The 1,135,542-nt window shown below is 50.6% G+C and overlaps 21 protein-coding genes, 7 long non-coding RNA genes, 1 other non-coding gene and 2 pseudogenes across 72 annotated transcripts in view; 12 read left to right on the forward strand and 19 right to left on the reverse strand.

The window, feature by feature from the left end:
• The first annotated feature begins 3,247 nt into the window (after window positions 1–3,247).
• ENG (endoglin) lies at window positions 3,248–34,114 on the forward strand. 2 transcript variants are annotated; one of them, XM_059143309.1, is made up of 15 exons: window positions 3,248–3,681; window positions 12,106–12,248; window positions 21,050–21,190; window positions 23,720–23,882; window positions 24,580–24,745; window positions 25,039–25,165; window positions 25,605–25,779; window positions 25,988–26,130; window positions 28,867–29,004; window positions 29,231–29,269; window positions 29,823–29,936; window positions 30,240–30,491; window positions 31,971–32,025; window positions 33,086–33,187; window positions 33,317–34,114. In XM_059143309.1, the coding sequence occupies exons 1-15, from the start codon at window positions 3,615–3,617 to the stop codon at window positions 33,439–33,441; spliced, it is 1,950 nt and encodes a 649-aa protein (XP_058999292.1). In that variant the 5' UTR covers window positions 3,248–3,614; the 3' UTR covers window positions 33,442–34,114. The 2 variants fall into 2 exon arrangements, with proteins under 2 accessions (XP_058999292.1, XP_058999291.1); XM_059143308.1 differs by having other exon boundaries at window positions 3,249–3,681; window positions 29,820–29,936.
• Window positions 34,115–34,514: 400 nt separating this feature from the next.
• Window positions 34,515–53,724, reverse strand: FPGS (folylpolyglutamate synthase). 4 transcript variants are annotated; one of them, XM_059143316.1, is made up of 15 exons: window positions 53,632–53,724; window positions 42,532–42,660; window positions 42,385–42,438; window positions 42,236–42,300; window positions 40,303–40,417; window positions 40,085–40,165; window positions 39,920–39,981; window positions 39,737–39,839; window positions 39,415–39,492; window positions 39,067–39,214; window positions 38,872–38,961; window positions 37,947–38,097; window positions 37,694–37,769; window positions 36,622–36,688; window positions 34,515–35,414 (listed from the first exon to the last, which is right to left on the reverse strand). In XM_059143316.1, exons 1-15 carry the CDS (start codon window positions 53,650–53,652, stop codon window positions 35,002–35,004), a joined length of 1,653 nt encoding a protein of 550 aa, XP_058999299.1. In that variant the 5' UTR covers window positions 53,653–53,724; the 3' UTR covers window positions 34,515–35,001. The 4 variants fall into 4 exon arrangements, with proteins under 4 accessions (XP_058999299.1, XP_058999298.1, XP_058999300.1 ...); XM_059143315.1 differs by lacking the exon at window positions 53,632–53,724 and adding an exon at window positions 53,328–53,547; XM_059143317.1 differs by lacking the exon at window positions 53,632–53,724 and adding an exon at window positions 44,464–44,581.
• On the forward strand, window positions 38,097–40,419 carry LOC131813136 (uncharacterized). The gene is made up of 2 exons (XR_009346626.1): window positions 38,097–38,708; window positions 38,818–40,419. It is a non-coding gene; the product is annotated as an uncharacterized LOC131813136 (long non-coding RNA).
• Window positions 53,725–58,508: 4,784 nt separating the features above from the next.
• Window positions 58,509–63,228, reverse strand: CDK9 (cyclin dependent kinase 9). The gene is made up of 7 exons (XM_059143319.1): window positions 62,463–63,228; window positions 61,911–61,992; window positions 61,033–61,123; window positions 60,516–60,682; window positions 60,222–60,393; window positions 59,916–60,064; window positions 58,509–59,429 (listed from the first exon to the last, which is right to left on the reverse strand). Exons 1-7 carry the CDS (start codon window positions 62,927–62,929, stop codon window positions 59,064–59,066), a joined length of 1,494 nt encoding a protein of 497 aa, XP_058999302.1. The 5' UTR covers window positions 62,930–63,228; the 3' UTR covers window positions 58,509–59,063.
• A 3,396-nt stretch (window positions 63,229–66,624) lies between these two features.
• On the reverse strand, window positions 66,625–71,049 carry LOC131813135 (uncharacterized). The gene is made up of 3 exons (XR_009346625.1): window positions 70,847–71,049; window positions 68,332–68,650; window positions 66,625–67,837 (listed from the first exon to the last, which is right to left on the reverse strand). It is a non-coding gene; the product is annotated as an uncharacterized LOC131813135 (long non-coding RNA).
• On the forward strand, window positions 69,434–98,553 carry SH2D3C (SH2 domain containing 3C). Of its 5 annotated transcripts, XM_059143303.1 has the most exons (12): window positions 69,434–69,584; window positions 71,748–72,216; window positions 82,402–82,441; window positions 89,294–89,422; window positions 90,507–90,961; window positions 92,158–92,282; window positions 93,250–93,785; window positions 94,718–94,833; window positions 95,375–95,546; window positions 96,316–96,427; window positions 96,805–97,011; window positions 97,948–98,553. In XM_059143303.1, the coding sequence occupies exons 1-12, from the start codon at window positions 69,548–69,550 to the stop codon at window positions 98,121–98,123; spliced, it is 2,574 nt and encodes an 857-aa protein (XP_058999286.1). In that variant the 5' UTR covers window positions 69,434–69,547; the 3' UTR covers window positions 98,124–98,553. The 5 variants fall into 5 exon arrangements, with proteins under 5 accessions (XP_058999286.1, XP_058999290.1, XP_058999289.1 ...); XM_059143307.1 differs by lacking the exons at window positions 69,434–69,584; window positions 71,748–72,216 and adding an exon at window positions 73,933–74,083; XM_059143306.1 differs by lacking the exons at window positions 69,434–69,584; window positions 71,748–72,216 and adding an exon at window positions 80,337–80,425.
• A 1,339-nt stretch (window positions 98,554–99,892) lies between these two features.
• Window positions 99,893–103,653, forward strand: TOR2A (torsin family 2 member A). The gene is made up of 5 exons (XM_059143320.1): window positions 99,893–100,164; window positions 100,762–101,027; window positions 101,676–101,851; window positions 102,523–102,650; window positions 102,868–103,653. Exons 1-5 carry the CDS (start codon window positions 99,918–99,920, stop codon window positions 103,110–103,112), a joined length of 1,062 nt encoding a protein of 353 aa, XP_058999303.1. The 5' UTR covers window positions 99,893–99,917; the 3' UTR covers window positions 103,113–103,653.
• TTC16 (tetratricopeptide repeat domain 16) lies at window positions 103,590–116,523 on the reverse strand. Of its 3 annotated transcripts, XM_059143300.1 has the most exons (14): window positions 116,126–116,523; window positions 115,228–115,400; window positions 114,801–114,891; window positions 114,498–114,641; window positions 113,268–113,368; window positions 113,048–113,177; window positions 110,998–111,212; window positions 110,126–110,370; window positions 109,659–109,800; window positions 107,766–107,931; window positions 107,178–107,327; window positions 106,859–107,017; window positions 105,078–105,153; window positions 103,590–104,698 (listed from the first exon to the last, which is right to left on the reverse strand). In XM_059143300.1, the coding sequence occupies exons 1-14, from the start codon at window positions 116,141–116,143 to the stop codon at window positions 103,797–103,799; spliced, it is 2,712 nt and encodes a 903-aa protein (XP_058999283.1). In that variant the 5' UTR covers window positions 116,144–116,523; the 3' UTR covers window positions 103,590–103,796. The 3 variants fall into 3 exon arrangements, with proteins under 3 accessions (XP_058999283.1, XP_058999284.1, XP_058999285.1); XM_059143301.1 differs by lacking the exon at window positions 114,498–114,641; XM_059143302.1 differs by lacking the exons at window positions 114,498–114,641; window positions 115,228–115,400; window positions 116,126–116,523 and having other exon boundaries at window positions 114,801–115,219.
• Window positions 116,524–116,568: 45 nt separating this feature from the next.
• On the forward strand, window positions 116,569–118,354 carry PTRH1 (peptidyl-tRNA hydrolase 1 homolog). Of its 2 annotated transcripts, none has more exons than XM_059143322.1 (5): window positions 116,569–116,732; window positions 117,089–117,308; window positions 117,575–117,674; window positions 117,852–117,897; window positions 117,976–118,109. In XM_059143322.1, the coding sequence occupies exons 1-5, from the start codon at window positions 116,673–116,675 to the stop codon at window positions 117,991–117,993; spliced, it is 444 nt and encodes a 147-aa protein (XP_058999305.1). In that variant the 5' UTR covers window positions 116,569–116,672; the 3' UTR covers window positions 117,994–118,109. The 2 variants fall into 2 exon arrangements, with proteins under 2 accessions (XP_058999305.1, XP_058999304.1); XM_059143321.1 differs by having other exon boundaries at window positions 116,578–116,732; window positions 118,002–118,354.
• Window positions 118,257–123,944, reverse strand: CFAP157 (cilia and flagella associated protein 157). The gene is made up of 9 exons (XM_059143318.1): window positions 123,724–123,944; window positions 122,065–122,336; window positions 121,226–121,379; window positions 120,527–120,794; window positions 120,011–120,141; window positions 119,630–119,780; window positions 119,094–119,260; window positions 118,753–118,939; window positions 118,257–118,451 (listed from the first exon to the last, which is right to left on the reverse strand). Exons 1-9 carry the CDS (start codon window positions 123,894–123,896, stop codon window positions 118,380–118,382), a joined length of 1,575 nt encoding a protein of 524 aa, XP_058999301.1. The 5' UTR covers window positions 123,897–123,944; the 3' UTR covers window positions 118,257–118,379.
• Window positions 123,945–134,821: 10,877 nt separating this feature from the next.
• Window positions 134,822–208,928, reverse strand: STXBP1 (syntaxin binding protein 1). Of its 3 annotated transcripts, XM_059143311.1 has the most exons (20): window positions 208,726–208,928; window positions 172,197–172,246; window positions 169,768–169,849; window positions 165,732–165,808; window positions 164,567–164,645; window positions 163,077–163,180; window positions 161,254–161,402; window positions 159,374–159,458; window positions 158,444–158,574; window positions 157,076–157,183; window positions 155,420–155,480; window positions 153,841–153,906; window positions 153,033–153,113; window positions 150,986–151,124; window positions 150,196–150,305; window positions 148,806–148,907; window positions 146,694–146,779; window positions 143,699–143,853; window positions 142,029–142,154; window positions 134,822–136,766 (listed from the first exon to the last, which is right to left on the reverse strand). In XM_059143311.1, the coding sequence occupies exons 1-19, from the start codon at window positions 208,760–208,762 to the stop codon at window positions 142,045–142,047; spliced, it is 1,812 nt and encodes a 603-aa protein (XP_058999294.1). In that variant the 5' UTR covers window positions 208,763–208,928; the 3' UTR covers window positions 134,822–136,766; window positions 142,029–142,044. The 3 variants fall into 3 exon arrangements, with proteins under 3 accessions (XP_058999294.1, XP_058999295.1, XP_058999296.1); XM_059143312.1 differs by lacking the exon at window positions 142,029–142,154 and having other exon boundaries at window positions 208,726–208,927; XM_059143313.1 differs by lacking the exons at window positions 142,029–142,154; window positions 143,699–143,853 and having other exon boundaries at window positions 208,726–208,927.
• Window positions 207,671–222,730, forward strand: LOC131813134 (uncharacterized). 3 transcript variants are annotated; one of them, XR_009346623.1, is made up of 5 exons: window positions 207,671–208,009; window positions 211,164–211,297; window positions 211,529–211,558; window positions 212,691–212,807; window positions 220,339–222,730. It is a non-coding gene; the product is annotated as an uncharacterized LOC131813134 (long non-coding RNA). The 3 variants fall into 3 exon arrangements; XR_009346622.1 differs by lacking the exon at window positions 220,339–222,730 and adding an exon at window positions 218,424–219,858; XR_009346624.1 differs by lacking the exon at window positions 220,339–222,730 and adding an exon at window positions 213,808–214,688.
• A 10,763-nt stretch (window positions 222,731–233,493) lies between these two features.
• Window positions 233,494–235,916, reverse strand: LOC131812631 (uncharacterized). The gene is made up of 3 exons (XR_009346423.1): window positions 235,862–235,916; window positions 235,510–235,752; window positions 233,494–234,625 (listed from the first exon to the last, which is right to left on the reverse strand). It is a non-coding gene; the product is annotated as an uncharacterized LOC131812631 (long non-coding RNA).
• Window positions 235,917–244,049: 8,133 nt separating this feature from the next.
• NIBAN2 (niban apoptosis regulator 2) lies at window positions 244,050–295,801 on the forward strand. Its single transcript, XM_059141367.1, has 14 exons — window positions 244,050–244,276; window positions 275,159–275,289; window positions 280,657–280,785; window positions 282,388–282,493; window positions 283,748–283,915; window positions 288,886–289,001; window positions 289,536–289,640; window positions 289,725–289,887; window positions 291,208–291,395; window positions 292,240–292,395; window positions 292,895–293,011; window positions 293,152–293,259; window positions 293,342–293,453; window positions 293,840–295,801. The coding sequence occupies exons 1-14, from the start codon at window positions 244,222–244,224 to the stop codon at window positions 294,421–294,423; spliced, it is 2,238 nt and encodes a 745-aa protein (XP_058997350.1). The 5' UTR covers window positions 244,050–244,221; the 3' UTR covers window positions 294,424–295,801.
• Window positions 295,802–297,601: 1,800 nt separating this feature from the next.
• On the reverse strand, window positions 297,602–336,893 carry LRSAM1 (leucine rich repeat and sterile alpha motif containing 1). Of its 3 annotated transcripts, XM_059141368.1 has the most exons (26): window positions 336,760–336,893; window positions 336,207–336,363; window positions 334,138–334,244; window positions 333,659–333,715; window positions 333,092–333,136; window positions 331,992–332,069; window positions 330,844–330,912; window positions 329,115–329,199; window positions 328,680–328,801; window positions 325,297–325,387; window positions 321,339–321,469; window positions 316,446–316,475; window positions 315,893–316,015; window positions 315,487–315,626; window positions 314,531–314,575; window positions 312,736–312,806; window positions 310,167–310,266; window positions 308,639–308,726; window positions 307,987–308,061; window positions 306,544–306,624; window positions 304,956–305,051; window positions 302,841–302,939; window positions 302,059–302,190; window positions 300,877–300,958; window positions 298,585–298,733; window positions 297,602–298,210 (listed from the first exon to the last, which is right to left on the reverse strand). In XM_059141368.1, the coding sequence occupies exons 3-26, from the start codon at window positions 334,207–334,209 to the stop codon at window positions 298,088–298,090; spliced, it is 2,184 nt and encodes a 727-aa protein (XP_058997351.1). In that variant the 5' UTR covers window positions 334,210–334,244; window positions 336,207–336,363; window positions 336,760–336,893; the 3' UTR covers window positions 297,602–298,087. The 3 variants fall into 3 exon arrangements, with proteins under 3 accessions (XP_058997351.1, XP_058997352.1, XP_058997353.1); XM_059141369.1 differs by lacking the exon at window positions 336,207–336,363; XM_059141370.1 differs by lacking the exon at window positions 306,544–306,624.
• Window positions 336,894–336,901: 8 nt separating this feature from the next.
• On the forward strand, window positions 336,902–340,409 carry RPL12 (ribosomal protein L12). Its single transcript, XM_059141376.1, has 7 exons — window positions 336,902–337,035; window positions 337,593–337,666; window positions 338,570–338,668; window positions 339,042–339,123; window positions 339,681–339,767; window positions 340,107–340,219; window positions 340,359–340,409. Exons 1-7 carry the CDS (start codon window positions 336,999–337,001, stop codon window positions 340,362–340,364), a joined length of 498 nt encoding a protein of 165 aa, XP_058997359.1. The 5' UTR covers window positions 336,902–336,998; the 3' UTR covers window positions 340,365–340,409.
• On the forward strand, window positions 339,469–339,597 carry LOC131813398 (small nucleolar RNA SNORA65). The gene has a single exon (XR_009346798.1). It is a non-coding gene; the product is annotated as a small nucleolar RNA SNORA65 (small nucleolar RNA).
• Window positions 340,410–342,176: 1,767 nt separating the features above from the next.
• On the reverse strand, window positions 342,177–354,842 carry ZNF79 (zinc finger protein 79). Its single transcript, XM_059141371.1, has 5 exons — window positions 354,440–354,842; window positions 351,617–351,705; window positions 349,003–349,135; window positions 348,409–348,507; window positions 342,177–343,491 (listed from the first exon to the last, which is right to left on the reverse strand). Exons 1-5 carry the CDS (start codon window positions 354,453–354,455, stop codon window positions 342,320–342,322), a joined length of 1,509 nt encoding a protein of 502 aa, XP_058997354.1. The 5' UTR covers window positions 354,456–354,842; the 3' UTR covers window positions 342,177–342,319.
• Window positions 354,843–355,617: 775 nt separating this feature from the next.
• SLC2A8 (solute carrier family 2 member 8) lies at window positions 355,618–368,776 on the reverse strand. Of its 3 annotated transcripts, none has more exons than XM_059141372.1 (10): window positions 368,639–368,776; window positions 368,381–368,543; window positions 367,896–368,102; window positions 366,118–366,217; window positions 364,643–364,842; window positions 363,778–363,921; window positions 363,584–363,692; window positions 362,737–362,910; window positions 362,183–362,328; window positions 355,618–355,815 (listed from the first exon to the last, which is right to left on the reverse strand). In XM_059141372.1, the coding sequence occupies exons 1-10, from the start codon at window positions 368,692–368,694 to the stop codon at window positions 355,633–355,635; spliced, it is 1,482 nt and encodes a 493-aa protein (XP_058997355.1). In that variant the 5' UTR covers window positions 368,695–368,776; the 3' UTR covers window positions 355,618–355,632. The 3 variants fall into 3 exon arrangements, with proteins under 3 accessions (XP_058997355.1, XP_058997356.1, XP_058997357.1); XM_059141373.1 differs by lacking the exon at window positions 355,618–355,815 and adding an exon at window positions 360,108–360,737; XM_059141374.1 differs by lacking the exons at window positions 355,618–355,815; window positions 362,183–362,328 and adding an exon at window positions 360,108–360,737.
• On the forward strand, window positions 368,153–371,692 carry LOC131812217 (uncharacterized). Its single transcript, XR_009346283.1, has 3 exons — window positions 368,153–368,302; window positions 369,558–369,662; window positions 370,857–371,692. It is a non-coding gene; the product is annotated as an uncharacterized LOC131812217 (long non-coding RNA).
• A 123-nt stretch (window positions 371,693–371,815) lies between these two features.
• GARNL3 (GTPase activating Rap/RanGAP domain like 3) lies at window positions 371,816–516,415 on the reverse strand. Of its 6 annotated transcripts, none has more exons than XM_059141362.1 (30): window positions 516,399–516,415; window positions 500,302–500,472; window positions 478,724–478,793; window positions 453,988–454,062; window positions 439,361–439,460; window positions 437,656–437,774; window positions 430,574–430,638; window positions 427,973–428,036; window positions 425,915–425,941; window positions 419,824–419,899; window positions 419,057–419,155; window positions 417,498–417,601; window positions 413,531–413,639; window positions 411,603–411,648; window positions 410,658–410,764; window positions 408,135–408,250; window positions 406,168–406,272; window positions 405,079–405,153; window positions 401,726–401,837; window positions 396,472–396,570; window positions 395,996–396,112; window positions 395,274–395,449; window positions 393,407–393,565; window positions 386,884–386,950; window positions 380,317–380,424; window positions 378,716–378,834; window positions 376,681–376,819; window positions 375,483–375,698; window positions 374,109–374,235; window positions 371,816–372,284 (listed from the first exon to the last, which is right to left on the reverse strand). In XM_059141362.1, exons 2-30 carry the CDS (start codon window positions 500,442–500,444, stop codon window positions 372,107–372,109), a joined length of 3,117 nt encoding a protein of 1,038 aa, XP_058997345.1. In that variant the 5' UTR covers window positions 500,445–500,472; window positions 516,399–516,415; the 3' UTR covers window positions 371,816–372,106. The 6 variants fall into 6 exon arrangements, with proteins under 6 accessions (XP_058997345.1, XP_058997344.1, XP_058997343.1 ...); XM_059141361.1 differs by lacking the exon at window positions 516,399–516,415 and adding an exon at window positions 515,763–515,917 and having other exon boundaries at window positions 380,317–380,355; XM_059141360.1 differs by lacking the exon at window positions 516,399–516,415 and adding an exon at window positions 515,763–515,915.
• Window positions 516,416–517,857: 1,442 nt separating this feature from the next.
• RALGPS1 (Ral GEF with PH domain and SH3 binding motif 1) lies at window positions 517,858–790,370 on the reverse strand. 12 transcript variants are annotated; one of them, XM_059143176.1, is made up of 22 exons: window positions 790,146–790,370; window positions 779,380–779,446; window positions 760,488–760,566; window positions 741,564–741,685; window positions 738,338–738,445; window positions 728,515–728,565; window positions 691,208–691,291; window positions 686,166–686,255; window positions 683,433–683,525; window positions 667,693–667,819; window positions 569,947–570,084; window positions 567,607–567,700; window positions 563,199–563,266; window positions 547,630–547,756; window positions 546,215–546,372; window positions 543,906–543,957; window positions 533,093–533,176; window positions 531,724–531,829; window positions 529,806–529,898; window positions 529,548–529,653; window positions 526,613–526,704; window positions 517,858–522,453 (listed from the first exon to the last, which is right to left on the reverse strand). In XM_059143176.1, the coding sequence occupies exons 4-22, from the start codon at window positions 741,618–741,620 to the stop codon at window positions 522,424–522,426; spliced, it is 1,758 nt and encodes a 585-aa protein (XP_058999159.1). In that variant the 5' UTR covers window positions 741,621–741,685; window positions 760,488–760,566; window positions 779,380–779,446; window positions 790,146–790,370; the 3' UTR covers window positions 517,858–522,423. The 12 variants fall into 12 exon arrangements, with proteins under 12 accessions (XP_058999159.1, XP_058999160.1, XP_058999163.1 ...); XM_059143177.1 differs by lacking the exon at window positions 779,380–779,446 and having other exon boundaries at window positions 790,187–790,370; XM_059143180.1 differs by lacking the exon at window positions 779,380–779,446 and having other exon boundaries at window positions 738,359–738,445.
• ANGPTL2 (angiopoietin like 2) lies at window positions 616,650–651,957 on the forward strand. The gene is made up of 5 exons (XM_059143187.1): window positions 616,650–617,166; window positions 630,620–631,527; window positions 645,627–645,820; window positions 647,582–647,852; window positions 650,152–651,957. The coding sequence occupies exons 2-5, from the start codon at window positions 630,669–630,671 to the stop codon at window positions 650,349–650,351; spliced, it is 1,524 nt and encodes a 507-aa protein (XP_058999170.1). The 5' UTR covers window positions 616,650–617,166; window positions 630,620–630,668; the 3' UTR covers window positions 650,352–651,957.
• Window positions 652,252–661,850, forward strand: LOC131813058 (uncharacterized). Its single transcript, XR_009346590.1, has 5 exons — window positions 652,252–653,887; window positions 656,445–656,545; window positions 657,181–657,447; window positions 661,051–661,134; window positions 661,579–661,850. It is a non-coding gene; the product is annotated as an uncharacterized LOC131813058 (long non-coding RNA).
• Window positions 790,371–808,413: 18,043 nt separating the features above from the next.
• Window positions 808,414–834,123, reverse strand: ZBTB34 (zinc finger and BTB domain containing 34). Its single transcript, XM_059142182.1, has 2 exons — window positions 834,032–834,123; window positions 808,414–815,074 (listed from the first exon to the last, which is right to left on the reverse strand). Exon 2 carries the CDS (start codon window positions 815,062–815,064, stop codon window positions 813,550–813,552), a length of 1,515 nt encoding a protein of 504 aa, XP_058998165.1. The 5' UTR covers window positions 815,065–815,074; window positions 834,032–834,123; the 3' UTR covers window positions 808,414–813,549.
• An 18,041-nt stretch (window positions 834,124–852,164) lies between these two features.
• On the reverse strand, window positions 852,165–887,829 carry ZBTB43 (zinc finger and BTB domain containing 43). 7 transcript variants are annotated; one of them, XM_059142244.1, is made up of 3 exons: window positions 887,709–887,829; window positions 873,990–874,113; window positions 852,165–857,570 (listed from the first exon to the last, which is right to left on the reverse strand). In XM_059142244.1, exon 3 carries the CDS (start codon window positions 857,545–857,547, stop codon window positions 856,144–856,146), a length of 1,404 nt encoding a protein of 467 aa, XP_058998227.1. In that variant the 5' UTR covers window positions 857,548–857,570; window positions 873,990–874,113; window positions 887,709–887,829; the 3' UTR covers window positions 852,165–856,143. The 7 variants fall into 7 exon arrangements, 6 of the variants coding, with proteins under 6 accessions (XP_058998227.1, XP_058998224.1, XP_058998225.1 ...); XM_059142241.1 differs by lacking the exon at window positions 887,709–887,829 and adding an exon at window positions 878,065–878,194; XM_059142242.1 differs by lacking the exon at window positions 887,709–887,829 and adding an exon at window positions 878,042–878,194.
• Window positions 887,830–890,981: 3,152 nt separating this feature from the next.
• Window positions 890,982–891,081, reverse strand: LOC131813309 (U6 spliceosomal RNA; annotated as a pseudogene).
• Window positions 891,082–934,693: 43,612 nt separating this feature from the next.
• LOC131813273 (U4 spliceosomal RNA) lies at window positions 934,694–934,777 on the reverse strand (annotated as a pseudogene).
• A 1,068-nt stretch (window positions 934,778–935,845) lies between these two features.
• Window positions 935,846–941,631, reverse strand: LOC131812975 (uncharacterized). Its single transcript, XR_009346565.1, has 3 exons — window positions 941,440–941,631; window positions 938,539–938,582; window positions 935,846–935,994 (listed from the first exon to the last, which is right to left on the reverse strand). It is a non-coding gene; the product is annotated as an uncharacterized LOC131812975 (long non-coding RNA).
• Window positions 941,632–962,550: 20,919 nt separating this feature from the next.
• Window positions 962,551–1,040,568, reverse strand: LMX1B (LIM homeobox transcription factor 1 beta). 2 transcript variants are annotated; one of them, XM_059142915.1, is made up of 8 exons: window positions 1,040,366–1,040,568; window positions 1,039,340–1,039,526; window positions 967,956–968,188; window positions 965,931–966,112; window positions 965,636–965,713; window positions 965,434–965,500; window positions 963,151–963,294; window positions 962,551–962,858 (listed from the first exon to the last, which is right to left on the reverse strand). In XM_059142915.1, the coding sequence occupies exons 1-8, from the start codon at window positions 1,040,502–1,040,504 to the stop codon at window positions 962,701–962,703; spliced, it is 1,188 nt and encodes a 395-aa protein (XP_058998898.1). In that variant the 5' UTR covers window positions 1,040,505–1,040,568; the 3' UTR covers window positions 962,551–962,700. The 2 variants fall into 2 exon arrangements, with proteins under 2 accessions (XP_058998898.1, XP_058998897.1); XM_059142914.1 differs by having other exon boundaries at window positions 963,130–963,294.
• An 87,523-nt stretch (window positions 1,040,569–1,128,091) lies between these two features.
• Window positions 1,128,092–1,135,542, reverse strand: part of MVB12B (multivesicular body subunit 12B) — a 186,156-nt gene continuing 178,705 nt past the window's right edge. For both annotated transcript variants that reach the window (XM_059142623.1, XM_059142624.1), the window contains exon 10: window positions 1,128,092–1,132,004. In XM_059142623.1, the coding sequence (XP_058998606.1) occupies window positions 1,131,918–1,132,004 (87 nt within the window). In that variant the 3' untranslated portion in view covers window positions 1,128,092–1,131,917. The remainder of the gene's footprint in view (window positions 1,132,005–1,135,542) is intronic.

The following is a 1,135,542-nucleotide window of genomic DNA, read 5'->3' on the forward strand; positions in this document are numbered from 1 at the left end:
GCCCCATGTACCCACTTTCTCCGTTGTCCTTGTGGGTTTGGCCCTGATGTCCTCAGCAGCCCTTGGCTCCAGGCCGGTGCTGGAGACAGACAGCCGCCTGGGGGGCTCCCCGGGGACTGCCTAAAATTCCTCCTGTGGCTAGTGGCCAGGGTAGACGTGCTCTGTCCCTTCCTGCAGCCCTGGCCTTCCCAGCCAGTCAGGAGGAGGAAGGAGCAGAATTTGTGCACCTGCCCACTGTGGGGTCGTGGCACAGGGACCTGGCCATTGGCCACATGTCTCCTTGGCGTGTGGCAAGGCGGCACCTGAAAACATCTGTATCAGTCAGAGCCCCAGCAGGAAACAGATGGCACGCTCCATTGGGATAATTTGAGAATTTAATGAAGGGTCTGTTTACCCAGGTGTGGACGAAGGGGGGGGTGCAGTGTTGGGGAAACCACAAGGGAGAGCAGTGTGGGCCATGACCACCCTTGGCCGGAGAGGGCCTGGTCAGGACTGTGGCCTTCAGTGGAGGGAGGCTACTGATTTGCACTGATTCTGCAGGGAAAGACCGAGAGAAATGAAACCCCCCCCCCAACTCCCTGTGATCTGTGCAGGGCTGAGGGGGCTGAGGGGTTGAGGGGGATGAGACGCTGCAGACGTGTCCATCGAGATGGAGATGGAAGATGGCTAACCCAAGGTCTGTCCCCTGCTGTGAGACAATATGACCATCAAGCTTCCCAGGGACAGGCGACCCAGTGGAGAACTGGTCTCTTCTACTGGGGAAGAGGAGTAAGACCTGCTTCTTTGTACCTCAGTTGCCCTGTGACCTCCATGGCCCCCACCCCTGCCTTATCTTCTTGGGTACTTCGTGCTTTCAATAAATAGATCTTAAGGCGGGAAGCGTCCTGGGCTCTGTGCTGGGGCCGCAGCGGTGCAGACATGTCAAAGTCCCCCTCGAGGGGCGTCTAGTCAGTGGAGAGACTCACACAGGCTAGGGTGTCGGGGGCGGGGGCAGGTGACCTCGTCTCCACAGCTGGGGGGTCCCAGTCTCTTCCATCCGCCACAAGGTCTCCGGAGTCAGGGTTCCAGGCCCTCCTTCAACTGCCTGTAGGTCTTTCTATCCCCTGGAAGTTTCCTGAAAGTTCTTCCATGGGTCTGCCTGTAGCTTCTCCTGCTTTCTAGAGAATCCAGTGGGTCTGGTTTAGAACGTGCCTGGGGATGGATTGTGCAGCCTGGGGGGAAGTGGGAAGGAGGAAGTTTTGGGGCAAGCCTCCCATGGGGTTCCTGCTCTGGCCCTGGATTCCCCTTACCCTGTGACACCCACAGCCACGGTGACATGGGTCTTCTCCACAGTTAGCAGAAAAGGAGGGGAGCTTGGAGCCACACGGCCCTGAGGTCTCTGCTTTCCCACTGGGGGCGGGGAGGGGGTGTCACATAAACTTCAGGGAGTCTTGGGTTCCTCCTCTGTAAATGGTTTAACATCACTGGGCTCCAGGGGTGGCTGTGAGGATCCAGAGCTGATAAGGGGACCGCCTAGGGCGGGGCCTGGTGCACTGGGGAGTTCAGCCCCAGGGGCTGGATTAACTGTCCCTGGGGTACAGACCCTGTTCTGAGGGCCTTGGGGGAAGCCTCACAGCCCCCTCCGTCATCCCTGCCCTCAGACAGGGGGCACCCACCTCCCCATCTCTGCGCCCATGGGAACAGGCCGAGGGGCTACTCCTCCCACGACGGCCCCCTCCTCCCCATCACAGCCTTCCTGCTTGGTGGAGGGGGTCTCCCTTGACTCCACATGCATGCCTGGCCAGGCAGCTCCAGGGCTGGGCCGAGAACCTTCCCCCAATCCCCACCCAAGAAGCCACGCCTGCCCTTCCCACCCCTTCTCCGCTCCTGCACACACAGACATACTTGTCCTCCGTTCCCTCCAGAGGCACCCAGGGCTCCTGCCTTCTCCTCTCTCCCTGGGCCTCTATTACTCCATCTCTGACCCAGGACAAGGATAAAGGGAAGGGCCTCCTGGCTCCATCCCGTCTGTGGGTCCTACCAGCACATCACATGATCTGTCTTCTCAAAGCCAGCCCCTTCTGCTCCAGAACCCTCCATGATAGCCCCTGGCCTTCATTCTAGGTGTCCCTCCAGAGCCAGGCTTCTTGTCCCCAGCACACCCCCTGCATGTCCCACAGTGGTCGGACTTCCTGCCTCCCCACCTTCGCTGGGGCTGGTCCCCTGTCCAACGGACCTTCTTTACCCACTTCTATGCCTGTCCCCCACCTCACCCTGTCCTTCAGACGCCAGGCAGCTTAGGCTGCTTCCTCTGAGCTCCCTTGGCCTGACTCTAGGTGCTACTTCGGGACCAACACCACGGTGGGCACACAGTTGGCACTTACTGTTTGCAGAATGAACAAGGGACAGTTCGGCCATTGTCTCCCAGGCTGAGGGAGCACTGATGGTGGGAGGGTTTCCTGTGCCAGGGCCAAGTTCAGCGCCATAGTGCCCAGACCTCCCCAGATCTCACAGCAGCCTGGCCAGGAAGGCACCATTGTGCCCTCTTTACAAACACGGTGACCGAATGTTGTGGAACCTTGCTTGAGGACTTGTGGCTCAGAACAAGGAGAGCAGGGCTTTGAACCCAGGGCCACCTGACTTCGGAAAGACCGTTAGAGAGTCCCGCTTTCATTTGGGGCTGTCTTTTTTCCCTGGAGGATTTTCCACCCATGGAGGAAACAGGCCTGATGTTCCCCTGCTCTCCCTGGGCCCTGAGAACTCAGCCCCAGCTGCCACTTGGGAGTGTTCTTTCCCTATCGCGGGCCTCAGTTTCCCTGCCTGCAAAGCAAGGAATGACAAGCCAGTGTCAGGCTTACGTAAGCCACTTTTGGTGCCCCATGACACCTGTTCGAATCCCAACTCCACCATCTTTGGGGACCAGTTATCTGTCTGCACCAGGCCTCTGTTTTCTCATCTGCAAAATGGGAACAACTGAGCTCAAGGGGCTATGAGCTCCAGCTGAGCCTCCTTGGTCAGGGCCTCTAAAAGGGCTCCTTGTTAGGGTGATTGTTTTCAGCTGCCCCCAGGGGGCTGCTGGATGAGCCTCACCAGCTGGCCCTGGAGAGGGTGGGATGGGAGAGTGGGGTGCGTGGGGAGCCGAGCCTGGAGCCTGGGCCCTCCCACCCAACTGCTTCCCCCACACACAGGGCCCCCCACCCAGCGACAAAGCCGTGGCACTTCCTCTCCCCGCCTGGCAGGCTGCCTGGGCCAGCCCCTTCTCTAAGGAAGCGCATTTCCTGCCTCCCCGGGCTGGGCTGGATGAGCCGGGAGCTCCCCACCGCTGCCGGTCATACCCCAGCCTCCATCCGCATCCCCCGGCCAGGACTGCTGCCACAGCCGCCATCCGCAGGAGCCCGGCACCCCCTCCCCGCTCACCCTTTGGCCAGCGACCCCTGGCCCGGCCCTGCGCCCCTGTGCCCACTTCTCCTGACCCCTCGGCCGCCACCTCAGAAGGCTGGAGCAGGGACGCCGTCGCTCCGGCCGCCTGTTCCCCTTGGGTCCCTGTTCGCGCCCACGCCGGCCCCCACGCCTGCCCGCAGCCCTGCCTCTGGACACCGGATAAGGCCCAGCGCACAGAGCCCTTGGTGGACAGCATGGACCGCCGCACGCTGCCCCCGGTCGTTGCCCTGCTGCTGGCCGTCTGCAGCCTCAGGCCCACAAGTAGGTGTCCAGGGACCCTGGGGCCGGGGGGCGGGGGGGGGGGAAGGGCAGGTGGCGGCGGCGGTGAGATTCGGCCCCAAGTGTCCCCGGCCTCTAACCTGGTCCTGACCTTATGCCCAGTGGGGCTGTCCTAGGGGGTCTGGACAGCCCAGTGTGGACACCATAGGGTGACCAACCCTCCCGGTTTGACAAGACAAAGAACTTTTAGCCCTAACCGTCTCAAGCAAACGGGTGTGAGTTATTTGCCTCAGCCCCGGCCTCTGGCGTCTGCCCTCCTAGCTCTGTCCAGTTTCTCCCCAGGAAGCCCATGTCCTAGAGTGCTGTGCAGCCCTGGGAGGGTCTCTTGCCCTCTCTGAGCCTTAAGGGTCCCATCTGAGGAAGCTGTGGGGAGGAGGGTGTGTGGATTCACAGTCAGCACTAGGGCTCTTGGTTCAAATCTCACATGGCTGCTTCCTGGCGGTGTTGGGGGATGGCCTTCGGGCCGCTGAGCAAAGTGGGGATGGGGACAGAATTCCTCTGGGGCTGTTGGAGGGGGCAGCGTGCTTGTAGAGAGAGCTCGGAGCAGGCTGGAGGATTCTGTGTTATTATTGCGGCTTTATGTTCAGCTTTAAGGTCCTGCCTCTCACCACCCCAGGGCCTGTGAGCGGCCCCCAGAACACTCTTGAACTTAGCACTCTCTCTCTGCCTCTACTTACCCTCTGTTCCTCAAGATGCGGCAGGGTGGGGACACAGGCCCAGACTAAGTGTTCTGTGGGGACGGCTCAGCCTGGGGGCTTTTCTAGACGGTCCTGGCTCTGCGGCCTTCTGACACTGACCAGAGAGGCTGTGAGAAGCTGGGGACACCCAGACCTCCATCCTACTCATTTGGGCCTTGCCGTGTCCGCCCCTCACCTACCTGAAGCCACAGGACAGTCCTATGGGCTCTCCTTCACCCACGGCATATCCAGAAACTCCCTAAAGGATCTGGGGTTGGCGGTGGGAAGAGAACAGCCGAGGCCACCTGCCTACCTGATCCCACCTTGTGGCATTTTAAAGTCCCCAGTCCTTTGGTCTCTAAACCCCTACTTCACGGCTCACAGGAAACTGTCACAGCCACTAAATAACCTAGCACAGATTTGACCCTAGACTTATGGCTCCTAACCACGTGTAATAAGTATGCACCACCACCACCCCCGCCCAATATAGCTCCCAGCAACCCTGCAAGATGGCTGCCTCCATCTCCCCATTTTCCAGGAGAGGAAGTGGAGGCCGTGACCTGCCAAGTTCACACAGCCCAGACAGAAACCCACCTGAGCTCCACGATAGGCCTCCAGGCCACCCTGTCTTTCTCTCACCGCTGCCACGTTGCTAGCTTGATAATGCTGTCCTCTCATCATTCGAGAAAGATCCATGTAGATCTTCAGGGCCTGTTTTTCTAGGATGGAAGGCAGCGGTGTGCTGGCAAATCATGAACAAGGAGGTGGAGGGCGCTGGGGATGGTGTTTGTTAATGTCCAGGGTGTGAATATTCCTCTATGGTCGATTTCAAGCTACCGCCTCAGCAAGACTGCAGGAGGGATGCGGCAACCCCCGCACTTTGTCCGATATTTTTTACCACATCGACGCAACAGACATTTGACCTCCAGAGCATAGATTATAGTAAAGTGTAGTAAAATAATTAGGAAGTGATGAGTTGGAATATTTATTACCATTTTTTAAATATTTCTTTTTAAGCTTATACAATTAAATTTTTTTAAGATTTTTAATCAGGGTGTCTGGGTGGCTCAGTCGTTGAGCATCTGCCTTCGGCTCAGGTCATGATCTGAGGGTCCTGGGATTGAGGCCTGCATCGGGCACTCTGCTCAGCGGGAAGCCTGCTTCTCCCTCTCCCACTCCCCCCGCTTGTGTTCCCTTTCTCACTGTCTCTCTCTGTCAAATAAAAAAATAAAATCTTTTTTTTAAAAAGTTATTTTTAAGTAGTCTGTACACCCAATGTGAGGCTCGAACATACAACCTTAAGGTTAAGAGTCTTATGTTCCACTGAGCCAGCCAAGCACTCACAGATTTAATTTTTTTTTGAGATGTTATTTATTTGTTAGAGAGATCATGAGCAGGTGAAGGGGCAGAGGGAGAGGGAGAAGCAGACTCCCCACTGAGCAGGGAACCCAACATCGGGCTCAATCCCAGGACCCTGGGGTCTTGACCCGAGCCTAAGCAGATGCTTAACCTACTGAGCCACCCAGGTGCTCCCCAAAATTTAGTTTTTAATACTGTTTGTGTTTAACAGCCAGTTGGAAAAATTAATAATTTATTCGTCTGCTCCTGGAAGTTGGTACCAGTACCCCAGTGATCATAGGGTTCAAGGGCATTCCAAACCATCCAGCCCAATTCTTTGATAGTCTGGGAAACTGAGGCTCATGGAAGGCAGGCAATGTGGAACTCAGATCTCCACGCCAGGGGATGGGGTAGGAGGGACCCTCACATCCTCAAACAGGACTGAGAAATGGGTCCCAAACAGATCTAAGAATGGGTCCAGCCTTCTGGGAATGCAGTTTGGCAGAATTTTTCAAAACCCTAACTCGTGTATGCCCTCAGCCTTCAGCCCTTTGGCGCTGCTTGTCCAACTCCGTAAAGATCTGTATGGCCCATAGGTACCTGTAACAAAACCCCAACTGGAAACCACCCTAATGTCCATCAGCCTGGGTCCTAGCAAATGAATCTGTATTCAATGACATGCAGCCGAAACCGAGAAAAAGCTGAATTTGTGTCTGTTCAACAACAGTGACTCCGTTCGTGTCAGAATAAAATAGTAACCGTGCACGGCACGCATGGGGACAATCCTGACGTCCCTGATCTCCAGCACAAGCTTTCTCTAGGGAATTCTCTCTAAAAGTGTCTCTAAGACACTTTTTTTTGCCACATTGGAATGCTTTTTTTCTCTTTAAAGGACAAACATGTAGATTTTTATAAAGATCCATTTAGTTATATAGTCACTTCAGTCTACTCCTCAAAGAAAACCGATAAGAAAGGGAAAAAAATCACTTCCCAAGTTCCTTCATTAATATCAGTATTGTTAGGTGGGTTTCCTACTAGTTTTTGTCCAGCTCTTTTTTTTTTTTTTTTTTTTTTAAGAATTTACTTTTTTATTTGTCAGAGAGCATAAGCAGGGGCAGCAGCAGACTCCTCGTTGAGCAGGGAGCCCAATGTGGAACTTGATCCCATGACCGTGGGATCACCACCTGTGCCAAGGGCAGACACCCAGTTGACTGAGGTGTCCCTTTTGTCTAGCTCTTGAAGGTAATTTTAAGGAAGATGGATCAACATTTGGGAGACTTGGGCACCCTTCTTTTGACCCAGAAGGTTTCTATGTTGTCATGTAGACCCCATAACTGTCCCTTTGTGGTTCCAGAATATTCTTTCTCTTCGATGTGCCATCCTGTCATTTGTCTAACAAATCCCTAATTGTTGAAAATTTAGGTGATTCCCCCGTTGAGGCTAGTTATAAATACCACCGCCGTGCACGTTTTTGGTACATGCACCTCTTCCTGTATTTTGGAGCATTTCACTTGGACAGAGTCCCAGAAAGAGGGTGGGTGCTGGGATTTGAGGCCCGTGTCGGGTGGCTGGGATCAAAGTGTGGAGAAGCCTTTGCTAGAAGATGGGGCAGAGGCAGGACTTGGAACCTGGTGCTGCCCACCACCTGTGTGGGGATCTGGGCCTCTCCAGACATGGGGCAAGTGACACAGCACAGAGACCACAGATGCCCATCTCTTAGAGCCCACATTTCAGGGCAGCTTCCCATTTGCCAGGAGATAAAAGAGGAACTGTGTGAGCCAGGAGCAGATGTGTCCCTGGGGACAGTGGGGACATGACCGTTGAGACTCTGTCTCATCTCAGCCAGACGGAGAGCCCCAGCTCCAGCCCCAGCTCCGGACCCATGCTCCAGGGTTGAGCTGACTTGATACCTGGGACAGGGATGGGGGTGAAGAGACAAACATCCCTGCTGACACTGACCCAGCCCCCACTCTCGGCCCCCACCAGCTCTAGACCCGATGTGTACCATCAGACTTAACCTTCACAAAAGCCCAGGGATGCAGACATTTCTGTCTCCCCCACCTCACAGCTGAGGAGACTGGGCCACAAGTAGGTGAAGGAATTCTCCCAAGTAACAGCCCAGGAATGAGCAACTGGGGCTTGCGCCCAGGGTCTAACCACTGCCCCATTCTGCTTGAGGGCAGATGAGGTTTGGTCCCCTTCTTGCCCCGACACTGGTCCTCCCAGCTAGAGTGCCACTGGATCAGTCCCAACGAGAGGACTTTCACAACAAGGCTTTGAAGGTTGAACAGAAATTGACCAAGAGGTGGAGGAAAGGGAGACCATTGGTCTGGGGGAGAGCAGGGCAGCTGCAGGGAATGAGGTGTGTTTGGAGGAAGAGCTTACTTCTCCCAAAGTGGGTGTAAGTTCTCATGAGAGCAGTTGCCAGTCCTCCTGCACCACCAGCCTGCAGAGTCCTGCCCCTGTGTCATCGGACCAACTTTCGCAGCAACTCGATGAGGAAGCTGTTGTGATCACCGTCATCCCCACTGTATGGATAATAACACGGAGGCATGGAAAGGAGGCTGAAAGCTGGCAGAATCAGGATCTGAACCTTGGCATCCATCAGATCACTGCACTATTATTTTTTCAAGATTTTATTTATTTATTTGAGGCAGAAAGAGAGCACATGAGCAGGGGCAGAGGGAGAGGGAGAAGCAGACTCCCCACTGAGCAGAGAGCCCAAGGTGGGGTTCTATCCTGGGACCCTAGGATTACAACCTGAGCAGATGGCAGATGCTTAACTGGCTGAGCCACCCAGACGCCCCAGATCCCTGCACTTTTTAATCCCATGTTAGGTGGTGGAGCATGGATTTTTTTTTTTTTTTTTAAGATTTTATTTATTTGACTGAGATCCCAATAGGCAGAAAGGCAGTAGAGAGAGAGGAGGAAGCAGGCTCCCTGCTGAGCAGAGAGCCTGATGCGGGGCTCAATCCCAGGACCCTGGGATCATGACCTGAGCCGAAGGCAGAGGCTTTAACCCACTGAGCCACCCAAGCGCCCATGGAGCATGGGTTTGACCCTGTGGGCACTGAGGAGCCACAGGGAAGACTGGAGAAGGGAGCCTTGAGGGCTCTCTTGTAGGTGCACTGAGCTGGAAGCTGGGTCATCTGGGAGGCTAAACTGGGACCCTGAAAGGAGCAAAGTGTGAATGAATAGCTGGGTAATTGAAGAAGAGGAAAAAAAAAACAGAGAAAGCCTGTGGAAAGGCTCTACCCTGGAATTAGGAAGGAATCAGAGCCACTGTGTTCAGAATGCTTACTGGGTACCAGGCAGACACACAGCTACGTGCCAGAGCCGGATTGCCTGGCAGCAAATACAGACCCTGACTCCTAATAGTTGGGCGACCTTGGGCAAATTCTTGTCCCTCACGGATCTTGTCTCCCCAGGCGTCAAATGGTTATAAGAGCAGCACCCACCCGTAGGGCTGCTGGAAGAACCAAATGAATGAACTCATGTCAAGCCTCAAAACAGTACCTGGATCTCAGTAAGCATGATGAAAGCTGTTTTGTAAATGGGGAAACTGAGGCTCAGAGAAGTTAGGCTTTTGCTCAAGGTGACCCTTGTTTTGAGGGGTAGAGCTGGGCTTTGACCCAGGTCGCCTGGCTCTGGTGTTGCTTGACCATTATTCCCTGTGGCCTTTCAAGGCGCTGGGGTGGCCAGGCGGAAATCCCCGAGGTGGCCCTATGCTCCTGGGTGGGGGTGGAGGAGGAAGGGGACAGAGGTGGGGAGGCAGCTCCTAGGTCTCTCATTCGGGGCCGGGTCACCCAGGCCCCTAGCGGCGCCTCCTCCAACCCGGGTCCCGGGAGGCCCTGGCGTTTCCCTTGGTGCCAGGGGATTGTTTTCAGCTCTGTCTGGGCCCGCCTCCGGCTCCGGGAGACAGGCCCGGGCGTCATACTCCCTCCTGTCTCCCCATTCTCGTCTGCGGGGTGGGGGCAGCCAGGATTCGAAAAGGCCCCAAAATAAATGGACCTCTTATCTGATCTCCCAGCCTGGCCCGTTATCTGATCATTACATAATGGCCAGGCCCGTGGCCTCTCCCGCTGACGGCATGGAGGAGGTGGCCCCCGGCGGCCCAGGCGATCCAGGAGGAACTGGGGTTCCTGGAAGTCTGGGGAGGGGGCAGGGAAAGTCCGAAGGAAAGGAGGAAGGCCCCGTGCTCATCTGCAGGCCAGACCCTGGGTCATGTGGAGAGAAGGGGGTCCGAGGCCCAGCCTGGTCAGCCATGCGCTGTGTGACTCTGGCCCATCCTGCCTCTCCGGGCCTCAGTCTCCCCAGCTGTGTAGGAAGGGTTTGGACCAGGTAGCAGCCAAGAAATCTGTGTGCGCTGATAGGGAAAGGGAGAGAGAGGGTGGGGAGCACTGAGGGGTTTAGTGGGTCATCAGGAATTGGGACAACAGGAGATGGTGTCAGCCCTTGCATCTGCTGGGATGAGGGCATCTGCTGGCCTGGGACACTAGTGACCTCCAAGCCAGAGGTCCCTCACCAGCAGACCGCCCCATCCCCCCACTTCACCCCTACTCCCCTAAGACAGTCCATTCTTCTCCAAGGACTGAAGTCAAATAATTGTGACCCAAAGAATCACCATACGCCCTGTTCTTGCGGAATCCTCCCAACAACCTCCGAGGGTTTTGTGGGTGCTGTCCTCTCAAAGGTGAGGAAACTGAAGCCCAAAGAGGGAAAACTGTTCACCAAAGCCACAGAGCTAGTAAGTGCGGGCCTGAGATTCAAACCCAGGTCGGCCTCGCTCCAGGGACCCTGCTTTGAATCAAACGCCATAGGACACTCGCACTGTGAGCCTTGCACACAGGACAGGACCAGGGCAAGGAGTTACAAGGCCTGGAGTCGCCAAACGCCCTTGTCTTGAACTTATCCCTCCCAAAGTGCCGCTGGTGGGTAGCGTGGCGGAGGCCAGGGACAGCCATCTTAAGTCCTTCTCTGACCTCCGGGGGTCCTGAGCCCAGCAAGGCTGGTTTAGGAGAAAAATCTCCAAGGCCTGGGATTCAGAAGAAGCCTCCCTACTCCCTCTTCTGAGCTGGCGACGGCTGGACGTGCTGCCAGCCCCTCCGCGCCCATCTTTGATCTCCAAGAAAACAGGAAGTGAGCGCGACAAGATGGAGACACAAACTTCCAGTCGCCCCTTCTCTGTCCTCCTTCCCTCCTCCGGAGCCCCCCCCCCCCTTCCTCGGCACATTCCTTAGGACGAGGTGTAGGGGCCTCATTTCCTCTTCCTCCTCTGCCGGGTCAGGGTGAAATTCCATTCCCTTCCCTCAGGACCTGTGTTTCCGGGCAGCCCAGGAGCAGGCTCCCGTGGCCCAGGCCTCCTCCCACAGCCGCCCTCTGAACCCGGGGCCACCCTTCTGGCTCCCTCCCTCCCTCGGGGCCTGGCGACTCTTCATCCTCCTTGGCCCCATTCCTCCCAGCCGCCTCAAGGCGCCGACGGGAAGTTTTCCTCTCCTGATCTTAGCTCTCATCTCCCTTGGGAGCGAACTGGCCAGAGGCTTGGGTGTGTACACCTGTGAGCCCAGCCCCACGGCTAGGGCTGCTGGATGCAGCAAATAAAAATATAGGACACCTGGGGCACCCGGGTGGCTCAGTGGGTTAAAGCCTCTGCCTTTGGCTCAGGTCGTGATCCTGGGGTCCTGGGATCGAGCCCCGCATTGGGCTCTCTGCTCCTCGGGGAGTCTGCTTCTGCTCCCCCCTCTCTCTGCCTGCCTCTCTGCCTACTTGTGATCTCTGTCAAGTAAATAAATAAAATCTTTGAAAAAAAAAATATCTAGGATATCCCATTCAATTTGAGTGCCAGATAAACAATGAAAAAAATTTCAAGTATAAATATGTCTTTTGTGATAGGATATACTTTCACTTTAAAAAATTAATCGCTTTTTTAGGGCCCCTGGGTGGCTCAGTGGGTTAAGCCGCTGCCTTCGGCTCAGGTCATGATCTCAGGGTCCTGGGATCGAGTCCCGCGTCGGGCTCTCTGCTCAGCGGGGAGCCTGCTTCCTCCTCTCTGCCTGCCTCTCTGCCTACTTGTGATCTCTCTGTGTCAAATAAATAAAATCTTAAAAAAAAAATTAATCGCTTTTTTATTTATTCAAATTTATCCCGGTATCCTGCATTTTATCTGTCAACCCTGCCCCTAGTTGCACTGTGACCTCGGGGGGAGACTTTTCCTTCTTGAGCCTTAGTTTCTCCATCTGTGGAATGGACAGAATGATATCCGCCTTGTAGGGTAGCTGTGGGATGCAGAAAACCCTAAGCCAGTGCCAAGTGCTAGGCGTTCCGAATGTGGGAGTGATTGTCACTACCTTATTCTCACCTGGGGCTCTCTCTGGCTGTGTTTCACCAACAGGTCTCGCAGAAACAGTCCATTGTGACCTACAGCCTGTGGATGCCAAGGTGACATACGTTACAAGTCAAGTTTCTAAGGGCTGCGTGGCTCAGGTCCCAAATGCTACCCTTGAAGTTCACGTTCTCTTCCTGGAATCCTCAAGGGTGAGTGCCTGGTGGCAGGGTTGGGGTTGGGGTCCCAGAGAAAGATCCAGGGCCATTAAGATGAAGGGAGCCTCCCTTGTGGCTGTCCCTGGAGCAGCAGCCTGTGTCCTCACCAGGGCCCCTGCCAGGAGGGAGACACGGGCATCTCACAGGGCTGGTAAGGGATGGCATTCTTGGGGCCAGCATCATGGAGGTCTTCTGGATGCCACAAGTCCCAGGTGAAAAGGGCTGGGTGGGGCCAGGGACGAAGTGGAGATGAGCAGTGGAATGGACCAGGTGAGCTGTCACCTGTGCACCTGTCGTGATAGAGGAGTTTGCTGCTTCTCGGCAGACTGAAGCCTCCCACGGGGCTTTCTCTCTGAGTCTGTTATTACCCCCACTTTTCAGAGGAGGAAACTGAGGCAGGCTTAGAGAGGTGAAGCCACATACCCAAGGCCAGAGTTGGCACTAGATTCTGGGAGATCCCAAGCTAGACTGTCCCCTGGCTCCCCCAGCAGATCTGGGTTCTCGAAGCATCTGGCCTGCTGGGGCTGGTGGCCGCACCTGGCTTGTGTGGCCTCAGTTCCTGATAGCAATTCAGTGGCGTCAGCTCAGGAAGCTTGTGGCCAGGCTGCTCCTGAAACTGTTGAGTTGCCCTGCGTTTGTGCAGCGATAAGACGGTGCCCAGACCACCAATATCGAGGGGGGCCTGCTCCCCACCGCCCTGCCTGCCACCAGGACTGTGGGCCTCGATAATCCCCGAACTGAGATAGTGCCAGACACACGTTAGATGGTTTCCAAAGCCATTGTAATTTTTTTCAAGTTTGGCAATGCTATGGGACATGAGATTGCCCTCCGTAAGCTCATTTTGTTTGCTCTGCTGAACAGGTCTCCGGGAGACCGGGATCCCCCGACCCTAATCACTGAGCAACGGGCCAGAGTCTGAGAAAAGCCCCTGCCGAGTGCCCAGGTCTGGGGGAAATAGACATGTAGAGAGCCAGCCAGGATCTGGGTGATGGGCGCTCTCTTGGGGAGCAGAGGGCAGGGGTAGTGCAGCTGCTCTGGGATTAGACAGGGCTTCCTGGAGGCAGCAATAGCCCTCCTGGCCAAGAGGAGTGAAGGAGTTGGTAGGGAAGAACTGAGGACAGAGTGAACGTGCAGACATGTGAGCAGACTCTGGTTAGGGTCAAAATGTGGTTCATGGTGACAGGAGCTTATAGGTCACCTTGGGACAGGGCTGGGGAGATGCAAAGTCCCTGCCACTGTATTGAGTCTGGTCTCCTGTGGGCAGTAAGAGGCATTGGAGGAGTTTTAGGGGCATGGGAGGACACCAGTGTAACGCATGTCATCCTAGAGATCATGACAATGGACCCTCCCGTCGCTCCCTACCTCCGCTGGGGTCTCAGTCCACGGAGCATCTGGCTTTCAATCGAAGAAGCCAGGCTATGAGCCCTAGGGCTGCCAGGCCTGTCTGCTTGAGGGGGGTGGTGGAGACTGGGGTTCCAGCCTTGGGTACATTACAGCACCTCAGATAGTGCCTGGCACGCAGAGGGGGCTCCTTCCCTCACTCTGCCACACACACACAGTTCCTGGGCCCAGGGACTCCGTGAAGAATCACTGAGTATCAGAATCTGGCCCAGGGCGCCTGGCAGATAGCAAATAGCCGTTTGCTGACTGCATGAGTGCATTCTGAATGCACCGCTAGGTAAGAACACGGGCCCTGCAGCCGGACGTCTGCACACTGAGCTCTGCCTGCCCGCCTTACAGCAGCAGGACCTCGGCCTCTTCTCTAGGCCTTGATCTTCCACGGGAAATATGGGGACGATTGTAATACCTCCCTCGCGGGGGGTTTGCAAGGATCCAGTGGGGTAGAGCAGACAAATATTGGGGGCAGGGCTGCCAACAATGATATCTTGTTGTTATCATATGTTATTATCTTTGGCCTCTGGGTCTCACCTGTAATACCCTCCTGTTTCCCCGCATGCTTCAGTTTCTTGAACATGTTCATGTCAGTCTGCTAATTTGATCCCCACAGGTGACTGCGGCCAGATAGCTAAGGCAGGGGCTGTGAATCTCTTTTCAGAGGGGGCAGCTGAGGTCCAGCCGGACAGAGGTGGGCCTCCCCATCAGAGGCTCCTGGCCTCCCTGCCCCCAGGGCCCACGATCCCTGCAGACCCTGTGCTGTGACATGGAAGGCACCTTCCTCTCCAGGTAGCCCCCTGGAGTCAGGTCCACAGCCTAACAGTTGTCCCCGCCACCCCTCCCAACAACAGTCCTTGCCAGCTGCCTGCTCAGTGCCCAGCCTGTGTCGGGCATTGATGGTGTAGAGAGAAAGCAGCCCAACTTCTGTCTGCCCTTGAAGCACTCCCAAGCCAGGGGAGGCAGAGGTGGGCATCCGCAGCCCCGGTACTGAGTGATAGCGTTGGCAGTCAGGGGAACACGGGGCTGTGGAGGGAAAGGGGCATTAGTGAAAGGCTCTCGGGGTCGAGCCAGACAGAGGGAGGGGAAGGGCATTCTGGGCAGAGGGCACTGCACAAGCAAAGGCCCAGGGCCAGAAACAGGAGCTGGCAGGAGGCGCGTGGGCGGCAGCTGTCTCAGCAACCAGCCCAAGCCCTCCCGACCTGGGGCTGCCGTCTTCAAACCCTGGCACGCGGAGATGGCTTTCCCCTCCACCCCTGTGTAGCCTTTGAGCCCTCAGATTTCCTGTGGGTGGGCGGCAGAGGAGCTGTGGCCGCCAAGAGGCTCAGGGAAGAGAGGTCTGCATCAGACAGATGAGGGGCCACTGGGCAGGGGCTCTATCTCGCTAGGTCCCCGAAGGGCAGGCCGGAGCCCGGATTCCGGGAGGGGGCCCGGGGTCACATCCTGACCCGTGGAGACAGGAAACTGGCCTGGTGTCTCAGCGATTCCCGTCAGACTGACTGCGCGGATCTGCCGTCCTCCTCACAAACCCCAGGCTGCCGGGACCGAGCTGGGGCAGCCGCTGACTCACCCCGCTTCTGGGCAAACCCGGAGAGCCGAGGACACCCCCCCCCCCCAGCAGATGCCGGGCTCTTGCACTGACTCATTCCTGACCAGAGGGGCAGGCAAGGCTGCTTGGGCAGAGAGGGAGAGCAGGAGGGGCCCAGGGCTCCCCGAGATTGTTCTGGGAGGCTGCGAAGAGCTGTAGAGGGCAGTGTCACTCTCTGACCTAAGCAATGAGAGCCCCTGTTCTGGCGCCACAATGGCCCTTCTCTGACCCTCTTCCAGTTGCACCCCTGCCTCCACCCCCCGGGTACCTGTAGGGCCAGAGGGATATGCCCACCCAGAGCCTGTCCCCTGTGCCCGGGTCCATGCTCTGGGTCCCTGGACTCCAAAACTCCCGGCCCATATGCACTGAGCCTCCTCCCAGGGCCGCCTGGGGCTCTTTCTTGTCCTATCCTAGAGGGGGCACTGCATGGCTGGTAGAAGCTTCTCCAGGGAGGTGACTATGTTTGGGAGGAGGGCCTGGCAGAGCTGGAGCAATCCGGCTGGGTTGCCCACATCTGTATTCATGAAGAGGAGGAGGCAAAAGAAAGGAGTGGGGGCTGGGATGGGGGGGCGGGGGGGCGGGGGGCTGCCATTCATATTCTTATCCCAGGCCCTGCAGATATGAGGGGTCAGTTTGGTGGCAGGGCACGGATGGGGGGGGGGGGGGGAGGCAGCAGGCTGGGCGGGAATGGTGTCTGCTCTCTCACTGCTGTGTCCCCGGGTCCAGCTCAGGGTCAGTCTGGCGGTCACTATCAGGTGGCGGGGTGGATGGATGGTTCATGGAAGGAAGGAGAAACACACATGAGCATTCGCTGAGTGACCTCGCCACGGGGTCAGCGGTGGCACTCGCTGTGCATCTCTGGCTGTGGAGGGGTGTCAGTCTTGGTCTCTGCCGAGCTCCTGGATAGAGCTGTGCCTACTTCCTGTGCAAAAGCCCCAGGCTGGGCCCAGCGCTGGTCCTCTCAGATTGGCAAATGAACGGGGGAGGGGGAGGAACAGGGGCTGACCAGGGGTCCTCTGCTGGGGAGAGCAGCACGTCTCTCCTGGGAGGTTCTGGAAGCCCACTCAGGGTCCACCTGGCTAGGGACCACAACTCTGGGATACCAAACATGGGGACCCCAGGAGGCAGGATAAAAAGCGGGGGCCACATGATACTAGAACATCTCCGAGCCCACCTCCTCGCGACACAGATAGGGAGATGGAGGCCCAGAGAGGGGAATACCATAGGGAGGCGTAGCTTCGACATGTCCCAGTTCTTCTTAACTGTGGCCCACCTTTAAAGCCAACCTCCCCAGCCCCCAGACCATGGCACTCCTCTGGGTGAGTGGGCAAGGAAGGAATCACAGGTCACGAGAGCCAATCTACAACCGCGTGTTTCGCTGGGCACGGACGCCCCACCTTGCGCGCAGCACCTTACTCTGTCCTCACAAGTCTACGAAGGGGGCCTGTTGTTCAGCAGATTTTCCAGACTAGGACACTGAGGCCCAGAGAGGACCAGTGACTGCCCAGGGTCACAGGTTAATGACTGAGCCCACTTTTGAATTCAGGTCAGTCTGGCTTTGACCCCGTGCCCCTGCCATCCTGCCTGTATGTGTCCTCTGACTCGGCTGGAGTAGACGACGGCTGGCTCCATTCTGGCCGGCTCCAGTCTGGCCCTCAGAGGGTGGGGGCCGCAGGCAGCCCCAAGGCTCCGCTCCTAGAAGAATTGCTGGAAACAGCTTTCTATAAGTGGCTACTAGTGTTCAGGGCCTCCTCACCGAAATCCCCCTTCCCGCCACCAACCGCTGGGCCAACAATGGCATCTGTGGGACACTGGCACGAAAATAGAAACGCGGTCTCCCGCCCACCCACTCAGGGAAGGGGCGGGGGTAGGCCTGAGCTGGCCCAGGTCAGAGCTGGGGGTGAGGGGCCAGCCCTGCCTGCCTGCCTCGGCTGGGCTCCCAGATTTCCCAGGGTGCCATTCGGAAGACTGGGCGCTTCGATGGTGGGGGGGCGAGGCAGACCCCTTGCTTGGCCTCTGGGCTCTGGGCTGGGGGATTGGGGGGTGGGAAGAGGGAAGTCAGTGTGTGTGAGTGACTCCGATGATGAGTCAGGGCTAGAGGATGGAAATGTTTGCTGTGGAAACCAGACTGGGGTTTTCTGGTAACCAGCCGGACTCAGCCAGGTCCCGGAGCTCAGAGACCCCCTGAGGGGCCCAGCTTTCCCAGCTCCTGGAGCTTGCCCGCTGCTCACTTGCTGTGTATTCCCACCCCACGGCTGTCCGTCTCTGGGCCTCAGCCCCCAGCCCCTCTCCGGCCCCCAGCTCTACCAGGAGGGCCACGGAGACAACTGAGTGATGGGTGAAGGGCTGAGTGACAAAGATGCCTACAAAGTTCCAGTCTCCTAATGCCCTCACCCTACCCTTGGCATGACCCAACGCTGATGTCCACTTCTCTTTTCTAACTTCTTTTATTGAGGGCGCCACCTGGTATCTGTTCCCAACCCAATCCTACCAAGCGGGGAGACTGAGGTACAGAGGAGCAGGGACTGTCGCCGAGCAGCAACAACCATGACTGTCCAACCATGGACATGACAGGGCTCTTCCCTGCCAGCTCCAAGGCTGTGCCACCGGCCGCTGTGTCACCCACGGAGCACTTGGTCTGTGGATGCCCACCAAGGGGCAGAGGATGGGCCTCATCCACTGCAGCCTGTCAGCAGCGTCTCCAGACCTCAGGGCCCATTCCTTTGCTGTGTGCGGGGCCCCAGAGGTCACTCCCCTGGATGGCAGAAGGGGCAGCACAGTGATGAACTGTAGGGAAGCTCAGGAGAGCTGCCCAGAGGTCCAGGGACCGTGGGCTCCACACTGGCACCCGACTACGTCCCCGGAGCAGGTCCCTGGGTAGATTTCCTCCCTGAGCCTTGATTGCTGCCTCTGTAAAATGGGACGATACCTGACTCCGCCTCAGTGAAAACCCACGTAACATGCTCAGTACAGGGCCAGGCACGGATTAGGCTGAACCCTGTGAAATGACTGATATTCAGTTGTTTTTCTCGACAACTTTTATCCAGATAACATTTGCCCATTTCCAGTATACAATTGAATGGTTTTTAGTAGATACACAGAGTTGTGCAATCCTAGACGATTGTTCAAGCTAACAGTACATACGCAATCAGAGTAAGAAGGCGGGGGTGTGGGGGGCAGGTCTATTCTCAGAGATCCTCAGTGATTCTCATTCTCAAGGATTCTGGCAGGTCAGAGGCACTGGGCCTTTCCCAACACCCCCACAGTGGGTCTCCCTTTGCTCGGGTTAATTTCAAGCGGTCTGCCAATTACACTTCAATTTTTTAAAAAAATTAATGAATTAAATAAGAACTTCAGATAGTGGTCATCATCCTGGAACAAAATGTCAGTTCGGATGTTTAGCTTTTATTTCATGTTTTACTGAAATCTATTAAATCCAGTATTTAATTTTTGAAGTGTTCGGAATGTCAGGGCACGTGGGTGGCTCCTTCGGTTAAGTGTCTGCCTTCGGCTCAGGTCATGATCCCAGGGTCCTGGGATTGAGCCCCATGTTAGGCTCCCTGCTCAGTAGGGAATCTGCTTCTCCTCCCTCTGTTCTTGTGCGCTCTCTCACTCTCTCCCTCTCAAATAAATAAATAAAATCTTTAAAAAATAACATGTTTAGAAAGCATAGGTATTAGATTTTTAAAATATTTATGTAACCTTTATACCCAACATGGAACTTGAACTCACAGCCCTGAGATCTAGAGTCCTACACTCCTCTGGCTGAATGGCCAGATACCCCTAGAATACATAAATATTTGAAAAAATCGACTAAAAAAGATATTTTGAAAACCAAAAGGTTCTAAACCCATTAGAAAGCACTAATCAAAAATGTGAACTTATAAAATATAAATTTGAAACCTCTATTATCGTTCTATAAATTCGCCTAAGAATAGTGATCCACAGGCAGCATCAGTTACTTGTAACAGTTACTTGTAAAACATTGAAAATGAAATCATGTTATTTGCTCTTTTGTTTTAAAGAGCAGAGTTACAAACAAAGAGTGACTATGGTGTCATTATTGACTAACGGAAATATTTCTGGGCAGATTTTTCCAGGGGCTGAAACGCGCTGTCGGGCTCTGTGACATCAGCTGGGGAAACGGCCAGGAGATCATTGGAAGTGAAATCTAAAACTTTCCACTGATGTCTTCATCTCGAAATACCTCTCTCCTTTTTGATAAGCAGAAGGAGATTTGGGGGGTCAGGTTTCATCTCCGTTGGAGAGGCCGCCAGCTCCGGAGAGCGGCTGGAATGAATTTCTCAGTGGAGTGTTTCCATTGATCATTGTGTTGTGAGTCTGCGGCCGGGCTCCTGAGGCTTATTCCTGCCTGTTCACTGGTTCAGAAAGTCTTTGAGCAGATCTGAGGTCCTGTTCTTTCCTTCTCTTCTCTCCTCTTTCCTTTTCCTTTCCTTCTCTTTTCTTTCCTTCCTTCTTTCTTCCTCCTTCTTTCCTCCTTCCCTTTCTTTCTTTTAAAAGATTTTATAGAGTCTGATGCGGGGCTCGATCCCAGGACCCCGAGATCATGACCTGAGCTGAAGACAGAGGCTTTAACCACTGTCTTTCTTTTCCTTTTCTTCCTTCCTTCCTTTCTCTCTGTCTTTCTTTCTTCCTTGGGGCTTCTAGGTGGCTTAGTTGGTTAAACATCCTTTCTCTGTCTCTCAAATAAATAAAAGCTTTAAAAAATTATTTACTTGAAAGCACAGCGGAAGTCTCAAAGGGAAAAGGGAGAGGGATACTCTCAAGCCAGACTCCATGCAGAGCACAGAGCCTGACACAGAGCTCAAAGCCACGACCCTGAGATCACGACCTGAGCAGTAAACCAAGACTTGGACACTTAACCGACCACAGCATCTGGGCGCCTCTGAGGTGGTTCTTTCAAAAGAAGTTCTGCCTTGGGGATCGCTGTGTCCTTTTCTTTCCTGGGAATAAGGAGGTGTAGAAAAATGTGGAGCCTTATGGTTAAAACGGAGGCCTCCTCGGTCTGTAACCTAGCTGTGCACATACTTGCTGTGCACATACTTGCTGTGTGATCCTGGGCGAATGACTTCACCTCTCTGTGTGTCATTTTCTCATCCATTAGGTGAGAATAATGGTGCCTACGTCTTAAGGTTGTGAGGATGAAATGAGTCAATACATAAAGCCCTTGGGACAGTCCTGGAACACAGTGAGCGCTACGCAGGTGTTAGACTTTATTATTACTGGGCTGGGGTTGTTGTTGTGAAGGCATTCTAAGTGCAGACAGCATGATCAATTAACATTTTTCATGCAGTAGGTACCCCTCAGGATGTGATGATTTCAAGTTCACAGTCTTATAGCAAAATGATGGTACTATATCAACAAAAATATGGACATTTTAGTTCTTTAAACTAGGAAGGCAAACAGTAATGTAGGAAACCGGGAAGGGGTTGTTGCCTTGATCCTGCTGCCGAAGAATAGAGAAAGGGCACAGGGTACTGTCCAAGTCACGCAGATGGTCCCAGGACTTTTATGCAGTGGGCACGCCACAGAAACAGCAAACTGATCCACTGTTAGATAAAGTTCAGACTTCTTGCAATTTTTAAAAAATCTCTGTACCCAGCCAATATTTTTTGAGCTTCTCCCAATGGCCAGGCACAGTGCTGGGCCTCGGGAGGCCGAGGCAGCCCAGTGGGGCAGGGAGAGTGGAGGGGAAGCTGCTGAGGAGTGAGTCTTCACGGCTGATCTGGGTGGCACAGCCTGTGCAGGTCTGACTGGTCTGTGTGTGTGTGTCACTCTCCTTTCCCCACCCTAGGATCTGTCGGAGCTGGAGCTGACTGTCCAGAAGTCCAACCAAAATGGCACTCGGCCCCGAGAGGTGCTTCTGGTCCTCAGTGCAAACAAGAACATTCTGCTGCGGTTGCAAGCCCCAGGGATCCCCCTCAACCTGGCCTTCGTGAGTGTGTTACCCCTGACCGTGGGCTGAGGCTCTGACCACGGGAGGCCCCTGCTGTCTGTCTCTGTGGGCCAGGCTCTCCTGCCCCAGCCACCCTGCCTCTCTTTCTCATTCTGCCATCATTCACTCTGACGTTACTCACCCTGCCTGGTGAATCCCATGGGGCCCTGCCTGAGAGAACCCCGAAGGCGGCAGGGTCTGGGGTGAAGAGACCAAACCCAGATGTGGGAGTCAGGTTGAAGGACAACCCTGGCCAAGGCCAGTCCTCTTGCCTAACCGGTCTTCCCATCTGCCTAGTGGCAGAAGTGCGTCCAGTGACCTCCTATAACATAATCTGGTCACTGTCTTTGGAAAAGTTACAAGATATGTTTGAAAATATTTAAGTACAGAGCAAGAGGAAAACTGACAAGGTATTAATAGTAGTTATGGTGGGGAAACGGTACTGGGAGAGACATTTACTTATTTGTGCTTCTTGGTGGAATTTGCGAGATTTGCTCTCATGAACGTGGTCTACATTGGAGAAAAAATATTTTGCAAAAATTCCAGTTTTAAGTGTCAGGCACGTCCGCCAGAGAGAGGAGGTCAATGGGCTGAGACCTACAGCGGGCCGGGGGGTGGGGGGGGCAGGGTCGGGGCTGGAGGAGGTGGGGTGGCCTGTGCGCACAGCCTCCCCCGCTGGAAGGCCCTGGGAGGTGGTCCCAGATGCGAGCAGCTGCTGTTTACAGCCAGAGAAAGCAGAGGCCAGGGGTGGGGGCGGACAGCAAAGATAATAAGGGGGAGAGAAACACAAAGCAAAATGGAACTAAGAAGAGCCGGCCTGTTGTGGGAGGGTTAGGCGGACAGACATTCAGACAGACAGACAGACAGAGGAGGGGAGCTGGGAACCCAACACAGACCTGGATCCAGGGCTGCCTGGGAGACAGGCCCAGAGACAGAGGTTGGGGGTGGGGTGAGGAATCCAGGCTCCCAGCAGGCACCGCAGAGAGAGACAGACAGGGCCAGCATGAAAGCCCAGGGACGCCCGGAAGCCAGGCAGGAGGGCAGAACTGGACCAGCCCCATGTGGCAATTCCCTCGGTTCTCAGCGGAGTAAATCGAAGCCCTGTGGAGAGCCAGGGCTTGCCAGGGCTGCTCCTCCCCCTGAACTTCCCCTTCCCGTTCCTGGGCGCTACAGGCAGGGATCTGAGCCTGGGGCGTTGGGGAGGGGGGGTGACGCAGGGAACATGAAACGCACCCACAGGGCAGGAAGGTCACAGCAGCTGCTGGCTCCGGCCCTGCCAGTCCTTCCTCCCCGAGCTAAGAATACTCAGGGATGGGGGTGGGGTATTGTTGGAGTGGGGGGGGGGGCGGCGGGGAGGCTATAGCTACCTGAAAGGGGACAGGGACACCCCCAGAGGGACCCCAGTCGGGTTTGGAGCTTAGACCTGTGTCTGACCCAGCACCGGGGACAGACAAATGCTTCACCCTTCATCCCGGTTACATCCCCATTTTACAGATGATGACCCTGAGAGTCGGGCTGGGTAAAGGTCCCTAACCTCCTCCAGCTCTAGGGCCTGCCGTCACAGGGTCTGAGCTCCCCACCCGGGTGCTCACCACTTTGCCCCCTTATTTAAATCCCGCTCCATTCTAGGTGGACCTTTCTATGGTGTCTGCCTACTGCCACTGCCAGGCAGTCCCCCTTAGTATGTAGCCTGAAGCCCTCAGGCTGCAGTGGTTTGAGAGCAATGCCCTTGGCTTTGAAGATGGAACACAAGGGAGTCTGGGGCCCCAACAGCTTCCTCTGAATCCTCTGGCTTCCGCAGAATACCTCGTCCAGGAAGTCTTCCCTATTTCCTTCCGCAGGCCCCCCAGCGTCTCCCCTTGAGGCCTGGGCAGCGGAGGCAGTGAGGTTCCAGAGCCACCCACGTTCCCCTCCCTGTCCATCCAGACACCTGTCTTGTTCCCTCCTATTCATGAACATCCTCTGTCTCCTGTCGTTCCAAGTGACTTGATGCATGACTCGTTTCTGGATGCTAAGATCCCCCAGGGCAGGGACAATCCCCATTAGTCTTTCGTTCATTCATTTATTCATGTTTCTGCTTTCCTTCCTTTCTTCCTCCCTTGTGCAGGGAGCACCTGCGGTGTGCTAGGTCTGGGTAAAGCAGACAAGTCAGAAAAGTCTAGTGTTGCTCAGTGCCCACTCTGTGTCCAACACCACGCGGGGATGGGCTGGGTAGACGCTATGCCCCACAGACCCCAGCCACCTGATGTCCCAAGTGTGGGTTGTATAAGTAAGACTGGCGGGGTGGGGAGGTGATGTTCGAACAGTGGGGTAAAGGATATGTCTCCGTCCGGCACCAGGTACGGACGGACGGACGGACGGGCGAGGAGACAGATCTGGCTCTCGGTGGGAGGCTGATGAGGGTCTCCACCCTGCCTCCTCCCCTCAGCCAACTGGCTGCCTCCCCAAATTACTTCCCAACCTCCTGAACGGGACAGAGGGGATTCGGGGCCCAGGGGCAGCACCCTGAGCCTTCCTGTGTCTTCCTAGAACCCCACACTGATCTTCCAAGGGCCCCCAGGAATCAACACCACACAGCTGCCCCCCTTCACCACCCAGAACCAGTTTCTCGACTGGGCAAAAACGAAGGGCCCCATCGTCTCTGTTGCTGAGCTGAACGACCCTCAGAGCGTCCTCCTCCGTCTGGACCAAGGTCAGCTTCCCTTGTAGCCTCTAGGGACTCAGGTCTCCGCTCTGAGGAAATGTGGATTCCTCTGGCCCATTTCTCAGATGTGCACACGAAGCCTCCAAAATGGGATGTGATTTGCCCCAGGTCACAAATAACAAGTCAGTGCTCTATCGGGACAGTAATTTTTGCCCTAGAAAGCCACACTTTTATTTATTGTGAACCTACTATGTGCTCAGTCCGATGTTAGGCATTTGTGGACTCTGATTAGACAGAACCAGACCTTGCCGTCCTGGAGCCAACACCAGTGAGGAGATGGCCGTAAACACGTACACAGACGAATAAATTCCGTAATTTCAAAATAATTGAATTATAATTCCATATAATAATTCCAAAATAATTCCATAATTTCTGGTCATGGCAAATTTCATAGGAAATAGGAAAAGTGAGGTGATGTTGTGGTGGTCGCAGGACTGCACCCCAACACATGCCATGGGTTTGTGCTTTTATTAACCCTGGGTCCACAGATGAGGAAACAGGCAGGAGCTTGCCTCCAGATACTTGGCAGTAAGTGGTGGAGGGGAGATTTGAATTCAGGTCCTCCCAGGCACCCCACTTCTTTGCTGCTCCATTCTGCACCCCCCTCTTACCGTGGGTGAGAGCAGGCCTCTGTAGTAGTGCCCAGCTTTTCAGGGAGGGAACTGAGGTGTGCTTATCCCCACAGCCCCAAGGGCACCGTCCTCCTGCAATCTGGAACCCCTCATGGACATGGGCCATACTCTGGACTGGAGCCCGCTCACCCCCACCTCTGTCCGGGGCTGCCGCTTGGAAGGCGTGCCTGGCCACAAGGAAGCGCACATCGTGAAGGTCCTGCCAGGCACCGAGGCCCGGTAAGGGTGCCCCCCTCATCCCTCCCCACCCCCCACCCCTCCTACCCCTGCATACATCAAGCCCCACCCATCCCTGGCTAGGTAAGCATGTTGTTGCAGCCACCTTAGCTCTGGGGCCTGCCACTGTGGGCCCCGCCCTGCCCACTTCGATGCCCCTCCCTGGCCCTACAGTGATCAGGTCAGCTGCTGCCCACTTGACCCCAGGTCTGGTCCCCTCTCGCCCAGTCTCCATCAGGCCCCGCCCAACCCTGTGTCTCTGCCCCTCGCTGACTCCGGGGTCTGTCTCCCCGCAGGCCCCGGACGGTGACCGTGAAGGTGGAGCTGCGTTGTGCTTCAGGGGGTCCCGACGCTGTGCTTATCCTGCAAGGTCCACCCTATGTGTCCTGGCTCATCGACGCCAACCACAACATGCAGATCTGGGTGAGTTTTACTCTGCGACCCGGACCAGACAGCCCTGCGCAGTCCTGGCCAAGGCTCTCCAGAGAGAAAACCCCAACTTCCTGTGTGAGCACCCCAGCCCTGACCCCTTCCACATCTGACCCCTTCCTCTCTGTGCCAGCTGTTCTTCCTTCAGACCTTCACTCAGATGGTACCTCCTCCAGGAAGCCTTCCATCATCCCCTAGGAAGGCCCCTACCCTAGCCCACGGGGTCAGGGAACATTCCTGGAGAAGGGAACCCCATGCTGATTTGAAGGACAAACAGAAGCCAGTAGATGAGGGGAGGTGGCCCGGGGGAAGAAACAGTAGGAGCAAAGGAGTGAGTGGCCCCGAGGCCTGGCATAACCCTGGCTGGCCGGCGGTGCCCCTGCCAGGCTGTGTGCCCCCTGACTGTGTCTGTGGTTCCCTGTTCTGTCATTAGACCACTGGTGAATACTCCTTCAAGATCTTTCCAAAGGAGAACATCCGCGGCTTCCCGCTTCCGGATACACCCCAAGGGCTGCTGGGGGAGGCCTGGAGACTCAACGCGAGCATGGTAGCGTCCTTCGTGGAGCTCCCTCTGGCCAGTGTCATCTCCCTGCAGTCCCACAGCTGCGGTGAGCACCCTCTTCCCTTCCCTTGCCCTGTCCTGGGATCAGTGGCGGTGGCACCGCTGTGAGCAGGGCACTTGCATCAGCCAGCAGAAGCCCCGGGTTCCCCGTCTGCAGGCGAGGACAGTGAAAGTAGCTAGTTAGGGAAGCACTGGGGGTCCGGTGCCCAGGGAGCACTCAGTGACTTGCCTGCTGTGACTCTGCTGCCCTGCAGGTGGTGGGCTGCAGACCTCTCCCCCACCCGTCCCAACCACCCCTCCCAAGGAGAGCTGCAACCAGGAGCTGCTCCTGTCCCTGATCCAGCCCAAGTGCTCCGAAGACATCATGACTGTGGTGCTCAAGAAAGATCTCATCTCGGTAAGGGAACCCCTGGGAACGTAGGTAGCCAGTCCTTCCTTTAGGCCAAGAGTCTGGGGGTCCTGACCCAGGCAGGGAGACAAATCTCATCCCTCTGCAAGCCTCAGTTTTTCCACTTGTGAAATGGGCTTGATGATGGATCTGCCATGCAGGAAGAATTAAATAAGTTCTGACCCAGGGACCCTGATGTGGTGCACTGTAAGGGCTCAATAAACAGGTATAATCATCATTAATTAATCTTAAGTGCAGGCTGAGCCAGGAAGGCACTTAAGAGTATATCTATACAGTATGATCTCCAACTAAGAATAACACTGAATTTTTTTTACATGTGAAATATTAGAAAAGAGTATCTCAACTTTCCTGCCCAAATATGGTGGCTACCAACATTTTGGTGTTTCTTTCTGGTGTTTCTTTGTGTATTTCTTATATGGTGTCATCTCCAATGCACTTGTCTGTCTCCCACTATCTTCGCTTACTGTATTTTTAGAACTTTGACATATGTACTTAATGTCACTTTAATAAGCACAAATTATTCTATCATATTGACATGTCATAATTAACTCCTCCCTTGTTAGACACTGAGGTCGCTTCCAATTATGCAACATTATAAATACGCAGAAAATATCACCATGCATTCTTTATGTAGGATTGTTTTCTTAGGCTAGATTTCTACATTAGTGAGATAGGCTGCAAGTTTTCATATACATTGCCAACCCACTTTGCAAAAGATGATTCTAATTTTTACTGCCAATTTAGGAGAGCACTTTGACTCTCTCTCTCCAGACTATTATTTTCGTTGTTTTTTTTTTTTTTTTTTTTTTTTTTTTTTAAAGTCCTTTGCTAGGGCGTCTGGCTGGCTCAGTGGGTGGAGTGTGCGACTCTTGATTTTGGAATCATGAGTTCAAGCCCCACATTGGGTGCAAAGCTTGCTTAAAAAAATAAAAATAAAATAGAATTTTAAAAATTTCTTTTAAAAAATTTGCCAACATTAGAGGTGGGACATGGTGTTCTTGTTTTAATTTATAATTCTTTGATTAGTAGTGAGTGTTGGCATGACCCTATGACTTATAGTAACCTAAGGCTCTTTATCAATGTGACTCGGTATTTTTCTTGATTTTTATAAGCATTTTACATTAAGAAAAAAAAAAGCTGGGGACCCTCTGTCCACCATTCTTATTTGAAATAATTTTTTTGTTATAGTTTCTAAATTTTGGCGACAGTGATTTTTGTGTTTGGGGACATTTTAAAACATTGGGCCATCCTAGCTGCTCATCTTCTCCCGTGTGATTTCTTCTGGCCTGAGGCTGGAAATCTCAGCCAGAGCCTGGACAAATCACCCATGATCTCAGGGATCTTTAGAATGACACTTAAATTTTGTCATTCTAAAGTACACTCTAAAGTTAAGTGCATGTGGGAGTTTTGGGGGGTGTGGGGTACAGGAGCGATATGGAGTGACACCTGTCTGCTACCCATCTCTTACCACCCCCCCCCACTTCCGTCTGGCCCAGCAGATTCCAGGAGGTGCAGGAATTAGTGCAGGGACAGCATGGGTTGGCATGTTTGCCGCCCAGTCCAAATTAAAAAAAAAAAAACAACAACAACAAAAAAAAAACCTGCCCATTTTCTCTGAGTACAGATTCCATATAGAAGAAAATACAAAGGAAGGGTCTGAACAGAATTGCTCCAACATGGAACATTCTGCCCTCTCATTGACTTAAGAAATGTGGTCAGTATGCCAGGACCATGTGTCACTGAGGCTTCACCCAGAGTCATTTTTATTTGGTGGGCTATTAGCTCAGGTGGCTCTGGGTGCCTGTGGGTGCTTTCTGGAGGAGAGGTGAGTTACTGGATTCAGGTGGGACCTCCAACAGCTCACTCAACTCAAAGACCGCAGAGATTCTTTGATCCTAAGAGCGTGACTAAAAAATTCTAAGATGAATTCCTCTACTACAGGAGATATTAAACTGTGGCCCTCTGCCTGTTTTTGTAAATAAAGTTTTGTTAGCATACAGCCACACCCATTCATTTACATGTGTTCTATAGGGGCTTTCAGGCTATGATGGCAAAATTGGGTAATTGCAGACACCACATAGCCCACAAAACCTAACAGATTCACCATCTGGCCCTTTATCAGAAAAATTTGCCAACTCTGTCTGGGATTAAGAGTCTAGGGTTCTTTTTCTTTCTTTTTTTTTTTTAATTTATTTGAGAGCAAGAAAGAGAGAGCAAGAGAGCGGGGTGAGGGACAGAGGGAGAAGTAGACTCCTTGACAAGCAGGAAGCCCGATGCGGGGCTCCATCCGGGGACTCCAGGATCATGACCTGAGCCAAAGGTTAGACACCTAACCTGACTGAGCCACCCGAGGGCCCCAGGGTCTAGGTCCTGAGACTGGATTATGCTGGTGGGATCTCCGTGTCCCTGATGCTGTGGGCAGTAATTATACGTAGAATTCAAATGGATGTTTTTAGTGTGTCTTCATTTATTCTTATTATACATATTAGGAGAAAAGTAGCAAATCAAGCTCATGATGTCACAGATAATATTGCTTAGGACAAGGCTAAAGACAAAAGTGAGTGTAGTTCAGGGAAAGTATGGTCTTAAATGGTGCAGAAGAGAGGAATGGCTGTGACTCGGCAGCCCTGAGTTTTGTCAGTTCTTGGTGCTGGGGTGCGAGGGACAGGCCCCAGAGGGCCCCATGCTTCCTGACGGTGCCCCTCCACTCCAACCCCGGCCCAGACTCTGAGGTGCAGCATCACAAGCCTGACCTTCTCGGACCCCAGCTGCCAGGCTGAGGACAGAGATGACCAGTTTGTCCTGCGCAGCGCCTACTCCAGCTGTGGCATGAAAGTGACAGAAAACGTGGTCCGGAATGAGGTAAGAGCAAGGGCGGGCAGGGAAGGTATCAGCCAGCTTAGCCGGTGCCTCCCTGTCCTTCCAGGCCAATGGGCCTTTGGAAGAGGAGAGTGTGGTGCTCAGTAGGAAGACAAGCTTATAAGCCATTGGTTGCCTCAGTCCCCCCATCCATGAAATGGGCATATGTTGGGTGGGATACCCTCTGGGGTACCTCCTGACTCTGACCTCCTTGGCTCTTTTCTTACAGGTGGTGGTCAACCTCTTGTCAAGCTCATCACCACAGTGGGTGAGATGGATGGTTACCACGCTAACCCATCTGGTTTGGGGGCCTGGCACCCCTTCCTGGCCTGGGAGGGGAATAGGCCTCAGGGAACTTAGGCCCCGATCTTGGCAAGCCATGTGATCTTCAGGTTGCCTCAGTCTCCCCTTCTGTCCAATGGGAGCAGCACCCTCTTGGGTTACATTCTCAGCCTCTCAAGCCAGAAAGTTCTAGTACATACTGGCTATGTGGCCTTGTGCAAGCGAACTAAGCTTTCTGGACCCAAAGGTCCTATCTATAAACAGGGGCCTAAGGATGGATCTCCCCTCTGGGGTGTTTCTGTTTCTGAGCGGTCACTGATATCACACCTGGGAAAGCATTCACCCAGGCCTGGCACAGAGCAAGTTCTTGATGAAAATAAGCTTTTTTTTTTTTTTTTTTTTTTTTTTAAAAGGAGGGTCAGGCAGCAACTGGGGACCATGGCTTATGCTCCTAACCCCACCTTCATCCCTACCCCCACCCCTTACCCTCCTGCCCGGTGCCTCCCAGGCTGACCACGCCCCCCTCTCTCCCACAGAAGAAGGTGCACTGCATCAACATGGAGAGCCTCTCCTTCCAGCTGGGCCTGTACCTCAGCCCACACTTCCTCCAGGTCTCCAACACCATCGAGCTGGGGCAACAGGGCTTTGTGCAGGTACTGGACTTGACCTCTCAGGCCTGCCCGCTCTTGGGATTCTCAGAGCCTTTCTGTGCACCATTAGTAGAGGGAAGGTGTGCACTGAACTCCCCAAAGGAGGGAGCCAGCAGGGTGCTTGGTGGAGGGGAAGGCCCACACAGAGACACTGGGTGGAGTGTCCCCTCTTCCTCCTTTGCTCTCGAGGGACCCAGGACTGTCCTTCCACCACCAAGGTGGGCCCCCAGAATGAGTCTCACGTATTTCCCAAGGGCAGCATTGAGTAACTGACTGTGCCCTGTCACTCTTATCTTACCCACGCAGGTGAGCATGTCCCCCTCCATCCCGGAGCTCATGCTCCAGCTGGACAGCTGCCACCTGGATTTGGGGCCTGATGCGGACACCGTGGAACTCATCCAGAGCCAGACCGCCAAGGGCAGCTGTGTGAGCCTGCTGTCCCCAGGCCCCAGTGGGGACGTGCGCTTCAGCTTTCTCCTCCGTGGCTACATGGTGTCCACGCCCACGACCGGCACCCTCAGCTGCACCATAACCCTGCGTTCGAGGAGCCTGTCCCCGGTGAGTGGGGGTCCAGCTTCAAGGGTGGCTTCGGGTCTAGGGTTTCCAGGAAGGGCTGCGACAGCCCACGATGTGGGACTGGCTGGTAAGGGGCAGAACCACAGACTGGTGTGTGGCGTCTGGCGACCAAGGCTTACTCCTTCTGCCACCCTATAGCCTTTGGATGGCTTTGCTGTGTACTGGACATTAGTAGGATTTGCAGCTGCGTCCATCCATCCTTCCTCCCGCTGTCTGTCCTTCCTTGCTCCCATCATTCCTCCCAACCATCCTTCTCTCCTTTTTGCTCCTTCCACCCTCCATTCCTATCTTCCATCCACTCATCCTTCCTGCCTTTTCTTCCATCCAAGCTTCCACTATCCATCCTTCCGTCCACCCATCTGTCCTTCCATCCGTTCATCCTTCCACCCATTCGTCCGCCCACCATCCACCCGTCTGTCCCTCCACCCCTCCATCCGCACCACTCATCCTGCCACCATGCATCCATCCTCCCACCCTTCATGCATTTCTTCCACGCATCCTTACATTCTTCCTTCCACCCATCCATCCGCCCTTCCTTCCAATCATTCTCCTTCGACCATCTTTCCATCTTTCCCACCTTTCTTTCCGCCTTTCATCCATCCATGCAGCCATCCCGCCCTTCCATCTGTCCATCCTTCCATTCCTCCCCCACCATCTATCCCTCCTTCTATCTTGCCTTCTACCATCCCACGCAGTCATCTATCCATGGTCACTCTCTCCCACCCAGCCATCCACTCACTAGTTGATACTTCCTTCTCACCACGCCACCCAGTCATTCATCGATAGTCCTTCCACCATCCCAGTCAGCCAGCAGCCTCCTACCATCCCACCCAGTCATCGGTTGACACCCACTCATCCGGGAACCCATGCCCTCACCCATCGTTCCACGTGGTAGTCACCAATGTCCCTGCATGAAACAGGAGAGGGTTAAGATAAAGGACACTAAATTCTGATCTTCTCCTTCACCATCAGTGGGGAATCTGTCCTTGGGCACACAGCCCTGGACACACATCCCCAGGTCCTGGCGCACAGAAGAGACTCCAGGATTAGAAACTCTTTTGGTTGTATGAAGCGGGCAAGCATTTGGGAACACTCCTGAGTGGGCCTCCCCCAACCCCAGCCCAGCGACCCTCAGTGAGCACAGGCCTCTGAGATAACCTGGCTCATCTGATCCTTCACAAGGGTCCAAGATGCAGTGCCAAGTGCCCCCACAATCCTCATGGGATTTGGAAGCCTCCCAGGGAACATTCTAGTAGCAGCAGCCAGGGTTGTCCACCCACCACCCTCCCTCAGCGTGGATCTCCCAGGACTTGCCCAAAGGCTCACAGCTAAGCGGTGGGATGGAATCCAAAGCCAAGGCCCCAGGGCGGGTTATGACGGGCCAGGGTCACAGAGCCAGGGAATCAGCCCAGGGGCCAGCTCCTGCAGGCTGTGCTATCCACCACTCTCTTCCTCCCCCAGGACACCCACAGGACTGTCTCCATGCGTCTGAATGTTGTCAGCCCTGGCCTGCCTGGTGAGTCTCTCTCGGGTTCCAGTGGCTGAGGCCAGTGTGGCACCTGATGGGTGGCCCAAAGGGGTGCAGCACAGATGCATGCAGAGAGGACCCTAAAGAGAACAACCCTGGGAGGGATAGAAGGGCCCCCAGCAGCCTAGCGTAGGATCTGTGCCGCATCTTCTAGCTGGAAAGCCTTGGCTCTTGACTACCCCATAGACTGGATCCCAGGCATTTAGATTTTCCTAATCCCTGTGGTTGCTAGCTGACCTTGCTTGGGGGTGCTGGGGGGGGGGGGGGGGTCCTGGAATCAAATGAGGAGGAAGGCATAGTGGGACAGGGCTGGCTTCCCCTTCTTAAGGCCCCCACTGTAGAGGATGCCCCTTCAGCCCAGCACCCTCCAGCCTCCAGTACATTCCCTGTGGGCCTGGGCAGAACAGGTCACTGACACTGGGGTCAGAGGTCAGGGGTGGGGTGGGGTACCTGCTTCCTTGCCATCTTACCTGGGTTAGGATGGAGCCCTAACCCCAGCCCATGACCAAGAGGGCAGGGCTTATTACCCCACTGCATCGATAGGAACTGTCCAAGGAGAGGCCCATTGTCACTCAGGAGTCAGGAGTGTGGATGGAACAAGGCTTGGGAAGACCCACAAGCAGAGCTGAAGAGCCCTCAGAAGTACTCTGGCCCATTCCTACCATAACAGAGGGCTCAGAGAGAGGCAGGGATTGACCCAAGGTCACACAGTGGGATGGGGAGGCTCTGCACTCTCAGGCCCAACTCACTCTTTGCTCAGATTATACCATCCTTTCTCCCTAAAAATGCACCTCCATCAGCCTTGGAAGGCAGAGCCTCAGCCCAAAGGCCTGGCTGGGCCTTCTGGGTGGACGGTCAGAAGAGCCACCACCTAGGCAGGGGTTTGATAATTCTACTTGCTAGATGAGAAGACTGAGGTCCAGAACTCAGGGCCAGTGGCTGAGCTGGGACTGACACCCAGACCTGTGCTTTCGGCCAGCGCACACGGTGGGGGGCTTGGGAGGGGGCCGTAGCACTGATCCCAGCCGTCCCTCCCTTGCGTGCACAGACAAAGGCCTCGTCCTGCCCGCTGTGCTGGGCATCACCTTTGGCGCCTTCCTCATTGGGGCCCTGCTCACCGCCGCACTCTGGTACATCTACTTGCACACGCGTGAGTATCCCAGGCCCCCTCCATAAGTGCTCAGGACCCCTCTGTCACCAACACCTGGGGGAGCCCGGGGGAGCCTCTGTGGGAGTGGGGAGCCCTGGCCGGGGCCCTGACCTCCGCCCCTGCCCCCAGGTTCCCCCGGCAAGCGGGAGCCCGTGGTGGCGGTGGCTGCCCCGGCCTCCTCAGAGAGCAGTAGCACCAACCACAGCATCGGGAGCACCCAGAGCACCCCCTGCTCCACCAGCAGCATGGCGTAGCACCCGGCCTGGAGACCTGGGGGGCCCCCAGCCAGCCCTCGCCCAGCAGGAGAGACTGAGCAGCCACCAGCTGGGAAGCACTGGCCCTGAACTTATCCCGGGACCCCAACCCCTCCACTCGACCAAGGATGGACCATGCCCTCTGCGTCCACCCCTCCTGCCTCCCTCTCAGAGGCCTGCTGCCAGCGGGGGCACCAGCCTGGAACACCGTGGGGTCCCCCCTCCCCACCCCACAGAACCTTCAAACCCAGTGGGCCCGGACTACGGCTGCCCCAGGACCACGGAGAGAGAGACCACTGCCCTATAAGTCCACACTGTTGTAAAAACTGAGGCCCTGTAAATCTGCACCCGGATCCAGCACCCGAGCTGGGTGGGAGGCGAGAACTCAGGACAGACTCACCCAGCCCACCCAGGCCTCCTCCACGGAAACAGAAGAGGGCCAGCCCACAGCCACCCGGACCTGCTCCCAGAGGCCTCCACACCTGGACTGGCACAACTCTGGCAAGGGAAACGGAAGCCTAGGGCTGCCCACCCTGGGACCAGGGAGCCTAGCTCCTCCCCGCAACTGTCACACGGAGACCCCGGAGGCAGGCACCTGATGGGAAGTGGCCTGACTGTTTGGCCTGGACCCACCCCTATATACTCACCACCAATAAATCAGACCATGAAATCAGTGCTGGCCTGGGCCGGGAGAAGGGACAGGAAGCCTAAAACGGGTGGGAGGTGACAGCTCTGGGGTCAAATCCCGAACCTGCCACTTAAATGGCTTTGTGACTGTGGGCAGGTCCCATGGCTCGTCCGAGCCAGCCACAGTTCCCTCAGCAGTCACAAAGTCTCTGTGGGGAAGTCTGCAAATCCGTGCCTGGCCTGTGGCCGATGGAACGGAGTCCAGGGTTCTTGCTTCAGACAGGCCCCCTGAGGCTGGGGTGGGGGGGGCGGTTGCCGGGGAGGGGCTCGTCCCAGGCCCTACAGTCTGGGCTCCTACCCAGTCCAGTTCCCATGCCAGCTGCAGCCCTCACACCTGCATTTTGTGCTAAGGGAGCTAGAGATTAAGCTGCTCAAACATTTTGCCATTTCTTTTTTAAAAACTTAAAGGCTTTAATTGACTCCAGCCATCCTTGGTCTCTGGTGGGCCCCAGACAGGAGCCCTCTCTTCCCCAGAAGGCCACTAAGAGGTAATCTATCAACCAGCACCCGGCAGGACCCCAGGCCTGGCCAGGCAGCTCACACGGTAAGCTGGGCCTGAGCCAGGACGCAGGCAGGGTAGCGAGGGAGGGGGGGCTACATAGTTTGGCCTACTAGGACATTGGGACAACCAAGAAGCCCTCTGGCTGTCTTGGTCAGGAGGAGGGAGAGGCCCAAGGCACCCTAGGCTCAGACAAGAGGATGTCTCATCTCGGCCTCCCCGTTCTAGCCCTGGATCTTGCTGCCCAGAGCCCAGGACCCCGGGCCAGTCTGGACAGAATCAGAAAAGCAGATGACAAAAGGCACCTAACAAGAGTTCATGGTGAGCTGCAGGGCAGGCGTGGGAGACCCCCACTTCCAACCCCACTGCCTGGGCTACTGGGACAGGGAAGGGTCCAGCAGCTTCAGGACGCCACCCACCAGGTGCAGGCTGCCTGTGACCAGTACATGGACGGCGGCAGCCTCGCGGAGCACGCCCGCCCCACTGCCAGCCACAGGGTGGGCAAGGAGGCTTGGAGGGGGACTGGGTGGCTGAAAGACAGGGTCCCGGCCTTGGCTGATCCACTGCAGGGCATGGGAGATGCAGCTGAAGACGAGGGAGCCGGTGCTATGGGGGTGGCGTGGGCGGGAAGCCAGCAGCAAGGACGTGGGCTCATCACCCTGCTCCGGGCTGGTGGGGCTCCAGAGGTCTGGGCTGGCCAGCTCCTCATCCAGGTGGCTCCAGTGCTGTTGATGTGCAAGACAGCGGAGCAACACCTGGTCCAGGGTCACCATGAAGTTCTGCTGGTCTGCCGGGCACAAGGGGAGGCACATCAGCTGGGGGGACAGGGTGGGGGAGGCACGCTGGGCGCACCTGCTCAAGACCAGGCCCTTTACATGCACCATCAGGCCTCACAGTGGGAAGTGCTGGGAGGAAGCGGAGACACAGACCGTCCCAGAGCTGGGGCAGGCAGGGCCAGGCAGCTTAGCTTGAAAGCGGGAGCTCTGGCCCGCTGAACACCTCCCCCAACCTTAGCCTCGCTGCCATCAACTGCAGGGCAGGATCCAGCACACGGGTGGGCCTAAGTGGAAATATATGTTCCTGGACTCTCCCCAACAGTCTGCTGTGGGGCCTAGGGATCTGCATTTTCTTTTTTACACTATTTCAAATTTTTCTGAGCATGACCCACAGTAAAAAAAAAAAAAAAAAAAAATACCCTTTACGAGGGCAACTCAGTACTCACACAGGTGTATACAGGTGTCTGGGACAGTACCGTCACAAAACAGTACCTACCCTTCATGCAATGCACACATATATTTTCTATTTCATTTTTAAAATGCTGGTTTAGGGCATCTGGGTGGCTCAGACGGTTACGCGTCTGCCTTCAACCCAGGTCATGATCCAAGGAGCCTACGATCAAGTCCCCAATCGGCTCCCTGCTCAGCAGTGAATCTGCTTCTCCCTCTGCCCTTCCTACTCCCCCTGCTGTGCATTCTCTCTCTCTCCCTGACAGATAAAATCTTTTTAAAAAAAAAAGGAGGGGGGCGCTCCTGGATGGTTCAGTGGGTTAAAGCCTCTGCCTTTGGCTCAGATCATAATCCCAGGGTCCTAGGAACAAGCCTCACATCAGGCTCCCTGCTCAGCGGGGAGCCTGCTTCCTCCTCTCTCTCTGGCTGCCTCTCTGCCTACTTGTGATCTCTATCTGTCAAATAAATACAATCTTTAAAAATAAATAGATAGATAAAAATGCTTGTTTATACCCACTAAATTGACTGTAAAGCCATCGGTGGGTAGCAGCCTGCATTTTGAAAACCGTTTTCCTCCAGTAATTCCGTTCCAGTACTGTGATCACGATATCCACAAAGTACCGAAGAGTATTTATCTATATGATAAAACAAATCTAGCTCCTACCCGGGGACCCCCTGTTCCAAAGCCCCCACTGTCCCCATCAGAGCAGTCCACTGAAGAGGCTTCTGCGCCCTGCTCGCTCCCAGAGGCCATGCCTGTTGCCTTACCTGCGTTGCTAGCAGATGACACCTCCGTCAGGTTAGGGCAGAAAACGGCATAGTCAAACTGACAGGGCTAAAGGCCAAGAGGGAAGACTTGGTGTCAGAGTCCAGAGAGGATGCCCCACCACCCCGACTTGCTCACCCCCCAACATCCCCATCTCTTGAGACGCCCCCACTCAGCTGGAGTGATGCTGTATAAACCCAGCCATGGAACCTCAGCGGCTCATCTGCCTCAGTACACCCTGCAGGCCCATGGCCTGGGCAGCACAGCCCACTGTACAGAGGGGAACACTGAGGCTGGGGAAAGGGGATTCGCCTAAGATCACCCAGCTAAGGAGGAGGCCCCAGATCCAGGCTGGGGAAAGGCTTTGTCTGCCCTGTGAGAGAGATGAACAGCTTCAGCTTCCTGGTCTGTAAAATAGGAAAAGATCCCTAGGAACTACTTCAGCCCTGACAGCCCAGGGCACACCTCAACGTCCCTGAGCAGAGAGGGGCCTCTTCAGGCTTTACAGCTCAGAGACTCCGCAAACCATCTCTGAAGTGCCGTTTCGTCTACAATCCTGTACTAGTGGCCGAAGGGGCAGGCTAAGCGAATCCACAGCCCACACCTCACGCCCCTACCTGGTCCTGCTTTTTTTTTTTTTTAAAGATTTTTTTATTTATTTATTTGACAGAGAGAAATCACAAGTAGACGGAGAGGCAGGCAGAGAGAGAGAGAGAGAGGGAAGCAGGCTCCCCGCCGAGCAGAGAGCCCGATGCGGGACTCGATCCCAGGAGCCTGAGATCACGACCTGAGCCGAAGGCAGCGGCCCAACCCACTGAGCCACCCAGGCGCCCCCTGGTCCTGCTTTTAACTCGGCTTCATTCAGCCTGACCCCGCAGGATGAGGGCAGTGACCTACCTGGGTCTAAACCTCCTTATGTGCCCGGTCCCTTTATATGGAATCCTCAGTACCGTTCAGGGGAGCCCCATTTGAGTTGAAGAAACAAAGGTCCGGGGGTGAAGGCAGCTCTGGGGATCCCACGGCTAGAAACGGGGGCTGGTGGGCCTCCCGCCCACCCCCGAGCTTGCCCCTCACCTGCAGCAGCTTCAGCAGGGCCTCCGAATCCCGGTTCCCAGTTGAGTTGAAAAGCAAGACGCGCACCTCACGGCCGCTAGGAGAGGGGCGGAGATGGGGGCGTGGTCAGAGAGGGCCCCGCCCCCTCCTCCCTCCAGAAACGGCCCTCCGCCCCCCTGGGTCCGTCCCAGCAGCACCCCCCCCCCCCCCCCGCCGCGTCAGGCCCCTCGACCCCGAAGCCCCGCCCCCGCACAGCCCCGCCCCGGAAGCTCACCGGCTCGGCCTCTGGCTGCGGTACAGCGCCTGGCGGAACCAGCGCACACAGGCCTGCACGCTGCTCACGGTGTGCGCGCCGTCCAGGTACCAGGTGAGGGGCCCGCGCCGCAGTGTCTGCGTCCGGCCCAGCCACTCGGTGTCCCGAAGCCCTACAGGGGACAAGGCAGCCGGCTCCCACCCTAGTCCTCAACTCACACACACAGCCTGCCCGCCGGCCTAGCTGCTCTGCTCGGAGGCTGCCCGCGCTGGGCCTTCCCAGCCGATGAGTCAAGCTGCCTGCCGCTCACTCTCACTGGGATGGCTCACTCTCACTGGGATCGGCTCTTGGGCGGCCTCCCCTGAGGGAGTCTTCCCGGCAGCCCTGAGAGGGGCAGCCCTGAGAGGGGACGTCCCTATCATATCTCAGTCTCCTATTCCATGTAGGCGGAAAGCCCTTAGCCCAGAGAGATCAGGTCACACCCAAGCTTGCCAGGATGTGATCTGAGATCTGCCTGACTCGGGGCCGGCACACAGTGGGCACAAGGGAATCACTGGCCAGAGGGGTTTAGCTGCTATGAGCACCTACTGTGTGCTGAAAGCTCGGGGGGAAGCAAGAAGCCTGACAGTGGGTCCGTTCTCCAGACCTCATGGTCTCAGGCTGATGACAAGATCGCCAGGAACAGCAGCTACCACTGACTGGGCGCTACATCCCACAGGCCCTGGCCTCAGCCCCTCAGTGATGCCACCACACGGTGGGCCCTGTCATCACCACATTTGGCAGGTAGGAAAACTGAGGCTCCGTGTCCATGAACCCAAAGTCAGGGACGCTTACTGACTTCAGAGGCCTTTGTTCTGGGCACCATCTCCAACCGCCCCCTCCTCTCAAACAGGAAACTCAAAGAAACATCTGAGGGGTCCCGGCCAGGCAAGAAGGTCTGCCTCACCATGTCGCATGTGGGACGTGGGCTGGAACACGGGTGCCAGGGGCATCTGCCGCAAGACGCTGGGCCGAGACATCTTTAGCTCTCCGAGGCCTGAGGAGCAAGGGTGGGAGGAGGGGCTGCTGTGTGGACGGAGTGTGCAGGGAACCTTCAGAGGCAGGCTCCATGTGCCCCCTCCCCATGCGCCCGCCCACCTACCCTGGTGGCCCTTTTGCTGCAGCCAGCAGCGAGCCAGCTGCAAGGCCAAGGCGGCGTTGGACCGCTGGTGCTCTCCCTCCAGGCCCAGGGTCAGCGGTGGCCCACCTTCCTCCAGGGCTTCGAGTGATGGGCACAGGTAGAGAGGACACTACCAAGGAGACGGGCAACAGCGGGTCAGGGGAACCCTCCCTGATGCTGTGGATCCTTCTGTCCTGCTCTGGGAACCACAGTGTACTCCAGATGGCTGAGCAGTTGTCCCTTACTGCACAGATGGGCAAACTGAGGCCCAAAAGGAAGACGTGCCTGCCCAGTGGCTACCACCCCCAACCCCGGGGTCTCCAAACTCACGGAGATCTGCTGGGCACGGTCCCGCAGCACTGCCAGGGGACCGTCAGGCTGGAGCACCGTGAAGGCAGGGACACCACACTGCAAAGGAAGAGGAAGAGAGAGATACAGATTGCTGCGGGTCCTCCGTCCTGGGGTCTGACAGCTCACTTCACCTGCCCTCCAGAGGGGAGGGGCTTCTTGCTCCAGACCCCGCTGATGGCGGAGACCTTATCCTGAGTTAGAATACAGGTGACCCTGCCCCATCCCCACTTCCCTAAGCCTTGAGGGCCAGGGCCAGGCCCAGGGCTCCCATATATCTCCTTTCCCCAGGGCTGTCTGATACCTTGAAGATGCCCCCTTTCTGCCATGCGATCGCCTCCACTGTGTCCCCCAGAAGGCTGGTGTGGTCGATGCCAAGAGAGGAGATGCCACACACCACAGGCTTCCTGCAGGAGACAGAAAGGACTTGATGGTGCTGCCTGGGGCTCATGGCCGCCGTCGGTTCTCCCCAAGCAGTGGTTCTCACCTGATGATGTTGGTACAGTCGTAAGCGCCACCAATGCCCACTTCCACCACTGCTAGGTCCACCTGCAGAGGCACAGGAGGCACGTCAGGGGTCCTATTCCCCCAGCCTGCTGAGATTCCCCTCCCCACGGCCTCAGACACAGGACTCAGGGGAATGGGCACGTACCTTCTCTTGGAGGAAGATGTGGAAGGCCATGAGTGTGAGGAAGCGGAAGTAGGCGGGCATGGAGACACAGCTGCTGCTGTCCTGTGGACAAGAACATGTCAGAGCCCTGGGCCCTGCCGCTTCTGCTCTGGGGAGATGGGGTTCTGGGGCATACAGCCCCCTCTGGGTCTCTCCAGCGCCCCTACCCGGCCCCCGCACCGGCCCTCCTGCATGCGCACCTTGGTCTCCTCCAGCCGATGGTAGAGGTGCCAAAAGTGCTTGGTGAAGAGCTCGGGGCTTATGGGCTGCCCGTTGATGCGGATCCGCTCCCGCACCTGCACCAGGTGGGGAGAGCTGCCGGGAGACCTGTGGTCATCGGGACTCCCTTCCCGAGCCCCTCATGCCTGTCTTCAGAAACCCAGATCTGACCACGCCACTGCCCTGCTGACAGTCCTGTGACTTCCCTCCAGCCTTCAGCATCCCAGCTCCTCATCCAGCTTCCCACGTCCTGGTGGGGCTGAGGCACCAGCCTCTGTGCTTCACCTCTCCCACAGCCCCACAGGTCCCTGTGCCCTAGCCCCTCAGGCCTATTCATAGTTCCTCCAGGCTGCCCATCCCCCCAACTCCCTCCACATATCTCAACTGAGTTGGGCCCTCCTCCAGAAAGAAAGCCCTGCCCCTGCCTGGTACCCCAACAGGCTGATCAGGAATGTGCTCTGGGCTCCAACAGGCCCCTGTGCTTTACCCATCACACACACATCAGTCACTCTGCCAACATCTGTCCCCGGACTGTCTTCCAGCCCTAGAGCACAAGGTCCCATCTGTGTGCTCAAGATGCAAACCAGGCCAGCCCATGAGGCTACACGGGCCGAAGCCAAAGCCTGGGTTTTTACCCAAAAAAATATTTTTCAAAACTAATTTTTGTTAAGTTTCATTATTTTTTAAAGTCATCTCCAGACCCAACGTGGAGCTTGAACTCACCTCAGAGATCAAGGGTCACAGGCTCCACCTACAGCACCAGCCAGGTCACCCCATCCCCAAAATTATTTTTGAGAGATTGTCAACTTGTGTTTGAATCCTCCAAGCCCCTCTCATAAGTCCTTCCCTACATTTTTTTTTTAAGATTTTATTTATTTATTTGACAGACTGAGATCATAAGTAGGCAGAGAGAGAGGAAGGGAAGCAGGCTCCCTGCTTAGCAGAGAGCCCGATGTGGGGCTCGATCCCAGGACCCTGGCATCATGACCTGAGCCAAAGGCAGAGGCTTTAACCCACTGAGCCACCCTGGCGCTCCCATTTCTTTCTTTTGAACAAAGAACTGTGGAGAGAAATTACAGCCTGAAATGGCCTCAGTCAGCGGATTTCAGACAGTTCTAGAAGTACTTGATGGAACTGGCAAAATAAAAGGAGCAAAAATCCTAAGTCCCCCCATTGCAGGGACCAAACCCTGAGCACTTCACGACCACTGTGATCCCACTGCTTTACTGGTGAGCAGCTGAGAGGCATGCGCAGCGCAGGAAAGAGGGCCCTACGTCTGGTTCACACGCCATCCTCTGGTGTGAGTTTGGGTGCCTGAGGCCAAGCACGAGGTGGCGAAGGGGCAGCTGACGCCAGCAGAACAGAAGGGACACCTCGACACGTGGACATCATAAACTACCTCAGCACTTAAGCCCTAACAAGCCAGATTTTCTGCTCCTCACGGCAAAGATGTCCGAGGTGATAAATATTTCTCTGTGATTTTAAAGCTGTACGTGGGGGCACCCGGCTGGCTCCATGGGTAGAGCGTGCAAAACTTGATTGTGGGATTGTGAATTCACGCCCCACGTTGCGTGTAGAGATTACTTAAAAATTTTTTTAAAAATCTTAAAAACATAAAAGCTGCACATGAAATCTAAGTTAATAAAAAAGATATCTGATGACTCAAGGTATGTACTTCATTTACACATTCCAGCTGCTGCCTCCCCGTCCTGAATTTGTTTCATTACGAAAATTAAAGGCAGCCACAAATTTCGGGCAATATGTTAAAAGCCAATGGAATGGTTATCGAATCAATCAACATTAGGCAGAAAGAGAGGCAGCTGAGCTCCTGCGAGTTGGTTCCAGGTCACCCCCCACCACCATCCCCTCCACACAGAGAGCTAGGAGATCCCACATTTCTCCACCCCTCAGTACCTAAAGAATCCTGTCTTCAGGCCATAGCTGCGGAGAATACGTTCAGTGAAGGCACAAGTGGAACCCTAGAAAGAAGAGATCTTGTTTGGGCTGGCCCCACCCTCCCACCCCATTAGGTGGATACCCTACCCCTGAGTCCGATCGCTCACCTTCCCCTTGGTCCCAGTGACGTGAATGATGTTCAGCTGGTCCAAGTCTTCCACCTGAAGACATACAGACAACCACCTCAGCCACAGACTCACAGGTGGGGATGCGGGGGGGGGGGGGTTGCTGAGAGCGGGCCCCGCCCACCTTACCTGCAGCCCACTCCGGGCCAAGTACAGCTTCATCGCGTCCAGTTGCATCTGAGGGTCACCCCGCTGGCGCTTCACCTGCTCCAGGTAGCCAGCATTGGTCTGCAGGGTGTTCAGTGTGCGCACAGCATCCTGGCAACCACAGTCCCCAGGGAGCAGGTTAGGACTCAGCAGCGGTCCACAGAAACAGAGGAACCCCAGGGCATCGGTGGCCAAACCAGGGCACCGAGCCTACCAATGCTCGCCCTGGTGCCCCAGCATCGAGGTTAGGCACTAGTGAGAGAGAAGTGGCATCTTCCCAGCTCTGGCAGAGATGGGAGCCTGGGGCAGTTCAGCCCCACCCAGGAGTGTTAGGCAAGCAGGTTACATGACTAACGGGAGAAGCCTTGCACCCTGTTCCGTTTGGGCTTCCCAGTCTTCAATCCCACACTGGGGCCTCTGCCCTCATTCCCCCCAATGACGTCCACAGCTATACTGGGCCCTAAATTGGGAGGGGGCTGGGAGGGGCTGCAGGAGAACCACAGAAGGTTGGGGTTTTAGATCTGGAGGAATTCAAACTAGAAATCCCTGGAGGCTTCCATGCCCAACCCTGAGGATGGGGTTCCGCAGCCTGACTCAAAAAAGAGCTGCTCAAAGCTTCCAGATGGGGAAGAGAAGGACGCTCCAAGGAAGAGGGGTCTCCGCGGGGTCACCCAGCCAATGACCAGACACTCCTCAGGAGAGTCTGGGAGTGAGAGTGGACATGCTATTTATTTCCCCCAAGGGCCTCAATAGCTGGCTGGAGGACCCACACCCATTAAACGGTGTCATCGGCCTGATAGGCAACAGGTGTGGTCTATGGAAACCCACCCCTACAACAGAGCCAGGTGGAAATTTTATGTTTTCCAGATTCTTGCCCCTCACCAATACCCCCTGATTCCCGCCTGTCCCCAATTCCAGGCACTCGGATCTCTATCTCCTGAATCCCGGAGACTCCAACCCCAGATACCAACTCTTGGATCTCTCAAATCTGAACTCCTGAAACTCTTTACCCCTCCCACACCCCAACCGCTAGTTGGGACCCTGAACCCCCTATCACTGGGCGCCCCTTCCCACTAAGGCGGGACACCTTAGCCTCAGAATTCCCAGAACCCGCGCGGCCCAGGCCCAACTTCCTGGTCTCTGTCCCCACCCCCGGGCTCCAGGATGTTCCCGCCCTCGAGTCCCCCACCGTCAGGCTCCCGGTCCACCCTAGCCTCAGGCCGCGGAGTCCGGACGCTGGGTGGCTCAGGCCCGGCACACGTGTCGTCTTACGACCGCCCGTCTGCCCGCCGGATACCTGATACTCCATGCCGGGCTCCTGCGGCGCGGGCCACGCGCTCAACCCTCGCCGCGCCGTGACCCCGGTCGTGGCACCGCGCGAAGAAACTGCTGCCAGGAAGAGAGCGGCGCGCAGGTGGCAGCGTGCCTGCGACATAGTCCTACCGCCCGTTACCACTTGCTAGGCCCGGGCCGGAGACGCCCCGCCCCGCCCAGCCTCGCCTCGCCCCTGCCCTCCACCAATCAGCGCTACCCAGAGAATCGCCCGGAACCAATAAGAATCCGCGGGATGCCATATTTGTGAGGGGCAGGCCTCGGAGCGGGGCGGAGGGATTCGGCCTTGTTTGTGAGGGGTCCGGTCCCAGGGGCATTCCCTGCGCTCGCTCAGCGTCTCCCCGACCCGAGCACACCCTCAAAATTGTCCCAGTCTGCAACCCTCAGCCTGGGGGTCCGCCAGAACTAGCTCTGAGCAGGCAGAGAAGACAGAGCTAGCGTGCACTTGGATGGATGGAGGTCACTGAATTCAAGCCCGAAATGTCGCGGTTTAATGCAGAGACCGCAGGCTGCGGGTATTCGGCCTCTGCACTTCTGAATCTGACTACCGGATTGCGAGGCAACAGACCCAAACCCAAGCACCTTCGCTTCTGGGGTCACTACCGTCCCTGGGCAGCCTGGAAGGCGTCCTGGAAGAAGCTACATTCTGGCAGAGGCCTGGGGATGAGGCGCAGTCAGCGAGGTGGCTGGGCGGCTGGGCGGGGAAAGGTTTTCAGAGGGAGGGAACGCGGGGTGAAAAGCAAAGGCCTGAAGAGAGGGAGGGGTGACGAGGGTGGGGAGAGGGAGAGAGGAGAACCACTAGTCCAAGGGAACTGCACTTCCACCGGGTAGGGCCTACTCGCCCCAAAATGCCAGATCTAGCAGGACCTTGTAGCCTAAGAAATTTGGATTAAATTTGGACAATAGTAACATGGTCTTAGGGAAAAAAAAAAAATTTTTTTTAAAGAGGAGCCTGCGTGGCTCAGTCGGTTAAGGGTCTATCTTCTCTTCGGCTCAGGTCGTGATCTGTGGGTCCTGGGACCGAGCGTCGCTTCCCTCCGCCTCTCTGCTCAGCAGAGTGCCAGCTTCTCCCCGCCCACCACCCCACACCCGCGCCGCTCCCCCTGCCTGTGCTCTTTCTCTCTCTCTCAAATAAATAAATAAAATCTTTAAAAAAAAAATGAATAAAGATGACAAGATCAGGTTTGCACTTTGGAAGATTTACTGTGTGGAGAACGAAGTGTAGAGCCAAGTCGGGGAGGAGATAGTAATCTACCCTAGCTATGGGTAAGGAGGACTCCGATTGGACTTTTTCCTGTCTTTGACCTTCTTGGCCCCAACTGCTAGCATGGAAAAAGCATGGAGATTCCTTTTTTTTTTTTTTTTTTTTTTTTTTTTAATAACAAGGCATGCCTGTAATTTATTTTTCAGATTCCCTCTGCGGGATTAAAAAGTCTCTTTCACATCGCATTGCCCTGCTCCCTGCTCCTGGTCCTCTTTTCCCTGTACTCATTCTTTTTTTTTTTTTTTTTTTTTTTAGATTTTATTTATTTATTTGATAGAGATCACAAGTAGGCATAGAGGTAGGCAGAGAGAGGGGAAAGCAGGCTCCCTGCTGAGCAGAGAGCTGGATACAGGGTTCCATCCCAGGACTCTGGGATCATGACCTGAGCTGAAGGCAGAGGCTGTAACCCACTGAGCCACCCAGGCGCCCCTCCCTGTACTCATTCTTGAAGCATTTTTTTCATCTCCCCCATGGAGATCATTGCAATGCCCAAACAATTTCAGAATGCTGGGATTTTTATGACATTCTTTAAGCAAGTTAATCAAGATGTTGCATTCCTCAGTTAGCAAGTACAGAAATAAGAGAAAGCATCTTGAGGAGACGGTGAAGGAGCACAGCAGAGAAACCTGACTACTGGCCACACCAGGAAGACGGAAGTGACAGTCACCAATGAAGAATCCCCATCCAGAGGCCAGTGGCCTGGGCGCCAGGTAGGGGCAGCTCCTTGGGGCGGAGGCTCTCATGGCCCCCACACCTCACCTGACTAGGAGATTGCCTTTTTATAGGTCAGATGCCAGAAAGGTGTGCAGATATTTGGAGGCAGGGGTGAGGGGAGTGGGGGCAGGACCGGGGTTGGGGGGGTGGGGAGGGGAGATGTGCTACAAACAGCCCTCTAGGGAAGTCCCCACAGACAAAAGACAATCCTTCAAACAATTGATGGGATTCCAGAACCTCTCTCCCTTTTTCCCACCAGCACTGGGGGTAAATATTTATCAGAGATCGTTTGATTTTGAAATAAACATATGACATGTCAGAAAGATTCCATCACTGGCTGGACTTCTGCTCTTCACATCACTGCTGGGCACCCCAACCCTGGCCCCATGGGAAATAGGGAGGCGCTTCATTTCATAGTTTTCTTCTCCTTCTTCATCATTGAAATGTTCTCTGTGCATAGGCATACACAGAATAACTGCATTAAAATGATCATAAAGTCTCTTTAAACGTTCTTCTTTGTGGGATCCTGGTGGCCTCAGTCCATAGAGCGTGCAAGTCTTGATATTGGGGTTATAATTTTGAGCCCCATGTTGGGTGTAGAGATTCCTTAAAAATCAAAATCTTTAAAAATAAAAAACAAATGTTTTTCTTTGGCTCACCCCTACCCCTCAACTTCCTCCTTTGGTGACATCCAGGTTTGCATCCCACAGTTTTCTAAGCACATGAGATGACAGACACATCTAGACATCTATAGGACTTTGTCGATGCCCATAACAATATTTTCTGCATCTTAACACTCTTAGTCAACAATAACCTTTTAGGGATCCCTCGAAGATACTGACTTAGCAAATAGTTACGGAGCACTTCTCTGGGCCAGGCCCTGTTCTAAACACTTTCTATACAGTTGGTCATTAAGTGAGCATGTTCTCTGTGCATAGGCACACAGAGACAGGTACTAGTATTAACATCCTGCTCTGGGTCATTCCTCCAAGAATGAGACGGCAGGGAAAATGAGAGGGAGGAGGGAGACTCCCAGGTCAGCTTGGCTACATTCCTGAATCTTAACTAATCTCTTTATGCCCCAAGGAAAGAAGTTTGTGCCAATTTTCCCCGTCATGTCTTTTTGGGAGGGGGGAAGGGGGGGTACGCATTTGCAATCTTGAAAATCATTGAACTACTGACTTCAACTCCAGTTGGAAACAGAAACAGATGCACAAGCACGAAGACAAGTAGCAGCCCAGAAAATTCCAGGAGTCTACCTGGTTTCCTCCCAGTCGTGCAGGGAATTATAAGCCGAGACTGGGGTCTTGGCAAAGCCACCCAGTGGCCTTGTGCTGGTCATGTCACCTTTCTCCTGGGCTTCTGTTTATTCCATGGTCTCCAAGGACAATGTTCACATAGGCACGGACCCTGGGAAATTTGTAGGAGTCCTTTAAGGGGGCGGAGGTAGAATAGAGTTATCTTCTTTGTCTCATTAAAACTTTTTGTATTTTCATTTCGTTTTCAAATCCTAATATTGGGGGAGGGTGCACCTGGGTGGCTCAGCTGGTTAAATGTCTAACTCTTGATTTTAGCTCAAGACATGATCTCAGGGTTGTGAGATCCAGCCCCTCCACGGCCTCCGCGCTGGGCAGGCAGCCTGCTCAAGATTCCCTCTCTCCTCCCTCTCCCTCTCTCCCTCTCCCCACCCCACGCACTCTCTAAAAAAAAGATTTTAAAAAATCAAAATAAAATAAGTCCTAAATTTGTTTGAATGGATAACACATCCTATGATTCAAACAGAAGTACAAAAAATGTACAATGGAAAGCTTCCCTCCCATGCCAGTTCCCAGCACCCTAATTCCCCTCTCCAAAAACAATCAGTTATGTTTCCCGTGATCCCTCCAGAGAGAACGTTATGCATTTGCAAGCAAAGTTAAAGATATAGAGATTTCGCTTTTAGATTGGCAGATAGCAGACTATATACACAAGTCTGTGTTGTATTTTTTCCATATACCTTTATATCCTGGACCTTATTTTAGACTGTGTTGGTACAGAAGAGCTGTCTCACTGGCTAATTTATGTTTTTGAAGCTGGGCAGTACTCCCTGGTGTGGAGGTATTACTACGGATTTAACCAGTCTCCTCCTGATGAACATTTAGGTTTCTAATATTTTTGTCATCACAAGCGATGTTGCAATGGGTAACATTTTGCCCTCATCATTTCTTCCATGTGTGAGCACATCTGACGGAAGAATTCCAGGAAGTGCAATTGCTGGGTCAAAGGTGACTGGCATTCAACACCTTCATACCTATTGTCACATACACATTGTCCTCCAAAAGGGTAGGTAGGATTAATTTCCACGCCCATGCCTGAGCATGCACGAGCCAGACATTTCCTCACCAACACAGATCTTAGCCAACTTTGATCTCTGCCAGTTGCATAGTTGGAAAAATGGATTCTCAAGGTATTTGTCATTTGCATTTATTTTATTTGGAGGATGCTGCGCACTTTTTCTTATGTTTAAAAACCATTTGTAGGGGCACCTGGGTGGCTCAGTGGGTTGAGGCCTCTGCCTTCAGCTCAGGTCATGGTCTCAGGGTCCTGGGATCAAGCCCCGCATCAGGCTCTCTGCTCAGCAGGGAGCCTGCTTCCCTTCCTCTCTCTCTGCCTGCCTCTCTGCCTACTTGTGATCTCTATCAAATAAATAAATAAATAAATCTTTAAAAAAAAATAAAAACCATTTGTATGTGTAATCTGCTAACCTCTTTTGTATCATTGCTCTTTCTTTTGAAAGCTGCAAATGTTCATAGAAGGAAACAGAAGTGTGTAAAGGAGAAAATCAAAGGCACCCTCATCCCACACCTGGAAAACAAATGTTGGGATTTTGATGCCAGCCTGTGTCAGTGTCCAGCCCCCGGAGGCAGATCTGCAGGTGTGTGTGGAGGGCAGCAAGAGCTGGGGATTCTACTTTACCCCCGCCCTCCTCAAGGGATGTCATCCATCCATCCCTCCATCCATGCACTCATTCCTCTCTATTCATTTATTCGCCTCTGTGCCACACCCTGGAGACACTGGTGCTGGAGACACTGGCTTCTGGGGACAGATGACAAAGTCCTGCTTGCAGAAGGCCCTGCCCAAGGTAGGAAGACAATAAAGAAGGAAACTCAGAAAGGGAGATCCATATTTGCAAACCCTGATCACCCTGATCAGAGCCATCCTCACTGCTATAGAGGCAGGAGGCTGAGGCCACAGAGACAGCTTGGGGTCACACAGCAAGTCCACAAGGCCCCATGCTGGGCCCCAGGTTGGACTTTCTAAACTCAGATCTGCCTGAGCCCCTGCCTCCTCTCTTGGCCCATCATGCCTCCCAGATTAATAAAGCCCTTAAGCCTACTGTCACCTGGCTTCTACCGACCTCCCGCCTCATCTACCCCTGTGGGGCACCATCCCTGCAGCCAGTAAAGACTGTAGGAATTGGCCTTGGTGTCTTCCACCTCCAAGCTTTTGCTCACATTTACCTTTGCCTGAAATGTCTTTCCCCTAGTCTTCTCCCCTTTGCTTTTTCAGGCTAACATTTATTAAACACTTATCCTTGTACTTGACTTTGCAATTTCTTTTCAAGTTCTTGAAAATTGTGTGAATTAGAAATTGACCCCCTTTTATAGGTGGAGAAATGGATGTTCGCCTGTTGTCAATGCACTGTGTGACCCTGAGCAGTTTGTTTGCCTTCTCTGATCCTGTCTGACTCTTGGTCACCTCCTTAGTAGGGAGAGAGCTGAAATTAGCTCTGTCCTAGCCCATAATTTCTGGGGATATCCATGGGTGGGTATTTCGCTGAGGACAAGAGTTTCCAAAGGCCACCATACTCCAGAGAGCCTGGACTAGAGGGCTCCAGCTGTCTCTTTCCCCCTTGTGGAGACCAAGGTAGGTTCAAGCTCATTGGCAGGTTTGTGATGAAGCCTGATGGCCACCCGGGGTTTTGACCCTCCGGTAAACATAAGGACTTCTCCACCACCGAATATCTATTTCCATCTAGTGACCTACAAGAAAACACTTTTCTGTAACTTGGGAAAGAAAACTTGCCTTAGATAGAATTCCATATCCTCCGTGGTGCGGCCGTATGAAATCCCCACCATGACTCTGGCTACTAAGGTGTTCATGGATTAAGTTTATCGGGAGGGCAACTGGGGCCTTAAAAACAGACCTTCCTCTGATTCTGCACTCCACTTTTAGACATGACCTTGAGGAAACAATTGGAACTGTGCTCAGAGCCCCACGCGCTGTGCGTGTCACCCTCCGACTTAGGTGGCAGGTTACAGTCCAAGGCTTGTTATGCCCCCCTTCCTGAAACACTTTGTTCTCTGGGCTCGCCTGATACTTCCCTCCCCGGTTCTACTTCCTTCTTCTTGCTTGGCTGCACTGTCCCCCTGTCTCCACAGCATCCTCATGTTGGAAGGCCCAAGGCTCGTGCTTCTCTCTCTCCAAGGTCCCCGGTCTGGGATGATGTCTGACTTTCAAATGCCCTTCTTCACCGAGCTGCAGACATGAGCGGCCTCCTGACTTCTCCCCGCTGCTTGACCACAGCAGGCATCTTAAACTGGTCACATCCACAGCAGGTGTTCCCTTAGGGCTCTACCCTGAAACCAGCCAGGCCTCCCCAGCTTGAGATACAACTTCACCATCTGCCCAGCTGCTCTCACCTTCGGTTTCCCTCTCCCTTGGCCCCAAACCCTGCCCATCCACAGCCTCTCCAGCAGCCACAGACGTCCCTCCACGTCGCCACTGCTGGTCTGTCCTGCAGTCTTGCTGTTCCTCCTCTTTACCCCTACAAGCATTCTCTTGTCATTTTTAAAGATAATCAGATCTTGTCTCTCTTCTGCTGAAACCCCTCCGGTGAATTCCCATAACATTTAGGGTGATATCTAAACTTTCCAACTTAGCACCTCTTACTGTGACCCCCAGCCTTGCTGGCCTTCTCTGTGGTCCTCAGAAACACCCGCTCGCACCCATCACCCCACACCTAGTGAGCCCTTAGCATTAAAGGTACTTAAGTCATCCTCACAACAGCTTTTCCAGCACTGTGATTATCCTCATTGTACACATGGGAAACTGGGGCATAGAGTGGTTACTCAGCCAGCCGAAGGTGACACAGAGTGAATGCATGGACAGAGCCGCAGGGCCTTTGCACTGGTGGTTCCCTCTGCCTGAAATGCTCTTCCCCCAAAAGTTCCCAGGGCCAACTCCCCATCATCCCAGGTCTCTGCTCAGATGTCATCCTTTTGCTACATCCTGCTTACCATCTGCCCTGGGGACACTGAGGCCCAGCAAGGGGCCACAGCTGACATGGCACCAGGTGTGGCTCCATGGATGTGCTTGGGATATTCCTGGGGTTTCCCACTCATGGCCAAGAGGGGCCCTCAGAGGGCACCAGGTGTGTGGTGTGAGGCCTTGCAGTGGGCCAGCCCACAGAGAGGCCAGTTTCAGTCTGGCCTCCTCCCCAGCGGCCTGAGTGCTCTTTGGGCTTCTCTGCTCAAACCTGTGGACAGCTGGATCGCCAAACTTCAGAGGGGGAGCATGTGTGCAGAACTTATTTTGGTTTTCAGTCCATTATCTCACCCTGCAACCATGACTGTCCTTATCACCGCCTTCTCGCCAACTGCTGGGCTGAGCCCATGCGACCGGGAAGGAACGGAGGACCAGAGGTGCAGAATCCCATGTGGAGCTCACCAGCTGGCAAAGCGGAGCTGGGAGCAAGGATTTGGCTCAGTCCCAGCTCCATTTGATTCCAGCTGCTATTGATTTCTTTTTTTATTTTATTTTTTCTCTACACCCAAGGTGGGGTTCGAACTTAAAACCTCAAGATCAAGAGTCACAAACTTCACAGACTGAGTCTGCCAGGCGCCCCCAGTCACCTCTGATTTAGACCCGCTCATCAAGCTTGGGAATCCCTGTCTTTTTTTTTTTTTTTTTTTTTGCATTGGTGACTTGGATTTTCTTAAGTAATAGTTAACATGAATTCTTTCTAAACATCAACCCTGTGCACCAATCTTTACGCACTGCTTCTGTTCCTGGACCCTTTCTCAGGGAGGCAGAAGAAGACCTACTAGGGAAAATAGCTCAGTCACTCACAGGGGTCTGTCATGTCAAGCCCCAGACTCCACCCCCTGGCCACCCCTGGACTCTGCCCCACCCCAGCCCTGTATCCTGTCAGGTGACTTGGTCATTTAATCAATGGGGCTCTGGCCTTGAGCTGGCTTTTACTTCAGAGGGAGGCTCCACTGCCTCGGGGAGCCAGGCAAAATGCCAGTACCCCACAGCCCTTGGGGTGTCCTCAGTTCTCTCTCTCCTGATGAGGGGACCCACACCGTGTGACCCTGGGAAAGTCACTTCTCCTCCCTAGGGTCCTGGCCTCTAAGGTAAGGGGACCTGGATGATCTCAAACCCTGGAATCTGGGGCCACCCCTCCTCATCTGCTGGGCAGAAGGTTCCGTGGGTCAGGGTGGTCTGGGGGAGAGCGGCCCCAGGAGATACTGACTGACGGCGGCCTTCCGGTTCTGGCCTGGCCTTCAGACTACAGTCCCAAGAGGGAAGCAGGTACTGACTTGCTGTGTGCACATTTTGCAGAAGAGAAAACTGAGGCTTGATAAGGCCAAGTCACTGGTGTAGCTCCTGTCGGTCCTGAACCTTGAGCTCCTCGCTCAGACTCCTGCAGTCCGGCCTGCTGTACCCCAGCTCTGGCCAGCATTTGCCAGAGCCAGACTGGACGGCCTGGGCCAGTCTCCTCACCTCTCTGAGCCCCATTTCCTCATCTGTAAAGCAGGGGTCATGGTCGTGCCCACCTCAGAGGTGTGGGATGAGGCAGAATGAGAGGGTGCTGGGCCGGGACCCCAGTGCAAACTCCAGATGGGGGTTAGAAGTCTTTAACGGGTTAGGTCCCTAACAGCCACTACCGCACCTTCGGGATCTACAAAAGGAAGAGCGCATGGGCACAGGAGCAGCAGGTAGGAAGCCAGGGACCAGGACTGCCGTTATGACTATTATTATTATTATTTTAGTGGCGCTAACAACCCTTCCTGAGCAGTCAAGAGTTAAATCTGGTCAGATCAGTCTAGGAACCCTGTCCGCGGTGCCCAGAGCGCAGGAAGCCCCACGAGGGGCCTGGGCACCTCCCAGGCCTGTCCGGTTTTGCTCTGCAGACCCCTCCCCGAGAGCTCCCCCACCACCACAGCGGGCGGGCAGCTTTCCTGGAGCTGGCAGCTGGGTTAGAATGTGGAACTGAGGCCCGCAGGAGGGCCCCTGATCACCCCAAGCCCATAGAACCGGGTTTATCGATGACAAGGTTCGCCCTTGGGGCCCCGCCAAGTGTGGGGTTATCATTGTTGATGGCCTGTGGCCTCGAGGGATATTTACACAAACGTTATGCAGAAGAAAGAGATGGAAGCTTGGCAAGGCCGGCCACCTGCCCAAGGTCACCAAGCTCTCCTACCTGGAAGGAGGCAGTTTTAACGGAGAAAGTTCTCGTGGATGGGCCGGACTGCTCCATGGCTGCTATCCCCAACACCTTCTCAGCCCCTGTCCAGCAGGTTGCCAGGGACCTGGCCCCTTTCATCCCCTGGCTTCCCACACCCCAACAGGGCTGGGCACAAAGTGATTCATGGGTGAAGGCACCTTTGCCAAGCCTGCTCTGCCCGGGGTTAAGCTGGGCCAGAGAGAGCAGGGGGATATCGGGGTTTCCCTCTCCCTGCCCCTTGGCCCAGGGCCTCCCCCATGTGCTGGGAGGACGGTCTTACCTGATAGGTGCCTGCTCTCATCCTGGGGATCGGCCGAGGGAGGGACTTCTCTGGTGAATCTCCCCAGTTAAATAACAGCCCGGAGATGGTTAAAGGTGAGGGAGCGCTTGGGAAACTTCCAGACTTTGGGGCGGGGCTTCCCACAGAATAGGGTTGGCTTTATCTGGCCTCTCTTATCACAGCCCACCTCCCCTTACAGTTAGGGCCGTTTGTGTGTTGGCGGTGCCAGGCTGGGAGCCCAGGGCCTCGGGGCAGGACACCCTGGCACCCTTGACCTGAGGGGTCAGAGCCTGCTGAGGCTGTGTTTCACCAAACTGATGCGGTTCTGGAATAATGGGATTCAAATAAATAAAATCTTAAAAAACACACACATACACAATAGCAATGACCTTCAGTAATTATTCATTTTCTTAAAAAAAAATCTTATTTATTTATCTGACAGAGATCACAAGCGGGCAGAGAGGCAGGCAGAGAGAGGAGGGGAAGCAGGCTCCCTGCTGAGCAGAGAGCCTGATGCGGGGCTCGATCCCATGACCCTGAAACCATGACCCAAGAGCTGAAGGCAGAGGCTTTAACCCACTGAGCCACCCAGGGGCCCGTGGGCTTCAGGTTTAAAAGAAATTCTATTTTATTGACCTTTCCTCCTGTCTCAGCCTCCCTCAATTTTATGGAGGGGACGGTGATGTTAGGGCTTTGAGAAACTGAGTTACGGGTCTCTGGAAGTCAGGCTATTGATAGAAGAAAGCTTCTTCCTTATAAATCACCAGAACCTTTGTAAACTGAGGGAGATTCAGGTCCTACAGGATTGTGATCTCTACGAGTTAACTGTTTGTTTTTCCTTTAGGGCAGCCCAGAGCGTCTGAGGAACGTTCCATGTATCTCGTGGGGGGGTGGGAGTAGTTGTGGGGTGTCAGCTTCTGCTTTGTCCTCAGCTTGCCTTCTGTTCCCTCATCAAAACCATCTGCTCAAAAAGGAATCAGGGGGGCGTCCTGGGTGGCTCAGTGGGTTAAGCCACTGCCTTCGGCTCGGGTCATGATCTCAGGGTCCTGGGATCGAGTCCCGCATCGGGCTCTCTGCTCAGCAGGGAGTCTGCTTCCTCCTCTCTCTCTGCCTTTCTCTCTGCCTACTTGTGATCTCTCTCTCTCTGTTAAATAAACAAATAAAATATTAAAAAAAAAAAAGGAGTCAGGACACAGACTGGTCGGGCGACACGGAGGGCTGGGCGGAAGGAGCTGGTGAAGGCCCTTCCCACCTAGGCCGACACAGCCTCTCGAACCAGCTACTTGCGGGGGTGACTCACTGCGGCAACTGGGACTCAAGACACCAGGCCCTCCTCTAGGTGCCCCAGGGGAATGCCCCACAAAGCCCTGCCCTCTGGGAGCTTTTATTCAAGGCCATCTCCCTCCACAGCCCAGGCAGCCATACTGGGGGCAGCATACCAGGGTCTGAGGCTGGTTCACGCAGCCTCCCCTCAGGGAAGTTCTGTGTCGGGGCGGGAGGCTCCGAGCCAGCAGCCCCAGGGCCTCGGGCCTGCTTTATTGGTTTCAAATACCACTTGACTACATGAGGGAAAATATGAACTCAGGAAATAGGAGAGAGCAGAGAAACGCAAAGGACAAAACCATCCAGAAGAACCCCGGGGAAGGAAGGGCCCTTGCACAGCCACTGAATCCTTGGCCACATGGCCCTTTTGTCTATAGGACGAGAATCAATGTATGTCATCTCTGCTGGGTCATTCCATAATGTCACGGCTCGCCCGAGACTACCCAGGACTAGCCGGATCCCTAACCCTCCTTTACAGCAGATGGTGCCGCTCCCTGTCTTCGGGTCCCTTCGTCCTGTCCTCCAGTAATCCTGCTCTCGGCAGGCTTTCACCAGGAGCACCCTACTGACCCCGACGTGGCTCCGCCTGCTGGCCATCACCCCACTGTTGGGACCCATCAGTGGCGCTTGTCTAAGCCGCCACTCCCACCTGCCCAGAACACCCTCCGTCTCTGCTCACTTCTTACCTCATAGTTGCTGCTCTTGATTCCCTGAGGACGTCTGAACACTGGAGGGCCCAGGGGGCCATGATCTCAGTTCTCCCCTCTTGTCTCATGATCTCCTCCTGCCCTAGACCTTCCCGAACCACAGCACTGGCAGCACCCCCAAGTGTGCCCCCAGCCCAGATTCCGGGGGCCCTGGGTGAGCCTTAGGTATATACCTGCTGACTCAAGGGATGTCCATCTGTCCTCCCCATCTTACCATGCTGGACCACCCGTGCCTTGGCTCGGCCTCCTGCAGCCTTCCTGGTCTCGGGGACGGCAGCGCTATCCTCCCTCCAGCAGAGCCTGGGACTCCGGCTCCTTTCATTCACACTCACGCCCAGCCTGAAAACACACCTGTCCTCACAGCCACGCATAAACCAACATGCCTGCCAGCAGCTGCGTCACCAGGCTGGTTCAAAGCCCTTCTCTTCGAGCCTGGATTATTCCAGAAGCCCAGTTGCTCCCCCAGCTTCCAGCTCTGCCTCAGTTTTCCCCAGCATAGTCACTGCACCTTCCGAAACCCGTGTCCCCCTCTGCACAAGGCTCTCTAACACTTCCTAGCCTGGATCCTGGCACTTTGTGATCCTCTAGCTCCCCATATGCCCCATCTCTCTTGGGATTTCTGCTCTCGTGTCACCCTGAGCCCCTCCATGGACTCCCACTCTTTTCCCTTCTTAGACCACTTTATCATCTGCCACACAATCTATCCCATCAGACTAGTTCAAACCTACTAGAACGTGAGTTCCATAGAGATGGGAGTGGTCACAGCTTGGTAGCTGTAGCAAGTCTAGAAGAGTCTGGTCCTTGGAAGACACAGACAATAAACACACTGAACGGAGGAATCAAACTACTGGGCTCGTGGTGAGGATTCGACAGGGTAACCGGCTGTCACTATGTCCATGGAAAGTTCTGTAAGAGGAATTGCGGGGTCAGAGAACATGAGCCTCTCTCAGAGCAGCTTGTTATCTCCTTCAGAGAAAACAAACAAAACACACCTCTGACAATTTAGGACAGGAGATTCCCCTCATCAGGTCATTCAAGATCTACTGACTTGAGGGGCACCTGGGTGGCTCAGCTGGGAGTCCGACTCTTGGTTTCAGCTTAAGTCATAATCTTGAGGTCGTGAAATCAGCTCCCCCTACCCCCCGCCCCGTGACATCTCCACGCTGGGTGTGAAGCCTGCTTGAAATTCTCTCCCTCTCCCTCTGCCCCCTCCTCCTGCATGCAAATAAATTAAAAATCATTAAAAAAAACCCAACAACAACAACTATAGACTCAATAGCCATTAGGACACCTTGCAATTGTTTCCATACTGACTGGATTACTTGCTCATGTACTGGGTTGAATAGAAACCCATGTTCACCTGGAACCTCAGAATGTGACCTGATTTAAAAAGGTCTTTGCAGGGGCACCTGGGTGGCTCAGTCAGTTAAGTGCCTGTCTTCAGCTGGGGTCATGATCTCAGGGTCCTGGGATTAGGCCCCACACTGGGCTCCTTGTTCAGTAGGGAATCTGCTTCTCCCTCTCCCTCTGCTTCTGAGGCTCCACACCCCCCCCACTACTTCTGCTTTTTCTCTCACTCATTCTCTCCCTCCCTCAAAAATAAATAAATAAATAAATATCTTAAAAAAACAATAACAAAAAAAAAAATAAGAGTCTTTGCCTGTGTAGCTGGTTAAGATGAGATCATACCAGATCAAGGGGGACCTTAAATCCATGGACTGGTGTCCTCATCCGAGAGAGAGCCGCACACAAGGCAGAACACAGGGTGAAGCCAGAGGCAGAGACTGCAGAGGTTCATCTACAAGCCAAGGAAAGCCAAGGATTGCTAGCTATCACCAGAAGCTAAGAGACAGGCACGGAACTTCACCTGGGTTTCAGACTGCTAGCTTCTGGAACGATGACAGAATAAATTTGTTGTGAACCACCTGTCTGTGTGACTATGCGATTTTCTACGGCAGCCCTGACAAACTAACTAGTCAGGAAGTTTAAGGTTTGTTTTTTGTTAACTTCCGGCCTTTTGCGAAGTATCTGGAAATCTGGGTCCATTTCTACAGAGACAGTTCTGGTTAAAAGTTTTGTCAACCTTACTTCAGGGACCCCCTTCCAAAGGCCTCCTCCTGTGACCGAATGTAGAATTTGCCTTGAATATGGCTATCCCTGGCTTCAGGTTCCCAGCAAATGTTATCCGCCAAAATGTGCTTCTCCTCCAAGAACTGTAGCTCTGACACCAGACACTCTAACCTTCCCACTGCTCTCTGTCCTCCTGCCCACTGGCTACCCTAATCCAAGTGACTGCCACCTCCCCAAGTCCCCGGAGATCACCCTTCAACTGCTCTGCTCATTTCTTACCTGCCCTAGGCCACCCAAGACTCAGCAGCCCGAGGAACCTTTGTAAGTTACAAACCTAACTACTGTCACTCCACTGATGGAGAACTTTCTGCAGCCTCCAGGGCTCGCGAGTCAGGTTCGAGCATGTCTGTGACGCAGAGCAGATGGAGTCACATGGCAGTGCAGCTCACAGGAGACCCTCCCCAGTTCCTTCTCCGGGGACCGAGACCCTGTCTCATCTGTCTTCCTTCTCCCTCAACACTGAGTGGACAGGAGCAAGGGAGCATCATGGCACCTGCTCTCTGGAGAAGCAGGCCAAGTGTTCTGGAAGGTACTCAAAAGAAAAAAAAAAAAAAAAAAAAGACAAAAGTCCTCCACAATTATATCCGGGGACATGAACTGGGATGAAGAAAAGAATCAAGTCTTGACAAATCAAATCCCAAACGTGAGGCCTAGTGTGCCAGCCACAGGGTGCAGAGCTGGGGGTGTGAACACAGAACACAGCATGTAGCCACTAACTGGAAAAAAAAGTCAACTTTAATTGTAACTGACCAAACTGTCCAGGAATGTCTCCAAACTGAGCAAAAGAAACACGATAAAATTCTCTATTGAAGAAACCAAGTTTTTGCCAGCCCCGGGGCTTCGGAGGGTTGGGCCGAGAGCAGCCCGCTCCTGGGGCCGGTTCTGTCCCCCACGCCCGTTTCTCGCTGGAAAGGAGGGCTGGCGACAGGGAGGGACCTGTCCCTCGCCTCCTACCACACTGGGAACTCTCTGTACAAAGTCACTGGTGGGGTGTGCCTTTCCTCCCACCCCATTCCTGTCTGAAAGTAAATGGAGACCCTCTGGGCATCGTCTCGAAAGCCAGGGAACAAGGCGAGGCACCCCAGTGCCCTCCGGGACTTTCAGCCAAAGCTTTCCTCCAGTCCGCTCAGCTGGTGTTCCCAGTGCCCAGAGGAGGGAGGAAATAAAATAAGCACTAGAGAAAACTCAAATGCCCCATCATCTCCACAATGCAAGTCACATAGCAGAAGGAAAAATAAAACTGCCCTAACAAAAAGGGCGGGCAGCCGGCCCTCAGAAGACACGCTCAAATTCCGTCTGGTTGGTGGTGGCGGGATTGCGGCTCTGGTTGGTGGACTGCTGGGTGATCTGGCTGCCCTTCCGGCGTGGCGGTGCCAGATACTCGAACATGGACGTCAGGTGCGTGGAGAGCATGCCCTTGAGATCTGAGGGCATGGGGTCGGACCAGAAGAAGTCGTGGTTGAGGGCGTCGTCACTGTCGATGCGCTGTGCAGGGTCAAGCACCAGCAGCTTGTCGATGAGGTCCAGCGCGTAGGGGTCCCGCACGTAGGCCTTCAGCCTGTCCTTCACCTTCCGTTTCTGTCCCTTAACCAGGTCCAACTTCTCAAACAGCTCATACTTGTCCACGTTGGGCCACACCTGCGCAGGAGGCATGGAGTGAAGGTGGTGTTAATTCAGGGGGTACGTGGCTTGTCCCCTGGTTAGGCACCCGAAGGGACTAAAACTTTTCCCATCGGATGCTTCCAGACCACCCCTGGAGGGTGAACTTGACCTCTCCAAGGTAAAAGCAGCAGTGACCGTGTAGCTGGCACACAGCAAGCGCCACGCCTTTTATACAAGCACCTGGCATACGCCCACCAAGCCTGACGCAGGCGTAGTTGTCTTCCAGAAGAGAAACTGCGCTCCGAGGTGAGGGATTCAAATGCCCTCCCCAAGGCCGCGATCTGTGATGGGGGCAAGACTCAAGCATAGCCCGTGTGGCTCTAAAGAGCAGGCCCTGTCCCACCACCAGCCACCTCTCCAGAGCTGTCCTTCCATTCCACTCCCCACTCCTCCCTTGCCAGGAGGACTTCCGGATCTCTGCAGCCTGCGGGGCCCAGGGGCCCAGGCAGCCTGGCCACGCACCTCAGGGGTGATGGAGCCACAGAGCTGGCTGATGAGGGCAAGCTGGTGCTGCTCGGTGTTGCCCTGCATGATAGGGCTGCGGGTCCACATCTCCGCCATGATGCACCCAGCTCCCCACAGGTCAATGGGGGGGCCGTAGTCCCGCTCCCCTGGGAAGAAGAGCGCACCAGGAGGGCCCCTTGAGCCCGAGGGCCTCCTGAGACGCAATGCCCCGGGGCCGGCGGCTCAAGAAGCCCTGGCAGTGGGGGACTGAGGCCGGGTAAGTGCCCAGCCCCTGCCCCCCTCTGCCCGCTCGGGAGTCCTCACCGAGCAACAGCTCCGGGGGCCGGTACCAGAGTGTCACCACACGGTTGGTATAGCGGTTGGGCTGGCTGTTCTTGGCCAGGCTGAAGGCCCGGGCCAGCCCAAAGTCTGCCAGCTTCAGAACCCCATCGCGAGTGATGAGCACATTAGCTGCCTTCATGTCCCTGTGCAGGATCTGCGGGAAGTGTGAGAGGGCTCAATCAATCAGGTCTCCAGGGGCTCTCAGTCACATCCACCCAGCAGTGGGAACCTAGGCCACCCAAGCCTCAGTCCCTCTTTCCCCACTCTGACCCCCACCTTGTTTCTGTGGATGTAGTAGAGGCCGTTGAGCAACATCTGCATGACCTTCTTGATCTCGGACAGTGTGAACTTGACTAAGACATTGCTCAGCAGCCCAGCAAGGTCATGCTCGCAGAAGTCAAACACTAGGTATATACTGCCTTTGCAGCGGTTATAGGGGGAAGCTGAGATGGGAAGAATGGGGGGAGTGAGAAAAATAAAGTAAAAAATCCCACGTGCAACTCATTTTCCCACCACCAGCTTCTACCCCTCCAACCCGTGGACACTTGGGATATCCGGCTGCGCATTCCTTCACTGGAAAACTATTTCCTGAGTGCCTCCTCTGGGGTGCTGAGGCAGGCCCCGGGGCAGAACAGCTACGATGAAGGGACCCAAGAGAGCGGTCAGAGTTGGTGTGTCTGGGTTAAGAAGAGGCAATTTAGGTGTGTCCATTTCCCAACTTTGCAAAGAAAGCCGTTAGGCTGTAATCTCATTTTCCCCATCTGGAAATGGGGGCAAGATCCATACCACTTACCTTTGGTTCGACAGATCTCAATCAAGTTGACCACATTCTCGTGTTTTAGAAGTTGGAGGATCTTGATTTCCCGCAAGGCTGTAATGGGGAACTGGGTGGGAGAAAGACAGAGGGGGTCAGAGGTGAGCGAGTGAACTGTGAACCAACGAACAAGCCATGGGGTCCGTATTAAGAGACAAAAGTGGGGAAAAAAAGAGTAAAGTCATGGGCTCTGAAATCAACCACCTCAGACATTTTATCTGTAAAATGGGTATAACAATAGTATGTGACCCTCAAGGAGTTGGTTTGAGACAATAAAACGCAACAATAGGACTTGACACACAGGCTTCACTACCAGTCACTAAATGTTCCACAGTTTCTTCAACCTTTAAATTTTAGCTGTATGCCTGTATTTTACTAGGTGGTTAACAAAAACAGCTATTTAAAGTAACGTCCTTGCTAAGAAGCAGGTCTCTGGGAAGCTGGACTAGGGCTAAGGCGGGGCAGCTCCTTTTCAACGGAGTACAAGTCACCCTCTTAAAGTCGTCGCGTGCAATTTCTTTTTACCTTACACAAAACAAATGCTAAGGACACAGTGTTAAGCACTGTTTAAAGGCTTTCTAACTTCAGAAACCAAGGCGGACTCTGCAAGCATGAGCTCCCCCTCCTGGCCCCAACCGTATTTACCTAAGAATGAAACATCAAATGCTCTTAAAACATTTGTATAAAAAAAATTCAATTTAGAACTCAAATCCTCTGGAACACAGAAATTTCCAAACTACCCCCCCCCCCACACACACACACTGATTCTCCAGGCGAGAGCCCTAGCAAGAGCAGGGTGGAAACCCAACCCCGTGCCCAGGGGAGCTGGCAGGCCCGCCCACCCGGCCCATACTCACCCCCTCCTTCTCATTCTCCATCAGCACTTTCTTCAGAGCCACCTTTTTGCCGGTCTTACGGTGCTTTGCCTTAAATACCTCCCTGCAGGTCGAGAGGGGGACCCAAGAGGATTCATCAAGTCGTTTCTGCAGGGCCCGCCCCTCCCCCACCAGAGGAGGAGGGCAGCAAAAAAGGATTCCCCGGGCGGGGCTGGGCCGGGTACCCAGGGCACTCCCCTACCCTGCCACCCGCTATCTGCAGTCCTTCTCCGAGCCTCTACTTCCTTCCCTCGGTCTCCTCACCCAGGCCTCTCTCGGAGAGCTCGCTCCCCTCACAGGCTCCTCTCTGCAACCCCTCCCCGCCCCCCATCACGGGCCTCAGGCTCCTCCCAGCCAGCCGGCTCCGTCAGGCCCTGGCGGGCTGCGGCGCGGCCTAGCGAGACCAAGGGACACGTCTGGTGCTCCGGGGCTTCCCGACCAGCTTGGGCCCGGCCCTGGGAATCCCGACGATGGCCCTGAGGAGTGCAGGCTCAGGGTTCCCGACCCCCCCCCCCCCGGGGGGCGCAGCCTTACCCGAAGGTGCCTTGGCCGATCTTAGCGAGCTTCTCGTATTTGGTCACCTCATCACAAAAGGGGCACTCCACCGAGTCGTACTGCTTTGCCATGGCTGCCTCCAGCGCGCCGCCTCCGCCACCGCCACCGCCGCCGCCGCCGCCGCCTCCGCCCCCAGCCGCCGCCGCCGCCGCTGCTCCCGCTCCGGGCCCCGCCACCGTGCTCCAGGCCCCTCCGCGGCCGCGCCACTTCCGCCTCCACAGCCACTTCCGGCCTCGCGGCGCCGACCCCGCCTCTTCCGCCCGCCGCCCGCCGCCAGGCCCCCTGGGACTTGTAGTTCCCGGGAGGCCAGGAGGAGCCGGAGCTGCAGAGGAGCCTCCGCCGCCGCCGCTGCCCCCGCCTCCGCCGCCGCCACTGTTGGTGGCGGCCCCGATCGGGGGCGCGGGGAGCCGGGAGGCCGGGGCTCGGGGCGGTGCGTCCCGCTGCATCGGCCCGGGCCGCCGCTGCTGCCGAAGCCGCTGCCGCTCTGGCGCCCGATCCGGGGCCAGCCGCAGTGCCCTGCTCCTCCTCCTCCGACGGCGCCGCCTCCGCCTGGCTGCGCTGGGCGGCGGGCGGAGGGGCGGCCCCCGAGCCGCGGCCTGGGGGCTCCCTGGCCGGGCCCGGGCCCGGGGCGGCCGGGCGAGGGGGCGAGACGGGAAGAGCCGACGAGGAGGCGGCCCAAGAGCCCGGGAGGGGGCGCGTTATAAAGGGGGAGGTGCCCCGGCCTCGCCCTCCCCTCCCCCTCCGCCCGCCCCCTCCCTCCTCCCTCCCACCCTCCGCGGCCGCACCTGCCGCCGCAGCCGCCGTCGCCGCCCGCCCGCTGTCCGCCGGCCGCCCTCGGCGCGTCACCGCCCGCGGCCCCTCCTCCGCCTTCGGAGGTGGGGCCCCGCGCTCGACACCTGGCTGCGGGGCGCTTTGCCGCGTGCCTCAGTTTACCCCCACATGTCAGCTGCCGCGGAGAGCCCTCTCCTCCCCGGCTCGGAGTGTCCCTCCACAGGCGAAGGCGGGAGGCGCCGAGGGAGCGGCCTCGGGTCCTAGGAGGAGAGAACGGCCCCCGCCGCTGCCTCCCCGGGCCCCAGCCACCCGCCGTTGACATGGCAACCGACGGCCGCTAGGGGGCGCGGCGACACCGGAGGCGGCGAGCGAGCAACGCCCGGGCCTTCCAGCCCTAGACCCCCTGTTTTGTGGGAAGCAGGGATGAAACCCACAAGGAGTTCCATCCCCGCTGAGCTGCGCCGAGCTGGTCAGTCCGGGGTCTGTAATCACAAAAATGGCTAGCATTTACCCAGAACCCCTGTGTGCTCAGGGGTTCAGCACACAGGGCTTCTGGGTAGATGCTAGCTGAATCCTGCTGAATCAACCGCCCCATCAATAGATTAACCAGCCCATTTTACAGAAGAGGGCATTGAGGTTCAGGGAGGTGAGGTCATTTGACCAAGGTCAGAGTGACAGCGCTGGGACTGGAACCTAGTCTCTCTGATTCTGAGGAGGAGTCTCCTGAGTCAGGCTATTTACAGTCTGGCCAGGGGCATAGCCATGGTGCTGTTTGAGACCTGCCAGCCCTATGCCAGGCACCAAGTCCCCCACCCATCTCCTTCCCTGACCCCATGCCCCCTTCCTCTACTCCAACCCTTCCCCCAGCATTTTCCTGATATCTTCCGGGCTCTGGGAGCTTCTAGATTCTTCCTCCAGCTCTACTCAACAATCAAAGCTGTCCTTTCTACCACCTCTGCACCCCTTCAGTCTGCCCCTCCTCTCCAGTCCTCTGCTGATAGGTCCTGAGTCCTGGTCTTCCCAGTCTGGCCTCTCCCCGTCTGCTCTCTTCACAGCACCTTCCAGGTCCTTCTAAAATGGGATCTGCCCGTATTTCCCTCCCCGACTGTCTTTCAGGAAAACACAAACTGTGACATTTGGGCTCTTTCCAGCTCTCTCCCAGGAATTCCCCTCCTGCCCTTTGCTAACTCCTTGGACTCTCCCACCTTTGGGGCTGTGCTCCTCAGTGTACCCTGTTACCTGTCTCCCTGCAGGAAGCCCTCAGGGTGGCTCAGCAGCCCTTACCCCTCATGGCTTGGCCTGGCAGCCTCCTTGTAGGAGGAAGCAGTTCTGATGGTGTCCCCTGGAATCCCAGAGGACTCTGTTCTGGGAGAGGGCCCCGCCATAGAAGGCCTCGAGGGTCAGGCAAACAGCAGGGAGCCCCCTCCTGAGGTCAGTGTGAGGCCATCAGGGGTTTTAGGCAGTCATGAGACATGTCAGGGAGTGATCTGGGGTCAGCTTCCCAGGTACACTGTAGAAGCTGGGAGGCCATTGGCTAAATTGGGGGTGGGAAGGGCAAGGAGGGAAAGAACAATAATAATTCTAGTAATTACGATTTGTTAAGGGAAAATAAATGGTCCAAGCCATACATTCAGCACTTTCTGGGAATTATCTCAATTCTCACTGAGATATATGAGGTAGGAAGTATTATCACCTCTGTTATACACCTAAGGACACTGGCACGCAGAGGTAACATCACCGGCCAGGGCCAAACAGCTGGCCAGCAGCCACACTGGTATTTGAACCAGGTTAATCTGGCACAAACCCCGAGCACTTAGCCATGTCAGGACTCCACCTATCTGGGCTGTGGGAAGAGCTAGGGCACGGGCAGGGCACAGCACCGCTGGCCTAGATGTCCTGGATGCCCATGGGAGGCATGGGAGGGGACGGTAGTATGAGGGTGTATCATGGTTTTGGGTGGCCTCTGCCATCGGATTCTTAGGCGGTGGCCCCTGCCTGTTTCCCACGAGCTCTCCCTAAGTCACATCCTGTGGGCAGAGGCCTCAGCAGATGTTCCGGTGATGTTGTCACCTCCAGCCCCTGGCCTGAACCCCGACATCCGCCAGCCACTTCCCCTCCGAGTTTTGGGCCCTCAGTCCTCCCTGGCAGAAGCACTCGGGAGCCCTTGAGTAGGCTGCCCACGCAGCCCCAGCATGGGGCCCCTGATCATCCATGTGGAAGTGTGAAGAAATTAGGTCCTGGCTGGAAATGATTTCTCACTGCCTCTGACTTCTGATTTGCTGGTTTGAGGAAAATGTTTCCTGCTTCCCTGAATCAGCTAAGCCAGCCAAGCCAGGCATGTGGCCAGGACTCAGTAAATGTTTGCTGACTGACCGACCAGACTGTGTGAGAGCCTCTGGTCCTGCTGCCAATTAACAGTTAGGGAAACTGAGGCACGGACTAGAAGAGGGAGCTACAGGCCAGCTGTTTGACTCTGCCCCAGATCTTCTGTCTTCCTCTCCTGAGCAGGGACGGGGTGAGGGGCATATGGAGGGAAGCAGAAGACAGGCTCATGGCTGGGCTGCGCCCAGAAATGTGTCCCAGGAGACAAAGGAGCACCGGACACAGGGAGATCCGATGGAGGATGGCGGTGTGATGCTTGCGGCCCTGCATGCCACGGACATTCAGCTGGGTGCTGACCCTGTGCTCAGCCCTGTGTTGATATGTGTCATTTCCCCAGAAGTTTCCAGGGCCCCTCTTAAGAGGTTGCTCTATGGAGCCCAAATTACAGATGAGGAAACTGAGGCTCAGAGTAGTGATGTGGCCTGCCCGAGGCCTGCCCCCAGCTATGGAGCTGGGATTCAAGGCCAGGTCTCTGCTTTCAAAGCCCAGGTTCAGGGTACCTGACTGGCTCAGTCTGTAGAGCGTGCCACTCTTGATCTCAGGGTTGTGAGTTAAAGCCCCACATTGGGCATGGAGTGTACTTAGAATGGAAAAAAACAACAACCAAAAACAAAGCCTAGGGTCATCTACCATCAACCTACACAACCCACACTACCAGACCACTGGGTCAAGCTCGGAAAGATCGAGACCTACAGGATAGCAGGCATGGGGTCAGTACAGCTACGGGGGGTCAATTCCTCCTTCAGGGAACAGGAGGTCTGTCTGGAACATGCAAACAAAGATTCAAGTGAATGTAATATGGATAAAACTCACTATAAGTATTTTATTTCACTGCCACGGGATCATGGGAGGGATGTTGTGTTTGTACCATTTTGCAGATGAGTCAAGGCTCAGCAAGGGGACGTGACTTCCCTGGGGTCCTACAAATGGGATCTGAACTTGGGTTCGTCTGGGTCCAGTGCCTTTGACCATGAAGTTGAAGGAGTCCTTTTTTTTTTTTTTTTTAAAGATTTAATTGATTTATTTGACACAGAGAGAGATCACAAGCAGGCAGAGCGGCAGGCAGAGAGAGACGGGAAAGAAGGCTCCTTGCCAAGCAGAGAGCCCTATGCGGGGCTTGATCCCAGGATCCTGAGATCAAGACCTGAGCTGAAGGCAGAGGCTTAACCCACTGAGCCACTGAAGTTGAAAGACTCCAACCCCTAATAGTACCTGGCCAAATGGCAGGTGGCTGAGTTGCAGACTGGGGGAAAGGGGTAAGGAGAGGGGGACAGAAACCAGAGCAGGGTTCCCTAAGGCACTCTGGCTCAGTCTAGAGCTGGGGCCACTCAGTGGAGGCAAAACTTGCAGCCAGTTGTGCAGCCCTGGGGGTGGGGTGGGGTCAGGAAAAAGCTGCATTGCGGGTGTGGGTCCTGCTGTAGCCGAGGCCTGAAGGCAGGAAGACCCTTGAATGTGCAGGGCTGGGAGCCCACGAGCTGCTCTGGGCGAGCCTCCAACGCAGACTGAGGAGGGCCTGCCGGACAGCCACCCGCCAGCAGGTCCCCAGCCGCACTCCCAACGGCCACTCAAGGCAGCACAAAGGGGGCTCTGAGCTCAGTGGAGCCGCCACACTGAGCCCCATTCATTCTCCCAGGGATGCGGCCACGGCTCTGGCACCCAGGTCAAGGCAGGACTGGCCCAGCACTCACAAGCCTCAGCGACACAGCCTCAGCATGGCCCGGGGTTCCTTCGTGGGATCTCCCCTGGGGACTTCTGGGTCTGGGCCAATCTGCCCCCCAGCCTGAATCACTCCCATCCCTCAGCAACACCCCCCAGGCGCTGCCGAGACCACGGAGGACTAACCTGGGCCAACATTTGCTCCTTTCATCCTCCCAACAACCCCTGGAAATGAGAGTCCCTGTGACCCCATTTCGTGGATAGAAACTGAGTCCCCAAGAGGTAAAGCATCTAGCAAAGGGTCACACAGTAATTCGGGAGTGCCAGAAACCCTGCACTTAGCCCAAGTCACTGGGACTGCCTCCCAGGAGAGAAGCCAGGGGACCCACCTTCTGTTTCTGTGAGGAAGACCCCAGACCCCTGTGAGGAAGGCCCTCCTCTCTCTTCTGACAACTGGAGGTTGGAGGGAGCACAGGCCTGGAGGCTAGGACACCTGGGTGTCTGTTTGTCTGGTCTCTGCTCCTCTTCAGCCTCAGTTTGCTCATCTGCAAAATGGGACAGTACCAACACTCGCCTCACAGGACGATTTGTGGAAGCTTTCAGCTCCATGCCTGGCTCATGGTCAGGACTCAGTGGAAGGATCTTTTCTTGCCAAGTCCATGACCCAGAAACCCCATCCTTTCATTTGAACTTTGCATATTGTCCCTCTCCAGGTCTGTCTGGGAGCAGGACCCTGCTGTCCTGGTCTCATAGGCTGTGTCCCTTTTCCCTTCAGGGTCTCAGCTTCCCCCTCATCCCATTAAGAAGGTTCAGTCAGATGCTTCCCCTACCAGGGCCCAGCATCCAGTTGCTGGGGGGAGGGGGTGGGGGGGAGCTGAGGAGCTATAGGAGTGGAAGTCAGGACCTCAGGCTCCATAGCTGGACAAGCAGGGCCTAATTCCAGATAAGCTGAATTTGGTGGTGGGTTGGGGGTGGGGTGGGGGTTGCAGCAGCTCAGTTTCCCCATCTGTAAAATGGGAACAAGAGAAACAACATTTACCTCCTAGGACAAGAGGCCCGAGCTCTCTTGCTGGAATGTACTAAGTGATGAGAACACACTAGAAGGCCCCACCTGACCCTGGACTTCCTCTCCCCTCTCTCAAAGACTTGGTTGCCAGCCTGGGGGCCAGGATAATCATGTCCAATCATGCTGTTAACTGTGTTCCTTGCATTTGTGCCCATTCTAGAGAACAGGTAACCGGGAATTCAAGACAGCAGCAACTTGTTGCAGTACACAGAGCTGGGATTTGAAACTCCTGGTCTTGTGGTCCCCTTAAGCCCAGCAGCTGCAGGCCGCCTCCGCAGGTGTCTGGAACAACCTGTGTAGGGGAGTTTCACTTCCTCATCTCTGTCCTGCCCGCATGAGCAAGACCCACACGTATACACACACACTGTGGGCTAAGGGACCTCAACGGGGGAGATATAACCCAGTCTGTGCCATCAACCTGCCATATGACCTGGGACAACCTCTCTGCCTGTCTGTGCTTTGGTCTCCCCAGTCTGTACAATGGGTACGCTAGACCAAACTATCACTGAGTCCTCCTCGCCGGCTTAAGAAGCAGTGACTGTGCCCCGGTGAGCACCCATGCTGTACCAGGCTCTGCGCCAAGCACTAGATCCTGTGAGGAAGGCGTGGCTCACGGTGAGGACCCAGAGGCTCAGGGAAGTGGGTGGCTTAGCCAGGATCACACGGTGACAAAGAAGCCAGCCAAGGCTAGAATTGGGTCTGGGTGGTCTCAGGGCCCCAGGCCTGACCACAGCACTCTTCGCTGCCGCCAGTCCTTCCCCAAGACACTGAAGCTAGGGACGAACAGCCCTGTGGGCAGGCCTGACTCCCGGCACCCTTCCAGCCGCTGGCCAGACCCCCTGATAGCCCCCCGCCCAGTGGGCTCCACTCCCGGGGTCTGTGGTTTGTCTCCTGGGCCCTCTGGTTCCCATGGGCTTGTGGTCTGCCCCTGCCCCACACCCCATCAGCCAAGGCCAAGGAGGCAGCCCACAGGGGCCCAGAATGGGGGAGGCCCTGGCCCCCGCCCCCTGTGGAGAGGATGGGGAGGGTGGAGCTGTGGGAGTTTCACTGGTTTAAAAATACACAGAGGAAGTGAGTGAGAGGGTGAGAGAAAGGGGAAGGGGAGGTGAGGGAGGAGCGTCGACATCGACGTCCCAAGCCGTGAGCGGCCACTTGCCCACCAGCCAGGGGATTTGCACGACTTGCCAAGATGACGGAGGGGCCCAAGAAAGCCAGCAGAAAGTTCAGTGAGTGTGGGGCCCTTTGCACTGCCCTTCATCCCTCGGTCTGTCCGTCCAGCTCTGCCTCTCTCTGCTTCTTTATCACGGTCACATTTCTGCTTCTCTTTCTGTCCATCTCTGCCTCTCTCTGGAGCTCCCTGCTTCTGGGTTCCTTGTGGCCTTCCCTCGGTCACTCTGGCCCAGTAGCTCTCTCTGTCTCCACCTGGTTTGGCTCTCCATCTCTGCTTCTTGTCTCTGACTCTACCCATCTCTGTTTTCTCTGTCCCTGCATTCGTCTGTGCGTCCGTTTCCGGTCTATCTTGGACCCCATGGCCGGGCAAGGGAAGACCTCCACACGCCCCATGCCCTGCCTCTGGGGGCAGTGTGGGGGTGCTGCTGGGTTGAAAGTTCCTGGGGCTGGAGTGTGTGTAGGTGTGCCACGGGATGCTGTCCCGTGTCTCCAGCAACAGGGATGCTGGGACCCAGTACAACTCAATGAGGGATCATACTCGCCAAGGCTCTATTTCCCCAGGTCGGTCCCCTCCTGGTCTCAGCAAACTTCTGCTTTCCCTGAGTGCTTCCGTCTGCCGGCATGGGGGTGAGAGGGGGCCAGTGTACAGGGCCAGGATTATGACTGCATTCCACGGATGAAAATACTAGGGCCCGGAGACTTGTCTGAGGTCATATAGAGCTTCAGAGCAGGGCTCAATGCCATGTCCCTGAATTTAGGCCTCAGTTTCCCTCCCTGTCCCACTACTGTTTCCTCCACACCTCCTTGGTGCCCAGGAGACCACAGTTTTGGTCCCCCTCCTGACAACTGGCACATTTCTGGCCCATGGCATAGCTTTCCCAGAGCAAGGCTTCAGAATTTTCAGACAGTGTTTATCAGAAGGCAGAGACTGGGGCACCTGGGTGGCTCAGTGGGTTAAGCCGCTGCCTTCGGCTCAGGTCATGATCTCAGGGTCATGGGATCGAGTCCCGCATCGGGCTCTCTGCTCAGCAGGGAACCTGCTTCCCTTCCTCTCTCTCTGCCTGCCTTTCCGTCTACTTGTGATTTCTCTCTGTCAAATAAATAAATAAAATCTTAAAAAAAAAAAAAAAAAAAAAAGAAGGCAGAGGCTAAGGCCAAGGAGGGAGTGGGCTTGGCTAGGAGGAAAGCCCCAGAACACTGACCCCAGCCACCCAGAGCCCTGAACCGTCATCCAGGCTCAGCCCTGCTGTGTGACCCTGGGCAAGCCCCTCCTGTCTCTGGGCCTCAGTATCCTCTCTCATCAATGAGGACATCTTACCTATATATTCCAGCATGGTGGTGAGGACCTGAGGAGGCAGAGGGTGCCCAGGAAGTAAGAATGCCAAGGTTTTCCCTTTTCGCTCATCACGGAGGCCATAGGGTTGTCAGATGGTGGTGGTTTTGAGGAGGGGTCGGGCAGTCCCACAGTGGGACTGTGGGGGTTGGGGAACACAGTTAACTCACACGCGCTCCTGCGGAAATGAGAAGATAGTATCACCCAAGCCCGGCAGCTTGAGTCAGGACGGAGCACTCAGCTGACAGGAAGGACAGAACCTCAGAGAGTGGGCCCCCCAGACTCCCAACAACCCCCTCCACCCCAGGTGCTCAAACATGCCTCACACACACACACACACACACACACACACCCGCCCCTCCTCTCCCCAAGCACACAAATACGCTTCCCTTCACTCCCCGGCTATGCCACCTGGGGCGGTTCCTCCACGGCTCTAACCCACACTTCGTCATCTGCAAAAAGGGGAATTTAACTTGTGCCATTGAACTGTGCTGGGAATTGATGCCTGCAGCATATCTGACCAACCAGAGGCATTTGCTGTGATCACCATCATTGTCTCCATGACTATTATGTTACTTACAAGCTTAACAGACTCCTGCTACCCACAGGAAGTGGGTACTACAGTCTCTATTTTGCCAATGTGGAGAATGGGGCTCAGAAAGGTCAAGCAACTTGCCTAAGGTCACACAGCTAGGATGTGCAAGAGAAAGGATTGAAAGCCAGGGCTCTGTGACTCTAGAGCTGCCGGGTTATACCATAACAGAGGGGAAGTCTGTGAAGCCCTGACTCTCCCTGAACCCTCTATAAGAGGAACAACATGTGTTTTTTATTGTTATTATTAATGCTGTAGACATTAACCCTTTCCCTCCTTTTCCTCCCCTACCAGAGTTCTTCAAGTTCAAGGGGCTCGGGAGTCTCTCCAACCTCCCTCGGTCCTTCACTCTGAAACGGTCCTCAACCACCCTCAGTCTCGGGTCCCATCTGGAGCCTGACCCCTTTGAGGCTACACAGGATGACATGGTCACTGTCCCCAAAAGCCCCCCAGCCTATGCCCGCTCCAGTGACATGTACAGCCACATGGGCACCATGCCCCGTCTCAGCACCAGGAAGGCTCGGGACCAACAGGCTACCCAGGAGACCAAGGAAGTGGACCAACCCCACTTGGCGCCCCAAGGTCTGCCCAACCCTCCAGGCTTAGAGGCAACCAAGGAGATGGTGGTTGGGACCAGTGTCCCCCTGGAGGACACCCTAGCAGTGGGACCCAATCCTTCGGCGATGGGCCCCACAGAAAAGCCTGAGGATCTCAGGGCAGACGGAAAAGAAGAAAGAGGCCCCAGGAATGTGCCTCCAGAAAGGTTGGTGCCCACCGGGGTAAGGGGAGTGGGGGAACTGCAGGGATGGTGTCTCTAAGCCTCCTGCCAATAGAGCCTGGAGAAGACCCCCCCACACTGGGTGGGGGATAAAAGCCCTACACATTAACTTACTACAGACCAGGCACTGTGCTTCATCCTTCACTTGCAATTAGTTCTCAAAAAACAAAACAAAACAAAAACACCTGGTGGTGGGGGGGGATTCTGTTGTTTCCATATGACGGACAAGGAAGTTGAGATTCAGAGAGGGAAGTTGTCTGCCCCAGTCAGGTTGCACATCTGACAAATGACAAAGTGGTATTTGAACTAAGACCCACCTGACTTGCTCTAGATAGCCTCTAGCAGGGGCCCTCAGCGGCTAGCTGGGTGCCAGACCCAGTCACTGGATCCCCGCCCAGGGCCCCCACACCCAAATCACCTCTGGTGGTCAACACTGCACCCCTTGGTTCTGCTGGACAACACTCCACCCCTTGGTTGCCACTTAACTTGTTTATTGGGTGAGTCGAATTCATGCAAAAATACAGATTGTGATGGTATCACCCTAGCTCCCATTTAAGACGCACTCGTTCTACTGGGTGTCAAAACCAATGTTACTCACGGACGATTCTGCAAAAGCATCTGTCATTAGCCCCATCTTACAGATGGGGAAACTGAGACTCACCCAATGTGGTAGAGCTGGATTTGAGCAGAAAACTGCTTGTCTCCTGTGGCCACACACTCATGTCTCACATTGTACCCACCACCTTTGAAGACCTACAGCTCTGTGCTTGTGCCCTTGGGGAACCCGTTCAATCCCAACCATAACAGTCTCCAGCTTTTCAACCCTCACAGCCTGTGTCTAAACCACACCCATCAGATGTGCTTCTTGAAATAAAGAGGAAAAAAAACCCAGGTGAGCAAGAATAATTCTAGGGCTGGTTCTGGGACCTCCCTTCAGTGGATTTCCTCCAAGACACCAAGCACAGCTTCTGTGTGCTGGGGTAATTGTGTCTAGACCGCTGTTCAATGGGGAGAAAGATTTTGTAAAGCTGCAGAATAAATCCAGCCCAGACTCTGCCTCTTACTGACTGCATGACCTTGGATAAGTCTGTTCCCTTCTCTGAGCCTCAGTTTCCTCGTTTGATGGAAGGGCATAATGAGAGCACCTACCTTGTAGGGGCGTGAGGAGAATTCAAGAATAACATACAGGACTTGTAAAATCTTAGCACAGGGCTTGGCACGCCACAAAGTGTAAGTGCTTTTTCTTCGTCTCTAATTGCTCCAGGCTGCGGTCCTCTGCCATCCCCCTACTTAGTCCAGCCCTACTTGGGCGTGGAGGAGCAAGGATTGTATGCAAGGGAGAGGGTCTGATAGGTTCCGGGCCGTTCTGAGGCATCCTAAGGTCTGAGATGTGCATTGGGAGTTTGCAGGAGCCGGGCGCGTGGAGGGGCGTGTCTAGGGGGCGTGTCCTTTTCAGGCTGCGCGGCGAGCGGTCGGGTGACGCGGGCGTTGGAACTGGGCGGGCCGAGAAGGAAGGGTGAGCTCGGGGGGCGTGGCCTTCCGGGCCCCCGACGCCGACAAATGGGGGGAGAGGGCGGAGCGAGACAGGAGGCGGAGGGGCGGCTCGAAGCGGGGCGTGTCCTTCCCGGCTGGTGAAGTAGGCTGTGGAGCGGCCCCCGTCCGACGAGGGGCGTGCCCAGGGCGTGGTCTACAGGTTAGGCTCCGCCCCCGGAGTCGGGCTCTGAGCTCCACAGCTTCGTGGCCTGAGAAAGGCGGGAGCCGTCGGGCTGAGGAGGTGTCCAGGCTGCAGGCAGTGATCGCGGGGAACCATGACTGCAGTGGGACGAAGATGCCCCGCACTGGGACCTAGAGGGTGAGTGACCGAGCTGGCCCGGAGGAGGGCCTGCCGGGCTGGGAATGGTTTGAGGGGAAATCAGTGCCCTTGGGGCAACCAACAAAGCAGGATGCCCAGTTAGCATCAAGGACTTTTAAGCTTCCTTCTGGTGTAATTCTGTGCCTGTCTTGTCCTCGCACAGGTTGCGCATTTACTCCTCACAACAGCCCCAGAAGAGGGACACAATTATCGTCCCCATTTTACAGATGAGGAAAGGGAGATTTACTTGCCTGGTTTGCGACAGTATAGGTTAGAACTCCGCCTTCCTGGCTCGTGCCTTTAAAGAATGGGCAGCCCCTTACCCTCCAATAGGGCCCTCTGGGAGGGATGGTCCTGAGAAACTTTGAGGATATCAAGTCTAGCACCCAGGCTTCCTCCCTATGGGCAGGGGCCTCGGTTTTCCTGGCAGCCACATCAGGCCTGGCCTACAGCAGGCAGAGGAAATAGACAGACTGCCTTCCATTCCCCCAATCAGCCAGTGTCCAATGGTCCTGAGGGGGCTGGGGTTAGCGGATCTGATTGAGCCCCTCCTGCTGTCCTGAGACCCAGTGTCCCACTTGCCCTCCAGGCCAAGCAGGAGACCAGGAATTAGAGTTTCTTCCAGGAGCCCCCAAAGCCCAGCACTGTGTCCCAGAGAGCTGCTTTACCTGTATGATCTCAGATTTGCCCTGCCCTACTCTGGGCCTCAATCTCTCAGCAGCCCAGATGGAACCGGATGGTCTCAGATGATACATACAGTTTGGAGAGGAGGGTATTTGAGAATTGCCCCTGAGCAAGACTGGGGCCCCATTCCTAAGTGACCCAAGGGAGTCATCTCCGTGGCTGCTCAGGGAATGGTCTAGGCCGAGGTAGATGGTGTCCCTCCCCTTCCCTCTGGGAGGCAGGGTGCACCTGGAGTAGAAGGAAGGAAGGGGAAGAGGTGAGGCTGCAGGAGTTTCCTGGTGCCCTGTTCCTGCTGAGATCATGGGGGATGGGGAGGAAGGAGGGAGGAGGGGCCAGGAGCACAAGGGCTGAAGGGCATTTAGCTCCCAGAAAGGAGAGCACCAACCTCGCCTCACCCTACCCCCCCACTCCTGGCACCTCAGCCTTCTGCGGGGAAATAGCAGGTCCAAAGAGCCCTGACACCCTCCCCTTCAGTCCGTGTTAAGGAGGAGGAAGGGGAGGCCCGATGAAGGAAGGAAGCCCCAGCACCTTCCACCCACACCCCTGCCTGCACACAGGGATTATCAGGTCAGGGTCCTCCAAGAGGTCAAGATCCGGCTCACAACCGGCCAGACCCTGCCTGAAGCACCGCACAGGTACCGTCTACTACCTAGGCCCTGTGAAGAGGAACCTCTACTGCTTGTTTTACCAGGGAGGAAAGCAAGACTCAGAGAGGGGAAGGGATCTTCCTGGGGTCACAGAGAGATAAAGTGTCAGAGCTTTGATTTGATCCCAGGCTTGACCAACCCCCAAGTCATTAGGCCACATTTCACCTCCCACCAAGTACAAATCTCAAAGCCATTTCTATGTTACTTACAGGACCTCCCATAAGCCCGTGGAATAAGGATAATGGGAGCCCATTTTACAGGTGAAGACACTGAGGTTTTATGAGGTTAATAACTTGCTTGAGATGACACAATTAGTTGAGTTGGAATTTCATTCACTTTAATATTTACTGTGATGCAACTATGCCCTAGACACTCTTGCAAGTTTGGGGGAGAGAGCAGTGAGCAGAGCAGACAAAACCCTGCTATCATGGAGCCCCGTTTCGGTGTGGGGGAGACACGATAAGATGAGGTGTTATGTGGTCATGCAGAAGAAAGAAGTGCTGGGAGAAATATTGAAATCAGCTAGGGGAATTGGTTGTAGCAGGGGAGTGTCTGGTGGTAGCAATTTGGAAAAGTGAGCCAGGAGAAAGTTCTCTTTGAGGTGATGTTTGAACAAAGGGATGAGGAAACAAACCCTCTTGATATCTGGGGAAGAGTGTGCCAGACCAAAAGAACAGCAGGCGCAAAGGCCCTGAGGTAGGAGCATCCTTGGCCTGTTTGAGGAGTGGCTGAGACCCACAGTGGCTGGAGGAGATGAAGATGTGAGGCTGGGGAGTGGAGTGGTGGGAGGCGAGGCCAGAGAGGAAGCAGGTTCAGATAATGGAAGGCCTGGATGGCCTGGCAAGGACCTGGCTTTGACCCAGGGAGCTGCAGCCATCGCTGGCCTTGAGCAGAGGAGGGCCTCACTCTGACTTATGTTTTATGAGGACCTCTCCTTTGAGGAGGGTTTGAATGCAGTTCTACTCATTGTAAAGTGTCACGCCCAAGCGTCCTTTCCTCCCTGCCAGATCATAGAGCCCTAGGCCCCTCCACCCCCACTCCCAGGGCTGTTCAGAGGGAGACTTGGAGAAGGTGGCACCCCACAGGAGAGCTGGGGACACCCAGCCCTGTGCCAGGCACTGAGAACAGGCCCAGAACCATCCCCACCCCCCATCCCATTTCCTTTTGGAATGTTGATTCTGGTCCAAGAATTCCCAGCACTCCCCAGAGTCCCACGACCCTCTCGGCCCTGCAGAGTGACGTCAGCTGCTGGGCATCTGGTAGTGATTACCCACCAGGGGAGGGGGCTGTGGTGGGCCCAGCCTGTTCGGCCTCCTCAGGCTCTGGGCTGCTGGTCCTTGTCTTCGGAAGGGGCCCAGCTGCTCCCCGCTCTCATTTCCTGTGGAGACTTTCTCACAGTCCTCAAGACCCCCGGACGCCTCAGGCTGTGGGAACTACGCTGGCTCGGGAAGGATGGACTGTACCCCCACCCCCAGCTGGAGCCACATCCCCCCAAAAAACTCTCAGGGGACCTTGTTTGCAGAATCCTGGACCTCTGTGGAGTATGGGGAGGAAGTTGGGTACGTCGCTGACTGCACAACATTGAGCAACTCTCTTGCCCTGTCTGAGTCTCAGTTTCCCCATCTGGGTATCAGGGACAATAGCAGCGCCTGCGTCATGGGGGTGCTGTGAGGACTAGATGAGGTAGAGCGTTTGTCCTGAGCTTGGCCCAGAGATGTACCCGTACAAGGAACTGCCATGTTACAGAAAAGTTCACTGAGGCCCAATGAGGGGAACATGCCCAGGGTCACGCCGCTTCCTCCCTCCCAACAGAGGGCCCTCTCCAGAGCCTAAGAAGGTTCTCTTCCCCCATCCCGGCTCCATTTCTTCTTGATGCCGATTCTGGGCGCGTGGTCCAGTTGAAATATTCGTGTTCTTTGCCCTCCCCTCCCCACCTTCTCCTCCTGTCCACCCTAGAGCACGCCCCCTTTTCCAGGGGAGCCTGCCTCGTGCAGGGAACAAAGGGGAGCCAATCCAGATCTAGTCTGAGCCAGCTGTGTGTCCTGGACCCAGTGACAAACTTTAGTTTTCTCCCCTCTCGAGCAGGGCCTCCAGATTACCGGCATTCAGGCAGCACTCCGCCGGTGCCCACCCCTTTCCTCTTCGCCAGCAGATTCCGAGTACCCGTCAGTAGCTCTCTGGGCTCAAAAGCCTCGGTTCTGCCCTGGAAAGAGTGGCTCCCACCTGCCCTATCCTCACAGGGCTGGTCCCCTCTTTGAACACCTGCTGGCAAACTCACCATAGTCAAGAAGACCGAGAGCACAGAATTGTGGAGAAGGAGCAGGATGTCTTCAAGACAGTGCGGGCCCATCTTATAGTACGTGGGGCAGGGCAGGGGCTAAAGCCAAGAGCATACCTGGCAGAGAATCGCAAAGGGCCCACGGCAAGGTGCCCCGGGGAAAGACAGGGCTGAGCGATGGTCGGAGTGAAGGGTGAGAAGAATCTTCAGTCCCCCAGGAAGGGCAAAATGGGAGATCTCCGTGGCTGGGAGCTGGGGCAGCAAGAGGACCCTCATGGGCTTTGAGAACTCCGCATCCTTCCTTCTCAGGATCCTCTGGCCCCTCTGGCCCCCTTTACAGAAAAGGCAGTTGGACCCCAGAGAGGTGGAGGCAGGGGAAAAGCTGAGAAGCAGTAGGCAAAGGTTGGGGAAGTGGTCACATAGCCAGGCCTGGAGCCCCAAGGGGACAAACGGGGTCAGAGATGATGGGCGGGCAGCCAACCTCTGCAGAGGGCAAGGTGACCCACGGCAACCGAGGGCCAAGGTGGGATAGGACAGCAGCTGCTCTCTGCTGCCTCTCCTCCAGGGTCCCTTGGGGAGCTTCACCGTTGCTCCCAGGCCAGAATGGAGCCTTGAAAGTAAAGCTCAGATTTAAACCTGTGTTGGGGAAATAAAGGATAATGGTCTCTAATTACTGCTCATTAATCCAATTAATTAAGCTAATGTATACAATAAGTGGTATCAGTTATCAGAACAAATCAGTTAATACAGGCAATTAAAGGGGTTGGTTATTTGAATAATTAATGTGGCTGATTAATGGGACTGATTTAGCTCAATTGTCAGTATTATTTATTAATTGATTTCACCACTAATATTTGAGAGGAAGTACCTTTTAAGTCCGTGAAATAAAAAAGTTAATTAGGGTGCCGGGGTGGCTCAGTGGGTAAAGCCTCTGCCTTCGGCTCAGGTCATGATCTCAGGGTCCTGGGATCGAGTCCTGCATGGGGCTGTCTGCTCAGCAGGGAGTCTGCTTCCCTCTCTCTCTCTGCCTACTTGTTATCTCTCTCTCTCTCTGTCAAATAAATAAATAAAATCTTTTTTTAAAAAGTAAGTTAATTAATTGATAAAGCTGAGTTTTTAAAAATGGAAGCTTTGATTTCTGCATTTGATCATTACAATGAGAGGGAGAATGTTCTAGAACTCTCCAAGCACACTGAGATCTGAAGGCCAAGTCGGAACCACTCTGGCCCTAAGGGAGAGAGGAGGTTCCAAGCAGAGGGAACCAAAAAGGCTGTGGCTGGGCTGCAGCTTGAGAGACTATGTTTTGAAGTCAGGAAGGACTTTGCAGAAGGGAAGGTTATGTGCAAAGGCCCTGAGGTGGGGACAAAAGCCAGCAAGAAGCTTAGCGTGGCTGGAGCAGCGAGACAGGAGGAAGCAGCATAGGACATTGGGTGTGAGAGATGGTGAGAAGCCAGTCTGTAAGGCTCTCAGGAGGACTTTGGCTCTTACTCTGAGTGACGCTGGAGGCCACTCCAGTGGGTTGGAGCAAAGAAGATCTGTGCTCTGACTTTCACTTTAAGAGAGTGCTCTGGCTGCCCGAGTGAAAACAAGTCACAAACAACACACAGAGAGGCAGGGAGGCCAGTGATGAGGTGTGGCAATAGTCCAGACAAATGATAACAGTGAATCAGAGGCAGGCATGGTGACATGAAGTCTTGGAAGTCCTGGAGTGTTGTAGAGGGCCAGGGTGAGGGGATAGGGACTGAGTGTAGCCCCAAGCCGGCAGCTCCCTGAGTCTCGGCCTCTGCCCTGAGCTCCCCCATTGGCTCTGACCACCCCAGCCCACTTGTATCTTGGTGCAGTCACCACCCCCCCCACACACACACAAGGCTCTGTTCCCTCCCCGGGGCCCAAGGGGAAGGAGACAGGAAGCAGGAGGAAACACTGGGGCGATCCCAGTGTCCTGGCCAGTCTGTTCCCAGCAGTGAGCGGATTTCCGGGACTGAATGGCAGGAAACTCTGGGATGGAACACCTCACCCGGTCAAGCTGGCAGAGGTGAACCATGCAGGGGAGGGTTCCCTACTCCCCCTCGCTCCCACCGTTGCTAGACAGAGAGAACCAAAAAGGCTGTGGCTGGGCTGCATGCAGCTTGAGGGACTATGTTTTGAAGTCAGGAAGGACTTTGCAGAAGGGAAGGTTAACAGCAAGGACTCTAGAATGTCAGAATAGGAAGGGTTGTCAGACAGCTTCTCAGTGAGGAGCCCCTAGCCTCAGAAGCAGGGGGCACCGCGTGTGTGGAATTCTGCCCTGGGAATCCACACCTCATCCGTGATTTTTTTTTTTTTTAAGATTTTATTTATTTATTTGACAGAGAGAGATCACAAGTAGGCAGAGAGGCAGGCAGAGAGAGAGAGGAGGAAGCAGGCTCCCTGCTGAGCAGAGAGCCTGATGCGGGACTCGATCCCAGGACCCTGAGATCATGACCTGAGCCGAAGGCAGCGGCTTAACCCACTGAGCCACCCAGGCACCCTCATCCATGATTTTTAAAGCTCAGATTTTTTGGTGTATGTTTTAAATTCAATCTATTTTATTAAATTTAAACATTGGGCTTCTGGATGGGAGGAAGCAGTTCCCCAGAGTTTGCCTTCCCTCCCTGTTTTGCAGATGGGACTACGGAGGCCTGTCCTAGCCAGAGAACCAGGGCCCAGCCTGACAAAATTAATCCTACCGCTAGTGATCAACACACTGCTTGGGTACTTACTATTCACGTATTCCTTTAAGCAATCATAAACTGCTACCATGTGCCAGGCACTGTGCTGGGGGCTTAACAGTGAGACAAAGTCAATGCCCTCATGAAGGTTTCAGGTAATTAACAGTCAACAAGTAGGGGCGCCTGGGTGGCTCAGTGGGTTAAGCCTCTGCCTTCAGCGCAGGTCATGATCCCCGAGTCCTGGGATTGAACCCCACATCAGGCTCCCTGCTCAATGCGGGGCTTGCTTCTCTCTCTCTCTCTCTCTCTCTCTCTCTCTGCCTACTTGTGATCTCTGTCAAACAAATAAATCAAATCTTTAAAAAAAAAACCAAAAACAGTCAACAGGTAAATGTAAAATGATCATTTCAGGCAGAGGCTGCGGAAAATAAAGGAGAGCTGAAGACAGAGAGTGAAGGACCAGAGACTGTTCTAGGTCGGGTGGCCAGGGATGGCTTCTCTGACGAGGGACATTAAGCAGAGCCCCAAATAAACTATGGGTGAGGCGAGCTGCGTGAAGGTCTGGAAGCCTGGAGTTCTAGGCAGAGGACAACAAGGGCAAAGGCCCTCTTGCAAGAGTGAACTTGGCAAAGAGGCCAATGCGTCTGGCCAGAATGAGGGATAGAATGAGTGAGCGAGGCATACTGGGGGTTGGCAAGGTAGATGGTCAGGCGCCCCCAGGCTACACAAGGCCTTGTAGGCTGGGGAACATATGGCCCTGTTGATGCTTGTTTTTCCTGCATAACCGCTTAACTCTCACAAGGGAAGAAAGTTCTGGACTGGGTGCTACATTACACAGCCAGCCATTTGCAGGCCACAGAGAGGGGTTTAGATCTTGTTCAGGGAGAGGAGGCACTGTGGGGGGGTGAGGGTGGGGGGGGTGCTCTGTGCACGTGACCTGCTTGTTCTCACCTGAGTGCCTCTGGGGGAGGAGTGGAGGCTGAGTGGGGCGTGAGAACAGCAGAGAGCCTGCGAGGAGGCTGCTTGCTATGTGCTCCACAGAGCACACGGGGCTCCCGGGTGGGGGAAGGACTGCCCCTCGGTCAGGATCTATTTTGAAAGCAGAGCTGCAGGATTTCCTGAGGGGTGGGTGTGGAGGGCGAGTGGAAGAGGAGGCACAGATGAGTGCAGATTTTTTTGGCCAAGGAAAGCAACAAGGGTGCAGCTGACATCAACTGAGGTGGGAAGTGGATGTGGGGAGCAGGGGCGTGGCAGCAGGGGGGCGGGTAGCGACTGTCCTGCTTTAGATGTGACAATTCCTGCTTTAGATGTGACAAGTCGCAAGGACTTCAGACATCCAAGAGGAGGTGCTAAGGAGGCAGTTGGGCTTACCGGGCAGGAGTTGAAGGGGCAGTTTCAGGCTGCATCAGAGAAGGGATGGCAGTTATGGTCAAGCCCCCTCACGAGAAAGGATAGTATTAATCTGGCACCTGGAAAGGATAGTCACGCCCGGCCCCTGAAGGCGGAAGGGGTCAGTTCCACCAGGGCCAACAGTCACCAGCTCAGCATGCTGCTGAGTGGGCCCTTCTTCACTGGGCAGAGAGTGTAGGGTAGATGGGGGGTGGGCAGGAGGCTGAGCCCCAGCCCAGGGCCACCAGCAATTGGAGTGGAGTAGGGTAAGAACCCTTGAGCGTCCTGAAGCCGGGTGAAGACAGCATGATTCAGGAAGCGGGCCTGTTGTTAGGCATGTAACACCGATCAGCTCCCAGAGTCCTTGCAACAACCCAATGAGGCCAAGGCTGTCATTGTCCCCGACTTCCAGGTAGGAAACCCAGGCTCAGAGAGGCGAGGGGACTTGTCCAGGGTTGCACGGCTGGTGAGTGGAGCAGCAGCCCTCTCAGCAGATTCCAGTGAGTGTTATCGGCAGCCGCGCCCCCTCCTGTCTTCAGGATGAGCTCTCTTGGCATGCTCAGGCCAGGTGCTGACAGCCGGGGGGGCCAGGAAAGGCTGGGGACATTCACCTCTCTTCTCTTCTCCCAGGGTTGCTGGAGAGCCAGAGGCTGGCGGGGACTATGTGAAGGTAAGCGGGGCCAAGCAGGGGACACCGGATGGTTCGGGGCCTGCTCCCTGAAGGGCAGAGTTCTTTTCTGAGCCTTGTTAGGGGCCATACCCCACCACCTGTTCCCAAGAGGAGAGGGTCTCAGGGTCCGGGCAGCGCTCGGGTCTGGTTTCACTCCCAAGGATCTTCTTCCCATGCCTTCCATCATTCTCTCTTGACCCCAAACCCAGGACCCCCCACTGTTTGTTACCACCAGACTCCCTCCCTCCCCGCCCCCCAGCTGCCAGCTGCCCTGGGCCCTGGGGTGTCTCCTTGCTCAGACCCAATTCCCACCCACTCTCTGAGCTTGTGCTGGTGTTGAGAGGTGGGAGCCAGAAAAGATGGCTCAGTTTTCATCATGGAGAATGGGGGCCCGCCCGGCTCACATTTACCAAAGCTTAATTTGTCCTGGGCGTTGGGAATGGTAGGAAAGTAGCTTTGAAACAATGCTGATAAAGAGAGTAACATAACATCTTGTGAGCCTACTGTGTGCAGAGCCCTGTGCTGGCTGCCAGCCAGGGAGGGGAGACAGTGCTGAGCTCTGTACATGAATGAGGTCTTTGATTTCCTCCCTCATCACTGGGCAGGGAAGGCCTTCCTGTACCCATGTACATATGGGGAACTTGGGGCCCAGAGATGCACAGTGAGTTGCCTACAGCCACACAGCAACTACGGGGCAGAACTGAGATTGCAATCCAATTTTATTTGATCCCAACTAGGGTTGCTATGGGCTCAATGAGTCCATGCCCTTAAGTAGGGTTGCTGGACCTGGACTAGAGCTGGCTGGCCTGGCTCCTGACCCTGGAGACATTCCATTACCGAGATACTACCTATAAAGCCCCATGTAAGTGATGGGCCATGAGGCAGCATGGGAAGTGCTCAGATATCTGCCCCTCACTGTCATCAGAAGCCTCAGATAGGAAGCCACTGGAGCTCAGCAGGTAGGGGATGACTTTCAGTTTGGGAGATGGGGAGAGGGAGATCAAGGAAGGCTTTCTGGAGGAGGAAACATTGAGACCAAGCCATTGCACTTGACCAGGAATGTTCACCAACATCCCGTTCCCAAAGGAAAAGCTGAAGAGGGGCAAAGATAAGCAGAGATAGACAGGAGAGTGGTCCAGGCAGAGGGAAGGGTGTGGGCAAGGTCAGAAAGCAAGCTGGGTGAACCCAGGAAGTGTAACCCAGGGTAGCGATAAGCTGAGCTGGAGCTGCTCCTGGAATCTGTGCCCTGGCTCTTCATCAGGAGCCCTTACAGCATAGGGGGATGGAGGCCTCAGGGAGAACCAGGACCAAAGCCAGTGGGTAGGACACAGGGGACACACAGTTTTCAGATCCCTGGCAAGGTAGTGAGGTCTCCATCACTGATGGTAGTAAAATCCTTATGAGGATTAGTAACTTGTATTTTTCCTTTAGTTTATGGGTCTGAACATGTACTTTAAAATACTATGAAGTAAATAATACCTGTTCATTGGAACTAATTAAAGGACAAAGTCAAAAGAACATTAGTTTTAGCTTCAAGCCTCAGATGGTGGTAGAATCACTAGTTAGTTACCAACCATCCATTCCTGCCCTGAGGTACTAGCTTTCAGAACTCCAGGTTTCTCAGACCACAATGTGATCAATTCGATTCCAAGTCAAGGGTTTTGAAGTTCCAAGGCCATAAAATTCCACGCTCTGTGCTCAGAGCTTCAGGTGTATTTGTAGAAAACAATTGAACAGGGGCGCCTGGGTGGCTCAGGTCATGATCCCAGGGTCCTGGGATCGAGCCCCACGTTGGGGATCTCTGCTCAGCAGGGAGCCTGCTTCCTTCTCTCTCTCTCTGCCTGCCTCTCTGACTAGTTGTGATCTCTGTCTGTCAAATAAATAAATTTAAAAAAAAAAAAAAGAAAAGAAAACAATTGAACAGCTGAGGCGTAGAGAGGTGGACTCACCTCCCTAAGATCACACAGCCTGTCAGAAGGATTTGTACCCTTGGCCTGACTGATGCAGAGTCAGTGATGACACCCCCCCCCCCACCTTATTCTTAGGACAGAAGTCCAGATTGTAAGACAATAAGCTTGGCAATCATAGCATGCATTTATTGAGCATTTACTTTATGCGCATCAACTTAAGAGGCATCAAACTCAGGCAAGGCTCAGAAGAGCTCTGTGAGCTCAGCACAGGTATGTTTTCCAGATGAGTGAATCCCACCTCCAAGAGAAGAGCTGCTGGGGTGGAGGTGCCCCCCATCATGCTAGCTGAACCCAGGTTGGTGCCTTAAGCATCTACTGGCTCTCCATACCCCCAGAGTCTGTCAGTTCAGCATCCCGAGGTTCTCTGCCCGAGTCCCTGATTCCCATTCAGAGGTGAGAAATCCTGGGCTCTGGGAGATTTCCTGAGGCCACAAAGGATTTGGTCAAACGCATACAGGGATTTCTCCAGCTTTAGATATGATTTAATTCAAAGTCTTTGCCTGCTCCGGGTTAGTGAAGGTAGGTACGGTGAGTTGGGGGAGTCAGGAACCCCCTCCACTCCCGGGCCCAGACATCCCCAACTCATCCCGCTGCCCCCAGTCCCCCACCGTGATGGCCCCCCTAGGCGGGTCTTCTGCCCCGCGTCCCCAGGCTCCAGGCAGCCCTGCGGGGCTGGAGCGCGGGGGGCGAGGGGCGGGGAGCGAAGGGCGGGCGGAGGGAGGAACAATGGCCCCCTCCCCTCCCCTGACCGGCTGGAGGGTGGGGTCTCCCCGCCCCGCCTCCCCGCTCCTCCCCCGCCAAGGCGATGAGGTAATCGCGCCGCCGAGAGGCACGCGCAGCCGGTGCCCAGCCCGGTCGCTCCCCGCGCCCCTGCCCCGCCGGCCGCCGCCCCCCACATCGGCCCGGCCCCGGACGCCCGGCCCCACCATGACCGAGCGGTGCAGCCTGTGGAGCGCCCTTTCGGCCGCAGCCTGCTGCTTCTACCGCGGCTCCTTCGTGCAGGTGCAGGTGAGGGGGCGGCTTGGCTCCCGCCAGGCGCTCCGGGCTGAGACCCCGGCCGCTCCGCCCGGGGCCCAGGGTCTGGGAGCCGCAGCCCGGTGGCGCCTCGCAGGGTCTGGCGGGGCAGGGGCAGGGGCTGCAGGAGGGGGCGGGGTCGCCCCAGCCTCACCTCTAGGCGCCCCGCCGCTCCGCAGGGTGAGGGTCCCGGCTGCCGCTCCCGGGACTCGCGGCTGCGGGGCTGCCGTTTCGGTCCTGCCTCCTCCGCAGGCGGAGCTGAGCTGGGGCACTGGGTCCTGGGAGCTGCGGTCCCCGGCGTCCTGCCGGTACTCCGGCGAGCGCTCCGGCCCCTGCGGCTGACCCGGGCAGCCTGGCTCCCCATTGTACCGGGAGCGCTGGGCTGGGGTCCGAAGGCTGAGTGAGGGGAGGGAAGCTGAAGGGGTGCTGCGGGTACCGGGGCTAGGGCCAGAGCCCCCGTCACTCTCCCGCCATCTAGGTGGGCTGGGGCAGGCTCGGGGAGCGGGGCTCCCAGCCCGGGCGGCCGGGCTGTGCCGGACCGCGCCGCGGCGGTGAAGGGGTTAAACGGAAGGGGGTGGAGGGGCGGACCCGGACCCCGCCTCTGCGGAGCATCATCTGGGGATGGCCTTGCTTGGGGTTGCCAGACGGTAGGAAGCTGGAGGGGGCTTGCTGGGCGCGGGCTGGGGGTTAGGGGTTAAGACCCTGACCGGAGGTCTCTGCGCTTTTTGCTCCGGAACCCCCTGGGGGACGCCGGCCGCGTCACCCCTGCACTCCCCGGGGCTCACACACACACGCTCCGAGCCCGCCTGAATGACGGCCCCGCCGGCAGCGGAGCGCAGCATCCCCGCACCGGCCAATCAGGCGCGCGCAGGCGGGGAGGCGGTGAGATCATCTCTGGCCAATAGCGGTGCGACGAGCGCAAGGATGCTGCATTCGCGCCCCAGCCCGCAACTCTCACCATCCCCCCCACCAGTCTTGGGAGCTGGGGACCCCCGGTCGAGAGTGAGGAGGAGGACACAGGACCCTAGGGTTCCCCACTCTCGGGCGTGTGGGAGCACCAAGTTGGTTTCCCCAGATTCTCCCTGGGACCATTGATTATGGCTGGAAAAGTGGAGACCAGTCTCCCCACCCCCTCACCCCCGCCCGTTTACAGATGCAACCCAGGCTCAGAGAGGAAAAATGACTAGCTCAAGGTCACACAGTGGTAGGCAGCGTCTTGTGGCCAGCTTCTTTACCTCACAGCCCACTCCCTTTCATTTCCCCATGTCCATCTCGCTCCTGCTGTGGAACTGGGGTGAGTTCTCAGTTACATGCTTTTTGTGAAAGAGAAGAACCCCAGAAGGCTGAAGTACTGGTGTTTTCTCCCCTGTGACTCCCAGTCTTCCCTCCCCAGGGTGTGGCGTGGTGTAGGAAGGGAGGCCAAGGACCCCAAAGAATAGAGAACTCCAGACAGAAGTGTAGGTACCTAAGGACCTCCCCAAATTCAGTTCAGCCCTCAGCCTTCCTACCTTTGGGGGTATCAGTTTCTACCCTGGGTAGGGAGTGGACGGAATCCCCATCCCAGGACCTGTCTTTTCCTGAGCACCTGTGTCATTGTTGACCCCCACCATCTGTCCCCAGAGCCCTACGGGCTCCTCAAAGCCCCAGTTTTGATGGGTCTATCACCAAGCTGCTCCTGCTCCAACTTTGCTCACCTTGGAGAGCTGTCTGATTGTCCTCCCAGGATCTCTGAAATCCTCTCTGACCCCTCCACCCTCTTCCCTGTCCTGATCAATGGCTGCTTAAACACTCTTTTCCCTGGTCCCTACCCCTGTGTCCCACCCTTCTTGCCAGTGCCTGAAAGCACTGAGCCACTCTCCACATACCAGACCGAATCTTGAAAAACCCTTTGTGGCTCTTCTGTGGCCTCTGGGCAAACCCTAGCTCCCCATAGTAGCCTGACAGCCCTGATCCACCCGTCCCCATCATCTCTGCCCTTTTGAAGCTTCCCCTTGCCCCAGGACCTTGATTCTGCCTGCAGGGCCCTGACTCTGCCACTGTCTTCCCAGAAACTCTAACCTGCCCACCTGTTTGCTTGTCTGTCCCTGCGGTGCATCATCTGAGGATGGCCTTGCTTGGGGTGGCCAGACCGTAGGAAGCTGGAGGGGGCTTGCTGGGCGCGGGCTGGGGGTTAGGGGTTAAGACCCTGACCGGAGGTCTCTGCGCTTTTTGCTCTGGAAAATATCCCCTCTTCAGGGACTCAACTCCCTGACTAGATGAGGAGGGACACTGTTAGCTGCTCCCAGAGCCCTCTGTGTATTCCTGGACACTCAGAAAACTGGAGTTCGTTGTCAGTTTCCATGTGACTCTCTCAGAGGTCATCTGTCCTGATGACCTTGCGGCCTTAGCGCTGACACAGGACCTGTCTCAGAGTGGGAGTTTAATCACTGTTGAAACAGTGAAGTCAGAGACTCTAGATATCACTGAAACTGGGAATTAGGGTATCTTGGGAGCAGTGTGGATTCTGGTAAACTGAGGCAGTGTAAGAGCAGAGGGGTGGAGAATGGAGCTGCAGAGTTAGGCTCAGAGATCTTTGGAAGGTGTGACAACGCAGGGAGTGAATTGGAGGACCCTTGGACCCTGGTGAGTAGGGGCTCCTGGAAAGAGACTGTCACTTGGACTGAGGCCAGGCCCTCTGGAGCCCCCTTTTTTCTGTCTTGCTGTCTGGCCAGTTTGGGGCCAGATCTACCTGTCCTAGAACAGCTATGTTTGGGGCCCGGAGTTGGGGAATGGGAGAGGAAGCAATGTCACGTGTGCTCACAGTGACGAGGACATCTGTGGGCTAGTCATAGTGCTCTGGAGTATTGTCTCCTTTCATCCTTGCAACCCAAGGAGACAGGTTTCTGTCATAATACCCATTTTATAGAGGAGAAAACTGAGGCCCAGAGAACTCAACAGGGCACATCCAGGGTTGGGCTGGGCTTCATGGTGGGACTGCACCTGGCAACAGGAACTCTCTTCCTTCTGCTCTTAAGTATCCAACCGTGGGCCACGGTAGCCAGGAAACCAGGCATCTCCCCCTTCAGCAGGTGGAAGGGGGGGAGTCCTGGGCATTATCTCCATTGAGTGATCTTTGGCTTCCCTGCTTAGCCACAGTTTTGCCATCTGACCAGGATTGCTTAAGATGGCAAGGAGGAAAGGGCCTTGGGAATTATAAAGGACAGCAGAAATGTCTGTGTGGGGGCCGGCCTCTGCTTCTCTGTTTATAGCTGCCTCCTCCACCCTTCCAATGTATAATTCAGCATCCCAGAATGTGTCCTCATCCGCCCAGCCCTATATTTCTGTCGTTGCCTTTGCCTGGGTACCTGCTGCCTTACCTCCCAGATCCACCTGTAGAAATCCTGCCTCTCCCCCATGCAAGATCAGTTCGATGTTTTTGGTGCAGAGTGAGTGTTTCGTTGTCACCATTCCCCCCAGGAAGGCTTCCTGGACCAGTCCTTCTTCCCTATACTTGATCTTCTCTCTTCTAAAAGTCGCAGGGCTCTTTGCCGCTGTCCAGTAGCGTGGTGCTGACCTTATTCTGCTGCAATGTTCCTGTCTAGTTTCCTTCCCCTGCCTAGACTATAAGCTTCCTTGAGGACAGGACCTGGTTTGTTTATTGTCTCATTTACTCCTAGCACGTAGCACAGAGCCTGGAACACAGTAGGGCTAACTGAGATTTCCTTACTCCTGTTGGGCTGGGGACTCAAACAGCTGAGGACCTTTCTGGTGCCTAAGTTTTCCCAGGGTCCTGGGATGGAAGCAGCTCACCTGGGGTAGGGAGGGGTTGGGAGAGAATAAGGAAGAGGGCTTCAGACCAGATGCCAACTCTCTGCTGTCTCCTGCCCAGTTCTCCAAGGAGAAGTACATCTTGGACTCCTCCCCTGAGAAGCTACACAAGGAGTTGGAGGAGGAACTCAAACTCAGCAGCACAGATCTCCGCAGTCATGCCTGGTATCACGGCCGCATCCCCCGTGAGGTGAGTGGTCCCTGGGTGGGACCTCAGCCCCAGAGGTCACCCACCACCTCGGCCAGCTCTGCCCAGAGAGGCTGTGACTCACTGGTTGGTGGATTCAGTCCGAGTAGACTGCAGTGAAGTTGAAGTCATTTAGTAACTGTGTGACCTGGCACAAGTCACTTCACCTCTCTGAGCCTCCGTTTCTTCTATGAGATGGACGGTAATGACAGTACCTGCCTTAAAGGGTTATCATGAGAATAAATGAAACGATGCCCATAAAGTGTTACCCGGAGGTCTGACATGCGGGGGGCTCAATGTTATTGTTAGTGTTGTTATGGCTGATTATTACTATTATTTTTAACTTTTTTTTTCCCATGGGTCTATACGTTAGCCTCTTGTTTGGTTAGTGAGTGTCAGGGCCTAGGATTCTCAGTTTTGGCAAAGTTGAGTTTCTGTGCTGAGGCCCAAATGGGCTGATAGTCACCTGTTCCCTCTTTCATTCATGCTACGGGTCTTTGTCAAGCATTGACTCTGCCAGGCCCTGTGCTGGGCACCAAGAATGTGGAGAGAAAATGTGTGGTGCCCCCCTCCAAGGGCTGGTGGTCTAGTCAGAGTCCAGTAGAAGAAATGCAGGAATGGAGTGTCCAGCAGAGGATGTGGGCTGGCCCTCAGGAGGGGGCACTGAGGACAGAGGCCAGTGAGAGATGGACAGGACTTCACCAAGTAGGCAGGGTGGGAAGGATGTCCGGGCAGAGAGGACAGCTTGAGGGTACAAAGGCCCAGAGATCTGGGAGAACCCTGGGTGCTTGGAGGAATGAGGATTGGAAATTCCCCCTGTCTAACACGAGCCCTGAGAACCGAGTATCAGGTCATGGTGACCCCCAGCCCCCCAGACTCTGCCTTACATTCCAGGGTGTCATGTCCCCCCATTCCCAAGGCTCCGTGCACCAGACCCAGGGCCTGTGGCTGAGTTGCCCCTCCGAATCTGGGTCACTGCATCCCCCTTCCTAAGCTTTAGATAGCTCTGTTCCCTGTGTCCCCCAGATCCCAGGTCGGACCCTCCCCTGCCCTGGCCCTGCTCCAGACTGATCACTACCTCCCACAGGTATCAGAGACCCTGGTGCAGCGCAACGGTGACTTCCTCATCCGGGACTCTCTCACCAGCCTGGGTGACTATGTGCTCACGTGCCGCTGGCGCAACCAGGCCCTGCACTTCAAGATCAACAAGGTGGTGGTGAAGGCCGGGGAGAGCTACACCCACATCCAGTACCTGTTCGAGCAGGAGAGCTTCGACCATGTGCCCGCCCTCGTGCGGTACCATGTGGGCAGCCGCAAGGCCGTGTCGGAGCAGAGCGGTGCCATCATCTACTGCCCTGTGAACCGCACCTTCCCGCTGCGCTACCTGGAGGCCTGTTATGGCCTGGGCCAGGGCAGTGGCAAGGCGGCCAGCCCCGCCAGCCCCTCGGGCCCCAAAGGCAGCCACATGAAGCGGCGCAGCGTCACCATGACCGATGGGCTCACTGCCGACAAAGTCACCCGCAGCGATGGCTGCCCCACCAGGTAAGAAGGGGCCCCACGCTGGGCCTCGGTCTCCCCCTTTGGCAAGTAGGGGTATCTGTCTGCAGAGTGCTGGTGAGGGGCGGGAGGCCAGGCCACTGTGAACTGGGCAGATGACTGTCCTGGAGGCTTCCGAGGAAGAGGAAGAGGCAGAGGAGGGCTGAGTGCCGGGTTTGTCGGCAGCCAGGCCCAGGTGACAGCCCCACCTGAGCTGCCTGGGCCCTGCCGCTCCCCTCTCGTGACCATGTTCCTACTGATAAAGGGCCCTTGTGCAGATAGACCCCCAGTCCCTGAGGGCTGCTCTGTCCCTGCAGCTGCTGCCCCCGTCCTCCTCCCGCACCTAGCTAGGCCAAGGCGTGCATCAGAGCAGAGGGCTTCGTAAGGTGCAAACCACTACACAGGGGATGGGACGTTCCCAGCAATACCTTAATGAGGCCCAGGTGCCTCTGGGGCTGGGTGAGACGAGGCCGGAAAAAGCCACAGCAGGGACCCATTCCTGACGCCCTAGTGCGCCCCCCAGCCCTGTGCGGAGGGCTGTCTGCGCCCAAGTTCATCAATCCCTATGTCCTCCTGGGAGGGAGCGCCTGTGCACACCCCCACTTTATAGACCAGGGAACAGGTGTCGAGAGGGGAGCCACTTGCCGAAGAGCGGGAGGACTGAGATTCAAACCGAGGTCTGCAACTCCAAAGTCTGTACCCCTCATTTCTATGGCCTCCTTTGTTATTTGCAAAGAGACCTGCCCTCCTGTGCCACCAGCCCTTGGCTAGAGCCCATCTCCCTAGGCCTGGGCTGGGTGCTTGCGGTTGGATTCTCCGTGGGTACTTTGCCTGTGATTTAGAACCAGTGCCCGTAATGGTGCCAGCATCTGGCATTCTGAGCATAGTGTAGGAGCAGTGAGGAGGTGCCAGCCTTGTGGTCCCGGTTCCCTCCTCCAGCTCCCCAACCTTTCTACTAGGCCTGCTAGGCCAGGTAGTTCTCTTGAGTTGGAGGCAAGGTTCTCACAGAAGAGAGTAGTTGTGCGGGTAGTGGACTATATAAACACTCTCCATTCTGGGCTTCAGTCTTATACTTGTCAATTAGTACTACACTCTCCAAGCCTTTTCTGCCTCTGAAGTTCAGTCAACCTAGAATGGAGGCAGAGGCCAGCTGAGGACCCTGCTCTCTGGGCTCTCTGCTCATGAAAATATCTGCTCCACAGCACCTCACTGCCCCACCCCCGGGAATCTATCCGCAACTGTGCCCTCAGCATGGACCAGATCCCGGACCTGCACTCGCCCATGTCACCCATCTCCGAGAGTCCCAGCTCCCCCGCCTACAGTACTGGTAAGGCCAGTGGAGGGGGAGGGGCCGGTGGGGAGAATCCCAAGGGAGTGACCTTGTGTGTGTACCACGCTCTGTCTGTGACGACTTCTGTTACCATGTATCCTTATTTGTATTTCTACTTCTTTACTGAGAGTGATGCCTGCAAGGATTTACCTGAAAAACCAGCCAGCAGAACTACCGACGTTGTCTCCATGGGTTGTCACACATTCTTCCCTAAACACAGGCTGGCTAACTGGTCATAACTGCAAACTTGCCTTTGAACCAACTCCCCCGAGTGTAAAAGTTACCAGTCCTTGCCCCAAATGATTTAGTGGACATTTTTTGAGCAACACGGCAGAGTGAGGTCCTCAGTCCTTAGAGGACTGAGGATTTAAAGCCCAGCTCTCCCACATGCTGGGTAGTGACTTGAGGCAGGACAGGTGACCTCTCTGAGCCTCAGTTTTCTCCTTGTAGAATGAGGATTATGGAAGGACTTACTTCCCAGGATGGCGGGGTTAAATGGGCTAAGGTATGGAGAAGGACCTCGCAGGCAGGAAGAGTTCAATATACATCACCTCTCATTTTGGATGATGGTTTGACTGCTGGTGACCAGTTGGATGGCCAGCATGTCGCCAGCTCCTGGCACATGTGCACTCAATAAATCATTGCTAATTCATTGAGAAATAATTCCACACAATGAACTCCAGCAAGTGCTTATTACCATCCCTGAATCACGGCAAGATCCTCTAAGTAGTCCAGTGGTTCCCCAAGGCTGCAGCAGCCTTAGGGGAGGAGGCAGCAAACTCCTGGGGTCCAGGCCATCGGAGAGTATCCTTCAGGCCTGGTCCTTTTACCCAAGGCTGCTGGGCCTCGCCTGAGTGCAGGGAGATGGGAACGTCACCTCTATAGGGTGGGTGGGGCCTGTCCTTTGGGGAGAGGGAGGGAGAACTTCACTGGTAACTAGTCTTCACCCTTTCTCTCCCTGCAGTGACCCGTGTCCACGCCACCCCTACAGCTCCATCAGCCACAGTGCTGCCTGCCTCCCCTGTTACCCGCCGCTCCAGTGAACCTCAGCTGTGTCCCGGAAGTGCCCCGAAGCCCCCTGGGGAGTCAGACAAGGGCCCTTATGCCAGCCCCTCCCACACTCTCTCCAAGGCCTCCCCATCCCCGTCACTCAGCAGCTACAGTGACCCGGACTCTGGCCATTACTGCCAGCTGCAGCCTCCTGTCCGTGGCAGTCGAGAGTGGGCAGCAGCTGAGGCCTCCAGCCGGCAGGCCAGGAGCTATGGGGAGAGACTAAAGGAACTGTCAGAGAATGGGGCGCCTGAAGGGGACTGGGGCAGGGCCTTCATAGCCCCTGTTGTGGAAGCCACCTCCTCCTTCAACCCCACCACCTTCCAGTCACTACTGATCCCCAAGGATAACCGGCCACTGGAGGTGGGCCTCCTGCGCAAGGTCAAGGAGCTGCTAGCAGAGGTGGATGCCCGGACGCTGGCCCGGCACGTCACCAAGGTTGACTGCCTGGTAGGTGCTGGGGTAGGTCCCTGGGGCAGGGAGAGCACCTCTATCCTGCAGCTTTGGGACGGGGGTCCAGGTGGTGAGGAGTTGGCTGCTAAATGCCCAAAGTATAATGAGTAGGCCTGGCTTCTGGTTCTTAGCTGTCCCTTACTTGCTGTATGACTCTGGGCTGATCACTTGACCTCTCTGGGCCTCCATTTTCTCCTAAAAACAGCAGCAGCAGCACCACCACCACCACCACAAGATATTCTTGCTTCCTCCAGTTTGGTACTGGAACTGGGCAGCGCTGAAAGCCAGAGCTCCCTGGGGCACCTTTTCAGTCCCGTGAGAGTCAGCATGGCTGTTCCAGAGAATGTGAAAAACTGAAACCACCTGCCCCACCCCCCCACCCCCCATGGACAAAATAAGCAAAACTCAGAACCTAGACTCGAACTGTCAATGCCTGGCCTTTGAAGGGATCTTGACTATCTAAGGACCCAGATTCTCTCTGCACCTCAATTTCTCCCTCTGAAGTTTGGGGGGGCACCGATTACTTTATGTGGGGGCCCGCACTGGTCTCTCAGCTCAGGAAGCAAGTAAGGAATGCAGAGATATTGTCCTATGGAGAGTGCTAGGCGTGATGGGATTAGTTCTGGCTCAGTGTGTGACCTTGGACGACAAGTGCTTTCCCTCCCTGGGCCTCAGGTTTGCCTTCTGGAATAAAGGTGTCCTGGTCACCTTTGGCACATATCAAACAGCTCTGGGCATTTTTCCATTTATCCCTCATTCCACGGAAATGAGAGGGAAACGAGGTTCATTTGCTCCATGGCAGAGGGGGAGAGCTGGAATTCAAACTCGTTTCCCAGCCAGACTGCCCTCCTAGAGAAAGCTCTCTGACTCCCAGATGGCTTGGGCCAGCCGCGACAGGAAATTAATCAGCCCTCTGGGCGTCCTTGCAGGTTGCTAGGATACTGGGCGTTACCAAGGAGATGCAGACCCTAATGGGAGTCCGCTGGGGCATGGAGCTGCTCACCCTCCCCCATGGCCGGCAGCTACGACTAGACCTGCTGGAAAGGTAAGGCAAGCACCTGCACCCGGGGACTCGCGGGGAATCCCCCGGGCTACCTTGCTGCCCTTTTGCTATGACCGGCTGGCCAATCAGAGTGTCTCAGCCCGGGTCCCATGGGGTTCGGGCTACGCCTTCCATCCATTGACGAATCGCAACTGTTCGGTGTCCGGCTCCAAGCAATCCCAGTTTCCCCAAAGCCCGAGTCCTGTCTCCGAATTCATCTTTTGCACCCTCTTGACCAATCACACTGCGCGAGCCTTAGCTCCGCCCATCAGCTCTGGCTACTCTTTCTTAAAACTGTTCTGCCGCGTGAATTCCATTGATCGATCACAAGCCCCTCAACCCAGCGCTCCGAAGTCTCTGGCCCCGCCCCCGAGTTACGCCGACCAATCAGAAGCCCTTAGCCTGGCTTTCTCTCACTCTGGCCGCGCCCCCTAATCTCATTGACCCTTTCCCACCTGTCACTTTGGGCTTGGCCCTCTGCCCCTCGGGCGCCAAACGGAACTAGTGACAGGACTCCTCCCCTCTGACCTGGCCGCTGAGACAGGTTCCACACCATGTCCATCATGCTGGCCGTGGACATCCTGGGCTGCACGGGCTCGGCGGAGGAGCGGGCAGTGCTTCTGCACAAGACCATCCAGCTGGCGGCTGAACTTCGAGGGACCATGGGCAACATGTTCAGCTTCGCGGCGGTCATGGGCGCCCTCGATATGGCTCAGGTACGGAAGGGCGCATCTCGAGCTGAGCTTCAGGAAGTCGTTGTCTGGAGGAGCCCCGGGATGTTCGAATTGGGGACTTTTTGGCAGCATCAGTGAAAGGGTAGCTGGGTTCTCTGAAGTGACCTGCTCCAAGACCAAGTCTTGCCCCTTCTTTGGGTCTCAGTTTACCCACCTGCAAAATGAATGAGGAGCATTATATGAGTTTCAAGAATAAATATAAAATGGCTATAATTCAGTGGGCACTTAATATATGCTAGGTGCTACATTAAGTACTTTGTAAGTACTGATTCGTCAGAACAATCTTGGGAAATAAGTGCCTTTATTGTCCCATTTTATTTATGGAGAAACTGAGGTACAGCAGTACTTGGCCTAAGGTCACACAGTCAGACTGAAAAGGTCAGGATTCGAAGCAGATTGGTTTCACAGCCTGAATCTTGTCCACACTCTACACTTGCTCTCCTGTGCCTAGTCAGTAGTAACAACAGGGTCCCAGAAGCTGTGGGTCGATTCCCGGCTCTGCTACCTAATTTTGGGATGACCTTGGGAAAGTCATTCCCCTAGCTGAGCCTTAGTTCCCGCCTCTGTAAAATGAGCTGTTGCAAGGCCTCACGGGGAATCTGAAGAGCAGCCAGCACTGTCCCAGGTACATGAAAGGTGACCATGGTCATAACTATTATCCCACATCTGGGTATGTCCACTCAGGAGGGTGGCCTGTGGTCAATGCGGGCCCCTTCCCTGGTCGGACGTTCACAGTCTGCTCTCCCCCAAGATTGCCCGGCTGGAGCAGACATGGGTGACCCTTCGGCAGCGACACACAGAAGGTGCCATCCTCTACGAGAAAAAGCTCAAGCCATTTCTCAAGAGCCTCAACGAGGGCAAAGGTACCTCTCCCACCTTGCTGTGTGATGTTGGGCAGGCTCCAGCCCCTCTCTGGGCCGGCAAAGACTCTCCCAGTGTAGACGAGGACCAACCAGAAACTGAGCGCTGCACAGGCTAATCTTGAGCTCCCTTTCTGCATCTGGCTACCGTCTGCAGGGTGGCTAGGACCAGGCTCAGCCCTCAGGGCGGTGCCAAGGCTGCAGTGGTTTCACCTGGAGGATTGGAAGAGGAGGAGTGCTAGTCTTGGGAGTTGGGAGGGGGGGGGTGCTCAGCCAGGGACCTTAGGCAGACCCACCCCCAGCTCCACCTCTCTGCCTGGAGTGCCCCTGGGGATGGTGGGGCCTCCAAGGCCTCTAAGCGCCTGCCTCCCCCCCCACAGAAGGCCTGCCGCTGAGCAATACCACGTTTCCTCATGTGCTGCCGCTTATCACTCTTCTGGAGTGTGACTCGGCCCCAGCAGAGGGCCCCGAGCCCTGGGGCAGCACAGAGCACGGCGTGGAGGTGGTGCTGGCCCACCTGGAGGCTGCCCGCACCGTGGCCCACCACGGAGGCCTGTATCACACCAACGCGGAGGTCAAGCTGCAGGGTAAGTCACAGGTCACATCTGGGGGTCGAGAGACAGTCACTGTTGATGCTGGCCGGGCCTCCCTCCACCAGACTTGCTCTCTCCTTTCGGCCAAACCCCCAGGCACGTTTCTCCATTCCCATTTCCTCGTCTGGCGCCCCTCCCTGGCTTCTTTTCGTTTTCCCTGTTTTTCACTCGATTACCAGTTCAGCTGTGCGTGGAAGGCCCGGGTGGGGGTGCCGGGACACAGAGGTGATGGGGAGAGCACCCTAGCTGTGGATCTTTCTTTGAGCCTCTGTTTTCTCTCTGTGAAGTGGACATCCTAAGGGATTATTCTACAAGTTTGTTTGCCTCGGGCTGAGCACTTGGCCTAGAGCTGAGACACACCTACCCTACCCTCAAGGAGCTCCCAGTCTAGGGGAAAGGGAGAATGAAAGGAGCGGAGAGGAAGTGGCCTCAAGTAATCCAGCTTTTACTGCTTTAGGCATTATTTAAGCCGTAAAGTTTCACTGTAGGCAAACTGGAAATTACAGCTGAGCAAAAAGAAAAAACGAAATCCCCCCAGTCACCCAGACGCACATGGTGACAACATCCTAGTGTTTGTGTTTCCTGCCTCTTTCTTTTTCAGAGCAAACAAAACATTTTTTTTCTTAACTAACAAAAACTTATTTGCAAAATGTGTACATTTCTTAGGAAGAAGTTTGGAACTTACAGAAAAAATACAGAAAAGAAAATCCTTCCAAATTGACATTCATATTTTATCTTCAGTAATTTAAATATTATATGTTGCAGACATGGTCCTGTTCACTGACAAACCTTGTTGGATTCCTGATGGAGCTTGGGGGTGGTGGAAGGCCCCTAGGAAGAGGGTCCTGTGGAGTGTGTTGGCTTTTGGCAGGACCCCCAGCCTTCCCTGCTGGATGGTCGTTCCTCTGACCCCTGTGCTCTGTCTCGCAGGGTTCCAGGCCCGGCCAGAGCTCTTGGAGGTGTTCAGCACTGAGTTCCAGATGCGCCTCCTCTGGGGCAGCCAGGGCGCCAGCAGCAACCAGGCCCGACGCTACGAGAAGTTCGACAAGGTCCTCACTGCCCTGTCCCACAAACTGGAACCTGCCGTCCGCTCCAGTGAGCTGTGACCCCCGCGCACCCCTCCCCTCTGCAGCTGCGGGCAGCAACAGGGACAGAGGGGCACAGACCTCTCCCCGGAGCACCCCAAAGACACTGTGATCAGCCCAAGAATGTTCTGGGCCCAAAACCAGGATCTCCCTTGCCCCTCCAGGGTCCTGCAGGACCCCAGGGCTCCATCCCACCTGCTGCGTGCCCACCAAGTATCCTTTCAGGAAGAACCGGAACCCTGTTCCTCCCTCCAGCTTCTGCTTCTCCTCTTCCTGCTGAGGTGCCCTGTGTTCGAGCCATGGGAGGGTCCTTATGCCTCCCCACTCTTCTCTGGGCATCTGCCCGCAATGGACACCAAGGCCTCCACCCGGTTGTAAATCTGTCTGTTCTGTAAATAGATGTACAGAAGCCATGTTCTTTCTTTCATATAATAAACTTTTATGACTCTTTCTTCTGTCTCTCAGGGGGCCCTGGTGGAAGGAAGTGTCTTTTCTCTCAGATGAAAGGTGGAAAAATTCAACAGTAAATACTTATTTAGCACCTGGGACATTGCAGATTCTACCACGAACCAGAGTTACAGCCAATACTAAAACTTGGTCCCAGTCCTGGAGGAGCTCACAGACTAGTGGGGGAAAGAACCCGCTAATTCCTACCAAGAGGAGAAATCCTGGCCATCCAATCCCCCCCCTGTTTCCTGCTTTGGAAATCCCAGCGAAGTTTCCCACAAATGCACAACAAAGCACTCCAGATGTTTGGAGTGGAAGGGCTTGTAAATTTAGGATTCCAACTCTCCCCTGGAAAATCGAACTGGAGGGAGAAGGGACTCTCCTGGGGGTCGCAGTGGCAGAATGAGGAAGGCTGGAACCTGAGTGTCCTGACCTGGAGTACTTTCCTTTTCTCAACAGAAGGACCTACTTATTTCTTTTCAGGGCCCCAGAAAGCTCTGTGTGTATGTGTGTGTGTGTGTAGGGTGGGTGGATCAGGGAATCTCTAAGAAGGGCCATGAAAGCAGTTGTCTTGATGGGTAGGGGAGGTAGGCAATGTGGATCAACACAATTCCTGTCGAGGCTGGAGGCCTGGGGAGCCTGTTCACTGAATATGAAACGTCTCAGATACTTTGCCTTCTAAATCCTTTGACCAAGAGAGGCTGGATAACATAGTGCATCAGATCTCTGGCAGCAGCTTGACTTGGGTTCAGTTCTATTATTTACTAGCCTTGGACAGAAGCTTAACCCCTTGGATCCCAGTTTCCTCCTCAATAAAATAAGGACAATAACAAAATCGATTCCTTAGTATTGATGGTAAAGCACTTAGGGCAGAGTAGTTGCTAGGTAGGGAATTGCCATGTTTCATACATAATGGATTGCCAATAATCATTATTGATTACTTTCCGAGTCAAAACACTTTATGTGCCTGTACCTCATTGAAATTTCACCATTTCTCTGTATGGCAGTTACTGTTATCGTAAGACATAAAAGGCACCTACGCTAATGACACCTAGTAGGTGCTCATGAAAAGCTCTATTACTGAGTGCTCTTTTGTCATATAAAAAAGGAGCATGGAAAAAGCGCTTTGCAAGGTTTAAGGTGCCGCACAAGTTTTTGCTACAATTGTTACGTCACCCTTTGTGGTCATAATCCTTTATTATTCTTTCGGCGCTATTATGGTCTCCTAGTTACCGTCGCCATGGAAACGCGGTGCCCCACTGGCTTGGGACGGTTCGCGGGCTCCCCCTAGAGGCTACTTTGCGGTCCTGCTACGAGACGCTGGCTCGGGACTTTCCGGGGGGAGCCGGGAGTTGTAGTCTACGGAAGATGGCTGCCGCCGGGAGAGGCACGCCGGGAATTGTGGTCCTAGGCAGGGGCGGTTGGCCCACATTCGGTTCCCGCCTCACCCGCATGGCGGCTGGGTCTCGCGGCTGCCGGCCCTGGGGCTCGCTCCTCGGGTTGCTGGGGTTGGTCTCAGCCGCGGCCGCGGCCGCGGCCGCCGCCTGGGACCTGACTTCGCTGCATTGCCACTTCGGCAGCTTCTGCGAATGTGACTTCCAGCCCGACTTTCAGGGTGAGGAGCCGTAGGTGCCCGGAGCACAGGGGCCGGGGGACCGGGGAGCCTTCAGACTTTGGGTTTGTCCCCGGGCTTGACCTGGAGGGTAGAACCGAGGGGCGGGACCCGCAGACTTCCGCGTGGCCCGCGCTGAGGGACTGAGAACCTGGAATACTGGACTTGGTGCGAGGGTTTGGGAAAGCATGTTTGGGGTCCAGGCAGAGCCTTGCCAGGATGGAGAGAGGCATTTGACAGCAGGGCCTTGTGGGGAGCATTGGGCCTCCACAGTGGACTGGCCATCAGGGGAGAAGCCTGCCTTGGGAATGGGCAGGAGTCTTAGGGCCAAACCTGTTGACAGCTGGCAGCAGCCCCTTTGAGCTAAGCACAGTGCAGAGGGCCAGCTGGTGGGAGCGCTGCAGAGCCAAGTCAGGTATGATGGTGGCTGCTGCAGCCAGAGTCTCCAAAGGCCCCACTCGCTCCCTTTCCAAAGACGGTTTGCAAAAGTGTCTGAGACACAGGGATCCCTAGACCAGGTACCAGACATGACTCCTCCCCACCCTCTTCTGTGGCAAGCGTGTGTCTTCAGCTCTGATACTGTCCTTCTTGTGGCCCTAGGTCTGGAGTGTGACCTGGCCCAGCACCTGGCTGGCCAGCACTTGGCCAGGGCATTGGTGGTGAAGGCACTGAAGGCCTTCGTGCAGGACCCAGCCCCTACCAAGCCACTGGTCCTCTCCCTGCATGGCTGGACAGGCACTGGCAAGTCCTATGTCAGCTCCCTGCTGGCACACTACCTCTTCCGGGGTGGCCTCCGCAGCCCCCATGTTCATCACTTTTCCCCCGTCATCCACTTCCCCCACAACAGCCATATGGAGCGTTACAAGGTAGGCTGGTGGCATCCTGGACCACCATTCACCTGCATGTGGGGGTGCCAGACCTTAGGAAGTGAATGAGTCAAGTCTCGGGAGGGTGTGGGGGTCACTCACTTCAGGCCACACAGCCCCCAGGACCCACTGTAAACAGAACTCGAGATGGACAAGGGACATGGGATTGTATAGTCGCAGGTATTACTTGCCAGTCTGCATTGTTATCTTTCTGGAAAGCATAGTCCCAATTTGAGGCTCAGAGTAAGCATTCAGTAAATAGTACCTCTTACTACTACTCTCCTTGTCAATTGCAGGGTTCTTTCCAGGCTGGTCTGTTTCAGGTGTCAACATTATTGAAAAGGTTCAGGGAGCAGAAGGGAAGCTTCCTCTTTTATGGGAAGTAGGAGGTGTCAGAGAAGGAATCCTGAGCGGGCAGATGTGAGGCCTGGGTTTGAGTCTCTGTGAGCTTGCTGACTTGCTGTGTGTGAGCTGGAACAAGTCTCTGACCCCTTGGGGCCACAGTTTTGCCACCAGCCCCATGAAGGGATTAGTTCTCTCTGGGAGACCATACCTTCCTGGGAAAGGGATTAGTTCTTGCCTTGGGAAGAAGTCTCAGGTGAGAGGAGTATCTCTAGGTGCCCTCAAACTCCTGCCTCTCCCCTGCAGAAAGATCTTAAGAGCTGGGTCCAGGGGAACCTCACAGCCTGCAGCCGCTCCCTCTTCCTCTTTGACGAGATGGACAAGCTGGCCCCAGGCCTGATGGAGGTCCTGCTACCCTTCCTGGGCTCCTCCTGGGTTGTGTTTGGGACCAACTATCGCAAAGCCATCTTCATCTTCATCAGGTGGGCCCAGCTTTACAGCAGCATGGCGCAGGGACATTTGTCCAAGGTCTTAGCTATCCAGTCTTGGTTGGTGGTCCCACACCAGAATATCTTTCTGCCTGGGCCCAGTTGGGCCTTCCCAAAGCCCCTCCCACTGGCTGTGATACTGTTGCTCAAATTTTGACATTCTCAAAGCCCAATCTGGGCTCAGTCTTTGGGATCCTCACTGTTTCTTTGTGGAAGGATTTTTCCCTCTTTCGTGGCCAGGGGGACACAGACCTGGGGAAAATCGGACTAGAATTCTAGTCCCACCTCTATCTGTGTTTCCTTGGGCAAATTTTCCTTGGGCAGTTCAGTCTCTGAACTCCCATCTCCTCTTCTGCACAGCAGGGCCAAGATTAATCCCCCACTGTCCTCCTAGAGGCCAGGGGTGAGAAAGTTAAGGGACCCAAAAGTGTTTTGTAAACTTTAAAGTGCATGACACATATAGGTGAATTTCCAGGCATCATGGTTTTAGACATGGGCTCTGGAGAGGGGAAGTGGTTCCTATGGTGTGTTTTCAGCGGGTTTGGCTCCTGCTGGTACTGAGCTGGGTGCCCAGGCTCAGGTCGTGTTGGGTGGCACATGGGAAGCAAGGGACAAATCCTGGCCCCTATGGTCTGAGCCGTGGCCCGCGTACCCCATGGTTTCAGCAACACTGGTGGCGAGCAGATCAACCAGGTGGCCCTGGAGGCGTGGCGCAGCCGCCGGGACCGGGAGGAGATCCGCCTGCAGGAGCTGGAGCCCGTCATCTCCCAGGCTGTGCTGGACAACCCGCACCGTGAGTTCGGCTCGGGAGGCCCCCTTCCTGCACCCCTGGGGTAACTTCAACAGGCCGAGGCTTCACACCCAGGTCCACCAGGCTGGGCCAGGTTCTCCCAGGGTCTGATCCGTTGCCCACGGACCGGGTACTTCTCAGCCAGGCTTTGGCGCTCCTGGCTGTCATGTGGCCTCCCTGAGCCCGCCACAGACCCTTCCCACATTGCCCCTTCCTACAGATGGCTTCTGGCGCTCAGGCATCGTGGAAGAGCATCTCTTGGACGTCCTGGTGCCCTTCCTACCATTGCAGCGGCACCACGTGCGGCACTGCGTGCTCAACGAGCTGGCCCAGCTGGGCCTGGAGCCAAGGGAGGAGGTCGTCCAGGCTGTGCTGGACAGCACCACCTTCTTCCCCGAGGAAGAACAGCTCTTTTCCTCCAACGGCTGCAAGACCGTGGCCTCCAGAATTGCCTTCTTCCTCTGACTCTCCAGGTGGCGTCCTTGCCTCTCCTCGCCTGGGCCAGGCCGTGCAGGAAAGCCCTGCGGCCTCTGCAGTGGGGACCCTTTTCCTGAGCCTCCTGGAGAATGAGACCCGGAGCCCAAAGTGAAGATGAGGAGGCGTGCTGGCTAGGCCATGGGACTGAGGGCCCTGCCGTCTTAACTGGTCTCAGGGCCTCTTGGCCTTTGCTTCCTTCCCTAGAGAAACCACTGGTGACCCCAGAACTTCCGTGAGACTTGACCTTGCCCTTACCCTCCAGCCTAAGCCTTCTCAAGATGTGAATTGTAACTCAGGGACTGTGGCTCCTGGCTGCTCTCTCCCTCTGCGGCCTGTTACTCTTGGCCGCGTGCTCTGGCACCGTCGTCTCAACCCTCCATTGCACACACTGTGTCCCAGTACTGTAAAGCCAGGCTGAGACTTCTCAGTCTTCATGAACAGAGGGACTCAAGCTGCCACTTGGGCCTGGTTTTTAAAGTTTTTAATTTTATAAGAGAACAAACACAATAAACTTAACCATGGGACCAGAGGACTGTTGACTGAGGTATCTAATTGCTCTGGAAGGAGGCCCTTTTGCTGGGTGCCAGTGAGTATGTACAGGGGTTAGAATCCCTCCCATACCCAGCAACAAGCGAGGGAGCTGAATGGCCCTTTCAGAGATCCGTGTCACTGCTAGGGCCAGTCTTGGTTTTTCTGGGGTTCTGGCTCAGGCCCTCTGATCTGGGGTTTTCTGAGAGTTGGGCTCAGTCCCCTGGTGTCCTCGGTCTTGCTGTAACCTGGGCTTGTGTTCTGGCTCCAGCTCTGTGCAGCCGTGGTCTTGCTGGACCTTTGGTATTGGTCCCAAGTGGCCTCAGCGTGGCTGGGGCTCCAACTTGGATCATAGAAATCCTTGGTCCTGCTAGAACTTCGGATCAGTCCCCCACTCCGGCCATGGGCAGGCTTGATCTTCCTAAGCCTCTGCCTTGGGCCCTGAGTGGCCTTGGTCTTGTTAGGTTTTTGTCTTGGGCTTCGGGTGGCTTCAGTCTGGCTGGAACTCTGGCTCTGGCCCTGTGTGACCTTTGTCCCTGTGGAGCTCCGACCCTGGCCCTTGGCAGCCTTTATCCTGCTGGGCCTCCGGCTCTGGCCCTGGGCTGCCTTGGTCCTACTGGGGCTCCTGCTCTGGCCCTGGGTGACTTTGGTCCTGCTGGGGCTCTGGCTCTGGCCCTGGGCAACCTCTATTTTGCTGGGGCTCTGGCTCTTGTCCTGGATGGCCTCTGTCTTGCTGGACCTCTGGCTGTGGCCCTGGGTAGCTTTGGTCTTGCTGGGCCTCCGGCTCTGGCCCTGGGTGGACTCTGTCTTGCTGGGTCTCTGGCTCTGGCTCTGGGTGACTTTGGTCCTGCTGGGGCCCTGGCTCTGGCCTGGGGTGACCTTGGTATTTCTGGGGCTGTTGCTCAAGCTTAGGTGTTCCCTGTTCTCCAAGAGGTCTGAGGATTGAGTCTTCAGCAGTGAGGAGTCGGAGGATGTCACAGCAGTGGCTGAGGTGCTCCTGTATTCCTTGCAAATAGTAGACGTCTCTGAGGCGGACATGGTCCTGACTGGGAGGGACATGCCAAGAGCATCCGTTAGGCTGCCCTTCCCAAACAGCTCTAGGAAAAGGAGGTGTAGGCCTCACCCTTACCTCTATCCCAGAGGCCTTGTGTGGCCTAGGGGCAGGCCTGTCAGATGAAGCCAGCCCAGCATTCCTCTGGCAACCCGAGCCCTGCAGGTGGGCCAGGGCTGTGAGATATGCGGGGGAGGCACTGAGGGCTCACCATGCCCCCTTCAAAGTCAGGATACTTCCTCCTCTCTATAGTCACAGAACTAGAAGTAGCAGAGCCCAAATGCACATGCAAGCCAAGGAGTCTCTGACGCCTGACCTTGGCCTTCCCTGCTGCTTTGGCATACTTGGGCCTGGTGGGAGCACTGGGGACTTACAGCCGAAGATGGAGCCTGAAGAGGTCTGGTCGAGGTAGCTTTCGGACAGGGACCTCACCCTGCTGGCTGCAGGCTCCTGCTAGGGCAGAAGAAAGGTGGGGAAGTTGCTGGCTGTGGGAGGCCCCCTGGGCCAGCCGCTCAGCTCTGGAAGGAAGGCTGGCAGCTTAGAGCTCTTCAGGGGGCCCCGCTGGGGCTGGGCAGCAGGAGGAGAGGTGAAGACTGGACAGGAAGGGGAGTGGTCACACTAAACTGGCAGGGCACTGTGAGAAATTTCAGCAGTTGGGGCGCCTGGGTGGCTCAGTGGGTTAAGCCGCTGCCTTCGGCTCAGGTCATGATCTCAGGGTCCTGGGATCGAGTCCCGCGTCGGGCTCTCTGCTCAGCATGGGAGCCTGCTCCCTCCTCTCTCTCTCTCTCTCTCTGCCTGCCTCTCTGCCTGCTTGTGATCTCTGTCTGTCAAATAAATAAATAAAATCTTAAAAAAAAAAAAAATTTCAGCAGCATTCGAGAGGCTGCTCGGGTCTCAGTTCTGCCGTCTGCAAAATGCAAATTACAGTCCTCTATGAACTATAGAGTGCCGTACCCTGGGGAATGGCTAGTGAAGAACTGAGCTTTCTGTGCTTACCATCCTATCCCATTTCATCCTCCCACATATCTGGGAGGGAACTACTGCTTTTACCATTTCCTGGACCAGGAACCAAGACTCCAGGAGCCTAAGCAGCCTGCACGCAACAACACTGAGCTAAGAAGCAGAGGAGCAGAGCTTGAGTCCAGGCCTGTGGGACTCCACAGCCGGGCTCCTGGCTGCCGCCTCTGGCCCACTCACGCCCGCAGGCGAGGGATGTGTGGGTGCGGGGAGTGGGCAGGCAGAGCCCCAGCAACCAGCAGGCAGCGCCGCCTCCACATCTCCCTGAGGGAGGGAGCTCACAGTGACCTCAGCCCACGCTGTCTTAGACTTTTGTGTTCCGGTGTGAACTAGAGAACTCGAGGGCTAGCCTCTTCCATTTACGGCAAGGGATGTTGGTCTCCCATCCACTTCATTTTCCTGAAGTTTTCTTTGAACACAAAGGTACTTGCTGTCCGTCAGCTGCTGAGTGGACAGACTGTGGGACTTTTGTAGGATGGAATTCTCGACCAGCGATGAGAACGAGCAGTCAACTTGGATGCATCCCACAAACATGCTTAGCGGAGAGAGTCTGAGACAAGCGGGTGCTCCATCCTTGTCCACGGATGTGAAGAACCCGCATGTTCAGTTGTGACGTCAGAGATCAGGACAGCCTTGGGGGTGCACTGGGCTAAGGGCGGGGCCTAGCAGGGTGCATGAGGGGGCTCTGGGGAGCTGGGAGTGTGTTCTTTCATAGGTAATGGTGTCATGGGTGTACTCAGTTTGTGAAAATTTCATCAGCTCAATCACTGATGATTTGTGTACTTTTCTGTATTTATGTGACATTCAATAAAAAGTTCTTAGAGACAGTTTTAAGAATAAAATCCTGGCACCAATGCCCAGTGCACACAGAATTTATGTAGGTGAGTGTGGCAAGGTTTGGGGAGGCCTCTCCATAAGGGGCCCACATCCCTGTGCCCTCCCTCAAGGGTACCCCTTATGGGTAGCATCCCTAACTCACAGCAGAAAGACCCCAGCCCAAGCACACAGCCAAGTGGTGGCAAAACCAGGCCCGGATGCCAGCCTCCAGCCACTCTGCCTCCCTCAGCCCTGGCTCGGGTGGGCTACGCCCGACCCCAGACCTCTAGCGCTGTAGGCCCGGTGCGTATAGCCCACTCACCTCTTTCTCCTCATGGAGGGCCTTGGCTGCCTTTGCACCTGCTGGCGCTCCTGTCAGGGTCTGGGGAGCGGCCTCGAGCTCTTCAGAGATCCCAAACAAAGGCTTCCACCAGAACTGCAGGGTCCGTGCCTTCTGGCGCTCTAGTTCCCGCTCCCTGAGCTGCCTGCTGAGCCACGGCCCCAGAGTGCTGGGTGAGCCCCCCGGCTCAGCCCACCCTCCCCGGGCTCCGGAGAGTGGCCCTGAGGAGGCAGCAGGGGCAGGAGGAGCCTTGAAACCCAGCCATTTCCCACTCCCGGCCCGTGGCCCCCACTTGCGGAACTTGCCCCACGATGCCTTGCGGGATGCCAGCCTGCAGGCGGCTTCTCTCCAACAACCGATCCAACTGCAGCCTGGCCAGGTGGGCCACCTGGCTGCAGAGCACGTCATCCACTGACATGCCCGGGAAGAGGCTGGCCATCAGGGTGAGCAGCTGCCAGGAGGAGGCGGGTGTGGACCAGGGCAGGAACAGACGGTGTGTTGCTGTCCTGCCCTCGCAGGGCCCTTCTCAGGGCGGAGGTGGGAAGGGTTTACTAATATCTGACTTTTGAGGACCAGACCACCTCCCCAGAACCAGGAGGAGCCTGTGAAGAGGCCCACCAGGGAGAGGGCGCTTGGACACCTGAGGGGCTGACCTCGAAGCCTGTGCCCTGGAGCAAGGGTATGGACTTCTTTGAGCCCTACCCTCTTCAGCTGCAAATGGGTGGGGGGGATGTTAGCCGTCTCCTGGGGTGCTGAAGAGGGGTAAACCGAGCAACACTGGAAGTAGCTGGAACCTGGCATGGTTAACTGCCTGGCGTCAGCAGCTCGTAGTTTTGCTAGGAAACCAGACTTCTCTGGAGCCCGTCCTTCTGGCCCAGCAAGAACCTACCTTGGGTTGCTTGGGGTTGAGAAGCAGGACGGTGGCAACATCCAGGCGGGCCCCCAAAATGTTCTGCAGGAGCTGCCGGCTCCTGGCACGGTACAGGTAGTACTGGGCCTTCTGGGGGTTGTGCTGGATGGCCATGGAGAAGTGGCTCTCCGCCTTATGGAACTGCCTGTGGGACACAGTGGGCCCCAAGCTGCTGTGTGCTGGGCCCCAGGGAGGGAAATGGCAGCTCCTGGGACCCCCTGGGGAGTTCGGGGGTATCAGGCCAGTCTCTGCTACCCCACCTCCGCCATGCCCCTCTGCTCTTCCTCTGACAGCTATACTCTTCAGGGCCCCAACGCTTACATTAGTACAAGACCCCAATAAAAGTGAACGTTTTTAATATTATAAAGAGGACCTTTCAAGAATCTCACAAACCCAGCAGCTAAAAATGAGAAAATTAATTTGACTACAATTCAATTCCAAATTACTGAGCAGCAAAATCATCACAAAGGAATGCAATACATAGGGGAAATACATTTTCGCATAGAAGGCAGACAATCAGCTCAGTTTCCTAGCCTACATAGAACTCCTGCAACAGCAAGTTTTAATGAACAATTTATTATTTTTTAAAGATTTTATTTATTTAAGTGGGTTCTAAGCCCAGTGTGCAGTTTGAACTCACGGCTGAGATCAAGAGCCGCATGCTCTACTGACTGAGCCAGCTAGGCGCCCCTGGATATTATTATGTTTTAAAATGTTAAATGTTCAAACCTCTTTTTTAAAAAAAAAATTTATTTATTTATTTGACAGACAGCGATCACAAGTAGGCAGAGAGGCAGACAGAGAAAGGTGGGGGTAGGGATGAGCAGAGAGCCCAATGCAGGGCTTGATCCCAGGGCCCTGAGATCATGACCCGGGCTGAAGGCAGAGGCTTTAACCCACTGAGCCACCCAGGTGCCCCATTTTCTATACATATGTTAACAATTACTAACATTTTACAAAAGTCAAGTCAGGCTGAGAGAGGAAGGGAAGCAGGCTCCCTACTGAGCAGAGAGCCCAATCCAAGCCAAAGGCAGAGGCTTAACCCACTGAGCCACCCAGGCGCCCCTGTTCATACCCTTTAACAACAGTTTAGCTCCTGCAATCGAACTACGGGATTACTAGTATAATGCATGGAAATGTATGTCCTGCATGCTCGTTATATTGTAATAACAGAAAACAGCCCAATTAGTCATCAGTAGAGGGTTGTCTACAGAAATGAATTGTGGTACTTCCACAGGATGGAATACTATGCAAATAGTAAGAGGATGAGGTAGTCCTATATATGACATTGGAAGTAAAAAAAAAAAAAGAGTCAAAAAACAGTTTAGCATGACTTGACCTTTGTAAAATGATAGTCATTGTTAACATATGTATAGAAAATGGTGCGCCTGGGTGGCTCAGTGGGTTAAAGCCTCTGCCTTCAGCCCCGGTCATGATCTCAGGGTCCTGGGATCGAGCCCCACATTGGGCTCTCTTCTCATCCCTACCCCCACCCCTCTCTGCCTACTTGTGATCTGTCAAATAAATAAATAAACAAATCTTTAAAAAAACAAAAACAAAAAAACATACGTATAGGAAACAATCTGGAGGTATCTTTACCCGACCCGTGGCGGGGCTGGTGTTGGGAAACAGGTATTAGAAGGAATGTTCGGGTTCTGAATTATCCACTACCCAACACTTCAGTTTCTTTTTTTATAAACCGCAATTACCATAACGATATTCAGAAAAAAAAAGTGAAGAATTTTTCACGGAAGTTTGAAAACTAAAACCATTGTTTAGGAGACCTAGCTGGGACCCAGGGGTCCCAACAGGCAGCTCCGTGCCAAGCCCCATCCCCAGCCCCCAGCCCCAGGGACCGCCCGCAGCACGTACCTGCCCCTCTGCTCACAGAAGCCCATCTTCTCCTGTAGCAGCCCCATGCGCAGGTTGGCGCCCTCATCCTGCGGGCTCAGTGCCAGCGCCTGCTGGTAGTCGGCCTCCGCAAAGAGCAGGTTGCCCAGCTGGAAGAAGCAATCTAGGGCCCGGGGAGGGATGCAGGGGCTGAGCGTGCCCCAGACCCCAGTGCCCAGGAGCCCCAGCCCAGCCTGCTGCACCCTCCAGAGAATCCCGAGCCCCGTGGCTGTGAACTCCCCAACTCCCACTCCTGTGGGTGGGTGGAGGGTGCCCGCCAAGGTTTTCCAGGCCTCGGGGCACCTTTTCCCAGCCTAGTTCTGAGTGTTTTGAAGAGACTGTAACCAGTTTGTCTAAGGCAACACTTTGCAGAGTGTGTCCCCAGGGCCCTGAGGCTCTCCTCCCCCAACCCAGCCCAGGCCCTTGGGGGGCAGGCAGCCCCTGCTCACCTCCCCGGTTGATGTAGAGGCCCTTCTCCTGCTGCTCATCCTTGAGGGCCTTGTTGAGCAGCAGCACGCCCTCCTGGTAGGCGCCCTGCAGGTAGCAGTGCACAGCGAAGTCATTGTAGGTCAGCAGCAGTTGCCGCTGGGCCTGCTGCACGGCGCGCTCCTGGCTCTCACTCATCATGTCCAGAGCCTTCAGGAGGTCCTCCACGGCGGCATCAAACTCCTGGAGCCGGCGGTACATGGTGCCCCTGTGGGGAACGGCCATGAAGGCCAAGGTGCCCCCACCCACTTCCTGGTGGCCGGCCAGGAAGGTGACCACTCTGGGCCTTCTGACCTGGGTTGTGGCCTGAGGGTCCTATCTTCTTGCGCTGGCTTGGGTGTGGGGCTGGCTTGGGATTTACTATTTGGCTAGCCTGCTGGTCATGGGTGGTTTTGCTTTACCCCAAAATAGCTTCCATCTTTCTTTTTAGGAAGGAGGTGCGTGCGTGCCAACCTCTACATGAAGGCCTTTTTGTACCTGGGACAGATGTTTTGCCCCACTGTTTATATGAGAAAACCTAGACTCAAGCACGTTAAATGGCCCCAAATCACATAAGAAGTCCTGGGAGCAAGGCATAGATTCAAACCCAAGCCTTGTCCACTGAGCTGGACCGAGCCTCCCAGCGTGAATGCTCAGTAGCCCTGGGGGTCCAGGATTCCCAGGGGAATGAAGGTGGCTGCCTGCCCCCTCCTCTAAGGGCAACAGTAGGTGAGACCTCTCCCTGGCTTTGATCCTGATAGGGAGCAGGGAAGGATTACTTGGAGAAACTGAGGTCCAGGAAGCTCTTCTGAGACCATACAGCAGGACCCAAGGTGGGGACCTGGCCACACAGTACCGGAAAAGGAAGAGGCAGGGGTCCAGAGGGTTGTTCTCAATGGCACAGTTGATGCACTGCAGGGCGTGCTGCAGCTTGCCCTGCACGGCCAGGATCCCGGCATCCTGACGCGCCTGCTGGGCTTGGTCCACCATCATCTGGAGCAGCGCCTTGGCTTGTGGGTGCTTGGGGTCCAACAGTAAGGCACTGTGCAGGTCTTGATAGCAGAGGCCCGGCTGCAGGGGCCCAGGGATGGCATCAGGGTGGCAGGCTAAGCAGAGCTCTGCCCTGTCCCGCGGAGAGGCACACCTCCAGACCATGTCACCCACCCTCGATGTCCCTGCACTGCTGTGCCACCTTTTCGCCTCATGAAAGCAGCGGGGAACCTTATGGGAAAATCCTATCCCAGCCCCCATCTTTGCCGGTCCCTTTACAGATGTGACCTCAGGAGAGCCAGGTCAGCCTGGATGGTTTCTGCTGGAGAATGGTGTTGCAGCTGCCTCCTCCTCCGAGGACTTCTTGCAAGGTCCCTCAAGGTGGGGGAAGGGTGAGTCCTTCTGACAGTGACTGTCACATCCTCCCTATCATCCCAAGCACATGCCCTTCCCCAACTACCCTGGCCTTTAAGCCCAAGACAATTCTGACAGTAGATGCAGGCCTGGGCCTGAACAGAAAACATCCCCAGGCAAATAGCTTCCACTGGGTGAGCAAGTCTGTCAGTCAGTCAACCAACAGTTTTACCAAGCATCCTGTGTCATGTAGGGTAATGGGTTGGATGGCGAACAGGACAAACAGTGTGGACACCAGTTGTGGGTTGAAGTCAGGAGGGGGAAGATGGCAGAGGCTCAGGACAGGGCTTTGGAGTAGGTGGGTTCAAGGGTGGTACCACAGAGAACTGGTTGTGTGACCTTGGGCAAGTCACCCAGGCCCTCTGGATCCATCTCCTCCTTGTGAAAAGAGGACAATGGGTTGTATCTACTCAAACCATTACCTCAAGTCTTAAAGACAAGTGTGAGTCAAGTGCTTAGATCGTGCCTGTGCATTACAGGGGCTGAGGTGACAGGAGGGGCCAAACTCCCACAGTCAACAATTATCAATAATTACTAGTCTCCTGCCTTGGAGGGAGAGCCTGTCACTGACTCACTGTGGGGGCCCAGAAGCCCAGCCCCCAGCATAGGGAGGGTCAGGTTTCCAGCCACCCCCAGGATACACCACCTGGTGACTGATGTGAACCTGTTTACCTCTTGGTCCCCCAGAGTTTCCCAGCTCCCGTGCACCAGGCCAAGCCCGAACACCAACCATTGTTCTGGATCCCTCCCTTTCCCTGCCCTCCCCCATCTGTCTTTGCTCCTGACTCCCAAAGGACTGTGGGACTGGCCCCTTTCTGGCCACCCTCAGGGCCATCCTTGCCTCTGGCCTCCTCTCTGGCTGGACGGCATCAGGCTCCTGGCCTCCAGACTTGTCCCTCCAGCCAGACTCTCCCTGGTAGCCAAAGGATCTTTCTAAATCGCACTGCCCCATGGAGCACCCTTTTGAGGCTTCTGCTGCCCCCAAGAAGAAGTCAGGGGCCTCCCAGGTTCCCCAAACCCTGGCTGATGTCCTCTCATACCCGCAGTCCCTTCTCTCTGGTGACCCCAAGTCTCCCTTGTCCCCAAGCTGTTCCCTGTACTGCCTGGCTCTAAGCCTGGACAGTGAGGCAAACAAGGAGAGACAGGAAAGGAGGAAGAAGGCCACCTTATCTAAAGGATCCTTGGGTGCTCCTACCCTGTTCTGCTTCCCACACTGTGAAATCATTCTCTGTGCAATTACCTGCTTAAGGGTGTCGCCCTTGGGCTCTAACTTCCACAAGGACAGGGATGGCACAGGTTTCTCACCTTGTGGCTTCTGGGAGCCGACACAGGCCTGACACAGAGCGAGAGCTGAGTGGTAGCCAGACAACTATGCTGGGTGGTCAGCAAAGGTCCCCACCACGCGGGCAGCTGGGGTAATCTCAGGGTATGCTAATCTCAGGGTATGCTGGGGGCACCCACACAGGGGGAGGGCCACCCCTGCCCCACCCTCCCTGCTCTACCTTCTGGAAGAAGTTGTAGAGCCTGGCTCGGAGGATGAAGACATCCGCATTGGTTGTACCAAGCTTCACCTCTTTGGTGACGAGTGAGAGGCAGTCCTGATACTGTTCGAGGGCCAGGAGACAGGCCATGCTGAGGACAGAGGGCAAAGACTCTAGTGTCTGCCGGGCAAGAGGGGCAGGAAGAGGCTGCAGGGAGAACATGGCTGCACCTGGCACTTACCATCGGTAACGGAAGCTGGCTTTCCCCGGCTGGAGTGCAGAGGCTTGTGAGAAGACTCTCAGGGCTTCCTGGAAGGCACATTGCTCAAACAGGCACTGGCCCTGGGGACACAGGGGATAGTCCCTTCTGCTTGTGACTCTGGCCCAGCAGCACCCACTAGCTACAGGGGGCGCCCACTGGGACGGGAAGGGAGAGAGACAAGAGCCAGGGACACAGCCCTTTAGATCTGGGAGAAACTTCAGGGGACAGAGACACAGAGACAGAGAGAGATAGAGAGATGGAGAGAAGGTGACAGAGATGGAGAGAGATACAGAGCAAGGGAGAGACAGCAGAGACAGAATTCTATAGTTGGCAAGATGGCAATATAGAAACAGGAATGTAGAGAAACAGAAAACTTTGGGCTTTGTTGGTATTTCGTGGATTGATATTTTTTTTTTTTTTTTTTTTTTTTTAAGAAATGTGGTTTTTTTTTTTTTTTTTTTTTTTTTTTAAGATTTTATTTATTAATTTGACAGAGAGAAATCACAAGTAGACAGAGAGGCAGCCAGAGAGAGAGAGAGGGAAGCAGGCTCTCTGCCGAGCAGAGAGCCCGATGCGGGACTCGATCCCAGGACTCTGAGATCATGACCTGAGCCGAAGGCAGCGGCTTAACCCACTGAGCCACCCAGGTGCCCCTCGTGGATTGATATTTTTATTCTGACTTGTAAAACAGGGATGCTGTTGCCTTTTTAGTGCTTAGGTTCTCTAGATGCTAGGTTTGTGGGGTCCAGCACAGCAGCCACTCACTTCACGTGGCTGTACAAATTTAAATTAATTAAATAACATTAAAAATCAGTTCCTCACTCACACTTACTACATTTCAAGGGCTCAGCTAACATTAAAAATCAGTTCCTCACTCACACTTACTACATTTCAAGGGCTCAGCATTTCCACGTGGCTGACGGCTACCAGATTGGACAGTGCCGAGCAGACCACTATCATCACTGCAGAAAGTTCTATTGGGCAATGCTGCAGAACTTGATCCAGCCCTGGTGGTAAACCACCTGTGGAGGTGGGAGAGGTCATGAGAGGGGCAGGAGGTGCAGATGCAGACACGGGGACAAGAAGGTCCCTAGAGAGACAGAGCTAGTCCCAGGAGCAAGGAAAACCCCCCCACAGCTGAAGGAAGAGCCAAGAAGAGCTTGGGTGTGGGGCGGGCACCATGGGTAGGACTGCAGCAGCTCCAGGCACCTGCAGGTAAAGGACCAAGGTAAGCCGCTCCAGGTACTTGTTGTTCTCCGGCTGGAAGGAGCAGGCCCTTCGCAGGTTCTGGGCGGCCGAGGAGAAGTCACAGAGCTGGATGTAGGCCTCAGCTCGTAAAGCGTAGAAATCTACCTGAGGAAGAGGGGACCCAGGCTACTGTCCCTTCTCCACTGTCTGCTGAGGGCTGATGCTCAATGACCAGAAGGGACTTGGTGGCCCCAAGAGGAGGAGCCTGGCAGGCAGGATAGTGAGCGCAAAAGTGTAAGCAACCGCCCGTACCCACCCCCTCACCAGCTCAGAGTCCAGGTGGAGGGCACGGGAAAAGAAGAGCACAGCCATCTCCCAGTCCTCTTTCTCCAAGCACTGCAGGCCTTGGTGGTAGCTGTGGGGGACGGGGGGTACAGGCAGAGGGGCTGGTGCTGGCTTTGACCAGCCAGGGTGTACAGCTGTGGCCACTGGAGCGGGTTGGGAGGAGGGGGGAGGTAGGTGGAGAGACAGGGTGGGGCCGGTAGACAGAGACCTGGGAGAGGAGCCTGGTAGTCTTGGGTCTCATACAGGCCAGCAGCCCTGCATACGCGGAGGTGGAAGAGCCCTATTATACAGTTGAATTCACTGAAGCCCAGAGAGGGAGAGTGACTGACCCAAGGCAGTAGGGCACGCCATTGGCTGTGCAGGACAGGAACCTGGGACCCGGGAACAAGGTAATCCAGTCACTCACTACTCCCTGACTTTGAGGGGCACTGTTAATCCCCTGATCTTCGGTTTTACAACATCCAAGTTCTGGAACACCTGGCTGCTCCCAAAGATCCGCTGTAGGGCTCCCTTTGGAACTGGAAACACCCATGGCTTTGAGATGGGCTTTGACGGAGCCGGGTCAAGCTCCAGAGCATCCTAGAACCAAGGGACAGCAAGCTGAGGCAGGCCTCAGAGATGACCCCGCCCCTCTTGCACACTCCTCAGGTGTCTTACAGGATGAACCAGGGCTGACAGGAGGCACAATGTGGTTACTGGTGGCAGTCCCTGTCCCATTCCCCTTAGGGATGTTCCAACTTCTCTCCAATCCTGCCTCTCTCCCTCTCCTGTGGTCAAGGTCAGGGGCCAGAGTTCTTACACTGCACTCTGCTCTCCTTCTGGTCGCCCTTAGCTCCACCTCTAGCTCCCAAACTCCCCAAACACCCCAAAACTCTAATGTCTCCAGCTCAGGCCCAGGAGGTCCTGCAGCCCTTTGCACATCCTGTGGGACCCTCACGCCCAGCAGGGCAAATTGAACACCTCACCTGACTTCTGCCCCAGGCTTCCCCACCCTGGTGAGTCCACCTTTTCAGCCAGTCACCTACGCCCTATCAGTCCTCCTGTCTTGACTGTCCCTCTTCCTAAAGATCGTAGATCCCTTCTCTTCTCTCATCCTCTTGTCTGGGCCACGGCCCTCTCTGCCGGGACGCCAGCTCCGGCCAACTCTCCGACCTCCCGAACGGCTCACACGTCTCAAGGCCTCACTTCTCGGCACTGCGGCCAAGGGCTTTCCTGAATTGCACAACTTAGGCTGCCTCTCCTGTACTTAAAACCTCTCCTGCGAACTCGGCCTCGGCCTCTTCTCTCCCGACCCTCCCCCGCACCTCTGCGGAGTTTGTCATGTACTCCGGTCCGCGAGAGCCTCCGGAGGCCCACTCCCCACGTTGCTAGGAACCACCTCCAGGACGCCCCCAGGCTCCGCCCCCTCAGCCCACGCCGCCGGGACCCGAGGCTTGTTAGAGCCGCAAGGAGATTAGCGGATTTATCCGCCGGGGAGGCTGAGGCTGCGTCAGGGAGACGACTCGTCAGGTGTCCGCAGCGAGGCAGGACCACAGCAGGGGCCACAACAAGGCTCCCTCCTCCCGACCCGGAGGTCATACAAGGGCTCCGTGAGTTCACAGTAAACCCCACAGGAACGCGGCGAGGCGGCGCCGCGGCACCAGCTGAGGCGCCAGTCAAGGCCACCGCCCCGCCACTTCCGCTCCTCAGGAGCCCGCAGGCCCGAGGCTCGCCCGGGATTGGGCGCTGGGGACAGTTGGCCACCGCGATTGGTCGAGGGCTGAGGACGTCAGGGGGCGGGGCCGAGGACGTGAATAAGGGTAGCATGCCGGCTCTCGGCGCGGAAGAGCGACGCTGGGGCTGAGGCGGGCCATGAGGCGGTCCTTGAGCCTGGGCGTTTTGGAACCCCGGCCCCCGGGGAAGCGGTGGCTGGTGAGTGGCGTGCGGGGCGGCGGCGTAGGGGCTCCTGGGCCCTAACTAGCTCCTGTTCTGCCATTGTCTCCAGACAACATTCCCTAAATTCCTTGTCTCGATTTTCTTATCTGGAAAATGGGTCCAGTATTCTGACGGGCCCTAAACTCCCGGGAACACTGCCCTGATCGCTCTCTGGCGGGGCCCTCCGACTTCCGGAGTCTCCGGGGGTTCTGGGCCCCCTTCGCGCCCCCTTCGCCTTTCCCACTCTACCCTCCCCTCCCATTTTCCTTTCTCTGGTTTGGGTTCTAGGGGGCGCTGTGAGGCGGAGGGTGGTGGGAGAGGTCGGGCCTCAGTTTGCCGGGTGCCGCCCGCAGGTGGCCGGCCTGGGGAACCCTGGACTGCCCCGCACGCGGCACAGCGTGGGCTTGGCGGTGCTGGGGCAGCTGGCGCAGCGGCTGGGAGTGGCGGACGGCTGGGCGCGCGACCGGCACTGCGCCGCCGACCTCGCCCTGGCCTCGCTCGGGGATGCCCAGCTCGTCCTGCTTCGGCCGCGGCGCCTCATGAACCTCAACGGGCGCAGCGTGGCCCGGGCGGGTGAGTTGAGGGCATCCGAGGCGGCCGGCCGGGGTGAGGTGGGGCGCAGAGGCCAGAGGAGGGGTTCTGGGCGGCGGCGGATCTGTTCCCCTCCCGGTGCCTGTTGAGCTTCAGCTGCTGCATGTGGCCTGGGGTACTTGTGGGACTCTCAGGTGCTTTATATGTGAACTGGGTTTAACTGCGGTCCCGCCGCGTGAGAGCTGTGAATCGGGACCACCCCTGTGGGCTGATGGACGGTAACCAGGGCCCCTGTTGTCTGCGCGCAGCCGAGCTGTTTGGGCTGACTGCTGAGGAGGTGTACCTGGTGCACGATGAACTGGACAAGCCCCTGGGGAAACTGGCTCTGAAGCTTGGGGGAAGCTCCAGGTGAGGCCTCAGCAGGTCAGAGTGGGCTGGGGGGAGCCCGCCAGTTGCAAGTGGGGTACCAGTGCCAATCCCGGTCTTGACAGGGAATAGGGGTGCTCAGACCCCAGCCAGGGCTGGGAGGGGTGAAGGTTGCTGATCCAGGGAAGCACTAATTGCCCCTTCTATATCCCTTTGAAGGGGCCACAATGGAGTCCGTTCCTGCATTGCCTGTCTCAACTCCAGTGTGAGTCCACCCCTCTGTCCTCTGTCCTGCACTGGGTCTGGTGGGCCAGCATGGGGCCACCGACTCTTCTTATCAAAGCTCTCTGGGCCCCTCTGACTCCACAGGCAATGCCGAGGCTGCGGGTGGGCATCGGGCGCCCGTCACACCCTGACATGGTGCAGGCCCACGTGCTGGGCTGTTTCTCCGCCGCTGAACAGGAGCTGCTGCCTCCATTGCTGGAGCGAGCTGCCGACCTGCTCCTGGACCACATCCGTGAGCGAAGCCAGGGCCCCCCGCCAGGCTTTGCCATCACTGGACACGAGCCTGCCTGACCACCGCGCCCACACCCCCAAGCACGTTCACAGAGGTGCCATGCCAACTTTGTGGTATTCACTTTTTATAGAACTCTTCTCTGGGCTGCCCCAGGTTGCCTGTTAATTAAAGAGGAGACTGTGGCCACAGTGGCCCACTTCTGGAATAGGGGTTGGTCATCTCTCTGTGTCTTACTTAGAAAGTAGAGAAACTTCGGGAAGACTAAACTTTTTGAACCTTTTTGGAGAACCAGAGGTGTGGATCTGTAAGATGAAAGATGTGGCTTGAAGCTGAGGCCTCCTCAGGCGGGTCCCACCCTTCGCCTGCCAGTGGAGGAGGCGCCAACAGGGTCCAGCAAGCCCCCTTCCCAGGCGATGTGTGGGCATGCTTTAGCCCACTGCAGCCTTGCCCCACTTTTCTTTGGCCCATTTTACAGATGGGGAAATGAAGGCCTAGAGAGCTAGGCACAGCCCCCAAGCCATACAATGGCACTGTGGCAGAGCTATGAATCTGTACCTCGGGCTGGCTGCTATCTTGCCGCCTCTGGAGCCCCGGCACTCTCACCTCAGGGCAGCTATGCACCTGGAAGGTTCCCACACGGGTGGTGTGTGAGAGCAGCCTGAGGTCTTCAGGGTTGGGTGGGATGTGGGCCCGTCGTGGCACCAGGCCCAGGTCCCCCGGCTGGTAGGGTGTGATGCTGGATAGCTGCCAAGGCAGAGACCCCATCTTGGGTGGCTGGGTGCTAGGTTGGCTGTGGAAAGGGGACTGGCATCACCACCTCTATTTCATATGAGGTTCAGAAAGGCTTTGGGGAGCCAGGTTTCTGGTGGCCCAGGGTCAGCTGAGAAGAGCCCTTGGAAAGGTTCCCACGGCTGCCTCCTCTGAAGTCATTCAGGGTCACTCACCTCTCCTTGGGTGGGCCATGGGGCTTGCTCTCCCGGCGGGGACACACAGCCAGCTGGGGACTTAGGACCATGGCCGAGCTGAGCATGGTCAGCAGCTGCTGCAGCATCTCCTTACACTGTAGCTGGAACACTACATCAAAGTCGCCGTCCTCCTCGTCAGGTTGCATCTGCCAGTGGGCGTGGGCCCATGGGGATCAGGCCCAGAGTGGCCCCAACACCCACCTCTGGAAAACTCCAGCCCCGGTGCCTGTTTTCTCCAAGTGTACCATGGCTGTGGTGGGATACCCATTCTCCAGATGGGAAGCTTGAAGCACGAGGCTTTCCAGGGCCTCAGAGAGAGACTCCAGCAACTTTGAGACCTTCAGGAGGTCTTTGGAATACAGGATCAGGAAAGGATAAACTTGCCTCGAGTCTCTCCGGGAAAGGTGGGGCTTCTGGCCCTGGCCTGGCCATCTCCCGGTGTCCCCATTATCTCCAAGCAGTGTCTGGCATTGGCCCACTCCCTCCGCCCCTGACTTTTACCCACTTCCTTTCACCTGTAGAATGTCCTGTAGGAAGAAGGTGGCATGGGCCAGGGCTGTCTCCAGAGTTGCCCGAACCTTCTGCTCTTCAGTCAGCTCCTGCTGTAGCTGTTGTGCCTTAGTCTGCTGCCTCTCTAGCTGCAAGTTGAGCTGGTCTCTCTGACTCCTGGACCCAGGACCGGGGACAAGTCAGCCCCTTCCCTGTGCTGGGCAGTTTCTCTCTAGCCCACAGGGGCCCCTCCTCCAGCCCCAGCCTTAGCCTCAGGACCCCTCGAGAAAGGGGAAGCCACTGGCCTGTGTCATGTCATGTGCCCCAAAAGGGATGGGCTCAAGTTCCACCTCCTACCTCCCCCACCGCATCCTTGCTCCCACTGCTCGCCCCTCTCTGGGCCCCACCTCAGGGCCTGGTTGTCCTGCTGCAGTTGCCTGAGGCTCTGCTCCAGTTGGCTCAGCTGGAGGCGAAGCTGCTCGGCTTCTGCCATGCTCTGCTGCTGCTCGAGGCACTTCTCAGTCAGCATGAGGATGATCTGCAGGTGCGGGCAGGTGGCCATACCCTGGGCCCACCGCGGGCCCTTGGCTAGCCCCACTCCCCCGGCTCTGGACTCAACCAGAGCTCACCCCGTTGTACAGAGAAGCCAGCCATGGTCCTCGGGGCCCAGCACCATGTCTGGTGAAAGCCCCCGCCTACCCAGGGGTGGGTTCCACTTCAGTGAGTTACGGGGGCTTTAGACCAAATAAAGAAAAACCAGAGGTGTGCCCAGGGGCCCCCACAAAGGACCCTGTCTCCTCACTGCTGCCTCCCTCATGACTTGGCTCTGACCCTGCCACACTGTTTGCCCTGAAGCAGCACCCCTAGGGTTCCCTCCTACTTTATGTGCCAAATGCCCTGTGATGAGGGCTTGGCAGGCACACCTTATGGTGGCCTCTACTATGCCTGGCCATGGCCTTCTGGGTGTTCTCCAACAGATCCAGCTGTTCGCACAGCTTGTCCTGGGTGCCCTTGAGCTGCTCATTCTCCTGCAGCAGCTGCATGCCTTGCCGGGATATCTTGGACAGCTGCAGGGTGACCGTGTTGTTCTCCATGATGGCTCGCTTTGTCGTGTCCCACATCTGGTTAGTGGCCACCTTGCGGAACTCCATGGCCACCAAGTTCACGCGCTGGATGATCTCCTTCCTCAGTCTAGGCAGTATGGATAGGAAGGAGGGGACATCAGGCAGAGTGGGCACAGGCACCGCCCTCCCAGGTGGGGTTCCCCAGAGTTTTTAGGGCCACCACTATGCTCTGTTTCCCAGGAGGAATGGGGCTCCAGGCAGGAGGCTTTTCACTGTAGACCCTTTCTACCCCTGGCGTTTTGAAACCATATTGATTATTATTATTACCTATTAAGCAAATATAATTTAAGTCACAGAAAGTGCCAAAAGGAAGTCTTAAGGATTCGGTAATGCCAGTGTAAGGACTAGAGCTGGGAGCTTATCTATTTTCTCCTGCCCTCTATAAATCACCAGCCAGGCTGGGGAGTCCTTGCACCCTGAGCTAGTGCAATTTGAAGCGGAGGCTGTCGGAGGGCTAAGGACTGAACTGTGCTTCGCCCCAGCACCCAAACTGCCCACCTGTCCTTGTCCAGCACAGACTTCTTCTCTAGGTTGTACACGTAATCCTTGTAGTCACACTCCTGCTTCCGTAGCTGGTCCTCCAGGGTCGCGAACTTTTCTGTGAGTTCCTCTTTCTGCAGCCGGAACTCTTCCAGAGCTGCCAGCTTCCCCCCTGCCCCACCGCAGGGCACATGCCAGTGAGGGACCACCTCGGGAGGGCGGGGCCCTGGCAGGGCAGCGATGGCTGCCTCCACATCCACTTGCCTTCCCTATGCTTCCCAATCCAGTGGGGCTGGACCCCTGTCCCTACAACATGCCATGCCCAGTCCTACCCATGTACATGGTCTTCATCTGGAATGCCCCCCTCTTCTCTGCCACTAATCTTATGAAATCTCATTTAGTTTCCACCTCCTTGGAAAGGACTCCCTTGACTTCTGTTTTCTGGAAAGTGACAGCGACTACAGCCACTGAACTTGAACACCTTCTCTGGGCTAGGCACTAATGCTGTCCTTAATCCTCAAAACAATGCTTGCCAGCTAGGTGACCTTGGGCAAGACACTTAACTTCTTGAGGTTCTTCCTCACCTACAAACTGGGTGGTAGTATTTCCTGTCTTGGGCAATGATTGGGACAATTAGATTAGATAATGTGTGGGAAGAAGCAGCACATAGCTGCTGTTACTCAAGATAGATGGATTATACCCATTTCCCAGATGAGAAAACTGAAGGTCAAAGAGAAGTGTTGCCCAAGGCCACAAAGTCAATGGCAGAGCTGGGATTAGAGCCCCAAGGGCAAGAGCATTGGGTTCCCTCCCCTGTGGTGTGGGCTTCCAGACTCTCCTGCCAGTACCCCTCTCACCAAGGATGATGTTCTCTGTGGTGAGCTGGTCCTTGGTCTCCTGGAACTCATGGCGCACCTGGGCTAGCTGTGCCTCAAAGGCGTCCTTCTCCATTTCCTTGGCCAGCTGCAGGCTCTGGAGCTGCTCATTGAGGTCAGTGATCTCATCCACGCGCTGGTTGAGTGTGCGCTTGAGGAAGGCCACGATCTCCTTCTTGTTGTTGGCCAACTGCTCAAACTCCTGGCGGAACAGCTTCTCCTGAACGGCCAGCTCATCCCACTTCCGCTGGTACCTGGCGTGGGGCGGGGCAGAGATCCAGGAAACTGGGCAAGCTGTCTTCCCTACCCTCATTCGCCGAGTGAACCCTGGTGAGCCTCCTTAGTAGAGCCTTCGTGGACCTGAGCCACATTCGTGACCCTCTTTTTGGTGCCCTCCTGTAAGTGGGCCCTTGTTCTGGTGGGCAGTCAAGACCTGAGGTTGTATCTGTCTTCACTTGGCAGACCCCTGACCTCCTTCGCCTCTATTCTTGGGGCCTGACAGCAGGGTCGGCAAAGAGTAAGCACCTAATAACTGTCTTCCAAATGCATTATTCCCAACCACATTCCATCTGGTGTCTCAGCTTGAGGGAAACTTGTGAATTTTTAAGAGTATCATAAAATTGATTTACTGGTTTCCAATGGTATAATTTGTAGAAGTTCTTTGGAAAGATGTTTTACTTCATTATTTACTCAACCAACATCTTTCGAAGGGCTACTGCATACAGGGCATCGGGCGGTACAGAAGCAGCTTGGTGGGGGGAGGTCAGAAGGGCCAGGGGTCCCATCCCCGCACCTCCTTCGGGGAGTGACTTCCTTCCCTGAGTCTCAGTCCCTCCACCTGTAGAATGGGGATGATGTCAGGACCTCTCATGGAACTGTTTCAAGGACACGGTAAGCACCAGCACAGGACCCACCTGGCGCATATGAAGGGCTCAGCATTCGCTGTGCCTGCAGCATCACCTGGGGAAAAACTGCCGCCTAGTGGTCACTAAAAGGGTTTGTCTTTTAAGGGTCACCCTGAAAGCTGGCTGGTCAATCAGAACTTGGAGGAAACTAGTTTTAAAATGAGAAAAATGGGCAAGTGTGCATGTCTCAGAAATTAGAGACCCCTCCCACACACACTACCATCTATGTCACACAGTCAGTCACGGGGAGACAACCCTCCTCATTTACATTAAGGGAGATGGGCCCAGCGTGGGCTCGGCAGGAGGGTAAGTCAGTGGGGCACACAGCGCAGGGAATCCGCACAGGCATGGTGGGAGTGGGAGGGTTGGTGGAAGAAAGGACATAGGATCCACCCACCTGCCAGGGGGCTGCCATTTTCAGTTCATCCCACTGACTGAATGCTGTCCTTTTATAAAACACACTCCCGCAGGGCAGGAGTGAGGCGGGGGGGTGCTACTTGCCTGGGGTAGGGTTGCCAGTCAGCATTAGGACCCCAGGACTCCGGGAGCTGAGATAGGGTGGGGCCAAATTATGAAGCCTCTTAATGTTACTTATGAGAAAACGCTGGGGGGTGAGGGTAGGGTCTAGATACCCCATAGGAAGCCAAACATGGGCCCCTGAGTGAGCATGCCCCTTGGTCAGCTCTGAGCAGGGCTTCTAACCCAGCAGGACCAGGCTCCCTGACCCTCTACCCACCGGGCCAGCCTGTCCTCCAGGTCCCGGATCTGGATATGGTAGAATTCTCGGTTCTCCTCGCCTAAAGTCATTTCCATGGGCTTGTTGGCTATGCTGGCATCCTTCTTGCCACCTTTCTTCTTCTTGACCTCGGGCTCCTTGGCCCCCTTGGTTATCTTCTTTTTGGGAGCCATGGCTGGTGGCAATCACTGCCCCAGGGCCCCTTTAAGAAGCCAGGTGGTTGCTAAGGAAGTTGGTCACATACATAGCAACAAACTGAGGGAGTGAGGCAGAGCTTAAAGGGACCCTGCCCTCTTCCTGGCCAGACTGGGCACTAGCAACTAGCCTTTGCCTCCAAGGCCAACCACCACAGAGGCCCTAGGCCGCGGTGTCCCAGGCCATGGCATCTCAAAGATCAGGATGCTAGGCTCTTGGGGCACTTCTTGGGGCTCTGGGGCCACCTCACCTTCCCCCAGGTGGAAATGTCCTAGTGGGTGAGCCCTAGAAACCACCACCCTGCCAGTCAGAGAAAGGGGACTTTCGCAGAACTAGAAGCCAGGTCCCAGGCCAATGAGCTTCTCCCCTGAGCCCTCTGAGACCAGCTCATTAATTTTTTGATGATCTAGCTACACAGCAAATCATTTCCTCACTTCACCCAAAGCATGGTGGGGAGGCAGTACGCTAAGAGGTGCTCTATATTAGAGGCTTCTAAGCTGGAGTCCCAGGACATTCCTGTCCAGAGACTGCCTCCATTTCCCACAAGGCTTCATAGAAGTGCTTCATCTTCCCCATGCTGACCCAGGCAAACAAAGGCCCACTATAGGCTTTGGCCTGGGGTGGCAGCATTCTGGGGCAGCGGGATAGGTGGTAGGTGTCCAGCTGTCAGATGCGCTGACTTGCAACAGAGCCCCACCTAGGCACCAGCCCCACCACCCTCCATCTCCCAGCCCTTGCCCCAGCCAGCTATGCCTGTATGCCTGCTGTCCACCCAGTGCCTAGAAGAGCCCAGGCACTCCCTGGGGCAGTGGCCACGTGCTTTTCATCCCTGTTGTCCTAGAGCTCAGCACTTAGCAAGAGATGGCTGCAGCTCTATCCTGAAAGCCTGTTGGCTGGACAAGGGGAAGCTGAGTATCACTTCCACATTGAGGTGGTGAACAGTGGGATCCTTGCAATGGATGCAGGGGAACAGGGACAGGCCAGGAGCACAGGCAGTGGGTGTTTGTTCTTGACAGTGAGGCAGGTTGAAGCAGTGGTTGGTAAAGAGTGGGCTCAAGTTTAGTCAGTTTCTTCTATCCACTGTGACCTTGGGCCAGCAGCCTGACCTCTTTGAGCTGTAAAATGGGGAGACCAGGCTGTGGACTGAGGGTGACCTTGTATGTAAAGTGCACAGTGCAGGGATATGGTCCGGAGGTGCAGTAAGTGCTTAGTAAGTGGCAGTCAATGTCACCATTAGCAGACCAGAAAGGTGAGGCTCCAGCCCGTTCTGGGTTAGGCAGCCTCTGGGATTTCCAACATCCTGATACCCTCAACCTGTGGCGGCCTGTTTTACCTAGGGTATCTGTTTCCTGCAGCCTGAGGCAGCTCTGGGAGGGTAGAAACAGGACTGGCAGAAGGGAGAGGCCCTCACAGTTGCCCACAGGCACCTTTGCACAGACAATCGTGCGGGGGGGTTCTGCCTTCCTGGAACTGCAGACAGGGGGACACTAAGGCTCCAGAGAGAGGCTCCTGGCCTAGTGCCTGAGACTCAGGGCCCGCATAGGGCTGCCCCTCCAGCCCAGTGCCGTGCCCCCTCATCCCGCTGGATGCTGCTCCCTCCCCAACCTCCTGTGGGGGCAGGAGCCTAGCCCAGGCTAAGGATCACCACGGTGTCCCCCAGCTGCCCTTCTCCCTCCTTGTGCCTGTGTTTCTACCTTATTTTACCTGGGGCCCATTTCAGGGGGGAGCTCTGAATCCCCAACCTCATGGGAGAGCGTGGCCAGCAGCCCCTCAGCCTGCTCGGAGCCCACTAAAGACTCAGCTCTGGGACCTGTGCTTCTGCCTTCGTTAGCACCTGGGGGGCAGCGCCAGCTTATGAATGGAGCTGCCGTCCTGCAGCAGGGGTGACCCACTGGGGGTGGGGGCGAGATAACTGCAGGTCAGAGGATATCCCTTTCTGAGGTTTGTTTGAAGATGCTCTCCAAAGCTTTCTATTCTGGGGCCACGGGCCATCACCTTCCCTAGGGGCACCTTTTCCTGGCCGTTCCATGAACCGCCTTCTGTGTCCTGCTTTGCAGACAGGTAGTGGTGAGCCTGGAGCTGCCAGACCATAAAGTCCAGTGGCTAGGAGTTGTGATGGCGCACACAACCCAGCAGACTGCAGCCTTGGCCCAGGGCAGAGGCCCTGGGGTTGGGGCCCTGCCACCTCTGGGAGACTCTGGAAGGCAGGAAGCCTAGGCCCAAGGGAGACAGGGAGGCTAGGCATCAATCAACATGTCTGAAGCCTTGCCCACTCCTTTGGAGCACATGGCATGACAGATCCATTCATTCTGGGTGTATGTGTGAGAGACATGTACTACTGACATGTACTACTACCCCTCACTAGTGTGAGGACATGAGGACCCAGACTGTCTTGTTTGTGGCTGCGTCCCCGGAACCCAGGAGGAAAGTGAGCACACAGTAAAATTCTACGGACTGACTAAGGCTGCATGGGGAGGGAATTCTGGAAAGGAACTCAATGGACCCTCTCCCCAGCAAAACAACAGTTTAATTCATGGAGATTATTTTAACATATTTTTTATTGTTTTATTTTCTTTTATTTTAAAGATTATATATTATTAGAGAGAGAGAGAGCATGAGCAGTGGGGAGGAAAGGGAGAAGGAGAAGCAGATTTCTCTGCTGAGCAGGGAGCCCAACTCACCTGGGGGCTCAGTCCTAGGACCCTGGGCTCATGACCTGAGCTGAAGGCAGATGTTTAACTGACTGAGCCAGCCAGGTACCCCACAATTATAATTTTTAAAAAAATCATTTGGGATGCCTGCGTAGCTCAGTCAATTAAGCGTCTGCCTTCAGCTCAGGTAGTGATCCCAGGCTCCTGGGATCCAGCCCTGCATTGGGCTCCCTGCCCGGCGGGAAGCCTGCTTCTCCCTCTTCCACTCCCCCTGCTTGTCTTCCCTCTCTCACCGTGTCTCTCTCTGTCAAATTAATAAAATCTTAAAAAAAAAAAAAAAGGAAAAGAATCATTTAAAGTGTCTGTTAATGGTTTTAAAGGCATACAGTAAATGGAGAAGCATCATTCAGGACAATCTACCAAACCCCTGCAAGGACGAGTGTGGTATCTGAGCAGTAACCCACCCCCTATCAGCTGAGGCTTAATAAAAAATATACATTTGATCTTTGCCCCTGGTTTTTGGCAGAGGAACATCCTAGATGAGAAGAGTATCTTTTGTTATTCATAACAAGCCTCTGGTGCTGTGCCTGAGTTTATGCTAATGCGGGTACTGTGGGTAGGAGACAGCTTCAGGATGGGGACTGGTCACTAGAAAGACCAAGCACATAATTAGAGGGTTAGAACTTTCTGCAGACCCCAACCCCTGCCGCCCAACCTATAGGGAGGAATAGAGGGGCTTGATACCGAGTTCAGTCACCAGCAGTCAATGATTTAATCAACTCTGCCCATGTAATGTATATCCGTAAAAATGCTTAAACAATAGTGTTTGGGGATTCTGGGAGGGTGGTGTGCCTGGAGGAGGCAGGGGCATTCTGGGCCACCACCAGTCACCACCCCCATCCCTTGCCTTGTGCATCTCTTCCATTTGGCTGCTCCTGAGTTGTATCCTTTATAATAAAACAGTAAGTAGAGTGCTTTTCTGAGTTCTCTAAGTTGTTCTATGAATTACCAAACCGGAGGAGGTACCGAACTCTCGAATTTGGAGTCAGCTGGGCAGAAGTATGGGTAGCCCGGGTCCCCCACTAGTGGCTAACCTCTGAAGTGGGGGCAGTTTTGTGGCACTGAGCCCTTGAACCTATGGGGTCTGCACTGAGTACTGTTAGAAATGAACCATTGGAGACCCAGACTTGGAGAGATGGTATAGAAAAGTGCCATGTAATTGGTGTCAAAAGAAAACATGACCACTCCCCATCCCCATGCCCAGTTCTGGGTTATAAATGTTTAAGCTGGGGTGCACTGTTCTGAGCAGGTGTGTTCAAGAAGGAGGGGGCTTCCTTACCCTCCAGGTTCTAGTCTGGGGTCACAGCTTCATCCTGGGAGGGGCAGGCTGCTGGCCTTCCTCAGCAGGCAAGACAGCTCCCCCTCCAGTCCTGTGTTGCAGAATCTCGGCTTCAATCAGGTACAGCAGAGAGGACTTCCCACACGAGCCCACTGGCAAGGTCGAAGCTCTAGTCCGGGAGGCGACCGGATGAGAATCCTTGGACCTTGACGGCCCGCACCTCACGTAGCTCATAGGGTCGGGATTCCACACCATTGGGGGCAGGCTCAGACCAGGGCCTGCCGCCCCGTAGTGCTCACTTGCAGAGCCCTATCAGTCCGGGAAAAGTAGGTCTGCCTCCCAGCTCGGGGACAGGGCTTCATGGGTTCTGCTCTGGGGAAAGACAGGTTGTACAGAGAAAGAGCTCCACGGTTCCGCCTGAGGGAGCTGACTTCATTTGGATCAGAGCTTGGAAAACTCCATGTGTAAGGGTGTTGTCAAAACCAATGGAGAGCTTGGTAGAGAGCAATTAAGAGGAGTGGCTGAAGCCAAGAACCATTTGTTGAGCTCCTGGTTCTTCTGGATAGGCCAGGCCCGTCTGACCGTGGCTGGGCCCATCCTGTGTCTCTCAACCAGCTGGTCACTCGTGTGCCTGCTGTGGCTAGCTGTGGGCGGGGGCAATGAGGAGACTGCCTCCCACCACCAAGCCGACTGGCCCAGCTGGCTAATCCGGCAGCCACAGAGTCAGAAGGGTGTAAGAATAGGAGTGGCGGGACCTGCTGAGGTCTAGGGTTGGTGAGTGCAAGCCCATTCCTGCCACATTCCAGCGGTCAGAGCAGGTCACAGGCAGCCCAGAGGAAAGGCAAGGAGACACAGAGCATGGTGGTCACTTTCACAATCGACCCCGGAGCTTTCAGCTCTGGAAGGAGTTTCTTCAAGTTTTGTTCTGGGATTTGATGTAATTTTAAAATATGGCTTAGCAAAAGCTTGCTATGTTGGCTCCGGAGTGATGGGCCACCCAGATCCTGAAGATAAACCATTTGAACAAGCTCCTTGCTACCAGAGAAATGGCTTACTCAGTGCTGTGAAGAGAAGTTTTCAGCCTTGGGTCCCTCACACTTCCATGTGGAAATGTAGTCTCAGGGCCTCCTCCGGCATGCTGAAGAACCTCCAGCACCCAGGGCTTGAACTTGACTGCGGCCACACAGGTTCTCATCCTTCCAGCGCTGCATGAAGGTCAGGAGGCACTGCCCACTGGGGGCACAGGCGACGAGCCGGGCACTCATGGAGCTGGGCTGTCCTCACCGCTTGGAAACGGGGGCTCTTTCAACTCTGGCCCCAGGGGCCCTCGACTCACAAAGAAAGCACCAACCAACCAGAAAACTACTTCTGAGCATGGGAGTGTCTTAGCCCATGTGGGCTGCTGTAACAAAATGGCAGCAGACCCGAGTGGCTTAAAACAGCAGAAAGTTCTTTCTTAGAGTTCTGAAGGCTGGAAGTCTGAGGTCAGGGCCAGCAGAGTCAGGCAAGGGCCCTCTTCCTGTTGCAGACCTACTACTGTTGTGTCCACAAATCAGAAGGGGCTGGGAACTCTGTGAGGTCTCCTTTATGAAGAGAACATCTGATCCCATTCATGAGGGTAGAACCTCCGAAGGCCTTAATCACCTTCCAAAGGCCCCACCTCAAACCGTTACCTTGAGCTTTAGGTTGTTAGCCTGTGAGTTTGGCGGGGCGGGGCTGGGGGGCGGGGAACGGGACGACACAAACATTCAATCCTTAGTGGATTTTTTAAAAATTTACCTTTAAATTGTGGTAAATGCATATAAAATTTACCATCTTAACCATTTTTAAAAAAGATTTTATTTGTCAGAATGCACAAGCGGGGGGGGGGGTGGCAGGCAGAGGGAGAGGAAGAAGCAGGCTCCCTGCTGAGTGAGAAGCCGGATGGGGGGGCTCGATCCCAGGACCCTAGGATCATGACCTGAGCTGAAGACAGATACTTAACTGTCTAAGCCCCCAGGCGCCCCATCTTCACCAGTTTTAAGTGTACAGTGGCATTAGGACATTCACATGGCTGTGCAACCCCCACCATCCATCTCCAGAGCTCTTCTCACCTTGCAAAACTGAAACTACTCATTGAACACGAACGACCCATACCCTTCTCCTGAGCCCTTGGCCATCACCATTTTACTTTCTGGTTCTATGAATTTGATTACTCCAAGTACCTCATCTATGTGGAATCATATAGTAGTTGTCATTATGTGACGGGCTTCCTCCACGTATAATCTCCTCGAGGTTCATTCGTGTCATAGCCGATGTCCTTTTTTTTTTTTTTAAGATTTTATTTATTTGTCAGAGAGAGAGAGGAGAGAGAGAGGAGCGAGAGCGAGCACAGGCAGACAGAGTGGCAGGCAGAGGCAGAGGGAGAAGCAGGCTCCCTGCTGAGCAAGGAGCCCGATCCCAGGACGCTGGGATCATGACCTGAGCCAAAGGCAGCCGCTTAACCAGCTGAGCCACCCAGGCGTCCCGCCGATGTCCTTTTTAAGGCTGAATAATATTCCATTGTGTGTCAGTGGTACATTTTGCTTATCCATCCGTCAGCAGACACTTGGGTTACTTCCAGCATTTGGCTGGATGAACAATGCTGCATGAACATGGTATACGAATATCTCTTAGAGACCCTCTTTCAACTCTTTCGGGCACATGCACTGAAGTGGAACCACTAGGTTGCATGTGTGATACGTGATTTATATTATGAGATACATATTTGGTCTTCATCTCTGTTTCTGGCACAGAGCTCCTAAAACCCCTATAATCTCCTAAGTGATAAGTGTGATAAAGGTGTCTCAATATTTAAATATTTTATTTTAAAGATTTTATTTATTTGACAGAGAGAGAGATCACAAGTAGGCAGAGCAGCAGGCAGAGAGAGAGGGGGAAGCAGGTTCCCTGTTGAGCAGAGAGCCCGATGCGGTACTCTATCCCAGTACCCTGAGATCATGACCTGAGCTGAAGGCAGAGGCTTAGCCCACTGAGCAACCCAGGAGCCCCAAGGTGTCTCAATATTTATAACAAACTTCTTTCACCCACATTGGAGTTTATGTTAATGAGGGGACTTTTGGAAAGCACCTAAGGTTGGGGGCTGGTTTCCAGAGGAACCAACCTTGTGATTAGAGGGCTGGAACTTTCAGTCCCACCTCCTGACTGCTAGGGATAGGAGCAGGGGCTAGAGGCAGAATCAATTACCAATGGCCAATGATTTAATCCACTGTGCCTATGCAATAAAGTCTTCATTAAAAAAAAAAAAAAAAGACAAGGTTTAGAGAGCTCATGGGTTGACAAACTGGAAGCCATCCATGTGTCCCTGTGCTGGTCTGCAAACTCCTTTGGGACAGAAGCTCCTTTGTTTGGGACCTCCCCCTATGTATCTCTTCATCTGGCTATTGATTTATATCTTTTAATATCCTTTGTAATAAACCAGTAATCCAGTGAGTAAACTGGTTTCCTGAGGCTCTGATTTACATTTCCCTCATGATGTATGAAGTGGACCATCTTTCCATGTACTTATTGGCCGTTTGTATATTTCCTTTGGAGAAACATCTATTCAGGTCCTTTGCTAATTTTTGAGTCAGGTATTTTGTTGTTGAGTTGCAGGAGTTCTTTATATATTCTGGATATGAACTTATCAGATACATGATCTGTAAATTTTTTTCACCATCTGTGGGCTACCTCTTCACTCTGTTGATTGTGTCGTTTTATATCAGAAATTTTACATCTGGATGTGGTTCAAACTATTTTTGCTTTCGTTGCCTGTGCGTTTGGTGTCATCCGAGCATGGGATTTTAACGAAGAGAACGAGCCTTCTCTGAGACCTTTGCCTTTGCTGAGGGAGACCTCCTGCCAAGAGGGGACTCAAACCGTTCATCGCTGTTTGCTCCAATTGAAAAGGGAAGCATATGTGTTGACAACTGGTCCTCCAAATCATTTTTCTCTCTAAATGACTGTTTCCACCAGGCAAATTGCCATTTGCTCAAGGATGCTGGAGGTCAGCAGCAGCTGGTTTTTCACAAGCTTCTTGGCAACGTTGCATCCAATGCTACTTTTTACTCTAAGGAGTAGAACTCTGATCGCTGTCTCTGTGGTTTGGGTTTCTTCCCTACCTTTAGCGATGGAATTATTTGGTATCATTCTAGAATATACTCTTCTATGAGGAAGGAAAAGCTGCTTGGCTAACGGACGACATCTCGGTGCCTGGGTACTTGCTCTCTGACAGTGCTCCTTCCATAACAGGTAGTGCACGGGGAACCGGGGAGGGGTAGCTTGCTGTCCTGGGAAATCCAGCTTTTATTGTTTTGTGTCTTACTTCCACTCTTCTTTTTTTTGGTTGCGGTGTAAACTAATAATTCTTTTTTTTTTTTTTAAGATTTATTTACTTATTTGAGAGAGAGCTTGTGCACATCTGCATGCAGGCTGGGGGGCCAGTGGGCGAGAGAGAGAATCTCAAGCAGGCTCCCTGCTGAGCGCAGAGCCCCATGCAGGCTCAATCCCAGGACCCTGAGATCATGACCTGAGCCAAAATCAAGAGTCGGATGCTCAACTGAGCCATCCAGGCGCCCCTAAACTAATTCTTAGAGAGTTATTAGTTCCAGCCCATGCTGACTCATGTTCTGTATTCACACCAGAATCCTGTCATCTTTTTATACTGGTACTGTTTTCCTGATAGCAGAGAAACTGGGCTCTGGAGTCAGACAGCCATGTTTAAATCTAGGCTCTGTCATCTGCCATCTGGAGGCCTTGGCCAAATTCCTCTGTCTTTGTGTCTTTGCTTCCCCATCTGTCAGTAGGGATAACAATGACCTCTAACTCCTAGAATTGAGAAGAATCAGCAAGAGAGATACAAACACTCATGCCGGATACATAATACTTGCTCAACGTATATTAACTACAAGTAGAATTACTATCTCTCTATTTTTTAATTCAGTGAAGCACTTTGAAGCCATGGATTCATTTTGTGACTGGGGATCTAAGGAAACACCACAGTAACCATCCTTTGCCTCCTGGGTGGCCGCTCTCCTGACTTCGGTGTATTTGTCATTCTCGTGCGTGCATTTGCACATTTGCAACACATGTTCCGTAAGCATGCTGTAGTGCTTTTTATGAGGCTTTAACACCTTATATAAATGTATCATTCTGTGTGTATTCGTCTATAAAAGTCCCTTATCAGGATCACGTGGAATGAGACCCACAGCAGATTTGAGCCAGGCCTGCCTGAGGGTGAGGTCTATTCCCCTGGCCACTCTGCCATTCGGTATCCAAGGGAGGAATACCTGGTAGCGCATGGGGGCAGGTGAACTGGTCCCCGAGCCGGGTCTTGCCTCCTGGAAAGGCAGAGTGACCGGCTACAGCTCTTAGATCTGTCTTGGTCTAGGACTGCTCAGTTACTGAGTCAGCGCCATCTGCTTTGGCTTCCGAACCCCCAGTTCCTCCAAGAATATCTAACATCACTGGAGACTTTCTAGAGGGGCGGCTATGGGCTCCATCTGTGCTGTGTAACACGAAAGAACTGCCAGAGCATATAAAGGGCCCAGTCTCCGCTGCTGGCTGGTGGCGAGGGGGGTGGAAAGGAGGGAGGCATCAGAACTCTGGGTCAAAGCCTATCAGAGACCATCAGGGAGAGATTAGCCAGCCACTAGCCTGGGCCTGGAGGGGATGGGCGGCCTGGAAGGAAGGAGCAAATGACATTTACTGCGCTTTAATGCAAATTCAGGTTAGAATGACTTAAAATTTAGGGGTACCTGGGTGGCTCCGTTGGTTAGGCGCCTGCCTTTGGCTCGGGTTGTGATCCTAGAGTCCAGGATTCGAGCCTGTGTTGGGCTCCCAGGGAGCCTGCCGCTTCTCACTCTCCCTGCTGCTACCCCTGCCTGTGCTTTCTCTCTCTGTCAAATAAATAAATAAAATCTTTAAAAAAAAGAACGATTTAGAATTTAAACATTATAATCTTGGATTTCATTTGAGGGTGCTTGGTTACTGGGTCAGTGACTACTGCTATAAGATGGTGAGTGTCTGATGCCCCCCAAGCTGGAGTGTGTTTTGGGGGGGTTACTGCCTTGCTCTTGGCCTTGGCTTCCTCATCTGTGAAACTGAGAAGGGAGCCACCCAACAGAGGCAGCACACGAGGGGTCTGACGTGGAGCAGGGACTCAATATATGGTCACCGTCATCATCATTACGTCCCTTTCTGGCAAGTCTCACCAGCAGACAGCTGGGTCGAGGAGCTGTAGCATCCGCCAACTGGCCTCAAGCTGTTAGATGTCTTCATGCCTTGAAGGAGATCAGGATTTAAATGAGACAGTGACTGAGGACCAGAGAGCAGAACCAGAAGTTCCTACAAAGAACCCCACTCCCTGTGCCTCCTATTCCAGCAGGTTTCCGGTGTGACCCCAACCCTAACTCAAGGCCAAACCCATCTCCGTCCATCCAGATTCTGAACAAGCTTCTAGAGCAATAGGACGCGAACCAGATTTTGATCTGGAAGGCTCATAAGGCCAAGGGTGTGGCAGCAGGAAGAGAGGAGAACAGGCAGATGGATAAAGTGCCTCATCGCCCTTTTGCCCTGAATGTATGGCCGCTGAGCAGGGAGCATCTGCGGTCTGTGAGTAGAGACGCCTTTCTGATAAGGACAAATAAGACCAGAAAGAGCTCCCTTGGCCACAAGCAGTGCCCTGTTGCTGCCCAGGGCCCAAGGCAAGCTTTGTGAACTGTCCTTGAAAGGGAGACCATTACAGATCCTAACGTGAGCGATGCTGACTGGGGTCCAGAAGACTTGGGGCCATAGCCGGGGTGGCGGTCTCATCTGAAACAGGCCACCGGAGAAGCCTTCCTCCTTCAACTCTCCAGAGCAAAGCCAGACCAGGAGCCATCGCGGACACCATGAATGGGTGCTGACTGATTGATTTATTAGACTCGAGCGCTTTAGTACAGAACGGTACGGAGATGATACATGTTTGTGCTTCAATACTTTCCAACACTGAGATTCTGAGAATTTCAAAGTAAACAAGTTTCAAGACAGACTAGCTTTTTTAAAATATCCTTTTGATAAATTATTTTTATATAAATAACAGAGAAAGGAAACCCAACATGTTCGACACACAAGGCCCTGAAGCGTGAGCCCTGTCGAGTCAGGGGCAGGGGACAAAACAAGCAGTGACAGCAAGAAACAAACCAGTGCAAGCACCTACAGTTCTGTCCTAAGGAAACGGGGATATCTTCATGGGGAGAAGGGAGACAGAGAGAAGGGGCCTGAAAACTAATCTGAGTGCGCCAGGGAGATTCCAAAGCCTTGAGAAGAGAACACCACGAAGCGTCTACCGGGGAGGGCGAGGAACGCGCTCCGAAAGGAGAGCGGGCGGCCGCGTGGAGCTAGCACACACCACGTCTGCAGGGACATCACGAGACAGTAATATGCACACAGTCTGCAGGGGTTCAAGGGCAGCGGGGGGCTGGGCAGGGGACATTTTTGTGACTTCCACTGTCATAATTTGCGACACCAGCAGCAGGACACGTGGTGCGCTCACCACCGGAGAACGGAGAGCTGCGGAGTCTGGAGGATGACGCGACATCCTTTCTGCGTTTGCTTCTTTCATTTTTGCTTTAGAGCTAAGTTTTATACAGAGAATAAAATGATCATTTTCTCTTACAAGCACGACGACGTATGACCCCACAGGACACAAAATAAAGTATTATGAAGTATCTTAAACTGAGGATAATCTGAGTGGGAACAGGGACTGCATAAATCCAATGGGCTGTTTTTCTGGGGGGTTTGAAGTCTTAGGGGCACAGACCTTTGTCTACAGGAAAGGGCCCTCTGCTCAGATTCCGATCTAGTTCATTCCTCACCTGGGGCTCTGCCCGTGCTGACCCCACTGAGAAAGAGGAGCTCTGTTGGGGGTGGTGCCCAGGGAAGGAAAGGGTCTGGCAAAAAGCCCAGCCTAACTGCTTCTCCAAGAGACAAAGGTCCTGGTGGGACTTGCTCCACACTCGCTGGGCACTGTGATTTAGGCTGTAAAGGAGGGGGGTGGGGCGGGGAGTGGTGACGGGCTTTGGGCAGGCAGCCCGGCACCAGGCCTGACTTCATGGGAACACCTCCAGCCCCTCCCACAGCCCCAGCACAGGGATGGTAAGCTTCTGGGGAAGGCTAAGAGGTCGCTTCCAGCTCGAACCTCACAAGATGTCACCTGATTTTCACTGCTAAGTTTATCTGGATGAGAGCAGGCTGAGGGGGTAAGAACTGGAGTGAAGCCAACAGATTAATCCTCAGTTTGAAATATTCCAGGAACAGACATCTCTGTGATTCCTGAAAAAAAACCAGGAACAGCCCAAAACGGATTTTGTAAAACACCCAAACGTCTACCTTCCCATACTCAAGCAATTTGCGCATGTCGCACTGGGTTATATACAAGGTCATGGAATCATAATAATGGGAAGAAGGTGTCCATTCATTCTAGAAAGTTCTACAACTTCTCCAGCAGTGTGTCCCTTACGCGGGAACCTTTCCTCTTAGGACACATGTAGAGGATACCCTTTTTAAAAAACACAATGCATTATTTTCTTTTGTTTCACACAAGAAGAGGGCATCATTAAACACGAGAACGCAGCGGCGACAGTGCCGGCCAGGGCGTGCAGAGCTGGGGGAGGCAGTGGAGGGACGGGGTCAGCAAAGTAACCGAGGCGGGCAGCGGTAGGGGCTGCGGAGCACTGTGGGAAGAGGGTTCGTTTTTTGGAGGGGTGGCTTATGTTTTTAACTGCTTATTTCTTCATCTGTTTTATTCAGTTTCTTCAGCGTGTCCAGAAGTTTCTGTGGGGTGAGAATGTGCGTGGATCCTGGGGGGGCAGAAAAGACAGTGAGCTTGCTGGCTCTGGTTCCCACCGCGTCTACTTTCCTGCTCTCCGCTCCCCAGCTCTGCGCCCATTCCCCCACCCACACCCTGGTCTAGAGGAAACAGGGAGGGGGTCAGGGGTAGGGTGTTGGGGCCACATCACAATAGGCCTGGGAGACATTTGGGGGCTGTAGATAAATAAAATACATCCTCTGGCTCAGGCAGGGCCCCAGGCTAGATCAAGGAAGGAACCCGCCTCTCCGTCTGGGCTCAGCATCATCAGCCAGGGGACGGGGCGGCTGCATTTCTGATTCTCTGTTGCACTCGAGGTGAAGCCAGGGAGAGGAATTCCAAACCATTTGGCAGGGGAAAGGCTGGGAAGGGGGCGGGGGTGGTAGGGGGCTGTGTGTGGAAAGGATGGTGCCTGCTAGGGACGGAGTGATGCGCAGGGCACCCAGGGGAAGCCCCTGACCTCGGGGATCCAGCGGGCTGGTACTGCCCTCGCGGGTGGGACCTCAGGCGTGAAAGGGAAAGGGCCAGGGTACCTGAGGCCTTACCTTGCAGAGACCGCACATTGTAAGAGATTAGAAATGCTTGCAAAAAACTTAAGCTAATGGAATTAGATATACTTCTACTGCAAAAATAAAAAAATAAAATAAATAAATGAAGTCCTTTTTCATAAGGAGAGAGAAAGAGAGCTAAGAAGTGCAATAAAAAAAGATGCATGGACCGTGTGGCTTGGACATGGACTTTACTGGAACAGAACAGAGGTGACCGGTGTGTGAACATGAGGCCGGCACACATGCAGCAGCGGGCTTCAAAGAAAGAGGTCCCGGTGGGAGAGAACTGAACAAAAGAGCCGTACTTGAAAATGTGCCCCCCTGGAGGTGCGGGCGAGGGCATGGGCCTGTGGGGTGGGGACAGAAACTGCAGGGGCCAGATTTCCACCCTGAGGGTGAGCAAAAGAAGGCTTTGGCTGGCTGGTTGGGGGTGATTCCAAGTACCAGGGTCCCGGTGCCTTCGACCACTATGCGCTCAGCTGACCCGTGACTGCTGGAACTGCAGGTCTTGAACCTGCCTGCCTGGTCCGTCCAGACCCGCAGCAAACTTGGAAAGCTCTTTCTGGCATAAGGGGCTTCTTCCAACGTCCCATCTACAATAGTTCAAGCCCTAGCCACCTGTCACCGCCCCGAGTGAGGACTTATAGCCCGCAGCAGCCCCTGCCCTCGAAAGCTGACCCATTGCTCTGCAGACCTCCCTGAAACCTACCAAAAGCAGACTCATTTCTGCGACTTTACTCATCTTCCTCGGTGTCCTAAAGAAGGTCAAAGGCTACTCCCCGAGCGAGAAAACAGGAACAAACACTGCCAAATCCTTAACAGCGAACTACTGCCAGAGCGAGGGCCTTCCAAATCTCAACTCCATGCAGTCTGTGCCTCTAGAAAGCCTCTGGATATTTTGTGCCGAGATTAACTTGGGGTCTTTCCCGGTAAAGGCAGTAAGAGTGCGCCTGCCAGAGAAACCGTCCCTAATGCCCGCCCTCCACACCATCCATCTGAGTTCCAGGAAACAAGGCAGAAGTCTCGATTTACTGGAAAAATCAAAAGGGAGCCTCTGGTCAGATGCCCATCCCAGAATGCTCCCTGCCTTGCTTACATGCAAACTCAAGATCTCAGGGAGGCCGAAAAGGGTTAAGGAACCCATGCTCCCAGAGCTTTCTACTATCTGACAGCTGACCATCTGGTGTTCCCAGTCTGACTGAGAGAAGTTTCTCTGCAACAGGCCTGGGAATTCCTGGGCCCAGATTCAGTGGGTGTCTTTAAGACTGGCTGGTGTTAATCTGAGTCACCTGAGAGCTAACTTTTGTCACCCAATCACCTGTATTGTTCTAATACCTTGGTCAAGATTTTCACCACCACAAACTCTGCACACAGAGCTGGGTGACCCTGTGACCCACACGCTGCAAACCCACGTTTTGAACCCCCGGGAAGCTGACCAGGGAGACCCTCCAGAATCACATGGGGGGTCAACTGCTCTGAGGGTCCCTCTTATGCTCTGTAACCATAAGACTGAGAAATTTGAACGCTGGTCTCCAAACACAGTCACACCGAAGGCAGCACTGTGGCCCAGACACAGTGAGCTCTGCCAGGACAATATCTTTCCTAAGAGAATCTGAAATTCAGAGTGTTCTTAGAGATCGGCCGGTCTAGGCATTCCAGGCTTTGGCCAAAACGGACCTACCAACCCAGACGACCCAGGGAGGCACCAGGCAATGTGTACATTTCAGAGCAACCCAGGGGAGTCCGACGATCTGCCAGGCTTGGGAACCAAGCTCCGGTCCACTCCACATCCTAAAGATGGGAGAATGAAGCCCTAAGTGAGGGCTTGTCTGTGGCCCTTCGGTGGCACGGCCAGGCCCAGAACCCATGCCACTGGTCTCAGCTCTGGGCACCTGGGCTCCTGGCCCCAGCAGGGGACGTGCAAGTGAATGCTTAAATGGCAGCTGGGCGATGGGCTGGCTCTGAATTCACATTCAAATTTGAGTCCCACTGAAAAATGAGACTTGACTCCAATTGATTCCCAATTGGGAATAAAGTAAAACATTCAATGTAAAAAAACAAAAACTTTCTCCCAAGGGCAAGTGCTGTGTAACAGCTTCTCGGAGCGCCTCCGCTGGCTTCGGATGGCAACTTGGACATTCCCTTGGGATTGCTACTTCTAACATAACCCCCCAGAGCTGGGGGTGACGGTCTAATGCAAAGACTTCCCTTCTGGACAACATGGAGAGACGAGTGATTAAAGGGATTAAGGTGAGTCTTGGGTGCCTCTGGGCACTTCGGCTAACCATACCAGCTCCCTTCAACCGGCACCTGGGGAAGAGAGGCGCCAGAGGACGGAGGGGGTGTTGGTAGCCACAAGCGGGGTCCGCCAGGGACACCCTGACCCACTGCTGAGTGGGAAAACTCATCTCTTAGAAGCTAAGTCACTGCAGACATTGACATTGACAGGAGACAACCCCTGCCCTCGCCTGTCCTGCACTGTGTTCGTCTTTGGTCACCTGCATAGTCAAAACAGAAGGGGTCAAGTGCTATCTTTACCTGCCTTCCAACCTCCCCGGGATTAGGGGTCCTTGTCTTGCTTTTTCCTAACAGAACGCTAAAACACAACTCTGCCCCCGCCCAAAGCATTCCAGAAGCCAAGAGTATACAACTCGAGTCTATTCGTGTTCTCTGCTCAGACAGCAGCCAGGATCCTCTGTGCTGACTGAACACAAAACAGAGGAAACCAGCCTGCAAGGGACGGGATGCTTCTGAAGCAGGGACTCCCAGAGCGAATCCTAGCAGGAGTGCCTGGGATCTGGGTTTGAGTCTTTCAGACCCTGTAAGGGGTCTGCCACTGCTGCAGCCAGACTCAGCATCTGTCCTGTAAGTCCTAAAATATATCCTGCAGCGAATGCCGATCGCCCCCCTGCCATCTGTACACAGAACCAGATGTCTCTGATTACCAACCGACCAAGGTACTTCTTCTGAACAATGACTTTTTTTTTTAAACAATGACTATTTTTTAACAATTGCTTTTATTCACCACCTACTGGCTGCACTTTCTAGGGGAAGGCAGCTGGGCAGGACAGGGGGGGGGGCAGCCCAGAGCCACGGCCATCCCACCGGCAGCTTCTCCCCCACTCCTGCCCGGGGGAGCCCCCTCTCAGCCACAGGGAGGAAAGAGGAGATAAGCTGCACAGCTGCCTGTTCCGACCTTTAAAGCGAGTCCTTTTTTGGCCCAAGCACGTTCTCTTTACACAAACAAGCACGCTTCTGGTGCTTCCTGGTCATGGTTCCGATGGCCCAGTCCCCTGAAGTTCATCAGACTGCAAATGCATGAGTGCGGGCCTGCAGACTGAGGCCCCCGAGCTGAATTACTGAATTAGATGGTCAGAGCTCGAGGTGCCTGGGGCCCTGCGATCCAGCCTCTCTCCTTTCTGCATACTGTGTGCATGGGAGGGGGTGGGGGGACCTCCTACAGTCCCACAGGTGCTCCCGGCAGAGCTGGGTCTCCGGTCCCGGCCTCGCCACTGCCCGCAGGTGACTCCTGCTCCACGACTCTCTGGACCACATCTCAGCCTGGGTGAGGGATGGGGGGTCCGGGAACACCGTCAGTAGAGTGCCCGAAGTCAGGCACACAGAGTGTGGCCTCATCCCAAACTGCATTCGAGAGCCACAGAGTGACTAATGCCACAGTGGAGTTCTTCAGGAACCGTCTGTCACGTGACACACCCGGGATGGGTGGCAAGAGAGAGGAGGGAGTGAGGGCAAGAACAAAAGCTAGACAACCTCCCGGACAGACACGGGCTTCCTGGGTAACAGGTAAAGGCACAAGCATGGTAGGAGAGAGAAGGCACAGTCCCTCGAACAGCACACTGTGTGAGGAACGGGTTTTAACCAAAAGATTCTCAGATCTCACGAAGAGACTTCAGTGGGAGAGGGGGCTATGATGACTCAGCTCTGGGGAAAATCCACAGGAGAATGAAAATAAAAGCGATCACTGAAAGGGTCAGTGACTACTAAGGGCCGTTTCCCCCAGACCAACATGAGACCTGAGCTTTCCAGTGGCGGCTGGGGTTCACCAAGTACACAGTGGCTCGTGACCCCATCACCGCTTAGAAACTGTTCCTCGAGCTGAGTGCCTGTCCTGGGAAAAAGGACTTTCCAGGTCCTTTTTCTGACATGCTCTGACGCGCTCCAACGAGCCTCCTTCATGATCGGGTGCCTGCGGATGTCTCTACTGGACCTCTGCCTTCTGAGGGTGGTCCCTCGAATGCCTGCAGGCCTCACGCTCTAGTTCCCACCCCCAAAGGCGGGATGCTATGTGTCCCCTGCCTGGTCCCCATCCCCAAGGCAGGGGCCGGCAGGCTCGCAAGCCACACACGCCTCCGGCCTCCCTCAGCTTCAGCTCCTCTGAAGGACTGGTCGCAGCAGTTACGAGCACTTTCGGATTAAAACCCAGGGGGCGGCACTGCCTGAGTAGCAGGTGACGCAGGGCCCGAGTGAGCTGGCAGGCCGGGGCCCAGAGGCTCTCGCGGCAGGGTCTGTGAAGGCAGCACCGGACACATTTTCAATCGGTGTTAAGAACTGCAAGCATTTTCTTATTGAAAGAAAAATCAAATAAATAAACTAAAAAGGGAAAAAGAAAGAAAAAGTGTGACGGAATAATCAAAGAAAACCCTTCAGAATGGAAGAGTTTCTTTTCTGTAATAAGCTGCTTTTACTTTGTTTCTTTGGCTCTCACTCCATTGTTGGAGCCTGATCCTCAAAAGATACCCTAGAGGACTCCCTGAAGTCGGGGTGTCTCAGGTCCATGAGAAATTTGGTGGGAGTGAGAATGTGAGTAGAACCTGCGGGAGAACAGAGTCCAGCTGACTGCTTGAACAACGGTACGTTATAGGAACATGCCAACTCAGGCCTACATTTTATGCAGCCAATGAGGTACGAGAAAGCAGGACGCGAGCACGCGCACACACACACAGGCCTCCAGGACAGCCGGCATGCACAAAGCGGGTGAGGCCACGCTGCGGACGTCAGCTGTCTGCGCAAGGCCGCTCTGTGAATCAGGGCAACTTTCTCTCCCCGGGGTTCCGCCCCCCCAACAGGGAACTGCCAGTCAGGACCAAAGTCGAAGTGGGAGATTTACATCAAAGCCTGGCTGTGACAGCTTCTGCCCAGGAAAGCTGCATTTGAGCTGAAAATTATCAGACGTGTGCATGCAACACACACACACACACACACACACACACGAGTAGGAGATAGCTTTATCACGGGGTCCATGTAACAAAAAGGAGAAAACAGTACAGGGAGAAGTAGTGACCAGGTGGGGAAGTTCCAGGGAGTGGGGAGGGGGAGGAGAGGATGTCCAATCTCTCCACTGAATGGTGGTCTCTAGAAAGGGGTCGACAGTGCGAGGTCCATCTTGACACACCTGGGAATGGCCACATGGACTGGTCTGCAGAACCTGGTCACTCTGAGAGCTGGAGGGCACTGTGACCGGGTTGCCCCAAAGCAGAGGTGTAAAATGGACACAGCTTGTAGAGGTGAGGGAAAGGCTAGGGCAGTATGTGCTGACAGCCTTTAGTCAATCAAGGTCAAGAGGCTCCCTGGGCAGGTGTAATCCATTTTGTTAAGGGCAAGATGGGGCCAAAAAAGGCATTGAGAGAAAGCATGATTTTTCTCAGCTTGCTCTTCCCCTGCCAGCCCTAGAAACTGTGGAAAGCAGTAAAGTCTTCCACCGCCTTAATTCAGCTCTAATGAGTTGCTTCCTTTCTTCTTGAAAGGAAACACCAGAAAGGGTACGGCCGACCTAGAAGTGGTAGGAACTGTAAGGCGGCGGGGCCCCTTCGCAGAGTCCGGCAGTCGGGCAGTATGTTTCGGGCAATATCTGCTCTCACGCTGTGTCTGTCCGTCTCCAACTGACACGTAAAGGAGGGGGCGAAAATTTACCTTCCATTCATTAAGCGTCTTCCGGATATGAGGCCCAATGCTAGGAAAATGCAAAGTCCCACCTCAGGCTCAGCGTAAGGCTTATTATAAGTGGGTGTTCTTAACCCCGCTGGGTTGGGTAAGGAAATCACGGTCCACCCAGAGGTGGGGCACTTGCTCAAGGTGACCCACTTGGCAGTGGCCGAGCAGGGACGGGAGTCTGGGCGTGTTGGAGTCTGTGATCGGGCGCTCCCCACCGCTTGCAGCTGCCTCGCATCACGAGACCCAGTGCAGACAGGAGGAAAGAACCCTTGGCCCCTTAGCTGCGGCTGTCCACAAACGTGGCTAGAGACTAAGTTTTGCAGGGGCAATGGAGAATCGAAGACAGAATGAAACACCGAAGCATGGAATGGGTCAGAGTGCGATGAAGCAGCCCCTTCCGTCGGGAGTACACGCCCCCACTCACCTATTAGCACTTCCCACTTTCCATTGGCTTGGGTCACCTCGTAAGCACAACGCATCTCATTCAGGCTCACGCCCCCAAGGATGAAAATAATGAGGCGGGGACCACTGCGGTACTCCCCTGGGGCCTTATTCTTATGCCAGTGCCCGTAGCGGGCGCTGGGGTCCCGGGGAGAGGGAAAAGAGGAGAGGGAGGGAGGGAGAGAGAGGGAGAGAGAGAGAGAGATTAATTATGTTTATCTGCACTGAAGTATTTAGTATTCCATACCTCAATGACTTATTCACACATTCGTCTGCACACCAGTGACCGGAACAGAGTAGTAGAAGTGTTGGTCCAGCTGAGCCGCTGTGCACGTTATCAGAGGGTCTGGCGGCCCATGCTGTGAGCCTGTCACTCTCTTGGAAACATACAGGCGACAGGCAGGCTCAAGTTAGCTTTAAAGTTTGACATGTTACATCCCACAGCTTCGCCCCTCACGGTGGTTGAGGGGCTTCTGCTCTCGAGCGTACAGGTTTCTGGACGTGTCTGGGACACTCTGCCGGCAGTGAGCGGTGACGACGGAGACACGGGCCGTCTTCAGGTTGATGCGGATTCCCGCACTGAGCACAGGCCACGGTCTCCCCCAGCACCGGAGTGGCAACCTGAGGGCGAGTCAGCTGTGTCCACCAAGAGCTCGCGGCTTAACTGGGGTGGGTGGGGAGGAGGAAGCAGGCTGGGATCGTGCTACCGAGGAGCTCAGTGCTACCGGGACACACACAGGCAAGCTCAGTGCTACCAGGACACACACAGGGGAGCTCAGTGCTACCGGGACACACACAGGGGAGGGCCTTCTAGCACCATTTGGGCCTCACTGAAGAAGTCTTCCCAAGAGATGGGACACTGAGCTGCCCCTGAAAGGCATTTCAGTGGTGGGACGGTTCCCAGAGGGGTTCCCCTGCCCCTGGGCTTCTCTTAGAAAGTGTTCACCTTATCCTTAGAAATAACGAGAAATGAGTTGCTTCCAGGTTAAGAAAATGGGGGAAACAAAACAAAAAGCAAAACAAGGAGAGCGAGTCTCTACTGAAATTTCCACCCTTATCCCTGACTCTTGACAGCATTAAAGTCACTTTCCAATCCTGAAGGTGCTGGGGGTCAACCCAGAGAGAGAATCCTTTGACAGCCTGCCACCGTCAGCCCGCCTCACTGCAGCACTACCGGGAATTTTGAATTTCACCCCGACGTTGGCAATCAACATCCGGCCTCCACTGGTGTCAGAGGGGATGCGCAATGCCACAGGGGCCACGTGGGCCTCCAGCCTCAGCCCGGGATAAGGTCTGAAAGTGAGGGCTGGGAGGCAAGAGAGAAGATGGGCAGGCAGAGCACGAGCAGGGAGCATGGGGAGGTCATCCGGCAGGGCGTGCTAGTCCAGGGCCCCGGCACGCCCTCTTAGGAGCTGTGAGCTCCTGTTCCAAGCTCAGGTGTTCACTGGCAGCTGCCAGGAGCCACACCAGGCTCTCGCTGTTGGAGAAAAACAGCGGCACCCTGGCCGGCTGCCACCCCAGGAAAGGTGCTGCTCTGGGTCAGGGAACAGCCTGGACCACACGGACGAGAGAGGTCAGGAAGAGCCTGGAGGCGAAAAGCCTTCAAGGCTCATCACAGAGCAAAGCAGGCTTCCCGAGGCTCGGCAAGGAGGGGAAAAAGAGGACATGCTTCTGAAAACAGATCCTGGAAGATGCCGTGAGTGACCAAGAAGATGGAGTGCTGGAGAACCCGGGGAAAGAAGCATGGATTGCAATCTACTTTCAACTCCAAGCTGAAACGTCTGAGCACCACCAGGTGTGTAAACCCAGTAAACCCAAGGCATCCACACTTCCACCATCTACATATCCATCAAGAATGATTCGGAGAAATGCAGCTCTGTGCAGACCACGTGTCCATCCCCTTCTTAATTAACTCTAGAAGTAACTCATCACAAGTGAAAGCAGAACACACTGAGCATCTACTTTGTGCCAGGCTCTGTTTTAGCAACACAAATCCTCACTCTCACAAGGCTGACATTCTAGCTGGGGGAGATTGGCCATAAACAAGAGAAACGCAAACACTTGATGTCGTGCTGGTTTAAACTACGGAGCGGACAGAAAAGGAACAGGGGAGACGAGGTACTGGGGGGAGGCTAGCACTTTTTTTCTTTATTTTCTATAACACCTTTACTGAGAGATCATTCACGTCCTGCGATTCCCTCATTCGATACGTGCAATTCAGTGGCCTTCAGTACAGTCACGGAACCATGGACCGTCACCAATTTCAGGCTATTTTCATCACCCCAGAAAGAAAGTCCATACCCATTAGCAGTCACTCCCCATCCCCAGCAATCTCTCTTCTACTTTCTGTCTCTACAGACTTGCCCACTCTGGACATTTCAACGTGTGGACTTTTGTGACTGGCTTCTTACACTGCATATAGTGTTTCCAGGCTTCACCTATGTTGTGGCACATGTCAGTGCTTCATTCCTTTCTTTGGCTGGGTAATATTCCATTGTATGGACACACCATGTTTTGTTTACCCATTTATCTGTTGAAGGAAATTTGGGTGGTTTCCACTTTTGAGCTGTTATGAATAGTGCAGCTAGGAACACTGGTGTAGTGTAATGTCTAAAAGGATAGTTAGGGAAGGTGGAGGAGATAAGGGGCAAGCCACGTAGATATACCAGTAGATATACTGGGGACAGATCATTTCAGGCAGAGGGGAAAGCAAGTGCAAAGGTCCTGAGGCAGAAGTAAGCCTGTATGCAGAGAAGGAAGCTAGCATGGCAGAAGTGGAGAGAACGAAGGGAGGAGTAAGGAATGAGTCAGAGTGGAGTGGGAGCCGGAGGGTGAAGGGCCTGCGCTCCGGCTGTGATGAGAAGCAGTGGGAGGGTTCCTGTGGATATTGCTGCTTCCTAACAGAACTACCCTGTGGCTGACAATGTACCAGAGATGGTCCCACTTCTCCCCCTCACTGGCTCAGGGTTCTCACTCACCTGACTGCGGTGGTACTAAAGGAGGCAGAGGAGCGCGTAGAGATGTAAGGGTAGTGCTTGGTATCAAGTTTGTCTTCAATAGTGTCCTGGAAAGAAAAGAGATCTTTGGATTTTGCCATTTGTTTGAGAAGGGCTGACAGAACCAAGGCAAGATGATTCAAAGAACAAGTCCCTTAGCACAGTGACACGGCCAAGTTTGCAACGACCAGAGCTCCCCCGCCCTGCTGCCCGTTGCAGATGCCTCGTGTTGTGCTCCGCAGGGCCAGACGCTCTACAACAGTCTGGTGCACTGAGATCAGTCTACAGGTCTGCTTCTTTAAGAGAAGTTTAAAAAATAAAAACTGCAGTGGGGAGCCTGGTTGGCTCAGTTGGAAGAGCAGGCGACTCTTGACCTTGGGGTCCTGAATCCAAGGCCCATGTTGGGTGCAGAGATTATTAAAAAAAATAACCTTAAGCAAAACCAGACCACATTAATTTTCCTTGATTCTCTTCTGTTTTTTCTTTTTCTTTTATATTCTATGTGAGGTGCGGATGCCGCATTCTGTCCAAAAAAATCCTGACACTTGCCTTCAGTCTTGTAGAATCTAGGCACAGGCAGAATCTCACAGGCAAGACCAAACCTTACACCTTCAGTTTTCCAAGGGTTTAATTATGTGGTGGGTGGATTCCAGCTATGCACCTCCTGCTGCCTAGAAATCTCCACTCCTCTTAACAGCTACCATGTGAAGCCTACACATGTCTTCAGGGGGCTGGGGGGAGGGGAAGGAAAAGGAAGCAGAGGACAAAGGAGCACATGAGACAGAGGGGTGGGCTTTAATTACACTGCAAAGAAATGTGATTGGTTTCTAGATGTTCATGTTCACCCATCCTTTGGGATTGTGGGTTTAAAAATAGGAAGTTGGGGCGCCTGGGTGGCTCAGTGGATTAGGCCGCTGCCTTCGGCTCAGGTCATGATCTCAGGGTCCTGGGATCGAGTCCCGCATCGGGCTCTGGGATCGAGTCCCGCATCGGGCTCTCTGCTCAGCAGGGAGCCTGCTTCCTCCTCTCTCTCTCTCTCTCTCTGCCTGCCTCTCCGTCAAATAATGATTTCTCTCTGTCAAATAAATAAATAAAATCTTTAAAAAAAATAAAATAAAAAAATAAAAATAGGAAGTTGACTCAGTACACACATTTAAAATATACTTATTTTAACATATAAGTCAGCAGGAACATGGACTGTTTGAATTGACAAAGGAATTCTGGGAAAGACCCTTCATTGTCAGGACCCCAGTCTTGTCCACCTATAGAGAGCAGGAGCTGGACAGCGTAGCTCCAAGACCCACGCCAGAGATCTATGAGGCAGGATTCTAAGCAGGGTTTCTCTGAGCTACAAACAGAGAGCAGAAGGACAACTCACATTCACAAATACGAAACATGTACTATATGCAAGGGACTGAGCCAAAGGACACGAGGTGAAGGCAGAGGTCGAGGTATAAAAAGCTGACGCCAAACACTGAACGGATACGTATATGTAAAGGGTATCCCCGACACACACTACAGGAGACCGGGGCAGCCTCTGTGGTGCTGGGCGGTCAGACAGGGGCAGTGTGTGGGAACAGTCAGAGCTGACGGGGACTTTGAAGGAAGGCAGGGCTCAGAAGTGGAGAGGGAGAGCACCACAGGCAAGGGATGGATGTGAACAGAAGAGCAGAGGCAGAAGCACGCCTGTGGGGTCCCTGACTGATGCGGAGTCTTAGGGAAGGACTGGCTCAGGTCGCATCCCTAAGGCCACTCCACACCTGCACCCTTGGAGAGGCACCTGCTACCCATCTGACGTGTACATGCTGGGATGTGTTTGGTTCTTTGGATACAGCACCATCGAGGGGTCTCTACTATGGGGCTATGTCATAGGGGTCACGGGGGTCTGCATCTAATAACCTCTTCCTAAACCCTCAGGACAAGGCTGTGGGGCCTAAAAGAGCCCTAAGATCGGATACAAATCCTCCTGGACAGATAAGCCCAAGCTATCCCTGCCGCCCCACAGCAGGTGAAGCCACAGGCCTCTAGGCTTGGACGTGAAGAGCCCTGGCCCTGGCTATCGCCCCCACACCCACACAGCCCTTCCTTGCTGACCTCCATGATGTCTTTAATGATCGGAGTCCACCGCGAGAGCTGGTAGGTCTGCTCGCTGATGCGCTCCTTCCGCTCTGGCTTGCTCCTACGGCGCAGTGTGGACTGAGGGCAAACACATGTGAGATTAGATGGAGTCATGGGTCATTTGGGCCCCTGAGACTTTGCTGGCCCTTGGAAATTGCTCCTGAGGACTCCTTCCAAGAGTCAGCACAGGCAGAGTACAAAGTGGGAGGGGTTTTCCTGGAAAAGTTCAGCATGTGCCTCTTAGGCTTTTGCCCAAGAACTTGGAGCAAACTTGGTTCTTTAAAGCCATTAAAAATGACAAATGTGGATCAAACATATAAGTGGCATTCAGATAAATCCTGGTAGTGGGGCCCCGGGAGGCTCAGTCAGTCAAGTGTCTGACTCTTGGTTTCAGCTCAGGTCATGATCACAGGGTCATGGGATTGAGCCCCGCTTCAGGCTCTGTGCTCAGCGGGGAGTCTGCTTGAGATTCCTTCTCCGTCTGCCCCTCCCCCAACTGGCAAATACACTCTCTCCCTCCCTGCCTCCCGTCTCTGTAAAATAAATAAAATCTTGGAAAAAAAAAAAATCCTGATTGTTACAAACAGAGTTTGCTTTTAATTATAGGAGAAGATGCTGCTTTAGATAGGACTTGGTCTTTGATTTTGCTTCAACAGTCCAGGTGCACAAGTAAACCATCTCCACTCCTATTTGGGTGCCTCTTGTGAACAAAGGTCTAAAAACACCAAACTATATCCAGTTCGAGGTCCCTGGTCTGGACTCCAGGACAAAGTTTTTGACTCTAAGATTCCAAAAGAAGTACAATTTCAACTCCGGCGTTAGGGCACTGCTGTGTGACTGACAACCCTAGGAAGAAGCTATACACTGAGGTTCCTAGCAGAGAGCTCTGAAGAGGGCTCAGGCCTCCTCCTCCAGTTCTGGAGTCCCTGTGCTGTGTGGCTGGGCTTCCCAGACACCCTGTCCTGGCCTGGTTCTGAATCATCACCAGTGAAGGACCAAGTGGCAAACCTGCTTGATGCTAAGCATTGTGTTCTTGCCCTCACAGAAGATGCTAGACCTGGGTGTGCAAAGGTATGCTGAGCCAGACTAACCTCAAGACCCAGAGGATGAAGCTAGCGGGACTCCTGTCTGGGGCCGGTTTCAGAAAAAAAAACAGCTCAGCTTTAATGACTCTGTACAAATCCTGGTTCTGGGAGTTACACTTCTATTTTAGTACATCTCTATGCCTTTATTCCCTCCAATTTTATGCTTTCTCTTTCTCAGTGTTGAGTGTATCACAAGTCACCTTAAGTAAATCAGGGAGAAAAGATAAGACAAGAGCTTCCCTTCTGCCTCTCCCTCCCCATAGGCAAGGCTGGCCCCTTACATCAGTGACGATGGGCACCCCCAGGTGAGCCATGTTGGTGATGATCTCGCTGTCCTCCGGGGGGATCTGGGCGTGCTGGATCAGTTTATTCAGGTTCTCCTCAGTGATGCCTGTGAGAACAAAGCCCCCGGTCACCGCACCTGGCCACTGTGTGATGACACAGTCAGAAGCAGAGCCGATCACCTTGGTGGGACTGTGCCCATTCTTCTAAGAGTGACCAGAAATGAATCTTCACCACATCAACTTTACTACAAGATGAGGACAAAATCAGCATTTCGATTCCATTCTAGCCACTCTGTCCTAGGCTATGACCAACAGCAACTGCCCCATTATGGTCTATATTTCTTTCCATCTGTCTCCTGGTTCCCAGCCACCCCTGCCCACCCCACCCACACTTAAGTCAAGAGTCTCAGTGTCCATCTCCTGCATAGCAGACACTTATGGGCAACTATGATGTGGGTAAAAATCAGCTATTTAAAGGCAGAGATTACCGATGTGACGCAAGCATCTGGAGACGTGCCCTCACAAACTGGCTTTGCGGTCAGTGGCCTCTCCCAACTCCCACCCAGCCCTTCCACGGATGCCACAGCTTTATTCCCTCTGGAATTCATTGCCTCCAGCTGCAACTCATTTGCTTACATCTCCCCAGGGGTAAAGAGCCCCCAGGATCTCTGTATTGAATCCCCTGTCCATGTCTCCTAAACTACTTTTCCACTTTGTCTTCTCTCTCCCACCTGCCTCGTTGGCCCAAGGAAGGGCCTCTCCCGCTTCTCTGTCCCACCGTTCCTACCATTCTTCAAAAAGATGTAGAGAAGGATGATGCGGATTTTGTCATAAGTGCTGACATTTGCATCCAGCAGAATGGGGACGATGGCTCTCATGGGGTCCTTGATCTTCTCCCCTTCAGCATCTGTGCCCATGGCCAGGTCCTGCAGAAACACACGACGTTGGCCCCATGTGTGGGGACAGTCTTGGTGGATGGGAACTATTAGACAGTTGGTGGTCCGTAAGTGGGATTTGTCCCTTGGCTGGGGAAGGTTCTATGTAGGGGCTTCTGCTTCACGACGCCCCGCCCTCAGCACTGGCGTCATCAGCATTGTTTCCTATGGCGTCAGTGAGAAGTATTGACAGCCCCAGGGTTCACTTTGCAAAAACAGAAACCACCGTGATTTTTTTCTGCCATCTTTGAAGGCAGGCAGCTCCCTCCGGGTGAGTGGCAGCGTACCTGCGCCAACTCCTCAGGTCAAGCCTCAATCCTGGTGGGGCCTCTAGATGTACGAAGCCCTGCTGAGGAATCAGGGCTGAAAGAGCTGCACTTCCCACACCGGACAAGCTTTGGCATTTTAAGGGGCCGCTGCCGGGCTAGACTCTTCCCATGCTCCCCGTTGGCGCTGCAAGACATGCTTTTTGAGTTTTAGCTACTCTAGGTTTTTGACCTGTTTTTAATCTTCCAACCACTTTTAGGGCGAGGAAGAAAACAAGGACTCCTGGACCACAAATCCAACCCAGGCAGATGAAGGAGGAGAGAGGGGCTGGCAAAAGGAGGACGAGAGAGCACCAGGACGCCCCGCTTCAGGACTCGGGCAACGGTCAGATCCGCTGTGGAGGGGCCAGAGAGGGTGGCCTCAGCAAACCAAGAACCCTTCACTCTGTTCTCAGAGGCCAGCGGCTGCCACTCCCCCCGGAGCCGGGACAGGACTGGCCTTCATGAAGATTCCCACCTCTAAGACCCCACGAGTCCACAACTGTCTCGTCTCAAGTTCGTGGTCTGTCCGGGTTGAGGACGGTGAGCGCCCCCAGACCCCTTCACTTCTCAGAGCTACCACCAGCCTCAAAGTTGTTTGTTCAGCGGGACCGAGTCTAATACTCTAGATCTAAAGGGCCATTTCTATGTAACAAGTTCAACAAATACTATGGAACACTTCCGGAAAAAAGTACTTTGCCAAGGATTCACCTTGACCACATTTTTACTGATATAGGGATACCCTATTTCCGGACAATCCAGTTCTTTTGGAGAGGATACCCTGTGCTTGCCAAGATTGTCCTTGAAACTGACGGACTCTCTCAGGGCCACCTCCCCTTGGAAGAGCGTCAGTGAATCAGGACAGGTCCGACAAACCCAAGCTGGCCTGTCACATCACACCAGAATTTGTAAATCTCAGCTGCACACCGAGAACCCGCGCTGTTCTTTCCCACTGAGGCTTCACGCTCACCTAATGCCCTCCCTTGCCGTAGCAGCTGGCCCTAGCTAAGGAACGTTCTCATACTTGGAAAACGGAAGGCCAAGTTTAGTGACTCCACACAACACTCCTGGAAAATGTGGCAACATTGTTATTTCCCTTTGCAGATGAGGAAAATAAAGCAGAAATAGGCACATCAAACAAATCAGTGACAGAGATAAAACTCACATCCCAAACTGCTGATTTTCAGTCCTAATCGTGATCAGGGAGGCTGTGAGTGAGTTTCTGACATGCTACTGCACTAGCTTTTCTCAGCATCTAGGTCTCCAAAGCTGGTGTGGCCATGGCAGGAGAAAAATACACTCCGAATATAAAACTCAGCCGGCCTTGTCAGTATAGGGTTCAGAGATCCATTTATCTCTCTAGACATTCCGGGGAGCCAGTAGAAAGTCAGACATGCAAAATCCAAATGACACAGCATTCCAGACCAATCTAGTCCCTACCATTGAGAGCGGAAGTGCACTGATTGGCTCCAGAGTTGAGACAACGTGATCTAGTAGACTTCTATATCCTATGATTCTGCAGGATGTTCAAGGTCAGACGTTACAATTCAGCTGGGTCAATGGGCATGGCAGAAAGAGAAGGAAAGGTTCCTACCTGCTCTACCCGGCAGAGTTTATCCACAGTGCCTTGGTAATGCTTCATGCAATCCTCAGCCAGGTGCAGGTGAGTCGAATACTGGGAAAAAGCAGAGAATGTGTGATCAAGAAATCACTCACTGGCTTATGCCATATTTCCTGAGCTCCTACTACGTATAAACACTAGGCAGTGCAACGGGGAGATGCCAGCCTCATAAAGGAGATAAAATGTGCATTCCAGCAGGAAGGCAAACATCATGACAGAAAATTCTGTGTGTCGAGAGAGGGGGACAAGCCACATTCTCAAGGAGGCAAGTGGAGGGAGGAATCTTTTATGGGGATGGGGTGGCATGATGGTTCTAAGTGTGTCCATGAGTTCTTGGAGAGCCCTCCTTCTGGGAGGTGGAGCTTAACTCCTCCCTCCTTGGGCATCAGTGGGATTCAGACTTGCTTCTAACAGAGAGTATGGAGGACATGATGTAGGACACCCCAGGTCAGGATGGAAAAGGCTCTGTGACTCCCTCCTGGCTCTCTCCCTCAGGTCATTCACGCCGGGGGAGGCCAGCTGCCACGTCATGAACACGCTCAAGCAGCCCAGGGTAGGGGCCTGTGATGTGAGGAACTGAAGGATATAGAGAGACAAAGATGAAGAGGAGGAAAGAAAGTCACAGCAAATAAGCTATCCAGCCTTTCAGCTTTTCCTAGTAAAACTGGAATTTGATTAAAAACCTGTGGATTTCAATGTATCAGTCAGTGAGGCTCTGAGAGGTCTTACTGCAACTGCTGATATCCTCAAGATTCAAATCCATTCTTTGGGATCGTCGTACCTTGCTGAGCTCTTTCTGGTACTGGGGCATCTTCTTCAACATCTGGGACAAGTCTCGCATGGTGGTCTACAAGGGGAAGGAAAATATATAATCTCAGTCCAATGGCCTTGACCTAAGAGGCTGTGCAAGGGTGGTGGGCACAGGGCAGGACAGTAGCCAGCACCAGACTTCCCAAAAGCATGCTCAGAAATTCTCAAAATGAATCTGTTAAACCTGAGATCACTGAGGGTTTGGATTTCCAGGCCTCTGGTTCAAAAAATTATTGATCCAAATACCATGAGTATCTTATAGGTGGGGAACTGAACTCCAAAGTATAGCAATCATGTTTTATTTATTGGACTAGAAAGTTACTGAGAGCATAGTTTTTGCCAGGAAAGAGCAACTGGTCTTCTCTGAGCTGCTTTTCTGCATACTCAGCTCAAGTAGTCTTGAAACTGAGTTCCCATTTCATCCCAGCAGGAAGGCTACAGTTGTGTAGACAGGTAGGAAGAAGGTGGGAAAGGGCTGAGATGTGCATCTTGACAGGTGAAAAGGGGTCTGTTTACTTGCTAAACTGTGTGGCCCACCTAAATCCATTCTTATCCAACAAAAATTTACTGAATTACCACTATATGCCAGGTTAGGTGCTGGAGATACAAGAACAAAACAAACAAAAAAAAGAGAAATTCTTGCCTTTGCAGAGCTACCGTCTAGCAGAGGAGCCATTCCGACTTCAGAAAATCATGAATGTGGGTGCATAAGTGCATAGAGGCCCCTCACTGGTCTAGGGAGGAGTGGGGAAGGTTTTCCTGAGAAAATGATGCCTGAGCCTAAGGACCAGGACTTCACGAGGCAAGGCCCAGGCAAGGAACTCAGGCATGACTGGAGCAAGGTGGTGGTTGCAAGAGGGTGGGGGGCAGGCCTGATGGCCCAGTGCTGTAAGGTGTGTCCATGGGTGAGACTTGATTCTATTGGGAACAGAGTCACCAAATGGTGTTAAGCAAGGGAGTGACACAGTCAGAGCTGTATTTGCCTTGGCCACGATGGCTAAGCCACCTCTGACGAACAGTCAGGGTAAGGAGAGGACTGGGCAAGTTATGAGTTCCAATTCTACCACAAGCTAAAAAACGGTTTCATGGTTCTCTTGCTTAAACTGAATTACGATCTACAATAGTGAAGATTAATCTGCAGAGTAACAAAATGAAGATCTCTACAAACATCAAAAGATGGAGGCTTTGATCTCAACCTTGAAGGCAAAAATAAGACAAAGTGATATTAGATAAAGAGGGCATTATGCGGGGTGCCTGGGTGGCTCAGTGGGTTAAAGCCTCTGCCTTTGGCTCCGGTCATGATCTCAGGGTCCTAGGACCGAACCCCACATCGGGCTCTCTGCTCGGCAGGGAGCCTGCTTCCTCCTCTCTCTCTGCTGGCCTCTCTGCCTACTTGTGATCTCTGTCTGTCAAATAAATATATAAAATCTTAAAAAAAAAACAAAAAGAGGGAATGATGACCCCCTAACTCCCTAGTCTTGTCCCAAGGAGGCGCCCTGCCAGCCAGCTCCCAAAGAGAAGACAGGGATTAGCCTAAATGACGTGTTTACCTTCTCTCCAGTGTTCATTCTCTTGCTGGAAGAAAAATCTTTCAGGGAACGGGTGACTTCCCTAGAAGACAAAAGGAGGCAGCTAAGTTTCATAGCAATACCTTGGGCCTCCACGTGGATGCTACAGAAGCCATGTGAGTCTTCCTTTAGGAACATGTGGCAACTTTCCCTGCCAGTAAGGTATGCACTTAAAGTGATTTTTCTAAAGAAAGATTTTATTCATTTATTTGACAGAGAGAGAGCAGGAGAGCACAGGGAGGGGGAGTGGCAGAGGGAGAGGGAGAAGCGACTCCCCACTGAGCAGGGAGACAGACTGATGCGGGGCTCCATCCCAGGACTCTGGGATCATGATCCGAGCCAAAGGCAGACACTTAACAGACTGAGCCACCCAGGTGCCCCTTAAAGTGATTTTTGAAGAAGAGAGAGAGGGATACAACACTTTCCTAACTAACATTCTAAACCAGGGTCTCAGGGGTGTGTGTGTGTGTGCGTGCGTGTGTGTGCATGGGATTATCTGAGAGAAGAAATTATTAGTACATCTATCTATGTTTATTTTACTCTATTCTTCTTAAATTCATATGTTTCTATATACTGTAAAACATATATTTTACAATTAATTATATACTTAATTCATAAATAAACTTGCATATTAGAAATAGGAAGCAACATTTTCCTAAGACTGAGTGATCCAAAAAGTTTGGGGACCACTTTTCTGAACAACTGAACTATCCAGGCTATGTTATTTTCCCATTCTTTCTTGTGAATATACTGAGGATATCACCAACTCAATGTAATAAAATGTCTTTCTGCAAAAGCAGAATTGCTATCTGGTGTTAAACACATTCAGGTGTTAGGGGCACCTAAGTGACTCAGTAGGTGGGTTATGGTCTTGGGGTCCTAGGCTCAAACCCCACACTGGTCTGGTGGAACTCCCTTCTCAGCGGGGAGTCTGCTTCTCCCTCTACTTCTGCCCCTCCACCCCTGCTTGAGCTCTCTCTCTCTAATAAATAAACAAAATCTAAAAAGAAAAAAAAAATTTAGGAGTTTGAAACATTTTCAGAGCAAGGTACAGGTTCCATATATACCCATCAGCTCTTGCTTGGAAATTTTAGGGATGACAATAGTGGAAGAAGATTACCCATCAGCTATATAAAAGAAAATCAAATTGATGCAGCAGAATCTGGATCTTCCAATGGAAGAAATTGGCTTCCTTGCTTGCTTGCTTGCTTGATTTTTAAGTAAGCTCCATGTCCAACGTGGGCTTGAACTCATGAACCTTAGGTCAAGAGTCGCATGTTCTACTGACTGAGCCAGCCTGGCGCCCCAGGGACTGGCTTTAAACATTTAGTGTGTACAAAGCATTTCCTGAGAGCCATGGATGTTTCCTAAAAATACTAAGAGCAACCTGAACACAGAGTGGGTTTTCTCACTTGGTGAAGCTTGTGCGGCTGGGGCTGGGATTAGAAGGGATTCATCAGCACAGTCGGCTCGCTGTGATGTCATCCACTGAGCAGCTCTGCGCAAGTTGCCGGGGGTGTGCACATCAGCAACTGCCACCCGGAGAAAGGTTTCGCCCTGTACTCTGGGGTGAGCCCTGGAGCTGGGCTGGGGGGCTGGCTGGGGTCCCTGGGGAGGGGCGGAGGCAAGGGCTCTTACTGGGACACTTCTGCGATGTGCTTGTGGCGCAGTGCTATCCAGAGGTCATCATCCTCGTCCAGGAGCACTTCCTTCACCCGTGCCTCTCCGATGCCGCTCGTCTCGTACCTAGGGAAGAGATATTCCCAATGAAATTCATCCAGCCCCCTCTGATTTTATAACAGACAAGAGCTTACAGTCCTCAGCAAACAGATGTTCTCATGGATGTTTCCACCACAGGCCTACGACCATCTGATGGGTCATTGTCCATCGCAGGTGTGCAGGCTCAGCACCTGACACAGCAGCAGTTTCTCAGGCAGGGAAAGACCCAGAGTCAATGCACTTGAAGCTCTGTTTTAAAATCTGCAGGGTTGGGGCACCTGGGTGGCTCAGTGGGTTGAGCCTCTGCCTTCGGCTTAGGTCATGATCTCAGGGTCCTGGGATTGAGCCCCGCATCGGGCTCCGCATCGGGCTCTCTGCTCAGTGGGGAGCCTGCTCCCCCCTCCGCCTGCCTCTCTGCCTACTTGTGATCTCTCTCTCTCTCACTGTCAAATAAATAAATAAATAGAAATAAAATAAAATCTGCAGGGTCAGCTGGTATGGGCTCAAGTCAGGATACAGGTGGGTTCAGAGCTACTTATAAGGAATCAACAAAGATTATGCTTGCTCCTTCCTGGGACGGACTGACACCATCCTCACATGTGTGCTACCTAAATTTCCAGTTTTAAAATCAGGTGCCTGCAACAGGTCCTCGGCATATTTTTACATGTGAAATCACAAATGTCTAAGGGGAAAGCAAGAATTACGGGTACCAAAAGGGAGGAAAACTGATATACAGTCATATTTTTAGAACCTTCATTTTGAAACCACTATCTTTATGATTCATGTTATAAAACAAATGACATGAAGACAATACAGTCTGTTTCCAAAAAAAGAAAAATTAGTTTTTAGAAACTGAGTTTAGGGTGATTATTACCAAGAAAAGTGTTGTTTACAATGAAGAAAACAGCTCCTCTGCAAATAAAACTCAGTAACAAACTTCTACTGATAGATTTTATCACCATATTTCATGACAAGAAGCTTGAACTCTGAATAAGATATGTGCTCGCACAGACAACACGCACCCAACATATGAACCCTCAAGCAGGCTGTGAGCTGAGGTGATGTGAGCCATGAACTAAAGATCTAAAATTCTTGTTCTCCCCCAAAGGGGCACAAGCTCCTGGCTGTTAATGCCAGGTAGATTTGGGAAACTCACAGAAAAGCTTGCAGGCTTATTAGCAAGACGATTTCAATGCACCCGCTTTCCAGAGGATGAAAGACATCCTTTCTCTTAGGTTAGAGGAGCATTTGGTTTGTTCGCAAAGCCGTCCTGGTCTGTACACTTACTTGTATACATCGTTTTCAATGGGCAGCAGGTCATAACTCATAGCCTGAAAAGTCAGTTCGTGAAGCACGGGGGAGCTAGGGTCGAAGCCGCGGTCCAGGATCAGGAGCTGGGAGCGCGCCTTGTCTGGGCCCTGGAAGGACAGACACGGGGAAAGCTTCCGCAAGCCGCCTGTACAACTCCAGCCTCTCCCACTGGCACAGCTGCCCCTCCTGTCAAAGCAGTCCCACGAAGTGACCTCGGAGATCAAATCTACTAAAATAGCACTGACTAGTCCATTTGCTGCTTGACGGAAACACCAGTAAATACCATGCAAAAATCCAATGTGTCTATTTCCTAACAGGGGTCCTTTAAACTCAATCCAAAACTGTGCCCGGGGTCCGAGGTAAGCTTATGAAAGATAGCACCACCTGGATTTACTTATAAGTAGGTGACCCACCATCCAGTCTGCCTGGGTGACCCAGGGGGTTCCTAGGACCTGGGACTTCCAGTTTTAAGTTTATGATAGTGATAGAACAGTTGGGTCCTGCCTGCAGTGGGGGTTACGTGAGTCTCTACATGTGATGAAATCACACAGAACTGTTCACACATGCGAGCACACGTACAAACTAGTTGGATGTGATTAAGAGCTGAGATGGTGCCAACATCAATTTTCTGGCTTTGATACTGCACTATTGAGGGGGTTCCCAGGACGCAGGACTTCCAGTACTAACACTGGGAACATCGCAACAGAAATAGGCTTGGCACCTTGGCTACACTGAGCCAAATCTGTATCCCCCAGACCCAAGGGCTCAAGCATGTCACCAGAGTCCAGTGTGCGGGAACAGAAGCACCCATGCGCATGCTGTGAGCCACAGCGCTGTCCCCAGGACCGCCACACAGACACTGTGGTCACTTGGCGAGACAGCCACCGGGATCAAGTCCAGACTTACCTCTCCCATCGTTGGGTCATCGGCTTTGTAGGCATCGAGCTTGTCCTGGATTAGCTGAGCCAGCAAAGCATTGTCCTTGTATTCCCTGACAAAGGAGGAGTGACACAGAGTGAACTGGCTGTGCACCCGCCCACCCAAAATCACCAACTGCCCTGGGGGCGGAAGGCAGGAAGTTCGAGGAGGGTCCTGGAGATAAGCTTCACCTGTACTGTTCTACTCTGAGAATATATTCATGTATTACATACAAAATTTAAAAGGACAAATAAAATACTTTGCTCACTGCCTGGAACATTTTCTAGCTCCTTTAAAAAAAAAAAATCTAGATGGGGATAGAGGCGGTCTCTCTCACTGGCCTCAGAAACAACCGCGCTTCAGTAGCGGCTCCTGGCCATCCATCCACCCTTCTCTCGTGATCAGCCTGAGTCTCACCCACCCCGTTCTCACTTCCCTCAATTCAAATCCCCTTGGGTCTTGTTCCGTGTTGTTGGCAGGTGCTATTTCTGCTGGCAGAGCCAGAAAGATGTAAGTGAGAGCCTGTGAACCTTTCCCCATGGCTGGCCTGACAGCACTTCCCGGGGCTTCTCCCGATGGTAAGGAGTGTGCGGCTGCTGCCTGTCTCCTGGTCGGCTCAGTGCTCAAGCAGCTCCGTTCCCAGACCCCTCCTCCCATGAATGAACTCCAAGCTCCCCTGGCCCCAACAGGACATATAGCCTAGGCCCCCATTTCTTAATTTCCACCGGGCTTTGGTCAGCCAGTACCAACAATAGAGGGAGGGGCTTTTCCACGGCTGCAACACTCCAGCAGACCCGGAGTCAGTAAGGACAGGCAGCCACCTCCATCTTCAGCGACGCCGGCTCCGGCCCTTCACTCCCCCTGCAGTGGTCACCCCTCTGGGTCTCCCTGCTGTCCTCATCCCCACAGTACTGCACTCACCCTCCCATGCAAATCCCCCCAGACGCCCCCACTGAAAACCACTGAAAGACACAATCCCAAGCATGGCCTCCAGGGCCTCCTGGAACGGCTTCAGAGTTGCGCCACAGCCCCACACAGACACTGTGCCAAAATGGCCAGAACGCCAATCCTCCCCAAATCTGCCCTTTGCTTTCCCAGCTCCAGACTTCCGTTCATCCCAATGGCAAGAGCCAACTGTCCACACAAAGTGCCCTGTGGCTCCTTACTGGTCTACTGAAATCCGAAACTACCTTCAAGACCTTGCTTAAATGTCACCTCTCCTCTGAAGCCCTTCTTGACCCTCTCAGCCCAAAAGACCCTCTCCTGACTCTGGATGCCCAGGTCCCTGGCTTGTCCTGTCCTCGGACTCTGGTCTCGCAGACCCTGTGGTTCAGGTGTGCACCACTTACACACACGTGTTGGTATGCCTGTTACCTACCCTCCACACAGATCAAGGGCTTCTAAGCACCAGGGCTGTGCCTTCAAGGTAAGTACTCCCCCTAGAACTTAGTACAGAGCAGTCAAGTAATAAGTGAATGATTTTATAAAATCTGGGGAATATGTCCTTTGGGGAATTATCCCTGTGTTTTATCTTACTCCAGAATACCTTTTACAAAGACAGTATTTGTTTTGAAAGGTTAGAAAGAGCTACAAAACCACAGTTAGCCTAGGCTGTGGTTACACAGGGGTTCAGAGCTAGCTATTCAGCCCCTGAATATATATCTTTCATGCCGTTTTCTGGATGCATTATTACATTTCACAATAAAATTTAGAGAATATCAAAAATATTGGAAGAATGATTATAAGCACAAGATACTCAAATCTTAACCCTCTTGAGGCAACTACCAGAGGAATCTCAAGACGGAAGGAAGCTCCTTGGCCGGTAGACACAGGGGAGGCCACGGAGGGCGGCCCGGCGCGCTGCTTACCCCCGATACCGCACTGCTGGGTACTCCTTCAGGGTGGCACACAGGGTTGCAATCTGCTCTGCCAGGCGCTCCAGTATGGGATTCTTCATCTGAGCTTTGTGGGGACTGTAGAAGCTCTGGAAAGAGTCCGCAGAGTCCAAGGAATACACCTGAGAAGGAAGAGAAACAAGAAATAAAATTATCTCTATCTATCGTGTTTGCATCCAGAATGGTGAACTGTTGGGAGTTTCCTCCAACCTTGGTGGTGAGTCTACCGATATGTGCTGGGTGTCTTTTGCAGGACAGGCATTGTGCTAAACACTTGGGAACTATCAGTGACCAAAACATGACTGTCCTCGAGGAGATGCAGTCTTCCAAGAGAATAACATAACCATAAACAATAGGCATAATGAAAAGTAAACTATATTGTGTGAGAAACTGGTGTAAGTGTATGAGAACATAACAGAGCAGGGAAAGAATGCTGGAGGGCAGCAGGGAGGGAGGAGAGCGGGCCTCCTTGAGAAGGGGATGTACAAGCAAGGGCTTGAAGGAGGTGAGGAGTTTCTCACCAGCAGGAGACTTCCACGTGGAGGCAATAGCTAGCGCCAAGGCCCTGCAGCAGGCCTGTGCTCAGAGTGTCTGATGAACAGTGAGGAGGCCAGAAGAACAGGTGAGGAGGTTAGTGTGAGAACCTCTGGGCCATTATAGGTTTAGTTTTTATAAGTAAGGAACAGGGTGGAAATCATCTTGACTGGGGGCAAATAAAGGAGATTTTTATGGATTTAATACTTCCCTATCCTCAGGAATACTTTGTTAGTATTTTTCTTCTTATTCTAGAATAAAATTTCCTCTTAAATTACCTAGTCTATCAACCATCAGTATTTTCTCAGAATCTCACTTATGTAAACTACCCCGATTATCTAGAAAACCTGTCGTTAAAACGTTTATTACTTTTCAAAAATATATGAAATGTCATCTGATTGAACGCTAAAGTCGTGTTTTGTTTAATCCTGGTAGGCTCACACAGAGAAAAAAATCCTGCTTTCAAGCTGGAAACAGGTTTGATATTAAGTGCTAAGGGAAAGACTCTGTAGATTCTCACACTGTATGTTCTACATCCCTCCTTACCCAAGAACCGGTCACTCTCTGATGTCTGGAAGCTGATCTATAAAGATGCCATGAGCCACAACCAGCTTTTACAAAACGCCTAAGCGTTCTGTTAGTTTTGTTTCTTGTTTGCTGGGAGAAGACACATTCACCAATGTTACAAAACGAAGGCAGAAATTTTGTATGCTCTCCACAATCAGCTACACCTTTACTGGCTTAACAACTTTTTTTTTTTTCCCAAGGGGAGAGGTCTGTTACCACTCTGGCATCTGAAGTGTTAACAGCCGCCGCGGAAGGCTACCATCTGCTCCTGCCGCAGAGCATCAGGAAGGCGATCTCTGCACACACCAGGCTCCTGGGCGGCAGATGGGTGCCTTCTGATCCCTGCCCCTGCTCTCCTTCCTACTCTTTTGGGATTGGCTACCTTTGGTGACTCAAGGAGTCAGCCGGTAGGAGTGAACACCGTGAGCAGGGATGAAATGGACACGACGAAAGGATTAAAAAAAAAAAAAAAAGTCAGAAATAACCAGAGGACAGAAAGATGACGGCCTTGGGCAGACCTGAAAGGAGCTCTGTTTCAGTTCCATCCACATCCACTTACAACACAGGTCATTTGGCAATTCAGAATAGGATGTCTTCCTCCCCCACTCTGCCCATTGCATCCACCAGGACGTGCCAGAGCTCCTGCGAGAGCAGCGAGGACTCAGACTTTCTACGCACGCCGCACGCCGCCTCACCTGGGACTCGTAGGGCAGAAATGCAATGTTGATTTCCGTCAGAGTTTTGATGACTTTGGCGGCTCGAGATTTCACCAGCTCATTAAACAGGGCGTCTGGACAAGCTGCAAGAAGGACAAAAGACCACAGATTCACCTGTCCGCTTGCGGGTCCATTTTGACAGTTGCACACATCTGGGGGATTTTCTATTTTAATAGCATTTTAAGAAGTCAACTAGAAAGTTCGTCCCATCCTAGAATATCTCCTATCTCTAGGATACAAAAGGAACGTAGAACCACCCAAAAGGCCATCAACATCTAAGAGAGAAGCAAATGGCAAAAAAGACTGAGGTACTGAGATAGTGATATTAGCTAATGAGCTAATAAAAACTACTTTCTGATATCAAGGAAAGGAAAAAGCCCAGGTGATTAAAAAGAGATAAGGAAAAGTCCTGTGATATGAACAGACATGACACATCTGACACATTTATGAAAAATGCAATGAGGACAAACAGAATGGCCGGCAAGGTGGTGCAGGCATTTCTCCGGGACCCTTGTGGGAGCTTGGCTGCAGAGGAGACCCCCTTGGTGGGGAAACCGAGACTGCCAGGGGCTCTCTGGGGCCAAACAAATGGCTTCGCATTCTCAGAAATGCATTTTCAGTTTATTATTGCTAATGTCACCTCTCTGCTCCTTTTTTATGCGTACGCAAATAGTACCCAATTATTCTTTGCAAGAACCTTTCTCGTTTTCTCAGTGGTGCGAAAGAGAAGAGCAGTGGGTGCACTGTTGTTGCTGACTCTGTAAGCTAGCCAGCCTGACTCCTCGCTCTTTGCTATTAACACTCACTGACCAAGCTCATTCTGCACTAGGCTGCATGCGCGAAGCCTCCATAAAATACGAACGTGAATTCCAGGACAGCAATGGTAGCAGCAATTCTGTCTGCTACCATCACCACCAGATGGGACTATCTAGGTATGAAAACTGATGGAGGGGTGCCTGGGTGGCTCAGTAGGTTAAAGCCTCTGCCTTTGGCTCAGGTCATGATCCCAGGGTCATGGGATCAAGCCCCGCATCAGGCTCTCTGCTCAGCAGGGAGCCTACTTCCTCCTCTCTCTCTGCCTGCCTCTCTGCTTACTTGTGATCTCTGTCAAATAAATAAATAAAATCTTTAAAAAAAAAGAAAAGAAAACTGATGGAAATACACTCCAGTATGGTGATACCTGAAAGTCTATACAGTGAAACATCAAATCTAGAGCTGGAAAATTGTTCTCATCATTAAACCCTCTAGTCCTTAGAAAAGATGCTATTTTTCATCAGGAAGAACTGCATGACCGAGTAGGTTTGTCTTTGTGTGTGTTTATTTTTGTCTCTTATGCAATTTATCTTCTGAAGAGAAAATAAAAGCTCAGGAGAAACATGGCAACAACCCATTTCTTCCCTATGGATCAGGGTTGCTGGGCAGAAACGCTAACCCAGAAGGATAGGGGGGCAGCTGCTGGCCATACTTACAGTCCGTGAAGAAGACATGCGCAGCCCGGTACTTAGCAGTTGGTGGGTCCTTAAAGTCACCAATGAGAGAGTGTACAGACTGCAGCGAGGAAAAAAAAAGGGGAATTGAACCAGTTCTAGAAGCAAATGGAACCTGTTTCTGAACTGGGTTAAATCCAAGCTACCTGTAAAAAATAATGGGGGATTTTTAAAAATGTGTAATTCAGGGACGCCTGGATGGCTCAGTTGGTTAAGCAGCTGCCTTCGGCTCAGGTCATGATCCCAGGGTCCTGGGATTGAGTCCCACATCAGGCTCCTTGCTCGGCAGGGAGCCTGCTTCTCCCTCTGCCTCTGCCTGCCTCTTTGTCTGCCTGTGCTCGCTCGCTCTCTCTCCCTCCCTCTGTCTCTGGCAAATAAATAAATAAAATCTTAAAAAAAAAAAATGTGTAATTCATGTTAGCCCATAAGAGAGTTGGAAAGACTTAAAATCAGGATTGTTTCAGAGTTTAGATGAACAGAAGCCCTCTTAGCTCATTCTGGAAGACAGCGTCAGTTCTTTGGAACCATTATAACTTGGGTTCCTGAGAATATTCATAGAAGAGGAAACTGGTCAAAAACCTTCCAGGAAACTCATGTGGATGAAGTTCTGGCAATTTAGTTGCTTCTGCAGAAACTCAGATGTAAGCCAGTTTTCAAAAGCGAAAAGAAAGGGAAGCGAAAACCGAAGGGAATTTATACAGATTACGAGATCTAAGAAAACTATCAACCAAATGCAAGGAGGTGTGTCTTGTCTGGATACTGACTCAAGCCAACCTCCAAAAATGCTAAGACGGGTAAATTCCACACAACCTGGATATTGATGAAACAGACTCCAAAGCATAAAATACCAGAGTTCTGGAGGTGGGTCACTAATTAGATACAGTGGATCTCCTCCTAGAGAAGGAGAGCAAGAGCGGGGGACTAGACTGATCCGAGTCCCGCCTTCTGGACAGTGGTGGTGGTTCAGAGAGCTTAATGCACTCTCACTCCACACTGCACCCCTCCTTCCCTGCTTGTGGATTGCACGCTTTAATCAGAGCAGTGTGTTAAATGCGCGCTTAACCTAGAAATGTCAGACACTCTGCGCCACAGACGCCAAGCCAGCACGTGCAACCTTAGCCAAAGCACTCCTGGGGGCGGGACTTGCCTTCTCAGACGGAGTGATGAGATACACGGCCTCCAGGCTGGGGAGCGGCTCTCTGCGCTTGTTGATGTCCTCCACAACTAGACAACAGACAGCAGCTCACAGTCAGTAAGGAAACAGAACCAATGATCACAGAGCTAGAAACAATCTAGACAGGCCACCTTCAGGCTGCGGCAGGTGAAAATCTCGGTCGTGGGGTGGGAATCACTTGCCCCTTCCTTGGAGTTACCACATTCCACTGCCTCACAGTGCTCGAGAGGTTAGGAAACCTGAAATTTTATCACACTCAATATTTCCCATTTCAGTGTAAGTGAACTCCTTGATCTCTGTTGGTTAAAATGGAAGTCTGTCCCCAACAGTCTCTTATCCTTTCCTTGGTTCTTTTCCTCCTCTGTCCTAAATAATCCCAATTCCTTTAGCATTTCCAGGTTGAGTTTGTTTATCAACAATTAGTTTTTATCATTTTCTTCTGTATAACAGGAAGATATTTCAAACACGCCCTCTTATCTAATAGTCCTCCTTCCCAATAGTTCAAAGATAAACATTATCTTTTGTTAAACCACAAGCATTTGGTTTGCTGGTTTCCTTTAAAGTTATGTCAGCTACTTCCCCTGTAAAGAAGAGCTTCTGGGATAATCCTCATCTTACCAGCCACCTGACAAAGCTTAGGATGTGCTGTCTATGCTGTACTGTTCTCTGGTACAGGGAGAAGAGGAGAATCACACCGCCCGCGCCATTCTTCCCGTGCAGAGGATTTAAGTAAATAAAAGTATCACTTTAGGATGATACCTTGTAACATTTACAAAGACTTTTTACCCCAAATAATGTTCAAATACCAAAATCCTTCAACCATCTACTTTACCAGTAGTTGTAGATTTCTAAATTTATTATGCGAACAATATGTCCCCCAAAATGTTTTGGGGGTCCCACACAGGATTGCTAACGTCTCACTTTTGTCAAGCAAAGACCTTCTATCAAACCCACCTTTGGGAGCAGGGAAAAGGCTGTGTGCAGCAGGGGCAGCTGAACCCTCTTCTACCACAAGGAGCTAAAAGATAACATCTACCATGGATGAATCCAAAGACAATAGTCTAAGTATCCAGAAATAGCGAGAGGATAACCAGAAGATAGAGGAGAGCCTGAGGGAGAAAGGAGTGGGCCACGACGCTGCTACTTCTACATTAGAAGCTCTTCATTAGAAGCTCCATTTGGCTCTATCCCCTGCCTTAACTTTTGTACATTTTATGCTTTGAGAGAGGAAAAACGTTGCTTTAAAAATTCAGTGAAGAGGTGAGTGGGTGGTTCAGTCGGTTCAGTGACTATTTTGGCTCAGGTGTGATCTCAGGGGCCAGGGATGGATTCCCACATTGGGCTTCTCACTCAACCGGGAGTCTGGGATTGCCTCTCCCCTCTCCCTCTGCCTCTCTCCTGGCCCTCTCTCTCTTTCTCTCTCTCAAATAAATAAATAAATGAATCTTTAAAAAAAATACAGTGAAGGGGTGCCTGGGTAGCTCAGTTGTTAAGCTTCTGCCTTTGGCTCAGGTCATGATCCCAGGGTTCTGGCATCGAGCCCCACATCGGGCTCTCTGCTCAGCAGGGAGTCTTCTTCCTCTCCCACTCCCCCTGCTTGTATTCCCTCTCTCACTGTGACTCTCTCTGTCAAATAAATAAAAAAATAAATAAAATCTTTTAAAAAATACAATGAAGAAAATAACTTTTAAGCTCAAAACAGGGGCAAGCCCAGTTTTCGATCACTGAATGACAAGAAGTCACAGTAAAAATTACGTACTCTCATTTATAGGACCAGGTTTCTGGTGATAGATACACTGGATTTGGAAAAGTGTTTTTAAAAATGAAGGACTTGGGACGCCTAGGTGGCTCAGTTGGTTAAGCGGCTGCCTTCGGCTCAGGTCATGATCTCAGCGTCCTGGGATCGAGTCCCTCATTGAGCTCTCTGTTTGGCAGGGAACCTGCTTCCTCCTCTCTCTCTCTCTCTCTCTCTGCCTAATTGTGATCTCTGTCAAATAAATAAATAAAATCTTTAAAAAAAAAAAGAATTAAAAAAAAAGTGAAGGACTTAGGGCGCCTGGGTGGCTTAGTTGGTTGGGCATCTGCCTTCGGTTCAGGTCATGGTGCCAAGGTCCTGGGATCAAGCCCCAAATCGGGCTCCATGCTGAGTGGGGAGCCTGCTTCTCCCTCTCCCACTCCCTCTGCTTGTGCTTGCTCTCTCTCTCTCTGTCAAGTAAATAAAATCTTTAAAAATAAACAAATAAACATGAAGGACTCATATCCAAGGTGTGATTATACCCCCCAAAGTCATTACATATATATTCATACATATATATGCACTTAGAATTTAATCAATAAGAAAATCCATGATATATTGTCACCATAATTTCACAATTTCAAAACATTTTAACACCAAATAATAGGAAAGACATAAGCTTAGAATAAAGGACAAACCTTTGAATAAAATTCACTTAGCTTATTGAAATCTCAACCCTCCTAGCTCTTCCTCCCATAACCGCGGTTTGTTGTCATTTTGACAAAGACCATCAAGCGTCTGCAAGCCCCATAAGACTTGCGTAAGTCTTCATAAGAAGTCTCCAGGGGGGAAAAAATTGCAACAGGAAGTAAATTTCAACAGGTGTGTTCCACCCAACATTTTCTTCAGAGGAACAACGAAGGTTAACTTCCTTGTTTGAAACAATAACTCGAAGGTATTGTTTTTCAGTCCTCCAAGACAGCTCAGAAGAAAATGCTATTTCAAAGATTAAAATACAGGACCCCTCTTGAAAGGAGACACTGAGTAACACAAGAGCTACACACAAATGTGAGTAGAGCTCCAGGACAGGAGCCAGAGGGCTGAGTCCTAGTCTCAGGTATGAGCTACTGGCCAGTGACCTTGAGCAGCTGACTTAAATTTTTTGAAAAGCCTATGATTTTGAAATTATAACAGGCAGTCTAAAGAGTGAATAACACATAAACATGCAAATAATTGCAAAGTAAACACCTGCATAAGTGCTTCCCCAGTCAGGAAACTTGCCATACCCTACCCCGCCCCCCACCCTCTAGAGAGAACCCCCGGCCCGACTGGAATGCGATCACTGCTCTTCATGGTTTTACCGTGTACACCTGCATTTCACAACAGCACAGCTTAGTTCTGCCTAGTTTGGAACTTCATATAAATGAAAGCACACTGTAAGTATCTTTTGTATCTTGTTTCTTTGGCTCTGCATTATGGGCATCAGGTCTACCCATGTGCTTGCGAATAGCCAGAGTTCCTTCATTTTCATCGTCCGTAGTATTCTGCTATGTGACTATACCATGGTATACCATGATTTACATGTTTTGGTTGTTTCTAATTTGGGGTTACTATGTACAATCCTGTGTGAACAGCCCTGCACACATGCTGAAATTTGTCTAGGACACATGTCGAACTGCCTGGCTTGCAGGACACACACACCTTCAACTCTACCAGACACTGCCTGTGTTTTTCAAAGTAACTATACGAACGGCCACTCTGTCATACAGGAGTTCCCATTTTTCTACATCCTATCTGTCACTTGGCATTAACAGAATTTAAATACTCCAATCTGATGAGTGTATAGCAAGATCTCATTCTGGTTTTAACCAACTAATGTAGGTGGCCAATGTTGGATGGATTTCTTGGCTACTTGGATCTCTTCTTTGTGAAGTGGGCATTCAGGTCTTTTGTGTACTGTTTCCGTTGGTGGCCTGCCTTCTTTCCCTTGATTTAACCTTCCTTTTCGCACCTTTACTACTAGATATTTAAGGTAATATAAAATGTATTAAAGTAATATTAAATATTACAGATATTTAATGATCGTCTAGTACTGCACTGGGTGCTACAGATTTAGTGATAAACAAGAAGGCCTCTCAAGGACTTAACAGCCTTACCACCTGGGTCGTTGTAAAAATGTGAAGTCAAGTGACATAATAACAAATAGGGAGGGGGAACGGTTGCCAAAGAAGAGGCCTGGGTTTCACTCAAAGGCAGCGAGAGATCTGCGCTCACTTGTTATCCCCTCGGTCATGATGTCCGTCATCTTACAGCAGGAGGACAACATCCTCATGCTCAGCTGATCGACCACCAGCACCTGGAAGCAAAAAGAACAGCTTACGGCCTGCGCGTGGGACTGGCTGTGATTCTCTCATCAGGCTACTATGTCAGACTTCAAAAAGTGCCCCGGAAAAATAGAATATTAAGTTACAAATACTTCCTATGGGGCAGACGTTTGCTAACATACACGCTAGCTTTTCTCTCCCATGCTACACGCAAACCTCACCTTCTAGGACTAGGAGTTTGTTCTCACTGACTTAATTGTATATGCTTAAAAAAATTAAAGTTTTCCCATGATGAAGAAAATGACTACTCAAAAAAAAAAAAAAAAAAAGAAGAAAAAAGAAAAAGAAAATAGAAAAAGGAAAAAGTCATCGACAGCGCCCACACTCAGAGAAAACCATACTGGAGATGATATTTTCAGAGCAGCAGCTTTTTTTTTTTTTTTTAATCAAGGAGAATGAACACTCGTGCCACACATACAGCGTGCAAGATGAGTACTTTGTTGCCAACACCATGAGGATGTACCAGCACTTGAGCTGTCCGGGAGCTACTCTACTTCAGTCCCGAAGGGAAAAACAAGAACACACCAATCCCAGTCTGAAAGCTTCAGACCTGCAATTCTCCAGCTAACCGCCCCTATCTCTGTTCAGCCCACAGTGTAGAGAAGTCATTAGCTAAAACAAGGCTACATCTCTTCCTCTTTATTTTTTTTTTAAAGATTTTATTTATTTATTTGACAGACAAAGATCATAAGTAGGCAGAGAAGCAGGCAGAGAGAGAGAGAGGAAGCAGGCTCCCTGCCGAGCAGAGAGCCCCATGTGGGGCTCGATTCCAGGACTCTGGGATCATGACCCGAGCTGAAGGCAGAGGCTTAACCCACTGAGCCACCCAGGTGCCCCTTCTCCTTCTCTCTAATGACATAAACCGAGGTTAAAAGGAGCTAGACACAATGGTGACCAGAAAGCTCTAAAAGCCAATTAGTTCTCATGCTAAGAGGCAATTTCCTCATAACCCAGGGCGCCTGGGTGGCTCCCTGCCTTAAAAGTCATTAACAGTTAATGTTAATAGTTAATAAACAGTTAAGCAACTGCCTTTGTTAGGTCATGATCCCAGGGTCCTAGGATCAAGCCCCACATCAGGCTCCCTGCCCCTTGGGGAGCCTGCTTCTCCCTCTCCCTCTGCCTGCCCACCCCACCCACCCCCCTGCTCCCTGCTTGTGTTCTCTCCTTCTGTCAAATAAATAAATAAAATCTTAAAAAAAAAAAAAAAAAGTTTCTGTTGAAAAACAAAATTCGCAAATCCCTAAGTCTATTACTGTGGGAAGAGAAAGAGGAGGACATGGATAAAGATGAGGATCTGGACATGCTGGCTCAAACAGCTCCAAGGCTGAGGCGGAGACCAAAATCCTTCTGTATCACACAGCTCTGCTGTTCCTGGACCAAGTGAACTTGAAAATATGTGGGTTCTTGGGACGCCTGGGTGGCTCAGTTGGTTAAGCAGCTGCCTTCGGCTCAGGTCATGATCCCAGCGTCCTGGGATCGAGTCCCACATCGGGCTCCTTGCTCCGCAGGGAGCCTGCTTCTCCCTCTGACTCTGCCTTCCACTCTGTCTGCCTGTGCTCGCTCTCACTCTCTCTCTTACAAATAAATAAATAAAATCTTAAAAAAAAAAAAATATGTGGGTTCTTGACTGTGGGACAACTTAGGGGCATGAATGATTGGTATAAACCCTCCAATAACACATGGGAAAGTTCAAGTAAAACAGCGTGTTCTCCAAGCCGGTGTAATGCCTGCCCCAGACAACCAAGTGACTTTCTGAATGGAGGACAGCACGCTTTCCCACCTGAAGCGCCCATTCTGATAAAGGAGGACAGAATCAATCTGATTGGCTTGAGGGCTTGCTTCCAGCATTGCTCCCAATGTTCTACGAATGAACAATCTTCCTTCTTTTGTCATATATAGTCACAGATAAATGGGGCTGGACGCGATGAGGGCTTTCCACACTGTTGTATGGGCTTCCTAGAGATGCTTTCGGGGCACCAGAGGGACTTTCTACTCTCGTAGCAAGCAGAATGATTTCACCTTCTTCTGCTTCATAGAAGAGCTTCCGGGCAATATTTTGTTGGAATAAAAGAGTTCCACTGCTAAAGTGTCCGACCAATTGCTCTCTAAGAGAAGCTTTATGACCAAGAGATTTCTTCACCAAGACTGCCTAAAATAAGGCAGAAGGTTTACCTCTTTTTGTACTCTCTGGATACAGCAATAGTCTTGATTTCCTATTACACACTCTTCTCCTAACTCTATTTTCTTATGTTTTCACCATCGTTATGTTTCCCACAGGAACTCACCTGTTAAGACCACTAACTGTGCTCTTTTACTTACCTTCCACTCCCCCTTCTTCTTCACCTTTTTTATCACATCGTGCATGATCTCTAAAAAAGGAGAGAAAAAAAGAAAGGAAGGGAGAAGGGAAGGAAAGAAGGAAAGGAGAAAAGTAGGGAGGAAAAGAGGGAGGGAGGGAGGAAAATTTAATTCAGTGTTAATGACTTTCAACATCTGCTTATTATCTTAGACTAGGTCATTTACCCCCACAGGCTTTGTTTTCTCTATCATGCAATTCAACCAATCTGCTTACTGAGCCATAATCAAATTACCACAAACTTTTCTTTTTCCTTTATTCTTTTGAAAAAAAAAATATATATATATATAATTATTATTATTTTTTTTAAAGTAAGTTCAAGGCCCAACGTGGGGCTTGAACTTGTGACCTTAAGATAAAGAATCACATGCTCTACAGACTGAGCTAGCCAGGTGTCCCTCTTCCTGTTCTTTAATTTTGTGATTCTTAAACTTTCTGGTCTCGGGACTTCTTTACACTTTTAAAAATTGAAGACTCCAGGGGCACCTGGGTGGCTCAGTGGGTTAAGCTTCTGCCTTCGGTTCAGGTCCTGATCTCAGGGTCCTGGGACGGAGCCCCTCATCAGGCTCTCCGCTCAGCAGGGAACCTGCTTCCCCCCAACCTCTGCCTGCCTCTCTGCCTACTTGTGATCTCTCTGTCAAATAAATAAATAAAATCTTTTTTTAAAAAAATTGAACACTCCTTGGGGCACCTGGGTGGCTCAGTGGGTTAAGCCACTGCCTTCGGCTCAGGTCATGATCTCGCGTCCCGGGATCGAGTCCCACATCGGGCTCTCTGCCGAGCAGAGAGCCTGCTTCCTCCTCTCTCTCTCTCTGCCTGCCTCTCTGCCTACTTGTGATCTCTGTCAAATAAATAAATAAAATCTTTAAAAAAAAAAAAAAAAAAATTGAACACTCCAAAGAATATTTGTTAAGTGGGTAAATATCTATTGATATTTACCATATTAGAAATGAAATTGAGAGAGGCTCTTGGCTGGCTCAGTCAGTGGAGTATGTAACTCTTGATCTTAGGGTTGGGAGTTCAAGCCCCACATTGGGTATAGAGTTTACTTAAAAATAAAATCTTAAGGGCACCTGGGTGGCTCAGTTGGTTAAGCATCTGACTCATGATTTCAGCTCAGGTCAAGATCTTAGGGTCCTCGGGACGCCTGGGTGGCTCATTGGTTGGGCAGCTGCCTTCGGCTCAGGTCATGATCCAGCACCATGGGATCGAGTCCCACATCGGGCTCCTTGCTCAGCAGGGAGCCTGCTTCTCCCTCTGCCTCTGCCTCCCTCTCTGTCTACCTGTGCTCACTCGCTCTCTCTCCCTCTATCTCTGACAAGTAAATAAATAAAATCTTTAAAAAAAAAAAAAAAAAGATCTTAGGGTCCTAGGATCAAGCCCCATGTCAGCCTTTCCACTCACTGGGGAGTCTGCTTCTCTCTCTCTCCCTCTGCCTCTCTCCCTGCTCATGCTCTCTCTGTCTCTAAAATAAATAAATCTTAAAAAAAAAAAATCTTTAAAAAATTAAACAGAAATTTTAAAAGTAATCATTAATTCACTTAAAATAAGAAGAACGGTTTCTGGATGGTTCAGTTGGTTAAGCATCTGACTTTTTTTTTTAAAGATTTTATTTATTTATCTGACAGAGATCACAAGTAGGCAGAGAGAGAGAGGAAGAGAAGCAGGCCTCCTGCTGAGCAGAGAGCCCGATGCGGGGCTTGATCCCAGGACGGATCAGGACCCAAGCTGAAAGCAGAGGCTTTAACCCACTGAGCCACCCAGGTGCCCCAGCATCTGACTTTTTATCTCAGCTCAGATCTTAAGCCTTGAGCCTTTAAAAAAAAAAAAAAAAAAAAAAAAAAAAAAAAAAAAAAAAAGGTGGGGGGAAAAAAAAAAAAAAACAAGAAACAAGAGGAGAACCTGGCTAGCTCAGATGGTAGAACATGCTGACTCTTGATCTCTGGGTCGTGAGTCAAGCCTTACATTGGCCATAGAACTAAATAAATAAATAAATAAATACCCCATTATATGTTAACATAAATAGCATAAATAGCATTTTAATTAAATGTAATTATATTTTCTACAATAAAACAATTTTCTAGTGAGAGTACTGGCTTTAAAAAAGAACATTTCTACAACTATCTTTGGCTTCATAAAAGACAGCTGGGTTCTCCTATCTGCTTCTGCAATCTGTTATGAATCATATAGCATCTAGAAAACTCTACCGCGCACTTGTAAGAGAATAAAAGTGAAGAAGGCAAATAACATGTTAGTCCTATTATAAAGACAGTTTTGCTTATGGACTCTCCATGGGATCTCAGATTTTTGAGAACCACTGTCTTAAATTAAATGGCTAAGAGACTATGGACAATACCTCAGGCCACACGAACCCCCTCAAGCTCCAAAAACAGATGGGAAGGGCAGTTGTGATGTCTTTCTAACCCTGAGCGCAGCCAAAATCACCATTTTGTTAAGCCACAGTTCCTAGAAATTCCATACCACACACAGGTCTACCCAGCCATGAAGTCTTCACAGGAAATAAAACTTTCACCACTCTTCCTAAATCCAGGTACTATAAAGGCCTAGAAGGACTCAAAGGTAAGCAGATGCCATCAGCAAGTGTGTTTCAAACATTTAGGTCATTCTCTAGGGCATGTTTCTGAATTCTGCTTTTGATCATGTTCAATAATCTGACACGTCATGAAAGTTTCTTAAAATCTTTAAGAACTCAGGGTGCCTGGGTGGCTCAGTAGGTTAAGCGCCTGCCTTCAGTTCAGGTCAGGATCCCAGGGTCCTGGGATTGAGTCCTGTGTCAGGTTTCCTGCTGAGCCTGGTTCTCCCTCTCCGTCTGCCCGCACTCCCTGCCACCACCCTCTGCTTGGGCACTCTCTGTCAAATAAATAAATAAAATCTTAAAAAAAAAAACTTTAAGAACATTTTACTTGATTATTAAAAAACCACACACTGCAGTAAGTATGGCAAATAGAAAGAAGTATAAACAAGAAAATACCATGTACTACTTGTGTATATTAAAAAACAAAATCAAGAAGAAAGATCACCTGTAATCCTGCCAACTTGAAATACATAATTAACGTTTTAGTTTATTTCCTGCTAGCTTTTTCCATGCAACTCTACGTAGTTAAGATCATACTGTATATATAATTTTGTATGATGCTTTTTTTCATGAATAAGCTCATTTTCCTCATGTGAATAAAAATGCTTCCTGATATTAAATGCCTGCATACCAGACCCTAGTTTAGTCAACAACTTCCCCAATAGTCATTCAGATTATTTCCCAGATTTCAGTGTGGTGAAAAATCAGGAACAAATACATCCAACGATAGAGTAGTACTTAAGTCAATTAGGTTATGTTAATATAATGGAATACCACGTACTCATTAGAAATAATGATATAGTAACATAATCTATTCATTCGTTCACTCGCTCATTCCATAGCTACGGTTTACCAGTCAGTGGACCAGGCACCAGGAACGAAACACAGAAGACGTGGTGCAGCTCCCACAGAGCCGAGAGCCTGGTGGACCAGAGGTTGAATCAAGGGCAGTCTCAGCTTCCCATAAGTGCTCTCCAAGGTGAATAAACAAAGGCTATGACAGAAATAAAAACGGTGTGGACAGCTCCCTTCGTGGGAGGACCAGCTAAGGCTTCTCTGAGGAAGTGAACAGCATAAGGAAGATGCCAGCCATGCAAAGGCTGGAAAGGAGAAGGAGAGGCACAAAGGCTTGGGCTGGACAAAGAGCTGGGCATCGTCTTGGAACTGGAGATCATTATAAGCTGAGGTTAGAGGTCAGGTCATTTAGGGCCTTGATAGGGAGTATGATTTTATCTAAAGGGCACTGGAATGCCACTGAAGGCAGGGACATGATCTGAGGGGAGATTGGAGGGGATGAGAACAGAAGCAGGGCGTAGAGCGAGGAGGCCTCTGCAATCAGGGAAAAAAAATCAGCACAATTGGTGGTAGGGGTCATGGTGAGAAGTGGATTGATTTGATACATATTTTGGAAGTAAAACCAACAGGGCTCAATCTGAGGGTTTTTTTTTTTTTTTAAAGATTTTATTTATTTATTTGACAGAGATCACAAGCAGGCAGAGAGGCAGGCAGAGAGAGAAAGGAGGAAGCAGGCTCCCCGCTGAGCAGAGAGCCCCATTCGGGGCTCTATCCCAGGACACTGGGATCATGACCTGAGCTGAAGGCAGAGGCTTTAACCACTGAGCCACCCAGGCACCCCATCAATTGGAGGGTTTTGAAGGGGTGGGGGGTGGGAGGTTGGGGGAACCAGGTGGTGGGTATTAGAGAGGGCACAGATTGCATGGAGCACTGGGTGTGGTGTAAAAACAATGAATACTGTTACGCTGAAAAGAAATAAAAATTAAAAAAAACAAACAAACAAAACCAACAGGGCTAGCTACTGAATTGGATAGGAGCCCTGGGGGTGGGGAAGAGATATAGATAACTCCTGGGTTTTTGGCTCAAGCAAAGAAATTGATAGAGAGAGAGACACAGTGAGAGAGGGAACACAAGCAGGGGGAGTGGGAGAGGGAGAAGCAGGCTTTCCACTGAGCAGGGAGCCTGAAGTGAGGCTCCACTCCATCCCAGGACCCTGGGATCATGACCTGAGCCAAAGGCAGCCACTTAACGACTGAGCCACCCAGGAGCCCCACTGCGTGTTTTTAATTAAAGATTGAGATGGCTGAGAGACATCAGAGGGGGGGGTGTGGAGAGCACGTCGTTGGAGCTTAGAAGAGTGACCTCAGGTAGAGGTAAAAATGTGGACTCCAATCCTTCCTGTCTACGTATTTCCATTCCAAAATTCTTGGGAGCTATATTTGTCGTGGGTATTGTTAACAGCCAATTCTAATGCTGCCCTACATTTTTCTAATCCAATACCGAAAAGGAAACAAGGATTAGAGCCCATTTTAGCATTAAGAATCAAGTAGCTTGGGCTACTTCCCCACAAATAATCCCCGGCAATCACATTTCTTCTCTCTTATAAATCCTCTTTGTGCGGAAAGAAACAAAGTCTTCTGAGGCTAGTCCAACCAGCAGTCTTATACTGCACACCAAACTGTGTATATAAACAGCCACAACGTCCACTCTAATGCCCGGCTAGTCTATACAGATGGAACAGAAGACTCGAGGGCAGCTTCAAGTTCTCCATAATCGTGAGGACCACAGCCCTGGTGGATTCCCTCGTGAGAAGGGGCTCAACAAGAAGGTTCCTTCTCAGCCACATTCTCTAGGTCCTGGGTGACTCCCAAACTCAACAAATCCCTCCCACGCCCTGAGAAAAATAGCAGGTAGCTAAGATTATCCAGGACATCTTCACATGCACCCACTATACCAAGTCGAGTCCTAAAGGACAGGCTCCAGGGATAGGTGCAAACTCATCCCCCCTTGCGATGCACTGTCCTGACAGCCTCTGTACCCAGGACTGCCTTTATGCAGTGACGTGTGTCAGGACACCTAAGCCCCTGGCACACCGAGACATCTGAAATAGCGTGACTAATATTAGATGGGCTAGAAGCTTGGGGGAAATGTGAACAGCACCAAAGTCCTTAAAATCCCCCCTTAAGTAGGGTATTCAAATACGCTAGTGCTCTGCGCTGACCAGGCGCACCGGAGTCCCATGGGAGTCAGATGGGAGGAGGTGTCTCCGTTCTACAAAACAGTCTAAGGGGGTCTAAACACAAGCCACAAATGCCCTCCTCTTTACCAATCCAAAGTACAGGGAACGTCCACATTTGTTCTGGCTTAATAGTGGGGAGTTCTTCTAAAAGACACCCTCTTGAATACAAGGTAGTTACTCAAGGAAATGTCACCCCCACCCCTCATGATTTAAAAAAAAAAAAAAAGTGTCACGGGAAGCACTAAAGTTAGACCAGGGAAAATCCATGTTTAGGCATTTGCTGATTATGAACTTGGGCAAGTTTAAAATGTTTCAAGCTTGGAGCATCTGTGTGGCTCAGTCAGGTAAGCATCTGCCTTCGGCTCAGGTCATGATCCCTGGGGTCCTGGGATCGAGCCCCGCTCAGTGGGGAGTCTGCTTCTGCCTCTGCTTCTGCTCTTTTTTAAATAAATAAATAAAATCTTTTAAAAACTGTTTTAAGCTTTAGTTTTCTTATTTGCAAAATTAAAATTATAATACCCCTATGACCTGTTATAAAGATTAATGAGATACAATGCTTAGTGCCTGGCATTCCACCAGAGAAACCTATTGTAATGTCACTGTAAAATACGTTATTCATACAGACAAGGAATTACTTCCTTATGAAAATTATGACACATCACTTCCACCAATCAAGATTTTTAATAGAACGTGAAAACCTATTAAGAAGAAATACAGGGTGCCTGAGTGACTCAGTGGGTTAAGCCTCTGCCTTCAGCTTGGGTCATGATCTCAGGGTCCCGGGTTCCAGCCCCGCATTGGGCTCTCTGCTCAGTGGGGAGCCTGCTTCCCCCCACCCTGCCTTCCTCTCTGCCTACTTGCAATCTCTCTCTCACTCTCTGTCAAATAAATAAATAAATAATCCTAAAAAAAAAAAAATATATATATATATATATATATATATTCAAACTACAGTTTTTTTTTTTAAGATTTTATTTATTTATTTGACAGAGAGAAATCACAAGTAGATGGAGAGGCAGGCAGAGAGAGAGAGGGAAGCAGGCTCCCCGCTGAGCAGAGAGCCCGATGCAGAACTCGATCCCAGGACCCTGAGATCATGACCTGAGCCGAAGGCAGCGGCTTAACCCACTGAGCCACCCAGGCGCCCCAAACTACAGTTTTTAAATAATCACAAAAATATTAGGTAGCAATCTCCACAGTAGTATTACACCCAAAACTTCAAAGCTTCTTTGACCCCCAACACACGTGTATACGTTTTGAAGTAATGGCACGAATGTGTGAATGTATACAATATAAATCTTAAATGATACAAAATTGAACAGAAGATTCCTTCTATGTTGTCTGAGGAGACCTTTGTTTGTCTAGGAAGAGATGCATTAAAACCAAAGCACAAATGGGCGCTGAACACAGACACACAGGACTATATTTTTAAATTGCTATGACTTAACGTTCTGCAAATTCGCTTAGACAAGAACACAAGATGATGTGTAAAATTGGTAAGGAGAATGGAGAGTACCTGCCTGCAGCAGTCATGGGGATCCCACTAAAACCCTTATGAAAGAACCAGCAGGACTTCTATGGGGTGACCAGAACCGGACTCCAGGAAGACAGCTCTGCTGCTTAACACTGCGTACCGGGCTGGGATCTCACCCCTCTCGACTCTGCCGGCGGCTGGCGATTCTGCTCTCAAGCTACAAGAAGTCTATTCCTCTTTGCCCGGCAGCACTTCAAATACCTGAAGACCACAACCACACGTCTCGTTGTCTTGTTCTGGGCTGGAGTCTCCTTGTTAAATAATGACACCTCCCAGGTGGAATGAGTTTAGGGCTAAACAACACATGAGAAAATAGTCCAAATACTTGAAAACAAGACTTCTAAGTCCTGTCAAGGATCTTCCCCAGAGGGGCGACTGGGTGGCTCAGTCGGTTAAGCGGCTACCTCCAGCTCAGGTCATGATCCCAGGAGCCTGGGATTGAGCCCCCCCCCCCCCCGCATCTAGGTCTCTGCTAAGTGGGGGGGTCTGCTTCTTCCTTTCTCTCTCTTTCTGCCTTTCCCCCTGCTTGTGCTAGCACACGCGCAATCTCTCTCTCTCTCAAATAAACACAAAGTTTAAAAAAAAAAAAAAGATCCTCCCTTAGAAATATCTATTTATACATAGACTATTGGTAACCTAGCTACAAACCATTTACCATTTTGTCTTTACATAGTTCTTCGTAATACAGAAGTAGCACATTTTTGTTGAAAAATTCAAATAGATGTATAAATACAAAATGAAATTCTCCTCCTTACTCCCACTCTTGAGGGGAAACAACCACGAATAAGTCTAGTGGGCACACTTACAGATCCTTTTCTATGCATATACAAGTATACATAAGAATGTATGCACATACACTCGCGGCTCCCTGGTTGAGGCCTGGGGAGGTGAAGGAATTTTTCATAATTCTCCTTTAGTGCTTAAGAATCCTTACGTTGGAAAGAACCTTAGAGATCACTTAAGATCAGAGTCTAGGTCTCATTTTGGGACTGAGATACTCCTTGCAAAACAGAGCCATCTGGAGTGGGCAAGGCCACTACATGGTCACTCCACAATGAGCAGAAATGGGTCTCTGGATCCCCATACAAATGTTCTTCCCATGACATGGGCTCTGGCATGGACTGGACTCTGAAATTGAAGCAGGGTGTGCTTTTCTGTTTCATTTCAATGATCACCTTGACACAGTAAAGTGATTGAGTTTTGGAGCCAGATCCTCCACTTACCAGCTGTAACCTTGGGCAAATCATTCGATCTGTGTCAGTCTTCCTACCTGTGAAATGGGAATGGCCACACATGCTCCATAGAGTTATTGTGGGGATTACATGAGTTCATGTGTTTAAAGCATTAGTTCAGTACTTATCCATGCTGGTTATCACCATCACCATCATCCTCTATTTCAAATGGTATCTGACCTCTAGGATGGAAGAAACCAATGATTTCCAATTGGCTTCTTATTGCTCTCCATGGAGTTTGTGACATCTCCTGTTTTCCAGTTTGTTTCTCTGAATACAAATTCTTTCATCCATTCAACAGTGATGACTTGTGGAACACCTGCTCTAAGTCAGACCTTTCCCAACACTGCAAAGACCACAGGGAACAAGCTAAACAAGATATCTGCTCTTAGGTTGCTTACACCTGCTTGGAGGGCAGAGACAGCCAACAGACACTAGGAAGTACATAAGGCAGCTCTAGAGAGTGATATGTGCTCACAGGAAATTAAAAAGGTTAATCAGTAAGAATGAGATGGGGGTTTGGAAGAAGGTCCCCTGAGGAGGTGACCAGGAGGACCAACACTGTGTCATTTTGAAGGGGTTTTCTAGGCATAGGAAGAGCAGGTGCAGGATCCAGAGGGGTGCAGGCCAGGAATAAAGAGAAAGCAGTGTGGGGAGACCCAGCAAGTTCGGTGAGAAAAAAATGGTGGAGGATGCCCTCCGACAGGTCGCTCCAGGGTCTCACCTGCTCAGTAAAGCAGTAACTCCTTCCTGAAGACTCCACAAGTCATATATAGTATTCTGCTCCCGGAACACTAAGCCTCATTCATTCACCTTCAAAGATGACAACTCCCTCCCATCCCTGCGCCCTCAACTGCCACCCCGTCTCTGGCATCTGGCATTAAATAATGATCTAACAAATGTCTATAGAATGAATGAATCCCTGAGTGACATTGCTGAGCAGGGCTTGCCGGGAGTGAAATGAGCAGTTCTGTTCATAGTGTATCTCATGACCGAGTAAGGTGACTCTACCCAGGAGCTCGCTGCAACCACTTACACACCCCCTCCCAGGGCTACCACTCTCCTGACACCTCCTAAGATTCAGAACTCCCAGTTCAAAGATGACACCAGAAAAAAAAAAAAAAAATCTCAGGGACATTTTCACAGTGACTGCTAGGGAGAGAGAACTCTCTATTCTTGAGGAACATGAGAAGTAACTATGGCTATTCTGGCTAGCTCCAAGTTTGCAAGCCAGAAAGATCTAGAAATGGTCCTCCTGTAACTCTCCTCACTCAAATGAAGTGAGGAGTGTGGGTATTATGTGAATGTACAGATACAAATGCTCAAATTCAAAGTTTCTGCTATCTTAGCATTTCTCTACTAATTTTTAAAAATTTTTTATAATTTATTTGAGTTTTCATAGTTTCCCCAACTTTTGAGTTAAGCCAGGGAGATAGCATTAAGAGCTAATGATAGTCTTTTTTTTTTTTTTTTAGATTTTATTTGACAGAGAGAGACAGCTAGAGCAGGAACACAAGCAGGGGGAGTGGGAAAGGGAGAAGCAGGCTTCCCGCTGAGCAGGGAGCCTGATGTGTGGCTTGATCCCTGGGATCACGACCTGAGCCGAAGGCAGACGCCCAACGACTGAGCCACCCAGGCGCCCCAACTATTAATTTTTAACCAGTGTCTGAGATATCACAAAAAAGCCAAAATACTTTCAAAAGCTCATATTCAAGAAAAAGCTCCATCAGGGCCACCTGGGTGGCTCAGTCGGTTAAGAGTCTACCTTTGGCTTGGGTCATGATCCCAGGGTCCTGGGATCAAGCAATAACTTAAGCTCCTTGCTCAGTGGGGAGCCTGCTTCTCCCTTCCCCTCTACCCCTCCCCCTGCTTGGGCTTGTGCTCTCTCTGTCTGTCAAATAAGTAAAAATAAAGCCTTCTAAGAAAAACCTCAATCAATAATGCAGTCTTAATTTTTAAAAAGTGCCCACAATAGTAGTAGCATCTAACATTTACTGAAGTTACTATACATTTTACATGAATCACCTCATTTAAAGCTCACTGTGACCCCCCAAGACTAAGTATTATAATCATTCCCATTTTATTCTATTTTTAAAATACATGTTATTTATTTATTTGAGAGAGAGACAGAGATAGTGAGAAAGAGCACAAGTAGGGAGGAGAGGGAGAAGCAGGCTATCGCTAAGCAGGGAACCTAATGTGGGGCTTGATCCCAGGACCCCAAGATTATGACTTAAGCCAAAGGCAGATGCTTCACTGACTGAGCTACCCTAGGCGCCCCTAACCACTGTCATTTTACGAAGAAAGAAACTGAGGAGGCACCTGGGTGGCTCAGTCGTTAAGCGTCTGCCTTCAGCTCAGGTTGTGATTCTAAGGTCCGGAGATCGAGCCCCACATTGGGCTCCCTGCTCTGTGGGAAGGCTGCTTCTTCCTCTCTCTCCCACTCCCCCTGCTTGTGTCCCCTTTCTCATTGTCTCTCTCTCTGCCAAATAAATTAAATAAAATATTAAAAAAAAAAAAATGAAGAAGGAAACTGAGGCCAAGAGAAGTGTCTAGCACCTGCACTATGAAATGCGCAGAAGCATAGGAAGCCTATGGAGAATATATGTTTTATAAAGATTAGCATTTCTCTTTTATTAGATTTTTCTAAATATTAAAAAATTAAAAAATTTTAAAAAAATTTTAAAAAGTGGAAACAACCCAAATGTCCATCACCCAATGAATAGATAGATAAATGTGGCATATCCAGACAATGGAATATTCAGCTATAAAAAGGACTTAAGTGCTGATAATTGCTACAACATGGATCAATCTTTAAAACATGCTAAGTCGGGGGGCACCTGGGTGACTCAGTGGGTTAAAGCCTCTGCCTTCAGCTCAGGTCATGATCCCAGGGTCCTGGGATCGAGCCCAGCATCAGGCTCTCTGCTCTGCGGAGAGCCTGCTTCCCTCTCTCTGACTGCCTCCCTGCCTGCTTGTGATCTCTCTCTCTGTCAAATAAATAAATAAAATCTTAAAACAAACAAAACATACTAAGTCAAAGAAGCCAATCACAATGGACCACAAATCCAGTGAATTCCATTCATACAAAATGTCCACAATTGGCAAATCCATAGATATAGAAAGTAGATTGGTCATTAGTTTCCTTGGGCAGGGGAATGGAAGAGTTGGGAGTGATGTAAAGGGAGTATGAAGCTCCTTTGGGGGGTAATGAAAATGTCATGTCCTAAATTTGACTATGACAACGGATGCACGATTCTGTGAATATACTAAAAGTCACTGAAATGTACACTTTAAATGGGCAAATGGTTCGGTGTGTGAGTAATATCTCAAGAAGGCTGTTTTTAAAAAGTCATCAAGGGCCCCTGGTTGGCTCCATTAGCTAAGTGGCTGCCTTTGGCTCAGGTCATGATCCTAGGGTCCTGGGATTAAGCCCTGCATCGGACTCTCTGTTCAGCAAGAAGTCTGCTTCTCCCTCTCCCTCTGCCCTTCCCCCTGTTTGGGTGTGCGCACGTGTGCTCTCTCTCTCTGAAATAAAAAAAATACAATCTTAAAAAAAATTATACACACACACATATATATAGTCACCAGAGACGGGCACCTGGGTGGTACAGTTGGTTGGGTGACTGACTCCTGGTTTCTGCTCAGATCATGATCTCAAAATCTGGAGACTGAGCCCCGCATCCAGCTCTACGCTCAGCATGGAGTCTACTTAGAGTGTCTCCCTCTCCCTCTGCTCCTCTCCTTGCTCACATGTACATGCTCCACCTCCCTCAAATAAATATTAAAAAAAAAAAAAGTCATCAGAGAATCTTAGATGAAAATTTCAAACTCAAAAAACAAATGCCATTTTGTTTATTATGGAATTGTTTCATAGTGTCTTCATCTAAAGACAGGTACCCCCAGCTCACTCCTGTAAAACATCAGTTACCTAAAATTATAATTTCCTATAATTTTGGTTTTTTTTAAAGATTTTATTTATTTGACAGAGAGAGACACAGAGAGAGAGGGAACACAAGCAGGAGGAGTGGGAGAGGGAGAAGCAGGCTTTCCCACTGAGCAGGGAGCCCGATGTGGGGCTCGATCCCAGGACCCCGGGATCATGACCTGAGCCGAAGGCAGATGCTTAACGAGTGAGCCACCCAGGTGCCCCAATTTCCTATAATTTTGTATCTGATCTGTACCTTGTGAAAGTGGGAGACCAAAATAGAGGTCACAAATTGTCAGCCATGGGGCAATGACGAGGTACCACTCCCTGTAACTGTTCAATGGTAACTGCCTAACCTGCGCATGTTCCCGTTTAGGTTTACTTTCGGGAGGTGGGGAGTGGGAGGGAAAGGAGAGGTCGATTGTTGGAGTGGTCACAAGCTCTAGAACATTCAGAGACTGGTGAATAATGATTTGATTACGTTGCCCTTGTACGCACACCCACAGATTACATAAGGCTCAGATGCCCAGCATTATGACATCCAGCACTTGGGCTGCTGCCAGCATCTGAAAGGAGAGCAGGATAAATAAATGCCTGACATTCGGGAGACCAAATCCTAACCTCAGGCCCATAAAGATGCCAGATGGAGTTATAGGAAGGACTAGTCACTGTCTCTCTTACAGGAGAGTCTCATTTTCCATCTAATTTTCCCCACTCTGCTTCCTAAGGTTTAGAGCCAAAGGTTAAGGAGCTAGACAGTCTCTAAAGCAAAGCCTCGCAGACCTTGGAATTTTGATTAGTAGAACGGAAATCTCAAAGTGAGGACAAAACGAGATTAGAAATAGGAGCTCCCGGTAGCACTTCAGATGCAGTCACCTCGCCTCAGCTCCAAAGAAGCTATTTTCGGGGCTCCTGGGTGGTTCAGTTGGTTAAGCAACTGCCTTCGGCTCAGGTCATGATGCTAGGGTACTGGGGTTGAGCCCCATGTCAGGCTCCTTGCTTCTGCCTCTCCCTCTGCCTCCTACTCTGCCTGCTCATGCTCTCTCTCTCTCTCTCTCTCTCTCTCTCTCTTAAATAAATAAATAAATAAGAAATTATTTTCTTCTTCCTAAGGTTGCTTTCCACGTAATATCCCCTGGATTAAAGGAGCTGTGAAATCACCAAATACACACAAATAGCAAAATCAATTAAAAATGGAAACTGAAACAATTTCTATCTTCTTTTTTTTTTTTTTTAAGATTTTATTTATTTATTTGACAGAGAGAGATCACAAGTAGGTAGAAAGGCAGGCAGAGAGAGAGAGGAGGAGGAAACAGGCTCCCTGCCGAGCAGAGAGCCCGATGTGGGACTCGATCCCAGGACCCTGAGATCATGACCTGAGCCGAAGGCAGCGGCTTAACCCACTGAGCCACCCAGGCGCCCAATTTCTATCTTCTTAAAATCAATGGCTTGCAGTAAATACTATTTAGTTATATTAATGTTTTGCACAAAAAGACCAAGACACAAAATGGTGAAAGGGAGATTAATATTCTAGGATAGACAGCACTACTATTACCTCTGAAGCATTGCTGAATAAGACATTTTTAAAAGGACTCAAGAATGAGGGTCATTTTTATACAAGACAGTGATACTACCATGCAGTTATTGGGGAAGCATTTTGCATTGGCTAAAGGAAAAAAAAGGAAGGAAGGAAAGAAAAAGACAGAGAGCGGAAGGAAGGGAGGGAGAGAAAGAAAGGAAAGAAAGAAAGGAAGAAAGAAAGAGAGGGAGGGAGGGAGGGAGGGAAAGCAAGCAAGAAGAAAACACTGCCCAACCGCAGACCTTATCTGTTAATGTCCTATTTGGTCTGACGGCCTGTGTCTGTTTTTCTGCAAAAAGCTTGTCCTCAGGGCACCTGGGTGGCTCAGACAGTTAAGCATCTGACTCTTGGTTTTGGCTCAGGTCCTGATCTCAGGGTCATGAGACAGAGCCCCATGTCAGGCTCCATACTGAGTGCGGAGTCTGCTTAAGTTTCTTTGCCTCTACCCCGCCCTGCCCACCCCATCAAATAAATAAATAAATAAATAAATAAATAAATCTCTCACACACACACACACACACACACACTAAAAAAAAACAAAACCAGGGGCGCCTGGGTGGCTCAGTGGGTTAAGCCGCTGCCTTCGGCTCAGGTCATGATCTCAGGATCCTGGGATAGAGTCCCACATCGGGCTCTCTGCTCGGCAGGGAGCCTGCTTCCCTCTCTCTCTCTCACTCTCTCTGCCAGCCTCTCTACCTACCTGTGATTTCTCTCTGTCAAATAAATAAATAAAATCTTAAAAAAAAAAAAAAAAAAAAAACAGGTGTCCTCCTCCTAGTACAGACTATGAGGCCTGCAGTAATTACTCCTTGAATTGCAAGACCTAGAACAGGTCTAGCTTGATCTTGGCAAGAACACAAGATGTGGCCAGTATCTTAAATTTGTAGGTGCAGGATTTAATGGCTTCAAATCTCATTTTCTGACTTAGGTGGGAGTTTTCCTCCCATTAAGTACTAACAATTAGAGAAAATACACTTTGGAAAAAGGGAGAAAGACTGGGATGTTTCATATAATCCCAGAAACCCAGAACAGACAAAAGATCCAGCCCTGTGGTTTTCGGTGGGGGAGTGATTATGACCCCCCAGGCAGGACATTCAGCAACATCTGGAGACATTTCTGACTGCTATTACTGGAGGATGCTACAGGCATCCGGTGGGGAGAGGTCAGGGATGCTGTCAAACATCCTCCAAAGCACAGGATCATATAGCCCAAAATGTCAATAGTGCTAAGGCTGAGAAACCCTGATCCAGTCCATTATAAAGAAAATGAATCCAGGGGCGCCTAGGTGGCTCAGTCGTTAAGCATCTGCCTTCAGCTCAGGTCATAATCCCAGGGTCCTAGGATTGAGCCCTACATCAAGCTTCCTGTTTGGCAGGAAGCCTGCTTCTCCCTCTCCCACTCCCCCTGCTTGTGTTCCCTCTCTCGCTATGTCTCTCTCAAGCAGATAAATAAAATCTTAAAAAAAAAAAAAAATCCAAGAGCGATAAGTGACTTGTCTGTGAGAGTGGTGGTAGTAATTATCTTATTTTCAAGTCCAAGATTCTCACTAACCCAATCTGTTCTAAGACTTAACCTGCTTCGGATAGTCAGGTTTAAGATGTTAAAAAATACTTAATCTTACACAGCATGGCAAGGCCGCAAGCTCAAGCTCCTTCTGAAACCAACAATTCAACTATTGTAGAGGTGTCAAACTGATGGGAAACAAAAGTCTCAGGGAAGCTTCCAGAAGAAGGAAATGCTTCTCCCATAACCACTCCCAGACCCCAACACATAAAAAGGTCTAATTCCAGGAGGGCTGCTTCCTTTTCCCAAAACCATGTAACTGGTTACAATATATACCAGGAAAAGAAAACATCCTCCAGGGGCTTGGGCCCAGGATCAAACACAGGAAGAAGCTGGAGCTCCAGGAAGAAAGACTGAACATCCAGAAGCAGCTGAGTTGGCACCAACTTTCACTGAATATGCAGGGTGGGTGCTTTCCTCAAGCCTGTCTTCTAGACCACATAGAAAAGATGCTGCTGCTTACTACAACTTAGAGTTGGTTTGTTGTCCTCTCAGCAAGAAAGGGGCGGGGGGGGGGGCAAAAGGGCCCGTCATTTTGTTATATTCAGAATCTAGGGTGTGGTGGTCTCCAGCTTCTGGCTGCTGGCCACTCCCCTCCTTCCTTCCTAGAATACAGTTCTTATAAATGATAAAGTCTTATTTTCTACAGTAGATGTGTGATAAGTGACTTAGCAAGCCTAGGAAAGCTGAATCCATCCGAACTGGAATCCTAAGCCAGCACTAGGGAACACTGAAAACCAACCAAATGCACATAGAAGAATCCTCCACAGTTTCAGGAACTGGAAGCACCAGGTACCTCTGGAACTTAAAAGAATGTGTGTGGGGGTGGCGAGTATAAGGCATGTTGGTAGAAAGGTATTTGGGCAACAGTTATATCCTAGATCCGTTCTACCACTTTCCATTACTGGGTGACTGTCCTTCTCCCAGCATGGCAGAACACTGAACGTTTCCTCTCCAGAGAGTGTAGACTGTACAGGGTTCCGGGACTGTGAGACACAGGCACAGCTCAGAGCCTGAGTCTAATACTGAAAACAGAGGGACTGAATGACCATGTGTACAGATTGTTGAGAACTACCCTCCATACCTCTGGCCCTCTTCATCCACTCAGCTCCCAGAATTCTGGTAGCCAGACCTTTACCTCCCATGCAGGAGACAGACTTCTCTGGGGAATCAAGCCCAAGAAGAAAAATCCGGAGACCCTGACATTGGGGATTCCCCAACAAAGAGCCCACCTACTTCAGCTCCATCCACAGGCCAGAGCTCCAATTAGCATTTAAGTCTCTCATCTTAATCACAAGCAGCCAGAGAAGGTTTGCCATGATCTAAGAAAAAGTTCCTACGTGGAAAACAGAAACCAAAATAACAACAAAACCAGAGAAACAGACTACGCAGATGCTTTTTTATTTTTAAAGAGAGAGACATAAAGGAAGATGCCACATCCATGGAACAAGAATAGAAGGCTACAAGAAAATTTAAAATGAGCTATTAGAAATGTTTAAAGAACATGACAGCAGAAATTTAAAATTAAATAGAAGGGTTGGAAGATAAAGTTGAGGAAATCTGGAACACACAGCAGAGTCAAATGGATAAACAAGGGAAAAGATAAGAAAATTGGAAGACCAGCTCAAGAGGTTCAACATCTAAATTGTACTAATTCCATAAAGAGAAAACTCAGGAGAAGAAATCATCGTGAAATTTTTTTTTAAGATTTTATTTATTTATTTATGTTATTTTGAAGAGAGAGAGAGGTGGGGAGGGCAGAGGGAGAGAGAGAATTTTCAGCGGACTCCGTGCTGAGTACAGAGCCCAACTAGGAACTTTATCTCATGACCCCGAGATCATAACCTGAGTCATAACCAAGAGTTGGATGTTTAACCGAGACACCCAAGCGCCCCTGTGAAATTATTTTAAAATGTTCCTAGTAGTAAATGGCATAAGTTGCCAGATGGCAAGGCCCACTGAATGTCTAGCACAAGGGTCAGCAAACTAGGGCCTGTGGGCCAAATTCAGTCTGCAGTGTTTTTGTATAGACCTTAAGCTTTCACACTTTTAAAAGGGTGGAAAAAAGGGAAGGTATGGTAGAGATTATATATGTACAACAAAAAAACAAAGTATGACTATGTGACCTTTTAAAGAAAATGTTTTCTGACCCTTATCCAGCACAGTGAGTAAGGACAGACATACACCACAGTAAATCACTGTGAAAGTCCAGAACACTGAGGACAGAGTGGCAGTTTCAGAGGGGAAGATATGAGACATATACTAAAGGATCAGGAATCAAATGCCTTCACACTTCTCAAAGGCAAAATGGAAACAAGTCAATAATGGAGCAGCCTTCAAAATTCTGAAGGAAACCAATTTCCAACATAAAATTCTATGCTCCTCCAAACTATCAGTTAAGAATGAGAGTAAAATAGGGGCACCTGGATGGCCCAGTCATTAAGCGTCTGCCTTCGGCTCAGGTCATGGTCCCAGGGTCCTGGGATCAAGCCCCGCATCGGGCTCCCCTCTCAGCAGGAAGCCTGCTTCTCCCTCTCCCTCTCCCACTCCCCCTGCTTGTGTTCCCTCTCCTGCTGTGTCTCTCTCTGTCAAATAACTAAATAAAATCTTTAAAAAAAGATTGAGAGTAGGGGCGCCTGGGTGGCTCAGTGGGTTAAAGCCTCTGCCTTCGGCTAGGGTCATGATCCCAGGGTCCTGGGATGGAGCCCCATGTCGGGCTCTCTGCTCCGCGGGGAGCCTGCTTCCTCCCCTCTCTCTCTCTGCCTGCCTCTTTGCCTACTTGTGATTTCTCTCTCTCTGTCAAATAAATAAAAAAATAAAATCTTAAAAAAAAAAAAAAAAAAAAGATTGAGAGTAAAATAAAGATATTTTCTGACACAGAAGGTCTCCAAAAAACTACCTCCCTTCTTCCAGAAGCTCCTGGGAGGTGAGCTCCACCAAAACAGGAGCGAGTAAACCAAGAAAGGAAGACATGAAATACAGATGGATGAGGCAAAACGAACAAGGTGGGGCGCCTGGGTAACTCAGTCAGGAGAGCGTGAGACTCCTGCTTCTGGGGTCATTGAGTCTGAAGCCCACACTGAATGCAGAGATTACTTTCATTATTTAATTAGTTGATTAATCAATCAATTAATTAAAAAACAAGGGAGGTGAAAAAAGTCCTGGGAGGCTGGCGAAGAGACGAAGGTCCAGAGTAACAGTGCTGCACTAGAGGCAAGACATCCCAGTCTCAGCAAAATTGTGGCTTTATGTTCTACCCGCTCGGTCATGGCAGCCGATTGTATAGACGCAGGTTCCCCTGTGGCATCATTTCCTGTAGGGCAGGTCTGCGGCTGATAAATTCTTTCAACTCTTTTGTTTTTAAATGTCTGAAAGTGTTTGTTTTGCTTTGTTACTGAAGGATACAGTATATTCTCTGGGGCTTAGCATTCTAGGTTAATATTTTGTATCTCTCAGTCCTTCAAAGTTACTGCTCTACTGGTTTTTCGCTTACATTGTTCCTGGCAAGAAACCTGCACCATCTTTATCTCTGCCCTGTATATAATGTGTCTTTTCTCTCTGGTTAATTAAAGAATTTCTTTTTATAACTACTTTTAAGCAATTTGGTGATGACGTGCCTTGCTGGAGAGTTCTTCGTGTTGCTTATGCTTGGGGTTCTCTGAACTTCTTGGGATCTGAGAGTTTCTAGTTTTCATCAAATTTGGAAAGAGTCTAGCCAATATTTCCTCAAATACTGTTTCTGCACACCATCCTCCCCACACCCCACGCCAATTCTTCTCTCCTTCAGGAACTCCAATTATATACACTGGGCTCTTTGAAGTTGTCCTACAGCTCACTGATGCTTTTTGTTTTCTCTTCAGTCTTTTTTCTATGTTTCACTCTGGATAGTTTTTGTTCCTACATCTTCAAGTTCACTATTTTTTCTTTTGCGATGTCGAACCCCTAACTCTAACTCTTCAGTAAAAAGAGAGATAAAAACAAAGATAGCAAGAGATTAACAATCGTTAGATCTATAGTTTTAGATTCCAAAACAGATTCTAAAACTTAGAAGGCAAGTAGGGGCTATAATACTGTTCTTTCAACTTTTCAGTATGTTGGACATTTTTAACAAGATTGGGGGCAGGGAAAGAATGGGTATTACCACTGTATGAGAACCTGACCAGATCCTTCAGTCTCAGTTAAAACCTGAAAAAAAGTTATTAGTTTAAGTGAATTTCAAAGTTCCTTAAAGGATAAATTGGAGGGGTGAGGCGACACAGAGGGAGAGAGACCCCACCACACAACCGAAACAGTCAAGTTCAAGATAACTCACCCTAGGATTATCTGAGGGAAAGCAAACGAAATTCTCAGCAGCACATGATTGCCTCATCTTAAAATCCTGAAGAACTTTTACCCAAAACATGCTTAGGTCTATAGGTCGAGTGATTTTTAAGGGGTCTGCCTCACCGTTGTCTACTGTGGAACGTCTAGCGTTGGAGTGAACAGAGCAGAGGGCGACTCTTGCTCAGCTGCAATGTTTTTATTTTCCTCAAATCCCTAGCAACTAGTCCTAACAATATCGATGTGTCTGGAGACCAGTGAGCGGCCTCTCCTTCCTCTCCTAGGTGCACCAGTGCTCAAGAAGATAGGAGAAAAGGGAACTATGAGAGAAGGGGCCAAGGTCTGCATCGCTGTGTCACAGAGATGGGGGCTCTGAAAACCACCTCAGCCTAAAAGCCTTTTCCCCCTCAGCTGCCAAACAGAGGCAGCTTTGTTCCTACCACCATTAAAGGAAGTTCATGAGGATCATCTGTGACAGGATTAGAATCAACTGGAAAGTCCTGAGCTACACCTAAGCTAGGTATAAGTAGCCTTTCCTCCCTCACCATTGTAACACTGCGAGTGGCTTATACCTGTCACTGCGAAAATCTGCAGTGGCACAGACATGAAAATAAAACTCTGGCCCCAACAGCCACTGAGAAGGGAAAAAAACCTGCCACCATGTTTCATCCAACAGACTAGTTAGTATAATCTGACTTCCTGCTCTGGTGGGCGTCTGGACTAGGCACTTCTAAGATTGCTCCCAGAGCCGAGATTCTACTACACTCTGATGCCATCTTGACACAGTATAAATCCCAAATCCTCAGAGCTTTACAACTATATCCTCATTTCCTCCTCAAAATAATCCTGAACAATGAAGTTCATACAGACATGGGTTGACACAGAAAAACTCTGGAAAAGTACCCAAGTGCCAAGCCTCCCAGCTTAGAGAGCAAAGACTCACTCTTAAATGAGGAGTCCTGGTTGCCGGCTCAAGCTTGCAGTGTCTGTGATTTTGTGTCCTGTGAGTCACAAAATCACAGACACTGCCCTGCTAGATTCACCTTCCTGTCTCTCACTCTCAAGGCTGCTGGCGACTCTCCCTATGTCCATCTGAGATATTGGCATCCCATGGGGGGAAACTGGGGCCCTCTTCTCTGTGATCTGATCTGTCCCACAGCTTCGGTGCCCTGATGACGCTCCAGTCCAAATCTCCAGTCCAGACCTTCTGGGCACATCTGCAAACCTGTTTCTTCTCTTTTCAAATCTCAGTGAATGGCACAATCTTCCAACGGGCTGCCGGAGCCATTAAATGGACTCTTTCCCAGCTCCTTTTCCTCCTGCACATCCAAGCATTCACGATGTCCTGACCCTTCTACCTCCACAGCCTCCTTCATGTCAATCTTCTCTCCAGCCACTGCTACTTCTCCATCCCTGGCAGAGCTCACCACACTCACCTCAACTGTCTTGAGCCCGGGCACGACAGGGGCTTCCTAATGCCATCCTCTGAGCCCCCTCAGTATCCTTCCCTCCCACCAGACTCCATGCAACAACTAGAGATCTTTCTAAACTAAATTCTTCTTTTTTTTTTATGTGGGGCCTGAACTCATGACCCTGAGATCAAGAGCCAGATAGTCTACCCACTGAGCCAGCCAGGCACCCCCTAAATTCTAACCCATCTCCCTGACTTAAAACCTTCAGTGGTGTTCTACTGCTCCTGGAATAAAGATAAAAGTCCTTCACAAGGATAAGAAAGCCCCAAGCACCCCTCCAACTTCTCTCTGCATGCTCCCTCACCCCACAGCTCCTAGCACATTGAACTTCTCTTTCTCATGCTCTTGCTGAGGTGGGACATTCACCTACTTGACTGACTCTCCCCTGGGCCCCACTAACACCATCCTTTTCCTGGCTAACTCCTCTCGCCCTCCAGGTCTCCCTCAGCCTCCTTCATTCCCCAGGCCTTGTTGGAGGCTTCCCCATGTGCTCCAGTATCATCACATGATTGTGCGCCTCTCATGGCACTCACCACGATGTGCTACACTGCCTGTCTGAATCCCACTAGAATAGATCTACTTCTACACCAGTGTAGCTGCTGCCCTTACCACAGCTGCTGGCACAGAGGAGACTGGATAAATACTGGCTGAATGAATGAAAACAATTGGTCCCAGAACCCTCTAAGGCATGCTAAAATGGAAACAAGCTGTGATTTATGGTTGGGGTTTCTCTGACATCTCAGAAATCCTCCAAGCAGTGACTGCCGGTGAGTCTGATTCAAATCTGTATCTTCGCAGCCAGGCTCCAGGAATTTTTTAAAAATTTGTTTGTTTTTCTCTACTTTTCTCCATCTCTCTCTAATTTTGTCGTTGTTGCTGTTTCCAAGAATGAAATAGGTTTTCCTAGTGTGATAAATACTTATTATCTCATCCACTTCCTGCAAGGTCAGCTTTTAGGCCAAACAATTAGCAGAGATTTAAAGTGAAACATCATGGGGCATCTGGCTGGCTTGGCTGGTACAGCATGAGACAAACTCATTTTTTATTTTTTATTTTTTAACAGCATGAGACTCTTGATCTTCGGATTGTTAGTTTGAGCCCCACACTGGATATAGAGTTTACTTAAAAATAAATACATAAATAATAAATAAATAAGTAAAATGAAATATCAGTGGCATATGAGAAACAGGAAAAAAAAAGGAAATCTGTCCTCCAAGAGCTTGCAATTTGAGCCACCAGTAGTTACTCCTGCTTCAGAGCCCCCAGAGACACAGATTAAGATTAAGGCCAGATCAGTGTATATCAAAAGCAAACTGCTTTGTTTTAAGCAATGCAAACTCTCCTAAGGGGCATTAGAATGGACAACAGCTAGCTGTCGTCTAGTGGTGATTATATCCTGTGTCTATCCAAAGCACAGTGATTCATTTCCTTGACTCTTCTAATAACTTATTCACTAAACTTTAGCAACCAACTAATCTCTGTAATTATATCTGTAAGGAGGTAATAACCCCTTATAGTGATTCTTTATTTTCTTCCAAGCAATTTTTTAAATATTATTTAATGTAAGCCTTGAAAGAATTGGGTGATGCTGAGATCAGCATTCCTAATTTAAAAGGTTTAATAAGATGTCCAGGTCACCTAACCACTAAACGTGAGAACTGGAACAGTCAGGGGGATGTTCTGACTTCTGGTCCAGAATTTTGTCCACTTACCCAATACTGCTTCTCGTGGATTTTAAATAAATAAACAAATAAGGAAGAGGTAAATAAAACTCTCACTTGATGAAATTCACATGAAGTCAACTTGCCCTAACTTTAATGGTAGGAACAGCCCTGCCCGGTAGCAACTAACTGGCTGAAGTAATCAGAGATCAAGCTAGGGTTTCTCCAAGCATTTCTCATATACATGAGTCATGGGACCAGGGTTCAACTTTTATGGCTGTTGAATTGCTGGTGATGACTATAAAATTTGACCTGCCTACTCCACTAAAAAAAAGATACTCCATTAGCTATGAAACACGTATTTGTCTCAGAGGTGCTGCATGCCAAAAAAGCCAGAGGGAAACGCATTTAGTGCACATTCAATCAGTCCTTTTTGGATCCCATGGCAGATACATGCTCTCTTATATCTGATGGGTAACACATGTTACCTGAGTCCCAAACCACCTCTTATGGGAATTTTGCCCCAATTTAAACTACTAAAAAAGAGAGGGGGAGCACACCTGGATGGCTCAGTCAGTTAAGTCCCTGACTCTTGATTTCAGCTCAGGTCATGATCTCAGGGTGGTGAGATCTAGAATCCCCATACAGGGCTCCATGCTGGGTGTGGAGCTTGCTTAAAGTTCTCTCTCTCCCCTCCCCGTCTGTCTTCCCCACCTTAAGTGCTCTAAAATAAACAAATTTTTAAAACAGCAAGCCAAAGCTGTACTCAGATGAAAATTCATATCTTTTGATACTTTGTGAGGAAAAAAATTAACCAATCATTTGATTCAAGAAATTAGGATAAGAACACACATGCACATAAAATAGAAGGAAAAACTTAAAAAAAAAAAAAAAAAAGACAACGGGGGGTATCTGTGTGGCTCAGTTGGTTAAGCATCTGCCTTCAGCTCACGTCATGCATAATCCCAGGGTCCAGAGATCAGGCCCTACATCAGGCTCCCTGCTCAGTGAGGAGTCTGCTTCTCTCTCTCTTTCTGCCCCTACCCTGCTCATTCTCTCTCTTCCTCTCTCTCTCCCTCAAATAAATCTTTTTAAAAGATTTTATTTATTTGACAGAGAGAGAGAGAGATCATAAGTAGGCAGAGAGGCAGGCAGAGGGGGGGGGGAAGCAGGCTCCCCACTGAGCAGAGAGCCCAATGTGGGGCTTGATCCCAGGACCCTAAGACCATGACCTGAGCCAAAGGCAGAGGCTTAAGCCACTAAGTCACCCAAGTGCCCCTCAAATAAAATCTTTAAATAAATTAATTACAAAAATAAAAATAAAAAAGACAATTAAGAGGCACCTGGGTGGCATAGTCATCAAGTATCTGACTGTTGGTTTCAGCTCAGGTCATGATCTCAGGATCCTAGGATTGAGCACAGAGTGGGGCTCTATGCTCAGTGGGGAATCTGATAAATTTTCCCTCTCCCTTTCCCTCTGCCCCTCCCCTGTGTGTGTGTGTGTGCTTGCACGTGCTTGCTCGCTCTCCTTTCTAAAATGAATTTTAAAAAATAAATAAAAGTTAAAAAGAATGAAAATAGATAAGTCTCTAGCACATATTTCCATGAAAATAATAGCACAAACAGGGTAAAATGAGAAAGAGGATCATAACAACTAATATAAAAGGTGTTTTCTAAATTAACAAACTTAATTCAAGGTTAATAAATTTAAAATTTTTAAGTTGAAGGCCTGTTTTATAGGAAAATACAAATGGCCAAAATTAACTAAAAAGTAAACCATTTGGACAAGCAAATTAATCAAATATTTATCCTCTTTCCTCAAAAAGCAACAAATTCAAATACTTTTAAGGATAAATCACTTCTGACATTTAAGGAAGGGAATTCTTATGTTATTTCACCTATTCTGAAATATACAGAAAGATGGGAAACATCCCATTTCATTTAATGAAAAAAAATTCTGATACAAGAGATCTGAAAAAGATTAAAAAGAGAGAAAAAATATACACATGTAAAATATGGTTTTCAGTTGTTCATTTCAAGTATGTATTGAGTGCCTACTATGTACCAGTACTCTTCTCGGTGCTAGGGACACTGCAGTGAACAAAATAGTCTGTGCTCTCATACAGCTTACATTTGGCTGGTGAAAGCAGGAATGACAAGTGAGTAAGAAATGTCAGAGAGTGACAGTTCAGCATAGTAAGGAGGGGATAGGAAATTCTGCAGGGAAGTTTCTATTTTATATAAAGTAGTCAAAGAAGATCTCACTAGTAAGGTGGCATTTGGCCAGAAATTAAAGGAATTAAGGGAACAAGCCTATTTCAGACATAGGGAACAACAAACACTGAGCCCTGAGATGGGAATATAATTGAAATGATCAAAGTACGGTCAGAGGGCTCCAATATTAATAAATATAGATGCAACAACAGTAGGTAGAATTTAACAATACAGGAAAAGGATAATACATGACAACAAAGTCAAGTTTGTTCCAGAAAAGCAACGATATCCAATATTATAATTAATTAGATTACATTAATAGATTAGATAAGAGAAACTATATGATCATTTCAAAAGAAACTGAAAAAGCAGTTAATACTGATTTAAAAAACAAACTCTTGGTAAGGTGGAACTAAACGGAAGTCGTTCGAATATCACTTCCCCAGGGAAGCTTTCTCTAAGCTTTCCTGACTTAAGCCAGCCCTCCCTGTGTTCATAGTGTCCTGTACCATTTCTTTGCGATTCTTACCACAATTGTGCTATTTTTTGTACTATCTGTAACACAACTAAGTTAGAATCCTTTTTTGAAAAAAGTTAGGAGTTTAGGGGTGCCTGGCTAGCTCAGTCAGTAAAGCATGTGACTCTTGGAGTGATGAGTTGAAGCCCCATGTTGGGCATGGAGCCTACTAAAAATAAAATATAACATAATATAATATCAATAAATAATTGGCAAGTAAATAAATAAATAAGGAGGTTTTCAAATATATATATGTATGTATGTATGTATGTATGTATGTATATTAGAGAAAGAGGAGGAGCAGAGGGAAAGAGAATCTTAAGCAGATTCCATACTAAGGGTAGAGCCCAATGCAGGGCTGGATCCCACAACCCTGAGATTACCACTTCAGCTAACCAAGAGCTGGACACTTAACTGACTGTGCCACCCAAGCACCCAGTTAAGCACACCAAGAGGTTTTTGGTTTGGTTTGGTTTGGTTTGGTTTTAAGGTTTTATGTATGTATGTATATATTTATTTATCTAAGAGAGACAGCACACCTGTGTATACAGGTCATGGGAGGGGCAGGGGTGGGTGGAGAGAGAAAGACTCTCAAACAGACTGTGTGCTGAGCTGGGAGCCTCACTCAAGGCTCAATCCCAGAACCCTGAGATCATGACCTAAGTGGAAATCAAGAGTCAGGTACTCAAATGACTAAGACACCCAGGTGCCCCTAAATAAGGATTTTTCAAAATATGATACTTTTAAATAATAAACTAGGAATAAATACATAATGGGACCACTCAGCAACTGTAACTTCAAAATCAGGGGGAGTGGAAGGGGGAGAAGCAGGCTTCCTGCTGAGCAGGGAGCCTGATGCAGGGCTCAATCCCAGGACCCTGGGATTATGACCTGAGCCAAAGGCAGATGCTTAATGACCGAGCCACCCAGGTGCCCCAACTTTTAAATTTTAAATGAATTGTCTAAAAGGACAGAATCACTACCACTACAAGAAAAAGTTGTGCTTTTTTTTTTTAAAGATTTTATTTATTTATTTGACAGAGAGAGATCACAAGTAGACGGAGAGGCAGGCAGAGAGAGAGGAGGGAGCAGGCTCCCTGCTGAGCAGAGAGCCCGATGCGGGACTCGATCCCAGGACCCTGAGATCATTACCTGAGCTGAAGGCAGCGGCTTAACCCACTGAGCCACCCAGGCGCCCGTGCTTTTTTTTTTTTTAAAGACATTATTTATTTGAGAGGGAGAGAGCACGAGGAGGGTAGTGGCAGAGGGAAAGGGAGAAACAGACTCCCTGCTGAGTGGGAAGCCTGACGCAGGCCAGTCCCAGGACCAATCCCAGGACCTGAGATCATGACCTGGGCTGACCAACGCTAAACCGACTGAGCCACACAGGTGCCCTAAGAAAAAGTTGTTTTTAATCAAAAGTATACAGAAAAAAAGATAAAAGGCAGAAGATTAATGAAATAGATAAACTGGTTAGATTTAAGTACACACTTATCATTAATTGAAGCTTTCCACTTTTACAGTGGAGTAAAAATAATAACTTCAAATGAAAATAATAAAATGGAATTTTAACAACCTAATTTAAAAATAAAAATAGGCAAAGGAGGGTGCCTGGGTGGCTCAGTTGGTTGGGCATCTGCCTTTGACTCAAGTCATGATCCCAGGGTCCTAGGATCAAGGTCCATATCAGTTTCTGTTTAGTGGGGAGTCTGCATCTCCTTCTCCCTCTGCTCCTCCCCCTGCTCCTTCTCTCTCTCACTCACTCTCTCTCAAATAAATAAATAAATCTTTAAAAAAGGAGGGGGGGAGCAAAGGAGGGACACCTGGGTGGCTCAGCCAGTTAAGTGTCCAACTCTTGATTTTGGCTCAGGTCATGATATCAGGATTGTGAGATCAAGTCTTGCATGGGGCTCCACACTGGGTATGGAGCCTGCTTAAGATTTTCTCTCTCCCTCTCCCTCTGCCCCCCCCCCCAAAATAAAAATACTAAGTGAATGAATGAATAAAAATGGGCAAAGGACATGTGCAGACATCTTTTCAAAGAAGATATACAAATAGCCCAAGAAGCACATGAAAAAAATGCTTATCACTAGCCATCAGGGAATTGCAAATCAAAACCACAATGGAATACCACTTCATACCCAACAGGATGGCTATAAGAAAAAAGGTGGATAGGGGCACCTGGGTGGCTCAGTGGGCTAAAGCCTCTGCCTTCGGCTCAGGTCGTGATCCCAGGGTCCTGGGATCGAGCCCCATATCGGGCTCTCTGCTCGGCAGGGAGCCTGCTTCCTCCTCTCTCTCTCTCTGCCTGCCTCTCTGCCTACTTGTGATCTCTGTCTGTCAAATAAATAAATAAAATCTTTAAAAAAAAAAAAAGGTGGATAATAACAAGTATTGGCAAGGATGTTATGAAATTGGAATCCTTATGCACTGCTGTGGGAACCTGCTGCAGCCACTCTGGGAAAGGAAATGGTAACTCTTTCCTCAAACAGTTAAACATAGTTACCATATGACCCAGTAATTTTATTCCCAGGTATCTACCCAAGTGAATTGAAAAGACCTGTTTAAAAAAATTAAAATAAGAAAAAAATAAATGTAACATAAGTCTTCTATTCCATGAATATATCACTTCATTTATTTAAGCCTTCTTTGATTTCTTTCATCAATGTTTTATACCTTTCAGCATATAGATCTAGAACATATTCCATTAGATTGATACTAAATATCTCATTTTTTTCATTCTATTGGCAATAATACTATTTAAAATTTCAATTTCTATATAGATTTTTTTTAGGATTATTTATTTATTTATTTATTTGTCAGAGAGAGAGAGAGAGAGAGTGAGAGAGCGCACAAGCAGGCAGAGGTGGAGAGAAAAGCAGGCTCCCTGCCAAACAAGGAGCCCAATGCAGGACTTGATCCCAGGACCCTGGAATCACAACAAGAGCCAAAGGCAGTGGCTTAACCGAATGAGCCACCCAGGAGTCCCTCTATATAGATTTTTGTAAACTGACTTTGTATTTTGCAACTTTGCTAAACTATATATAATTCTCTTCATAGCGCTGCTCCCTTATTTGTGAAGTGAAAAATTGTGATTTCCACATTGTAATATACCTAAGAAACTAAAAGATTGAAAGTAAATTTGTTAAAATATCAATTCTTGGGACGCCTGGGTGGCTCAGTTGGTTAAGCAGCTGCCTTCGGCTCAGGTCATGATCCCAGCGTCCTGGGATCGAGTCCCGCATCGGGCTCCTTGCTCCGCAGGGGGCCTGCTTGTCCCTCTGACTCTGCCTTCCACTCTGTCTGCCTGTACTCGCTCTCGCTCACTCTCTCTCTGACAAATAAATAAATAAAATCTTTAAAAAAAAAAAAAAAAAATATCAATTCTTCCCAAACTGATCTATAGATCCGACACAATTCCAACCAAAATCCCAGAAAGATTTTTTATTTTTTTTTAAAGATTTTATTTATTTACTTGAGAGACAGTGAGAGAGAGCATGAATGAGGAGAAGGTCAGAGAGAGAAGCAGACTCCCCATGGAGCTGGGAGTCCGATGCGGGACTCGATCCCGGGACTCCAGGATCATGACCTGAGCTGAAGGCAGTCGTCCAACCAACTGAGCCACCCAGGCGTCCCCCCAGAAAGATTTTTTAAAATAGAAATAGATATGCTGATGATTCTATAATTTATATGGAAAAGCAAATGAACCAAAAGAACCAAAACGATTATGAAAAAAAGGAACAAAAGTTGGAGAACTCACAATACCTGGTTTCCAGTGTTACTTTAAAGCTACAGTAATTGGCACAGAGTGGATTTTGGTGAAAGCATACATACCGATCAGTGAAACAGAACACTGAGTCCAGAAATGGACCCACCCATATATGACCAACTGATTTTCAACAAAGAACAAAGAATTCAATGGAAAAGGGATAGTCTTTTCAATAAATGGGGCTAGGACAACTAGACACCCACATACAAAAAAAAATTCACACACACACAAATGAACCTCCTGACAAAATACACAAAAATTAACTCAAAATGGATCAAAGATTAAGTATAAGGCCTAAAATGATAATACTGCTAGAAAAAAAAACACAGAAAATTTATAAAACAAAAAATCTTTGTGAATTTAGGCTGGGCAAGGATTTCTTAGGCTACCAAAAACACAATCTATAAAAGAAGAAATTGATAAACTAAAACTTCTCTGAGAAATACTGTTCATAGAATGAAGAGACGAGACACAACTGTGAGAAAAGATTTGTAAATCATATAACTGATAAAGGATTTGCACCCAGAATATATAAAGACCTGGGGCGCTTGGGTGGCTCAGTGGGCTAGAGCCTCTGCCTTCAGCTCAGGTCATGGTCCCAGGATCCTGGGATTGAGCCCCACATCGGGCCCTCTGCTCGACAGGGAGCCTGCTTCCCCCTCTCTCTCTGCCTGCCTCTCTGCCTACTTGTGATCTCTGTCACAAGTGATCACTTGTGATCTTTATAAATAAATAAAATCTTAAAATATATATATACATATATATATATATACCTCTCAAAACTCAATCATAAAAAAATAACCCAATGAAAAATATACAAAACATTTGGACATTTCACCAAAGATACACAGATGATGCTAAATACATGAAAATATGCTTCTCATCATCATCAGTCATTAGCAAAAGACAAATTAAAACCATCATACAGGGGCACCTGGGTGGCTCAGTGGGTTAAGCATCTGCCTTCAGCTCGGGTCATGATTCCAGGCTCCTGGGATTAAGCCCTGCGTGGAGCTTCCTGCTCAGCAGGGAGTCGGCTTCTCTCTCTTTCTCTCTCTCTCTCATAAATAAATAAATAATCTTTTAAAAAAATAAAAATAAAACCATCATACCAATACCCATCAGAATGGCTTTCTCTTTCTTCCTTCTCCCTCCCTCCTTCCCCCCTTTCTCTCCTTCTTTCTTAGTAGGCTCCACACCCAGTGTGGAGATCAGTGCCAAGCTGAATTCACAACTCTGAAATAAAAGAACTGAGCTGAGATCAAGAGTTGGATGCTTGGGGCGCCTGGGTGGCTCAGTGGGTTAAAGCCTCTGCCTTCGGCTAGGGTCATGATCTCAGGGTCCTGAGATCAAGCCCCGCATCAGGCTCTCTGCTCAGCATGGAGTCTGCTTCCCCCTCTCTCTTTGCCTGCCTCTCTGCCTACTTGTGATCTGTCGTCAAATAAATAAATAAAATCTTAAAAAAAAGAAACCCTTTAAAAAAAAAAGAGAGAGAGTTGGATGCTTAACCAACTTGAGCCCCAGTACCCCAGAAGGGCTAAAATTTTAAAAACATATAACAAGGAATGTTGGTAGGAATGTAAAATGGTATAGTACTTAGGACCCCAATTTGACAGCTTCTTATCATCTTATCAGATGACCCATTAATTCCACTCTTAGGTATTTACATATCCAAGTGATCTGGTCACATAGAAACCTGTGCGAACTCTTACAGAAGCATTTGCAATTGTCCAAATGTCCTTCAGCTGGCAAAGTAATAAGCCAGATGTGTCCACACAAAAGAACAGCAGTCAACAATAAGAAGGAACAAACTACAGACACATGCCACATGGTGACTCTCGAGCACATTATACTAAGGTTAAAGAGGCCATATTTAAAAAGCTACATATTTTATGATTCTAGCAATGTGACATTCTGGGAGAGGCAAAACTATAGGGACAGAAAACACCTCAGTGTTTGTCCGGGGCTGGGGGTGGAAGTAGAGGTTGACTAGAAAGGGCAGCACAAGGGAATTTAAGGAGGTCATGATACTGTGCTGTATTTTGGGTACGGTGGTGGTCACATGACTGTATGTAATGGCTGAAACATGAAGTGCAGTTCATTTTAAAAGGGTGAATTTTGTTGTATGCAAATTACACCTAGATTTTAAAACTGGAAAAAATATAATATGTATGTAATATATTGCAAAAAATACTTATTATTTGTATGCTAATTGAAGTTTCTACAGAAAAAAGGGAAGTGCAAGAATGAATGAAGACAGGGCGCCTGGGTGGCTCAGTGGGTTAAGCCTCTGCCTTCGGCTCCAGTCATGATCTTAGGATCCTGGGATCGAGCCCTGCATCGGGCTCTCTGCTCAGCGGGTAGCCTGTTTCCCCCTCTTTCTCTGCCTGCCGCTCTGCCTACTTGTGATCTCTGTCTATCAAATAAATAAATAAAATCTTTAAAAAAAAATGAATGAATGAAGACTGCTTCTGTCTAGGTGTCCTCTCAATTTCTGACACATCCTATGAATCATGGCCCCATCTGAAAAAGTATGAACTTGATGTGAAAATCGAAACTGCATTCTTTTCCAGAGGAATGTGATTCCTACAAACAAACATGAGGAGAAATTGCTAGCAGCTAGGAAACAACGAGAAAGACAAATAGTACATTTTGAACTCCTCGCATCGTTGTAATATACTGACAAAACTTCTGGGAACAGAAAGACTCTGGATTACAACATGGATTTACAAATTGAAATGTCATCTATAGGGGCACCTGGGTGGCTCAGTGGGTTAAGCCTCTGCCTTCGGCTCAGGTCATGATCCCAGAGTCCTGGGATTGAGCCCCACATCGGGCTCTCTGCTCAGCAGGGAGCCTGCTTCCCCCTCCCTCTCTGCTACTTGTGATCTCTGTCAAATAAATATTTAAAAAAAAAAAAAAAAAAAAAAAGAAATGTCATCTATTAACATAAAATAGATATAAAATGCCCAGAAAATGAAATCCTCCTTTCCCTTACAATCTCTTTGTAGAGACCAGAAAACAAATAGATTTTATAGAAATAAAGAAAAAAAGGGAAAGATAAAGGGTAGAACTGGAAACAGAAATTGGGTCAGAATGCAACTTGTCCATCGGTTCTTCAGGCCGATTCTCCCATTTCCCAGTTCATTTGCACCTCTGTCAAGAAATTTTTTTAGGGGCGCCCTGGGTGGCTCAATCAATAAATATCCGCCTTTGACTCAGGTCACGATTCCAGGGTCCTGGGATCAAGCCCCACATCAGGCTCCCTACTCAATGGGAAGCCTGTTTCTCCCTTTCCCGCCCCACCCCCCGCTTGTGTTCCTTCTCTTACTGTGTCTCTCTCTGTCAAATAAATAAATAAATTCTTAAAAAAAAAAAAAAAGAAAGAAAGAAAAATATTTTAAAAGAATGTATTTATTTATTTGAGAGAGAGAGCACAAGCAGGGTGGGAGGAGGAGCAGAGGGAGAGGGAGAAGCAGGCTCCCCACTGAGCAGGGACACCCAATGCTGCAGATGCCAGGGCTCAATCCCAGGACCCTGGGATCATCTGAGCCAAAGGCAGACACTTAACCGACTGAGCCACCCATGTGCCCGTTTCAGGAAATTTATCTGAAACTCCTTTCTCCCCCCAAACTCTGGCCCCACAGGACAGAACTAGTCTATCTTGTGCTCAAAATCCTCTAACACTTACTAACCCTTTTCGTGGATCTTTTCATGATGATAATATTTACTGAATTTACTGTATGCTAAGAACAGTGCTAAGTGATACGCTATCTCTTATAACCCTCATAGAACCCCGCAAGGTAGGTGCTATCATTACTCATATCATAGTTAAGAAACTGAGGCACAAAAAGATTCCCTTATTTGCCAAAGTCACGTTGTCAGTACGTGGTGAATCAGAATTTTATCCCAGGTAGTCTAATTTCAAGAGCCCATTCTCTGAATTGCTATGTATAAAGATTAAGTCACTCATTCAACAACTACTGAGTCCCAAGCACTAATTCACATACTAAGGATAGACAAAAGGATAAGACAAGGTTCTGCTCTCCCCAAAGGAACTTCTGGTCTAGCTGGGCAAGACTAACAACAAAAAGACATACAATACACTGAGTTTATCCAGTGTGGGGGAAGCAGTGGGGGGGGGGGGGCGGGGGACGGGAAAACTTGGGAGTAACACAGAAAGCCCCCCAGGATTGTCTGCATCTATCACAACAGCATGAGTGTCCCACATCTTAGTCTCCCATAGTTCCTAGCAGGTTGTGGACAAACATTGCTGGATGAATAGCTTAAAGGTGACCTACCTCCTCAAATTCTGTTGTGTCGGTACCTACTGCCACTATAAAAGTCTGCTCAGAAAGATGTGACAAGTAGCCAAAAACTAATTTATCTTCCTTTCCATTGTATGCTTCATTCATTGACATTCAGTAAGTATTTACCGATGGCTGACAGAATCAGACACTGTTCTTAGCAAGGAGTACAGTGGTGAACATACCACATAAAGACCTTATTCTCATTCAAGTGGATGAAACCATCAAAGAAATAACAAAAAAAAGAAAGAAAGAACGACAAAAAACAAACAGAAACAAAAACAACTACAAAAACAAAACAAACCTGAACAAGATCGTTTCAGTTAATTTCAGGAAATACAATCAACAGTGACTATCAGGTGTTGATTTAGGTTGGGAAGACCAGGCTGCATAGAGGGCATTTAAACTGGTGCGTGTTGGTTAAAAAATTCTTTATTTTACTTTTATTTTTAGAGACACAAAGGAATAACTAGAAACCCTGTCCAGAATTAGGAGCCAAAATTAACCTGTGTCACTGACAAGGAATTGCAATAATATTTTTTCCAAAAATTTATATATAACTCAAACGTTATCAGAACAGATGCTGTTTACACATTCACCAATTTTATGTAAAACTGATTTGCTTTCCATAAGCAGTGGTCTTGCTTTATTTCAGAAAATAAATTTTAACTGTTTTGCATTTTTTTTAACCCCTTATGATGGCTTCTAAAAAGGCAGGGGAGGAGGGCATTAAAGAGCTAACACATCAACAGGGGTGCTGGCAAAAGAATGCAAAAACTTATTTCTATAACACTTAAGATTTTCATTTTAAAAGCACAATATTCAAATATAACATCTGAAAGAATGTAACATGTAACACAACATTCCATATTTCGAAACCCTTTAAAAAAGACTACTGGAAGGAAATGGTGTATATAGAATAATGAAGTTATTTTTTTACTAATATTGCAAGGAAATGGACATCAGGTTTTAAAAAATTAATTAACACTGATTTTGGCAAGTCATTTAACTGCTACGAGCCTCCATTTCTTTCCCACAGGTAAAATGACATTAGAGGATCCCTCATGGGTCCTTCCAGCCCTAAACGCCCTGATTCTAAGAAAATAGAAGGTAAATGATTCAGAAACTTTACTGCATGAGGAAGGCAGGTGTTATGGTGGGCACTTTTTAAAACTTGCTTGTTTGGGCTTCATTTTTATGACAATGCTCATCTGATGCAATAATTCAGGAAACGTTGTACAAGTGGGAATATTTCCTATATGTCAACAGAAAACCCGGGAAAGGAAAACAGTTGTGATGCTCAAAAGGAAAGCTACACAGCTAAAAACGTTTGATGAAAGAGCGCTATAATAATAGAATCACCAAAAAGGAAACGGTCATTTCCACCACTTTTATTCTATTTCCTTTCTTATCCTCTCCTGCAGAGAGAAGCCCAGTTTTAATTTTTTCCAAAATCCGAAAGAGGCAGCAAAAGCCAAAGAAATCCTTGCACGTTTTTTTTTAAATAAAAGAAATCGACAAAATATTTAAGAGGCACTAGGTGTCCACACCTATCATCAATCTTCCTTAGCACCGAGGACGCCGTTTCCAAATATTATCACCAGCAGCCCTCACTCCACTGCAGCCGACACTCATCACCATCCATTTTTTAAAAAATATCCATTTACGCTGAGCCTTTCATCCAAACGCATCAACAACCATTTCCTCCTCCCTGCAGCCGCGGTTTGGACTGCCCGGAACGTCCAGCCAAGCCGGGGCTGAGTCAAGCCAACAGGGAGACTGCAGACTGCGGTGCTGGGCAGGGGCAGGGCCGCTCCTGCCGCCGCACGCCAAAGCTTTCCGCCTCCTCCCGAGTGATTTAAGAGGGTTCGGGACCCAGATAAGACCCCGCCCTTGCAGCCACGACCCCGGAACGGGAGGAGGAGAGAGGCGGCCTCGGCTCAGCAGAGCCAAGCCTTTGGAAAAACAGGCTGCTCCTCCCCAGCGACCAGCAGCGGCCCGGGCTGGGCTAGCGGCGCGTCGCGGCCGGTGCGCGCCGAGCGGCTCCCAGGTGGGTCTCCGCAGCCGGGGACCGCGGCTCGGGCTCCCGGAGGGGGTGGGGGTGGCGGCGCGGGCCGCGATCTCGCTCGTCACGATTCACCAAGCAGAGTGGGAAAGAGGGAGGGACTGGAGGCAGAAAACGGAACGGAATCAGGGAGCTCGGGGAATAAAGAAGGCAAGGAAGGGGAGAGGGGAAGGGGGAGACGGTGATGGGAATGAAGAATGGGGGTGCACGGGAGGGTGAGGAGTGCAGAAGGGGAGGGTAATGGGCTGCGGGGGATAAAGGCGAGGTGGAAGGGAGGGATGGGGTGCTGGGGTTCGTGAAGGGGGGGGAAGAAGGAATGGCGTGAAGGGGGATGGGGTGAGGGGGAGAGAAATGGAGGTGAGGAGGGAGCGATGGGGTGGTCAGGAGGGAAGAGCGGGATGGGGATGCAGGGGAGAGATGGGTGAAGGAGGAGGGGGTGAAGAGGGACGGGGTGGGATGCAGGGGGAGGAATGCGGGACGGGGAGAGCGGGGGAAGCAGGGAAGCGGGCGCCGGCCGCAGGAGGCCGGGAGGGACTTCCCTGCGAAGAGGGCGGCGCCGGAATAACGGGACCCTCCCAGCCCCGAGCCCCCGGCCGGGCGGGGCGAGCAGCCCGCGCCGAGGCCGGGGCGCCGCGGGCAGGTACGGCGTCCCTCTCCTGCCGGGCAGCCCGCGCCCGCGGGAGGACCCCGACTCCACTTACTCTCTCCGACCACGGCTTTGAGGCCAATGGGAGCCATCGCGGTGCGCGAGTCTCCGGGCTCCCGGTCTCCTCAGGCGACGCCGGCGGACACGACTACCTCCCCGGGTCCGCGCGCTCTGCCGGCCGCAGACCTCCGCTCCGCAGCCGCGCTCGGGCTCGACTGACGCGCGGACTCGCCGCGGAGGCGCGGCGCGAGCCAGAGCGAGGCTGCCGACCTGCCGGCGCGCGCGCGCGGGCGGGGCCGGCTAAGGGCGGGGCCTTGTGCCAGCCGTCAGCGTCACCCGCCCGCCTCCGCCAATCGCACTGCGGCCCGGGAGCTCGGCCCCGCCCTCCGAGATGCGGCTGGACGCGAGGCGGTCCCTGGCTGGCGCGAAAGCCGCGCCCTCCCCCTCACCTCACGCGCCGCGCGCACCCTGCCAGTCGCGCGCTCCGGGGGCGCAGGGTCCTAAAGTCCCCTCCGCCCGCCTCTGCACCTGGCCACAGGCTAGTGACAAGCTCCCTCTTCCTGAAACCACGTTATGTCCTGTCTTTCCCGTTTCTGGGAATCCTCCATTTTTCGCCTGCCCGCACAAGGAACTCAGAGACTCCTCACCACAAAACAACTGGAGGTTTATCGACATCATCTCTGCCTGGGTACCTGGATCCACATACACACCGTTCACTGAGCTCTTACGGGCCAGGCTCCACGCTAAGCGCTTTACTGCATCATCTCATTAAATCCTCACAGTAATTAAGAATTGTTTTTAATCTCCATTTTCAGATGCAAAAAAAATACCCGAGGCTCAGAGAATTGAGCACTAGAGTTCCTCTTCTGAGAGGAACAGTCTGCTGTGTAACATTCATTAGCAAATATTGAGTGGTCTCCCACTACTGTATGCAAGCTACTATTCTGGGCATTGGAGCTACAACCCTGTACTAGGCAGACTCGATTGGAGAATCTGGGCACTCAAAAGGCTAGAAATTTCCAAGACCCAACTCTGATAGGAATATGCTGTAGGACAACTCAGGTCTCAGCATCTCCTTACAGGAGTTCACATTACCAAAGTGGTCCCGAGTCAGTTTTTGATGGACTTTTTATTTTTTTAACATTTTATTTATTTATTAGACAGAAGGAGAGAAAGAAAGAACACAAGCAGAGGGTGTGACAGGCAGAGGGAGAGGGAGGCAGGATCCCATGCCCTGGGATCATGACCTGAGCTGAAGGCAGCTGCTTAACCCACTGAGCCACCCAGGGGTTACCCCTTTGATGGACTTTCTTTATTGATGGGAGAGGTTTCTTTTGAAATATGGCACAGAACTCACCTCTGGCTTCAAAGAAAAGCAAATAAGTGGAGACCATTAAAAAATCAGAAAAGACAGGAGAGCTAGAAGTCATAAAATCAGTGAATACGCATTAAATTTTTAGAATAACTCTGTGAGCTAAGTCCTCTTTTCTTAATATTATTAAGAAATGTAATAATATTTACAGATTTTTTTTTAAATTGAGGGGGACACCTGCATGGCTCCATGGGTTAAGCCACTGCCTTCGGCTCAGGTCATGATCTCAGGGTCCTGGGATCGAGCCCCACATCGGGCTCTCTGCTCAGCGGGGAGCCTGCTTCTCCCTCTCTGTCTGCCTCTCTGCCTGCTTGTGATCTCTCTGTCAAATAAATAAAATCTTAAAAAAAACAAAAAAAAGAACTTTCACGTGGCTTCACATGTCTATCATTTCATGTCTGGGTTCTGCCTTTTACCCAAGGAAGGTATTGATCCTCTTAGGGTGCATTTGGGGAAGGAGGAGATAATTTGTAAATGTGAGGGAACTTGTCATGCTGCATGCTCCACCCCTTAGCCAGCAAAGACTGTCCTCAAGGAGCCAGTATTCTGGCTGAGAAGGCAGCAAGAATCAAGGAGTCAGACAGCATTGAGTGACTGTGCTAATAAGTGCTGAAGCAGGACAGGGGCTGTGAGAGTAACAGAGCACTTGACCCAGTGGACCTGGGGAAGTACAGTCAGGGCAGGCTTCCTGAGATGAGTAAAAGGTAGCAAGAGAGGCCTGGGAGAGTGTCATATATACAAATAGGAAAAGGCAGATATACAGAAAATGCCAAGACCAAGTGCCAGGAATTTGGCTTTGCCAGGAACAGAGAGGGCCAGTGTGGCTGGAGGGGAGTCTGAGGGGCAGGATAGAGAGGGAAGACCCCAGGGGTAGGCCTCACTGCAAGACTCTAGGACATTTTGGTAACCTGGAATCTGTGTGGGGACTTCCTCAAAGGTCACAGGCTAATAAAATATAGCAGCTTGTTATTTTCTGCAAAGGGGAGGACAAAAAAAGAAATCTTTTCCTGTGGATGTGTACCTGAGATGTTCACTACAGAGGGCAAAAATCAGAACGGGTGTTATTCTAAATAAAATGGTTGAAAAAGCAAGTGGGGTGACAGACTGTGAACTCACCCCAGAACCCCTGACTCTGGAGTGGCGGATTGGAATCCTCCTGGATGTGGAATCCAAGACTGGCTTGAGACCTCCTGACATCTCTGAGCTTTGGCTTCCACATCTGTGGAACAAGGACAATAGAACTTCCTGGCCTCGGGTGCCTGGGTGGCTCAGTGGGTTAAGCTGCTGCCTTCGGCTCAGGTCATGATCTCAGGGTCCTGGGATCGAGTCCCACATCGGGCTCTCTGCTCGGCAGGGAGCCTGCTTCCTCCTCTCTCTCTCTCTCTCTCTCTCTCTCGGCCTACTTGTGATCTCTCTCTGTCAAATAAATAAATAAAATCTTAAAAAAAAAAAAAAAAAAAAAAAAAAAAGAACTTCCTGGCCTCAGAGGAGACTACCAGATGACCTACAAGGTCAGGTAAAAGCCTCCCCGCCCCACCCCCCCGCCCCGTCTTCACGCCTATCACCCTTTACTCTGCATTCTTTATTTGCATACACGTTTGATACACCCCAGCCACCAGGCAAGGGGCCCTCATGAATTTTCATTGAATTCTCACTACAGCCCCAAGAGGTCAATGCTATTATTATTTAATTTTCCTGGTGCGCAGGGAGGTCAAGTCACTTGCCCAAGGTCACATGGCTCTAAGCGCAGACCGGGGACTCGCGCTCTGACTTTCTGATGCCCAGGGGAGCACATCCATGCCCAGGCGCAGCCCCAGTGCCCTGACCCTCTCTTCAGAGAGGTCTGGCTGTGTGGACTGCTAGCTGGGAGCATATCAACAACCAGAACCTGTACGTCCTGGGAATCCTTATAGGCGAGCCCTCTGCCCCGCGCCCAGCCCAGCCAGAGCGCCGGGCGGGGCTGCGGCCGCAGGATGCGCTGGGCTGGTCCGCGGCCCGGCAGGTGCGCTTGCAGCTGCGCATGCGCGGCCTGCAGCCTCTGCAGAGCCCTGGTGCGGACCAGCTGCTGGGGGTAAGAAGAGTTCTGCGATTTACGCACCGGTCATGTGACGGCGGGGAGCTGGGTTGTAGCTGGGCGGGTGCACCTCCTGGAGACAGGCAGGTGGAGGCGGGTGGGGGATGGATGCAGAGCGAAGCAGGGAGAAACTGGAGGTCTGAGCGTAAGGGCGGTGAGCAGCGTAGAGGGACCAAGAGAGGGGAGAGAGGGACAGACGAGCCAGAGTCGGCAGTGGGGCTGACCAAGTTGAGACAGAAGCAACCGGTATAGTAGTTGTTGCCACCAAACCTGACACAGTGGACCCACTGGCTTGGGTCCCCTGCACACCTTCTCCCATAGTCTCGGGCTTGCACCTAACTCCTGCGCTTTAAAGCCGCATCTTCAACTGCATGTTTCCATGTTCACCTCCACCTCTTCCCATGGCCACTGGACCTTTAGATTCCGCTACATTCTTTTAGAAGCAGTTTCTAAAGAATTCAACAAGATAGTATTTATAAGATTATTTACCTAGTACTGGGTACCTAGTAAGGATTAGCTATTAACACCATTAAAAATAACATGATGCTGTGTCCTGCCTTTATTGCTGCTGTAGGTTCTTGGCAGAGAATGACAAAGTAATTGTCTCCATCACAGCCACCCACAGTCCCCAAACCTACAAAGAGCTGCTGGGCCTGGAGTCCTTGAGTTTGGAACATCCTTGCCCCCAAAAGTGAGTTAACAGATTTTTGTATTTGAGGTCAGAATATGATATTCGGAAGGCTTTGTTTTCAAAGTCTAGGCCAGGGTCTCAAGTTCAAAGGACTGTAGAGGCCATGGGGTGGTGAGTAACAACCACAGATGTGGCCAACAGCAGACTACATGCCTTGCCCAGAGGGGCAGTCCTTACTCAGTTCCAATCATGGAAACTGTTTTCCATGCAGCAGCCGAGGATCTCGATGGTAAGAATTGTGACCTCTCCCAATGGTTAAGTATTGCTATGGACTAAAAATAATTTTTTAAATATTTTATTTATTTATTTGACAGACAGAGATCACAAGTGGGCAGAGAAGCAGGCAGAGAGAGAGGAGGAAGCAGGCTCTCCGCGGAGCAGAGAGCCCAATGCGGGGCTCGATCCCAGGACCCTAGGATCATGATCCGAGCGGAAAGCAGAGGCTTTAACCCACTGAGCCACCCAGGCGCCCAAAAATACTTTTTTAGTAACCCCACCATTGGTCAAACAAAACACATCTGAGGGCTGCATCCAGCCTTCAAGGCACCTGGATGCAGAACTCTGGGGGACCAAAGGGAAAATTTGGATTCCCCCATTCAGCAGGTTTCCAGAGAGGCCCTGACTTTTACCCCACTCCCACAGAGCCCCATTGTGGGCAGGGCTCTGGACAGGCATAATGGGAGTGTGAATGCCTGGCATCAACCACCAAAACATTTCCCACTCAGCCTTGAGAACCAGGACAGAGTCCCTTTGCTCAGACTGGCTCTGGGGCAGAGAGTAGGGCGAGCCACTTTCAAATGGACTAGTGAACACTGTAGTGGAAGCCTCTGCAGACAGCTGATGTGGGCAGTTCCGATTTGCCTGGACTGTGAAAATCCCAGGAATAAGGAAAGAGCTATCCCCAAGTGCCAGATACTAGAAGTCCCTGTGACCTTAGCCAGTATGGGCTTAAAACTGGTTTTGTTTTGTTTGTTTTTTAAAGATTGTTATTATTTGACAGAGACAGAGTGAGATTGAGCACAAGGAGGGGGAGAAGCAGGCAGAGGGAGAGGAAGGAGTGGACTCCCTACAAGGCAAGGAGCCTGAGGAGGGGTTCGATCCCAGGACCCCAGGATCACAACCCAAGCTGAAAGCAGACACTCAACCGACCAAGCTGTCCAGGCGTCCCCTTAAAGCTGGTTTTATTTGATTTAGAAAAATAAAGAAATATGGTGTTTTTGCACTGTAGATACCAGAGAACAATTTGTGTTTTTTATACTTTACATTAAATTGTTATAAGAACCCAGAGGAAGCAATTTTCATTCCAACTGGGTAAATAGTTTTGTTTAGACGTGTTTTGCTTCTGGCCAGTTTGGCTAGAAAGATTCATGGAAGAAGTAGCTGTTGAGCTGAGCCCAGAAGCTGAGAAGAGAGAGATCAAATCAATCAAAAAAAGAGCATAGAGGTGTCTGGGTGGCTCAGTCGGTTAAGCATCTGCCTCCAGTGTAGGCATGATCTTGAGGTGGGGATGGAGTTCTGCAACTGCTTCTGTGCTCAGTGGGGAGCCTGCTTTTTCCTCACCCTCTGCCATCCCCCACCTCCACCACTCCCAACCCCCACCCCCGAGCTTGTGCTCTCTGGCTCTCTCTGTCAAATAAATAAATAAAATCTTTTTTTTTTTTTTTTTAAGATTCCATTCATTTATTTGACAGACAGAGATCACAAGTACGCAGAGAGGCAGGCAGAGAGATAGAGGTAAGCAGGCTCCCCGCTGAGCAGAGAGCCTGATGCGGGGCTCAATCCCAGGACCCTGGGATCATGACCTGAGCTGAAGGCAGAGGCTTTAACCCACTGAGCCACCCAGGTGCCCCAATAAACAAAATCTTAAAAAAAAAAAAAAAAAAAAAAAGGAAGCATAGACCCATGGTTCCTAAACTGTATGCTAAGGTACCCTGAGGTGCCACAGCGAATTAACAAGAGCATAGTAAAATATTTTAAATTTTGAAAAGGAACAATGATATCATCTGTTGGACACTGAAAACTGGTAGCTGGGATTAGTTCACAATTTCAAACGTCAGACGTTCCTACATTCCTTTCTGTGACATTATATCTTTCTAAAGCTAAGTTTTCATCAATTGATATGACAAGAAGCAAATAAATCATGCAAATCAATGTGGAACAGGAAATGAGAGAGTCAATGCCTGGTGTGATTCCAAGGTCTGAGAAGATGCATATATACCATTAGTAAGCAATGGTGGTTACTTAAGAATTATTTTATTTTTTTTTAAAGATTTTATTTATTTATCAGAGAGAGGGGGGTGAGGAGCAAGCACATGCAGACAGAATGGCAGGCAGAGGCAGAGGGAGAAGCAGGCTCCCTGCTGAGCAAGGAGCCTGATGTGGGACTCGATCCCAGGACGCTGGGATCATGACCTGAGCTGAAGGCAACTGCTTAACCACCTGAGCCACCCAGGCGTTCCAAGAATTATTTTAAAATATCAGAGCGCCTGGGTAGCTCAGTCAGTTGTTGGGCATTTGCCTTTGGCTCAGATCATGATCCTAGGGTCCTGGGATAGAGACCCGCAACTGGCTCCCCACTCAGTGGGAAGCCTGCTTCTCTCTCTCCCACTCCCACTCCCCCTGCCTGTGTTCTTGCTCTTGCTGTGTCTTTCTCTGTTTAAATATATAAAAATCTTAAAAAAAAAAAAAGAATTATTTTAAAATATCTTTTCTTTCAACGTATAGGTATTATTTTTCTTTCCTTTTTTTTTTAAGATTTTATTTATTTGACAGAGAGAGAGAGAGATCACAAATAGGCAGGGGGGTTGGGACAGGCTCCCCGCTGAGCAGAGAGCCCGATGAGGGGCTCCATCCAGGACCCTGAGATCATGACCCAAGCCAAAGGCAGAGGCTTAACCCACTGAGCCACCCAGGCACCCCTCCTTTTTTTTTTTTTTTTTAAAGATTCATTTATTTATTTAAGTCATCGCTACACCCAGTGTGGGGCTCAAACTCATGACCCTGAGATCAAGAGCTGCACACTCTCCTGATTGAGCCAGCCAGGCTCCCCTTATTTTTTCAAATGGCTATTAAGTTGTACGGACAGGTTGTTTGGTCCTAACTACTTACTAAACAAAGCCGATAGGTATTTCTTTTGGTCTGAGACGCTAGAGAAAAAATGACAGACACAGAGGCTGCCATGCTTGGCACCTCTGGCATAAGCCAAGTGTGGTGGTGGTCACCAATGCAACAATATTTACTGAGCACCTACTACGCACCAGGCAGCATCCCAGACACTGGAGAGGCAGCAGTGAATAGGAAAAAGTATTTCTCATTGGTTATGAAGCTGATATCCTAGAGGGAAAAACATAAGTTAAAAAATTACATAGTGCGTAAGTGCTGTGACAAAAATGGTAGGGTCATCAGGAGTAGGCCTAGGGAAAGGCAGGAGATAGTTTTGCACTTTATTTATTTTATTTTCTTATTATTTTCTAAGTGGGCTCCATGCCCAGAGTGGGTCCCAAAACAGGGTCAAACTCACAACTGGGAGTGAGATCAAGGCCTGAGCCAGGGGACACTTAACTAACTTAGCCTCCCAGGCGCGCCTTGTTTTGCATTTTAAAGGGGAGGGACAAGCAGGTTGGGCTTCATTGAGAAGCCCTTGGAGATGAGCTCAAAAGTCAGAAGCCAAGGATGATTGGGTGGCTCAGTTGGTTAAGCCTCTGCTTTTGGCTCAGGTCATTTAATCTCTAAAATTAAAAAAAAAAAAAAAAAAAGCCGGAAGCCAGATCCGGTGTCCTTGTCAGCACATATAGGCTATAGATGACACCAGCAATAGTGACTGTGATGACCCAGGTGCTTAGGGTTGGTTGTGTGAAGGACATGGGGAAACACTCAATTTAAGGCTGAGCAGAAGGAGGGGACACCAGAAGAAGGCAGGAAGAAAATGTCCAGAAAAGTACAGGAGAGCCAGGAGGTGCACGAAGATGGACTAGCAGGACAGCTAGGTGAACCGCAGATCAGGATCAAAGCACTTTTTTGAATAGGGGGGAAACTCTCTTTTTTAAAAACAAAACCTAAAAAAAAAAAAAAATTAAAAAGTAAAAGAAATAAAAATAAAAACATTTTAAAACCACATCAAATCAATAAAGCCAATTCCCATGTGCCCCTAAAAAAGATCAGTTAGTTTTGCTTCAGAATTGTGTTTGTTGATAGAAAAATAGATCTGGTTATATAACATGGAATCCTTCTCCACCTGAAACCCGGCTAAAGTAATAGCAGGGGAATCGTAAAAAGTTTAAATCTATAAGGACACAAAGAACAGGGGCATCTGAATGGCTCAGTCAGTAGAACATGGGACTCTTGATCTCAAGGACATGAGTTTGAACCCTACGTTGGGCATGGAGCCTACTTTTAAAAAATTGCAAAAAAAAATAAATGAATAAAAGGACACAACAGAGAAAAGAGGGAATGGGAGATGAGAGATAATGACAGAACTCTGGAAGATGAACAGCATGTGGCTGAGGGTTAATGATTGCATAGAGAAGAGGAGGTGGAAACATGATTCTTCACAAAAAGAGACCGGACACAGCCACAGAACCTTGGAGGAAGCGCAGGAGTCATTGGGATCAGGTACTTCGAAAGGTGGGAGGGAAGGGTAGGGCAGAATAAACAAAGGAAAAGGAGCAATTCTGCTGCCAGGTCCCTGCCCTCCGTCTGCAGAGCCCGGTGACTGCCCCTCCCCCAGCAGAATAGCTATGAGAAGGAGCAGGAGAAGGAGGAAGACCTCAAGGTCAACAGAAGCATGTGTGGGACATGCTATGTGTCAATCACTATTCCAAGCTCTTTACATGTACTGATCCATTTAACCGTAATGGCCACCTATGAGTTCTTTACTATCATTCTCCCCGTGTTATAGATGAGGAAGCCCAAGTGCTTACAGCCAACAAGAGAAAGGGCCAGGATCCGCACCGTGCCATGTGCGAGGCGAGGGTGGATATGGGAACGCAGTGCTCTGTGGTTTTCAAGCATTGAAGTGACATTTATTTATTTATTTATCCATTTAACATTTAATACATATTCATCAGGTGTCTGCGGTGGGCTGGGCCCTCTGCCAGGGGCTGAGCACTCCAGGGTGAGTTTGTAGACAAACACTTCAGGGGTGAGGCAGGCCAGGAACAGGGAGCCAGCAAGGCCTGATGAGGGGCACCCAGTCCAGCCAGGGATCTGGAAGGAATTTTGGGAAAGGCAAAGTTGACATTGAGGCTCAGGAGTTTGCGTGGGGAAAGGGGGTGAGAGTGTTGGGGCGTGTCCTAAACAGAGCCAGCAGCATGGATGAAGAGGGCCCAGTAACCCACCTGTGGCCATGTTGGCACAGCCCATTTAGCAGCCCAGAGGAGGCTGGAGCAGAGGGGAAGGCACCAAAGGAGGCTAGGGTCATAGTTCAGGTCAGAACTATGGAGTCTCTGGGATTCTTCTGGGGTGGGCACGGGAGGGAATGGACATAGTTGAGGTGAATCAAAATAGCACCTTCCCCTTCCTGGGTGCTCTTGTTTACCAAAGGCTTCAAGCACAATATCTCATCTAATCCCCCTCGAGAGATAGCCACGTAGGTATGATGATTTACATGCTTTACAGATGCAGAGCCTGGGACTCAGCACATCCTGGGGCGCCCAGCCAATTCTTGGCTGAAGCAGGCACATCTGAGCCCGAAGCCCGAACTCTTAATCACACAGTTCTCTTGCACCTCCAGATTTTGGAGCTTCTTTGAGCCAGACACAGAAGGAGAACTGATTCCATGCATGTAAAGCTTCAAGAACCATCCACTCCGTGATGATAGAGCTCAGGATAATGACTATTGTATGGGGATGGAGGGCAAGGACATTGACTGGGAAGAGAACCGAGAGGGCCCCTGGGGCTCTGGGAATGTTCTGGGTCTTATGTCTTGATCTGGGTGGTTGTCATGAGGGTGCATATTTGTGTAAGATTTCACCAGGCTGTTCGCTTAATTGTGTGTTTTGTTGGATATATGTTATACTTCAGTTTTTATTTTTTTAAAGGATTTTTAAAGATGTATTTATTTGACAGAGAGAGAGATCACAGGTAGGCAGAGAGAGAGGAGGAAGCAGACTCCCCACTGAGCAAAGAGCCCGATGTGGGGCTCCATCCCAGGACCTTGAGATCATGACCTGAGCTGAAGGCAGAGGCTTAACCCACTGAGCCACCCCAGGTACCCCTATTTTTTTTTAAGATTTTTAGAAAAGTTTTATTTATTTATTTGAGAGCACGTACAAGCTAGGGGGAGGGAGAGGGACAAGCAGACTCCACACTGAGCATGGAGCCCAATGCAGGGTTCAAACCCGCGACCCTGAGATCATGACCTGAGCAGAAATCAAAGAGTCGGACACCCAACTAACTGAGCCACCCAGGCACCCCACTTCAGTTTGTAAAGATTTTTTTTTTTTTTAAGTAATCTCCACTCAGTGTGGGACTTGAACTCACGACCCGAGATCAAGAGTCACACGCTCTTCCAACTGAAAGGCACCCCATGTTCTACTTCAATTTTTTTTAAAAAACAGGGCTTCCTGGAGCAAGTGCCATTTGAAGTGAAGTGGAATCATTTTGGTTGATTATTATAATTCAATATAAACCAATAAAAACCAGTAAACAAATATAATCCAATGTAAACCAATTGCTTATGGCATTTCAGGCCTACTATTTACCGAATGCTTGTGATATGTCAGGTGCTGTGCTAACTGCTCTGCAGGTTATTATTTTGTCTAATCCTTACAGTGCTCCTGAGGAGAGAAATATTATCTTGCCCATTTTACAGATGAGAAAATGGAGATTTTAAGAATGAAGTGACTTGGGGCGCCTGGGTGGCTCAGTGGGTTAAGCCGCTGCCTTCGGCTCGGGTCATGATCTCAGGGTCCTGGGATCGAGTCCCGCATCGGGCTCTCTGCTCAGCGGGGAGCCTGCTTCCTCCTCTCTCTCTCTCTCTGCCTGCCTCTCCATCTACTTGTGATTTCTCTCTGTCAAATAAATAAATAAATAAATTTAAAAAAAAAAAAAAAAAAAAAGAATGAAGTGACTTGGGGCGCCTGGGTGGCTCAATCGGTTGAGCAGCTGCCTTTGGTTCACGATCCCAGGGTCTTGGGATCAAGCCCCGCATGGGGCTCCCTGCTCCACGGGGAGCCTGCTCCTCCCTCTCCTTCTGCCATTCCCCCTACTTGTACTCTCTCTCCCTCTGTCAAATAAATAAATAAAATCTTAAAAAAAAAAAAAAAAGAATGAAGTGACTTGTGTGGGTCACACAGGAAGTGACTTAGCTGGAATGGCAGCCCAGGTTTGTCTGACCTCCCCAAGTCCATGCTCTTGGCAACACCTGCTCCCACCTCCCCCGTGGGAAGGGGTGGGCCTTAGGTTACACAGGACGAAGCAGGAGAAACCAGAGAAGGTTCTGAGCACACTGGAGGTTCTGTGAAGCCGGGCCCCTTTCAAGGCTCCATACCTCGTTTCGTTTTTGTAATTGTGTTTTGTCTTTCTTAAACAGAGCCCACCCCCACCCCCCATATTGTCGAAGCTTTGGGAGTCTACCTGCAGACGATAGAAGAGGTAACGGGAGGATGGCTGCTCTACCCGGAAAAGCTCGAGTGTTACCTAGCAATACCTTAACCCCAGCTCCAGCTCACAACAGGGCACCCTGGGGCTCTCATCACACGCCAACCCCCCCCCCAACACCAGTGCCTTGGAAAGCAGACCCTGAAAATCTCTCATAGCCTAAAAAAAGCAGGGATGCCCGCCCCCCCCCCAACTCAGATTAAACACAGGCTGTCTTTCTGGGCCCTCCAGCTTCCTGCCTCCTCTCCACGCCCCTCCTCCCTCCCTCTCCCCTCTTTGTCTACTGTCTTTCCACCTCCACTTCTCCCCACTCACCCCTCTCCCTGACAGCAGCCGCCTTGCCACCTTACCCCACAGAGAGTCAGGGCCCAGAGCCCTCCCCACTCTGCTTCAGACCCAGCACTTCTCTCGACTCTGCCTTGTGGAATGGCCCAGGCCCTGAACTTTTTCCCTCTGGGTATCCACGATTCCTTCCCTCCCATTGATGCATAACCTGAGCCCTGGGCTCCTTGTCTAGAGTCACACTGGGTGCCTCCTGCTGTCTTGTGAGTCAGGAAGCAAGTAGCCAAGGGGGTCCCTCTGGGGGACCTGGCTCCCCTCCTTACCAGCTAGACACCTGGGAGGGGTTTTGGGGACCTGTCACTGGGCAAGCAGGTGAGGCAGGTTTGGGGGTCCTGAGTCTGATTGTCCACAAGCTCAGGGCTTACTGTCCAGACCTTTGGGGCATCCCCATGTGGGGTTCCTGGTAGGGTCTTCTTGACCCCCTACTCCCTCCCTCTCTTCCTTCCAGGCAGCGACCCTTCCCCTAGCTGTTGATAAGCCCCGGCAAACACATCACAGCCACACCCTGTATGCAGGAGGAGCTGTTTGAGCAGATGTTTAATATACAAAACAACAATAGTCATTATTTTGTTGAATGGATTGCCAACAACCGAAGCCATCTGTTTTCTTCAACATCCTACCCTAACGCCTAAAAATGCCTGCCGCCTCCCATGCCAAAAACACGACCACCCAAGAGCTGTCTGAGCATATCTATAAGTAGTTCTCTGCCCGGATCCACTGCAAGGCTACAAATAGTCCCTGACACCCCCAACCTTCCCTCTGATGGGGCCTCATGAAGGAAGAGACAGAGCTTTACATTCTGCACTATGGGTTATGGCTTGCTTTCTCCCCCGCCCCCACCCTTGGTGTTTTCTTTGCTTAAACAAACAAACAGACAAACCTATTTTACTCTGAAGATGAATCTCTTGCTATCTACAGATTTACTACCAGACCCATATCTAGCTTCCCACCCCCCTACTGCTGACCCAACTTCTGAAGCTCATGCTGAAAGAGCGCCCATCTCCACATCCTCTGCTACCCCTGTGCCCATCACCATTCCTGAGTCCTGCGTTTTCCCCTCTGACTGCAGCAGAGAAATCCTGGAAAGATGTCATTGGACTATGTGTATTTTTTTTTCCCTTCACTTTTTATTACACAAGTAAGACAATACACCTCTATTATTAAAAATATCTCAAAAAGGGGGGCACCTGGGTGGCTCAGTGGGTTAAAGCCTCTGCCTTCGGCTCAGGTCATGACCCCAGGGTCCTGGGATCAAGCCCCACATCGGGCTTTCTGCTCAGCAGGGAGCCTGCTTCCTCCTCTCTCTCTGCCTGCTTCTCTGCCTGCTTGTGATCTCCATCTGTCAAATAAATAAATAAAATCTTTAAAAAAAAATCTCAAAAAGGAAATAAAAAGAATTCTTTATGCTAAACCCCGTGGGACACAGTTAAAGTTGTACTCAGATGCACATTAGCAGTCTGAAAAGCTTTTATTGGGGCACCTGAGTGGCTCAGTTGTTAAGCATCTGCCTTCCCGCTCAGGTCATGATCCCAGGGTCCTGGGATCGAATCCCTGAATCAGGCTCTCTCCCTCTCCCACCCTGCTTGTGTTCCCTCTCTCACTGTGTCTCTCTCTGTCAAATAAATAAATAAAATCTTAAATGCTCTTACTTATAAAAGACTCAAAGTAAAAGAATCAAGGACTCAACTTGAGAAATTAGGAAAAATGAGTAAAAGGAGAGAGAAAAATAAGATGAAAGTGAACATTAATGAGATGGGAAAAACATACTAAGAGAATAAATAAAATTGTTTGAAAAGAAAAAAGATCCGTTGGAAGAGACAAATAAAATGAGAGAAATCTTAACTAAAGGTAAGTCTGAAGAAAGCAAGCTCAGCGGGGAGCCTCCTTCTCCCTCTCCTTCTATCTGCTGCTCCCCCTGCTTGTGCTCTCTCTCTCTGTCTCTCTAGCAAATAAATAAAATCTTTTTTAAAAAATCAATGTCAGGCAAGAGAAGGAAAAAGAGACAGAACTGTTCTAGATTCAAAAACCTGGGTGGTTCAGTGGGTTATGCCTCTGTCTTTGACTCAGGTCATGATCTCAGGGTCCTGGGATCAAGTCCTGCATCAGGCTCTCTGCTCAGTGGGGAGCCTGCTTCCTCCCTCTCTCTCTCTGCCTACCTCTCTGCCTACTTGTGATCTCTGTCTGTCAAATAAATGAATAAAATCTTTAAAAAAACTAAATAAATATTGGGGCACTGGTTGGCTCAGTCAGTTAAGTCAGGTTTCAGCTTGGGTCATGATCTCAGGGGTGTGAGATCAAGCCCCAAGTTGGGCTCTATGCTCAGCATGGAGTCTGCTTCAGATTCTCTCCTTCTCCCTATGCCCCTCCCCCTCCCTAAAATAAATGAATAAATATTTTTAAAAATTTAAAGAAATATGACAACCAAATGCATTGGAAGCTTCTTGATTAGATTCTGGAGTTGAAAAAAAAAAAAAAAAGCAGCTATAAAGACGTTATTGGACCAAGAAATCTGAATACAGACCATGTGCTATTATTGTATCCAGTTCCTGCTGGATGGATAGTGGAATTTTCTTGCTGGGATAATGGGATTTTGTTTACCTAGAAAAATGTCTTAACTCTTAGGAGATATATATTTTTTTAAAACATGCTAAGGCATAGTATTTCATGTTCATAGTTGAGCAAAAAAAATTTAAATGTAGGGTGTGTGTGTGTGTGTGTGTGTGTGTGTGTGTGTGTAGAAGAGCAGGGCCACTCTGAGTGATGCGGAATAATGGATTTCGCACAGTGTGGGTGCTGGGGGGACAGACTGTGCAAGGCCTCTATACCTGTTGGTGGCTGGAGAGATGGCAGTGACGTGCATGAGGGCAAGGACACAGTAGACCCCACATCTGTCTCTCACCCTCTTCAGCCTCAATGACGCAGGTGACCGGCGGGCGAGCTGGTGTCCTTTGCCATGCTGCACACCTACCTGATCCCAGTACTCAGACTAGTCAAAGGAGAAGGCCTGGCAGGAACCAGGGAGGCTACAAGCCCAGGGTGCCCAGAATGGACAAGGTACGTTAACAGAGCAGCGACAGCCACGTGCCAGCTCCAGCAAGAGCCTGAGGCCTTCCTGCAAACCTCAGAGCATAAAAAATGGCCGCTCCTTCTAAATCTTGAGCAAATGGATTCTGTGGCCAACCCAACTTGGAACCACACAGGGGAGAGAATTCTAGGAAACCTGGTCCAGCTAAGTTGACACAGAACAAAGTAGAACATGAGTGTGTGTGTGTGTGTGAGAGAGAGAGTGCGCACAAATGTGACAAAATGTTAACAATTGGTGAATCTAGGTGAAGAGTGCCCAACTTTTCCATAGATTAAAAATTTTTTAAAGAAGATTTTATTTATTTGACAGAGCACAAGCAGGAGGACCTGCAGGCAGAGGGAGAAGCGGGCTCCCTGATAAACAGGGAGCCCAGTGTGGGGCCAATCCCAGGATGATGGGATCATGACCTGAGCCAAAGGCAGATGGCTTCTTTTTTTTTTCCCCCAAAGGCAGGTGTTTAACCAACTGAGCAACCCAGGAGTCCCGAGAGTTGAAATTTTTAATAAAAATTAGAGGTAGGAAAAGGCACCAGGCCCTGATGGTTTTGCAACAGTTTTATCTAGCCTTTAAAGATCAGATTATTCTTGGGTTCTGGGTCACTCAGTTGGTTAGGCAACTGCCTTTGGCTCAGATCATGATCCTGGAGTCCCCGGATCAAGTCCCGCATCAGGCTCCCAGCTCCATGGGGAGTGGGCTTCTCCCTCTGACCTTCTCCCCTCTCGTGCTCTCTTTCACTATCTCTATCTCAAATAAATAAGTAAAATCTTTAAAGATCAGATTATTCTTAGGTTATATAAACTATTCTAGACCTCAGGGAAAATATGGAGAGTTCATAACCCATTTTACTAACATTACCTTAGTACTAAAACCCCACTAAAAAAAAAAAAAAGAGGGGTACCTGGTTGGCTCAGTCAGTTGGGCATCTGCCATTGGCTCCGGTCTTGATCTCAGGGTCCTGGGATTGAACCCTGTATCTGGCTCCCTGCTCAGCAGGGAGTCTCCTTCTCCCTCTCCATTTTCCTCTGCCCCTCTCCCCTGCTCCTGCTCTCTCTCTCTCTTACTTTAAATAAATACAATCTTTAGAAAACAAACAAAAAAAGAAGCAGAAGAAAAGAAAATTGTAGATCATTTCCACTTTGGGGTCCCAACCCCCACCCTCGAGAATAAGAGGTCTCATCACTAGGAACATAGTCCATGTATTACATAAATAAAGAGGAAAAAAGACAAATAACTTTCTAAGCAGAAAAACATGTTATTTAAACATTGCCTCAGCTCCTGTACCATGCTGTACACACTGGAAAGGCTATAATGGTCTGTACAGTGAAGCTTCTGCCCTTTGGGAAAATTGTGGGATTCCTGTAGTTGAGAGTTCAATCAACCAGAGAAAGATAAGAGAGAGACCACAACTGGGTTCTACATTGAAAACAATGACATTCCAGGGGCGCCTGGGTGGCTCAGTGGGTTAAGCCGCTGCCTTCGGCTCAGGTCATGATCTCAGGGTCCTGGGATCGAGTCCCGCATCGGGCTCTCTGCTCAGCGGGGAGCCTGCTTCCTCCTCTCTCTCTCTCTCTCTGCCTGCCTCTCTGCCTACTTGTGATCTCTGTCAAATAAAATAAATAAAATCTTTAAAAAAAAAAAAAAAAAACAATGACATTCCAAATGGCAAGAAGAGTAAGGGTGAAGGAGAACCCAGGGCTGAGACGTAGGAGCTAGAAATGAAATTTGAGCTCCTAGCCCTTTACACATAGGAAAACGGAGGTCCCCAGAAGTAAGTTCATAGAATGCGCATCCAACCAGGTCAGCATGGACTTCAGGCATTGGTTCCACAGATCCAGAAAGCAAAAGCCAAGCAAAGAGTATTTTTCCTTTTATTAAAAAAGTATTTTATTTATTTATTTGACAGAGAGAAAGAGATCACAAGTAGACAGAGGCAGGCAGAGAGAGAGAGAAGCAGGCTCCCCGCTGAGCAGAGAGCCTGATGTGGGGCTTGATCCGAGGATCCCGAGATCATGACCCCAGCCGAAGGCAGAGGCTTAACCCACTGAGCCACCCAGGCGCCCCAAAGAGTATTTTTCTAAAACTATGCTGACCCTACCACCTGCAGGTGGATGGGAGGAACAGCAGGGCCCAGAGGGCCAGGAGTAGGGTAGTGGGATTGGTACTTTTCCTCTTGCCTCAGGACCGGATTTTATTTAAATGTTTGATATTTTGCTCATCATGGAATTTGGGGCATTAATTTTTAATTTAAAATACTTCATTAGGGATGCCTGGGTGGCTCAGTTGGTTAAGCGTCTGGCTCTTCGTTTTGGTTTAGGTCATGATCTCAAGGTCGTGAACTCAAGCCCACATCAGGCCTCTGTGCTCAGCAGGGAGTCTGCTAGAGGACTCTCTCCCTCTCCCTCCTCCCACTTACCTCTCTCTCTAAAATAAATAAATATTTCTTTTTTTTTTTTTAAAGATTTTATTTATTTATTTGACAGAGAGAGATCACAAGCAGGCAGAGAGAGAGGGGGAAGCAGGCTCCCCGCTGAGCAGAGAGCCCAATGTGGGGCTCGATCCCAGGACCCTGAGATCATTACCTGAGCTGAAGGCAGAGGCTTAACCCACTGAGCCACCCAGGTGCCCCCAAATCTTTCTTTTTTAAAAGACTTTATTTATTTGACAGAGAGAGAGACAGTGAGAGAGGGAACATAAGCAGTGGGAGAAGGAGAAGTAGGCTTCCTGCCAAGCAGAGAGCCCGATGTGGGGCTCAATCCCAGGACCCTGGGCTCATGACCTGAGCTGAAGGAAGCCACTTAATGACTGAGCCACCCAGGCACTCTAAAATAAATAAATCTTAAAATAATGAAATCTTAGGGAAACCTGGGTGGCTCATTGAAGTGACTGCCTTCAGCTTACGTCATGACCCTGGGGTCCTGGGATCCTCTAGCTCCCTGCTCACCAGGGAGCCTGCTTCTCCCACTGCCTGCTCTGCCTGCCACTCCCCTGCTTGGGCTCGCTCTCTCTCCCTGTCTCTCTGACAAATAAATAAAATATTTTTTAAAAAATAAATAAATAGAAATAAAATCTTTAAAAAATACTTCATTAAACTATTATTTATGTTGATTACTGAGATTTTTGGCATCTCCCCCCCACCCTTAAATTTTTGCACCCTAGAATAATACCTCACTTGTTTCCCATTCCCATTACCTTATACTCCTAAAACCTGGAATCTTTATTCCTGTTCTCATTCCCTCCCCCAACCCAGCACTGGCATCTCATCAGAGACTCTCATTTCTTTTGTAAGAACACAGGTAAAACGCCTCCCACCCTGCTTCTCTTCCTCCCTTCCTTCCTTTTTCTATCCTAGCTTCTCTAAGCCAAATGCTGTGTTAAGTAGACAGAGGGTCTCTGCCCTTAGGCAGTTATCAAGTAAAGAGGCATCCAGAAGGGGCACCTGGGTGGCTCAGTAGGTTAAGCCTCTGCCTTCGGCTCGGGTCGTGATCCCAGGGTCCTGGATTCAAGCCCCGCATCAGGCTCTCTGCTCGGCTCTCCCTCTCTCTCTGCCTACTTGTGATCTCTGTCTGTCAAATGGATAAATAAAATCTTAAAAAAAAAAAAAAAAAAAAGAGGCATCCAGAAAATGCAGTGAAGTGTTACAAGAGATTTAAATGGCCAAGAGAAGAAGGATTGCATCTAGGATCACGGGAAGAAGAGTCTAGATGGGTTCCGTCCTATTTCTCATCCAAACCAGCTGCTTCACCTATGTCTGAAGCACAAATAACAAGTTATTAAGCACTTCTATGTGCCCAGCAATAGTCTACAAGCATTAGCTCATCAGATCAAGGGTACCTTGTGGTGAGAGGTACCACTTTTATCTTCATGTTCAATTGAGGAAACCAAGGCTCAGAGATGAATAGTCTTTACTTGAGGTTCCACAACAGGTAAGTGGCAGAACACTGATTCCGTCTGAGGTCTGCCTGACTCAGAGCTGATTCTTGTAATCATTATTTGTCGTCCTTGTCATTCAGCAAAATTGGTGCATGCCTGCTATGTGATAGAAACTGTTTTAGGGGCGGGAGATCCAGTATTGAAGAAAACGGTTAAAAATTCCTGCCCCCGTGTGGTGTTCACTCTGATGAGGAAGACGGGCGATAACAGTGTAATAAACAGGATAATTTCACATAATAAAAAGTGTCATGAAAAACCAAAGCAGGGTGGAGGGATAAAGAATCTGTGTTGCCAGGCAGCCTCTCCGAAGTCGGAGCATTTGAGATGAGACTTGAATCTAAGGAATCTACCGTGTGGATATTGGGAGACGGAAACAGGAAGTGCAAAGGTCCTGGGGTCGGGTTAACTTAGGCACATTTATGAAACAGACCAATTGGTGTGGCTGGAACATAGCAAACAAGGAAGAGCAAGGGAGGCTCTAAGGTGTGGGGCCATGTCACACACTTGGCTGTGATAAAGAGCTTGGATTTTAGTTCCAAGAGCAATGGAAAGCCGTTGGAGGGATTTCAGCAGGAAAGTGATAAGATGTAATTCATGTTTTTGTTATCTTTTTTGTTTATTTGAGAGAGAGAGAGAGCATGAGAGGGGGGTGGGTCAGAGGGAAAAGCAGACTCCCTGCTGAGCAGGGAGCCCCATGCAGGACTCAATCCTGGGACTCCAGGATCATAACCTGAGCCAAAGGCAGTCGATTAACCAACTGAGCCACCTAGGTGCCCCGTAATTCATGGTTTTTAAAGGATCAGTCGCCTGGGGGCCTCAATCATTAAGCATCTGCCTTTGGCTCAGGTGATGATCCCAGGGTCCTGGGATCAAGCCCTGCATTGGGCCCCTTGCTCGGCAGGAAACCTGCTTCTCTCTCTCCCACTCCCCCTGCTCATGTTCCCTCTCTCTCTGTCAAATAAATAAATAAAATTGATAAAATTAATTAATTAATTAATTAATGTATGTGTGTATGTATTGAATCAACATTAATTCCACCGAAGTTGCTAACTGTATTGTTATGTAGGAGAATATCCCTGAGCTTAGGAAATACACACTGGAGTGTTTAGGTATAAAGAACCATGATGGGTAGAGTTTATGTTTAAATAATTCAGGACAAGTTCTATACATACACATGCATGTGTGAATGTTATCACAAATAACACACATACATGTGTAATCCCCTGTTATGTGTTTATATCTATACATTCTTACAATATGCATGCAAATGAGTGTGTATATATGGGTGCATATGAAACTATAGTTTTATCTGACAAAGGGTGTACAAGTGTGCCATTTCTACTCTTTTCATTCTTGCAAATTTTCTGAAAGCTTGAAATTATTTCCAAAAAAAAGTTTCAAAAACCTGCTCTAGTCTCCTATATGACGAGTGGACTGGGCATTGGGGTGCGGGGTGGTGGTGACTGAGACGGAAGGTCTGGGGGAGGAGTGGGACCCCTGGACCCCTCCGTGTCCTCCCTTTCCCCAGGCCCCAGAGAAGTGGGATTTCCCTCCACAACCGCGTCCCAGTCACCGCCAGGGGGCAGTAGCGTCCTTCCTGACTGAAGAGGCCGCCTGAAACCTGGGCTGGAACCTGTGTTTCTGGGGACCGCTGCGGAGCTGTTGTTGCCTGGGGTGGCCTCCAAGTCACCGGGACACTGTGCTCCGTGCAGAACAATCTCGTAGGATGGGGATGAAAGGAAATTAAAACCTAAAGCCCTGGAATTCGAAAGTCATGATCCAGCCCTTAACACTCAAGATGGGGGCCAGGCTCCTTAAGGTGGCCTCAAGGTCTCGCTGCTGGCATTCTCCACCTCACCTCAGGGAAGATAGGGGCTCCCTGGAGGTTACCCTCTGCACAGGTGGTGTTTCTGCAGCCTGACCCTCTCGCCTGTGGGCATCTGACACACCCCTCAGGAGTCACTCCAGGACCCTTTCTTTTTTTTTTTAATAAATTTTTTTTTCTTTTAAAATTTTATTTATTTACTTGACAGACAGAGATCACAAGTAGGCAGAGAGGCAGGCAGAGAGAGAGGGGGATGCAGGCTCCCCGCTGAGCAGGGAGCCCGATGCAGGGCTCCATCCTAGAACCCTGGATCATGACCTGAGCTGAAGGCAGAGGCTTAATCCACTGAGCCACCCAGGCGCCCCTCCAGGACCCTTTCTTGACCCAAAATATAGGTCAGACCAGCCACCTCTACATCTCCCATCATACTCCTTTCTCCATAAATTACATTAGCCAATATACCTGATTCTTCAGCTCATCTGTGACTCTGAGAGGCAAGGGAGTGCCAGGCATGGGCTCTAAGAATACTTGTTGGATGAATAAAAAGTCAAGTGAGTGAGTGAATCTAATTTGGGAAAAGATAGTATCTCCGTTCATCCACCTAGGGTTTTGAAGTCAGAGACCTGGATTCAAGTACAGACAATGCCACTTATGAGCTGTGTGACCTTGGCAACTGTCTTAACCTCTCTGAGCCTCCGTCTTGTCTTCTAATTATCATGGTTACTATACAGTTTCAGTGATAGGATGCATGTCAGACCCTTAGCTTACAATCTGCACATAGTATATGTTCAATAAAATGAGGATTTGTTTGTGTGTGTGTGTGGTTTAAAAATGTAAGGGTGTGTGTGTGTGTGTGTGTGTGTGTATACAACTGTATCTGCTTGTGTAGGCCGTATAATAAACTGTTTGCTAATGACAGGGAGTGAAATTGGGAGAATAAGGTAAAATTTCCGTTTTGTGCTTTATATACTTCTGTAGTTAAATGTCTTACATTAAGTGTGTTTCATAATCACACAGCCTGTAAATGAAAAACGAAATCCAATATCACAGGAAAGAATGCCCAACATCATTAGTCATAAGGGAAATGCAAAAACCCAAAACCACCATGAGATACCACCACTCACCAGTTGAGAGGCTAAAATCAAAAGGCTTGGGGTGCCTGGTGGCTCAGTCAGTTAAGTGTCTGCCTTCAGCTCAGGTCATGATCCCAGAGTCCGGGGAACAAGCCCTGAGTCGGGGGTCCCTGCTCAGTGAAGAGTCTGCTTCTCCCTCTGCCCTCTGCCTCTCCCCCAACTCGTGTTCGCTCATGCACATGGCTTTTCTCTCTCAATATATATAAAATCTTTAAAAAAATAAAATCAAAAGCTTTAACAATACCAAATGTTGGGAGGAAGTTTGAGCAACCGGAACTCTCTTACAGTGCTAGTGGGGGTATGAAATGGGACAACTATTCTGAAAAAAATGTTTGGCAGTTTCTAGTAATAAGCATACTTCCCCTATAACCAGAAATTCCACTCTTAGCTATGACTCAGGCACCAGGAAGAAAGAGAATGTGAGTCTGCGGAAAGACTATACATAAACGTTTCTAACATCTTTATTTATGATAGCCAAAACCTGGGTGTAGCCCAAATGTCCATCAACAGGAGCATGTGATAAACACTTTATGGCGTGTCCACACAGCGGGATACTACACAGCAGAAAACGGGGATGAACGGCAGCTATAGGGGACAATACGGGGTAATCTCAGAAACGTGATGTTAAACCAAAGAAACCAGGCACAAAAGAAAATGTACCGCATTGCTGTTTAATTCCATTTCTATGAAACTCTAGGACAAACAAAATGGATCTATGGTGGAAGTCAGAACAGCGATCACCTTTGGGGGAGTATGGCCCGACATTAAGAGAACTTCTGGGGTGCTGCAAATGTTTCGTATCTTGATGTGGGTGATAGTTACACACACGCCTATGTAGATAAAACTCATCAAGCAAGGGCACTGGGATGGCTCAGTCGGTTAAACACCTGCCTCTTGATTTTGGCACTGGCCGGGACCTTGGGGTCCTGGGATCGAGCCCCGCTGTGGGCCCCACGCTCAGTGGGGAGCTTGCTTGAGAGTCTCTCCTTCTCCCTCTGCCCCTCCCCTCTGCTCACCCACATTCTCTCTTTCTCTCTCTCCTCTCTTTCTCTCAAATAAATAAATGAATCTTAAAAAAAAAAAAAAAAACAACTCAGCAAGCCATGCATGCTTGCGCACAGCAGCTTTGCTTAGACGTTAAAGCTAAAACAACTCAGACGGTCACGAAGACAGATGTGACGAGCGTGAATGGATGGAGACAATGTGGTACAATTGCACTGCATAGACTAAGGCAGCAATAAAAAGCAGGAAGCTACTAATACAATCTCAAATTTATGATACTGAGTTTTAAGGGGTGCTGGTGGAGCATGTGACTCTTGATCTCAAGGTTATGAGTTCGAGCCCCACGTTGGTTGTGGAGATTCCTTAAAAAGAAAATCTTTTAGGGGCGCCTGGGTGGCTCAGTTGGTTAAGCAGCTGCCTTCGGCTCAGGTCATGATCCCAGCGTCCTGGGATCGAGTCCCATATCGGGCTCCTTGCTCCGCAGGGAGCCTGCTTCTCCGTCTGACTCTGCCTTCCACTCTGTCTGCCTGTGCTCGCTCTCGCTTGCTCTCTCTGACAAATAAATAAAATCTTTAAAAAAAAAAAAAAAAAAAAAAAAAAAAAAAAAAAAGAAAATCTTTTAGGGGTGCCTGGGTGGCTCAGTTTTTAAGCATCTGCCTTCAGCTCAGGTCATGATTCCAGGGTCCTGGGATAGAGCCCCACATGGGCCTCCCTGCTTTGCAGGAAGCCTGCTTCTCCCTCTCCCACTCCCCCTGCTTGTGTTCCCTCTCTCGCTGTGTCTCTCTCTGTCAAATAAATAAATAAGATCTTTTAAAAAATTTTTAAATAAAATCTTTAAAATTATGATATGGGTTAAAAAAAGTCAGACAAGGGGCGCCTGGGTGGCTCAGTGGGTTAAAGCCTCTGCCTTCAGCTCAGGTCATGATCCCAGATCGAGCTCCGAATCAGGCTCTCTGCTCAGCAGGGAGCCTGCTTCCTCCTCTCTCTCTCTCTCTCTCTCTGCCTGCCTCTCTGCCTAATTGTGATCTCTGTCAAATAAATAAATAAAATCTTTAAAAAAAAAAAGTGAGACAGACAAAAAAGAATAGTGTATGATTCCATTTATATAAAATTCTAGAAAATGTAAACTCCTCTATAGCGATGGGAATCAAATCAGTGGCTGCCTCCAAATGAGGTGGGTGGGAGAAAGGAAGGAGAATTACAAAGGGCCAGGAGGAAACCCTGGGGGATTATGGGTTTGTTTCTTACCTTTATTGTGGTGCTGGTTCTACAGACTTATTCATATGCCCCAAATCATCAAATCGACACCTTATTTATTTTTATTTTTTATACCATTTTTTTAAAAAAGATTTTTATTTATTTATTTATTTGACAGAAAGAGATCACAAGTAGGCAGAGAGGCAGGCAGAGAGAGAGAGAGGAGGAAGCAGGCTCCCTGCTGAGCAGAGAGCCCGATGCGGGACTCGATCCCAGGACCCTGAGATCATGACCTGAGCCGAAGGCAGCGGCTTAACCCACTGAGCCACCCAGGCGCCCTTTTTTATACCATTTTTTAAAAAAGATTTTATTCATTTGAGAGAGAGAGAACATGAGCAGAGGCAGAGACAGAGGGAGAAGGGAGAAGCAGGCTCCTCTATGGAGCAGGGAGCCCAATGCAGGGCTTGATCCCAGGACCCTGATATCATGATCTGATACGAAGGCAGACGCTTAACAGACTGAGCCACCCAGGTGCCCCAAATCTACACCTTATTTATTTTTTTAAAGATTTTATTTATTTATTTGACAGACAGAGATCACAAGTAGGCAGAAAGGCAGGCAGAGAGAGGGGGAGGGAGGCCCCCCCTACTGAGCAGAGAGCCCTATCCGGGGTTCGATCCCAGATCCCTGGGATCATGACCTGAGCCAAAGACAGAGGCTTAAACCCGCTGAGCCACTCAGGCACCCCACAAATCTACACTTTAAATTTGTGCAGTTTACTATATGTCAATTATACTTCAATAAGGCAGCAAAAGCATTGTTTTGCAAAAGCATTAAAAAAAAACCTCATTGTGCATTTGATATATGTAAATTAGGCTTCAACAAATAAAAGAGAGAAACTGTTTTCCTGACCCTGTTACCCGGTTCAGTACTTCCAGCCTCTTCCCCTGTGCCCCACAGGGTCCTTTCTTCTCACCTGGGGCATCCCTAAGAGAAAGTCTACCAATCAGCGCTCTGCAGCTCAGCAGGCACACCTGCGACCCACGGCTTCTTTACAACAACCCTATTCCAGCTCTTACAGCCCAGCTCAAGCACCTGTCTTCCTAGGAAGCCACCTTGCTTCCTGCTACACCTTCCCAGCTCTGGGATCCTGGGATCCTTGGCTCAAACCTCTATCCCAGCATCTTCCACTATCCGTATAGACCCACCTGTCTTCCACACTCGATGCTGACAGTCGTCATGAGAACAGCTACTGTTTAATGGCCCGGGGCCAAGAGCTGTGCTTGGTCAATTTCATTGCCTCTCTACATCACCTAGGAGGATGGGGATTATTAGCTCTCTTTTGCAAAAGCTCAGACCCAGGATGGGGACTGCCAGTGGGACCTAGTCCCCAGGGCCATAGGAAGATTAAGGAACTTTCAAACGCCACTCCTGCTCGCCTTGAGGGCAACCGGGGCCTTTTCTGGTGGGCAGAGAGGTAGGATTTGGCCGCTTTGGAGCTCTTCAGAGTTGCAGGAAGATATCTTACAGGTAGAAAGGTAAAAGGAATTTTAGGTAAAAGGAATTGCCTTCAAGTTTCCAGGGCAGGAAGACGTGGAGAAAGCAGACAGCGTGGGTAGAGGACAGGCTCGAGAAAGGTCTCTGCTCCGGGTTTTTATTCTTTTTAAACAGCTCCACATCTGCAGACTGGGCCCTTGGCACAGAGCTGGAGAGGGAAGATGCCTGATTAGCAGGTTCAGAGACCTTGGTTCTGGATTTGCCAGTAACTAGTTGGGGAGCCATGAAAACGTCAGTGTGTCCATTTCCTGTCTGTCCTGTATGGGTTTAGGGCTTTGCAGTGAAGAAAACCCAGGGCTGAAAAACTGGCTTCCTGACTTCCCACACGTGTGACTGACCTCACCTCTCTGAGCTTGTGTTTCCTTATCTGCAAAATGGGATAATAATAGTGCGACCCTCTTGGGACCATTAGGAAGATAACACATCCAAGGGCCTGGCTGTGTGCCCAGCACGTGCCATGCCCATGTCCTTACCATCTTATGCCTAGATGATGGATAAGAACATTAGCTGTGTATCTCAGAACCACTTCGAACATTAGAGAGATATCTGCAGTAGGCACAATCCTCTCCACAAGGGAACGGGGCAGCAGAGGGGTCTCAGCCCTGGGTTTTGGGGTGCAGGGCGGGTTCTGCTGGGTAGAACTGGCCAGCTCAGCAGAATGCATAGCATCCCTGACTTTCAGGCACCAGATGCCAGCAGCATCCTCTCCCCCACCCCACAGACAGCCCGCATGGTGATAATTAAGAACAGCCCCCTATGCACATTTCCAAATGCCCCCCTGGAAGGAAGTACCAGCCCTGCAACTGCCTCCTTGCTTGGGGCTCCCTGCCCACATGTGCAGGTCAAACCTTCTCTGAGGGCGTCTGGTGGGCTGGGTGACAGGAGTTGATCCAGACCCTGCTGCACTTGCTAAGCCAGCTGGGGCCCTGGGGTGAGACTGTCCCAGACTGTTGTCACTGACTTGGCCACTTTTCATGGAGGCACCATATAGGGGGTACCGTCCTTGCAAGTTCCCTGCTCCTGGGACCCTACCTGGTCCTCGTGGTCCTCACACAGTGGCCCGTGCCCACCCTGATGCCCAGCTGTGGACTCTCCCCACGGCATCGCTCTCCTTCCTCTTGGGGCTCCCCCCTTCCTCTTGGGGCTCTTCTTTGTTCCTTCCCGTGCCATGGCTTCTGTCCTCCCGGTGGGACGCACCCCCAAGGGTGTGGGAACCAGGTCTCCCTCCGTCACCCTGGGACACGCAGGCACTCCGAATCCAGAATTGTTCTCATTCTGTTCAGAAGGACCAGAGGACAGAAAGCAGTAAGACTTAAGGGAGAGAGGAAGAAGGGCCGGCTGCGGTGGACGTGGCTCCACCTCCGGAGGCCCGGCCCAGCCTTACCGCAGGCTTAGTCACACGGAGAGCTGGGTAGAGCCAGCCAGCGCTGCCATCCCGGCCAGGGTCTGAGTCACCAGCTGGTGAGGGGCAGCTGCAGCCCAGCGGGAAACCACGCCTGGCATGGAAGTGGCACACGCGGGTTGGTGAGGCCCGAAACCCCTCCTGGCGGGCCCTGGAGGAACTAGGAGTGACTAGCAACACTGGCTGGGTGAAAACATCTCTTCGGGACTTGCCAGGAAGGCAGGAACCCAGCGAGGCTTGAGGTTTCTGCTTTTGCAGGGGGGCGGGGGCGGGGGTGGTCTCGCACTCTGGAGGGTGGGGTGAGGTGAGAGGGAAGGCTTGTGTGTAAATCACCACGATGCGCAGGGTTCTTGACAAGGGACTTATGTACGACAGGCCCAAGGCCAGGCCCAGGGGAACGAGGGCCTGCTACAATCATTTCAACCGGACGACTTGTCACCATGTATCAAAACCTCCAAAGACGCTTTATACCAGCCATTCTACTTCTAGAAACGGATCCTTGTAAAATAATTGAGAATATAAGCGTCCGGTCCCAGGCAAAGAGTTTAACGGATCAGTCACACAATGGAATATAACACAGCCGTGAAAAAAAAAATCAGTAAAAGTAAAAATTCATGGAAAGATATTCATAGCCTATTGCTAAGTGAGAATTGAAAATGGGTGAGCAGACAGCGGGCATAGCGGAGAACTCCCTCTTGTGTTTGAAAACTAGATGATCACACGAGTTTGGGTCTGGGAGAATGGGGTGTGTGGCAGTAGGGTGCGAGGCTCTGTGGACGGCTCTTACCTTCACCTCTTCCTTGCCGTGTGACCTTGGATGGGTCACTAACCTCATTGAGCCTCAGTTTTCTCTCCTGTACTATGAATGTCCCTGCAAAGGGCCTCTTTCACAGGGCTCTGGTGAAGATGGACTAAGGCAGAGGATGTAAAGCCCATAGCTGAGAACGGCAACATTGTTTCTATTTTTTTCTCCCTACCTGTTTGCTGGTACCATGATACTCCCTCATCTGACTTTGGTGCTGTCGGGCCAATGTGGAATCACGACCTGGGGAGGTGGTGATCATCCCTTTCCTGGAGGTATGCAAGCAGAGTCTCTGAAAGGCAGGGACCCTGTAGAACAGACTTTGTTGTCAGATGGGGAGTGAGGTAGGTATGGCCACCACAGGCATGAGCATTGGCAGGTCTAGTCCCAGGGATCAGGTGGGTGTCCCGAGCACATTCCTCTCCGGTGCCCCGGGGGGAGCGTTCTGCACATCACTCAAGCTCCCGAGATGTTGACGCTAGGGATGTCCTATTGAATGAAGACAATCCTGTCATCAGAGAGGAAGATCTATTTCAACAGATAACTGCAGGCAAAATACAGTAATAATGCACGTGCGGGTTGCGATGAAGGGGGGGTATAGGGCACTGGGAGAAGGGGTGGGCAGAAAAGGCCTCTCTGACAAAAGGTCACTTTAGCCGAGTTCTGGAGGATGGACAGTGCTGGGTGGGTCAAAGTCGGGAAAGGGAACCAGCATGTGTAAGCTCGCACGTAGAGGGAGCATGGCTAGTTTGAGGGTAGGAAAGGTCAGCGTGGCTAAAGGGGCCGGGGAAGAGGGACAGAGGGACAGAGAGGAGGCTGGTAGGAGCCTTCAATGCCATGTTTGGGATCTGGGTCTGACTTTGTCCTGAGGACAGTGAGAGCCACAGGAGGCTTGAAGCAGGAGAATGACACGGTCGTATTTGTGTTTTAGAATGACCCAGCTGGCTGTTCAGTGGAGGTAGGATGCCACTGAAGAACCCTTCACCAAGGCCACCAAGGCAGGGGGCATGGGAAGGCAGTAAGGGGCCTGGAGTTGAGTGTGGTGGTGGAGCTGGCCGCAAGAGGAGCAACAGGGGGGCTGGGCAGCCCGAGCCCAGGTGACAGGTGGAATGGCAGTGAGCTGTGTCTTCTTCCGCTACCCTACCCTACGGTTAATAAAGAGGGGAGGTCTAGGCTGGGTGCCAGGGTCCTTCTGCACCAGGGGCCAAGCCAACCAGGTAAACAGCTGGGGACACATGATATTCCTTAAAAACAAAATCCTGATTCATTCACATTCCCCGTTGTTTACCCAAGGTGTTTGTTTTTTTTTCCCTCCTGGGCTATTTTCAGGTCTGACAGGTTTGTGGGGAGAGCAGAGCGGGGACTCAGAGCCAGCTGGGAGAGAGAAGGACCAGTGCGGCAAGGAAGGGCCCCTCCTTCTCACAAAGCCAGGAAGGGTCCTGGCCTGGGCCTTTACTGGTTGTTCTGGGGCAAATTCCTTCCCTTCTTCTGGGCTACTGTCCAACCTCTGGACCCTTCTGGGTCCCCCCTTTCAAAGTAAAGTATTATTAGTCTTTACTTTTGGGTCCCAGTTTCTAAATGTGCTTTAGGGTGGGGTGGGGCAGGGCGGGGCACCCCTGCAGGGAGACAGTCTGGCAGAAGCCACTTCCTGACAAAGGGTGGTGAATCAGGGGCTGTAGGTGGCATTCTCTGCCTGGGAGGGGGCAGGCCCAGCAAGTGGGCATGGGGAGACTACCCTCTTTGCTCCAGATCTGGGCCATTCCTCTTCTTTGTCCACATGCCTGGTGTCTTCCACTGGGCTGTAGGGCCTGGGCCAAGGGAAGGGTGTGGGGGAGCTGGTGAATAGATACATATCTAGAGCCCTAGAAAAAGAGCAGAGACAACCTCCACCGCACACCCCCCCTCCGGCCACACAACATGGCAGTGTTGAGTTCCTTTTTGATTTTTTTAAGATTTTATTTATTTCTTAGAGAAAGAAATTACAAGCAGGGCAGTGGCAGGGGGTGTGGGTAGGGTATGGATGGGCAAAGGGGCAGGAGAAGCAGACTCCCCACTAAGCAGGGAACCCGAATAGGGCTTGATCCCTGTTCTCATGACCTGAGCAGAAAGTAGACACTTAACCAACTAAGCCACCCAGGCGCCCTGAGAAATTCTTCCTTATAGAAAGAGCTCTTAAAAAACAACAAGAAAAAAATATATTCTCACACAAAAGCAGGCAGAAGATATGAATAGTAAAAACCCACAAAGAGCCAAGAAATGTACGCAAACATGCTTTAATTTATTCAAAACTAAAAACTGAACAGTAAAACAGCCTCAAGTGTAGGGGTAGGGGTTCCCAGCTTTTCAGAGTTGAGAAGTTCTCCTGATGTCTAATTTCCTGAAATTCTTTCCTCTTCCTCATATAGTACTGATGACTATATTCATTTTTCTTTCCTTTAAAAAAATAAGTCATTCTTCCTCCACCCAAAGATCACAACTGGTCTGATTATCAACATAAAGTAGTAAAGAGCTGAGAACTTTTTTTTTTAAGATTTACTTTTTTATGGGGCGCCTGGGTGGCTCAATTCGTTGGGCCACTGTCTTCGGCTTGGGTCATGATCCCAGAGTCCTGGGATTGAGTCTTGCATCAGGCTCCTGGCTCCGAGGGGAGCCTGTTTCTCCCTCTGACCTTCTCCTCTCTCATGCTCTCTCTCTCACTCTCTCTCTCAAATAAATAAGAGCTCTAAAAAAAAAAAAAATTTACTTTTTTATTGGAGAGAGAGCAAGAGTGAGGAGGGAGGGGCAGAGGGAGAGAGAGAATCTCAGGCATGTGGAGCTGGACATGGGGCTTGATCCCACGACCCTGAGATCACGATCTGAGCTGAAAGCAAGAGTCAAACATTTAATGGACTGAGCCACTCAGGCGCCCCAAGAGCTGAGAACTTTTTTTTTTTTTTAAGGATTTATTTATTAGAGAGTGTGTGTGTGTGCATGAGCAAGAGGAGGAGGAGAGGGGGGCGGGGAACAGACTTCCCGCTGAGCAGGGAGCCCCACTTGGGGCTCCATCTAAGGACCCTGAGATCATGACCCAAGCTGAAACCTAGAGTTAGCTGCTTAACCGACTGAGCCACTCAGGCTCCCAGAGAGCTGAGAACTTTTAAAGGAGTTTACAATTGTCTCAGAATAAAGTAAAAAACCCTGTGTTCCGGACACTCAAGGAGCCTCCCAACCCATCCCACCTGTCCATGGCAAGGACCCTTCTCTCCTCTTCCCTTGGAATAGCCTCCGGGCCGGTAAGGACCCATCTCCCTTGCTTTTGCTCATACTGACACCTTTACCTGGGGTGCCCTCTCTAGCCCTAACTATCCAGCCTTTGAGTAAGGGTTGCTATGCGCATCTGACGGAACATTATCTTTTGAAAATCCTTACAATTAGTAATTCTTCCAATAAAGAAGTCGCGAGGGCTGTCGGATGAGGTAGGGAATGCCGCTGGTGTGATACCTGGCAGGGGGCACGAGGTCCGTGAATGGTGGCTATCCGTGGATCATCATTGAATAGGCTTCCTCTCACCAATCGGGTCTCCAACTGTCATCTCCCAGACTGTCTTCCTAGGTGGCACCCCTACTCCTGTCACTTTAATCCTTCATCCCATTTTATCTTTTTTTTTTTTTTTTTAGATTTTTATTTATTTATTTGACAGACAGATCACAAGTAGGTAGAGAGGCAGGCAGAGAGAGGGGGGGAAGCATGCTGCCTTCTGAGCAGAAAGCCTGATTCGGGGCTTGATCCCAGGACCACGAGATTATGACCTGAGCCTAAGGCAGAGGCTTTAACCCACTGAGCCACCCAGGCGCCCTCATCCTGTTTTATCTTAATGCTTATCCTTTCTGAATCATCTTGTTTACGTACTGCCTTTCTCCCTCCAGCATGAGAACATATCTCCTGCAAGGGCAGGAATCTTGACCACCAGGGACACTGATATAGCCCCAACACCTACAATAGCACCTGACACACAGCCGGAGCTCCATGCATTCATTTATCGTTTTAAAATCAACTTTACTGGGGTGCCTGGGTGGCTCATTAGGTCCAGCGTCTGCCTTCAGCTTGGGTCATGATCCTGAGTCAGACTCCCTGCAAGGAGTCTGATTCTCCCTCTCCCTCTGCCCACCCCCTACTAAATAAATAAAGTCTTAAAAAAAAAAATCAAATTTACTAAAGTATAATTTACATGTAACAAAATGCATCCATTTAAAGTTTTATAGGGACGCCTGGGTGGCTCAGTTGGTTAAGCAGCTGCCTTCGGCTCAGGTCATGATCCCAGCGTCCTGGGATCGAGTCCCACATCGGGCTCTTTGCTCAGCAGGGAGCCTGCTTCTCCCTCTGCCTCTGCCTGCCATTCTGTCTGCCTGTGCTTGCTCTCTCCCCCTCTCTCTCTCTGATAAATAAATAAAATTTAAAAAAAAAAAAAAGTTTTATAGTTCAGTGAGTTTTTTGTTTTTGTTTTGTTCTGTGTTTAAGTTTATTGAATCCAGCTGATTTTTTAAAATAAGCTCTATGCCCATCGTGGGGCTTGAACTCCGGACCCCAAGATTAAGAGTTACACACGCTACCAACTGAGTCAGCCAGGCACCCCTAGTTTGGTGGGTTTTTACAAACAGGTACTCCTACATTGAAGGCATAGACCATTTCCAACCTCCCTCAAAGTTCCTGTCTGGCTTTATTTTTTTGCCATCAATTCCCCTCCACTCCACCCCTAGATAAAATGTGTGTGTGTGTGTGAACTGAATGAATTTTTTTTTTTAAGATTTTATTTATTTATTTGACAGAGAAAGACACAGAGAGAGAGGGAACACAAGCAGGGGGAGTGGGAGAGGGAGAAGCAGGCTTCCTGCTGAGCAGGGAGGCTGATGTGGGCTCCATCCCAGGATCCCGGGATCATGACCTGAGCCAAAGGCAGACACTTTACAACTGAGCCCCCCAGGTGCCCCTGAACTGAATGAATTTTGAACTGGGACTGGCTCCAAGGTTTGGGGGAAGCTATTCACGTATGCACACAACATTTTGTAGTTTAAATGTCTTTCTACTTTCATGGTCTCATTTGCTTTTCACATATGAGGCCGTGGATGCTCAGAGGCACTAGGTGACATATGACCGGGGGGGGGGGGGATCTCCAAAGCCAAGAAGAGGGGGAGGGGGCGGCTGCTGGGCTAGGGGCCTGGCATTCTGGGCAATTTGTGGGTACTCCAGGCTGACAGGCCCGGGGGGTGCCATAAAGACAGGCAAAAGGCTGCTTGGGCCCCACCTCTGGCCCAGGCATCCAGTCTAACTGGGGAGGTGCCCTGGAGTGTCCAGATGCCAGCTGGCACCTCTTATCTCTTCAGGGCAAGCAAGCCTTCCCAGTCCCTATAGTTCGGGCTGTGGGGAGAATGAAACAAGGCTAGTACCCTCTCTTGCTTCTGATTACTTCTGTCTGGTTGCTCAGAGAGAAGAGACAGACACTGGGTATCAGGAGACTTGACTTCTGGCGGGGTTCTGCCTCTGCCTTGCTGTGTGACACTGGCTAGTCACTTTCCTTCTCTGGGCTTCAGCCTCCAACTTGACTTCAACTGCATCTGATGATTAGTGCCTGAATCCGTTCTGCCCTTCAAAGACTGGCCTCTGCCCGTGCTCCCTCCACTCCCTGGAATGCTGTTCTCCAATGTTTGTTGTCAAAATTCTCGTTTTTCTACTTGTAGTTCAGGTGCTAGTCCCTCTGTGATTGTCCTCAAAATGGAATGTTCTGCTCCTTCCTCAAGTTTCTATAAGCTCTCAAGGGCAGGGACTGTGATGAACAATGAGAGAATGGTGGGTTCTATGTACTGAGATGACCAATCCTGTGCCAGTCACTTTGTTATGTGCTTTAATCCTCACAACAAAGTGTCATTATTTTCATTTGACAGATAAGGAAACTGAGGTTCAGAATAATGCCACTTGTCTGGGTCACAGAGCGGGTAAGACAGCTTGGGCAACTTCTCTTCCCCCAACCCTAGCATTTTTTTTTTAAGGTTTTTTTTTTTTTTTTTTTTTTAAAGTGCTGTACACCCCAGGTGGGGTTTAAACTCATAACTCAGAGATTCAGAGTCCTCTGCTCCTGGTCTGAGCCAGCCAGCAAGCCATTCCCCCCACCCCTCCTCCGCTCCACGCCTGCCCCCCCTCATCCCAACCCTGCATCTTGCAGAGGGCCTAACAAACAGGTATTTTTCACTTGTATGATGAATGACCGGTAAGCCACTGGCTGCATGAATGAGTGCCAATGTCACATTAATCAACTTCAAGCCTACATTTGGTGGTGCGGACTGGACTGAAGTATCTGTGCTCAGTAATGTTAACTTTTATTACCACCATTCTTTGCCTTTGTCACACCTACAGTAAGAACTGCCCAATCACAGTGTGGGATAAATGGGTGGCGAGTACTCAGTCCCCAGGGTAAGCAAGCAGAAACTGCATGACCTTTGGGATGCAGGAAGGGGAAGTCTGAGCATCCGCGGCCAAGGAAGGCCTCTGCCACCCCAATTCACGATTTTGGGGATCCCTGATGTGAACCTGTTTCCCCTCCTGGCTTGGGTGGTGTCCAGGGTAGGAATGGAACACATTCCTGTGGTACCCTGGACCCACCCATGCCCAGCCCCGCAGGCCCGACTGATATCCGTGCATGCAGGTCCGTGGGATTTGAATCTTTTACAAACTGGAAAGTTCTATTGTTTTTTCCATTCCTGACCTGCCCTGTCCCACAAGCCACCTCCCCAAGTAAAATACCCATATGCTGAGCCTGAGGAATGTCCGCCTGGCACTGGCACCGGGGGTGACTCCTGGGCCCCTCGCCCTCCCTGCCACCTCCCCTTTCCCTGCACTATTGCGCAAGACAGGCGGGCACACCTTCTGGGGCAGGTCGGATCAAGGCCAGCAACTTCCTGAGAGCCGGAGGCGGCGGGCGGGGGCGGGAGGAGTGGGGTGCGAACGCCAAGTTCCCGCACCTTGGCCTTGGAGTCCCCTACCCGTTCCCCACGACCTGCTCGGCGTGATTCTCTTCCCGCGCGGCTAGGGGTGGAGGTGACCCCAGGCTGGAGCCCCCCAGGGCGCTCCCCGTTCTTTTGATTCCCCCATCAGCCCCATCTCTTTCTTCGGCTCGGTCTGGGTCCGGCGCGCGCCTCGGGGCGTCCCTCCTCGCTCTCCCTCTCTCCGACTGGTCTTTGTCCGGGTCTTGCCCGCAGTCCCGGCCTTCCCCGATCCCCCGCCCGCAGCCCTCCTGTCTGCTGCGGCGGCGGGGGCGGGGCTCAGCTCGGGGGGCGGGGTCGGGCGGGGCGGGGCGCGGCGCGGCGGGGTTGCTGCGCGGAGGGCTGGGCGCTGGGCGGAGGCGGCGGGCCGGACCGACGCGGCGGGGCTGGAGCGCGGGCAGAGCAGAGGCCGCAGAGAGGGACGGCGGGAGCGGGCCGGGCCGGGCTGCATGGCGCCAGCGACGTCCTCCTGAGCGGCGCGGACAGCGACGGGCGGCGGGCGGATCGGGCCGCGGCTCTTCCTCGCCATGGGGGACGTGCTGTCCACGCACCTGGACGACGCCCGGCGCCAGCACATCGCAGGTGAGTCCCGCGCGGTGCAGGGCGCTGGGGGGTCCCGCGGGGAGCCCCCGGGCCACGCCCCCAACCGGGTCGGCCGGCGGCGCAGGCGCCGGGACTCGGGACAATCAGGCCCCGGGCAAGGCGGGAGTGGCTGGGGACCAAGTCCTGCCTCCGAGCTTGTTCCCTCCACGTTTGGGCGCTCCTTCCTGCCCCCTTTGAACTCGCCCTTCCCCCTCCTGAGGGAAGTCGAACCTCCCCGTCCTCTACTGGAACCCCCTCCGAGCCCGTCCCTTCGAATCCCCAGCGCAGGACCCTGAGGGAGCTATGGCCCACACGGTCAGCGGTCAGCGTGTCCTGATCTTCTACCCTCACTGTCCGGGTCCCCACCTCGTCCTGGCCCCAGCCCTAGTACACGTGGCTGAGGCTTCTAGGGACAGGCCCATCCATGCCTGGGCTGAGCCTGTGGGGTGCACAGGAGGGGTCGGTCAGAACCCCTGCCCTTTGACTCGGGCTCAAGCAGGATTCTCCTGCCCGGCAGGCGTGTCCAGGGCCAGAGCCCGGCCTCCTCAGCCCCCTCCTTCAGCCAACCCTGCTCCCAGCCCGTCACCGCACTGTGGCTACTTCTCAGAAGGGCGAGGGACCCCAGGCTTCCTGGGGAAGCCCCAAGGTAGCAGCAGGGTCTGGGGTTCCTCCTCCCCCTACCCTGGAGAATGGAGAGGTGGGGTGAGAATCTCAGACTGCCTGGGAAACTTCGATTTTGTGGTTCCCCTCTCCCGCCCTGGGTGAGGCTGCCTGGGTGGAATCCCAGCATCTGTTTCCCAGCCGTTAGGTCGTAGGGAAGTCTCTTAATGGCCTGGCACCTCAGTTTTCTCCTCTCTGAAATGGGGTGAATAATTTCTTATTAATATGTTGTTGAGAGACTCTATTTCATGTAGCTTGCTTAGCGCAGGGCCCCGCACGGAGGAGGCACCCATGCCTGGGGTGCTGTTCTGCGTGGGGTGTGGGGTGGGTGCAGCTGATGGAAGGAGTTATCTGTTCCCCGCGTTGAATTCTCCACTCCCTGTCCAGTGAAGCCGGAGCGCTGTGTCTACCTCCATGTGTCTTGATGTGTCCTGCGGTCCTGTAGTGTTTCAGCAGCTGCGTTCTCCCTACTTGTACTCCTTGAGAAGAGGGACCAGGTGTCCCTTAACTCTGTGTCTCCAGGACCCCATGGTTGAGGACAAAGAGGGTTCTGGGAAAGGGTTGTCTAGTGACTGTGGCACTGGGCCTGGAGTTCCCCCTTTGGGCCAGGTCTGGGCCCCGGGCACAGGGGTGAGCGTGAGGTAGAAATGAGTCAGACCCTCTCCAGCCCCAGAGCAGCAGGGGGTTAAGTCCCGGAAAAGCCTCCTTATAGGACCGGCCTGGACTTTGGGAGGAGGAAAGCCAGGCGGAGTCTTCCTGTCCCCTCCCTGTCGGTGGCAGCCTCCTGGGGCTCTGTAACAGTCCATCCATTCACGACCTCCTGTTGGGGCCCCTCACCCGGCCTGGGTGGGGTGTGCTGCTCCTTCTTCGGTGGGGTTTTTCCTTCCCCCACACCCAGCTCCTGCTCTCCCCCTTCTTCCTACCTCCTGGGCTGCGAACTGCCAGCCCCCTCCCACCCCCCACCCCCCCCATTTTACAGGGGTGGAGACTGAAGCCACAAAAGGTGAAGTGTCCTCTCCTGGACAGGGTTGGGTTTGTTCTGTGGATACTAGGCTGTGCCCACTCAGCCTGCTGGCCCCTCTTCTCAACACTTCAGGGCTATTAATAACCCTCTTCAGATGCCTCAAATTCCTGGTCCAGGTTCACCTGGGGGAGCGTCTCAAGTCGGGGTTGGGAGGTTGGAAGCCTGGCAAAGACTCTATCTAGCCCCCTCCCAAGGAAGCAGGCCACCTTAGAAATTTCTTCTGGAGGGAATGAAGGCTAGCCTTTGGCACCCCTGGCGATCTATGCACCCTTCTCACCCCACCCAAGGAGCGGTGAGCCCTTTTGTGCCAGACAATTAAAATTCCAGAGCCCTCCCTACCTGGGGCCACCCCTTTGGAGACGTCAGCATTTGGGATGGCCCTTCCCACAGTCCTCTGGGCTCCGAGGCCTGTTGGGGTTCCGTGGCTTGGTGGGCGGGCGGCGGCGGGCGGCTTCTGCAGCTTCGTGCCCACCCTGCGCAGGTGAGCAGGTGAATGCCAGCCGGCAAGTCCTGGCAGAGGTCAGGCTCACTCCTGCCCACGGTGGCATTTTGCTGCCACGGTGCCTTTCATCCTGGGATTTCAAAGCCCCTGGCAAGCAGGGGCTTGTTCTCAGAGTAGCAGCCTTCTGGGGCTGGTGGCAGGATTAGTCCCTCCTACTTTTCGGGAGGGAGTTTGATGGAGGAAAGAGCCCTGACCTGGGAGCCAGGAGGCCTGGGTAGCCTCAGGCAATCACTTACTCTCCCTGGGTCTCTGTTTCCCTAGCTGTGAACTGAAGGCTATAGGCGACCTGATGGCTGAATGAAGTCCTTTCTGGTTCTAAGAGTCTCAGGGTCCCAAATTTTCATCATGAATCTCCTCCAGATTTGGGCCAACTCGGGCTTCTGATACTGACACCATATTCTGTTAGCTGATGTGAACTTGGGCCAGCATCTTAATCTCAATTTCTTAATTTGTAGAATGGCACTAATAGTAGTTTCCTGCTGGGCTCTGTTGCAAGGATTTAATGAGATAATGCTGGTAAGACTAGTGCCCAGTGCTTTGGGGTACAACAAGTGCTTAGCAAACAGTTGCCGTTTTTATTCAGAATGCTCATTTATTGTATTTTATTATTTTTAAAGATTTTATTTATTTATTTGAGAGAGAGAGAACAAGCAGGGGGAGTGGCAGGCAGAGGGAGAGGGAGAAGCAGGCTCCCCACTGAGCAGGGCTCCATCCCAGGACCCTGAGATCATGACCTGAGACGAAGGCAGACGCTTAACCTAGTGAACCACCCAGTCCCCTGACAATTGTCATTTACTCTGTCATTGATTCTCCAGTGGGTGAGGAGAGTGGCCAGGTGTTTGGAGTGCGAAGGGGGCAATTGTTGCTGTGGTGTAGGCCCTGTTTCTCTGAGATTGTCTGGTCCCTGGTGGTTCCTCGGATGCAAGAATCGGCCAGCGTTTTCAGAAACCTTGAAATCCACGTTCCTTGTGCACTGAGAGATGTGTGACATGGATGTAGGCTATCTTGAGCGGGTGTGGAGGGCTGTGATGGGGCCCCACTATGACTAGGAAGGAGCTAGGACATGGGGAGGTGGGGGATTAGGTCCACCCCCACCTCCATCTGGCCCAGAGGACTGGGCAGGGATGAGAGAGCAGCAGTGTCTGGATGGCCCCGTTGGTGTTACAGGAGGGGTTCTCTGCCCCCAAAGCTAAGATAGAATAAGTAAGGGAGGATCTATGGCCATACCACTCTGAATGCGCTCCATCTCGTCTGATCTCGGAAGCTAAGCAGGGTTGGGCCTGGTTAGTACTTGGATGGGAGTACAGTGAGGGAGCGAACTCACTGTTGCTCCATAGGGTCTGGGTGCTGTGCTCTTGGCAGGAATCCTAGGATTGCCTGGGGCGGGGGGGCCCTTCTACCTCTAGGACAGCCTTGAAGGACTCAGCCCTTCTGGAAATTCTGTTAGCCGGGATGAAACTGTGGGAGCCAAGGGAACCCCCCCACCAACTCCCCACATACATAAACTGCCTATAAGATTTATTATCTGAAAGGGCTGGTAAGGTAGTTTGCCAGGACCTGTGCTCCACCCTTCAGCCAGGCTCACCTTTCCCTTGCTAATTCTTTTTTAAATAGCAGCTTTATTGAAACATAATTTACCTGCCAGGCAATTCACCCACTTAAGTATGCAGTTCATTGGGTCTTGTGTGTGTGTGTGTGTGTGTGTGTGTGTGTGTGCACGCACGTGTGAATTTTAGAATGCTTTCATCGCCCCAGAGAGCAATGCTGTGCCCAGTAGTGGTCGCTCCCCTTCCCCCAGTCGCCCCCCACTGTGGGCAGCCACGGCTCATGTTGGCTGGTCACACAGGTAATGCGTGCACCCACCACGTAGGAATGTAAGGTGAGAAAGTGTCCTCCGCTTCACTCCCACCCTTTGGGAGAAACCACTGGAGTCTGGTGCATCCCCGTGTCCAGACCCACGTCTCTGTGGACACACGTGTTTAGCTCTGGGTGTATGAGCTCCGGTGGTATGTCTCTGTAGCCGGACTTTTCTTTCACTCTGTCTGTTGCAAACATCTTTCTGCGTCGCAGCCCATGAGTTGGCCCCGTTCTTCTGCAGGTTTCCTTCTGTGCGTGGTGCCGTTTATGTGCCCTATTCCCCCCACTAACGGACACTGGGGTGGCTTCCAGTGTTCTGCGGGAATTCGTGGCGCTGCCCAGACCTCTCGTGCGTCTCAGGCCAGGTTCTGGGATCAGAGAGGCCTCAAAATGGAATCCCGGGTCCCATTGTCTTGTAGTGACACGGAGCCTCTGAAAAGGCTGTACACGGTTGGAACCCCCTCCCGCTGGGACAGTGTAGCTCAGTACGAAGTGCGATTACCCTTTCTGACAGCTGGATACAAGAAAAAGGGAATTTCGTTTATTTATTGAGCAAAACGAATAACGCCTTTTTCCGAATTGATTTTGCAAACCTACCTCTCCACACTTGGGAAAGGGCTGTGGGTCCCCAGCGTAAAGGGAAGAAGGAAGGTGTCCCCTTTCGGCCACCCTGTCCCGCAGGTGCATGGCTTCCTAGTCCCCGCCCTGGGCCTTTGCAGGGAGACCAGACTGGCCGGAAACAGTGCCCAGCCCCGGCCCTGCCTGGGACTCTGCCCCTCGCCAAGGTCTGGGTCAGCCCCTGGGGGCGAAGTGTCTGGGGATTCTGTTCTCTTGTGTCGGTCTAATAGAACGCGCCTTTTGTTGGCATTGACCCTGTCCTGCTCCTCCATCCAGCCTCCACTCTGTTCCTTTCCCATCGCTGGGCCTGAGTTCTGGCCTCACCCCACCATCCGTCCCCCACACACAGCCAAAGAGACCTTTCGAAGCCCAAACTGGGTCATGGTCCCCGCTGCCCGAGGAATGAAGTTTAGAGACGGGGATAGGACTCACTCACCACCGCCCTGTGAGCACCGCTCCATTTTTTAGCAGTATTTCTTTCTTTCTTTCTTTTTTTAAGATTTTATTTATTTATTTTGACAGAGAGAGATTGCAAATAGAGAGGAAGGTGGGGGCGGGGGTGGGTGGAGAAGCAGGCCCCCTGCTGAGCAGAGAGCCGGGGGGCTCCATCCCAGGACCCTGAGATCATGACCTGAGCCAAAGGCAGAGGCTTAACCCACTGAGCCACCCCGGCGCCCCCATTTTTAGCATTATTTCTCCTCCATGTTTATTGTCCCACATTGTTGAGACCATGACTCCATTTTTGCTTGCTCCTTTCACTTATAATAAACATCTTTTCTGGGTCTCTAGAATCTCCCTGCAGGCATTCCCAAAGGCTGTGTCGTGTTCCCCCAAGGCCACTTCCGAACAGACATTTTTGTAGCCTTACCCCTAATGCTGGTTTCTGCCATGTCTCACGGTGACTGGACATTTGGTTTTTCGAAGCAAACTGAGTCACTGTATTTGTTTCCTTTCCTGCTCAGGTCAGCTGCCCTGCTGAGGACAGACTCATGCCCTTGACCTGCTCTGCCCCAGCCTTGCTTCCCTCAATCTGGGCATTTTGAGGGAGGCTCCTTTCTGGGAACGTGCAACACCTCTGAGTGTCTTTCCAGTGGGAACAGGTTGCAAGGGGCTATCTGTGAGCAGGGGACAGGGGCTGATAACATTGGCCTTTGGGTGTGTATGACCACGTAAGTCTGGCTGCTTCTCCCGCCTGTGGCCTGCAGGGACTCCATGGATGGGTCTTCTGCGAGAGGGTGGTGGCCGCTAGAGCAGGGAGGGGCTGTATCAGGCTCTGAGCAGTACCTGTAAGATTAGCAATCCTTTAACTGAGCATTTACTCTGTGCCGGGACTTCCTTTGCCTGTATTATCTCTCTGAATCCCTACCCTCACTGCCCTATCCCAACATTTAAAGGTAGGGCAGGGCAGTGGCAGGTCCAGACACAGGAGTCCAAGACCTTAGCTGGTAGAACCATTCTCCGCTGTGATGAGATGGTTCCTGGTGCCTGGATTGGGCCTGAGGACAATGTGGAAAAGGCCCCAAAGAGAGGCCAGCCGTGGGGGCAGAGGGCCTGGGAGGGGAGGGGAATAGGGTGGCGTGTGTCAGAGGCTCCCATGGGCTGCACAAATAGATCCCTCCCGACATTACTCAGCCTGAGACTCAAGTCACACTGGACCAGTTCCGTTGTGCGCGGCCCCCTCCTCCGCCGCAGGCTCAGCTCCTGACTCACCGCTGGTCTCCCTGCAGTCATCAGGCATCAGCTTGTGGTTGCAGACATTCCTGAGCCGCTTTTTCCTTTCCCCCTGCCCTGCCCCCATCCACTTCCCTGCCTGAGGACCGGAGGGTTTTTCTCTAGATAGTGCTGGGCAGAGTTTTAAAGAAAGAGGAAGGCAGATCCCTAGCTTTAAAACCCTGCTGGGTGGGACAGAACCACGCCCCTCTCCTGGTAGAATCTTACTTAGGGCCTGAGTCACAGAAGGGCTGTAATCTTCTGATCGCACAGATTTAAAACTGGAAGAACAGGAAGTGCCCACCTTGGCAGGGCACCCGGATCCACCCGCTGGGAACTGTCCAGGTTTAGGGATGCACTCCCTGTGGCCTATAGAAGTGAAGGGACCTGCCTGGTGACAGAGTGGATGGTGAGTTTGAAGCGGGGAGTTGAGAGGTTTGAGGCAAGGCTCTGCAGTCAGACTGCTTGGGTTTGAGTGCCAGCTTTGCCCCTGGAGGGGCTGGTCGTTGGGGCAAGTCAGTTACCATCTCTGACCCTCTGTGTCCTCCATACTAGAGAATGAGAGCACTGGCTGCTTAGGGCACAAGGTCAGGAGTGGCGAGCTCTGGATGGTACAGCATACAGGGCCAGTGGGGGGTGAGGACACGGTGCTCTTAGGAGTGTGGCCCTTGGGACCCGTGTCAGGTGGGTCCTGTGACCATAGACACCTTTACCCTGTGCCATGGGCCCCAGGAAGGAAAGATAAAAGAGAGAGACACCCACCCCTTCCCCGGCCATGTGTGTCTAGAGCTAGGCCTGTGGGTCTCAAGCCTGGTCCCAGTAACCATTTGCTGTGTGACTCTGGACCAATGGAGGGACCTCTCTGCCTTTTCTCCCCATCTGTGACCCAGTATTGACTCATGAGAATTCTCCACCACTGAAAATCTTTTCTTTTCTTTCTTTCTTTCTTTAAAGATTTATTTATTTGGGACAGAGAGATACAGAGATAGAGAGCATGAGCAGGGGTAAAGGGCAGAGGGAGAGGGAGAAGCAGGCTCCTCGCCGAGCAGGGAGCCTGAGGTGTGGCTCAGGACCCCAGGATCACGACCTGAGCCAAAGGCAGCTGCTTAACCGACAGAGCCACCCAGGCGCCCCTGAAAATCTTTTCTTAGGGGTCTCAAGGTGACTTCCAAAGGCAGGGCTAGGAGGGCTTTGATGTTAGGAGTCAAAGTGGAAGATCCCTATGGTGCGCCCGGGAGACCCCACAAAGGTGTGATGAGCTCTGCCCCTGGACGCACTTGGGCTTTCTTTCTTTTCTTCTTTCAGTCCGTAGCTACTGAGCTCCTACTGTGTGCCAGGCACTGTACTGGGCACCGGGGACACGCTCATGCATGCTCTTCCGTGGCTCTTGCCCACGTGGAACTTTCTGGCTAGGTGAGCAAGGAGTGTTCTCAGAAGGGTGGATCTTCTGTGGGAAGGTGTGAGACGGGGTGGCTTAGTGGGGAGGAGAGGGTTGAGGTGACATGTGGGGAGCCAAAGGGCTGGCCTTGGAGGAGAGGGGACTGTGCCCCGAGGATCCTAGGGAGGCTTAGGAGGGAGGGTGAGAGGAAGAGAGCCCAGGGGTGAGGGATGGTCTTGACCAGTGGGATGGGTGTGGAGCACGTTAGGGGACAGTGTATATGGGGGACACAGAGCAAGCAGGCCTCTGTGATGGTGATGTGCGAGGCTGGGGAGATCTGGTGTCCTCCCTTGTCAGCCTTGTGCGGTTGGTAGATCCTGTAGCTGGTTTCATTAAGGCAGCCAGTGGTCCTGCAGCCTCTGCTCCCATTCCTCCGATGACGGGAGACTCACGTCCTTCCTGCTGCTCTGAGTATGAGAACCTTCTTCCTTTCCAAGGACAGAGAGGGAAGAGGGCTGGGTCTGGATGCCAAGGACCTGGTTTTGTGACTCTCCCTCAACTACCCTGGCATTTGGCAGGTGCCTTCCCTTCTCTGGGTCTCAGGTTTCTTATCTGTGAAGTGGGCATAACGGTAGCCCAGCCCTGCTAGGTTGTGAGGGATTGATGAGAGATGTGGGTAGAGCTCTTTGCGTTAAGAAAACCCGGCTTCTGTTGCCATTCACCCTTGCTGTGTGTATGGTCCATGATAGGACGTTCGCCCGGGCGTCCCTCCTCTCAGTGCGATCCAAAGTGCAGGGCGTGGGCTCCAGCGGGTAACTGGGCGCCCAGCTGGGGCAGAGGAAGAATGAATTGTGGTCTGCAAAGTGTGAAGCCCGCTCTCCCACCCACATATCTGTGGCCAAGCCAGTTGTAGCAGCTGTCCAGCCTCCTCACGCCTCGTGCCGAACAGAGCTGTTTGTGTCCAGCCAAGTTTGTTAAGCCAGAATCTTCTGGAAGAAGTGTCCTTTGGGCAGAGGACTACACACTCTTGTGCTCCACCCACATTTAATCACTCTACCTGCCGGCAGCCGTTTGTGGCTGGTGCCAGGTGACCTTTGGCAGGTCCTTCTCCCTCTCTGGCCTTGCTTTGCCTATCTGTGTAATGGGTCACTAGGACAACTTTGTGCCCTTTTAGCTCCGACCACTTGGAGCCTGTGGGCCGTGGGCTGTGTTGAAGGGGAGGGTGTGATATATACTGCGTGATGCCATCTTGCTGTGGAAGGAAGCGCTCTCTCTCTGAAAGCTGTCTTATGCCGGGCCTGGCTGTGGTGGTGGGCATGAGGCGCTGACATGAGCCCTGATCTCACGGGACTCATGCCAGCCACAAAGTTTCCATCAAGCTGGATGTGATGTGGTTTCTGTTGCAAAGACAGAGGATCTTTATGTTTTCCAAAGTGCATATTGGTTTAAACCACTTGGTCAGCCCAGCTCAAGAGGCAGCATATCTGGCCTTGACTGAGAGGACCTGGCTCTGCCACCCTGTGGCCTGGGGCAAGTTGCTCTCCCCTTAGAGCCTGAGCTGTCAGTAAAATGGGAAGGTGAGCCCTGCCTCTGGGGTGTGAAGCTTCTGGGAGGCAGTTGTCCCTGGCACGTGGAAGGTGCTAGGCGAATGGCAGTTCTGTTTTAGCGGAGTTTGCCGGTGGGGTGGGGAGCTGTCATTTGCCCTGGCCTACGGGGATTTCGGGGGTGACGTGGACGTCCAGAGGGGGAGGGAGCTGACAATTGTCCTTCTGTTTCACTTTTTGTTTTTGCGTTTTTGTTTATTTTTTGGAAGGGTTCCCTGGTGGGAGGTGGGGCGGGGAGAAGAGAGAACAAGGCTTCGACTTTGGGAGGCTGGGCGGCACTGGGCTGGCTGGGAAGGTTTGCCTGAGGTTTGTCGGTGGTCCCCTGGGGCCACAGCTCCCCCTCGGGCCACAGCTCCCGCTTGCCCTGAACTTCGAGCTTGCTGATGGGCAGGGTCTGCTTTTCTTTTTCTGGCCTAGACTCTTCTTCCTCCTCGCTGGAAAGGACCCTTTGCTATCACCTACTTTTATTCATGACTGAGTAAAACCGAAGCCCAGAAAGAGCAGAGGACATACCTAGCGTGTCCGAGGCTGCAGGCTGGGTGGGAACGTAGGCCCCTGTAGGCCCCCGCCTTCTGCGGAGTATGCTCCATCCCTGTCCCTATGGACGGCCCCAGACTGGTCAGGGAAGGAGTGGTTGGCCTGGGTGGGGCTGGAAAGGTTATAATTTTGAAAACCGGGTAAACAAACAAGCCCTCGGTGAGAGAGAGGCAGCCCTGTGCTAGCCTTACAGATAGGCCTGTGTCTGAGGAGACAGCCCGGGCCTGTCCCCATACAGACAGTGAGGTGTTGTGGTGGATTAAAAAAGGCAAAGCTACCCTCCCCTCATGGCCCCACTCCCATATTTAAGGCTGCCGGGAAGCGGGGAGGGGGGCCGCTGCCCAGCCTGGCCACAGGACAGCCCTCCCGGCTCAGCCCAGCAGTCACGGCTCCTGGATGACTTTGGGCAAGGGGCTCCCTCCGGGGTCTTGAAAGTGCAGCGATCCCTTCTCTACAGGAGGCTGGTGAGGGTGGGGGAGGATTTGAGCTGGTGGTTGAGCCCCGGGAGCCCGCTGTACACTTCATTTCTCTGTGGCTGGAGGCGGGGCCCCCGCTCGGAGCAGAAGGGTGACTTTCTCAGTGACCCGAGAGTCAGCCTGCTCCTGGGAGACAAACTTATGATCCGAGGCAGGCCACAGTGGGCCGCGCAGCTCAGCTTTCCTGTTTTCTCGTTGAGATAGGGGCAGAAGCCGAGAGGAGCTACTTCTGGGCCTTGCCCTGCCGTCTGGGGGCTGGGCTGCCTGTCTGGCCTGCAGCCCCCCAGGGTGGGGCCCAGCACACTTCCTGTGAGATTGGGGCAAAGCCTCTTTGCTCTCCTTCCCTTTTCCTACATCCCCACTGTGGCCTCTAGACTCTCTAGCTCTGTGCCAGGGAGCTCAGTGTAGCCTCCATTCTGAGCCTCTGTTCTCCCCATAGTACAAGGAAGGGGTTGGGTGAGGACCTCTCCGAGGCTCTCTGGGTCAAGTTCCAGACTCTGAAAGGCCTTGCAGGACCCATAGACGACCCCCGCCGCCTCAGCCAGGAACACCCTTCCCTGGGTCCCGCCCATGGCCAGTTGGCATGGGGTCCCTCCTGCAAGCCCCTCCTCAAGCAGTTGTGGTAGATTCTTGTCCATGGTATGAGGACCGTGAGGGCTCAGTCACCGTGGGCTCCCTTGAGGTAGACCGTATGGCCTCACAGGTCAGAGCGAGTCCTGCCAGCGGCTAGCCAAATGCCCTTAGGACGGTTGTTGGCGTTCTTTGTGCCCTGGAATCATTAGCTGTAAATTGGGAGTAATAATAATAATACTTCTCTGGTTAAATTACATTACGTGTGCTTATAAATTGCATTTATGCACCCTTTAACACAGTGCTGGGCACAGTAAATACTCCATAATCAATAGGTATAATGAACGTGTATTAATTTGTTTTCATTCCCAAGCAGTGACTGAATGGTAAATGTCATTATGAGGTTTACGGTCTTACAGCGGAGGGGCCCTGAAGCTGTTTGGGTGAAGGTTCCGGGGGGTGGAGAGGGTGCCTTGGGTGGGGGGGGTCGAGGAGGTGGGGCAGATGCGGGCAGGTTTAGAGCCCCGGCTGGTGGTGACTTCCCCTCTGCCCATCTGGAAGGAGTGGTCCGGGTCCCACCACCGCTGTGACCACAGGCCTGGAGTGCGTGCGGCGGTGCACGGGCTTCCTTCCTCCAGGCGTGTATCCCTCTCTGTCTGACTCATGCCTCCGTGTCTGCCTTTTGTTCTTGTCCTTGAGCCCCCGGGGGTGAGGCCAGGAGAAGCAGGGGCCCAGGGATTCCCTGGTGGACAGGCGGACCCTCTCTGCCACACCCCCCCCTCCCCATTTCATGCAGTGGAGGGGACACTGGGTCCTGATCCTTGTGGTGCCCCTGCCGACTCATGGGGTGTCAGGCGCCAAGCGTGCGTTGCCCAGTGGCTTCCTCTGTGCTTGGCCCCCGAATCGAGTTTACCCAGGCCCTGCCCGTGTGGAGCTCAAGGCTCTGCAGGAGAGACGCATTCAACCAACGGTTACCAGTCACTCATTAATTAATTATCAGAGGGCAAATCGTGACCAAATGCCCATCCTCCTTGCCAGCTCGCCGGCGTGCCGGCCCGTCGGCTCTGTGGTGCCTCCCATGTGCCCTCCGGCCACAGATGAGGAAGCAGGTTCCTGGGGATTGAGGGATCCTCCCAGTTCCCTTTCCTTCTTGGTGCCTCAGTTTCTTGTCAGGATAATGGGCCCGAGTGGGAGAGGCGCTGCTGCTGGATGCACACGGGGCCTGGGCTGTGCCCTGGGTTTGAGGATGATCAACACCAGCCTCAGGGATTGCAGAGCTGCTGTGCTGACCTGGCTTTGTGGCCCCTGGAATCCTTCCTCTGAGCATCCCTAGACAGAAATGGGGGTACGGAGGCCACCGTGATGGAGGGATTGTGTCCTCTAAAGGCTGTGTGGGCAAGGGCTGCCCGGGGAGGGTGATCCTCCTCAGTTTCCACCACCAGTAGGAGCAATGGTAGAAAAATGGCCCCAAGCCCCTGGTGAGCCCTGGCCAGCCATTCTGCACCAAGAATTTACCCGAAAGCAGCCAGAAGGTTAGATTACATTACAACTTCCGTTACAACGGGAAAAAAAAAAGGGGGGGAGAATCAGTGTCTATCCACAGGTGATGTTCAGTGGACCAGTAAGAAGCCACTCACTGACTGGACTTCAGAAAGAGGCTCCCCCTTTGCTCCCCCAGGTAGCAATAGCAGCACATGTTTGCTGGGCACTGCTCTCTGCCCCCCTGGGGAGGCACCTGTGGCCGTGGATGGCGGAGCAGGTGGGGGTTCAAGTCAGAGGTGGTGGATTGACGACCTAAACGGGGTCCCTCTCTGTGCCAGGCAGGGAAGATTGGTGTGGCTGAGCCGGTGAAGTGGTGGGGAGTCAGTGGGTGCCTGTCCAACGGGGGCAGTCTGCCACCCACCTGGCCTCCAGCCTGCAGGTGTCCTCACTCAGCGTTTCACTGGAATGCTGCTCTAGGCCCACCAGGTGACGTGTGGGGCATGCCGGCTGCCCTGGCCGTGGGCTGCTGGGGGTTATGTGGGGCACGCGGGACCACTTTTGGCTACGTTTGGGGCTTTCCTTGGGCCGTCTTTCTCAAGACCTTAGCTCGCCGTGCCTCAGTTTCCCTAACTGTAAAGGCCATACGCAGCTACCATCCTGTGAGCTTTATGATGCCATGCCCGGTGCCTGGCACATAGTACCCTCAAAGAGATTTCTGCCCTCAGGGCCCAGTGCCCCCACCAAGGGAGTCCTCACTTTTCAACTCTGAGCTTTCTCAGATCTCCGGCTCTTGTTGGTGGTGTTATATAGGCAATATCTATGATCAAAGAAAAACTAGAAAATAAATAGGAAGGAAATGAAAATCGCCAATAATCCAAACCACCCAGAACTAATGATTTTCAGGTGTTTCCTGATGCACAGTCAACAGTGGGTCCTGGGCGTCTGCATACGTGCCAGCCCCCAGCAGTGAGTGGGATGCTCTCAGAATATTTCATTATGCCCCAAAAGCCTGCAATTTAGAAATTTTTTTTTATTAATTTTTTAGTTTTTTTATAATCATATAATGTATTTTTATCCCCAGGGGTACAGGTCTGTGAATCGCCACGTTTACACATTTCACAGCACTCACCATAGCACATACCTTCCCCAACCTCCATAACTCCACCACCCTCTCCTGACCCACCCCCCCCCAGCAATCCTCAGCCTGTTTTGTGAGATTGAGTCTTTTATGGTTTGTCTTAAAATATATTTTTTTAAAGATTTTATTTATTTGTTTCACAAACAGAGACCACAAGTAGGCAGAGAGGCAGGCAGAGAGAGAGGAGGAAGCAGGCTCCCTGCTGAGCAGAGAGCCGGATGCGGGGGGGCTTGATCCCAGGAGCCTGAGATCATGACCCGAGCCGAAGGCAGAGGCTTCAACCCACTGAGCCACCCAGGCGCCCCTAAAATACTTTTTAAAAATTAAAAATTTTGGTTTTTTTTATGACAGAGAAAGAGAGAGAGAGAGAGAGTGTGTGCACACACGAGTCGGGGGAGGAGCAGAGGGAGGAGGAGAGGGACAAGCAGGCTCTGCGCTGAGCACAGAGCCCAACACCGAACTTGATCTCAGGACCCTGAGATCATGACCTGACCTCAAACCGAGAGTCGGAGGCTCAGCTGACTGAGCCCCCCAGCAGCCCCCCAGGTAGTCTGCGTTTTATTTGCTCAGCCAAACTCCCATTCCTGGGCATCCCAGTCACTTCTGTTTATCATCGGTGTAGGCAGGGCCATGTTGGGGAGCCTTAATCACTTCTGTGGGATTCATCTGTCGATTGCACATTGTTTGAGGGCCTGTTCCGAGCCAGGCTACGTGTGGGCTGTGGGTGCTGGACGGGGAGGCAGCCGTGGTCCTCACCCCCTCACCGGCCCCTTTCTGGGAGGACAGATGCGACATGGGTTGGGTTCCTTAGCTGAGGTGGGGGTCAGGGTGTCTTTGGGAGCTGGGGAAGCAGCAGTAATCCAGACTGGGAGAGGCAGGGCAGGCTTGTTGGAGAAGGGGGAGTCTGGGTGGGGCTGGAAGGGCGCTGGAGGAGGAGAGGGTTGTGGGCAAAGCAGTAGGACTGCAAAGTCCCAAAGCTGAGAGGGAGATGGGTCTTTGAGGGAACCAGAATTTCCCAGAAATTGGCAGTTTTGCTCTGGTTCTTGCTCCCTTAGGAGCCACTGCACCAGGCACCATACCTCGGTATTGTTATGCAGAGTGATGCCACGGTCTGTATCTTCCTGGGGCTGGGATCTTCTAATGAGGGACACAGAGGCAGGGTCATGTGCCTGCCCCAGCTGAGACCCAGGCCTCCTGTCTCTCTGCGTGGTGTCCCCACCAGCCTGGACGGGGCCCAGGCGGCTCAAGTGAGGGACCTCCTCAGCTCCGGTTTCCCAGGCCCTTCGCAGGTGCTGTATCATTTGACAGATCTGCTAGAAGAGGAAACGGAGGATCCCAGCTTAGGTGACTGGGCTTGGTTTGTGTTTCGGGGGGTGGTGACCTGGTCTGCAGCTGATATGTGACCTTGAGCTGGCCTGGCCAGATCCTGACCCAGCCCTGGCTGTATTGAAAGTGTCCCATGACGATTGGAGGGCCCCTGGCTAACCCTTCCCCTGGGGCCAGGAAGGATCTGTTCCTAGGCCTGAGCTGGCCCTTCCAGAAAACCCTGTTCTCTGCCTGTGTCTTAAAACGCCTGGGAGACCCAAGTTAAGGTCCTCTGGTGTCATCTCACAGGCAGGGACAAATATTTATGTGCTGGGTGCTCTGTGTGGGGGTACATTGCGAATGGGACAAACAGGGTCCCTGCCCTGGTGGGGTGAAATTGACACTTGGCGGTTATTTATTAAGTGAAGTTGTGCTGATGGCTAACGGGGCTTCTGACCCGAATTGGGGAGTGACTGTGGGGGGCAGTCCTTTCCAGTACTCCCGCCTGACAGGTGGAACTTGGATCAGTTTGATCAAGACCCCGCCTGTGCGGTCCTGTGTGGGGTGGGAACACTTTCTCAGGCCACAGCTGGAGGGGGTTAGGGTCTTGTGGGTCTAGTGCAGAGGAGTTCCGCCTCTTCACTGGACAGACAAGACAGCCAGGAGGGGTGAGGGACTTGCCTAAGGTCAGGTGGCAAGCAGGTGCCAGCCTCTGGGCCTGCCATGCTTATCCTGCATCACTGGCTGGAGCCTGTGCCTGGAGCCTGTTGGTCACCACCTCCAGGAAAGACAGCGAGACTGTCCGCAGCTCCCTTAAGGGATCCCAGGAAAAGCAGACATAGAACTTGGACCTGCTGGCTGAGAGCAGAGTTTCCCATGCAGCACGGATGGGGTCAGGCAGGCACCGGGAATGAGGAATGCGAGGCTGGCAGGGCCTCCCAGGGCATTCGTCCTCATACCTTCCCCTCTGGAGCCTGAGGAGACTCGCATCTGGTGACCCAGGGGTGGGGCAGGTCCTCCCTCCTGCTGGCTCAGAGGCAGGCCCACAGGAGTCTTGTGATTTGAATAAGCTTTTCATCTTCTATCTGCATAAAGCCTGTCCGTGCTGAGGGACCCTGGCATTCCAGCCCAGGATTGGGTTTCCTTCTGGCCCAGCAGCAAGCCCATCAGTGAATTCTCATATTGGCTCATCTTCCTCCCTCCCTGGCTTTGAGAAGGCCGGTGCTCTCCCCTGGCCCCCACCTCCCTTGCTGTCGGGAACCTGGCTGGTGGCGGGGGGGGGGGGGAGCCCGCAGTGTGTGCGTGTGCACTCATGTGTGGGGGACAGATGGCCGGGCAGGGGGTGTTCTGGGTCCCCAGGCAACTTGGGAAGAGCCTGACTTATATTTAGGGAGAAGCATGTTGGCATCCGATGGGCCCTAGGCTAATGCAGTGGGCGGGATTCGTGTCTCTGAGTTTTTTTAGTGCTTTTCCAGAAGGGCTGGGCCCCAGTCACTAATGAGTGATTGATTCTCATTGGAACAGCTGCCGGGACTTATCGGACTCCTACCAACAGTCAGGCAGAGTGCCAGACACTTCTCATGCATTGTCTCATTTTGTTCCCACAGCTCCTCTTCGAGGTGTGTTATTTTTGTCCCCGTTATTGATAAAGAAACTGAGGCTTGGAAGTGACAGGAGCAGAGCCGGTCTGTCTGGTCCCAAAGTTTGTGTTTTTACGGCTCACCTTCCCCATGTTGACAGTCTTCTCTACAGCCTCCTTATGGCCGTCCAGCCTCTGCTTGCATACCTCCAGTGACAGAGAGCTCTCTAGCTCTTGGGATTACCTCTCCCACACGGGGCATCTGAGTTAGAAAGCCCTCTCTGGAGTTCTGTCTTTGCTTGGTCGCTTGAGAACAGGTTCCAGTTGGGCTAGGTTGTGGCTATGGCTCAGTTTCCCCAGCATCTGTTTTCCCAGGGAATTTTCCAGCTTTTTTGGGGGGAGAGAAGAGCTAAGTCCTCCCTCCATTCTCTTAGCAGCCCCTACCTGGTACTCGGCCCTTTACATGCCCTTCATCACATACTGAGCAAGCCCGAGCGAACTGGATATTGAAACTCTAGAGGTATTTTCATTGCATTGATCGGGACATCTCAGTCAATGCAATGACAGGGAAAAAAAAAAAAGAGAGAGAGAGAGAGAGGTATAACTACAAGATATCAAGAGAAAACACACATGGTCTTGCCTTTGTGGAGGTCAAAGCACTTTTCCATCTAGCTTCTCCCTTAGCTTAAAAAAAAATTTTTTTTTTTTTTTTTAAATTTAAGTAATCTCTGCACCCAGTGTGAGCCTCAAACTCACGACCCTGTGATCAAGAGTCACATGCTCTTCTGACGGAGCCTGCCGGACCCTTCGCTTTGTCCCCGCTGCGAGGCTTCCTGTGGGAAGCGGAGGCTCAGACAAGGAATTCACCCACCTGCAGTGCCTCGGAGTGGAGGCGCCGGCGTTGCCTGAGGTTTAGCGGTGTGTGGTTTGTCCGTATTTGCTTTCAGAATCTTCGTTGATGTTAATGTCGCTGCTTCCCCTTTCTGGTTGGTTAACCTCTGAGGGATGAGGGCCCAGAAGGATGGGACCCCAAGCATGTCGCCTTCCCATCCCGAGTGGCCCCCTGAGGGACCGAGGAGCTGTGGCTGGGTTCCCCTGTGCCGGTCCCCATTTCATGGCGCGGCACACATTACGGAACACTGCCATTTGTACGGGTGGACACACCATGGGACCCTTGAGCTTGTGAAAGGCGCTACCCACCTGAACACATTTCCTGGCCGTCCACACTCGGGCAGAGGGACCTTCTTCCCTTTGCTGTTATTGTTATTGATAATACAGGACCCTCTCTGTCAGGATCTATAGAGTTCTCGTTTCTTTGAATCTGTAGGATAATCTGGCCGAGTGGGTACGGCTGGTCCTCCCATTTTACACCCGAGGAAAGTACTAATATTAATACTTGGAGAGTATTAGTCACATGCCCGAGGTCCTACAGCTGGTGAGCAGTGGAGTCAGTACTTGAACCAATATCTGATTCTGGGAGCTTGACACCACAGAGTTCTGTGAAAGTACTCTTCTTGACACGGAGGGTATTCCTTAATATTTGTGGAATGGATTAATGCTTTCTCGAATACCCAGATTTATGCATTTCCTGTGTCTTCTGATCGGCACACCCTCACTGCCCGGCCCTCTCCCTTCAGCTGGTTTCCCTGTCTTCATGGCTTCCGTGCACCATTCCTTCTGGAAGTCTTCCCTGACCCCACCGGCTGCGTTAGCTGTCCTTCCTCTGGGTTCCTGTAACTTCCCATGCTGTTCCCAGTTGAGGTTTACTGTGCTCATTTTAGGTTTTGTGACTATCTGACTCCCTCGTTAGATGGCAGGGGGTTTGTCCAGTTCCCTCTGCCCCGTGGTTGATAAATGAGAGTGACAGAAAATGTTTCTTGGCTACCACAGTAGAGCCCCTGAGACCCTCACCTCATCCATTTCGGATGGCCCTGAGCCATCCAGCCATCAGGCTGAGTCCTGTCCTCAGCTCCTGCCTCTCGGAGGCCGATGGGGATGGGCTGGGTGGTGATGCTGACTCCCGGGGGGTCCTGGAGGAAGGACCCCATCAGGAAGGCCTGCCTGGCCATCTCAAGATGGTCCAGCTCCAGTCTGGGCACTGAGGGCAGAGTCGGTGGCGGGTTCTCAAACAGGTCAAGGACAGGGCGTGCCATGGCGAGAGAGCCCGAGTCCTCGGTCCGGCCTCGGTGCCCTGCACGTTGGGCTGCCAGCAGGTGTTCGGTGAGGAACATCTGGGCAGGGATGGTGTGTTGCCACCGCTGCCCTGCAGCCTGGGGGCAGTTTGGACAGGTGGCCAGGCCCCAGGTTCAAGGGCTCCAGTGGGTGTGGCGGGGATGAAAAGAAGGGAGTGGAGGCGGCGGAGGATGTGGCTGAGAAGGCCACGGGAATGGGTGAGTGGGTGTGAGGGGCCGGAGGTTAGAGCCCAGCCTGACGACAACTGTCAGAGAGAAGCCAAGTGTTCCAGCGCACAGAGGGGAACACCAAGGCCCAGAGGCGAGGCGGCTGGAGCACGAGCTCTGCATCTGTCTGGTTCCCAAGCCAGGGCTGTCCTGGGGCAGGAGGCTGGGGGGGTGGGTTTGAACAGGGCTGGCACGGTGGGAGGCGCTGGCCTTCCTGGCCTTCTTGGAGCTCTGGGGGTCCTCCAGGCTGCCTCTGACCCTCCCTTTGATCCTTGTGTCCCGGTTCCCTTGACCTGGGGTGTGGCCTTAGCCGTGGGCAGTGCAGGAGCCTGAGGCTTGCTCCCCTGCATGGAGGTGGTGGCTTCCGTGGCAGGCACAGCGCTGGGCCCCTGCCGTGGGCCCAGGGTAGCTGTGGGTAGGCCCCGTCCTGGCCTGATGGGGCGGGGGCGAGGGCGTGGCCCCCTTCTCCAACCTCTGCAGCTTGGCACGGTGTTCTTGGGTTTTGGGCTCCCAGAACAAGCCGCCAATGGCAGGCTGTGGGCACGGGTGCCGCTGGGCAGGGAGGGAGGGCCTGGAGGGGATCAGAGGGCTTTTGTTTCCCTGTTTGTGTCAAGATGGGAATCGACTTCCTCCCACCGAGCTGCCCGAGGGATAAAGGAAAGGGCAGCCCGGGTGGGCGGGCCTTCAGTCGGCCTTTTTTCCTTTCTGGCATTTCCCTGGGGCTCCCTCCAGCCACCTGCCTCCTCCTCGGGCCCTCCTGCCTCCCAGCACACTATTCCTCCAGACCCGGGTCACCGAGCCTTGGTTAAATATTTGCCAACTTAGAAGAGCTTTAAAGGCAGCTTGGGGAGAAATCCCACCGCCTTGCCCCAAAGTTGCCTTCACGAGAGGGGGGAGCTCCCCAGCCAGTCTCTGCCCTCCTCAGCCTCTTTCCCGGGCCCACCACCTGACCCTGGATGGCCTTCCCCCCGGGGGGGCGCCTTGCCCACTCAGCACTTGTCGGTCAGGCACGAGCTGGGGGCCGGGGACACGGCGGGAGCGGGGTCTCCGTGCGGGGAGTGGGGCGGAAGGAGGCTTTCACAGCAGTTGTGAGAGGTGGGGGGTGTGCGTGGTGGAGGCTGAGGGCCCCGGGCCTGTCTGGGGTTCTGAGGAGGTGACGTTGGAGTGTGGGGAGGAGGAGCAGGAGATGGCCAGGCTGAGGGGGAGCTCTATGAGAGCACTGAGGCCGGAGACCCCAAGACCAGGGCTCGTTTTCTCACCTAGGCCTTAAACTCCCCCGACTTCCTTCTCTTCACACTGCTCTCACGAGGAGCTGGGCAACAGACAGGACTGTGGGACCTCGCGTTGCTCCTTCCTCATGGCCCCAGCCTCAGTTTCCCCATTCGTCCAATGGAGAGCTTAAATTTTATCTCAGCAGGCCCTCCCCAGGTGCCGTGGCCTGTTGTAAGCGTACGTCATTGGCCATTAATAAGGGGACACTCTAGGGCAGAGGTTCTGTTGGTGCCAAAGGTTAAGATAAGAGCGGTTTACCTTTATACTGCTTATCCAGCCCTTTAACTATTAGCAACCAAAGCCAGCATCTCCCGAGGACCCCTTGTCACCAGTTGAGGGGTGTGTGTGTGTGTGTGTGTGTGTGTGAGGAAACATTATGCCCATTTTCCAGATGAAGAAACTGAGTCCCAGAGAGACTGTTCTGAGCTCAGGGTTTGCTTCTTGCTTCAAGCTTGGCCCCGGAACACACCTGCCTCCATGGGAAACCCACACTTCTCTCCCAAAGCCAGTGCCGCACAGAGCTCTGGGGACAAAGGAACAAGGTGCCACGTCTGGGCGCGGCAGCTGCCAAGTGGGTGGGGAACGTCCTGGCAGAGAGACTCCACAGGTTTCTAAGCTCTTTCTGTTTCCGCACACATAAGAAAGAGCGGACATACTCTTTCTTACCTGTGTGACGTTGGACAAGTCATTTCCCCTCTCCGGGATCATCTGGAAAATGGGTTTAAGACTAAATTTGAGTGGGCGCCTGGATGGCTCAGTGGGTTAGGCGTCTGCGTTCGGCTCAGTTCATGATCCTAGGGTCCTGGGTTCGAGCCCCACGGTGGGCTCCCTGCTCAGTGGGGAGTCTGGGCGAGGGTTAAATGCAATAATGCGGACGGTGATCGTTAACATACATGGCAGCTGCCTCTGTGGCTGGCGGTGGGCTGGGGGCTACAAGCATTAGCTCAGGCCGCAGTTATTGTTATGCACAAATGGGCTGCACAGGAGATGCTTGAGTGGGGCCTAGAAGGCTGGCTAAGACTGGACTGTGGCAGCAAGGGGGAAGGGGCTCCCGTGGGGGTGGGGGCAGGTACAGGTGAAAGCATGGAGGTGGGGGCCCGAGGTAGGTAGGAAATGGCCTGGGTGGGTCCTGGGGAAGGAAGTGGGGCTCAGAACCTCGTGGGTCCTAGATCTGATGCAGTGGAGCGTCTGCAGGCCGTGGTGTGCAGGGCCCCGTAGCAGGGGCCGAGAATGTGGTGATGGGTGAGCCCCCCCCCCCCCCCCCCCGCCCCAGTCTCCCGGAGTGTCAGCAGCCAGCGCTGTGCCTTACTGGCTGTGGGATGCCGGGTAGGCAGCTTCACTGCCCTGTGCTTTCTCCTCTCTCCTCTGTCCACTGGGGTAATGACAGCACACCCCCCGTCCCCCGGGCCACCGGGCTGTTTCCATCTCCCACATGGAGCCCCTCACACGGAGCTGGCACACCATCGGGTGATTGTCACGGTTGGGCCTTGGCATGCTGTGGGCTGCTGTGTTTATAGGGACACGTTTTTCCTTCCTAATGACTGGCCCCAGGGAAAGGGTGGCCAGTAGAGGGTCCCTTTGGGGCACCTGAGGCTGGCGGGGAGGGAACCTTGTGGGTGGCAGTCACCTTCCCAAGCAAGAAGGACAGCGTTGTGCATATCCTTATCCTCCCCTTCCTGGGACCTGAAGCCTCCCTTTCTGTGGTGAGGGATCTCTGGGGTGTGTGGGGGGAGTTTTATTGCTCAACGAGGATGGCTCTGGGCCGTCCTCGGAGGGGGGGGTGCATCGTGGCTCTGGATCGCCGCTTCTGGCTTTTCTCTCTGAGCTTCCTGCTGAGTGTCGGACCCTGTCCCAGATGTGGTGGCTACTGTCCAGGGGAGTCTGACGGGGAACAGGCCTTTACCCACTATGGGATCAGTAGGGGGCTGTGGGAGTAAGTAGGGGCACCCACTGAGCGGGGGTCCTCTTAGGGGAAGGAGCGGTGCAGTGGAGGGGCTAAGAATTGGGCTTAGAGGAGGAGCTGGGAGTGTTCCTGGCCTGGAGCACAGCCCACGCAGGACACCGTGGCAAGGGAGAGCATGCAGGAGCCTCAGGGCCTCCCGATTTGCTCAGTCTTTGTCCGGAAGGCAGTGGGAGCCGTGGAAGGTTGTTGGGCAGAGCAGGTTCAGGGAGAGAATTGTAATGAAAAGACCCTGTGACTCCTCTATGCGAAGGGGCCGAAGGAGCCAGGCGTGGAAGTGGGTAGAAGTTTGGAGGCGGGGGCCGGCACAGGGTGGGAGCGGCTTGGTCGCGGGCCAGTGACTAGTGTCAGGGTCAGGGCTCGGCTGTACCAGCGTCTTGACCGGCCCCAGGTCAGCTAGGAAGTCCACCTCCCCCTGATGGCCTTGCCCTGGGGAGTAGGGCATGGCCAGGCTGGGAATCCTCTCGGGCCCAGAGTGGGGTCCCTGGGACCTGCCGCTGCTGTATAGATGCCCTGAGCAAACTCTTTCTCTGACGGTTATCTGTGGGATGACCCTGGTGGGTCCCTTGCCCTCTCTGGCTGCTGTCTCCCTTCTGAACAAGGACTGGCTGGTGGGGTTGGGGAGTCTTAGCTGACTTAACCCCCTCTTGGCTCTGGCTCTGCAGGGTTCCGGCTGCTAATTCGGGCTAATTCGGGCTCTTCCATGGGCGGTCTGCCAGTCAGCGGAGCCTGTCATTACCCCCTCCTCCTGACTTCCCCCCTGATTACAGGTCCTGAGCGGGAGCCATGTCAGCCTTTCCGACTGCGGCCACCCACAGGGCCCGTGTGGCCTGGAACCCCTGCTCCCAGAGGCTGGCAGGTTGAGGGGAAGGTGGATTTGTCCAGACGCTGGTTCTGTGGTGGAATCGGGCTGTTCTGGGTCCCTGTCATTGACAAGCTGTGTGTCTCCAGAGAAGTCACTTAACCTCTCTGAGGCTCAGCATCATTCTCTGTGAAGTGGGGACAACTCATGAAATGACACATGCAAACATGGAGCACCCCGCTGGGTGTAGAGGTGTCGAATGTTCGGCTGCTGCCAGGATGTGTTTGTAGTGATAGCGGGGGGCTGAGTAGAAGAGCCTTGGGCTAGGCCCTGGGGACCTGGCACCCCGACCCAGCTCTGTGGGGACATGCTGTGTAACCGTCGGAGAGTGTCGCCACCTCTCTGGACTGTAGACTGCCCCTGCTCTCCTAGGTGAATGATGCAGATGGTGGTACTTTGGATGACTGTGTGACCCAGGGAAACTTGAGTCCCTGGCGCCTGCTCCTTCGCTCTCACCGGGGCCTTATCCCCAGAGCACTGGGAACCAGGTAGGCAGGTTCTGGGCCGGCCCCGCCCTGTAGGGTGCTGCCTGCCTGGTTTCAGTCGGCAAATCTCTTTCAGCTCTGAAACCGGGCCAGGCCTCTGGGGGAGGTGTGTCCCTGGGGGCCCTGCTGGAGGGACCGGATAAGCCAGGAACAGGTCGGGCACGTTGCCCTCAACTGGGGCCAATCCAGGGCCGGGCCCAGTCTGAAGCCCCCATGGTTGGCACGAGGCTGACGTGTTCTCAGTTGGAGATCACCCCCTTTGTTCCGGGGCTCCATGGTTGGTGTAGAGGGGGTCCCGGGCCTGGGTTCAGATCCCGCATCTGCTGCTCCCTAGCTGGAGGACTTGGCAGGGATCCTGGCTCTTCTCATCTGAAATATTCCACTGGTCCGGACACCACCTGCCCCAGGGCCGAGTCATGGATGAAGGGGATGATCTTGGCGTGAAAGGTGCTGGGCTTTGGCAGGGCCGCCAAAAGGCATTCGAGGCTATGGGGCAGCCCTGTGCGCCTTTCTGTCATCCTCAGCTCCATGAGCCCCTTTTCCTGTGTGAGCCTCAGTTTCGCCATCTGCACAGTGGGCCAGATCTCCCAGACCCCCCAGGATCTGCAGGAGACTGAAGGCTACCCTGGGGCCTCCCACAGTCTCGCCCAGCCCCCGCTTTCCGAGTGCAGGAAGCAGCATGACCCTTAACGTTGTCACTTTGGAAAATCAGAGATTAACGTCCTTCCGGTTGCCGTGGCTACTCTTGGTGCCGGTCCTGGGGCCGGGCCGGGCCAGCAGTTGCTCAGCTGGGCCAGGGGGGTTTCAAGGGCCCCTCCTTGAATTACAGGAACTCGGACAAGAGGTACTCTGTAGGAGCCCCTATTAGCAACGTGCTTCCTCTTCGCCAGGGTCAAGTGCTCTATGCCCTTTAGCTCATGGATCTTGATCTTCTTATAACCTGGTCAGGCCGATACTGTTGTGCCATTTTGCAGAGCGGGAAACAGAGGCTCAGAGAGAGGAAGTGCCTTGGTCAAAGCCACACAACTAGTAGGTGGCAGAGCCAGCATTGGGACCCAGAGCCCACGTGCCCGGTAGAGATGGTGCCTTGTACCTAGGTAGCATTGATGCTGAGTCCTGCCCCTGCCCCCCGACTTCTCTCCCAGTCCCTCTGTCCAGCCGGAGAGGCCTGTGGTCAGCTTCCACTCAGAGCTGACTCACCAGCAGCTCAGAGAAGATGCTGAGGCCAGCATCCTGGTCAGCTTCTGGGGCCAGGGCAACACTGATTAGATCATCATTGAGATTTTGAATCAGCTGAGCCAACAGGGACCCACCCACCCATTTTACAGTACAATTAAGGCCCAGAGGAGATGGGACAGGTAAGGATCCAGTAGGTATGAAGGCTCCCCACCAGTGCTCACCAGATGGGGGCTGGAGACCCCAGGCTTCAGTCCTGGCTCTGGCAGTTGTCAACTGTGTGACCTTGGGAAAGTCACTTTGCCTCTCTGAACCTCAGTTTCTTCATCTATAAAATGGGGATAGTAAAGTGTGCTTCGCCTGCCTCTTGGGAATAGGCAAAGACCCCAGAAGAAAGTTCAAGGCAGGGCTTTGGAAATTGTATTGTGGTGCTATGTGGGAGGCTGTTGGATGAGGAAGCTTTATGGGGTGGGGGCTTTGTACAGGCTTTGAAACCTACCTCTTTCCCCTTCTGGGCTGTGCATCTCTGAATGGGTCACCAGGTCTCTTTGAGCCTCAGTTTCCTTATCTGTAAAGTGGGGTAGCAATATCTGTTAGGGTTCAGTGGGCTGTTGAACATATGTAAGGTTTTAGTGATAGGCATACCTGGTAAACTGGGGGCAGAGTTAGGAGGCTTCGATGGTAAGGGGTACCTACTGGGTCACTCTTGATGGTCCCAAAAGGGCAGCCCTTGGAGACAGGGTTCCAGTTATCTGGGGGCAGAGTCATGCTAAGATCCACAGAGATACAGATGCAAGATCCTGTATTCCACTAGCTGGCTGCAAGGCTTCACCCCAAAACAAGCCCCGTGAGAGTGTGTGTGCATGCATGGCCCCCAAATCCTGAGCCAGGTGGAGCCTGCTACCCTCATACCGCTGTCTTGATGGGGAGGTGGGGGCACCGGGGAGGGGGCAGTGGCCCCCTGAGGTCCCAGAGCCCAGTGGTGTCTGGGTGCAGATTGGGACACTCAGGTCCACTCCCAGAATTCACGGGTGGCTAAAGAGGGGATCAGGACCCCACAGGTGGGTGCTTCCCATGGCGACCCCATCGCGATGCTCAGTAGGTTTTTATTGACCCACAAGTGGAGTGACTTTTCTTGAGCCGTTCATTGTTCCAAGCACTGGCTTATGCTCCTGCGAAGTGGAGGGTTTTATTCAGCTCTGGGGCCCATTTGAAGAATCCAAGCATGTGTGCAGGGCCCCGAGTCTGAGTAGGGTGAGCTTACCGCCGAATTCTGCAGGATATGCTGGCAGAGGGGCGCGGGGAGGGGGGCAGTGATGCACCCTGGACGGAAGCTGAGGCCGAGGGTTCTGACAGAGGAGCCTGTCCAAGGTCAGGTGGGAAGCGGGGTTCCTGTGTGCATCTCGCACACACCTGGCCTGGCTCTCCCACCCCCTTACCTTCACCTGAGCCCCTGCTTCCTCCTGGTGGGCTCTCCATTTGTCTGGCCTGTCAGCTGAAGATATACCTATCATCGTCATTATTTTGTGATTCTTGTCCTGGTTCTTTATTTTTATTTTTTTTTTACATTTTATTTATTTTTAAAGATTTTTATTTATTTATTTGATGGAGAGAGAGATCACAAGTAGGCAGAGAGGCAGACAGAGAGAGAGAGAAGCAGGCTCCCTGCTGAACAGAGAGCCCGATGTGGGGCTCGATTCCAGGACCCTGAGACCATGACCTGAGCTGAAGGCAGAGGCTTAACCCACTGAGCCACCCAGGTGCCCCTGTCCTGGTTCTTTAAAAAAAAAAAAAAAAAAAAAAGTCCTGGATTTTTTTCAAGTTATAAAAATAATATCTGCTAATAAAAATTTCAGTCTCTTTACCATTGTTGTGATAAGCCGAGCACTATTGTGGTTAACAGTGACGTCCAGGGACGTCCTGAGCCCAGCTATCCCGTCACATTGCCCATCTCACAGCACCTGCTTGTGCCAGGCCCACCCTCCTGGGGTTTGTAGTTGATCCTCAGACGAAGCTTCCCTTCCCCACTTGAGGCTCTGAGAGGGCCAGGTGGCTCTGGGGCTGGGGGCCAACAGAGTGGGAACTCGTACCCCATGCCAGCATCTCTGTAGCTCCCAGCCATCCCTGGGTCCTGGACCCCTGGGGTCGGTCCTGCCTCTAGCTTCCTGCTGGACCTCTGTGGGGCCCTGGGGACCGTGGTCAGAACCGGGAGAGGGCGGGAGTCAGCAGGCTGTGGGTCGAACCCTGACCGCCTCAGTCTGGATGTGTGACCTCCGGTGAGCCCCTCCCACTCTGTGGCTCAGCGTGCCTTTTGGGGTGGTGAGCTTTGGTCTCAGTGTTCCTAAATCCATGGCACGTGGTATCTTTAGAAGCCATGAAATGAGGCGGAAGAGGTGGTATGGGCAGGTGTGGAGGAGAGAGGGGCCCCCGGGGCCTGGGGAACCCATCCATAGACATCCAGGCAGGGACACTGCAGTGGGGATTTGAACCATAAAAATCCCTGGGCAGCTCCAGGGAGACAGCGCCGTGGGGTGGCAAGAGGAAGAACTGGGGTGCTGAGCGATGCTGACGGGAAGGGGCCTTCCTGGGCCTCATCCCAGAGCTCTGCAGGCGGGAGAAGCCAGGGCTGTGCTTCCCAGCCAGGCTCTCCTCCAGCAGCGCCGGCCACACAGGCCGCTGGGGACGCGGTTCAGGGCTTCTCCCCGATGAGCCCTTTATCGCCGCACCCCCCCCTCAGCGTGCCTCTCTGAGGTCTTTCCAGCCCCCAATCCTAGGCCCCCTACAGGGCCGCAGGCCTCACCCTCTGTCTTCCTGTGGCGCTTCCTTTGTACCAAGCACAAGGCAGTTTCTTCCAAGCGGTCTTAGGACATCCCTCAAGAATGTGCCCAGCGCGACCCTTGCCAAGAAGCCATCCTGCAGCCCCGCTCCCTTCCGGCCACCACCCCCTGCCGCCACCCCCCAGTCTTCCCTCTCTAGCCCTCCTTCGGCTGAACTTGGGCCGAGCGCACCCAGTTTGCTGGCACTGCTTGGGACCCTCCTTGAGTCCTTACTCCCTTGAGGAATGATGTCCCCAAGCCCTGGCCTGACAGTCTCCTCAGCCCTGCGGGGCCTGGCGCAGAGGGGACATTTCGTAACGGGCAAGTAGACATTCCCCTAGCTCAGCACCTGCCTGTGACAGGCCACAAGAGGGGGGCAGAGGGCATCTAGCGGTGAGCAGAAGGGTGCTGGGGCCACCCTCTGTGGTGTGCAGTCAGTCCTTAGACAGATACGAGCCTCCCGATCTGTTAGGCTCCCGAGTTGGGAGAGCAAGTTTGGGTAGAGACCCCGCTCTATGATCTATTTGGTTCTGTAATTTCAGGTAGCAAAGGGTTCATCAGAAAACAGATCCTGATCTATATCGTGCTCAAGTTTGGATAGTGAGGCATGCATGCCTCTCATTGCAGTCGGGTCAGGGCTGCTGTCGTCTGTTTGGGGGTACAGGGTGCCTTTTTTCCTGTTTCCTGTCCGTTTCAGCCCGTGCCCTCTCATTTCTCCCCACTCTTCCTGGGGACTCCCACCCCCACACCCTGCCCCGCCAGTCCTGGTGGCCTCCATTCCTGGACCCTGGTCCCATAGTCTCACTTGGATAACTTACCCGCACCCCGTTGGGAGGGCTACAGGGGACTTTCTCCTTCCCCCCGATCCCACCTGGCCCTTCTCAGCCCAGACACTTCAAGCCTGTCAGCTCCGGCTTTGCCTCCTCCCCAGCTTCCTCTCCAACCTAGAGCCCACCCCCTGCCCCGGGGGTCTTGGTGCACCTGATGGGATAATAGGATGTTACCTTGCCCTGCCCCTCCTCCTCCCTAGTCTAGCCCTGGGGCCTTCTAAACCTAGCCACCCCCTGCTGGGATCCAGTGTCTGGGTTTTGCTGAGCTATGGCTTAGGCAGACCTGGGTTCGAGTTCTGACTCAGGACAGCAGCTTCCTCCTGGGCCTGGCTTCTCAAGGGTCAGGGCAGATTCTAGCGCTTCTGGAAATTGTGCTCTGAAGTTGGGTGTACTAGGGGCTGGTCAGGCCTCCCAGAGCTGTGGCTGAAGGACCCTCGAGGTCCTTCATGGTGGAAGCGTCTCCCATTGGGTGTCTGGCTGCTTGTGGCAGAGTCGGGACAGAGCCCTGGGCTGAGGCTGCCTGGCCTGGTGGCTGCGACCCTGGCTCTCCCGTCCTGGGTCTGCAAGCCGCGTCGGCACTAAAATGAGAAAATGCAGGACTCACCAGCCCCACCCGCACAGGTTAACGGCCGGGAGGTGGTAGCCACAATGATGCGAACGATGACGGGGTTCATCAGTGTTATTGTCCCCCACCATCCCATCTTCTCTCTTGGGCTCCCCTCCGATTTCTTACCCCTTCGTGCCGGCTCCCCCCGCCCCTCCCAGTCCTGCCTCATCATTTTTCAAAACAATTCCCGTGGTCATTGTGAGAGTTCTGCTTGTTTATGGTTTTTAAAAAATAGGCATTCAAAGCAAATTCCTCATTTGTTCCTCCCGCTCCTCTCCGCATCCTGGAATCTGGACAGCCATGACCTCATTCCGGGAAAGGGGACCACAGGCAGGGTCTGTGGAGTGTGTGTGTGGGGGGGTGGTCCTTGGTGGGCTGAGCTCTTCCAGAGGGAGTAGAGGGCTTGAGCCTGCCTGAGACCTTGGAGGGGGATGTGGCCGCAGGCTTTCAGCCCTCTTCCCCGGCCACCACCTCCTAGTGGGGCCCCTGGACTGCACCCCAGCTCCACCACCCACTGTCTATGTGACCTTGAGCCTGTGACTTCTTAACCTCTCTGGGTCTCAGCGCTTCTTCTGGGTCTTCTCGAAAATGGGGATCACACCAGCCCCACCGCACAGGGAGGGCTCTTGAGAAGATCAGACGAGATGCTGTCCGCGCTGGGTGTCTCTTGGAAAGCAGAGACCAGCCATAGGAGGGACGGGGTCTCATCAGCCTGATCTTTGAGAAAGGACCAGGTCTTCCAACCTGGAATCCCAAGACTGGGGGTGGGGGGATGTCCACCACAGAGTCTAGTCTTCTTCGTGTGCAGGGAACTGAGGCCCAGGGAGGGGAGCCTTGGGGTGAGCCGGCACGACCCTGAAGCTGGGACTTGAGCAGCAGCTTCTCGGGACGAGGAAATCTCTCCGAGGAGAGGGCCTTCTTGTCATGGGTCATCGCCCTCCCTGGTCCTCAGTTTCTTCATCTGTAAATAGGGTTGCCCCGGCAGTGCCAGCCCTGAGCATCTGGTGTGTGCTGGGCAAGCCCTGGAGGCCACAAGAGTCACCCTCTCTGTTCAGAAACTGTTTTGGCAGCAGAGAAGCAAATGACCCGTGGAAGCAAAAAGGTGGTTAACCTGGGGGATGAGTTAATTTTAGAACGTTTATTTATTTTTTGAATCGTGGAAGGAATCACGGTTGTAAAATAATTCAAAAGCTGTAAAAGTGAAGAAAGAAGAAAATGCAATCCACTCGGCCCTCCCATTCCCACAGCCAGGGGTCCCACGCAGAACAGTTGGGGCGTGCTGCCTTCTAGGACCTTTTCCTCCATGTCCAGGCAGAAATAACTTTGAGGCACAAACAGGAGTGATTTTAAATGAGGTAACAGTCAGCACGTGGTTCCGTAACTCGCTTTTCTTGACGTGGCCAGGTGTGGGCACCTTCGCCCTGGTGGTACCCATCGGTCCCCCCACCCGCTTCCTGTCGCAGGTGCACAGGTAATGGTGGGAACCGGTGTCCGTGCACACGCACCTGGCTCGAATCTGCTGATGGCCTGGGTGAGTATATACACCTGCTACCCGGCGAGGTGTTCGCGGGAAATTCCTCGAGGAGTGCGTGTGGCATCTGGGGCCCCACGTGAGCCCTTAGAATTTGCACGTGCAGCCGCCGGTCGCCCTCCAGAAAGGGCCTCCCGATTTCCAGCACCCCGGCTCCACCCCGGCTCCGAGTTAAGGTGTCTGTCCCCCCACACCCTGACTGGTCTGTGCCTGCGTCCCCCTGGTGGCTGAGAGGCTCGGGCTGACAGGCTCACTCGTCTGTCGGTTTCTCGTGTTTTCTCTGTCACCGTCATCGGCCGGTTTCCCGTCGAAGGGCCACCCCCTGTGCACAGGGGACGCAGCAGCGCTCTGGCCTGGAAGGCGAGGCAGGTGAAAGGAGAGAGCTTGGGCCACCGGTTTCACCAGCCGGCGGTAACGAGCTTGGCTGGTGCGCCTCCTTGGGGCCTGGCTGCTGCTCGCGGTAACTGTGCCGACCTCACGGTCCTCTTTGTTCTTCCCTTTCAGAGAGAACCGGGAAGATCCTGACGGAGTTCCTGCGCTTTTATGAGGACCAGTATGGCGTGGCCCTGTTCAACAGCATGCGCCACGAGATCGAGGGCACGGGGCTGCCGCAGGCCCAGCTGCTCTGGCGCAAGGTGAGAGAGGTGCTGAGCCGGGGGCAGGGCGGGCCCCCACATGGCCTGGGCGAGTGGCTTCCTGACCCCGGGCCTCAGTTTACCATTGTTGCCTCCATGGTCTTTAGGGGCCCCACCTAGCATCTGTTTTGGTTTGTTTTTAAGATTTTATTTATTTATTTGAGTACCAGAGCGAGCACGAGCAGGGGCAGGAGGAGTGCAGAGCTAGAGGGAGAAGCACACTCCCGGCTGGGCAGGGAGCCCCATGTGGGGCTCCATCCCAGGACCCTGGAATCAGGACCTGAGCTGAAGGCAGATGCTTCACCAACTGAGCTGCCTCGGTGCCCCCCAGCTTCTGAAGGGTCAGATAACCCAGTGGTCTCACCAAGACCTCTTCATTCGGCATGGGGATTCCCTGCCAGCTCTGCCCCTCCATTGGTGGAGCTGGAGCTCTGGAATCATCTTGACAGGCCTAGGTTCAAGCCCACTTCCCGCCCCCCTCTTTTTCTTTTAATATATTTTTAAATTTTATTTATTTATTTGATAGAGATCACAAGTAGGCAGAGAGGCAGGCAGAGAGAGAGGAAGGGAGGCAGGCTCCTGGCTGAGCAGAGAGCCTGATGCGGGGCTCGATCCCAGGACCCCGGGATCATGACCTGAGCTGAAGGCAGAGGCTTTAATCCACTGAGCCACCCAGCCACCCCCCACTTTTTTTTTTTCAAAGATTTGTTCAAGAGAGAGATCGTGCACATGTGCCCATGAGAGCGGGAGGAGGGACAGAGGGAGAGAGAGAATCCTCAAGCAGACAGCAGAGCCTGCCGCGAGGCTCGATACAGGGACCCTAAGATCACAACCTGAGCCAAACTCAAGAGTGGGACGCTTAACCGTCTGAGCCACCCAGGCGCCACTGGCTGCTCCTCTTTAAGGCCTAATGCCCGTGAGCAAATGACCTGCCCTCGTGGACCCTAGTTTACTCATCTGTGAAATGGGGTGAGAACACCTGCGCAGGGAGTTGTAAGGGTGACAGAATCAGTCGGCAGGGCGCCTGGAGCAGGGAAGGCGCTCGGCGAGCGCTGGCCCATCGTGTCAGCATCACCGGCCGTGTCATTAGCCTGTCATTAGCCTGTCATTAGCAGGATTGTGTTTGCCCAGTAAATATTTGTTGTGGGACTGGAAGCTGTGTGACTGCGGCCCATGGGTCAGCACAGACTGAAGGAGGCACCCAAAGCCTCCTGGGAAGGGGCCCGGCAGAGACTGGCCTCCGAGTGGGGCCCCGGGCGGGACTGGTGGAGAGGAGGTGAGGGAACATTGGAACGTGCCGGTCACGAGTGCCGGGCTGGAAGCCAGCGGCCCTTGGCCTGAGCCTGTGGGGTGAGCCTCTGGGCCGTGGGACCTGGGGTCGGTGCTCCTCCAAACCCTTGCTCCTCTGGGGTGGTACGGGGGGCTCTGAGTCAGCCCAGGGACGATCCAGGGCACACCTGTTCAGTGACCTTCACCTTCTGTCCCCCCTCACCCCCACCCATACAGCCAGGGGTGGCAGAGGGGAGGGGGACACGGAGGAAGGGTGCCCGTCCCACCTATTCTGCAGGTAGCCTGCCCTGGAGTGGCCCAGCAGCAGCCTGGAGGCTACTTGCTGGTGGCCCCGGGACAGAGAATCCACCCACCAGCTTCCCTCTGGGGGATTGGACCGGCTGAGCCCGTCCCTTACCAGGCTCCAAACCAGGTCAGCCAGGCCAGCCCAGTGCGGCTGCTCTGGTCCTTTGTGGCCGAATTCCGTGCTTGGTGGGCTCCAAAGCTGCCCTGGGCCACCTCGTCGCACCTCCCCACCCAGTCCTGTGGGCTTCCTCCCAGCGGCCCGGGTCAGCCTGTTTTCGGGCTTCCGGGGCAGGGGAAGGACTGTAGGGGAAGGAAGGAGGCTGGAACGCCGTGGTCTGCGGGAGGAAAGCTCAGGCGTCCCGGCCCAGAGCTTCTTGGTAGCTGCTGGCTTGGGCAATTGAGTCAACCCTCAGGGCTCGTTCTCCTGACCTGACAGGTGGGCACCTCCTGCGGGGGGCTGTGGAGACGACTCCCGAGAGAATGAGGGGAGCAGGGGGTTAGTAAGACGCAAGTCCCGACTTGCTGGGTAACCTCCAGCCCGCCACCTCGCCTTCCCGAGCCTCAGTTTCTCTGCATGTGAATGGACACCCAGAACCGCCTTCATGGGCCAGAGGTGGGAGAGCAGCCTAGGGACGGGGTGGGGATGTCCTGGGGCCTCCGGGTGGGGTTCAGATTATGCGGACCAGTCTGGGGGTTGCAGAGGTGTTACTGCAGAAGAGCCTCCGAGGGCCCCAGACTTGGGAGGGATGGGGCTCTTTCCTTCTTGTCCTCACCCTCCCCCAAACCCAAGTGGTGGAAAATGTGTCCTGTTATCCTGAGACCAAAGGGGCTGGAGCTGGCTCTTGGCACGTGTTACCCTTTGGTGTCTTCGCAGTGGGAGGGACAGCTGGAGGCATCACCCGAGGAGAGACAGGTGGGCCCATAGTCAGGACCACACACATGGAGCCAGGCAGGCGCAGAGGCTGCGCTGGTCCCACAGACACTCGGAGACAGTAAACTGGTGCCACAAAGGAGAGGACAGAGTGAGCTCAGCCTGGGGCGGGGTGGCGGTCCCGCCAGAGCCTCTTGGGAGGTGGTCGTCTCCGCTGAGCACCTACCAGGAAGAGAGACCATCAGGCTGTGAGAGCGGCGGGTAGAGCTGGGCCTTTCAGTGGGTCGCCCAGCGGGGTGGAGGCAGGATGCGAGCCAGGTTCGATTCCTACGGGGGGGGGGGGGTGTGTGGAGGGCAGGCCGGGGCTGCGCGCCTGAGCCTCGGAGCATCACCGGACCCTTTATGTCTGGTCCCTTGGTGTCGTGGCCCCCTCCCCATCCTGTGGCAACAGAGAGCTGAAGTGGTGCCCAGAGGTGTGGCCCGCACTGGCTGTCTGGCACATGCCCTCTTGTGTGGTGTCCCAGACAGCCAGGGCCCCAGTGACCCGAGTGAGTGGTGATGTCTGATGGCGCGAGGCTGGGGAGTCACCATGGGAGGGACGTCTGTAGGAACGCTTTAGTGCCCATTGTAGGAAAGCCACAGTGACGTGTCAGTAAGAGGAGTAAAAGGAAATCACCCCCAACCCCCCAAAAGCAAGGATATTTGGTCCCGTTTTGCCCCTTAGGAAACTGGCCATTGTGATAAATCAGGATAATATCATAATAGAAATACGAATGTTAATTGTCATCATAATGTCAATTATTTGTATTAGAAATGATAATAGAGTAGCAATAGTAATAGTAATAGTAAAAACCCAGAAATCCTGTTAAAAATAGCAGCTGGGCTGTGTGGGTACCGCTCATCTAGCAGGCGGGGGGCATCGCCCTGAGGGGTTCTACTTCTGTCCACACCCGCGATGTGAACGCGGAGGCTCAGAGAGGCGGAGCTGCTTGTCCAGACTCCTGCGGCGTGGGCGGTGGGGCTGGGGCTAGAATCCGGGCCGTGGGAACCGGGGTCGCCATTCGCTCCCCCCCCCACCCCCCGAAGATCCCCAGCGCGGCGCTGGAGAGCTTGGCAGCGTCCAAAATATTTTGCCTGGACTGGCAGGTTCCGTTTCATTTCCTGCAGGCCTTCCAACGGAAACAGGACTCCGCCATTTGAAAGTCTTAAAAATAAAACCCGAACCCGCAAGCAACCGCCCATTACGGGCTGCCGCTGGATCTGGGGGTGGACTGTGGTGGGGTGGTGGGGTGGTGGGGCTGGGCTGCCCCTGAGGCGGGGACCCTGCCCTGAGCTGGGAGGAGGAGCAAAGGGGGTGGTGGGGGGCCTCTGGGGGGGGGGAGCGAGGGGTCTCAGCAGGGTGTCAGGAGAGCTGTCTGCTCTTTCTTTCCAGAAAAGATTGGGATTTGAGAGCTGGGTTTGAGAGGAGGCCCCTGTCTAAATATAGCCCACTGAGGAGAGCTTGGTGGCTGGGCAGAGCCCACTTGTATGCGGTGGGGTGGCGTGTGGGGAGGGGTGGTGGGGGGACCATTTTCTTTTCCTGTAAATATTTTTATCCCCGGGTAGGAAGCAGTCGTGGGGTACTATTGTTTGAGTACAATGGGCCCTCGTTTTTCCAAGAGTGTTTTGGCATTTCCCCTTGAAGAGTAGTGGGGAGGTTGCTGGGGAGGGGGGGCCCTGTGAAGACACACGCCTTGGGGGCGGGAGGCTCCAAGGCTCCAGCTACAGGGGCAGAAGCAGAGCGGGGAAGCTGGGGAGGGTCAGGCACTGTTCATATTAATACTTTCTGCCGTTATTAATAGGATGCATGTTTATTTTTGCAAGAGGTTCCATATTTATTGGAGAACTGCTAGAACCTATTGAAACTCCGTCCATCCAGGAGTCAGCCTGCCCCCTGTGGCCTCTGTATCTCTCTTTCCTGAAACTTCCCGGCGAGGGTTTTCTCAGGAAACACGTTCTCAGCTCTCAGGCACGGCCACCCCTCCTCCCCCCCAAGTAAGGCAGCTTGTGGAGTCCGCAGACTGACAGTCTCGGGAGTCCCAGCGCGGTCACGGGGGCTGGGTCTGCCGTGAGCCGAGCAGACCGCCTGTCAGATGTGTGCGATCCTGCACACGGCATCTCACGGACTCCGCGAGACCCTGGGCTGAAGTCACTGCTGTCCCCGTCCTCATGTCACAGATGAGGACACCGGGGCTCAGACAGCTGATGTGACAGGCCCGAAATCACACGGAGTCAGAGGGGGAGTCCAAGCTAGGGCTTCGCAAGGAAGGTCTGGGCGTTTCTGCCGCCCACATTGGTCATCGGGTCTGCCAGGATGCTGGTCCAACATTGAACCCTCCAAACTCCGGTCCCCTCCAACCCCACCCGAATTCACGGAGCTCATCTTATTAGCTGTCAGAGCCAGGGAGGCTCTCCACAGCCACCTTGGTCAAGTTTTTGGTACTGAGAGCAGGAAGGAGACTTTAGCAGGCACCGGAGCCTTCACTGTACTGGCCTGTGGGCCTTTCCCGTCGGGCTAGTGCCGCTGCGCTGCTGTGGTGGGTGAATGAGGAAGCAGCCTGCCGTGGGCTCCAGAGACCCGCCTCAAGGTTCTAGGGCCAGGATAGAGTGGGAGACCTTGGTCCTGGCTGGGCCCCGAATGTTGGTGCCTGGCCCGGGTTTGAGTCCTGGCATCACTGTGGCTCTGGCTGGACCTTGGGGAAGCCCCTTTGCCCTGAGCCTCACTCTGCTCGTCGGCCACGTGGCTAAGATGCAGCCCTGCCTCAGAGGAGGACTCGGGGAGATCGGGATGAGGGATGTGCTCAGCAGTGCCCCCCCCTTCTTGGGGGAGCCCCACTGGCCAACTGGGCTGGGCCTCACTCCGCACCCCACCCCACCTGCAGGTGCCGTTGGATGAGCGCATCATCTTCTCGGGGAACCTCTTCCAGTACCAGGAGGACAACAAGAAGTGGAGGAACCGCTTCAGTCTCGTGCCTCACAACTATGGGCTGGTGCTCTATGAGAACAAAGTGGTGAGCCCCCACCCCCCACCCCCGCCAACCGCACCCCTGCTCTGCTCCTTCTCCACAGCCCACATGCCCAGCCTGCTTGTTCTGCTGGCTTCTTCTAGACAGCCTGGCGCTGGGGCTCCCCTTTCACTTTGCCTCCCCCTGGAAGCAACTTGCCACTAGTCCCTACCCACCTCAGATTCTTGTCCAGTCCCTCCAGTGCCAGAGCCAGAGCTTCTCCCCTCCACCCCCCACCCCTCCCAGCCTCCTTCCTGGCTAGGCTTCCTGAAGCTCTCCAGCCACTCCCATTCTTGCTCTTCCATGGTCACAGCCGACTGCTGACACAGGAGTCTGGCTGTTCCCTTCCCCCTCTTACCCCAGGGTGGTGATCCCATCTTTTTCCTTCCTGATTCCTCCGCCCCCTCCTGCTCCCTATGGCCCTCTGCTGCCTGATGGGGAAGTATCCTGCCCATTATTCCTTATCTTTGCCCTGTGCCTTTGGGGAATCTCCTCTGGCTGAGCCACAGACCCAATTTCTTCTCCCAGACATTTTTCCAGAGTAGCCAAGGACAGGCCTGAGTGTCCTCTGTTCAAGGAAAATCAGGGTTAAAGAAACAGAAACAGGGTTGGGAGCAGACTGATGGCCCCTGGCAGGGGTCCTCAAGCTGGTGCCACCTGGAGGGTGTATGGCACAAGCAGGGCCTACCCAGTTTGATGGAGGTCTGAGCAGGGCTGCTAGTTTGTACTTCTAACAAATTCTCAGGTGATGCTGGTGGTGCTCGGGACCTAGGACCACACTTTGCAAATCAGTGCCTTGAAGGGCCTGAGCCGTTCTGAAAAAATGTGTTGGGTAGTGACACCTAGTGGCCAGAGGCAGCATGGCAGCCCTGCTGTACAAGCCACTATGACAAAGACCCTCTTGGGTGTAAGAAAGCAATGTCCAGACCTAATTCTCATCCAAAGCAGATTTGTGGGGGGCTCAGAACCTAGGAATCTGCTGGACAATGCAGGGTAATAGTCAAAGACTCTGGAGCCAGGGGGCGCACAGACCAGGTCACGTCCTCGGTTGAGCACGGGCTGTTGTGAGCTTGTGGCTGACGATGTTACCCCACCACTGGATGGTGAGGATTTTGTGGAAGGAAGCAGTGCCGAGCCCTTAGCACGGTGCCTGGTGTGTAGTAAACACTCACACTCTGCTGGTGGGGGCTGCTGCTAACAGGGGAGGGAGTGCTGGGAATGCTCACCGCGGCTGGCTGCGAGGCGGGGAGCCAGTCATGTTACACCGATCATTTCACGCTGTCCTCACTCGGCCCGTGGGGTGGGAGCTGTCATCGCCCTGGTTTAGTAGATGAGGAGACAAAAGCATAGGAGGCAAAGGAGCCTAGTGTCCATGTCACTCAGTCAGTGTTCAGTGGAGCTGGGACGCAGGTCATTACACCAGGTGGTCTCAAATCACCGGGTGGGTAGGTTTCTCCTCTTTCCTCTCTCCCCCTCCCCTCTCCCTTCCCCTCCTCCCCCCTGCATCAGGCAGGTCACACTGAGAGGGCCCTGGAGCCCGAGTGGAACATGGGGCTTAGGTTTGGCCACTCTGTAACTCCCAGCGGCCATCTCTTGTCCCTTCCTCAGGCCTACGAGCGGCAGGTCCCACCCCGAGCTATCATCAACAGTGCCGGCTACAAAATCCTCACCTCCCTGGACCAGTACCTGGAGCTTGTTGGCAACTCCTTACCAGGTAAAGGAGCCCCCGCACCCCGTCTCAGGCCGAGATGCCCTGCTTGAGCCCAGGAGGTGGCCGGGGGAGAGGGCAGCCCTGATCACAGAGCTCCAGGCTCCACGTTTGCAGAGAGAGTGGCCAGGCTAGGGGTTTGCCTGAGGCCACCCAGTGAACTGGGCCTGGGCCGGTGTTGGCTCCCTGCTGCGTGCCTGTGCGGGCTTCCTGAGCCTTACAGTCACAGCTATGCTGTGGGGGTCCTGCTCTCCGCCCTTCCCACCTCCCTGAGGCCTTGTGAGATCTCTGGAGTAGATGACCCTGATGACTCTCTACACTGGAGTCAGTACTGCATTGCTGAGGAGTCCTAGGTATTCCGTTTCCATTCCACCTGGTCGGGGCCTCCCAGAAGCCTTACGGGAGCACATCTGCCTCCCAGGTGACCTCAGGGAAACCCGGGGGTGGGGGAGCCTCCGATCTGGGGGGCAGCCTGTGTCCCACCCTCCCGACAGGGCTTAGGGGTCGAGGGCCCTGTGCCCTTGAGGGCTCTGCGAAAGCCCAGCATTCCTGAATTCCAGCCCCAAGGCTGGCTTTGTTTTTGTTATGTCTTCTTGGGCAACTTGGCAGTGGGAGGACTGACCTTGGGGTGTTGTGTAGACCCTGCGCAGTGTTGTGTGCCCCCAGGCCCCACACAGGGATGCAGAGCCAGGCCTAGAAGAAGAGCTGTCATTGTGTTATCAACAGGGGTGAGGTCTTAGTCCCGGGACCGCTTATCTCTCTGGATCTCAAATATCCATGGGGAAGAAATAGAGAAAAATCTCCTTTTATTTATTTTCTGTCCCCTGCCCCCCAACCCTCCCTCCCCCTGGGACATTTAAGCTACTCTTTGGCCTCCACAGCTGAAATTTGAAGGGAAACCCAAGAAGGTAGTGCTCCGCCTCTGAGCCTGAGGCCTCTCTGACCCGTGCTGCCTGTGCTGTAGGCAGGAGCTGGCGAGCCCTTCCCCAGGTGCAGTGCCAGCTCCGAGAAACGGGTCTGAACATGCCTGGGGACTCTGAGGTCTCTTTAGCTGGGCTGCAGTGGCGGAGAAGCATGCTGTTTCCCTACTGACTTGCTGCTCAGCCCAGAACAGGCCAGCCCTCTCCGGGCTTTAGCCAGCTTCTGGGAGCTGGGCCTGGGGATCCGTTGCCCTGTCGCCTGTCGTCCCCCCCTACCCGCCCCAAGCACCACCCCAGAAACTGCAGGGGCAGCGGCTCAGCCGGTGTTGTCTCTCGGCAGGGACCTCGTCAAAATCGGGCACAGCCCCCATCCTCAAGTGCCCCACGCAGTTCCCGCTCATCCTCTGGCACCCTTCTGCCCGCCACTACTACTTCTGCATGATGACGGAAGCCGAGCAGGACAAGTGGCAGGCGGTCCTGCAGGACTGCATCCGGCACTGCAACAATGGTGAGCCCCCCCCCTCGGTGGTGGTGGTTGTGGCTGTGGTAGTGGTGATGGTAGCGGCGGTGGCGGTGGCGGTGGCCTGGGGTATGCGCTGAGTGGTGACACCTAGTGGCTGAGTATGGTGTGGCAACCCTGCTCTAGGAGCTGTTCTCCGTTTCCTGCTGGGGTCATTAGGAAGCCTCTGCGATGTTGCCTTTTTTTTTTTTTTTTTTTAAAGATTTTATTTATTTATTTGACAGAGAGAGAGAGAGATCACAAGTAGGCATAGAGGCAGGCAGAGAGAGGGTGAAGCAGGCTCACCGCTGAGCAGAGAGCCCGATGTGGGACTCGATCCCAGGACCCCGAGATCATGACCTGAGCCGAAGGCAGAGGCTTAACCCACTGAGCCACCCAGGTGCTCTCTTCCTTGAAGAAAACAGTTCTGTGCGGCTCGGAGATAATTTGAGAAATTGTTCTTAGAGGGGGTCTGGTTGTTTAGCCCTTGGGCCCTGGGGCCCAGAATCACAGTCCCGATGCTGCCCCTTCCTAGCAACATGACTTTAGGAGGAGACCAGCTTACCTCTCTGAGCCTGTATGAGACGGGATAAGAATCCCTCCCGGGTCTTAGTGTGTTTGTACGGATTCATGGTGAGAGTCCACTCGATGCTGGGTGTAATGACTTTTATTTATTCACTTGTTTAGTTTCTTTTTTTTAAAAAAGATTTTATTTGTTTATTTGACAGACAGCAAGAGGGGGAACACAAGCAGGGGGAGTGGGAGAGGGAGAATCAGGCTTCCCGAAGATCAGGGAGCCTGATGTGGGGCTCGATCCCAGGACCCCAGGATCTTGACCTGCGCCAAAGGCAGATGCTTAACCAACTGAGCCACCCAGCACCCTGTTTAATTTTTTAAAAAAATATTTTAAGCAATATCTACCCCCCAGTGTGGGTCTCAAACCCACAATGCCAAGATCAGGAGTTGCATGCCGCGCTGACTGAGCCGGCCAGGTGCCCTAAGACTTTTTTTATTGTATCCTTCATTGTCTCACCCTGACCTATAGGGTAGCCTGGGAGTTCATGGCCTTTCTTAGCGTTCTCTTCTGTAAAGTTATGGGGTCTCTTTCTGCTTGCTCATTCATTCAGTGGACATCTTCAGTGTCAGGCGGAGGCTGCACCCAGGGAGCCAGACCGGGGTCCTGCCCCTGTGTGGCCGGCAGCCCTGTGGGGGTGGCAGACGTTAAGCAGGAGGAGCAGCTGTGCCCAGTGCTGGGTGGGCACCGCCCCGGGAGCCTAGAGGGTGTGTGTTGGGGGGTGGGTGCTGACCCTGTGTGTGCAGACAGTGGGGCCAGCTGAGGAGCTGAGGGTTCCGCTGAGACCGGAAGGATGAATGGTCCTCGAGTCGGAGGAGGAGCTTTCTAGCCTTGAGTCTGGAGGGCAGCTCAGAGGCGGGGACAGTTTAGAGGAGTTGCATGAAGCCCTGCTGAGGGTGACCCAACACTCTGGGGGGCTCTGGGGTCTGGTCCGGAGGGCCCTGCAGGGCCGTAAGGAGTTTGATCAAAAATGGGGACAGTGGGGCACTGAGGGTCTTTGTGTCCTCGGGGAAGGAACAGCCTGGGCTGAAACCTGACCCTCCTTCCTGGTGACCCGGCCTGGGGCAGGCAGGAGAAGGAGGCCACCACCCTCACCCTCCCTGCCCAGCATGTCTCCCGTGCTGGGGGGGGGGGGTGACCGCATGGGCACCCACGACTGGAGGCCCGGCTGCCGCGGGGACTCGGCTCGCCCGCCCATCCTCCCTGTTCTGCAGAGCCGCCTTCTGACTGGAATCATGTGGGAGGAACCAGGTCTTCAGCTGGGCCGCCCCTGTCACCTGGACCAGGCCCTGCCACCCACAAAAGGCCTCCTGTTCCCAGATCCCCTGGGGCTTTGGGGCCAGGGCTGGGTGGAGGCCCTCTGGGTTCTGGCTGCCGGGTCTGGGCCCCCGCCCCGCTCCTCCCTTCTTCCTCCCTCCCCGCCCCAGCCCCGTCCCAGGTTTCCCGGGCTCCTGGCTGAGCTGGCGGGTCTACCCCAGGTCAGGGGTGGGTTCCCCTTGCGCACAATGCAAGGATGACAAGCTTGAGCTCGGTGGGATTGCCGGGCGGGCGGACTGAATGAGCTGGTTTGGGGAGAGCTCTTGGCCCCGTGCCTGGCACAGCTGGGAACTCACCTGGGAGGCTGAGGGGAGCCCCGTGGGTGGGTGCGGGCGTGGGTGCGGGTGCTGTGGCCAGGAGGGGCGGGGAAAGAAGGGGCGGCCTGTGCTGGGCGGGGTTTAGAGGAGTTTCCTTCTACCCGAGGACTGTGGGAAAGTTCCCTGTTTCCTCTAGCTTAGAGGCTGGGCCTGGAATTGCTCACTCCGGGGGCTGCCAGGAAGTGGGAGGGGGTGTGGGGGGAGGAGGCCGAGCTGGGGGCACGCCAGCTCGTCCCAAGGCCCCCCTTACATCCTGCATTCCTGGAGCAGCTGGGGGTGGCAGGAGGCAGCTGGGGCACGGAGCTGAGCCCGCAGGGTGGGCCGGGGCTGCAGAGGTCGAGGCCTCTTCCTGTCTGACTGCCATCCCCCTTAATCTGCTGCTTGGGACTGAGGAATGCAGTTTCCTTTCTCAGTCTGACCCTGATGACCCCGCGGGCAGGAAGTCCCCGGGTTTGGCTGGAGTCCGCCAGTCCCGTGTTGGAGCCCTCCAGCTGCCATTCCCTAGCTGTGTGTCCTCCAACCAGTAACGCGGCATCTCTGAGCCAGTCTCCTCCGTCGGGAGAAGTGGGACTGAGAACAGCCGTCAAACAGGGCTGTTTGAGGCGGAGATGAGGGAATGTGTGTGAGGTCTCAGGCTGGGCCTGGCGTCTGGGTCTGCTTGGGCCGCCAGAGCCCGGATGGCTTACACACTGTGGAGGATAGAAGTCCAAGATCAAGGTGTCAGTAGGTTAGTTTCCTTTTGAGGCCTGTCTCCTTGACTTGCAGGCGGCTGTCTAATCACGCAGCACCCTCTCCTTGTGCCCATTTTGCATCCAGATTCCCTTCTTTCAAGGACATAGTCCTCTTGGATGGGGACCCATCCTAATGACCTCATTTTACCTAAATTACTTCGTTAAAGGCCCAACGTCCAAATATAGTCACCTTCTGAAATACTAGGGCTTAGGTCTCTAACCTAGGAATCTGGGGGGACACCATGCAGCCCCTGACAACCAGGGGAAGAGCTCAGGAAGGGGACCTTCTCTCCTATGAGACTCAGCAGCCCAGCTGTGGAGTAGAGATGTCCTGAGGGTCTGAGAGCCCAGGCCTGGGATGTTGTAGCCTCCTTCCTAGTGCTCCCGCCCCCCAGCCCAACTCCCTACCGCCACCCCCCCCCCCCCCCCCGCCACGCCTCTGCTTGTTGTCTGTAGACCGCAAATGCCCTGGGGTGAGCGAGGGCCCACGTACAGCACAGCCCACATTTTCTAGGCAAAACCTGGCCTCTGGGAGGCCGTGCTCCTCCTTCCTCCCTGGCCCGATGGGCAGCTCCGCTGGAGCACCCCTGCCCTGCTCCAGTCACTCTGCCTGATCTCAGTCCCTGAAAGGCAGGGGGGAGACCCCTCCACCCCCACCCCATCCAGGGAGCCCCGTTTCCCACCGCTGAGCCCCCTTCCGGCACTGACAGGCAGTGACTCCTGTGCTCAGCTGGAGGTGAGGGGGTTGTCCCCATGCCCAGAGGGGCTTTTTCTCTGCGGGGGTGACTCAGCCTGTAGTCAGAGCCGTGGGGAGCCGGGGTTTTGGAGGCCCAGACTGCCCTTTCCCCTTCCTGGGCTCCAGGGACACAGCGGTTGGGGGCAGGGGGCCAGCGTGGCCGCCTCGCTGCCTGGCTCCGCGTGTTAACCATATTCTTCCCCGAGTCCGATTTTGCAACTTCCTCCTGCTTGCCTTCCCCAGCAGCTGTTTTGGGGGGCCCGTGCCTCATTCCCTGACCCACCTCGCTGGCACGCGGAAGGAGGGCGAGCTCCTACGGGCTGCTGCCAGTCCTACCAGTAGCACGAGTCTGGGACTGGTGTGTTGTAGTGGGACCGGGATGCCGTGGTGAATGAGAGTGACCCAGCCCGCCCACGGACAGCGACAGCACCCCGTCCCTGCTAGGCGTAGTAAAGGGTGACACGGTGTGGAGGTGGGTTCCACTCTGGGGCCCCCGCGTGACCAGTTCCCAGCGCGTTCCCATGGCTGGAGCATCACGGTGGATGTGGGAGACCAGGCTGGGTCGTTGTTCCCACTGCTAGGAAGAGAAAACTGAGACCCTTAGGGTTCAGGGATCTGGAGGAAGACTTGGCAAGCTACGCAGTGCACGGCCCAGAATTTGGCCCATTGCCTACTTTTGCAAATCAAGTTTTACCGGCTCGTTGGTTTCCAGATTGTCTGTGGCTGCTTTGATGCCGCCGTGGCAGAGCGGAGTGGTTGCAACAGAGATCATCTGGTCTGCAAAGCTGAAAATATTTACTGGCTGGCCCTTTGCAGGGAAAGTTTGCAGGCCCCAGTGTGGACAGTAAGGGAAGGGAGCGGGACTGGAATGGGGACCTCGGGGTTCCTCTGGCCCGCTCTCTGCTATGCTGGCCACATCTCCCGGTAGGGGTGGGGTGACCTTGGGACCCAGCTCTGCCACTCACTGCCCCGGGACCTCCAGCCAGCAGCCTGACCTTGCAGCCTGCGTTGATCTGTCAAGTAAGGTTGAGGACAGTTTGGGGTAGTTGGGAAGATTTGAGAAGGGAAGTTGCATACGAAGGAGAGTGCTGTGCTGCTGTTGGTGGAGGGCTGTTACCGCTGTCACTGTCACTGCAGACATGACCGCCACCATCGCGGTGAAGGCAGTGGGGCTGCAGGAGGGATGTACCTGTGTCTGCACACTTGGGGGAGGGAGCGGGCGTTCAGGCCGCCGGCCAGTCGGTCTCGGTGAAGGCCACTGGGCCATCCCACTGACCTCCCCTCTCCCTCCCTGTCTGGAGCAGGGATCCCGGAGAACTCGAAGGTAGAGGGCCCTGCATTCACGGATGCCATCCGCATGTACCGCCAGTCGAAGGAGCTGTACGGCACCTGGGAGATGCTGTGTGGGAATGAGGTGCAGGTGAGACTGAGGGGATTGCTGAGGGGACCGTGGGGTTCACTCCGGGCCGGAGCGTGGTACCAGGCACAGAGACTTTGGACTCTGGTGCTCCCGGTTTGTAAGGAGACAATAAGATCATTTTGGACAAGTGGAGATTCTTTATTCAGTCATTTACTGTTATCTCTCCTGACCCAGGGGCTGGGGTGCTTCTGTGAATAAGAGGGACATGGCCTGCGCCCTTATTCTCTCTCTAGCAGGAGAAACAGACATTTGACAAATAAACATACGTACTACTATGTGCAAGTGGGGGGGGAAGGGGTCATGTTCCAGACAGGGAGGCAGCAGGTGCAAAGGCCCTGGGGTGGGATCCTGCAGAATCCTGCAGGTCCCTCGAGCAGATGAACTGGGATCTGGGGTAAATGATGCTCAGGAGAGAGGGCAGTGGAGACCTGGAGCCAAGGCCAGGCCCAGGGGAGGTGGGGCTTGAGGAGAACTTGGAGAGGAACCTGCCAGCTGGACATGCTCTAAGCTCTGGCCTGTGCCTCCTGGTCCTAGATCCTGAGCAACCTGGTGATGGAGGAGCTGGGCCCTGAGCTGAAGGCAGAGCTCGCCCCGCGGCTGAAGGGGAAACCACAGGAGCGACAGCGCCAGTGGATCCAGGTGGGTGCGTGTGGGCTCGGAGACGGGGGGCTGTGCCCGCCCAGCACCCTGGCTCTGGCTCTGATGCAGTGGCTCCGCCCACAGATCTCCGACGCTGTGTACCGCATGGTATACGAGCAGGCCAAGGCACGTTTCGAGGCGGTGCTGGCCAAGCTGCAGCTGGCCCGGCCGGCCATGGAGGCCACCATCCGCACGGACATGGACCAGATCATCACCTCCAAGGAGCACCTGGCCAGCAAGATCAGAGGTAGGCAGGCTACCTATTGTGCTCGGGGGCCCAGGCGGCCCTCCCATCTGTGCCGTGGACCCATGTACAAGTGACTTGATTCGTTTGGTCATTTTAAAAAATGAAAACCAACCCGAGGTTTTGTTCTTCCAACTTCTGGGTGTTGTTTTGTGGCTATTTTTGCAAATCCAGACCTTGAAGATGTCTGTCTGTCTTGTTAAGGAAGTTCCAGTTTGTCACTCAGCTTTAGTTGGTCATGGTCTTGACCGTGGCTTTGTAGGCATCCGTTTAGTGATGATGCACAAGGATCAGGGCTCGCTTTTCAGGGTCCGCACACATTCCCTTTTGTTCCCGGCCCCCTGTACCCTGCCCCACACGCTGACCGCGTGCAGTTTCCGGACATGTCAGTTGCCTGAGCCCCTTCTGTCCTCACTGTGCTGCGTAGACCTCGGAGAGCTCACGTCTGTCTGTTGCAACAAACATTAGCTGGGCAGAGGAGTGGGACAGACCTCAGAGCACCCTGGGTGGGTCCGAGTGCCCTGGAGCTGGTCGTGCCCAGGGGCCCATGGCCTTGTACGTGGCTGCACAGAGCAGGGGCTGTCTCAGCATGTGCAAAACCCAGAGGCTCTCGGAGTCTACCAGGGTGTGTTTTGTTTCGTTAAACAAAGCAACAACACCCCTCGAGATGCGCTTCTTTCCACTTCAAGTGAAGCAGAACAATGCTGACACCTTTGGGCGAGCCCCTTTCGTGGTTCCTTGCCCTCAGACTTTGAGAAATATCGGGGGCCGATCTCAGAACCCCTCGTTCTCTTTGACACGTGGATCTGTGAGTCATTCAGTTTGCTGGTGTCACAAGTGGCTTGCTTTCTTTTTTTTTTAAGATTTTATTTATTTATTTGACACAGAGAGAACACAAGCAAGGGGAGTGGGAGAGGGAGAAGCAGACTTCTCGCCAAGCAGGGACCCTGACACGGGGCTCAATCCCAGGACCCCGAGATCATGACCTGAGCGAAAGGCAGACGCTTAAGGACTGAGCCAGCCAGGCGCCCCACAAGTGGTTTTCTTTAAAAGCTAATACGAGGGGCGCCTGGGTGGCTCAGTGGGTTGAGCCTCTGCCTTCGGCTCGGGTCATGGTCCCAGGGTCCTGGGATCGAGCCCCACATCGGGCTCTCTGCTGAGCAGGGAGCCTGCTTCCCCCTCCCCCCCCCCCCCCCTGCCTGCCTCTCTGCCTACTTGTGATCTCTGTCTGTTAAATAAATTAAAAAAAAAAAAAAAAGCTAATACGACCGCGAGTCTCTGGGCTCCCGGAGCCACCGCTCACGCGGCTCCCGCTGGGCGCAGCCTTCATCCTCCCCAAGGCAGAGGTGTGCGTCCGGAACCACGTCCAGCCCTACATCCCGTCCATCCTGGAGGCCCTCATGGTACCCACCAGCCAGGGCTTCACCGAAGTGCGGGACGTCTTCTTCAAGGAGGTCACCGACATGAACCTGAACGTCATCAACGAGGGCGGTGCGGACAAGCTGGGTGAGGTGAGGCCAGGCCCCCTGCCCCACGCCACGGCCCGCGGGGCCTGGGTCTGCTCTGCCCCCGCCAGGCTGGGACTCGGGGTGTGACCCGTCACCAGAGGGTCTGCTGGAGACCAAGCGGCTGAGGGCGTGAGGCACTGGGGGGTCAGCGGTCAGAGGGAAGGGGGATCGCGGACCCCCTCGACCCGGCTGGTTACTTTAGTCTCAAAGGACTTAGAAGAGGGAGGGAGAGGAGGAGGGAGGAGGAATTGAGGGGAGGCGGAGGGGGGAGGGGCGAGGGTGGGGGGGAAGGAGAGGCAAGCCTGACCGGAAGCAGAATTACTTGGGTACCATTTCACGTACCCCACGTGGAGACGGCACCTCTCTTACCTCTCCGTTACCTAGTTCTCAGGGTTCCACAGACCCCATTTTGGGGTACATGGCTGCCTGACACCCCCCGTGGCTGTCCGGGGGGGACAGAACCGATCCCAGAATCTTTGGCCTCCTCTTCCATACCCCGCACTGAGGAGTCCACAGACACTATCGGAATTTGAGAACCAGAAAGGACCTTAGAAATCTTGAGAAACTGTCCCCTGAGTTTGAGGCTGCGGAGTCGGAGGCTCCGAGAGGGTGAGCGACTTGCCGAGGTCCCACAGTGCCCCAGAAGGCGTGAGCGCCTCTCGCCGGGCACCGTGGCCGCCGGACCGTGCTCCGGCCTCCGCGGCCTCATCCCTCCGGGCCTGGCCCCCCCCCCACCCCCCCCCGCAGCTTGCCCCGCGGGGGCTGGGCCCGGACTCCTGGGGCCCCAGGCAGGCTGTGGTCTGCCCGCACTCCGGGGGCCCCGGCTCAGGTCCCCGCTCCCCTGCAGTACATGGAGAAGCTGTCGCAGCTGGCGTACCACCCCCTCAAGATGCAGAGCTGCTACGAGAAGATGGAGCCGCTGCGGCTTGACGGGCTGCAGCAGCGCTTCGACGTGTCCAGCACAGCCGTGTTCAAGCAGCGGGCCCAGATCCACATGCGAGAGGTGGGCCCCAGCACCCGCTGACGTCCCCCTGCCCCGGGCCCCGTCTCCTGGGCCGAGGCCCTTCCCTTCGTGGCCTTACGCCCTGGCCCTGCCTCCTCCTGGGCCCCCCAGCAGCCGTGCTCAGTCCTGCTCTGGCCACTCGGGCGCTCCCAGCTGCTGGAACACCTGCCCCTCCTTTCACCTGGTTAGTCTGGACTCCTTTTTCCGGTCTCACTTTAGAGACCTCTTCCTCCAGGAAGCCCTCCTTGCTCCCCAAGCCCCTCCCTGCAGGCCCAGGACCTCTGTTCCCTCAAGGCAGGGACCTGCCAGTGCCCAGCACTGTGCCAGCGCACAGTAGACACTGAGTGAAGATGGGGGTGAACACGTAGGTTCACCCACAGGCCGCCTGCGCGCCTCCCTAGCGGACCGGGGGTCATGGGCTGAGGAGCCCCTCCAAGGCGTGCAGGGAGGGGCTGGGGTCACTCCAGGGCCCTCACGTGCCCCGCGGTGTGCCCTGCAGCAAATGGACAATGCCGTGTACACCTTTGAGACCCTCCTGCACCAGGAGCTGGGGAAGGGGCCCACCAAGGAGGAGCTGTGCAAGTCGATCCAGCGGATCCTGGAGCGGGTGCTGAAGGTAAGCGGCCTGGCCCCCGAGCCCAGGCCCCAGGCTGGCACCAGGCTTGCTGCTCCTGCGGGAGGCACCACAGACCCCCCGGCCTGCGCCAGGATTCCGAGGCTCAGGGTCCATCCCCCTGACCCCCTCTTTCCTGGCAGAAATACGACTATGACAGCAGCTCAGTGCGGAAGCGGTTCTTTCGGGAGGCGCTACTGCAGATCACCATCCCGTTCCTGCTCAAGAAGCTGGCGCCCACGTGCAAGTCGGTGAGCGTGCCCCTCACCCCCCACCCCGCCACAGCCCCCTCCTGCCACCCAGCTGGCCTAACCGCCCGCCCCACCCCTGCAGGAGCTTCCCCGGTTCCAGGAGCTGATCTTCGAGGACTTCGCCAGATTCATCCTGGTGGAGAACACGTACGAGGAGGTGGTGCTGCAGACGGTCATGAAGGACATCCTGCAGGGTAGGGCGGGGGCGGCTGTGGAGCTGCTGTGGGGAGCCTCACTGCCACTGGAGGGGGCGGTGATCCGGATGGCTGCTGAGAGGTCGTCCTGGACCCAGCCCAAACCACGGGACTTAGGCCTGGGGGCTGGTTTAGGTAGCGGTGCAGCCCGGGGTGGGTAGCATCATTTCTCTGTGCTGTCCTGCGTGTCAGCTCAGGGCTCTGGCATTACAGTGTCAGAGGAGGGACAGGAATGGTGGCTTGGGCTGCTTGTTCCCAGCACCGAGGCCTGGGCTAATCGTGAGGCCAGAGGCGGCGATGAGGGTCCTACTTGGGCACCATGGTGGGGGTTGGTGGCGGCCGCGGCCCCCACGCCAAATGTCCTGACGCCCCTTTTGGCTCCGCAGCCGTGAAGGAGGCCGCCGTGCAGAGGAAGCACAACCTCTACCGGGACAGCATGGTCATGCACAACAGCGACCCCAACTTGCACCTGCTGGCCGAGGGTGCGCCCATCGACTGGGGTGAGGAGTACGGTGGCAGCATGGGGGACAGTGGCAGCCCCAGCGTCCCAGAAGCAGCCACTCATTCAGAAAAGCGACGGCGTGCCAAGCAGGTGGTGTCTGTGGTCCAGGACGAGGAGGCAGAGCTGCCGTTCGAGGCCGGCTCTGAGCCACTATCACCTGCGTCCCCGGACAGTGTCACCGAGCTCCGGGGCCTGCTGGCCCAGGATCTGCGGGCTGAGAGCCCCCCGCCGGCCGGCCCTCTGCTCAATGGGGCCCTATCTCAGGAGAGCCCCCAACCCACGGCAGCCTCTGAGGCCTCGTCCCCGCCTGCCTCACCCCTCCGGCAACCCCCTCCTGGAAAGGCTGCGGACCTTGAGCCTCCCAAACCCAGTGACCAGGAGACCGGGGAGCAGGTATCCAGCCCTGATGGCTGCCCCCCCATCCACACCACCACCGAGGACAGCGCAGGGGTGCAGACGGAGTTCTAGGCTCCTCCCCTGAGCTCCTGCTGGACATGGCACATGGGCCACCCCCTCTGAGACACTGGCAGGCTTGGCTCCAGGTGGGGAGCCCCGGATCTAGGCCTCGGGGTGGAGGGAGGGGAGGGCTGGTGCCCTTGTGGGGCGGGGGTGGCCCACCTGAGTCACTTTACTGGGTTCAGTCACACTTTGCTCCCTGCTTTCTCTTCTGTGGGATGATCTCGGGCTTCCTGCTTGTGCTGGGAGGTGGGCACAGCTGAGGGGGCTGAGGTGGCCGCTGAGTGCCCGGGTCCTCCTTTCCTGCCTTCTGGGGCCGTCACGGGTCTCACCCTCCTCCTCAGAAAGACGGGTATCGAGTTCTTGTTCGCTGTGTTACTTGCCCACTGAATTCTCTCCCGTCTCGCCAGTGGAGGGCGGCTCATTGGAACCAGGTCTAGGGAGCGTTGAGGCCCAGCTCTGGGTCCGGACCACTGTCGTTCTCCATCCTGGCTGGGCCTCCAGAGGCCAGTTTCGGAGTGACACTGGCCTCGCTTTCCCGGCTCTGGGTGAGGGGAGGTGCACGGAGGGGGCTTCAGGCTGGGGATGCTGCGTTGGGGGGGATGCCTCGTGGAGGAGAAGGGGCGAGGGGCCGGGATTGGAATGAGAAAGGCCCAGGAAGTGTTCCAAAGGAGAGGAGAGGTGAGCTGCTGGGGAGGTGTTGCCAGGAGCGGCCCCAGCGCAGGTGGCGGCGGCCGCAGGAAGGGCTCTGGAAGCTGGAGCAGGCTTTGCCTCCCCCTGCCCCTCCAGTGGAGACACACTCCGGGCTGGGACAGAGGGGGTGACAGGCCACTCAGAGGTGGGGTTTGGGGGGTGTGGGTTCTGTCTCCTGAGGGCCACCCCCAAGGTACGCACTGTCCACCAGGGGAGCAGAGTACGGCTCCCCAAGGCACCACTGGTGGCCCCTGAGGATGTGGGGTCAGGCTGTGGCTCGGCCTCTGCTGCCTTCGAGTCACCGGTCATCTCACCCTGAAAGATTACCTTCTCAGATGTCCTCCTCCCTCAGCGGCTTATCTGGGGCTAGGGGGTGAATGTCGAGTGAGACAGCCCCAACCCCCCAAGGCCCGGGACCCCCTGGCTTCCCCAGTCCCTTCCGACCCCTTGGTCTGCTTCCCGGGGCAGGGGCCTCAGGCCCCCAGGACGTGCGGCGGTGGCTGGTGCTCAGGGACCACCCGGTCCCCCAGGCTTCATCTCCGATGCTTCACTAACCTTCTACCACCACAGTCCGTACTCTGAGCTCTCCTCTAGTGCCTTCTCTTGGGGTTTTTTTCAATCATCCTTCCCAGATATCATACTGAAAATATTATGCAAACTGTTTAAGCTTTACTAATCAATAAACGATTTAAAGCCACTAGCCTGTGTGTGGCGCCGGCAGGGGGAGACCTGCGCCAGAGCTGGTCTAGGACCACCTGTGCACCAACTTTTTGGGCTTATCGTTTGACCCCCTCTCAAGCCTGGTCCGAGGGTACCGCCCCGGAGATGGGGTGCAGGGTGCACAGGGGACAGGCCTGATGGCAGCTTGGCCTTCTCAGCTGGGTCAGTGCAGGCTGTTCTCCGGAGCCCAGGAGGCCAGGATGGGATGGAGCAGCTTTAAGGACAAGTCGCCCTGGGGCACCCGCAGCAGGAGCAGGGAGAGGCCTCCAGGCCCAAGCCAGATCGGAACTGCAGTGTGGGGATTTTGGGGACTCCTGGTCCCACAGCATTCACTGAGCCCTCGCCATGCGCTGAGGACTCCGGGAGGAGGGCACCCTGGTTCCGCCATCTCACGATGGTGTAAACGGAGGCCTAAGAAGGTGTGCATCCCTGGCTGAGGCTACAGGTCACACACACCCATCACCACACACGCAGCTGGCGGGGGCGTGTTGTCCCATGCAGGGCTGAAAACAGGCCTACGGTGGGAGGGCCGCCGGTCACCTTGGGGGATGTTGGCTTCCCTGGCGCCGGCCTGTCCGCGGTGGCCAGTGGCTGGGGGCTGGTCCACAAGGGCCAGGGTAAAGGATGGCGGGGGCCTTGGGGCTGGAGACCAGAACATTCCGCTGCCGTCGTGCTGGGGTCCTTGGCGAGTCCCTGCGCTCAGCCTCGGGCTCCATCTATAAAAGTGGGGGTCGGGGGAGCCTCAAGTCTTCCTCCCTGGGCCTAGCGAGGAGCCCGCCCCAGTGATTTGCAAAACGCCCAGGTCTCAGTCTCCCTTCAGCTGAGCCCAGATTTGGGGCAGAAGGAGGAAGCCACGAGAGATCCCGGGGAGTGAGGGGCAGGGGGTGAGACTGTGGGAAGAGGCCCCAGCTCTTGCCTGGAAAGTAGGACTTACAAGAGGCCTTCATCTCACCCGGTGTCAGCCTGCAGGACAGTCCCAATCAATTAGGGAAACAGGCGCAGGGGAGGGGCTCTCTGCCACTCCCGGGCCAGGCCCCTGCATCCAGCTTCACCTCTAGCATGAGCACTTAGTGCCCCCTGGTGGCCACCGGCCTGCATCGGGCCCCATCAGGTCCCTCACTGAATGCGTGGGGAAAGGAGTCTGGAAGGCAGGCCAGGGTCAGAGTTAGCTGGAGGCAGAGCCCAGGTGCCCCCAGAGACCCACCTCTAGCCCAAAGCAAGCTGCCCTTGGTTGTGCCCGAACTTACACAATAAATGTGCAGCTCTAAGCAAGTGAGGGGGCACGGGTCCTAGAATTGTGCAATGAATAACCCGCACAACTGCCGGGCTCTTGGAGTCGAGATAGGAGTCCCGGGCTCAGCCCCAGCGCCGCTGTGTCGGGCTCCCGGGCACTGGGCCCTTGGCTCTTCTCTGGGATCGCAGTGAGGGAGTGCACCACCCACCCCGAAAACAACAACAACAACAACAACAACAACACACACACACACACCCCCCAACCTGCTGCTCCGCGGACTCTCCACGCCCTGCACACGCACACGCACACACCCACACCCACCCCCAACCTGCTCCGCGGACTCTCCACGCCCTGCTCGGAGCCCGTCGGTCTGTCCCCCTGTAATGAGGGCCGATCTGGATAACTTGGCATTGGGGAAGGCCTCTCCCACCTCTCCCCACTCCCTCTGATTGAGCTAAAGCCCTCCCCCGCTCCCCCAGCCCTAACCCCCTCCTCTGCCCCGGCCCCACCAGGCCCCAGCAGGCCCCAGCGAGGACTCAAGGATCAGGCTGGAGGTGGGTTTACTGACATTCCTGCTTCGGGTCAGGAGAGGCAGATCTGGAGAGCAGAGTCAGGAGGGGCCGGCGTGGACCGTGGCACAAGGCCTGCACTCCGCATGCACCGGCAAGTCCATCTGAGGCCGGCCCATGGCAGTCTGGGGGGGACGCCACACACCCGCTCCGCACTCGGCCAGGGCCCTCCCACACTTCCACCACCCGACAGAGGGGGACGGCACTGTCCTTGTTACCCTGATGAGGACACTTAGGCTCCCGGAGGGCCGCCGAGCGCTGTAACCTGCCACGGTCGGACTGCTGGGAAGTGCCCGAGGCCAGGACCGGCCCCCTCCCCAGCCCAGGTGTGCTTGGACAGGAAGGGGGGCTGCTCCCAGGTCGTGAGGAAGGGCCCTGGGGTGGAGGGGGGTGGTCTCAAGCAGAGCAGGAGTCAGGGTCAGGTGGGCTGGAGCGCGGGGCCCCAGGGGGTGGCTGGGACTCAGCTGTGGTAGAGCCGCAGGCACTGCGCGATCTCCTGGCGGCACAGCGGGCACGTGCGCAGGGGCTGGCAGCACTGGTGACAGCAGCAGACGTGGCCGCAGTTGAGGAAGATCATCTGGGCCTGAGGAGAGACCGTGGGCGCGTCTGGGTCCCGCCCCTGCCTGTCCTCGGTGATGGAGGCCCCGGACCGCCTGCTGTCCCTTACCCTCAGAACCTGCTACCACGGTCCTCACGCCCCATCCCAGGGGCACACGAGTCTCTCCCGGCCACCTCTCTTGCACCCTCCGCGCCTAAGAGCTGCCCAGGAGACCATGGTGGGTCTAACCCGCCCTGCTGCTGGACCTGGAGGCTGTCCTGGAGCACTTCCTCTTGGCAGGACTTCCCCCGAGCAGATAACCGAGGATGTGCTCCTAGCCTGTTCAAGGCTGCTCGGTACAGCCCGCTCGGTAGAGCAAACGGGGCGGGGAGGGGGCAGGGCCACTGCCCCAGACTTACCTCCCGCTCCAGGCACACGACGCATTCCGAGGTCGGCATCTCCAGCTCCACGGGGGGAGCAGACGGGGTCGTGGGCTCGGGAAGCTCCTCGGGGGCAGTGGGCACCTCCAGGGCTCCAAGGGCCTCACCCTTGGGTGGGTTCGGCAGCTCTGTGGGGACCAGAGGGACAGGCTGAGCCAGGGTCATGTCCCCATGATCCCAACCCCGCAGGGGGTCCCCTGGCTCTGCCTGCTGAGTGCAGTGCGCCAAGGTGGGACACTCAGATCCCACAGGAGGGCTAAGGGCCCCCTTATTGCTTCTGAGCCTCATTCCCCATCTGTCAGACAGGAGTGCGGGCTCGCGGGCAGGGCAGGCCACAGTGCTGGTGACCTGGGGCCTCTAACCCCGGACCATTGCCCGGATCCTTCACAGCGACCCTACAGGGAGGCCTTGTTGCTTTCATGGAAGAGCAGCCGTTTGCCGGAGACTAACGGACCCCCCACCCGCCAACCCCCTGCCACCAGAGCCATGGGGCAGGAGCCCTTGGTAAGGGGCTCTGTTGGGGGACAGGGGCTGTGCTCACAGCTTCTCTACCAGGTCTCCCAGGAGACCACCCAGGAGCCTGGAGAGGAATGAGAAGGCCCCAAGGCTGCCCCTCACCGCCCTAGAGCAGGCATCCCCTGCGCGGGGCCCAAGAGCAGCGCATCAGAATCAGCCCTTACAAACCATCTTTCATGATCACACAACGTACACCACAGCCCTGAGTCCTCTCCATCCCCGACGCCAACCTGATCTCGGTTCAGCTTTTTCCATCTACCCTGTGGTTTGAATTAGGAGTTTTCATAACTGGAAAAGCCTGAAGATTTTCTTTTTTAAAGGCTGTTACAACACTAGGCTTTCTGAAGGTACCATGGTGCCCCCAAGCCATCACTGTAAAGGGTTCTTCCGTGTTTAACGTGACACCAAGCGAGTTCTGGGAGCAGGAAGAGGATGCCAGGACAAGGACCGAAGGTCCCCCGCCCCTTCTGCAGCCGAGGAGGAGCCGGTCCACTCAGCCTCCCTGCAGCTGGGCGGCGCCAGGAAGAAGCTGTAAGCAGCCTCGATGGGGAAGGACCTGCTGGTCGCTTCTGGCTCCTGCTAGCCCTGGGGATATTTTGGGAGATGGTGGGAGGCAACCATCATCTGAGGGGCTCAGAGTGAAGGACGTTTGTCTGCCAGGAGGGGGCCCCCAGCTCCTGATGCCAAACTTACCCGGACTGCAGTGTGACAGGAGGAAGGTAGCAGTGCTGGGGAAAACCGGCAGGGGAGGAAGGGTCCATTTCATACATTACTTGCTATTACAGAACTATTAGTTAAATGCATTTTTTAGGTTGGGCCAATGTCCCTGGAATAAAATTTTCTGGAAAGCTGGAGCCTGTGGACAGGACACAGCCGCCGGCCCAGACACCTAGGGACCTCCTCCTCCCCACCAGCAACCAGCTCCTGCCTCACCCCTGCAATCTGCCCTGTCCTGAGCCGCCCCGGCCGGAGACGGCGCTGTCGTGGGCTCGCCAGCCCCGCAGCCCAGGCATGCCCTCTCCTTCGGTCCCTGCCCGACTCCCTCCCGTCTCAAGCCCACTCGGCCTCTTCTCGGGGGAGGCATGAAGCTCAGCGGCCCAGCCATCGGCCAGCTGTGTGCCATTATGGGAAACACATTAACTTCTCCGTTTCCTCCTCCGTCAAATGAGAACAGCAGCAGTCGCCTCACGGGGCTGACACGGCGCCACGCCACGGGGCAGGTGCGGTGGTCGGCAAATGCCCAGCGCCTGGGGGGTGCTCAGCCCACGGGAGCCCCTGCCTCCCACATCCACTCCGATGTCAGGACAGCAGCGAGGTTTCCCGGGCCTCCAGACACAGGTAGGAGTGCCTTCACGAGCCACCTTTACCCCTTCGCACGTCATCACAAACATCCTTCCACGTCCACACGGCAGGCCTGCTCCAGGCACAGTGTCAGGCACTGGTATGGCTGCTTTTTCCCTCTGTGCCAGGGCCCACGGTGTGCGGCTCCCAGTGTCCGTACAGTAGCTTTAGGGAAGGTTATAGGACAGGCACCAGAAGGAAGCTTCTCCCTCTTCCCCCCCACCCCCCACACACCCATTTTTATGGCCTGTTTTTTTCCATTTGGAAAAGCTATTCCTTTAGGAGGAAGCCTTAAGGACTGGTAGGGGCTAGAACCAGCCCTTACATCTCGTCCTGAGACCCAGCCCCCAGCCCCTTGAGCACAGTTCACAGTGAGCCTGGGGCCTCTGCTCAGGAGATGCCCCATACGGGTACCTGGCCGGATCCTGGCTGCGGCCAGCAGCTCCCGCACCCTCCGCAGGATCTCGTGCTGCAGGCCAGCTTCCGAGACGCCCACCTGCCACAGTTCAAGGAAGAGCAAGTTAGGGCCTGGGAGGTGGGCTGGGAGCTCGCTAGCCAGGGCAGAGCCACCAGGACCACCACCTTCCTGGCTTCTGGCACCTTCACCTGGAAATGTGGAGGCCTGGGCCCCCGGGTCAGCATGCGGCAGTGCAGCACCCTAGCTGTGAAGGTGACCAAGGGGCAGGGAGGGACACTGAGACCCCAAAGGGAACACCGGTAAGAGCCATGGTTTAGCATGGGCTTGCCCTGCACTGGGGCAGGGACCCTGCTGATGGCTTCACTTGTGAGACCACACGTCCCCCCGCGACAACAGGGGAGTCAGGACCCACAGTCAGAGTTCACAGGAAGGGGCAGGGAGTTCCCATTGAGATCGAGCTGCTAAGAAGCGGCAGTGTCACAGACCCTCGGGTGACACAGTCCCTGTGTGTGACCCATCAGTTTCTGGGTCAAGGACAGGCCACATGGCAGAGTGACAGACAGCATGGCCTCTGGGACCAGACCACCCATGCTCGAGACCTGACTGCTGGGTGACTTGGGGCAAGCTACCACCTGGCCGTGTCAGCACTTCCTCCTCTGAGAAACGACAAAGAGGATACCCGCCTCACTGGCCTGTTGGGGGGTTGGCATGGGAAAAGCCCTCAGAACAGTGCCTGGCACTGGCGAGTGCTACGGGGCTGTGGGCTGTCCTCGTCATCCGGCTCTTTCGAAGAGTAAAAGAACTAACACAAGCCGGAGTTCAGCCTCCACCCAGGAGGGCCACAGGCTCAGGCAGTGCTGTCCTTAAGAGGGCTGCGAAGGTGGGGGCGGGCCAGGGCCAGACCCGACAACCTCCAAAGACTCGTCCTGGGCCTACAACGTGAAGGTCCAGTGTGAGTGGGGGGAGTAGTCTGGGGTCAGGCAGAGGGTGTGCAGGTTACCCCCAGGGCGCCAGGGACCCACATGGTGGGTGTTCTGGCTTGTGAGGAAGCACGGGGGCCCCGGAACACCGGTTCACAGAAGGCGGCACCCAGAGCAGCAGGAGGGCAAGCTGACCCCAGCGGCCTGGACAGCGGCCTCACTCAGCCCTCCACCTGCCCCAAGGGGCTGCCGCCTCACCTTGGCCAGGTCGGCAGGGCTCATGCGGCTCAGCGTGTCCAGCGAGATGCGGTGGTGGGCGAACAGGGGCAGGTAGTGTTCCGCCGAGAGATCCACCAGGAGGGCGGCCAGCTGGCGCTCCAGGCCCTCCTCCTGCAGGACAGACCCAGGGGAGAAGCTGACCACGCCACCAACATGGCCTCGTTATTTACAGCAACAAATCGAGGCTCTGAACACATTTAATAGAATATACAAAACACTTCCCTGCAACTTTTCCTACAAAAACGATGTGAGCACAGAGATAAAGACGCAAGGAAGTGCATGGCCCGTCTACCTGTTCAAATCAACGAGGGCAAATTCAGATACTAAATACTACGCACTTGTTTGGAAACGATAGGATGACCTACTACGTGTGTGGCTGGAGAACTGCCCGTCGTTATCGTTAGGAGAAAAAAAACAGTTTGCCACAACAGTGTGTACAGAAAAGGACTTCATTTGCATTAAAAAACAAAAACCCAGTGTGTGCTGGGGGGCGGGAGGACCCCATCCGTTCTGCCCACGGCGGGGGGGCGGGGGGGGTTTGCAGGAGGCTCCTGTGGCCTCCCCCCGCCGCTGCGCACACGGGCTCTGCCCCACACCAGAAGGAAGGCACCGCTCTCCCTTTTCTGTCCCCGCCAGGGCCTAGCACAGGACCTGGCACGCTAGTCACCGGAAACGTGAACAGAACGGAACCAGAAAGCTCAAGCAGCGGGCACCCCGAGGCGCGGGAGGCTCTCCGAGACGGTGGAGGCCAGCATCCTTACCTGCAGCTTCAAGGACAAGGGTTTCTGGTTCAAAAGCCGTTGATACTGAATCAGCCAGTAGTTTTCCTGCTTGGTTTCGCTTTTGGCTTCTAACTCTGTCTGCCAAGGACAAAGTCGGCATCATTAGTTACGAGTCAGTAAGTAAAAACTGTAATGACAGTGACGATCGGGACCGAGCCTCCGGCTGGCGGAGTGCACTTGCTTTCAACAGAGAACTGTCGCAGCCACCGCGGTCTCACCACTTAAACTGCTGATCTGGGAAAGGCAGGAAGTGCCTCGACCCCAGCTTCCTGCCGCGAACAATCTCAGCCGGGCACACCTGTGCTTGAGGCCCGACTCTGGGCTCCGGGCGCCTGCCACCAGGCCCTGCGGGCCCCTGCTTGGGCTCACGCTCCGGTGACAAGCAGGGAGAGACACAGGATTCTAAGGACAATATGAGCATCTGGAGTGGGCTTCACCCTTCTGACAGAGCTGGAGAATGACGGACATGCTACTGAAACGGAGCCCTTCATTCCGCCGCGCACAAGTAGTCAGCGACGCCTGCTCTGGCCTCACGTGGCTCCAGGTGCTGAGGCCAGTGCCCCGAACCAATGACACAAACAGCATCAGCAGCCGCTACAATTTTCAGGACGCTATGGGCCAGAGCCCGCTATGCACCCAGTTTCCTGAATTCGCCAGCTCCATGAGGGGGTCTGACTTCCAGGGTGAGCAAAGGGAGGTTCAGAGTGATTAGGAACCTGCCCAGGGTCAGGCCAGGACTTGGACCCAGGCCTGTGTTGCTTGGGGAACTGTGCTCTGAGCAAGCAAGGATTGCAGCCACACCCTGGGGGCCAGAGGAGATGTGGGCATTGAGATTTCTGCACAGGCCTTGGGGACCAACTGTCCTCTGGTCATCCCTCCCAGACCTTGCCGAGCTGTGGCCCTCCGAAGGTTGTGGACACAGCTCTCTTCTGGTGCCCATGACCCTGTCAAGGCCTGCTGAGGTGAGGCTTCCTCCCCTGGGTGATGAGTGCTCTGAGGGCCCTGGAGGGTGGGAGCACAGGCCAGAGCACACGGCCACTGACGCGCCATGCTAACGTGTGTTGGCGTGTTAATACGGTTTGCAGGCGACGGCAGCAGGGCACCACGAGCAATGGGCAGCTTCTGATCGGCCCACGCACACCACAGGGGCTAGTGTGGGGCTATGAAGCTGGTCTCACTCTTCCCTGCTTTCTGCACAGGGTTCCGCCCACAACGGAGCTCAGAGACGACCTGGAGCCTTAATGACACCATAGGATTGACAGCCTGAGCCCTGGACTCTGTCCCCAGTGCTCCGATGCACACGGGGTCTGGAGGAAATGATTCCTACCTGCTCCCTCTAAATGGGGCTCTGCCACCCTGACAATGTACCAGAGTCAAACCCACTTGGGTACAGCCTGTCAAAAGCTTATGAGACAGGGGCGCCTGGGTGGCTCAGTGGGTTAAAGCCTCTGCCTTCGGCTCAGGTCATGGTCGCAGGGTCCTGGGATCGAGCCCCACATCGGGCTGTCTGCTCGGCGGGGAGCCTGCTTCCCCTCCGGCTCTCTCTGGCTGCCTCTCTGCCTACTTGTGATCTCTGTCAAATAAATAAATACAAATCTTAAAAAAAAGCTTACGAAACAGCCTGCCCTTGACACAAAGTTCTCTCCCGGGCATTGGTTTAGAATAAATACTCATGACTGCTCTTGATACTTAGCTACAAAGACAGAGAGCATTCCTTAGAAAAGTAAAGAGCTGGAAGTAGTCTGAATGTTTGGCAACGGGCTAGGGTGGCCCCCCCGAATGCAGCCAGGAAGCAGGTAGAGGACATGTGAGGGACACGACGAGAACGGATGCAAATGAGCGGGCTCGGAGCGCGTGCCCTCTTATGTTTACAGGACACACGCGTGCGCAGCTGTAAATATGCATCGTGGGGCTCAGAAAACAATCAGAACGTCAGCATCAGAGAACTCTCAGAAGAGTCGTTCCTTCGTGTGTCCCATCTTTTCTTTGATGAGCAACTGTTACTCAAATAACAAAAGCACCTCTAAGAATGGCGAGAAGGTGTGGGGGGAAAGCGAACCCATGTGTGATATGGAACGCAGAAGCCAAGCGCACCAGAATTTCCCGGAGCTCTTCCTCTCGCCGTGTCTTTTCCTTGAGCAGCTGCTGGAGCAGGGAGCTCAGGGCCCAGCGCTGCTCGGCGATCACCTCCTGCAACATAAGAGCACGCCCAGTGCCGCTGGAAGCTCACCGCTCTGGAGCCAGTAGCCCCCCTGCCAGCGGGTGGCGGGATCCCCCCCTTCATTTCCCAGAAGGCAGCTGGGATCCCACAGTGGGTCCAACTCAACTAGGCAGAGGGTTGGGGGACAGAGGCGAGGGGCCCCATTGCCCGGGCATCCCCTCCTCATCTTCATCCCGTGGGGGTCAGGCCAGGTGTGGGATCTAGTGACCGATGACAATGGAATGGTAAGAAACAGCAAACAAAGGCAATGACAAGCCGCAGGTACATGACTGCAATCTCACGGACTACAGAGCATGTGGGCGGAAGCACAGGCAAGGAGGGTTGGCGTGTAACCCAACGTGGGTCTGGAAGGTTCTACCCAGATGGAGGCACATGCAAACTGGAGTGTGGTCCTCACTTGTGTCCTCACTTGTTTCTTACTCTTAGAAACCCATGGAGGCCCCCACATGGGAGCCCCACAAGCTCTGACAGGCAGGGGACATGGGCACCTGCCAAGCACAGGGCTGCATCTTCTCTGATAGCTCCCCCTCCCCTCATCTCTAAGACCATGGCAAGGCTCACAAAGGGCTTTGCATTGGCTAGCTCGCCCCAGTGTGATGGCCCTAGGACACAGGCTGGGCCTGGAAGAGGAGTTCCTGTTGCGGAAGGGAGAAATGGAGGCCTAGGAGGGGAAGTGACCAGCCTTGGGTCACATAGCACATCTGTGGCAGACCTGAGACTAGGATCATAGACCTTGGCACACTTTCACTGAGTTGAGAAGCCATGGGACAATTCAAGACTTCTCTGCTGAGGACAGACAGACACAGGGACAGACAGAAGGCTCTGCTCAGAAGCCTGATATGGGGCCCAGGTCCTCCCACACCATTGATCCGTCTGCTTTCGAACATGTGGGCGGAGATCAAAGCAGGGTAAGGTCCAGCCCTCTTTCCCCACCTGCCCAGGACACACAGCTTGACTACAAAGAACAAAGCCCAGGTCCCAGACATGCAGTCCAGAATGCCGCCTGCTGGGCCCTGCCACCCCCACGCTCTATAAGCAGGACCCCCAGGCAGAGCTCCCAGAGAAGCCACCTGCAGGGAGTGACACAGTAACAGCTGGGCCCTCTCCTCCAGACATCCTTGGGACACCAAGAAAGCTCCTTCCCCAGAGAAGGTCAGCCCGTGAGTTGAACCTGCACCCCAGAAGCATGGCTTAAAGACACGGGGAGTTCAGCAGTGACCCTGCTTCAAAACAAAGAAAAGGCAGAGATGGAGATGGGCCTGGGTGAGCCTTGGCAATGAAACCCTCCTTCCTCTGACCCTCCTGCTGAGCAACAGGCTGCCCCGAACCTAACGTTGGCCTGCGCTGGGCTCGCCCCCCAGGCTGTGCTCCCATCATAGCCACAGAGGAGCCTGCCTGCCTGCTGGGGAGCACTGCGGGGAGGGAGGCAGGGAGGAGGGGCAGGCTGGGAGCCCTACATACCTGGAGTGCCTCTGTGTCCAGGGACTTCCTCTTTACCTCCAGCTGTGTCAGCTGCAATAACTCAGTTTCTATTAACTTAATCTAAACAGAAGACGAAACAGGGTTTTTTTATTCACATTAAGCAAGGTTCAAATCTGTGCTGCTCTCTGAAGGCTAAGTGGAGTCTAAGAGACCTTTTGGGGGTGGGGGCTGGGAATGAAGGGGACTGGGGTGCCTTGGGAACCCCCTCAGCGGGGCTTTAAAAGAATTAGTTGTTTCAGGGCCCTAGTGCTTGGGCAGGGCATGGACAGGCCTGGCCTTAGAGGGCCCATTCCAGGGAGGCTCACGGCTTATGGAATTGAGATGGTCCTGCCTTTAAGGTTCAGACCAGAGTGCAGAATGGACATGGGTCCTCACAGAGCCTGGCACTTGCTGGAGCCTCTCGCTTCCTCTAACTGCCATCACAGAGGAGAGCAGAGGGTAATGGACTGAGAATAGCGATGGCGGCAGCTGATGCTTCCAGAACATTCTGTGTGCAAGGCTCGTGCTGTGTACTTCATCTGTGTCATGTCATCGAGTCTCCCCTAGTTATTAGCAGGTATTATTGCCTCCATTTTACAGATGAGGAAACGGAGGCTCAGAGAGGTTAAGTAACTTCAAGGACACAGAGCAGGTTGGTGAGGGAGCCCTTTCCCAGGCTTCTCCCAGCTCGGGGGCTGAAGGGGAACGGTTGGCCAGCTGCGTCAGAACCACCCAGAGGGCGGATGTCTGGGGTCAGACCCCACAGCCAGTGACTTCTCCACCCTGAGCCTGTGACCCTCTGGCCCTTGCCCCTAAGTTCCTATGGCCCCACCAACCCTGGTCAGAGGAATGAGCTTCATGTCCGGCAAGGTGGGATTGAAATTAAAGAGGGGAAGAAAAAGGTTAAGTTGGTTTGGGCCAAAAAAAGAGAAAAGAATACAAAGAAAAAAAACCATGCGAAAACGTAAAATTCAAAGTGTGCTGAAGAGGACGCGATGAGCATTCCCGCAGCCTGAAAGCTCCCTCCGTCTCCAGCCCTCAGGAAAGCCCAGGGGGCCCAACACAGCCGGGTCAGCGGCAGAGCCCAGACCAGAGCACAGCTCCCTCCAGGCGAGGCGGCCTCCCCTGCCCGCCAGGTGAGACACCCCACCAGCCCCGGCTCCCTCGGTTCAGAGCTGATGGAGGCCGCCAGGGTGGAGCTGACTGCATGCCCGGGCGAGGGGCTCCTGCCTGGGGCCCGGTGGACGCAGGGGCTGCCCAAGCAGTGGCCCACGGGCATCCTGAGAAGGAGCGGAACCCGTTACACTGCAGGGGTGGTGCGGGGTTGGGTGAGGGGGATGGCTGAGCTGGCGCGTGAGAAGGCCAGTCTGCAGTCTGGGAAAACACGCAGGGGGCCAGTGGCGGCCAGTGGCGGCCAGTGGCGGCCGCACCCCCAACCCTCACCTGGTTCCTGATCTGCCGGTGCATCAGGTCTTTCTTCACCTGGAGGGCCTCAAACGCGGCCTTCTGCATGGCGCTCTGCAATGGAGACACCGGTCGGCGGCTGCCCGGGGCCTCGCGTTCCCAGGGGCCCGGGCCAGGGAAAAACCCACAATGTGCTCAGAATCCTTTAGGGAAGACCTCTCTGTCTCAGAGGGAACGTAACTCCTCAGCTCACTTGTTCACATTCTAGAAATAACCCCTGTGCAAGGCTTCCTAGCGCTGGACACTAGGTTCTCTGGCACAGAACTTCCGCACGGGGGGTGTGGTGCCTTCACTGCCCTGTTTCACGAGGAAGGCGAGGGGCCCAGAGGGGCGCCGTCTGGAAGCGAGAAGTCGAAAGGCCCTAGACGCTCTCCTGTGGGCTCCGTCTCCACGGAGTGATCACCACGTCCTGCCCCGAAGTCCTCACGAGGGAGGCTTGTCTAGATCTCAGAGGCCAGAAAACCACCCTGCTCGCTCCCTCCTCTCCTGAGGGTCTGCCAGTTCTAAACATACTAAGCCTCTTGGGTCTTCTAAGCTGAGGACAGGGCTCCATGCAGACTTTCCATGTTCTGCCTCTGGCTCCCTGTGCCCGTCTCGAGCCCCTCCCCTCACGCCCTGGGCAAGGGCTCACCTCCTGCAGGATCTGGCTGATGGCTTTGTTCTGATCCATCTGCTGCCATGACAGAATCTGCTGGAACCGCTCATCCATTTCGGCCATGCTGCCAGAAAGACAGCAAATTAATTCACGCTCTGAACGTTTTCTGAGCATCTACCAAGTGCCAGGAACCTTGGAGATCAAGATAAACCAGGTACTCATTCAATAATAATAAGAAGCACCTGCTGGGGGCTGCCTCCTGGGCCAGGCACAGACATGGAGTCTGTCTTAGAAGGCAGGAGACAGACTCGGTGTGTCTAGCTCCTCTCATCCACCCCTCCATCGGAATCCCCTCTACGGTCGGTGCCCTTTGAAGTGGTGGCCTGCCTTCGGCCCTCGCACCTCCACCAGCAAGGAGCTCATGACCTCCCAGGTGGCCACTTGGACTGAGAGAGCTGCACCTGGGACAGCGACATCCATGCCCCACCCGACACCCCCAGCATCTTCCACCTCAGCCATGGGTCTGCTCTTAGATCCTGGAACAAATCTAGTAATTTTGGCACAAAAATCCAAATCTTGAAGCCCCACGTAGGTCCATACTTTGGCACATTCTTGGTTTTGAGTTTGTTTCGTAATAATAGTTGTTATTTATTGGCCCCCTTTGTGGCAAACACCATGCTCGCTAAACCCTCTAACCACTCCAGGGGGAGGTACTGTGACTTATCCCAATTTTTCTGATAAGAAAATTGAGGCGCAGAAGAGAAATGGACTGACCCAACACTTCAGTTACAGAAGAAGGGGAAACCTGAGACCAGGTCTATCTGCCGCCAGGGCCCGCACTAAGCTTCGTATTCTACCACCAGGAAAGGAAGAAAGTCCCCACACGTGTGAGGACACAGGGAGGCTGACAGCTGTGTCTATCACCTAGACAGGGGGAGAAACACCAGGGCTCCTGGCCTGTCTCTGAAGCACCAAGAGCTCTTCTCCTCTCCACCTGGCTGTGCCAACACGTGTGGCTTCTTCAACAGACTGACCCACAGTGATGCAGTGAACTTGGCCAGCCAGACCCAGAGCTGTCACCCGCGTGAAAGCAACCTCTCACCATCCCCTCCAGGGCATGCCGCCCCCGGCCTTTGCAGACCCTCGGAGGTCAAGGTGTGCACCATGGTCAAGAGCACACTTCCACTCTGCCTGGCTTTGAACCCCAGCTCTGCCACCTGCTGGCTGGGCTTCCGTGGGTGTGTCATAGAGTCTCTCTGAGCCTGAGCTGTGGTGGCAATACAGGGCTAATGACACGGTCCCTCAGAAAGTCAGCAGGCCAACACACAGCCCTTGGCCCAGTGCCTGGCTCACAGGAAGTGCAGAAAGTGGGAGTGACTGCTGTCACGTTACCAGCTGCTGACCCAATCGTGGGGTCCAGGTCCATGAGGAGACATGAAGAGCAGTCACCACTTGCCCGACGCACGACCAAGGTTGGGGCAGGGATCGCAATGCCCAGCGCTCACCCCACGGTTCTGGGCCCCGAGCTGGTGCCCCCAACCCAGGAAGCCTGTCCTTACCTTACCTGGAACAGGCCTGCTGGACCAAGCTCTGCCTCTGAGACTCGTAGGCCATCTGGACGAGCCGGCTCTTACAGCTCTCGGTCAGCATCTGCTGCATGGCGGCTGAGGAGACAGGGGGTGGGGTTGAGGGCCACGGCTCCTGGGGACCTCGGTGGGTTCACCTCATCACCCACCCCACAGTCACCCTTAAAAAACACTTTTTTAAAAAAAGATTTGAGGGGCGCCTGGGTGGCTCAGTGGGTTAAGCCGCTGCCTTCAGCTCGGCTCATGATCTCAGGGTCCTGGGATCGAGTCCCGCATCGGGCTCTCTGCTTGGCAGGGAGCCTGCTTCCTCCTCTCTCTCTCTGCCTGCCTCTCTGCCTGCTTGTGATCTCTGTCTGTCAAATAAATAAATAAAATCTTAAAAAAAAAAAAAAAAAAGATTTGAGAGAGGGAGAGGGAGAGCGTGCACGCATGCGAGCAGGAGAGGGGCAGAGGGGGTGGCAGAGAGGACCCCCCAGCAGACTTTCTGCTGAGCACGGAGCCCAATGCGGGACTTGATCTCACGACCCAGAGATCATAACCTGAGCTAAAACCAAGAGTCAGATGCTTAACTGACTGAGCCACCCAGGCGTTGCCCCTCCGCCCTGCCAAAATTTTTAAACTGTGGAAGTAACTTAAGCTTGAAAAGGCTAATTATAAAACACCAAGCAGCACACACACAAAATCTTCTATAATCCTATCACCCAGAGGTACTGTGATATATGTTCTTCTAGTCAATTTCTAACGCATATTTATGCATTTTTTAAAAAATTGGAATGAAAAACTGAAAGCAGACAACTCAGCAGGTTTCTGTACACCCACAGTCAGAGCAGTGGGAGTCACAAACACCAGAAGGTGGAAACAACCCAAGTGTTCATGAACAGACGGATGAACAAGTTGGGGGGGGGAGGGAGGAGGCACACAGATGGAATATTACTCAGCCTTCAAAAAGGAAAATTCTGGCCCCTGCTGAGCAGGGATGAACCCTGAGGACATTCTGCTGAGTCAAAGAAACCCGTCGTGAAATGACAAATACTGTAGGGTCTTGCTTATGAGGGTTATTTAGTGTTATCAGATTTGGTGAGACAGAAAGCGGAATGGGGTCCTACGTAGGCTGGGGGAGGGGGATGGAGCATCTGTTTATCGGGGACAGAACTGCGGTCAGGCAGATGAGGCTCTGGGCCTGGACAGTGGCAGCCGCTCAGCAATGTAGGTGTGCTTTGGGCCTCAGAATTGCACGACTGCAAGTGGTTAAAGCAGCAGAGTTTAGGTCATGTATTTAACCTGACAAAAAAAATCACGATGTGACCACACTGACCACACCACTTCTCACTTTTCGAGACTGCCTCCCCACGTGCACGTGGCTGTGTGAGGCACTGGCCACAGGTTCCTGCAGGACACGGATCACCAAGGTTTAGAGAATGCTCTATTTGGGGCGTTTGGTCTCTTTTGCAATTATTAAACGATAAACGTCCTTGCTCAAACATCCTTATGCAATTAGAATATTTCCTAAGATTAATTTTTGAAAGAGCACAGTTTTAAGGCCGTGAATGACAGGAGTTACCCTTTCTGCCCTCCAGAAAGATCCTGCTGATTCATATTCCCTTTGGCAGGGCCCAGGACAGCCCGATACCATACATCCTCAACAAGGGTTATTACCTTCTCTTGACTTTATGTCATTTTTATGGAAATTTATTTTAGTCATAAAAATAGTACATGATCACTTTTGAAAAGCTACGCAATAAGGAAGCTTGAAAAGGTGAAAACAAAAGTCCTCGGTACTGACACTATTCCTAATCACTTGATTTATTAGTAAACATCCTTTTGGAGATGCAGACACAGTTTTTCTTTCTAAATGGTGGATAACAGGGACCTTAAAATAAGGACATTGATGACACCTCATCGGGAGGGAGTGAGAGGAAGTGGTGTACGCACGGGGTTTGGCACAGGGCCTGGCGCACAGTATCCCACCGCGCCCGGCTCCAGTATCCAGGCTCGGGAGGACAGGGGCCAGCCAAGAAGAATTATTCCTTATTTTAAAAAAGGAGGAACAGACTCCTGATTTCCTTGGCACACGGCTTGATGCTTTCAGCGCTCAAGATCAGATAGGGAGCCCCTCCCGCCACCATCAACTGTGGACACAGTGTGGTGCCCCAGGACCACTTCTTGGGAATGGCCAGATAGGGAGCTCCGGGCAACAGAGGAGGGGCCGACACACCTCTTGATAATAGAAACCCTCCAGCCTCTCCGAAGTGCCCACTCAGTGCCAGGCAGCACAGCATCTGACCCTCAAAATGACCCAAAATGAGAATTACTGTTCTCCCCATTTCGCAGATAAAAACACAGAGGCTCGAAGGAGTTAGGGACCAATAGTGGCCCCGAGGTCATATGGCTTGCTCTGGGTTGAGCCTGACCTCAGGGCCCTCCTGGACTTCACTGCCCCGTCTCGAGCCCATAGTACCTGACCTACAGGGAGAAGGTGGCCTCCCCTCGCCGCCTCCCGAGTCAGACAAGCTCTGTTCCCAGGACCCTACACCCCTCCCCACTCACAGGCAATCTCACGTCTCCGCAGGTTCTCTGTCTCCTCTTGGGTTATGGACATCAACTGCTCCATCCTTATTCTAGGAACAAAAAAATTAATAAAATCCATCCATTTACTCAGCAGATGTAACACTTCTGACAGGGAATCCCATCAGAGCAACGCCACCTTCTCGGGGAAGTCCTCCTGGCTGAGCCCACCCAGACAAGCTCCTGCCCCACCCCGCCCCACCCCGGCTCGCCGGCAGCCCTGCATCAAGACCTGAGCATTCCCTTTGGAAAACGGGCAAAGGACAAAAATGGCCACTTCACGGATGCTTAAATACAAGTGACCCGTAACCACCCAGAAAGAGGCGTCCATCACGGATAACCAATCTCGCCCACAGGCTGGGGGGCGGGGAGCACTGAGCACCGGGGCAGCCTGAGAGGAGCAAGAACCGGCGAAGTGTCTTCTGGAAGGCAGTGCAGCAAGACCCATCAGAAGGTTGTCTGATCATTTCCTCCACAAATACTCATATCAATACCTCTGGGTATGTTTAGGAGATAGTCACTAGAATAGTGGTGGTCGCTATGAAACTCTGGGAACTCACATGTCACAGACGACTAATTCAGGTACAATCACACAATAAATAGCCTACAGCTATTGGGAACAAGGCTGCTGGCGGGGAGATACACCCATGATACAGAAAATGAATGTTAAGAAGCTATTGCGTGGTGGCTGTGTCCCCCTGGTAAGCTAGTCCTCGTGGCGCAGACGGAACCGCTCTCTGAAGGGGTATGCTTGGTTGAAAGCAGCATCTGAGCACCTCTGCCTCCAGCCCAGGCCCACGGGCTGCTCAAGGGAAGGTCACAATGACACGCACCGTGGCCCTGACCGCTCTCAGCTCCCGCAGCACCATGGCTGAAGGGGCCAGGTCAGGGGACCACCCTGCTGTTCTTCCCAAACGGCCAGGGGCCTGGAAGGCCGGCATAGGGACTGCAGCAGGGCCCACACTGCTATTCTGGGATTCCTGGGAACTAGAAGATTCTGGATTCCAGATAATCCCGCAGGGGAGAGGGGAAAGTCGAAAGGGAGCTCTTCCTTCTCAGCTACCCTTTCCTAAAGCGGTGTGTCTCGATAAACCTGGAAACACGGAAAACACAACTGAAAAAACCCAAAGATCACCGCCTCTAATTTCTGCCTCTTGGCAATGTTTGGACACCACTCAGGGTGGCTCTTTGCGCTCTGAGCACAGATCCAGGCCGTGTCTTGAAGAAAAATGACACTGCTTCACTTTAATTCCGGCCTCTTCTTTTCTACTTTGCAACAGACTGTTTCCCTTAATGAGAAATGGATTTTTCTCTGATTTTTTTTTAAAAGATTTTATTTATTTATTTGTCATAGAGAGAGAAGCGAGAGCAAGCACAGGCAGACAGAGTGGCAGGCAGAGGCAGAGGGAGAAGCAGGCTCCCCGCCAAGCAAGGAGCCCGATGTGGGACTCGATCCCAGGACGCTGGGATCATGACCTGAGCCGAAGGCAGCCACTTAACAAACTGAGCCACCCAGGCGTCCCTCTCTGATTTTTTTTTTAACACTAGCCATACAGTGGACAATACACGTGTTTTTATTTACCTCTCAGTTTTTCTCAGTGTTAAACTTGCAGGCAGTGATTCTATTTAATTCAATATTCCCTAAGGAGGTGAATCCCCTTACAGCTTTAGGAAGACTTTGTGGCATAATCCTTGAGAATCCCAAGATCTTCTCTCCCCGAAAGCTCTTCCCTGGCCCCAAGGCAGCACAGAGATAGTGCTAGAGCGAAACACTAACCTTTCATTTTCCAGCGACTTCAAGATCTCAGAACTTTTCTTCTGCCTGTGGAGTAAACCCGAAGTGTGAAGGGCCACTACAGCTGTCACCAGTAGGCCTGTTCCCGACAGAACTGCCCTGCCAGCGCTGCACTGGCTGCACAGAGGGGGCTTAGGAACCGGCTGGGGTTCTCAGTCCAGAACCTTGGGGCTCTGTGTCCTTGGGCAGGGACTCAGCCACACCAAGTCCCAACTCATCTGCAAAATGGGATCCTCATAGCAAAAGCCTCCCGGAGTACTTGTCGAGTGAATGAGAGAGTACACACAAAGGGCCCGGCCCGTAAGCAGCACCTGACACAGGGCAGCTTTCCGGGACACCCCGGTGCGGAGAGAGCACGCCGCTGGCACACGGCAGGCCTGCCGGCTCGCTCGGGCCCCGTGGAACTGCTGCGTGACGGAGCGAGTGAGAAGCCAGGGAGGCCTGGAAGCAACAAGGTCGCGGCAAAAGCCCGTTCTGGAGGCTTTCCACAAAGGCCCCCAACTAGAGGTTCTGGAGACTTCTATCTGGCTTCCTTTCCCCCAAGCCCACTGAGGTCGGCTCCTAGCAGCACCTACCCTGGACAGGATTTGATAAGGCAAATTTCAATACAGCTGACCTTAGCCCAACGGGTCATTGGAACCTAAAATACTGGAGCAGAGTATGATCTCAACTCTCTTGCTAAAACCACTCATTTCACAGACCAGACCCCTGGGAGGCACGGGTCCAAGGACAAGCTATAGACCAGGTCAGGCCCGGCGCAGACTCTTTTCCCTTCGGGCTGGTGCAAAAAGTGGCACCAAGGCCGGACCCTACCGACAAAAGCCTCAGGCAGGGGTTGAGACTAGAGACTGTAAGTGAGAGAGGGACCCCTGGCCTGGGCTCTTCAAAGTGTACCAACGTCAGGGAAGGTCCCTGGGTCTGGGGAGTGGGGGCCTGACCTCTGGTTCTCCTGCAGGAGTTTCTGGATCCGGCTGGAGATGTTCTGCTCCGTCTGCTTCAGCTGCTCCTGCAGCCGCTGGCGCTCGGCGTCCAGGTAGCGCTGCCGCGCACTCAGGCCTTGCTCCAGCCGGAACTGCTCCTGCAGCGGGACAGGCGGCCTGAGCGGGCAGCAAGGGGCCCCGTCCTGCCAGGCCTTTCTGTGTCATCTTGGCCCTGGTCTTCCCCTCTCTAGGCCCCGGGGAGTCCATTAAGCATGAGGAGGCTGGGCTAGGTGTTCTTCCAGCCACCCCCGCCCAGGCCCTGGAAGATCAAGGGAGAGCGCTTACTCCCACCGCCTCCCCGAAGCAGCGGGCCCCCCGGCAGGAAGCCTGCAGACAAGCCCACCCCACTTGGCCGTTCACAGACCTCCTTGACCGTCTGAAGGATCTCGTCCTTCTGATTGTTGCTCTGCTGGAGGAGCTGGGCATGCTCTCGCTGCCCGAGTTCCAGACGCCGTTCAAACTCCAATTTCTCCAGCATCTTCTGTTCCTGCAATAACACAGATCCTGGTGATGGCTGGCAAGGCTCTGTGGTGTCAGGACTTGGGAGCAGGGCGAATCCGTGCCTCAGCTCCCAGGAGTGCGGGCTGTAGGTCTGAACACTGAGCAACACCCTCCAAGCCCAGCGCCTCCCGTTACCCCCCGCCCCTGCTGCAGGGCCCAACTGTAATAAAACATTGTTTACTGTCAGAGCCTAGGGCTTTGGAGTCTGAGGTCCCTGAGCCTCAGACTGCTCATCCGTGGTGGAGAAACCCTGCCACCACTGAGGCTGCGTAAGGATGTGGCGAGGCACGGTATCAAGAGAGAAACTTCAATTTGCCCTCTAATTTGGAGACAGGAAGAACTCTTTCCCTCAAATCTTTTATCCTAGATCTTTGATTAAAAACAAAAGTGGCCAAGGAGGATAGACATTTTCTTACCTTCCTCTTCTCGTAGTCTGAGAACCTATTCTGGGGGGGAAAAAGACAGTGGTCAGGAGAAGGGGGCAGCAGTGGGATTCCCAGTCTGTGGCCAGAATCTTGGGGCAGCCAGACACAGGCTTCAGCCCCAAAGCACTGCATCGGAGTTGGGGGGGGCGGGTGGGAATGAGGGGGAAGGGTAGTCTGATAGAGGATCCCAGAGGGTTCCAGCGGACAGCACGGAGGAGAACCACCGGGCTTGGCTCACTGTAGCAAGCTCTTCAGGAGGGTTCTATGGGTGAAGCCCCGAGAAGGTGTGGTGCTCAACGAGGGGGATCAAGAAGTGGGATGTGTGGTTCCCTATCCGTACAGTATATCCACAGTGCCCCTGAACTCCAGCCGTCCAAAACAAACGCACAAAGGGACACGTACAGGCTACTGCAGAACTGCTGTAAAGAGTGACAACCCCAGGAGCACCTGGGTGGCTCAGTGGGTTAAAGCCTCTGCCTGCGGCTCAGGTCATGATCTCAGGGTTCTGGGATTGAGTCCCGCATCAGGCTCTCTGCTCTCTAGAGCAGAGAGCCTGCTTCCTCCTCCTCTCTCTCTGCCTACTTGTGATCTCTATCGGTCAAATAAATAAATAAAATCTTAAAAAAAAAAAAAAAAAAGAGTGACAACCTTGGCAACAGCTCATCGACTTCAGTAAGTCACGGCGACTCCATGCAGCGGGTCACACAGCTATGCAATAACAGGGCAAGGGGTGGGGAGCTGCAGAGAAAGGGGCCTGCCACCTGCCGCTCTGCGCAGCGGGATCCTGTTCTTGTAAGAACGGCAACAAAACTCAACTCGGAGTTTCATACCTGTTGAGATCGGACTCAGGAAGGAGATGCATTAACAGTTTGTGACGATTACCTCTGGGGGTGGGTTGGGGGAGGGAGAGGAGGGGACATGCGCTTAGTTTACATATTTCCGTATTGCTCAGACTGGTAACGAGGAGCAGGAGTTCCTCTTGTAGTTAAACATCAACAAACACACACAGGTATCTTTAAGTATTTTTAAATACTTAAATAAGTATTTTTTAAAAGATTTATTTATTTGACAGAGATCACAAGTAGGCAGAGAGGCAGGCAGAGAGAGAGAAACAGGATCCCCGCTGAGCAGAGAGCCCGACGCGGGGCTTGATCCCAGGATCCTGGAATCATGACCTGAGCCGAAGGCAGAGGCTTTAACCCACTGAGCCACCCTTAAATAAGTATTTTAAGTATCTTTGTATTTAGTTATCCAGCTCAGAGGCCAGGATCAATCTGTCTGAGCTGGAAAAGCAGCATATTATAAGGAAATTGGGTTTGTCCTATGCAGAAGTAGGAGTAAAATTTTAAAAATTAACTTTCAATTATACAGATAATGTCGGAGTATATTCTCCTTATGAAAAATTTTAAAAACAGCCTATATGGTATCCATAGACCATTCCCCCCAGCCTGATCCTGGTTTCCTCCAGCCCCCCTGCCATGTAACTACCATTATCAGACCCAAGTACACACATTTACATATAATTTGTGCTTCTGGAAAATAGAGAAGATCTGTCTGTGTGTGCTCACATATAAATGTGTTGCAATGAAGGCAAAATTCACATTCTGTAAAATTCATTCTTTTTGGTATGCAGTTCTAGTCATGTAATGGTCACGATCATCAAGGCAGAGAACCACTCCTTTACCTCCAAAATTCCCTTGTGCCCCTCTGTCATCAAACGGTCCTCCTACCCATCCTCCTGCCCCCTTCTCCCCCCAGTTAATGGCCATTGCTGATCTGTTTTCCTATATATTTGAACCTTCTTTCTGAACATAGAAGGGCACTATACTATCTCCATGTTCTGCAGCCTGCCCTTTTCACCCACCCATCTGTCCTGTGATCCAAGTTTGGATAGATCTAGGGCATAGTAGGGACAGGACACAGCTGTCTCAGCCTTTGCCCACTGACAGACATTAAGGGGCCTTCCAATATTTCCCTACTGCAAATAAGGCAGCAAGGAACATTCTTGCCAATGTCTCCTTGGACAAGTGTCTCTCTCTGGGTATGTGCCGAGAATTTGGAATCCTGAATCATGGGCGATGGCCATGGTCATTTAAATTTCTGACCCCTATTACCAGGTTATCTTCCGCAGTGGGAACACCAGTTTCCATTTCCCAAGAGCAACTGATGAGGCCACAGTTTCCCTACACTCTGGCCAAGAAATAATCAAAGTGACATTTGTGCCAATCTGAAGGAGGTAACAGTATTTTGTTGTTTTAGTTTACTGGTCTCTGATTACTAGGGGAATTGGGCATTTTTTTCCGCATTTACCAATTATCTGTATTGTTTTTTGTTTAAGTTTTTACATAAGCTTTACAGCCAATATAGGGCTTGAATGCACAACCCGGAGATCAAGAGTTAGGTGCTTTATTGACTGACCAGCCAGGTGCCCCTCATCTGTACTGGTTTACTCTGTAAAGTACCTGTTGACAGATCTTTGGCTTTTTTTTTTCCCCCCCTCTCGGGATGGTTTGCTGTGTTTTACTGCTTTGAAAGAGCTCTTTATATATTCAGCCTGCTAATCCTGCATCAGAAATGTTTGCTGCATTCTCCTCAAGGATTTTGATGGATTCCTTTCTCATACTGAGGTCCTTGAGGAGAACACAGGCAGCAACCTCTTTGACCTCAGCCGCAGCAACTTCTTCCTAGGAACATCGCCAAAGGCAAGGGAAGCAAGGGCAAAAATGAACTATTGGGACTTCATCAAGATCAAAAGCTTTTGCACAGCAAAGGAAACAGTTAACAAAACCAAAAGACAACTGACAGAATGGGAGAAAATATTTGCAAACAACATATCAGATAAAGGGCTAGTACCCAAAATCTATAAAGGGCTGAGCAAACTCAACACCCAAGGAACAAATAATCCAATCAAGAAATGGGCAGAAGACATGAACAGATATTTCTGCAAAGAAGACATCCGAATGGCCAACACACATCTGAACAAGTGCTCCACATCACTCGGCATCAGGGAAATTCAAATCAAAACCACAATGAGATATCACCTCACACCAGTCAGAATGGCTAAAATTAACAAGTCAGGAACTGACAGATGCTGGCGAGGATGAGGAGAAAGGGGAACCCTCCTACACTGTTGGTGGGAATGCAAGCTGGTGCAACCACTCTGGAAAACAGCATGGAGGCTCCTCAAAAAGTTGAAAATAGAGCTACCCTACAACCCGGCAATCACACTACCGGGTATTTACCCCAAAGATACAAATGTAGTGATCCGAAGGGGCACTTGCACCTGACTGTTTATAGCAGCAATGTCCACAATAGCCAAACTATGGAAAAAGCCTAGATGTCCATCAACAGATGAATAGATAAAGAATATGTGGTTCACATATACAATGGAATACTATGCAGCCATCAAAAATGAAATTTTGCCATTTGCGATGACATGGATGGAACTAGAGGGTATTATATTTATCAAAATAAGTCAATAAGAGAAAGACAATTATCATATGATCTCCCTGATATGAGGAAGTTGAGAGGCAAAGTTTGGGGGTTTGGGGGGTAGGAAAAGAATACGTGAAACAAGATTGGATCAGGAGGGAGACAAACCATAAGAGACTCTTCATCTCACAAAACAAACTGAGAGTTGCAAAGGGGAGAGGGGTAGGGAGAGGGTGCTGGGTTATGGACACTGGGGAGGGTATGTGCTATGGTGAGTGCTGTGAAGTGTGTAAACCTGGCGATTCACAGACCTGTACCCTTGGGGCTAATAATACATTATATGTTAATAAAAAAATAAAAAATTAAAAAAATTAAGTACAATAATGAGATAAAAAATATAATTAAGTTAAAAAAAAAAAAAAAAGAAATGTTTGCTGCAAATACTTCCTCAGAGTATAAATTGCCACAATTTCCCTGGATAGAGATCTTCCTCCTCTCTAGTTCTCACTGAGCTGCCAGAAAAAAGATAAAACTCCAAAGGAATGCATGGTGGTATGTCCAACAGGAAGGGGAGGAGCACCAGGGAACCAGAGATTAAAAAAAAGTCCTTGGAAGATAAGAAGCCAAACTTGGCAGTTGGTCCCCCTCGCCGCCGCCACCCCCCATCCCACCATCAGGGTCCTGTGGGCCCTCTGTGGGAGTGCAGGTGGGGAAGAGGTGGCTTCTCATTGGCTCCCGTGTCAGGGGCTCCTGACACTTGGCAAACTCTGACCAAGATTCCTCCTCGGTGCCCGTCCTAGGCTAGCTCACCCCTGGGACCAGGGAGGGCCGGCCCCTCGCTGTGCTGACACATGTGCCTCCCTTACTTCTCCACAGAGCGGAGAGCATGACAGGCGTTCTGTACAGCAAGGGGCACCGAGGCAGGAAGTACTTGCTGAGAGACAACAGTGAACGACACAGACACAACCCCCACGCTCACAAAGCTTTATCCAGCAGGAGAGATAGACGTAAATCCTCTCCTGTGTCATTCTTCATTTATGGCCGTGATAAGTGTTCCCAAGGAAACGTGGGGGCACCCGGAGAACATATAGCAGGGAACCTGACTCGGGTTGATGTGACAGGGAGAATTCTCAGAGGACATGGGATTTGGACACAACTGAAGGAGACGGTGGAGTTAGCGAGAGGTGAGCCAGGAGAACTCCAGATTGGGAAGGGGGAAGAGGGAAACTGCAAGTTCAAAGGTCCTGAAGGGTTCAGGGAGCAGAGAGGAGCCTTGCACCTGCTGTTTGGGGAGGTGGCGCAGGCTTGGAGAGCATCTTAGCACACTGGTCTGGACTGAGGTGAATTCTAGTTTGGTGGAGGAATTCAGGGCCTGCAGCTCTGAACCCCTCCCAATGACCAGGTTCCCCGCACACGCACCCCCACTCCTGTCAGGAGCCAGGTACGCCTTACCTGCCACTCCACCTCCTCCCGGCAGAGTCTGTCCGAGGGCCCGTCTGTGCTGTCCCGGGGGGTGTCGCCTCCATCCTGCTCCAGAACTGGCAGCAGGTACTGAGAAGGGGGGTAGTATTCCAGCCCTGACTCTGCGAGAGGACACAAGCTGATCAGGAGGGAGGGGACAGAACCGTCAGCTCCTGCAGCCTCTGACTTCCTCCCCAGTGTCCTGCCCCAGCTGCCTGGTCCCCTGCTTCCCTGTTCCCTTAGCCCCGAACTGAATGGAGCCCTCCGACTTGCTTACTAGTCCTGATGCCAGGCCGCGGAACTTGGAAAGTGCTCAAGAAGTGTCAGCTGAGCAAACAGGCAGGCTGGCCAGCCGCCTCTTTATCATCCACGTGAGAATGAGGTGATGAGAAAAGCCTGGGGGAGATTAGTGGAGAAGCCTGATCCACCATCTCCTTGCCCAAACCTTGGGCAAGATGCTTGCCTTCTCTGGCCCTGGATACTCTTCCCCTGTATAACTTGACAGGGTTTGTACTCTTTACCCATTTTTGAGTGGGTTGCTTGCCTTATTGTTGCTGATTTATAGGTACTCTTTATATATTGTAGCTAATAATCTCGGGCCCATAATATATAACTATCTTCTAGATGGTAACATTTTTTAACTTTAGTGATGGGATCTTTCTAGGTAAAGAACTTTAGACTTTAATATGGTCAAAGTTGTCTTTTAAAAATATAAACGGTGAGAGCGCCTCAGTGGCTCAGTTCACTAAGTGACTGCCTTCAGCTGGGTCATGATCCTGGCGTGTCAGGATCGAGTTCCACACTGGGCTCCCTGCTAGGCGAGGCATCTGCTTCTCCCTCTGATCTCCTCCTTCTAATGCTCTCTCAAGTAAATAAATAAATAAATTCTTTAAAAAAAAAAGAACATCATAAAAATACACACGGTAAAAGAAATACTAAAAATGGCCAGTAGGCATGTGAAAAAATATCCAAATAACTGAGAACACGACATTACGATAGCAGCAGACTGCTTTGTTTATCTGTCAGAATAAATAAACGTAGAAGATCTTTAAAGGTAACACCAAATGTTATTTGTGGGAAGGAGAAAAGGGTTCTCTCAGAAGCTTCCCGCAGGAACCGAAACTGGTGCAGTTTCGGTGCAGTGCACAGCGTTCAGCTCCTCTCACCTGCCGGCCCCATGGCAGCCTGCCCTCGAGGAATGCACCCTTCCCCACCACTGTGCCAGAGGGGGTGGGTTAACATGCTTGTGACAGTGGAAGACTGGAAATAAGCTCATGTTCACCATATGGGAGAGGCCACATCAGCTGTGGCCCACCACTACGTGACCTACTAGATAGAACTTTAAAACAAGGCAGATGCGTCCATTGTGAACTAGGAAAAGGCCCAAGACCTATTCTTGAGTAAAAAGCAGCGCTCAGAATCACAATAGTATGCTATCTCCTGTGGGTTTTATTTTATTTTTTTTAAAGATTTTATTTATTTATTTGACAGACAGAGATCACAAGTAGGCAGAGAGGCAGGCAGAGAGGAGGAAGCAGGCTCCCTGCTGAGCAGAGAGCCCGATGTGGGGCTCAATCCCAGGACCCTGGGATCATGACCCGAGCCGAAAGCAGAGGCTTTAACCCACTGAGCCACCCAGGTGCCCCACTCTTGTGGGTTTTAAAAAAATGTTTTTAAAAAACATTTTAAAAATGTTTTAAAACCCCCAAACTTTACATAAGTATGTTTACCTACTACACTGTGTAAATAAATTGAAGAATTATTTCTTAAGCTGCGTTCACTGCTTTATTCTTTGTCTTCTGTATACCTAGAAATTGCACAGCTGAAAACTTTTTAAGGAAGATAAAGGGTTTGGGTGGGGGAATGGGTGGGAAAGGTGAAGGGGATTTAGAAGCTCTGTTACAGTCATGAGGATGGAGTCACGTGCGGAATTAAGTCCTCATGGGCACCTGGGTGGCTCAATGAGTTAAAGCCTCTGCCTTTGGCTCAGGTCTTGATCCAGGTTCTGGGATTGAGCCCTGCATCGGGCTCTCTGCTCAGTGGGGAGCCTGCTTCCTCCTATCTCTCTCTCTGCCTGCCTCTCTGCCTACTTGTGATCTCTGTTAAATAAATAAAAATCTAAAAAAAATAAAAAGCGTCCGGCTTCTCTCACAGCCCATCATGTCTGTGAGGTTCACCGTGGCCGTGGCAGTTAACACTGCTTTTGTTCTTTTTTAAAATTTATTTGACAGAGAGAGAGAGACAGTGAGGGAGGAACACAAGCAGGGGGAGTGGGAGAGGGAAAGCTGGGTTCCTGCTGGGCAGGGAGCCTGACTCGGGGCTCGATCCCAGGACCCTGGGACCATGACCTGAGCAGAAGGCAGACCCTTAACGACTGAGCCACCCAGGCACCCCAGACTGCTTTAGCTGTATTTGAAGGCGGTGTCATATTCACGTGCGAGTCTGAAACAGTGTGTTTACCCATCCCACCACCAATGAGCACTTGGAGCATGTCAGGTTTGGGCTGTTATAAACTGTACTGCCGTCAGTATTTCTGTACTTGGCTTTCTGGCATATACTCAGACACACTTTCCCTGGACACTCACGTAGGTGCAGAGTTGATGGGCCTCAGGGTGTCTGAATGTTCAGCTTGAGATGGTAACAACAATTTTTGGAAGCAGTCTGACTCCCACCCCCCACCCCTGGTGGATGGGAGCCCCTGTTCCACATGTTTGCTGGTTCTTGTACTGACATTAATTGAGCCATTTTAGGGGCCGTGGTAGGACGTGGTAGTGTCTCTGTGTAGTTTTAAAGTGCTTTTTCCTATTGACCAAAAAGATGTTGAGCATTCTTTTCAGACACTCTAGGCCATCTGGAGAGTCTCTGCAAAATTCCTATTCAAGACTTCTGACAGCGCTTTTTGCTTACACATCTTTTTATCTGCTAGAAACAGGTGCTTTGCTGGACATGCATACATTGCAAATATCCTTTCCGACTTCATGGCTTGCCCTCTCTTTTCCCAAATGGTGTCTTTTTAATGTTAGAGAAATATAATTTATTAACTTTTTATGGCTGGTGTTGCCTGTTTCCTACTGAAAGAAGAAATCAAGACTTTTTCCCCACGTGGATATTCAACTGATCTGAAATCATGTATTGAAAAGACTTCGCTTTCCTTTCTTGTTGCTTTGCAATGGCACCTCTGTCACCCACAGATCACACGGATGAGTCTTGGACGTGTTCTACCAGTTCCCCAGGTGTCAGGATCCCCGAATTAAGACAATCCGCCAAGGGGAAGGCTCCATAGCTCAGGGGTTAGAGCACTGGTCTTGTAAGATAATCCGCCAGACAGGAGGTGGCCAGGTATTCTGCCCTCCCCTCTGGGCACCTGGACCAATGGTGGCCCTGGGTTTTAGCTGCACTGTCACTCCTCCCAGTCCAGTCCCCTGTGGTCTCAGTCCTGGTGACGCCAGTGACCTCCTAACTGGTCCCTGGCCTCCACGCTTGTTTTCTCCAGGCCCTTTTCCCCGCGGGTGGAGGGAGGCCTCTCCCGTATGACACCGGGCCCCGATGGCCTCTCCAGCCTCCAACCCACCTCTCCTCCCTCTGTGTGGGTGCCCAGCGCCCCTGGCCTCCTCGGCCACACGCTTCCCACCACTCTACCCTTCTAGGCTCTTTAACATGCTTCTGCTCTCACCAGCCACAGCCTCCTCTCCTTCCTAAGTCCCAAATGCCCTCAGGTTTCAACGAAGACACTTTCTCGGACCTTCCCTGACGCCCCAACCTAACCAGTAACTCGATCTCCTGTGACCATCTGCTTTGCCTGTGTCTCTTGCCAGACCTGGAGAGTGCCAAGCAGGCGGGGACTGTGGCCTCCTCGGTCTCTGCCATGCCCCGAGTCTGGGCTGGCACAGGGCTGCTGCTCCAACCACGCTCACTCGCTGAGCGCAGGAGGCAAGGTGTCTGGCTTTACCTTTGCAGAGGAACTGCTGAATGGCCTGGGTGCCAGCACTGCACACCTCCTGGGGCGGGTAGACCATGGACGAGGTGTCGAGGCTCAGAGTCTGCAGAAATAGGGGAAACTCTTTATACGTACTGTCAACACAATCCCAAAGCACCTGGTTTAGTTGCGAGGCTGTGTTTACTGTCTCCTCTGTCTTGGTCCTGCCACGTTCCCAGCACTTAAATAGTGTCTGGTGTGTAGCCAGCACATGATTCGTGTTTTTGGAGAAAAACATAAAAAAGTGGGAAAACAAGGAAATTAAAGGACAACATACAGAATAAGATTCCGTGTTTGTTAAAAGAAACACTCCTACTCTCTCACATTAGTACACTTACAGAAAATTTTGAAGAAACACACATCAAACTCAAAATGGTTTCTTCCAAAGGGTAGATTCTAGAGTACTTTCTATGTGAAATTGGATTTTTTTTTAACAATATGATTTTTTAAGTAAAAAAAAAACCCTAATGTTTATACGGGCACACATGCACCTGCTTACGGGTTTATGAGGCCCAGAAAACAGGGACCTGGATGCCCACAAAGCCGTCCAGTGCCATGCTTTAAGGTTGTCTGTTGTTTTTGTTTGTCTGTTTGTTGAATCCAGCCCTCCTGCCACCTGCTCACTTCTTTCCAGAGGCCTCCTGGGAAGCTACCTAAGCCCCTTTCAGGAGCCCATATCCTCTCTGCCTGGAACAGGTAGGCCTGCTTCAGGAGAAGGCCTGAGGCACTAGGCCGGAAGTAGCTGAGTGGGAAAAGCAGCTCAGACACCCACCAGCCCTGGCCAGCACAGCCCTTCTCCCTGGGGAGCCTGCCCTGGAGCACAGGATCCGACTGCCTGGGTCTGGGGATCCCGAGAGCAGAAAACCCCATCCTGGGAGGCCTTACATAAAGAATATTCACCCACACGGATCATGCTGGTCACCAACAGTAAAGTGTGCTGGCTGCTGGGGCTGCACCACCCCGTTTGGTGGCCACGAGCCATGCAGAGCCACGTAAGTTTACATTTTAACCGACTAAAATGAAAGTGAATTTAAAGCTCAGTCCCTCAGTGGCACCAGCCACATTTCACGTGCGCAGCAGCCACGTGGCCGGCGGCTACTGCACGGGACACACAGATTGTGGGTGTCCCCACTGTTGGCAGGAGCAGCAGCTGGACAGCGATGCATGCGGTCATTCGGCCCTGGTGTCAGACCCTAGTCTGACCTGTTCTGGCTGTGTGCCCTTGAACAGGACAGGTGACTTCCCGGAAGCTCAGCTCCATCAGTGTTCAACAGGCATGCTATTACCCAGCGGCAGGGCTGTTTGATGAGTGATAGGAGAACACACGAGAGAAAGACATTGACCTTAACCAAGAATGGCCATTTATGGTCTCCTCCTGAACAAAGGTGCCACCAAGAAGCTCAAAAGCCTTTTTTTAAAGAGTGGATGGAAAGCACATCACTCTCAGAGCTCCTGCCAGCTGACTTACGAGGGCTTTGGACTCAGCAACGCTGTGAGCTGTGTGCTCAGGCACGGCGGCCACTGAGCACGTGGAGCTTCGTTTATTTCAGTATAAACAGGGATGCCTGGGTGGCTCAGTCGGTTCAGCGTCTCACTCTCGGTTTCAGCTCAGGTCATGATCTCAGGATGTGAGCTCGAGCCCTGCATGCGGCTCTGTGCTCAGTGGGGAGTCTGCCTCCCTCCCTCGCCCTCTGTCCCTCTGTCCCTCCCCCCTGCTCACGTGCACATGTGTATCTCTCTCTCTAAAATAAGTAAATAAATCTTTAAAAAGACTGTACAAGTAAACACGTACTTCCTTGGTCATGCTAGTCACACTCCCAGTGCTTGAGGGCCACATGTGGCCAGGGGCTACCGACTTGGGACAGCACAGTCACTGGACATCTCCATCCCTGCAGAAAGTTCTGTTGGGCAGCACTGTCTCTGCCGCCTGCTCAGGGAGAGGAGCTGACCATCCTGTCCCTCCTCAGGCTGGCTGCCACAGCAGCAGGGATCAGCCCTTGGGGTCAGCCCCCTTCCTTTGCTGTCTTCATGCTCACCCACCCACTTCTGATACAGAAGCTGGCGCTCAGCATGCCTGAGAGGTAATTCACTGACGGCTCCGCAGAGGATTCTGGGATGCTGGCCAGACTGTGTCATCGTGGATACAGAAGTCCCTGTTCCAGAAGGCTGAGCTGCACAGAGGTGAAGAGCACCGGCCCTCATTCAGACTGCCTAGTTTTCAACCCCACTCTGCTGTCACTAGCTGTGCGGCCCCTGGGCAAGCTCCTGAAATTGTCCATGGCTCAGCCTCTTCACCTGCAAACGGGCCCAGCAGTGTCTGGCTTGCAGGGTTTTCCTGAGGATTCAGGGAACGGATGCAGGTTAAGCACCTAGCCTTGTAGGCACCAGAGAAGGATGGGCCATCTCATCCTCAACTGTTAAGTGCCCCTGCCTTCCCTGAGCAAGCAGCCTGTATCCGTGTCTGTTAAGGCCTGGACTGTAGACCCCCCAAAACACATACGTGAAGTTCTAATCCCCTGCACCTCAGATGCCACTGTATTTGGATATAAGGTCTTTAGAGAAGTAAACAAGTTCAAAATGAAATCACCAGGCTGGGCTCTAATCCAGCATGGCCGGTGTTCTTGTAAGAGGAATTTGGACACAGGCCCATACAGAAGGAAGATGATGTGAGAACACATGGAGAAGACCACCATCTACAAGCCAAGGAGAGAGGCCTCGGAAGCAACCAACCCTTGATCTCGGACTTCCAGCCTCCAGAGCCGTGAGAAAATCAATCTCTTTTTTAAGCCACTCGGTCTGTGGTACCAGCCACCTGGCAAACTGATACAGTGACCCAGGAAAAGCTTGTCCCCCCTACCTGCTCTGATGAAACTCAATTTCTATACCTCCCAGTGAGGATGCTCTCCCCGTCACAGAGCTCTGGGTTCTTCCCAATCTGGACCCTCCAGACACAGCAAGCGCCCACCACATCAGATGCCCCAAACACACCTTGTGCTGTCCACTCTGGGCTCTCCGTACTCCCCTGCACCCAAATGCCCCGCTACCCAGGTCTACTACTCTAAAGCGAGTTCTTCTCTCCAGGCCCAGCTCAAACACCACATTTTTCACAGACTGTCGACACCACCAGAACTCAGTGTCCTGTCCTCACTCCAGGAGTGTGTATTTCTGCCACCATCGTGGCAGCAAGAGCCACATAATGACAGCTGCACGACATTGCTCTCTCTGTGAGCTCCCAGGAACTGAGCCTTGAGATCTCTGACAGCCCAGCACCCATGACCAGAGCAGGCATTCAGGAACGTGGGGGGGGGGGGGCTGTGGCCCAGAGAGAACCCCAGGCAGGAACGGCTCTGACTTACTTCCAGGGTTCGAACGTGCGCCAGGAGCTGCGGCAACTTCTGAATGTCGTTCTCACTGATGTCAAGAGTACGTAAGCTTCGAAGTTCCCCCACGGTGTCTGGAAGCTCCTTCAGCTTGTTATCTGGAGAGATCCCAATGGCACAGCTCAACCCCCAAAGCCTCTCCACCAACTTCCTGCCCGACGCTGCCAGGACTCGGGGCACGTGGGTGCCTCCCTCTGACCCCGGGATGTGCACAGTGCCTGAGACCTGAGGTTCCGGGAGGAAAAGCACAGGGGTCCAGTTTTGGTGACCTGGGTTCAAGTTCTTACTCTACCACTTATAAGCTGGGTGCCCTCATGCTCGGTGGTTCCCAGGAAGAGGGCTCTGTGGATGCTGGCCAAGACAGCCCAGTGCCGACTGAAAGTCACATGGACAGTGCGTTCCAGCCCCTACCTTTCACATTGAGAGTCTGGAGCTGGATCAGGTTCCCAATGGAACGTGGGATATACGTTAGTTGATTCCTTTCCACGTTTAAGACCTAAGACAGAGGGGAAAAAATGACACGAGAACCCAGATGCAGAGAACAATGTCTACCCCTGCTTCAGGCCAGGCAGCATCTGGGCACCACATACATCTTTAACTCCCCTTGACAGCCCTGTGAGGAGGGCACTGATTTTTATAATCCCAGGTGGGAGATGGGAACACAGGCTCAGAGTGAAGTCACGTGCCCAAGAGAGCAGAGCCTGACCTTGAACTGGTTCTTGGGGAGGACCCATTGTTTATGCAGACAACGGAATGCCCCATGACGGCCCCACAGTCCAGCAAGGAGGCAGCAGGGGACAAGCAGGTTCAGGGACGTTGGGGAGGCAGCATGCAACAGGGCTCTAGGAATCCCAGTTTCGGGGGGAAGGAAGCTGAGCTGCAGAAAGGCAGTGGGATCTGCCCAAGGTCTCAAGGCTGGCAGCTGCTGGTGCCCAGACGGGAAGGTAGGCTCAGCGGATTCCGCAGGCTTCGCTCCCACCCGGATGCTGCACTGTGAGGGAAGCAAGGCCAAGAGGCCGGCACGCTAAGTACTCATTAAACATTGACACAATGGAAAGCTAAGCAGTCATTAAAAATTATGCGGCAGATGAATATTTAATGAACCAAAAGATGGTTAGGAATTATTGTCAGGTATCCAGAAGTTACAAAATGATGAATGCAACAATTCTATGAAAATATACATGTCCCCAAAGATCCTACACCTGGGCATTCGCTGTGGCTTCCTAAGGGGTGACAATTCCTACTGTTCTGCCTCATGTTCTGTGTGCCCTGGGGCTAGCGACAGGCATCCCTCTGGACTCAACTTTCTCATCTATAAAATGCAACGATGTCACCCACATAGTAGGGTTGCCTGTTCCCCTCATTTCTTGGTCTCCTCCACGTTGGAGGCAGCGTGCAAGGTGGGGGTGCTGCCCTCCAAGGACTACATCTCAGTCAAATCTGTAAAACCTTCCTGAGGAACTACGCATCGCCATCAGTGCTCCCGCGGCAACCAGCCAGGCCTGAGACAGGGGCCCAGAAGGTGAATGTACTTTGACAAGGAGGCCGGGAGGACTCCGAGGGACATCGGGGCTGAGAGGATGAGCGTGGAGAGGCCCGCCGCGGTGCGGCAGGAGGGCCAGAAGGAGTTTAGGAACTGACCGCCGGGAGAGGAGGCTGGGAAGCAGGCCGGCCCGTCATCCGGGGTCTGAGGGGCACAGTGACGAGAAGGTATTTTAATCTAAGTGTGAAGAAAAGCCGCTTCTTCCTCTGTGAAATGGGGCTAATGCTAGTACCTGCCTGACAGGGAGGCTGCAGGAAACCAACAGATAATGGGAGGGAAAAGCTTAGCTCCACGCAGGCATGCGGGGGGCCACGACTGCTCAGAATGGCAGGATGAGTCACGGTGCTGAATTCATCATTTCCTGCTTCTTCCCTTGTAGAAGCTCACGATGAAATCCCAAAAGCACATGCCAAAAATATGGTACCGAGACTCCCACAGTTCAGACTGCCATGGCCAGGGCATCACGGAGCTTCCTGATGGGAAAGGGGCAGAGGGAGCTGGCACCAAGGGCGGCCCCGGCCAGAGCCCAGCCGGCACTCTCCGGGGCACTTTCTCACTTGCAGTCAGAGGCAGGTGTCCTGTGGCCTGCGGCCGTACCTGGAGGGCGGTCAGCTGCCCGATGTCGTCAGGAAGCGCTGACAGCTGATTATCGTGAAGATCTAGAACCTGCAGGAGGAAGGCGAGCGTGGGGTCACAACAGTCACCAAGGGAGAAAGCCCACACAGCTCAGACTCCGGGGCCTCTTCCTGCCTCTGGTGTTGAAGCAACAGCAGCCCCTCCTCTCCAACAGCGAGATCTTTCCATCTCAGCTCCTTTTTGAAAATGGGATACCATTGCTTTCTTTTCTTTATCAAGTATTTGTTTTTAGCTGTTGAGTGGAAACAGTATGCTAAGAAACAGTATGCATAAATATTCATGTTAAACAGGAAAACTCTCACAGCATAAGTACATACTTACTATCAAATATGCAATAATATACTGACGGTGGTTCTCTGGAGTGTGAGATGACGGACATTTTTCTTCCTTTGCTTAACTGTATTTGCTAATCTTTTTTAACAACACAAATGAGCAAAAAGACATATCATGTATGCAACTACATAAATATGTTTTGTGTACATACAAATAAAATAGAAATATACACAAATAAAAAATATGTATTTAAAATGTATAAGATATTGTTTTACTATAGAAATAACGAGTGTTGGACTAGAATAATAAAGACAAGTAAAAACCACCCAAACTCCTACAAACCAGACTTAACTCAAAAAACACTGTGACGCCCGATGCTACCATCCTTTGCCTCTCATTGTGTGTACCCACTGTCACAGCTCCCGTTCATGTGGAATAATCCTGAGGTCACAGGCCACATGTACTGTGAATATGTCCCAGTCCTGGAGAGGCTAACAGGAGGTGTCAGTACGGATCACGGCTTTCACACACCGACCGAGTGATGCCTGGCATCCCTCCGGGGCCTCCTTGCTTGGGCCCATCGGTCTCCTTGCTCTCTGTGAGCTCACCTGCTCTGAGTTTATGCTTTGCCCTTCTACCTGTCGGGCAAGTTCCCATGAAGGCAAGGCCTATGGCTGTAACCCCACCCCACGCATGGCACTCAGGTGCCCCATCAACTGTGCTAATACCAGCCTATGAAGTTAGGCCCACCTGGCATAAGCTTTAACAAAGGCAGCTTAGCTGTCACATGCTACACCAGGCAGAGTCCCTTACCCCCGAGAGAAGGGCCCCAGTACCTTGATGGTTATGAGACTCAGGAGGCTGCAGGATTTAGGGAGCAGGGAAGTGAGGTGATTCGTGTGGACAATCAACACCTGTGTGGGGAAGATTTGGGGCGCATTAGCCAGAAGAGGAGTAGCCAGCAGGCCACCAGCTTGCTGCAGGGTACACGGCAGACCCCGCCTGCCCACTGTCCTCTGCTCGCCCGGACACTGCAATGGGGGATGTGGCTCAGAACCGCAGGATCACCAAATGTGGAATCACGGAACCTGAAACCCTGTAATTTCAAGGGTGAAAGGGATCTTCGAGGCCTCATGCTACCTTCCATCCTGAGAAGGTCCCTGTGCAGCTGTCCTGATCTTAACCTCCTTCAGGGTCAGCACCTTCACGTGGGGAACAGAGAATAATAAAGTACTGGCCTGCAAGGGCTGCTGTACAATTAACCAAAAGACAACGAGCACTGAGCCCAGGGCTGGCCTGGGGCCGAAGGCTCCATCCGTACCATCTGTTGCTATTTTTACAGGACTGACCCCTGCATACAAACTTCCAGTGTCAAGGAGCTCCCCAGGCTGTCAGTATGGAACACTTTTTACCTCCCTTCCTCAGAGAATTCAATTAGAATGCTCTCAGCTCTCTCCATGCAATGCTGCGATGTCTTTCTGAAAAATCATTCATTCCATTCTTATCTCCGCTGGGTGACCAGTTTTCATTATTATGAACAGCGAGGTCACCCGTGTTTACTGCGGCAGGGCTTGTACCTGGCGCATTCCCGTTTCCATCTACCTACCTCCTGCCTGTCACTCTATTAATCCCCATGACAGCTCTGTCAGAGTAGGACTAGCACTAGGAATGTCTTCATCTCACAGATGAAGAAACGGATGTAAGAGTTGGCGGAAGTTGCCCAACTCACGAGGGGCAAAGCCAGGATGGGACCCGGGACTGTTGGACATCAGACTCAACTCTTCCAACTAGGCAAACACCTGCTTCAAGCTGAAAGGGTGAGAATCAGGGAGAAGGGAGATGTCTATGCCAGGAAGACAGTGCCTCAAAGTCCCACCTGATTTCCAACAAGCAAACATGCAATAAACAAGCCTGTGAAAATGAAGATCCACGTTACCTTCTTCTGCAGAACTTTGCACGTTGCAAAAGCCCCATATGGAATCTAAGGTAAGAAACAGAAGAGTCAGCACCTCCCTTCCTGCCGGTGGCACACAAGTGAGGGAGCGATGGGGCAGGAGGTGATCAAGTACAAAGTTCTCACGTGCAGAGCAGCGCTGAGCCGGGAGTGTGGTGCGGGGGAGGCTGGGGAGGAATGCTGCTGGGAAGTGGTCAGCCCTCCCTTGCAATCAGCTGGCAGGAGACTGCCCTGCCCGGCCCCAGCCCACACACCAGCCCCATCATGAGCTCTATCAGGGCAAAAGAAAAAGGCCGGAGAAACCCTGGTTCTTCCAGTTCCCTAGAACTCTGTGGGTGCATTTTCTAGACTCCCCGATTCTCATAGACTATGTTGAGGCCAGCAACTATCTCAATTCTTTTGAATACGAACAAAATCCAAGAACACTTCATTCGACCAATGCGTTCAGTGTTTTAAAAGCCCCAGTCTACTTCTGTCTTTCTTAGGGACATGTGATCCAAGAAAAAAGGACCAATCAAATTCACAGCCAGAACACCAGCCCTGATTTACCTCTGAGAGCTCACACTTAGAGATGTCAAGAATGTCATCGGCCCCAGCTTCTTTTGCCTGCGAACAAAAAAAATAATAATAAAAAACGCGTTCAAACAAAACGCCCTTGAAGAGTGGACAAACCAGCCAAGGACACACAGGATCAAGAAGCTGTAAGAGACCAGCCACTGTCTGGTTCTACTAGTCCCTTCTGCAGGTGCACCCATGACCCCTGCCTCAGTGGGGCCTGAGGTCCAGCACAGAACAGCAAATGAACAAATCACAACAACTGTCATCAGTTCCCTCAGGAGAGAAGCGGAAGGCACTCCTGAGTACCAGACAGGAGGCCTCACTGGTCTGCTTTGAGTCAGAGATCTCCTCTGGGGGTCAGGGAGACAGAAGGGAGGGAGGGAGCACGCAGCTGCTTTGGGGGCAGCGTGGAGCCCAGTTCATGAGGGCAGGGGTGGAGATGGACTCAGAGGAAGCCCAGTTTCCCTCACCAGACACATCTGATACTCTAGGCGTTTCCGAGCCTCTTCACTGGGTTTCCGCTTCCGGAAGAAGAGCGGCATTCTTTCTTTCTTGCCCTGGAGTAATCTTCGGGACTCTAGGGCATAGGAGAGAAATCAGGGCCTGGGGACTCTGTCACACCCGAGGCAGGCAGCACGCTAACGCAGAACACGGAGCCCATCTGCTGGACCGCGTCAGCTCTGACGGCAGCATCTGCATCCGTCTCAACCATCCATCTGGGCCACGAGCCCTGCACAGCAGGTCTTTCTAAGGATGTCCTTTGAGAATGCATTAACAGACGGGACTGATCCATCACTTCTAGTTCCCCAAACATTGTCAGAGTGGCATCAACAAGCCAAACACAGCATCAGCTACATCATAAGCAAAGAGATCTCTTAGTTGAATAAAAACTCCAAGGCAATCCTCAGGCAGCTTACCACCTGCACAGTTACTGTTGCATCTGATTCTCACCACAGCCCAGTTTAAAATGATATTGAAATGGACGCATGAGCTCAGTGATCTGGTTATATGGCCTGGACAGTCGCAAAAACAGTCTGGAGCTCTGTTTTTTCGAGTCCTGACACCGTGGGGTTTGCCCAACTCCTTCATTCTTGGATAATTTAGCACTTGCTAATTACAGTGTCCTGAACTCAAAAGCCAGGTGCTTACTGCTTACCCAGTATCTGCAGCTAGCAGCACAGGTTAAGGGTTATCAATGGGCCCAGGAAGCAATCATCCAGGCCCAGGCTTTGGAATGAAATGTAACCGGGTTTATGGAGGTTCCTCAAAAAATTAAAAATAGAAATACCCTACGACCCAGCGACTGCACTACTAAGTATTTACCCGAAAGATACAAAGGTAGTAATCAGAAGGGGCACCTGCATCCCAATGTTTATAGCAGCATTCCCAATAATAGCCCAATTATGGAAAAAGCCCAACTGTCCACCGATCCATGAATGGATAAAGAAAATATTCTGTATTCACACACACACCCACACCCACACACATGAATATTACTCAGTCATAAAAAGAACGAAATCTTCCCATTTGCAACGATATAGCTACAATATATAAAGCTAAATGAAATAAGTCAGAAAGAGACTAATACTATATGACTTCACTCATATGTGGAAATTAAGAAACAAAATAGATGAACATACTGGAAGGCAAAAAGAGAAAGAAGTAGACAAACCATAAGAGACTCTTAATGATAAAGAACAAACAGGGTTGATGGAGGTGGGTGGGGAAGGGGTTAAATGGGTGATGGGTATTAAGCCCTGGCTATGGTGAGCACTGGGGTTATATGTAATTAACGAATCCCTAAATTCTGTTCCTGAAACTGGTATTACATTATAAGTTAACTAACTAGAATTTAAATTAAAAAATTGAAAGAAAAAAAATGTAACTAACCATGTCCACCAACCACATCACCTCTGTTCAGTCTCTCTGAGCCTCAGTTTTCTCATCTGTATAATAATCTTACCAATACCTGGTTCTGGGAGGATCCAGTAATTTCATATATGTAAAACTCATAGCACATTACCTGGCACATAATCATTGCTCAGTCAACTATCAGCCACACAGCACTATACATCTAACAAATGACTTACTCAGGGCCCTCTACAGCTAGGGAGAAGATGCAGTTGAGGAAGATACATACTCAGTCCTCAGGGGGAGGGACAGAGATCACAGGTCTCCGCCCACAGGGGCGTGGGCAGTCTGGGGAGCCTGCCAAAGTGCAAGCTGGCTCAGGCCCCTCTTGTCACCCCACCTGCCAGCAGGGATGGGAACTAGTCTAAGAACAGCCCTCCCCCATCCATCCCTGGTGACAACTTCTTACCCTTCTGCTTCCCAAGGACTACCCCCGCATTCCCTCCCCAAAGTCCAGCCCTCCCACCACGTTCCCCACAGTGACCATCCCTTCTCCATCCGTCCCATAAGATCAGCTCCTCCCAACCTGCTCTCTGAGGTCCACCCTTCATCCATTCCTTCCACCGACTCCAGCCCAGTGGGAAGAACCACACCCATTTTCCCCAGGCTGGAGTGGGGAGAGCCCCACCTGGCTTTGTGGGTGGACAGGTCACCAATGCTCCTTCCCTCGTGAGGACCGGAAAGCAGGCAGATCACTCGGAGGGCTTGGTCATGAACACCGGCTCGCAGACCACCGGACATGAGCCCGGGCGAAGCCGGAGTCTGGTTTCCTCCAAACGCAAGAGCTGGGGACCGAAACTCAGAATCTCAGAAAGTCATGCAGACAGGGATGACGAAGTCTGAGACTCTGAGAACAGTATAATTTGGAAATAGGAGTTGGATCAAATTTAGACCTGAATAAAATTGTTTCCATAACCAAAATGCACATATCACGAGGGAGCTAAAAGGGGACGCGGGGGGACCCATGGCCCTAGGGTCTCGGAATGGGGGTGCGGACCTCTTAGGGGAGGGGCGGGGCTTTCCGTTTAGGCTACAGGGACCAAAGGGTGACCCTCATAATAAGAGAGAATAGAGAACAGCGGGGCCCTGGAGCAGCCCTCTTTTGCTTGCCCCACCACCAGGCGAACCTCCCCCAACCTTCCCCAACCCCCAACCCTTCCCAACCCCTAGTTACAACTCACCCGGAACGGGGTTCTCCAGCCGTTAGCCTCAGGCACCTGCCCACAAGCAACATGGCGGCAAGGGCGTCGCTGGACGCTGGGCGGAGCCAACAGGTCTCGCGAGAGTCGTGCTTTCCAGCTTATATCCGGCGCCGTCAGAGAGTCTTCCGGTCTTTTGGTTTTCGGCTAGGAGGAGGCAAAGGTGCAACTCTCTTCGGTCGTCCCGAATCCGGGTTCATCCGACACCAGCCACCTCCGCCATGCCGCCCAAGTTCGACCCCAACGAGATCAAAGTCGGTGCGTGCTTTAGATGTGGCTGGGGCTGCAAGATGGAGCATCCCTCCTCCCCGCAGCCCCTACGGGCCTCGGGCCCAGCCGCCGTAGCCTTTCCCACGCCGGGCCTTTAAGTTGCTGCCCGCTAGAGGCTTTTCCAGGGCTGCGATCAGGGCGCTGTGAGGTCCTGGCCGAGTCTCTTGACTCGTTCTGGGTCTCAGCTTCCCCACGTGTAAATAGGGAGGGAGGACCGGACGACCTGTGGTGGCTTTGCAGCACGCACGCCATAGGGTAAGGTTTGTGCCCGGGCGCTCCTCCCCGCCACTGGGTTGGCCGGCCCGGTGCGTATCTCGGTAGCCGTAGCAGAGCCGAAGGCCGCTGTCCCACGTGGCGCTTGGAGCGATCCACGCCAGGGAGGACGCGACTCGCCCGCTGCGGGTTGGGTGGCCCTTCCGCTCCCTGCTGAGGCTCTCGGTGGGGTGCTGTTTCGAGAGGTGAGGCCAGCCCCAGAAAGATTCTCGGAGAGAAGGCTGTGGCGCGGGAGCTCCTCTTGCAGCGACACTGATGTTTTCTTTCTCCAGTGTACCTGAGGTGCACCGGTGGTGAAGTCGGCGCCACGTCTGCCCTGGCCCCGAAGATCGGCCCGCTGGGTCTGGTAAGTCATCCTTGTGGAGGACGGTTGCTTAGGTTCCACACTGCGGAATTGGCAACCCCTCCTACACCTCCTCTGAAGTGGAAGTGCCCTGGTAGCAAGCTCATACACGGGATTGGAACGTGCTGCTTTGAAGCTGTAACTTCCACTCTCCAGGGTCAAGATCCTAACTGCGGCCTTGAGCGTACCTGAGAGGTGGGCCAGAGGTCTTGCCTGAGGGTTTAGAAGGTAGCTCAGCGCCACTAGACAGCCTGCTTAGCTAAATGTGTTCTAGTCAGGGCAGTGGCCTCTATCAGTAGAGAGTGTTAACTGGGGTATGACCTTAATGTAGTAGTTTGTGTAAACTCCTTAATATGACCAGCTTCACTGATGAGCTATTTATCCACTTCTCCAGTTCATGCTTTTACTGAGCTTGCATTTTGCTGAATATCGTTAGGCTTTTATTCCTTGGATATTGGTTTCCTGAAGCAAACATTGTTCCCACGTGGTCTTAACTATCTGGTTAAACACGTTTCCTTGGCTCTCCGTGTAGCTGGCACCAGCCGAGCATCTTTCTTGAGGCTGGTGGTGGTTCGGAAGTCTTAAGTAGCTGATGCCCAGATCCCATCCTTGCAGAAACCTGGTGTCTGTAAAACTATCCAGGTGATTTGATGGATATAACAATCAATGGAAATTGCCGCATTATCACATGGGTCCTTATGGGAGGGTAGGTAGGTAGGTAAGGGACGTGGCCATTTTATGATGTCGTCTACTACAGTGATAGCCATGCCTTGATTTTGGTAGGTGCAGCTCTGTGCTTCACACAGTGCCCTGTGCTGGCTTGGGGTGTTGGCCAAATGAGCGGGATGGGTTTTCAGACTATACTTCGAACTTGAGACCAGTGTGATATACCTTTTTTCTCTCTAGTCTCCAAAAAAGGTTGGTGATGACATTGCCAAGGCGACTGGTGATTGGAAGGGTCTAAGGATTACTGTGAAGCTGACCATTCAGAACAGACAGGCCCAGGTACTTGGTTTGAAGGGAAGGGCAGAGGTAGCAACCCTCTGGGATTTCTGGGGGGAAGGTTTTTGCCACCTGCCCCCAATGGTGAGCTGAGGGCAATTTTAAATGGGGGTGGGGAGGCTTTTTTGAGAGTATGGAGCTTTAAGAAAGAGCAAAGATGTGGGCCTGATACTAACTTTTGTCACTTATGTGACACTGGGCAAAGTGCTTTGTGTCTCTGGGGCTAGGACATGTTTCAGGCTGTGAAAATAACTCAAGAACGTACAGCAAACGCAGTCTGGCCCATGTATTTTGAGAGCCCGGTCGCATGGCTGTATTGACGGTCTTCACTGGAGCTTGGAGTGGGTCTTATTCACATGGACAATCTCTTTTGCAGATTGAAGTGGTACCTTCTGCCTCTGCCCTGATTATCAAAGCCCTCAAGGAACCACCAAGAGACAGAAAGAAGCAGAAAAACAGTTGAGTGGCTTTCTCCTTGGTAATTTGTGAGTGGTAGGATCTACCCACTGTGATAACTTAGTGGCATGTTTTCCCTTTAATGAACCTGGGTGAGGGCGCAGAGGGAGTTGATAAGCTGTTAGAGAGCCAGGCACCACCAGGAAGTGTCAGCGTGGCTCCCCAGTGCCCGGCATGGGGCTGGCCCTACTCAGGGCATGCAGGTGGGAAAGAGGGTGAAGTGATAACAGTAACCAGTAATCAGACCACTTCTGAGCTAACCTAAACCTGTCTTTTTTTTTTTTCCTCCACATTTTAAACTGTCTCCTTTGTAGAAGATTAGCAGAGACTTGATTTTGCCCCAGCCACCCGCCACTGCACCTGATCAGTTTCTGTTGGCCGGTGCGGTCCAGTGGTGAGCTAAGAGTAAACCCCAGCTTAGGAAACAGGGTTGTTCTTCATGTGGATGACTCTGTGCCGAAAGCATGGGAACAGCCTGGAAATAAAGACGAGGAAGCACGTGATGTGGTCTGCTCTGGCCTTGGGTTGTGACCAAGCTTATAGTTTTTCTTTTCTGCAGTTAAGCACAGTGGAAATATCACTTTCGATGAGATCGTCAATATTGCCCGACAGATGCGGCACCGATCTTTAGCCAGAGAACTCTCTGGTAAGTGGACAACATTGTTATATGGGGTGTAAGCACCGAGTGGTAGCATTTCCCAGTTTGAAGGGACAGTCACTGTAAGACCCACAGTTGGGGTGCAGAGTGGCTTGACATCAGTGAACATTTGGGGCTGGGTGTGTTTAAATCTGGGTGTCGGGGGAGCCGTGGAGATTGCATAAGGGCTTACAAAACTAAATGGAGTTCTGAATGTTGGGTTAGAGAAGTAGGGATGTCATTCCATTAAATGGGGTTAATCCCTCATTGCCTGCTGTGATTTCCCTATGGGTATCTGAGGAGTGTGAGGGACTGAAGCTCCTATGATGCTACTTTTCTTACTTCCAGGAACCATTAAGGAGATCCTGGGGACCGCCCAGTCTGTGGGCTGCAATGTTGATGGCCGCCACCCTCATGACATCATAGATGACATTAACAGTGGTGCTGTGGAATGCCCAGCTGTAAGTGACCTCTGTTTCACTTGGGCAAAGCAGGGTGAGAGCTGGAGGAAGGCTGGAACAGTTCTAGAAATGATCAATAGTGGGTTTGGACCATGAAATTTTTTTTGTTCTATTGATGTATTTCTTTTTTTTCCCACAGAGTTAACTACAAAAGAAAATTTCAATAAAGGATCATTTGACATCTAGTGGACCTTTTGATGTGGCCTCTTTCTTGCGGGAGCTGGCTCCTTTGTGGTCAGAAGAGGGGCCAGTGGGGCACAACCTGTGGCAGAAGTAGCAGTTTGGGTAACAAGCTTCTGGGTGACAGACTGTTGCCCGTATGGGACTAGCTCAGAGGAGACACCTTTCTAGGTGTCCCTTCTGGGAGGTCTCAGTGCTTTTCTTGTAGGCCACATATATGCATAGAACTCTTCATAAGAATAAAATTCTTGGCCAAAAAGACGACTTGCACTTCAGCATGAATACATGGCAAGGAATCTGTGCCAGACCTGTTTAAATCCTGAGGGGGCTAGGGGCCCACGGCCCTCCACGCAGGCAAGTGTTCACTATCTGTTCCGGTGTACAGCCAGGCTTCGGAAGCACTGATGGGAAAACAAGGAATCTGACCTTTGTCTTAAGTCCTTAAAGGTCATTTTCTAGTGGCATGTTTTTGCCTTTCCCAAGTCTCTCATTAGCCTCTCGTGATTCTTTTTTACTTTGAAGTGAGGTGAATGTGGAAGGATGAACCAAGGTATCTGTATACTGGGGTGAGCTGTATCTGAGTAGCTCAGAGTAGCTCAGAGGAGCTTCTGGATACCAGCCTAAGGGGGGGTGGCTTGGGATAACCCAAGAACTTAGCTTCCTTGGCATGAGTCATATTCTTGTTTACATAATTTTGTCAATAGACCTTTAAAGTAGGTGGGTGCACCCCCTGCTCCCAAGCAGGGTTGGAGAACTAGTGGGAAGGATTACCTGAGAACTCAGGTCGGTGAGGGAAGGATAACTGCCTAGGACCTATGCCAAGTGACCAAGAAACCAAAGCTAGAGGCCTTGGGTGGTGAAAGCTGAATCTGAAGTCAAAGGGTCACCTAACCCCAAACCACAAGGGTTTACTTTGGAGATGAGGTCGTGTTGGCTCTGAGGATGGTATGCCAGAGGTGAGACCCAGCAGGGGAGAAAGAAACTCCCCAACAGTGAAAATCTTGCTCCAAAATTAAACTTATTCAGGAAGATAAGTGAATGACCCACTGGCCCATGAGGGAAGGACAGTGGACATCAGGTTGTCCTTCTGGCCCCTTAGGGATGTACTCTGCTGAGGGATTTCACTGGCTTCCTCTGGACATGCTCAGCCTGTTCTTCCCTTTTGGATGTTTTCTTTAACAGCAGCAAACACTTGAACATATAGAGATTGGGCCTAGCAGTGTCTAGATTTTCCTATATAGAGCTCTAAAGAGTAGATACCCTGCCCCCACTGTTGATGAGACTGTAGCATGTCCAATTTTTCCTCACTTGAATTACCCCCCCATCCTCTTTGGCCCCATTATGGAAACTTCATTCCTATCTAGTGTTGGTTCTTTTAACAGCCCTCATTCAAGAACTAACCATCCCCCAAACACCTGGCCTTTAGAAGAAACCAAGTCAGGGCACCTGGGTGGCTCAGTTGGTTGTGTCTACCTTCAGCTTTGGGGGATTCTGGAGTCCTGGGATTGAGCCCCACAACTGGCTCCCTGCTCAGTGGGGAGTCTGATTCTCCCTCTGCTCCTATACTCTTACAGTCTCTCAAATGTCTTTAAAATAAAACGGAACCAAGTCCTTCACTCACTGACACCTTAATCTTTATAAATCAAGGTTCCTGCAGTGCTTGCTACACAAAAAGCAGCTTGGCTCACTGAGTAAAGGTAAGTCTCCAGTATAATTTGATGGGTTGTTGATGCTTATGAAGAGTTGAGAAAGAAGAGAGCTCCTGAGACCGTCCACCTGCGACATGGAAGATTGGGACTATTTATTAAAGGTGCTTTTGCATGTGGCTCTGAGCTACAGACTAAGGTCCCGGGTCTCCACAGGTTTTCAGACTACCTGCATTTCCTGCCAGGTCCCAACCCACTTTGGTCCTCTCTGTGGTTACTCCCCAGTGTGGAGTCTCTGGTGTCTAATGAAGGCGGAGCTACACCGGAAGGCCTTGCCACACTCCCTACACTCGTAGGGCTTCACACCAGTGTGAATCCTCTGATGCTGACTAAGGGACGAGCTCTGGTTAAACGCCTTCCCACACGCATTGCACTCGTAGGGTTTTTCTCCCGTGTGAATTATATGATGTCGGATAAGGGCTGAGCTCTCACTGAAAAACTTCCCACACTCGTTACATTTATATGGCTTCTCCCCAGTGTGGGTCTTCTGGTGGATGATGAGATTGGTGCTTTGGCTGAAAGCCTTCCCACACTCGCTGCACTTGTAGGGCTTCTCTCCTGTGTGAGTCCTTTGATGGTTTGTGAGGTTTGCGCTCTGGCTGAAGGCCTTCCCACATGCCCCACATTTATATGGCTTCTCCCCAGTGTGGATTCTCTGATGCTGAATAAAGGCGGCACAGTAACTGAAGGCCTTCCCACACTCCCGGCACTTGTACGGCTTCTCCCCCGTGTGGGTCCTCTGGTGGTTTGTGAGATTCGCACTGTGACGGAAGGCCTTCCCGCAGTCGCTGCACTCATAGGGCTTCTCCCCGGTGTGAATTCTCTGATGCTGAACAAGGGCTGAACAGTCACTAAAGGCTTTTTCACACTCACTACATTTGTAGGGCTTTTCTCCGGTATGAGTTCGCTGATGCTTCGTGAGGTTTGCGTTCTGGCTGAAGGCTCTCCCGCATTCGCTGCATTTGTAGGGTTTCTCTCCGGTGTGAATCCTCTGGTGCTGAATAAGAGATGAGCTCTGGCTGAAAGCCTTCCCACAATCGTTGCATTCGTAGGGTTTCTCCCCAGTGTGGCTCTTCTGGTGCTGAGAAAGGGAGGAACAGTAACTGAAGGATTTGCCACATTCGCTACAAGTATATGGTTTTGCTCGGTGGGGCTTAATTATAGGGGAATTCTTCCTGAAGCTCTTTGGATGTGCTTCCCATTTCCGGGGTCTCACTTCCGTGGGAACTCTCTGTTGTGGAGAAAGGACTGGTCTCAGGTTGAAGCTCTTCCCCAGGTCACTGTTCCTGTGATCTGACTCCCCAGGAGGCAGCTCTATACTTGGGTCTTGGAATGAATCTTCAGAAATGTCATGCTCAGGTGGTGATTCAGACATAATCTTCCAGTCTGAAAAATAGTTAGAAAAGCATTTTGCCCCCCTTTGGTGGAAGAAAAGGTAATATCGAAAGACAAAAGGCTGATGGGGTTTGGTCGAACTTCTGTGCGCACAGGCCTGATGCTGCCTCCCTCTCACCCGCAATACTGACCACGATGGCTCTTCAGGTACGTCAGCATGCCTGACTCCCTTTCCTGACCTGCCAGGGATGCAGAAGTTTACCCCAATCTCTCTCCGATGCAATGTTCCCTTCCACATTTCTGACCCTTCCCTCCACTTTGGCAACCACTGGACAGTCTCTACTTGTCTTCTTAGTCTCACAATTCTTGGTCTGGATTTGGGCAATCTGCTTACCAGGTTTAAATAATTCACTTGAAAAAGCTGATGGCCAATGCCAGCAAGATGAATTCTTTCACCTATCAAATCGGCTACATTCCAAAATTCTAGTGTCGGTAGGAATGCAACATCATGAGATCTTACACACTGGTGTGACCACCTTTCTGCAGAGCCATCTGGTGGCATGTGTCAACGAGTCTTTAAAATGCTGACACAAGAACTGCACCTGTAAGAATCTGTCCTAAGGAAGCACTGAAAAATTCCACAAAGCTATGTTGACAGAAGTGCTCACAGCATTATTTGCCAAAGAAAAGCAAACACGCAAATAAATGTTTAATGAAGGAATGACCACAGTAGAGCCAATACAGGGACCCTATTTAGCAATCAAAGGCCTTGTTTGAAATAGGCACACTATAGTTCCTATTGCAGAAAGGTATTTACTGAGAAAACACTGCAAAGATACACAGTATGAGTGTAAGCTGTGTTGTCTTTGGGTTTTGGCACCTGGGGCAATTTTTATTTTCTTCAATGCTTATCTGTATTTTCTAATGTTTTCCAATGTCAATATTATAATAAAAGTTATAAAAAACCTTTCAGAGAACATGAAGTGATTAAAAAAATGAAAAAAAGAAACATGTAAACTTAGACACTGTTATTTCTACTTTAGAAGAATGTACAAGCTCTGGTTTGAGCCTCCCCCTTAGGGGGCACCTGGCTGGCTCAGTCGCTAGAGCTTGTGACTCTTGATCTCAGGGTCATGAGTTCGAGCCTCACATGGAGGGCGGGGAGAAATTACTTAAAAAAGAAAACTTTAGAAAACAAAGAAAAAATTATCACTGCAATTTGTTATATGAGGAAGATGGAAGGGATGACAGGGACCCTGATTTTTTTATCCTGTTCCAAATCTCAAATTAACCTATTTTACTAAAAAAAAGTCATTTTAAATAGAATAAATAATATTGCTTTTATAATCAGAAAATAGGCATTTTTAAAGGAAGAGTTAATGATTCTTAACCCTTTCTGGGATCTCCCTCATTTTAAGAGAAAACTTTAAAATGTGAGTGTAATGTAGGGTATTTGGAAACAGAAGCGTACGGCCCCACGCACTGCTGTCTCTGGCCCTGGTACTTGCTCATAAGAGGGTGGAGTTTCAGGGAGGGCTACGGAGTTTCTGTTCTCAAGGGTTAATTTTCCTGACGATTCTTTCAGTTTCTACCTTATTTCTCAGAGGAAAGAACAGCAAGGTTAGTTCTGGGTGACCTTTACTTGAATTTCTATATGGAATCTTGACCCAGATAGCTTGGGTTTAAATCCTGACGCCACCTCTTACTAGCTATGTGATTGTGGGCAAATTATTAACCCATTTCTTGGAGGTATGATCCGTAAACGTAGCTCTCACAAAATTACTGTGAGAATTAAATGAGTTAAAACACATAAGGGACCTGAGGGATAGTTAAATGTCATATGAGTGCCTGTTATTATCTTAGGCGCTTTTCCTTTGTAAGCCTTCTGAAACGGTTTCCCTCCAGAGTGCACTAACGCCCAATTAGTGCACTAACTAATTAGTTAGTGGACTGTGTACTAACGCCCAATCCACCATGAGCACAGCAGTCCCCAGTTTGGGTTCAGGGCGTCTCCAAGTAATTCAGTGTCTGGATCATGTCTGGCTTTGACAGCTCTGAGAACTTGACCATCTCTCTGAGAAAAGCTGGAAGGAAGAAGAAAAGTGCCAAGAAAAGCAGCGGTGGGGCAATTCAGGAAACTGCGTTTTGCTCACAAACTGTCCGACCTCAGCCCGCCTCACCTCTCCACCTGGCTCCTGCAGGAGACTGACAACGTCCACACCAAACGTGCCCAAAACAGAACCGCTGGCTTCCCCTTCCCAGCCAGTGTCTCCTTCGAGTCTTCTTGCTCATGGTTTTGCTCAGGCCAGGGTCATCCTTAATGCCTCTACGCCGCACTTCCAGTTTACTGGCAAGTCCTACTGGCTTCAACACCTACAATGTTCTGCCACCAGCCACCACTCTCTCTCCCTGGGGAGTCTGCCACAGACTCCCAGCTGACCTCCCTGCTCCTACTCTTGGACCCTGGAAGTCTTATTCTCCATATGCTAATTTTTTCTTTAAAGATTTTATTTATTTGACAGACAGAAATCACAAGTAGGCAGAGAGGCAGGTGGGGGGAGGGGGAAGCAGGCTCCCCGTTGAGCAGAGAGCCCGATGTGGGGCTCGATCCCAGGACCCTGAGATCGTGACCTGAGCCGAAGGCAGAGGCCTTAACTCACTGAGCCACCCAGGCGCCCTCCATATGCTATTTTTAAACACAAATCAAGTATGGTCCCCTCCCTGCTCAAAACCCTCAAGGACTTTTATCTTACCATGTGAATAAAATCTGAACAAATTACGCGGCCTCCAAAGCCCAGAATGATCTGGTCCCTGCCTACCACTCTTCCCCGCTTACGGAGTCCTAGGGTCTTCCGATCTTAATACAAGTCAAGCTCATTCCCAACGCAGCGCCTGAGCACCCGCCGTATCCCGGAATGTCCCTCTCCCAGACACTCACATGGCTCTTCCTTTAGACCTCAGTCCCAATGTCCCCTCCTCCAAGTGGTCTTTCCTAGCCACGGACTGACAATGGCCCCACCTCCATCTGCAGTCCCGCTCGCACCTTCGTACTCCCCATCCCTATGCCCTTATCCTGCCTTCCTTCAGAGCACACCTCCCTGTCTGACGCTGCATCAGTAATTTTGTTCATTCATTTTGTTTACGTTCCGCACATCACAGGAGGTAGGCAGGGACTATGTCTTGTTCTCTGCTGTCCTTCAGTAGCTAAACCAATGCCAGGATTTACCAAACGCTTACTGCGTATTTGTTGACTGAATGAGTAATAAATTCAATGTGAAAAAGGCAAACTGACCAGCTGGGCCTGGGCGAGTGTTAAGAGCCACAACAGAAGTTCCTAAAGCAACCAGTGAGGTGAAAGTACTTTAAAGACCAGGGTCTGCCATCGGGGCGCGGGTGGGATGCGGCACCGGAGGGCTCTGAAAGCAGCCCACGGTGGCCGAGCAATGCCCAGGCTGCTCTGTGAATCTCAGAGCAGAGGTGCGACCCCACCGAAGCAGGGTGTTAGTTACTCCAACAGACAGCCTGAAACTTTTCTCAAATCACTTCACGATCATACAGCTAATACAGCTCTCCATAGCTCATAACTTTTTTCATGTATATTACTTCATAAAATAAGATTTTGTTACCTACATTTTTAAGACAGAGACAGAAGCGACCACATAACTTAGTGGTTTACTCTGAGTCTGTGCAATATAAGTAGCAAGCCAGGACCGGAAAGCCTCTTCCACAGGTCTACATCCAAACCTGCGTCCACACCAACACTCGAATACTGCAGAGCAGGAACTGTTGGTGCTAACACCCCTTCCCACGTTGTTCCTAATAATGTGCTGATCTGACCTTTTTAGGATCCTGAAACTCTCTGAGGCTGTGATGAAACCTTTTTCCGGAAAAATGCAGCCACTGCCCTATGCACATAACACCACGAGTTCTCCACAGGGCGTTCTGCCCAAGGTAAAAGGCCCCGCACGGCAGAAATAGTGCTGGGCACCAGAGGGCCTTGAGGGGGAAGGAGTGGGACCACTGAGGCTCCTGCAAAAGGATTTCAGCAAGTCCAAGTGGTTCCTGGGTAACAAAAGGGCTGAGGTAACGTGTGACAGGCTCTTTAGAAAGTAGATAGTTAGATGGAAAGGAGAGAGTTCTGACCAACTGTGCAGAAAATCTGCCAGAGGCATTTTTCATGGCCTTGTAGTAATAATAATCAGAAATGAAGATATAAAGCATTAGGCTGTATTTTTAAACAAATTTAAAGCTTTGTCACCATAAGGTTCTTAAGTTCATTCATACCTCTGATGCTTTAAGTTTAAAAATATCAGAGGTGGCTGGAGCCCCAGCGAGAAGCTCCTGAGGCCTGGCCAGAGGTCACACGTCCACAGGGGCTGAAGCATGAAGGCGGGGGTGGGGTGAGCAGCCTGCGATGAGCAGCAAGAGAGAAATGCAGCAGCTACAGCTTCCCTGTTGTTTTTTCTGAGGTGCTCGCTATTAGCCCTTTAGGAAATTCTAGGAGGGTCTCACATAGGGGACGAGAAGGCATCCAATTGAGGGCTAGAGAGGGGAGTAGCAGTAGGTGTCACGGCTGGATGGATGGGTAAAGGTGGGCACCCGAGAGCCTCAGTGAGGTGAGCCCCAAGCAGAGAATGTGCTAGGCCAGCAAAGATGACTCTCATTCCCCCAGAGGCCAGCAACACCACCTCTGGTCCCAAACATCTCCCAGCCCAGGGGAACTTTGCCAGGAAGAGGCAAAGTGAGCTTTGGAATCAGACAGAACTTGCTTCGAAGCCCAGCCAAGCCGCTTTCTAGCGTGAGGCTCTGAACCAGCAAGTCAGCCTCTTTCAGCTTTAACTTCCTCATCTGTAAAGTGGGGGTACCAGTATCTACCTCACAGCACTGTTAAAATCATCAAATGCTCTAATGTGTTCTTCAAGGGCTTCTGCTGTGGAGACTCCCGGGCTCCAGAGCTGGCTCACTTACCGGGGCAGGCGCTCCTCAGGCCTCCTCCCTGTGGCGCCCGTGGACCGTCTTCCCTCTGGTCCAACTGGGAGTTCACGCTGGGCTGGGAAACTGGAAGTCCTGCTCCAGGGGAAAAACAGGCATTAGAGATTTAGATTACATATAAATAGCCCCCCTCCCCCAACCCTGGAACTCAGGGACATGGAAACCCACCAGTTAGGTCATTTATTTCATTCATTCAGCAAATATTTACTGAGCATTCCGCTTGGTTCTGGGCGCTGGGGGACACAACAGTAATTAAGACAGATGAGATGCCAAAAAGGGGTCCAAGTCAGGGAGTTAAGCCCCCAAAGCAAGTTACTTAGAAAAAACAGGGACTTACTGAATATGGAGGAACTGGCCTGAAGGTCACCCTACTCCTCCTGGGAAATAAGAAAACAGGGAGCTGCAGTCTCAGGGGTTTCTCAAGACTAATGCAGAGACCTTTCACTAGGGAGCCAGGAGGATAAACACAATCCCCACAATGTGTCCGAGCGACTCGGGATCAGTCAACACTGGCAAGTGCCACAGATACTCAGAACTGAGTAGGCTCTACATTTCAAATGGCTTCCTTACCCAGCAGGACCAGATTCCTGGCGTTTTCTGGTAACCCCTCCTTGAACCTTGGAGTCCCCCTCGGAGCAGGGACCAAGTGCCTCCACCCATCTTGGGTAAAAGCTACAGTCACGCTGCTGAAGGCTGTGGAGCCCTGAAACGACACACACATTCCTTCTCGCCCACTGGCTTCAGGATGGGAGAGAAAAGCATTTAATGATCACTTTGTATGAGCCTAACACTATACTGAATACCGACACACAAAAATAAATCAAATACAGTCTCTTTCCATGTTTATAACTGACAGACTTTATATAAAAATGGATAGAGTACATACACAGCTGTATCTATAGAAAAGAAGGAAGGGGCACCTGGGTGGCTCAGTGGGTTAAAGCCTCTGCCTTCAGCTCGGGTCATGATCTCAGGGTCCTGGGATCGAGACCTGCATCGGGCTCTCTGCTTGGCGGAGAGCCTGCTTCCCCCTCTCTGTCTCTGCCTGCCTCTCTGCCTACTTGTGATCTCTCTCTGTGTCACATAAATAAATAAAAAATCTTTAAAAAAAAAAAAAAAGGAAGGAACGAGGCAGAAACTAACGGATGCTCGGGAATGAAACAAGCTAGTGTAGACAAAACAATGCTCTTTGTCCAATGAGAAAGCAGGAAGAAATGTGAAAGCTGAACTTTTCGGAGTGTTTAATGTATGTTCCCATGAACTTGGATATCGTACAGTAGAGCCCGACGTGTATGCGACCACCTGTAGTAACATGGCAGAAAGACAGGTAGACCAGATGCCAGGATAACAGAGAAGGAATCCTGCATGAAGGACAGAGGAAGACCACAGAGAGGAGGTGGTCTTGAAGGAGAAATGTTTTCAGGGGCACCTGGGTGGCTCAGTGGGTTAAGCCTCTGCCTTCGGCTCAGGTCATGATCTCAGGGTCCTGGGATCGAGCCCCACATCGGGCTCTCTGCTCAGCAGGGAGCCTGCTTCCCCCCACCCCCCGCCTGCCTCTCTGCCTACTTGTGATAGCTCTCTCTCTCTGTCTGTCAAATAAATAAATAAAATATTTAAAAAAAAAAAAAAAAAAAAAAAAAGAAATGTTTTCAGACAAAGAAAGAGAAGGTTACCCAAGGCAGGGGAGACACCACGAGCAAAGGCATAGAGGTGGAAAAAGCCTCATGTCTGTTTTCAGAGCAAGTGATGGTACCTCCACTTATCTCATGGGCCACACCAAAAACCTGGGTGTGATGTTCCCCTTTCCTGCAGCTCCCCCTAAATCCCTGTGTCTTAGCTTTCCTCCACAGTGTCACTAGAGTTCACACATTTCTCTCCACGGCCCCATCACTGCCTTATTTGAAGCCAGCATCACTTTCCAAATCATGACCTGTAATTTACCTGGTCTTACAATCCATCCTTCATACCAAGAAATGCCATACAATAGGACAAAGAGCGTCCTCTTTGAAAACCATCAAATATTTAAAACATTTGGGTCACTTTATAATAGTCAAGAAAGTAAAATCCATCCTAAGATTTAAGTGTCATGGACTATGTAACAACAGTATGTAACTAATAAAGAAAACACTGTAGGAAGTACAAAAAGAAGTTTAAAATACTACAGCTACGAGATGTTAAAATAACTCAGTAGCAGGGTTAACACAAAATAAACGACAAAATAAAGGTATGGAAGAACTCAGCAATTTAATTAGTAAGGTTGAGCTAATAGAGCAGCAAACCCTGCATTCTGCAATTACCCTATACCTGGCTGTTCTGAGTTGACAAAAGACACTATCCCCATGGAGCACAAACCAGCTGAATAGGCAGACAGAGGAACCAAAGTGACGATTTGGAAATGTATAAGAAAAAAAGATCCACAGCCAGACATTTTCAACATAATCAAGAAAGGAAGAATATATTAGAAATTAACTCAAGAGGTTAAAGCATCAAACTTTAAAATAAATTTGACAAAGATGAAAGCAAAAAACTAAGAAAAAAAAATTGTTACTAAGAGAATCGATGAGAAAAATCCAAGAGCAGACTTTCTATAAAGGAAAAGAAACAGACCAATACCTAGACTAGTCAGGAAAAAAAGGAGAGAAGACAGTTCCTATCCTGGCAAAAGGACTACGAAAGGAATATACTAGAAATGGTTCCGTAGAATACTTTAAATGAGAGGAAGAAGGATTAATCACATTCTTCGAAGTGGAGATAAAAAGAAGGTTAAAAGCAGGACAAACCTGTTTTGGGAACGTAGAAAAGGAAGAATATGGGGGCACCTGGCTGGCTCAGCGGGTGAAGCCTGAGACTCTTGATCTCAGGGTTGTGAGTTCAAGCCCTGCACTGGGTGTAGAGATGACTTAAAAATAGACTCTTAAAAAAACAAAACAAACAAAAAAACAAAACAAAAAAGAAAAGAAAAGGTAGAAAAGGACTGAAAAGACAAATGAAAATATTAAGTGTTTCCTCTCTGTGGGTTAATACGGGTGAGTTTTTGGGTTATGCTCTCTATGTTTTTCGAGTTTTCTACAATAAACATGAAGTCCTCTTATAATTAAAAAACAGGAATAAAAAAACCCTTTAAGATTAAAAAATAAGTACAGAAACAAAAGAGGCTGCCTCTCAGAGTCAATTTCCAACTTACATGGGCCCCAATGGCGAGGAGGCCAGCGGCCATTCCTTCATCTCCTGTGCTTTCGTCTCCGGGAAGGGCAGAGTCTGGAGAAGGCAGCTCTGCAGGAAGGGAGAGAAATCAATGAGGCTTCAAAGTTACAGCTCAGCAAGCCAAAGAGTCTCACATTTCCACTCTGAAGAAGGGGACACTGCAGGCTGTAGGGGACCCGGGCTGCATCTGCAGACCGATTTCTCCATTACCCTTCCTACCACTGAATCCCATCAATTCACTCAGACACAGGGAGTCATTAAAGCAACAGACTCTCAAGTAACACAGGTCCCCCATTTACCAATGTGCAAATCATACAACCTTTCTAGGTCTCGATTTTCTCATCTGTAAATGGGAATGATAATCCCTTATAAAGTTGCTGGAAGATGAAAGAAAACTGCAGAAAAAGCAGCTGGCTCAATGCCTAGCATGTCAGTCCACAATAAGGACGCACAAATATTACCACCTGCCGAGTTCGCGGGGAGACAGGGGTTCTGGAGATTTAAGATATTTGCCAAAATTGGGACGCCTGGGTGGCTCAGTTGGTTAAGCAGCTGCCTTCGGCTCAGGTCATGATCCCAGCGTCCTGGGATCGAGTCCCACATCGGGCTCCTTGCTCTGCAGGGAGCCTGCTTCTCCCTCTGACTCTGCCTTCCACTCTGTCTGCCTATGCTCACTCTCGCTCGCGCTCTCTCTGACAAATAAATAAATAAAATTATTAAAAAAAAAAAGATATTTGCCAAAATCAACAGAGGTAATGACCAAGTGGGATTCATCGAAGGAACACAAGATCAGTTCTTCAGATGAAAATCAATCTGCATAATATACCAAGGTAATGAAAAGGAGAAGACTCCACATGGACCATTTCTTTTTTTTTTTTTTTTAAGATTTTATTTATTTATTTGACAGAGAGAGATCACAGGTAGGTAGAGAGGCTGGCAGAGAGAGAGAGAGAGAGAGAGAGAGAAGCAGGCTCCCTGCTGAGCAGAGAGCCCGATGCGGGACTCGATCCCAGAACCCTGAGATCATGACCCGAACAGAAGGCAGCGGCTTAACCCAGTGAGCCACCCAGGCGCCCCCACATGGACCATTTCAATAAATACCAACAAGGCCATTCTGTAAAATTTGTTACCCTTTCCTGATAAGATACATTCAATAAACTAGGAAGAGAACACCCTCAACCTGATAAAAGACCACTATGGAAAAGCCAGATTTACATCATACTTAATAGTGGAAGACCGATACTTTCCCCTAAGATCAGGAACAAGACAAGGTTATCTCTCTCACCACTTCTATTCAGTATGATACTGAAGGTTCTAGCCAGGGAAATTAGGAAGTAGCGAAAAAGTCATCCAGATTGGAAAGGAGGAAGTACAATTACCAATATTTGTAAATATGATTTTGTATATGGAAATTTTTTTTTTGTATATGGAAAAATACAAAAAATTTTTTTTGTATATGGAAAATCCTAACGAGGGGCACCTGGCTGGCTCAGTTGGCAGAGCATGTGACTCTTGATCTCAGGGTCATGAGTTCAGGCTTAAAAAATAAAATAGCCCTTCTATAAAAATATACATATAAATAAAAAGTAGGAAAGAACCCTAAGGAATCCACACACACAAAACAAAGCCCTATCACAGCTAAGTTCAGCAAAATTGTGAGAGACAGGATAGATACATAATAAAAAGACAACCCAGTTAAAATTAGGCAAAGGATGTGAAGAGACATTTTCTCCAACCAATTTCTATACACTAGCAATGAGCAATCCAAAAGTAGGATTTTAAAAAAATTCCATTTGCAAGAGCATTAAAAGAATAAAACACTTAGGAATAAATTTAACAAAGGAAATGCTAGACACGTACACTGAAAGCTGCCAAACACTGTAGAAATTACAGAAGACATAAATAAACGGAAAGACATAGCATGGATTCATGTGTTGGAGGATAATAATGTTGGGATGGCAAAACTCACCAAAGTAATCTACAATGTCAATGTAGTCAATGTGATCCCTATCAAAATCTGTTTGAATTTTTAATGGAAATTAAGGAGATCCTAAAATTCATCTAGAAATGCAAGTGACCCAGAAGAGCCAAACAAACTGGAAAAAGAAAAAGAAGTTGGAGAATTCATTCACACTATCAAAACCTTGCACATGGGGCACCTGGGTAACTCAGTTGGTTAACTGTCTTGGCTCTGGTAGTGAACTCAGGGTCCTGTGATGGAGCCTGGCACTGGGCTCCCTGCTCAGTGGGGGCCTGCTTCTCCCTCTCCCTCTGCTCCTCACCCTGCTTGTGCTCTCTCTCTCCAATAAATAAATTTAAAAAAAAAATCTTTAAAAAAAAAAAAAAGATGGAAAACAACAAATGTTGATGAGGATGTAGAGACATGAGAACCCTCATACATTGCTACTGGGATTGTAAAATGGTGCAGTCACCGGGGAAAACCGTGGCAGGTCCTCAGAAAGTTAAACAGAGGTACCTTATGACCCAGCAGTTCTTCTCCTAGGAACATGAACAAGAGAAATGAAAACACATCCACACAAAAACTTGTGCATGACGCGGCTGGGTGGCTCAGTCATTAAGTGTCTGCCTTCAGCTCAGGTCATGATCCCAGGGTCCTGGGATTCAGTCCTGCATCGGGCTCCCTGCTTGGTGGGAAGCCTGCTTCTCCCTCTCCCACTCCCCCTGCCTGTGTTCCCTTTCTCACTACTTGTGGAAAGGATAACCGAGGAGTTCTGGTCCCGGTCACGAGCTGTATTAGTGGGCAGGCTGGAACAGGCGGATCTCCTGCAAACCGCTCTCTCACCTCCTTCCTCCAGCATTTGGGTCACACCTCGTGCCACCGCCTCTCAGCAGTTCTCTGAGCCCCAGCCGCGCGCTGCAGTCCTGCTCTGACTGCTCCTGGGCTGGACTCTTCTCTCCGGTCTCTCCCGACAGAGGCGAGGTCTGAGCCCGCGAGGTTGGGCTCTGGAAGCTGGGGTTGGGCCCGTCCAGCCGGGTCTCTCAGTTTTTCCAGCGGCAGCCAGGCTTCGCGGCTCGGGAGCCCGTGGCGCAACCACCGACTCGGTTTCAAGCAGAACGCCGCGTGGGAAAACCCGCTGCCGGCTACTCCAGAACGCTACGGGATAGCTGGGTGGCTCGGAAACCCCGGTCGCAGCCACTACCAAAACCCAGGCCCAGCTCCCGTGCCAAAGAGGACGCGCTCGAATAGCGCCACTTCCGGTCATGCGTACGGACCTCCCCGCCCCGCCGGACTCCATTTCCCAGAAGTCTCTGACATGCGCACCTGGCCAAAACCTCATTCACTTTCTTTGCCAGATTTGTGGTCTCTGCACCGTGTAGACCGTACTTCCCAGAGAGGCTCCGCCTGTACTTGCTCTCGAATCTCTCTCTTTTTTATTTTTTATTTTTCGAATCTCTTATTTATCAAGCTTTGTCCACATCCCATTCATGTCTACCGGAATCCCACGGTGGGGGGGGGGGCTCTGAAGCGGGAAGCAACTTGGCCTCTAAGGATCACTTTTAGCGCAGGCGCAGCCCTACGGTGGAGCTGGTGGTTTGACTTCTGCTCGTTTTTCCTCCGTAGTTGGGCATTCCCTGGACAGTGGGTTGTGGGGGTTCTCTCCCTCTATTGATTTTTTTTTTTTTTTTTTTTTTTGGACACAGAAAGCGAGCACAAGCACGGGTAGCAGCAGGCAGAGGGAGGAGCTGGCTTTACGCGGAGCAGGGAGTCCCATATGGGTCTCCATCCGGGGATCCCGGGATCCTGGGATCATGATCTGAGCTGAAGGCAGACCTAACGGACTGAGCCACCCAGGCAACCCCTGCGGGTCCTCTCTTAAACGCAACCTTCAGCTCAGGGCCTAACCCTAACCACCTTCAAGGGTCCTCCACCCTTTGGAAAGTTTGGGAAGAGTAGAGGAAAGGAGGGAGGGCCCCTCTGTATGAACAGGTAGCCACAGGCTGCGGCCTTGGAACTCTCGGAATATAAAAATCTTATCAGCAGGAGGGAGCTTCTTCAGTAATTTCAGGGGCAGAAGCCCCGAATCGTGTTAATAGTGTTCCATCAGTACTGCTCCACAGGCGATTCCTAAGTATTCTGTCCCTTGGAGGCTTCTGTGCTGTGCCAGAGGATATTTCAATGGGCTTCCTCAGAGCACCGATGACGTGTTCCCCCCTTGCCTGTTGAAAATTGCCAACAGTTTTCTGATCACTAATTCAGTTTTGAGGCATTTTGACATTAAAAGATGGGAATGTTTTACCTGGGAAACAGAAAAGAGTTTGGGGATCCTAAGGGCTCTTTTCATTTTGTCCTGCGGGTCCTTTTCAGCCACAGCTGGTAGTGGTTTTTTTGCCAGTAGAATTATCTCGTGGGCCTTAAATGAATGTTGTTGGGATTCACTGCATTAGAAAAGTCACACCCACAGATCTCTGAGATAAGCTTTTCTCTACCTTAGACTGCTGCAATTTGGGGGTTACTACTTGGGGGGCCAGAAATCTGAGATGGATCTCCTTGGGCTAAAATCAAGGTGTGGGGAGGGCTAGGTTTCTTCTGGAGACTCTAGGGAAGGATTTTGTTTCTTACCTTTTACGGCTTCCAGAGACTGCCGGCCTTTCTTGGCTCCGAGCCCCCTGCAGTTGGTGCTGTTCTGCTCATGGCCACAAGGCCTAGCAGACAGGAACCCTATAATGGCCAGTGGGCAGTAGTGGTTTTCCTTGGTGTTGGAATCCCAACCAGGGCCACTGGGGGGTAGCCGAGTGCTTCACTCTCCAATAGGTGCAATTCTGCCTATTGCCACTGGGTGGCGTTCTTCATTGCCTTAAGAATGCAGAAGCTAAAATTCTCCTGGAAGTTCTGGGGGCAGAGGGATGGGACATGGGGTGTTGCGGGGCGCGGTGCAGATTTTCACCTTGGGAGGGGTAAAGCACAGCTTCTGCAGCTGCACCTGTCCTTTGGGGATGTTCCATCTGCCTTCCGTGGTCCTGTGCCAGGCTTCTGGGGCAGATTGAAGATTGTTAGCTAGGGCTGGCTCTGGTCCCTGTGGCATCTTCTGGTCTGATGAGGAGGCTCCCTCCCCCCGCCCCCAGGAAGTCCTGAAGACTGTGTGTCCACACAGTTTTCTGTGTGGAATCTCTGTGTATCCACAGTCATCAGTACCTATAAGTGGATGCTGGTAGCAATCGGAGATGGCTGAGTAGGAGTTGCCGAGGACTCAGGATTGGAAATAGAATAGGAAGAGAAAAATGTGTAAAGATTTCCCATGTCCCTTTGAGGCACTCTGTGCCATCCTTAGTTCTGGGTGCTTTACATCTCTCCGTTCATCTTCACAACAACCTCATGAGAGAGATAGTGTCATTATGCCCACTTTACAGGTGAATAAACTGAGGTTTTGAGAAGTTAAGTGGCTTGTCCAGGTCATGCAGGCCCTGAGTAGTATAACCAGAATTTGAACTAACAGAATTTGAACTGCTCTTCACCACTATGCTGCACTGGCTCCTGGACCCTGGGGTGTGGAGGAAAGAGCCCAAGGTAGAACTGAAGCCACAATGTCTTCCTTGCCCACAAGTTTTAACCCTCTCTACTTCCGTCAGTCATCAGCATCATCTCCATCTCTGCCCAGCTCACGTCCGTCTCTTCCACGTCACCTCCGTCTCTATGTTCTGTCTCCGTCTGTCAGCGTCATTCCCGTCTCTACCACCTCTCTCCTCGCATTCGCTCATCTGTCACCTCCATCTCTCAAGTCTCCTCTGCTCCATCTCTCATCGCCCTAACTCTAGATGCAGTAGCAGAATTATCAATAAGCAGAAAACCAGAAACAGTCTGAATATGGAACAATGTGAGGTTAAGTTCTGACATATTTATACAACAGAATCCTCTCTGTTGAATTTCACCAATATTTAACCACCTGCTCTTTGCCACACACTAGGACTCCCGTGGCAAACAAATTGTTAAAAGAATGCTGAGAGCTTCCATTTCAAGCTGGTGGACCGAACTCACACATTTCCCCCTTTCTCTTCCTCTAGTTCCCACTGAAATGACAGTGAAGATGTGTAAAGGGAACAAAAACCATAACAGAATTGAGAACAGGTTCAGAGGTAGGGGGCATATACCAGCCACTGTATATGAACTAGGGGGGGTAATTAAAACCCCCTAGTTCTTCATTCCTAAATATGGACAACCAGAGTTCCCCAGATACGTGAGATAAACCAGCTGCATAGAAGGACCATAACCCGATTAATTGGTTCCAGAGGAAATCAGAGACTAGGAAACAACTTTCAAAAAATGAAAATGTACAAATGGTTTCATTCCTCACAGAGGCTACCAAGTGTTTTTGAGAATGTGGAGCCCCCGGAACTCTTGTGCGCCGGCGATGGGAAAGCAGAATGGTTACAGCCATTTCGGAAAACCATTTGGCAGGCTCTTACAGTGTAGTTAAGGGTGAACTTACTACAGGACCTGGTAGTTCCGTTCCACATATAGACTTGTAGCAGGTGTTTACGGCAGCTTTAGTGATGATAGCCCTTAACTGGAACTCGCCCAAATGTCCAATGGAACGCTACTCAGCAATTAAAGGAAATGAACCGCTGGGCCACGCAGCACAGATGCATCTTAAAAGCACTCTGCTAAGTTATAGAAACCAGACACAAAATACTACAAATTATGTGATTCCATTTTGTAAAAGTCTAGAAGATGCAAAGCTACAGAGACAAGACTGACTGTCAATGGACATGAAGGAGCATTTTGGCGTGAGGAAAATGTCCTATATCTTGACTGTGGTGCTGGATACAGAGCTGTGTGTACATTCAACCTAAGTTAACAAGTTTTTATACCTGCCATTGTTGAATTTCATGGCATGTAAATAATGCCCATAAGAAAGCTCATTTTTAAAAATGAAAGTATGTATCCTCAGGGAAAGCCCAAAGCCATTTCCATCACAAAGAAAAGTAGAGGATGCTTTGAAAAAAGAAATATATAATAGGATATATTAAAAAATCATTGTCAAAGCACCAATCAAAAGGAAGCTGGGGTGGTGATACTGATATCAAAGGAGACCTCAGAACAAGAGCTATTCCCCAGGACAAAGTAGGTCATTTCATAATGCTGAAGGACAAAAGCAATCAATATTAACAATCCCAAATGTGCACCCACCTGAGCGATGAGCTCCAAGGTGCAGGAAGCCAAACCCAGAGGAAGTGCAGGGAGAAACAATCCACATTCACAGGTGAAGGCTTCCGCACTTCTCTCTTGATAATTGATGAAACAAGTGGACAGGAAGTCGGCAAGGGTGTGAGAGACCCGAGCCACTCCATCTGCAACTGACCTAAAGGACATTTGTGGCACACCGCGGATTCTCAACCCCATCAGTAGGCGTCTGGGCAGACGCTAAGAACGAGATTGTAGATACAGTTATTACATGGAAGATGTGGCTGCATGTGGACATGACCTTGCTTCCGGGAGGGCCCGAAGGAATTCGGACTTTGCTAAGGCTGAACGCTGTCCTGTATAATATGTAGCACATTTTATTGAAATCAGAGCAGCTGTTGCAGAATCTTCCAGAAACTCTCCCCACTGCGTTGCCCTGGACCCCACTGTACTTCCACTCCACTACTCCCCAGTCTCATTACAAGGCTAAACAGAAAAAGCTGAGGTGGGCACGTGGTGGCACTGCACAACCCATAAGTGAATAAAGCAGATCACAGAGTGGGAAGTGTGATGTCCTACTTGTGTCTAGTGATGCTAGAAAGGATATGTGTCGGGAGGAAGCTCTTTCGGGACAGACCCGAATTCTTTTTTTTTTTTTTTTAATACTTTATTTATTCATTTGACAGACAGAGATCACAAGTAGGCAGAGAGGCAGACAGGGAGAGAAAGGAAAAAGCAGGCTCCCTGCTGAGCAGAGAGCCAGATGCGGGGCTCGATCCCAGGACTCTGGGATCATGACCCGAGCCGAAAGCAGAGGCTTTAACCCACTGAGCCACCCAGGCATCCCTAGACCTGAATTCTTAAAAGAAGTTAACTCTGGAAAGCTAAACCTGTGAATAATTATTGTACCATTTATCCAAGTGAGTTAGTATTTGTAAAGTGCTTAGGGCAGGGCAACACCTACCAGACAGTTAACTGCTATAAAAATAATTATACTAAATAAATCTAGGATTTTCAATTTTCCTACCATAAACATGTATTACTTATATAGTGGATAATAAAAGTAATCTGTAAAAGACTTCTGGCTCCATTAAAGTCAATAGAAAAAGAGATGCTTTTTTGTTGTTAATGAGATTTGGTGACTAATGATCCAGGGCACTGAGCCCAAGGACGGAGTCAAAAATGACCTTCAAGTGCCAAAGGGAAGCCTGGCAGACCATGAGAAAAAGGAAATCAATAGATGTTCTTGGCAAGGCCCAGTCTGTGGGAGGCCTACTTTAGGGAAGGGATAGGAAAATGCCCTTCTCAAACACACAAAGAGGCCATGCCCTGATTTTCTGAGTCAAATCTTTATTTGGCAAACAAAGCTCCTTCCTGACAATGAAGCCACATGAGGGGAGAAGTCAGGGACCGCCCCTCAGAAGCATATCCTCCAGAAAATGAGGAGTCAAGAGTGCCCCCTCCTCTGCTGTTGCTTTCGTGACAAGATGGATGCGGTCTGTGGACAATGGACTGCAGGGCAACGAGGCCCTTCCAAGATGCCCCCTTCCCTGGAGACGCAGAGGGGTGGCGGGAATTGGACCCGGGGGCCGGGAAACCTCATGCCCATGGTCTGCTGGGCTGTGGAGAGCTGGGTAGGAAGGAAGCGCCCTGGAGGACAAGGCTCCAAGGGACTGCAGTCCTGGATTCCAGCTCCCTGGGGACAGACAGGGGCTCCAGGCTCTGGCTGAGGCCCAGCTTGGAGTCGCAGGCAGGCTCCAACCCCCGCTGAAGCCCAAAGCTGGGCCTGAGAGGAGAGGCAGCCACTCACAAGAAGGGGTTGTCATCGCCCCTCAAAATGGGCTGTGATTTCCTCCAAAGTCTTTCCTTTGGTTTCCGGGACACAGGACAAAGTGAAAAGGACACTGAGGATGCAGAAGGCGGAGGCAAGCCAGAAGGCACCATAGGGCCTGAGTACCTCCTGGAAAGAGAGGGGAAGGCCTTGTGTGGACACGGCAGAAGGTCAGGGGCCCTCGTGTGATCCCAAGCTGAGGCCCCGGACTGCCTTGCCCAGGCTCCGGGGAGTGAAGGAGGGTCTGGCCCAGCCATCTGGAAGCTGGACCAAGCACCGTATGGGGTGTGGATGTCGTCCGTCTGTCCGGGGAAGCTGATGCTCACTGTCACACCGGCTACCAAGTGACAGTGGGGCTGCCCCCGCACTGGGGTCGGCTTCCCGGGCCCCCAGACCTGTGCTCCTTGCTCTGCTTTGGCCCTGTGTTGAGTTCCCTGCCTCCAGAGGAGTCTCTTCTTGGTGCCAGCAGGAACGGGTGAGCTCTCAGATGGGGCATGTGAGCTCACAGGGCACTTGGGGCTCACCAGCCATGGGAGGAAAGCAGTTCCCTCCGGTCAGAGCCTGGCCACCCTCCCAGCGCAGGCGACCTCCCACGTCAGCTCCTCCTCCCCTGGGACCTGCCCCCCCCACGCCCCCTCGGAAGTTCTTCTCTCGGCCCTTTGGACACTGCACTCCCGAGTCACTGTCAGGTCCTTTGCCATCGCCTCCCTCCTTTGTTGCTCGTCTCCCCACAGCTCCCAGCAAGCCCTTCCCAGCTCTACTTCTCTGCCCTGGTCTTCCCAACGTGTTCCCCAGGGCAGCCCATCGGAGCGGGCCCAGGCCAGCCCCAGGCATCCACGCCTCTCATGGCCTGCCCCCCCTCACTCTAGCCCAGCCTCCTGGCGGTCCGTTCTCTCTCCGCCGTCCACTGCCACCCCAGTCCGGTGGGGAAGGGCACCCTGTCTACTCACTGCTGCCCCTGGCTCCTTGAACAGGCCTGGACCTAGTATGTCCCAGGAGGCGTGAGGGGAATGAATGCCTGACCGGATGGCCTGTCTGCTCCAGAACCATCCTCCCCTATCAGCTGGGGAGCCCTTGGGGCAGGATCCAGGTCTGTGTCAGTTCACGTGTGTGGAAGTAGCAGGATGCTAAAATGAACAGACGCTCCCACAAGCTTAAGGGGAAGGCGCCGTCATCCTCTTCTTCCGTTTTCCGCCATGGAAGCTGGTTCAGAGAGGGTGAGCGGCACACCTAAGACTGCACAGTGGGAAGTGATCAAGGCGGGCTAGGAGCCCAGGCCTGTCAACTCCAAAGCCAGGGTTCTTTCCTGGCCCATGTTCCCAGCGTCCAGTGGTGGAGGCCAGTCCTGCTGGCCAGGAGAGCCTGAAGTCTCCCAGATGGTCATAGCCTGGGTTCCTCACCTTACCTGGCCTGTCAGGCTTCCCCTCAGCCCTGACCAGGATGGCTGGTGTCCCAGGAGGGTGGCTTCAGCCTTCATGCGAGGCCACTGACCCTGAGTCTTCCGCGGTTAAGAATAATTCTGAATAGTGCTCCCTACCAACTGTGAGGGGGAGGCCCTCTAGGCCCGCACTCACCATCACACTGCTGAACTCTTTCGTCACCAGGAAGGCCATGAACCAGTTAGTGAGGACGCACACACCAGTGGCCACGCCTTTGACGTGCAGAGGAAAGATCTCCGACATGAGGAGCCAGGGGATGGGCCCCCAGCCCACAGCGAAGCCTATGGGAGCAAGAGAGGCATCAGAGCCCATGCGGACGGACCCTCGGGCTTGCCACAGCACCCTCGTGCCAAAGCCTCGTGGTTTCCAGTCCAGCCCCTCAGCTCTGCGCCTTCCTTCAGCAATGTCTTGGGCCAGTCCCGCCACTGCTTACGCATCAGGCTTTTCTCTCTAGAATGGGGTCATGATGGGGCCTGCTTGGAGGGCTGTTTCGGGGGGGTATTAAGTGAAAGGGATAGAGAAGGGCTTAGCTCAGGGCCTGGGACAGGTCGGGGCCATAAATGCCATGTGGGGACCCATGTGCTAGAGACGCAAGCTTGGCAGGCCTGGCTTGCTGGGAGCTTCAGGAAGCTGGTGGTGATGGGAGGGCCCCGTAGCACCCCCAACCTCCCCACGGACCCCCTTCTCACCGGCAATGAAGAGGCACACGCTGCCCACCGCCAGCCAGGCCAGCCCCACGCTGGCGCTGGCGGGCTCCATGGAGAGAGGCGAGAGAAGCTCCACGTGTGAGGAGTTGCCGGGGCCGCCCTGCGTCAGTCTGAAGTAGGCACCGAAGGCGCTGGTGCTGAACACCATGACCACACCTGCGAGCGAGGGTGGCGGTGGGCGGGGCCCTGGGACAAGGGGCTGCAGCCTGGGCGTGTGGCTGGCACTCGGGGCTGGGGTCTCGGTGTGGTGTGGCCACAGCAATGAGGCCTGGGTTTCTCTGGGAGGGTTGTAGGCACTGGTGCCCAGACTGGCGGCCCCCAGCCCCATCCCACCAGCCCTGGCTCAGACCTTGAACCACAGCCCACTCAGAGAACCTCCGAGGCAGAGCCTCCCTGGCCTGAGCAGCAGCAGGGATTTAACCCCCACGCGGTGGATGGTCTCTGGGTCCTCACCACGGCCCCCCTTGGCCCCCATTTCAAACCGGGGAAACTGAGGTTCAGAAAGGTGAAGTCACTTGCCCTAACAGACCCCAAGCTTCCGAGTCACTTCTCCTCCCAGGTCCTCAGTTTCCACGTTGTAAACGGGGCTCTGATGGCACCTGCCTGGAGGCTCAATGCGAGGGGTGAGGGAAGCTTCAGTGGCCCTGGGAGCGCGGGCCTGGTGTTGGGGGGGCGCCCACGTGAATCTCCGCCTTGTTCTCACGGGTGCTCGGCGGGCCTTTTCTTGCTGCCCTGAGGTGGCCTCAGCAAAGACCCTCAGCCTGTGGTGGGGAACCCGGCCTATGCCACTCTGCTTTCACAGGGCCAAGTCCTGGACCTCAGGCCTCACCTGACAAGGTCAGGAGCAGTCTCCGCCCAGCTCTGTCCATGATGAGGGCCGCCAAGGCCGTGAACAGCACCTGGATGATGCCCACGATGACCGAGGCCAGGCTGCTGTCCTGGGGAGATGGGCCGAGGTGGGTCAGTCAGAGACCCCGGGACTCGGCCTCCAGATGAGGCAGGCTGGGGCAGAGGCCTCTTTACCTTGAACTTGGCCTTCTCGAAGATGGTCTCTGCATAGAACATGACAGCATTGATCCCTGACAGCTGCTGGAAGGCCATCAGCGAAACGCCAATGATGAAGGGCTTGTAGATGCCAGGATGCCTCAGCTGGGCCAGACGGAAGCCCTGCTCAGACAGAGGCCGGTGTCAGTGCTCCTCCCTCCCCGCTCCTGAGGGACCACTGTCCTAAACCCTGAGCATCAGCTCCTTGTCACCCGGGCCTCGCATCAGGGACGGGTCCCCGCATCACTTTAGCCTTATCATTTGTAAGGTGACAAGATCCTCATCTCCCCATGCCCCTTTCTGGTTCGTTGGGGGGTACCACGAAGAGATGACACAGACTCAAAGCCAGGGGTTCCAGAATCCCACCAGCCCCAGGCTAGGCCTGGGCCGAGCGCCTCCCTTGCAGCTGCTGAATCCCTGCCACCCGCAGGCACGTGCTGGGAGTCCCATCTTACAGATGCAGAAAGGCAGGCTTAGGGATGTGAGGGTCACACAGCAGGCAAGTGGCAGAGACAGGGTCTCCCACCCTACAGCGCCCCACCTAGAACTCCGATTCCTCAAGTTTGCACGCCTGTGTTTCCCCTTGACCCAGCCGGCCTTTTCTCTTCCTGGAGCGGGAAGGTCAAGGCTAGGGCCCGGGTAGTTAGTGGGGCTCCAGCAGGCCCCTGCTTGCTCACACAGAGGACAAGGGCCCCACTTGTGCCTCCATTCCCCACGCGTGTGTGAAGCCGTGGGGATGGGCTGTGCAGGCTCCCCTGGCTGCAGAAGGGCCGTACCTCCCCGCTTCCTACCCACCCCCCACCCTCTGTCCCAGCCCACCCCGGCTCTGGCTCCGGTCCCTCACCTGGTGCTCAGCCCCAGCAGGGGCCTCCTCCTGGACCTGCTCAGAGCCCCACAGGAAGTGCATGGCGGCCATGGCTTCCTGGTGCCTCTGCCGGGTCAGCAGGAAGCGGGGGGTTTCGGGCATGTAGCACATGAGCAGCAGCATGAAGGACGCGGGTGCGCAGCCCAGAACAGCCAGCCAGCGCCACTCTAGGACCCAGCCTGGTGGGGGGGCAGGGGGTCAGATGTCAGAGCGGAAGTGGGCCAGGCTGGATCTTATCAGGCCGTGCCTGCCCTCTCGCCAACCCGAGGACTCAGCTTCAGGGGTGGGGGGCCTCACTACCTCCGCGTGGCTACGCTCCTGTTTGTCACCAATATTGTTGTTGCCAACTGGGGCTGGTAAGTATTGTAGAAATGCTGGTGGGTACGTCATGATGCTACATCGGCTCAGTAAGTATTTATGCGGCAATTAAAAACAGAATGAGGCATCTGCTCTTTGTCTAAAAGGTAGGGGAGGGAGAATGAATATGCACAGACTCTGCAAGGCCACCAAGCAGCAGGCGAGGCTGGTCCTCTGGACGGGAAGGGGGACAGCATGGGAGAGATGCTTCACGGAACACCAGTGGATCAACCGTCACAGAAGCTGATCAAGGAACATGCTGGTTAGGATGAGCTGGAGGGAATTCTATAGGCATACTGACAGCCGCGTGTCTGTCCCAAATGTCAATGTCTGCATTTGGCAGGGGGTTTTGTACCCTGAGGGGCCCCCCAAAGCAGCCAGACTGCTGGATGGTAAGTGGGCAAAAATCAAAGAGCCCAACCAAGATGTCGCCCACTCCGAAGAACCAGACGGCACGTACTCTGGTCCCTCTGGGTCTCAGGACATCCTTTGATAATTCTCATTGACAGCCTTGGACTAGGTGGGGTTCTCATCACTTAAAGACAGAGGAAGTAAGGCTCATTGGGGCAGTGTGACTGGCCCAAGGTCACACAGTCAGTAAGTGTCCCCTGACACTGTACTGTCTGATGTGAAGTCTCTCTCCACCCCAGTTCTGGTGAAAACATGTCTGCCTCTAGAAGCTTCCTCACGCTGACCCCAGCTCTGACCCTTGGGTCAAATTTCAAATTCAGTACTTGTATTTCTGAGAGACATGCTTGGGCCCTCCAAGCCCCTGGGCTAAAGAGTTTTAGGGGTGTCCCAGCCACCCCCTTGAGTCCTCAAGTTTGTTACTGCACAGTGAGGTACTGACCGAACCAGTCAGCCCCTACCCCCATTGCAATGGACTTCTTCCCTGGGAAGATGAGGACACCCCCTTCCCCAGCTCTCCCTGGAACATAGTCACAAGACCCACATGTCCCAGGGGCTCAGGGAGCTGGTCTATATGACAGGCTGTGTGACCTTGGGCAAGTCTCTTGACCTCTCTGAACTTCAGTGTCTACATTTGTGAAAAGGCTACGCAGCCATGAACTGGGATCAAAAGAGAGGCTGTGAAATACCTGCCAGGTAGGCCAGGAGGATGCCTGTGACGACCATCAGTTGGACACAGGAGCCCAGTAGCCCCCTCACTGTGGGGTAGGAGATTTCAGAGATATACACCTGTGGGCAGTGAAGAAGAAACTTTACTCGGGCTGAGAGTTCTTAAAACTGAAAAGCCTCAGCCCTTCAGAGTTGAGGAGAGCCTTGGCGGGGGGCTGCTGCAAGCCAGGTAAGCAAGCAGGTCCCAAGTCAGCAAAGCCCTCCCCATACCTCCCCAAGGATCAGCAGCAGGTGTTTTAAAGGGGAGTAAGAATATAGATACATGGCTTGCTCGGTGTGTGTGTGTGTGTGTGTGTGTGTGTGTGAGAGAGAGAGAGAGAGAGAGAGAGAGAAGGCCACAAAGCCTTTCAAACTTCGATCGCATTGTATGACTACCCTTGATCAAACCAGGTTCTGATGCAGTAGGTCTAGGGTGGGGCCCAAGATTCTGCCTTTCTTTTCTTATTTAATTCACTTATTTGAGAAAGAGCAGGGAGCAAGGGAGCGGAGGAAGGGGCAGAGAGAGAGGGAGAAGCAGATTCCTTGCTGAGCAGGGAGCCCAAAGTGGGGCTCCATCCCAGGACCCTGAGATCACGACCTGAGCTGAAGGCAGATGCTTAACCGCCTGAACCACCCAGGGCCCCCCGCAAGATTCTGCCTTTCTGACTACCTCCAGGTGACACCCGGGCTGCTGGTCCCAGAATCACACTCTCAGTGAGAGTGAGTGAAAGCCAACTCTTTGCCTCAGTTGCTACCAGTGACTGCCACTGTTTCCTCTGGGATCCGGGGTCAGAAAGGTCTTACCCATACTTCTAGGTGATTCTGTACCTTATGCCCACGAGTAAGATGGGCATGTTTTTGTCCAGTAACAAAACCCAAAACATAAAATCCGACTCAGCTGCTACCTGCCGCCCAGCAAATACAGGTAAAATGAGTGGTGGGAGCAAAAGGATGACCAGGGAGGACTCTGAGCCACTACTTTAATCTTGACAGGGTTGGCGTGTGGCTGGTGGACCATCCGAGCCTCGTGGCCAGCAGAACGGTTTACTGGTCACCCCGCAATTTCCGCTGCCAGGGTCCAAGCCCTCCACAAGCCACACCAGGGCTCTATATGCAGCTTTGCTTAATCCCTACAACCACTGCATGAGGTAAGGCCATTATTCCCATTTTACAGGGGAGGAAAGTGAGGCACAGAGAGGTATACTCTGCCCCAGCAAGTGAAGATCCCTGGATTTCACCTGGGTAGACGGCTCCCAAGTCAGCCTGGACAGTGGTGCACTGGAAGATGGGAAGCAGCGGGAGGACTAGCTCCTGAGTAGTGAAGGGGAACAGCAGAGCCCAGCGGCCTTTGCTGCCAGGACAAACAAGAACAGGATTTTCCTGCTACACCGTAGTCAGTGGTCCCAATGACAGCGGGAGAGCTAAGCTTTACTCTAGGCTTCTGTGACCACCCACAGATGGTATCTTATTTGTAGAGCAAAAGAGAGGCCTGGTTAAGTGGCACAGTCCTGGGTTCGAGTAATAGCTTCGCCACTGCCTAGTTGTGACTCGACAAAGGGCTTCAGTTTCTGAAGCTCACTTCATCTGTCATCGAGGATAACGGCGGCTCCTTCCAAGGCCGGTTGCGGGGTCGGGGGGTGGGGTGGGGAAGATAAAGCCGGCGAGGGGCGCGGTGCCAGGCACCCAGGACGCCACAGCCAGGGAGAACCACGCCCCCAGTCCTTCCCTGTCCTAGGGCGCGAGGCTGGGGGGCACTCACCGGGGCTACGAGCGAGGCAATACCGCAGGCCAGGCCGGTTAGGAGGCGGCCTCCGAGCAGCATCCACACGTTCTGGGCTGCGGTGATGACGGCAAAGCCGACCACGAAGGGCGCGGTGCAGAGCAGCAGGCTCAGCTTGCGCCCGGCGCGGTCCACGAGCCAGCCTCCCAGCACGCCCCCCGCCGCGGCTCCCAGGGTCACGATGGCCTGGGGGCGGGGCGACCGCACGGTGGAGAGGGGGCGCCACCGCGCCGCAGCCCAACCTCGCCCTCAACTCCAGCCCCAGCAGCCTCCTGGAAGAGGGGATGGGGGTCCCAGGCTGGCGGTCGGGGGTAGGGAGCGGGTGACCCCCGGCAGGAGAGCCGGGACGCACCGGGCAGAAGGTCTCAGTGCCCGCCCGAAGCCAGGTAAGCGCGGGAGACCCTCGCGCGTGGGGTGGAGGACGAGGGGCCCAGGCGGGGTGGAGGGTGAGCCCGAGGCCTCACCCCGAACCAGGAGGCGGCGGCGTCATCGAGGCGCAGGGCTGGGGACGCGGCGCGGCGCAGGCTCGGGATGGCCGGGGAGCTGTAGCCGAGCGCGAAGCCGAAGCTGAGCGGGCCCAGGGCGGCGGCGAAGGCGGCGAGGAAGACCCGGCGGCTGAGGGGAGCGCTGCGGTGACAGGGCGGCCGGTGAGCGGCGCCGGCCTGGGCGCAGCAGGAGGGGCGAGTCTGCGTCCCGGGCCCGGGTCACCCCCACCCGCTCACCTGCCGCCGGGCGGCCCCAGGAGCGGCTGCGTCTCCTCCGGGTCCTCCGGCGTCATGTCCGCAGTCAACGCCTGCTTGGTCAGCTCTGTTGCCTGAACCGCCACGGGTCCCGCGAGTGCAGCCGGTACCCGCCTCTCTGGGCAGAGCCGGCCAATAGGCGGGGAGGGGAGTCTTTGGGGTGGGATGGGGACGGCCAATGGGAACGCCAGGCGGTGGTAGCCTCGCCGCTAAGCACCACCCTCCAAATCAAAGCCAACCAATAGGAGAAAAGAACCGGTTGGCGACGCCCACTGGAAACGCCCTTAGGACCTGCCTAGCCAGTGCTTAGGTGGGGCGGGGTTTGTATGTGGGCCTGGAGTGGAACCGTCCAATAAGAGTGTGGTGCGAACCCAGAGGCGGGATCAGAAAGCGAAGCGGAGCCAGCCAATGAAGGGGTAAAGCGAGGATTGCATAGGCTCCTGGATCCGCCTCTCTGTCTAGCTTCAACCAATGAGGCTAGCAGCAGGACGAAGGTGGAGCCACTACACAGCGCACGGGACTTCCCGCACCGACTCAGGGCAGCGGCGCCTCGGCTACCTGGTCCGCTGTGCGGTTCCTGCTCTGAGTCAACTGGTACTCTGGGGCCGGGGTTCAACGCGCCTGGTCAAGCTCAGCCCACTGACACCCGCAGGGAGGAATGTCCTGGGCCGCTCTCTTTCCTCTCGCAACCTGGGCTGCTGGGGGCAGAGGCATGGCCCTGCGCGCTGCAGCCGACCTCGGTGCGGGTCAGATTGTTGACGGCTACGAGTCGACAACCACCAGGACCACCAGGACCTCGAGGTGCTGCGGAGCTGTGTTGGGCAGGGCCCTCATATGTGTGACTAATCGGGGCTTAAATGATAAACCCCGGGTTCCCAGTTAAGTTCCACTCACTTCATAGGCCATCCTGACTCTGGAATCTCCATCTTAACACCTGCCGTCTTGGAGTCTCCTGCGGCTATTAATAGCCAACTTCTTCACTTGAGCACCCAAGTGACTGCTGGAGGTAGGATGATGTTAGAGCTCTGATGTTAGGGCTCGGCCATTTGTACCCAACCCTTCTCTGGGTGAGGCAGCTGAGTTGGGAGTGCTGAGTAATTCTTGAAAGAACCAGGGCTATGAGAGTAAGAGGTTTGGCTTCTAATCCCTCTCTGGGCCTCTATTTCCTCATCTCTAAGTGGGGATGACAATATCTACCTTCCGGGATGGTTTTAAGCAGAGGCAATATCCACGAAAGACCAAGCACATGTGAGGCCCTCAAATGCTAGCCCATTTGATTATGAAAGTCGTTTGACCTGGTGCAACCTCCTGATTGTACTATCTTTAAAGACAGGCAACTGCCCATCTATGCTTCCACAGCAGCTTGTACTCGAGTTATAAATTCTTATCTCAGCACTTATCTCTGCTGTGTGATCACTTGTTTACTTCCCTCCCTCCATTAATGGATGTGACCTCTTCCTCCACACAGTGGGCCCCTGGTGTTTGCAGAGTGGACGAATGCCTCCAACTCCAAGGGCATATTGCTGCCAGGGGTAGGCAGAAGGGCTTATGTGGACGGGATGTTCCAGTGAGCCCAGCGAGCACCAGCCCTCCGAGCCACAGGCCCTTACAAACCTGCTTCTGCCCTCTGGATGGTGGTCTCCCTTCCCAAGGGTGCAGCATTCACCTCTTGGACCTTGTAAGCAGATATTGCTGCCAGACCACCTCCAATCCCCCTTTTATAAGCTAATCACCATCGATCTGATTAGTAGTGCCCATTTCTTGCCCTTTCTACATTCACTCCTCAGATTTGTGACTCTTGTCAAATCATGGGGCTGTTCTGATGCTTCCAATCTCTTTGGAAGAATGTTCTAAATAACCCTTGGTTTTCTTCTATTCCAGGCTGAGAAGCAAGAAACTCTGGCGGGGGGGGGGGGGTGGGGAGGACAGAAAGAACACACAGACAAACTCATAAAGCTTACAAATTAGTTTAACATGAAAAACACCAGTCAGATCCAACTGACACAAGGCACTCAGCCTGACTCTGTATGGTGGACAAGGGAGAGAGCAGAGCTCTGGGGTCAGAGAACTCAGTTTCAAATCACTGTCCCTTTCTGAGCCCTAGTTTACTTATTTGAAAAGCAAAAATAATAAAATCTAACTCCCAAAACTTTTCATGAGGTTGAGATTCAGCATGCGATGGGTCTTGTGTTTTCCCCAGATATGAAAAGGGTAGAAGGAAACACAGGAGGGACCGGCAATGCTGAGCACAGCGAGGGCCTACCCGGCTATACTTAGAAAGCGCTGTCTTCAGAGACAAAGAAGCTCTCTCCACAGTGTGCAAGGCCCACAAGGAGGTAGGACCCAAACTTCTGTAATATCTGTCAGGTCAAGGTCATGTCAAACACAGCTCTCTACATTCCCAGAGAAGGCTTACAGAAGAACCCTCAGCGATGCTTTCTTGGGGGAATGATTTAAAGTTTCTTTTGGTGGGTAATTTGGGCAAGAAGAGAGCTAATAAAATGGAATCTGTTAGAGTATAAGCCAGAGGTAAATTACCTTCTTCACACAGATTAACATTTTTACGGTGTCAGTGAAACTAGGTTTCCCCCTTTGAGCTCCCGTGGCTAAAGGCTGACATTTCACGGTTTCATTTGCACCTGGTCAAGCCCACATTTTCTTCTCACTTTGAGGGGGAGCAACAGAAGGCAGGTCACGAGAGGAGAAGCACAATCACTCGGTTCACATGAGAGAGCAAAGCAGACCTGAACACGGGAAGGGAGCTTGAGGATGGTGGTTTTGGTGGCAAGGAGCGACTGTTGCTGGCTGTATGACTGCAGAGTAACAACGAAACCAAACAAAATAATCTTAAGACTCTTAACAGGCTCCTACCCCTTTCTTATTCTTTGTGAGACACAAGGAGGGAGCAGGAGCTTCTAAGAACGAACCATTCAGCTTTTCTCAAAAGTCAACAGGCAGGGACACAGCTGGTTTCAAACTCAGTGAACTGAAACAGCAACAGGGGCCAAAGGTGCAGAAAGCAAACTTATTTATAATAAATTTAAAAAGCAATGGCTTTTCTTTATAAAAGAAACACATTATGTGACATAAATCAAAACCATAATGAAAAAATAATTTTTCCATCTAAGTATATAAAATATAAGAGAAGGTTGCAGTAAATAAGAATGAACATTTTTGATTTATTCAAAGTTTCAATCTAAAACCGCAATGAAATCTACCACCTTTATTACAAGGGGACGGATGGTTCCTGAACGGAAAGAAACTAAGGTCAAGGAAGATGGCACCGGACATTGGAGAGACCCAAACCGTCCAGGTGTGCAGAAGGTTTGGTCCAGTAGATCACGGGTGGGCTAAAAGCCACATTTTGTTGAGAAATGCTGTCAGAATTGGTTAAAGAGTATAAACCTCCATAAGAAAAATTAAAGATGGCAAACTCAATCCGGACCCTGTTTATTTCAGGTCAATAATGTCTTCATCCGAGGAGGCTGTAAGCTGAAAGGGGCTGCTGCCCCACACAGGGCTGCCTTCTCTGTCCGCCACAGGGTCCTGGTCAGAGCCCGTTGAGTGGTAGCGCCCCTCGGGGTTGGCTTCTGGAGCAGAAGGACTTTCCAAGGAGGCCGTGGTGATCCTAGAAGAGAAAAGTCACGTAACTGATCCCTGGAGAGCACTAGCGACCTGGGCCCCTTCCGTCAGGCAGTTTCCTGCTCATTTGAGCTCAGAAAGCCTGTCTCCCCCCCCACAACCCACCCATTAGAGGGGAAAGGTAGGGACATGCAGGAGTCATCCCCACAGGGTCTGGGGTCTGCAGTCAGCCAGCCCTAACTCATGGGCTACTGGGAGTTTTAAAGGCCAGAAGTGACACATAGGAGATGTCTGGGGTGTTTTTTGCCTTTCTAAAGGGCAAGTCGGATAATGTCACTCTCTGCCTAAAACCCTCCTGGGCTGGGGCTCCCTGCAGCCTGAGGATAAGGCTGACACCCCAACAGGTAGGGCCACAGACCACAGGATCTGCCCCTGCAGACCCTTCTGCTTCCTCCCAGCCCACCTCACCCCCTTGATTTTCTCTTGTACTCAGGACACTCTCTTGATAGCTGCAAAACCAATTTGACCAAGTTGAGGGGATTCATTCATTCAACGAGTACTCATTTGGCTTGTGAAAGCCCCCCAGGCCCAGTCTTTGGGCCGCTCAACAGGCCATGCCTTTCAGAGCCCCTGCTGTTCCCCTCATGCCTTCTAATTCAGTCAAAGCTTGGCTCAATGCCAAGCCCTTTTGACATCCCCCTCCCAAAGTAGAATTTCTACCCACTCCCCCATCACTTTTTAAAAATTTCCTTACAGCGCTTGTCACTATTGGAAATGACTTAATTTGCTTAATTGTTTACAGGTTTATGGTCTGTGTTTCTATACTAAAATGTAAAGTCCAGGAGGGCAGGACTTGCCACGAAATAGGGCTCAGTTTGTGGGATTAGAGCATCTGTGAATGCCAGCTCCCTCTGGGCCAGACTAATGCTAATTGGACCTGTGAGACCTGGCTGGGCCTCTGCTGGTGTTTGAGACCGTCCCTGCTCTAGGTGGGGGGTGGCCCGCACTCCTCATTCCTGTGTCACCCGCCGTCCAAGAATGCTGCAATTCCTAGAGTGTTTTTGTTGGCCTTCCCCTTGGCCTGTGGACCCCCAAAAGTGATCTGCATATCCCCAACACCCAGCTCAGGGCCTGGTGCTCTAAGAATGGGTGTTGAGTGAATTACTAGAGTCTGGACATGTTGCCCCCTTATCCTCCATTCAGGAGCCTGAGGGACACGGAGGCTCTTAGAGGACAAATCAGTGGGATTTAACAAACGTTCATGGACATGGGATATTGACACGCCGTTCACTGACGTGACGTCCGAAAAGGCTATCCCTATTTCTATTCCCACCAGAAGCATTAGAGAGGGCCTATTATCTGTCCTCCTACTGAGCACTGTCACTTAAAAATATCTCTGTCGGGGAGCCTGGGTGATATTGTCAGGTAAGCATCTGACTCTTGGTTTTGGCTCAGGTTGTGAGATCGAGCTCCACACTGGGCTCCATTCTTAGCGTGGAGTCTGCTTGAGAGTCAGTTTCCATCTCCCTCTGCCCTTCCTGCTCATGCTTGCTCTTTCTCTCTCTCTCAAATTAATAAATAAATCTTAAAAAAAAAAAAAAGTGTCAATCTGGTGAGGAGAAAAAAAAGAAAAGAAGGAAAAAAAATCTCTTAATGTATTTTTATGAGCTTCACTGAGTTGTCATTGAGGTTGCCCCCTTGCCTGGCGTGCCCCTTCCCCACCGGGGCCAGCCTTGGGGTCCTCAGAGAGGGGCTGGATGCTGATTCTCTGGCTATGGCATCATCAGTCAGCAGAAAGGGCCTCATGGCAGTGCTGTGACCCAAAGGGCCACCACCCTGAGCAGGGACAGCTGGGGATGGCCTGCTGTACCTGTCACTGCTAGTTGATCTCGCTGTCCCTGGCTTTGGGCCTCCTTGGCTTTCTTCTAATTGCTTCCGGGCTTTTGATTTGGGCTTTGGTGCTCCTTCTGACCTGGGTCCAGCTTCATCAGAGAGGCCTGGATTAGAGGGGAGAAGCACAGGTCAGGGGGTTATTACCTAACACTGGGCTGCCTCGGAGATAGAAAATGTCCTTTTATTTTTTTCTTGGTTGGTTACTGGTGCATTATTGGGTTAGAGTCAGGAAGCGTTGATAAAGTACATATTTTAAAGTAATTGGTTTTCTTGTAGGCAGAAGGGTTTTTTGTTTTTTTGTTTTTTTTTCCTGATCCTGAAGACTATATTCATAGGGAGGGAGGAAGGAAACTCAGAACGGTCTAGAGGAGGAGAGAAGAATCTATGATCCTACCACTGGAGACAATAATTCTCTAACTCCGGGGCTCAATTTCAGAAAAGCACAGTGGTTTGTGAAACAGCAGGCTGCAGATCACGCTTTCAGAGGGAATAGTGGGTTAAAATAGCAACATGCATACTTTGAGAGCACAGTGGAAGGCACTGACTTCTAAGACTGACCCACTTCGGTGGAATCAAAGCCTGCCCTTCAGGTGGCCGGTCTCCCTTCCCCAGGGGTCAGGAAACGTGACTGCAGGCCAGGGGTGCCCTAAGGTGATCTGTCCTTGCAGTTTAGGCCGTGCAGGTCCCAATTAGGTTTCAAACCAGTTCTTACTGGTTTAGCACATCCCTTCCTTTTTCTTCAGTTTATTTTCACCATTCGGAACAATAGTCTTTCTAGCCGGTCTCGCCTCCGCACAACTATCACGTGCTTCGTGCTTTTCTGGTCTGATCTCCCATCAGTGTTACGGAGAGAGAGAGTTCTACCAAATATCTCACATCCGCACCGTGCCTACAGACCTGCCCCCACGTCTCTGGGCTCTGAGAAGTCGTAACTGAACTGCACCATGAATACCAAAAACATGGTGAATTTAAACTTTCAAATATCACAGGTTATCTGAGAACTGCATGTTGTAAACCCTTCTAGACACTTTCGAGGAAATCCTACATATACAGATACTTATATTTTAAGAAATTGCATCAGACTAGATCTACTGTGTTGTCAACTGCCTTTTCCACTCTTAATCTGTTATGGGCAGCCTTCCACACCAATAAATACAGACTGACACATCGTTGTTGGGGGTAGACTGTATACTATTCCTAGGTGTAGCTGCACTATGACGGGTTTATAAATCCCTTGTTAAAGGGGAAGTTTCTTTTTTAACTCATTGTTTTCGAGGATGATTAACATCCAAAGATGAAACCAGCTGGCTTATTTATAAGCAGTAAAAACACAAAAACGGCCCGCCATTACCCAGCAATTCCCTGCGTGTCCTGCTGGCTATTTCTTTAATCTCCATGCGGGACAGGGACAGGGAGTGAGTGACGGGAATGGCGGCGATGCCTAGGCCGATGGCCGTGGGAGGGGTGACGGCCTTGGAGACTAGAGGCGACTTCAGAGGTCGTTCGATGCTTCTGCCCACAAGGTTTCTGAGCGGAATCTTGTACAGATTTTTGGATGGAGTTTCACCTGAAATATGATTGAGGGAAGAACATGAGAACTCTAAGCCAGGTCTGTACTATTTACGAGGGTGACTTCCGGTTCTTCAACCCAGGGAGCAGGAAAGAATTATGCTGCATGCTGACCTCTCAGACCCCATTAGGGGCAACAGAGGGATGATGCCCGATGGCTTTGGTTTTAAGGGCACCGCTTTCACAGGTACATGGTGAAAAATGCTCCTGCTACTGTCTCCACGTGCCCAGCTTCTAGGAGGACAGACAGCGGCAGCACGCCCAGAAGCACCCTGCCTTCTTGGGACTCCCGGTGCTTCCAGGGACAGGAGGAGAAATGGCTGATGTGCTGAGAAGCCAGGAGAAGCGCTCAGAGCCCAGCGGTAACCACAGCAAAGGTCTTTGGGATTCGTGAGCAGAGGCAGATGGAATGAAAGCTGAGTGCGTTCCGTAGGATTTAGGACTCTATCCTTTTGGCTATAAAAACCTACCAGATCATTGACATCCCTGAAGGAAAAACACCTTTGCTGGGGCAAGTTGTAATTTCTAGCCCTCAACTCCCTTCTCCCCATGGAAACAATTCTTTTCATAATGGGATTTTGGTTGTTGTTGTTACCATGAATTTCTTAAGAATGCAACCAATGCATTCAGAATGCAAGGCTTTATATATCTTTAAATAGTGACTTTGTTAGGCAGTAATCACATGTTGGTATTTGAGAATGAACTAGAGAAATCAGAATGGAGGGACTCCTGGGTGGCTCAGTCCATTCAGCATCTGCCTTTGGCCCAGGTCATGATTCCAGGGTCCTGGGATGGAGTCTCGTGGTGGGCTTCCTGCTCAGCAGTAAGTCTTTCTCCCTCTTCCTCTGACCTTCTGCCTGCTTGTGCATGTGCGCACACACTTTCTCTCTCTCAAATAAATAAAAATCTTAAAAAAAAAAAAAAGAAACCAGAATAGATTGGAAATATCTATTAATAAGACAGTAAAAATTGCACTTCACCTTCCCCCAGGGAAGAAGGAAACACTGGAGTATCTCGGCCTGGGGGTGTCTGCGGAGAATTATGGGCACTGGCCCCCTTGGAGCTACCTCCGGACGAGACCTCGTTCACAGCAGTGGTTGCTGTGAAGTAAATATCCGACTAGAATGAAAGAGAAAGCATTAGGGAGCTGCATGGCTTAGAGGCCCCGCACCCACGGCCCTTCCATCATCACCGCAAAGCCTGCAACCTTTCTTGGCTCAGCTGCTCTGTCCTTGGGGTGTGCAGTGTGGTAACGCACCTGGGCACGGGGCTTCCAGAGCAAAAGTCCTGCACTGTCACTCCAGACCTTGCCTAGGTATCCAGTCCCCCACACTTTCCCTTATTTGCTTGTTGATTCACAGCAGAAAAGAGTCCATTTCCCAAGCCAGTGCACACCGGCCTAACAGGAACGTCAGGCCCGCTGCAGTGTCAGACCTGGAAACTATCTGGGGTTCAGTCGGGTCCACTTACAGATGGGGGCACGGACCTTTCATTCACTGGCTCAGCAAACACTCATGCACATGGGCCCTGTGCTGGCTCTGGCGGGAACAGCAGGGGGCGGGGCTGGAGCCACCTTGTATCTGACAAAAGTTACTGGAGCTGCCTTGTAACTGTAGAAATCCATGAGTGCCAATTTTCAGAGATTTTGCAGGTGAAACACAGCCATTATTAAACTTCAATAAATAACAGTAAAAACAAGGGTACTAAATGTCAGAATTCGACCATTTCTCATTCTTTGACTATGTTTACCATGATCCACGCTCTTGATTTACATCACCTTTCATACTGGGAGCTGGATGTCCTAATGGCGGAACTATTTACACCATGGATATTGGCAGATGCTACAGACCAGAGCTTGGTTTGTTGTTTTATTGAGCGTCTGAGCTTAATGGGATGGAGACAGTTTCTAATAGTGAAGACTGAAAGCAGAAGTGTATTGAGGCTGGTGTTGAAATTGAAAGACGTTTTGGTTTAATGATCGGTTGGTAGGAGAGTGAGAAATAGTTTAACGGTAGATAATGTATCAGATTTCATGAGAGCGAGCTTATTGGAAAGAGAATTAATGTACTGAGCTATAATTCCCAGCTGTAAAATCTGGGTAGACCTGTATCCACAGTTAGCAAAAAAAATTAATAAAAATATTTTGTGAGAACCAACTGGCCTAACGGATTTCGAGGTTAAAAACACTGTATATTTTATTATTTGTAAATCATAAGCTATTTTAATTTTTCTATTAGCAAAATTTATAACCAACTGAGGTATACATATGTGTGTCTACACACACACACACACACACACACACTCTGACTTCCAGGCCCCAGAGGGCTGGTGGTTCAATCTCCACCAGCACACCCCTGGCGCTGTGTTAGTCCTCAAGTCCCGGAACTGTCAGCATAGTAGGGGAGGCAGACAGATAGGCAGTCGCCCACCCCCGAAGAGGACGCATGTCAGAATGGAAGGAGAAGGCACCACAGGGGCTGAGCAGGGGGGCCACCCGGGTCTGTCAGGGACAGGGCAGACTGTGTAGGGCTGACATGGGAGGGGCTAGGACAAGACCTCCTGGCTTGTGTGCCAGTGACAAGGGCACCTTGGGAAGTCATCTCTGTTCCTATGTCCCTTGGTTTTGCTCAAATTCTTTTTCTAGACATGGATTCGTTGGTTAGCCATATTTCACGGGCCACAAAACTCAAGCTGCCATGGAAAGTGGCAAAGGAAGAATTGTCCCTTTTCTGGACTTGTGCGGTCTCTCGGAGCAATGAGGACCCCTGATCTAACCCAGGCTGCTGGCACATTCCTCTCTTCAGCCCAGAGCTTCGCAACTACTACCAGCACCGAGTGACACTCTAACAAAACCATCTGGAAGCCCGACGGGGCCACACACGAAAACCCAGCAGGGGTCTGCTGTGGACATTCTCACTCCGGTACATAAGGGGACTGACCTGATGAGACAGTATCCGTGCCCTCCCGGAGCTTAGGGGCTCCAGGCTCCCAGAGACCCTCAGATGTGCTACTCACCCTGGAGGCCACGAGCTGCAGCTGTGGCACGACTGCCGTGTGGACCAGGTTCCCATTGACCACCAGGCGGATCTCCATGGAGTCGGTGGTGAAGGCCAGGAGGTACGGGAAAGCACATACTGTAAGGTAACGGGGCGCATCAGCTGCCAGCCCACTGGCTTGAGACCCTGGATGTGGCGCATAGTCGCCCTCACTGCTCTGGAAACTTCCATCTCCCCTCCTCCTCTGGCTGCTTCTCTCCTTCCTCCCCTGGCATGTCCCCCAATTCTAAGAAAGCCTCACTCCTGAGACAGCCTCTTCTTAGTTGCCAAGCTTCTGCTTCAAGTTGGTGAGTGCTGCCTCTGTTTCTCCTTGTCCCCTTCCCACTGGGGTTTCAAAAGCTGGTCTCCTGGAGGCTCACCCGCCCAAGTCCCCAGAGACACTCCCCCTTCTCGTCCAGACTGTGGCTTGCCACACGCTCCCCTCTGGCAGATGCCACCAGGGCCCGACCCGCCTTTCCCGGGCCTTCATGCCCTGTCCCCTGCTCCCTTCTCCCCTGTGCTCCTCCTGCCGTGTCTGCCTGCGCCGGGGCTGTGTCTCCTTCCTCGCTGGCCCTCCTGGGAGGGAGGGGTTCAGTCAATGGGTTTGTTATTTGTTAAAGGTCAGCCCCTCTTCTTGAAATTGTTTTTATGACACTGACTTTCAGGCCTTACAACCACCCTGGTTGCTCTGGGACGTCACCTGTGGCCTCTCCCCGGGCTACTCCATGCTCCTTCACACGAGCTTAATCTCTGCTTGCTCTCTCCTTGGGGAACTCTCCACTCCCTTGGCTTTACCCATGCCTCCAGCCTTGCTCTCTCAAGGGACCTCCAGCATTGGGGCTCAAAACCTGAAAACAATTCTCACCCCTTCCCTCTGTTTTTGTTTTTTTTTGGGGGGGGCACATCTTATCTGTCACCGAAGCCTGACTGGCCTGGTCCCTCCATTATCTGGATTGGATCATCTGTTCTCATCTCAAGACTCTCGAATGTTCACCTATCAGGACATACTTGTTCTTGGGGGAAAAGAGTACTAACTCGAACATTCCTAGTTCTGAGCTGACTCTCACCAGGCAGATGCCCAGCTGTGGATCCCAAACCCCAGAAGGGAAGCACCATCACTCACTCCCTAATATTTCAGTGACAGGCAAAGTACCTGTCTTTCTGTGATTCTAGAATTGCAAGCTTTAAAACACGTAAGAAGGGTGCAGAATGCATTGTACTTCTCCACCGAGTCAGCTGGTATTTTAGGGCTGGAGGTCTTGCTCTCGGATTGTAAAAAAAGGGAAGCAAAGCCCAGGAATGACATGATAACTGGAAGACCCCAAGTCCTAAAAACTGGGATTTCATGGCTCTCAAATGCTCACATGCTCACAACCGGGAGGCACAGGGGACAGCAACAGTCCCCACAAAGAGGAACAAACGGGCCAAGAATTAAAAAGGAAAAAGAACACTCTGAGTTCTCATCAGACTTGAGTTACTCATGGCAATCTAGCAGTAAGTCAGGGAGTTCGCTTATACGGGACCGAACAGGTCAGTCGGGTCTAGGCAGGGGAAGTGCAAAAGGATCAAGGTTTTTCTTACCAATCGCGTAAGGAGCCTGGTTCCAACAGAACTGGAAATCTGACGCAGAGGGTTGAACCAAAAAAGAGCCCCCATTAAACGGGCAAACCTTTTTATAGATGCAACTGTCTGCAACAAAACAATAGCGACTCATTTTTTGTGAGAGACAATGCAGAGAGCTGGTCATTAGCTAAACGAAGACATGGGCAACCCGCAGAGGGTCCCATCTGCTAGGTCTGCGCACGGAGCTGGTCCCAGCACTGCCTCGGGGGCACGATCAAGTTCACAGCCAGGAGGTGGGCAGGGCCGCGGCTGCCATCCTGGGAGGGTTTACCACGTGCCAGGCACTGAGCTTTCAACATGTCAGCCTCTTGCATCTGAACAACCTTCAGAAGGAGATGCCGTTATGACGCTCAATTGACAGATGAGAAAACAGAGGCCGGGATAGGTGACACAGCCAGCGTGTGCCAAATACCACAAGTACCACACGGGGAGCAAGGTTTGGACACAGGTGTGCTTGATTGCAGAGAAGGGACTGTTGATAGAGCCCCTGCCGGATGGAGGAGGCCCTCCTGCGAGGCAGATCATGTTCTGCGCCTCACTCGGCAGGATGAGCGTGGTGGGCAACCTTAACTCCCTGCCACCTCCCCCACGCCACGCCTTTTTTAGGAAAACTCCAAGCCATATGCCTGTGTCACGTTGGGCAACACAAGCCAGAATGAGATTAGGGCCAGGTTGAACAGCTGCTCTGTTCCTGGCCTGCTCTGAGCTCTCATCCTAAGCCCAGGTGGTTCGGATCCTCTCCGAGTGAGAAGGTCCGTCTAGAAGCAAAGGGTCCTGTTATTCCAGAAGCCCATCGTGTTTTAGCCATACGGTTTTATTTTTAATTATTTTTAAAAACAGTTCTATGGAGCTATAACTCACATATAAAATTCATCCCCTTTAAGTGTACAATTCAATGTAGTTGAGTAAATTTGCAGAGTTGCACTATGTCACAATCTAATTTTATCATCTTTTCGTGACCCTAAAAAGAAACCTCAGGCCAGTTAAGCACTCACTCCCTTCCCTGCTCAGAACAGAATGCTGCGCGGCCCGCTGCGGGAGGGCAGGGGCTGGAGCAGCCCGGCTGCGGGTCAGGGTCTGCCTGGGGCCAAGCAGGAGGCCCTCCCAGCAGCTGCCACGGCCCAGCTGAGGCGCCCGCCCTGTCCAATCTGTATGGAGAGTCCTGCCCCATCCGGGCTTAGGGACTCCTTTCAAGTGACCGCTAGGCTTACAAAGCAATAGCCTTACATAGTTTAACTAAGAGAGTGAGTCCTTAGGAGAGGAAAAATGAGCCAAAGTCAGTGTTGTCTTGTTTTTGCTACAATGGCTCACTAGGGGAGAGAAAGGTACCTCCAGATTCAGCCGGAGCCCTTGCTCCTACCCCCTCAAGGCTGCGCCGAGGCTCCGGCCGCTCCGAAGTGCAGGTGCGACTGGTCCCCCCCCTTTCCCCTCGGGCCCATCTGCTCTTGCTCTCAGGGCTCAACCCTCGTTTGCTCTTCTCCGTCGGGTCTCTCCCCAAGCCCGCAAGCACGCTGCCTTCTTCCACCTTCTAGAAAGCAACTGTTCTTCCGACTCTGTGACCTCTCTTCCTCCTTTCCTGTACCCTCCCTTTTCTTCCCCGCTAAGGGAAATTCTCTGGAAGGTTCTTCTGGACTCCTGTCTCTACTTGCTCGTACAGTCGCTCTCACCCTGTGCGGTGGGCTTCGCTCCATTGCTTCCCAGGCACACCTGCTCTCTCATCAAGGTTTCCCAAGGACCTCCACCTCCCTCCCACCCCATTCCCTACTTAAAACTGCTGTCTTCCGGGAGATTTCCTTCCCTCAGAGGGTTCCTCAGTCTGCTGGCTCCTCCCATCCCTCTCCGACTTCCCAGCTTCCAGTGACTCTGCGTCCCTCACGTGCTAATGGCTCCGGAATGCGGATCTCCCACGGACACTCTCCCCTGGGCCCCCAGTCTCCATGGGGAGGCACTGACCTGTCCAGACCCAACTCTTGATCTTCCCTCCCCCAAACTTGCTTGTCCTGGTTTCCCACATCTCAGCAACTGGTATTCCCCACGCGTCCCGTTGCTCAAGTCCCAAACCGCGGCCTCCCTTCTCTCCTCCTGGCATGTCATGCTGGATTCATGAACCGATGACCTTGGTCCTCAAATTTCACATACGTCGAGGTCTGACCCCGTCTCTGCACCTCCACTGCCGGTGCTGGTGCAAGTCACTGTCCTCTCTCATCACACGGGAGCAGTCACCTGGTAAGTGAACGGCCTTACCCACTGCCGTGAAGTTCTCCACACCGCCGCCCGACTGGCCTGTGGCCCCTCTCATACGTAGGTCCCATCCTGTCGCCCCTCGGCTCTAAAGCCTCCAGCAGGTCACCGGCTAAACGGTCCTTCACCTCCCAGGCCCTCCCTGAAATCCCACCCTCTTAAGAGACCATTTCCATCCACTTGCCCACACTCATGCTGCTGTGGCCACACAGGTCATCTTGAGGTCACCTTGAAATACTAGAATGTTCTCTCCTCAAGGTCTTTACATAGCCCTTCTTGACTCCCTCGGTCTTCTCTCTGAGTGCCCCATCCAAGGAGGTCTTCCTTCTCCGCCTTCCCTAAATGGAGACCCGCACTCGCCACTCCTGCCTGCCTCTGCCCCCCTCCCTGCTTTATGTCCACAGCACGTACTGCCATTCAACATACTAGAGACTTTTCTTATTTATCCTGTTAACTGGCTATCTGCCCCGTTAAAAAATGTACACTCTGAGACGGAGGGATGTGTGTTATCTTCTAGTCACTGCGGAAACATGAGGTGCTCAGTAAATACTTGTAGAATGAGTGAACTACTCTTCCCTCGCTGTCCCCGCTCAGGAAGGACACAGCAGGGTTATGTTTCTCCAGGCCCGGGTTCCTTACACACATCTCCTCTCTATCCCCTTTTGGCACCCCAGCTCCTACCAGGGGCAGAAGACTGCTGGTGGATTTGAGGGGGTCTGGGCAGGAGGAGACCTGAGCTCGTGGAGAACAGAGCACACTGGATAGCAGGGGATGCTGCGTACGTGCCTTGGGAGCTCAGCCTGTCCCAGAAATGGAGCTGCTAATGAGAAACAGTCACCTCGGCATGGAGGAGGTGACCCAGACCGTACTTCAGAGGCCCCTCTGTTCCCCTTTCCAAGTGAATCAGCCCCAGGGACTCCGATAAGATCCCAGAGAAGTAGAGGGCTCTCCCTCCCAATAACTAATATTGGTGGTTTCTGTACCCGAGGACGGGGGCTCTAAATCAGACCGAACTGGTTTAGAAAAGTAAGCAAATCATGTTTCTTGGGCCTCAGAGCTGTCAAGCACATTCACCCCCAGAAGTGCTGGTGTCTGTGCCTGGCCGTCCCCTAAGCCGTGAGCTCACTGCAGTTCCTGGCAGTGCCTTGCACGTTTGTGTCTCCAGAATCTAGCATTTGCCCGACATAGAGAAGGTCATCTGTTGGGGTTTGAAAAGGGCAGCCTGAATGGGGGACCTGGGGTGAGGGGCGGAGTCTAAAATGTTGGGGCATAGGAGGGAGCTAGGAGGCCATGACCTTGACTCCTTGGACCTTCCCCAGCCAGCAGGGTCACAGGTACTACTTCTAATTTTAAAACAAAATTTAAAACAAATTTTACAAGAAAAGTCCCCTTTCTGCACGTAGAAACCTCTATGGAGGTTACGAATCAAACTGGATGCTGCCTGATGCTCTGATAAATCTGGGATTAAAGGAGGAAATAACAGTCTCGCTGTGCCGGACGATGTGTCATGGGCTTTACATGTAGAATCCTGTCTAACCTTCACAGCAGACGTGAGAGGTAGGTTCTGTGTTCTACACATTATCCATCTGGAAGTTAAGACTTAGGTTAAATGTGGTCACACAAAGAATCAATGGTACTTAAAAATAAGTACTTAAACCAATAAGTACCATTGATTCTCATGTGAGCGTTTCTAGTTTCCTTGTATAATTAACTTTAAAACACCATCAGAAAACAGAGTTCACCTTAGTACTGAAATGTATTATTTGCATTAAAGGTGAATCATTATTGCATGCTAAGATCACGGCCAAATTTTCTTTCTTTTTTTAAGTAAAGACTGACTCCGATATTCAAGATAGAGATTAATTACAAGGAAATAAAATTCTTGCTATATTGATCTACTTATACTTTTCCCGCCTGAAATTGATCTTGCAAATATACTTTTCTCTAAGAACATACAACTGGAAGTTATAATTCCTATTATAAAATATTTTCATCTTTAACATGTCTGAGAGAAAAGTCTCTTTATACGAAACTCTGAGTGTATAAAAGTTGCTTTTTTACTTTTTTTTTTTTTTTAATGAAAATGGAAAAGAAACTGATGAAAATCAGCTGCAAACCTTGGGGGGGAAGTGAGATCATTCTGTAGCACCTTCCTGACAATGGCCTTCAGGGCACAGGCGTGTGGACAGAAGTGGGCAAGCCAGCGTGCACTGTGTCGGGGGAGAATGGCTTATAGAAGTGGCCTGGGCGACTGGGGAAAACCAGCTGGTTCTCTGGCTTGTTCACCGGGGACCTGCCCACCTGCTGGGGGAAGGCGGTCAGATTCCTGACCCAGAGAAACAGGAGCAAGCGGCACAGTTTGGGGAAGATGGAGGCAGGACTGGGAATCTCTGGGATTCCCAAGGTCTTGACCCAAGTAGCATCTAAACACACAGAGCTGTGGCGCCTGGGTGGCTCAGCTGTTAAGTGTCTGCCTTCAGCTCAGGTCATGATCCTACGGTCCTGGGACCGAGCCTGTATCTCCTGCTTCTCCCTCTCCCACTCCCCTGCTTGTATTCCCTCTCTCATGGTCTCTCTCTGACAAATAAATAAAACTTAAAAAACAAAACACAGAGCTTATTACCTTCTGATGCATCGGTGAGTCTAGGAAAATAGACACACACACACACACACACACACACCAATCCCATCTGAGATGAAACCAGAGCCTGAAGCAGGAGACCGGCAAAGCCCCGGGGAAGTAGAAGTCCCCGGGCTCCTTGAGCCAGAAAGGTCTCTTGAACAACATCTGCCATGGCGCTGGGCCCCTGCCACCCACGGGATCGCTGCCTGCTTGGGTCCGTGAGCTTCCAGTTTGGTACCGAGAGGATATCGTCCATGTTTGCTTCCGTGTTCCGTCCCCTTCTGGTTTCAGACTAATCATCCCATTGTGATAACCTGCTCTATCTTTCCGTTCTGATCTTCTCTCCCACCTAAAATCCCTCCCATCCTTTCAAGTGGTTAAAAGGAAAAAAAAAATCGACATCAATTTGTAGAGCATCCCACCCCAAGCTTTTCCTTCCGGAGTTTTCAGTAAAATGGAAAGACAACATGTGGAAGAGATGAAAGAAAGAAATGATGAGATCGTACAGCAGTGACCTCCCTGCTTCACTGGACACTGTAACCTGGGAGCCCGGACAGCAGGAGCCCTGGGGCCCAGGAACCCCACTGGAGTGTGGGCAGTGAACTCTGTTCCTGGCACTTTGCCCGTCGGCCTCCTCACCACTGGGCTATCAAATCTCAAATCTCAAAAGATGATTTTTAGGGCGCCTGGGTGGCTCAGTGGGTTAAGCCTCTGCCTTTGGCTCAGGTCATGATCTCAGGGTCCTGGGATTGAGCCCCACATGGGGCTCCCTGCTCAGTGGGGACCCTGCTTCCCCTCCTCTCTCTCTCTGTCTGCCTCTCTGCCACTTGTGATTTCTGTCAAATTAAAAAAAAAAAAAAAAAAGATGATTTTTACCAAACAAATTCCTCAGCTGGTAATTAGCTCTCCCATACCTATTAATCAAAGATTAATCAAAATATCAGCCCCATGTATATGGAAATCGATACAATTCTAGGTTAGAAAGAATATTTTATTGCTTTGGTTACACTGGGCAGGCTTAGCCAGGAAAATATCTCACTACTTTTAGCCTTAAAAGGATCCCTTTTATTGTATTATCATATTAGCTTTTGAAATGCTGAAAATCCTTGACTCTCTCGGATGCGTTTGATCTGGTCTGCCTGGAACCCATCCTGCCACGGGCCCCAGGCCAGTACAGGTGAGGCTGGATATGCCAGGCTGGGCCCGATTTCATTAACAGCCTGGAAGCAGCCAAGAGTAGAAGAGTTACCGTGGTTAAAATTTGGGGTGCTGGGGCCAAGATGGCCTCAAACGTGAACCCTGGCTCTGCTGTTTTTGTAGCCGCACAATCCTGAGAAAGGCAGTTCACCTCTCCAGGCCTCAGGGATCTTATCTCCGAATCTCAGGTAGTAACAGGATGAGAATTCAGTGAAACGGTCAGCGCCTGGCACGGGGTAAGGGCTCCCTCAATGGAAGTGACCGCCAGCACCCTGTAACCTGGAGATGGTACCACAGGCAGGCCCATCTCACCAGGAGGGCTGGGCGATCCAGGCCATTTTTAGACGCTCCCTGGAGTGCAGTTAAGGTCACAGGAACAAGACTCCAGGTAAATCTGGCTTCCTTTAAAATTAGGTCTGGCTTCCTTTAAATTACCTGGGGAAAGAGCAGATTTAGCAACTTACAGTTGTAGCACAAGAGTAGCCCGGCTTCTCCATCTTCGTACACATCAATAGCTGCCACGAAATTAACCTGAAATGATAAAGGCAGTGGTGGTGGGTGGGCTGGAGGACACTGTTGAAAGTCTTTCTCAAGTTCAAGGCTTTGGCAGGACAGGCCTTGGCTCTCAGATGCTGTGGGGTCACTGGCACCTCAGGTGGCTATGATTATAATGCACAGAACCATCTCCCCTGCCCTTCCCCACTGGGACTTTTTCACCATCTTTTCTACCCATCGAGGCGCTCTCGGGAGACGGGCTTCTCCACTTTCTCTGTTATGGGGACTCCCATTTGGGTAATGCGCTCCGGTTCCCAAAGCTTCCTTGCAAGGGGAGTTCGGCCCTGGGGAGTGTGGGGCATTCCTCCCGCTTCACAGATGAGGGAAGTGAGACTTGTGAGTCTGTGCCCCTGCTCAGACTTGAGCCAGGCCTCCGCCTCTTCACTGCCTTACCCGCTCTCACACCTCAGTGAGTGGGCAGGCAGTAGCACAATCTCAGAGTCCTGGGGCCCAGTCTCCGCTTCTATTCTCCTGCTCTCCTGCACCTGGCAGGAGGCAGCAGAACACCCTAGAAAGGGCATCAGAAGACCTGTTCCATCTTCTGTTCCTAGTTCCGGGCAAACTTGCCTCCCTGGGCTGCGGTGAATGGTTTGAGAAGACAGTGCTCAGCCTGGGGGTGCTTAGGTCTCTGGAGTTTCAAATCCCCGGGTCTCTACACACCCCTGCTCCTTTCACTCCTTCGTGGGCCTCCACCCGTAGTCTGCCCCGCCCCCCATGACTGGGGGTCTGCCCTGCTTGGGCTCGAAGATTTCCTTCTGCCCCGAACTGGAGACGTCTGGCCAAGGCTCACCTCTGCCCAGCTCTCCGCGAGCCCTGACATGTGGCATCTCCTCCCTCCTGCCCGTCACCCACTTCGGGTTATGCTTCCGCATCTTGGCTCGTCCCTTGTTCAGGAAAACACTCATCTTTCCAGCTCCACACTTTATTCTGAGCTCAAAATCCCCCCCTCTCCCCGCTCAGGCACACGCTCTCCTCAGAGCTACTGCTCCCGTTTCCAAGTTCTCAACCCAACAGATTCTACACCCCAGTTCCCGAGAGGCAGGAGGCGGAACAGGGCAGCGGGCAGGAGCCTGGACTCAGGGCAGGCAGACCTGCGTGAACAGCCTGTCTACACCACTGTCTGCCTCTGTAGCTCATGGCAAATGAACGCAACCTCTAGGCTCGGGTCTTTGCCTGGAAAACCAGTGTGAGGACAGTAACTTGGCTGGACTGTACTGGGAACTCCACAGATGAGGCCAAGGGTTTCGAGCAGGGCCTGACGCTGCCCGGTCAGCACCATGATCATCTTCCTCTCGCACGTGATTAATTTCCTCCTTTCCTTTCCTCCTAATCCTCTTCCTTTTTGGGAGCAGGGCTAGTCCTGATGTCTGAGGGCTCCTCCATCCACTCCCCCAAGCTCCGCAGTCTCCTCTTCAGGGGCTCTCGGGTGTCTTGTGGGGGCCTGCAGCCGCCCCAGCCAAGGCTTGACCTCCCCAGGCAGGAGCATGGGCCTGTGCCCCTCAGCTCGCCTCTCTAGCCCTTTCCAGGGCCGAGGGCCGCCTGGGCCGGCCACCCTCCGTACGGGGCACTCCTCCCACTTCACCTAGCACGGGGCCTCTGCCTTGGCTCCGGCTTCGCTCCGATGGAACCCCTGTGCCCTCCCTTCCCTCATCATCTGGCACTGTACTAGGCGCCATTCAGCACACAGCAATGAATAAGGCAGGGTTCTGCCCCTCAAGAAAAAACCAGAAAAGCATATAAATACATAAAACAAGGTACATGCCACAAGCAAAAGCTGTGGGTGCTTTTGGGGTGTGCTGACAGACTGCGAGGCTCAGAGTTCAGTTGTCAACTCTGGGAGCATAAAGACTTGGGGATCAAATTCCAGATAACTCCTCCCCTGCTCTATATCATACCCCTCTATTTTAATGACCTGCATAGTGTGTGTCGCTGTCTGATGTTCACTTACTTGTCTGTTTATCAGCGCCCCCTCCCCCCACCTCCCAGGAGAACATAAGCTTCGCGAATGGCGGCCTTGCCCGTGCTGTTTGTCATCACCCGCTCAGCATCTGCCCTGGGCCTGGCACATGGCGGGAGCAGAGTCCTCAGTGAATGCATGGCTGAATAAAGGAAATCCTAGCTCTGTCACTTTGGAGGTATGTGCCCTTAGGCCACCTGTTCAGGATCACAGAGCCTCAGTTTCTCCATTTGTAGGAGAGATAGGAAGGACATCCGCCGCTACGGCAGCTGAGGGTTCCATGAGGCCGCTTTACGGAAGCGCCTAGTGCAGGGCCTGCTACTTGGAACATGTTCAGTAAACGTCAGCTGACACCACGACCTGGCTGTGGGACCGGCAGCAACGGAGTACGTGACATGTGGGAGCAGCCTTTGACTCCGGGTCCCAGAGGGAACCTTCCTGTCCCCACCGCTTTGCCTTAGAATCAGTTCCTCCTCAGGTGTCCCAGTACTCATCAGTTGGATGACACTTATTCCAGCCAGAGGGAGGACAGGAGGGGCTGAGAGCTCCCGGCTCTGTAGCCTGGTTCTTTGTGGCCTGTCCCCCATCATGCCTTGGGACGTGGCTCTGGAGCCACAGTATGCCTCCTGAGTTGGAGAGCCTGGGTTCAAGTCCTGTCTCTGCTCCTTACTGGCTGTGTGGTTTTGGGTAAATAAGTGACTGCTCCTTTCCGAGTCTTAGTTTCCTTTTCTGCAAAACCGGGAAGTGAACAGTGCGTGCCTCACAGTTGCTGGGCAGATGTCGTGAGATAGTGCTAATGAGGTGCCCTGGCATGGGGCCAGACATAGAAGTGATCTTTCAGCAGTGGCCGTGTTTCTTCTCACTTTGGGAGGGTCACTGGAGTGGGAAAGCCAGAATGGGATGGCCTGTGCTTTTAGAGGTAGAGCCTCTATAGGTGCTTGGGGTGAGGGAGGGAGAGACGCGCAGCCATCCCGAGAGTAGAGCAAGTTCAGGTAGAAGTGGACCAAAGTCTGCACACAGTGGTGGCAGATACCAGAGGAGTTGCTAGCATGCAGGGGTCTATGAGGGGGTCCCAGGACTGTGCCGACTGGTGGACGAGCATGGCTGTGTGCAGAAATTCAGGCTGTGTCGCAGGCAATGGCAAAGCTCTGGTTTGTAACAAGCCAAGTCTGCACCCCCCCCTTCCCCAGCCCCTGCTGAGAGTGGGAGCCACTGCTAGGTCAGTGTCCGAGCTTGCCATGTGATTTTGGGGTGAGCTTCCCACTGAGACCCACTGGGTCCTGGGCAGATAGATGGTCAGAATGGGGACTTAGGTCCAGCATCTACGCCAGAGATCTAAACCTCATCACCAGGTCTGTAGTTCCTTCCAGAGGAGACCTTTGCTTTGGGAAGGAAGCCAATGCTGGCTGTTGGAGCTGGGGCCCCAGGTCACAATAGGCCTGTTGGCATAATGAACTTGATGTTAACTTTCAGTTTGCTGTTCTGATGCTTCTTAAGCAAGTCCTCTCTTGACCTAGGGTTCTCTTAGACCCTCAAGTGGGGTTGAGGGCTGACATGGAAATTGAATGGGCTTGACTGAGAAGAGAGGAGGAATGGAGGTGAGAAACTAGGCCAGGAAATCCATACTGGTGCTGTGCATAGAGTAACTTGAACCATCCTGAAATGCCCAATGACTTAGGGGGAGGTCGGCCTCTTTCCTGCCTCCATGGCACTGGGGCCTGGGCTGCAGGAACGCCTTGGTAAAAAGCTAGCCCTGGGGGTGCATGGGTGGTTCAGTCAGTTAAGAGTCTGCCTTCAGTTCGGGTCCTGATCCCGGAGTCCAGGGATGGAGCCTCACATGGGGCTCCCTGCTCAGCGGGGAGTCTGCTTCTCCCTCTCCCTCTGCCCTCTACTTGCTCCTTCTCTCTCTCTTTCACAGTCTTTCTCTTAAATAAATAAATAAAATCTTAGGAAAGAAGAAAAAGCTAGTCCAGTTCCCACAGGAACTGGCTATTAGAAAACACTTTGTTCATTACCTTTTTCATTTCTCTAGGGCTTATCTTTCCAATTAGACAATAAGTTACTTGCAAAGATGAGTGGCTGTGTCCAAGCATCCATACCCGCCCAGCAAACACTCAGCGGATGCAGATGTACTGAGGTCAGAATACACACGCTCACCCACTTAGATCTAGCGAAGGGCTTAAAACCACTTTTTTAAAGGTTTTCTTTTAGGGAAAGACTTAGTGACTTAATTTTAAAAAGCATATTGAAGAAAAGACAGAACATTTTCTAATTATTCCTGATCACCTTCAGAAAAACAAAACAAAGGAGTCACCCAAGAAAACCATCTTTCATCTGATTTTTCCTGGGCCTTCATGAAAAAAAAAAAAAACCTACACTCTGGTAGATTATTAGGGTGTTAAATAGAAGTATAAAATAACAATCAGCAGAAAAAGCATGTGAAGTCTTAGGAAACTAGTTGCCAGGGAAGGGACTGATGGAACAAAGACTTGCTTGCTGGGCCATGATTTTTCTACCTCTTTTGGCTAGTCACAGGGTTTAGAAAAGTGAGAAGGGCAGGAGCATTTTTTTTTAAAGATTCTATTTTTAAGTAATCTCTATACCCAACGTGGGGCTCGAACTTACAACCCCAAGATCAAGAGCAGTATGCTCTTCTGACTGAGCCAGCTAGGTGCCCCCGAGAAGGGCAAGAACTTTTAAAGCCAAATTGGGCCCTTACTCCTCAGAAGCTGGGAGCCTGGAAGAGGTTATAGGTTCCCTGTTGCTGGGATGGAGGGCTTTAAAACCTCCGGCTTTAAATTAGGAAGAGTTTCAGGGCAGACTCGTTTTACTAGGTCTGTATCTGCATCGCCTTGCAAGACAAAGCATACTGATTCCCACACACCCAGAAATTCCAATGTAATTGACCTGGGGTGGGGCCAGTGCACTCATCTTTTTAAAGCCAGGGCTGAGAAGCAATGTACACAGGAGGTTCCCAGACTTGTCTAAACTTACTGAGGATCCTTTAAAAAATTCCAAAGCCCATATCCACCTATAAGACCATCAAGATCTCTTGGGGTGGACACGGGCAGTGGTGGCTTTTAAAGCCACCCCAGTTGCAGGACCCCAGTTGCAGACAAGTTCGGACATCACCAAATATACATGCAATATATGAGAAGTAACCGATGATCTGTACTTGATAACTGTGGGAGGCAAGAAGGTCCCCTAATTATATCTAGATTTTTCTTTTTCTGATTTTTCTTTTTTTTTTTTTTTAAGATTTTATTTATTTATTTGACAGAGACAGATCAGAAGTAGGCAGAGAGGCAGGCAGAGAGAGAGAAGGTAGCAGGCTCCCCGCTGAGCAGAGAGCCCGATGCTCGATCCCAGGAGCCGAAGATCATGACCTGAGCCGAAGTCTGAGGCTTTAACCCACTGAGCCACTCAGGCACCCCTGATTTTTCTACTTCTTAAAATCTTGTTCTCATTTGGTGTGAAGTCTTCTTAATACAGTAATGAGCAATTTTTTAATGACTATTTGGGTTGGCCGTGCCCTCATGTAAGTTGTATTTTTTAGTATATCTTGTAAAGCATAATCAGAAGGAATTCTGTAGTCTCTCGGACCTAGCTGGACAGGACTAGAGTACGTCTGTAGGTCTGGATGTCTTCTCCAGGAACTATGTTCTCCGTGGAGGCAATGTCCCCATTCTGCGGTGTCCTCGGTATCCAAGCTCGGGGGCTGGGTCTGCACTAGGCAAACTTCAAGGGGCCCCAGTGTTACCAGGCCTTGCCCTACTCCCCAGTGATAAGGGGCCCAAGAACCCTCCCATCTGCTGTGTCAGCATGGAGCAGTTCCAGGGACAGACAGGTCAGCAGGTCTTAGGCTTGTGAGCGCTCCCTGTCTCCCCAGGGGCACGGACATTCAAACCCTACCTTGTCATCTTTGGCATCAAATACAGCTACAGGTGGGCCCCGGATCGCCTCCAAACCCCGGACAGCCTTGCGCTCTGTGTAGCCTAGGCTAGAAGGAGATACTCTTTCTCTCTCCCTTCCTCCTTTCCTAGGGAGAGTTTGGCGGTTGGACCCAGGGCCTGAGCCTGCCCCAACCACCCGAGCCCCAGGCTGAGAGTCTGCCTGGGCCATGGAGAGAGGATAAGGCCCTTCCGGAGTGAATGACTGAACAAACGTTCTCATTTCTTTAGTTACTCAGGTTGAGCTTTTCGACCCTTCACTTCTCCGTTATGAGGAAGGACAGAAGGGCAGGGGGAGATCTAGAAAAGCTGAGCAGGGCAATAATGGGGCGATTCCATTAGACGGAACCGTTCTGAGCCACAAGAAGGGGATTTCCTAGGGTGCAGCCTGAACAGTGTATCATGGACTACCACTGCGTTCTGTTGTAAGTGATTTTAAAGAAATCCTAATTGCGGCCTCGGGAGGTTAGCAGACACGCTCCTAGTCTTCTCGGCTTCCCACTTGCCCTCCACCTGTCGACTCACCCTGTTGGCCTCCACGTGGTGCAGCCGGAAGGCCTCCCCCGTGCTCTCATTCACCACATCAAACTGGTGTCGGTAAGCCACACAGATGAGATTGTCACTCTCCTCGGTTGGCCCATCTACTAAGGTCATCACCGCGGGAGAGTCGGACAGACAGATCTCCTGTGTGGTTGATGATGATGTGGGGAGAAAGGGGTCAGGACATGGAGCAGCCATTTTCACAGCAACCACCCTCCCCCCTACCTGCTACCCGCCCCCCCCCCACACACATCTAGTAGTGGGTTCCCTCCCTAGGCTCCTGCTGAGCCCTTTACTGGCAGGGAAGGTGGGGACAGAGAAAGAGGGGCAGAGATCGTGCCAGAATCCCCTCTCCCACAACCTGTCCTCAAAATACCTGACAAAACCAAATCAACAGCATGACCCTCATTAGCCCCTAGAGAGTTCGGCCCTGTCCTGTGACTCAGTAATAATGGAATCATAATTGCTAACCTTGCTGAGCACTTAACACAGGGCCAGGTACGGTTCTCACTGGATCCTCAGAATGACCTTATGAAGTAGGTGAGGCTATTTATTATTCTATTTTACAGATAAGGAGACTGAGGCTCAGAGGTCACAAGGCTTGCCCACATTCACATAGTTTACAGGAGTGGGGCAGCCAAGATTGGAGCTCAAGAAATCTGATTTCAGAGCTGATATGCCACAGAAATGCACGTGCACTACAGAAATAGTCATTAAGATCACTAATTATAATATTAAGAGGACTAACACCTAAATAGAGCAAGATTTTAACTTGTTTTAACGTCACTGTAATGGCGGTTCTGTCTGCCTAAATTGACTATTAGCAGAAATGGATATGCATAATTCAGGAGGCTTTCACTCTGGCAAAAATAATTGCTCGGCTCACCTACAGGCAAAGTCGGCCCTGGGAGCCAATCTTAAGAAAGTAAGAGATAGTAAGAGCAGGAAAGGGACCCTCAAGGAGGCTTCCCTCCAAGGTCCCACCCTTAGTGGATCTGCCAATCCTACCAGCTCGGGAAGGCAGGGCAGCTCCTTCCCCTTCTCTGGCCACCAAAGCCACCGTCATCTACTGCTAAGATCCTGCATTAACCTCTTACTGTCTCCTTCTTTCCGCTTGGCCCTCCCCCTCCATGCTCTTCTCTGTCGGGGCCAGAAAGGTATTTTTAAAACCTTCCACTGGCTGCCTTCTCTCACTCAGAGTCGAAGCCAAAATCTTAGCAATGGCCTTCAGGGCTCTCTGCCCTCCCTGCCGTGTTCCCTCAGCTCCAGCCACTGTGGCCTCCAGATCGTGCCTTGAATAGGGCCTTGGGTCCTTAATTGGTTGCTCCTTCTGCCCCAGAGGGCCTTGGGTCCTTAACTGGCTGCTTCCTCCTTTCCCCAGATGTTCTCCTCATCTACCCCATATTTCCCTTGAATCTCTGCTCAAAGGCAACCTTTTCAGAGAGGGCTTCTGGAACACCCTTTCTAGAACAGATCACCCCGTTCCCACTCCTTGTCTTCTCATCCCTCAATTTGCTTTACTGTTATCCTTGGGACACAGAGAATTAGTTTCTCTTTTGTGTCATCCTACAACTAGAAATTCATCTCCATGAGAAGGGAGACTGCTCACGGCTGTCCCCCTAGTGCCTAGAACAACACTGGTAGGTGGTCCCTGGCATGAATGAGCTGGATGGAGTAGGGAAAAGCCCAGAAGCCTCAGTCCTCTGGGAAAACCAGAGCAGCAGGCAGGGTTCCCTCTGCTGGGTACTGACCCGAGAGACAACCCCCGTGGGTGACAGACCCTGGGTGGAACGAGAGAGTTGGCCTCCTAACACCTTGGCCAGGAGAGAAGGGATCTGAAGGGCGGACCTACCCGTATGTACTGGAATTCCTCCACAGGTGACTCCGACAGGGGCGACAGCAGGGAGATGCCGGCCAGCCCGCCTGGCTTGTTGTGTTTCCTCGTGATCAGGAGCAGTTTGTTCCGGATGGCGACGACTATCCTCAGCTCTCTGCTGTGGTGAGTGTTAATAGCGTAGAGGTGGCAGCCTGGGGAGAGAGAGAAAGGATGCTGAACACGTGACAGGACCCTGGCAGTGCCCAGGCCTTGATAATGTGGTGATGCTTAAGGACCCTGGACACTGAGCATGACCCAGGGGGTGCCTGACAACGCTCCGGCCACCAGGCAAACGGAGACCGGAAATACAAGTTAGGCTGAGCTTCAGGAAAATGAAGGAAGTCATAGTCCCCGTATTCTAGAGTTTGTGGTCTTAGCGTCACACTCATGATACTGTATGACTTAAAGCGACAGGTGAGTGGAGCTCCAGGAACCGGAGGCTAAAAGTCTCTCTTCACAGATCTATGAACAGAACTCGACTTACCTTCAAAGCTCATCACGCCAGGCCTAGACTTTCCTCTGGCCCTCCACATATTGGGCTACCTCTCAGGCTTCTCTTAGGGAAAGAGTCATGCTATCTTAGTGATGTTTCCGAGTAAAAACCAAACCAAGAAAACCAAATTCCAGTGAGATCTGATCAGTCTGAGGGAGAAAAAGAATTGACCGGAAACCACCAAGATAACAAAGACTGTGGTCACCTTTTGTCTTCTCCAGCTTGTTGTCCCTGCAGTCACACCTGCTCTTCACGGGCTGTTTGTTCTCGATGGCCTTGTGCACAGCGCTGAGCCTGAAGACGAAGAGGCGAGCGTCTTTCCCTGGGGAGATAAAGAAGGCGCAGGAGGAGATGGGCGGGAAGACCGGAAGAGCGGATTGCGCAGGAAAGCAACTGCTATAGAGCTAGGAGCTGAGGCGTTCTAGAACTGAGAAGAAACCCCACACCGCCTCTACCCAACAGTGCATTGAACACTGTGCCCCCCCACCCTTCTCCCGCCCTCCCTTCTGACTCTGCCACCCAAGAAAACAAAGACCCCTCCGGGGACCCTGAGCACCGGCCACCCACAAGGCAGTAGTTGGCATGACCTACGTGGTCCGACCACCGCGAGCCTCGTGGTGGCCACAGAAGGCTACCAGCTTCTCTGCTCCCAGAGGACACCGTGGGGCAGGGAAGTATCACCTTTGTCTGCTCTGAGGATCAGGAGGTCCAGAGTCTCGAGCACGTGCATCTGCTTCACCGGAAGGGTTTTGTCAAACACGGGCACTGACGGGAGGTCATCTGGAAGAGGAGACACGGTTCCCAGAACTGGACCCAGCCCACACGTTCAGAACCTACAAGACGCGCCTGTCAGTGGTCCTGGACCTGAGTTCTTTCTAGGCAAGGAACATCAGCTTCTAGAACATTTGTAAGGTCAAACACTGTTCTCTCAGCTCAGGGAGAAGGACCGACATTCCTTCCTCTCTACTGGAAACAGAGCAGCAGGACCTAGAAACTATATTCTTCTCTTCAATATTCATCAAAGAAAACACATCACCTCTCCACCCCAGTTTGTACTTGGCATTGTACCAAATGACTGAACAGCAAATTACAAAAAAAGGGGGAAAAAAGCTCAGTCATTTCTCTTAAGTATTTTATTTTTATGTAATTTTGAAATCACATCACTTCTCAGGTTATTTTGTATATTTCTCCAGAAAGCAAAATAAAAATTTCCTGTTGAATTTAAAACAAATAGAAACCCACCCTATTTCATGTCTATCTCTGTATCAACAAGAGTTTACCTACACATTTCCAGTATTTCTCTATAGAGAAATAGGAAATCTCCTTTTTAGACAAAAATAAGAGAAATGTTGACTAAGTTACCAAAATAACAGGAAAAAAAACCTAATTGTAATGGGAAAGATCAGGAAAAGTTCTGGTGAAGAGATGATCGAAGACACCGTAATGATATGTAGGATTTGTTGTTAAGTTTACTTACTGGGAACTTACATTGCTAGCAAACACCTTGTTCCTGGGGGTCCCCAGGACAGAGAGGGCCAAAAGAAATACTAAGGCTCTTTTGTAAGCAAAGGATCTGTTCTGAGCAGGAGGTAGAACCAGTACAAGACAAAGAGGACCTGGAATGGTGTAGACATTTCAGGCTGGATAAGTGGCTTTTTCTTTATCGGTGCTTTGTCTGACATTTAGGTCTTCAAGTACTCTGTTGTGAGTCTTGGTTTGGTTCTTTGGTTACCATTTAGGTTCATGGGGCCCTGAGGGTCTTGGCTTTTCTAGAAATCAGCCTGGCTGGGAATTTATTTCTCCCTGGATGGTTCCGGGGAGAGAGAAGAGCTTGCGTTGTTGGGACAGGGCTCCTAACTGCTTCCAAGGGGAAGATTCTCCCGCTCCTTGCCGGCCAAGTGGGCTCTGGATTTGTCCAAGCACAGAGCCTGCCAAGCTTCTGCTAGACAGAGGGCCTTGCTCTGGCTCCCCTACATTCTTTCTGCAAATGTAAATTCTACTCTATGCTCAGGCTTTGTGCTTCTGTTGGGGACAGACATGAATTTTCAAAACATGGGATGATCACTCCGATACCAATCATCATACCTGACTAAGTAACTATGGTTATTTAATTTTTAAAAATATTTATTTATTTGAGAGAGAGAGAATGCAAGTGGGACGAGGGGCCCAGGAGAGAGAGGGGGACGGAGACTCCATGCTGAACAGGCAGCCCGACTCCAGGTTTGATCTCACCACCCTGAGATCATGACCTGAGCCGGAACCAAGAGTCAGATGCTTAACTGACTGAACCACCCAGGCACCTTGGTTATTTCATTTTGTGAGCAGCAGCTCACATACACAGAGGACATCCTGCGTGTCAGGTCTCAGGGCTGAGTGCTTCGCATGTTATTAACTGAAATGTCCCAAGAACCCGCTTAGGTAGGAACTACTAATACTCCCATCTAAAAGACAAGGACCTGAGGCTCAGACATGCTAATAACTCGTCTAGAGTCACGTCTTGAACATGTGGAGGGACCCAGATCCGGGCGGGGACAAAGCTTATACTCTTAGTGTAAAAGCAGCACAGCAGCCCTGTGGATGGATGGGGCCACCGCACAAGCAACAGTATTGGAAAGATTCATAAATGACAGAAGCGCTTTGTTTGACATTGAAGACAGAGGGATACTGTGTAGCAGCACACCTGTGTACAGAATAAATCAGCATTTATTCTCCGTCAAATCTTTCTCAGGTGGCTGAACAAGTTTATACATAGCCAGGAAGGGAGAGGAAGCAAGGATCTGAGAAAGTGACACGTGACCTTAATGACTCTTCTGTAGCAATGTTTTCCTTCTTGTCATCTCTTTATGAAGCAGTGATCTTTTAGAGCCCATTTTTCTATTACTGCAAACCCAAAACAAATGGTCATGGCATCTTCCATCAGTGTGTAGTCTCCCTTCAAAGTAGCTTTTGCTACACTTAGACTACAAAGGACCTTGAATTTTAATGATGACCTTGACAGGAGTAGACTCTCAAGGGGGTAGGTCTAATGAAATTAGGCAGACGCTAATGGAATAGAGTGGAACGTGGCCCGAAAGGAAATGGAGAGATTTACTCATGGAAAAAAGATTCATAATGTGATTAAGTATCGACAAGAAAAAGGTAAACAAGGAAGTAAGGAAAGCATTGGGGCTTCAAAGCGCAATGAGGAATACAAAGAAAGCCTGAAGGGTTATTCTCTTCTTCCAAAAGCAAACGGGGTAGCAGAGCTGCACACCCAGAGAATGAAAACAATAATCTGAGAAATAAACCCAAGCTCGTGGGGGGTGTATATGGCTACCATCTGTGTTCCGCCACTTCCCCCAAGTTGGAAGAAAAGAGCTTCTTGGCACATCGCGGGAATCCTTCAATTTAACACCTCCATTAAATTTTGGATTCAGAAAATGAAAATTTCAGAAGGGGATTTGGTAATCTTGGTTTGGATTTTACATTTAAAAACCAGGAACTGACTCAAAGAGAATTACATTGTTTTTTAGACAAGCCTCACAAAGAGCCATTATAAAGCATATTTTCTCGATCCTAAAAACGACAGTTAGAATATAACTCCCTTTCGATCACAACATGTCTCATAATTATTTGCCCAGGACTGTATTTTTGGAAACCTGTGTTAAGGTAAAGACAGTAACATGGGTAGAGTTTAATTTGATTTTCATAAAATGTAGTTGGTTTAGTGGACACAGTGCTGGATAAAAATCATCTCTGGGTTCCAGTTCCAGATGTGCCACTAACCAGCTGCGTGATCTTGGGTTAAGACACACGGTTTCTTTTGTTTCTTCATCCATAAAACAAAGAGATGAAGAAACGAGACTATACAGCGAAAGTCTGGTTGTGTTTGTTTGTCTGTTTTTAAGATTTTATTTAGTTTTTTGACAGAGAGATCACAAGTAGGCAGAGAAGCAGCCAGAGGGGTGGGGGGGAAGCAGGCTCCCCGCTGAGCAGAGAGCCTGATGCAGGGCTTGATCCCAGGGCTCTGGGATCATGACCTGAGCGGAAGGCAGAAAGGCTTAACCCACTGAACCACCCAGGCACCCCATGGTTGTTGTTTTTTTTAATAAATCATTTTATTTGGTTGCGCCTTTGGCAAATCTTTGGACTTTGTTCCCTTTTTAACACATCCACAGGGATATCATAAATACAGTAACTGTTGTTTACTAAGGTACTACTACGGCTATGTGCCCGACACTGACCCAAGCACTTAGCATAGGTATTCATAATATCCACAATCCCTTCTTGGAGTTCCGATCATCAGTCCCAGTTTGTTTATTTTTTCCGTTTTCATTATCATGAACCAGCTTGCGGCTGCTTAAAAAACCCTCCCCACCCTCAGAGGAACCTGAAGCTCACAGAGGCTCAGTTTTCTTTAAGATCACAAAGATACTGTAATTGTTTTGTAATTTCTAAAATTAAATATTTAAATGCTTAGCTTATAAATTTTAGATTATCTGTCTTTCAGTAAATAAGTAATTATATATATAGTTATATGTGTATATATATGCATTCATACATATATTTACATATATAATATGTACACACACATATATATACATACATATATGTGCATCTATGTATATATATATATATATATATACATATATATGTGTATATATATATATAAAAAACAGATGAAGTAACAGAGGAAGTCAGAAATAAGTCCATTATAAAGCCGGTCTGCTTGTCTTGTTTTCCCATAGAAGGCATCTACTTCCACTTCCCAAGGGCGCAGTGCATAGCAGGCACTCAGGAAACAGGCTGACAGGGTCAGAGGAGGGAGTAAAGGCGGTGGCCAAGAATGGGAAGATGTTGCAGTTCTAGGCCATCATGTCCCTCTCAGGGGTGATTAGGAATCTCATAAAGCATCAGGATGGTAACCGAGACTGGGAAGCCTGCTGTGTGCTGTGTAAGATGTACCCTTGGAAGACACTGTCTCTAGGCCCAGGGCTCCCTCAGAAGCCCCAGGAGACGACTTGCTACTGTGTTTAGCCCCTTTAACCTTCATCGACAGTCTGGAAAGATCCAAAGGGGCCTCCTGCTGGAAGGGACCACACAGTCCTCGAGTCTAAATGAAATCCCCATCTGAAGTTGAACTCTTTCTCCAGCATCCTTGCCAAGGTCATGTCTTTTTTTTTTTTTTTTAAGATTTTATTTATTTATTTGACAGACAGAGATCACAAGTAGGCAGAGAGGCAGGCAGAGATAGAGGAGGAAGCAGGCTCCCTGCTGAGCAAAGAGCCCAATGGCGAGGCTTGATCCCAGGACCCTGGGATCATGACCTGAGCGGAAGGCAGAAGCTTTAACCCACTGAGCCACCCAGGTGCCCTGGTCATGTCCTTTTGATGGCTGATCTGTGGTGACAGGGAAATGACCACCTCCCCAGGCACACTGATCCACTGGATTGTCAAAAAGTTTGATTTTATATTAAGTTGGAATCTCTCTTCCTGTCAAATCTTTCTGTTTCTATATGCAACAAAACTGGGTTATCTAAGATTCTTCTTACTTGTTTTGGACACAAGATACTTTTTGAATCAGAAACATTAAAAAGAGAGAGAGAGAGGATGTCCCTGAGATAGGAGATGTTGATTTAAGGTAAAATGTTAGAATCATGATAGGTATTGGCCAAAAAGGAGATTCTTTCTGCAGGTCATTATATGTCCACGGACTAATCAGATTCGGGGCAGGCATGAACCCATCATGCACGACTCACCCTCTGGCTTGCTCGTTCAGAATATATCCCTTCTGCTTGTCCTGAAAAGAAGGGGTTAATTTTGTAAGAAAGGAAAACTTCGCTAACCTCACTGCCGATGACACACTTATCTACAGGGAGTTGACTGGCTGTCACGCGTCTCAGAAGCCCTACAAGTTACACAAACGAAGACATTTGAAGGAGCAGCTACTCACTAACCGTCCACTAGCAAGACACCAGCATCCGTGGAAACCAGCAGGGCCTGGCCCCAGGGATCCGCACACACAGCTTCATGAGGGAAATTACTGCAGAAACACTGGGGCTCCCAAGGCTGCAAGGCAACAAGAGCATCAGAAAGTAAGTGTACCAGAAATGATATCCTGCGGTCCCTTGGAGAGAAACGTATGGTACGCTGCCTGAGACCACAGCTCGGGAAGTTAAACAGGCCCTAACCTCAGTTACCTTTCTTTCTTTCTTTCTTTCTTTCTTTCTTTCTTTCTTTCTTTCTTTTTTCTTATCTTTTTAAAAAAACATTTTATTTTCAAGTAATCTCTATACCCAACATGGGATTTGAACTCATGAATTGAAGATCGAGTCGCACGCTCCACCGACTGAGACAGCAAGGTGCCCCTCAGTAAACTTTCTTAAGAAGAAAAGTCTTTCAAATACATATGCAGCAGGAAGAGAGGGAAAGCACAGGCTGTGGGCACGACGACATGTCTCCATCCATAATAATCCTCCTTACGAGCCGCCAAACCATTGGTATCGTCTTCCAAGCAAGCATTTTTCCTTAATACCTGAAGTTGGACCAATTGCTGCCTGTTTTTTGAAAACTTCACAGGAGCTCATCACCAAAGGAAGACCCATGTAACTAAAAAAAAAATCAGATCTGTGCTGCTGACTCAGTAAAATTATGAAGGCGTACACAAGACAGGAAGTTGATATTGCCTTAACATGAAAATGCTTACTGACCCATTTAAGGCTACAAAATCTTAAAGAAAAAAAAAAAACATGTTTGTTAGAATATGGGAGGGGCTTCCTGAAACGGGCTCATGCGCCCGCGCGATATAGTCATATCGTGTGCGCTCTTGCCCTCCGTCTCATACCTGGTTCGGGCAGCAGGGTTAGCCCTCCCTTAGGGCTGCCCCAGAGCTGCATGGAGATGCCCGGAGCCAGGAGGCTTGGTCTCGAAGGACAGAGGTGTTTTGGGAGCTTATCAGGAACAAGTCAAAGTTTCACATTTGCAGATTTACTCTCAGACATGCTCCCATGCACATGTGTATATGCACATGGGTGTGTGTGTGTGTGCACATGCGGGTGTGTGCGTGCTCTGGGGGAGTCCATGTTTGCATACGGAAAGTAGAAGTGGTGGCAGTGAGATCACCTACCAGGGTGTCATTCGGGATGAGGGCAAATACGTGTGCACTACCGCTGTCTTAGAAAAGTATGCTGTCGCTTTAAGAAACTCACAAGGCTCGAAAGAAATCTTCTAATTGCTAAGATAAGGCTCGGGCCATTCTGGAAAGATCACACAAAGAAAGTGGAGACATTTTGCAACCTGGAAAGGGCAACACAAGCGCAGGCCATTAATTGGAATGGCATTTCCCTAAGAAGATGTCTGGAAATTCTGACTTTGTGACTTATAGCAGGTGGACATGAAGAAGCAAAGCCACTGTAAAGGCCAATTGGGAGACAGACCCAGACGTCTGAGCGTTAGGTAACACGAAGATATAAAAACCAACTCTTAATAACAAAATGTTCTCTGAGCAGAGAACACAAATTTAGAACACTTCGGCAAACAGGGGTTCAAAGAGGGTCCTAGAGAATCCAGAAAGAGCTTGAGGAGGTGTGGGAAGTCCTGAAATTGTATTAAAAATGTGGTGTACATGTGTTATCCATACATTTTAATGGGCTAGTGTATGTGGTGTGATGGGTGACCACTGCTTTCCTGGGTTCTCAAAGGGGCCAGGGACTCCAGGTTGCCCGAGGACATCATGTATGAAGTATTAGTGACAGGAACCCAGAGCTGGTCCCACAGAGGCTCCATTCTGAGGTCTGATGGCACTTGCCACTGCACTGGACTCCCTTCTGCCAAGTGAGGGGCTTGGTGTAGAGTCTGTAGGGCAAGGATGGGGCCTAAGAGCAGGACTTTTTGCTGGACCATCTAAGAACATGAATATAGCACATGGACTGATGGGTGTCCAAGAGGTTGACAAAGCCTCTTCTTTGGAAATAAGACACTCTTGGGGGCAGCATGTGGGACTCTGGCCTGTTCCGAGGCAGCTGCACAGAAGTCTGTGAGGGCCTCTAGGTCAGTGTTTCTCCAAGGCAGGCCTGGGGCCCACTGGCAGGTTCTGAATGGATAGAAAAAATCAATGTTCTTGCTTTGCTCTTTACCGGCGAACAAGTTACATTTCCACAGACTTTCATTTTTATGGATGTCTAAGAACTTCTTTTCAAGGTTACTAAATCCTGCTGGAATCTGGTATTTATAGAGCTCTTGGAAACACTGTGGTTTCTACCATTCACACAAAGAGCCGATAGTGGGAATTTATGCAACCTTTGCAAAAGATGCTTTGCCATCAGTCTGCTCTTAAACTGGTTGTGGTTTTCTAGCATCAGTTGTATTTTGGGCTCATCATTTCCCGGAAACCAGGCTTTAAAGAGATTGTAGGTCAGATACAAAGCATTTCTACCTTTATCATTAAAGTAAAAGCAATCATAACTCTTTTGCTTTTATAACGGACACTTCTCTAGTGTCTGCGGGTTTGTTCCACGTAGCAAACTTTGACATACTTGGAACGCAGACATAACTAGGGACATAGAGATTTGTTTACGGTACAAAATCATGTGCACGGTACGTTTCTGGGTGGCCAGTGTATTGTCTGCTCTTCTCCTCCTGATCACCACCTCATTTTTTCCCCCAAGTAAAGTGGAGGTGAGAAGGAGATACACGGACCACATCATTTCTCGGGTGACTGAATGAACGATAGAGGAAGCAGTGGTTTCTCGGCTGTGGTCCTCTGACCAGTAACATCAGCATCGCCTGTGAGCTCATTAGAAATGCAGAGTTTCAGGGCTCACCCCAGACCTACTGAATCAGACATTAAAAAGGGGATGATTGTAGCACACACAAAACCTGGAGACACATGGCGCTAGAGCTTTGTGGAGTGTGTCCAGGCACCACAGGAGAGATTGTGAGAAATGCACCATCTTGAGCCCTCTGCGGAGCTGCAGCATCAGAACACGCATGTGGTCGAGATGTATGGGCGCCCTGTACACACACAAGGCTTGAGCACTGCCCAGCCCCGTCCGCCTCACCAGGCCTGCTCCAGCAGCTCTGCTCCCATTAAGTGAGCAAAGGCAACACATGCTATGGAAACGGAGGCGGGGGGGCGGGCGGCCGTGCGGTTCTCCCTAAATGCTGCTCGACTTTATCTGGGGCTTTCCCTGGGGACTCTGCAACAGACAAGCTCATCTCTCCCGCCCGTCCCACAAATCTCTAAGAAGTGCAATAACTTCACTTAGACAAAGGACCTTCACAGGTGAACTTGAGAATAGCATCGACTCACCTCTTTTTTACAGATCCCTGAAGCCACCAAACTTGACGGAGCGTCCCCTCTCACGATGGACTTCAGTTTTAGTGCCTTACAGAACAGAGATCTCTTTTAAAGTTTGTTACTGGGCAGTAAGAGAACCGCAGGCCCAACAAATGTGATTTGAAAAAAATTCTTTTAATAAAATAGGAGCCATTTTAGATTACAGTTCCAGGTTCCCACACTGCCTTCTCACTGAAGCTAAGAAATGCAGCTTAATGACAATGTCCCAGCCCGAAGGACCCCATCCTGTCATTTTAACTCATGGGTATCTCAGGGCAGTGATTCCTACACCGGGAGACTGAAAACACGCCCAGGTGCCTTCCTAAACTTGATGACTCAGAATCTCAGAAAGCAGAGTCAGGGTGCCTTTAAACAAGGACCCGCGTCGGACGCCCCTGTCACAGTGCACCTGTTTGGGGCTAAGTTACTTTTGCCCCTAAGCTTTCCTGGGTCACCCTGCTTGGTTCTTCCCTTTGGGTCAGAACCCTAGCACAGCTGGCAGTTCTCCTCCTCTGTGCTGGGACAAGGGATTAAGACAGAAAGCTGGGTCACCTCCCAGAACGGAGACATCTGAACGTCATATGGGAGTGAGGCAAAGCGGGAGTGATTTCCTCCAGAATCTGGAATAAGATGCAACGTGGGAGCCACCTAACTCCGAGGATTGCTTCCAAGTAGCAGAGCAGGAGCTCGGGTGTGCCTACTCCCGCCAGGGGAGTTCAAGGTGCTTTCCCTACAAGGACTCCTCGCTCTTCAGAAGTTCCTCAGGAGGGAGGCATACCCTCCCTTGACAAGAGGGAGCCCCATCTGGGCCTGCTGGCCTCCTGCCTGGAGGCAGCGGCACCCCCTCTTCAGCAGAAGGCTTTGCTCCCGCTCCCACCTGCAGAGAACCCCACCTACGTGATTACAAAAAATCTCACTCCTGGTTTCCACAGTTATCCTGAGAGAGACTACAGAGCTCCCGCGGGAGTACACAGACGGGGAACTCTTCACAGGCAGGCCATCTGGTGCGGGTGGGGCTCCCGGCTGCACATCTCGCCGAGGAGGCTCCGGAAGAAAACCCACCTGCCCTATTCTGACAAACTCCGCCTGGCGGGCCTCCTCTTTCTTCCGTGCCGACTTGGGTGACTCTGGTAAGACGTCACTGAAAGACCGTCTATTGAGCATGTTCTAGGAAAGAGAAACAAGTTACGAATTCCAGAAACGGTTGTCGAGTCTCATCCCCTGGCTTCCCTTAACGCACAGACCTATCTGTCCAAATGCTGCTTCAACTCTCTGTGCCCATTCGCTCCCCAAGCCTGCACGGAGCGTCCCTCACGGGCCAGGGCTGGTGCTAGACGTCGGGGGTAGAAGGTGAAGAGCGAGGGTCGCACCTTGACCGAGAGCCCCGGCTTTGGAGTCAAGTACGCAGCAGCTCCGGGGCTTGCTAGCGTCTGGGGTGTGAAGATGGAGTCACCACCGGGCACAGCTCCAGGGACACTGTTCACATAGAGCCCACCTCCTGCCCTGGAACAAGGCGTCCAGAATTCAAGGTGAACGGTACCCCTGGGGCTGTGCGACGCTGTGGCCCTCGCAGTAACGTTGGGCAAGTGAGTTAATTTCGGAGTCGCAGTGTGTTTGCGTGGCCCATACCAGTCTCCCAGGCGTGTGGTGAAGACCACACGGGCGGGTGCGTGCAAGGGGCTGGGCACAGGGCTCGGGCACACGCTCAGTAAAGGACAGTTCTCTTCTGGGGTGTAGTCAGAGAATGGGCACGCTCCTTCATCAGCAAGCCCTGACTGGGTGCCTGCTCCTCTGACACACATCAGGGGTGGGGAACACAGTCCCTGTCCTTGCGCAGCACAGCGTGATGGCAGAGACAGAGTGAGGAGCTGATTACGTGGTTGGCACACGGGAGAATGTCTGTGAAGGGGACACACAGACGGTATCTGAGAGTATATAACAGGGGGACTTGGCTTCAACGGGGGGCTGGGGAAGGCCTGCATCAGGCATCCATGCTTCAGCTCGGACCTCAGAGGCTCTGTGTCCTCATCTCGACACCCTCTCTGCACCCCTCCCCTCCCTGACTTTAGGGGAAAAAAAGAATTGACAGGTGAGCGATTACGTCTGGCGCTTTAGCACCCTGGAGTTAGTCTGGCCTAATCCCTGAGAGCAGATAGGGTGAACTGGCCATCCGGAGGTCAAGGGCTACCCTATAAAATGGTGATGCTCACGGTGCCCAAGGGAAAGGATCATATGAGCACCAGCTCATTAAAGATAATTTCATCTCCACACCTAAGCACCTGAACCCCGCATGCCATTTATTTACAAGCCTCACTTGCAGGGCCTTTTGCTGGAGGTTATGAATGCAAGGGGTCTAGGGAGTCTCCCTGTTTGTTCTGTGCTTCCCTGTGGCAGGTAGCATCCGCTTCCGAACAGCAATGGTATCACTCTGCATCAATGAGCCTAGGGAATCCAGTGATCTCTCACTGAGTTTGGAGGCCTCCAAGGAGCCCTGGTGCCCCTCCAGGTACTGAGGTGGCGCTGGGTCCCCCCGGTGCGGAGATACCTCCAGCCTAGGAAGCGTCTGGCACAAAACAAATCTGTAGTAAATGTAAAAGCTTGTTTCAGGTGCTTGAAAATGGGGCTAGCCAGTAAAGCTCCAGAAACCCTTGAAAAGCTCCCCAGTGTCTCTCCAAAATCCCCACTCGTGGTTATCCCTCAGCTCTATGGCATGGGTAGTGTTGAGTAGTGTCACCAAGGACAGCCACCCCAAAAAAGCACTCTCCAGTGCTCTGGGGATGGTGGTTTGATACTCACGCCCCCCCTGCACCTCCATTTCCACAGGCCTGTGATTTCTGCAAATCACTTTCCTGCATCTGGACATTCAGCCCTCTCTTGTGGCAACAATGAAAGAATGACCGTCAGTTCTGTGGCCACGGCCTCAGAGACCAAGGCGACTCTTTGGCTCTTCTAACCAGGATTCATCACTAGGACTTGTGTTCTCAGCTCCAACCCACGAGGAGGAAAGAAGACCACGGACCCAGGGTTACCTTATGCAAATCTGGCATCAAATCCTGGTATAAAGATCGAATCAACATATCCAGAGTACGTCGACGTTTCTGGGCAAATGTTGGGGTTTCCAAAGTGGCTTTTTCACCATTAATTACTAAAATAAATCAAGTTATAAAGGGAGTTACAAAAATTGACTGGCTATCAAAGAATGTTCTTCTCAAGGAAACTCCTCATAGTGAACGCCACCCGCTTCCCTAATACTGGTGTTAGCATTGGCACGACCCTTCCTTCATGGAAGAATGCTTAGAAACTCTCTAAATTTCTCTGTACAAACCCATAGTTCATAGGTATGTCTGTCTTACTTTTCCTGTTGGACTGTAAGCTTCCTGAGCAGAGGGTATGTATCTAGTTAGAAGATCGCATACACGCTGAGCCCGCCCCCGGCCACCAATTCTTCCTCCCATCCATCCATCTACCCATTTACTCAACCATCTAAACACGCTCCTCCAACACATGGGCCGAACCACCAGGATGCCATTCCACAGGATTGAATATATATTCGCCACATTTTGTTAAGAGAAGTAACAATTGCCTAACAGAGTACTGGGATTCTTACCCTAGTGGAAGTTTCTTCTGGGAAAGAAAGCTGGTGGTTAGTGGACTACAGACACTAAGAAGCAGTAAAGTGAAATGTCCAAATCCATGTTCAAGGTTCAAGCACAGAACAGAAAGTGCACACGACGGGGTCGGGAGCTTGAAGTCAAGGCAGTTATGGGTTTGAATCCCAGCAGTGCTGCCACACTCTTAAGTAAATTGTTTGGCTTCTTGGGGTCTCATTTTTAACCCTGTAAAATGGATGTCACCTTGTTTCCTTATAAGGTCACTGTAAGAATTTAAGTGACATAATACATATAAGGAATTAGCACCAAACTGAATAAATATGAACTCTTATTTTTCTCATAGGAAGAGCCAAAGGAAGGACAGTGTTCACTGACTGATAAATGAACTTCTTGGGCTCAGACATTTCCTAGAAAGGATCTGAGAGGTGGGGGCAAGCTGGGCTTGTCTGTGGCAAGACATCTCTTTCAGAATGTAAACTGCATGCATTTAAGGCCTGCCTACTATTTTCTCTAATTCTGTAATTGTGAATTTTTTGTTTGAGGATATTTTCTCCTTAGTACCCTGGTGGGGGGAGGGGCATTTAAAATGACCCGTTGGGCCAAATAAAGGGGGGAAGTTCAAAAGTTTTGTTGAAAACCCATTTTCTGTTATATCTCGGAGTTTCCTGCCTGACCCTCTTCCTCCCTCCTGCTGCCTCCGCTTTGAATTCAACGAGACCCGGCTTCTACCTTTTCTCTCAGTCCATCAACCCCTCCTGGTCCATCCTGGCCCCATGCTCCAACCCTTTAACACCCCTCTTCACAGCCCACAGCCTGGGCTCTTCCACGTTATTGACCTGTGCAGGTTTTCGACTGTAGATCAAGCCTTCGCTTCACTCCACCCACGTGTCCACAGAGCCCCGAGCGGGCTCGTCAAAGTCACTCTGTTGACTGACTCCGTTGAAATCAGCAGATAACACTCATAAGCTGGGTTCTTAGGTTGCTGAGTCATCTTTAACCAGGATTCAATGGCTCTAGGGCCTGCAGCAGCCCCTTCCCTTGCTAGGGGCTCTCTGCAAAGACTGCTTACGTCCTGAGCCCACCCCCACTTCTAAGACCCTTCCCATTTCTAGCTGCTAAAGCTCTCTGTTGTTGTTGTTTCAGGTCTGTTCCTTGCTCTCCACCCGATCCATCCTCTGGACTTGGAACACATGGACCCCCATTTTAAGACACAGACAATTTCACATACAATTTTGGATCTCTGTCTTGTTTGAAAAACTTGGACTATCTGGTAGCACTGGGAACATGCCCCTGAATGGGGATTGCAAGCTGAACTTCCAGCTGTCATAACTAAGGGCTATTCTGGGGAGGGATGTAGCTGAGCTCTTGTGGGTCAGAGGATGGAGGGCATGGAGTCAGGTAGGGTATTATCGGTGGAGCTAAAATGTATGCTCACCAGCTAGTGAAGCCTGGATGGTCAGGTTCTGCACGATCCTATCCATATTCTCTCTGTCCGTCTGTCTTCTCCCTTCCCCATGCCCCCCCACCGCTTGCTAACAACTCCCCTTTCCCTAAGTACACACCCACATAACCACCCTTTGTCCCACCTGCTTCCCGCTCTCCAAGAAAGACTCAGATACACAAGTAGCTACGGATTCAGAAATGGCCATAACAGAAGCCTGGGCAGCAGAGCAAATTTGAGGCCCTTGTGTCGTGAGCAGGTGAGTGCAGATAAACTTCAAGGCGGGTGAGCAGCATGGTCGATACATGGTCGGACTGGGACACAGGAGAAGACCTACATAACACTACCAGAAAACCGAATGTTTCTCATGAAGAATTAACAGAACGCGGAAGGGGATCAACGTTTAAACGGTGAGATTTTTCTTAGCGTCCTGGGAGGATCTGAAGACATGTGTTCTGATACAGAACAAGTTGCAAAAAAATTTCAAAATAGAAACTTACGTTTCACTAGCAAAAAGTCCCTGAATTCCTGGTGGTCTGTAAACACCGGTGGGGATGGCAAGGGGGGGCCAAAGAGTGGTACACTTTCTTCCGAAAATATTTTCAGCCTATGTGGAGAACATTTCAGAATTATTTGGTCTTTCTTCAAAGATCAGCAATATTCAGACCTTACATTTGTCCAGTTGCCTATGTGATACGTCAAGAATATTCATTCCATAAGAGGAGTGCCGTCTCTGGGCTGTCAGAGGCTCAGCCACTGTCCGGCTCTCCCAGGAGGGAGAGGAAGGTAGAGGCCAAGTCTTCCTGCATCCTTCACGGTCCAACCTACCAAGCTGTGGGCAAGGTCAGGAACACCAGGGATAATAGCGAAGGCCACCATTGAGCACTCCTTGAACACCAGGCAGCATACTTGGTATTTTAATACATAGCATCAACCTGCCAAGGGAGTAGCATTACCTTTATCCTGTCCTATGGATGAGGCCTGCGACTCTGAGAAGATAAACACTTCTTTCAAAACCAGGAATTTAATAAGCGACAGAGCCAGGATTCTAACCCAAATCTATTTGGCTCAAAGTTCACGTTCTTTTCACATCACGATTCCCTTTTAACAGATTAATTTTTGAGAACAGAGGAATACACGGGCCAGGATGTGGCGTAGGAAAGGCAGTGCTCTGGTCAAGATCAAACATGGCAAATTTGTGCCTGTTTTAGGGTACAATAAAATTCCAAACTGACCCTGACTCTTGGGTCTACTGCACAGGGCAATACTATATGGAGCAAGTTTTTCCCAAAGAGATGATGGCCTTGAAGAAAGTTCTTTTAGGTGAGGATACTCACATCAAATCAATCAACAAATATATTACATCAACAGTCATTGAATGGATGCTAAATTAACAAGTAAACATGAGAATGAGACAAAGCAACCGAGAGAAAGTCATCACCTACCTGTAATTGTCATTTTGTTGATCATACCTCACTAAGGCAAAAATATCTGTAGTGATGGCTAAGGAAATTAATCAACAACGCCAAAACTCACTGTCGATGGCTTATGCCTTGAAATCCCTTGTGCAGAATCATCCTAGACCTGCACTTCTGTGCTCAAGGCATCTGTAGCTCTTTGGTGGAAATGGAGCCTTGACTTCTTTAAGAGACATCTCAGGAAGACAGAAGTTCAACCTCTGTGTGCTCATCCTCTGGGGAAAGAGCTTAGTCTCCCAATCGGTCAGGAAAGCTATACACATAGCTTTACAAAGCTATACACAAAGCTGTATACACAGCTACTATTCGGCTAAGCAGGCAACCAGGCAAAAAGAGCAATTCCTTTGCTTGGAAAGACAAAACATCCCGCTATGAAATCAGACATAGATTTCCTCTCACCCATTTTAAAAATAAAAGCAGTTTAAATATTTCCACCGCACACCTTCCCTCTCCTTCTGGCTTTGACAGTGCAGCTGATGGCAGCCTCTCAGCTAAAAGGACTTGTCTTGTGTCAGGTGTGTGGAGCCTAAAATACCTTGACCAGCTTTCTTTCTCCTGTTCCTCCTCCTCCCCTGAGGTCCCACCCTCAGCTTTCCTTTGCCAGGGCTGAAAGGCCATCAGTCCCTCGAAGTGTTTCCATTCCTACACTCAGAGGAAAGAACCTGCATGAACTCTCTGCCTGTCCCTTTCCAGAAACAAATGTGTCAAGTCCCAAATCTAAAAGTTACAACTAAAGGAAATTCTAAACATGATGACCGCCTCCTGGTCACTTAAAGGGCCACCTCCCTCGCGCCCCCTGCATGTACTTGGAGAAAACTTCTATTTTACAAGCACTGCTGCAGGAAAGGGGAAACAGGGGCCCGAAATCCCAGGGAATGGAGGAAGATACCGCTCGATGAGCAGGGACAGGAGCAAAAACCATTATTATTGAAGTGTAGGTGCTTATACAGTTTTTTTTTACCTGCTCTCCTGGAAAAAATCTGGCCATTCCCCACTTTTAAAGAACTTACGTGCTATATTGTTAGGTTACAATGAATAAGTCAAAGCAGGCAGAGTAAACCATTTCCAGACATGATGGGTCACAATGGTCCTGTCTCCCAACATTTTTACTGGAGTTTCCAGGGAACACGAATATCTAGACCAGAATTTATCCTCAAAATGCCTGATAGCTGCCTTTTATTCACTATGTATAACCTATGGAGACACCGGGATTGGGTCTCACTGTTGTGGCCTGTGACCCAAAGCAACAAGGCCATGATGGCCTCCATCAGGCTCACCAAGCTTATGTCCTGTGTCTGTCTGATTGAGCTGAGCCTGGACATTACAGAGAAGGTCAGCAGGACTCTGCCAGCGGGATGAGCCAAGCAGGGATTTAAGGAAGCAGAGGGAAAAGCGAGTGAAAATATGATTAATTCCATCATTCCTTAAATTTCAAGAGGTAATGCAGTAGCTATCTCCAGTATTTAGAATCAACAAAGAAATGTTATTTTGGCTTTTTATTTTAACTTGCAAATTTTTACTTAACTAAATTTAGCTGAATTCTAATAACTTCAGTTCCATTCAAATTTTTATTTAAAGCAGATTTCTCCAGAGGGTTCACTACCTGTGATTCTAGGTCATTTACTACTGATGGATGGTAGGTGGTTTCCCTTACTTCATAGACTACCTGAGGAAAGGAAAGAGATTCTAGAAGCCTAGAATTCTCTGAGAATGAATCCATCCATTATAGTGGACGGAGGAAGAGGTGGGCAGAATATAACCCCAAGGGAAAAATCCAGAATAGTGGCTCCAATAATCTAGCGATGCAAAACAACCATGACAAGCAAGTCAACTGTCAGATTAGTTTTGAGGCCGACCAACACCTCACTAAACTCATTCACACAGGTCCAGGATACGTGTAAAGTGGGAGCGGATCATGGAAGGCTTAAAGGCAGGAGAAGGCTCCTCTCCCTCCTGGAACACAATGGTGACGATGTCATTTCCAATGTGGCGCTTCCTCTCCACCTAGATGTAAGCATAAGTAACGTCATCAAGGAGGTCGCTCAAATGTGATAGATTCACAGGGTTAAAACACTAATGCACTATGGCAAACTGCAAAGATCACATAGCCCTACACTTCCGCCATCTTTAACTTCTTGCCTCTCGTGTTTTACCAGCCCAGCATCCAGGTTCTCCTATCCATCTCCTCTGCTCCCTGCCCACTGCTGATCTGCATTTCTCTGGTCTTCCCTTCTGTGGCAGCCTCCTGACTAGCTTCCTTGCCTCCGTTCTCTCCTGTTTTGCTGCTCTGATTGTGTCCACCTTCTCTTCTGCTTCATCTCCTTAGCCTGACGTTCAAGGGCCCCAGACAAGAGGTACTGCATCAGAATTCCCTGGGGAGGGGGCTTCAACATGTATACGTTTATAAAGGCCTTAAGCTAGTTCTGAAACATGTGCTTGGTGAGGACAATGCGCTTACCTAATCTGACCTCAACTGACCTTTCAAAAATGATCTCCTAGATTGTTGTCAGCCAATTTTTCTGTAAAGGGCCAGATAGTAAATATTTTCAGCTTTGCAGGTCATATCGTCAGTTTACAACCACGAGCTCTGCTATCGTAGTACAAAAGCAGCTGGGTAGGCGTGGCTGTGTTCCAATAACTTTATTTAACAAAATAGGCAGTATGTGAGATTTAGCTCATGCTCTGTGGTTTGCCAACCCCTGTCCTAGACCTTTGCTTAATCGGCCAAACGGAGTGATTCACTGTTCGTGGATTCCCAGCGTGTGCCCTATTAAATACTGTAAGCTCCTGGAGAACAGGATCCCTGTTGATTTGTATTCGACATTACTCTCTTTTTACAAGTGAGAAATGAAGGTTTAGAGATGTTCTAATAATTTCGATTCAATTTAACTCAGAAAGTCATTATTTTTGGCACTGGCTTCTTGGCCTTGACACCACAAGCACACCCAACAAAAGGAAAAATGAAAAAAAAAAAAAGGAAAAATGAGATAAACTGGGCCACATCAAGACTAAAAGCTTTTGTGCATTTTCCACACCAACGGAGTGGAAAGGCAGCCCACAGAACAGGAGAAAATATTTACAAACCACGTATCTGATAAGGGGTTCTATCCAGAATACAGAAAGAACTCCTGGAACTCAACAAGTCAGATAACTTGATTAATAACTTGATTGATAACTTGATTAAAAAACGGGGAAAGGAGTTGAATAAATGTTTCTCGAAAGGTGACGTGATAAACCCAGGAAAAGATGTTCCATATTGCTGACCAAAACTGTAGCGACCATCCATTTCACATGCATTAGGAGAGCTATTCCAAAATAAAACAAAACCAAAGAAAAAACAAAAAGCCTGGGAATAACAAGTGCTGTCGAGATGTGGAAAAAGTTGAACTGTCACGCACTGCTGGTGGGAACGCAGAATGGGGCGCTGCTGGGGAGAATGGTATAGGCTGACTCCCAAACACAGGATTACCCCATGACCCAGCAATTCCTCGGAGATAAGAAGGGCCACAGGAGGACAGAGTTCAGTACTGGACCCACGAGGTTTAAGGCATCCAGCCCAGGGGGCCATTGAGAAGAAGGCTGTGCACCTGAGTCTGGACTTCTGGAGGGAGTTCTGGCTGGACATGTACATTTGGGTGTCACTAGCTAATAAAAGCTCTCTAAAGTCCTGAGACCAGGGGAGATCATGGGGCAGGGGTGAATGAGAGTTAGGAGGAGACAAGAGGGCCAAGAACTGGGCCCCGGGCCAGGCAAGGCTCTCCAGGCGCCCAAGTTCACAGAGCTAGCTCTGGCGGGCCTAGAACTGGGCCCAGATGGGCCCCTGAGCCCAGGCTTTCTTCTGGTACTAGATGCTGCCCGCAGGCCCTGGAGCTGGGAGACCAGGAGATGGTGTGGAGGGGGGGAACATCAGGACACATTAGGAGGAAGGTGAGGTCCCAGAGAGGCACGTATCAACCTCTCCACTCCCCACTAAGGTTTGGTTCAGCACCAGAGAAGAGGAGCGGATGTCATGGGGATATCAGAGCTTACAAACTGTGAGAACCGGCTTCTTTATGTCAGATTTGGGATACGGCTCAGACTGTTCCACTTGTGTTCTAGATGTTAGGAGGTCAATAAGCACCAAGATTTTATGAGCCAGGCTGCCCCTTGTCTTTTTGTCTATTGCATTGAGCCCCTGAGGTCGAGAGAGAGGCTCATGGTCAAGGGTTCTTTTCTGCTCTGTCCTGACGGGGCACACTAGAGGTTCACTAGCATCCTGCACGTGTCCCTCTGCCCACCTGCATGATCTTCCTGGTGACAGAGACAAGTTTCAAAGTTTTCATTTTCCTCACGTCTACCGATGCTGGGAGGACCCAGGCGCTACCCACGGAGACCATGGTCCACATGGAGATGTTTCACGGCTGACCTTCACATACGGACAGCCCCTCAAAGAGATAAGGTTAAAGTCTTCAGAGTTGGGCAAAGGTTGAGCTGTCACATTCTTTCCTCCTGTCTCTCTGGCTAATGCCCCATCTGTCACGAGACGTGGGCAATCTTGGCGATTGCACAAGGCCGAAAAGATCAGAATGAAAGGAGGAGGAAGAGGATTGTAAAACGCTTGTGTGGAAGTTCTGTGACATCGCTGTTGAACTGTAACAGGTCAATATGACTCGTGATGATGGGGAAGGTCAGCTCAGCTCCTCTTCTGCACGTGATCCTAGGATCCTAAGAGATTCAGCTCCTGCAGGAACTTAGGCAGTGTCAACCACGCCAACAAGCCTTACAGGAAGTGACCTCAGCCAGAAAGCAGTCTTCCTGGGCCGGGGTACTTCCTGTTTCCACCTGACTTTTCCCAGAGGGAGCCCTCTAAAATCAGAACAAGCTTACAACCTCTAGTGGGTCTCCAGCGCCTGTGGGACAAATCCACCAACCACCCAATAGGGCCAGGCCCCAGACCATCCAATAGGGCCAGCTCTCCCTACCCCTCCCTGCCATGTCCCCAAAGCACCTTGATCTCTCATGACTGGAACACTGCATTTTAGTGCTCTGATCTGTGCTGTGTCTTTTCCCCCTTGCTGAAGTCTTACTGAAATTAAGAATTACAGGTGCTCAGAAAAACAGGCCTTCTTGGCCCATCACAGCCCCTCTCTAGGGTCTTACTTCTCACACATCTTTGCTGGCCAGCTGTCCACTCATATTGGTGATATTTATTTGTACAGATGCCTTCAATGTTTAAAAAAGGAAGAAGAAGCTAATGAAAAGTTAAGCGGCATGGCAATCCACCCCCCAAGATCCTTAAAAAACCAGCAGCATGTATCTTTGTTAGCTCTGAAGTCCCCCACACATTAAAAAATTTTCTCCTGGAAATGGCCCATCTCTGGGGTACATGAGGAGTGTCTCAGGTAGTTTTCCCCCCAACCTGGCCCAGCGCATGTAGACACCTGGCGTTAAACTCCTGCGTTAACCTGAAATGTGCCTGCCAGCCATCGCTTGGGGTCCGCTTATTTTATGTCCTGGGGAGTCTCCGACGGAACACCAGGCACATGAGAAGTCACAGAGCGAAGGCAAAACACTTTGAGTCTATAAAACCACACTCATGCAGGCAAATACACGCACTGGTTCACACATGGGCACGTGTGTGCAATGTTATCGCTGCTCCTTTAAGGGGACAACATCGGTGAGGACAGTTCTTCCCAAGGCTCACTGAGAGTCCAAATATACAGATTTTGTAAAGAATCTCCCTACGTTGGTACCTGAGGTTCAGCTCATATACTAATACACACAGTTTCTAATGCTATGAAATCAGAGCGATGATGCTTTCTCCACGTTTCGGACGCCATTCGATGCTTTGCGTGTTCTCGAAGAACCTGTGTTCACACGTACCTGCTGTTTGTTCTCTTTGGAATATGGCAACATGGTGGAGACGTGAAACATGATCTCGTGCCCGTGGTATACAGTATAAACTGAATGGGTCCCTGTGGTGTCATCTGTAAGACACAAACACGCGTTTAGTAGGCACAGAGAGTTCTGAGACCCTGAGGAAATGGTCTTTATTAGGGGAATACAGCGTACAGTGAGGGCATTCGCTAAGATCATTCTGGATTATCCGCCTGAGCAGAAGCAACAGTAGGGCTCACTCCCCAACTGATACAACGATCCTGCCCACGTGGAGAGCCCTCTTCCCCCCTGCTCTAAGCTCGGTTGCTATCTGATTCACGTACAAGGCTGGGCTAAAAAAGAACGTGCTATAATTCCTCGCCGCCCAGTTATTCCCGGTGTACAGGGCCAGATTAACACAAGATGGTGTACAAATAATTATCCTGTCCATAAAACAAAGCAAGTATGCTCCCTGGCAGACGGTATGGTGGCTGAAAGCACGGGCTCTGGAGCGGGGCAGACCCGGGTTCAAGTTCTCAGCTATGTTCCTTTTGACACGTCACCTCACCTTCTTGCGGCCTCAGTTTCTTAATTTGAGAATGGGGATAAAATCAGTATCTAACGCTTAGGGATGTGTCCAAGATTCTACTTGTAAAGTGCTTGGTGGGGTGCCTGGCCATAGAGAGCGTCAGCAGATGGTAGTCGTGACCGTGACAGAGAGGTTGAGTACTGGCCCCAGAACTGGTGACCTCACGAGCCTTGCACGTGTTCACCACGTGCTCATGCACCTTGCTGGACCGCTGCCCACACTTTGGCCAGCAAGTTCGGCTCCAAAGTACAACCTCATCCCACCACATGTCTACTTAAAACCTGTTCGTGCCATCCAATTCCATTGACCATAAAATCCAAAATTATACATGTGATCTCCAACACCTTGTGGGATTTCTCCCTCCTCTTCTCTAGTCATAAAGATGTCCTCTTAGTTTCTAGAACATATCAGTCTCTTTCCTGACTCAGGGACTTCACAAATGTTCTCTGGCTTAGAATTCCCTTCTCCCCTCAGGACTCAAATTACTCTTTCTCATCTTCTCTCGGGGAAGCCTTCTCCCATCCCCTAGATTAGACAAAATGCTCCCGTGGCACTCTGTACTTTTTCTTCTCTGTTCCTCCAAGTACTCTGCTAACGCATTGCATAACTATCTGTTCAATGTCTGTGCTCTCCCCTGGACTATAAGATCTCAGAAAGGGAGGGACCACGGTGGTTTATCCATTGCTACGTCCCAGTGCCTTGCACAGCCCTGGCACGCAGAGACACTCAACAGTAAGCATTCACAGGCAGACCATGGTCTGACACACCGAAGGAACCGGAGGGCTGACTTGGTTTTACAAAACTCAGTGGAGCCCCTAAATGTGTCCAGCAACCCTGTGTCAGACTGCGTGTGATGCTCTTCCTACCCTTCCCTGTCCATCCCTTCCCCCAGCTTGGGTATAAGTCCAAACACAGATCAGGCTGGCTGTTAGAAGTTACACAAATGACCACAGAAGAGGTCAGGAGATGAGCTTACTTTTGGTGTCCAGACCGCCGCGGTAGCCTGTCCAGCCCTTTAGGGTGATTTTGTCACCCAGAAGATTTAAAAATTTTTGAAAAGCATCACTTCCAATTTCTGTAGGGAGAGGTAAAGTGGGAAGAAAGTACAGAATCAGCACGTCTTCGTTTTCTAAACATGCACTGAAATCACTTGAACGCAGAGGCTCTAAAGATGTGGGCAGGAGACGAACAGAACAGAGAGGTCACACTTCCTTCCCAGAGACCACACAGGAGATGGCACAGTTCCCAGGATTCCACGGAAAGGACAACCACGAATCAGACTGACCCACCTTCCCCCGCCACACGGGGATCACCAGGGGTTAGTATTGCAGAAGGAAAACACTGGAACTGCTTCTTTTAATAATGAATAAGTATCTAACGTGAAAGGTTCTAAAGAAAAATGGAAAATGACACCATTTTATCATTCTCCCAATCATAAAAATTGGAGACCTTCCTTTGCTACTGGAACTTTGACGTAGAACCAAATTCTTCACATTTTCTACTTAGACTCCCTCTCGGGTGCCAGAGCCCAGTACAAGTCTGGTGACCAATAAATATTTGTCAAAGGAGTGAAACTGGGCAACACCTGCCTTATAAAGTTTACTTGGAAATTAATCCTAAAATTTCATGAAACAACTGGCTTTTTCTTTGTTAAGGACTCCAACTCAACAGATAAGTTCAGTCTGGATTATCAAAACCGCAACAAGGCAGAACAGGGGCTCAGACAAATTAGGGGACACTTACCATTGCTGAGCATCTCATCATCCGTGAGCTGCCCATCTTTGGCAAAGAGAACCCCAAACTTGAAATTCACAGAGCCCTTACAAGGAGACAACAAAAGGTGTGGGATATAAGCTTTATCATACAGTTAGCTGACCGATATTAACAAGATCATTCCTTTATTTCTGTAGGTTTTGAGAGCTTACGGTTGAAACTCTCTGCTTTGATGTGAGTTAATTCATTGGTAACTTCATTACTAATGGCTTCTGTAGGATGCTAGGTCCATTCGGGGGCAAACCGCCACTCAGGGAGCCAGCAGGAGCTCACAGGCCTGGTGCCATGTTCGGATCAGTTAACACAGGAGAGCTCGGTGTAATTTAAAACCAAACACAACGATCTTAGGCTGCTTGTGGGCTCTTGGGAATAGACATGGAAAATGGAGACAATTTATTCTAAAAGCTTGTTTTCCCTAGTTCTTAAAGAAGTCACAAAACAGATATGTGGGGGAGGGGGAAGGAAATCAAGAAACAGCTAGTACAAATGTCCAGTGTACTACCCTTGATTTTAAACACAAGATTAAAATCTGACCCCCTGGGGATAATAAATACCAAACGTAAGATGATAAGTTCTGTAGGAGGAGAGACAAAGGAGTCAGGTAGCCCAACGGTACTTTCAGTATTTTTTTCCTTAAACTGGATAACTGGTTTACAGATCTTCATAATATTATTCTCTATTTTTTTTTTTTTTGTATATCTGAAGTATTTTATAATAAAATAATATCTGAGGTTGGAGAGAATCAACTTTTGCCAGGCCATTTGATGCAGCGCTAGATGGGGGAACTCTTGGTGGTCACTTAAGGGGTAGGCTAGGAACAAAGGTGTTTAAAGCGTTGGCCATTGCGTCATAGGTTGGGCAGGGGGAGTCAAGGCAGAATGCTGGGATTCAGGACAGCGGGGTCTGGGAGAATTAAGACTGAAAATCCTGGGGTCCAAGGCTGTGCTTCTCAGCATTTTTCTGTCCCCAACACAGCTGAGGGACAGACGCACACGCACCAGCGAGCGGTTTTCTATCTAGAATGCGGAAGAGGGAGGAAGGCCCAAGGGGAGTCCTCGCCCGGACCCGCTCCACAGCTCTTCTTTCCAATCATGCAGGCCTCAGCTCAAATGCCCATTTCCAGAGGGGTCTCCCCTGACTTCCCATAGAAAGCCACCCCCCCATCACTCTCTGCCACAGCACTTTTTAAATTTTCTTAGCACTATCCATACTCTGTAACTTTTTTTTTTTTTAAGATTTTATTTATTGATTTGAGAGTGTATGTGTGGGGGGGCTGGGTGGTGGGAGGAAGGGCAGAGGGGGAGGGAAAGGGACAAGCAGATTCCCGAGGATTCCCGCGGAGCCTGGAGCAGGTTGCTGGGCTTGATTCCAGGACCCTGAGTTCAAGACCTGAACTGAAGCCAAGAGTTAGATACTTACCGGACTGTGCCACCCAGGTGCCCCCATACTCTGTAGTTCTTTTATTAAATGTGCAATGTGTCTGTCTCTAGCACAAGAATATATCTTGTGAAGGAGGGATCATATACCTCTTACTTCCCACTGGATCTCCGGTGCCCACCACACAGTGCTGGGTGTCCTGGAGAGGATTCGTAAATATTCACGTAATGATTGTGTGCATGATACCCGAGAGAAGAAGCAGAACTGGTCAGATTCTACTTATTTTTCACAAGCTGCCTCCAAATGATCACCTCCTTCCTCACAGACTTGTTTTTGGCAATTTCTTAGAATTTTATCAGGGGTCTCTATCCACTTGAGGATCCTAAACTTGCCAGCTTTTCCTTCTCTGTTCTGGAAATGATGACAGCAATCACTTGCCTTCAAGACTCCGGCACATCCCTTAAATAGCACACAGTAGTGTGGGCTCTCACAGATGGTCCTCTTAGGATAGCAGTGCAGAGCCCAAGGCCGTGGGTCTCAAACTTGACCGAGTGTCAGAATCACCTGGTAGCCTTCTTAAAATAGATTGCTAAGCTCCACTTCCAGAGTTTACAATTCAGCACTTCTGGGGTAGGGCTCAAGAATTTGTATTTCTTTTTCTTTCTATTTATTTGGTTTTTTAAAAGTAGGCTCCACCCCCAGCATGGAGCCCATCAAGGGGGTTAGAGAGTAGGACCTGAGATTAAGACCTGAGCCAAGATCAAGAGGTGGGACACTCAACCAACTGAGCCACCCAGGGAGCCCAAGAATTTGTACTTCTGACAAGTTCCCAGGTGAGGCTGATGCTGTTGGTCCAAAAACTCCTCGTGGAGAACCACTGGATTAGAGCAACCAACCAGCAGACTGTGAGGAGGCATGACATCGGGTCCAGCCAAGCTGAGTGCTCGGAAACCAAGGGCATAAAAACTGGGTCAATGGCCAGAGTCATGAGCCAGGGTCCAGCATCCTGTTTGAATCAGAAGGGGCCCCACGGCCCACTGAGTCCACACTGTCATCTTACAGACAGGACACGTGAAGACCAGGGTAAGGCTAGCCTGCCCGTGCCTGGCATTAAGTGGACAGTGGAGTGGGGGCCCTAAGTTAGGTCTCTGGACTTCTGACCCAGCGCTCTTCCCAACCCCGCGGCCTGGTCTTCTCAGCACAGTATTGGTTTGAGGGAAGTGGAGAGCTACACCCAGAAATGGGGCCCATCGCCACCTGATCATGGGGGCCAAGCATTCAAGAATTTTTATGGCTCTGTCACTGGCACCCTGCGACCAGGACCCTGGCTGAGGGCTCCTCCTGCTTCAGGTGGAGACTCCACAAACACCATCGTTGCAAGGCCTTGTTAGGGACCTGAAATCACCTCCATGGTCTCCAGCTAATTTTGTTTCTAGGGCTTTCCAAGTTACGTCATTGGTGAACTCGGAGTGTTCGCCTATCTCCAGAAATCAAGGTGTTATGGAACATAGTAGATTTCGTATTTTTGGCAGAGATAGTCTTTGGGAGGGAATAGTTTGGTTTGGGGCTACCCAACCACCACAGAGCCGATCTGAACAAACTGCTGAACTTCACATCATTAGCGCCTCAAGAGGCAGGCTGCTCCTTCCAGCACTAGATCTTGGGGGTTGGGAGGGAGCTTTCAAGATCCCAAACCCAGATCTGGGCCCGTGGAAGGAGGTGACTGGTAGGGGGGATCCATGCAAACTGGTTTTCTCAGGACTCAATACCCTGCCCAGACACTCATCATAGAGATAAGGTCATTTTGTGATTCCTGCTTGGGTGAGACTTTTGATTTTTAAGTTCTAAATGGTCTGAGACAAAAAACAAACCAAAGTGCAGTCATCTCCTTGGGAATTATTAGGAAGCTAGGAATTCCATTTCTTTGAAGAAAGTGAAGTATGTGGGGACTAAGTTCCAGTAATTCCAGAGGGACTGAGAGATGATGGCCCGATTCAAAAGTGGACAGCCCAGTTCCTCGCTACTCTTGTTCTGGCAATGCCTTGGTATTTTTCTTATTCGCGTGTTCCTGCACTTCTTTCTCTAGTGCGACCTGGTGTACCGTGATCTCTCCTGCGGGGCCTCTCTCTGCAGTGGGCACCAAAAACGTAGGTTTCAGGACACCGACGACAATCTACCAAATCGCCACCACTTCAGGGATATCACTAGCGCTGCTCATTACTTTTTTTTCTGTGCTCATCTTTGCAGTCGGTAGTTTATCAGCACAATTGGATAGAATGAGGATGAACGCTCTGAGCTGAGAAGCCCGCAGAAGAGCCTCGGCCACATCCTCAGGGAAATGCTGAGAGATGACCACTGCTCACACCTCCTTGAACGCACTATAAGAAGGGCTCTTTAAAAAAAAAAAAAAAAAAAAAATATATATATATATATATATATATATATATATATATTTAATTTTAGAGAGAGAGAAAGGGAGCAGAGTTGGGGGTGGGCAGCAGAGGGAGAGAGAATCTCAAGCAGGTTCTGCATTTGGCGCAGAGTGCGACGCAGAGCTCGATCCCAGGACCCTGAGACCATGACCTGAGCTGAAACCGAGTTGGACACTTAACTGACTGAGCCACCCACATGCCCCAGCGTGTTTCTGTATTTTTCAAATGTTTGCCAGAAATGTGTCTTACTTTCATCTTTTGCCTTCTATAAATCATACACGGAGTTCATGAGTTCTGTCGTCACAAGTGTGATTCATATGCGGATAATATGTAGATAAAAGTGGAGACATCTCTTTGTTGGCGCTCGGCGGCAGCCCACACTATGCCCCCACTGCCTTGCACAAAGTAACCCCTGCCAACAACCTGGGGCACATTATTTTGGCTCCTTCGCACGTATATCGACGCGTTCAGGAATCAGCTGTGATGTCACTGCCTCAGATAAACCTACTCTGTTCCACGTCAAAAACCTACTCCTTCCCCCGTATCGCCTACTTTGTTTTTTTTCCCTCACAGCTCTTGGGGCCATCACGTTACTGTGTTCACATCTACTCAGTTGTGTCATTGGTCTTACCTCACTGGACTGGAAGCTCCATGAGGGACCTTGTTTCGCTCGTTAGTGTATTCCCAATGGCACAAACAGCGCATGGGACACACATGGTAGGAGCTCGGGAAATATTTGTTGAATCAATGAAGGAATGAGCAAATGACTGAATATACCTACACGTTTGTTTATAAAAACAACTGGGAATATACTGTGGGTACTGCCCTGGGAATTGCTACCTGCCCACCACCCCCGTAAGTATTGTTGTGGGAAACTTTCTGTGCCAGTAAATAAAGGTTCACCTCATTCTTTATAATGGCATCATTATTTTTCACACTTTACTCAATCAATACATAATCCACTTATTCAACCACCAAATACTGACTGTGTCTTCTCTCTCCACTGCTCTAGGATCTAGGGATACTGCCAGGAGGAAACTGAATAAGCCCCCCCCCCTGCACCCCACTCTCACGCTACTCACATTCTTGGGGGCAGGCACCAGATACACAGCTAGTCAATGAAAACACGTGTCAAAAAGAAACACAAAACAGTGTGAAGGGCAGAGGGCGAGAGGCGGGGTGTGCTACCCTAGACAGAGTGGTCAAGGACAGCCTCTCCAAGCAGAGACCCTGGTATCAAGGAAAAGGTACGACCCTGAGGAGGTCTGGGGAGGCACATCCTAAGTGGGTGGGAACAGGGGGCTCTTCCCGAGCAGGTGAAGGAATAGCACATCAACATGGTTCGTGAGGAGAAGACAGGAGAGGCAGCACGGGGGTGTCATACAGGCCCCCGGGGGGGCCCCAGTCAGGACTTGGGGCTCTATTTGGAGTGCGTTGGGAAGCCATGACAGCCTGCAACATAGGGGTGACCTGACTTGACATTTGAAAGGACCCTTGGGCTGTTACATGAGAAACAGAACAGAGTGGAAGCAGAAAGCTGGAGATCGTATGGTGTAGGCCAGAGACGATGGGGCAGCGTCAAGAGATGAGAGTAGTCGTGGTGGAAACCTCGAGAAACATTTGAATTAGAAGTATATTTTGAAGAAGTCGTCATAGGATGTGCCGAAGGATTAGGTGTGAGAGAAAGAGAGGTGTTAAGGATTTTTCCAAGTTTAGCTGGAGCAACTGGACGGATGGTATGACCATGTACCAAGAGGCATGATACACAAAAACTGTGATTTACTGGGATTTAATCAAATGCCTTTGATAGCATTTTTAAAAAATTATTTCCCTATGTTTGTTATGTCCTCAGAAAACCCAATAGTGGAGCAACAAGGGATGGAGACGTGTAAATAAATACAGTGTCCATAAATCAGATGCGCTAATAAAGCACAAATGCCCTCTCGATTTGACTTAATGAAAATGAAAACCCCATTACTTGCCCTGATCATGAGGCTAAACTCTGATTATTTCCAAGCAGATTTAAGTAGCTTGTTTTTATATCTTTATAGGTGGCTGCATAGGAGGTCCTGAAATATACCTTGAAAAAACATGTCGACAAAGACTTTTGAGTGACAGTAAGCTCAGTGAGCAAATCCATGTAGAGATTTGACTGAAAGAAAAGGTCATGGTCAGGGTGAAGGGAGAAGCACATTTACAAACACAGAGGCAGAAGGTAGCAGGAATGTAAAACTTCTCATAAAATTTCTTACCTCTTGTTCTTCAAGGACCAGCAAGTCCTGTCAAACCAAATTTTGAAAGTTACATCCATGCTTAACAGTGACGATTCTATTTTGACTTTCTGTGAAAGCCAAGCTCCCGTGGATACCGCTTCCCACCCCACCTCCCAGAGGTGCGTAAAAGATTCCAGCTTAGTTGTACGTACTTTTGTCAACTACCTGGTCATCTGGGAGAGTCACATTAGAGCACAACTCTCGGAAAACAAAGTTGAACTATAGCAACCAGAAGAAACCCACAGACACCCAGATTTCCCGATCTATTTAAAGCTAGCTCCTCACAGGTTGCTTCTGGAAAGATTTTGGCCAGGAAAAATGTAAGTATGATATAGCAGCCAGAAGCAGACAAATAACATTTTTAAATAGCACCAGCCATCTTCCTGCTTGGTGGAAAGATGCCTTCTTTATAATGTGGTTGATTTTCTGTTTACTTTTTGGATCTGAGACCTTTCCCCTTCCTCTTCTCCCCAGCACCTGTGGCTCGGGGCTTCCTCGGGCACGGCGATAGAAAGCCGGCGGCAGCAGTGAAAACACTACTATGGCGGAGCACACACACGTGCACATTCACACACCCGGGTGGTGGGAAAGCGCGTGGGCAGCCCCTCGTGAAGCGAAAGAGAGTCAAAACACAGATGTCGGGAAAGTGGAAGGTGTCTTTTGTTTGATGAAAAACAGACAGAGTTATGATATAAAGAGGCAGAAGGTTGCCATATCCTGTTTCTTGTCCTCTGTGACTGCGTGGAAGAGGGAAAGCAGAGAGGCGCACACTCGGGAGGCAGAAAGAAGCATTCCACAGGGGCTCCGTAGGGTTTTGGGCCCATGTCTGGGGGACCCGCCAAGACTCCAAGAAGGGAAGGATTAAAAATACGAGAGCCTGTACAGATGAAGTAAAAAAGGCACATGGATAGAGGCATATTTATAATTCTAAGTCGTTTTAAAATTCAGTATCAAGAATTAGTTTTTAAGCATCGCACAGTTTCATGTTGCGTACAGTTTAACCGAACGCACCTATGTTGGCCTCCGTTCCTTCTGGGGTTGAGTCAGGACACAAATACTATTTTAAACATTACATGAAAACAGAAGATACAGGGATTCACAACACTCTGTATTTGGGGGCAAGCCGAAAAGCGGTAACTTTATTTTATTTTAAAAGCTAACTCTTTTAAAGGTATGCAAGCACAGGCTGCTCACGCTCCCACCTATCTTCCTCGTACCCTCTGAGTTATTTCCTCGAAAAGCAGACTTAAGCACGATGCTCCTCCACTTCAAGACTCCAGAGCTCCCTGCTGTCTCCTGGACGGAATTCCCACCTGCCTCTCCGGCCTCTTCCTGACCACCTGGCCTTGGCCTCCCCGAAGCTTAACTCTGACACATGGCTGGCGCTAGGTGATGGCGCCGTGTGTAAGTTTCAAGGGGGGAATTTCAAAGCTATATCAATTGAAACAAGACAAATTTTGGCTGACATTTTTCTGATGGCCCTTTACCTAGATTAAGACTCTAAATTTTTTCCTCCCAAGGCAGATTGCTTTTCCCTACCAGTAGGGCTTGAGAAAATAGGATGGATTCTAGATACCTTCTATTCCTTATGGTATCCTGCACAGTGTTCTATGGGAGTCTGAACTCAATAAATAGTTTGTGCTTTAGTATTTAAAAAAAAAAAAACAAACCCTCACCCTCCACACAATTCTACATCACTCCGTAAAAAGACTGGTTTTTAAGCTAACAAGGTCTTTCTGAACATATACCGTTTCGGCTCCTGAATCAAGGACCACAGAGTTCTGTGGTTCTCAGATGCAGTTGTGCCTCAGAATCAATCATGAAACTCCTGAAAAATGCATATTCCCCCCCCACCCCTCCGCTTGACAATTCAGAATCTCAACTGTAAGGTTCTTTATGATGATTGTTTTCACCAAAGCCCCACGGGTGGTTCTGATTAGGCTTAGATCCAAGGCTGAGAAATCACCAATGCTCTGTCCATTCCTATCTAACACTGTGATCCGATGTCTACCATTAGGAGACACAGAATTCTGTTACCTTTTGGATCTCGGGATGAAAAATTTCTCTGGGGCCTTTCTCAAATTTGTCCAGGTTCATGGCACTGAAATAGAAAGGACAGAATGAGCCACAGGGTGGTGGAAACTTAACTCGGAGCGAGTCTCCGTGCTTCAGAGAAATGAAATAATATCTCCTAGAAAAATCACAGCTGGATTCCCTGCAGGGCTGGGCAATCAGGAGATCAGTGATCACCCAGGGTGCTCAATGAATGAATACATGAGAGTAACCAAACACCACGCATACTTTACTTATATAACTGGCCCTTGATGACATTCGTGTAATAGGAGAGGAAGGGGCGACCAGGAGCAGGTTTCAGGCAGCCTGACTGGCCTCCAAGATTCTTACTTTTATTTATCAAGAAAGTGGTTCATTGATATTTATACAGCAATTAATGATCAAATGAAACGTAAATAACACTACCTGGCATTTCTTTCTTCCTTTGGCAATTCCTCTGCCACTTAGGACAAAAGGCCCTCCTTAACAAGATGGTCCTTTCACGTTAGAACGTCAACCTCCTTGAGCCCAAGTTCTTCTAGAGGTAAAATAGGGAGTTGAAACACACGCTCCCTGAGGCCCCTTTTATCTAGGAGTCCCGAATTTGTAAGGTAAACATAATAATAGCTAATACTTCCAGAGTACTTAGTATAATGTCAGGAAGCCTGCTCAATGCTTTCCATGGATGACCTCATTTAGTCGCCATGAGGCAGTGCTCTTTTACCCCATTAAACTGTTTATTTAAAAATTTTATTCCCATTTTAAAGGCGAGGACACTGAACTAGAATAACAAAGCTGGGAAGCAGTAGAGCCGAGATTTGAACCCAGACTTACCTGATTCCACAGTATCCATATTTTCATCTCCTTTTATGTTTTCAAGTTCAAGATTGTAACAAATAAAGTAAAATTTTTTCTATTGGCAGCAACTGCAGAACTTTTGATCTTCTGCATCTTTAAAAATATGTTTTCAGGGGCACCCGGGTGGCTGTTGGTTGGGCAACTGCCTTTGGCTCAGGTCATGATCCTGGAGTCTCAGGATCCAGTCCCGCATCCAGCTCCCTGCTCAGCAGGGAGACTGCTTCCCCCTCTGACCTCTCCCCTCTCATGTTCTCGCTCTCAAAGAAATAAATAAAATCTTAAAAAAAAAAAATGTTTTCTGGCTGAAACATGCTCTGCTCCATGAGTGGGGGACTGAGAAGCACAGGTCCTACTCACAAAACTAAATTGAAATCTTAACGAAATGAAATGTCTTCAAATATAAAGAAGAAAGGAACTGGAAAAGAAAAACCACAGAAATCTTAAGCCAGTATAATTCTAAGTATTCCTCTCAAAGCCAGTTAGGATTTACAGCTCCTTGGAAGCAGCAAGATTTTCCTGTGCTCAATAAAGACGCTAACCTCTTCACTGATGCTTTCAGAGCTCCAGTTTCGGACTGCCCAGGAGAAAAATCAGACGGCTGAGAGCAGAAAGGAGAAGGTCTGCAATTTGGAGACCACATCAAGCTTGAAGAGGAGATCTAAAAATTTTTCTTCCAAATCTCTGTGCCCCTTTCCTCAGCCAGACGCGGCCCCTGGCAGATGGAGTCACGACTGTCCCTTGAAGAGCTGTTCCGGCAAGTGTGTATTGCAGCGGGGACACAGAAAACGCCATCCCCTCCCAACACCTACTTGCAGACGAATAGAGTAAGGCACCAGGGCCCTGGGATAAGCATTCCTGCTCCCACGATGTGGGCCTTGGTGGCTAATGGCCCAAGCGCAGGGATGCTAAGGGCCTGGGTTCGAATCCCAGCTCTGTAGTATACCAGCTGTGAGATCTTTGTCAAATCCTTCACTTCTCTGAGGCTCTGATTCCTCTTTGGTGGAGGGAACGTAATAATGGGTCTACTTTGTGGAGCTGGTTTAAGAATTTACTAAGAGAATGACCACAGGGCATTTAGCACGGTGCCCAACAAACAGAAGCTGCTGTCACTATGAAGCCACCTCTAGGCTGGACCGGACGCGGCAACAGGTGCCACGTGAATGGCGGCATTCCCTGGGGAGGGGGTGGGTCTGCCAGCCAGCACGGGAGAGCCAGGAGGGGGACGGAAAGGTGGGGGCAGGAGAGGCAGCTGAGCACAGAGCAGCGAGACTCTCCATTCATTTAACTCTCTTCGCAAAGAATAAGCACATTCTTCTCTAAGACACATTTGCTGACGTATACGTTTCTATTTCAAAGCAGGAAAATGAGAGGAAAAATATTTCTTGATTTTCTTTGAAACCAACGTATCTGCCGGCATGCAAGAAGAAAGGAGCGGGCTCCGTCGGCAGCTGCGAGATGCGAGAGCGGAGCTGGCTGCGTGATCTTCCTCTCTCTGTGCTTCCCCCTCCGCCTCTCCATAGCAGGGTGACAGCACTGCCCGGTCCTGCAGAGCTGCTGGGAAGACGCGGGGTTGGTGGGGGGGGGGGGGATGACTGCATGTCCGAGGCTTAGCAAAATGCCTGGGATGCGGTCAGGGCTCCACAAAGTAGAAAAGTGACATCAGAATGACTGCAGGAGCAAAATACTAATAAGGCTCCTGGTGTTGGGTCCCTCTTCTTGAGTACTCACCTTAAGATGGACTTCACAGAGAGAGTTTTTGTGGGACTGTACGGAAGGCATATTTTCTGGGTACCCTGGAAAGTCAAAACACTGGATCAGTGAGAAGTTTGGCAACTTCCATTTCTGAAAGAGCTTTCACTGGTCATGAATCTATATACGAAGACACACATTCTATGGTGGGAAAATCTTGCTCAGGCTCAACGGCATCTTTCCCTATCCCCCAAACCCAACATTATGGATTTAAGCATTAAATCCCAACATTATGGATTTAAGCATTACTCCTCAATATACAGACTTGTATACTCTGGCCCTTGGGGTCAGAGGCGCGGTGAGCAGATGAGCCATCTGACTGAGAAGAGAAGGGCTTTGGTCTCTGAGCCAAGAGTCAGATCAGCCTCAAAGACAACAAGAAGAAAGCAGTCTTTGCAAGTTCAACAGGACCTACATGTGTTATCTCCAAGTCGAAGGCTTTCTGAACTAGAACTCACTTGAATCTTTCAGAGAAGTTTTCACAACGTGCACTTTTATATTTTTCTGTGTTTACTATATATATTTTTTCTTTTTTTCTTTTTTTTAAGTAGTCTTCATAACTGACCAGGGGCTTGAACTCACAACTCTGAGATCAAGGGCCACATGCTCTACAGACTGAACCAGCCAGGTGCCCCTCTGTGTTTACTATTTAAACTCTGTTTCTTCCTCTCGAAATGAGCACTCACTGTGACTAACTCATGGAAAGCACTCAATGGATATTTGTTGTGGGAAAGGGAAAGAATGAAAGGTCGCCCAAACGGTTCAGGCCCACGCCCAAACACCCAGCGGAGATGAGTGCTACTTTCTTTATAATCTCTAAAAAAAATACAATACAGACTTGTTGTCCACAAAGAATTTACACTGCACATTTAGCAAGAGGGATTACGATGTAGTACACATTTAAAACTTTCTAACTGACTAATAATAAAATTGGCCGCACAAACAGCTAGAGAAAGACGCAGGGCATTTCTTATAGGAAATGGGCAAGGAAGGATATAGGATTTTCCTTGTATTTTCGAGATGCACCTGCCAACTCATCTGTCCAAGCCCCAAACACTCGTGTCGGAGTGGAGTTCTTCAACCTTGTCAAGTCTGTGATCTGTGATCTCTTTTGGCAAATTAAACATTCACACCCATGCCCCTGGAGAACTGGTAACCTCACCCCCACTCCAGGCTGGGGAGCAGCAGTACCAGGGTACCCAGCAAACCATCAGAAGTCCCTCTAGACAGAGACCTTCTCATGGGTTCTCTATTAGCCAATGTAGTTTACAGTGTACAGAGATTTCAGGAGATTTCCAAGACAGAGGAATATTATGATGGGAATAGGCATTTTCAAGTTCCCCATAACCCACCCATTGAAACCCGAGTTATTTCGGTGGCCTTGCTCTTTTTCTTTTTCTTTTTTTCAATTATTTATTTGACAGACAGAGATCACAAGTAGGCAGAGAGGCAGGCAGAGAGAGAGGGGGAAGCAGGCTCCCTGCTGAGCAGAGAGCCCGATGTGGGGCTCAATCCCAGAACCCTGAGATCAAGACCTGAGCTGAAGGCAAAGGCTTAACCCACTGAGCCACCCAGGCACCCCTGGCCTTGCTCATTTTATTGGTCCCTGGCCTACCTTCCACTGTGCTCAGCTGTATGGGATGCCAACCCTTCTAGAAGAAAGTCTGAATCTGACCTTCCCACTCAGCCCCTACCTTGGCTACTTTGTCTTCTCACTAAGCACAACAAACGCGGTTTTAAGAGAAGCCAAGGGCAGCCCGAGAGGGGAACGAATGGATCAGGAGAGGACCCAGCCCCTGCCTGGCTGATGGTGACATCTTTACGAGCTGCCTACATGGATGTGGGACCCCAGGCTCAGGGGACTATGATTTGTACTTTTCTTCACAAGCTGGCAAAGCTCTTCCTCCCCATCTTCTCCCTTTCGTAGCTTTGTAGAGTTGCTCTCCAACAAAAAACAATTTTCAGTTCTGTTTTCCAGTGGGATCAACAGAGGCCTTGTCAGAGTCAAGCACGCGTACGTATCAGGCAACACGAGGTGATCACTACAGGGATATGGAAGTACATGTGGGACATCACCCCCTTAACAGGCGGGTGCGTGTGTCTGCGCACGCGCGGGTGTGTACGCATGTGCACACGTGAGCCGGTGTCTGTAAGGCTCCTGCAGTGATTATCCCTGAGCAGCTGGACTTTGAGCCTCTTCTTTTTTTTTTTTTTTTTTTAAAGATTTTATTTATTTAGTTGACAGACCAAGATCACAAGTAGGCAGAGAGGCAGGCAGAGAGAAAGAGTGGAGGAAGCAGGCTCCCTGCTGAGCAGAGAGCCCAATGCGGGGCTCGATCCCAGGACCCTAGGATCATGACCTGAGCCGAAGGCAGAGGCTTTAACCCACTGAGCCACTCAGGTGTCCCCGAGCCTCTTCTTTTTACTAGCTTCATTGTCTGGGTGGAATTTACAGGAAGAACGGGTTTTTTTTTTTTTTTTTTTTTTAAGTCTTTTCTTTGTGTTTAGAAGAAACACTGCACAGAGAGACAAGACTGTTTAAATCAGGATTCGCACATTTAGCTATATGTCTGTTTTAGAACGAACTGTGAGCTCACGCTGGAGGCACACGGCTTCTTTGCATTTCCTGCAGCCTCCCGCACTAGTTTTGGACCCAAAGGGGCTTCACAATGGACCCCTCCTGCCAAGCTCTGCTTTGATTTTTCAGTCTCTCCCACCCCTTCAGTACCCCCATTTGTAGTTGGTGGCAGGTGCTTGGCCTGCCCTGCTTTGAGATGCTTGAGATGCATGCTCTGAGTCCAAAGCTCTGGAGAAGGCCCAGCACTTCTTTTTTTTTTTTTTTTTTTTAAAGATTTTATTTATTTATTTGACAGAGAGAAATCACAAGTAGATGGAGAGAGAGAGAGAGGGAAGCAGGCTCCCTGCTGAGCAGAGAGCCCGATGCGGGACTCGATCCCAGGACCCTGAGATCATGACCTGAGCCGAAGGCAGCAGCTTAACACACTGAGCCTCCCAGGCGCCCCAGCCCAGCACTTCTTGGTAGAGAAGGGCGGACTCATTAGGCCAGCCCCGCTGCCTTCACGGGGGACTGGCGGTCCAAGTCGCTCCTTATTGACTTCTCCAAGGGCCTGCAAGAGGAGTTCCAGAGCTCCTCATTTGTCTTATCTTCCTTATTCCTTCTTTCTGGAATGTTCCCTGCCTGCCCCCTGCCTTACTTTTTTTTTTCAAGATTTTATTTATTATTTGAAAGAGAGACAGTGAGCGAGAAAGCACAAACGGGGAGGGCAGAGGCAGAGGGAGAAGCCGACTCCCCACTGAGCAGGGAGCCCAACATGGGGCTCCATCCCAGGACCCCACGATTACCACCTAAGCCGAAGGGAGACACTTAACCGACTGAGCCACCCACGTGCCCTCCCCTCAGTCTTTATGTGGCTAGTTCCCTTTCCTCCTGCAGGTCTCTTTAAATGTCACCTCCTCAAAAAACCTTCCCTGGGCTGTCTGATCTGAAGTCAGTCTCCCGTATCATTCTGCCTCTGTTTCCTTCAGAGTGTTTATCACAATTTATCAGGTAACAGAGACAACATCTTCAGATAGTAAATAAGCAAAACTCCCCCCTGTATCTGCCCCAGCCCCGCTCCTCCAGTACCTGGCAGCCTCCCCAGGTGAGAAGGTGGAGTGGCTGTCTCTGCCCGGAGAAGAAGGCAGGACATTGAGAAAATCCATTCCAGAAAGGTGGCAGAAGTATGAAACTGCCCTTTCTTGTTTTGGTGGAAGGAAGGAAGAAAGAAGGGAGGAAAGCTAAGGAGTTAGATGTCGGGGCCCTTGATTCTGCCGTTCAGAGGGCAGGCCTCAAAGAGGGCGAGGGACGCTGCCCATATAGCAAGAAAGGAGACATCTAAGAACATGTGGGCTAGGGGTTCGCTTCCTAGGCATGGCCTTCTGCAGGAATCTTGAACTCCAGGTAGAACCTGTTTGAACCTGATGAGCGGTGGTTAACTCAGGAGCCTCAGGCATAGACAGCAAGATTAGAAATGTGAGCCTAAAGCAAGGTTTCTGCTCCTCCCTACCTGCCTGGGGCCTGGCAGGGGATGCGGGTGAGGACAGAGCTGAGAGGCTAAGTGACTAGTGGATGCCTGGAATTGGGTCACAGAGGTCACGGCATGCGGCGATTTCACAAGTGGCTGGGACCGTGGATTTCAGTGGCCATAATTTTCAGTGACCCAAAAAGGCCAGAGGGAACCATTTACCTCTCGATGGTTGCCAGTTCAGAGACCAGGTCGACAACAGAACCCAGAAAGAACCCAAGGGGCCCCATGTGGACTCAAGGCTCTCTTGTCCTGCCACTATGAGATCCCATAAGCCTTCTCCCGGTGCACCCAAATAGCAACTTCGAGGGGAGCAGGGGAGGGGAAAGAAATCAGGAAGACTGTCCAAAAGGGGCAGGGTCATCCAAAGAGAATATTTCAGCCAGACAGACTGGAATAGCGTAATTAACAAACATTAAATAAATAAGTTAAAACAAAAACAAAAACAGGCGGCGGGGGCGGGGGGTGGCAGGCATGGGTGGCTCAGTCAGTTAAACGTCTGCCTTCAGCTCAGGTCATGATCCCAGGGTCCTGGGATCAAGTCCCATGTTGTCAGGCTCTCTGTTCAGTGGGGAGTCTGCTTCTCCCTCTGCCTCTGTTCATCTCCCCTCCCTGCTCTTTCTCTTTCTTTCTCTCTCTCAAATAAATAAATAAAATCTTTAAAAATCTAATCAGGCCAGAAAACAGTCTTCCTGGTGCAGAAGATAAGAGGCTTCAGACAAGGGCACAATCACTTCTCATTAGGTGAATAACGGGGAAAGCCTGTCATGGGGGAACTTGAGAACAACGGGCACGTAGCCCTGCACCACCAGTGTGTCACCTCTCCTCCAGGACAGCTCCGACGAGGGCAAGACTGACACCCCCCACTTCAGTGACACGGGGAGAGAGCCAAGAACCCAAACCCCACTCCAGGAAATCATTCACGAGTAAAAGCAAACTGGGGTTTACATTAGGTTTTTACCTTAAACCTGCTTAAAAAGAGAAAAATTTCTGCAATATAACATGGACATTTATATAAACAGAGGCAGCAGAGGACACGGGTCAGGCGGGACTTTGGTGTTATTCATTAATTCCTTCAGTAAATCCTTCCTGAGCTATTTCTGTGTGCCACCAGGCACACGCAGAATTAATTATGTGCAGAGCTCACAGCTAGGCGTGCAGTCTAGAGTTCTGCCTGGCCTGCCAATTTCTGGCATGTGGCCTCAGCCACATCATTTAATCTCCCTAACTTGCAATAATACCTCTTGAGATAAGGCATTGGGAAAGCTCAGTATATAATATGTGGCATATAGTAACTGCTCAATAAATGTTAGATTTTACTGTTAGCACGGTCACTAGTTTTAATCATCACAAAAAGTTTCTAACCACAGTCAACTCTGTAATGGTTCCTAGAAATTCTTTCTGGGCTTTCTGAAGTTGCTGTATCTGTTTGCATGCATGCAAATGTGTTTATATATGTGTGTGTGTGTATATAATATATATGTATGTATAAAAATTACAATTTTTTAAAAGTGTCTATGTAAAAAAATTAGTTTTTTTGAGTGAGTGTATATACAAAATTAGTTTCTTTAAGTTCCTGTATTCGTTCTTTCCCAAAAAGATAGACATAGCAATTTTTGAAATACTATGTTGCTGAGAGAAAAATTCGCATACAATGATTAGGTAGTGGCTTTCTTTCTTTCTTTCTTTCTTTCTTTTTTTTTTTTTTTAAAGATTTTATTTATTTATTTGAGAGGGAGAGAGACCGTGCGCAACTGGGGGCTGGGGCAGAGAGACAAGCAGACTCCCCACTGAGCAGGGAGCCCCGAGATCATGACCTGAGCTGAAGTCAAATGCCCAACAAATGAAGCCACCCAGAACTCCTAGGTAATGACTTTCAACAAACACGTCCATAAAGCGAGACCACCACATAAGAGGACTAAGGTTTTCTGAGTGTGATTTATTTTATTGCTTCTTAATTATCCACTGTACTCACTGATTCACAAGTAAAATGTTCTATCCTTCAGGTGTTTAAGCAGTTTAAGATTTGGGGATTTAGGACACCATGTAAATGTGGATTTTCAAATAAGACCTCACTTAATACAGTCCTCAGCACCCTGTGAGCCACAGCCAAGAGTTTTCGCCAGTTTACAAAGAAGAAAATGGAGAGCATCAGCAAATTTTGCAAATTGACACGAATGAATTTGCTACTGATGTCATTTGACACTGGTTTGCTTAATTCCAAACCCTCCGTTCTTTCTAGTGTCCTTAATGCCTATTAATGCCTCTCAGAGAAGCGAAGGGAAAAAAAAAAGCCCAAGGGAAGAAAATAATAAGAAAAGATATCAACTCGAAGAATTACTGAAGAAATCAGAAAAGAGAAGGGAAAGTCGTGATAGTGACATAAGAGAATTTTCCTGAGCGACTTAGAGGCCTGAATTCCTGAGTTGGAGGGACTTGCCTTTATTCAGGTCACTGTCCCCAGAAGCCATCACGGATGGGGGTACTTGTCTTGTTAAGACTCAAGTCATTTTCCTACCTCAGGAAATTGATGAAGGGGGCTAAGCCTCAAAGAAATTCTAGAAGCACAGCAGATTCAGGGCTGGACTGAAACGACCCAGGAAAACAGGAGCAGGCTGTAGGATGTATCCCAGTAACAACATTATATTCCTCCAGTACATTTTGTTTCTTTAGTTGAAGGTGAGCTGGCTGGTCAGTCTCAGTGTTAGTAACAGCCAAGATTAAGGTTAATACTCTGTACAATACACTTCTGTAGTCCACCCGCGAGATGGAGGGAATGGACATGTCCAGGTAGTGGCTCGTATGGGGCAAGTTGTGGTTACACTCAGAGCTTGAAGACCCTACCTCTGAATCATATAATCCTGACTATCCAAACTCAAAGAACCTCATAGAAAAAGACTCCCCTGAACCACTGTGACAAAGACACTAATCAAACTCGGCATGGTGGTGATGCTCAGGTATAAGCCAGGTACTTACTGTTTTCCTCCAAAGAATTGCTCGGTATTGAGGGACACGCTGATTGTTTTGGTCAGAGAGGGTCACGGACAGGAAGAAGGGGCTCTTCTCGGCATCATTTCCAATATAATTCTGATGGACTGGAAAAGAGACAGGTTTAGAACAGTGAAGACCCACTGGTTCTTCCAGGCCCTGATGGGAGTAGACAATTTTTCCTCCCCACATAAGCATGGAACAAGAATCCCAAACCCAGCTCCGGAAAGAACCTGATCACATTGACCTTCTCCTTGACAGTGACTTGTTTAGAAATGGACACGTGACCAATTCTGGCCAACAAGACAGGAGGAGAAATGGGTCAGGCAGTTTCTGGAAAGGCTTCCTTATTCTTGAAGATGGCCTGCTCCTTCCTCTGGACATGGGCGGTGTCTAGAAGTGATGCCTGGAAGTGCTGCAACCACCTTGTGACCCTGAGGAGGTCCAGCCTTGATGACAGCACCAAGCTCCTGAGTTCACCAATTCCAGAGCCTACCTTACCTCTGAGTTTCTCAGCATCTGAACTGATGGCACCAGTTTTGTCTAAAGTCACCGCTGCTCTGGGCACTATGCTTTCAATTATTTGGGAGGATGACAACTTTCCCACTGATTTCTTTCTTTATAAAGAAATATGCCCTGTCCAGTAAGTGAACTTCTTAGAATAAAACAGTATCAGATTTTTAAAAAGACATCGTTTGGGTCTGATCACTCTCATGATACAGTCTGCGCCTCACATCTTCTAGAAACACAGGCATTAGCCTGATAAGCAATTTATCTACCTCCTCTCAAATCCTAAAACAGTGATCATTTCTTCCCTTCCCAGTCTCTCCTATTAGCCACACTCCCATTTTCCGCCTTCCCACATATGCTCACCCGAGCCCTTCACTTTAAATGTACACCGCTGTTAATGACCACGCTGTCGCTTTGGGCCAGGCATGGGGTTTGGCTCTTTCTCCAGCATATCTCACTGCAACTCCTCTTCAAGCCTACTCGGTATGTAATAGTAACACCTCCATTTTACAGATAAGGAAATTAAGTCTCAGAGAAGTGGAGAGTGACCAGCGTAAGATTCTGTGGTTAAGCATGGCAGAACAGGATTCAGACCCATTTTAGAGTCTCCATGAAGGTTGGGAGAATGACTGCCTTTGCCAGTGTTATTGCCTGGCACATGGTAAGTGATAAACGCCCGTTACCAGAGCCCACGGGACAACGCCTCTCTAGTTCTATGGTGGTCCCGAAGCTCAGGGGTCCTTTTTATTTTCCCCCTCATTGTCTTGAACTAAGCGTTCAAAACTCACTTATAGACACAGCACTTGCCTTGTTAGGTCTAAAGATGTTTTTCACCCTGCAAATTCTTCTTAGGTCTCCAAAAACTATTTAGATGATCAGAGCTCCCTTTACTCCCAAGGGACAAAAATAACTGACCAAAAAACCCATATCTGTCTCTATCTCTATATCTACATGTAGCTTCTCTATATAACTATATATCTATAGTTTCATATATGAATATATACGAAAAATCCTAGGACTGACACTGAATTGAATCTTTCCATTGACAAAGCTATTAACCTGATATTAATGTCCCTAAACCGGTTAGTTTCACACTTCTAGGGGCACCAGAAAGAAATTACACCAACATTTAATTTGCATTTTGAATATCCTTTCCTCCCAGCCACCGTAATGGCATAGTTACCTTGTCCTAAAAAATACTTGAAATACCATCTGGTGTGGTATTCTGGGTTCTCTAAGTGCACGTCTGTTCTTCGCCACGTCCCGGGCAGAGCGGTTGCATTCTGTAATCGAACAAAGTCGTTCCATTAAGAGGCTTATTCAGAAAGTAAACAAGAAGCGGGCAGTGAACCTGGGGACTAAGAACCAGAGAAGTCATTGTCAAAAGCGTACGAACAGGGCTGGAAGCACATGTTCCCGCGGCCACATCACAGCAGCATTTGGAAGGTCCTCTGGGTAGAGCAGAAAGAACGGAGGGAACTAGGAGACTCTGCTATTTCCAGCTTGAGTGTAAACTTGAACTTTCCTTTCTGGCCCAAAGCTTCCAAATATTTGGGAGTTGGTGCCCCCTAGAGGCACGCCCTTCCGTTTGGTACCCCTGTGACAGGCCCATTTCACCTGGAATAAAATCTCTGCGGCCTCTTGAGTTCATATTTTTGTTGTAGAATTGTAAAAATGTGTCATGAGGTCACACAGTTAATGGGGGAAATTATGGGTAAACATAATGAATGATGTTAATCTTCTCTCCAAAGATAGTCACCATAAATGATTTGGTATGGCTTCCTCTCCTTCTTTTCTTACATGGACAGACATTCTCATTTTTCTTACCAAAATGCAATCATACTGAACCTCCATTGGCTTCTGCTTTGCGCCATGTGTATACAGCAGACGACTGGAATGTACTTTTCTGATTCCAATATGCTTCTGGTGATTTCCTAGACATTTGTGGTCACTTTATCATGTCGAAGGGGGTTTCCTTCCATTCCAAGCTTACAGAGAGGCCATTCTCAGGAATCAATACCAAATTGCACTGAAAGGTTTTTTTGGCAACTCTTAAGAAAATAGGTTAAATGGCGGAAAAATCAGACTAATGTAATGAATTATACTACTGGCTCTTCCGATGCTGAATGTTTCTGAAATGTCTGGAATATATCCAACTAAGTCATGGTGTATGGTGTTCTTTTGATACACTGCTGGAGTTTTTAAAAATATGAATTATGTAACATATTTGTTAGTGAGATGGAGCTTGTAGGTCTCTTTTCTGTACAAAGTGCTGTTATGCTTCCAGAATTATATAACTTAAAAAGTGAATTAGGATGCTTTCTGTCTTTTACATGCTCCGGAAATACTGACACTCATTGAGAGAGCTTTAAGGGTACTTTATACACATTAGCTCCATAGCATCTCCACCAACTTTGTGACACAGATTTTATTTTATCCCCTACTTTCAGATGAAGAAAGTGTGGCTCGGACACTTCAGCGACGCTGCCTAAGGTTGCTGAGCTCCTAAGCAGTGGAGCTCGAACTGAGTCAGGGCCAATCCTGGAGGGTTGTTTTTTTTCCTTTTTTAAAAATTTAATTTAAATAAAAATAAAATTTAAAAAAACTCCACAAGGAGTAAAAAAGGTAGGTAACGTTTCTTAGTATTGTGCTTTTTTTTTTGAGTTTTAAAAAAATCAGCTACTGAGTCTATGTACATATATATATATTTTTTTTTTAATTTGGAAATAATTTTGAACTTACATAAAAGTTGTGGGAATGGGACTGCACAGAGCATCTGTATACACTTTAACAGATTTATCTACTGCGAACATTTTACCCCATTTATTCCTTTGCTCACACACACACACACACACACACATAATTTTTTCTGAACCGTTTAAGACTACGATGCACAAATAACAACACTTTATCCCTAAGTGCCTCAGTGTGTATTTCCCAAGAATAGATCTTCTTACATAACCACAATATAGCTTTACCAACTTTTACGAATTTAACATGGATATGGTACCTCTAATCTACCATCTGCATTCCAATCTTGTGAATTGACTTTAAAATGTCATTTAAAGTATTTTCCCTCTCGGGTGCAGGATGATGGGGTTGTCGGGTCTCTAAATTCCCTGCTTCTGCAAATTTCCACAGACTCTGCCTTTTACAACACTGACGCTTTTAAAGAATATGGCACGCTCCTCCCCTCTTCTTTTTTAAAACCGAGCATGACTTCTTCTAGGTTTGTCTGATGTTGCCCCACAATGAGGGGCAGGGCACGCGTGCCCGGTCAGAAGGCTACACAAGGGGGGGGCTTGTCCTTCTCAGCTTACTGTACTTCAAGACCTCTATCTGCTCCTCACTGGGGATGTTAATGTTGATCCCCTGTTCAAGATGTTGCCTCTCGGTTTTGACCTTTTCGTGTGACTCAAGAAGAGCACATAACAATTGAATTTTGCTTCTGGTAGAATTTCTGGATGATTCATTGTCAACAGTGTTCACTTTATAATCATAAACCACTGGCAACGTCCATCCACAGTCCCCTATGCCATGGGGCCACGTGCAGCTGTGGCATGACCTCGGGGCCCACCAGCCAGGCTCAGGCATCAGCTGACCAGACACAGGGGGTGTCTGGCTCAGGCACCTGGCCTTCACCAGCCAGATGGCACTGCAGTTGGTGCCATTGTCCCAAGGCCTGAGACCCTAGACACCATCAGCAGAGCCTTGAGGAGACTCTGAAGGAACCAGGAACTTGGGCCTCTGGAGCTTCCCAGACTTGATGGCACAGCACCAGGTCTTGGCTCTGGGCTTCTAGATTTGTTAAAATATTACCCTGGGACCATTCCGGATTCCTAAGGAGCTCTGTGGGCGTGGCCCAAGAATCTGTAGTTTCACAAGCATCCCAGGTAACTAGGAAGACTAAACTTTGAGAAGCAATGCTCTATGCCAGCCGTTCTGTTTTTTTTTTTTTTTCTTAAAGATTTTTTTTTTGGGGCGCCTGGGTGGCTCAGTGGGTTAAAGCCTCTGCCTTTGGCTCAGGTGATGATCCCAGGGTCCGCTCAGGCTCTCTGCTCCATGGGGAGCCTGCTTCCCCCTCTCCCTCTGCCTGCCTCTCTGCCTACTTGTGATCTCTGTCTGTCAAATAGATAGATAAAATCTTTTTATTTTTTCTTTATTGGTGGTGGTAGTGGTGGTGGTGGGTTGGGTGGTGGGGTGGTGGTTGTTGGTGGTGGTGGTAAATAAAATCTTTAAAAAAAAAAGATTTTATTTATTTGACAGAGAGAGACACACAGCAAGACAGAGTACACAAGCAGGGGGAGTGGGAGAGGGAGAAGCAGGCTTGCCGCTCAGCAGGGAGCCCGATGTGGGGCTCAATCCCAGGACCCTGTGATCAGGACCAGAGCCAAAGGCAGACGATTAATGACTGAGCCACCCAGGCACCTCTATGCCAGAGGTTCTAAAAGAAGGCAGGGAGGGCATGTATGTGGGTAAAGAAAAAAAAAAACAAAACTTGATTTCCCTAACTTCTAACAAAAATGTAGTGTTTCTTGGGTCACCTGTTGTCTCAGTCAGTAGAGCATGAGACTCCTGATCTCATGGTTGTAAGTTTGAGCCCTATGCTGGTTGCAGAGATGACTTAAAAATAAAATCTCAGGGGGCACCTGGGTGGCTCAGTGGGTTACAGCCTCTGCCTTCAGCTTGGGTCATGATCTCAGAATCCTGGGATCGAGCCCCGCATCGGGTTCTCTGCTCAGTGGGGAGCCTGCTTCCTTCTCTCTCTCTGCCTGCCTCTCTGCCTACTTGGATCTCTGTCTGTCAAATAAATAAAATCTTAAAAAAAAAAATTCTCAGGGCGTCTGGGTGACTCAGGCGTTAAGCTCAGTCTGTCTTCGGCTCAGGTCATGATCCCAGGTTCCTGGGATCGAGCCCTGCACTGGGCTTCCTGTTCGTGGGGAGCGTGCTTCTCCCTCTCCCACTCCCCCTGCTTGTGTTCCCTCTCTCACTGTGTCTCTGTCAAATAAATAAAAAAAATCTTAAAAAAAAATAAAATCTTTTAAAAAATGTTTCTTTCAACCACAAATGTCAGTCAAAACAACAACAGCAACAAAACAGAACTACAGTAGAACAAACAGCCCTGATAACCATGTCACACGCACGTACACATGTGCACACGTGTGCGCACACACACGCATGTGCACATGCACAAATCAGAGATATTTTCAGAACTCACAACAGTGGCTGCAGATATCTTAAACACTGTTTACAATCTTCCTGGTTCAAAACTGTAATAGTTGTAAGTCTTGCTGCTGGATTTGTTATTTAATGTACTGATAAAAAAGGGTATATATTACTGTATCATAAATCAGGTTTTTAAAAAATCCATCTGGGGCACCTGGGTGGCTCAATGGGTTAAGCCTCTGATAACTATTTCTTTTCTGTTTTTTAGACAGAGTATGCAGGGGTCAGGGAGGGAGGGAGACAATCTTAAACTGGCTCTCAGCCAAGCGTGAGCCTGATGCAGGACTCGATCTCATGACCCTGAGATCATGACCTGAGCTGAAATCAAGAGTCGGATGCTTTAACTAGCTGAGCCACCCCTCCGATATATTTCAATTTACTGTTTTCCTTTGTAATCCCGTGTATTCTGTTTTACGCATTCAAAAACATTCTGAGAAGGGGTCTACAGGCTTCAGAGATTGCCAAGGGGGTCAAAGGATGTAAAAACTGGCCCCCACACTCTAGATTTTCTGAAGCACCGGATCTGCTTTCTCCCCTCCCAGAGGTCTGGACACTAGCAACCGCAGGACGGAGTAACATGGGAGGAGCGTCTCAGAGTCACAGACGGGACTCTGGCCGGTGGCATGCCCCAAATCTCTATCAAGTACAAAGTGTCAATTATGAGGTGTTTGTGTTTTTTTAAATGATCAAAAACCTAACTACTTAATTTTTGTCTTCACTGAATCCTTAATTAAAATGGGGGGGGGGACCCCAACACCAAAAAAGTTGTTAGTCTCGCAGAGTGAGACACTTCATGTCCCTTGTTAAAATCACATACGATGAGGTGTAAAGACACAAACATACGCAGGAGCTGACAAGGAAAGGAGACTAAAGCAAAGAAACAACAAAAGTACCCTCTGCCCAAGACCACACAGGCCCAGAGCGACTCCAAAGATGATCTCTGGTTTCTGATGGTAAGTACCAGAAGCAGACAGAAAAGGCCCCAAATCTTGAGTGAATAGTAAATGATTTTTAAAATATGTAGACACCCGTGGAACCACTCCCTGGATCAAGATAGAAAATATCTTCAATGCCCTGAAGGTACCCAGTCATAACTGTGAAAAGTAACCATTGCCCTGACTTCTATCACCACAATTCATTTTACTTGCTCTTGAACTTTGAAGAAATGAAATCATAGCGTGTGTATTTGTGGAGTCTGGTCTGCCCTTTGGCACCAGGTCTGTGACGTTCATCCATGTTGGGGATGTAACAAGCTCACTCTCTCCCACTGCCATGTGGCTACTCCCTAGTGTATGTATGCATCCTCTGGCTGCTGGACATATGGGCTGTCTCCAGTTTGGGGTCGTTAAGAATAAAGTCATGTGAACAGTTTTGTATCTGTCTTTTGGTGGCCATAAGCACTCATTGCTACTGCCTGGGACCAGAGGAGGCAGACTTCAGTTCTAGTAGATTCTGCTAAACTTCCAAAGAGGATGCACCAGCTTACACTATTAGCAAGATGTACAGAGTTCTAGTGGTTTCCTGTCCTCTGACCAGCTCTTAGTGTTTCAGGCATTTTCCTTTTAGTGGTTCTGGAGTGGGCATAGTAGTGCCTAACTGTGGCATTAATTTTTGAATAAACCTTAAGTCTTTTTTTTTTTTTTAAGATTTTATTTATTTATTTGACAGAGAGGGAGAATACAAGCAGGGGGAGCAGAAGAGGGAGAGGGAGAAACAGGCTCCCCACTGAGCAGGGAGCCCGATGCAGGCCTCGATCCTAAGACCCTGGGATCATGACCTGAGCCGAAGGCAGTCGCTCAACCGACTGAGCCACCCAGGCGCCCCAACCTTAAGTCTTTTTTTTTTTTTTTTTAAGATTTTTAATTTATTTATTTGGCAGACAGAGATCACAAGTAGGCAGAGAGGCAGGCAGAGAGAGAGGAAGGGAAGCAGGCTCCCCACTGAGCAGAGAGCCCGATGCGGGCCTCCATCCCAAGACCCTGGGATCGTGACCTGAGCCGAAGGCAGAGGCTTTAACCCACTGAGCCACCCAGGCGCTCCCAACCTTAAGTCTCTTAAGTAAGATTTATTTTACAGAGTTTCAGGGATATAAAAACTTTGTCTAGAACATTTAAGGTGACAATAACACCAGGAACACTTTATTTGACATCAACAAGCAAGTTTGGAGGAAATACCCTGATGGACACATCTGCCAAACAACTAAACATTAAGGCTGCAAATGCTCATAGGTGTTTTATGCCCTTTTAGATAATCATTTGCTAAAAGATATTATCAAGAGTAATAAACTCAAATTTTTCCATGCTGCAGATATGCCTGAACATGCCACAGTGTTAAATGAGGCCTGAGACCAAGAAATCCTGAATCATTCCGATATCAAATTCCAAAGCCCACAAAAGCTCCTTGTTGCCTTCATTGTCTTTTTTTTTTTTTCTTTTTTAAGATTTTATTTATTTGAGGGGTGCCTGAGTGGCTCAGTTGGTTAAACATCTGCCTTCAGGTCAGGTCAGGATCCCAGAGTCCTGGGATTGAGTCCCACATGGGGCTCCTTGCTCAGCAGGGAGCCTGCTTCTCCCACTGCCTGCTGCTCCCCCTGCTTGTGTACTTTCTTTCTCTCCGACAAATAAATGAATAAAATGTTATTTAAAAAAAAGATTTATTTGAGAGGGAGAGTGAGCGTGGGGAGGAGCAGAGGGAGAAACAGACTTCCTGCTAAGCATGAAGCCTGAGATCATGACCTGAGCCCAAGCCAAGAGTGGGACGCTTAACCGACTGAGCCACTGTCTTTTTATTTTATTTTATCTTATTTTATTTTATTTTATCCTATCTTATCTGATCTTATTTTATCTTGTTACTCCATTTATACTCGTGGGATGTGAAGGGGAGGACTGAACGAATCTGGCCAGGATATTTTTAGGAGAATGTAATCAAAATCTACATATAACACCCTCATTTTATCTGAATGTTTGCTAGTGTTGGACTTGAAGCAGGGAATCTGCACCATGAACTTGAACTGCAGATGAGATCCCTTGTTTTATATAACACCTGGGAGTTCTGAGAGTCTGTTCCAGAGTGAGCCCAATTAATGAGAGAATGCATTTTAACAGACTTTACTTCAGTTTCTAGGTTTAAATTGCTGAGAGAATGCTGGTAATAAAGAAGATGGATTTAAAAAAAACGCACTAAAGACTTCTGAATTGCAAATGCAAATAAATATAAGCTGGTTGAAAAAGTGAAACCACACACAAAGTAAAATCTGTCTCTTTCGGTCCTCCATGCCCCTGTCCACATCCTTTGCCTTTGATAACCATTCTACCAGGTTGGTGTGGTTTGTCTCAGACCTTTGTATGCATTTACAAAGGTGTGTTTGCTGTCTACATTTGTGCATACAACATTAAGTTCACATCCATGTCCACATATACAGATAAATTTGTAACAAACACATATGTGTATACACATAGAATTTATTTTCATAAATGGGAGGCTAGTGGAGCTATTACACTGAAACCCGATTTTTTCCACTAAAGAAAATATCTTAGGGGGTGCCTGGCTGGCTCAGTCAGAAGAGCACACAACTCTTGATCTCAGGGTCATGAGTTCGAACCCCATGGTGGATGTAGAGATTAAATAAATACAATTTTTAAAAACAGAAATTATCTTGGAAATATTTCTAGGTCAGTACATTTAGATTTACCTTGTTCTTTTTAGTGACGATGCAGGTTTTTAGAAAAATTAAATACTACAGTTGTGTAGAGATATGTAACATCTGTAAATGGCATAGAAGGACCTGCTGTGGCAAGTCAAGGTTCTCTGACGTCTTTCCTGACTTGCCATTTCCATTCTCTAGAAGCAATTACTGCTTAATTCTTATCTATTCTTTTGGAAACTTTCTTGCATACTGACAAACTTATTTACCTTTTTGTCTGTTAAGGAAATGCATGATATATCCTAATCATTCTGGAACTTGCTTTTCGGTCTAACTGGACCCTAAACATTTCTCTGTGGTATTACATATACTATTGCCTCATTCTTTCTAATAGCTACTAAGCATTTTATTGTATAAATGTATCATAATTTATGTAATTACTCCTTTACTGATAGAAATCAAAGTTGCTTCCAGGTGGGTTTTTTTTTTTCCCTATTTAAAATAACGTTACAATACACATTCTAGCAATAGAACTACTGGCCAAATGGTGTGTGCATTTTTAATTATTGCTAATTGCCCTTCCAAAAGATTGTCTCGTTTGCATATCCCCCAACAGTGTATAAGAGAATCCTCCCACACCAAGGAAGATTGATTTATAAAAAGCTGAAAGATTGTCCCTCTGCTCCACAATATACTAATTGGTACATACAAGTGAGCTGTAAGGGAGGTCTCCAGTGATCCACCCGGGGGTCACACTCATTTTAATTAATAATCTGAGTGAGCACACAGATGGCAGGAGAAGCACAGTGGAAGGTAATGTAAAGCTTCTCAGTGGGTTAGCTAATAGGACAGGTGACAGAATCAAGATGTCAAAAAAAAAAAAAACCTCTTGACAATTAGCAATCAGGGACACACTGATGAGATTAAATTTAGTATGGACAACAGAAAATCCTCCATTTGGGGATGAATTCTAAGTGCGTAAGTACAGGAAGGAGAAGGCCAGGTGCTACAAAGCAGGAATCCGCACCCATTTCACCTGTCTGGAGACTAAGGCTCCAAGAAGTTGAGTCATAATCTGGTAAGTGATAGAGTGAAGCCCGAACCCACGTTTGCTTGACTCCAAAATTGTCTCCACTACATCGTGAAGAAGACTGGGGCAAGGGGCAGCTTTATTGAAGGTCTGTAATGAATCACTGGCTTTGTAAAAAGAGAGTGTGCCTGGCAAGGAAAGGGACGAGCCTACTCCCCCTTGTCCCTGTGTGGGATGTACCTGGAGCCCCGAATTTAGTTCTGACCACTTCAGCTTAACATCAACAACCTCCCACGTGGCCCAGGAGCACAGTGAGGACGATGATGAGTGGAGCAGAGTCCACATCTTAGGAGGAAAGCAGCACATGTCCTGGAACGCTGGAGGCCCACCATGGCGAGGAGGGCGAAGACTTACAGAAAATGTAAGTAGCAACTCTGAGTGGAAAATAGAAACAGATGAATTCTGCCCAACAAAAAGAACCCTGGGGATGTCCTGAGTGATGAAGGTGACAGGAGTGCCTTCTGTTCTAACGAGGGGCCCTTGCTGGGTCTCTAAAGAGCTTCAGGAAGGAGCCGCTTGCTAGGAAGCCCAAGCCTTGATCAGAAGCTTGTACCTTTCAACCCCACGGTGAACCCTGTGGGAGAGGAGGGACTGCAGACTGATTCAATCCTTAATGGCCAATGATTTGCTCCACTGGTGAACACAAGAAGGTGCCGGGTGGGTGGTCCTCCCAGCGGGGGCGTGGGAGCTCCATGCCTGCCCTCGCCCCCCAAAACCTTGCTCTGGGCATCTCTCCTGTCTGGCTGATCCTGAGTTGTATCCTTTGTAGTAAACGGGAGAGCAAGTGAAGGGCTTTCCTAAATTCTATGAGTCATTTTAGCCAATTATTAAACCTGGGGTGGGGGGTTGCTGTGGGAACGCCTGACTTTACAACCAAGTGGGACAGAAGTGTGGGTGACCTGGCAACCTGATACTTGCAACTGGTGTCTGAAATAAGGGCCGTCTTACGGGGCTAACTCGGGCAGTTATGTCCTAACTGAATCATAGGACACTTGGCCACTGTCTAGAGGAAAGCGAGCTATCAAGGAGGGAGCCCCTTCCCCATTCCTGCAGAAACATTCGAGCAGGGACCTATGAGCTGACTGGAGCGAAGCTGGTGTAGGGGCGCTTGCCTTGGGTGGGGGACTGGCCTAGATGACCTCTGAGGCAGTGAGAAGCGGACGGACGGGCGCTCGTCTGCAGGCTTCTTCCCGCTCAGTGATGACATGGACAACAACGGAGAAGCATTGAGGACGCTTTACAAGCATTTTGACATGACCGTGTGACCGAAGTCATGCTCAGGGGGTTCATTTCTTTAAACAGAGTCCAGACCTATCGGGGTGTTTCTCAGTTTGGGGGGGCATTCCGTGAAGGGGATGCTGTGGGCTGGGGACACACAGTAGGACCACACTGAGTTCTGCAACAGATCAGAAATTAAAAAGTGGGTCCTTTACCCCTGGTGGTCTGAGAAGCACAGCTGAGAGGCCTCGGGCTCACTGTGTCATCCCTGGGGAGGCCCTGTTTGACCATCTCAGCGAAGTGGGGCTCTCCCTCTCGCTTGGTGCCACACCCCAATCTGGTTTCCCCATAGTACTTGCCAACACTTCCTTTCTGCCTAGGGTATTGTGCACCTGTTCATTGACTCCTCCGCCCGCCGGTCTGCGAGGGCACCAGGCGGGAAGCTCAGCAATCCTACCCACCCCCTACATCACCAGTGCACAGACTACTTGGCACCAAGGAAGGATCCGACGAATGAGAGCTGAATGAATGACATGACGCATTATGGGAAAAGACACTCCTGAGACAACTTTTGTGTTTGGTAATGGTGGGCTAGATTATTCAACTAACCTTCCTGTGGCAAAAACTCAAACTGCTCAAAAAATATTCAAATCATCTCCTTAAAAGCCCTTGCTGTGCTCACGAGATAGTCCAAAAATGGCAGCCCAAACAGAGCCAAGTGGGAACCCAGAGGGGTAGGGGGGACCATGGCCACCTTTTTCAGCTTGAGGATATCTGTCAGTCTGGGTGAAACTAAACTTGAGTTTTGGTGGCTTCCTGGGGCCAGAGGGCAAAACAACAAAGCCCCAGACCCGCTGAAGCAGGTCAGTGTAATAGGAGACACCCCCCACCCCATTATGCTGTAGCTCCAAAGGGGCCCCACGTTCAAGGAAACACATTCAAGGAAAAGGGAACCCGAAGAGACCCCCTGGACCTCAGAGGCTACAGGGAAGGTTGTCAGTGCCCAGGAGAGCTGAGCGGGGAGTGTCTCTGAGGTGGTGTGCCCGCAAACCAGCCTTCACATAAACCCGCAACTCTGTTCTGCAGCACCAGGGAGGTTTGGAAAGTCTCACGCTGGGAATTTAGTTTACTGTGTCTGGCAAGAGAATGTGCAAGCCCCTCTGATTCTGACATCAATTCCAATATGTGTTTTCTCCCCACATCAACAAGCACTTCTCTGACAGCAGCTGGGGGTTCTGAAATTCAAATCCGTTCTGACACCATCTACCTGAAGACAGCCTCGGTCCCGCAGGTGAAGGGCTCATCCCACCTGTGCTTCTGACCAACCAGCTATAGATCGGAGGATCCAATGACCCTCTCCTTGGGTTCAATTAATTCGCTAGAGTATCTTACAGGACTCAAGAGGAACATTTTACTAACTAGATTACTGGATTAACTACTAACTAGATTCATTATAAAAGGATATAACTCTGTTAAGGAGGCACAGGGCAAAGCATGGGGAAGGGTGTGGAGCTCCCCAAATCTCCCCGTGTTCCCCAAACCAGAAGCTCTCTGATCCCCCATCCTGTGGGTTTTTATGGAGGCTTTGATTGATTAAATCATCAATGAAATTGTGTTTTATTAACTCATTGGCCACTGACAACTGAACTCAATCTTCGGCCCTTCTCTTCTCCCCAGGGTTGGAGGTCAGGGGTGGAAAAGGAAGTTCAAACCCTATAACTGTATGGGAGGTTTCTCTGGTGACCAGCCGCCATCCTGAGGGGTTTCCCAAAAGCCACTTCATTAACATGACAAAAGACACACTGATCACTCTCTGCACTTGGGAAATTCACAGGTTTGGGCCGCTCTGGGTCAGGAACTGAGAAAAAGACCCAATAGGCATTTATTTTAACTCATGATCTAGAATGCCCTACCAAAAGGAGACTCAACCTGGGCCTCCTAGTAATCCTAAAAATTCATTTTCAAGAACAATACCAGCAACTGTTCTGTGGCCACGCACAGAGGGGCACACAGTAGGTGAAATCACATGGCAGAGAGCCCCCGCAACGTCACACAGGGAAATGATCTGCCACAGATGGTAACACCATTATCCTGACTGTATCGAAAGAAAACGAGGCAAATCCGACACTGTCTTCCCTGGAACAGTAAGTGTAAGAAGTGACTGAGCCACCTTGAACTAGGCAATGCTTCTCAGAAATGACATGAAAAGCATGAGCAGAAAAAAGAAAAGCGAGGTAGATGAGACATCATTATATTTAAAAATGTCTGTGCTTCAAAGGACACAATCAAGGAAGTGAAAAAGCAATCTGCAGAATGGGGGAGAATTTTTGCAAATCATGGATCTGATGAGGGTCTAGGATCCGTACTGTATAAAGAACAGTTAAAATGCAATAACAAAAGGAGAAATAACCCAGTAATGAAATTACTTTGCAATCTGTCTCTTCATGCGCCTGAAAATTTTAAGCAGCTACAAATCCGGTGCCTTCTCGTGCATGGATGGCTTTAACGGACTCCGAGCAAGCTGAGTTGGTTTCCCTCTGAGTCTCACGCGCACTTGGGTCTTTTATCAGGGTGTACATTAACACTGGCCGCAGGCTTTTAGTGGAAGACCATTAATATAAAACAGAGCCACCGTGCTCCAGCCAAGCACACCCACTTGGTGACTCTAATAGAAACAAAATTGAAAACAGCGTTTGAGCCTTGGTATCATCTTTCGCAGAGAGGCAATCTGAGACAGGACTGGGTTTTGGACACAACAGACCACAGTGATTTGTGAAATCAATAACTCCACCAAATGGTTTCAGAGAGGCTAAGTGAACTGCCCATGGTCACCGTGCTGGTGAGTTGTGGACTCACCATCTGAACCCAGGTAGTCTGACTCTAGAGCCACGCCTGCCCATGATCGTCCAGAGGCGAGTTCTAATCCCTGACCGGGTCCAGAACACGTCTTTTGGGATGGGGCAGGGCCAGGGGACACAGCTGGGTGAGGAGAGTTCGGGGATCCTAGGACCACATTTAGGTCTTTCTTAGGATGGGTGGCTCTCCTCCTGACGCAGGTTCCAGCAGGGGGCAGAGCTTTGCTTATATAGCGTTGGGGGAAGTCTAGCACACTTTGCTTGGTTCAGGCTGGGCTAAAGGTTTACAAAAATTTGGGGAGCACAAAGATGTCTGGAGGTAGGGCAACCTCTGGGGCCCCTGGCACTTAAGGTTCTCAAAGTAAAAACTCAGCACAGTGGCTACTAGCTTTCTGAGCACTGGAAAATGAGGCCTCAGTGTTTCTGCTCCTGGCTTAGCTCCTGGCACACAGCGGGCTGCCCAAGTCTGTGGTGCTAAGACCATCTCATTTCAGGAGCTGGGCCATTTGGGGAGGGCTGTTTCCAAGATTCAGAAGCAAATTCCCCAGGGACATCCTTCTTCTGTGTGGCTCAGTTGACATCACTGTGGATGAGAAGTACATGGGCACCTCTTCAGGAGTCCAGATAGGATGGCCTCCTTGCACCTCACAGAGCAATGGCGAAGGTCCCATGTCTCTGGTATGGGAAGTGAAGGCCAAAGCTGAAGATGAGAAATGACTTCCAAATGCTGTGGACTTTCAAGGTAAACCCATAGCCCTTCCTCAGGAATCTGATCAAGGAGGTGGTCGGGAAAGCAAGGCTGGCAATATGGCAGTGGTTAAGTTAACAAACCCACCATCGTCACTTCCTGTTGTCACTTCCTGACTGCTAACAATATGGTGGGCACAGTGCTGAATGCTTTACGAGCTTGGCTCACTGACTCCTTCTAATAATCCTGAGACACTATCCATCTTATAGATGAAGAAACCAAGGCTCAGAAAGGCTGGGCTACTTGCCCAGGATCATATAGCTAGGAGATGGGGGAGTGAAAACTTGAACCCAGGCCTGTTTGATTCTCCAAAGCTGGGGCAGGGGTGCTAAAGAACTCTGACGGCCTACCTCTCAGGGAGGTAGGTAACAGAGATGGAAAACACCGGGGCTCACACCACACTCCGCAGTTTGGGGGGTAGACCTCAAGGGGCAGGATGGGCAGTGGAAGTCTGAAGAAGAAACACAAGCAAGTTGAGTCCCTGCGGCCGGCAGCTGGGAAGACCAGGAGACCCCTCAGAGAGGGCTTAGGCCCAAGGATGGTGGGCAGACACCTTTCCTGGTATCTTCCCTGGATAAAGATGACATTTGGTAATTATAGTAACTTTTACATCTCTCTCCTGGACCTTGTGTTGCTTGTAGGGCGATGCTGAGCTGAGCAGCTTGGCAGAGGGGAGAGCTGGGCTTCTGGGACACCCCACAAAAGGTGCCCCGGCTGTGAATTCTTCTTTGGTCCCACGGCTGGCAGACCACCTTAATGTCCTGGGGTTTATTATAGATCTTTGAAAGGGTACGCCCCCTTGCCCTATTAATAGCACCTTCCATACAGAGAACAATGGCATTTTCCCTTCATGTCTGCTTCTGGTGAGGCTCTGAAGAGCTCCACTGAGCCCTTCCCAGGCTGCACTTAGGCAAGTCTTGTGCAGTTAGGAGCATCACTAACTGTTCAGTGCTATAACCCAGGTGCTATAATCACGTGCTTGGTGACAATAGAGGGGGGAGGGGTGGAGGCTGGTCGGGGGCTCCCTTACCTCATCTGAAGAGCCATTTTCCACTCTGAATCTTCCAGCCCTTTGGATGGCACCATCAGCATCACTGGAAATAAGCTAGGGGACAAGAGAGCAATCAGTTAGGGAGCTGGGCTGCCATGGGCAAAGCCTCTTCTGTCTGTCTGTATCTGTCCTATGTCAGCCAAAGCCAAGGAACGACAGCTGGAGGGCCCAGCCCAGAAGCTAATGGGTCTTTCTGAAGCTTGGTCCGCCAAGCCCTCACACGGTTAGTCTCCACAGTCTTCAGGAAGCTACAGAGTGACCGCCCCCTAACCCGTGAGAGTAGGAAAACAAGAGCATCAAATCCGCATGTGAACGTTTTCAATAAAATCTAAATGTGAACCTATTCCCATCCCGAGAAATGACAAAGCGATGCTCCCTGGAAAAACAATCTTAATACGCGTCACACGTGGACAAGGGCAGCTCACAGATGGCAAAACCGAAAGCCAAGTCTCAAGTTCGGCCGTCTTCACAGGAAAGCCTGAAAAACAATTAATGGCTGGCACGAGCTCAAGGCTCTGCTAACGTCACAGAAAGCTCTTGTGCTTCATTCAGTTTTAAATGGTCTCCAAAAGGCCAATTAGCCCCTTCCAAGGCAGGCAGGCTCTATCTGAGCTCTGGCAACGCGATGCTTGCAAATAGACAGTCTTCAAGGAGCTCACTGGTAGCATGAGATGCGGGAGAGCGGGACTCGCGCATCAGTCCTAAAATTACTGACTCGAGATTTAACTTATTTTCTCCCAAATCTCCTAGATTTCTCAGTAGCAACTTGGGAAAATGACATGTCTTTTTTTAACCTTTAAATCTGCCCACAATTTGTAGCCAAGATCTGCCAAGCATTTCTATTTCCCAGACTCATTTGAATGCGCTTGCCCTGGGGGAAGACATTTCCTCCCTTTCTAACTCAAGACTTACCTGGTAAAAAAGATAACACGATTTCTGAAGAAAGATGATTATCTCCTATTTTCACTCGTGGTAAGAGATATGGAAGTGTGAAAATGGAAAAACCACGGGGAAACTCTACAAACCTTCCCAAGGAAAATTATTTGCAAAAGGCAGATAAATCTTTTTCACGATAAATATAGAAATAATAGTATGTAATATTTATTGAGTGCTTCTAGAAGCCTTGCACCGTTCTGGTCTTCACAAACATTCTCTCATTTAACTCGCAAAATAGCAACGCAGGTGGGTACCATCATTGTTCTCATCTACCAATAAGGAAACTGAGGCAGAGGACGGTAAAATAATCAGCCATGGTCATATCCTAGTTAGTACCTGGGAGGCCTGGAATGTGAACACAGGCAGCCAGACTTCAGAAACCCATCAACCTGACCTAACCACTGCCCCACCCATCACCCTGACCTAACCACTGCCCCACCTAACAGTCCTCTGTGGAATGTCCATGAAAAGGCCCAGGTTTTCAACCTAAATTTTATCCTGCAAAATCGTTTCTAAAAACAAAGAAAAATATTGTTACATATATGTTTAGCTGTTTGTGGCATCAGATTATTACATAGTTAGGAAACCAAAGATGAGCAACAGAGGCTGTGTGGTAAAGAACTTAGCCCCGCCCCAGAGAGCTCTGGCCTTTGCCCTTGGCTCCTGAGAGGTCACCTCCAAGCCCTGGGAATGTCCTGCAGGAGTGTCTGTTTACCAGGGTCTTTGAGCCACACAGGAGAAACACCTGACCTGTGGGCGAGCGGTACTCTGGGTTACACGGTATCAGATCTGGATACGAAGACTCAGGTGAGCTGTCCCAGTCCATATACTGTCACACGTCACTGACAGGAGGGGTTAGTGCTGTCCCTGAGCCCACTGGGAGAGGACAACTGGGAGGCTCTGCATTTGGAATTCTCCTGCCCTCTGTTCTATGCGTCCGTTCCCTTGGCTGATCTTAATCTGTATCCCTTTGCCGTAATAAAGCATAAGTGAGCCTTTCAGCTTTCACTATAATCCGTGAGTCCCCTTCTAGCAAATTATTGAACCTGAGAGCGGCCCTGGGGAACCCCGTACTCTGTAGTCAATGTCAGAAGTGAGGTCTGGTGGACTGTTTCCTAGTTTAGAGAGGCCAATTCTCAAGTACAAGAACAAGATGAATGAAGGTCTCCTGGGGTCATTGCCATTATCATGGGGGAAGCACAGAGGACTCAGTGTCAGTTTCCTCTTTGCTTGTGAGCTCCTACTCATTGTCTGTTAAAATATTAAAATACAGGTTATAGCAAATAGGTTTCAAGTCAAGTGTTCTTGGCGTAGGCTGCCTCAAGGGCTTTGGGAGAAGTGTTCTGAGATCCCATCTAGAGAGAAAAGAGACCTGCCATCAATTATACACCAGACACAGGTGTATAAAGAGATGGGGGGACACGTGCTTGCCTGAATTAGAGGTTGGTGGATTCATTATAGCTCATTTCAACCAGGACTCAAAGGCCTGGGCAGAGAGCTGACAGTCATCCACTGATTCACTCATTCATTCACCGAACAAAAAATAAAATCTCCACCACTACATTCCAGACACAGCCAGGCAGAGACAATAAAGCCCTTTCCTGTGGTGAGATTAGAACAAGAAGTTAATTGCTTCTTTTGCTTCAAAGGTTCAAGAAGCAGAAAGGAAGAACACGTTTAATGATCTGATGGCTGGAAGGAATTTGGCTCCCTCTGATCTTAGGCCCACAGGCATGGAACCTGGGCTTCAGGCTGACATGTTTGCCCCTCACACCTTTACCATCTCCGCCACCACCGTCTGCACCCATGTGACTGTCGTCTTTCACCCAGATGAACGCACCTGCCTCCTACACCAGGCTGAGCAAGCACCCATCCACCATCTCTGACCCAATCCGCACACCGCCGGGCAATTTCGGCAAACTACAAATCCGAGTGTCCCACAGTCCCATGTCTGTCCCAGCACCCTGCTCCTTCCCACCAGGGGCCCAGAGTCTCCCATCTTCCCCTAAAGAACTCCTCCTCCACGTCCACTGCCCTCTCTACTGCAGGGGACTTCGCCGGACAGGGCTCCTGGGAGCTGTGATTTACGTTTCTTTGTGTGACTATGGGACTCATGCCGCTTCTCCTTCTGTACTCTCCTGCGCCCCAATGATAAGCCCCACGGAGACCCTGATGGCTTGTTTTTCTCACCACCGCACCCCCCAAATGAAGGACCCTGTCCGACACGGTATAGATATCCACTACATGCTTACCAAATAAGAAATCTGTGACTAAATCAAGGCCTAATTCCTACCGAAATGACCAAAGGAATATGAAACTGGGGGTAAGATCTACACAGCCCTAGAAACCAGAGGTTCATGACTCATGCAAGAAATTTCAAGGACATCCTGCCGGGTCTACCGTGCAGGAACGACCAGTGAATCACCACGTGCAAGGGCAAGTCGGGCTGCTGGTAACGGAATCAGACACAGCACATCCGGCTAATACCCTGGGCGACTGCCAACAGGGCCTGCCTGAGGTGAGCGTGGGGGTTGGGGCCGGAGCTGCGCAGGGGACTCGCCAGTCATGCTGACAGAGTGACCTGGTGCCGGCTGGCTGAATGGCAGTCCCGGGGCTCACCCTCACAGCCGGTTCGGGCAGCTGGCTACGTAAAGCACCAGGCCCCATGCTGGCTGTGGCCTGCAGAGGACCAGCACACCAGCCGATGTGAGAGCAGACAGTGCTCCGGTGAACTTGGGGATGAGAAGAATAACAACACAGGAAAAAAATCCTTTTAATGCAGAAGAGAAGCTGTTTCTGTCGGTAATTTTCTATTATTCCTCATACCTGTGATCTGGCCAATTACAGGTACAGAAAAATCGAAACTCTCCCGTTTGTTGGAAGATTTGACTCAGGAATGAAATAATGTCTCCTAGCACCTATCTGAATGTCCAATACCACATAATCTAGAAGCCCCGTGCCCCAGCCCTGTCAGTGTGCTGTGGAGTTTCGGCTGCCATCTTCCATGGGGATGGAATGCCCTGGACACATGGCCAGACCCATTTCCCTTAAGGCGGCTGTTTGACTTAATTCTCTCCCCTTGAAGGTGGGTCCAAGTCCTGGGTGGCATGTGGCGAGCAAGGCCCTTTAGGTGGGGAAGGTGCCTCAACTTTTCCTCTAGGAGATACCAAAAATACAGTGCACAACTCCCAAGGAAAGGAAGGGCAAGGAATCAATAAAAGATCAGAGCAGAAATTATAGATTCAAAAAGACAGTACAATCAATAAACACTTCCAAGAAATCACCAGCAAGTCTGATTTAAAAAAAATGCGAAGGACAAACACAAACACAGAGTGATAATAAGGAAAACATACCTATGAAGAAGAAAGTGATTTTTTTAAAGCATGACAATACTTCTTGAGACGGTGCAAGCGTTATCAGAACCTTCCACAAAATAGACATTTTCCAGGAAAATACACATAATGAAAATTGGCTTCTGAAGAAAAAGAAACCTGAAGTACCAGTAATGCTTCTAGAGGGTGGTAATGAGAACTCGGCCACACAGAGGGGGCCCTGGCTGGGCTGGGGTGGGGGGCGCTCCCGAGGAGGCAAGGGCCCCATCCCCACAGGTCAGGCCGCTCACTCACAGGGAGGCAGCTGAGGAGCGTTCCCGCCACGAAGAGAGCAGCAGAATCCTTTTGCATTTGTTTTGATACAGAGGTACACAAACAGGGTGTTCACATAAGCATCACATCAGTAATACTAAGAAAAGAGGGCAGGGTTTTTCTTTTCTTTTCCTTCCTCTTGTCTGACCTCTCTGATTCAGTCACACACCAAAGGAAGGGCAGTGCTGAGGAAGACGGTCAGAGAGAGAGCAAGAAGAGAGGAGGCGAAACAAATGATCATTTGACTCGTGAGGGATTCCTTTAGGGCTCCCCCACTATTGGGGGCCGCGGCCATGAGGCCCATTTAAATTTTACATTACTGGGGCGCCTGAGTGGCTCAGTGGGTTAAGCCTCTGTCTTCGGCTCAGGTCATGATCTCAGAGACCTGGGATCGAGCCCCACATAGGGCTCTCTGCTCAGCAGGAAGTCTGCTCCCCAACCCCCCACGCCTGTCTCTCTGCCTACTTGTGATCTCTATCTCTCTCTCTGTCAATAAATAAATAAATAAATAAATAAATTTTATGTTACTTCCAATAAAATTTAAAAAACCCCACTCAGTTCCTCGGTAGCACTACTGACATGCAGGTGCTCAACGCTCTCCTGTGGCTACTCAGCAGGATGGCACAAATCCCAAATTTCCATAGTCACAGAAAGTGTAGTCAGGCCGGACTGAGAGAGGCTAGACGTGGAGGCGGTGCTGGGCGACCGCGACCAAACTGGTTTCTGATGAGTTAGTTAAATACACTATAAACGGTGAAAATTCATGGTAATTTCGCATCTTGAGTAGAGGTGTTGGTCCAAACTCAGCCAAAGTGTAAATGGATTCATTTAACACTAAGCTGTGTTCAATGCATCAGATGTTTTATTTCTGGAAAAAGTACTATCCAAGCAATTATATCCAGTTGTATGATTTAACGAATTAATTTAACAGAAGAAACAGGAAGCATAAAATGTTATTCATTAACTACTGTAAATAAGAGTATTATTCACTTAATATCATCAGCAATTAAGTGAGAATATTTCCCAAGTTAATATGAATACACAATTTTTTTTTTTTAAAAAGGCTTTTTCTCTTTCTACTTAATTGCTTTGTTTCTTTGGGCTGGTGTCTGTGTCCTTTCTAAAGCAGTGCTAGGATTCCCTATGACCTCTGTTACCAGGCACTCTACAGAGGTCACAGTCAGGTACATAAATCACAGAAACAGTAGTTTAACCTGGATAAAAAAAAATCTCAAAAAGTTAATATAAGGTACATATTAGAAAAATAATATTTCAAAGTTCTACACCCTCCCTTCCCCATCTCCTTTCTTTACAATAAGTGGTTCTGAGTATGGATTCTGGCACCCAATTGTTTAGGTTCAAATTTCAGTTCTATACTTAGTAGTCATGTAACCTTGGGCAAATCACTTAATTTTTCCTCCTAAATTTTGCCCTTTTTTTGTCTCTAAAATAGGGACAATGATTGTAGCCACTTTCAGGCTCGTGGAGAACATTCAATAATATAAAATATGTAATGAGCCTAGAACAGTGCCTGGACATAGGGAATACTCAATAAATGTCATGACAACATATACGAATACTACTAACAAAATGATGAATATAAAATGCTCTGATTATTAGACTTAGTATGATTGAACTTTTTTTAAAAAAATATTTTATTTATTTATTAATAGACAGAGATTACAAGTAGTCAAAGAGGCAGGCAGGGAGAGAGGAGGAAGTAAGCTCCCCGCTGAGCAGAGAGCCCGATGCAGGGCTCGATCCTAGGACCCTGAGACCATGACCTGAGCCGAAGGCAGAGGCTTTAACCCACTGAACCACCCAGGTGCCCCTGATTGAACCTTTTAATGCTGAATTTAAATGCTTGGAAGCTCTGCTTAAACACTGGTCTCTCTAGCAAACGTTCACGAGAACCTATTTTTCAGGGCCCATACTAACTGCTGGACTTAGAAAGACAAATGCAGCTTGATCACTGCCCTGGAGGAGCCGGAGCCTGGTGGGAGAGAAACAAACATATAAACAGATAAATCACGCACAATCTGGTTAAACGTCGTAACAGTAGCAAAAACCGGGTGCTGGGGGAGGTCAGAGGCTGAAGAGACGAACTCTGCCGGGGGCAGGGGGGGACGTGGGGAAGCTTCCATTGCTATAATGAAATTTATTCTGGAAGGTGTACAGGGCCTTTGAGAAATGATTTCCAACAGAAGATTTTTTTTTTTTTTTAAACCACAAACACAAGTCCAGAAGACCCATCTGAGACTGTCTATGCAAATCACGGACACGCATACACCGCCCCCCACACCTGACTTCGAAGGCACTGCTCAGATGGGATGAAAGAAAAGTATAAATGTTTCCATTCAAAACAATTGCTGAATCGGTATTCTGAGCGCCTGAAATGAATAGAACACTGTGTGTTAACCATGTTTCAGTAAAGAGAAAGGGGAAAAAAATGGCGCAGAGCTGGGGTCGATCGGCCTAAAGCTGGGCAGAACAAGCCATCCTTTGACTGGAGATGTGGCTCCTGGGCCAGTGTCCTGGTCCCTCTTGGCGCACTGCCGCTGTCTGCAGGAGAGGCAAGGAGTGGGGTGGGCACTGGAGACGCTCTCTTCCTGCCTCTCTTCCCCTGATCCTGCTCTGCTTGTGCCGAGGGCCAGGGGAAAGCCTCGCGGGCTGGGGCACTGGAGCATCCGGGTTGGTCCAGCCGGGATGGCGGATGTTGACTGAAGGAAAACCACCGAGGCCTCAGATCCGGTCTCAGATGCTTTAGTGCCATCATCCTCCCTGGCGACCATCCTCGGTAAACACAGCGTCTGTCACAGCGATTCACCTGCTGTCTTGAACTCACGTGCTCTGCTTTCTCAAATCCAATGACCTCATTTACTTCATGGCTTTGTCGCCCATGTGCGTCCCCCGCCCCCAGCACTGGCAGAGCTCGGATGTCACAGAACTGGCTTGTGACCCACTTTGGCGTTTTAGGGCTTGGTTCGGGCTGGGGCCTGTGGTGGGCTACGTCAGTGCTGCATTCCCCAACACATGGGTCTCCTGTCCTGCCAACCTGTCCTCGTGCCCCCTGCCTCAAGCCCCAGCCTCAACAACCTGCTTGCTACCAAAGACATTCTCTCTCTTTTCCTTCTGTGTTCAAAGACGAGACTAGGCCGGCAGCAGACTCAGGCTACTTGACCCTGGCTAGACTGGGTCCTTTCTCCCGAATTCCTTTCTCACGTTCCATTAAGTCTCCCATCTTGGCCCTGGCTTGTCAGTCACACAGATACACCCTTTCTTCAGAGAGATGACGGCCTCCCCACTTGTTTTATCGAGAAGCGTGAGACCTGTCAGGATGAGTGCCGCTCTTTGACCCTCCACCTCAAAACCTATCTGTCTTGGTTTCTTCATTAAAATAATATCTCACTGTCAGTCCCTGATGCTCAGCGTCCCCATAAAATACCTGTGAGGATTCAGCACAAAAGAAGACAACTCATGAGTCCAAAGGAAGACTGTCCATCCTCTGGCCAAGATTTCAGGACATTTTCTATTTACTCTAGGGCCGATGGAGAAGAATGGAGAAACACATTTGGTCACTGACATTGTTGCCTGACACAGAACAATTCTGCGGTCAGCACAGGAAGCTGGAGGGCACTTTATCTGCCCCAACGTGGTCTCATCTTGGCTGAGAGACATTGGATCTATATGGAGAATGACAGTAAGACCGGGAGTCATCCTTACACGGCACGGGTGCTGCATTTTGAGGTAGCTACTGCCATATTGGCACTCCAGGTAGGGAGAAAGACAAGAGGAGTCCTGGAACAGGGCTTTCCGGGGAGCACAGACAGTTTTGCCATGATGCCCAAGGGCGACTGGGGCAGGGAAAAATTCAGTCTCATGATCATCTCTATTGTATTCTTTAATCCACACAGATACCATTTTCTCAAGCTTAGGTAAAGAGTTGAGCATACATTACTTCCATACTCCTCTTCCAAATAGACTGCTATCTGTCCCCCTCTCCCCACCCCAGCCCCTGCTGGACATATATATTCTGGAGCCATCACTGGTTCAGAGCAGCCAAAGCCAAGTGTGGAGAACATCCTATCTCCCTCCAGCAGAGCTTACAAGATAAACACCAGCCAGACACTCGACATTGATCAGGGAGCTCTGCACAACCGCTGGCCATTCAGCTCGTCAGCTCAGAGAAGCTACGGCACCCAAAAGAACTATGAGAGCTGATGGCCAGTCATATATTCTGTCTGTTGAAAAATACAAGGTCCAAACAGCTCTTTGTTTTTATTTGAAGATTTTGTTAAAAACAAAACAAAGCAAAACAACCCAACATGGGAGCTATGAAAAAAAAAAATTGCCACAGATGGTCTAGGAAACGAGAAAGGAAAGCACACCATGTTTTTACTCTGAAACCAAAATAAAATTTCATAAAAGTAGTTGTTGTCCTCAGTAAGACAGAAGACATGAGCTTTGCATCAGGTGTATAAAGTTTTGGGAAAGGGTTAAAAAAGAGAGGACCAAAAAACGCAAATGCAGGATTAACATCCCTGTTGATGGGAAGCAAAATGTTCATTGTAGAAAACAGCAACAGTAAATATACTCTTTATTTAAGAGGCTTCCCCACGATGAAAAGGAACTAAATGAAACGAAAACAATGAGAGAGGAAAGAGTTATAAAGGACAGAAAAAGACCTTTCTTACTGTTTGTGTGTGTAGGGGGAAATGAACAATAATCAAAGACACAGAAGAAGACAATATTCATCCCTGACATAAGACAGAGACTAAGGGGCGCCTGGGTGGCTCAGTTGGTTAAGCAGCTGCCTTCAGCTCAGGTCATGATCCCAGGATCCTGGGCTCCTTGCTTGGTGGAGAGCCTGCTTCTCCCTCTGTCTGCCTCTCCTCCTGCTTGTGCATGCTCTCTAACTCTCTCTCTCTCTGACAAATAAATAAATAAAAATCTTAAAAAAAAAAAAAAAAAACCACCAGAGACTAAGAATCAAAGAAATGCAATGTTTTAGGCAAAATTAATGAAAAGAGAAACACACGGAGAAGTTACAGGAAACTTTAAAATTAAAGAGTGAAGAAGAAGATCTGAGAGGGGTGCCTGGGTGGCTCAGTGGGTTAAAGCCTCTGCCTTCGGCTCGGGTCATGATCCCAGGGTCCTGGGATCAAGCCCTGCATCAGGCTCTCTGCTCAGCAGGGAACCTGCTTCCCCCTCTCTCTCTGCCTGCCTCTCTGCCTACTTGTGATCTCTCTCTCTCTCTGTCAAATAAATAAATAAAATTTAAAAAAGAAGAAGAAGAAGAAGAAGATCATCTGAGAAAAATCCAGGCAGGAAAGGTCATCAAGAAAGAAAATAAACTCCCCAGGGCTTCAAACTAACCACACTGGGTTGAATGGTATCCCCACAAATTTACGTCCATCCGGAATCCCAGAATGTGCCCTTATTTGCAAAGAGGGTAAAATACGATTCATGTCATATGATATGATTGAGTTGAGGTCATACTGGATTTGGGCGGGACTGAAATCCAATGGCTGGTGTCTTCACAAGAGACAAGAGGGGGTTGCAGACCCCGAGATGCAGGGAAGAAGGCCTTGGAATGAGCCCAGAATGAGCTGGCTACAAGCCTGAAGGATGGCCAAGATTGCAGGCAGCAGGAAGAATCAAGGAATGATTTTTCCCTAGAACCTTCTGAGAAGGAGCATGGCCTGCGGTCATGTTGGTCTTGGACTTCCAGCCTCCAGAACTGAGAAAGAATCCATTTCTGTTGTTCTAAGCCATCCAGTTTGCGGCCATTTGTGACTGCAGGCCTATGAAATGAATATACTATCGGATCAGAATTTGTACAGTTTTAAGAGAAAAAGGTGATCATTTGGAAGCTTTAAAACCAGCCAAGTTATTCTTGTGGAAGCCATTACTCCAGAGTCTCAGATCTGTAATGGTTGAGAACAGATACCTTCACTTGCTGCCTAAAAACTTCCCCGGAACTCCAGGACAAGGACCCTGTGGTATTGGTTCTGGAGGTCACAGCCAATGGCATCAGATACAAGGGAGAAAGGCATTTGGATGGGAGGAGGAAAAAGTTGTTTGTGGAAGAGCATCTACATCTTCAGAAAGATTAAACTTTGTTTGAAAGTAAAGACACCAATAAATTATACAAACCCACTTTGTATATAAATTTAATTTCTAAGGGGACATACAGTAAATCTTAACAGTGATTACCTCTAGGTGGTAGGATTACAGATTAATTTTCCTGTGTTTTTCAGTTTATTTCAAATTTTCTATGATGAACATGCATTCCCTTTATAATCAGAGAAGTATATTTAGAAGTGTGCTGGCATCCACACTCAGGCACACACACACACAAAGACTGGGAAGCAATATAAAAAAAAATCTAAAAAGAAAAAAATTTATCAGACACTAGATTTTTAGCAAAATCCATCTTTAAGCTAGTACGTGGACCTCTGGCCGTGAGCTAATGCCATTGGAGACACAACCACAATGAAAGAAGCATGAGCCCTGCTGTCTAGAAAAGGTGAAATGCCCACAACTAATCACAGTGTAAAATACAACAGGTACCACAGAGAAAGGCAAGGGAACTGGGGTTCTTTTTAAAATTTTTTTGAGAGAGCGAGTGAGAGACTGAGAGATGGAGATGGGGGGAGCAGGGCGAAAGGCAGAGGCAGAGGGGAGATGGAGAGGGAAGAGGGAGAATCCTAGGCAGGCTCCACACAGGGCTCGATCTCATGACCCTGAGATCATGACCTGAGCCGAAGTCAAGAGTCACTTAACTGACTGAACCACCCAGGTGCCCCAAGAAATGGAGGGGTCTAACAAGTAAAAGATGACTTTCCCATTGGGGGATCATGTAAGGCTGCTTTGAAAAGAGACACCTATTTCAAGAAGGTATTTCAGAAGGAAAGAGAGCCATAAAGAGGCCCCAGGGGCCTGGGTAATGGTGGGTGAAGGCATGCTGGGATGGATCACGGACTATATAAGCAAAGGTTCCGAAGACAGGCTGGAGAGAGGCTGTGTGAAAGCCTTAAATGTCAGGCTAAACAGTTCCTTTCTTTATTCCATAAACAAGGGAGAGATGCTGAAGGTTGTTTGTTTGAAAGCATCAAGATGATGTTGACAGAGCTGTGTATTTGGGAAAGAACTCTTTATGGCCTTAAGGAAATCAAAGCCCCCAGACTCAGGTTAATTACAGCTGAGCATTCTGACAATCTGGATGTAATCCTATCAAAACTGGTGGAATGGAAGCTTCGAGATGTCAGGGCGACAAGACGAAGTGCCAGAAGCTCAGGGAAGGAGGAAATGACATAAACGTCACACTAAGAGGGGAGGACACAGAAGCAAACATTCCTGCTCTTTTCTTTTTCCTGTCTCCTTAACAGATCAAATGAAAACCATGTAAAGACCTTAAAGTCACTTCCATTATGGAAGCTTGTAAAAACTGTATACCATTCAGCCTACCCCAGACATAATGAATCAGGGTCTGGGGTTTAAACAAACTCCTCAAGTGACTTTTATGAACAATAAAGTTTGAAGGGCATTGGAAGAGGCCCTCACACAGATAACAGAACTTCTTGGTAAACAGAACCTACTGGGATGAGTTTAGGGGACAAGCTCTATCCGGAACAAGTTACTGATCTCTTGGAACTTTGGTTATCTCTCTAGTAAAATGGGGGTAGTAATACCTCATCAGGTGGGTGTGGAATTTGAGTTAGTATACACACATGTACACATATATATTACCATGCACATACATACACATATATATACATGCGTAAGTGTGTATCTATCTCCCCACCACTCAAAAGACTGTCTAGCATTGTCTGTGCCCATCCCTGTAAATAGAGAGCAATCTAGCCATGAAATCTGTCTAGGACATAAATCCAACAGGGTCTGCTAGGAGACTGGATGTGGGGTACGGGAGATTTCCTGGTTTCTGGAATTCGCAACTGAAAAGAAGGTAGCGCCATTCCCTCAGTGGTTTGGGGTTAGGAAGAGGGACAAACTGAGTTCAGTTTGGAGCACGCTGAGGTTCAGCCTCCCACAGGCTTTCCCAGGAGAGACATCCAGTGGGCACCCAGGCAGATGGTTCTAGAGATCTGGGAAGAATATAAGGACGTGTGAGTCACCGTCTGAAGGCAGTAACTGAAGCCACAGGGTAGATCACCAAGAAGGAGTGTGTAGCATGAACAGAGTGTCTGAGACGGAACCCTGAGGAGCCTCAAAATGTGAGGACTGGGCAGAAGAGAGGGAATCCGTGAAGAAGCTGAGGGGGCAGAGCAGGGAGCCGAGGCACAAATCCCAGAGAAGGCATTCACCAGGCCCGTGCTGCACACTGGGCCTGGAAGGTTACAATTAGGAGCGGATTTGGTAGCGATGACGTCTTTGTGACCTTGGCAAGAGCAGACGCAGTGAAGAAGAAGAGGAAGCATCCAAAGGAGGAATTCAGAAGGGAAATTGTGGAACTATCCCAGGGATCAAACACAGACTTCAGACAGTGGCTGAAAGGTGTTCCCAGAGTAATTAAAAAGTCTTCACATCTCTAGAGCAAATGTGGTTTGAGATTATATTTTGAAAGACTGCGCCACAGTGATAACTACAGTAGACTGATTAAAAGCTGAGGCCAAAAAGCATACAATCCTTTTCTTACACATAAAGGAAACCAAAGTCACTGCTTTAATGAAATGGGTAAGATAGTTTCATATACAAATGAGAATATTAGCTGGGGCTCACGCGTAACAGTGGGGCGTGAAACCGGAAGCCCTCAGTGGTCAGTCAGCCATGGCGGCCATGCTGGACCCGGGGTGTGACTTGCCCTACCCTCACCTGGTGGGGAAAGCAGGGGAAGCCAGCTGTAGAACCCACTATGGATGCTCCAACCAGTGAGATGGGTATGTACCTGAAGAAAGCAGGGACTTGACCTGAGACAGGGTGGGGCTGGAAGGCCAGGGCCTCAGCGGAGGGGTACTGGGAAGTGCCCTCGGTGACACCTCAAACACTCTCCCTCCTGCTGCCCTGGGGGAGGTCTCCCAACCCGCAGGGGGCAGTTAGTGAGTTAAAAGGGTTAGACTGGCTTCTGAGGGCCTGAAAAAGAGCTCTGAATGTTCAGAGCCCCCATGGTGAAATGCTGGAAAACAGACCAGATTCCTTTTCAGCATTAACAGCCCTGAGAGAAGTAAAAGAGTGGTTTTCAATGAGAGAGAGAGAGAGAGTGTCTGTAGTTGTTGGATCCCACAGTTCTAATGGTGGACCTGCCTAAATTCAGAAGTAAGCACACGTTCTTAAAAAGCCTTTTCAAAACAATGAAAAGATTTTCTCTTCAGGAGAACAGCATACAAAGGTATATAACATGATATACCTTTTTTTTTTTTAAATTTTATTTATTTATTTGACAGACAGAGATCACAAGTAGGCAGAGAGGCAGGCAGAGAGAGAGAGGAGGAAGCAGGCTCCCTGCTGAGCAGATAGCCTGATGCGGGGCTCCATCCCAGGGCCCTGAGATCATGACCTGAGCGGAAGGCAGAGGCTTTAACCCATGGAGCCACCCAGGCACCCCTAACGTGATATACTTTTGAGCAAGTTAAAGATGTACTTTTGCGACAATGGATAGTACACACTGCTGAGCCCAGTCTGACTGGAAGCTGAGGGGGTGGGTGCAGGGCAGGGGTCGCTCTGGCACAAGATGGGAGAGGCGAAGGACATTACCCAAGAGGCACCAAGAGAGTGTGTGTGTGAGACACATATGAGAAATGTCCCTCCTGGGCATATGAAAAACCACAATCAAGGCAGAAAACTTGATTTCCTGTGAGGAATTTACCAAGTAAACAATCTGTTAACAATTTGTGTCTCTGGTTATATAAAAAATAAACAGTGACACACTGGCCAGAATTTGAAAGTATTTTTCTAGTACACCAGAGAACTACTACACGCCACTACTTGAAGACCATTTGAGTCTGTGAACAAAGACCCAGGAGACGGGTAGAAGGTGTAGGAGCCAGAGACGGGCAGCTGAGCTGGGGTCCCTGTGGCAGCAGGAGATCACGCATCCTGTGGGGAGGGACACGGCAGCGCAGGGATGGGAGGCCACCAGGCAGAGCATGAGCAACCCTGGACCCGCAGAAGTTTGGGAGTAGAGTGTCTCCAGGTCTAATTGTTATTGTTGTTGTTTTAAACTCCACACCCAATGTGGGGCTTGAACTCATGACCCCAAGATCAAGAGTTGCATGCTCTACTGACTGAGCCAGCGGGGCACCCCCTCTGTCCGAGTTTTGAAACTAGAGATCATGCTGGTGCTAAGGAAGTAGCTGTTCCCAAGTCTCTTGTGTGGAAAAGTTTAGAGCATTTTTTTTGTATTCTTATGACAGTTTATGTCTATCTTATTTTTAAGAAATGTTTAAAGCACCTTACCAAAATATCTTTTTTTTTTTTGTTTGAGAGAGAGAGAGTGTGTATGTGTGTGTGCTCATGTGAGAGGGGGTGGGCAGAGGAGGAGGGAGAGAATCCCAAGCAGGCTCCAGAGTCCAGCGTGGAGCCCGGGGGTTGGGGGTGGGGAGCGGGCTTGGTCCCATGACCCTGAGATCATGACTTGAGAGGAAATCAAGAGTCGGACACTTAATTGATTGAGCCACACAGGTGCCCCTTTCTGAAACATATTTTATTCAAAGGAGAAAATTAGATACAGAGCAAGTTCAGAACAAGGGCAGATTAGGTGTGGGTAAATCAAGTAAAAATAAGAGAATCAGATTAGGATGTATGCTAGAAAGTCCCTTAAGGTAGTTAGAGGCAAGGCCAGAAAGAGGGCTTCGAGCTTCCTGGAGGACAACGCAAAGAGGAAAAAATCCAAGTCCTTTACAGGCTCCCTACTACCTGTAAGATTAACAACAAACCAGCTTCACAGGGGGAGCAAAACTTTCCTCATAGGTCCTCATAAAAGTGAGTCTTTGTGGCACACTGAGAAAAGTCCTCAAGAGCATTCTGTAGGAGACACACCATCTAGTTCTGTATGGCCCTCTTCCACTCTGTCCATCAGGGCAAGTTGAAGGCATAAGATCAAGGCACAGACCAAGAGAAGCAAGTATAAGAGAGGCCAAGGACAGCAGGCCAAGTGTTTGCAGCTATCTTATGGTTGAGATTAATCCAGGAATTAAATTTAGACCACTGATGGCATGGATGTCTCTTTGGATAATTTTTTATCAACATTTTTCTCAAAATCAAGCTTGTGAAGATGTGGCCAGAAGAGACTTTGAAATTAGATGTTTGAGCTGAAACCTAAGGCAGAGCTTCTCTGTGCTGCTGATTAAGGGCAGAAGAGTAGTTTTCTCTGACAATCAACTTCATTTCTTTAGAAACCCAGCCTTTCAGCAGCGGGGGCTGTAAGAGTTTGGGCTCAGAGACTGAGAGATGAGGCCCTGGGGCTCCTGGAGCCCATGGGAGACCTGGGTTGGAATGTCACTTTCACCCCTCACTGGCTGGGGGACCTCTCTGAGATCATCAGTTAAATGGGGAACCATTCAATCCCCACAAATGTCTCCTGAACCCCCACAACGTGCAGCATAATCAGATAATACCTGCTGCACAGGTGTTTGGGAAGGTTGGACAGGTAAATGCTCCTAAAGCATTTAGCTCAGGGACTGGCACGTAGCCAACATTCAGTAAACATTAAAACTAGTGACAGCAGTAACAAAATAATGATCACGGTCAAAGATTGCTGGCTCCGTTATGATACATAAATAATTTCAGGAGGAAGGTCTCAGATTCTACATCATAGAAGATGGTGGCAAGAATTTTAAATTTTAGCCTGGGAAAGGTTCAAAGTCACCCACAAAGATACCAAAAATATCCGCAAAAGCCCCCACACTTTTAAACCACATTAACTTACTGGTAAATGCTCGGAGATAAACATGTCTGGAGGTACCTCGCTGAGTCAAGCTGCTATTTAAGACTTCGATACGAGCCAGGTCCATTTTGAAGAAACATCTGCCGAAATGATGATTTTAGCTGTAGAATGTCGCAGTCCTGATGTTCGGATGTTCCTGAGGGAAATCTGCTGGTACCTTCACTAATGTCTCAATTTGGAAATACTACATGGAATATAATTTTTCCCATAAAATGCCTATGAAAATAAAAAGCCTCCTCAACCCTGAATAGAGAACAAAGCTGCACTGTGTCAGGGACGTTGGACGGGCCGCTAAATCACTCATTAGCCAAGAATCATCTTTCTGTACAACAGTCTCACAGGCATCATTCAAATTCGTGCTGGAGCAAAAATACCAATCACTATGTATCAGGCGGCAGGAGTCCTCAACAGTCGAAACCTCACATGTGAAAATCTGCAGATGGCACCAAGTCCACCACAAACCGTTCTTTTGAGGGTAATTAGGCAGCACAGATAGCCTTTGAGGCCACCATGAGTTCATCACAGCAAAACCATGCCATCCTTAGGAGGAAGCATTTTTATGTTCCTTTCCTATACAGCAGGGGAGCATGCAAATCATCTAAATGCGGGCTTGAGGGATGAAGGTACAGGCTTAAAAAGGATTGGACAATGTTTATCTGAACTTGACACTGCCTCCCAGACTGTGGCAGCCCCCAGAAGTATCAAGATGGTGGGTTATAGGACAATGGGCAGCGGGGCTGGGAGGGAGAGAGCTGTGCCCACATCATTCATCATTCCTAACATACCAGTTTCGTATCCATTGAGTCAAAGGCCAAGAAAAGATCAATAAAAGCTACAAACAATCTTTGGTTTTCCTGACAGATTTCCATATGAAGTGATGAAGAATGGGCAATGGTGTAATGGCTATGTCTTGCCGAGAATCCTGCCGCGAGAGACCAGACTTCCATTTCTCAAGAAGAAAAATGGCCTGTGTTTTGGATGGAATGCACTGCAAGCTAATGAGGCCAATTATACTGGGGGAGGGGGTCCAAGGGGCTCGTTATTCCTTTCTTGTATTTCTAGTTGATGGGTTAGGCTACTTTCTAATTTCAACCAAATCGAACCATTCATTCACTTGATCGATATTTACTAAGTAATGAACACTAAGCATTGTGCTTGGTGCTAGGGACACAGTGGTAACTAAAGAACCATGACTCCTATTTTTAGGGGGTTTATAATCTGCACCCTTGTTTATGGGATTGAAAAAGGTGTCCAGAACAATGGCCCACTGGCAGATGAAATTTTCACCAGGTGCTTTTAGTTTGACCTTTTAATATCTACCATACAAGGCACTGTTAGAGAGGCATTTGGGGTGTCATATTATTTGAAACTGAATTTTGTCTATTACCTTTTGAGAGGAGCTGCCCCACCCCCAAACTATGCTGAGGAGATGGGTCTAGGTTATACCACATGATCCCACTCCCTGAATACAACCGTGTGAATCAGGGATAAACACATGAACCAGAGGAAGCTATCCTTGACATTCTACTTGAAATCTGAAATTGGACCCAAGAGTGAACAGACTGTGGTGGGCAGTGGAGCTGTAAGACAAAGGGAACTTGGGGGGACTGGAAGTCATTTTAGTGATAAACAACATTTAATAAGAACTCAGAATGTGCCAGGCCCCATGCCAGGTCCTAGACATACAAATATGAACAAGACAGAAGTGGTTCCACCCTCATCTCTGGTGCATGAGAGAGTAGTTAGTAAACAAATACGTGAAATAAATAGAGTGTGCTAAATACTGTTAAGAAAAGAAATAGGAGGCTGAGTATAGAACAGCATGGAGAGAAGGACCTCTTGAGGTAGATGGGTTGGGGAAGCCTCTCTGAGAAGGCGACATTTAAGCTGAGACCAGCCATGAAAAGTGAGGGGAAGCCCGTTCCAGGCAGAAGAAGAGTAAGTGCAAAGGCTCTGGGACAGAACTCTCATGGTCTCGGGACCAAAACAAGGCCAAGCGTGTGAAGCACAGTGAGAGAGTGGCATGAGGGCGTGTGGAAAAGGCAGGCAGAACCCGGATCACTCAGGTTCTTATAGGGCTGTGTAAAGGGTCTGGACTTGGATGGGCAGCCAGTGAAGGGTTTTCAGAAAGAAGAGACATTATATTGCCAATATTTTGAAACATCACCCTGGTGTGAGGACATACATCTAGACAAATGGGGTAGAAGAGAAAACCCAGAAACCAACCCTTGCATGTGTGATCAACTGATTTCAGACAAGGGCGCCAAGACCATTCAATGAGGAAAGGACAGTCTCTTCAACAAATGGAACTGGGAAAACAGGATATTGACATGTAAGATAACGAAGCTGAACCCCTATATCATTCCATACACACACAGAATAGCTCCCAATAAATCATAAACCTATCGAATGAACTTGGACCCCTACCTTACGCCATAGACCACATCCAACAACTCAATATGGATCAAGGAAAAACATAAAAGCTAAAAGTATCGAATTCTTAGGAGAAAACAAAGGGGCAGATCTTCCAGACACTGGCTTTGGTAATGACTCCCTGAATGTAACACCAGAAGCATAAATGGCAAAACAAACCAACAAAAGGATGAATCGCACTTCATGGAAACTACAGAATTTCATGTATCAAAGGATATTGTCAACAGATTAAAAGGACAACCCACATAACAAGAAAAAAGATTTGCAGATCACATTTCTGATAAGGGAATTAATATTCAGAATATATTAGGAACTCTTAGAACAACAGTAACTCAGTAACAACAAAGTAAACAAATTGATTAAAAAATGGGCAAAGGGGGTGCCTGCGTGGCTCAGTGGGTTAAGCCTCTGCCTTTGGCTCAGGTCATGATCTCAGGGTCCTGGGATCGAGCATCGGGCTCTCTGCTCAGCAGGGAGCCTGTTTCCCCCCTCTCTCTCTGCCTGCCTCTCTGCCTACTTGTGATCTCTCTCTCTCTCTCTGTCAAATAAATAAATATTTTTTTAAAACATGGGCAAAGAAGGCAAAAAACTTATATACCATTTTTCCAAAGGAGAAATACAAATGACTAATAAACACATGAAAAGATGTTCAATATCATTGGTTATGGGTGAAAGGTAAATCACAATGAGGCACCCCTTTACAGCGCACTAGAATGGCTATTAAACAAAATGGAGGGGCGCCTGTGCAGCTCAGTCATTGTGCGTCTGCCATTGGCTCAGATCATGATCCCAGGGTCCTGGGATCGAGCCCTGCGTCGGGCTCCCTGTTCCGTGGGAAGCATGTTCTCCCTCTCCCACGCTCCCTCCCTGCTTGAGTTCCCTCTCTTGCTGTGTCTCTCTGTGTCAAAAAATAATAAAATCTTAAAAAATTTTTAAACAAAATGGAGCAAATATAGGTGAGATTGTGGAGAAACTAGAACCGTTGTGCATTGCTGGTGGAGACCTAAAACAGTGTGGCCACTATGGAAACATGCTTGGGAGTCCTTCAAAAGTGAAAATAGAATGATCATATGATCCAGTAATTCCACTCCCAGTTAACAGACCCAACAGAACTGAAGAAAGCAGGGACTTGAACCCAGACTGGCAGGCCAGCGCTTACAGCAACATTATTCACAATAGTGAAAAAGGACAAGCAAGCCAAGTGTGCACTGAGATAGATCAATGGATAAGCCAAATGTGGTGCGTCCAAAGACAGAATGCATCCACGAAAGGGAATGAAATTCTGATACGTGCTATAACATGGATGAACGTTCAAAATCTCACACTGAGTAAAACAGACCAGACACGATGGACAAATATTGCATAATTGTACTTACAAAAGGTCCCTACAGGAGACAAATTCATAGATTCAGAGGCAGAATAGAGGTTACCAGGGCCTGGGGCAGAAGGGCGAATGCAGACTTGCTGTCTAATGGGCATAGTCACTGTTTGGGCTGATGACAAATACTCTGATAGTGGACAATGGTGACGGTGGCATAACGTTGTGAATGTACTTCCTGCCCTCTGAAATGATCCTTTAAAAAATGGTAAGTTTGGGGCATCTGGGTGGCTCAGTCGTTAAGTGCCTGCCTTCAGCTCGGGTCTTGATCCCGGGGTCCTGGGATTGAGCCCCACGTCAGGCTGCCTGCTCAGCAGGGAGCCTGCTTTTCCCTCTCCCACTCCCCCTGCTTGTGTTCCCTCTCTCCCTCGGTATCTCTCTGTCAAATAAATAAATAAAATCTTTTTTAAAAAATGGCAAATTTCCTGTTGTATATATTTGACCATAATGAAAAGAAGAGTTAAAACCCCCCGCCACTGCTGGGAGAGCAGCCCGGAGAGAGGCGACCGTGTGTGCGGGGCTGGCCGGCGGAGGGGTGGCATCGGCGCTGAGAGAGAGAGAGAACGGGCGAGATGAGTGAAAGTCTGACGGCTTCCGGGTCCCAGGAGGCCCAGGTGGGCTTTTCCCGCACTTCATTTCGGTGAGCCTCACCTACACGCGCTCAGAGAACTGCTTTAGACTTGAGCTGGACTGAGTGGGTCTTTGTTCCTTGCAAGGAAACAATTCCTGATGGAGGCAGGGAACAGCCGGGATCGGGTTGGTTCCTAAAGCCGGACCACAGCTCCAGGAGGGCAGAGAACCTGCTTTTCCCTCTGCTCAGTGCCTAGCACTGTGCCTGATGCAAGGGGGCAGGTGCTGCCTTCAATACATGGGCATTGGATGAGCGCTGAGAATCCCCACCATGGGGGATTCTATAAAGGCCTGAGCTTCCACATTCTCACGCACAAGTCATACCCAATCCAAAAACAAGGCAGCTGAGCCCCCAAATCTGTCCTCATTACTGATGGTAACAGCCAAGCCTGGTTCTTCACAAGGACTTCTACCTCATCTGTTCAAGGTCAAAAGAAGTCGATGCCAAAATTTCAAATTTTGCACCCTTCTACAAATGTTAAGTTTCAGGATGCCCAAGATTTATTGGGTTTCTAACAATTTCATCAAACCAGGTATGTAAAAAAAGTTAAACTTATTTTCTCATGCACATAAAAAACACAAAAGCAAGTTGTTGTTGTTGTTTTTTAAAGATTTATTTATTTATTTGATAGAGAGAGACAGTGAGAGAGAGAACACAGGCAGGGAGAGTGGGAGGAGAAGCAGCCTCCAGGCCAAGCATCGGGTTCTATCCCAGAACCCTAGGATCATGACCTGAGCTGAAGACAGATGCTGAAGACAGATGCTTAACCACTGAGCCACCCCCACAGAAACGGCTTTTTTTTTTTTTAAAGGTTTTATTTATTTATTTGACAGAGAGAGAGACAGAGATCACAAGCAGGCAGAGAGGCAGACAGAGGCAGAGAGAGAAGCAGGGTCCCCGCTGAGCAAGGAGCCCGATGCGGGGCTCAATCCCAGGACCCTGATCATGACCTGAGCTGAAGGCAGCGAGCCAACCCACCGAGCCACCGAGGCGCCCCCAGAAACGGCTTTTAATAATTTCCTGGTGGTCATAGAGGAGAGTAAATGTCTCCTTCCTTAAAACACAGGAGTCAGAATTTCAAGAGATCTTTAGATGGCAAAAATGGAACTTGGCTCATTTGATTTTTCTCAATCATTCCAATCACCAGGGCGTGCCATTACTAATAAGGGAAAAGTTGACACAGCCTAATTTTACAAAAGGAGGGGAACTGTTACCTCGAGAATTGTTTATAACGATGTTGGGCTATCACACAGTTAAAATGGTAACATGAGGACTATATCATGAGAAGACATTCACAAAACACAGCTGAATAAGGAAAGAGGAAGACAAAATTATATGTGTAATTTGATTACAGCTAGGTGGAACCGAGGTTAGTCGTTATAAAGATTGGAAGGTACCAAAATGAGATGAAAAAAGTGGCAATGGGGCAGGGAACTTATATGTAGGGCTTTTAAATCCATTTTAAAAATTTAGTTTATACTATTTTAAAAGTCAGCTAGAAAGACACACATACACACACACACACACACACACACCGATGGCTCCAGAGCAAAAACCTGAACAAATGGAAGGAAGAATTCTGGTCACTGAGCTGCCTCACGAGGTTGAAGATGACCGAGGACAAGCCTGGGGTTCTTTCTCTAAGGCAGGGTTTCTTCAAGTGTGATCCTGGGACCAGTAACATCACCATCCCTGGGGAACTTGCCAGAAACAAAAATTCTGGGTCAACCCCAGACCTACCAGATTGGAAAGTCTGGGGATGGGAGCCCAGCAGTCTGTTCTGAGAAACGCTCGACCTGCTCAGATGCGAGCTTAGGTTTGAGAACCACTGCTCTCAACTATCTCCCCGGTCTGACCGTCTGTGGTTTCCCCCAAGTCTATAAAGAGTCCATCTTTCACACCTTTGAGCTCTTCCCAAACACCACTTTCACAGTTTACGAGAGCTTCATGGGACTTTCTGGATCAGGTCCAAAGTCCACCTGCAAGCCAGGTCCTCCCCTTTGGCCACCAAATTTCATCTTTACCACCACGGCTGGCTACCTACCGTGGCCTGTGTTTATGAGTGTCGTCTCACTTAATCTCCTGACAATCCTATACGGTAGATAATACTAATATCCCCAGTTATATAATATATAGTAATGTATAATAATGTATTATCCCCACAGATGAGAGAAAGGAGGCCAAAAGAAGTCCAAGATCGGACAACTAGGAAATGATGGGAAAAAACGACTTCATGGCACAACTTCTTCAGCACCACTGAGGTTCAGAGAAACGCACAGACGGTGGTAGGTGCTGGAGTTGGTAAGTGAAGCCAGGCCTGATTTCCAAGCCTGCTTGCCTTGTGGCCAGTCAGCTATGCTGCCTCACACACTCTGCAAGGCAGGGCCATTTGCTCACTGGCCCTGGCATACATCACTGCCAAGAGTCACACTGTTTGCAAATATCCACTGCCTGTCTTCTCTACCACCAACCCACGTCCGTCCGTCCTACCGCCTCTGCGAGGCCTTCCCGGCTGCTTCCCCAAGATCCCTGGCTAGGATGGGTCACTTCCTCCCCTCTCTTCACCCCCACCAGGCCCTATCTGTATCCCTCTCCGATATTTACCCATTCCCCGCCCTGAATTACATAGTTCTACACTTGCTCCTTTGGGGGAGGTGGTGGTCTGAGTTGGCCCGGTGCCACCAGCAACACAGAACACTTATTGGTGGAGTCCATCAATGTGTCTTTTATGTGATTCAACTCATTTTCTAGATATTTTATGTATCTTATCTGCCCAGCTCAAGACACTAAGCTCCTTAAGAACAAGGACCAAATCTTTTACTTATTTTATGTTTTCAAGAATACTCAGCCCTGGGCCAGATGCACAGCCAAGTCTCTAATACATGAGTGAATTCTAATCGAATGCTACTGGTACACAACTCCCGTATAATTTTTCCTACTACTTAAACCCTGCAAATTGCAGCATATATTAATGGAGGAAAATTGGGTACTACAGAAATGGATCCAAGCAACTCATTTTCTGTAAATAGATAGAAATAATAAATTCAATGTTTTTAATAGTGTTAAATAATAACAAGAGAATTCTATGAGCACATTTTCCTGAAAATTTGTTCAAATTTTCATGCAACTCGGGGGGGGGGGGGTATCACAGTTCTGTCCTTTAAAAGACTGAAGCTAAAATATGCCTTCATTATTCCTCTTTTAAAATGAAAGTATACTATTTTAAAAGATCAAAACATAAATCCTAATGTCTCTCATAAGGAAAATGTGGATATTTTCATTTCAGGTATCAATCATCTATTACAGTATATTCTAACCCAACAAATATACTTTTAACAGGAAGAAAAAAAAATCTCATCAATATTCTCACTCCTACCACATACCCAGAAAGCAAAGGTACAGAAAATCAGAACATGTATTTCAATCATCTTTAAACCTCAAAAACTAGATTTATCAACTTTTAGGAATAAGGTAATATAAAAACCAAATGCTGCCTCTCTTAATTCATAAATCATTTGATTACATACCCCAATGATATGCAACCAGAGAAAAATACCCAGCCACAACATATTTTTAACAAACTGGAAGGCACAGATTAAGAGTACGTAACAATAAAAACAAAGATGATCAAATTATTATGGCCTTTCAATAGGCATTTTTCTCCCATCCCAGCCTTACACGGTATCCACATGGTCTGACAGTAAATATACAACAAAAGATCTGATGAGTTTGGCGATGCTCTAATTCTAAATCAATGTACTACCACTGAACAGACAGTGTAAACTTACCAGCTCCACAGATCCATAATGTTTCCTACTGAAATCCCCACGTCTACAGCCTAGGTCTTCCGAGACAGAGCTGGAACAAAAATGCTTCATCAGTATTATACATAGCGATCTGGCCACAAACCTTCTGCAAAAATCAACTACCATTTGCAACAAGGGCTGCTATGGAACCGGCTTTGCCCCAGCTCCTCACTGCAGGGGAGCCTCCTTGCAACAGACACAGTCCCCAGCAGCCATTGCAGAGCCCGCGTTCACGGAGCCCTCGGTAAAAAGAAAAACACCCGAGTCATCCCTGGAAGTATAGGCAATGATTGAATTAAATATTTAGTCGTTTGCAATCGATTGAGATTTCCAAGGCTACTGGTGGTTTATAATTTCATTTCTGTATAACCAAAGGGGATGAGAAGCCTTGCAGTAAACTTGAGGCCAGGGACAAAGCTTGCAATTATCTTTCGTTTAAGAGAGCCTCTTTGTCCCAAATATTCACCGTAAAAATAACCAGCATTATTTGATGCTATAGAGCAGAAATGAAACTTTAAATAGGAGGAAGAAACTTCCAAATCCTGGCAGGCCCCACCCCACCCCTTTTCATTTACGACAACATGACAATATGAAAAAAAAAAAAAAGAGAGAGAGAGAGAGAGCAGTACTGACAGAAAACCTAAAGATCTAACTTCAAGGATCTTTAGTTTTTATGTAGCAATAGCTAATACTTCCCCCAGCCCCGGGCCTCCCCCCACCCCCACCAAGGCTTAAGTCAGATAAGAAAAGTCACACGCATTGTGAAGAGCAATTAAAACCAGGGCAAAACTCTCTTACTGCATTTACATCTTGAATGCAGAGTTCCATACTCAAAAGACACACATCTTATCGAGGAGTTGGTCTGTGTAGGACCCCGAGCGGTGCCCCCAAGCTGGTGCTCCTGAAACCACCGGAGCTCCACAGAACAAGCAAGCAGCTTTAACAAGTTTTTTTTTTCTTGTAGATGTTATGCAACTAACTCTCCCCAACCCTAGGAAACCAAATTGCACCAGAGCTACATGTTCCATCGCTCCAAAATATTTGGGATCTAACATGCAAAGAAAGGTGCATTTTGTACCTTTTCATCCTTCCTTAAAAGGTAGCTACATTTTCTAAATTACAGCCTTCTTGGCAGGCTCAGAGAGAGACTGACTGCACTGGTTAGCAGCCACAGACCTGACTCTTTGCCAGGATACTCTTTGATAGGCTCCAAGCAAGACAGCACGAGAGAAACGAGGGTCTATTGGTATTCTGCTTCCACCATTTCACAGAGATGGCTGAATTAATCTTATACAAGAAATTTAACCTTTTGTAGTCCTCACTTCCCTAGCAGAAAATGTGCAACAAATTAACGAATGCAGCTTGGAAGGGTGCCCCAGATGCTTCCCAGGCTACCGGGCTTCCAGACACTGGGTTTTTCTACCCCCAGAAGAGTCTCTGAAAGAGATTTAAAACTTCTCTCCATGGCCTATTCCGGTCTGTATTAAATATGTTCTCTAGGCCCATTTTCTTAGCCTGTTCTGAAAACCCTCCGGGAGAATACCGCCAGTGCCCTACATAACAGTTTCCAGATCCTTCCCCGCGGCCCTGGGTTACTGAGAGAGTGGGGTCTAGTGATAGGAGCGTCTCTGCACCAGGTCAGAGATGGGGTGCAGAGTGAATGCCCAATGGCTGGTGATTGAGAGCTCTGTCTGCCCTGCTCAGCTCACTGCTTCAGTTGGGGGGGGGGCACTGCCCCACCACCAACAGCCGCAGCAGCTTCTAACACAAATGACCAACATCGTGAGAAGAGGAAAGGATGCCAGGCTCTGGGCCCCTCCCTGGACCGCCCTAAGCACCACCGAGGGTGTTCTCAGATACACTGCCAGCTCCCTAACTTTGCCAACAGCCAGAAACTAACACAAAAAGAGATGATAGCCCCGCATCCTGGGGCAACCACATCCTTCGAAGCTGCCTAGCGGGAAAGCAGTGTCCTATGAAAACAACCCAGAGAGACAGAAACAGAACATCTGCTATCAGTTGCCCTTTTCCCCCTCTAATTACATTTCCTGCATTTGGCTGCGGAGACAGTGCTTGCTAATGGCGAGAGCCAGGCTCAATGACACGGGGAGCCTTTCTGCGGCTGCAGGAGGCACTCGACCCCCATGTTACCAAACCCTCCAGCCTCCCCAGCTCCCTCCCCAGGCTCCCTGGCCCCTTGGCACCCAGCACAGGAGATACGATTAAAGGAGTTCCCCAGAGCTCCTAGAGAGTTTGGTTCTCCTGCGGGTCCCAGGATCTGGCCTACCGCTCGGCCCAGAGCGGACACGCAGGAAACGTGTATTGTATCGATGAAGGTATCCGCCCGTCTGGGTCTCACTCGCCAGTGTGAGGGCACCCCTGGTGAGCACCAAGGCAGGCTGCCTGTTGACAGTTTCCATCCTCAGCCAGTGGTCATTAGTCCGTCAGGCAGTCCTGGCCCAAGGAGCAAACACTGCGATGTGCCCGCCAAAACCTAGTCTCTTTTCCTCTTGGGCTTGCCGCGGGATGACATCTCCCGCTTGCCACGGGATGACATCTCCTAGCCCTTCTTGCGGGGCGCGACCCCTTGACTGAGCTCTGGCCAAGAGAATTCGGGCAGAAGCGCTAACGCCATGTCTAGGAGCTTCCTTTCCTGCCCCTTGGCCAGCAGGGTGGAAGGGACCACAAGGACCTGTAGGAGACCAGAGCTTCAAGAGGGAAAAGACCTGGTCTCCAGGAGACCAAGGCCACACCTCTGGGAACATCTGTACTAGAATACGCCGCGAGCAAGAAATCGATGCTGAGTTGGGTCAGTCTCATAGCATTTCGGTTTACCTGTTAAAGCTGCCGTGTCACCCGAACTAATACAGAAGTGGGTACCCTGCAGTCGGGGTGCTACCATAGCAACGGCCTAAAATACATGGCACCTGCTTGGGAGGCAGGCAGCTGCCAGGGAGGAAATTGATCTCGGCGGCTGGGAGGATGGAGGATGGAGATCGAGGGGACACGGGCAGAATATACGATAAAACGTAGCCCTACGGTTACGTGGGAGGGGCCCCGTGCCTTCTGAGCCTGCAGCCCGAGGGAAAGTGGCCGGACACTGCAGTGGGGCTGCTGCTCCTCGGTGACCTCAGCAAAGTTGCTTTTTGGTTTTTTGTTTGTTTGTTTGATAGAGAGCCTTCGGCTCAGGTCATGATCTCAGGGTCCTGGGATCAAGCACTGCATCGGGCTCTCTGCTCAGTAGGGCGCCTGCTTCCCCCCCTCTCTCTGCCTGCCTCTCTGCCTACTTGTGACCTCTCTCTCTGTCAAATAAATAAATAAAATCTTAAAAAAAAAAAAAAAAAAGAAGAAAAAGAAGAAGAGAGGAGCCCAGGCAAGAACCGGCTGGGTTTCACACAAAGGAAGAAGGGAACAGAGAAGGTCTAGAGACTGAGGGCCCCACAGGCTTGAGAAATCACTGTTTCTGGACTGTTTCTGGACTCCAAACAGGATGAGTTCTGTTGTGGGCAGAAATGAGGGGTACCTCTTCCAGACCCAGCCCGTACAAATTTCCCATGCATAATCCTTGCTGTCTTTCCTCACCCGCTGGCTGACTGGAGAGGGCTCTGAGGACCAACATGGGCAAAGCCCCAATAAGGAGCGGGCTTGGTCCCCGAGTGACCACAGAGAAGATCCCCAGGGACATGAGTGAAAAGTAACTTTTATTATTTTATGTCACTAAGATTCAGGGTTTATGACAATAGGTGATTTTATCTTAGAGGATACAGTTCTCTGTCGTTAACAGAGAGGAGAAGAGGAACTCCCACGGAAAGAGGTGGTCCGAGGGCTGATGGGCCGGAATGACTCTCGGGGGTCAGCAGATTGCGGGCCCCCCCAGATACCTGTTACAGCAAACAAAGTTTTATTGGCATACGGCCATACACTTTGGTTACAGGGAGTCTGTGAGGGCGTCTGTGAGGGCGTCTGTGAAGGCGTCTGCATCACGATGGGGCAGAGCCCAGCAGCTGTGACAGAGACAGAGACGTTATGGCCCACAAAGCTGAAGCTATCAACTGTCTGGCCCTTTACAGAAAAAAAGTTTGCCTGACCGTTGTTGCATAACCTCGCAAATCCCTATTGCTGGTTTCAGGCCTCCTGGCAGACTGGGGTTAATAAGGCAATGGAAATACTGGAGTCCCTCAGCATCCCTGGGGGAAGGTTTCTAAAAATGCAGATTCCCTGGCCCCATTCCCAGAGGCTATGACTCAGCATGGCTGTTACTTTAACAAACAGCCGGGATTCGGATGCAGGTGGTCCACAGGCAGTGTTGTGAACAATACTGCCCTTCCAGATGATTCTGGAATCCCCGGGAAAACCCGTCAGCCATGCTGCAGCACTTTCATCAGGAGGGACAAGGCCGTGTTTGTTTTCAGGGGAGGACGTGTGATATGGCCCTTACGCGCGCGCGAGTGACTCAGTCACAGATGCATAAGTTGTTAACCTCTATGGCCAGTGGTTCCCTCCTGTATGAAATGTGGCTCATAGTATCGCCTACTTAACAGGGTTAGAAAGGATAAATTAGAACAAATAAAAGTTTCTTTTAAGCACAAGTTCTGTCCCATAAAAACTCCTCAATGCGTGTTAGCTGTTGTATTATGGCTCTTATTAGTGGGATGAGTTCTCAGGTTGTTAGAGCCCTGGAAAGGGACATTCGACATAAACAATTATTCGCTCTGTAGAGAGTTTTAAATAAAACATCACACCCCCACAGAAGAAGAGGAGGTTTGGGGCCAAGTGCAGCCTCGCAGCTCAGCATCACGTCTCCTCCCTCACAGGGCTGCCCTCGCAGTGTGACCCCACCTAGAGAGTACTTGGGACCCAAGAGCATGTCACCAGCACAAGGCAGGTGCAAAAAAGAACCGGAGAGTTCGAGTTCCTCACTCTCATGCAATGTGTTCTGGGCTTTAAATATAAACGGTGTTTTAGCAAATTAATGTGTGAGGACGCTGGGTCACGCCTTGCAAGTAGGCACAGAGCTGAGGGCTTTCGTGTTACGTCTCCAAGTAAGGCCTGGGAGGAAAGCAAAGACTTCCAGCCCCGCAAAGAGGCTAGAAAAAAATTACCGTTATATAAATCAGGTTCCCGGAAAGCAGGACAATCCCCTCCAGAGAGTCAGACTAAATAAGGAAAGAAAGGAAGCTGACACTCGGGGATACGGGTCCTTTACTTGACTGACCTGGAGATTAGTGATTCCCCCTGATGACCAGCCAGACCCCACTAATCCAGGCCCCTGTCACTTCCAGTCCTGCTGGAACAGTTAACAGCCACAGCGAGTGTGGGGACTCTTCCTGGGTCAGCTGATAGCATTTGTGAAAAGCGACAGGCAGATTTTCAGAAGCCCACTGACTAGCAGAGTTCAATGTCAAGAGGCCTCAGCCCTCTTGATCAGCAGAGAGTAAGAGACAGAAGGGAGAGATCCCCCGGTCTGAGGAACAGAGAGGCTAAACAATGAACCAGACTACAGATTTCCGCCTAAACGGAGCCTGAGCCTCTGAACACCAGGAACCAGAACAGCTTGGACCAGTTGTCTCTTCCGAAGGTAAGGGACACCTGAAAAGCAGAGATGTGATCATACAGGGATTTCCAAAGATGAAATGGAAGAATTTTGTCCTCTTCTGAAGACAGTTCCGATACAAGGAAGGAAGAAGTCAGCAGGCAGATTTGTAGAGTGTAAGAAGCCCTGGAAATCAGGGCCCCTTGGTTCTTGCTTCGGACAGCTCTCTGTCCCCTATCCCGTTTCTGGGGCTGGGGTGTCACGTGTTCCTTGACCAGGATCTTCAGCATACCCTTAGCACGACCCCCCAGCCATCAGGCAGTCAGACAGGACTTGGAGCTCAGCTCTCTGGCACACCAGCTCTGTGACCTCAGGCAAGTTACTTCCCCTCTCTGAGCCTCCTTCCTCGCCTGTATCATGGGCTGAAATAATATCCATCTCCATGGGAAGATAGAAAGACACCATAACGTGCTTAGTACAGCACCAGACACATAGTAGCCACTAAATAAATGTTGGTTATTCCAAAGTCCAGGGACCTTATCTGTCATGGTCATCACTATGCCTTGTGTGTCTTACAGAGTGGTTCATAGCCGACTGCTCCGTAAACGCTGGTTGGATCAATGAATCATTAAGTGACAACGTATGTTCACTTTTGCTCTGCTTATACTCAGGTGGCTCCTGCCTCCTCCTCATTCCCCTTCCTCACCCCCGACCTGCCGTTAGATTTTCTGACAACCTCTGGATGCATCTGATGTTATTCACTAAGACACCCTTTTCACCTGAATCCTCTTTCTCCAACTTTCTGGAACATCTTCCTCCAACAGTATTTATGTATCCACTGAGTTTCCGACAAAGACATGTCTTTGGAATTCACCTGGTTCTCTACTATAATTCAAGCCTTCTGGCAATTCCCTGCAAAGTTCCTATCGATAACGATCCCTACCAGCGCCTCTGAAATTCTCTCTCTACATAAAAAACAGCAACCCTACCAAACGCTGGCAAGGATCAGAGTAGCCAGACCCTTCACACATCTCGGTGGGAATGGAAAATGAGAAGCTAAGCCTCTTTGGAAAACAGTTTGGCGGTGACTTAGAAAATTAAACATGCAGTTACCCATATGACCCAGTAATCACACTCTTGGGCATTTATCCCAGAGAAATGAAAATGGATAGTCACAAAATTCTGTACACAAATGCTTTGTAGCAGCTTTCTTTAGAATACCTCCAGGCTGGAAAAAAAAAAATCCTAGAAGTCCTTGAAAGGATAAATGGTTAGGGTGCACCTGAGTGGTTCAGTTGGTCAAGCATCCAATTCTTGATTTTGGTCATGATCTCAGCAGTCACGAACTTAGGGTCGTGTGGGATCGATCCCTGCATCAGGCTCTGCACTCAGGGGGAAATCTGCATCTCTCCTTTCCCTCTCCCTCTGCCTCTATCTCGGTTCACACTTTCTCTAAAATAAATAAATAAATCCTTTTTAAAAGGGCAGGAGGCAAATGATTAAACAAACCATGGCATATCCAGCTCATGGGGGTATTGCTCAGTAATTAAAAGAACAGCTGATAAACCAACATTAATTTCCTGGGAATTATGGTGCATGAAGAAGCCAATCCTAGAAGGTTACAGACTGTGTGACTCCATTTATCTCACATTCTTGAAATGACAAGACGGTAGGGAGGTGGGTGTGGCCATGAAGGGCTGCTTGGGGAGCGTGTGGTGAGGAAGTCATGCCCTGCCTGGCCTGTGGTGGTGGCTGAACAAACCCATAGGTGTGACGGGACTGAGTGTAAAACAGGAACTGAGGACTGGTAGGCTGTATCCACGATAACTTTCTGGCTGCGATACTGCACACCACGGATGCAAGATGCTACTGTAGGGGAAGCTGGGTAGAGGGCACAAGGGATCTCTCTGTGTTCTTTCTTTCTTTAAAAGATTATTTATTTATTTATTTATTTGACAGACAGAGATCACAAGTAGGCAGAGAGGCAGGCAGAGGGAGAGGGGGAAGCAGGCTCCCTGCTGAGCAGAGAGCCTGATGCAGGACTCGATCCCAGGACCCTGGGATCATGACCTGAGCTGAAGGCAGAGGCTTTAATCCATTGAGCCACCAGGCGCCCCTCTTTCTTTTTTTTAAAGTAAGCTCTACGTACAACGTGGGGCTTGAACTCACGGCCCTGAGATTAAGAGTTGCACGTTCTTCTGAATGAGTCAGCCAGGCGCGCCTCTCTCCATCTTCTTCCAACTTCATATGAATTTATGATTCTCTCAAAATAAAAAGTTTCATTAAAAAAAATTCTATCTTTCCCTCATTGAATAAATCATTCCTGAGCACATGTGAGGTACCAGGTACTGGGCTCAGGTACTAAACCTGAGATGTGTGGTTCCTGCTCTCATGGTGCTTACAGTTTGGGGGAAAACATCAGGACACGGGACTTCATGGGAACTTCATGGGAATATGGTGCGAGCAAAGCACACCTGTGTAGGGCAAAGATGGTAAATCAGAACAGCCTCTTTTATCCCCTCACGAGTAGCATATGCAATCTTCAGGTGTGGGTTCCCAGAGCAGAAGCCTGGGCGGGGGGTGGGGGTCTGTCCCGCTTTTCACAGCTCAAGATCCATCATCCAGAAAGCAGAGAACCATGACCTATGAGAGGATTCCTGCCAATGTAAGGTCTATGCATCTACTCTTCCCCTTCCCCACTGTTCAATGACCTGAGCTTCCTTTTTCCTATGAGGTCAAGACTGGAGAACTTTTCAGCTCCGAGGATAATTTGCGCCCAGGAGGCCCTTACAGACATGATCACCAAGTGTTAACACAGAAAATGGTTCAAGGGAAAAAAAAATCAACAGATAACACATGTTGCTGCATACCTCCCTTGATTACCTGCAGATTTTGCTGCTTTGGGGAAAGGCCTCCAAGGTCTGTCTCCCCAGGTCCTTAGAGTTTTTCCAGTCAGGTGTGCAAGATCTGCCTCTGGCTATATGGCCCTAAAGGGAGGCATGCTATCCATAGCGGGCACTTTGGAACAGTCCCCCGCTGCCAAGAACCCTAGAGAATACCCAGGTCATTATCACGCTTGTGACTCAGATTAGTGTGGTCCTTGGACCTGAGCCAATGAGAAATGCAGACTCTCAGGCCCTACCCCAGACCTAATGCAACACATAGCATGAGCCCCTAAGGATTCACATGCCTGTTGAACTTGGGGAAGCACTGATTCTAGATCCTGGTTCTCAAACCTAGCTATAATCAGAATCATCTGGATTTTTTTCTCTAATCTATTTTATGATGAACTATCTCAAGACAGAGAGAAACAACAAGAGGAACATTATAGACAGACTTGAAACCCCTGGGTGCCTCGCTTTGATCACACCGTCATTTCTCCCTCCCCTAAAATAATCACTAAATAATTAGGTTTATACTTCCTGCTCATATTTTTGTATTTGTGCTGTGAGCTTATCCATAAACAATATGGGATATTATTTAGCATGTTTTAAAACTTTATACAAATATCATTACTACACAGGTCTTCTGGCAGCTCATTTCTCTGGATGAACAATTTGTTGTTGGGATTTGCACACGTTGGTACCCGTTAGCTCTGACTCATTCACATATACTGCCGTTGAGTAGCCTTCTGGATTACTGAGCCACTGTTCTTCCAATCTCCTTCTGTTGGACATTTCGATTGCTTCCAGTTTTTATTATTTATTTATTTATCTTTAAAGATTTTATTTATTTATTTATTTGTCAGAAAGAGAGAAAGAGAAAGCACACAAGCGGGCAGAGAGGCAAGCAGAGGCAGAGAGAGGCAGGCTTCCTGCCGAGCAAGGAGCCCGATGTGGGGCTCGATCCCAGGACCCTGGGATCATGACCTGAGCTGAAGGCAGCGGTTTTAACCCACTAAGCCACCCAGGTGTCCCTGTTTCCAGTTTTTAAACAGTGCTGTAACCAACATCCTTTTATATCTCTCCTCTGGTACAGTGGCAGTCATGTCCCCAGATGACACACCCAGGAGTGAAACTGCTGGGTCATAGGTGCATCTTTATTTTTTCTACGCACTGCAGATTTGTTTCCAAAGTGAGTGGAGCTATTTACTCTCCCAGCTGCAGCCCGGGAGTCATGGGGGCTCCATTTCCTCGTTAACACTTGCTGTTGATGGAAGCTGGTTTGGGCCAGTCTGAAGGACAGGAAATAGTGTCTCACTGAGGTGTGGCTTCTATCTGCACTCTCCTGATAACACAAGAGCTGGGACATCTCTCCTTTTGCTTACTGGACACGAGGGCTAGCTGTTCTGGGATTTACCTCTTCCTGCTTCTTCACCCACTCCCTTTCTGTAGGCTGCTGGTCTTCTCCTAATTGATTTATAAGAATTATTGGGACGTTCTGAATATCAACTCTTTCTGGTTAACAAATCACAGATGTCTTCTTCGAAAAAGCGGTTTTTCTTTTAAAAATCTGCTCCCGGTATCTTTGATCATGCGGGAATTTAAAAATTCAAATATAAACATTTTCAATCTTTTCCTTTCTGATCTTTGTTCTTCTGACTTAAGAAATCCTTCCCCAACACAACATCTGTCTCCTGTTGTCCCCTGCAGAAGTTTGAGTTTGCTTAAAAAAATTGCATCTAAATATATGGATGCCCAGTCCCCACCCCAAACCTTCTCCATCAGAATCTTCAGGAGTGGGATCTAAGCTCCTGTAGTTTTTGTTGTTGTTGTTTCCTTTAAGATTATTTATTTGTTTATTTGACAGAGGGATAGAGCACAAGTAGGCAGAGCAGCAGGCAGAGGGAGAGGGAGAAGCAGGCTCAGGAGAGAGCCTGATGTGGGCTCAATCCCAGGACCCTGGGATCATGACCTGAGCCAAAGGCAGATGCTTAACTGACTGAGCCATCCAGGCGCCCCTAAGCACCTGTATTTTTTTAAAACTATTTTATTTATTTGTCTGACAGAGATCACAAGTAGGCAGAGAGGCAGGCAGAGAGAAAGAAGGGGGAAGCAGGCTTCCCGCTGAGCAGAGAGCCTGATGCAGGGCTCGATCCCAGGACCCTGAAATCATTACCTGAGCCGAAGGCAGAGGCTTAACCCACTGAGCCACCCAGGCACCCCAGCACCTGTATTTTTAACCAAAATAAATTCCAAAGGTGACCTGAGAAATGCTGGCAGACCCATTTCCTATCCACTGGATGATGCGTAGGGAAGGCATCTCCTCTACAGAACCCCATAGAAACAGTCGCCCCTGCCTCTTTCACTGGCTCATTCTTTCTCTTTTTGTTCCCAAACGTGAAGCGCTCCCTGCAGACCATCTTTTGAAGGACTTGTGCACTTTTATGGCATCAGTATTACTGACAAATCCCAAATTTACACTTTGGGGCTTGCCATATGCTCAGTTACCTTTCTTGCTCCTCCCAGAAGTGCCAGGAGGTGAGTGTGGTTTTTCGGAAACTGATCCAACAATGTGGTTTTCTAGCTTCTGCCAGCACTCAATTATTCTCACAGTCTCCAGGCTATGGAATGAATCACCGTTGACTTCTCCCTCCCGAGCTCTATGGTCTGTCCCGGTCCATCGCCGGTGATCGGCCCCCATCCTCAGCCAGCCCGGTGTGTCCACCTGACAGGTCCTCATGGTCTGAATCCCAGACGCCAACAACGGCCTCATAAGTCTTCCTGTCACCTCGTCATCCAGTCTCAGGGTGGAAGAGACTTCCGGCTCCACAGACTTCCAGACCACCTGGCGTCTAACCTGTTACCTGCGACTGTGTATTCTCTACCAGATACTTGAGAAAGAGCTACCCAGTCTGTCCTTACACACCATCAGTGATCACAAACACAGGATGCCCCAAGGCCCTCCATTCAGGCTCCAGGAGTGAATTAAAGTCCATCACACCTGGATTTCCACCAGCTGGTCCTACATCTTCACCCTCTTCTTCTTCTTCAATTTCTTTAACATCCAATACCACCCCCAACCCCCACCACTGTGGAGTCGGGCATGCTCCCCTCCCCCCTGAGCACTTCAGCCACTCTGCCTTTCTTCCTTTGGCTCATGAGCAGCATCTGGGCTTCTCATCTTAGGACCTGGACTGCGCTCTCCAAAGTCTTTCTTCTTCCTGGCCCATCCCCTGCTCCAGACTAGAAATTCTAAAGAAGGCGTTGGATTAACACCTGCCTCTCACATTAGAGTATAAACTTCACAGGGGCGGGCTCTCCCTTGGTCTTGCTCCATGCACCTAACATAATACCTGGCACAGAGTCAGCTCTTAGTGGGGTTGTGCAATAATAAATGAACGAATGAATGAAAACAAGCCAGCTCACTCTTTGGGGCCAAGTAAAACAAGTTACGTTCACTTCTATACGAGAGCCCTTCAAAGATCTGACGAGAACCATCATGTTCCCTAGGGATATTTTTCTTTACAAGGGGCTCAGTTACGCAGGAGGGTAGGGTGAGTGAGACTATGTAGGGGGAACACAGAGGCTGCTTCAGAACTTTCTCTAGGACCAGGCCCAAGAGCACCCCCGTGTGCTCTCAATTTCACTGTCAGCTGCTGTTGGAAGCGAACTCCATGAGATGGCATATTCATGAAATTTATTTTGAGTCAGACATAAGAATATTGTAAATGTTTGCCTCAGGTTAATATCAGAAACCTCATTTCAGAGATTAATACGATGCCAGTAATAGGAGCTAACAAAGCAAATGCGCCACGAGCCAACACAATGGAAGAACTGTGACCTCAGTCACTAGCCGCCAGTTCATCAAGTTCACATTTCCTGTGCCTGGCAGTTGGTGTCTTTCAATAAGCAGGTGATACGATTCAGTGCAAGTGACTGGCCCCATCACATTAAAAAGCGGATCAGGTGCAAAAAACAAGTGGATCAAGTTTAAGTACCAAGTAAGATCCGTACAGTTCATTGCATGTAAATTACAGCACGAAAAAATTCTTTAAAAATGTCATACAGAGAAAACACAGAACCCTGACCTTAAACGTAAATAAATATCTGTATGAATAGAGAAATTATGCATGTGGAAGTGCTGCCTCTATTTACTTAGCCCTGTGTAGCCCACCGTTAATTCACGCTTGATAACTCCTTCGTGAATCCTCAGTTCTACAACTGTAAAATGGGGCTTGAATAAGGAATTAATTCAACAGATACTGATGACCGTGGTACCTTCCTCATACGGCTGTTGGGTTAAGGAGGAAACACATATGAAGAAACCCTTAGCACGATTTCTAGTTTGAACCCAGTAACTATTGGAATAAACGGAAGTTGGGCGCCTGGGTGGCTCAGTGGGTTAAGCCTCTGCCTTTGGCTCAGGGTCCTGTGCTCTCTGCTCAGCAGGGGTCCTGCTCCCCCCACCCCCCACCTCTCTGCCTGCTTTTCTGCCTACTTGTGACCTCTGTCTGTCAAATAAATAAAGTCTTAAAAAAAAAAAAAAGAAGGAATAAACTGAAGTTGTGTTCCACACCTCTCATTAAGAAGATGTGTATGTATGCTTGGTAAGAACATGGGAAGAACAACACAAAGAAAAAAAAGTCTCTTTGTGACAAGCTAGAATTTGTTGTAATCTAAAATTTTCATACTGGGTGCCAGGGTGGCTCAGTCGTTAAAAGTCTGCCTTTGGTTCAGGTCGTGACACCAGGGTCCTGGGATTGAGTCCCCCAATGGGGGGGGGGGGTCCCTGCTCAGCAGGAGGCCTGCTTCTCCCTCTCCCTCTGCTGCTCCCCCTGCTTGTGCTCTCTCTCTCTCTGTGTCTCTCACTGTTGAATGAATGAATGAATGAATGAATGAATAAATAAAATTTTCACACTTTCGGAGCATAGCTGTCAGGGAGGAAAAATTTTTTCCCTCTGCTGTCTCAGGTTCTTCACCATAGGCCTGTGAATTAACCACACATCTAGCTTAACGAAGCTAGATCAACAGAAGTCAAGGCATACAAGTTTAATTTTTAATTTTACATGCACAAGAGCACCACGGAGGAGAAAACCCCCCCAAAAGCAATTAGACTCAGGGGTTTATATACCCTTTTAACAAAGGGCAAAAAATTGGGAGAAGTGACTAAACAAAAGAAGGATTTGAGGCTTCTAGGAGTGCAAATCGTGGTACGAGAAGTACGTGAGCAAAACTAACGGCAGATACAAGTTCCTGAGTAAGGCTTATTTATGCAAACCCATCTTGGTTCCTCCTCTGTTTCTAGGTACAGGAGAAGAGAGGGGGAACCTTTACAAAAGGAAATTTATGACCTGCTTTTAAGCAGATGGGGGTGGGCAGAGAGTCCTTCCTGTGTGTTTTTTCCGCATTGCCTTCAGCTCAAACTAATCTTTGTGCCAAAGTAGCATATTTTGGGGTGGCACATCTGGTCCCCTTCATAGTCCATGCCAATATGTGAAAAACTCTTAGTCTCAAGCATAGAAATAAATACTGGAACCAATTGAATTTTATCTTGAAGTGACCTAGGAGAGGGAAGCAGGGAGGCCCAGGCTACATTTTAAATGATCTCTGTTTTCTCCTTCTAATTTTCTGGACCAATTTAGGTCTACTCCACGCTTATCTGTGTGCAGTTTTCCTGCAGGCACATTCAGACCACATAGCAGAAGAAAAGCAGCTTACTTTGTGCTTTTAAGGTCAAACTATTTTTCTGAAAGGCTTTCGAAAATGTTGACTTCACTAAGCTGCTCTGATTCTGAGATAGTATACGAAAATGAGACTGTGAAGCCAAGGGTAAGAAAGAGCTTTAAAGAAAGTGAAGAAACAGATAACCCAAACTTACAGAAATGTAGGAGGCAAAATATTTTAATAAGAACATTTATCACTATAGGAGATGACAAGAAAACGAGTCTGCTTCCAAGGCCAAAATGGGACTTTTAAAAATGAGTGTTAGCTAGACGAATTTAGGGCAGGGCAGCCAAAACTATTTCTTTTTGCTCCATAAGAGCAACGATTAAAAAGAATAATACTATCGAGTCACTATTTATAGTGTGTCCTTATAGTGTTCTGTGCTGTACTTTGAGATGAGGTGAGCACCAAAAATGGGTTCCTGGCCCTTGAGGACTATAAAATTTGAAAGAATAGAAAACACGAATAGTCAGAGGAATACAATTTTTGGCAGTGGCATAACCTCCTTAGGAAACCTGATGGCTTTTAGCTGTTCTTCTCCGGGGGCTGTTGAGCTCCCGTGGTGACCAGCACACACCATGGGCAGGTTCAGCTCCTGGGAAAGGGCCAGGATGTCCTGGCAGAGTGAGACCATACTCCTCCTGGTTCTCAGATCACACAAAGCAGCGATACAATTTTCAACTTGATGCTTGAACTCCTTTTGATTCAGGCCAGCGCCCTCTCTAGGGACCGCCCTGCTCCTGTGTCTTCAAATACCACCTCTGAGCTAATAACCCCCCCCCCCAACCCCAAGCTCCAATTTGGATCCTTCTCTCCAACCGCACACTTGGACTACGGGTGGACTCTAGTTCCACGGATAGCCGCGCGGCCCCGGACCACACTCACACCGACTCCTGCGTGCGGCTCAGCCCCACTGTCCTCTTTTCCTCGGTCAGTCCCTCCAGGCACAAGGTTCAAGGCAATCGCCCAGGTCTGCCCTCATATCCAGCATCGGGAGGGTCGCCCGGTGCCATTCCTGCTGCCTGCACAGTGTTGCTTCTCAAAGTTGTGGGTCTGTATCCGTGCACTTGCATTTTGTTCTTTGAAGAGAGAACACACTCCCTTGGTTCAAAGCCCACAGAGCCTAGAAAGTTGTACAGGGAAAGCCTCCCTTTTCCTTGCTCCCCTCAGCTCCCCGTTTCCTCTTATGTTCTCTAAGAGACGCTGAGCCACTGACAAAGAAAAATGCAAGTTTCCTTTTCCCTTTTCCCCAAACGGTAGCATGCAATACACAATTCTACTCCTTGTTTTTGTTGTTTTTTCATTTAGTGTATTTTGGAGATCTTTCCAGATCAGTACCTGAATGACAAGCTCCAGTATTGTTTCTTATGGCCACAAAGCACTCCACTGAGTGGATGCATCATATTTTATTTAACTGACTCCCTTTAGGTAATGGTTTTCAATCTTCTGCTCCTGCCAACACTGCCGCAGCACCCAGGCTTGTCTGTCAGTTTGCACCCGTGGGTGCGCGTAGAATTCCACGGTGTCAACCAGTCCCTCGAGGCCCCTCTCTTCTCCGCTTCCATGTTCTCTGAGTTTGTCAGACCCTCGTCACTGCAGACAGAAGCCTCCTGGCGGGCACCTCTGCTCTATCACTCTTCAAACTTGATGCCAAACAAGTATTTCGTGAGCATTTTCTATGTGCCCCATGCTCCGTTAGGACCGGGAAGAATGAGCAAAGTAAACTAAACCAGACCCTCACTGATCCTTGCCTGTCTCACCATCGTGGGAGCTGTGGGAGCTTATCTGTAAACCAGAACGCTCTCTTCTCCGTGTTTGGAATCGGTTAAAACTTAGGGACAAGAGTCAGGCAAATGGAAATCAAGTATCAACTGCCTCCCTGTCAGAAGCTCCCTGGCAAATGTGGCTGAGCCTGATGGCCAAAGGGGCTTCGTGTCAGTCCCCCAGCCCTCCTGGTCAGAGCGTGGAAGAGGCCACTTAAGGGCTACTTGCCTGGATGGTTGTCAGGGGAGCTGCTGTCTCAGGACCGTCGAGCTCCAACAGGGGAGACTGAGGCAGGCAGGCCTCTACGCCTGTCTCCAGAGGACTCGGGTGTGTTCTTCCAGATGGAAACAAGACGGGAGATAACACCCAAGCTCTGTGCGCAACCACATCCCAAGGGTGAGAGGGGACAGGAGAGAGGGACGAGTCAGCGGTCCAACCCCTTCCTCCATGCAAGCGGAGCAAGAGGACAGGGGAACAGAATTTCCCCCAGCTGGAGACCAAAAAGCTTACTTTCTAGCCCTGTGTTTTAAGTTTAAGTGGCCCTTCATTCAGGAACAAACTAGGTTTTTTCAAGGACTTTGAAAGCTGTTTTAAAAATGTCCAAGTACAAAACTGCCTGATATTTGTATGATCCCTTGAAGACAAACGCTTCCAAATACATGCCAACTTTCCTCAAAAGATCAAAAAGTAAACGACTGCCAACTCAGCCTCGTGAGGGAAATGAAGTCTGAATTACCCGTTGTAAGATATCCAACTTTTTGCTAGTATATTGTCACGAATCAGAGTAAAAGAGAATTAGCAGATAATTCAGAGGGGGTTAAAAACTTTTCAAACTTTCTTCCTTCCCCTTCCACCTGAAGTCCATTTAAGGCAGAATGGCCCTAAAAACCATCTTTCTAAGAGCGTTTCTGAGTTTTCCCCTAATGTACTGAACACATCGCAGAAGAAATGTTACCACATTTCCGGTTGGTGATGGTGCCGAAACAAGGTTATGAGTCGGGAGAAGTGACTCTGGAAGAAGACTCTGCAGTCTTGAGCTCGGCCTCCTGCCTGCCACGCCCCCCCAAGGGAAATGGCCTTCTTGTCACACGTGCTCCACACCTGTCTGATCAGCACATTCGGTTGTCCGACTGCAGCTCCCTCTGCAGAGCTCTGGTTGCACCAGACCATGGGCTAGCCGCCTGCATCCCACCACAAGGGATTCTGAACAAATAGGTTCCATGAGCCCTATTTTTAAAAAAAAAAAAAACTTCCTAAGTTATTTTTGTGATCAGTTACAGAACACTCCACATCTTGAAATCTCTCCAGTGGCTTCCATGACCCATCTGAATCCTGTTCTCCTACCTCCTGACACCTTTTCTTCTCCAAGGCTGCTCTGCTCACCAGGGCAAACAAGAACCAGCACTTCTGCCCCTCGTAACCTACTCACTCACAAAACCAGGTGTGGACGCGTGGCCCAGACGTTCCCCATGGTTCTCCTAATGAATGGGAAAGATTTTTCCTCTCAAGTTTCGTGCTCCCTGAGATGTCACTCGTTACATGGTGACAACTCATGGACAGTAGGAGAGAAGGAGGCCAGCAGAGAAGCAGGGCTAAGGATTCGGAGGACGTGGGAGTGAGAGAGAAATGGACTGGCCTAGCCGCCCTTGTGTCCTCGGATCCAGCCATCCCTGAGGCCAGATCCGCTCCTTTCCTTAGTTTGGTTACGTGAACCCAGGCAGTCTCCTTTTTTTGGCCTGAACTACTTTGAGTTGGATTTATTTAACTTATAACCAAGAAGATGCAGCCTGGTCCATCTCTTCTCTGGCTCCTAACCTTGTTGCTGTATGCAGCTGTGAAGTTAACTTTGCCAAAGCAGGGCTCAAACCAACACTTGGGCATCTCATACAACACTCGGAGGGTCCCCGTGGCCCAGGGATTAAGTAGAACATCTTTTACAACATGCCCCTCAATCTGACTTCCAGACTTCCTACTACTGCCCCACATGAGAGGCAAACCAAAATCTGGCCATCTAGAACATCCTCCTCCCCATCTCTGCCTGTTAAAAGGTAGTCCCGAAAATGAAAAGAAAGGGAGGCACTCCTTTTTCAAGGTCCACTTCATGTTACCATCTCTGAAAAGACTTTCCTAAGCATCTTTTGCCCCAGAGATGTAACTGGACCCCTTTTAGGCACTGATGGCATTTATCTAATGACCTTTGTCTTATTCTATCTTGGACTTTGCACTGTCTCATCTCAGGGCCCGCTCATTAATGGCAAGACCAACCACTCAGCTGCCCACGTCAAAACTCCGAGGGTCACTTACTCACCCCACCTCCCACACATGTTCCACTCTAATCTTCCTTGCTAATATCTTTTGAATCAATCCCCGTGGTTCTTGCCACTCATTAGAACGCTTGTATCTCTTCGCTGGCCACTCTAATAGGGTCCCCTGCCACCAGCCTTATCCTGCGGCAACTCAGCTGCCCACTGACACCAGTTATTTTTCCAATTAGCAAATCTGATCATGCTATGGCCCAGCCTGCAGACTCAAAAGCAAACTTCTTAGTGGGTGGTTAAGGCCTCCCACTCCCCAGTGGTTAAGTAGGCTTCTGTCTACCTTCCCAGGCTCACCACCCACCCCTCCTCAAGCAGCACTGGCCAAAGGAGACTGTTCACAGTTCTCTAAACAGAGTGCTTTGATGCTGCTGGCCTTTGCACATATGGTCACCTCTGTCTGGGAAGTCCTCTCCCACCGCTGCCCGGTAAAGCTCTATTCCTTGGGTAATCCCTCCACTGGGAAATCTCCTGGCACTGCCCTAGGGAACAGCACTTTCCTCAGCCCCCTTCATCTCGAAGGAGAGGCTTTCTCAGCATCCCCAGTGCCTAGCAAGGGTTCAGCAGAGCACACAGATGCTCAGTGAATTGTCTGATATCAGAATCTGTCCAGATTGGTGTCCCGCAAGATACTGTTATTATATTCTTCACTTGAACACGTATGCATACACACACACACACACACACACACACACACATATACCAAGAAGCCTTGTGGACACCTACACTGCATCAACACTTTGCTCCTGATTGCATGGCTGAGCACCCTGAGGTTAGCAGATCTGCACTGGAGCTAGACAAATCTAGGTTCAAAATCCCTGCTCTGTCACTTACAGGCTGTCTTGGACATGTCTCAACCCTTCTGGACTTCAGTTCCCTTATCTGTAAAATGGAGCTAACAGTAGCCACCTCATTGGGTTTTTCATGAAAACCAAATGAGAAAACGCATTTAGAATTTTTGCACACGTGCCTGGTACACAGGAGATCAATAAATATTGCTGAATGAATGAGTTAATGAATGATTGAGGGGCCTACAGAGCAGCAGCGGTTCTTGCAGATACATCTTTCTAGCCCGTTTTCCAGAGGGAATCCAACATCAGACTCCTGGTAAAATCAGTTTCAAGTCCGGCCCCTGAGTCTGGCTGGGGTCCAGTCCTCGATCCGGACTCGGTTCACTAACCCCTTCTCCCTGCAGCCCAGCCAGCCGGGCGGCCGCCAATCACCACAGCCTGGGCCCACCCTTAACCAGACAACTTACCAATAGGGCCTTCCAGATGCCAATTTGGTTGCTTCCCCTGCATCTCATAGGCTCTCCCGCAGACTGCGCCATGAGCGCAGAGCACTGTGGGACTTGTAGTCTAGGAAAGAGGCGGCACCAGAAGTGCCTAGTGTGGACCAGCTCCCGCTGGGAACTCGGGAGGACTGCAAAGGGTCATCCTCTCACCCTCGGTGGATGGCGCCCCTGTCTTACTGCCCTTCTTGGCCAGCGACAGGATCATTCTGCCCAGATAACTCAGTATTTACTGAAATTTTAGGTTTCAGTTTCAGATTAAATCTCCTATTCTCATTAAAGGGCCATTTATGGAAGGTGCGGTGGTCACTCTGAAAAGCCCTCCAAGAATCCACGACGGAACTGGCAATCATGAATTTTTCGAAACGATTTGAACCTTGTGCATTTTTTTTTTTAAGATTTTATTTATTTATTTGACAGAGAGAGATCACAAGTAGACAGAGAGGCAGGCAGGGAGAGGGGGAAGCAGGCTCCCTGCTGATCAGAGAGCCCAATGCAGGGCTCGATCCCAGGACCCTGAGATCATGACCTGAGCTGAAGGCAGAGGCTTAACCCACTGAGCCACCCAGGCGCCCCTGAATCTTGTACTTTTTAAACTGCATCATCTCTTCATATCATAAAGGCTATCAAAGCCCTCCACTGCCTGAGTTGGAAAGTTCAGACCCCCTTGGCGAGGCGTAGGAGCTGCTTCTAACTTCTGTATTTATTTACCTCGGGTTGCCTTCGGGAAAGCAGCGTTTCTCAGCTTTGCGGCATGTGAGAATCACCTGGGGAGCTTTATAAGGGCCTGGTGTTTGTGTCTCACCCCAGAACCTGGAATCTTGGAGGAATGACGCAGCTCCCTTGTTCTTAAAGCTCCCGGGGTTGATTCTCACGTGCAGTCAGCGTTGAGAACCACTGGTTTACACCTGTCGGCGCTGCTGAAACACACTTTTCATGGATCTTAGCCTTAGCTCTGCAGTTCCCTGTTTCAAGTGGTCTCTTCCCCTGCTCCTGTCCTGGCTACAGCTTATCCTACCAGGCTGATCTTGGCTGTTACCCCTTTCCTTCCCTGCGCTCCAGCAGAGAACTTACTGCTGAAGCACTTTATACTGGGTTCTTTTCAAGCAGAACTGGAGTTATTTGGTGACCTATCTCCCTGGATAGGCCATAAGTTCCGTGAAGGCAAATACACGAAAGAGTCCATTTACCACCTTCAGAGCCACTGAATCGGAATGGGGGGGGGGGCTGTCAGGTGATCCTGTCAGGTGATCATAGCCTCCAGCTATGAACTAGTTTCACAGAAGCACTGGGTACAGCAATATTTGTCACATTGAATCGATGAGGCATCTCATTTGTTCATAAGTCCATCATATTTTTGCACCTAGTTGCTTCCCTGGGGAACTAAGCTCCCTGTTTCGTATGGTCTTCATTCATTTATTCATTCATCCAGCAGATATTTTTGTACATCAGAACAAAGGCCCGAGGAGTCAGGAGTAAACAGGAAACGCGGTTACCACCCTATGGGACTTGAGTCCCTATTAGTTATACTATCCTTATTATTATCACTTCCTCTAAATAATATTGGATTTTTCCCCCTTGTAGATAGGATTTGTTATTCGAGGGTAAGTACACTGCCTTGTTCTCTTATATCCCCAAGATGCTGCTGGCGCACAGAAGGCATTCTCTCAATGTTTATTGAATCAAGGCAACACATTTCATAGCACTTGTCACGATTTGTTAGTATGCATTTGCGTGATTCTTTGATGAAGGGCTATCTGTCCCAAGAGCTGCAAATGCCCTGAAGACAGGAAATGAATCTATTGTGCTCACCATGCCTGACACAGGGCCTGGCCAGAGTGGGGCTCCGTGACTACTGCCAAGCAAATAAAGAAATACACGAGGAAGGGATCATGGAGAACAGAAAGGAAATCTCTGAACCAAACATTCACTGCCACTGCCCTCCCCATTCTCCCCAAAAAAGTAAAAAGTATTTTCTTCCTGAGCACGAAGGGATTTCAGGATAGACTGAACATGGGCCCCAAAAGATGATGTTTCTTCTACTTACTTACAGGTTGACCTGGGACTCTACTTCAGGGTCTTCTGTTGGCCATGACTGCAGAGGCTGGATGCCGAAGGACAGAGACGACTTGGCTTTCCATAGAAGGGTTTGCGCCATCTGACTCCGACAGGACCCCTTGCTCAGCGGATCCATCGGTGGGCCTGGAGGCTGAGGCGCCGAGCTGCAGCAGAAGGAGGTGGGAGAGGCACTGAGAGCAGAGAAGACGGATGGCTGGCCAGTCACCGGCCGATGCTGGCACTCCTACCTCGAGGCCAGCCCCATGAGGAAGTCGGGAGGAGCAAAGCCAAGGCCCTTCCAAGACCTGGACGCCCCCTCCCCCGAGACTGCGGAGAGCGGTACCCGTGCATGCTGTGGGGAAGGAAGGCGTGTGTCCCTGGGGCCCGAGCCATCCTGTCCTCTCCCTCTGTACTGAACGATGTCATCCACAAAGTCAAGTGAGAGGGGTCCAAGGTAAAAAGAGGACCATTGAGCACTCAAGCCATCACAGACTCATTCAGGACGGCAACACTCATTCAGCAAGAGACAGTTCTCTCGGGAGTGCTTTTGGAGATAAGCTAGAGGGGGCACCTCCATCACTAGGTGAGTCCAAGGGTGCATGGATTTCTTTCCTTATTTCCAATTAAAATATGCAAGAAAAGCCATTAAAAGGGCCTACACTGGCAACGACACTATAGACAGAAAGGACCAAACCGACCCTTCGAGACCAATGGCACATACAGTATGCGAGCAACAAAGGCCTGGAGGATAAGTAAATGAGCTGCCTGTGAGAATAAACTGAGAAATGTGTTCCGGCAACCTGCCTGCTCCTTTCTCTGAGGACACAGTGAGGAAGGTGGCAGAGGTGGTTCTGGGATGAAGGGGCTGCTTCGTTGGGAACATGCAGGTATCTCAGCTCTGGACTGGAATTATTTTCTGAGCCAATAAGCAGCCCCCCCTTCTTCCCTCACCGCCCCCCCCCCCTCTGCCTCCAGTGCCAGACAAATGGACAAACTAAATCCAGTTCCTTGCAAATGCAAAAACAGAAATCAAAAGCCATCTTTGAAGGCACTTTGGTCAAAAGGGACTCCTTAGAATGCCTTCTTCGTAAGGACCAGCTCAAGCCGTGTGATCCCGGAGGAGGAGGCACCTGCGGAGGGAACCACCATCCCGCCTCCGAGCTGGGTGCCAAGGGAAGGGAGTCTCCGCCCACTCCCCAGCTGCTACTGTCTTCCCAGCTAGGCTGCGGGCATGTTCCAAATGAAAAAAGTTCTCTGTTGCCAGGCCCGTCTCTCCTTCCTCTTTGAGCCTGACCCAACTTCCCCCCGTGGTCTGCTGTGGGCCTGGGAAGCCCCGTGCTGCATACCTGAGCCAGACTTCCCAGATCATCTCACCCTAGGATGGCTTGAGGCTACTGATCTCAGCAGCAACTGGATCGACCACAAAGGCTCAAGCTTTCCACACCTGACCGATGGCAAGAAGCCAGGTTCCTGGGGTGTTATCAGTTGTTCTCTACTTTGTGGACACCCCGTCTGCCCCACCCCCCCAAGTGTTCTGAAATCCAGGCTCCCTAGAGTTTGCGGCTGCCCTGGCAATCAACAAACCAACCACAAAGCAGGGCTTCTGGGTTAGAGATAACTTTTTGTTTCCTTTTAACCTTCTAGATTTTTAAAAAATTACTACTACTCCTAACAACAACCACAATACATGCAAAAAAATTATTAAGAAAGTGCTCCTAAAAAAAAAGCCATAAGGGAGTAGAGGAAGCAGAGTGGGGATGTATGGTTTCTTTGCAGGCAGAGTCCCCTGGGGGGCAGCTCCGGTTTGGGTGAGCTGAGCTGTCCTGAGTGGCCACCTATGACAATAAGCAACGCATATGTGGGCAGAGAGAGGTGTGGAAACATGAAAATACACGCTGATTTCCAAGATGTAATACACGTGAAAAAAGATTTAGAACATTTCATTCAGAATTTCTATATTGATTACATGTTGAAGATAAAAGTCTAAGGAAATTAGAATTAATTTTAATGTGGCTACTAGGAAATGTAAAATCACCTACATAGCTCGCTTTATATGTTGGACAGTGTCCCTCCAGGCACACAGCCCGAGCCAAGGCGTGGAGTGCCATGGTGGGGTTGGGGGGCGAACCCCCTAGTACACATATACCCAGAGCAACTGCAGGGGAATGAGGGCTGGTGTGGGTGCCTGAGCCAAAGCGCGCCGAAGAGGGGAAGGGAGAGGCAGCCAGAAACGGTGAGAGGACCTGGGGGGGATGTGATGGGACCCCCAGCATCCTTACCTCCGCCCGTTAACACAGCGGTGCGCTCCCCAGCGCTCTGTTCCCTACCTATCTGTGACGCTCCGTGTGACCTACGTCTGGAGACAGCATGACATTCCATGACCTGCTTTCCTACCTAATCATAGTCTTAGACATCTCTGTACATCAGTCACTACAGGTACAACTTTTTTTTTTTTTTTTAAGTTTTATTTAAGTAATCTCTACACCCCACCTGGGCCTTGAGACCGAGTCGCGTGCTCTTCTGACTGAGCCAACTGGGCACCCCTACAGGTACAACTCTAGAACGAGAGAACCTTATGTGTTGCTTACATTTCACCTTTTCACTTATTTTAATCTTTAAATACTTAGGTTATTTCACTGTCTTAGCACGTGATTCTCCAGCCCTTGAATCTTTAAAAGTTTGGTTAAACAGGGGCGCCTGGGTGGCTCAGTGTGTTAGGCTACTGCCTTAGGCTCAGGTCATGATCCCAGGGTCCTGGGATGGAGCCCTGCATCAGGCTCCTTGCTCGGTGGGGAGCCTGTTTCTCCTCCCAGCCCCCTCCTGCCTCTCTGCCTACTTTTGATCTCTCTCTCTGTCAAATAAATAAATAAAATCTTAAAAAAAAAAAAAAGTCTGTTTAAACATACCTAAATCTATTTTTTGCCATAACTTTACTTGTGAAGTTTCATTCTTTTCCATCCTTTCGGCTAATTCTTGAACTTCATTTTCTAGCTCTTCTGATTCTGTCCCATCACAGATTAAAACTCACAGATGAGTTTTAATCTTTTTATTCACTTGTTAGGTTTTCTTAGTCTTACCTTCCCAATTTTCAAAAATGTATGTGCCTCTTCATCTCCTGACATTTTAGCTTTGCGGTCTCACTGCTGGATATATCTAACAGCTGAGAAACTTCTTGGAAGGATGGCAGAGCACGTGTTCATTGGCAAAACTCCTTGGAACCCATGGAGATGAGCAAAAATGGCTCAGTATATAGAAGAAACTTGCTGAAAGAAGAGAATGGCTCAACTCCACGCTCTGAGGGTCTGCTGTGTATAATCCGTGTAGGACAAAATGAAAGCGACCTCCGAGTCCCAGGCACCCGGCTCCCGGCGAGGGACATGGGCAAGAATGCTTGAAAGGCCTGACAACACCTGATTTGGAGGAATGAAGGCTGGAAGCAGGAGCTAGACTGGGAAGAAGCTGTTTCTTCTTCTCTCTCTCTCTCTTTTTTATTTCCGCTGGCCCAGTGTGCTAATAACAAGGGCTGGCCTAATCTGAGGAAAGGGTGAAGGCGAGAGGAAAAAGTGAACCCTAAGAATCATTTGACTTTCTTGAAAGATACTAGCCAAAGGGACATTTGAGTCCACCAGAAGAAGATGCTTGGGAAATCACTCTGACCCAGGCTGTTTTTGGAGGGGCCTGTTTGCTCTGAAGTGGAGGGTAGGAGCAGGGGTTGGAAATTCGATGTGAGTCCTGCCATGGGGCCGTAAGCCCCACAGGCACAGGAGCCTGGCAGATGGGAGGGAAAGTCTGAGGAGAGAGGAAGAACAGATGGCACATTCCCACTTGTCTCTGGACCCTTCCCGCTTCCCGAGGAGCGTCCGGGCCGGTCCTCTAGCTCCAGCTCCGAAAGAGAAGCTTCCCCATTGCTCGGATGACCAGGGATGGGGGGGTCAAGGTGAATCTGCCCATGTCGTTAATGCGGAAACCTAGACCTAGACAGAACTGCTTCAATTCCAGAAGGAACATGCGGGAATAAACTAGCACAGGACCTATGAAAAAAGGTTTGCAAAAGGCAAATGAAAAGGACAGACCAGAAGAATTTTGACACGTATCAGAGATGAAAGGCTACAAGGTCTCAGGTCTGGCTCCTTCCAAGTGGCCAATAGGCCCCTGGTACAAGCACCTTCTGCTGCAGAGCTGCTGAAATCCCCTGAGGAACCCAGACACCTTCTGGGAGCCACATCCACTCCCCTGCATACTTGACCTTGTGCGTTGGTCCGTGCTCTGACTGTTGGCTGAAAGCAACCTTAAACCAAGTGCAAATCGTCATTCTCGCCTTTCTTCAAACCAGCTCCGCGGCCACGGGAGCAGAGCTCGGGGCACCAGAAGGCAGATTCGCTCTGTCTCCAAATGTTATGCATTTGTTTGCGGATACCTTGTCTCCTCCCTCCACTAGAACGTTCGCTCCAGGAGAGCAGGAACCCCACTTGTCCTAGTCACAGTGTATCCCCAGTGCCTGGCACACAGAAGTGCTCAATGGCTGCCGAGTGAGTGACTGTGTGAGCGCCAAACCAGGAGGGAAATAGTCATTTGGAAAAGGGAGACGATGTGAGACTGTTTTGGCGGCTCTTGAATGAGGTCACTGGTGGCTTGAGTCAGACCACGGCGGGACCTGCTCTATTTCTTTGCCCATCACTGACAGGCAGCTACTTTGTGAGGACTGTGACAAGTGCATGGAGCAAAGACAGTCCATCTGCAAAACATCAATCCGGGCTAAGCTACGGCCCTGACACTGGAAAATACTTACCGGCTAGCAGGCCTTCTAAAGACACTTTTCTTCCCCGTCATCAAAAAATACATAATGTCCTAAGTCCCATCTGTGCTCACTATAGACTCGCTGATACGTACATTGCGCTTCAAGCACCGAGCTGTGGCCTGATTTCTCGTTTTTACCTCTGGACGGGAACCTTCACCAGCATGCTACTAACTTTTGATCAATGTGTCTAACTTATTTTTCCTGTGATTGGGGAAAGATGCTGTCTGCGGCAGACACTGCAGAAGGCCTTTTCAGCCCCATTCCAGGGCACAAAAGTTAGAAAGCTAAAACGTCAAGGCTCTATCCTTCTTTGCAGTTTAGGGTTATGGAGATGAATTAAAATTCCGCACCTCAGATGCGCCCATGAGAGCCTCTCACTCAGAACGAAGCCTGGCGGATTCACAAAGAGGATGCAGGGCGCCGTCTTTCTCCTGTAGGTCGTGACAGAGCTGTGGTGGTTCCGGAGTCAGTGACTTCTTGATTCCATGGCTTTCTGGAGCCACAGTGGCAGCTTTGGGATCAAGGCAGAGTTGGCAGTGTGGCTCTGCGGTCAAATCAGGGGCTGGCAGCTTCTTGCCCCATCAGCTTCTGGTAGAGATGGTAGCCTTCTCAGTCCTGGCAGACCATGGTGGTTTCTGGGGCCTAGGAATCATTCCTGGGGGGCTCAGACTAGAGTCTGCTTTATAAGCACTTAATTCCCTATGTCACTACTAAATTTCATTCTGCTTATACTAGGTAGAGTGGTTCTGTGGTAAGCAACCGATTCCTGACTGCTAGTCTTAGAGCGTTCTTTGCCAGACTGGATTTTCAGCTTAACAGCTCATGGGACCCTGTGCGGAGCACACAGTGGGGCGGGATTTTGTTCTGGTGGGTATGCAATGGTGGGCACATCCTCCAGGGGCAAGAACCAGAGGCTATGTACTTTTTTGGAATATGTGGAAATCTTGCCTTTTGAATACACAAGCGAGCTTGCTTGTGGCACTAAGCGTTTCTGCTCAAACAGCAAAGACGTGCCAAAGGACAACCCAAAGAACGGGCGCTAATTGGGGATGCTTCTCGGGTCACTGCAGGAGCGGGGGACCATTATGCTCTGGCCGGCACTGCCCAGCTTAACGCGGCTTTGTACCTTTTCAAGTGAGCCGCCAAAAGCTCTTGTCTCCAGAAGTGTGCGCGAAACACAAAAGAGTGAAGAAGTACTGGTCTAACCTAGAGATGCTTTCACATCTCCAGTAATAGAAATGTTACTGCGTCTCGAAGGAAGCCATGCTGGCATGCGCTGCGCCGACTGCCGGAATGTGCTTTCATGTGCGGAGCCCAGTCTGTCTGATTATCCTTCATACCCACCGTGATTTCAGGTCGAGCCCAGGGCCATACGCAGAGTGGAGTGGGCCAGGTTCCTTTTCATCTGACACACTTTCATATGGGCAGGCAGCTATTATATCCTCTGTCATTTTTCTCTTTTTCAAGTAATACCTCTCCTTCCCCTGCTGAAATCTTTCCTCTTTACTCGATCATTCCCACTGGATATAAACATCTTTATAAAACAAAAGTGGAAAACCCCAAATCAAAACCAAATAAAACCAACAAGTTTTTGACTCACAGCCCTTCTGCTCCTAAGAAGAGCTGACTAGACGGTTTCCAGTCCCCTTTCCTTTATCTCTTGAAGTCCGGCCAGTGAGACTTTCCTCCTCACTGTTCCAAAGAAACAGCTCTTGTCAAAAGGCCACCAAGGAGCCCTTGATGCTAAACCCAAGTTTAAGTTCTTCTTGTTTGACCTATCAGTAGAATTTGACACAGAAAACCAGGCCTGTTTTTTGTTTTTTCCTTAAACTGTTAATTTATCTTGATTTCCCCAAAATTAAAAAAAAAATTAATTACATCATGTATCCATGACACAATGTTTTCACATTTAAGTCTCAAAGTCTAAATCTTTTTAAAAAATTATTTATTTATTTTTTTTAAAAAGATTCTATTTATTTGACAGACAGAGATCACAAGCAGGCAGAGAGGCAGGCAGAGAGGGAGGGGGAAGCAGGCTCCCTGCTGAGCAGAGAGCCCGATGTGGGGCTTGATGCGGGCTCGATCCCAGAACCCCAGGGTCATGATCTGAGCCAAAGGCAGAGGCTTTAGCCCACTGAGCCACCCAGGCACCCCTCAAAGTCTAAATCTTACTTGGGGTTTATGTGAACAGTTAATAAAAGTCCATCAAATCATAGTCGTCTTTCCTAATAAACCCAAGTGATTTCTTTTCCCTAAAGTCTCCTGGTATCTTTTTCTTCCCCACAATTTTTTCCTTTCCCTATTTCACTATGATTCAGTCACACTATGGGACAAACAAAAACTTTGGTGCGCTCTTTCAAAAACTTCCTACCTGAACTCCATCTCTGCACAGTCCGCTGCGGGAGCCACAGCCACACATGGCTACTGAGGACTTAACATACGGCTAGTCTGAACTGAGGTGCTGCGAGTGTAAAATATGCACCAGCCAGAATTCAAAGAAAGTACCGAAAGAAGAAGTAAATTATCTTCCTTATTTTTAATACTGATTACATGTTAAAATGGTCACATTTTAGATATATTGAGTTAAACAAAATAAACTATTAAAATTAATTTCACCGGTTTCTTTTTACTTTTTAAGTTACGGCTCATAGAGGGGGTACCTGGCTGGCTCAGTCAGTAGAACATGCGACTCTGGATCTCCAGGTCATGAGTTCAAGCCCCACATTGGGCGTGGAGCTCACTTAAAAAAAAAAAAAAAAAAGATACAGCTACTAGAAAAATTTAAAATTCTATTTGTAATTCTACACACTTGTTATCACCAGAAGCCACCTGGTCCTTTTCATTTAACACATATGAGCATCCTAAATATCTTTTCAAGTCAGAAAACAGAGATTGCTATCTATCTTTTTAATCTTTTTGGTATCAAATTACTAGTATTGTATTGATATGCTCCCAATGGACTTTTTTTGTTTGTTTGTTTGTTTTAACTTTTACAAGCAATCCTACAGGAGAGCCTTTAACCAAAACCTCCCTGGGCAGCGGCACCTCGGTTGCTGGCTCCCATTCGCTTCCTGTCCTCTAAGACTCCAGTTCTAGAGACAAGCAGATGCGTGGCTCCTATTTTCCCACACCTCTACGCTTGCATGTGCTGCTTTAGAATTTTTCCCCCCACAGGAAAACCAGCAGTGAGTCTCACTGTCCAGGCCAAATTTCTTATCATTTTCTAACAGCATTGTTTGTTGGCCTCCATCTCTGTTCAGATCTTCAGCTCTGAAAACCAGAAACCAAACATAATTTCTCATATTAACCTCCTAAAGCAAAACGAATCTGACTATTGTCTTCCTCTGAGAAGGGAAGCTGGTTTGTATTAACTTAAACTCTTGGTGAATAATAAAAGTTGTTTTTTCCCTTCTCTTAGGAGAACAGACATAATATGAAAATTAATTTTCTTCTGTTGGCCCTAAGAGCCCATTATGTCAGCCTAATACAAGACAGCTCTTAATAATCCTTCCCAGGAAGACTGCTGTTTTTCCAAAAGAAAACTGACAGCAGCAGATTTATTTGTGATTAAATACTTAAAGGCCCAGCATAGACAAGAAGAATAACTATATAATATAAAGAAATGAAGAACATGAAAACAGTCCACATTAAAATAATTGTTTACAAAACTACCTGGCGGGGGGACAAGAGTCTCCTGGAGAAAAAGAAAAAAAAAAATCCAAGAATCTGAAAGTCAGGACAAACACAGGAAGAAGAAGGCAACGCAATGCATAATGGGTAATTGTTCCTTTTGGATCCCATCTTGGCCTCAAAAGTCATGTTCAGGAACAAGCAAGCATTTGTCTTGGCACCAAATTTGTTCTCACAAGGTGTAGGTTATATGCATTACTAACAAGGAAGCCACTATGTAGGAAGCAGTATTTAAGAAAGCAGAAAATATGTTTTCTATTTGTGATTCAAAATCCCGTCTCTGTGGGGCTCTGCACCCACTGTGGCTAAACTTAGTAAGCATACTTTAAACGCTCAACTAAGGTAGCCTTTTACAATGAGAACTAAAATATATATATATATATATATATATATATATATATATATATATATATATACATACATACAGAAAACCTAGTGTTGGAACTCTGGGGTGGCATCTGGGTATGTAGTTTGGAAAGCTTCCCAGATGTAATGGCACTTTTCTGGGGTGGGGGGTGCCTAACCCAGTATCCATTCCACTTCTTCTGGTAATAGCACTGCAGTTTTTCCTTTGGGCTGTCACTGCCTCTTGGTGTCTACAGATGGAAGTGATCCAGTCTCCCCGTTCCCCGTTGGGCACTTGACCCTACAGCTCAGCCAAAGGAGTATGTTTTACCCCCCTCTAGCCGAAAAGACTGGTTCATGGATGAGCATACAATCCAAGAGAGCCAATGAATGTCAAGCGTGGGAAACGTGCTCTGGAAATACTGAGAGAGAGGCAGGGTCTTGCTGCTGGGATCGTGTGCTGGAACAAAGTAAGCCTGAAACAGTTAACTTTCTTTGCCTCCAGGAGGAAAGACCTTGAAAACAAAGCCCACCAGAAGATGAAGAAAGCCTCCAGATGACGTAATCGGAACACTTGGATTTACCCCCTCCCAGAGCTTGCTTGGTCTACTCCACGATTTTGCAAATTCCGTGAACCAATCCTTTTTCTCTGCTCGTCATTCACCGACCTTGATAATCTTAAAGGGTATTAACAACTGGTCAGGCACCAATCAGAAAAGATGTGAGGCTTACTGGTCCCGCTCACAGCTCAAGAACTGCTCGATGATCACAACTGGATGCCAGGAATAAGAACCGCTTGACCACCGAGTCTGTGCCCCACAGTCCGAGCCCCCGCTTTTCACCTGACATCACCACCCCAGGCACTGTTGCTGCAAGCAGCTGTCAAAGCAGAATCATGAATGATGGGTGGTCAGCATAACGAGGCAGACTTTGACTGGGCTGTTAGGGAAAGGCAACAGAGGTTGCCCAATAACAAAGAGGCTTACAGTATGGGCTCCTTGACCTTAGACATAATAAGCAGAAGGTGACCAGCTGGGAGGGCTGTTATAGGAAAGATGCCTGCGTTGCCCTAGTGGGGTGGTTTTCAAAGTCTGTCCCTGGGCCGGCAGTACTGTAAGCTTGTTAGAAATATAATTCATAGACCCGCCGCCACCTAGCGAAGCAGAATCTGTGGGGGTGAGGTCCGAGGACCTTTTTCAAGAAGCCCTCCTGGTGATTCTCTATGTGAGGACTGAGGACCACTGTATGAGACGAGAGTGCCCTGGTTTCCAAACACAGTTTCCTGAGCCCTGTCCCCAGAGATTCTGATTCAGGACACTTGGGGCTGGGCTCGGGAATTTGCATCTCGAGCTAGTGGATGCTGCTGGTCCAGGGGCCACACCTGAAACCCCGCGCTCTGGGAGGCAAACTTACGTGATGTCTATGGTTCCCTTCAACGTTGACCATCTTTGATCTTTAGAATTTGCCTTTCAAATTCAGTCCGACTGTGTAACCCTGCCAATACCATAGCTCGTCTGTGGCTCAGCTCTATGAAAGGCTGCAGCCAAAATGACATAGCGCAGCAATGGTGATTTAAAATAACTCAAGTTCATTAACTGTATTTCTTGATCACCACAGAGTCACAAAAGGTAACAGGTATATTTCTTAAAATATATCCCTGAGCAACAAAAACAACAGGGATACCTATTAGCCTCCCTCATCCAAAGTAGGTGTCTCTGTAAGCAGCCCCTTAAAATTTTTTATCGGCCGGTTCTAACCAGCGCCCCGTGTACCTACTGTTCTCTTCAGTCTCTCTCTTCCTTAAATCTGTAGCTCAAAAATGCAAAAAAGCAAGGCAGGACCTTGCTGGGAGGGTAGTAGGGGAGGAGGAAAAACTGAATGGGTCAAGCTAGAATTTTAATGAGGTAAGACAAGGGAAAGGTTGAGAACTTGCGCATAAACGTGAATCACTTTTGCCCGGAAAAGTTGCCATTTGGTAAAGCTTTGTGCCAGAAGCTCTTTTTAGCACTTTGCATAAATTAGTTCCTTTAAAGCTGACATCAGTCCTGTGAGTTAGGTGTTATGTCATTCTACAAAGGAGTTTATCAAGAGTCAGAGGGTTAAGCAACTCGACCAAGGCCACACACGTGACAAGTAAAAAGAAACCTGAACCTGGGTAGGGCTCCCTCCAAAGTCCTCCTTTGAACATTATCTGATATGGCTTCCTACAAAATGAGGACAAACACACCTAGGGTAAGTGATTTAACAACATCAGTGTCTTGCCCCCTGGCCCCCAGATTTCCCAGCTCGACTCTCACTGCCACCTGCCTGGAAGCCTAAAGCCTGGGCCACACCCCACCTTGTTCCGCTGCACTCATCACGGGCTGTGTCCGCCCGCCAGCCAACCATAAAATGGACACAGGACATTTAGCAAAGACAGTTGCCATTCTGAAAATCATGCCAGTTTTTCCTGCTGTCAACATGATTGAGTAAATATGGTTAAACCAGATTCTGAAAGGCCCCGCACACGAGGCAGTGGCATTTAAACTTGACACAAACACAAGTCAATAAACTTGACACAAAGTCACTGAGGACTTTGGAGTAGGGGAGGCTGAGCTGGCAGCGTGCCCCCAGGTGAGGCGGAGGCTCTCATCCCTGGTTGTCTGTCAGAACCACCTGCAGAGCTTTCCTGAGCATCCACACATGCCTGATTCCCACCCTGAACTTTCTGGAACAAGAGATCAGCTGTGGGGACCCACACACTGTGTGGTTGAGATCGTTCACAGATGGTTTTTCTTCTCCTGGCCGTAATTGTCCATTATGCCGATCCAATACAAGAGAGCTGTTAATAGGTTCCCTTAAAAATGAGGTAATTTGGATTAATGGATTAAAGAGGAATTTTTTATTGTTGTTGTTTTGTTTTTATTTTTAAAGATTCTATTTATTTACTTGACAGAGATCACAAGTAGGCAGAGAGGCAGGCAGAGAGGGAGGAGGAAGTAGGCTCCCCGCCAAGCAGAGAGCCCGATGCAGGGCTTGATCCCAGGACCCCGGGATCACGACCTGAGCTGAATGAAGGCAGAGGCTTTAACCCACTGAGCCACCCAGGCGCCCTGAAGAGAAATTGTTTTTAAAGCAACAAACCTAAGAGAAATTGGAGATGAACACTGATCTGTTTCACATTAGGAAATTACTTTCTAATTAAGCATCAATAGCAGGAATAAATAGATTTGACTAACTTTTAAGAAATAACAATAAAGGGCGCCTGGGTGGCTCAGTGGGTTAAGCCGCTGCCTTCGGCTCAGGTCATGATCTCAGAGTCCTGGGATCGAGTCCCGCATCGGGCTCTCTGCTTGGCAGAGAGCCTGCTTCCCTCTCTCTCTCTCTCTCTGGCTGCCTCTCCGTCTACTTGTGATTTCTCTCTGTCAAATTAATAAATAAAATCTTTAAAAAAAAAAAAAAAAAGAAATAACAATAAAAACTTTATCAAAAAACACCGTAAAGAAAGTTGAAAGGTAAAAAATGGACTGTAGGGGCGCCTGGGTGGCTCAGTGGGTTGAGCCGCTGCCTTCGGCTCGGGTCATGATCTCAGGGTCCTGGGATCGAGTCCCACATCGGACTCTCTGCTCAGCAGGGGCCCTGCTTCCCTTCCTCTCTCTCTCTCTGCTTGCCTCTGTCTACTTGTAGTCTCTGTCTGTCAAATGAATAAATAAAATCTTTTAAAAAAATGGACTATAAGAAATACACTACATATTTGGCCACAAAAAATTAATTTCCTTTTTAAAACAATTTTATTTATTTATTTGACAGAGATCACAGCAGGGTGGGGGGGGGAAGCAGGCTCCCTGCTGAGCAGAGAGCCTGATGTGGGGCTTGATCCCAGCACCTGGGATCATGACCTGAACTGAAGGCAGAGGCTTAACCCACTGAGCCACCCAGGCACCCCAAAATTAATTTCCTCAATAAATAAAAAGTGCTTCCATTCAATAAGGAAAAGATAAACATTCCAAAGGGAAAATGGATAAAGTGCATGCAAATAGATCTCATTTTCAAAGAAAAAGAAATTATAAATAAATATGTGAAGAAAGTTTCACCTCACTCCCAAAGAAATGGACCACTGTAGCACATATGTATAAACGATATTGCATTGCACTGTGGCTGGGAAAAACAGGCACAAGTTACATGCTCTCGGGAGAACTGTTAACCGGTATGACCTTCTGGTGGGCAATTTGGCATTATGCTTCAGAAGTCTTTAAAATGTCCCTTTTCTTAGATCCAATTATTTCCATCACTTCCATGAACTTATCTTAAGGAAATTACCTCTTTATACACAGACTAATGCACACAGATTTGATGTGACTTAGTAAGAGTGAAAACTGGTCATACACAGCAGGTACGATAAAAAAAAAAATGGGTTAATGGGGCACCTGGATGTCTCAGCCAGTTAAGTGTCTGCCTTCGGCTCAGGTCATGATCCCAGGGTCCTGGGATCGAACCCCGTGTTGGGCTCCTTGCTCAGTGAGGAGCCTGCTTCTCCCTCTCCCTCTGCCTGCCGCTCCCCATGCTTGTGTACCCTCTGTCAAATAAATAAACTCTTTTTAAAAATGGGTTAAATAAATTATAAATTGTAAATAAAGAAGTTATTTTTATAACCAGAGAACTGGCAAGGATTATTTCTAAGGTTTATACGATATGTCCACGGACTTTTAAATAGAGAAGCAAACCTCTAGAAGTCATTTTGTCTTTCAGGTGTGAGGTCATGGAGACCAAGGGTGGGGCGGTAAAAGTGAGAAGCTGGAGGAAGTCAAGTTTCCTAAACTGGCGCTATCCAAAATCATAAACATTGGTCACACGTGGCTATTTAACTTAAAGACCAATAAAGTCTAAAATTCAATTCCTTAGTTGCACCAGCCACATTTCAACAGGGCTCGAGAGCCACAGGTGGACGGTGGCTGCGGTATCCGACTGCACAAATAATAGAATGTTTCCGTCATTGTGGCAATTTCTGTTGGACAGCTCTGACCTAAATGTTCTACCTCAGGCCTGGATTCAGCTTTTGGCTCATCTCTTCAGCCTCATCCCTTGGTACATTTTTTTCCCATCCGCTGTGCGCCAGCAGCAAGCATAAGCAACAGAAGGACAGAGAACTTATTTTCCCTGTTCTGGTCTAGTGGGGGAGACTATTATCCAGGTAGTTCCACGCAGTGGGACATGGAATAGCAGATACATACAGAGATTACTGACACAGCACAGAGTTCAGCCCAGGGTTCAGGGAAGACCTCCCAGAGGAAGAGGGGGCAGGTCTTAGCCAAAAACACTCGCCTAAGTAGAGCAAAGAGCATGACAGGAGTAAAGGCACAGGTGAGAAAAAGCGCAGCACAGGGAAAGAATTACCAGCTGGTCAGGCATTTATTCATTCAATAGATAGTAAACGTCCCTGCTAGCCAGGCCTGAGACAGAGTAGTGAACAGGACCGGATGGTCCCGGTGGGGATGAGGCTTACACTCTCATCAGTCCCGCTAGGAGCAGGTCACTAAGGGTGAGGGGAGCAGGGCAAGGGCCTGCCACCTCATATTAAGCATCCTGGTTTGTCAGCCTAGCTATTGATTCCCTTTAAGCGGCCCCAGTGAGGGCCAGAGTCCCACCTCCTATCTTTCTCTTTGCCCCACCCCAGTCCCCATCGCTGCCGTGGGACATGGAGAACTCCTGGAGAGGGGGGTCGTGCTAAGACCCCTCCAGCGGCCAGTGAGGTTGTGGTCTTGAGAGGTGGAAGAATAAAGACAGAAAGTCTGGTGGGGAGGCTCCTGGAGTCGTCTGGAAGGGGGGCGGGGGCTGGAAAAGGGCAGGGCCGGCTCCCGCGAGGCTGGAGCCAGAGCAGGCACTCGGAGTTAAGAAAATGCCCGCTGAGAGAATGGGTCTGGCAGAGCCGGGCGGGTGGAAGGCGTGTCTGTGGAGCAAGGCTCCAGGGAGAAGGAACCCAACAGGACAGTTTCAGGAGAGTTCCCCAGGCCAAACGAGGGGGGCTGGGGTAGGCAAGGGCTCCCCCGGCAGAGGAAAGGCGTCGGCGCGTCGGAGGGGCCCCGGGGACCCGGCGTGTTGGGGGGCCACAAGGTGTCAGGATGGGCGGGGCTGCGAGGCAGCAGGTGTGCGTTACCTGCGGAGCCAGGATGGGGAGGCTGGCACCGGCCTGGGTCCTGGGGGCAGCGCAGGGAGGCTCCCGCAGGAGGGAGACCTCCCTGGGACTTCAGGGGGCTATTTCCCGACCTTGTCCTTGAGCATTTATAAGAGGCGGCACGGCACATTCCCCAGAGTCCGAAACCCGCCTGGAGCCCGGCTCTGCTCGGGGCCTGCCTCAGCACCGACGCTTTGGGGGCGTCTCGTCGGGTCTGGGTTCCCGACACTCGCTGGTTCTTCTCTGGGGCGACCCCCTCTCGCACCTGACGCGCGGACGGCCCAGCCCTCCCTCGACCCCCGGCCGCTCGGCCCTGGCTCCTCGCCGGATCCCCTCAGACCCCGAAGAGACCCCTTACCGCGCCGCGGCCTCGCGGCCCTCGGTCCCCCCCTCAGAACGTCCCCTACCCACCACGTGGCCAGCTCCCCGCTTCCGCCCCTCCCGGCCGCACCCCTCCCCGGCCGCGGTACCTGGGGCTCTCGAAGCTGCACCCCCTGCGCCGCAGCGCCGCCCTCTTCTGCAGCAGAAGCGCAGCGGCCGCCCCGCCGGGCTCCGGCTCCATCGCCCCGGGCGGGGGCCGCTGGCTCGGGCGCACTCGGGTGGGCTCGGGCCTCGGCGGGGCTCGGCCGGCCGCTCGGCTCGCACGCCGCAGCCCATGCCCCGCCCCGCGCGCCACCGCCGGCTCCAGGCCCCGCCCCCGCCCCACCCCGAACTTCAGTCCAGCCTGCTCTTTGCCCCGCAACTGGGTCCAGACCCCGCCCCTCCCCCGCCCCGAACTTCAGCCCCACCCACCCCGGGCTCCTCGGCCCGGCCTAGGCCCCGCCCTGCGCCCGCCCCGAACCTCAGCCCAGCCCTCCCCGCGCTCCTCAGCCGGGTCTAGGTCCGGTCCCAGCCCCTAGCTCCAGGTACGTCCTCCCCACGCCGGCCCCACGTCCGGGGTGGGCTCTCCTCACCTCGGTTGGGCCCAGACACCCTAAACGCCCACCCTGTCCTCAGCGCGTCGGGCCTGAAGCCACGCCCCTCCCGCTCCTAGCCCCTCAGCACCAGCCCAGGCCCCGCCCACCTACTCCTCCACTACTGAGCTTCCGCGCAGCCCCTGCCCTCACCCAAAGGGTCAGCTCCCGGGAGCGTCGTCCCTCCACACCTCAGTGCCTCCTGGCCGTTTCTCACGTAACAGCGTCCCTCTGGGGGCCGCCCCACCCCGTGTCCCGTCCGCGGGCACGGAGCCCCTTTTTCTCTAAAACCCCCAGTACAAGGGTTCGCTCACTCCTGCTGCCTTCAACCCAGCTTGGACAGGGCTCCGCCCACAGCCCGCTTACCCCAAGCCCCGCCCACGACACGGCCCCGCCCACACCTTCTCACCTGCGCGGGCTGCAGGCCCTGGCGGGCGACGCGCGGGGTTAGGATACCTGCCCTCAAGGCTAAATAGGCGTTTTACGGCAGTCTGCGTTCGCTCGAGGATCTCTACACCCATTAAATGGAAGTACTGCTGTCTCCTGGTGGCCGTTCGTGGCGCCTGACGCAGTGAGAATAGAGGGGCTGGTGTTTTGCAGGTGACCTATCGTGGGTTCGAGTCTCAACTGGATGCGATGTACTCTTTCCACCGGTGTGACAGCCACTGCACCTCACCGTCCTCACCTCCTCCCCAAGTCAGACGCATCCGTCTCAGAGCCCTTGAGCACTGCACTGGGGCTGAGGGCAGCGTCCCTACCTGGGTCAAGCTGAGGGGTCACTGTGCCATCCAAATCGTGAGGAGGAGGTAAGTTAGGGCGCCTCTGCAAGCAGGGCTTGTAGTGGCTTAGGCTGGGGAGCTGGAGGAGAGCCTGAGGAGTGTGTGTGGGAGCCTGTGCTGGAGAATCAGCCACTGTAGCTTTGGAAACTGAGGCAGGCAGGGCCAGGGCTCCCGTGATCAGTTTGGATCCGGTCACTGGCACAGACCCCCTGATGACTTTCCCAACGCTTTCACTGTAACGCCTGGGCTCCTGGCTGCTGCACATTCCAGCAGAGAAGCCAATCTGGATAGAGAATGAAGGAGAGAGAGAAAGAGGTAGGAGGCTTCCCACTTCTCTTTCCAGCCCGGTGAGACTCCACCTTGGTCCTCCCAGACGTTTCCATGAGACAGTCGTGTAAGAAAGTCCCCCCTTTTCTTAAGCAAACTAGAGTGGGTTTCTGGTTTTTGCCTTACATCTTGAACTCCCCCAACATATCTATTCAGACGTGGATCCCATTACTCCCCCCAAATCCTCTATTCAGTGAGACTGGGTTGGCTGCTTTTCCTAACTTCATCCCGCTCCTTCTCCTTTCTGTCTTCCTGCCTCCCCCGTCCTCCATGTGTTCAGCAATCTCTGAAATGAATCTCCAAATGCCCCTGTCCCCTCCCCAGATCCTCCACCTCCCTCTCTGAGTGCCCAAAGCACTGACTCTGTCCCTTCCTGAGGGCATTTGTCATTTATGTTCTAGTAACATCTGAGCTGGGCTCTGAGTGCCCCAGACCTCCTTGATCTCTGTATCTGGCACAGTAATAGTTTACTAAGTAAATGCACGTGAATAATAAGTTGAGCAATGTTCATTGGAAAACACATTTAATTTCAAAGTAAACAAAGATGTTTGTACATTAAAGTATTTAATTAGTGAAACAATTATCAGTGTAACAAGCTGAAAAATACAGCAACTTGATACAAGACTGAGGTAACAAAATACTTCACCAAAAATCTAAAGAATCCCACAGAGGGCTGATGTTCAGTGGTTACTGCGGGTGAGACAATTCACAAGAATTAGAGAAAGTTCTTACACAACTGCATGCAGGGGGGTCTGCTGGAAAAAAAAAAAAAAAAAAAAAAGACAGCCAGGGAGAGTGCAACAGATTTAACAAGAAACGAATTAAAATGTAGAAACTGATTTTTCAACTTACTTTGAGGAATACATAAGAAATTGAAAACTACTCTCTACGCAACATTTTGAATGCTAAGTGAAAAACCATGCATTTTGGCACGAAATTTATTAAAGATTATACCATACTAATAAATTAATGACTAATATTTCATTACCGAATGGTCACAGTCGTTCAGAAATGGGTAAAGAGATGAACGATTATAGAACGGACAGATGTTTCTTCACGCTGCTGCAAACAGGGATTTCGGGGCTGCCCCCAGCGTACCCACCCTTGTGCAGCTCGGGACTCCAAGGTGGTCCACAGTACAAGTTCCCAACACCCAAGGAACTGCAGCTCTCGCTTACGCTGTATTTGCATTTAACACTGAAATTAAAACTGAGAAGCCTCTGGAGTAAATACTGTGAACGTTCTGACCCTGCTTTCTCATTCCATCTCAGAGTCCTCCGCAGCGCGCCCGGCCATAGCTCTGTGCCTGGGTGTTCTGCGACAACCAGCCTCTAGGACAGCGACTCCATCTAGTTCTCCTTGCAGGTGAACTCACAGATCAAGAGGCCATTCAGTCTGATGAGTGTTTTGAACCCTTCCTGGAGGAATGTGCACAGGGTCTCTACCCAGTGTTAGGAGAGAGGCAGGGTCTTGCCGGAGGAGATGCCATGGTGAGGACTGTTTACTTGTGGAGTGTGGTCAGCTCCACGAGGGCAAGGACCAGCTCTGCTTGTTCTCAGCCACTGATGGCATATCCCAGCCATAGCCTGGCACTCAGGAAGCACTCACTAGAGTCATGAATGAACGAATGAATGAATGCACAAATAGGTGGTTTTGTGCAGAGAATGTTATTTCCAAGAGACTCTTGTAATTTTTTTTTTCTCTGTAAAAAATGACATCACACAACATGTCAGTATGATGTGAGGCTGGGTAAAGCCATTTATGAAGTCACGCAAAGTAAGTTAGGTTGTGTTTTTAGCAATGTTCACCTTGTTACAAGCATTAGCGATGGGGGTGCTGAGCTGTAGACCCCACCTGTGGAATGAAATCAGACCGCACTTGTGAAAGGTTTCCCATTTTCATGGATTGTTTTCCACTTGTAAAATGGCATCCTAAAAGATACACGTCTTGGGCTCAGGAGGTGGGAGAGGAAGATGATGAAAGGAAATCTTGGTAAGGAAAACCAAAAGCTTTATAAACTCAGTTGGCAAGAGAGTGGGTTCTTTCCTAAACAGAATGCCTTTGAGTATCTTCCTCTTTAGATTCCATGGCAAGACAGGGTGATGAATGGGCTTCTTCAGGAAGGAAAGGGAGGCCACACTCTCTCACTGGGCACACTCAGAACACTATTTCTACTGCTCCCCACGGAATCAATCCTCCATGAAGCATTTTAGTTGTCAGAATGCACGTGGCTGACCTTGAGCTATAAAACATGTTCCAACTGAGAGGGCCAGAAATTATTCCCAGGGAGAGGTGCATGAGGTTCTTGGGGAATCATAATGATACCAATTACCTAGTCTATGATTTCTAGACAGCATTCTATAGTTTTCACTTTGGGGCACCATGATCTGTTTGCTCAAAAACAAAACAAAACAAAGCAAAAAAACCAACAACCAGCATACACATGCAAGACATTGATCACCTTTGACGGTTTCACAAACATTGATGCATTATGGACAAAGAACATAAACCAGAAATGCTTCCCTTTGGGGTGAGAATAAAGCCATGGACTTTTCCCTTTTGGGATTTGTACCTGGCTTCCTCTGTGCCAGCCTGAGGGCCTCCTCACCCGCTGCCTGAGGGACAAACCAATGCTGGGAAGATAAATCAGCACTTACATGCTGGGCCCCACGTCCAGCCTGGGAGAACCCAGTATCTTTTGGCCTGTCTCTAGGACTCTTCCCGTACGTTTGAGGTTCTTACCAGCTTTAAAGGCCTGTACCAACAAGGCCTAAGCAGATTCTTCAAGAGTCCAAGCTACAAATGTTTCTAGGAGGGGATGTAAGATCAGTCTCAATCAGTGAGAAGACTAAACATTTTGAAAAGAATTGCAATTGTGCTACTTCAAATTCAGCTCAGAAGAAAATTTTTGCAAAAGGTAAGAAAAATGTGCAAAGGGCAGAAAACGCACTGACTGAAGGGAGCCTGAAATTCTGAGGTTCTTGGTTTGGCATCTATAGAATTTCATACGAGAAGAGCCAGGAGAGTTGAGGAGTGGAGAAACCCAAGGAAAATAAGTGGCTGATTTTCCATTTTGGCGCTTTCCTCCGAACTTAAGACTTCAAAATATATTAACAGGCAGAATCAGATCAGTGTAGGTTAAAGCGGCATTAACACTGCTTGGTTCTGGTGAGAGCTGCTGGAGTGTTTGGTGTTGTCATTCGGCCTCCGGATGCCCAGTTGAGTAGTCACTAGCGTGAACTGGGGCACGCGGCTGTCCCCCAGCTGTTCGCAGGCACGCAGAGCACTCACGGCCAAGGTGGGATGGCACCAACTTTACCACCTGGAGCTTCTCCTGGCACAAGAATATTCTAGACTTTGCTCCATAGGAGGGTTAGTTGCTGGGCACACTAAGCCTCAACCATAAAATAAGATTCAATTCATTGGAATTTTCAGGAAAGTTGTCACTGTTTGATCAAAATACAGTGGTGGGTCCTTTGGTAGTTTTAAAATTCACCTATCACAGTTTACTGGTGAAGATGTTGTTTTGAAGCATCTTGCCCAGAAACTCTTAAGGGATGTCTGATCGGTGTGAGCTCGGAAACCATGACAGCAACAAGGACCCAGGAATTCAGAAAACCATTTCAGGGTCTCCTTCTCAGAATTCGGGCACCCAGATTAGAGAGGGAGGGAGGGAAAGAAGCTATGGTGGTAAAGCTACCATAAATAAAGCTAAGTTTTCATTGTTTTGAATAAAGATGTATTTGTGCAAAATAAAAGTCACTTAAAAATAAGACAGACAGTGACAGATAAAGGACATTGTCCATGAGAAAAAGCGCTTAACTGAATGCAGAGCTGGGACCGTTCACTCCCCGGGGCTTTGCTCTCTTGTCACCATGGTCATCAACAATTGTGCCCTTGGACTTGGATGTGGAGAACTTGCTGGTGACTGCGTTTGGGGGCAAGACTGGGGGAGCTTAAGGCCTCAGTGTCACTCAGCTCCCCAGTGGAACCAGGAATGCCGGTGGGCCCCGCCCTGGCAGTAGATGATGGGAGCAAACCTCAGCCTGCGGGACAGGCCGTGCACAGCGCTTCCGTGTGTGAGCGCGGCAGCCTGCGAGGGCTTCCTAGGAAGCCGGGAGAAACTGTCACAACTTCCCACTCTGGCATGGTCTGGGGAAGAAGACAAGGGCTTTCAGACCCTGCAGGAAAGGGGCGGGAGGGAGCAAGCAGACCAGCCCAGTCCACAGTGAAGCCGGGTCCTGTCTCAGAAGAGCCAACAGCAACAAGGCCTGGAAGGGACCCGGGGGGCCCAGAGAGCAGACCTTCCAGATGAATAGCACCCATTGGAACAGAAAACAAGACACAATTTAAGGCATTGTTTGTTTACAGTAAAAGAATGCAAGGAACCCTTAACACAGGAGGAATCCGGGCTCTCACTCTGACCTTCCTCGGTGGACAAGGCTGTCATGTCAGGTTAAAGCAGGGCCTCAAAGCGAATGGAGGGTGTGATGTCACAAGTCTTGTGCCAAAATGCATGTTTCTTGAAGAGTTCACACTCGCTCGCACGCACACGTATATGGCACGCACACGCAGAGGACGCTTTGGGGGTTGTACAAAATCTGAGGCAGCCCTGTGGGCGAGCAACCCTGTGCACTTGGGGTATAAAAAGCCTGTTCCTCCATAGCCTGTTCCTTCTCTCTGGCCCCTCATGCAGGTTAACACTGTCCACTCTTGTGCAGGAGAAAGCATGGGGGACCCAACGTGGGCCGGATGCTCTCTAGTCGAAGCAGCAGCTGGTGGACGGACGAGGGCCCAGAGAGGGAGGGTGGGGTGCAGAGTCTGGGGCCCAACCGCGGCTTCGTGGGGTGGTGCTGAAGAATGAGTAGCGTGAGAGTCGCTGGGGATTGGCAGGTGGGCCCGGCGCTGGCAGAGCCCTCAGGGCGGTGAGGCCGCCGGCCAAGGCCCCTCGAGTCCGGCCGTGAGTCATCCAGCGCGCTGGCCGAGAGCCTGTGCCCAGGACATGCGCTTCGCCACCAGTCCCAGGCTGGGCTCCCAGGAGCCTCTGAAGTCACGCCAAGTCCTGCAGAGACTTATTCAAATGACATAAGGTTCGCAGGTACCTGGAAGAGAAAGCTCAGCCTCTGGTCAAAGTTCCAACCTTTGGGAATGGGACAAGGGGTGCCCCTAAGGGAAGGGATCAGGTCTTTCCCAGCGAGTCTCCGAATAAGCAGGGAGAGTGGGAAGACGGCCCGGCCGGAACCACGGCCGCTGTCTGTCAAGTGACCGCTGTGCCAGGCACCTGACATCATCGTTCCTCTAGTCTTCATGACACCCCAGGAGGCAGGTTCTGGAGGAGTCCCCATGTCAAAGATGAGGACCCTGAGGCTTAGAGAGGAGGAGCCCACCTCAAGCAGATGGCAGGCCATGGCCCCAGAGCCCTCGCTCTCGTTTACCAGCCTGGTGGCAGAACAGAACTGCCCTTGGAGTGGAAAGGGAGCCTGTTCTGCAGGGATGGGCCCAAGCCTCTGGAAGGGAAACCAGCGGGCAGAGGTAGGTGCTGAGAGGGTGGGAACTGAAAGCAGGAGCACCAGGAGGAGAGATCGGGACGCTGGGACCCCCAAGATCTTCCCATAGCTTTGTTCCCAGGACCCAGTCCCAGCTCCCTTTGCTGGAAGACCACCAGCCCAAGGTCAGTGTGCTTCCCTCTCCCTTCCAAGCTGCCCCCTGCCCCAGGCTCCCCCACCCGGCTCTGCTGTAGGGTTCTGGGAGATTTATTTTATTTTATTTTATTTTATTTATTTATTTGACAGAGATCGCAAGTAGGCAGAGAGGCAGGCAGAGAGAGAGAGAGAAGGAAGCAGGCTCCCCGCAGAGCAGAGAGCCCGATGTGGGGCTCGATCCCAGGATCCCGGGACCATGATCTGAGCCGAAAGCAGAGGCTTTAACCCACTGAGCCACCCAGGCGCCCCGGGTTCTGGGAGATTTGATGAGAAGCAATTTCATCAAAAACAAATCCATCTTGGTTTCAATTTGGTCAAAGTGATGAATGGGGAAAAAAAAGTGCATCTCCTTGCACCAGGAGATAGCTGTAAGAACGGTCACAGCAGCACTGTTCAAAATAGCAAAAAGCAGGAAATCATTCCTGGGAACACTGCCAGAAGAATTAATTTAAAAAAATCAGTACAAATAAATGAATGACAGCTACACACATGGACACAGATGAATCTCAGGAACACACTGTAGGAGAAAAGTAAGTCACAGAAGAAAATATCCCGTTATGGTTCTATTTTTAAAAATGTTTTAAAAAATGTACTCCAGACAATATATGAAGGAATCAAATATGTGTGCTAACATTTTAAAGGAACAGTAAATCCATCAGGAGTGTGGTTAGGGGGTGCAGGCAGATGGGGGGCACACTGAGTTAGGAAGAGGTCTCTGGGGGAGGGAGGTCCTGCCCTTAGGCTGGGCGGGCCGCGAGCGGTATGTGTTTTTCTAGCTGTGGTTTACACCTTACACAGGTTATAAATAAGGTTTAAGCATATTCAGTGTTAGTACAAGCAAATTTAAGAAATGCAAGTCCACCAAAAAGAAAACTGGTCCCAGTCTCCGAGATTTTCCATGGGTACAGACGCAGTTCTGTGCTTTCTTTCCTTGCAGGCCCGCATGCCGTCACAGGGTGGGAGAGTGGGCCGCTGCCAGCTCTTTATGATCACATGCAGCACAGGGCAGGAATATGTGGTGGGAAGTAAATTTGAAATAAAAAGGGGGAAAAGGTAGAAACAAATAAAAGGTCCCTCTTGGCTAGGTCAAAAATACTTAAAAGTTGCAGAACTTTGCTACAGCACAACACCACATTTGCCATAAAGAAGTTCAACCCATTTGTCTTTCTGACCAAACACCTGCTCTGCCAAGTGGTTTTTGACCCCGTTTCCTGCTCCCTGCTGCAGCCCCAGACACACCCAGTGTGACTAGTTTGGGAAAGGTCAGGGCACTCCTCCTCTCTTAATGTGACCTGGGGCCTTGTTTAGTTTGCATCACCTTGAGGTGACTGTCGGCTGAAACCCCTGGCCTTCCTGTTGTGGAGACGAGTAGTTAAATTTTTTAATGCAAAAAAACATACATAAGCACTCTAGACACCATGAACGATAGCTTCCTGCACATCACTTTAGAAATCTTATATACAGAGACAAACATATATATTACAAATAAGCTTATGTATTTTAATACAAATGAGATGGCCCTTACATATGTTTTATCCTTTCCTTTTTAAATTTTTTTTTAAGATTTTATTATTTATTTGACAGACAGAGATCACAAGTAGGCAGAGAGGCAGGCAGAGAGAGAGGAAGGGAAGCAGGCTCGCTGCCGAGCAGAGAGCCCGATGCGGGGCTCGATCCCAGGAGCCTGGTATCATGACCTGAGCCGAAGGCAGAGGCTTTAACCCACTGAGCCACCCAGGCGCCCCTGTCTAAATTTTTTATTTTTTAAGTAATCTCTATGCTCAACATGGGGCTCAGACTCATGGCTCTACTGGCTGAGCCAGCCCAGTGCCCCTAGACTTTGCTTTTTACTTGTATCTTGGGGCCCCTTTCAGGATACCACACACAGATCTGCTTCTGTCTTTCTAATCGCTACCAGATGTCACACAATATGGATTTACTGACAGCCACAGAGGTTTCCAGTTTTTTTCTATCAAGGACAGTGCTGCAGTGAACATTTTTTTTAAAGTAGCCTTCATGCCGAAGTGGGGCTTGAACTCATGACCCTGAGATCAAGACCTGAGTTGAAAGCAAGAGTTGGACGCCTCCATGACTGAACCAGCCAGGTGTCCCTGCAGTGAACATTCTTAGCCACAGACCTTTGTGGACACGTGTGCGTCTATCACCGGGACAAATACTGGCAGGCAGACAGATGAGTAAGGGGACTCAAATGCAGTTTACCTCAAGCTGCTTTGTGCTACTTTGCATTTTCCCTTTGTCAGTCTTTCCTACTGTTTTATTTTGTCGATAACTTTTTACTACTTCTGCTTTCTAGCTTCCCATCATCTGTAATCTGACCAGCTTGTCACATATGTTCTCATGTGACGTTACAGATGAAAATCCTGAGCAGGACCAAACCGAGACTTCCCTCTGATTTCCGAGAAGCACTCGGAGGGACCCCAAAGTCCGTGACTGTGCTGTCGCCAGCAGCCTCCCAGACCCAAATGCCTGGCGTGAACCAGCCTTTGCTGAGGGCCCCCCTCACATCTCAGAGCTGGTGCCTCCCAGCTGCTACCGCCTGAAGCTGGCACAGCCTATTCTAAAGTTCTGGGGCTTGCCTTGTCCCCAGACTGAGAGGGACCCATTCCGCAGCGCCCTCTTCTGGCTGGTCCCTGGGGCACACGGAAAGGGAAGCTGAGGGACCGAACACCAGCAGCCAAACGCCGCCCCTGCCCTGACTCCCAGGGGCAGAAACGTGCAGCCTGCCCCGCTGGGTGCTGAGGGCTGGGGCAGCTGAGCCTCTCAGAAGCCCGACAGCGAGGCTGTGCTCCGGCGCCTTCAGCTCAACCTCGGGAGGCTGAGCTAGCTGGGGGCCCTCTGGGAAGTGCAAGGGTAGGGAGCTCGGGGCAGCAAGTCCAGACTTTGGTGGCCGGGCAGACTGGGGTTAGAGCTCATTCACCTTGGGACCTTGAATGAGTGTCTGCCACTTTCTGAGCCTCAATGTCCTCAGCACAGAATGGAGACGGGAAGAGAAACGTGCCTCACCGGGCGCTGGAAGGATTCCGCTGATTCCCGCAGGTAAAACGCTGCCCGCCATGCCTGGGCCTGGGTGAGGTGCAGACCAGCGGTCCCGCTGGCGCAGAGACCCCGAGGAGCAGCCGTGGCTGGCTCCCAGCATTAGCTGATAGTATTATTCCTAAGGGTTGTGGGCAGGGAGGCCCTTTTGTCAGTGTGGAGTACGCCCACGAATCCGCTTTTGGGGGACATGGTCTAAATGGGTGCTGTATCCTCAGCCTTGGGGCCATATTGCATCTGTCACCCAACTGTGCCCGATGGATGTTTCAGTGCTGTTTTCCTTAGTGGGAAAGACATGGGACCAGGTTCACAGTTCTGGTCTGGAGCCGGACTTAGCTCTCAGCTGAGCAGAGGGTGCCCTGTCTCATGGAAAAAGGCTGCTCAAAAGACCCAGGAGCACAGCTGAGAGGCTCTGAGGGAAGAAAGGAGCCCTGTTCTCTATGGACCCTTAGTCCTAAGGGTGGGAGAGATATTTCCAGAGACAAAAGGGTTTTGGCGACTTTACCTGAGGCCTGTTGCTTTTACATGCATCGTCCAAATGCTTGTGCCACAGTATTGCATGAAACCGGGAACCAGTCTGGAACTTGTAAACATTGCCTGATGGGCAGAGGAAACCGTGGGTTAGGAAGAGGGAGGGTCTCATGGGAGGGTCTGCCTGCGACAGGAGCCTGAAGATAAACGTGAACTTAGGTTAACCAAACCAAGGGCGGTCAGGAGCAGCCCAGTGTAAGCTTGGGGCTTGCAGGGGCAGAACCTTGGGTGCCTCTGGCGTGTCTCTGTGGATCGGGGCTCTTAGCCACTGCTGGGCCATGGTGCATTGGACTCTGGTGAGGCCTGTGGCCTGTGGACCTTCCTCAGAATAACATTTCCAATGCATTAAAAAAAAAAAAAAAAAGGAAAGAGATCAATACCACCGAAATGCAGTTATCAAACTACTAAAAAACACTTGAGTAATACAGTTCTAGATGTGCTCCTCTATTAATGCACAAGTACCGAGATCTGAGCAGGTCTGACACCGCTCTGTTAATTCCAGAGAGGTGAGCCATCAGAAATCTACAATTGCATGTGATAAGAAAATATCTGTGGTTTTTCTTGGACATAAAATCACGGGTGTTGTGAACATTCTAGTAGTTCTATACTCATAAATAAAGGCATGAGAGTCCATAGGAAAAGAAAGATGTAATTTTTTTTTCACCACTCGAGTTCACAAACCCCTTGAATTCTATCCACAGACCCTGGCCACCCTCGGTATCGTATTTTCCTCTGCTTGGGGACAGTGCTTTCCTGTGGGCCCAACATTTACTTTCTCAAGGAAGATGACTTCTAACCCAAGCCTGGAAGCTTGAGGAAGAAATTCCAGGGGCGACCAGACTGGGACGCGCTATGACGTGTGTGTAGCTGCGCATGCATTCAACCTTTCAGACGTGGAGCAGAGACCTTGGCTCCCCTCCTCTCCAGTCCCTGGGCCACTGGAGGTTTCCTGTTTTCTGACTTCCCAGCTCACAAGGCTGGAACCCTGCAGTCTCTCTCTGGCAGCATTACCGGCATTACCCGGGAGCTTGTTAGAAAGGCAGGACCTTGGGCTCCAGCCCAGATCCACTGAATCCAAACCTGAATTTTTTCTAGCTCTGCAGGTGATTTGTATGTACGTGAACCTCGCACTAGAACATTCCTGAGAAGAGGTAAAGATGCTTGGAGGCCTGACAGTCCCAGTGACTTTGCCTGGCTAAAACCCAAGACCCCGGTATTTTGGGGTTTTGTCATGTGACATGGGCTACCAAGAAGACAAGCGTGAGCTATTCTTTTTCTTTTTCTATATATATATATTTTTTAGTATAGTTGACACAAAATGTTACATTAGTTTCTGGTGTACGATGCAGTGACTCAATAAGTTTATACATTATGCTATGCTCACCACAAGTGCAGTTACTATGATCACCATACAATTCTAGTAAAATATCATTGACCATAGTCCTATGACATACTCATTCCATAACTGGAAGCCTGTATCTCCTATTCCCCTTCACCCATTTTTCCATCTCCCCATCCCCTCCCCTCTAGAAATCATCAGTTTATCTTCTATATTTATACATCTGATACTGCTTTTTGTTTATTCATTTGGTTTTTTTTTGTTGCTGTTTTTAGATACCACATGAAGAAAATCATATCACATTTGTCTTTATCAGTCTGACTTAATTCACTTAATTCACACCCTCTAGGTCCACCTGCATCATCACAAAGGGCATGATCTCATTCTTTTTTATGGTTATGTAATATTTTTATGGTGTGTGTGTGTGTGTGTGTGTGAGTGTGTGTGATGTGTATGTGTGTTATCACATCTTCCTTCTCCATTCATCTATCAAAGGACTCTTAGGTTGCCTCCATTATCAATAATACAATAAACATAAGGGTGAATATCTTTTTGGATTAGTGTTTTCATTTTCTTTTTTTTTTTTAAGATTTTATTTATTTATTTGAGAGAGAATGAATGAGAGAGAGCATGAGTGAGGAGAAGGTCAGAGGGAGAAGCAGACTCCCCAAGGAGCTGGGAGCCCGACGTGGGACTCAATCCTGGAAGTCCGGGATCATGACCTGAGCTGAAGGCAGTCACTCAACCAACTGAGCCACCCAGGCGCCCCGTGTTTTCACTTTCTTTAGGTAAGTACCCAGTAATGGGGATTATTGGATCAGATGGTATTCCTATTTTTAATTTTCTGAAGGACCTCCGTATTCTTCTCCACAGTGGCTACACCAATTTAGATTCCCACAAACAATGCACAAGGGTTCCTTTTTATCTATATCCTCACCAACACTCGTTATTTCGTGTCTTTCTGATTTTAGCCATTCTGATAGGTGTGAGGTGATATCTCATTGTGGTTCTGATTGCCATTTCCTTGATAGCAAGGCCAATGCAAATAGGACTTCTGGACAAGATGGTGCCGTGAACCTCTCCTTCCACGCAACATGGGCACGTGGGAGAGATGGAACCAGGAAGATATGGGAGATGACCAGACAAGTTAAAGTTGGGGCTTTTGTAAAAGGGCTCTTCTCTGATTTGGCCTTGGACCAGGATACTGTGAGAGTCTCATGTCAGGGATGTCTCTGAAGTCTCCCAAGACCCAAGACCCTTCTAGCCACATGGTCCCTGCCTTATGCAGCATTATATTATTTATTCCAAGCCCCTAAGGCTATAGCTTCAAAGGTGATGAGCCCCAGTAGCCACAGGTGAGGCCACAAAAGGGTTCCTGCAGCCACGTGCCATGCCCACGGCTCAGTGGTTACACTGGTTTCACAGACTAGTGTGGTGCCCTCTGATCACAACCTAAAGCAAAGGGAAAGCAGCAGCCCCCAAAGTTCTTATTGTTTCAAAATGCACATTGAGCAGACGAAGGAAAGAGGGTGGAGAAAAGTCGTGTGCACCCAGCGCCGGGGCTGCCTACCTTTGTCGGGGTTATTCAGCTGGAAGATATCGGGGTGCTCGGGGTCGTCAGGCAGCTGCACCATCCAGCCCACCACGGAGACTTTTTTGCCGGGTGTGGATTTGTACTGGGGAAGAACAACAGCATAACTAGAAGGCCAATGCCCCTCACTCCCGGGGGAAGCCGAGCTGGGCCTGGAAAGTTTCCTTCCCGCCCCTCCCCACCCCCAGCTCATACCACCCGAAGTCCCAGTATGGAGAGTCCTCTTCTGGGACTTACGTGTTTTCTGTCTGTGCCCCGCAAGGACTTGGCTCCGTAGTACAGGAGGGTGGATCCCGAGAGTATGACCCAGTACCTGGTCCATGAGGACAGCTATGGAGGAAGGGAAGGCAGGGTGGCAACACTGCATGTGGTGGTGGTGGGGGGGGGGGGTGGAGCACCCCCTCCCTGCCTGATTCCCAGCCACAAGGGTGGAAGGGTGTTCCCTTCCTGCCAACCAGTGCCAGCATGGGCCTCATCATCTCTTCCCCTGCCCCCACAGGCATCAGTGTCACCTCCGGCCAGGGTCTGGGGGAGGGAGAGCCTTCTCATTAGTGCCTCTGAGCTCTAAGCCCTGACTCCCCTCTCTGGCTCCTTTACTCCGAGAGCCTTGCATTTTTTTCACCTTGTTTAAGGCAGTGCCAAGGCTTAATTTCTGTGTGTTCAGGTGACTTGGGCCCAAGAAGGTCCTGGAGAAAAACATTTTCAAAACACGGACAAGCCAAACCATAGCCCAGTCGAACCATAGTATCTGCACTGGGGTGCTCGGGCTGGGACTGAATGGCAGCGCATGGGAAGCTGCAGGATTCGAAGGGGGGGAAAAGCCAACAGGGCAGAGCTACAGGTATTCTTTCTGTTTCTCTAGGCAACAAGGCTGGGATTCCCTCTTCAGGGGGCTCTGCTCCTGGGTTTAGGGAAAATCACTTCAACAAGCCTTTTGGTTTGCAAAGGTGAAGGAAGTATCGGCTCCTGCAAGGAACAAGGTTGAGAGGAGCGAGGCCGACCGTTCTGAATCACAGCCCACAAGAGCCCCTCTCCACGCTGAATGCAGCTCCGGGGCTGGCAACAGTGACAGCGCGGGCTGTCAGATGTGTCTGACGACACCCACACGTGTGCAGAACACACATGCACATACGTGTCCAACTGAAATAAGCTTCATGAAATGAACTTAGCTTTATTATACATATGGGATGCTGCTGTTTTCCATTCTACTCTATTCTGCTCACAAATACAGGCCATGACCCACTGGAGTGGCTTCATCACTCACTACTGGGCCAGCCAACATCTGGGAAAACTCTGCTAGCAGGACACTGTCTCGCCCTGACTCAGAATGACCGAGGCCTGAACTCTGAGTGTGGGAGAGAAGCAGGCAGGTCTGTACAACAGGCCAGATCTAGGGCCCCATGTCACAGAACGCTCTGTGAGAATCTGGGCCCAAGGACGAAGGGCAGCCTAGGGCTGGGGTTGAAGACTCCCCTTACCCATGAGCCACTGGCACCTGCAGACAGGGCAGCATCTGGAGGGGACAGCTGGGCTGGCACCCTGGCACCTTCACAGTGGGCACAGATAGGAGGGGGTGGTTTCAGGGGGTTCCACGGGCAAGAGCCAGAGCAGGAACAGGAAGGCAGAGCAGATGGTAGCGGATGCTGCCTGGAGACGCAACCCACGGTCTGTTGGTAGGAAACCCTTGCACGGATGCTCCGTGGTAACAGTTCAGGGGTCCCTGTATGTGGCTGAGGCCCTGCCGTGGGGGAGGTCATGGAGCCAGTGACTTGGGGGTCTGGCATAGGTGACCAGGGAACAAATGGTAGAGCCTCAAAGGCCTCCTGATGCTGCTGCCACGGGGGAAGAGGGCACCTGCAGCTGGGGACCAGGCACAGGCTGTGCCAGCCCTCTCAGGGGTAGTTCCAACCCAAAGCCCGGGGATCTGCAGGCTTCCACTCGCCCTCGTCACAGCTCTGGGTCACCACATGCTCGCTGTGTGCACAGCCGTATGTGACAGTCTTGCTGAGTCCTCGGAGACATAGGCACTATTGTATCCCAGTTTACAGATGTGGGGAGTGAGGCCCTCGCCCACTCAGTGGCACAGCCAGAGCCAGAGCCCAGGGACCTCCCCAAGGGCCCTGCTGCCTCTGGATAGAGGTGGGTCTGCACTTACCGCGGGTCTCCGGCCTTCCTTGAGCAGAGTTTTCCTCCTCAGAGGACCCTCCATGGTGGGCACTGTGGCCGAGCTCCCCAGCGTACAGATGCATGGGCCCGTGGGGCTGGGGGGAGACCACCAGTCAGACACTGCCCTGGAGGAGCCGCGCTCAGGCACCTCTCCCTCCCAGCACCCCACTGCCAAGTCCATGATGCTGTGCCAGGCCAGAGGACTCAACATGATCAGGGCAGGTAGCCCTGCATTGGCCACAGCTGGACACTTTCACCTCCCTCGCCTCAGGCCCTAGGCTTGGTGCAGCGCTTCTTGTAACCCAGACCCCAGGAGCATGGCCTCCTGCTCCTGATCTCAGTGGTGGCTTCCTCCTGGCCCTCCCGAGCTTCTACCTTCCTCTCCACCTGGGGAGCCTGGGGCCCTGCAGCCCCTCCTTGTGTTGGCAGCAGCCTGGAGGAGCAGTGAGCAAGTGTGGGAAGGTGGCGCTGGAGTGAGAAGCGGGACCAGGGAGCGCCGCCAAGCCCAGTGCCTTTGCCTCAGGGCTTCAGGCGCCACCTACAGGCAAAGACAGCCAAGTGCAGCACCGGCTGGGACCTGCCCCGAGGCTCTGGATGGCTTCGGGTCACTGGGTAGGTGTCTCCCACAGGCATCTCCCTCAACTGGGTGCCCTTCCTCAAGCTGCTCTTCCTCCATAGGTGGGTAAACGGTACCACCATCCATGTGGCTGCCTGAACCAGAGACCTGGGGGGTTTCTCCTCTCTCCTCTCCACCCCTGCAACCTACTCGATCCCAAGGATGTACCGACCCCAAGTCCTACGTATGCCTCTCGGCCCCGATCAGCCATCTCACTCCCAGCACCTTAGGCAGAACTTGCTCTCCCTTTGAGCAACTGCCCAGTGCTCTTCCCTGGCCTCCCTCAGGCCAGCCTTGCCTTCCTCCTGCATGCTTTCCAGCTCTCCTTGCCACGGCCATGATGACCTGGTCATGCCACTGTTTGTCACCCCCCCACCCCTGCCCCCGGGTGGGGCTGCATCTCCACCCCTCCCCTCTCTCACTCCCCAAGCCACCCTGCTCTTCCTGCCTCCCTTCGACTTGGGGTGCACTCATCCCTGCACCTCCCCTCCCTGTACCTGGATCCTTCCTATCACTCTTCCAGTCACTTCTCCACAGAGGCCTTCCCTGCTCTCCCCTTGCAGAACAGCCCACCTCCTCTCTGGGACCATCAGGGATCTGGGATTATCGGTTCAGTCTCTGTCTCCCGTGGCAGCAGCCTCTTGGACTGTGGCTTATCCAGCAGCCGGGAGCACAGCGCTTGGCATCCACCGAGCAGCCTAGAGCTAGCTGTCAAGTAAACGAGCACACAACAAATGGATACCTGTAGACGCAGCTCCGGGTTCTGGGAGAATTCCGAACCGGAACCCGCCAGTTGGGCCCCAGCGTGGCATACAGACGTCCCCTGCTTCAGAAGAAAAGGGGTGAGATTTAGCAACAGCCGCAAACAACCAGACACTCGGAGGAAGCAAGGGCATCTCGGACACTGTGAGCACTGGCTCAGGAGGGTCCGATCCCAGCTTTACCCGCACCTCCTACATCAAGCTGCAGACACATCTGGGGCACATCTGGAGCTGCCAGGTCTGTGAACATGACGCCCCGGAGCCTCCATCAGTGAGTGTCAGGGGGTGACTAAAATCAGGGCACACGCACTTACCCAATGTGAAGCTGACATGTTTAACAAAAAATGCCGTCCAGCCCAAATAGTCCATGGTGAATCCAATTACAAGGGCGCACAGAACTGTGGGCAGTCTTGCATGTCGGGCCTGGGGGGTGTTTGTGTGTGTGTAGGGGGGCTTGCGCACCTCATTCACCAGGGCACAGCTGAATTCCTGTTTGCTGTGTCCTCTCCACCAGACAGCCTCCTCTGCTGGCCCCCGCCGGACCCCTGCATCTCCCTGTGGGCTGCTCCTCTGCCTTTTCTCCCACCTGGAGTCTCTTTGCAAAGGAGCCTTTGCAGGGGAAGGTACAGCTCCCAGAGAGAAGCTTAACCTATCTGGGGGGGGGGGGCTTCCATCTTTCTGTCTCTCCTTTTCACCCTTTCCTCTTTCAGCAGGATGATTTCCTGTGTCCACGTGGTCCTCAAACACCTGCTCACCCCCGCAGCACAGTGTCTCTCTGGGTTATCACTTTCCTGGCCCGTTGGCCAAACAGGAATGTAACCCAATTTATAAGGTCAGATAAGGTTAGGACTGCCTTTGCTATTCCCTGCTGCCAGTCCTAGGTCACTGCACACGGCCCCATGGCACCGGACACCTGGCAGGGGACAGGGTGGACGCGCTCATTCACGGCGGCAGGTCCGTCCTAGCGTAAGTAAGCTCAGGTGCCTCCAAGGCAGGCTCTTGTGGCCCTGCCCCTCAGTCCTCCACTTGAGAAGGAACAGTTCTTGATGACCACCTTGTGTCTGTTGTACAGAGGTTCAAGTTCAGGGCAGGTGGGAGTCTGATGGCCGTCTACACCAGCTGCCCGTCAGCCCCTCCTCTTTAGGTGAAAAGCCACAGCATTTGCTTGGCCCCTCAAGTCCTCAGAGGTTACAAATCTCAGCCTTTCCCCAGCACACCTGGGTGACAGATGATGGTTCCAGGCTGATGCCAGCCCCACCACGAGCTGTGGCACAGATGAGGCCCCAGCTTGCCCAATTCCCAGCCCAGGGGCTGGATCGCCTCCCCCCTTCCCCCACCAATTCAGAAAGAGGCTTGCAGTGTAGTGAGCGGGACATCACAGGTCATGACTAATCTGCTCTCATTTATGGAAAGCTCCAGGATTTTCACCGTTACCGGAACACTGGCCGAGTCCCTCACAACATGGCATAACCCCATGCTAAATCAGGCTGCTCCGAGGTCTCTCGATGGGCTGCCTCCAGGTGCTTTCCTCCCCAGCCACTTCCAGAGGTTTCCTAGGAGTCGGGGCAGGATCTGACAGCGAACCTTTCTGTGATGACATTCTTCGTGCCCAGGGGACATCTCCCCCTTTGATCTGGATTCTTGCTCTGAGCTGCGACCTATCTGGAGTTAGAGATGGAGCCTCCCTTTTCCAGAGCTGGGTCCTCTGGCCCCTTCTCCACCTTTCTTCTTGTCTTCTTGCCCTGGTGCCCAAGGATAAGGTTCAGTGACAGTGGGTTGTCTACAATGCCCAGTGGTTCCCCATCAATGGGGGGACGTGGTTGGCGCTGCTACCTTCCCTCCGTCCTCTCCTTCCTGAGATAGTCCACGGCTGCACGCTCAGCAGACGTCTGTCTGTCTGACACTTGTCATTGGGTAGCCTTAACTCAGCATCTTCCAGCCTTTCTAGCCTTTTAAGCAGCCTTTCTCCATGTTCTTCCAAAAGGCATAGGGTGCTTCCCAGTGCGCTGGGCTGGTGGGAGGAATGCAGGAGTGCAGAGCTCACCGGTGAGTGGGGGCTCGCATGTGCAAGGCCATGACACTCAACCATCTCACTGGAGCTTTATTTAAGCACATTGTCTTCCCCAGAATAGGGAAACTGAGGCTCAGTGATGGGAAGACACTTGACCGAGGCATGAGCCCAGTAAGCCAGGATCTGAACCCTGTTCGGACTCTACAGCCCAAGCTCCTCCACGCCTTTCAGGGTTGCAGGGAGGCTGAGGTGTCACATGTGGTGGAGTCTATCACGGGGACTGGGTCCACCCTGTGGGTGGCGTTGGGACATTTTCCTCCCAGAGGCACCACTCTTGCGGGTCTCTGCAGCAGCTCGCACTGATCGGGCTTTGTCCACGTCTGTGAGACTGGACGGCCCCAGCAGCCGTGCGCCCCGGATCTCCGGGGGTGGGACCACAGCTCCCCCGGCCCTCCATCCCTGTGCTAGAATAATCTTCCAGGGGTTTTGGAGACTGACGCTTAAGAGCCGCTGCCATTTATCAACTGGGGACCATGAGACACGCCATTCCTCCAGCCTCCGCGAGGGGCACTGCTCCCGCCCTGTCCTAGATGAGGAGACAGAGGCTCAGGGAGGTGAAACCACTGAGCCCACGCAACCGGCCTGTCAGTAGGGCTGGACACACAAGTACTCACAAAGGGAGGCTGGCTTTCCTCTGTGAGCAGTGGGCCTGTGTCTGTCAAGCTGCTTCCAGGAGGGAAGTCAGAGCCTGCTTCCCTGGACCCTGGAGGAGTGAGTGCCCCTGGCTGTGAAGGTCAGCATAATGGTGACTTTTCCCCAAGGCCCACTTTCAGAACAGCAGGGTTGTGGTGGCAGCCTTCTCCCCCAGGGGAGCCCTGCAGGGCTGGAGGAGGGCCATGACAATTGGGGTGACTCTGGCTGGGCCCAAGCAGGCTAGAATCAGCACAGAGGAGCCAGGATCTTCACCCACTGGAAACAATCTGATCAGGGCCCTGCTTTGAGATTTGCTATTTGAATGTTCAGGGCCAGAAAAATGGAAAATGAATGGGCAGTCATATCTGGTAAACTCAGAAGTCAGGGGATCTCTTGGACTGACATGGGAATTCCCACTCCAGAATCACGGACACCTTTCCCAGCATGATGCCAGGGCAGAATGTGGCTGAACGTTATGTACCCCAGAGAGGCCATTCTACTGTTTCCTCTCAAGGATGAGCTTGGGCAGTGGTGGGCAACCCTACTCATGGGAAGTCTGGTCTGGGGAAGGTGGAGGCTGGCAACCAAGTAGAACACTTCAGTCCCAAATGCTGTACAAAATGATGATGGTGGTGGCAGGGGCGATAATGATAAGGATGGGCTGATGGGAAGGACGGTATGGTGGTCGGTGTGGTGATGATGGTGATGATGGTGATGATGGTGGGGTGATGGAGGATGGGGATGATCGGGATGGGATGGCGGAGATAAGGGGGTGATGGGGACGTTGGGGGTGGTGAGGACGGGATGGTGGAGATGAGGGGGTGGTGGTGATGATGGTGATGATCGGGATGGGGTGATGGAGAGGATGGTGACGGGGCTGCTGGGAATGATGAAGCGACAGTGATGACGGGGATATGAGGACGGAACGATGGGGATGCTGGGGTGGTGATGGGGACGCTGGGTGCTAGGCAATGCGCTGAGCAGTACTTATTCATTCTCTTGTCCAATCACACAGGGATTTTCTATCCTGAAAATCAGGAATACTGTTAGGCAGGCACTATTTTTTTGTTTTTGTTTTAAGTAGGCTCCATGCCCAGCAGGGAACCCAATGCGAGGCTTGAACTCACAACACTGAGATCGAGAACTGAGCTGAGATCATGAGTTGGATGCTTAACTGGCTGAAACACCCAGGCGCCCCAGGCAGGCTCTACTCTGAACCCCATCTTATAGATAAGGGATCTGAGGCTTGGAGAGGTGGAGTAACTTGCCCAAGGTCACAACCCTAGGAAGAGGAAGAGTGGATAGAGCTGTTGAAGCAGAAGCTGCCAGGGTTCTGCCTGGGCCAACAGCATCAGGAGAATGCAGACTAGCTAAGGCAGGTCTGAAAGGCATCTTCCCCTCAGCAGTTTTCTAGGTACACGCTAGGTAGCATCATGGAGATTAAATTTCAGAAAGCCCCACGTCCCTGTTGCTGGTTTAGGAAGCTGCGCAATAGGGAGAAGTCTTGGGTAATAATTACACTGGGGTCTTAGTAATCTTGTCTTAGCAGAAGTAGGGTCTTCCACCCCATTCTTCTATGTCAAGTACATAGAGCCCCTTGAGGTAGGAGTGGGCCTATGGAAGGGCCCAGGAAATGCTGTTCATCAACCATGTGTCCACCTGTACCAGCAAACCTTAATGGGAAGCTGTCCCATTACGCCAGAGCTTGGTCCCAGCCACTTTGGAAGATTGACCTCATCTGTAGACAGGAAGCTGCCACCCTGAGTTCTGCTGGACCTTGGGACGTCCCTTCCAGCAGGACTTGCCACGGACTTGTGGTAAGTCACTCATTCGCTTCTCTCTGGGCAATGTCCCTGATCTGCTGAGTGGGTCTCTAGGAGCCACATTCGAACTGCATGTTTAGCTGAGTGGACAGAACAACACCTGATCCAAGCCAGGTCAATCAGATGTTCTCTCATGGCAATTAGGAACCAGATGTGTGTGAGAGAGAGAAGGAAAGTCAGGCTCTGTGGCTGGATGAAGCTGTAACATGTAAACGTGGGAGCTGCAAGGTCTTCCTCTTCCCCTCTATGAGCTGAGAAGTCTAGAAATCTGGTCTGCAGAGAGCGAGAGGGGAGTGTGGCAGATATATGTGGAGAAGGACTGACTCAAGATGGAAAGAAATCCCGCCCGCTGTCCAGGACCCGACTCTGAGGGGATGTGGGTATCGGAGGAGAGGGCGGGCTGAGATTTCTCAGCTGCCTGTGAAGCCACAGCAGCCCAAAGACAAGGTCAAGCCAAAGGCCCAGGGACTGCTGCCCACTGTTTTCTCTCAGAGGGGCCTGAGCTCCTTGGGTAGCCTCCTTGTCCAGACTTCAGTGTCTGTTGCTGAAAGCAAAGCAAGAGACAGCATCTTTGGGGCAAGCCCGCATCAGAAGCTTGGCACATCATCCAACTAGGCTGACACAGGAGGCAGAGCAAGCTGGAGCTGAGGAGACCAGACCGATGGGTGGGTGGGGGCGGGACATGAACCTGGAGATTCCTGGGCCTCGGCCACAGGGGTGGGAGGAAGGCAGCCAGACCCTCCGAGAAAGTCACCCTGAAAACAGCCACTCTCACATTGCACTTCGGTTAAATGGACCCCTCACCACAGTACTGCCTCTAGACTGCCCCCATCTCTTGAAATGCTGCGTAGTTTGGGGTTCAGAAGGTGGCTCTGTACCCTGGCAAACCTGGGCCATCTGCTGGAGTCCTCTGATTATCTCAAAGTAGGAAAAGGGTGTCTTTAAAAGCTCTGATTTGCAGGTAGCAGGCTGGGGAATCTGCTGCCAAGACTCTACTTCCCTGGGGTCTCCCTAAAGATGGAAGATTCCACTGGCTAAGAACAAGGAAACCCCACGTATGGAAACACTGCATCGCCCACCCTCCTTGGCACCCTGGGACGCTTGCGGGGCCGACTGTCTGCAGCAGCCTCTTAGATGGGTCCTTCCCACGGTTCCCTGTCACCCTGGAGGCCAGCCATGCCTGGCTCCTCTGTACCATGACAACTGAACTGCCATTTGGGGACTTTCCTCTTCACCCCCGCTCCCCAGACCCCTGCATCCCCTGCCTGCTGCCAACAGTTATCACCGAGTGAAACTCTCAAAAAAGTCAAAGTTCCCAAGCACAAAGCTCCACCTACGAGCTGTGTGTATCCAGGGAGCCTCATCACGTAGAGCTGCCGCTCCTGCTGCTTAGAGGCTGAGACATAGGCCCAAGGTCACAGAGCTGGCTGTCCTGACCCCAGGCCTCTCCCAGCGCTGCCGGCAGCATCGGGAAGCCAGACCGCAATTTTTCAATGGAGAGGCTCACTAAGAGCTTCGCAGACCGGGGCACATCACTGAGTCTGCCTCTCCTGCAGTGACTCGGACGAGCCAGACCGAGCATCCCTGGGCCACCTCCCATCCCGGCACATGATTAGGGCCTCGCAGCCTCCTCAGACCCCGAGACCCCTCTTGAGGGCCCGAGGTGGTCCTCTTCACCAATGTCCCTGGGCTGCTGCTTAATCATCGCCTCTACCGGAAGCCACCGCTGACCCCGCAGTCTGACTCGGGAACTGTGCTGGACACTCCCATGGAGAGCGACACAACTTCAGGACCCTCTGTGGACCTGGCATCATCAATTTGTTCCGTCTCCAGGAGCTGCGACTAGCTCCCCTGTGCCCCGCCCCCCCGCCGGAAGGGGAAACAGCTCTGCTTCAGAGGGGGCCGTCACTTGGGCCTCTCCCATCCCCAAGGGTCCCTCTGCCTCCTCCTCGCCTTGGCGCCACCTGTGTTTCCGGCCTGTCCCTCCCTCGTGCGAGAGCGGCACTTCCTCACACACGGCTGATGTCGGGCTAGACAAGACGGATGGCCGAGGGCTTCGGGATGAGTTCTGTGACATGCTTTCATATGTTACCTCTTAAAAACCAATTAGTAAATGTTTCTGATGAATTCTTTTTTTAAAAAGAAATGTTAATTTTTTCCTGGGTGTAAAAGAAACATGTACCTATTGTGGCAGATGTGGAGCATATAGAAAAATAATGAAGGACGGACATTCATTCAGTGGCCCCAGAACTCAGAGAGAACCGAGATGTGCGACATGACACACTTTTGTACATACATATGTGTTCGCCTCTTATCATCTGTTTTCTTCCTATTTTTAAATATTTCATTTAAAATGAACTCTTACGCTAGTATTTTTGTTCTCATGTCAGTGCCAAATCAGGCATAAAAAGAAGCACCTGTTAGCTCTTGCTGATGGGCCTAAAATATTCTCTTCCCTCTTGAGTTTCTGAGAAGCCTGAGGTTTGCTCGAGGCTAGCCTAGGGCAGTGTCCACAGTCCCTACTTTCCAGCTCATCAAGCACATGCTGAAAGTGCCTCTTCATGGCCGCCTGCCTTCTCTCCTTGGGAAATCACGGTTCGATCAGGGTTCTCCTTCCACTTTTGTCCTCAGCCCAGGACACTGAGGCGAGCAAGGTGCAGGTCGGGACATGAGGTAGAGTCTTAAGAGAGGAGGGGGCTGGCCCTCACCCACCCACCCCTGGTCCAGTGACTCTGGCCTCGGGTTGTTGAGGGCGCTGACCCGGGACCACCACTCTGTCCAAAGACAGGGGAGGGTCTTTACAGCACCCAAACCAACCCCTCCCTGATCTGGCCACCTCATGGCTGGTCTGTTCCCACAGGGCCTGTGGCCTTGCTGGGGCCGAGACAGATGACGCGACAGCAGGATGAGAGCGGCAGCAGGAGGCCCCCTTCGCCCCATGAGCCCTCGAGCACAGTCCTAACAAGAACAGGATTGGGGGGCTGCCATCCCTCCCTAAGCCCACTCTGAGGGACAGCAGCAGCAAGTGTCCCCAGGGCCCTGTGGGCTCCATCACAGGAGCTCCTTAGGGTCGCCACTCGAGGGAAGTACTGGGTGCAGCCTGGGTTCCGGCTGTCACTCAAGCCTTCAGGCCCCAGGGTGACACGGCTGTGGGTATGATCTCAGAGAAGGCAAACTTGCAAGACGAGACCAAATAACCCTGCACTTGGTCATACAACTGGAACCCCCCTACCCGCTCAGTCACAGTGGCATACAGGGTGACTGAGCTGGGCCTGCCGACCAGTGGAGGGTCATGCGCTGGTGGCACACGTCACCGGCCTGGGAGCTCCCTGTCCCTCAGGCTGGTATTTGGCTCCATTTCTCTTCCTGGCCTAGGTCAAGAGTGTCAGCAGGGCCGGGGGCCTGGTGGAACAAGTCAGTTGCGGGTTGTGACCCCTAAGCTTTGGGGCTGTGGGGCTGCCCCTGCCCTAGCTGGGCCTCTGGGAACTAGAGAAGCCAGGACCTCTTCATCACACCTCATTCCTCTGTGCCACTGGCTGTGGTCCTGAGGTCACTGTCTGCCCAAGCACACGTAAAGGGGTAGAGAAGGCTGTGTTCCCACAGGCTCACTCGGGACCAGCTGATGGCGTCTCTGAGAAGGGAAGCTGTGCTTTGTTGAAGAGTGTTTTGGAGGCTCTGTCAGGGCAGACACTGGCCTGGGGGCCCAGGCACAGTGGCCCTGGCTTCCAGGAAGAGAGAATCTGCTCCTTTGTAGAGCAAGAGCAAAGTGGCCCAGGCGTGAAGGGAGGCCTAGTGGGGCTGAGCACTGTGTGGGTGAAGGTGAAGCAGAGAAGCCCTGTGAACTGTGGTCCCTGAGTTGGGGGGAAAGAGAGGCATTTAACAAAGGTTTCCAAAGGCCAAGAGGCAAACCCTCCCCTCCAGCTCTCCCACGGGCTCTTCAGGAAAGTCTCAAACGCTCACATGCATTTGAGGGAGTGGATTCTTTCTGGTGGACACGGAAAGAGGCTAGTGCAAGATGGAAATGCAGACTGGAGGCCTGGCCAAAGGAATTAGAGGCCAAAGGGGCCTTGGACTGGAGGGCTCATCCTAGCCCCACGGGCATCTTCCAAAGCAGGTGGTCTGCTCCCCTCATCGGGCTAGGATCCCAGAGCCGGCTGCAGGAGACAGGGCTGGGCACCGGCGTGGGCGAGCCAGCTGGGAGGCCAGTTCCTGTGGGAGGTCCCACCCGAAAAGCACTTACTAGAACATTTCAATGGATAGTAAATCGAACGCCAAATTCTAAGTGAAAGAGAGAAAAGAGAAACGCTGTATGTCACAGGGCTCGCTACTGGTTGAGCAGAGCACCTTCTATGTGGCAGGAAGCCCCTCACTGTCTCCCTTCTTGGTGGCTCTGCTCTGGTCACGGGAGCGCGTCAGGAGCTACTTGCTGCCCTCAGCGACTAGCAGGTGTCTGGCAGGACGCAGTGGCTTCCTACATAGCCACGGACTGAAATGAATGAGGGCACGGACGAACCAGTGAGTAAGTTCTGGTCTGGATCCTGGCAGCATGCAGAAGTTTCCCACTCAGTGTCCACCCACTGGCCTGGAGCCGGGGGACACTGGCTTGCCTATACGTCCTGTTTGTCACGGTCTCCCTAGGAGCCCCCTGACGGATGCTGACACAAGTCAGACTTTTACTCATCAGATCTGGAGTCCACCCTAGAGCCTGTCCGGGGTTCTCATTGCCACAGCTGGGCTGGCCCCAGGGTGCAGGCAGCGAGGCCCACTGGCCTGCTCAAGCTAGGCAAGAACAGAGCAAACATCCCTCGGGGAGTCCTGCAGCAGGGACAGGGAGCAGGTTCCAAGGGCTCACGTTGTTGTTCTTCCCCCTTTCCAGCCCTCCATCTAGGCTCTCACAGACAGACTGACCAACAGACATGGGACCAGTCCCTGTAGCTGCCACCACGGCCTCTGGATGGAGCCAGGAGCACAAAGAGTGGGGCTCAGTGGTCAGGAGGATGTGGATTTGGGTCAGCCCTGCCCTATCAGAGGAGAACGAAGCAGGACAAGTCACCTCACCTCTCAGAGCCCGCGGACACTGTGAGTCACTGCTGTGTAGGGTTCTTGAGGATTTGGTGAGGCCAAGACAGGGTCTGGCGCACAGGGGATGCTTGACAAAGATCACTTATGACCTATCGTTTACGTCCCTCTGCCCTGGGAGGATGTCCTGGGTGGGTTCATCTCCTCTCTGGACATTTTATGATTATGGGGACTGATGAGACAGGAGGCTTCAGCACTAGAGGAGAAGTGAGGAGTGTGGAGAGAGAGAGAAAGTAGGTGTGCATGTGAGTGTGAGCACGCACGCACGTGTGTGTATATGTGTGAGCTGTGTGTGAATGTATGTGCGAGACTGTATACTCACATACGTGTGAGTACACAAGCGCATGTGTGTATGAATGTGTACACACACGGGGCATTTCTTAGGAAACGTGTGCACACTCATGTGGGAGACTGTGTATGTAAGTCCGTGTGTGTGTGTAGAGTGTACGTAACTGTGGGAGTGTGCACACACGCCCCTGCACGCCGCTGGAGGGGCTACTTTGAAGGACAGTGCAAATCCGCCTCTGAAGCTTTCCCAGCCATTGGATTTTTCCCCACGTCCCTCATACCCTGAGTCATCACGATGCCCCTTCACCTTTGGGGGCACCGTAGCTATGGGCGCTCCCCGTTCAGAGCCCATGAGCACATGGGGGACACACAGTGGGTGGATTCCTGGGCAGGAGGCCCCACTCCGGGGGCAGAAGTGCTCACCACGGGGAGTCAAACCCTGGGCTGGGACCCACTTCACGGTCACAGTGCCCAAGGCCTGAGGCCACGCGAGTGTAACACTCTCAGACCCCAGCAGGCGAAGCCACGTGCCCATCTCTACACCAGGCCCATCCCGGGCTTCTGGTTTTGAAAAGCCACATTTCAGACCAAATCTGCTCGCAGGTCTCCTCGGCAGCTCGGCCTGAGGAAGCAGTGCCGGCCTCAGGCTCCTGGGCCAGCTCTGGGCCGGATGATGAGTGGGGCTGCTCGGAGCGTGGGGCTGGGACCCCCACCCCACGCCCATCCTGCTCTTCCGCCCCCGACTCCGAGTGGGCCCTGCCCCTGGGCCGAGCTGACCTGAGGAGCCACAGAGCAGCCTCCCCAGGCTGGGCCAGTGAGGGGCAGTGGGGGTGGGGCTGGTCCCTGCCCGGAGCCCTGAGTGCCACCCTGGGAGAGAGGCTGAGCTGAGGCCACACTCACCTTTCCAGCCCTGAAGACATCTCTTCACTAAACTCTGAGCTCTCACTACTGCCTGGAAAAGGAACACAGATCAATGAGCGTGGCAGCCTCACAGAAGAGGGGCCAACCCCACAGGAGTTCATTCTCCTGGGTCAGCAGGCCCAGGGCCCTGAGCTCCACAGACATGTGGGAGACACAGCTTTCTGACCCCGGGGGCATCTGTGTGACTGGGGTTTTGCTGCTGCCACTTCTCACTCGCTCTCCTGGGACAGTCAAAAGAAGTCTCCCCTACTGTTCCCGGTAGGTCCTCCACCCTCCCCACTGCCTCCTGCCCACCCCTGACCCCACAAGGCTGCTCCTGGATATGCACGGGCCCGCCAGGCCCTGCGCCCCTCAGCCTCCATGTCGGCCTGGCCGGGCCCTACCACAGCCTCCCTCCTGGACCAAGTGAAACCAGTGCTAGAATAAGCCTCACTGAGTGAGGACACGGGCCAAATGAGCACTTCTCTTCCCAAGGGCCAGGACTGTCACAGTAGCTGCCTGGCATGAGACAGAAGCCTTGGGGAAGTGGCCCCTTGCCTCCTGGCCGGCATACACAGGAGAGAGGGTCCATCTCCCCCAGCTGGCCCTCTGGGGCGGACTAGGACACCTGCTCACCAAGGCCCAGCTCTGGCCCCAAGGACCCCTCTCACTGCACACTGCCGAGTCCTCTGTGCTCTCCCTCAGGCCTTGGCACTGCCTGGCTTTGGCCCCTTGTGGGCCACCTGCTGGCACCGACTCTGGGCAGGGGGAGAGGGGGAGGGAGGAGGTCTCAGGTCTCTCGGGAGTCACCGGGTGGCGGGGGCTCCAAATAGGGCACATGCATGCATGGTTTTCGGCTCCATACAGAAAAGAATCTGAGTTTTCCACGAAGAGGAGCGGAGAGCCAAAGCGCCTGCTGATCCCTGTCTGGATACTGGAGAGTGTTGTGTCTGACTCAGCTTTCTGAGTCAAGGCCGGAGGCTTAGGCACAGCTCAGAAAGTTTCCTGGGATGTAAAACAGCTGCCCTGCTGCCCCGCTGAAGGCTTTGGGGCTGGCGTTTCCCAGACTGGTTCCTCGGAATCTCCTCCCCATCCCTACCTCATTCCAGAACCCTCCAAGGAAAAGGGTCCCATGACAGACTAGGAGAACCTGCAGACTCTACCGCCTTTTTGGTGATCCATAATGCCCATGGCACATTCAAGGTTCTGAGAACAGACCTGCTTACTTGGTTCAACCCAGCCTTTCCCCAGCATACTGACCCCGGAATTCTTCTCTCCAGCATACTGACACCTAGGAACCACGGGCTGCACTGCCCTGAGCTGTCATAAACCCCTGACTGGGTCCAGTGAGGATGGTTTCCTCCCAGGCCAGAAGGGAGACATAGGCCTTGCTTATCACAGTCTTTCTGGCAGTGGGAGAGAGCTGTCCCCTCCCCTCCAGTGATAGTGACTCAGAGACCTGCCTCATTTCGCAGGTATGCAGGACCTGGGATCCCTGCCCTCCCCCCAACTTCCTCCCGGGGCTCATGGGCCCCCAACCAGACCTCATGGGATCAAACCCCTACCCTGGAGACTCCCTAAGCTGCCACCACCCCATGGGAGGGCTCTCTGTGAAGGGAAGCAGACAGACACACAGACACACAGACTACAGAAACACAGGCAAACTGAAAGGGCATGACCAGTGGACAGTGTACTTGTCTGATAGTTGTAATGACAGGTGACCTGGGCACTACAGGGAGATAGGCCTGTGACCAGAGCACAACAGTGTCCTAGCTCTGACTCAGCTTCTCTCCATCCTGGCCTCAGCGATTTAGTTTGTGATCCTTCCATGGACACAAGTACCATTTCTGGTACTTCAAACACAAAATTTCATCCCTGAGGATCAATTTTTCATCCTCCGAAACTCTGACTTCTCAGTGTGAAGACAAGTATACAAGAAGAACCCGGTGGCCCGCCCCGCTGCTGTCCCCAGGCAGCTTCCCCTACTTGGCTTTGCACACACGGGCTTATGGTGCCCCCAGGACAGAAGGCCCCCTGGGGCACAGCCAGGCTTTGGCAGCTGCCAACCAATGACAGCGGGTCTCAGGTGTGCATCCGGAGGCTCCTTCCACCTGCCTGCCGCGCTCGGAGCACTCAGTGGAACCCCGGAGACCAGGAAGCGGAGGCCTCCCTGGCTTGGGCGACTGCGTAGGGAGCCCTTTCTGGAGGGGATGGGGGGCCACCGGGCGCTGCACAGTGACAGAGACAGACACGGAGCACACACCGGACTGTGGCCCACCCGCTGTCGTGTGCAGGCCGGAGACGCTTACCTAGGGAGAGTCCATTGGTGACGGCAGAGGAGGAGGTGAGGGCGAGGGCCCTGCGGGGGCTGCGGGACTCTAGGACGCTGTCGTCCAGCAGGTGCCTCGCTTTCTCCGATGGGAATGTCGCACTTTTACTCTCAACTACACTCAACTGACACATCATACTGGAAAATGGAAAGGAAGAAAGAAGGCAAAGCTCCTTATCTGTGGCGTAACAGCGAGCACACCTGCACCTGCGCGAGGGTCCTGAGCAGACGGCGCAGCTGGAGGAAAAGGACTTCCGCCCAGAACCATGGTGCAAGTCCAGGCTCTGCCCTAGCTCATGGCGTGACCTTGGGCAAGTCGCCTCCTTTCTCTGAGCCTCAGTTTCTCCATCTGTCAAATAGGGACTAATGATACTTGCCCTGCATCTCTCAGGAGGACGACAAGGCTTGAGTGAGTGGACAGTGCTTGCGAACGATGCAGCCACACAGGGGAAGGGGTGGCGTGATCTGCGGCCAGCACACCTGGCTATAGAGCCACACGTCTGGTCCAGATCCTTGTGTCAACCTTGCTCACAGCTGCAAAGTACTCCACCCGACTGAGCCTCAGAGGATGCCTTCTCACGAGGAATGGAGATGGCGTCCACCTTGCACGCCTGCAGGGGCTCAAGGACATGAGGCACGGCAGGCACGTGGCGGAGCATCTAACCAGGGCAAAGCCCGAAACACTCAGAGATGACCCTCCCCCTCCGGCCTGTGAGGGACCCCAGGGCCAGCTTGAGCTGCCTGAGGCTTGTGCATTAGTGGAGGAAGAAAGGAAGGGAGAGAGGGACCGAGGGAAGAACAGAGTGGGGAGGGACCCAGCTGTTCCAGGGTCTGTGCCCAACACGCTGGGGACACAGGCCCGGCCATGATGAGGCCACAAGGGAGCTGGATGTCCCCCTGGCTTGCAGTCCCATAGGGCCAGATGAACCAGTGGCAGGCTCACTGCCCTGCGGGCTTTCTGAAACAACAGATGAGCAGAGACCCTGAGCCCCGCCACTGGCAGGTGCCTGTGCCTTGAGACACTTGGTGATGTCCTGGATGACGGTCATGATGTCCAGCGGACTCTGGAGTTTTCCATAAGGGAGGCACTAACTGAGCTTGTGTAAAACTTCTGGAATCCCACCATCATTTCCCTGCACTTCCCCGAATGCTTCCTCCATCAACTCCCGAACCAGTGATGCTCGCCATCGGTACACAGGCTGTGCTGCCCCAGGCGCCCTCCCAACTCCTCTGAGCCCGTGTCAGCCTGGGGAGAGGGTATTTGCCAGGAATACCGAGAGTGCTCAGCAGACGGATAAGGGAGCCCCCCAGTGGGCAAGCCCATGTCCCACATTCAGCCCGGTCTGGAGCCCACGGCAGGTGTTGGGGTGCGTGGGGAGATGCTCAGTCACCCACTTGTTTCCCAGGCTGTGGCTCTTCCTGTGTCTCGGGACAGGGGGTGTGGGAAGGCTGCCAGCAACAGATGCATCAGGACAGGTGGGCCGCCGGCTGAACCTCGCAGAGCTGGAGCCGGCGGAGGGGCCTGTGAACAGAACAGAGAGAGAGAGTAATGGTCGGAGCAGGCTGGGGAGGCTCAGAGGTGGTGGCCCTGGTGGGATAAGGCTCTAGGCCTGGCTGACATAAGCAGGACAATGTTCACAGAAGCCTCGAGGCTTTCTACTCATGAGACACGGACCCCTCGCTGGCAGGATAACTAGCCTCTGAACTGTCAAGATGGCTGGTGTCCTGCTGCGCACGGTGCCCCCCGACTGGGGGCCTGTGCCACTGACTAATACAGCGAATGTGCGGATGGAGGTGGGGGCTACAGGTGGGAGGCAGGCGTGGGGACTGGCAGCCTAGCTGGGTCTCCCCACGGCAACATTTCTCCAGGGGACCCAGCTGGGTGGCAGAACTGAGAGCTCACAGTGTATCTTCTGACTCGAAGTCCAGCATCCGTGCCCTGTGCCCCTGTGGCCACTTTCTGTTCTTGGCTCATTCAGCCAAAGGGGATGGGGGGATTCTTGGGGAGGCAGTGGCTTTCCTGCGGTAGGCCATGGCTAGGGAGGCAGGGGCTGAGAGGCCAGGCCCATCCGTTGCTGGCAGGTGACCTTGGATAGGTTATTTCACTTGATCCCTGAGCCTCGGGTTCCTCATCTGAAAAGCAGGAGTAACTCAGCTGACTGACCTTGCAGGTGGTTGGGAGGTCATGAGGTCACGTACGTGGAGTCTCACAGACAGTGCTCCTACTTGTTTGATTCTGGTAATTACTACCATGTCCTCCTCAGCCTTAGCCATGGAGTCAGTCAGCGGGAGGTCATGAGAGTGGGGTGGGGGGTGCTGGGGCCACAAACCGCACTGGGTGCCGAGTGTGGAGACCAAGGCAGAACCCTTTGTGTGGCCACGTCCTGGGCTATGCAGCTGGAGGGGCATGGTCCTGACCACTATTGTACCCTTTTATTTCTGCGGCTTGGGAAGGGAAGTCTTGAAGGGAGGGGACCCCAGATGCTAGTCTAGCCTTAGCTACCCAGGACAGATGCTGGAAGTTAAGAGCCTGCGCTTCCACAAAGGAGTTGGCCACTCCCTGCACAGCACATCGACACACAGTGAGCCAACAGGCTGCTGCCCAGCCACGCGGGCGAGCTTCGCTGCAGGGCCTGTGAGGTCCACCAGATCCTCCACCACAAGATGCCGCAGATCCACACGGGGCCTAAGGGCTCCCTGTCCTCCAGCACGCCTGGCTCATCCTCATTTTCATGTCCTAAATACTGAGCCCTGTTCCCAGCCTGTCACTGAAGAAAGCCTAGCTCCCTCCTGGTACTCTGGAAGGTTCAGGAGACAGGTGAACACACCCCGTCCGGGGCGCGGACTTCCCGCTCGCCGCCGTTGGCTCACCTCTGCCTCCCGTCCACAACCCACAGTGCACACACACCTGCTCCCCCAGACCCCCGCGCCCCACCACCCCTCTGTCCTTGAGCCCTCTGCGCAGCTTGTGGACCTCTCCCTTTCAAGCAATGCTGCTCTCTACTTCCATGAGGAAGCTGTGGCTGTCGGGTGCCACTTGCGACTGTCACCGGCGGCCACACCCACACGCGGCTCCCTGCCGGGCGGGGGCTGGGAACCTGTCTCCTCCCAGTTCTCCCTGCTCCCTCTGAGAACTCACGCCATCACCTGCCATGCTCTCCCTGGCCCCTTCCCCTGCCCTCCAAACACACCCTTGTCTCTCCTTCTCTGGGAAATAAGGTCCCTTGGCCCCGTCTTCCTCCCAGCCAGTCGTGCCCCGTCAGAGGGCCGTGCTCCTCCAGCTCTGCTTCTGTCCTCCACACCCAGCCTTCAAGTCACTGAACTCTGGTTTCCACACCCGGTGACATTGCCATTGACCTCCTTTTTGTGAAACTAATGAACACCGTTGTCCTTCTCACCAGAGCCTGTGGCATCTGGTGCCAGTGACCGGTCCTTCTCGAAGCACCGTATGTCCTGGGTGTCCGTGTGTCTCACTCTCCTGCCTCTCTCCGTCCATCTTCACCACTGTTGCTCTGGCTCCTCCGTGGGCTGCTTATCCTCCAACAAGCTCTCATGCTTGTGTTTTCTACACACGCTTCCCTCTTTGGCTCCTGATTTTGATTTTAATTTATCTCACCAGATATGCTGATGAGTCTGAAACCAATACACCTAGGACATTTCCTTCTGAACTTCCGTAAGGTGTCCCAACTTCAGCTCAGTGAAGGCTGAACCTGGAGCCTCCTCCTCTATTTTCAACTCTGGCCACTCCGCCACCTGGCCTGGAAGGTGCGGTCATTTCGGCTTCTCCTAGACTGTGACTTGCCTCTTCTCTTCTTATCTCCTCTTTGCTTGCCATACACAATCGCCAAGGCCCCCAGATTTTGCACATCTTCTCACACCCATCACTCATGTCACTGCCTGGTCTGAGTCCCTACACTTTATCTTCTGCCTCTGAAATCCAACCCCCCATACGGCTTCATGGGTGTCTGAAAAAATGAGAAGCCGGACACACCATCTTCTTGCTTGCAAATGCTGAGGGCATGGGGTGTTCACACACTGTCTGACCTGGCCATTTAAGCTGAACTTAAAATCTTGTTGGAAAAATAAAGGGACGAAATAGCCAAAACAGTTCTTAAGAATAGTAAAGGCCTCGCCCCTACCAGATAGCAGAACAAAACACAAACAGTGATTCACAGAGTTTGGTCTTGGGGCAGGGATAGAGAAACAGTTCAGTAAATCAGAAGGGAGAGCCCAGATTTGCTTCTTCATGGTGGTGGAATTACACATCAGTGGGGAAGGGAGGGTCTGTTCAGTATATGGCACTAAAACCTCTGGGCCCCATTTGGAGGAAGATGAAATTAGAGTCCGCCCACCTTATATTACACAAGCGATTCATGTCATGAATGTGAAAAGCAAAACTGTGAGACTACTGGGAAAAAAATACAAGGCAATCTTTATGACCTTGGAGGAAGAAACAAAAAGCATAAACCCTAAAGGACAAAAAAAAAAAATTGAATACAGGGGCATCTGACTGGCTCAGTCAGTTAAGCATCTGCCTTCCGCTCGGGTCATGATCCCAGGGTCCTGGGATCAAGCCCCACATCGGGCTCCCTGCTGAGCAGAAAGCCTGCTTCTCCCTCTCCCTCTGCCGGCCGCTCTGCCCACTGTGCTCTCTGTCTCTCTGTCAAATAAATAAATAAAATCTTGAAATAAAATAAAATAAAATGAAACATTTCTTCTCCAAAAGAAACAAATAAAAGACCGCAAAAACGATGTTAAAAGGCAAGTTGTAGTCTTGGAGAAGAGCTCTATCACCACATCACTAGCAAAGGATCCGTGTTGAGATACATGAAGAATTTCAAATATCAGTGAAGAGAGACAAACCATACAGAGAAAATGGGTAAAGGACACAAATGGGAAATTCACAAAAGAGGAACCCATGTGACCAATCACTACAAGGAGACGCGCTTAACCTCACTGGGGATAGCAGGAATGCAAATTATATAGTAAAAGTGAGAAAAAAAACTCTCTTACCTTATTAGATTGTAAAAATTAATTAGCCTAACGATGTCAAGTGCTGGCTAGGATGTGAGAGGAGGGGGATGAGTGCCCAATACTTGGAAAGCGGCAATGGCGAGTGAAGGGGAAGGTGCCACGGCTCTGCATGCAGGCGGTTCCAACTCGAGGAATCCGCCCTCAGCAAACACCTGCAGATGTGCACAAGGAGATGCACGCACAAGGATGTGCTACGTAGCACTGCGTCTAATAGCAGAAGAGGGGAAACAGTCCACACGGCCCTCAGGAGGGAAATGGATGAATGAGCTGTGGTCTATTCATCCAGCAAATTCTACAGAGCAGGAAACCAGGTTTATAGGTATTAAATCCTAGAAGCACCTAGAACTGGAAAGTGTAAGGTGCAAAAGGGTGTTTACATTGAGGTATGATGCCATTTGTGCAAACATTTTAGAACATGCAAACCATGTTCCAGTTCCAGGCTGCTTGAGGTATCTCAGAAGCGGGCTCTGACAGATGGATCCATGACAAGGATGCCCGAGAGGCGGGGCCTGGACTTTACCAACCAGACACGGTCCGTGGAAGGCCTTGGAGGAGCATGTACAGGTACTGAAACGTACTTCAGCTGAGCGTCTGCGGGCGTCTTTCCCCACAAGGCGGTCCACGCCATCATCAGCCCAGTTCACCAGGGGATGGAGCAGAGGCATCTGGAGAGAAATGGGGTTTCTTGGGCCCATCCCGGAGGTTCTGATTTCTTTGGCTTCAAGCGTGTCTGGCCATTGCTCTCCAGGTGGCCCGCACGCGCACCCCAGTGAAGACATTCTGTGCAAAAGCTGGGACAAAAGCAAGCTCAGGCCTGGAGGAAACATCTCGTGTGGCTGCCCCAGAGAGGAAAGGGAAGAATGGAGGCCGTCCTGGTTTGTTTTTGTTTTGCACTTATTGCTCAATAAGTGAATCCATGCGGAGGGCGGAATTCGCCTTGTTTATCAGTGGCATGGCCGCGGGATTACACTGACTGAGTCACCCTGGCTCTCACCATGGGTTTAGAAAGTGTTTTGTAAAGGTCAGCTTGCACTGCTCCGGCCCCTGTGGTTTGAACTAGAACTCGACTCCCTGTGCTGTCACAGTAATAATGACGGTGATAATCACGGTCAAGTGTTCCGTGCCCGGGGCCGGGGACCGAGGTGTGGGGTGTGCTGCCCTCCACATTGGGGCTTCTCCCAGCAGCCCTGGCTCATAGGTGGGAAAGGCAGGGCGCATGCAGCAGCCTGTGACGGACTTGAGCCCTGGGGTACACGGCTCTCCCAGTGCGGGCGGGACAGGGAGCGGGGGGGCAGGTCTAGCAGTTTGAAGGTTGGGTGTTACTGAAAACCTGAGGCAGAAAAAACAGTGTCACATTTGAGGTGATCTGATAGAAGCAGGTGGCACTTCCTCAAGGAAGCGTGTGTTGCAAAAGGTCCAACTGCTACACTTGCAGGTTAAGGTGGAGAGGACAAACATCTATTATGCACCAGCTGCATGCCAGGCTTGTCCCAGCACTTCAACATCCTATTTCATCAACTCATAGGCAGCTGGCAATTTTACAGTCGCCATTTTGAAGAGACATCTGAGGCACATGAGGTCACGCGCTGGAGGGGTGCTGGCCTTGTTCCCTCAGCTGGCTGAGCATGCTGGGCTGAGCCTAGAGAGCTGGACCCCCAAAGCTCTTCTGGTAACGTCGGTGGCTGTTCCACTCACTCCTGCTCACTCCTTTCTCCCCTGCATCCAGGTGCTCCCCACATCCTGGCTCTGACTCGCGTGTGCTGCTCTCCCCAGGCCTGTGGATATGCCCTTGGTTTCTTCCGCTAGGCTTCTGATTCTCCCACCAGGACAAGGCCCAGATCCGCCTACCTCTTCCTGCTGCTTTGCACGGCCTTGGGATGCCTGACTGGCCTCAGATGGCCCTCAGCCCAGCCGAGGGGAAGGATGGGAGGCCCAGGCAGAAGAGGCTGGATCTGCCCGGGTCCAGCGTCCAAGCTGATGCTGCTCTGGGTGCCCCGGGTCTCGGCCACTCCCACCCCCTGCATTGTTGACCAATAGCCTGGTCTGACGCTGAAGCAGAAGAATTTCCATTCAGTTGGGATTTCGGGACGGGGGTGGCTTCTCTGCCAGTAAGTGACGCTCTCGACTACCGAAAGGCCTCACGTTCCGGCCCCACTAAGCCTGGGGTGGCCACCACGTGACAGCACCAGAGACACGTGTCTTCTGGGGCCGTTTCTGAGCTGGGCGGCTGGCAAGTTTGTTTCTCCATGTCCCCTGGGGCAAGGGCAGGGGTAAGGGCAGTGATGATGAGCTGGGGTTCTGGCCTTGCTTTGCGGAGTGTGGTCCCTGCTGCCTGGCCCGATATGGCACGAACCGCTGGAAAAACTGACCATGTGGCTTGACTATGTCAGAGGATTGCTCTCTTTTTCCTCAGCATAATTTTTCCATGAATAATCTTTAAAGCTCTTTAAGTGGCTGTTTCTTTAGCAGTTTTATTGGAACATATGAGAACTGACAGTCTCTGTGGGGAACGAGATATCGTGTTGAAAAAAAAAAAATCTGGTTTTCATTACGTTTCTCTCAAGAAAGCAACAGGCTGCCCAACAGACCACTCATTGATTGGAAGAGAAAAGAGCACAGGGCCTTCTAACAACGGCTTTGCGGTGGGCGGGAGTCGGGGTGATGAATGGTCCTAAGAACCCAGGATCCAGAGGCAGACGGACGTGGGCTCCGGTGTTATTGGCCACTTGCAGGCTGAGTGACCTTGGGCAAGTCACCTGGCACCTCTGAGCCTCATTCTACGTCTGCAAAACAGGAAGAGTGGCCCGACCTGGCAGGCTCCCTGTGAAGGGGAAATGATACAGCATCCCTGCCTCCTTCCTGCAGCAAGTGTTTTCTGACCCGGAGCCAGCCCTGAGCCACGTGCTGGTCAGCCACATTGGATTAGGGAGCTCGTGTTCTGCTTTCATGGGGTTTACAGTCAAGTGGGCAAGAAAGACAAGTATGTAGGTCATTACACCCAGGAGGGACACAGGTTTTGACAGGAGGAAAGAAGAAAACAGATATGATAATAGCAGTGACTACACCAATAGGACACATGCCTGGATCGAAAGAAAGGTAACAGGTCCGTTCACAGCGGTCACTACACCAGTGGCATGACGACCATGTCAATGGCGATGGTGGTGATGGTAGCAGCTGACCTTTGCACATCTGTGGGGGCCAGAAACTGTGCTAAAGGCTTCACATGGGTGCAATAACACGGCCTCCCAGGCCTGGTTGTAATCTCGACGCCACCATGTGGGACCTGAGGTTAGAAGGATTAAGGAGCTTGCCTGGGCCAGCAGCTGGTGAGCAGCAGAGCCGTGAGCTGCGCATCCGAGAACACCGGAAGGTCGGAGAGGAGCTGGTGGGTCTGACATCCAGGCTGGCCCAAGCTGCCGCCGTGGCATATGCAGACGCAGCAGGAAAAGAGCAAAGACCCCGAGATGACAGAAAACAGAAGCTACTAGAGAAACTGCAGGGAGCCAGCCTGGCAGAAGAGCTGAGGGCGGTGGCCAGAGTGGCAGGGCCATGGGAGGAGGCTGGAGTTTACTGAGAGGAAGGTGGAGAGATTTTTAGGAGGGGTGGTGATGTGCTCAGATTTGTACCCTACAGAGCACACTCTGGGGCCAGAATGACAGGCCGGGAAGGAGAGATGAGGATGGCAGGGGGGTAGGAGGTGGACCAGCGGGGGCGCGGCGGGAGAGGGGCTCAGGACAGCCTCGGTGGAGGCTGCTGCTGTTCACTTAGGAAGCAGGCCTGTGGGGCTGATGGGAAGTTCAGACTGGGACTCATGTCTGGAGGCCGCTGGGTGTGGCGTTCAGGAGACAGATGGCACCAGGGATGGATGCAGGCAGACAGGGGTGTGTGGAGCCCCAGGAGTGGGCAAAATTAGCCAGAGTTGGAAACTCAGCGAGAACTGGGACAGAACCAGTGTCTGTGGGATAAGAAGAAGGGACAGGCTAAAAAGGAACCTGTGTAGATCCAGGGTCAACAGAAAAAATATCTGAGACAAGTGTCATTTTAGATGCAAGAAGAGAATGGCCTTGGGCTTCACTTGTAAGTCTAATGCAAGGCGTTAGAAGCAATGCACTGATTTCCGGGGCAGCAGCCCCAACCTTGGCTGTCACCGCTTCTCCCCCAGAGGCACCTTGTGCAGGCAGCACCCATCTTTGGGGCTGCAACACACTCTCCTTCCCTTGGGTCCGGGTCTCTAGGGGGAGCAAGCTGGAGGGGCCTAGCCTACCACCTGAGTTGGCTGGCCCGCGCCAGGAGCCAGCGCCCTCCTCTGCCCACCCATGTGGACCACAGCAGGCAAGACTGAAACGCTCCAGAAACAACCTTCCACTCAACCAGATGGTTCTCTCGGGAGAAGGGAGAAACGGAAGCAAGAACTGTTGACCTGCCCCCTTTGCCAGTGGTTCGATTAGCGATGGAAGGGCTTCTGTTGAGAGGCAGGCCCCATGCTGCTGGCGCACATGTCCTGAGTTCTCCGAGAGCGCGGTGACCCCCATCCTCGGGGCCAGGCCCTCCATTCCCTCACTCTCTGGCAGCCTGCACTTGCGTTCACAACACCCATGCACTTGTAAATAAGGAACGAGATGCAATTTCCTGTTGACCAGAGTCTCCTACCAGCAGCACCAGCTCAGGGAGGTGGGGGCTGTCCCGGCCCGAGTGCGCCAGGCGCGGGGTTCTGGCTACAGAGGGGTGGGCTCTGCAGAGGAGGACAGGGAGCCTCGTTCCCACGGGTTTCCAGCAGCATCCACGTCCCTGCCCTGGGTCGGCACTGCCTGATTGAAGCAGTCTGGCAGACGGCGGCCGCTCACGGGCTACTTTCCAAGTCTTGCACACTGGAAATTAATAGGAGGCAGCTGTGGCAGAGGGGACTCGGAGTCACAAGACTCGAGTTCCAGTCCAGCCTCTGCCTGGGCTGCCGGGAGCTCGGCGTCCAGTGCCTCTCTGCGTTGGAGAAGGGGAGTGGCCATGGCTGGATCCGAGGCGCCCAACGGAGTCATGGGAGCACATGGTGCGCAGGGTGAAGGGAGTTGTGTGTCTCCTGGCTTCTTTACTGTGTGTGCTGCGAGCCCCATGCCCAAGCGGGGCCCTCCCTGGGGCTGCCCTCCGACACTCGGGCACATGGGGCCCTGCGCACAGAAAGCTCTCTCAGGCCAGGCTTCATGGGCGAGCCTAGAAGGCGGTCACTGTTACATTCACACATATTCTTTGTTTCTCACACATGCAGCTCTCACGGGTCCTCGCCGTGAGCCAAGATCTGGCTCACACATCATTCAGAATGTCCTGCTTCATTTCTTCCTGAAAAACGGCATCCAACCCCCTTCAACAGTGGTGAGGCCCAGAGGCTTTCTCTCTGGAGTCAGAGCGAGCAGCCCCGGGAAGCCACTAGTGCCAAGTGTGGGGCTAGGCCACAGTGGGGCAGAGGAGTGGGACCAAAGTGTGCTGGTGTCTCTGTTCCTCTGCTTGACCCTTGACGCAGCAGGCTACTAAGACGAGAGACGAGGAACAGAGCAGATGTGAACTCCCAGAGTGGAGAGGCAGGCACGGGCTTCTTGGCTCTCCGGCGCCTCCCCCAAGCCCCTTTACCCATTCTGAGCATCGAAAAAAGCTATGCGGGTATGTGTGTGTGTGTGAGTGTGCTATGCAAGGGGGAGTCCCCACCCCCCGCCCATGCGGTGCTCTCTTCTGCTCACTACTCTCCAGTGGAGGGGGAGGACTCCACAGACCACCTGGGAAGCTCGACATATGTCCCCGGCAGCTGGGAGAGCCAGGCGACTCCTAGTGCCTTCCTCAGGCATGGGAGCCCACACGGCCCCAGCCAGAGGACAGCGGTGGCCACACCAGGGTTAGCTGCACTGGCAGGTCTGTCAGGACAAGGCGAGGTGTGGCCTCCCACCGCCCCTGTGAGAAGAGCTGGCCTGGAGGTAAGGGCTTGCAGGAAACCAAGCCGCAAGGAGCCGGCCAGGTGCACAGACTCTGTGAAGGGACTGCCGTGGTCCCAGAACGAGAAGGGCCAAGCACCCCAACCCTGACCATTAGAGATCAGGCCCCAGCCAGGGGCAGTGAAGATTTAATGCCAAATCAGGTTTGGAGTTGTGATTCTTACACAGAACCGGCCTTCTAAGAGCCACGCAGGGACAGTATGTGACTCAAAAGTCTCTCTAGGAAAGGCCTGGATATGCCAGGTTCGGCATCCAAGGCAGCGATGACGGCGCAGACACCGCACCTTCTCTGACTGTACCGCACAGGCACAAAGGGCAATGGAGGCAGAGCCCAAGGTGCTCGGGACCCTCAAGGGCATCCTGCTTGTTCCATGCAGGGGATACAGGTGACCAGTCCAGACCCCGAGGCTCCGCAGCTGGTTCTGCTCCCTCGTCCACCCGCGAGATGAGGGGGTGAGTGCCCCAGGACCTCCTCCTACAGAACAAGGCTCTCGGCCCTCGCCGCACAGGGTAGGTGTGAGGGTCCCGAGTCAACACACAGGGAATGCTTCCAACAGTGCCTGGCAGCGAGTACGAGCTCAAAGGGTCCCAGCCACTGCCACTGCCGCTGCCACCACCATCTCCATCACCTCTGAGCCTCTGTTTCCCCAGCATGAACCAGCACGAACCAGCTGGTGTGGTGGTTTAACACACGCCTGCAAATTCTCCACACTGCCCACGTTGAGTGGTCAGGTCTGCGTCCCCTCTCCTTGGACCTGGGTGAGCCTGTGTGACTGACCTGACCAACAGACCATGGCAAAAGCAAGGCCACGTGACTTCTCGGGTTGGGGGGGGGGGGCGTCACACAGATGCTAGACGCAACTTCGACCCTGTTCTTGGGACACTTGCTCTGGGGGAACACTGCCACGTAGGAGCTGGGGACTCAGGCTGTCACATGGTAAGGAAACCCAGGCCATGTGGGAGCCACACGTACGTGCGATCTACTCCAGCTGTGGCCCTGCCAATGGCCAGCACCACACGCATCCAGAGGATTCCAGCCCTTAGCCACTGAGACCCTCTCAATCTTCAAGTCCTTCTGACTGAGGCCCCAGATACTGTGAAGCAGAGACAAGCCATCCTGGCTGTGTCCTGTTCTATTTGCTGAGCCACAGAGCCTGTGCCTGTAATGAAAATGGTGGTTCTGGGCCACTAGGTTCTGTAGTGTCTGGCCATCAGCGGGGGTACTCAGATCAGCTGGTGAGTGGTGAGTCGGACTTGAGGGCAGGGCCCTCCGGGACCCTGTCCCCTGCTCTGTCGGCTGTGTCATGCTGTCCCTCCATGAGGATAGCACCAGAGTCTGCCCCCATGCGGGCCATGAGCCAGCAGTCCCAGGAAGTAAGACCATGTGAAGTATTTAGTCCTACGGCCGTGTCACTGACAAGAAAACCGAGGCTCGGAGGGAGTAAGCTGATGGCCCCAGGCCCCACATCTAAGAAGTGCTGGAGCCATGCCATGAACTCAGGTCTGCCTGACTCCGAAGCAGGGCTTTTCCCCAAAAGGCAGTAAGACCAGAAACGCACAGAAGCATGTGGAGAGCAGGTCCAAAGGTACGAGCGCAGAAACCCGAGGCCCGTGCTGAGATTTTCCATGGCCTTGCTCTGCTGCCAAGGACTTTGAGAGAAAACCTGTCAGCTGGTTCAGCCACGCAGAGGCGGGCTAACAGAATCTGGAAATGTCTTCATCGGTTCCAAGGCACACACAAACATGACTTGCCCTCTCTGGGGGTCAACGTTCTTTATGATTTTTACTCTCCAGGAAAATATTAGTTCATTTATATAAACGAAACATTACATATGGGGGGGGGGGGTTTGAAAACGTGGCATTCCTGGCTCTCTCGCCTCCACAGCCCAGAAACTGAGAAGGTCTCTCCATTTCCGTTCTCACAGACTATTTGTTGGTGCAGAGCTGCCGGCGCAGTCACTCCCTAGGGTGGAGAGTGGGCAGCTCTCTGTGGGGCACAGGGGCTCTCACAGACACGAAGGGCACAGCCTCAGCCTGGGACCACATTGACATTAACCAAGGCCTCTGAGAGACTCAAGTCCCAGCTGCTCTCAGGGCTGGGTCAGCAGGTCTCAGCGCCTGAGGCAGGCGAGCTGGTGAGAGAAGTGGGCACAGCCGCATGGAAGGGAAGGAGCCCACCGACCATCGTGGTCATGCTCACACTGGCCTTCTCTGGCTCCTTCCTGTGCCATGCCTCCCGGCCCCCTCATGGCTTTTGCTGCCTGTCTCCCTGCTGAAGCCTAAGCTCCGTGTGGGCAGGTCTCTCTCTGCCTTGTTCCCTGGGTAGCCGGCTCATGGTGAGGGCCTGTCACAGCAGGCCCCGGATGTCCTGAGTGCATGAACCCATGAAGGCATCTCGGGTCCTCTCGTTGGCAGGTGTGGGGGTGGGTGTCTGACTGCTGGAAAGAGAGCCTGGAGCTGTAGCTTAAACCCCCATCCCGAGGAGCGGAGGGAGGCTGCGTTCCTCCCATTCCTGGGACTGCAAGAGGCACATTCCTGTCCCTGGGCCCGGCCGGGCTCCTGCCACGCAGCCCGGTCTGATTGCCAGATGGGGGAAGGCCTCCCGGGAGCTGCCCCTCTGGTCCCGCCCTCCGCAGGACCCCTCAGCTGCCCCAGGCTGCAGCAGCGCCTGCCTCTCTGTCCTTGGAGACGCTTCGAGGCTGCGGGTGGGAAGCCAGGACCACTGAGCACGTCGGAAGACTTCCAGACACTCCCGGGCCCTCTGGTGATCAATGAAAACCTTAACATTCTGCTTCCAGGGCGGGAGCCAGGGCTTTGGAAAGCTGGTGGAAAACACTCCTGTGAGCTGGGCTCACACCACGGTGTGAAAAGTGCCGCCTCAGCACTTCCGCGGGAGTGTGGAGTCAGCAGTCCGCAGCCCTGGAGCTGCCTCCCAGAGCCCAGTGCCTGAAGGCTCGGGCCGGGGGCTCAGAGGCCCGGCTGGTGCGGCTACTTCCCCAGGGCCCCTATGTGCCAGGCCCTGGGGATGCTGGACGGGGTCCTTACACTGGGGGGAAGGCAGATGGGGGGCAAATGTGCGCAGGTAACACTCTGATCCCCACGGGGAAGTGCTGCCGAGAAAGACCAGCTCCACAAGTGTGTACAACGCTGGGTTGGCAGAGTTTCTGTAAAAAGCCAGATGGTGAATATTTTAGGGTTTGGAGGCCATAGGGTCTTTGTCCCAACCACTCAACTGTGCCACTGTCACAGAAAGCAGACAGACAGTATGTCAACGGATGGGTGTGGCATGCTCCAACATGAAAACAGGGGTGGGCTGGGTGTGGGCCCGAGTTTGCCAACCCTGGTGTAGCGGGGGCCTGACCCGGGCGGGGACGAGGCAGAGGGGTCTGGCGGCAGGAAAAGCACCTGAGGCGGTGACGTTTCACGAACAGCTGAAGGCTGATTCAGTGACGGAGGCACAGTCAACACTGACGACAATGACAGCATCCTAGCAAAGACACACTCGGTGAGAGGCTGTGTGTGTCTGCACTGGGCTGTCTCACACACGGGGTCTGAACAAATTCCCACAACAACCGTGGGAGGAAAGCATTATGAGGCGCACTTTACAGATGGAGAAATTGAGGCCTGGCGGGTACATCGATTGTTCTGTTTGCTCCCTCGATCGCCGAGTCCCCCTCAGCTCAGCAATCACAGAGTTGGTGACACTTTCTCTCTTTCAGGTCCCTCAGCCGAGGGGGCCGGCGCCTCACTGTGCTTTACCCATTTCAGCTTCATTAAAGTCTCTTGGTGTGAGCTGGGGCAAGTGTGGGGCAGGAATTCTCTTCGCTGCCTGGATTCTGACTGAGGCCGGCAGAACTTGCTGGGTTCTGACCTCCCACAGCTAATAAATGGCAGAGCCGATGGAGCGGACAGTGGCTAAAACAGGAAAGTCTGGCAGACCCTGAGGAGGCTGGGCCAGGCGCGGGGTCCTGGCTCCCAGGCCCCGTTTCCATCCTAGGCAGGGGTCAAAAGTCATACAGCTCCTCCTTTCCTGCCCAGGGCTCAGTGAGGGGGTCAGTTCCTGAGGCCCCCCAACGAGCAGAGTTAGTATTCCGAGCCTGGCTGCTGGTCCACAGGCTCCGGCCTAGCAGGAGGAACAGGTGGTGCTCAGTGCAGAGCTGGCCTGGGGGCAGTGGGGGGCCCTGGTCCCTTCCTCAGGAAGGAGGGAGTGAGGCAGGTGCTGGTCAGGTGAAGGGACCTTCGGGGTCAGACAGATGCCTAGAGGGAAGGGGAGGCCTCTGCTGCCATCTGGCCTGGTAACAAGCAGCCCACAGGCTTGCCGAATGGCTGAGACTCGGGAGGCAAGGCCGGCAGAGGAGCGGGCCCGGGCCCAAGCTGCAGGCGGTGTGCAGGGCAGCGGGGAGCAGGAGGCTCTCTGGGGCGCCACCATGAGGCTCCAGCAATCAGACCCCGCTTGCGCTCCAGGCCAGTACGTGCCAAAGGCCCACCCGGAGCCTCAGCCCAGTCCTTCCTTCCTTTCACCCATTCGCCCATGAACCCTGGGAGGCCCAAGTGTCCATTGAGCACAAGCCTCCAGCACGAATGCTGGAGGCTCATCCGCTGGGATGGGTCTTTGGGAACTAAGTAAGGCCCAGTGACGAGAAAAAGAGAATAATGACAAATGGGCGTGTCATAATGAAACAAAGAGCTGGAATAAAGTCTCTCTGAGTTTAGAACGATGAGTAAGAGCCAACCATGGAAACAGGAGGGAAAGGCATTCAAGGCATGTGCAAGGGGCCTGGCTGAGGAACTTTCCAGAGGCCCTGCTTCTCTCAGGCAGAGAAGAGGCTCAAGTTTGGCCTGTGGATGGGGAGAGTCGCTAGAGAGAGGCAGAGCTGGCCCCGAAAGCGAAGGCTAAGCCCTTCGCTCTGCCGTCTCTCTTCTTGCACTGTGCTGGCCCCCTCAGGGCCTTGCTGCCCATCTCCCTGCTAAAGCCTAAGCTCCCCATGGCAGGTCTCTGCCTCGTTCCCCTGGGTCCCTGGCTCACTGTAAGTGCCTGGCTCAGAGCAGCCCCCCCCCATCCCTCCCTGCTCAGCGGCTCCTGCGTGCAGGGAGAGGGAAGTGGGAACTCCCGGCGCGGCAGGGGCAGAGGTAACAGAAGCCCACAGCAGGAAGGGGCACTAGGAGATGCATCCTCTGGCACCGTCCAGAAGGTAGAAAGAAAGTGTGACTGTGGGGACTTCTTGGCACGTGGGGAAGGCCAGAGACTCGGCTTATCCCACTAAGGCACATTAGCCAGGTAAGGCGGCAGAGGCCTCTTACTCAAACTAATTTGAAGGAGACTCAAGGGCAGAAAGCTTTTGATCGGAGCGTACTCTGCTCCAGAATTTTGGCATCATCTGCTAAAGAAAGTCCTGAATGGTTAGTGTTTGCTACCATTCCTTCTCTGACCCTCAGCAGCTACTTTAGAATCCTGCTGCTACAACCTACATCCCTCTGATGGGTACCCTGTCCCCAGCCCCCTTAATCACTAGGGACACCCTGTGTGTCCCAAATGTGTGAGTAAAGCTGAAGCTCCAGGTGGGTGAGCCGTCCGTGTCCAGAGGCACCACGTCCCCAGGCATCCCGTGCCTCTCCCCTCCAGGTCGCATCAACCTGAGCCCAGGCAGCAGGACCAATGCTAAGGGCCCAAGGGACTTGGAGAAGTTTTCTCTGCCCTGTGCATGTTCCCAGCCTGGGGTTCTGACCTGGCCTCTCCTGGGACTGTTGGGTCCCAGGCTCTTTGAGGGAACCCCAGCCCAGAGGTGACCTAGAGGGGCCCCGTGGATTAGGAGCCTGGAAGGTTGGTGCATAAGGGCTGCTAGGTCCATGGAGTCTGGCAACTTGCCACTCAACTGTGCCCTTGATGCCACGGTCAGGGCCAGCCCCGGCCTGGGCCATGAGTGGGTGTGTCCCCACTTGAGGTGGCTACAGTACCTGCGAGATCTTCCTTGGAAGAGACCAGTCTCGGAGAGCTGCTTCCGGGTTCAATTCGGAGTGACAGTCTGGAAACAAAGATATTCATGCAATCAGAGGGGCTCCGGTGTATCAGAGGGGACTGATCACATGTGTGTCTGGAGTCAGGAGACAGAACTGCTGCTAAGAGCTAGAGCCTCGGAGCCCAGGAGCGCTTTGGGGTCTGTTCTAGATCTCAAGACAAGCCTGGGGACTCGGTACATTTATTGTCCCCACCTACCAGATGAGGAAACAGTAGCAAGGTTAAATAGCTCCCCAAATTCACGGGCTAGCAAGTAGCAGGGCACATAATCCAACCCAGGACTGTCTGACCTGAAATCAGGGTTTACAATCATTACAGTGCCCCCCCCCTCAGATGCCACAGAGAGACAAGACCATGGACTCGTTAGGAGGACTGGCACCTCAGTATTAATATTATTATTATTATTATTTTAAGCACTGATTAAGAACCTCTGGATGAAAATGGTGGAGTGAAGTCAGATGGCAGACTCCCCTTCTCCCAACAAATCATAAAGCCTTAGGAGTAGAACTTATCAGCTGCAACTCAATAAGAAAAGGGGCTGAACTGAAGCCATGAACTTCAGAAACTTGCAGCCAAGGAGAGAAAAAGAGGATTGTGGAGTCTGACCAAAAGGTGTGACAGCAGGGCTCCAGTATCCTGCCCTCTGCAGTGTCTTGGTACGTCTGAGCAGGCGTTCCTACCTCTCCCTCTTCAGACTGGCACCAGATGTTGGCAAGAAACGTATGAAAGGAACAGACAACATGGTGGATACTCTGGCAGAAATGAAGGTTCCACTGAGGGGGTGATTTGAAACCCAAAGGTGCCCCTTTCTGGAATGGGATACAGCCTCCAACGAGGTCGGGGAGACCCTGATACAGGCCTTTTAATAGAGCCCCCATATCTAAAACACACCGCCTGCTCCCTGCCTCCTTGGAGCCTGAGCCCTGCGTTCCCCCAGGCTAGAGAAGAAGGGAGAGACAAAGCACCCTAACCTCACAGCATGGCAGGAGGAAAAGCCAGCCCACCTCACACATATGGAAGCAGGGTCAGATGTCACCTCCCTGCAATGGAGCCATGGAATATCCAGACGGAGCTTCTCAAATGGGAGCAAGACAAAAAGAAATGGTACGGCAACCTAGCAAACATCCTCTCACACAAAGACGGAAAGAGAAAGGAATCGAGCAGTGCCTAGGTTACTCAGCCCAGGAGGCAGCCCCAAGGGACACAAGGAAATCTCCCCAAGTGTGAACCCCCATGGGTTGAAAAAGCAAGACCTGAAAAATGAGATGATGACACAAAGGAGTAAGATGGAAAGGGAGACTGGGGTCCTAGGGGACCAATTAAGGATCAGATGAGTATCTAAGAAAAGACAGATGGTCCCAGTGTCTGTGAGGAAAAGACAGAGACTACAGCCACTAGGAAGAAGCTAGGGGACATGGGAGGTATACCGGCCCCAACATATGGCTGCCTAGAATCCGTGAAAGAGGAAAGCCAAGAAATGGTACAGAGGAAGTCAAAGATCACCCAAAGAATCCCTCCAAAATGAAGAAAGGGCATGCCAGGTTCCAGGGAAATCTGGTACAGAACACTCCACTCTGAACCATTCCTCTTGTTGTGCCTTTGAACTTCAAGGCATCCTTTACCCACCAGGCAGATAAAGCAAGTCATGGACAAGAGGAAAGATCAGACTGGCTCAGACTTCCTTACACCAGCAGCCAGTGTCGGAAGGCGACGGGAGCCGGGCCTCCAAGTGCAAGTGCTGGGGGAGAGGCACAGAGGCGTGCGGGTCTGTGAGGCGAGGCCCCGTCACATGTGGATGTTTTCACGAGGGACATCAGAGCATGCAGGACTTGTGAAAACCTGCCTCACGGGGAAATCCAGCTAAGTAAGGGAGTCGTTAAACTAAAGACTCCAGGAATGGAAAAGCTGTGGAGGAACACAGGTGGTAAGAATTGAATCTGTTTAAAAACACTAAACCAGTAGGAATTATGGTTCCCGAACATAATGTGTATGTTATGACTTGGACTGTGCAGTAATAATAACACGACTAACAGAAGACTGGAAGATGGTGAAGGGGAGGTGAACGAGAGGGAGACGGCTGACGTTCTCACCTTTCACAACCGGCCAACGGACCCTGCGCACAGTGAGGACCCGGTTAAAACAGGACTCACCAGCTCAGACCTCTTCGTGTTTTTCCCGACCGCTCTTAGTAATCTTAGAAGACTCCTTTAGGAAATTATATCTCTTGTGCTGAAGAAATATTTATTTGAGGAGCAGCTAATTCTTTATATTTTATTTCCTTTTCTTTTTCTGGTTAAATTAAAATACTTTCAATTAAAAATAGCAAGTGTTGCATGATCCAATTTTAATTAGTTCTATCATTCCATCCGACCATCTGTCCATCCTTCTCTGTGTCTCTATGCACTTCCTATGCATTAAAAATGTCCCAAATTATGTTCACTTAATGCTAAAGGTCATGCTTTCTAAGTGGTAGGAATTTGGGTAATTTTTCTTGACTAAGATAAAATGGACAAAGAGTAGAGAAAAAGCAGCACTGTTTGGGCCCCATGTGGCACAGGGGCTCCCAAGCAGATGTGGGCAGGTGTCAGAAATGCTCTATCATCAGGTGATAATGAAGCCACCTCGTCCTTCTGGGTGGGGAACAAGGCTCAGGACATGAGTTGGGCCACAGAGCATGGGTTCCTCAAGCAGAATCACAAGCCCTGCATGTCCTGTGTCGCTCAGAGCTGGGGCCTCCCTGGGGAGGGACCCCGTCCATGGTCCGGCCCCTGCCAGGGGAGAGTGTGGGCTTCTTCCCTTGGTTTGCCCACTTGGACCGCAACAAAGGGCCTTTGTGAAATCCAGGCTGACTGGTTAGCAGTAAGCACAGGGGGTGTTCAATGCCCTTCAGGATGGAAGGAGTAATTATTACAATCTACAGCTTGTCCAAGGATTATCTCATGGTCAGAAGTATTTATAGACTATTTTTCTCCTTAAAGGATATTAGTGTTAATGAAAAACTGCTGTCTCTTTAATTGTACTACAGGCACATGAATGGAAAATATGATCCCAGAACCTAAGAGGGAATAATTTCACACTCTGGGGTACTCTTTTCAGGAACAGCAAATGCTTTGTAAGTAAAATGAGCTTAATTTGTGGCAAACATAATTTCAGTGGTAATCTCTGGCCTTTGTCTGTTGTTGTTATTGTTATGCAATAGATCACAATTTCATATGATACTCTGCTCTAACTAAATATTATACAATAACAACTAAAGACATTATGTCTATGCTCCCAGAGACAGCTAATTATTAGAACCACCCAGGGAACGTTGAAAAATGCCCAGGCTCCACCATGAAGATATAGATAGCTATAAAGCTTCGCAGGTGACTCTGATTCACCGTGAGGGCAGAGAACTACGACTGCAGACATGGCCAGATGTGGAGCACATCAGGAGTGACTGGGGGTGTCACTAGTGGCCACAGTTCCCTACAATTTTCAGTGTTTTGACGAAGACCAAGTAATCAAACTGATCAAATTTTCGATACAAAGCTGGAAGAGATAAAACATATATATAATTGGATAATGGGACTCAAAGGAACACGGCCCCCAGAAGCAGCCAGTAAGACGAGATTTGAAAGAATACACATAAAGGTGACATTTAGGGGGAAATGATCAGTTACAAGATGGCTGAGAGCTGCCTCGATAGCAGGTCATATGAAAAGTACTGAGACTCTTAGCTGGCCTCAAGCTCAAAATGAGCCAAGAGGATGTCCGAGCAATGTGACAGACAGAGTTGATCTGAAAAATCTTCCTTTTCCCTCTAAACACATGGAAATACTGGGTAAATTCCCGGCTGCCACAAATGAAGAACCAGCCGAGAGCCAGAGCGGAGTCAGGGGAAGATGAGGACAAAAGGCCCACAGGGGTCTTCGTGGGAACGAAGTCAACTCCAAAGGGCTGCGTGGGATGCCGATGAGGCCCCAGCCAGGGCCGGATGGCGACAGTCCTGCAGAACGCCGGGGCCACAGGGAGCTGCCTCACCCCCGAAACAGGCTCCCGGAGAGCTGTCAGCCTGCAGCGTGGCTAGAGAGCTGCCCTTCCTTCCTCTCAGCGCTATGAGCAGCAGTGGAGGGGGAGTCACTTGTGAGGACCCGGGCACAAAGCCTGCGTCACCCGCAGCCGTGGAGTCTACGTTCGTGCTACCCATGCAACGTGGGAAAGCCAGGCCGAGAAGCAGACAGAGCAATTTCCTCAGATCTACGGGGCCTGGGCGGCTGGGGCCGCAGTGCTCGTGCGTGCTGGGTCACCTGCCCTGCAGGCAGCCAATCACGGGTCCCAAGGGGCCATGCAAGGTTGGCCACTCACTTGTAGTTGTCGTCTTCCACAAACTTCTGGAGCTCCTCGATGTAGCGCACGGACTTCAGGTACTTCTGCACGTGGGGCAGGGTGGTGAGGTGATCTGCAGGACATGACAGAACCCACGGTGTCAGTCTCTCCCCAGCCCGCAGGGCAAGTGTAGGAATCGCTGGTGCACGCTGCCCCCTCCCCGCCCCTACATACCCCGAAGTCACCACTGGTCCTTGGCCGGGAGACAAAGGCCTCTAGCACAGACCGGAGCCGGGTGTCTGTCCCCTAACACAGGTATGCCCTGGGGCAGCTGGGAAGCCTCCCAACCCCCTGTATGACAAGAACACGAGATGAACCAACAAACCCCAACAGCCCGGGGCAGAGGTCCGACCCTGGTCCTAGCACAGCTTGCGAGTCTGGCCCACGGGCTGGAGCTGCTCCCTCCTGGGGCCTAGATGCCTGGGCACCTGTTCTGTGCCAAGCTAGGTACCAGGTGGTTTCCAGAAGGCATCTGCTTTAACTGTCACATCTGCCTCATTTGGGGGAAATACTGTGCCCGTTGCACAGAGAAAGAAACTATGGCAACCGCGGCAACTGGCAAAGATCAGATCATCGAGATGTGGCCGAGCCAGGTTTCGACCCTGTCACCGGACACCTCTGCCATGTCGCAATCCCCCTTTTTCCCAGGTGCCCTCCGCAGTCCATCACGGTCACCGCACTCCAAGGGGTTCGAACATCCTCCAGGGCCCTCTCTACCATTCCTCCAGGGGTGGACAGAACAGGTTGAGGGAAGAGGTGGAGGCTGTGAAGGAGGAGAAAGGGGGTGGGGAGGGCCCCCACTCTTGGGGACGGGCGTCCAGCTGCTGTGAGGAGCCCCTGATGGCTCTGCAAGGTTTGGAACAGGTCGTTCTGCTTCTCTAGAGCCTCAGTGCTCTTGTGTTGGGGCTGATGACACCTGCTTCACGAAGTTGATGACATCTGAGAAGGTGCAGGTCAATGAGGGTGACAGTCGTACAAGGAGTCCCTGAGCTCTAGTGTAATGTGGGAATGTGCTGAGGGCTCTGCACGCCTTATGTCCCCGCTCTGCCGATGAGAAAACCTCGCACTTAGAGAGAAGGGAGTGACTTTTCAGGAGGCAAAGCTGAGATTTGGGCCCGAGTCTGTGACCCCAAAGCTGTGTGTGTAACCGGCCTGCAGGCCGGCGGGGCAGCCGGTGCTGATGCACTTGCGAACAGAGAGAGCCTGCGCAGGGGAGGACTGTACGGGAAGTCTGGACCCCTCGCTGCTCCTCCAGCCAGGACAGCTGATCTGGAAGTGCCTGTGGAGGGGTTTGGACGGGAGCTTTTCTTTAGCAAGCCCGCCCCGCAGAACCCCCCCCTGGCTTCCCTGTGGCCTTCCAAATGGAGGCTGTTAGTTTTCTCCTGCCCTGTGTACTGTAGGTGGGGTTGGTTTCCTTCCTGTCCCCCTTGGCTGCTTCCAAACTTTTATCCCTCCACCCGCTTATGAAAACCCTGCCCCGCTAAGGCACAATCCTGCAGCTCTACCGCCCAACATCCCTCTTCACGGCTGACTCCTCCCGACTGGCACCCTGGTCATTCTTGCCCCTTCCTGGGGGACCTGGACACCTGACTCACACCCCACAGTCCACCGTCATCCTGGGTGTAATCCACATCCGCATGGACAGCCCATCTAGCGTAGCGTTCTGGCTTCTCTGTTCCTCTACTTCATCTCTGACAACTGGTCACACTTTGGATCCGGTCATGTATAGCAGAGTGTGGCCACTTTGTACCAAGTCGTTTCCCTTTTTCTGCTAGGCCCACAGCTGGATTATATTTCCTAGCCCTGCCTTGCCCCAGCAGAACTGATGAGCACCATGTACAAATCTGGTCCATAAACCCTACTCTTGTGTGATTCTTTCTCCTGCATCTGCCAGTCGGATGCAGAGTCCACTGAGGACCCAGAGGCCACGGGACATGGTGGAACCACAACACAGAGGGACCCAGGTCTCTGAATCCTCTCGGAGGAGAGATGCCCAGAGGCTACCCACAAAGCTCTTCATGGATGAATGACCTGGGAGCCAGAAAGACCTGGGCCCCACCACTACCCAGATGATCTCAGACAAGCAAATGAACTATTTTGAGCCTCAGTCTCTTTGTCTGTAACAGAGAGATGGGAACAACTAGTTTTTACAGTCTTTGAGGATTAAGCCTGTGGGAAAAAGGTCCAGCACATGTTAGATGCTCAAGATACTAAGATGAAGAGCTTTGTAGAGCTTTCTAGAGCTTTCTCACTGATCAGGTGCTGAATCCAAATTTCAGTGATGTAAGATTTTACAATTCCAGCAAGCACGGTACTAACCGTAGCTGCAGGAAACTTGTAAATCAGCGATTATTCGGAGAATATTGTTCATCTGATTGGATCTTTGTTCGTTTTCCATGATGCTGCCTGAGGCAGGATATGCAGAATCAATGTAGATTAAATCCAGAAGATAGATCCCTGAAATTAAAGAAGGTATTTAGTAATGGTAGGCATTCATCCTGAATCAGAACAAGATAGCACAAAACAGCATTACTGTACTAGAAGGTATAAAGTGTGACTTATGCAAAACTGAGATACTATTCTGACTTCACTTCCAATCCCGTCTACTAATTTCTCATGTAGACCACTCCACTGCAATCAGGCATCTGTGTGACAACCAAAATGCATGCTGACAAAACTTTAGCATTTCTAGTTCATACACTCTCCAGCTATAAGGGTTTTTACCTGTAATCCAACTGGAAAATAACAGGACATGAAAGGGACAGATACTTGTATTTTTCACCAACAGATGGCATTGGATAGATCTAAGATGTCATATTCAGGACAATGCCCCTTTGGACTGAATTCACTTTTCTACTTATTCACTTAACTATGTGTCTATTTTTCTATCTACACACACACACACACACACACACACACACACACACCCCAAAATAATAAATTAACTAAGAGACAAAAGAAATTTTAAAAAAGCAACAGTCCTTGGTACAAAGAATTAAGGCTAGATAGAGAATTTTCTTGAGGGAGCTTAGAAAAGAAAGTAATGCATGATAGGAAAACATGGTTACGACCTGCCAGTGGTGAGCCTCAGCACAGCCTCCTGGCATCAGCCCAACTGGGATTCAGCCAGCGATGGAAGAGGAGGACTGCGTGTGCAGCATGATCCACACCCCCGGCTCTCCACGGGTGTGCGTGGACGACGGATGGGATGCTGTCCCAGTAGCCCTCCATGAGGACTGCCACTACATCTACGATACTGGTGAGCTGAGCAGGAGGAACAATATTAAGCAGAACTCAAGGCAGAAAACACTGCACAAGGCAGAGAGGACTGATACTAATGAAAAGCACAGCTGATTAAGAGGATCAAATTTCTACGTGCAAAGCAACACTGCATCAAAATACACAAAGCAAAAAACTGCCGGAAATGAAGTGAGTTCAATGAAACCACAATCATAGAAGGAGCCTTTGGCATGTCTCTTCCCAGAATGTGTGTGTGCGCCCTCGCACGTATTTCTGCATGCTCACATGTATGCAGCTGTGTGCATGCGTGTCTACCTACAAAAAAATACACGCATATAAAGATATATGTACATACCTGTGCATATATGAATACTGAGTAATGAAACTAACAAGCCTGGTGTTATATAAATGAAAATATCTCTTTTCAAATATCCATCGAATACTTACAAAAATTGGTTCTATATTAGACCATAAAGAAATGCTCTCAGTAAGCTCCAAAAAGTAAATGCTGTATTACCCACATTCTTTGACCTTACTATATTACACCTAGGATTTAGCAATAAATATAGAAAGAATTCTAACTGATTAGAAAACACACATACACAACCAGAGAAAGACAATTATCACATGATCTCCCTGATATGAGGAATTTGAGAGGCAAAATGGGGGTTTGGGAGGTAGGGAAGGAAAAAATGAAACAAGAAGGGATCGGGAGGGAGATCAACCATAAGAGACTCTTAATCTCACAAAACAAACTGAGGGTTGCTGGGAGGAGAGGGGGTAGGGACGGGGTGGTTGGGTTATGGACACTGGGCAGAGTATGTGCTATGGTGAGTGCTGTGAAGTGTATAAGCCTGACGATTCACAAAGCCTGGTGATTTGTACCCCTGGTAAAAATAATACATTATATGTTAATTTAAAAATTAAAAAAAAAAGAAAAAAAACAAAACACACATGCACTCACAAGCATCTCTTAGGTCAAAGAAAAAGCAAAAAATGTAAAACAAAAAACTATTTGAAGATAACATCGGTGAGAACACTATGTATCAAAATGTATGAGATTTGACCAAAGTGGTACTCAGAGGAAAATTGATAGCCTTAAAAGTTTATTAAACTACTAAGAATTATGACAAATACTGTTAAGCAGGTATTTAACATAAAAGTTGTGGGATTTTTTGCATGGATGAACTATCACTGCACTGACTCATACATGCATTATCTTATTAATCCTTACAACAACTCATTTTATACAGGAGGAAGAGGAAATGCAGAGGGGATGCATAACATGTTCCAGGCCACACAGCTGGTAAATGATGGAGGTGGGAGTCGAACTCAAGCCTGCCTCCCCAGAGCACAAACTTCCTGCCATCACAGGGGACCGCTGGTGCTGGATACCATGAGTCATTCGTCTGCTTTAAAAATAACTACACATTGTTACGGGAAACCATTAAATCACAGAAACATATGCTAGCACTTCTAATTGGAGCCATTTCTACTTCCTTTCTTTCTAGTGGCACCATGTTTCCAAACTTTTAATAATTAGAAATAATTTCTCTTGTGGAAGCTCCAAGTTTGGTGGGTTGAAATCCACAGATGGATTCTCTCCTTGGATCTTGTTTTTCCTCTCCCTTCTTAAAAATGTAATTCAGTTACCTCTCCAAGGATTTAGCAGAGGCAACCCTGAAAATCCCATTACTGCTTCAACCACAACAAAAAGGAGTCTCTGGGGCTGAGCATGAGGTGACCGGGACAGGGGACACGTGGCACCTCTGTTCCAGCTGCAAACCCCGTGCAGACTGGAAACCAGCCAACTGAGCAGCAGAACGAAGGCTCGGCCAGAAGCAGAGATGTGGGGAGCAGGATAAGGGAAGGGGCTGGAGAATGGGGGCTACTGGAAGCTCCACAAGCTGGGAACTTCCCTCTTTACCCACCCGACCCTGCCATCAACCCCTGAGTGTGGAGGAGAAAACGAAAGCTCAGAGAGATTAAGAAACCTATCTAGGCCTCACAGTGGGTGCGTGGGAGTGGAGCCCAGGTCTGTCTGGCTCCAGCGCCTGTGTTCCGACCCACTCACTGGCCCTCAGAAACACATGGGGAGTTGGCTTTTCTCAAATAACACCCTCAGCCTGGAAGGCTTGCTCTGTGCTGCCCCGGGAGGACTGAAGCTGGCCCCTTTGCTCCTTCTCGGGTCCCTGGTTATGCAATGGGAGGCCAGGAGAGGCTCTTCTTCGAAGGGGTGGCACACCATTCCCAGCCCCCTGGTGCCCTCTTGCACCCCAGGGAGCACAGGGAGCTCACTACTGCAGCAGAACTAATTCCATTGTCAGAGTGTTCTGACCCTCCACAAAATACGCAGACTCCAACACCTGTCTACTCCCCAGGGCCTAAGAGTACATTGTGACACACTGAGCATGGGGGGGGCTCCCCCAAAAGGTCTGTTCCCAGCAATCTGGGCCTTGGTAATGCCTGGACAGAAACTCCATCTAAACATCCCTTCAGCCCCACAACAAAAACTGCCCCAAAGAGAGCAAATCTTTTATAGTTAATACTGTGCAAATCCAGGGAAGTCTTTTCAGCACTGTTATTAGCCCATAACTGGAAATATTTAAAAGCCTAAACTGTAATGAAATCATAAGCAGAGTCACCTCCCACTCGTCCCGTGCCAGCGCTGCTCTCAAGCCCCATGTACAGCTAGCGCTCACCACAAGGGCAACACGATACTTCTTTGTATCATTCATGTATTTAACGTCTCATTCCCTCATCAGACTTAAGACTCATCAGAGCAGGAAGTGGGTCGTGCTCCAGAGCTCAGTCCCAGCAGCTGGAAGAGAGCACGCAGGAGCTGCCTGGTAAACATTAGCTGAATGAAGGATGCATGGAAAAGGCAGATTTTATGTGAGCCGCACAACTTCTTGTAAGTACTTCACAAGTGCATTACTACCCTCGTTTTGTAGCTGAAGACCGAGACACTGAGAGTCAAGTGATGATAATAGTAAAATAAAGAACTAATATTTCCATAAAGGTATACAGAATTTAGTATTTATTTTATTTTTTAATCATTTTTTTAACGTGAAGTGTAGCGGACACACAACGTCACATTAGTTGCGGGTGTACAACACAGCGACTCCCAGGTTTCTACGTCCTGCCCTGCTCACCGCAAGGGTAGCTGCCGTCGTCACCACACGACGCTGGCACAGCGTCATTGACTATAGCCCTCGTGCTGGGCCTTTTATTCCCGTGACTTACTCATTCCATAACCGGGTGCTTGTATCTCCCACCCTCTTCCCCCTAAAATTTAATTTGTAGTAAAATTAATTTAGTATTTAAGTAAATAATAACAACAAAACCAAGCACTTACTATGTACCAGGTCCTAAACTAAGAGCTCTGCCCAGATTACGGGATCATAACAGTAATAACAGTAACACAGCTGCCAGTGAGGTTTTACCTCTATTTTTACAGAAGAAACTGAAGCCAAGAGAGTTGCTTCAACCTGTCTGAGGCCACGCGGTGGGAGAAGTGGCTGAGGCAGGATTCGAACACAGGTCCGTCCCGCTGTGTTGTCAGGCCTTCGTCTACCCCAGTCAGATCTTCCGGTGCCTGGCAGCCAGTGCGGCAAGAAGGGGGCACCACTGGACCCAGAGGTGCCCAGGCTGTGGTTCTCCCTGCGGGATCAGCACTCCCCACGAAGGCTCACCACCACACCGTGGCCGCCCCTCCCGGCCCCATCTTCCATCTCCTCCCCTCTGCCTCCCCGGCACTCGGCGTGGCCTGTCCATCCCCGGTCCCGGCGTCACGAGGCCCACTCAGGCCTGAAGGTCCTGCCAGCTCTTACACGTGACAGGCAGCGGTGGCGCCAGTGGGAGAGTGTGGGGCTTGGAGCTGGGAGACTTGGACCTCTGGCCTGGCAACTCAACAGCGGGGTGGCCTCAGGCAAGTCCTTTTCACCTCCCAGGGCCCCAGTTTCTTGACTGGGACTGGGGGTAATGAAGAGGTCCTGAGCAGTCTCCTGGCCTGGGGCCTTGGACCCCTGAGGTGCCCAAGAAGTGGAGCCTGAAACTGCCTCCACGGCCAGGCCCCACTCGGAAGAACGTCGGGCCGCCCATGGAGGGATGTACCCGTCTGGGTTCGCCATAACCGTGGATGGTGCCCAGATGCCGACCACGTGGTGGCCACCCACCTCAGCAGGCCAGTGCTGGGAGAGTCTGTCTGGACGGGGACAGCACAGCTGGGATGCCTCAGCTCCTGTCCTACTAATACAGTTCCTGCAGCAGACGAGGCTGTGTTAATGGCCTCGTTAAGATGGACAGTAATTGGACCAGCCACCGGCCCTGGCTGCCACAGGGCTGAGCCGCGCCAGAGTCCAGGGCTAGGCTGAGAGGTGCAGATGCGTGGCGGGAAACAGCTGTACGGGTATCAGCCATGCTCTGTGGCAAGAAAGGTCGGCCTTGCCCGTACCACCACACCCTCACGGCGACTGGCACTGAAGGTACTCACCTTCCCAGATGAGGAAATGAAAGCTCAGAAAGGAAAAGTGACTTGTCTAAGATCTTACAGCTTGCAAGCAGGGGCATCAAGATTTAAATTCAGGCCCGTCTAACTCCAAAAACTGGGGGCAGAGAGCCATGCTCAGGGCTGGGGACTGGGAGTCCTTGGCCAGTACAGGGATGAGGGTCCCAGCCGCTCACGCTGTGGCCTGCCCCCATTCCCAGAGGAGGCGTCTGGCAGCTGCTATCTGCCCCCGTGGCTTGCCCACCTGCAGACTGGACCTCCTCTGAGATGGACAGCTCCCCAGAACGTATTTCTGCTCTGCCCCCTCCTCTGCACCCCACACAGGGCTTGGTGACGCCCTGTGGCTGGGACACAAGGGCCAACCAGACTGCCACGGAGGGGCAGACAGCCCCGGGGCCCGGCGCGGCCAGCTCACAACTGGCTCTCGGCTCTGGATGCCCTCAGGGGCATATGGCCAAACCTTCTTCCTGCCGGTGAATGTGGGCCCCCCACCAGGGGTGTCCACAAGGCGCCCCAGCCCCCAGGAGGGAGCGCCAGGCTGACGAAGGAGGTGCTCTCCTGAACAGACACCTTCTCTTAAACTGAGGGACACCCATGGTCCGTGGTGTGGAGCCCGCCCGAAGCTGGGCACCCCCCACCTCCCGGAGCCAGAGCCGTGGCCAGCACCAGGGCTCCACCGCAGCCCAGAAACTCACTGCTCTCTTGTTCCTCCCATCACGGCCCGCCTCACTTCCATCCCGAGGCTGGTTTTGGTTTTTCTCACACAGCTATCTATTTAATAAGGAAAATTCTGCTGTGTTGAGAGGAAAAAACCCTCCACAGCATAAAAAATATGCCACAGTTCCATCTGACACTTTCCTTTTTCTCTCTCCCTTGCCTTTAAAACTTGAGATGAAAGCTTTTTTTCCATGTTCTCCTGCTCTGCCTTGAAACAATCACTTTCAAACTTCAGAAATGAGGAGTGCTGGCATCCAGAACTATACTTGTATGGTCTGATCACATAAACTGTCTTGATAAATTCCAAATGAAACAACAAAGCAGCAGCTCATTAGGGTTTTGTTGGTTTTTTTTTTTTTTTTTTAAAGAGAGCACAAAGCACTTTCACGTCCTGCAGGAGGAGACGTCAGCAGCAGCTCAGGGTCCCCAGAGGCGGGAGACTGTGACTTTTACTTAGTGCCCGCTGATTCGTATCAATCACACAAAGCGCAGCCTTCGTAGCAAACCCTCCCTTAAAGAAGAGTCCTTATGTGAGATGCGCTAGAAGCTCACGGACGCTGAGAGCACGGTCTCCCAGGTCTGCAGAAAGGGGGCAGACCCAGGCAGTCACATGGCAGGTGGTCAGAGACCTTGTTTCTTAGACGAGCACATGGCTTCATTTATTTCTTGGTGCTGAGGCTAATGAATCACAGGGGCACATGGGCAGGGCTCTGCAGCCTGCACAGCATCCCGGGGTCTGGGGGAGCCAATTCTCCTCCCGGCTCCCTGAGGTGAAATGAGGACACAATCCCAATCCTCCCCCGCCATGGGGATTACCTGGTCATCCACACAGATGCAGTGGGGTGACCTACTGTTTGCTCAAGCTCTCTAGGGAGCCATGGGACCGGAAAGCAAATGCCAGTGTTCTGATGAGCAGTTAAGAAGGGGTGTGAGGAGAAGGTATTAATCTGGTTAATATTATTATTGTTTTGTACTGGACACGGTGCAAAGTAAATCACACGTACTATCTCATGGAATCCTTCAACAATTCTACTGGCAGTGGAGAAGAAACTGGCATTTGTGGCTGCCTAATATCTATCCCAATTCTTTTGGAAACAGCCCTGACTTCTCCTTTGGGGGAAACTGTACCTCCCATACTCATAATCCATGTGGTTCTGGTAAATTTGGAGCAATTCCATTCCTTCCTCTGCCCCGGGAGGTAAAAACAAATTTTAAAAATGAATCATTGGGGTAAGAAAAAAAAAAATCCTACAAATAATTCAGAGATGAAAGAAGAGATTGAAGCTAAAATCACAAACTGTCTACACACAGGATACAAAGCTACAAAATTCTATTCAGAGAAAAATCCAGAGCCACAAATGCTTATATGAATAATGAAGAAAGTTTAAAAAAAAGAAATGAACTTAGTGTTTATTACAGAGAACTAGGAAAAGAACAAAACAAAGCAAAAGGAAGTGGGAGAAGACAATTAAAAATACAAAAGCAAAAATAATGATTTAGAAAAGTAAGGCCTGTAGGGTGATAAATAAAGCTCAAAGTCGGTTCTCTGAAAAAGTCGAAGTTGACAATTCTTTGGTATGTATGATGGACAAAAAACAAAAGACAGAAAGAAAACACAGATGTATAATGTTAGGGATGAGAAAGAGAGAGAATATCATTCCAAATATAGAGGAGATGTTAAAATAGGAATATGTGTCATTTTTTTTGCAACATATTTGAAAATCTAGATGAAATGGGTGCTTCCCAGGAAAATCTACCTTCCCAAAACTGTTTTGGGGAGAGGCAAACACTTTCAACTATCAATAAAGAAAAAATATTAATAATATTGAAAAAATACCCTAATTAAATATATTAAATATCCAAATACTTTGTGGAGCCCATCTATAAAACCTTAAAAGAACAACTGATGTTATTTAAACTGTTCCAGAGCATAGAGAAAATCGGAAATATGTGGAGTTCTTATACCAGAGCCTGACAGGAATGGCATTAAAGAGACCAGGGGCACCTGGGTGGCACAGTCGTTTAAGCATCTGACTTTTGGTTTCAGCTCAGGTTATGAGCTCAGGGTCATGAAATCAAGCCCCGAGTTGGGCCCCATGCTGGGTGTGAAGTCTGCTTGAGATTCTCTCTTCCTCTCTTTCTGGCCCTCCCCCCACATACTCTACCTAAGTAAATAAACCTTTAAAAAGATTTTAAAAAAGAGAGACCATGGGACGCCTGGGTGGCTCAGTTGGTTAAGCGGGTGCCTTTGGCTCAGGTCATGATCCCAGGGTCCTGGGATCAAGTCCCACATCGGGCTCCTTGCTCCACAGGAAGCCTGCTTCTCCCTCTGCCACTCTGTCTGCCTGTGCTCACTCTCTCTCTCTCTCTGACAAATAAATAAAATCCTAAAAAAAGAGAGAGACCGAGAGAGAGAGACCAATCTCATTAATAAAGATCCACAGATTCCAAACAAAGCACTAGAAAATAAATACAATAAATAAAAAATAAAATAAAAATATTTTTATAAAATATTTTATAAAATAAAAAAATATTAGCAATTAGTAGTATATTAAAGAATAATACAGCAAATAGGTTTACTACAAGAGTGCAATGATACTTAACAGAGGATCTGGAGAGATGCTAAAAAGCCATTGATAACTTTTTTAATATCCATCCCTGGTAAAGCACTGAGCTAGGAACAGACTTCCTTAATGTGATAAAGAATGCATGTTAGAAAAATTAAAATAATGTTCTTATATGAAAATATTAAATATTAAATAATGTTCTTAATATGAAATGCTGTTAATAGGAATGAGTTATCCTGCTATCATTTACCACTATTCTGGATATAAGAGCCAATGAGGTAAGACAAGACAAAGAAATGTGTTATAAGTACATATTTTTTTAAAGATTTTATTTATTCATTTGAGAGAGAGAGGGACAGAGAGAGCACACGTGAGTTTAGGGGAGGAGCAGAGGGACAAGCAGACACTGTGCCAAGCGTAGAGCCTAACGGGGACTTAATCCCAGGACCCTGATACCACGACCTGAGCTGAAATCAAGAGTCGGATGCTCAACCAACTAAGCCACCCAGGAGCCCCAGAAATGTGTTATAAACATTAAAGACACCAATAATATTGCCATTATTTTCAGGTGATATAGTTATATTAGTTATATAATTAAATAACCTAGGATATTCAACTGAAAAACTATTAGTACTAAATAATATAACTAAGTTCAAAGAAATTATACAGAAGTCAATGGTATTCTTATATACTAGAAATCATCAGCTCGGAGCACCTCGGTGGCTCAGTGAGTTAAGCATCTGCTTTTGACTCAGGTCATGATCTCAGTGTGCTGTGATTGTGTCCCATAGGGCTAGGACTCCCTGCTTACTAGGGAGTCTGCTTCTTCCTCTCCCTCTGCCCGGTCCCGCCATGTTCATTTGCATGTGTATGCTCTCGCCCTCTCTCTCAAATAAAGTCTTAAAAAAAAAAACCCATCAGCTAGAAAACAGAAAAAAAAAAGAGAGAGCGAGCCTGTATAGTAAAAACAGAAGTATAAAACCCCTGGGAGTTAATGTAAACAGAAATGTGTTAGATCTATACAAAGAAAACTAATTTGATAGAAAAATTACATAACATGAATTAAAATAAATATGCACATTTCTCAGGCTTATTAATCCTTTGAAAAATCTACTTCACTTAAATAAAAGCACAATTCATACCAATATGAACTTTGTCTCTATCATGCTCTGTATTGTACTTGTCACAATAAGAATGTAACACTTTGGTAACTAGGATAAAAACTAATGAAATAAAATCTCTTAAGGATACGAAAGATGCAAATAATGAGGACATATATAATATTCTTAGATGGGAAGAATCAATATCATGAGAATGTCGATTATTGCCTAATTAATACATTAACTTCACGTGATCCCAGAATTGATTCTGAAGTTTACCTGAAAGAGTAAATACATGAAAACAGAACATTTTTGAAAAGAAGAATGAGAAAAGAAGCTTGTTATAAAACGTGCTATGAACCTACAGTCACCGCGCGGTGTAGCACCGTTCCAGAATCAGACAAACCAAAGGTAGGGAGTAGGGAGACCAGCAATGGATGCACACAGACACAGAAAGCTAGGGAAGGATAAAGGTACAGTTTAAATCAATAGCACCCGTCAATAAATGGTATTGGGAAAAATTATTATCTATTTAAGAAAATAGAAAGCTGGATGTTCATTCCTTAACAGAGAATAAATTCCAGGTGATTTAGAGATCAAGATATAAATAGGAAGAAGAGTAGAATAAAATACAAGAGAATCTTCTTATAACCTTGGGGCATATGAGGACTCAAGTGTGACCCAAAACCTGGGCCACGACAGGAAAGCCTGCTCTTCTGGACTCCATCTGAACAGAAACACTGATGCATGATCAGAGAAAATGCCATGCTGGAAGGTGAAAGACAAATGTGCTATGGGAAAGATACTTGCATTTATAAGACAATCACTAGTTCTGATCCACAAAGACCTCCTACAATAAAGGCAAATAATATTACAGAAGATGGTCAATAAAGGTACCAAAGACGCTGAGGTTCGGTACTGATCAAGGAAGCAACAAATTAAAATGAGACTTTCTTTTTCTGGTTATTTATACCAGCAAAGGTCTTGTGCTGACAAGAGTGCATGGAAATAGTCACTTGTACAAGGCTGACTGTGGTATAAAGTGATAGAAACTTCTAGAGGAATCTGGTAGCACCTATCAAAAATTTCAAAGATGTGCCAGGATCCAGCAGCTCCACTTCTAGTCATGTATCCTACAGCAATAGTCCTCCAAATTACCAAAATAAGCAGGGATACTCATTACACCATTGTTTGTCATTTATAATTGTGAAAAATTGCATGGTTTCCGGATTTTTTTTTTTAATCCAAGCAGTGGAATACACTGCAGCTAATTAAAAGAATAAAATATATTTCTAAGAGCCGACAGGGAAAAATATCCATAATGTGTTTTTAAGTGAAAAAAATCAGGTATGATTTTGTAGACTGCACTGATTCACCCATGCAGGTACAAGGAAACAGGGGTAGGGACAGGGAGAGAGAATTATTGCCCCGGCTATTAGTGGTAGCCATCTTTAGGGATGGAATTGTAGGGTTGTTTCCTGCTTTATGTTTTACATTTTTAAGACTTTAGCTATAAATATATTTTATATTTTGTAAATATATACATTTTATAAATATATAAATATATTTTATATATAAATATATTTTATATTTTTTAAGACTAGCTATAAATACGTACTACTTTTGGAAATATGAAAGAGCAAGGTCTATCTTCTTTCTGTTCTTCCTTTCAATCATCAGAAAAGCAAACACTTTGGGGGCAGGGAGGAGGGAGGTAATATCTTACACAATGATTTTCTGAGCATTTTTAGCTACTGGGGAAGACTTGGTCTTTAGGTTTTGATTTAAAGGCCACTGACCTTTACAGGCTGCCTCTCACCTTGTCTCTGGGCCACTGTTAACCCTCCATCATCTCCAGACTCCTCTCTGCTTTTGGTCTCCACCTCCAATCTATCCTGCACCTATCGCTTCTCGGCCTTTTGGCTAAGATCAAGTGCAATCTATCCTGCACCTGATGATCTTTCTAAAACCTAATCAGACCATGCCCTTCCCCAACTTTAAAATTACCCAGAGACTTTCCATCCCTGGGGGGAAGTCAAGTGTTTGTGGCCTTGTGGGTTCTGCGCACCCCTGCACCTCTGGTCTCTTTTCCCATCCCCTCCTCATGTGATGCTCCAGCTGCGTGGGCCTCTGTGGTTCCCCAGACAAGCTCTCTGCTCAAGCCTCTGAGCTTGGCAGAGCCAAGTTGTCCCCTTGCCGGCGCGGCCTTCTCCTCCGGTGGTTAGGGGACTCTTCTGGAGCACGCTGCCCTTCCTCCCGTTACAGCATTTATCACACACTCCTTGTCTTATCCAGCTCTGCAAGCTCAAGGGGCCAGCACTGAGCCCAGCACACAGTAGGGGCTCAGAAGATGTCTGGGGGACAACTGGACCGGATATTGGGTCTTTATGTAAAACTACTTGACACTCTGGTCTGGCACTGAAATTCCACTGCTCAGTAGAGGTGGCCTCGGCCACCAGGCACCCCACTCCATAGCCACCCCAAGAGGGTCGGCCCTGTGTTCCAGTATCTCCAGGCTAAATAGCCGCGTTTCTCTGAGTGTTACAATGGGCTTCCAGAGCAGCTGATGTCACCAAAAGGAAACGCAAGATGATTCCCCCAGTGAAAGCCTCCGAAACCTGCCTCATATTGGGTAGAATCGAGGCTGCCCACGTGCCAAGGAAAACACTCCCGAGCTTGTCTTTCCAGCACTGGCTCAGAGATTCGCTACTGTGCACAGAAAGGCTTCCTGGACATCCGAGGCCACCAGGATCCCAGCCAGAGAGTGAGCTCACAGACTTACAGACGATGGCTGCCTCATCCCCCAAAGTATTTTCCATTTCCTCTAATGTGCTCAGGGATCTGTGACCACACTTCACCTAGTCTTTAAGTGTAACAAAAAATAACTGAGGCAAAGGTAAAACTGTCAGATTTAGTCTTTACTCAATGGAAACTGTGTAACAAAACACAACATTCTAAACCTCAGTTAGCAATCTCTGCATTCTCTGGAAAACAAGCAACATATTTGCAGAGGGTCAGCTAGATCCAAACTGGTTTTCACTTTTGCAAAGCAAATTCTTTTCTGATTTTGCTGAAATCAGATACTGAGAGACTCCTTGGCCTCTTTGGAAGAAGGAAGACATCTGACTACTAATTTATCTGTGGTTTTCAAGCCCAGCTGTTTTGATCACTCTCTTTCTTGACAGAGATGAGAGGCTGTGGGTCTGCATAGGGCTGTCCTAGAAAACCCATTTTCAGGGAGCAGGGGCTTCTGCTCCACGGTGGGGCCCATCGCTCTGCATTCTGCCCTTTTCCATGTCACACTGTGTATCTGAGGCTCCCAGCTCAGTCATATTCCTCCGGCCTGGGGACAGCCTGGATTTCTCCAGCCCTATGCAGGGTCTGAGTCTGCAGTCTGGGCTACTCCCACCAAACCCAAGCTGGGGATGTCACCAGGGCACGAGATGAGCCCCACCAGCAGAGGGCACTGGTAGTACTCATGCCCTGGACTGGTCTGAGATGGTGTGCTCCTGCTGGGATGGGAGGGTAAGGCTGAGGTCCTGCGGCAGACTGGAAGGCCCACCCACACTCACTCTCCTTGTGCTGCCTTCTCCTGCCCACCAGATGCCATTCTCTCAGGAAATGATTCAAGAAACCTGATCCCCTTGACTCTGGGCTCCCGGTCACCTCCTTGAGACTCTGACTTCTACTCCGGTTGCTTCTACCCACCTCACTCAGTCCCAGCCCCTCCTCTTCTCCACAGCTCACTGCCATTCCTACAGGCTTTGGGCCAATGTCCCATTAGAACAGTCTTGGCCAAGCCATCAGAGGATCTTTTGCAGGGAAAAGAGAGACCAAGCAGCAGGGAGGCTGAAGCAGGAGGGGGCAGGAGGGAAGGTGGTGGGTGGCTCTGGGGACAGGAGGCTCCACGGGCACAGGGTGCTATATGCTTAGGGATAAGCCCACGCAGTGAGGTCCACCTCTTTGTGAAAGGGCATTAGTGTTCCAAATATTTGCTCAGTGCCTCCCCCATTCCAGACACAGGTGAATAGGGGAGAGCCACACAGGTGTGGTCCCCAACCCCATGAAGTATACAGGCCAGCAGAGGCATTCAACAGAGGCATTCATTACACAAATAACTAAGGGTGGGAATAGCTAAAAAAACAAAAAACAAACAAACAAAAAACCTCTAGGATAGGCTTACTTTGGGGAATTAGCCTCAGATGTCAATGAGAGGCCCGGAAGGAACCAGTGGCATAAGAGAGAGAAATGGGTTGATTATGTCTTTAATACTCAAGGAGTTCATTCTGTTTTCCCTGGCCTTAGCCATCCGCCTCAACTCCAGAGATACTAAGTAAACTGTCTGAGGTCACTCAGCACATACGTGGCAAAAGTGGGATCCGGGCCCAGGTCAGTGGGCTCTAGCACCCACACCCTTACCTACACATCATTGTAGCTCAATGCATACACTAGACAAATGTATTAAAAATTCAAAACATCGGGCGCCTGGGTGGCTCAGTGGGTTAAGCTGCTGCCTTCGGCTCAGGTCATGATCTCAGGGTCCTGGGATCGAGTCCCGCTTCGGGCTCTGCTCAGCAGGGAGTCTGCTTCCTCCTCTCTCTCTCTCTGCCTGCCTCTCTGCCTACTTGTGATCTCTCTCTGTCAAATAAATAAATAAAATCTTAAAAAAAAAATTCAAAACATCTGGGGTGTTTGGGTGACACGGGTAAGTGTCTGACTCTTCGTTTCAGCTCAGGTCATGATCTCAGGGTCGTGAGATCGAGCCCCACATCAGGTTCCAGGCTCAGCTCAGAGTCGGCTTGAGAGTCTCTCCCTCTCCCCCGCCCCTCCCCCCAGCCCATGAGCGCACTCTCTCCCTCTCAAATAAATAGAATCTTAAAAAGAAACAACTCAGACATCAGCGTCCAAATCCTGACACTGCCTCTAATTTATCCAGTGAGATCCTGGGTGGGTTCTTCGGCTTCCTTCTTCATCTGGGAAATGGAGACGGTATCTGTAACCTGCTCACAGGGCTATGGTAAAGTCTACAGGAGTTCACGCACTTGAAAGGGGCCAGCACAGTAGCTCAAGTTACTTGTAAAAAAAACCCCAACAAATTTAAGGGTGGATGAGGGACCCTACCTGTTTCTGGAAACCTTCCAGATGAGATTAGACAGCTCCTCACAGAGCCTCCCCTGACTTAACACTAAAAGTTTTGAGGGAAAAAAAAAAAAGAAAAACAATGGGGGCACTTGTCCGGCTCAGTCAGTGGAGTGTGTGACTCTTGAACTCAGGGTCGTGAGTTCAAGCCCCATGTTGGATGTAGAGATTACTTAAAATAAAAGCTTAAAAAAAAGAAAAAGAGAAAAGGGGCCCCTGCATGGCTCAGTCGGTTAAGCATCTGCCTTTGGCTCAGGTCATGATCTCGGGTGCCTGGGACTGAGCCCCGCATCAGGCTCTCTGCTCAGTGGGGAGTTTGCTTCTCCCTCTCCCTCTGCCCTTCCCCCTGCTCATGCTCTCTCTCAAATAAATAAAAAATAAAACAAAATAAAGAAAGAAAAAAAAAGATGAAAACCACCTCACCAAGCCTGGCAGACAGCCTTATTGCTAGGAACCAGGAAGAAACTAAACATACTATAGGCAGATGAGGAGGACAGAAATTAAGCAAGTGTAGACCTTGTCAATTTATTCCTCTTAGGACCTACCCCCAGACTCATAGACCCATGGATCTAAAAACTAGAAAAGTCAGGTTGATGACCAGTATGCTGCCCAGCAGAAGCTGATTTGGGGGCTCTGCAATATGCCAGCTGGCTCTCTGCCCTTCCTCTACTCACCTCCACTTACAGATTGTGACCCCCAGAGAAGAGCTGGAGTGTATCCAGAGGGAACCCCAAATGCCTGTTGATAAATGCTGAAGATGAATAGATGTCACTTTATTCCAGGATGTGGTCACAGGAAAGAAAATCCAACAAGAGAACACCTGGAAAAATACTGCCAAACCATGGAGCCTGGAATGCACGAAGAACGGGCTGAACCATGAGAACATACGTCCTCAAATGGTCTACTCCAGGATCCAAAAGAAGGTTCAAGACACTACTTCTTTTCAATATAGCATAAGAAGACAAGGCTTTGGTGAAAGGCGAGAACTGTCAGAGGTGAAACTCCATGTGAATGAGCTAGACAGAGAGATGCCTGAGATAAGAAAAGTAGAAATGGAAACTAAGAAACACAACAAAAGAATTAAAAAAAATAAATTAACACCAGAGGCAGCGAGGAACGAAATGGACACTTGGGAAGCTTGCATCACTGAGGGCCAAGCCCCATGTTGGATGTAGAGATTGGAGGGCCAATTGGCAAGGTCAAATGCCAAGGGAAAAGACACGGGAAGAAAGGATATAAGGGCATGTGGGGGCCTGAGAACAGACAGCTGACCCAGGGCAGGGGTCTTCCCAAGGAGTGTGTGCCAGGGCCTGGGAAGGAGACCCAACCCGAGACATATCCAGGATGAATGCCTGAATTAGAAAAGAAAAGAAAAAAAGAAAAAAGAAAAGATCCAGGGAAAAAGCAAAAGCAGCAATCCAGAAAAACCCGACCCTCCCCAAGAGTTGTAGGGACCCCTTTCGCTCTGCTCTCATGCAACCTGACGATCCCCCAAATGACTCCGATGACGGCAGCTTCCCTGCCCAGCTGCTTCCCTGTGGGAGGGGGAGCTTCTCAAAGGCAGAAGGACTGTTTATTTGAGAAATGTTAGTGGACATCTGGTGATTTGTCAATTGCTTTGATTTTTTTTTTTTTTAAGAAGAAAAATATTTCCCCCTAGTAATTATGGTACTTAAGTGTAAAGACCCAAAGAGACGACATATGATTTTGGATGCCATAAAAGTTGGTCAATGCACATTTTTTCCACAAATTTATGAGCACATTTCAGCATCGCAGACTGAGGGCAGCAGCAGACGTCAACTTCTGGGCGCACTCTGAGCAGAGCCCACGTGCTCTAGCCGCGCTCCCTTGTCAGCAGCATGCAAAGCCCAGAACCATCCCCTGCAGATGCCGCCCCCGTGGACGGGTCAGCTCGGGGTGCTGCAGGTGAGCTCTGAGGAGGAATGCCTCTCTGGGAGCCCAGTGGAGAAGCCCTAAGTCATCAGCCACAAAGACAGGGGCATTTCTGTCACGTCCAATGAGGGGTGTAGGGAGGGTGCTTCCTGCCAGCTCCCTAAGCGCTGAGCACCAAACCCCCAGGAAGTAGGAGCTTGCACTTGGCCTTGGACAGCAGGCTGCCCTGAGGGGAGCTGACGATGGTGTGGGTGGGCTGGAAGGTGAGGTATCTCCGGGGGCACAGTAAAAAGGTCTGCTCGGAGGCTGAAAAACTTTGTCTCTGCTATAGAGGAAGAGCGTCCCCTCAGGGCAAAGGTAAAGGAAAATAACTTGCAAATGTTGGATTTCCTGAGCTGCAGTGGGCACCGCTCTGGGCGAAGGCCTGCTCTTCCCTCCGACTGGAGTACAGGTCCTTTGCACAGTGTAACAACCTCTATGGATAAGTTTATTCCTAGGTATTTTATCAACCTGACAGTGACCTGGCCTGGATCTTGCTCTAGGCAAGACTAGTGACCAGTTTGGTGACACAGAGCCCATACACCAGGGCGCCAGGGGAGAAGGGGCTCAGAGAGGCTCCCGGGACAAGACAGCTGCCTCAGAGCGAGGGCGGGGGGGGGGGGGGCGGCGGGAGCCTCAGGCAGGCCAGTGCTGGCACAAGACCACGGTCATTGAGTTCCTACTGTGCACCAGGCTCTGGGCTGAGAGCCACATATGCATGATCACTTGGGGCCCTCAACTTACAGAAGAGGAAGTGAGGCTCAGAGAGGCTAAGCTGTGCGTCTGAAGTCAAATAGCAAGTGTGTGGCAGAGCTGAGATTGCACCTCAGGTCACCTGAGGTCTAGGCTCTGGCCTGCAACGTGGCCTGGCCTTGCCCCTCCTTCCACTGGCCCCACAGGACGTCGCAGGAATGCACGAGGTCTGCAGAACAGGGGGCAGGGGGTGCCACCACTTCATGCTGAGTCCGAGCCAGGCCTTATGCTGTGGGCCTTAGACCCTCTCCTCAGCTCACCTACCCACTAGGCCCCAAGGAGAGCTTCGCTACCCCCATCATCCAAATGGGGAGACTGAGACTCAGAATGGTCGGGTGACTCTCCAGAGGTCTCCTGGCCAGTGGCTGGAGAAGCCAACATTTGAATCCAGGTCTGGCTGCCTTCAATCCATCCTCAGTTCAAAACGAGGACCATAGCAACTGCCTTTCAGTCGCTCCATTTTGTTTCAGGCCAGGAGCTGAGTCCTGTCGTCCTTGCCTGGAAGTCTGAGTCATAGACCCTGACTTCGGAGGGGACAGATGTCCTTCTGGGGAATGGAAACATGTCTGGGCCAGAACAGGACGTAGTTCCAAGTGGATTACCAAGAGCTCAGAGAGAAGGTCTGATTTATGGCCCACCACACCTCACTCCAACTGGCTCTTGGGCGCCAGCTCAGCCATGGCACTGGGCTGAGGCCCCCAAAACCAACTTCTTGAGTAAGAGGTGCCCACTGTGGTGTTGGAACCCCCCTGACAGGGACCCCAGGACACAGCCCCTGAGATTTCTCAGCTTTGACACTTGAAGGCGACAATAAAACCCCAGTGTGAACCGGCAGTTGGGCTGGGCCTGGGAGGGAAGGAGCAGCCGCTGCAGGGATTAAGCAGCCCTCTGGAGGCCAGCCTGAGAAGCAGGTCCCATTGGTGCCATGTGGGGGGAGCTCTGGAGCCAGCCAGTCTCCGGGGACGGCCAACTCTGCCACCAACCTGCTCCCAGTGGCCTCAGAACGTTCCTCTGCCATCTGATTCTCAGTCTCAGCCTCTGCAGCAGGGGCGAGTAGAGGCGTGCCTCCCTCATGCAGAGGGGAGATGGAAGGAGTGGAGGTGTGCACAGCCCTCCCCATCAGGTCACTCAGGAAAGGTCAGGGCGATGGTAATGACATTAGTAGAGAAAACTGGGTCTTGGCAGGCCCAGTCCTGTGAGAAATGACGACCCAGCTGGCACCTTCCCCTCCACCCCACGGCCCCCTCCCTCTTCCAGCCCCCCACATCCTCTTCCACCCACGGCAAGGGCTGAACATGCATCGGAACGCCTCTAGAGCATTTCATGTCCTGCTCCTGCCTGCTCCTCTGGCCTCCGCCACAGCCGGAGCTAAGGGTAAGGGGGTTCCAGCGGCCACCAGAAGGCTCTCAACTCTTCAGAGCAGCACACAGGGCTGGGGGACTTGGCGTGAACACCCACTCCACCAGGTGACCCTGGAGAAGCAGCCTCACCTCCGGGGGCCTCATCTCCGCGTCTGTTCGCACCTCCTACGTCCATCCTGAGCAACTAAACGAGGTGTTATAAGTGAGCCAGCGCCACGCCTCGAGGACAACAGGTTTGTTCATTCAGTCCCTCAGTCACTCGCTCAGGCCCGCGTGAACTTGTTCATTCAGCGAAGAGCAGCTGAGCCTGGCCTTAGCCAAGGTCTGTGCTGGGCTCTGAAAGTAGAGCCATGAGAAAAACCAGATGCGCCCCCCCCACCTGCCCTCATGGGCCTGATGATCAAGCCGGGGCCCCCTCTCTTCCATGTCCCCCCTCTCTCTACCCCTTTACTACTTGGGTGGGCCTGGACAACCCCAGGTTGGCAGGTCACAGCTGGGGAGTCCCAGCTGCTGCTTATCTCTGGGGCAACCATAACTTCTCATACACCCAGCCTGTGAGTACTGTACTGCGTCTCACAAAATGTGCTTTATTTCTACGACACTGGTGCTCAAAAAGATACAATATTTTATACCACGTTCCCTGTCCCCCACTGCATGAAGGGACTTGGGGTTTTATAGCTACTGATGAGGAAGTAAGGGCAGTGGCAGGTTGTGAGCTTTGCTGTCAGCAATTCTATGAGCCTAGGGCCAATTATTTCATTTATCTGAGCCTCAGTTTCCATTTTTGTGAGATGAGCGTAACTGCCACCTTGTGAGGCTGTTCTGAGAATCAGAGCTATCGCGTGAAAGGCTGTGACATGTTATCTGGAACGATAACAACGATCACTGTCACACTAACAGCAGCAGCTAACGTCCACTGGCATCTACCATGTGCCAGGCGTTGTGCTAAGGGCTTTTCAGGAACTAATCTACTCTTCCGGCCAACAAGCATTTATCGAGATACCAGATGCCAGGGATACTGCAAGGAACAGGACCAATGCAGCCTCTGCTTCGGCGCAGCTTACTGCCTAGGGGAGGGGTCAGGCAGTGAGTGAGTGACCGCACAAACAATTAGAGAATTGAAATTATAATGGTACCAACACTCCGGCTGAGTAAATGCCATTACATACGTGTTCTAAAGGAGGAAACGAAGGGTCAGAGAGGTTAGGCAAGTTGTCTGAGGTTGCAAACATGGTAAGAGGCAGAGCCGGGCCCCAGATCTCATTAAATGGGGCTCATTTTGACTATAATAGCACTGACAGTTCCAAATCATGCACAGAGGGCCCCAAATGCTCAGGGCTCCTCCTCAAGTCCAAGAGCAGCCGCTCCGAGCAAAGGCGAGACCAGAAATAGGCCTGACAGCAAAGCAGATTACTGACCCTCCATGAACCACCGAGACCTGCAGCCCAGCCAGCCTGGCCCTGCCACTCACCAGTTCCATGGTAAAATGGTCACAATGACAGTACTCCCTGCAAGGCTGCCTTGAGATCCTGCAGGCACAGTGGCTGTCCTTATGTAGACACTGAAGGTCACGCTGGTCTGCCCTCCAGCAAAGCAGATTTCAGGAATGAGACGGGACCTCCCTGGAGCAAGCTCGCTTGCTCTCTCTCTCTCCCTTCCCTCCTTTTTAAATTGAGATATAATTGACATATCCATAGCTCTATTTCTTAGCTTGCTTTACTTATAATAATGTTATTTTAACTTCACTCATTTACATATTACCTTCATGATTTTAGCCAACGTAGCACCTGTATCTTTTTTTTATATAACATAAAGTTTACCGTTAGTGACCTTCGGAACATTCACGATTGTGTGCAACCATCACTGCTATCTTCTCACCAACCCGAAAGGCATCCTGCGTCCATATTCCCCATCTCCCCCTCCCTCCAGCCTAGGCAGCAACTAATCTAGTTTCCCTCTCTATGCATTTACTGACTTAGGACATTTTTTTCATACAGCCTGTGGCCTTCTGTGGCTGGTAAGCACAGTGTTTCCAAGGGTCATCTGTGCTGTAGCATGTGTCAATATGCCAAATCCTTTTTCTGGAGGAGTAACAGCCTAGCGTATGCATGTACACTTTTCGCTTTATCCGTTCGTCAGCCGGTAGACCTTTGGGTCGTTTCCATCCTTTGGCTGTGGCAATGGTGCTGCTGTGAACATTCATGGACAAGCTCTTCCTTGTACACCATTTTCAATTCTTTGGGCATATCCCCAGGAGAAGAACTGCTGGCTCACTGTATTATTTTTTACTTAATTTTTTAAATGAAATCGTGGATTTAATGTGCTAATAACACTAAGATAAATACTTAGCTATTACAGTAAGAGAGGTTCTCTGTGTGCCATCGAAAATCATGAGGACCACGAGTAGTGTACGTCCACAGTCTAGGAAACTCAGGGTCTGTGTACTCTGGTGTTGGCTGTCTGTGAGGCCGCCAGTACCCGGCCGCTGTGGGGCAGGGTCCTAGGAGCTTAGGCCGGGTTAGATCCTAGGGCTGCTGCTGGGTTGAAAGCAGTGTTGGAGGGGGCCCGTTAAGGCTCAGAGTCAGAGAAGCAGTGTCTGTTGTCGGGGTAAGCTCTCAGCCCACGTCATCATGGGAACGTGGGCCAGAGGAGAGAGAGCCGGCATGGAAAGAATGAGGTTAAAAGACCGGGGCTTTGGCCGCCAACAATAACGACTTAAGAATAGAGGCCCCTAGAGGGGTCTGGGTCTAGTCCCAGGCTGTCCTGCCCTTCTTCGCCCTTGAGGCCGACTCTCCAGGTACCAGGAGGAAGGGCAAGGCAAGAACAAAGGGGCTGGCCTTAAGGCTTCCCTCAGACATTCTCCAACTGCTCCTACTTGGAGACCTCTCTGCCTTGGTAATTATGGGACGCCTGGAAAGAAGGGGTTGTTTTTGATGGAGACTCTTTCATCTCTGACTTAAATTATACATCAGGCACTAACGTTGTAACTCTGATGTCTTCTAGAATTCAAAAGAGACATAAACATACTCCCAGAAGCACAGAGTCTGCATTCATTACTGGGACCACCTTGACCAAATAAGAGGTGTCACCACATCTATTTATAGTTTAAACATCTTTCCACTGTCTTTCCCTGAAAAGCTACTGAGGCAGCTCCCACACAAACAAGGAAGAACCTAACCCCAACAATCATTCATTCATTCGGGTTAACGTCTGGAGATGGACAGCAGTCAGGTCACAGCCGGCACAGGGACACAGACAGAAAGTACACGGGCTCGGAGCACAGAAATGGAGCGGACAGAGACACATAAATTCATTTAAAAAGCCGCCATTAGAATGAATTACATCAATAAGTTTAAAATGAGGCCAGTGCCAAAAGCCAGCAAGGCTGCTCGGAGACGGGAGGGCTCACACGCGGCTGGCAGCAGGGAGAGTTGGTGCAACATTTTTGGAAAGCATTAGAGATTTCAAAGCCAGAAAAATACTGGTGTCCTTTGACTCAGTAATCCCACTCTTAGGAACTTATTCTGAGAAAATAATTGTAAAAGGAGAGAAAAACTTTGTACACACAAAGGTATTCATGGGAAATCTAGTGGCTAAACACAAAGAAAACAACAAAAACTGGAAACATTCTAATGTCAAACAATAGAGACATAGCTAAGAAAGTGAAAATGACAAAAATATGGAGATGTTAAGTGCTGGAGTGGTGGGGGGATTTTCAATGCTTTAAAAAAACCTTACAGCACTGTTATACAGTTGGTCCTTAGGTGAGATGAAACTTTCTTCTAATCATTGATATTTACCATCAGATTTAAGTCTGAGTCTCACCAAAGTAGCAACAAATATAATTCAATCACATACATAAATATAAAGATTCAGCAAGCTCCCAAAGAGGAGTGGTTTCCTTTCCAAATACCAGGAAACCTCGTGATCCCCCTCTTTCCCCGTTATTTAATCCGTTAATCATCGTGTGCAGCGCATGAAATGTCAGCGGCCCTGCCCTTGGAGAGGGTCCCACGTGCCCGCTGACCTTACCTGACCCACCAGGATGGTTCCCTGGTGCTCCTGGTACTGCCCAGCTCCTGCTTCCTTCTGGACAGGCCTACCCCTCCCACGGACTCCGGGGTTCCCCCGACCAACGGACTCCCTCCCCTCTACTGCCCCTGCACAGTCAGGTGCAACCACTCAGCCTGGCATTCCAGGCCCTCCGGGGGGGGGGGGCACTGGTCGGTGAATGTGCCACTGATAAGACACTCCATTTATCCTCTTGGAGTCCGAGACCAGGGTTTCCCATAATCTGCACATGAGCTGGGTTTGAGGACAGAGGACTCACTGGCCCCCAGGAACCTCAGATGCAGCCCCTGCTTCCCGCGAGGTGACCAGGCAGGCCTCCAACACTCTGGGCGCTGCCCTGGGCATCTGTGGACACCATCCTTTGCTAGCCTGAAACCTGGTCTGCTCCCCTGACTGACTTCCCAGCACCTGGGCAGAAGGCAGTTTGAGGAAAGGCAAGAGGCCTGTGTTCTCCCAGAATGTTCCAAGCAGAGCAGCTAGCATGTACAGTGTTGCTCCCATTTTCATCATCAGACCCACGGGAGGCTGGATTTTCACAAGCAAGTGTGGAAGACACTAAGTGTTGGAATGGGCTGTTGAACCCATACTCCAAAATGACAGATTCATACCAAAGATGCATTTACATATAAGGCAAAAACACACAATAAAATTTTATGTTGTCATTTTCTATATTCAAAACACTTAAAATACAGAATACATTTTTTTTTTCAGAATACATATTTTAAAACAACAACAACAACAAAAAAATACTGTTAGCAAAGGTCTGGTAATTGTCCTTACTTAGGAAAAAATATCCTTTATTCCGAGATTATACCCTGTTTACATTGTTGGTGTTAAAATGTCCCTTACCCTAGGAAACAAAGATGGTAGTTTATATTTTCTTTACTTGCCATTAAAAAAGATAAAAGAAAAAAAAAAGGGCAGCAGCCTTTTAAGAGTCTCCAAACTTTCTCCCTGAAGTTTCCCTTGATCCTGACATCCAGGGCCAGGCCCCACAAGCCTGAGGTCACATGTGGCTCTCTGGCAGCGGTCAGGCTGCAAGCCGGCCCCGAGCATGCCAGGGCTGGAACCCTCGGGGGTGGCTTCCGAGCAAGGCAAGTGACATGGCAGGACAGCGGCCCTGTGCAGCTACAGGCTGGAGGATCTTATCTAAAACTAAAAAAATAGCTGAAGGTTGAGTAAGCAGGAATTTCAGTTTGGCAGAAAACTCAAACTTGAGTTCATCTCTTTCCCCTTTCTTTCTGAGCTTACTGTAGGGTCACTCACCTGAACCCCCATCTCACTCAAACCCGAACCCCCGGGCACCTCTGCTTGGCGGGGTGCCGGCTGGTGAAGCCCCAACTCAGGAGGCCTCTGCCCAGGGCCGCTGGAGAAATCACGCAGTGCTGCAGGATGGCCATCCCTCCGAGGGCACAGTTCCCAGCCTCAGCCGGGCCCTCGGCCCACGCCACAGGCTTGCCCGCCCCCGCCCCTTGGTCCTTCTCCCATTCTCTTCGGTGGCTGGTTTTCCCCAACAGCTGCCTCGCACTCCCGCCCCCAGCTGTCCATCCCTGCAGGAATCTTGCCTCCTAAGTGAATGACCTCAGCTTCCTGCTTTGCCTCTCATCTCTGCACCCATTTTCCAGCCTGCTCCCCTCCGGGGCACTGCCCTCATCCCCATCTCCTCCAGCAATGCAGCCCCTGGCTCACATGCTCAGCTGGCCATCTTCAAGGTTTCCCTATCTGCACTACCTTATTTTTTTTAAGGTCTAAAAGGACATTTCTTTTCTGCTAAAAAGGATATTTATGTTCATCTTAGAAAACACAGAAAAGCCTGAGGGAAGTAACTGCCTGTGGGATTCCAAGTGTAGGTGTTTCCTTCACATAAACATACTCATCCACGTAAGCCAACTGCGTGTTGCCGCGTGTTTCTGGGGGACTGCTCTGCTGGTGGAAGACCCCAGAGGGCTCATCCTTCGGTGGCAGTGGGAAAGTCCCACCCTGGATCGGCACTAAAGTCTCATCATAAGTCCTGGACACCCCAGATGCCTTCTGTGAAACCCCAGAGGTAGGCAGAGGCCGCCGCAAACGCTGCTGCCCACGGGGACAGGTGGGTCCGGTCCAGGCCCTTCTTGATGGCACAGAATCAGTTACCACTTTATGCAGGTGCCGGAAGGTTCGAGGGTCTGGGACCAGAAAGCAGCCCACACACTTGACCCTGTCAGTCAGGCACCCCCATACCTCTCCACCTTCTGGGGTTCCCCAAAGACAACTCTCAAGGTGGAAGGAAAAGCAGAGAAAGAAAAGGATGGACCTTGTGGAGTGGAGAAGAGGGGCTAGCAGTGATGAAGCCGCCGTAGCTCCCAGCTCCTCTTCTCCTACAGGCTGGCTGCCACGACAGCAGCTGAAAGAACAATACTAATCGTAACTGCGTAAGAGCTCACCGTGTGCCAAGCATTGAGACAAATGATCAACAAATGTCATCCCTGTTCCCCTAAGTGGGGGCACACTCCACTGAGAGGATCATGGTGGTTAGGGATGGACACTGGTATCCATTTTACCACGTATTAGAAAAACCATTGCACAGGGGTGCCTGTCAGTCAGTCAGTCTCAAGTCTGACTCTTGGTTTCAGCTCAGGTCGTGATCTCTCATGGTTGTGAGATCGAGCCTCATGTCAGGCTCTGTGGTCAGGAGGGAGAGCCTGCTTGAAGATTCTTTCTCCCTTTGCCCTTCCCCCAACTCACACATGTACACTTTCTCTCTCATATAAATATTTTTTTAAAAAAACCTTATTGCAGAGCAAACTCTTAATAGCACAGATACAAATAAAATAGATTTAAAGAGAAAAACTGAGTACAAAAGTTAAGGAATGGTGGCGATGGTCACGAATGCCCAAAGTCTGGGGAAGCACCACCTTACTGGACCCTGACTGCAGCTGTTACACACCCAACAGGGCACGGGGAGCTTATGTGGCACCCCGGGGAGTGGGGACTGGGGTTAGGACCTGTGCCCGTCTGACCCACAGGCCCTGGGCCCTGCTGAGGCAGGCTCTGCTTTTCTTCTCCTTGGCCTTCACTCTGCTGACCTGCTGAGTGCAGGGCAGGCTCTGTGCTCTGGCCTCCAGATGGACCAGGCCACTGGCTATTTGGCGTCCATCTCCCTCCAGGTCTCCACGACTGGCCCAGTCCACACGGGCACCTGTGGTGGCAGGGCCGGGCACACAGCAGGCTGGGTTCAGAAGCATTTGTGCAGCTGCTGATTGAGCTGCCTCTTTGCTGAGAAGAAGAGCGGGTGCTGTGGGCGGGGGTGGTCGGCTGCAGCCCTGGCAGTCCCAGTTCCCTGGGGCCTCCCTAGTCAGAGTGACCCAAGAATGGCAGGGTCTAGAAACTTCTCCCAGCCAAAGCCCATGGCAGCCTCCTGGGAACATGGGCATGGGATGGCCTATGGACCCTCATGTTGCCAGACCTGTCACATGTCAGCACAGGACAGCGTGACCCACCTTCTGGCCAAACCTTCGTCTGAGGCAGGAAAAGCCTGGACAACATGCTGTTGGCAGAAGGTCTGGACACGTCTCTCCAAGAAGGATCATCTTCCATCCCTTGTAAGGACAGGCAGCTGAGATTCAGGGGCGAAGCCAAGGGAGCAGATTCAAGGGAGAGACAGAGATCTTGTGGGGTCCTAGGGGACTCAAACTAGGAATTCTCATTTCTTAGGACCAGAACAGAATGTGAAGAACACAGAGTAGAATCAGGCTGAAACTTAGAGTCAGTGAAAGTGCCGCCTTCCCACCAGTGCCCACGACCCCAGCACGTCAGCAACAAATCCGAGTGAGTGCCATCCGCGGAGCACCTAGCGGACGTCAGGCCCTGGGCTTTAGCTGCACCAGTGAGCTCCGTGCTGTGCTCGCGTAACCTCTGAGGCCGCGGGTGTCAGTAACACACACTTTACACACTGGCACCCCGAGGCGTTGATGTGCCTGAGTCATACAGTTAGGGAGGGGTGCGTGCTGATGTGGACCTCCGCGGGATGGCATGAAAGGCTCTTTCTGGGGGCTTCTTTGACAACACACTACAGGCAGCAATCTGTGAGTCTGTCGGACACCCACGCCCTGTGCCCGTGACAGCTCTGGTTTCTGCCCCTCGCTCTGGCATCGTGGTAACCAGCGCCCGTTCATCCTCTCTCTTCCAGACTCCTGGCTCCCTGGGCCGTGCACGAGCGCTGAGTGGGACTCGGGCCCTGGGCTCTTGTTCCGGCTCTGTCCCTTACTAGCAGCACGACCATCGACAAATCCCTGGATGTTTCCTCACCGGTTAGGGGTTGGGTCGGTGGAACTTATGGCTCTAAGGGTTCAAGAACGCGCTGACTTTTGGGATAAGTAGATAATCAAGTGGACATCTGCGGATATAAGCACGCGCGTACTGTGCGTGGGTACTGTTTCCACCGGCTGGGCAAGGTCTGCTCACCCAGCAGTTGGGGGCTTTCCCTCAAGGCCCTGCCTGCCTGCCCCGGGCTCCTCCTCTGTGACTCGTCAGTCAAAGGAATCTAGTTTTAAGGATTCAAGTGGCTGCCATTCTCTGAGCCCTCTGAGGGCTGTGTTCTAGCTCCACGTCCTCTCTCCCCAAGCACTTTGGGGGCCCCATTTACAGATAAGGGCTCTGGGCTCCAAGGAAGCAACCAACCTGTGCAAGGTCATCTGGCCAGCATGCCGGGGGGTAGAGCTCCACGCCACGGGGATATCCCCCCTGCCCCCGCTCCGCAGGATCAGGGACCATTTCTGCTCTCCTACAGCTGTCTCCTCAGTGGTAGGCACAGTATTTGCTACAACACAAGCCCTCCCATCATATTTCTTTTTTTTTTTTTTTTCTAAAGATTTTATTTATTTATTTGACAGACAGAGATCACAAGTAGGCAGAGAGGCAGGCAGAAGAAGAGGAAGGGAAGCAGGCTCCCTGCTAAGCAGAGAGCCCGATGTGGGTCTTGATCCCAGGACCCTGAGATCATGACCTGAGCTGAAGGCAGAGGCTTAACCTACTGAGCCACCCAGGCGCCCCCCATCATATTTCTTAAATAAAAGAAAGGGGAAAAAATATTGAAGTCAGAATCCTTTTGGCTCCCAGTGACAGAAACCAGCTTCCAATGGGTGAAAGACTCTAAGAATCCTAGAATGGCTCCCGAGACCAGAGGCTGCACCATAGGATCTGGAGAACGCCAGGACACCCCCAGGGACACAGGGGCTGGGGTGGGGCCTGGAGCTGGCGGCCAGCTGCCTGCACAGCTTGTGCTCTCCACCCTTTTTTTACCCTTGCCCTCTCAGGGCTCGCTGTTGTGCCTCATTCCCTCAGGCTCTCTCCAGTGGCAGCTGTGGGCTCAGGATATGACAGCTCTGCGACCAAGGAAGAGAGATGCTCTCCTTCCTCGACCTCAGAAAAACAGAACAAAACAAAATAGGTAAAGGCTCCAACTGGCCTGGTGTGAGCCTCCAGCCTGGCTGGAGATGAGGTACTGAGAAGGGACCAGTGGGTCAGGTGACCCTCGTAGTCAGGTGGCAGATGGGCGTCAGTGCTGAGCACAGAGGGAACGGCCTTATCAAACAGGAAGTTATCTCTGTTATCCAGCTCGTGCTTTACGCTTTTTGTCAAACTCAACTACCACTAATTACAGGCAGGACAGTGAAAAACACAACCTGGCTGTGAACTAAATGTTTGTGTCCCCCTAGAATTCACGAGTTGAAATTTCACCCCCCAGGCAATATTAGGAGCAGGGGGTGACCGTGAGGGTCATGACGTCAGGAGGATGGAGTCCTCACGAATGGGATTTGTGCTGCTGTGAGGGAGACCCCAGAGATCTCTCACCCCCGTCCCCATGTTTGGACACAGTGAGGAGAGGGTCAGCTGTGAACCAGGAAGTGGGCCCTCAGCAGACAGGGAATCTGCCCATGCCTTGATCTTGGACTTCCCAGCCTCCAGAGCTTTGAGAGAGAACTTGACTGTTTACAAGCCACCTACTTTATGGCATTTTATTACAGCAGCCAGTTCTAAGACAAACTGCCTCCCCAGGCTGAGCTAGAAACCCCCAGGCCATGGGTCATTCCTGCGACCATCTGTTTCCTCCACACCGTGGAGTCCACACATGTCAGTTGCTGAAGTCCCTGCTGCTTGCCTTCCAGGAGGCAGGCAAGAGGGACAGAAGGTCCATGAGGTGAAAGGCCAGAGGCAGTGTTGACATCCACTGACTCTATCTGGCAAAGTGTAGAGAAGAGCATCGGTGTGGAGTAAAGCAACCTGGTCCTCGCCCTTGAACCACAAGGCTGAAGGCGCCTCACCTCTGACCCTGGGGATGAGCGCACCTTCCCACAAAGATGCCAAAGGTAGAAATGGGGGCAGCTCACAGGCATGCACGCTTGTGGGGGCCACGAGTGAAAGCAGCATTTCATTTCATCTGCTTATTCCCCACCATGTCTCGATGACCACCCTACCTGTGGGAGCCCTGTTTGGTCCCCGTCCCACCGGGAGAGCAGTGAGGCTCAGAGAGGCACATATGTTGTATGCAGCCAGCTGGGACATGGACTCCAAACCCTTCTGGACACTTGGCTCAGGCGTTAACCCCACTGCCGTTTGCATCACATGGTGAGGAGGCCCACGGAGAGGGCGGGGCTCAGTGATGGTCCAGAGGCTTTCCTCAGTCTGCCCTCCTCTTTCTCCTTCTTCTGCTTCACTAAATCCCCTCTACCCACCACCAGGGCTTCCCTGGCTGCCAGTGCCAACAGGCCCTGTTTGTTTGGACGCCCCACTCTGGACCACGGCCAGTATGGCTAAGGGCATGCCTCTGCCCCACCTGCCCCACCCGGGGAGTGGGGCCTTCGGGCATCTGCGGGAAGTGCAGTTGGCCAGACCAGGGACCTCCAAGCCAGGGCCTCTAGACGATTCCAGTCACTACTACTGACTGAGCAATTTGAGTCCACTTGGGGCACAGACGTGAAATGCCGTATTTTCACCAACACGCACTCCCTAACGTACTGCACTGACTCCCCTTTTCCATTATGGGCATCAGGTCCTCTAATGAAATCTGGGCCAGATTCTGTAACTTTGCAGTCACTTTCCATTTTTAGCATGGGTACATTAGAAGATTTCAGACTTGGTTCTGTTCATGTGAAGACTATCCAAACGGAATTCAAAGCTCCCAGTGGTTCCCTTTTTCTCCCCCACCTCTCCCTGGGACTTGGGGGAGACGGGAGTAAGAGTTCTGCTCTCTTCCAAGCCCCTTTCTTTATAGGAAGTTCCTCCACTAACCCTTCTAGACTCCAGCAGTCTTCACCGTCCACTCTCTCCAGGAAAGCGAGATCTGCTTATACTGGGGTCACCTGTCGGTGGTAGCAAACCTGGTCTGTTCTGGTTCCCTCTGACGCAGGTGGCCCTGGCCAGCTGGTAGTCTCCATGCAGGTGGAGATCTGGGTCCCCTAGGGGTGCGTTCAGCTTTGTCCCAGCCCCTCCATCACTGAAGAGCAGCCTGGCCTCCTGTCCCTGCCACCAGGGACACAGGCCCTGACCCCTTCTCTGGAAGGGTGTGTGTGTGTCCCACCATGTGGTATGGTGGCCACCTGTGTAGCACAGCTCCTGCCCTGCCACCAGCCTCAGTCCCCTGCACGTGTTGACCCAGAAGCATCTGGGGGAGTTTTTGACATTTCAGGAGGGCCACCGAGAACTGGAATGAAGGGTGAGACCTTCTCTGTACCAAGTCCTTTCAAGGCCTGATGACTCTTCAGATTAACCCCTTTACACATCTCTGCATGGAAACAGGCACCAATTTCAACGTTCAACATGACCCAAACTTTGGGGGCTCCATGTCAATCGCCTTCTTCCTCTTCTTCAGCAGAGGTAGAGGAGACGGGAAAGGGGCGGCCCCTTGTGCTCCCAGCTCTTGGGGGCTCTCCCATGCTCTCAGTGTGTCTGAGCATCCTGCAGCTTGTCTCGTGCCCAGCCCTCCTCCCCCAGAGACAGAGGCACCCCAGTCTTTGCAAAGGATTTCCCCAGAGCCTCCTAACTTGGCTTTGCGGAGAAGTACCTGTCCCACCTCAAAACAACACCTGCTGTGTGTCTAGGACATCTCTCTTGCTCAAAGCACTCAAAGCATCAATCCAGGGTTCACAGAAGTGCATAAGGGGAAGAAGCCCACGCACTGGGACTGGGGGGGGCGGGGGGGGGACGGGGCGGGTAGGAAGCCATCACCTGGGTTTTGTTCCAGCAATCATTATATAGTTACTCTCAGCTGTTCAGGAGCTCTGGGCAGCTAGACATTTGTTAACAATAAATATAAGTAGCATGTTTCATATTGCAATGGAAAGAGACAAAGATATATGAGTCCATTCTGGGGGCAAGACTGCTCTGAGTGACCGTGGACAGGACTCTTGACTCTCCCAGGACCCAGTCTCCTCTTCTACACAAAGGAGACTGGGATCATCTACTCTAGCCCCCCGGCAAGGATACAATACCCTGAGTAATAAAAACCTTGGACTGCCCCTGGCACACAGCAGCCATCAACTTCATGGTAGACATGGCAGCTATTATCACCGATAGGTGTTTTCAGACCCGGAGATCACAAGAGACACAAAAGAGGTCTCAGGCGGGGCAAGGTTCACAAGCCACTAACCCAGGGTGCCCAGGGTGTTCCCAGCAACAGCAGAGCAGCCTCACACCGTATCAGGCCCACCGAGGCCTCTAACACACTTTGTTGAATGGGTGGTGTTCTCTGAATTCCAGGAGACTACTAATCTGCTACTTATTAATGAGCTATGCTGAGCACAGATTTAAACTGCATCTGGTCTAGCAACCAAAAGAGACTGTGGGTCTTAACAAAAAAAAAAAAAAAAAAAAAAAAAAAAAGGAGAGACCCCTGAGACCCCCTGTGTGCGGGGAGGGTGCACAGCCCTCCCGGTGTAGCCGGGCAGGAACTGGCAGCTATCTCCTGGTGCCTGCCTGAGCTGGATGGCGGCCCTGAATACTTTCTTTCTTAAGTGAAGCTCCCCTCTGTGCGCTGAATCATAGCATTCACGGGGGGAGTGGGGACAAGAGCACGGACCAAGTGGATACCAGGCATCAGTGAGCGGAGCCAGGGGGCAGGGCGCGGGCCATCTGGCAGGGCTGGACGGGGACACGAAACTGGCTTCCCTGGCCCTTCAACCCCCATGGTGGGTGCTGAGGGATGGAGGGGGGAAATGAGCCTGACCACAGACCTTGGCAGGGGAGAGACCAGGCCCAAAATAGGCTGAGCGTCTGGGACGTCAGCTGGGATTCGCCCCTTCCAGCAAGTCAGGGCTCAAGCATTCTGTTTACCAAACCCTCCACACACATAGAAACCAGGATCGTCTGGGTTCCACGTTAAAGGGGACGGGGAGGACCCCCCCCCCCCGGGTGGATTTCGAGGTGTTGGAAGCTTCTCTGACAATGCCCGGGAGGAGGGCCAAGGCCCAGGAATGCCCAGAGTGAGCCTGGCAGAGGAAGAAAGGCAACGGCAGGCCTGCAGGCGGGCGGGCGGGGGCTCGCCCTGCCGGGGGAGGGAGGCACCCCACCCCACACAGCCCCAAACTGGCAGGTAGCAGAGAGGGGGTGACGTCTGCAGGCGAAGGCAGCTCTGCGGAGGGGGACGCCACCGCAGCACGCTCTCGAGCTCGTGAGAGTAATCAGAACCAGCTGAAGACGGATCTGCCTGTCTCAGGGCTGCCAGAGAGAGGGACTTTCCAGCGCAGAAGCTGGGGATGGCTCTTCTCAGGGAAAGCTCCCCCGTCATGCTGCTCCCCTCTCTCTCGGGGTGGCGGGGCTGGGGGTGGGCATCATGAGAAGGGCAGCTCCCCGGGCCTCCTCCTCCAGTGCCCCCACATGTGGCCAGGCTCTGCTCCTCTGCACGTGTGGAGAGGGATCAAGTCCGTGTGGGCTGCAGACGGGCCCCGCAGCTGAGCCTAACCCACACATGTCTTTACTGGTCACCAAACGGTGCTGTGGACACCTTTTAGCCCTGCCTCACTGATGAGGACGTTAAAGCAGACGGGGGACATGAGTTGCTGTCCAAGGCCACACAGGGAGCAAGGGGTGGAGCTGGGAATTGAACTTGAAACTGTGGTTCCAGAGCCTATGCTCTCTACCCACGCACCGGCCTGCCTGGCAGGGTGAGGACTGGGGGAAATACAGCGCTATGTGGCAGGCACAAACACAGGCACTGTAGGGACCATATGCTATCTAATTCTCATGCCAGCCCTGACACGCAGGTATCACTTTTACCAGCTCCTGTTCAGAAAGCAGGAAACAAAGGTCCACATAAGTTACTTGTCCAAGGCCATTCAACTAGGAAGGGTAGGCCTCAGGCTCAAACCAGGTCCCTCTTACCCTAGTACCTGCCACTGTGCCACAAGGTTCTCCAACAACCTCAACAGAGTACCCTTTGCTGTGTGCCACGTACTGTGCTGGGCTCTAGGGAGCCAGGGGTGGCCCACCCAACCCTTACAGCTGCTGGGGAGGGGGGGACAACCAATCATACCACCACAGAGATAAACCTAAAATTCCAGTTTTGAAGGAAAGTATGCCTGGCCTCATCAAAGGAAGCTTCAGAAGGTTTTTGGGGGTCAGAATGGGGGAGAAAGCTCAAGGAAGTAATTTCTGCAAGATGATTATTATCTGTTTCATGTGCCTTTTACCCCCTCCTCAGTACCAGGAAAGCAAGTGGGAATCATGTTAATGAGACTGGTCGAAGGAACCTTGTTTCAGAGTCCAGACCCCACATGCTGCTGAAATGCTCTATATCCCAGGTCAGTGACGTGCAGGTACCTGGTGTAGGGGAGGGAAAGGGTGAGGCCAACATCGAGCCGGCTCCCAAGAAATGGTTGTGAAAGCCAAACCACACTTGCCATGCTCCAAACATACCCAGCATCTGTTCACACGAAACAGCCATCAAAAGTAGGGGATGGGCACTGCTGGGCCACCCCAGACTCACCTTCTTGGAAAACTCATCTACCATCTATCTTGAGCAACGGCTCCCACAATGTGATCTTCACAGTCACTTACTAGAAATGCATATTCTCAGACCCCACTGCAGACCTACAGAATCGGAAAGTGTGAGATGGGGCCTGGCAAACTGATTCTGAGGCCCATAAAGCTTGAGGACCACCAGTGTGAGTGGCGCTAAAGTCACGAGTACAGGCACACAACCCTAATGAGACAAGCACTCAACATTTGTCTCCATTAAGCTTCCTAATAATTCTGGAATGAACAGCATTATCCCCACATGAAGGTGTGAGCCTCCCTGACCAGCCCAACCTCACACCGCTGGGAAGCTGGAGAGCTCAGCGCCTAGGACGCTTAGAACTTTGGATTCAGAAAGGCCCAGATGCAGACCCTGGCTTTGCCCCTCACTGCTGTGTGGCTGTGGGTAGACTCCCTAGCCTCTCTGAGCCTGAACTACCTCATCACTTAAAACGGAAGACAGCATCAATCTCTCTTGGAAGGTTCTGTTTTTGAGGATTCAATGAAATGACCCATGTAAAAGGCCTCCCACCATGCCAGGCACACACTGAGTACGTACTGGATGGCAGTATTTTGGAAGAGCATAGCTCTCATCGGCCCCAAAGGTCTTTGAGCTCCGCAGTTGATGTGATCAAGTTCAGGCATTGAGTCTGTGGTACGTTACTCACAGGAAAGCCCTTTAGACAAGTGTAGTGCCTGGCTCCTTTTGTTTAGAAATAGTTCTATCGGATTCCTGGGACTTGGGGCCAGTGAGAAGCAATAAACCAGGAGAGGGCCGGGGGGGCGGGGGAGCAGGAAGGGAGGGTGATTGCTGCCATGGAAGGAAGTGCTAGGAAAGGAACACAAACACAGCTGCCTGGGGCTCACGGGGCTTCCAGGGCACCGCCAACAGTGCCCTCCGCCCTGCAGCCTGCAGTCAGGCTCATCTGTTCGAGACAACTGAGTCACCAAGGAGAGGCCAGTATCGGGATTCGCCAGGATTTACAGAAGTTAGCACACATGTGTGTGTCTGTGCGAGTCGGCATGAAAAACTTAAGAATGGATAAGAAATTAAAACACTGGTTGACTAAGGAAACTGCCTCATAGCTTTCCAGGCAACCAGATGATCTACAGTGACTTGGGCCCTGGGGCCCAGAGAGCTGTGGTTTCCCTGTGACAGAGGCAGGTAATCCAGGGGCTGAGAGGGCAGGGGCCTGGTGCCAGACTAGCTCAGGTAGGGCCAGGGGCAGGTCAGGCAACTTCCTAGGCCTTGGTTTCTGTGTCTGAAAATGGCAAAATAATAAAAGGACCTGCCTCCCAGGACTGTGCGGACGATCAGGACGTGCTCAATAAACATTTCAAGTTATTGCTGAATGTGTACATGTGTGCGTCCCATAAGCCCGCTTGCTACCATGTCGAAGGCACGATTTTCTCTGGTCGAGCTGACTTCATGTGCAGGCTGCGCACAAAGGCAGGAGCAAGGAAGCATTTCTTTGGCTAAAAGATGGTCAGTGAGGTTCTGTGGGGGTGGTTCCAGGGACAATGACAGATATACAAACCAAAAAGGGAAACTAAAGGACACTCTCTGGAGAGATACAAAATAACTAAGGATCTTCAGAAGACCCAAATGTGTTGGAGATCCAAGATAATGGGGCTCCAGCCTACTAAAGAGGAGTGCCAGCATCTAACCAGCACCTACTATATACCATGTATTGTGCTAGGGTATTTGCACTCGGCATGATTCACTAATTTCTCCCAGCTGACCTGGGAAGGTGGTACTGGTGTCCTGGCTTTTAGATAAGGGAACAGACGCTGAGAGGATAGGCAAATTTCAGAAGTCATATGATTAGTAAGAGGTAAGGCAGAACTCAAACCCAGGCCCGGCAGACTCCCACTGCACCGAGACAGCCATGGTCTTGCGCGGAGGGCGCTGGCCGTACGCCTGTCCTTGCTTTCTTCCTACCCCTTCCTTTCCTGCCGGCACCTGCCATGGGCCAAACCCAACCCAAAGCCAGAAGGCAAGAGAGCCCATTGGGGGAATCCATCCAGGTCAGCCTCTGGACACAAGGGAGGGTAACAAAGACCAGATGTAGGGCAGAAAGCAGAAAATACCCAGTGAAGGGGAAACCTCACCCCTGCCCTCCAGGGTTTCAGCCTGGGAGCAGGAATCTATCTGTCCCAGGCCAGGGAGGATAAGAGGGAGGCCAGGGGATGATCTGGAGGCTGGAGGGACTGCAGGAAGCCTCCTGTACCAGTGCCTTTACTTCCTGCAGGGCCTGTGTGGGTGTCTCTGAGATGGCCCACCCCGGACCTACTAGCTGGAGAATCAGGGCAGATTTGGGCATCTGAAACCAGGGAAGATGCAGGAACAGTCGCTTCTGATTTTCCAGGATCGTAGATATGAATTCTTTGCGTCTTCCTGTCAGTGCCCGCTGCAACGGTCCCCCTTCCAGGTTTGGGACAACACATCTATGGATCTCTGCTGAAAGCAATTCCTGCAAACCCAAGAGACCCTGGGCTCCCTGCATCCCTCATGACATCTACCTCATGAGCTACCTCACGGATGAGAACAAACTAGTTCAAGGAGTAGGGCACGGAACTGGACTTTTCTAGTCCACTCCAGCCAGTGGGAACATTAACAGCAATTCAAGCATGTTCTATAGATCCTTCCAGCACAACTGCCTCACCTCAACCTCATTCCCAACTTCCCCAGTTACTTCTGGGAGTGTTGGGGGTGGTGGCTCCTGGCTATAGCTGGGTAGGGTGTGTACTGCCCAACACTACAGGCAAATCCCAACTGTGGGTCACTACTTTGCTCCCAGAGTGTTATTTCTAGGGTTCTCAAGTGGCAAATCTTTATGATACTAAACAGCGTAGCTTCATACTCCCCATATTTAAGTCATGCTGGATTCCTGTCAACTCTTCTTCCAAAGTCCTGAATCCAGCCACTGGTCTCTGTCTCCTTGACACTACCCTGGTGCCCATCATCCCCTAGTTTCTCATCTGGATAGCCCCTCAAGTTTCCTAACGGTCTTCCTAGTTCCATTCTTTCCCCCTTGGACCATTCTCCACCCAGTACCAAGAGGGACACTGAGAAAATGCAAATCGAAGTATAACATTTTCCAACTTGCAACCCTCCAGGGGCCTGCGCTGCATTCTGAATAAAACCCCATGGCCTCGCCCGGCATGGAGGGCCTTACAGGACCTGCCCAGCCTGCCTCTCTCACCGCCCCTCACTCCCCTCTCCTGCTTGTCTCTGCTGCTTGGTCACAGTGGCTTTTCCATTCCTCAGCTAGGCCAATTGCACAGATTTTTCCATGCCCTGTTCCCTTTGCATGGCTGCCTCCTTCCTGTCACCAGGGCCTCGGCTCACATGAGCCTCCCTCTCAGAAACTCTCCTGAGCGCCCTGTTGAAAGCAGCCTCCTTCCTGCCCCCGTCGGCCCCATCATTACCTAGTTCAGGGACAATCCTGAACTAGGCACCAGGGGCGACCACAGCCTGAGGTCCGCATGTCTGGGGCTACACCTGTGCACCATCTCTCCCTCACTACGCACCCTTGCGCAGCCTCCTCCAGCTCTCTAAGAGCTTGACTTCCTTGGCCCAAAAAGGAGGACAGTGATGGTTATTACCACACGGAGCTGTTGCGAGGGATACAAAATCGATGCTAACAGCACAGAGCCTGCGACCCACAAGCTGTCAACCAGCATGATCTCTGTTATTCCTTCCCCTGAACTTGTCTCCTGTTCCTCCAAGGACCCCAGCACACGTCCCCCTCATATCTGCTCCCAGGGAGCAGCTCCAGAGACCGGCCAGGGACTGGCTCATCGTGATCACTCACTCGTGTGGATTTGGGCCCAGCTAGAAGTCTGTGAGCGGCAGCTCTGGGTGGGTTCTTTAAGAAAAGGGGAATGAGGGGCACCTGGGTGGCTCAGTGGGTTAAGCCTCTGCCTTCTGCTCAGGTCATATTCCCAGGGTCCTGGAATCGAGACCCACATCAGGCTCTCTGCTCAGCAGGGAGCCTGCTTCCTCCTCTCTCTCTCTCTGCCTCCCTCTCTGCCTACTTGTGATCTCTGTCAAATACATAAAGAAAATCTTAAAAAAAAAAAAAAGAAAGAAAGAAAGAAAGAAAGAAAGAAAGAAAGAAAGAAAAGAAAAGGGGAATGATGGATTTATGGAGAAATGATTACTATCCACACTCCCGAGATGAACGTGACATGGTCCTGTCCTCGAGGAGCTCACGATCCAGAAGAGGAGAACAGGGAGCAGGCAGAAGGGTCACCGGGTGGGGGACAGGAGGGCAGGGCAGGCAGTGTCAGCATTGGATGCAGCGCCCAGGCCACATGTCCTCCAACCCTCTCATAGAGTTGGGGCAGCTCCCTAAACAGGGGGGTGGGGACATTAAGCAGTTCAAAGACTACACTGAACCTCCTGCCAATTCAAGTCGGATTTTGCCACCAAATGAATTTGAAACAGCCTTTTGAAAAAAGGCTTGCTATTTTTCTAGAGCTTTTGGATTCTGGATTTGTGGGTGAGGGCACATGGACTTGCAGTTGGGGCTAAGTCACCCATTAGGCACAGCGGGAACAGCACTTAGGACTCATGGTACTTTGGGGTGGCTCACAAAAATGTTCTAACTTCTTTTAAAATGAGAATAAAAAGTGAAATTTTAGGTCAGGAAATGTCTTAATATTCAATATTAATGTATTTGTCTTCAGACCAATGCAGTCATAGAAGATGATTTTGAACATTTCTTAGGGGAGGAAAGAGCTCGCGAAGGCAGAGTGCCTCAGGCAGACAAGCCATCCTGGAGCCGTGCGTGGACACCTGCCCTCTGCAGATGCTGGAAGCTTCGGCCAAGATAAGGCAATGACACCAGCACGGCGCCTGGTACACAGTAAACATTTACCACATGATGACAGTAACAGTGACCATAATATCGTCAAGGTCTCGTTCCCCTTATCCACAAAAGAGAATGATCGCTGCCCTCCCTGCACTGCCAGGCCTGCTGTGAGGCCAAGAGCGGTAACAAATGCCAAAGTGCTCTGGGATGTGGCCCTGCCGTGTGGAGGAGGGGGGCTAATACTGTGACCCTCACCCGCATCCACCCGCGTGTGGACTATGAGCAAATGCCCCTCTGCTGTCCTGCCCTCAACTGGCAGGACGGCCCCGAGTGCCTGGCACAGGTGCCACCTTCCTTCCTGCACCTGCCTGGCAGATGGGAAGGGGAGAAGGAAAGGCTGAGGCAGGGGCACCCGGGAGCCAGATCAGCAGAGGAGCAGTTAAGGGGACCCCCAGAATCAGCTTGGGGTGGGTCTAGGGTAGCCCTGAGAAGTCTGGAGCAGCCTCGCGTGGCCAGGGAGGCCGTCTTTCTTAGTTTGGGTCTCCTCTCCCTTCTCCTTCCAGCCAGACTCCTAAAGTGCACTCTTGCGGCCCTCAGCGCCAGGACGCTGAGTCAGAAGCCCTGGACGTGAGGCTAGCGCTCCCACAGAGCCATTCAACAGACATTTACCATGTGCTGCTTCGTGCTGGTCCTCCAGTAAGATGCTCCAGGGTCCAGGACAAGACCATCCCAGGCGCGCCCTCGGGGCTCCCTGACGACACTGCCCCCACTGCGGCACCAGCACCCCTGCTCGTCCCCCACCCTGGCCTCCGGTCTGGGAAGCTCGTCCCCTCAGTCTCTTTCCCGAAGCCCTCAGTTATCTGCTCAGCTGCCTTCTCGGGCCCCAGGAGAGATAAGCAAGGTCAGCAATAGCTCGGCTGCTCCTGGGGAGGAGAATTCCAGCAGGTGTCTAGAAGGGGATTGTGGTCTTCCCCGCCTGGCCATAAAATTGCCCACAGTCTGACACTGTCTGACACAGACAATGTTCCAAAAAGCAATTTTTAAAATGTTTTATATAGGTGGGGTGTCTGGGTGGCTCAGTCAGTTAAGCAACTGCCTTCGGCTCAGGTCATGATCTCAGGGTCCTGCGACGGCTCAACGGGGAGCCTGCCCCTCTGCTCCTCCCCTTGCTTGTGCTCTTGCTCTCTCTCTCTCTCAAATAAATAAATCTTTTTAAAAATGTTTATATAGCATGAAATGATTTTAAACAGCTTTGGAAAATTTCTGTGAAGTTTTTGTTATGACAATACAAAGAAAACCAGCAAAAAAAATCTCTCTTCCCTGCGCTTTTTCGTCTCCCCTCTTGGGGACAGGCCTCTGCCTCAGCTGCAGTAAGAAGAGGGCAGATGAGGCCAATCGAACATTCCTTAAAATGCTGTTAGAACGACAAAATGAAAACCAGTCAACTGAACATCCTAGCAAATTGGCTTTGGGCACATTGACCTGGAGCCCAAACTCTAGTGCTCAGATGGAGTTCAGTGAATATCTGTTGACTGAAGAGCAAATGTGTTTGCCTGCTAGGTGACTTGACATCCACACTTGAGGAGACGGGCTACCCTGACTCTGTTCCTGGCAGGTGGGTGGAGAAGGGGGAATGAAAAGGGTCGTACATGAGCTAACAACAGGCTCTCGAAGCGACTTCGTAACTGAACATACAAACTTGTTTGGCCAGCATGTAACAGCATGATGTCCTCAAAGGGCTTTCCGTGTGCTGGGACATCCTCTGTGACACCAGGCGGTAGAGGATAACCAGTAGCACTGCCTTAGAATCTCCCCATAAACGTGAGTCTCCAAACTTCTTACCAGGGCCAGGGAACACATGGTGTCCCTGACAGACATGGGGCGGCAAGCCATAGGACCTGACGACAGCACCTCCCAATAGGAGGGGCCAGCTGGCTGAGTCTTAGCTTAGAGGCAGCTGTTGCATTAAATCTGGAGGGAGGGCGACTTCTGGCAGCCTCACAGGCTTCCTGATGCTGGACACTCCCCTGGACCTTTCCAAGACCGGCTGACCAGGAGAGGAGGAGATGTACTTCCTTGTCCCTTAACCATGGGTTAATCTCACTGGATGGAGCCCCATCACTAACACTGCCATAATTCCTTGACCTTGAATCTGAGAAGTCATCAACTATTAAATGTGTCACATTCTAGTAAAAAAAGAAAAAGTGTGGCCAATTAGCCCTGACAGGCTGTTAACTTTAAGAAGCCTCCTGATTTCAGAGATCTTAAAACAAGAAAAAAAAATGTCTTAGAATTAAAGAGATGTTATTTGTTTTCAGGACAACTGTGTTTCTGATTGCTTTGATGTGGGTCTTAATCCCAGTCCCATTACTTCCCAGCTGTGTGGACTGGTGCAAGGAACTTCACTTCGATAAGCCTCAGTCTTCTTGTTAGTAGAACAGAATGGTAATACTTCCTTCATAGGTTATGAGAGGAGGAAACAATGATGCCTACAGAATGTTGAGCTTGATGCCTAGCGTATCATAATTAGTTACATAAGATTATCTAACAAGGCTTGTGGGGACAACACATTTCTTCCAGTGCCCAGGTGGGTATACTGAGCTGAATCAATCTATGACTTCTTGGGGCTGGTATTTCCCAACAGACTATGACCAAGAGCAGGAAGGGCAGAGAACTGAATAAAGAACCAGTTATCTAGGTTTATCAAGGGCACTGAAAGCAGGCGGAATACAGGAGGTTTGAGGGAGAAGACAGATTCAGTTGGAATGCAGGGAGCTCCAGTTACCAAAATGGAAAAATAGATTGTACTGAACTAACTCTCTGGCTGGTAACAATGATAAGCTCTGGACAATACACAAAACAACTGCTTGAAAGCACCTGAGAACAGCCCAAAGCAACAGAAGCTGGAGGAGACACGGTTTTTGAAACCATGCCCTAGTGTACACTTCCCAGTAAGCCCAGGACTAAGAGTTATACCCTAGGACTATGGACAAAACCAAAATAAACCTACCTGAACAAAACCTAGATACCAAACCTCCACAAGACCAAGGGGGTAAGCCAGTAAATTAACCACCTGCCAGAGCAAAACACAACATTCTTTAGAGGAAGGCAATAAAATACAAAGTCACTCAATGTATCATACAAGAAGTCCAGTTATACAATTTTAAAATGATAGACAAGTGAAGCAGGAAAATGTGACCCATGCTCAAGAAAAATAATAGCCCATAAAACCAGACCCACTGATGAGCTAGATGTTGGACTTAGTTAAAAAAAAGAACTTTAAAATGGCTACTATATATATGTACAGGATTTTCAGGAAATGAAGGATAGAATGAATGAGCAGATAGAGAATCTCAGAAGATAAATTGGTCCTATAAAAATAAACCAGTGGAAATTTTAGACCCAATAAATACAGTACCTGACATAAAACATACTTTGGATAAAATTATCAAAGACTAGATACTGTAGAAGGAAAGGTCAGTAAACGTGGAGACAAGTAATAGAAATGATCCAACTGAAGCACAGGAAGGAGAAGGAAAAGGAAGAGGAAGGAAGGAAGGAAAGAAGGAAGAGAGGGAGGAAGGGCGAGAAAGAGGAGGGGAGCTTCAGTGACCTGTGGGACAACACCAAGTGTGTAAATGCAGTTCTAGAAGGGTAGGAAAGAGATAATTGTACTGAAGAAATATTAGAAGAAATAATGGCCCTGAATCGCCTTACACACATCCAAATTTAGTGAGACCCGTCAACTCAAAGATCCAAGAAGCTCAGTGAACTCCACACAGAATCAATGCAAAGAAACCCACACTTATGCACACCACAAACTGCTAAAAACCAAGATAAAGAGAACTCTTAAAAGACATGAGAGGGGAAGAGACTCACTATACCCAGGAGCAGTAATAAGGAGCAGATCTGACTGCTCATTAGAAACAATGCAGGCCAGAAGACAATGGAAAGGCATTTAAAAACTACCGAAGGGAAGGGGAAAACCGGCAACTAGGGATCTGTGAGGCTTGAAATGCTGGTTAGACACTGCAACCCCACCTAAGCACCCCCTTTTACAACACACACTGCCCACGCACTTCCGCCATATACAGTATCTCAGTAGAAGAGCCCAACATTTCCAACAGAGAAAAAAACTGTAACTGTTAGAAAGGTGATAAGACATGAAGACACATGAAATTGTTTAAACAAATTGGGGGACATAATTAAGAGTCTTTGTGTTCTGCCACCGTGTAAACCTCACATAGGATGAAAAACATCCTGATCAAAAAAAGTGTAAAAAAAGAAAGGGAGATTCTCTTCTCCTCATGTGCTTTGGTCACATGATACTTTGGTCCAAGAGTCAGCTGGAAATGTGGGAAGGGTGTTTCTCAAGGAGGTCACGGAGATTCTGAGCTGAAGTTAGGCGCCTGGCAAGCAAGAGCAGAGAGGTGTTTGGACGCAGGAAGAGCAACAGCCCCATTTCCTGGGCAACCACTGAATGTTTAATGCCACGCCTTGTGCTTTAGGTGCATCATGTCACTCAGTCCTCTCACACCCTAAGGAATGAGTAGTATCATTTAAAAAAATTTTTTTCTTAATGAGAAAACAAAGTTTGCGAGAGAAAGAGGACATTGCCCAGGTTAGTGACAGGGTAGGGATCTGAGCCCAGGTCTGTTAGACGCTGAGCCACAGCTCCTCATCCTCCCCAGCCAGGCACTCGATTATTCACTCCTCTGTACCAGGCTGCCCAGAAGGAGAGCTCTGTGTGGCCCACACCCACACGTGTTCCGGTGCTCCAGGACTCACAGCCCAGGAAAGGAGGCGATGGGGATTACTGCAGCCAACAGTGAGTAAGTACCGTGTACTAGCCGGTACACATCACACTTAGTGTGTTGCCATCTTGTTCATTTTTCTCAACAGCCCCATCAGTTAAGTCCTTGTAACATCTCGATTTTATGTTTGAGGACAGTGAGGCTTATAGCTGAGTGGTAGAAGCTATAGTGGTAGAAGTGGTAGAATTTGACTGCACAACTTAAGCTCTCCAGCAGCATCCTCAACTACCCAAGGCCACCTCAAAGGTGAGGGATATGCAAACATGGATGGGGCAAGGCCATCCTGGTGTTCCTCTCCCACATGACGGGATCCTAGGAACTGTGAATTGTGAAAGCAAATATGCTCTAGTAATCCAGGAGCTGGGCTGCACCTGTTCCGCAGGGGTGGGTCCTGGAAATTCCCTCTGACCCAGCGAGTCCCATCGCCTCCACTTGCCTCTCTCACCAGGATGGCTGCAACCATCGCCCACCAGCTCCAGGTGACTTGTCTATGGTTCCTGCCAACTCAGTCTCTGCTCAACACCTAATGGGGCCTTTCAGAAATAAAAGCAAGTTGTTGGAAAGCTTTCCGTGGCTTCCCACTGTCCTTGGATCAAGTCCCACCTCCAAAAAGGCCTCGTCTTCCGCCATGCTCCTTGTCTCTCCTCAGACAAATGCAGTCCTGGGAAGAACTCCCTATAATTGTTCCAGTTATTACTGCTGCCTAACAAATTACCATCAAAACTCAGTAGCCTAAACAACCATTTTCCTATCCTCATGGATTCTGCGGGTCAAGGACTCAGCTGCAGAACGGTACAGTGGCTCATGCCTGGGGCCTCGGCAGGAAGACTCCAGCAGGAGCTGACTCATGGCTGAAGGCTTGAATCACTGAGAGGCATCTTTCTTCCTGGCTGTGAGCTGGGACCCATGTCACCCCGGGCCTCTGCACAGCAGCTTGCAGGTAGCTGGACTTCCCAGGGTCTAGCCTGGCTCGGGGCTCCAAAAGAGAGTTTCCCAGTGAACAAGGCAGAAGCTGCACCACCTCGTCTCACCCAGGCTTGGATAGCAGGTAGTGTCATTTCCAGTGCACTCCACTGGTTGTAAGGAGGTCACAAACCCACCTGGATTCAAAGGGAGGGGACAGAGACCCTACGTCTCACTGGGACGAGTGTCAAGTTCTTGTGTTGGAGTAGGAGATTATTGGGGCCATCTTCGAGAAAGCCATCTGCCACGTGGTCTTTCACACTATTGTCTCTACCCGGACTATCGTCTCTCCAACTTGCATCTGCTGACTCTTACCCATCCATCAGGCTTCAGCTGAAAGACCACACGCTTGGGGAGCCTGCCCCGACTGCCCGGCTTGAGCCAGCCTCCTGCTGAGAGACCTGCTTAGCATCTAGCACTTCTCATGGGTCTGTCTGTCTGTCTCCCCTCCTGATTGCAAGCTCTGTGAGGAGAGCAACTTTGACTTCCTGGTGTCAGCTCAGAGCAGGTTCCCCATAAACACATCCTGGAGAAGACACTCGTGAGACAGAGGAGGAAGGGGAGGAGAAGGAAGCATGCCAGCCTCCAGGCTGACGAGGGGGACGCGCAGGAAGGATCGACTCCAGCCTATGTGCTTCTGCTGCGCCTGGAGTCCCCAGCCTCCCGCGGCTTCTGTGCAGCCCTGGCACAGGGACCCTCCCGAGTGGGCGGGTGCTTTCACCCCCACGGTGGTCGTAGGGGGCACACTGTCCAACCTGACCGTCCGGCTAATGTCACCTGTAAGCTACTGTAGTCTTCTGGTGAAGACTCGCCTTCTAAAAAGGAACAAGACCAACAGATCACAAAGGGAGTGCGTCTGAGCAGGCTGGGAGGGGCCGAGGCGAAAAGCAGAGTTTGCTCCCTGCCGACACAGGAGGGGCAGTCCTGAGGAGCAGGGGACCACAGTGGACAAGCTTGCCCAGGGCCCAGCAACACAGTGCGCTATGTCTGATGGTGAGGAGAATCCCACCGAAGCTTCTCTCCCAATCTGCACCTGAGCGTCATCACCACCATTATCACTAAACTTCTCTAAAGAGGAAGGAAGAGTCACCACCAGTATTTCACAGAGCTGCTGCCCAGGCAGAGACACAAACGTGCACCCCGCTGCTCCCGCCCCGGTACCCGCTGGCCTCCCCTGTCTGCCGGCGGTGCGGACACGTGTGTCTGCAGGATCGCTCACTTCATGGGGCTCTGGCGCGGTCTTCTCCCTTCTGCTCTGACTCTGCGAACGCTCGTGCGCTCCACCTCACTGACAGACTGTGCCGGGGCCTCTCATCACGGGTCCTCGAAGGTCTGGAGATCACCACAGAGGTTCTGGGAGTGCAGTCCCGGCCTGCCCGCCTCCCGAGTGCTGAGTCCAGCCCGCCGGGGCGCTCCTGTCCTGCGCCAAGCCCTCCCCCGCGTGATACCCTGGAATCCATGAAGCTAGATCACTGGTCCTCGCTTTTTTACTGATACATGAAAGGGATGACAGAACCGTGAGGTGACTTAATCAAGGCCTCTAGGTGGTAAGTGACAGGCGGTTCTCCCATGCACAGCCCCCACCCCCGCCAGCCTGTGGTGTTTCCCGTGTCTCAGGCCACTGCCTCCTGTTAGCTTCAGCACAGATCCCGCTGGCTTCTGTGCACAGTCTTGGGCTCCCTCCCCGGGGTTTAGAGGTGAGAGAGAGGCCTCTAGGAAGGGTGCCCATGGGGAGAAGCCATCTGTATGGAGCTGTCCCCCCTGCTCACCTGGGGCTCTGTGGGGCAGTGCAGGGATGAGGGAACCATTCAGTGGGGGGACCTGCTGCCTGTGCAGCTAGAGCAGATCTAGACCCATCACCTGAGTCAGAGGGGAAGCCGTCTGCCTCGGCAGAGCGCGCTAGTGGCGGGCAGGCCAGGGAGTAGAGCCGGCCCAGCTGCTCGTGCCAGGGAAGGAGGGGGCCGGCGAGGAGGGCCGCCTAAGCGGGCTGGGGCGGGAGGGGCTGGGCCAGCTGGGGCCGGAGTTAGTGTGACATCACCGGGCGGCCCGCCTCTGTCTGGGGCTGAGGGGAGGCCCGGAGCCTTTCTGGGGCCTGGGGGATCCTCTTGCACTGGTGGGTGGAGAGAAGTGCCTGCAGCCAACCAGGGTCAGGCTGTGCTCACAGTTTCCTCCGGCGGCATGTAAAGGCTCCACAAAGGAGTGGGGAGTTCAAATGAGGCTGCTGCCGACGGCCTGAGGATGGACCCAGAGCCCTGAGCAGTGCCTCCTGAGTCCCTGACCTGCAGAGCATGGCACCGAGGCAGCCGCTGGCCCCTGCTGGGAGAGGAGGCAGGTTGTAAGCAGCCCCAGCAGGACCCCTGGCCAGCCCCCGCCCCACCCCCGGCGCAAGACCAGCTGTGGAGCACCGCGGAGCAAGCAGAGGCCAGTGAGGCAGGGCTGCTTGGCGGCCAGTCCGGCCTGCGACTCGGGGACCCCTCCTGGAGGCCATGGACAGGCTGCCCTGCTGACGTCTGGGGTAGAGCACGTGAGGAGCTGCCCCGGGGAGTCTAGCAGGAGTGACAAGGTAAGGGGCCAGCTCCGTGGCACCAAGGGACAAGGGGGCAAGACGCAGCAGCTGGCCCCATGTCTGGGGGTTCAAGAACCCTGACCCCTCCAGCTGGGGGTGTGTGCAGCTGCACCCCAGAGGGAGTCACTCTTGCTTTCCTCTGGAGCCAAAAAGTCACTGCTGGGGCAGACTGTGGACACCTGGGCCGAGGGTGGTGTTCTGGGGGCATGAGACCACGGGCTGGGGCTTTGAGAGCTTCCTCTGTAAGCCCTACTGTGCTGCAAAGAGCCTTTGGGGTGAAGGAAGGCGGCTCCAGGGCACGGCCCGGCAGCTGGGGTGTGTGCGTGAGCGCGTTCCTGTGTGTAGGTGTGTGCTTAGGGGGACAGGAGTAGCCCAAGGACATGGGAAGGCGTTTTGAAGTTTTGGGTTCCTATGCACTCTGCCTAGACCCTATGCTGAGGCAAAAGCAAAAGCAAACACTGTCCGGCCAGAGCCGGGAGCCCTTGTTCAGAAAGTTCCCTGGAGCCCAGCAGCCTCTGCCTACCCCTCGGCTGGAGAGGAGAGGACCGAAGGGGTCCGGAGCTGGGGGGGACACACCAGCTAGAGAGTTCCGTCACCGTGGCTCAGGGCAAAGCGTTGCCCCGGCTTTCCCTGCATGTCCACAGACGCCTGATCCCGCCCAGCACCGGACAGGAGCCCAGGTCTCCAGCAGGCTGACTGTGGCACTGAAAGAGGGGAGGACCAGTCTTCCCCGGCACCCGGTGGGGGGTACAGCGCCGGCTCCACATTCCGAGTCCCTTGAAAGCACTCAGCATTAGATAACATTTCCCAACAGAAATTCTTCACTGATCCCTCCCTTCTCCTTCTGTGATATGTGTGTCACGGGTCAGCTCTTGCTTCTGCTGTGGGATTAGGAGAGCTCCCAGAGGCCAGTTCGGTTACTCAGAAAAGGATCTCCTTTCACTGGGGCTCTGAGGAAAGCCGAGAATGCCACTTCCGAAGCTGGCCCAATGCTCCCCACATGCGTTCTCCCACGGTGAGGCAGAGTAAGGTAGGGCTTGTGAGCTAGCTTCAGGTCCTAGCTCCTCTACTCAGCAGTCCCGGGACCTCGGCAGGGCACTCAGTCTCTTGAAACCTGTTTCCTTTTCTGCGAAATGGAAGAATGACACCAGCTGTCTCTTAGCAACGGCTAACACACTGCACTCACCCTGGGCCAGACGCTTACCAGCTCGCGGGACCCTCACAGCCATCCTGCAACAGGGTACTGTTGTTCAAGCCCTTGTCCCCACCTTTATGGGAGGAAACTGAGGTATGGAGGTTCGGGGATGTGCCCAAGGCCATAGGGTTAGTAAGTGCCAGCACCAGGACCTGAACCCAGCACTCCGAGCCACACTCCACTGCTTTCTAGGAGGAGCACATGGGATCATGGCCGGGAATGCCTTCGCACAGCATCTGCTGTGAGGCAAACCCTCAGAAAAAGTTAGGCACAGAGCATCAAACCCATAACAATCAAATTTGCAGGGACCCAGATTCTCTCCGTGCTGGACAACCTAGGAGGGCTGTCAGAAAATCCCACCAGGCAAGCCAGCTTGGTGGCCACTACTGCCGCCCACGTGGTGGTGGTATGGGGGGGGGGGAGGTCTTCCCAGGAACGGAGGGGGCCTTTATGTCTGGAGGGAACTGCAACACATCCAGGTCCTTGAAGTCCACACTAACAGAGGGTGCAGACACCCTCCACCCAAGGGGACCGTGGTGTATCCTCACCACCCACTCGGGCACTCCTCGTCTGCCCGTCGGGCTCCTGCCAGAACCACAGTAGTGAGGAAAGTGAGCTAACTCCATGCTGCAGGAAGACGAGCGGCGGGCCTGTCCGAGGGCTGCAGAGGGGGACGCAAAGACTCCTCCCCCAAACCCCACCTCCATCACCACCTCTGACCATATGGAGGCCAACGCTGGTGCGTCTTAGCTTAGGACAGTAGCTTCTCTCCTGTGGGCCCACAGGTCACAGTGGATTCCCTGAACTCCAGAGAGCATTTCTTTAGATATGTGCGTCTCTGGCACAGGACTCTGGGGCTGCAGAAGCTGCAGTTTCCCAGCTCCAGGCAGGAACTACAGTGGCTCACTGTGCTCTCCAGGTAGCCTTGTCTGACTGACGTCACAGGCCTGCCTAACAAAAATTAGATCAATTACTACTCAATAAAGGCAGCCATGGTAAAACAGGCAAAATGTGTAAAACACATGGCCCAGGAGAGGACTGCACTGTATTGCTTTAAGTTCACGGGCAGAGCGACTGTCATTTCTCCATCCCACAGTGATTTACTAAGTACAAGATGAGCTAAGGAAGCACATGCATTGTCTCATTTCATCCTCAACACAAGCCTAGGAGGCAGATGCCAGTTTTAGCATCCCAGTTTTCAGATGAGATAACTAAGGCTCAGAGAGGTTAAGTAACTTGCCCAAAGGTCACACAGTTGGTGATGATGCGGTTCTATTTTTTTTTTTTAATTTTAAAGATTTTATTTATTTATTTGAGAGAGAGACAGTGAGAGAGAGCATGAGCAAGGAGAAATCAGAGGGAGAAGCAGACTCCCCATGGAGCTGGGAGCCCGATGCGGGACTCGATCCCGGGACTCCGGGATCATGACCTGAGCCGAAGGCAGTCGTCCAACCAACTGAGCCACCCAGGCGTCCCGATGATGCGGTTCTTGAACCCTGGTCAGCCTGGCTCCAAAGTCTATACTTTTCCCCTCCTCACTCCACTGCCCTGGTCAAGGTATCCTGACTTCTCTTTTCCTGACCCCGTCACTGGGTCCCCCAGCAGCCAAGTCTGTTCTGGCTGCTGTCCTACCGAATGCTCACACCACGCCATCTAAAAACCACGTGTACCTGCCTTCGATGCATCACTTGCTTGTGAAAGAGGCCTCTCTCTGACACAGAACAGGCTTTATCTACCTCTTCTTACAGATGAGCCTCTGCACAGCTACACAGCACCATGGGACCCTGGCACCGGCTCAGCAGGGCGGAGCCTCGGGCAAATTTCACCCATGTGTCTGAGATACCATTCATGTGTTTCCTACGTCCCTACTTGGGAGAGTCCGCGGGCTGCAGGACCAGCATGCAGGTCTTCACAGTCTGCACTGCCACACTCGAGCAATTCTGACCACATCAGGGAGGCAGCAACCACTGCCTTAGAATGAACAGCAGCAGCCCGCCCAAGGCAGGCAGGCAGGGACATGCAGCTTCAGGCCTCTCTGAATCATAGCCCATTTCACCCGAAGTGGTCTCAGCAGACAGCAGTCAAATGTGGAAAGGCTCTGCTGGTGGGGCTCAGGGCCCACTGGAAGGAGGTAGAAGGTGAATCTAGCAATCACACAGACGTATAACAGTAAGAGACCTGCGACGAGGGGGCACAGGGCACCAAATGAGTGGTGCTGTCCCCATTTTACAGAGGAGGAAACTGAGGCTCAGAGGTTGTAGCACCTCTGCCAACGTTCCTCCACCAGTGGACCAAAAAGCGAGGATTCAAACCCAGATCTGGACTCCTCCTACCCCAGCCCACTGCCATCCTGGATAGACACACTGGGGAAATCTTAAGAATGAATCAATTCATTGAATAGCATTCTTCTCTGTGAATTTATATAAAATACCCCAAATAGAAGGGTTATTCAGCCACTGGCAACTGGGAGTTTGTGGTGATAGATAGGTCACATCAGAAACTCATGCCAAGAGTAGTTTCTGTAAAAAACCATATTCCCTAATATTGACTGTAAACCATATGACGGATTTAACGACAGCCTGGGGTGGGGGGGCGGCAGTTAAAACGTTACAATGTTCTGTTACACGTGTCCATCAATTGTAAGACACATCCTGATCACAGAAATGTTCACATGTTGGGTGGGGGGAGTCAGACCTCTCACAATCGAGCTATTGTGTTCCGTCTGTTCTTCGGCGAAACCAACCGGCCTGTCTTGGGGCCAGCAGCCCCAGAGCCTCAGCCTCCTCCTGCTGCCTAGTCCTCCAGAAAGGCAGGCACAAGATCCCTAAGAAGAGCCCAGAAAGGGAGAGCCTGGGTGGCTAAGTTGGGCGTGTGACTCTTAGTTTCAGCTCAGGTCATGATCTCAGGGTCATGGGATGGAGCCCAGAGTAGGCTCTGCACTGGCGTCGTAACTGCTTGGAATTCTATCTCCCTCTGCTTCTCTCTCTCTCTGTAAAGGGTGGGGGGATCCCAGAAGGAAGTCTGTCCTTCTCTCTCAGAAGCACCTGAGGAACAGTTCAGTTCCAGGAAAGACCGAAATCCTGCCTGAGGCGGCCCCAGTCCAACCTCCACGAGTGAAAGCTGGTATCTCTTAGTCACTGCAGGACCTCCACGACTCGGGGCTGGGCAGAGAATGGATGTGCGGAATGAATGAATGGATGAATGAATGAAGCAAGCAAGCAAGCCTCAGACCCTGACAAACAAGCCTCTCGGTCCCATGGTGCCACACAGTTCCCCTCTGTGTTGTCAAGCCTAGGCCCCTTTGGGGTGCCTCTACTCCCACCTTGTGCCCACCCCAATCCTCACCCCAGCTGGAGCTGCCCTGCCAAGAAACTGATCACCATCCCCTCTGCTCTCTGTCCCGCCAACCACCCTGGGCCCCTTGAGAGCAGGGACCTACTCTGTTCCTGCTCTGCCTCCAGCCCCAGAATGTGGCCGGGACAGGGGAAATGCTCGGGAAATACATGCAATGAATGGAATCCTTGAAGTCCTATCTGGAAATCTAAGTGCCATCCTGGCTGTTGGGTATTTGGAGGGGAAACAACCCTGACCCCACTTTAAGCAGCTCACGTCTGAGGTGCACAACCAGATGGGGTGCTGTGATGGGTGCTGTGATGGGTGCGGGAAGCAGCCACGGCTGCTCCTGGGGGCAGAGGAGGAAGGGGGCCTCACTGTGGACGGTGGCTTCACAGGGAAGTGGATCTGGGAGGTCAAGTGAGAGAGGGAGACAGACGTGTGCCTCAGGCAAGACACGGGGGAAGGCGCTGGGGCAAAAAGAAGAGCATGTGCAGAGCGGCAGGGAGCCTGAGCGTGAGCACAGAGGCCCTGTTCCTAAAGCAGGACACCAACACGACCAGTTGGAGCCTTAGAAGGACGGGCCTGGAGCCACCTGCACCCTGGAGGGCAGGGGAGCGAGGGCCCAAAGGCGGGGGGCCAGTTAGGACTGTGTGGGTAAGAAACCTGGCTCTGGGGTAGACAAACTTGGTTCCAGGCCTGGCCTCACCACTTGGTAGCCGTGTGTCCCTGGGCAAGTGACTTCATCCTTTCCCTCTGTCTCCTCTTCTGTGAGATGAAAATAATCATAGGCCCAACTTCACAGGGTTACTGGGATCTGAGAGGTAGGCACAGAATGTGCTTGTCCCGGTGCTCAAGGGATGAGCCCATGCCAACAGGCTGAGGTGGCCTTAGGTGCCAACCGCTTAGTCTGGCCTAGAAAAGCAGTTCCAGGCCAGGCCCACAGTCCCTAGGAAGCCACGGTGGGGCAGCACTGTCTGCCCCGTCCCTGGCTTCTCCCTCTCATCTGAGGCTCGCCCAGTTCCCAGGCTCCAGAGCACACCAGGCATGGCCGGAAACGCAGCAGCCAACTCAGAAGCCGGGCTCTGACATGGCTTCTGCAGACTCTCCCCTCCTCGGCTCTGTTGGCTGGGGCTCCTGGCACAGAGGGCTCAGTGCGCAGGCTTTGGGGGAATCTCAAAATGGTTCCCAAATAGCGCACCGTGAAAAAGTAACAGCAGCATCCTTGTCCCCCTGGCAAAGGCAACTAGCTCCCCACTGCCTAACCACATCCCGCCTTGCCCTATGATCTCACAGTATGACCACAACCCACCTCATCCACGAACTCAGTCAGCCCTCCCTGGAGCCATCTGCTCCCCAGAGGCGAGAACCCAGGGCATCAGGCAGATTCAACCCCCACACTGCTATTCTCCCAGGCAAATGGGTCGGATCCGACACTGCCTGCCTATCTGGCTCCTGCCTCTGTTCCCACCACCAGTGACAGGGCTGGACGGGGGCTGTCGCAGCGCACGATCACTGGCTGGAGGGGAAGGCTAGGGGACGGGAGGCTGGATAGATGAACAAATGGCTCATTTGAAGGTCTTATGAGAGCTGAGCTGGCAGGGTCTGGGAACTGGCTCCAGACTCCTTGGGTGCCCACACGGCCTTCTGGTGGGGAATGAATCACAGGATCCTAGGCTGGAAAGGGATGGCAGTTGGAGATGCGGCTGTTCCCTCCCTGGCCCCCAGGCTAGCGGTGAATCACCCAGGACAAGCGAGGCACAGTTCCTTCGGGTTTTCTAAGGTGAGGACGCCACTGCTCATCCTAGATGCCCATTTTGGGGTCTTGCCACTTGGATAATCAAGAAGCTGTTTCTAACATCCAACAAAACTCCCCCTTGTACTGACCTGAAAGCCATTTCTACTGATTCAGTCAACAGCAACTAAGAAGCAATCTGCATCCTTGCCGTGAAGCCCACAGACAAGCACCTGTTGTTTGTTCGTGCTGGCTAGAGAGACAATCTCGGAGGAAGTAAGGGCATGGGCACTGCAGTTGACAGCAGAATCCCGTCCTGACATTTATTTCAAGGGACCTCAGACAAGGGACCTGACCTCTCTGGACCTGGGTTTACTCTCCCGCAAAATGCAGATAACATTTCTCTTCTCCTTGGTGTAAAGGGACCATACAATTTGGTACCCAATCGGGAAGGAAGAGGGGGTGCTATTCATAATTACATAAGATAACGGGCCTCAGCAGGGGGCAACCTTATGCGTGGGGCTGGAAGTGCCAGTGAGAAAGGGCATACCAGGCACACGGTGAGTTTACCACAAACAAACGAGGACTGTTGTTATCTATGCTTTTGGTTATATGGTCAGTTGGGCCCTCTGGGGCCCCTTCTGGGATTTTTCTTGATCTGGATCCCTCCCACATCCTGGATCACCAGTTGGTTTGGGTACCACCCCACTGGTACACTATACATCCCCAACAGCCTTAGTAGGAAAAGCTGTCAACTTTGAAGTTTTGATTTTTTTCTTCTTGGTCCTGATGTTGCCTTAACAATCATGACCTGTGCTCAGGTCCAACAGACTTATTCAAGGAGAGGTCGAGGTGCTAGCTTCCCCAAAGCCAGACGCCAGGGGCCAGCCAGGCACACTCAGGGGCAGATGGCAGCTCCAGAGGCCTGCACTGCCTTGGCGGGGGCCCACTTCCCAGGCCTCCTGCACGGCCTCTGGTCTGGGCTCCTCCTCAGCCTTCTATGATAATAGGACGATGGGGCAGGGCTGGCAACAGAGGCAGCGGCGGGTTCTGAGAGCCCCTCACATGGGACTCTAGACTAGGTGACACTGTGAGAGCTGGCTTGAATCCAGAGGTTTTCCTGGGGTCAGCTCTCCTGAGGATCCCAGGAGCTCTTCTGTTCTCCCCTGGCCTGCAGGGGTCAGGGAGCAATCTCTTTTGAGTGTCCTGTCACTCCAGCACTTTTCTTTCCATATATTCAGCACGGTATATTTTAGGGTTCTGTTACTGGCTCCACTACTTAGTAATTTGGTGACTGTGGGCAAAATGACTCATGGTCTTAGAATCTCAATAGTTTCCTCACCTGCAAATGGGGGGAGTTGTCAGCCCTGCTGTTAGTCTTAAAAGCATCTTTGTGGGTATTAGAAAATGGCTGTAATATAAATATTCCAAACTATAAAGATTGTTGAATGTTGAGTTGTGCTCCCTAGAGTTGCATAGTGCACAACTTGGGCCACCATGCATGGCAGCCCTGAAGTAACGGGGCTTCCCTCCTGAAGTTGTTGGAATAAGTATGATCATGTTTATAAATTGTCTGAGTCACAGTGACAACTGACTGTAGTTATCCTCCTGAGTGTTTGAATTTCTGTCATTCCTAACCCCTGGCGGTACCAGCTTCTGCTGCGGGTCATGATACAAAGCTCCATCTTATAAAAACAATTCTTCCCACAAAGTGGCCCCATACCTGGGTTGTGGTGCCGTGAATGGGACATGGACACACGGTGTGTGGCCTCACTGCACCAGGCCAAGCAGGGACGCTCAGGGCTGCACACCAGAGGCTGGGTGAGACCCAAGCCCAGGGGAGGCCGCCTCCCCATATGCAGGCGCCGTCACGTGGCTTGGTCACACCAGCTCCACTTGTGGGGAGGGAAACCCGCACATAATGGAAACTCCTCACAATACAATGTGGAAAAGCAATTTCAAGAATCGTTTTATTTCCATTTTGAAGCCAAGGAAAACAGTTGGAGTTGCTTTTCTTTGTTGGTCAGAGGAAGAAATTGAGGAACACTGCTTTGATTGCAATGGAGTTCTTCTCCAGGCCTAAGATGGCTGGAATGCTGGGGAGGGTTATTTCTCTTGGGGTGTAATTAGTTGAATAAATATCGAGAAAGCAAAAGTAAACAAACTCATTACTGCCCATTAAGAACTGCCAAAGTAGCAGAAAACTGAAGAGGGGGGGTTAGAATCTTTAAGGAAAACAAATGACTCTAAAGCCAAGGCCAGTGCAAAGAGTACAGCCCTTGGCGTGAGGCTGATCGGAGCTCTCGGCTGCGTCAGCTCCAGCTCTTATCTGCTCCACGCTCCCGGCAAGTCACTTAGCCTGTCTGGGATTCAGTGACTCCATTCACAAAGTAGAAGTGGGGGACAACCACCTGGCGAGACCACCTGTGACAGTATGTGTCAGGCACCCAGCACGGGATCCTGTTCCTTTCCTTCCTTCTGTAACCCACCTGGCCCCAAGTCACTCCTGCCAAGCCCAGACCCCGTGGAAAAGTAGCAGGAAGACCCAAAATCGTGAGCCTCACAACTGGTGGCACCATTAGCAACGCCATCTTGAGCGAGATACCAGACACCCTCAGGAGAGGCAATTTCCTCACCCTCAAAACGGCACAGCGTGGCTAACTAGCTCTGACTGTTGGGATGACTGAATGAGATGATGCACATGCAGGGCCTTGGGAACCCGAAAACCTGTACGAGTGTTAATGATCAAGATTGGTGCTCTTTTCAATCGAACAATCACGAGAAATGCTCTTTCAAGACAGCACAGCCCTGCGCTGCGTCTGCCTGCCTCCTGCTTCCCTGCTCTTCCCCGGCACCGTGTAAAATACAGGGAGAGCAGGAGAGCCAGACCCAGGCTGACCAGAGGGCAGCTTTAGGCTGGATGATGAGGCCAGACACACCTCCAGCTCACAGCTCCCCAGCCGAGCTGCACAGGCACAAGTCCCGCCTCTGAGAAATGGGAGGAGCCTTGACTGTGGTCTCTCCCACAAGGGGGCGTGGTCAGTGCTCTTCCCGGAACCTGACTTTGTAGTCGGCGGCCCTCAGGCCGCTATGGTGTTATTACCATCTCTAGTTTGGGAAGCATTTCTATGTCCCTAAGTAGTGTGTGAGGTAGGTTGGGTCGCCCCGTTTCACAGAAGAGGCTCAGCCTTCAGGATCACAAGTCCAAGGGCAGAGGCTTTGCTCAGGAAGTGTGGGAGGGGACAGGACTCAATGATAAAGAGTGCTACCCTGCCAGGTCTTGAGGCCTGGGAAGGTCTGGAAGCCAACCCTTTTCTGGAGCCAGGTTGACTCCCTGGGCCTCTGGCAGTTTCTCGGCTGAGGCAGAAGCCCGCACCAGCATCAGCACTGGCACCCAGCGCCCGGAGCATAGTGAGGTGTTTGTCACCACCACTCTCAGGTGAGCCGTGGTGGGGAAGGCAAGGGCCTGCCCGCCCTAGCCTGCGGCGCTGCTCCTCCCCATTGTTCTGGGCCAGGCGTGGCCAGGGGCTGCCGCGGGAACTGCCAGAGCACTTTGGAAACCAGGCAAACACTCACAAACTCAGCCTGGTTTCCACTAACGTCACTGCAGCCCTACCTCGGAGCCCAGCCCCCATCAAAGGCTGCCCAACACCTTTCTCTGTGTAGCCCCAAAGGCTGAGGGGCCATGGAACCATACTTAGGCCTCCTCCTTCCAGCAGAAAACAATTGTGAGTGGCTCCGGGAGCCCAGGGGCTGTTGTGGGACAGCCGGCCAGCGAACCTGTAGGCTGCTCACCAGAGAAGCCCCACGGGTGCCTGGGTAAATTACCATATAGTCAGAAGGCGATCTTGCTAATCCTTTTTTTTGGACTGAAGACCAGATTAAGTACATTTCTGTGTAGTCAGTAAGAGTTTTCGAAGGCTGGAATACGTGAGATCAGACAAGGGAAGCTTTCCTGACCCCTCCCATTATCCCTAGTTCTGCTACCTCCCAGCTGTGTGATCTCAGGCAATTCACTTAGCCTCTTTGGGTCTCAGTTCCCTCATCTGTAAAATGGAAATGACAAGCGAATCTTAACAGTATCTACCTTGTGAGGATAAATCAAAGTAGAAAATGCTTGCAAAAGTTTTGGGAAGGGGCAGGTACACAGCAGGGATTTGGTAAATAGATTCTATCAATGTTACCGAAAAGCCTAAGGAATGGCCTCTGGGGCACCTGGGTGGCTCAATCGGTTAAGCGTCTGCCTTTGGCTCAGGTCATGATCTCAGGTCCTGGCATTGAGCCCTGTATCAGGCTCCCTGCCTGGAGGGGAGTCTGCTTCTCCCTCTGCCCTCCCCCTGCTCATGCTCTGTTTCTGTCTCTGTCTCTCAAATAAATAAATAAAATCTTTGAAAGAAAGAAAGAAAGAAAGGAAAGAAATGACCTCCTCCTGTACCTCTGGACCCCTCCAGCAATCACCTGCACAGGGGTCCCCTGGCCCTGACACTCCACAGCCCTCTCATCTGCGCAGCAGCAGTGGGCAGGCATGCCTTTTCACTCAGGCCGGAAACACTGACTGAGTGCCTGCCTGCCCAGTCCAGGCCACGTGCTTGGCACTGCAGATAGCACGGACCACCCCCTGCCCTCGCAGCGGTTCCATTCACGGGGTGGGGAAAAGGTCTACATGCCAACAATGTGGGAAGGTCACAATTTTAGATAATCAGGGTGGGCCTCACTGGGTAGGTGGTATCTCAGGAGAGACCTTAAAGAGGTGAGGGAGAGGGCGGTGAGGCAAGGGGTAAGAGTGCTCTGGACAGTGGAGAGCGAACAAAGGCCCGGAGTCAGAAGCGTGTGTGGTGGCGAGCAAAAGGACCGCCCGGGAGGCTGTGGTGGCTGCGGGCGCAGGAGCAGGGGGCCGAGGGGCATCAGAGAGGAGGCCAGAGAGGGAGGGGGGCAGATCCGGGAGAGCCAGAAATGCCTTCTAAGCTTTTTCTCCGCAATGAGGGGCTCCCAGAGGATTCCAAGTAGAGGATCAGACTTTTTAAAAAGGGTCACTCTGGCTGCTGGGGAGGATCAGACTTTTTAAAAAGGGACACTCTGGCTGCTGGGCTGAGGACCGAGGGCAGGAGCAGGTCCAACAGCAGACAGCCAGGTCCAGGTAAGAGGCGAACGTGGGTTGTACCAGGGAGCAGCAGCAGGATTCTGAGAATATGCCCAGGATATTGCTATTACAATTTGGTGGTGAACTAGATGCAGGATATGAAAAAAAGAGGAATCAAGGGTGACTTTAAGGTTGCTGGCCGGAGCAACTGGAAGAGCCAAGTTGCCAAGTTGCCATTTACTAATGTAGGAGAACCCAGGCTGAGCATATTTGGACGGAGGTGTGGGGACACCAGTTCACTTCCAGACAGGTTAAGTAGGTTAAGTCTGAGATGCCTAGTGGATGGCCCAGTGGAAATGTCAAAGGGGCAGTTGGATGTATGTGTCTGGAGTCAAAGGGGGAGGTCTGGGCTGGAGAAATAGATGTGGGAGTTAGCAGAGCCTGAAAGTCACAAGACCGGATGAGATCACCGACATAAACAAGAGGTCTGAGGACTGAGCTCTGGGTCCCCCAGGACAGGAACAGGAGGAAGAACCAGCAAAGGAGACAGAAAGGGCAGCCAGTGAGAAAGGAGGAAAGGGTGATCTTCAGGAAAGGAAGTCTAAGAAGGGAGTGACTGACCACATCACCCCGTGTGGAAAGGCAAGTACTAATGAAGACCAAGAATAAGCCATTTGGCCTGGCAAGTGAGGCCACCGATGACCCTGTCCAGAGTACTTGGAGGAGGGGAGGGGCCCGGCCTGATGGGAGTAGGCTCAAGAGAGAACAGGAAGAGAGGCACTTTCTGGAAACTGAGTACAGACAACCCTTCCGGGGGGTTTTGCTAAAATGGGGAGCAGAAAAATGGAACAGTAGCTGGAGAGGGGGATGTTAGATCAAGAGAGGATTGATTTTCTTTGAGAGAAGTAACAGCATGATTATAGGAAAAATGTGATCATGCAGGAGAGATGGGGGAGAAATGCCTGAGCAGTGTCCTTGAGTAGGCGAGAGGAGGGATCTGTGCACGTCCATCCCCTCCCTCTTGGCCCGGCCAACTCCTGCTCATCCCTCAAGGGGTCACTGTAAAGGTCACTTTCTCAGGGAAGCTTTCTCGAATCGTCCGATTAGGTCAGTTCCTTGCTCTACCCTTTTGCAGCACATGTTACTGCTGTTCTGTGGCTCTTCAGGGCTGTGGAGCATGAGGCCCGTGAGGGCAGGGCTGGCTCTGGGCTGTTTGCAGCCGTTTGTCCAGCAGCCGGCATGCTGCCTGGCACACCACAGATGCTGGATGGCTATCTGGTGAAGGAACAAATGGTCCAAGAGCAGAACTGAAACAACTCCAGAGATACGTGTCTGTTTTCCGCTTCCGCCGGCTGTAATCACGCTGTGACGGCAGAGCCTTGCAGTCACTGGCTCCTGCAAATGTTTGGATTTACAAGAGCTCGGTTGTTTGTTTCTGTCTGGGCTCTTTAGCTTGTCTCTAACACACAGACCAAAGCCATGTAGCTGGACGCATCCTCCCACTGACACTGTCCGCTACCAACTGAACACATTCCATGCCGTACCCTGTGATTCGAGCATTTAACAAATATTTGCTAAAAGCCTGCTTAGTGCAGCATCCTAGGGACACAGGATGGAATCAGCCACAGCGCCAGCCCTCATAGAGTGCGGAGTCCAGTAGCGGAGGATCACACAGAACCCCTATGCACACCTGTGACCGGTGCCACACCGGGAAAGCCCGGGGGTTACGAACGTGTCAAACGGGGTGGGAGGGAGGGCAGAGAAAGGAGGCGGAGAAAGGAGACCAGACAAGCCTTCCTCTGCCTCCCTGCCCCGGCTTTGAGCTGCCCTCCCGTGGCTCTCAGGCTTGGGCCAGGAGATCGCGAGGTGGCTGGGCTTCGGGGCTGGCTCCGGGAGTGCCAGGGCTGTGGCCTCCTGCCTTCCGATGCCCCGGTCCCCTCCCGTTTCCTCTCTACCTCTGCTGAGGCCTACCTGTCTCCTCCTGCAGCTTCCGGAAGGGCTCTCTCCTTTGGAGAGATCTGCCTGGCGAGAAGGCTGAGCTCATTCGTGGCACAGGCCACTGGCAGTGACAACAGTGTTACTGAATCTCCCTCCTGTTTACTTTCAGGCTTTCCTAGGCTCTGTTCGCCAAGAGGAACCACCATTTTGCAAGGACCATGAGGCCGCTGTGCGTGACGTACTGGTGGCTGGGGTGGCTGGGGTGGCTGGCTGCCGTGGGCGCCGCTGCTGGCCGGAAGGAAGGCTTCGAGGGCGCCGCTGCAGGCCGGAAGGAAGGCTTCGAGGGTGCCGAGGAGGGCTCGCCCGGCGAGTTCATTTACCTGAACAGGTACAAGCGGGCCGGCGAGTCTTCGGACAAGTGCACCTACACCTTCATCGTGCCCCAGCAGCGGGTCACGGGCGCCATCTGCGTCAACTCCAAGGAGCCCGAGGTGCTCCTGGAGAACCGGGTGCACAAGCAGGAGCTGGAGCTGCTCAACAGCGAGCTGCTCAAGCAGAAGCGGCAGATCGAGACGCTGCAGCAGCTGGTGGAGGTGGACGGCGGCATCGTGAGCGAGGTGAAGCTGCTGCGCAAGGAGAGCCGCAACATGAACTCGCGGGTCACGCAGCTCTACATGCAGCTGCTGCACGAGATCATCCGCAAGCGGGACAACGCGCTGGAGCTCTCCCAGCTGGAGAACCGGATCCTCAACCAGACGGCCGACATGCTGCAGCTGGCCAGCAAGTACAAGGACCTGGAGCACAAGTACCAGCACCTGGCCACGCTGGCCCACAACCAGTCCGAGATCATCGCGCAGCTCGAGGAGCACTGCCAGCGGGTGCCGGCGGCCAGACCCATGCCCCAGCCACCCCCGGCCACCCCGCCCCGGGTCTACCAGCCGCCCCCCTACAACCGCATCATCAATCAGATCTCCACCAATGAGATCCAGAGTGATCAGAACCTGAAGGTGCTGCCTCCCCCGCTGCCCACGATGCCCACCCTCACCAGCCTCCCGTCTTCCACAGACAAGCCATCTGGTAAGTTCCCCTGGGAGGGAGCCCGCTCCATCGGGGGCCTCAGAGCCAGGCTCCAGGCTTCCCTCGGCTGAGAACACAAGTGGGGGAAAAGCCACGACGAGCTGAAGCCGGGCCAACAGACTTGCGCAATCCCCCCAGCGATCCCTTGGGCCCAGGCCCGGTAGCCGCTAGGGTGAGGGGTGCCCACGTTCCTTAGATGGTGCTCCAAAGTAGAACCAGGAAACGGGGAGAGTCTCAGAAGAGAACAAATGTTCTCTGGCTTCGGATGGGAACAAGCCCCAGGCCTGTAGTTTTCTGGGCTCTGCTGAGATGCCCTGTGCTGGCAAACAGGATGTCTCTCCTGCAAGGTGGGGCTCTCGTACCGCGCCTGGCACAGATCTGGCAATCGGTAAATACTCACCAAAGAAACAAGAAGCCAAAGGAAAGGAAAGTGTTATCATGGCACAAGTAGGACAAACACATTGTAGGGGCCGGGGGTGGGAAGGAGTACCTTCCGAAGCTAGAGTCTGCCGCTGTCTCGACTTTTCAGTGACAATTCCATAAACTCCTAAATACATGCTTCATCTTTAAATGTGGTAATTCTCACGTATCATTATGGGGGAGGATAGGGGTTGCTGGCATGTTCTGAAGCTTGACCAGAGTACCAGCACTGGGCACTCCTTGTGGAAGGTTAATGGAAAAGAAGAGCAACTTGCTCACAGGCTCAGGATCCTTAGGCCTTCTAGGGCTGGATTTGAATGTAGGGCTTCTAGGGCTGACTCCTCTGTGCTCTAGGGCTCTACGGGGAGCATGAGCCCAGCCTCTTGAAGCTCAGCCACTCCTTCATCCAGGCCCCTGTGGGCCTTCCAGATGGGCTGTCAGGCGAGAACTGGACTGATCTTTGCAGGAACTAACCACATATCTGCTCCAAGTCAGTGATTTTGGTACCACTTTGTTGTGTAAGTGGGGAGATATTTTTACTGAAAACACCCTGATTTACACTTATTTCACACTTCTGAAAATAACCACAGTACTGTGAAGAGCAGCTTCTTGCTAATTCCAGAAAGGGGGTGGCCCGTGCAAAGACGAGGGCAACACTGTTGGCAGGTCTGCGGCGGGGAGCACCCGCCTCCAGCACCTCACAGCCCACAGGAAGGCCCTCTGCTGCGTCGCGGGTTGAGAACACATGCTTTGAACGGACTGACCCGGATTCAAATTCTGATTCCCCTACCGATTAGCTCTGGGATATCAGGCAAGTCACCTTGCAGAGCCTCTGTTTCCTGTTTCAATCTGACAACTGGGGATAGATTAAAATAATGCCCACCCAAAGATGAGAGGAAATACTGCAAAAAAAAAAAAAAAGAAAGAAAGAAAAAGAAAAGTGTCTGGAGTGGCGCTGGGCCCATGGAAAGTCTCAGTACATGGTAGCTCTCAGTTTCCTTCCGTTTTGGTTTATCTTAAAGCAAGAAGACTGAAATAAATAAACAGTCCCTTTTTAGTGCTGGCATTCTACAGCAGATGACTGCCTCATCTGTACATATGTCTGTTTTAAATCAGAAGCTCCAAAAGACAGGGCAGAGTACGCTAATATGTCTTGACAGAACGCCCAGAGGGTAAGACGTGCCCTTGGGGACCAAATGAAGACTCCACTGAAAGTCATACTCCTAGTGTCTGGCAGACCTCAGTGGCTACCCAACAGACCTCCTCTCGCTTTAGCATCTCTGGATTCTGAGTCAATGATTTCAGGACATCCCTGAGCTTGGACTGAGCTGAAAGGGTAATAATAGTGTAAGAAGAAAGACCTAGCTTGGGGCGCCTGGGTGATTCAGTCAGTTGAGCGTCTGCCTTCGGCTCAGGTCATGATCCCAGGGTCCTGGGATCAAGCCCCACATCAGGCTCCATGCTCAGTGGGAACTCTGCTTCTCCCTCTCCTTCTGCCTGCTGCTCGCCATGCTTGTTCTCTCTCTGTCATATAAATAAAATCTTCAAAAGAACGAAAGACCGAGGTTTGCACCCACCTCTTAGTAGTGGTTTGCTTGTGAGGAAGTTACTTTGCTCCCCTGAGCCACCATTTTTCCCTCTGTAAAATGGGGACAGGAGTTACAATACCGCAGGGTTGTTGTGGAAACGCAGTGCAATCAGGCATGTGATATTATGTCATGTGGGGCAGCGCACCTGCTCTGTGCTGGTCATGGAGCCAGGCTGGGGGGAGCCGGTGAAAGCTCTGATCCTGACCTCAGGAACTCGGTCTGGGGGAGGTAGCAGATGCGTGAATGCACAAGGACCTACACAGTGCCTACGGGTTCTATCCCCCCAAATCGGCACATCAGATGTAACGAAGGATTTCCTTGACGGAGCAGTCATCAAGGCCAGAATTTCCAGAATGTTGTAAGAACTGATGGGACCTGCATAACAGAGTACCTGAAAGCAGAACTGCAGTGGAAATCATGAGCTGTGCAGTCACTGTGGTGACATCCCAGTGTGCTGAGGACCCTGCACAGCAGCGAATGATGGGCTGTGGGACACGGAGGTGGCACACGTGACTGAGTCTGCCTGGACAAGAGGGGAGAAGCTGGACAGAGATGGGACTCCTGTATTGCATCTTGAATGATTTGTAAGAGTTTACCGGACAGACCAAGGAGTTGGAAAGCAGGGTTACTAGCGCGTCCCCGAAGGAGAAGAGTCTGTGCAAAGTCCCCGGGTCACGGTCCTAGTCTTGGCACCATCAATGGTTTGATGCCGCTTCCTCACGGTCATAGTCCAGCGTGGGCTGTGTGCATCCCAGGGGCCTGCACGCACCCAACCCACTTTCTGTCCCGCTTCAGGAAGCACCCGACATGGGAGGCAGCGGCAGTGACCTTCCTTCTATGGAAATGACAAATGCACTATAATTTTTCCTTTTCTTTTTTTTAAGCAAAGTTCTTCCAAATGTTGGTAGTGATTGTTCATTTCCTATGACCCATGTCCCCACTGAGCCCCTACCCAAGGTGTTACCAGCCAGACCTGGCCTCGCAAGCTGAATGGGCAGGGAGGGCCCGGTCCTTTCCTGGGCTTGGGACTATACTGCGAGGAAAAGGCAAACGGCCTCTCTCAGCCAATAGGCAGGGAGCCTTATCAGGCCTGTTCTGAGAGGCAGGTTCTGGGCCTGGAAGACAAAACCTTCTTCTGTGCACTTACCCACAAGATCCTTTGTTCCCAAGGACATCACTCGGCCAGAAACACCTCTGTGTGCATGAGTTGGCGATTTCTAAATCTTTCATCCCAGAACCTCTTTCCCTCTTCATCTGGGCCACTCAGCCCACAGCACACCCTTCTCCACGGGACTGAGGGAGCCATGGCTGCTTATCTGGAGCTGCACTCACTAGCTTGTTCCCAGCCAGACAGTAACAGGCTGGCCCCAGGCCAGGCCCAGGCCGCCGAGAGCCTGAGGAAGGGAGGTCCAGGCAGCTCCTGGCTTCCCTGGTGTCTGACTTGGGTTCCGTCCTGCCTCTCTTGGGTCTGGCCAGACCTGGGGCATTTCAGTTAGGATGATGCTTTGATGAGGCCAAGGCCAAAGGGCCCAGGCTGTGGCCCATTCTCCCAGAGATACAGCTGCTGCCACCTGCCCTTCCTCTTTTCCTCTCCACTTATTCACACATCCTTGACCTCCTTCTCCACGTGTGCCCTTGACATACACACACACACACACACACACACACGCACACATACATGTGCGTCAATCAGGTCTGCTAAAGAGGAAGGCTGAAGGAGTCATGAAACGGCCCAGGAATGGACAGGGTGGGCCTCAGTGCCGGCCTTCCCCCAAGATGATCTGGGAGGCCAGGGACACCGTCCCTCGGCTCCGCACAGGCACAGCCATGCACAGGCCAGCCCTCCTCATGGCACTCACCCTCGAGAGTGATCAGAGGAGGAAAGGCAGTATTAGGACCAGCTGCCACAGCAAGGCCCTGCCTGAAACAAATCCTTAAAAACCAAAAAGAGTAGGCAATTCTAGCTGTTTTCTCTCCTGAAAACATAATCAGCTTAGTTTGTTTCTCAGTGGATAAAGAACGGACCATAAAATCATAAAAGAGCTTATTAGGGGCCTTATCACCCCAGAGCCTGTCAGTAGCAGAGCCAGAATCAGGTAACTTCCAGGATGTCAAGGTTCAGAGAGGTTAAGTAACTCAGCCAAGACTACACAGCTAGTGAGTGGCTCAGCCAGGGCTCAAACCCAAGTCTGTCTTAACCATTCCCAGACACTGCACGTTTCCATGGAAAGGCTGGAGGGGAACTGGTGTGAAAATCACTCTATAAATGCCTGACTTGGCCTCAGGTGCCAGCTGTCTGGACGTGACCCTCCATCACTATTTCATGTACTAGGTTCCAAGCAGCTCCTTGTAAAAGAGCTCTGGGAACAGAGCTGGTAGATTTGTCGTTAGAACTCTCACAGTGCTAACAGTGTAAGACACTGTCACTGCAAACCCATCACTATCATGCCTGGGAGGAGCCAACCAAACCAACCAGCTGCCCTGGCTCCCCAGTCACACAAATGGGTTGTTGTGGTGAATTACATAGTAGACTGCATCACAACCCTGAGATCACACACACACACACACACACACACACACAAAGATGGGACGTCTAGGTAGCTCAGTTGTTAGACGTCTGCCTTTGGCTCAGGTCATGATCCCAGCGTCCTGGGACAGAGCCCCACATCAGGCTCCCTGCTCAGCAGGAAGCCTGCTTCTCCCTCTCCCACTCCCACTGCTTGTGTTTCCTCTCTTGCTATCTCTCTCTGTCTCATAAATAAATAAGATCTTTAAAAAGAGAGAGAGATACAGCAGAACGGAGTTAGCATCATACCCCAGAGTACCTAAAACAATTGAGCTCTCCCACAGAAAACACAATACGCACCAAACTTCCAGTAAATGGACCCAACTAAGGCTGCAGATATATCTGATTTTTAATTTGTCTCAAATGTCAACAACTTCTCTGGGTGTGTTTGTATTCAGCATTTCAATGTCCAGCAAAATCTAAAGTTCTGTAAATCAGGACTTCTTTAAAGACGCTAACTCTAAATGTACAAAAATCTGCAGATGCGATCTGTCCTTGGGGCCACACCAGGTGGCCACCACATTGTTTCACTGCAAACACAGAGACCTCCCTTACTCCCCGACGGATGCCCTATGGCCAAGGAGGTGCAGACACCTTGGACAAGAGTGTTTTCCTAGATAGTTTTTCCCTCCTATATTTTATCAGAAAACCCAACCCAGATCCCTTGCCTCCAGAGCCTGTGCTGTTTCCACTGCACTGTGCTGGCTTGTGTCTGAAATGTTACTGTGGAACAAAATAAGATGCTCAAATTCATTACAAACTACGCAATCCAGTGACATTTCAAAGAGCATTCTTTGCTAGTTTCTTCATAAACAAAAGCAGCTCGAGTTCAAGGTGGGACATCTTCCTTCTAGCTTTGCTTTCTCTTTTCTCCTCGGATACCTCAGGGAATGGATCACGGAGAGCTTTTTCAGTGTGATGGCAAGCCTCACTCTATTCCTCGGGCATTTTCCAGGGAAGACATTCAGCTAAATGCTCAGGCTCTTCACAGTCCCAAGGGATAAACGATTAACTTGTTCCTATTTAAAGCGGCGATCTGGCAACTGTGGCCTGGAAATCCCAACAGTTTGGCACTTGGCAAACTGAAAGTAATCTGGAAAATCCTGGAGCTTAGGCCTCTGCAGCCGGCTCCCTAGCCACCCAGATGGATTGTTGTGGTGAATTTATGTAGCAGACCGTATCAGAACCCTGAGGTGCTCCCCCAGAAAAGGACGATCGATAAAGCAGAATGACGTTAGCATCAGACAACCCGGTGTCTGAGACAAAGGTGGTTAAGTTTGTTGAGTGCAATGGGTAGTGCACTTGCTTCTTCCAGAAGTCACATCTCGACTTGAGCCACCCCTGTGAGAACTGGGGAAGGCACATTCAAAAGAAGCCTAACGATCCTGGCTTTGTGCCTCAGGAGGAGCCCATGCAGCCGCAGGAGCTGGACTGGTCTCACAATCCTTTTTTCAAACGAATAAGTGATTTTCCTTGAACAGATTTTTAATACAAGAATTTAAGTTAGAATTACTGTGTATACAGAAAAATTGTGTTAAGCAAAAGATTTTCATTTGAATGACAAATGCAATGTTTTTAAAAACAAAAACACCCCCTAATTGTTGAAATGAAGGTATCTTTGGTGGTCTGTCTGGAGCAACGTTCAAAAAGAACAGAACCTTCAAAAGAAAACAACATGCCGATTTTCTATGAGACCGTCCAGACTCCCCAGGGTTTGGGTTTGGATCCCAATAATCCCCTGCTGTGGGGCCCCTGCTTCCAGATGGGCTCATCACTGATTCTCGAACTGGGAAGAACAGAATGAAGATGACGAAGGGCACACAGCTCCCAGCGGTGAGGAGACGGAGATGAGGGAAGGCATGTGGGACACAAAGTGACTCATTCTAGAGCAGAGACTGGCAGGACGGACACACAATCTCGCCCCTGAGGCTTCCTGCCCAGAAGGATCCCAGAGACTGACGAGACAGAACCTTGAGCAATGCTGGCACGGTGAAACAGACTCAAACGGCGCAGCAGGGAACAGCAGGCCTGGAAGGCAGATGGGAGCTCGAAGCCCAGAGTCTCCCCTGTCCAGCCATGCAGTCTCTCTGGGACTTAGTGGGCTCAGTGCTGTGGGGCCTCATGAGGATGAAATGAAAGCGCACGTAAGGCATCTGACAGGCCAAAGGCTCTAGCTACGTGGCAGTCATCATTCTTACTACGCTCCAGTAGAGATAACTATATCGAGCAGTATGGGAACCCCAAGGAGAGTTAAGTAACTTTTCTGGGGTTGGGGAGGGCTTCCTGGAGGAGGAGATGAGCAGGCTGAGGGCAAGGCAGAGAAGCTCTCAGAACCTCTACCCACAATCATCCAGAAGTCAATGAGACCAGGCTTGGTGCTGGGCAAATGCTCTCTTTTCAGAAAAAGGAAGGACAAGATCCTAGAAACTATGTATCAATTGGCTTAAGCCCCAGTAAAATTATAGGAAAGACTATGAAGAGGGCTTCGTGAGCATTTGAAAAACTAAAGGGTGATCAATGAAGGCCAGCGTAGGTTCTGTAAGCACAAGCTGACTGCAGTTCTTAGAAAGGTTCATAGGCTGGCAGACCTCAGGCTTGCCACCTGGCCAGTACCTGCGGACGGAAATCGTGGGTCTGATGAGCTCTTCCGTGATGTGCTTGCAGAACCACACCATCAGTCTCTGGCCCGAGAGAGGCTTGTTCATTCTCACTGCTACACCCGCGCTGCCCACCTCCAGGTCCGGGGACCTCCCTTCCGCAGGCAGCCTCAGGCGCCACTGACCACTGAACCCAGGGAGCCCCGGGGCTTCCCCCCCACCAGTCCCGGGAGCCACAGGGAGCTGTCCCATCTCTGCATACAGTGAGTCTACCACAGCCCCTGCAGAGCCAACCTATTTCTCTTTTAAATTGCTTTAAAGCCTGTATTTCCCCTCCTCCCCAAAGTTACTGGTGGAAACCCAGGAGTGGGCATGGTGCTTTTGAAAGTGTCTGTGGGAAGCAGGGCTGCAGTATCTGCTTATCTTAAGGTCAAACCGGGAGAAACAGGGCCCTTGAAGCTCCTCAAGGGCTCCGGGCCCTCTTACTCAGAAGTTCTCAGACTGTATCGCAGTATCACACCCACTGAAATACACACATCTAATACAACTTTTACTGTAAAACTTTTGAAAGGATTTCTTTAAATTTTGCTTTTGAAATTATGTGGCCAAGAGTAACACAATTAATTTACAGCTGGCTCTGATTTCTCAGCAAACATTAGGCATGTTCAGGAATTCTTGGGAAGTGAGAAAAATCTAACCTACAAATTGTTTTCAAAAGTAATAACATTTTTATGAAGACTTAATTTAACAATTAATGAAGTTGACAAGATGTTCCACTTTGTAGAAATTTAATTACATCCTTATAAATTTTGATTATGCAGTTTTCTTTTCGTATTTTAGAGCCTATAAATTTTTTTAGGCCCCAAGCACTTTCATAAACTCCTGAAAAGCCCGCTGGCCCCAGGCACTGTGCCCATCATCTGCAGACTAAAACGGTCTCAACAGCAGGCATGAGTGTTTGGACCCTTTCCCCAGAAGGACCAGAAATGAGAACCATGACGTCAGCTCTCGGGCTCTATGGGAACTGAGATGTCTTTGGGAACACATCAGCTGTTCCTGTGTTTAGGTTATTGTTTTGTAGTCTGCTTCACTGCAAAGTGGTGACTGACTTAGAATAAGTATGTTCACAACCAAAATATTATTTCCCCAAGCCTTCTGGATAAACGAAGCTCAAGCAGCACACGTAATCCTTCCTCGCCAAGCCCCCTCCCCGAGCGTCTGCTCTCCTGCCCTCACACAGGACACCCAGCGAGTCCCGATGCTGGCCAGGACAGGGCTCACACCTAAGCAATCCACGTGCCCTGGCTCTTGGATGGATTAATTTGAATAGGAAATTGCAGATCCAGTTTCAACAACTAGTCATTTCTCCTGTTAGAAAAACGTTTAAGGGAGTGGCAAAAAGACTTTCTGGAGACAGATCGTCAGCGAGAGTAACTGAAAACAGCACACCATTCTCACGAAAAAGCCGTGTGTCTTGGTGCTATCATAGAAGCCTCTCCCCAGTGCCCACGTCCGAGCTAAAATATCCCTAGAACATTTCCCACGGGCCACAGGGCCGCTGCACAGCCTCAGGTGGTCAAGCTCCAAGACGTGGCCCTATGAGTCAAAGAGGCCAGTCAGACTACTGGCCTGCCACATGGTCTGGTCCCAGCTGATGGCCAGGAAGGATCCTGCTCCCTCTGCATGCCTCGGGAGCAGCCAGGGAGAAGAGCCATCACTGTCTAACTCACCCCTTAGCTCCCGGCCTCCAGGGTGCAGCTCACCAGCTGGGTCAGATATTCACGGGGCCACGTTTCCCTGGCAGGGGGTGAGGGCTACACGGACAGTGGATGTAGTTGGTAAACCCATTTCTCCACAGGACGTGAGTGGGCAGGTCAGGCTGAGCTGGTCTGTCCCCGACCCAGAGAGGAAACTGGGACGAGGCAGTTACACATTGGTCTGGCCTGGCTGCAGGCTCTGACCCAGAAAGGCTCTTCACTGGGAATACTGAGCGCAGGATCAGTCATCTGGTTTCCTAGCAGTCTATGTTCCTTGTGTGCAAGAACCCCAGAGAGGAGGAAGGAAGCAGGGAAGGACTCAGGCACCCAAAGCCGATCACTCCAACACTCACCGGGTTTGACCTTGGGGTTTGGGGACCCAAGACCTGCATACTTTGTGTTTCCATTGCCCATACCCCTTCTTCTTGAGGCCTCCTGACTCTAGTCCTTTGTGCTCTCTGCACCCCGTGTTCTAAGGAACCACGCAGACTCAGCTCAGCCATGCGATTGCATTTCCCCTCACGTGGAACGTTCTAGCTACAGCTCTGCCCAGAATGTAAATATGGTCTTTATAGCGATGAGGTTGGGTGCTGCTCCACTAGGAGCCTTGGTGCTGCTGAGTTAGTGTTGGCCTGGTGCTCCGGGCCACGCTGCCCTTTCAGAAGAGGAGCCAAGCGAAATACTGCCTGGGCACTTTGCACCGTTCCAAAGGGCGAGCCCTGCCCACTGAAACACCGAAAATGCAGTTTCATTGACAAAAAAGATTTCCATTCTTCATTTCAGTTTATCGGGGGTGTCTCTCTAGTAAAAAGTTACTAGAGCAGTAACTTTTTAAATGTGCTTTGTGGAAAATATCTACCACTAAGTAAATCATCGTACATTTAGTCTTGCAAATTCAAAAGCAAATACGGTAACTTGCTTGTGTGTGCGTGGCTGCGGGTAGGTGGGGAGTGGACAATGTCAAAACCAGCAGCTTCCATGCGGCACAGGAAAGAACGAGAGAACCCGTGCTGGCAGCTGCTCCAGCTGACTTCACCCTGGGTGCTCTTGGGCTCCTGTGGTCCCCAGAACAGGTGGGCTCGTCCCGCCTGGGTACCAGAGGAGAAAATGAGGTTCGAGGAGCTTCCCAGGGACATATGGTGAGGCAACGAGGCCACCAAGGTTTGAGCCAAGGGCTCCTGCCTCCCGTATTTACCTCGGTTGCAGGTTTCTCATCAAAGCAGGACATTCTGAGTCAGATCCGGGACAGTCTTGCTGCTGCACTTTCTGCTCCTTGGTCATTCTCCCACTGCCAGCTTTTCCAGGCTAAAGATTCTGTCTGAGGCATGTTCGTCCATCATTTAGTTTTCTGACCTTCGCCACTGCGGCCTTCAGTGTAAGAACAGGGCGTGCTTCAGCGCAGAAAGGCTTGCTAGTGTCCTGCTCTGCAAAGGTTTCCAAGGGAAAACTGTCTGGACTGTGGCTGCCGCTAATAAAAGCTGATGGGTCCTGAGTATCACACCAAGTGCAGAGCGCAGGGGACACAAAGCATTTTTTTTTTTTTTTTTTTTTGTAATGAGAGAAAATACTAAATACCTCCCTACTAGTTTATTCCTACTCCAAGATTCTAGAGAGGATGCCATCCCTAAAAGCCTTAAAGGAAAGAACTGCCTGATTTGCCCTAAAGATTAAAAAAAGCCCAAACAAACAAAAAACAAACAAAAAAAATTCTAGATTCTAAAAGATAGTAAAATAGCTGAAAATGGGCAAAGGACACCAAAAGGTAAGCAAAGGAGAAAAACAAATCACCAATAAAGATTTTGGAAAGGTATTTGTACCTTGACAAAGAAGTATAAATTTTTATTTTTTTAAATCCGGCTGACTGGCAAAGATTAAAGATGGTCCTAGGGACACAGATTAAGTCGGCCTGGTCCCCCACCCTGGAGTTCACTCTGGTTGGGGAAAAAGAACAGAGCTTTAGACTATGGGCTCTGGACCCCCCAAACCCAGACCACCTGGATTCGGACACTGGATCTGTCCCCTATAAGCTAAATGACCTCAGGGCTGTCACCTAATGTCCCCATACTTTCACTTTTTCATCTGTCAAATGGGTGATTACAAGCTACCTCACATTTTAAAACACTTGCTTTTTTTTTTTTCCTAAAGATTATTTATTAGCGGGAAAGAGAGCGTGCATGAGCAGGAAGAGGGCCAGAGGGGGAGGGAGAGGGAGGGGGACAGAATCTCTAGCAGATTCCACACCAAGTGTGGAGCATGACGCAGGGCTCAGTCTCATGACCCTGAGATCATGACCTGAGCCAAAAACAAGAGCTGGACACTTAAACCACTGAGCCGCCTAGGGGCCCCTAAAACACCTGCTTTTAAAAAGACCCCTTGGCTGGGGCGCCTGGGTGGCTCAGTGGGTTAAGCCGCTGCCTTCGGCTCAGGTCATGATCTCAGGGTCCTGGGATCAAGTCCTGCATCGGGCTCTCTGCTCAGCAGGGAGCCTGCTTCCCTCTCTCTCTCTCTCTGCCTGCCTCTCCGACTACTTGTGATTTCTCTCTATCAAATAAATAAATAAATAAATAAATAAATCTTTAAAAAAAAAAAAAAAAAAAACACCCCTTGGGACACTTAAGTGGGCTCAGCTGGTTAAGCGTTTGCCTTCGGCTCAGGTCATGATCTCAGGGACTGAGCCCTGATTAGGCTCTCAGCTCAGTGGGGAGCCTGCTTGTCCCTCACCCTCTGCCCCTCCACCCCTAGCTCGTGCTGTTTCTCTATCTCTGAAATAAATAAATATTATCTTTAAAAAAGCTCTTTGTAGACATGTCAACAGTAAAGCTGAAACAACTGATGGCATCCCCAAAAGCAGCTCAGGCTGGGCGTCTGAGATGGACCCCCCCCCCACTTCCCCAGTGGCCTCCAAAGCCTGTCCCAACACGGCGCCTCCTTCCAAGCCACACTGTCCCTCTGAGAGCCCCACCAAAGCCCCACAGCAGCCCTGCAGTAGGAGGGCTGGCTGCTCATTTTGGGGGGCGGGGGATGTTTGACAGGCCTCTGCCGGACTTTCTGTCACCAGCATTCCCATCAAACGGCCTCTCCTGCACTTCGGACTTGGGAAAGAGCCAGGTCCCTCCCACACCTGCTGCGTGCTCTGCTCCAGCTGTCAGGGACAGACTCCTATTCTCCATCTTGGTCCCTGGGGCTGGGGGCTGAACACAAGAAAAAGTTTTTTCTCTTTCCTGAATGCTATTTCTGGAGGTCCGGCTCCCCTTCCCCAGGACAGAAGAAGCACAAGGCAAAGAGGGAAGCCGCTGCTTGCACCACCATCTCCCAGGCTAGTGCTGGGGGCCCTGCCCCATCCCTTGAGGGTGAAGAGGGCTAGTGAACAGGTAAATGGGTGAGAAGCTCTCTCTGGAGAAGGAAGAAGGAGTACCTGGGGTCAACTGTCTGTGGCAAACACCTACGCAGACCTTTCCTCGGGGTGCTTCATTAGGTACTGGGAGCAGAGAGGAGTGATCAAGACCACTCCTGCCCTTCCATGAGGTTCCTGGCAGTGATGCTCACACACAGTGCAAGGGTCCAGGAGAAGCCCACCTGAGCTGTCTAGCAAAACCCCCAAATCCCAAACTTTTCTCATTTAACCATCATACATGGACTACAACAAGCCCTACTACAACCAGGAAGGAATCTGAGAAGTTTGATCTACATGGGAAAAGCTGAGTACATCTGCCACTAAGGCCTCTCCCTAACACGCAGAAGAGAAAGGACAGGAATGCACAGGAATTCAAGTTGAAATAAGGCTGGCGAGAAGGTCAGCGCGCTCTTGCTGGACATCAGAGCAGCCCCCACCTGCCCTAGGCTTCCACCACCGAGCGCAGCACCTGCCAGGGCTGGCGCTCAGTAAATAGGAGATACATATATCTTCATAGAACAAGATGGAACTTTCTTAGCACTTTTGGTCTTAAACATGTTTGGTTTGAGGATTATTTTGAAGAGAGGCTGAGGCAAATTGTGGCAATTTTATTATTTTTTTCAAAAAAATATGTAGTTCTGAAAAACTTCTGAAGGTTCCTGAGATCAACAATGAAGAACCTAGCTTCTTTGGACCTTGGAGACTCCCGTTTCAACCTTCTTGCTGGTGAGACCGACATCCAGGAAAGCACTAGGAGAAGGGGTGTGGGGGTGGGGAGAGGCTTACAGTGGCTCTCAGATTCCCAGCCGCACCCGTGCCTTCTGACCCGGCTGCCAAGCTCTGTGAAGTCCCACAAAATCACAGAACCCATCTGGTCTTAGTGTCAGAAGACAGCCATGGACCAGGAGGCTTCCCAGACATCGTCCTTCAAGTCCGTGGACCTGCATATATGACAGTGACCTCAGAATGTGTGAGCTCTGAGCCTGTGGCCCTAAATGAGCTTCCTTTGGAAAATATACGGACGGGCTGAATAGGGCTGGTCCCCCTCAGAAAAGCTGTTTGTGGAGGCCAGTGTCTCAATCTCAAAACATCCTGAAACCTCTGGCTACGTGGCCGAATTCTGGACCCTGCTTGGGCACTGTGACTCCGTGGGAGTTCATCACTAGAGACCACAACGGTCCCCGAGCACTGTCGCTGGAAAGGCAAGCGTGGAGTCAGAGCAGCGGTGGTGTGGGCCAGCCTCAGCCGTCGGGACCCAGGAGAGCAGTGACCTCTCGCCCGGCCTGGGGCGGAGCTGATCCACACTGGCATCCCTCTGCTGCATGCTGGAAGGCACACTCCTGGCACAACAGGACCAGCTTCAAAGATAAACCACTCCAGGAATGCCACACAACTGAACTCAGCCACCCCGATGGCCCAGTGCGAGGTAAATATGATGTGCCTTCTACAAGCCAGGGAAACGGAGGAAACGGAGAGTCTGGAGAGGTAAGAAAGCTTGCCCAGATCACGCTCTGATGCAGTCAGAGCTAAAAGTGGGCTGGGAATCCAGGCACCCTGACCACTTGCCCTGGACTCTTGCCTCTCTATCACATTATTTCTCAAACTTACAGAACTAAAGTCGGTCCCCTCTCACGGCAGGCCTGCGGCTCGCAGCCGGAGCCCTGCTGGAGGCTGTGCCTGCCCGGGGGTACAGCCGGCGGGGAGGGGCAGGCAAGAGTGGTACTCCAAGGCCAGGCCCCAGGGAGATCTGTGATGTGCTCCCACCTGTGTCCCCAGGCCCGTGGAGAGACTGCCTGCAGGCCCTGGAGGACGGCCATGACACCAGCTCCATCTACCTGGTGAAGCCAGAGAACACCAACCGCCTCATGCAGGTGTGGTGCGACCAGAGACACGACCCTGGGGGCTGGACTGTCATCCAGAGGCGCCTGGACGGCTCTGTCAACTTCTTCAGGAACTGGGAGACATACAAGGTGAGGACCCCAGGCCTGTCTGTGCTGCCCACACGGTGACCAGGCCACCCCCAGAGCCTGACACCCAGTGAGAGAGCCACGTGGAGGGCAGGGGCACGCTGACCCGTCGGGGCCTTGGTGGCCCCATGCAAGAAACACCTGAGGTGAGAAAGACGCTGACAGGGTCATTTTTGCAAAGCCACCAGGGATGGTGGGGAGCTGCGGCCCCTTCCCTGCTTGCTGCTGGCCACTGCTACCAGATACAACCTAGGTGTGCAGACCCCACCAGGCCCGTGGACAAAGTGGGAAAATACTGGTGTGGGGCGGCCCCTCACCCCAGCCTGGGTACGAGGATCATCCAACTCCCAGCTGGGGCTTCCAGGGGAAGACCTGTTCTCATAGCCCAGAAGGCGCAGGTCCCAAGGGCCTGTTGTAGGGAACTGCAGGAATACTCGGGCCCTAATTCCCAGGACGTTGAGCGCTTGTCCTGGCGGTAGGAAAGGCTGCGGGGCTCAGCCATAATCTGCCCCCCTCCTCCACACCGAGGCGGTACTAAGGACGGCAAGAGCTTAGTTCACCAAATGCTACCATGCACCGCGACAAGTCCTCCGTCCGTTACCCGCTTTAGTTTCACACCAAGCCCAGCTCAGAGACACGAGTACGGACCCAGGTTACAGGTGAAAAGGGGAAATAACTCGCTCGGGGCCGCACAGCTACAAGGTAGCAGAGCCGTGAGCCAAGGCCTCTGACACGAAAGCTTACAAACTACCCTGGCCATGACGTCCACATGTGGCTTTGCGTGGCCCCTTCCTGTCCTGGCTGCTCCCAACCTACCTCCTGCCCCACGTGTCTGCGCTTTCTTCTCTCTCTCCTCTGCTTCCTGAGAGGTTCCCGAAGACCCACTCCTTCAGCCCTTTCTCCTCCTGCCCGTATCGTTTTTCTCTGAGGCAGTAGAGCACAGTTGTTAAGACTAGGTTCCTGGTTCAAATCCTGGCTCAGCCACGGGCTCCCCATGACCCTGGGCCTCTGTGGACCCCAGTTCACCCATTCTAGGGAGGATAGTAGTAGTACCCAGCTATGTCGCATGAGGACTAATCGAGTGACCTATGTAAACCTACGTAAGGTCCGAGAACAGGGCCAACACACTGTCCTTGCTCGCTCCACTATTAGCTCACTCCACTATTAGCATTCATGAACCCATCTATTTTTAAGACTTTGAGTGCCACCACCTGGCCGATGACTCCTTAGCTACACGTAAAAGCAGCAACAAAACCACCAATTTTCGACCTAGAAAGGGGCCTGGGTGGATGTAGCACACACTTGCACGGCCCGTTCCCGTCCGGGGCATGAGAGCTTCCACGAGACCCTCACACACCGCACACTCCCAGAGAGGGACGCTGTCGCTCAGAGAAGGTAAGGATTGTCCAGGGAACTCATCTAGCTTGCCTACTGTGTGCTGGGCTCTCGGCTTAGGATGCTACGTGCGTTCCTACAACAGCCCCATAGGGACAGGGACACGGAGTCCCGCGTTCACACAACGGCTGGCACACAGGAGGCACTCTTCCATCAGTCTCGAACGATGCGTGTGTGAGGCTCAGAGAGGCAAAGCGACTCATCAAGGCACAGCCAAGTACAGAAGCGGGGGTTTGAACCCAGGCTCTGGGTTCTTATGCTCTGCCCACCGCTGGCCCCCTCTGTCCCACGCTGAGCACCCAGAAGCGGGGCTCTGCCAGCTGAGGGCACCACAGGCTCCCCACGAATGCTCTCCTCCGTTTTCCGCAGCAAGGGTTTGGCAACATTGACGGCGAGTACTGGCTGGGCCTGGAGAACATCTACTGGCTGACGAACCAAGGCAACTACAAACTGCTGGTGACCATGGAGGACTGGTCTGGCCGCAAAGTCTTTGCGGAATACGCCAGCTTCCGCCTGGAGCCGGAGAGCGAGTATTACAAGCTGCGGCTGGGGCGCTACCACGGCAACGCTGGCGACTCCTTCACTTGGCACAACGGCAAGCAGTTCACCACCCTGGACAGAGACCACGATGTCTACACAGGTAAGACCCAGCACAGGGCAGGGCAGAGAGGTCGGCCAAAGCCAGAGCTTCTGACTCGGGGCCCAAGAACAAAGATGTCCCAGGGCTCAGTGGCCCGACCCCGTTCCTACTCCCTAAAGGTCCATGCCTCTGCCCGCGACCCACAGGTCCCCTTCACGAAAGTCGGGTCAAAGTGGCCTTCACAGAAAGGAAAGGAAAAGGAAAAAGGTACACATTTGTACAGATGGCATAACTGTGTACAAACGACACATCTGCAGGCCACTCTGGGCCAAGCGCTTGCCTCACTTCTCTGCCTGAGGCATCCGGGGTCCCGACAACACACACCTGGGAGCTAACGCGGGCCCGGCCTCCTACCAGCCCCGTGTCCTCAGACAACGCTGCTCAGTCTCTCTGAGCCTCAGTTCCACAACTGGAAACCAGGATGACACGTACCGTGCAGGGTGGTGAGAAGGTCAGAGAGAATGTACCCCGAGAGCTTTGTCTGGGACTTGGCAAATAGGGCTCAACCCAAGTGGGCAGTAGGGAGCTTTAAGAGGAAACTAGGTAGGAGACCCGAAGTAATTTATTCAGGGTCACATGTCTCAAAGCCACATCTTTACTAAGAAGCTTTTATTAAATAAAAAACAAAACATTGTGAGAGGCACAGAGAGAGTCCAACTCTGAGTCCAGATGTCAGCCGCCCGCACTGTGAAGCCTCTTGAGGCCCCACACCCAGTTTCCTGATGCGAGGGCTTCTGGGCTACCTGGCAAAGCCAGCGAGGCGCTGCCCCTCTCCAAAGAGCCAACCCTACCTCTAGGCCAAGGCTGTCTGTTCTCATGGGCAAACCTGCCCCCTCCATTGAGTCCTGGTCTGCAGGCCACTCCCTCCTCTTTAAGGACTGTCCTAGGAACTACCTGCTCTTGAGACAAGCTCTGCTACCTACGTGTGGAGGAGAGCAAGGGCCTCACTTCAAATGCCCTGGCAGCCATGTCCCAGGAGGCTGTTCTCGCCCCACGGGGGACATCCAGACAGCTCTCTTCTGACTGGCACTGCAGGGGCCCCTGAGGAAGCAGTATGTCTTCTCTGGCCAGGGCTTCCAAGGCTCCCAGGAAGAGCAGGGCAGGAAGATGACCCTCAGAGCTGGCCAGATTCTGGGGGCACAAGGGCTTGTACAGCACTTCTTGAGGGCCATCATGAGTCACAGAGCAGGGAGAAGACTGCTCTGTGACCCCAACTGTCAGGCCTGTCCAGCGGCACTGTCAGCGGACGGCAAGGAAGTGAGCTCCTTGTCCCTGGGATCATGCAGGGCGAGCTCAGGCTTCCACTCACACGGGAGGCTGGCCAAGGTACACCAAGGGCTCTCTCTGGTCTGCAAATCCAGCACCGCCATTTGGTCCTTGTGGCCTCAACTGATGGCCTAGAGGTGCCTGAGGAAAACTCTGGGAACACCTGGGCTGCAGAGGCTCTGGGTGCCCGAGCTACGTCTCTCCTGAGCTTCTGCCTCTGTCAGCCTGCTGCCGCCTCATGTCTCCCCAAGGCCTCAGCTGGAGTGGGGCCACCAGCTCCGTTAGGCCCCAACCCCCAAGCTTGCTTGGGGCAGCCTTTCCCTGAGTGGGGGGTCCCCTTCCCAGGCCTAATCAGGACACTGGGGAACTCCTCATTTAACTAAGAGCGGCCCAAGCAGCCAATGGCTCCTCTTCCTCTTCCTTCCGGAGAAGGCCGATGCCCCTGCACGCCCGCCTGCACCCTGCCCACACTTTTACTGTTGTTCCGAACTGCTTGTCCTTGGCAGCAAAATCCAGCTTGATGTGACAGTGCCAGAACTTTTATGAAAATATCTTTCTTTTGTGAAATCATAAAAAAACATTTGGCTGGACTGCAGGCTAGGAGGTTGAGGAGCATTTCAACTTAAACACTTCCTTTGTCATTCTATAAAAACTCTTGATCCAACAGCTGCAACTCTTAAATTCCTAAGAACCCAGTGGCCTCTCCCCTGCCCCCCCCGATCATTCGGCTTCCTATTCAACCCCCCACCCCAGGTGCTTCCCGCACACAAGCCCTGGGCTGACTGAGTGACAGCGCGCCCTCGTTCCATCCCCATGCGGTCCTGTGCGGGAGGCACCAAGCTTAGGACAGTTCAGTGGCTCTGTGAGGCACTGGTCACATGGCCGAGCCTCGGAGGTCAGAGCAAACCCGAAGCCCAGGCCGCCTCTCAAGCATTCCTGTTCCAATCGCTCCCCCTACCAGAGCGGGCGCCATGAACATCCCCAAGCAAACGGTGGATTCGGGTAAAACTGCCTCCTCCCTTGTCTCCTGCAGGAAACTGTGCCCACTACCAGAAGGGAGGCTGGTGGTATAACGCTTGTGCCCACTCCAACCTCAACGGGGTCTGGTACCGCGGGGGCCATTACCGGAGCCGCTACCAGGACGGAGTCTATTGGGCTGAGTTCCGAGGAGGCTCCTACTCGCTCAAGAAAGTGGTGATGATGATCCGGCCTAACCCCAACACCTTCCACTAAGCCAGCTCCCCTCCTGACCTCTCGTGGCCATCCAGGAGCCTGCCCCAGCCGTGCCGGCCCCAGCACCAGGAGCAACTCCCCATCAGTTCACCAGGGGGCTGGGAGGATGGGGCCCTGGATTCTGTTTCCCCAAGTCGCTGCGGCAGATAATGGAATGGAATCGACACAGTATTCTCTGTCCCTACTGCTTTTCTTCCTACCAGAGATCCACTCAGGTTTCCACACGGCACAGGACTACAGACAAATCCTTCTTTAAGGAAATCAAATCCCAGTAACAAAAGCACAACTGCACAATACCTTCATAACACACACGTGTGAGCCGACCTTAGGAACGTGTGTGTGCACCACATATACGTGCACTTGGAGATCTGCCTAGACACACACACAGCTTTGGTTACGAACCTAAACACACATACGTTCAAGTCTCAGATGTTGAAGTTGTTACAACAGCTTTGCTCTTAGGAGGAAAGCGTTACATTCACATCATGCTCCGTGAGTCTAAGAGCCAATCACAGATGGTGTAGCTCCAATTCAAAGAACAATCCCTGGTGTCCAAGTGCTGGGGTTCTTCCAGGAGTGTCCACCTGCTTATTCGCTCATGTGGGGACTCCCTCCTTCCTCACTGAAGAACCGCTTTGGGCACCTGATCAAATTTCAAAACCCCCCTCCCTCTCCATTTCTAGACTTCCTCACATTCTCAGGACTTTTCCACCATCCATCCATCCATCCATCCACCTTCTCCTTCATCCAACACCATTCAGGAAGTACCTTCCGTGTGTCGGTCTTGGCCACTCAGTGCGGTTCCAGCCACCCTCTCTGCTCTTCTGTACCCCTTGCTACCCACTCCTTACCTTTTTTGTCATATCATCCTTTCTTTCCAGGCAAGATTCCTTAGCCTCTGAGTAATAAACAGTTTTGGGCTCCAGGTTTCTGGTCAGGAAAGGGAAGGCCAGGCCCAAAAGCTAACTCCCAGCCACGTAGATGATGTATTCACAGTTTTATATGTTCCATTCACACTTTAGCCTCCATGTCATTTTAACCGTCACAGAAATAATAACCTACCTTGCCCAGGAGATATTCAACTGAAGAGAAGTCATCACCCGATCGTTGGGGCCCCCGAATGGCTACAGACCAAAGGTCCCGTGCTCTCAGGCTGACTACAGTCTGCATCTCGTCCCCAAACGACACTTCTCTGGAGAACAGGTGCCACAAAAATGACAACTGGCCACTTCTCACAAGCTCCTGAACCACCAGGAGCCCCTGGAGCCCGTGGCTGGTACATTGCAGCATGGTGGCTCTCAGAGTCCTGTTGGCCACGAAGTGTCAGACTCAGTACTGCCGGGACTCTTACCAAGCAGGGAGCAAGAGATGAGTCCAGAAGGTGAGCCTGCCCCGGTGGGCGCGTGAATGGGGGTGTGCGAGATGTCGGAACGTTTGGTACTGTCATGTCTGGGTGTGTGCCTATTACCTCAGCGCTCTCACGAAGTGTACCATGTAGCATGTTTTGTGTATATAAAAGGGAGGGTTTTTTTTTTTAATATATTCCCAGATTATCCTTGTAATGACACAAATCTGCAATAAAAGCCATCAGTGCTATTTGGATGTATTTACACTGTGTGTTACTGTCCTGGGACCCCCTCTATCAGAGCTAGATTCAGCATCAGGGACATCCACCAAAATCATTTAAATCAGGGATGCCTGAGTGGCTCAGTTGGTTAAGCAGCTGCCTTCGGCTCAGGTCATGATCCCAGCGTCCTGGGATCGAGTCCCACATCGGGCTCCTTGCTCCGCAGGGAGCCTGCTTCTCCCTCTGACTCTGCCTTCCACTGTGTCTGCCTGTGCTCGCTCTCGCTTGCTCTCTCTCTGACAAATAAATAAATCTTTAAAAAAAAAAAAAATCATTTAAATCATACTCTCCCTACCTTTGGTTTCCACCTACACCATCAGGAGTCCCAAAACAGCACCCTGAAGTTCTCTGGGGCTCCACCTCCTCACATCCAGCCATGCCCTAGATGTCATCACTGAACATCCTCGAAGCACCTCCTTGACAGTGAACCAACCCCTGAAACATCTTCCCCAGGTCTGGTCTTCTTTTACCAAAAGGCACCGTTTAGCAATTGCCCAGGTCAAAAACAAGGACTTCTCTCCCTGCCTTGCCAAGGCCAATCCACCCATCCAACCACGGAAGCCCTCTTCTCTGCCATTGTGCCTCTTCTCCCCTCAACTACTACAACAGGCTGCCCACCGGCCCAGGAGCCCTGTGCCTCTGTCTCCCTCATTCCAATGCGGCTTCCACACCAGCTACCAGAAAAACAAATCTGTGGGCTGGGAAGTCATCTCTAGGCATAGCAGGAAACCCCAAAACCAAAAAGGAAAAGACTAAGGGATATGACCAAAGAAAACCCCAAATTTTCTGCCCTCTAAAAAATAAAACACGACTGAGATTGAAGGCAAACCCGAAGGGGCATGTGCACCCGAATGTTTATAGCAGCGATGTCCACAGTATCCAAACTATGGAAAGAGCCTAGACATCCATCAACAGATAAATGGAATATAATGGAATATGATGCAGCCATCAAAGACCCCAAAATCTTGCCATTTACAACAATGTGGATGGAACTAGAGGGTATTATAGTAAGCGAAATAAGTCAATCAGAGAAAGACAATTATCGTATGATCTCACTGATAAGAGGAATTTGAGAAAGAAGACAGAGGATCATAGGGAAAGGGAGGGAAAAATGAAACACGATGAAACCAGAGAGGGAGACAAACCATAAGAGACTCTTAATCTCAGGAAACAAACTGAGGGTTGCTGGAGGGTGAGGCAGGGGCAGGGATAGGGTGGCTGGTTATGGACATTGGGGAGGGCATGTGCTATGGTGAGTGCTGTGAAAGTGTAAGACTGATGATTCACAGACCTGTACCCCCGAAGTAAATAATACATTACATGTTAAGAAAAAAAGAAAAATACAGGATTAATATTCCTGCCATACCACGTACTCTCTCAAATTAGGAAAAAAGATACAAATGCTGTGATAGAAAACTTTCAAACACATCAGAGTATAAAAGGCCAGTAAACGAGACGCCAATCTCAGTAATAACCAGAGAGGGACATTAAATCAACCACAAACCATCACATGGTGCCTATCAGATGGGAAAGGTGAAAGAACCTCCATGTTGACAAGCGAATGGAGAAATATGTTCTCTGCGTGCGCAAGCACAAGTTGATTCAGTCTATTTAAAGAGCAACTTGGCAATGTGGGCACCAAATATGGACATTTGTGTGCAGCAAAATTTAAAAAACCTTATACCTTTGGACCCAGCAATCCCTCTTTTCAGTGGTCAAGAAATACTGCCACACGAGAGCTGTTTTCAGGAGAGATGCAGCTGGGGAGAGATGGATGTTTACTACAGCCTACTATGTGCTTGGACTTGGACTTCGTGTTTTCTTATGTAACCCACAGGCAGCCCTGTGAAGAAGGGACTGTTGTCACTTCACAGGAGAGGACAAAAGGAGGCTCACAGTCAGACTGCTGGTAAGAATGCTCTAGTACTGGGGGGCCCGTGTGGCTCGGTCGTTAAGTGTCTGCCTTCGCCTTGAGTCATGATCCCAGGGTCCTGGGATCGAGTGGAGCCCTGTGTTGTGCTCCCTGCACAGTGGGAAGCCTGCTTCTTCCTCTCCCACTCCCCCTGCTTGTGTTCTCTCTCTCACTTCCTCTCTGTCAAATAAATAAATAAAAATCTTTAAAAAATAATAAATCCGAATGCTCTAGCAGCAGTTAATCAGGAAGGTGCTAGGTATCGGCACTAAGTAAGAGTTCGTAACTGCCTTCTCCCAAACCTCTAGCCAGTTGTTGTTGGGGTCATCAGCTGTTGTACGCTCTTTGGTGAGACTATCTTGACCTGGGCCCACACCACAGCCAGGCCTCCTCACACACCTCAAGTGCAATGTCCAGGACACAAGGATTGATGGTAAAGGAAAACAGGGTTTATCCGGCCTTACTGGTCACAGTCTTAGATCCAAAACCCAAAGCAGAGTTCTGGAAAGCCATGTTGGACAATGCAGAGTAATCCCTTTTCTAAACTAGTTGGGACCCAAACAAAAGCAGGCCATGCTACCAGCTGTTTCTCCCAATCCCCACCCCAAAACCCAACCCTGTTAAAGCACACGCCGGCTATATGGAAGGAGAGAAAAAAATAAACCCATCAGACATGCGGAACTAGTACTCCTTGGTGTGAAATGGGGGTATGACCAGCAGCATCCAAGAAGAGAATGGTGGGGGCCCAAGTGCCAGACGCCTTAGTGCCTGGTGTGTGGCTCCACCAGTCAACAAACACAGAAGTCTACCCAGCTCAGACCAACACGCCTCCCTTCTCTCCCATTCCAGCCAGTGGCCCTTTAAGGCCTGCAGTCGCAGGAGCCCTACTGTCGCGAAGGCCTCCATGGTGAATGTACCCACAGACCACAAGGAAGCCGGCAAAACCCAGACTTTCTCCTACCCCAGCCAAGCCCCCACATTCCAGTTTTGGCCAGTACCTGGGTCACTGGGGGCCAATGACTTGGCCTTATGAAGAGAACATACCCTTGTGGGGCAGGCAAGGGTATGGTCTCCTGGGAAGCGGAGGGCAGCAGGGGGCATGGCAGGGTAGAGGCGGTACAGGAGGCCCAGGTGCCCAGAAAGGAGCTGTAAGTGGTGTGTGGATGTGAAGTATCCCCCATCACGGCAGCTGAGTCCAAGGAGCCCAGAAGGGAAACTGTCCCCCTGCCGCTGCCGCCAGCGAGCATGGGTGCCTGAGCACCTGGCACACCTACCATATCGGCCACGTGGGATGGGCCTTGACCCCTCCCTCTGCCTTCTCCCCTGGTCCAACCCCAAGGCTCACAAACCTCGGCGGGCAAGCGGGAGGCAAGAGGGGTGCGGGATCTGGTGACAGCACTGAATGGGAGCCCGCCCCCACCCCAGGTCTCTGAGCCCGGTTGGGCTCTCCAAGCCCAGACCTCTGATGGCTACACTGGACTGTCTGCGGTGGCCGCGCGGTTAGAACAGACGTGGCTTTTTCATGCCTGACAGCAGAAAGATGAAGGGGCTTGCTAGGTTTTCAGCACCGTCTGGGAAAAGAGCTAGTGCACAGGGTAGGCTGGAAAGGACACTGGGGAGAAAAGTAAGTTGGTTTCTTCTTCCACCTGACTGAGTCCAGCTCATTTAATAAGCTTGTTACATAAGGACACGGGGTATCTCCCAGAGTCCATGAGCAGGGACGCAGCTGGGCCTCACGAGGGCCAGAAACCAGAAACTGCCTGGAAAGCCGTCAGGAGGCAAGGCAGCAGCTTTCCCATCTTCTCCCCCTTCTTTTCCTTTTCCCTTGCTTGCAGGTCTCTCTGTTTCTCATTGTGCATCCATCTGCTTTTCCCAGCAAGGAATTCCTGAGCTCACATGTCCTCCTGGTCTGAGTGCCAGCAAAGACTTACAAGCATCCTCCCTTCCAGTGCTCACTCCTGGCCAGAGTCTCCGACGGGCTGCTCAGGCTGGGTGTCCACCTCAATCCTATCAGCTCCGGCTAGGATGAGTGCTGCTGCTGGAGTTCAGTGCTGCGGGGGACAGGCAGGGGTGGCTCCCAGGGTCCTAGAGAAAGGGGGTTTCAGCCTAGATCTATATCCAAGAAGGCATCTACTTTAGCTGCTGTCCACCTCCTTCCTCTCTGCGGACCGCACTTTGCTGGCTGGTGGAGTCTGTCCCACTACCCATGAGATGGTGTCTGCTCTTTAGCACCTCCTCCTGCCTGCTCCTGCTCTGCCCCACAAAGCACATCCAACCCTGCCAGGCCCTGCTGGGTCATTCACTGGGACACCCAGCTAGGCCCGGATGGGCTCTTCCTGTCCTTCTGGATTCGCTGAGTTTCTCATTAGTCTCCGTGGATACAGGAGGCCACAAGGTCCCCACTGCTGGAGTCCTCCTGGCAGTATTTTGCTCTAGATTAGACTCATGCCATCTACCATCCACAGGGGGCTCTGTGTGCCAGGCACCATGCGTGTCTCTTTAAATCTCATAACGACCTATGAGGTGGGTGTCCTAATTATATTTCCTCTGACAGAACAGAAATCAAGGCTCGGAGATGTAAGTGACTTGCCCAAGAACACAGCCTGAGCCGCTCGGGATTTGCACTCCTGCTTCTGCAGCATTAAATCACTGCTTGTGAGTAGTGGGCAGAATGAAACAACTAAGGGCCCTCTCTCACCCTGTGACCACCCCCTACACATCTGAGAAGCGTGGTGGCGGCCCGCCCAGAGCAGCAGTTTTGTGAGTGAGCCCAGCACCCCGTGTGTGCAGAAGGAGCTGGAGGGACAGTAGGTCCCCAGATGTCAGGAAGCCAGTCCAGGGCTATCTACCAGGGTTTTGCCAGGGCTAAAGGTTGGGCCTGGCCCGTCTTACTTCCACTTATCCTCCAACTGACTGACTCAGCCCCATACTTTGGCCATCCCAGTGCTCCCTCGTGTGCCAGTACTGGCTGGCCCGAGCCCTGGGCCACATCATCCGGTAAGCTGGCTCCCTGTCTGCCATCTCCATGCCTTCAGGCCCGGGGCTTCCTCACCTTGTCTCAGGTCCAGAGGCAAGCCTGACCCAGCCCGCATCTGGAAGTCTGCCACTTGAGGACAAAATGCCTTGGTACCAACCATCACCAAGACTTTTGAGTATCTCTGTCCCGCCTGACACGCGGAAGCCTGGGGCAGCCCCGCCACACATGGCAACCCAGACACAGATAATCCCCGTCCTCTGTGTGGCCATTCCAAAGCACTTCCACATGTGGCAATTCCTTTCCTCGTCCTCAGTGTTCCAGAAATTCTCGGCAGGCGAGGAAAGGCACACCAGTGAAGATGTTCTCCATCGCACTTCCCGTCGCAGGGAGAGCACAGAAGGCACCCGCCCGCTCGTCCGTCGGCACACGGATGCACGAGCCAGCACGCAATCAGTCCCAGCTCAGCCAACCACCCATGCACCTGCATGGGTGCCACGGAGCCACCGGACAGAAGGAAGAAGTTCTGTATGTGCAGCCACCAAACAACATTTGTGACTCTTTGCATGGAACAAAATATAAGGTACAAAACAAAAATGAAGGTACAAAACAAAAATGAATAAAATGTCCCCATTTTGGTTAAAAAGTGAAATATTATTTGCATCCTTCCCCTGCCCCGCACACACACACACATGCACGTATGTTAGTGTATGGGGATTAAAATGTCTGGGAGGATACACTCCGATCGTTAATTGTGGTTGCTTTGGGAAAGTAGGTGAGGAAGAAGGGGTTTCTGCTTCTTACTACACAGACTTCTTTTTAGTACGAGTTTCACAACAAACGTGTTACTTTTATCATCTCAGAAGTTTCTAAGGGAATGAGTGGCACTGAAGGCCCCTCCCCAGCACAGCTCTCTGGGTGGCCACACAGAACAGCTGTCTTCCAGTTTCCCGAGCAGGCATTCCTGGACCTCTGAAGGTCTGCACACATTACCCTCTAAAGCCCAACATACACCTGAGTAGGGAACTAAAGCCTTTCATGGGGTAACTTTCCAGGCCCTTTTCAGGCACCCTTCTTCCTTACAGAACTGCAAGAATTCATTACCTCTCAAAGTGGCAACCACCCCTGGTCCTATAGAATTTCATCCCCTCAACATTAGCTTCTGAGACAGACCTAGAACTTCCTGCTGCCCTAAAGATTACTCTTATGGTCTTTCATGTGCTCAGTTTTACAGCTGGGGTAACTAAATAGTAAGTGTGGGGTAGTGATCAAGGTTGTGAGGTGTGTTAGTTACCCACTGCTATGTGACAGATTACCCCCAAACTTAGTAGCTTCCTCATGTCTTACTTTACAGGTTCCCTGGGTCAGGGAGTAGGGGACATCTCAGCTGGGCGCCTCGCTCAAGGAGTCTCAGTTTTCAGTGAAGCCATGGGCTGAGGCTGTGGTCTCATCCGAAAGCTCCACCGAGGGGGACTCTGTTACCAAACTCACTCACCTGGTGGCTGACAGGGCTCAAACCCTTGACGGGGGCACTGATGAGCACGGGCAGCTGGATTCCCCCAGAATCCAAGGGATAGGAAGAGATGCAAGAAACAGACAGCAAGAGCAAGCCCCTCACACTGAAGGCACGGTCTTTTGGTAATCTGATCTCAGATATCCCTGAGGACATAATGGATGTCTCATTATTTCTGTCACATTCTGTTTGTTAGGAACAAGTCAGTATGTTCTGCCCATGTTCAAGGGGAAGGGATTACACAAGGACAGGAACACTGGGGGTCAGGGAGAACTGGGGCCATCTTACAAGCTATCGACCACTCAGAATCTTTCAGGTTCTCTGTGTCAGTTGTCTTAACTCTCCCTTCAAACCAGCAAGGAGATGTACAAGGCACCAGGTTAGTCCTGAGGACAGAGAAACTCACTAGCCCTTCCTCCACCACCAACATCTGTCTTGCTTAGGGCTTGCTGACCTGGGGGAGGTGATCCTCAGTCCCCCATCTCAAGCCTCCACTCCACACAGGACTGTCTCCAGAGCCGCTCCTTCTCAGTCCACTGTCTAGGTTTCCCCAGAGCTTGAAGGTCTTTTACAGGGACATGCAGCATATTCTTGAGGTTTCTGGCTGGGCACTGGGTCAGAATGGGCTGGGCACTGGTCTCACCACTAGGAAGTGGCACCGCAAAGTGGTGAGACCTTTAACATGAGTCCCATTTGGCCTCTGCAGCTGTGAAATAAGTAAAAAACAGTGCCTCCCTCAGAGCATCAGGAGGATTAAATGAGATTAATTCTCATAAAATGCTCAGTGCAGTGCCAGTCACGTGGGAGAGAATAACCAAGGAGTTGTCATTATTACTATCATGAGCTTCTGGTTGGAAATCCGGAGACAAAAGGTCAAAGCAAAGCAGTCATCCTGATGAGGACATGGATTCCTGCTGTGAAAACACTTTCTCTTGCACAAAGTGGGCTGTGCTCTCACCTCCTTTTGGGAACCAGATACAACTTCTTGATGCAGAGAAATACAGATTACAAGTCCCCCCTGTGCCCCGGAAGGGGCACAGGTGACAAGGTGCTCTGGGCAGCAGAGCAAACGTCTCCCCAACATGCTTTCCTCCTGCACTATTTCTCTCCATGGAGACAGAGGCACTAGATGGACGATGTGTGAGTTAAGGCTGGGTGGAGCCCCAGCCAGAGCACGAGACGCTGAGTTGCACTTGCTATCCGCCTGGCATATGACACTGGCTAAGTCATAAATCAAATTGTGGCTTTTCTCACTCACAAAATAGGGGTTTTAATAAGATCCACTGGCTTTTTGTAAAAATGGAACATGACTGTGAAGTTCCAGGGAAATATGAATTTTAAGGTAACATATCTTCAGACTGCAAAAGTAAAGGCAAAATTCTCTTCTAGAAGGGAGAGATTTAAGACAACATGCAGCTGTCCACTCTACAAAATAATGGGAAAGGTTTCCTTCATTTGGGATGCTAGTTGTCTTTGCAATTCTTCTATTGACTCAGAAGCATGTCTGATATGAATCAGAGGCCAGCTCTTCCCTGCCTGCTGGGCCTCACAGAGGATGGATGTCTCCGTATGAGGACACGGAAGCGTGATCGAGGCCTCTCCTTGGCTAGAAAAGGGAGGGCAACAAGGTTGGCACTGAAGCATGTGGCCATCAGGCAAAGAGGAGAAAGGGCATGGCCCAGGAGCTCTAGGAGCAGGCGTTCTAGAAAGCAAGCTTAAGCTTTTCTCTGTGGCACTGACAACCCCTGGTCCATCCCAAACTGTGCTTCCCTAGGGGAGGAAGGAGGAGCCTGGCTCCACATGGGTCCAGCTGCAAGGACAGGGCAGGAAAGGCAGAGATGCTGGAGGGAGGGATCAGAGGTTTGGATCCAGGCAGCCCGCTGAGGCACCATGCAACCACCAGGATGATCTGTGGAACAAATGAGTATTCCTTGGGGATCCTTAGACACACATGGAGGGGAGAACTGAAAACAAAAAAGTCTGGATTTCCTGCATGTGGAATGGAAAGTTTTCAGCTGGGCATTAAAGGAAAGGATGACCCTTAATGCTGGCGAACCTGGGGACAGCTGGATAACGATGTAGTCACCCCCAAACTGGGAGCCCGTGGCCTTGGTCCTGGGGTGCTGGTGGCCACACTGATCCATGTTCTGGGAAGCAGAGGTGTTGCTGGCATCAGCGCCCCCCCGCCCCAGTGCCACCTGCCTTCTGCGGGTAGCGGGAGAGAGCACCGTGCTTGCCCTCTGTCTCCACTGTAAGGAGGCCACAGCTCAGTGGATTTTTTGAGCTCATGTGGATTCTCAAAGTCAAAGCACAGGGAAATGCCATTTGTCTCCATCGGGTATAAGGGATGTGCTCACTGACAACTGTTTCATGTCTTTCCAAGGCTCTGCTCTAAAATGAACCGTTTCTGGGGGCGCCTGGGCAGCTCAGTCAGTGAAGCGTCGGGCTTTTAATTCTGGCTCAAGTCACAGTCTCAGGGTCCTGGGATGGAGCCTCACGTCAGGCTCCATGCTCAGCACAGAGTCTGCTTAGGATCCTCTCCCTCTGCCCCTCCTCCCCCTCCTCGCACACGTACACACTCTCTCTCTCTCTCTCAAAAATAAAATAATAAAATGAAACGAAATGAAATAATCTGAACTGTGTTTCAAAGGCTTTCTTTCCCTCTCCTTCTAGCCATTCTGAAGTACAGTGATGAAGCATGGGCTCCTACACGGTCCCCTACCTGGGCTTCCCTCCTCCAGTCTGACCTCCTCAAAGGTACTCACATGCTGCAGGCCAGGTGGAGTGTGTTAAATGCAAGTCCTCTCTTGGCCATGCCCCTGCTTTGAGCCCTCCATGGTTTCCCACTGCTCTTAGGGGGATTCGGGGCCTAAACTCCCCACTCACAGTGTCTGGGCCCCAGGCGATCTCACCCCCTGCCTTCCACTCCCGCGGCTTCTCACAATACCCTCCCCCTCATTCCCTACTCTCCAGCCAGTTTTTCCAACAAACATGTTTTTCCCCACTCGGGGCTCTTGCACAAGCTGTTGTCTCTGTCTGGCTGCTCACCTCCCACCTCCTCACCCGGCTTATTCATCCTTCAGGGCTTTGCTCCAGAAAACCCTCCCTGGTCCCCCAGACTGGGTCAGGGCCCCTTTATCTGCTCCTTTGCCTTTCCCTTCATAATGCTCAGCTTACTTTCAGTTTCTTGTTCACTGCCAGTGACCAGACCTGGGCTGTGAGCAACCCCAGAGCAGAAAGTGTGCTGGTCTCGTCCACTCCCTAACAAGAGTGCTCACCCATCATTCGGCGGCGGGCTCCGAGAACACCCCATCTCGCTGCGGGCTGGCACATGCTGTCCTCCGACTCCGAGTGTGAGCCCCTCACTCACCCTGCTGTTCTGGGGGTTTTGGGGCCTCAGCACAAATACTTCTTTTTGAAAGTCCTTTTAGGCCCGTTTGTTCTCTACTCAGAAACAACTTACCTTTTCTTTAAACCGCATAGTTGAAAATAAAGGCTTCCTTTATCTATGGCAGTGTTTGCTTGTCTGAAGGAATGCCTTAGGTTCTAGAAATTTCCTTCATATATCAAAAGTCTGGGTACATTTACAAAGAATGTCTAAATGTTTTCTTATAATTCAGAACTGTCAGAATGCCTAATTTTTGTTCCTTGAGAGATCAGGATTTTCCACACTGCCTAGGGTTACTTTTAGAATCAGCTCTAAACCTTCTAAAAGCCAATACATTCTTCATTTTACATAGCTGTTTCCTGGAGGGGATTATAGGTAGTGAAAACCAAACACCCTCTCAGTCAACAAAGCTGTTTAGAAATAAACAGCGGAGCCGTTCTCCACAGCTCTCGCCTGCTCGTATTATCCCCACAGTCTGAACTGGATACGAACAAGGAGTTACCATCGGATCAATTTAAGCTGCAAATAAGTGACCTATTTCCCACTGCTATTTTTACGCTTTGAAGTAACTGGGAAGAAACCTTTTCAGACAGCCTTATTTTTAAAATGTAGTAAGTTTTTCCCTCACTGTTTTAAAAATTATGTTTCACAAGAAACAGTGCAAGCAAGTGTAGCCAACTGGCCCTAAAATTTGCATGCGAAGGGGCTGGACGACACACGCACACGGTTACTAACACTGGCCAGTGCTACGCGAGGGCACCTCTACCGGCAGTGAGGGGCACACGAGTGAACAGAACTGAACAGTCCCAGGAAACCAGATAGCATAGAACGCTCCACAGACGTTTAAGAGAATCGTTACAAAAATAAACCCCGCTGCTGCCATGAGAGGCAAGTCTCCGTCGGGGAGCGGCCATCCGTCCGAGGTCTCTAGCAGCGGAGGCAGCAAAGCAGGAAGTATCAGGAACCAACCTGAAGTCTCTCCCAGAGAATAACTCCCTCTCCCCGAGGGAAAGACCTACAGGGAGGACTCTGCCAAGGGAAAAAGAAATGGTTTCAGACATTTTTTCCCATATTGTACTTTCCAGGAATTATGTAACTATTCCTCCTTCAATAAACGAATCCAGCCCTGGGACAGGATGGGTTTCCAGGAGGAAGCAGTACTGCAACCACAGTGGACGTGGGCAGGGTCTGCCCACGGTGGTCAGACGGGCAGGCAGGGCCCCAACTGCTCTCACGATGGGCCCACAAAGCCTCAGAATGGCATCTTGCCTCCTTCTTTTTAAGGAAATTGTGGTACCCACCCTGGAAAACCCTCACATACAATCCCGAGAACAGAAAGCACGTTGGTAACACCTCCTGTTCTCTCCCTCTAGCGTGTCAGGAATCGTTTTCTGTATGAGCGTGAGAAATGCAGCCCGACTGTCTGAGGGGGGAGGGAAATTGCCGTCAGGCTGGAAGCACAGAGCAGAGCAGCTAAGCTGGACTCTCGGAGGTAGAGGCAGGAGCACTGAGCCACACTGAGGCCTACGCAGCACCTCTGCTACCTAATTCCAGGGAGAGGCCACCGAGATGAGGCCATCGAGGACAAGCCGTGGCTCCAGAAACTCAGGGCTGGCACAGGCCACATGTCCACTGCAAGTACAGACCTGTCCTGTGGCCTCACGAGAACCATCGGGTGATGCACAAGGGGCCTCTGGCCAGTGGCCTGAGGAGGTGACTCAGACAGTTGGTCTGATTACAAGGGACAGAGCTCAGAAGGGGGAGGCAGTGTTAGTCCACTTTGCCCTCAGAAGCCCAACACACACCGCCCTGCGGTCCAAGAACAGAGAGCGTCACAAGAAAAAGTTAAGACAATTCATCCCACTTCATATAGTGTCTGATGGAGGCCACCTGCGATTCACAAATGGCAGAGGGCAGACAGGTGATAACTGCAAGGAAGGAATAGGAAAATAATGACCTGCACAGTGGAGGCGGGGCATCAGGAGAGGGCAGTGTCAATAGCTTAGGGCTTATGGCCAGACCATGTGGGCCAAGTCCACTCTCTAGTTATGTAACCCTAGGCAACCTCTCAGCGCCTGCGTATTCACGCGGCCATTGTCAGTATTCATTGAGACAGTGCTTAAAAAGCCTAGCAGAGTAGCAGAGTGCCAGGCCCAGAGAAAGCAGAGAATAAATGGCAGCTCTCATGACCACTCTTAGGAACAGAGAAGAGGCCGTCCCTAACAACCTGGGAGCACCTCTGCTAGTTGAGCCACTGGGCCCACAGTAGGCAACCCTCACCCTAACACTGTCTCATTCCATCCCTCAGCTGATCAGCCTCAGGCAAAGCGGGAATGTGTGAGCTGAGAGCATCAACATGCCCTCCCTCCACGATGTGAGGCAGTGATTTGCATGTCACGTAGAAAGACACTGTAGTAAGCCTTAAGAGAAGAATAAGGAAAGAATAAGAAAGCACAAAAAAGTAAGAACAAAATGACATTCGATTCAAAATATGGCATAAGGCTAAAAGTATGTGGAAAGAACTCCTTTACTAAAAGGCAGGATCTCTCATTGGACCCAACTAAGTGCAGTTTTCAAGAATCATGCTTAAAGCAACTAAAATATTCAAACCCAAAATATAGTCAACAGTTTATAAAAGGAATGCAAGTGAGAAATAAAACAGAGTTCACAGAATTAAAAACAAAGAGGTAAATGAAATTAACAAACAGAACCAAGATCATTTTGTATGGGACACTTCACCATAAATTTACAATTGTTACAAACGTCTATACACTGAGTAATTAAGGCAGAAGCTATCAGAAGTGCAAGGAGAGTCTAACAAATATTTCTGTCCTTGATACACTAAGTTGTCACAAGTTGATCATTTAAACATTCCAATACCATTATAAGGGTAATTTGAGAGGTTTCACCTTCTTTTCCAACACGCATGAAACATTTGCAAAAAAATGATCTTATATTAAACCACAAGACAAATGTCAAACATTTTTTTAAACCTAGAAATCATATATGCCACATGGCCTAAACTCATGTAAAAATATTACAGAGAAGACTATGTTTTTAAAAACCAAATAGCACTGTGACCCATGATAGCCAAAAAGTGAAACAATTCAAATGTCCATCCAATAAATCAATAAAATGCGGTGTTTCCACACAATGGAATGTTATCTGACAATGCAAAGGAATGAAGTAATAATTCTGCTCCAACATGTATAAACCTTGGACACAAGATAGTAAAGGGAAAAAAGCCAGTCATAAAAGACCACATACTGTGCAATTAAATTTCTATCAAATGTCCAGAATAAGCAAATCTATGGAGACAGAAAGTAGACTGGTGGCTGCCAAGGGCTGGGGTGAGGGCAGAAGACTGCTGGCCAGAAGGAAAATGGAGTGACGGCTAACGTTGATAAAAATGTTGCAAAATTGTGTTGATGGCTGCACAGCTCTGTGAATGGACTGAAAATCACTGAACTGGACAATCTAAATGGATAGGACATAAATTTTATCCCCATAAAACCATTTGAAAACAAGAAGAAAATTCAAGACCTTAAAAATTAAAACAAAACAAAACAAAACAAAACCCAACCCACTACCTTAACTATTAAGTGGATAAAAGAAAAACTGAAACCATAAGACAGAACATTTAAAGAATACCAATGAGAACACTGTATCACAAAACATGTAACAGCAATCAGAGCAAAATGTATGCCCTTAACTGTTTTCCAAATTAAAGTGGAGAGAGAAATATTTATACACATGAGTCAATTAACAGAAATAACAAAACAATGTAAGGAAAACAGGAGAGATGAACTATAAAGGACAAAAGCAGAATTCCATATTTCATCAAATATAAGACATCATTATAAAACACACTGTTATGTTATGTATAACTCAGAAAAAATGCCGCCAATTAAACAACGTCACAATGCTTTGTTTGCCATCAATTAAAAGATGCATCTCAACTTCAGAGGTGCTGACATGTGGAGACAAAAAGCAGATCTTACGATGACAGAATATAGTAAACTAGAAGGTAGAAGGACACCATGACTGATAAATACAAAGTCTAATTCTCTGAAAAGACCAAAAGACACAGCTCTGACAAGCAAATGAAAAAAAGAAAGAGAAAACAAAAATGCAAACTATCAGCAATGCAAAGCAAATACAAGCATCCATACATGGGAGGCTAAAATATATAAGAGAATACTATATAAAACTATGGTCAAAGAAAACTAAATGAGGAAAAGAACTCTGTGCAAATAATTTTATAAACCTGTGTTAAGAGGACATTTTTCTATGAAAACTAAATTTCCCAAACTGACTTTAGAAGAATTTGAAAATAGGGGCGGTTCAGTCAGTTAAGCATCCGACTCTTGATTTCGGCTCAGGTCATGATCTCAGGGTCGTGGGACTGAGCCCCATGTTGGGTTCCACGCAGGGCATGGAACCTCCTTAAGATTCTCCCTCTCCCCCTGCCCATCCCCCGGCTTTTGCTTTCTCTCTTTCTCTCAAAAACACCAAAAAAAAAAAAAAAAAAAAAGGGTATTAGAAAACAATGTTCAGGGGCACCTGGGTGGCTCAGTGGGTTAAAGCCTCTGCCTTTGGCTCAGGTCATGATCCTGGGGTCCTGGGATCAAGCCCCACATTGGGCTCTCTGCTCAGCAGGGAGCCTGCTTCCCCCTCTCTCTCTCTGCCTGTCTCTCCACCTACCTGTGATCTGTCTGTCAAATAAACAAACAAAATCTTAAAAAAAAAAAAGAAAACAATGTTCATGGAAGACATCTGTAAGCTATAAAAATATACCTCCAAAAAATTAACACTAGATCTCTGAAAATATTAGGGAGCCACTTCTATTAAACCTTAATTTTCCTTATTATTAGTATTATTTTTAGGTCATAAAAAGACATAAATTTTTTTCATGAAATTAGCATTAGCATGAAACCCAAATTACAAGAAGTATTTTTTACCTCTCAGATTGGCAAAGAAAAATAAGATGAGAGAGAAAGGAAAAGAAAAAAACCCACACAGACGAAAATACACAGTATTTGTTTACCTAGGAAAAACAGATCATTTTATCCCCTTGCAATAAAAATGTAAGTTGCTACAGCCTCTACAGAGAGCATTTTGAAAACATACCAAAAAAGGCAAAATTCTGCATATGTTTTGACCCAATAATCACACTTCTAAGAATTTACTGTAAGGTAATAATCTTAACTATATGCAAGAGGTTTTTGCAGTAAGGATGCTTGCTGTGACATTTTGATAACAAAAATGAAGAATCAACCTAAATGTTAATGTTAGCAAATGCAAGTTTGGCAAATCCATGCAATGGGCTTGAGACACAGTACTGAAATACAAGTAATGACATTAAATGTTCACTGTAAGTATGGATTTTTTATATGCACCCAAACAAATGAGAGGATATGATGCAAAACATTGAAAATATCTACAGGGGGTGACAAATGATACTAATTTTCTTCCCCTAATCCCTTACAAGGAAAATGTATTATTTTCTAATCAGAAAAATCAATAAACATTATAATTTTGTTGGTACAAATCTTACAAAATATGTTAATAATGTCCGGAGAACCAGAACAGAGGAAATTTGTGCCTGAGTTCTACTAGCTCACAAGGATGTGGATGACCCAGTAAGTCTTGTGACCCTTCTGAGCTGGGGAGGCTGGGGAGGCTGGTGACGACTCATTCACAAGTTACTTATATAAAAGCACCATAGCCCTTGTTTCCAGGTGCTCAGCAAGGTTCCCATCCTTGGGAACTATCAAAGGCCTATTCTGATCCGAGGACCTCACCAATTACCTTTTTATCCATGGCCCATGCTGCTTCTGGAAACTTCTCAACTAGAAACTGTAAAAACATCTAATTTGGCACTGAGCAGGTTTCTTAATAAATAATAAGCCAATTCAGACTCCTACCTAGATAGGGAATACTGGGAACCATCTTCAGGCTTCGGATATACTCCCGGGTCCGCTTGTAATTATCTTCTTTAGACATCAGGTAGTCCAATTTCTCAAAAGTGGTCTTGTCTTTTCGATTCAAAAGCTGAAGTGAGAAGAAAATATATAGAGTATGAGAGAGAAGAGAAATAAACCAGGGGAAAAAGAAAAAAGGCGAGTTGTGCACAAAGACCGAGGGAAACGTCCGAAATGACATGTCTGCGGTGTACCAAGTCCTGGGTACAACTGAAGATTTTAAGAGGCTGTTACATGCAGAGATGAAAAGTTTCATGGCCTCGATTTTGTCACTTGTCATGGAATCTCACATTTGGAAGATATCTTCCAAAGCCACCTAGTCCACAGTTCTAAATGATGCCACGACACCCTGAACGGTAGTTGCCTCCATGGATGCACAGATCCTACAATACCAAGGGGCTCACAGAGTGATGCCCATTCCACACAAACGGCTCCCCAGAGTTTCTGCACCACTACATCAGGTCTCTCCCTGCACCCACAGCTTCTAGCTCTTTCCTCAAAAGCTTCACCACTGCCGAAGGCCCCAGGAGATCTGACAGGGTCCCCTCGTGCGTGCGTGTTGTGCCCAGAGGCAGGCCGCCTCTCCCACCCAGGCTCTCCCACATGCCCTGCAGTTGATGGCTGTGTCATGTTTATACTGCTACAGTGTTTTACTCCAGAGAAGCCAAGCTTCTTCTCCACAGGCAATCATCTGTAGGGGGACGACCCTTTATGACTGAGATAACCACCCAGGGAGGAATGGTCCTTGTAACTGAGGAGGCTTCTTAGAAGGAAGGAATAGAAATCTGAACTCCTGGTTTTCTAGACTGGATGCTAAGGACTCATGTTGTGGTTGTCCTGCAAGTCCCAGGTTAAGACCCAGTACCAGGAAATGGCAAGAAGGCCCCTTAAGTAAAACGGCTTTGAGGAAAGGCGTCTAGGCTGGGAGATTTGGTTTCGCAAGAGGATTTAGGGGTCACTCGGAGAGGGCTGGCTTTGGCACAGCATGTGGCTGACGTTGGGAGCTCCCCTAGCTTTAGCTTCCAGAGCCCAGGGCCTCCGGATTTGAGATCAGCAGCTGACATGGCAGGATACCTGGGGCACTGCCGGTCAAGCCTGATCTCGGGGCCCTGATGGTCCGTGCAAGGATGTGGGACTTGCAGCGCTGCCACAGCCATCAGACTAAGCAAGCTGGCGTTCAACTGCCCGTCAGGCAGCAGGGAGAAGTGGCACAGTCACTGTCCAGCACAGGGGAAGCAGGCCTTTTTGCACCCAAGTAATGCCTTTGGGTTTAGTACAAACACAGTGCAGTTCCTAGGAACTGGGTCTGCAAAGCCCAGACTCAGGCCGCGTCTGGTGCATCAGAGAACCCAAACTGTTCCGGGCAGGCCCTGCCCACATCCTTGACCCTCAGCCTCCAGAGTCACAGAAGATGCAGCCGTACGATGGCCCAGCTAAGCAGTGACAGCGTAAGGGCTTCAGGGAAGAGTGGCAAAAGATTTAGCTGAGAAAAAAGGTCCCAGTGCTGAAGAAGTTGGAGAGTGAACCGCAAACTTTTTCCCCCCACTGAGAAATTCAGGACATAGGAAAGCAGAAATGCTGCACAGATGCGAGGGGCAACAGCTGCTTAACCGGCTTGCGAATCTGAAGCTGCTACCTGGACTCATGTGAACAAATGCACAGGAAATAATAAGACCTCAATTACCAAATTTACAAAAAAAACAAACAAAAAAACAACAACAAAAAAAAACCCCACACAATTTGTTTTTGGTACACCATGACATACGCCTCATCCGGTTTCCACAAAGCCCAGCGACAAAGACGGAGCCAGAAGCAGCAGGTCCAACAGCACAGAGATGAAGGGACCTGTCTGAGAATCCTGGAGGAATGCGACTCGACAGAGACGAGGGACGTATATTATAGCAACGTGGTAAGCAAATGGAGACCAAAAATCCAGACAAATTAGGAATAAATTATGGGCAAGGGAAGCATCAAGGAGAGCTCTGCATGGAGAGGAGCATTTGAAATGAACATTTAGGGATGAGAAATTCACTACAGAACAACACACACCCAGATCAGAGCCAGACACTCTGGTGGTGACCTGCCCCACCGTAAGGCTGAGCAGACTCCTCCCTCTGTTGGCCGGGAGGTCATTTCTTTACTAAATGCAACCTAGAACCCCACAGAATTCTTTGGCAATCAGCCATGTTCATGCAACAGTCAAACAATCCCTGTTACCTTCACACCCTGCAGCTGAGCCCCCCAAAGTTTCCACCACTGGTTCTCTGGACTCGGCTGGAGGACTGCCCATGTCCCCCACCAGGCCCAGCCTAACTGCCTAGCCCATCCAGGGCCTCTAAACGTGGTACTGCGTCAGTGATCAGCCTGTCATCTGTGTCCTAGATATGGACAGATGGACAGGACCAGCCAGTATGAGGTTAGAGAGGCCTGTGGGATGTTCCTGAAAATCACCCTAGACATTGACTTCAAACCAACAATTGGGGTTCTTTAGCAGAGTGAGACAACCAAAGACAGCCATATTTGAATGCTTCCTAAAATTAAAACCAGGCTCCTCCAGGTCACATCTCCCTCTGTTAACCTTGCCTCTGTAGACATACGTCCTACCAATCCCCTCACCATGTCCCCCCACCCCCGCCAACGACACACATTCACACACACATCCAGAAGGGCTGGATCCGGTTAACGTCACTCGTCTGCTTCATTCTGTGCCCACAAATGAAATTCGGGATGGCATCAGCTTTCTGAGTAGTAGTGCTCAGGATGCCAGAAGACTCAGAACATCTATTTCCCATGCATGTATTTAAAAACTACTTAAGAACTTCCTCTAGCAAAATAAGGGAATAAACCAAATACAGGAATAGATGGGATACAGGAAACGGTGGATCCAATCAATCCAGGAGTAGTAAATGGAGGCTCTGGGATGACAACAGGCCTTCAGAGTGACTGGCTCACATACTGTAAGCCCTGGAAGAGAAGTCTCCAGAGAAGGAGAAGGCTCAGTAGAAAACCTGCTAGGATGGCATGTTTGTTTGGGGAGGAAACAGATCTGGTTTGTTTTTTTTTTTAAGATTTTATTTATTTATTTGACAGACAGAGATCACAAGTAGGCAGAGAGGCAGGCAGGGAGAGAGGAGGAAGCAGGCTCCCCACCACAGAGCAGAGAGCCCGATGCGGGGCTCGATCCCAGGACCCCGGGATCATGACCCGAGCTGAAGGCAGAGACTTTAACCCACTGAGCCACCCAGGTGTCCCAAGATCTATTTATTATACATAATAAAAAATTAAAATAAAATACTTTAAAGATTTTATATATTATGTAAAAGTCTCATACTATAAAATATGATTCTATATAATAAAATAATCTAAAAACTACATATTTATAATATATAATATATATGTCATTGAACCTTGAACAATGCAGGGGTTAGGTAGCTGACCACCTACACAGTCAAAAATCGTCATGGAACTTTTGACTCCCCCAAACCTTAACTATGAACACTATTGTTGACCAGAAGCCTTACTGACAATATAGTCAATTAATACATATTTTGTGTGTTATATGTATCAGACACTGTTTTCCTATGGTAAAGAAAGCTAGAGAAAAGAAAATATTAAGAAAATCGTGAGGAAGGGAAAATACATAAACAGCACTGGACCGTATCTATTGAAAAAATTCTGTATGTAAGTGGATACATGCAGTTCAAACCCATGATGTTCAAGGGTCAAAAGTATTTTATAAAAATCTGATAAAATATACATAACAGTTTATATATGTATATATGTGCATGTGAATCTACCAGATATACCACCCATTATACATCTATCATGTAACATTATATAGTCACTATTATATATTATATATACCATAACACTGTAATAGATACGCTATAATATTCTATTATAATTATGTAACACTGTAATACTGTATTATGTAACATTACATATTTTATCTGGTAGACAGACGGTAGTTAAAGTAAGAATTTTTTTTTAAGGGAATTAGAAATTCCAGGGAATCAAAATGGTGTTCCAGGAAGGACACGTTACTCATAGTTTACTAGTTGACTCTATAGAGAAGCGTATTTACACATTCCTACTAACTAAAACACTAATATTCCTTTAACAAGAGTGATTTAACTATAGTAACGTGAGTGTTTTGTTTTGTTGTTTTAATTAAGTTCCATGTCCAGTGTGGAGCCCAACCCAGGGCCTGAAATCACGATCCTGAGATGGACCTGAACTGCCATCAAGAGTCAGATGCTTGGAGCGCCTGGGTGGCTCAGTGGGTTAAGCCTCTGCCTTTGGCTCAGGTCATGATTTCAGGGTCCTGGGATTGAGCCCTGCATTGGGCTCTCTGCTCGGGGGGGAGCCTGCTTCCCCCTCTCTCTCTGCCTGCCTGTCTGCCTGTTTGTGATCTCTGTCTGTCAAATAAATAAATAAAATCTTAAAAAAAAAAAAAAAAGAGTCAGATACTTAACCGATGGAGCCATACAAGTGCCCCAGTAACGTGAATATTTTTGAAGAAAGAAAGAAGGTAGTTCGAGAAAACTAAACCAAAATCCATCATACAAAGAAGTCACCAATTATTACCTAAAGTGAATGGATCAGGAAATTGTAGCAAAAACACATCGGTGGAAATGTGACAGAAACTACCAGAAAAAAATCACTAAATAACTCTAAGTGGTTGCCTCTGGGGAATGGGATATGGGGGACGGATCAATGAGTCTTAGTTGTTTCACTAATACTTTCTGTACTTAGTGAATTTTAAAATTAATGTGCATGTAGTATGCTGAAAAAATTCTTTTAAGACTTAATTTTTTAAAAGATTTTACTTATTTCTTTGACACAGAGAGAGCGTGAGAGAACAGCAGCAGCAGCAGCGAGGGAGAAAAAGAAGCAGGCTCCCCACTGATCAGGGAGCCCAACGTGGGATTCAATCCCAGGACCCTGGGAACATGACCTGAACCAAAGGCAGATGCTTAACTGGCTGAACCACCCAGGCGTCCCAAGACTTAATTTTTCAAATGTAGAGTTTGTTTATTCAAAAAATAACCAGGATTTATTCCTGCATGTTTCAAACTTTTATTACAACTAGAGTCATAAACTGGAAACCTCATACTAATTGAGGGTTCTTGAGATTTCAGACCTTAAGGGAAGCCTCAAGAAGGAGGCACCAAAACTACATACAAGAAAATAAATTACTTGCCTGCCACAGTCAAACAGATACTGAAAGTACTCATGCAAAGGAAAAGAGGTAACAAAATAAGATCAAGGGGTGCCTGGGTGGCTCAGGGGGTTAAGCGTCTGCCTTTGGCTCAGGTCATGATCCCAGGGTCCTAGGATCGAGTCCCACATGGGGCTGCCTGCTCAGCAGATAGCCTGCTTCTCCCTCTCCCTCTGCTGCGCCCCCTGCTTGTGCATGCTTGCTCTCTCTCGAATAAATAACTAAAATCTTAAAGAAGGGAAAAGAAGGGGCACCTGGGTGGCTCAGTGGGTTAAGCCTCTGCCTTCGGCTCAGGTCATGAGCTCAGGGTCCTGGGATCAAGTCCCATATCGGGCTCTCTGCTCAGCAGGAATCCTGCTTCCTCTCTCTGCCTGCCTCTCTGTCTACTTGTGATCTCATTCTCTGTCAAATAAATAAATAAAAATTAAAAAAAAAAAAAAAAGGAAGAGAAAAGAAAAGAAGATAGGATCAAGAGTTTACTAAATACAATAGGCAACTTCACTTCTGGCAAAGCTGAAGCCATGAGGCACCCTGAATTTCTTCCACAATAATTCATAATGACTGGGGTTAACTGTGCAATTAACATGTGTCTCCCTCAGCAAACAGCAAATCCCATGAAGCAAAGAGCAGCCATGCTGGCTGTGTTCACACTGCCACTTCCTGAATCTGGTACAGTTCCCAACGCAGAGAGTACACTGCCTAAGTATTTGTTGAATAAAAGAATGGAAAAACTAACAATGATAACTTAAAAATCCAAATGCTTGGAAAACTTTGAAAACTCCAATAACTCTTGGGTAAAAGAAAAAAATAAAAGCCAGAATTATGGACTATTTACAAACCACAAACAATGAGAAACCATATGTTAAGTTATACGATTGAGGCCAAAACTGTACTGAGAGGAAAATGCATGGTTTTAAACTCTTTTCAAGTTAAAACAAGTGAGATTATAAATAAACTAAACATTCAACTCAAGAAGGTAGGAAAATAGGTAGGGAATAAGTAAGGGAAATGGATTAGCAGATAAAATTATAAACTGGTATGTTCCAAAACTAAACTAAATGCCAAGCCTATAGAAATGATAATTAGACCCAAGAACTACTTTTTATACCAACAAAACAGGTAAACCCTCTTTAAAATAGGGCAAAAGGCAAAAATATACAAAATTAGGATTGAGAAAGGGTCTGTGACCATAGAGGCAAAGTATACTAAAATTACAAAGTAAAAATCAAGTCCCAGAATAGTGATATTACACAATTTTCATGATGTCAAGTGTCAGCTGCATGGGATAAATGGGAATCATAAACCTCAGGGTCAAAAACCAGGAAGATCACAAATCTTGGGTCAAATAGGTTGCTTCTGGAAATTTCCCTTATCACACATGCTCTGAGAATCTGCATATGGCACTTGCATTTGACTAATGACGAAAACTTCCCTCATCTGGTAAATAGTTCAAATCTGGAAAATGTTTCCGTGGAAGGAAAAAGAAAAAAGTCCCTCCAAATCCTCTTTATGAGGACATTGGTATCTTGTTCCCTCGTCTTGAGAGAAGAACTTTTCCTGATACGTGGAAATGCTTTCCAACAGAGTAACAATTCTTGATATGTGGAAATGCTTCTCAACAAAAAGTCTGTGGCTCCAAATACGTTAAAACTGGCTCAAAATTCTATTTCAATTCCAGTGTCTACTGTTGGTATGGAAAGAATTTTTAGTGCTGTGGGCACTCTATGGACCAATGGATTGAGCAGACTGAGTGCGGAGTGAATGAGGAGTAAAAGGAGGGCACTTAGAAGTCATTTTTACTTTTTTTGATACAAACTATCAGTTTCTGAAAAATAACTAAGCTACAAAGTCCTGTATCTAATGTAAACTATTCACAATGGAGCCTGTCATAAGTAAGATAAGGGAACCTTGTGACTTGGAAACTTCGGAGGTTTCTGGGCTGCCTATCCCCATTTGTCTGTGACGAAGGCCTTCTGAAACTCTGTATATACAGAAGTTAACTTGTGGAAAATGTAGTCATATCCACAGAAAGGCAAATTATGTATCAAGAAATGCCACTGATTATCACCCTGGGAATGGTAGTTTTGTAGCCATTGAAAAAATTATTTTGGCATTCTGGGATGCCTGGGTGGTTCAGTAGGTTAAGTTTCTGCCTTCAGCTCAGGTCATGATCTCAGGGGCCTGGGATCGAGTCCCACACTGGGCTCTCTGCTCACCAGGGAGCCTGCCTCTCCCTCTTCCTCTGCTTTCCACTCTCCCTGCCTGTGCTCTCTCCCTCTCTCTCAAATAAATAAATAAAACCTTTTTAAAAACTATTTTGGCATTCCTTGTGTAACTATGGAAGTCTAGTACTCTGGATTCCCTTTTGATAATATCTCACTGGTTGTAATATTTTACTAGTTCTCTCACTAATTAACGACTTAAAATCTTTGCAAGTTTTCATTTTATATCTATATGAGTCATGAGTTCACTTTTTTTTTTTTTAAAGATTTTATTTATTTGTTTGACAGAGAGACACAGTGAGAGAGGGAACACAAGCAGGAGTGGGAGAAGGAGAAGCAGGCTTCCCACTGAGCAGGGAGGCCCATGCAGGGCTCAATCCCAGGACCTAAGCTCATGGGATCATGACCCCAGCTGAAGGCAGACAGAGGTCTGCCTCAGGGCAGACCTCTGTCTGCCTTCAGACTCACGGAACGCCTCGGTGGCTCACGACTGAGCCACCGAGGCGCCCCGTGAGTTCACCCTTTAAAAACATTATCCTTGAACAGTTTACATGTACACACACATATATACATACATTCACATGCATACATACATAATGTATAATCTTAAAGGATAGCTTTTGCCATGTGTTTCCAATAATTTTACTAAATTTTTAAAAATTTTGCTCCTAGTAACCAAGGGAGACATTCTCACAAAGCCCCCGAGGGTTGAGACTCATCCCCAAATGGAAGCTTGCAAAGGGCCCATCCTGGCTCCAGACTTGGTCTGGGTAAGTAAGGAGTCAGGTGTCCAATGTGTGTCTCCCTTTGTCCAACCTGCTTGAACAATGAAAAAGGCTAGCCGAGACAGGAAGGGTCTGAAACAATATAAGAGGGCTCTGGAGAGAACGAACTCTGTTATGGGAAAGAGGACCTTCAGAGAGAGGTAGTCATAGAAACAAGTGTCTAAGGGTTTCAACCAGCAGAGACAGGGCTGGGGAGGCCCTCAAGGCCAAAAGAGAGAAAAAAAAAAAGGCATGAGCAGTGGCCTGGAGGTAGGAATGCACAAGGATGCTCAAAGGAGCTCCAGTTTGGCAGAAATGTTGCTTTGGACAAGACTGGAAAGGTAGATGCCCTCCTATGTCTACGTGCAGCATTATTCACAACAGCCAAGATATGGAGGCAACCTGAAAGTCCATCAGCAGACAAACAGGTAAGGACAATAAGGTATTCATATACAATGGAATATTACGCAGCAATAAAAAGGACGGGGTCATGCCATATGCAACAACATGGGAGGGCCCCCAGGGTACTGTGCCAGATGAAACAAGTCAGACTGAGAAAGACAACTGCCATATGATTTGACTCAAAAACCAAAGGAAGAAACATTTAAGAAACAAAAAGCAGAATCGAACCTATCAATACAGAGAACAAATTAATGGTTGCCAGAGATGACGAGGATGGGGGGTAAGCAACATGGGTGAAGGGGAGTGGGAGATACAGGCTTCTGGTAATGGAATGAGAAAGTCAGGAATAAAAGGCCCAGCATGAGGAAGACAGTTAATGACACTGTGACGGGGTTCCGTGGTGACAGATGGCAGCTATACCGTGATGAGCACAGCATAATGTATAAACTCGTTGAATCGCTACGGTGTACACCTGAAACTAATGTAACACTGTGTGTCTGCTACACTCAAATAAAAAAGAATTAATAATTTTAAAAAGACTGGAAAGGGCGTAGAGAGGTAGAAACTTGCCACTTGGCAAAGTATGTTTTTAGTCTTGCCATCTGGCAATCACGGACATATCATGACCATTTTGGCTACTTGTTCTACTCTTCTGACACTTCCACTCAACTTGCTACCAGGGCACCAATCACAAGTAGCTAAGCCTGAACAGCAACTACTAACCAAAGGGGGACAGAATGAGCTGACTGTGGCCGTGGATGAATAAAAAATTCCTTCAGCCAACTCTTGCATCTCTTCCACACATGACTCGGGCCTATGTTGCTGGTGGAGGCAGACAATCTACTGGCCATAGTGGAAAGGTTTATGATTTGTTTTTTGAGGTCAGGAAGTAGGTGTGAGGTAGGTATGAAACCTTTTGGTACTTGCTGCCATTGCCAAAATGTCTCTGCTGTGTCCTCTACACTCTGCTGTAGGCTCTCTACCTGTGTGCACTATTTAAGCACCACACTCTCCAACACAAGTTTCCCCCCAAAACACCAAGACATACCGATCCTCTTATCCCAGCTCTGCGTCTCCCCTGACTCTCAGGGATCACTGGAGTCCAGGGTTAGGAATCCAAATGATGGCTAAAAACTGGCTGACGATATATGCACTACTATAAAATGGGGGGTGGTGAGTGAAATGTTCAAATGGCAGGTTAACGAATAGCGTTCACAGGGTTAGATCCAAACTTCCCACTTTGGAGGAGCGGGGCGGGCACAGAGCCCCCAACCAAGCAAGAGGTGGCAGAGTCTGAAAAGCAGTCTTTGAGGAGGAAAGCGAAGACGCTGGAGCTCTTCTGGGTCAATCACTCCAGTGGTGGTGTGAGGGAGGGTCAGAGAGACCAGGAGCACTGACAGCAGCCCGAAGATGGTGATGATCTCAGGTCAGAGATAACCGGGCCTCGCTCACTCAAGAACAGTCAAGAAGAGTCCAAAATAATGCTAACAGCAGCAGCCACGGCTAATACTCACCCAACACACTTTTGATGTGCCAGACACATTTCTCAACATTTTTTCATGTATTTACTCATTTAATCCTTACCACAGAGGCGGGTCTGAGGCTGAGCCCAGGTATCTGATTCAAGAGCCTATGCTCTTACTCTCCATGGGACACTCCCCCTCACTGCTTGGCCTAGGGTCCCCACACAATCTCAGGTCTTGTGTCCTCGGACTCCACAGCTGCCTGAGGTACAGGCTGGGTGACAGTTTGCCATAGGTGACATTTTGTACTCATGCTTTCAGGGGGCTCCCCCAGGCTGGACAGAGACATTTTGATGGGTACACTTGAGGGGTTCCAGGTTCCTGCGGGTAGCTGAGCTCCAGCCTCCCATGTGCACGGGGCCTGCAACCTAGACAGTCCTCCCACACATGAGAACCCTAGTGCCAGCCGCCAAGCTGAGACACAGCGGTTTCCTTTCAGCTGTGCTCACGGTGCTGCCTCTGAGAGCATGCTTTACTTGTAGTGCATGGTGACTCCCCTCTCTTGGCTGCTGGTTCAGCTGTGCTTCTTGGGGTTTTGATTTGGTTGTATCTTATCTGGCATTTATTTGTGTTTGTGTGATTGGAGCAGGCAGGGGCTTATTCCCCATCAGCTCCGTCTACCATATTGCCTCAGAGTCCAAAACACAATCTGCTAGGAGAGTCTTCTGGCACTTGTGATCACTTCCTGGAAACCAAAGCTTGATTTCAGACATGCCAAGCATGAGCTGTCAAAGGAACATGCAAGCAGAGGGCTGTGCGGAGCAGGCGTGGGAATGCGGGTCCAGGGCTGCAGAAAGAGTCTGAGCATGAGCGGAGCAGGCTGCCTCCACTGGGCACGGACGTGCTGGTGAAGCTCTCCATGCCGTGCCGACGGGGCCCCCAGGGATGAGAAGCGGATGAGAGGGCGGGATTTGGGGTCAGAGCCTCACAGAACACTTACATCCAGTGGGCGGGAGCAACGAAAGCAGTCAGGGAGGAGCCCGCTGTCCGAACAGCAAGAAGAGGACTAGGCCAAGGGCAGGAGAGCTTTTGAGAAGGGGGTGATGAAGTGTCCACTGTTGCGGCAATGAAAGGAAGAGGAGGGTGACAATGTCAGCAGAGCTCATGACTGGGACTTTCTGAGAAGCAATGCAGGCGCGGCTATGAGGAACGACAGGGGAGCGACTCACACAAACGTTGGTTTCCTCTGCCCTCCATCTCCTCACCCCCCTCAGCCATCTTGCCTCCCACCTGAGCCAAGGCTGAGGAAAGCCTGAAAGAGGCAGCCCATGCCTATCACCACCTTCTCAGCAGCATCAGAGGGGGTTCCCTGGGGCACGACATTAGACATGGGGAACAGAGGCACTTCCTGAATAAAAGACTCGAAAGTCCCAAATAGGTGCATGCCACAAATCTGCCTTCTCAGGACGTTTGCAAAGTGGCTGTCCAAACTGCAGAGCTTGAGGACCCCGTTCCCCCAGGTGTCTGCAGTGAGAGCCCCCCCTCCCAAGAGGCTCCCTTTCCAGGTCCCCACCCTGCAGACCAGGCCTCCTGACCCATTGGCCATGATTTCCCCTTGCTGCCGCAGATGAGGCAAACTGCCTGAATCGATTCAGTAGGAAAGAGCAAATCGTGACAGGAACATGCAGAGCCAGCAGAGTGTGTGTGTGTGTGTGGAACACATGACTATAATTACTGTAAAGAGTGACTCACCCAGACTCCAGGAATTCTATACCCCCAGGTGACTCGTGAGTAAGTCAGTCTCCTCCTGGGACCACTCTGACCAGAGAAAAGGTTTCACCATCGTCCTAGTTGCTCGAGCCCCAAACCTAGAAATCCTCTCCATTCCTTTCTTTTCCCCCTCTCCAACACCCCACCACACAAACCCACCAGGTCTGCCTTCAGAATGCCTCCCCCATCCGTTTCCTCCTCTCCCGTGTCCTGCCCCTCGCCAGCCCATGCCACCCCGGCTCACTCCTGGATGCTGCCCGACCTCCTGATCAGGCCCCATTTCCCATCCTGGCCCCTGCACTCCTCGCCCAGTTTGTTTTCCACACAGTAGCAACCGTAATTTAAAAGACAAAAAATGAAAAGCAGCTGTAAGCCAGATCATGTCCGGCTCCGGGCACTCAAAACAGAACCTAACTCCTGTCCTGAGCTGCAAGCCCTTGGCGATGGGCCAGAGCCCACCCACGGCTTCTTGCATCAATCTCCCGGCCCACGGTGCCCCTGCCACACCAGCTCTGAGTTTCCCGATGGCACCCCGTGTCTTCCCGCTGTGGGTCTTCACACTGGCTGCAACCCCACCCTGGCATGGCCGGCTCCGTGTCACTCAGGCCCAACTTAGCACGGCCTTACTTCTCGGAAAGGCCTTCCCTGATGCCCCAGGCTCCAGCACACCCCAGTAGCTCTCTCTCACACCCGCCTGTCCTGGTCTCCTGTGTCACTCCTATTACCACTGGACAGCTCTTTGCTCACTGCCTCACACACTCAACAAATGTTTATCCGTCACTTCTTACACCAGCAAGACGGGACACAATAATGTGTCTGTCTCCTCTGAACAACCCAAAAGCCCATAAAGACGGGGCCCTTAACCATAGCCTTGAGGCCTGGCATGGAGGAAGCATTCGGTAAATATTTGATCTGCAGAATGAGTAAGAGCCGCACGGTAGCACGTACTCAGGAAACCAGAACTGACCGTTTCTGTCTTGCTCACGTTGCGTGGCCTTGAGGCAGCCAGTACTCTGGAGAGGCCCCAGTGCTGGGATGAATCAGACCCTAACTGTGTTTCTCTGGGCCAGCAGAAGGTGACTCCCTCGCTGTTTGCACACGAGTCAGCATTTACTAGAGCCTACTGTGTGGGAGCCTGTGCTCAGTGTTGGTCTCCGACCCATCCCTAGTCCCTCAGCTGCGGGCACCCTGCAGCCAGCCACGGATAGGTCAATGGGCTGCCCTGCCTACAGCTAAGGACCAACTGGCCCTTGCTCAGGTCGTCCATGGTGCAACCAAGGGGCGGGTGTCTGCCCACACCCGGAACTCCCTTCTGTCCAGGTTTTCCAGATTTCCAGGGCTTCAACCACCCCAGGGACAGCACTCAGGGCATTAGTCACACGCTGCCTCTGAGGGCTGGAGTGCCAGCCCCATTTTCCAACGTGTGTGCCTCTTTCTCCCTGCTCTGGGCCCCGCCTGATTCCAAGATCAGGCTCTACCACCAACAAGCCATCCAGCGCACTGGCCAACAGCACGGACTCTGCACACCGGCAAGGCACGGTGCCATCACACCAGCTCTGGCACTCACCAGTCCTGTCAGGCCTCTGTCAGGCCACCACACCTCCTAGAGCCTCAGCTTCCCTCTCTAAAAAATGAAGACTCGAGGGGTACCAGGATGGCACCGTCAGTTAAAACGTCTGACTCTTGCGGTTTCGGGCTCAGGTTGATCTCAGGGTCACGAGACCACGCCCCACATCAGGCTCTGCACTCAGCGCGGAGTCTGTTTGGGTTTCTCTCTCCTTCTCCCTCCACCCTGCCCACCTCCTCCTCTCTCTCTCTAAAACAAATAAATAAATTTTTTTAAATGAAGACTATAAGAGCACTAACGCTCTGGGCTGCGATGGCAGTGTCTCCTGTGTTCCTGCTCCTCCCTGCTCTGTGGGCCCCTGGGGTCTCCCCAATACCAGGTGAAGGGAAAAGTGAGGAGAGGGGAAACAGCTCTTTTCTGGCAATACTTCAATGGCCGATCTCAATACCAGAAATAATGGCAAATGAAGGAAAAGATTCAGCGCCCCAGACGTAGAGAACGCAAACAACAAGCAAATACTCAGCTGGGCACCAGGGATACAAAGGAAGATCAGACCTCACCATGAAAGAAGGCATTCGCAGCAAGAGGAAGACAGGGGACAGAAGCACAGAGTAGAAGTGCTGGGGGCTCGTAACAACAGGCACGGGGAGAGTGTCGGGAAGAGATGCAGCCGCCTCCGTCCCCTAGGCTGCAGTGATCAGGATGAAGGTGATAAAGGGGGAGCGGGGCCCCTCCATTTCCCACTGCTCTGTGCCAACCACTGTCCTAGGGCCAACAGGACAGGTTGGGCGAGAGGTGGCCTGCAAGACTCCCTTTCTGCCCTCACCAACTATACAGCTTCTGTGGGTCACGGAGGGTCGCCACATTGCTGACGGCGAGATTTGTGCACGCTGAGATTCATAATTCATCTGAGTCCACACGCAGCATCCAGCAGCTCAAGAAACAAGAAGAGCATCTAAATAATGGAAAATTCATTTGAAAAAGACTCTCTAGGCAACTTTTGAAAAAAAGCCTCATGGCTCAGATGGACGCAGGGACTCACAGGCCTTGGCAACAAGAGGAGAGACCGGCGGCTTCCAAATTTGCTTTCAACCTCGCAAGCCACTGCTGAACTGAAATCTACCCCGGAGTCCAGCCCATCAAACCGAGGCACACAGAGCTGCTCTGGTGGAACCAGCCTCCTCTTCCCCAGCCCCTGGGGTTCCACAGAACCCTTGGGGCTCCACAAAGCACTGACATAAAACCACTCCTCTAGGCCAACCTCTGAGTGCGCAGAGGGAAACAAGTCCCACAGAAGTCACGCTCTGAACAGCGGCTGAGCGCACCCCCAGTGTCTAACTCCAGGCTAAGACGTCTCACTCCACTTTGCTAGAGCTAAGTCTATGGAAAATAGCAATTTAAAAAAACAAGCTCATTTCTGATCACCTACAACATAATCCCTAAGTGTTTTAAAGGCCCCTGAATTAGCCAAGTATGAAACTGAGCCCAGCCCCGCAGACTGGCAGAAAGAAGTTCGGAAATGAGTTGCAGAAGCACAGCTGACAATTCCATATAGTTCCCTTCAGTTCTGTGGGACATAAACAGGTCTTGAAAGGCTTGGGCTGTGTGGCTGTGGGAGACCCTGGGCCAGGCGGGCCAGGAGGTGAATGCTAATGAGCTATGGAAACAGCAATTACTTCCCCCATGTCAGGCACTGTGCCAAGCTAAGGAGGATAAAGAGGGCTGAGATATTTTTAAAGTATTTTTACAGCAGAAAAACTTTCCTACAGACTCAATTATATAACTATCAGACTCCACCTCTAAGCTGAAATTATCCACGGCCTTCAGGAATAAAAACAAATCAAAACCCCACTTTTCTCTACAGGAGGGCCACAGGTTTCTCCAGAGAGCCTCGTAGCTCTATGGCCAGCAACCCAGGGCAGCTGCGAACCATCAGCCCGGAGACCTTCCCAAGGGCAGTTTGGAGCCTGTCAGAGAAGCATGCCAGCCAAGTGGAGGGCAGAAGTCATGTCACTGACCCAGCCACTACACGTGACGTTATTTGTCCAGGAAGATCCACTCGAGGGGGCTCGGGCCCCAGCCATGTTGGCACCCTCCTAACTTCCTCATCCCAAAATGGGGCTGAGGTCCCTGAAGGAGACAGGAGGCCCAGGGATCCCATGGTAATCCTCTGTGACCAGCAAAGGGCAGACAGTCAGAGAAAGCCTTCAGGGGCTTGAGGAATAAAGGATTTCACCAGAGAAATGAGAGTTAAAATCAAAGGCATTAACTTACAGCCCAGGTTTTTGTCAGCCTGAAGATGGGTGCACTTTGTAATGCTGATACCACAGACATGAGAGAATGAAGGTTGTTGAGTTCTAGAAGTTTCTGAAAAAAAGATATGGAATAGATTATTTTGCTGTTATAAACAACAGAACAAAAACATGCTCAAGTGTTACCAAATGTTGTCATATTTAGGAAATTCGATTATACTTAAAAATATCTCATGTAGAAAATATAGTTCTATGGAGTTCATAGAAACCATATGCTTTTTTTCTCAAGTTGTCAAAAGGTGAGTTTGCATCTAGAACACTTGCAAAATTTTATAAGCTGACTAGTCTGGCTGCTGGACAGAAACGTGGCTCGGGATAAGGTTTGATAATGTCCTTAGTGTTCTTTTTTTAGATGAATCGGAACTGTCTCAAGAGGCTTTTATAAACTGAAGCCTCGGCTGTGCCAGCAATATCCATGTGGGTCTTCTATGACTACCTTACACCCAGAACAAGAGGGCCCGAGGAAAAATGTCACCAATCTGCATGGCCCCCACCCCCTACATTAGGAAGACAGAGCTCTGGCTTCTTAGTCACTTGACTGTGCTCCTTTGAGCCAGACCCCACGCTGGTGAGAACATTTGGATTCAATTCAGTCTCACATGAGCTCCTGACCATGGAAGAGAAGAGCAGGGGACACGGCCGAGAAGAAGTACAGAAAGACGTTCTAGGTTGGCACTGAGGGAAACCTGGTAACGGGACTGGGGTCCCCTTCTCATTCTTGGGAGCCAGTGAAGTTTGGGCCAGAGAGCAGGCTCCATAGAGCCAGGAGACCTGGTTCCAATCCCCGCTCCCAATCCCCATGTGTCCCAGCGAGCTGCCGAGCCTTGGCATGCCGGCGCCTACAAGGAAGGTAACCAAGGCACGTATGCTATCTGGGATGGTGTGTGCCAAGTGCCAGAGCAGCACCTGGCTCTGGGGGAGTGCTCTGTGCCTGTGGGTAAGACTCCCCCTGCCTGCCCCCTCACTTGTCTTGGGTACTACCAAACACAGATGCCTTTCCTCTAGTATGACTCTCCTGACCCTGTTCCCAAATCTAGGGAGCTCGGGGCCCCTGCCTACGTGTTCCCACAGCAGTCTGTGCATCTCCTTAGCACACTGGCCTGTAGTCACTTTGACCTGCTTCTCTCTCACCCTGGACCAGGTGTTCCCCGAGAGCAGGGGTGAAGCTGTCCCTGCTGTCATATCCCTAGTGCCGCATATGGCGCACAATAGGGCCTAGTGAACGAACTTATAATAAAAAGCCCTTGTGTCTAGTCCTCGCAGCTCTGTTCCTCCTCAGATCTCTCCTTTACCACACAAGTTAATACATCCTTTCATACATCTTGTAACAATCTCTAATTGTTTCCTGTGTGTAATAACAGATTCTCTGAGAGGACTGAATTTCATCCTATGTATCTGAAAGGCTATGCCTGTCACACAATTTCTTTCCGAGCTGAAGGTCCCGTGGGAGGTCCTCTGGGAGCTGGAAGGTCCCTCTAATCCAGCCGTCTCATTTTGCAGAGGGGAAATCAAGGCCCCGAGGAAGGAGGGGTCTGCACAAGAACAGCCTCAGGGCACAATGCCAGCGTGATGAGCCAGCACTGGAAGATGGCAGAGGTTAAGGTGGGACCGGCTTGGATTCCTTGGACAGGCACCGCAAACTCCATTCCAGAAAGCACCAGTGGCCCGGAACTTCACCCCACTTTCTCTCCTGGCCCAGCATGAACGCACTGACAGTAACAAGCGTCATTAAGCCCAGCCCCAGCACAGTCCCAAGCGCTTCCGAATGCACACGGCATGAAAGTTATCTGCTGCCCCTGACATACTTCTGGATGGATGCCCTTAACTTTCTCATGAGGGCGGCACAGCAGCTCCCCTGAAGGCAAAGAGACATGCTGCAGCTCGCTCGCTACAAGGCCCTGGGCATGGCCGCTCACCTCTCTAAACCCCTCTTCCTCCTCTAGAAGTGGGAGAATAACAATGTGAACATTGAACACAATCAGTTCAGTAGAGCGGCTGCTGTGATGCCTGGCTCATAAGGACATCAGTACAGGTCAGCGGGCCCAGGGTCTGGGTGGGAACACAGCACGTGCACACAGCACACGGGGAACCAGTCAGAACAGCAGTGTGCCGCCCGGCTGCAGGCACGCCCTGTGGTCGGCCGCGGCGTAAGGGGAGGAGCTGGCAGAGTGATGAGAATGGCCAGCATCAGGGAAGAGGAGGGAAAGGCAGGATACAGACCTAAGCCCGAGGCTCAACAGCTGGCAAGGACAGAACCTATCAGGGCAGGGGGTAGGAGTGGGGATGGCAGTGGGGTGAGCTCTGTGGATCATGGACAAGACTGCAGGAGGTGATGGTACCACAGAGCCCGGCAGGGCCCCGGACCAGCTGAGTGTGAAACAGGAGGAGGCATGGACCCCAGAGGGAGCCCCCAGGGTCTCATAGAGAGTCTGAAGAGCCAGCTAAGGAGAACGGTTGACTGCCATCGTAACGGGTAGAGGGCCACAGGGCCATGCGTGCAGGGGGGCGGGGATGCCGAGCAGGCATGTAGGCGGGTCTTCCAGCCTAGAGAAGTCAGGTCACAGCTTCTGTTTGAACGCAGTCCAGTACCCCCAGAGCAAGGCAGCTCTCAGAGTACTAAGGAAACACATTCCACAAGAAGGATGGAAGGAAGGGAGGGAGGGAGAGAGGAAAACATAATAACGAAAGAGCTTACCTTGGCTATTTTCACAAAATGGCTCAGGATTTCTGCCCTTATTTTTAAAGTCTGTGCTGTTAGAATTTCTCGAACAACCCAAAAACTGACCTGTAGAGTCAAATACACACACACACACACACCAGAGAAATGGTTAAGCCCTGGACCACCCTCATCACCCTCGCCCACCGCGGGGGGTCAGGAAGCTGGAGGAGCGCAGCCCGGGGTTGCAGGTGGCGGAGGGGTCCTTTACGACACCCAGCCCTGCAGGTGGGGCCCTCCTTCAGCACCCCCTCTCGAACACACACAGCGATGCCGAGAGACAAGTACTTTCACATCACCCGGGGGAATTACTGGGCCTCCACAACATATGAATCTCTCTGAAGCTGTGGCAGGAAATTTTGAGATGATTCGGACAGATCCCTGCTCAGAAGGCTGTCAGTTGTGGGGAAACCATGGCCAGGGTGTTGGATGGATGGATCGACAAATGGCCAGACAAACACATATGTTCACTGGCTGTACCACTGTGAGATCTATATCCCCAGCCAGACCTCAACTGAGTAGGATTCACCAAAGTTTGCACAATCATAACAAATTTAATTTTCTAGGAGAGGTTCACCCAATAATTTAAATGATATGCAAGTGTCTTTCAAAGACCCATAAAGCAAGGCAGGTGAAGGGACATGTTTTTCTGGAGACCACCGATGCCAAAAGGACATGACGGTACTTTGGGTTCAGAACATTATTCATGCTTCAAAAAAAGAAAAAAGAAAAGAACATTATTCATGCTTGACCTCTCACAGAAATCAACATCCCCAAGCCCCTGAATCCTTTTGGGAACAAGCAAGTTGTCTCCCAGGGTATAGCAGACCCACATGACACCTCAGTACAACACAGAAGGGGCTCCGTGCCAAGAAAGTCTGGGAAGTGGTTACTTTCTTGTTTATGTCTCGCTACTGTAACAACAGTGCTGGGTGACCCACGGATGCCCAAAGGCGGGAGGACAGCACAGCCGAGAGAGAGAGAGAGCTAAGCCGAGTACAGGGAGGTGTGGAGTTGAAAGGAAGGCAAAGGCATCTAAAACCTCTGAATTTTACAAATTAAAATAAAGATAGTCCAGAGTTAACAAAGCACCTTTACTGCGGCAACTAGATTTTTTTCTCTTTCCTGAAATAGTCACTTTTCAACGAGAAAACAAGAATAACCAAGAACCAAAAATTTGCTTTTTATGTTAAGTAGGAATATTATAGAAAAGTTTTTTCCGCGTAATTATCTGTGGTTGCCTCCAGGACATGCCTGGGTTTCCATAGAATCATTTTTTCCAAGGAATTACCTAAAATTAAGTTCAGTCTCAAACGTTTACTAGCCAGTTACGGAAGAAAGATTTTTCTGGACATCAAATGATATGCCCATAAATGTTATATTTTAATACATGCACATTTTTATGCCACAAAAACTCAAGTGTGATAGTTTATATGTATAATTTAATAGATTCCTGCATGCCAAAAAATCACACACATTTAAGGCATAATTATGGCACATGGCAGGGTCGACACTGATCTGCAGCACACGGGTGCGGAGGCAACTCCAGGTCAATTCAACAGACTTTTGTGAAGCCTGTTCTGTGTGCAGGCTCTAGGCACCATGAGTCGACACTTGGCCCTTGCCTGATACAGGGGTGACCAGAGGAGGCAAGATCCTCCCGAAATCCCATGGCAATCCTGGACGCAGAAGTTGTTCAACCGAAGCGGACTGGAACACAGGAGAGTTAATGGTAGAGGAAGGTCTGCTGGAAGAGGCAGGCCTTTAAAGATGGGTGGACTTCGAGCAGGTAAAGATAGGATTGGTGTATGGCTATATACACCACGACCAGGGAGGGCTGAGCAGACCGACTGGTGTGGTGTTGCAGGTGCTCTGTGGGGTCAGGGTAGAGGGCGAAATCAAAGCTAGGAAGGGCACTGAAGGCCAGATGATGTAACACCAAAAACTCAATCCATGAAAAAAAACCCTGATAAGTTGGGCTTCATTACAATTAGACATTTCTATAGTGCAAAAGATGCTGGTAAGGAAATTAAAAGATGAAGCACAGCCTGGGGAAATACTTGCAAAACACATATCTGATGTATGTATTATATTCAAAATAGACACTTAAAACTCAACAGCAAGAAAACAACCCAACTGAAAAATGGGCCAAAGATCTGGACACCTGACCAAGGAAGTACAAATAGCGATAAAGATGAAAAGATGCTCAACATCATTTGTCATTGGGGAAATGCAGAACTCTGTGTATGTGTTAGAACGGCTAACATGAAACGGTCAGTGAAGGTGCCAGCTGCTGGCCAGTACCTGGGGCAACACACACTCTCGCTCCATTACCGGCAGGAGTACAAAATGGCACAGTCCAGCACTTGCACTCCTAGATATATACCCAGCTTCTTTGAAATCATATGTCTACACACACATGCGTGCACACACACATGCACGTGTTTCTAGCAACTTCGTTCATCATTGCCAAATACTGTCCTTCTTTCTTTGCACAGGCAAATACCAGTTAATTTTTAGGAAAGATCTATTGTCTATGTCTAGGTCCACTTTTTTTTTACATACATAAAAAAGTTCCAATTGTTCCAGTACCATTTTGTAAAATGTCCCCATTGGGACAAGTTCAGATAGATATATATATATATATATATATATATATATATATGATCAAATTCTCAAAAAAAGACATAATCCAAAAAAAGGCTGAGCATTTCTGAGCTCTACAGTGAACTCCTTGGTGTTGAGCTACAAGCCTGGCCCATAACACATGCTCAGTGAATTTGTCTGGGTCCTTCCATCCCTCTATGAGCTAGATGAACAAATCCCAAGGGACTCAGATCCCACAGAGAGGCAAGCAAGTCCACAGAGTCTGACCAGGACCCTGGCTACTGGGTTTCTGGTTTGGCCACAAGAAGCCTCAAATCTGCGGGCAACCTCCTTCCAATCAGTTGATCTTCACGTTCCCTCTTATTTTCCCCCAAAACGTTGAATGTTTACTCCATGCCAGACACTGCACTAAGAGTTCTTCATATACCATTTCACTTAATCTCCACACCAACTCTGCAAGGTGAGTCCTATTATTATTCTCACTTACAGAGAAGGAAACTGAGGCTTGCAAAAGGTAAGTGACCTGTTTTCCTTATCTACAGGCTGATGGGGAGCCTTGTTCTCACAGAGAAAAGTCTGCCAGGAAGGGATGCCGATCAGTTCATCTCAGAGAAAGCAGCCCCAGTGGCTGGCCAGTTTCCAAAAGAGTGCTACAAGGGCTGTGTCCAGGAGCTGCTCACTCGGAGTAGCTGACAGGCTGGCAGCAAGACCATTTCTCGAAGCATTCTGTTTGGGAAAACGCGACTGCACTTCTGGCTCACTTCACCCACTTGGTCTGATCTGGACACAAGGCAATCATGCGCAGAACGAGCTGCCCCGCCCCTGCCAAGCTGACCTGGCCTCAGCGTGCAAGGCAGATTACATCAGAGCCCCCAGCAGCCCTCCTTCGGGAGCTCTGCGGCTGGTCAGAGGTGGGACTGAGCTGGCTCCCAGTCAAATAGTTTTGTGAAGGAAACTCTGAATCCTCTGATAGCATGTGCACATCTGTTTTATTTTTTAAAGCCTAAGCTTGGTTGAAAAGGGAGATTTTGAAAAGAAAGAAAAAAGAAACAAAAGGCTTCAGAACTTCTCTTTTCAAAACAAATAGGTACATACAGCCCCTACTCCCAATGCATCTAGACCCTTCCTAGCTCCTGTTATAGCAACAATAATGCTAACTCCAGTGTCAATCTTCAGATGAAAAGCTGTTGCCTCTTTGAGGCTCCCTCATCCTTGGGTGGCAGCCGAGGCTGGGGAAGCCTGGAGAGGGCTGGACAGTGGTGATGCACAGGGCCCGGCATTTCTGAGCAGCGAGGCCCAGCTGCAGGGAGGGCCCAAAGGGAACCTAGGCCCATCACCCCAAGGTCCAGTCACGCACACTACACAATCTTGAATCCACTGCCCTCATTTGAAACCAGAAAAAAACAAGAAAGATGAAAAGCTGTCAAAAGCACCATTTGGGGATTGGCCCACCCAAAAGGGGTTACAGGGTAGCTTACTAGCAAAGATCATGTTCTGGCAGACTGGCTAAGAGGCCAGAAGTCCACTACCCTTAGTTGGCCCAGGCCCCCATCATTCTTCCCTTAAGAGGGGGTGTGGATCTTCATACCTAGAGCAAAGGCTCTGGTTGGAACAAGTCAGTTTGCAGCGGGATGTGTGAGGCCAGGGGCCTGGCTGTGAGGCACTCAAAGAAATTCAACTCAACAAGCGTTTTCTGAGTATCTCATTGATTCATTTCACAAGCATTTACTGAGGGTCTCTCTTACCCTGAACATTAGGCAAGGGGGCGGGAGGCACAGTGGTGAACAAGACAGAGCCCAGAGACTGGCATAGAAGGGGGAGGAGGAAGAGCTCCACAGAGTGAGCAGAGATGAGCAAAGGGCCACACGGAGACAGAAGCACAGGGTTCAGTGAGAGAACGTGTGACAGCAAAGACCTCACACAGGCTGGGGATTCACAGAAAGCTCCCTGCAGAAGTGACATTCAAGCTGATCAGACTGGGAGCTGAACGGGGAGGAAGAATTCTGAGCTGAGAAGACGGCACATCTGGGGGCCTGAGGGGACAGAGATACGGTGCATCAGGAAGAGAAGGAAGGCCGGCCAGGATGGGCTGGGGAAGGGACAAGGGGTGGGGCGAGAGGGGTGGATGAAAACCTGACCCACTGTGCAGGACCCTGCAGGGCAATTAAGGTGCTGGAGCCTCAGCTTGGGTGGAACTGGAAGCCAATGAAGAGATTCAAATCCTCGAAAGATGGTTTCAGTTCCACCTGCTGTGAAAAAGGACTATGCAGGCAAAGAGGACTGATGGGCAGAGTGGGTTGGGAAGAAGGGTTTGGACCTGTGCCAGGTGCCTGTGACTAAACCCTAGCAGGGTGCCCAGTCCACAGGGGACACCTGTGCTACCTGCTCAGGCACATGCAAGGGGTACTGCTCACCTGATTAAACCTCCGGGTAAAGGCCACGACGTTGGGGGCGAGACTATGTTTCTCCTTCTTACTCCATCCACAGCTGGCAAGTTCCTAGGAAGCACAGAGTCAATTTCAGCAGTGATTCTTTCTAATCGGGAGGCAAAACACAGCAGGACATCTAACTGGAATGTGGACACGGACGTGGGGAAGGGCCGAAGCTCTGGCCATCCTTTTCTTCACCGGGATGGGTGAGGTTCTCCTCTGGAGAGAAGGGCTGGATCTGGAGATGGAGGTGCAGCCTGGGAACCCTACTCCCCAGGTGAGGATGGGAGGTCGGATAGTCTTCTCCATAACCCCAGCCACATTTCTCAGGATTTCTGTGCCAAAAATACCCTTAATGGCAAACTGCCTCTCTGCCAGCTCCCCTGAGACCCGAAGTCCCTTCTGAAAGCAAACTGTCCGAGAGAGGGCATAATGTGTTAGCTAGCAGGATCCTCCCGGTGAACTTAGAACTTAAAATTAAAATATGGCTAAAGGATCTCAGAGCTCATTGGCCATGTGACAGCCTCCATTCCTAGAATCAGAAAATGTCCTAGCCCAAGCCCACTGCAGTCAGAGAAGCTTCTGGAACTACCTCACACCCCTTCCCAAAGTCAGCCCCTCCCCTATCTTGTACAACCAACATTTGACCAGAAGGAGAGGCTGCCTTTGACATCTTCTTCAGGGGCTTGTCTCTTCTTTCTAGCAGGTTTAACGTTACATTCTGAATCACCAAATTACCTAAGTTTTACCTATCAGTGAGGCTGGTTCCTACCCAAGGGAGCTAATGGGAGCACTTCACCAGGACCACTTGGGGTGCGTAAGGGAACCAGGGAAAACCCATTACCCAACGCCCAGCATGTTCAGCTTGTGGCATGGGGGCCCTGGCAAAGAATGGAAGAAAGGAGGCAGATTAAATCTCTCCACTTCTGAGTTATAAGCCCTCCTTTTTAATTCATATCAGGCCTTGCTATTATTAACAGCACTTTTTTGCCACACACCTGGAACTTTATTTAATAAGGTCATTAGTGAGAGCCAACTGCCCACCAGCTGGAACAGGGGTCTACTAGCAAGTCTGGGAGGGCAGTGGGAATGGCCAGAGACAAAACCTGCAGGCTGAGCAGCTGTGCCCAAAGCACAGTGCCCTTCGAATGCTTCTCGGGACCCAACTATAAGCCTCAGACAGGCGGGTGCTGTGCGAAGGCTGGCTGGAGGCAGTGGGCAGCTCCCGACACAAGACCCCATGGCCTGCACCTGGGAGCTCTTGGACCTGGGAGCTCTCGGCCAGGAAGCCAAGGCTGTGCCCGCGGCTTCTCCCGAGACCGCCCCCTTTCTGCAAATGCACCATTCCTCCTCCGGGCCACCCACATGGAAGACACGGCCATCCCGGACCCTGCCAAGTCCTTCGCACCTTCAGTGTAGACCCTAAGTAACAGCAATGACAAGGACGCCAACGAGGGCTGCCATTCAGCAAGAGCCCCGATGGGGCAGTCAGGCGCCGGCCTCATCACGCCTCCTGTCGTCTCAAGCCACTCTCACCGTCTCCGGTTAGCAAAGAGGAAGGGCTCAGGATTTTTCCTCTCGAAGGAATACCTTGACCTTATTTCTTTTCTAATGTAAGCATAACTCTCTTTAAGATGTAGGATTTACCTGTTTACCATGATTCTTCCTGTTTTGAAAATGTGTATTCAACCTGACTCAGTTACACTGACTTCTCTCTCCCCTTTAGAACATACACTCAATTGCTTCTGCAAATGGGTATCAATGCCCTTTCCAAGTTAAATTATGAGAACAAGAGCAGTCTTCCTTGTGAATCCCAGAACCAGTCCTGGGAAGGTATGGGCTACAGTAAGATCGAAAAAAGAATTCATTAACCTGGCAATCAAGGACGGGGGCATGGCTGTCGCCCAGTTACTGGCTGATAGTTGCTCCTTCTGTTTTTTTCCCCAAATTCTTTAATACCCAGCAAAAGTTATACACGTATGTGTGTGTACACATGCACACATTTTAATTACAAGTACACAGTTAATTAAGAGTCTGTAATCTTACGTAGAATTAGACAGACTCTGCCTCCCCACACCAGCTGTGTGATCTTCTCAGGCACTGTCTTCTCAGAATCTCAATTTTCACATCTTAAAACGGGTATGACACTGTAATAACTAGGAAGCTCAACACGACGATTAAATGAGATTAAGACATTCAGAGCACACAGTACAGAACAAGTCCTCAGTAAAGGTTATCTCCCCTCCCCTCCCGAGGGTCCCACTGCTGTCAGACTCAGCATGAGCTCCAAACAGCCCTTCCTTCCCTCACACAACGCTCTCGTTGGGATCATAAATTATTAATAAAATCGATTACTGTTTCTCTCTCACTTTGCTGATGTCATGCACACAGGAACCAAAGCAAGAACTTAATACATCTGCCCTACATTTATTTGATTAGAACATTTCCAAGACCCTGATTCATAAATTGCTTGTACACTTCTTGGTTTTTGACAATTCCCTAAAGAACCTTTTGCAGTGAGAGACACGTAATATTTAAAATTAAAGCCTCAACAGAGTAAAACATTATGTTTGAGGGGTTCTTTGATGAAATGGATGGAGCAAAGGCCTTAAGAGCCAGAAGACCCCGGTCTAAATCCCAGCCCGGCCACATGATTCCCAGGTGACTCCAGGCAAGTTAACCTCTGGGGCTGCTGGTTTCATCGCTCATCAAACAGGGACACTGAAATCAACTCCACAGACTGGTGCCAGCAACTGAAAGAGGGAAAGCCTGGCAGAGGAGGTGACACGCAGGGCACAGGTCTGGCCCCCAGCGGACGGCAGGCAGCATTTGTTGAATGAATGGCGTAGGAGCGTTCCTCATACTCCCAAATTCAGGGCAGAAAGATTTATCAGGATGTCAAAAGAAGTAAGACCATTCTATCTGCACTAAAACAAGTCCTGGGCCCAACCTCCTTGGCCCTGTTCCTCTTCTGTGTTTGGCCTTATAGGATTACAAGAGATTCCATCTGTGTGAAGTGGGTTTGGAAGATGTGAAGTAATAGAATAAAACTCTTCCAGTCACTAATGCCTAAAAAAGGTCTATGCTATGGAACTGATCTGAGTGTAATTAAGTTCAAATTGACCAGAGGAGACAGGGCTGGTTCTAGAAGGAGCCAAGGGGCTGGGCTGAGGCTGGTGGCCCACAGCCCTGGTGAGTGGGCTGCCACACGCCCCCTCCCCCGGGCGCCAGGGCCCTGATCTCACCCAGTCTGTCCTCGGCTCTGAGTTCTCTGCCGAGGTCAATGGGATGTGAAAGCAGAGGAGTATGAGCCTGTGTGTCCTTTGCCAGCTTCCTCTGGGGCCTCTCTTCTTTCATGCGGATGCTCCCTGGCTTCATCAGGGACAAAACAGAAGCTGTGAGAAGAAAACTCTCTGCTACCAAATGTGCAAATTCACCTGTGCCCTCTCCCTTCCTCAGCTTCAGGGGAAGAGAGACCCTTTCCTCTAGGGGACCTGCTCTCCTCCTGGGCACTGGATCCCATCGCATCCCCTGCTCAGAAGCCTGCCCTCCAGCCCTCTCTCCCCCCTTCACCCCCTTCCTCTCCGTGGAGAGCAGTAACAGGAGGATGATAACAGCGAGGGCAGTTACGATGAAAGACATCTTTTCCAGGCCTCCGGCTCCTCTGGCTCCTACTCTTTCTTCTCCTTCCCAGTGAATTTCCTGAAAGGACAATCCGTACCGCTTCCTTCTCCACCTTCTTCCCTCCCCCTTCTCCACGGACACTGCTCGGTCCTCCACGGGTGACAGCCTCCTGGCTGGGCAGCCGCCCGCCCCTTCCCACTCCCTGGCCCTGCCCTTCAGCACCGAATTCTCTGGCCGCCTTCTCACTGCCTCACGATTGCCGTGCCCAGTCCCATTTTCTGGTTGCTTTCTTCTGTTCCGGCACTATCCACCACTTCCACCGAAATCTGTCCACGGTCTTCTTCTGCCCTGTTCTATGTCCATACTCCTCCCCGGGAGCCCACCTTTACTGCCATGGCTTCCACCGCACGTCTGTGCCCAGCCTGGGGTTCTCTCCTGAGCCCCAGACCAGGATATTTAGCCGCCTCCCGGCCACACGCTCATTGGTACCCCATAGGAACCTCAGCGTCAGTAGGCCCAGAGCGCAAAGGAGTCTGACCAGCTGCCTTAAATTTAAAAATGTAACATGTGAGGGGCGCCTGGGTGGCTCAGCGGGTTAAAGCCTCTGCCTTCGGCTCGGGTCGTGATCCCAGGGTCCTGGGATCGAGCCCCGCATCGGGCTCTCTGCTCAGCAGGGAGACTGCTTCCTCCTCTCTCTCTCTCTGCCTGTCTCTCTGCCTACTTGTGATCTCTCTCTCTGTGAAATAAATAAATTTTTTAAAAAATCAAAAAAAAATGTAACACGTGAGATTCAATTAGACACTCATTCTGGGAGTTGAAGAACAATGTTTATTACAAAGAAACTGGAAACAATTTCTAACGGATACAAAAACTTTTTCTTAATGCAAGCATTCCTAGGTGACAGCAAGAGTCACCACTGCGTTAGGCTCTCCCTGCAAGCTTCTTGGGGCCACACTGCCAGGAACGCCCCCAAGAGCTGCCAGTTTTGTGTGTAGGAGTTTGGCGGTCAGACCGTGTCTGGGGTCCATGAGGTAAGGCCCTGGAAGAGGAGACCGGGGGAGTGGGCCAAGTCCTCCCTGAAGACACTACAGGACCCAGGCCACAGGAAATTGGTGCTAACACATGGCCCTTCCACACAGGTGCTTGATCCTGACTGCAATCTTTTCCAAATCACATTCTTGAAACACGTCCCCGTGGAACATGCACCACTTTAAGAAGTCCCTATATGTGACCTTACAGAATACGACCGGCGGCCGCCGGCCAAGGGCCCCACATCACCATTCTTACTCCCTCTTCCACCCTCCATGTTTCTCCCCATTCCTCCTGTTCTAATATCTAGAACAATCTTCAGAAGAACTGGTGGGACAATCACACATAGCCAAAGAAGCTCTAAAAACATCCCAGGGAGTAGATGACCCACTGAGGCAGTCAGCGGGGACAGTGCCAGTTCCGGAGCTAGGGGTGGGGTCTAAGGAGTAAGGCATCTTAGGGCCTAGACTCTGGTGACATGATTAAGAACAGGCAAATAACAGAGTGGCTGCCATGTCCTTCAGGGCCTGCCAGGCCTTGTCACCCTGCAGGAAGCCACAGTAGCCAAGGTGTGTGACATCCATAGGCTCCTAGCGTGGAAGTGGGAGTTCTGGGGCTGGAGGCAGGGATGACAGATCCTCCATGGGGGCTTCCGACCTGGAGCCCAGCAGTGGGGCTGGCGCTGGTCTTAGGAGTGAGCTGGCAGGGCACAGTTGTACAGAGAGAGACTGCGGAGCCCAGCAGTTGAGGAGGCAGACGGACCACGGCTGACCTACAGCCACTGGCTCTGGGACCCTGAGCAGGTCACTTCCACTCCCAGGGCCTGACCTTGCTCTTCCGAAAACTGGCAGGATATCACCTCTCCCAGAGAAATTTTAAGGGGTAAGTGAGGAGATATTTGCGAACTGCTTAGCATGATGTCTGATACACTGTAAGTACTTCCGATGTGCTTCTTAAATAAATAAAATAATGCTCAGGGGGAAAGGCAGCACAGAGCGGATGGGAGCAGGGGCAGGTGATCCAGGCCAGGGAAGACCCTGCAGTCTGGTGGGGTAACACCCAGGAGAGCAGTCCCTGGGCAGCAGGACTCACAACTAGGCCAGGGATGGGGGTCAAGGCCCAGCCAGATAAGCAAAAACAAGATTTACTGAATACGAACTTTGTGCCAGAAACTGTGTCACACCTGACGCGCCATCTCACGTCATCCTTACAGGACCCTCAGAGCAGGTGCGGCTGCTGCCACCTTCAGCTTCTAAACGAAAAGCAACATCGCGAGTAGGTGTATTAATGTGCCCAGGCCACACACAGTCGGTGACAGTGGCAGCATGAGCCTGTCCTCGCCAAAGCCAGGCCAGAGCTATGGGCCTCACGGGGGACTCCAGCAGGCTCCCGGCCTCAAGCAGAGTGGGCGGTGTGCAGGAGCAGACCAAAGCAGAGGCTGGGCTGAGAACAGCAAGGCGGCCCGGGGGGCTGGAGCGGAGCAGCGGAGCAGCGGGAGGAGAGGTGGTAACAAAGGAAGCAGGCTGGGGGGTGGGGGGGGCTGGTCATCGCCTAGCCTGGAGGGCAAGAAACGACTGGAGTTTATCTTACCGGGTGGGGTGGGAAGGCAGTGGAGGGACTGGGTATAGGCAGCTCCCAAAGCCTCACACACATGATAGGTTTTATTGCCCTGAGAACATGAAGGAGAGAGTGGCAGAGTGGACGTAAACTCGCTCTTCCGCTAGGCTAGAGTCTAGTCCGCGCTATAATCTCATACGCGGGGTATGGTTTTCTTACAGGAGGGCAAGTCACTTCAGTAATTTGAAATAAACACCAGCAGGGGATGATGTGTGTATGGAGGAGGGAGGGAGGCAGGGCCCCAGGAGAAATGAACACGGGGCCCTCCAGAAGGCTTCAGAACCCTGGCTGGCCAAACCACAAGAGCAGGAAGGAACCACTGGGGACAAATGGGCACCTTCTTTGGCATCAGAGCGTGTGTCTCGTGGGCAGAGATCACTGAACAAGTACCAGCAGGTTATTCTTCCTCAGCTTGCAGTCCTACTAACGTCTACAGAATAACAACTCCCAACCACCGCTGTTTCATCAACTCCTCAAACTACTGTCTGTTCCGGACACATGTAGATTAAGGGTCATGAAGATGATGCAAATTTCCAAAAACATTCCCCCGCCAGGGCTAGTACTGGGCGGCTCTGCACAATTAGAACCAGCTGTCAACGCAGGGCAGCAGCCAACTGCAACCCTGCGAACAGTTCCCCGTCCACGTGACAGAGAAAGGGACCCAGTGAACAGAATGGAAAGCAGCCACTGGCAGCTCTGCTCACCCTGATTCCCAAGCCCGACAGAAGGCCCACAGGGCCACCTGCTCCTTTTCCACTCTTACGCTGGGGACTACGCTCAATTCCCTTTCTCCATATTCTCGGGAAATGCTTTTCCCAAGTAACAGTATTCAGATGTTCGCTTTTAAAAAACAGTACACTTTGGCTTTTTTGATTAGGGACCGAGTAGATGTTCATGACAGAAAACCTAGACAACACAGAAAGCTTAGAAGAAAATGTAAACCATCCATTAGCCTAAAACCCAGAGAACACCGGAATTTAGACTTGGACAATAAGAACAACAACTAATATTTACTGAGTGCTTTACTAAGCGCCACATATGCCACACCGTCCATCTGCTTGTCCACTGTGAATCCTCACAAGCCCGGGAGGTAAGTACCATTACGGCCCCATTTTGCAGATGAAGAAAGGGAAGCCTAGTTGGAAGCATTAGGCAATTTGCTCCAATCCTCACATATGGTCAGTGTGAGAGGCAAGACTCAAAGCCAGGTGTGTCGGTCTCCCAAGCCTGGCCTCTGAGCCACAGAAGGTCCCTGTCTAGAGGGCGGCAGCCATGACGCAGGGGCACACACACGTGCACACACACCACTTGCTGTCCCGAAAATCGATCTTCTGCCACGTCTGTGACTCCAGAGCCTGCCGCCGTCCTCACATCTTCCCGTCCCTCCATTTGCAGAGTTCCTGCGACACACATGACACCTCCTAGAAACAAGTCATCCTCATTGTCCCCTGTGGGTTTCCCTCTGAGTTCTAGATGGAAATTTTAGCTTGTCCTTTCACTCTGCTTTGGTTTTCCATCTCCTCTACTGCTCACCATTCCCACAGCAGTCTGAGTTCGGGAGTCACGTTTTTCGGCACAAACAGATCCTTCCTGATCTTGATCCTCATGTGCCACGGGGTCACCCTGAACACTGCTGGGAAAGCGAAATGAAATTTCTGGAAGTACCTGCTTCACGGGAAGACATAGGCTCGGACCTAGACTTCGTACTGCCTTCCATTTACTGGCCAACTAAAACTTTTCTGTGTCTGGTGAGTATGTTAAATACCACGTCGGAAACTGGAAAAGTTAACTCAGACAGTCCGGGGCCACATGATTTTACCAGTGAGTCCTCTCAGACTTTAAAGGAACACCAAATTCTCATGCTAAATAATTTATTTAAGAGCACAAAAAGTAACGGGAAGCAGCCCCAAACCCTGACACGAACAAATACAGAACAAGGGGGGGGGGTAGAATGAGCCCCACATGATCTAGAAGGTGTGTCTAAGAAATACAAGAACAAGCTAATATTTTGAAGACTATTAACATAATAACAGCACATCAATAAATCAAAGAAAAAAATGTGATATAATCCTCTCAGATATTGAAAGGTAATAAGTAAAATGCAACATTCCATTTGAGATTTTATTTTTTTTAAGATTTTATTTATTTGACAGACAGAGATCACATGTAGACAGAGAAACAGGCAGAGAGAGAGAAGGAAGCAGGCTCCCTGCTAAGCAGAGAACCCGATGCAGAGCTCGATCCCAGGACCCTGGGATCATGACCTGAGCCAAAGGCAGAGGCTTTAACCCACCGAGCCACCCAGGCGCCCCTCATTTGAGATTTTAAAAAGAAAAAAACCAGTCAGCTGGTTAAGCTGCTGACTCTTGACTTCAGCTCAGCTCATGATCTCAGGGTCGTGAGATGGAGCTCTGTGTCAGGCTCCGTGCAGGGTGCGAAGTCTGCTTGAGATGTTCTGTCTCTCCCTCGGCCCCTCTCCTCCATTCACAGGAACTCCCTCTCTCTTTCTCTCTCAAATAAATAAATAAACCTTTAAAAAGAAAAAAAAGAGTCTTAGAAGCTCAGTAATATGTATCTCAAGCCAACAGCCATCATTATAGCAAAGAGAAGAGAAAGCCTGCAGGAATTTGAATTACAAAGAGAAACAGGTGGTACGGGAGGTTCCTTGTCTGAACCACAGAACACAGAAGATGATCTGAGCAGCTTTCTTCTTTCTCAGCAGGTTGGTACCTTCATTACCTACAATGGACCTTCAGGCATTAAGCTTGACTTTCTCGTGATTTCTGGTTGAGGAAGGCCTACAAGCTATAGCCCAGCACTCGTCAACAGAAATGTCACACAAACCATGTATTTTAAATGTTCTAATGCCATATTAAAAAGGAGGGTGTGGGGGAAAACAGGTGAAAATAACAATTTATTTTGTCTAACTCAATACATCCAAAATACTTTCTGACCTGTAATCAGTATAAAATATGACAAATTATGATGAGATAGCTTGACCCTTTCTTTGAAATCTGGTCTGGTTTTTACACATATGGCACACTTCAGTTCGGACTAGCCAGATTTCAAGTGCCCAAGAGATGCATGCAGCCACCATTTTGGTCAAGAGAGTTCTCACCAATGTACAAAGGCACTAAATATATACAATACAATGTACAAAGACACTAAAATATAAGGTTTACTGGGGTGCCTGGGTGACTCATTCCGTTAAGTATTTCAACTCAGCTCATAACCTCAGAGTCGTGACATCAAGATCCATGTCAGGCTCTACACTGAGCGTGCAGCCTGCTTGAAATTCTCTCTCTCTCCCTCTGTCCCTCCGCCCCCCACCATGTTTGCTTGTGCTCTCTCTCACTTTCTCTCTCTCAAAAAATAAAATATAAGGTATACTCATTGAAAAGGAGGAGTCAGGGCAGGAGAATGGAAGACAAGCCGAGAAGCCCCATCAGTGGGGCCAGCGTGAGATGGGGAGCCAAGACAGACAGCTGAGAACCACAGAACAAGGTCACCCCAGGACACGCAGGGAGACTGAAGGGGGTGACGACCTGCACATGACTGCCCCAGATTCTTTATGCCTCCCTTACATAAGGTCTGTCCCCACCTACACTCTCCATCCCCCCAAAGGGAGCTGGGGCTTGTCACTAAGCAGCTAGATAGGTCCGGCCACAGCTGTTAGAAGGACTCAGGTTACAGACGGAACGACATCAATTCAAAAAAGGCAGAGAAAGACACATGCAGTTCGCGCAGGTCATGTCGTGCGTTCATGGGGACTCTCGAAGTCAGGAGTGCTGGGTTCTAATCTCAGCTGTGCCTGAAACCCCTTCGAGACTCCGGGCCAGTCCTATCCTCTGTGGAGGCTTGGTGTCCTGTCTATAAAATGCAGTGGCACCGGATGGTCTGTAAGTTCCTCCCAGTTCTCCCATTCTGTGAGCAAAGAGAAGCAGAGGCCCATGTCTGGCTTGATATAAAAACACTATTAAGTAAGACCTGCCTCTGGAGACTGCGTGACTGCAGTGGTTTTCCTTCTCCAAGTGTTCGGAGGGGGTGTGAAGAGGCTGAGGCTGAGAGGCAGTTCTGAAGGGGTAGGACGCTCTTGGCCCCACAGGGACGGAGTGGACATGACAATGTGGTGAGGCAGGAGACAGGAAACAGCTGTGGGGGAGGCGGGCCGGGAGCAGATGGGGGCTCACGCGCAGAAAAAACACAAATGACCAGTGCAAACGCGGGTTCCAGAAAGACAGAAGGGGAGGGAGCAAGAGAAAGGGGAGAGGGAAAAAGGAGGGGAGGAAGGAGAGGAAGAAGGAAAGAAAAGAGAGAGAAAAGACAGAAAAAGGCATTCCAAAGCAGAAGGGTTCAGCTGCAGGCCGTCTCTGGAAGTGGGGTGTGGCCGGCGAGAGGTGCGCACAGACGGAGCAGGGGAGGTAGAGCCGGCCAGCGAGCTGTGCAGGCAGGAGAGAACTCAGGAGAGGGAGAAACGAATGGGTAGCACACGTGAAGCATCCCACATGTTTTCCATGCCCCTGACAAAAAGCAGTCTCGGGGCGCCTGAGTGGCTCAGTGGGTTAAAGCCTCTGCCTTCGGCTCAGGTCATGATCCCAGGGTCCTGGGATCGAGCCCCGCATTGGGCTCTCTGCTCCACATGGAGCCTGCTTCCTCCTCTCTCTCTCTGCCCTACTTGTGATCTCTGTCTGTCAAATGAATGGATAGACTCTTTAAAAAAAAAAAAAAAAAAAAAAAAAAAAAAAAAAAAAAAAGCAGTCTCTGAGGGGCGCCTGGATGGCTCAGTGGGTTAAGCCTCTGCCTTCAGCTCAGGTCATGATCTCCGGGTCCTGGGATCGAGCCCTTTAAAAAAAAAAAAAAGCAGTCTCTGAGGCTACACGTCAGGAGCACTCACGACTGGCTGGTCGGACACCGAGGGGCCAACCCTGGCCACCTAACACCTGGGACTCATCTCGGGAGGCTGAGACCTGCATCGTGTGGCCCCGGCTCTCACCAGACAGGAAGAAAACACGGCGGGAACAGACTGAGCTAAGCGACCAGGGGCCTCGCGGCTCCTCCTCATTTTACAAGGCAAGCAGGGTCCTTCCAGACAAGCTCAGTAACATCCCCAGCCGGAGAATAATAGTAATAAAACAACAATAATAATAGTAGTGAACAGCCTGCTGACTGTGTGCCAGGCACTAGGCTAAAAATACTTTCCTTACAGCATGTCTGTGCTCTTGAACGATGGCACCCATTGGTGTCATTTTTTATTTCAATCATTTCTACACCCAGTGTGGGGTTCAAATTCATGACCCCAAGATCAAGAGTCACATGTTCCACTGACTCAGCCAGCCAGGGGCCCCAGAAAGGGCTTTTATTGTCCCCAGTTTACAGGCAAGCAAAACTGAGATTCAGAGAGGGTAATTAACTCATCCAAGGTCACATAGTAAATAAATGACAAGACTAGGATTCAGATGGGGTCTGCATGACTCCAAGACCCAGACTCTTAGCCACTGTGCTCTCAGCCTGGCCAAGCACTGTTACCATGATCTTAGGCCAACACTTTGAATAATCCTGACTGAGGATCTACAAAGTGGCCAGCACTACAGCGGTTACAACATAAAAAAGACGGGAAGAGAACTCACTACCAGGTACTGCTGTTTCCTAACTTCTAGGTAGTGTACAATGTACTTTCACCTACTTTATTTTGTTTAAGCTTTAAAACCATTTTTTAGTGTTCTCCGGGCAGTGTTTAATCAGGTATACTCGAATGTAAGACAAATTTCTTCACAAAACAAAATATTTTTATTTATTTGACAGAGAGAGACACCCCAAGTAGGCAGAGAGGCAGGTAGAGGTGGGAAGCAGGCTCCCCACTGAGCAAAGAGCCCAAGGCGGGGCTCGATCCCAGGACCCTGAGATCATGACCCGAGTGGAAGGCAGAGGCTTAACCCACTGAGCCACCCAGGTCCCCCAAAACAAAATATTTTTATATGCTTAGAGGTTTCTAAGCCCCCTTGTTCCAGACAGCAACAGAAGCAGCTCCTTCTTAGCACTCTGTCAAGAAGATAATATTTTAAGCTCTGCAGAACTGTGATTTCTTTTGTTATTACTAAAATTAATTTCATGTCTGTTTTTATTTTCTTATTACTATAGCTGACATATAAGGTAATATTAGTTTCAGGTGTCTAGCACAGGGATAGACAATTCGACACATTCTACCCATCACTCAAATATACATCACCATGGTGGGCTAGTCACCATACAATCTTGTTATAATATTACTGACGATATCTCCTCTGCCAAACTTATAGTTTTCACTACTCCATTTTATAGATAAACCCTCTGAGGCTCACAAAGATGAAATAATTTATGCACATTCATCTAGATAGCAAACGACAGACACCAGAGCCTGAGCTTTTAACACAAAAAGGTCCCAGAGGGAGACTGAGGAATAAGCTAAGACAACCGGACAGGGACAGGGGCTGGACAGGCTTCATTCAAAAAGGCCGATGCGGGTGGGAGCAGCTACTGTAGAAAATGATGAGCCTGGAGGTGGCACAGGAGCCCAAGGCTGTCCCGGGCCTCAAGACATCCCCCCCCAGCTCCTCGCGGCGCCAGGCTGACTGCAAAAGGGGCCATGGGTAAGCGTTCACTCACTTGCGACTTTTTTTTTCCAAGCCATCACACTGAAACAGTCTTCTCCCCCACCCACAGTCACTTGCTTTTTGATCACAAGCAGCTTGAAGCTCCTGGACAGAGCAGGATTTGGGGAAACAAACCAAGACTTTGATAAATTCCAGCAAGGCGACACAGCGCGATGTATTACAGCGGTGCCGGGCTGTGCTGACATTCCAGCCGTCTGATGATGACCACAGACGGCTGCTGCACAAGGAGACCGGGAGGAACCAGGAGGAACGGCTCTTTCAGAAAGCTGTTTCCTCTCCTGAAAGGCTAAAAGGAAAAACCAACCTTTCAAATGTTTGATCTATACAGGGATACTTATTTAAATTAAGTGTGAGGAAACCTTTCAGACACTAAAGCCACAAGCAAGCCTCTGAAGGCATGAAACCACCTTTTATAAGACTAGAGTGAGACCGTGGCTTTGGTCCCACCCTCAGGCCTGGCCAGCCTCTCGAAGCTGTCCCCAGCCCCCATCTAATCAGTAACACACAGCCAGTCTCACCCAATGCCTTCTCCGTGCCGCGCACTGTGAAAGGCTTGGGGACCGGGTGTTGAACGGGCATGTGCCTTCCAGTAGAGAAGACAGACAGTGATTATGAACATGTTATAAGGCACCTAAGGACAGATCAGAGTGCGACAACCATGTACTGGGAGCTGGCTTAGCTGAGGAGCAGGGACTCGCACTGAGTCAGTGACAGAGAGGACTGTCACAGAGAAAAGCAGGCGCACAGGCCTGGGGGTAAAGCCAAGGACCAGGGCAGAAACCAAAGCTGGTCTGAAGCAGAGGAGTGAGTGGGGAGGGCTGGGAGAAGGGCCGGGAAGGGACACACCGGGCCTCACTCGGCCTGTACTCCCATCTTACAGACGTGTTCTGAAGAGGCTCAGTGACGTCTGAAGAGGTTTGAAGAGGGAGAGGTTTGAAACCTGCAGGGTGGCCGGTAGAGCAGGATGGGGCAGACGTGGGTATAGAGCTGTCCTCGGGGGCATGAGTGCGTACAGGGAGGACGCGCGGCAAGAGGCAGCCCGAAGCTGGGAGGCAGCACTGGGGAGAGAGATGGGAGGCTGGGAGACGGGAGCGGAGAATGTGAGAGACAGAGGTCGCCCACGACAGACACCACGGTTTTGGCCCGATGGGTCAGGCCCCAGCAGGGTTCCAGGAAAAGAAACAAAGGTCTGGTTTGGGGTACGCCATGGCCAGACTTTGGCTGCTGCTTCTTCAGTTTCTTGAAGGAAGCACAGCTCTTCCAGCCTTCTGACCAAGTCCCAGGACTGGGCATGGCATTCACGGCTTCCATACTTCGGCCCCCTACCGCCAATCTACCTTTCCACACACCCTTCCCTCTCCTTTGTTCTAGCCAAACTAACCTGCTACTGGTCCCTGCACGTGGCCACTTTCTTCCCAATGGCCTTACCTGTGTTCAAGCTGCTCCATCTCCCTCGAATGCCCTTTCTCCTGATCTTGTGTCCAAATCCTACAAATCCCTGCGGGCCACAAAGAAAGAGGACCCCCTCCAGGATGCTTTGCCCACTGCCCCAGCTAGAAGTACTGGCTCACTTCCCACATACCACTTAGTCTATCCCCTTTAATGTGACCCTTAAAATTCTTTATAGAAATTTCCCGCCTTTCCCATTAGACTAGGGACTCCTCATTCATCCCGAAGTCCCTGAGAACACCAAGCAGGGAGCATCACGTGTGGTAAGTGCTGGACAAGTAAATACTAAGCATGGAGCCCGCTAGCCCCAGCAGGCCCCAGGATGCCTCAGCCAGCACAGCAAGGCTGTTTGGAAGAACACCTCTTCTGACTACATTCAAACCTACAGCTCCATTCAGAGACCTGAGCTATGTGGCTCCCTCCAGCCACCACACAGATTCAGCACCGCAGCTGGGACCGCCCAGTCGTACTCTGGCCACCCCCACATCAGAGGGCAGCGGCTTGGCACCTCCCACAGCCTCACCGTCACCTTCAGGGGTCACCTGGGGTCTGAAATGGACTGTGGGGACGCTGCAGGCAAGGGCTGGCCAAGAGGAGGAAAGGGAGGCCGAGGAGCAGGGCTCTGCCCCACAAACTGGGGCAGGGCTGGGGAAAGACGGTGCGAATCTGCCACACAAGGAAGGGCCCGGGGAATAACATTTTGAGAGCTTCCTCTCTCCAAAAAGTTTATCCACAATGCAGAGGGGAGGAAAAGGAAAAAAACCAAGAGATCACTTCTCATTTTATGAGTAGGTTTTATCCAAGAACCTCATATTTTCCACTGAAGGAAAAGCCAATCTACATCTAAACTTTCAAAACTTACACTCAAGAGCAAGAAACAATCTTCAGCCATAAATTAAAAGCTTGCTTTAAACTCTCATTTCTCAAGAGAGTCAGGGCTTCACAGCCCTCCATGCCCCAGAAGTTGGGCCCTGCCTGTCCGCCCGTCTAGTCAGAAAGCAAACAACACAGGCTATTTGTAATGACAGGCAAACACTAATGAATTTCGGAGCATGTCTGGTGCTTGCATTTATGGATCATAAAATCATCTGGCTTCTCCCCCCGTGCTGACATGCCAATGAGGCAACCCTGAGTATTTACAAGCAGGAAGGGGACTGCCAGGACCACTCTGTGAGAGGGAGGCTGGGGGTTGAGGGGGATGGCTTGTTAACCTTCCCATTCCATACAAACCCATTTTTATGCTCTTACAGTCACAGCCTAAACCTTGGCATGCAAAATCCCATTAAATGCTATTTATTTTTTTAAACATCTTGAGGTGGGAAAGAGAGTCAACCTAACTGTCTCAATTGCCTAAGGTATAAACCCAGTCAGAAGTTACCAAAATGGCTTTTTAAATACCAGCTAGATATAAAGAAAGGATTTGAAATGCAGTTAGATTTTTCCAGTTAAACATATAATTTGTCTAATACACCCTACTAAATTCTAAGTGTTTAGAAAAAAGGTACTTCCATAAAACATAGGCTTTCAGTCTAGGAACACCACACACAGGCTCAGCCCCCAGGGTAGAGCCCCTCATTGCCCAGCCAAGGCGGAGTCCCGTTCCGGCCACACTGCCATGACCACCTGGGAGGAAGGGACCGTGGTGGCTTGGGACTCTTTCCATTGACAGGAGGTCTGGGGGAGCCTCTACGGAACCCAGGTAGCCCAGACAGGCCACAGTTTATCTGGGGCCCTCCAGAGGCTGACGCTCATTTCTCGAGGAGGTGCACATCAGAGACCATAGGAGGAGTTCTATGATGCAGAATGAGCCCCTGTATAAGGGGAATCTTTCTTGACTCCAAAGGGTTGTGTGAAGTTCACTTTCTAACAGCCAAGTGTCCCCACATCTGACTTAAGCTGTGAACAAGCAAAGACTGCCCAAACATGGACAATTCAGAGCCACTAACGGGCAGGAGCCATCATTCACTCAACCAACTCCCCCTCCCCCGGCCCCGCCCCCCTTCTCGGGTTCAGAAACCGGCACAATATGAATGTGAGAGACACCGACCAGAGCAGATAGGTCAGAACCAGAAGGTCCCCAAGAAACAAAGGACATACTAGGACAAGGGGACACTGAAAGACACTGGTTCCCCATGACTCGCATTTTGGGGGTGTCTGCCCAGCTCTTGACCATTCGGGGAACTGCAACTTGTCCTCAACCCCATCACAGGCATATCACTTCCAGGGACAGAAGCCCGACCCCCACTGGGCCATTAGTAATTCCTAGTATATGGATCCGGAATCCAGAAGGAGGGAAAGAGAAAAACGTCAGCATCTAGGGCTCAGGAGTCCTGGGCAGCCACGTTGTGCCCCCCTTGCTGGCAGGGAAGGGTCAGAGGAAGCCAGAGGAAGCCAGAGGAAGCCCCGAGAAAAAGAGAGGAGAAAAGGGAAGAGATGAAAGACTAGAGCCTGCCCAGACTTCCAGGCCCAGAGTCCAGCTTCTCTTTACTTCCAGGTTCCATCAGATACCCCCGGAGGCTTACAGCAAATTCCCCTTTTGTCAAGCTGGCTTGAGCTGTTTTCTGCTATTTAAAACTAAAAACATCCTGAATGATGTTGTCTCCCACCTCTTTGTTCTCAGCCCATCAGCCCGGATGGTCTCAATGAAGAAAAAGGCAAGGAAGGGATGGGAAGGCCTGATGGAGGCCCCTCTCTCAGGGACACCAACCAAACAGGAGTCCACAGACCTCCTTCCCAGAGGCAGGAGTCAGGAACCATAGACCAGGGACATGGCTTCTGAGGGATTCTAGAATCTGCTGACACTCTGGATGTACAGTTGCTTTCCTGCCTCCCTCCAGAGGGGTTAGCAGTTAAATTTCAACAAAATCAGGGCTGTGGGCAAATCCTTTAGAGAAATGGGAAGGGTGGAGATTAAGTGAGTATCTTGTCCCACAGACGCCCTGGAGGACTTTTGCTCTAGGGTATGAACGTTCCAAGAAGGGAAAGCTGGCCTGAACCCTGAGGCTCAGAGACTCAGAGAAGAGAACTGCAGAGGCTGCCCAGCAGCACCTGGAAAGGCCGAGATTACAACCTGAGTAGGCCACACACCAAAGTCCATGCTCCCAACCCAACTCCTTTAGAAAATTTCACCTGCCAACTCTTCTTTGCCTGGGGCCTTGGGCAAAGAATTTAAGACCACCAAGAAAATAAGAATAATGAAGTTGGACCTCTTCCCCCAACCTCCCACCAGAGAGGCTATATTGGTCAATGAATATTGACACAGTCATCAATGAAGGGTGGTCCTGCTGAGCGCCTTGGTGGATTTGAGAATGACACTGGGCTACAGTTGCTGGGGCATCTGAACTGCTCTGCACAGGGAAGGGAAATGGATGGTCCGGAGAGAGGAACGCAGAGCTGGGAAAGCCAGGAGAGGTTGGGATCAGCGAAGGGGCCCACAATGATGGCATAACCAGTGGGTGCTTTAGAAATAGTGGTGCCTACAAGGCTTGCCATGGGTTTCCATGGCTCCCTAGCACTTGAGCAGCAGATCACTCGGGAGAGCTTGCGGGAGTGGCTGCATCACTGTGGTCCAGCATAGAAATGGTGTATGTGACAGAAGTAAGCCTCTGGGAACTTGTATGGAAAGAAAAGCTCTGACCTTCTTAAATCTGTAGAACTGGGATTCAAGATTCAAGACCAGTTTATGTCCCTGTCAGAGAGACATCTGTGTGATGATGATGGCAATAACAACTGAGGGGAGAAGAAAAAGAGGAAGAGAAGGAACCCCAGCAGCAACCCTGAACTGAGCATTGACTACATCTGTCCCAGCCAGAGTGCTAAGTAAGGATCTGAATGCATTATCAAACAAACCCTCCCAGTAACCCTATGGAGTAGCTACTGTTGTCCTCGCTATTTCACAGATGAGATAATGAAGGCTTAGGAGGAACCTGCCCAAATTCACACAGCTGGTTTGCGGTGGAGGTGGGATCTCGAACTCAGCTGTCCAAACCATAACTCATGCTGCTAACCAGTATGCCACAGAGTCTCCCCTGAGATACTCTGCTTGAGCCCTGACCCCTCCCTTTCCCTTCTGGAGGGTTCCTATCCAAGGGATCCTATCCAAGATGCTCCTCTCCACACGGCGTCTCCCCATCCAGCTGCTCTAGTGATCACGAGAGCCATTTCTCTCAAGACATCCCCTTCAGCAGCTTTGCATTCCCAACTTCGGGAACACTTTGGCCTCTAATGAGTCTCCAGTGGCATGACAGCCCCTCAGACCCATCTATTAGCTTAGGGGTCCTCCTATAGACAGAGCTGGGTCAGCAGCCCCTAGGAACCTAGAATTCTGCCGGAGGGCCTGCAGATTAGGTCCACAGAACAGCCCCAACCTGTACCTTCAGGCACTGGGCACCTCAAATTCAATACGCACAAAACCACATCCTCTGAGTGCCCCCCAACATCTGCTTGACTCCTGGCTATTCAAGTTGCTCGGGGGTCTGTGCACGTGACCCAGCCAGCACAGCGCTCCTGTCAGGCCTCTGTCCTCCCTGCCCCACTCTCTCACCTCAGGCCTTGGTACCTGCTGCACCCTCCGCTGGAAAGATTCCTTCTCCTCCCCCTCACTTGACCAACTCACGTCATTCCTCAGGTCTTGGCTCCTAGATCATCTGTCCTGACGCGCTTTCCTAAAGCCCCTCCGCCACCCTGAACCGAGTCAGATGCTACCATAGCACATGTATCTCCCTGACAATAGCCCTCACTGTTCCTCGCTGACGTGCATCTTTTTTTTTTTTCTGAAAATTTATTTGACAGACAGAGATCACAAGTAGGCAGAAAGGCAGAGAGAGAGAGAGGAAGGAAAGCAGGCTCCCTGCCAGGCTCGATCACAGGACCCTGAGATCATGACCCGAGCCGAAAGCAGGGGCTTTAACCCACTGAGCCACCCAGGCGCCCCTGACATGCATCTTGAATAGGCTGTCTTCCCTTCCTAGACTACACGCAATGTGCAGGGGAATCACCTCAAGATCGAACACGCTCACCTTTGTGTGTCCGGCTCCCAAGTCAGGACCTGGCCACGGCAGGCCCTGAGGAACTAACTGCTGATTGAACGAGAGGTACCCTCTATCAACCTCCAGGAAGTCAAGTGATTTGAAAAACTGAGTTTTCCAGACAGCGGAGGTTGAACTCTTCCAGCACAGCATAAATATTCAGTGAGTCCGTGAAAACTGACTGAACGAACACTGTGTCCAGCACTGTGCCCAGCATCCGAGAGACAAAGACACCAGATGTGGTCCTGCCCTTGAGCTGCAGAGTCTTTGGAACCTAAGGAAAGCTATGGGCTCCCTCCCCAGTAAAATGGGAATAACACAATTGTGAAACTTTGTACGTAATTTATCTTAACATAAAATCTAAATGGCAAAATATTTTCATAGATTATTTCTCTCTGATTTTTTTAAGATTTTATTTATTTATTTGAGAGAGAGAGAGAGAGAGAGGGAAAGCACAGAAGGAGAGTAAGAGGGAAAAGCAGAATCCCTACCGAGCACAGAGCCCGATGCGGGGCTCCATCCCAGGACCCGGAGATCATGACCTGAGCCGAAGGCGAGGCTGAACCTATCGATTCACCCAGGTGCCCCTCTCTCTGATTTTTTCAAAGATAAAATAAATACAAAAGTAATGCCAATATCCTGAAAAGAATCAAAAGAAATTCAAACTGTGCTAAAAGGGCAAACATGAGCCACAATGTGGTTCTCGCCTGCAGCCCGGCACGAGAAAGGCAGTTTCCGGGGGCTGACGTGTGGACCCTTGACCCCACCACTGGCTCTACCCCTGACCAGCCCTCTGATGCTGGACACATCGATTAATCTCTTTGGCCTCAGTCTTCCCATTTGAAAATGCAGATAATAAAGGTGCCTACCTTATAAAACCATTGTGAATACTCAATGGTTCAGTTTATGTTAAATTATTAGAAATAGTGACTGACACATACTAAGCATCCAAAAAATATGGGTATACTATTACTGAACTTAAAATTATATTGTAGGGCGCCTGGGTGGCTCAGTGGGTTAAGCCGCTGCCTTCGGCTCAGGTCATGATCTCAGGGTCCTGGGATCGAGTCCCGCATCGGGCTCTCTGCTCGGCAGGGAGCCTGCTTCCTTCTCTCTCTCTCTCTGTCTGACTCTCAGTGTACTTGTAATTTCTCTCTGTCAAATAAATAAATAAAATCTTTAAAAAAAAAAAAAAAAAAAAAAAAAAATTATATTGTGAAGCATTCTTTCACATCCAACACACATGATCTTGACACATAACACACTGACATCTGGTCAAGTTGACTTTTTTGTTTACCAACAGCTGCTAAGAACCCTGACTCCCAAAGGAAAGCAGCGGCCCACTGACTCCCAAAGCCCGCTGATGAGAGTCTGCGAGTGTCAGGACTAACACCATTCTCCACGAGTGTTTCAGCTGAATCAATGCCCCAGCATTTTCTCTTCTCTCGAGCCGCTGGGGACAGCAATGTTATAAAGGTCTCCTTCACTGATGGGCTGTCCCCAAGGAAGGACTATGAATCCACACTCCCTCTGCATGTTTGGCTGAGCAGCTGAAGCCTTCCAAAGAGAAGGGCAAGGCTTCCAGGTTTCTCCAGATCTCTGCTGCTGAGGGCTTAACATGCTTCTGCCACGCCCAGGCTGCACAGACATTTCTTCCAGCAAGAGAAAGTTTACAGACTTGCCCAGCCCGGTCTCCTCTTCTAGAGGGCAGCATGGCCCAAACCACCCATTTTTCAGAAACAACTATAGTGGTGAATTGATTTACCTCATACACAGGGCCAAAAATATCTAGTAAGGAAGCCAAGTCATGAATGAATTCCTCTTTCTCTGTTTTGTGTGTTTTCCTTTACTTTCAAAGAAAAAAAAAAATAGAACTTCAGTTTAAAGTTCAGTCCAGTACTTCAAGACCTGTCCTTTGCAGAGCCAGCGAACTCCTGCATGGCGGGAGCAGCTTTCTGTTCTGCTCCATTTCACAGCAAAATGTCCCGAGAAGGCTGGAGCTAAGGCCCCAGCACCAACAGAACTGCAGGCTTTCAAAGCAGGCTTTCAGGACCACTGCAGTCTTTGACATCAATGCTGGCACGGGAGGTCCCAGCCGCAGTGGCAGGTGGGCCTCCGCGCATCATCAAAGCTGCAATGCCAGACGTGAGGCCAGACAAAGCAGATGCTTCATTCAGGCAAGATAGCCTTGACATTCCTTTCAGTCAAAACTGAGCTTAGCAAAGAAACAGACTGCCATTTCGAAGACTTGGAAGTTTCCCAAAGGAGCTCACAATCTAAGAATTCTTTCTGGATGTTGGCAACATACAGGTAACAGAAACCAACAGGAGCTGGAGGCACCAAGATTGCCATGAACAGTCTGTGCACCGAATTTCAAAAGAAATGGCACAGCTGCTCATTCTTTCCATGACCTACTTCAAAATATTGGAAGACAGGTCAGCTCTTCTAGAAATCATATCAGTTGACACAGAACTGCTTTAATCTCCTTCCTCTGCTCTGAGTCATAGCTCAGCTCGGTTAGGTACAGGTTACGTGGCTTCACCAAGTTCTCTCCTGTCGGGAGTGACTTCTTTGGCAATTTTGAAGGCTGTTTCAAAACAAGGCTTTTAGACAAGGATCCCATCAAAAAAGAGAGCTATAGACCAATATCCTGTGTTCAATATCCTGAACACAGATGCGAAAATTCTCACCAAAGTACTAGCCAATAGGATTCAACAGTACATTAAAAGGATTATTCACCACGACCAAGTGGGATTTATTCCAGGGCTGCAAGGTTGGTTCAACATCCGCAAATCAATCAATGTGATACAACACATCAATAAAAGAAAGAACAAGAACCATATGATACTCTCAATTGATGCTGAAAAAGCATTTGACAAAGTACAGCATCCCTTCCTGATCAAAACTCTTCAAAGTGTAGGGATAGAGGGCACATACCTCAATATTATCAAAGCCATCTATGAAAAAGCCACCGCAAATATTATTCTCAATGGAGAAAAACTGAAAGCTTTTCCGCTAAGGTCAGGAACACGGCAGGATGTCCATTATCACCACTGCTATTCAACATCATACTAGAAGTCCTAGCCTCAGCAATCAGACAACAAAAGGAAATTAAAGGCATCCAAATCGGCAAAGAAGAAGTCAAACTATCACTCTTTGCAGATGATATGATACTATATGTGGAAAACCCAAAAGACTGCACTCCAAAACTGCTAGAACTTGTACAGGAATTCAGTAAAGTCTCAGGATATAAAATCAATGCACAGAAATCAGTTGCATTTCTCTACACCAACAACAAGACAGAAGAAAGAGAAATTAAGGAGTCAATCCCATTTACATGCACCCAAAACCATAAGATACCTAGGAATAAACCTAACTAAAGAGGCAAAGAATCTGTACTCAGAAAACTATAAAGTACTCATGAAAGAAATTGAGGAGGACACAAAGAAATGGAAAAATGTTCCATGCTCCTGGATTGGAAGAATAAATATTGTGAAAATGTCTATGCTACCTAAAGCAATCTACACATTTAATGCAATTACTATCAAAGTACCACCCATCTTTTTCAAAGAAATGGAACAAATAATCCTAAAATTTATATGGAACCAGAAAAGACCTCGAATAGCCAAAGGGATATTGAAAAAGAAAGCCAAAGTTGGTGGCATCACAATTCCAGACTTCAAGCTCTATTACAAAGCTGTCATCATCAAGACAGCATGATACTGGCACAAAAACAGACACATAGATCAATGGAACAGAATAGAAAGCCCAGAAATAGACCCTCAACTCTATGGTCAACTAATCTTCAACAAAGCAGGAAAGAATGTCCAATGGAAAAAAGACAGCCTCTTCAATAAATGGTGTTGGGAATATTGGACAGCCACATGCAGAAAAATTAAATTGGACCATTTCCTTACACCACACATGAAAATAGACTCAAAAATAGATCAAGGACCTCAATGTGAGAAAGGAATCCATCAAAATTCTTGAGGAGAACACAGGCAGCAACCTCTTCGACCTCAGCCGCAGCAACATCTTCCTAGGAACATCGCCAAAGACAAGGGAAGCAAGGGCAAAAATGAACTACTGGGATTTTATCAAGATCAAAAGCTTTTGCACAGCAAAGGAAACAGTTAACAAAACCAAAAGACAACTGACAGAATGGGAGAAGATATTTGCAAACGACATATCAGATAAAGGACTAGTGTCCAAAATCTATAAAGAACTTAGCAAACTCAAATAATCCAATCAAGAAATGGGCAGAGGACATGAACAGACACTTCTGCAAAGAAGACATCCAGATGGCCAACAGACACATGAAAAAGTGCTCCATATCACTCGGCATCAGGGAAATACAAATCAAAACCACAATGAGATATCACCTCACACCAGTCAGAATGGCTAAAATTAACAAGTCAGGAAATGACAGATGCTGGCGAGAATGCGGAGAAAGGGGAACCCTCCTACACTGTTGGTGGGAATGTAAGCTGGTGCAACCAACTCTGGAAAACAGCATGGAGGTTCCTCAAAATGTTGAAAATAGAACTACCCTATGACCCAGCAATTGCACTACTGGGTATTTACCCTAAGATACAAACGTAGTGATCCGAAGGGGCACGTGCACCCGAATGTTTATAGCAGCAATGTCCACATTAGCCAAACTATGGAAAAAACCTAGATGTCCATCAACAGACGGATGGATAAAGAAGATGTGGTATATATATATACAATGGAATACTATGCAGCCATCAAAAGAAATGAAATCTTGCCATTTGCGACGACATGGATTATCATGCTTAGCAAAATAAGTCAAGCAGAGAAAGACAACTATCATATGATCTCCCTGATATGAGGAAGTGGTGATGCAACATGGGGGGTTAAGGGGGTAGGAGAAGAATAAATGAAACAAAATGGGATTGGGAGGGAGACAAACCATAAGTGACTCTTAATCTCATAAAACAAACTGAGGGTTTGCTGGGGGGAGGGGGGTTGGGAGAAGTGGGGTTATGGACATTGGGGAGGGTATGTGCTATGGTGAGTGCTGTGAAGTGTGTAAACCTGGCGATTCACAGACCTGTACCCCTGGGGATAAAAATATATTATATGTTTATAAAAAATAAAAAATTTAATTAAAAAAAAAGAAAAAAAACAACAACAAGGCTTTTGTGTTTGGGTAAGTCCAACTTTTGGAAAATGGCAGGCCTTTCCAAGTCAAGCCTCCTTCTCCCCAGTAAGGTTTCTTCCCCTGTTTCCCCGCCCCACCATGCATCTTTGGGAAGTGGGTGCTCCATCCCCCTTCCAGGAGTCACGTGATCACTGCAAAGCATCCTATCCCTACGGACTGAATTTCTGGTTATGAAAGTAAGACCAAAGATTATGTAAGCTTCACTGTACTCTTTTATTTGACATTTTCCAACTTAAGCTAGGATTGATGTAAATGTAAACAGATGTACATAGTCATAAAAGTAAGGTACAATTTTATAAATTCTTTTCCCAGGGAAAATGTTATACAGCAGAACACAGTGACAGTGAAAACTGTCATTGCCCAGATGTATGTGGTGCAATTTTATGCCATCCTACACGCTTTCAGAGTAGAATGACACCTTAATATAATTTAAGAAAAATAACTTTTTTTCCTCCACAGAAGATGGTTTTCAAAATAAAAAAAGTTTTCAAAATAAAGAAGGAGGCTTTTGCTTCTATTTATGACAAAATAACTAGTATCAGATTAACTATAAAAATTGCAAAAACTGGGGCACCTGGGTGGCTCCATTGGTAAAGTGTCTGATTCTTGTTACAGATCCCATAGATATAAAAAGGATAAGGCAATATTATGAAAACGCCATGTGAATAAATTTAATTTAGAAAAAATGGACAAACTCATTCAAATAACCTAACCAAAGTTTACTAAAAACAGAAGCAGCTTACCTGAGTAACGCCATATCTATTAGAGAAATTGAATTCATTTTTTTTTAAGAGGGGGAGAGAGAAAGACAGACAGTTGAGGGGAGGGGCAAAGGGAGAGGGAGAGAGAGAATCTTGAGCAGGCTCCACACCTAGCTCAGAGCCCAATGTAACAAATGTACCACTCTAATGGGATACTGATAGGGAGGCTGTGCATATGGGGGCAGGGAATATGTGGGAACTTTGTGCATTTTCTGCTCAGTTTTCTGTGAACCTAAAACTGCTCTATAAAATAGTCTATTTAAGTGGAAAAAACCAAAACTCTTTCCACAAAGAAAACCCCAGGTCTTCACAGCTCTGCTGGCCAAATCTACCAAATATTTAAGAAAAATCATACCAATTCTACATAAACTCTTCTGGAAAACTGAAAAGAAAGTGCTTCCCAACTTAGTTTAAGAGGTCAGCATGGGGCACCTGGGTGGCTCAGTTGGCTGAATTTCCAACTCTTGATTTCAGCTTAAACTGGATCTCAGGGTCATGAGATTGAGACCTGAGTCAGGCCCCACACTCAGCATGGAGTCCGCTGGTGCCTCTCCCCCTCCCTCTCCCACCTACCCACCACTGCATGGGCATGTATCTGTGCACACACTCTATCTTAGTTAGACAGATAGACAGATAGACAGGTAGGTAGGTAGGTTGGTCAGTCGAGCAGCGTTACACTGATACTAAAACCAGAAAAAGATACTTTACATGAAAAGAAAAATATAAACCAATATTCCTCATGAACACTGATACAAAAATTCTTAACCGAATTTTAGCAAATCGAATCCAACAATATACAAAAAGGATTCTACATCATGACCAAGTGGGGTTTATCACAGGAACGCAAGGTTGGTTTAACATTCAAAAATCAATCATGAGTCCCACAGAGGGAAGCCTGCTTCTCTCTCTCACTCTCCCTGCTTGTGCTCCCTCTCTCGCTGTTTCTCTGTCAAATAAATAAAATCTTTTCTTTTAAAGATTTGACAGAGAGAGACATAGCAAGAGAGGAAACATAAGCAGTGGGAGAGGGAGAAGCAGGCCTCTTGCTGAGCAGGGAGCCTGATACTGGGCTCCATCCCGGGACCCTGGGATCGTGACCTGAGCCAAAGGCAGATGCCCAACGACTGAGCCACCCAGGTGCCCCTAAATAAATGAAATCTTAAAAAAAAAAAAAAAAAAAATCATGCAATTCTCCACAGTAACAGACCAAAAAAGAAAAATCATGGTTATCTCAACAGACGCAGGAAAAACATTTGATAAAACCCTATATCCACTCAGAAAAATTCTTAGCAAATTAGGATCGGAGGGGAATAACCTCAACCTGATAAAGCAAATGAAAAGGCAAGGCAAATGAAAGACATACAGCTGACAGCTAACACCATCCTTAACCACGAAAGACAACTTTTCCTTCAAGACCAGAAACAAGCCAAAGATACCTGCTCCCACCACTTCTAACCAACAGTATGGCCAGCAAATAAGGCAAGTCAGTGAAATAAAAATCACCTAGTTTAGAAACAAAGAAATAAGACTGTGTGGCTCACAGAAAAATCATCTGTGTAGAAAATTCTACAGAGCCTACAAAAGAGCTAGTAGAATAAGTGAGTTTAGCAAATTTGTAAGATATAAGGCCAATTAAAACATTTCTCTATTTCCATAAACTAGGAATGAGCAGTTGGAATTTAATTTAAATAAAATAACATTAATAGCAGCATAGAAAATGCAGCACTTAGGAATCAATCTGACAAAAGACATGTAAGATCTGTATACTGAAAACTACAAGATTACTAAAACAAATTAAAGAAGATCTAAATGTGTGGATACACACACTGTGTTCATGGTTCAGGGAACTCAGTATTGTTAAGATGTCAACTGTCCCCAGACTGATCTACAGATTCAATGTGATCATATTCAACAGCAGGCATTTTTTTTTTTTTTAAGATTTCATTTACTTATTTGTCAGAGAGAGAGAAAAAGAGAGCGCACAAGCAGGGGGAGCCCCAGGTAGAGAGAGAAGCAGGCTCCCTGTTGAGCAAGGAGCCTGATTCGGGACTCGATCCCAGGACCCTGAGATCATGACCTCAGCTGAGAGCAGAGGCTTAACTGACTGAACCACCCAGGCGCCCGAACACCAAGCATTTTTGTAAAGCTAACAAGCTGATTTTTAAATTCATATGGAAATGGGAAGAACTAGAATAGCCAAGACAATTTTGAAATAGAAGAATACATTTTAAGAACTGATTCTACTTGATTCCAAGAAGACCGTGGAGGGAGTGGGAAGGGAGAGAGGGATTGCAAGGAGTGTGAGAAAACTTTCTGGGGGACAGGTATGTTTACTGTTTCAATGTGATTGGTTTCACAGATATATACATCCAAACTCAACGAATTCTTGGCTTTATTTATATATATCCATTCCACCTCAGTGAAGCTGGAAAAAATCTCATTCAGTTCTCATGTCCAATTTTTGAGGTAGTTATATTATCATCTCCATTTTAGAGAAATGAAACTGAGACTCAGAGACAGTAAGTGACAAGTGTGGTCACACAGAAACACACCTAATCCTTCTCACTCCAGACCCCAAGCTCTTAAGCTTTGGGCCGTACAGGAGTACTTTTCTGTCTTCCTCTCACTCATTCAACAAGTATTGACAATATTGATCTTATAATGTGGCACCATGCCGGAGCCCCTAAGGTGGCTCAGTGAGTTAAGCATCTGCCGTTGTCTCCGATCATGATCTTGGGGTCCTGGGATCGAAACCCGTGTTAGTTCCATGCTAAGCGGGGAGTCTGCTTCTCCCTCTCTCTGTGCTTACTCCCTGCCACCGCAACTCATGCTCTCTCTTGCTCTCTCCCAAACAAAAAAAAATGTGCCTGGAGTAAAGGACCACAGCAGTGACACAGAGCATCCTTCCCTCGGAGAGCCTGACACATTGCTGGCCCAAGATCCCTCTAAGCTTGACTTATTAGCGCTGCTGTTCCTTTTCTCCTTGCCACATCCCTGACTTCTCTCAGAAGAGAAGAAATACCTTGTGAGTTTCTGCCACGTGCTGGGCTGTCTGCCTGGGACAGGCATCATTTCTACTTTACTGATACAGAAACATGCAGGAACCTGGCCCCGTCGCACAGCTAGAGTGTAGCAGAGCGGGGCTGCAAATGCAGACCTTCCTGCCCCTGAAGCTTAGGGACCTCCAGTCACATCAAACTGCCTGGAACTAGACAGCTGCTCTTAACACACAGTCCACATGAACCTTGTTTTCCTTGCAGACAAAATCACAACCAGGCGCCAAGTCCCCAAGGATAAAAACAGCTGTTCACCAAAGGTTCTGTTTTATGTTATTAATTCATTTAAAAGGAAATTTGGTTTCTAACCAGCACTATTGTCCTATCCACACCCAAGAAGAGGGGAAAAATGAGTCTGAAGGTACAAAATGTGGGTTTCATTGGATCAAATACGCTGCTGGCCTATGTCTGTGGCCAGACCGGAGTCCTGTTCCAGTGGCTCTCCCCACCCTTCAGACAAGTGTTTTTCTGGGGCTCAGGGAGGGACTCCAACCCTTCCCTCCATCATGAGTGGAGTTGGGGAGAAGCCTTTTCTACTTGTTTCCACGGTGACAAGAAGCCACTACAATGGGGAGAGCAGCTACCAGGAAATGAAAAGCGAGTAACAAATGCCAACTCGGAGCGGTCACTGAGAGGGGCGGCTGCTCAGGCTTCCGGTGCGAACTTCAGCGCCATTAAGCCTCATGTTGGGAGCCTCATGCGCACATCTTGGCCCCAACAGGAAGCACCTGGACCACCCCCTAGGCAGCAGGTAGGTCCTACCTACTACCTAATTCAGTCTTTTGAACCAAGGGAGGCGCTGGAGCACAGAAGTGATGAGGATTCGATGAGATCTTATCATTATTATCACTGCCACATCCTAAATGTATTCATTAAGTAACAACGGGATCGGGCACCGTGCTGGGTCACAGGATATGCAGGGAACGGTATTGGCACGGTCCCTGTATCCATGGAGTTTATAACCGAGGAGGCAGCCAGACTGGAAATAACTAATTATTCAAACTTTTGAAAGTCATGACATTGCAGTACAACAGTGAAAAGTGCTACGCATGGCAAGCAGGAGACATTACGGCGAGCGTGAGGGGAACGCGTGCAGCTCCCAGTCTAGTGCTCCCGGCTGCTCCCTCCACCTCTGCAGATGGATGGCAAGACGGTGGGGGGCACAGGCGGGACCGGAGAGGCTGGGCCAGGGAGGCTGTGGGCCGCACGGAGCAGCAGGCTTGGGCTGGCGGAGGCTGGGAGGTCTGCTGCGGCCGGCAGAGTAAAGGAGCTGTGTGTCCAAGGAGCAGTGGGGAGCCTCCGAGGGTCTAGGCAGGACAGGGTCAGACTGCGGCTTTAGAAAGATATCCCTGGTTGCGGAAAGGAGGTAGGAAAGCAAGATGAAGTGCGGGGATATGTGATCGGAGGAGTGGTGGCAGAGACCCAGGCCAGGCTGGGGTAGCGGAGGGAGATAATGGTCGGAGAAAACTGCCCAGTGCGTGACCTGAGAGAGGGGTGTCATGATGTCATCGAAACCGATCTCCTCTTTACAAATAACTGCCTGCTGGCAACGAGCTTCCCTGCTCCTAGGGCCAAACACTGTGATTCCAAGGAGCAGCAAAGACACACAGGGTTTGTCTGACAGCCAACACTGACCTCGGCTTTCTGGAATGCCCGCTTCTTGAGAGCAGGCGACCCGGCATCCAGACAAAAGGCCAGAGGGTCAGGTTCCTGAACCCACAGGCAGTGTTTTCCTGCGCTGCGACGTGTCATGTGGCCCAGAGGAAATGGCGAACTTCAGCAGGAAGCCTGCCATTCCCACAGGCCAGCCCCTCTGCAAAGCAGCACAGGCTGGTGGAGTCTCGCTCAGAGGCCTCAAGCCCTGAGGCAGGAAGGGTGAAGCCAAACCTCTCTAGAGTAAGTGCCCTTCAGGGAGGCAAGCTCTCTCCAGAGAAAGCCTCTTTGTCCCCAAACATTCGTTAATGCTACTCCCTTCCTCATTTGAAGCCACCAGCCTTTCTCAGCCTCAGCTTCCCGGCCGGGGCCACAGTGAGGACAGCAGAGGACTGCAAGCCCGCCCAGACTAGCCCCTGCCAGCCCTCCCCTAACTATGAGCTCCCGGTCTGTGCCTTGAAACCTGGGGGCAGGTGCTGGTGACATGCTGGTCCCCTACCTCATGTGGCTAGTCTAGGCCCTCAGCTGTCTTCTGGGGGAGCCCAGGCTACCTCCTGGCACCTCCGTCTCCCCGCCTCGTTGCTGTCAGCACCCGGGCCTTTGGCTCAGGCCCACGGTCTCCTCCTCTCACTCTCCAGTCACCAGAGCCGGGGCACCCCTAAACTGGGTGGTGCGCCTTCTCACCCCTGGGTCACACCATACCCCCGCCTCCCCCAGGAGAGACCTTCATCGTCCTCCCACTGCAGCTCCCCAAAGGCAGAGCCTCCTCCCGTCAAGTCTCCAGAGCCTCCCCACCTCCCAGACCCTGCACTCTGCCATCATTCTCCCTCGATCACCTCCTGGCCTCCAGCTCGTTCTCTGACTCCAAACCAAATCTGTGCTTTGCCTCCTGCTTGACCTCTGGTCCCTCACTCCTTCTTGAGTCTTCCAGGCCATCAGCCCTCTCCAGCCCTTCCGGCCTCCCTCCCCCAGGGTAAACATTCCTGACGCCCCTGCTCTGCCTCCAGGCTCCCTGTGCCTCCTCCTGCCTCTGAAGCCGCTTCCTCCGTCTCCTTCTCTCCCCACTGCGCTTCCTGCTATTCCCTGAACGCACAGTCCACTCCCTTCTCTCCTGTTTCTTCTTGTCTCGGGCCTCACAGCTGCCTTCATAACCAGCCTAAAGCCAGGCTCTCTCTTCTCCGGGGCTGCCCCCTGGCCCCACACACACTATTACAAAGCACCTAATCGGTCTCGAGTACAGGTGGTTCTGTCTCCAGCACTGAGAATGAATTTCCTAAAATACAACCTGTCCATGCTACTCCCTTTTTTAAATCCTTCCGTGGATCCCGGAATCCAACAGCATAGAGCTCGGCCTCCTGCCCATCCCTACCAGCCACTCTTCTTGACATCTCTACATCCCCAGATACTTCCCGTCTACTGTCTGTTCACATCGCTGTCCTCCCTCGCCGGATTGTGTCCCCGTGTCCCCCTCATCTGTGTCTCCCCAGCACGCAGCCCAGCGGACTGATGAGTGAACGAGAGTGAGCGAGCGAAGGTCAGTCCCTACTGGGGCCTCTGGCAGTGGGGATGGCAGCAAAAACTGGGAAAAACACAGGCACACAGAGAAGCTTTATTTGGTACCACTAAGGCTCATTTCCTTCATACTCAGGCCCACTGGACACCCATCCACGTGCCTCTGTGACCCTGCATGCCCCCAGCTGCCAGTGGGCAAGAAAATGACACAGTGACTTCTGGTACGCCCTTACTATGCCAACATCCCTGGCAATGGGACCCCTGAGGAGCACAGAACTGAGAGAGCAGCAGGCTCGCCCTTCTTCTCTCCAGCCACCCGGCACCTAAAGTAGTGTTAAATCTCACTAAATATATTATCCGCCTCTTCAATGAGTTACTCACTCTGCCTGAAATGCTCTTCCTAATTCCCATCCCCTTCCCCAAACCACCCATAAAATACAGTCCATTTCAGCCTTCAAGGCTCAGTGCTAATGTGCTAACTCCAAAGCAGAGACTCCAGCAATGTCCGCAGGGTCCTGGGGCACCGCGGTGTGAGTCTTCACCTAGACCACAGCTTCTCGAAGGCCCTCCAGGGATCAGGACAGGAGCTCAGACCTCAGGGATTCCAGGAAGAGGGCTCTTACCCACTCCGCTATTGAAAGCCCCACCTCCTCGGGGCCAGCTGCTCCCACACGGGCGCTACTGCGTGTTCTGCTGAGCACGACCGCCTGGCCATAACATTCACAGCCTCTTCGAACTGGGCACCAGTGAGGGCAAACAGCCACAAGCCATCAGGAACTGACTGCCTGCTACTAAGCTTTCACACACCCACTGTAAGGTAAAAACTGTGATTTCCCCCAATTTACACAAGAAAATGGAAGCATAAAGAGAATGAACAACTTGTCTGAAGTCCGAGCTCTTCAGGGTGGGGCCACCCCTGGCTTTGTCAGACGAGCCCCTGCTCTTGAGCACCGATCCGGTGAGCAGACCCGCTGGCCCAGTGTGCACAGAGCCCTAGGTGGAGGGACGCGCAGCCCATGCTCATTTTCAGCACCTTCTAAGAACGGTAGGTCCCCCTTGACACTGCTCCCGGTTGACATCGAAACCAATGACAAAACCAGTTCTGAGAGTTCCAAGGCCTCTGAGAAACAGCTGGGCCTTTAGTTCCATGGGCTGAGAGTTTGGGCATAACGAAAGATGTGGGAGGGAATACTGGTGGGGACAAAAATGCCACCCCACAAATGTACCACCCAAGGTTGCCACCACCAGGACCCCTCAGGAAGACCTCCTTCAGCCCGAGACCTGGCAGCCAGGAATCCACCACGGTGGTGATGGTTCTGGGTCACCGCATAGAAGCTATACCCAGCTGTGAGCCATTATGCTGTGAGGCTGTATCTGTATTAACTTGCCAGTGCTTGATAAAATTGGTCACTTGTCAGAGTCACCGGGGAACGGGGCAGTTATGGTTCTCTACTTGCTAACTTCCATTTTCCTTGTTCTCTGCCAATCCTTAACTCACCGTCTGCCAAGCTTCCTCTAAGCCCTGTGACGATGCTCTTGTGGTCTCCCTCACAGAAATTAGCAGAAGCCACAGTTCTACCCTCAGTTATCAACAGCATTTGGAAACTGGAATCTTCAAAGGCTGAGCTCACCAGGCAAAACCCCTGTTTTGGGGGAGGCGGTTCCACCACAAAACAGGCACCCTGGTAATAATGTTCCCTCAACTGGCCCACCCCCCACCCTTGGCAATGAGCCTAAACACAGCCAGATAACATTCTGCTCCTGTGCGTCTCCCATTCATTCCTTCTCCACTCATTCAACAAATACTGAGTATCCACTGCGTTCCAGGCACTGGGATCCAACAGGGTCTCTCGGGAGGCAGACTCCAGAGCCAAGGGAGCACAGCCCTCCTTTTCTGTCCTGGTGTTTCCAAAAGCCTTTCAGGGAAGTCAAGAAGGGGGGCCCACGTGGGTGTGGAAGTGGTACGGGGGAGGTAGACGAGAAGAAAAGGTACTGAAGACAGAACTGCAAAGAAATGCTAAACTGCAATCCGTAGTCTGCTGGTTAATATTAATACCAATATTATCATTTTTAAACTACTGTGTGTGTGTGTGTGTCTATACACACACACACACACACACGAAGAGATAGTACAAAAATGCAATTATTTAATGTTGTTAGAAACCCAAACTGTCATCGTAAAAGAAATCACACAAAAATCAAAGGAGTTAAGCTCCCAACACTGTAATGTTAGATTTGAGTTGGAAAGATCAACATTGTGTCAGTCACATGCCAACAGGATAATGTGATATGACAAACAACCCTCAAATCTCAGAGGCTTACAACAGCAATATTTATTTCACACTCAGGGGTTGGTAGAAGGGCTGCAGTTCAGTCAATCTCTGCTGGGCTCACCGGGGTGGGGCCAGGTTAGGCTGGAATTCAGGCTCTGGGTTCGGTTCAGGTCATGTCCGCATTTGTGGACTCAGGCTAAACAAGCAACAGCGACCCACATATCACGGAGAGTGGGAGTCCCAGGAGGGCCGGTCATGCCTCTCACTCACCACGCACTATGCGGTCACTTATGCCCAAGGCACAGGACCAAGCCCAGAGTCAATAGGATGAGAAACAAACACCACCCACAGGAAAGTCATGACTAGGATGAAGAGGGAAGGAAGAATGCGGAGAAAGAACACCACGTGCCCTCATTATGAACTCCTGATTTTTCCTTTTATTTTTTATTACTTTTTGAGAGAGAGAGAACACAAGCAGGCAGAGGGAGAGGGAGAGAGAGAATCCCAAGCAGGCTCCACGCTGAGCACACAGCCCGACACGGGGCTCAATCCCATGACCCCAAGATCATGACCTGAGCAGAAACTAAATCAGACACTCAACCAACTGAGCCACCCAGGTGCACCAGGACTTCTCCTTTGGAAAAAGAGGCATTTCTTCGCCCTGGCCACCAAAAGGGCCTAAATGCAACTGCAGCCTCTTCTCCGGAGCATCCTTTCACCTAGACTGTGGTTTCTGAATATTCATCTCCAGCAAAAGAAACCAGGACCCTGAAGGCACACCCGATTCCAGGTCTACAGCAGGAGTTGTATGACGTAATGTTGATACAGCTCGTGGTGCCAAAGAGCAAGAAAGCCATCCATACCAGGAGACCTTGCTAAGAGGATACAGGTGGTGACATGACAGGGCTCCCACTGGCTAAATACAGGACAATTTACATATCAAAAAGAATAGTGGCTACAACTCACTGAAACAGAGATGCCCGGTCCCTCTCTAACCCTATGGGATCCACATCTCCAAGGATGGAGCCAGGCATCTGCATTTCTTTACAGAGCTCCCCAGCTGAGTCTGATGCACAGGTGGCACTGAAAAGCACAGTCCACAGGCTTCCTGATATTCTGGGAGCACAGGTGACACATGGTGTCTACCTTGCTCTCAGATGCTGGCTTCTTCTTCCTAGGTAGTCTTGTTGAACTTGTAACTGTCCTTTATTCATATCCCTCCAACTCTGGGGTGGTCCAGCCACAACATGGCAGGCATCATCAAGAAGAAAAACTCCAATTCTCAGTCTGCTACCAACAATAACAACAGCAAAAAAACTGAGGCAGTTCCCAGGATCCTCCTTTTAACCACAGTTTTGACATGACAATGAGGAGCAAACTCTTCTATTTTTAGCTAATATAGATCCAAGACATTCAAGTTTGGGGTTTCTCCAGATACCTCAAAGAAACTAGTTTTTAATCCTCATTCTCTATCAGAATCACCTGGTAACTTTCTACAAAACTTTCTACAAATGGTAACTTTGTCTGGGCTCCAGGCCCTGACCCAGAGATCCAGATTCAATGGTTGAGGGTGGAACCTGGGCACCCCGTGTTTCAAAGGCTGCCAGGTGATTCTGATATGCAGTCACAACTGACAACCACAGATCCAAGCAAAAATTGTGAAAGCAAAACATTTCCACCTTAATGTCTTATCATAATTTGAATCAAGATATATCTTGGTTGAGACACCTTCCAAATCTCAATGTCCTGGGGGAAAGCCTTGGTCTGCCCCTAGCTGTGCCTCTACAGAGCTCCCCACCATCTTCCCTCCTACAATGAGCCTGAGCAGCCAGGCCAGCGTCCCTGGGCACACGCAGGTTCAGGATTCAGGGCTCATGGCGAGCAGGGCTCCTCTCTCAGATGCTCAGGACAAAGAATAAAGATCCACATGTCTAAAGAGCTCCAGAGCAAAGTTCAGCATAGAATATGATCACAAATAGCTTCAAGCGGAAAACTAAAGCAACCATCACACAATTACGCCCCTAAATGTCTCCAAGAGGTAGAGTTGTTTTGTTTTGTTTTTTAATTAGAAAGACTAGGTAATCTCATGTTAGAAGATAACAGCAAAAGATTAGAAGTCAGCCAATTCAAAACAGCAAACATAGCTCTGCTCCCCAAACCCAATGAGCACAGCACACGTGCGCGCGCACACACAGTCCTACAAATCACTGCCACGTCTTCGCATAAGTGCTGAGCACAGCTAGAAGTACTAGCTTCCTCTTAATTTGCAGTAGGTTAGATGCCAGCTCTCAGAAGGCCTGGATCCTTTGTCTGGCTTTGTATTAAAATATGCTGCTTTTCTCAAAGCCTTAACAGCTACCATACTATGAGAGGAAGGGCTGCATGTCAGAGAGCTCTGGAATTCACACCATGGTTGCAGCAGACATTTTCTGACTTATCACCCCACTTCTCTAACACGTGCACCCCATCCACCAGACCAGATCCCCTCAGCTGTGCTTGCTCGTCTTGACCACATACTCCTGGCCTGGGTCGTGAGCCAGCACGAGTCACGTGGCTCCGCCGGGCTGGACTGAGAGCTGCTGGTCTCAAGTCTGCAAGGTGGCCTAAAGAAGGATCATGTAAATGCAAGCCCCTCAGAGCACCAGGTTGGACCATGTGAACAGACAGGAAAGAAGGCAAGAAAGCAAAGAGAAGACAAAGCAGAGGCAAGAGGCAGAGACAGCTTACGTCTCAGTGGCTCTCCAGCTGCCTGAACTCCATGCTCAGGGATTCCATAAAGTGTCCCTTTATCCCCATGATAAACTCCTCTTCTGCCTATTCAGCTACTTTGAAATGGATTTCTATTACTTGCCAACAACAACAAAAAGGAACCCTAACTAAAACAACTCTAAAGCCTTGTTATCAACTACTAAACATTTCCAGGATATTTTTAAAGACCAAAACCAACTTTTTTCTCTCTATTGAATATGCTGTTTCTAAAAATGTACATATGCTCTTAATGTAAATATGTGTATGTTTTGCTGTGGCAACTGGTTTCAAAATCAGAAACAAGGCAACCACCAGAATTTGGGATCAACAAAAAGAAAGCTCTCCAGGAAAACATTCCCTCACATCCCATTCTCAACAGCGACCATTCTCGATGGGAGGAGCCTGGGAAACGGAATCAGTGCGGGAGAGCCTGGCTCAGGCTTGGAGGCCTTAGGCACCACCTGCCTCTAGCCCTGCCAGAATGGACCAGACCCACTGACATTCTCTGCAGAACCCAATCACCGGGCTCAAAGAATGAGCACCTTCAAGAATGAGAAGCTCCTGGATGCACTCTTTAATACGGACTTAAATCAACAATGTGTTTATAGAGACTTCAAGAGAGAAACCAAGAGTCGTTCAAACTTGGCTGACTAAATTTCCCCTTCCCAGCCACAGTGTTTAGAACAATTTGAAGGACAAAGTACAGACCTCCGGCTGGATGGCTTTAAACACAGGTATGTCCATTAACGTGATCTGGCTCTGCAACAAAAGAGAATCAGCGTTAGAATATGCTGGAAATCAAAGATAAATTTGAATCCACACGGAGTAATAACACACTCTCCCTTGAAATAAAAATCAAGAAAGAATAGAATAAAAAGTTTCTAAAATGCCTCTCCCATCCCTCCCCCCTCATAAGCCCTCACCCCACACCCCTCTTTCTTTAATATGAGACAAACTCCCAATCTGAGAATGGATGACAGTCATTTGGAGGGTGGGACGGAGATTAAGGGGAACGTTTTTAGTTTGGATATTTTTGTCCTATTTGAGTTTCTGTTTCAAGCATGAATTACTTTTGTAATTAAAAAAAATTATAGACACAATATTAAATAGAATGCTAAACAGAGACACTATCTATTACTCTAAATTTAAATTTTAAAGAAACTGTGGCTTATAGAAATTGTACATTTCTTCTGAAGTCTAAGCCTCCTCTAAATTATACAGTAGAGTGTTACTCGAGATGCACCCTTGGACCAGTGCTCGACCGCAAACTATTTATTCCAGCCAGCCCACAATGAGATAACTACAGAATTTGAGAACAAGCATTTGGGAACTTTTATAACAAATTGCCACAACGTTTTTTTTTTTTTTTTTTAATTTAACTTTTTTTTAAAATATCTGTCCTCAACAGATGGGAAATGAAAAAAACCACAGCTAGCTTGCGAAGCACTAATGTTGTAAATACAGAAAATACACATCTAGTTAAAGGCTGTTCCCACTGTTAGCTGCTCATCATGCAACAGTAAGAGAAAGCACCATTGCTGACAATCTTTTCCCGGCAAGGTGTGCACTGAGCTGACGGCCCATGATCTACCCATCTCTGTATGTCACCTGGGATGCCCGGTGTGAGTTAATAGACATGTCTGTGATAGGCAAAGGAGAGCCAAGGGCATTTGGATGCCTCCTAACTCAAGCAGACACCCTGCTCATGGCCCACAGGTCAAAGGGGTTGCTGTGATGCAGTGGAACGAACAGGGGCTCTGACATCACCAGGGCTTGAGTGCGTGTCTGGATATCACTGCTTAACACGAGTATGTTCTTTGACACGTGGTTTAACCTCTCCTAGTCTCAGGTGCCACATCTAGGAAATGATGACAGTTATCCCTGTCTTATAGGATCCCTGGGAAAATTCAAGAGCAGAAGTACAGAATGCCTGGCATCTGACAGGTGCTCTCTAGATATGCATGTGTGTGTGTATACACACATATATACACGCATAAGAGCGTGTGCATCTGTGCACATACATATATGCAGAGAGAGAGACAGAAAGACAGATTACCTGTCAGGTGCCAGGCATTCTGCGCCTCCTATCTTGAGTTTTCACAAAGATTATCTATATACTGTGGACCCTTGAACAACATGGGGATTAGGGATGCCAACCCTCCATGGTCTAAAATCTGCTTCTCAGGATGCCTGAGTGGCTCAGACAGTTAAGCAACTGATTCTTGATTTCGGATCAGGTCATGATCTCAGGGTTGTGAGATCAAGCCCTATGTCAGGCTCTGTGCTCAGCACAGAGTCTGCTTCTCTCTCTCTACTCCTCTCCCTCTGACCCTCCATACTCACATACTCTGGCTCTGTAACATAAATAAATCTTTAAAAAAATAAAATAAAGTCTGAATATAACTTTTGACTTCCCAAAAACTTAACTACTAACAGCCGACTGTTAACCAGAAGCCTTACTGCTAACATCAACAGTTGAGTGACACATTTTGTATGTCAGATGAATTATAAACTGTAATCTTACAAAAACGTAAGCTAGAGAAAGGCAAATATTAAGAAATACATAAGGAAGGGAAAATGCATTTACAGTACTGTACTTATAAAAAAAAATCTGTATATAAGTGGACCCACACAGTCCAAACCTGTGCTCAGGGGTCAACTGTGTGCACATGTGTGTTTCTGTATTCATACTTCTACATCATATATATGTGAAGTCACACAGATGGGCTCACATATTGGCATGTGAACTTACGGTTCCTGACCAATATATGAAATAAGGGAACTGTTAATTTGTTTGAATATTCAAGCATCAAAGTTGCTCTTAAAGGAGGCTCTTACTTAAGTCAACAAATAGTCATGAAAAAAGCCTCATTTCAAGACTACATTAGGAAAATGGCAACACACACAGTACGTCAAGTGTAACCACAATCCAGGGCTCAGGTGCAGAATTGTGGTCGCCTTTTGGCTAATTTAGAGGTGGTCCAAGACCACTGGATTCCCGAACAGCACAGGATGCAGGCCAAAGCATACTATCGTCAGGGCTGAGCAGAAGAGGGAAATAAGCAGGTGCTTCTGTGGACAGCCTCTTCGTCCCCTCTAAGGGGCCAGCGCTGCCACTAACAGAAGCTCAGCAGAGAGACAGCAGAGGCACCAGGAATAAAGAAGCACTTGGAAACTGAGCCCTTCTACCTCTGGGTCTAACCCCCAGTGGCAAAGGAGGCAGTGGACATCATCACAAGGTGGATCTGGTGGGCGTCAAGGGACAACTAAGGCCAGGAGGCCTGCAGGTCTGGTGTCTGGCCCAGAGCTATGCCCCAGGCAGTGCAAACACACGGGCATTTCTCCTGCCAGACCCATGGAGATTGCTAGCCAAGCCCCCTCACATTTGGATTAATTCTGCCATCCTGGGGAACAGAAAGGCCTTGTGAAAACAGGAGATTCACGCCGAAAGCTCAGAAGGCCTTGGAAATCTCTGCCATGGTTCAAGTTTACTCCCTATCCGGGAGAACTAGCAGGATGTTTGCAATGTCATTTACAACAAGAACCAAAAGTCTGCTAATGTGAAAATGAGAAAACTTCCTCTCCATCCTGCCATCACTTCTAGGGTTAGCTACTGAAGTTCCAAATGGTTTATTAAAATAGTGGCTTTACATTTCACATTTTTTTTGCGATGGTCCAAGTTTTGAGTATCCTAAATCCCTGCTCAGCCCCTAAGTCAGAATACGTATTCAGGTGTTTTATTCAAAATAAATGGGGCGCCTGTGTGGCTCGGTGGGTTAAAGCCTCTGCCTTCGGCTCAGGTCATGGTCTCAGGGTCCTGGGATCGAGCCCTGCATCAGGCTCTCTGGTCGGCAGGGAGCCTGCTTCCTCCCTCTCTCTCTGCCTGCCTCTCTGCCTACTTGTGATCTCTCTCTGTCAAATAAAGAAATAAAACCTTTAAAAAAAAATTAAAATAAGGGGCGCCTGGGTGGCTCAGTGGGTTAAGCCGCTGCCTTCGGCTCGGGTCATGATCTCAGGGTCCTGGGATCGAGTCCCGCGTCGGGCTCTCTGCTCAGCAGGGAGCCTGCTTCCCTCTCTCTCTCTCTCTCTGCCTGCCTCTCCATCTGCTTGTGATTTCTCTCTGTCAAATAAATAAATAAAATCTTTTTAAAAAAATAAATAAATAAAATAAAATAAACAACAAGAGAGGTCTCCAAACTTAAAATAGACTGGCTGGTTCCAAACACACAATCTGAGGGTTTTCAGAAGACTTTCCCACTTCTATCCTTTCAATTCTGACCAAAAAGATTCAAAGTCCAGAACAAGAATATGTCAATACATAGGTAAAATCACCAGATTATAAATTTCATGACATTTTACTACAAAGCCAAACACACATGGAGAGGTTGCTGACGAGCAGTCCTTCCCAGGAAGTGTAGGCACTCCAAAGCAGGCAGTTTTACCAGAAGGGAGGGTGTGGGTAGGAGTAGGAGCTTGAGGGAAGTTAGGTCCCATCTCCCTTCATAGCAGCTCTCGGCCTCAGGAGATGACCATGACTGCAGGGGAGAGGCCCCGGCTCCCTGGAGAGAAAGGGCATTTCCGAGGGGTGTGGTGCAGCCCCCACAGAAATGCAGCCATCTTGTGTACCAGCAGCACTTGTCACGATGAGTTGTATGGAAGTGTTAAATCTCTACATCGTACACCTGACACTAACACTCCACTGTATGGTAACTAACTGGAATTTAAACAAAAGCAACAAGTGAGTGAAGGAATGAATGACCGAAACCCACCACAGCGAGGCACCCGTGCTTGGGCTGAGGAGCGCACTCACGAGCACGTCTCTCAATGGTTTCTCCTTCCACTGGGAAATAAAGCTTTACTACAGGACGCCCAGTGAAGCTAGTCATGCTGGAGATGCCTTCCTTAATCCTAACTTCTTCCCCCACCTCCTTCTTTCTTATCCGGGGCCCCCTAAAAATTCAGGCTTTTTAGGGAAATGGCTAATCTCCACATACTACAAAACACTTCTGCTGAGGTGAAGACTTCAGAAGGGAGAGAACTACTGAAGCACTTCACAACGTGGCCCTAAAGAAAGACGTGGTTCTGTGTAGGTAAATGAAAGCTACACAACCAAAAAGGAAACAAAAAAAATGTTTCCTGCATATGTTGAGAGTAGTGTTTCTCTAACACTGGTGACTAAATTCCCTTTTCCCAGCCACAACCTTATATAAAGGCTCTCAAACCCCCAAATAAGCAAACAAGGGAAGCTGTTGGCAAATTAGTGGCATATTTTATAACAAAAAATATCTTTAAATTTGCATTTAGAGATCACTCCACCAACGCCTGACCAGGAGGGCTCACGGAACAAAAGGCAATCAGCTCCAGAGATATATATTCCTACTTCTACTCCTAGAGCCACAGGAACCATGTGTCTGGCAAATTTAGAATCGTAGTCAAGGAAATGCAAATTAAACAGGAAGATGCCATTTGTCCTCCATCGGCACCGTCAGGAGCGACAGGACTAGGGACTGCTCTGTTCTTTTTGGAAAGCAATCTGGCAGTAAACCATTCAAAAAGTTTTTTTTGAAAAGCCAAACTTATAAAAAGTTGCAGGAATAGAATGATGGATTCTATAACCTTCCACCTAGCTTCACTAATTAACATCTTGCCTCACTGGCTTTATCTCCATGTATGTAATTATACATACACATTTTTTTCAGAACCACTCAAGAAGAAAATGCAGATATCATGACTCTTCACTCCTAAACCTTTCAGCATATTATTTCCCAAGAACAAGAACATGCTCTTACATAATGATAAAATTATTACATTCAGGAAACTTACATTGCTACAATAGTAACATCTAATAGTAACATCTAACATCTAATAATAACATAATAACTAATGTTACTATTAGTAACATCTAATAGTACACTCCACATTCAAAATTTGCTAAATATCCCAAAACTTTTTTATAACAATTTTTTCTTGATCCAAAATCAAGCATTGCATTTAGATATTATCTCCTAAAAAGTGAAATGAGCATACTATTGAACAATAATCCCTACATCTACAGAAAGCAGAGCACTGGAATACAAGGAAACTATATATAGATCTACATTTAGATGCAGATAGAAAATTAAATGTTCACTGCACCATTATCTGCAGTAGTAAAAATCTGGAAGCAATATAAGAGACCATGAGGAAAATAATATAAGAGAATAAACAATATAAGAGACCATGAAAAAAAATACATATGGAATATATAAGAAAATATATCCAGATTCTGGAGTATTATGCAGCTATTAAAAATAGTGAATTAAAGGGGCTCCTGAGGGGTTCAGTCGGTTAATTGTCTCTCTTTTTTTTTTTTTTTTTAAGATTTTATTTATTTATCTGACAAAGAGAGACAGTGTATAAGCAGGGGGAACAGCAGGTAGAGGGAGAAGCAGGAGCCCAACATGGGGCTCGATCCTAGGACCCTGGGATCATGACCTGAGCTGAAGGCAGATGCTTAATGGACTGAACCACCCAGGCACCCCAGAGCATCTGACTCTTGATTTCAGCTCAGGTTCAGATCTCAGGGTCATGAGATCAAGCCATGAGCTGGGCTCCATGCTCAGTGGGGAGTCTGTTTGGAATTTTCTCTCCCTCTCCCTCTGCTCCTCCCCAGCTTGTGCCCCTCCCCTTATTTGTGCATCAAATAAAAAAGCCTTTAAAAATAGAAAATAAATAAATCTTTAAAAAATAAAAAAAAACTTTAAAAATATAAAATAAATCTTTAAAAAATAAAAAATCTTTAAAAATAGAAAATTAAATCTACACATGTTGACCTAGAAAGCTGTCCACGATCTACTGATAAAGTTCCAGCATTGTTTTTTACTTTAGTTTCAGACTACTGGGAAGAAGAAGGATGGCAATCTAGCTGTAGATCTCTGACATCAGCCACAGCAACATTCTCCTAGGTAAGTCTTGTGAGGCAAGGGGAAAACAAAAACAAAAATAAACTATTGGGACTATAACAAAATAAAAAGCTTCTAAGAGCAAAATTAAATAAATAAATAAAATAAAACAAAACAAAAAATCAAAACTAAAAGACAACCCAATGAATGGGTGAAGATATTTGCAAATGACATATCCCATAAAGGGTTATATCCAAAATATAGAAAAAACTGATATAACTCAACACCAAAACCCCAGATAATCCAATTTAAAAATAGGCAGCAGAGAGGAGCAGACATTTCTCCCAAAAAAAACCATCCAGATGGCCAACAGACATATGAAAAGATGCTCAACATCACTCATCATCAGGGAAACACAAATCCAAACCACAAGGAGATATCAGCTCACACCTGTCAGAATGGCTAAAATCAAAAACACAAGGAACGACAAGTGTTGGTGAGGATATGGAGTAAAAGGAACTCTCTTGCTCTGTTGGTGGGAATGTAAACTCCATGCAGCCACTGTGGAAGACAATGGAGGGTCCTCAAAAAATTAAAAATAGAACTACCCTACAATCCAGTAATCGCACCACTGGACATTTACCCAAAGAATACGAAAATAGTAATTGGAAAGAATATGTGCACCCCTATGTTTATAGCAGCATTATTTACAATAGCCAAATTAAAGAAAAAGCCCAAGTGTTCATTAACAGATGAATGGATAAAGAACATGTGGTACAAATATACAAGGAATACGATACAGCCATAAAAAAGAATAAAATCTTGCCATTTGCAACACCATCGATGGATCTAGAGGGTATAATGCTAAGCGAAAATAAGTCAGTCAGAGGAAGACAAATACCATATGATTTCATTCATATGTGGAATTTAAAAAGCAAAACAAATGAACAAAGGAAAAAAAGAGACAAAGCAAAAAATAGACTCTTGGGCACTTGGGTGGCTCAGTTGGCTGGGCGACTGTCTTCTGCTCAGGTCATGATCCTGGAGTCTCAGGATCAAGTCCCACATCAGGCTCCTTGCTCAGTGGAAAGCCTGCTTCTCCCTCTGACCCTCCCCCCACCCCATGCTCTGTCTCTCACTCACTCTCTCTCTTTCAGATAAATAAAATCTTTTAAAAAATAAAAAATAAAACAGACTCTTAACTATAGAGAACAAACTGATGGTTACCAGAGGCGAGGTAGCTGGGGGCATGGGAGGAACAGGTGAAAGGGATTAAAGAGCATACTTATCACGACGACCTTAGTAATATATGGAACTGTGGAATCACCATATTATACACTTGAAACTAATATAACACTATATGTTAACCATACTGGAATTTTAACATTTGTATTAATTAATTAATTAAAGTTGCACATGTGATTCAGATTGTATTCCTGTCGGATGGTACCGGTCTAGAGTGCCAGCCCTGGTTTTAAATCCCAGATAGACAGTGCCACTTACTCTCTGTATGAAGAAGTGATTTTCCTCTTTAAGCACTGACCTGCTCATCAATGTATTGGGAATAATAAATACACCTAAGTTATCAGGCTGATGTGAGAAGTAGATTACATAATGCATGTAAAGCACTTAAGCATAAGACCCAGACATGGGGGATGCCTGAGTGGCTCAGTCACTTAAGCATCTGCCTTCAGCTCAGGTTGTGCTCTCAGGGTCCTGGGATTGAGTTCCACATCGGGCTCCTGCTTAACAGGGAGCCTGCTTCTCCCTCTGCCAGCTTCTCCCCCTGCTTGCACGTGCCCTCTCTCTCTCTCTGACAAAGTCTTAAAAGAAAAAAAAAACTAGACATGGCAGGTGTTCAAAAATGGGAGCTGCCCTTAATATTACCATCCAGCATTAGGTGAATAATCAGGAGGTGAAGGTTTTAGACCTGGCTCTGCCCATACCTGGCTATATGTTCCAGGCAAAAAATAAAAATAAAAAATAAATAAATAATAATAATAATCATCTCTTAGATTCTTCACTTCTTTATTAGAAAATCAGGAGCTAATAATCTGCTTCATCTGGTCATTCTGAAGACCGAGTTCTTTCAGTCTACATGTATTCACTGAGTACCAACTAAGAGCTAGGCACCATTCGGGGCACTGGGAAAAAGCAATGAACAAGTCAGATAAAGCTCCCGTCCTTAAAGAGTTTCTATTCCAGAGAAGATATATCACAAAAAAAAATATTATATAATGTTATGTTGGGTAGGAATAAGAAATATGAAGAAACTGGAGCAGGATAAGGGAAAGGAGTGATGGAGAGCTGCCACTTTAGGCCAAGCCAGAGACAGAGACACGTGGAGAAGAGCCAGTAGGAGTGATGGAAGAGAAGCGCAGGGCCCTGTGGCAGGGGGACACTGGGTGAGTCTGGGTTAGAGGTGTAGCTGGGGAGCACAAAGCACAGAGATGGGGGCAGGAGAGGAGACTTGGCCAGACCACAGGGGGCCCTGGAGGCCTTGGGAGGAACACAGGGTCTCATTCTCACAGGAGGCAGTTGCTAGAGAGCTTTACATGGGTTTTTAGATGATCCCTTGGCTATGCTGAAGGAGGTGATGCCAGGTGATGCCAGCACGGCACAAAATAAATGTGGGGGCCGGCAACAGCAGAGGGCTGAGACGCGGACCTGTAGCTCCCCCAGTATCCTGGAGGGCACTAAACCTGTTACAGCAAAGGGGACAGGGAGGAAGCAGGCACAGCAGAGAATTACAGCCCCAAGACAGTGCTTGCAGTCAGGCTCCAGGTCACCCCACAGGCAAGACTCCTCTACCTTCACAGCACAAAAGGAAGAAACCGAGTCACTGCAAAACGAGAAGCCAACTTGGCATCTCCACCACAAGGAACAGCCCTCAGTCAGACGGGCAGAAACACACTGGCTGAAGAAAAACCAGTTTTTAAAAAAATGTATTATTACAAAATACTATTTTTTATCATAGAAAAGTCATCGTGAAAATGCAGAAAGCAAGGTGCCTGGGTGGCTCAGTGAGTTAAAGCCTCTGTCTTCGGCTCAGGTCATGATCTCAGGGTCCTGGGATCGAGTCCCGTATCGGGCTCTCTGCTCAGCAGGGAGCCTGCTTCCTCCTCTCTCTCTGCCTGCCTCTCTGCCTACTTGTGACCTTTCTCTGTGTGTCAAATAAATACATAAAATCTTAAAAAAAAAAATGCAGAAGGCCAACAAAAAGAAACAAACAGAAGTAAAATTAAATTCCAACTAATTGGAATCCTACAACAACCAGAAGTTACAGTAAATAATGTTTGGCTATTTATATCCAGATAGCTATGAATACATAAACACCAAATCTAGACCTCTTCTTCTGCGAATATAAATATGTGTGCATTGCATGTGCTTTTTAAAAATGGCACTGTTCTCTGTTAATGGTGCTGTAACTTGCCCCTTTCACTGACTATTCGTATATACTGCACATGACTTCCAAGGTGGTTAATTCGAGATTGATGGCATCCTTTTCAATGCTGCCTAGTATTTCATAAAGAATATTATATCCCACAGACCCTAAGGTTGGGCATATGGGTCGTTTCCAACCGGTTTTAACTAGCCCCTGTTGCAACCTGTTTTGGTGCCCAGACACTCACATCAGTTCTGTTACTTACAGCAAACTCCTCGGGACTCACTTTCAAGACATCGAAGACAACGGCATCGTAGCTCTTGCTGGCATAGTCGCAGCTCTGGCCCTCCAGAGAGTCTGAGCTGCTGCTGCCCTGCGGAGAACAGGGAGAGAGGGTGCCACCTGAGCAGTCGGGCTCACTGCAGACTCGCTACCTCCCACGCCCAGAGCGAGGACGCACACACGAAGGAAAAGCTCCTGCTGCCCACTGCTGTACCCCATTCCAGGCACCGCGCTGGGCACTTCATACACACACTCCTGTTTAATTCTTGAAGGAATGGAGTACATGCTATTTTTACTCCCACTTTACAGATAAGGAAGCAGAGGCAATGCCATGTCCCCAAGGTATCACAGCCAGGAAACCGGAGAGCCAGGAGGTGAACCTAGTTTCGCCTACCCTCGATCATGGCCCCCAACTGCTTCCAGCCTGCTGTGTAGCTGGTGGGGTAAAAAGACAGAGCCCACTCTTCCTTTAGAGAGAACGGGACTTCATAGCTCAGGAGGCCTGAGGCAATCATCGGTCTTGTTCTGTCTCTCAAACGTTACCTAGTTTCACCTTTTTGTTGTTGTTGTTATTATTGTTTTCTGGAAGTCACTGCAGAAATTCTTATACAAAATGTTAAACTAGCTCTCAAGGCTTATTTCATATATGGGCCATTTGGAATTTAAAAACCAGATTGCTGATGAGGTGAGAGGTAACCAACTGGCTTTGGAGACGGGTGTGAAAGTTATATTTAGTAGGGTCCCTTATTAAGGTGAACCCAGTGAGCCCTGCACGGACAGAAGGGGTCTCCCATAAAAGAGCACATTAAAACTCCCCAAATGTGGCCAGTTTTATGAAGCCCAACCCTGTGGGGATCCCAGAATGTTGAACATACCTTCTCCTCAATTTTTATTTAATTTCATCAAACTCTACTTCGGGGAACCATTCAAACTTACCACCCAAAACTTGTGCCCTGTTCATAAACGGTTTTATTCGTCTCAACCCGTGAAGAGGGATTTTGTGGTTTCCAATAACCTCAATATTCTTGGACTGGGATTTAGAGAACATGCTTTTATTAATTCTTCTTTATTTCACTCTTTCCAAAAAGGATATATCTGGAAAAACTTTGCAATCTTACTGGAAACTAGAGTGTTTTTAGGCCAGTGAGGGAAACCAACAGTCAACAACCAAGAATGTGAGGTTAAAAGGAAGAGCGGAAACACAGACCTGAAGATTTCAGTAGGCCTGTGTCACTGAAAGGTTTTACGAAGGAGGCTGCTATACCCAAAAGCTGAAGGTGATCTGAAGAAGCAGCACACCATGGTGGCTGAGAGCTCTGAAGCCATGCCTGGTGGGAACGCCAGCTCCACGCCAGCGGCTGCCCGACCTCGCACAAGCTATTCACCTGACCGTCTTAGAGCTCTCTAGAAAATGGCACCATAGGCAGCCGCCCCCGACCCGCCCCCCACAGTGCTGTGGTACAGGTTATATACAGTGAAGCTAACAAAGCAGAGGGCAGAATCCCCCTCCCCAGGAGACGCTGATTCAAGGGGCCTGGGCGGGCTTGGCTGTGGCTATTTCAGAAGTTCCCTGAATGATGGGACATTCTCCCCTGAGGAGAATCTGTGCTAAACTTCTGAGAAGTAACAAAGACGAGTCTTGAATGCATTTGAAACTGGCAGTCTGTTCTGCCCCTCGGTCTTGTGCACAGGCTCCAAACAGGCGATCACCTGCATTGCCACACCCACCTTCCAGAAAGTAAGCAGTTCAGGTGACAGGGTGGTTTTCCTCCATTTAGTGTCATCACGGTTGGGAGCGCTGGCTTGAGTGTCACAGGGGCCTGACTGTGAATCTCCCCTACTGCTGGCCAGCTGTGCGATTTAAGCCAGTTTATTCACCTCTTCCTGCCTTAGTTTCCCCAGTTTGCCTTCAGTTTCTGAAGCAACAGTACAGACCTGCTCGGGCTACTGTAAGGACTGGTGGGATGTCACGTGTGAACACACAGGACACAGGCCTGGCAGACAGGACAGCTGAGTCACGGGGGTGGATGTGCGTGTGGTGTCAGTCACCAGAATTTACTGAGCGCTTCCGTTATATACGTGTTCTCTCATTCGACAACGCTGTGAGCACTTACCACGTTCCAGATACACACACATCTGCACCCACACACAATACACACGTGTCTACATGTATGTGTACACGCACACACATACACACAGAGAGATCAGAAAAGACAGACATTTTCCTCTAGATGAAGTATAGATTATAAATGAAAACAGAAGTCTGATTTCCTCCAGTTACCAAACAGTCCATTCCCAGGATTTCAGGTTTTATAACTTTCGTGTAACACCCCATTGCATCTGACCCAGACACACACGCTCATACAAGAGGCCTTATTTAATCCAGTGTTGCCCCAAATACACTAGTGGTGGTGGTGACGATGAGGCAGTAACTTCATTTAAATCTGTATTGGCACCAGTGGGGAATTTTAAAAGGACTCACAAGTCTGTTTTCAGAAGCAGAGATCAAAATAAGGAATTTTTTAAAGGTTTGTAAGATATGAATAGGTTCCTGTGAATTTCTAGCTGGTCACACAGGATCATTTCAAAAGCCCAGCTCTGCTGAGAGGGACTGCACGTTCCCTCGCCAGTGGTCATGGGGGCCAGGCGTACACATTCAGCCAGGTGGCATCCCTGGGCCTGATGACAGCCGCTCCTCTTGCGTGTCTCCGTTCCATCACTGCATTTGGAAAACAAACCCCTACACCCCCTCAAAGCCCAGGGCAGGGGCCCTAGCCCAGGCCACTCTCAGACCACCAGTCCTTACAGCCATCTCCTACTGAGCAAGGTAAACAAGAACATGGGGCCAGTTGGAATCACTTCTGTCTGACTTCATTCTGGAATGTGTGACTTATTTATAATCAGCAGCAGCTTTTCTTGGGAAAGGTCTGATCCCATCTTGCCACCAAAATGGAATGTGGCACTTGCCACAACTGGACTGGGCAGGTGTTTGTTTTTCTTTGAAGAGAACGACTGCAGAAAACGGACTGATCCTCAGGGCTGACTGCCTCCCAAATCTCACGCCTGGTGTGGCCAAGGGCCTCCGGAGTGCTAAGAATGGTGGTATTCATGGAGCCTTGCTTCCTTGCTGCCTACAACTTAGCTGGGGCCTGGGTCCACTGAAAGGAGTCCCCCTACTCCCACCCATGGTCCCGATACAACCCCTGTACCTGTGGAGTGGCAGAGGTGACCAACACGCTAGCCATCAGACCATTCCTCTTGTACATAGTCTCTGGGCCGCAGGGAGCTTCAGGGCAGCCTCTGCCGGTGACATAACCTGTCTGAAGAAGTCCTGCAAGGCAAGGGGGCTCATGAAAACCAGTTTCAAACTCAACTTAATCCTACTGGGGGCAGGGAGGGTGGCAGGGAACATGTGCTAGGCTTAAACAGAAGACCATAAAGAAGACCTTTACCTTTTCTTGAAGATTTTATTCATTTATTTGGCAAAGACAGAGAGCGCAAGCAGGGGGCAGCAGGCAGCAGGAGAAACAGGCCCCCCCACTAGGCAGGAAGCCTAACGCAGGGCTTAGTCCGACCCTGGGATCATCCTGAGCCAAAGGCAGAGGCTTAACCAACTGAGCCCCCCAGGTACCACACAGCCTTTGTTTTATTTATTTATTTGATAGAGAGAGAACACATACAAGCAGGAGGAGGCAGAGGGAGAAGCAGGCTCCTCGCTGAGGGGAGTCCAATGAGGGACTCAATCCCAGGACTCCAGGATCATGACCTGAGCCGAAGGCAGACTCTTAATCGTCTGAGCCACCAGGCCCCCTGACCTTTGTTTTAAATGAAAGCTGTTAAAGAAGACAAATGGATTTTACTGCATTTCCCCAGGCACTCGATCACTTCATCAGGAGCAAGGTGATACTTGTGCAGTGCTCACCACGTGCCACGCACTTGGCGTACATTAACTCAACTGACCCTCACAACAGCCTTGGGCAGGTCCTCTTCTGCCCATATTACATGTGAGGAACCTGAACCGCAGAGAGCTTTAGTGCCTTCGCTCATGCTGTTTCCTGATCCCATCATCATTCAAAAGCCCTGTTCAAACGTCGTTTCTTCTGAGTATCGTGCCCTAGAACACTCGAACCAGATCCAGATGCTCTCATGCCAGGGTGTACACACCCCTAACAGAGCATTCATCATAGCACTGAACATTCCAGAACTGCCACCTGCTTTTCAGCAGGAAAATGACCAGGAAAGCAGGGAGAATGTAACAGGGGAAGGAAAGGAGAAGGTGGGAGGCCCAGCTGGAAGCCAACTGCAATCACCCAGGCCAGAGCTGAAGGTCGTCTGTGCTAAGTGACGTTGTCACAGTGAAGTCAGAGAGAAGGAGACAGACTGGGAGACAGCGGGAGCAGAAACTGATGGGGAAGAAGGACAGAGGAGAAAAAGCTAAGGATTATTGGTGTCTGGCCTGAGGTGCCAGAAGGATGGTGCATCCGTCCTCAAGGAAAGGGACACCGGCAGCACAGCAGATCTGTAGAAGGTGAAGAGCTTCATCTGAAATATATGCCGGATCCACGATGTCAGAGAAGACCCACCCTGGAGGGAAGGTCTCGCCTGAAGCCCCCCGGGGAAGATGGTCTGGAGGTAGACAGAGAAGATCTCCACCCTGCCTGTGATGCTGCCAGAGCCTCAGCCACGAGGGCCCATGGCGAGCAACATCGAACACCCGAGAAGGACAGCGTCAAACACCTGAGAAGGAACGCCAGAGCGCCAGAGGCTCCGGCAGCGCACGGCTCCAAAGCCATGATGGCCATCCCCTCACAATCACTCTGCCGGCTTCCGTCAGCCGCGTTCTCCTCGGCGACAGCCTGTGAGCCGTCCACCCTCCCTCCTTCCTTCCCCCAGGCACTGAGAGGAACCAGTCTGAGCTATAAATGACATTTGGGGGCCAACTGGGGACCACCGGATATGGACATTTCAGAGGATACTGAATTACCATTCATTTTCTGGGGCATGAGAGCAACAGTGGGAAGATTAAGTAGGAGCGAGTCTATCTGGGGAACACGGGGCAGAATTCGGAGCTGAAGTGAGCTTGCGACTTCATTTCAAATCAATCCCCAAAACACGCCGCAGTCGAGATAAGGCGACCACGTCACAACGCCGACAACCGACCTCCACTGACAAAAGGTCACTGCCCTGCTCTCTCAGCCTTTCTGAATGCTCGATCCTTTTTGTACTAAGAAAGCAAAGGGGGAAAAAAAGCGCGGGTCGGCTAAGTTTTTCCTCCGGAGTCCAAACTCCCCGCCCATGAGGGCAAGGGGACGGACTGGAAACACTCCTTTGTTAATCACTGGTGTCCTCGGAGAAGCAGTGCCCGCTGTTACCCGGGACCCTGCGCCGGAGGCTGGGGCAGGTCTGGAAGGCAGCTGCACGAAAACAGGAAGAGACCTTTGAAAGAAGGTCTCGGTAGGACGAAGGGAAACGCCGCGGGTAAAGGCAAATCCAACCCACGGTGAGCTGCCGCCTCACTCCCGCCAGGACGGCGGTCACGGAAAAGGCAGCACCGCGTACACTGCTGCTGGGGGGTGGGGGGGCGAGAGGTCCAGCTCCTTTGGAAAGCAGTTTGGTACTTTCTTAAAAAATTAAAGTACACTTACCAAATGACCAGCAATTCTACTCCTAGGTAGCTACCTTGAAAGAAATGAAAGCCTATGTCCACACAAAGACACGCACATGAATGATTCATCAGAGCCAAAAGCTGGAAACATCTGAACGCTCTGCTGAGCGGGTCAGCAATGTGACAGAGGCACACGGGGGAAGAGGACCCAGCAATAAAGAAATGAAGTCCTGAGAGAAACCGGAACATGTATAAACCTCAAAAACATGATGCCAAGTGAAAGAGGCCAGACCCAAAACACTGTACTGTAGGGTGCCATTTTTATGAAATGTCCAAAAAAGGCAAATTCATAGAGACAAGAGCATATCAGTGGTTGGCTGGGGGTGGAGGCAGCCGACCGGTCTGCAAACGGGCACAAGGGATTTTTCTGAGGTGACGGAAAAGATCTAAAACTGGGTCATCGTGACAGTCCCACAGCTCTGTAAATTCACCAGAAGTTACAGAATTAAACACTTGGAATGGGTGAATTTTACGGCATGTAAACTCCACTACAGTGAAAGCAGCAGCCACCAGCTCAGTTTCATGGCAGAGACCTGAACTCTCATGTTTAGCTGCCCCCCTTCCACATCCCTTTGAAATAATCCAAGAAATATTAAAATAGCAAAAACAAACTACATTAGCACATGACAAGAGAGAAGGGTTATTAATAAGCAAAAATCTTTGAGGAGGGGCGCCTGGGTGGCTCAGTGGGTTAAAGCCTCTGCCTTCGGCTCAGGTCATGATCCCAGAGTCCTGGGATCAAGCCCCTCGTCAGGCTCTCTACTCAGCAGGAGGACTGCTTCCTCCTCTCTCTCTGCCTGCCTCTCTGCCTACTTGTGATCTCTGTCTGTCAAATAAATAAATAAATAAAATCTTTAAAAAAAAAAATCTTTGAGGAATTTCCAGTGCAGAAGAGACAGGACTGCGAGGAGGGGAACCAGCCCCTGGAGCAAAGGGAAGGCCTCCCAGGAGTCTGGTGGATGAGAACCTGCAACAGACACCCCAAGAGAAACTCGGAGACTTCAAAGTGGGGAATCCAGAAACTGAGGCTGAAAACAAAGCCAGCTTGAGAGCCCAAGGGGCAGCATGAGACCGGCTCAAGCTGCAGGCCTCAAACCAGACGACCCGGCTCATTTCTTCATTTAAACGGAAAAACATATTTCTTTATTATTGCATTAAATAAAAAGATCTGTTGGTGAGTTTAATAACTACCATAATTTGAAAGTAGTTATGAGCATAGATATTCTAAGAGTCCAATGATCATTGTGTGATATGAAAATACCATAAATTTTATTGGCAACAAAGTCGCAAGTACGATTACTATTATTGGGATTCACTGTCTTTATTAGTAACTGAGAGAAATGCTAAATTTCATTTAGAGGTTGGTGAAAATAAAGATGTCATATTTTTCTCATCAAAATTCAGTGAAGCCTGGTCCAGAAGCCCTGCTCCAGGCACTGGAGACATAAAGTGAGGAGGCCCTGCTCCTGCAGAGCTTACATTCCAGTGAGAAGTCAGAAAATACACACATGGATACAAAGAAGATAACTTTAGATACTGAGAAATATCTCAAAAAACTAAAATAGGAGGGCACTGGGCGGCTCAGTTGGTTAAGCCTCTGCCTTCGGCTCAGGTCATGATCTCAGGGTCCTGGGATCAATCCCTGCATCTGGCTCTCTGCTTGGCAGGGAACCTGCTTCCCCCTCTCTCTCTCTCTGCCTGCCTCGCTGCCTACCTACTTGTGATCTCTCTCTGTCAAATAAACAAATAGGGTGGAGGATGGTGTTTGTCAGGTCACCAAGGAAGCACACTCCAAGGACGTTTGAACTATACTGTGAACTGGAAGCTTAGGCAGGAGTCAGCCCATAAAAACCACCGTGTGTGCTCTGTAGTGGGCACGGCAAGGGCAAAGACCCTGAGATGCACGCAAGCTCAGCAGGCCTGGGATGGAGGCAGATGGACCCAAGTGGGTAGAAGGCAGTGGACAGTGGACAGACAGGCTGGGGCCAGAGCATGAAGGGCCTTGCATGCCATGGTGGGTGTGTGGGTTGCGTCTGGAGTGCAGTGGGAACCCTCTAGTGTACTGGAGGGTTTTGAGCAGGGGAGAGACAGAATCTGATCTTACGGTTTTTGAGATCACTTAGGCTGCTGGGCAGAGAACTGGATGAAGAGAGACAAAGTCGGAGCCTCGGAGGCAGCAGGGACAAGAGAGGATGGTGGCACGGACCGCTGGCTACAGGGATGAGGGATGGATCTGGGAGGGGTTCTGGAAAAAAACAGACAAGACCTGCTGATAGACCACAGGTGAAGCGAGAGGAAACGAAGGGAACCCAGGATGACCCCTAGCCTTGGGCTGTCACGAGTGGATGACAGCCCAGTGTTGCTCAGCTGTCCATTCCTTCACACATCACCCACCCACCCACTGAGACCACTGGGGGACCAGTTCTGGGCATCTAGAGTCAGAAACAACACAACCCTGCCCTCCAGGGTCCTGCAGAGCAGTAGGGAGAACACCAGCAAGTGACATGTGCTCTAACAGATCCCGGGTTCACTCTGGGGGTCAAAGAAGACATCACTGAGAAGAACCCTTGAGCTGGCTCTCAAAGGACCAGTGTCTCAAGGGAAGGGCAGAGGAGGGTACCCTGAGCTAGTGTGGAAGCCCAGGGCAGAAAGGACTCCTGACATGCCCTGCACCAGGACCACAAGGGAGCAGACTCCCCTCCTTACCAGACCACAGCCACGTCCATCCTAACACACAGCGGCCAATAAGCTAGGCAGGGATCCCCAGAGAGTTTAACAGACGGTCCTGACGCTGCAGCCACAGCCACAGTGTTCTGTCTCCTGGTCACTCCCCCATCTGTTGGGCAGACTTGGTGAAACCTCCCAAGCCCTGCTCTGCTCAGAGAATTCAGACCAGTCCTTGGCCTCAAGGAGTTCACACCATTATCTGCTCACCCGTCATCAGGACAATTTATTAAACACTCCATTGCAGGCTCTGGCTGGGGATTTCCATGCATTAAAAAACATTTTTTTTTTTTACAGATGAAGAAATGGAGGTACAAAGAGATCAATGACACCATAACTTGGGGACACACTGACTGCAGCACGGCCGCTACTAGACGGGGCCGTCTGGCAGGGAGGCAAGAGCCCCAGCTCTGAGCTGGCCATCTGATTCCGAATCACACTAGAATCCCATCCTTCCGTCCTTCTCCAGCTCTCTCACCTCTCTCTCTCTCTCTCTCTCTCTCTCACACACACACACACACACACACACACACGCTGCTAATGCCTCCTTGGAAACCGAAACACTGCCGCAAAGCAAGCAATTCTCATGATGTAACTTCACAAGAACGTGGCAATTGTATCAGGACCACAGAACAATCCCTCATCTTGTTTCTGTATGACAGACTCTGCTCTCGTGTGTGGGCTCCCGGAGAGGGGAGGAAAATCCCATATGCCATGTTGGTTTCCTTCCAAACTTGCAGAATTCTCCTTCGACACTGCAGGTTCAGGAAACCAAGAAAATAACATGAGACAGTCTGGTGCAGACCACTGTTGAGAAGGCAGAATAACCACTTTTTCCTACGCGTATGGAGGTTGTTTCAAAGAAAATACACACATTCAGGAATGTTCAATTACAAGAGAGTGATCTCTTCCAAATGTTTTAGACGAGCATGGAAACAGATCCCAAGCCCCACTGCAGAGCCCGTTTCCCCAGCATGGAGTGGGCTGCTCTCCGTGGACGTGGTGGGAGCTGGCTCCACCTTTGTGCATCTTGAACAGAAGCTGTGACAAGACGAATAAGAAGGAAACAAAGAGGGTTGTGGGCAGAACAACCCCTTCATCGCTCCAGGAGCGGTAAGTGTGTGTACGTTTGTGCACACATGCGCACGCGGGCACACACACACACACACACACACAGAGCGTGCAGAGTTCCAACTGTAACCATCACTCTGGAGCGGGACCACTGGCCAGCAGCTCTAGAAAGTCCCCCTTGTGGGCGCTGGCAGGGCTGTTATCTCTGCCTCCTCCTGACCCTCTCCAAACTGGCCAAACCTCTTTTCCTGGCAAGCAGCAGCATCTGGCGGCTTTCAAAGAGAGGCCTGGCCACGTCAGCACATGTCAGACTTGAATGCCATCACTCACTGCAGCGCTCCCCGCCGCCCCCCTCCCCACACCCCGTCCCTTCCAAACCACCCACCAGATGTTCAACCTCCAACATCCCACCTTCTCACTGAGGGAAGGAGAGTGGGCTGGGGAGGCGCCACCACGGCTGTGCCTCTGTGGAGGAGAGAAAGCAGCAGGGTGTGGGAAAGAGGGCTGGCTCTAGGGGTGGAGGGCTGCAGATCTCACCAAAGAGGGACAAAACCTGTGAAACTGAGCGAACCCAGAGAGAAGCAGGAGGACTGCATCTTCTTGGGCAAGGGAAGAACCTACATTTATGGCGCTAAGGTAGGCGCCCGCAAACAGGCAGCAATCCGCCAATCCAGGAGATGGGCGTGGACTGAGTGCCCCACGTCCCCCCATTGCCAGAAACCTTAGTCCAGCCCAGGGGCACCTAACCTTTTCAAGGAGGAGGACTTCCCGAATTTCTCACATAAAGTAATACAGATACATGCTGAAATTGTATATGCTTAATAAAAAGGCATCAAATAAAAAAAAGAAAGTCTCCTCTCCCTACCACCCTTGGTCCCCGTCCCCAAAGTCACACAGTTCACATAGTGTAGGGTAGCATTTCTGCACACATCCATGCATATGGAGACAGAAGTAAACGCACAGATACATACGTAAACGTATTTCAGAGACTATCCTTTTCAACACACACACACAAAATTTAGTTCTATTTTTGGCATCTGTTGACTAAGGAAAAAACCCTTGGCAACGAAAAGCTGTTATAGATCACCAACACACTTAAATTCATCTGTGGTCTAATCATCACAGCAGTATCGACATCCACGCGGAACACGGCAAGGTGTAGTCCCAGCACGCATCCCGCAGGCTGCCAGAGCCCGCGGCACCCGTGGATCTGGGGAGGTGATCGACGCCCTCCACCCACGCCGGATCACAGTGGCAGGTGAAGGCCTGGTGGAAGCTGAGAACAAGATAGCTGCAGAGCAGTGTCCGGGGCAGGAGAACAGATCGATCAGGAGCTGAATTCTCACCTGTCACTTACTCTATGCCCCGGGCAAGCTGCTTCACCTGCCCAAGCTCCACCTTCCTCGCCTGGTAAACAGGGAGACTCGTGATGCCCGCCTCGCAAATGGTCAAAGGGGTCCCTAGGATGCTGTAGCGTAGGAGCAGCTGGGAAGTGATGGCTGTGCCTGTGCCAGCGCCCCTCACCGCCAGGCTCACCCGCTGGGGCAGGGTAGGCACAGGCAGGGCTGCGTTAGCATAAGACCACAAGACATCGCACCAAAGTTGAGGCACCAAGAGAAAAGTGAGTGAAGAACACTCGTCTCATAAAACTAGGGAAGATTCACGAAAGAAAAGCAGTGCTGTGGCTGGCTGGACAGTTTTTAAAGTCTCTATGAAAAGGCCACAGGAGCTTCACCATCCCTCACGCGTACACATACAATTCTCTTGAAACCAAAGGCTCCTCCTCCATTCTGAAACAAGGCTGCAGAACAGAGGCGGAGGGGAGAGGTCCCCACGGGCAGCCACTAGCTGGCAGGCATGGCCTGATTTCTCCATAGTGGGGGAGGCCGACTTGGGAGAAACAAGAGGCCTAAGGATCCCTAGGGGTGAGGCTTACAGGGAGCGCCGGGAAGCAGGGGTGAAGGGGAGAGCAAGAACGAGGGTGGTCTACCTGGAGCACGCCAGACCCCCCCCACAGTGCTGGGGATACCCCGGAAAGCTGGAGAGTGACATTTCCCTTTCTGCATATTTGGGATGATGGTATTCTGGTCAGGGACCGGTGCCCGCTCCCTCTCCCCAACTCTGCACAGCCCCCGTCAGTCACCTACTTCCTCTTAATTAAGGTCCCAGGAGCACATGCTCTGGGGAAGGCAGGCAGTGTCGCCTGGACATGGATGGACGGGGTCCACCTGGGCAGCCATCAGCGGAAACAACCCTCCCTGTGGAACACGCCTGGTCCAGCCCACCCAGCCTCTGCTCGAGGGCAGTGTCGGTGTCAGTGTCGGTGTCGGTGTCGGTGTCGGTGTCGGTGTCAGTGTCAGTGCCGTCCTCACACTCTCCGTGCGGCAGCCCCGCCTCCTCACAGTTGTTTCTTAACACAAACAGAGGGATCCTTCCAAAACATCAACCAAAAACTCACAGAACATAACTAAGAAGGGTGACCGCTCCTGTACGTAGAGCGCACCCAGCTGGAGAGAAACAGTCCGCACCCCAGACCTTTCCCTGGAAGGAAGCCAGAGAAACGCCCTCAACGATAAGAGAAGGCGCTCCCCGTCCCAGGCAGCGGCTCCTGCAGAAGCAGGCAGTGGGAAGAGGAGAAGGAAGTCAGCCAGGGGCATCAGCTAGCGCAGCACCGTTCAGGACGGAGCTGAGGACAGCCTGGGGCTCTGACGCACGGAAAGCCGGCCCTGCAAAGGGACAAGCGCCTGAGTCTCCCAGTCTCCTGGGGTGGAAGAGGGAACGCGGGAGATGGAGACTGGTGATTTCTGGGAACTTGAGGTGCCTCCTGAGCATGTTCTCAGGCTTAAAATGAACAGTGGAGAGCAAAATGTTAAAAATGCAAGAGAAAGAGGGGACCCCTGGGCTGCCTGGGTGGCTCAGTTGTTAAGCATCTGCCTTCGCCTCAGGTCATGATCTCAGGGTCCTGGGATCGAGCCCTACCTCGGGCTCCCCGCTCGGCAGGAAGGCTGCTTCTCCCTCTCCCACTCCCCCTGCTTGTGTTCCCTCTCTCGCTGTGTGTCTCTCTGTCAAATAAGTAAAATCTGAAAGACAGAGAGAGAGAAGGAAGGAAGGGAGGGATAGAGGGAGGGGGGAAATTAAGAAAATTTAAAAGCACATCTCAGAAAAGACGGTAAAGTGGGACTGTGGTAGCTGCTTCCCTGCCCCTGGAGGATGGGGTTGGATGGTGGCCACTACTCAGACCTTTGCTAGAGGAGGGAGGCCCTGGGGAGACAGGAGAGCCTGGCTGGCACAGGGGGCACCCACGCCAGGATCCAGGGGCTCAGTGATGTCTCTCAGAGAAGACACTTTCGCCCTACAGGGATGTAAAGCAAAAGCACGAGAACCAGACCATTAATTTCCTCCACAATTAATTTCCTGAGGACCTGATGCGACCCTGAGGGCAGGGCGCTGTCCCAGGCAGGAGGACACTAATGAGACCCCACAACCAGCTGCAAGGAGGGATCGTGGACAGAGACAGGAACCGGAGAACAACACTGGGAGGGAAACCGGAGGTACATGAGAAAAGCCGACAGCCCAGTTCGCAGCATCACACCTGGGTCAACTTCCCTAAGCGAATCTGAAATTCGGATTGAGCCCATAAGCTCCTCACACGTAAGCTGCATGAAGGGCACATGGAAATGCTGTGCACTACCGTGCAACTCTTCTGTAAGTCTAAATTTACCTCAAAACAAAAAGTTAAATTTAAAAAGCAATTCTATACCCTCACATCCCACCCCCCCTTGCACCCCTCCCACACAAACACACACACACACACACTCTCCACAAACAGGCCTGACACCGGGCTCCCCGTTTCCTGCACCATGGGTTACCTGAGAGGTGCAGCTCCGGGGACTTGCGGGTCAGACATCGTACTATGCCCGTTACCTGTGGGCCACAGACGTTACTACAGGAGACCGAGGATGGGGCTGGAAGACAGTTCACCACGTAGAGCAGGGGGTCCCTCCCTAGTCCCTGCCAAGGGCAGAGGAATTACTGGTCTGACTGGTGCCCCCCCAGGTCACTGACAGTCATATCTGTCTGGCGCATCACTAAATGCCCAAAAGTCCCACCCCTGTTTGAGGACCCCTTCTTCCCACTGCTGCCATGAGACCGGTGAGACTCTCACACGCACCCCGATGTGTGCCCGCCTGGCCTGTTCTGGTGTGCTGCTGGCCAGAAGAACGTAACAACCCCAGGCGTAGGTCAAGTTCAGGGGGCATGGGAAGTGCCACTGGGCAGGGAGCTCCTCATTTGCCTCCAGCAGCTTCGAGCAGAGAACCCTGCGCTGGATCTGGGCTGGCTCATAAGGAGGGCCATTCAACTCTTTGCTGTTCTTCCCCGTCGGTAGGTTGAACTTTGGAAATATCAAGGTGAAGAACAGGTTGGCAGAACAGAACCCCCACATTCTTGGGCCTTCCTCACAAATGTCACTGAGTCCCAACTCATCGCACACAGCCTGGCACTTCCCACCTAAACGGGAAGGAAGTTGTCTGTGAGCAAGGCGGGGTGGGCGAGGTCTGGCGGGAGGACAGAGAAAGCCACCTGGGCAGCGGCACGACAAAGCCCAGTAAGAAGAAAGGATGCGCCCCATGAGGTGGGAGCCGGCAGGTGAGGAACGTCATCCTTGGGTCTTGAGGCTGACTTCATTTCATATTGCACGAACAACTCTGCAGGGGCTAGAGCGCGGGCGGGGACCAAAGCACACAGAGGAAGTGACATTTTCCCACCAAACCATATAAGCAGGTCTATGTTCCAAGACAGTGAACCGGATCCACACAGCTGCCTTCCCCCTCCAAATCTTGTTGGGATGAAAAAACAAGAAGAATAAGAAATCTGTTGCAGTGTTGAAATACAGGGAAGGATGACATCACCAAACCAGAAATTCAGAATTCCTAGAAGATTTGAGGCAAATGGAATTGGACTGGGGAGAAGCTATGAGAGTTAGAGACATCTGGCCACAAAACTAACGGTCTCTTCTGTCCAAACAACACCCGGCTAGAAAACACAGCAGACTGAGAGCCTACTAACCAAACGTTACCTAGAGATAAACTTGAAAAGGAATGTACAGAAATCATTTGAAGCAAATTTTGATATTTTCCTAACAAAAAAAGAAGACAAATCAAAGGAGAGACATTTTGCTCTTCTGAATAAAGAGACAATATTGTAAAGACATCAATTCTCCCTAAATGATCTATAAATAAAATGCAAGGTCACTCTAAATCCAAAGGGGATTCGTTTTGGAATACAACAAATTGATTTAAAATTTCATCTGGAAAAATAATTTTTAGAAGCTAAGAAGTTTTGAAAAAAAGCAGTAGGATGAGAAGTGACCTGTCCTGCCAAGAAGCCACGGAGAGATGAACGGATTCGCAGGACAGAACACAGTGCAGATCGCAGGGTTAAGTACACATGAGACTTAACCTCTAGTCAAGATAGCATTGCAAATAGTGGGAAAGGATGGATCATGTAATAAATGTTGATGAAACAATTTACTATTCACTTGGGGGTGGAGGGGTTTGTTTAAAATCTTACCAAGTATCCTAAGAAAAACAAATTGAGCATAGAGAAAAAGAGAGAGAGACAGAGAGGAACCAAAAAACAGACTCTTAACTAGAGAGAATGCACTGACGGTTACCAGAGGGGAGGTGGCTGGGGGTGAACTAGGTGATGGGGATGAGGAACGGGTTTTGTATGTGTTGAATCATTAAACTGCACACCTCGAACTAGTATTACACTGTTTGTTAACTAACTGGAATTTAAATAGAAACTTAAAAAAGAATTTAAAAAAATGAAATCTTCCTCAGTATCAAATATAAGAATAATATTTAACCAAACATAAAATCCCCATAAAAATCCCAGAGGAAACACTAATCATTATTTTTAAAGTAACTTTGGAGTGAAGAAGTCCTCTCTCGGGTGATACAAAAGCCAGAAAAACAAAGGAAACCACTGGCAGCTTTAACTACATTAAAAATGAAAACTCTGTGTAAGAAAAGACATCATGAAAAAGATGTAAGACGATAAAAACACTAGGGAGGGGGTGTTTGAAACGTCCCATGAGAAAGGATGAAGTCAGATCCTTAGTATGCAAAGAACTCCCCCAAGAGTCCAGCTCAACGCTGGGCAGGTGTGCTGCCTGGGCCGGGAGGGGCCTGTCCTCTCTGCTCTGGCTTGTCACCTGCAAAGAAAGGCACTACCAGCAGCACCTTTCCTGTGCGTGTGGCAACTACATGCGATGCTGTGTGTGAAGCACTTGGCCCCGAGTCTGAGCAAGGCAAGGAAATCATCGGACAGGCAAGGCGAAAGCATGTTTCAGCAAGGTCACGGGCTGCACTACCACCTGCAAAGAAGGGAAGAAGACACTGGAAAGCCTCTTCGGCGTGTTTCCGTATGGGCAGCTGGGCCACATCCACTCAAGGCACATTCATTCGAACCACCCTAAGCAGTTGCTTAAAATGACGAGATAGATCAGTATCTACGGACAGAGAAAGAAGTCCACCAATTCAGGACACAGCCACCCCTATTAACTCACGCAGCCTGGATGGACTGAAAGTCTAGTATGTGTCGGGTACTGCTCTAGGGGCAGGGCACAGAGCAGCGAAGGAAAAGCTGGAAGTCGCCGCTACATTCTAGCGGAGGTGGTGGACAATACATAAGGCACACAGTGAAACATACGGAGTGTCGGCGGAAGGTGAGAGAGGGAAAAAGTAAAGCAGGGCTTGGGGCCAGGCAGCGGGGGACGAGGGTTACGATTTGAAATGGGGAGGTCTGAGAAGTGCTGGACATGTTTTCAAACACTTGCGCACTAACGTGGTCACACTCCACTGTTAGTATCATTGCCTCTGAAAAGTGTACGGCACTTTCGGGACGCCTGGGTGGCTCAGTCAGTTAAGCATCTGCTCTCAGCTCGGGTCATGATCTAAGGGTCCTGGGATCGAATCCTGAGCTGGACTCCTTGCTCAGTGGGGAGCCTGCTTCGGCCTGCTTGTGTTTTCTTTCTCTCTGACAAATACCGTTTTTTTAAAAAAGTGTCCAGCACTTTCATTTTCCACTTTTTGTACACATCAGTATTGTTTCTTTTAAAGTAGGTGATAAAACAGTGCTGTGAGCAGCAGAGCATTCAGGGAGAAAACTGAACTTCCACAGACAAGCTCTCGGGGATGGCTGACGGCCAGGTAGTCCAGCCTGAGGGTGGAGTCGCTGCCCGGTGCTTTGGCACCACCTGGTGGCCATTGCCATGTCAAGGAAAAAAGGCAAGGTGCACAATTGTACAAACCACCACCTACCTGCCCTGTAGACGGGAACTAGAAGGAAAAAGGGCAGCACAAATGCAATTTCACCTGTTGGGGTGACAGGGTCGTAGCGAGATCTATTTAGCTTGGATTTTCTATCCTAGCTTTACAATGTTTCATTCATTTATGTGTAACTGCAATGGGGCCGTCCTATGGACAGCCAAATGTGCTCGAGGGGCAGAAAGGGGGAGGTGGGTCAGGGGGCACAGACCCATAAAACCAGGCCATCTGCACACATGTCCCCAAGAAGGCTGGGAATTCAGAGTGACAACTTCAGGTCACTCAGTCTGTGGAAGAGGAGGCTCTTCCCCAGTAGGAGTTCCTAAGGGACAAGATCCCAAGAGTGGCTGGGACGAGCAGTTCCATACCTGCCCTCAAGGATCAGTCACTAACTGAGCATGCGCACAGACTACTGAACCAGTGCCTCTTCACCAGAGCCCAGAGGAGACGGAGGGATAACCCCCCGGTGACGGGGAGGGGACACTGATCACACCGAGGGCTCTGCCTGGGACACTTGTCCCTTCTCTGTCCTTCTGGTCCTCAGTCTATGGAGGGCCGCTCCACTGTGTGCCTCCATTTAGCCCGCCACAGCACCTGTCACCCTGACAGGGCATCTCCCCAGGCATCTCCCCACTCAGCCAGGAGCTCTGCGAGGTGAGTCACGGCTATCTCATTCGCCCCCAGAGACGGCACCTGCAAGTCCAATGTTCTGGGTTTGAATGCAGCTCTGCCACCTACCACCTACATGATGGCGGGCAAGTGTCTCTCTAAGCCTCAGTTGTCCCTCCGTGCCCCCCTCGTGCAGCTGTTGTGAGGACTAGCAGCATCAGCCACCGGCACTCAGGAGTGCTGGGGTGCCAGGCGCTCATCTCAGGGCTCCGCAGGCATTAAGTCCCTGAGCTGAGAAGTCCCTGTGGGGTAAGTGTTGTTACAGTGTCTGGCACAGGAAGTTCTTAGTATTTGAACCGCAGCTCCCAGCACGGTACCCAGCAGTTGGCTGCGTTCTCAATAAAGATAGAGGAAATACTCCCCAAACCTACTGTGACAAGGGGCAAGGTCAGAACAAGACTGCGAAGTTTAAGCCACTCCAACAGCACCCCCAGTCACCTGGTTCTGCTGCCCCCCAAAAAGGTTCAAGGACTGCACAAAAGGACTTCAAGCAGAGAAGGCCCTCCGGTGGGTACAAGCACCCCCTACAGCACTGGGGAGGGTGGGGGAAGGAAGAAGTGATGTGAGTACCTGGGGCTGATGTGAGAGGGGGTCTCAGTGGGGGGACAGCACACTCTGGGCTCAGGGTCAGCGCGGGCAGGACCCGGTGGAAGCTACCTCCCAGGAGCAGCCTCAGCTAAAAGCAGGTAAGACTCGCCTTAATGATCCCTCTCGCCGGGATCGCTCTCAGGGTCCCTATGGACACCTTCAACACACCTAACCAGTACTGGCTTCATCCGAACATCATGTCCTATCCTTGCTATCCTTGCTTTCCAGGTGCTTCCTTAACCTGATTCCTTGCATTCCAACCCACTCCCAAGTGGGCAGGGCTGTGGTCCCCACCAAGGAAGTAAACAAGGGGCTGAGAGGTACCAAACCTTCCTGTGGGGGAGCACGTTCTGTCGGGGAGTGTGCGGTCCCCCTGCCGGCCGCATGGATGTGGCATCCAGCCACTGAAGGACAGATGTGCAGACAAGAACAGTGCCAAACTGTTTCTGGAGCTCACCGGTGGCCATGCCTATCCTGCTGTCTCTCACAGCCAGGTGTCCACAGGGGCCGTGAAAGCATCCTTCTCCCCGCTCTTCTCCTGGCTCCTTCCTGCTCTCCTTTCCAGTCTCATTTCAGACGTTCCTTCCTCCAGGAACCCTTCTGTGACCCCCTCTATTATGTCTTCCTCCTCCTCCGTGGCACTCATCACAGTTGTCCTGAATCACGTGTTCGTCTTTCTTCCCCAACCACACAGCTCTGGCAACGCTCAGCTGCTTCTCCAAGACCTCCAGTAGAGGGTCATGCAAGCTGGTCAGGAGCTGGCCCACAGGCTCCAGGACTCACGAACTCTTTCCCGAGCACTGTCCACCTCTTTACTTTTTCATGAGATGAGAACATATAAAACCTTATTGTTCATGTCATTGTTATACAGGGCCTATCTACTATATGCAACCAAATCTCATCCTAACATACCTTCTGATCCCCAAAAGTCAAAACTGAACATTTTTCCTTCCAGAACACAAGGAAACAACTACACCTCTATGTTTCATCTGCTCTGTTTAATTAGTGTCCTAAGAATGGACCGCTTCCTTCCCCACTCTCAGCCCTTCTCCCAAGCCTAAGGTTTTGCAAACGTGGTTTAGAACCTTTATTTTCAGCTTATCATGAACTGAACACAACAAAAACCACCTCGCAGCAGCGCCAGCCCCCGAGATGAAAGCGTACGTGGGACAGGCACAGCGCTCCCCGCTGCGTCCTGTGCTCTTGCCTGGTCTCACCGTCTCTGCCCTGCTTTCACTGTCCTTCCGCTGCAGAAACTGACCGGGCATTTTCTCAGCTGCACTGAACAGACACTGTATGTTTTATGCCATCATGTGTCCGAAACGCCTTTCTGGTGGCTTCTGGGCTAGGTGTATGGAGGCCCGTGGCCCCTCTCCTTGACAGTCTGCAGACACCGGTCCAGGGTCTTCCCACCTCCAGGGTCACATGTGGGAAGCCCAATGAGAATCTAATTCTCTTTCCTTTGAAAAGCTGCTTTCTCTGTACAAAATTTTAAGATTTTTCTCTTTCTTCTTGGAGTTTAGGAATTTTACTAGAAAACAGGTTAAGTGTTGGCTTCAGTGTGAGCCAGATGAATCCAGCGTCTGAAGAATCACGTCTTTCTTCGGTTCACTGAAATTTCCCTCTACTGTTTTTCTATTACGTCTCTATCTGTTCCTTTTTCTCCTTCCAGAATTTTCTATTCTACTGGCCTCCAGCTGGACTCCTGGCTAAGGCCTCTAAGTGTCTCACCTGTTAATGCATTATTACCATTTCTTTGTATCATTGTTCTGGGTTGTGAGGCATTTCTTCTCTTTGGCCTCCCAAATCACTACTTTCAACTTCTTCTACGGATCTCTGAGTTTAAAAGCCACGTTTTTTCGTCCCAAAAGAGCCTCTGGCACACTCCCGGCTCACCCCTTTGGGAGTGAATTAAAGTTCTTGTGAATTAAAGTTCTGAAGGCGTCCGTCCCATTCATCCCGCCTCAAAGAAGCTACTGTTCCAAGTGTGAAGTTTGGCTTCCCTGCTGTCTACGACCAAGTCCCCAAACGCGTGTGGTCATTTGTCTCCGCCTGCGGAAGGACGCGGGTTGCTGCAGCCTCCGCCCAGGACAGACGGCCTGGGCTCCTGCAGCGCAGCAAGCCTCGGGGCCCCGGACAGCCTGGGAGCCTCTGTTCAAGAGAGCTCAAGGGAAATACCCTGGTGAATGGCATCTTCCCGCTGAGTAGCAGGGAGGGATCCTCGGCCCTTGGGTCCCCACCCAGGTGAGGACAAGAAAGAGGAGTCCTCTCCCACTGGCAGAGGCCGGGCGCAATCCTGCCCAGATCGCCCATGAACCACAAGTGGGCAGTCACAGCCTTTCCCCTGAAATCCAGTTCCACTATTTTTGGTCTTTCTTCTTTTAATTTTTTTTTAAGTTCATTTTTTAGAATTTATTTTTAAGTAATTTCTACACTCAGCCTGAGGCTCAAACTCCAACAATTCCAAGATCAAGAGTCACATGCTCTTCTGACTGACCCAGCCAGGCACCTCATCCCGGAATCCAGTTCTAACCAGACCCAAGAGCGCAGACAGGGAGTCCAATCCCAGCTCTGCCACTAACCTGCTGTGTAACTTCAGGGAAATCACTTTTCTCTGAATCTCTTTGCTGTGTGCTCCCAGCTCTAAACCAGCAGTTGTCTCCAGCATCCTCCTTAAGGGAACCAGTTCCCACCAGTAGGTAAGTTTCGGGGAAAGTAATTCTACTAAGCACTACATACATGAACTGCTTGTGTTGTATTTAATTATGCAACATCAAGGAAGACTGAATCCCTAGCAGGAAAGCATCAGAAACTTCACCTTCTGCCTCTTTCATGATAATGGTTTGACGGAGGGGTAAGGCTACTAGAAGAATCTGAAAGATATTTTTTCAAAGATTGTATTTATTTATTTATTTGAGAGAGAGAGAGAGCCTTTGGCTCAGGTCATGATATCAGGGTCCTGGGAGGGAGCCCCACATCAGGCTCCATGCTCCGTGGGGAGTCTGATTCTCCCTCTCCTTCTGCCTGCCACTGCCCTGCTCATGCACACACTTGTGCTCTCTCTCAAATAAATAAAGTCTTCACAAAAAAAATAGGGGCACCTGTGTGGCTCCGTTGGTTGAGCCTCTGCCTTCAGCTCGGGTCATGATCTCAAGGTTTTGGGATCAAGTTCCACATCAGGCTCCCTGCTCAGCCAGGAGTCTATTTCTCTCTGCCTCTTCACTGGCTTGTGCAGACTTTCTCTCACTTTCTCTCTCTCTCTCTCTCTCTCTCTCTCATTCTATCTCTCAAATAAATAAAATCTTTCAATAAAATAAAAAAATAAATAAAAATAGTGAAATGAAATGAGAGGAGAGGAGAGGAGATGAAATGAAATGAAATGAAAAGGAGCTCCCCAGCTGCGGGTAATGCAGAAAAACATTCTTGGAAGAGGGGCCAGAGAGGATGCAAAGACTCTCGGGGAGCAAGAAAGGGGACAGGTGGGACAAGAGGTTGACCTGTAGAGTGAAGTCTCTTGAAGACAACGACCACATCTTATCTGGCCTTCCGCCCTCCTCCCATGGCCAAGCCCCTCACACGAGAGCTGGCCTTTCTGGGGAAGGAAGGTCTGAGCAAGGAGAGTGAAAGCTGCGCGGGCAGCTGAACTGGCAAGAGGACAGGCGTGTGCAGGGAGGGACGGGGACCTGACAGAGGTTGAGAGAAAGGCAGTCACCCCAGCTATTGGCGAGTGAGACACAGAACGTCTGCCTTCTGACCACCAGAAGCAAAGGGGCGGCAACACGACAGGGTAGCAACAAGAGGTTCTGTACAAGTAGGAGGTAGAAGAAGAAAGGGAAAGCCCTTGATGCAAGAACCAGCAGAGAAAACCTCAGCATTTAATCTGCAAAGGAATCCCTGAAACACGTCTGCACACCTGGCTGAGGACGCCCGGCCCCCGAAAGCCAGGCTGCAGTTCCTCAGCCCCGCCGACCCCATCGGGCACGAGCTTTCTCTGGCTGCACTGCCCCCGATCACCGGTCCCGCCGCGCCCCTTCCGGCGCCTGTCCAAGAAAGCGCATCTCACGAAGGTCCATAAACCAACTTACCAGGAATACATGATGGGCTTCATAATTCCAGGCCAAGAGGATATACCATCCCAGCACGTTGCTTTCCAAACAGTAGCCACTGTAAAAGTAGGAGGAATAACTCCGTTGACTTCGATGTTTCCATATGGTAAGACTTGTTTTTCAAAGCTCAGCAAGGTCAGACCAACGTTAGCACTCTAAGATCAGATTTCAACCTGTTCTTTGAAATGTCAAATACTTTTCCCATAGATCAATATTTGATACCACCACTAGCCTACCAGGTAGCAGAGCCTGTCCTAAATGTATCAAAATCAACTCAACTTCTTCGGCTGCCCCCCTGTTATGACTCCGAGCCTCGGCTCACCAAACTTCCAGACCCTTCACTACCAATAGCTGAGAATTATTAAGCCAACACCTCTAAAATACATATGTTTATTTGTAAGTTAAACATACATTCTAATGTACCAAAGTGTTCCATACATTATAAAAGAAGTGATTACAGCAATAAAGATGAAATAAATAAGGTAAAATGATTATTTTACATTATTCACCAACAGTACAACAGTACACCTTCATTCTCATTAACTAAGTTTTAATAGGAGCATGTGACTCATATGCTTCCTTTTTCCAGTGGGTTTTTTTTTTTTTTTAAGATTTTATTTATTTGAGAAAGAGAGACAGAAAGAGAGAAAGAGAGCATTAGCTGGGGAAGGGGCAGAGGAAGAAGGAGAAGCACGTTTGCCAATGAGCAGAGAGCCCTACACAGGGCTTGATCCCAGGACCCTGAGATCATGACCTGAGCCAAAGGCAGATACTTAACTGCCTGGGCCACACAGGCACCCCTTTGTCAGTGTTTTAAATACACTTTCTACAGGGGCACCTGGCGGCTCAGTTAGTAGCACGTGCGACTTGATCTCAGGCTCCACACTAGGCATGGAGCCTACTTAAACACACTTTCTACAGATGTGCAATATACATACAGAAAAGTGCACACAGCATAAGTGCACACATCCAAGCATTCTCAGAGTGAATACATGCACCCAACAGCCAGACAGAGAGAAGGAACATCACCAGCCACCCCCGTCCGGAGCCCACTGCATCCCCTTCTACCACCCCCCACCCCCCGAGGACAGCCACTGTTCTCATTTCTAACAGCGTAGATGAGTTCTGTTCAAACCTTAAATGAATGGGATCACAGAGTTTATAATCTTTGTGTCCGAACGAATACTGTACCTGGGACATTCATCCTGATCTTTCATTGAATTGTTATTCATTAACTCTTACTGACTACAGCTGTCCACTGTGGGAGTTTACCACATGTATGTGTCCATTCTACTGCTGATGGACACCGGGATTTTCCAGCCTGGCCTATGATAGGTGGTGCTGCTCCAAACATTCTTGAGAAAGACATTGGGTACACATTCGTATGCCTTTCTACAGGGTTGACACCCTGGAGCGGAATTGCTAGGTCGCAAGTAAGTGTATGTTCAGCTTCAGGAGAGGATCGTCTACCCACATGGCTGACACAGTTTATACTCCCGCCAGCAGGGCCTGGGAGTTCTGGCTGTTCTACATCCTCTCCAGCATGTGATATGGTTTTGGTTTTGTTTTCATTATAACCACCCTGGCGGATAAGATATCACAAAGTAAGTATTACAGTTCCTTGTAAAGATGGGGAGAGTGAAATTAAGTGCCTCTCTCAAGATCACAAACGTAAGGGGAGTCAGAGCAGAATTTCAGGTCTTTGGACTTCAAAACAGGTACTGTTTCCATTTGCAGAGAAATACTGTTTCCAACATAACAAGAGGCTATAACACTAATAAAAGAACATGCTTCTAGACTACACCCACAGACTATGCCCATCCAAACACCCAGCTCATGACAGGAAAAGCAGCATAAAATGGTCTACCAATCCAACTTTGAGACAGACACATAGAAAAAGTCAAGACATATATACCCCAAGCATTAATAAGAAGATGATGGCTGATAAAAAAGAAAAAAATCTTGCCATTTGCAACAACACGGATGGACACAGAGGGTACTATCATGCTAAGTGAAATAAGCCAGACAGAGAAAGATAAATACCATATGATTCCACTTATATGCAGAATCTTAAAACAAAACAAAACACCCAAACTCTTAAATACAAAGAACAAACTGGTGGTTGCCAGACCAGAGGTGAGGATGGGGTCATGGGTAAAGAGGTGAAAGGGATTAAGAGGTTCAAACTTTCAGTTATAAAATAAGTAAGTCAACACCACAATAAAAAGCATTTATACAGCAAAGGAATCCATCCACAAAACAAAAGGCCAGCCTAGTGAATGGGAAAAGATAGTTGTAAACAACATATCCAATAAAGTGTAATACCCAAAGTATATAAAGAACTTATATACCTCAACACCAAAAACACCCCAAACAATCAGATTTTAAAATGCCCAAGGGATCTGAATAGGTATCTTTCTAAAGAAAATATACAAATAGCCAGGGGCGCCTGGGTGGCTCAGTGGGTTAAGTCTCTGCCTTCGGCTCAGGTCATTATCTCAGGGTCCTGGGATTGAGCCCACATCGGGCTCTCTGCTTGGAAGGGAGCCTGCTTCCTTCTCTCTCTCTGCCTGCCTCTCTGCCTACTGGTGATCTCTCTGTCAAATAAATAAAATTTTCAAAAAAAAAGAAAAAGAAAAAGAAGATATACAAATGGTCAACAGACACATGAAAAGATGCTCAGTATCACTCATCATCAAGGAAATACAAATCCAAACCACAGCGAGATATCACCTCACACCCGTCAGAATAGCTAGTATCAAACAAGACAGGAAATAACAAGTGTTGGCAAGGATATGGAGAAAAGCAAGCCCTTGTTCACTGCTGATAGGAATGTAAATTGTTGCAGTCACTGTGGAAAAGAAAACACTCATGGAGGTTCCTCAAACAATTAAAAATAGAAATACCATATGATCCAGTAATTCTACGACTGGGTATTTACCCAAAGAAAACAAAAACACTAATTAAAAAAGATACATACACCCATGTTTGTTGCAGCATAATTTACAATAGCCAAGACATGGAAGGAGCTCAACTGTCCACTGATAGAAGAATGGATAAAGAAAATAGAGCATACATATATACACAATGGAATATTATTCATCCATAGAAGAGAATGTGATCTTGCCATCTGTGACAACATGGATGGACCTAGATGATATCATGCTAAGTGAAATTAGAGAAAGACTAATACAATACGATTTTGCTTACAAGGAGAACCTAAAAAACATATCAGACTCTTAAATACAGAAAACTGATGGTTGCCAGAGGGGAAGTGGGTGGGTGACAAGCAAAATAGGTAAGGGGGATTAAGAGGTACAAAGTACTGTAACAGTATTAAATAAGTATTAAGTAAAATAAGTTACAAGGCTACCTGGGTGGCTCAGCTGTTAAGCGGCTGCTTTGGCTCAGGTTATGATCCCAGGGTCCTGGGATCAAGCCCCGTGTAGGGCTCCCTGCTCAGCTGAAAGCCGACTTCTCCCTCTCCCATGCCCCCTACTTATGCTCCCTCTCCCACTGTGTCTCTCTCTGTCAAATAAATAAATAAGATCCTTAAAAAAAAAAAGTTACAGAGATAAAAAGTAAAGCACAGGGAATACATTCAATAATAACTGCAATCATAATGTATCATGACAGATGGTAATTACATTTATCATGACGAGCACTGAGTAATGTATAGACTTGTCAAATCACTAACCACTATGTTATACACCCGAAACTAATACCACATTGTATGTCAACTATATTTCAACAATAAAAAAAAAAAGAAAAGAAAAAACAGATAATGGCTGCTTTTTAATTTTTTTGGTCTTTTTTTTTTTACTTTTCTACAATTAATATTTAATAATAAAGAAAAGAGGAAGAGAAGTCCAAAATAGTGGAGTAGGAGACCTTAGTTTCCTCTGGTCCCAGGAATTCAGCTGAATAGCTATCAAATAACTCTGAACACCCATGAACTCAACCAGAGGTCAAAGAAAAGAATAGCTGCAACTCTACAAATAGAAAAATGACAACTTTCTGCAAAAACAACAAGACGGGAAAACATACCTCAAAAAAGAGAAGAGGCAATACTGACTGCCAGGGACCTAGTCAGTATGGACGTAAGTAAGAAGTCATAATAAGAGTTCAGAATAACAATTATAAAGATACTAGATGGGCTTGAAAAAAGCAGAAGACACTAGAAAATTCCTTTCTGGAGAAACAAAGGGACTAAAATCTAACCAAGTTGAAATAAAAAAGGCTATTAATGAGATGTAATTTTAAAAAATGGAGGCTCTGACTGCTAGGATAAATGAGGCAGAAGAGAAAAATAGTGATATATCAGACAAAATGATGGAGCATAAAGAAGCTGAGAAAAAAAGATAAACAACTGGTGGATCATGAGGGAAGAATTCGAGAGATAAGAGACACCATAAAGCAAAACAATATGAGAATAATTAGGATCCTAGAAGAAGAGAAAGAGAGAGGGGCAGAAGGTACATTGGAGCAAATTATAGTGGAGAACTTCCCTAATCTGGGGAAGGAAACAGGCATCCAAGTCCAGGAGGCACAGAGAACTCCCCTCAAAATCAATAAAAATAAGCCAACACCCTGACATATAATAGTGAGACCTGCAAATCTCAGACAAAGAGAAAATCCTGAAAGCAGCTCAGGACAACAGATCTGTAACCTACAAGGGTAGAAACATTAGATTTGGCAGCAGACCTATCCACAAAGAGCTGGCAGGCCTGAAAAGACTGGCATGATACATTCAAGGTGCTAAATGAGAAAAGTATGCAGCCAAGAATACTTTATCCAGCTAGGATGTCATTCAAAATAGAAAGAGTGGGGCACCTGGGTGGCTCAGTGGGTTAAGCCTCTGCCTTCGGCTCAGGTCATGGTCTCAGGGTCCTGGGATCAAGCCCCGCATTGCGCTCTCTGCTCATCAGGGAGCCTGCTTCCCTCCCTCTCTCCCTCTGCCTGCTTCTCTGCCTACTTGTGATCTCTGTCTGTCAAATAAATAAATAAAATCTTTAAAAAAAAAATAGAAAGAGTGATAAAAAGCTTCCATGATAAACAGAAACTAAAAGAACCTGTGCCCACCAAACCAGCCCTACAATAAATATTAAAAGGGATCCTTTAAGCAAAAAGAGACCCCAAAAGTACCACAGATCAGAAAGGAACACAGACAATATACAGAAACAGTCATTTTACAAGTAATACAATGGCACTAAATTCATATCTTTCAATAGTTACTTGGAATGAAATGGACTAAATGCCCCAATCAAAAGACACAGTGTACCAGTTTAGATTTAAAAAAAAAAAAAAAAAAGCAAGATCCATCGATATGCTGTCTGAAAGACACTCATTTTAGACCCAAGGAAACCTCCAGACTTAAGGTGAGGGGGTGGAAAACCATTTATCATGCTAATGGACATCAAAAGAAAGCTGGGGTGGCAATCCTTATATCAAACAAATTAGATTTTAAACCAAAGACTGTAATAAGAAACAAGAAAGGACACTATATCATAAGTAAGGGGTCTATCCAACCAGAAGATCTAACAATTATAAATATTTATTCCCCTAACATGGGAGCAGCCTATTATATATGCCCATTAATAACAAAATTAAAGAAACACATCGATAATAGTAGTAATAATAGGTGACTTTAACACCCCACCCATTGCAATGGACAGATCATCTAAGGAGAAGATGAACAAGGAAACAAGGGCTTTGAATGACACACTGGACCAGATGGACTTCACAGATATAATTCAGAACATTCCATCCTAAAGCAACAGAATACGTATCCTTCTTGAGTGCACATGGAACATTCTCCAGAATAGATCACGTACTGGGTCACAAATCAGGTCTCAACTGGTACCAAAAGATCTGCATCATTCCCTGCCTATTTGTGTACTACAGTGCTTTGAAACTAGAGCTCAATTACAAGAAGAAATTTGGAAAGAACACTAAAAAATGGAGGCTAAAGAGCATCTTATTAAAGAATGAATGGGTCAACCAGGAAATTAAAGAAGGATTTTAAAAGTTCATGGAAATAAATGAAAATGAAAACACAACTGTTCAAAACCTTTGGGATGTAGCAAAGGCAGTCCTAAGAGGGAAGCATTACAGACTTTTTCTTTGTTTTTCAAGAAACAAGAAAGGTCTCAAATACATAACCTAAACTTAACATCTAAAGGAGCTAGAGAAAGAACAGCAATAAAACCTAGCAGGAGAAGAGAAATAATAAAGATTAGAGCAGAAATCAATGACATGAAACCAAAAGAACAGCAGAACAGATCAATGAAACTAGGAACTGGTTCTCTGAAAGAATTATGAAGATTGATAAACCCCTGGCCAGACTTATCAAAAAGAAAAAAGGAAGCACCCAAATAAATAAAATCCTGAATGAAAGAGGAGACATGACAACCAACACCAAAGAAATACAAACAATTTTAAGAACATATTATGAGCAACAATATGAAAAAAAAAAAATTGGCAATCTGAAAGAAATGGGTCCATTCTTAGAGAGTATAAACTACCAAAACTGAAACAGGAAGAAATAGAAAACATGAATAGACCCATAACCAGCAAGGAAACTGAAGCACTATTCAAAAAAAAAAATCTCCCAACAGGGGCACCTGGGTGGCTCAGTCGGTTGAGCCTCTCTGCCTTCAGCTCAGGTCATCATCTCAGGGTTCTGGGATCGAGACCTGAATCAGGCTCTCTGCTCAGCAGGGAGTCTGCTTCTCCCTCCCTCTCTGCCTACTTGTGATCTCTCTCTCTCTCTCTGTCAAATAAATAAATAAATAATCTTTAAAAAAAAAATCTCCCGGGCACCTGGGTGGCTCAGTGGGTTAAGCCGCTGCCTTCGGCTCAGGTCATGATCTCAGGGTCCTGGGATCGAGGCCCACATCAGGCTCTCTGCTCAGCAGGGAGCCTACTTCCCTCTCTCTCTCTCTGCCTGCCTCTCCATCTACTTGTGATTTCTCTCTGTCAAATAAATAAATAAAATCTTTAAAAAAAAAAAAAATTCTAATTTAAAAAAAAAAAAAAAAATCTCCCAACAAACAGGAGTCCAGGGCCAGATGGCTTCCCAGGGGAATTCTACCAAACATTTAAAGAAGAATTAATGCCTATTCTTCTGAAGCTGTTTCAAAAAATTGAAATGGAAGGAAAACTTCCAAACTCTTTTTATGAGGCCAGCATTACCTCTTCAATCCCAAAACCAAAGACCCCACCAAAAAGGAGAATTACAAACCAATATATCTGATGAACATGGATGCCAAAATTCTCAACAAAATACCAGCCAATAGGATCCAACAGTATATTAAAAGGATTAGGCACCACGACCAAGTGGGATTTACTCCTGGACTGCAAGGGTGGTTCAACATCCATGAATCAATCAATGTGATACACTATATAAATAAAGAAAGGACAAGAACCATATGATCCTCTCAAAAGATGCAGAAAAGGTATTCGACAAAGTACAGCATCCTTTCTTGATTAAAACTTTTCAAAATGTAGTGACAGAGGGAACATACCTCATTATCATAAAAGCCATATATTAAATGCCCACAGTGAATATCATTCTCAATGGGGAAAAACTGAGCTTTTCCCCAAAGGTCAGAACACGGCAGAGATGTCCACTATCACTACTGCTGCTCAACATCGTACTAGAAATCCTAGCCCCAGCAATTAGACAACAAAAAGAAATAAAAGGCATCTGGTATGTGGAAAATCCACAAGACTCCACCCCAAAATTGCTAGACTCATATGGGAATTCAAAAACATGGCAGGATATAAAAATTACTGCACAAAAATCAGTTGCATTTCTATAAACTAAAAATGAGACAGAAGAAAGAGAAATTAAGGAGTCGATCCCATTTACAATTGCATCCAAAACCATAAGATAACCTAGGAATAAACCTAACCAAAAAGGCAAAGGATCTATACTCAGAAAAGTATAGAACACTAATGAAAGAAATTGAGAGAGACACAAAGAAATGGAAAACGGGGGAGCCTGGGTGGCTCAATTGGTTAAGCAGCTGCCCTGGGCTCAGGTCATGATCCTGGGGTCCTGGGATTGAGCCCTACATCAGGCTCCCTGCTCAGTGGGAAGTCTGCTTCTCCTTCACCCTCTGTCCCTCCTCCTGCTCATTCTCTCTCTCAAATAAAGAAAATCTTTAAAAAAAGGAAAGAAAGAAATGGGAAACCGTTCCATGCTCATGGACTGAAAAAACAAATATTGTTAAAATGTCTATGCTAGGGGCGCCTGGGTGGCTCAGTGGGTTAAAGCCTCTGCCTTCGGCTCAGGTCATGATGCCAGGGTCCAGGGGTCGAGCCCCGCATCAGGGTCTCTGCTCAGCAGGGAGCCTGCTTCCTCCTCTCTCTCATTCTCTGTCTGCCTCTCTGTCTACTTGTGATCTCTGTCAAATAAATAAAAATAAAATCTTTAAAAAAACAATGTCTATGCTACCTAGAGCAATCTACACAGTCAAAGCAATTACTACCAAAATATCATTAGCTTTTTTCACAGAGTTGAAACATATAATCATAAAATTTGTATGGAACCAGAAAAAAAACCTGAATAGCCAAAGGGATGTTGAAAAAGCAAAGCAAAGCTGGTGGCATCACAATTCCAGACTTCAGGTTCTATTACGAAGCTGTAATGATCAAGACAGTATGGTACTGGTATAAAAACAGACGCACCAATCAATGGAGCAGAATAGGGAATCCAGAAATGGACCCTCAACTCTGGTCAACTAATCTTCAACAAAGCAGGAAAGAATGACCATCCAATGGAAAAAGGAGAGTCTCTTCAATAAATGGTGTTGGGAAAACTGGACAACCACATGCAGAAGAATGAAACTGGACCATTTCCTTAAACCATTCACAAAAAATAGACTCAAAATGGATGAAAGACCTAAATCTGAGACAGGAATCCATCAAGATCCTAGAGAACACAGGCAGCAACGTCTGTGATCTCGCCCACAGCAACTTCTTGCTAGACACATCTCCAAAAGTAAGGGAAACAAAGGCAAAAATGAACTATTGTGACTTCAGGATAAAAAGCTTTTGCACAGTAAAGGAAAGAGTCGACAAAACCTAAAGATAGCCAACAGAATAGAAGAAGTATTTGCCAATGACACATTAGATAAAGGGCTAGTATCCAAAATCTATAAAGAACTTATCAAATTCAACACCCAAAGAACAAATAATCCAATCAATAAATGGGCAGGAGACATGAAAAGACAATTCTCCAAAGAAGGTACAGACACACACAAAAAATGTTCAACATCACTCAGCACTATGGAAATGCAAATCAAAACTACAATAAGATATCACCTCACACGGGTCAGAATGGCTGAAATTAACAATACAGGAAACAAAAGATGTTGCTGAGGATGTGGATAAAGGGGAACCCTCCTACACGGTCGGTGGGAATGCAAGCTGGTGCAGCCACTTTGGAAACAGCATGGAGGTTCCTCAAAAAGTTGAAAATAGAGCTACCCTACGACCCAGCAATCACACTACTGAGTATTTACCCCAAAGATACAAATGTAGTGATCTGAAGGGGCACATGCATCCCAATGTTTACAGCAGCAATGTCCACCATAGCCAAACTATGGGAAGAACCCAAATGTCCATCAACAGATGAGTAGATAAAGAAGATGTGGGAGATACATACGCGTGTGCACACACACACACACATTGGAATATTACTCAGCCATCAAAAAATGAAATCTTGCCATTTGCAATGATGTGGATGGAACTAGAGGGTATCATGCTAAGCGAAATAAGTCAACCAGAGAAAGATAATTATCATATGATCTCACTCATAAGTGGAATTTAGAAAACAAAACAGAGGATCATAGGGGAAGAAAGGAAAAAATAAAACAAAATGAAAGCAGAGAGGGAGACAAATCATAAGAGACTCTTAATCACAAGAAACAAACAGGGCTGCTGGAGGGGAAGGAGGTGGGGGTGGGGTAAGCGGGTGAAAGATATTAAGGAAGGCACGTGATGTAATGAGCACTGGGTATTATGTAAGACGGAAGAAACACTGACCTCTACCTCTGAAACCAATAATACATTTTATGTTAATTAACTGAATTTAAATACTACAAATGGGGAAAACAATAAAATTAAAAATAAAAAAATAAGGAAAAGAACTATTTTTCTTAAAGATTTAATGTATTTATTTGAGAGAAAGAGAATGAGAGATAGCAAGCATGAGAGGGGAAAGGTCAGAGGGAGAAGCTCCCCGCCGAGCAGGGAGCCCGATGCCGGACTCGATCCCAGCACTTCAGGATCATGATCGGAGTCGAAGGCAGCCAGTCAACCAACTGAGCCACCCAAGCGCCCCGGAAAAGAACTATTTTTTTTTTTTTTTTTTTTTTTAAAGATTTTATTTATTTATTTGACAGAGAACACAAGTAGGCAGAGAGGCAGGCAGAGAAAGAGAGAGAGAGAGAGAAGCAGGCTCTGCACTGAGCAGAGAGCCCGATGCGGGGCTCGATCCCAGGACCCTGGGATCATGACCTGGGCTGAAGGCAGAGGCCTTAACCCGCTGAGCCACCCAGGCGCCCCCAAGAACTATTTTTTTTTTAATTGAGACATAATTACATACCATAAAATGGGCCCTTTTAAACTGTAGAACTCAGCAGGTTTTAGCATATTCACTAAGTTGTATGGTCATCCTCTCTACCTAATTCCAGAATATTTTCATCAGCCCCAAAAGAAACCCTGTACCAGTTAGCACTCAATCCTATTCCATCATCTCCCTGGCAGCCACTAACCTACTGTCTCCACAGATTTGCTTCTTCTAGACATTTCATAAACACAGAATCATGCAGTATGGGCCTTTCGTGTCTGGTTTCTCTAGAATGCATCCAGGTTCATCCACATTGCAGCATGAATCAGTACTTTGTTATTTTGTAGCTAAATAATATTGCATCCTGCGGATGTGCCCAGCTCTGTGTAGTACAAATAACACTGCTACTGCTATGAACATGCCCGTACAAGTTTTCACGTAAGTGTCTGTTTTCAGTTCTCGTGGGTACATACCTAGCAATGGAATTATTCGGTCACAAGGTAACTTGATGTTTAATTTTTTAAGAAACTGCCAAATTGTTTTCCAAAGTATTTACACCATTTTACATTTCCATCAGCAATATGCCGTCCTACAGAATGACGGTGCAGGGGGTGCCTGGGTGGCTCGGTCAGTTAAGCGGCTGGCTGCCTTTGGTTCAGTTCATGCTCCTGGGGTTCCGGGATTGAGCCCCACATTGGGATCCTTGCTCCGTGGGGAGTCTGTTTCTCCTTCTCCCTTTGCCACTCCCCACCACTTGTGGGCTCGCCCTCTCTCTCTCTCAAATAAATAAATAAAATCTTAAAAAAAAAAAAAAATTAAGGTACCAAGCAAACCTCTCAGGGCAGTTCAAAAAGATGAGGCCCAGAGGAGTCACCACCAAAGTGGCCCCAGGCATACTGTACACCTGCACAGCACTTTATTGGTTAGAAAACACACGCCCAGGCAGACTGGCAGGCAGAGAGCTTGCTTTCAAATCTTTTATTCCCCCGTGTCCGTAGAGTTCTGTATAGGGCAGAGTGTGCTCATGTGCACAGGAAAAAGCAGGATTTCCTGCTTTTTCTGTTAATTATGGCTTCATGTTATATCTTCTCACCATGATTTCATGTGTATTATATTTCACACTCATCATCACAACTACTACTTTGAAATCATTTTCTACTTCAATGGTTCCACTCTCACTGCCGGTCCTTTCCTTCTTTGACTTGCCCATGGACGGTCTTTTATATTAATTCATCTCTCAGTGACACAAGCATGCTTTCCAGTATTTCCCCCCCAAATGGTGCATAGGTGTAGGAAAAGCTACACATAAGGTATGTCCTTGCACAACTGAAAAGAATTTCTGTTACCATCCAATAGGAACTAAAACGGGACAGAGAATAAAATTCTTTGGTCACGGCATTTTCCCTCAGAACTCAATGGGCACTGCCTCCCTGCTCTCCGGCTCCTATGCTGTAGGTAAGTCTGAGCCTAGCTAAATTTTTTTTCTTTGATTTCCTCACCTCCTGCCTGGATGCTAGTGGTATCCTCTCCTTATTCTTAAAGTGAAAAAATTACTTCACCTGGCTATTTAAGGTGGTAGCTAATTTTTGCTAATTTTGCCTAGTTCTCAATGAGCCATTATAATCTACAGATTCGGGTCCTTCTTCCGTTCAGAAAGCTCGTGGCTTCCTTCTATGCCATGTGTGCCCATCTCCAGTCAGGTCCATCATCCACATCTGGGGCCTCCTCTGCTACTTCTCGTCCCTTCTGAGAGCACCGGTGTCCTCCTCCTGACGCCCTTTCTCGGCAGTGCCACAATTCCAGATGCGGGCACCATGTGCTTTATCTCCTTATGTGCTCTGAGTCCACAAGCCCCTTCCTCGTCTCTGTCTGCTGATTCATCATCGTCTCACCTTTCACAGCATCGAGAACTTCTTGAGAGGACAAAGAAGATGATGTTTGAAGCTGGGAAACCGTTTTCCCAAAGCTTGCTCTTCCTCTTTTTCCCGCATGCCTTTGCTCATTTCCCTTGATCCTGAGTGCCTCCTCTCTAGCGCTCCTTTTCGTTTTTGTTCATTTTCAGTTGAGGACAGGTGAGGTCTGGCCCGATATCTACCTAAAAATTGTAGACAGATTCTCTTTGGTCCTCTCTCTATTCACCCTAATGCACTCAAGGCTTCTCAGACAGGGCTGTGGGTGAAGGCCCGGCACAGCATCTGTCACTCAGCACGCTTCAGTGACTGCCTTCCTATCTCTTGCCTCAGTTTCCTCTTCTATAACACTGGAAAGCTGAGCTCACCTTTAAACATCACCAGGCTCTACATTTTTTTATAGTACTCTTATAAGTCATACAGATTTAAACTTTCATTTTAGTTTGGAGTCAATTATCCAGGATTTTATTAAATACATGTATAAGCAAGTAATAACCTATTTCTTAAGAAAACTTGCTATACTTTTTTTAAAGTTAAGCAAACCACAAATGTTAAGCTCAAGAAATAGATTTCATTTGATTACACATAAGAAAAAAGAGAATTATAAATAATTTACCAAAAGCTAGCAGAGTACATGCCCTAGGGAAGTACTGGGTATAAAATGTATATAAGAAAAGAAAATTAAAAAAAAAAAAGAAAGAAAGAAAGAAAGAAAAGAAAAGCAGACAAGAAGCTATACACAAGCAACGGAGAGTTAGTCTTTCCTTGTCAGTCTGCCCAGCATCCCATCCATTCTAGAACCTTCTGTCTTATCTAAACACTGAAGACCAGGTAGAAAGCACTGTGATAACTATGTCATTGCTGGGCTTGTCTTTTCAGAGCCTACAGACATTATAAGGGTTAATATTGGTCAAGAGTTTTTAATTTTTTTTTTTAAGATTTTATTTGTTTGTTTGACAGAGATCACAAGTAGGCAGAGAGGCAGGCAAAGAGGCAGGCAGAGAGGGAGGGGAAAGCAGGATCCCCGCTGAGCAGGGAGCCTGATGTGGGGCTTCATCCCATGACCCCAAGTTCATGACCCGAGCAGAAGGCAGAGGCTTTAATCCACTGAGCCACCCAGGTGCCCCAAGAGTTTTTAATTTTTATTATTAAATTTTATAAATTTTATTGTTTTAATTTTTATTTTATTTATTTATTTGATACAGAGAGATCACAAGTAGGCAGAGAGGCAGGCAGAGAGAGGGGGGAAGCAGGCTCCCTGCCGAGCAGAGAGCCCGACACAGGGCTCGATCCCAGGACCCTGAGATCATAACCCGAGCCGAAGGCAGAGGCTCAACCCACCGAGCCACCCAGGCGCCCCTGGTCAAACATGTGTTTTTATTGGCACATGCTCTGCACACATTATCCCATTTAATCCCAGCAACCACCTGTTAGGGGCTCTCCTCCAGGGTCTCTGGCACTCCCACATGGGCATACCAAGAATGCAAGGTCCTGACCACCTTTAACCAGCCCATTTTTCAGGGTTGTGCCTGGGGGGATGAGACACTGTCTCCCTCAGGGCTGAAAAGCAGGCTTACTTACTGCCTGCTATAAAGCCACAGGTCCCCCAGATCAGTGTTTCCCAGCTGTGACAGTGCACAGCATCCATCCCAACCTATGGAATCACCCCCATGGGAAGTGGGGGTAAGGGAAATGGACATACACACTGATGCTAGTAATAAAGTCCTTTGTCTGTGACTCAGGCATTACACAAAGATAGAAAGTAGACAGGGGAAGTTCTGCCTCCTAACTCCCAACCCGAGTCGTGCAGCCCACCTCTTCTAGATCCCACGATAGAGCTCAGCATACATCTTCCTGTCTTTAACTCCAGGTTTCTCCTTTCACTAACACTCAGCTGGAGTTTCCACTGCAACAGGAGGTCAAGCAATTCTTTCTAGCTTTGAAAGCCAAGTGGCCCAACAATGTAATAATCGTTCCCTCCCTCGCTATTGTGTAACTTCTGATGGCTCATGAATTAAGCTACTGGACAAGTTAGGGGGAAAAAAAAAAAACCCACTTCTTTTCCAGTCTAGTTTCCTGCTCTTACCCAAGCACCATATAGAATTAATAAATTATTGGGGCACCTGGATGGCTCAGTGGGTTGAGGCCTCCGCCCTCAGCTCAGGTCATGATCCCAGGGTCCTGGGATCAAGCCCTGAATCCGGCTCTCTGCTCAGTAGGGAGCCTGCTTCCTCCTCTCTCTCTCTCTGCCTGCCTCTCTGCCTACTTGTGATCTCTGTCAAATAAATAGATAAAATCTTAAAAAAAAGAATAAATTATTGCTTTATTGTAAGTTGTGAAGGTTCAACCATTTATAGGCCATATATACCTGGTTAATCTCTACTCTGAGACTCCACATCTGTTAAACAGGGCCAGTAATGGTGAAGCTGGCCCCCAATAGCCATCTTCTTCTCCTTCTTTAGTAACAGAAATTCCGGTTTTTAGATGGACATATGGTTACCTTGAATAGAGATTATATTTCCCAACCTCCTTTATTGTTCGGTGTAGCCATATGGTAAAGATCAGGCCAATGGGCTGCAAAAACTATCATGCACAAATTCTGGAAAATGGCCCCTAAAGGCTGGAATGCAGATGCAAAAAGCTAGAGATCCAGCAGCCATTTCAGGACTTGAAGTGACCTCAGACTTGGAAGCCATTCCCAAGAGAACCTCATCATGGAACAAGACAGAAAGAAGCTGAGTCTCTAACCACGTAGGCTCTCTAACTCCCCAACCTGATTACCTCTTGACTTCTCACACATAAGAGAGAAATTTCTATCTTATTTATGTCTTTGTTATTTTAGTTTTCTGTCACTCGTACCCCGAACTACAGAGACGGCTCCCTCCTAAGGAGAAAGATAAGGGTTATGAGAATATGTACTGTAAAATATACCCAACCAATATCTATTTTTATATTCCCCCAACAAAGGGTCCAGCACTGTTTTCATACACAGCAGACAAACTCAAATATTTGTTGAAATGAACAGGAATCTGGGAGAATGAAGGCCATTTCATTGCCCTATAAATTTGTCAATGTTTCTACCAATTTATTTTTCCAGATGAATATCACTATTTTACCAAGTTTTATAGATTATCTCACTGGAATTGCCAACATTTGGAGACATGGTATTGTCACTATTACTATGTTTAGACTTCCCTGGAAAGAGCCAGAAATTAAATGATGGCTTATCAACCGAATGATTTTCATCCTATCCATTCAAAAAGCATTTAATAGGAGGCTACTCAGTAACAAGCCTAGTCATAAAAATGAGACGTTGGGAAAAAAAAAAAATTGAGACTTTGGCATTAACAAACAAACATCAGGTAAAAATAATCTCTAATGCCACCTCCCCCAATGTTCAGCAAAATACTCAGGGAGAGAGAAGAGGTGATACAAATCCACACCATCACTAAAGACAAAGGCTAATGCACTGTTTTGTCCTTATCACCTCCAGCTGTTGATCCAGGAGCCTTTTGCCTCTCTGCTTTACAGCCAACAAAACTCCTTTGATCAAAGTTCCTGGCCTAGTGCTGTTTCATTTCCTATCACATAATGTTTCTGGGATTCCCCATGGTCACACTTATCCTCTCAGTGTTTGAATCTTTGCCAGCGGATCCAGTCTTCCCTCCCATATGGTGATGTTCACACAGCTGAACTGATTCTTACTGAAGTTCCTCTTTACGTCATACATGTGCTACACCGGTGGGGTTCCTTCCAGTGCAGGTATCCAAGCTGTACTCACACGAGGACCGTATCATCGTCGTTGTCGTTGTTGTCACCATTATTACTGTCGGTTATTGAGCCATTATTCTGTGACAGATACTTTGATAAGCACCTTCCCCATGCTAATATACCACTGAGTCCTTACAATAGTTCCCTAAGGTGGGCAATGTTATACCACCCACTTAGAGTGAGAAAACTAACCCTAGTGAGTGAGGCCCCAGGAGCTTAGGTCACATTCCCAGGAACACACCATCCATAAGAGCATCTTCACTGGCTATGATAGTGCGTCCTTGAGCAAAAGCAGAATCTGAACCCAGCTCAGTCAGCCCCAAATTCTGAACCATTTCTCTATGTTCCTCCCACAAGAGCTGAATGGCGTTTTATGCTCTGCTAGTACACATACTCCCACCCCCTCATCTGCTCCCTTCTCTTTGCTAAGCACTGAAGGTTTTCAGCTCAATTAACATTAATCCTTCTTCATTTTCCTTTCCTGTGGGGCAAATGGCTTCATACTAGGGTGGTGGACCCTGATATTAAGGACAGCTACTCCTCTTGAATTTTCCTTGATCCTTTCTCACCACCACTCAGCGGTGGTTTTCAGCACCAGGGCCAGTGCCAACCAGGTCTCTGCCCATCCCATGCTTCCAGGTCTTTGGGTTCAGGGTAATAAAGACATATAGGATCAGATACCAGATTCTTGTTGACTGTCTCAGATTAAAGGCTCTTCACTGGGTTCTAAAAGCTGATCTCAGGCATTCAGGCTAACCAGCGGGATGGACTTCCACTTTTCCTAATTCAGGATCCTCCTCCATGAGCAATTTGAGTAAACCTCACGTGCTCTAACTCTGAGACCCATCTATAATTTCTGGAGATTGTACAACAGGCTCTGAGCTGCTACCCAAGCTCAGGATACACAGGGGGCCAAGGATGCACGTCCCAGTCACAGGGCTCCCACACCACCTTAGTCCAGTCTACATGGTTTTATCATCTTCCCAGGACTTCCATAGTTCTGATATCTCCCTTTCCTAGGGTCTAGACACACACCCTCCCCACCAAGGTTCCTGACTCAGACCCAGATGGGGCCCCAACTTTCCTGCTTCAGGAGCCAGAGATTTCAGGAGCCAGAGACCAAAAGACCACCAGTATAAGGCATGAGGAGACTGCTTGAGAAGGTTCTAAGAGAAGCTGAAGGGTTCAGACACTGGCTGCAGCTAAGAGCCTCCCTTAGTCTTTTGCACACAGAAGCAAAATAACAAATAACCTCCCTCGTGTGAGACTGGCTTCAGCATTAGTGAAATTAAGAGTGTCAGTGGGAGGCCCCGGAGCACCCAGCTTCGGGAGGCAGGGGCAGAGGGCCTGCAGAGAGAGCTGGAGGGGATGGCCCAACCACCAATTTCCATACCATCATCTTCCTGGGTTACTCCTTCCTCACTGACCCTTCTCTTACTCCTTCGCTGGCCCTTCCACTGTGCTCTCTACCCTTCACGCTGGTGCTCCCCAGCACTCAAGATCCTCTGCTCACATTATAGAACGTTCCTGGATAATTTGTCCATCTCCTACCACTTCCAGGGCCAGCTATACAAGGAGGACCCCAAGTCTCTCTCTCTAGACCAATAGGGCATCAGAACCACCTGTGAAAACTGCAACATACAGATGACCAAACTCTGTCCCGCAGACACCACAGAGGATTCTGATGCCCCAAAGACTGAGAACCACTGCTCTGGCCCAGACCTCTCCTTGAGCCCAAGACTAGTAGGCCAACTGCCAAATGCTATCCCGCAAGCACCCCAAATTCAGTTGGGCTACTGCCAAACCTGAATTCGCTACCCGTCCTCTACTCATTACCCCTTTCCCATTCCTTATCTCTGTGACTGGCCCAGCCCCTCACATCACTAAAGTGACAAACCCTGACCATGCCTCCCATCTGCTAAATCTGTGAAGAAGGCCTCTGCCTCAGTTTCACTTGAACCTGCCTCCTCCTCTCCAACCCCACAGCCAGGTTCAGGGATGACATCCCCTCGCTTCATCTCCCACACACCAGTCTCCTCCCACACCAACCATTCTCTACACCAGGATCATAATGAGCAGTGTTTCCCTCCTCCTGTAATTCCAGAATGACTCTCTGCTGGCCGCAGGATAACATCTGAACTCCCAAGCGTTATCTCTGAGTCCCTCTGAGTACTGACCCAAAACCACCTCTCCAACCTCGTCTCCCGCAACCTCCTCCTCTCTGTCTTCAAGAGCCTCACACTCCAGCAACACCACACCGGCTCATCATTCCTGAGACGCAGCCTGCTCTCTCCTGCTTCTCTTATTCCTCATAATCTGTTTCCTCTGCTCATGTCCCTCTTCACCTGAGAAACTGAAAATCTCTCCTTAAGATCCCGGGAGTCGGATTTCACCCCACCAGCTTCCATTTCCACTACTCTCCACCCCGGACACAGCACCACCATCATTTACTTACGCCTCTCTGTCATGTCTGCGGACCCCTGAGGGCAAAGCCAGCAGTGTCAAGCCCAGTAACATGCTCAGTAGATGTTTACTTCATGAGTGAAAACCACTAATGAGATCAAGAAGCAAAGGAAGCAACCAATCTTTAAAGCAATAAAAATAAAGCCACCTGCTATCCTGGAAACCACGGCAGGTACTGCTTCAATAGCAGACGCTTTGGGTGATAGATGGGCGTTCTGAAAAAGAGTCAGCAAGTAGAGGATGTGTCAGGCAACACCTGCACAGGTCAAGAAAACAGCACCGTGACCACCAACCCACTGGGGTGTGAACACTATGGCGTCTCCCTCACACTCAGTGCTCCAAACACACTGGCTTCCTGTTACATCTTGAATTCACCACCATGCCCTTGCCCCAGTGGGGACCGTGACCGTGCAGCTGCCACCTCTTCACCTGGTCAAGTCTAACCAGTCTTTCCTCTGGGAAGCCACTCTGGGCCTCCCGGCCAATACTGCCCTGTTTACAGCCTCTACATACCCTGTAATCCTTTTCTATAGCCATCGTCAATGCTGTAATTAATGTTTTCTATACTTGTTTGTTATTGTTTTTGTACTTATTTTTATACTTCTTTAACTATGCTACTAGATTATGAGCTAAAAGATAGCAAGGACCAGACTCATCTTTTTCCTGTACTGTGGCCTCACACAGACTCAGCAGACCCTGAACAGAACTGGATGGATGGACGGATGGATGGACAGAGAGACGAACTGGAAGACAGGCAGTAACAGGGAATATGACTCCCTTTCATTATTGCGACAGCACTTCCAAATCATCCGACTCTCTTTACGCTGACTCTACCCATGAAAAGCAATCTCAGATTTTAAAACTGAGGCTTTCCATGGGGCTGCCTCTGTCTGTAGAGCATTCAATTCTTAATCTTGGGGTTGCAAGCTGGAGCCCCACATTGAGCACAGAAATTACTTAATAAAAAAAAGAAAGAAGAGGATAAAACTATGGTTTTCCTACCGAAGAAAGGATGCATACACACCAGGGATATTCCTGTTTACTTGGAAAGCAGGTGTCACAGCAAACTGACACACTTGGCATTCTGACTTCCTAAATGGTGATTTTTCTATAATACCACGCTGTTCTCCCTGTCCCACAAGGATACTGGCTATACCGATAAAACTAGGTTCTATGTATCTCTCGGCCCTTAAGAAGCCCCCTAAGATCATGAGGAAACTCCCTAAGATCAATACACGTATTGCCAACAGACCAGAAAGGCACTGCCTTTTCTCAGCCAGCCAGCACCACTGGATCCCAGAGCTATAAACTAAGTCAGGCCTCAGTCCCTCTTCCCACACACTCACACTGTTGATTCAACAAAGGACTTTGACACAGAGGTTTTCATCAGAGATAAATGCTTCTATATGGTCATGGTCTATGTGCAAAGTTATATGACCAGCAGGCAGTTGTTTAAAAAGAAAGTGCAAGGTGCACATGGATGGGCTAAAGTCCACAGGTTTTCTGGGTGGGGAATCAGGACACCTGAGTATGAAGCCCTGGCAAAGTCCCCACCCTCAGCTGCAAGGTGGGAAGAGTGGCCTCAACGCCCTCTAACTTTCAGGTCGGATAAGACACTACATCTAACAAGTGCAAAGGCCACAGCAGCGCTCATTGCGAAAGAACCCTGTAGCGGGGACAGCAGAGATCAAGAAATAAGCTAACTGCGGCCAGCCGACCAGCCACATCTTTTGAAAGAACGAAAGAATGCTATAGATCAGTCGTCAAGTAACTTCCAATCTTATCAAAAAGCTTCCCAACAAGAACAAATTCTAATCTTAGTTGTCACCCAATCAGCACATGGTCAGTAACTACTTTAAGTAATTAAGTACTTCAGCCACCTACAAGTAAGAGATCAGGGTTTCCTCCTCTCTAGAATGGAAACCACACCTTAAACCCATCATTTCAAACTGAACTCCTTAAGTTCAGTTATCAGGAAATTAAAATAACTAAAACCAACACAAACTATGTCGAGTGCTTCTTCCAAAGAATCCCTATCCTTATTTCCTTATATCCTCTATGGCTCGTCCACTGTCAGAAACCCCACCCTGAAGCAGACTCTAGGGGGCCTCTGCCTCTCCCACGGCATCGGCATCTGTTTACTCTCCCTGACCTTCCATCTTCTCTGCACTTCAGAGACTGCCCTGCGAGAATCAATATGAGGCAGAAAAAAACAGGTGTCAAGAGACTTTGTTAAGTGTCGAGATATTTTATAATGAAGGGACCTCAGATGCAACAACCTTCCCATTTTCTAGACTCAAAAATCAGTTACTGGACACTCACCATTTACTTCCTCTGTTCATTCAACAGACATTTATGGGGGACCCACTACATTCCAAGTGCTATTCCAGGCACTAAGGCCCCGATGGTGAGCAAAGGAGCCCCAGCCCACTATCTGACAGGACTGTATTACATTGCACCACAGGAGACACACATCAGCGAGCATATCCTCTTAGACTCTGCAGGCCATGTGGGTGATCTGGTCTTTTTTCTAAGAGAAATCAGAAGCCACTGAAGGGTTTTAAGCAGAAGGAATGACATGCTCAGAGCATTCTGGCTGCCTTGTACTAGCCCTGGGTTAGGCCTGGGAGATGGCAAGAACAAATATAGGCTCTTCCTCTAAAAAATTGAGGGGGGAGGGGGAGGGTCACCAGGAAGCCATCATTTGTCACACAGTGTTATTATAATGCTACAGCAGGGTGCCATGGGAGCCTGTGGGGGCACAATCTACAAATGCTAGTGGACCGAAAGTGCCTAGAGGAAAGACAAAACACAGTCACAGAAGGGACACAAAATAAAAAATATCTCAGAAGAGTGAAAGTCACTAATTTCACATAACAAACTTTAGTGCCACAAAAAGAGACAGCATATTCTCCTGAATTTATTAACTTGTTTTCCGTAAATATTTCATTACTCAGAAATGTATCAAAAGCACAGATTTCTCTTGACCTAGTTACCAAGCTTATACAAGAGTGAGTGAGAATCACTGCATTCAACAAACATGAATTTAATTACACTCATTAATCTTCCTTTCATCTCTAATAAGATGATTTTCAAACAAAACTCTGACTGAGGCCAAACATACAAATTTCTTCTGATTACTCAAGTAATTGTCTTAACCTTCAAATAAAATCTTATAATAGAAATATTTAAATCCTAAGGAGGAAAAGTATAATGTTGTATTAGTTCACATTAAAGACCCTCTATTTACATGGAATCACAGAACAAGGAACAGAAAGAACTTGGGAATGCAGCCTTCATTTCCCAGACCAGCGCGAGTCAGGGCCCACCCTCAGGGTTACTCCATCCTCTCCCTCACCAATAGGCAGCTGCTTTTGTGGGAGTCAAAGCTTGCATCTGTAGTCCCAACAAAGGCTGAGTTCTAAATAATCCAATCAAGAAACGGGTAGAGAACATGAACAGACATTTCTGCAAAGAAGATAACCAGATGGCCAATAGACACATGAAAAAGTGCTCCACATCACTCAGCATCATGGAAATACAAGTCAAAACCACAATGTGATACCACCTCACACCAGTCAGAATGGCTAAAATTAACAAGTCAGGAAATGACAGATGCTGGAGAGGATGTGGAGAAAGGGGAACGAACCCTCCTACACTGTGGGTGGGAATGCAAGCTGGTGCAACCACTCTGGAAAACAGCATGGAGGTTCCTCAAATAGAGCTACCCTACGACCCAGCAATCACACTACTGGGTATTTACCCTAAAGATACAAATGTAGTGATCTGAAGGGGCACGTGCACCCAAATGTTTATAGCAGCAATGTCCACAATAGGCAAACTACGGAAAGAACCTAGATGTCCATCAACAGATGAATGGATAAAGATGTGATACATATATATATATATATATATATATATATATATACACACACACACACACACACACACACACACACACACACAATGGAATACTATGCAGCCATCAAAAGAAATGAAATCTTGCCATCTGCAATGATGTGGATGGAACTAGAGGGTATTATGCTTAGAGAAGTAAGTCAATCAGAGAAAGACAATGACTATATGATCTCCCTGATATGAGAAAGATGAGAGGCAACATGGGGGGTTTGGGGGTAAGAAAAAAAATAAATGAAACAAGATGGAATCGGGAAGGAGAAAAACCATAAGAAACTCTTAATCTCACAAAATAAACTAAGGGTTGTGGGTGGGGGGTGGTTATGGACACTGGGGAAAGTGTGTGCTATGGTGAGTGCTGTGAAGTGTGTAAACCTGGAGATTCACAGACCTGTACCCCTGGGGCTAATAATACCTTATATGTTAATAAAAATTAAAAAAAAAAAAAAAAAAGGCTGAGTTCTGCCTGCCACCTGGGGGTTCCTACTAGCCACTGCCACCAAGGACATCTGAGTTTTAATATACTCCTTGTGCAATAACTCACATAAACTTTCATGGACAACTGACAGCCCCCCCAAACATCTAACAATGGCTGAAGAGAACATTATTCCAGCTCACAATTCCTGGGTTTTCATGTATAAACCCTATGCTAAGACCCATTCTGCATCAACTCCTTGAAGCCTTTCAGGAATCATGGAGGTAAGTACCATCACACTTCCTGTATCAATAAGGAAACAGAGGAGTGGTCACTTGCCCAAAGGCATGAGAGGTGAATGGTAGAGTCAGGACCCAGACCTGCACTGGCCTGACTCCAGAGTCTTTAAGCTCTGTGCTATCACTCTGATGTCAGGAGAAAAATCTCCTGTAAAGAATATAAAGAACTAAAACTCTGTAGAAATACCGTGGGATGATTTGCCATTCTGGGTCTTCATGGCCTCGGCTCTCCTCCATAAGTGCACATGAAATAAGCCTGGCTTGTGCCTCCTCTTGGGGAAAAGTCGTGGAATTGATCAGTGCAGGCGACCCAAAGAATAAAAGGTGCTCACAATGGTGCAGGGTGGGAAACTACCTTTGAGAAGAGCTCATGTGCAAAAGGAGGAGGAAACACGTGTGGACAAACCCATAGCTTGCAGCCAACAGGGCTTATGAGGGGTGTCCCTAGAACTCCTTGAACATTTTGTGACTTCAGAGCTGGTTTCTCGGGTACCGTGACCATCACCTTCACCACCACACTAGCACCATTACCATCACACTAGAACCCAGAGAAAACAGATGGAGAGGTGCTTCTCAGTGCTCCCTAAGAACCGCGGCTAAGAGCCACGAGCAGACTGTAAGCATCAACTCTCTGTCAGGCCCCACGCTAAACATCCCACTGCATCATTTCACTGAATCTTCAGTAAACCAGTACACCAAGATTCACAGAGAGGCAGACACTTGTCCAAGGCCTTGTGTATGGAAGAACCGGAATCTGAGCCCAGGTCTGCCTGGCTCCAGAGCATGAATCTGCTTGGCCATTTCATTCAAGGTCTTCTGTCATAGTCAGTCGCCTTCTGGTCACCTTCCGATTGCATGTGGTTCTTCCCCCAACCATGAGCTCCTCAAAGGCAGGGACAGAACTCCTTCATCTCCATATGCCGAGCATCCAGCAAAGGGTTTAGTGCAAAGCAGAAACTCAGCAAGGCTGGTGAGTGATTACCCACATAAAGGAGGTAAAACCCCCTCTCCTTTTAAGAAAGTGGCCCTAAAAATGCCCCAGGATGCCCCTCACAGAACCCAACCCAACCAACTGCCCACTACCCCTGGTCAAAATCCACAGACCACCTACTCAGCTCCCGTGAGCCTGTTCCTCAACAACCCCACTGCAAGGGAAGGATGAGCAGCCATTCTTCTGAGGAAAGGCAAGGCGGGCTTCAGCAAGTGTGAGCAGTTCATTTTTAGAGTCATGCTTTTTTCTGCTTCCCCCTCTTGTCCTGGAGCCTCTGGAGAAATATTTCTTTTCTCTCCCATCTCCCAAGACTTTTTGGACAAGTATCACCAGCCATACCTAAAGCCTATAGCTAGTGTATGGCACAAAACACACCTGTCTCAGAGTCAGCACGCAAATACTTGGAAAGTGAAGGAACAGAGCCCAGAGACTGGGTTTCACCAGAGACCTGACAGCTTATCAGTAAGAGCTTGCCAACATTCGGCAGCCGTGATGGAGAGAAGGCCCATCACAATGGCCAAAAAGAACATACCCTGAAGTCTTAGAGGCAAAGGAAGTAGGAGAGTTTCCTTGTGCAGGGAGCAGCCACAGACATAAAGCAATTCGTGCCATAATACAATGCACACTCCGATCAAGGCAGGCACACAATGAAAGTCAAGAGAACACAAACAGGAGTGGTCACTTGTGCCGAAAAGAACAGAGCAGGTTTCACAAAGGAGGGGATATTTGAGGGATATTTGAGCTGGGAAGCCATTCCCAAATCACCCGAGAAGTCATTGCTTCCAGCCTGAGTGACCCCCATACTGCTCACCACCTCAACATCGGGCCCAACATACTGTGCTACAATCAGTGGCTTGTGTGCCTGTCTCCCTGCACAGTATGTGGGCATCTCAAGGGCAAGGACTTTGGGCATTGTCCACGGCTCACCCTCAACTGCCCAGTAAATACCTCCTGACAAAGAATAGAAGAGTTTCCGTCCGGTTTTTAACAACACACCAGCTACCCCTTCCTGAGCATCTACTACAAGCTGCTATAGCTTCGAATACTTGGTATGCATGACCTCATCTCCTCCACACAAAAACCCCAAAAGGCAGACTTTATCAACATCATCCATTTTGCAGATAAGGAAAGTAAAATTCAGAGAGATTAGAGACACTGTCCCAAGTCATGCAACCAGTAAGTAACAGCTGAACTTTGAGTCAAGGGCTGAATGGAAAATCAGTTTTCAATCACTAGTAAACAAATCCCTTTTCCTTTCTCTTTCTGTCATGGGCCTTGCATCCAGATACGTGGATTGCCTGTAATCTATTGTTCAATGGGACCAAAGCCATTTGTTTCCCAGAAAAGAAAAAGGGACGTCCCTTACTACTCTTCTCAACAACCACTGCTCACCAGTACTGAGTAAACATCACGGTGGGGCGCAGTGGGGGGCGTAAGGAAAGAACTGCTTACAACATCAATCAAAAACATTTATTAAGAAGGAACTGTACATACCAATTGGAACATTTTCCAATGTTGAAACAATTTCCAAAACAGATCAAGTGACTAGACTAAGGAAAAAGAGTATGTACAGACACTATTCTTTGTGTAAGAGAAAGAATATATAACAAACAAGAAAATGGTAATAGTAGTTGCCCCTGGGGCAAAGGACTGGCAGCTTGAGGCAAGAAAGACCCTTTTTACAATTTGCTCCCCTCTGGACTACTTGCCTTTCAAAAGAGAATCCATGTGTGATTTTTTTGTTGTTTTTTTTTTTTACTTCTTAAAAAATTTTAAATTAAAAACACCATTCAAAGACATGACTTTTTGCCAAGCCTCTCTCATATGCTCACATACATATAACAGCAACCATGAAAGTATGTATGCTTATGAACGAAAACTGGATGAACTTAATCTGTGGTAAGATAGGACTGTGAAACAGCTTTTGTCTTCTGTGCTGAGGTTCACCAGTTTCAATAAAATGCTGCAATATGTTTTGGCAAATAAATCAATAGAATTTTGAAGACAGAGATACAACATACATAGAAGCATCAGGGACAATCTGCCATACCTTCTTCCTAAACTCCTTTATCTGTTCCTTCAACAACCATTTAATGAGCACCTACTGTGTACTAGGCAAAGTGCTAGACAGATTTTTTTTTTAAAGAGAACTAAACAGGTCATTAATTTCTTCCCTCCTGCCTTTCAGGAAAATATGGACAGCATACTAATGAGAAGAATGTCAGAGCAAGGACCACCCTTGATGTTCGTAGTCTAACACCGTCCTCATTCAACCTAGAAAATGGAGAACTGGGGAAGGGATTTGTTCAAGGTCACATAAGAAGTGAAGGCCTCAGAATTACCAGTCCTGCTCTCCCTACATGCTTCATGCTGTTCAGTGGTGTTGAAAGATGAGCATACAGGGAGAGGAGAAATGTACCCTAACACTCAGTGCCTGATAACAGGTGCTTTCACATAACCTGGGTCATTTATTCTTCATAACCTCTCAAGGTGGGCATGATTATCCTTGCTTCACAAATAAGGAAAAAAACTTCGAGAAGCTGAGAAACTGGTGCATAAGACTTCCAACACAGACCTATCTGACTTGCAAGCCAGAGCCTTCGCCCTCCTTACTGAATAGGAAAATCAATTTTAAAAGGTAGCCTGGGGAATTTGGGGGTGGGGGGGACGGCCTGCCTGGGTGGCTCAGTCAGTTGAGTGTCCAACTCTTGATTTCAGCTGAGGTCATGATCTCAGGGTCCTGAGCTTTAGCCCCACCTCAGGCTCAGCGTGGAGTCTGCTTGAGAATCTCTCTCTCCCTCTGCCCCTCCCTGCCCTCATACTCTCTCTCTCTCTCAAATAAATAAATAAATCTTTAAAAAATTAAAAAATAAAAAGGTAAACTGGGGCCGGATCACAGAAAGCCTTGGTTTTAATATTTTCCATTAATGAAGTTTCTCTCTCAACCCTGGATGTTGTCACTCTAATAATAATAATCAAAAAGCTGACCCCCTCATTATTCAATGCATGTTCTAACTTCTGTGTGCCACCAAGTTTGGGTTTTCCTTTGAACCCACAGATGGTTATCCAGAGGGCAGCAATCTCTGAGAACCGTTTACACAGTTTCTGCTAGGACAGAAAGGGACATCCCACATATTGCTTCTAGACCCTCTGGGTGCCTGCCGTATAAACACATCCCATGATGATTCCATCCCATGATGCCACTGGGTCACCGCCACACCAGCTGAGGGGCAGTGACAGAGGTCAGCCCCATGGTGGTTGGCCTCTAAAAGTTTCATAGCTTCTAAAGTAAAGAAAAATGCAAGCCGGTGGTAGGAGAAGCCTCCTCCTGCCTTGTCTCAGTCCATGCAATGCAGGTAGGAGAAATGACAGTTTGGAGTGGTCAAACTGCCAGTCAATAGAGGTACTGTGTGCCAAAAGGTCACACACATGGGTACAGGACATCTTCAGGATAGGAGAGAGCCCTCTCAGCTTGATTTCTTCTTCCTGCCCCTGCAGGAAGCTAGTGAAATTCTCACATTCCCTTCTTTTTCATGTCTTCTTCTGGAATGTGGTAAAATCAGAGTTCCTACTTGGATGGGGAGGGGAAATTCCATAAGGCTCAAGCCTAAGTGTTATGGTCCAGTTCAGAGTCCTCAATGGGGTTGGGGTCTAAAGGTCAGCAAACAAATGTTCCTCACTTTCCACCTGCCATTGCTCCCTGCCACAGCTCCCTCAGAGGTCTTGATCCAAGTCAGATCCGAGACTGTCTCTTGGGGACATTCTGCCACAAACCTCATCCCAAACTCAAATAAGAAAACGGTCTGCTAATTAGAAATACCCCAAATCCAACCTCCCCTTTAAAACCTCAGTCCCGGGTGCCTGGGTGGCTCAGTGGGTTAAAGCCTCTGCCTTCGGCTCAGGTCATGATCCCAGGGTCCTGGGATCGAGCCCCATATCAGGCTCTCTATTCTGCAGGGAGCCTGCTTTCTCCTCTCTCTCTGCCTGCCTCTCTGCCTACTTGTGATCTCTGTCAAATAAATAAATAAAAATCTTTAAAAAAAAAATAAAAAAATAAAACCCTCAGTCCCTGAATCCAGCATCCCCACTGGCAAAGAGGAAGGAGGCTCATAACTTTACCCCAGCACTTGCTGGGTAAGCATTTTTCCATCCTATCCTCACAGGGCCCCTGGGAGGCACACAAGGCAGGTAGCACGATGGTCCATGCTCAGATGCTCGTTTTGCAAAGGAAAACACAAAGCTTAGAGAGTTGAAAGACTCTCTGGGGGTTACACAGAGGCAAAAGCTTCTGAGCCCTCATTTCTGTTCTTCCCCCTCACCAGGCTGCCATGTCAGTCTTTTGGAAACTGCCATTACTAAGATCTGCAGCAGCATCTGGTACCAGGACCCTTCAAGCTTCGCACTAACTACTCTTCCAGCAAGCAACATTTCTCAACCACATTTCTAATCATCCAAAGAATGCCAGCCGCCGACCCCAATCAAGTCATGCCCCCAGCAACAGCAACAGGGAAAGCCCCAGAGACATGAAAAACGACGCGCCCCACTTAAGGCACAGCGAGGCAGAGAAGCCACCAGCCTAATAACCGGGGCGGCAGAGACCCAAGTTAGCCTCAGGAGAGGCACAGGGAGGCCTGGCCGGCCCCTCTGGCCCAGCAGCAACCCTCGAAGCCTCCAGAATCTTCAGAGAGCCCAAAGCTCCTGCGCCCACCCCCAAAAACCCCTAGACAACGGAGAGGGCTGCGTTCCCTTCTCCAGGGACCACTCACCCTCCGTCCGATCCACACCTGGGGCACCGCTTCCGGACCTGCAACCACTCGGGGCCCCGCCCCCCGCCCCTGCAGGTCTCCCTGGCCCCGCCCTTTGCACCTGTGGTTTCCTCAGGCCGGGGCTCTCCAGAAGCTCCGGCCTCACCTGGCAGCCCCCTCCCACTGCCAAATCCGTGGTCCCACCTGGCCCCACCCCCACACCTGCAGCCCCCTCTGCCCCGCCCAACTGCCTCCACCAGTCCCGCCCCCCCACACCTGCGGCCTGTCTCCACCTCCACCCCCACACTCGCTGCCCTTCCTACCCACCCCTCACCGGACCAGCCCACCTAAGGCAACCTCGGCCCGGCCCCCCGCGACCCTGAACCCGCCCGACACCACCCCTGCCCCTCTGGCCCCGCCTCCCTCCCCGAGGCCCCTCCCCGGCCCAGCGGTCCCTCCGGGTCCCGCCCCCCGCACCTGCAGCTCCCTGCGGCCCGGCCCTCAGGGCCCCGCCCCGCCCCGCCCCGCCCCGCGGGCCGCTCCTCTCACCGCCCGCTCTCGCCGCCGCCGCCGCAGTCCCGGCCGGTCACCTTGACGCGGGCCGCAGTGGCTGCCGCCGCCTCCTCATGGCCCTGGGAGCGGCCCAGGCGGCAGCGGCGCCTTCGCTCGGAGGCCGGGGCCGGGCCGAGCCGGGCCGGGGCCGGGCCGGGCGCAGCTGGAGCGCGGGCCGACGCGGGAGCGGAGCCGGTGCCCAGCCGCAGTAGGAACCGTCCGCTCCTGGGCCTGAGCGGCAGGCCGCGCAGCCAATGCGCGTGCGGCGCCGGACCAGTCCACCCAACCAGCTCGTCGCAGAGGCGGAGACACGCAAATCGGCCGGCTGGGCGCGCCAGTGCGCAGCCGCTGCAGCTTCGGTCCTCGCTGGTCCGGGCCTCCTCTCTAGCCTGCGGACGCCCTCTCAGCCTGTAAGGATGCTCCGCGGACCGCACACCCCTCTCAGCGCCCCGCCACGCCCATCTCCTTCCTAGAAATACCAGTGCATCTTATTCCCCGTACATCCAGGCCTCTTGCAATTTCTCCTTGAGAACCCTACCTAGGATTCACCGTTTTGAACAAAAAATGGTTTTGTGAAAGACATCACCTTAATGTTCATTCTTTACAACTCAGAGGCAGGCACAGAACAGAGAACGTCAGAGCCAGAAGACACCTCAGAGAGCCTGGGGTCCTACCCATTTACTTTACAGCTGGGCAAAATCAGGCCCCACGAGGTGTAGGGACTTGCCCAAGGCCACACAAGTGCCAAGCGGGGGAAATGAGTCTGCCTCTAGCCCCCCTGCTCCCACATCCCTTACTCCGCCAGGCACAACGAGGTAGGCAGGGAGGTGAAGTTATTTGCTTCCGGTCGCAGAGCTGTTAAGACAATCTGTGAAACCGTGGAAGTCCAGAAGCACAGTGGGGACCCCCTCCGTCCTCCCTTGCTCTGATTGATTCTTGAGCACGCAGACATGGAGAAGGTCATTTTGGCAATTTTCACATTCATTTGGAATCACCATCAGAGTATGGAAAGACTTGGTTCCTGTTTCCCAAAGCTTATGGAGGAAAAAGGAGAAACAATAAAAAAAAAAGAAAGGTCAGTGGAAATTAAATCATTTCTAAGTCTTCAGGGGTCTCTGAGGGAAATTTCTGCCATTTTGCACGAAGAAAATGATAATCATCAAAGAAGATACTTTATTTTACTTCAGGAGAGCAATAAGACAGTGCACAGTGCAATGGTTCTGCTCAAAGCCTCTAGATTCAGAAAGGCATAGGGTTGTGGTTGAATGCAAAAGCTGGGGGCGCCTGGATGGCTCAGTCATTAAGCGGCTGACTTTGGCTCAGGTCCTGATCCCAGGGTCCTGGGATTGAGCCCCTACATCAGGCTCTCTGCTCAGCGGGAAGTCCGCTTCTCCCTCTCCCACTCCCCCACCCCATTGTGTTCCCTCTCTTGCTTTGTCTCTCTGTGTCAAATAAATAAAATAAAATATATTTTTTTAATAAATTAAAAAAAAAAAAAAGAAACCTGGAGAGACAGACTTACCTGAGTCCAAACTCTGGTTCTGCCACCAGCTAGCTGTGTGCAGGCAAGCAAGTTACTTAATGTCTCTGTGACTCAGTTTCTTTGTTGAAAACTGAGTATGGTGAAAATCAGAGAAGCCATTAGGAGGATTAAATGAGATGCTATGTGGAAGAACACCTGGTACCTAAGAGGAGCTCAGTAAACATTAGTTATTTTTCTTTCTACCTCTGTGGTATAGAGCAAGCACAGAAGGCATTTAGGACAGTGTTTGCAATATACACTTTCTAAATGGCATTTATTATTTTTATTATGCTTGCTCATAGATTCTAAGTTTTCTTCAGTGAACATAATCTTTGCAATACACCAAAAAGTTATTGTAAACCCAATTGTGAAATGAGAAGAAGATCTGAAGAGATAGTTCCCCAAGAAGATATACAAATGGCTAATGCGCATGTGGAAAAGTTCCACACTATCATCTGCCATCAGGGAAATGCAAATCAAAACTCCAATGAGGGGCGTCTGGGTGGCTCAGTTGGTTAAGCAACGGCCTTCGGCTCCGGTCGTGGTCCCAGAGTCCCGGGATTGAGTCCCACATGCAACTCCCGGCTCCACGGGGAGTCTGCTTCTCCCTCTGACCTTCTCCCCTCTCATGCTCTCTCTCACTGTCTCTCTCTCAAATAAATAAAATTAAAATCTTTTTAAAAATTCCAATGAGATACCACTTCAAACCCATTAGGATGGCTAAAACAAATAAGATGGACAATAATAAAGGCTGGTGAGGAGTGGAGAAATTGGAACTCTCATACCCTGCTCGTAAGAATGCAAAATGGTGCAGCCACTTTGGAAAACAGCCTGGCCGTAGCTTAAAGGGTTAAACTTGGAGTTACCATATGACCCAGTAATTCCACTCTCAGATATATACCCAAAAGAAAACATACGTCCATACTCTTGTCCATAAATATTCATAACAGCATTATTCATAATATCTAAGAAGTGGAAATAACATAATGTCCATCAACAGATGAATGGATAACTAAAATGGGGCATATCCATATAAGGGAATATAAAAAGAAATGAAGTTATGATACATGCTACAACAAGGATGAACCATGACAATATGCTGAATGAAAGAAGTCAGATCACATCTGATTCCACTTATGTGAAATGTCCAGAGCAGGCAAATCTATAGAGACAGAGAGTAGATTAGTGGTTTCTAGGGCTGGGGGGAAGGAAGAATAGGGGGTAATGGCTAATGGCTAAGGCACAGGAGCTTCTTTTTAAGATGACGAAGATGTTCTAAAATCGATTGTGGGGATGGTTGTACAACTCCATGAATATACCAAAAGCCATTGCATTGTACACTTTTCATGGATGAGATATATAGTATATGAATTAAATATTTTTTAATTTATTATTATTTTTATTATGTTATGTTAGTCACCATACAGTATGTCAGTAGTTTTTGATGTAGTGTTCCATGATTCACTGTTTACATATAACACCCAGTGGTCCATGCCATATGTGCTCTCCTTAATATCCCTCACTGGGCTAACCCATCCCTCGACCCCCATCCCCTCTCAGACCCTCAGTTTGTTTCTCGGAGTCCACAGTCTCTCATGGTTTGTCTCCCCCTCTGATTCCCTGCCTTCATTTTTTCCTTTCCTTCTCCTAATGTCCTCCTTGCTATTCCTTATGTTCCACAAGTAAGTGAAACCATATATCTTAATAAAGCTGTTTTTAAAAAAGTTATGATGGGGTGCCTGGATGGCTTAATCACTTGAGCATCCAACTCTTGATTTCAGCTCAGGTCATGATATCAGGGTCATGAGATCGAGACAGATCTCAGCAGGGAGTCTGTTTGAGATTCTCTCTCTCTCTCTCCTTTTCCCTCTGCACCCCCCCCCACTCTCTCATTAAAAATAAATAAATCTTTAGGGACGCCTGAGTGGCTCAGCTGGTTAAGCGGCTGCCTTTGGCTCAGGTCATGATCCCAGCGTCCTGGGATTGAGTCCCGCATTGGACCCCTAGCTCAGCAGGGAGCCTGCTTCTCCCTCTGCCTCTACCTGCCACTCTGCCTGCCTGTGCTCTCTCTCTCTCTCTCCCCTTTTCCTTCTGCACCCCCTCTCTGACAAATAAATAAATAAAATCTTAAAAATAAACAAATAAATCTTTAAAAAATAAAAATTTAAAAATTCAGTTATCATAAAGTCTGATCAATCATGTCCCTCCCATGCTCAAACAGAATGTAACAGAATACGAGACGATCTAAGCTGCAGCCAGTAGATTTGGATTGCCTACCATCAACGTGGGATACACTGGTGAGGTGCTCTCATCATCTCATGTATTTGAGTCACTCTCAAAGAGGGAAAGGAACTTTTGAACCACAGGAGAAAAGGAAGGTTAAAGAAGTCATCAAGTGGCAATCTCCTGGGCCAGTGCCTCTGTCTTGACTTGTACTTTGCGGAGAGTTAAGCTTTAGGATGGTTCAAAGAGATGTTTTCATTAGAGATGCTAGTCAATAGGGAAGCTGTGATATACAGACTCTAGAATGGCCCCCACATCCTGTACCTCCTGATGTCCTTGGCCTTCATGATCCCCTTTCCTGCGTGCAGGGAGGATCTGACTTGTTTCTAACCAGTAGAATAAAGCAAGGTTTTTAGGATGTATGTGATTATGGTACATAAGATTATAACCCATCTTGCTGGGAGACTCTCCTGCTGCCCTTGAAGACACAAACTGCCATATTATCAGTTGCCCTAGAGAGAAAACCACTCAGCAAAGAACTGAGAGCAGCCTCCAGCCAAAAGCCAGCAAGAAACTGGGGCCCTCAGTCCAGAAGCCTGCAAGGAACTAAATGATGCCAACAATCACATGAGCTTAGAAGCACACCCTTCCCCTGTCAAGCCTTGGATGACACTGCAGCCCTAGTCAACATCCGGATTACAGCCTTATGAGACCCTGATGCAGAGGGCCCAACTAAGCGGAGCCAGATTCCTGACCTACAGAAATTTTGAGAGAATAAATGTGAGCTGTTTTAAGCTGTTCCACTTGTGATAAAATCATTAATGTAGGAACATATAACTCATACAGTGGCACAACCCATCCTATCCCAAGATGGTGCCCAAGAGACAGTGTCTGTGCAGAAGCCATCAGTGCCCAGGTACAGCAAGGATTCTGGAATGCAGCACTCCTCCAGATCCTGGGGGCTGTGTCTTTGGGGGCACCAGGAGGCAAAGGATAGGGTCTAGAAAACAATGCCATCATTGAGGTACAGATAGCAGTGGCAATGGGGAGATGCCCTAAAGAGGAAGCAGCCATCAATGTGGGCAGTAAAGGGGAAACTGGAAGAACTGGGGTTGAGAATAAAGTTTTCAGTTCAGTCGGTTCTAGAAAATAATGACGGCTTTGCCACTTCCCGGTTATGTGGCCTTAGAAAGGTTTCTCATGTATCAGAAGATGATATTTAGAGTACCTATCTTGTAGAGTTCTCCTGAGGAAAAGTTCTGGTGGCCAGGAGAATGCTCCTAGTAGACCTAGTAGACCTCCCACCATTGGGAGCTTATTTGACCAAGGGCCAGCTGCTGCATTATGAAACCCAAAAGCATTTGCACTAAGGCAACACTACATATGGGCTACACTCAGTACATATGGGCTATACCCAATAATGGGCCATGGCAGGCGTTCTAATGCCCGCCTGCCCAAGGTGGCTGTGGGACTCCTCTGGTAATCATCTTTGGTTCAAGGACTCCCCAGCAGCCTCACTGAACCTCCTTTAGACTGCATGATGGCATGGGATGCTTCTACACGCTTCCTTCCCTCTCTTCTTCACTTGGGGTCAGATTTGCATCATAGTCTTGTGACTCTCTCAACCTTCCTCAGCTCCTGCCCATTTCCTCTAATAAGATCATCTCATGTTGAATCCTGTACAGCCTCTACTTCTCAGTGAATCTGGACTGACACAAACAGTACCAGGAGTGGTCAGGAAAAATAGATACTTAGGATGCAGATTTACCCACTGCCCACTTACCTACTGCCCACTTACCCACTTACCCACTGCCTAGCAGGCAGAGGTTGCTCTTCTAGGGAAACACGGGAAGTCCTTGGGACAAGATGATGGCTCAAATGTTAAAAATTTCACCATTGGTGACCTGGGGAACTATCTCTGGGGAGGATAATACTGATGTGGGTGTTGTGATGCCAGCATTTTAAAGTATATGGGAAGAGGGGCACCTGGTTGGCTCAGTCAGTAAAGCATGTGACTCCTGATCTCAGGGTCATGAGTTCAAGCCTCACATTGGATGTAGAGTTTATTTTTAAAAGGTTTTTAAATAGAATATATGGGGGGAACAGTACCTACAAAAACAGAGGAAGTTAGTTGGTTACAGCCAAGTTGTATTAAAAGAAGGATAATGAGAGACTGAGGGTTGTCAAGGGACAGTTAATGGCTAAGGTTGAGAGCCAGGGAAATCTGGAGGCAGTTTCCAAGGAGGTCCTCATCACCTGTGTTGGTGGAAGGACAGACACATTGAGTGGGAGGCTGAATTTCTAATTGTTAGAATCTAGAGCTCCAGAGATGTTTGGAGTTGTTGACTTGGTCAGCCAAGGTGAGTCTGTTGGATGAAGGTTGGGGCCGCAGTGGAGAAAACCTAGGATCTTAAAACATGGGACTGGAACTTCTGGATGTATGTTCCTGAGGATAGTGACTCTATGACGTGCATCCCAGGGGCCTCTGGGTTTGCCAAGCTAGAACACCTTTCCTTGGTAAGAACTGTAGCCACCACAGTGCTCTATCAGAAGAAGCCCTTCCCCAAAGACAAAAGGTGCCCCCACCTCTTTCCCAGCTGCCAGGCTGATAACTAGGGCTCAAACCCAGCAGAACCTGGCTGGGGAACGCACCAAGCCTGATAAGATAAAAAATAAATGATATACCTGAAAAATGCAAGAATTAGCTAGCCAGCATGTGCTGAGAGAAGCCAGGGGAGTACCTCTGGTATAGGATTTTGTGGATGCTTTGTCAAGGAAGCTGGAATGCAAGACTAGGCAAACAAGAATCCATTGACTCAAGGGGCACCTGGGTGCCTTGGTCAGTTAAACATCTGACTCTTGGTTTCAGGATCATGTCATGATGTCACAGGTCGAGTTGTGAGTTTGAGTCCTGCATCTGACTTCGTGCTCAGCGGGGAGTCTACCTGAAGATTCTCTCCCTCTGCCCCTCCCCCAACTCCCTCTTGCATGAGCTCTCTCTCTCTCTCTAAACAAATAATTTAATTTTTAAAATGTTTCATTGAGTTGGGAACATGTTCTTAAGACACTTTCTTTAACATGCTAGCAAGGATCCCAGCTACTGGAGTGGCTCAGAGAAGCCTGGAAAAAATAATGGTACATTCTCAGTGGCATGGAAACACCTGAATTGCCCTAGTCGTTGGTAGAAGCGGGCATGCTGAAACAAACATACAGTGATCCTCACTATTAACGGTTTCCGTCTTTGCAAATTAGCCTATTGCTAACATTTATTTGTAAAGGTCACTCACATTGAGTTGCCTGATGTGCCCGTTCCCGATAGAGGTGGAACAGGTGACATGCTACCTTCATGTGCAGCCCTCACATGGTACACAGGTGTCCTTATGGCAGACTATCCAGCACCATGTTTTTCATTTTTGTGCTTCTTTGGGTGATTTCACTGTTTAAAATGATCTCTGGGTATAGTGATGGAGAGCTGTAGAGCATCCCCAAGCACAGGAAGGCTGTCCTGGGCCTGAAGAGAAAGTGCATGTATTAGGTAAACAGTTCCTGCACGAGTTCGAGTGCTGTTGTTCATGAGTTCAATGTGAACAAATCAACAATACCATTGATCTTCGCACAACATGCTTTTGTGCTGCACAAGTCACTTATGCATAGATTTTTAAAATGATACAGTCCCATACTGCACATGTATTTTCTTTATGATTTTCTTTCTTTCCTTCTTTTTTTAAGATTATTTATTTATTTTTTTATTTAATGGAGATCACAGAGAAGCAGGCAGAGAGAGAGGAGGAAGCAGGCTCCCTGCTGAGCAGAGAGCCCAATACTGGGCTCCATCCCAGGACCCTGGAATCATGACCTGAGCCAAAGGCAAAGGCTTTAAACCACTGAGCCACCCATGCACCCTTCTTTATGATTTTCTAAATAACATTTTCTTTTCTCTAGCTTCCTCTATTGTAAAAACACAGTTTATAATATATATAACCTACAAAATATGTGTTAATTGACTATTTATGTTGTTGGTAAGGTCAACAGTAGACTATTACTAGTTAAGTTTTTGGAGAATCAAAAGTTTCATGTGGATTTTCCACCGCACAGGGAACAACAGCCCTAAGTCCTGTGTTGTTAGGGACAACTGTATATATCAAGTAAGGTGTCTGTAAACAGAAATACACATAAAATAAGGTTAAAGGTGGATTGGCTGACAAAACGTGACCCGTGACTTGCAGGAACCTAACTCCATATTTCCCCCTAGGAAAGATGGTTTAGTATTCACTAACCTAGTGTTCACAGTGACGCTATAGGGCATCACTCCTGCAAATAACCAGAGTTAGCTCTACTTCTCATTGATAGAGTTAAAATCTAGCTAGTAACCCTTCTAGCAGGGAATGCTGGGGGTTGTAGTTCCCCTAAATGTGCAGACCCTTCATACATGGAAGAGCACAGAAGGGGAATGGTATTAAGTTGCTGACAGAGAATCTAGCACAGTATGTTCAATTATTTAAGTGCTTCAGAAAAATATTAACAGTTGCCCTAAGTTTTACAACATACATTTTTCGTTAATTAGTCTCTTCTCAAAGAATATCATTTCACATATGGCTTAAAGACCTTAATATCATGAGGAAATATGTGATGATGGAATGAAGGAGCTCCTGTTCCTCGGGCTGAAGAGACAGGGAAGCAGAGGTTCTGATCACCAGTGACAGTGTGCGGGTAAGAGGGGAGGGTCCCCACACCAGCAAGACATTCTATGACACTGGCTGGGTGTCCTATAACTCAACTCCATCCTGATACCAGCTACCCAGAGATCCCATCAGATCCCACAGGCTAAGGGCTCAGTCCCACAAGACTGCTCCCTACTTCAGCCACCCATCACGGTCCAGGCTGTCACCTGTGCTTCAGACCCACTGGCCATAAATCAAGGGTTCCCACGACCCCCTCCTTGAGTTCAGTTAATTTGTGAGGGTGGCTCACAGGACTCAGGAAACCAGTCTACTCACTAGATTGCTGGTTTATTACAAAGGATAGTAAAGAATACAAGCCAAGGGGCATCTGGGTGGCTCCATAGGTTAAGCCTCTGCCTTCAGCTCAGGTCATGATGTTGGGGTCCTGGGATAGAGCCCTGCATTGGGTTCCCTTCTCAGTGGGGAGTTTGCTTCTCTCTCTTCCTCCTGCTCATGCTCATTTTCTCAAATAAATAAAATCTTTTAAAAACAAACAAACAGGGGCGCCTGGGTGGCTCAGTGTGTTAAGCCGCTGCCTTCGGCTCGGGTCATGATCTCAGGGTCCTGGGATCGAGTCCCGCTTAGGGCTCTCTGCTCAGCAGGGAGCCTGCTTCCCTTCCTCTCTCTCTGCCTGCCTTTCTGCCTACTTGTGATCTCTCTCTGTCAAATAAATAAATAAAATCTTAAAAACAAACAAACAAACATAAAGGATACACATAAGTAGTTAGATGAAGAGACACCTAAGTCAAGGTCCTAAATGAACAAATAAATCTCTGTCCTTGTGAAGTTTAGGGGCCAATGGAGGGCCATGTGGAAGTGTTCTGATCCTTCTTCTTTTTTTTTTTTTTTTTTGTGGGTTTTTCCCCCATTTTTGTTGTTGTTGTTTGTTTGTTTTTTATGGAGGTTTCATTACATAAGTATATTTGATTAAATCACTGGCCACTAGTAATTGATTCAATCTCTAGCCTTCTTAAAATAGAAAGTGGGACTGAAAGTTCTCATCTGTAAAGGGGTTTCCCAAAGTCATTTAATGACTATAAACTCAGTTGTGGTTGAAAGAGGCTTGTTAGGAATAACAAAACATACATTTCACCCTATGGCTCTGAAGCATTTTTTTTTAAGGAACTAAAGATAAGAGACCAAATGCTCCTATTGTTCTTCCAGCTTGGGAAATTCCAAATCTTTTGGGAGCTGTGGGGCTGGAACCACGGATGAAGAACAAATATATGTGAAAAATATATTTTGGTTATCTGAATGACCAAATATGTATTTCTTATGAGTCACAATATCATGGAAAGATTCTAGGTTATCAGAACCTAAAAGTTCAGCAAAGAAGCCCGATGAAGCTGATCCAGAGAACTGTGAGAAAATCAACAGGTTATTGTTTCAAGGCACTAAGTTTTGGGATGGTTTGTTACATAGCAATAGAGAGCCAATACAAGTGTCTTCATGCTCTGTGCACATTACATGACTCTTCCCAAAGCCCTCTGTGAGCATCTTCCAGTCCTTTTCTTTCCAGATCGCTGACCATCTAGCCAAACCATTAGCCACTGCCCATGAATCTGTATGTAGCACAGCGGCACTTTCGGTCATCTCTCACCTACACGAAATGGACAGCTAAGTATCGGGCACTGGGAAGTTTTCCCGTTATACCATCTTTTCAAAGACGCTCTTGAACTTGGCTGTGATTTTCAGCAGTCTGTTTCCAGCAGGTGCTGGCATGAGTATAGATTGAGGTTCCAAGTTTGGATTGAAGTAGAGGAGGCAATATGGTAGGAATGAGTGTTATGATTATTTGAGTCACCTGCTCATAGAACTTACTTCTTACTTCTTACTTCCCAAGTCCAACCTCATATCCCATTTCTACTTAATGATGGATTGCTGCTGCCCAAGCCCAAACTTATGGTTTTGTAGATCAGATAAGATTCAGTTTATCTGGGCAGCTCAGTCATTTGGTGACTGAGTGTTCTAGTATTAAGAAATAGAGATTAAAACATTTCTTTAAAAAGATTTATTTATTTCAGGGGCACCTGGGTGCCTTAGTGGTTTAAAGCCTCTGCCTTTGGCTCAGGTGATGATCCCAGGGTCCTGGGATTGAGCCCCATATCGGGCTCTCTGCTTAGCAGGGAGCCTGCTTCCCCCTCTCTCTCTGCCTGTCTCTCTGCCTACTTGTGATCTCTCTCTGTCAAATAAATAAATAAAATCTTAAAAATAAAAGAAAATATACAAATTAAAAAAAAAGATTTATTTATTTCAGAGAGAGAGTATGCATGTGCAAATGCAGGGAGGGGCAGAGGAAGAGAATCTTCAAGCCTATGCCTGCTGAGTGTGAAATCAGACGTGGGGCTCTATCTCACAACCCATGAGATCACGACCTGAGCCAAAACCAAGAGTCCGAGGCTGAACAAACAGAGTCACCCAGGTTCTCCAGAACATTTTTTTTTTAAGATTTTATTTATTTATTTGACAGACAGAGATCATAAGTAGGCAGAGAGGCAGGGAGAGACAGAGAGGAGGAAGCAGGTTCCCTGCAGAGCAGAGAGCTGATGCGGGGCTCGATCCCAGGACTTTGGGATCATAACCTGAGCCGAAGGCAGAGCCTTTAACCCACTGAGCCACCCAGGTGCCCCTCACCAAAACATTTTTTATTTTATTTTATTTTTAAGATTTATTTATTTGAGAGGGAGAGAGAGAGAGAGAGAGAGAGCGCGAGCAAGCGCAAGTGTGGGGGGAGGGGCAGAGGGAGAGGGAAAAGCTGACTTTCTGCTGAGCAGGAAGCCCACCAGAGAGGCTTGATCCCAGGACCCTGAGATCACAACCTGAGCCGAGGGCAGATGCTTAACTGACTTAACCACCCAGGCGCCCCCCAAAACATTTTTTTTTAATGGAGGTAGTAGGGGCACCTGGGTGGCTCAGTGGGTTAAAGCCTCTGCCTTCAGCCCAGGTCATGATCCCAGGGTCCTGGGATTGAGCCTTGCATTGGGCTCTCTGCTCCGCTGGGAGCCTGCTTCCCTTCCTCTCTCTCTGCCTGCCTCCCTGCCTACTTGTGATCTCTGTCTGTCAAATAAATAAATAAAATCTTTAATAAAATAAAATAAAATGGAGGTAATAAATAATAGTATCAACCTCACAGAGTTTTTCTGAGGATTCAAGGAAATAATGCATGAATAGTACTAAACATATTGTCACCTGGTGAATGTTTTATAAATGACAGCTGTAAGTGACGGGTGCTGCCGGTAGTAGTAGCAGCTTCCCATGCGGGTCTGCTGAAAACTAATGTGTGAACATGTCACATTTTAGCGTGCCACTTGTATCCCACCGAAATTTAACATGGAAGCATTCTAATTCTATATCTCAGTCTTTACCCTTAGCAACTGTGAGTCAATAGTAGATTCAGATCCGCTTTCCCTGTGTTTCCCAGGTTTCTAGTGGGACAAGGCTGAGGGCCGGCCCCAGGTCATGGTGAAGTCCCCAAGGCAATCTATCCTTATAGCCAATCCGTTGACCTTCCCCTGATACAAACCTTCCTCTCTGTTGCAATATTCTCTGTGAAAATGCCTTTTCACCTTTGGCATTTCTATAGTAGATACTCCTGTAAGTACTCACTGCGCTGAGTTCTACTGCCTCCCCATGGACACAGGCTAAAAGCTGAATTTCTAAATATGAAATAAAATACATCTCTACATGTCGCCCTATCCACCCTCATCTCCTAATTGTTAGCATTGACAAAACATTTAGTATGTTCCATCTCATGAAATACACAGTTTCATTCAATAATATAGATATCCACAGGTGTCATAGAGGCCATTAGGTATAAATTATTATATGACATATCATATATTGTATGTACATGCATATACTTTTTTTTAAAGATTTTATTTATTTATTTGACAGAGAGAAATCACAAGTAGACGGAGAGGCAGGCAGAGAGAGGAAGGGAAGCAGGCTCCCCGCTGAGCAGAGAGCCCGATGAGGGACTTGATCCCAGGACCCTGAGATCATGACCTGAGCCGAAGGCAGCGGCTTAACACACTGAGCCACCCAGGCGCCCAACATGCATATACTTTTAAAAAAAATTTATTTGACACCCAGAGATCACAAATAGGCAGAGAAGCAGGCAGAGAGAGAGGAGGAAGCAGGCTCCCTGCTGAGCAGAGAGCCCGATGCGGGGCTCAATCCCAGGACCCTGGGATCATGACCTGAGCCAAAGGCAGAGGCTTTAACCCACTGAGCCACCCAGGCACCCCATACATGCATATACTCATCTCATACAACATATGTTCTCCTTTTACCACACTCAACAATATGTTGTTGTTGGTGGTTTTTTAAAGATTTTATTTATTTATTTATTTGACACAGAGAGACACAGTGAGACAGGGAACACAAGCAGGGGGAGTGGGAGAGGGAGAAGCAGGCTTCTCCAACATAGGGCTTAATCCCAGGTGGGATCATGACCTGAGCAGAAGGCAGACACTTAATGACTGAGCCACTCAGGCACTCCAGACATAAAGGTTTATTTACATATTTATATCACCATTTTCAATGATTTCCTACTATAGCATTGTAAGAATGCTACTCATAAACATTATGGTGGTTTCCAACTTATCAATATTATAGCCAGCACCAAAATGAATAAATAGATGCATCTTTTGGGATTGTTATTTGTTAGGCTGTCTTCTTATATTAAATTCTTTAAAGAAGTACTGCTGGGAACTCTTGATTTCAGCTCAGGTCATGATCTCAGGGTCCTGAGATCGAGTCCTGCATTGGGCTTGGTGCTAAATGTGGAACCTGCTTAGGATTCTCTTTCTCCCTCTCCTCCTGCCCCTCCCTCTCACTCTCACTCTCTTAAAGAAAAGTAGTATCGTTGTATCAAAAGGAGCACAGAGGGGTACCTGGGTGGCTCTCGGTTAAGCATCTGCCTTCAGATCAGGTCATGATCCCAGGGTCCTGGGATGGAGCCTGGTGTCGGGTTCCCTGCTTAGTGGGGAGCCTGCTTCTCCCTCTCTTTCTCACTTGTCACTATTTCTGTGTTGCTCTCAAATAAAAAAATAAAATCTTTATAAAAAGGAACGTACATTTAAAAATTTGAAACATGGTAACCACCTACCTTCCAGAGATGTTACATAGACTTTTATTTCCAACCTCAGGGTATGAATGTCTCATTTTGCCTCCCACCTTCATCAATGCTGAGTATTACCTCTGAATAAGTAGGAAAATGGTCTCTCATTAGTGTTTCCATTGCTTTCTATGGAAGTAAAGCAGCTTTCCTGTGAACTTATTAGCCTTGAGTACACATTCTTCTGTGGTTTGCTTCTTTAGGTCCTTTCCCTTTTTAAAATTGGACCCTTCATCCTTTTAAAGTTAATTTTAAAACTCTTGCTCTGTATATTGCAAAGGTTTTCTTCTAAACTTGTAGTGGGTTTTTTTGGTTTGTTTTTGTTGTTTTGTTTTTAGTAAGCATGTTTTACATTGTATATAGTCAAATCTATTTTTGTTTCGAGGATTACTTCTTTTTGGTCTTACCCTTAAAAAGATCTTCCCCACTGCAAAAGCAAGTAAGTCATCCCCTCACCCCTTTTTAAAAGTAGGCTCCAAGCCCAGTTGACACTCATCCCCCTTTAAAAAAAAAACTAGTTTCTTCATGGTTTCATTTTTTATAATAACTATTTAATTCTCCTGAGTCTTTTTTTTTTTTTTTTTTTTTAGAATTTTATTTCTTTATTTGACAGACAGAGATCACAAGTAGGCAGGGAGGCAGGCAGAGAGAGAGGAGGAAGCAGGATCCCCGCTAAGCAGAGAGCCCGATGCAGGGCTCGATGCAGGGCTCGATCCCAGGACCCTGAGATCATGACCTGAGCCGAAGGCAGAGGCATAACCCACAGAGCACTCAGGCACCCCAATTCTCCTGAATCTTGTTTCTGGTCTTGTCCCCTCTTCACTCTGCTGGACCTCCTCCCTCAGACTGGGTCTCTCTCAGTCCCTTCTCCCTCTAGCAGGATATAGATTCTTAAAGGACCTTAAAACTAGTGTCAGGCAATTTTACCCCAAAGGCTGAGGTCTCCATCTGCAGGATGTGTCCACTGGTTCCAGCCAAATGAATGCAATGGATAGCCACTGGAGGACTTGTATCATTTCAGTGCTTTCCCATAGTGCACCAGGCCTGGCAAAGGCTCATTACAATGCAATTCTTTCCAGAGACAGGAGGAGGGAGTGGTGTCCTGGAATCCTCTCGGTTTGGCCATCTGAGTTCTGCTATTCAGAACCTGACAAGCTGGCCGTCTTAGTGCCCAAGACCACCCCCACGTGCAGAATCCCCTGTCCCTGGGTCCTCTGCCCTCAGAGAATGCTCAGGGTTACCAGGCCCTGTCACTGGCTCTCTGGGGGCGAGGCGAAGAAGAAGGAGAAGCGGAGGGCGTGGCTCAGGTGGTGAAGCCTCTGCCTTCGGCTCAGGTCCGGATCCCAGGGTCCTGGGATCAAGCCCTGTATCCGCTTCCCTGCTCTGCGGGGGGCCTGTTTCTCCCTCTCCCTCTGCTGGTCCCCCAGCCTGTGCTCTCCTGCTCTCTCTCTGTCAAATAAATAGATAAAATCTTAAAAAAGGAAGACTTGGAGAAGTGCAAAGAGTGAAGCTTTGGAGTGGGAAAATAACGACAAAACCCACGGAAACAACTGAAACCAGCTCCCGCGACCCAGACAGGCAATGGATAGAATGACTGGCAGACACTGGCCGTTAGAGTAAGTCCCATCGAAGTAAGGCATTGGCCCAAGAAGCGTTCTTGCAACTTAAGAGCTTCTGCTACCTTAGTTCCAGCAAAATGCTGTGGGAAACATATCTCATAATAGTATCTGTCAAAGCCCTGAAGAGGAGAGAAGTGGGTAGACAGAAAGCGCTAGAATGTCCCTGTGGCCTAGATTCTGGAGAAAGTAGCCCGGAGACACATTTAGACTAGAGAAGCCCAGAGAGGGCTGGAAGGAGACCAGTCATGCTCCCAACGAATATTTAAAGCATGTGTGGTCCTGGGGCGTGGAAGGAGGGCCAAGGGTCCAGCTCTAGAGAGGCCGATGTTAGGCTCAGGAAAAGGACACTAGCATGGAAAGCTGTCGAAGATGCAGAGCCTGTGGGGAAGTAGCCGGTTTCCACAAGCAAGTAGACATTGGAGACTGCTTAGAGGACTACTTACCGCGGGAATCCCGGCATGGGGGGCGGGAGCAGATAGCCTTGGAGGTGCCTTCCCACTCTTAAGAGTGTCAGGGTCTTCCCCTTCCAAGCTGAGCACTCTGGAGAAGGGGGCGGAATTCCAAATGAGTCACCCTCTGATTCGCACATTTCAAAGAACACAGACCCACGCACGGCCCCTGAAGGCCCCTGAAGGCGGTGCCCGCAAATTGGCAGGTTCCCTTCTAGCTCAAAGGCTTGGGCCAGGCACAGCTCCTGGCGGGACCCCAGGGAGCCCAGGGGGCATGGGCGGGGGGGGGGGTGGCGGGGAGGACACAGGGAAGAGTGCTCAAGGGCTGATCAGGGGCCAAGGCCGGGGTGAAAAGGGATGAAGAAATGTTTTGAGCGCCAAGACCTCATTGCCTTTGCAGCAAAAACACGAGGGGAGCTTGTTACAGAGCTGGGGGGGCGTGTGAGAGTGGAAGGGGGGCGCGCCACAACCACAGGCAACACTTAGTTCGCCACCCCAAGTGGGAATGTTGCCATGGCCATCCCGATAGAGGCTCAGCCAGACTGATCAGATCTAAGCTCCGTTAGGCCCAGAGCGGGAACGAGAGAAGCAACCTCTCTCAAAAATGAGGGGCAGGGGACCTAGCTGTTGTCGCAGAGTCAGACAAGAAAGGGATGCAGCTCTGTCCCCGCAGACCCAGGCAGGTTGCTCTGTGGGTGACTGCCTTATAATCCAGTGTTCATGGGGACAAATCTCCTCCTCCATTCCCTTTTGAGCGATGGTACGTTCTTGACTGCGGACAGTGAGGCCAGCAGGCTTTGGTATAAACCTGCCAAGCAGGGCACAACAGTCACCCAGTGAGGGCTCCACGGCAGGACCCCAAGCTGATGAGATTCTGCATGTTTCCTTCAAGTCCTTCCAGGTGGCCTCTTTCTGCTCTTTGCATTCTGGAAAGTTCTGAGCCCTATTTGCTGACAAAAGGTGCACAAGTCAGGTCTGTTGTGTAAAACAAGGAAAACATCACAGGATGTTAAACATAAAAGTCACTCAGCCGTGAGGGGCTTTCAAGGAAGTGGCCCAGGGAACAGGGATGAAAACCAGCAAGCAATCAGGGATTGGTGGCTATCCTTTGACATTATTATTATTATTATTTTTTAAAGATTTTATTTATTTATTTGTAAGAGAGAGTGAGAGCGAGCACAGGCAGACAGAGTGGAAGGCAGAGTCAGAGGGTGAAGCAGGCTCCCTGCGGAGCAAGGAGCCCGATGTGGGACTCGATCCCAGGACGCTGGGATCATGACCTGAGCCGAAGGCAGCTGCTTAACCAACTGAGCCACCCAGGCGTCCCTATCCTTTGACATTATAAAGGACATCATAAACATCCCTGAAGCCAGGAGGGCTTAGCCGGTTGTGTGAATTGTAATGGGAAGAAGCCCGAGTGAGGACAGATCGTGCCTTCAGGGCGGATGAAAAGTGAAGTACAGCTGGAGGCCTTTGTCAGCAAAGCGGCTCAGTGAGATCTATCCCACCGGACCCAGGGCCCCATCAGTGTATCCGCTTCCGGTGATGCTCCCATTCCAGGACCTCACCCCCTCGGGATGTTCCTCTACCCCTGCTGGACAGGCACAGTCCTGACTCTTGACCTTTCCAGCCTTAAGGCGAAAGCCTATAAGAAGCCATTGCCTCACAAATTATCTGGGCCTTCGGAGTCCAACTCCATCATTTTATAGATAAGCTGGGACTAAAAAGAGGGACGTGCTTAAGGTCACGGTCAGGCACAGGCATGGCTAGAAGCCAGACCTCCAGACTTGAAGTTGATGTATGTTCCCCAATGCGCCCTTGAGTGGCTCAGGCATCCCAACCACCCCCAGCTAGACCCTGAAGCTGGTCCCTACATGGAGCTTTTACACAGGGGTGGGAGGCATCTCACTGCCCAGCGGACTGAAGAGGAGCTCTGCTGAGGGGAGACCCTGTTTCACGGTAAGGAGCTAGGAGCCAAGTTGAATTCATGTTTCCCAGCCACACTGCCCTGCTCGAACCGCCCAGAATACATGCATTTGCTCTTTCGTTCAATCCCCGCCGGTGCGGTGCCAGGTCCTGTGCTAAGGCTATGTGGGCCACGGAGACAGTCCTGGGTCCCTGCGCTCACGAAGCCTACAGGCTGGAGGGAGAAGCATGCGCTGAACCATCTTACTCGTCAACGCACAAAAGCCAGCTGGAAGGGCAGCAGACACGCCGCTGGATGGCTGCCCTCAAAAGGGACCCGAAGCCGGGCCGAGGCAGCGGAAACAACGTGTGCAGCTCCCTGCTCCGCCGCGGGAGCGAACGGGGCAAGCTCAAGGGAGCCGAGGGGGAGCTTCTACAGGCGAGTGGGGACGGGGGTCACCGACGATTCTTTCTAGGGCGCACACGGGGGCCCCTGACAATCGTTCTTCACCACACAAGAGGGAGGTATACAGAAAAACACCTGCTTCTTTCTCGTCTTCCCAGCACCACGGTGGCCCAAGAGCTTCTTATGAAATCCTCACCTCTCAGAACAGCGGTTACAGAAATGATGACATGGCGGACGTCTGCAGAGCCCGTGGGGCTCAAGGAAGCCCTGAGGGGCAGACACAGAGGGAGGCCACCGCACATTTGCTCTAGCAGCATTTTTATTTACAAACAGCAATTTCCATTGACTTTATACCATAAAAAAGCCATTTACAAGCAAGAAACAAGAATTCAGAACAAAATTAAGCAGCACTGAAATATTCATGTCACAAATCTAAAACAAAATGAATACAAGAGTAAAATATCATTTGAATAAATAGTCTTAAATTCATGCTATAAAATAATCCTTAATGGCAAGTTACTAGTAGATACAGCATCCGCTTAGCTAGCTTCATTTACTTCATATGGTGATGAAGTGTGGGCTTGTGAGGTTACCAGTTTATATTGCAAGATAATGACATTGTGTTAAGTCATTCAAATTGCTCAACCATTTATAACGGAAAAAAGTGTTAGCCCTACTAATAAAAGTGGTGAGAGAGATGGTTTTCACATTAGGAAAATGGTCATTCTCAAAGAAACCAGGTACGTTTACCTCTTACTATAGTCAGGGCAGCAACCAAAGGCTTGGGCAGCAAGTCCAAAGGTTGAATTCACAGCATACTTGTCACTGAGGGGCAGCAAGAGGTCTGGTTACTGCGTCTGCAGCAGGGCTCACTCCGGGATTGACCAAGAACTACGGGAGCCCTGTGTGTGCCAGGCCCAGAGGGGAACCGGGGAAAACAAGGCCCTCTTCCGGGCCGAGAGGTCGAGCACCGGGCAGAAACAGTGGAGACACTCTGGCACTTACTGAAGAAGACATATGTGGCGTGTGACAACCATTACAAATTTGGAACAATGTGAATGACTCTCCTGAACGTTCAGTTCAGTTGCACTGAGTAATATGAAATCTATGATTTATGAACTAGATAGTTTCATATAAAGAATTTACATAATTCCCCAATACTTTCATATATAAAATTTAATAAATAACCCTGACCAGTCTAGAAGCACCATTCAAGGGGCATGTGCCCTTGGAAAATAGTTTAGGTGTTGCATATTTGAGTCCCTTTCAGTGGAGGCTTCACAGGAAACCATTACAGAATTTAACAATAACAAGGACAACAACAAAAATCACAGTAACTAATAGAAAAAGTTGTTAAAATAAAATACATTGATTTCTTTAAAGTAAAGCTCATTCACGTGGAGGATTCCCACCCTCCCCCCACCTCCCCCCCCCCCAGCCCTTGTTTTGTGTTCCTGCAAGTTCTTCCTAGAGTCTAGGCTGGAAAAACAAAAGTAAAAACAAAACCACACACAAAGATATGCAGGCCTATGGTCTGGGCTAAGGGAAAAACAAAGACTTGGTTATAACTGCTATCATGAGAAAAGACATCTACTCATGCTCTGGAAGCTGGAAAATCATCAATTTAGTTCTACAGTATATTCTGCTTAACAGTGAACCGACAGTATCCTTTCTGTTGTTAAACACCAGGCACGCGCACACACACCTACGCACGCATGGGCAGGCACGCGCGCGCGCGCGCACACACACACACACACACACACACACAAACAAAAAAACAAAACTGCCAAGGCAGAGCCAACTGGGAGGCTTTCCACTGACCAAAAAAATTAACTTGTCTTCATATGCTGTATTTACAAATATAATTTCTAAATGTATTTACAGCTTTAGTAGAAATTAGAGGGGAGAGAACCGATTAGAATGAAAAGAACTGTTTAAAACCACAAACGTTAGTAAAAGTATAAAATTCTTTGTTTTCACAGTTTGTAGTAACAGGTGGAACACCCAGAGGAAAGGACCCCGTCACTGTCTTCACATTGTCTACGTACTGGACAAGGTGGCTCAAGAAGAGACTCAATTATGAACAGACCTTATATGAACTCAGGATATGTTTTGCTGTAAAGGATTTCTTCACATATCACTTCTATCTTAGTTGACTTTTGCACTTGTTATAAATGAAACATCTAACCTCAAACTGTACAGAAATAGGGACTCTGCTTTCCAAAAAGAGTTGCTCTAAGGAGTTACACAGCGAACTTCGTCTGCGGAGACGTGAAGGGACCTTCGGGGAGAGAATGTTTCTGTTCTGTGGCCATGGTCATCCTCCTGGCACAATCCTCATGTGACAAGGCACAATTCATTACTGCTGCCCGATCTGAATGGAGTTAACCTCTCACCCGCCACGCACACTGAGGAGCACGACGGCGTGCTTGCCCAGAGAGGCTGCCCAGCTCTGCGCTGGCCTACGCGCTGCCTCCTCGAAGCCCTGTGGAACCTTACAGTACTGGGTTATGGCTTGAGAATTCATTCTTAACACTGCTAGCAGTGGAAAGGGTAAAGTGTTAGCAACATGAATGGGAGGCAAGTGGAACTTGCAAAATGTGGACTCATGGTTATTAGAGAGAAACTCAATCAATTTTTCTGCCCCTCAACAGTCCCATTACAATGTTTGAACCTGAACTGTACAATCAAAGCAATGTATAGTTTTGTCAAAGACAATTTTGGATAAGTCACTCTTTGGTAAACTCAAACCAGTTAAACAAATTGACAAATACAAAGAACTCCATTTAAACAAAGGTTAAGACGGACACAGTGACAAGAACCAGGCTATTCGAGGTACCTGCCCCAAGTGCTCTCCCCTCCTGACTTGTCTCATCTATCACGGAATGCTCTGGAGACCTCTCAGAAGGCCCCAAGCCTGAGTGAAAAGGAGGTTCCTTCCCTGAGCCTGACCTCTCACGTCCTTGATTTGGGCATTTCTTGTCACGAACTTAATTTGTATCACCACACAAATTTTTTGCATTTAATTCTTAAAAAAGAAAAATCAAAAGCAAACTTACTCAGGTAAGGGGAAAAAAAAATCACAGACATTTACCTGAAACCCCAGAACATATTTAAGTGGGTAAACACTTGGGGTCCAGCCTCCCCTTGAGGCACGCGGCTTTGACAGGAGTTGAGCAAGTGCTTCAGGGAGAGAACGCACCCCTTACTTAGGCAGTTTGACAGGAAAAGGCATACACTATATACCCGATTTAGCAAGAGCTGCTCGTCGGGAGCAGCAGGATTAGAGTGTAATCTGTCCGTAGTAACACTGATGTGGAGTGCAGCAGTTCACACGCGAACACACGGCTCCCGTGTGCTACAGAGATGCTACCGCACGGCTACCACCCCCCGGGGGTTGTCACACACAAGGGCCTCAACGATTTTCTTGTCTCAAAATAATAGAACGTCAAACAAAATGAAAACCTCCCCCAAACACCCCGTGGCCCTCCCAGCACCACCCCCCACCCCTTCTTGGTATTGTAAGAGCCAAAAAAGCATGGAAAACCAGCAAACGTCTATTTTTGTATTCCTTTTAACTCCTAGACTCTGAGGTTGGTCTTTTTTCATGTCTGTGTTTCTTTTAGGTGGTTTGTGCTGTTCTCCTGTGGAGACACACTGGCTGCGAGTCTCAGAGCCAAGGTCCTCCAGCAGAGTCTGGGGCGCCGACACCCCACGGGCAGCCCGCGGCCCAAACGCCCCATCCACCTGCCGACGGAATTCCTCTGTCGGAGTACACAGTACCGAAGCCATCTGGTAAAGCCCGTTTTGTTCACTACAAGCACACGGGTAAACAAAATATAGAACCCAAGATACTTCCTAAAGCTTCAAGAAAACAAGTATTCAAATAGGACTCAGGTATGTTTTCATACAGTAATGTGTTTGCCAGCACATGCTTTTGAGGTCTCTTTTCAAGCTATAAACTCGAGAGAGAAAAAAAAACCAAAAAACAAAACAAAACCTATAATTCACTATTACCATTAGATTTCACATTTTCTACAACTATACTGACCTAAAAGATACAGAACATAAAATAGCACCACGTGACCAAAAAAATGGTGACACACACAGATTTGGTGACACACAGAGTATCTTAGAGGGCTTTTTGACTGTTGGTTTCTTTAAGCAGGAAACACTGAGAGTGGGGGAGCCACTGAGGCTCTCGTTAGCACACACGATACTAAGATAGATATATTGCTTGCAATTCCCATAGAGTATATCTTTACAAAAAGTACAAATTCCAAGTTCTGCAGTTTCCCTGGGAACTGCATGTAGAAAAAGTTGCTGTGCACCTGAACTAGCTGTTTGAAAAAAGAGAGAGAAAGAGGAAAAAAAAAAAAAAGGAAAGAAGGAAACAACCCACAACACTGCTTGGAGAATTTTGTAGACAGAACTACAAATCCCTTTCCTTTAGTGCGAGTAGTAACTCATGGTAGAGTGATTCGATTTAGTTACCTGGTATGTATGTTTCTACAGTACGGAATGAAGGTAGATTCGTAGGCCAGTAAAAACATTGAAAACCACTGCTCCTTTGGGGTTGGCTAATATAACACTACAATATGTAAAAAGGTCAGCACCACGGGGTCATCCAGCTTACCTACTGGACAACGAACAAAAATTCCAAAACGGTTTCCAACTAGAGTTGAATACATTTTATGGCATTTGGTTTATGTACTTGTTATGAAGCAGAGCTATGAACACTGTGATTTGCTTTGCTTGCTTTTGGACATGATGATTAATATATATGAAAACCTATTAACATTCTTTTTGTAAGGGAAATAAAGGGGCAAAACCCTAACATTGGGTAGGGAACGAGACAGGGTCAAAAGCCCTGTTCACATTGTATTAAATTATATATTCCTCTTACATTCACCTCAACCAGAATAAAATCAAATTTGAGAATGTATATATACTATATATATAATAATAGCTTTATTATATATATATATATAAATTGTCTAACTACCCCCTAAAAGTAATTTTAAATTAGAAAAGGTTACCCATTTGTATCAGCTGACGGCATCCTGGTCTCTCCCCGTGGAAATGCACCGGTGCCAGTGCACACAACGAGAGAGCATGCCTCTTGGCAGAGAATGTAGGGTCAACCAGTTGGCATAGCTAAATCACTGGCAGATTTTGGATTAAGAGTTCAGCCAAAGAGGAATACTGTCAGCCTGTGTTTTCCCTGGATACGCTGCCCTTCATGCTTTGAGCTCCTTGGGAGAGGGAGGGCGGGGGAAAGGATAAACACAATGAAGTGTTCCTTCCAGAAACCTTAGAAAAACTGCCAAGAGACCGAGAGATTTCCAGATGGTTGGGAAAACCAAAGATTACAACAAAGCAAATCACAAATATGCATTGATTAATGTGCTTTGTTTGGGCACACTTCGTTACCATCTTAATCAGGAGCATCAGACACTGTGTGAATTTCCATCCGGGAATCTAGGGCCATCTCGGAGGCCGATGCGTCATTTTCTAGTTTCTGTTCCACATACACATCTGTTCTCTCGGGGGACTCAATGCGACTCCTGACTTCGGCGACGCCGGGGTGGTTTTTCCGCAGGTGCTGGTTGAGGGTACCTTGGAATGGAAAGCACTTGCCGCAGATCTCACAGCGGAATGGTTTGTCGTCGGTGTGGCCCCGGATGTGGTACTCCAGTTGGTCCTTGCGTGTGTACTTCTTCCCGCAGAACTTGCACACAAAGGGGGTGATTCCCATGTGGAGCCGCATGTGCCTGTCCAGGCTTCCTTTCTGGTTGAAGGACTTCCCGCAGTAAATACAGATCAGCCTCTCATTGTACGGGTACCAGTGCCCTCTTGCACTCCTCTCCCGGGGGCTGCTCTCATACCCGGGGTTATTCATCATTGCTTCGCTATCAGAACCCTGCACCAAGCCCTGCAGATCGCTGTGCAGGTGGACGGACAAAGCTCGCTTTTGGCGAGCACGCCCTCCTCGAAAACAGCTCAGCATGGATCTGGACGGGCTGGAATTACTCAAACTTCCAAAAGCTTCGGAGACGCTGGGGGGCTGCGAGGCGGCTTGGGAATAGGAATAGGCGTGCTGGAGCACAGAGCCATAGGACCCCACGTTCACGGCCACAACCTGCTCCCCGTCCACCATCTCCGTGTGGTACCCGTCGTCCCCCAGGGAGGAGCTGTCGGAACAGCTGGGCCGGTCGGACTTCTCCATCTTCACCTTCACCTCAGTGATCTGGCTCTCCCTCACCAGCAGGTCCCCCTGCTCATGGTCCCCCTCTATCTGGATCTCGTACTCGGAAACGCTCCCACTGCTCCCTCGGTCTGAGTGCCCTTCCTCCTGTAAGCGGCTGCGCAAAGCTTTGTTGGGCGTCGTCTCCATCCGAAGATCGCTGCTCGTGGTGGGCTGCCGAACCTGAGAGCAATACGGAGGGGAGATCTCGACGGGATTGGCAAAGAAGCTACTATCCTTAACTCCATTCCGACTCTCTGTTGTCTCCTCGGTGCCGACAGTCACGGAGTCGACATCTCCAACGCTGATCTTTGAATGGATGCTCTCCAGGATCTGCGTGCACTTGTCAATGACACACTGCATCTGAAGAAAGCTGGCTGCCGTCAGAAAGCTGACAACATCCTTCAGCTGCAAGGACATTCTTCCAGTGTAACAAAATGAAAGCAACTGTTCAAACACATTGGGATTTTTAATCACGGATATTGACAAGCCACTCATGGTACTTAATGCTGAATGGTCCCGGAAATAGGGGGAGCTGGCAGCTAGGACTGCTTTGTGGGCTCGGAATGGCTGACCCTGAATGTGGACAATGATGTCACATAGTTTCCCTTGCAGGCGGAGTTCGTTTAGCTGGCTCAGAACAGTGCTGCTGTACTCGGGCACATCAAACTGAATAAAACTGCTGCTGTCCATTTCTACTGACATGAAGCGTAATCTGCAGAAAGAGAGAGTTTCATAATTCACCAGTGACTCCTCACTAAGCACAAGCGGCATCAACACAAGCTTGCGAAAATCACACCACCACCATCACCACCACCACTGCGGCCACTGTGCCTCGGAGGGTCGACCTGGGCATTCTTCCTCTTACTTACTTTCAGTCTCTCACGTCTTGGTCAATTCACCGAAAGTCAGATAACCCAAAGATCAATCAGCCTACTGCCCCAAATGCCTAGCATTCATCTTCATCGAAATTATAACATGTTCTAGACAGTAGGGCCTTTGCAGATGATTGAGAATTTGGTATCCTTTTAGGAAAATATTTCCCTGTTTCACCTACTTCTGAGGATTTGGAATACTTCGTTAAAAAAAAAAAAAATGCACACTCATCTGAAAACTATTCTGCCTTATTTGTATGTTTCCAATTGGTGTTTTCCAGGCAGACAGCACAGGGGATACACTGAACAGAGCTAAACGCTTTTAAGTTTAGAATCTGAGTGGTCCTCATGTGCACTTTTCCCCCCTTCAGTTCTGCGCACCTTATTATCCTTTTGGGTTGGTAACTGACCCTTTCAGTGAAGAGCTTTAGACAGGGCAAGCACCAAGAGCGATGGACATATCACAAGGACATCAAGGCCCACCAGTGCTCAAAGCATACGCATACCTTGGACAGGCTGGCTGCCCCTGCCAAGAACCCAATACACCGAATCGCTCACAACCACAAAAGTGGATACAGCCCAGCTGCGCTCTCCGACCAAAACCAATGCAATCAGATCTAACAATTATATTTCAGTGGTTAAAATCCAACCAATTGAAATTTAAGCACTTTCTGAATAAGCACTGAATCAAGAAGAAAATAAAAAAGGAATAAAACTATTCAGAAAAAAGAAAACTCACATCAAATCTGCAGCAAGAGGGCTTTAGGAGTCAAGTTTAAGTTTACTTATGTCTTCAACTTACTTGAGAATGCATCCAAAAATAGAGATGGATAGAGAGGTGATAAAGCAAACACAGGAATGTGTTAACAAGCATAGAGTGTAGATGGTGGGTATATACAGGTGTTTTCTGTAAATCCACCTTTTTTGTATATTTGAAATTTTTCAAAATGAAATGTTGAGGATTTTGAAACAACAAATTTTAAAAGTCAGTACCTTGAAAGTTTTTATCATTAAACAACAAAGAAGAAAAATAAATGGACTCACCAAAGAGGTCAGAAAAGAAACAATCAACTAAACCCAAAGAAAGCAAAAAAAGTAATGAATACAGAACAGCATATAACTGCAGAGAAAATTTTTTAAAATTATAAGATACAACAATGTGCACTTAAATCTGACACCTGCAGGAAAGGACAGACCAGTTAGCGTGCCTAGATCACACCAGAATTTTTTTATTATGTCAGAATCCGAATTAAAACATTTTAGTTAAGGAGGAACACTGTGCTCTTATTTATCCTAGATTTATGGTTGAAATCAACTTGAAATCTGTACGGAACAGACATATTTTTAGAGTAACATAAATTGGCAGAATTAAATAAAAAGAAACAGAAGTGCCAAAGCATAAATGATCTTCAGGCCGTTCACACTGTTTTAGATGCATGTTGAAACATTTAAGGCATCTCAAAAAAAAAAAAAATTAAAGCATCTCAATTTATATGGCATACATCTGATACCAGAAGATGGCAAACAGCATAAAGAGAGACGACTGTCAACTTTACCTAGTAAACAGATTGTAAAGTCCTCAAGGAAATACTTAGAAACATAACCTATTAAAATAATAATATATTGTGACCAAATGTAAGGATGGATGCATGTTGGGAAATGTATAAATGTAATCTGCCACATCAGTAAGTCAAAGGAGAAAAACCATATGGCCAAATCAAAACTATGCTAGCCGTGGATTTTAGAAAGTTAAATGCCTTTTCAAAGTAAGGGGAAAAACAGGAAGAGGGTATTTTCTTAATGTAATAAACAGTACCTACTGCAAAGCTGATGGCAATACTAACCTTAGCAAGAAAACATCCTATCTGTGGTTCCCAAAATGTATTTAGTAGCACACAAGCCCATGTGTAGACCCACCTCTTAGGGGTTGAACAATATATTAGCATATTAACCCATCGTAAAAGTCCTCCAGACAAGAATTCTATTTAACTCAGCCATTTGCACACTCATTTAAGCGTGTAACTCTTCTCTCAAGGTAGATACATATATCTGCCCAAGAATTAGTGTTCCCTGGTACACGCTCTAGTAAACACTTTCATTTCATTCCCATTAGTCCCTGGGAGGATACAAGGTTGTCTGCCCATCACTTCTCTTACTTAACACTGCTCTGGAAGTTTCAGCCAAAGCCACAGACAAGAGAAAAATTAAGGCACAGAGCCATTAGAAAAGAAGAGGTAAAATTACTATTCAAGGCAGACAGGTCTATTTACACAGAGAACACAAGGGAATCCCTGGAACAAATCTGTTTAGAAGCAGGAACTAGCAAATGAAGCATTTCAAAAATTATTGTACATAAAAAACCAGTTAGGTAAGATGACAAGTCACAGCCATCAACAGTAACAGAAACTATGAACTACCTGGGGGATAAACAAAAAATAGGCTCTGCAAGAAGAAACTGAAACACTTCAATAAGGACAAAAACATAAATATGAAGACACACATGACGCTTCTAAAAGAGTCCACAATATAGACACTTTCACCCAAGATTGATTTATGACTATAATGTAGCCCAATGAAGTACTTCCTTAGTAACTTCACAAACACTTGTGGTGTTTCCTAGCAGTTCCATTAACAATAAAAATTGTTAAAATTCTATACATTTTTACTTAACCCAGTTAAAGCATCAACATATAATCAATGTTAGAAAATTATTAGTGAGACCTTTCACATTCTTTTTTTCATACTAACTCTCTGAAATCTGATGTGTATTTTACACTTATAGCACATCTCAATTTGGAATAACCACATTTTAAGTGTTCTACAGCCCTATGTGGCCAGTGGCTACCACATTGTGGACAGCGTAGATCTAGAAGAATAAATACTAAGGCATTTCAGGAAAACAAAACCACCACCAAAAAACCCAGCTGAAGATATAGATGTCAAAATGTACGATCACGCTAGAACTCATTCACTCTATGTACTGTCTTCTCCACGCCAGGCACGAGGGGTCCAGGAAAGCTTGAATTCTCTTGTTACAAACTATGATAAGGGCTAGAAGATCTTTTGTAAAGGGAGCGGGGAGGTGCTACAGACAGAAGGAATGACACGCATAAAGAGACGAGAGCCTTAGCAGGAAGGAAAGAGGCGTTAGAGAATTGTGGTACAGTTAGGGGAAGGAGCAAGGGGAAGGACAAAGGTCTCACGCGGCTGTCAAGGTAATAAGTGAGAGTCAGGGCCATTTCTAATCAGTGAAAAAGGAAGAATTTTTGAAATAGATGCTTCTTGGATAATGTGAAAATATAATAATAAAGTTAGATGTCTTCTTCACCACATATACCCCCGTAAGAACTTCTAGAGGTCTTACTATGCACAAAAGATACCAAGAAAAAACAGAGATTTAACCACAGAAGAACTTCTATACATCTAAAAAATGGCTTCTGACCAAAAGCAAATGACAAGAGACAAATTATGAAAAATATGACATATATGGTGAAGAAGTAGAAAACTCTTACAAATAAAAGCAAATTTAACAATTGAAAAATGGGTAAAGACTATGAACAGATGCTTCAAAAAAAAAAAGAAATTAAAATAGTCTTGAAACACAGATAAAGTGCTTAACAACATCAATAAACAAATAAAACTTAACACAAGACACAATTCTTTCTCCAGTTGGCAAGATTTAAACCCCCCTGGTAGTGCTATCGGGACTGTGGCTATCTTGTATGCTCCTGGTAGGCAAATGTAACAAAGCCTTGCGATGGGCACTTCTCTTGACTTAGCACTCTCTATCCCAGATGTAGGCACACAAGAATTTATCCATTGGTATATCCAATTACAATAGCAAAACAATGAAAACAATCAAAATGTCCACCTTCTTGGAAATTATTAAAGGATAGCACACACATATACTGAATACTATGTCATTTTTAAACTGATGTTAAGGAAGCATACAAAGTAAGCGCTACAAAATCCAAGGCCCCGAAGGCAAGGATTTTCATCTGTTTTATTAACTAGCATGCAGCTTACCACCTGGCACATAGTAGACACTCAATTAATATTTGCTGAATGAATATTCAATAACATGGCAACAAATCAACTGCAAATGAGCACAAGGGATCTTTATGGGTGATGGAAATGGTCTAAAGGTGGGTTAACATCATAAATTTACTAAAAATCATTGTACATTTAAAATGACCAAATTCTATGATATGTAAGCTACACCTCAGTAAAGCTGTTAAAAAAAAATCAAGTGGGCACCTGGGTGGCTCAGTTGGTTAAGCAACTGCCTTTGGCTCAGGTCACGATTCTGGAGCCCCGGGATCAAGTCCCACATTGAGCTCCCTGATCAGTAGGGAGTCTGCTTCTCCTGCTGACCTCTCTCCTCTCATGCTCTCTCTCTCTCAAATAAATAAATAAAATTTTTAAAAAAATCAAGTAACAACAAAAGTAGAATATTTCTAAAATTATGTATGTATAAACAGATATTAAATATACATAGAAATAATACTGAGAGATATACACAGAATGGTTACATTAATCTAAGTTTAAAAACGTTTTTATTTTCTTCTTCACACTTTCCTGTATTTTCCAAACTTCTAACAGTGAACACACTTATTAGTTGGCATGACAAAAAAAAAACCAAATAAAAAATATCTTAAAATCCCTGATGATGATAATCTGACAGACGTTACTGGTGGATTGTAAAATAAGCAAATACTTTGGAGGGCATTTTAGTGATTGTCCATTGAACTTACAAATGCACGTTCCCCGTAACCGAGGAACTTCAGCCCTATGAATTTATTACTTCACTGGACAAAACAACAAAAGATTCGGAACAGACTATATGCCCATGAAGAGGAGCATGGTTAATAACTTATGGGAGATCCATATTTAAGACTATTATACAACCAGGGGCTGTATACGTATGTATATAAGATCTGGGGGTCTCCGTCATTAAGTGTCTGCCTTTGGCTCAGGTCACAATCCCAGCTCATGCCCCACACTGGGCTCCTTGCTTCGCAGGAAGCCTGCTTCTCCCTCTCCCTCAGCTACTCCCCTGCTTGTGTTCTCTCTCTCCTTGTGTCTCTGTCAAGTAAATAAATAAAATCTTAAAAAAAAGAAAAAGAGATTACTATACAACCAGAAATAACAAACAAGGAAGCTCTTTTCATACTGACATGAAAAACTCATCATGGTGTATCACTAAAGGAAAAGCGTGAGATGCCAAACAGTATAGGTATTGTTTGTACAAGGCACCGTGAACACATACACACACACACACACACGCACGCACACACACTGCTGTGTCAGCATATACACATCATGGTTATGCACAGGGGGACAGGGTAGTTAGAAGCCCTATTAGCTTTCAATGAATCTTTTTAGACACATTTCTAAACTATCTGAACATACTAAAATTCAGTAACATTTAAAAAGAAATTTAGGATACCTCACCCAGTTTTTATTCTACCTTTTAAAAAGATTTTATTTATTTGAGAGAGACAGCATGAAAAGGAGAGGGAGAAGCAGATTCCTCAATGAGCGGGGAGCCCATCGACAGACTTGATCCCAGGACCCTAAGATCATGACCTGAGCTCTGCTTTACCAGCTGAGCCACCCAGGTATCCCCCTTAGCCAGTTTTTAAAAGATAGGAAAAGATCGGGATGCTCAGTTGGTTAAGCAGCTGCCTTCGGCTCAGGTCATGATCCCAGCGTCCTGGGATCGAGTCCCACATCGGGCTCCTTGCTCAGCAGGGAGCCTGCTTCTCCCTCTGCTTCTGCCTGCCATTCTGTCTGCCTGTGCTCGCTCTCCCCCCCCCCCTGATAAATAAAATCTTTAAAAAAAAAAAAAAGATAGGAAAAGATCATAATCAAACTGTCTGAGGCATGAATTTGGAGTCAGATCTGGGTTCAAATGATACCTGCTTTCCACCTGTCAAACTTGTGTGAGGTACTTCATATACTTTCCAAGTCTCAGTTTTCTTATCTTGAAAATGGGCATAGAGGAGTCCTTACCTTGTGGCTTGTTATGAGGAATACAAGTCTGCAAAAGTAGGAAGCACAAGGGGCACCTGGGGGATGCAGTCAGTTAAGCATCCAAGTTTTGGTTTCTGGTTGTGAGATCACAGCCCCACCTCAGGCTCAACGGGGATTCTACTTGGGACTCTCTCCCTCTGCCTTTCCCCCTGTGGGCACACACGCACGTACGCACTCCCTCCATCTCTCTCTCTCTCTCAAGTAAATAAATAAACAAATCTTAAAAAAAAAAAAAAAAAACAGTAGTAAACACTCAGCATAGTGGCTGCTTGGCCCATAGTCAAGATTAGCTATAACAGATTTTTTTTTAGGGGGCAAAGAGAAATGGCTTTGAAGGTAGACTTGGCTATGAATTCTAGCTCTGCCACTTTCTGATAAAAATAATAACAACGAATATTTAAACAGCCACATGGTCTTGGACAAGTCAGTTAACTTTGATTTCCTACCTAGAGAACGTCTCAGAAGAACTACTGCCCAATGAAACTGCGGTCATGATTAAATGAGGGAAATTCATGCACTGAATGTGTATAAAAGCTGACATATAATAAGCACTTATCTTGTGCTAAATTTAATTAATTTTATATTAATTTTATCAACTCTGTGAAGGAAATACTATGATTGTACTTTGTAGATGAGGAAACTGAGGAAAAGCAGTTCAGACACTGCCAAAGGTCCCAGAGTTAAAAGATGAACTTAGTCTGACTCGGGAGGTTGTGGTCCTAACTACACCTGACTGCCTTCCAGAAACACAGATACTGCCTGGCATGATACAAGGCTGTGTAAATACTGACTCTGGGAAGTAAGGGCCAAAAGGAAGGTGGGCATAGGCTTTTGAAAGATGCAAAGCCCTGGGCAAAAACCAGCAGAAAAGAGCAAACAATGAAGCATTTCTGAAATAGTCCACAAGCGAAACTAGCTTCCAGGGTGAGACTTCCTCCTCCTCCTCCGTGTGTCTTTTTATCTTCTCAGAAGAAAAGCAGAGAACTACACTTGAAAGAAAATCACTGGAGAGAAAAACCAAAGACCATGATTAACACCTAAGAGAGGGATTCCAGTTTTCTGCAAATGAGAAAGGAAGTGCTTCACTCTCCTCTCCTTTACATTAACACCTCCTTCTGGCCCTGACAATGAGATTCAAAGCCCTCTGCCTAGAGCTGCTGACAAGCAACACTCCAGAGGAGGAGGCTTCTGAAGTCTGCCGCACAGGGCATCTGCAGGAAACTGCAGCCCTTGGCTGGGAACCGAGCTGAAAGGAGCAAAAGGCATAATGAATCGCAAGTTCCACATCCAACGACCTGATGTGTCAGGCCTAGTGGTGGTCCAGGGGTAGAGCAAGTCAGAACCCCTTCAGAGACAATCAAGTCCAAATATGATTCCCGACTCCTCCAGATCGGCGGTTTCCCAACATGGGCTCCTCACTGGTTTCTTGTAGGTCTTAATTCCTCCCCCGTGCAGAGTGTCAGCCCACACCTAACCTAGATCAATGTTTCATTAGTTTTATCTTTAAAATAAAATCTACCTTTAAAATAAAATACATGCACACAAACTTCAAATCCTAGTACAGAAAACAGAAGTGAACAGCAAAGCTCTTCCCCAGTTCCCCTTCCCAAAGAGCTGGTCAGGGCTTTTGGCATTCTTAAAGTTACAGCATTAAATTGTTCTATACCCTGTTTGGTTTTTTAAAAAGATTTTATTCATTTATTTGACAGAGAGAAATCACAAGTAGACAGAGAGGCAGGCAGAGAGAGAGGGGGAAGCAGGCTCCCTACTGAGCAGAGAGCCTGATGTGCGATCCCAGGGCCCCGAGATCATGACCTAAGCCGAAGGCAGAGGCTCAACCCACTGAGCTACCCAGCTCCCCCGTTTTTTAAAAAAATGTATTTAATACACCTTCAGATCTTCCCACAGCAGCACAAACTCCTCTCCCTCATTATCTTTTCCCATTTCAGAGTACTCCGTGGAAGGCTGTGTCACAATGTACTTAACCAGGCCCCAACTGATACTCTAAACAGGAAAAAAAGGTAAACAGCCACGGTATTTCCTCCAAGCAGAAGATCTCACTAGGATCATGGTTTCCAAAGGCAGCAGCAGCTGCCCTCACCAACAGCACATGAGGTCCCTGTTCCCCCCGTGACTACCAATAACGAGCATTACCCCTTCTCACTTTTGCCAGACTCATCAGTGTGAATGGCATCTCATGGCTTTGAAATGCCTTTATTTAATTATAAGTGAGGCTGATCATCTTTTCTCATGTTTAATGGCAATTTGTCTAAATTTGTCTTCGAACTGTCTGTTCATATCCTTTGTCTATACTTGCATTTTTTATTTAATTGTCAGAGCTCTTTGCAAATTAGGGAAATTAGCCTTTTGTCTTATATGCTGCAAATATGACATTTAATTGCAATCACTAAACGGCATACTGACTGGGAATTTAGATGATTTTTCTACATGTACAGGAAACAGTCATTCAGTTTCAGTCTTCTGCATGCACAAACCAAAGGGGATTCAGAGATGAGGAGAGGAAGGCTCCCAGTCTTGCCGTTTGATACAGGCTTAATGCAGATTCCTCCCAACTCAGAGAGATGAGGGAATGAAAATCATTTTTGATAATGTAGAGAAGTGAATTAAATATTAGTTTTCCATCTACACTAGGTTTGCTGCTGCTTCAGAAGACAATAATGAATTTGATGATTCTTCTCACTAAATACAACAGCATCAGTATTCGTTAGCTCGAAAGATTACTCACAGGTCTGTCACACTATACTAAGCAAGAAACCATCCTCCACCTGGGTATTTCTACTATTATTTTCGAATTTAAAAAACAAACACATATGAGCTGGACTTTTTCTTCAATACCATTAAGACTTTTTTCTTTCATTAATACTTACCTTATTTTAACAATACCTTTGCCATTAGTTCGTAAAGACTATACTCTGGATAAGAACGTGAAACACGCCTTTAAAAAGCACCCGTGGTAAGGACTCAGCTGCAGGGAGCTGTTGGAAGTTCAGGTTGTCGGCCCAACCTGTTCAGTCTTCTCTGCTCATTCAACCCATGGACACACATACTTCCTGCTCTGCCAGTTTTTATTTTTATTTTTTTTAAGATTTTACTTATTTCTTTGACACGGAGGGAGAGATCACAAGTAGGCAGAGCAGCACACAGAGAGAGCGAGCGTGGAGGAAGCAGGCTCCCTACCGAGCAGACAGCCTGACCCCAGGACCCTGGGATCATGACCTGAGCTGAAGGCAGAGGCTGAACCCACTGAGCCACCCAGGTGCCCCTCTGCCCGGTTCTTTAGGGGAGAATACTTCCAAAGCTGGGGGCGGCTTTCACCCCACACACAGCCTCTGCCGAGGTCAGCGGATGACACTCTGCTGACCCTGGTCTCAGCGGGTTCTGGGAAGGACCACCTCTGAGGTGGGCAGCCCTGACACTGGTCCCCCCCATCCCCTTCCCTGTGGCCAGTCACCCACCCCCACGCTAGCCTCAGCAATGGTAAAAGGGGACCACTGCCACCTCCCACACCCTCAGCCTTCTCCGGCGCTCGGGAAAGCCCCCCATCAGCATCATCGATAACCAGCACTGACCGAATGCCTGATTGAAGCCAGGCGTGTCATAAAGGATTTATATGCATGATTTCCCTGAATCCTCGTGCCTGCCCTCCAAGGGAGGTACTTTTACCCCTATTTTAGAAATGAGGAAACTGACACTCCCAGATGCTAACTTTCCCAGGACTGTTGCAAAGTCTGCCCATGCGGACTTCCTACACCGGTAACTCCTGAGCCTTGTCTAAGTTGTCCTCGGGGAACAGCAGGCCCTGCAGAAGTCAGAAGAGCTGAGAAAAAGGCAGGATGAGAAGAAAGCTTGCCCTCAGTTACCTTCCTGCCCTAGCGTGGCAGCCAGGGAAAGGGACAGGGACAAATGGTAAAACAGCCCCTCGCGCTGCCAAGGGCTCCTACTGCTGTTGTGAGGAGGAAGGGGATGAAGATGGGTGAGTGGGGGCTAGGTTATTAATATCCATCCAGATTACAAATGTGTGTCCCCTGTGACCGAATAATTTCAGCTCTAGGAATTCACTACAGCACAAATCACACAAAGGTGATTTTACCACCTTTATTTATTTATTTATTTTTACAGGTTTTATTTATTTGACAGACAGAGATGACAAGTAGGCGGAGGGGGGGGGGGAGTAGGCTCCCCAATGAGCAGAGAACCCGATGCGGAAGGTAGAGGCTTTAACCCACTGAGCCACCCAGGCGCCCCTACCACCTTTATTTTTTTTAGATTTCACTTATGTATTTGACAGAGAGAGAATGCGTGTGCTCATGCAAAAGCAGGGGGAGCCATAGGCAGAAGGAAAGGGAGAAGCAGACTCCCCAAGGCACAGGGAGGAGCCCATGCGGGGCTCGACCCCAGGGAGCCCATGCGGGGCTAGAACCAAAGGCAGACACTTAACCCACTGAGCCACTCAGGCACCCTTACCTCCTTTAAATAAACAGCTATCTTCATGCTACCGCCTCAATTAATTAGAAACCACTGGACTGAGGCTCAAGTAACTGGTCTTTTTGGTATTTAAAGGTGGAAATCACAGAGTAGATTCTGCCAAGATACAGGTTCAGCCCAAGTTCAACAGAATTCTGAGCAGCGCTGAGACTGGTGTTCAAAAAGCCAGAGCAGACTATGAGGACCATCCAGGGCTGACCAAGCACCGAGGACAGCAGCAAGGCCAGCACAGGCCAGGGGGAGGTCAGGACCATGACGAGTGGAGAAGGACCAGGTTTGGGAGGAAAACAGACCTACGCTGGGGAGTGAAGCCCACCTCCCAGAGAAGAGAGGACATTTCCACAGCGAGGCACTGTGCGCACAAGCCACAGGGGAGAGCCACACTGGATGGCCTGTGTCCAGGTCGGCCCGGGATGCTCCTCCCACAGACCTGAAGTCGGGGCAGGGGTCCGAAAGATAAACACGCATGCGTGCTCTGGGAAGAAAACTAAGATCCGATGCGAGACCACATGGTAAGGGGGTTTCGTAAAGCTGCTTGCAACCTCGGCAAGACCCCACCCAAAAAGCTGCTGAACATCTCACCACGCCCGTGTGTCACGACAAGACCCTGTTCTGAAATCCAGCTCGGGAATCTTACCCCTAATGTGGGTTCCAAAGTTCACTAAGAACAAATGCATTTTACCGAAGGAGCTTTAGAATAAAAAAGCTACTCTGCAAAGATGGCGAAGCCACAGTCTAGCAGACAGGACTGATCCTGATGTGGGCAAACAGGTGTATCAGGTATGGATACTCTGTTCTTTCGCCCTGCTCCTCCCACTGAGTTTGAGCAAAAAATTGAACGGGCAATGACTTCCCTCCCACATAACAACAGTAGGAAAGGAAAGAAAACATGGTTAAGGAAAGAAAAGAAAGGAAAGGAAAGGAAAGGAAAGAAAGAAAAGAAAGGAAATCTTTCAAAGGAAAGAAAACATGGTTAAGGGAAGCAACATGAGTTTTCAAAGGTGTTGCCTGTTTATCAATTTCTTAGCACCAGGAAATGGAAAGAGAATCCTATTACTTTCCATTTAATGCCGGTATGTTCTTATGACAATATTTTTTAAGACTTGATTATCATCAAAAATTAACTGAAAAAAAGCATGGATGAATTTATTTATAATAATGACATAAAAGTCTTTCTGAGCATGACAGAAATCCCTGTCCCAGAAGCCACATAGGCAAAGACCAATACATCTGACAAAAAGGACAAAGAAACATCGTCTGCAAAACACGAGAAGTGAATGACATATTGAGGAAAAATACATGCGTATTTGACAATGGGCTACTTTCCAAATTCTTTAACTTATATCATAAATCAATGAGATCGGGATGACACAGAAAATCCTATGGAAGAAGGTGCAAAGGAATTAACAAAAAGAAAAGGCAAATAACCAAAAACACATGAAAAGATGTTTAGTTTTCTTCATGACTACACATGTGAATTAGAGAAAGAGAAAATGAGATACCTGTTGTGACCCATCACATCTGTACACATTTAAAAAGAATTGGCAAGGGCGCCTGGGTGGCTCAGTGGGTTAAGCTGCTGCCTTCGGCTCAGGTTACGATCTCGGGGTCCTGGGATCGAGTCCCACATCTGGCTCTCTGCTCAGCAGGGAACCTGCTTCCTCCTCTCTCTCTCTCTACCTGCCTCTCTGCCTACTTGTGATCTCTCTCTGTCAAATAAATAAATAAAATCTTTAAAAAAAATAAATAAATAAAAAGAATTGGCAAGAGTAATCCTGAGGGATAGCCTGGTCAGCTCCATCAAAATGCAGAAGGCATTCACCATTTGGTCCACCACTAACCGCTAAGAAGTGATCCCACAAATATACAGTCCTTAAAAAAGTATGTTAGGATCTATGTAACAAGGATGCTCACTAAGCATTTTTATTTGTTGTACCCAAAAAAAAAAGAGAGAGAGAGGGAGAACTTCAAAATCTATCAAGAGGAGACTGGCTCAAAATGACAACAATAAAAATCAATAATGAGACACTACACAGCCCTTAAAAAGGATAGACAGATCAGTATGGTTCAATATACAAAGAATTCCATTACTTGGCCCAAACTTGCAGGATAAGGAACAATTATGTATGCATATGTGGGATTCTTTTCAAGTACTTTTCTTTTCTTTTTTTTTTTTTTTAAAGATTTTTATTTATTTATTTGAGAGAGAAAGAATGAGAAGGGGAGGGTCAGAGGGAGAAGCAGACTCCCTGCTTAGCAGAGAGCCTGATGTGGGACTCGATCCTAGGATTCCAGGATCATGACCTGAGCCAATGGAAGTCTCTTAATCAACTTGAGCCACCCACGCACCCCTCATATACTTTTCTTAAAAGAACAGCTGTATCCACTCTAGAAAGAATCACATGAAACTATTGATGACAGTGACTTTGGGAATGAGGACTAAGGACTGGGGAGAGGGAAAGGAAACAGGCTTCATTTTATACTTTGAATCTTTTATCACATAGCTGTATTATTCTCACCAAAAGTTTTTTTTAAGACATGTGTAAGATTCTACCTAAAAATATATAATTTTGTAAACCAAAGAATCTAGAGAAAGATAAGCAGCAAGCGGATAATTAGCGTATCAAGCAGACAATTATAGAGGCAGAAACAAAAAACTATGAGGACTAATGACAAGACTGATTACTTTTGACCAAAAAGATTTTTTAAAAAATCAAAATAGAACAAAGGAAAGCTCCCTGGTGTAATATGTGAACAGGGCTTTGTTTTCAAATGGAACAGAAACAACAGCTCAAACAGAAGGGATGGCAGGAGCAGGGCATAAAGGAGTGAAACGTGTGGGTCTGGAGTAGAGGCTCGGGCCCAGGTTCCAGGGGTGACAGGGCAAAGAGGTAAACGACCATTGGGACGTGGAGGGCCTTAAATACGAGATTAGAAAATCTAAGCTCAATTCTGGCAGCTGCCAACTTGAACTTGAGTCCAAAGAAGGACTCAACAGGACTTGAGAGTGCAGGGCGCTGTCCATTCTGGGAGACACCAACAAGAGGAGTCCGGACTGCCCACTGGGCATCGGTGTAGAGCTGTCTGACAGGCAGCGGGAAGGGGGCGAGGGGTGGGTGGGAGGCTGATTTGGGAGTAACCAAAAATTGTACTAAGGACTGACATGGTAAGACGAGAGAGGAAACAGTAAAAAGTTTAGCTAAGAGCAGAAAAGTTTTGCTGTTTGCTCCTAAGAGAGTTACTCGAACATCACAAGAACACCCGCACTTAGCCCTCTCCTCAACACATTTCATTAATAAATTTCTGCACTGGGCCTTCTTTTAAAGCTGTAAGGAAACTTAACAATGAAAACGAGGACGTAGACTAGTGATATCTTCCCGCGCTGCTAACCCGTTCTGCAGAGAGCCTGAAGATGAGAGAGGGGACACTGAAATGCCATCTGGGCAACCACCCACATGGGCCTTGCAATCCCCTCTACAACGTTCTTGGGGAAAGCCCTGGAAGTGTTTCCTCGTAATGACAAGTGGAACAAAAGCACAAGCATAAAATCCAAGCAACTGGCAACGTGCTGCTGGGCACACAACCCTTGGCCGTGAGCTGAGGGCAGGGACCACGCGCCCAGAGCCCAGCACCCTGCCTGGCAGAGAGAGAGGGGCTCTCAGCACATGTCACCTGACTCAACCTGAACCAAGCTGGTGGCTCAAAATCCCCAGATGCCACCATCACTATACCCTCAGCTCTCAATTCCTCCTGCTGAAGACCCAAGACCACCCCTTCCAGAGGGCAAAATCGAGCAAGGTGGCTCATTCCCATCCAGCCCAGAAACACTCTAATTTGCACCGCTTCTTTTAAAAATACCCAGTGACACTTCTATGAAAAGAAAGCAAGGTTACAAAATCAGGGAGTTGTTTGGGGCACCAGGAGGTACCCATTATTCCCAATCAAGATGCTCACGATTCCAAAACCCAGGTCTGCACCCACCCAATTCAGTCACTTGTGGACACCAGAGCCACAACTCACTCTCGGCTTCCTCTCTCAGGCACTGAAGACCTAAGATCTCTCATTTCCATTCCATACAAAAAGTCATGAAAAAGACCACAGATGGAAGCACGAGGGACAGCAGGCATGGTAACAGCAGTAACAACTATATAAAAATAACTTTTCTAGGTATTTCTGCCTGGGTCTAGATCAAAACTAAACTTGAGCTGTCATGAATTACAATCTAATCCTTTAGAAAGCAGCAGCCGAATAACACCAGGGCTGCATAAAACATTCTGGTGCTGCTGAAACCCAATGCACGAAAAAAATAAATAAAATGGCATTCCGTGATGGATATTCATGAAGCACTCATCCTAATTTAAAAGAAAACAAGTCTAGAGTTCTTACTGCATTAATTCATGTGAGCCTGAAAGAACATTTTTATCCAAACTGTTAAGATTTCCTACCAAGGCGTTAACATTCTCCAAGTCTGCTCAGTTACACTAATTCTGAGAGTACGATTTGGTTTGACAGTGGGGTTTGTCTTTCAGTCAATGCAGAACATCAGAAGCTTCTCCTGAGCTGTCCTGGTGGGGAAGGGATGGCCTCTTTAACCTCACCTGCCACGTAAGGGACTAACAGTTATACCCCTACTGTGTACCATACGCTAAATAAGCTCTTTACCTATTCACCGAACCTTCATGACAACACTGACACAGACCGTGCAACTATCCCCATTCTGCAGATGAGGAGGCAAACTCAGGTGAGACACGAAGAACCTTTCTCAAGGTTACTACTGACTGTCAGAGCCAGGAGGTGAACCTGGATTTGTCAGTACCCCAAATGGGAATTCTTATCTCTGATAAGCACGCTGGTGAGATGCAGTTTTTTTACTGGTGCTGGACTCTTGGTGATCAACTTTGAGTGAAAAGAAAACTCTCATTCAAGGATGTATCATTACATCAACACAATGATAAGGAAGGGTTTACACTGTGTTGTACTTTGAGTAGTTGGCAGCCATTTCTTGGCATGATGTCCATTCTGTCCAAAAACCTCTCCTGACCTCTGTCTATGAAGTGGGCAAGTAGATGCTTCAGGAATTCATCCCCTCGGAGAAAGGTACGTTTCAGGTAAAGGAATGAGTAAGCATTAAGCCAAACTCAAAAACTGTCAAGAAGTGGCATTTCACCTGCTGACGGCTGGCATTTCCAGAAACAATGGTCCTGGGAAACACAAGTCCCACCTCTTAGGACAGAAGGATTAGAAAAGCTCACCTTGAATCGCTTTCTTCCGTGAGGTTTTCCATGCCATCAATATCAACCAGAAAATAACCATTAGATATTAAACTGCATTCAGTTGATGACCTTCACTAAGCTAAATTCAGCAGTCAGCTATAAAACATTAAATGGACACAATTAAGAGATCTGAAAAACATGAAGCAGAATTTCAACTACAGTAACATGAAAATGAATTTCCCATTCTAGATTCTAGATTCAGGATACTGACATTTTCAACAAGTGCTTCAACTGAAAGGATCCAGAGACATGCAGAAATCAGCAACTCACTTCTCCACCTTGATAAATTTACACCCGATGAGGACGAAAATGTGTTGAGCAGTTAACAGGAGCTGCAAAGTCCGCTACCTCCTTCATCTATATATTTTTCATTTTAAAACTCAGATCAATCCTATGAGATGGTTTTATTATCCCCACACTATAGATGAGAAGACAGGCTCAGAGACATTATACAAACTGCCCAAGTTTACAAAGGTAATAAGGAGCCTTGCTGGGATTCAAACCCAGGCCCGATTCCAAAGCGGAGGTTCTTTCCCCACAGTCTCCAACAGAAGAATTACATGACTTTCTTCTTTCCCATAATCAAAAGTAAACTTTCTAATCTTTCAAAGATTCCTTTTACGCTCTGTGTACTCTAAGAATGAAAGTGGAAAACATCCACTTTGAATGGCAGCATTAGACATTAAGTGACATATTACAGAGAAAGCTGACAACTAATAACAGAGTCCCCTTTAGAAAAGGAGGAGAATCAAAAAAATTTTTTCAAAGTTGTTTACCAACAAGAATCAGGAAGTATTTGAGTATCTCCTAGAACAGTCCGGCTATTAGACACCAGCAGGGCTCCGCAAGAAACGTTAAAACACACTGCCCTCAAAAAAACTCCCACTCCAGTTGGGACAAGAACAAGTTCAATACCCAAGGAACAAATGCTGAATCCCGAGCTTTAGATTGTGAGTGCCACAAAGGCATGGGGGTAGGGCAGCCAGGGAACACCCTTTGGAGGAAGTGTATCTTCAGCAGGGGCTTGAAGGAAGTGAAATGGAGAATTTACACAGAGAATAGAAAGGAGGCCAGCACTTCAGAAGGGGGAACAACGGGGGAACAACAAAGCCCTGAGGCAGTCATAAACGCTCTTCTGCAGAGGACAGACAGGAGAAGGAGAAACAGGTTCGGATAGGCAGGGAGGGGCCAAACCAAGCAGAGTCTTGAAAAGATAGGGTGGGCAACGGTTGGACACAACGGGGCAGACGAGACGACACTACTCGGTGCCCTACTCAGTGCAGTTTAATATGGCCTCTTAGCTGATCTCTTGGCCCCAAGCCTCTCCTTTCCCCTTCTGCAAATTATGACAAACCACCCTTAGTCTCCTGCCGCTCACCACTGCCTTTAGAATAGCTTCAACTTTGACCTAGTGTTCAAGTTCTTTTAGGAACAAGCCGCAGCCAATCTTTCCTCCTATTCCCTTTCCTATATGAACACTTCTCTACAAGGTGGCTGGTTTATTCACCAACTCCGCTGGATCACTGGGCCTGACTCCTCTTTTCCTATCTGAATCCTACTCATCCTTTAACAGCCAGCTCAAATCCTGCCTCCTCGCTAAGCCTCCCCTGACCATTCAGCCTCCAATGACCTCCACCTCTCCTTCTTAATTCTATAGCACACAGCCCTGTCTAATCAATCAATTACCTTTTCACAGGTAAAGCCTCAGCAGCCAGTGTAAAGCTGCTTGGAGGCGGTGTGTATTCCAATACTTTACCCCACCACATGGAACAGCATCTTGACATTTAATAATCAAGCAAGCACTCAACTCTTTTTTTTACTTCCTATATTAAGTTTGGCATTAGCATAAAGGAAGGAGGGGGGAGGCGGGGGACTTCTGAAGTCACAGACCAACTAAGAAGCTGTTGCAATAATCCAGATGTGAAGCAAAAAGGGCCTGGACTAAGGAACAAAGAGAAAATGGGCAAATATAAACAACAAAAAAATCTGCAAGCAAAAACTCCGCGGGATGGGACTGACTACTACTAGGGACAAAAGCAAGGGATGAATTATGATTAAGGTAAGGTTTAGAAACTCTTCTGGGAATCATTTTAAAGCCTGTCTGAAACCAAGTCTATTAAGTGGCTAAAAAGTCCACATTTGTAAAAAGTCTTCAGTGAAACTGCCCAAGATCTTGAACCAGGGACAGCCCTTCCAATTTCAGAGACATACAGACTGGCAGACCCACAGGGTCTTTAGAGAGCGAATCTAAAACCCTCACTGATCAGATAGGGAAACTGAGGCCCATCGTGGAAGAGGCTTGCTGAAAGCTTCAAGACAACTCCCCGACTACTGCCGCCCTAAAGCACAGCCGCCCCGCCTAGAAAGGCAGTGTTCACACCCCGAGGCTAACCCCAGCTCGGCCCTTCGTAATGGCAGGACCGACTGAGGGCGAGAGTGACCATGGAGACGTCCAGGGCCAGGCAGGACGCGCTACCGCCTGTTTACCTGGAGAAAGGCGGCGGCGTGGGGCAGGGGGTCTGTTGCAGCCACCAGTAGGGCCGACCCCGCGGCCCCGCCAGGCTCTCCAGGGCACTCAAGCATCCGGCCCTCCCGTACAAAAGGGGTGCGCCCCTGGGGGTGAGGGGCCCGGAAGCATGGCAGCCCGAGACGCCCGAGGCGGAGGCTGGGGAGCCCGGGGCAGCTGGCCGAGCGCGACCCTCGGCCCCGCCGGCGGCGCCCGGACGCCGGGGCCGAGCACTGTTGGCCCCTCCGGGGCGAGCGCCTGGCCAGAGCAGGTGCCCGGGCCTCCCGACCCCGCCCGGCCTCGGCTCCAGCCTGAGCCGCCCGCCCACCCGTCGGCCCGCCGGACTGACCAGGCGCGGAGGCGCCCGCCCCGCCGCGCCCAGAGGGAGCCGGACAGCGGTCGAGGGCTGTCCCCCGCCCCGCCCGCTCTGCCGGCTCCTCGCCCGCCGCCCGCCGCCCCCGGCCGGCGCGCCTCACCTGCCGAGAGCGCCGCGCTCACATCGCCCGCCCGCGGCGCCCCCTCCGCCGCCGCCGGCGCCAGGCCCGTCCCCGCCGCTCCGGCTGCCGCCCCAGCCCGCGCCCCCCGCCCCCGGAAGCGCTTCCCGGCCCCGCCCCCTCGGCGCCAGCGCTTCCGGGCAGGCGCGAACGGGGGCGGTGGCGCTGCGGGACGAGCCTCTCGCCGGGCGTCCGGGGCTCAGATCCCGCCTCGGCAGCGTCCAGGAGCCTCGCGGCGGACGCGTGGGCGAGCGGCGGCCTTGGTCCAGACTCCGGGAGGGAGCCGTGGCGGGTTCGCGCCCCGCGGCCTCCCGCCCGCGGTCTCCTCGGCGCCCCCTGGTGGCGGGAAGGGGGCGCCGCAGCGGGTCGCGCCCCGGGTCTCCCGGACGGGACCGGGTAGGCCAGGACCCTGGACCCCGCCACCCCCGGGGGGCCTGCGACCATTCTTGGCCCAGCTGTCTCCTTCCGAGACCGGAGACCCCGTAGCCTTTCGGGCGCCTACCCCTCACCCGAGCCGCGCCGGGCGGGACAGCTGAAGGCAGTAAGGTGCAGTGGTTATGAGCATGGGTCTGGGGACCTGCCATATCGGGCCACTTAACGTCTGACCTTGGGAAGATTACCTCCCCTCTGAAGCGGGAGATAAAAATTCTGGACTTGTGGTTGTAAAACCCCTGTCGCAGAGCAGGCCTCAAAAAATGTGCATTTCCAAATACTTGGAGACACCCCAATGTTGACAGTCGGCTGCGAGTGCGAGCTTGGCCAGCATTTTCCTCTCCGCTTAGGCGAATTTAACCCCTTTCGAAGAGGTTTACCCCCTTTGCATTTTGGTGGATTCCTCCGTAGTAGTGGCAGAGGTTCATTTTCCCTTTTCTGACTTTGTAACAAAAATAAACCCAGAATCAAGATACCAGCTCTTCTTCAAGACACAAAGCTGATTCTTCCTGATGCTACTTCATCCTTTGCAAGCAGGAACTCTTTCTCGGATCTATCAAATAGTCATCTTCCAATAACAGCTGCCCTTTGTTAAACAGTCTGTGCAGGGCGCTGTGCAGATACTAGAGACATGACTCCGTTTAATACGCACCCCCCCACCCCGGGGTGACCATCAATTATTATCTCCATTTTATCCAGATGGAAACTGAGGCTCAGAGAGGTTAAGTGACCTATCTAAAGTCACACAGCTAAATGGCAGACTTGGGATAAGCTCCCTATCTCTCTGACTCCAGACAGGAACTTCTTAGGGCAACAGAATATTCCAAACACAGAATTTTAGGTAACCAGTTTCTAACTGCAGGTACCTGGGCAGACAGTGTCACTCTCTAATTACTATTCCTCTTGAGCTATTTCCTTGAGATCTGTCCCCAAGAGTGAGATCAGTGAACCCAAGGGCACAGGAATGCATCTTCTTGTCACGCCAGATTTCCTCAGGACCACTGGGCTGACTCATAAGCGCACACGAGTGAGTTCCTGTTTCCCTTCAGAGCAGCTGTGGGCCTCATCATTTTAACTGATTGTTACTAAATTTGTTGGTAAGAGTTGGGGTCTTCTTGGCTGTTATTACAGTTTTGCGTGTCTTTAAGGACTATAAAGACTAACATGTTCCTTGGTGTTTCACCTTTTTGTCATGTGTCTCAAAGTTACTGGCCATCTGTCCATTGGTCACTGGGTATTTCCGTCACAGATGTATTTTTATTCCCCCACCTACTTGGGCCACTGAACTCATGTATTTTTCCAGTCCATTACTGTTATATTTGTCATTTGGCTGATCATGGGTCATAATCTTTACTAATTTATTTTAGTTAGAAAATCGTCACTTTTCCACAATTGTTTTCCCATAATCTTGGTATAATTTTCAAAATGATTTTCTAGCCCATTTGAAATCAAAAAGAGGCTAGAGGGTGATGTATGGGCCTCATTTTTTAATTCATTCCACTGTTACCAGCCTTGTCAGCAGTGTTTATGAAATGATCAAAGGCACATCTCATCAAAGTCTGGGCTTAACCTTCAATCCAGTCAAGGACTGGTTTTGCCATTCGAGGGGGTCAGCATTTGTGACAGTGACAGCTGGTTTTGGCTAGTATCTGTATTCCTCTGCTCGTCTGACGCACGTGGCTAAAACACCTCCCAGGCTGCCCTCCCTGTCACGTGTCAGCAGAGATAGTGTGTGAAGTGCTTGTAAGTGAATTCCATTCCCTCTCTTTCTCCCTCTCCTTTCCTAGGACAGATACCACTGAATCTCTAGTTCTCACCTATTTCAGATTCCTGAGCACTGATTGCCAGGTTATCTGATCCCAGCCTCTCCCTCTTCTGGTTGCCACAAGGAGACCCTTTCCGCCAGAAGTCGGGCTATGCTATGTGGCTCTGGCCCACGTAAAAATCCCCAGAGGGGCGTCTGGGTGGCTCTGTGGGTTAAAGCCTCTGCCTTCGGCTCAGGTCCTGATCCCGGGGTCCTGGGATCGAGCTCCGTATGGGCTCTCTGCTCGGCGGGGGGCCTGCTTCCTCCTCTCTCTCTGCCTTTCTCTCTGCCTACTTGTGATCTCTGTCAAATAAATAAATAAAATCTTAAAAAAAAAAAATTCCCAGAGTTTAGGGGTGCCTGCCTGGCTCAGTCAGTGGAGCTTCCAACTTTTGATTTTTGGGCTGTGAGTTTGAGCCCCGTGCTGGGTGTAGAGATTACTTAAAAATAAAATCTTTAAAAACAAAATTAATAAATACAACATAAAATCCCCAGAGTTTGGCAAAATCTGTGTTGGCACCTGTTCGAGTCCTCACAGGACACACAAGAGTCTGAGTATCCCTCAAACAAAAAAGTTGTATGAACTGTTAGGGGTTTCCTCATTTTCGCTCCCCTCACCAGGCATGGGTATGCCTCTTCCACCTGCCTCACTATCTAAGTAGTTCTCAGCCAGCAGGGGGCGTCTGTCTCTCCAAATAGTTCCAAGATGCCCACTGACTTCTGGAACACCCCAGAGGGTCAGGGTTCCTCCCACCTGGCCACCTCTGCAGGGTAGTGTCAGTTTCCACGGGGCCAGGAAGAGCCCTGCTCCTTGGAGACCCCTCTCGTTCCCCCTGCCTGTGTGGGCCAGGCAGGGGCCAGGTAGTTGGTTCACGCCTCCGAGCCTCTCGTCTTCATCTCTTCGTTGGTGGTTGGACCATGGGATGTGAATCATAGTCGCCCTTCCCACTGCCAAGACTGGGCAGCAGAGTGCTGTGGCTAAGCAGGGAGGCAGATCCGGGTCTCTGTTCCCCCTCAGCCACAGAGCACCATGATCTGATCCAGGGCAAGGCACTCACCCCACTGAGCGCTGGCCTCTGCATCTGCGTGCAGGGTAATGGTACCTACCTCCACGGGTAAATAAGAGAATGAATGATACAGTGTTTTCAGCATGGCACGCCCAAGAATTATTCTCGGTCAGCAAGAAAGCAAGGGAGAAAGTCTGGCTGGGAGAGTCCTTGCCCATTTCCATGAGACTTTTCTCACTTCCTGGAGAGATGATTGCTGTCTCCTCTCCTCCTGTCTCACCAGATGGGCCTGCCTTCCTGTGGACCTGAGCCCTGCTGACACCCACTGGGCACAGGTGCTGCCGCTGGAGTCCTTCCTTGCTGTCCTTTTCTTCCTGCTCTCACGGTTTCCTGCTGAGTCTCCAACCCTGCCCCTTTAATCGCCTCTGCTGGCACTCTGTACTTCTCCTTTGTAGTAACCACAATGGTAATTAATTAATGACCTGTACAATTATGAGTTTAATATCTGTTTCTCCCACCACTAGCCAATAAACCCCACGATGGTGAGACCTTGTCTGACTTCTTTCCTACTGTTTCTTCAGTTCTTGGTACTCCGTAAGTATCTGTTGCATTAATAGGTAATGATTGATTATCTGTTTTTGTTTCTAAGTCTGTGCTCCTTGAGGCCAGGGGCTATTTCACTGATCCATTTCCTCTGCATCCTGCGGAGAACCTGGTGCTGAATGAGCAGTAACAAAATATTTGCTGAGACAAAGAATGAACGAATGAATGAATGAAGACTGAACCCCCCATTCTCCTCCCCTTTGGCCTGCAACACACCTTATAACCAATTCTCCCCATCTGTGTAAACAGTCCTGACCAGCGCCTTGTTTGCAGCTCCCCTGGACCCATGAGGAGCACAGGTGAGAAAGACCTTCCACATTTGTAGGGAATTCTCATTTGAAAAATAAAGTTTTTGGGAAATCTGCTTGGGTCCTCTCTGCCCTGCTTCCTGCGGGGGACACACCTATATGGTCCGAAGAGAGGGTACTCAAGAGAGGGTAATAAACACATACAGGACCACCTTTGGCCCAGAGCTTTGCCTCCCACTTACCACCAAAGCCATTAACTGCCAAATTTCATACCCACATTCATATATACTGTGGTGGGAGTGTTGGGAGTCTGGTTAAGAAATGGGGGAGTCTCTTTTTAAAGTAGGTTCTAGAGCCACGGTGGGGCTTGAACTCGTGACCTGAGCTCAGGAGTCACGTGCTCTCCTGACTGAGCCAGCCAAGCACCCCAAGAATGGGGGAGTCTTTTATAGAGTCGCTTTGGGTGAATTGCTTAATCTTTTTGACTTTTTGCTTTTTCTCACTTCTCTGAAAATGGTGCCTGCTATTAATGAATTTCCTCTTTTAATCAAGGATGCGTTCTCGTTCACGTTTAGACATTCTTGGAATCAGGAGACATTTTACAGTCAATGAGTGTATTTAATGGGGTTGCGTTGTTTTGTTTTCGTCCCAAACACAGATCAATAAATCCAGAGTATATCTCAGAATCAGTGGCATTCTGGAGAGCTATGTCTCTCAAGACACAGCCCTGTTGTAACTCACAGGCACATGTCTGACTGAAGTCAGTAAAGTGGAGACACCTGATCTAGCCCGGTATAAAAGGTGACTTTGTGCTCTTGGTGTTATAAACCAGGCACAAACCCGCTGGGCACGCCTTGGATTTCAGTGAACGGAGCAAAGCACACGTGAGCGTTCACGCTGCCACCTGTGTTTCATGTAAAGCCGACATCCTGCCCATCAAACACGAGACTAGAGACATTGCTCGCTGTCACTCAGAAGTCAGAGGGCTTTGCGGGATGACTTTGATGACCAAGACTCTTTAAAAAGATACCTGGGGAGGTGGAACCTTTCCTGCCTAAGTAAATTTCCCTAGAGCAAATAGTTCCATTGACCTTAGACATGACTTCAGGGCTTTCCTGAGTCGAGAGCTATTTAAAAATAAAAGTCCTGGCATCTGATTGTTTGAAGGCCTCACTAAGGATTTCAAATATGAGGATCTGGAGAGGGGCTGTGTCTTTCATCTCTCCCTCTCTTTGTCCTTCTGCTAGTCTTTTAGTCCTTTCCTCCTTACAATAGAATCAGAATGAAGGAGAGCCCTTTGGGAACAGAGTCCCCAGACTGTGGGTCTGTGGGATGGTCCCAGGCATTGTGGAGGGAGGACAGTCCATCTTTCTTTTTCTTTTAATCAGCTTTAATGAGGAATGAGGAGGATTGGCCAATGTAGACATTCGTTAACTGCCAGTCCGACCTTTGCTTTTTTGGCTTTGGCTGAGCGTGAGCAAACGGTGTTCAGCATCTGGTTTTTGATCCCGTCTCCTAGAGCCCCTGGCCTTGCTTGTCCAACTGCAGAAATCAGTGGCTGAGGGAGTCCCAACAGGGGAGGTGAGATCACCATACCCGAAGCAGAGCAGCTGGACAGTCAAGGCATACAATGCCTGCGAGACCCTGGCATGATATCACTGTAACATATTTATTCATTCAACACATATTTATTGAGCGCTGAGTGCCAAACATGGCTCTAGGTGCTGGCGGTGTAGCAGTGGACGGGGGAAGAAATCCCCACCTCTCAGGAATGGCAGGGAGAGAGGGGCATAAACTAACGAAATGTATGACGTGTTGGATGGGGAGAAGGGCGATGGAAGAAACACACAGGGAAGGGAAAAGGGGAGAAGACCATACATCACTCCGTGAGAGAGTCTGGTACTAGTTTGAAGTTCTCAACCTGTATGTCAAACAAGAGGATTCTCCCCACTCCAGGGTGAGCAGGGGCCCACGGCACCATCACCTGCCTTCCTGAACTTGATCTTCTTCCTCCCTGCTGACACTGACCTGGGGGCTTGCCTGAACCCTGTGCCCCTGCCCTGCTCGGATCAGTCCTCTTCCGCTGGGTCCCTCCAGGATCACCAGCTCCTATGCACCCTCTGTCCCCCCGTCTCAGCTCTGTCCATCCCTGTCCATCCCCCAAACTGGACTGACTTTGTCTTCACAATCAGTGCTTCTTTCATCATGTTTCCAAAATTGGCCCCATGGTCAAAACCAAAAACAAACAAACAAACAAAAAAGCCCCCCAAAACAAAAAAACTCCATAAGCCCTGGGCAAGGATAATCAGACTCTACGAACCTCGGTTTTCTCATGGTGATAGTACCTGCTCCGGATGGTGAGGAGAACCCCATGAAATGAGGAAAAGTGGTTCTCAGAGCCTCATCCTTGGGTGCTGAGTACAGTAGGAGCTGTACCGTAGGAGGGACTGAACCAAGGGCAGCAATGCAAGGGGGAAGCCAGCACGGAGAAGCATCCTGGCTTTGTCTCCCCCACACCTCCTCCTCGTCTCCCCTCCCTTCCCCCCACTGGACACGGTCATTCTTGGCTCCCCTTTCATCAGGTAGCTTAGCTCCTTGGAATCTTTGCCTCTGGCCACTTAAAGAGAAAAACTCTTCAACTCATCTGCTCCCTCCCTCCCTCCCACTCTCATGCCCCCCAGAACTGTCTCTGTTCAAAGGGGATGATGCCTTTCTTGTCAGTCAAAACTCCAGAAGTTGGTGCTATCCTGGCCCGCTCTTTCTTTCTTTCTTTTAAAAAGATTTTATTTACTTATTTGACAGGGATCAGAAGTAGGCAGAGAGAGAGGAAGCAGGCTCCCCGCTGAGCAGAGAACCCAATGCGGGGCTCGATCCCAGGACCCTGGGACCATGACCTGAGCTGAAGGCAGAGGCTTTAACCCACTGAGCCACCCAGGCGCCCCCCTTTCTTTATTTCTGATGGCCTGGTTTGTAAGAAGTCTTTCTTTCTCCTCTCTGAAAATAAGTAGCCTTTCAGAACACCCAGCAACCTTGGCGCTCATAGCCGGACTAGTCAGTGGGTTAAATTTGTCCAGGGTACTCCCTTACCCACAGAGATTCTCAACATTTCTGCCCTGATCCTTCTTCTGGCTGGAACCAAGGCACCTGTGCTGTTTCCCAATGTGGAAGCTGGCCTTAGCTGACAATTTATACCGCAACACTTTCTATTTTTTTTTTTTTTAACCTGTCCTCGGTACTCACACGACACTCAAATAAGTGAGTAACCTCTGCCCATTCTCTTCTTCCTTTAAGCTTCTCGTTTTTTCCCCTTGGAATCCCAGAGTTTCGACAAAGTTGGGACGCGCTCCTCTGCTTTGGATTCTTAGGCAGGCCTTGGAGGCCTGATGTCTTGTTAGGTAGGGGTGGCTCCACTTCTGGTCAAGCAATAAATTAAGGACACAGTGCCTATGGTTAAAACTCACTGAACAGGGGGAAGAGGGCAGCTCTCTGAACTTGTCTCCTCCCCTCTATAAGGGAGAGAATGAGTGTTCTGGCCCCAAAGGCTTGTTGGCAGCAGTACAATGAGATCACGATCATGACGCTCGTACAAAGTGCCCTGTGTGTGATAAACACCCAAAACCCAGTAGCTCATGTGTCCATATTGAGGTTTGTTGGGATGCGTCTTATTTTCCTGCTGAGGCTTCTCGACTCCATCTGGCTACCTGGTTGCTGTCGCACTGAGCCCCAAACATCCACTGGCTCCTCTGCTGGGCATAAGCAGGTTCACGACAGAGACTTGTCTTGCTCTCTTGCAATTCTTAGAAGTCCCCAGCATTTCCTGTTGTCGGGGGCTTCCTGTGACTCAAGTGCAGGAACCCTGTCTTGTTTCTCACTGTAGTTCCCGCACCTAGCACCAAGCTGGGCCCGAGGCAAGTGCTCAATAAATGTTTTAAAACAAGGAACCAAGTTAGGACAAAAAGAGGTTGGGCTTCAGCTGGCTCCCGCTAGGGTGAGATGGCTCCGAACCAGAAAGCACAGATTCTCAGAGCCCTCCTGAGTGGGCAGCAGTCCAGCCACCCTGCCTGGAGGCAGACCGCCCCCTGCTATGCGGGCCCTCCAGAGTCCTCATTCTAGCCTCCTCTTGGAACAGCTGCTCACCCTGCCTTTCTGCAGAAAGCTGAAAAACAGGCAATTTACCTCTGAGAAGTGATAAGTAGCCATACCCCAGGTGCTAAGAGTGGTGGGTAGCTGGTGCCACCCCCTCTCCCCTTTGAAAGGAGTGTCCCTGGTCCCCTACAACAACCAATGATGTGTTCTAGAAACCCATCCACGGGACAGCCAACCACTTCAATAAATTGCGTGGAGCTCTTCTTTAAGTTTTGCTACTGCCTCAACCTCTAGGTCCCTCTCCCGGTTTAGAAGAAAGGCCCTCTTGAATTCTCAGCCACACTCCAAAGCCAGCCTGACCATGGCCCCCTAAAGTGGGAGACCCAGAAACTCAGGAGGAAGAGTTGGAGGTAAAAGGGCAAGTAGGGCCCCTTCTTTGCCCAACGGAGTTCAAGCCATATTGTTGACCCAGGAATCTCTCCAAATACCCATCATCTCCCTTGTCTGTGTCACATTCCTCTAGCTGGGAATGCGGTTTCTAGCAGATGAAGGTTATGTGTGACATACACATAGCTGAAACAGTCTGCTGCAGACTATGGGACTCTGATGGAGTCTGAGCTGCAATTTTCAGAGCAAATGAATGGAGTATGGAGAACTATAATCACACACAACCACATTGACAAAGCTCAGAAACACAACACCGGGCTAAAGAAACCACTAGCGTACGTACTAGATGACCCCATTTATATAAAGCTCAAAAACAGGCAAAAAAATGGGGCTACTGCTAGGTCAGGATAGGTTACTCCGGAAAAGAGGGACGAAGGGAATTTTGAGTCCCAGGTGTTTTGATTGGGTTACTGGCAACATGGGTACATTCATTTGGTGAAAATTCACTGAGCCATGCATTATGATTTGTGCTCCTTTATGCTCGCTCATACTTCAGTTGCACAAAAAGAGTGCATGTGGCCAGCAGGAAATCCTGAGGTCCAGGACGGAATCACACAATGATAATGCAAATAATTTGTGTACATTTTTGTAGTTTAAACTAGTCACAGAACCATGAAAAGACTAGCACGCCCAGCCCAGCTTGCTTATGTCCGCAGGGGTCACTGAAATCAACCAGGAGGAGGTGCTCCTTTCCTGGCGCAGGAGAGGAACTCATCCGGAGTCTTCCTTGATCACTGTCTGCACGCATTCTGTATCATGACCCCTAATGGGGGCCAGGGGTCAGGGGCTGCTAGAAGGCACAGCTATTGTCTGGAGAAAACAGTAACAGTTTCGCCTGGAGCTGACAGGGTCTGTCTGGGGACAGGGCTCCCACGCAGACCGAGACCGCCCATGCACCGCGCAGAATCCCCCCAGTGCCACTCTGATCACAGGACAAGGTACCTCCCAGGCATTCTATGGAAGAGCAAGTTGACTTTCATCCTGCTCAAGGCAGTGGGGTGGGGCGTGTCTTTGCCGCTGAAAGCAGCAGTTTGTGACTCTGATAAGATTACTCAAAGGACAAGGAAGAAACTGTGTTTTTAAAATGAGCCAAGCTAGTCATTTTTCTAAGTTCAAAAAGCAAATACAGCTGAATTATCGTCAGCCTCCATTTGCAGAGGATGGAGCGATCGGGAGGCGCAGAAGCAGCTCGGCTGTGGGTGTGGCTGTTGTACTTGACCTGGTTTGAGACTCGCGCTTGGCTCCTCATTCCAGGCACCAGGCTGTGACAGCGGCTCAGGGGCTGGTGGAGATGCAGCAGGGTCCTGTCAGTGAGTCAGTACACTTCAGTCCGGAAGAGGGGAGCAACTGGACTGTGATAAAGCCGACCTTCAACACCCAGTCGTTTCTGCAGCGGTTCTGGGCTTGCGGGTGGCTGGTTATAGAAAAAGTTGCCTTTGCTAGGTGGCCGAGGGTTACAAGAGGGAATACAATCAGTGATGGTACTGTGTCATACGTTTTCAGCTCTCACCAGAACAGGAACTGATGTCTTTTTTCCTGAGTATTTGGTCTCCCCAGTCTCTTACCTTGCTACTGTCCTATTCAAGCCTTCCTAAAGACACAGGAGACCGTTCTGACTTCACCTGCACAAGCTCGTTGGGAGCTAGGCCCTATGCTGTAAGGAACACAGAAATGGCATTGACACAGGTACAAGGTGTTTATACCTGCTGGTCCTCGCAGAGCTTAGCAAGGTGTGTACAAACGATGCCTGTGTGAGTGACACAACTGGGCACAGACTGAACTGGGTAGGATAGTGAAAACTTCTTAAGAGGAGGTGGCCTTCGAAATGGGCTCTGTTCTGGCCAGGAGGAAAGGGAACATTAATAATGCTCGTGGTTACAGGGAAGTTGAGAGCAAGTTCAAGGAAAATGGGACTTGGCTGGAGAGTAGAATAGGTAGGCTGGAGGAACAGCGGAAACAAACCAGAAAGGAAGTCTAAGCCTACGGTCTGGAGAGTTGGGGCCTACTTTGGCGGGGGTTGGGGGTTTTAGAACAGCTTGGGGACAAGACGGAAGACTGAGGCTGACAGTGTGCGTAGGTTGAGGTGGAGTGAGGAGACCAGGCTGGTCCAACAGCCTAGGTGAGAGATAAATAGGACAAGGGTGGGGATGGCTACCTTCCAGTCATTAAAGAACTGGATGTAACTGAGTGTGTGTGGGGATAGATTGAGATTCCCCTCATGACCTGAGGAGCCTGAGTGCTGCCCATTCTTAAGGACATTTCTCAATTACATTAAGGGAATTTGGCTGGCATGCACGACTGGAGGGTACATGATCTGTGTGGAGGCAAAAATCCTGTGGAAGAAAACCAAGTTCAGAAGGAACCTCCACGGGTCTTGTTCTGATGGTCCCATCTAGGTTAACAATAGCTCCCCATTAGGCTACAAGTACAGCTTGCCCCATTCCATCCCTGACACTGAACTTGGCCTACCTGAGCTTGTGGTGGCTCGTCCCTCCAGTCACTTGTTCCACACCCAGGAGACCACAATGGCAAGCCTATTATCTATTACTCAGCCCACATAGGGAATGCAGCACAAACACCATGTTCTAGGTCATGTCTCATTCCATTGGGTTAATGTTCCTGATAGCTCCGATCATTGCCTATGAAATCAAATTCACACTCCTTAGTCTGGGATCTATGGCCCTTCATGACCTTGGGCACCAACATGGTATAACTGCCACGATCTTGGGCTCCAGAGTCTGATGACCTAGTCTAGAATTGCTGGGCTATAGTAAAGATCTAAGGAGATAGTACATGTAGAGAACATAGCACAGAGCCTGGCATACAGTCAGTGTGCTGTAGTTGACATCCATTACCATAGGAACAACTTGGCTGCCCAAGCTACCTTTCACACTTCTTCACCTCCATGCCCTTCTTCATACTTTCCCCTCTGGGCGGGTTGGCCTCTTCCTCACTCGCATTCACAGCTCAGTAGATCAGAATCCCACCCATAGAGATGGGGCTGCTGGCACTAGGAAGGCTTCCCGCATGCCCCTGGTCGTTTTGTCCCAGTATGAGTCTGTTAGTGACACCAGTCTTATCTGCCTCTAGAATGGGAACTCTAGAACAGGGATTTTTTATGTTTTATTTATTGCTATATGTCCAGCACCTAGTAGTATCTTTTTTTTTTAAAAGTATGACTCTGTCTACTAGACAGTGTACTCTTGAAAGACTTGTTACTGGTTTATTCCATAGCTTCCATATTGTCCTTGTGAATTCAGTTGTGATGACCTATGGTGGGCAAATTATGAGCTAAGGATTCTGCTCAAAAAGGAGGAATGGGAAAATCCTGGGAGGCAGAAATCGGAGTCAATTGGGGAAGTTTTACTTCCTTTTGCCCTTGAGATGACAGTGAGGAGTTAACTGGAAACCCAGAAAAGCAGGTGAAATTGAGGGTAGCTATACAGCTATTATAGGAAATGGCTGGAACTTGGGTTTTGGCCCGTACATAAATTAAGTTCAGTGGCTCACCCCATATCCACAGCAAAGAGTGACCCTAGGTTAGCATCCACAGTTAGGTTTCTTTGACAAGTGTTCTCTTGAAGTTGATGGTTAAATCTTACATACATGTCTGGATACATAAGGTTTAGTCGATTATGTGACATAGACTACAAAGGACCTATTCTGATACGTCCATTTCTTTGTCTCCTGGAGTGCTTTTCACAACGTCTGAAGACAAGAATATCAGCTTCTGAAGGCCCAGGCCAGGGCCAAAGATGGTGGTCCATAAATATTTGGTAAATAAATGAGTGAGTGAACCAAAGGATAGACCCGGGAAGGATATAAATATTAAAAGTCCTTTTGAGATCTCCCACATCTTTGTACTGATGCCATTCAACTATGCTTTTTAAAGAATAAATATAAGGGCACCTGCATGGCTCAGCTGGTTTAGTATCCGACCCTTGATTTCAGGTCATGATCTCAGGGTCCTGAGGTCGAACCCCATGCACATCAGGCTCCACACTCAGTGTGGAATCTGCTTGTCCTCTCCCTCTGCTCCCCCCTACAGCTCTCTTGAGCTCTAAAATAAAATATTTTTAAAAAGATTCTCTCTCCCTCTCCCTCTGCTGCTCCCTGCCCCTCCCCACTCCCACTCTAAAAAGAAAGAAAGAAAAAATATAAATGCATTTAAGTATTACTGAAGTCAGAGTAGTGTTCAAATTTTGAATTTTTCTTGATCAACTGTTAACTTGTGTGTGTTGGGGGGGTTCTGCAAAATTTTCTAATATTCAGAAATGATCCTTCTACTTGAAAAGATTAGAGGCATTTGGCCTAAGATGCTTTTGAAAACACTTCCAGCAGAACTCTTCGACACCTTCTTGGCAGAGCTTCTGGCGAGAGTCACAAGCTCACTGCTGCCCTTTCTACTTTCAGATGGCCAGAAAAGTCTCACGCCATGCTCCCTTGGAGCCAATTCACTCGAGACAAACTGTCTTTATTGCATATAATCCCCTCGTTTGCCTAGCCCAGATTCTGTGTTTCCTGACTGTAACATTCTACTGTTCCTTAAAGCTCACATCAGCACAATCAGAATTTGAATATTGTCCAAAAGCAACTTTTGGTCCTTAATCAATTGCCACAAATTTTAGTATTAGATGAAGCACCAAATAAAATGTAACCATCTGTTTCAGATTGTGCCAAAATTTCACTGAAAATATGCCCTCTTCTAGAACAAGCTTCTCAGCAGAAATTAACAACAACAACAAAAATTAGTCACTTTTTCTTCACTCTGGGGCTGGTATATTTAACAAGGAGTGTGATGATTCAGTTTATTCTGCTTCCAAAGCAAGTTGTCAACTCTAAGTTCCTGACATTCTGGTTTGAGCCAGACACGGACTGTTCTCTACCAGAAATCGTTTGGTAAGTCCCAGTGTCCTCTCCTGCCTGACTCTACTGAAATAAACCCGTGTCCGGTATTATAGTTCAGTGGCCGCTCAGATATAAAATCTTTCCTTTGGGTTAGAAAAGAGGATCTGTACTTATCTCAGAATTCTCAGCTAACAGGCAATTTGGGGGACACTAAGGTGGCATTTATTGGAAGAGGGCACTGCAGGATTGCTGGGTGCCCATGCTTCCTAAGAAAGGTCTCTGATGAAGCACAAAGTCCGTGGCTTTAACTGGTGGATAAAGACTGACCAATGACTTTGCATTGATAATTATCTTTTAAATTCAGCAGTATCTCTCAACCGTGCCAGGAACAGGACTGTGCCAGGAACAGCCACTCGGAGACAATTAAGACATAGTTCCTGTTTCTGAGGAGCTCATTGTTTAGCAGGGGACACGAGTGCGTGTAAAGGATGGACAGTACATAAGAAACCACAATACAGTGACAAACGCTGCAGCAGAACCAAGTTCAAAGGGACACGGAATCGCTGAGTGGTGTGAACAATTTGCAGGGGTGCTCAGGGAAAGCACCACAGAGATGAGTTTTGCAGAACCTGGAAAAATCAAGTTTTCCGGGAGGACAAAGGTTAGGGAGTTGGGGATGGAAAAAAAAAGTATTCAAGGCAGCGAAAATCATCCATGCAAGGATGAAGAGAAGCCCGGGGAGAGCAGCCAGAGCCCAAATGGGACTTGGCAGATAAGAATGGACAAGTAGGCTACTGTTAGACCGGGGCCTTGGGTGCCAAGCTGAGTGAAGATGCCAGCAGTGGATCATGGGAGGCGACGGGAAGAGGGCTGCGTAGGAAGGAGAGTTTGGGGGCAGTCAAATGGCAGGAGACTATGTTATGAGTGGAGACTGTCGTGAAGGAGTGGCTGTCCTGGAGGCTGGTAAGAACAGGGTGGGCCAACGAGAGATAAGCAGGTGCTACCGGTGGTGAGAAACCCCAAAGCTCCTGCAGATTAACACCAGAGCAGTGGTCGGGGCCCAGAGAAGCCCTTAGCCTTCAGAACCCTTCTCCAGATTATTTCTGTTCAAAATTAACGCCTGGAACACTAGCCAGCAGAGTGGATTTCCTCTGGATGATCAGAAATGAACCCTTGGGTAGGCAGTTACCAGATATAAGCTCAGTGGAGCCCAGGGCTCTAGGGCGGCCTGGGTTTGAATCCTGGCTCTGCTGTCAGCACCCTGATAGACGGGCATGCCAACAGCACCTACCTTGCAGGGTTGGTGTCAGAGTGAAGAGCGGATCCATGGAAAGTGCTTAGAACAGTGTGGAACGCGGTGGGCTCTGAGCAAATGAGAGCTCTATGGAGCGTGGAGGTGGTCAGCTTGACCACGTGAAATGAAAGTTGCTCTGGTCAGAGGGGAGTGGGGGTGGGGTCATGCTCCTTTTCCCTGCCCATTCCGTGGACTGAGCCTTGACAGAACTTTTCTACCAGCTCAGAAAGAACTGGACTCTCCCCATTCCTGGGGTTAATTTCTACCTGTACTTGCCGAGCCCAAGATACTCAGGTAGGGTTAGCTGCTGCTGCCAGAGCGGGCACACTCTCTGCATAGTGTCTGTTTCTCCAAAGACAGCAAAGTGAGAAAGCCTGGGGAGTACTGTGAGAGTGACCCCCCCACACACACCTAAGGGCACTGGAAGGATAATCTAGCCCAGGTGCATGCTCCCCAGCATCAGAAGCCGTGCCCAGTGTCCTGCTGGTGGAGAGGGACAACTCACTGAGACTTTCTGAATCTCACCCTCAGACACAGACAGCCTGCTGTCCCGGGAGTGGGGTTTAGAAAGGTTTCTTTCAGGGGGAAAAAACCCACGTGTCCAACAGAATAGGAAGTGGTCATTCTTTCCTGCTACCTGGAGTGGCCTGGAATAAAATTCTACCTCAACGGGACTGTTAGGAGGGATGAATGAGTTCACACAAGTTAAATACTTAGCACATATGAAGTGTGCAATGAATCTTCGCTTAGAACTCTTTTTAGGCTGTAATCCCAATTCTTCTAACACCCGTTAAAGTAGGTATGGTGTTCAGTGGCTTGAGTGGACGTTCAATGCCCAATAAATACACAGAACTGCAACAACAACAACAACAATATATCTATCTCCAAGAAGATTCTCTGTATCTTCATAGTTTAAGAGGATAAACCATACTTCCCACATTATGAGACACTAAATAAAGTAAAAATGTATTCTTTTTAGTTTGGTTCAAGGTCACTGCTGTCATTTTAAAGCCTACAGTTCCGACACAGCCAGACCCTGCAGGAATCCGAGCAGCATTTGCTGATTTGGCATCTGCCCATCACGGAGTAGAGGGTCATGCAAATGAGGGTCTTTTCAGAGAACCCTAACAAGTGAGATTTTATCACAGCACTGCTGACCCCCAAATTAAAAAGACAGGAGCAGTTCTAGAAGCACTCCTTGGCTTCCATTAATAAAGGTTAGCTGTTACATTAGGCAGACCAGTATACTCTGGGGAGTAACTAGTATCTTATTAAGTTATAAATACATTTAATGGCTTTAGTACTGGTTTCTTATTTTGGAATGAGGAAGAAAAAAATAGAACTCATAGTCATTAGTCTCTAAGTATAATGCCACTATTTTTTATAATGTATATTTACCTACAATACGGTTTATGAACTACCTTGTTTTTCTAGTGTCCACATACTCTCTCAAAGGACACTGTGACTCCTCTGTAACTGGAGCAGGCCACAAGAAAGTGGTAGATTATAAAAGCACATTACTTGGTTTGGATTCAAACCAGTCAGACCAGTTCAGAGTTAAGACTGAGCCTTCCTTCCCTACTCTCAGTCCCCTTCTGGTTTCTCATTAAGGGGAGGGGAAAAAAGAAAAAAAAGCTGTCCTTGCCCATCTCCATTCACTGATCTCTGAACAGAGTGCTGACCGAGTTTTCTTACAAAGAACACAAGATCGAGATGGAAGGGCACAGTGAGACTTTCTGCACGGAGAAAGATCTTATTTAGAATCATTTACCCAATCATATATGACTGTTACATCAAGCCGAAGCTTACCTCATCTCCTGTGGCTGACCTGCTAGCGGGTCCATTGACTGTGGGCAAGTTCTAGAGCTGTGCACCCTCCAAGATGCCCAGGCATGGAGACTGTCTCAGGGAACACTCCGGTGGTTTGGTGGGAAGCGGTCCCTGAATTGACTCTGAGGAAAGCTAAATAAACTGCACAGGTGTTACATGCTCCATCTGGGTTATACCCCTCACATCCCACCCCCCTTCTGTTCCCAAATACAAACGAGCCACTTCCATCTTTTGCTTTCTCCTGATAAGGAACACAGTGCTTCTCATCTTCACACCCCAGAGGTCTCCGCCCCTGCGGGAGCCGTGAGGAAGCCTGCTCCCCAGGTGGGCTGGGGCTGCCGGTAAAGGGGGCGCCCCAGCGGGGGTCAGGGGGGTCACCATGCCGCAGGGCCTGAGCTGTCTGCCCTTGGTCAGCCCCGACAGGCCCCACCGCAGAAAGGGCTAGAAATGGTTCTTCTGGACTTCTTCCCACACAGAGAATGGCTGAGCTAGCTGAGGCAATCTGCAGTTGGCTTTAAAATCAGCAATGGGGAGGGGAAAAGAAACCTCACAACAAACAGTGGTAACAGAAGGTTTGTGTGGGAAGACGGTTAAGTTTGGTCTAAAACAAGCAGTGTCTCTGGTAATGAGCTGTTGTTAGGAAATACGTGGGCCCCCTCAGTGCCTGCAGCACTTTTAAAGAGCACGGTTGCTGTTTCTTTAGGGTTTTTTCGGCGGGGGGGACGAGTGCGGGAAGGCACAGTGAGGTGAGGGAGAGACCCCACCAGAGCATGGGGCATTACAGAGCAGTGAAAAGCAGCATCTCCAAGGGTCACAGCCGTGAACCCAGCTCCGCTGTGCAGCCATGTTCCGCCGTAACAGGTGCACCTCCTCTCGGGCACAACAGGCTCCTGCGCGGAGTGAGGGCACCTACAGAGTCGGCAGGGGTCCTGGTGTGAAACAGAGCACACTCCGCTGCGGTGCCCGTTTCACACACGCGCTGCTTATAAAGGGCGTGGGCAGGGTTAGGGAACGTCTGTGAGGACAGTGCAGCTCTCGAGGGCTGGCCAAGGAGAGGGTGTGGTCACCCAACTGTCCAGCGGTCTGACAGGAGCTGTGGCCTCAGGCAGAGCCTGACCACCTGTCAACCCCCACCTGGCAGGAAGGAGCCAGGGGAGGGAATTCGACAACCTCTCCTCTAATCCACCAGGTTCCTTCCAGATGATCTCTGGGGTACCCTGACCAGAAGGCAGGGCAGGTCTGCCAATGCCAGCATCCAGAGCGAAGCACAGCGTGAGGGGATCTGAGGAGCCAACAGAATACCTAGCACGCCTAGACCCTGGATGGAGCTGGCGGGGGGTGAAAATGGGATAATCATCATAAATTCCTGACAGGCAAATGCTCACTCACTACTCACTTGGTCAGACTATTCATCTGGCATTTACTTAACAAAAGGCTACAACCTTCATTTTCAGGGGGCAAAAGCCAGGATGAGAACAAAGACATGCGGTCATATAACCAGAGTGAAAAACAAAACTTTTTACAAAGTTGACGGATAACATTTATTAAAACATGTCATACAAAAGGGCATGGTCTCTTCTATAAGAAGAAAATATTAAACAGTAACATTCAATTAAGTAAAACCATGCTGTACACTGAAGACAGCAATATATAAAGACAAAACTATTCAACTTTTGCAACACAGGCATAACATTTCACAAAATATCAATAAGATATGCACCTAATGATAATCTGTTTATCATCAAATGGTTTTGTGGCCTAAGAGTCACCTGACTTGCATAAATAAAGTAATATTCTGGAAGAAACATTGGGAACCTCATAAAAGGAAAGAAGGCAGCAGCAACTGACATTATGACACAGGCTTCAAGCAACACTTAAAAAAAAAAAAAAAAAAAAAAAAGGTCACATTTGCAAAATGTGTTCCAGCATCTTCCCATTGGGCACTATCAGTAGAGATCAGAAATAAGAAACATGTACCTTTAAATATATAAGTAGCAAAGGAAAAACCCAAACAAACAGACCCTGGTTTTACTCAACAAAGTTAGTGACCCATGAAAGCAATTAAATCACAACATTAGTGTGGCAGACGGGGGTTGGGGAAGGGGGCAAATACGCTGCATGGTTTCCAGCGTCCCTAAATGAGACCTTCACAGAGACAAACACCTGTGGAGCTCCCCCATCCTCACCCAGCAGGCTGTGGCAAATTCCCCTCCCCAGGACAAACCGGGCCACTTCTGCTCTGCCCGTGTCACTTCGGCAGCAGTATGGGGATGCGTCTGCCTCGTGCCTCCACAGGAAGAGGTCACTGAGACCAAGCAGCTCTCCCAAACAGCCAGAAGCCAGCGCCGGGTCAGTTTAGCTCAGCAAATGGCCACTAGAATGGAGGGGACCCTTTCGGGCAGACTCTTTGAGAGTTGTGGCCTGCAGAAGGGATTAGAGGAAGGGGAGATCTAGAAATCAGAATCAACAGGCTGGGGCCCAGGAGAGCCTGAGGGTAACCCTCAACACACGCGAGGAAAGGCTACACCAGTCCTTCCTTAGACAGTGATCCCTACGTGACCAAGTGGATTGCTGTAATGTGTAGATCTAAAATTAAAGGCATGGTATAAATACTCATATTAAATACCACTGGTGGTGCCTTGAAGCCCTTTCCCACTGGGATTGGAGAAGAACCACAGTTAAGACCCAAAGTTGGGGACAAATACTTGGTTGTAGGCCATTAACACGATCCCTGAAAGACTGTTTGGAAAATGTTACCCACAACTATCCAAACTCATTTGGAAGGATAAAGATTTTCTAAAGCTGTACTGAGGCTATGGAGAGAGACTATCCAACCCAGAGTGGGTAGGAGAAAAAAGGTAGTAATCCAGTACGATCTCCTAATCCTATAAAGTAAAGTTTATAAAAATTCACTTTCACTATCCAAACTAAGGCAATCTCTTTCCCCCACCTCTCTGAACATGGCCAGCACTTCAGATGCCAACCACTTTGCAGGGTCTGGCTGACCCAACTAGCAACCCGAATTTTAAAGGAAACCCCAACTACCATAAACAACTTAAAACAGCAGATGTGAGGAACTTACACTTTTAAATTCTATACTTAGCTGATGTACATCTAAGGATTTCAATAAAAGACACCTTTCTTCACAACACATGAGATAAGTCCCAGCACAAGTGACAACTTCCCAAATTGTCACCCAAGGGCTGCCCACCACTCCTGGCTGAAGGAGCTTTCTTTAACATTACTCGTAACAAAGGTGCTGTGCTAATTTCAGCATAACTGAAGAACCATGATTTTTCTGGAATATTTTTATTTTACCTCTCAGACTCTTCTCCCAAAATGTCCCAATGCTCATTTGAATACAATCTTTAATGGGAAACAGCACACCAAACCTTCCAAATTATTAGAAAATTATTTGCTAACACCACGGGAGAGGGTGATCAGCTTTTGGCAGAACAAAATGGCTTCACTGCCTTGGTACTAAAATCAGTAGGAATAAAAAACCAATTTCTTCTCACACATAATGGCTAGGATCATCCCTAAAACCTACTGGCTTCTAACATGAAAAAAAAAAAAAAAGAGAAGGAGCAATTGAACTCTGCTTGCACAGTCACCTCTAGACACATCTGTCAGGTGTGCAGAGAAAGGACTGTAACCGTGAAGTTTTGACACAAAGAGAATATTAATGTGGCAAACAACCAAGAGGTAATATCTAGTTTCTACGTTAAAAAAATCAATATATATATATTTATAATAAAGTTTTAAATACAAAGTGCTTTTTATATATCGAGAATGATACAGTGTTAATGAACAGATCCCTGTTTTGTAATGTTGATTACAAGAGTTAACGGGTAAATAAGTACTTTCTTTCCCCTTTCCAGACAACGTTCAACAAGCCAATGCCTTTGTGGTTGGAGCTTGAGGATGGGAGGCCATTGCCAGCAATGTGTATCACATTAGAGCAAAGTCAAACTTTTAAAACAAAATTTTACCTCAAATCCAGGAAAAGTTATTTTTATTTTATGGAAAGAAGTTTCCACTTAGAAGTAAAAGACCAGTAATTTGTGGAAAAGCTGACATAATAGTAGCACCCTGTCCTACCCTGGTGAGGCCTTCAGGTATCTGACACAGCCTGAAAGCATTCTGAATGGAGGCTTCCTTTTTAACCTAAAACATCTGACCGAGCTGCAGAAAAGGTCCAAGAACAGCAGCTTTTCTTGCTGGCTTCTGGTGCGTACAGCTACGTGGACTTGTAAATTTATGCAGCTTTACCTAGAATTTGGGAACATGAATCTGGAGGCTACCTTCTAAAATTAGGATTCCTTCTTTCCCCCTTTGAAAACCCCTTCCAGCACTCCTAAGAACGGCAGCATTAGCTCGGTGTGCCCCTCTAAGACTCCCTCTCCCACCAGTGTATTTTCAAGACTCCGCTTGCTTGGTCTTCACTCCTGCTCAAAAGTCTGCTCTTCCGAGACTCTGGCTGGTCGCTGGGAGTGTCCTGCAGCCTCCATAATCTTCCACACACAGGGAACTCTCAGCCATGACTTCTGGCTCATTCCCACTAACTGTGGTCACTAACTGACCTCCTCAGGAAGCATCATAATCTGAGAGAGAAATGGCTCAGAGCCAGCCAATGGTACCACGGTCAGAGTCAAAGCAGGCTAGACGCCTACTAGCCGCAGAGCAGATCCCACTGTGTGGATGCTATAATTATACAGGATTTGGGACAGCAAACCAATTAGAAATACCTATCTCTGGCACCCTAGAGAATTGCAATTAGATACAATTGTCCAAACTAAATGTTAGTACTAAAATACAAAACTTTGCCTTATCAAGAGTCTGAAACACATTGTGAGAGTGGCATCTTAACAGAAATTGAAGCTTGTACCGTACGTTGTTTCATACTTAGAACGTCACCCTCTTAGCATCTCCATAGTTAAAATACCCTTTTAGAGAGAATAAAACCAGAGAAGAGGGCTCTGTTAATCACTTTTGCATCCTAGGAATCACATTATCTGTAGCCTTTACATTAAGTAGCATTTCATTCAGTGAGGCAGCTACCAAAACAAATCCACGTTACCTAAGTTATCTATGGTGAGAGCTAAATAAAATTCCAACATGACCTTGTAATAAGTGATCAAAATCGGCTGCCCCCTGAAACAGAACTGGTAGGCTGGGGTCCAGTTCCAAGCGCAGGTGTCTCTATCACCAAGTCCACCTGCCTCGATCACAACAACGGGCCTGAAGTTTTACCTCGCCAGCTGGGAGGTGGGTTAACTTCTCCCCGTTACCCACTCCAGGCCTGGACAGGAACATACAAATTTGAGGAATTAGATTTTTAAATTGGCCTACTTAGAGCTGGTCTTTCAGAAATATCTTCCATTTTTTTTTAAGCTTCTCTCATAATAGCAAGTAGCACGCATCATCTGTGCCCAGATTTGCATAATTACCATAGTTTATTTTTGTGCCTGCCACTCAAGGGCCAGATCCTATTTTTAGTTAGCCTCAGTCGTATTCTGCTCAGCCTTTGCAGCTTCGTAGGACTTGGTACAAGAAGTCACATGCCTGTGGAAACTGTCCCTCCACATAAATCTCTTTGCACAGATATTACACTCATACGGCTTGATGCCTGTATGAATTTTCATGTGGCCCACGAGATGATGCTTCATTTTGAATTTCTTACCACAGACACCACAGCCATAAGGCCGAAGACCGAGGTGCATGCTCATGTGTCGATCTCTCTGACTCTTGTGAGTGAAACTTTTCCCACACTGACAAGGATACAGCTTGTCGGTGGCTGAGAATCCTAAATGGGAAGCTTCTTCTTTAATCCCTGTTACCATTTCGATATTCTCACTGTAGCCTGACGCTAGGGCAGCCTCCTGTCTGTGCCCAATGAGATTCCCATCTGACCTCTCTCCGGAAAACTCTTCCATGGAGGAGCCATAGAAATCCACCTGCTCGTCATAATTGCTTTCATCAGCCTGTTCGTCAAACTCCGCTTCCACTTTTTTCTCCCCGATGTGAAAGTCCTCCTCTACTCCCGAAGGCTGGACGGAGTGCTCCGTCTGCATGGTATTGATGGACTCGGTGACCTGGTGCTCGTCGTAGGTTGCATGCACATCCATGCCCTCGCATGCCTGTTCAAAGCGCTCGGGCTTCACGTGGATCCAGCGTTTGTGAGCCATTATGCTGGGCTTGCTGTACATGGGCCGGGTGTAGTGGAACTCAGCACTGTCGCTGGCCCCCTCCTCCCCATCCTGGCTCGCCATTTCCGTGCTCAGCCGGTCATGCTCTGTGGACGAGTTGCTGGGAAGGTATTCCTGCTCGGTGAGCTGAGATGACAGCTCGTCTTTGGTGCTCTCTTCTTCATTCTCTGCATCCCTCAGTTCCTGGGCTTTGGGGAAATCAGCATGGCCCCCAGAGCCCAGCTCAAAGCTCTCTACCAGGCCATTATAACTACTACTACTTGGAGACTGGTGGTCACTGCCATGATTCAGCTTCTGACAGAGGACTGTAGGGTTTCCCTCTAAAACCTCAGTGCATTTGTCTACCACATGCCACATCTGGAGGAAGCTTGCTGCTGTTAAGTAACTAACAATTTCTGGAGCAGGCATGACTAGACGTCCCGTATAACTAGATAAGAGAATGTTCTCGAATACTCTTGGGTTCATCACATCAGGTAAAACAATTCTCCTGCTGTTTTTCAGGAGTACCTGGTCACAAAAGTAGGGTGAACTGGCAGCAAGAACAGCTTTGTGTGCCCGGAAAATGTGGCCTTGGACAACAATGGAAACATCACATAATTGTCCTTGCTGGCGCTGCTGGTTCAGTTTCTGCAGAATTGTGCTGGAAAAATCAGGAAATTCTACTCGAAAAGAGTTTGTTCCAGGCTCCATTTCATCACAAATCTTGTTCAGTGCTACAAGAGAAAGAAAAATTAGTACTAATTCTAGCCCAAAGAGGAACTTACTGATCACTAAGAAAACTAAGACAAGTTCCATAGTTCCATCCAGTCCCCTTGCCAGTGGGCGCCAGTGGGAGGAGCATTCATCCCCCAGAGCAAGGCTTGCAGGTGTGAGTATGCTGAAAACAGGAACCACCCACCATCGACATGGTAATAACTCTCAATTTTGCCTATGTCTGTGAATGAGAGAAGAGAATCCACAGAGATGTGATCTGTAAGCTATACAAATCTCCTAAATAAAACAGAGTAAATACTTCTACTCCAAACGAACATGGCACCTATCCAAAGGACAGAGTTTTTAAGAGACCTCAGATTCTATCCACATTTGCCAAGTTGGGGTAAGGAAGTAAGGATGGAATTGTGAGAAGGAAGAGCTATGTAACTTCTGAGACAAGAATGAACTCAGCAACTGTAAGGAACAGCAAGACCGTTAGGCTATACGCGAGCATGGGAGTGAGGGGAAAAGGGGGTCAAGTGGCCAGAAGAATCTTGCCTTTGGTCCTTCAGCACCACAGGGGCAAACTCACCAAAGCCCCAAACAGTGTTTCTCTGGTGGCCCTCAGAATTTGAGCCCTTTAGGAGCTTCTGATGTGAAGCAGAATGAATTGGGAAGGCAAGGTATTCCTTCTGTCTGGTGGTCTCCAAGTTGTTTATAGACCAAAGAGCATAGCAAATATTGTCCCTGTTACTGAATGAACTCAATCCGAAGATAAAACTAAAACAAAGAATAAAGGATCGCCTGTGCTGTTACTGTAAATATATTTTGTGGGGTAGTCATGCATTAGAGAAAATTTCAAATAGCAACAATCAATAAGATAAACTTCGTTTGAGATCCTGTTCACACACCATAATTCCATAGTAAATTAAAATAAACCAGTAAACCCGAGAGATTTATTGGCGCTGTCACCTGGTTCCAATACTATATCCAAACACTGTTAAATGCCAGATTTTCTAAGTATGAGATTAAAAACAAAGCAAACAAACAAAAAACCCCCCAAAGATTCAAAGTCATCTTCGAGAGATAGGGAGAAAGACCAAGAAAAGAAACCAATGTTTCTTGAGTAATTACTATATAGCAGGGGCTATACACCTTTTTTTCCCACTTAATCTTTATGACTCTGCAAATGTGGAGACTGATATTCTCAAGTTCAGCTATTTCAGGTAACTTTCCCAAGGTTAAAATAAGAGCTAGTTTTTATGAAATTGGAATTTGATTGACTGTGGGTCTCTATGACTTCAAAGCCTATGCTATTTTCCCTATAACATCATTCTGCCTCTTCTAGGAAGATGCCAAAATACCATGTTACTCATTATTAATTTTTAGAGGTAACATAGTATTTTTAGAAAGAAATATTAATTTATGGCTACATCTCTTAAAACATTTCATGATAATTTAAAGCAAAAATAGACCAGGAAATAAACTATCCAGGTATCTGTAATTTCAAAAGGAGAAGTTAATAGTATGTAAACATAAGACTTAGAAAGTATGGAAATTCTGAGAACCATATCTGGGTATACAGATTCTCTGCTAGATCACATCACTGTAGAATTTGGATTTTAGCTATTTAAAAAAAGGGGGGGATAATATACACATGTAAAGGCATTTACAGAAACTTGTTTAAAAAACAAAAAACAAAAACCAAAATTCTTCACCAATTGTTCCTATTCCTCCTCCCAAAGAAAATCACCATTAATAAATTCATATATTTCTAGAAATTTTTATATGCATTTATCAGAATAGACCATATATATCCTTTAAAAATTCTTACCCAAATGGGTTCATTACCTACATTTTATTCTGCATTTAGCTTTTGTCACTTAATAGATTTTGGGAGAACTTCTGACATGGTATAGACTGTGTCTCCCCAAATTCATGTTGACACCTATTCCCTCAATGCGATTACATTTGGAGGAGGGTTTTTAGGTGGTGATGAGGTCACCAGGGCAGAGTCCTCATGAATGGAATTACTGCTCTTATAACAGAGACACAGGGGCACCTGTCTGGCTCATTTGGTAGGAGCATGTGACTCAATCTCAGGGTAGAATTGAGTTTAAGCCCCACACTGACTGCAGAGTTTAATAAAAACGTTAAAAAATTACAGGAGACACGGAGACTATTCAGCCCTTTTGCCCATGTGAAGACAGATGGAAAAGACGAGTTAACTATGAACCAGGAAGTGGGTCCTCTCAACACACAGAATCTGCAAGCGCTTTGACCCTGGACTTCTTAGCCTCCAGAATTATGAGAAATAAATTTGTTGTTTATAAGCCAACCAGTCTATGGTATTTTGTTACAGTAGCTCAAATGAACTAATGTACTATATTAGCACAGAAAGAACTCATTCAGTTCTGTTTAATGACGATATAGCTCCTGCTATATGGACATATCCTAATTTAAGCAGCTCTCTTCTTATAGAATTTCAATTGTCTGGGCTTTTGAAATTAAGAGCAATGCTATTATAATATATACAATATAATTATACATCTGTGCATAACTATCTTAGCATATCCTTGGAAACATCTATAAGGTAATCTCTACCAATGGAATTGTTGGGTCAAAGGGCTGCGGATTTGACATTCTGATATATATTACGAAGCCACTTTTCGGAAAGGTTGTACCAAGACACACTCCTACCAACAAGGAACAATAAGGTCTACTCCTCCACACTCTTAACAACACTAGATATTATCAAACCAGGGGGAAAAACGTTTCCAAATCTCCTAAGTGAATAACCCATAATTCATTGTTGTTTTGATCAACATTTCTTTAATTATGAATGAGAATGATATTCTTGGTTCATGTTTACTGGTCATTTGTTTTTCCTATAAATTATCAGTCATATTGTTTGCTCAAATAAATTGGTCAATTAATCTTACTGATTTGTAGTTTTTTGTAAATTAAATTTATAACTTTGAAATGTATACAGATTACCCAATCTTTGCTTTTATGGCTCCAGGGTTTTGTATTAGACACAGAAAGGCATTCCCAACTCCAAGATTATTTTTAAAAAGTTAAAAGCATTTGTTTTTTCCCCCTGGTGCCATTTTTTAAAAAAGCACTTAAATGTTTAATACACGAAGAGTTTGTTTTGGCATAAGGAGTAAGGTTAGGATTCCAGCGCCTTTCCCTCAAAATGTCTAGCCTATTTTCCCAACACTACTACTGAACACTAATCTTTTCCTCAAGATTTCAAGTATCTTTTGTGGAATCTTAAGTGACTGAGAACAAGACTTTTAAAAATAATTCTACAAAAATAAAGGTCATAAGTGATATTAAAGGAAGTGGTGAAAAAGGGAGCTCTAGGGATCAGTCCCTCCATCAAAACAACCAGTAAGCTACTATTTCAGAACTCTGGAATCTGATCAGACGCTTGTAGCAACCAAGACAATGCTGGCTGAAGGGAGAGGCGTTGAACTTCACCCAGAGAGCTGTATGCACAAACCAACTATAAACCCCATTCCTCACCCCTGTGCCAGTCTGTGGGACAGTGGCCCACATTCCTGAAGTGGCTGGCTCATACCAGGGAGGACGAGGATTACATCTTTCAAAAGCTGAGGGTTTGCATTCTGGCCAGTATGGTGGATCCACATAGCTTTGTGTTGGCCCGCTCAAGCAGCAATGTCTTCCTCAGCAGCATCGATCATAAACTTTTTTCCGACCGTAAGATTTTTTTTCAAAAAAAGATATTTATTTATTTATTTGACAGACAGAGATAACAAATAGGCAGAGAGGCAGACAGAGAGAGAGGAAGGGAAGCAGGCTCCCCGCTGAGCAGAGGGTCCAATGCAGGGCTCAATCCCAGGACCCTGGGATCATGACTTGAGCCAAAGGCAGAGGCTTTAACGCAATGAGCCACCCAGGTGCCGCCTGACCGTAAGATTTTTGAAAAGACAAACACACTCCCCTGCCATCCACCCCCAGGGCCTGAGTCCAAGTATTTACGGAAGTCTGTCAGGTCACAGGCTGACCATGTAATAAAGCAACAGAAACTTCAGTGACTACATGCAATAAGGGATGTAGACTTTGCAAAATCATTTGGAAAAACTGTCATGCAAACAAATTACTTCAGCCCTCAAAAAGTAACAAAAGAAATCCCATAGGATAGGAAGAATCTGATTTCAAGAGTTAACCATATTAGAATACATAAAACGTTCCAGCTCTCAACCAAAAACTACAAAGTAAAAGGAAAACAGGTGCATTCACAAGAAAAAGAATAGTAGAAACTATCCCTGAGGAATTTCAGACATTGGAATTACTAGCTTAAGTTGTTAAATCGTCTCCCTTGTATGTGCTCAAATTGCTTTAAAAAAAAAAAAAAAAAAAAAAAGACAACCCCCGCCCCCCCAACCCCACTATGGACAAAAAACCTAAAGGAAATCAGGAGAAAAATGTCAGTAAGGAGACAAAAATGATAAAAACGAACCAAACAACTTCTGGAGCCAAGAATAATAGCTGTGTTGTGGGCTGCATTATATCCCTTCAAAATTCATGTTGAAGCCCTGACTCCTCAAGCACCCTAGAACGTGATTGCTATGAGATGTTGAGTTGTTGTTAGGGTGGACCCTAATCCACTCTGACTAGTATTATTTTAAGGAATGAAATTTGGACACACAGAGAAACATGTGAGGCGCGCACAATGTGAAGATACAGTGAAAAGATGGCCATCTGCAAGCCGAGAATAAAGGCCTCAGGAGAAACCAAATCTACCAACACCATGATCTTGGTCTTTTAGCCTCTGGAATTGTGAAATAACAAATTCCCGTTATTTAAGCCATCTAGTTTGTGATGTTTTTGAAAGACATAGGAAACAAATACAGGTTGAAATTAAAAATTTACAAGAGGAGTTCGATGGCAAATTTAAATAGGCAAAAGGAAAAAAAAATCAGCAAACTCAAGGACAAAGCAATTCCAACTATCCAGCCAGAGGGATAGGAAGAAATGAGCACAATCTGAGGTACCTGTGGGACACCATTAAATGTACCAACATGCACACCATGGGGGTCTCCAATAAAAGAAAAGACAGAAACAGTATTAAAAGAAATATTGGTAGAAAACTTCCCCTTATAAAAGACAAACCCATACATCCAAAAAGCTCAAAAAACTCCCAAGTAGAGTAAAATTAAAGAGATCCACATTAAACACACTAGAAGTTAAATAGCAGGAAGTCAAAGACAAGGGACTTGAGAACAGCAAGAAAGAAGTGCCTGATCACATAAAAAAGGATCTTTAGTTAGATTTATAGCTAATTTTTCATCAAAGACCATCAGGGCCAGAAGGCAGTGGTATGACATTAAAAGTGGTAAAAGAAAAAACTGTCAACTTGTAATTTTCTATCTGGCAAAACTATCCTTTCTTGAATAAAGGAGAAATTAAGACAGTCCCAGATAAACAAAAGCTAAGGACATTCATTACCAGTAGACCTCCTCTACCAGAAATGATAAAAAGAGATCCATCAGGCCACTATAAAAGAATACTAGGCAGTAATTCCAAGTCACATGAAGGAATAAAGACCACTGATAAAGATTAGCAACGTAAACATAAAAGCTGTTATTATTCTTTTGACTTATCACTCCTTTTTTTCCTGTATGCTTTAAAAGATAAATGCATAAAATAGTTATAAATCTATGTTGATAGATAACATATGAAAATGTAATCCATGACAATAACAGAAAGGGGAGGGATAGATATCTAAGTAACAGAGTGTGTACTACTGAAACTAAGTTTGGGGGTGCCTGGATGGCTCAGTTGGTTAAGCATCCAACTTGATTTCGGCTCAGGTCATGATCTTAGGGTGCCGGGCGTGCTTAAGATTCTCTCTCCCCAGGGCGCCTGGGTGGCTCAGTGGGTTAAGCCGCTGCCTTCGGCTCAGGTCATGATCTCAGGGTCTTGGGATCGAGTCCCGCATCGGGCTCTCTGCTCAGCAGGGAGCCTGCTTCCTTCTCTCTCTCTCTCTCTGCCTGCCTCTCCGTCTACTTGTGATTTCTGTCAAATAAATAAATATAATCTTAAAAAAAAAAAAAAAAAAAGATTCTCTCTCCCCCTCTCCACATCTTCCCATCCCCGCAACTCAAGTGGACTTGTGTGCTCTCTCTTAAAAAAAAAAAAAGAAAAAAAAAAGTAAAAGGAACTAAGATTGAATTAGTCAAACTAAGTTGCTGCTAAGTTTAAGAGGTTAACTGTAAACCTCAATGTAATTACTAAGACTATACATGGAAAGGAAAGAAAAGAATCAAAATGGCATACCAAAGGAGAGTAAATGTTTTTATTTTATTTTTTAACACACACACACACACACACACACACATTTAAGATTTACTAGACAGAGAAAGTCATAGTGAGGGAGGGAACACAAGCAGGGGGAGTTGGAGAGGGAGAAGCAGGCTTCCCACGGTGCAGGGAGCCCGATGTGGGGCTTGCTGAGCCAAAGGGAGATGCTTAATGACTGAGCCACCCAGGCGCCCCTTAACGGTTTTTAAAAGGTAGTAAGGGAGGAATTGTGGAACAAAAAACATACAAGATATATAGAAAACAGCTAAACGGTAGAAGTAAATCCTTCCTTATCAGTATTTAAATGTAAATGGATTACACTCCCCCATTAAAAGTTGGAGACGGGCAGAATGGATTAAAAAACATGACTTATTTATATCTTATCTATAAGAGACATGTAAAATGAGAGAAAAGATATTCCATGCAAAGAGTAACCAAAAGAGTTGGAGCGACTATATTATTATCAGACAAAATAGAATTTAAGTCAAAAAGGTTACAAGAACAAAGGACATTATATACGGATAAAAGGTTCAATCTATCAAGATGATATAACAACCATAAACATATATGTACCCAACAAGAGAAACATATATGGGACAAAATATATGAAGCAAAAAATGGACAAAACTGAATAGAGAAACAGACCAATCTACAACAACAGGTGGTGACTCCAACTTCTTTCAGTAATAGAAAAAACCAGATTTAGGATCTAAAAGGAAATAGAGGACTTAACATTATTACAAATCAATGACACCTAAAAGAATACAGAATATAATAAGTAATAAAGCTCTGATACATGCTACAATATAAACATGGAAAACATGCCAAATCATGCTAAACATTAACTTAAAGAAGCTAGACACAAAAGGACACAATTGTGTAATTCCGCTTATGAGAAATATCTAGAATGGGCAGATTCAGAGACAAAAAAGTAGATTAGAGGTTATTATTGGCTCAGGGGAATTAGAAATGGGAGTTATTACCCTGGGATCACAACCTGAGCCAAAGGCAGAGGCTTTAACTCACTGAGCCACCCAGGCGCCCCCGATATATGTATTTTTTAACCACACATTAAAAAAACCCCAAAACTTGGGAAGAAAAAAAAAATCACATAACTTTAGTTGAAAAACTAAACATAGTTGAAACTATGTTCAACTATGTTCAACTAACATAGTTGAAAAACTATGTCAAGGTGGTAATGGTCCTTAAAATTTAAAAGTATCTGACTTTTGGGGTGCCTGGCTGGCTCAGCTGGTGGAGCATGTGAATGTGACTCTTGATCTTGGAGTTGTGAGTTCGAGCCTCATGCTGGGCGTAGAGGTTAAAAATAAAATACTTTAGAAAAATATAAATAAAATATAAGCATCTGACCTCTACCCCTTAACTTTGGGTGAGTGTGGTATTTCTACATGTTCCCTGATCTTACTAACCTGCAAAGCCTGAACTTCTCCTTTGGGTTTTCCTGCTATATAAGCCTATTTATAAGCTCACAAGCAGCTGTTACCTATATTAATAGTATGGCTGTTGTTTCAATTAAAAAAAAAAAAAAACTTTGACAGAAGTAATTAACTCACAATAAACACTTAAATAAGTACACCACCATGAACTACCATATGCAAAATACTGTGGAAGAATTTCTAGAATGATCAAGGAATCTCACTGTACAGAGTTTATAATCTGGTAGGGGAGATTAAGAAAAATGCATACAACTGTGTTATTCAAGGAAAAGCCTGATAAAAGCACCACAAGAGAATTATAAACTCAAGAGAAATTCAGAGGAGGGGACCCGGTATACCCTACAGTCATATGTCCTTTCACAATAAATTTCAGTATCACAGAGTAAGATGGAAGACTTGAAAGCAATATATAATTCTTCCCATCTACCATATCCTAACCAAAATAATCTAGGAAAAATGAAAAAATTGGCCTTAGTCCTGGAAACTAGCGACCAGAGTTATCTGGTTAAACTTTAATTAAGGACAGAGTTGAGATGGGGCCAGACTGAAAAGACGCATTACTCCTGCAACTCCACCTACTACGTCAGACAATCCTGGTATAGTAGCAGCAATGAAGAACGCTAATGCCTGTTCATTCGAAGGTCCATCCAGGGCTAAAACTGCAGAGCCGACTATGCGACAGGTCCTGCTGATTAGCAACATTTGTAGCTGACTATATTGGAATACCGAAGGTTGCACAGTGCCTCAGTAGAAATTTTTTAAAAAACTTGACATGAGAGGGTGGGGCTCAGGAGTAGCCCCAGGAAGGAGGTAGAGACATTTATCGGCTGGGCCAAGACACGTTGAGTGTCTTGTCTTCAGCTTGGGTTGTGATCTTGGGGTCCTGGGATCCAGCCCCGTGTCTGGCTCTTGGCTCGGTGAGGAGGTCTGCTTCTCCTCCTCACTTCTTCTCTGTGCGTGTGCTCTTTCAAACAAATAAAATCTTAAACAATTTCCCTAACACAGAATAAAGTGCACAGAGCTCAAGCTCTCCTAAGAGTACCTAAGACCTAGCCTCTGGCCCAGCCATTCAAGTTAACCCCTGGTGTCAGGATGATTCAGCCTGTCTTCCAACTAAAGAGCTAAGAGATGATTCTAACAGCATTGGTGTATATGGTAAAACAAACAAATAAACAAACAAAACAAAAACAACCCACCCACAAAGGTGGAAATTTTTCAGACCCAAGCAGAATGTTTCCCATTAAAGAATTAAAAACCTGACTGGTCAGGATGCCTGGGTGGCTCAGTGGGTTAAGCCTCTGCCTTCAGCTCAGGTCATGATCTCAGGGTCCTGGGATCCAGGCCAGCATCAGGCTCCCTGCTTGGCAGGGAGCCTGCTTCCCTCTCTCTCTCTGCCTGCCTCTTTGCCTACTTGTGATCTCTCTCTGTCAAATAAATAAATAAAATATTTTTAAAAAACCCAACCAACCAAACAAAAAAAATACCTGATTCGTTTCATTCTGTAAGTACATGAGGTCTGTAAATACATTCTACAATAACAAAAAAGAAAACAGTAATGAGTTAACAAAGAGCACAGTTTTGTTGCTGTTTTTTAAAGCAAGCTCTGTTTTTTAAAGCAAACCCAATGTGGGCTTGAATTTAAGACTCCAAGATCAAGAGTCACTAGCCATACTGACTGACCCAGACAGGCACCCCTAAAGAGCACAGCTTAGGCAGCATTTTTATTTTTATTCATTTAGTTTTTATTTTTAGTAGGCTCCATGCCCAGTGCGGAACCCAATGTGGAGCCTGAATTTACAACCCTGAGATCAAGACCTGAGCTGAGACCAAGAATCAGACGCTTAACCAACTGAGCCACTGAGGTGCCCCTCTAGATAGCATTTTAATTCTTATTTTTTAAAAATATTTTATTTATTTATTTGACATATAAAGAGCAAGAGAGCACATGGGTGTGCATGCACACACACGCGCAGGGGGATAGGCAGAGGGAGAATCAGACTTCCTGCTGATCCTGGAATCATGACCTGAGTGGAAGGCAGACACTTAACCGACTGAACCACCCAGACGCCCTTAGACAGCATTTTCAAAATGATGACTCCAGGGGCGCCTAGGTGGCTCGGTGGGTTAAAGCCTCTGCCTTCTGCTCAGGTCATGATCCCAGAGTCCTGGGATCGAACCCCACATCAGGCTCTCTGCTTGGTGGGAAGCCTGCTTCCCCCCAACCCCTGCCTACCCCTCTGCCTACTTGTGATCTCTGTCTGTGAAATAAATAAATAAAATCTTAAAAAAAAAAAAAAAGTTTCCACAAACTTATGAAGACATGGTATATATGAAAAAAAAAAAAAAGGGCTGATGACTTGAAGATGCAGAGAAACTAGTAACAGAGCAGAAATGTAAACAGCCGATTAGGTGCAGAACCACAACAACAGAAAATGGAATCAGTGATGTGGAAGGCACCCTAGGGGAACTTTTACCAGAATGCAGGAGGAGAATAAAATTATGAAAACAGCAAGAAAGAAGAGAATACAACAGGAGAAAAGGAATAGAGATCCAATGTATGGCTAGTTAGTGTCCTTCAGACAAAGAATTGAATAGAGTAGAAGGAGCAATCAAATAAAATACTTAACAAAAGAAAATTTCTGAGTGAAAAATCTTGAGTATTCAGAAGTCTTGCTTCAGTAGAGGGGGCAAATTAGCCCCAAACATAATGTAGCTCTGGTCCTGTTAAACAGATCTTGAAAATAAGCCTCAAAGGGATCAAACTATTCAGAATATCTACACAGTACAGAAATATCCAGAGCCCAAGAAAGTAAAACTCATGCCTACCGTCTAATGAAAAATCACTAGACATGCAAAGCAGCAGGAAAATATAAACCATAATAAAGAAAGGAAAAAATGTGATCAATAGAAATAGACCCAGAAATGACAAATTTATATAACTGGTAGAAAATTCTGTATTCCATATGTTTAAAATATAGCTTTCCTGTATTTAAACAGGGAAGCTATTAAAAAAAAAATCAACCAAAAAACCACACACACCCAAATCGAATTTCTATGGATTAGACACAAATAAGCAGGGGTGCTTGGGTGTCTCAGTCGTTAAGTGTCTGCCTTTGGCTCAGGTGATGATCCCAGGGTTCTGGGACTGAACCCCACATCAGGCTCCCTGCTTGTGTTCCCTCTCTCGCTGTCTCTGTCAAATAAATAAATAAATTCTTTAAAAAACAAAACACAGATAAGCCAACACTGAAGAATAACAATACTGCAGAAAAAAGATCAGTGAACCTGAAAACACAGCAAGAGAAACAACCTAAAATAAAATGGGGGGGGGGGGGGAGGACAAAAAAAAAAAAAAAAAAAAAAGGAGAGGGGAAGGGGAAACAAAGTATCAGTAAACCCTGAGAAACTTTAAGGCACCTAATTGGAGTCCCTGAAGGAGAAGAGGTGAAGGTAAATTTACTTGAAGAAATAATAGTCAAAATCTTTCCAAAATTTCATAAATACAACAAATCCACACATCTAAGAACCTCAACAAATTCTAAGCACAAGCATAAAGAAAATTTCCCCAAGCTATACCATAATCAAATCACTTCAAACCAGTAAAAAGAAACTCTTAAAAGCAGCCAGAGGGGAAAAAGACCCATTCTGTACAGAGAACCAAGGATAAGAAAGGCTGCAAACTTCCTATCAGAAACAATGTCAGTCAGGAGACTGTAGACAATGCAAGACGGGCATCTTCAAAGTACTAAAAGTAAAAACCTGTCAACCTATATTCTATACCCAATCAAAATAGCTTTCAAAATAAAGGCAAAATACTTGTTCAGATACAGAAAAGATAATGGAATTCACCATCAAAAAGGTCAAAAGTCAAAAGAATGGGTTTATGAAAACAGCAAAAAGCCAGGCAACATTATTAATATCAAAGTAAGAGTCAATGTAAAAAGTATCAAATGGGACAAGAGCTTATTGTTCTTATTGTTTGTTTGCAAGTTTATTGTTAGTTGATGAATTCCATAATTCATAATGAGGATTATCTTGCAAACTGTGTGTAAATGTAATATAGTCTCCAGGAAACAAGAGTGACAGAAACATAACTGTAGTAAGAAATATAATTTTCCCTCTTTTAATTCTTTAATCAGGTAGGCAAAGGATAACTGGAATGTAGAAACTTAGACAGGTATCACTGGTAATGCTAATTTAAATGAAACATACAACCTCTACAGTCTACAAATAACACATCTTTTTAAAATTTTTTAGGACATTTACCAAAACATAAAAAAGAGAGAAAAAAGTGGGCACACATACCAGAGCACATCTGATTACATGTGATTATACATTGTAATAAATAAAGAAATATTAAAGAAAAAAATGTTAAACCCCCCAGTAAATTAAACAAAATTCTTAATTCTAAAACAATGAAGAAACTAAAACTGCAGTGTCAAATTCACAAAATTTGGAATAAAGAATGGACTATAAAAACATTATAGGGGCGCCTGGGTGGCTCAGAGGGTTAAGGCCTCTGCCTTCAGCTCAGGTCATGATCTCAGGGTCCTGAGATCGAGCCCCGCATCGGGCTCTCTGCTCAGCAGGGAGCCTGCTTCCCTTCCTCTCTCTCTGCCTGCCTCTCTGCCTACTTGTGATCTCTGTCTGTCAAATAAATAAATAAAATCTTTAAAAAAAAAAAAAAAACATTATAGAAACTTTAAGACAGAAGACAATTCCACACTAAGAAATTTCAAAATCTCATGGATAAAAAGTTTTACAGAGAAGTATAAATTATCAGAACTGACCTGAGACGAAAAAAAAGTCTGAACAGTTTACTGTGCAGAAATTCTGAAATAGTTCAAATGATTTCCAAAAGCACACCAGGCTTAGAATAATTTATGGGAAAAATTTTTAAAGCAAATTAATTCCTATACTGTATAAGCTGTTTCAGAGGGGAACGAGGAGCAAGGGAATAACGGTGGGAGAAAACTTATTACTTTTATTTAAACTCTGGTATCTAAATTAGATATGAAAAAACTATAAGCCCGCCTCACTTACTAACAAAGAAAAATTATAAATCATATGGCATTCTGGTTTGTTTTCTTTAATCTCTTGTGGGTCAAGCGCACTGTGAGTATGGCACACTGAATTCTTGCCCCCATCCCACTGAGGGCAAGACCCTCACCCATGCTAAAACTACCACCAGAAAGCCAGCTGGCAAGCTCTCTCTGAGCTCTTCATTCAAGATCACTCCTATGCTTCATGTGGGAAGGACTGCTCGGATTACCCTGCTAAAGGCGCCGTCTGAACTTTATTTTATTTATTTTTTTTTTTTTAAAGATTTTATTTATTTGACAGACAGAGATCACAAGTAGGCAGAGAGGCAGGCAGAAAGAGAGGGGGGAAGCAGGCTCACCGCTGAGCAGAGAGCCTGATGCGGGGCTCGATCCCAGGACCCTGAGATCCTGACCTGAGCCGAAGGCAGAGGCTTAACCCTCTGAGCCACCCAGGCGCCCCCCGCCGTCTGAACTTTAAATGTGGGCACTTGGGGCAGCACTGAAAACTTCTCAGTGATATGCAGATTGAAAGACAATCTGCTGATGCACTTAAAAGCAGGAGTAAGTCAAAGAAGTACAGGCTTAATTATAAGATTTCAGCAAGGGCGCCTGGGTGGCTTAGCATCTTAAGCATCTGCCTTTGGCTCCATTTATGATCCTGGAGTTCAGGGATGGAGCCCCGTATAGGGCTCCCTGCTCCACGGGGAGTTTGCTTCTCCCTCTGCCCCTTACCCAGCTCCTTGCTCACTCTCTCTTTCTCTCTCAAATAAATGATTAAAATCTTAAGAGAAAAGATTTCAGTAAATGTAATCAAGGTTTGAGGCCATGAAAGTAACAGTGACTATGGAGAACAGAGAGGTAGAACTGGTAGGAGTGACTGAATTGCTCAGCAGAAAGATGCAAGGGGTAGTGCAAGACACAAACAATCCCATCCAGGGAGTGGAAAGGTAACCTCCAACATGGGAGAAAATATATGCAGATCACATAACTGTTAAGTGCTCTGTATTCAGAATATATGAAGAAGTCTGAAAATTTAATAGCAGACAACTGAAAAATGGGCAAAGGATTTGAACAAACAGACATTTCTCTAAAGAAGATATACAAATGAGCACACAAAAAATGCTCAGTATCATTATTCACTAGGGAAAGGCAAATTCAAACCACAAGGAGAGATAACCATTCAGATGGCTATGATAAATCAAACAGACAAAAACAATTATTGACATAGATGTGGAAGGATCAAAACCATTATATATTGCTCATATGAATATAAAGTGGTACAGCCACTTTGGAAAACAGTTTGGCAACCCCTCAGTGAGTTAAACACAGAGCTACCATGTAACTCAACAATTCTACTCATAGGTCTATACCCAAGAGGACTGAAAACATATGGTATGATATCCACACAAATATCCACAATAGCAATATCCATCATGGCCAAAAAGTGGAAATAACCCAAAGGTCCTCATCTGCTGACTGAATAAATAGAAGGTGATATATCCATACAATGAAACAGTATTCCCTTTTATTATGTATTATGTAAGTTTTCTTTTTTTAAAGATTTTATTTATTTATTTGACAGAGATCACAAGTAGGCAGAGAGGCAGGCAGAGAGGCCTCCCTGCTGAGCAGAGAGCCCGATGCAGGGCTCAATCCCAGGACCCTGGAATCATGACCTGAGCCAAAGGCATAGGCTTTAACCCACTGAGCCCCCCAGGCGCCTCTATATAAGTATTCTTATATTATGCCATTCTTTTGGCAATAAAAAAGAACGAAGCGTTGACAGATGTGGCAACATGGCTGAACCTTGAAAACATGATGCTAAGTGAAAGAAGGTAGATACAAAAGACCACATCTTATATGATTCCATTTATAAGAAATGTCCAGAACAGAAAGATTTATAGACAAAAAGTGAATCAGTGGCTGCCAGAAACTATGGGGAAAGGAAACGGTAGTGACTGACTGCCAACTGGGGTTTTCGGGCGGGGATGAAAATCCTCAAATTAGATTGTGGTAATGGCTATCTGAATATACTAACCCACTAAATATACTAAAAAACTTTTAATTGCACATGAATTATATCTTAATTGAGCAGTTTGAAAAATAAAGTAATGCAAGGTAAACTAGTTACTGACTACAAAGTTTCCAAACGGGGTAACAGGGAAAAATCTAATTATAGAGATAACAACAGTATCTACTATTCATTAAATGTGTGCATTGTACCAAAATCTGTACAAAAGCACTGTATATATTTTATCTTAGTCCTCAAAATAACCCACTGGATAGTTTTTTTTTTTTTTTTTAAGATTTTTGTTTATTTATTTGACAGAGAGAGATCACAAGTAGGCAGAGAGGCAGGCAGAGAGAGAGGGGGAAGCAGGCTCCCTGCAGAGCAGAGAGCCCGATTCAGGGCTTGATCCCAGAACCCTGGGGTCATGACCCGAGCCAAAGGCAGAGGCTTAACCCACTGAGCCACCCAGGCACCCCTGGATAGGTATTTTTTATTCCTATTGTATAGAATATATAATACGAACCAGACAAAGAGGTACACCATCTGCTTAAGGTCATATAACTAGTGGGTGGCGAAGTTGGGTTCAAAACACTTGCTCAGGCTCAATATAGCCTGATGATAGTATGAAAGGTAAAGGTGAATACTATTTTCACAAATAAATGGAAATAATCTATAATATACAATACATTCCTAAACTCCAGAGCAAATTATTTACAATCTTCAGACTTAATGATGTACTAGCAATTTTATTTATCTTGCACACAGTTCAGTTTTAAAACAATGACAACAATAACCCAATAGTAACCCAACCTATTCCCACTCACTCCCTCCATAGTTCACGGAGGCTCTCTGGCTTTTTTTAAAAGCAGGGAAAAACTGGGAAATATTGAAGAATCACCGAGCTCTAGATGATCTTCAAGGTATCTTCCAACTTTGATGAGTTTAACAGTAGCCTGTATTAATTATACAGCTAAAGAATAGTATGTCAAGTTTTAGACATTAATAGGGAAGTAGGCCCATCAGTCCTGAAGCCCTCCAGAGATTTCATAATCAGATCAGAGGGTAATTTGCATGCTTACTATAGGGAGCACATTTAAATACAGTAAATACCACTTCAGTAAATCTAAAGACTGGCGCAAATGTATAAAAATACCAATACCCCATGCCTACCAAAATTCTTTGTATTTAGCCAAATGCTTTACAGTTCACAAAACAGACTAGGGAAACCTGGGCTCTTGTAATATCCCTGAATCCTCATACTAATTTTAAAAATGAATAAACTGAAGCTCAGGAAGGTTAAAAGACCTGTCCCACATCATATATCTCAGAAGGGTAGGTCAGGATTCAAAACAGTTTAATTTAAATCTATTATTTTTCTAAGTTAAAACAAGTCACTCAGAAGAGAAGTTCCTGTGAAGTTAAATAATGTAAAGCAGTGACTGGTCTTAAAATACACAAGAGCTCCTCCCCAGAATAGAAGTATAAGCAACTCTGGTCTAGAGCAATTAAATACAACTACATCATTATTTTTGCTGAAAAGAAGTATTTTAGTAAAAAATTTAAAAAACCTTTCTTTTTAGTAAGTTCATAGCTTACCTAATGCAAAGCTGTATTCCTAGGAAAAAGCCTTTTATGCCATGGCCATCAGAAAGCAGTAAGGATGAATGAGGAAGAGAAACCCATTTCTCTGTTTTGCTTCAAATTAAAATCGCACTGACTTCTGAAAGAAAAAAATCATGTTGAAAATGTAAAAGAGATGCTGGTGACATTTACCGTGTCTGTGTACCTTCCTAATAAATACTACAGGTGTGTGAGTAGCAGAAAGAAAACTAATCAACACTGGTATTTTTGGTTATATTAACTTCAATTCTGTACCTTCTTTGCTTCTGTGTTGTATTTTTTAGCTTATTTATTCTTCTAAAAGATTTTTATTTATTTATTTGACACAGAGAAAGAGCACAAGCACGGGGAGCAGCAGGCCGAGGGAGAGGGAGAAGCAGGCTCCCTGCTGAGCAAGGAGCCCAGTGTAGGACTTGATCCCAGGACAGGACCATGGTTAGGCCTGAGGCAGATGCCTAACCTACTGAGCCACCTAGGCACCCCCGTGTTATATATATATTTTTTTAAATTAAAAGATTTTATTTATTTGACAGAGATCACAAGTAGACAGAGGCAGGCAGAGAGGTGGGGGGGCGGTGACAGAAGCAGGCTCCCCGCTGAGCAGAGAGCCCGATGCGATGCGGGGCTCAATCCCAAGACCCTGAGATCATGACCTGAGCTGAAGGCAGAGGCTTAACCCACTGAGCCACCCAGGCGCCCCCGTTTTGTATTTTTAATTTAATTTTGAATGTTAGATTCACATAAAAGTCACCAAAAAACGCCAAAGGTTCTTTACACCCCGCAACCCCTCACCCAGTTTTAATAACATCTTACACCACACCATGGCACATTGGTTAAAAACAGAAAACCAACACTGATCAATGTCTATATAACTTTACAGAATTCAACTATCCTTTGGAAAAGTCGTTTCAGTCTCCAGACCATGTCAATCAGCATCCCTGCAAGTTCTACTTGGAAGACTTCGGGTGAAGAACTTAGTAAAACCTGTTTTAGCATTAAAAAAAAAAAAATTAGCTACCTACTTGATGAGGTTTGATTCTTCCTTTAATTTTAAGCCACTGCTGAATGTTTTATTTAAAACTCAGGGCAAACATTCCATTGTGGTAAACTCTGAGATTCAAAAGCAAAGGTATTGTTCTAACCACTAACTCCCCACTTATCAGTCATCCTGCCATTACAGTACAATATATAGCTAAGGAAATGGTTTTAAATGCCCTCTCATATTCATTAGCATTTGGGGTAAGAAGCTCAACTCAAGGAAGGCAGAAACAGTATTCAGTTTCAGGAAAATGATTAGCTACAGAAGACCAACAAAATAAAGGAAAATTTTTGTTCTCAACATGTTACAAATAAGACAAAAATCCTTCTATTGCAACTGTACATATAAATAAGGTAAAAAGGAAAAGTTCATGACAATGATACAGAGTATATTTAACTGATTTTAAGGGGCATATTTCAAAATTTCTGCAATCAGGATGTGATGGCCAAGTGGAGATTTTAATGTTTGTCACTGCCTGAGACAAAGATAGAGCATTCCTGAGAGCCTCATTAGTATTTCTGAAGACACAGAGGAGGACACTGTAGGAAAGGAAGGACCGAACTCTGAACTGAAAAGTATTTAAGGGTAGGAATGTTAAAAGTTTGTAACAAACACTTTAACCAAATAATTTCACTTCTTTTTCTTTTTTATTTAGGCTATAGAATGATGTCATTTAAAAATATCTAAGTAAGTCTAAAAATGTTTTCTCAATAAGAATTTTATAAGCCTAGGGTGCCTGAGTGGCTCAGTCAGTTAAGCAGCTGCCTTCAGCTCAAGGTCATCATCTCAGGATGGTGGGATAGAGCTTAGAATTGGAGTCCCTGCTCAACGGGGAACCTGCTTCTCCCTCTTCCTCTGGCCCTTCCCCTGCTTGTGCTCTCTCTCTCTCTCAAATAAATAAAATCTTTAAAAAATAATTTTTTTAGAAACCTAAATGATTAAAAAGCACATGTCATAGCTTAATTGGCAGTGTTTTCTCCTTCTTTGGTGGCAGAGAAAACAATCTATGGTATCTAGGATTCAATACAGCAGTAATTCAGCTTGATAAACTACAACACCCGCAACCCGAGAGCTTAAGAGAACAGTACACAAAGGCCTCCCCCAACAGAAAACACACAGGAAATGACACATAATTTTGCATTATCATAATAACAGGGTTATTTTTCCAACCCTAAGAGCTTTCTTCTTGTAAAAAGTAAAATCTTCCTCAAATTTCCCATGGGTATACAGCAGATTTCTGCATTATATCTAAGGAAGAGCTAGGGCAGGAATCTGCCCCAAGAAGAAAACTTGAGGGATGATTTTAACCAACTTTTTTTTTTTTAACCAAACTCCTTTCTAAGAACATTAGCTGTGATGAGAGCAGGTATCAACAAACAGTAGGTTCGACTAAATGTTCTAACATCCAAAAATAAAATTTTAAAATCACATTTTCAAAGAGCTGATTAATTCCAAGCTTCTCCAATGAGCAGTTTTTTTCCTGTACTGTGGTAAAATATACTTAACATAAAATTTACCATTTTATTTAAAGTGTACAATTAGTGGCATTAAGCATATTCACAATGTTGTGCAACCATCACCACTATCCATTTCCAGAACTTTTTCATCATTCCGAACTAAACCTCCGGATCGGTTAAACAGTAACGCTCCATCCCCTACTCTGCCAGCCCCTGGTAATCTATATTCTACTTTCTGTCTCTGAATTTTCCTATTTTAGATACCTCACATAAATGGACCCATAAGATAACTGTTCTTTTGTGTCTGGCTTACTTCTTCAGTGAGTACTTTAGTAAAGCAAAGAATGAAATCCCAAGTTATGAGGTTTCTTAATAATTTAACTGCACAGTGACACAATCTCTTAACTAAGCAAACAGCCTTCCCAGAAATCCTCCTGTTCCATGAGCCCCAAGGGGCAGAGAATCTTAGACTGACCCTTCCTTTGCCTGTAGACAAGCCTAGTTAAGCAGTTGGAACCCAAGGAGCTGGCTCCTGAGAGCCCTGGAGGCTATCCTGGGGTAAGTGGATGGAGCAAAGCGAGGAAAGGAGCTGTGCAGGCTTAAAAACCATGGGTAGGAAGAGGCGTGATTTATCAAGCTACTTTGGCCTTGAGATGGTCTCCAGTTTGCCTGCCAGAAGGAGCTCCTGCACTCGGACACTTAGGTTGGGCGACACCTGTCAGAGTTGAGGCCAGACTGCAGTCTACTGGCTGAGAATGTCACCAGTTCAGGAAGCTTCACGGGGTCATGAGTCACTGCATGGCTCAGAGGTCCGGGCAAGCCTGCCCTGCCCCGCCCCGCCCAGACAAACCCGGTTAGGAGACCACAAACAAGACACAAAACTGGCAGAAACACAGATGGCCAAAGCGCAGGGCTGACAGGCAAGCCGTGAATGAGAGTAAAGACGGAGAGGGAAACAAAGGGTCAAGAAACACAAGCAAAGCAGAGAGAGAAACAAAAACAAGGTCCAGATGGAGATGCGCTCAAGAGAGAGAAACCGGAGAGAAATGCAAAGTTGACAGGAACAGAGTTGAGAGGCAGAAAGGGTAGGTGACAACAGGTGACAGAGACCGCAACAGACGTGAGACACGACTTAGAAGTAAACAGAGGCAGATACCAGCAAAGTCCGGGTGCAGCGCTTCTCCGGGCCTTGGCTCGAACCCGAGGCCGCCACGCCGCACCCACACGGCGCCCCCGAAAGGCCGGCGGACGTACCGGGGCGGGATCTCTAAGCGCTCTGGCCCGCTGAGGTCCGCCGCCACGGGGTGACCTTGGGCGAGACGCTGCCTCGGCGGCCCTGGGGTCGCGGTCCGCGTACTGGGCTGGCCGGAAACCACAGGAGTCGGACCGGGCTGCCGGGACTCCAACCGCCAGAGCGCGGCTGAAGCATCCCGGTCTGCGGAAGGGGCCTGCCGGGCCAGCGGCGCGCGCGCGCCGGGACCTGCAGAGAAGCCCTTAAACCTCTCCGGCTTCCCTCCCTGCCCTCTCGCTACCTGTTGTCCCGACTCCGCAGTACCTGCTAACGGCTCCGCGCTCACATAACCCGGCTGCCGGACACTTTCCGCCACCGGCGTCAGGCCCGTTCAAGCCGTCGCCGCCGCGACCGCCTCAGCCTGCGCCTCCCGCCCCCGGAAACGCTTCCCGGTTCCGCCCCCCAAAACGCCAGTGCTTCCGGGGGTGCGTCAGAGAGAAAGCGGTGTGCGCATGCGAGACTGGCTTTCGGGGCGGGGCGTCCAGAGAGCGCGCCGTTGCAGCCAGCTACTGCGCAGTGTAACCTGGCGCAGGTCAATTAGCTTTAAGGGCTGTTAGTGAGGCCGCTGCTGGGAATTAGGGAGCTGATACGAAGTCCTAACCCCATTTCAAACTTTATCTCTTTCTTGCTGCGTAGCAGAGATCGTGTCAAATCCTTTTTTTGCCCCCATAGTGCCTTTGGCACCTAGTGGATACTCAAGTCCTGTACAACGAAAGGAACAGTTTCCTCTATGTGGCAGGCGCTGTGCTGGGTTCCCATTTTGTTCAGGTACTAGTGGAGATTCTTTGATCTCAGGGGAGGTAGATCTTCACTGTTGCTAGAAGGAATGACTCATAATTAGTCCAGGCTATTCATGCTAATCTCATTGGCCAGTGGTTAGACAAGGCAGTCAGGTGACCAACGTGTGGGTGTGGGTTTAGCAAAGTCCACTAGGACTTTAGTTGAGTATCCTCAAGTGCTTTGTCATTTTTATTTGATTCCTGTTTCTAAGCAGACCCGAAGGTTGGAAGTTCAGTCCCAGTCATGTGCTTATGATGTGACAAGCAAATGCTAAAGCTGGCAAAATGGAAAGACTGAAAGAGCCTAGGTCTCATATGACATTAAGCTACCGTGCTTAGCTTGCCTCTGGATGTTTTGTTGCATGAGCCTAATACATTTCTACTTGGACTTTATTTCTAGCAATATTGTAGACTCTTCAAATATAACAGCAACAAAATATGTTAAAATGCTAGGAGAAATATTGAAAGCACCCTTTTCAATACATAGATAAGCTTGTGAGAAAGTCAGGAAAATCATCTGAGACCAGGAAGAAAGCAGAAACACAAGCCTAGGGAGTTAGATAGTGTTGATGTTCAGAAGTTATGCAGAGATACAGTCTGCATTGTTCTGATAGGTTAGCATGTGTGTTATACTGATAAATATATTTTTTTAAAGGATTTTATTTATTTGAGGGAGAATGAGTGAGAGAGAGCATGAGAGAGGAGAAGGTCAGAGGGAGAAGCAGACTCCCCAAGGAGCTGGGAGCCCGATGCAGGACTCGATCCTGGAAGTCCAGGATCATGACCTGAGCCGAAGGCAGTTGCTCAACCAACTGAGCCACCCAGGTCCCCTATACTGATAAATATTTTGAAAGTCATCTCTAGAGATAGGTAAACAATGATGATACTGCTAGCTGTAGGGGCACTTACCGAGGTCCAGGCAAGATGAGAGCCAAACTGGAAGATCAGGTTGGGACCCCAAAAGGGGATATATCTTTAGGGGAAGGATAAACTAGAAGAAAAAAAAAATCTTCCCAGCAGAGCTAGGCAGCAAGGAAAGTTGTCTCTCTCTGTCTTGGCTCTAGGTAGAGAGGCAGTGCATTTTACCTCTAATGGAGGCATGGTTAAAGTCTGACCATCAGATGGCCACAACGTTTGCATGGTCCAAAAGCCCACAAGCAGAACATTTCAATTTAAAATGGGTCTGAGTTGATAGTACCTCTGGTACTTGGCTGAAACACACACATGTCCTATCTGGAAGAACTCACTGTCAACCCAGGTCTCAAAGAATTCCCACAGATAGGCTTCCAAATCAGTATGATCTCACAATCAAGAACCACAAAACCCATAAGGAAATAAGCAGAGAAATCAAGTAGCAGATTTTCTTCTTTAGAAAGATTTTATTTATTTTAGAGTGAGAGAGCAAGCACAAATAGGTTAGGAGCAGAAGGAGAGGGGTGGGAAATAACCCAGCAGATTCTGCTCTGAGCACCCAGCACCCTGAGATCATGACCTGAGCTGAGACTAACTGACTTAACTGACTTAACTGACTGAGCTACCCAGGTGCCCCAAGATCTGCCTTAAACGAGTAGCTCATGGTAAGGTTTAAGCACCAAATTGGATCTAGCTGAAGAGAAATTAGTGCATTAAAAGATAGATTTGAGGAAAATAATCCAAACATCATCCCAGAGAGACAAAGAAATGGAAAAGAGTGAAGAGGTTCATCATAGGTTTGTCAATTATGTTAGGAGATTATAAAGTGAATGTGAGCAAGGCAATTGTCAAATAATGATTGAGAATTTTCCAGAATTGATGAAGGATAGGAATCCTTGAGAAACGCACTGAATTACCAGGTATGATAAGGAAATAGAAAACCTAGATCTATTCTGGTGAAACTGCAGAACACCAAAGCATAAGAGAGAAATTTTTAAAAACATTTGTTTATTTTGAGAGAGAGAGAGAGGGAGGGAGGGAGAGAGAACACATGATCGTGGGGGGAGAGGCAGAGAGAGGTAATTTCCAGCAGATCACAGTCTGAGCGAGGAGCCCAACAAGGGGTTTAATCTCACGACCCTGAGACCTGAACGGAAACCAAGAGTTGGACACTCAACTGACTGAGCCATCTAGTCTCCCCAAAAGATGATTTTAAAAGCAGAGAGGAAAGTCAGACAATCTATAACACAATAATGTGATACCAGCTCCTGATTGCTCAATGGCACTAATGAAAGCCATGATAATAATAGTAGTATGAAATAATATCATTAATGAAATAATCGCCTTAATTTAATGAGAGAAAATAATTGTCTACTTAGTCTTAGTCCCTGTATGCAAACCCTCTGCCATGATCCTTCTTAGTTAGAATGAAATCCATTCTTAGTTAGAATGAAAACACAGTACTATTCAGATGAAAAAAACAAAGAGTTTCAGGGTGCCTCAGTGTCCAGTTGGTTAAACATCTGACTTCCAACTCAGAGGTCATGATCCCAGGATCCTGAGATCAATTCCTGCATCAGGTTCCCTGCTTAGCAGGGAGTCTGCTTCTCCCTCTGTCCCGCCCCCCTGCTTGTGCTCATTCTCTCTCTCAAAAATAAATAAATAAAAATTTTTTAAAAAGTTAAAAAAAAAAAACACCTAAGAGTTTCTACGAACAGAACTTAACTGAGGGAACTTCTAGAAGATATATTTCAAGAAGAAATAAAATCCCAGGAGGAAGATCTGAGTCACAATAAAGGTTGGTGAGCAAATAAAATAGCAAACATGAGTAAATATGAACAAATAACAGGACAAGAAACAAGAACAATTTATAATTTGTGGGATTCAGAAAGGCAAAACAGAAATAATGGAGTGATTGTATGTGAAATATAAGAGGATACTGGAAGGTAATGGGTGTATAGTAAGCTTGTCCTTGAACATGTATGAGTTATCTGTTGCATAACAAACAGCCACAAAACCTCAGAGGGATACAGCTATATTTGTTTATTACTCACACGTCTGGTGTCAGCTGGGCATGGATTAGGAAGCTCTGCTGAGCTTGGCTGGACTTGCTTATGTGTCCGGACTCAGCTAATCTAGAATGGTCTTGGCTAGGGGCCTTTACTCTGCTCCATGTGTCTCACTCACCAGCCAGGCTGTCAGGGTGAGTTCTCATGGCAATGGCAGGGACACAAAAGAGAGCAATGGAAATGTACAAGCACATTTTCAAGACTCTTCTTACACCTAATTAGCCAAAGCAAATCACATGACTCAGTCCAGCGTTATAGCAGGAGGAAGCTATGAAGGATCATGGCAGAGGGTTTGCATACAGGGAAAGCAAAGATTGGAGCCACTGGTTCAATTAATCCAAGGTCTTTGTACTGTCCATAAAAATATTGATTAACATTAGACTTTAATTAGATATGAACATTAGAATTGGGGGGTTACCATGGAAAGAATAAAAATAGAGCTACTGACCAAACCAGAGGAAGAAAAATAACATTTTAAGAAAGACTTTATTTATTTATTTGAGAGAGAGAGTGCACATGAGTTGGGAGGAGGGGCAGAAGGAGACGCCAACTCTCCACTGAGCAGGGGGCCTGACTTGGGGCTTAGTTCCAGGACCCTGGAATCATGACCTGAGCCAAAGGAAGATGCTTAACCAACTGAGCCACCATGGCACCCTGAAAGCCAATATTTTAAAAAAGAAGGCAAGCAAGAAAGGAAGAAAAGGGGGGAAGGCAGAAATAAAAACCTAAAACATGGAAAAAATACAAAGCACAAAATAAAGTGGAAAAAGAAATTAAAATGTATCAACAGAGGCTCCTGGGTGGCTCAGGGGGAAGCCTGTTTCCCTTCCTCTCTCTGCCCACATCTCGGCCTACTTGTGATCTCTGCCTGTCAAATAAATAAATAAAATCTTTTAAAAAAATTATCCAGTTTCAGGGCACCTGGATGGCGCAGTGGGTTAAGTCTCTGCTTTCCGCTCAGGTCATGATTTCAGGGTCCTGGGATCGAGCCCCATATCCGGCTCTTTGTTCCACAGGGAGCCTGTTTACCTCCCCCTTCTCTGCCTGCCTCTCTGCCTACTTGTGATCTCTCTCTTCCTCTGTCAAATAAATAAAATCTTTTAAAAAATTATCCAGTTTCATTGTAGGTGAGGCATCTGTAAATGAATGAGGAAAAGGTCTGCAAATGTGTGGAAGGATTCTGCTCACAGATTGGTCCATATATGTTTTTAGTTCTGTGTTTCATGAAAACTTGAGATGGGAAATCATGGGGGAAAAATCATCAAGGTATATACTGTTTGAAACAAAAAGATGGAAAATTTGAATTAAAAGAGTGGTAGAAGAGATTTCATGCTGTTCACTATTTTAACTTTGGACAAAATAGACTTTAAGGCAGAGTCAATGCCAAAAATAGTGTGATGGATTGTAGTATTGTTTTTGAGGCCTGCATTTCCCACTCCATGGACTTTAGGCTGAGTCACTGAAACATGAATGGAAGTGAAATGTGTGCACTCCTGAGTTGAGCTTTATGAACCATGGTTCCCTCCCTCTGCCACAAGATGATATCCCAGATGCGGAGGTGGCTGTGGCCTGGGTCATTGAATGAAGATACAGAATGAAGAATGGGTAGTGCTACACATGACCCGCAAAGGACAGAGACCCTGAGTGAGGAATTAACCCTTATGGTCGTAAGGCACTGACAATTTGCATTCAGGTGTGGGCATGTAACTTTCTTTGACTTATGTCAAATGAAAAGTCTCATTTCCAGGTGGATAACTTTAAGAGCAAGTGTGCGATTCATGCCGTCATGATATCTTTCAGCCTAACTTTGCAAAAGATGACTAATAAAATGAAGCTACTTGATAATGAAAAGACTTCAGCTTACCAGAAGTACATAATCATTCTAAATCGTATCCACACAGTGTTATAGCTCCAAATGAGAGTCAAGAGTAAAAACTGGCGGTAGTACAAAAAGGAACTGACAAATTCACCATCATAGTGGAGACTGTGGAATTCATTAGTGCTGTCTACCAAATATTTGCCATTTTTCTCCTGGGTGTATGGTAAGCCCGCCCTTGAACATAGATAGGACCATGCAACTTTCTTTGACTAGCAAGAAAAGGGAATCACTTCTTTTTTCCATCCAAGTGCCTTGGATCACTTCCAGGTGGGAGCTTTAAGAGCTAGGGCATGATTTTCCTCTTTCCTCTTTCTCTCTGCCACAGAGACCAGCAAAGCTCCAGAAGGTGGCTGCCCCATCAAAATTAGTCCTAGAGTCCTTCAGTGAAACACGAAGCAGAGCCCCAGGCTGACCAGAGATAAAAACAGAGAATAATGAAGAGATAACACCTTGAAAGCTGTAAGCTTCTGAGACTTCAAAGTTGGGTGTTTATTATTTTAGCAGAACCTACGTTCCCATGACTAGTGCAGATATATCTTCCCATTTTTATTGTTTTATTTCTTAAAGATTTCACATATTTCTTTATTTGTCAGAGAGAAAGAGAGGGGGGGAGAATACCACAGGGGGAGAGCAGGAAGCAGAGCAGGCAGAGGGAGAAGCAGGCTCCCTGTGGAGCAAGGAGTCCGATTTGGGGCTTGATCCCAGGTTCGTGGGATCATGACCTGAGCTGAAGGCAGCCGCTTAACCGACTGAGCCACCCAGATGTTCCTACCTTTGCATTTTTAAATGAAGGTACACTTTATGGTTAAATTTACTCTTTTTGGAATATGGCTTAATAATTAAAAAAAAAAATTTTTTTTTAAATTTTAAGTAGGCTCTATGCCCAGCATAGGGCTCAAACTCACCACCCTGAGATCAAGAGGTGCCCGCTCCACAGACTGAGCCAGGCAGGTGCCCCTCACTTTATGAGTTTTGACAAATGCATACAGTAATAGAACTACCACCAGGATCAAGATGTGGAACAGTTCCAGCCGCTGGAGAAATTCCTTGGTGCCCCTTCATAGCCGGCCCCTCACCCCTAGCAAACACCATTCTGTTTTCTTTCCCTACAGTTTTGCCTGTTCCAGAATGGACTCGTATATGATAGCATATGCAGCCTTTTGGGTCTGGCCTCCTCCACTTAGGGTAATGCATTTGAGATTAACCTTCAGGAGCGCTGCTGGGCCTTTAGCAGTGTACTCCTTTTTGTTGCTAAGTGGTATTCCCCATAAGGGTGCACAGTTTGCTGAGCATCTCTCTTCCGTGTAGTAGTACCTTTTCACATTTATCTAGTAGCAAGAAAGTCATATTTTCAACATTTTGCCCCTGGAAGTCCTCCTCCAACTCTAAAAGTTCGTTAGACAAATTTGCTGCTACTTGCATCGTCATGCACAACCTTTTTCTTTTTTTTAAAGATTTTGTTTATTTATTTGACAGAGATCACAAGTAGGCAGAGAGAGGCAGGCAGAGAGAGAGGGGGAAGCAGGCTCCCCGCAGAGCAGAGAGCCCGATGCGGGACTCGATCCCAGGACCCTCAGATCATGACCTGAGCCGAAGGCAGAGGCTTAACCCACTGAGCCACCCAGGCGCCCCACGCACAACCGTTTTATGGGCTGTTTCTGTCTACTTAACACAGAGAAGCTGGTGCCTTCTCTTGCCCCGCTACATTGGTTTCCCCACCACTTCCCAGCCCTTGTAAATCTTTCCCTGCTGCTTATTCCTGGTCCCAAACCCAATGCCTCTTGAGGTTTATGTGATGGCAACCTCCTCGCCCCCAATCTCTAGCACCAGTGACTGTATTGGTCTGCGATCATTGCAAAATCAATTCTCCCCAAAACTCAGGGGCTTAAAACAACGACTATTTATTCTCACTCTTGTGTCGGCAGGTAAGCGGTGGGGTGGCTGATTTAAGCTGGGCTCTAGTGGACAAGTCTGCTTCAAGCTGTGGGTCCCTTGACAGGTTGGGCTCAGGTCTGCCCATGTTTTCATTCTGTGCCCGGCCAAAGGGACAGGAGTGACCCAGGGCAAACTCTTCTCAGGAAATCAAGTTGCACTGTGAAAGCACATTTCTCATTTTTGCTTTTATCCTCTCCTTTCACATCCCACGGGCCATAGCGAGGCATGTGGCTGAGTCCACAATCAAGGAGAAGAAAAGTCCACTCCTCTCCCGCTCTGCAGGGGAACCGCAGAGTCACCTAGTGAGGAGGGGAGGGAGGGGTGAAGAATCAGGGCCAAGCACTCAAGGTATCGCCATTACTCTGTGTCCTAGGATGAGAAGAATTCGGGGAGGGGGTGGGGGCATTCAGGAGAGGGTGAAGAACAAGAATGAAAGTCCGGAGAACCCAGCGGGATGGGGAGAGCCCTGGGGAGTCTGCGTTGTGGCCAGAAGTCTCAGATGCAGGAAGCATGAAAGTTCACTTAAGATAAAGGATATTTGAGGGGCGGCTGGGTGGCTCAGTCATTAAGCGTCTGCCTTCACCTCAGGTCATGATCTCAGGGTCCTGGGATCGAGCCCCACATCAGGGTCCCTGCTTGGCCGGAAGCCTGCTTCTTCCTCTCCCACTCCTTCTGCTTGTGTTCCCTCTCTCACTGTGTGTGTGTGTCTCTCTCTCTGTCAAACAAATAAACAAAATCTAAAAAAAAAACCCATAAAGGATATTTGATATGTGCATTTAAGGAGTTCTGGGCTTGGATGCTCAATGATGTTCGCTCCTGTCCTCTGGCATCCTGATCTTTCAGTAAAGGCTGTGTGTGTGTGTGTGTGTGTGTGTGTGTACATCAAAGGAAGGGTCAAGTTCTTCTGGAAACAATGAGGTCCTGGGACAGAAATAGAATAAAATTCAGCGTAAGCGGGCATTTTAGTACAGGGGTTACTAGTAAGAGGTCTGCTCTGGCTACTTGGAGCCATCTTGGGGGCACACCGAGCTCCCCATAGGAGAAGAGGTGTTCCTTTCCCTCCGGTCATATTTGTATTGAAAGGGTCAGGAAGCTAGCTTAACTCTGGTTTATAAGGAAGATCAATTTCTAATCCAAGGGAGTTTAAAACCACACCCCTGCCCTTCTGCCTGGAATTTTAACTCTTCCCTGCCCAGTATCCTCACTGGCCCCAGAGCGTTCTACTCTAATCCTTCCCTTGATGGAGAAAAGTCTTCCTTTCCAGCTCTCTCCTGCCTCCCGTAGGTCCCCACCCTCCCTGTGGACCACGAACTTAGCTTCTCTGCCGTCCTGGCCTCCTTGGCAGGCACACCTCTCCAGCTGTGGGTGACCTGCCCTTGCCCATGCTTGTTTCTCCATCCAGCTGATTTTTCAATACCTTCATTCATCAGTGTAGTACGCAGAATAACAGCTCCCTAAAGATGTCTTTGTCCGAATCCTCAGAACCTGTGAATATGTTACCTTACATGGAAAAAAAGGACTTTGCCGGTGTGATTTAAGGTTGAAGACCCAGAGGTGGAAAGATTACCCTGAATTACCTTGGGTGGACCTGATTGAATCCCACGAGTCCTTAAAAGTGAAAAGCCTCTCTTGCCTGGGTGTGAGATGAGATGGAAGAAGAAAAAGGAGAGATTTGCAGCATTAGGAGGGGGCTCAACCTGCTTTTGCTAGTTTTGAAGATGGGGGAAGGCAGCCACTAGCCAAGGAATGTGGGTGGCTTCCAGAAGCTGGAAATGGTCCTTGGCTGACAGCCAGCAAGGAAACTGTCTGTCCTCTAACCTGTAAGTAATTGAATCCTACCAACAATCCAAGGAAATGAGCAAGGAAATGGATTCTTGCCTTGAACTTCTCTAGGAAGGGCAAGATCCATGTCAGACATTTGACCTATATCCTCTCTCTACAAAATGCCCTACAGGGGTCCCTGGGTGGCTCAGAGGGTTAAAGCCTCTGCCTTCGGCTCAGGTCATGATCCCAGGGTCCTGGGATCGAGCCCCATGTTGGGCTTTCTCCTTGGCAGGGAGCCTGCTTCTTCCTCTCTCTCTCTGCCTGCCTCTCTGCCCACTTGTGATATCTCTCTGTCGAAAAAGTAAATAAAATATTAAAAAAAAAAGAAAAAAAATGGCCCTACAAAACTGTGAAATAATAAATTTGTGCTGTTTAAGTGGTTAAATGTATATAATTTGTGGTGGCAGCGATAGGAAACCAATATAATTAGTAAATGTTTTTTGAAGGCCGCAATATTCTGGGCCCCGAGCCAGCCTACAGGATTTAGGGTGAATGAAGTAGTGATAATACCTGGTCTCAGAGAGTTTGCTGTGCAGCAGGAAAAGAGAGGTGAAAAGGCAGTTTCAGTCCAGCAAAGGAACTAAGATCTGTGGGAGCAGAGAGGAGGCCCTCACTAGTGCTTGGGGGCGAGGGAGACAGTAGGGAATGGCAGGGATTGTGATAAACTGAAAGCGCGTGACCTCTCAAAGGCCTGCCTTTTGTTGCCATGACAACAACAGTCCAGTATTGTTAGTTCCTCCCATTTTTCAAAAGTAGCAAAACAGGGGCGTCTGGGTGGCTCAGTGGGTTAAAGCCTCTACCTTCAGCTCAGGTCATGATCTGAGGGTCCTGAGATCGAGCCCCACATTGGGCTCTTCGCTCAGAAGGGAGCCTGCTTCCCCATCTCTCTCTGTCTGCCTCTCTGCCTGCTTGTGATCTCTGTCTGTCAAATAAATAAAAGTTAAAAAAAAAAAGTAGCAAAGCAACCAGATTTTTAGGGGAGTTCTCCTGATTTGTAAATGGTGGCTTTTTTTTTTTTTTTTTTTTAAAGAAATCATGATGACATGAACCAGGTTAAGGATCAGTTGGCTGAACTTGGTCCTCGGAACACCAGTTTTCAATCTCTGTTCTCAGCACACGGTGTTCTGCCAAGCCCCAAATTTTCCATGGCGAAACCATGGTGTGCAGACTCCGGGAGGCCCTCAGGGCCCTGGGGGTGGGGAGGAGGCCGGGCTAGGCCACCTCTTCCCAAAAAATGCTCGGCGGTGGAGCCTACAAGCTCATGTCCCCATGCCTCTGCTCGGGAGCCTGCAGCCTTGCGGAGCCTGCCGGGTCCATCACATCTAATATGGGTGTCAGCAGAAAGTAAATTAAATCTGCTAGGCTATAATTTGTGAATGAAACATTTTGTGGCAGTAAGTAAACAGAGCATTATGTTTTAATCAGCTTTTTAAAATGTTGTTTTAAAAATCATTTTATTGTGCGGAAGCTGGTACCCTAAGAGCTATAATTCCTTAACTAACAGTATGCTAATGCCCTCCCCTCTAGTCTAGACAGTGTTACCAGTGCAGGCATTTGTCTCGACGCTCTTAAATCTGTATATTTTTACAGTAGGAGTGCCACACTGCCTTCCAGCTGCTCACATAGGGAACCCCAACGGTGGGTTCTCTAGAGGGATTGCCTTTCACCCTGGCTTTGAAAGACAAACAGAATGCTTGGTCTTTCTTTCATTGTACCTACTGATCTGTCTGTCTATCTTTCTGTCTAACAACAAGCACTTGTATACCGCTAAGCATTTTGCAAATAATTAGCCCGATGAATTCTTTTACTAATCCCTCGAAGGAGGTGCTATTGCTACCTCTTTTTTATTTTTTAATTAGTTAAAAAAAAGATTTTATTTATTTGGCAGAGAGAGAGAGCGAGTGAGCGAGAGAGAGCACAAACAGGAGGAGCAGCAGAGGGAGAGGGAGAAGCAGGCTTCCCGCTGAGCAGGGAGCCCAACGCGGGGCTCGATCTCACGACCTCTGGGATCATGACCTGAGCCAATGGCAGACACTTACCTGATGGCCCCACCCAGGCTCCCTTCCTTATCTCTTTTTAAAATATGAACAAATTGAGGCCCAGAGGGGTAAAGTCACTTGTTGGAGACCACACAGCTGCTAAGCGATGGAGAGGGGATCCTGGCTCTTGAAACTGGGTTCTGAACCATTCTGCCGAGCTACCTCTGAAGCCCACAGCTCATCCCTCTTTCTGCTACCCTGTCTCATCTCTTAGGTATTTATTTGTTCCTTTGTTTTATAAACATTAAGTGTCTGCTGTATGCTAGGCCCTATTTTAGATGCCAGGGACCCCACATTGAGTTGTCCTAATGTGGTCCCTGCCAACGGGGGCCACTGTCCGGAAAGGAACACCGCTGAGCAGCCAAGCACCACCACCTTCCCTTGAGAAAAAGGAAGGGCAGCCAGCCCTGAGACAGGCTACGAACACCTTTGCTAGAACAGAGGAAGGTGCCCATTGCTCCAGCCATTTTAGTGCTGTCCGTGGGAGCACGGTCACGTAAGGATGCCTATCCACGACGGAATGGCAGTCAGAGGACGGGTCTGCCCAACTCTGAGGAAGGGCCCCGGAGACACCACGTGCTGACAGGTGAGATCTGAAGGCTGAGGACGGGTGAGTGGCTGCAAAGAGCACTGGGGGCTCCGTGCCGGCTGGTTTAGCTAAGCTGGAACTGCATTTCTCAGAATGTCCTTCCCTGGGGGCTCTGGGACAAGGCTGACTCCATGAGAACTTTCTGGGAACTTAGGAGGGAGGAGATGAAGCCGCAGCCCGGTTACCCTGGCACTTCTGTGGCTCCCACAAGGATGTCGGCCACAGACTCAGAAAACCTGCTCGACCACACCTGCAGTCTAAGGTCAAATCCCAGAGTGAAATCCTTTCTAGAAAAAAAAATCACCCCTAGGGGAGCCTGGGTGGCTCAGTTGGTCAAGCATCTGCCTTGGGCTCAGGTTGTGTGCTTCTCCCTCTCCCTCTCTCCCTCCCCCACTCTCCCCCACTCAAGCTCTCTCTCTCAAATAAATAAATAAAATCTTTAAAAAACATCACTCCTAGAGTCTCTGCCTCTTGAGCAAAGGGATCAATGGAAGGACTAGCAAGAGGTTAGAGAGGGAAGGATAAGCAAGTAGTAGATGGTGAAAAGTCATGGGGGCCATTGGAGTTTTGTTTTTTTTTTTTAAAGATTTTATTTATTTATTTGACAGACAGAGATCACAAGTAGGCAGAGAGGCAGAGAGAGAGAGAGAGAGGGCAGCAGGCTCCCTGCAGAGAGAGAGAGAGGAGGAAGCAGGCTCCCTGCTGATGCGGGGCTCGATCCCAGGACCCTGAGATCACGACCTGAGCCGAAGGCAGCGGCTTAACCCACTGAGCCACCCAGGCGCCCCGGAGTTTTTTTTTTTTTTTTAACTGAGATATAATTTGTATACTATAAGCTTCATCCTTTTTTTTTTTTTTTTTAGCTTCATCCTTTTAAAATGTACAATTCAGTTGTTTTCAGCACATTCATAGAGTTGTGCAACTACTACCACTATTTCATTCCAGAACATTTTCATCAGCCCAAAAAGAAACCCCATATCATTAGCAATCACTCGCCATCCTTTCCTTCCTTGAGCCTCTGGAAACCACGAACCTACTTTCTGTCTCTTTGAATGTGCCTGTTCTAGACATTTCCTATAAATGGACTCAGACCTGACCTTTCGTGTCAGGTTTCTTTCCCTTAACACCAGGCTTTCTAGCTTCATCCAAATTGTCACATATATTGGTACTTTTACTTGCATGTCATCCATGCCCAGGGGCCATGCTAATCTTCTCTGTATTTTTCCAATACTAGTATATGTGCGTTGAAGCAAGCATTTTTAGTATTTTTTAAAAATCACTGCATATTATCTCATTGAATGGACATACCACATTTGGTTGATCCATTCATCTGTTAGTGGACACTTGGCTACCTCTTGGCTACTATGAAAAACGCTGCTGTGAACACTGGCATGTACAAGTTCTGTGCGGACACCATATGTTTCCAGATCTCTCGACTATGTACCCAGAAGTGAAATTGCTCGGTCATACAGTAACTCTATGTTTAATTTTTTGATGAATTGCCAAATGTTTCTGCAACAGCTGCACCATTTCACTTCTCCAGCAGCGAAACAAAAGAGTTCCAATCGCTCACATCCTTGCCAACACTTGTTTTTGTCTTTTTTATTGTAGCCAGCCTAGTGGGTGTAATCTGTGGTTTTGATTTACATTTCCTTAGTGACTAATGATTTTGAATATCTTGTCATGGGCGTATTGTGCCTTTGTATAAGTCTCTGGAGAAATGTCTATTCGGATCCTTTGGCCATTTTTATTTAATTTTTTATTATTTAAAAAAATATATTTTTCTTTTCTTATTTTTTATTTTGACAGACAGAGATCACAGGTAGGCAGAGAGGCAGGCAGAGAGAGAGAGGAGGAAGCAGGCTCCCTGCTGAGCAAAGATTCCCGATGTTGGGCTCGATCCCAGGACCCTGAGACCATGACCTGAGCTGAAGGCAGAGGCTTTAACCCACTGAGCCATGCAGGCACCCCTCCTTTGGCCATTTTAAAATAGATTTATTTGCATTTTGTTGTTGATTTGTAATAATTCTAATATTCTGGATACTATATCCTTATCATTTACTTGATTTATAAATATTTTCACTTTCTCTGGGGCACAGAAGCTTTAATTTTGATGAAGTTTAATTTATGTTCTTCTTTTGGTTGCTTGGCTGAGGAACCATTGTCTAATCCAAGCCCATGAAGATTTATACCTACATTTTCTCCAAAAGCTTTTGTTCTTTTGAGGTCTTAGATCAATTTTCAGTTAGTTTCTGTATCTGGTGTGAGGTTGGGGTACAAATTAATGCTTTTGCACGGGGAATATCCAGTTGTCTCATCACCATTTGTTGAAGAGACTAAACCTTCCCCTGTTGAATTGTTCTCACACCATTGTTGGAAATCAGTAGACCATAAATATATAAGTTTATGTCTGGACTCTCAATTCTAATCCACTGAACTATTTGTTTATCTGTACGCCAGTGGCTTAAAGGCTTAAGACAGAGGAGGGGTGTAGAGAGACGAGGAGGAATCACTCATTTCCCGGTACATCTCTTGTTCCTGACTCCAGATCCTCTAGGCTCTGGTGACATTTCACTTTTTAAAAATATTATCTTTATTTATTTAGATAGTACAAGTGGGAGGAGGGGCAGGGGGAGAGGGAGAGCGAGAATCTCAAGCAGACTCTGCACTGAGCTTGGAGCCTGATGTGGGGGCTTGATAGAAAGACACTGAGATCATGACCTGAGCCGAAATCAAGAGTTGAATGCTTAACCGACTGAGCCATCCAGGCACCCTGAGCCATCAAAGTGTCTGACAAGGGACTGACGTGATCCAATTCATGTCCTAAGATCATACTGGCTATTTGTGAAGAGTAGATTGTAGAAGGTAAGAGGAGAGGCACCAAAATCCTAGTGGGAAAATCCTGGAAGGAAGCTTTTGCAGTGGCCCAGGGAAAGCTGAGAGGTGCTTGAAGCAGCAATGAATATGGGATGAAGGAGAGGGTTTTTGAAATGTTTGGAGGTAGAAAGGAGGGGTCTTGATGAATGACTCTGGGGGTGAGGAGGGCAGGAGAGTGATCTCGCTTTGATGTCCTCTCTCAGCCTGCACATCTGTAGAGTGGGCACGCAGCAGTGAGATAACCAGTGTAAATCGTGTAGCTAGTGCTCAGCTCAGTGAACACACAAAGGACAGTCTGCCCAAATTACCACATACATCCCATTATCATGCTTGGATTAGGTCCCCAGAGCTCAAGACCCAAGTCTGGGTCTTGTCTATCCCTTGACTCTGGAGAGTGATGGCATGGACAATTCACAAGTCTAAATTTTGTTTTAGAAGTGTTCGCTGAGGCACCAGATCTGATTTTCTTTGATCCCTCTTGTGTAGAGCAGGAGGAACTTGGTTTCCCCCGGCCTCTGGGAGAGCTGCAGTTCAGCCTACGGTCAGCAGATGGCGCCAGAAGCTAAGGGAAGGCTCCCCTCCTTCTGGCCTTCCCTCCAGTGCCCCCCGGATCTCCTCTCCCTCCCCCGCTTCTCCAGAGCCCTTTGCAGCTCCCAGGCTGCCTTTGCAGCAGGGGTGAGGGGCCCGAGGCCGAGCCCTCTGCAGGCTCCCAGGCACACAGACCCATTTTGGAGAAGTAGAAAGACCTTGCTGAGAGCCCTGAATGGTTCCTATACCCTGGAGACCTACCCACCTTCACTCCTACCCTCTCAGGAAATCACTTTATAAATAGGACAGCATGGGTCCCCAGTGAGAGGAAGGTTTTCCTCAGAAGAGTCACTTCATCTGTGAACAAGGGAGCCATGAAACCTCTTAGAGCAGCCCCATGACCTCCCCGTCCATCCTGTGTAAAATATGAAATAAGAGTTTTAATTACCAAGCTTGGAAGCCAGCCGACATGTTTAATATTTAATGTCTCCAGTGCTGGTGCCCCAGGCGTACAGGCACTGACAGAATTGGGGTTTCCCTTGGGTTGGCTCCGAATGTGTTTGGAGAACAGCCAGGCTGCCTCCTTCCCCCACACCTGGGAGCCTCCTATAGCTCAGCCTGGGCCCAGGCCTGCCCTGGGCCTCCCACTCCCGGAGGGACGTGTGCCAAGGCAGCTGGGGGTGGGGGGAGGAGGGCCGTTCCCCACCCTGAGGAGGACTCCAGAATGCATCTAGTGCTGGCCCCAGCCCCAGGTCCTGGTAGAGAACCAAAGTCAGTGAATTCAGGCAGCTGAGAAGATGGTAACGAGGAGAGACAGACAGACCCGAGTTTGAATTCTGCTTTCCTGCAAGTGGCTCAGCCTCTCTGAGACTTACTTTCTCTGTACGATTCTTAAAGTGGAGAGTGTATTTCCTATGCTATGAATTGTTATTAATAACAGATGGTCACTTGAGAGACTTCTCATGTGACTGCAACCTGCTGGAACCCTAACACGTACCATGCCTTTGTCACTCACCATGGCCCCGTGAAGTGGCTGAGTTGGGACTTGAGCCCAAGACATTCTGACTCCCGAGGCCATGACTCTCAAAGCTTATATGCAAAAGCACTTCAGAAATTTGAAGAAACATGGGCTTGAAGGGGACACTGCCAGCCAGTCATTTGTGGGTTGATATGACAGTCTCAGTACAGGTGGAGTTTGTGGGACTATCTTGTCCCTGGTTCCTCACCTCGGTATGTCTTTGGGTTCACGCACCATCCCTTATTCAGCTGGTGTCTAGTGCATGGAAGATAGCCAGCGACGGGCTGTGGGCACATCCAGTAGTTGGAGCCACTTGCCTTAAAGGTAGCAAAGTCGGTGGCAGAGAGGACTCCTCCCTTCCTTCTGTAGCACACCTGGGAGGAACAGGCAGGGTGGGAGTGCCATCAGATTGGCACATGAGGATGCAGGAACCCTTGCCCTAGCAGGTGTGTGAACTGGTGGAGTCACTGGGGAGAGCATATACCCCACCTCCCCCCAGCAATTCCACTTCTAGGGACGCCTGCGTGGCTCAGCCGTTGGACGTCTTCCTTCGGCTCAGGTCATGGTCCCGGGGTCCTGAGATCGAGCCCCACATGGGGCTCCCTGCTCAGCGGGAAGCCTGCTTCTCCCTCTCACACTTCCCTTGCTTGTGTTCCCTCTCTCGCTGTGTCTCTGTCAAATAAATAAATAAAAATCTTTAAAAAAAATTCCACTTCTGAGCTTTTACTCCTAAGCATCCCTCATACAGGTAGACAAAGAGACTTGCCCAGGGATGTTCCTCGAAGCATCTGCTGGTAATAGTCAAGGGATAGAAGCAACTGAAATGTCTACTCATAAAGAGATAGATAAATCACAGGTGGCATATGCAAATGATGACCATCAGGCTGCAGTTCCATGGAATGAATTAGAATGACGTGTATTAACGCTGGCAGATCGTAAAAATGTAATGCCAAAAAAGATGTCTGGCAAATACTACTTGTATATGTTGCATATATATTTTCATGCTACACACACCCACACTTTGACAACATGAGAATGTCTGTGGGGAGATGGGGAAGGGAGAGGCGGCAGTTGGAGAAGGGAGATGAAAGAGACAAAAACAAAGCAAATAAATACACAAGAAGACCCATGTGTGGCCAATAATGACGGAGCTGAACTGACTACATGAGCAGTAGAATTCTGTGCCTCTGAGATCCAAAGCACGATCCCAGGACCATGCATTTGGAGGGCAGCGTGGTCTCATACTTTGGCGACAAGAAGGCCTATTGATACCCATTTTGCAAACAAACAAACAAACAAACAAACAAAAACAAAGAATGACAGATAAGGGGGCCAAGGAATTCTATAAGTTCTTTTTACAAGACCCTGAAATTGTTGGGTCGTTTGGTGATTTTCAAAACCCAGCCAATAAGCATGTCATCCAACCTGAAAACTGGTCACTGGGCTCTGGCTGGGTGCCAGGTGCCTTCTAGGTGTGATATGTGACTACCTCACTTTATCCTCAAAGCCACTCCTTGAGCTATTGCCCTGCCCTACTTACAATAGGGCTCAGAGTAGTGCTGAGTACCATCAGTTTGCAACGTAAACCCTATGCCCCCACCCCGCCCCCTATCCTGTCTCCCCTCCTAAAGGATTGTAATCCAGGATCCCTGTGGGGTTCAGAAAATACACTTCTCCAGGATGGCCTGAAGGTGGCGCTGTTGCAGTTGGTCTGGGCAGGTGAGCGGTTTGCGCCTGTGAGGCAGGGGTGGGAGGACATTCAAAGGATAAGGGAGGGCCCTTCTGGGCTTTAGTGAGGCCCTGATCACCAGCAACCTGGGCAATATAGAGCAGGGAAGAAGGCAGGGGCATGGGTCACCTGCTAGGAGAGCACTGTCCCGGCCTGGAAACCCACCTTCCACTCTTCACCCCACCCAGCGCGGGGAGCGAGACCACACCCCCTCCAGGTTCTGTAAGGACCTGGGCTCTGTGGAGAGTGTTCAGGGTTAGGCTTCCAGGACTTTGCAGATAAACCTCGATCAGCCTGCGGAAGGAAGGGTCCTCTTGTCCTCCACCTTCTTTTTATGATTGACGCTCTGACATCACACGTGCCTCAAATTTAAAGAAGCCCAAACTGAATCATGACCTTTAGGTCAAACCAGTTTCTCTTCCTAAATGTCCAACCCAGCATCCATCCAAGTGGACAACCTAAGACTCACCCTTGGCTTCTTTGTGGCTGCCACTCTCCATGTCTCACTGGTCACCAAATCTTGTGGCTTCCATCCTCTGCTCCCCACTTGCTCCCAACCCTCCCTCCCTCCCTTCCTTCCTACCCTATCAAACTAGCACAGACTAAAAGAACAAGACTGAAGACTGTGCATTTGGAGGGCAGCGTGGTCTCATACTTTGGCGACAAGAAGGCCCATTGATACCCTTTTTGCAAGACAGTGTGGCAGAATCCATCAGTAGTCACAGATGTTCTTATCTTTTAATCTCCCTTTCCTTATTCTAAGAATCTGTCCTGAGAAAATAGTCCTATATGCAGAAAAAAACTTTCTGCACAAAGATATTCATGACAGTATTGTTTATACCAGCGAAAACCAAAAGCAACCAACAACAATGAGGAAAAACTAGACAACACCTAAGCGTTAATGCTAGAGTGATGTTGAACTGCACTCTTGTGTGCCTCTCCAGCTGGGGTACCCTTCAGTGTTGCTGCTCTCCGGGTGTCTGCCCTGTGCCATCTTCTCTTCTCATGCTACACACTCGGGGTGGCCTGGTCACCATCTACACTGACCATTCCCACACCTTTCCTTCTTGCCCAGACAGCTCTCTTGAACTTCTCATCTGTATGTCCCATAGCCAATTAGACCTTGCACTTGAATAACCCAAAGCCACTTTGACCACAAGAGCCCATAACTAAATTTCACGTTGCCTAAGCCCCCTGCAACCAGGCGTCTGAACTCCGTGGACAGCACCACCATTTTCCTGGATTTGCGGGCTGGACATATGGATGTCCACCCTTCTTCCCCCTTTCTACAACTAACTCATCATCAGGTTCTGTTGATTCTGCTTTCTATGTTCTTCTCAAGAACATGCATTTTTGTCTCTATCCCACTGCCATTAGCGGAGATCAAGCCACTGTCATTTCTTGCCGTCGCTAACAGCCTCTTATCTGCTCTCCCGCTTCCATCTTGCTTCCTCTCATCCCGCTCCCGTTCTGGAGCTCGAGTGGACTTTCAAAACCACAAATCTGATTATGTCCTGAGCACACGGCTGCTGGGCCTCACTTCTGAAGCCACTAACATGGGATTTTGCAGTTACTAGTGGGGTTTTCAAGAGCAGCAGGGGGTTTGTTTCAAGAGGTGGAAGTGGAAGTGGAATTTGTCGCGCAGCCGCAACAAATCAACCAGGAAACGTGAAGGTAAGAGGCTGGTGAAAAGAAATTAAGAGACAAAGAGATGTGGGCAGGAGGGACACTGAGGAGGATGTCCAACGGTACCGATTTTATTCCACATCTTACAAGCATTTATAAGGCAGACCACAACAGAAGGCGTAATACATCAGTACCTAGTCAGATGACCGCAAGTTTCTATAACAAGTTTACATTAACTACAAGCAAACCTGGCGATGCCAGGTAGTCTTAGCTAAAGCCATTAGCAAGATAATCAACCAGGGAGTGGGTTACGGGAGGTACAGGAACAACAAGGACCAACTAAGAACTCATGACCCTGACCACATGGTTCCCTTCTGCAGGGAGAGGGTGTGGGAAGTCACGTAGGTGAGAGCGAGAGCGCGGGACACAGAGCACAGACCCTTTCTCAGTGTTACGCAACTTTCCCGTCTTTAACCTTGTCAAGGTGTCCAGACCTTAAAGGAGACGCAAGTCAGGGCCTGGTTTGGTCCTCGACTCCAACCGTGCCGTGACCTCCAACAGTTATTCCTAGTTCTGCTTCAAAACAGCAGAGTCCAGTGGGGGGTGAACTAACTCTACTGGGAGGCACTAGCCCATGGTGATGTCTGCAAAAGGCCTCTCATTCATTCGCAGACATTTCATGAGCACCTACTATGTGTTAGGTCATGCATGCCCAATGGCTCAGTGGGGGTGCATCACCCCCTCTCAGGGGTGAAAATTCTATTCTTAGAGGATGCAAGCTATTACAATGTTTTGTGGCCCTCTAAAACTCCAGCCTACTCAACAATATCTTCTGCTTTAGTATTTAATTCCTCTCATCAGGGAGAATTTAAATTAAATTAAATTTTTCTTCTTAGAGGAGAAACAGTGGGGAAAAAAAGGTTGAGAAACACCATGGAGGGCTTTGGGGATGCAGTAGCTACGGAGTCAGACATGGTCCCTCACTGTGCAGAGCTTTACACACTAGCAGGGAAGACACACATTAAATTATAATACAATGACTAAGTGAAGAAAGCCAGACTTAAAAGGCTGCATACACTATAGATTCCATTTACTTGGCATTTTGTAAAAAGCGAAACTGTAGTTGCAGAAATGAGATCCATGGTTCTAGGAACTTGGGTGTGGGGGGCTCACCCTAAGAAGCAAGAGAGAACTTTCTGAGGCGCTAGAAATATTCTACATCCTGACAGAGGTTCTGGTTCCACAACTGGAGGTTTATGGAAATTCATAGATCGGTACACCAGAAAGGGGTAAATTTTACAAATATACAAGTTATAGCTCCATAAAGTGACCTAAAAATTATTATATAGTAAAATGTACGTAGTCCTGTGGTGAGCTGGCACAGAATTAGCAATGACAGAAGCGAGCAGCAGGCCCCTGACCTGGTTGGATCATGAGGGACTTCCTGGAGGAGGCAGTGTTGAGCTGAGTTCTGAAGGGTCAGTGACCATGTATGGGGAGAAGGCAGGGTAGCAACAGCAGGTCCATGGCACACCTCTAGGGGGTGTCATTACCACAGGATCATTGTGCCCCTGGGTCTTGTAATGCAGTAGCCTGGCAGAGCAGCCTGGGGAGAGGGAACAGCATGCATGGACACTGGGGTTGGATGGCACGTGATGTCCTCCGGGGGTGGACGGAAGACAGTGGGCCAGGAGGCCAGAGGATAAGGAAAGGAGTAGCTGGTGGTGGGCTGCTGGTGTGGGCAGTGGTCAGATCATGCAGAGCCTTATTGGTCCTGCGAGAGATTCTGGAAAGGGAGTAACTTGACGAGTGTCACCTTTGCTAAAGGTCACTGCTGCAGGGTGGTGAATGTTGGCAGGTAGCAAAGTGCCTGCAAAGAGGTGACAGATGACAATTCTTTCAACCTGGTTGGTGGTGATGGAGGTGGACAGAAGTGGACAGATTCTTGATATAATTAGACTTGGACTTGGTGGTCAGTTGGATGTGTGGGATGGGAGAGAGCAGAGGGGCGGGGGATCCCTAGCTTCTGACTTGTCCAACTGGGAACATACTGGCATCTTTCTGAACTAGAGAACCTTCGGAGAGCGACCAGGTTAGTGCGGGGAGATCCCGTGTCCAGTTTTTTCAGGTTGGAGTTGGGAGTGTCTGTGAAGATCATGAGTGATGTCAGAGCAGAGGAATCTTTCGGAACTTCCAGGCACTTACGTGCTACTTGTCTGAAAGCTGTTTTTTCTCCAGCCAGGGGTGAGTTCCTGAACCCCAGCCATGTCTAGGGATGAGCACTGGTCTGGGGAGAGCTGAATCAGCAACTTGAGATTTGAAATGGAAGAGATGGAGGGAGAGGAGACGGATGTGGGACTGTGCTGGTGGAGGGGCTCCCGGGGAGGGCCACCTGTCACTGCTGACGTTCCTTGCACAGCCCTGCTTCGTGCCCAGTCTGAGGTCTGCTTGTCTACCTTTGACCTGGATTCCATCAGATAATCTACCTTTGCAACTCCTAAAACCTTGACAAAACCACCGCAGATACCTGGGCATTTTACTGCTGTCTCCCCCTCCCTCTCCCTTCTTCCTTTCTCTCTCTTTCTTTCTCTCTCTCTCTCTTTCTTTCTTTCCCTTCCTTCCTCCCTTCCTTCCCTCTTTTTCTCTCTCTTTCTTTCCTTCCCTTCTTCCTTCCTCCTCCTCCTCTCTCTCTCTCTTTCTAAGATTTTATTTATTTATTTATTTGAGAGAGAGGGAGTGAGAGAGTGAGCAGGGGGAGGAGCAGAGGGATAGAGATAAGCAGACTCCGTGCTGAGCGGGGAGCCCAATGAGGGGCTCCATCCCATGAGCCTAAGATCATGACATGAGCCAAAATCAAGAGTCCAATGTTTAACTGACTGAGCCACCCAGGCACCTCTTTTTTTCTTTCTCTCTCTTTCTCTTTTTTAGCTCTGTTGGCCTTTGCCAAATTTGTTTTTTATTAATATTTAATTTTATTTAAATTTTTAAAGATTTTATTCATCCATTTGTGACACACACAGAGCGAGAGTGCACAAGCTGGAAGGAGAATCAGAGGGAGAGGGAGAAGCAGACTCCCCACTGAGCAGGGAGCCCACCTGGGGGCTCCATCTCAGGACCCTGAGATCATGACCCAAGCTGAAGGCAGATGCTCAACCGACTGAGTCATCCAGGCACCCCTCTATCAGATTTTATTTATTTATTTGTTTGTTTGTTCTAAAGATTTTATTTATTTGACAAAGAGAGAGACAGCAAGAGAGAGAACACAAGCAGGGCGAGTAGAAGAGGGAGAAGCAGACTTCCCGCGGATCAGGGAGCCTGATGTGAGGCTCCATCCCAGGACCCTGGGATCACAAGGTCAAAGGCAGACACTTAATGACTGAGCTAGAGGTGCCCCTCTATCATTATTTTAAATTAGTTTATTTTTATAGTATTTAAACTAACTTTGTAAGGCAAATCCCCCCCCATTATACCCTTTTACTTCCCAAATTTCCTGATCATTCTGTGCAGTTACTCTGTTAGACGAACTACAGAATCAATTTAAGATGAAAATGCCCCGTGGAGATTTTATTGAAATCACATCAAATTTATAGATTACTTGAGGGAAGATTGACAATATTGCAATACAACCCAAGACCAGGATCCTTTTCTCCATTGATTCAAGTTTTTTTTTTTTTTTTTAATGCCCTTCATTCTACTTCAGCATATATCTTTGCACATGTTTTGCTAAGTATATTCTTTTTTTCCCTGGTGTTTTCTAACTTGTTATTGCTGGTGTAGGGGACAGACATCGATCCTAGTATATTTATCACCTGCTGTTATCCTCTTTATTCAATGGTCTAATTAGTTCCTGTGGTTTTCCTGCTTATTCTATTACCTTCTCAGAGTGGATGAACATATCTTCTACAAATAATAATTTTGCCTCTGCTTGCCAAGATGTATACCCTTCCTTTCTTTTTGTTATCTTGTTCTCTTTGCTGGAAACTACCAAACAAAGGTAAGAATCAGCTATGACAGCAGGTACCCTTGACGTCTTGCTACCCTGAGTCAGAAGACTCTAATATGGTGTTTCCAAAACTGACATCAGCAAGATGCTGATAGTTTTATTTATTTTTTAAAAATATTTTATTTATTTATTCGACAGAGATCACAAGCAGGCAGAGAGGCAGGCAGAGAGAGGGAGAAGCAGGCTCCCCGTTGAGCAGAGAACTGGATGCGGGGCTTGATCCCAGGACCCTCAGATCATGACTGGGTTGAAGGCAGAGGCTTAACCCACTGAGCCACCCAGGTGCCCCAATGCTAATAGTTTTATTGAGAAAAGAAGTGTTCCAGGCCCAAATGATTTCAGTATATGCTGAGTTAAACAGAGATAAATTCGTTTCTTTAATTCTGCAATAATCAGAATATGTGATGCCAAAATGCCTGGTGGATGTCCAAGACCAAGTAACATATCTTCCAGTGCCTTGACCATCGACCTTTTCTTCCTCCTGCCTTCTGTTTAACATCTGGAACAGTGTTCTAAAGGCTTAGCGTTGGAACAGCTGCTCTAAGATTTCACCAGTAAGTGAAATCACGATGTGATTGCTGTAATTTCTGGGAAAGGAATTCTGGGGGGACTGAACACATAGTTTTTATCACGGTAAGACAATTGTCTTCAATTTCTGGTTTACTCAGTTTTCTTTCAAAAATAGAAGTGGAAGTTGAATTTGATCAAATGATTTTCAGTTATCTATGAAGGTGGTCATATATTTTCTGCTTCTAAATTTGTATAGTGAAAGTTCACCACAATGCATTAAGTGTGTTTCAAGGTATCCCATGGGTGTGGGGGGGTGTGCCTGGGTGGCTTAGTTGTTAAGCGTCTGCCTTTGGCTCAGGTCATGATCCTGGGGGATCCTGGAATTAAGCCCCACATTGGGCTCCCTGCTCAGCAGGAAGCCTGCTTCTCCCTCTCCCGCTCCCTCTGCTTGTGTTCCCTCTCTCTCTGTCAAATAAATAAATAAAGTCTTAAAAAAAAAAGAAAAAGATATCCAGTGGGAGTAACAACAGCAGGATCGCATGACGGCGGGATGAGCAGGATGGAATGGAGCAGCCAGCAGGCTGGGGCTGAAGCATCAGACCTGTTCCTGCTCTAGCTTAGCTTGCTGCCCCCTGGTATTTGTTCCTGCTGTGACTTAAATATCCATGGGGATAGTTCTGAGTTCCGGGGCTGGCGAAGGCTTCGAGGTTAAAAGCAACAATTCTAGGAATCCCCTAATTATTTGATACTAACTTCGTAAAACCAAATACTGGAAGAATATTGGGAACACAGGGAAGGACCCTCTGCTTCCCTCTTCCTTGTGGTTCCTGCCTTGCTCCCCTTTTCTCCACTCCTCCCACTCAGAAATGAAGACATTTAGTTGACCCCTGGTTGAGAAGCCCGTTTGATTGGAGCGCTAAAGCCCATTGCTGGCTGCATCATCAAGGGGTTTTAAAAGTATTAAAGATTTATCTGGGGGCACCTGGGTGGCTCAGTGGGTTAAGCCGCTGCCTTCGGCTCAGGTCATGATCTCAGGGTCCTGGGATCGAGCCCCACATCAGGCTCTCTGCTCAGCGGGGAGCCTGCATCCTCCTCTCTCTCTGCCTGCCTCTCTACCTGCTTGTGATCTCCATCTGTCAAATAAATAAATAAAATCTTAAAAAAAATATTTATCTATCTATCTATTTATTTATTTATTTAAGAGAGGGAGAGCACGAGCATGAGCAGAGGAAGTGGCAGAGGGACAAGCAGACTCCCGCTAAGCAAACCCCAACGTGGGGTTTGATCCCAGGGCCCTGATATCATAACCTGTTGCTTAACTTGACTGAGTCCCTCAGTTGCCTTAAATATTATTTTTAAAATTATTACTAGTAAGGGCACCTGGGTAGCTCAGTGGGTTAAGCCTCTGCCTTTGGCTCAGGTCATGATCTCAGGGACCTGGGATTGAGCCCCACATGGGGCTCTCTGCTCAGTGGGGAGCCTGCTTCCTCCTCTCTCTCTGCCTGCCTCTCTGCCTACTTGTGATCTCTGTCAAATAAATAAATAAAATATTTTAAAAAAATTAATACTAGTATTTAGCCATTGTTGAATGCTTACTATGTACCCAATACTTGGCTAAGTTCATCAAGTGAATTACTTTAATTTAATCCTCCCATCCCTCTGAACAAGATATTATTATTTGTGTTTTACAAACTGGAGAACAACCACAGAGAGGGCACATCCCTTGCTTGGGTTCCCAACTGGTTCCTGGTAGGTGGTGAATCCAGATCCAAAACCCAACAATTTGCCTCTGAAACCCATACTCCTGAGTTAAACTAAACTTGCTTTCCAAGAATAAACCTGGTAATGATGGGTTACTCTTTTTACTTGGTTCTCTTTGCTAATATATTATTTAAAAGTTTTGCATCTAGGTAGGCTTTTTCAACAACCTTTTCCCTTTTTGTGCTTTAATTGCTTTTTGTATCAGTCTTTGTACAAGACTCATAAAGTGAACCGGAAATTTTCCATATATTTTAGTGCAGTTGAGCTTTGGAAGTTTTGGAAAGAATTTCGGCAGTTGCTATTTCTAAATGTTTGCTAAATCATCTGTAAAACCGTGTGGTCCTAGAGCCTTTGACAATTGCCTTAAACTTACTTGCCATGTCATTAGTCTTCTCTGGCTCTTCCTGATTGAGTTAATTTAAGTCATTTTTATTTTTCTGAAATAATTTATTTTTACCTAGAAAAGTTCAGATTTATTAGCATAAAGTGGTACATAGTGTAAGATAAAATCAAATTTTTTCTCTGTATTTCTTTTTTTTTTTTTTTAAGATTTTATTTGTTTATTTGACAGACAGAGATCACAGTAGACAGAGAGGCAGGCAGAGGGGGGGGGGAAGCAGGCTCCCTGCTGAGCAGAGAGCCCAATGTGGGACTCCATCCCAGGACCCTGAGATCATGAACTGAGCCGAAGGCAGCGGCTTAACCCACTGAGCCACCCAGGCACCCTGTATTTCTCTTTTAAAATCCCATCCTAGTTATGATGTGTTTTATTTCTTTTATTTTCCTCATCAGACTTGTCAGAAATTTAATAGTAATAGCGGTAGTTGAGAAATATAATAGCAAACATGGATGGAGTGTTTACTGTATGCTGAGCACTATTCCAAGCTTATACTGTTTCAATCTTCATAACGTCCTTATGTTAGGGACTATTATTATCTCATTTTACAGATGCAGAAACTGAATCACAAAACTAGTAAGTGCCTTGCCTAAGGACACACAAGTAACACATGGTAGGGATATAAGTGAGGCAGCTGCTGATTTTATATTTACAAATTCTTTCCTTCCATTTATTTTATTTTCCTTCTTCCAACTCTTTGAGTTGATATTGGTTCATTTATTTGTAATCTTTCTTATTTGTTTCAAAAACAAGCATTTAAGGGGACACTTGGGTGGGTCAGTCACTTAAATGTCTGCCTTTGGCTCAGGGCATGATCTCAGAGTCCTGGGATGGAGCCCCACATTGGACTCCTTGCTCAGCAGGGAGTCTGTTTCCTCCCTCTGCCTGCTGCTCCCCCTGCTTGTGCTCTCTCTCTCTTTCTTGATCTATCAGATAAATAAATAAATAGAATCTTTTAAAAAAGAATTTAAGGTCATAGAGTGAACATAGCTTTGGCAATAACCCGTAGGCTCTGATATTAATGATCTTTTCAAAGAACCGGCCTTTGATTTTGTTGATTATTATTTTTCTGTTCTCCATTTCATTGATTTATGCTTCTTATTATTTCTTTTCCCCTGCTTGTTTTGGGTTTAATTTGGTCCTTTTCTGGTTTCTCAAGATGGGAGCTTATATACCTCATCTGACACCTTTCTCTCTCTCTCTCTTTTTTTTTCTAATATAAACATTGTGATACTATGAACTTCCCTCTCGGCAGGCAATGTTTTAGCTGAATCTCACAAAAATTTTTTATTGTGTCAAAAAGCACACAACATGAAATTGACCCTATTAACAAGCTTTAAGTGTACAGTATTGGTAACTATTGTACATTTGCACACTGTCAAATGGCAGATTTCTAGAACTTTTTCATGTTCCGTAACTGGAACTTTATACCCATTTCCCCAATTCCCCATTTCCCATCCCCCACTCGCCCCCGGCAGTCACCCCTCACCAACAAAATTTTATATGCTGTATTTTCATTTTCATTAAATTCAAACTATTTTATAAATTTTCCTGAGACTTCCTCTTTGAGCTACAGGTTATTTAGGAGTGTGTTATTTAATTTCAAACTATTGGGGGATTTTAAAGGATATTTGTTATTTTTAGTTTATGTTATGGTTAAAGAACATTTTTAGTTTGTTTTTTTTAAAGACTTTATTTATTTATTTATCAGAAAGATAGAGTACAGGCAGGCAGAGGCAGAGGGAGAAGCAGGCTCCCTGTGGAGCAAGGAGCTTGATGTGGGACTCGATCCCAGGACGCTGGGATCATGATCTGAGCCGAAGGCAGACGCTTAACCAACTGAGCCACCCAGGCATCCCAACCCAAGATAGGTTTATCTTGGTGGATGTTCCATGTGCACTTGGAGCAATGTATATCCTGCTCTTTTTGCATGGAGCATTCTATCAATGTCAGTTCGGCTACATTGATTAATAGTGATACTCAAATTTTCTATATCCTTGCTAATTTTTGTTTGACTTTTCTGTTTGCTGATAGAGGAGTGTTTAACTCCCCAATTATAATAGTGGATTTCTGTATTTCTCCTTTTAGTTCTTTCAGCTTTTGCATTATATATCTTGAAACTTTGTTACTATGTGCATACACATTTAGGATTTTTATATCCTTCTGGTAAATTACTCTTTTATTATGATGCAATAGCCCTCTTAATCCTAGTAATATTCCTTGTTCTGAAGTCTACTTGGTCTGCTATTAATAAACTTACTCCCACTGTCTTTTTTTTTTTTTTTTCATGTAGAGAGAGCATGAGTGGAGTGGGGGTGGTGGAGAGACAGAGAGAGAGGGAAAGAGAATCTTAAGTGGGTTCCATAGAGCCAGACCCTGGGGCTTGATCTCACGACCCAAGATCATGATCTGAGCTGAAATCAGGTCGGGCACTTAACCAATGAGCTACCCAGGTGCCCCACTCCAGCTGTCTTTTTATCAGTGTTTATGTGGTATAATTTTTTCTCTCCTCTTATGTGTAACCTGTATGTATGTAATTAAAGTGGGTGTCTTGTAGACAACATGTAGCTGTACCTTGCATGTGTGTATTCAATCCAATCTGACAACTTTGTGTTTTAACTGATATGTTTAGATCAGTCTCCTGGTTACTGAGCTGGAGTTTTTCATAGAGTTTCAGCCAGCTGTGCTGTTGCACAGGTCTATAGGACCTGGACTACTCTCCGAGCAATGCAGAGGCAGATCGAGAGAGAAGCATAAGGCAATCACTCCCTCGACTCTTGAACTCATAAGGGCCCCTTTCCCTGGATCATTGGGTTTTCTCTTGGGGTTTTTGATGTCTATTTCCACCACCTCTGCCAGCACAGTGGAATTTTGCAACTGGTTCACCCTTGGGATAGGTCAAGAGAGAGAAAAGAGGAAAAGATACTCCCTAGTCTCTGACTCGCAGAAGCCTCTTTTTACAATTCTCGGTCCAGGTGAGTGGGTTTCTCTGGGACTTTTTGCTGCCTCCTTCTGCTGAGCTGTTTTGCACTGGGGACACCCCAGGGTGAAAGGAGAACGAGAAAAGAGGAACAAAACCCTGAAAACTTACCCCATAAGAGTCGTCTTGCAAGCTTTGGGCCCCTTGCCAACTTCAGTGTCCTCAGACAATTGACTCTTGTCTTTTGTCCAGACCTTTCCTTTGTAATGAGACAGAGAGATCAGCCAAAGTGGCTCACTTTACCTTGGCCAAGAAGGTAAAGTGTAGATTTTGCAAATTGAGTTGGTGTGTAACGTAGTCGCCTATGTTTAATTGATGCTTCCCAATTGCTCTTTTTTTTTTTTTTTTTTTTGGAAGGTTTTTGTTTTTTTAAAGATTTTTTTTTTTTTTTTTTGACAGAGATCCAAGTAGGCAGAGAGGCAGGCAGAGAGAGAGGAGGAAGCAGGCTCCCCACTGAGCAGAGAACCCGATGTGGGGCTCAATCCCAGGACCCTGAAATCATGACCTGAGCCGAAGGCAGAGGCATTAACTCACTGAGCCACCCAGGCGCCCCCCCCAATTGCTCTTTAAAATGGCCTTATTAGTTTACATTGACGAGCACCATACAAAAGCCTTCCCTCTTACCAACAACTGATATTCAGTTTTTAAAAGCTTTTCCCAATCTGTTGGGTGAAAAAAAATTGTGTCTTGTTGAATTGATTTCAAGTTCTGTATTGGCTAGCAAGTTTTGAGCATCTTTTTATATATTCTTGGTCATTTATAAATCCTCATTTGTAAGTTGTTCCTTCTTATCCTTTGCCCAGTTTTCTGTTTGGTCATTTATCTTTTTATTATTGATTTGTAGAAATTGTAGTTTCTACTGTTTGGAATTTATTGAGGTTTACTTTGAGACTCATTACTTAATCAATTTGTTTTTATGTTCTGTGAGCATTTGGGGAAAAAGGTATTCCCTGTTCAAGTTCCATCTAGATATATTAAAACAATCTTGTTAATTTTGTTATTTAGGTTGTCAATATGATTTTTAAAATATTTGATCTGTTAAGTTCAGAGACAGATGTTTTAAAATCTCCTAATCTTGTTGTGGTTTTGTAAAACCCTCTTCATACTTCAGTTCTTGTTTTATATGTTATTTTCAGCATCTTTGTCCATATGTCTGATTCATATTTATAATTAACTAATTACTCAGTGATTAAGGGCAGGAACTATGGTGTTGAGTTGTCTGCATTTGAATCTCACTTCTTCTTCTTATGAAACATGCATGTATAGATGGCTTACTTAATATTTATAGCCTTAGGGGCGCCTGGGTGGCTCAGTGGGTTAAAGCCTCTGCCTTCAGCTCAGATCATCAAGCACCACATCCGGCTCTCTGCTTAGCAGGGAGCCTGTTTCCCTTTCTCTCTCTCTGCCTGCCTCTCTGCCTACTTGTAATCTCTGTCAAATAAATAAATAAACAAATCTATCTATCTTAAAAAAATTTATAGCCTTACTTTCCTCATCCCCAGGTGAAATGGGGGCAAAGAATAGCATTGACCTCCCAGAATTCTGATATTAAATAGAATTACCCATGTGAGTGTTCAATAAGTGGCCATTATTACATTTTCTTGATGATTGTATGTTTTGTCAGTTCAAAAATATCCCCAGTTTGCAAAGATATTTGCAAATTACATATCAGATATTTGGCTAGTACCCAAAATCTATAAAGGACTTATCAATCTCAACACCCAAAGAACAAATAATCCAATAAAGAAATGGGCAAAAGTCTTGAACAGACATTTCTCCAAAGAAGACAAACAAATGGCCAACAGATACATAGGAAAATGTTCAACATGACTTGGCATCAGGGAAATACAAATCAAAACCACAGTGAGACACCACCTCACACCAGTCAGAATGGCTAAAATTAACAAGTCAGGAAATGACAGATGCTGGCGAGGACATGGAGAAAGGGGAATCTTCCTCCACTGTTGGTGGGAATGCAAGCCGGTGCAGCCACTCTGGAAATCAGCACGGAGGCTCCTCAAAAAGCTGAAAATAGAGCCACCCTCTGACCCAGCAATTGCACTACTGGGTATTTATCCCAAAGATACAAATGTAGTGATCCGAAGGGGCACCTGCCCCCCAGTGTTTATAGCAGCAATGTCCACAGTAGCCAAACTATGGAAAGAGCCCAGATGCCCATCAACAGATGAATGGATAAAGAAGATGTGGTATATATATATATATATATATATATATATATATATATATACAAGGAAATATTACTCAGCCCTCAAAAATTTAAAATCTTGCTATTTGCAACTATGTGGATGGAACTAGAGGGTATTATGCTAAGCGAAATAAGTCAATCAGAGAAAGAGATTATCAAATGATCTCACTCATAGGTGGAATTTAATAAACAAAACAGAGGATCATAGAGGAAGAGAGGAAAAAAAAAAAAAACAAAATTAAACCAGAGAGGGAGACAAAACGTAGGAAACACTTAATCTTAGGAAACAAACTGAAGGTTGCTGGAGGGGAGAGGGGGAAAAGGGTAGGGTAACTGGGTGATGGAAATTAAGGAGGGCATGTGAGCTAATGAGCCCTGGGTATGATATAAGACTGATGAAACATAGACCTGTACTTCTGAAATCAGTAATACATTATATGTTATATATATATATATATATATATATATATATATATATATATACCCCTCAGTTTCATTTAATGCTTTTCCCCTTAAATTATGCCTTTAAAAATATGAACATTACTACTCTCTCTTTATTCTACTTGAATTTTTTCAAAATATATTTATCTAATTAATTAATTTGTTTTTTATTTTTTTAATATATTTTTTAAAGGAAGTGTTTTTTTTTTTTAAGATTTTATTTATTTATTTGACAGAGATCACAAGTAGGCAGAGAGGCAGGCAGAGAGAGTGGGGGAAGCAGGCTTCCTGCTGAGCAGAGAGCTCAATGCGGGGCTCAATCCCACGTACTGGAGATCATGACCTGAGCTGAAGGCAGGGACTTCACCCACTGAGCCACCCAGGCGCCCCTAATTTGTTTTTTATTAAGTAAACTCTATACCCAACATGGGGCTTGAACTCATGACCCTGGTCAAGAGTCACATGCTCTCCTGACTGAGCCAGACAGGAGATAATTATTTAATAATTATTTAATAATTATTAAAGATTTAAATCTTTAATAATTATTTAACTTTCAATGGCTCTCTAAGTTTTTATTTATTTATTTAAGGGAGAAAGAGAGCAAGCACGAGCAGGGGGAGTGGCAGAGGGAGAGGGAGAAGTGGGCTTCCCCGCAGAGCAGGGAGCCAATGCAGGACTTGATCCCAGGACCTTGAGAGCATGACCTGAGCCGAAGGCAGACGCTTAGCAGACTGAGCCACCCAGATGCCCCTCTCCTGGTATTTTTTAATATTAAAAATTTAATAAACATATTTGAAATTATATTTACTTTTTAAAGATTTTATTTATTTATTTGACAGAGATCACAAGTAGGCAAAAAGGCAGGCAGAGAGAGAGAGGGAAGCAGGCTCCCTGCTGAGTAGAGAACCTGATGTGGGGCTCGATCCCAGGATCCTGAGATCATGACTTGGGCCAAAGGCAGAGGCTTAACCCACTGAGCCACCCAGGCAACCCTGAAATTATATTTCTGATAACAACAACATCCCAAAATTTTAACTATCTATAATCTCCAAATAAGATTTGTCCTTTGGAATGTTTTATGTCCCTTACCATCCACACTAAAAAAGCATTAAGTCATTAAGGAATATTTTGCATTATTATTAATTTTTTACTGTCTGTATCCTATATTTCAAGAATCCGTTTTAAAAGATTGCACAATTTCACAACCACTTTGTCAGCCTCTAGTTAGAATTAACCGCAAGCCAAACAGCTCCGAAAGAAAACCAATAAAACGCACCTAAACCATTAAAAAAAAAAAAATCTTACCGGGTATGATTTCTTACGGACCACTTTTAAAGAAAGTCTTTGTCTTTATGAGCTCCTTCCGTGAACAACTTTTTCAGAAAGGACATATTGATATATTGGTAATACAGGCCTGGAATGTTCTTTTTCCTTCTCAATATTCTGTGGGGGATGGCGTCCGGCATCACCGTTCTCTCTCCTCAGACTCCTCAATGTTTTCTCCCTCACACTCAGTGTTGTAAATGAGATGTCCACTGACAAGCTGTTATTCTTTCCTCTGTCGATATTTTTTTTTCTCTTTCTGGAAAATTTTAAACTATTTTCGCTGTAGTTCTGGGTCTCATACGGCTAGGCCAACAGCTGCGGTCCAGGACGTCAAAATGGAGGTTTGGGACGCGCCCTAAGCAGTAGACGTCAGGTTCTGATGGGAATTAGAAGACCAGTTCCCTTGCGGAAGCCGCAGAGAGTCCATGGCAAGGAACTGGTCAGCCTAGTAAGAGATGGTTCATGAGAACCATCTGGAGAGCTTGAAGAGAGCGCCACAGCAGACTTGTGTCCGAGGCCCAGCTGAGAAGTGTGAAGGGCAAAGGTGGGCTGATTGGCTGCTGGAACCAAAGGAGAAGTGTCTAGATGCTTCTCGTGAACCGAAGGCCGAGATGTCTTCCCCCTCACAACAGGGCTGCGGGGCGGGCTGGACATTCCACCGTCGAGCACAGGGGAAGGTGTTGCCGGTACCTCAGAGCTGAGGAAGGCGTTGCCGGTACCTCAGAGCTGAGGAAGGCGTTGCCGGTACCTCAGAGCTGAGGAAGGCGTTGCTGGTACCTCAGAGCTGAGGAAGGCGTAAGCTAGCAACCAGAGTAGAAGTGCATCTGCCTGGGCCAAGAGAACTCAGGGGAGCAATCCTGTGACTAAAGGTCTTTGAAGAACCCATGGAAAGAGCCAAGAAAGTCAGCTTGAACTCCTGCCAGGCCTAGAGAGCGTGGTGACAGCTCCCCACAGTCCAGTCAGGTTCCAGCTTTCCTGCTCCCCTTGCCGCTTTCTCCCTCCCTCCAGCCCTGGGCCCGGAGGAGCCAAAGTCAGACTAACGAGGACGGGCGAGAGGCGGAAATGGAGAACACATGGGTCAGGCACTCATCTGTGGCATCACTGTGCCATTCCCCTGCACCGAGGGAAGACGTGACTTATACACCTGCTCAGTGTCTGAAGAGAGAATCTGGGTTTGTCTGCCTCCAGCAGGGAAGCTTCCCTTCACTTCTTTGGGTGCATCTAGTCTTAATGTTGCCCATAATCTCCCGACCCTCTTCTGATCTCCACTGCCACTAAAACCTACGTAGGTTTAGTAAAATTCTAAGAGTTACTGTCTGGTGTTAGCTGTGCTTTGGAAGAATGTTGGGGGTGTCGCAATTTGGGACAAAGTAACATGGGGAGAGAGCCACAGTATTCTAGAGAAGAGGGGACGGGGGTCAGCGATGACGAGCAGAGATCCCCAAAGCCACAGCCCGTTCACAAGGATCTGGATCTGCAGAGTCCATAAGCCTCCCTCCAAATCCTTGCTCTGCTAGAGCCAGAGAAATCAGGGAGGGAGCGGGATGAGGGCTCACGCTGCTGGTTTTCGGATGTTACGGGGAAGGATGGCTCTGGAAGCTAGGGAGTTCGGGGGAAAGTGATTTTACATGAAAGTGAGAAGGCAGGATTCCACTACTAGGCATGTATCAAAGACAAACGAAGAATGTGTCCACACAAAAACTGGTAGGAGTTTTCATAGCAGTATGATTCATAATATCCAGAAAGTGGATACAGCCAACATGTCTGTGAATCGAGAGCACATAAACAAGATGATAGGGGCGCCCGGGGGGGCTCTGGCGTTTAAGCATCTGCCTTCGGCTCCGGTCATGATCTCAGAGTCCTGGAATCAAGCCCCGCTTTGGGCTCTCTGCTCCGTGGGGAGTCTGCTTCTCCCTCTCCTTCTGCGGTCTCTCTCACTTTCACTGTCTCTCAAATAAATAAAATCTATTAAAAAAATCCAAAATGATATGTGCATACAGGACATATTACTCAGCAATAAAAACAGTGAGGCTTGATACACGTCCACAACATGGATGAACCCTGAAAACAAAGACTGCGTGTTATGATTCCATTTATATGAAATGTCTGCCACAGGGCAGATCCGTAGAGGCAGAGGACCAGTGGCTGGGGGTTGGGGGCAAATGGGGAGTGACAGCTAATGTGTATAGAATTTCTTCAGGAATGATGAAAATGTCCTAAGATTAGGGGCGCCTGGGTGGCTCAGTGGGTTAAAGCCTCTGCCTTTGGTTCAGGTCACGATCTCAGAGTCCTGGGATCGAGCCCCGCATCAGGCTCCCTGCTACTTGTGATCTCCATCTGTCAAATAAATGGAATCTTTAAAAAAAAAAAAAAAAGTCCTAAGATTAGATATCATTAATGGCGGTACAACTCCGTGGCTATTTTTTTAAAAAATAATTTTAAAATGAGCCCTGGCCTGCCTGGATGTCAAGGGCACCGAGGTGCTGAAGGATGGCGATGAGCAGTGTGGGGTTTTAAAGCTGGTGGCGGCGGCAGCTCAGCCCGCATGAGGCTGGTTTCCCAGTGGTCAGCCAGGCTGCAGCAGGAGCAGAATTTGAAGTTCCAAAGACCAGTGGCCACCATCATTTTGGACCAAAAACCTAGGCTTCACCAGCTGCTGTAAAAAGAAGGCTGACCTTGTGCCGACCATCCAGAAAGGCCTGTTCTTACCTGCAATAGAGCCAACCAATGTGTCTGGCAACCTTTTTCTAGGATAGGCACTACTGATGTCATTAATTCATGAGTTTTCTAGTATTATCGCTTGGCCAAAGGGAGCTTCTATACTTTTTTTTTTTTTAAGATTTTATTTATTTTACAGAAAGAGGGCATGGGGAGGAGCAGAGGGAGAGAGACAAGCAGATGCAGGACAGAGCATGGAGCCCGATGTGGGGCTGGATCTCAGGACCCTGAGATCACGACCTGAGCCGAAGCCAGGAGTCAGATGCTCAACTGACTGAGCCACCCAGGAGTTCCTATACTTTTAAATACTGAATAAATTTGTTCTGTGGGGTGAGGCTCTGAGTTCTTTAAACTGGAAACTCAATATTTCCATGCAATTACCATAAACCAATACTGCAAAAAAGGATAGTCTTTAATAAAAATGCATGTAATTAATGAATATATAATGAATGTAATCAGTACTTAAGAGAATTTGATTACATTTCCAAGTTTTGATTGAATAGTTCATAAAGATGTTTGTGGAACTTTTGGTTATGAAATTTACAAGTTTAATGTGTCGATCATTAAATGTATAAAGAGCCAAAGGGCGTTTGTGGGCTGCTTACTCTATGCCAGGCATCTTAAACATATGAATTCATTTATGCCTCACCAAAAATGTATGAGGTAGGAGCTATTATTATCCCCATATTATGGATGATAAAACTGAGGCACACAGAGGTTGAGACGTTCAGCCAAGGACCTGTGGCTATGCAAGCGGCTGTAGCAGATACAAACCAGACAGTCAGGTTCTGGTTCAGTCTCACACTTCACCATGAAGCTCTGGAAACTGCCAGGTAGTAAAGACCCCACAATACCGTCAACTCCCTCTTCCCCTAAACTTGGTTGGAAGTGGCTTCTCTTATTTTTTTTTTTTAAGATTTAATTTATTTATTTGGCAGATAGAGATCACAGGTAGGCAGAGAGGCAGGCAGAGAGAGGGAGGGAAGCAGGCTCCCTGCTCAGCAGAGAGCCCAATGCGATGCAGGGCTTGATCCCAGGACCCTGAGATCATGACCTAGCGGCTTCTCTTATTTATGAATGAGTCTTAAAGGAGAACACTGAAGTCGTATGCAGCTTTACCAAACAGCAACCCTCAGAACATTCCCATCTTGTGCCCCATCAAGAGGGGCAGGTGCGGGCTTCCATCCCGGGTACCAAGAGGTCAGGGAGGATGTGCCAAGTTCCCCAAGCAGAAGGGCTGGAGTGTGGAGCAGGGGAACCCGAGAGGCCAGGATGCTGCAGTGCTGTCTCAATCCCGGCTGGCTGTGTCCTTGGAGCTCCTGTGCCCTGGAGCCTCCCCCTTCATCGCCTTTGGCTTTTCTGCCATTCTCATTCTCTGCCTTGATTGGCACCCTCTGCATTTTTCAGAAATGCAGAAGTGCAAGTTTCCACAACCAAAATGTGGCACCTGCTTCTTGGCAGCTGTTACTTTTCTCTCCTTTCTCATTAAAATTCATTTCAACTACAGGGGACATACATGCGTGGTGCCACAGAATCTACCAACAGAAGGGCGAAAAATAAAAAGGAAGACCCTGGGGCACCTGGGTGGCTCAGTGGGTTAAGCCTCTGCCTTCAGCTCAGGTCATGATCTCAGGGTCCTGGGATGGAGCCCCACGTCAGGCTCTCTGCTCAGCAAGAAGCCTGCTTCCCCCTCTCTCTCAGCTCTCCCTCTCTGCCTGCTTGTGATTTCTCTCTCTCTGTTAAATAAATAAATAAAATCTTAAAAAAAAAAAAAAAAAGGAAGGCCCCCTACCACATTTTTCCAAGGTAACCACTGCCAGTGACTTAGTACATTATCTACACATACAATACTCACTTGTCTTCCAAAATTGGGTCACACTAATTTTCTAGTTGTACGCATTCTTTTTATTTTTTAAAGATATTTATTTATTTATTTGACAGACAGAGATCACAAGGAGGCAGAGAGGCAGGCAGAGGGAGAGGAGGAAGCAGGCTCCCTGCTGAGCAGAGAGCCAAATGCGGGGCTCGATCCCAGGACCCTCAGATCATGACCTGTGCCCAAGGCAGAGGCTTTAACCCACTGAGCCACCCACGTGCCCCCTTTCTTTCTTTTTTCTTTCTTTCTCTCTCTCTCTCTTTTTAAAGAGTACACATTCTTTATTAATTTGTAATATATTGTGGGCATTTTCCCAGATGTGTATTCACTTCTTCCTCACTCTTTTAAGGGCTGCATAGTTTTTCCATCTCTATTTAAAACAGCACAGTCCAGTAGAAATATAACGCAAGCCATATATGTGATTTTAAAGATTTTATTTATTTGAGAGAGAGAGAAAGCACACACGTGCATGAGTGATGGAGAGGGGAAGAGGGGGAGAGAAAGAATCTCGAGCAGACTCCGTCCTGAGCACAGAGCCTCACTCAGGGTGTGAAGCCCAGCCTGAGGCTCGATCTCACCACCCCGAGATCATGACCTGAGCCAAAACCAAGAGTTGGATGCTTAACCGACTGAGTCACCGGGGATCCCCCTCAATTTTCTATTAGCCACATTGAAATAAAGGAAGTTGAACAAGTGGAATTCATTTTGATAATATATTTTACTTAATCCAATGGGTCCAAAATATTATAATTTCAACATGTAAACAATATATTACTATTGAGATTTTTTTACCCTATTTAAAAATATTCATGGTGGCATCTGGGTGGCTCAGTCAGTTAAGCGTCTGCCTTCGGCTCAGGTCATGTTCCCAGGATCCAGGGATCAAGTCCTGCATCAGGCTCCCTGCTCACTGGGGAGCCTGCTTCTCCCTCTCCCTCTGCCTGCTGCTCCCCCTACTTGTGTTCTCTCTCTCTCTGTCAAATAAATAAATAAAATCTCTTTAAAATATTCTCTGAGGGGTGCCTGAGTAGCTCAGTGGGTTAAAGCCTCTGCCTTCGGCTCAGGTCATGATCCCAGGGTCCTGGGATCAAGCCCCCCACATCAGGCTCTCTGCTCAGTGGGGAGCCTGCTTCCTCCTCTCTCTCTGCCTGTCTCTTGTGATCTCTGTCTATCAAATAAATAAATAAATAAATAAATAAATAAATAAAAACAATCTTTAAAAAAAAGAATAATGATACTCTCTTTAAAGGAAAAAATATTCTCTGAAATCCAGCCTGTATTTTACACTAATGGACCTGTGAACTAGTCGCATTTCAAGTGCCAGGGAAACACATGTGACCCGTGACTATCATACGGGATGGCACAGACTTAAACCATAATTTATTTAACTGTGTGCCTGCTGATGGAGATAGAGAGTGCTTCCAATGTTCGCTATTTTAGAAGCAATGTTACACTGAGCATTCTTATGCTTATCACGTTACACACGCATGTGATTATTTCTGTAGGATAGATTTATAGAAGTGAGGCTTCTAGGTCAGAGAGTTTATGCATTTTATGGTATAATAGATATAGCTAAATTACTCTCTAATAAGGCTAAACCAGTTTATACTTCCACCAACAGTACATAAGAATGATCATTTCCCCACACTCCTGCCAAATTGGATAGCATTCCTTTTTAAAAGAATTTTCATTTCTCTCTGCCCTTTTGCATCTGTACGTCAACAACTGCATCACATCCTGCAGGGAAGACCCGTTTCAAAGCTGGATTTTTTTTCTATTGGCTGCCACTGTCAGCCGCACAAAGGATGCATTCGGCTACGTAGGTAAAAGAGAACCTGATAGTTTTAGGGCACCTGGGTGACTCAGTAGGTTAAGCCTCTTCCTTTGGCTCAGGTCATGGTTTTGGGGTCCTGGGATTGAACCCCGCATCGGGCTCTCAGCTCAGCGGGGAGCCTGCTTCCCCCCCTTTCTCTGCCTGCCTCTCTGCTTACTTGTGATCTCCGTCTGTCAAATAAATAAATAAATAAAAATTAAAAAAAAAGAGAGAACCCAGTGAACATTGGCTCAAGTAAACCACTTTTTTTTTCTCATAAAAAGAAGTCTGGAACAAGCTGGCTGCTTGTGGTGGTTGACCCCATGATCAATGAAACCTTCAAAATTCTTTCTGTCTTTCTAATTTAATATTCTCAGCCGGTGGGCTTTTCTTTCCTTATGGTTGTCATCTTATGGTCACAAAGTGGCTGCTACCACTCCAGACAGAATGTCTGTGTCCCAGGAAGGAAGGAGGTAGTGGTAGGTGACACTAGCTACTCCTCACCCACCCACAATTTGTAGGATTCCAGACCTTCAAGAAGTTATGAGATAACAAACGTTCTTGTTTCAAACCCCTAAGTTTTGGGGTGTTTTGTTATGTAGCAACCGATAACTGACGGAGTGCTGCTGGAAGTCCATCTCTTTGGTAGCAACCAACTCCCACCTCTGTATCATTTTCTTGCCCTTCAAAAACTCACCCCTTCTCACTCATGCGTAGGGCGAAGGCAACTGTGGTTGGGAAAAGGTAGTTTACAAGCATTCAGACACCAGAGAAGCCTTGGGCAAACCTTTCCCATGTTTTCACACTTTCTGAGAGTCTCTTGGGACTTCATCTCAGAAGAAAAGCCAGGGATGGGGACACTGTCATTGCTTTGTGGATGCAGGTTTCCGTGAGGAACACTCCCGGCTTCTCTGCACCCCTCCCTGATTCTGCTCCAAGGGAGGTGACACTTGATCGGTACCTTGGGGGACAGGAACCGAGCACGCCTCACCCAGCTTCTTCTGGGCTTTCTTGGCTCCGTAGGCCTGCCTGCAGGGAGAGGGCAGGGGGTGGTGTCACTTCCCAGAAGGCTCTGCCCTGTAGGGACAGCCCGCAGATGGAAAGTTCAGTTCGGATCAGAGCGAGCATATGAGAGAGCCCAGTGGGTGGCTCATCTCCGCCACGGCCTCCATCGACTTGACAATATATGCATACATATATCCAAAAGAACTTGCACTTTTTATGAAGATTAAAAAAAAAAAACAAGATTTATACAAGGGATGGATCCGACAGCTGGGTCACTGTGGGTAGTGGTGCGCGAGGCAGGTTGGGACAGAGGTTGGAGTGTGTCTTGCTTGTACCTGTGTCCCTGATATGGGGGTGACTGAGTTAAGTGTGTCTACATCCATCTGTCCTTCTTATGTATCAGGGACAGTGAATCCTGGGTTCCCCCTTCCGGCTCTTGCTTCCCTTCTTTGGGCGGCTTTGGACCCCACCTCCTTTCCCTGCAGAGGGCAAGGACCCGATGAGACCCTGACCCCACAGGGAGGGTCTGGTTCCTCCAAAGCACCTGCTGGTCAGGCCCCGCTTGTGACCGCACGTGGCGGGTGTGGAGCAGCGCGCCCTGCCCCCCCGCCCCCCACAAAGCTGCACCAGCCCCTGCTGCTTCCCGGCATCCCTGATCTCTGTTCAATGCGTGATTTTTTACGATCGATCTTATATCCGGCACAATCAGATTTATGGCTCCTGCATCTTATGAAATTACACAGATGTTGCTGCTCTGCTTCTCTCCAGGACAGTAAAAGGCAATAACATTCTTGCAGATTTCGACAGCAGGCAATTCAATAAAGGGCCATGTATATTTTATAAGTACAATAAAGACAAGGCTCTCTGCCCGCACTGCGGCCCGCCAGGCCCCAGCGCTGCACCGGGCGGCCACCCGCACCCCCCTTCCTGTCTGTTTGTCGATCAGGTCTCTCCCACTGCCACACAGGGGACTAGGGAGATTTATCCCCTTTCTGATCCATTATTTAAGTTTGGCTCCAGGGACCCTGCAATGGGGGCTGTTTAAAATTTAAAGGTGTTTGTGGAACTTAATACTTTCCTCCTCCTGATTTGCACTATAAAATTTTATCTATATTTTTGTTGCCCCATAAAACGTTTCTATCTTATCGGGATGGCTTGTCCTTTTACGGGCAAAACTATAAATACCTGATGAGGTGAGGGTTGGTAGAAGGTCTCACAGAAGGTCTAGGGGGAGACTGGAGAAGAGAACTGTCTCCCGGTCTGCCCCAGACACCGTGGGTGGCCTGAGATGGAGGTGGGGGGTTGGGGGGGGCACCATTCTTCTCTGAGACTCAGCTTCTTCACCTGTACAGTTGGGAGAACTATAGCACCCATGGGATAGGGCTGTTGTGATGATCCAGGGGCAGGGGGCACCAGGAGGACTAGCTGGGGGTTGGCCACAGCATGTGCCAAGGCCCAGTGGTAGGAACAGCAGAGGAAAAGGGCTCCTTCTCCAGGGCAGGACGGCGAGGTGCCAGGCCAAGCTGGGAGAAAATGCCTGAGCCGGCTCTGCATGCAGTCACCTTTCTATGCCATGGTGTCCTGATTTATGCCACGGAGACACTGAGGTTCGTGTCTCAGAGCTGAGTTGTGCAGATTAATGACTTCATGCCTGCAAAATGACGAGTTCTGTACCCCGCACATCCTAACTTCACAAGGGTCAAGTGTGGCTCTTGTTGTCATGGTTACAGGCAAGGCAGTGACGGGGGCAAGGCGGCAGTGCCCAAGGAGCAAAATGCAAGGAGGCCTCGCTCTCAGAGGGCTACAGGTGTGGGCTTGGCACCTATAAGCGAGGCCTCCTTGCATCTTGTGCCCTGTGCGCCTCCCTTGCCTCCCCTAGCCCTGGTCCTGCTGCCAGACTCTCTTTTTTTCTGTCGGCAGGTGTGCAGACGGCTGAACAAAAGCGAGCCCAGGATGCGGGCAGTGGGAGCAGTGTTCACTGTCGGAGGAAGCAATGCCTCCTAGAGGTCTAGCCATTGCTGGGAGGGAGTTCAACGAATTTTGGTGTTCCCAGGGTCAAGCGTGGCTGGGGCTTTCAGCTGTTTCTCACCGATGCCTGCTCTGTGCCAGGTACTTGCTGGGCAAGTCAGACCTGAGCTCGACCCTCCCGGCATGCCCGGTGACTCCGGACACAGGCAGGTGTGGGTGGGAATCAGGGGCTGTGGCGGGCACACAAAAGAGGAGGGGCTTCTCCTGGTGAGGATGTGAGATGAGTCAGCAGAGGCTTCTGGAAGGGGGTCTTCTGAGTAGGATCAAGAAGGATGCTAGGAGGAGGAGCTTGCCTCAGTGGGAAGGGCATTCCTCCCAGAGAGGCAGCATGAGCCAATCACGGTGTGACATGCATGATTCCCAGGCACCAAGACTGGAGGTCAGCGTCTGGGTGAGGAAGCCTGTTCCGTGAAGCTTTTGGTGGTCGAGGTAGAGGTGCGGGTCCTCAGGAAACTGAAGGGTAGCCAGGAGTCGGTCAGGGCCTCGCAGAGCCTGGGGACATGATGGGACAAGTGTCCACTGAGGTGGGGCCACTTTGAACACAGAGCCCACAGCGCAGAGGTGTGAGGCCGGGCAGCTTGGACACCGCTGCGGGCTGATCTCACCCTTGGCTCGAGCCTCGACCATCTGACTGGCACCACCTCGGCGTCTAGTGCCGCGGCTCTCAAACTTGGTTTCCTAGCGAGTTGATACAGACCTTTCCCTGGTCTTCTCGGGCCCCAGGAGGTGGAGTAAGGGAGACAAGATCGGGCAGAGGTGGTGCTGAACGGCCATCTGGGTACAAGCGAGACTTCAGCTGAATTTAGCAGGAGCTCTGGAGCTGGGAAGGCCCTTCCAGAGTCCCACTGGGTCGAGGCAAGGAGGCCAGGCCTTGATCTTCTGCACGGAGAAGTCACTGGACGTCGGCCATCCCGAAGGAGGTCCCAGCGGCTAAGGGTGATTGCTGGGCGTGAGGCTGATTGTGAGCCGTCAGCAGGCAACACTCCTGGTCCTGGCGGGGATCTTGGCAGCTTAGCACAGCCTCGAGGACCCCCGGCTCTCAGCCTGTGGTGGGGGGACGGTGGGAATGACGGGGGGCCCCTTCTGACGGAAATACAGACCTGCCACTTTGTATACATTAGGGTTTCTGCCACACACAGAACCAGAAAACTAGCATGTGTTGCTGGAAATGTGGAGGAATCATGGCAAAAATACACATAACATAAGCTTTATCGTCTTAATAATTTGTAAAGCACAGCAGTGTCGTTATATCTGCTGTGTGAAAAGGTGGTAGTTGGTGGAAACGTGAAATGGTGCAGCTGTTAAGGGAACCAGTCTGGCGGTTCCTCCAAGAATTACGATAGAATCACCATACGATCTACCCATCTAGCAATTCGACTTCTAAGTGTTTACCCAAACGGACTGGAAGCAGGGACTCTAAAGATACTCACACACCCATGCTTGTAGCAGCATTAGTCACAGCAGCCAGGACGCAGAAGCAATGCTCGTGTCCGCTGACGGATGAGTGGACAGCAGGTGGGTCACAGGACATTATTCAATCTTAAAAAGGAAAAGAAGTGACAATGTGGAGGTACCCGGAGGCCATTGCATGAAGTGAAATAAGCCCCTCGCAAAAGGACAGGCACTGCATGATTCTGCTTATAGGAGGACCCTAGAGGCATCAAGTTCGGAGTCAGAAAGTAGGATGGTGGCGTTCAGAGGCTAGCAGGGGTGTCGGGGGTGGTACGTGGGATGGAACTTTAGTGTTTAATAGGGACAGAGTTTCGTTTTTGCAAGATGAAAGCGCTCTGCAGGGGGATGGTGGTGAGGGTTGCACAGCGGGACTGTGGTTAGTACCACTGAACGGCACACTTAGAAATAAGTAAGATGGTACCTTTTATGCGAGGTGCATTTTATCAGAATTTAACATTAATTAATTAATTTTTAAAAATCGAGAACTAGAGATCAGGGGACAAGGAGGGTCCTGGGCATGTGCTCTTCTGGGCAATCTGGCCTCCCCGGCGGGTGGTCTCTGTGAGGGCAGCTCTGCGGGGTGCTCGGGGAATGCCAGTGGTGGGTGCTGTGTCACTTGGGTCTTCAGGGAGGCAGGAACTGAGGAGGTTAGGAATGCAGATGGTCCTTTGAGGGGTAAGCTCCAGGAAGGGAGATAGGAGGAGGAAGAAAGTGTGGGTGAGGGGCCCACAGAGTGTGACAGTGGCCTGATAAAGGCTGTGCTGACCCCGCCCAAAGCTCCAGGACCAAGGCTCAATGGGAGGAGTCCCATGCCTGGATCCTTCTACCACAACCTTGCAGGGCCACCATCATTGGCTGGCACCACCTCAAGAACATGACCTTGGCTCAAAAACTGAGGCAGACCCGAAAGAATTAACAGCTAGAGGCCGGCAGCTAAGTTACCTCTCTGCAGGGGGGCAACAAGTTCTTCCTTGGAGGGGGCTCTGATGGGGACGTGACCCAGTGTCCGCAGCTGTCCGCCCACGCTCAGCGGGTGACTCCCAGCCACACGGAGGATCTCGGATCTAGACCCGAGTCAGTCTCTGGACAACAAGAGCTGTGACGTGGCCCACTCTGGAGCCTTTGGTGGTCGTGTTCTGCCGCATGGACCTATGGGCTGAGGGACAGGGGCTGCAGGTGTGTGGCGGGAGAGGAGGGTGAAGCAGGGGTACAGAGACAAGCAGCGGGGAGATGGAGAGAAGCCCACCACGGCTCCGTTCCTGGTGCCGGTTGTTAAGGGTTAGCTGCTGCCCTTCCCAGCCTGGCGGTTTACCAGCTTCTTCTCCAAGATTCTGCCAATAAATCTCCCCTTTGGTTTAAACTAGTCGTTTACAAAAATCACTGTAACTCGGACTTTCAACCAACATGGGGAGGATTTGCAAGGGCTGGAGGAAGAGGAAGAAGCAGCGCAGGAGAGACAAGAGGGTCAGAAGGAGGAGAATGTGGGACGAGCTGTGGCTGAAGGCAGCCCTTCTCCACTACGGGCATCTCTTGGGATTCATCGTGACCTTGCCCAGCCTGTGGATGATCCTTCCTGGATTCCGGGTGCTGACAGGTGAAGGTGCAGATGGGACTGTACCAGAGACTTTCAAGGGCTCTCCCCACTTGAGCCTTCAGGGCCACCCGTCGCTGCGCGCTCAGTTACCAGTGGGCCAGGAAATCCACTCCTCTGGCAGAGACTTAACTGAGCACCTTTCATCGGACCCTGGAGATGGCAGAAAAAGGTCTATAAAATAAGTTCATTGGAAAAGAAGTGTACTTAAAAGCAAGGAAGAGAATGTTCTAAGCCATAGAACCTGGATTCACTCCACCGGATTCCTTCGTTCATAGCAAGTTGCAAGGACAGCCCTAGACAGGCCGTCACAAGGATGGGACAAACTGCAAAGTCGCTTGCCAAAGATTGCTGCCGTCCTGTTTTTTTGGTTTGTTTTCCACTGGCCACACCATGGTAGATTGCAAAACTGGTAGATTGCTCAAATTAGTTGCCTCCCTATTCTTTTTTTTTTTTTTTTAAAGATTTTATTTATTTATTTGACAGAGAGAGATCACAAGTAGGCAGAGAGGCAGGGAGAGAGAGAGGAGGAAGCAGGCTCCCTGCTGAGCAGAGAGCCTGATGCGGGACTCGATCCCAGGACCCTGAGATCGTGACCTGAGCCGAAGGCAGCGGCTTAACCCACTGAGCCAGCCAGGCGCCCGCCTCCTTATTCTTATCCCCATTACATGGATGAGGAAACTGAGATTCAGAGAGTTTCACTGATTTCCTCTGGGTCCCACAGCCAGTGAGGAAATGGGTAAGGACATGGGGCTGGAACGTAGCCTGTCTAATTCCAAAGCTCTTGTCCTCAACACTAGTGGACGGCAAGGTGTGGACAATCACCTCACCCATCTTGAGGCTGATCTTGTGCCCTTGCTAAAGACCCCCCTGGCCCCCACATGGAGTGGTGACACAGAATTCCAGGGGAACCTGACCCTTCCCAGGCAGCTGTGTTTTCTTTGTGGCCACTTAATTCCCACATAAAATCTCTTTAGGAAAATCCTAAATTAATACAGAGCACGTGTGGCGCTTTGAGTGGTGCAGGCCAGGCAAAGGAAAGAGGGCACAGGACAGTCAGGGCCAAAAGGAATGAGCAAAGGGACGTGGTGGGGGGAGTGGGGGGAGACCAAGGAAGAAGGGTGATGAGACAAAGCAAGCTAGCTAGGTGATAGGTAGATGACAGATGGGGAGGCAGATAGGGATGTCGAGTCACAGAAGCATTTAACTGAAGATAGAAGTTGAGGAAGGGATAGAGTGTGAACTGAGAGAGAAAATGGGGGAAAAAAGCGAGAAGAGAAACACAGTAAGAAGCAGAGATACAGAAATACAGAAGCAGCCATTAATGGATGGAGAGAAGGAATTTCACATAAAGGCACAGAGCTGAATAACGGAGAGAGAGACAGCGAGAAAGCAAGAGAGATGGGGAGGGAAAGAAAGAAGAAGTCACAATGAGAAAGAAGAGATGGAGACCAAAAGTGATGTAGACAGAGGAAGAGGGAGAGAGAGAGGCAGAGGGAGAAGGAGAAGGAGGGAGACAGAGGGAGAGGGGGTAGGAGGACGGGGGGAGAGAGAGAGAGGGAGAGGGAGAGGGAGAGGGAGAGAGAGAGAGAGAGAGAGAGAGAGAAGGCTGGAGGGAAGAATGACAGGAGGGGACCAAGGCAGAGGCCAGAGGGGAGTGAGAGGCAGCCAGCGGAGGACACCTACTTTGGGGAGTGCCTAGCTCTGCCTCTGCGGTCCTCAGGGACCCTGGAGGTCCGCCCCTGCATCTGGGAAGCCCCACTACCCCCACCCTGTGGTACCAAGAAACCAAAGACAGGAGGGTTTCGGGTGCAAGCATTCCTCATTCTGAACAGAACCATTAATGTATTCTAAAAAGCTTTTTAGCTGTGGCCTGCTCTGCATGTTATTAATTTCTTTATTACAGATCTTGTTATTTTCAGAGGTCCCTGGGGACCCATTAACAACGGGTTTTTATGGGAAAGAAGTCGGCTAAAGTGGTGGGAATAACGGCTCCTCAGCCCCGAGTCTGTAATCGGAGTTGCACCGAGGATAATGTAGGCTGTTTTAATTTCCAAAATAGCAACAGTTCAGACATTTAATTGCAGTTTTATGCCCTTTTTTCATGCTGCCGAGTGTAAAATATGTGACCAGTAATCTATAACGGCTAACCACGGAGCCACAGCCCGCCCAGCTTCCTCATCTCTCCTGGAGACGGACACAGGGAGCAAGGAAAGCGGGAAAGGAGTCGGAAGGTTTGGGTCGGCTGCGTTCGCCTGAGTTCCAACCACTGTAGAGATTCAGCTCTGCCTCCCCAGCCCTCTCTCTGACTCCGCATCCTCAACTTGAAACCTCATATTCCACCACCCCTCCACCCCGTTCCCCACGCCCCAGTGCCGCTTCTACATCCCCTACAGGTTGTAAGGAAGCACTTGACCCAGGTGACCACAGGTGTGGTCCCAGGGGACCAAGTGTAATAAGGTTGTCTGGATCACAAGTTCCCCTTTGCCCTCCCCCAAACCCTGAGCTTCAAATGCACGAAAGAAATGCCCTCGACAATGAAAATGCACGTTCGGACCGGACCCGCGATGTCCCCTTGTCCCTTTTCCTTTGGACCCACCATGAACAAAGGCACTGCTGGTCCTTGCTGTCTTGACTCCCCACGTGCTCGGCTGAGCCTGGTCCCCCGGGCTTTATCACTCTAGGACCCATGCGTATCTTACGCTTCGTTTTCCTAAGCCTCTCCTCGGCACACTCTTGCAGCTGTCCCTGGCTGACCGTCACCTAGAAGAATACAGAGCAATCTCTTCATGTGGCAACAGACAGGAAATCTTTTCTGAGTGAACCGAGGGAGTCTGTGGGGTAACGGTGTAGGGTGCCCAGGAGGCTGGCTCAGTGACGAGCACCCCGCTGGTGACTGTTAGGTCTGGTGAGCCGAAAAACTACTTGTCTTGTGGGTACCAGGAGCCTGCATTTCTTTTCTGATCCTTTCTTCCTTTGGGGACCATTAAAACCTTCCAATGTGCAAGCTCCCGGAAAGCGGACTTCAAGCTAGTGCTGAAGCCGAAAGCAGTGAGTGGCACATGGTGAAAATCTACAGAGCGGGTGACAAGGATTTCCATTTCCCACTTTAGTTCCTGCCATCCTGGCACCCAAGAGTGGAGCAGCCACGCTCCTTCCGTGGAAGGGACTTAACTCTCTCTGTGAACAAGGTGCTTCTAACCAGCAGAGAACAACTCTCCAAGGTCCCCGACTGGCACAAAACCAGCTGAGGGAGTTTTGTGCCTGATGCTTTGCATGAACTCCCTTCTCCGACGAATGCCCCTGGAAGGCACTAGCTGTTTTACCAGGAGGTCTTGTGCCCTTTGACCCAAGCTGGGATTTTTCACAGAGCAAAGGAGTCTTAATCAATGGCTGAAATGATAACTTGTAAAGTCAATCAGAGAAAGACAGTATATGGTTTCACTCGTATGTGGAATATAAGAAACAGGGCAGAGGGGGCACCTGGGTGGCTCAGTGGGTTAAGCCTCTGCCCTTGGCTCGGATCATGGTCTCAGGGTCTTGGGATCAAGCCCCGAATCAGGCTCTCTGCTCAGCGGGGAGCCTGCTTCCCCCTCTCCTTCCTCCCTCTGCCTACTTGTGATCTCTCTCTCTCTCTCTCTCTCTCTCTGTGTCAAACAAACAAACAAACAAATAAAATCCTTAAAAAAAAAAAAAAAAGAAAAGAAACAGGGCAGAGGACCACAGGGGAAGAAAGGGAAAACAGAAAGGGAAGTCCTTAGAGGTGGAGAAAAGCCACAAGAGACTCTTAACTCTAGGCAACAAACTGAGGGTTGCTGGAGGGGAGGTGGGTAGCGCCATGGGGTCCCTGGGTGACGGGCATGAAGGAGGGCATGTGATGCGATGAGCACTGGGTGTTCTATGCAACTGATAGATTACTGAACGCCACATCTGAAACTAAGGGTGTATTATGTCTTGGCTAATTGAATTTAAATTAAAAAGTAAAAGAAATTATAACTTGTAAACTTACAAGCTGCAGAGCCGGTGCATTCCCTGTGCTGGAACGTTCTGTTGTTAACTTGGTTAAGTTAAGAACTACCTATCACAGAATCTCTTCCCTGAGTAGAGTTGTCTAAAAGAGGAATGTGGAGGTGGGGATGTGTTAGCTGCACTTATTCTGTGATGGTCTTTGTGGTCAAATATGGTGATGACAGAGGCCAAGATGTCCAGAGGATCTTGTGGCTTTTGTCCTTAACTCCATTAACATGGACTGTAACACTGGTTTTCATATGTTGAACCTGACTGTATTCCTACAACAAATCCTATTTGGTCATGGCATACATAATTTTCAAGTTGATGAATTTGGTCTCCTAGCATTTTATTAAGGATTTTTATATGTATATGCATAAGGGATATTTGTCTATAGCTTTTCTTTTCATGTGGTGTTTTTATTTGGTTTTGATACCACGATAACACTAGCTTCACAGAATGAGCAAGAAACATTTTCTCTCTCTTTCTCTCTCTCTCTCTCTCTTTTTTTTTTTTTAAAGTTTATGAAGGATTTATGATAACTTTTCTTTAAAAATTTGGTTGAGGGGTGCCTGGGTGGCTCAGTTGTTAAGCGTCTGCCTTCAGCTCAGGTCATGGTCCCAGAGTCCTGAGATTGAGCCCCGCATTGGGTTCCTTGCTTGGCAGAAAGCCTGCTTCTCCCTCTCCCTCTGCTGGTCCCCTGCTTGTGTTCCCTCTCTCGCTGTGTCTCTCTCTGTCAAATAAATAAAATCTTTTAAAAAATAAAAATAAAAATAAATAAAAATTTGGTTGAAGGGTGCCTGGGTGGCTCAGTGGGTTAAGCCTCTGCCTTCAGCTCAGATCATGATCCTAGGACCCTGGGATCGAGCCCTGCATCGAGCTCTCTGCTCAGAAGGGACCCTGCTTCCTCCTCTCTCTGCCTGCTTCTCTGTCTACCTGTGATCTCTGTCAAATAAATAAATAAATATTTTAAAAATTTTCGGTTGGAATTCACTGGTAACACCATCTGCTCCTAGGCTTTTCTTTGTGGAAAGTTTCTGATTACTAATTCAGCCTGTTTACTTGTTACAGGTCTATTCAGTTATTCAACTTAAAAAACAAACAAACGAAAAAGCCTGTGGCACAGGGGTGGTTCAGCCGGTTAAATGTCTGACTCTGGATTTTGGCTCTGGTCATGATCTCAGGGTTGTGAAATGGAGGTTTGCATTGGGTTCTGTGCTGGGCTTGGAGCGTGCTTAAGATTCCCTCTCTCCCTCACTAAAGAAACAAAAACAAAAAGCCAGTTTCAATAATTTATATGTTTCTAGAAATGTGCCCATTTCTTCTAGATTATTTAATTTGTAGCATTCCTTTATAATCTTTTTTATTTCGGCAAGGTCAGTAGAGCTCGCTCTAATTTCTGAGTGTAGTAATTTGAGTCTTCTCTGGGAATGGGACTTTGAAGGGGCATTTACCATAGTCAGAGGGAAAGGGCTAGCTAGAGCAGAGCCAGGGAGATGAGAGTAGCAAAAGTTAAAATGCCATAAAGCTTGCTGTTCTTACTGAGATGTAGCCATTGGCTTAAGAAAATAATAATAAATGTTTCCCAGATTGCTGCAAGTCTTTGGTTAATTTCCAAAGTTCTGAAAAAAGTTGTTTCTGACAATTTTTGCCAGTGTTTTCATTACTTTTATGGAGGAGGGAATTTTCAGAGGTCCTTAAAATTGCCATTTTTGCTGATGTCATTCCTCCTTTTTCTTAGAGGTACATAAAATAATAGTGTTTCTTAAAATTGATGACATCTTAGATTTGATAAAATATAGTAAGCCTTAGCTGTAAAACACAGCTAACTAACTAATGGGAGAGTTAAGAATAAGGTGACATTAAATGCTAGACAATAAAAAAATAGACAATGGGGTTGATATATAAATTAAATATCTTAGTCCTTACATTGTTATGAACAATGGTAGAAATATTGATTATTAGCTCCTGACTTTGTTACATCAATTACTTATGTTAAGATGTAGGGATAGGGGCGCCTGGGTGATTCAGTGGGTTGAGTCTCTGCCCTCAGCTCAGGTCATGATCTCAGGGTCCTAGATGGAGCCCTGCATTGGGCTCTCTGCTCAGCAGGGAGCCTGCTTCCCACCCCACCTCTGCCTGCTGCTCTGCCTACTTGTGATCTCTCTCTGTCTGTCAAATAAATAAATAAAAATCTTTTAAAAAAAGATATAAGGAGGGCACCTGGGTGGCTCAGTGGGTTAAGCCGCTGCCTTCGGCTCAGGTCATGATCTCAGGGTCCTGGGATTGAGTCCCGCATCGGGCTCTCTGCTCAGCAGGGAGCCTGCTTCCCTCTCTCTCTCTCTGCCTGCCTCTCTCTCTGTCTACTTGTGATCTCTCTCTGTCAAATAAATAAATAAAATCTTTAAAAAAAAGATATAAGGATAACTACTCAGGTAAGAGAAAGAGAATATAATAACTTATGAGCTAGTTAAAAGGAAAACAGAAAATGATTAATTCAATGGAAGGCAGGAAGAAAGGAAAGAACAAAGAAAAAAACTCAGTGAAGAGAAACATACAGACACAAAATAGATGTTTTAGTGTATGTGCTGCTGAAGAGAGCATACAAAATAGATGTTAGAAATAATTATAAATAAAATGATAATCACAATAAATGTAAATACATTAAATTCATCCATTAAAAGATACAGTTTTTCAAATTTGTTTGAAAATTCAGCTACATATCTAGAACACCTGGGTGGCTCAGTTGGTTAAGTGTCTGACTTTTGATTTCTGCTCAGGTCATGATCTCAGGGGAGTGAGATCAAGCCCCCTTGCAAGCTCAGCACCAAGCTCAGAGTCTGCTTGGGATTCTCTCTCCTTCTGCCCCTCTCCCCACTCACATGTGTTTTCTCTAAAATGAAAAAAAAAATCTTTAAACAAATTCAGCTACATATCCTATTTATACCTTAAAAAATGAAATAGGTAATAGTAAATGCATAGACAGAAATATACAGTAATAAGTAGATACCAACCAAAAAGCAGCTGGTATAACAATGTTCATAGTAAATGAAGTAAGCTTTAAAGAAAAGAGGATTAAGAAAAGTGGGTGAACTTCCCAGAAGATAACACTGAACTTGATATAGCCTAGAATGCATTAAGCAGAAATTGACAACCCCCCAGTTATACTAGATTTTAACATGTTTGAGATGGAATAAGAAAAAAAAAAACTAGTAAGGATAAAGAAGACATCAGAGACTACAGTATTAACTATTAGTTATATAAAGAACCCCTGTAGAATTCTGTATGTAGCAAATGGAGAAGATATATTCTCCTCATGTATATATGGAATGCTTATAAATATCAACCTATTCTTTTTTTAAGATTTTATTTATTTATTTGACAGGTGGAGATCACAGTAGGCAGAGAGAGAGAGAGAGAGAAGGAAGCAGGCTCCCTGCTGAGCAGAGAGCCCAATTTGGGACTTGATTCCAGGACCCCGGGATCATGACCTGAGCTGAAGGCAGAGGCTTTAACCCACTGAGCCACCCAGGTGCCCTCAACCTATTCTATCACATAAAAGAAAACTCAAAAAATAATGAAGAAATACTATTCCACAGACCTCGTGAAATTAGAATTTAATAATAAAGGAGAGCTGGAGTGGGAAAACATCTCTAAATAATTAATGGATTAAAGAAGAGTTTATAACATCAACTTTACATATTTATAACTGAAAAAAAAACCCCAAATATTTATAAAGGAACAAAGAAAACTCTACATGTCAAAACTTGTAGATAGTGTCAAAGTGGATATTGGAGAGAAAATTACAGCCTCAAAATAACTTGAACCAAATTTTCAACTCAAGTAGACTTAAAAAAATTAACTAGAACAAAAAAACAGAAGTTCACAACAAAATCAAAAGTTAACTCTTTGAAAAGACTAATAGATAATGTTAGGGTTTATGAAGGGAAAAAAGAAAATTTTAAAGAGAGACATAAGTACAGACACAATGGAGAGGAAAAGGATCATAAAGGAATGCTTTGAATGATTCTGTGCTAATACATTTTAAACTTGTATGGAATAGACAACTGCTTTATAAACCTAAAACTGATCAATATTAGCTTCAGAAAAAAACAGAAAACACAAATAGACCTATAACCACTTAAGAATTTGACCTAAAATAAAACATCAGAACTTGGATATTTTCCAGATGAGTTTTACCAAAATTTCAAGAAACAGGTAATGCCTGTCTTGAACTGTTTCATGCATAGAAAGAGAATAAAGCTTCACCTCTCTCTCCTTTTCTGTGGCCAAGATAACTTTGGTACTAGAATTAGAAAAAAGAGTATGAGAAGGAAAAGTGATAAGCCAGCTTCACTTAAGAACATAGATGCAAAAATCCTTTATAAAATGTAGCAAGGGGCACCTAGGTGGCTCAGTTGGTTGAGCACCTGCCTTTGGTGGCTCATGATCTCAGTGGTCCTGCGGTGGAGTCCTGAATCAGGCTCTTTGCTCAGTGGGGAGCCTGCTTCTCCCTCTGTCTGCCGCTGCCCTGATTGTGCGCATGTGCACTCTCTCCCTGACAAATAAATTAAAAAAAAAAAAAACAAACCAAAAACCTGTAAATAAATAAAATCTTCATTAAAAAAAAACCCCAAAAAACAAAGATACATCCAGACAATGGAACAATATCCAGCACTAAAAGGAAATGAATTATCAAACCATGAAACATCATGGAGAAAGTGTAAATGCATATTGTTAAGTAAAAGAAGCCAATCTGAGAAGGTTACATACTCTTTGATTCCAATTATGTGAAATTCTGGAAAGAGAAAACTAGGTAGACAATTAAAAAAAAAAAAAAAAAAACAAGAGTGGATTCCAGGGGTGGGGTGGAGAGATTTTTAGGGCAGTGAAAATACTCTGTACACTATTATAATAATGGCCATAGGTCATTCTACATTGGTCCAAACCCACAGAATGTCCAATGCCAACAGTGAGCCCTAAGGTAATCTACAGACTTTGGATGACTATAATGTGTCAAAGTAGTTTCACCTTTGGTTAAAAAAAAGGTACCATCCTCGTGAATAAATATTAATAAGGGGAGGCTTTCTATGTGTGGGGGGAAGGAGCATAAGGAAAATCTCTGTACCTTACTCCTAATTTTGTTGTGAACACAAAACCACTCTAAAGAATTTGCCTTTTGGGGTGCCTGGGTGGCTCAGTGGGTTAAGCCTCTCCCTTCAGCTCAGGTCATGATCTCAGGTCAGGGTCCTGGGATGGAGCCCTGCATTGGGCCTCCTGCTCCTCGGGAAGCCTGCTTCTCCCTCTCCCAATCCCCCTGCTTGTGTTCCCTCTCTCACTGTGTCTCTATCAAATAAGTAAATAAAATCTTTAAAAAAATAAAGTAAACTAGACAAAATTGCAATTAAAAAAAGAATTTGCCTTTTAAAAAATATTGGCTTTAAAAAAAAAGAAGGGGTGGCTAGGTGGCTCAGTTGGTTAAGCCTCTGCCTTTGGCTCAGGTCATGAACTCAGGGTCTTGGAATTGAGCCCCACATTGGGCTCCCTGCTCAGTGGGGAGCTTGCTTCTCTCTCTCCTTCAGCCTCTCCCCTGGCTTGTGCCCACTCTCCCTCTCACTCTCTTTATAAAATAAATAAATAAATAAAATCTTTAAAAAAGAAAAGAAAAAAAAGAAAAAAAAAACACATGGAAGAATGATAACAAAGGTAAGAATAGATTTGACACTATTTATTTTTTACAAAATATATCTATTAAGGAGGATCTGGCTGGCTCAGTCAGTAGAACATGTGACTCTCAGTCTCAGGGTTGTAGGTTCGAGCCCCACATTGGGTGTAGATCTTACTTAAAAAAAAAAAAAAATCTAGGGGCTCCTTGGTGACTCAGTGGGTTAAGCCTCTGCCTTCATCTCAGGTCATGATCTCAAGGTCCTGGAAGGCAGCTGTGCTAACCACTACACCACCAATGCTCCAGGTGTCTCAGCGTCCTGGGATCGAGCTCCGCATCAGGCTCTCTGCTCTGCAGGGAGCCTGCTTCCCTCTATCTCTCTGTCTGCCTCTCTGCTTACTTGTGATTTCTTTCTCTCTGTCAAATAAATAAATAAAATCTTAAAAAAATAAAATAAAATCTAGGGGCACCTGGATGACTCAGTAAGTTAAGGGTCCAACTTTTGGGTTCAGCTCAGGTCATCAACGCAACGTAGTAAGGTCGAGCCCCATGTCAGGCTCTACTTGTCCTTCTCCCTCTGCTCCTCCCTCTACTCGCTTGCTCTCTCTCTCTCAAATAAATAAATAAAACATCTAAAAAAACCACCTCTCCCTCTTCTCCTGCTCACTCGTGCTCTCTCTCAAGTAAATTTAAAATAAATAAATAAATAAATAAATAAACTCTTCTAAAAATAAATACAATTAAAAAAAAGATTTTATTTATTTATTTGACAGAGATCACAAGTAGGCAGAGAGGCAGGCGGGGTGGGGGGAGCAGGCTCCCCGCTGAGCAGAGAGCCCAATGCGGGGCTCGATCCCAGGACCCTGAGATCATGACCTGAGCCGAAGGCAGATGCTTTAACCCACTGAGCCACCCAGGCACCCCTAAAAATAAATACAATCTTAAAACCTTTCTCTAATTTTTTTGAATAATAAAAATAAAAATGTATCTATTTAGCTAAGCACTGGATGATACAGAAGCAAGCAAAACAAAGTTCCTGCTCTTATGGGGCTTATATTATAGTCGAAGAGGCAGACACAAACGAACCAATAATTTATCATATGTCTGTCCTAAAAATAAATAAATAATGTAGGGAATGTGGGGTAAAGAAAGCTGTGTGTATGTGTACGCTTGTGATTTTATACAGGTTAGGGAAGGTCTCACTGATTCAATGATATTTGAAAAGGGCCTGAAGGTCATGAAGGAGTGAACCAGTGGGGATAAAGTAGTTCTAGGCAGTGGGAATAGCAAGTAAAAACATCTTTTATATGATCTTTTATGTAGAAAATCCATTTAGCAATAATTGCGCCTCAGATAAACCTCATTGGCTTCGATACTGCCACTGCGCAAAGTTTACGCAGAAAATCCAAAAAATAGACAACATTAGAACTAAAAGAGAATTTATCAAGGTTGCCAGATACAAGATAAATATTCAAAAACCACTGGGGCTTCTATGTAACGGCAGCAACAAATTAGGACACAGAGTATGAAAAAGAAAAAGATTTCATTTACGACGGCAATAAAATCAACATAACTGTGATTAAATGTAACAGATGATTCACAGGATCTATGTAAAAATGAATTCTGTATCTTTATTGATCTAATAAAATTGAATCAAATAAGATCTAATACCATCTAAAATAATATGGAAATAAATTAGTTATGTTTATCAATTGAAAGGCTCAGTGTTGTAGAGAGAGTGAGCCTCCAGGGTGCCTGGGTGGCTCAGTGGGTTAAAGCTTCTGCCTTTGGCTCAGGTCATGATCTCAGGGTCCTGGGATCGAGCCCCACATTGGGCTCTCTGCTCAGCGGGGAGCCTGCTCCCCCCACCCCGCCTGCCTCTCTGCCTACTTGTGATCTATCTGTCAAATAAATAAATAAATAAATAAATAAGTTACAGCTGTTTAAAAAAAAAAAAAGAGAGTGAGCCTCCACATATTAATATAGAAATTAAATGGAGGGCACCTGGGTGGCTCCATCGGTTAAGTGTCTGCCTTTGGCTCAGGTCGTGATCCCAGGGTCCTGGGATTGAGTTCCACGTTGGGCTCCTTGTTCAGCAGGAAGCCTGCTTCTCTCTCTTTCTCTACCGGCTGCTCCCCCTGCTTGTCCTTTCTTGCTCTGTCAAATAAATAAAAAATCTTAAAAAGAAGAAGATGATGATGAAGAAGAAGAAGAAGAAGAAGAAGAAGAAGAAGAAGAAGAAGAAGAAGAAGAAATTAAATGGAATTCCAACCAAAGGCACAGTGAAGTTTTCTGAAGAAACTTGGTAAACTAATCTTAAAATTCCTATGATGATAAGGGTCAGGAATATCTGAGACTATTTTGGAGAGGAACAAGAGGATATGGAGATACTTAGCCCTACTGTATAAGGGTGATCAGTAGTAGCTGAAACAAAGAAACCTCAACATCTTTATGACTCAAACACGATAAAAGTTTATTTCTGGCTTCTATAAATCCCAAATGGGTGTTCCTGACCAGTGGGCATCTCTCCTTCAAGCGGCAAGGTGTAGACCCCGTCTTCTTCCATTTTTGGTTCCCACCTTTCAAGGCACCATGCATGTTTGCATCAAGCTGATGGGAAAGGAAAGAGAGTGAAGAATCATGCGTGGAAGTTTTTGTAGGCAATGCTTAGACATGGTATACATTGTTTCCATTCACATCACTGGCCAGAACTCACTCATGGGGCCATGCCTACTGCCAGGGAGGCTGGGAGACAGAGCCCAGCTGTGGTCCCAAGAACAAGAGGAAGCAGGTATTGTGAAAAGCTAGCCAGTCTCAGTCGTATCTGCCATATGGCAAGATTTCTTATATAGACATGATCACCTAAACTGTGTGGAGTGGCACAGGGATAAACGAATAGATCACCAGAACAAGAAACATAGACCAGACACAGAATTATACAAATATTGGAAGTCCCTATAAGACAAGGATAGCTTCACAAGTCAGTGAGGGCAGTGGGGAACTATGTAGCATATGGCGCTGGGACAACTGGCCATCTCTGTGGGAGCCAATATAAAATAATATATATGGGGCACCTAGATGGCTCAGTGGGTTAAAGCCTGTGCCTTCAGCTCAGGTCATGATCCTAGGGTCCCGGGGTTGAGCCCCACGTCGGGGGAGCTCTCTGCTCCCTGGGGAGCCTGCTTTGCCCTCTCTCTCTGTCTGCCTCTCTGCCTACCTGTGATCTTTGTCTGTCAAATAAATAAATAATCTTAAAAAAATAACATATATGGAAGCCCATATATAAAAACCTAGGTGACTTGAGGTCTTAAATGTAAAAGAGCAAACACTTTAAAATAATTAGAAGAATTATTATAGAGAATATCTTATGTTTTTTGTTTAGGGAAAGATTTCTTGAACATGGGAAAAACAGAGAGAAAGAAGAGAGGAAACACCAACCATGAAGGAAAAGACTGATACATTTGACTCTCCTTTCTGCTTCATTATTTTGTCTATTACTGTGCCCAAAGCACAGTAAAGAAAGACGTCCTCAATGTAAAAATTTTAAAACCACAAATAAGAGAAAACATTCTCAAAGTAAAAAGCTGTAAAAGATTAATATTCAGGGGACGCCTGGGTGGCTCAGTTGGTTAAGCAGCTGCCTTCGGCTCAGGTCATGATCCCAGCGTCCTGGGATCGAGTCCCACATCGGGCTCCTTGCTCCGCAGGGAGCCTGCTTCTCCCTCTGATTCTGCCTGCCACTCTGCCTGTGCTCACTCTTGCTCTCTCTCTGACAAATAAATAAATAAAATCTTAAAAAAAAAAGATTAATATTCAGATTACGTAATGAACTTCAATAAGTTAAAGGCAAACCACCAGCAGAAGAGTGAACAAAGGATCTGAACAACAAATACGCAAGAGAGGAAATGGAATTTCCTATGCAAAATTAAAAAGATGCCCAGCTTCACTCATAATTGTGGAAACACACACACACACACACACACACACACAGGTCAACAATAAGATACCAGATCACACCAACCAAATGGGCAAAAATTTAAAAGTCTGGCAGTACCAAGTATTATTAGCAAGAATGTGGAGAAATGAAGACTCTTGCACATTGCTGGTGGGAGGGCAAATTAGTGCAAATACTTTGGAGACCAATTTGGAAATACAGCTTGACAATATACACATCCCGGGACCCAGCAATTCCTCCCCTTGGTATTATGCCCCAGAAACATTTTGCTTCTAGACATAAGGAGACAGGCTGGAAGCAGCTCACTGGAGGCTTATCTACAGTTGCAACAAAATTCAGCAACAATCTGTTTGTCTACCAATAGCAGAGGAAATTAAGACAGTGTGGTGTTTTTGTGCAATGGGCTACTCCTCCTCAGGTAAAAGGAATGAACCTGGGCTACATGTAGCAACATGAACATTTAAAAATTAAACATGTACAAAATAATACTAAATTTTTATGGATAGCTACATAGTGAACATATCAAAATGTGGATGGGCAGGACACACACCAGTTTAGAGAAGAGAGTAATGAAAAGGAATCAGGATGAGAGCAAAATCAGACAGAAGTAATATGGCAAAATGTTCACAGTTGCTTAAATAAGGGTGATGAGCAGAAGGATTTTATTATATTATCCCCTATTCTTCCATACATGTGAAATATTTTATGTTTAAAATTTTAATAAACTAATTTCTAAACATCTTAGGGAAGGATTCCAGTTGGCATATCCTGGGTCAGTTGCTCATTTATGAAGCCGTCAGTTGGAAGAAAATGGCAGCTCTGGCCATAGCTATACATATGCAGAATTCTGGGGATGCAGTGTCCTTGAGAAGGAAGAGAAGTAGCACAGACAGTACCAAAGGTGTGTACTCTGAGCTGGTCCCCAGGGCATACGCAGCCAGGATATCTGGGAAATTAACCAGGGAGCCCATTAGAATCCCCAAGGAGCTTCCTTCAGGAATCAAACCCCAAGGAGCTTCCTTCAGGAATCAAACCCAAACCTGCTGAGTCAGAATTTTCCAGCCATTCACATTTCAAAAAAGCCTGCTGGTTGGTTCTGATGGGAAACCCTAGTTAAAGCATAATCATCTAAGGCCTTGGGTTCAAACCACTGTGTTGAATCCCTAGCTCAGGTGAGCAAGACTCAAGCTTATACCCACCTGCCATATGCCTGGGTAGGGACTCCTTCCCTTTGAGAGACAGCCTGTGGACAAAGGAAAGGACACACATAGGGGGACTAGTTTCTAGGAGCGCCCCATTTCCAGACTTCATCCTCCAATGATACCCTTGGCCTTAACCAGCCACCCTGGTTCTTCTGGAATTTAGCATTAGGAGGCACATCAGGGAGAGAGGAGCTTGAGCTCCCCCTAGAGGCCAAAAGTGTTAATGTTGATGACTCTCCAAAGCTCTTGCGGGGTTAAAAATAACAATTTAAAAAAACAAAAAAACAAAAACAAAAACAAAAACTGCTTCCGCGGCACTTACTAAATAAATGCCAGACACTGTGGAGAAGTGGTGTGCTTAAAGTACCTAAACTAGCGGGTGGCAAATTCAGGATTCGAACCCAGGTCTGTCAGGCTCCCAGAGCTGTAGCATGGGAAATCTTGGGTCATTAAAGATCCTCAGTAGTGTGGCAGCAACCAGCCCTTACACCTGCCTTAGTGACACCCTAGCCTCTACTCTTATCCAAGCACACGGAGCACCACGTGGGGGCGGTGATGCTGTTGGCGCCCTCATGGTTTGGTGGTTTTTGTTTTTGTTTTTGTTTTTAACATATAATATATTATTTGTCCCAGGGGTACAGGTCTGTGAATTGTCAGGCTTACACACTTCACAGCACTCACCATAGCACATGCCCTCCCCAATGTCCATCACCCAGACACCCCATCCCTATCCCTCATCCCCCAGCAACCCTCAATTTGTTTCGAGAGATTAAGAGTCTCTTATGGTTTGTCTCCCTCCCGATCACATCTTGTTTTTTTCCTTCCTTACTCTCCACAACCCCGTGCCCTGCCTCTCAAATTCCTCATATCAGAGAGATCATGTGGTAATTGTCTTTCTCTGATTGACTTATTTCATTCCACATAATACCCTCTAGTTCCATCCACGTCGTTGCAAATGGCAAGATTTCATTTATTTTGATGGCTGCATAGTATTCCATTGTGTGTATACACCACATCTTCTTTATCCATTCATCTTTTGATGGACATTTGGGCTCTTTCCATAGTTTGGCTATTGTGGACATTGCTGCTATAAACATTGGGGTGCACGTACCCCTTCAGATCACTACATTCGGATCTTTAGAGTAAATACCCAGTAGTGCAATTGCTGGGTTGTAGGGTAGCTCTATTTTCAACTTTTTGAGGAACCTCCATGCTGTTTTCCAGAGTGGCTGCACCAGCTTGCATTCCCACCAATATAGGAGGGTTCCCCTTTCTCCACATCCTCGCCAACATCTGCCCTCATGTTCTTATTGTTGCCTTCCTGCCTGGTGTCCCCCGAGTATCCCTTCCACCAAAACATCTATGAGGCAAGTCGTAATTGTTCTTCAGGGCTCTGCGGAATGTACAACGCCAATGGTTGCTTACCTCTGTCCCCCACTCGCTGTGCACTCCCCACAGCAGGCTTCGACTCGCTCATCTCTGAACCCCCAGCTGATGAGCAAAGCCAGGGGATGGGTGAATACACGAATGACTGAACGAATAAAAGGTAATGGGCACAACAAGCAAATGGCACTTGGTGGAGGGGGATGCGTGCCTGTAACCATGGTAATGATGTTGCTGTGTGATAGTGCTAGAGGTTGGTAACCATGGCAACACAGACAGTGAGGCCTGTTTGGACCGTACTAGCGCTGCCCACTGCCTGTCCATGCCGAGCCTGACCTGATCAGTGGCCAAACAAGATGATGGACGCAAGCAGCAACTGCTGTCCTGACGCCGAGACTCCCCCCACCACCCAAGGGCTGAGTCTCAAAGTGGTCCTATCTTTTTTCTGAGTGGTTCAGGAGACTCCTGGAAAACCGTGTTGGGGACCAGTGGGTACAGTCTGCCTGCATGTGTGTATATGAGCGCAGGCAAGAGGCAGCTGGATGGGCAAATGTGTAAGGTGTAGTTCGCGCTCAAGCTAGTCTTGTTCTTGCGAGTGCAGGGGAAGGGTCGCTCCAAGTGTATTAGGGGAAGAGGGACAGCCCCTGCATGAGTGTGGGGCAGCGCCAGAGACGTGGGCGTGGTGTGTAGGGAGGGAAGGGATCGGTCCGTCTAGAGTGTGGCCGCAGTGCGGTGTTTTGGGGAGGGGCGACGCGGGGGGTGGGGTGGTGTGTGTGTGTGTGTGTGTGTGTGTGTGTGTCTCTCCGCGCGCGCCGGAGCTCGGTCGTGGGGGGCGGGGTTCCGGGGCTGCGGGGCGGGGACCCTTGGCCGCACCGCCCGCGCGGCTGGGGGTGGGGGTGCTCCGCCCCATCCATCACCCGGAGAGCAGCGAGCAAGGCGGATATCACGGTGTCACGGGCGACTCGGCTCGCAGATCTTATCCTCTTCATTTCCGCCTGAGCCCAGCCCGCCCGCGCCGGCTCCCCGAAGGCTCCATCCATCATGGGGGAACGCGGGGGGTTGCACGGGCTTGGGGGGGGACTCAGACGGCGCGGTGAGGGAGGGGCAGCGGGAACCAGAAGCACCGCCCGACACCTGAGGAAGGACGAGTGGGGACTGGGGGGGGGGGGGTACTTCGGAGTTCGCTCTTTCACGTGGGGGAGGGGACGCTCTCTGCCCCGGGGCGGACGAAGGGCAGGAACCAGCCGGGGCCCTAACCTGGGACCCTCGGCAGGTTGTTGGGGTCCGGATCCCTGGGTGCCTGGACTCTCTCCCCCACGCTGGGTGGGGGGTGGGCAACGTGGGGAGCTTGTCTGTACCCCAGGCCCGAGGAGGGTCTGCTGGGCGCGGGGCCCGCACCTGGACCCCGCGGGGCGACCCGGGGCCCGGGCCGCGCGGGCGGGGGCGGGCTCCCCGAAGGGAGGCCTTATTTCATTTCCCCGCGCCGCTGAGGTTTCTGCGCAGTGTCTCTCTCACCTCTTTAAATTTTACGGCGCTTGGCTTGCGGCCGCCGGGCTCCGCCCCGGGGAGGAAGCGGGTGCTGGGGTCTGGGAGCCTGCCCCGGCCGAGGGGTGGCCCCAGCAGGCAGGGCGCGGGTCCGGCCCGGGGCGCCCAGAGTCTGCCAGGGCGCCCGGCCTGCGAGCCCCCACGACCCGTGGTTCCGCGGGACCTTGCGGGAAGGGGTTCTGGGCTGTCCCGGCCCAAAGGGCGGGGTTTGCTTCGGCGCGCCCGGCCCCGCCCCTTTCCCAGACTCCAGGGCGCGCCGCACCTCCCTCCTCCTGCTCCGGGAGTGTTGCGGGGCGGTGTGGTGGGGGGCACTGCTGGAAGAGGGAATAAGAGCAGCAGAGACAGATACCAGTCTTGGGGACCCAGTCGCGTTGCCAAACCCACCCCCCTCGCCTCGGTCAGCTTCCCCTGGAGGCGGGGTGGTGCCCTCAAGTCCAGAGGCAGGGTCAAGAACAGAAACCTCCGGTCGCTGATGGCCAGGCCTGGCACCTGCTTGGAGATCAAACTGGGGGCTGGAGATGAAGGGAGAAGAGGGAAGAGGCCACTGGCCCCCAAAGGATTCCCTCAGGAGCCTGAGAGGACTCCCTACCGAGGTCATTCGGAGGGAGGGGGAGGGAGTGTGGCCTTGCCCTGAGAGGGGAGCATGAACAGCAGGTGACTGTGAACCTGTGAGGGGGTGCGAGGGAGAGAGAAGTGTGAGCAGGATGTGTGAGGACGTGGAGTATCTGTGGATCCCATTAAGTGGGGGAGACACTGCCCACAGAAACAGTCAATTCGGGTAGAACCAGGATTTGCCCATAGTTCTGTCTGACTCCAGAGCCGCCTTTCTCAGACCTGCAGTCATCACCTTGACTTCTTGACAACTCACTCCTTATTAACAGATCCCGGATCTGCACCACCAAGCCGCCACCCACACAACTGTGACAAGTACATAACCAGAAGGAAACAAGGCACAAAACAGAAATTTGGGCCCACGGGCCTGGGAGATGCGCCCTTTGGCGCAGCAGTGGGAGACACCAGCTCCCCAGAAAGCCCCTTGCCAGGGCTGGGGGACACCAGGACTGCTGTAGTTCAGAGCAAGGGTGTGTGGGGAAGACAGTGGGGGCAGAACAGCAGCTGGAGCTCCCCACCTTGTGGCTAAAGTCTGCTGGAAGCCTCCAGCCTGAAGAAGGCCCCTAAACATTTTTTTTTTCTCTCCATTGACCTGGAGAGGAAATGTCCTGGATATCACACTCTAGGGAGCTCAACCACCGGCATCTTTATGAGGAAAATTGGTCACCTCCACATGACCCAGCCAAGGCCCGCTATGGCCGCCCCTCCCCTGTTCCCACCCCTGCTCCTGCGTTCCCTCCGTCTCCTGGTTAATGCTCCCATCTTTTCACGCTCCTCACGTACAATCTCTCACTGTATCCTGTTGATTTACCCTTCTAAACATCTCTCAGATCTGTCCCCTTCCCCGTCATCCCTGCAGTCTGGTCCGCAGCTCCTATCCATCCTCCATACTGTGATGACAGTTGGGCCCCGTCAGAGCCTCATAAAACTCTTTAAGGGCCGCCGGCTGCTCCCAGGATAAAGCCAGAGTCCATAGCATCTCGCTCAAGGTCTTCAGGCTCTGGCCTGTCCCCCCTCTCCGGCCGCCTTCCCTGCTTTCCTCGCCTGGCTTCCCCAAAGTCACTTTGCTCTTGCATGCTTCTGAAACCATTGCACGTGATTTCCTCTGCCCGCCATGTGTCGTTCCCTCCTCTCTCTCCAGGGCTGGCTTCTCATCACCGTTTGAGGCCCGGCTCAAATGCATCCTTCTGCTCAGGGACGCGTTCCTAGAATGAAGCCCTTTCCTGTACTCTTGTGACCGCGGTGCTCCCTTGTCCCCTGGTTATGATGCGCTGTTAAGGCTTGTCTGGCCCTTGCACTGGGCCACTAGACAGATGGCTCACTGAGGGCAGGAGTCCTCGTTTATCGCAGGGGCCCGAGTGTCTGGCTGAGGAGTGTATGAGATGACTGCTGTTGAGTGAGAAAGGGGAACCTGATATTGTTTGGGACCCCAGCCTGTTTCTAGACTTGCTTGGGCTTGGGGCTCTGCGGCCCCCATAAGGGGGGGTGTGGGCTGGTGAATGGCTTGTTTGAACATTACTGTTCCACACAAATGATCTTTCCTCCGAGCCCCCCTCACACTGGCTCTCAAGGCTGCAGAGGATCTACCTGTAATGAGGTCTCAAGATTCAGAAACCCGTTCACTTGCTGCCTGTGGCTTTCGCATCTCCTAGGATGACCGGTTGTCATGGCAACCGAAGTGCAGGAAGTGCCTGCTGGCTCCCTTCCCAGGATGGGAGCAGCAGGCTGAGTGCCCCATTACAAAGGCCCTGGGTGAGCCAGGCTCACCTGGTGCTGGATGGTGCTGGATGGCTGGGGCCCACCCACTCTGAGCGAGACTGGGTCTCTTCATTCTTTCCCCAGCAGAAGCTTGGAAGCTCATCCCAGAGTGTTGGCCTGGCCTGCACCTCCTGCTCCAAGGTGACAACCCTGTAAATACATTTCTTTTCCTTTGGGGAACCAGCAACCCTCTGGTCAAATACTCACGCTTGGGGTCTGGAGTCAGAGAGGATGGCTTCTAGTCTGGACTCTGCCACTGGATGGCTGTGTATTCTTGAGCAAGACATTCCATGTTCTGAGCCTCAGTTTCCTCATTTATAAAATGGGGATAATAGTAGCATCCTGGGATTTCCACTTTTGGTGAGATGGTGAACTAGTGCTCTGAAAGGCCCTCCATTAAAATTCAACAAGATTCTGCATGAATTATTAAAACAAAATGAATAAACTAGCCTTTTTAATGCATTGCTGGGTTTGTTAGGAAGTAAGGAAAATCTCCACTCAACATCTTCTGCCAGGAAAAACACAAGGTGGAACTGAAACTAAAGCATTAGAGTGGTGAATAACAGGTTAATGGGGAAATTATACTGAATGTTGAAATAAGTGCCATGATAGGCAAATTAAGTCACAGCCAGAGGCAAGGTGAGAAAACTCAGCATGAGACTCGTATACTGAGTCAGGGTCCCTTACAGGTGGTTGAAGTAGCTCCAGGTTAATATCAGCCCCAGGCTCCCAGCAGAAATAAGTGCGTCTCAGGAGGAAGGCACCTTCAACTTAGGCCCCCAGGATTCTCTCAGATTCAGATCAACAAAACATGGGGCACCTGGGAGGCTCAGTCAGTTAAGCATCTGACTCGTGGTTTCTGCTTGGGTTATGATCTCAGGGTCTTGATTGAGATCAAGCCCCACCTCTGGCTCTGTGCTGACCACAGAGCCTGCTTAAGATTCTCTCTTTGCCTCTCTCTACTCCCCACTGTTGCCATATCCCTCCCTGTTTGCATGCGTGCTCTCTCTCTCTCTCTCTCAAATAAATTAATTAACAAGCATGAGCTCCCAATCAGCGATTATCAAACTACAAGGAAACAAGCCACTATGAGTGAGAGTCAGCAATATTATAAACCCTATACTTAGATACCTTTCCTAAATACTTTGGCTATTATTTATTTGTTTTTAAAGCTTACAACTTCCTGAATATAAACAGGGCAGAATTTTAAGCAATGTTTTTTAATTTTTATTTCTATTACTTATTTATTTGGCAGAGAGAGAGAGAGAGAGAGAGCACAAGCAGGGGGAGTGGCAGAGAGAGAGGGAGAAGCAGGCTCCCCGCTGATCAAGGAGCCCCATGTGTCTCCTTTGTGGACAGAAAAAGGGCAAATCTCAAATACTAAACATCAGTTGTATACAGTTCGGAGAAGTAATTGGAATTAATGTGGTTGAAGGTCCTTGAATTATTTGGGGGGTGGTGGAATAAGATAATTATTAACTTTAGACTTTTTTAAGTTTGAAAGATATAATTTTAAGGGCAATTATTGAAAGAATAGAAAAGGAGAATGCATTTACCAACTGTAGAGGAAAGGAAATGAAAGAAAGGGGGAAAATCCTCAATTTTTAAAAAAGTAAGAAAGGAGAAATGAGAACCATGGAAAAGATGGTGAGTCAAAAAAAGCACAAAATTAGATGGCAGATACAAGTTCAAATTTATCACTGATCTTTAAAAAATGCAAATGTGCTACATTCTCTAGTTAAAAGACTAGAAATTATCAGAAATATTTTTTATTTTTTAAAGTTTATGTATGTATTTATTTTAAAGTAATCTCTACACTCAACATGGAGCTCAGACTCATGACCCACAGATCAACAACATGCTCTTCTCACAGAGCCACCCAGGCGCCCCCCACATTGAATATTTAAACCAGCCATGTGTGGTCTACAAGACCCACTCCTAAAACATGAGGACACTGAAAGGCTGAAAGTAAAAGTATTCATAATGATACAGCAGAAAAATACCAACCACAGGAAAGTTAGAGTGGCTTTATTAGTATAAAAAAATAGAGATTAAATTAAATATTATTGTAAGAGATAAAGATAATAAAGGTTTTAATGCATCTGGATGATAAAACAATTGAATGAATAAAACAGCCTCAAAATATACAAAGCCAGAATGGAAGAACTACAGAGAAAAATTGATAAATCTGTGATTTTTATGAAAGATTTCAACAAATCTCTTGCAATTATTGGAATGTCAAGTAATGAAAAACAGTAAGATATACAGGATTTTAAAATAATTATTAATTAGTATTTTTAAAAAGACTTTATTTATTTATTTGACAGACAGAGACCACAAGTAGGCAGAGAGGCAGGCAGAGAGAGGAGGAAGCAGGCTCCCTGCTGAGCAGAGAGCCCAATAAGGAGCTTGATCCCAGGACTCGGAGATATGACCTGAGCCAAAGGCAGAGGCTTTAACCCACTGAGCCACCCAGGCACCCCAATATAGAGGATTTAAACAATTAACAAACCTGAGCAAGTTTGACTCACCATCTTTTCCATGGTTCTCATTTCTCCTTTCTTACTTTTTTTTTTTTTTTTAAAGATTTTATTTATTTATTTGACAGAGAGAGATCACAAGTAGGCAGAGAGGCAGGCGGAGAGAGAGAGGAGGAGGCAGGCTCCCTGCTGAGCAGAGAGCCCGATTCGGGACTTGATCCCAGGACCCCGAGATCATGACCTGAGCCGAAGGCAGCGGCTTAACCCACTGAGCCACCCAGGCGCCCATCTCCTTTCTTACTTTTTAAAAAATTAAGGTTTTTCTCCCTTTCTTCCATTTGCTTTCCTCTACAACTGGTAAATGTATACTCCTTTTCTATTCTTCTAGTAATTGCCCTTAAAATTATATGTTTCAAACTTAAAGTACGAAAGTTAATAATTATCTTATTCCATCACCCCCCAAATAATTCAAGTGTCTGTAGATAAAGTCCTAAATCCAACAATTAGAGAATACATATGTTTTCATGCACACATAGAAAATTTATAAAAAGTGATCATATTAGAATATAATGTAATTCTCAACAAATTATAATAACTGGTATCCTATAAATCATGTTTCCATAACCTACAATGCAAGTAGGTTAAAAGTCAATGATAAAATGATGAATGAAAAAAATTTTCATATGTTGGTAAATTAGAAAAAAAAATCCACACTGGATATATGTATTTTTTATATTTTATTTATTAATTTGATGGTCAGAGATCACAAGTAGGCAGAGAGGCAGGCACAGAGAGAGAGGGGAAGCAGGCTTCCTGCTGAGCAGAGAGCCTGATGTGGGACTTGATCCCAGGACCTTGAGACCAGGACCTGAGCTAAAGGCAGAAGCTTAACCCACTGAGCCACCTAGGTGCCCCAAATATCTTTTTTTTAAACTATTTTATTTATTGATTTGACAGGGAGAGATGCAGGGAGAGAGGGAACAAAAGCAGGGGGAGTGGGAGAGGGAGAAGCAGGCTTCCCATTGAGCAGGGAGCCTACTTGGATGTGGGGCTTGATCCTAGGACCCTGGGATCATGACCTGAACTGAAGGCAGATGCTTAATGACTGAGTCACCCAGGTGCCCCCACCTAAGGTACTTTTTAAAGTACTTAGAACTGAATGAAAAAATTACATATCCATACATGTGGAATGCAGCAAAAGTGCTAGTTTGACGGAAATGTAGAGTCCAAAATACTTATGTTAGAATAAAAAAAAGGCTGACATTGAGTTAAGCATCCATCTCACAAAGTTAGGAAAACAAGAACAGAATTTGGTGAAAGTGAAGAATACCATAAATTAATAAATTGGAAAAATAAAGATACATAGAAGCAACAAGGACCAAATTGGTTCTTTGAAAGACTAATAACACAGATAAATATTGGCAAAATGTAAGAAGTAAAAAAGACACGGCATAAATCAATCATATTAAGACTGAGAAAGGAAATATTGCTACAGAATTTAGCAATAAGCAGAAATTAAAAAGATAAAAACGAGGGGCACCTGGTTGGCTCAGTCAGAAGAGCATGTGATTCTTGATCTCAGGGTCGTGAGTTTGAGTCCCAGGTGGGGTATGGAGATTGCATAAATGAAAGTTAAAAAAAAAAAGATAAAAAAGAGAATGTTCTATTAATAATAAATTACTAATTTGTCCTTTAGTAATAAATTTTAAAACAGGCAAAGTGCACAAATTCCTTGAAACACAGAACTAATAAGAAATGACTCAAGAAGAAATAAAAACCTTGAATAATCCCATAACTACCATACATAATTGAATATACAGCTGAAATAGTTCCACATAGAAAATATCAAGCCCAAATGATTCCAAACATCCAAAGAACAGATATTATAATTTTATACAAACTCACCCAGAGGACAGAAAAGAGGAAGCCCTACTCATCTCACTTTGAGAATCCCGTCTAACTTTAATACCCAAATCAGGACAATTTGATGTGCCTACATTCAAAAATCAAGAAAGAATAGAAGACTGGGCACACCTGGGTGGCTCAGTTGGTTAAACAGCTGCCTTCAGCTCAGGTCATGATCTCAGGGTCCTGGGATCGAGCCCAGCTGCCAGCTGGACACTCATTGCGGTTCCCTGCTCTGAGTGGAGTCTGCTTCTCCCCCCCCTTTTTTTTTGTTTAAAGATTTTTATTTATTTATTTGACAGACAGAAATCACAAGTAGGCAGAGAGAGAGATTGGAGGAAGCAGGCTCCCCGATGCGGGCCTCCATCTCAGGACCCTGAGATCACGACCTGAGCCAAATGCAGAGGCTTTAACCCACTGAACCACCCAGGCGCCCCCTCCCTCTCCTTCTGATTGCTGTTCCCCCTGCTTGTGCGCTCTCTCCCTTTTTCTCTCTGTCAAATAAATAAAATCTTTGAAAACATAAAACAGAACAAAAACCAAAATAATATACTGAGAGATTATTAGAATTAGTAAGAGCTTATCAAGATGGCAAGATATAAGATAATATTTAAAACTAAATTGCCTTCTCTATGCTTGCTTATAAAACGATTCAGAAAAAGACAACATTTAGGTAATTGACAGAAAGTAAGGACTCTAAAACTAAAGCTAATAAAAGGTGTCTACGACCTGACACGCAGAAGTCCTACAGCTGTGTTGAAAGATATTAAAGAAAACCTAAATAAACAGGGAGGTTGGTCCTGTTCAAGGAGGGAAAGACACATTATCCGTATTTTATCAATTCTCTCTATATTAATCTATAGGATTATAATTCTAGTAAAAATCCCAACGAGACTTTGAAAAGTACTTTGCAAGCTGATTCTAAAATCTATGTGCAATAACAAAAGGCCAAGAAAAACTCATACAATCCTGAAGAGGAAATGGTGGTAAAACATGTCCTAAATGCAATGCAGACTAACACAAAGTATTCGTCCTTAAGATAGCTCAGTCCTGGTAAGATTAGCTCAACAGAACAATGTGACAGTAATAAATGCTCACACGCACGAAAACCTGACATACAATAGACCCAGCTCTTCAGACCACTGGGAAAGGATTAACTAACTATTCAAGGCAAGTGCCTGAATAATTGGTTACCCATATGAGAAAGTATGAAATTGGACCTTTATCCCACCTGTACCCAAAATAAATTTTTTTTTTTTAAAATATTTTATTTATTTATCAGAGAGAGGGGGAGAGAGTGAGCACAGGCAGACAGAATGGCAGGCAGAGGCAGAGGGAGAAGCAGGCTCCCTGCTGAGCAAGGAGCCCGATGTGGGACTCGATCCCAGGACGCTGGGATCATGACCTGAGCCGAAGGCAGCTGCTTAACCAACTGAGCCACCCAGGCGTCCCCCAAAATAAATTTTTTAAAGATTTTTCATTTTTAAAATTTTTTTCTTAAAGCTTTTATTTATGTATTTGAGAGAGATCGAGAATGATCGAGAGAGAGATTGAGAGCGAGCGAGCGAAAGAAGGAGCAGGGACAGGGAGAAGCAGACCCACCACTGAGCAGGGAGCTGGATGCGGGGCTCGATCCCAGGGCTCTGGGCATGACCTGAGCCAAAGGCAGCTGCTTAATGGCTGAGCCACCCAGGAACCCTCTCCAAAATAAATTCTTAATGGATTAAAAATTCTAAATGTGAAAGTGAGAAGTTCAAAAAAAATTTTTTTTTTTTTTAGATTTTAGTTATTTATTTGACAGACAAGAGATCACAAGTAGGCAGAGCAGCAGGCAGACACAGAGAGGAGGAAGCAGGCTCCCCGCTGAGCAGAGAGCCTGGTGCGGGGCTCGATCCCAGAACCACGAGATCATGACCCAAGCCAAAGGCAGAGGCTTTAACTCACTGAGCCACCCAGGTGCCCCGAGAAGTTAAAAATTTAAGATGAAATACATAAGGGAATATTTTTAATGACTTGGGTAGGGAAGGATTTTGTAAATAAGACAAAAAACAAAAAAAGTCAAACCATAAAATATATATTAAATTAGTCTACATTAAAATGAAGAACTTGTATTTCATATACTGGAAGAAATTACTTATAACACATATAATTAACAAAGGATTTGTATCCAGAACATACAAAAAAAAAAAAAAAGTAACAATCCTAAAAGTAAATGAGAAAAAGACAAAAAAACCCCGAAAGAAACATGAGCAAAAGACACAATAAATAAGCATTTCCCAAAAGAGGATTCACCATTGGAGAATATACATATGGAAAGATGGTCCATCTCATTAGCAGTAAGGGAGTAAGTAGCAAATTCAAGTCCTTTGGGGCAAGTCAAAATTGGCAAGTGCTGTCAAGGGTAGAGAGTAACAGGAACTCTAGTTCACGGCTGGTAGGAATGTGAATAGTAAATTCTCTTTGGAAAACACCGGCTTCGTCTTGTAAAGCGGACTCTGCGCATATCCCACCAACCCAGCCGCACCCCTAGCTGCTTATGTTCTGGAAAGACTCTGCCTGGCATGTGAGTATGAGCAGCCCTGTGGCTGGACACTCACTGCAGCGTCGTTCATTTTGGTGAAAAGCTGACAAAACCCAAATATCCGCAATTAATACATAAATGGACTGTTATATTGCAACCAGCAGTGTTTCTGTGCAACACCACGGATGAAGGCTGACAATGATAACGATTTTTATAAAGAAACTAGTAGAAGGCTACGCATGGTATGATAGCTCTTGTAAAAAAGCTCAAAAACAAGCAAAAATGGAAGGATACATAATTTGGGGAATTAGGATTTTTTTAAAAAATATATTTATTTATTTATTTGAGAGAGGGATTGAGCGTGAACGGGGTGGGGCAGCGAGGGGAGAGGCTGAGAGATTCCTCAAGCTGACCCCCTGCTGAGTGCAGGGTCGGGGGACGCCACCCCCCTGGGGGCTGGATCCCAGGACCCCAAGATCGTGATCTGAGCTGAAATCAAAAGTCCGAAGTTCAACCAACTGAGCCGCCTGGGCACGCCTAAGATTTTTTTTTTTTTAAGTAAAGCAGTAACAAACACAAAATACAAGATAGTGGTTATCTTCAGGAGTGAGGTAGGGGAGGGGCATGGGGTAGAATACAGAAGAAGATTCAGGGGTTTTGGTAATGTTCTAGTTCTTATCTTGGGTCACGTTCATCGGCGTTCATCTTGTGCTGCGTAAGTTTGATCAGTCATACGTTCGCCGGGTGTATGTAGCAAATGAAACATAATGAACATAAAAACGAGTCCCACTTACATGCTTTTTTAAAAAACAAGAAATGGGGCACCTGGGTAGCTCGGTCGGTTAAGCGTATGTCTTCGGCTCAAGTCATGATCCCGGGGTCCTGGGATTGAGCCCCACATGGGGCTCCCTGCTCAGCGGAGAGCCTGCTTCTCCCTCTCCCTCTTCTGCTCTCCCTGCTTGTGCTCTCTTGCTATCTCTGTCAAGTAAATAAATAAAATCTTTAAAATAAATAAATAAAAATTAAAATTTAAAACAAAAAAAACAAACAAACAAGAAATAACCAAAAAGGAAAGACAGGAAAATAAAGGGCCGGACAAAGATAAAGATAATAGGGCAAAGGCAAAACGAAACAGGATATGGGAGTAGCAACCTTGCCATCCAAGTAGAATTCAAGTCTAAAAGCATGACACGGGACAAAGAGGAACCTTATTTAATGAAGAAAGGCACGTTCCCCGAGGAGGCTAGAACAATCATAAACCGTCCGTACCCAACAGCACAGCAGCCACCTGTAATAAAGCAAAAACTCCAGGAGAAACACAATCACTTGCCCAACTCCTCCCCAGCGGTGCTCTGACAGTCCTCCCCCACGAGGGTGCTGCTGGCCGGGCCGCCTCCTGAGCACTGCCCTGGCTTTAGGGGGTCACCACTGGCACCCACCTTCTCCGGTGACTTGGAAAGGGCTCGGAGGGTGTGGCTGGGCTCCCAGGCGTCCCCGCCTGGCCTTGTCCAGTCTCCGAGCCGCAGCTTCCGCACCTGCTCCTAGATCAGCCTCCCTGAGCTCATCCTTTCCTGGGCGCGCTTTCTCAACGTTCTGGGTTTCTAATCTACTGATTTCTTCTAGGTGGGGGTGTGGGGGAGGGGATGTGGTGGAGGCGAGGGGGGGCTCTAATGTGGGAAAATGAACCCATTCTCCTCCGCCCTGTTTCCCATGTTTTCATTGGGACCGACTGGCTGTGTGAACTTGGCAAGCCGCTAACCACTGTGAACTCTGCCTTCCCCTCCAGACAGCGCCCGGCAATGATGGGAGGGGCGCAGGTGGTGCCTGCCAGAGGGCTGGGCTGGCTCGGGAGAGGGAGGGTGGCTTTCTGGCCCTCAGTCTCCCTTTCTCTGCTTCTCTTGTTCTGAGAAGCCGACCTGCTGGTCCGCGCCTGGAAGGCAGCTTAGGATAGACCGCACCCCTCCGCCTTGCCTTTGAAGCCTGGCTCCTCCCCAGGAGAAGAGACCAGCCTCGGTCCCTTGGGCCATTCCAACTCCCTCCTTGGCCTGGAGCCTAGTCTGGTGAAGCCGGCTCCACCCCTCAGAAGGGCAGAGTTGCAAAAAATTGGGAGATTTTCCTGTCTGTCCCAACCTTCCTTCTGGGCAGAGCCGCTTGTTTATACTGGTAACCAGCTCCCTCGGGATCTGCCACTCACTGAACAAGCTCCTTTACCCCTCAGAGCCTCAGTGTTCTCACCTGTGGAATGGGGATGATAATAACACTTCGAGTGACAAGGACATGAGGTCATGCCTACAGGCGCTGGCCTGGCGTAAGGCCCCGCGAGGAGCAGCTATTTTTTATAATTGTCCTGGTCTAGGTGTTGGCCAGGCATTTTACAAACCAAAAGATCCTTTGCAGGGAGCTGACCCCTTCTGGAGCTGCTGCTTCCCTTTGTTTCAACAGAGCATGACTGCAGTTTTCTGCTGTTGTCACTAGCGCTCTGTTGCTGGACATTTTGGGGGTGGATCTACCCAAATGAGTCTAACCTCATTAGCAGCTCAGCACCAGTCATTCGGTTTTCCAGGTGAGCTCTGTGGCTTCCAGTGTGCCCCACCACCCTGCCCAAGTTCCATGTGTGGAGGAGCCCAAGGGGACCCACACCCGGCAGGTGCTCACGGCCACAAGAACCCTGATGGCAGGAACAGCTCTCACTGCAACCGTCTGTGTATTTTATGCCAACGACGATCGGTTTCATTTGTTCTCAGGAACCTCGGACGATGTCCAGTTGGACAGAATCTGCAGGAAAAAAATGCCCCCCAAACAATGTCTCCTCCTAAATGTCACAATCAGTGCACATGTAGGGAGTTCTCACAAACTATATTTGTATAAACCAAGTGGGACAACGTGCAAACCTGGGCGTGGAGGAGGTCCAGGGGTCCTTCTTGTGTCCTGTTGCGAATCATCTTAGCTCTTTATTTTTGAGCACTGACTTTCATGCCAGAAACTTGGAAAACTTGGAAACGTGACCTCCTTGATTTGCCCAAGGACCCTGTGAGATGGTATGGGTTTTAGTTGGGACTCTTTGGTGGCAGGTGACAGAGATGTCACTCTAACTAGTTCGAGCAGTAAAGGGCTCTATTAACCATTTATTTGTTAACCCCTTAATGCCTCTGTAACTGAAGCCTTGGTGGGTCTTGCTCTGTCCAGCTTCCCTTTTACCTGGTCTGTGAACTGGCCACAGTCTCTAGGGCTCCCCCAAGTGGTACGAAGCAGAGCTGCCAGGGTCCCTGTAACTTGGGATCCAAGAAGGTGCCCCAAGATCATGGCTGGTCCAGTCACAGGTAATGGAGTACCCTGGCCTGGAGGCCTAGGCCACAAGACTCAGGCTGACTGGCAGAGACAAGCTCCCACTGCCCATGCTACGATACCTCCTTCTGACACGGCCCCTGAGGTCCTGGGAAGGCCAGGAGCCTGTCAGCCTCAGAGCACGGAGAAAGCAAGCTGGTGTCTCAGGGAACACAGCTCCCAGAAGCTTCCCTGGCCTGAAAGAGTTGTCATTGCCAGTGCCAAGGACAGCCCTGAACACTCCCCCCAGGGCTCTTGGGCTCCTCCTGGCTCAATGTTCTGGGCTGAGAGTCAGCTTCCTGGGTAAGCAGAAATGAGGGGCACCCACAAATAATCTTAGCCCCATTATTTGAATGCCTGGGTTTGGCTGAACCCTGTGACTGGCTCACTTGCTCGTGTGGCCCTCATGATGGCCCTGGGCTCACCCCTCAGTTTATAAAGAAACCAAGGCTTGGGATGGTTAAGTGACTTGCCCAAGGTCACATGGCCCGTGAAGAGCAGAGTTGGGATTGGAGTTTGATACCACTGTGCTGTTTACCCCCGAAGCTGGAAGAGGACAGAGCACCTCCACACCCCAGAGCCCTAGTGACTGAAATGATCAAAATGAACCACTAGCTCCTAATCAGCGCCTTCCAACTAGGATTTGAATCCCCTGTTCTGGAAACACCCATAGGGACCAGAGCTCTATCGGGGTAGACCTGGATCCTGCCCAGTGAGGGAGCACCCCTCTTGTCCCTGAAGAAGCTGAGGCTGCCCTGGGTCCTGGGCAGGGCCTGAGCCCCCTCTGCTTCTGTGAGGAGGAGAGGAAGAGAAGGGATGGGCTGTGCATATGGGGGGCGGGCAGGGGAGCTCCAAAGCTCTGCACTCACCCCTGTGATTCTCCTGCAGGGTTCAGGGAGGGCTGATTCCCTGGGACCTAGGGCACTGACAGTGAGTAGTCTTTCTCTGACTTTTAGCCTCCCTGAGCCTTTGTTTCCTTATCCATAAAATGGGGGTAGTGACAGTACCTGCCTCACGGGTCAGTGTGAGGAGTCGGTGAGATGGGCACAGCACGGCTGGGAGTGGCTAAAGCACCCAGGAAGACGTTGATATTTTTACACCTTTCCACCTTTCCTTGTTTTCCTCCTCCTGTGTCTTTGCCGCTGCCCCAGCTCTAGTTCAAATCCCAGATCTGCTATTTCCTAGCTGTGTGGCCTCAGGCAGGTTACTTGACATCTCTGAGCTCATGTTGCTGTTCTGTAAGATGGGAACGCTCCCACCTGCTTCTCAGGGTTGTGATGAGGAATCCAGGGCGTCATCCCTGTAAAGCTCCCACACAAGGCTGGCACATAGGAGCCTCCGAGGTGGAGGATTTCTTCCTTCCTTCTTTATTTTCTGGCCTTAATCTGAAGCCATCCCCACATCACCACCCAGCCAAGCCGCTGCATCGGCTCGCACCTGCCTGACTCCCGACCGCCACCTTGTGGCCTGACAGGTGACTGCACGTTCAGAAGTGAAATTCAAACTAGCTTCTGGTTTCCCAGATTTAAAAGCAAAAGAGCCCCAGCTTTCTTCTCTTGCAGAAAGGTCCTAGGTGTTCTGTCCCAGAGGAAAGATGCACGAGGGGCTGCCTACCACTGGGCCCATTCCAACTAGAGTCTGTGCTAAGAACTTTCTGTGCATCACGTTGTTACTGATCGGGCTCTGGTTTGGATCAGAGTTTTCCAAAGGAACAAATAAAGGTTCCTGGAGTCACCGTGGTCACATCAAGGGTTCCAAGGCATCGACATGTGCTTCGACATCAACGTGGCTTTATCCAGTAGGGTGGGTACAGGGGTTTTTTTTTTATTACTTCTCTTTAGGCCACAAATTGATACGTTGCATATACTCTTCTGTGTTATTCAAAATCTCATTGTGTTGACTTCTCAGCTAAGGCAGAGAACAGTTTGTGTTGGGTGTTCTTCCAACGCCAAGGGCCCAAGTGACAGCCGTCAGCATGTCCAGCACCAGGTATCTCGGCTCCTACCATCTCAGGCTTCTGGATCCTGAATTCAACCCGAGTGTGCCCCACCTCCCTGGTGCCCTGCCACTCCCGCCTCTGAGCGCTTGCTCTGGCTGTTCCCTCCCCTGCGAGGTTTTCCCTAAATTTTCAGCTACAGCTGACAAGCACCCCACCACCACCCTTCCTGCGCCCGCCCATCCCCGCTTGATGCCTCTCCACGTAGCTCCTGCTTTCGCTCTGCCCAGACGGACATGCGTCCCGAGAGACCTGCCAGGTGAGAGATGAAGATCAAAAGGAAGGAGCAATCAGGGGGCTAGCCCCCTTCTCCTGTCAAGCCCCAGGGCTTGCTCTGAAGTCAAAGCCATAAATAGAATCCCCGTGTCTGTCTGACAGTGCCTGGGATCAAGATCTGCCTGGTATGGGGGTCCCAGGACACTAGAGGCAAAGAGGGCATCTGAGGCTCCCTCTTAATGCCTGCTGGACCACCCACCCAACTGCCCGTCTGTCCTGGAGGTTGCTCGTTCCGTGTAGCAGCGCTCATCCCTCGCCTTCTCCAGTCCAGGGCTCATAGCCCGGCAGGATTTTCGAGGAAATAGGGGCCGGGGAGTCGTGGGGAATTCCGGAGGCAGGACGGCACAGGGGCTCAGACACCTTGAGGACAAGGTTTTTAGGATGGGTTCACGATCACGTTCTCCTGAGACCACCCCCTTCTCAAGGACCCCTCCCACCCCAGGTTCCTGGGAGAAATCACCCCGGAGCTCGTTGCTTCTCTCTAAGCCTTGGTTTTCTCATCTGTGCAGTGGGATGAGAGCGGTTCTGGGTTGTGAAGATCAGTGGGCTGAAGTCTGTGACCGGCAGTGGTGGCAATGGCTGGTGTTTATGCTGTTTGAATCTGTCCCCAGAAAGTGGGGCCTAGAGGGATCCCTCCTTCCATGCCGTCTTTCTCCCCAGGAACCCAGCCTGTGTTTCCCCCACCTCCAGTGCCTTCACCTTCTGGGCTGGGGGGAGAAGACAGGAGACAGGGGAGCCCTGGATGAGCACAGCCTCTCCTCTCCACCTCCCACACATTTTTTAGTGACAGGATTTTAAATGGTTGCTGTAGGCAAGAGAGTTGGCAGCCCACTGCTGGAGGTGGGGGGTGGAGCTTGGAGGCCCCTCTTTCAGGATCCTGGGCCTGGGGCTTGGATGTGAAGACTCGGTTGAGTCCTGTCTCCGTGCTGTGCAGCTGGGGTGAGTGACTTAATTTCTCTGGGCCTCCATGAGGCCACTCTGAAGGTAGGAGAGTCTCCTTGATCCCTGGGTCCCTGAGCTTCACCTTGGAGGACCAGATCATAGGGCCAGAGAGGGTGGGCTAGAGGGGACAGCTGGGGTGCTGGCGAGACCATGGATTTGCGGCCAAAGCTGATTTTGAACCTTGGTTCTGCCGCCCCTTGTTACCTTTATCATATCAAGCCGGTCACTACCTCCTTCTGAGCCTTAGGTTCTCTTCTGAAAAATGAGACCTTAGTACTTGCTGCTCGGGGTGTTGTGGGGTGCAGAGGAAGAAATGAGCAGGAGTGCCTCAACTTGTCTAGACTTCAGGAAACCTCCAGGGTGAGAATCACCCAGAGGCTGCAGAAGAGGGTGCGGGGTGGCGCATGCCCCCTAGGGGGCGCTGGTGCCTGGGAGAGCGGCTGGAGGTGGCTTCCAGGTAACCCCTGCCACAGGAGTGGGGACAGGAGGCTGAGAAGGAGCAACCAGAGAGGCTGGGGAAAGGGGGGGGGGCATTAGAACATCCGATCTGTGGATGTGAGGCCCTGCCCCCAGTCTCACTGCTTTTTCCCCACCCCCAGACTGAGCGCTTCAAGTTTAGGAGTGTAGCAGGATTTTGCCTGCCCCTGAGATTTTGCACAAGACTGAAGCACTGGCAGACACTCCTCCCCACCTAGTCTTCTCCATGCTAGCGGACTTCTGATCTTGGCTTAATATGTAGCCTCTTCCAGGAAGCCTTCCATGATGCTTCACCCCTCCAGGTGAGGTTGGGTACGCCCGCCACAAGGCCTCTCTGAACCTCAGCTGAGCTTATGCCACAGTCTACGTCCTTGGGGCACAGACCACTGAGGCCTGGTTCTCAGCCTGGTAGCTGCCACTTAAAGGTCCCCTCATGCTGGTTGGTTGAATGAAAGAATGTGTTGGGAAACAGGAGAGAGTCGGATGGGATGGATGCATCTGTCTTAAGCATGGAGGTGGTTCGGGGTTGGGGTGGACCAAGGATACGGCGGTGAGGGTTATGGGATGCGACAAGGAATGGGCTGGGATGAGAACGGGGACCCCGAGCTCTCTTTCCTCCTTGACCTGCTGTCCCTGGCGCCCATGGAGAAGCCCCCCCCGCCCCCCCACGCCTCGCGCAGGACTGGCTCCGGCCGCCCTCCCCCCCCCCCCCCGCCCAAGGAGAGGCAGCACAGGCGTGTACAGGTTGATTTATTTACAAATATACTGATGTCTCATCTTTTGTTGGTGTTTCCATTTTCTGCTTTTGTGGGAAGAGGCAGAAGGTGAGCGTGGAGGGCAGGGTGGGGGGAGTGATGTGGTAGACGCTAATAAATAATTTAACAATGACAAGTTATTAAATAAAATGTGTCTGGGGATGGCGGGTGGGCAGTGAGAGTCTGTACAAGGAAAACAGAGGAATGGCCGATGGCCGGTGCCCACGCCCAGCTGGGCCGGGCTCCCGTGGGGCCCTGGGTCGGGGTGGGGGTTGGGCACCGGCAGACAGGCTCGTGGCAAACCGCACCTTCCAAGGGCCAAATGGTGGAGGGTCCTTCCTGCTCCCCCAGCCCTCAGGCCTCGTGTGCCCGGGAGTGTGAGTAGGTACGTGAGCCTCCGTGTGCGTCCGGGGTGAGTGTGTGTCTGTGTCTGTGCGTGTGCGTGCGCGTGCGGACCCTCTTCCCCGCAGGACAGAGCGAGCCCCAGAGCTGCAGGTTCTCCCAGACCTCAGGCGGTGCCCAGAGCTCAGGCCAAGCAGGGGTCAGCCGGTTTGCCCTCCCCGGGAGTGGAGAGAGGGATGCAGGCCCCACAGGGGTGGGTGAGGCAGCCTCGCTGCTGGGGGGCAGCGGAGCCCCCTAAAGGAGAAGAGGCCTCCCCCCAGCCCTGCGACAGGGGCCTGACCTCGCTTGCGCCCTGCTCGCCCGGAGACAGTGGACTCCTCGCCTGCCCGTCCTGGGAATCCTCCCCACATGCCCAGCCCGCTTGCCCTGACCTCTTTCCCGACAGGCTCTGCCTGCGCTACAGTGGGACCTTTGGGACCATAGGGTCCCTTTGTCTGTGCGGCCCCCCAGGAGGCTCCGTGGAGCAGGCAGATGAGGCTCTGGCTGGGGGCAGGACCCCACCTTCTTGTCCCTCCTCTGCCCTCTTTGCCGTGTCACTTGGGGCAGAATCCTTCCTCCCTCTGAGCCTCGCCCTCCGCAGCAGGGAAACGGAACTCGGTTTTCTCTAACCCTTCCCCTGCCCACCTCACACGGTCTGCCTCTTCCTCCGGACCAGAACTTGACCTCCCTCCTCCCTTGGGCTTCCCATCCCTGCCACCACGGGTGATGACGGTCAGGGTGGGGAGTGCTCCTGGCTGCTCACTGCGCCCCCCGCCCCGGTCAAGGCTGCACTCCCCACCCCCCACACCGGAAGAGCCTGCTTACCCCACCTCACCCCAGACTCCAGCGAGCCCGCTTGCCTCCGCACGCTTCTGCCGGGCGACCCTGACCGCTGGCCACCTCTCTCTGAGCCTCGGGTTCCTCATCTGAGAAATGGGTCCCTACTAACATTTGGACAGAGCTGGGTCAGAGTGTGAATGTCTCTCCTTCTAGAGGAAAGCCCCTCCAGGGTGAGCCCTACATCTTGTTCATCTGTGTCTCCACGGCCCATCCGGGGCTGGGCAGGGTGGACAGCGGATGTTTGGGGGAGCCTGAGGGAACAGAGGACAGTGAGCCGCAGCACACGGCCGTCACCTGACCACGGCTGATGGGGCGTCTCTGGCCGACCGGACACTCCGAAGTCTCTCCGGCTTTGACCATCCGTGGGACGTGATTGTGGGCGTCTATGAACCAGCGCCCCGCAAGGAGCAGTGCACAGTGAGGGCAGAGCCTGGGCTGGACTTGGGAGGTTGTGAGGCCCCAGGTGGGCTGGCAAGACAGATGATGCCCCCCGACCTCGAGGCCATTCACCAGACCAAGAAGATGAGGGGGTGGCATGGTGTCCCTTCTCCCTCTCCTCCCTAGGCCAGGCTTTCCAGGCTGGGATAAAGAGAGTGGACCAGATGCCCATTTCTGAGCTTCCTTCTGACTGAAAGAGTCTGGTAGAGAAGGACCAGGGCCCCTGGTGGCTGGCGGGGGGTGCTGCCCCAGGCCCGCCCCAAGCAACCCCAGAATGATTTGGACCATGTGAGCACAAGAGGAGGAAGGGGAGCATCTCTCAAGACACCAGCGTGGCTGCTTAAGGGACCCCTGGTGGCCCAGGACAAGAGATGGTACAGCGCCCAGGTGGGCTAAGGTTGCAGAAAACCGAGAACAGCAGCTGAGATCCCTGTGGGACTTCGTGTGGTACACGGAGGCAGGGCCAGGCTGAGCCGCCTCGCCCCGCTGACAGCCCTGGGGAAGAGCACAGGACACTTTGGGGCAGCCTCGGGCTCTCCACTAGACAGAGGAGCCAACACACGGAGCAGGCTGGCGAGCGTGGAGAAACCCAGAGGGGGCCGGGCGGAGGGGACCAAAGGCGGAGAGAGATGCCCACTGTCCTATTCGCTCAGAAACTGGGCCAGGCAGATCTCAGGGTGGCGGCCTAGGGCTTGGTGTCAGAATTACAGGCAGGGCTCTGAGCACCTGGTGGAGGACACAGCGGCCACCAGAGGCCAGAGAGGGGTCATCGAGAACAGGACCCATCAGCCCGACCTCATTCCCTCTTTTGGCAGGGTCGGAGCTGAGTGGATCCGGGCTGGGGGCTGAGGCAGCCCGTCTGGCTTCCCGCGGGGCATCTGACAAAATGGGGCTGGATGTGCTCTAGGACGTGGCCTCCAAGGAGGACTGGTTCACGGGCCCACACCGGACAGGAGAGGTGCAGGCAGTCATGTGCCTTGGGTGCGAAGCGCAGGGCTAACTCCTGACATGACAGGGACAGAAAGCCAGGGTCACAGAGCTGGGGGTGCAGAGAAACTCCACAGGCCAGACTGAATTAAGGAAGAAGAAATGTGGCAAGTGAAAAAGCCAAGGTCCTTTGCGGGATCTAAACAAGAAGTGCCGCTCCCCCACATACACACCGGAGGGCCCTGTGGCCCTTCAGTCGTGTGTGTGAGGGTCAGGGATCCAGTTACAGTGAGTTTCCAGGTAATGTGGTCTCATTTGGGGCCACATTAACGGAGGCAGGGCACCTAAAGTGGGGGAGGTAGCTGGCTGATACTGTGGGGAGATTGGGTTACATCTGTTCCACCTTTAGATTGAAAGCTGGAGCCCAGTTGAGGGTACAGTTTTAGGAGAGAGAGCCGGAGAGACTGGGAGAGCCTGGCTTTGAGAAGTGAAGACTTGGGGCTCAAAGAGGCAGAGGCCAAAGCCGCAGAGAAGGGCAGCTGGCCTGGGGCGGGATGAAGCAGCGGGCTCTCTGCCTCGGGAGGTATGTGAGAGGCAGAGGGAGCCAAGCTTCAGGTAGATGATGGGCCAAGTGGGTGACTCGGGAGGTCCCTTTCCGCCTGGAGGTTCTGCCATTTGTCCCACCTGCTTCTGGGGGCCCCCGTCTCTGCCCTGCCTGCCCAGGCAGCCCCCCGTGTAGGCTGAGGCTAGGATACACCTGCGTCTGCGTGTTTCAAGCCCCAAACTCCCCCCTCCCTCCCACACCCGCCTTCCTTCCCCCCTATTGCTGTAAGAAGATGGGGTCCCTGCCCCGGTCTGGCCTCTGTCCCCTTCCTGACGTGGCAGGGCTGGCCCCCAGAGCGCCTCTGTGTCTCTTGAGCTTGTCTGTGTACCTGCGCGCAGGGGTCCGCATGGCCGTCGGGGCTGTGTGCACGTCTGCAAGTGAGGCTCATCTACCCTCCCCGGGGACTCCCCCTCAGGGCGGAGCCGAGGTGGGCTGCGCACCCCTGCCAGGCTCTTCCCCACTCCTGTTCCAGATTCGGACTGGGACGGGTGAACCCAGGCTGGCGGGCTGGCTCTCGGAGGTGGGGGAGCTGGGCATGACCCCCGCGCACAGGGACACGCCCTTGCGTGTCACGCGCCGCACACAACATGGTCGCCTTGGGGCATGCTGGGGGTGGTGGCAGGGGGGTAGGGGGGGCTTGCCTGGACCTAGGCCCGGCCCCTGGAAGTTGGCTGGACACAGAGAGGACGTTTAAAAAAATAGAGAGAATTTAAGCTTCCCAAAAAAGAGATGGGTATGGGGAAGGAGGCGATGGAGGCCGAGGTGGGGCTGGGAGGCGAGCGACTTTCCGAGACTCTGGGTCCCTGGGGTGACACGGTCTCTGCCGGCAGGACGTGGCCCTGCCCAGGCTGCGCCCGTCTGCCTGCCCGGCCAGCCCGGGGAAGGGCACCGTATGGCTGTGTGTAGAGTCTGTGCGGGCGGTGGGGCTGGCCCTGGCGGCCGCAGGCCCCCCCCTCCCAGGCCCTGGCCCAAGCGTCCAAGCGGCCGGCTGGCTCTCAGGAGGCGAAGTAGGAACTCTGCATGGAGTAGAGCCGGTCGATGGGGTTCCCCACGCGGGCCTGCAGGGAGCCCACGTCTGAGGAGCCGAGGAAGCAGTCGCTGAGGCTGGTTAAGGAGGTATCGCTGTCGATGTCATGGAAGATGGAGTCGTTCCCTGGGGGCAGAGGGGGCGTCAGGAGCCGGGCAGGCGTGAGCTCCCGGGGGCCCTTTCGGCCCTGCAGCCTGTGTGGCCAGAGGTGAGGAGGGACGGGGTGACCTGTGGCGGCGGCGGGGGGCCTGAGGCGCCGAGGGCCGCAGGTGGGGCCTCGCGGGCACCCCCTTCCGATGGGAGGCGGCAGGCAGGCAGGCTGTGTCGGCGGGGCCTGCCGGCCCGGGGGTGGTGGGCGGGGGCGGTGCTGGGGTGGGCAGGGGGCGGGGCGGCTTACCATAGGGGTTCATGTGGTCACCTGGCATTTGGGGCGGCGTGAGGCCCTGCTGGAAGGGGTCGCTGCTGCCGTAGGGACTCTGCTCCATGGCCACAATCTGCTGCTGGGGTGGGGCCAATGGCGTGTAGGAAGCCATCATGCCCTCCATGCGACTGGACAGGACCTCTGGGGAGAGAGCACACTTTCACCCACCCGCCCTGTCCACCTCATCCCAGAGCTCACGCCGCCCCGGGGGAGCCCTCCCAGATATACCTCAGGCCTTCCCACTGACCTCCCATATGACTCCCCACGGCCACGGGGCCCACTGCAGTCCCCCTGACTCTGACCTCTTCTGCACTTCCCCAGGTTGCCCTGGTGACCCAGGGCCACTGAACCCAGGTATCTGACCCCTGACCCCTTCTCCCCAGACACATAGGAATAAACACATAGATAAACACAGGAATCGGTTTATCACAAGCCAGGGATCTCCCCTCCCCACCTCCTCCCTTCCTCCAGTGGCCCTGCCCTCCAGAAGCAGCTCACCGCTTGGGGGACACAGACACTACGCAGGCAGTCACGATTCAACATGTGGGTGCGTGAGCTCCCTGCATCTGGGAGCATCAAGGTGGGGCCCAGGCCAAAGGAGCTCAGGGAAGGCTTCCTGGAGGAAGGGACCCCTAACTCCACCTCACTTAAAGAATCAGCAGGGGTTCAACCATGCCAGGGGCAGGCAGCAAAGGCAGGGAGGGGAGAAACTAGCCAGTGGGAGCAGAGGGCCCTGTGCATGGGGCTATAGTGCCAGGATGAGAGAGGCCAGGAGTGGGGAGGAAGATGGTCTTCGGGGCGCCCCCCCCCATCAACCCCAGAGCTCAGTGTGCCCCCTGAGGCTGTAGGAAGTCTGCTGTGGGAGGGGCTGCGGAGAAAGCCTGGCAGGGTGGAGGCTGGAGGCCGGGACCACTGAGGCAATTGAGGGAGGGGCTGGGCTCCTGTCAAGGTGGGTGTGGAGGGGGCGGGAGGGCCACAGGAGCAGCCTCCATGGCCCTGCCTGGCAACCCAGCGGATGTGGGGCGTGGACAGGACGGTCAGGGGCGACTCCCAGGTTCCTGGTGTGGGCACTGGGTGGAGGGTGGTGCTGTCTGCTGAGGTGGGGTGAGGAGGGGCAGAGGGTCCGTGCGAATGTGGCGGCAGGGGCTGCTGTGTGCAGTGCAGCAGGGGCCCTGAGGAGCTCAAGCGGGACCATGGAACAATCTGGGGGAAGCTGCCTCTCAGAGGCAGCTGGGAACACAGGAGGTGGTGGCCGGGAGACCGGAGCCAGTGGCCACAGCCCCAAGGAGGCCAGGCTGTCTTGGGGGAGGGGGGAGGCAGGGGCAGAGAGCAAGAACTGGGTTCCAAGGCTCCAGTGCAGCTGGGGATCAGGGCCTGGCCCTGAGCCCTGACAGCAGGGGCCGTCCATCAGTGCCCTGGCATCTGCCCCAAAGCCCCCGTCTCACCTGGGAGCAGGCAGCCCTGGGGCCCCCACTCCTCTTGGGCAGTCCCTACAAGGTTCAATGTCCCCATGGCTGGGGAGGCCACCGCCCCCCCCAGCCCAAGAAGTGGTAACATTTTGGCAAAGCCCAGTGTTCGGGGGTCTGGCCGCTGCCCCTCCAGCTGGCTCCTTACCACCCAGCAGGAACCCACACTGAACTCAACACCCCGCAGAGTCTCTCTTGAGATTTCTGCTGAATTCTGTCGTGGGTCGTGGGGTGTATGGTCACGTGAAAACCACAGCTTTGGGATGCCACATGTGGGGCCAAGGCCAGCTTTGCCCCTCACTCACTGAGCGATCCCAGTAAGTCCTCTGGTCTGCGTCTCCGCCTCCTCGGCTGTGACATGGGCTGTGACAGTGCCCTTCCCCTCCGGGATCGGGGGGCATTCCGAGAGGCTGAGCATGGCCAGTGGTGACAGCTGTGCCTAGCACACACTGAGGGTGGGAGATGGTTGCAGGTATTTTGGGGGTTTTGTTCGTTTTTAAGTAAGCTCTAGGCCAGACACAGGCTTGAACTCATGACTCTGAGATCGAGAGTCACACCTTCCACGGACTGAGCCAGCCCGGTGTCCCAGGGGCAAAAATTCTGCTACCCCTCGGCGCAGCCCATGCTGCCATCTTTCCTGGGGGCCCCCGTGGTCCCCACCGGCTCTCTCGATCCCAGCAGGTTCCGGGGCGCCAGCTCCCACAGCCCTCACGGCCCTGGTGGAAGGGGTCCGGGGTCCAGGATCCAGGGGGTGAGGGAAGAGTGCTGTTACCAGAGGCTGAGCCTGGGCCCTGTCGCCCTGGTCCCGGCTCACCTTGGCCCAGCCGCTGCGAGTTCTGCTGCTCCTGCTGCTGCTGGTGCCGCCGCGCCAACTTCTTCATCTGCAGGGGACACAGGTCGTGCCAGTCCCCACCTCCCCGTCCCCGTTCAGTCCCGGCCCCTCCCAGCAGGACCGTGTCTTCTGCCTGCACCCCCACTCCGGCCCTGCCCAGCGGGGGCAACAGGTGGCCTCTCACCTTGGCTCTTTGGTTCTGAAACCACACCTGGACCACACGCACGCTGAGGCCTGTCTCTGCCGCCAGCGTCTCTCGGACCTGCCCGGGGGGAGGGACAAGGATCAGGCCTGGGGGCGGGGGTGGGGGTGGGGGTGGGGCCGGGGCAGCAGGCCAGGGAGGCGGTGGTTTGGGGGACCTGAGGGACGGGCGGGGGAGGTGGAGGGACGTCCCCATCCCCGGCAGGAGTGGTAGGCCACTGTCTGGGAAGGCGGCGGGTGTGGGGTGTCGGCCCCGCCCCACCCCAGCAGCCCCTCACCTTTCGGCAGGGCTTGGAGGACACCTCGAAGGAGGCCTTGAAGGCTCTTCGCTGCTGCGTGGTGAGGATGGTCCGGGGTCGCTTGGGCCTCCGGGGGTCTTTCCCGTCGTCCCCACTGCCTTTACTCTGGCTGCCCTGCCCCTTGGCCGGCTTCATGTCCCCGTCCTCGTCCTCGCTCTTCACTGTGGGGGACACACCCAGCCCATCAGTCTTGTACGAGGGTCTCAGATTGGTACCCGGAGGCCATCTGTCGCCTGGTGGGACCGCCAACACCAGCCCCCTGCACTCTGGAGACCCCACGGCAGCTGGTCAACCTCTGAAAAACTGGTTCCCACTGTCCCAGCCCAGGGCCAGTGGGTCCCACAACCCAGCGAGGAGACTCCGGGCAGCCTTCTTTCTTGGAAGCTTCCAGAGACTAAGAACTGTCAGGCAAAGCCATACCCCAGACATGGTCACATCCAAGTATTCATGACGACAGCACGCACGCCACACACACAGTTACACACTCAACCACTGACGTGTGCGCACGCACACTGGCACGTGGGTCCACAGAGCACGGGGCATACACAGCTCACGGACACACACACACACACACACACACAGGCCTGTGCTCACAGGTGGAGACATACAGGTAAGCACACACCCGAACACACACACACACACACACGCATGCACGCGCACAGAAGCCTGTGTGTTCACCCAGAGACACACCCATACCCACCATGCACACACGGCCACTTCCATGTCCCAGAATTGTGGGTCTCAGAGATGCCAGCCCCAGGCGGACACCATGCGCCTCCCACTGTCCCCAAGTCTAAGCTGGTCTCTTATTTCCAGGCCCACCTTCCTCAGACCATGAGCCCCGGGGCTGGGTCGTCTCCCTCCAAGACCCCCAGCCCAGGCCTGATAGGAATGGGCCAACGGCTCCTGGCTAGTGTCTGCTCTGCTCTAAGAGCCCAGGAAGCCACCACGGTGCCCTGCCCATGGGTGGACAGAGGGACAGATGGATGGGGAGCTCACTACTTCCTCCAAGGACACCGACAGGACAAAGCTCTTCCGGAAGGCCCTGTGACTGAGGGCTCTAAGTTACCCCTAAGGGCTCTGAAGACCAGGCCATCTCCTCGCCAAGCTCTCGGCTGCCGTCCTTCCCACTCCCTGGGAGTGACAGGGCCCCAGCCTTCTCTCTGGCTCTTCCCTTCCAAAACTCACTCCTGGTTGTACCCGCCCTTCTGGCAGGAGGGCTCTAAGCTGGCACAGCCCTTCTGAGGGCTGGAACAGAATAAAGAGGTGCCTTCATCCTGAGAAAGGGGGTCTTTGCTTCCACCATAGAATGCCCCTGTCCCCCCACCCAGCCAGGAAACTGAAGAGCTCAGGCTGCTGCCCCCCGCTGCTGAAGGCTGTGTCAGAGCCCTGCTTCGTGGCCACCAGCAGCCTGCAGACCTGGGCAGGCAGGGACACCTGTGGTGCCGTGCCACGGTGGGGGCCACAGCAAGGGAAAGGGAGGAACAGGAAGGGGGTTCAGAGAGCAGGGTATGTGTGCGTGTGCTTGTGTCTAAACCGCAGTCCGGGTAAGCGGGTGGACAAATGTGTGTGCAGCCGTATGCGTCACTGCTCTGTGCACGGGTGACGTGTGAGCTGGGTCATGTGTGCACATGGGTGTGTTTAAGTGGACGCACAGTGCGTGTTCCTGGGTGCAGGTTTGCACGTGCTTGGGCATCTCAGCGCACATCTACAGATGTTCCTGTGTCCGTGCTTATGTGCCCCTCGGCATCGAATGCACGTGTGTGTGGACACGTGTGGTCCCATGCAGGTATGCCGGTGCATGAGCACGTGTGCCCCAGTGGTAGTGTTCGCACATGCGTTTGTGGGCCTGGGGGCATGCACACCGGTGTCCACGGGCGTCTGATGGGGGCGCACTGTCTGTACGTAGCTCGGGTCCTGGGGTCAGGATTGGGCTTCTCCGGCAGCGCCCCCATCACAGCTTCTCCCCAGCTGCCCCCCCCACCAGCTCCAGCCACGGCTCACCAGAGTCGGACTCGTCGGGACTCACGGAGCTGAGCAGGTCCTTCTCCTTCTCGTAGTCCCCCTTGCACAGCAGCTGGCCCTCCTTGAGCACAAACTCGTCGCCCTTGCGCAGCTGCCGCTCACACACGCAGCAGCAGAAGCAGCCCAGGTGGTACACGCATTCCAGCGCCCGCATCACAAACTCCGTGGGGGCGATCTTCTCCATGCAGCCGCTGCACTTGGCTGCGAAGAGCCTGCAGGTGCACAGGGTGGGCTCACTGATTTGGCTTGGGGTTGGGGGCCCTCCCCGAGGCTGCTGTCCACCAGGGCCTCTCCCTCCTGCCACCCTGACTCCCCCCACCCCAGATAGGAGAGGCCCCACCCGGGCACAGAGCCAGACAGTGGGAGGGCCCCGTGGCCCCACTCTTCTGGCTCCCCAGGGCCCTGGGTGGCCTAAGGGTGGGCTCTGGGCATCCTGCCCTGAGGTGCCCTCTCCTGGGCATATCAGCTCAGGGCCCTGCTTGCTCCGAGACACCATGGCCACTAGAGGGCAGAGCACATGGTCAGCCTCAACCTTCCTCAAGAGCCAGGCGGGTTCTGCGCCTGAGAAGGGCGGGCGGCCTCCTGGTCCCCTGTCCCCTCACTCCGGGACCTGCTCTGCCTCCTCTCTGCTCTCCCCTCTCTCTCCCACATCCATGAGATCCTGAGCCCTGTCCGGCCCACCACCCAGGCTGGGCTGCTCCTCTCCTGCCCGAGTGCCTGCCTCAGTCCCCTTCCTGGGCTCCAGGCTCCTCCAACCCTTCGATACACCCTCCAGGATGACAGCCAGAGAAAGCTGTCTAAAACCCACATCTGCTCCTGCTGCTTCCCTGCTCCAGACTCTTCCGGGACTCCCTGGGGCCTCGAGGCCCTTCACACCCTGCCTCTTTCTGCGGCCCCGATGGAACAATCTGCGGCTTCTCCAGGGCACCTTCCCACTGGCCTGTCAGCATGTTCTTTCTTGGTTCTCGGCTGGGCTAACCCCTGCCTATCCCTCATTTCGGCTTGAGCATCTTTACCACGTGCAGATGTCTACTGAGCCCAGTGTGGCGGCTGCTGCTCTAAGCGCTCTGCACACAGAAATGCATGCAATCTGCAACCCAATGAGGCAAGAATGCACATTAGCCCCATCTCAGAGATCAGGAAACCGGGGTGCCCAGAGGGGGAGTCGCTGGCTTGGGGGTCACATGGTCATAAGGGACGAGGCCCACCGGGAGCCTGGGCCTGCCCCAGCCCCTCCATGACAAACCGGATCCATCTCCCATCTCTGGAGACAAAGCCGGGCGGGGGTGTCCCCCGCCTCCTGCGTGCGTTTGCAGGAGGGTCCGCGCTGCGTGGCCGCTCCTCTGCCCTCACCCACTGACCGCTCCTCCCGGCTCCCCCCATCCCAGTCACGTGGCCTGCTCTGTGGGAACTCAGCCTCAACAACACTTTGATGGAAAAATTTATGAAGAATCAAATTATTGCTGCTGGGAGGGAATTAAAACCATTTTTCATTCCCCACGTCCCTGGGCCACGTCTGCGGGCGCCACCTTGGGAGCGCTGTGCGCATCCCATCTCTCTTTATGGCCCGCCATCACAGGCGCAGATTACAGCAGCAATTCTCTACTAATCGGTTCCGGAACAGAAATGGCCATAAATGCGAGGCACTCGGCCTGCCTCCCTTCCCGGGGCTGCCGTCAGCGCCGCCCACGACGAGCTAGCGGGGTGTGGTGGATGGGGCCGATCTGTGCTCTGCCTGCTGCCCTGGCATGGGCGGGGGCACTCAAATGGGTGGGGGCATCCCCAGCAACCCCTGCCATCCGCCGCTATTCGACTGAACAGGCTCCTACTCATCCTGCAGTGCCCCACTCCAATGCCACCTCCTCTGGAGAGCCTTCTTTGATGCCCCTGTCGGGGAGTGCCCCCCCCCCCCCCGTATGCTCACCTGAGCTTCCCTCGGCCCTCCTTCTGCTGTGAAATGGGGATGTCAACAGGACCTTCCTCAAAGGGCTGTTGTGGGGATTCGATGATACTGAGCTTGTAACTTGGTATGTAAGAATCACATCAGGGACAGCACATGCCTCTGTCAGCTTCGCTCTGTCAGCAGGGGTTCCACAAGGTGGGCCTGGCTCTACCCCATCCTCAAAAAGGCCTTGATGAGTGTTTGCAAAGCGGGTGAGTGAAGGCTTGGGGTGGGCTGAGGTTCAGGCATATAGGACCCTGCTAACCCACAGAGTGCGTGGCTTTGGGAGGGGAACATGGGATAGATTTCAGCTCCGATTTGGCCCTTGGGCTGGATAGTTTTGTTCAAGGCACAACCTACCCAACTGTCCATGGTCATCTTTGGCAGAGGCCCCTAGGAATCTGGCTGGCTGTCCGGCTCTTCCAAGGGAGAGGAACCAGGCTGCCAGAACTTGATGCTCTGACGTGGGGGCTGATTCTGCCCTGTCCCCCAACCCCACCCCACCCCCATCACCCCTCTGTCTCCTTCCCACACTTATACCTCCTGATCTAGGCACCACGCTAAGGTCTGCAGCCCGGCCTCAGCAGCCCATGAGCAGACAGGCACTGGTTGCATCTCTGGGCTGGCCTGGTGGGGCCAGGGGCCCAGGCTGGGGTCAGCCTAGGGGCTGCGGCTCCTGGAGAGGAGGCCCTCTTAGGTAGGGGAGGGTGGCAGCAGGAGGGGTGACCCGCATTTGCAGGCACCACCACCATGCAGGCTGCATTCAGAACAGCCGTGCTAATGCCTTGGCAGCAGGGGGTCGATTGCTACTTTCTCCAAACTCATCAACACAATCTATTATTAATACTTCTCCAAAGGCTCCGTGCCGCCATTACCGAGGCAGCGCCAGCCACTCGGGGCGTCATCTGTTATCTAGATTGCAAAAACTCGGGATATAAAACAAACTGCGCACACTTTATAAACGGAATGTGCCATCCGCTTGGTCTCCAAGCATCTCTCCACCCAATAAAACATCGGGGGGGAATGCATGAAATACTCACTCCCAATTATGGGGCTGCCTTTGTCTACGGAGCCAGGGTGAGCACGACTAACGCACGTGCGGGAGGGGCTGGGGTGCCAGCGGGGTCCCCTCCTTTCCCTGGACCCCCTCCCTCCCTCAACCCCTCCCATCGTGAAGGGGTGGTGGAACCGGCTGCTGAGAAGCAAGCAGGCAGGCGAGTGGCACTGGGACTGGATGGACGTGCATTCAATGCCTGGTTCCACCACTTCCTGGCCAGTGACTGGACAAGTGATTTCGTCTTTCTGAGCCTCAGCTTACTGATCTGTATAATGGGCTCAACAACACTGCCAGCTTCTTCATGTGAAGGTGCAGTGAGTTGTCAGTGTCAAGCAGTGAGCACAGAGGGAGAGGTCAGAGGGCTGGGCAGGCCTTTTGAGGCCTGGAATGAGCCTCTCCAGGAACGGTGCGCAGAAGCCACACATACTAACCAGAGACAAAGTTGCTCAGGCTGAGGAACTCTGAGCCTTCCCGCCCAGTGGGGGCCCTGGAACCTGAGGGCAAAAAGCCCTGCCAGCATCCAAGGCACTGGATTTGACGCCCAGGTCATGATCTCAATCTTGACTTAGCCACTCACCGCCTATGTAACCTTGGGCAAGTCTGAGTCTGGGTCCTCATCTGTGAGATGGGGACAAGAGTCCAGACTCTCCAGAATTGTGCTGGGGGTTCCAGATGTGTGTGTTTCTGCTTCCCACACTTGGGGTGGAGGGATGGTGGGCGGGGAGGCCACCTGTGACACCTGCCTCTCGGTGCCAGTCCCCTGGCCCAGGCTCCTCCCCAGTCCAGGAGCTCCAAGCCAGAGGGCAGCTTCATGACCACAGCACAGGCACCCAGACTTGCAGCAACCCACACAACCCACCCCCATTCTCCATGTAAACCGCCAAGCCTTTCCCCCTGCTATCTTTAACGTCCAGAACACCACTTCTCCTACCCTTTGACAGCCAAACACCTGCTTATTCTGAAGGATTCAGCTTGGATATCCCTTCCTCCAGGAAGCCCCCCTTCTCCTCTCCAGTCGTAGATGTCTTCCTTGCTGAGTTTCCCATCCTCACAGCTCCTCCCCACTATGGTATTTACGAGAAGGAATCCACTTTCCCTACTTCCGGGTCCACTTTTCCCAGGGTCACCCCTCTCTTTGGAGCTGAATACAAGGCCCCAGACACATGAAGGTGAGGGGCAAATATTTATGCAATGAATGCTGAATGAACCAATACAGTCCCATTCTGCCTGTGAGGTAGGGCGGGTGGGTCCGACCCCGAGCCTGGTCTGGTGCGAGCACCCACCACCTGCCCTGAGAAGACGAGCTGCCTGCAGGAGAGCAGTGTGGGGGTGGGGGGGTGATGGAGCCGGCAGCCCAGGGTTCCAGCCTGACTCTAACTTTGTCCCTGGGTGACTTTGCTCAAGACATTTAACCTCTCCGAAGCTCAGTTTCTTCATCTATGAAATGGGACTGGTGGTACCTTCCTACAGGGCTGTTGGAAGGGGCTACTGCATGCAAAGCCCTTGGCACAGTGCCAGGCATGAAGAAGGCACCCCAAAGAGCTGCCTTTCTTTTGTTCTCTTGTTGTCCTTCTTGGTCACCCTCAATGGGGTCTCCATCACTCCGGGGAGTGGCCTTCCTGACTTCAGGTTTACAAGTCCCAACCAAACTTCCCCCTCGTGACCACCCTGGGTTCTGGGTCCTTCTAGCTTCGATCTGGCTTGAGCTAGACAAAGCACTCCTGGCTCAGCTCTGTGTGTATTTGTCTGTCTAACTAACGTTACTGAGCTCAATTATCATCGCTTGCGTCACCTCATTAAGTCCTCTAAGAACCCTTAAGAAAAGACACTGTTTCCATCCCCTTTTTACAGATGAGGACACCAAGGCTCAGAAGGCAGGGTCAAGGTCATCTGGCAGCACTACTCTATACTCCCTCCCTGCTCTGTGCCTCCAAATACTTCTCTGCCCACCAGTCCCCCTTGTCCTTTGCTGGGGGTACCATGCCCAGGTCTGTTTGCCGTCCAGGCTCTGAACACCCAAGTTCTGATCACTCAGCATAAGCCCAGCACCCAGCAGGTGTAGCTGAGCTATTTTTCTTAAACAAAACTGAATATGTCCCTGTCACAAACATATCCATCCTCCCCCAGGATCATCTGTGATTTCAGAGTAAGAAATTCCCTTTTTTTAGGGACGTCCCTCCCGTGAAGAGTTCCTGTCTATGAGAACACATCTCTGTCTCCTCTGAGTTTTTACTGGTTTATTTGTTAAACGCTCAATTTATTAAACTCATAAAGCTAATAAACAAAACTCTGAAAACCAATTTTTTTCTGGAGCATTTGAACATGGATTACAAATCTGATTAATTACTTTCTCTTAAGCCACTGACAACTGCGGAGAGGCAATGCTGTAGGTCTGATTCTTTTACCTCCAATAAAATTAGCTTCGTAACATCCTGGGGACCCTCCAGCCTCTCCCTGTGGGATTTCACCCCAGGTCTTCGAGACCATAAGCATGCACTAGGCTTGGAATCTTTGCTCTGTCCCTTCCTGGCACAGGAACCATACACAGGTCCCTTCTTTCTGGGCCTCAGTGGCCCCATCTGTTCAGTGGGGATAATGGCTGGGCACCAGGAGGCAGGCTCAGTAAGGAGGCACCGTGATTGCTGTCACCATCTCTTTAAGATTTCTGGCACCTGTTCCCTATCCTCGTTGAGTGGAAGCTCCGGTATCTCCTCCTCACTGTACTGCGATTCCCATACCCCACGGCAGCATCTTACAGTTCATGTAGCCACTCACTGGGGCCTCAGCCCAAGGGTGCCCACCAATTTCAGGATAAGCCCAAAGACCTCATCATGTCACTTACACCAGCGCCGACACACCCAGCCTCAGATCCCCCAACACCAGCTGCCAGGCTCCTCACTGCTCCCGGAAAACCGCCAGCCCTTCCTGCCTTCTTCCTTAAAATTCCACCTGCCGGGGCACCTGGGTGACAGGTTAAAGCTTCTGCCTTGGGCTCAGGTCATGATCCCAGGGTCCTGGGATCAAGCGCCGCATCGGGCTCTCTGCTCAGCAAGGAGCCTGCTTCCTCCTCTCTCTCTGCCTGCCGCTCTGCCTGCTTGTGATCTCTGTCTGTCAAATAAATAAATAAAATCCTCTTTTAAAAAAAATTTCACCTGCCCTGAAAGCCTGTCCTCTCGTCCCCTTCCTTTTGCTTCTTGTTGGACTACTCTTTATCCTTCCAGGCCCAATTCAAGCGGAACCTCCTCCGCGAAGCCTTCCGTGAGACCCAGATGTTTGTGTGTCTGAAGCCCTCACTGACCTAGAAATCAGAAACTGGGTCTGATTCACACACACCCCTCCCACGCGGGGTTCTGGCATTGAGGAGGTGGCCAGTGAGTGTCCGATGAATGAGTGAATAACCTTGTGCTAAATGAAATAGGCGGCCGGGTTGGACAAAAGAACATTGGCCACTCTGCTTCTGGGAGTTTGCGAATGCCACCAGGTAGCAAGGTAAGTGAACTCACTGCTCTCGGCCTTCACGGCAATACAACCTGGAGGCCGATTCCTAATTTCTTACATCACCTACAGTCTTTACACCCCTCCTGTCGGGCTGGGTTCCAATTGTACCCTCATCTCTAGTACCCAGGGAAAGGCCCTGGGGTAGGAGGGCCTCGCTGGTATTCAGTGACTCCCTGGGCACATGTGGTTGGGTCAGGCCTGGACACCTGCCTCAAGGTGGACCAGTCCATCCTCTGTCCTTTCTCCCGCTCATCGAGAGCTTTTTGTCAGCCCCCTGTGCTTAGAGAGGCACTTTCCACATCTCCAACACCAGCTATGTAGCCCTGGGTCATTCACATCCCCCCCTTTTAAAGATTTATTTATTTGTGAGTGAGTGGGCAGAGGGAGAAGAAGAGAGAGAATCTCAAGCAGATTCCCCGATGAGCCCAGAGCCTGACGTGGGGCTCGATCCCAGGACCCTGAGATCATGACCTGAGCTGAAATCAAGAGTTGGCTGCTCAAGCAACTGAGCCACCCCGGTGCCCCTCACATCCTTTTTTTGAGCCTCGGTTTCCTCTTCCGTAAAAAGGGGGTGTTGACCCTCCCTCACCTGGTGATTGAGAATCCGCCGGGGAGTTTTAACCTGTGTGAGAGGGTCTAGCCCACTGCCTGGCGCAGAGGGCACCTTGGCGGGTGTGCATCCCAGTCTCTCTGCAGTCTGAGTCTCACCATGGTGCTGGGACACAGGCTCTGGAACCTTCTCTCCTCACCTCCAGTTTCAGTATGAAGCCTCCAGTCAACATCACGGGGTCTGGCTGTGCCTCGGAGGCACAAGTTTCCGGGCCACACTGGGGACGAGGCAGATTTGGGTCTCTCTAGGCCCAAGTCTCTCAGTTCTTAGAAACACTCCCTCCATGGGGAGGGAACCGAAGCCCTCCGTCCCACTGGCTATACCTTCCCCTGTTCACACAGCCAACACCCAGAGAGGCGGACTGGAACAGGCTCGTGCAAGGTGCCCGAGAGTGAGGTCACATCATCTGGCCCCACGAGGGCTGGAAATGCATGACATGTGCTTTGAGAGGCTACACCTGGGGGACACGGAAAACCATGACAGTCAGTCTGGAAGAGAGCTGGGGACTTGCTGGGGAAGCTGACAGGACACGTAATTCCGAAGCTGGTTCTGGAGCCAGAAAGAACAGTGTTAAGAGTGCCATCCTGGCTCCGCGGCTCACTAACCGACCTCGGGGCTAGGACCACTGTCCCCCAGGTACAGGTATTCACTGTGATGTGCTGAGCCTCTCCGGCCCCAGCTTTCCTAGGCTGGTGGCCAGGAGCCCAGGAGCCCAGGAGGGCATGGTCGCAGAGCACTTGAGGCGGGCTCCCCGGCAGCCGACACTATTACTGTCTAGGGGGCCCAGCTGTCTGTGACGATGCCAGTGAGAGATGAGCTGGAGTTCACAGGGGCCCAGGGGACAGGACCCTGGACAGCCCTGGGGGTCCAGCTGCTGCTGCGAGAGTTTGCCTGTCACTTGGAGGAGCCGATGGGGTGAGGGCAGGCAGAGGGAGCTGCCCGGCCTCCTCCCTCCCCGAGACTCGCTGACATCTCCCCCACGTGCCTGCCGCGTCCTTATCATTCCGGGCGTAGCTGTTTTTTATTTTGAGACAAAAAGGGGCCTGTTGATGGGGATCCAACTCAAACCAGCTGCAAACATCTGCTTTGATGCGGCGGCGGCGGCGGGCCAGGCGGGCGGCGGGAGCCGCAGGCGGGGGCCCCGGTGCGCGCGTCAATCACGCGGCTGGAATGCGCGGCGTGGCCGGGCGCTCGAACCGCGGCAGCCAGAGCGCGGGCCTCGCAGGGCCTCTCCGCCGCCTCGCCGTGCCGGGGCCGGGCCTGCAGCGAGGGCTGCCCCGGAGCTTCCTGCGGGCGCACAGACCCAGCTGTGCGGGGCCGCCGGCTCCGAGGCCCTTTGATCCCGGCCCGGGGGCGCTGTCGGGAGCCCGTGGCCGGGGCTGGAGGTCACGCGCCAGGGGCAGGGAGGGACGGGCACAGCCGGGAGCCCCGGGTACCATCCAGGGGCCAGCCTGGCTTGGCAGGCGCACTTTCGGTGACTCTACACATTTAGCAAGTGCCTACTATGTGCCAGGCCCTGTCTGGAGGCTGGGGATAGAGCAGTGAGGCAAATGGACAGTCCCGCACACCCCCACCCCCCACCTTCCATTCTAATGGGTGAGAGGACAGGCAAATTAAATCCCTAGCACACAGAGGGTAAAAACTGATGACATGTGATAAAGAAAAATGGAGGGGAAGCACGATGTGGGTGGCCAAGGGTTTTATAAAGAACAGTCAGAGGCCTTACTGAGATCTATGATGGGGAGGAGGTTCTCCACTGAGGGAACAGCAAGTGCAAAGGGCCTGAGGCCAAGTGGATCTGGGGTGTTGCAGCCCCTTGTTGCTAAAGCAGGTGAGCAGCACGGACCAGGTAGAGGGGTGTAGGGTGTGCAAATAGAAGCAGGGGGCAGGTCTTGTGGGGCTTCGGCTTTGTGGAAGGGTTCTGAGCAGAGGGGGTATCTGATCTGACATCTTTTTTTTTTTTTTAAAGATTTTATTTATTTATTTGACAGACAGAGATCACAAGTAGGCAGAGAGGCAGGCAGATAGAGAGGGGGAAGCAGGCTCCCCACTGAGCAGAGGGCCCAATAGGGGGCTCAATCCCAGAACTCTGGGATCATGACCTGAGCCGAAGGCAGAGGCTTTAACCCACTGAGCCACCTGGGTGCCCCTGATCTGACATCTTAACGGGGCTCCTCAGGCAGCTGGGTAGCAGTGAGGGTGGGAGCAGGGAGTTGGGTTGGGAGATTATCTCAATAATCCAGGCAAAAGATACTGTCTGCTCAGACCCAGGGAGGTGCTGAGAAGAGGTCCGAGCAGGGACGCGTTTTGCAGGCGGACAGGGAAACCAGGGGATGCCAGACAGAGGCTAGACACGTGATTTGGGGGCCTGGACAGGGGGCAGGATAGAGCTGCCATTCAATGAAACAGAGAGCAAGGCCAGGTGGAGGAGGGGAGAGAATGGGGTGCGGTTGTGCACATGATGTGTGGTGCCTTCACTAGCCATGGGGATGCGTGCAGGGGCAGCTGCATATGGGAGTCTGCAGTGAGAGAGAGACCCAGGCTGGAGACACTAAGAGCTGCCAGGACATACACACACATACACAAACATACTCCTAAGAGCAAGCTGCTGTGTGCACACAGCTTGGCACCTGATAAGTAGCCTCTCCTCTTTGGGGCTATGACCCCTGCAGTGGGTGTAGGCAAGGCCCAGCCTCTGCCTCAGGAGGCTCTTTTAGGGGGGAGGATACTGGGGTTTCTCTGGGGATCAGACCTTGCCCAGTGACATCAGGGAGAGACAACGGGGCAGGTGGAGGGCGGGGCATCACCTCCAAGCATGCTCCCACAGGCTCCTTCCTGCCCTCTAGCCTGGGCAGCAATCAGAGGGACTGTGGGTTCCAGGCCAGGCCCCAAACTAAGGGCTCTACCTGTATTACTTTATTAACCCTTGGGGTGAAGTTCTTCCCTCTTTTTTCTGCCCTTCATTGATGAATTCATTTGAGGATGCTTTTAATTGTTCATCCACCTAGCATTCATTGGGTACCTACTATGCGCCAGGCCCTATGCTGAGCTCACAGTAGGAGCCTTCTCCTCCCACCGGCTCATCGGACTGCTCTGAGCTGATCCCAGGTTCCTGTCCCCCATTCTCACTGAGTCACCAGCTCCTGGTGGCCAAGTCCAGCAGCCACTGTTCCTGTTATTATTACTTACTAAAATGTACTGTCTCTTACATAGCAGGCCCTGTGCCTTATTTGCACACAGACCCTTCTACCATAAGACCCCTCCCAGGTAGGCACTGCCCCTCTCTTCTCAGACAGGAGGAAAGTGGTGCTCAGAGAGGGTGACACAACCACTCAGCGTCAGAGCTGGTGTCACAGCTGGCATGTTGGGCTCCAGAGCTCCTGCATGTTCTCGCTGCCTTGCCACACCGTTTCCTGGACCTCCCTGTGCTTGAAGCCCTTTCCTGCCTCAGCCTCCTCCTCCCCTGCCCACCACTTGGAGTGCATTTGCTGTCAGCTCAGAGCTGTTGGGCCCATGACCTGGCTGGGAGGTTACAAAGTGGTGAGGGGCTGACCTGCAGGTGCTGGAGGAGAAACTCTTATGCCACAGGAAGCAGAGGCCTCTGGTTTTCTCTCCAGGGTCCTGACTGGTCAGAATGGGCCAGACCCACACCTGTGTGTCCAAGAAGGGCTGCCAGATCCAGGGCAGGGCCTGCTGAGGTACAAAGTGCACTGGGGTAGGGAGGGGTGGGGAGGAGTCTTGGAAGACTTCCTGGAGGAAGGGGTCGTAAAGAGGGCAAAGGATTGAAAGGGGGTAGTGGTAGGGCTGGGATAGGAACTGAGTGTGTGTGGGGGGTCTGATTCCGGAGTCTGGGCTCTGTGGAGGGCCAGAGAAGCAGAGAGGCCATTTTCAGGCATAGGGAGACAGTGGGTCAGTCATGTTGGAAGTGAGAAAGGGGAAGGGTCAGGCTGGAAGCCTTGAATGTTGGGCTAAAGAAGACAAATCCAGTTTCTTTTGTTTCCACCTACTTGTCCATCCACCCACGCACCCACTCGGCCTGCTGCCCTCTGTCTATCCGCCTATCCAGCCAGCCAGCCCCTGCCCCACTATCCACCCACCGTCCACACAACCACTCTCTCAGCCACGCACCCGTCCATCCGCTGCACTCACACTCAGGCACTCAGGCACTTGCTCAGTGCCAAACCCTGTGCCAGGACTCCTCTTAAAAGCAGAAACTGCCTGGGGCACCTGGGTGGCTCAGTGGATTAAGCCTCTGCCTTAGGCTCAGGTCATCATCCCAGGGACCTGGGATTGAGCCCCACATTGGGCTCTCTGTTCAGTGGGGAGTCTGCTTCCCCCTCTCTCTGCCTGCCTCTCTGCCTACTTGTGATCTCTCTCTCTGTCAAATAAATAAAATCTTTAAAAAAAGGCAGAAACTGCCTTTTAAGGCTTTGGCTATAAGACTTGTTGATTTTGTAGGCATTGACGAGACACCCGCCATGACCATGCACTGTGCTAGGTGATGAGGAATCCGTGGGGGACAAGACACTGGGTCACTTCTCCTTCATGAGCTCCTGGTATGACTGGGAAGAAGGTTTTCCAGGAGAAAGGAGGTCTCAGAAGGAGAACCCCAAGGCAGCACTAGAGAGCCTAACGCTGACCAGCTGACATTTTGGCCTCATCATTCTGACCCCAAGGATCTAAACTCCCTAGACAGACCACAGCATTTTAATTAGGGTTATAGTGACAGTGATACACTTCCTTTGAGTAAGTGTTTTCTGGAACAACCTCCATTAAGGCAATTTAATTTTTTGATCAATTTTATTTCTAGTGCAGTTAAATAATTTACAACTTTTTTCCATTTCCATTTTTATTTTACTGAAATTATTTTCATTGAGATAAATTATTTTCTATGAAAAATTTTCAATAAAGTTTTGCTCTACCATCACGTCTGTGTTTGAATTGCATCTTACCAATTACAGAGATCTGACTCTAGAGTTAATTTGCACAGGCTTTACCAAGGGTAGTTTCCCAGTTGTCAACTGTATTTAGTACTGGTTAGTTTACCAAGTTAAACTATCCCCCAGGTAGGGTGGGTGGATTTCCCGTGTTACCAACGAAGTCACCAAGGTTCATGATCACACATTTTATCAGGCAGTCGATGAAAACATGCTCAGGGTCAGAACCATGGGGTCAAGACAGCCTTTGGGTGTCCTAGGTTGGGTGCAAATGTCCAGCCTCTGCTGGGATGCTGTAGGGTAAGTGTATTCTTCTTGCCCTTCAGAGGCAAGACAGTGACCCCTCCACTGACATCTCCCTCTCATGGTTACCTCTGCCCCTCCCCCAGGTTCTGGTGCTGGTTTTCCATACTCCAGTTACAAGCCTGGGTTTGTCCAAACAGTCCTGACAGCCTGGCATCCAGCAGCTTGGGCCTCCAGGGACAAGAAGAGCCATCTCCTCCCTTATTCTCCACCCTATACTCCTCTTAATGTAACCAGAGATAACATTAACTTTGTCAGCCCAACAGTGAGGACCTCACCGCCCAGTCTTCTAGTGAGATCTGGACTAAGTACCCCTCCCCAACCCACCCCCAATCTGTGCTCTTGTTGTCAAGTTTTTGAGCCCCACCCTGGCAGATTTTGATACTAAATGTCAAACTCACAGGAACCAGACTAGCCCTCTACTCAGGGCTTCTCATGTACCCCCTCCCCACCTGTAGGGGCCTCACAGGTAGGTGGATTTCATGACCAACCTAGCAGGTAGGAGTCCCTTCCTTACACAGGTCCCGCAGCAGGTCAGGCAGAGCCAGGCCTCAACCCAGGTGAGCCTGGCTGGCGACCACCACGTCTCCTGCCTTCCTGGAGGTTGTGAAGGTGGTTGGGGACAGGGGAGCAAATGCTCCAGGGGTGTGGGAGCCTGAGACCTGTGGGTGCCAGGACTCAGACTGCATGGGCAGAACACGTTTCCCAGCTGAGGGGTCTGGGACAGTAAGCCGACAAGTGGGGGCACCAGAGCCAACAGGACTCAGTGCCGGTGGAGGCAGGAGGGAATTTCTGGAGGAAGCCCCTTGAGGTGTGGCTGGCATGATTTCCTACCCACAGCCTGACCCTTTGCTCTGGAGGAAGAAGAGGCTCTGGGAGACCGCCTTCCGGGGTCTCTGCCCTGGGCTGCGCCAGCGGAGGGCGGGAAAGGGACGAGCCGGGCAGATCGGGGCCCGGCGCCCAGGCTGGGCACTGCCGCGCACCGCCGCTCTCGGGGCCACTGCCGCCCGGCCGCCCGCCCGGCCGTTTAGTGGGTAACTGATCGCCCCGCGCCCCGCCCCAGCCACCCGCCGCCCGCCGGAGCCGCTTAATCACCGCCCGCCCGGCCGCATTAGCATAGTAATGGCCTTTAAATTGAGCCTCTTTGTTTTTTAATTAAGCTCCCAGCAGGTACAGAGAAGAGCGATTATTGAGGAAGCTGCCAGCGCTAATCGCCCGCAGTCATTTGACAATTAAAAAGCGCCCGGCTTTAACCCTTTCCGGCGCCCGCAGCAGTTCCCCCAGCATTTATCCAGCGCCCACTGTGTGCGTGCCTGCCCTGTGGCTTTGCAGACCCCGCCTCTGGCAACCTGGAGAGGTCTCTGCTCCTGCCTCCACTTTGCCGAGGAGCAAACTGAGGCACAGAGAGGGGAGGTAACTTGCCCGAGACGCAGGCTTGAGCATGGGGAGCAGGGGTTGGCAGACACATTGCTAGAGAAATCCAGCTGCTTGAGCTCTGCTTGGAGCACTGTCCACCCTGTGAGGTGGGCAAAATCCTCCTTGCGCTTCAAGACCCAGGTGGGTACCTCCCTGCCCAAGGCAACAACCTTTCCTCTCCTCCCTGTGGATGCACCCATGCCCCAAATACTCTATGTCAGGCTCAGGGCTGGGCCCTGGGGAAGCAGCGCCCAAGCCAGAAAATAGGCGCCGCGCACAGGGACTTAGGTGCGGGGAAGGCAGACATGTGAAGGTGAAGATAGGTCAGGCTGCAGGGCGCATCTGGGAAGACTTTCCTGAAGACAGGTTTGGGCCTAGACAGAGGAGGGATAATCAGCCAGGCTGGGCTGGGAAGTGGGGGACAGACCACAGGCAGCGGGGGACACGGTGAACGCAAAGGCCCAGAGACGGGACCAGAATTAATCAGAAATAAAAGATGCAGAGGGTGTGTGTGTGTGTGTGTGTGTGTGTGGAACAGGAGGCTGAAGAAGGGCACGAACCAGCTTGACAGCACAGGGTCTCCTTCCAGACCACCTACTTAAAAAGTGTGTTATTTTAAAGAAAATAATTGAATTATTTTTGAATAGGTAATGCACTGCATGGTTTAATATTCAAATGTACCCAAAGGTGTTGGCTTCGGTCTCCCCAGTCCCATCCCTAGCCGTTCAGGCCCCCGACCCAGGACAACCAGCGTCTTCCATGGGAGCCCCCTATAGGCACGCGATACCTACGTAACACATATGGGAACCCATGACCCGCGTGTATATCGGAATGCCCTCCCCCCGACTTTTCTTTTAAATAAGAACTAGTTGGGGGTTTATCCATTTTTTTTTTTTTTGCAGAAACACACATTTACTCTAAAACTGTTCTGCATGCACCCCCTTCCCACCGCATAACTGGAGGAGAGGGTTCCACATCTTGGCCTGGACCACCTCCTTTTTCAGCAGCCCGACATTCTATTGTACGGGTGAACCCTAATTTATTTAACCCGTGCCCTGTTGATAGCCTTCTGGGCCGTTTAAAGGATTTTTGTCTTAATCTCAAGAGCCATGGGAAGCCATTGAAACGTTTTAAGTGGGGAGTAGCTTGAGCGATTTACATTTTTAAAAGATCACTTTGGCTGCAGAGCCGGGACCGGGTGTGGGGGAAGCACCGAGCCGAATCTGGAAGACCAGCTAAGCGGGACCAGATAAGCGGATCTCGGGTGGTGCCCTGCAGGGGAGAGGCGGGGAGGGGGGCAGAGGGGCTGGGAGGGGCTGCAGGAGTGGGAGAAGGGGTGGGTTATCTGGGAGCGGAGTAGCGATGGTCGGAGCAGTGGGGTGGGTGGGGGGAGCCCTGGGTGGGTGCCGGATGGGCGAGCAGTGACGGAGATGAGGACACACGGTAGCAGCTGGGGGGCTGGGGACCACGTGGAGACTCCAGGTCCCCGGGAAGCCCCATCCCACTGCACTTCAGCCTGCGCGGCCATCTAGCTCATCACTGGGTCTGGGATCTCCCCCCAAGTCAGGCTCTCTGGATCTGAGCCTTGCTCTGCCCCAATGGCCCCAAGCCCCATCTCCGCCCGGTCACTCTTCAGAGGGGCCCACGGCCAGTGGCGCCGAACCTCCCTTCCTTCTCTCCAGGCTGAGCTGGTGTTTGTGAAGAGGGGCAACCCCGAGAAACGCTGGCAGCTGGCTCTTTAATAAATATAGAGGAGGCTCCCCGGGGCATGGATGTTGGGGTGAGGAGGATGGCTCTGGATAGAGGGACAGATTTTGCTCCTGGTCACCACCGAAACAGATGCCCTTCGCTGCTCTTGGCTCCCCAGTTCCCTGGTGGGGGTGGGGAGCGGACTGTCCATGCCCTGAACTCCCCTCACCTTGTCACTTAGCCACCTCCCCTGGCTCAGAGCTAGAGATGTCCTCCCAGAGAGGAGCACCCTGACTCTGTTGCTGGAGGCAGTGTGCACGCGGCGCCGCGGGCAGGGAGGGGTTAACAGCCCGCCCACCCCCATCTATCAGCCGGCATCTCCCAAACAGACGGACAGACAAGGCAGCTGTCCAAACAGGCCTGTGTACCTGGCCACAGGCGCAGAGAGGACAGGGCAGTGGCTGTTTACTCTGCTCCCCTCCCCCACTGTCACACGCTGGCAGGCTCGCAAGCCCCCCCCCCCCTCAGGGCAGGGCACTTCCCTGCAATCTTGCCTTGGGGATGTACCCTCCACTCCTGAGTCAGAAGGTTCCTAAATGCTCCTCTGGGAGACTAGGAAACGTCCTTGCTCAGGGCTCTGGGCTTGGGTGGTCTCTAAGGGTTGGGGGCTGAGATGGTGGCAGGCCGGCGGCGGGCAGTGCTTCCCCAAGCCACTCCCTGCGAAGAGCAAGAACTGAGCACCTTGAAGCTGGGGGACCTGGTGAAATTGGGGCACCTGGAGCATCACCACCTCAAAATCACATCCCAGGAAGGTCTGTTCAGGGAGGACATGGCTCCCGGTGGGGGACTCTCAGGGCTTCAAGGCCCTGTGCCAGACCCCCCGGGACAGCTCCACATCCGCGTGCCCATACTCCTGCCTCAAGAGAAGCTGACCTCAACCGGCCTCCAGACAGGTGTCTCCTCCTCTGTCTCCATCTGCCTGAGGCCACCAATAACCACCCTCCCCTCTGCCTGAGTGAGGCCGGCGGTCCCCCTCTCCCTTGACACCTGTCCTCACATTTGACCCATCATCAGGCTTCTAAGCAGCTCTCAGATCTGACCGTCCCCAATGGTGGAGATGCCTGGGGGCTGGGGTGTGTGAGGTGCCCATGGTGCCCAGCCACCAGCATGCGACGCCCTTCCCCTTTATCAGTGTCCCTACTCACTTCCCCAGGTGCCTTCAGATGCCCCTTCCCTTGGGAGAACTCCCCGTCCAAGTCAGGCTCTCCACCAGCTCTGGTACTGTGCAGTGAGCCCCGGCTGTGTGCCTGGCTCTGGGCAGAGCTCACGCATTGTCTACCTCTTTTCCCCTCAGCCCTGTAAAGCAGGGGAAATGATGAGCCATTTCACAGATGAGAAAACTGAGGCTCCGAGAGGCCCCATGTCTTGTGTCATGCCTCACAGCTACAAAGTGTCAGAACCCCAAATAAGAGAGAAGGGCCTTGTGTGATTTGGTCAAGGAACAGAGCCTCTTGCTTGGTACGTGAGCGGAGTTCCCAGTGTGGTGCCTGACACAGGTGGGCAGTGGGAGGGGCACAAGTTTGATGGAGTCCCTGTTGCAAAGTGTCCCACGGATCTGTGGACCTCACCAAGACCAGGCCATCACCTGCCTCAGGGAGCGGCTGGCATTACTGGGGAGGAGGCAACAGAAACAACCGCTCCCCATTCCCTGGGGCTTTCTGTGTCCTGCTTTACGTAGGGGTACTGGGGCTCAGAGAGGGCAGCTCTGTCCACACTCACCCGGGGGGACATAGCGCAGCCAGGATTCTGTCCTGGGCTGTGTACTCCCACCCCCAGCCCTGGAGGCCAGGTCTTGGACCTCTCCTCAGCAACCCCCACCCAATGTGACATCTTTACGGCACATGCTGGGTCTGTGAAGGCCTGGATGGGGTGAGGGGGAGGCAGGACACCTCTCAAGTAACGGATTGTAAATTCCTGGGCCCCGGCTTTCCATCCCTAACAACCTCCTCTCGGGGCTCACAGCGCCTGTCCCTTCGCAGTCAATTTAAATGAGGGGTCCCAGACCCTGGGCGTAAAGCATTCCAGACTTGGGAGAGGGGGCAACTATTGTTTCTCTGGGAAAAAAATAAAATAAAATAAAATAAACCGGGTCTCTGCAACTTCTAATCACTCTCACATGTGCTGTGTGGTTCCCCCGAGGACAGCCCTCTACAGTGTAGGAGCCCCTCCTGGGCACAGGCCCTGCTTCTCCCCAGAGCCTGGGAAGGAGGCCCCGGATCCCCATTATACAGAGAAAGATACTGAGGCTGGGGGGAGAGAATGGAGAGCTACATGCCCTGGTCCCCCACCCATTTCATGCCAGACACCGCGTCTCATTTACTTCCCCCATCACCTCACACTGACTGATGATTCCATTTTACAGAGGGGACAAGTGAGTGCCTTGCTCAGGGTCACCAGCCAGGATCTCCTGGGGCACATAGGCCCTGTGGGATTTCAACCCCACCCCTTCTGACTCCACAGCTGGAGGCCTTTGCCCTATGCAGTGTGGCCTCCCCCATGAGAGGACCATCCACTGCTCCTTGCAAGGGGCCTGGCCCCAGCAGCCCCGCCCTGGGCAGGTCCCCCCACCAGCACAGCTGGGCCCCGAGAGTACCAAGTCTGGTTTTTAATAAGGAAGACGAATTTTCTTGGAAGCCCCTGGTTCGGCAGGGGGTGTGTATGTGAGGGGGCTACAGAGGCTGCCTGACAGGCTCTCTCTGCCCCTCTGGTGGGAGTGGAGCAGAGGCCTGGCCCAGTGGCCTCTCCGCTGGCTGCTGGGGGCCTGGGCTGTGGGGGGCCACCGCCCCAGGCCTGGAGGGAGCTGGCTCTGCACGGCCTGCGCTCTCTCCCCACGTAAGCCCACAGGATATTACACTGCCTTTGTGTGCCTGGTGACCCAGCTGCTGGTTATTGAAAAATTCCACCGCTCGGTGCAGGGCAGGCCCGCTGACCCCTCATCCCGGGACGCGCCTATCTTTCAAAAGATACGGGATTAGAGAGCCAGACCCGACCTGGAGCAAAGCCCCGTCTGGGGTGTCTGTGTTTTCCTGGCCTCTCGGGATACTGGCTGGAGTGGGCTCTTGGCGCAGGATTTAATTAGTTGGAATCAGCCTGCGATTACCGCGACGACTATTTACCCAAGCACTCTGCAGTCTGAGCCTGCTCGGAACAAAGATGGGCCCCTCGGCCCCACTGGCCAGGCCAGGGGCCCCAGCTGAGCCCGGGCCCAGCTGCTGGAAGGGGAGGGCTGCGGGCCTGGCCAGGCCTTCTGCTGGCGCACCTCATTTAGCCAATATTTGTGGGTTTTTGCAATGCAAAGCATCTACGTGGGGCTTTTAAAAAATTAAAGCATCTCAAGAAATTTATGGCCGATTTCCGAGCAAGGCCCCTCCCCCCAGCTCAGGGCAGGCAGCCGTGGCATGGCGGAGCAGGGCTGGGTTCACTGGGTGTGGGACTGGATCCTGCGGATGGTATGGGTGAGCTAGGACAGCTGAGCAGGTCCCCTCACCTCATGCTTCCCTGGCCCCCCACTCTGCCACCTCCCATGGCTTCTGGCTGGCTGTCCCGCACACACCCCTTCGCGCAACCTGAATGGGAGCAGCCAGCGGTTAGGGAGAAGAGGTCTGTGTGTACCAGCCTCCTGATTGTCTTGCCTACTCACCCCGCATGTGAGTTCACCTGTGCTCACAAGCGTGACTTCCACCACGGTACACAGACACCGCCCATCAACACCTCTCTACACATGCCTGCGTGTACCCCTGGACTGCACATGCCAACAGTCTCCAGGCCCCCCCACAGCCACCCACGCATGCCTGCCAATACTTACGAGCATGTTGGCCCTGTATGGGGACACACCACCCACACATACACGGGTATCCCCTCATACCTACCTGAACGCCTGTTTCTGCTGTACCCACTGTTGACACAAACATACAAATGTGAGGGCTGCATCCGTGCGCGCACACGCTGTCCACACTCTCACGTGCACACTAACACATGCCACCGACTACGCATGGGTAGAACCTTATCTACAGGCTCATTCGCAACAAGTTCCCACATTTATACCCACATAGGACAGCTGACCTACCCATGAGCACACACACAGTCACAAACGTTTCCACCTGGGGAGGACACCCACTGCCCCTACTCACATAGGCATGTATCTGGGCTTGGGAGGCTGCTGGGGCGAGGTCAGGGCCCGTCCCTTAGAGGGATGTCACCCAGATCCAGGGGCAGGTGACTGTTTGGGGAACCCAGTCCTGGTGGCCTACATCTTGGGAGGCTAAGGCTCCCACGGCCAGAGATACTCTCGGGAACTCAGATTTGGGAGACCTCTCAGAGCCGAGTTTCTAGAAAAGCTGCCAGGCTGAGGTCCAGGGCATGGCTGGGGGCCTGGCCACTCCGCCCCCAGGTTTCCTCAATCCTTGGCCCAGGAGCCCGGCCTTTAGCTTCCTCTGAAGGAATCCTCACTCTCCTAGTGCCCCCTCCCCCAACCTGTTCCATGTCACTGTGGTTCCCATCCGGCCTCATGGCCTAGGATGCCTGGGTGGGGAGTCATCCTGGGACAGGGGCAGGGAGTGGGATCCCTGGATTTGAAGGGAATTTGGGCTCCAATGACATTCCTTTCCACCCTGCCAGAAATACAACTGACCTCTAGCCCCAGAGCCACATGGCCTCACAAGCACACAGACACAGGGATGTGCCTGTAACACATGTCTACCTGTGGACACACATGTGACACATATATAAGGTGACGGCAATGCCATCTACTCACCCAGGAAAACAAAGGCATGGACACTGTCCCTCTTTACTCCCGCAGGTCTGCCCTCTGCAATACCCTCCCATCTTCACTGCCAGTGCAAACCAGATTCTTCCTCCCTACCGCCCCCCCCACCCCCACTGCCCGCCTGCCCTTCCTCTCCACCTCTGGTTGCCGGGACCAGGGCTGCTCAGAGCTCCAGTGTTCAGAGAGGCCCTTGACTGGGCTGGACCCAGGCCTCACAGTCTCCATGTCCCATTCTAAGTGGCGGCACAAGTCTGACCACATCTCGGTGTCCTAACCCAGTGAAGCATCAGTGGCGGTTTAACAGAGAAGGAAGTAAGGAAATGCTTTCCCCACACTGAGCAAAAGGATCCAGCCACCTGCAGGCTTCTGGCCACCTGTTTGAGGCTCCCCCCTTGCTAAGTACCCAGAGTGGTGGGGCTTCTTAGGTGTCTGGAAGATGTGGATTCATCTCAGGGTTGTGACGGCAGGCCCATGACTTCACTTCCTGAGCCTCAGTTTTGTCATCTGTAAAATGAGAGGTGGGCGCCTGGGTGGCTCAGTGGGTTAAGGCCTCTGCCTTTGGCTCAGGTCTTGATCCCAGGGTCCCCGGATCGAGCCCCGCGTCGGACTCTCTGCTCAGTGGGGAGCCTGCTTCCTCTTCTCCTCTCTCTCTCTCTCTCTCTCTCTGCCTGCCTCTCCGCCTGCTTGTGATCTCTCTCTCTGTGTCAAAGAAATAAATGAAATCTTTTTTAAAAAAATGGGAGGTTACTCTCTGCGTCTGCAGGGCTCTGGTAAAGATCCGATGAGAAGTGAATGTGGCGACCGCGGAGGGCCTGGGACGGTATGCAGGAGGCGATTCTCATCCGCCCTCCAAAGCCTGAGCATCCCCCAATACTGAGGTCCCTGCAGGCTCTTGGCCCATGAAGTTCTGTCCCTGAACCCCAGACTCCAAAGTATTCCCTCAGGACCCCTTCCTTGGGGGAGCTCCCACCCCCCTCCGTCCCCTAACCTGCTAGCACATTGAGCTCCCCTTCACCTCCTCAGCTTGCCCACCCCTGGCCTTCTGGCCAGCCATGCTGAGGAGACTCTATCCTTACCCACTGCTGCCACATGTTCATCTGTGTTTCCTTTACTTCCCCAAACCACCATTCAGCTGAAAGTATCCAGCACCTTCCAGACGCAAGGCTACCACCCACCCACCCACCCATCCATCCATTCAACCATCCCAGTTTTTCTGAGCAGCTACTACATGCCAGGACTGTGGAAGGGGCTGGACGTTTAAGCTCAGACCCTCCTTGGCCATTCGCCACATTCAGCCATCCCTCCCTTCTGGAAACTGTGAAGGGACATGGTCTTGGCCTCTGCCCTGGCATATTCACACGTTCCAGGTTCTCTACCTCTTAAACGCCAGGACTCCCCAGGGCTCTGTCCTCTCATGCCACCTCCGTCCCATTCTGTTGTTCTGTTGCCCTCGTCTTCCTCTCCTGGGCTCCAGACCCCTTCACCCACCTGCTTCCTGGGCTGTTCTGAGTGGGCGCCGCCTGGGCAGCGCAGCCCAGCGTGCTCACGGCCCTGTTCAGGTCCCTCAGCACATGTACACAGAGATATATGTGTACATATGGGACATTTGCTGAGGTGGTGTGTGCATGTGACAGTGAGGCCCTAGCTCCCACTCAAAGGGCTGTCAGTGGGGGGTAAGTGTGGAGGGGTTAATAAAACACAGCTCGCCCATTTCCTGGACCGCTACACCGCGGCTGCAGACACAGAGCGAGATCCACGGGCGTGGCCATGGGCAGATGTCCCCAGCGTGTGGCTCAGAGGGGCAAGCATGTGCAGGGTGGAGCCGAGCAAACACGGATCCCATAAAAACAAAAATCGATTGCATGTGCGCAGAACACATTCACATACATGTAAGAAAGGTCTGGAAGGTTATCCCTCGGCCCACGGACTGCCTCTAGGAAGGAGTTAGGGGAAGGGGTGAGGACTGTCCCATTTTGCATGTCTTACTTCTGCTGCGTCTGAATTTATCTCACCACGAGCAAGAGTGACTTCTATAATAAAAAGAGAGAGAGAGAATGGCCCAACCTCGGTTTGTCACTTCCCTCAGCTGAGCTCCTTGTGACCAGCTTTTCTGGACGTGACAATCCCTGTGCTGTGCCCCCAGGCTGAGATGCAGGCCTGCTCCCCACCGGCTTCCTCTCCTGCTCTCCCCACGTGGCACCCCCTTCCCTGGGGGCCCTTCCTCTGGCCTCCTGGCCCCTCCGCCTGCTTCCCGGCTCTCTGGGAATGACAGAGTATGTCCTCTGGGCCGTTTTCTATGCGGGCTCACAGTCCTCTAGCCAGAGCCTCCCTTTCACAGTTGTGTCTGCCGAAAGCCCCGAGAGGGTGCCAGCCAGGGGAGGGACCCAGACACGTCTGCTGTCATTAGGCCTGGTACCTTGACAGCCCCTACCAGCTGCCTTCTCGCTCTCCCCTCAATACCCCCTTTCTCTCTTGGCACCTCCCTCCCTCTTTCCAGAGGTGCATCTGAGTCTCCAGCCACACAAAGGCAGGCTCCCCCTGATCTGGCCCCACGGCTGATCGGCCTCACGCAAGGGCTCAGCTACTCTGCGCCTCTGTTCCCACCCAGGCCTCCTCCCTCCCACCCCAAAGGGCTGTCTGTGAACGCTTTCCATCCTTCAGGGGCTAGATTCAACCATGTGCTTCCTCTACGGAGCCTGCCTATGCCCGCTATCTCCCTGTGGGCTGCCATTCCTGGGCCCCGGAAGGTAGGGAGCCGAGCAGCCAGACCTGGGGTTCAGATCAAGTTTGCCAAACCTCAGTTTCCCCATCTGTAAAATAGGGCAAATACAATGGCTGCCTCATAGGTGGGTCCAGGATTACTGAGCTCCAGGGCACGGCACGCAGCACAGGGGCACAGGTACCCCTGAAAACAATTCCTCTTCCCATCTTTGTTTCAGGGGCACGAGGCAGCCTCTCAAGGCAAGTTCTCTCTGGGTTTTGGTCAGCTTTTGCATTAACCCTGGAGACAATGGTGCAGCCCTCAGGGAGGGCCTGTGCTCCCCTCCTTAGGGAGGGGGGTGTCTGTGCAGGGGGACACAGCTGAGATGCCCCAGGCTGGCATCCCCGGGGGCGGGTGAGGGGCAGCTGGTGCCTGCTCTGTTCAAAGGCCAGCAATTCTCCACGGCTGGTGAAGGGCGGGTAGGGGGTCAGAAAGGCTCCCTCCTCCCAAACACTCACCACCCAGGGGAGGGAGGTGGTCTGATCAGAGACACCGTGACCCCCCCCCCCACCTCCACCCCGTGGCCCAGCACTGGAAGTGCTGGAGGGGCCTTTGTTTCTCTGGAAAAGAGGGGCTGCCTCCCTTCCTTGGAGGAGCCCTCCTGCAGCAGCCCTGCTGGCCGGCGGCCACTGCAAGCCCCACGCTGGACGAGCCTCTTTGCCAACACTCAGTAAATACTCAATACTGCATTAAAGCAATAAATAGTCATTTTAAGGAAACCGAGACTCAATTTAGCCACCAGAGTCAGGAGCAGCGGTTAGCAGGGCTGCGGAATGTCACCGCACAGCTGGCAGCCCCGCCCCCGTGGCCCCAGCCCCAGCTCAAAGGGGGAGGCGGAACAAAGGGCCATGCCAGGCTGCGCCACCCCTCCCCCCAAATCAGGTTACCGGTGGGGGTTGGGGGGGCTGGACTCAGCCCACAGCTCCCTGGAGCCAGAGAAAGCCAGAGAGACAGGCGGGCATGGTGGGAACAGCCCACCCCCACGTGGGGACAACAACAAGGACAACAGCTATAACAACAGTGACACTAGCCGGAAGGAGAAAGCAGTCCCCGCTGAATGGGCACGTGCTTGGTGCCAAGCACGGGGCTAAGTACTGCGCCCCGACATCTTATTTAACGTTTCCTCCTCTCAGGTAGAGACCTTGATCCCCATTTTGCAGGCAGAGGACCCGAGGAGCCGGGAGGGGCACTGCTTTCGTCAAGGACAGGAGGGATTTTGCACAATTTGGGCATTTATTAAGCGCCTCGTACAAGGCTGGATCAGGGGTCTATCCCAGCTCCCTGTTGATGGCCCCTGGGCCGGGGCCAGAGAAGGGGGAGGGTGCCATTCCCTGCCCCAAGCCTGTCCATCTGATCAGGTTGGGCAGTGTGCTGGGCTGCTCAGGGGGACTTGGGGGGCCAGGGCCTGTGACTTGGTCTCCGGAGTTATGCAGGCAAAACAAACAAGGCTCCTCTGTGAAGGGCTGGGGGATTTGTGCTCATTGCCATGGAAACCACACAGAGCGTGGGGGGGAGGGGAGCCTGGTGCTAGGCTCCCCTTTACAGATGTAAGACCCCCAGAGCCTCAGACCTGGGGCCGGCTGTGGGTGGCCTGGAGGCCACTGGAGGCGAATGAAGGGTGGCTGGACAGGCGTCCCTTCCACCTGGTGTCTCCCTGGGTTGGGGTGGGAGGCAAGACCCTGGCACAAAGCTTGGGCCGGGCTCCGTGCACACTGTTGGCACAGGAGAGCAGGGGAGCCCTGTCGGTCAGGACACGCCAAAAATACCAGGCAGAGATAAGAGCGGCAGCTCCTACCCACCGTGCTAAAAATAGCCCCGTGCTGGGAGGGGTGGGGATTCCCCACCGAAAGCTGGCCCGCTGCCCCTGCTGCCCCTGCGCCATGGGTGGCCCTCTCAGGGATGAGCCCATCTCATGGGCAGGGCAACCGAGGCCAAGGACAGGGCAAGGGCAGTCACACGCTGTGTCGGAAAAGGCACTCTCAAGCGCGCGGGCCGGCTCCAAGCCAGGTACCGCTTGGCGCATGAAAAGCAGCTTTAGTTTCTTCCAAAACGGATGGGGATGATGACTCTGGTAGTAACAATAGCTACAGTTGTGAAGGCTTACTGCACACTCGTCCTCTGCCAGGTACCATTCTAAACATCTCACGCATTCCATCTCGTTTCAGAAATGGGGAAGAAATGATAATCACCCCCACTTCCCAGATGAGGAAACTGAGGCTCACAGAGGTCCCTTGTCAAAGCCACACAGCTCTGGGAAGTGGCAGAGCTGGGATTTGAAGTCAAGTCTCTCTGACTCCAGAGTTATTTTTAAACCTTAGGCTGTTTAGCTGAGGCTGGCAAGGCTCAGAGAGGGATATTCACCTGCCCCAGATCACACAGCAATGAAGCAAGAACTGGAACCCAGGGTTTTCTGACTTTCAGGTCCTAGGCCCCTCTCCAGGTCCCTAGTGAGTCACCACAGCAGATGCCATCCTCCTCGCCAAAAGTGTCTGGACTGTGCCCTTTTGTTCTTTCCACTTGGCAGCCCTGCCCCCACTCCAGCCTCCTCTGTCTGTCTGTCTGAACTGAGGGTACCAGCCTCCCTGCCTGTCCCCTGTGGCAGAGCCCCGCCCAGAGGAAGGCCAGGCCAGGGCCTGGGGCTGCCCTGTCTAGACACTTCTCGAAACCCGGCCGCTCTCAAGGGCCCGGCTTGGCTGGGCCTGGCAACAATGGGCCCTCTGTGCCCAGCTCGGGGCCTGCTTCAACAGGCCGCCCACCAGTTCCCAGGCCAGCCCCAGCCCCAGCCAGCCCCACACATTTCCGCCATACCTCCCCAGGCTCCTGTGCCCACCCTGGGAGCAGGCATCCTTCCCCGTCCCCCCGAGGGCAGGGCGTGGGAGTCACACGCAGCTAGACCAGGGAACTGGTTCTGCAGAGTTCCCTGGGCTGTGCTCCCAGGCAGGGAGCCAGGAGGTCTCCAGGGGCAGGAACCAGGCCGGATGCCATGCACAGGCTGTGACATTTCAGTCTCTGCCATCGCCCTCAAGCAAAGAGGCTCCTGGCCCCATTTTACAGCAAGGGCAACTGAGGCTGGAAGGGAACTCCTGGCTTCCAGGTACTGAGCGGTCACATGTGCCAGGCCCACGCGAAGCACTGCATCCGGGCCATCACTCAGGCAGCGCAATCTCTGAGGACAGGTGCCATATTCACCCATTTATTCAGATAAGAAAAACGCCAGCCAGGGGAGGAAAAGTGACTTTTGTAAGGCCACACAGCTGGCAAGTGCCAGAGCAGGGGCTGGCAGTCACCCAGGTCTTTGGACTGCAGGTTTCTTTAACCCTCAGGGTGCTGGGGGTATGAGCCTGTGGGAGGAGGAGGCGAGCAGGGGGCTCTGCTGCCCCACAGGTGCCCTCTGTGCCCGGTGGGCCTAGCGCTGGGAGAAAAGCCCGCTCCGCAGCCATTCCGCCTCCACAACCCCCGCATTGTTGATTCATTAGGTAATTTCCCTGGAAGCACCAGCTGTTCGGAGGGTGGGGAGATGACTGATTGAGGCCGCGAGGGGGGCTGTGGGGGCCACTGGGCGGGGGGCGCCGCAGCCTGCCCGGGCTGGGCCAAAGGTCATGCCTGGCCAGGTGTCCTCCCTCCCTGCCATGATGGCTGCACCTTGCAGGGACCCCCCGGGGCTCCGAGGACAGTGAGGGGCAGGCCCAGACCCTCTGCGGCGGGGAGTGGGGGGGCTGGCATTTCCAGGTGTCTGCCAGACGAGGCTGGGGCCACAGCTCCCCGGCGGGCTGGTGGGTGGGGAGGGGCAGGCCGGGACCCCACCCGGCCCCACAGAGCCCCAGGCTTCTGGCCTGCCCAGCTGAGCGGCGCAGTTGGAATGGGGGGGAGGGGCCTCCCTGGTCTAGGGCTCCTCTGAGGGCTGCCTCTCCATGGCCTCGGGGCTGGCCCATTAAGCCTGCCCCACTGCCCAATAAATAGACAGCAACCATGTGCTTCGGCTCAGCTTCAGTGCCCCCCACACGCCAGCCCTCCGCCCACCACCACCAGGAGCAGCTGCCCGGGCTGTCTCTCCTGTGCTGCTCACAAGCTCCCGCTGAGGGGCCAAAGGGGCCTGGAGGCACGGCTGCATCGGTGTCTTCTACACTGGCCTCAGGTCGCCCTCCACTGGTGTGTCCACACTGCCCTCCCAGGTCGCCCTGTGTGGGCTGTACACCCCGTGGCCTCGGAGGGTCTGCGTGGACAAGTTCTTCCACGCTTCTCCCCCAGGCTACCTCTTTCTCGTCCTGGATCTTAGATCCTGGTTTTCTGGGGACACCTTCTGCGGGTTAAACGCCCTGGCTCTGCCTCTCCACCAGCTGCCCGTGGGTCCCTCATCGTGATGAAGGGCCTACCGAAGGCCCCAACGGCCACCGTTTTGTTGTTTGAGTCCTCAGTCCTCCCAAAGAGCCACAGCAGGCATGGACTGGGGCTGACTGGGGTACAGGTGCTTCGGAGACACTAGCGTCCGAAGAAGGAAGGAACAGACAGGTACGGTTGAGTGAGCGTCCCCCGTCTCACAGCACCCCTGCGATCGAGCTGACCTACTGTGTTTCGAAATTACACTAGTTGCCCAAAGTCTCAGTGGGAGAGTTTGGGTTTGACCCAGGCCACCTGTCTCCTATGTCCACACTAATTGCTGCACTATTACACTGGCCTCAGAAATTAACTTCTTAGGCAGTGCCAAGAGGGTCTACACTGGCCCCAGAAAGCTTATATTGCCTTGGCTATACCAGGACAACCTCTAAGGTTAGTGGAGACACACATGGAACAGCCTCTGAAGCTAGTGTAGACCACCCCCCATAGGACAACTGGTGCAGCCAATATCAATAGCCCCTTCCTTCTAGGACAACCTCTAAGGTCAGTGTAGACATACAGGACAATCTCTGAAAAGCAGGCCAGTGTCCACAGCTAGAAGATGGAGCAGAGACCCTATCCTGACCTGGATGTGGAGGGGGTTGGATGGGTCAGGGCCAGTCCTGCTGGTGAGAAGGGGGGTAAGAGCCTGCAGGGCTGGCCCATCCTTGGCCCAGCTGGGGCAGAGGAGGGCCTCCTGGGGGAGGCGTGAAATTGCCATTCTCTACTGAGGGGCTGCTGCTGGAGGGAGGCTTCCGGGCCCAGCTGGGAGGGGGCTCAGTGGGCGCCCCTGGACATGTTCAGCCCAGGCCCAGGACCCTCCTCACCACCTGCCCAGCACTGGTGGCCAGCACAGGAACCAGACCAGCCTGAGGCATGAGTTGCCTAAAACTGTCATGCTCTGTGGGGCAGGGGGTCCATTCAGGCCTGTGACAGGGCCCTTCTGGGGCAGACAAAAGGCACCAGCTCCCAGCAACAGAGAGTAAGGAGTGTGCCTCTGTGAGTGAGTAAGTGTGTGTGTGTATGTGTATCTTGCGTGCATCTCTGTGTGTCTGTCTGTGTGCATAGAAGGAAGAAGAGGCCCCAGCAGACCCTCCCTCAAACATGCCGGTCCCAGCCCCAGGAAGGCACAGCCTCTTAGCCTCTGGAAAGGTCCTCCCCATCCTGCCCCCCAGCCCCAGGTCTGGCCTGGCTCATCCCATGATGAGGCTTCTGAATGCCTCTGGCCCCCAGGACAGACCTCCCACCTCTGCCAGGAAGTCCTCTCTCCCCACCCACCAAACCAAGGCCTGAGGTGGGCATGGGGCTCTTTGGACGGGAACGCCTGGCCTCTCCTGCTGCAATTAATGCAAATGATTTTCCAAGGTTTTGGCTTGATAATTTGATTATTTGTTCGGCATTTATCTTAAGCAAAGTAGATGACAAATAACCGCAAACTAATGTGATAAAAACCATTTATAAAGCTGCCTCGTTCGGGGGCCTTCTCCTAACTATTTATGACAAGGTAATAATGCTGCCGTGCGCGTCCGCCTGACTTTAAATTGGTTACTTAGAGGCATGAGGGATGAGGGGCGAGGCCACCTTCTTCTGAGGAGAGCTCCTGATTTCTGATCTCATTTTTGAGGATAATGAATTATATCTAATTAGACCTTCCCAAATCTAATCAGGAGGTGGGAATTTGGACCAGAGGGAGGGGCTGGCAGGCAGCACGGAGGGCAGAGGGTCAGCAGGCGGGGTGCCCCCAGGCCCCTGGAGGCCGGGCTGCCTGGGTGAGGAGGCAGCCCAAACTGGGAGACCGGATGGCTTCTGGCCCACTTCCCGTGCCCTAGCCAGGGAGATCTAGAGCTGACAAGTCCTTCCCTGGCTGTAGGTTCTTCCTCACTCTCGTCTCCCAAACTCCAAACCTGGCAGTTGGTACCCTTTGCAGGCTCAATCCCTCCTGCCTCACTGGTCTTATCTCTTATCTCTCTCCCAAATCTACATCTCAGGCACTACTCCTTCCAAAAAACGGCATCCTTTTCCATGCCTCCCTGAGAATTCTCTCTGCCCTCCATAACTAGGAATCTCCAACTTAGCCCCTCTTTTGAGGAGACGTCTCCCATCTTACTGCTACTTCCCCCAAGTGAGGCCCCAAGGCCCCTTGTTCATCCCTTCGCCGCCGGATTGCTAGCCCATGCTGGACCTTGATGCTAAATGAAGGCAGCATCCCTTCTGACCCAGACATAACTCTGCACCAGGTGAACAAAATACAAGCTAGATTTCAGCCTCCTACTCACTCCCTTGGTTGGGTGCCCTTGTGCAGTGAACAACCTGAACAACAGTACACAAACAGTCGTAGGTGCCCTCACAAAACTGGAAGCTCCCTGGGGTTCCCTTACTTACCTTTGTATGTTCCCTGCCTGATAAGGTGGCTGGTCCACAGTACATCCTCACTATTTGCTTGCTGAATGCTTGCCTGATTGAATGGACAAAAGCATCAAGATCGCCCCATTTCAAAAACTCTGTCCTGGGAACGGCAGGACTAGGGCATTCATGTCATTGTAGCAGTGTCAAAGGCTCTGTGGTAAGGATGCCCTGCCATCCTTTCTCCGGGGGCTTCTGGGATCCAAAGCCCATAGGCCTTTCCCTCCCCCTGCCCCCAGTGCAGGTGGGCTAAGCCTTGCTTAGGCAAAGGCAAACCTGGAAATAAGTCACTTTGGGGTAGCAACTTATACATTATAAGCAGAGTTCTGTTTGCAGAGAACTAAAAGTATGATCAGATTCCCAAAAATGCTTTGACTGTTCTGTGTATTTTGTGTGTCATAGAAAACACCCAACCTGTCTCTAAAAATGACCCCCCCCCAAGTGTTTTTTGCACACTACCATGCTCATGCTTTCCCATTTCCTCATCTTCCTTTCCAGAGACAGTCTTATTTCCACCTCGTCAGGCTGGTGATGCTTTCCTCAGCAGGAAGAGTCTTTTGTTCCAGTGCTTTTGCTTACTGATTTCCCACTTATTTTACTTTTTTATTTTTTATTTTTTTTTTAAGATTTAAAGAAAATTATTTATTTGTTAGAGAGAGAGAGTGAGCAAGCACAGGCAGACAGTGGTAGGCAGAGGCAGAGGGAGAAGCAGGCTCCCGCCAAGCAAGGAGCCCGATGTGGGACTCCATCCCAGGATGCTGGGATCATGACCTGAGCCAAAGGCAGCCTCTTAACCAACTGAGCCACCCAGGTGTCCCTATTTTACTTTTTTAAAAGCTCAGAAGAAAATGTAATCAAAACACTCAAAAACATGCATTCATGTCGCTTCAAAGGTAAGAGCGGGGCCAGCTGAGGGGCTGGCAAGTGCCAGTGTCTCTTCAGAAAGCGGGTGAGTCCTCCTTTCATCAGATGATGGGCAAATGCTGACTCCAGGATGGAGGACAGTCTGGGGGGGATGGGGTCATAACATCTCCAAACACAGCCACACTCAAGTGTAAGGTCAGAAGAGGCCTGGCGTCCCCCCCCCCCACCACCACCCCCCCACCGCCAACTCAGTGGTTCTCACCCAGGGACACTCCTACACCCCAGCCCTGGAGAACGCCAGTAGCAGAAGAAGGCATTTCTGGGTGTCCTGAGTGTGGGTGGGGTGCCAGTGGTATCTCGTGGGTAGACGCTGAGATGCCCCCCACAGAACAGGATGACTCAGGCCAGGTCAATAGCGCCGGGGCAACATGGCCATCTCCCATGATGACTCTGGCCAGAGCTCAGCTCTAAGCAGCAGAAGGCACATGGAGCATGGACAGGAGCAACCTGCCACCTCCCTCCTGCTGGGCTCCTAAGTCCTACCGGCCCCCATGTCCCTTTAGGTCCCCAGAGCATCACATCCCTTCCTTCCTCGGTATATTACCCCAGATATGCCTTCCCCCAAGCAGCTCCTGGGCCCTGCATCCTTGTCTGTTTGAAACCAGGAGCTGGGGGACACACACAGCAAAGACCTCTGGCTCTGTGCTTCTTCTTTTGTGGAGAGCTTCTCAGTTGGTAGGAGACAGAGCCAGGACTCCACTGGAGGACACCAGTCATCTTGAGGCCCCCTCCTCCTGGCTGCCTGCCTGTCTTCCCTCTTAGGACAGAACAACTCTGCATTGGGCAGGGCCCCCAACTTCTAGCACTCTGGTGAGCTCCCTCGGCCTCATCCACCAGCGGCCCATCTGGCTTGTCCCCTCAGGAGAACCAGCATGTCCCCACTCTCCTGCACAGTGAAGACACTTAGATATTCTCATCCAAGGGCACTGCCACAGGAGGGCCGAAAGACAGAGCTAGAGGGCCCTTCTGGCTTCAGCTCCAGACCAGGGCGCCTTGGAAGGCCTCCCCAAAAGGTAGTTCCCTCACCACAGAACCACGGCTCTTCCGCTTTCACACCCACTGCTTCCCTGTCTCCTCCCAGGAGCTGCATGTGGAAAATGCCATCCTCACATCCCCATTCCGCAGGGTAAAGGGACTTGCCCAAGGTCACACAGCTGGCAAAAAACAGACCCACGACTGCGTCACATCTGTCCCTACTCTTCCCACTGGCTCACCCTGTTCCCTATGGCACGCTCTGGGCCTGGCCTTCAGAAGCCACCCAACAGTCGTTCCTTTGTTTCCCTCTCTAGAGTCACCGGCTCAGGCCTTGGCACTCAGGTCATGGGGGAGAAGGCAGAGGTCACAGGGGGAAGGCTCTAAAACTGGGACACGTGGTTGTGGTTTGGCAAGAGCGAAGCCATCTCTTCCTCCACCAGCCCCAGTCCCCAGCCGTCTGTCAAGCACCCCAAGTGGGTACATCAGGCCAACCTGTGTACCCAGCACCCACGCACCCGTGTGGTCGTCATTCATGCAAACTAGATTTGGGCGCCTGCTTCCTGCCATGTAGACACAAGGCTCGCAGTGCTGAACCAGACACAGCCCCTGCCTTCGAGTTATTTGCCGTCTCTGGGGAAGACTAGTGAGTAAACAGACTGTGACAGTACATGAGAAGGGGCTGGGAGGGAGGAAGCACAGCAGGCTGCGGGAGCCTAGCCAAGGGGCAGCAAACGCAGACAGAGGGTTGGGGAAGGCCCCCCAGATACTGTAGTCCAGCTGAAACCTGCAGGAGGGGGGCAGGAGTTACCCTAGAGGAAGAAGCAGGAGTGGGTGCTGGACCCCAGTGATGGAGATGCATCCCAGAGCCAGCATATAGCCCGGAATGGCTGGAGTGCAGAGGGAAAGGAAGTGGGGGCCAAGGAGGTGGGCAAGGCAGAGCTAGCAGTATGCTTTGTGTTCTTGTCCTAACGGTGGAGCTGGGGTCTGCGGTGATGTGGCCAAGGCTGCATTTGAGAAGGTTCCAGCATAGTGGGTGGGTTGGCACGGCCAAGCCTGGATGGGGAGAACCCAGGTACAATGGAGACAGGAGCCAGGGCAGTGATGGGAGGAGGGAGAGGAGAGAGTTCCAGAAATGATTAGGATTAGGGGAGGGGTGCCTGGGTGATTCAGTTCGTTAGGTGTCTGACTCTTGATTTTGGCTCAGGTCATGATGTCAGGGCCTGTACTGAGGTCAGTACAGGCATCGGGCTCCGGGCTCAGCAGGGAGTCTGCTTGAGATTCTCTTCCTCCCTCTCCCCCTCCCCACTCCCTTTCCTCTTTCTCTCTCAATCTGTCTCTCAAAAGAAAAAAAAAATGAATTAAGTGATGATTGAATGCTTGGGAGTTAGGAATAGAGAGGAGAGGTACCAGGACCATGTCCTGACTTTCAGCTTGGGATCCTGGTAGAGAAAGGTGTCATTCAGTAACATTAAACAAAAGAAAACAAAACCCCAAGCAGTTAGGGATGTGGGTCGTGGAGGGGGGGGGGGGCAGAGGGGCATGGCTATAAAAGGGCCCCAGGAGGCATATCTGAGAGTACTGTTCCCTGTCTGCGGTGGCGGATACAGGAGCCCGCGCGCGAGACCTACAGGTACACGTGCACACGCATGTAATGCAGGAGAACGTGAATACGACGGGGACACGGGACGGAAGCCGACGTCCTGGTTGTGATGTTGTACTTGAGTTATAGGACACGTTTCCATTGGGAGAAACCGGGTCAGTGGTACAGGGATCTTTCTGTATCCTGCCTTACAACTGCACAAAAATCTACAGTTCTCTCAAAATAAAAAGTTGAATGAAAAAAAAAAAAAACAAAAAACAGCTACTTGGGGCACTTGGGTGGCTCAGTTGGTTAAGCGACTGCCTTCGGCTCAGGTCATGATTCCTGAGTCCCAGAATCGAATCCCGCATCTGGCTTCCTGCTTCCTGCGGAGTCGGCTTCTCCCTCTGAACTTCTCCCTCTCATGCTCTCTCTCACTCTCTCTCTCTCAAATAAATAAATAAATAAATAAAATCTTTAAAACAACAACAGCTACTTGTGACCTGCACACGTGGACAGACACAGGCGCAGAGTCCCGCGCGCACCGAGGCGGAGACCGTGGCTGTGCGCAGAGATGCGCGCGCAAGCACAGATCTGGAGCCCCGCCCCCCACCTGCGGGAAGGCTTCCCTGCCAGGTGCAGCGATCACGCCCCAAACAAATCCCAGCTGATAAGGACACTGCCTTTGAACCGGAGCCCGTCCCTCTGCTGTGATCAGATAAGCAGGCAAGGAAGAAAGAGAAAATCCCCGCTTTTTCTCCTCCTCAGACTCCTGCTGTGTTGCCGCTCCAGGCAGAGGGGCTGCCTGGGGGCCTGCGCCCCGCCCCGCCCTGCCGCGCCCCCTCTCAATCACACCGGGGATCACAGGCACAGTGACAGGTCGCTCCTCCGGTTTGGGTTTCAACCCAGGGGAGCTGCAGCCGCAGGCAGCCAAGCTGGAGCCCTTACACCTGGGTCTGATGGGCCAGCTGGGGGGCCTCTGTTGTGGTGACACTGCCTTAAAGGTCCTGGCTTGTGGACCCCCGAGCCTCATGGGGTATCCACCTAACCTACCTCAGGCAGTGAGTCTCAATAGCCCCGGTATTTGGGGTCCTCTACCCCCAAGAACCCTGGTTTATAGGCTTCCCCTATTTTGTGGGATCACCTGAGCCCAAACCTTGGTTGTGGGGCTCCATTTCAAACCAGTATGTGGCAGCTTCCATCTAAGATCCTGGCTTGTAGGTCCCCACCCCCCTCAAAGGCACTGGTTTAGAGGATGGATCTGTGGGTGCACACCCCTGCTTGTTGAATCCCCAGCTGAGGGCCTGGCTTCTGGGGAACCCTATAGATCCTGGCTCTGGAGTTCAGAATCCAGGACTTCAGGATCCATTTTCTCCCCAAAAAGCCAGGCGCTGAGACCCAGGAGGCTTCAGAAGAGGGACCTGGGACCTGGGGGAGAGGGGTCAGGCGGGTAGGTTAAAGGGGCAGGGTTCCCACGGCCTTGCCTGGGGCTGAGGCATAATTAGAGGTCTCAGGTGTGTGTGTTGTGGAGAGGGGGTGGGTTCTGAGGGCCTAGGTATTGTTTATCCTTCACAAAGACCCCCAACAGGGGGCCACCGTCCCCCCCCCCCCCCCTTGAGACTGCTCTGCCTCTGAGCTCTGGGCTGCCCCAGTTCCCGGCACCCCACCCCACCCCCTTGCACCTGCCACCTGCCGGCAGCCTGTCAGGACAGCAGCCCTCAGGGGTCTAGGGACCTGCATGGGGTCTGCAGCCGAGAGGCCAGGCTGCCCTGGAGCCCAGTGCCAGTCAGAACCCCCTCCAGCTCCTCCCAGCCCTCCTTCCAGGTGCCTCCCCGCCACTCAGCTGACTCAACAGAAAACCCCATGATTTATTTATGCCCAGGAGCAGCCTCTGCCCAGGATGCAGATGGAGGAGGATCCATTCAGTCCCAGGGAAGAGAGGGAGACGGGGGAGAGGGAAGAGAGACAAACACACAGTGAGAAGGCCGCAAGCCTGACTCCACCCTGGAGCCCCATCCAGGCCCCTGTCCCCACGTCCCCATATCCAAGGGCATCTTTCCCCATCACTGCCTCATCTGGGCCTTAGCAGACCCAATTACTTATAATAAACAATTCCGTTTATCTTTATCAGAATCATTACCTAAATTGGCTACATGACACATACTGTTCTCTAAGTGCGCCCCGGGGAGGAGGGGCCATAAAAGCCGGGTTCTGCACTCCGTAATTATCCCTCTATGGGCCATAAACCATTACACTGGTGTTTAAAATAGGTATGGCGAGCAGTTTCCCGGCCCACGGAGGGCCGCCCAGGGCACCCACGGAAAGCATGCGCTCGAAGTTTTGCTGCGGCCAACAACTTCCAGCTGCTGGGAGGCTCCTAACGGGGCTCCTGCGAGGCCCCGGGCACACGGTCCTCCGGCAGGGCAGGGCAGTGCGGGGCGGGCCCGGCAGCCAGGGAGGGGCCGCAGGAGCTATCACGGGGCTCTCTGCTGGCACAAGGCAGGTCCTCTTCCCCAGACTGCCGGCCCCCCTCCCCCGCGGCTGCTGACTGGGGCTTTCCTCACTGTTTGCAGAAATGCCTCCACCGTCCCATGGGGCTGGTCTCCCCCTCGTCATCCCCAGGGAGGCCCACGTCAGCATCTCACTCATGATTAAAACAAAACACCCGGCTGCCCCCTCAGAGCCCCGCCTGTCTTTCAGCTGACCCGTCAGAGCTGCTCTGGTGTGTCTTCCCAGAGGCCTCTGCTCCCTCCGGCCTCCAGCGGCACTGCCTGGGTCTGCATCCCTACAAAGGGCCCATGCCCCGGGCAGCCAGGCTCGTGCTTGACTGCCCAAAGCCCTCTATCCGACACCTGCGTTTGCTGTCTGGGCGAGGAGAGGCAGAGGCGGTCAGACAGCAGCTCCCGGCCGTGCAGGACCTACAGGGACAAAGGTGCCTTGTAACAGAGGGCTCCTGGTGGGCCTGTGCCTGGGGACGCGGGGAGACACTGAATAGGAGGTCCCCAGGTTGAGAAAAGGAAGGGAGAAAGTTCTTATCCGCAGGTAGGGCAGGGTGCAAAGCTTTGGAAACAGGGGTAAAACGGATGTTTGAGAATAATAAAACCATTCTGTGCGCTTAGAACAGTGGTTCTCAAAGTGAGGTTCCCTGGAATAGTGACCTCAGCATCAGCAAGAATCTTATTAGAAATGCAAGTCCTCGGGCCCTTCCTCAGGTTTACAAAACCAGGAACTCTGGGGAAGTGGAGGTAGCAATCTATAGTTTAACAAGCCCTCTGGGGTTTCCCATGGCTGCTTGGCTTTGAGGACTCTGGGGCTAGTGCATCCATGGGGGGGGGGGGGCTCGAGGATACAGGACAGTCGGCATGGGAGCTGCCTCTGGGAATCTCCTAGAAGGTCTTGAATCCCTTGAAGGGTGCTGAAGAACTTGGGAGGCCTTTGAGCAAGAAAGTGACGTGGTCAGATTGACATTTTCCGAAGTGCACTCTGACTTTCGTGGGGAGAGGCTGCTGGCAGGCAGGCTGGCCCCCCAGAGTACGAGCAGGTCCGTGCAGTCGTTCAGGGCAAGGACGGAGAGATCTGGACTGGGGGATGGCTGAGGGTTCGGAGAGGAGGGGACAGATCTGAGTGACCGTCAAGGGGTCAAACAGGCAAGATGTAGGAGGTGAGGGACAGAGAGGCATCGAGGAATCTGACCTAAACACTCAGGAGGATGATGCATGCCTCTCCCCAAAGAAGAAGTACGGTTCTGGATGGGTGCGGACCAAGGCTTCCAGGCAGCAGAGCCCAAAGGGCCTGCTGAGCCCCTGCAGGAGCCAGTCAGGGCAGACAGTAGTTGATGCCCCACCCAGGGGAACTCGGAGTCTGGAAGGTGCCCCAGTGTAGACACGCTGGAATCATTGCCTCCTTCCACCCAGTTACTTGGTCCCAATCTAGGGTCCCTACTATTGCAGCCTCCTAGGTCCTGGTGACCCGGCAGCTTGTTACTCCATCCTAATGCTTCCCACCGGAGCCCAGCATCAATCACCTGGATTCCATCCACTATCTTTGGCTGGAGAGACAACCAGCCACGTGTCTGTTTGGTCACCGATCCCTCTGGCTCGCTGAGCACCACTGTGCCCACCCCTGCGCTCCATACTTGATACCCCTTGTTTCCCCCAGTATTCCCAAACTCCCCTGGGCGGGGGATGTTCAGTAAGCACGTGAGAGGGTTGAGATCTGAACCCAAGTCCTGTCCCCACCACTCTGCTGGGATGGCACCTGTGTTCTCCAGCTGCAGGGCTGTAGCCCTACCCGGTTCTCCCCGGGCAGGAAGGGGCTGGTGCCCGCGGCAGGCAGACCCAAGGGGCTGGGGCCTGCCTGAAGGCCTCCTTAATGTGCCCATAACTCATTCCCTGGGTTCACTAATGTTCCCTGCTATTAGTGCCGAGCACAGCTAAGCAAACTACAAAATATTCCTCGGACTCAACAATCAATTTCCATATTGTTACAAATGGAGTCCATGCCCGCCACGGTTCATTTTTCTTCAAGGGCCTTTTTTTTTTTTTCCGCCTTTCCTTCTCTTTACCCAGTACAGTGAGGAAGTCATTACCGAGTGTTATGAATTTCACAACGTGCTGAAAAAATATAAATGCATACTGCATAGAGTCAGGGCCACATGCTGGAGAGCTGCCTCCCCTGCACCCCCCCCCCCCCAGCAAGGCTTCCCAGAGGGTCCTCCGGGCACACAATGCTTCAGCTCCCCTCGGGGCCACTGACTGCTCCCCACACCAGGCAGAAGGGGCTCCGCATTTCTGGGTGTTTGTGTCTGCTGTCTACCACCAGTGCCTTGCTCCCCATCCTGTGGGCTTCCTTCCGATCCACATCCTAACTCAGTTCTGGTGCATCTGTGCAAAGCTGTTGTGCAAGGCTGTTCACCGTGCAAGTGGGTGTCATAGTGAAAATCTGATGAAAACCCCCTGTCCATCAAGGGGGGCCGGGGCCAGTGGACAGTGAGGCGGCGCTGATACCCTGACATGAAGAGCACTGTCTGGGAACTGCAAGTTGCCAAACAGCACGTGCGGGATAATCCCATTCTGTCCAAAAGTTGTGCGTGGAGAAATGAAAGTGAATGTGCAGGACCATGTCTGGAGGAATCTATCCCATCCCCTGCAGGAGCCTAGCTCCAGGGACTGGTCCTGGCTGGGGGATGGGGAGGGAAGGGATGTTTCCCATTTTAGTTTATACATTTTATATTGTCCATCATCTGAAATCTTCCTAGCATGCATTGCTTTGGTAATAATAATAATAAAAAGGATAGTTATTTAAAAGAGGGCTTCAGGGTCGCCTGGGTGGCTCAGTGGGTTAAAGCCTCTGCCTTTGGCTCAGGTCATGATCCCAGGTTTCTGGGATCAAGCCCCGCATTGCATGGGGCTCTCTGCTCAGCAGGGAGCCTGCTTCCTCCTCTCTGCCTGCTTCTCTGCCTACTTGTGATCTCCGTCTGTCAAATAAATAAATAAAAGCTTTTTTTTTTTTTTTTTTTTAAAGAGGGCTTCATTTGTTGCCTCTTACCTAAGTAAGACCTTCCCTGACCCACCAAAGCAAAATATGTTAGTCCTTCCTTTCCGCATACCCCTGAACTTGACTCTAGAGCTTTTAGGGCATCTACCATGCTCTGTGTCTATCCCCCTACTCCCTCTCCCACCCCCCACCCTACCCTTTCGGCCATGACTTTGCTTAGTTCACCTCAGCAACTCTAAAGCCAGCACACTGTGTGAGCGGGCACCCTGCCTCCCAGGGCAAGGACCTGGGAACACTGTCTCTAAGAGCTAGACTCTGTTCATCCCTCAAAAACGGAACCCAGGAGCTAAGAGGCTTATCTTACAAATGTGCAAACTGGCCCTGGTGCCGTTGGAGTGGACTGCACTGGACCTAGTTACCCGACTACTTGTCCGTCTCCTGTGCCAGGCTGTGAGCCCACGAGGGTGGGCTATATACGTTTCACTATTAGGTCTCCATTTGTCCAACATGGGGTCTGGTAAAGAGGAGACCCTTAGTGACTACCAGCTGGCTGGCTGGATGAGTGGGTGGATGGATGGACAGACAGATACACAGGTGGATGGGTAGATGGAGAGGGAGATAGGAGGCCGGGTGGTAGCTGAACAGATGGACGGGTGGATAGGTGGATAGATGGATGGACAAATGAAGGGTAGGTAAGTCGCAGGTGGCAGAGAGACGGACAGATGGACGGGTAGATAAGTGGATGCATGGACAGACGGATGGCTAGATGACTGGGCGGGTGGATGGGGGGGATGGAAAGGGCACTGGGGGTAGATAAATGGGTAAGAGGGGTCAGCACCCTCTCTGCCTTTCTAGGCACTCAGACATTCCTTCTGTCATTCACATTCTACTCCGGGGCATCACCCCATGTCACATGGAAGCAAACTGAGGGTCTCTTTCTCTTCTTAAAAGGAAGAAACTAGGTGAGCCCAACGTTTTGCCCCCTGGGTAAGAAGCCAGGGGTCTCAGGTCTCCAAGAAGGAGAACTGAGCCAAGATTCTAACCCTCTGGGCCCTGGGTCAATAATCCACTCACAAAGTATTTAACTGAGTGACGACTGGGCACCAGGTACTGTCCTAAGCGTGCTGAGGGAGCCAGGGCAGGCCCGACCTCTCCTGCTCTTCCATCCCAGAGAACAGCAGGACTGTTTCCCAAACATCCTCCCTCATCAGCTTCTTCCCACGAACCCACCCTCCAAGAAGCAGTTGGGGTGCCACTGCTCCCTTGCTTAAAACCTTGCTGTGGCTCCCTTTGGACTCTAGTGTCACTCGAAACTCTTAAACACGGAATTTAAGAATTCTGAGGATAAGCCCCACTTCCTTTCTAACTGTACTTGGAGCCACTCTCCAGTGACATTGTCCCCCGCCCTCTCTTTGTGTGCTCAAGGGCCCTGCAGGGCAGATCTTCTGCCTCCAGCCTTGTGAGTACCATCTCTGACTCAAACGATCCACAGGATTGTCCTCATCATGGACCATGCTTCCTTCCAGGCTGTAAATAGGTTGAAATTCAGTCCATGCTCAGCTTGCCAAGCCATGTACCCTGTGGGGAGGGCTGAGGTAAAGTGGTTCTACTCCCCACTTGGCCCTAGGACTTCCCTCAAGCACAGTAGGGATCTCCCTGGGTTTGTATCCCTGGTATCCCTATCTGTCTCTCTTATGAGAGACAGGATCCACGTATGAATCCTCCCCATGCCCTTCCAGAGGGCTGGCAGGCCCAGAGGAGGTGCCGTGAAGGGTCTGCCAAGGGCCAAAGACAGAGTTCTGGGGAAAAATGCCCACATGATGTGGAGGGGGTGTCTATTTGAGAGGTGGGCTCCTTGCTCTAAGGAAGGCTCCTCACCGGGGACCTCTGGCAGGGTGCAGGGGACCCGGTCAGATGAACGAGCGAGCTGGAAGAACGCAGTGAGGTAGGATGCTTGCTGCTGCTGCGGCAAGGTGGGAGAGGGGAGCAGAGGGCCTCTCTGGGGTAAGACTGACAGCAGGTGGGCTGGGAGGGCAGGAGAAGCCCTCAGGCCCCACGGGTGCCTGACAGCTCTTGGCAGGGATTCTGAGGAACTCAGCATAATCACTGAGGGGGCCTGTCTTGCTCCAGAGAATCCCAAGTGAAACATGCCCGTCCCCATGGGCACCTGACTCAGATGCACCCAGAACCTCCCTCAGTGTCAAGGCTAGCCAAGGGGAAATCTGAGTCTCTTCCAACCCTGCAAGGGGGTGAGTAGTCCCATTTTACAGAGGAAGCGGAAGCTCAGGGAGGGGCAGTTGCATGCCCAGGCTCCTATGGCTAGGAAGGGGCAGGGGAGGAGCCTCACTCTGTTCAACTGGGGGGCAAAGCCACTCCCCCCCCGCCCCCGCCATGCTTCATCAAGGGCACGACTCTGTGCATTTCACACCACCATCTCGCCATGAGGAGGTAGTTCCAGGTTTAGGGAAAAGCTGATTAGCAAAGTACAGGGGAAGGGGACTGCCACGGGAGGCCCAAGCCAAGTTATTCTGGGAATTCTGGGAGGGCAGGAGGCAGGAGGCGGTGGTGGGGGTGGGGTGGTGGGGGGGTGGTGGGGGGAGACACACATCTTCCCGCTCCCTTTTCTGTGCCTGACCTCACCATCCTCTGTCTGCCATTAAGCTTAAATGGTAACTTGGGAGGAGCCTTCAATCAATAGCTCACCCAACAAACAGATTTTTTGAAACCCGCAGTTTATGGATTTCTCTCCCCATCTCATTCTTTAATCCTGACAGCTGCTGAGCGGATGGGGGAGACTCTCCAGCCTGGGAGACTGATTGAGTGCGATGCCCTGCCCATGGGACGCAGGACACACGGCAGGTCTGGGGGATCCCCCCAAGAGCCAGCAGCCCTGCGACCTGGCAAGGTGAGCGGGTCCCCTCTGTGCGGTGGGGACCGCAGGCCTGGCCTGCCCTGGAGGGAAGTGGGCAGAGTGTGTCAGCGGTCACTGCTTTGCAGTCCAGCAGACCTGCCTCCGAGTCCCACTTCTGCCCTTTCCTGGCTGTGAGACGTTGGCGAGTCACTTGTCCCCTCTGAGCGTATTTCCTCAACTGTGTAGTGATGTCTATGTCACAGAACTATTGTTGACGACTCCAAGAGGAAACACAGGAACTGGTATGAAGTAAATGCTCCATAATTGTTATACCGTATTATTTCTAGCCAATCCCTTTTTTAAAAGATTTTTTTTTTTTTAAAATTCATTTGAGACCAAGAGAGAGAGACAGAGAGCATGAGGGAGAGGGGGAGAGAGGCAGAGGGAGAAGCAAACTCCTCGCTGAGGTGGGAGCCTGATGCGGGGCTCGATCCCAGGCCCCAGAGATCATGACCTGAGCCAAATGCAGCCACTTAACCATCGGAGCCACCCAGGCACCCCTAGCTAATCCCTTTTTTAAGTCCCCAGGAGCCCTTGCCTACCAACAAGCACTGGGGAAGGATAAGGGAGCACCCACGAAACACTTTGTCATATTGTCCCTGATCTGCAGGCAGGTGACTAAAGATCCCAGGATGCCTGGGACAATCCTGGTTTATACCTGTGGCCCCAGCATAATTAAGAATAACTCTGAAATTACTCTGAAAATACCCCTGGTTTGGACAGTGAATGACACGGTCACCTAACTTGTTGAGCTGCTTATGGACGAATGGGATGTCACTAAATCTTGTCAACAGTCCAGGAGTAGGGGTTGTGCTCCCTAGTTTCAAAGTAGGTTCAGAGAGGGTGTGTGATTTGCCCAAGGGTACACAGCCAGGAAGTGTCTGAGCTAGGCTCAGGCTGATCCCAGGTCTGTGCGGCCCCGCTTTACGGCCCACATTTATCTGTTCTCCTCGGCTCTGTTGGGACATGCAGGGGAAGGCTCAAGGATGGAAAGTTGGTGCCCCTGGGGGCAGCCAGAAGCCTTGGGACCAAAGTCCCTCCTGCATCTGTCTCCACACACACCTCTGCACAGGCAGGTTCCAGAGAGCAGACCCCGCTACCGGGAGAGCTCCCCCACAGCCGGGCACACAAGCCAGCCTTCCCCAGGATAACAAGCTGTGAAGATCTTATCAGGCCCCCGGTGGCTGACACCGATGCTAGCAGGCTGTCCCCCTGCCCGCCACATCCTCAGCCTCCTCCCAGCCTGGGGAATCCTGTTTTCTTTCCTAAGTGGAACATCAGATTACTCAGGTCTGATTTCACTGCTGATTGCAAGGGGGGTGTGAGGCGAGCACTTCATACTCTGACAGCTCTCAGGACAGGGTGAGGCCACCCAAGGGGGCCACTTATCCATCACCTGCTGACAGTGTCCCGTCTGCACTGGGGCCGAACGTCTCACTGCGTTGTCCCTACCACCCCAGGGTCGGAGTTTCTGAATCAGCCAGAGGCCAGTTTGTCTCAAACCCCCAGGATGGACAGGGCAATTCCTTGAGAGGACCAGGAGGGGTGTTCCTTCTCCTTGTTTCCTTCCTTCACTCCCTGGCTCCTTCACCCGCCCAACAGATCCTCCCCAGTGTCTGTCTGTAACAGGACAGCTCATCTCCAGGTACTGCCGGGCTCAGTGGCGGGGAGATGGTGGTGAAGCAGTGTGAGGAGGGCTGGGGTGGCTGGGACACCCGGGGGGGGGGGGGCGGGCAGGACCAGTCCCGCAGAGTGATGGCAGAGGCTGCCAGGGGATGGACCCCAGGGCTGGGTTCTACAAGGGTGAGCGGAATTTGCCTAGCGAAGGGAAGGGAAGGCTATTCTTGGTGGAGGGGGCGGTGTGGACAGGGACAGGGAGGCAGGGAAGACAGCTGAGTGTCCAGGGAAAGTGAATCAGGGGAACTGGGCGTCTGGTGATGGGACTTGAGAGGAAAAGAAGGAAGGCCGTGAACAGCCTGTGCAGCTGGCCTCCAGCCCGGGATCTCTCCTGAAGGGGCCAGAAGATCTCAGAATGGCGGTAAGGAGCAGCCTCAAGCATGGTCTTTGGGGCTTCACTTATTCACTCAGTCATTATTTGTTCAACAGTCTTTCTGGGATCCGGACTGTGCCAGGCCCTGTTGCAGCAGGAGATGGGCTATAGTAGGACAGTCCTAGCCCCTGCCCCGCTGGGCGCCCTGTGCTGGCCGGGGACACACAGGAACGTACACTGCCATGGAGACAGGCGGCACGAGGGATACTAGAACAGCTCGAGTCGGAGGGCGAGCGGGGGATGTCAAGGGGAAGCTCTAGAGTCTCACTGTGAGCCGAGCAAGAATGTGCGCTCTCTGAGCCTCAGCTTCCTAATCTGTAAAATGGGGATAGTGGCTGTGCGCCCTACCTCGTAGATTGGGGAGAGCATGTGCAGTGCTCGCCCAGGGCCTGGCCTGGAAGTGTGAGTGGCCACCACAACTGCTGACATTTCAGGGGGCAAGGAGCTGGTGGCACTTGTACTGAAAACAGCAGCCCGGTGGAAAACGGACTGGACACGCTGGGAAACACGGCAGGGTGAAAATCCCCCAGGAGATGGAAAGGCCGGCCATTCCTGCCCAAGAGCAGCGAAATTCCCTCCAAAACTGAAGCCACCCATTGCGACTAAGCCGGCAGCCTGGGAGCTATGCAGTGGACGGGCCCAGGGACAGAAACTAGGGCCAGTGATACTGAGGAGGGGTAGGGGAGGGGAAGGAGGGGGTGTCCCAGCTAAGGGGTGACCATCTCTCCCTGAGCAGGCACGCCCAGCCCAGCTCCAGGAAGACCATACTATCAGGGACCAAGGTTAAGAGCAGGGACTTGGAAACAACACACACTTGGGTTCATGTCTTGGCCCTGCCATTAGCTTTGACCCAAGGCAAGTGCTGTCAATCTCTCAGAGCCTCAACCTGTGCAATGGGAACAAAAATGCACCCGTGCTTCCTGAGAATACAAGATAGTGTGTTCAAAGCATGTGGTATGCCGCTGAGCACATAGTGAGGGTCCAGGAAAGAGCAGTCAGAATTATTTCTGCATCCCCAGAGTCTCGGACTCCAGGCTCCCTCTTGTTCCGGAGAGGTGAACTTGCAAACCAGAACCCGGGGTCTGCAGGCTGTGGGGAGCCTGGATAGACCCGCCCTGGAAGGCCTGAGGATGACCTCCCTTTTGTACCTCATGCCAGGCTGTCTGCCCAGTTGGAGCCCTGGGACCTAGGACCATTTTCCCTACTCATTTCCAGAAAGGCCACTTGGAAGAGTTTCCTGAGCTTTCCTTTTTCTTTCTTTCTTTCTTTTTTTTTTTTTTTTTTTAAGATTTTATTTATTTACTTGACAGAGATCACAAGTAGGCAGAGAGGCAGGCAGAGAGAGAGAGAAGGAAGCAGGCTCCCTGCAGAGCAGAAAGCCTGATGTGGGGCTCGATCCCAGAACCCTGGGATCATGACCTGAGCTGAAGGCAGAGGCTTTAACCCACTGAGCCACCCAGGTGCCCCTTTCCTGAGCTTTTCTGGACCCCTTTTCCCCAGAAGATGTTTTAGAAAATCCAGAACAAGTACTGGTAGTCAGACCTAGGTTGTCTTGCCATAGGAAGGGATGTCCTGGGAACAGGCTCTCCCAGTGTCCTCTGTGGGCCCACCCTGCTAACCAAGGGCAGAGGGCCACTCCTGGCTGGCTGCCTGGCCCATGCGCTCGCTGTCAGAGAAGGAGGTGGCTCAGCTCAGGGCAGCTGCCCAAGCAGGTGGGGGACCCTGTGGACTTCGGGTCACTCTGTGTTCTCTAGTCAGGCCTAGAAAAGTACCAGCACAGCCTCTAGGAACCCAGGTCTGGGATATGGAACAGCCAAGGCCTGCCCTGGCCGTATCCCCAAGCTTAGCCTTTCCAAGTAGGACAGAAGGGGAAGGAGACGTACAGGCAGGGCCCTAACCCTGACCTGGAACTTGGAAGTGGATACATTTGGTAAATGTGGCCGAGGGCCCCGCAAAGACTTGTCACTCCGATGACAGACATGTCAGAGTCACCCCTAGTCTCAAAGGCCCACATCTGATGTTGCCCGCGCCCTCAGCTGCAGGCCACAAAAACGAGAGGGCGGTGGAAGGGCTGGCCGCCCCGATTCTGCAGCTGCTCAAACAGGACATGGCAGGAACCTAAATGCCACTTGGAGAGGTCCTGTGACTCGGACTACAGGCCACAGAGCTCAAGATAGTGGGAGCAACAGACCGGACTGTCTGCTGGCCCCTCTGCCTTGCCCTGGGTGCCGCAGTCAGCTTCCCCACACCTTGGCAACAGTTCCAACACCAGCCTTCCGAGATCCCTGACCCGGAGGCAGGCAGATAGGCACCTGGGCCCCACGGCACAGAGGGAGAGCTTCAATGGACACATCCTTCAATGGACACATCCTTAAATATATACAAGGGTGCGTTCTCTTTCCCCCCTCTTCTTTCTATACATTGGGCTCTGAAATCTGGGCCATCCCGCCACCCACATTAACTGCGTTAAGGAGGAATTATAAAAAGAAATCAAATTTCCCATAGCATTTGAACGCCATTAAAATGCCAAACAATAAACTACCAGGCTGCAAATTAGATCAGTGGAAATATCAAACACATTGAGGTATAAAATCCATAATTGCATTTAGTGGCAGCCGTCCCTGGAGAGGCCCTGCTAAAGATCATCACAGCCCCACATATGAGAAGCTATTGACAGAGGAATAAAAATCGACAGGCCAACCAAATAAACCGCGCAGGCTTCATTAAATATTCAGCAACGGAAATTTGACTATCCCAGGCCTCTCCCCTTGGTCCCATCCTGAGCCCTTCTTGGCCCAGCTGGGGGCTCAGACCCTGGCCTGCCCCAGCCCCCAGCAGCTTGCAGCAGGCAGGGCCGGAGGAGGGGGTCAGGGGAGGGTGGTGGGAAGGGGGGGCTGCTATAACAACAGGGGGGCTCCAGCGGGTTATTATTGTTGGGCGGCTGTTATTAGCATTCGCCCTGGAGTAGGTGGCCCTGAAGTCTTTAATTAGGTCATTACGGGGGTAATTTCCAGAGAGGTTTTAACTCCTTAGCAGCTGAAGAGCCTCAAGCCAGAGCCCAGATGCCCTGTGGGGCTAGGGACTGGCACCCACCCTCCCTCCCCCTGCCCACCGTGGGTAAAGGGGCAGAGTGGGCGGGGCAAGGCTTTGTTGGAACCCCCACCCCCATCCCAAGGATCAAGCATCAGGCTCACCTGCCCCAGGACGACAGACAAGGATGGAGGGGCAAGCTGGCCCCAATTCTGTGGGACCCCAGCCCAGGGGTAGCCCACCCTCTCTCTGTAGGGTGGCTGCTGGCTCTGGCCCCCTGCCCCAGCCAGCTGGTCCCGGGCTCGCCCCTTAGCTCCTCTCCTTTCCCCCTCACTCCTTCCCTCTCCGATTCCCCTTCCCACCTCTTCCCCTCCCCTCCCTCCTGCTTCCTCCCCTCCCTCTTCCCCCCTCCCCTCCCTCCTCACCTAGGAGCCCCGCGCCATGTATAATGCATGCCGTGGAAGCACCCAATAGGATTAGGCACCTCCACCCGTCTTCGCAAGAGAAAGTTTATGTAAATGACTGATGACAGCGCTATTGTGTGAGGAATATCAATGGAGTAATTACAGTTACATCGGGCGCCCGCGCCGCCGGCCCGTGTTAATTTTTCACCGGCTCCCCCGGGAGAGATCGGAGCGCGCTCCGAAGAGCACAGCTAATAATGGGAGCTCGGAGCCGCCGCTGCGCCACGCGCCCCGAGGTCTTTCTGAGCAGACTGCTAAGCACTGGCTGTCTCCCCGGAGAGCCGAGAACAGAGATAAAATGATTAAAAACTGCCAAGCGGGCCTGGCAATCACTCGCTCCGCTGTCAGCCCGAGACAAGACAAATCTCTGCGATTTTTCTCTTCCCTCCTCTCCCTTTGTGAGCCCCCAAGCGGGGATGTGGGGGGCCGGGTGGGGTCGAGGTCAGCTCCCTCGGGTAGCAGGGCCCCGGGCAGCTCAGGGGTGGTGGCGACTGGGCACTGGCCTCCAGGGGGTCAGGGGTGCGTGCAGCCGGCAGGGAGCCCCGCGGGGACCCTGGAGTCCCGTCACTCGCCCCCTGTTGGGCCCAGTGAGCCAGCTCCGCTCATCCCTCCCAGGAAAACTGGCACACCTGTTGGGGGCTGTGGGTTGGGGCGCACCTGTGAGGACACCCCAGGCAGGGCACACCCACTGGAACGCACCTGTCCTGACCCACCTGCCAGGGATACCAGCGGGGGCTCACCTGGGCTGGGGGCTCCTCGGGCTTTCGGGAACCTGCCCCCTGACCCAGCACTGAGCCAGCTTGGCCCCTCTCTGTAAGCTTCCAGGCCCTGAGACCCCTGAGACCCCAGCTAGGGCACACTGATGAGGCTCCGTGACTGCAGGCCCAAAAAGACCCCCAGTAGGGGCCACAGAAGATGAGAGGAGGGTGTCTGTCTCTTCCCAGGGTCTGGGTTCTGGGGGGCGTCCTAAGTACCCAAGTGTCCACACCCTTGACCATAAAACTAAACCTGGGCCCAGCACCTGAAAAGACAGAGGCAGAAGAGGAGGTGGCAGAGGAGGGGAAGGGGACAGAGAGATGGGGGAGGGACTGTCACCTGCTCCCACCTCTGAGAGGGAGTGGGGAGGGGGCTCCCGAGAGCAGTCTTCAACGGTCCCAGCCTGCCCTCCACCCCCCCATTCTCCAGTAAAGGTGAGAGGCGATTCCTACTGGAACCTGGGCTGGGCTCTTGGAGCTGTGGCCACACACGTCACAGTCCAGGAGGAGCCATCTGAAGCTCCGCTCGTCATACCCAACCCCTGGGTCCCTGCCCGCACACACCCACACACACATGTGCACCCTCCCCACCCAGCCATATCCTCGCACAATGGCTGACACGAGCACACATGGTGACCCTACCAGGGACACAAGCACACACCACATACCACACAATTACCCATGTCCACACACACACACAGCACTCCCCCCACAGACACAGGCAGATGGTACAAACATGCGTGTACACCAAGATGTGACCTCTGGGACAGACAGACAGGCGCCCTGTCTTAGGTAAAGGGTGACAGGCAGACACGCGGACACACCCACAGTGCAGCACGGCACACGGTGACATCCGCCAGGACCCACACACCGACCAGCACAGGCGTCCCTCCCACCAGCAGCCCTCCAGCGGCTGCACCAGCATCCAGATGCTGTTCAGATGCCACAGGAGAAGCCACAGTCCCACAGGAGGCGCAGAACCTGCCTCTCCAGATGCCTCCTGTTCCCAGTGCGGCGCCCACCTCCCAACCGCCATCAGCTCCAACGCAGTGAGCAGGGCAGGTACCACAGTGATTGAACTATTGGGGACGATTTACAGCAGGGACATCCCCCCCACCCCAGTCCCTGCCAGCATGGCCCATGCTAGACAGAGGTGGGGACTAGGCAGACTGGGTGGCCAGACTGGGCAATAACTAGGCCTGATGGTCCCACTGAGGCCAGCAGGTCCCTGTACTCTGGCTCAGGGCTCTCTGGGCTTCTCCTCGGCAGCACGGCTGGACAGAGAGGGGCTGCCTCACAATGTGCCATGGACGCGTGCACACACACGCACCCCTGAAAATAGAGAGCCACACGGGCAAACACAGCACCATCGCTGACGGACCCATGCAGATGCGTGCCCACGTGCGCCCAACAGAGCCACAGACACAAGACGCCCAGTGCGCACTGACCTAAGTCCCATACATACTCACTGAGTCTCCACCGTGGGCCACACACACACACACCCACGCACACCTGTACTAAGAGCCATCTGCGCTCGGGTACACGTGCCTCAACCCAGCCTCGCAGGGCCCCTTTCCTTTTGGTGCTGCCCTGCTCCTCTTGTAATTCACACAGCAGAGTGAATTTCAGGCTCAAATCTGACCTTGACACTCTCCTGCTTAGAATTCTTCCTTGGCTTCCAGTGGCCCCCCGGAGTAAAAGCCAGACTCCCCAGCTGAATGTTCAAGACCTTGCGTGATCTGATCTCTCTCTGCACACCCACTACGGCCCACTTCCAGGCCTTGCACATGCTGGTCCGTGTGCCCTAAAAGCTGCTCCACTCCCCCTCTTTACCAGGGAAATGCCCCTGCCCTCAGCGTGGATAGCTATTCCTCCAGAAAGCCCTCCTCCACACCCTTGGGTCTGGGAGAGGAGCCCCGTTCTGTGATCTACAATGCTCTGCCGGGTTTTCTCCATTGGTACCGCCAGGGACATGCCTGTCTCCCACTGGACAGTGAGCTCTCTGGGAACAGGACTGTGTCTGACTTGTGTCCTCAGTACATCAGTACCTCAGGACACTTGCACTAAACACCAGAAAGGAGGGAGGAAGCCCCGAGGGTGGTCCTAAATCCTGTGTGTGACTGAGGCCTGAGAAGGGCTGGGGCTGAAAGGGGCTGGCATCAAGGACACCCAGAGAACCCTCGGGCCATCACGAGGCTGCTCTTCTGCAGGCAGTGGCTGTCACTCCATCACTCACCATCCCCAGTATCTGTCCCTGGGCTGTGGAGTGGGGTGTCTCCCCGCTACCCAGCACTGAAGGGCTGGCAGCCCACAGGGCAGGCTCAGCCTCTCTCCTTTCCCCCAGGAGCAGCAGCCCACAGCACCAAGCAGTGCAGCACTGCGACCTTCCAGCAGGCAGGCCCCAGTCTAACCCACCCACTTCCCAGCTGGGTGACCTCCCAGCAGCCTCTCTGGGCTCCAGGTTCCTCAGATGCACTCTCATGAGGCTTTAATACCAGTAAGAGCAATCAGGACAAATGCTAGCTTCCATTTCTTCATTTGCTAGTGATCTTGGTTGGGGTTTCTCGACGGGCCAATTTATAGGGGAAGAAATTGAGGTTAAGTGGCAGAAAGTGATAGAAACAAGACTGGCACCACCAGTCTCTGAAACACACTTATTCCTCTGAGCCTCCAAGGTCCTGGGTGTGACTGTGTGTTGTGTTCAGAGTTACAAGTCACGTGTAGAGAATGTCTAGGACCCTCTGGGCGAGTCTGCCTCTAAGCCTGGAGTGTGCCGGCCAGGGCGCCTCCTCCCATTACCCAGGGTTTCCAAAATCTTCTCGTGCCCACCTCCTCCTTGTACCTTTGCCCAGTCTCCCCAGGACTCAGCGATCCACCCCCTCCCTTGCCTTTTGTGTGAGCCCTAGGATGCTCTGCCGGGAGCGACCGGCGGTGGGAAGATGACAAGCAAGTGCCTGGAAGAGGAGTCGCGGCAGGGGGGCCGGGGGACACAGGCTCGAGTCAGACCTGGCTGCGAGGTGGCTGCGTGGCCTTGGGCAGCACCCAATTCTGAGCCCCAGTCTCCCTATCTGTAAAATGGGAATGATGATCACTTCTAATTCTTAGGCCTATCAGGGGGCTTCACAGGGTGCGGTGCCCGTGACAAGCTTGGCCAGGGCTTGGCACGTAGCAGGTGCTTGGACATTGAGCACATCTGCTGAGCTGCGGTGGCCCGAGGAGAGCATGGGCAGGGACTGAGCTGGGCGGGGAGGGGACGGAGGGAACGCGCTTTCTCCTGGCAGGCCACTGTCTTCCAGGACTCTGGGCTTGCCACGCCCTCCTCCTCCCTTCTCTGACTCTGCCTAAACAACCCCTGCCTGATACAAGCCTTTCAACCTTCCCAGGTCGCCTTCAATACCCCTTTCCCCAGGCATCCCCTCCCTCCATCACAACCCTTTACTCCCCCAGGATTATCCTCACCACCCTGGCCTTTCCCTGCTTCTGTCCTCTGAGGCTGAAGCTCCAGCAAGATCGGACCAGCTGAGTCGCCTCTGCTCCTCGCTCCCTGTGGAGTGGGTTCAGGAGGGTCGAGGTGGGGGCTGGCCCCAAGGAGGTGGGTGAGAGGGAAAAAAAGGGGCAAGTTGGGCTCTAGAGGCCTGGGGGTGCTGTCTAGGGTTTATTCTGTCAGAGTTCTTTTTATAGGGCGCCTGGGTGGCTCAGTGGGGTAAAGCCTCTGCTTTCGGCTCAGGTCATGATCCCAGGACTGGGATCAAGCCCCACATCGGGCTCTCTGCTCACTGGGGAGTCTGCTTCCTCCTCTCTCTCTGCCTACTTGTGAACTCCATCTGTCAAATAAATAATAAATAAAATCTTTAAAAAAGAAAAAAACAATTCTTTTTATAACAAAAATACTAATGACCACACTATAGTAATGATAGCTGTTACGGGACACATTTCTTTCTGTTGTTTTTTGAATAATGAGCTTTGTGCTAAATTCTTCATGTCCTTCTACTGTTAACCCTTCCAATGGGTACAGCTGTACCCATTTTACAGATGAGGAAACTGAGAATCAGAGAGGTCAAGGGACTCTTCTTCTAAGAGAGCAGCTCACAGACAACATTAGGCTGTGCTCAGAGCCTGGCACTCTGGGGTGCTGCAGTGGGTGGGCAACTAGAGCCCATGATGGGGACAGTCCCTGAGCCCCTAGTATGTGCCAGGCCTGCTCCTGGCATCTGGCTTCCCTTGAGTAGACACCGCTCGGTTCAGCGCCCCAGGGCCCACCTGGCTGGGTTTCCTCCAGGCGGCTGTTATCAAGAGCTCCCCGAGGGCAAGGCCTGTATTCCCTGCATTCCGTCTTGTTCCCCAGGCCTACTGCCCACACAGGGCCTGACAGAGGGCACTCCCCACGTAACTCTGGGATGTCACCTTTGGAGACTGGCCCCTCCAGGATTCTCAGACAGCTCCATCACTGCAGGCGTTCCTGGTCTCCACCATGGAGCTTTCCAGATGCCCCTCCCCAGCCTATTCTGCAAGGGTCAGCAGCTTCTCCTCTGAGGTCCTCGGCCTGCTCTTCGTCCCCAGCCATAGAGAGCTGGAACAATCCTGCTCATCTTGGCCTGTCGGTGTCCGGCCAGCACTGCCTGAAGCAGGGGTCCTTCTGGTCGCAGGGCTGGGCTGGGCTTCCTCATTCCCTCCCTCCTGCCTTCAGAGCACACTGACACTCACCTGGGGCCTTATGAGCAGGGGCCACGGGAGGATGAGCATCTCAGGGGCCACCTGGTGGAGTGGCTGAGCTAAGCTATGTGACCTTGGACAGCTGACTTCCCCTTCCTGCACCTCGGTTTCCACATCTCTGAAATGGGGATGATAACAGACCCTGCCTCACAGACTTCTATGGGCTTAATGAGATAACTCCTTGACTCAGTGCCTACACAGTCTAAGAAATAAAACATAACACCCTTTGCTTCCCCTGTGCTGTTACAACTGTGTTCAGGGAAATCCCCATTTGGAGCAGGCAGCCCCTCATGAGCAAAGAGAGGGAGAAAGCAGGAGAGAGGGTGTGCCACTTTGGCCACTTCCTGCCTCCTAGAGGGTACTAATTTTGCCCCCTATCCCCCATTCTGGCCCCCATTGTAGGCAGCCTGGCCCTTACATCCTGGGGTTTCAGGGACAGAAGAACACTGACCACCCCCCCCAAGTCCTCATGCACTGAGAACCTGCCATCCATCCGGTACCCACCCAATGATGCCACGCCATGCCAGGCTCTGGGCCCCCTGTAGGGAGGCTGCGTGCACCCAGACAGACAGACAACCACGGTTCACTCTTTCACTCAGTTCAAGCCAACCGAGCACCGGCCCAGTACAAGGCCCTGTGCCAGTCCAGGGTGTACGCCGGGCAGAAATTCTCAGATCTCAGGGTACGCAGCTCTTCCAGGAGTGGAGGAATGAGGATTCACACCTTCTGCAAAGCTAGGAATCTGCGTGTTTGATAAGCATTGTGAGACAGACCCAAGCTCAGAGGGCAGGCAGGAGGGAATATGGAGCCAGAGAGATTTGATGAAGCTGATGATTTTTATGCCAAACTTCAAAGGAAGACGACTTTACACGAAGGAGGGATGCTGGAGGCCAGTGAGCAGGTCCTGCACGACTGTCACAGCCTGAGCCAGACATGGACAAACGTCTGAGTGTGGGGGGAACAGCAGGTGCGCTGGTGGCTGAGCACACAGGAGGAGGGGGCAGGCCCTGACCAAGGAATCTGGGAGCCAGGAGCAAGAAGCTTCTGAGGACAAGCCTCAGGTCAACAGTAGAGCAGGGAGATCTCCTTAATCCCAGCAGACCTGGTTCTAGCTCAAGCCTCCCAGGCCTCCATTCCAAGCCCAGGCCCCCAGGCAAGAGACTCAGGCACTGGGGCTGGCTACGTGGTTTGAAGTGCCCAGGACAAAATGAAAATGCAGGGTGCTCGTTCAGACCATCTTAGGGATTTCAAGAGGGCGAGAGCTGAGCATCAAACCAAGCACAGGGCCTTTCTGAGTGTGAGATCCTGTGGGACTGCCCAGGTCACATGCCCACGAAACCAGGCCTGTGAATGACACAGACAAGCGGGTCACTCTTGCTGGGACCAGCCCAGAGAGCTCAGGACTCCAAGGCTTTAGCCAGGCAGCCCAGGCCTGGGGCTTCCAGTCCTCCCAGCTCTAAGCCCAGGTCTCTCAGACTCTCCATCTGTCCCATCCCCTCCCCTTAACCCTCAGAACTGCCTCCTAACTTTGCCTTGACCCTGTCCCTTCTCTAGCCCCTCCACTGTCCCCACCTCTGAGGAGGCAGTTGCCCCCTCCTGCCGGTCTCCAGTCCCCAATCCCACGCATTGGCTGCCAGTGTCAGCTCCATAAAGTGCCTCTCCTGCCCTGTCACCCACCTGTACAATAATCTTCGATAGCTCCCTTCTGCCCACAGAATAAAAGCCAAAGCCCGTTGCATAGCGACCGGCCCCCGCCCCCCTCTACAGCCCTGCATCCCAGCAGCCCCTAGGCAGCCTCTCCAGCCAGACTCACTGTCCCAGCCCACTTTCTCAGCCCACCAATTTAACCCCTAATATCCCTGCTTCCTGTGCCCCTACCTGGAATGCCCTCCCCAGATCCTCTTAGCTCCCACCTCCCACCTCTCAGGTACCTGCCCTGGGAGCCCAGCACAGACTCCTGCTGTCGTGTTATTAACCAGACCCCTGCCCGCTGCCCTTCCCACGAACAGAAAAGCTCCCACAAACTGGTACAGCTCCTGGAGTGTGCTATTTCATTTAGTCCTCAGGACAACCCCAGAAGCCAGGTTTTTCGAGTACCTCCATTTTACCAATGAGGGAACAGAGGCTCAGAGGCTCAGAGAGGCTAAGGAACTTTCCAAGTGATGCCCAGCTAGAAAGAGGCTGAACCTGGTGTCCAGCCCAGCCAGTCAGGCTCCTGAGCTACTCCTCTATACTTTTCTTTTCAATACTAACTGAGCAACTACTATGTATCATGCCCTACTCGCCAAGGCGTGGCGCACACAGAGAACCGTAATGAAAATACTGCCTGACGCGTGTAACCAAAGCCAGACACCTGCTCAGGCCCAACACAAAGGATGGTGGGAGCACCGGCAGCAGTATTGGCAAGAGCCACATAACTCATCAGAAGACGTTGCATCTGCTTTCTCTTTCCAGTCTCATCACTGCTCTCAGGCAGGTGCTGGTCCTTAACAGACTGAAAGAGAGCTGTGCCACAGAGAGGTAAAGCATCAAACCCAAGGTCACACAGCCAGGAAGTGACAGAGCTAGATCATACTCTGAACCCCCAGGTTCCAAAGCACTGGCGTCTTTTCTTTGCCCACTTGGTAAAGAACCTGGTTAAGTTCTTGGCCTCCCAAGGAACCAGTTCTGGGGTCAAAAAATCAGGGAAGAGGTCAACATGCCCAGGTATGGGGACAGAGCTGACATGATTTCTGCTTAACTCTGCCACGTCACCCCACTCACTTTGCCCATGGGCTACCGGTCCTAGGCCGGCTTAGCCAGGACTTGGCTGAACAACTGAAAGTCCCCCAGCTGGGTTCCTGGTAATTAGCTGCACAGACGCCCCCGTCTCTTACCGAACCCCCCTTGTGACCTCGTGCCAGGAGCACGCACCAAGTAGAGCACATGCTTGGTGCCATGATACTCCCTGTGCCCCAGGGCGAGATATTTCCTTTTACAAGTTCTTGTTATTACGATCATTACTGCTATTTTAATTTAAACCTCTGACATTCAGGGAGATGTTTCTCTGCAGCCACAAGGGCATGTCTGGGGGAGGTTGGCACTTCGGTGACTGGCCTGAACTCTTGCCACGTGGGATGGCCGGACCAGTGGGCGGCCAGCTCCGTCCTCCTTCAGGGCTCCGCGGCTGCTCACTTATCAGGCTGACATCCCACAGGGGGGCCGCCGCCCTGCCCGCCCCTCCGGCTCCAGGCCTGCCGACTGGAACCAGACCTGGAGGGGTGGGCAGGCGGGGGCCTGTGGGAGGGGGCCAAGCCCTCACCACAGGCCCCTTTGCAGTTCAAAGTGACACACTCAGGCGCTGTCCCCTTCAAAGGGCGGACAGCGCCTGCCCTGAGCTGCTGTACCCGCAGGGCAGGGGTAAAGGTGGCCCTCTCAGGGCCGGTCAACTCCCAGCCGTGGGCTGGGCCTGCTTCCCAGGGCCCTGTCGTGAACAGGCCCCACACCAGCGGCTAGAACTTGCAATGCGATCCTGGGAAAACTGCCTTCCCTCTCTGAACATCCCTGCCGTCACTGTGTATTTGCAGAGCACTCAGAAGGCACTCAGGCACGGTCATACGTGATGCTGACAATAAAGATGATGACTCAGTCTCTCAGAGAAACAATGCCCCAAAGCCAGAACACCTGAGCATGAGTCCCATCAGCTGTTTCTAGTTGTGTGACCCCGGGCAAGTCACTTAAACTCTCTGTGCTTTAGTTTCCACATCCATGCCACATAGCCACAGACACACCCATCTCCTCAATGCCAGACTATGCCCACCTACTGCCATGATCGTCCTTCAGGCCAAGTGAGACCCACTGAGAAGGTACCATTCAGGGACTTCTCCCAACCCCCAACACAGCCAGGCTGAGAAGTGGTCAAGAGGACAAGTCTTCACACCTGCAGAGCAAGGAAGCATTCTGGTGGAGCTCCCCACGGGCTGTGTGATCCTGGGTGTGTGGCTTTACCTCTCTGAGCCCCAGTTCTGTCACTTGGAAGCCTGGGTAAACAAACAATGGTCCTTTTAGGAACTTTCACCGAGATCTGGGGTGCCGAGGGCTTAGCCCTGAGCTTAGACGTAATGTGTGCCCAGTATATGGTAGCTTATCATTGCTACCTTATGCTGTGTGACCTTAGGGAAATCACGGCACCTCTCAGGTCAAGCTTCACTGTTGCAGAATGGGAAACAGTAATAAGAATGCCTGCCCCCAGGCAGTGAGAAGATTCAATGAGCTAATTCCCATCAAACCCACAGGCAGTGTGCAATAAACACTGGTCATTAATTATGAGGCATTCATTCAACAAGTAACACTGAGCTCTGGTGCCTGGCCACTGACACTGAACCCAGCAGAGGGCCAGATTCTGCCCTCGCAAAGGATCCCTGGAAGTTTTCTCCTGACCAAACGCCTGGGGTCCAAACCCAGTTCCACTTAACTAGCTGTGTGACCTTGGGCAAGTTACTAAACCTCTCTGCCCCGCTCGTCTGCTCCGTAAATGATCACAACACCCACATCACAGCCACAGCACCTTCAAACACTGTAAAGTGCTTCACAAACCATGTGCACTCACTCAGCAAGCATCAGCTGTGTGATTCTTGGTGGGGCTGGGGGTGATATTCTCTCTCGGGGGCCAGACCTGCCCATCACCAAGCCCCCTACAGCCAGCCTGGCCCCCTTCTGCAGCCCGGAAACTCGGGATGTGTTAGCTCCTGTGAGGCGGCCTGAGTACCCTGCAGAACGGAGGCTTCTGTGGGCTTCCTCTCGGGTCTGTTTCCCCAGCAGCTGGAACACTTAGAAAAAAGCTCCCAGCCTGCTGGGCTTGTCAAAGCCGGGCTAGCTTTACTAGAACCAGCTTTGGACGATAATTCTGCGGTCATAACAACTATTTTCTTTACATACTGCTATGGAAAGGGGAACCCCTTGCTTTTTTTTTTTTTTTTTTAACTTAATTGAAGACACCATCAAGCGTAAATATGCCGGAGTTTTTAATAAAAACATGATGGAGGAAAACATTCAAAGCTCAATAATCAGAAGCAATTTGCATCGTGAGCGGGGATGTCGCTCCCATTCCCCACCCCCTTGGCTGTGCTCTGCGCGGGGCTGGTTTTGGGGCTGGCAACTTTAGACCTACGGCAAAAATAATGAACAGCAGTGAGGCTTGGAGATAGTCTGAAAAATATCCTGGAAAAGAAAAACATATGCCAAAGAGTGTGGTGTAAAAGTCATATTTCATGCCTGACTTTAGAGAATGTTAATAAGGATTAGAACCATACTCCAACAGAACAACTATCAGTCAAGGCGGGGTAATTAATTTTGCTTCAGATCTCTGCTTGGGAAAATGAAAGCAGTCAGTGTTGTTTCATGGCATAGAGACTCCATCACACTAGAACAACCCTAAGAACTTCCAAAGTTGCATCCTGATCCCAGCTGAAAGAAAGCTGGCTGCTGCCGGCAACCTCCGCTGATCTGTCACTGTGTAGATTTGGGGATCTTTTCCCAATGCTAACAATATCAAACTCTTTTTTTTTTTTTTTAAATTTTAGGATTGACTAATAAATATGATTAAGATAACACATCCCAAACCACATGTCCTCTGCTCAGCCTCTAACATGTGGAGTACAGATGTGTCTTCTGTGTACAGATGACCCAGCCGGCTGCTCCCCTGAGGCAGGGATCCTGGGAGACGAAACCCCGAGACGTCCTGGCAGTCCCCTGGCCCTCTGTGGCCCTGGCCAGGCCACTGGCCTCCCCGTGACCCACTGTAGAGAAGAAGGGCCAAGCCTAGGGTGTTTGGGAGTCAAACCCAAGGACAGAGGGATGTGGTCACCTGGCTCTTGTCTTTCAATGTCCCAGTTTAGAAGACAAAATTGCCAAATGTACATGGCTCCGTGCTATCCAGAAAGTTCTCAAATTCATTCCATCATGGAGACAAGCCTGTTACACCCCTCAGGAACCAGGACTGAAGGGCCTTCCCCTCCAGTGACCTGAGCCTCAGGAGAAAAGGGTAGGCCAGGGCTAAAGTCAGAGTCTGGGAGCAGGTTTTAGAAAGAATTGTGGAGTTGCCACATAGGCCCCTAACTTGGCCATCGGTAAACTGGGGGTTCTGTCTCCGTTCTGCCACAACTGAGTGAGCTTTAGGGCAAATACTAGCCACACCTGAGCCTCGGTTTTCCTGTTTCTACAAGGATCTCTTCAGGTGAGACCCTGCTAAAGCAGCCCAAGGTCTGGGTGGTGGGTGTCCTTCCAGTGCACCCTCTCTGTGATCACTGAAGAGGGTTCTTGGAGGCCGCAGGGAAAACCAGGCCCTGGAAATAGGGCAGGGAAGCCTGGGCCTGTTGGTGTTGACAACCAGCCAAGCTCCAGCTCTAGGGAGAGGGGGCAGCCCCTGGGAGACAAGAGCCCCTCCCAGCCTGACCAAGCAGGACTCTCCCCACCTCCCCCCACCCCGCAGAAGCAAAGCTCTGGGTGAAGGTATGAATGAGCCTACCTCTCGGCTTTCGCCTGGGGTTAGAAGGGAGAAAGGAGGAGTCCCTCAGAGTTAGCTGAGGCCAGGCAGAAGGGCTGAAGCCAGCAGAAAGGGGAAGGGTATTCTACCACAGCAGCAGAAGGAAGGAAGGATTGCAGAACAAACGAACGGAAGCATGAATGTATGTCCGAGGGAGGTGAGGGCCTCCCAAGCCCACTGCAGCAGGCAAGCTGAGGGCAGGGCACCTTCCCAGAAGAAAAAGTCCACTAGGGGTCCCTGGGGAAGGGGTATTAGGACCTAGATGAGCCCCAGCTGCCTGCAGGGCACCGGTGGGGTAAGCTCTGGCCACTTGGCAGAGGCGGAAGGGTCTGCCTTCTAGACCAGAGACTACTCTGGGGAGACGAGGAGGGTCAGGTCCCCCCTGAACTGGATGGGGTCAGGACCACCTGGAGGAGGAACTCTGTCATAGCCCCCCTCGCCCCCTTTCACCTGGGACCCACTGGGCATCTACAGCCGCATTTCTGGGCTCCTCTTAGTGCTCAGCCGCCCCCCCCCCACGTCTCCCCGGAATACCCCCAGACCTCTTCCCTGCTGAGCAGCCCAGGCCCGCGGGCCTAGGGCTTGGCCCGGCCGGGCTGATATGAACCATCTGCGTTGTCTTAGGCCGCCCCTCTGCCCACTGTCCCTCTGAACTCGGCCGGTTCCCGCGGGCCGTTTGATGCCTCGTAGGGTCACAGACCCCCGCACACAAATCACCGCCGCGGGGCTGGGGGTGGGGCGGAGGCGCTGAAACCTAATCCGCAAAGTTTGCTCTGCCGCCAGCTCACTCCTTCCCTTGCTCACTCGACCACCCCCCCCTTTCCAAACAAGGCTTATTTTTCTTGCCAAAAAACCGAAGTTGGTATCAAGTGTTTCGAGGGAGAAAGTCTCTCCCCCGCCCCAACTTGGGAGGAAGGGCCGGAGCTGTTGGCTGAGTGGGGGACTGCAGAGGGGGCTCTGGGAGGGAACCCGTGGGAGGTGAGCTCCCAGCTCCCAGCTCTGTAGGTCCGCGTCCCGTGGTTAATGTCGCACACCCAGCTGTCTCTGACCCAGCCCTGTCCCCCTGTCCCTGGTCCCCTGCCCAGACAGTGCTCTTTCCATCCTGGCTCTCCATCCCTGTGGGGCCACAGATGGAAGCATCACTTCCTGCCCCTTCTCCCTCCCCATAAAACAGCCCCTGCCTGTCGCTTTTACGAGGTGACACCCTGCTCTCCGCCGATCCTCCCCGCACCGCACCAGAGCCTGGACTCTGGAGGGAGGAGACTGAGCAGTCAGGCGTCTCCAGAGAGTTCCCAGGACGCACTGGGGTGCCTGGGAGACTGCCCTAGAGCACAGACTAAGAGCTTTAAAAGGAGGCTAAGGAGCCAGGTACATTAGAGACAGATTCCTCCAAAGTCTCCTCTCCTGCTCTATTGACTCTGGGGCCTCCGGCCTGAGAGCCTAGAAACTGGCCGAGAGGTAGCCGGCCTGGTCCTCTGCAGCGGTGCAGAGTGGAGCCCTGGAGGCACGCAGGTTTCATTTGCTAGGTGTTGGTTTTGCTTTTGGTTTTTTCAGCCGGTGCAGCGACCCGGAACCGCGCCTGGCCGTTTCTCCGACGCCCGCGGCTTCCGACTGTGCCCGGAGGTGAACGCCGGCGGCTAAAGTCCGCGCCCGCGGCGCCCGCTGTGCGGGCTGGAGGTCTAGTGGTCGGAGCCGGCGGCCGGGGCCGGGGCAGGGGCAAGGCGGCGACCGCGGCGACGTCGAGGGGCCGGTCGGCCGACCCATCTGGGTCTGCGCGGCCGGGACAGGGAGTAGGGGGGGAGTCCGGGGGGGGGGCGGGGGCTGGCCGCACGACAGATCTGCACACTGTGGGACAGGGGTGGCGGCAGCAGCAGTGGCGAGAATAAAGGCGCCACGGGCCCGGCGGAGAAGCTGGTTTCCGCGGGGGTCAAACAAAGGAATTCGCCCTCAGAAGAAAGGGGCCGAACGAGCAGCCGGGAATGGTCAACCCCGGAGACTCGCAGGAGTACCAGCGTCGCGACATCAGTCCTAGGGATCCAACGAAATCCGCCCCGCGCAGGACCCCAGCCTGGCATCTCCGTTCGGCCTCTCCCTTCTTGTCAATCCCGCTTTCATGGGGATGGTGGGTGTGCACCCCCCAGCGCCACCTTTCCTGGGAAGAGGGGACAGAGCGGCCGTGCTTTCCGTCAGTGGAGGCGAAAAGTCCCCCACCCCTCCCAATAGGCATCCTCTGGGCGTGGGGCCGTTGCCCCCATTTTCCAGAAGCTGACAATTGAGGCTCCCCAAAAGCAACCCCTTCCCCCACCCCTGCTGCAACGCATCGCGGGCTCAGGAGACCCAAGCGCCCTCCAAACGAAAGTCGCCCGGGGGGCGACAGGGCCGGAGCTCCCCTCCTCCCGCCGCCCTCGGAAGGGGTGGAGGGGACACGGTTGTAAGGTGCTTGGCTTCTTTTCTCTGCTTGACATGAATAAGGGGATTAGGACGGCAAGTTTCCGTCGCTCACTCGGACGGACAAAGGGCCCCGCGGTCAGAGCGGCACAGTCTCTGATTAAACGACAGAGCCCTGTCACTCAGCACCGTCCTAGGTACTTGTGTTCGTGACATAATCTTATTAGAAGATAAAACCAGCGAAATCCTTTCCATAATGAAAAGTTACATTTAATGGCTGGACTCGCCCCACAGCCCCTCCCGACCCTGCCCGCCTCCTCCCGTTGCTGTTGGATATGGCTCGCCTGTAATTGGCATTTAAAGCACCAAGTCCGAGAGAAAAACGGGGTTTAGGGTTTTTGTAATCCCCCTAAACTGTCTTTGTTCGAAATCTCCACAGATACAAGTCTGTTAAGAGTAAATATTTGTGGATTGATACAACCACATTTCCCCCCTACAAACCAAATCTGAAAAAAAATCTGCCCTCCCGCCGCGCTCCGGCCCTGCGCAGGAGGGAGGGGGCTGGGGTCAGCCCCAACGTCTGCACCGGGAACCCTGCATTGGGGTCGCCTCTTTGCCTCCAGGAGCCGAGGGACTGTGCACATTTCTCAGGCGGGAGAAAGCTCTTAGACTCTTTTTTCAATTTTCTGTGCTCTCGATAAACAAACCTCCCAAACGCGCCTCTTTTGGGCCTGCCCGAGGGGGTCGGCAGGAGGGCTTGGGGAGGGGCGAAGGCTTTGCTCAATTCCAAAAGAAAATTCCCTCTCTCCACTTCGCTCCCTTTCCAGTAGGTTTAAGTGGCTCCGAGAGGACTCACTCCTCCTGGGTCACAGTAGATGCGACCCAGCAGGGCGCCCCGAGTCCGGCCCAGGATTGCACCGGGAGCCGCCAAGGGCCCCCGCAACGCAGAGGAGTCCGAAGGTTGCGGCGGGGCCCCGGTTCCCGGCTCCAGCCCAGCCCGTCCTGGGATCGGATTCCTTCATAAATCAGCGGCTGGGTGAAAGGGCTGCGCTTTAGAAGGGGCAGGACCGTGTGTGCGTATTAGAGCGCGCGGTTCCCAAATCCGGGCTAAACCCCTGGTGACACCGAAATTCATCAACCGCTGCCGGCGCCCGTGGCGCGGCCGAGGAGCCCCAGAGCCGAGGAGCCTGTGCACCACGCTGCCCCACTGAGGGGAAAGGAACGAGGAGCAGGAACCACGGGAGAGGTGGGCCTGGCGGGGGCACGGGTGGAGACCTCCGAGAGCCGCCCCGCCCGCGAGCCGCCCCGCCCGCGCGCCTCGAGCCCTGAAGGAAGCTCACCGCTGGGGGGAAAGGCAGTTATTCTAACCTTTTTTTCCTTTTCTGGCAAGGGCTGGCCCTACACGAACATTCTGGTGCGAAGAGGGCAGTGACCCCCGCCCCCATCCCTTCCAACCCTGGGCAGTAACCCCCACCACACACACCCCTTTCAGGCTGGGCACTCAGGTGAATCACAGCTGCCCGGGAGCAGACTCTGGGGCTTTGGGAAGAGCAGGAATCCAGGACTGAGGGATCCCATCTGCTTTAGGAGTTAGACCCACCTACAGGGAAATCTGCGGGAGTCATTCTGGGTCTGAGAGGAGTGACTTAACTCCCTCCACCTCTGTTTTCTCACCTATACAGGGACCTAAAGCAATAAAGACCAATACACTCCAGAAATGTCAATTCCTTTGCTTTCTAGAGGGACTACTATTGCGCCCGCCCCTCTGGGTCAGTAAGACTCTGTTCCTATGAGTTCCTGTCTGCACTGGCCACGCTCAAGAGTAGGCTGGATAACAGCAGGACCTATGTCCCTCAGAAGTCATGGGGGGGCGGGCATCTATAGGCTGCTGCCTGCCTGCCTCCGAGGACCGGTTTCTGACAGCAAGACCTGCCCCATTCCCCTTCCAAGGGGAAAATTCAGAACACAGGCCCCAGCTCAGGGCACAGAGCAGGGGGGTGGGCTAGGGCACTCGGGGAGGCCCGTTTGGGAGGTTCCAGGTTCCGTGCCTGTGCGAAAGGCCGACAATGCATTCCTGCCAGGCAGCGTGTCTCCAGCTCACTTCCCAGGCAGGCAGGCAGGAAGGAAACATCCATTGACGAAATGCCCAATGCAGGCTGGCACCTCTGGGTTTGTTTCACTTTATCCTTAGAGATCGAGTCATTTTATCCTGTGAGATTGTAACCAGCATCCCTGTTTCACAGAGGAGGAAACCGAGACCCACGAAGAACAACGAGCCCTTCCCTAAAGGCCCGTGGCTTGTGCCACAAGAGCCAGAGACATTTTTGATCCCTGGTCTGTACTTGGAGTTTTGTTCTTTGTCCTTTGAGAGAACGTGCCCCGCCCAGGAGGCCATCCGTCTGCAGGAGGTGGTTTCCAGAGCACCTTGGTCCTCTCTATCTCCGCAGGCTCTGGGCAGCTCCAGGCCTGGGCAGGCGCCCATACCCTGACAGCCCTGTAACTATGGCAATTCAGGAATCACATGACAACAGTCCCTGAGTCCCAGAGGAAAGCAGGAGGTGGGAGAAGGGGGGACAGCAGTCACACCCAGCTCATCCTGACCCAGGGCTGCTATGCTCCTCTCCTGTCACTGCTGCTGCAGCACCCAACAGAGCCGCCTGGGGGTCGGCTGGCTGTCCTGTGTTCCAGCATGCTCACTTAGCTTTCTGCGTCCAGCCAGCAGCTCGGTGGGCTCCTCACTCCTGCCAGCCCTGGTGGGCACTTCTGTTGTTCAGGGCAGCCCTCAGAACCCTCCCCACCTGGCAACCACCTCCCAGTTCCCAGGGAAACCTCTTAAGCAGGGGCCTGCCAGGAAGCAAACATCTTTGTTTCTTCTGGAACCAAACTCCAGGAACTAGGTTTTTCCTTCAGCAATACTTCCCCCAGTTCCCCAAGTGCCGGGGCAAGCCTGGTGCTCTGCCATCAGCCAGCACACTCGGACCGGGCCAGTCTGAGCCAGGCTCCCGAGGGAGACAAAGCACCACCCCCGCTCAACGTACTCACATATCCCTGGGACCCCTACACTCCCCAACCCCCCTTCGGGGGCCCCAGGGTCGACAAGGCAGGTCCAAAGGCCGTCAGTCAAGAAGCTGAACAGAAATGGATACAATATTGCCCCGGGAATAACAAAGGAAGGGCCCACGCAGAAATTTATTTGTTCTGATCAGGCGAAGCAAAGGTAAGGGGCAGCGAGGAAGTGCTGTCAGCCAGGCCTGAAACCCAAGAAAGTTGCTATTCGGAGCACAGTGGCCCCTTATACCCCACCACTCCACAACACAGCGGTAGTTAAAGCAAACACAGACCCTTCACTGCCCCGTCAGTTACACCTTCCCCCCAAAATTACACAAACTTTGAAAGATTTTTCTGAGAGAAGATGGATGCTTCAGGAGACTTGAGGTCAAAGCTAGGCTGTTTAAAGTATATTATTAACAAATAAACATTTACTGCAAAAAAAAAGAGAAAAACCCTATAGGCCACCGGGGAACCAAATCATGTTGCTTTTGGCTTCAAATGACAGGAGACATTTATGACATGAATGGAGAACACCAGCCGGTCGATGAAATGGCAACCGTCTGCCACTTTGCTTCCTCTGCTTTCGTGAATCAACTTTTTCAAATATGGTTTTCAGCCTTACCCTCCCTTCACTCCCACCGCCTCCCCACTTCTGACTGCAGTAGCAATAAATATATATAATTTTGGTTTTGCTCTCTGCTGCCATCAGCACAGACTCTGAGAGTTGGAGAGGGCTGGGTCAGCCAGAAAGCCAAGGGCTTTGGGTCCTCCTGCAGCCCAGGGTTGACTGACAGCTCATACAGGCTCCTGGGATGAGTGGACCATCCCTTTCTTCCTCCTCCCTTGAAGCTGAGGCCTGATGGTGGTGCCCAACAAATTGGAAGTTATAACTCATGTCGTTGAATGTATCCTCCATTCCTCAGCTAACTAATGCCAAAGTAGGGCAGTAGGGCTGGGAATTTTTTTTTTTTCTTTTTCTGTTTTAAAAATCTCATAGCCACAGGACAGAGGAGATTCCCTGGGGGACACGCAGGCAGCCCATCCTGGACAGGACAAACCTCTGTGGGCTTTCATCTGACCACCGGAGCCTGTGTTTCTCCACCTTTTAAACCCCAGCTTTTGGAGAAACAAACAGATCCCTGGATCTCTCTACCTTATCACCCCCCACCCCAATCTCTCCCTTATCCTTGAACCTTAGAGATGCTGGGTTGAGATTTTTTCCCCCTTGTCATCTGAATCACAAAAACAGCAAGCACCAAGTTTTTTCCAAATATGAAATTATATTATCGAGTAGGATTTTCCAAGCTATTCTCAGACCCTGAAGAGTCTAATTGCTCCCCAGTGTTAAGATCTTTGCTCTGGACCCATTCAACTCCCTCTCACGGCCCCCAAGGAGAAAAAGGCCAGCACACCAGGCCCATCCTGCTACCGGCCCTTCCTGGTAATGCACAGTTGGCAACTGTTCTTATCTATATAATCAGAAGTTTTTCTGCTTCTCTAAAGGTAGTTAAGAGGATACTGGATCCCACGGAGTATGGAACATGGACTGAAACCCCACCAGATACCTTGTGTCAACCTTACAACCACCCTGGTAAATTGTATCATCACCTCTAATTTGCTGTTGGAGAACCTGGGGCTCTGAAACAGGTCGTCAGTTGGCTAAGATCCGACGGCTGCTGAATGGGGCTGGGAGGCGAACCCAGCTCTCAGAGTCCACAGCTCTTCTCCTCACTGAAGGAGGAACGGCCCATACAGTGCCCCACTCAGGCAAAGGGAATGACTTTCCCAGGGGTGCCCCTCATTTTCCCTGCACAGAGAGGCTCATGGCAAGCCTACCATGCCAGCTGTCCCTTTCTCTGGCAAGGAACCCATGGGAAGTTTGGTGTCTCCTTGGGGACAGGACATTCCTTGCCACACTGCTGATGCTAATGGTAACAACAATAATTTCCAAAGTATTAACAACATGCCAGGTGAGATGCCAGGTCCTTGGGGGACATGTTATCTTGAATCCATATTAGAATCCTTTCCCCCAGGGGGCTATGTCCCCATTTTACAGAGGAGGCTCAGGTAGATGCCAGGGCCTAAGCCTGGTTCCAGGGCGCAGGGTAGGAGGTTGCTGAGGGCGCACAATCACCTACTCCAGAGGAAATCCTCACAGCCTTCTTCTCCAACTCTAGAAAAATCCGGCAAACAAATTAGGCTGCACTAGCCCAGAGCCTGGGGAATACAGGGTGAGCCAGGAGTCAGCTGTGAATAATGCCTCCCTTCAGCTGCTGATGACTGCAGCTTTAGGAAGGCCTTTGCTTACCTTCTACCTGCCGTCGAGGTGCTGGGGTTAAAAGGAGGGTGCCGTTGCAAGAGCCAGAGGGTCCCCAGACTTGGGCTGGCAAAGCAGAGCCCTTCAGCCCTCAAACCCCCAGGGAGAGCACTACTGAGGCCTTTCTATAAAGCCAAGCTCGAGCTTTTCCTTCCAAGCGGATCCAGTTCCAGAACAGACCCTCTACCTCAGGCTGTGGGCAGGAATGTCTGCAGTTCTGAATGAGACAGATGCGGGCAGTGCTAGCTGGGATACCCTACTGGTAGGGGAGGCATGCTGGTAACTGGCACCCCACAGGGAGGCCTTATGGGATGAGGCCTTCCAAGCTGGGAGAAACGGCAGGCAGAAGAGTCTGGAGCCCGGCTTTGCTCTCCGAGCACCACACCCCTACTCTGCCAGAGCTGGTGCTCCGAGGAGAGAGGTGAGCCTCCTTGGTAGGCCTTTCCCGGTGTAAACACTTCCAAGGAAAGAAGGAAAGGAATGTGCTGGGAAGAGCCAGGTTGGGCCACTGGAGCTGGAGCCAGCTGGGGTAGATTTACGCCCCCCCACCAAAAAAAAAAAAAAAAGAAAAAAGAAAGGAAAAGAAAAGAAAAAAGGAAAAAAGAAAAAAAAAAAAAGAAAAGAAAAGAAAAGAAAAAAAAATCACCCCAGGACTCAGACAGTGTTTTTTTCCTGAAACTCAATCAAAGTCTCCCTGCTCCCCCCCTTCCGCGGGTGGGCGCATCCTACCTGGGCAGGCGAGCCCAAGGGGACCCTCGCAGGCTCAGCGGAGCCCTGTAACTCTGCTCGAGAAGGGGCGAGGCCGCCCGGGCAGGCCCTGCGGGCGGAAGGGCTCCGGCGGCCCGGGATGCCGAGGTGGGAGCCCGGCCCGAGCTGGAGCGCCGGGTCCTTCGGCGCACGCAGGCTCCCGCTTGTGCACCAACGGATCTCGGGTCGCCAGGCCTGGGAGCTGTCTTACAAGCGATTAGACTCCATTTTGTGACAGATTTTTGGACTCTCCCACCGACCCTCCCCCCTTCCGGAGCCTCCTCCAGGAATTCGCCACCTCCTCAGGATAGAAACGCTTTCCAGACGAGCGACAGACGGCAAGAAAAAAGACTTACATAATTCTATTTGGCCAAGCCACCAAGAAAAAAAAATGGGGCAGGGGTGGGGGGAATTATGTTGTCATTTTCTTTTTTCTATGTGTTCTCCGGTGGAGGAAGGAGAGAAAGGTGTTCGCGATTTTGCGTTTGCAGGAAACCCCGTTTCCTCCCGGTTTCTATCCGGGTTGTGAGTCCGAGGAGGAGCTCTGGCGGCGGAGGGGCCAGAGCCTTAGGCGCAGAACAATCCGACCGCTTTTTTTTTTTTTTTTTTTTTGGAAGGACCCCCCAAAAGCATGTAAGGAGAAAAAGTAAACTTCTCGAGTTGTGCGTGAAAATACCCAAATGCTGCGGCCCCGCGCTCCGCTTCGTCCGTCCAGGACGTGCGGATGGATTTTATCAAATGCTATTAAATGTGCCCGATCGTCAATTAATATCCCCCATGGTGCGTAAAATAACGCTGCGCTTCTGGGTGTCCCAGATCTTTAAAACAAATCGAAAGGAAGAAGAGACGCTTAATAAAAACAGCAACCTCTTTCTAAGGACCAAGCCCCGCAAGCTCCTCGATGGGGCGAGGCCACATTTTTCACAAGTTATTGCGGGGAGGGGGGTGGTGGTTGTTAATTTCCCTGTACCGCGGACACAAAGGTTCGACCAAATTGAGAAGGCACGTCTCTGCACCCACTAGCCTGGATTCTCGTCTGAAAAGCATTTACGCGCAGATGCAATAAATATGCATCTGCGATCCTCAAAGAAAAAAATAAATCGTGAAATAAACTTTTATTGTGAAAAAGAACATCGCTTCTTCCGTGAGCCCCTGCCTGCCTCGCTGCGCCTGCTCTCCCTGCGAAACGCTGAGGCGAGACCTGCCGGGGTATTTGTCCCTAGGACTGTCTTAAGAACCTCTCCTCAGCCCCCAACCGGCCGGCCTAGTGCAGATACCTAATTGGCCTTATTAGAAGAAAGAGGGGGCGAGGGAGGAGGAGGGCACCGTGAGGGGCGTGAATAATGCCCGCCTGAAGCCTGCCGCCTTGCGGGACCCAGACTCGGAACTAGGGACCCGAGATTCTTCTGGAGCCCGAATTCACCCGCAGACACATCCCAACTACACTGAAGCATCAAGCTCTCCGAGAGGCGCCTTTTTTCTCTTTTTAGAAAACAAATAGGCTTTCAACAAAGGCAACACAAACATTTAATGCTTAATTGTTTTGTAAAATTAGGGAGCTAGCCGCTCCGCGTGGTAACATCTGCTCAAATTTTGTGACTTTATACTTCTGTGCTCCGAAGAACCAGGGAGCATCCTCTCCTAGTTTTAAACAGAAGCTCCATAGAGGACTGAAGGGTAGGGGGAGAGACCTGGCAGATGCACGCAAGAGGTCGGAAAGGGTCCTTCCAACATGTAAAAAAATCCCCCCCCCCAAAATCTGCTCCAGTAACTTGGAGGCCCATTTCCAGTTTCCTGGGCCTCCCGCCCCCACATGTTGAGTCACCCAGGCCGGTGGCTGAGCTAAGTTGGAAGTGGCAGTGCCAGAGCTGAGCTAAGGGTCAGGCAGGCAGAGGTGCAAGGCCGGCAGGACATGGGTGGACTGGAAGTTGGTGAACCCTGCCCTTTGGCCAGACCAAAGCCCCCAACCACATCTATCCCTACTACTTTCCCCATTTTATTTGTCCTGCTCTATGCCTGCTTGTGGCCGAACTGACTGGCGGCCACACTTTCTCCTGGAACTAGAATCCTGTCAGTCCAGGGCATAGCCCCAATACTATCAACGGCAAGGTGCCTAATTTGGGGTGCTCCAGACAGAGGGAGAGGTCTCAGCAAGACTCTGGGATCAGCAAAAGAGCTGACTCTCTGAAATGGACCCCAATTCCTGCCCGCAGAGCCCCCAGTGCGCAGGAAGAGCCAGGTGCAGAGAGCAGGTCCTATCGGACCTTCCAGACCAGGGGAGCACAGTCAGATAAGGTGCTGTTGTGGGCCTCAGCCAGAACCCTTCAGAGCAGAATCTAACACCCTCTCCAGGGCTTTAGCCTACAGTCCCACCATTTCCAGGCCTCAGTCAAGCAGCTAGAGAGATGGAGATGGTGTACCCCAGATGCTCCACTTCCACCAGGGCCTGGATCTAGGAACAGTCCCTGGGCAGACAGGTAGGCTGCAGTCATCACCAGGCATTGGCGGCCCACACTTTTCCTGGAGGCTTGGGCACACACAGCTCCCCCTGAGCCCCCAAACACCTGAGAGCCTCCTCATCCTGCAGCCCCATCTAAAAGGGTCTTTTGGACTTCACTAGAAAGTTCTGTCCTCCCTGGGGGTGCCGACACCTTTCTTTTGGCTATTGCTCCTCTCTGCCTCCCCCCCAATCACACTGCCAGGCACAAAACGCAGAGGATGAAAAGAAAAAGCCCGAATCTGCTCTTAACTGTCCCAGAACCTTGCCAAACAAATCTATAGTCTCATTTAAAAACAAAAGTTTGCAGGTAGGGCTCAACCCATAGTCTCCAGACTCAACCTTGAGATTTAGGCTACACCAGGGCAAAGCAAGCCACCCTGACTCCAACACAAACACTGTGCAAGAAAGAGGGCCTGCTGGGGAAGGCTGACTTGGGCAGCTCTTCATCCTCACCCCCAGGAGCCCCAGACTGTGGTTTGCCACCTCTTGAGGTCCTCTTCCTAGACAGTTCCTCCAGCCAGCAAAAACTGTTAAGTGCAAAATTCCCGCATGGAACGGTCTGGAGAGAACGGACACTCTTTTCTATCAGGGACTGATAGGACAACAGAGAGCATGGCAGGAAGGAGGCATCCTGAGCTGCCCGGGCAACTCAGCAGCCCCCCAAACTCCACTTCCTTGCTCCAGGAATCCCAGACCTCCATAAAACTCTACTTTTGGGGAAGCACACCACCAGGGCCTGGCTCCCTAAAGCACTGTTTTCATTTGGAAATCAATCACTGGTCCCCAGTTGAGGTCTCAGTGAGGTCAGGCCCTGTCCCTGGACAGAGGGATGGTATCTCCTAACTGGCCAAGGGCCTTGTCCTGTACCCCAACCAGTGCAGGTTTCCGGACAAAAGATGGCCAACTAGGGACCGCCAGAGGCTCCCGGCCACCTCACCAGTGGCAGCCTGGCTGGGATGGTTAGCCCCTGTCAGGAGTCGCACAGCCCACACAGCCCTCCTAACTGATGGGCCCAGCCGTGCGCGGAGCCAGCCGTTGGGCAGACGCGGGCCTGGCAGCGGGGGGTGGCGGGGCTCGAGTGCCCCGGCGGCGGCAGGGAAGGAGGAGAACGAGAGAGGCGCTTACTGTTGGTAGTCTTGTTTGCAGTACAGTTTCCGATCCCGGAAGTAGCAGCTGGTGGTGAGGGCTTGCTGACACGCCGCGCACTGCAAACACTCCTCGTGCCAGGACGACTCATTGACTCGCATCAGGAAGCGGTCGGAGATGGGCCGCTGGCAGCCCTCGCAGACGGCGGGATGCGGGCAGTCGGAGCCTGCAGCGCACAGGGCGAGAGCCGGGCGGTCAGCCCCGACCAGCGTGGCCCCAGCGTCCCGGCCGCGCGCTGCCCGCAGCCCGGGCCCCAAGGGCGAGGGCAAGCCGGGAGCGCCGCCCGCCGCCTGCGCTCCCCTGGCCGCCGCACCAGGGCCCGGGCAGCCTCAGCTGGTTGGTCCCAGTCCACGGACTCCCGCGCGGAGAGGCCGCGGGTCTCGAGAGCCCTGGCTCGGCGCTGCACTCTCCCCTTCTCCGGAGATCCGGCGCTTGGTGTTACTACGTATGAGAACCGGCACGGCGCGGGGTAGCCGGCTGGAACCAAGACTGGCGAGGTGAGGCTGGGGCGCTCGCTGGCTGACACGCCCCACGGCGGCGTTCGTGGTCTTCTGTCCCCAGTCTCCCCCAAACCTGTAGTTTGGGTGGCCCAGGGGACATTTTTCTCTTAAAAGCTCCCCCCACCAAGTGACCTGGCACTGCTCGCAAGCTTGCTAAGGTGACTACTTGGGTCTCCATCACTCCGGCCTCCCACCTCCTATCCCCTCGGGAGTGGCAGCTCTAGCACCAAGGCCCAGTGAGGATGGTGGTGGGTGGCAGCTGGAGCGGTCCTGGCCTCCCTCCTCCTAGGTGGTGTCCCTGCAAAGCTCTGTCTCCTCACGATGCCTGTTTAGGGGTGCCTGTTGACCCTCCAGTGATCACTGCAAGAGACTAGTCTGTGTCCTCCCGCACCCCTACGTCCTGCAAACCATGTCCTATTCCGTTGGTCTGGCCGCCTGAGTCCATCTCGGAAGGATGCCCCTGTCCCCTGCCCATGACCACTTGGGCGTCTGACGCCGCACTCACCCAACAGCACCCCCAGAGTGGCGGGCCCGGGGCGCAGGGCGTGCTCCTCCATCTTGATGCCGTCCAGCATCTTGGCGCAGTCCGTTTGCCCGCGGGGGAAGCACCTCTCCAGCGACTCGGGACCTGTTGCTATATCCATGGGACGCGGGGCGCGCCTTGGGCCCCGCCGGCCAGGGTGCTCGCCCGCCCGCCCGCCTGCCCGCTCGCCGCCGCCGCGGCCCCGGAGCCGGGGAGGCGCGGCCCCCGCGGGGTTGGGGCTGCGGCAGGGGCCGCGGGCCACCCCCGGCGAGCGTGGAGCGCCGACGCGCTGGCCCCGGGCCCCGGCGTCGTGCGGGCGGGCCGGGGCGCTGCAGTCCGCGCCGCGTTCTCCCGGGCACTCGCAGCCACGCGCGCCGGCTCCTCTGTCACCTGCTTGTCAGCCCCGGAGCCGGGCTGCGGCGGCGGCAGCAGACGGAGCCGCGGGGAGGAGGCGGCGGCGGCGGCAGCGGCGGCGGAGGCGGTGGCGGGCGGGGGAGGGGGCGGGGGTGCAGGGGCGGCCCCGCGGGCTGGGGGGGCGCGGGCGGCGCAGCGGGGTCCCGGGCGGGGCGCAGCGGGCCGCAGGGCTCCAGGCGCGCTCCCCGCACTACTCCAGTGCCATGGTGCGCCCGAGGAGCAGCTGGGTTTAGAGCTGGGGCTGGCGGCGGAGGGATACTCCGGCCGGGAGCCGCCTCACCCCTCCTCAAACTTCCTGACATTTGAACTCATTGGTGCGCCTCGTATCCGTGCGCCGGGATGAGCCGGCGGCTCCACGTCAAATAGTGCCGTCGCCTCCCCCCAACCCCCCGCGGGAGGGTTCCCCGCGCCCCCGGCTTGCGCCCCGCTCCGCGCCTGGCCCGGAGCTCAGGCCCCGGCGTCCCGGCCAGACAGAGCGCCGGCTGGCCCCTTGTAGAAGTTTGGGGCACCTTCGAAACAAATCCTTCTGCCCCACCCCTTTGAAAAATTGATTTGGGAGTTGGGGATTGAAGGCTTTCTTTTTTCTTGCTTGCTTTCTTTATTATTAATATTTTGTAAAGCTTCGGCGCTAGGAGGAGTGGCCCCATGCGAGGCCAGACTGAGCGGATGGCGGGGAGCGCAGCGGATCCACCAGGGGAAGGCGCCGGCCGAGAGTGGCCGGGGCCGGGGACCCCATCTGTTGGTCAAGGTAGGTCGCTCCGGGCTGAGTTGACGGTCCCCTGGGCGGCGGCGCCTTCCCGGGGCCCTTCTGGTCCTGCGGAGAGGCTGGCTGCTGGATTGAGGGACGGGGCCCGTCAGGCGGGAAGGGCTGTTGGCCCAGGACTGGCCAAACGGGGTCCTGGCCCTGGGAGAGGGGATTGGGCTCCGGATTTGGGGTGAGGGGTCCGGAAAAGCAGGCGTGGCAGAGATTGGGTCGAGGGGTGAACGAAGATCCTGGAAGGGCCCTGGGATCAAGGATGGGGGACATTGGGCAGAGGAGGAGGGTCAGGCCCAGCATAGGCACGGAGAGTTTAGAGGGCGATTCAGTCTGAGAACGGGGCCCGGCCAGAGGTGGGGGCAATGGATGAGAACCTGGCCTCGCAGGATTTGTAAATGCACGGGAAGGGGGTGGTGGCTCTGAGGGTGGTGGCTCTGGGGTCGGTAACTGAAGGCCCAGGATGATGTGTGTTCAGTTGCTCGATGGAAGCGGGATTGGTGGCTGGGATAGGCTCCTTTTGGTAGCGGAGGGGCCCGGCTAGGGGTCTGTAGGCCGCACCTGGCAGGGACAGCGCCCTGGTCAGACTGGGCAAGGTGGGCTTTGACGCTGGGGAGTGAAAGGTTGGCAAGACAGAGTCCCAGACTCTCGCGCCCGCTGGGCCAGGCACCCACCCGCCCTGGCACCCGCACTCGTGCTCCGTGCGCAGGCCGCTGTGTCCGGCTGCGGTACACCGCGCCTAGGCCGCCTGTGTCTTCGGGTCCCGGGTCTCCACAGAGGCGCGGATCGCCCAGGAGCAGGGGGTGGGTGGTGGTGGTGGTGGTGGTGCGGGCCCGGGGCAGGAGCTGGCTGACCCCTCGAGCCGCTGCGGGGCGGCCCGGCCCCTCCCGGACCTGAGCAGCGGCGCGGAGCGGGGCGGGGGCGGAGGGCACGGGAGGCGGGTCCCCTGACCTCGCTGGAGGCGAGAGGGCGGATCGGATTTGGAGCCTGCCGGAGGCTTGGTCAGAAGTGGCCCCCTGTGCCGCGGGGCCCTGCGGAGGGGCCTGGCTTTGTGGAGGATTAGAAGGCTCCCGCCCCATCCCAGTACCTGCTTGTGTGTCGGTGGGTATCTGTGTGTGCGTGTGCGCCTCGATGCTCCCGCTTCGGAGTCTGTTGCATGCCTGTGCACCCGTGTCTGTGCACATACATTATTTCTATGTGCCTGAGACTTTCTGGGCTCCGAGTATGTGAATCTGTGTACCTGGGTGTGTTTCCCGTGCCCATGTGCGTGTGCATCTGCAGGTCTTAACATGCCTCTGTATCTTCTGTGCATTTGTAGGTCTTTGTGTGTGTCCTTGTGTCCCTGTCGTTGTATGTGGGTGCCAACGTCTTTGTGTGTCTCTCAACCTCTTTATTGTGTTTGGGATACTTTTCTGTTTATGTGTCTTCGTGTCATCTTTGTGTCTGAGTGTATCTTTGGGTTTCTGAATGATTCTGTGCGCTTGCTTGTCTCTCAGAGTTTTTTGGGGTTCTGTGTGTGTGCGCGAGTGCGCGCGTGGTTTTGTGACTCCGTGTATTTCTCTACGTCTTTGTGTGTCTGTATCCAGGACAGTGGATGAGAGGATATGTAGCTTCTCTCATACGCCCTTGGTCGCTTGTCCTTGCACAGCCTGGAAGGCCTTGAGCTCCTAAGGCTGCGCCTGGGCCTGGGCCTCCATCCCCCCGCATCTGGGGCGGGGGCGCCGCGGCTGCGGGAGAAGCCCGGCAGGCAAAATTCGGGCGCGCACAGCCCGGCACCGTACGGGCAAACCGACCGGGCGTATTCTGCCCTCTGCTGGCAGCGTTGCGTCCCTGCACGTTGCCTGTGGGCTCGAGGGTCCTGATTCCAGGCCCAGACCCTCGCCTTCTTCAGAGCGCGCTTGGGAACCCTATCCCGTCTCAGGCCCCGCACACTCACCTCAGACCCCACACTCCGGGTGCAGCCTTCCAGCCTCCTTCTCCCGTCTCCCCACCTTCCCTGTGACCGGCTTCTTCCTCTTGGCATTTCTCCCCTTCAACCAAAATGGGGGGGGCCCTGGTGGCCTGGCCTCTCGGCCTTCTGTGACCCTCAGGCTGGCGTCTAAGAGCTGAGTCAGGGCAGCAGACTGCCCAGGGTCGTGTTCCCGGGGCTACCCAAAGGTAAGATCCCAGGGCAAGAGGATGTGCCCGCAACCCGGCTCTGGTATTCCGGTTTGGTCTGTGCTGGGGCACGCAGAATCTTGGTCCCTCACCCCCCACCCCTGACCAAGTCACAGCCCGCACCACCAGGGCCGACATTCGGAGGGCCACGGATGACGCTCAGAGTCACCGGAGGCTGCCGGGTACATGCCCGACCCAGGCACCGGCTGCTCTTTCTGGTCTGGGAGCCGGGCAGCTCAGTCCACAAACCTGCGGTCCCCCCCACATCTTCTCCGCTCCATGTCCGTTCGTCCCCCTCGCCACACCCCCACACTCCGGATCACCATATAAGTCCTTTTCCTTGCCCTTTGTCCCGGCTCCCGGGCCTTCTTTCCGCGGCTGGGTCCGCGGTCCCGGGTCCTTCGCACACAGAAGCACAGAACACCCAGGTCTCTAGCACAGTCGTGGCTCCAGCCCTCCCCACCACTTCCCCTGCTGAAGAAACAGCCAGCTGGACAGTAGAATGGGGGGCCTAGGCCCCCCGGAGTCAGGTACCGTCCGTAGGCGCCTAGCGGCAATTGGCTGTGCGCAATGGAGCCCGCCTGATCTGGCACCCGCCGGCACCCCCAGCGGCCCTCGGTGGTCCCGGACCCACGACGCCCCCAGAGGCTCGAACCCGGGCGCTCCCGCCTATCTGGGATTCTCTGTGGCTTGGATTTCAGCCACAGAAACAGCTTCAGATTTTCTCCACCTAAGGAAAGACCCAGCCGGCTGTTTGGAATCGCTTGGAAGGAAGCAAGAACTGAGAGGGAAGCTCAGCGGCAGTCCCGGCTCTCCCAATCCTGCGGATGCCTCCTCTCCGAGGAGCCCTTCCCTGTAACCCTCTTGCTCCACTCTTTAGGGACCCTGCACTCCCTGTGCCTGCCTGTGCTACTGTTCTTCCCAAACGTAGCCCTGGGACCACCCCTCCCCACAGTGGAGTCCTGTCCATCCTCCCCGGGGCTGCGCTTCTGAGCGGAGCCGAACCCAGGTCCCCTCGCAGTTTACAACCCCAGCGAGAAGCAAGGATCCCGGGCAGGGATGGAGTACTGGGCAATGCGCAGCAGAGTGCCGCGGAGCATGAAGGCGCGGAGGAGGGGCTGAGTGGATGCCGGATTCCACCCTGCCCGGGAGAGTCCCGGCTGTGCTCAGACCCGTCCCACGCTGCCCTCGTGCCATTGGCCCTCGTGGTGCTCAGATCTGCGGGAAGCAGACTGGACCAGAGCCACCCCAAGACAAGGCCTGGGTTGGGGGCCACCATTCCCTGGTGGCAGCAGGGATCCAGAAATTCAGGAGCTCTGGTACTGGGGTAGGACAGCAACGCCAGAGGTGGAGTGTCCTGGCTTTCCGAGGCAGTGGTGACCACGCTCTCTTCTGAGAACCCCAGTGTGCTTGACCCCCAAGTGTCCTGGGCCAAGAAGGCTTGGGCCCCTTCTCAGCTGGCAGGGAGAAGAATGTGTGTGATAAGTAACCCAGTCACCGGCCGTCCCACAGCCCAGAGAAAAGTTTCTGTGGTCTTCCTGTGCCGGTGGAGAGCTCGCAGAACCCCAGAGTCAGGTGGACGTCCAAAAAGAGGAAGGACGGGAGAAAGGCCCCAGCTGGGGTGCCTCAGTCTCTGGGCTGAGAGTGGGTTCTTACTTTCTTTCCCTTCTGGGGTTTTCTAGGCTAGTGGGAGGGAGGTGGCAGAGGACAGGGTTTTCCGCAGAGTTTGTTGGTGAGACAGTGTGTGGCTCTGAGGCAGTGTGCTGGTGCATGTCTGTCTGCGATCCGGAGGGTGGTCCCAGCGAGGTCCTTCTGTCCTCATGCAGCCCAGCCCTACTTCGTCCAGCTGGGCGGGGGTGGGGGGGGTGGGGGGGTGGGGGGGGTGGGGGGGTGGGGGCGGACTCTGGCCACAGGCCCATGGCTTTTCGGTGCAAAGTTTGGCTCCAGCGTCATGGAATTCCTCCCTGGTGGGTTAGGAGCTCAGGCTCAGATTTGAAGCCTTCTATCAGTCCTCAAGACAGGAGAGGGACCGGGCCCTGGCCAGGTCTGGTTCAGGATGTGGCTGTGGGACTCTGGAAAGTGCTGTCCTCTGCACCTCAGCTTCCTCCTGGAAGGGGGGTATAGTAATAATATCTATTCCACAGGATGGCTGAGAGAATGAAATGTAAGTGCCTACTACTGTGTCTGGCGCAGAGTAGGCCTCTGTAAATACTCAGTGAATAATTGGATACAAGCCATCCCTGGGACATAGCTCCCTCCTCCCCTCCCAACCAGGACCTGATCGGAGAAACAGAGACATGCTGAGCTCCGGCATTTATCTTCCTTTAGGGCAAGCAAAACTCAGATCCAGGCAGCTGTGGGCTGGGTGCAGGAGAGTTCCCGGACAGTGCCCACATGTCCTGCCCAGAGAACGTCAGCCTTCTCCACTTGTCCTGGCTGTGGAGCCTGGGTCTGGAAGTAGTTTTGGAAGACAACAGAATCAGGGGCCTCAGCCTAGTGCATCAAAACTGACGGTGTGGGACTCTCGAGGTGCCATTTATATTTATTTTTTAAAAGGCACTTTCTTCAAGAATCTTTGCATTTCTTGCCAAATGGATGGGCTGGGTTGTTTCAGCAACCCATCTAGAACCGGGGGCTTCCCCTACCAAAGACCTGAGCCAGAACAAAGAAAAAGCCAGGGACTGTATTTGGAGCCATAAAAGCCCCATTAAGACACTAAGAATAACTTGCAGGAAAACATTTTATATGAACTGGACACAAATTCGCAAAAGCAAGAAAGTTCATGTGTCTCCACCCTGAGGGTGCGTGGCTGGGGAAGGGGCTGGATGTGATGCTGAGGCCAGCGCCCATGCTACTAGATCCTTATCTTCAATCCACTTCAAAACACTGGGGATAGGTGGAGTTGGAGGTTTGCCCCTTCCTGTAATTATTTGGTGTCTAGTAAAGTTTTTATGAGTGTCTGTGCAAACAAATGCATTTGATGTGCATTGGTTTTGGCGAGTGCCGCTTTATATAGGACGCGTGTGCGTCTTCTGTTGGCTCTCAGAAAAGAAAAGAACAAGAGTGAAAATAAAAATAAAACTAAGATATCCGGACTAGGCAGAGGGATGCTGCCAACCACCAGCCCTCTCCCGCCACCACCGCAGGGGCTCCTGGGCTCCAGGGATGCTGCCAGAAGAGTTTGCTGCCACTCAGTGGTTAGCTGCTCAGGGTTGGGGGGCAGGCTTTGTGACATCCAGATTCTAGAAAGGCTTTTTTGGAAACAGAACTCTGCCTAAAGTAAGATGGATAAAAAATAAAGGTGTTTTGGGGGGTGTTGCTTTATCATGGAAGTGGCAGATGATGCTGTTTTCTCTAGACTTGGAGCTCAGCAGAATCTGGCCAAAGGGGCAGGTTGAAAGGACATGGGGCTTCCCATCCTCTCTCCTCCTGGCTGGCTAGGAAAGCAGGGGTGCTCCAGAAGGGTGAGGGGTCAGTTTGGGGTGTCAGGGGCCAAGAGCACCTGTGCCCATGTCTCAGCTGGGGTGCAGGATACCGCCTGCAGGTGCACTCGGTTTGGCCCTCCTGACTGTCTCTATTCCCAGACCTGCAGCCTTGATAGCTTTGTTCTAAAATTATTTTAGCATTTTAATTGAAGTATAACATCCACCTAGAGAAGTGCACAAAGCATGCAGTTACAAAGGGGGCGCACGCATGTCCCCAACACCCAGATCAAGAGAATATTTCCAGCTCTCCGGAATCTTTCCATATACTCCCTCCCGGGGCACTGCCCAACTCTCATCCAAGGAAGCCACCACCATCCTGGTTTCCATCACTGTACCTGAGTTTTGCCTTATTTCTGAAATGTGTGTAAGTGGAATCTTATAGTATATGCTCCTTACCCCATCTTGATCATGAGATTTTGGATGAAAATACAGATTTTTCTCCTGAAAACCCAGAGGTGTGATCACCTCGGACCCTCATTCCAGTAGGGTGATGATAATCCAGAGCTAAATTTCTCCTTCCGCCCAATATATCCTCCTTCCTGCCACAGGACACCCACCCTCTTCTGTTTGCCATGGGGCATTTCTGTGGGTAACTCTCCACGTAAGCCTGTAGCTCCTTCCCCACCTTCAACACCTCCTCAAAAGGAATCATTGTACATACACTGGGCAAATACCTCCAGAATCTTCTCTCATCTGAGTCCCTCCGTCCACATCCAATTCTCGCTGAGGTAGAAATCCTGAGACCTATTAACAGGTGAGGAAATCAGCACTACAGAGAGGTGAAGTCACTCGTCCGGAGTCACACAGCATTTAAGTGTCAGATTCTGGATTCAAACCTGAACTGGCTGGACTCCAAACCCCAGGCTCTTGTCACCTCCCCACACAGCTCCCCTGGGCATCCAGGCCCAGGCGTGAACAATCCTCTCCTGCCTCCTTCCAGCAGGGAGGAAGCTGGACTGTTTCCAAAGGAAACGCTGGGAAACACAAAACCCAAAACAGAAAACAGGGCAGGGATGGTTCCCAGGCCCCGGCAGCCTAACCTCGGGTGATGCAAGTCTCGTCTGGGATGGGCTGGTCTGGACTGGTCCGGCCTCCCCAGATGCCTCCAGGGAGGGAGGCGGTCATGCCCTCCATTGGGAATCTACCACATGCTGGGCATTTCCCATGTGTGGCTCCTGAACACTCCCAGTGCGCCCCACTTTACAGATGAGAAAACTGAGCTTCGGAGAGGTCAGGTGTCTCTCCTTAAACCACAGGAGTATGAGGGGCTATGTGGGGTTTTGAATGGATCGTGACTTCAGCGTCTTTGCTCTGTGCCACATTGGTCCTGTTCTGCTCCTTGGCTCGGGCTTCTTACCTGAACCACCTTCACTCCCCTGTTAGGATGGAGGGGTAACCAGGTGCTTCCTCTTAGGTGAGCAAAGATTCTGGAGTCTGGATGGCATGGTTTGGGGCTTAGTTTCAGGAGCCACCTGGTGGTTCCCATGGCCTCAGTTTCTTCAGTTGGAAAGTGGGGATGATATTACTACTTCACATTACTATATGGAGGTTCAACAAGATCCGTGGGCTTTTGAATCTGGAAGGATTGGTAGTAGGCTGTTAGAGAGGGCAAGAGGGTCATTGGTGTGCAAATGAGGCAGGAAAGAACTCCATCCATTGGAAGCATGTATGGCTGGGTCGGAACAAGGATGTGGCTGCAGGCGTGGGCAGGAGCCTGACCACATGGCATTGTTGGTCATGATGAGGAGTGTAAACTTGAACCTGAGGGCCGTGGGGAGCCATGGGAGGGTTCAAACAGCACGATGCCATGGCCAAGTTTAATTTCTTTTAGGAAGATCTCTCTGGCTGTGGTGAGAGGTGAGACCATAGGCAGAAGGCTGAGTGACCAGGCCCTTGGGTCTCAATATCCCTTTTGTATGGAATGAGGTTGGGCGGTCCGCAGAGCAGACCTTATCCTCTAATTTCCCATAGAGGTTGTGTTTCCAGATTCAGGGTTTCATGTTACACAGTTATTCTTTCTGGAATGTGTCCCCCGAGCAACCCCGCTGGACCCTCTGCGGAAGGAGGGGCTCTCCTCAGTGCAACACGCACATTTGTGCAAAGAAGCAGAGCATCGCGTGCAGTCCCAGGGCTGATCCCGAGACAGTCCAGGAAACAACAGACAGAACAGCGCTCAGGAATTGGGACAGGCTGTGAGCATCAGTAATGACACTAATATTAGTGACGATAATAATTCACCTTTACCGGTGACTCACTATACCCTTTGTGAAGCCTGCAACATCTGTGAGCTCATGAAATCCTAAAACAGGCCTGTGAGGTAGCTGGCATTGATGCCCATTATGCAGATGGGGAAGGTGTGGCTCAGGGGAAATGCCTTGCTCAAGGTCATCGAGTGGCAGAACTGGGCCCGTAGCTACTGCCCTTACGCTCCTACCTGTGGGTGCTGGGCAGCCTCTGAAGGGTAGTGGGGCTGGGCCTGGTGTTGAGCTCTGTGGGACCTGGACAGCCCTGCAACTCTTCCCGGTGCACAGAGAAGCCAGAAAATTCCAACCCTCCCATCCTGGCTTCCACCTCCCCTTCGGCGTACACAATCTGCCTGGCAGAGTTGCTCTCCCTGGAAGAGCTTTTTCAAACCCAGGAAAAGCTTCCAAGTCTAGAATCCTCCCAGTGGCCCCTAAGGCCTCCTGGCCCATGTCCACCTCCTTCCCCCTTACTCTCTGTGTCACTCACCAACCGCACTGTGCTTATTTTAGCTTCTCAAGCAGTGCACATTCTCTCCTGCCTGTAGGGTCTGAACCGGCTGTTCCCTTTGCCTGGAAGGTTCTCTCTGCTGCATTTCCTAGCTTCCTCCTATTCATCCTTCCTACCTAGGTGTAAACATCACCACCTCCCAGAAGCCTTCTTTCACCTCCTGGACCGGCTTAGGTTTCCCTTAACGTTTTCAGCAACACGTGTTTCTCCTTCACAGTGAGATGGAATTATCTGTCCCCCACCCCTGCCCACCCTGCAGTCTCAGGGAGAAGCCCAGGAGGGATCAGGAAGGAGTGGTGGGGAGGGCACCACTCAGTGGCCAAACAATGGAAGGGGTTCTACTGGACGCAGAGAGGACAAGTGCCCTTGAAATATTACATGGTCCATATTGTGCCCTTGAAATATTACATGGTCCATATATCCACCAAATATTGCTTGGTGGTTGGGGATCTGCCTCTCCCTTGTACAGCTGAGGACTCGAGGCACGAAACCGATTCTCATGGCAGAAGATGAGTCTGATTATTTTTCCTGAATGATCATCTCATTACTTTTGTTCCCCTCACGGCCTTCCCTTCTACCCTGGAGCACTAAGGACAGGGTTGGAGATGCTTGGATTCACAGCCCATGCTAGAGAAGATGCAAAGGAAGATTTGCACCTGCTAGGTTCTAGAGGAGCGTGGAACAGTCTGGAGAAACTGAGGCAGCCAGGATTTGGGGCTTGGGAGGAGCAAAGAAGCCTGGAGGTGGGGATGAGAGAGGGTGAGGAAAGAAGAGGCTGGTTTCTGGAGATTCTTGATGGCAACCGTAACAGCAGTTCCTAGGGCCTTTGTGATGGTCTCTCAGTGCAAGGGAAGACAAGTGGATGTGGCCAGGGGCCTGGTCCTGTTCATAAGCTCCCGGGGCCTGCTGGTGACAGAATTCCTCCCTCATGGCCCCCTTGTCTGCCACTGGTAAGGAGTGGCCCTTCAGGCCAGCTTCCCTTGGTGGAAGCTCATTGTGGGGCCAAGTGGAAGGTGACAGCCCCAAGGGGACCCTGTGAAAGGAAAACTGTTTACAGGGTATTGGGGTGCAGGAACAATTTAAAAAATCTGTTTCCTGGGGTACCCAGCTGGCTCAATTGGGAGAGCATGTGACTCTTGACCTCAAGGTCATGAATTTGAGCCCCATGTTGGGTATAAAGATTATTAAAAATAAACTTAAAAAAATTAAAAATCTGTTTCCAGCCATTTTTTGAAGTAGCTCCTTCCTTCTAATAAAAGAACACTGAAAGGGGCATACAAACACCAGCCTTTTAGATGCTAAATGCCGTCTGATTTGGAAGGGTGAGTAGGGCAGGCTTCTTTGTGGGAGTTGTGAGGCCCAGAGTGCTGGGTTCTAGGCTGTGGGGGAGCCTGGAACAGTCCAGGGGCTGGAGAGGGCTGGGGCTGTCCAAAGAGAGCCTGACTGGGAGAAACAGTGCTGTTGCCAGATGATTCCATATGTTCCCTGAACACGCGAGAAGGGATGGGAAGCACCCTTGGACTTCTCTAGTGAAAAGATGTCCTCCAAATGTTTTTGGTCAGTTTGAGTACATAAACTCAAGATGCTGAAACTGTCACACGCCTACTTATAATATTACATTTATGAGTTGGGTATTACCTGCAAAATTATAATCCCAATTTTTATTCTAATTTTGGATGTTTAGAACAGTAACCCCACAGATGGGTTAAAAAGAAGTAATAAACAAGGAGCACTTGGGTGGCCATTTAAGCATCCGACTCTGGATTTCAGCTCAGGTCATGATCTCAGGGTCACGAGACAGCTCCATACTGGGCATGAAGCTTGCTTAAGATTCTCTCTCTCTTTCTCTCCCTCTCCCTCTGCCTGCCCCCCCTAAAAAGAGAGAGAGAGAGAGATAATAAATATAAATAAATGATCTTTCTTGTAATTTCTGAGACAGTTTAATTTCAAGGTCTTTATTTGTATTTCTGCCTTTTTATTATTTTTAATTGTGATAAGATACACATGACATAATATTTACTATCTTAACCTTTTTAAAAAATTAATATATAATGTATTATTTGCTGCAGGGGTGCAGGACTGTGATTCATCAGTCTTACACACTTCACAGCACTCCCCATAGCACATGCCCTCCCCAATGTCCATCACCAGCCACCCCATCCCTCCCACACCCCTCCCCTCCAGCAACCCTCAGTTTGTTTTCTGAGATTAAGAGTCTCTCGTGATTTGTCTCCCTCTCTGGTTTCATCTTGTTTCATTTTTCCCTCCCTTTCCCTATGATCTTGTGTCTTCTTTCCCAAATTCCTCTTATCAGTGAGATCATATGTTAATTGTCTTTCTCTGATTGACTCATTTCACTTAGCATAATACCCTCTAGTTCCATCCATGTCATTCTAAATGGCAAGATTTCTTTCTTTCTTTCTTTCTTTCTTTTTTTTTTTTTTTTTTGATGGCTGCCTAATATTAACCTTTCTTTTTAAGTAGGCTCCACATGCAGTGCAGAGCCCAAGTGGGGCTTGAACTCAGGACCCTGAGATCAAGACCTGAGCTGAGATCAAGAGTCCAGTACTCAACCGGCTGAGACACCAGGCGCTCCCCCCCGCCCTTAACCAAAGCCTACAGTTCAGTGGCATCAAGTAGAGTCACATTTTTTGAGCAGCCATCAGCACCACCCATCTTGAGAGCTCTTTGCATCTTGCAAAGCTGAGACCCTGTTCCCATTAAACACTCACTCCCCACCCTCTCCTCCTCCCAGCCCCTGGCAACCACCATCCTACTTCTGTCTCTATTGGTATCTCATATAGGTGGAGTTGTACATATGTATTCACTGTTGGCTGGCTTATTTCACCTAACATCATGTCCTTAAGTTTCATCTGTGTCACAACATCTGTTGGAAATTCTGTATTTTTAAAGACTGAGTCGTAATCCCATTATACATCTGGACCGCGTTCTGTTTTTCCATTCATCTGTGTCTGTGGGTGGACACTTGAGTTGCTTGCATCCCTTGGCCATGGTGAAGAAGGCTACCATGAGCACGAGCATACAAACATTTCTTCAAATCCCTGCTTTCCATTCTTTTGAATATATACCCAGAAGTGGGATCACTGGATAATATGGCAGTTCTAGCTCAATTTTCCGAGGACCCACCATGGTGTGTTTCATAGTGGTTGCACCATTTCGCATTCCCATTAGCAGGGCACAGGAGTTCTGATTTCTCCATGTTCTCTTATTTTTTTGTCAGTAGCATCCTAATGAGCAGGAGGAAGTAATGCTTTGCAGTTTTGATTTGCATTTCCCTGATGAATGGTGTCGCTGTGCATATTTTCACGTGCTCACTGGCCATTTGTGTATCTTCTTTGAAGAAAAGTCTAGTCAAGTCTTTTTTTAAAAATATTTTATTTATTTATTTGAGAGAAATAGATCACAAGTAGGCAGAGAGGCAGGCAGAGAGAGAGAGAGGGGAAAGCAGGCTCCCCGCTGAGCAGAGAGCCCCATGTGGGGCTTGATCCCAGGATCCTGAGATCATGACCCGAGTCGAAGGCAGAGGCTCAACCCACTGAGCCGCCCAGGCACCCCTCTAGTCAAGTCTTTTGCCTATGCATCGTTCTTTGTGTTGTTGAGTTGTAGGAATTCTTTATATATTCTGGATATTAACCTCTTATCAGATATATGATTGGCAAATGTTTTCTCCCAAGCAGTTCAGTTGCCTTTTCATTCTGTTGATTGTGCCCTTTGATGAACAGAAGTTGTTTTTTTTTTTTTTTTTAAGATTTTATTTATTTAACAGAGACAGACAGTGAGAGAGGGAACACGAGCAGGGGGCAGCTGGAAAGGGAGAAGCAGGCTCCCTGATGTGAGGCTCAGCGATCGCAGGATTCTGGGATCATGACCTGAGCCAAAGGCAGACAGATGCCCAATGACTGAGCCACCCAGGTGCCCCAGATGAACAGAAGTTTTTAATCTTCAAATCCAATTTGTCTATTTTTGCTTGTGCTTTTACTTTATTTTATTTTTGCCTGTGCTTTGCCTGCAGTTTTGAATCTGTGTCCTTTGTCTTGACTAACTCCCTTTTCAAGATGTCCCGCATCATTTCCCAAAGCGCTGGTCTCCACTTCTAAGTTGCTTGACATACAAGTTCAAGTATGATGTTGTGCTTGTCCCTACACCACAAATACCTATTTGCCAAATGTTATGCCATGAGGTTATATGCTTACTCTTCTTGTCGGCAGAGATTCGTAATCTATACAGCTTCCGTAACGCATGATAAACTGGACTGTAAAAGGCTTGTTTGTAATGACATCCAGCCCTGTGTGTCCAAGGCCACATTCCCAGGAGAAATTCTAAAGCAAAATTACTTTATTTCCTTTAGCCCATTTGTCAGGTTACTGTGATTAACATCCAAAATGAGCATGAATCGAGGTCATTTCAGGATAATGCATCTTTCCCAAACAGCATTGCATTGGTCAAAATGAAATAATTGAGAAAGTGCCCCATAATACAACATACTCTGTAAGGAACTGAATATAAGGAACAATTGGCAGGGAAAGGTCCTACTTTATGTTCTGGCTATCTAATAATTAATATAAAATAACAACAGGAAGAGCAGTAGCAATAACCACCATGCGCTGAGTACCACGCCAGCTTGGCGCCGAGCTTAGTGCCTCAGACACATTCCCATGCTGAACCCCCACGAGGCTCATACTGTTCTCAATCTACAGGTGTGGAAATGGACACACATCCAGGTAAAGGCCCATGCTGGGGGAGCTAGGATTTGAACCTGTGTCTTTCAGAGCCCAGAATCTTAATCATTACATGACCCTGCTTGTATCCCCCTGACCTTGTTCATACCTGGCTGGGAACACATGACTCAGAGAGGAGCCCGCCCTGAAAGGTTGGGTTTCTAATGTTCCTACCTCGCTCATGCAAAGTTGGCTGCAGTGCTGGAGCCCAAACCCAGCTTGGTTCCCTCTTCCTTAGGACTGGTACTTATTCCCGGGGTGCACACTGATGTGGGGAGGAGGCATCGCCCACGGTCCCTCCTCACCTCTGTGTAGGCAGGTTAGAACCAACTCACCAACAGGCACTTAGAAGGAAGCAGGAGTGTTGCAAAGAAAATAGCCCCTCAGGCCCCATTTTCACAGAGGTGACCACACAAATATATCAGTGACACAGATCCTGCCTCTGACTCTGTTAAGAGGCGCTTTTATTTTGTATTTTTGGTAAAGTTTTTTTTTTTTTCCTGAAAAATTTCAAACACATATAAAAGTAAAGAGAATAATGTGCCAATGGATTGCTTGGCAAATTTCAGACTCTATAATATCCCCCCCCCCCTTTTTGCTTGGAGGTTCTAGCAGGGGAGCGCAGCTACTCGTATACCCTTGACCGAAGAACGGTCCTCTCCTCTATCGGGGAAGGTCGTCCTCTTCGACCGAGCGCGCAGCTTCGGGAGGGACGCACATGGAGCGGTGAGGGAGGAAGGGGACACCCGCCTAGCCAGCCAGATCAGCCGAATCAACCCTGGCGATCAATGGGGTGACAGATGTCGCAGCCAGATCGCCCTCACATCCTACCCCCCCCCTTTTTAAAAAGATTTTATTTATTTATTTGACAGAGATCACAAGTAGACAGAGAGGCAGGCAGAGAGCAGGGAAGCCAACTCCCCACTGAGCAGAGAGTCCAATGTGGGGCTTGATCTCAGGACCCTGGGATCATGACCTGAGCAGAAGGCAGAGGCTTTAACCCACTGAGCCACCCAGGAGCCCCTATAATATTTCAATCCTATCTATTTTGCTATATCTTTCCAAATGATAAGGATATCTTAAAAAAAAAAAAAAAAGATTATAGCCATAATGCCATTATCACACCCGGAGAAATTATCATCTCACTTTCCTAGTCAATGTTTACATTTCCCTAACTGTCTCATAAATGTTTTTACCCCTTATAGAAAAGACCATAGGTGTCTCTTAAGTCTCTTTCAATCTGTAGCCTCCCTCCCTCCTTCCCCGCCCCCCCCCCCAACCCTTGCCATCTATTTGTTAAAGGGACCTGTTTGTCCTGTGGAATATATCCCCCCCACCCCCAGTGTGGGTTGTGCTGCTTGTATCCCTGTGGAGTCCTTCAACGTGTTCCTCTGTCCTCTGTGTTTCCTGTAATGAAATCCAAGGGCTTGATCAGATTCAGGTTCAAATTTTTTTTTTTAAGATTTTATTTATTTATTTGACAGACAGAGATCACAAGTAGGCAGAGAGAGAGGAGGAAGCAGGCTTCCCACTGAGCAGAGAGCCCGACTTGGGGCTTGATCCCAGGACCCTGGGATCATGACCTGAGCTGAAGGCAGAGGCCTTAACCCACTGAGCCACCCAGGCACCCCTCAGGTTCAAATTTTGACCATAATCCTTTGCGGGAGGTGTTGTGTCCTTCTGTCAGGAGGTCCATAAATGACTGCGATCTCTCTCTTTATGATGTCACCAGGTGTTGATAGTCTTTGCCTAGATTCACTATTTCATTGGGGATGGCAAAATGATGACCTTCTAATTCTATCTTCCTTCTTCCTTTGTTAGCTGTAACACTTATAAAAAGGAACTTCTCACCAGTCTTTAACTTGAGATACATGATACCCTGAATATCACTCCGTACTTCGTCTCTGGAGTTACTAAGTTTTGAAGGTATCATGATGAACATACAGATTTAATGTTATTTGCTGTTTTTTTTTAATCCTCTGCAATTATTTTTGTTAATGCTCACATCAGCTCCTGTGGCCAGAGAGAGCCTCTTAGTTGGCTCCTGAGGCCTTTGGACCCCAGAAGACTTTGATAACTTCCTTGCTTTTTGGAATAGCGAGATGCCCCAGACTCACCTTGTCTATTTTCTGCCTGGAATCAGCTATTTCTCCAAGAAACCCTGGTTTCTTTGGGGGGGGGGTGGTATTTAGAGACCACACTTGAGGTTTAAGTGATGCTCATTGCTATTGGGTTGGTCACTGTTTCTGGGCATTTTTAGGGGACAGAGCTAGGAAATACATTTTATTTTTTAAAGATAGAATGTTTTGTGAGTCATGATTGTCAAAATATGAAAGCAACCAAGATGCCCTTCAGTAGGCGAATAGGCAAACTGTGATCCAACCATACAGTGAAATGGTATTTGGCGCTAAAAAGAAATGGACTCTCAAGCCATGAGAAGACATAGGGAAAACTTAAATTCATATTTCTAGGTCAAAGAAGCCAATCTGAAAAGGCCAAATGCTGTATGATTCTAGCTATAAGACATTCTGGAAAAGGCAAAACTGTGAAGACAGTAAAAAGATCAGTGGCTGCCAGGGGGTGGGAAAGGGAAGAGATGAAGAGGTAGAATACAGAGGATTTTTAGGGCATTGAAACGATTTTGTACCATGCTACAGCGGCAGATACATGTCCTTGATGCATTTGTGCAAACCCAAGGAGGTACAACGCAAAGAGCGAAGCCCGATGTAAACTATGGACTTTAGTTAATAATAATGTGTCAGTGCTGACTCATCAGTTGTAACAAGTGTGCCCCACTAATGCAAGATGTTAATAAAAGGGGAAACTGGGGGAGAGAGGGGAGATGAAGGGGGATAGGGGAACTCTGTACTTCCTGTAAACCAAAACTGCTAAAAAAAATAAAGAATATTACTTAATTAAAAATATGTCATGTGGTCATCTTGATACTTCTTTTAAAAAGATTTTATTTATTGGCAAGAGAGTGAGTGTATGGGGGAACAGGGGGAAAGGGAGAAGCAGGCTCTCTGCAGAGCAGGGAGTCTGATGCGGGGGCTCAATCCGAGGACCCAGGGATCCCAGGACCCAGGGATCATGACCTGAGCAGAAAGCAGATGCTTAACCAACTGAGCCACCCAGGCGCCCCTCATATTGATACTTCTATTTCAAATCCAAGACTACAATGTTTCTACTTAACCACATCCATTTTACAACTGTATATCCTTTCTCACATGCTGGGTGTCCTTTTTTTCCAGTTCCCAATGAAAGATATACTTGCTTGCTGAGTCCCGCTGCCTCTTAACATTCTCAGAGAAGAACACCAATACCACCACAAATATAATTATGGATTTTTTTTTCTTTTGCAGTTCGTTTATTTATTTTTGCTTTGCCCTTAGGGACTATCTTATTAGGGATGGACAGTCAAAATTACTGGGCTTTAGTCATGCAGTAATTCCTCTGCATGTGCTTATCACAACTTACTATAAGTTAGCTTTTTGTTTGTTTGCTTTGCTTTTGATATTTGTAATTCTTTTTGAAACAGTTGGCATTGTTTTATGATCCTGTGAAATATTCGCCTGGTTTCAAAGTCAGGTCTACAAAACATGGACTATTATGAGCAGCCTAGCTTCTATCTCTCCCTGTCTACCCTGTTTCCTTCCTCTACCTTTCCAGAACTTTTGCTTCTTCAACTTTTTGGTTTTTCCTTTCATTTTAAAATTTAATACCTCTTCTTTTCTTAGATAAGTGGAAGTCTAGTCCGCACACTCTTCTCCAATTTTTTAAAGTTTTTTTATTTAAAAATTAAAAAAATTTTTTTTTAATTTTTTAAGATTTTACTTATTTATTTGACAGACCAAGATCACAACCAGGCAGAGAGGCAGGCAGAGAGGCAGGCAGAGAGAGAGAAGGAAGCAGGCTCCCTACTGAGCAGAGAGCCTGATGTGGGGCTCAATCCCAGGACTCTGGGATCATGATCTGAGCTAAAGGCAGAGGCTTTAACCCACTGAGCCACCCAGGCACAACTCTTCACCAAGTTTTATTTTATTTTATTTTTTTAAACATTCTTTTTAAAAAGATTTTACTTATTTATTTGACAGACAGAGATCACAAGCAGGCAGAGGCAGGCAGAGAGAGAGGAGGAAGCAGGCTCCCTGCTGAGCAGAGAGCCTGATGCGGGGCTCGATCACAGGACTCTGGAATCCTGACCTGAGCTGAAGGCAGAGGCTTTAATCCACTGAGCCACCCAGGCGCCCCTCGTCTCCAAATTTTAAACCAAAATTCTTTCTAGGCAAGCTCCAAATAGTTGCAGAGGAATTGCCTGCCTCCAGACTTGGTACACCATCATAATCTACCCAATCTGAAATAAATTATTTCTTTTCTTTGTTGAGGGCCTAGTACTACTTCTTGGCATTGTGTGGAAGACTTTTCACATGCTAGCTGAGCCTTCAGACAACCCTATGAGGTAGGTATTATCCCCCCGTTTTGTAGAAGCAGAAACAGGAACTCAGGTGAGCTAGGATTTGAACTCATGTCTTCCGGATTCCACCCCTTCATTAGCAAGTACTTCTGGAGCACCTAACTCTATTTCGGAACCTACCTTGAGACTGGGATACAGAGATGAACCACAATTATGGCACGGGACTGTCTGTCTTTCCATCTGTAGGTCCACCTGCTGCACTGGGAGCTCTTCAAGGGAATCTGTCTGATCAACTCTGAGCATGAGCCCACACAGCAAAACCAGTGGGTATTTGTTGAATGAACAAATAAATGAAGAAAAAAAGTTAAAAGAAAAGCAATGCTTGAGGTTGTTATGGGAGTCTAATGTCTCTTACACTTGGAAACCTTTGTAAAAAAAATTCTATAATTTCTAAATTATGGATATAATCTACTTCATTATAGAAAATTTGGAACATATAGAAAAGCACAAATGAGAAAATAAAATTAATCCTTACGACTAGCACCCAGAGTTAACCTTTTTGTTTATTCCTTTGGTCTTTTTAAAAATATTTGGAATTTTTTTTAAGAAACAACATTTGGATCATGCTATACATATATATGTGTTGTATATACATATATGCATATATATTTATATATAAAACTATAGTTTGCTTTAAAAAATCACTAACAATGTATCATGAGCATTCTCCTAATTGAACATGTCTTAAAAAAATTATTTATTTGACAGAGAGAGACAGCAGGAGAGGGAACACAAGCAGGGGGAGAGAGAGGGAGAAGCAGGCTTCCTGGCCAAGCAGGGAGCCCGCCCGATGTGGGGCTTGATCCCAGGACTCCGAGATCATGACCTGAGCCAAAGGCAGAGGCTTAATGACTGAGACACACAGGAACCCCTTGAACATCCTTTTATTTTATTTTTTAAAAATATTTTATTTATTTATTTGACAGAGAGAGAGCACAAGTAGGCAGAGCAGCAGGCAGAGAGAGAGGGAGAAGCAGACTCCCTGCTGAGCAGAGACTGATGTAAGTCTGGATCCCAGGACCCTGAGATCATGACCTGAGCCAAAGGTAGGGGCTTAACCCACTGAACCACCCAGGTGCTCCTTGAACATCCTTTTAAACCTAAGTGTCTACTTAGAGGTTGGATTTACTTTTACTGGTGATGACCTTCTTTACCATATACAATAATTCTGAACTCAAGATTAAGGCTGAAGTCATGACAACAAGAATATTTAGCAAGTTTTTGGCCGTGTGCTTACTGTGTCTCAGCCCTGACTACACAGTCTTTCCCTGGCAAATGCCCAGGGAAATACCCTGAGGTTGTTAGCCACAAGCATCCACCTTACGTGGCTCCTTCAGTACTTGGGATTAAATGATCATTTGCCTTTTACAGTTATGATCTCTGCAGGTACCACTAAAATTCCCTCTTGGCCACAGAGGAACTATGACAGGCATCAGAACGTGTGATTAAGGGCTGGCTTTGGAATCAGACTCAACCTCATCTTGGCTCCACCTGAGATGGCTGTGTGACCTTTGGAGGGAACTTTCCTCCTCTGTGCTTCTGTTCCCTCAATTAAAAAAAAAAGTTTTATTTATCTATTTGTTTATGTATTATTTAGAGAGCAGGGGCAAGTGGGAGGGGCAGAGGACGAGGGAGAGAGAATCTCAAGCAGACTTAGACTTACCGTGGAGCCCAAAGCTGGGCTTGATTTCACAACGGGAGATCACCACCTGAGCTGAAACCAAGAGTGGGGTGCTTAATAACTGTGCCACCCAGGCACCTCTCAGTTCCCTCATTTTTAACACAAGATAGCCACTGTTTCCACCTCCACAGGTCATCATGAGGACTCAAGAGTACAACGCCTGTCACATAATAAGCCACCAATAAATCTCAGATATTGTTATTATAACTTGTGTTTGGAGCATCTTCTCTTTTTTCTGAATTGCACCTGCCATTTGCTGGTGTCAGGGCTGGTCTGGGCCACTTGCGATGAAAAGATACAAAGCTGGACGGTCACCATCTCGGAAGGACGCATTGGCCCCAGGGTTTCAGGCACGCTCTGACCCCATCTGCATTTTATGCAGCCAGATACCCTAAAACCACTGACAGGGGCTTACGATTTTATTTTGTTTCTGAATTAATCGAAATAACGTACAAGCAATCAAGGAAAGCAATAACACGCAGTGAATTAAGTTCCCGGTCTTTCAAGCTAGACAAGGAGGGTGCAAATCCCGCCTCCGCCCTTACCATCTATATGACTCCTAACCGTCTATTTCCCGTCTCTGAACTCCAGCTGCTTCATCAGCAAGTTGGAGATGGTAATTGCAGTGGACGGTTGTTTCGTTTGTTTCTTGATCCCCAGCCGGCATCCATTACTTCGCTTTTGATTTTGCTTTAGAGGAACCGATTCCCGCCCACGTCTGAACCACTACGTCACTCCCGGGCTGTGTGCGTCGCGGGGGGGGGGGGGGGCGGCGGGGCACGTGACCTGGGTTTAAGCCAATCAATCGGTGCCTCCATCACCTGACCAGCGATTGGTGGGCGGGTGGTCACGTGACCCAAGCCAGTCCAATGGCGTGCCCTTAGGGCTTGTGTGGACCACCTCGTTCTCCACAGCCTCGCGGCTGTGAGGGTGGGTGCGTCCCTGCGCGAAGCCTTCTCTGCTCGCCTGCTCCAGAGGAGTAGAGCCAAGGGAAACCAGTTGTGATGGACCGCTTTAAAGCCCTTCCTGATGCCAGTCATGATTTTCCACCGGCACAAGCTAATTCATCCTCTTTCTTGGCTTACACCGGCTAGCGCTTCCCACCGACAGAATTCTGCCCACGAAGCTACAGAGTCTGTGTCCCGGAGCCGCTTTGAACACGAGGTGAGGAAACCTATAGAAAGACCTCGATTCGGTGCTTGGCGGGAAGGCCCTGCCTAATAAATGGTAGCCGTCTGTCTTGTTGTTGCAAGAAAAGGCAGATGAAGCCGAAAGGAAGATCCAGGGGAAACGTGCCCATTGGTCTTGATTCCACCCCTTAGGGGTAATCAGGTAAACATTTTGAAATCATTTCTCTCCAGACATTTTCCTCCGTGTATGTATGTGTGAAATCCACCCCGGGCGTCTCCTCGAGCACGGTGCTGTACGTGATGTCACTCAGAGGCCAGTCAAACGCATCGCCACGACGCCTCTGCACACGGCTGTCGTTCGTGGTGGCGGCGCAGCGTTTCCTGGTTTTGCTGAGGACTCAGGCGATCCCGGAGTTATTTCTGCCTACACGGTGTTGCGGGGGGGCATTCTCCGTTATCTGTCAACCAACTGGTCTGTATCTGTGTGCGTGTCATACTTTTCTAACGACCGGTTTCAAAGACCAGGATCGAGAGTCGGTTTTCCACGTTTGAAAAACGCGCCTTTGTCAGTTTTCTTGAAATGCTTGTTTTTTTTTTTTTTGTTTTTTTAAAGATTTATTTATTTGACAGAGAGAGAGATCACAAGTTAGGCAGAGAGGCAGGCAGAGAGAGAGGAGGAAGCAGGCTCCCTGCTGAGCAGAGAGCCCGATGCGGGACTCGATCCCAGGACCCTGACATCATGACCTGAGCCGAAGGCAGCGGCTTAACCCACTGAGCCACCCAGGCGCCCCGAAATGCTTGTTTTGAATAAACTAGATGTCTCGCTTAGTCCTCCTAGGCAGCCTAAACGGCATACCAGAGACCCAGTGGCTTATAAACAATAGAAATTTATTTCCCACAGGTCTGGAGGCTGAGAAGTCCAAGATCAAGGCACCAGCAGAGTTGGTGTCTGGTGAGGACATGCTTCTTGGTTCCTCATCACCTGTGTCCTTGAAAGGTGGGAGGGGTAGGAAGCTCTCCAGGGTCTCTTTCATAAGGACCCTAATCCAAACATGAGCCCCCCCCCCCCCCCCTCACGGCCTGATGGCCTCCCATAAGCCCCACCTTCAAACACCATCACACTGGGGATTGGCCTTTAACATATGAATATTGGAGGGGGGCATATTTGGCCAACAGTAGTACATCATCAAACATTTCAATGCCTACTCAAGACAACAGGGAGCACAGTTCTGTGGGCTCCAAATCCTGTTCTGCATCAGAGGGGGTACAGTTCTGATGTCATGAGTTATGATCCTCCTGGAGGGGAGGAACTCTGTACGGCTGACTTCATCAGCTTGTGATGACAGCTGGATCCTGCTAGCTCTGAGGACCGGCCTCTTCATTCTGGAGACCAAGCACCTTGCAGAGCCCCGTTTTTACAGGTGTTTCAGGGAGACCCAAAGGGTGTGTAACATGCATCCACAGGTAAGTTCTGGTTGTCATTTTATTTCCAAAGGGAAAACTGGAATTGCAGTTGTTTGCAGATGACATAATCATCCGTGCAGAAAATCCAATGTAATCTACAAAAAAAGCTGCTCAAACTAGTCAGTGAGTTTGGTAAGATTCAAGATACAAGATCAAAGGACAGAAATCCATTGTATTTCCATAAACTAGCAATGAATAGTCACAAGTTAAGTTTTTTAAACAGTTGTTGGGGTTTAATTCACATAAGTCCTGGTCATCATTTGACAATGCCTCTGTCCTCCCTCACCTGTGCCACTGTCCTGTTGAACAAAGTTCATTACCATGGGCCCTGGCCATGTCAGGACTCCACTGGCGCCTGCTGTCCACTCTCCTTGTGGCTTTCCTGTGCTCTGATGACCCTGGAGGGGAAAGAGTTCACTCCTCTGGCTTTTGCTGGGTTAGGGGCTCCACTGCAGGGCTGCTTGGGCACAGGAAAGGTTAGAGTTTAGTAAAGAGGGGCTTTCTTCCACAGTCCCCCTTAGGGAATAGTCACATTGCGCCTTGGCAGGAGAGCTGTGTCCACACCCATGGACTGCCACACTGCCCTCCAGAGCCAGCTGCATCCTGACCAGGCTCCCCTCTGCTCCTCGAGCCCTGGCCTGAGTCTGGCTCTTTCTTTCTCAGGTGTCACTCAGGTGTCACCTTCAGGTGTCACTGCTTCTCTCTGACCCCATGCTCCCATTGCCCAGCTCCCTTGTTCCCTCAGATTGTCACAGGTTTGAACCGGCCGTGGGTGCCCCTCGCATCCACCCCAGGACGCTGCCTGTCCTCAGTGGGCACAAGGAGCCACGGAACTGAGGTGTGTTGCTGAACTTGTCTGTGGCTCTGTCTCAGCCACAGTGAGGTGGTCCACTCCGTGACATGGAGGCAAAGTTGGAGGTTCAGAGAGGACCTAACCTGTCCAGGGTCTTGTGGCAATTTAAGATGGAGCCGGACCTGATGCCATTTCCCTCTGACACTGAATTCTGTGCTGGTTCTGCTGTATCTTCCAGAACCAACCATTTCCCTCCAGCTTCTGAAACCCGGGGTCTAAGAGGCTCTGAACCGGGAGGCTGGTGGGGTGGTGGGCAGCAAAGGGGTGTTTGGTGGGTCAGTGGCAAGGCACTGTGTAAGAAGGACAGCAGCTTCCCCCATTCACATGCCGGGGCTCCAGTCCCTGCACACTCTGTCCCCAGGGCCATCCAGGGGAAGCATCTCTCCCTTAAAGCCTACTTTCAGACCCAGCTTTCTACCCTGGGGCTCCTGAGTTTGGACGCCCTTCACCTGCCTCCGCCCTGGATGGTGTTGGGATGGGGTTGGGTGGGAGGGAGGCTGGTTTTTGATAGGCAGCTGGGCTCACAGGGCTGTAGGCCCGGCCCCCTCCCCGCCCAGCCCCCCATCCCAGCTGGCTCCAGAAGGGAAGCGGGGGTGGGGGCAACTTCACAGGGAAACTTTTGTTCTTGCCCAGAACAGACACAGGCTGGGGACCTAGCTTCCCCTTGGCTGCCACGGAGACTGGGGCCACTTGAGTTCATGTTTATTTTCACAGCGTGGATTCCATGGAGATAATCGGGCCTGACAGGGAAGCCCTGGTAGAGGGCTCCGGCCTCTGTGGAGTGCCTACTATGTGCTGGGGCCAGTAGGCAGGGGCCAGTGAAATCCATAAAGCTGCCCCAGTCAAGTGAACCACACTTGACAGAGGAGGGGGCGGCCACAGTGCAGAGAGGGAAGTCACTTGGGCTAAGGTCACACAGCAGGTCGGCAGAGAACTGGAAGGGGAGGCCACTGCTCCCCTGGGCTCTTTCTACCTTATGCCTGAGTTACAGGTGGAGAGCTCAGTTTCCCTGGGGCCTTCCTGGAGAAAGTACTGCCTGGTGCTCCACACAGGCCAGGGTCTGGGAGACAGGGAGAAGAAGAGTGGGGAGTCTCTTCGAGGGGTGCTCTGAGCCTCAGTCTTCTCCTCTGTGTAGTGGGGTTGAGAACAGTGTGTGTCTCATCAGAGGGCTGTGCGTATCGATTAGGAGTCGATTAGGAGTAAGAACCCACTCATAAGCATTGTTAATATTAGGATTACTGCTACCCTTCTATCCCTCCCAGTCCTAAAGCCTTGGGCTTGCCATGGGCTCCAGGAGTCCCCTAAAAGACCTGCCAATACTGTTCCCGGATGTAAGCTTTTTCTGCCCTGGCTGCAGGGGATATGAGAAGAGGCCTGAGCCATGTCTGAAATCCTGCTGCTGGTCTTCCCTGAGGAACAGCCTGGATTTCACCGGGACTCACCCCCACCCGCTCCCTGGCTGGGCACCACCCCTCACCACACTGCATTTGCCTCATGGGGCCGCAGGGCCAACAGCAGACCAGCCGTCCCCCCACTAGCCCCGGCCCAGACCTTCCCCCAATTCCTTCCTCCACGTTATTTATTTATTTTTCTGTATTTACTTTCCCTCTTAGTTTATTTCATTTCTGAAATACATCTTGAAGCCACAAATAGACCCAATTCACCAGGCCAGTTACGAGCACACCAGTAAGACCAGCATCTGACGTGTGAGGACCCGAGGAAACAGCCGAATCAAAAACCAAACATGGAACCAATAAAATCTTTAACCTGACACTACAAACTTCCCACAGACTTCAGAGAAATACCTCCAGAAGTGCACGACCTTTCAGTTTCTCCCCAAGGCTACCTCCTCCTCCAGCGGGGTCTTTCTAAAATACAGATTTGACCTTGTCACTTCCTGGCTTCAAAACCCTTCGATAGCTCCTCATTATTTATTATTCTTATGCGCTAACATTTATCGCAGTCCTGTGCTGCGGGGTCCCGTGCTGAATGCCTTTCGTGCATTTGTTCCCGCGGGGCAGGGACTGCTGCTCTCCTGGTCTCAGGGATGAGGGAACAGCCCCGTGGGGGATGGCAGGGTCACACAGCTGGCGAGTCGTGGGGCCAGGATGCAAACCCAGGTCAGTCGGAATCCAGCGCCCGGGCCTCCCCACCTCCGTGCCACACCGCGGGATTCCTCAGCCTGCCCTGGCGCTGACATCCCCCATCTCTGCGTGCGCCCGTGCTGCTTCTCCCTCTGCTCTTGCTGGCTTGACCCTCCCCACTCATCACTTCTGTCCCTGTCTCAGTGCAGGAGCCCCCCCACCCCATGGGCCCAGCCCTCCACCTGGCGCCACTCTGCGGGACCTCCTTACCTCCAGGGACCTGCTCCTATGACGTGAACTTCTGAGTTCAGAGCAGTTCTGGAAGTGGCCCGTTTTGAGATACAAACCCTCCTTGACCTTGAGCCTCCTGCTAGCTACCATCTTCCATCTCTCTTCCCATTTCCTGCCAAGCTTTTAAAAAGGCCAGCGTGTGGCCCCCGTCTGTGCCCACCTCCTCACCCGCTCCCACCCCGCAGCTCTTGGCACTCTGCCCCCTGTCCTCGCCCCTCCCCTGCACACTGGGTCACCACCTTCTGGCGGATCCTACTCTAGCTACTTCTTGGCGCCTCTTCCTTTGCTCCGTCTCTTAAATTCTGGCATGCCCTCTTGTTCCAAAGCAGGCCCACAGGGTTCCCTGCACTGCTCCATCCTCCCTGGGAAATGTCAGCCACTGTGACCTTGGTGGGGGGGGGGGGTGTCCAAACCTGCCCTCCAGCCCCAGCTTCCCTCCAGAATCCCACAGCCAGCTGCCTGCTGGTGTCCTGGTGTCCTGACTGGGACACCCCATTTGTCCCCCAGACTGAGTGCATCCCCAATGGAGCTCCTCCTGGGCCCTCCTCTCAGGCTGCCGCTTATCAGAAGGAGAAATTGCTGCATCTTATAGACTTCTCCCTCTTCCTCTTCATTCTCTACTCATTCTCTACTCCTCCGGCTCCACACTGGCTACCCAGTCCTGTTGGTTCTACCTTACGCACGTCCTGGGTGGCCCCTTTCCTAGGCATCCCCCGACCCCTGCTCTTGCTCAGGTGCGACGTTCTCTTGCCTCCTCCCATCTCCAGCCTTCCCCTCCAAACCCTTCTCCCCACTGGACACGGAGTGACCTTACCCAGATGCGAATGTGATTCGGTTATGTCCCTTCAAGGGCTCCCTGCTGCTCTCACAGTCAGACTCATCTCAGTAAAACCCATTACGACGTGGCCCGTGCCAGCTTCTTCCTCCTACTTTCTCCCTGGGGAATCTTAGATCAACTCACTACCCTCTCTCACCAGTGTCCTACACTTGATATTCATGTGAACTACCTGTGGACCCCCATCACTGGAGGCTTTCCTGCCTTCATGCCCTCGTAAGAGCTTTTCCTTTTGACTCAAACACCCTTCCTTTCTGGTCCTGCAGGCAAACTACTGTTCATATGCAAGTCTTCACTCAAGTGCCGCCTCCCTTTGATTCCCCTGGAGGACGCAGGTGCCCCTTCTCTCAGTCCTCTTGGAGCCTATACAGGCACCAATGAAAGTAAATATTATATCATAATAGTCTTGTTCTATCTGTTCATCTCCCCCCCCCCACCCACACCTCATCTCCCCCCCACCCACACCTCGACCAGGATCGGAATTACTTGAGGGCTGGATTCAGGGAGGATCGAACTCTGGGTCTCTAGCGCTTAGCCCATGGCATGGCACAGAGAGAGTGACAATATTTGTTGGGTTCCTGTCAATTCAGAAAAGAGAAAAAGAAAACTGGGCTGGAAGTTTGGAGGACCTCTTCTGGAGTGGGGGTGGGAGGGCCAGTACTAGGGACTTCAAGCGGGAACCAAACTCAAACCAGGTCTCTTGGGTGGTATAGTCTAACTTGCGCCCGCATCTTGGGGTACAGAGCATCCCACAGAGTCTTGGACTGGAAATGGAGTTCCGGCTTTGAGGATGAGTTCAGGAGTCATCCCTCTTGGAGCCAGGCAGGTCTGGTTTTAAATTTCAGTCCCTTTTTCCAGCCTTATGACCTTGTGCGAGTCCCTTCACCTCTCTAAAGCTATTTCCCCTCTTGCAGTTGGAGGATGGTTATCGCCCCAGGACTGCATGGATTCCATTAAGGCTGACACTAGTGGCTGCTCAGGAGATGTTCTTTCACACATTCCTGCAGTCTTGGGTCCTCTCTTGCTCCTCCAGGGAGACCTGGCCTGGCTGATCAGTGATCAGTAATGGTAGCTACTTTTATTTTCCACTTGTGCTAGGCACTGTGCTCAGCGCCCTACCTGAATTCTCCCATACCGTCCTCCCCATTTGCCAGTGAGGAAGCTCAGGTTCAGAGAGGTCAGTCTGTTTGCCCAAGGTCACATAGGCAGTGACAGATGCTGGGATTTAAAAGCAGGCCAAGCCCTTAACAGCTGGTCTGGTCTTTGTGTCCTTCCGGGCCAGGCTCGCCCAGACGACTCCTGGTCCCGGTAAGGTTCAGCTTCCCTCCTAGTTCTCCCAGGCAGGCAGCCTTTGCCTGCTCCCCCCACCTCCCCTCTGCCCACTGCTAGATCTGTTTAAACTAGCTGAGCAGGGAGAGGTGGGGAGGCCGTGGAGAAGGTACGGAGATGTTTGTTTTCCTTGGGGGTTTATATCAACATTGGTCTTGACATTTCGCCTGTTATTATGTGTGGTTCTTTAGAGGGTGAAATAATATTTTCTTTTGCTTGCGAAAAGGACAAAGTTCAGACAGAGCTCTTGGCCCCAAATGGATTTTCCTCCTTCTCTGCTTTCCATGTGCCATAGCGGCTCCGAGTCCTTGGAGCCACCTCTGCGGGGAGGCAAGGTCCCCGGGCTGCAGATATCCCCTGCTTGCTGGGGACGCACCGGGGAGTTGTAGATTTGCTTCAGGCTGCAGACTCCATCCAGGGGATGCCGTTGGTGGGTCGCACCTGCTGGTCTCTCCACACACGTCTGTGGTGGAGGCTTCTGTATGCTGCGGCTCGGTCCTTCCACATGTTTGCCTTTCTCAGACGCATGTGGGCGGCTGGGTCAGGACACTCACCATGCCCCCACCTGGACACACCCGGGGGCGGTGCACAGGGGTCGTGCTGACAGTGCGGGTGGCATACTGGAGATAAAGCTCCAAAGCTCCAGAGATCCTCCCCAGGTTTCACAGACCGTGCGCTTTAACTGGGCACCTGAAGACCTAGACATTCTCCCTGACGCATGGAGAGAATCCCTGAGCTCCAGACACATCCCGGTTCTTCGAGTTCTGTGCAGCCTGCTGGAGGGCAGACGCGCGCGGGGCTGTCGGCGTCCCGAAGACCTTGTTCTTTGGGTACATCCCCTCGGTGTGCCACAGCCACAGGACGGCCACCGCCCCGGGTTAGCCTGCCTGGGCTGCCGGGAGATACTGCCACCAAAGAAGTGGCTTAAAATAACAGAAAATTATTCTCTCACAGTATCTGGAGACCAGAGGTCTGAAACCAAGGTGTTGCCAAGACTGGTTTCTTCTCTCTCCCTCCCTTCCTCCCTTTCTTCCCTCCTTCCTTCCTTCCTTTTAAAAAATGATTTATTTATGTATTTTTAAGTCATCTCTATACCTAACATGGGGCTGGAACTCACTGCCCTGAGTTAAGAGTCGCACACTCATTGGACTCAGGGCCCACCATCATCCAGTGTGTCTTTATCTTAACATAGCTAATTATATCTGCAAAGCCCCTATTTCCAAATAAAGTCACAGGCTGAGATTCCTGCTGGACGTGAATTCAGGGGTACTGTCCAACCCAGGACAGCCCCCATTCCTTGCGCTCTCTCTGTGAAGAATGTACTACATTACCTCATTTAGTCCCCCTGAAAGCTGAAGTGGTTGGTGTTGTCCTCTCCATTTTAGAGATGGGACAGCTGAGGCTCAGAGGGGAAGCTTCGTTTGCCCAGGGATGCACAGCCACTTGAAGGAGGCTAGGCTTCAACCCCAGGACTGCTGGGGTCCTGTCGCCACGCTGCCCTGTGCAGCAGGAAGCTGAGGACACATTGCATACATACTCCACATCCTCTAGCTCAGGGCTATTCGACCATGGCTTCACTGACATTTAGGATGGATTAATTCCTTTTTTTTAAATTTTTAAAATTAATTTAATTAATTTATTTGTAAAGATTTTATATTTATTTATTTGAGAGAGAGAAACAGCACCCGAGCAGGGACAGAGGGAGAGGAAGAGAGAGAAGGTGGGGGGCTCAATCTCAGGACCCTGGGATCATGATCTGAGCCAAAGGCAGATGCTTAACTGACTGAGCCACCCAGGCGCCCTTATAATTAATTTATTTTTTAAATTTAAATTTAATTAACCTATACTGTATGGTTAGTTTCAGTGATTCATCAGTTGTCTGTAACACCCAGTGCTCATCACATCATGTGCCCTCACTTGGTTACCCCACTCCCACCTCCTCCCCTCCAGCAACCCTCAGTTTGTTTCCTATGATTAAGAGTCTCCTATGGTTTGTCTCCGTCTCTGATTTCATCTTGTTTTATTTTGCCTTTCCTTCCCCGAGGTTCCTCTGTTTTGTTTCTTAAATTCCACATATGAGTGAAATTATATGATAATTATCTTTCTCTGATTGACTTATTCTGCTTAGCATAATACTGTTTAGATCCATCCATGTTGTTGTAAATGGCAAGATTTCATTTTTGTTGGTTGCATAGTGTTCCATTGTGTGTGTGTGTGTGTGTGTGTGTGTGTGTATCACCTCCTCTTTATCCATTCATCTGGGACTAGACTGATTAAGTCTTTATTGTGAGGAGCTGTCCGGTGCATGGAAGGATGCCCATAGAACCTCCCTCCAGTTGTGGCCACCACAGATGCCTCTGGATGGTGCCACCTGGGCCCTGACGTTGCCTTCAGGAGAGAACCACCACTGTGGGGCAGAGGTGGTCTGTGCGAGGGGACTGGGGCTTGCCTCTCAGGTGTGACAGTGAAAGTTCAGGGTCGTAACAGGGTGACAGTGAAGATGATGGTGATGACAAAGCATGTGACAGGTGCCCCAGCCTATGGCACTCCTGAGGAACCCAGGCTGCGAGGCTGATGAATGTGATCATAGCAGCACAGCATCTGCGGACCCAGCAGCTCACCTTTGCCACCATGCAAAAGAGAAAGTCTGTGTTGTCAACTTCCCCAGGGTGCTCCCTGGGGCCCAGTGATACTTCCTAATATCCCAGGGGTTTAGAAGCTCCAGGCCATCCAGGCTCCCGGAGATGGTGGGGCGGTTAACTGTACTCAGAATGGCTCAAAATGCTGACGGCCACCAGTTTCATAGTTGCTTCTTTTGTGACCTTTATCACCTTCAAGGGCCAGCACCTATCTGGGTGGATCCAAAAGGTAAAATCTTATTTTAAAGAAGAGCAGCATTGTTTCTCCCCAGCATAAAGGCCTATGAGCTTACTAGATGGTTTATGCTAAAAGTGTCTGGTCCCAGCCGTCAGACGGAGCGTCAGGGTTTCCCAGGCTCCTGCTCTGAGAGCAGCAGTCAGGCTCCGGCAGAGGCCTTTCAATCGACAAACATTTACTGAGGGTGCCTGGGTGGCTCAGTGGGTTTAAAGCCTCTGCCTTTGGCTCAGGGCATGATCCCAGGGTCCTGGGATCAAGCCCCGAATCGGGCTCTCTGCTCAGCAGGGGGACTGCTTCCCCCTCTCTCTCTGCCTGTCTCTCACCTACTTGTGATCTCTGTCTGTCAAATAAATAAATAAAATCTTTAAAACAAAAAACATTTACTGAGCCCCAAATACCTACTAGGCCCAGTTTCAGGTGCTGGGGATGGGACGCACATGGACTTGAGCATGATCATAGAAGCCCAGAAGATGCTGTGAAAAGAGGATGCCAGCGCTGACCTGGGGGGACTTGAGGGCTGGGAGGACCCCTCTGGAACAGGCAGGCAGAGGGGTCCTCTGTCCTTGCCTGGGTTCCCCAGAAAGTAGGGCCTGAGACAGAGCTTCAGTGAAAGTACTTTATAGGAACAAGGGACGCAGCGTGACTCAGAGAGGAGGGAAAGCTGGCACAAGGATGTGTCAAGGTGACCCATGGCATCAAGGGACACTATGTCTCAGTCCCATAGGACAGGGGTGGGTGTCGTGTTTCTTCACCCCATCAGCCCTCATGGGTCAGAGGCGTGTCCCATTCACGGCTCAGTGGTCCCCCCCCCCCCCCCCCCCGCCACCGAGCATCATCTCCAGGAAGAGATGACCACACTTGGGTCGCCGGTGTGTGAGTTCTGAGTGGGTTTCACTGTGCAGCGTGCGGGGAGAAGCCTTAATGCCGAAGTGAGGCTTCGGTCCTGCCCAAGGGAGGCTTTATCCCATCGTCCCTATGCGGCTGCAGTAGAGGCCGCAGAGCACGCTGGCTCCTGAGTGCTACAGAGTATCCAAATGGCATTTCAGAGGAGGTGGCATCTGGGCTGGAACCAAGGAGAGAATGAATTAGCCGGGTGCCTGACCCTTGGGGCCGCCTGTGAGGATGCCTAGAGAGAGCATGTGGTTGCAGGGTTTTTTTCTTTTAATACAGAAAGAAATGAAAGTGTTAAAATTTTTTTTTATTCACCATGAGTTTCAGAAAGGTATTTTTAAATCTTTTCGTTATCGGGGGACAGTTGACATACAATATTATTTTCAGGCATATGACAGTGATTCTGTGCATGACACAGTGGTGGGTGGCCATGAGAAGTGTTACCACAGAAAGAACAGGTAGAGTGGTTTTTACTGGTCACATCTTGACCTTTGCAGGGACTTTGGGCCAAGCCTTGTGAGCCTCACTGGTTTCTGAGACCACACAGAACCAACTCTGCGTCCTGCCTAGATACAGCCGATGGGAAGTGCCTGTTGGGAAGTGAGAAAAGACACACAGTGAGTAAGCCGGGGTGTGAGTCCCCACTGGAAACTTCGTGATATGATGTAACCTGTAGATACGTAGATATGCTGGTTGCTCTCCGGCAGTGCTGTCCCACCGAAATGCATAAAATATATGCACTTTTAAAAGAAATATTTAATTAATTTATTTGACAGAGAGAGAGAGAGGCAGGGGAAGCGGGAGAGGGAGAAGCTGGCTCCTCACCAAGCAGGGACCTCCATACTGGGCTGAAGCCCAGTGTGGGGCCTGATCCCAGGACTCTGGGATCATGACCTGAGCCAAAGCCAGACATCTAACCAACTGAGCCACCCGGGCACCCACTGCGCCCCAGTATATGCACTTTAAAGTTTTCTAGGAGGCATTTAAAAAAGAAAGATGAAAGTCATTTTAATAAAATGTATTACTTAATGTATAAAAGTGTTGTCATTTCAACACATAGTCAATACAAAAAATGAATGAGACAGTTTATATTCTTTCAGTTATATCATGTGCGTGAAACCTGGTGTGTAATCTGGAGTGTCTAGCAGGACACGTCGGGAGACACCGGCCGTGTTTCAAGGGCTCAGTAGCTCCGTGTGGCTCGTGGCTCCTGTTGGACAGCCTAGCTCTAGACATAAGAAATAGCAAAGCCATCTCTCTGTGCCCTTTCCCCAGCTTTGCTCCAGTGGGAACATAGCCACAGCAGGAAACTGACACTGATGTGATCCACAGGGTTCATTCAGGTCCCCTTATTTTACATGTGGTCATGCATGTGTGTGTGTGTGTATCTAGTTTTGTGCCATTTTATCACAAGTGTAGGCATGTGTAACCACCACTGCAGTCAATGTACAGACCAGTTCCCCTGCCACAGGACCCTCCTGTGTCCTCTTTTTACCATGCCCCTTCCTTCCTGCACCTCCCATTTTCACCTCTGGCAACCGCCGATCTGTTTTTCATTTCTGAAGTGTTGTCAATTTCAAAACCATAAATGGAATCATATGATACATGACTTTGTGGGACTGGCTTTTTTCGCTCAGCGCAGTTTCCCAGAGACACGTCCAAGTTATTGTCCGTATCCACAGCTCCTCACTTTTTTTTTTTTTTTTGCCGAGTAGTATTCTACACCCTGTGACTTAGCTACTGACCTCCTGCAGCCGGCAGCTGTTTGTGTGTCCGCAGTGGGCCCTTCATAGCTGTTCTCCCTTGGACAGTTGAATAGAAGTCCCATGGCTCATAGCCAGACGGGCTCTGAGCACTTTATAGTGATTAGTATTTAAATGACAGAGGATAAAGGTTAAGATTAGGATAAAGATTAAACAAGATAATTCATATAGTGTTTAGCAGAATGACTGGCGAGTAATATGTACCTGGTGAACATTAACCAAGATAAAGTTATTTACAAAAGTGAATGGGGGAGGCACCTGGGTGGCTCAGTGGGTTAGGCGTCTGCCTTCGGCTCAAGTCATGATCTCAGGGTCCTGGGATCGAGCCCTGCATCGGGCTCTCTGCTCAGCAGGGAGCCTGCTTCCTCCTCTCTCTCTCTGCCTGCCTCTCTGCCTACTAGTGATCTCTCTCTGTCAAATAAATAAATAAAATCTTTTAAAATAAAGTGAATGGGGGTTTGCCCTAATGCACAGAAAGCAGAGGCTTAGGAACTCCCAGTGCACGATTGCTGAGCACAATCTTTTCTCCTGTAGATGTCCCAGACTGGGTTGTCCAGTGTTGCCTGCTGGGAAGCAGAGAACGTGGGTTCAAATTTGGCCTGACTCTAGGTTCAGTGCGTTGCTCCATTTGCCCTGAATTCAGAGGCTGGGGAAGACCATCTTTGCTGGCCTGATGGGTCCCAGGACCCTCCAAGGAGCCCACTGAGGCCACCTTCTCCATCCTCACACCTACCCTGCTGCCTCTACTCACCCTCCCAGCCTCCGCTCTGCGCTGCTGTCTCCTGCCCCTCGGGGTGGTCACGTCCTAACACCTGCGATGCCAGGCACTGCTCTCCATCTGCCTGTGCTCAGAGGTCCAGCCCCTCTGCTGTGAGGCTCCAACCAAGCTGCCCAAGCCACCTGCACACAGACAGTGGCATTTGTGCAACCACTGTAAATTGTCGCCCACCGTACACCTGTGCTCTGTGCACGAAGTTCAAGATCAGCACGGGTCCCCCATCTCTCCCTGGCAGCCTTCCCGTCTCTATCAAGGTGAGTCCTTCCTGCTACTTGCTCAAGCCAGAGGCCTTGCTTTTTGCTCTCACTTCACACTCCACCCCGTTGGGAAACCTTCTCAGCAGCACCACCCCCCCCCCCCCCCCCCGCCACCAGGTCTATCCCAACTCAGCACATCGCCCACGCCCTGACTGCTTCACTTGTGTCCGGTCCAAGGCATTGTCACCTTCTGCTCGAAGGACAGCAGTGGCCTCCTAACTGGCCACCGTGCTTGTAACCGCTTTGTAACGCACCCCTGTCCCCGCCCAGCACACTTCATCTCCTTCCCTGCTCTGTTTTTCCTGGAGCACCCAGCGCCAGCTAACCTACGATATTCATTGCTTATTAATCTTGTCTGGTGCCTGTCCCCGCCTTGTTAGAACACGAGTGCCACGAGGACAGGGATATAGGTCTCTGTTGTGTCCCTAGAACAGCGCCTGCTGAGTTGCAGGCCTGTGTAAATGCTTCCTGAAGGCCTTCCCTTGGCACGCACAGTTTAGGTCGCGTTTGGGCACAGCGGTCCTTGTTCTACAAGTGAAACTCCCGACGCACACTGGAATCACTGGCTGAGATTCAGGTTGTCCCCTGCTCCAGGCACTGGGTTCACGCCCTGTGACGTTGTCATGGTTACCAGAAGTCCTGAGTGGCCCTGGATGTGGGTCTCTCCTCACCCGGGGCCCATTCACCAGGGATTCGGCACTGGTCGGCTGCAAAATTGGCACCTGCAGGACAGTGACACTTGCCAGTCAGTCCAGGCCACATGTCAGCAACCACGCTGGTTTCCAACTGCCGGATGCCACTGGATGCCCTGGGGGCTTCCCCTTGAGTTGGGTTCCTTGCATCTGTTACTTCCAGGAGGGCCACCAGAGCCAGCAGAGATGCAGGGAGGCGATCAGACAACAATTCAACAAAGCGTTGCTGTGTGCTGTGCCTTAGGTGGCTCCTTCTATCCACCGTGGGAGGTAGGTACAGCCATCATTGTCCCCTCACTTGAGCTCCTGTGAACAGGACCGACTGTTGAAGGGCTCCCACCAAGTGCAAGGTGAGCCAGCTGCGTGTTGCCAGCACCTGAAGGCAGGGGCTGGAGGGGGATGTGGGGGCTGTGGGCTAATGTCTGCAGGTCACGGGCTTCTGCAGGATCTGCACACCCCCGTGTCCCCAGAGCCACCCACAGGCCACCCAGGATGAGATGGGAGCAAGAGGCTGGGGTGGGGGTAAAGGTACATTTGGGTCCTTCCAGACGCTCCCAGGGACTCAGCTTTGCATGGGTATTTCCAGTGCCGTCCCTTATGGTTCCATCTGCTTCTGAAATGTGGGGGCAGCAGGAGGAAGGGTAAGCCCCCCACGCGTGGCCTGCCCAGTGCGGTTTGGGTTCCCAAAGAGGGCTTGGCTTCCCCTCTCGCCGCATCAGGATGCCAACTGCTTAGAGCGTGAGCACCATCCCTGGGCAAGAGCAGACCAAGGCTGTGCTGCAGATGGCATGACCAGCGCCATGGGGACAGAGACAGGGGGAGGCTGAGATCACACGGGGCCTGGGGAATGCAGGGGATGCTACCAGGTCTGATTCTCCATGGGACAGAGTCACGGGTACAGTAGAGTATGGCTGGGGACTGCGAGACAGGACTCTCTAGTGCAGACACAGTGCCTAGCTTAGAGCTGTTCCCAGGGCTCCCCTCCCCTCCCCACCTCAGGTCTCTCCCCCATCTCTCCCCCCACCCCTGCCTTACCCAGTCCAGGCGCTGCTCCCCACGCTCTGTCTGTCGCTGCCACTGTCTGACGCGCCTTTGAAATCTTATCTCTCATCTTGTTCTCTGTTTCCTCCCTGTCCAGGCCTCATCTGTCTCCTGCCTCCCACCCACCCCCCACCTGCTTCCCATCTGTGGCCCCTCCCCCTCTCCCTGCCCGCTGGCCACTGTCTCTGTCCTGGCCTGTCCTGTCAGCCTGGCTCCAGCTCCAGCCCTTCCCTACGTCTCCAGGGGAGATCTCAGGGTTGTGGGTGAGACCCTGCCTGTGCCTGTTGCCTTCTGCATGTCCCCCACCCCTGCCCCCAGCCCCTTTCCTTAGGCTTCCTTCCCTCCACTGGCTCTGACTCAGCCCTCAACCCCTCAAGCTCTGTGGTCAGCTGCCGGAGCTCCCTGAGGGCTGGATCCCAGGGCCCCTCTGCAGGCCTTCTGACCTTTTCAGCAAAGGCCACTCCTCCCTCCTTGAACTTGCCCAGCCCAGCCTTTGCCTGTATCACATGAGTCACAGATGCCTGGGGTTCTGTCTCCAATCTCTGGCCTCCTCTGGGGCAGGGACAACTCCCCCTGTATTCTTTACAGATGGGGAAACTGAGGATTGGTGAGCAGGGGCACTATCCCTGGTTCTTCCTAGGTCTGACTCCATTGCAACCTTTAGGCCTCAGTGTGTGGGCCGCCCCTCAGGGAGGTCGTCCTGACTGCTTGCCAGAAGACGGCTTCCCACTACCGGTGCCCACATACTGTCCACCCCAGAACCCTGGTTTCTTTTCTTTTGAGGCACCACCTTCCACTTTACAGGGAAAACAGGGGATGTCCTCACCCTCCCAGGGACCAAGGGCACCTGACATTGGGCCAACCTCGGTGTCCACAATGCCCTGGGGGCCCCGACAGAGGCCTCCAGCTTCCTGCCCCTGTTTTGGGGGACCAGCTGCCTCCAGAAACTTCTGTTCTGTGGAATCAAACCCGGAGTGTAGAGCCACACAGCTGCTTGCATTCAGGTCCCAGCCCTACTGCTTAGCAGCTGAGTGCAGGCAGGCAAGTAAGCCCTCCTCTTCAGGCTGCGCAGTGCCTGCACCTGTAAAATGCCGAAGAGGGTGATGAGGGTGCCTGTCTTTGTGTGTTCTAAGAATTACATGAGTTAATGTATACAAGACATCATGCAGCAGGACCCAGCACATAGTAAGTGAATAGCCCTCCTTGCTTCCAAGTGCCACAAAAGCAGCAAAAATGTAGCAGCAGATCATGTCCTTGAACTTGAAGATAACGGTGCCGGGATGTCAGTGGTGCCTTCACCATGACCCCATCCCTCCTGAGTGCTTTACAGTCTCAGTCTCTTTGAGGGTCCTCTCAACAGCCACTTGGATGTGGGCTCTTGCTCCCATCTTCCAGACGAGCAACCCGGACACGGAGGGCAGAGACCCACCAGGTCACACCTCAAGAAGTCAAGAGGTAGGATATGGAGGCCAACAGTGGGGCTTTCAGGCTGTAGGATGCCTGCTCAGGGGGACCTGGGACCAGTCACGTGGTCTCTCAGCCTTAGCTTATCTGTCTTAAAATGGGGATAATTGGTCTTTCCTCACCAAGGCACCATGAGAGTCTGGTGATGTCTGTGGGCTTACTCAGGGATCACTCAGTGAATGGTGGCTGACAGCAGAAGCTCAGGGCTGGGGTTTGCCCCTGGCCTGTTGACCCTGAGTCTGAGCCTTCCCTTCCCACTCCGTGGCCCGGACTTCTAGGAGCACCTGCAGCCCCATCGTGCTCTGCTAGGGATGCTCAGGCCTCTGGGACCACGTGTACGTCAAACGCGGCTTCTGTGGAGGTGAGGGCTACTGCCCCATTTGGAAGCAATTGGGGCCTGAGTCTCTTGGGCCTCGAGTCCATGTTGAACTTATTTGAGGCATTTGTGTCTTCAAAGTCGAAACCTAAACAAGGAAGGGAGTGTAACAGAGTGTTTTGCTGTTCGTTCAGCTTGTCCTCCTCTGAAGGGTATCCCTGGCGGGCTCCTCAATGCCTGCACAGTGCTGGCCTGCCTGGGTGGGCGCTGAGCTCCTGGGCATGCGCCTTCCACTGCCCGGGACCTTCCCTGGCTCCCGCTGCCAGCAGGGACCAGCCATGTGCCTTAGCCGGAGCACAGCTCCGAAGTGCACAGACCGGGACCCCTTCTTGGCTGTGGGATGTCGAGCAAGCTCGTATCTACTCGGAGCCTCCGTTTTCTCACCTGGAACACACAGCTAATATTCTCTGCCTTATGGGTTTGTCTGGAACTGAGGGGTTTCCTGAGATGCAGGACTTCCAGCGCTAAAACCTGGAAAGTTCCAGACACATCAGGTTGAGTTGGTTACTTACAGGATTGTGGTGAGGACGAAAAGGGCCTCGAGAGCAGTGATGGCTGTGTCTTGTGTGCACCGCACCACAGTTTCGTCCCCTTTCAACTCTTGCCACTTCACAAGCTGGCCAGGGACCCTACTGATTCCCCCTCCTTTACAGAGGAGAAAACCGAGGCCGGAGAGAGCAAGCAGCAGCATATCCAGCGTGGGACAGGGTGGCTTAGAGTGACTAAATAGCACAGATACAGAAGTCACCCCTGCATCTGGAGGGTAGCACTGTGTGGGAGTGTCGTGCCATGAGGTAGTGGAGATGGGAGATGGGAGCCTCAGGACTGCCGGCCAGAAGGGAGGTCCTACCTTCTGCTCTCACCTTCTCTCCATCAAGGTGGTGAGGACCAAAGGGCTGTGCAGGCGACGCTCTGGAGACAGCCAGAAACTCAGCCTCCTACACATAGGCCTTGTCCCCAAACTCTCACCTGCCCAAGCCCTTTACTGCCACTGTGCTGGGCGTTGATTTCCTCTGCTGTAAGGGGTGAGTGATCACAGTACCTATCTAGCAGCGGCTTTTTAAAAGAAGATTGTAATGGATAAGAACGGTATAATTCACGGGGCGCCTGGGTGGCTCAGTGGGTTAAGCCTCTGCCTTCGGCTCAGGTCATGATCTCAGGGTCCTGGGAACGAGCCCCACATCGGGCTCTCTGCTCAACAGGGAGTCTGCTCCCCCCTCTTTATCTGCCTGCCTCTCTGCCTACTTGTGATCTCTTTCTCTGTTACATGAAGAAATAAAAAATCTTAAAAAACAAAAACGGTATAATTCACAAATCGTTTTCCCCTCCAGCATCCCACTGAATCCTCACAATAACACTGGCTTGAGAAGGGGCTGTGATTCTCCCCATCTTCCTGATGAGGAAACTAAGTCTTGGGTCAGGGAGGAAGTCACCCAGAGCCATGCAGGAAGCGGGGGGCAGGACTTGAGGAGCCAGGCTGATGGGACCAGACAAGCCCTAGAGCCTACCCCTTGTCCCCATGCCTGACTGCCTTTCAGCCTGTCATCCTCCTGACGTTGCCCCAGGACGGACTTTGTCCTTCGGGTCTCCACTGAGAGCCCACTGGCTCTATGCCCCACCTTTTTTGCCTGTCTCCCCTCCCCCCTTTCCATTGTGCTCATCATCACCAGCAGAAATCAAAATAATTGATTTTCTGACTTGTCCATTTCTCCCACAAAAATGTCAGTTCCAAGAGGTCATGGACATTGTCTTTTGTTCACAGCAAAGTCCCCATGCCTGGCACAGAGCAGGCCTCTGTCAAATGATTTGATTACCTTCTAATCATTAGAAGAACAAATGAAACTTGGTGTCTGGCAGTCTTGGTTGTGATGTGATGCAGTGCCTGATTCATACCAGCAGATGGCAGCAGAGAACAAGGTACCTGATGGGTGGAGCCCAGGTGAAGTTCACAGGTTTGACTTTAGAGCGTGGGTACTTGTGTGTGTGTGTGGGTGTGCATGTGAGTGCGCACGCATGCGTGTGTGTTGCATGTACTATCTTCTACCTCCTCCCCCTAACAACTCTTCAGGCCTGCAGATCCCAACCCGATAGGAGGTCTTTTCCAATAACGTATAATAACAGCTATCACTGATGAAGTACGGAATTGTTATGTGCCAGGCATCATATATGCCTCATCTCACCGGACCTTCCCATTTGCCGTTATTAACCTCATTCTGCAGACATTCTCCAGGTCACACAGCCAGCGAGGAGCTTGGAGTGTTAGAATGGGATCGTTCCCGCAACCATTGCGAGATAAGATCTCTGAGCTTCAGTTGCCTGTTAGCAGACTTGGGGGCCACCCCAGGAGGACAAGGGCCACCTTGTCTCTGGAGGCATGCAAGCTGAGCCAGATAAACGTCCGCCAGCAAGTGCCCAAAGCCATCCTGGCCAGGTATCGCTGGATACATAATTTTCAGAACCCAGCACAAAATGAAAATGTGGGACCCACTGCTCAAAAGTTATTATAGATTTCAGGGCAGCAACAGCACAGCATGAAGCCAAGCCTGGGGCCCTTCTAAGTAGCAGGCCTTGTGTGACTGTACAGGCTGCATGTCTTTTGGGTCTGAGGCAGGTGTGTGAGGACCAGGTTTCAGGAGCCCCTGGAACATCACCAGCCCGGCTCTGCAGGAGCTCCGGGAAGAAGTCCCCCTCAGCACATTGCTTCTCATAAGACGGACCCTGCATCCCGGCACCTTTTATCTTCCTTCCCTGGCGGTGATTTATGTCCATGTGAAGGGCTAGGGCAGCCTCAGAGGCACAAGTCCCATTTGATGGTCCATGAATCTTTCTTTTGCAGATCCTCTGGCCACTCTCTGCGTGGCCCGGCGGACCCACCACTTCCTTTCTGCCAAGTAAGGATTAGAAAGCCATAAAACAAGGAACCCAAACCTCTGGTCAGAGGAGCACACACATGGGCGTCAGATGCGCTGGCTGACTGGCAGGGGATGGACGGAGGCTGCAGGACTCCAGCTCCAGAGGGGGACCTCGCTCCTTGGGGCTACCATTTCCAGTCTCCTCTCCCATGTAGAAGGGACTTCCTAGCCACACTGGGGGCAGATCCACTCAGGGTCACCCCCAGAGGGAAAGGTCTTGGCTGAGGCCAGGGCTGGAGGTGGTCCCGGTGTGGTCAGGGAGTGAGGATGCTGAGGCTGAGCTGAGTGTGAGGGCTCTGGTCAAGTTCAGGTGGGAAGAGCTGAACACCTATGACATGCTGGGCAGTTGATGCATATTGTTCTCATTTCTCACAGAGTCGTTCCCATCTGAATAGGGTGGATGAAGAACCTGGGGCTCAGAGTGGGTGAGGCCACTTGCTAAGGTCACACAGCCAGAAGTGATGGCTTTTAGGATTTCAATCCAGATGAGCAGATAGCAAAGATTTGTCCCAAAGAGAAACTTTTAAATCAAAATATCTGAAAAACTCATTCCTTATTTCTTGGTTGTGATCTATTTTTTTTTTAAATTCAAAGTTGTAAAAGGCATGTGGAACACAATTAAAAAGTGGTACAAAATAATATTAAAGTTTATATCTTCTTCTTCTTCTCCTATTGTACTCCCCTTTTTTTTTTTTTAAGCCTCCCTGCTTTTAATTCTTTTGAGTATATTCTCAGAGGTGGAATCACTGGATCGTATGGTCCAACTTCATTCTTTTGTGTGCAGATACCCAGTTTTCTCCACGTCATCTGTTGAAAAGACTGTCTTTTCCCCATTTACTAGTCTTAGCATTTTTGCTGAAAATCATTTGACCATACACATGAAGACTTATTTCTGGATCCTCTATTCTCTCCTGCTCCCTTATATGTCTGTCTTCATGCCAATACCATACTGTTTTGATTAATGTAGCTTTATAGTAAATTTTGAAATCAGGAAGTGTGAATCCAACTTTGTTCTTCTTTTTCAGGGTTGTTCTGGCTATTTGAGGTCCCTGGAGATTCTATATGAACTTTAGTTTTAGGGATAAGCTTTTCTATGTCTGAAAAAAAGTTGTTGAGATTACATTAAGTATGTAGATTATCTTGGGTAGTATTGATATCTTACTTTTTTAAGATTTTATTTATTTAACAGAGAGAGACACAGGGAGAGAGGGAACACAAGCAGGGGAAGTGGGAGAGGGAGAAGCAGGCTTCCTGCTAAGCAGGGAGCATGATATGGGACTCAATCCCAGGACCCTGGGATCATGACCTGGGGCGAAGGCAGATGCTTAATGACTGAGCCACCCAGACTCCCTATTGATATCTTAAAAATATTAATTATCCTATCCATGAACATGGGATATCTTTCATTTATTGTCATATTTAATTTCTTTTTAGGAATGTTTTATAATTTTTATCATACAAATCTTTTACCTTCTCAGTTAGTTCTTAAGTATTTTATTCTTTTATTAATGCTTTTATAAATGGAATTGTTTTCTTAATTTCCTTTTTGGACTGTCCATTATTGGTGTACAGAAATACAACTGATTTTTTTGTGTTGACTTTGTTTCCTCCTTTGCTGAATTTATTAATTCTAACTATGTTTTGCCTGTGCACATGTGTAATTTCAGGGTTTTCAACATATAAGATCATATCACCTATGAGCGCAGATAATTTTACTTATTCCCTTCTAGTTTGGATGTCTGTTAGTCCTTTTTCTTGTCCAGTTGCTCTGGCTAGCATGCCCAGTACTATCTTGAATGGAAAGCAAGCCTCCTTGCCCCTTGTTTTTGCTCTTAGGGAAAAGCTTTCAGTTTTTCACCATTGGGTATGATGTTTCCTGTGGGTTTTTCATATATGGCTTCTATTATATTGAGGGAGTTTCCTTTTATTCCTAGTTTTTTGAGTGTTTTTTTTTTAAATTATGAAGGTGTGTTGAATTTTGTTGAATGCTGTTTCTGCATCAACTGAGATGATCATGTGTGTTTTTCCCCCTTCATTATGTTAATGGGGCACATTACATTGATCAGTTTTCAATCAAACCACCCTTGCATTCCAGGAATAAATTCCATTTGGCTACGGTGTATGGTCCTTTAAATATGTGGTGCAGCACATTTTACACTTGAGATTCAATATTATAGATGTGCTTGTCTGTTTAATATCCATCTCTTTCCATTGTGTTGGGCTCATTGAGGGTAGGGACCAGGTCAGTCTTATTCACCACTTTTCCCCAGCACCATGCACAAGGCTTGGCACAGAGTAGGCTTCACTAAAGAATGAATGAATGAGCAAATAGTAAAATGACAGACAGAAGTTAACCCAAGTAGATAACAATATGGGATTTCATGTGATTTAAGTTTTCTTTTTATACTTTTCTTTTATACATATTTATTCTGATTTTATTCTATAATCAAGTAAAGCTAAGCTATACATTATTTTGATGGTAGAAAGAGAGACAGCTCTGGGTGCCCAGAGGAGACAGGATTGAAAGTCATGAAATCAGGACAGGAAGCCCAACAAGGAGGCTGCTGGGATGCCCAGGTGTGGGGTGATGTCAGCGGAGTGAGTACAAGGGACTATGGGGACCAGAGCCTCAATTTCCTGCTTGGGAAATGGGGCCAATAGCCAACTCATATACTTAAATTATAAAGGCCAAATGAAAACGGCCATCATTTATTGAAACTTATTCCATGTCCTTGACTGTCCTACTTAATGCCCCCATTCCCAGTTGAGGATTATTATCTTTATCTTCCATGTGAGGAAACTGAGGCATGGTCCATTCAAATCCTAGCTCAGCCATAATACAATATAATATAATATAATTAAATGTAATATAATACTGTGGCCCACAGTAGTTAGATTCTGAGCTTCAGTTTCCCTGTTATGTATAATGGGATAACAATAGTCCCTACTTCTTGGGGTGTTGTGTGAAGTCACTAGCACTGTGCACGAAAAGCTTGCAGATTACCTACCAGGATGGTCCAGGAAACACAAGCTGCCCATCATTACCATTACCCAAAGTCTGAAACTATCATCCCAGAGTCACATGGCAAACAAGTGGCCACGCCAGGATTCAGCCCAGGTTTCTCTGACCCCAGAGCCCAGCTCCGTTTACTTCCTGGTGTGGGGGGCTCCCCGGTCCAGTAAGAGCTCTGGGTGGCAGGTGCCTACGTGGAGCTTACTAGGGCTGCGTGTGAGAGGGCTCAGCCAGAGCTTCTCCCTGGTGATTCAGTGTGGACAGGGGAGCGGTCAGCAGTTGTGGCCCCATGGGGGATTTTGCGGGGACTGTGTTCAATGCAGCAAGCGGTTTCCCAGCAACCCACGCGCCACTAATGGGCCTCCCTTCATCCAACAATACACTGAGATAACAGACAGATTTAATTAAAAAGAACACGCGTCCTCCTCTGCAGGGCGGCTATGGCCAGGGTGTGGGGCCCGCAATTACAACTTAGCTCTAAAAGTCAACGCACAGGCGTGGGTGCCAGGAGCTGGTGCGTTTTCTAAAAAGAACACCCCCACCCCCACACGCCCACATTATTTATCGAGTTAATTTTGTTCTCTGGCCACAGGGTGAACTGACTCTGAGCCCCGACCCCGACTCGCCTCCCGTTCCCTGGCTGGGCCAGGCCGGCACTTGCCTCCTCTGGGGAAGAGCCAGGCTGGGAGGGCCAGCTTTCACGAGGAAGCCCCAGGTGGGACTCTCCCTGGCTTTGTGGTCCCAGGCAAGGGACCCACTCTTCCTTCAAGAAATGGGGCAGAACCTGAATCTGTCCCCTGAGGCTGGGTGAGTCCTGAATGAGGCACACAGTGGGCACTCAGGAAGTGTCAGCTCTTAGTACTGTTGGTGGCCTGACCGCTGGTGGGGAGAGCTTCTGGAAGGATCCCAGGAGGCCTTGGTGAAAGGGAGGCTGGGATGACTGGGGAGGCCCAGGCTGGCCATTCAAAGCTGTAGATGCAGCCACTGAGTGGAGACTCCAGAGTCCGAAGGATCCAAGTTCGAATCCTGATTCTGCCACTTCCTAGCTGTGGGGACCCTGGTGAGACACTTCCTCTTCTGGGCTCTGTTTTCTCTTCTATAAAATGCAAATGATAACAGAACCTTCCTTTTGGGTTGCAGCCCGAGGAATCCACAAGCTGGGTATCATACCTAGCATGGAGTGAAAGCCCAGGAGGTGTGGGCTGGGGTACTGCGGCCCCGGGGAGATGGCTTTGAAGGCCGGGTGGGTGGAGGGGTCAGAGAGGCCTGGTGTCTTGCCTGGCTCTGGGCAGTTTCTCCGGAGGCTAGGAGCTGGCAGGCAGAGGGGGCCTTTCATGTGTTTCCTCTCCAGGTGCCCGCCGCCATCAGGCTGGGGACGGGGCGCCTGCCTTGCCACCAGATAGCTGGCTTGATAGCAGGGTCTGCGACACAAAGCTATCAGAGACGTCAACAGGATACTGAATGGGCTTCTCTGAGCGGCGGGTACAGGATTGCATTTGGCTCAGATTTAATTAAAAAGCCTCAAATCTTTCTGATAATCCTCCCAGCAACGGCTGGAGCAGGGCCTGCGGCAGGCTCCCTGGCAACGGCGCATCTGGCTGATAAAGAACGCTGGGGGGAGGACGAAGCGAGCCCCCTCAGCCGGCCCAGCGTCGCCGCTATCGGCCCTGCCCATCGCCCAGCCGGAGAGGGACAGCAGCTGCCGCCACCCTCCACCCCCACTCATGCCCTCCCCGCGCTGTGCCCCTCCCTCCTGCAGGGTACATGGGTGGGTTGCTCTGTTCAGGGCTCTGAGCCCTCGGCCCCGCCTTCACACCTACCCGCCCCCCAATCCAGCCCCCCAGGTCTGCCTTTCTCCAGCTGCTCGCCTAGTGCACCAGCACTGAGCCTGGGGTGTCCAGATTTGGGTGCTCCTGGAACGGGCAGGTCCCTGGCTCTGCTTGGAGACTGACTCAAGACGGGAAGGGGTGAGGCCAGGCACTAAGACCTGCATCCCAGAGGTCCTGCTGTCCTCCTACCTCCTGGGCTTCCCTTGTACTCCTCGCTCTCTCCTGTCTCCATGGATCCCAACTAGTCCTTCAAATCCCAGCCTAGCCGCCTCTCCTGGCCTGCCTCCCATTTACCTACAAGTCCCCAGAGTCCAGCGCAGAGCCTGGCAAGGAGCAGGGGCTGAGGGGTTAACTGATGACTGTCGGACTCACTGAATGAGTGAAGCAGATGAACGAGCCTGAGCTTGGTGCAGGAGTTCTTTTTATTTTTTTTATTTTTAAGATTTTATTTGGTAGAGTGAGAGAGCGAGCACAAGCAGGCAGAGCGGCAGGCAGAGGGAGAAGCAGGCTCCCCACCGAGCAGAGAGCCTGATGCGGGGCTCAATCCCGAGATCATAACCTGAGCTGAAGGCAGATGCTTAACTGACTGAGCCACCCAGGCGACCCGAGGGCAGGATTTCCTATACCCGTTTTACCTTATTACTAGGCCAGTGACCTGGCAGGCAAATGACTTGCCTCCTCTGTGCCTCAGTTTCCTCCTCCTCCCATCAGGGAAACCTGTCAGGAATGTAGGCTGCCCAGTGGGAGGAAGATGTGTGACCCCTGCCAGTTCTTCCCCTCCTGCCCCAACCCCAATCACCCCTCAGTAGGGACCTGAGGGGTGACTTCTCGGCCCCAGTTTTGGCTCCCCAAGGCCAGATGGCAGGACTGAGTCGAGTCTTTCTCTTCACCTTCTTCTCCCTGGACCCTGCCTCACCCTGGAGCCCATTATGAAATATTTTAAATTTAATTATTTTGATATGCAACAATCCATGCAGCTCAAAGTTATTTGTAGACAGAAGGGTGAAGCCCAGGGGCGCCTGGGTGGCTCAGTGGGTTAAGCCTCTGCCTGCAGCTTAGGTCATGATGCCAGGGTCCTGGGATCGAGCACTGCATCTGGTTCTTTGCTCAGCAGGGAGTCTGCCCCCCCCCATCTGCTTCTCTGCCTGCTTGTGATCTCTGTCTGTCAAATAAATAAATAATTTTTTTTTTTTTTAAAAAGGGTGAAGCCCCCTTTTCCCGCCTCCCCCTGCCACAGAGAGCCACTGCTGTCAGCTTCTGGGTACTTTCCTCCAGCTTCTTTATGCACACAGACGTTTGCTAAGATCACAAGATGTGAACATAACCAAACTGCGTTGTGGTCTCTACCCTGCTCTTCCCACTTACTGGGTGCGGGAGATCTTTCCATGTTGCTGTGGAAGGGTGTGCTTTTTACAGCTGCATAGTAGTCCACTGAGCAGATGGCCTGCTGTGATGGACATTTTGATTGTGCTCTTTTGTTTTTATTAACCAGGCTGCTTAGAAGAACCTTGTACACACATCATTGGGTCGTTTGTCTCTAGAGCAGTTTCCAGATTAGAACTGTCGTGGTGCAGGTGTAGTCTATTTTAATGCGGTAACTCAGGCATTCTGTCATTCATTCATCCACCAATCGTGTGCCTACCGTGTGCCAGGCACTAAGCCAGGTGCAGAGACCTGAGTGGTTGAATGAGCCAGGCCTGATCTTTGTCCTCTTAGAGTATCAACTTCGGCTCCATGGTCTTCCACCCACCCTGTCTACTGCTGTTGGAGGGCTCCCCTCACTCAAGAACCTGCTCTGGCTCCCTATTGCCATTGGCTTACATTCAGATCCCCAGACTAAAGGCTGAGGTTCTCTGTCCTTTCTCCTCTGGACTCTTATGTCCTTACTTTCCAGCTAAAGCCTTCACCAAATCTTCCTTACTGACTTCACCTCTGGGCAACTCCAGAGAATAAACCCCACCTGGGTGGGTACCTTTGCTACTGCAGCACCTGTGATGTGCTGGGCTGCTGGGCTATGTTTGAGAGCACTGGCTCTGAGGTCAGACCATTTGGATTCAAACCCCATCCCATCACCCTTGAATCCTGTCCGTGGGCAAACCACCTAAGCTCTCTGGCCTCGCTTCCTCATCTGAAAAAGGGGGGCAGTAATCTGACCTGCTTCCAGGCTTGTGGTGAGGAGAAGATGATCTCAGGTGGCTAAAGTGAGAACCAGACAGCGGGCGGCATCGTATGCTTGCTTAATTCCCCCAGATACCTTCTGAGGGGGAGTTATGGGCCCCACTTTACAGATGAGGAAGTAGAGACAGGGTCAGGATTGGAATCCAGCATGCTGGGCTCCGTGGTCCTAACCTTCAGTCACCAGCCTCTCCAGCTGCCTGCGGGTCCCTATCTGCACAGTGACGCCCACTCTGCCCACCACAATGGCCTTTGCTGCAGCCCTTCTGCTGGGCTCTGGCTTCTCTCTGTTTATTCACTCGGTTGTGGCTAAGGCACTGTTCTAGGAGCTCAGGATTCAGCAAGAAACAAAATGGATGTCATCCTTCATGATCAGAGTTGATGGGGGGAGGGGTGGCGCAGGGCGTGGAGGGAGAGAAACCAAGAGAAGGAATTGTCTCAAAGTAAGTCTGGGTCAGGAAGCTGGGACCGGACAGGGATGCACCTGGAAGGGGGAGTGGCTTTGGTAGGTGAGGGAAGGTGGGCAGAGCCTGGATGGAGGTGAGGAACAGGGTGCTGAGGACCCTCCCAGGAGTTTGCCTGTGCAGCGGTGAGCAATGAGAGGGCCCACATGCTGGTGCAGGGAGTCCAAGGACCTTTCCTTCAAGCATGGAGACCAGAGCAGGGTTAGGGCCACAGAGAGAGAGATGAGAGACCTCTGATAAAGGGGCTGGAGGCAGAGCCCAGCGGGAGGGGTTGGCCACAAGCTAGGCAGGCCCTGTGGTCAAGGACTTATGTTTGAGCCCTAAGAAGTCAAGGGTATTTGTTGCCTAAAGCCCCAACTGTCCTGGGAAGAGGAGCTTGTTGGAGTCCAGCCAGCTGGTAAGGGCCTGGGGCAGGGGGCCCAAGGAGAGGACCAGATGGCCCTGGCGAGGTCTCCCCATCACCAGGTGAGTGCCCACCCAGAGCGCTTGCTGGGCTGAGAGCATTTACAGGGACCTCTCCTTTTATCCACACAGCACCCAGGGATGACGCATGCGCACTGCGTCCATTTACCGGATGAGGAATCTGAGATTGGAGAGAATGGGAGTTGGCTTGAAGCAGCCAGCCAAGGGCAATGGTGGAATTTGATGTCTAGAGGCCAGGCCTTTCCCTGGGACAGAATCCCCTCTGCACGGGCCTTGGCACCTGCTCTTGCAATCCTCCTAGCCTGTGTTCAGTGAGGGTGGGCACTCGGGGCACAGAGGGAATCGGGTCCAGGCTCACCCCAGAGGCTCACTGCGCTCTTCTGATGTGGGGGTGCATCACAGGGACTCTCAGCCATGCTCCCATGCCCATTCTGGCCCCACCCATTGCTGAGGTCTGGCCTCTGTCACGCTGAGAGCTCCAGGACACCATTTACCTCCTGAGGCTACCAGCCTCCCTGAGATCCAGACCAGAGGGCTGGGGAGAGGAGCCGAGGCTCCAGGAACAGGACCTGTGTCACCCGGTTTACCTCTCCCCATCCCCAGAGTTCAGAGGCCTGTTGTGGTGTGGGAGTGGGGAGCTCAGGAAAGACATGGAATGAAGGGCACTGTGACAGATGGGGTGTGCAAACCAGTGTGCCCAGAATGAGCCCACGCAGACTCCAGGGACCTTCGGTGTCCCCTCCCAACCAATGTCAGACTTTCCTCCAGTCCTCCTGCATTAGGACATCCAGGGCTCGGCCCTTCCCTGCTGGGAGTGCGGTGCAGGTAAGAGGACACAAGGACTCTTGGAGGTTATGAGATCCTGTGTGCAGGGGTGTCAGGTGCCGAGCCCAGCTGGAGAAGCTTGGGGAAGTGTTGGGTTGGGTGAGGGGCAAGGGAGGAGGGCCAGAAGCCCCCCCCCCCCCATTCCAAGATGAGATTCCTGAGCCATTGGTGATTCTGTGCCAATTGGGAAGGCCCCCCGACTCTACCTGCAGTGTGCCAATGGGAAGATAAGCATTTTTAATGGGGTGTTTGTTGCTTATTAATGTGTAGGAATTGTTAATGGGTCAGTAGTTGTGAGGGCAGAGGAGGTGGTCAGGATAGCGCCAGCCTGCCTGGCCATTGGCAAGAGAGGAAGGTTCTAGAGGCTCTTCTTGAGCATCCTGTCTCAGGATGGACATGGCATGCCAGCTTCAGGGCTGCAGGCCATCTGCCCAGAATGGGGTTGGGAGGGGTGATCAGAGTCCAGGAAAGGTGAGCTGCTCTGGAGGCCCCAGGACTCTGGGTACAGGGTGGCTGTGGGCTGTTTCCGGTGGGCGTGTCTCTGAGTGTGCATTCTGGATTTGCCTGCATGCGGAACGGCATGCCAGGAGGTAGAGTGGGGGCCACATCCCTGATCGGGAAGTTGTACATGTGAAGGTGTGAGGGGCCTATTTCAGGAAGAGTGACAATTTTAGTGGGTGTGTAGGGGAATGGGGTTCAAGAGAGATCAGGTGCTGTATGACTCTGGAGTAGTAAACTGAGGCCACAGCACCAGAGGCCTTGAATGTTGGGATGTCAGCAAAGGGGTAGCAAAGGTCCAGCCCTCGTCTATGGGCTATCGGTCCTCCAACACCTCCAGCCACAGGACCTCGGCCACTTCCAGAGAGCCCGCTGGGCTGGGCCAGGGCATGGGAGCTTGACTGTTTTTTTTTTTTTTTTTAAGATTTTATTGATTTTTTAAAAAATTTTATTTATTTATTTGACAGCCAGAGATCACAAGTAGATGGAGAGGCAGGCAAAGAGAGAGAGGAGGAAGCAGGCTCCCTGCTGATCAGAGAGGCCGATACATGGCTCGATCTCAGGACCCTGGGAGCATGACCTGAGTGGAAAGCAGAGGTTTTAGCCCACTGAGCCACCCAGGTGGCCCAAATAAATAAAATCTTTAAAAAAAAAACACACACACAAGGGGCACCTGGGTGGCTCAGTGGGTTAAAGCCTCTGCTTTCGGCTCGGGTCGTGTTCCCAGAGTCCTGGGATCGAGCCACACATTGGGCTCTCTGCTCTGCAGGGAGCCTGCTTCCCTCTTTCTCTGCCTGCCTCTCTGCCTACTTGTGATCTCTGTCTGTCAAATAAATAAAATCTTTTTAAAAAAAGTATTTTATTTATTTATTTGGCAGAGAGAGAGAGAGAGTGCACAAGCAGTGGGAGCAGCAGAGGGAGAGGGAGAAGCACACTCCCCGCTGAGCAGGGGGCCTGATATGGGGCTCCATCCCAGGACCTGGGGTCATGACCTGAGCCAAAATCAAGAGTCAGTTGCTTAACCAACTGAGCCACCCAGGTGCCCCTCAGCAAATGTTCATTAAGCCCCAATTTTGTGTCCCAACAGTGAGATGAAGTAATGAATAAACCAGATACATACAACACACACACACACACACACACACACACACAGAGGATCCTTTTTTTTTAATTTTCTTTTTTTAAAAGATGAGATCATGCTGTTTGCGCTGATAATTTTTGACAGCTTTCCCATGTGGAAATAGACACATATTTGACTTAATGTTCTTGTTTTATTTATTTATAATAAAAGATTTTATTTATTTATTTGACAGAGGTCACAGGCAGGCAGAGAAGCAGGCAGAGAGAGAGGGAGAAATAGGCTCCCCATGGAGCAGAGAGCCTGACATGGGTCTCGATCCCAGGACCCTGGGATCATAACCCGAGCTGAAGGCAGAGGCTTTAACCCATTGAGCCACACAGGCGTACCTCTTGTTTTATTTTTTATATTAACAAATCAGAAGGTAAAAAATTCAGAAGTACCAATGGCTTATATACGATCCCCCTTCACCATCCACTGTTAACAATTTAAGGGGAGGGCATCTTTTTAGGATTTCTGTGCCTATGTATATATGAATACACGTATTTTCCCACAACTATAAACCCCCTATACATGCATAATGCTTAACATTAGCCTTTGATGTTCAACTGTGGTCTTCTAGGTGGTCCCGTATCAGCACACACAGATCCCCTTCATTCTTTTTTTAATGCTTCTTAGGATGGGTGTGTAATTATTTATTTAGCCTTTTCCCTAAACTTTCCATTTGTATCCAATTTTTCACATCTTCACTGAAGACTCTTGTGCATGGAATGTATCAGGAAAAGAAAGTACAAGAGGACTGTTAACAACGTGTGTTGCCCTCTCCAGAAGGCTGCATCCGTTGGCTGTCCCACCAGCCAGCCGTTCATGGCTGCCTCTTTCCCTGCACCTTCATCAGCACTGGGTATTATCACTCTTTCGAATCTTGAATGGTCCGATAAGCGAAATGTGCCATCTTGATGTTATTGTGACTTGCCTTTTTGGAGCATGGTTGAGGTTGGCACTTTTTCTTACATCTACAGGCCATTTTAATTTCTTTTTTTGTGAATTGTTTCTACGGTATTTCTAGATTTGCCAGAGATCCTTATATGTGAGTTATTCACTTCTTTCTGTCATTTATCTAGCAAATGTCCCTCCTCCCTCCAATAAGAGTGTTTCTTTTATATTTTGCTCACTTGGAATACTTTTATGTAGTTAAATATAACAATTAAACATTTTTTGGTCTTTGGAGTCATATTAAAAAGATCTTCTGCACACTCAAGATTATAAAAATACCAACATTTTCTTCTAAATTCCCTTCTAAAGGCTTAAATCCTTAATAAATCTGGAATTTATTTTCATGTAAGGTACGAATTGAACTTAATTTTTCCCTAGTGGTTCCCCTAATGTTTCTACTTATTTATTAAAAATTCCACTATTTCCTTATGGATTTGAATCCTATATTTTGCCGTATTTAATTCCCATTGCCTTTGGATCTGTCTTGTTGGCATGCGTGTCACTTCTTCTGCCAGTGTCTCTTTGATTTACTGACTATAGTTTTACAATATGTTTTGCTGTCATATAAGCAAACTCTTCCCATTAATCTTTCTTTTCAAAAAATTTTCGGTAATTCTAAAACACCTGCATTTCTAGATGAACTTTAGCGTTATTTAATTAAAAAATAAAAATCCCACTCCTTTTGTTTGTATTTGGGTTAAATTTGTAGATTACTTCGGAGAGAATAAGCACTCTATAGATTTTTATAGTAATCAGTCTTCCCATCCAGTTAATGAAGAGTGTGATGTCCCTCAGTAAAGTTTTTTAGTTTTATTTGTGTAGGTCCTATACATTTCTGGTTAAGTTCATTTATAAGCATTTGGTACTTTTTATGGCTTTTATAAATGGGATTTTTTTCATTATATTTTCTAACTGCCTGTCACTGAAATATAGAAAGCTATTCCTACTTATCTAACCCCTGGCTATCTCACCAAATTCTCTTCTTAGTTCTAATAATTTTTTTTATCTAAGTGTGGATTTTTATTTAAATTCAATTTAATTCCATTTAATTAATACATTAAATTGTATTTATTGCTTTTTACTTAAGTGTCGCTTTTATAAACAAACAGCATCTTCATTTGGAAAATGGTGATACTTTCTCTCCCAGTGTTTCTACTTCCTAGGCTCCCTGGGATGTCATGATTATTTGGAGGGCGTGGTTTATGGCCTCAGACTGGGAATCGCAAATAACCTCTGGGGTGTGGCTTAGTGAGCTGAGCACCGCTTTCAACCCCTGGGGGTGGCCAAGAAGAGAAGGGTGTGTGAGTGGATGTCTGTGTTATGAGGACAAGAGGAGGAGGACTCCTGAGCCTGCCGAGCCAGGACGACGGGGCAGCATAGTGGCTGTCGCAGCTGTCCCCGTCAGCAGCCTGGCTGCTTCATTTATGTACCGCTGGTGTTTCATTCTTAGGCGCAAAGTATACACAGTCTTTAAAGGGAGAATGGGCACTGAATGCGGTGGGCAATGTAAGGAGCTTTCCCTCATGTTGACTATGCATTCTTGGACCCGCATTCCAGGAATAAATGCTATCTAATGGTGTATTATTCTTTAATGCTCCCCTAGATTCTCTTCGATAGGATTTGACTTCCTATAGCCCATCGGTATTTCAGAAGAGAGGGATCCACAGAGTTTACAGCTCTGACTTTGTGGGATTATGGCAGTAAACTTGTACTAGCTCCATGGGATTGTAAGGGAAACTGTCCATCTTTTCCTATTCTCTGGAATGTATTAACTGCATGCGACTGATCTCCTCTTTGGGAGTGCTCATAAGGCCATCTGGACCTGGTGCCATTTTAGGGTCCTCTTTCCCAAACTGGAATTAGGCTAGACCACACACTTCCAACAGCTTTTCCCTGATCACAGGATAGAGTGCAAATTCTTCAGCCTGACATTCCAGATGCAGTGTGATTTAACTCTGCGTCGGCTCTCACCATTTCCCCTCCCTCTCTTATACTCTGGCCACACCTGACTTCTGGAAGTTCCCCAGACCCTAGAGGGGGAGATTCAAAGGTAGGAAGATGTTTGTTTTGTTCAGGGCAAGATGTCCAGCACCCTGTAGAAGCTTCCCTTTCAAAGGTGTTCTTTGAGTTCTTACTGAATGGCATTCACTGTTAATATTGCCGTATCTTTTAGTTTATGTCATCACATGTTTACTAAGCATCTCCTTTGTGCCTGGTCATATGCTGGCCCTGGGGAGAAGGACCCAGGACCTATACTCAAGTTGCTGTTTGGCTGTTGGGGAAGTAGGTGAGCAGAAAGACCTTACACACGGGTAACTATAGTGAGGGGGATATGAATGGACATCAGGGGACACTGGGAAGGGCTAACTGACCCAACCTGGGGAGAGAAATCAGAGAGGCTTCCTGGAGGAGGTAGCCGTGGATTTAGACTTACCTGATAAGGAGAACTGGGGACAGGCCGTTCTAGGCCAACAGGATTCTGTGAGCCAAGGTCCAGAAGGAGGAGCCGGCATACCCCCCATCATCTCCTCGGGACAGCTTCTCTTTCCTGGTGGTGCATCCTGTCCTTGCTCCTGTTGAAAATCTGCTAATGGCTTCTGAGCTTACTCCAGATGGATTCCAAGTCCTTGGCACAAACAAGCCCCCGTGTTTCTCTGAATTGGCCAAATTACTCTATTCCGATCTGCTGTTCCTTGAACAGCCCCAGCTATCCTAACCCAGGGCCTTTGCATGGCTGTTCCCTCTACCTAGGATTCATACCTTCACTTTCTCCACGTCTCTGCCCAGACGTCACCAGCTGGTGAGGCTGTCCTCTACCCCTATAGGAAACAACCTCCTCAATTACTCTCTGTCCTTATCCTGCTTCGTTTTCCTCCCTGATAACAAAGCCACCTGATACTATATATGCACATGCGTATGTTTATCTATACCTATATATACACACACATATATATGTATGTGTATGTGCATGTCATAGCCCATGATATGTATATGATTTTTAACCTTTTTTTGCCTGCTAGAATGAGAGCTTCAGTAGAACTGGGGTTTTCTTTGTTCAGTCTTGTAGCTGCAGTCCCCAGAGCACCATCTAGAGGAATGTGCTCAATAAATACAAGCAGTTTGGCATTGCTGGGAGCAGGACGCGGCCAAAGGAGGTGGTGGGAGCTGAGGACCAGTAGTTAGCAGCAGGAGGCTGGGGTGAGCCACCGATGACAGTGAGGGCCTTGACCTTCTCCTGGAGGTGATCGCGAGCCAGGGAAGGGTGACAGGATGAGGCTTATGTCCACTGGAAGGGTGTGGACTGGAGGGAGGGAGAGAGCGAGATTGGCAAACACTGAGGGCGAGTTACCCCCGTGCAGGCGAGAGGTAGTAGTGGTGAAGGGCTGGCGGTGGGGATGGCAGACAGGGAGGAGGCCAGATGGGTGGTCTGGCTGCTGGAGGGCGAAGATGCCCCTCGCTGGGCTGGGGACTCCCAGGAGTGGGGAGGCAGTGATTCCATTCGGACGTGTCCCATCCAAGGGGCTCCTGGGCTTGCTAGTGGGGAGGTCCAGGAAACTGGGCTTAGGTGGGTCTGGAGCTCAGGAGAGAGGTCTGGGCTGGAGAGAGGTTTGGGGGTTGGAGCACAAGGAGGATGACCTCACGGGCATCGCCGCCATCACCGCCACTCGTAGTCTTCAAAGCGACTTTTAATTGGATGCCAAGTGTGTACCAGGCCCTGTGCTCAGAGGTCTAGGTAGATACTTCTTCTTTTTTTTAAAAATGATTTTATTATTTATTTGACAGACAGAGATCACAAGTAGGCAGAGGGGCAGGCAGAGGAGAGTGGGGCGGGGAGGCAGGCTCCCTGCCGAGCAGAGAGCCTGATGTGGGGCTCGATCCCAGGACCCTGGGATCATGACTCGAACCGAAGGCAGAGACTTTAACCCATTGAGCCACCCAGGTGCCCCTCTAGGTAGACTCTTTATTGACTCTCCTCTAGAGTCTGGGGGTATGCTGGTACAGGTCTTACAACCAGCGCTCTGGAGAACCAACCAGCCAACCCCAATGTGTAGAGTTCGACAATTTCTATGGTATAAATACTCCGACGGCGACTGATTTCAAGTTACCAACATGATGTCACCAGACGTGGGGCTGGAAAGGGATGTGCAGCGGCTCACCATCATGCGACATTTTTTTTTTTAAAGATTTTATTTTTTTGACAGAGATCACAAGTAGGCAGAGAGGTAGAGAGAGAGGAAGGAAGCAGGCTCCCCGCTGAGCAGAGAGCCCGATGTGGGGCTCGATCCCAGGACCCTGGAATCATGACCCGAGCCGAAGGCAGAGGCTTTAACCCACTGAGCCACCCAGGTGCCCCCATGCGACATTTTTATAACACAGAGGCAGTGGGCAGAGACAACCTCAAGGGCATCGGTAAGAGTAAAATGAAGTAAATTTATAGGAATCGATGACTTGGGAGTACTTATTACTTTTGATGTTCATATCACTTATTTAATAGTAAGTTTATAGAATTTAATTTCTAACAGTGGCTGGTTTTAACAACCAGCTCCCAAAATGAATTTCTGAAAATTAGCAAGTGTTTTCAGGCTAGTATCAATCAAGTCCAGCCCATTGCTGATGCAGTCCCACAATGTATCAGGGAGGTGAAGTGAGGTCTGGTAAATGGGAGAGCTGGGTATGCTTGGGCAAGTAACTTCTTGTCTTTGAGCTCCAATTTTTTCATCTGTAAAATGTGGGCAATTAATCTGTCTTCCAGGAAATTGTGGAGACTGAATGAACACATGCTTGTGAAAGCACCAGGCCTATAGTACGTGCTGCACAAGTGGGAGCCCTAGTGTGTGATAGTTATTTTTTTTTATTTTTAAAATTTATTTTCAGCATAACAGTATTAATTGTTTTTGTATCACACCCAGTGCTCCATGCAATCCGTGCCTTTAGTTATTTTGATAATAATAATCGACATGGATCCTGCCGTGCCAGTGATAAGACATATACACGTTCATAGGATTCTGATTCAGGCAGAACAGGAAGGCTTCCTGGAGGAAGCAGCATTTGAACTGGTTCTGGCAGGTGTGAGAGAAGGGGGGGCCCTGGGGGTAAGGAGGAGGCGTTCCTGGCTGATGGTGCCAGGGTGCAGGCAGATGAGGCTGCGGGCCATCTGATGAAAGGGACATCGATGCCAAGACAGAGTCTGAACTTTCCTCTGAGGGCTGTGGGGAGCCCCAGTGGCTGTTCAGCAGGGGGATCTGATTGGCCTTTTGGAACATCAGCGTGACTGCAGTGGGGAGGAGGGCCCGGAGGGGGCAGGAGGGGAGGTGGCATTGGCCATGGGTGGGGTGTGGGGGTGGGAATGGAGGCTTACCTATCTGGGGTCCTTCTCTGTGCCTGCGTGGAGCTGGGGGGTGTCTGAAGACATGGACTCCCTTGACCTCTCCTCTGCCATTGCTCCTGGAGGGGAGCGGCAGGGCTCCCTCCCTCAACCACTATCATCCCCAGACCTGTCCAGGCCCAGGTCCAGCTCCAGCAGCTAATCCTGGTCATACTGGGTCCCAAGGCCGGGGCGGGGCAGCTGGGCAGCTGGCCTCAATTAGCCGGGGAGCCGGGTCTGGACAGTGTCATTAGGAGAAAACCAGAGCCCGGCCATAAACTCTAATGAATGCATTAATGGAAGACTTGTGCGCCTCAAAGGGAAAAAAAAAAGCGGGTCTAAATAAAGTTATTAACACAGCCCACCTGTGTTCGGCTCTTGGCCTATATTGTTCAAATAGCCCATTAACTCCTGAAGCATCCAGTCTTGAAAGTGAGCCCTGCCTCTCTGAAGCAGACGTTTAACTGCGTTCATATAATTCAATTAGATTCCACAGTCATGGTCCAAAGGCATTCTCTGGGCTTTCATCTCGGTAATGGCCTGCAGGCCGGCGTGGGGAACAGAGGGTTAAAAAGAGGGACTTGGAACCTGCCTTTTGGCCTGACTCACCCCATCACCTGGAGGGGCCTCCAGATGAGTTTCCTGGGGCAGAATGCATTCCTTCTCCACCCACGCTCAGATGGCCTTTGGTGCTTGGAACTTGAACCCAGACCCTTCTTGCGCCTTCTCCGTCCAGCCTCCAGGCCCGCCCCACCCCCTGCTTCGGCTCCAGCCCCCCTCGTCCGGCTGTCCAGCAGTCCAAGGACCCCAACTCCACTCAGCTGACCCTATTAATAAAGAGTTAAGAAAATTCATTAGGAAGTGGGCCTTTTATAGATTCCATTAAAGCCTTCTTCCTACTTCTGTCACCGAGAAAGGATAAAAATCCTTTTATCACTGTACAACTTGTTAATGTTCCACCCCGGGAGCACTTCGTCTGTAATAAACATCTTCACAAAATATGCATCCCCAGGGAGGAGCCGTTAATTTCCTCAAGGCCTCACACATGTAAGGGGTTTTACTGCCTGCAGGTGCTTCGTGATACTGCGTGGGCTTCTAATAAACGTCCAGTAAACCGCAGGTAGCGCCTCGGAGAGGGATGGGCCCGTGCACCTGCCCACAAAGGCCTCCGCACGCCGCACCTCCACCTTCTGTCGCCCAGCCCTGGCACGGCCAGCTTCGCAGACGAGCCTGCCCCTCGGGACGCCTGCAGGTAAGTTCCTATAGCTCTAAACTCCATCCCAGAGCCTGGGGGGTATTGGGGGGCATTGGGCGGCGGAGGGGGGAAGCCAGGGCCTCGCTGCCATTTGACGCCAGGAAAATTTTGCCCTGGAACAGCCACACCTTGGCAGGAAGGGCGAACATACAAAGCCCGTGGAGGCGTGTTCTGTGGTTTATTTCTCCGTTTCCTTTCCTTGGTTGCTGGGGGTGGGGGTGTGGGCAGTCGCCCCCGTTAGGATCCGCTGCAGAAACGTGATTGTTGACAAATTTGACTCCCCATTTTCTTAATAACGGAGATGGAGGGAAGAGAGAGCTTGTCTCTCTTAAGTGCGGTTCGTACAAAATGTGTTTTTGCATATCTTCAGGGCAATTTTGGGGATGTTAAAAATAATTGCTAGAAAAATACGTTGCAGCTCAGTCACTAGAAAAAAAAATTAAGGAGCATTCCGAGAAGTAATTAGAAGTTTGCATTTAATAAATATCACTCTAGTCTCTGGGATTCTTTCCAAGTTGTGATCACCAAATTAATCGTGGGGCATGTGCTGGGTAGAGCGATGTGCCTGCAGATGTGACAACATGTGGCACGGGGAGCTGGGGACGCTCCCAGTGGTTCTTTCCTAACCTCAACGTGAGCTGGAGAGCAAGCCCTGGGCTGCTGGATGTTCGCCGAGGCCCACGGGGGTCATGGTGGGGGAGACGGTGGGGTAGGGCATGGTTCGAAATCCGACAGCTTATGCTGCTTCTGGCTCTGAACAGCAGGCATCTCTGGGACCCTTACATGGGGGCAGGTCTCTGAGGGACATGACCCGAGGTCCCGTACGGTGGCCCAAAACTTCTGGGAGCTTGATTTTGGTTCAGATCTGGAAATGCTGAGTGTTGGCGGTCACCTGCACAGACTTGCTGGCTCAGGGCACACACCCTTCGCCCCAGGGAAGCTGCCCACGCAAGGGAGGGAAGGGAGAGGATGACCAGATCCAGCCCTCCTGGGACCCCCACCCCCACCCCCCAGGCCTCTAGAGGCACCACACTGGGGGCCCAGAGGCTTTTGGAAAGGGGAGATTCCTCAAATCTTTCTGGAAGCACCGAGGCGGAAAAGCGAACTCCACTGTGTTTGCAGACGCCCCCGTAGACTCTCACAGCCCCAGAATCCAGGCCTGTGAGGGGAGGCGGAGCTGGGCCTTCGGGATGTGCCCATTCCTGGTCTGGGGTGACAAATACTAATGATACTGTCGTTGCCGACAGCACCTACCGACGATGCCCGTCCTAACACCCCGGAGCTCTTGAGGTGGGTCAGGGCCTAGTGCCTTCTTGGGGATCTTCCTAACTACTCCTGTGTAAGTGAAAAAGCTCAAGTTTAAGAGGTTTGTGACCCAAAGTCACCCAGCAGAGGGAGAGGAGCAGACGGCGCTACCCATGTCCCCTCCTGGAGTCCTCCCACCAGACCTTCGAGAGCGGTCATGGAGTCCCCAGTCTCTAGACGACAAACTTTGGCTCACCTGGCAGTGGGGGAGCCTGGCACGGCTCTGACCTCTGCCTCCTTCCCCTAGACGTGGCTGCCCCTACCCGCCACTTTCTGGGCCGGGAGGAGAGCGGTGTCATTCACCCCCTGACCCAGCCCTTGCCGGTCAGCCTGGCCCGGCCCAGCAGAAGCCATAGGAGGGCCAGGGAGCCTGGAGGGGCATCAGAGGCCACACTGGACATGATGAAAGCCCCGGAGCGCGGGACCCAGCCGAAAGGTTAGAGGAAGCAGGATTATTCCGCCCGGGGAGCGGAAGGCCCAGGGGGCAGGGGCCCTGGCTAATGGAGAGCACCAGATGCTGACCAGCTGTTCCCTGTCTCCTTCGGAGGCCCAGCGGGACCAGAAGGGCTTCTGCAGCAGGAGGGAATTAGGGGGGATAGGAGAAAGAACCGGCTGAGGTAACAGTTGGGCAGAAGGCAGCGGGCAGTCCTCTGTGGAGCTGTAAGAAGAAACAGGATGGCAGCTCCTAACCGGGCCTGGGGCCTTGGGCCAGAGGGCGAGAGGATGTGCAAGGTCAGCCTCGAGGAACTGCAGATGTGATTTGAATGAATCACCCTGGCAGTTCTGGCATTCTGAGATCCCTAGCCTCCGACAGGAGCCTCTGAGGCCATTTCTTCAAGCTCACTGAGCAGTCAGGTGTTGGGGAACCCCCCGTCTTGGGAGTATGGACCCATGCAGGCCAGAGACAGCCTGACCCAGAAGTCAAGATCCTCAGCTGTCGAAGCCCCTAGACCAGCATGATGCCCCTCCCCCCACAGCTTCTCCAAAGAAACGGCACGAACCTGGAAAGGGTTAGGAAGGCCTACAGAGCCCCGGTTCTCCCCGCAGTGAACACATGGGTGCTTTAAAGCCATTCAGCTAAAATTTCTAGGTGTCCACATTCCACTAGTGCCCTGGGCAGTGGCTCCGTCTGCTCACTGGGTAACCCAGCTTGGTGTTACCCCCTTCTGATCAGGGACAGGGTCACTGGCCTGGGGGTCTGGTGTAGGGAGGACTGGGTGATACCCAGAAAGCCTGCTGAGGGCTGGCATAGAGCTGATTGCTCCCTTCCTGCAGACCCCAGACCTCACTCCAACCCCCAGCTCATGAATGGGAAAACCAGGGTACCGGGGGAGGGGTGGGGGAGGGGGACGGACATGTGCCAGATGGTGGCAGCCGGATGGTGGCAGCCAGGCTTTGTTCCTGGTGCAACCCAAAGGGGTGTTTCCATGATGGACTTGGTGCTGCTTCTGGACGGGAAAACTCGCATGTCCTGGATCCGCTTCCTCCACCCAGTTGGGACCCAGGGCTAGGGCTGTCTGATAAAATACAGGGTGTTCCTTTCAAATGGAATTTCAGAGAACAAGGAGTAACTTTTCAGTAGAAGCATGTCCAATGCAATATTCGGGACATATTTCTATGTAAACAATTATTCCTTACTTGAAATTCCAATTGAATGGTACCTCTCATTTCTGTTTGTTTTTTGTATTGTCAGATTTAGCAAGATGCAAATACAGCTCTACCCAGAGCTCCTTCTCCAGCTGCCGGTGGCTGTTTTCCCTCCTAGATGAGGACCTTCCAGGGCCTTCTCCGGCAGCAGGAACCCGGGTTGGAAGTGCTTGCTCTTAGCATTTGGAAACACCCGAGACCGCGATCACCCCTATACTATTGCAAAGGGTAGAGAATATACTTCCCTGTGCTATTTTTCTTTCAATATGTATATTTTTGTAGGGAGCTTGGGGGGGGGGTGCTCCTGCACCATGAGAATTATTTATCCCTGAAATGAGGCATTTTTTGAGTTCATTGTTTGTAGAGAATGTGGCAGTGCCGGCCGGCGGCCTCTGTGCCGTCTGGTTTCTCTTTGAGAATACGGGAAAGAGCCGCTATCCGGGAAACTTCTCCCCCGATTGCTCTGGGAGCTCATCACCTTGATTTAAAACTTGCTAGGACACAGGTGGACTTTTAAGGGGTAAATGGAAGGAAAGAGAAAGGCCAAGTACTAGCACAAGTTCTTGGGGCAGCTCTTGGAATGTGAGTCGCTGGATCAGTGGTATTTCATTTTTCAAATAATGGAGGGATTTAAAAAAAAAAAATTATTTCCAAAGGGCCATTGTATTCGCCTATGAATAGATTGAGGTCTTTTTCTTTCTCCCTTTCTCTTAAGCTAAGAGAAAAATGTTCAATTATTTGGACTGAGCAATCAGGAAAAAAAAAATTTGCAGAGTCAAGAAAGGCGGACAGATGTGGAAAAGAGGAAACAAAAAAAAAAACATGCTAGGAAAAGTCGCGATATTAGATTTTCTTTAATAATTTTTAACATCCGTATTTTATACCTCGACAGAATATCTTAATCCTATTGTTTCAAACAAATTGCCCTAATTAAAATGTCAAATATTGATGGCTTTTTCTCACGTTTTCAAAATATTTGATGGCTTTTTTTTTTTTTTTTTTAAACCTTTTCTGGGACCAGAAGAAATATCCCTGTGTGGGAAAATAAGGCATTCGGTGTATTTCCTTTCTAGAATGGTATTCGGAGGCAGGCAATCCGGCTCTCATCTTGAGATGTCCAAATTCTGCAAAGACAGAGTCCTAGCTCCAGTTCACGCCAGAATGAGAGCAGGGGGTTGTTGGCCAGTGTTCACCCCAGCCTGAATAAATGGAGAGAGTCCCTCCTCACTGAGTGAAGGGTACAGCCGGCTCCCAAACCTGTCTTCCTCCCCTTTCTATTTCCCATTCATCCCCTTCCCTCTAGGAGCATAGAATCCAGATCAGAACCTTGGCCCCCAGCCTGGAGCCGGGAGGTGCAGCTTGATGTCAATTACGGCCCAATTCCAGAGGTGCCATCGAAGAGTTAACTAGGATGTCCCAGTGCGCAAATGTGGGATAATTGGGAAACAAATTCTACAAACATCCTGAAAGGGGCAAAAGACCTTTGATCTTTCTATAGAAAGGCAGACATTACAGACGTTACTGCCTTTTGGGGCCTGCACACATCTCCTACCAGGTTAGAGGATGGCATCTTTCTGAGAAATCAGCCGACACCTAATTCCATCGCACCTTAATTATCCTAACTGGTTTCGTATGTCTCAGGACATTTTCCCCAAAGATTAGAGGAGAAAGAAGGACGGACAAAATAATTAAATATGCAATTTGCCAATATGGCTTTGAAATCACCTTTTCAGGAAGTTTTACCGCTTGTTCGTGGACACGTATATTACAGGCTTCAGACTTCTCTTTAAGCTCTTTTGATTGCCTTAATGGATTAATACCTGCGTACCATCAGCGAGGGGCTGAGGCCCGAGGCTGTTTCTAATTTTGCAAATATTGCGCCTGCTTCCTCTGGTGTTATGACAAAAACAAGCATCTAGAATTTGCCTTCTCACTTAAAGCAACACGCCGATCCCCTCCAATAATTGCCTGGTGTCAGAATCCGAGTCTTGCAAGTGGTGTCGTCGGCTACAGGAAACTTCCGTGGTGCCAGGGGCCTGGGCTGTGGGCGGCTGCAACATTGGCAGGGCTGGGCAGGCCCGTGTTGCGTGTGGGGGCCTGGATCGGTTTTGGGGGGGCATTCCTGAAAAGAGCTCACATCTCTGGACTGCATGACGCCTCTCAAGCTAGGGCCCCAGCAGCATCCAGGGGTGCGGAGGAATGTGTTCCTGTCCCTGCTTAGGACTCCTGACATGGGTAAGGAACATTCCATAGGGAAGGGGTGGGGGAGGTGCTCCTCGGGATTTGGAGAAGAATCTTGGCTTAGGCTGCTGTATCCGGAAACCAGAGCCCCAGAGTTTGCTCTGGGGGAATAGTTTGCATTCTGTACTCCTGATGGGGAGCTGGAGTTCAGGAGAAGGAACTGGCCAGAGTGATGGCACCGTTCTCCTCTTTTGGCTGAGCTGGCCGCCTCGGGGCGGGCGTCCTGGGGCCTGTTCCAAGGACAGGCAGGCACAGCCTCCCTGAGGACCTTTCATCTGGTCTGGGACATCTGGGGGTGCCCCGGGGGCTGAAGATGGAACTTTAGGGACACGCACGGCAGCTGTTGCCGAGAAGGGAGGAAACAGAAAACAGCCAAAAAAGATAAAAGGACAAAAGGAAGAAGACACCCTATCCAGGCTTTCCCGCGCTCTGCGCACACACGCTCCGTACACACTGAGATTGCCTTTGAAGGCCAAGGGCCCAGCCTAATTGTCCCAGGGACACGCGGCTGGCTAGGCGGTTTCATGGTTCCCAGATCTTTCTAATGAGGCTGTGGCCTCTCTCGGTGGGGACGCTGCTCCCTGGAATCAGCTTTGATAAAGAGGACGGACCCGTCTGGGATGAGTTACCAGGTTTTCCTCTTCCTTTTGAACCCTGCGGTGGTTTTGCTCTTTCATGGCAACAGAGCAGGGCCAAAGTCTCTGGCATCTGTCCGCAGCGGACCCAGGCCATCCCACCTCTAGGCTCAGGGCTCAGGGAGATGGCAGTCCCTGCATGGGGAACGCTGGCCCAGGCCACAGGCAGTGGGCAAGGAAGGGACTGGAGACTCTGTATTCAGACCCACTTGCCATCGAGGGGGCCCCCCGGGGTGAGCTTTGCCTAAACTGCGTCTCAGCAAATCCCAGTAGCCATGGGCTCACCCCCACCGGCGTGGGGTACGTACACAGGCCGACAGGAACACTCGCCGCTCACCGAGCCCTCAGTCTGTGCCAGGCCGCTGTGCCAGGTGGTTGGGAGTCCTTTAGTGGCCTAGCACAGTCGTGCCCCTTCCCCAAAGAGCAAAGGGAGGCTCCGGAAGTTAGGGGGCTTGCTGTCAGAGACAGCATGGTACCAAATCTGTTATCCCAGAGTCCCGGCTTTTAACGACTAGCCTTGGCAAAGGGGAGGGAGCCTCAGTTGGCTCTCAGGCCCCCTCAACAGACCCGGCTACTGTCTGCACGGTTCCTCCCTCATTTCTTCTTACCCGTGGTGGGCTTTCTGAGGCCACAGCCATACAGTCCACAAGACCCCAGTTCTGAGGTCCCTGCCTCCTCCAGGTGTCCAGAAGTCTCTGAACCCTGACTGCCCTGGGCAGCCTCTCTGGCAGTGAGGGGACATTGCACCAGGCATCCCAGGTGGGAGGAGAAAAAAAGGGCTACTCCAGGCCCCTCTTGGCTATCTGCTGTCCCCCAGGACCCCCCAGGACCCCAGGAAGACCCTCTCCACCCCCCAGCCCAGTGGGACTTGTCTCTGATCTCTAATGGTTGTATCTGTATACCCTCCTAGGTGGTTTCTCCTCATCCAAGAGGGAATCCCCCTGACCCCAGCCACCCCCCTTGCTGGCTTGCTGACACTGAGCAGCCCGAGAAAGGCTGTCCCATCCCAGAGGCTTCACGTGGGAGAGGGCCTGCTTTCGAAGGCTGCCCTGGGAAAGCTCACCTGGAAACCTGGTTCTGGCCAGGTCAGATTTGTGTCTGGTCTAGCAGTCTCCCTGCCACACTCCCGTCTCTGGCCCCCCTGCCTTCATCCTGCCCTGATGCCAGCGGCCCGCGTGTCAGGCCTTTTCATGCCGACTCCTCAGGCCAGCCACCCGCTTACCCTCCACTGCAGTGGCCCCGGAGGACAGGTAGGAGGCTTGCCTGGTCCCCACACACCGCCAGCCCCTCACCCCGATCTGTGGTCAGCTGGCATGTGAGGAAAGACCTGAAATTTATTCTAACTTGTAAAGAGAGAACCTAGACCGCAAGCTTGAGTTCATTCCATCAAGCACCGGGTTTGTGCCGGGCTCTGGGCTGGCGCCAGGAGCCAGCAGCGGTGATGTGTTCCTGTGGATGTGGTTCCTGAGCTCCTGGGGGGCGGGGTTCTGATTCTGATGTGCACCCGACTGTGCCACACACTTCACGGGTGAGTGGGACACCCCAGAGTGTGACTCTGCCGTGAGGAGAGAAAATTGTGGACATGATCTCATACTTGGTGTCTGATGATTGTCCCGGCCATGGCCCTTTCGGGGCCCTGGGGATGGTGCCTGATGGGACCGTCACAATTCTGCAGCTCTGTGCTCCCACCAGAACCAGCTCTTTCCAGAGCTCGTGGCAGAGCCCTGTGATGCCTCCATTATGAGAGAGCAGGTTGAGTGCGCCTGCCTTGTACTGGCAGAATGTTCTCTCATGTCTCCTTGTGGATGTGTTCCCTTGTACCTCTGGGTCACATCTGTGGTAAGAGTGTGCAGAGGGACATAGCAGTGAAGGCTCCCTTCAAGGATTTCCCCCAGATGTCCTTATTATGAAAATATTGGAACACCTAGAAACATTGAGAGGCGAGTGCACAGATGCCCACGTACCCACCTCCTAGACTCAACCCCTGTAAACATTTTACCGTATTTGCTTTATCTACGTAGACCTATATCTGCAAGTATTTTTTTGCTATGTTGGGAAGGGAGTTTCGTATGTCCTCCCTAAACACTTCGAGTGTGTGTTTTCTGAGGGTAAGAAGAGTTTCATCCATAACCCTAACACCATTACCATTGGAAGAGTAATCCTCTTTGAGAAGGTGGAATTTTGATAGACATAAGAGCTGGTACCGCAGAAAAATGAAAGACTCAGCAGAACAGGATTATTTGAAAAGCTTCCGTGGGGTTCAGTCTCCATACAGGGCAGCTAGGAGGAGGACTGAGTGGCACTTGGTGGCAGTGTGTGGGGGGAGAGCAGCGTGCTGGCAGCTCGGAGGCACTCAGGGAGCAAGGAGCAAGGCCAGAGCCTACCCCTCCTTCCACCCCTGATCAGAGGACAGAGGCCTATGGGGAGAGCCGGGGCTTGTCAGGCAGCCTAGGGCTGGGTTTCAGTTTCTGGGATGCCTGGGCCAATCCAGGTACCCCTCAGGGCCATCAAAGCTGGGCCGAGGTGGTGCTGTGGTGTCTCCCTGGGGTGCTGTGCGGCCCCTTCTTTGACCTTGCTGCGGGGGGGTGGGGGGAGCGTTTTAAGGTGTATCTGCAGCCGCGACTGTGTACTTGTGTATATGACTGTGCTCGTGTGGGAGGTTGGATGAAGAGCTCGGCTACAATGAGACAGTACTCCGCTTGATTAAGGGAGGCCCCTCTGATGCGTGCTCTCACACCATATCCCAAGGGCAGCAGGTGAAATATGCCAGTCGCAAAAAGACAGGTGGGGTGTGACGTCACCCACAGGAAGTAGCTCGAGGATTCAGATTCCCAGACGAAAGTGGACTCTGGACTCGTGGCTGCCGGGGGTGGGGGTGGGTGGCAGGGGTGGCGGGGAGTTGTTGAATGGGTACAGAAGCTTAGTTTGGGGAGATGGAAAGTGTTCTGGAGCAGGATGGTGGCACCACAGTGCGAATCTGATTTATGCCAGTGAAATGAACTCTTAAAAATGGGGAAGACGGTGAATTTTACTTTCTGTGTATTTTACTGCAAGAAAGAAAAGTGAGGTTCAGGGGCCTGTGACTGGCTGCGTCGTGAGGTTCTGTTCGAGAACGTTGGTGCTCCACACCTAGTCCTCCCTTCCCCGGGGAAGCGATGGCTTGCTGTTGCTCACCGAGAAAGCCGGACAGCTGTCAGTCAGGGCAAGTCTAATGGAGCCAAAGATCCTTGGGAGTATCAGGCCCAAGACCTGTTTCTAGAAATGGTGCCTCATTTGAAGCGAATCTCACCAGCCAGGAATGAAACAGAGGCATTTTGTCAAAGGAAAGAACTTGATGAAAAATTGTTTTATGAAACCCGAATTTTGGCATGTTTTCACATTTCAGTTTGTCAGAAGGCAGACCAATAAATGTTAAACATGTTGTTTATTATTGTGCACGGTTGATTTCTTTATGATGACAATTTTATTTCAAGGTTCGTCATAGAGGAGTTGCAGGACGGGTGGGGACATCCAGAAGAGAGGGGCCGAGGGACAGTTTACAGAGTATTCCTGCAGGACTAGGGGGCGAGCACTTTTTATTCAAACAGCACAAAAGGAGGTGGCCCAGGCCCTCCAGCTCCCGTGGTGCACTCGGGGGTTGGTGTGGCATGCTGGTGGTTGGGCTCTGGGTGCCTGACTGTGGTCACCGCCAGCTTGTGCAGGCCCCCCAGACTCCCTGCTTTTCCCGTGGTCTTCAATCCTTTGGCGACATCCCCTGTCAGGGCTGCTGGTTTGTGGTTGTAGGCGGAGGCTGCTGGGACCCAGAGCCTTCATGCCACAGCCTCTCTCCCCGCAGGGTGTGGACACCCCAGCAAACCAGCCACAGCCACAGCAGCCGTCCCGAGGGGGACAGGTTCCACTTGCGTGAGGTCCCTTCCCTTTGGCCTGGTCTTTACTACAGTAGGGCTCAGGTTCCAGCCCCTCATGAGCTGAGGGCAGAGGGACCCAAGAAGACGCTGAGGTCGCACAGCTGGCCCTTCCCGCCACCTTTCCTCCAAAGCTGTGAAATGGGGTCTTCGTCCCCACCTCTTGGGGCTCTGAGCTCCCGTTTTGTGGGTGTGTACCCTGGACTAGGTGCTCTGGCGACAGGTTCCACCCAAACCCCGGGACAACCCTGTGTCCAGCTGCAATCCGCATTTTCAGATGAGGAATCTGGGATCAGAGAGGGAGCCACAGTACTGAAGGTGGGGCCGGGCCAGGGTTCTGAGTCTGTCTGCTCAAACCTGTGGGGACGATAGGGTGACTGCTCTGCCCTGGCTGGCTCAGGGTGGGCACTTGGTATCCATGAGGTGACCCAGTCCCCGGTCTTAGGCCGAGGAGGAAGGACAGGCTTCCTTTGAAGCCCAAGGGTCCTGACAAACATGGGCCACTGTAAGCCCTTGAGGGTCGCTCTTTTTCTAGGGTTGGGTTCCTGGGTCTGTGCTCTTGGCCCAAGTCTGGTCCCCTGGGACCCACACCATGGAGGAGTCCCCATGTCTGCTTGGGTGGCGGGGCATCCTTCGGTGGGTTCTGGGCTGGGAAGGCAAAGTAGGGGAAGCGCTGAGGCTCCAGTCAGTTAACCCTCCCATCGTGGGCCTCCACATCCTCTTTCCTTTGACACGTTTTGTTTGGGGAGAGGGGTTGGAGGGAGGAAGGGTGTCCCCCATGGTCCTCCCCACCAAGGCCTTGTCAACATTCTGTTTCCACACCCAGACCTGGACCAGGTCTTTGAACACCGGTGTGGGTCAGGACAAGCTGAGGGGGCCAGCCAGGGGCCAGTTTGGCTAGTTTGGGGTCCTTTCCCTAGATTTGGCCCAGAAACACATCCAGCCACCCTCCAGGGCCCTTGGTCACTACCCCTGCTGTAGAAAACACTTTTGAGAAAGTGGAGGTCGGGGGGATCAGCGCTGGGCGTCTTGGCCCTGGCCGCTGGTTGTTGGGGGGTGGGGGGGCAGCTCCTGCCCCTTCTGACCTGAAGCCGCTTCAGCCGCTGGCTGGCGGGGCCTCCAGCAAGGCTGCCTGATCCTCCATAAAAGGATAAGGATCTCATTCTTCACTTTTTAAGCCGCACAAAAGCTGTATGCATAATTAATGTGCAATAAACGTGAGCGGCTGGAAATTAACTAAATGAAAAAAAATATATACTTAATTGTAAAAATTTAATTTTGCTTTTCTTCTTTTCTTTCTTTCTCCCCCCACCCCACCCCTGTTCCCTCCGCCCTTTTACAACTTGTTATATGCTTGGAGCCCCTCAGATCTCGCCGGAGATCATATTCTGAAAGCGTCGCCTCCTGACCTCTGGCCAGGGCGCCGTGGACAAGATTAGTTTTAAGCTGCAGTCCAGCTAGTTACTTTCAACAGAGGGTCTTAACGTGCCCACGAGCGGGGTGTTACTGTGTCACACAAAGGAATGTTGTAATCATCCCCTAAGACCTTCCTTGGGGGACCCCTGTGCCTGATTTTAAGGGCTTTGGTAGATGTAATTTTGAGAGTCGGCTTTTGAAACTCAGAGAGCGCCCATCACGGTATTTAAAAATTCCTAAACATGAATTCAGCGGTTAAAAAGCCAAAAAGGACTAAATACATTTACATATAGTCAAAGTATTTGAAGCAATACCATCTAAGGCTTCTTTTATTTTAAAGGACAAGACCTTTTCTAGATGATAAGATCAAGTGGCAAAATTTCCCAGAGGAAAAATTTATTGACCTGCTCTTATTATCATATCTCTTAATAAAACCCAAGGATTCAGCCTCAAGAAACAACCCATCCACTTGAAAGATATTTTTTAATTATTTATTTTTTTTTTAGGAAAACACTCTATTTACAGATACTTTAAAAATATGATTTATTGCACACACAGAACAACAATAACTTAAAATATCAGATCCTTGGAAATAAATCACTGCCGACCGCATCTCCCTTACATGCCAGCTGTTTTCCTGTTTCTGCCGTCTCTCTCTGCCTGGTCTGGATCAGCAGATAATTTTAAAAGAGGAAGAAAAATCAAGAGACCCAACCCAGAGGCATCTGGGCTGTTTTAGGCAAAAATCGTGTTTTCAGAGCATCCTATTTTCTAGACATTTCATCACTGGCCCTTCTCGGGGGATCCCTGAGTCACTCTGTTAGCAGGTTAATTTATAACAAGGAGTCGGTACACGTCCTCATGCTTGCCCTGCCATCTTTGCCCAGGTACCTGGTCTTGTCTCGGGCAAACTGCCATCGTCCCAGAGATGCCCAGTGGTCGGGGACCACCGGCAAGCGGTAAATAACCCGGTCTGTGGCGGCAGATCAGCTCTGGGCAGCCGGCCTCGCTAGGTCCACCCCAGCCCAGCTGGCAAACACGGCTGCCTTTGTAAACAGGTGGTCCAGGGGGCCGAGGCCCCGCAATGAGCCGGGACTGCAGCCTGGTTTCTGCTGCAACCTTTAAGAACTGGTCCGTTGGGAGCCCGAGACCCCCACCAGCGTCCGGCCGGGCCCCCGCCACAGACCTCTGCGTGAAACAGGTTCTGACACTAAAAATCAAGGTCTGTCGGCTGTTGTCATAGGAATGCAATATCCTCTGGAGGTCCCTTATTAAAAAAACTCAGTCTTGCTGCTGCTGCCTGGGATAGATTTCTATTCCATTTGTATTGATCACGGGGAAATGTCTCATTCCCTGGCTGACAAGTACAGTCAGCAGGGAGGGAGTTCGTGTGTGCGGGAAAACATTTGTTTCCACGGTGATCTGGGGGACCCTGAGCAGAAGCCGTGGTTGTGCTTCACGAGGTGGCGGCCGGTACCGGCTGTAACGCAGTGTTACAAACGCGGGGGTGACGGTCCTGCAGAACAATGGAGCCTGCCACAGCTTCCGAGACTACCCAGTGTGGCCACTGCGTTTTGAAGACTTCAGGCCAAGAGAGGGGACTTGCCATACCCACATCCCAGGGTGTGGCATGTCTAGGAATCTGTTCTACAGAGAATACCTCTGTGTGAAAGAATATTTAGCACGGAGCCGTTTGTAGGTGCAAAAGGCAGGAAGCCACATAAATGTGCATCACAGGAAACTGGGTTTATATGTTATTTATTTAAGCAGAACCATATTAAGATGCCAGTCTTGCTGGTCAAAACTGGCTGGATATTGACCGTCTCACGGTTGAATCTATTACACCTATTGAATGGAATGACAGGCTGTCTTAGGAATGAAATCAACTCTCTGAGATACATTATTAAATGAAAAAAGCGAGCTGCAGAGTCATGTACCTGTTCTCCATATCCATCTTTTAAAAAGGCAATAGACCTGTATGTGCTGGAATAAGGCTTGACTCTGGAGGGAGCCCCAGAGAATTGTCCCTGGCAGGGCTGCCTTGCGGAGGGGACCCAGGGCGCTGAGGAAGGGAGAGCCTTCACGGCCTCTGTACCTTTTGCATTGTATCCTCCTGTGTGTGTGTGTATGGCGGATGGAAGCTAAATTAATTAAAATGTAAAACACAAAGCCCAAAATGTCCGTGAAGCCCTCCTTACTGGGGGCGGGGGAGGGGGTGGTGGTTAAGAGCGCAGACTCTGTGGTCTGAGCATTCTGGGCTTCAAGTCCCTTCATCTCCAGGAGCCTCAGTTTTCTTGTCTGCCCAGTGGGGGTAATAGTGGTGTTCACTTCGTAGACTGGAAATGGAGATTTCCTTGAGACCTGAATGGGGAAGGCTCGGCACGGGGGCACAGAGAATTCAGTAAATGTTACGTGTTGTTCTAACACACACGGAAGTCGTTACAGTGACTTGCTCACGTTTTCGTTTTCTTGGAAGAGAGATTAAAACTAGCTGTGTGTGTGTTTGGAGGCAGGAGTGGAGACCCGGGGAGTGCTGTGTGGACCTCCGTTTGCGGGACCGTTCCGTGATGCAGGCACAGCCGACGCTGCCTTTGCACGGTGGGTCTGAAAATTTCTTTTCTGAACCCGTAAACGGTCTTCTGCATCTCTGTGTACACAGGCAGGTGAACTAATAGAATTAAGCTTATTGGTTTAATTCCTCTGGGCCCCCTTTGTGAGGGGAGAGCAGCTGGGTGAATATTTTAATTAAGGTCTGACACCCAGAAGTCAAAGTCCCCGAGTGGTGCCATCGGGCAAGGTCTCGCAGTTTGGGGTTTAATCAAGTTCGGTCTCAGAGTTCAGATTTCTTCCTGGACAGAAATATGTCATTAGGCGTCCAAGATTTCCACTGGAAAAAAAAAAATACAACTTGACTGTATTTTCTCTAGAGAATGACACCATGATTCGATTAGCCCCTTTTCCTTGACATTTTGCCCAGTTTATTAACTTCTGCTTTGCTTTTAAGCAGGCAACTACTGTTTTACTTCCCTGAAGAAGCTCATAATATTATAATTCAAGTGTCAGGACAGATTAGGTTAAACGAACTGTGTAATTCCCGAAGGAAAACAAACTTCAAAACGGACGCGGTTTGCCTTGTAACATGTCATGGATCGCATTAGCCTTGAACGGGCGGTTCTGTCACCTCATGTGCTAAAGTTGGCTCGAATGTTCCCCACTCCGCAAGGTGAGAAATTACTTAGCTAACAAAACATTTCGTTTTCCTCTCTTTGCATTCTTTCTTTATGAGATCCTGAATGTGACATTTTCACCAAAAAATCCCTGTGCTTATTTGTGAAAAATGTATATTAAAACCAAAACCCATCAAATGGAAAGAAATCACAGATGGTTTTATTCACAAGCAGTAGAATTAATGGCCACTCTTCTCTTTATAAATATTAGAAGCAGATGAGTTCATTACGATTTCACCCTAATAAAGAAAACCTGCTTGATTTTGACAAGACACCGACTTATCTGATACGTCTCTTAAATAACAAAGCTACTTCCCGCCCGTAAAACACGGCTCGCAAACACCAGCTTTACCTGGACCGCTCCTAAATTAATGAAAAACACTCGAATCCAAAGAGAGCAAAAGAAGTGGGGAGTATGGGGCAGGGGGGCTGGTGGTGGGGCGCGGTGCGGGGTGAGCTGGAATTCAAGGGATTTTTGAAAATGTGACTGATTTTGAAAAGAGCTAGTTTTGAAATGTTTACTTTGTGGTGGTTTGAAATTTTTACATCTTTCAACAAAGCGCGCGGAGAAGTGAAACCATCTGAAAGGGCTTTTGAAAAGAGCAAATCAGCACAAGTTGGATGAAGCTGTGGTTCCTTTATCTCGGGCAATCTGTGCCCATCGTGCAGGAGGGAGGCCCGGGCGCCCCCCTCGGCTCCTGGAGCGCAGGGGCTCAGCCAAGCCGGCCTGGGCTTCAAAGGGCTGTTGGCGGGAGCGTCCTGGGAGGGAACCGGACACCTCACTCCAGGGCCAACCGGCCGGCCAGCTCGTTCTTCTCCCCCCGCAAGGCTGCCTGATGCAGTCATCTTGTTAGTCATGGAAAGCCGGGGCCCTCTCTCTGTTTGCGCCGCTTTCACCACTTATTAAGTGAGAAGTGGGAGGCTTTACTCGAAACTGCAAAAGATGTTTTTTCTCCCCAGGGCCACAGCAGTTGGGGCCGTGGCTTATCCATCACGGCAGAGATCGGCTCTCTGAGAGCCAGAATGAGCCAGCCCTGCCCTGGGGGCGGGGGGGGGGGAGGTGTGGGGGGGGAGAAAAACGAGCGGCACTTGGGGCCCCGCTGTCCCAGGACCTTCTTGGCTTGGCTCCCGTGGAAGGGCGTCGGCTCCTTCATCTGAAAAATGCTGAGGGAACGCCTTGGGGGAGGCAAGCCGCACAGCTTAAGGAAAACGGCCCAGTGTCCGTGGCTTTGGTGCCCCGTTCTACCGATCGGGATGCTTCGATTCCTTCCCCAACTTCCCCCAGCTCCAAGACCACCAGGGACTTACACCGCAGAGATCCAGACACCTGTACAAACGTGGCCTTGCTGGGGTAGGGGGTGGTGGTGAAGGTGGAATTATTTCGGAGCAGCTCCTTAGAAGGGGACGGGTTCTGGCCCCTCTGCATTGTCTCGGGAGCCTGCGTCTTGCTGTTCTGTACTCCCTTCCTCCAAGTCAGGGGCTGTGGGGTCTCTGACCGGCCCAGGTGGAATTCTGAGATCATTGGAGTCCCTCCTTCAAGCCTTGGTTCCACAAGCATCAGACTCCTATGGGGAGATTTTGGGGGAAGCAGCATGTTCGAGCCAAGAACCCATGATTGAAATTCTCCAATAAATCCCTCCCAGCTGAGCCCGTAGGGTCTGTAGTTGGTTCAGCCGAGCCGGGATGGCAGGAAGGGGGGGGCGGGAAGGGTTGCAAACTTCAAACAGGACCTGGGCTTGGGGGAGAGACTGCGGAGGGGGGAGGCCACCGACAGAGGGCTGAGAGTTAATTAAAGAGGCTGCGTTCCTATAAACGCAGCCCTCTCCATATTAAAGCGCCAGTGACTGGAGTTCTGTGCAGGGGTGCCCTCTCGCCCCAGGCCGAGCCTGGACGGGGGAGGAGGCTAGAGCTCCACTTACGGTGGACGTTTGCAGCCCCCTGGAAGGACCCAGCCAGGAGCGCTTTGCCCTTCCGCGTAGGAGTTCCAGGGGGTCCAAGCCTGTGCTCAATAGCTCCTTCAGCATCGAGGGTACTGGCTGTCTTGCAGTCGCTGGGTTGGGCACGCGACCTGCAAGACAGGAGCCATCATCCCTCCCATTTTACAGGGAGGGAAAGTAAGGTTGAGAGAGGCCAAGCCACTAGCTCAGTATATATGGCTGGTAAGGGGGACAGGCAGGGTTGAAGCTGGCGATGGGGCAGGAACCAGCACAAGACAGGTTGTCCCCAATGCTCACATCCCGCCCTCACCTCAGCTCAGCCCCGCCCCACCCCGCCCCCTCGCACTGTCCTTGACATTCAATCAGGTGCCAGTGATGTCTGGCCCAGCAGTTGGGGCTGGGCCTCCCCAGCTTCCCGACGACAAATGGTTCTCATTTGAAAGAGAGGTTATAAAAACATATGCCCAAAGACACTGTCAGAGAACTGAGGATTAATCTCATTTCAGTCAAAGACCATTCCAAATATTTTTTGGGGGGGATGTGGGGACAGGCAGCAGCCCTGGTTGGGAAGGAAGTCCGGGTTCTTGACGTGCCCTCCGGGTTGTGGCGGGTTTTGGAACCATGTTGCTGTGTGGGCTGGTGGCGGTGGGGGGTCACCCCATACCTGGCCTGGCTGAGTCTGCCCCAGGTGTTGCTTTGTTCCCCAAGTCCCCAGGCCGGCTTTACAGGGGCCACAACGCCAGGGTGGACCCCCGTGCTGCATTCAGTGCCCTGGTTTCAGTTCAGGGCAGTTTCAGTTGCCAAAAGGAAGAGAAGGATTAGACGCCTGGGACATTTTCATTTTTCTGGCCAGTGTCAAAAAGCTAAGTGCTTTTTGCCTCGTGACTCAACCAGAAGGGGCCCCAAGACCAGTGTGGGCGAGTGTGGGCACTGCCTCGCAGTCACCTGTGAGCCACACAGGAGCACCCCCTTTGAGGCAGGGGTGAGCGGGAGCTCCAGCTGTGCTCTGAGCCAGCAGCTCCCAAACCTGGGTGGCCTGGTCTCTGAGGGGCTGGCTGTGGGCTTCTGGAGCACAGGCGAGGGGCCAGACTCTGGGGGCAACGCTGAGCTCTCATGACCACCCCAGTAGCTGCTTTTCCAGCCCCAGGCAGCTGCTGCTATTTCCTCTGTCCAGGGGCCTTGTAAGGACTTCCTTATCCCCATTTTATTGCTAGGGAAACTGAGGCTGAGGGAGGTAGGTTGCAGATGGCTTGCCTAAGGCCAGGAGGCAGGAGGATGCTGATACGATTCCTCTAAGCTTCACAGCAACTTTCTGAAGTGGGGGCTGTTGACTTCCCCATATTAGAAATGTGGCAGTTGAGGCTCCGAGTGGAGGATCTGTGATGTGACTTGTCCAAGCCCTCCAGCCGCAGGGGAGGGTGGAGCTGGGGGCTCAGGCCTCAGCTCCTCAGGATTCCTGGGTAGGGCAAGCGCTCAGGCCTGGCCAGGCGCGTCCTCCATCCCTCCATCCGGGCGGTCCGGGGTCCACGCGGGCCGCTCACCATGGGCCGGGCGGGACCGCAGAGGGACGCCGAAGGGGGCTGGCGCCGTGGGCTGGCGAAACGAAACGTCCACGGCGGGGAGCCGATGGATTGATTTTCCAGCGGCCAGGCGAACTCGCAGACCTGGCACTTTCTGGAAGGGTGGGAGAAGGACCAGCTCGGCGGACGGGCCCGGACCGGGCGCGCAGCAGAGCGCCCCCGCGCGGCCGGACTCAGGAGTGTGTGCCCCGGCGGCCGGGCACGTCCTGGCCGCTTGTCACCCAGACGTGCAAGGGTGGCGGGGCCTTGTTGGCTCGGCGTTTTCGTGACACCCTGCCCAGCAGCCTTGAGAGGGAGCTGCCAGGACGGCCCTAAATTTGCAGAGGAGACAACAGGCATAAGAAAAGTGCAAGAGGACTTCCCGGGTTCCCCCAGCTGGGGTTTGCCTCCCTGGGAGCTGCTGCAGAAGTCCACCCTGGGGCTCGTCGCCGGGTGGGGGTGGCCGAAGCCCAGCTCCGCAGCCCTTGCCTCGCCCGCAGTGGCTCAGTACCCCAGCAGGAAGCTCAGACCGATACAGCGAGGCCAGCGCTGAGTTTGGAAGCAAATTCCCAACAGCGAGCGCTTGGGCCTTCTGGCCAGATTTAGCCAGCGAGAACTGGGGACCAGCATGTACTGGGCTGGGGGTCCCCACTCCAGGTGGACAGGTTTGCAGTGGGCCATGGTCACTGTAGACACTCAGTCCCCTTTCTTGCTTTCTGGGCCCTCCGCATGGCCAGATGCCTTTGGGTCCGCCACTGTCGCCAACACTGTGCTCTGCCCTGGGCCCAGCAAATTATGGGTCTTAATTCAGGTGCCCAGGAAAGCCTTGGGTGCCTACTTGCTTTTATCCCAGAGCCCCGGGGTCACATTCAGGTGAAGTTGCAGAGCTGGGCATTGAGTGGGGCCAGTCTGACCTCTAGGCCTGAGAGGTCAGATGTCACCATCGTGCGACAGCATGCTTCCATCGGGGCCATGTTCAGGCGGGGCGCTGGCGTTGGGCATTCTCGATCGGGCACCCCGTGCTGGCTCTGGGCGCTTCCCAGCACTTTCTAGAGCTTCTGTTTTCATCCCTGCCGGTTGGGGGAATTGCTGCATGCTGGACTCTGGTGGCGACCGTGAAGGGTGCCACTCTGGCCGTGTTTGCGGATGCTGCGTGGTCGGGTGTGATGGTCCCCATTGCTTTCTTGTTTACCTCTCACTGGGAATGTCCTCCATCCCAACCCTGTGTAGACTCAGTGCACACCATACGACCCCCAGGGGCTCCCCCACTCCCATCTTCCAGGGCTCCTCTCCAGGGGAAGTTCCTGGCAGGAAAGGAAAGGCATTTTTGAACTTGCTTGGGAGGACAGGCAGATTCTTAAAGCAAGACATGGAAAGCTCTAACCATAGAGGAAAAGGTTAATAATCAGACTGTGTTTATTAATAATGTCACAAATTTCTAAGTTATTTTTAAAATTGAGGTATAACATTTGTTATTTTCAGGTGTACAACATAGGGTTTCTGTGTTTACACATATTGTGAAACAATCACCCAAACAAGATTAGTGAACATCGGTCCCTCTACACCGTCACAACACTTTTTTTCTTGTGATGAAAACTTTTAAGATTTATTCTCTTAGCAACTTTCAAATACACAGTCAGGATTATTAACTCTAATCACTATGTTGTACATTCTGTCCCCGTGACTTCTTTATTTCACAACTGGAGATTTGTACCTTTTGGCCCACCCCCACTGCCTCTGGTAACGGCCGCTTTTTGTATTATGAGTTGAGTTTTTGTGTGCTTGTTTTTTAAGAATCCACATATAAGTGATATCATATGGTGCTTGTCTTTATCTGACTTATTTCACTTAGCATAATATCCTTTTTAATAAATGAATTTATTTATTCCACAGAAAGAGACAGCGAGAGAGGGAACACAAGCAGGGGGAGTGGGAGAGGGAGAAGCAAGCTTCTTGCCAGGCAGGAAGCCCGATGTGGGGCTCGATCCCAGGATCCTGGGATCATGACCTGTTAGCCTAATATCCTTAAGATCCATCCAGGTTGTCACAAATGGCAACATTTCTTCCCTTTTTATGGCCAAATGGTATTCCGTTATATCTATCTATCTATCTATCTATCTATCTATCACATCTCCTTTACCCATTCATCCATCAGTGAATGCTTGGGTTGTTTTCATGTTATTTTTAAATAGATATTATAAATAATGCTTCAGTGAACATGAGAGTGCAGCTATCTTTTCAAGTTAGTATATTTGTTTTCTTCAGATAAATACCCAGAAGTGGGATTGATGGGTCACATGGTAGTTCTATTTTTAATTTCTTTTTTTTTTTTTTTTTTTTTTTTTTTTAAAGATTTTATTTATTTATTTGACAGAGAGAGATCACAAGTAGGTAGAAAGGCAGGCAGAGAGAGAGAGGAGGAGGAAACAGGCTCCCTGCCGAGCAGAGAGCCCGATGTGGGACTCGATCCCAGGACCCTGAGATCATGACCTGAGCCGAAGGCAGCGGCTTAACCCACTGAGCCACCCAGGCGCCCTAATTTCTTGAGGGACCTCCATATATACTATTTTCCATGGTGGCAGCACCAGTTTTCATCCCCAACTACAGTGCTCTATATCCTTGCTAACACTTGTTATTTCTTGTCTTTTTGATAATAGTGATTTTAACAGGTGTAAGGTGATCTCTCTTCATGGTTTTGATTTACATTTTTCTGTGGAGTGATGTGGAGCACCCTTTCACGTACGTGTTGGCCATCGGACTGTCTGTCTCTGTAAAAATGTCTGTTCAGGTCCTCTGCTGATTTTTAAATCAGATGTTTGGGTTTTTTGCTATTGAGCGCTGGGAGTCTAACTTGGGTTCATCAAAAGACCCCATGAAAAGGGAGGATAGAGAAGCCATAGAGTGAGAAGAGATATTCGCACAAATACATGTTAAAGAACTCTCTTTGAGAATGTTTACAGAATTTAAGAAATAAACTAAGGAAAAGGTAGACCGTACAATAGAAAAATGGGCAAGAGACTTAGCAGGTTTTCACAAAAGATGATATGCAAACCAAACATTCAGTAAAGGTACGAACGTGTTCTCGACCTCATTAGTCAACAGGGAAATGCAAATTTCAAATGTAATCAGATACTACCTCGTATGTACTAAAATGGCTAATTTTTCAGTCTTAAATCTTGTTAAGGGTGTGGAGCAACTGGAACTTTTTTTGCCTTGCTGGTGTGAGTGTAAATTCCTACAGCCATTTTATTTTTTTAAAAAGATTTATTTATTTATTTTAGAGGGAGCACACAAGTTGGGGGAGGGACAGAGGGAGAGGGAATCTCCAGCAGACTCCGCACGGGGTCTCATAACCCTGAGATCAGGACCTGAGCCGAAATCAGGATCGGATGCTTGACTGAGCCGTGCCGGCACCCTGATCAGAGAGGATTTTAGGTGCGATGTCAATACTTTGGAATTTATTGAGACTTCTTCAGCGGCTTTGTACACAGTACATTTTGAAAGGAGACGAGATCTATGTTGGATCAAAAGTGCTGTGCTTCTTAATTAGGCAAATTACTCAAATCTTTTATCTGTCTGCTCATGTATGTTTTTAATTGAGGTACAGTTGCCATATAACATATTCGTTTCAGGTGTACAATATGATGATTCAGTATCTGTGTATCTTGCCGGTAGTTTTCAAATATGCAGTACAGTCTCCTCAGCTCTAGTCACCGTGCTGTATGTTATATCCAGAGGACCTGATTATCTCACAGCTGCAAGTTTGTCGTTTTTGACCCCTTGACCCCTTTCCTCCTACTCCCACCACTGCCTCTAGCAACTGCCAACTTTTCCCTCTATCCCTGAGCTTGTTGTATGTTTTTTTTTTTTTTTTAGGATTCTACATACACAGGAGATCGTACAGTATGTGTCTTTCTCTGTCTGACTTCACTTAGCACAGTGCTCTGAGTTCCACCCGTGTTGTCACAAATGGCAAGATTTTATTCTTTTTTCTGGTGGAGTAATATTAAGTGGTGTAATATACACCCCGTCACACATGGTGGAGTAATATTAAGTGGTGTAATATATACCCCGTCACACACCTCCATTCATCGGCGGATGGACACTTAGGTTGTTTCCATGTCTTGCCTGTTGTAAATAATGCTGCAATTAACACGGTGGGGGAGGGGTACAGATACCTTTTTGCGTTAGTGTTTTTGTCTCTTCAGATAAATACTCGGAGTTGATCTTGATGGGTCATACCGTTGTTCTATTTTTTATTTTTTGAGGAACGTCCATACTGTTTTCCACAGTGGGCATGGCAGTTTACATTCTCACCAACAGTGTGCAAGAGGTTTTCTACGTCCTCTCTAATTCTTTCATTCATTTTGAATTAATTTTTGTGCATGGTGTAAGGAAATGTAAGGAACAATTTTGCATATGGTGTGAAGAAAGTTCAGGTTCATTCTTTTGCATTTGGCTGTCCAGTTTTCCCATCATTGTTTACAGAAGAGGCTGTGCGTTCCCCATTGTATATTATTGGTCTTTTGGCTTAAGTTGGTGGGCCATATAGGCACAAGTTTATTTCTGGGCTCTTTATTCAGTTCTGTTGATCTGTGTGTCTGTTTTATGCCAGTACCACACTGTTTTGGTTACTCTAACAACTTTAGTAATACAGTTTGAAACCAGGGAGAGTGATGCCTCCAGCTTTGTTCTTTTTTTTTTTTTCTCCCCCAAGATTGCTTTGCTCCTTGGGTCTTTTGTGGTCTCACACAAATTTTAGGATCCTTGGTGCTGGTTCTAGTTCTGTGAAAAATGCCACTGGAATTTTGATAGGGGTTGCACTGAATCTGGAGATTGCTTTGAGAAGTATAGACATTTTAACAATATCAGTTCTTGGTGTGCCTGGGTGGCTCAGTGGGTTAAGCCTCTGCCTTCAGCTTGGGTCATGATCTCAGGGTCCTGGGATCGAGCCCCGTGTCAGGCTCTCTGCTTGGCGGGGAGCCTTCTTCCCCACCCCCTCTCTCTGCCTGCCTCTCTGCTTACTTGTGATCTCTGTCAAATAAATAAATAAACTATTTTTTTTTAAAGATTTTATTTATTTATTTGACAGAGAGAAATCACAAGCAGATGGAGAGGCAGGCAGAGAAAGAGAGGGAAGCAGGCTCCCTGCCGAGCAGAGAGAGAGCCCGATATGGGACTCGATCCCAGGAGCCTGAGATCATGACCTGAGCCGAAGGCAGAGGCTTAACCCACTGAGCCACCCAGGCGCCCATAAATAAACTATTTTTAAAAATATCAGTTCTTCCTCTGTGAATAGGGAACATCATTCCAGTTATCAGTGTCTTCAATTTCTTTCATCAGTGTCTTAGAATGTCCAGTGCACAGGTCTTTCACCTCTTTAGTTAAATTTATTCCTATGTATTTTATCCTTTTTGGTGCTATTTACAAATGGGATTGCTTTCTTAAATTCTCTTTGTGATGGCACACGATTCGCGTATAGAAATGCAGCTGATTTTTTATATATTGATTTTATATTCTCCAACTTTACTGAATTCATTTATTCTAACAGCTTTTTGGTGAAGTCCTTAGGGTTTTCTCTCTATCGTATCATGTTGTCTACAAATAATGACAACTTCTTTTCTTCCCAATTTGGATGTATTTTATTTCTCTTTCTTGACAAATTGCTCTGGCTAGGACCTCTAATACTATGTTGAATAAAGGTGGCGAGAAGGAGCATTCTTGCTTGGCTCCATCCCTCAAAACTCTTCCCCACTGAGTGTGTCAACCATGGGCTTGTCCTATAAAGCCATTATTATGTTCTAGAGAATGTACAGGAATAAGAACAGATAGGTTCATTCCGTTTGTACCCACTTTGTTAGAGTTTTTAATCATAAATGGATGTTGCATTTTGTCAAATGCTTTCCCTGCATCTATTTTATCCTTTGTTTTGTTAATGTGGTGTAGGATTGATTGATTTGTGGATATCGAACTATTTTTGCATTCCTAGAAAAAATCGCACTTGCTCATTGTAGTTGGTCCTTGTAGTGCATTATTGAAATCAGTTTGCTAAAGTTTTGTTAAGGATTTTTGCATCTGTGTCGACCAGGGATGTTGGTCTGTGATTTTCTCGTGGTGTCTTTGTCTGGTTTTGGTATCGGGGTCACGTATTTGCTTGTATTTTGCATGCATGACCTCGTATTTGCTCATGTTTTATAAATTTGGCTAGTTTCTAGGAGAGATATAGTGAAATCTTCAAGTGTGATTGCTGATTTTTCGGTTTCTTTTCCTCTCTGGCCTGTTAAGTGTTTCTAGGCAGAGGGGTGGGAGCAGGTTGTTTTGAATAAGACCCTGATGTTTCCAGGGTTGTTCTCTCTCTCGGGGAAGCTAATTTTTGTTTCTATTAAATTCCTTTTCTGTCTGGACTATTAATTCTTCTTCTGATGTTGGTTGGTGTCTTGTCTTCCTTTTGGTGGACCTGCTCTTCTGGAGTCTGTTCTCCTGTGAATTTATTCCTGGGGACTCTAAGCTTCGTTGCTGGTACCATGTAACCGAGGGATGTGCTAGAAGCCCCCAGCTTGGTGGTTCTTAATCTCAGCTGGATGTTGGCATCACCCGAGGAGGCTGGAGAAGACTGACTCATGGGTCCTCCTCCAGAGACTCTGATTTCATGGATCTAGATGTGGTCTGGGCACAGGGAGTTTTAAAAAACTCTCTAGGTGTTTCTGTCATGCGGTTAAGGTCGTGAAACCTTGTGCCCCCTCCCGAGAAGGACAGGGAGGAGGGGGGTAATGGAGATGCCTTGGGTACGCAACTGTGCCGACATCTGCCCATGTCCCCTCCCCCTGTAGGAGATCCAGATCCTCATGGAAATGGCCAAGACCTCTCTCCAGCACCATTTTTCCTAAGACTCACATCTCTGGTTGCACTTACCTGGCCCAAGGTGTGGGGAGAGGGGAGGAGGGAGCTCAGGGGTCAGCAGAGCTGCTGTTTTGGTGGTGAAGGGATGACATGACCCACCCAGGGCAACGGGTGTGTCTGTGTGTGTGATGAATGAGCCCAGCCAGCAAACTGGTCCCCCCATGTCTTCCCTGATCTGTGGCATTAGCCGACTTTGCCTCTCGTCTGCTCTTCCCCAAAGCCAAACCCCTCCTAGCTTTACTGTTAGCTCCTGTGATCCATAGATCTTCTTCTTTTTGTGGCAGCCCCAGAAGTTGGGCTTGAAGGGGAGAACCAGCAGCCCATGGCTGTTCATCTTCCTGCCACACACCTGTTGTGGATCTTAATGGATGCCACGACTTCAGATGGGCCAGGTGTGGGCCCAGGTGTTCCTCTGGTCTCTGGCCTCCTTGGGGCCAGCATCAGGACTTGTCCAGGGAGGGCTGCTGCTGGTCATCACCGTCCCTGAGGTGGTCACAGGCCTCACAGCACGCGTCACTGGGGGCCCATTCGTCCTGGGCTGCTTAGCAGTGGAATCCAGCCCACCTGTCTCCTTCCCCACTTTGAGGAATTCATTCAAAGAACGTTTGCTCATACCTGTTTTGTATTCTAGGCTTGTGCTGGGTGCCTGATTTGCATATGTGTGTGTGGCTAGGGAGGAACGTGTCCTAAATGAGACCTGCACCCTTCCTTCAGGAGCAGATCACCTAATGGAAGGATCAAAGAGCTGTGGTGTCCCATCGGGTCAGTGGTTCCAGGGTACAAGGTGTGGCGTGGCTTGAAGGGGAGGAACATTAGTTTTGCCTCCAAGGGGTCAGGTAGGACATCACACAGGAGGTGTATGAGCAGAGTTTAGAGGATGAGCAGGACTTGACCAGGCAAAAAAATGAGGGAAAAGCATTCTAGGTAGAGGGAATAGCCTATGCCAAGACGAGGAAGTACAACGTTTAGAGTATGTGAAATCACAAATAACCCGTCAAAGAGATTTGCAGGCAGTGACGCTGGGACAGGAGGCGGACTCAGACTGAGAAAGGTGGTGCTGGGAAAGCTGAGGGGCTTCGATCTCGTTCTTAAGGTGAGGGGCGAAGCGGTGTAAGCGGAGGAGCCCTGTTAGGTGGCTCCGAGGCTGATGGCGGGGAGAGGAAGACCCTGGAGGTGGCGGAGTGGTTAAGGGGCCCATGCCATAATCCAGGTGAAAAGTGTCAAGGGGCAGAACTGAGAAAGGAGAGGCAAGAAGAGAGAATAGGAGGGGCTGAGTTTGGGTGCACATTTAGACGGGAGAACTGTCTAGCTGGAAATGGGGTGACCACAGATGGCTCCAGGTGGTGGCAGAGGCAGCTCTGCAGGAGACGGGGGTGGGGTGGGGTGGGGTGGGCTGGGGTCAGGGGTGGGGGGGGCGCTGTTCCAGGATGGGGGGTCAGGAGAAGGGGAGCCGTTTGGGTCTTGAGTGGGGGAGATGCTACGTTCCGCTTAGGATGGGCTGAGGTCAAGGTGTAACACGGAGGTGGCGCCCCCAGGTGGCTGCCGGAGCTCAGGGAGATGGGCCTGTGACCAAGCTGAGCACAGCTGAAGACCCAGGCTGCCCTGGGCGGCAGTGGGGAGGACACGGAACCGGAGGGAAAGGTCAGGGTGGGACTCAGGGAGCTCAGAGCTATAGCCATGAGCCAGGGCGGCTGGGGACACCCAGGCAGGAGCAGGGGGAGAAGTGGAAGAGACCTGGTGCGGGGGATGTGGGGGTGCAGTGGGACGGGCTAGACCGTCAGGACGGCGGCGTGGGGTCCCTGCTGAATCCTCACGTGGGCTCAGGTCCTACACGCGGGAGGTGCTCCCCCCACCTGGTGGGAGGGGATGGACAGACAGACGGATGGGAAGATGAAGGATGCTCCGCCCACCTCGGGGGCTTCTCCCCGTGGCACAGAGCGGCTGATGGAGGACTTCTCCATCTCCCCGGGAAGGGCTGCCCCGCTCCTGCTGCCCCCAAGGCTTGTGCTCCCCTGTCCGTGGGGAGATGCCCGTCAAGGTTCTGAATAAATCTAGACCTGCTCTAGATATGTCGTGATCACACACTCCCCTGCCCCCCCCCATCCCCTCAGCCTGAGCTGCCGGGGCTGGAGGGGTCACCTGACCCAGACTGGCCAATCAGAGTCTGTCCTGGGACTCTTGCCTTTGGATCTTTTGAACGGAGATCCACGATCTGGAGTGGCCGTGTGGACACACAAGTGTGTGCGCCACGTGTGCTGGCACAGAGAGCACACGGGAGGGAAGACCAGAGTGTGCGAGGCTGGAAGCAGCTGCCCAGGCGGAGGCAGGTGAGGCAGCGCGGGCAAGAACAGGAGACACGGGCACCGGGTCTGGCCACGAACCCTGCCTGGGCCTAGGCTGCTCTGAGTAGGTTCTGGTTTCTCGCTGCCCAAAGGCTGGCCAGGTGCCTCCCCCTGGGCCCCGGGGATCCACTCGTCTGCCTTCCTGAGCAGATCCCGAGGCCTCCTGCAACTAGACTCGGGGTCCTGGGTGCCGGAGGCCATTGCCCGCCCTCCCCTGGTGACCCAGCTCTCGCAGGGACTCCGCAGTGTGGATGGCAACACCGAAGCCAGGCCCGCGGTCTCTGCCTGTGCTCGGTGTCCCGCGGGCTTCCTCGTCCCCTCTTCCCGGGCAAGCCATGGAGGGAGGCAGGGTCCCCCTTCTGTGGGTGACAGGTGACCAGCTAAAGGCCACACAGGCAGGGCAGAGCCAGAATCCGACTCCAGCTCCTCCAGCCCCCGGTGGAGTGTGCCGCGTGGGTGTCTCTGAATCCCCTCGGCTGCGTTTCCTTTCTTCCCAGCGAGGCTAGAGGTGGGGGTCCAGGGCTGGAGGCGCGGACACTTCCGGGGCTCTCACCGTCCTCATGAGGGAAGGTGGCCCCTTTCGGAGTCTGGCATAAACAGGGCCTGGGGCAGAGACAGCCCGGACCGACCGTGATGTCTCGCCCAGACACGCAGAGGTCACTTCGGGAGGAGGCAAAGAGCTTTGATCCTGAAACCTGAACTGACGGGGTCTGCGAGGAGCCCCGGGCCGTGTCCCGTGGCCCTTCAGTCCCCTCTCCGGTGTCGGGAGTGGCTTCTCTCAAGCAGGTGAGCAGTCAGGACAGGACTGAAGCTGCGGGGGCCGCGCGTCCTCCTGAGCAGCCCCCCGGTTCTGCACGCGGCACAGACAAGGCCCTGGGCCCTCTGCACCTCTGCATTCCTGGCGGGCGACCTGTTTCACGTGCTTTTGTGGCGTTTTCGCCTGCAAGGGGCATTCCAGAGGGCTATTCCCAGAGAACAGCAGGGCTTGCTTTGCCCTCCTGAACTTCCAGGGCTCATACCCAGGCCTCTCAACTCAGCGGGGTGCAGAGAAGCCTGCCAGGCCTTTCTAGAGGGCTGGGAGGCGCAGTGGTGGCCCTGTGCCCCAGTCCCCTTGGCTGGCCGCGCCAACGTCTGGGGTGATGCTGACCTCGCTCAGGAGGCATCACAGCAGCAAGCCGGGAAAAGGTTAAAACAAACATTTATTTAACAAATTATATTAAGACAGACAATCACACAGTGAAACTTCCCTTTGCCAAATACAGGAGTCACCTCAAATAAATACAGTAAGGGCGTCGTTCCTCTGCCGGTACACAGCAGCCTGTCCCAGGCCCCGTGCGGTCCCAGGGCAGCTCCCGGGCCTTCTGCTGGGAGAACGGAAGCCCTGCTGCAGGGTGGTGACAGCCACTCCCAGGCCGCATGGGAACAGGTGAAGACAGAGGGGCCAACCCAGGGGTGCCGGGCTGGGGGTTGGGCACGCGGCGGCCGCCTCCAGGCCCAGAGGCCCCGGTGTCCCGGTGGATCGTGGCCTGAGTCAAATGAGCTCGGCTTCTGCCCCCCTGAGCAGGCACGTGGCTGCCGTGTCAAGGCCCTCCTTGGCCCTCAGGCTCCCCGGGGGTCCGGGGGGCCCTCGTCGTCAGGGTGGAGCGACTGGGCAGGCTGAGCACCATGGCGCCCTGGAGGGGCGGCCAATCACGCTAGAACCAGGGAGGCTGGTGGTGCCAGGAAGTCTTCACGGGGCAGGAGACAGAAGGGTCAGAGCGAGGCATGTGCTTGGGCCGGGCCCCCTGGCGGGGTGGCTCCGAGATGAGACGCGGCTCCGGACCCCATCCCTGCCACTGACCCCTTGTGCTCACAGACGGGCCTCCGCTTCTTCCTTTGTAACAAGGAGTGACGGACATCCACTTCTGGGGGTTTGTTTTTTAAGGGGAATAACAGGAGAAAATGTGCTTACGGTGCCGGCCCGGTGGCTGGCGAGGAGCAGGGGTTCTGGCGCGGGTGAATCCTTGCTGGCCTCTGCTCCCGCCGCCTTTCCGCAGGACACCGGGCCGGGGAGGCAACTGTTGGGGTCGTCCTGCCGCCAGCTGGACCCCAGTCAGGACTCCCAGCGAGGGAGGCGCCGGCAGCTGCCCTCCTCTGGCTGGGGGGACAGGTGTGGGGGCTGTAACCTGTTTCCTCCGCCACCCACTCGGCTGTCCAGCTCTCCGAGCGGGAGAGGGTTGTGGCCCAGATTAGTTCCCGGACTCGGGGTGGGAAAAAAGCCTTGATACGACTTTGACTTCGCGAGTGAACGTGCAGCCAACAACTTACTCCTTACTACCTTTGTGCCATGTCCAAGGGCTTTGGAGGGAGACTGTGCATTTTCAGGGGGAAAAGGAAAGACAACAGGAAAACTGTGCTCTGGTTAGTCTTTTTGAGGAGGGACGGAAGCAGGGAGTGCCGGGGCCGGGGCCCGGGCGGGGGCGGGGGCGGGGGCGGGGGGCCAGGCCGCTGCCCTTCATGCTTCCGAGGACCCTCCCCCTCCCCTCCCCACGTGGCCCCAGGGTTGGTGAAGAAACGCTCCCTCCCAGGCACGAGCCAGGGGTCCGGCTGTCCTGCGGTCCTCATGAGCCCCACGCGCACCCCCAGCCTACCGCCACGTGCTTGCTTGACCCCCACCTCTCAGGAGGCAAGGAAAGGGGCTAGGAGCAGCCTGCAGTCTACCCCTGACAGCAGCCTTTCCCTACCACGGTCATTGCATCACTTGTTTAAGCTGTGGTTCAGGGGTACACACAGTCACTGTCACAAGTAGCTTCCGTCTACGGTGCTGTCAAGGTGGCCGCAGCCCGGCCGAGCCCAGCAGGTCTGCCCTCTTCCCGGTGCAGCCCGGCCTTGCCCTCCATGGGTCCCCTGGCTGCAGGACAGCCCCGGGGGCTCGGGAGGGCAAGCGCCCGCCTCCTCCTGGACAGCCCCGCCCCCCCGCCCGGCTCTGCCGTCCTGCACCTGGACTCCGGCTCCCCCATGCTTGTCTCTGGGACTCTCCGCTAAAATGCTTGCTTGTCAGTCAGGGACAAGGGCCGCCAGGTGCTGTCGGATGACAACCTCACAATTAGGCCACAAGCAAAGTGCACGAACCAAGGGAAGAGGAGTAATGGGGGTCGCCCCTCTCTGTTGGGCTTTGGGTCACATGGGTCACTTGGTTTTGGACGAGCCACCCAGGCAAAACGCAGTAGACATGGGGTTCCAACTCCCCAGAATCACGACCGGCTTATGTCAGTGGGTGCCTCTGAGACCAGTTCAACAGCTCTGTCCTCTCCTGGTTAAGCACCAGTCCCAGAAGGCCCGCAGACGGACTGCTGGCTCCAGCCCGTGGCCCCTGGGGGTTCCACCCACTCTGCCGTGGGGGACCAGGAAGGCCGGCCTCACTGGGGACATCCTCAGGTCCGGGCAGAGGCAGGCAGAGGCAAGCACTTCTCTAATGCACAGAGATCAGGAGGTTTTGGATGAACATCAACAGGCGACCGGGAGGAGGGGAGCTGCTTGAGGCGGCAGCGCCAATGAAGGTACATGAGGTATTTTGGCCCGCCCCACTGCTTAGCCGGCGGCCACCCTCCTCAAGGTGTTGGCCCGTTCAGAAACGTCCCGGGCGCCCTGGGGAGGCAGGCTCCGTCCCCGGCCGTGGCCGTGGCTCTCCCGTGCTCTCTTTGTGTTGGGGGACCCTCCCCACTCTCCAGACACATGGCAAGCCTCACGTCCAAAGCTCCAGCCATCAGGGGACACCCCCCCCCCACCCCCCCCGCTCAGAGGGGAGATACCAACATTCTGTGGAATTGATTCAGGACAAATCCCGAGAGCTAGACCAGGCAGGCCACCGGGGGGAGGGCCTGAGCCCCCAGGGACGGGGGCAGCCCCGTTCTCATGGCAAACACACGTGGAGCTGAGCTCGGCGGCCGGCGTGGTGAGAAGAGCCTGTGCGTCTGCTAGCCAGTTGTGGTGGACGGGTCTACACTGGTCCCAGCTCGGTGGCCTGGTTCAGACGGACTTTCTAAAACAAACATTGCTGTTTGTGGAGTGCGTCGCGATGCCTCCTGGCTCTGAGGACCAGGGTGACAGTGTCCCCGTGTGCCTCTGGGGCAGGCCGCTGGCTGAGCGTCTCCTCACTTGTGGCGGGCCTGTCCCTGGGGCAGGGCATGGGGCCGAGGCAGCTGGCATGGCAGTTGGCACATGGGCGTGGCAGAGATGAGCCCTTTGGGAGGAATGGGGGCGTGTGGCGGGGGAGCACAGTGTCCTGGGCAGCGACCGCGCTCCGAGCAAGCACCAGGGCCCTCCGCCCTCTCACCCCGAAGGCAAGTCCTCGGTGCGGGCCACTGGGCGTCCTCTCCCTGACCGTGGTGTGTCCAGTGTGTGGCTTGGGGGTGGAGTCTGAGGTGTGGCTGCCAGTGGGCAGGAACCTGGGCTTGGGGTCACTCTGGGACCACAGGATTCTTCCTCCCCCGTGTCGTCCGCGTCGCCGTGAGATGCTCAGGGCACTCGCTGCCGCTGGCGTGAGGGACTTGTTCCATGGCAGCCCCGAGTCTGGGGCCCTCGGGGAGGCCTCAGTTGCCACCCACCTTTGGGCCTTCCAGAAGGATGTGGATAGCTCTGTGGCAGGCAACAGTCAGGAGGAAAGGGAGTCGGCGGTGTCACTGGGCAGCTCCAGCACACGTGCGGGGCCCTCGGGGTGACTCCCGGGGTGGGTAGGGTCATTTGTAGGAGGGCCGGTCGTCACACAGACACGTTAAGAGCTGTTGGTCACTACAGCAAACACAGATTAGTGGCGATTATGAACAGTGTCCCCAGGGAGGCGGGGGTGTCCCGTTAGGCAGGCCGAGGGCCAAGGAGGTCAGAGCCCAGCTGCCCAGAGTCTCCCGGGTGAGCCCCACGGTGGGCCGGTAGGGAAGGGTGGGCAGGAAGGCCTGGGCGAGGGAGGGGCGTTCAGTAGTCTGGGCAGCTGCGTCTTCTCCCCACGGGGACAGGGTGGTGGCCGGCCCCTCAGGACTGGGGGATCTGCTGACACCGGGTGGGGCTGGGCGGGAGCCGGGCGGCCGCGCTCTGCTCCGTGCGGAAGCTGTATTCATACTGGAGGAGGGAGAGGACAGAGAAGCAGGGTCAGTGCGGGAGAAGAGCAGAGCAGCCCCTCCTCGGCCCCAGGCCTGGCCCGCAGGGACCCGAGGCCACCTTGCCCAGCGTGTGCCCTCCGTGCAGTGTGTGGGTGGGGGTGCGTGCAGGGACGCACCTCTGCGGCTGTAGGTGGCCCCCAGTTCCCGATGACGGATTCTATTCCCAGTCCCTGCTCTGCTCTCCGCAAGGAGGGACCTTGGGGCCGGAAGCCACGAGCTGGCCGTGGGCCAGGCTGCCTGCCAGGAGAGGGGTCGCAGGCGGGGTAAGGGACCGCTCTGGAACGCCATCCCCCACCTGACCTGAGGCCAGCCACAGCCACCAGGCCCGGGGGACCCTTGGTCCCAGTGCTTCCTTGCTTGCCTGCTGACAGGCTAGGTGACCCCGGGGAGGGGCAGGCGGCACCCCGCACGTGTGTGCCCTCTCCTGAGTTCCCAGCGCCAGTTCCGGAAGGTTGTGTGACTGTCCTCCGTACCTGACGAGGGCCCGAGGCTCCAGGAGGGCAGCACCCCACAGTGGCAACCCGGCCTGGGCCAGAATGGTCCTTGGAGGGGCACACCCGTCCCCTGCCCCACCTCATGCTGAAGACCGAAGCTTACCTGGCTCTCGGTCACGGACATGTAAAGGAAGGTTCCAAGTGTGACGGAAATTCAGAGGTACTTACAGAGGGAAAGGGGAAGGCCTGCGGCTCACCCCAAGGGCTAGGAGGGATGGCACCTTCCAAATGTGGGGCTGGTGGGCCGGGCCGCAGAGTGGGCCTGGGGCGGGGGGGCTGCAGCAGAGGCCACAGCAGCCGTGTGGGCCCATGGCTTTGGTCAGGCAGGTTCAACATTTTGAATCCCATCTCAAGACTCTTTAGCAGTAGAATTGCCCTAACAAGGGCTCCTCCCTGTACCCAGAGCAAAGCGGGGCTGCCTGGGCTGAAACAGCTGTTGCCTCCGGCACACTGAGGGCAGGATGAGAGGAAGCCCCAGGCGAGCGAGCGGCCTCCGCAGAAGAACAGCTCAGTGCTGAGGGCTTCAGCAGTTGGTCAAGGATGGGGGGTCAGCCACAGACTTTTGAAGGTTTTTCCCCTCAAGTAGAAATGGTGAGGAGGCACCCAGCGCACTGTGTCCTCCACCGCCCCTGCCGGAGGGGCCCATGGGGTTGACCCTACACAGGGAGAAGCAGACCTGGGCTCAGCCCATCCCGTCTCTGTATGAACTGCAGGAGGGAACAGCCTCAGGCTGCCTCTGAGCCCGGATCAAAGGGCCCCGCAACTCGTATAGGACGGTGGACCCTACAGACATTGTCCGTCACCAGGAGGGGCGGGTAGGAAGGACTTGACTTTGGAGGGTGACCTCAGGCAGGTCTTTGCCCCTCTCTGAACTGGGCCATGGTAAGAACTGACAAGCGTTAGCGAGGACGTGGAGAAAAGGGAACCCTTGGGCCCTACTGGGAACACAAACGGGTGCAGCCGCCATGAAACACGGTATGGGGGAGACTCACAAAATAGGAACTAGGACTCCCCTAGGACTCAGCAATTCCTCTTCTGGGAATTTATCCAAAGAAAACAAAACACTAACTCAGACACCTGCACCCCCACATTCCCTGCAGCATTCTCTCCAAGAGCCAAGACGCGGGAACACCCTAGGCGTCCCGTGACGGGTGAAGGGACAAAGAAGATGTGGCGTAGAGACATGATGGGCTCTTACTCAGCCATAAAAAACGAAATCTTTCCATTTGCAAAGCACGGATGGGCCTCAAAGGCATTACATGAGGTACAGTGAGTCTGAGAAAGACAAAGGCCATGGGACCCCACTTATATGCGGAGTCTAACCAGCCAGGGGCTTGCCCGGGGAGGGCGTCTGGATGGGCAAAGGGGGTCGAAAGGTACAGATTCCAGCTATAAAACTTGTCCTAGGGGTGTCATGGACGGCAGGGCGATGACCATTATTACTGCATTCCATTTTGGAAGGTGCTAAGAGCAAATCTTTTGTAATCATGGGGACAGATGTTAACTAGATGTGCTATGATCATTCTGCATATATACAAATATGGACTCATTATGTGGTGCACCTGACACTAATGTCCTAAGTCAATTACACCTCAATAAAAAAGTGGGGTCACAGTCTATCTCCAGAGCTGGCTGTGGGGATGGGGTGAGCTATGCAGGTTAAGGGCTCATGCGCCACGGTCACCAGGCAAGCGCTTGCTGCACATTTGCTGGCTTGGGAAAATCTATCAGAGCAGCCCCTAACCTGCTCCCTTTCCTGCTCCCTGATGACCAGGGCATGGGCCCTGGCTGGAGTCCAGCTCTAGGAGGCCGGCCCTGTGGAGCAGCCCCAGAGGCGGCCCCGGGGCAAAGTCTGGGACAATACCGCCACCTGGTGGCTGCTCGGGTGCATCATGGCAGGAAAGGTTCCCTGGGTTCCATCAGCGCCCACCCGGTTCTTCACCCTTGGCTGGGCTCCGAGCATGAGTGCATTTCTAGCCGGGGCTCAGGAGCAGCTGCCTGGCTGGGGAGCTAGGAAACCAGGGATCAAAGGTTGGGAACGGGAAGCACTGCCGGAGGAGCGGGGTTCGGGGGCGGCGGGTATCTGGAGTGCCAGTGGAGAGAGGTTTCGGGAGAAGCACACAGGCTCAGAGGGTGAGGACAGGCCTTGTACTTGGGTGGAGGACCTGGAGGGGAGCAGAGGGAGGACACGGGCTGGGCATAGTGGCTTCCATGGGAGCAGTTCTGGGTGGGCGAAGCTTGGAGAGCTGTCAGTGTGGCGGGTGCGGTTGCCCCTCAGGGGTGGGGAGGGGGGCACCCAGGGAAAGAGCTGAAGCGGGCTGATCCCACTTTACTGCACAAAAGTCCCTGGAAGTCTTGGTAAAAGGCAGATTCTGACTCAGAAGGTCTGGGGTACAGCCCAAGATTCTGCGTTTTCAACCAACTTCCAGGTGATTTGGGGACCAGTTCAGACAATTCTGTGACCCAACCAAGGGGACGAAGGGGAGGATGTGGGTGGGAGTGAGCAGAAAGCAGAGGGCTAGAGACATTAGGGCTGGGCTGTGGGGAGCTGTGGAGGGAGGAGGCTGGGGGTGCTTTACTCCGGCTGCGCGGAGGCCAAGCCCGGGAGATGCCTGCCTGGGGCAGCGGACAGAAGGCACCTCTCAGAAGCAGCCAGAAGTCCCAAGCGCACACGCTGCCTTTTCCGGATTCACAGCCTGCGCACGCCGCTTCCCCTTCCCCCTCCAGAGCCGGGACTTGGTGCCCTGCACAGATTGCTGTCCCCCCACTCCTACCCTTGGGAGCTTTTCCCTTTTTAGGTTATCTTGGCTGGAGAAAAGCATTATTCCCCCCCCCCCACCCCCACCTCTTGTTTTCTCTAACTCCCCAAATGAAATTTCAACATATGTCCCCAGACATAATCCCCCTTAGGCTGCGGATAACCCTTCCCACAGACACTGTCTTCTGCCCGGGATTGCTGGCCCCAAAGTGTTTGCCCAAGAGACTAGGGCCGCTTCTGGAAGG

This window comes from Mustela lutreola, chromosome 12, assembly GCF_030435805.1.
Source record: "Mustela lutreola isolate mMusLut2 chromosome 12, mMusLut2.pri, whole genome shotgun sequence".
NCBI classification, from domain to species: domain Eukaryota; kingdom Metazoa; phylum Chordata; class Mammalia; order Carnivora; family Mustelidae; genus Mustela; species Mustela lutreola.

Bases quoted from the DNA above. Each gene is read 5' to 3' on its own strand.
- LRSAM1 (XM_059141369.1), bottom strand. From the start codon at position 334,209: ATGCCGCTCTTCTTCCGGAAGCGGAAACCCAGTGAAGAGGCTCGGAAA. The intron at 316,476-321,338 runs GTAAGGCGTACC...TTTCCCCCCCAG, and splicing joins GGGAGGAGGTGGAGTGGCAG to AATAGGTTCTCAGACTACGA. The intron at 314,576-315,486 runs GTCAGGCCCCCA...TTTACTCCACAG, and splicing joins CTCCTGCAGGAGAACCAGAG to GCAGAAGAAAAGTTCTGAGA.
- LMX1B (XM_059142914.1), bottom strand. From the start codon at position 1,040,504: ATGGATATAGCAACAGGTCCCGAGTCGCTGGAGAGGTGCTTCCCCCGC. The intron at 1,039,527-1,040,365 runs GTGAGTGCGGCG...TGTGCGCTGCAG, and splicing joins CACTCTGGGGGTGCTGTTGG to GCTCCGACTGCCCGCATCCC. The intron at 963,295-965,433 runs GTGAGCCGGGAC...CTCTCTCCCCAG, and splicing joins CTCGCAGCGGCTGGGCCAAG to AGGTCCTGTCCAGTCGCATG.
- FPGS (XM_059143314.1), bottom strand. From the start codon at position 43,984: ATGTCGCAGGCACGCTGCCACCTGCGCGCCGCTCTCTTCCTGGCAGCA. The intron at 40,418-42,235 runs GTACTGAGGGGT...GTCTCCCGGCAG, and splicing joins CTGAAGACAGGATTCTTTAG to CTCTCCCCACCTGGTGCAGG. The intron at 37,770-37,946 runs GTGAGCTTCCGG...CCCCTCTCCTAG, and splicing joins CGCAGCCAGAGGCCGAGCCG to CGGCCGTGAGGTGCGCGTCT.
- TOR2A (XM_059143320.1), top strand. From the start codon at position 99,918: ATGGCTGCCGCCGGGAGAGGCACGCCGGGAATTGTGGTCCTAGGCAGG. The intron at 101,852-102,522 runs GTGGGCCCAGCT...CCATGGTTTCAG, and splicing joins GCCATCTTCATCTTCATCAG to CAACACTGGTGGCGAGCAGA. The intron at 102,651-102,867 runs GTGAGTTCGGCT...CCCTTCCTACAG, and splicing joins TGTGCTGGACAACCCGCACC to ATGGCTTCTGGCGCTCAGGC.
- ANGPTL2 (XM_059143187.1), top strand. From the start codon at position 630,669: ATGAGGCCGCTGTGCGTGACGTACTGGTGGCTGGGGTGGCTGGGGTGG. The intron at 631,528-645,626 runs GTAAGTTCCCCT...CTGTGTCCCCAG, and splicing joins TTCCACAGACAAGCCATCTG to GCCCGTGGAGAGACTGCCTG. The intron at 645,821-647,581 runs GTGAGGACCCCA...CGTTTTCCGCAG, and splicing joins GGAACTGGGAGACATACAAG to CAAGGGTTTGGCAACATTGA.
- ZBTB34 (XM_059142182.1), bottom strand. From the start codon at position 815,064: ATGTCAGTAGAAATGGACAGCAGCAGTTTTATTCAGTTTGATGTGCCC.
- RALGPS1 (XM_059143177.1), bottom strand. From the start codon at position 741,620: ATGTACAAGAGGAATGGTCTGATGGCTAGCGTGTTGGTCACCTCTGCC. The intron at 691,292-728,514 runs GTCTGTACTTTG...TGTGCTTCCTAG, and splicing joins TTAAAGCCATCCAGCCGGAG to GAACTTGCCAGCTGTGGATG. The intron at 547,757-563,198 runs GTACTGTAGCCA...TTCTGTTCACAG, and splicing joins TTCCAAGGAAGATCTCGCAG to GCCCCTCCGCCGGCTCCAGC.
- GARNL3 (XM_059141360.1), bottom strand. From the start codon at position 515,854: ATGGAGCCGGAGCCCGGCGGGGCGGCCGCTGCGCTTCTGCTGCAGAAG. The intron at 417,602-419,056 runs GTAAGCTCATCT...TGTGTCTTACAG, and splicing joins CGGCGGTCTGGACACCAAAA to ATGACACCACAGGGACCCAT. The intron at 401,838-405,078 runs GTGAGTCGATGC...GTTGCCTTGCAG, and splicing joins CAGGGATCTGTAAAAAAGAG to CCTTGGGAGCCCCAGTGTTT.
- ENG (XM_059143308.1), top strand. From the start codon at position 3,615: ATGGACCGCCGCACGCTGCCCCCGGTCGTTGCCCTGCTGCTGGCCGTC. The intron at 29,270-29,819 runs GTGAGATGGATG...TCTCTCCCACAG, and splicing joins CAAGCTCATCACCACAGTGG to AAGAAGGTGCACTGCATCAA. The intron at 32,026-33,085 runs GTGAGTCTCTCT...TTGCGTGCACAG, and splicing joins TGTCAGCCCTGGCCTGCCTG to ACAAAGGCCTCGTCCTGCCC.
- STXBP1 (XM_059143311.1), bottom strand. From the start codon at position 208,762: ATGGCTCCCATTGGCCTCAAAGCCGTGGTCGGAGAGA. The intron at 158,575-159,373 runs GTAAGTCTGGAC...CTGTCCTTCCAG, and splicing joins ATGACCCAACGATGGGAGAG to GGCCCAGACAAGGCGCGCTC. The intron at 157,184-158,443 runs GTAAGTGTACAG...TCTCTTCCCTAG, and splicing joins ATTGAAAACGATGTATACAA to GTACGAGACGAGCGGCATCG.
- NIBAN2 (XM_059141367.1), top strand. From the start codon at position 244,222: ATGGGGGACGTGCTGTCCACGCACCTGGACGACGCCCGGCGCCAGCAC. The intron at 282,494-283,747 runs GTAAAGGAGCCC...GTCTCTCGGCAG, and splicing joins TGTTGGCAACTCCTTACCAG to GGACCTCGTCAAAATCGGGC. The intron at 293,260-293,341 runs GTGAGCGTGCCC...CCACCCCTGCAG, and splicing joins TGGCGCCCACGTGCAAGTCG to GAGCTTCCCCGGTTCCAGGA.
- SH2D3C (XM_059143303.1), top strand. From the start codon at position 69,548: ATGACGGAGGGGCCCAAGAAAGCCAGCAGAAAGTTCA. The intron at 89,423-90,506 runs GTGAGTGGTCCC...TACCTCCCACAG, and splicing joins ACGGCCGCATCCCCCGTGAG to GTATCAGAGACCCTGGTGCA. The intron at 90,962-92,157 runs GTAAGAAGGGGC...TCTGCTCCACAG, and splicing joins AGCGATGGCTGCCCCACCAG to CACCTCACTGCCCCACCCCC.
- PTRH1 (XM_059143321.1), top strand. From the start codon at position 116,673: ATGAGGCGGTCCTTGAGCCTGGGCGTTTTGGAACCCCGGCCCCCGGGG. The intron at 116,733-117,088 runs GTGAGTGGCGTG...TGCCGCCCGCAG, and splicing joins CCCCGGGGAAGCGGTGGCTG to GTGGCCGGCCTGGGGAACCC. The intron at 117,898-118,001 runs GTGAGTCCACCC...CTGACTCCACAG, and splicing joins TTGCCTGTCTCAACTCCAGT to GCAATGCCGAGGCTGCGGGT.
- CDK9 (XM_059143319.1), bottom strand. From the start codon at position 62,929: ATGCAGCGGGACGCACCGCCCCGAGCCCCGGCCTCCCGGCTCCCCGCG. The intron at 61,993-62,462 runs GTAAGGCTGCGC...CTCGACCTGCAG, and splicing joins ATCGGCCAAGGCACCTTCGG to GGAGGTATTTAAGGCAAAGC. The intron at 60,065-60,221 runs GTGAGGACTCCC...TCTTCTTCCCAG, and splicing joins GCCCCCGGAGCTGTTGCTCG to GGGAGCGGGACTACGGCCCC.
- ZNF79 (XM_059141371.1), bottom strand. The intron at 349,136-351,616 runs GTAAGTTGGAAA...GTGTCGTTTCAG, and splicing joins TCCTCGCCATTGGGGCCCAT to GGCTCCACAGCCTTCAGCAG. The intron at 343,492-348,408 runs GTAAGTGAGCCA...ACTATTTTTCAG, and splicing joins CCTGAGGAGCGCCTGCCCCG to ACTGGAAGATTATGTCTGAA.
- ZBTB43 (XM_059142244.1), bottom strand. From the start codon at position 857,547: ATGGAGCCTGGAACAAACTCTTTTCGAGTAGAATTTCCTGATTTTTCC.
- SLC2A8 (XM_059141372.1), bottom strand. From the start codon at position 368,694: ATGACGCCGGAGGACCCGGAGGAGACGCAGCCGCTCCTGGGGCCGCCC. The intron at 368,544-368,638 runs GTGAGCGGGTGG...CTGTCACCGCAG, and splicing joins CTGGGGCCGCCCGGCGGCAG to CGCTCCCCTCAGCCGCCGGG. The intron at 362,911-363,583 runs GTGAGGCCTGAG...CCTCGCTCGCAG, and splicing joins ACTGCTCCTGACCTTGTCAG to GTGTGGTCATGGTGTTCAGC.
- TTC16 (XM_059143300.1), bottom strand. The intron at 114,892-115,227 runs GTGAGTGACTGG...CGTCCCCCACAG, and splicing joins CCCCTCAAAGTCAGGGAGTA to CTACCACCAAGGCCTGCAGT. The intron at 109,801-110,125 runs GTGAGCAGGGGC...CCCGGGCCCTAG, and splicing joins CCTCTACATCAACCGGGGAG to ATTGCTTCTTCCAGCTGGGC.
- RPL12 (XM_059141376.1), top strand. From the start codon at position 336,999: ATGCCGCCCAAGTTCGACCCCAACGAGATCAAAGTCG. The intron at 337,036-337,592 runs GTGCGTGCTTTA...TTCTTTCTCCAG, and splicing joins CCCCAACGAGATCAAAGTCG to TGTACCTGAGGTGCACCGGT. The intron at 338,669-339,041 runs GTACTTGGTTTG...TCTCTTTTGCAG, and splicing joins TTCAGAACAGACAGGCCCAG to ATTGAAGTGGTACCTTCTGC.
- CFAP157 (XM_059143318.1), bottom strand. From the start codon at position 123,896: ATGGCTCCCAAAAAGAAGATAACCAAGGGGGCCAAGGAGCCCGAGGTC. The intron at 120,142-120,526 runs GTGTGCCTGCCA...CCGCACCTGCAG, and splicing joins ATAGTAGAGGCCACCATAAG to ATCATCCTCATGCTGACTGA. The intron at 118,452-118,752 runs GTGAGAGTGCCG...TTCATCTTACAG, and splicing joins AGGTGCATAGCTGCCCTGAG to ATCCACACCTCTGGTTCTCC.